Source organism: Ictidomys tridecemlineatus, chromosome 6, assembly GCF_052094955.1.
Source record: "Ictidomys tridecemlineatus isolate mIctTri1 chromosome 6, mIctTri1.hap1, whole genome shotgun sequence".
NCBI lineage: Eukaryota > Metazoa > Chordata > Mammalia > Rodentia > Sciuridae > Ictidomys > Ictidomys tridecemlineatus.
Window position 1 is genome coordinate 172,605,983 of NC_135482.1, and position 1,153,433 is coordinate 173,759,415.

A 1,153,433-nucleotide genomic window follows, 5' to 3' on the forward strand; every position below is an offset into this window, starting at 1 on the left:
GGAAAAGTTTTGCTTTCCCGCCCAAGGGCATTTCTGAGAAAGGCTCACCCCTCCCTCATATCAACCACCCCCTCCTAGGACCCACTCAGCTCTGATTCCCGAGCCTCCCCCATAAAAGTCCCAGAACCCAAACCTGTTTTGCCCCTCCCTGTCTATGGAGAGATGGCCTTTATTTGACAACTCTGACAAATTCTTGTGTGTATTTCTGCCTGGTCTCTGTCTTTCATTCCTCTTGTTCCTCGCTTTCCCTTCAGAGATCTTTCTCTTTTTTCTCTCCTATTTCATTTGTCTTCCTTATCCCTTTTATCTTTATTTTCATCTTGCTTTTTCACAGATTCCTTTTTGTTGTTCAATGTATCTGTAATTTTTTTTTCTTTCTTCAGTTCTAGAAAGCAAAAAGGATCCCCAAAATGTCTTTTTTTTTTTTTTAGCACTGGGGATTGAGCCCCCCCCCATGCCCCCCACCTTTTTTTTAAAGATTTTTTAGTTGTCAATGGGTATTTATTTATTTTTGGTACTGGGAATTAAACTCAGGGGCACTCAGCCACTGAATCTTATCTCCAGCCCTATTTTTTATTTAGAGATAGGGTCTCAGTAAGTTGCTTAGAGCCTCGCTTTTGCCAAGACTGGCTTTGAACTCACAGTCCTCCTGCCTCAACCTCCTGGGATTACAGGAGTGAGCCACTGCACTCAGCCATTTTAAAAAAATATTTTCTTGTAGTTATAGATGGATACAATATCTGTATATTATTTATTTATCTTTATGTGGTGCTGAGGATCGAGCCCAGGGCCTCACATGTGCTAGACAAGCACTCTACCACTAAGCTACAACCCCAGCACCCCCTGCCCTTTTTTATATTTTATTTAGAGACAGGAGTTGCTTAGGGTGGTCTCACTAAGTTGCTGAGGCTGGCTTTGAACTTGCATTTCTCCTGCCTCAGCACCCCCACCAGCCACTGGGATTACAGACCTGGCCAGCATTTTTTTCATTCAAAACCCCAGTCAGATGGATTCTTTTCCACCCAGTTGAATACAAACTCAATCACAATATCATTTTCAAACCCAAGGATCTCCATCCTCATTTTGAGACTCAAGGTTTTACAACTTCCAACTTTACTTTGTCCCTGCCCACCTTCAGATCTAGGCATTCTGTGAAGGTCAGCTTCTCTTTGTGCTGAATGGATTACCCTTCTGCACTACTTTCTTCTAGAGGTTTCCCTTGGGCCTCCCTCTAAGAACTTCCTCCTTACTGTCCTAGTAGGGCACGGACCCTGCAGGCCAAGCCAGGCAGGTGAGTAACTCATTCTTTCCAAAGATCCTCACTCAAACACATCCCATGCGGGTGGTGGAATTTGAGTTTCCTCTGTGTGTAGCTAAGTAAAGCTAAGAAATAAAGCTAAGGAACAGAAAACGGGGAAGAAACCACAGGACACAGGAAGTAATTTTAGGAAGGGCGGGGGGCAGGACCACTCTCCAACCTTAGGGATCAAGCTTCCACGCTGAAAAGAGATTTAACACCCCCGCCCCCACTTGCTTTATTTATATGGGGGAAGCATCAAAGGTTTGCCATGGAATGTTCTTTGCCAAATAAGGTAAGAGGTGGGTTGTCCCAATTCTAATGGGTTAAGCCCAACTCCAGAGCGGTCTCCCTAAGGGAGCAAAGACAGAGGTCACCTGTTGAGCAATCCATTGAGTGGGAAGAGCCACAAAATAGTTTGCAATGCCAAACCTAAATTTCCCGGGCTCAAGGCCAAGTGAAGACATTCAAATAAACTCAAATAATCCATGCAGGGAGGATTCAAAGAGATAATAGTGTACTTAGCACATAGAAGGCTCTCAGTAAGTATAATCATCCCTCTGTGTCTGTGGAGATTGGTTTCAGGTCCCTTTTCCCACCTCCATTCCCTGCAGATACCAAAATCCAAAGATGCTCAGGTTCCTTACATAAGATGGTATAGTATTTGCACAAAACCTACACACATCCTCCTGTATGCTTGAAATAATCTCCAGATTACTTATAATACCTAATACAATATAAAGGTTATGTAAATAGTTGTCATACATATTATTTAGGGAATAATGGCAAGGGGAAAAATCTGTATGTGTTCAGCATAGATGCATTTTTTTTCTGAATATTTTTGATCTGTAGTTGGTTGAATCCATGGATATAGAACCTACAAATATGGAATGTAGACTGTATTCCTATTTAGCACCCTTTTCTCCAAATTAGATTATTGTATAAACAGTTTTTATCTTGTTTTTAATGAGTGAATTTACTGATGTGTGACCATTTTATTATACAGAAACAGAAATTTCATAAATTTCATGTTTCCATATATCAAGTACATTTTTCATATTATCAAATACTCTGTGAGAACAATTTTAAATGACTGCAATTATGACATTAGATGAGTAAATCTGATTTCCCTAGTTCTACTCTCTTTCTAATACATTTAGACTATTTCTAGCTTTTTATGTTTCATATGGATTTCTAACTAGGATATGTCATTTACAGCTTATTGGTGAGATGTTAAATAATATGATAATAATTTATACATCAAAATTTTTCTCAAATGCTAATGAATATTTTCTTTATAAGCCCCTCAGCCTCTCATTAGTGTACTGATTAACAAGTCCCTCTCCCCTCTTCTATCCTAGCCCACCACTAGATAATTAGATTGGCCCTCCCCCTCTGCCTTTTTGCAGCTTTATTGTAACTTTATGAGAACCAGAGGGGCTAAGGGTAGGGGAGTCCAATTCTCTGGGTATGAGTGCTAATACAATATAAAGGTTATATAAATAGTTGTCATACATATTATTTAGGGAATAATGTTTCCAAAGTGCTTGTTACCCGTGCATTGATCTGGCAGGATTAGTGAGGTCAAAAATGCAATCTTATTACTATTATTATTATTAGTAGTAGTAGTATATCTATCATTCTACCTTATGACTTAGACTGGGGGCAGGGTACTGCTATTGACTCTGGATGCAAATTAGGGCCCTTCTGACCTCCAACAGCTTTCCAAAATCCCAATGGTTATTTTAGATTGTGTATCTTAAACTTAAAATGTTGGGTCCAATATATGAACACTTCACTCGCCTCCTTTTCTCTCCTCCTGCTACCCGTGTGGACCCCTCTGGTCACAAATGGGAGCTTGCTTGGCCTGGATGGGATATGCATAGTTTCTTCTCTTTTTCTGTCATGTCCACACCTTGCTGATTGCAGTTTCTAATGGCCCAGAAGAGGGGAGTCTCTGAGGTGCGGTCAAGAAGGAAAGATCAGGAAACTAAAGCTCCTACTGGTGACAGGGTGGTAGGAAAGGCTATGAGTGGAAGGTACTTCTAGCAGATTATTTCCCTCAGGGGTTCTTCATTCTGCCCTGGAAAGCTCCCCTCTTCAGGTGCCTCTTACTCATCTGGTTGCTCCAGAGCCACCTCCTCAACTGTGGCCCTTGAAATACCCATCTCTTCACTTTTTGTCACTGCGACCAAAATATCCAACAAGAACAACTTAGAGGAGGAAAATTTCATTTTGGTTCACAGTTTCAGAGGTTCAGTGCATGGTGGGCCGACTTCACTGCTTGGGCCTGAGGCAAAGCAGAGCATCATGGAAGAAAGGCATAGCGAAGGAGAGCTCATGGTGGCTGGGAAGCAGAGAGAGAGAGAAGGGGCTGTGGGGAAGATAAACCTTTCCAGGGCCCACGTGATTTACCTCCTTCAGCCACACCCCACCTTCCTACAGTCACCACCCACTTACTCCATTCAAACTGGGATGGACTCATAATCCAAGCATCTACTTCTGAATATTCCTGCATTAACACAGAAGCTTTGGGGGGACACTTCATATCCAAATCATAACAACCCAACAATATTTACCACTGAGCAATCCTCTCCTACTGCATCCCAAACCCCTTAGACAAGATTTTTGAAGTGACTCCAAGCCTTCTAACCCAGTTCCTCATCTGGTGCTCAGGATTCCATGCTGCAGTCCAGCCAAGCCGGCAGAGGGAGGCTAATGACAGCTCCCAGGAACTGCTCATGTTGGCCTGCCTCCAGCTGCCTGGGCCCTCTTCAGCTCTCTCTAGCTTAGGCCAGATACCAGGGTAAGACACTGAATGAGCCCTTCACATTTGAGTGAGGAGGTTACCAGCATAGCTTTTTTCCAAGATACTCTCTCTCCCTCTCCAAGGCTACTTTATACCCTCCCTTATATATAAGATTGCTGAGGGCCATTACCAAGTAGGAATGACGCATCGAAATTTCCTTGCCAAGCGTACCCCATGCTGCTTAGAGGACATTCGATGGGACATTGCATGCATGCTTTAATAAGGTGACCTTGCTCAAGGACCAAGGCGGATCCGAGTTTAGAGCTGATCAGGTTTGAGGAAGTAACCGCTCCTTGAGTTTAAGGCGTTGCCAGTTTAAGATAATGGGTTTTAGGGAAGTTGGAGATTGAAGATTATTGCTGGGATTAGGGTGTTCCTGCTGCTTGTTCCTGTTGAGTTCTCGTGAGATTAAAATGGGATTTGGAGATAGCCTCGTGGAGTAGGTGAATTGTGCGGGCAGACGGCAGAACGCGATTGTCCCTGGACCTGTGTGGAGGTGGTGTGAGAGCGGGAATAAAGAATTGCTGTTTGAACCTACAAAGGTGTGTGGTGGCTCGTGATTCTGGTGCCAAGCCGAGATATTGGCCTTTGGCATAAGATCTCTTATCCTCTCTAGTCAGTTCTCAAGCCACACTTTGCATTCACCATAATCCCATAGTTGAGTGGTCTCTTTTTCATTACATCTTCCACTAGCTATGGCTCTATCTACATCTTGGAGCACTAAGTAGTTCTTCCATCTATTCACTGTTCTCTAGACACAAAAATACACAAAGGAAGCCCATATTTGAAATCATCCTTCTGCCAAGTAAATAAACCTCTTCAAATGCAAACTATTTTCTTTTGAATTAATTGCTCTTTGGGTTTGAATTCTCCAAATTTAGGTTTTCTTTTAAAGCAGAGGGGGGAATAGAAAAAAATGATTTTGAAATGGGAAGGGATTAAATACATCCGTTCTACTTGCCCTTTTGACTAGATTACTGTAATTGCAAGCAATACTTTTTCATAAGAGTCACAGAGGTATCAAAATGTCAATGACACATGAACTAAAGGTAGCAGTGGAGTACCAAAAAACACCCCAGGGGAAGAAAGCTGATGCTGGGATGGAACAGGAGCCAAGGGCCAGGGGTCAGAAAGATCAACATTTCCAAAGTTTATGGAAGGAAACTGGAGTTAGGGATCAGAGGTCAGGCAAGGAAGGAGGAATCAGAAACTAAAAGAGGAAAAGTGCACCCTTGGCTCAGTCACTTACTGTGGCAGAATGTCCTCCAGAGCCACCTGGTGCCACTGGCAGTTCCCCATCCAGAGTTGGGGGCTATGTACCTGGCCAAATGACAACTAAATGTAAATGTACAATAGATATATTTTCAGACATTCAAATACTCATTAGGTTTACCTCCCATACTCCTTTCTTAAGAATTTACTTGAGAATGAGATCCGGCAAAATAAGAAAATAATCTTATTATTACAGAAATCAATAAATTCTACCCAAGGAAGTCCCAGAATGAGACCTGTGACTTGGGCCTGGGACAGAAAGACATAAAGCTCAGAGAGAAGTCCAGAGAAAGCAGGAGGAAAGTGGGGAGTAAGAATTAAAGAACTTTGTATCTTTGAGTTTGGGACATTTTATTATTAGGTCTTTCTATACCATTTAGTTTTTCAACTATGTCCATGTATTTATTTATAAAAATTAAAATTATCATTATAAAAATTCTATTGGTATCCTTAATGGTCCAGAGGCATCTCAGAATCAACTTAGAAGCAGTTTGTGTTTGGGGCCCTTGTTGATGGTACTTGCTATACAGGTCAGCATTAGACAAATTAGACTGATGCAATAAACTAAATTGGCTATTAAGACAGAAATAAAGCTTACCAAGCAGAAGATAGGCTTTCAAATGAAAATGAAAATTGTATTTTTAAGTTTTAATTAGTATATGTATTAATGTCATTACACCAAAGACAATATTTATGTTCTGGTTTACACAAAGATCTTGGAACCAGGAGGCTGCTTCAATTGTAGTCCAAGCTTTGTCACCAACTCATTGTGCGATCTTGGAAAATACCTAACTTCTCCATTCTTCAGTCTTAGCCCTTACAAAATGGAATCTTTCATTCACACTATCCATACATATTGACGGACCAAAGGACAGCTTTCTTCTAGACCTGAGGATGTAACTGAGAACCAACCTCATTGAGCCACATTCTAATGTAGGGGGACAATAAGCAAAAAGTAAAAATTATATAACTCGAAGAGAATTGGTCCTGTAGAGAAAAATAAAGCATCAAGGAATGATAGAGTACTGGAGCAGAGGCTGCAGTTTTAAGTAAGAAATTCATGGAAGGTTTCATGGAGTTAGAAACATTTGGAAAAAAATTCAGATGATAACAAGACATGCCAACATCTGAGAGAATATTCCAGGTAGAGGGAATAGTAGACACAAATCCTATGATGTGGAAACTCCCTTGGTGTCTTAGAGGGACAGTGAGCAAACCCCTGCTCAAGTGAGGTGCGTGACGATGAGAATAGCAGGAGATGAAATCAGAGATGATGAAGGTCTGATCACTAGGCCTGGTAGTCCATTGTAAGGGCTCTGGCTTTTACTGCAAGGGTGATGCATGGAGGGATTTTAATCTGAAGAGAGATATGATCTGATTTCCATTTTAGAAGAATACTTGGCTGCTGTGTGGAAAATGGGCTCTAGAAGACAAAGTAGAAAGAAAGACCACGTAAGAAGCTTCTCTAGTAATTCAAGCGTCATGGGTTGACACCTGAATATACTGAAGTCCTCACTGTGGGTACTTCAGAATGTCACTTTACTTGAGGATGGTCTTTACAGAGGTAATTAAGTTAAAGTGAGACCTTTATAATGGGCCCTATTACAATATAACTTGTGTCTTTATGAAAAGGGGAAATTTGAGCACAGAGATACACAGGGAGGACAACACAGAGGCACATGGCAGAGACAGCATCTGCAAGCCAATGAGAGAGGCCTGGAACAAGTCCTTTCTCACAACCTTCAGGAGAAACCAATCCCGCCAACAACTTAATTTTAGACTTTTGGCCTCCAGAATTGTAAGATAATAAATCTCTACTGCGTAAGCTACCCAATTTGTAGTACTTTGTTAAGGCAGCCTTAACAAGTTAACACACAAAATATCATAGTGACATGGACCACAGAAATAGCAGTGGAAATGGTTATGTTCTGAATGTATTTTACATGAACAGGAATTTCTGAAACATTAGGAAGGGTGTGGGAGGGAAATGAAGGAATCAAATGTGGATTTATGGGTTTGGGCCCAAGTAACTAACTATAAGGGTAAAATGGATGAATACTGAGATGGGGAAAGCAGGATATAGGTGAAAAGTCCAGGAATTTAGTTTCTTATATAGTTGACATCAAATTAGGGATGGCTACAACACAATTAATGGTGAGAATCCAACCAATCCTGTACATATTTCTTGCATTTTTATTATTTGCACAGCATTGAAACAGTTAAAAAATTTTTTTTCAAGACTCTTTTGTGGAAGTATAGACTACAAATTGCATGAACAAGATGTTCAATCTCCAAATGGTGAAAACATCAAAATTAAGAATTGGCCTAGGCTATGCATACTTTGTCTATAATGTAATCAGACAGTTTCTTTGCTGGATCGTTAATTTCCTCTATAGATAATTTTGTAGTTATAGTTTACAAGATGATAATGACTTGTATGAACTGTTCATTTAGATTCATATGCTCTAGTGTCTGGTTTTACTTTTATTACTATAAAGATGGATATGTTTTGTGAGTTCAAGAATCAGACTACTCTTGTATTAGCTTTTTGTCACTGTTACATAATATCTGAAAAAAATCAACTTAGAGGAGGAAAAATTTATTTTGGCTCATTGTTTCAGTCCAGGGTCAGCTCACTGCATTGCTGTGGACTTGTGATGAGGCAGAACATCATGGTGGGGAGTGCATGGCTGAGCAGAGCATCTGGGAAGAAAAGAGAGAAAGGAGGCAGGGAATAGATATAGTCCTCAGGGGAACACATCCAAGGACCCACTGCCTTCAACCAGGTCTCACCTCCTACAGTATCTGTCACCTCCTTACAGTCAAATCACCTATGAACCCATGAATGGATTAATGTACTGGTGAGGTCAGATCCCTCGTGAGCAAATTACTTTCCACAATCTCCACTTCTAAATATTGTTGGGTTGAGGGATAGGGGGTCCCTTCACATCAAACCATAGCAGCTGTAAATTCAAATTCTGGTTCTGACACTAGCTGTTTGAACATGGCAAGTTACTCTCTGAGTCTTGATTGCTTTACCTATAAAATGGCAAAACAATACCTCATAGAATGATCATGAGGAATAATTAGGCAGCACAGAGTGCTCACCCCAGGGATCAGTTCACAGGTACTCAATTCAGCTATTATATTGGTTTCTAATGGTGTTATGGGAATTCAGCTGGAGGTGAGCTACCACTATGTGATCAGCAAGTATACAGTGGGACAATGAGTCCCTAGACTGAGACTTAAAGGAGGAGAGAAGGCTATAGTTTGGATCTTGAGTGTCTCTGAAGGCCCATGTGTTAAGCTTGGTCTCTAGCCCATGGCACTTCTGAGAGATGGTAGGTCATTTAAGAGGTGGGGCCTACTAGAAGGAAGTTAGGTCATCGGCAGCATGCCCCTGAAGGGGATACTAGAATCCCCACCATTCCTGTGTCTTTCTTTGCTTCCTGGCCACCTTGAGGTGAGCAGCTTCCATTACCAAGCAGTCCTGCCATGATGTACAGCCTCACCACTGGCCCCAAAGCAATGGGCCAATGGACTCAAAGCTCCAAAACTGTGAGTCAAAATAAGCCTTTCCTCCTTCTAAGCTGAATGTCTCAGGTATTTCATCACAATAACAGAAAGTATTATATAACAAGTATTAAAGACTTGCATGATTGTAAGATCTACACACACAACATAGACCAACGCTCCCAAATGTAAATATGTGAATGTCATTCCCTCAGAGATCTTATTAAAATGCAGATTCTGAGTTATGAAGTCTGGGGTGGGCATGAAATTGTGCATCCTCAACAAACTCCCAAGTGAGGCCCATACTGTAGATAGGCCCATACTACGAATAGGAAGGGCCTAGACCAGTATGTTGGCATGATAGAATAGTTAGCATAGTTAGGGAAAAGTTAAAACTAGAAAATAATGAGGAAAAGTTTGGAAAATTGGAGGAGACCATATTCTGACAGGCTGTGAAGCTCATTGTTCTTATACTTTATGTATAGATCCTGGTCAATCAGTAGAGGGCTGTGAGCAGGGGAATAATTGATAACTTGATGAAGACAGCACTTTCAGATATTCACTCTTTATCTGTACAACAAATTCAAGTAAGGAAGAGCCAAATATGAGAAAATGCAAGGAGGACTGCTATAGTCAGGGTCCTTTCTTCTGGGAGAAACTGAAATCCCTTCTAGCCAGTTTGAATAACAGAAATTAGGGATATGGTCAAGAAGTTCAGACACTGATCCAGGTCTGAAGACCACCTGCTCTCTCTTTTCAGTCTCTGGGGCATCTTGGCTTCTCCTCTGTCCTCTGCTGCATCTGCCCCTCTCCCACATTGGTTTCCCTGTTTCCTTCTCTTGCACATAGCCCTGGGTGGATTTTGGATTTACACTCCATCACTTGTTGGAAACTGCTGTGCCTTCTCATTCAAACCCCCAGAGGAAAATTCAAATGCCCTTGGCTTATTTTTTAAGAAGTCACACAATCCTCTATCAGGTAGAGTCAGAGGGAGATCAAAGTCACAAAACTGGGTAGAGGGTATGGGCTAGGGCAGAGTCTTTTAAAAAGCTATGGGCAGGAATTCCAAAATATGTATGCTTACTGGGGGAAAAAAATGTTCAAGTGTAGCTTATCTACTCTTCCCAGGCCCCTCCTCTGTCCTTTTTTTTTTTCCATTATAATTCTTATTACACATATACAGCACAATTTTTCATATCTCTGGTTGTATATAAAGTATGTTCACATAAATTCGTATCTTTATACATGTACTTTGGATAATGATGTCCATCACATTCCACCATCCTTGCTAACCCCCTGCCCCCTCCCTTCTCCACATCAGTGTCCACTGTTTCCATTTCCTGACTTCCGCTCCATTCAAACCATTGCAGTCTAGCTTCGGCTTATCGCATCACTGTGACTTCCCAAGTTACTAAATACCGAAACAGCAACTTCATTTGTTTCTATGGCTCTGATTTTGCCTCATATCAATTAATATAGGGAACCTATTTTTTTTAACCAATGTGCCCAACAAATCCAATCACAAAAAAATATTTTAAATTTTGACAAAGTAGTAATATGGTAAGATGACAGCATGAATAATTCCCCCAGACATTTTTCCTTTTCTTAGTTCTTCTCCACACACACCAAAGATAGCTCCTAGTTCTTCTTTCAAAGCCTTAATCAGCTGACACCCAAAGTCTGGAAAATCAGTGTTTCCAAACTTGAGCGGCTAAAGATGTGTGACTGTCCTGTGTCCAATTACTGCAGGCCCAAAAGAGGACATTAGTTGTATGGGCTGTGGTGGGACCTGTGAACTATAGGACCCATATCTGTTCTCCCCACATCTCTGACTTTACTTAGTACACAACGCCCCGCCACCACCTTCTTTATTGCCCTCTAACCACAATGGCCATCTTGGAAAACAGCTAATATTTTTTTTGAGCACTTATGTGCCAGGTGCTATTTTACATGTACTTAATCCATTGAAAATGAGAGCCTGAAAAGCTACACAAATTGCTCAAAGTTACAGACCTGATAACCAGCAAAAGTGCAAATGATTCAATCAGGGTCTAGCTAAGACCAATCTTAACCACATAGTATAGCTATCCTGCCTTGATGCTTGATACTTTCATCATGACTTTCTAAATATTAATCTAGGTCTTTTGTTTTTACCCTTGAGAACATTAGATTTTCCCAAGTAAATAGATACTTCTTTTAAAGAAGTATTTCAAATTTTGGAAGTTGAAATTATTTGTGTCTTAACAGCCAAATTCTATTAATGACTCAGGGTTGTTTGAAAAGGTATATTCTGTTCCAAAGATACAGAATTTAGCACATATCTATGTTATTTTGAACCCTTATTTATTTGTTCTATAACTATTTGCAGACTCAATCTTTATCTCCTCCATCTCACAATCACTTCTTTGAGTTATTTTCCATAATTAAGCTCTCTAATTTGAGAATATGGACAATCTTCTTTTCTGGGATATTCCTTTGTTAAAATTCTTTTGCTTGCCTTTTGCTTACTATGTTCCTTTTTCCTTCTGGGGGCATGGGGGTTAATGAGGGTACGAAGGGTGCAGGTGTGGGGTTGTGATGACTATTCATAGTCTTCCACTGGTTCCTTTCTGTGCATCACTCATCCACTCAGAATGGCAGTTCTAACCAGCCCTCTATTTCCAGTATCCAGGACACTAAAAGAAACTGGCTACCTGACGCAGCTGGCAGTTTCTTTGGGTTTCACAATATACTCTTGGGGTCTGTGGGGAGAGTGGTTTTGCATCACCCGTGCAGAGCAAGAGGTCAGCATAGCTCACAGCAAAGCCTGATGTGGATTCTCTGGAGACCCATTTGTTGTTTCTCTCAGCTTAATTCCATCTCTGGCTGTTCAGTGGGGGTGTGCAGCTGTTTCCCCTTGGTGAGTTCTAACTTCCAGATCAACTCCATTTGGAGGCTAGAGTACAGAAAAAGCAGTGTTCAATGACAGTTTTTAGAAGTTTCATATCCCTCATCATTTAGGATGTGTACTAAATCCGTGGCAGGGTGGGATACTCCTACTGGTGGTGACATTTTCTATTAGGATTGCTTTAAGTTTATGAAGTCCATTGCTTTTGGAATTCACTGAAAGTCCAAAAAAATCCTCTTGTGAAATAAACGTAAGGCTATTATCTCATTGCTTAATTGAATACTAGGTTTCCCGCTTATTTCAAATTTTTGGTATTCAATGGTTACAACAGTAAGGAAAGAAAGTCTTCTGGCTTAAAAAATGTGAATTAATTAGGACTCCATGAAGATTTATATCCCAGGTGACTGGAAAAGTAAGATTATCACAATGATGATGGTGGGTATAGGGGGTTGTGGCAGGAAGACAGAGGGAAGATGAAGTCATTGGAAATCCAAATAATTAGTAATTAGAGATTCATGATTAGAGTTCCTAATTCACTATTGGAAATAGATTGGGAATTACCTATCAGAATTAAAGATATGCCAATAACTTGTGGCATCAATGGAGAATTTTAAAAAGCAAATGTCACAATATTTGGTCTTAGCTATAGTGTAATCAAGTTGGGGTCATTAAAAGGTTATAAGTCATAAACCAAAGTTCACAGCCAAGAAGAGACAGAGTTTGATGTCAGATTTAGTTTTTGACTGAGACATAATAAAAAGGAATCAAAACAAAATCAGTGACAAGATGAACTATAGTTTGGGCAATGTGCAACCATCTGAGATTTGAGAAACCACCAAGGGGTGGTTTCCAGAACATGGCAACATAGTTTGAATATTCCCCACCATTGACCCCCATACATCTGTGTTGTGTGTGCTTTCGTTTTCAGGTAGTTTTCTTTAAAGACAACCTTTCTTGTCCAAAGGTGGGCTATGATTCCAACAACTGAATTTATGACACATACTTTGACAGCTAAAGGTTAACAAACAATTTTAACTAACATTTTTTTATTGAGTGGGCTTTATCTTTACTTTTTTTTTTTTTTTTTTTTGGTGGTGGTGCTAGGGATCAAACACAGGGCCTTGTGCATGCAAGACAAGCACTCTACCAACTGAGCTATAACCCTAGCCCTTTACAAAGATTTTTAAATACATACTTTTATTTTGATTGCACTTGTATTTTTAAAAAGTATTTATCTCTATTTTACAGATGAGGAAACTGCCATGCAGACACGTGACATCTCTAAGACTGTACACTAATTATATCTGCAGAGCCAGTAGAAGGAAAGCTCTATTGCCTATTTATCTACACTTTCTATATACTTGTACTTAACATGGATGTAAAGATTGAACACATCTACATCTATAAAGTTTAATACATGTAATATCATTCAAATGTGAGTGCACAGAAGAGTATTTATTGCCTATGGCAAATCTAATTACCACCTACATTTAGGTACTAAGTGCCCTTGAGGAAAGGTAGATCATAAAATGCTATGGTTACTTTGCAAGATTTACTTCTTTTTGTTTGAATAGTTGCCTTTTATATACTAAATCTATCTCATTATATGTTGTGAGAATTTAAGATATAACTCTTCAGTCATCTTTCAAAGGAAGTAGTTTTAAAAATCAACATACATTAATCCTGTGGCCATATCAAAGTATTATGACTATATATAGGTAGATAAAATTTTTCTCAATACTAAAACTATAATTACTATTGTGAAGTCAGCATTTTTTCTTTTTTATAGAAAGAGGACAAAAAGTTAACTCTTACATTAAGTTACAACGCTAATTAAGGTATAGGTGAAGGAAGAAAAAACACCAGTGAAGTAAAGTAGGAAGAAAACTCTACTAGAAGAGTATCACAGGGGCCAGTCAAAAACAAAAAGTCATGAAGAGGACTTAGGAAAAAACATAAGATTTTTAGTCATTTGTAATCTCCAATAACAGTTCCATAAATGAGCTGCTTTGTATTGGGGCTGGCTAATAGAAGCCCCTGAGCAATATTTGCATAATGACACTAAATACCTTTTAAAAAAAAAAAGCTCAGGAAGGCTCAAAGATGATGGACTAAATACAGGTATATAAGTTTTGTCCCCCAAATAAACAATGGATGAGAATACAACATAAGTGATAGAATGAAGGAAAGATTCCATTGGTTCCACATGGAAGTTGGAGTACTGGCAACTAAATTTCCTCCCAAAATGATGGAAGACAAAGAAATGTAGAAATCTTGACAAGTTCCAGAAAGAAAATCAAATCTTTCAAAAGGATCAGAGTCTAGTAGGGTAGAAAAAAAAGGGTTGACAAGATAAAGTTGAGATATAAAAAGACAGCTGGGTCTAGAAGCTCTAAAATCTAAGAAGAGTTCCATAGGGAGAACAGAGAAAATGGAGGGAAAGAAACAAATACTAAGATAGCTATATGTTGTGTTTAAAATCAGATGGAGGACTGAGAATACAGCTTAGTGGTGAAGCATTTAGCTAGCAGAATGAGGCAAGGCCCAGTGTTCAATACCCAGCAGCCCCCCACTCCTCTCCCAACAACAACAAAAAAAACTCAAAAAATAAAAACCAGATATAAAACAAAATGTCACAGGGAAGTTGGCAAAAGGGGGTATCAAGTAGCAATAAAATATAGCAAGGTTAAAATCAAACAAATCCAATTCAAGCAAATAGCATAAAAAGAAAAAAAAAGTGAGATTATTTTTTTACTGTTGATATTATGCCATCCCCCAATAGTATCATAGAACTCCTAGCATCACAAGTTTAAAATATATAAAAACAGACAGAAACACAAAGATATAGGCACATTTACAATCTTTACAGGAGACATTAACATTTTCCCTAAACCAGTAAGTCTGACAAAAATAAGAAATTCAAATAAATAAATATAAGGCTTAACCTAAAACATGGATACATATACACAGCATCAACCATGACACTGAAAAAAATCTTTTAAGACACAAATGAAAACACACAGAAAAACATCTCTCAATATAGACCAAGAAATGACATCCTGGACTGTAATTTATCTATATTAATGATAAAACAACAACAAAATGGAAAACATTCCCCTCTTTTTGAACCTATCCCCCCAATTTTAAAGTTCTCTGGGACACACACACACACACACACACACACACACACACACACACACTCCACTAACCTTTAGAAACAAAACTAAAAGTATAATCTATTTAGAAATTAATAACAGGGAAACACTATAAATCAAAACCTGTATGATATAATCAAGGAGTATTTAGAAAAGGAATGTATTTGTTAGAAAACAAGGCAAAATGTAAGTCAACCAAGTGACTAAAAATCAAAGTTGAAAGAAGGAATGAAGATCACTGCAGAAATGACAGAAATAGAAAATGCTCAATTAATTAAACAGTTGATGCAAATATGAGAATCCACATAAAAATTCTAAAAATTTTCAAACCTAAAAATGCATGATTTCCAAGGAAAACATGAATTATCAAAACTGAAACAGGGAAAAAACTTGAATTAATCACTGATAAAAGATACAAAACAAAACAAAAGCTTCAGAACTCTAAAAAGTTATTAGTACCCAAAGAAGTCACTCAGTTCTAGTTAGATGGTAGGGAGACAGACCTCATCTTCCTTTTTACCACCAAGCAACTAGAATGGTAATTTTAAAGAAAGATACAATTTGCAAGACAATGAAGAAAACTGTAAAACTTTATTGATTAAAAAAAAAGAAAAAGGAAGACAGGTAGGGTAGGCAGGTAGGTACAGAAAGAAAAACACACTGACCAACCAACCAACCATATTCATAAACAGGAAGATTCAATATTATAAAGATAACCCTCTCCAAATACACTAAAAATCCAATGAAATTCCAGTAAAAACCTTAGCAATCTCCCCCCAGAATTTGGCAACCTGGTTTTAAAATTCATGCAGAGGTATAAAAAGACAAGAATAGTCAAGACAATTTTGAAGAGTATTAATAAGGAGAGATGCCTTACTATAAGTCTATAGTAATTAAAATATACTAGTTACAGAAGTATATTATTCACTAATGGAACAGACAAGGGAGCCTAGATTTAGACCTCAGTACATAGATACTCAGTAAATGAGAAATATGTAATCAAAATAGAAAGAATAAACTACTCAATTAAGTATTAGTGCTAAGGCAAACTGAAAAAAGATAAAGATCCTTAGCCTAGAACATACATAGAATTCATTTCAAATGATTCATTTCAAGTCTAAAAATGAAAAGCAACAGAAGCACTTATACACTATTGGCAGAAACATAAAATAATACATATTGGAAAGCAATTTGGCAAAATGTAGAAAGTCTGATACCAATATTCACTAACTCAAAACTTCCTTTCAGAAATAATTTATGAGACAGTACATTGACTTTGGAACTGTTTGTAATAATAATAATGTAAACAATCTGATTACCCACCAATAAGAAAAATGACTGTGGTACAGAAATGGATTAACTGTGGTATATTCACATAACAGAACATTTTACACAAGTAGAAAAAATTAACTGTAGAATTTAATAGAATCTAAGATGATATCAATTATAAGATGCAATATTATTTTGTTATTAAGAAAATGTTGCCAGTTTTAAGAAACCACTGATTTGCAAAGAAGCATCCTAATTGCAGACATGCTCGATTATGAAAAAGTGGAGATCAGCATGTATCAACGTGGCTTTATCTTCAAGTCACAGTATTAGGTTAAAAAAACAGGTGTCAAAATAAGATTCAGGGTATTTTTTTTCATAAAATACAAACACAAAATAATTCTACATATTTTTTAAATACATGTAAAATGAGGGTGACAACATGCATGAGAATGACATATATTAATATCTCTTAGTAAAAAAGAGAGGAATGAAACGAAGTTATAGACTTTAGTTACAACTTTTAGCATTTATTTATGAAAAAAACAAAAAAAGGAATTGCAACTTTTGCCTAGCTTTTTTTAATATGCTAAAAGTGAACTTACCCTTCCCATCAAGGGACAAGCAGCAAATCAATCACTTCTCTGTGTGTGAAGAATAAACATTCCTCAAATGTGTATAGAATGTTTATTTTTGAAACACAATAAAGAAGCATATTTGTTAGACATTCCTGAGAGATTTCACTGCTCACTCACAGGGAGTGGAAAAGGAGGGAGAATGTGTTCATGTAAGAATGTATGTTTGCGTTCCTGTGTGTTTGTCTGTGTGTTCAGTGCAAAGTGAAATATTGCAAATGTTAACATCTTTCAAACTCGGGGCATGAGATCATGAATGCTATTATATTATTTCCTGGATCTCTGAAATATTTTCATTTGAAAAATATTAAAAATGTTAAAAGCACATGATACAATTTTAAGGGTTAGCTTATCAAAAGTTGCAAACAACCTCTCACTGAATAAAAAAAAAATATGGTCAGACTTCCAACTCATTCTAGAGGGCTAGAAAAAACCCTTACATATCAATATATGAATAAGGATAGTATAACAAAGAAACTTATAAAGCATCTCAGGACTCAACATGGATGTAAGAATAGTAATATGTTAGCACAATGAATCTAAGTAGCATGACTAAGCTGGGTTAATGCTACGAAAGCATGGATTATTCTATAAAATATCTATGAATATAATTAATTACATTAATAATGGGTTAAAAATAAAAATCAGCACACAAATATAGAATTCAACCTACATCCCAGATTTTACTTAATTTTTAAAATATTTTTTAGTTGTCTTTGGACCTTTTTATTTTTATTTATTTATATGTGGTGCCGAGAATTGAACCCAGTGCCTCACACATACTAGGCAATTCTCTACCACTGAGCCACAACCCCAGGCCCAGATTTTTTTTTTAAATTTTATTTATTTATTTTTTAAATATTAATTTTTTTAGTTATCGGCAGACACAACATCTTTGTTGGTATGTGGTGCTGAGGATCGAACCCGGGCTGCACGCATGCCAGACGAGCGTACTACCGCTTGAGCCACATCCCCAGCCCCAGATTTTATTTTTTAATAACCCTGATTAAAAATATAATCTTTATCTTAAGTTGGGGAAAGACTGAATGCTATTATTTAGCAGTTCTCTAGAGGAGCCAACCAATGCAATTAGATCAGGAAATCACTATGTAATAGAACAATTTGAAAGAGTACCAGTAGTATGCAGACAGTATTAGGTAACTAGTGAATCCAAGAGAATTACTGAAAAACTATTAAAATAAGAGTTCTTCAGCAAAGCATCTGAAAACAAGACAGTATAACAGACAAAACCAATTAGAAAATGACAGTAATAACATTAGCAATAATAATAAAACCCACAAATATTAAGATATGTAAAGTCTATTTCTTCTGAAGAAAATAATAAATTGTATTGAAAGGAAGGCCTTAAAACATTATTTCAGCGGGAAGACTCAATATTGCATTGCAAACTAGTTTATACATTAAGAGCTATTCCCTCAAGATACCAATAGAATCTTTAAGAATGGAAGTTAACAAGCTGATTTCTCCGATAAAACAATAGCCAAAAATCATCAAGATATTTTTATATCTTTATTTATTTTTATGTGGTGCTGAGGATCGGACCCAGTGCCTCACATGTGAAAGGCAAGCGCTCTGCCACTGAGTCACAACCCTAGCCCCATCAAGATATTTTAAAACTAAGACTCAGGTAAATTTAGACCAAATATAAAAACACATTGTATAGGTATAGTGAGTTAGATGCTGGTACAGGCAGAGATCAATGCAACAATCCAAAACAGATCCATGTATATAAAGATATTTAGTTCATGATGTGGCATTTCAAACCACAATCACATGCAATATACAAAAAGAGTCTCAAAATGGGTTAAATAATTTAATGTTAAAAAAAAAAGGTAGAGTGTAAGTATTAGAAGAAAACAGGAAAATGTTTTCAAAATCTTGTAGTGACCGCAAAACCGAGACACTAAAATGAAAAACTTCTATATTATATGTCAGAAGATAGTATTTTAAAGAATGCTTAGCTATAACTCACTAGCAGAAGATATCATCCATATTTAACAAACAAGTGATTTATACCAGAATATATAGAGGCCCCAAGGAAAGAATAAACTCACTTTTAGCATATATATTGGCCAAAAATTGCACCTTTTTATAGGAAATAAAATATCATAAGGTATGGCTAAGTTCATAGCCCAGATAAAAATAATGATAAAAGATAAGCAATTAAAACAGAAAACTGGACAAAGAATAGAAACAAGAAGTACATGTAACACAAAGCCAATCAAAATAAAAACATCCAACAATGCTGCTTCATTTGTACTTGCAGACATGCAAACAAAAACAAAGAAATTTTTAACCACTGATTGACAAAAATTAAAAAGACCATTGGCAAACTTTCTGAAAAGCAACATGTTAGAATTTAAAATCTGAAAGGACTTACTCCACAGCCTCCACATAGTAGTCTATTTCTTGCAGGAAAACTAGCACTTGAGCACAAAGACATTATTTACAGGATGATCACTTGCTGTAAAGTGAAAAACAAAAATAACCCAAATGTCCACTGAAAAAAAGCAGTGATTAAGTGGATCATGGCATACCTATACAATAGGTACTCTTGTTAAGAAGGGTGAGATAAACAATTTGAAGCTTTAATGTAACTGCAATCTATAAAGTTATTCTAATCTTTTTATAATTATCTAACTGGACTCCCTAATTTTAGGCCTTAACTGTATTACAAACATTCCCAAAGCTGTTAAGTCGTAAGTTTCCTATATTCATTCTGTAGGTTTAAAAAGTTGTCAGTAGCTCTGTTAGTTAACTTTGGAATTCAAAGTCATATACAATGTTCTCCTACTTTTTCAAAGAAATTACCTTACCACTCAACCATAACTCAAAAAGCCATCTGCTCCAGCTGAGCCGAGTTTCCTTGATTCCCACGGTGAACATATCTAGTATGTACATACCCATTAGTATGTTCAGACACCATCTGTAAGGTATTAACAGTATTCCTATCTTTCTCATGATCTTTATATATGTTAACTTTAGGCATCCTGGGGGCAACTCAAAAAAAACCATGAACATAGTTAAAGCTCAAGAATGTAAATTACATTAAACAAATTCATACTTTATCCATCACTTCCCAAGATATGTCTTTTTTAAATATTTTATTTACATTTTAATTTTCAGCAGACACAACATCTTTGTATGTGGTGCTGAGGATTGAACCCAGGCCGCACCCATGCCAAGCAAGCGTGCTAACGCTTGAGCCACATCCCCAGCCCCCAAGATATGTCTTAATCATGTTATGTGCTTTCAATAAATAAAACAGTTATTTGAATACTAACCCAAATCAAGGGTTAGGTATTTTAAGACCATGAGCTCAGACTGGCTCCATTCTGTAACCTTTATGTATGTCACCTAAAGTCTAAGTTTATTTGTAAAATTTTTCCCATATTTCCCATAAGATAATGAGAAATGTTGTAGGTAAACAAGTAGCAGAGTATCCAATAAAATATGGCCAATATTAATTCCCTTAATAGGGTAAAATTTGAGAATTATTTTATTAATACTTGAGATTTATTAGTATTTACTAGATGTAATTTGGTGATTAATAGTTGAGGTAGTACACAAAGAGCATGACTTTGGAGTAAAACAGACATGATATCAAATCTTCCTTCACTGCTTTAAAGATGAGGAGACTACGTGTAGTTTTTAGCAGTTAAAAAAAAAAAAAAAGGGCTGGGGATGTGGCTCAAGCGGTAGCGCGCTCGTGTGGCATGCGTGTGGCCCGGGTTCAATCCTCAGCACCACATACAAAGATGTTGTGTCCGCCGAAAACTGAAAAATAAATATTAAAAAAATTCTCTCTCCAGAAATAAGAAAAAGCAGTTTAAAAAAAAAAGATGAGTTTGAATAATCTCACCCTCAGTTTCCTCATCTATTTAAAGGATATATCAACTACTACACACACCCATGGTTAAGATTTTATGACACAATAACATTTATACAGCTTTTAGTTATCTGTTGCCTTCATTTTAAACCAGAACTATTTTAATGTCTACTCTTTACATTTTGATAATTTACATTTACTTAACAAACTCTTAGCACTTGCTATGTGCATTAGGCACTGTGTTAAATGCTAAACATAAACTGGTGAACAAAAACTCCTTTTCTGTCTTCCTCTAGTTTACCATAATGGAGGTAGTAGGACATGCATTAATCAAATAATCCAAATGTCAACTGTGCTAAATGCTATAGAAGGGTAAAACAAGAAGACAAATAATAATGGGCTTTTGCCCTGAGCACAAAGCTTTATAAAAACTCTTCCTTAGGTAAATTTTCTCTTGCAGTGTGAATAGGCAGTAAGTAGGCAGACTGGAAGAAAGAAGAGTTTGCCAAGCAGAGAGAATAAAATGTGTGTTTTCTGAATTTCTGTATTCTTATATCCACCCTAACAAACAGTAACCTGGTTGAAGAGACTGGAAGAACAATGTAGCAGACAGAATGTGAAGGAAATGTCAACTACATAGGAATGACTGAAGATGCATAGCTTTGTAGAGCACATTATCCTAAAAGCAATGTTAAATTTTAAAAGTTATATGTATGGTTAGTTTATCTTTTTGTTGTTGTTGCTGATGCTGCTGCTGGAAGAAAATGAAATTGTTTTATTTCACAAGAGTCTGGTGACACTATGGAAACAAATTTGAGGTGAAATGAGTAAATATGAAATCAATCTGGAATCAAAGAAATAAGAACTTAAAATGAGGGAGACTACAGTAGCAAAAAAGAAGTATAATGAGATAAATTCAACTGGATCTGATGACAGACTGGATAGGGTGAAGAATAGTAAAGACAATCTCTAATTTCTGATTTGCATTACTAGGTAGATGCCAGTTGCGTATTAATATAGGAAGTTGGTCAGATTTGGGAAGGAAAGACTGATTATGCATTCAATTTTGGACAGGTTGAATTTGAGATGTTTCTGAGATATTCAATAGAAGAGATCAAATAGGCACTAGAAATGTAGGTTTGGAAAGTTCAGGGACGTTCTGGTCATAAATATGTATTTACAAATTATTTGTGTTTAGGTCATAGTGGTTTGCCCCATCTGAACTTCCCAGCTAGCCAGTCATCAAACATAAGTTAACAACTAGTGACATATTTATAAGACCTCTACTATAATCACCATTAATGAGTACTATTCAAGTTAACTGGTGTGTTTCTGAAATCAAGATTTTTATTAGTTAACTGTTAGAAAATATAATTATTCTCTATCATATATTTAAAGACCACAAAACACATTCCTAAGTCTTATGCGGTGGTGTTATTATCCCAGGAGAATTTAAACACAAAGATGATTTCATCTTATCAATTCACCCACCCCAGCATGCCAAGTTTGTTATTGAAAAAAATAAATTTCTTAATAGCTAATATACATACACTAATAAACATGCTCAGACTGATGGACAAATGACACCAAATCTTTAAATATGTCCCAACTGGACTTCCCAATATCATAAAATGGTACCACCTCTCATTCAGTTTCTCAGGCTCAAAACTTTGGTGTCTTTTTTCTCCCTCACGTTTCTATATCTAATCCATCAACCAATGCTGTTAACTTCAAAATATATAATGAATTCAACTCTCTCCCAACCTCTGTCACTACCATGGTGTACTGAGTGACCATATTACTGTTATACCTCAATGCAATTTTGTGCACTTACTCTTGTATTCAACTATCCATCCTCCATACAATAGAGTAATATTTTGTTAAAATTAAAACCAACAAAGAAACCCCTCATCACTCTCCTATTCAAAGCTTTATAAATGGATTCCTATCAAGTTTTTAACAAAACTCCCAAGAGTAATGTGGCTCTTTGGTATCTCCTTCTTTCCTGCCCCTTTAATCCTTTATTATCACTTTAGAAACATTAATCTTCTTCTAATCCTTGATGAACAAAATTCATTCTTGTCTAAAGGTTTTTGTGTACTGGAATATGGAATTATTCATCTCCCAGGAATTCTTAAGGCTTGGTCCCTCACTTAATCAAGGTCCACGCTGAGATGTCATCTTCCTGCTTGAAGTGGGGTAGGACTGAAAGCTTGAACAAACTCTCCTGTGACCTTTCTGTGCTAAAGGGAAAAACCTACCATGTAATGTCTTATCCTTAAGATATTTGAAACAAGTGGACTGTGTCTAACTACGCTACTACTCATGCCCAACTCCTGAACTGAGTTGATCAATCCCTATTAACACCCAGCAGAAAATAAGGCAAATTCTCCCTTGGAGGAAAACCATACCAACCCCAATCCATTAGTTCTTTTATATACAAGACCCTGCATTAATGAAAAACATTATAAGACCTAAAAAGAGGAAGAAAAAGATGTGACCAGGGAAACTGTGATTGGTAATCAAGAGAAAAAAGAATAAGACAACAATCAGACCCACAGATGACTCAAATGTTGGTTTTAGCTCATGAAGATTTAAACTATATAACACTGGGGTGGGGGGAGTCATGTATGGTAGCACATGATTGTAATTCCAGAGACTCAGAAGGCTGAGGCAGGAAGATCCAAGTTTGAGGCCAGCCTCAGTAATTTAGCAAGACTATTAGTAACTTACCAAGATCTTGTCTCAAAATAAAAAGAACTGGGGATGTAATGATTAGCTCAGTGCCCTTTGGTTTAACCCCTAATAACACATCTTCTACACCCAGATACAAAAAGGAAAAGATTGGTGAAAAGACAGGACTAGTGAAAATATTATTACCTAGAAACTCTCGGACTGAAAAACAATATATCTGAAATTAATAATTAATTGGACGTGTTAAACAGAAGAGTGAACATAGTAAAAGAAAGGACTGGTAAATTGAAAGAAAATAGGAAATATCCAAAATGAAGTGCAGGGAGAAAGGAAGAATGAAAAGAATAGAAATTAATAGGCAAGAAACACAAATGGCCTAATGTATTTATTACTGAAGCGTCAGGGAAAAGTAATACAGTAGAATTAACACATGAATTAACACATGAAGAGAGATGGCACTTTCAAAACTGATGGAAGACATCAGCTTGCAGATTTCAAGGTCAGTAAGTAAACTCCAAGCAGGATAAATAGAATGAAAACTATACATAGGCATATTATAGTCAAACTGCTGAAAACAAGATACAAAGAGGATCTAAAAAGCATGGAGAGAAAAAAAAAAGACCCATCACTCACTAAGATTATAAAGATTTTCAGCTGTTTCTCAACAGAAAAGATAAAGACTATGGAATGCCAATTTTAAAAGTACCAAATAAAACTGCCAATTGAGAATCCTATATCTACTGAAATATATATATATATATCCACCTTTCAAAATGAATGTGCAACAAAGATCTCTCAAGAAAACTGAGTTAACTACCCACAGACCTACCCAAAGAGTAATACTAAAAAGTTGTTTTTCAGCATAAAGGAAAAGCAATGAAAATACAAAGTACAAAATGCCAGGGGGCAAGGGGCTGGGGATTCAGCTGGTAGAATGCCTGCCCTTGCATGCACAAGGTCCTGGGTTCTAATCCCCAGCACCACACACACACACACACACACACACACAAAATTGACTGGGGGAAAGGGCACAAAGATTAGAAAATGAATGGGGAAACATGAAAGAACATTACTTGAAACAACAATAACTTTGTAGCATTAATAACTATAAAATATGTAACAACTGTAACACAAAGGACATTGGCAGCAAACAGAATTGAGCTGTTTTTAACTTCTTGTATTATTCTGAAGATTGTAAAAGCATTAATATAACAGACTGTAAAAAGTCAAACATACATATTATAACTTATAGAATAACCACTAAAGGAATAATACAATCAAGTATAACTAAAAAGCTAATAGAAGAGATAAAAATAGTGGTTCTATACTGAGCTAAAAGAAGGTACAGAATGGAGAAAATAAAAAATAGGGGGAAAAAGCATGATAGGCTTTAAACCAACCCTATCAGTATTACACTAAAAGTAAATAGTCTAAACACTATTAAAAGGACAAAGATTCTCAAATTCGATACATGAACAAGACACAAATACAAAATGTTTACATGACACGTACTTTAAAATAAGGATGCAAACAGGATGAAAATAACCACAAATAATAGCTTAAAACTCGTATGGCTATATTAGATCAGGCAAAATAGACAAAGTATTCATACAGATATGAAGTGACACTTTGTAATTATAAAAGTATCACTTAATCACAAAGATGGAACAATATTAAGCCTTATGCACCAAATAACATAATTTCAAAGTGCATCAAATAATCTCTCCCCTAATCATTACTCTCTATTCTGGCTTTCCTTTTTTATTCACCATATTTTTCACAATCTGACATTTAATTATTTTTTGCTTATTCACCCACCCTCAACATAAGTGCCACAAAGGCAGTTAAATTAGTCTGTGTAGATCACAACTTTATCCTTAATAAAAAAAGAGTCAAATTTTTTTAGTGCCTGGCATATATTAGGCATTTAATAAAATGGTTGTTGAACAAATTAATAAAACTAACATTAGCAACTTATTTTCTTTGTGCTGATTTTCAAAGTTCATATTATACATTAATTTCCTTCAGTTATGCAATTCCCTAACTTAAATAGTATTTAGTAAATTTCTGTGAGCTCAGGTTTTATATCTGGAAAATGTTACTGGGAAATATATTTCCCCTTCATGAAACAAAGGCTCCAAAACTAAAATACCACCAAAACATGCCTATTTCTTTTTAGTACTTAAATATTGATTCACATAAAAATACAATTATATAAGCTTTCATGTTTATTAAACTTCACAGAAATTCAAAAACTGTGTCTGAAAATTGGTTATCTAATTACCAGTTGCTCATTATGGTGACATGAATACTATCTGGTAGAGATATACCTAAATTAAACAAACTCTGAAATTTTCAAGTGGGCAAAAGGAAATCTTACAAATCAAACTTACAAGTTGTAAGAAGATATAGAAAGCAATTTAACCTTTAATATCTGGAATAAGTTTTACAGCCACATTTGTAATTTACATATACAGTGAAGATCACTGAAAAAGCTTCCTGTTGCACTGCAGCAAGAAATTTTATTATAATGTAGATTAAATGGATTTGCTACAGAGTGCAGCAAGGTAACCTCACTGAGGACCTTAAGGTTTTCATAATGGAACTTGTTACAGTGAGTTAAATATTTTCTTAATGTTATACAGTACGTACTTTCAGAATAAACATTATCACTGCAGAGTGTGCTAACAACAGTTAGCAATTAATGTTTTATACACACTTAATTTTATTGTTTTTAAAGGATGTGGCTCTCCAAATGTTAGTACATAAAATGTTGTTTAAACATAATAATAAGATAAGCCTCTAAGATGGAGACTCAAAATTTTGATCATTATTGCACCTATTTTTCTACAGAAAACTGAAAAATTTACATCATAATCCTCCCCAAAAATCAACAGACACATTGTAAAATTACAGACTTATTGGCATGGAACATAAAATCTACAATGAACATTTTTTGTATGTGTGAAATGATGTACAATATTAATGATGTACAGTGCAATGAAATCTGGGTAACTATGATCATGCAAATAAAAATCTTCCACAATCATTTTCTCATGTTTTATAAAATGGCCTTGAAGATATATTTCCATAAATACTTCTGGTGCAGTTTAGTCAATAACAAAAATACAAAGCTATTCCTTATTTGTTATGTTATAGATTTAAAAACATGCCTCCTTTGTACTACTGCAACAGAAATAGTGTGTTGGGAAAACTGAACTAATTAAACATTAAGAAAAAAAAGTATTGTAATCCAAAATTAGCTGCCTCGACATACAGCAGCTTCCTATAATCACTGGTGTCGGTATTGGTGTAAATAAAGAAAAGTTAAACACTGAGAAAACATAATTCAAAACATCTTTCTAAAAATAAAAGGTTGTTCCAAAAACATGGAAATCTTTAAAAGAAAAAAAATCACATCAATTGCAAAACACACTGGAAAATAGTAAAATGTCATTTTCTAAAATAGTAACTTCTTTATTATATCCCCCATCTATTATAACCAATCTTGGAAATATACCTTAAACATAATGGTGTTTTATATGAAAATGCTCCATTATTCAATGTGATAAATTTAATAAGTTAGAATATGATTTTTTTTTCTGGTGTTAACTACCATGAAAAAAACAAAAGAACAGCACCTGAAATACTAAAATGATTTGGGTAAGTATTAATCAGTAATCTGTATGTTTTGGTTCAAAATACAGTCTATATAACTGTAAAAAGAATACTCCCTTAAGCAATTTGTTTCTATGTTTGCAGATTACAATGAACAAAAAAAAAGAAAAGAAAAAGATCTGTTCTAAATCCAAATAAATTTCCACTTCAACCAATCTAAATGAAGTGGAGTTGCATTCAATATTGTAAGACTGTGATTCATACAGTAGCTGATATAGTTGAATATATCACTTCTACCCTGTCCCTCCCCCCAAAACAATTTTTGGCTCCAAAATAAAGTACAGTAATAAGCTTTTGATGAAAAACTATGTTATGGGGTAATCTATCATATACTGTGGCTAAATATGAATTTACAGAAAAAAGCACATCTCATTTTCAGCACTTTTCATAAACATGCAACTCACTATAAAATACAAAACACTTGGCTTTCAAGAACAGATTTATAAAGACACACTGCATCAATAAAATTTTTTCTTTCTGATTAACTTTACACTGTTATGAAGAACTGGTATTTTCTAAATGTGTATATATCAGATTTTATATTATAGTGTAATAATTTGCATTTTCTGAACAAAATGTTCAAAAGGAAATTACTTATACACAACAACATTCTAGACTATGAAAAACTCAAGTTACAGAATTTTATTGATACAGTAGATTAATAAAAACTGAAAAGGGATGATAAAATGGGATAAAGAATTCATTACATTATTTTATAACACACTCTTTAAAATTAAAATATTTTAAATCTCTTTCTTCTTAAAATTTTCATTGCCATGAAAGGTCAGAAAATTCTGGGACCAATACTGAGTTGATCTGTAAAGCAATCAAGCAACGTTAGGACTATTTCACAATTTGCATGGTGTCTTCCCATCAGAAGCTTAATTCTGGTGTAATGGCAAACCATTTAGCACCTCTGAATATTGAGGATGCCCAGGAGTAAACACTAGGTAAGATACACAAGGGGAAAAGACTATTTAACACTCCCAACAAATAGTGACATCAAGAAAATGACACCAATTGTTGAAAAAAAATTTTTTTTCACAGTAAAACTGCAGAAAATACAAATACGCTGACAGATTACTGCTTAAGATCTATCCTAACAAACTCTTTTCAAATCAATAGATCCAGTAAACAGTTGGGTACTGTCAGTTTAAAGCCGCAGATAAAAGCTATACAAGCACTTTAGAAGTCAGAAACATTTAAAAGGAAAGAAAAAAAGATATTTACAGGTTTTTCTTTAGTTTATGTCTACATAGCCATCGCACATTACACTTTCACAATACTCCATAGTCAATGTCATCACCATGTGTATGGCTAAAGCGTGTGACCACAAATGCATGAGGTCATAAAGTAAGGTCCAACTGTCCGTTCCTCAGCAGTCCCATTTTGTGCATCAAAGGCTTGATTCAGCCTCAAGCTTGACAAAAAAATGATTTTTTCCAAAGTTTTCATAAAGAAAATTATATTTGTTCATCGCCTTTCCCTTTTAGAACTTCGCCGCCGTACCTTAAGAGAAAAGTCACCAGAGACTTCATTAAAATGGGAACACATTTATTAAACATAACAGTAATTATTTTTTTCAACCAATCTTTATTCTCACTTGTTTCTGAATCTGCTTTCTCTGTTTCCCCGAAACCTTTCTCCTTTTAACTTTCTGCCTTGGCATCACATATTTAGGTCTCTATCCAAATCCTTACATGCCCATAAACAGCCTTTCCCAAATCAGCAAAGTAATTTACTTTTCTATCTGATAAGCCTAGAGATAAATGATCAGACATTAAACTTCAGAGTAAGAAAAACAACTACACATGGATTTATCATCTTTCTACTTATGTTTCTGTAGTAAAAGAAAACATTTGATAATTATGAACTTGTGCTTGCAACTATCTTTCTAGAAAAGTAGAATTTGGTTTCTAACAGCTATCAAATAGATATAAATAATATGAGATTAAATATATTACCATTTACAGACAAATGCTAATGAAAGCTTAAAACTAAAGATCAGTATAAACAATATAAATATAAAAAGAACAGGGTTTTAATTAATTTACTGCATATTTTTCTATGATTAGTAAATCTTACTCTGACCCCTGTCATTCCCCCACCCGCCTTAAAAAACCTTTAGTAGCTAAGCCAAACCAAGTTTGAGAGTACAATTCAGCTTGACCTACCTATGTACACAAATAAATCCCAGGGCACATAGGACCACTGCTTACATGAAAAAGGACAAAGTCAGCAAAGAACAACTCTGGTGGAAGTTGGTCACAGAACTCAAGTTTCTCAAGGAAAGAAGGCTGGCTGAGCTAATCTAAAGATTTAGTATTAGGGGCTGGGGTTGTAGATCAGTGGTAGAGCGCTTGCCTAGCACGCATGAGGTACTGGGTTCAATCCTCAGCACCACATAAAAATAAAATAAAAGTATTGTGTCCAACTACAACTAAAAATAAATTTTTAAAAAAGATTTAGCATTAGTATATCAATATTTAATTACGCTGATTATGTGTTTTCCAAAGAGAAGTATCTTAGATATGTTAACTGGCAAAGCCATTCAATTAACTGAAAAAAAAAAATTTTTCCCCTGGGAAGCACCACATCCCTATTTTCTAGTCTATTGTGAAACTCAAACAGAAATGTCAAATTCATGAAATATAAACAATAGTGTACTTCACGGATATCAATGGCCTTAAAATCAAGGTACAAATTAAATGCTTCAAGTGTTGATGCTAAACTGCTACTTGTACTTCTCTACATTCAGTTTAGAATTGATGTTTATGCATTCACTATGCTATACCTATTATTCTCACTTCATTTCAGACTTCCATAAAAGTTGTTTTTATCCAAGTTGTATTATCCAAGCTGGTACTGGCACTATAAACTATAGCAAAGAATTATATTTGGAATTACAGGCAACACTAAGCGCCAAATGGATCTGACAAAATATTTACTGAATCTATTTTTATACTGCATACTACTAACACATGACATTTTAATAAACACATACGTTTACTGCAGAAACTTCCTCTTCCTCTGTTTCTTCCTGTGGAATATCATCATTGACAGGAGAGTTACCCTGAAACACATCCACTTCTTCACTTGAATCATTTTCTTTAGTAGCTGCTTGCTTGGAGCGTCCTACACGGCTAGAGTAAAAACATGTAAAATGAAATAAACATTTCAGTCCTTAAGTTGTAGATTACCTCATTAGAAGAAATGCATCAAATATTTTGTGAATTCTTCTACCATTTTTACCCTCAATTACATCATGAGGTATGTATTTTTAATATTCTAAGCCTTACTATTTATTTTAGAATCTTACAAACATAGATTTTCCAAAGAACAAGAGTTAAGTGTGACTGACTATAACCATAAAAGATTTCAAAAGTCTGACTTTCCTTTCACCTTTTACAACTCAGAAAAGACTTCTATGTCCACTGACAAACCAAAGCGAAAATTCTTTGAGCAGAAAAGAGTATACCATTCCTGGCCTAATACATTCCACTCACAGGAATCACAAACCCTTCACTTCTCCCCCATTTTCACCGCTACTATCTAATTCAAACCATTCCTGCCTCTTGTCTCTTCCTTTTGTAAAATATTCTCTATAAAAAAAACCTGTATTAGTTCTTTTTAGGTATACAAAACATTAGGATTCATTCTGATGTAATTATAAAAGCATCAAATGTAGTTTGCTCTAATTTAGTCCCCAGTATTTCCCCTTTCCCTTCCCTCTACTCTTACTGATCTATCTGCTATTTACTTAGGTTTTTAAAAATTTAGTGTTAAAAGAATAGCTGATGTCAATACCTATTTACATCTTTCTACAGAACTTACGAGTAATTTTCTAAAACCTACTAACTTATTATAATGACTCTGAAGATAAATTGCCTACCTGTCTGTTCTCATCTCTTTTTACTCTCCAACTCCTGACACAACTACAATCCAGCAAACCCTGGCTTTCCTTTAGCTTTAAATTTGCAAAGATTTTTCCCACTTCAGAAACTTCAAATATAGTGTTCTCTCCATTTGGAATGTCCTTCTCCTTATTCTCTGACTGCTTAACTCTTTATTATTCTCAAATAATCAACTTATTATCATTTTTCAAAGAAATATATTTCCCCACCTCCCCAATTCTCCTATTACATTCTCTTAGAGCATCCTAAAATTCTCCTTCAATGCATATCACAAGCCCTAATTCTTTTTTAAAAATATTTTTAGAAAACAATTTTATTTATTTATTAATTTTATGTGGTGCTGAGGACCAAACCCAGTGCCTCACATGTATGAGGCAAGTGCTCTACCACTGAGCTACAACCCCAGCCCCAGAAGCCATAATTCTTTATTTATGTGATTATTAATGTGATTCTTTAATGACTGCATTCCCATTAGACAGTAAGTCCCATGAGGATAAGAACCATGCTTGTTAAGTGCCACTATACATGAAGTGCATGGAAAATAATGGTAATCTTTTTCAATTCCACTGAGCTCAGAAAACATACATGCACACATGCACGCACGCGCGCGCGCACACGCGCACACACACGACATATAATACCATATGTTCTATACCACCTAATACCATATGTTCTAGCTCTGAAAAAGAGGCCTCCAGAGCAAGGAAACACGCTGCCAAGATAGAACACAGAATCTCTTCCTATACAGAATTGTAAAACAAACAAATAAACTTAGGTTTTGAACATGCATAAGAGAATTTGTATTGTTTTGGAAGGTAACACATTAAGCCCTTAATTGTATGATGTCCAGATATAAAGAAACTAAAGTTACAAGGCTGAATAAAATATTTAACCCCTTTTATTCCCTTGTTAAAAATTTCATCACAGGTATTAATGCTCCCTAAGAATTCTTTGTTTAGAAATAGTGATTTTTCTTTGGCTGAATTCAAATACATCTGTGAAGTTGCCATAAAAAATGCACTTACCTTTATCTTTAACCTGAGAGAGAAAAATATTTAGTTCCTAATATTTATTCCTAACCTTCATGTTAGGAGGCATGAAGTACTGGCTAGATGCTTAGGCAACTTTTCCTTTTCCTGTGGAATACACAGGAACAGGAAACACTCCAAGGTAATCAAGTAACTAAGATATGTTGGCAACACTTGAAAAGTGAAGCTGCAGATGTAATTACATACTGGATTCTCTCAGAAAAAGTGTGCAGAATTTCTGATGAAGCGAAGATAAACTACTTCCACTTACATAACTGAGATGAAAATATTTCCAACCATATATATCACAGTATTGATGCTCTTGTCATGTTAATAATTTGTCATGTTGACAATACAGGTTTGTTGCTATACCTCTCTTATAAATGTGCCTGTGTGAATACCCAAAACTATCTATATTTAGATATAGACAAATGAATTCAATTAGAAAACAAAAACATAAAATACTTGAGATCAACATGTGATAATTTCTATGGATTTAAGAAAGATGGTATCTGTTACTTTTCTATGACAAGTTCAAAAAATAAAAGCAGAAGTATAAAACCAATTTTTTAAAAAGAAAAAGTTGCAATGAGGAAATATGAAGAAAAATTGTAGCTTGTGATGATGAGGCAACCTGGTTAAATGTGTAGTGATTATATAAAAATACCTAATCATCTCTTTAGATACATAAAAAGTCTGTATTATTTGGTATTCATTCATAAACTTCTGCCTAAACCTATAAAAATGAATAAATACTACCCAGAGGTTTAACTGGGATATCAATCACCTAGGTAAGTTTATAAAAATTTATCTTACCTAGTGTAATGGGACTAAATATTTGGATTTAAATATAGTAAATGAACTTTTGCAAAATAATTTGAAATTGGTTTGAAATTTAATATTATTTACAACTTACACATTTTTTTTGGGTTGTGATGGTGATGGCGTTTTTGATGGTCTTCCTCGTCCTTTCTGTGGTGTGGATTGTGTGGACTCAAGTGCACTAGTTTCAGGAGATTCTGCTCTGCTTTGGGGAAGACCCAAATGTGGATAGCATCAAATTATGGTTTAAAATATGGTACGTAAATAGATGTAGCTTAGAGTTACACATATTTACCTCTGCTGTGCTCTCCTTGATGCTCGGTGCTGCTTGCTTTTTGACTTCTGTTCTGTATTTCCACTTTGTCTATCTTCTTCCTCCTCTTCCTCTAGTGCAGGAGGTCCAGATTTTTTTTTGTTTCCTTTTTTAGAAGATTTCATCATTGGTTCTTCTTTTGGTGTACCTCCACCAAGAGGTTTTGGTGGTCGGCCTCTTTTACCCTTTTTTGGTGGACTGTTCTGTTCATCCTCATTTTCTAAAAGATCTTCTTTGAGCCTCTTCTCTTCAGGCCACTGCTGTTCATCTGATTCTGAAGCTGTATGGCCTCTTTTCCGGCCTCGTTGACTGCCTTTGGGTTTCTGTTCTTGTACCAATTTAGTCAGGTCATCCATGCCTAATTTCTCCTCTGGATCTGTGACAGGGTTTTTTTTCCGACTTCTAGGCTTCTCTAATTCAGACTGAAGGGAAAGAGGTCAATTTTTTAAAAATAAAATTGTTGGAGCTGGGGGGTATGGCTCTATAGCAGAATACTTGCCTAGCACAAGCAAGACCCTGGGTTCAATCCCCAACACCATAAAATAAATAAATAACAAATAAATAAAATTGCTCATAGAAAACATACAAATATTAACCAGATATTAACTGGGATATCAACTAGGTAAGTAAACAAAAATTTATCCTATGTAATGTAACAATAAAATTGTTAACATTAAATTTTTGAACAATGAAACTAACATATACCTAAATATCCAGTGCTCATATATGTCAGATATATGTCTTATATATGTCACACCTAAATATTTACTAGTTTTTTGTTTTGTTTTGCAATGGCATCTTGCTATATTGCTTAAGCTGTTCTCAAATTAATGGACTAAAGTGATCTTCCAACATCAGCCTTCCAAGAAGTTGGGACAACAGTCATGAGCCACCATGCCCAGAAATTTACTCATTTTTCAATTTAAAAAAATTCTCTGGGGTAAGAGAATAACTCAAAAGGAAGCCTCGCAAATCACTACTTTATTAAATTATATATTAGTGAAGAACTGTTTCATAGGTTGGGGTTGTGCCTCAGTGGTAGAGCACTTGTCTAGCATATGGGGGGCGCTCGGTTCGATCCTCAGCACCATATGAAAATTAAAAATAAAGGTATTGGGCTGAGGATATGGCTCAAGCGGTAGCGCGCTCGCCTGGCATGCGTGCGGCCCGGGTTCGATCCTCAGCACCACATACCAACAAAGATGTTGTGTCCGCCGAGAACTAAAAAATAAATATTAAAAATTCTCTCTCTCTCCTCTCTCCTCTCTCTTTAAAAAAAAATAAATAAATAAAGGTATTGTGTCCAACTACAACTAAAACAAGATATTAGAAAAAAAAAGAATTGTTTCATGAAAAAGGACATTCTAGATTCACTGTATGATACTAAAGGATAACTATAATAAAGAATCTGTTTTGATAGTCAATTTAAATAAGTTTAATTTCACCAGAGCATAATAAAACATCAAAAGTTATACATCATGCTTACAACATCATAAAAGAGCTATTTCTGTTTTCTAAATGAAGATTGATATAAAAGTTAAACACATATTAAAACTTCTGTAAATATTTATGACTCAGAGATACTATTTCTAAGTTAGTTAATTAGCAACAACAAAACATCAGTGGCTTTCAATTTTAAAATAAAATCCTAGTCTACAATCAGTGAATTTGAAATGAAAATGCACAGGGAGACTGAGAAAATTCTCCAGGGACCCAAGAATGAGAGTACATGTACAAACACTTAGAAGTCATGAGGGTGGGGACTTTATGATGGGATTAATATCTTGTAAGAAGCACCTCTCTCTTTCTCATATGAGGACACAGTGAAAAAGTGCAAGACAGGAAGAGAGCCCTTATCAGAAACTGAAATCTATAGGCATCTTGACCTTGGACTGCCCAGCCTCCACAACTGAGAGAAAATAAATTTCTGTTGTGAAAGTCTATGGTATTTGATCAAGACACTAGTGTATTTTGTTTTAGAATAGAATGTGAAAAAAAGTTCAAACTGTTTCCCCTACCCCTACCTTCAAAAAGACATTCAATCATTTCAGAACTTCTGATTTATTATATTATGTTCCTTTATTTTATGTTTTGAAAAACAGAATAATTCTGGGCTAATATAACAGCAGTACAATATTTTACTAATTATAGTAACTAAATGTTTGTGTCTAGTTGATTCTATTTTTTAACTGTTTTTTTTAAATAAATGACAGCAGAATGCATTACAATTCTTATAACACATATAGAGCACAATTTTTCATATCTCTGATTGCACATAAAGTATGTTCACACCAATTTGTGTCTTCATACATGTACTTTGGATAATAATGTCCATCACATTCCACCATCATTGGTAACCCTCTGTCACCTCCCTTACCCTCCCACGCCCTCTGTCCTACCTAGAGTTTCGTCTATTCCTCCTATGCTTCCCCTCCCTACCCCACTATGAGTCAGTCACCTTATATCAGAGAAAACATTAGGCATTTGTTTTTCAGGGATTGGCTAACTTCACTTAGCATTATATTCTCCAATGCCACCCATTTACCTGCAAATGCCATTTTATTCTCTTCTATTGCTGAGTAATATTCCATTGTATATATATGCCTGCAAATGCCATTTTATTCTCTTTTATTGCTAATATTCTATTGTATATATATGCCACATTTTTTTTAATCCATTCATCTACTGAAGGGCATCCAGGTTGGCTCCACAGTTTAGCTATTGTGAATTGTGCTGCTATAAACATTGATGTGGCTGTGTCCCTGGAGTATGCTGTTTTTAAGTCCTTTGGTCTCAGAAGAGGATATACAATCAACAAATATGTGAAAAATACTCATCATCTCTGATTCTATCTTTATTACTCCTGATTTCTTATTTATTTTCTTTCACATGGACTTGAGACAAGATAACACTGAACTTTTATAATTGTATGTTAACTTAGGAAAAAACTAACAACTTTTTAAATACCTTTTCTCATGCAGAAACACGGATATTTTCTCCAAGTCCTATATTTCTCAGTTTTAAAATTATTTCTAAATAAAGGTTCCCCCTACTTCTTTTTAAGATTATGTTTAGATTGAGCTATCTATCCATTCTATTTAATCTATCTTGTTGCTGCAGTTTGTTTTGATAAAGGAAACTCCCTGTCCCCAAGTGCCTGATATAAAGCAAAATTAAGAGAGAATTACTTGCACACAAACATACAAGGATACCATATTGCATTCTTAGCTTTTCAATTGCTTCTCCACTGCAAAAATAACAATGTGTATGTCTTTTCTGCTTCATTTTTATTCCTCTGACTTCTAGTTTATGTCAAGATTCCCGAGTTGATCAAACATTCCAGAACAATTTTAAATAATAGGTGAACAGGCTGCTTGTTTTGTTTCTGATTTTTAATAAGAATGCTTCAAGTGTTTTGCCTTTTAAGAAGAATGTACTGACTACTGATTTCAAACAGACAACTTTTAACACATATTCATGAACGAGTTTTAAATCTTGTTCTTGAAAGATCTGAGATTATTTTGTTATAATTTTCCTTTTTCAGTACATTAATTTACTATATGGTATTAATTTTTTAAAACATTATACTATCCTTGAGTTCCAATGAGAGGAAAAGACCTAAGTGAATGGATGCAGTTAGTTTGTATTTAGTTCTGTGCTTAAGTTAAAAATTAAATACTGCTATAAAGAAATCTGAATATAAGAGAAATACTAAATTAAAACCAAATTTAATATATTATCTCCAATTTTAAATGTAACAGGTCTTTTTGATATCCAAAGGTTTAAAAAGATTCTTTCATGCTTTGGAAAGGTTAGTATAAATAGAAAATCCAATGTCCACTTTCTTAAGAATACTAGAAAATAATTGGATTTCATAAAACATTACAAATCCTAATTTTTCATTTTTAGTTGTATTGTTTTAAAAACACAGGGAATACAAAACTGAGGTGAGAAGTCAGAAATAGAGAAACATAGTATCTATAACATATAAATGTATATAAATAATAATTCCTTTGCTATGAAATTTCTATATGAAGCTGGTAGTATGCAAATAGTACTAATTCATTATAATCTACTGGTATTTAAAAATAACTTGGGTTGCATAATGCTTAACTCTTCAAGGGTATTTCAATCAAAATTTTATTAATAAGTTTCTTATGGTACCTCTAAAAAAGGGTTCAACATTACACACCATCCCACAATAGATGGCAAAAGGTTTCCATGATAATAACACAAATAAATCTCAAGAAACCAGGAATTCAAAACAGTCTATGAAAAATAAAATACTCTGTCTGTACTGCCCCAAAAGGCAGTAACATGGAATGTATATATCCCAACACTAAAAATCAACAAAAGCCACATTCCCAACTATATTTGGTGGGGGGCATGTTGACATGGGTATGGTACACTATGGGAGTGGCCTAGTTGACATTTCCAATAAGAAAAAAAAAAAATCTTGAGTTCTCCCCTTAACAATTTTTCAAAAACAAAAAAACCAACTCTTGAAAATGAAGGATTTTCTACAGTAAGAGATAATTAGAACCACAAGACAAAAATACCTTTTCCAATTCAAAAGTTCTCTTCTATAAATCCAGATAACAGGATTCTTTTCTGGCTATCAACTTTTCTGCTTAGGTGAAATTTTTAAGTAGTTAATGAAGATCAAAATTTACAGTATACTCAGGTGTAGTGTGGCACATGCCTGTAATCCCAGTGGTTCTGAAGGCTAGAGCAGGAGGGAGTGCAAGCTCAAAGCCAGCCTCAGCAACTTATTAAGGCCCTAAGTAATTTAAACAAGACCCTGTCTCAAAATAAAAAATAAAAATGGCTGGGATATGGCTCAGTGGTTAAACACCCTTGAGTTAAATGCCTGGTACAATCAACCAATCAATCAATAAAACAAAAATTACAGTATAAAGAATAAGGACTAAGAATAGAAAGTATTATCATTATAATAACAATGAAAGAAGAGCAACAATTCACTTGTTTTGTAAACCTAATCAGCTAAATATGTACAAATATTTCCTCACAGATATACTGACTCAAACAGCCTAATCAATAATTCAAGAAATGTTTTTTAGAGTTGAACTGAAAAATCATGTATTATATATCTGTAGTAAAATGTTACCAAATTTTTTTTTTTTATATATTTTTTAACATTTATTTATTTTTTCTTAGTTCTCGGCGGACACAACATCTTTGTTGGCATGTGGTGCTGCTGAGGATCGAACCCGGGCCGCACGCATGCTAGGCGAGCGCGCTACCGCTTGAGCCACATCCCCAGCCCCCAAATTTGTTTTCAACTGACATTTATTAAGTAAGATCTATCACAGAAGTCATTTCTACTAAAGTTTAAACACTGAAGGAGAATTTAATGAAACCATAACATTTCCTACCTTTACTAGAAGCTTATTTAGTAAATGGTTCAAGAAATGAAGTTAACGGAGAAGGCTTTAGGACCTTCATTCCATATCACTTCTCTAAAGCTAACCTAAATATACTGTGTTAATTTTTTTTTTAAAACAAAACAAAACCAAGCAGTTTTGTGTGTGGAATAGACATGTTGGATTCCAAAGACATGAAGAATTAAGGCAATTATCAGAATAATAAACACATAAATTTCAACATAAAGAAATTGCAAGGCAAAGAAAGTAATTATAAATTCAGATTTGTATAAGTACAGCAACAAAACAAAAATCAAATGCCAAATTTGATAGTAATATTAATTAGTTTCAGTGTAAAAATCGACAATGAATAAGCATAAAATTACTATTAAAATTATCATAAAATCAAACCAAATATCTCACCCTTACAAGATCAGAGTCGTCTCTCTTGTCACTTTTTTTCCCCGGCAAAGGTGAAGACATTGTGTAATCTTCATTTTCACTGTGATCCATTTCAGAACTATCAAGCCTTTTAATACAAACATTTACAATTGTTATTACAATCAAATAATCTTAAAAGTCTTTTCTCTTTCCTAGTATATAACTTTACAGCTTTATGAGGAAAACTTCATTCATTTTTTGAAGATGAATGTTTTTGTTCTATCATCTTTAGCACTAAATCAATAAGCAATAATGTTCATTTAATATAGTAAGGAAATTAAAAATCATAAATTCAGTTTTTTCCCCTAAGTCTTTCTAAAACCTAAATTCTGTTTTTGTATGGAAACATAAAGCAAATTAAAACTATTTTGTTAATAAATTAAGATTGGCATATACTGCAACCTGCCCTGTCCCATTCTTTTACTCCCCCTTCCATTTTTTCTTTTCTCTGTAGCACTTCACCTTAAGACACTTTAGTTATTATGTTTACCATTCACTGACTACTGTTAGAATGTGAGAATGGCTCTTCTGTCATCTTTACTCACCAATGTAGGCTAAGCACTTGAATATGACTGGCTTTGAACAGGCACTCAATTCATACTTGTTAAATGAATTAACAGCACAAGCTCTCACGAATGTATAAAGGTGCAGTCTTCTGTCTCATCCTTATCTGCTTCTTAAAACTGTTTACACATTGTTGAACCCTAAATCTCGATCTGTTCCAGCTAACCTGAGTTCTAAAGTCACATATACAATTGTCTACCCAACACTTCACTTAAATTTCTAACAGAAACCTGATCTTTAACATAAGCCAAAACAGTTTTTCAGACACTCTTTTTCCATACTCTGCTCCTCAACACATACATATAAACACAGAGCCTGTTACTCCTTAAGACTTCTAGATCTCAGTAAATGGTACCACTATATATCCAGTTTTTTAAGCAAAGAAACCCTGGATACTTTCTCTCCCTAATTGTTCACATCTAATAAATCAGTAAGAGCCATTTGGGTTTAACATCAAAATAAATGATAAGATTTGACTATTTGTCATTATTCTCTCTCTTCATTCCTTTCCCAGACTACTTACTATTATTAGCTAACTCACAACTGATTTTTCTACCTCAACTTTAGTTCCTCTATAGTATATTCTCCCCAGATCATCAAGGGAGTATTTCTTAAAAGCATAAATTAGGTCTCTAAACTCCCAAACAGCATCTTCCAGCTGCACTTAAAATCAAATCCAAATTCCTTATCATGGAAATCCAAGAAAACTGGTAAGACTTTTTACAACATCTCTCTCCTTTACTGACTGATTATGAACAATGCAAAAGACAGTGTAGTCTTTCCTAATTATATAGCAAGGATCAATAAACATCGAGTTTAGCCCTGCATAATGATCTGCTGCTAAAAAAATGATGTCCTTGTGCTAAAACCAGCAAAATGGTGAATTATTTTTTCCATTTGTTCTTTCTTACAAAGAAAAAAAATGCTCATTTTAAAAACCATTTTTAAACAAAAAGTTTACACATACATATACATAGTAAAAAAAAAAATTCAAACTGTACCAATAGCATAAAATGGTCTCCCTCCTATTCTAGGTTATCATGAACAGATTTGGTCTGTTCTTCCAAAAACTTTCTATACATGTACAAACAAATGTGAGTATAAATCTTTTTTCAAAACAAAGATACCATAACACTGTTCTATATACTCTTTGCCTTTTCACTCATTAATGTATTATGTATTCCATGCTAACTCGTATCTCATCATTTTTTAATGACTATGTGTTCTAACTATGGATGTATCTATCATTAGTTAACAGTTTTATAAGCACAAGATACTGAAGTTAGAAACTGGTTATGTGTACTAATACAGAACACTCCAACATGGTTATATATAAAAAACTAAGAAAAAGTGTATACTACAAATGAGCAAGCAAATAAATATGAATTTGTTGACTACCAATGTTAAATGGGAAAATTATGCATTAATTTCCATTCACTAACTTTTAATGTTTTAGTCACGTTATTTTAGATCTCACAGCCTCATTGGAATTAATAAATGTAAAGTATGTTACTTATGTACTTGCCTCCCTTTTATTCTTCCAGGAGAGCTTGGATTTGAGCTGCTGCTTGCATTGCTTACAGTTTCCATTCGTGATGATTTGGTTTGAGATTGTTTTCCTGCTGATGAAAGTGGCTTATTAACAGCTCCTAGAACATTGGTTGTTTTAGGCTGAAATGAGAAATGTTTCTATTTGGTTAAAACTAAAAGAAACTTACAGGTCAAACAATAAATAATATCTGTTATTTATTTACATATAAATCATGAAAAATGTGCCTATCTTTAAGCAAATTAAAAACTATACAGATAACAAAGATTTTCTTAAAGTTATCTGAAGAAGGCTTAAACAGAAAATGAGGACAAATAAAATACATGGTTACTGCTGAAGAACATAAGATGATGCCTTAAGATTTTTATCTTAAATTTAGGATGAAAAAGTCTAAGTATAAAGGTCTCTTGAGTTTTATCATAGCTAAAATATAAGTTTGTGTATCTCAGTCTATATTTATATGATAGATAAAATTATTTCTCACTAGCAATGAAAGACAGTAGATTATATTTCCTACCATTAGATACACAAATTTTTAAAGAAGGAAAAACTAATATATGTAGGTAATTAATTATACTAAAATAAACCTCCACATAAAATTAAAAATGATTCTTAAGACATACTTTTCCAGGAGTGAAAAACGATTTCATTTCTGGAGGCAGGTAATTTTTGGTGTTACTGAAATTCTACAAGCAAGAGAAAAAAGTAGTCAATGACTATTGAAATACTATATTTACAAGGTGGTTAAAATCCAACAAAGCACAAAATAGCTTTTCTGTTTTAAAGGACATATTTATTAAATTAATCAGTTGAACCACAAAATTTAAGTCATTGATTTTAACTACTATTAATAAACTAAAACTAACCTTGAACCAATTACAATTAATAGCAAAACATATTTGAGTCCCAATATGCTAAGACTGCATCAGTAAATATATGTTCCTCTAGTAACACTCTTCAGACAGACCACATACACTCCTGTTATCTTGCTCACATCAAAGTGAATTTCTAAAAACACACAGCCCCTTTAGCTATTTGGTAAACCTATTTCAAATCTCCATATATTGGTAAGATCTTACCTGGCATATTGCTTTAAAACCAAAAAGGAAGACAGTGGTGGTTTCCAGACTGCTAGATAAATTACGAATCTATAATAGTGAATGGAAAACACCTTCTGCATCTCATACAACACTTTAGTTTTTGGAGAGTGGTTTGGAAATGCTCTTACATTATTTCCAGAGTTTTGGGCCTGTTTCAGGATCTGTTCTACATATGTATATAACTTCACATTTTTTTTTTTTGGCTTTCATTAGTGCATTATCATTATACATAATTGTTGGCTTCATTTTGATATAATCATACATGCATGGAGTTTAATTTGGAGTTCAATTTACATTACAGTTCCTGGTACCCACCGCCTATACTGTATCTTTATCTACATTCTTTTTCCATTTGGATTAGTGGCCATTAACTCATAAATCCATACATCTTGATCACATTCTTTGCCTGTTTCTCTTAGCATGGTTTCAATCTCTGAAGACAAACTCTTGATCATCCTAACTCAACTCTAAACCACTGTATCCTCTAATTTGGCCCACATTTAGTCTTGAACTACATTTTTAAAACTAGTGGCAATCTTTCCATGTCATAGTAGTGGGTCAACTTTTGATAAGGATACTTCCTGATCTCCCACAACCTAGTGCTGAAATACATTTTATTTCAAATTACTACCTTGTCCGGTTGGGTGAAAAAACGGGCTGGTAGTACTGGGTCTTTAGGAGATTCCAAACTGTATGTGGTGCTCTTTGACATGATGATATTCATGGCAACATCACACACAGTGTATAGTTTCTGTAATCAAATTAAAAAAGAAAAAAAGTAGGTATTTAAGTTGGCATCCTAAATGTTGTAAATAAGAAGTAATTCTACAACATTCATCCAGTCTAAATAGTAAACTAATGAAAGTAATTGTCAGCATAAGCATTTGGCTTACACTATTGTTTTGATTATTTATTACTAATAAAATTACTACTAATCCTATATTAGAAAATCTAATTACTATCAACAGGAAAAAATTGATAAATAAATCTGTAAATTAATAATTACAGTTTCATTCCCCACAACTAAATGTTTAAATCAACATGGAATCAAATTTACAAAAGGATTATTACATACTTCATTCATTTTTGCATCATCTGGTCCTTGGGCATCTTTTGTTTGTTTAATATTTTCAACCATTTTTCTGATAAATGCATGACTGTTATTTTCATTTTTAGCCATTAATATTTCCAGAACAAACCAAAGACATCTAAAAAAAAAAAAAGGAAAATACTTTTGTTAAATATACATACAATAATTCCAAACAAAACAGAGCTAGATTATAACCCCAGAAGGGGAAAAATTTAAAAGGAAATAGCACACACACATACCACAGAGGTTAGCAATGTATACATGAGTTGCTCAGATCCATTGCCCTTTTAGTCTCACTAGATTTCCCAAAGAAGGTTAAAAAAAGAATCAGAGTGGAAAGAATGATGTGCTCTTAATCTGTGATATGACATCAAAGGAAAAATGCCTCAAGGAATAGTTGGGCCATGGATCAAGTGAGGCCTCAGACACTCAAGACTGACTCAAATCCTGATGGGAAGTCTCAAAAGATTACAACCACTGTATTAAAAGGTTAAGATTCCTCATTAATAAATCAGAAAGGAAAAAGTTATGTTGACATCTATACACACTGTCTTTGCTTAGTTCAGGAAAATTGTTTAAAAAGTTTCAGTAGCCCAGTTTTAATTACACAAAATTCTTTCGATAAAAATTCAAAAGTGTTTCTCTCGGTATTACATAGACAGAAAGAGACACAGTTATAGTTGATGTACAAAGGAGAAAAATAATGGAGAAAAGAAAGAAACAAGCAAGATATTTTAAAAGGGAAAAATAATCTTTAGGATCTCAATCATGGGAGAAGTTCTTCTAGACTGGCTCTTTGGTAAAATATAAATTATTTAGGGCAATACTGGGCAATTTAGAAAGATAAGTCAAGCCAGGCATGGAGGTGCACGCCTGTAATTCCCGCCATCTTGGGAGACTGAGGCAGAAGGATCACAAAGTCAAAGCCAGCCTTAGCAACTTAGCAAGACCCTGTCTCAAAATAAAAAATAAAAAGGGTTGGAAATGTGGCTCAGTGGTTAAGTACCCCTGCGTACAATCCCTAGTACTGAAAAAAACAAAAAATAAACAAAAAAGGGCTGGGGAAGCTTCAGTGGTAAAGTGTTCCTGGGTTCAATTCCCAATTGGGGGGAAAGGGACAACTTATTAATTCTTAGGATAAACCAATGTTCTCAGACAAAGAATAGTTACTAGAAGTTTATATCAGTCATAATCCCTCCAACAAAGAATGCATTTATGGAGAATTAGTTGTTGATTTTTCAGAAATAGAAATGTGGCAAAGAAACTAAGTAGTAGCTTTTTCCTTTGCCATAAGAAGTTACTGATGATTTTAATTTTATTCTCCTGACATACCTCAAATATTTAACTGTAAAAAATTTCTAGAATTAGGAAATCAAGAATTACTTTCCATCACTAGTATATTAAAGGTGTAATAAATGAACTGATTCAAAATCACAAAGATCATTTTTTATTATAACAAAAAGACGACCAGGGGTCAAGCTTAAAAGAATTATACTAGTCTTAAACTTTTCCAAATACCACAGTATCCCCGTGTTCTACACCCAGGCATATGCAATGTTTGCAGTCTCTCAACAATAATGCTTGAAACAATAGCAAATGTCATAAACTCTAATTTTAAAAATTTTTAAAAATCACCAATAAAATCCTCCTGGTTATGAATTTGGCTCATAATGAAATTACACCTTAATCTCTTCCTATGGAGGAAGACAGTTACTGCAAAGAAAAATATGCTTACTATGTGAGTAAAGGAGATTATTAATTCAAATTATTAATTCAAATCATGAAAACTACCGAGTTTCACAAGGAAACAGGAAACTATAAGAACTGGAATAGAACTTTTTAATGGATTACTTCAACAGAAAAGGAATGTCAGACTGGTAGAGAAATAGAACCAAAGTATTTTAATTATGCTAAATTAAGTTTTGGGAAGTTACTTAAGAAATGTAATGTGAAAAGATGATATAAAAATAGACAAATAAAAGAATAAATAAGAGAAAAGAACCCTAAACTCCTATGAAATGAAACACATTAATAAACTAATTATAATTGAGATCCCATTATCAGCAATAAGGAGGAAAAAAAACAACTTTCAGAAAATATGAAAATGGGATGGAAAAAGTCTTACTCTTTAACATCTTTAAGTTGTTCAATATCCTGTACTTTGACATAATCTGGGTCATGTGCCAAAAGGTGAATTGTATATGGAACAACATACTCTGGTAGAAGAGACAATAATTTTTCTGAAAAAGAAAAAAATAAAAAATAAAAGAAGAAAAAAAGAAAAAACAAAAACATCCAGGTTAGAAAATCAAATCTTACACACTCTCTCTCTTTCATACTTTATTTCCTGTATCCCACTATTACTACAATATGGCTAGAAGAAAAACATATTGAAAACCCCTGCATTGAGGAACATAGTAATTTAAACAGTTTTGTCCACTCATCTGTCACATCTAATATTGAAATGCCTACTAAACACACCATGTGCTGAGGCTCAAAGACAAATATTCCAGTTTTCTAATGCATACGAAAAAAGGGACCCATACAAACTATATTCAAGATTGAGAGACATCAAGTCCATTTTTCCTGATATTATAAGCAGCGCTATGTATAATATTTTAAGCTGCTAAGAAAATAAAACACTTCTAGTAAATCTTTCAGTTGATGTGGCACAAAATAGGAATAGCTGATTTTATTTTTAAGAGAAGAATAGACATAAAAGAATGAAAATAAGGAATGGAGTTTTTATGATGTTTTAAATATCAAAAAAAATCTTTTCAGTTTAAATTCAAATAGTTTTATATGTTCACTAAGAGTGCCAAATTCTGTTAGAGATCAGGAAGGGAATCTTAACTAGTTTTAATAAAGTATCATATTTCCTTTATTTCTATTGCTGAACTTAAGAACAGTTTCTGAATAATGCCATTCATTTTAAGAGCAAGCATAGAAGAAAAGGAACAAGGTTTAAAATACAGTAAACTTTAAATTAAATTCTATCAAATATTTACTTAGTGCTTACTCTCCTCTATTAGAATCTAAAAGTATAAAAATGAATAAAACTAGGTAAAGATCTCACAGTAAAGAATAAACAGAGACAGAAGCCATCTTCAATGTGAAAAGTACTCTAAAATAAACAACTAGTATTGGCTGATAACTTCTTCAGGCAAATCATTATGCTAGGTGCTTTACATACATAAATATTTAATCCTCACAACTGTAACAAGAAGTAAGTATAATTATTCCAATTTTACAAATAAGAAACTAAGGCATGGATTAAATATCTTGTCCAAATACAATCAGTAAATTGCAGAGGTGGAATGTGACCACATAAGCCTTCACTTTTTGCAATGTGAAGAAGAAAAAAAGCAAAGATGGTCACAGTGATGCAATAACACCCAAACTATATTTTTAAAGAATTCAAAAAGTGCAAACCACACTTCTTTGTTTTATTTATTTATTTTTCTGGGAGAGACAATTCTCAGATAAGAGCTAACAACAGAGAAAAAAGATGGCTCCATAAATTTCAAGTAATTGAGGTTATAGCAGGAATAACAGAGTTCATAGTAGGAAACTACAGAGACAAAACTTGAAATTCAGACCGAGAGTAAACTATAAAAAGCCATGAGAAATATTTCAACTCTACCTCATAAGCAATAAAGAATTCACATGGATTTCAAGCAAAGAAGTAATGTGATCAGAAATGTGTTTTAGAATGATAATTTTGCTGTCAATGTGGCACAGTAGTGGGTAAAACTAGGGGACAGAGGCGTAGGGAAACATTTAAAGAGGGAGGTATTTAAGTGTGTATACAATGATCCAAAGGAAATGTGACCAGCTAGGAGAACAGAAGACAGATGTTCAGACATCTGGAGGAAGAATTAACAGGATTTGGTGACTAATGAGTGAGTTAAAGAAAAAAAGGTATAAAGAATGCCTCTGATTTCTGACTTGGATAAATGGACAGTTTTTAATGTCATTTGTTAAACAATCCTAGAAGTCAAGAGGCATATCAGCTAACCTTGAAGGGGTAAGGCAGACAGATGAAAAGCAGGCACACAAGCACCTGCTATTATTAATGTCAGCTATAGGTGAGAACAAACAACAAAGATCAAAGACTTGTACTTTTTTCAACTAAAAGTAGAGCTTAGACAATCTACATAAATGTACAAATTTCATCATTATGTTAAAAGTACCTCCAATGTAACTACTATTTTCCTTGGCCATTTAGTCATTTACTTAGAGATATAGGTTCAAATTTAAATAGAATAACATTAATATATTATACTCTTTTAAATAGTGAAACTGTAAGGTTGGAAAGTATACTTTCTATTTCCCTGTATACTTACCACTAACAGCTGCATGTTGCTTTAGATACTCGCGTCTTACATTTATATTTTTTACCAGACACTGTCTAGCATGAGCTCTTCTCTCTTTTACAGGATCTTTAGCACAAAGTGCACAGATTGCCATATATTCAAGTGGAAGCCGTAATCGGGAAAGGCCTTTGTGAAGTTTCTGAGCAAACACTTGTCTTACTTGATAGCATTCATCCTGTAAAGATATAATTATTTCAGGTATTATCCACATAGTAGGAAGGAGTAACAACTTAGATATAAAATGTGCTATATATCCATAGAGAAAAGGGCATACAGAAACAAGTTTATCTACAACCACTGCTTGACTGACTGTTCACAAGACAGATGTTGTAACTCAAGTTAATTTCAAGACTGGAATATTCACCTAACAACGATTCATTTACATGTTAGAAATATTAGATGCATTCTTAAAATTAGTAAATACAAATCAGTTCAAACTTAAATAGATTTTTTAAAATAAAGCACAGGGGCTGGGAGAGATTCGGTGTTAGAGCTCTTGACTAGCATGTATAAAACCCTGGGCTCAATCTCCTGCACAACAACAAATAACAAATAAATAAATAAATTTTAAAAAGCATAAGCACTATCTCATATATAGCTTTTTCATTTAGTAGCAAAGCAAAACTCTGCCAAATTTAAACATTTTAGTTCTATCATTTAAAAACCTATCAGATTGAAATGCACAGCTCTGAAGGCAAGAGATCCTAATCAATTTCTGAAGCACCAAATTACTTTTATTTGTATAAATAAGCCAACCTGTTAATCCTATGCCTGCTTACTTCACACAACTCCCTTAAACTATCCCCCCAACTCTCCTAGCTAACTCCTCTTCATTCTTGAAGACAGTTCAACTATCTGACAGAAAGAAGCATATAACATGTCTCTTATACCCAACCTAGGCTCTATTACAGCACTCTGTGCACATCCCCAGTAGTACATTCAGCTCATAACATTACTCGTTTATATATCTGTCTTTTATCAGTGCTAGTTTATTAAAGACAACTAACTTTGTTTTCATTCATTATTGTGTCTCTAATCCTAGCACAATAACTGGCACACAGATGGACAGAATTTTCTCTCAACTACAGGGAAAAGCTCAAACTTTTATATAACAAAGAACTTCATGCTCATTTATATGCTCCATGACACAGTGTGGTATATTTCATATTAATGCAACTTTAGGTACCATATTTCTTCTATCTAGAATGGTATCTTTTCTTAAAAACCTTGATCATAATATCTTGCCCTTATCTTAAATACTTATACTTTGTATATCTTCTTTCATTTAATTTAAACGTCCTTATCTTATAATATTAACTTTCTACTTTTTAATAAAGTAGTCTAGTTTTCATGGAAATTTCATCTATCTACCTTTACATTCAACAAAATAGTTAACTCATTCCTTCCTCAATATTAATGTCAGAGAAGAGCAGAGTCTTTATTTTTTTATTATGATCCAATTAAAAAGTGCATAAATAAAAATCAACATATCACAAATATATTTATAAAGGAACAGACCATTCATTAAAAAAATCAATCTGTACTCAGATATCTCTTCCTCCTCTTATATCTTTCCCCAAGACGGTGTTTTTGTCACTGATCATTCAGAATTCAACAATACAATACAAATTCCTCACAAAGTCAATCTGTAAATCATTGTAGCAGATTTTCATATTGTCATTAAAGTGATGTTAAAGAAATTTCAAGTCATAAGTAAGGCAACTTGCACAAACAACAACTGAAGAAGACACAAACTGACAAGAATGATACACAAGTGTTCAAGAGAATCAGCTGAATAAATTTTAAAAGGTGCTACTGGAAACTGAGGAAGTCTTCAAATATTTTTCTGCAAAGATGATTATCCTTTTCATTGTGCTATAAAGTAAATGTGGGGTAAAGAATTTTATCAGAAAAAAATGTACTTTCAAAAATGCAGACACCTGACTATAAAATAAATTCTAGTCTGCATCTTTAAGTAAATACACTTTCAGAGGCCTCTTTTAATACAAATTATCCTCAGAACTATTGGTAAGCAGTTCGATTACTTTGTGTAATAAATTCTGTTATCAACACATTTCTATAATCCCCTAAGAGATTGTTAGCTGTAGCCATTATTTATTCATTTTTGTATTTCCAGAACCTAGAACAATATATAGCACATACCAGTACAGAGTAAATTTTTCATGAACAGAACTCCAAATTCTAAAATACTTAACATGATAACCTAAATTATGTTAAGATTCATATTACTGAGTTTCTATTCTTTCAGAATTATTGACGAGGGTCTCCCAGGTACAATACTACCTATAAAGAGCCACAACTCAAGAGAAATAAGCCACATGTACATAAATAGCTAAAGCACAAGGCAAAATTTAATATGAATAAGAGGACTGAAGATAAAACCTACAAGGATTCAAAAGGACAGAGAGACTACTTCCCGCTAAAAAGAATCAGAACAAGTTTTATAGAGAAAGTTGTGTTTAAACCTTAATCTACAGAAAGGATTGGATAAGGATTATGAAAATGAGAAGATGAGAAGAAAACGAGAGCAAAGTACAAGGCACATAAAAGAAAAATTGTTCAGCTGCACAGAAACAAAGGTAAAGGATAGTGTACTAAACAACCGTTTTGCACCCAACAAGATTTTAAAGTGTATATTTGGGTCCCAACTATAGAGGGTCTCAAATGCCAGATCTTAAACAACTTAAACATCTTTTTTATAAGTAGGAAAATATCATGATCAGAACTGTGATTAGGGAATTCAACCAACAATAAAGAAATTCTCACAACAGTCCTAGTGAGACTTGATGACTATAGCAATTGGGATAGTTGACACGATACGAATAAAGAACAATAGATCTACCACTGAGTAGATTACTTGGACTTTTGCAATAAGATAGAAGAACAAACAGTCTAATGTAAATCATGCTTTTAGATCTGAGAAATGCCAAGAAAGAATAGATTTGGGAAATATTATAAATCCAGTCTTACTCATTCACAGGACATAAAAATTTGAAATTTCCATTTAGCATCTGATGTGGGACTAGGAACTTGAAAAAAACAAATATTGCAGTATAGTAATGACTCACTTAGATAATGAGATGGCCAAAGAATGTGTAAGTGCTAAAATTGATCATGGATAGATCTTCAAAGAACACACAAAATAATTAAAGGAGGAGAAGTGTCAGAAAATGTAGTCAAGAGACAGAAATTTTAAAAAACAAGAGACAGAAATCAAGAGAATTTCAAGAATAATGGTGCAATGAGTATTGTATCAAATGACACAGAAAGGACACTGAAAAATTAAGATCACTGAATCTGAGGACTTCAATAGGTTACTTATAGAAAACAATAATGGCAAATGCCAAGATATGGACAGTAAAGAGAGGGTAAGAATAAGACAGATTACTATTTCTGGAGGTGTAGAGGTTTAAAAAAGAAGAGATGACATACATTGCTGGTGGGACTGCAAATTGGTGGACCCACTATGAAAAGCAGTATGGAGATTCCTCAGAAAACTTGGAAATGGAACCACCATTTGACCTAGTTATCACACTCCTTGGCATATACCCAAGAGACTTATCAGCATCTCTAGTGATATGACCACATCAATGTTTATAGCAGCTCAATTCATAATAGCTAAACTATGGAGCTAATCTAGGTTCCCTTCAACAGATAAATAGATAAAGAAAATGTGGTATAGTATATACATAAAGGGATAGTACTCAGCCATCAAGAAGAATGAAATTATGACATTTGCTGGTAAATGGATGGAACTAGAGACTATCGTGCTAAATGAAATAAGCCAATCTCCCAAAACCAAAGGCCTAATGTTCCCTCTGATATGCAGATGTTGACTCACAATAGGGGGATGAGGAAGGGTGTGGAGGTTCACCAGATTGGAGGGGAGAAGGGGAAATGAAGTGGGATGGAAATGGGAAAGACAGTAGAAGGAACTGTCTAGACATAACTTTCCTATGTTCACATATGAATACATGACCAGTGTAACTCCATATCATGTACATGGGAAGTTATACTCCATGTACGTATATGTCAAAATATACTCTACTATCATGTGTAACTAAAAAGAATGAATAAAAATTTAAAAAATAAGAGATGGGCATATGGTTTAGAGGAACAGAAGAATTAGGGAAAGGTTTTTTTTTTTTTTTAGAAGGGAATAACAATATGAATTGTGAGAAGATGCTAATAACTAAGTTTTACCCATTCACACAGGATTCCAAAACTACCTTTAAACTTTGGCAATTGAGATTTTCACCCTGGATATTTTGGTTACTAAGGTAGCAATGTATAATAAATACAGTAGTAGAAAATAAACTCTCCAGAAAATAGTAAGTAGAGGCTTTCCACACGTGGTAGACATTTAATTAATGGTTCACACCTACTTAAACAATGTAAAGTTCAAATCAGGTCCAACTCATTTTACGTGTCTCCTTACTTTGTTTTCTTAAAGTGCCATTTCAATAATGAATGATATCAGCAATATTCTAAGAAATATCAGATCAAGAACCCAATCAATCAGCAGAATATAAATCTCATCAATTTAAAAAACTGATGAGAAAAATTCTTTCATGAAATGTAATACATACTTTTTAAACAATTTTAATTTCTTATAAAATAAGATGATTTCCAGACTTAAAAGGAAAAACTAAACCAGGAAGTAAATGGGCTCACCAAAAATCTCATCTCTCAAATGATTTTTTTCCTAATATCTGAACAATAACAAAACTAAAACAAATCATAAACAGGATTTGGATGGCTATTTTTAAACACTTGAGAAATAAATACATTTAAAAAATAGATTGTGTTTTGAAGTTAACAGCAATTTTCAAATAAGCAGAAGAAAGTGGGGAGGGGAAAAGTAGAAAAAAATTGCAATGACTCCTGATGAATGCCAAATTCTTAAACTGTTTGGAAAAAAATAAAAACCTAAGTGTGAAACAATCAAATTATGAATGGAAAATTCATATTAGATTATCAGATTTACTATTATGAAAGCCTTTTAAAATTTTCTCACTGATGCTAAATACTTCTAGAGTGATACACTTCAAATATAACATAAAAATCTATAAAGCTGGAATGACTCCATCAATATCAATTTCACAATTTGAAAATTTGACTCATTAAGTAATAAGGAGTCCTTCTAACCTGAAATTCAGTCTATACTATGGCTTTATAAAACTATAAACCCCAATCAGAATGACAATTCTCAAGAATACAAGCAACAATAACTGTTAGTGAGGATGTAGGGGAAAAGGTACACTCATACATTGCTGGTGGGATTGCAAATTAGTACAATCATTATGGAAAACAGTATGGAGATTCCTCAGAAAACTTGGGAATGAAACCATCATTTGACCCAGCTATCCCACTCCTCAGTTTATACCCAAAGGACTTAAAATCAGCATACTACAGTGATGTGGCCACATCAATGTTTACAGAAGCTCAATTCACAAAAGCTAAAACTATGGAACTAGGTGCTCTTCAACAAATGAATGGATAAAGAAAATGTGGTACATATACACAATGGAATATTACTCAGCCTTAAAGAAGAATGAAATTATGGCATTTGCAAGTAAACAGATGGAGCTGGAGAATATCAAGCTAAGCAAAATAAGCCAAATCCCAAAAACCAAAGATAGGAACTTTGTATTGTGCAGACAGGAGTTAGGGGAAGGGAGGAGATATAGGGATGGAAAGGATAGTGGAATGAGACGGACATTATTATCCTATATACACGTATAATTATACTACTGGTGTGACTCTGCATTGTGTTCAGACAGAGGAAGGAGAAGTTGAACTTTATTTATGTACAATATGTCAGAATGCATTCTACAGTCATGTATAATTAACTAGAACAAATTTTTTAAAAAGGAAAGAAAAAACACTGTAAACTTCTATATATTTTTTTCATTTAGGGAACTAAAACAGCTATTCCTCATTATTCATAGATTCCATATTTATGAATTTGTCAACTCGTTCAGGATTTATTTGTAACCTCCAAAATAAATACTTGCAGAGATTTTCTGAACAGCAAAAATATGTACAGATCAGTAAAAAATTGAATTGTGTCATATGTATATGCCCAAATGAGGTTGAAGAAGACCTGCCTTCTTGTTTCAGCTCTCAGACTGTAAACAAGGGTCCTTTTTGTGGGTCTACTTAGTGCTACACTTTTCACATTTTTGACCATGTTGGCAATCTAGTTGTTTAAAATGGTTCCCAAACATAATGATGAAGTACTGACTAGGATTCTATTTTTTTTTAAGTTGAGATGAACACAATACCTTTATTTTATTTATTTCTTTTTATGTGGTGAAGACAGAACCCAGTGCCTCACACATGCTAAGCAACTGCTTTACCACTGAACTACAACCACAGTCTCTGCTTAATATTCTTAAGCACAGGAAGGCTCTGATGTACCTTACAGAGAAAATACATAAGCTTAGTTTAGGCATGAGTTATAGTACTGCTGATTATGAGCATGTGTCTGTCTGTTTGTCTGTCTGTCTGAAGTAAGATGCCTTTAAACAGAAATACACATAAAACATGGTTGTATATTGCTCAATTGATGAAAATTTCATGACTACATACCAGAAAGAACCTCTCCTTGTATTTCCTCTAAGAGCAATACATGCTAATTCAGTATTTGTTTTGCCTTTATAGACTAGAACTGTACGTAACAACAAGTCAGCTAGACTACGTAACCCAAAAGTCAAATGAGTTTTAGAACTTTGAAACATTTCTTGTACAAGTTTTTCAAAAGAAAATATTCAAAACTTTGATCAAAATTATTAACTGAGTTGAAAAAACTAAATTTTTTTCCTAAAGTCTGTGACGGTAAAAAGTAGTGTCTTTAATATAGTGATTTTCCTTACATTGATAGCTAATGCACATAACTGATATTGTTCTAATGTGATGATTTCATGGTAGCATGGTTCTTGTGCCAGCTTCACAATAGCACTTCCAGCAGCAAGTCTCAGACGTGACATATCTGGTTTACTGAAAAACAAGCAAAAAGAATACAGATAAGGTTTCTAAATGTTTATATAAAACCATTTTATATATCTAATTTTGTAGATATTTTTCAGGCCAAAAAAAAAAAAAAAAGGTAGAACTATGCTATGGTCTCAATGTTTTTGTGTCTCCTTAAATTCACATATTGAAATCCTACTGCCAAGATGATAGTATTAAGAGGTGGGATCTTCTGAGAGGTGAGTAGCCTTCATGAATGGGACTCATGCCCCTACAGAAGAGGCCTGAAGGAGACTGTATGACCTTTCTGCCATGGGAGAATACAAGAAAAAAGCTAGTCTGCAATGTGAGATAGTTCAGTTCTAAAAAGAATTCAACCACATTGGCATTCTGATCTTGGACTTCCAGTTTCCACAACTGTGAAAAATAAATCTATTGTTTGTAAGCTACTCAATCTATGATATTTTGTTACAAAAACCTGAACACACTAACACAGTAAATAATTTAGTGATCCTGAGTACCATAATACATTAACTCTGAAAGATGGTAACCAATAAAATAGTACATAAATTCTTCTCTTAAACTTAAGTCTGTGCTAGCACCACTAGTTATTTAATTCTCTCATCCTACACAAAATAGCTCTTAAGCAAGCCTAGAAGAAATCTATTTGTATGTTCACTTATTAGGTTTTAAGTATTATACAATAGATTTATTTTACAAACATATTTACCTATATATTAGGCATAAAAAGATCCTAACTTACCAAGAAGTCAACCACAACCACTGTGCTAAGAATAAAAGTAATAGGAGGTATAGTAGATAAAACCTTACTATTCTTACTCTTCTAAGATAAAATGATCTAGTTGGTTTAAAACTCTTCATTTATGTAACAATTATGTAAAAATACTGACTGCATGCCAACATTAATAAGGTTATGAGGTTGTAAAACATGCCCCAAAAGAGCTATCAGTGTATCAGTGGTAATGTTCCAAGTAGCTATTAATAGATAAATCATAGTACTTAGTTCAGAGAGTGCAAGCTGGCAGTTGGACGCTGTGTCTTCATGTATAGATAACAGATGCTTCTTACATATTGTCCTTAAAATTTTCCATCTAGACTAGTGGTTTCTATTTAATCCAGTAAGCTGTTTTATTTTGCTTTGTTTTCTTTTTTTTTTTCCAGCTTTATTAAGTAGAAGACACTTTTCCTTCAAGTAAAATCTTACATAGGAATTTAAAATGTAAACATAAAAAAACATGCTTCCTATTAAAGTAGGGGACAGAAACGCCCCTCCAAACTCAGAGTCTCCATCTGCTTTGCTTCTACAAGAAATTTTCTTACTCCTACTCCATGCAGCCCCTGAATGTTCCTGAATGTCACATGGGTTCCCTTGAACACAGCTTATATAACACTGTGTACTGGGTCTCATTCCAATTACTTTATATAATATATATATATTCTCCCTTATATAAACTCTATAAAGAAGTACTATCGTTAACCCTCATCCTGCAGGTGAGAAATTTGAGAAGTGAAATAACTTGCTAATAAATAAAATCAGAAAACAAATGGTAGAACCTGAATTTGAAACCATTTAATCTGTCAATGTTCTTAACCATTAGGGTATAATGTCCCTCTAATTAGTCAACATAGCTGAGTATAACTAGGAAAATAAGTTTAAAATAATAAACTAGGAGACAAAATGTATTAATACTGGGGGATTTTTTTTCTCTACAAGGAGGAACTGATCACTACAAAATTATCTTGAATTTTGTATACCTTTTAATCAAAACATGATTATTTGTAAATCCTAAACACTGATACATATAAATTATGGGAGTAGAGGGGTAAAGACAACTAATTAGATTTAGGAAGGTAGACTGATGAGTTGTATATACAGAATGAACAGATCATCAAAATTTTATTTTTGTTTCATTTTAGAAATGTGTGTGCTATTAACAGATTGTTCCAAGAGAACAATATGAACAAAACATGAAGAAAAGAATGAAGATGGAAAGGGTTAGAAAGCAGCTGGAAGTCACTTCTGCTTTCTCATTAAAATCACCAGATTTATTAAAGGGGGATTATTCTCCTATTTTACATTACCAAGAAGGTAACTAAACAACCTATGTACTTATATTAAGAACAAACCTCTAAATTATTGCTAATGCTGACATAGTAACTACCTTCAAATCATCATCAACACTTCTAATTACTACATGGTAGGCAGTCTTTCAAAACCTTTGATATACTAATTTAATTATATCTTAATAGCTAGACAGGACAAATATAACCATAGAGATCTATTTTATAGTTAAAGAAATCGGGGTGCTGAGAGGTTAAAGAAACTTGATAAAGGTCACCTAAGTAGGAAGTGGTGGAGCCAGGATTTGAATCTGAGCTCTGGAGTCCATGTGTTCAATTACTATAGAGTTGTCTCTTGGCAACCTGGGAGAATGGTTCCAGAAACCCCCTCAGGTAACCACAATCCAAAGATGCTCAAGTACCTTATATGAAATAACACAGTGTTTGCATATGACCTACACATAGCCTCCCACATAATTTATAAATTATCTCTAGATTACTTATAATAGCTAATACACTGTAAATAATTGTTACATTGTATTGTTTAGGGAATAAACAGATTCAATAAAGTACCTTCCACAAAATCTCTTCCTTTCCCTTTAGAAACTAACAAGACTGTAAAACATGAGTTGCTTTGTACACTAACACCAATTGTATATGCCAAAAAATCAAGAATCTATTGTTTAAAATACTCTTAATGTATAGCAGTAGCCTATAATAGACATGAATGTAGTTGTGAAATAACCACCATACAAAAGCATTATAATAAAAATATATGCACACCATACAGTAATACTGATTATTTTTTTAAAATATAATATTTAACAATTACATCAAGAGTTCAAATACTGTGTAATCCAAAGAAATCTGAAATAATTGCATACCTAATTTTTCCCTGCTCTGTCAAGTCTCCATCACTGTGCAATATTGTTGTTAGCAATCTTAAGGTGGAAGTTCCTGATTTACTGTGATTATTTTTCATTCCAAGTAGCCATCGAACCATCATTTTAATAGCCTGAATCTATTTAAAAGACAAATTGACAAAACATTGCTACATTTAAAAGAATTTCCACATCTACCTTCTTAAAAAAAAAAAAAAAAAGATTTTTTTTTATTGGACACTTTATAAGAAAAGTAAAAAGAAAAATACACTTTTTCTATACATATGAAGATAACTTGGAATGTTTTAAATTAAATCTGTTTCACTCTCTAAGGAAGTAGTTAAAAAAAGATTTCACTAAAGCTCTTTTATTGTTGTTTTTTATGATTCTCCAACATGCAACTCACCTTTTAGATTCTAGAATTAAAATTATCCTTACTTTGCCTAAGAAAAAGTTAAGTTCCCAACTACAACTGTATTCATTCTTTTCTTCCAAAGAGATATCACATGTGTACTAAAAATAACTAAGAAGTCCATATGTATTTCTTCTACACCAGTTACAGCTTTAAATGTTTGCAACAACCCTTTTTAAAGCGGTACATCTTAACTTTTTTTAAAAATTGACACACACGGAACTGGGGTTGTGGTTCAGTGGTAGAGCACTCACTTAGCAAGGGCGAGGCCCTGGGTTCTATCCTCAGCACCATATAAAAATAAATACATTAAAAATTAAAGATGTTGTAACCAACTACAACTAAAAAATAAATATTTTTTAAAAATGACACACATATCATCTCTTCTTCATATATTTCAGCTTTTTACACAACAAAGAACCAGAAACTAAGTGGGTATTGAACAATGTCTGCCACACAGCAAATGCTAAGATGATTCCTGTGTGTGGCAAGCATAAACTAAGTGCATGCTTTCTTTACCAGTGCTACTCTCAGCTACATAAAACTGATGATTAAGATCAATGCTAAGAAAATGGGCTTATACTAACAAACATTCAAAGATGCTAAAGGAAGTGTTGTTCCATGTCTGCAGAAATACATCAGAATCAGAAGCTGGAATAATGTAAAAAAGTAGTTCATACATGATACATAAACAAATATGTACTCATAGCCCAGAAGGTATTATAAAAAATCACAACTAGGACTGGTATTGTGGCTTAGTAGTAGAGCACTTGCCTAGCATGTGTGAGACAATGGGTTTGATTCTCAGCACCACATATAAATATATGAATAAAAAAAAAGGTTCATAATATCTTTAAAAAAATTTTTAAGTGTAACTAGAAAAATAACAAAATTTAATATATTTGTTGTTAACCTTCATTCTTTTCTTTCAAAGAGATGTCACATGCATACTATAACTAGGAAGTCCATATGTATTTCTTTTACATATGGCAATAGATTGAAATGAAGTTTACACTATTGATGGTTTTTATAAATCAATACTCTTTATACCAGTAATGAGTGATCTTTTATGTATAACCTTAACTCCAGGAATTATAGGCTACATTTAAAAAAAAATAAAAATAGCTTTATTAAGTAAATCTCATGGAAAAGATAAACAGTCCTAAAACTCGGATAACAATTTTACTCAATAGAATGTTCATTAGAAAATCTTCATTACCTTTTGCCACTAAAAGGCTGATTCTAAGAAACAGAAATATGGAAGCTGCTTTCAAACCTTATTATATATTTTTCAAACCTCAAATTACACTATATGCTTGCTGCCTGTAAGCCCCATTTTGCTAATAACTGCCAAATACTCATAGTACATAAGATAATGCCAAACAATAAAAATAAATACTTAAGTGATTTTCATAGCCCAAACTTACAGAAATTTCAACATCTTCAATAATATTACAGCATATTAAAATCAACATATCTATGCATATTACTTACTTTAACCATTGTCTCAGGAGAAACTTCTTCATCTGGAACCCAAAGTTTAGTTGTCTTTTTTCCTGGAAGCTAAGTCAAATGTAAGAAATTAAAAACATGAATATGAATTTTCATTTCAATTAATACTAAAGTGAATAAATAAATGATATATTTACCTTCTACAACGATAGTCATACATATGATTAAAACAACTCATCTCTTTAACCTTTCAAAAAGACTGAAAGGCATATCCTCACTAGCACCTAGGTACAGCACTTACATATCATCATCACTAGTTGGTTCTTTGTAGGTTATGTGCCAGAACTGACTTTAAACAACTGCACATACTCCCTTACTTAGTGGCTAACAATTCAATTACTTAAGGCAACTGAAAAAGACAAGGATAAAAATCAATGGGACCAAGAATGTAGTTTTAAATAAGAAGAATGATATTTTTTAAAATCCTGAGCAAGAGAAAAATCAGACAAGTTTCTAGTTCAATACAGGTCATAGAAACACGCATTAATACCTTCTTACCTAAGTGGCAAAGCATATACGTATACAAACTGAACAATTGACAGAGGTGGAAGGGGGGGGGCAAAAAAGGCCAGAGTCACTGGAAAACACAAAAGTGTACAGTGGAAAATATATATATATAACTGTTGGAAGACTTGCAGTTCCATAAAGGTAGAGAAAACACATTCCAAAAGTTAGTTGTTGTTTTTTTCCCCCAGCACAATAATAAAAATACCGTGCAGATATTGGTAGATGTGAATATATGATAGCAACCAGGAAATTAAAGTGGCAAAAGAGCCATTTGAAACAGTTGGAACTGCTGAGATCCCATTTTACTTACAGATCAGGATATAGGAATTGAGAATCACCTCAGGGAAACTCTGGCAACACTTCCTGTAACTCTGGATGTGGAATGTCCCCCCAGAGGCTCATGAATTGAAGGCTTGATCCCAGCTAGTGATGCTATTCGAAAGTAATGGAAACCTTAGAAGTGGAACTTAGATGGAAGATGTAGGTCACTGGGGCATGTCCATGAAGGGCATATCTCACCCCTGATCCCGTTACCACTAAAGTGAGCAGTTCTGCTCCAGTATACCCTCCCTGTAATGATGTCCTTTCTTAACACCAAACCAGAAAAAAATGATCCCAAGTGACCATGAACATTAACCTCTGAAACCATGAGCAAAAATAAATCTTTCCTTTTTAAAGTTGTTTATCTCAGGTATTTTGTCATTGCAACAGAAAGCTAACACAAATCCCAGTATCTAGAAAGGCAAACTCCCACAACACAGGGCAGAAGACTCACTCACAACTTAAGACTCACTTCTTCAGCTGAGAAGTAGCTTCCCGGTATAAAGTAAAAATAATGAGAAAGGAATCACATTAGGCAAAACCTAATGACGTTTCTGAACTAGGAATATAAAGATCCCAAAAGCTTCCATGGCAGAAGCTATCAAAAAAGGAGCAAGAAACAAATCAACTTCAGATTTCTCTGCTACAAAACAGATGCCCTAAACAATGTTCTGAATTTCCTGCGGTCAAGTAATTTAAAACACAGAATTCTAAAGAATCAAAGGTAAATTCAAGCCAGAAAGTTTCTAAGTTACATTTTGAAAAAAATTAGTCAAAGTTATGCTATGATAAAATATTCAATTCACAAGAAAAAAATCCAATCAGGCTAAATTACAAGTTAAAAAAAATTAATGTTATCAATAAGACCAAGAGAGACTGTCTGGTGAATTTAAACTAAAATGAAACTACAAAAAAAAAATCATCAGCATACAAAATCTAAAAATTATTGCATGAAAAAAATACACTAGTGAAGCTGAAAAACATTAAACAGGATACAGATTTAAATGGGATACTCACACAAACAAGAAGATATTGATGTACCTTATATTTATACACCAATAAGATACAGCATTAATGTACATATGTACAACTAGCCAAATATATAAAACAAAGAAGATTTTAATTTGAGAAAAAGGTAGAAATGTCAAATCAGAAGAATGTAGAAATAATACAAGATTTAGAAAATAAAAACTTTCATTCTTCATAAATGACAATTAAAAAGTAAATAGAAAAGAAAATTTAGTAATAAAAATGGTATAAAATCAAAACCACAAAATTCCCATCAACCACAAATATAAAGTATAATTTTAGAATATTATAGTACTTAGCATAAGTTGTATGACAGAACATAGTATCAGAGAAATTTTTAAATTTCCTTTATAGAGAAAACTATAGAGCTTCAATGAAAAATATCTGTCGATGAACAAACAAAGCAAGAGAAAAGAACAAAAGTTATACACATACACAGAGTTTTAGCACTGAAGAAAACCAGAAAAAGGTAAGATTATTCAATAAAAACTGTGGTGGAGGAACTGGGGCTGTGGTTCAGAGGTATAGCACTTGACTGACATGCGTGAGGCATTGGGTTCAATCCTCAGCACCACATTAAATAAATAAATAAATAAATAAATAAATAAATAAATAAATAAATAAATAAATAAACAAACAAACAAACAAATAAATAAATAAATAAGGATAGATATTGGGTCTATCTACAACTAAAAAATATATTTAAAAAAAAACACCTTAAAACTTTTCAAAGAACATATGAGGGACTATGACATTGGGGAGAAAAGGATTTTTAAACTGGAAGTAAAAAGCATCAATGACAAAAGAAAGGAATGATAAAATACAGCTACAGTAGTAACTTTTGCTCAAAGGATATCATAAAGAGAATGAAAAGATACACAGTAAAATGGTTTTATGCATTTTATGAAGACACAACAACATACACTTGATAAAGGATTAATGTATATAAAGACTACCTATGGGAAAAGATAAGCAATCCAGAAAAAAGCACAGAGGTAGGGTGGGGGAGTTGAAAGGAATTTCAGAAATTTCAGAACGGAGGCACTATGAATGATAACTATAGACACATAAGAACCAGGGAAATACAAATTAAGACTATAATGAGACACTAACATCTATTAGGTGGGCAAAATTTAAAAATCTGATGAGTGCTAGACACTGCTGTAGGAAAATAAGTGTCAACAACCACTGTGGAAAGTAGTTTGACAGGGCTGGGGATATAGCTCAGTTGGTAGAGTGCTTGCCTTGCGAGTACAAGGCCCTGGATTTAATCCCCAGCACTACCAAAAAAAAAAAAAAAAAAAGAAAGGTAATTTATAATAAACTGAAAAGTTAAATATATATATACACACTGTAGTTCATCAATTTCGAAGTAGAGAAAGTCTCGCTCATGTGTATTAGGAGGCCTCTATAACAGCATTCATACATACAGTACCACTCAATAGAGGAAGGAAATGAAAACATTCCAAATTTGCTAGGAGAATAATAGACAATGAGATTTTTCCCACAACAAAATAATGTAGAGTGTAATGAATGAATTAACCACAGCATATTTAGTAACAGGATTATTATTAGAAAAAACTGAAGTGATTAAAAGCAAGAAACTCAAGGCTACGTATGATATGATTCTTAAAAATCTCTAGAAAAAGTAAAAATTTTAAAAGTATATTGTTTAAAAGAGATACTTGTGGCAAGAATGAATGAATGAATGAATAGCAACCCCCCAAATCCAGATGAGTAGGTACTAGGGACAGGAAGGAAATAGAAAGAATTGGAGAGTAATAAAACCAGGACCTAATAGTACATGGGTGGTCACTGCATTAAAATATTAGCTATACAAATGTCACATATATTCCTTTGTACATACTCAATGTAAGATAAGACAAATTAATGGGTAAAAGTGGTAAGATGTTCTATTTTTGATAAGAGCTAACTCAGTTATTTTGAACCAATTTTCCCACTGAATCAAATAGAAAGTCTAGACAAATTATTTTTTAAAAATCACCTTGAAGACAATAAATAGCTACCAAAGCAGTGAGACTTTGCAGAGAAAAGTTTCAAAAGAAGAGGGAAATCGAAAGAGTTGTGCCTGGCATTAAGAGCAGTCTTCTCACCCATACGACTACTAGTTTTCAAAGTTTAAAAGAAGTGGCTGAGAATGTAAACAAAGTTTTTATCATTGTCACAGTGCTGGAGGATAAAATTTGAAATTTTGGGCCCAATGCCTTATTGAATACCTAGACTTTGAGTTGGATAACAAACAAATCGACTCCACACGTAAAGGTGACTAGAAAAAGAAATCAGCCTATCAAAAACTGAAGACTAGGGACTGGGGTGGGGTTGTGGCTCAGAGGTACCACGCTTGCCTAGTATGCGTGAGGCACTGGGTTTGACTCTCAGCACCACATACAAATAAATAAAATAAAGGTCCATCAATAACTAAAAAATATTAAAATAAAAAACTGAAGACCAGCTTCCAAATGGATGAAGGTGATCTGACTGTCAAAAGCAAACCCTCAATGGAAGAATATAAACTCATACAGAGCCTCAAACTATCTCTAAATTTTTTATTTTAAAAAAAACCTATCACTAATAAAAAATAACACATATACAACATAAGACCTAACCACAAATTGAGAGAAAAAAATCAACAAGGGTGGGGGGAGTCACATAAGATCCATTAAATGAGTCTAAGAGTATGAATTGCAACATAATTTAAAATGTTCAAGGATTAAATGACAAAAGAATTCTAGAAGGGAACAAAACTATGTCTAAAAATAGGGAAATTGTAGAATTGAAATAAAATAATTAAGAACTCAATGCAGTGCCATATGCCTGTAACCCCAGCGGCTTGGGAGGCTGAGGCAGGAGGACTGAGTTCAAAGCCAGCCTCAGCAAAAATGAAGCACTAAGCAACTCAGTGAGATCCTGACTCTCAACAAAATACAAAATAGGGATTGGGATGTGGCTCAGTGATTGAGTGCCTGAGTTCAATCCCCACTACCAAAAACTAAACAACAAAAACACCTCAATGCATGAGTTTATCACAAGATTAAACAAAATTGAGGAATTCGTAAACTCAAAGACAGGTCAGAAAAAAGCAAAAACCGAAGCATGAAGAGGCTAGAAGAAAAGTGTGGAAAAAGTATGTCCAGACAACTGGTTCACAGAAAACAAACAAAAGAATGTGCCTAGAGTACTAAGAAACGAGCAAAAAGAAGATCATAAATTTCAAAATTTATGAAAGACACCAAACCAAACAATCAAGAAGAGCTACAAGCCCCAAATAGAATACATATGTAGAAAGCACACCCAAATGCACCACAATAAAACTGGATACTAATGCAAAATAGAAAAGATTAAAGGCATTCACAGCAAAAAGATAGGAAACCTTAAGAGGAACAAGGATTGTGACAGACTATAGGAGAAAAGAAAATGAAAAAGATAACGGAATAATATTTTCAAATCATCAATGTGGTAAAACATACCAGCCTAGAATTCTAAACACAGATAAAAATATACTTTTAAAAATTAAAACAAAGTAGACATGTGAGACAAACAAAAAAGAGAAGCTTCATATTAAATAAAATATTAAAGTGGTCCCATGAGTAGAAAATCACCACATAGAAAGTAATGAAAAACAAAAGAAACTAGAAAATATGTTGGCAAATCTAAAGAAATATTGCCTGTATAAAACAAAACTACAGAAATTGTCCTATGTGAACAAGAACACAAAAAGCATTAAAGAATAAAGAAACCAAAGTATTCTAAGGTCCTTGTGCTACAGAGAAAGTTCAAAACAGTGTGAATAACATTGGCCTTTAATAAGTCAAAAGAAGATGTTGTTAATTTCAAGTGAGAATAGCAAAATATAAAATAGGCCAAAAAAAGGGGAAATGAAATAAAATTATTTAATAAAAATAAGGCAAGAAAGAGAAATATGAATAAAGAACTGAGAAAACAAACTGAAAATAATAATAGATGGCAGGATAACCATTATCTATATAATGTAATGTAATGTACTGTAATTTGATTAAATTAAACATAAAATTGACAGTGTATGTCAGAAATGGAATTATTGTAATATTCCTATTTTTGAAAATATATTTATATGTAGTTGGACACAATACCTTTATTTTATTTATTTTTATGTGGTGCTGAGGATCAAACCCAGGGGCTCACATATGCTAGATGTGAGCTCTACCCATGAGCCACAACCCTAGCCCCTAATGTGATAATCTATATATGCCATTTTGACATTTTCAAGTGCTCCATTAGTTACTACTAATCTATATTTCTACCTTGAGACTGGGGGAAAGATAAAAATGTCCTCCCTCACCACTTTCATTGTTTTGGAGGTTCTGGCCAGTGCACAGGAAGAAAGGAAACATGGAGCCTTAAGAAAGGAAGATAAATAAAACAAAATTATCATTATGAATAAATGATATGATAGGAGAAACCCAAAAATACAAAGAATTGAAATTATTTTTAAATGACTTTAACAAGGTCTAAGGATACAAAGTCAATATAAAAAATTAACTAGTTCTTTGTATATACCAAACTTAAAAAATAAAAATTAAAAATTATATTATTTACAATAGATTCAAAAATATCAAATGTCTAGAACATATGTAAAAAAGAAAAAGATACATAAAATCTCCACATAAAAATTCAGCAAGATAAATTAAGGACTATTTAAGAGATATATTATCTTCATGAAATGGAAAGCTTTCGAATATAACATGTTCATGGAACAGTAGGTAGTATTAGAATAATAAAAATTACAGGCAATGATGTGTATGTGTGTCTTGGAGTAGAATGGAATAGGCAGACAGGGCAAGTCAATTCTAATATTTATATAGAAAAAAAATTAAAGAAATGAGAATGGTGATGAAGAAAGAGGAGGAAGGAGGACAGGAAAAAGGAGGAGTTCTCAATGACATTTGGAAGACTTATGCTATTAAATATCAAAACCTGCTATAATAATTGAGACAATATAAAAAATATTAAACTATGGATACAAAATTTAAACAAAAGTAGCAGTAACAAGTAGTGGGGAATCTTCATGATCTTGAATTTGAGAATGGATTCTTGGAAAAATTCAAAAGCACAAGCAACAGAAGAAAGAGACAAATTGAATTTCATCTAAATCCCCAGTACCTGACCCCTACCCAAATTAAAACTTCTGTGCTTGAAAGCATATTACTAAGAAACTAAGCGGCTGGGGTTCTGGCTCAGTAGTAGAGCACTTGCCTAGTATGCATGAGGCACTGGGTTCTCAGCACAACATACAAATAAATAAAATAAAGGTCTATCAACAACTTTAAAAAATTATTTAAAAAATGAAAAGATAATCTACCAAATTAAAGAAAATATTACAACATTTATCTGATAAAAATATATAGACCACATAAAGAGCTCTTAAGACTTGTGACAACAAAACAACAAATAACCCCATTTAAAAAATTTTAAAACAACTTGAATAGTCATTGCTCCAAAGAAGACATATATATGGCTAATTAGCATATAAAAATATGTTCATCACCATTAGTTATCAAGGAAATTCAAATTAAAACCTTAATGAAACACTACTTCACATACCAGAATGGCTAAAATAAACAAAAGAAAAAAAAATAAGTTGGTAAGGATATAGAAAATTAGAGAGTTTTCATATATTGCTGATGGGAAAGGTGTATTAGCTGTGGAAAACAGTTTGGCAGATTCTTAAAAAGGTTAACACAAAACTACCACATGATCTAGTAAATCCACTCCTAATTATATATACAAAGAATTGAAAACAAGTACACAAACAAATGCTCTTCCTTATTCATAATATGCAAAAGGTGGAAACTATTCAAATATTCATCAATAAACTATAGTATACTGTATACAATAGAATTTTCATCAGCCACAAAATAGAATGAAGAAGTATTACATGCTACAATAAGGATGAGCCTTAAAAACATTATGTGAAAGAAGTCAGACACAAAAGGTCATGAATGTAGGATTCCATTTATAGGAAATATTCAGAACAGGTAGAGACAGGAAGGAAACAGATGATTGTCATCAGCTTAAGGGGATGAAGAGGGAAAATGGAAAGTGACTGCTTAATGAAAATATTCTGGAACTAGATCAAGATGGTAGTTGCACAACATGACGGATAAAGCAGTGACACAGAATTGTAATTGTATGGTTTAAAATAGTTAATTTTACATTATGTGAATTTTGCCCCAATTAAAAAAAAATCAATGAGAAATTCCATCTTTTCAGTAAGTGGTATTGCATCAGATGGAAATAAAAATGAATTTGACATCTATTTTGTACATATACAAAAGTCAATTTCAAGTAGTATATAGAGCAAAAGGTAAAAGCTAACTAGAACAAAGCTGTCAACACTTTACCACTGTTTACAAATGGCTACTGCACACCAAAATGTGTAAATGAAGAACTAGATTTATAACTATATTTAATTCAAACATATATTTAAGTAGAGATATGTGACTAATGGCTACTGAATCAGTGCAAGTCTAGAAAACAACATAGGAAACATGTTCACAATCTTGGGGTAGATGAAACAACTTACGGGCTAACCATAAAAATTGATAAATTTTGGCTTTGTTAATATTAAGAAATCTGCTCATCAAAAGATAGCATTAAGAAAGTGAAAGAGATACAAAGTAGGAGAAAAAAATTTGCAACAGAATATATAAAGAAAGTTAGATAGGGATTCATATTTTTAATAGAAAAATGAGGGAAAATCTCAAGCAGGCACCTCACAAAAGAGAAGACCTAAAACATCAATATAGAAATTCAAGCTGGTGGATTAGAGGAAGGCTGCATTTGCAGTTGCTCTGTGGCTTGAGTTTCTCAGCAGAGTTGGGTGAAAGAAGGAATTCAATAAAATTTAATATTGGATGTTGAGACTCTTAGAAAACATTGAACCAGAGACAAGATAGAATACATTGGAATCAAGCTGGTTATGGCAGTGGCAGCAGCACTGGTTTACCACAGAGGGAGAGATAATACAAAGAAACAAAATGGACAAATTTGGCATGGAAAAACTTACAGAACGGAGAAGTCTGAACTTAGATGAACCAGAGACTGAACAGTAAGCTGATGTTTAAAAAGTACTCTGTGTTTCTCAACTGGTAAGCAGAAAGCTGAGGAGGGAGCCATCTGGAGGAGGCCATGCTTCAGTTTGGTGCTACAGGAGCCCAGGAGATCATAACAAATACTGCTATACTATCCCAGCCATGATGTACAATGTGGTTTAAGTGCACCTAGCAGAAAGTCTGATGGCTCACAAAACCAGCTAAAGGCAGCTGGGAAACTGAACAGGTAGACATGATTACACTTGGAGCCTGAGAAGGTGGTGCAATATGCCAGACCTGAAAAGGGTTGGATCCCCCACCCTAATACAGTTCAAAATCCAGAAGGCCAGCAAATATCAACATCTGCCCAGTCCTAGGGATGTGCTTATTTAATCTCTCTGGAACAGATACCACCAATGAAGTCCCAAAGTCCTGATGAGAGTTAAGCGTCAGCCAACTCTCACTTAGAACTCCACAGCAGCCTCACCCTGGGAGGGCATCAGCTTGTTCTGTCCTGACAGAACTCCAATTGAGAATGCTTCCCATTGCTGCCAATCTTGTACTGTGAGAAGGGAAGCTGAGAGCTATTTCAACCAGTTTCAGTTTTAGGCCGCTCAAGCTGGCAGCTTAGTAAGCAACAGAAAAAAGAGGCAGGATTTACAACTACCATCCATTCCTCTTTCTAATGGGTACACAGCCCAAGAAGAAATGGAAATAAAGCTGGACACAGTGGCACACGCCTGCAATCCCAGAAGCTTTGGAGGCTGAAGCAGGAGAATCGCAAGTTCAAAGCCAGCCTCCACAAGTGCGAGGTGCTTAGCAAGTCAGTGAGACCTTGTGTCTAAATAAAATACAAAATAGGGCTGAGGATGTGTGACTCAGTGGTGGAATACCCTGAGTTAAATCCCTGGTACTCAAAAAAAAAAAAATCAGAAATGAGGACAGTCAGACATAGGCAGTGAACATCCATCCTCATCAACAGTTTTTACCACCTTATTGGAGCTAGTTCTTTCATTTTTTTCATTACAATTTTTTTTGTTTGTGTACGTGTTCCTGCTATGCAGATTTGACTTGTGATATACATGTATGTACATGTGTGTTGTGTGGTGTACGTACGTGTATTTATATATACAAATACATATATATATATATATACATGTTTTTCTCACTTTTAGCATTTTTAATAGCTTTTATTTTTCTTTAATCTTTTAATGTTTTTCTTTTAAGTTGTAGATGATCACAATATCTTTAGTTATTTATTTTTATATGGTGCTGAGGATCAAACCCAGTGTGCCTCACATGTGTAAGGCAAGTGCTCTACCATTGAGCTAGGGGGGCTCAATGGTTTTTATTTTTCTTTTTTTGTCTTTTGAGGGTTAGGGTTTTTTGCTTGTTTGTTTCTCTTGTTCTACTCTTTTTCCCCTCTAATAGCCAAATTCTCTGTTTCCCTCCTTCTCTATTTGTTTCTTTAATTTTTTCCCTTTTAAAACTATCACTTGCTACATCTCTCCAGCTTTATGTTCACATTCTGAACATTCTAAATTTTCTTTTACTTTCCTATCACATTTTATTTTCTCTTAATGCACTGGTCTTTTTAACATATTTTAGGGCTGGGGATGTGGCTCAAATAGTAGCGTACTCGCCTGGCATGCGTGTGGCCCAGGTTCGATCCTCAGCACCACATACAAACAAACAAAGATGTTGTGTCCGCCAAAAACTAAAAAAGAAATATTAAATTCTCTCTCTCTCTAAAAAAAAAAAAAAAAATTAACATATTTTAGAACTATTTGATAATTCCTGCTCCCACCACTCATGCTGTGGTGGTTATTAGTATTGTGGATGGTATACCTGACAAGTGCTGTTTACTTTACTGCCAGGTCTAGTTCACAGGTTTTTTATTGTTGTTGGCAATTGATGACCCCACCATTCCTGATTTGTGGTAATTAGTGGTGCAGATGCCATAGTAGGCACCAGGTATTTACTTTAATGCTGTGTGTGTGTGTGTGTAAATATATTTTGCTGATGTTGTTCTTGTTTGTTTCCCCTCTTCTGAGAGGTGCTGGGACTCTACAAAGACACTACAAGTTCACAGGGTAGAGACTCTACCGCTGAGCTAACTTGAAACCCAGCTAAGAAACAGCATACTTTGCTCCATGTACAAATAAACCATAGTCAAACTGCAAAGACACTTTAGTACAAAAATATAGAAGAGACAAAAATCGCAAACCAAGGTCCAGGCCCCAACTAGGAACTGCAGGAGTCTCCCTCATGGAAGTTCATCCCTCCAGAGAAAACGGAGAAATAACACAAAATTGTTGACAACACACCTACAAAAAGGACCCCACTGTTTGGAGACCTACAGGGAAAATGAGATCCTTTAGTTTTGACATAATGTGTACTGTATCAAAATACACTAATCATCACTGGAGAGCTAACAGTAAACTATCCTAATAAAATCCACTTGGAAATATAAAAATTCACAATAACCAGATATCCCAGAAAACTGTGTGAAAAGAAGGCTGTGACATGAGAAATCCATTCTAGAAGATGCATAAAACCCAGCAAAGGAATACCAGAAATGTGTAAAAAAATAAAAGTTACATGACACCAAAAGTTTGTAACTCACCAGCCACTAACTCCAAAGATACTGAGGTGAATCAAATACCAGATAAAGAATTTTTTAAAAGATTATAAAAATGATCAATGAAATCCAAAAGAACACAGAAAAACAACTGAATGCATTAAGGAAGTCAATACAACATATAAGTGAGAAATTTTAAAAGGAGATAGATATTGAAAAAAAAATAGAAATCTTAGAAATGAAAGGCACAAAAAATCAAATAAAATGGTGAAAGTCAAATAGAGTAGACTATGCAGAAGGCAGAATCTCAGAACCAGAAGTGGCGAGGCTTGAACATTCATATAGTATTAAAGAAAATAATAAGTAACCATGACCAGAATATACAGAAACTCTGGGACAACATGAAGAGAACAAATCTAAGAATCACTAGAATCAAAGATCAGGCTAATGGCAAGGATAAACTCTTCAGAAAAAACTCCAAACCTTGAGACTGAGATAGGCACCTAGATGTCATTCAGAACCCCAAAAATCTATTAAAAAAAAAAAAAACATCTCCATACCACACTATAATTAAAACCTTTTAAAGGCTCAAGAGAAAACAAATGGGTCACATTTAGAAGTAAGCCAATTACAATTATTTCAATTTTTCAGCATAAACTCAAAGTCAGGAGAGAGCTTGATATGATGTATTCTAAGTCCTAAAAGAAAACAATCGTCATATCAAGCAAAGCTATCCTTCAGAATCAAAACAGAAATAAAAACCTTCCAAGATACTCAGAGAAACAAAACAACCATGACCATGAAACCAGAACCACAGAAGAAACTTACAAGAAATACTTCATACCAAAGGAATTTTAAAAACTTCCAGAGCTTACAAATGGACAAATCTCATTAAAAGAGTAGCTAAGCAAATGAGAAACAGGACCAAATTAAACATGAAAAATAAATAAAAACAGAAGAAATTAATAAACATCTGTCTATAATAACACTGAATGTAAATGGTCTCAACACTCCAATTAAAAGATTCAGGAGGCAAAGTGGATTGAAAAACAAGACCCAAACTTATATTAGCATAAAATTCACTTGAAAGGTAAAGACAGTCACAGTTTGAAACTGAAAGGATTGAAATTGATATACATGTAAATGGACTCCAAAACCAAGGGATAGCTATCCTCACATCTGACAAAGCAAATTTCAAACCAAAATTAATCAGAAGAAACAAAGAGGGTCACTTTATACTGTAAAGGGAACAATCTAAGGAGATATAATGACAGTAAATGTTGGTATACTTAATTATACAGAACATATTACTCAACGCATATAGACTCCATTAAAATAATACTGGATGTTTCAACACACTTCACTAACCAATAGATAGGTCATCTAGATATAAACTCAATAGAGATGCTTCCAACCTAAATAATATTACAAATCAAACAGATTTAACAGGCATCTACAGAATATTTCATTAACAATAGCCAAATACACTTTCTTCTCAGCCGCTCTTAGAATGTTTTCCAAAGCAAACCATATTTTACGCCATAAAGCAACTTTCAGAAAATACACCCCACTCCCAAAAAAGAGAAGTCAATAAAATTCTTTGCATCTTACTTGAACATAATGGATGAAAATTAGAAACCAATAACAAAAAATCACTAGAGAATCTGTATAAACACATGGAGATTGAACAACAGACTTCTGCATGATGAATGGTGATAGAAAAAAATCAAATGACAAATTTAAAAACTTGTATAATCAAACAAGAACAGCAATACAACATACCAGAACCTCTGGGACAGTAAAAAGGGCAGTTCTAACGGAAACTTTATAGCTATGAGCATCTCTAAGAAAATCAGAAAGACCCCAAATATATTAATAATGCATCTCAAGACCCTTGGAAAAAAACAACAAATTCCAAAACCAATAAAAGAAATAATTAAGATCAGAGCTGACATCAATGAAATTGAGAATTAAAAAATAATACAAAGAATCAAAGAAATAAAGTCAGTTCTTTGAAAAGATAAACAAGGTTAATAAGCCCTTAGCCAAACTAATCAAAAGACAGGAAGTCCAAGTTAATAAAATTAGAGATGAAAAAGAAGAACTCATCATAAACATCACAGAAATTCAGAGGATCACGAGGGACTATTTTGAGAAGTTACAGTCCAATAAACTGGAAAACACAGAAAAAACAGATACATTTCTAGACCCATGGACCTTATATATGACCTAGACTAAACATAGGACCCGACAAAATCTAATCAAGAGGACACAACATCTAAACAGACAATAACTAGCAATGAGATAGAAGCATTAATAAAAAGCCTTCCAACAAAGAAAAACCCAGGACCAGATGAAATCTCAGCTGAATTCTACCAGACCTTTAAAGGAGAACCAATGCCAATGCTCCTCAAATTATTACATGAAACAGAAAAGGGTGGGACACTTCCAAATTCATTCCATAAAGCCAATATCACTCTCATACCAAAACCAGGTAAGGACACATAAAGAAAAGAAAACTACAAACCAATACCCCTGATGAAATTACATGCAAAAATCCTTAATAAACCATTAGGAAATCATGTGCAAAACACATATTAAGAACACTGTATCGGGCTGGAGTTGTGGCTCAGTGGTAGAGCACTCGCCTATTATGTATGAGGCACTGGGTTCGATCCTCAGCACCACAGAAATGTAAAATAAAGATATTGTGTCCACCTAAAACTGAAAAATAAATATTTAAAAAAAAACACTGTATGACAAGATTAGGTTTGTTTTTTCCCAGGGTTGCAAGGATGGTTTAACATTTACAAATCAATAAATGTAATTCATCACATAAATAGAATTAAGGATAAAAATCAGGTAATTATCTCAGTAGAGGCAGAGAAAACCTCTGACAAAATTCAGCACTCATTCATGATAGAAACACTCAAAAACTAGGAACAGAAGGAACCTACCTCAACATCACAAAGGACATACAGGACAAATCCAAAGACAGTGCATGGGGAAAAACTGAAGCATTTCCTTTAAAATCTGGAACAAGACAAGGATGTCGACTCTCAGCACTCCTATTCAATGTAGTAATAGAAATTCTAGGCAGAGCAGTTAAATTAGAGAAGTAAATAAAAGGGACTAAAAAACAGGAAAGGAAGAAGTCAAATCATCTCTGTTTGCAGATATGATGCTATACTTAGAAGATCCAAAACGCTCCACCAGAAGACTGATAGAGCTAATAAGCAAATGCAGCAAAGTAGCAGTGTACAAAAATCAATAGCTTTCCTACATGCCAATAATGAATCTGCCAAGAAAGAAATCAAGAAAACAATTCCATTCACAAGACCCTCAAAAAAAATAAAAAATAAATTATCTATGAATAAATCTAACCAAAGAGATAAAAGACCTCCCCAATGAAAACTACAGAACACTGAAGAAAGAAACTGAAGAAATAAGAAGATAGGAAGACCTCATATGTTCATAGATAGGCATAAGTTATAATGTTAAAAATCAACATAACAATTCACTGCAATCTCCATCAAAATACCAATGACATCCTTCACACAAGGGAGGGCGGGGGTTCTAAAATTCATCTGGAAGGCCAAGTAAGATAGCACACACCTGTAATCCCAGCAGCACAGGAGGATCTCAAGTTAAAAGCTAGCTTCAGCAATGGAGAGGTGCTAAGCAAGTCAGTAAGACCCTGCTTTTAAATAAAATACAAAATAGGGCTGGAGATGTGGCTCAATGGTCAAGTGTCACTAAGTTAAATCCCTGGTACCAAAAAGGAAAGGGAAGGGAAGAAAAGAAAGAAGGAAGAAGAAAAATAAATTTAATTTGGAAGAATAAAAGACACAGAATAGCCAAAACAATCCTAAGCCCAAAAAGTAAAATGGATACATCACAATACCTGACTTAAATTTATACTACAGAGCTATAGTAACAAGAATTGCATGATACTGACATAAAAACTGATCAACAAAAGACACACTGACAAAACCATATAAATACAGCCATCTGATCCTTGACAAAGGTGCTAAAAAACACAGGAGGAAAGTCAGCCTTTTTAAACAAATGGTGCTGGGAAAACTGGTTATCCATATGTAGAATAAGGAGACTAGATCCTTATCTCTTACCCACCACCAAAGTCAACTCTATGGATCAAAGACCCAGGAAAAGATCAGAAACTATCCAACTCCTATTAAGAAAACATAGGATCAACATTCCAACATATAGGTGCAGGCAACAACTTCCTCAACAGGACTCCTAAAATTCAGGAAATATCATCAAGAGTTAATAAATTTGATGGTATCAAATTAAAAAGCTTCTGCACAGCGAAAGAAACAAGAGCGTGAAGAGAAAAATCTCCAGAATGGGAGAAAATCTTTGACAGCTACTCTTCTAACAGAGGATAAATATCCAAAATATCAAATTTTAAAATATCGAAAATTTAACATTAAAAACCCCAAATAACCCAATTAATAAATGGGCAAATGAACTACACACACTTCTCAAAGGAAGAAACAGTTGGGCAGTGCCATGCATATCTGTAGTTCTAGAAACAGGAAGCTGAGGCAGGAGGATCGCAAGTTTGAGGACAGCTTCAGCAACTTAGTGAGTTCCTAAGTTGCTAAATAAATAAAAAGGACTGGCAATGTGGCACAGTAGTAAATCACCACTAGGTTTAATCCCTAGTACCACAAAACATAAACAAACAAAAAAGACCAACACACACATGAAAAATGTTCAGCATCTTTAGCAATTAGGAAAATGCAAATCAAAACTACACTAAGATTTCATGTCACTCCAGTAAATGGCAGCTATCAAGATTACAAACAACAATAAATGCTAAAGAGATATAGAGAGAAAGGAACTATTTTACAATGTTGGTGGGATTTTAAATTAGTACAACAACTATGGAAATCAGTATAGAAGTACCTCAAAAGAGTAAGAAAGGAATCACCATTTGACCCAGGTATACCACTCTTCTCAGTATTTATTCTCAAGAATTAAAAGTCATCATATTATAGCACTTGCATACCCATGTTTAAAGCAGCAAAATTTACAATTGTCAAACTACAGAACTGGCCTACATGTATTATCAATGTATGAATGGATAAAAAAAAATTGACATACATACACAATGGAGTTTTATTCAGCCATAAAGAATGAAATTATGTCATCTACAGGATGGAAGGTTATGTTAAGCAAAATAAACCAAACTTAGAAAGTCAAGGGTTATACATTTTGTTATGTGGAAACTAGAAAGCATAAAGGAAAAGAAAAAATAGGGGGAAATTTCATGTAAATGAAAGGGAGAGCAGCAAAGTAGATGAAAGGGACCAGGGTGAGGTAAGAGGGGAGGGAAAGAAGATATAGTTGGGAACAATATTGGCCAATTTATATTGCTATATTATGTGCATTTATGAATATATAACAATGAATCCTACCATTATGTATAATTATAATGCACCAATAAAAATTATGGAAAAAAATAAAGAAAATAAGTTGTGTGTGTGCATGTGTGTGTATACATATATATAAAATGCTATTACTTGCTCATAAAATGGATACAGTATGAGACATCTAATAGAAAAGAAAAATGGTACAACTAGAACTTTCATTCATTACAGATAAAAAAAAAATTGGTACATTTTGAAAAACAGTTTGGCAAAAGCTATTAAATCTGAACTTATACAATACCCTGTGACACAGCAATCACACCCCAAAAGAAATGCACACATCAGGGCACAAAAATATACTTAAGCAAATATTAATAACCTCAACATTTAACACTGGAAACCATCTAAATATCTGGCAAAAGAACAGGTACATTATGGTACAAACATTACTATACAATACAGCAATGATAATGAACCAACTTCTATGTGCAATAATATGAACTGATCTCAAGAATATAATATTATATGAAGGAAGTCAGATAATGAATTACTGTGTAGTTGCAGATGTAACTCAGTGGTAGAGGGCTTGTCTAGTGTGTTTGAGGTCCTGGGTTCAATCCCCAGCAAGGAAAAAAATGCAAAAAATTATTCTGACAGTTTCATCTATTAAGAGTTTAAAAACAGGTAAAAGTGATTGTAAAAATCATTACCTTCAAGGAGGTAATGACAGGAAAGGGAAGAAAAAGAGTTTTAGGGGTGTTGGTCATATACTTGTATATTTCATTACCTGGGCAACTTATTTGTTCAAAGTTAACTTTGTGGTAATTTTAAAAGCAGCACCATTATAAAATGTGTTCTTTTCTGATAAATTCAATTAAACTTTTTAATTAAGGAAAATAAAACAGGCAGGGCACAGTGGCACACACCTGTAATACCAACTACTTAGGAGGCTGAGGCAGGAGGATCCAAAGTTCCATGCCAGCCTGGGCAACGGGTGAGACCTTGTCTCAAAATAAATTAAAAAGGACTAGGGATGTAGCTCAATGGAGCTAACGTGTGAGTCCCTAGGTTCAATCTCCAGGATCATAAAAAAGAAAAAGAATATAGGATACAGAAAATTTTAAACACATGATTAGCAAACACTATCTAAAGGATGGAAATACACTTCCTCCAACACACACACTACTCTCCACAGGGGAAATGATAGGGACAGGTCAAGAATACAGGCAAAGAAACTGGTAGACTATGGAAATTAAAATAGGCCCTTGGCCTCCAAATCACAGAGATTTAGACCACTAGATTTACACAGCCACAAATCATCAGAAATCTAATATATACAACAACAGTTATTATCTCTGTAAACTATTTTTCCATAACCTCTCAGCTTAAAAGTATCAAGGTATTAAACTTAATAATTTAAAAGTATCAAGATGTATTAAAGGGATGATCAGAATAATGATGTATATAACACATGTGGCAGATGTGCACTTAAAATATGCATATTTTAAGTATTTTTAGAGGTTCATTTTTCTTTTGATCCTCTAGAGACCCTAATACAGTTCTGAGGGTACAGAAGATACAAAACTGATAGCTATCTACAAGTCATTTATATGTGTATACACATCTAAATATACATATATACACGTAAGCATAAAATTTCATGTGACTACAGGGCATCAAGCCCCAAATAAACACAAACCAAAGACAAATAAAATCATTATTTCTTTTCTTTACCAAAATTTTCTACCAGGGTTCTTTTTTTCTTAACTTTATGTAAGAAAAGGAACAACCACAGTCATGACAACCAAACTGTGAACTGTTTAGTCAATCTGTACATTTTAAAAATAGATGTCCTTATGAAAATTAACCTCCTGTAGAGCTGAATAGAATCAGGTGATACATTTATTACATATATATTGCAGGTGATATGCCTATGCTCAACTAAAGAGCTGCTTCAATGTTATTTTACTTATAATGGAGATAGAGCACAGTTAATAAAAACTAAAAAGCCTAAAATAAAGGCAGCCAAATGGAAATGTCATTACCATCAGTTTATTACTCTGCTGCATAAAATTTTAGCAGATAACATAATGAAGAACACAAATCTAAAGAATATAAATTACCCGATCATTCATGAGAAGATCTTTCACAATGAAAGTAGCTACCAAAGATTTCAAAGGAGCAGCAAACTGATCAGGTGCAAGAAGAGCAATATGACCAATAGTAACCAATGGTGTTATAAGATGTTCCAGGTTGCTTGGATCTAGGCTCTTATGCAGAGGCTGAAAATGAAGGGAGGAAAATATATTCAACTCTCTCTATATAATAAAGATTATAAAAATTAACATATTTCATCTTTGAATTTCAAAAACTACAAAAGTTTCAACGCACATACCTGGTGTAGGTAGTAACTTAAGATTATGTTTAGATTTCTATAGGATTATCTATGTCTAGAACACATTAAGTTTAAACATTTTCAGTTTTGCCCAAGTCATAGTTTAGAAGTAGGTAAAGAAACATTTCAGCCTGTAAAATCCTATTATGTAGCATATATTTTATGGTTATTTATATGAATATATTAGAGACTGTCAGGGCTCACAAATGTCCACTTTGCTTCTACTTCCTGGGCAATAAGATGATTCCACTTGCAGCTTCCTCTGCAGTTAGGTGAGAACATATGAGTGAGTTCTGGTCAAGGGAATAGAAATGAAAGTGAGGTATGCCACATCTGCACTAAGGCAGGCATAGCAGGATGTCATTTCCACAGGGTCTATCTGTACTCAGTGGCTGATTTAATTCCGAGCATTTGATGGGACTTAAGAAGAAGCCACTATTCAGAAAGAGTCTGTTCGTAAGCTACTGATTAACGGGCCAAACGTCCAACAGGACTTTTCAGTAGCAAGACAAAAGCCTTTCCATGTCCATAGTCAATCGAATTTTGGGTGTCTTTATTAAACACCATAACAAAATGATTTTTGTTTTTCTGAAAAGAAATCTAACCATTAATATGCATTTTGTCTAAACAAAAGAATGAAAAAACTTTCACTTACTCTTACAGAATGATGTCCAAAAGGTACTGTTAATAAAACTAGGAAAATCAGAAGAGTGCTATCCCTGGAATAATCGAAACAATCAGGGACCAAATTGTATTTTGTGTATATACTTGTATATTCCTTCTCCAATATAAACAAAATATCTCTAGAAAAGGACATTAGTAACAGATAACAATGGCTGCATATGGGAAAATAACTAAATAAGTGGGTAGGAAGAGAAGGGTAGTGGACTTTTTACTGCATATTCTTTTTCCATCTTCTAATTTGAAAGCAAGTGAATTTGTTATCTATCATAAATTTTAATGTTGTGTTTTACTGAAACATTTGTGCCCTATTACCTGACACTGAACATCAATAATTCCAAGCTTGAAAAGCAATAGGGAACTGAGGTTTTTTGCTACACATTAGGGCAACACAGGCTTAATTTAGTCCAAAATGTATTTAAGTGAGTTTACCTCATGCCACCTGATAAACTCCCTTAGTACTTACAAAGTACACCTAGCTAAGTGCCAATTTGTTGTTCATACTGTCAACAAAATAATGATAGCATAAATTTTTCAATTAGTTTATTATAAAGAGTTTGGAAAAGCAAAATTAACAGTCAGATCCTGAAATAACAGCAACCACAAAAAAGGCCAGAGATATCTAGAAAATATTTTCTCCAAAACCTGAACGTTACAGTTAAAGGAATACAGTTGGGATTCTAGTGCAGATGAAATTAAGTAACAGATAAAATATTTAAAAAAATAAAAGTACTCTAAAAGCACAACTTACTCTCATCATCATCAATGAAACAAAAAGATGAATCAAGAAAAGCAGCCAGGCGCAATGGCACACACCTGTAATCCCAGAAACTCTGGAGGCTGAGGCAGGAGGAATGCAATTTCCAGGCCAGCCCCAGCAACTAAGTGAGGCTCTAAACAACTTGGCAAAACCCTGTCTTCAAAATTGTAAAAAGCAAAAAAAAAAAAAAAAAAAAAAAAAGGCTTGGAGGTGTGGCTCAGTGGTTAAGTGTCCCTGGGTTCAAGAGCCAATTACAAAAATTAAAAAAGAGATAAAGAAGAAAAAGCAGGCGGTAGGAAAGATGGTGGAATGAGACGGATATCATTACCCTAGGTACATGTATGACTGCTTGAATACTGTAACTCATGTACAACCAGAGAACTGAAAAATTCTGCTCCATTTGTGTATTATGAATCAAAGAACTTTCTACTGTCATGTATAACTGATTAGAACTAATTTTTTAAAAAGGGAAAAAAAGGGAGAGAAAAGAAAGAAAAACAAGTTTCTCATAGGTCAATATGAATTTATTAAAGCCATTCTCATACACAAAAACAAACTATAGGAAAAAAACCCACATCCACATGCACAAAAATTAAATTATTTATAATCTACAGAAAAAAAACATAAAAATAAAAAGTTGTTTGGAAGATGAAGAGAGCACTTTTCTTCCTTCTCACAGTTTAACACAATACATGAAAATATGACAAAATTGCATAAAAACTACTTAATAAGAGATTACAAGTATCTATAGTAGATACCATTGGCATGTTTTCCAAATTGTTTTGACTTCACTGAAAGTTCCTAAAGTAAAATTATAAATTCGGATTTTACAGATTTTTATAACTTTTATTTGCAATAACAAGTTTCAAAGACAGTCCTTAGTTATAAAAGACTGCAATAAATATTTAGGTGCAAGTAATTTAAAGTGTGTAGAAAATAATACAAATGTATACTGAAAAGACACACTTTATATCTGAAACATACTTTGGTTAGTCATAAAAGTATAAACTTACTTACTTTAAATACCAATTAATATTGATTTCCAAACCCTATACCCTCAGTACCTCAAACAGAATTCAAATTTTTAAACCTGTAAACTGACAGAATACTCATCTGTTATCTACTATCAGTAACTATAATTTGATATATAATTACCCTATAATAAGTCTCCAAATGCAAATATATAAAGCAATGTCAAAAAGTATTATATAATTTGATTTCTGAATCTGAATCAGTGTTAAACATTTGAATAATCAGAAATTTTCATGTTTTAATCATTTATCAATGTTGATTTTTCCCTCATTTAAATTCTGAAAATGTACAAAATAATGTAAACATTCTGCAAAAGTCATCAATATTTCCGTTTTAGCAATGATGTATGAAATAAAAAAAAATCTCATTACCTCAAATATCTGTGCAAACTGGGTCTCTTTACTAGAAAATATCGCATGGATACAATGAATGGCATATTTGGCTTGACGAGGGGGTCCTTTTTTAGATTTGTGATGTAAAACAGGAAGCAATGCTCTAAAAATAAAAATCAAAGAAAAACAATAAACCAGAAAAACTAGTATGATTTATGTCAGATACTTTAATATTTGTTTAAGCTTTGTGAGACCAAAAACTAACCACTGAGACCTATTCAGACTCACTTTCAATGGCCTATAATTTTGCCTTACAAATGTCTATATTACCAATATAAACCAAATACAAGTATTTTGTTTTAAAATTTTTATTCGATAATTATAAGACTGATAATCCACTCCTTTCTAATGGCATTCCCATGATGCCTTTCTCTTTATTCTCACTGCTATCACTCTAACAAAGTTTCTGCCACCTTACAACTAGACCACTGTGATGGGAGGTTGTGTTCTTTCTGAAGTCTGCCTCTTCCTATTCATCTTTTTCTTTGTGCCAGAACAACCTACACAAAGGGAAATCAGATTAACCAATACTCATTAAGCAGTATTATGAGTTGAGCACTATTAAGGGCCCCAAATCCTTGTCTTCATGCTACCAGCATCTTAGAAACAAGACAAATGATAATATAAATGTGTTATATCAAATTGTGATAACTACTACAGAGGGAAAAAAAAGAAAAGGAGAGAAAGATAAAAGTGAAGAGGGGAGTGTAAAAGAGAATTTTAAATACAGGCCCCTTCTGATAAATTAATGCTTGAGCAGAATTCTAAGGGAGATGAGGAGCGAAGTCATGTAGCTACCTGGAAGAACACCCATGTATCACATCATTCTACCACTCAAAACCTTACAATGAAGATTGAATAAAGACGGTGCTCTTAACTATTATGCAAACATCACACGGTAAAAGCAATCTTTCTCATTGCCCAATACCAAACCAATATGAAGAATTCAGAGATACAATAACTCATCACAGTTAAAGAGTAGAGTCTCGGGCTGGGGATGTGGCTCAAGCGGTAGCGCTCGCCTGGCATGCGTGTGACCCGGGTTCGATCCTCAGCACCACATACCAACAAAGATGTTGTGTCCACCGAGAACTAAAAAAAATATTAAAAATTTCTCTCTCTCTCTCTCTCTCCTCTCACTCTCTTTAAAAAAAAAGAGTAGAGTCTCACAAGATACCAATACAAAGTACAATTAAAAGGCAAACAAAAAACTGAACAGGAACGTTAATATTTCATATTATATGGAAAAAGAGTTGCTATTCGTAACATAAAAAGCTGTCCAAAAATAGAAAATGAAAAGACCAATAATACCATAGAAAAATGGGCTGGACATGAAAAGGTACAAAGATCATCAAAAGACAATATTAGGGCTGGGAGCTGTGGCTCAATGGTAGAGCACCTGACTGGCATGTGTGAGACACTGGGTTCAGTCCTCAGGACCACATAAAATAAGTAAATAAAATAAATGTACTGGGTCCATCTACAACTAAAACAAAATTCAAAAAAAAATGTGTTAAAGAAAGACAATATTACCTTGAAATATATGAAAAAAATGTTTACTTTCACTCTAATCAAAAATAAGCAAGGAAATTAAAAGTACACCAAGAGAATCGTCTGCTGCAGATGATGTAAATGAAACTGGATTTATTCCCTTGACTTAGCCAGAAAACTAAATATGTTAAAGGTTTCAGGCACTAGACAATAGGCAACAGGTCTTAAAAGATGGCAAACAATTATTACATCTTCCCCAGCTTAATCCTCGGAGACAATTCCCAAGCCACAGTACAAGAAGTAACCAAAGCCAGGCACAGTGGCCCACATGTATAATCCTAGCTACTCAGGAGGCTGAAGCAGGAGGAAGGCAAGTTGAAGGCAATCTCTGTAACCCAGTAGAACCAGTCTTAAAATGAAAAATATAGGGCTGGGGATGTGGCTCAAGCGGTAGCGCTGCCCGGGTTCGATCCTCAGCACCGCATACGAACAAAGACGTTGTGTCCACCGAAAACTAAAAAATAAACATTAAAATTCAAAAAAAATGAAAAATAGAAAGAGCTGGAGGTATAGCATAGTGGTAAACTGCCCCTCAGTTCAATCCTCTGTATCGAAATAATAACAACAATATATTTTTTTAAAGGAGTAACTCAAATAAAGACGGAATTGAGAAAGAGATTGAAATTCAGGTAGAAGGCGGCAGCTCTGACTTCAAGGGTAAACTATCAAAGAACAGGAAGCTACAAAAGAAGACAGTGTGAGTACTAGGAATCCACAGAGGGGTATGCCCAATTTTTGGCTGTAAAATGATCCATGATATATATGAGAAAAAGTTACCCAAGACAAGGAAAATAATGTAGGAATGCAGTAGGACAGAAAATCTCCCCTATCCCAAAGAGACTTGAAAGCTGAAAAAGAACTCTTAGCCCCCGGGAAGAGAAATGGGAACAGAGGTAGACAACAGAATGGTGGGTTAAAATAATCAATGCACAGTATGTATATGTATGAAAATATTACAGTGAATCCCATTAATTTATATATAACATGTTAATAATTATAATCTGTAAAAAGTAATTAAAAAAAAAGAAAATTTTCCTCAACACAGTCAGTTCTGGTAACTCATTTCTACCACCAACAGCATAAAGAACACGAATAACCAAGAGGAAAATTAATCAACAGAAACAGACTTAGAAGTGACACAAATATGGAATTACAAAGACATTAAGACATATCTTATAAATATGTTCAAAGAAATATGTTCCATATGCCCAAGATAGAAATAAGGATAGAAATAAAATATGAGACCAAAATGGAATTAAAAATAAACATAAAAAACACAATATTTTAAATGAAAAATACATGAATGTGATTAAAAGCCAATTATATGCTGCAGAAGAAAAGATATGTGAATTAAGGATGTAGCAACAGACACAATAAAAATGAAATAAGGTCAGGTTTGGCGGCTCACACCTGTAATCCCAGCAACTCAGGAATCCAAGGCAGAAGGCTGGAAAATGCAAAGCCTTCCTCAGCAAATTACTGAGGCCCTAGGCAACTTAGCAAGACCCTGTCTCAAAACTGACCATATCAATAATTATATTAAATGCAATTGGTCTAAATAGTCTAACTGAAAGACCATTGTCAAACTGGACCAAAAACAACCAAGTTAATAACAAAGAAACATAAGTAACAACAACAACAACAACAGTAGCAAAGCCCCAATTAAGATATTTGTAAGAACCCCACCCACTTTAAATATCAAGTCCCAGGAAGAACTAAAAGAGTTTTTAAAAAATAGAAAATAATATGCCATAACAAACACTAATACAAAAGAAAGTAGCAATGGCTATACTATTCTCAAAGATTAGCAGAATAAGGAAGATGACCAAAGTTAAAAAAGAGATACATTTCATAACAATAGTATGTTGAGAATCAGGCACAGTGCTAGTGAAGATGTACAATATATAATCACTATGAATGGGATATAGTAATATCTAGCATAATCATATATGCATTTTACTCTTTGACTTTTTGCAACCACTCTCAAAGATAACTGTCAAAAACAACAAAGGATGTATGCAAAAGGAACATTATAGGATTATTTATAATACCTGAAACAATCCAAATGTCCACAAATAAGAAAATGGTTAAATAAATAAAAATATATCCACAAAACAAATGAGGATCTCTATATTTAAATATGGAACCACCTCCAATATATGTAACTAAAGAAAAGAAAGGTAGAACTGTGTATGGTGTATGTTATAATTTATCAAAAGGGGTATGTGAATACATATTTTCATCTATAGGAAAGAAATAGAAAGGAAAGTTAAGGGATAGTAGACTTCCTAGACTACATTTTGCTTCTTTTAGATTTTTATCAACACTGAATTACTTCACATAATATAAAAATAAAGTTAAAATTTAAAAGAGCAACGTCTTAAAAAATAAAATGAGCCAGGTGCAGTGGTACACATCTGTAATTCCAAGGAATCAGGCGCTGAGGCAAGAGGATTACAAGTTCAAACCAGCCTCACCAACTTAGCAAAAACCCAACTCAAAATTAAAATTTAAAAAAAGGGCTGGGAATGTGGCTTGGCCTGGGTTAAATCCCTGGTACCCCAAAAATAAATAAATAAATATGAATGCAATGAGTATCCATGTAATGGCTTAACTACCCAAAAAAGTATTATTCCAAGTAACTTTAAAGCACAGAAAGAAATTTAACTACAGATGTCTAATGTGATATACCCCACATACAAAGAGAACTACCTAACAAGTAAACAAACATTTTTAGGGATTAAATTGGTGGTGCTATTGCTATACTGAGACTGGTATGAGTAGAATATGGGATAAAGCAAGAGTTAGTATTAAATAAATAAGTATTATTAAATAAATAAGAACATAAAATACACAGTTTTATCCTATGCCATCTTCACACAGGAAAAAGAAAAACAAAATTGATGAGGTTCAGTAGAAAGCCTACAGTGTTAAATTTGAAATACAAGAATCAGGATAAACACACAGTGCATTTTACCTTTCAAAAAATTTTGCGAACTATGTCTTATGAATTTTCCCAGAACCATGTCATACATATTAGCAATTAGTGCCCATAGGACTCACTTTCTGATTTTTTAATGCTATTCCCATGAAAAGGAACCTGGGCTCCTTGGGAAAATAGCCAATTATAGGTTCAGGCTAGACATGTACTAGATAGGCCTGGAATATCCTGTCATACCAAATAGTAAAGAAATTAGAAGAGACAGTAAAGAAATTATAAAGACTACTGGATTGTTCAAAGGGACCCAGGGCCAACTTGAAAAAACTCCCAGGGTTATGACTAGAACAATGTGGGCATCAATCAACGTGTTCATTGGAACTGACTGAAATACAAGTATCTGTAAATTCATGAGTTTAAAATGACACATTCTTTAAAAACCAACACTCTGGTCATCTTTGGAGAACATTAGTTTTTTAACACTATTAAATAAAATAAAAGACTAAAATATTTACCCTGCCTTTCCTAAACAAATGCAACACTGAAAATCAAAACATAGATTAGGAGTTCCTTTTTATGAAAGTATTCAACTATTTAGTGAAGAGGGTAAGACAATGAGAATATCACCACTGGTTACCAAGTATCAATAGATATTTGCATCTGTTGATACTTAGTAACCAAACAAAATACCAAAAACATTCCAGACATTAAACATTATTGTTCTGTGGTTAATTTAGTCAACCAAATTCTCCAGATAAGACCCAAGATGAATCTAATTCAATAATATAAACATCAATATCTTTTCTCAGTAACAAAGAAAAAAAATCATAAGATCACATAAGTAATAAACAACTGTATCTGGGATTTTTTAAGTTGATTATGTGAAACTCTAACTGGGTACAATGTTTTGCATAATCATTTACAGAAAACAAAACAATGAACATAAGGAAGAAAAAATAATTTCATGAATTCTGAAGTACTCAGCAGACCTTAGAAGTAAATGGAAAGTAAATAAAGCAGCTACCTCTACCTTCTCTTTTTCCTATTAGAAGAAATTCCTTATTCCTTAATTAGTTTTCTTTCCACAAATTAAAAAAATATTTTTCCTGATGATAATCATACATGTAGAAAACTCAAAAAAAGAAAACTGAAAAATACATTAAAAGCATGAAGAAAAATCCCCCCAAATCCCAATATTCTGAAATAATATCCAACACTTTTTGGAACATGCTTTTTAAATTTCTCTAGATATATTATTAATGCATAAACATATTATTAAATAAATAAGAACATAAAATACACAATTTAGAAACATCTTTCACCTAACAATGTTGTATAGACCTTTCTATGATGAATTTTGCTTAATATTAACCTTCTCATTGTCAGATACTTCTTGACAGCCAAATAGCTCTTTAGTATATAACTACACCAAAACTAATGTAACTAATATAACCAATCTTATACTCATGAACATTTAGAGTTAAACTCAACAATACCATAAATATTCCTGAGCTAGCAGTTATTTACACACTGTCTCTGAACTTTAAATCTATCCCCTTATAAACTGCTCTGAGACTCTGGAGATATAAATCCACATTTCCCAGACTACTTGGAGAGCTGGCTTCCTCCAAAGAGACATTAGAGCTTCTTTAGGCCTTCTGAGTAATAACTTTACTGCTCTCAGGCCTATCACACCTTGCAGGCAGGTGGGCAATACTGACACAGCTCCTCCACCTCTGAACACCATTTCTTCCCACACCAGCATAGCAGCTACTTACAGCAATTCTTACCTCTGGGTTATCAGTGCAATTTTTTGATCTTTCATCCTCCACACACCTGTGTTAATTTATTTTTGTTTAAAATATCTAGTATAGTTTCTCTCTGTCTGAGAGGATTTTGGCCCACATAATGATTATGTGGTATCTTTTCAAATTATCTCCAGGATAAGTTCCTAAAAGTGAAACTGCAGGGCAAAGACTACACACATTTTACGACTGAATGCATTACCCACGTTCCCAACTCAGAATGGCTGTATCAATATATATTCCCATTCCAGTAAGGACAACATCACTAGAATACTAGCTAAAGCTGGATATATAATTCAATTGTTTTTATTTGTATTTTCTTGTTTACAAACACATTTTCATGACTTGGAAGGCTGAAAAAATTTTCTGTTCTTCCATTTGCTAATATTCCACTGTGAGACTTGTTTGTTATTCCTTCATTAAGAGTTTTTATAAATTGGAGAAATTAAGCTTTTAAAAGTTATACATATTGAAAATAGTTTTCCAGCACATCACTTCAACATCGTTTTAAGATTTTGGCTTTTATCTGAATAGTAGTTCTTCCATACACAACATTAAACAATAAGGGCAGAGAGCCCATTCAGTTCATTTTCAATACCCTCCACTAGGGGATCCATAAATATTTTTAATAAAAAAAATTTTTTTAAATCCCATCCATTAATACTTGATTTATGACTTCATATTAGTGTCCCCTCCCCAAGAAACAAAACTATAGAACCATATTAATATTTTAGTATTCATTTTGTGTATTTAAAATCTTAGACACATTAAGACTTTAGCTGGGATTCACTTGAATATATGTAAAAATCAAGGAAAACAGACTAGATTCGTTTTTCTTTTGAAAACAGCTTCCTAGTTATCTATAGGGCAACCTAATTTTTCCTGACCAATGTTATTTATAATATTAAATATTATACTCCTCATCTACCATTAAAGATTTGCAAATTTTTTGTACGCTTTACTATTAGGTTTTCTAATGCTTCACTATGTTTTCTAAATGGTGATATATAGTTAGTGATATATAAGAAAAGTTTTGGATTTTAACATATTTGTTTTGGCTACCCTGTTTCTAGTAATTTTTCAGTTTATTCTCCTGGATTTTCCAAGAAAAATTATTAGTTTTGTTTTTGACTTTCCAATACTTGTTCCTCTTATTTTCTTATGCAATTACACTGGCTAATATTCAAAAACATTGTTAAATAATCACAGGGATGGTGTTGTTTCTTATCTTGTTCCTGATTTTATGGGAAATATTTCTAATGTTTTACTGTACTGCACTGTACTGGTTTGAGAAATATTCATTATGTTATATTTATTCCTATAAAATTAAATTCAGTTAGTAGTAGACTGATTCTTATTTTTAAATCAGAAGCACTTTCAGCATCTATCAAAATGATTTATGGTATCCCCTTTTTCCTATTTATATAATAAATTATAAACATGAATATGAAGCTTAATAATACCAATCCTCTTGGTATTCCTAGAATAAACTATATCTGGCCACAATATACTCTTATTTTACTACAGTAAAATTCTATTTGCTAAAATTTCACTTACATAGAAATCATTACTAAGATTTGTCTTAGCTTTCTTTTAGGAAAATGTATTTCATTCAGTTTTAGCATCCATGCTTTAAAGAATTGAGTTCTTTTCTTTTTTTAATCCCATATTCTGAACAATTAAAAAGAATCAGAATTCCTGATTTCTCACAGATTTAAAATGAAATCAATCTCTCAATCTCTCTCTCCCTCCCCCCTCCTTTTCTTAGTGCTTTTATTAGAGAATAAATTTTCTCAATTTCTTTTATAATTATACTCTATTAGGTTTTTTCTTCCCCCTCTTAAGGCAATTTTACTTCTTAGCATTATCCTTTAAAATGAAAAAAAAAAAGATAATGCAGTTTTCCAAATGAATTTTCATAGCCATGTTTGAAAGTAAACATTCAAGAGTATTTACGTAGGACATATAGAAATAAGAAGAAAATAAATGGCAAATTTAATGGCATATGCAAACAAATTCCAATGAGAAAGGCATACAAGTGGATAGAAGAAGTGATCTCATAATAAAAAAGGAAAATACATTTTCAGAGCCCTCAATACTTGAAGATGCTTTTCATTTGCCTTTACTTACACACAACTTAGGATGGCAAGGGAATTCTTTAGTTATATTCCTTTTTCTTCAAAACTCTCCAGGTGTTAAATTATTAGTTGAAAAGAATTCAGTCTCATTTCCTTTTGCTGTACATTATCTTTTTTTTTTCTTTATGTCTCATTTCTGGGAACCCACTCCCATAATTCAGTAAATTGTACCAGGTTATTTTCTTAAAATACAAGTACCTGATCTCCAGATTAATTCTAAGAAGTTTATTATTACCATTATTGTTGTTGTTATTGCTATTTTCTTGAATATTTTCATTTCCCATTACTCAGCTTTCTTCTCCAGAAAAACAAATAATGGTTTTTCACTAACTGCAATTCATTCTCTTTAACTGCCTTCATTTTCTGACCATTTTCTCCACATTCTATACAACTTCCTCATGCCCCACTTTTTCTATATTGTTTATTCTATTCTATGCTAGTTATAAAATTATATAATGTAAACATATTTTAGTTCTTCTTAACCTTTGCTTCTTTCCCTTTATTATCTTATTTTTGTTCTCCCTCTTTTTTCCCCCAAATGACATTAGTTGTTTAACTTTCTTGGCAGTTTAAAGCAACTACAATTTTCTTTTTATCTTGAAAAACTCAATTTTCTAAATAGTACTTATTTATCAACAATTTCATGAATGCCAAAATATTTACAAAGATTTTGTTAGCTAATTTGTATTCTGTTAATTATTTTGGGAGTAAGGAAATTGTTTCTGGCTGTGACATTTTAAACGAAAGTGTCTCTCTGCAGACTAGACACTGAATACATCTTTTAAAATTTAACATCAAAGAGTAAGGACATAGGTCAGTGGTAGAGCACTTCCCTCACATGTGTGAGGTCCTGGGTTTGATTCTCAGTACCAGGAAAAATAAATTAATACTAATACTCCTACTCCAGCTATAGTGACTTAATCAGCTAAGTAGCACAGGAAAGGAAGTCAGGACTGTAAGTAGTGAATCTTGTCTCTTGTGTAATTTCTCCCCAAAATTCGTTAAAAAGGACAAGGAATCCTGGCAACTCAGCTGAAATAGAAGGAAGATGGCAAGTTCAAGGCCAGCCTCAGCAACTTAACACTCTCAGCAACTCAGTGAGAGACTGTCTCAAAATAAAAAATAAAAAGGTATAGCTGCAGGTGTAGCTCAGTGTTAAAGTGCTCCTGGCTTCAATCTCAGTACGAAAAAAAAAATTGCCTTAAAAAGATGACAATCAGTTCCATTTGGAATATGGGCTATAAAAGGACTCTTAGTTTTCCTACTTTGGGGTGATTTAAACTCCTGAGAGAAAAGCTGAGTCAGAAGAGAACATCATAATTCACCATCCATTAAAGCACATAATTTTCTCTTTTCCTGTTAATAGTTAAATATTTCCTTCATAGTTCCCTTCTCTTTTTTTTTTAAGAGAGAGAGAGAGAGAGAGAGAGAGAAAGAGAGAGAGAGAATTTTAATATTTACTTTTTAGTTATCAGCGGACACAACATCTTTGTATGTGCTGCTGAAGATCGAAACCGGGCCGCACGCATGCCAGGCGAGCGTGCTATCTCTTGAGCCACATCCCCAGCCCCAAAAGTTCCCTTCTTATTGAACCTTGGATCTTTATTTTTCCAACTAAGAACAACAGACTGGCCTAAGAAAAAATTATTACAATGCCTCTCCTGTATTAATATTACAGGTGAAACCAGGTTTTCCTTATTGCTCTCAAAGCCTATCTCTACCTTATAGTCTCCCCTCTAAATTACCAAATAAGAAGATACCTACTATAAATGCCTTATATACCTGATTTAGGGATATGTATTATTTAATTTAGTCTAAATGGCATACCTGGTGCCAGTTCTTTGTGGTACATTCTACTTAATTATATTTTCCTCTGGTTCTTTTTAATTATTTTGGTCAATTCAAGAGAAGAAAATTTAATGAACATTCACATATTCATCATTTTTCCTCAACATTAACTACCAATTTAATAATTTAAAACACAAAATGTTCATATTTTATCTCCTGGAAGGCATATACAATAAATTACTGAGAATAGTGTAAATACACAGCAAGTATTCAGTATCAGTTAATTCTCTTCATGAGAGACATTTCAAATATACTCAGCATATAAACCAAGTTATTTTAAGTGTTTCAATTCCATATTAAAGCAGCACATTTTAAAATGCCCTTGAGTATTTTAAAATGTCAACCTTTCAACCTTGTTCTTTTAGTTCTCTTAAAAATACATCAATGTTTTCTGTTTTGTTGGGGATTTTTTTGTGAGCACTGGGGATTGATCCTAGAGGCACTTTACCACTGAGCTACATTCCTAGTCCTTTTTTTAAGAGAAGATCTCACTAAGTTGCTTAGGGCCTCACTAAGTTGCAGAGGTGGCCTCACACTTGCAGTTCTACTGCCTCAGCTTTCTAATTCACTGGGATTACAGGAGTGTGGCGTTGTGCCAAAGTCAAACAATGTTTCTTTAAAACACAAAGGATACTAGGAAAGACAATCTAGAATAAAGATAATATAAACCCCCAATGAATAAGTCAAATAAAACTTGTTCAAAGAATAAGAAAGGAAGCCCCAGACCCCCCACCGACAGAGTTGTGAATCTGTTGTAGAGCATTTGCCTAGCATGTATGAGGCACTGGGTTCGATTCTCAGCACTGAATATAAATAAATTAATAAAATAAAGGTCCATCAATATCTAAAAAGATATTTTTTAAAAAGGAACTGTACCATAATGGTTATGTTTTTGTAGGCATGGAGACAACGAACATAAATGTAGTCATGCCCCTGCTCTTGTTAGTTATATGACCCAGAACCAATTGCCTCATTGAACATTAGACTCCTCACTTGGAAGATTAGGATAATAATCATACTTCACTGAATTATTATAAAATTCATATGAGACAGTATATTATGTAGGTATTCCGTAAATGTACATACGACGATGGTAGTGGGGGTCTCTGATCTATCTACAAGAGCCATCATGCCATTCCACAGAAAAACTTACACTCTGAACTCACTTAGAAATTAATAAGGCAGTTCCAAACAATAAGATTTCTCCTTCTTACCACAGAGACTATTATTAGAAAATTTTGGTATATTTCAATTACTATTTAAATAATGCCTTTGTCCTATTTATCAGCAGTTTCTGGAAAGGAATAATAAAATTTATAACTCACTCTTAAGAGCTACCTGCGCCAAAAGTCTTCATGAGGAAAAAGGCAATAGGCAATTCTTCTGCATGAAGAAGCATGCTATCCCAACCACAACTAACTAGAACAGTGGCTAAGCCAGAACCGATGAGGAAGAGGTAAAACCAACCACTGATGACTGTGGCAATATCAGGACCACCTGTCAAAACTTATCTCCAAAAACATGAGGCATGTATAGAAAAATAAGAAGTAACACAGAAAAATTGAACACTTACTCTTTTGGGCTATTACAGAATCTTGAACAATGAAAACTACTATTAGCCCTCGAATAACAACTCAAATTCTACTTCTTAGAAATACTAGAATACAGAAAATATTATACTGCTATTAAGATGAGTATTTGATGCTTCTCTATACCCCTATGTCAAGTAAAACATAGCTTATGAAAATTTTGATCCAGTAGTACACTTAATCACAGAAGAAAATAAAGAGTCCTGCTGAAATTTCTCCCTCTACTTTAAATCAAGTGAATTGTTTATCCCATGCTATAATATGCCAGGGACAGACTTACTATAAAATTCTGTTCATCAAAATCTTTTAAGTAAAACTAATGCTTCATAAAGATGTGGCATGTTTACCTTCCTTTTTCATTACTCTTCTAAAATATCAATCAGTGCTTTCTCCCAGGAAAGGATAATTTCCATTGAACAGCATAGAATAAGGTAACCTGACAATCTTTCCCCAAGATTTCCCAAAAAACTTTAAAAGATTCTAATTATTACTTCAGCAACAATGTGCCCAAAACATTTATCAAAATAAGTTCAACTCACGATCTGATGTGTGGGAAATCCTCTTCAATTTTGCTTCCTGTGTTTTTGAAAATTTGTAGTGCAGCTTCTGCTACTTTTTCATCATCCATTTTCAGACAAGCCAGAAGTGATTCAAATGTTTCAGCAGAATGAAATGAGATAGGATGCGTAAATGAGAGGACCTAGAAAATGAGTCATAAATATCATGTGTAAAACCTTTTTTCATCCTTATAATGCAAATCCAAAATACTAAATATCAGATATAGTACAAATCAAGTCAATACAAAAATAATTATGCTAACAAGAAACTGAAAGCACTATAAATAAAATGATAAACATATGATATATAATAGAAATCTTCATGAAGTCTGCATTACATGTAAAAATAATTTCTTCTAAAATTAAATAGTATGTTAACATAATTCTAGTCAAACTTGATTTTGATTACTGTGTAGGATTATTTGGGTGTGGTGATGAGGGTAGGAAAAAAAGGGACATAAAAAAGAATCCGGTGAAGTATCTTTATTTCTAAATAAAGGAATTAGAAGAGAATAGCTAAGAACATTTTGAAAAAAGTAATTTAGGGAAAGGGTAAAAACTCTGGTGATAGTAAAAGATATTATAAAGTAACAATAACCAAATCAACATAGTAATTACACTGAAAGAAGCATGAAACAGAAGTAAAACAAAAAATAGATCCTAACATAAACTATATTAGATTATAAAGAAGGCACTGGGGGAAAAAAAGAAAATGATCCTGAGAAAACTGTGTAACCACAGGGATAAAATCAAATTTCATACACATGCGTGCGCACGCACGCGCACACACACACACACACACCCATTGAATGTATATGTACACACAAAAATATATATATATTCTTCTCCAAGCATTTTGAAAATTGACCATTCTTTTCAAACCAGTAATGCCCTCCTATTTTCCAAAAGATCTTAATAAATTCATCTTAAGTACTAATATTTATAAGAATAAAATTAGAAAAATCTAAATATCCAACAAGGAATAGTTATCACTGATACTCCCTAATCTGATCACTGTCTAAAAAGAAAATGTTTGCTATTAAGTTTTACTACAAGCCAAGAACTGTGCTAAGAAATTCATGTACACAACTTAATTTAGTTGCCTGTGAGATATTGTTATTATTATTAAAGAGGAAACATACACAAGTAAATATGCTCCAAAACACAGAGCTAGTAAACAGCTAAAATTCAGATCTGCTTTTTGACATTCATATTTTTAAAAAACACTACAAAAATGCTTATACTTTATAAAAAGATACAACATTCAATATTTGATCTAATTTCAACTATATAAATTGCATTTTTTTAAAAAAGTGAAAGGAAACAAAAAACATGAATGTTTATGTATGAAGGGCTTATGAATGTTTTCTTTAGAATTTTATGTTTTTAGCCATGAACTGATACTGATATAATCAGTAAAAGTCAGCAGTATGTTTTATCTAACAAAATAAGAAATGCAATAGAGTTTCAGGAAGAATTTGGTTCATTCTACAAAACTATTAGCACCTGCTTTGCTTACTAATGATATCTTAAATTATACTCCTTATTTTAATGTATTAATACTGAGGTAGATAATAGAATTTAAACCTAAAAACATTCAATTACAAATTAGAATATGCAAATTCTAAATTATCTAAAACAAACAGAAAATTTTATTTTACATAATATAAACTTTAGAGGCAAACCTCAATAACAAGTAACATTTATCTATTAGGCACTTGATTTAAAAAAAATATTTACCTTAAGCAGTTCCAAACCTGCCCTGATAGCTTGATCAGTAGGAACACCCTCATCTTCATCATCTGCTGTTCCATCTATTGATTTGTTCACTTGCTTAATAAGAGCACTAAAGTATACAAAAATCACAAGTCATTCAAGAGCAATATCTAAGAAAACTTCCTCAGTATTATATATACATGTGCCCCATACAAACTTGTTAGAGTGGTTTTTCAAACATTGTTGTAAAACAATCAACTATTTGGCTGCTGCATTTTCAAAGAGCTTCTCTGCTGGGCGTGATGGTACACACCTGTAATCCCAACTACTTGGGAGGACTGCAAGTTCAAGGACAACCTGGGAAGTTTAGCAAGATCCTTCCTGTCTCAAAATGAAAAACTAAAAAGGCTGGAGATGTAGAACATTCAATGGTAAAACACCCTTCAGTTTAATCCTAATATACCCCCACTGTTGCAAAGTAGAAAAAAAAAAGTTATTTTCCATATCCATTCAAATGAGGTCCAAATGTTAACATTATTAGATTTGCTCCTTTAATAATTATCTAAAATTATTAATCCAAATATGCTAAAATAAAATAAAAGGCAACATCAAGCACTTAGATACAGTGTGTTAAGCACAGTTGTTAAGAGCCAGAAAGCACAGGCCTCCTACTAAAAGGTATAAAAATATCTATGTAACAGATACAATAAAACCTCATAAGAACATTTAAAAAAAAAAAGAGCTGCTATAGATCAAAAGGGAAACTTAATGCTTTCAAGTTTTCTTCTAAAAACAGGCCTATGTTACCTTCAAAATAAACACGTAATGGAATTGACAATTAATTACCTAAAATAATCAATCACAACTGATGGGTATTTGTTCTTTCAACAAAATCAAGTAACAAAATGCCAGATCGAATAACACAAAAAACAAATAAGATTTAATTATTCAGTGTTCCATATTTACCAGATAAATGTTTCTTCAAAAATACCATATACTCAAATTTAATATCAAGTTAGGAATCAAGTGTATCTATCACCCTTATAATAATCTCTTAAATTTATCTTTTAAGAGTATGTTCCTGAGGGTGTTTTCTTTTTCATCATTTTCCCTAATTATTCTATTTTCATTATCTTTACTCCAAATAAAAATTTTCAATCTAATTTTTTTTCCATATTTTTAATAGCAAGCTCTCATGTACCTTTAAAAAAAGGTTGGATCTCTATGTCTACCTTGTACAAAAATAATTTCAAGACTAATTATAGATTTTAATGTAAAAAGCAGAACTAGCTAATATGATATCAAAGGCCAAAAGAGAGCAAATAACTTAATATATAACTTAATATTTATTAATGTCAAACACATGTTTAAAAGGCAAACTGAGTTTAGCCTTTTAAAAATATTCTTATAGTCAATTAGAAAAAAAAAAATTCTCTGAGGCCCTCATAAGAAAAATAACAGGCTTTCCTCAAAGAAATGCAATTAGCCAAGAAATATTTAGGAAAAAGAATTTCAGTCTTATTAAAATATATTCAACTTTAAAAATGCAAAAACTAAAAAGATTAGTTAACACTGTCAGAGTTGGATGAAATGAGTGCTAGCTGACTACTAGATAGAACTGAAAGCAGATTCTTCCATGAGGCTACTGTACAGTGTGGTGGGCTCTGTAGCAACTTTCTTAATTTAATACAATGCCTTTATAACTCACTGCTCCTTTTCTATAAAGTGGTAATAATAATAGTTCCTATAACAATATTTTTTATTCTTTTAAAGTTATATATCATTTATTTAACTTTATGAATGGTTCCTATTCATAAAATTAAATAAATAAGTTATAACTTGAAAACATTTTTAGAGTCCTCCCAGTCACATTATCAGTACTAATTACTGTTAGTGTTTATGTTCTAACATATCTTCTAGATCAGTAGGATCTGATTGCTAAAGGCAAAGATTTATTTACTCTATTATATGGACTTAAAATCTTATATTTCTGTCTGCTTGTCTTTATTTCCTATATGAAATAAGATGATAATATGTAGGTTGCTATTTTAAAACCTCCTGCAAATAAAGTTCTTTTCTTTTTATCCCACTACCATAGGAGATAACCACAATATTGCTGTAGCAATCTCTCTTCTACTCCCCTCCTCCAATCATACAACTCAATGAAGTGTGGTTCTCAAAAATCAAATAATGAAGTATAACTCTAACGGTCAACCTTAATGGCCTTCCACAATCTGATCCAAATCTACTTTTCAAGGATCAACTCTCCATATTATAATTCAAATATATGACATCATTTTCTAAATATCTCTTTTCTTTCTTATCCAGTTAGCTTGATATGTTAATCTCAGTGCCTACAATACTCTTTCTCTCATCTCTGAAAAAACAAAATATTACCCATTCTTCTCTTTTAGGTAAAGTATTACCTCTTAGGGATATCCAAAAGGATTCATAGAATACAAGATGACAAGTCATTAGTATTATTTTAATTTTAATATATACTCCCAAAGGGCACCAGAGATGAATAATAAGTCATTATGCTATATTTTTAAAAGCACTTTTTCCCAGAGTTTTCCATAAAATATTTTTAAATATTTTAAGGAAAAGTCCAGGAGATGGGAGGAAGTTCTGCCAACATTTCACAAAAGGGAATACAAATGTAAAAAGAAATAATGTCACAGATGGTATCAAACCTGAAACACTTTTCTTCGGGGGGAGGGGGGCACCAACCATGAATTAAACCTAGAGGCACTTAACTGCTGAGCAACATCCCCAGTACCTTTTTTTTTTTTTTTTTGAGGCAAGGTCTTGCTAAATTGCTTAGGACCTTACTAAGTTGCTGAGGCTGTCTCTGAACTTGCAACCCTCCTATCTGAGCCTCCAGAGCTGCTGGGATTACAGGCGTGCACCACTCCACCTACTCCACCTGGATCAAAGTTGAAACTTTAAATAAGAGTTGTTTAAAGAAACACTTTCAGTTCTCATATATTTGTGAAAATACATCAAATGTTCCTTCAAAACAAATTCATCTAGTTTTTCTTTTCTGAGGTTGTAATTAAAATTTATGCTACCTAACTTACCTATGCAAGTTAACAAAAGAGGCACTCCTGGTATATTATTAACACAAAATACTAGACTTGGATTGACAATTTCTCATATAAATTGAACCAATGCATAAAACTAAAATTAAAAAGAAGAAAAACTAAATAAATATATACACAGATGAGTGCACATATGTGTATATATAAATTCAGAAATGTGTGTGTGTACATACACAGGAGCAAATTTACGTAAGTTTACATAAATGAGTAACTAGTTTGATGCCTTGCACATAGCAGTACCCAATAGTCACTGACCTCCTAAATGCATGGGTGAATAGTAATGAAAACTTAATATTTTTATATACAAATACCTGATAGATTCAGTATCTATGTGCACAGGTGCTATCCTCTCCAAGAGAAACTTGATCATTTCCAGGAAAGGATTTGTAGGCTGTTTAGGGTTGCCCAACTTCTTAGTTATTTCACGCTGTAATGTAGATTTTTTAAATATCACAAAAATATGTTTAAACAAATCACTACATTGTAATATTAAGATACTACATTAAAACCATGTAGTACTGATGCTGCAATCAGTAAATCAATAAGAATGGAATAAGTAAAAAAAAATTTTTTAAACTAGTTTAAGAATTAAGTGTATGAGGAAGGTAACATTTCAAGTAAATAGGAAAAGGGTAAATTATTCAATATAACATTTTGAAATAAAATTGGAGATAAATTTGAAACAACAAAGATTTCTATATCATGTCTTTTACCAAAAAAAAAAAAAAAAGCTTAAAAGGATAAAAATATAAAATAAAACCAAGGATCCAGTAGACACACAAACTTTAGCAACCTTATCAGAGAAACTTCTTAAAACTACTGACTCCTGGACCTCACTCTGAAAATTCTAATTAATTAACCTGGGGTAGAAGAACCAAGAATCATCTTTCTCTAAAAAGCAGCTCAGAAGATACATGAATAACAGATTAAGAAACACTGAAATTAGTAAATATTTTCACTGACTTGCAATAGAATAGGATTTTGTGATCGGGACACCAAAAGCAAAAACCTCATGACCCAGCTAGATAAAAATAAAAATTATGATACATAAAGAACATCATAAATCAAAGGGCAAACTACAACTGACATAAAATTGTTCATATCTTAACAGACAATGCCATTATGACAAACTAACAAATCAATAAGATAAATACCATTCCATAAAAAATAGGCAAAATGATAAACATGCAATTCACAAAAGCAGAATGAATAGATAAGAAACTCATGGAAAAAAGATGATTAGATGACTAGCAACCAACAAATACAAATTCTACCAAAATAAGTAAGTTTTTGTTGGTTTTTATTTGAATTTTGTTTCTAGTGGTGATACTGGCCAACATTTTGAAAGAGAAAATAGCCACTCTCACCACTGGCAGTTAGTAAAAACTAACCAGTTTGGGAAGCAATGTACCAATACATATTGAAGATTTTAAAAAATGGACCTTTAAACCATGCAATTATATTCCTAAGAATGTATAATAAAGGATCAAGAATGTGCAGAAATGTTATACAGTTCTTTGCATTAATCAACAAGTGGGGGAAAATCTAAATGTACAAAAAAGTAGACTATTCAGTAAAGCGAGGCATATGTATTCAGTGGTATGCTATATAGCTATTTAATATAATACTATAAATGACTAAGTAAAATATTTAACACTGTATATGTAATATCATTTCATTTTGGAATACATACCATAACATTAACAATTATCTATATGGAGGGATTATAGTTTATTTGTATTGTTACTTATATTACGTTTTCTAAATTTCATATAATAAATGAAAATTACTTTTTAAGGCAGGGAGACAAAAACTATTTGGGTGTTTTTCAGACATTATTTCTTTCTCTCCTTACCACACAACCTTCAGCCTGTTTGCAGGAGCATGTTGGACTAACAAGTACTTCTAACTGTTTTCTTATTTTCTCATCATCTTCTAACACTTGTGTGAATTTCTTCATGAAATCCTGAGCCTTACCAGGATCTGGCAAATTTCCTTAAAATAAATTAAAATTTAATTAAAATACATTTTTAAATTGCTCAAAATAATTTTAAAAATCAGTACTTCTCATTTTTTATTATTTTGATTAATAATTCTTATCTACATGTTCAGGTTAGTTCAATAAAATAAATTGTGAAGTAACATCAATAGTCAATTTTCACAAATAAAATCTGCTTTCTAGAAATATAAAACAGGGTCAACTATGAAGAGATATCTATGCAGGAAATGACTGCACTGGCTATTTCTAAATAACTTCTTATAGCATTTAAAGATATCAAGATCAACCTTAATAATGCCCATTTCATTATTAGTGTTCCCTCAAGCTTATGGCATATGTTGTTCTCTTGAAGTTCAGAGCAAAAGATAAATCACCAAGTTTTATCTTTAAGGAACTATTTTCTTATATTTCTATGTTTATTATTATGCCAATCCAGAGAAAATCCATATATACATGCTTGCTATCTGGAACTGAAATATACTAAGTAAGCTGTTTCCAGTTTTACTGTTGGATATGTCATTACTGTATGAGAAGAGATTAAGTCTTTGTACGAAACTTCATATTACTCTAATGGGTCTTGTGAATCAAAAAACCTAAGAGAACTAATAAAATGTTGATCCTAGTCTGGTGTTCCCACCCCACCCTGGCTATTTAACTGCTATAAAGAACTAGACTAGAACAGAAATTACAAAACTTTGGATAGAAAAAAGTAGTAGAAATTCAAATGAATCTTAAAGTATGAATACAGTAAGTTCAATCTTCAAGTTCCCACAGTTCTGAAAATGTATATTAAGTCTTAACAAGAATAACTGAATCACTAAATGCGGAAAGAATATATTAATAAATTAATCCAATTAAACACTTGTTATATGATCTTTTCATGTTTTCTATATGAGAAAAAAAATTCATTGCAAAGAAAGGGCTCCATATGTTAGTACAACAGATAAAACACAGTACATATAGAAGACAAACTAAATGTTTGCGTAAGTTGTAAGCAATAAGCTTCAGCATACAATAAGCACCTGAAGGAAAGCTGGAAAACTGTTAGTGTAGCACTTTACAAACTGATCCAAACATCACTAGCAATTCACTGGAGTTTAATGGTATTATGGAAAAGGGAGTATTGTTTTTAAATAGTTTTGGAAAATGTCATTTTATAGTCCCTTCCTAACAGGCATCATATTAAAGGGTATAAGAAGACCTATTTATTAAAGAGGAGAGGTGCAAAAGGGGAAGAGATGGAAGACTGAGGACAACAGAGAGAAAACAAAACAAAACTTTAAATTCAACATCATACAAATATATCGTCCTTGCAACCCCTTCTTTGTCACAATACCCTTAACCACCTATAGGATACTAGCTTTCCTCAAACAAAAAGTGAAAAATACTACCTTGCTTGAAGAAAATGGACAGAGGGGAAAAAACAGAAAGAATATAGGGGATCATCTTCTTAAGAGGATACTAGCCAGAACCAAACTACTGAGAAAATAGTGATGATTTAAAAAAAAAAAAAAAAAAGCATAAAACTATTTACTGTAGCACATTATCAAAAAAGACTGAAAACTAGTTTTATCTACCCAGATATGAAATATATTTTGTTCTTAAAAGATCTATTCACACTAAAACTCCAATCACATAACCTAAAACCCAGTGAATTAAGTTACTGCACTCTTCAATGTCTTCGCATTACTTCCATACACGTTTTGTAATAGTCAGCATCTCAGATCCATCTTAAGATCTTTTCATTATCATCAAGTGGAAGTTCAGTAGACTCATTTTGCCAGGTATTCCTGATTACCTCTATGATTAATACATCTGCTATACACAATAATGTCAAGGTGGGAGGAAAAGGAAATGACCACAAACATAGTTATTTCCCTACTCTTGCAAGAAATAAAGATGTACTACACATACTGTTCAATGCAATTAAATAACATTTATTGAGCATCACTTAAATCAAATAAATATTTTTTTTCAAAAGAAACTGTTAATGTAGTCCTTGGATATATTCAATTTTCACTCAGTGTGAAATCAGCTTCTTAAAATTCACATTTTATGAAGAGCAACCAACACCAAAGCACTAAAGTAAGCTCATATAATGATTTAAGTGAATTCTCAGAAATAAATTTATGCAATGAATCCTTTCTCCAACTCAAGTTTTTACAAAAGAAAATCTGAAATTCTATATCATATGCCAAGTAAAAATCAGAAAAAAGTAAAGCTGAGTTGCTTATTGAATATCAAGTAAAAATGCATTAATTATTTGCTATATTTTCAAAGCCTAAAATGAAACATATTATAAGAATTATTTTGATTAAATCTTAAATTTTATATAGATTTAAAATCACTTACTTGTAATAACCATCACTTTTGAAAATATGGCCTTGACACTGGCATCTGTCTGTAAATCACAAAAAAAAAAAATCAAAATTAAAATTTCCTGACAAGAATCTACATTATATTCCTCAAAAAATTAGGTACGAATAACTTAGTAATTCTCCAGTTCCATGCCCTTACCACAACTACATCCTTTTTTTGGGGGGGGGGCCACATACTGGGGACTGAATACAAAGGAGCTTTAACCATCTATCAACAAGCTCCATCTACAGCTCTTTTTATTTTATTTTGAGACAGGAGGACACTAAGTTGCTGATACTAGCCTTGAACTTGCAATCCTCCAAGTCATTGGGATTAAGGTGTACGCCACCATTTCCAGACTACTGTAAATATTCCTGAGGTATTTTTTAAACCCTAAATGTATTAGATGGGAGGTAGAAGTGAACACATTTTTCACTCTCATCACCTCCTACCTCACCCTGTTTTTTTAGTTCTCAATTAAAAAACTGATTGCTACATAACATTTTTTGAACAGGTAGATATTTTGCAGTTTTAGAGCTGAAAGAATAGGGTAAGTTTTGGAAGGAAAATAAAATAATTAAAAACTTGTTAGTTTTCAAGTTTTTAGCCCTATCTCAAATTAAAAGTTGACACATGTATAAATTTCAACCGACTTGAGGTTTCTCAGGCATAGTAATAAATCTTATGGCAAAGATCTTAATGGAAAAAGACATTTAAAAAGCTGTTTCTAAGATTTCTAGGTATGGGTTTTAACAGGGAAGTGTAATTTCACTGAATAAATGTGCTCACCACATTGTACTACACATACATTCATGTACTAATTTCATGTGAATTCACATATATAAAAGATAAAAAGATTTATTGTATATATCTTCAAGTGTCATATTTTTTAATATTTATTTTTTAGTTGTAGTTGGACACAATACCTTTATTTTATTTATTTATTTTTATGTGGTCCTCAGGATTGAACCCAGGGCCTCGCATGTGGTAGGCAAGTGCTCTACCACTGAGCCAAAACCCCAGCCCAGACAGTGTCATATTTTATAAAACCAAAAACATGTCATTGAGAAACTGTGTTTAAAAATACTAAGCTACATAAATATTGGGTTAAAGTCAATAAAATAAATAAACCATCCCTATTGAAGGAGCTGTTTAAAAGGAAATGAGAGACAAAGCATAATAAAGTACAAGAATTAACTCCCAAATACTTGAAATTTGGAATACTAAACAGCAATACTTTAAGAAACATACAATTTTTGTTGTTTCATTTACTGATGAAAGAGATTGTGCTGGGCTTTCAAGAAGTTGAATTACATGAAAAGAAACTGCACCAACAAAAGTGCAATACTGAAAATTAAAAAGTCACTTTTGAGGAGCTGGGGTTATGGCTCAGGGGTAGAGCACCTGCATAGCATGTGTGAGGCACTGGGTTCAATTCTCAGCACTGCATATAAATAAATGAACAAAATAAAGGCCCATCAATGTCTAAAAAAACATTTTTTTTCAAAAGACACTTTTGAATAATTAATTCAGTTCAATGAAGTAGAGGGGCTATGTTGCTGAGCCAAAAATTAAAAACTGGCTTACTCAAACCGAATAATAAAGAAAGCAAAAAAAAAAAAAAAAAAAAGAACAAACATAAACCAACTGTTAAAGTCTTCCTGGTAAGATATGAGGAAATATAAATACCCAAAAGTTAAGCATATCTTTGAATTTTTTCTAACTTTAATTCACTTATGTCTATTATAAATCTTAGTATAAACAAACAGAGAGAAACTACTAATTCTTCTTACAACACAACTCTATTGGAGTACTATCCTCCTCCATTTTGTTTCTTCTTCAATCCTACCACATATTACCGAGAATTCCTACTTGATAATTATTATAAGACAAGCAAAAAAAAAATTACACAAAGTAGAAAGAAACTAAGCATTGCAAATGAACTGAGATTTTTATTTTATCATTTCATATATGACTGAGTAAAAACATCATGAGATCCTTTCAAGTTTTTATTAAGAGGCAAGATAAAGAAGTTCTACTAAAGAAGTAAAAGCTGAAAGACTCAAGTCAAAGCAAAGTTGTACTTGATTAAAATCTCACACATCCTGAGCAACATGATATGAATGTGCTATACATGATCTACATATTTAGCATACTACCTGGTTATTATGATTTCAATGATACCCCAAGTCAAGAATTCTATACACATAAATATAAGAACATCTCTTATTTTTATGTAACACTGATGCATGTTTGGCCAGAGGAAATAAATTAATACTGCTCAAAGTAACAGCACTTAATGCCCAGATTACTCACTGAAACACAATGACTTATTGCATAATAATACTCAACAAAACACATGCCTATTGACTGAAATACACTAATTTAGGGTTCAGAAAAAGAAAACAAAAATCACTGAATTGTTTTTTAAGTCATTTATCATAAGGGAAAACACATATTCCAACAGGTTCAATACACTCAACAATCATAGAAAACAGGTTATATATATTCCATAAAACATAAAGGTTATTGTTAGCCTACAAAACAAAAATACTACTCAGACATAAGCTTCAATTAGGCAAACAAATGGTACAATATCTTTGAAATCTTCAAACCACACTTAAAGATTAAAAAAAAAAAGTTAGAGAATCACTACAAATCTCTAAAACAACTGCTGTTAATTTATGGATTTTTAAAGCAATTAGTCAAATTATGCCCAGAGAAACTGGAAGCTTTCTCCTTTTAGATAAAACTATACTGCTTTACTGACTGTCCTACAAATACAAGGTTTGTGTGATGAAAGGGTCTGGAGAGACCATTATGGACTGAAGAAGAAATAAAATACTGTTGTTTTCCCTCAATGCAATTTAAAATAAGCAGGTACAATAATGCAATATGTTTTGGATGAATTATAACATTTATAGGCCTACCTAATACTGAAATCATTCTAAATACCCAAAAAGAAAATGATACTTTACTAGATGAATATTATCATTTGACTATAATTAGATATTCAAGCAACACATTAAAATCACCATAATATTAACTGGAAGAGAAAATACAAAGATACTGTACTATAATTACCTGATTATAAAAACTTTCTAAAATCCTAAGAGTATACAAGATGTGGAGAGTATTCCTGTGGCAAAATAAAAGTGTAATTTTATTCTATTTTTTAAGCTTTCAGTAACACTGAGTTATTGTTTATTTCTTTATTTTTAAAGATACCAAAAACTTTTGAATGCACAGAAGTACATTCTCTTTTCTGATGGCTATCACCTTTTGCAGATTTAGTAAACTCTTAAAATTTTTCTATGTAATAAGTTTCTTAAAAATTACAGCTAAGTTAGGAATCTTAAGTTCTATCTTTAGTCAGAACTCTTCCACTGTTAATACAAAGCAGCAATGGTAAATAGCAACTAAAATGTGTGTGTTTTACAAAACTTAACATCAAAAGAAATTTTTCCTTTAAAATTTAGCTTACTTTAGGTTGCTTAATTAAGTCAAGCAAATCCTTTACTTGATGTCGGAGCAGATTTTGACATTTCCACATTTCATTCAATGCTCTAAAAAACACAAACATATAAAATAGGTTAAAAAAAATCTTTCCAGAATTGTCTAAGTACATAACTATTAAAAAGGGTTCAAATTACCAAAGATGACATAGGAAAATTCACAGGACTTAGTAACTGATGATGGGGGGGGGGCAGTCAAATATAACAATAAAAAAAACAGGATCAAAAGAAGAAATTCCCAGTGGTTGTGTTTTGCCTTGTCTAAAAGTAAGCTGTATTTACCATTAATAAGAGCACTTTTGTAGGCTAAGGGTATAAATTGGAGAAATTGTAAATTTAATAAATAAAGGAAAAAATGAAGAAGATCCTATAAAAGGTAGAATAAAATAGAATCCATGACAGAAACAGAAAAGAGGTATAGTTATGAAAAAAAATGGGGATTTTTTTCCTAAAACAGCTATTGTATTACATTTAAGCTGACAGGAATTATTTATGCTAAAAGTCAATATTCTTTCAATTTGGCAAAAATCCTGATATCTTCCTAATAAATGTCTTTTTCTTGGGCAGAAATTTAAATCAAAAAAGAACTTAGGTAATTAAAAAAGATATATTAATCAAAGAACAACCAGTGTTAACAATATATTAAGTTATAGAATATCAGAGCCACACATTTTAAAATTTTAAAAAGAAATTTAAAAACTATTTTTCATTGGTTTATTTTCAATTATCTATACTTCATTAACCTCTGTGACCATACACACAAAGCACTGCCAAGTAAGTAATAAAAACAGAAGCATATAAAACATCTCTTTTTCCTTTGATGGAAAGAAGATTGCTTAATTTTCCATTCTATCCTTTACAATTTAAAATGCCTTTGGATTTCTTAAAGGCAATAACTAGTTTGAATCTGGAAACTTAAATTTCTGTACAGCAGTCACTTTAAAATGATACTTGTGGGGTGAGGTGACCCACACCTGTAATCTCAGCAGCTTGGGAGGCTAAGATAAGAGGATCTCTAGTTCAAAGCTAGCCTCAGTAAAAAAGTAAGGCACTAAGCAACTCAGTGAGACCCTATCTGTAAATAAAATACAACATGGGGGTGGGGATGTGGCTCAGTGATTGAGTGCCGCAAAGTTCAATCTCTGATACAAAAAAAAAAGACACTCACAAAACAACAGTATTAGGGCATTTTCAATTTAGAATGTGAAATTTAAACAGTTATACTTTATTATTATTTTCAAGTTATTAAAATTTCAGGAAGTTTCATTGGCATAATTTATTAATATAAACACTGAAAGCAAAATATCTATTCTCCAGAAGACTATAAAAACCTAAAAACTATATGTTACATAATTAAAATATAACTTTTAAGGAAGCAGGGTAGTTGTCTGTGAAATTACTTCTGAAATCCAAAGTCAATGCATTCTCTTTCATATTACTAATCATAACTTACAATTTCTGAAAGACCTGGATGTTGAGACTTGCTTTTACTTAAAACAAAGAGGAAATTATTTAATCTACTGTAGTTATTTATTAAAGATGAAATCTCAAACAACTCTAAAGCCCACCATAAGCTACAACTATAGTTGAAATTAAAAAGTGACCATCATTGTCTAAGAACTCATATAAAACATATTTAGCTTACTGTCCTTTCAAGTATTTTTATACAATCATTAAGCAGCAATTTGTTCTTGTTTACTGCCTATCTAAATAGCCTTTCTTTTAACATATGAACTTTTGTAGATTGATTTAAAAATCTGCTTAAAAGTTACACTGTCAAAAACCACTAAAATGTATGTAAAAATTGTGCTGTAGATTAGAATAAAATTGTTACTTGGAAAAAAAAATTTAAGATGTCTGATAATATACAGGAGAATGTAGAAATTCAGAAACCACTGGTAGAATTATAAAGTAGTATCAATTCAATACTAGCTTATAATGATGAAAATAAACATACTCAGCAATTCTACTCCTAGCTATACATTAGCGATTCCAAACTGACTGTCCATTAGAATTTCCTGAATGTTTTTCTGAAACCCCTAATGCCCAGACTGTCTTCCAGGCAAATTTAATGAGAAGCTTTTAAGGAGAGATACAGGTGTGGGTTTTGTTTAAATCTCTCAAGGTGATTCCAAAATGTAGCTAAATTAAGGAAAATATGTAATTATACCTTAGAGAAACCCCTGAAGGCATGCACTAAACTTTAAATATTCATAATACTACTAGAAGGAAGGAAGAAGCAAGGGAGGGAGGGAGGGGACTGGGAGGGAGAGAGAGAAAGAAAGGGTTTGGAGTACAGCTCGGTGGTGGACTGCAGGCCTGGCGAGTACAATTCCCAATAAGTACCATGAAAAGAATTAAGACACACATCCATTCTCTCTATTGAGACAAATTTTCAATGTAAAAAAATGAAATAAAATTGTGACTTAATGACATAAAAGTCACGAGACAATACACAAAATTATTCCATTTTCATCAAGTTCAAAAGAAGCAGAAATATTATTAAGGGATACCTACACATCCATATGTACACAAAGGTATTTTTTATAGGAGATGAGAAAAACTAGAGACTAGAGGTTATCTCTGGGAAAAAGATAGGAAGATGGAAGGGCAACAAGTTCACAAGTTGGATGGTATATTTGTAGATATTTTAATTTTATTATACATAATAACTCACATTTATGTAATTTATTATCATTACAAAATAAAGAATGTAATGGTCTTTGAAGAAAACACAGGTAAATACTAAAATTTTGGCAAGTATTACTGTGGATCAGTTAATTCCAAAGTTGGTGAGATAAAATGATATATACCTAACTTAAATAGTTATATTTTATTCACAAACTATTTTTGTAGAATCAAAGTCTTTTCAAGGACAGGCCTAAAGTAAAATTTACTTTCAACATTTCAGTAGCATTATTTTTCAGAATATCTCTTATTAATGAGTGCTTTATTTTTAAATTCAATCAAATATATTTATCATTTAAGTGAAGAGTAATGTCTGATATGGTTTGTTTTATAAGTACTATTTATAATTTGTGTTTCTACTTACAATTATTTTTCTTATTTTCTATTTCTAGTATTAAGTTTTTATTAATTCTTTTTTATTCCCTGGATCTGGAAACTCTGTACTAATTTCATTCTTTTAAAGGTGACTGTTAAATTTCTAAAATGTGTACCTGACATATGGTCTAATTAGTTGACATGTCTATTCTTACTCTTACACGATAAAAGAACATTAGAACACTTTTTAGTGCATATTACTCACCTATTATCTTACATGTTTTATGTCTGATAAAGTCCAAAATTTTTCACATTGTCATGGCACCAACCAGAACAGTGGGCAGTAGAAGAATGTCCTGGAGACCCTCCTTCTATGACTAGACACAAGGAACTATGGGACGGAGGGTTCCAGGGACACTTGAGAGAGTTTACATACAATTAATTGCAGGGAGTATGCTGATTAAATATCAGCCTAGATGCATGCTTACTTTTAAATCTACATCATCCTTACAAAAAAAAAAATATCAGCCTGGATGCATGCTTACTTTTAAATCTACATCATCCTTACAAAAAAAAACCTTATTATTTTTATAATCCTTTATTTAGATTTGCAAACATATTTGAAATTTTTGTTGCTTCTTCCATATCCTCTCTTTCTTACAAAAAAAAAACCAAACAACTCTTTAAGTAATTTTTTCACATAAGATCTGAAGTAGCAAATTCTCAATTTTTGTTTAGAAGCATCTTCACTTCATTTTTACAGCTGAATGATATTTGAGTTGAGTCAAGGAGTCAAGATATGCTTCAATTTCTAATAAGACTGTTTCAAACAGGATATATATGCCACATCTCATCCAATCTAAGAGGCTATCAACTGTACCATAAGAAAAAGAACCACCAATTAAACTACAACAAGTGACAATTTTAAGATGCATTCCAATTGCAGTGAAAAATTTACAATATATGTAATAAAATTAAATATAGTTAGTATATTTTACTACATAGAGTAGAGAAACAATGACTTTTGGAACCAAGAAGAACTGATTTTGAACATGGTTCTCTTACTAAAACTGATTTGACTTTATGCAAGTTAATTATTTCTGTGTAATTCAGTTTACTATATGTAAAATCAGAAAAATACTACTTGAATTAGAGGCTGTATAGGGTTTTATTTCTCCCTGTAAAAAGCCAGATAATAAATATTTTAAGCTTTATGGGTCACAGTATGTCTTTTGCAACTACTTTTCCATTATAATGCCAAACTATTCATAGACAATGCATATTTCAGTGCCTGAAATACAATGGGTATCAAGGAATGTACATTTCTATATAAATTATCAGTAATGTATAATTTTTACTAAGGAGGAAATGAAGTCTTAAGTCCCATTAAGCAGAAGTACAAATGAAAATTACATATGGCTCTTTCAAACTCCAATTTCTGAACATGTTAATTCTCAATAGTTGTAAACCACTGGACTACTATGGGTTTACACTTTCTAAGATCTACAGTAAATCCCTAGACCTCAACTTCTTAATCCTTAATTTGATTCAATTAGATTAGCAATGTGTCTTCCATGTCTCAAATATTAACTCACTACCTAGACATCCAAAGGTACTTTTTGAATAAAATGTGATCATAAAAATATATCTGTAGCCAGGTATGGTAACACACACCTGTAATTCCAGCAACTATAGAAGCTGAGGCAGGAGGAATGCAAGTACAAGGCCAGCTTTAGGAATTTAATGAGACTCTGACTCATAATAAAATTAAAAAGGCTGGGTGTACAACTCAGTAGTTAAATGTACTGGGTTCAATCCCCAGTATGGCAAGTAAATTAACAAACTCATGCGCGCGCGCGCGCACACACACACACACACACACACACACACACAATTTGTGCTTACCCTTTTACTAAACTATAATACTATGTTGAGGGTATGTAGCACAAAAGTTTGTGTCCTACTGCTTTATATCATAATTTAAATCAGTACCACTTAAGAATCAGATGATAGCATTTTCATAATATGGACCTTTCTAACACCTTAAGGGAAGAAAAATAGGTATATCACATTTCTTGAGATACCAACAATATGAAAACTTTAGAAAAAAATCAAATTCTAAAAGATTCCAAATCAATTAGTTCTACTTTTTAATTGCTTTAAGTTGCTTGATCTCATTTTGACAAAACTTCTTAAAAAAAAAAAAAAGTTGAGTATTTTATTGTGTCTTGACCCTTTAAAACAATGTTTACATTACATAGTTTACATTTTCAAATAAAGCTATTTGTGGTTTCTTTTCCATAAAATCCAATAGTGCAAAAGATGAAAAGAAGAGTGTGACATTTGAGACATACTTCACAGCATTTAAATCCAGTGTGGCATACAAGTAATATAAGCACTTCATCCGCTCTGTAGTTTCCAAATTGTGGGGAACCATGTATTGAGCAAAGATCCGTTCAACAAGTAATCTATAAAAGCACAAAGAAGGGACCATGTTGACTCTTTTTAAATGTACTAAATTTGTATGTAAAATTCTAAAACATACAATAAATACATATTAAACAAATTCCTGACTTTTTAAAGTTATTATCATGAAAAACAGCCTGGTTAAAAGTAATCAGAAATTACTAAGTCCTCTCTCTCATTTCCTTTGTTAGCCTAGAGCTTTGATGGCACCTCTGTTTCCCCCCATCATGGCTTACTGCATGAAGAGGCCCAGAAGAAGAGGCACTATCCCCTCCCCCAAAAAAAGAAAGAAATGTACTAGCAAGTCATAATGCAAATTCTATACACTAATACCAGCCACTCAAAAAGTCTAAAAACTACTTTTATGAAAATAAATTTCTTAGATAATGTTAACCCTAAGACCTCAGGTTCTAATTTCTACAAATCTTCAAATTTTGATACAAACCTATGTTTCTTTTCTCACTGTAACCTGCTATAGGCATAACTATTTAGATCCCACTAATAAGCTGTCAATTCAGACTATAAACAGGATTTGTGGCTTTACTGATTGTGAAAGGACTGAGATCCATACAAGATCTATCCTTAGGCAGATAATGTATTTTTAAAGAAATTTATAAACTGTATTTAGCCTTGACTAGGAATTGGTTCTATTTAAAATGCCCTTAATCCAGTTTATTTTTATTTGAATTTCATTTGAAAAAATTGAGACTCCTTATAACACAATTATGAAACAAAACTAAATTATAACTAGATATATTCCTACTTTCAGATTTAACTCTGTTCACAAATAATGCATAAAAAATAATATAAAAATTGTACCCATTCCCTAAAGTTGTGCACATTACTGCTTCTTTTGTGGCTTTGGTGAAAAAGAGAAACTACTCATTTCATTTCCCCTGTAATAAAAACTAAGGATAAGATTTAAAGTGACAATCAAAACAGTTTGCATAAAGCAACAGATCAAGAAATTATACCCCAAATCATCAAATACACATATATAGTGTCCTTACCGATCATCAATACTATTTTGGTAATATATATGTAGCAATTTGTCCTTAATCCATGATATCTGTTTTGCAGCATCTTTTCCAGCTGCTGACTGTAAAGCATATTTCTTGTAAATTTGGGCAAGTCCCATCATAGCTTCTTTACGCACTCTCCACTTAAAATAAAAATAAAAAAGTTTTCTTTATAATGTAAAACTGCTTCTATTGTACAAATTCAGTAAACTATAGTAGTAGTTTTTCATTTCCCTTCACTTTATTTCCTTCAAGCCTCAGATACTGAATTTAACTACTATATTTATTAAAAAAACAGTATTTTCAAGTGAAATACTATTTTCAAATATTAAAAATAAAAACCTACTTATTATTACTTATTTCTACTTACCCGTTTATCTAATGTTCGCTCTCTCACAAAATTAAGTAAGTGATCATTGACCAGAAGAATATCCTTTTTAGCAGCTGTAACTATAGACACGATAACATCATGTCTAATAGCTTCCTCAGGGTCATGTGACCTCACTTTAAGATACTCTGAAAGATAATATACTCTTTGATTAAAATGGAAACTTTAACAATTAAAATGTTTAAAAAGATTGCAGAAAACCTGTGAAAATAAACCACAGCAAAAACAAAACCTAAGTAGAAGGTTCAATATTTCAAGAAAGTCAAGAGCCAGAAAAAGGAAGAGAAAGGAAGAGGAGAAAGGTCAGCCCTTCAATCAAATAATAATGCTTACATGCAACTGAACAGTAAAACCTCTCTCCTCATTGGCTGGGCAAGGAAGCAGACTAAGTAGTTTCTAACTTCATTAATATAGAAATGAACAAAATTCTATCAATGTTAAACATTTCGTTTTTGTTTTCCATATAAGTAGATAAAACACTCAAGTCAAGCTGTGCTATTGGGAAAAGGCTAGAGTATTAGAATTTCTTTCCTATAACTAAGGAAACCCTGAATAAGGTTACTGAAAGAATAAAATTGAGATATTGGCAGCCAAGAAACAGAGTAAGAAAGATTTTGGGGCAATTCGACTAAATGAGAAAAGGCCAAGGGAAAGATAGAAGAAATGAAACAGATTTCACAATTATGAGTCAAAAACATGGAGTTCATTCATAGCAATGAGTAAACTGGAAAACAAATTTAACATACTTCAGTAATGAAATCTTAGGCTTTAGTTGCAAAAACTAAACACAAATTAAACAAAATATTACTCATCTTTTTATTATGAGAGAGAAATTTGGTTGTTTGGGTTACTAAACATAGTCTTGCCTATACACAAACAGTGTTTTTGATTTTGAGTAGATTTAATTCTCTAGAAACAGTTTTAACAAACAATTATGATTCAAGCACCCATAACATCACTGCCCATGTCATAACCCCTCCACTTTGCACATGCTGTATTAATAGAAACTATTCTAAAAGTGAGAAAGACTAAATGTTGCTAGAAAAAACTTCTAAAGAAAGGCAAATGTTGTTTACCTAACCCAGTAAATTTAGCACTATGATTTCAAATGAACATGTTAAAAGAGCTCAAATTCCTATCCTTACCAAGATACATACACAAGTTTTATAGTTAACTGTACTCCAAAAGCATCACATACTATTTTATGTGTCACGTAGAAAGAAAAAAAATCCAATGACACTCCATCAATTTTAAGATGCTTCACAACTTCTCTAAAACTAGTCATTCATGTTAAACAAGTATACACAAATGTTATTATTTCATAGACATCAACTGAGAGGAGAAAGTGATAATAGAGAAGAAAAAATAAATTCTCAATTATTAGCATAACAAAGCATCTACTAATATTCTTCACAATATGGCTGCATCCCTCAAAATTTGGCTAAGGTCAAAAGAATGAATCTCACAATTACTACCAGCAAAAGAAGATAAATCTGTGTGTATAACATATTTATTTCTGCTTACTCCTGAAACTCTACTAAAATGGTTAAAGGAGAAACATAACAAGAAGAAATCATAGCAAGAGATGATCTGTCAACAAAATTTTGACAGATGCAACACAGGTAAATGACACAGGACAAAGGAAAAGGATGAAATCCAAATGAGAAAGAAAACATTAAACAAGCTCATTTTCAGAATAGAACCCAGGAAATATTTAAAAATTTCAAAGACCTAAAGAGACAAGAGATGCCGACTTTGGCTGAATGCAAGGAGTGTCAAAAATCTATATAAATGTTAACAGTGGCTTACCAATTGAGAACTGTTCTTTGACTTCCCCTCCCTTAGCTCTGCATTCTAAATTCCAAAGATAGCCTACACCTAAGTTATTAAGATGTTATATGCTAAATAATCTTTCTTTAAATTCACAAAATTCAGAACATTTAGTGACCCTCAGATAACATTAGAATCTATAATGCACCTGTGTATCAACTAACACAAGCATGTAAATTACTTTGAGGTTTAACTTTCAGAAAAGTAATACATTTGTCTAAAGAATTACAGGTAATAGCCTGAGATGGTCAAGGTCAATGTTCTAGGCTAGAGGAAAACAAGGGAGACCCATTGCCCTGAATGGCCAAGACCCATTCAGCACATAGTCTCCCTGCCTACTGTCCTCCTATCCCTTCTTTCCCTAACTATACATTACATCTGGATATAATTTTTTAATTACATTAAGTAAATTACAAATTTTATTTAAGGACATCAAAAGTAGAATTATAAGTTATTTGATTAAGAGAAGCACTGGATCTGCTGGGGTTGAGAACCACTGCAGCACAAGGTTCATATGCAGAAAGTAAGATGATAGTCCTGGTCAGGAATGAAGCCCATGGAATTTAAAATATTAGCGGTGGTGAGCTTAAAAGAAAATATTATAATTGAAGATCTGATAGAAAGTGATAAAAATCAAAGCTTTCACCTTCAAACAAAATAAAGGATTGTTTTCTTACTCTCATTAGAGTTTCATCACTCTCTAGCAGCGAAAATCTCAGAAGATCTGCCACCATATTTCACGTAGGGAAGAAAGAAATAAGACAGAAATCTTCTGTAAAATGAAATAAATAGATAGAATATAGCCCTCATCTGTAGAAAAGGGATGGCAGTTAGAAAATTCGAAGAATATATGGAAAAAAAAAAAAACAAGCGAATCCCATTATTGTGTACATCCACAAGAATGGGGTACTAATTAGAATAAGATATTAATTATGCATGCATAATTTTATCAAAACATTCTATTGTCATGTACAATTAAAATAATCAATAAAAAATAAATAAAAGTTCAAGGGGAAAAAAAATTAAGGAGAGACTATATCTAAGGTCATCAGGAAAGAGAAAAAGCCAACAGAGACCTAAGAAGGAACAATAAACTTTGGCAGTTAATTCCCAGCACTATCTCTTTCCTACTTTGTAAATCCTTTACAATCTATGTGACCTAACATAAGAGCAAATCAAAGAAAGAGAAGCTCTCTGTAGTCATGTATAATTTAACTTGGTACAGACTGCTACAAGTTGAAAAGAAAAAAAACACTAAGGTCTGATTATACTTAAATAAATGAAAAAAATGACAAACACTGTATAAAAGTGAGAAAATTCAAAATCTAAAATGAAAGCCTAAAAATAAATTTTAATAATAAATTTTAAGAGAATGTGACCAATTTTTCATACTGAATTATTTCGAATTCTTTAAGCTTCTTAAAGATGAATAATAAAACTAAAAAATATATTGGAACACCAATGAAACTCCATATGATACACAACCACAAGAATGGGATCATAATTAGAATAAGTTACACACCATGTATGTATAATATGTCAAAATATACTCTACTTCACGTTTATCTAACAATAACAAATAAAAAATATTTTGGAGATAAGTCATACCTAAATACTTTCAAGAATAAATATTTAAGAATGGTATGAACAAGTGAGACACAAAAGGAGGGAAAAAACTAGACTTTGGAAAGTAAGTGAACAAATATAACTTCAGATTTTCAAGAAAACAAAATTCCTAGCCAGTAAAGGGGAAATTAGTAAACCAATCCTTATATTACACATTATACAAAAGGCTTAGAAACTGTACAAGTACTTCTGGAGCTTCAGATCATGGAGAAGAAGGGAGAAGGGGCACCTGGATGAAAACTGAGAAAATACAACAACCCATCTAGAAGATTAGCCCTATGCCATTTCAAACTGATCCTAAAGAAGACTTTTAATAAATAGTGCAAATCAGAGAATCTCTAACGTGGGGAACACCCAAACAGTTGAGGGCATGGACACCATAACCTAAAAGAATATTAAGTAAACAACAGACAAGAAATGTGAATGCAGAAATCCACTGTCCTTTTCCCACAGACACTAGAAACTAGATTTACAGAAAAGATGTTCTTCCATGGAAATCCGACCCGCTAAAGTAGAAATATCTAAAGTAAGGGTCTTCCCACAAATAACTCACCCTTATCACCCTAAAGTTCATAGTTGACAGATCCATTCATAATCTCAGAAATTTCCAAATGGCTTTTCATTTAGTCACATTCCTGTTCCCATTAAACAGCTTCAAATTACCAAGGATTTTGAGGAAATGTTTTTAACAAAGAAAACAGACACAAAAACAATAAAATGGTGGTGGGGGGGGGAGCAGTTACTAAAAACATTTTGTAGAGGAAAAGAACTCCCCACAAAACTAACATTCATGGTCGCAGAAAATACTACATCGAATAACACAAGAAAAGGATGCTATAAAAAAAGAAATATCCAGAGGGAAAAAAGGAGGAAAGACAACATGGGGAGACAGGAGGGTGAAACAGACACACAGATACACAGACATGCAGGCAGAGAAATAAAGGGACAGGAAGGAAGAGAAAGAGAGAGGAAGAAAGGAAAAAAGAGCCAATGTGGAAGGAGGGCAAAGAAGGGAAGAAGAATGCATAGTTCCAGTATCAAGGCTATACAGAAGCAGCTAACTGTATAAGCAATCCAGATGTGAAAAGGAAGATAGACAGCTCCAAAGTGAGGTGTCTCCCCAGAAAAGGATGAAACTGGTAAAAATACCTGCTTCTTTAGATGATTGATAATAATTTAATATAACTAAATGCATTACTATGACAAGTTTTTGTTTAAATACAAATGAATATAGTTCGTGGTATTCTTTATCAAAAGAAACTCAGTAGTAGTAATTAAGATTTGAAAAGCAATGATAAGAAAGACTGTAAAAAAAAAAAAGCAGTTAAAAATGTACTACAGGGCTGGGATTGTAGCTCAGAGGTAGAGCACTCGCCTAGCATGCGTGGGGCACTGGGTTCGATCCTCAGCACCACATAAATATAAAATAAAGACATTGTATCCACCTATAACTAAAAAATAAATATTTTTTAAATGTACTACAAATTGGGAAGTTTTAAAAAAATAAATGACTAAAAGAATGTGAAAGATGAGAGACTGATAAGTTAAAGCCTTTAAGGGTCTATGATTGCTCAGAAAAAAAGCTATAGTTCTGGCTAATTTTAGACTTCATTACCAATTATGTACTCAAAGCACCAAAAAATAGTGTTTACTTTGGAACCCACAGAAAAGAAAGGAAAAATTAAAACAAAGAAAATCCATCCAACAGAAAAGAGAGAGAAACATAAAAAGAAAGAAGCAAGGAAAAAAAAAGAAATAGTAAAATAAGACAGCAAGTTCAACTCCTATCAAATTCAAATAATATTTCAATGAAATGTTCTAAACACATTATAATACTATACATTCTTTATGGAAAGATACACATGTGGTAGCTATAAAAACATGGATGGTATGTAGACCAAATTCAGTTGAGTAGCTATACTCTAAAAAAGCAGGGAGAACAGTTTGTGAGGGCATTTTGACTATATACGTTTTTAATCTCAAAAACACAGCAAGTGCTAACATTCATAAGGAAGACATAGTGGCTGCTAAACTAATCTAAATCTTCTGAGCTATTTAATATTTAAAAATTGAACAGAACAGTAATAGATATGATATTCTCATTAGTACATAAATGCAAATTTCTGAACTGGCTTATGCCATCCAGAGTTTTAAAGCTACCTCCAACTAGCACAGTGAAATTAAATTACAAATCAATGATTCTCACCTAGTTCTTAAAATATTAAAGACTATGAGTCTTAACAATCTATTCAGTCAACACCGGTTCAAATTCAAATTCTTTAAAAAAATTTGGAACTGTCCATGAACTAAGAAACTAATTTTCATGAAGACAGTAACTTTTCATAGGTGTTTCTAGCCAACACAGGAACTATGCTATAAAGATTATAGCTTCAGAGAATAATTTTCATGCTGATGAATTGGAATAAGACAATTTCAACTACTAAAACAACAAAGATTTTTGCCTTTATAAAAGTAAGGATTGTAAAACACACACCACACACACACACACACACACCGCCCACTAAGAACACCTAGGAATATTTGCTGTTACATGTATATAGTACCTGTCAAATCCTTTGCTAAATCAGGATGGTTCATGAGACAATGACTAGCAAATTTCACACATTCCAGGCGTATTGGTACATGGATATCATTAAACCTGATAAAATATAAAGGCACACAGTAATATTTAGAAGAGAAACAGATGTATTTAATCTATACTCAATTTTATTTTTTGAATTAAATAAAAGTCAATTTATATAGGAAAATCCAAAATGAAGCCAGACCATTTTTAACAAATTTTTTGACTATATATCAATTAATCAACTAAAGCAAACTCATAATTTTAAGAACCATGCAACTTGAGAGAATCTTTTAAACATTAAATATTTGGCTCAGATGTAAGAATTAGAATGGCAATATTTTCCTATAAATATACTTTCAGCTAGTCAAGATGGTGCATGCTTGTAATCTCAGAGACTCAGGAGGCTGAGACAGGAGAATCACAAGTTCGAGGCCAGCCTCAGCAACTTAGCAAGACCCTGTCTCAAAATAAAAAAAGGTCTGGAGATGTGACTCAGTGATTAAATATCTCTATGTTCAATTCCAGTACAAAAAAAAAAAAAAAAAAAAACCTTTCAAAATATATCTGTTGTAAATGTACATGTGAAGGGTGTATATTTTTTTTCCAGAGAAATGTTATATAAATCCTACTCCATGTTTGAAAAAAAAGTTTTCTCCAAAGTATTTTTTCTTAAATATAGGACATTCATGAATGTCACATTAAACCCCTGTTATTTTATATCACATGACTTCAAATTTATCCCAAAATTATTCCTATCCAGTTAAACATCACAATTTTTATGTTTCCAATAATAGCAAAGCAAACTATATCTGTAAATACTTATGTCACTATAAAAAATTTAAATCCTTTTGGTTGATATGCCATGTAAATCTCTTAATTTTGTTCCTACCCCCACATTTTTAATAATTTTTTTAGAGAAAATGGTATGATGTGTATGTATAAGTATAGGCTTTTCCCAGGGTTTAGATTTTGCTAATTTTATCATTCTGATGTCTATTAACAGGTTCCTAATCTTAAGACATAGCTAATTATATCTAGAAATATAATCATATTAGGATTCAATTTTATTTTCAGCAAGACTACTTCAAAGACAATATTGTGTTCTCCATCTGAAAGCATATGATATTTTGTAGATTATCACTAATGGATGGTGTTCAAAGTCTATATACATTCGTTCATAAGGAAATGCAAAATGATTTTCTTTTTTAAAAACCATTAAGTGTCAATATCATTAAAGTGAAGTCATGATTTTCTATTCAATATCTTTACATGGCTTAGTTCTGTAAAATCAAAAGACTACCAAATTTTGTATCACCCAATACCGTAAGAAATAAAATTCAGCATTTATATAAAGAAGAAAAAAGCCTTCAAAATCAGCACCAAATTACTCAACTTTTTTTTTTTTTTTAAACTCTATAAAGTACCACCTCCCTCTCTAGTACTGAAACTACTAAAATCTAGCCTATGGGTCCATATAAAGTTTCCAAGTTTCCTAAGTGTTTTGAATTCAACTATTCAATCCTATATACCTTACTCATACTTTTTTCAATTACACATGCAGCTCATTATCATTACAAATAAATACAATAAAATATCTTCTAAAACAGCTACTAAAAATTGGTGTTGTATTTCATTTATTTCTGTTATTGTTTTCGTGGTGTTTTTCTTGTGTTTTGTGCTGGAAATCAAACCCAGACCTTAGACAAGTTGTCTACCACTGAGCTACACTCCAGCCCAAAAGTTGGTACTATTTAATTCTATGTGAGTTTTGTGTCATTAATATTAAAAGGAAAAATTACAATGTAATAATAGGTGACATGTAAATAAGATTTCCCAACTGAAAACCTATAAAGTAAATTCTGCATAATACAAGTCCTAATTTTAAAATATACTAAATGTCTATAACAGCCAGGTACCACATAACATTTCAATCAATGTCAGAATCCATATTACCATGGTTCTTTAATATTGTAGTGAGACAGAAAAATTTCACTTCATGTCACAGTCATCTTAGATCATGTAAGCACATTCTAAGATGGTCACATAACAACAAGAAATCACAAGTTAATCATTTCTCATAATGTATCTCTGTCATTTAAGCAATACATGACTATACATTAAAAATGTATTTCTCTTTCAGAAATTTAAATAAAATGAACTTGGAGTGTATAATTTAAAATGATAGAATACTGTACCCTGCTGTCCAAGAACTTTCCACTGCATTTAAAGTTAAAAAAAAAAAAAAACCTCTAAGGGGGGGAAAAGTGACAATGGGATGACAATGGGCTAAGATTTATTATCTTAACTTCCTCATTAAAATTATTATTGATGGGAGGGGGTTGTGGCTCAGTGGTAGAGTCTTGCCTAGCATGTGTGAGGCACTGGATTAGATCCCCAGCACCACATAAAAATAAACAAACAAAATAAAGGTACAAAAAAAATTTTTTTAATTATTATTGAACTATGAAACACTAAGAAATCAGATTGGTAATTTAGAGCTCAACAGGCACTTATAAAGGCTTATATCCTCATTTAACAAATTTAGAAAAATGAAACCAAAAGATTATTTAAAATCACTGACAGTTCTGTCATTATAATGGAAAAGACGTTATGATACCAGTACAAACATTTGAACACAAAAATAGAATCAGAACCTTTAAATCCTGTTAGTGTATGACTTAACTGCATAATGTGTTGTCAGAATAATTTAAGAGAATAAAAATTATCCTTTAGTCTTAAGGTTAAATTATGGTTTCAGCCATAGCATTTGTAGTGCTCTTATATTTTCAAGGTCAGGAATCTCTTTGTGAAAAGGTAATGAAATGAATCTCTCCCAAAGGAAAGTAACATCAAAAACACACTCAAAATCTTGCAACCAATTTCAGGTATTATGTGGCTCAATAAAGGCATAAAAGGAAAGCTAGGTCATCATTAAAAAAATACAGAAAGATAGAAAGAGAAACGTACGTAAGTAATTTATTTATCAATTTTGTTAATATCCTTATATTTTGAATTATCTCCAAATAATCTGATTAAATACAACTTTTTGTGGAGGAGTTTCATCTCCCTGAAGTATTTTCAGACTCTGAAATTGTATATTTTAATTTTATAGTTTTAATACTATGTGAGATAGCTTTTAAAATATATCATCATAGAATGAAAAGATAAAGGGAAATTTTGAAATACCATTATCAACATTGAAAATTTCAAATGATTGTACTGGTATCATATCGTCTTTTCCATATATTTTTTAATGATTTCAGAGGACACAACTTAAATATAAATGCTGTTTTTAAAAAAGCAATCTAAGTAGATATAAATGTATATAATTTTTTTCCAAGGAAACCAAAATCATATACCTGCCCAAGTAGCACTGCCAAAGTGGTTTGTTTTGAGATGCCAATTCTGAATCCTTTGCCCCAAACATTTTTGCTAGTAGTTTAACAACTTGGAGTCGTTCCTCATTATCATTGCTCTACAACAAAACATAACCAATTTTAAAATCATAAAGCAGATATTCAGAACATGACTTATCCCATGGTTTCCCTTATCCCATGGATTCTCTTATCTTTCTATTCACAGAAACAGAAAAACTTTTATTAACTCCAAATGAAAAACTTGCATAAAAAATGTCCACTACACTTTTTATAAAATTAAACTCATCATAAATGTGCTAATCTTCTCAAATTACATTAAGGTAGTACACCCTAATAAAAACACAGTCTTAAAAGTATGATAATGTTAGAGGGCCCTTCCTACATCTAAGGTTTACTTCAGTAACCTACTAAAGAGTCTTGAAAGACTGTCGTTTTTAAGAATGGACACCTGAGGAGGCCAGGCCTATAATAAACAGTGAACTCTGTATGACTGTAATTCTTAGCTCTTTGTAGAAATAAGTATGTGTTGAAGTCTTCCACTAGGAGAGCCAGTTAAGCTACGTAGAGCAGATTCCTAAATGAAGTTCTGCAGCATAATGATGAAGCTTTGCATATGTGAAAATTAAAATTTCTGGTGTATATTCTATAATGCAGACACCCTGGGGATGAAAATTGAACTTCATTGTTGATTTTGGCACCACCCAACAAATGAATGGTTAAATGAACAAGTAAATCACAATAGTAGACTTGAACATAGAGTGTGGCAATCAGGTCTATCAAATAGCACTAATACTTCAAGTTGTTATGGATAGCACATTACAAAATTTTTTTAAACCAATGCCTTACTCATCCTAGTGTTCAAGAGCCTCCACAATATGATCTAACTCATCTCTTTATTTCTCAAAATAAGTACTTATCAGTGCTGGCTATACATTAGAACCATCTCTAAAGATTACAAACAAACCTGATGCCTGGTCTTTACTTTCAGAAATTCTGATTCAACTGGTCTGATTTAATACCTGGAAATCTACTTCATTAAGGTTCTTCAAGCAAAGCATCCAGGAGTGATTTACATTTACTTTATGCTACCTTTCAACTATAATTCTTTTGTGTTCCAGAAATTCACCCAGCACCTTCCTACCTCTATATGCTTCTGCATGCTGTCTCCTTTGCTTCAATTGTATGCTGTTTGTATCTCTTATGACACTTAAAATATCTGGACTCTTATTAGATATGGATTTTTTTTCCTCTTCCTCCCATACTAGATGTTAAGTTGGCTGAAAGCAGGGATGATAATTTCCTTATTTTTAAAAATTTTCATAGTGTGTAGGAAAATGCACATAGCACTTATTTTATTTTTACTATAGAAAATCAGATAAACCAACAAATAATCAGAAGTGTGACTGCCTTGCCTAACTAAAATTGCTAACCACATTAAAAAGGGGGCAAGGGACCATTCAACCAAATGTCTCACTTGAGAAAAATATACTCCAGACTAAAACAAGAATAATTATTCATGGGTTATTTATGTTATTCACACTATCAATGTGAACTGTTTTATTTTGGTTTTAGAAACAAATCAAATTTTTTAGAAATAAGAAATTTACATAGAAATCATTTAGGAATTTTTCTGGGTGATACACTAGGATCCATGAAAGTTTAATCATTATAATTGGCTTTATTTAATTTTATTGTAATGACCAGAAAAAAAAAAGGGGGGGGGTGTCCTCCAATTCTGCAAATGAAACAGCATAATTTAATGTCAAAGTAATGACTTGCTACCAAAGATTTCACAGGACTCTGTGAAACAAACTTTCAACAACAATAAGATAATATGAATAAGAGAAAATATTTACCATTATATGGATAATGAACTAAACAACTTATGGCCCAATCAAGAAATCTGTACTCTATAAAATGCATTCTTTGAAAACAATGCTCAATTGTATAGCTATGATCTCAAAGGCAAGCCAAAACTGGAATCAATCTGGAAAGAACCATCCTGCTAATCATTCAGCAACCAGCTACAATCTGCTAGATACCATGCCAGGCATTGGAGATACACAAAACACACAAATAAATAATGGTAATACACTCCTAGTTCTGTTACATTCAGTTAAAATTACTTTTAAGAATTAAATAGCCATATATAATACTCTTTGCTAACTTGGGTGACAGAATCACATTATTTTTATAACAGTTACCTTTAATTTAAACTCAAGCTGGGGTAAAACAGAGAGCAGCAAATGACTATCAATATTGTAGAGCTCCAAAATTAAGTCAAACACATGTTCTGACAAATCACTGATAGATGTTTTCCCAAGCATCAGAACCTGATTAAAAAACTTTTGAAGAGGAAAAAAAAATTGCCATTAGTAGAAATGCCAAAGAAAAAATGAATTTGCCAAAGTCTTATTATTCATTAAATTCATTATTATTTTAAGCAAAGTCAAAGTAGGCATATCAAAACATTTTCTAACAATGGACAGGAAAACCATTAAAGGCTATGTGAAAAAATAAAACATGGAATTCACCTTGTACACAGTAAAACAGATTTGTATTGACTCATCAATTAATATGTATCAGTAAACCCTCTACCTTTCAAATACATCTTGTTCCCCATTGTGATAATTTATTGTGTTTTTGACAGTTTTAAGTGTCAACTTGGTAGGATTAAGGGATACCTGCGTAGCTGGTAAAGCATTGGATGTGTCTTCAAAGTGTTTCCAGAAAAGACTAAATCCATGGACTTAGGGGAAGGTTGCCCTCGATGTGGGTGGATACTATCCAATTGACTGGGATCCAGACACAACAAAAGGACAGTGGAAAGGCGAATTCATAGTTCTCTCTCCTGGAGCTGGGACCTCTACTACTGCCCTTGGACATCAGAACTCCAGGTTCTACAGACTTTCTGACTACAAGACCTGCACCAGCAAATTCTCCCTCTCCCATTGGGTTCTCTAGCTTTTTGCCTTGGAATGAGACAAACCATCAGCTTCTCTAGTTATATAGCTTTCGGACAGCCTTTGACAGACTCCATAATAGCTTGAACTAATTCCCCTAGTAAATTTCCTCTCATACATATATACATACACCTATCCTACTGATTATTTCTCTGGAGAACCCTAATAAGAATATCATCACCTCACTGGATAATTCCTTAGGGGAAGAAGTTCACATCTTGTTTACCTTAGAGTACAGAAAACAACAGCATCTAAAAGAGTCTTCTTATGCTTTTATAAGTAGAAGCCAATTGTATGTTTCATATATATAGCTTTATATTTTTAATGCAAAGCAAATTTTTAAATCATTTTTGTCTTCTTTTACATTCTGATAAATAAGGTATACATATGTATAAAGTTTACAACCTTAATTAAAATCCAATTAAAAGCACATATAAACAGTCAACAAGCTCTAAATAATTTCTGCACTTGATCATTCATCATATAACTACCAAAGTGGATAAGAATATATAACACAATAACCAAATTCCTTGTTCCAAAACTCTAAAAAGTTAAAGATAAACCTATAGATTCTTAAGTGTCCTTGTCTTGTCAGAGGAGTAGTTATGGATTCTTTATACCTCACAAGATGCCCTGATCTCACTGTGACAATTAATACACAACCTGGCATAATTAGGTTTTTGCTTTCTATAGAAAGTAGAGTCAAGTATTTCACATTTCTATATTTTATCCACTTACTCTTTTCACTCTTCAATTGGTTTTAAGTGAAGTATTCAGGTCTATGAACCAATACAGATTACCTTGTCAAGAAAGGGACAAAAGAACAAATCTAATTTTTTGGGGGGTGTGGATGTTAAAAATAACATATTTGCCCTTCCTATTTATCAATTTTGTGAAAACGGAACTTCATGACATTAAAAGGTTAAATTCTCATTGATATTAAAAATAAAGTGGCTTTTTTTGCTTCTATTCACAAATTTTCTCCTGTTTAAAAAAAAAAGAGTAAACTAAAAATCCCTCAATCTACTTTTTCTTAATAAAGAACAATAATCCATTCCAATCTGACCACCATGGTAATTAAATCATCATCATCTTCTATCAGTCTGGGGAAAAAACTTACTTTACAAAATAAAGACAAAATCATTCTCTGCTTTTATTTTTTACAAATTCCACTAAAACATTCACTGAACACCTATAGTTTGCAAAAATGCAGTGATCAAGTTGATCTTCTCCATTTTATAACGAGTCTAGCACCATGCCTGACACTGAGTGGGTCTCCAATACATATTTGATAAATGAATGAATAAATAACATAATATGTATTCTGGGGCTGGGGTTGTGACTCAGTGGTAGAGTGCTCACCTAGCACGTGCGAGGCCTTGGGTTCAATCCTCAGCGCCACATAAAAATAAATTAAAATAAAGATATTGTGTTCAACTACAACTAAAAAATAAATATTTAAAAAAATATGTATTCTGATATGAGTAAAAGACATGAAGCCCTACGTAAGGGCTTAAATGTTCAGTAAAGGCAGATATAGATATGAATGAAACATCTTCTTCCAAAAAGAAAATCATTAGTCTTTCATTTGCAAACAAGAAATTAATTTACATATTACAAATCATATTTCTTAATAGCACTGCCTCCTAATGAAAGAAGGCAGAAGTCAGTAATAAATCCTACCTTAGATTTACATGGCTAATTTTAGTTAATAAAGTACTTTCACATTAAATAACAATATTATTTACTACAACCCCCAGCATTATTAGCCCCAATTTACAGATGCAAAAACCAAGACATGGATTAAGAGATTTTATCAAATTTTATCTCTTTTAACAAGGATATAGGAGACAGTGATATTAAGAAATTTAATTTGTAGCATGTAAATGTACAAAGTAATTTTGTGCTGAATCCTAAAACTTTTAAGTAAAAAGGTATGGTGAAAAATAGTTAATATTGCTAAAAAGTAATCTGTGTAGGTAATCTCTGAGTTGTCAATAAGTACTTTTTCTTTTTTGTAATGTTTTAGTTTCGTTTCCTAGGTTGCCACATTAAAACTAATTCTATTATAAAAAATATTCTGCTAGGCACAGAGGTGCACACCTGTAGTCCAACCTACTCCAGAGGCTAAGTTAGAAAGATCACATGAGCCCAAAACTTTCGAATAGCCTGGGCTATATATTGAGATTCCATCTCAAAAGAAAAACAAACAACTAAACTACAATAATCTCTTAAGTTTTGTTTTGTTTTGTTTGGATTGAATCCAGAGGTACTTAATCATTAAGTCTCATCCCCAGCCCCTCTTTATTTTTCCTTTTGAGACAAGGTCTCAATAAGTTGCTCAGGGCCTTGCCAAGTTACTGTTTTTGAACTTGTGATCCTCCTGACTCATCCTCTGGAGCCACTGGGATTTTAGGCATGTGCCACCACACAGCTTCTTAAGTATTTATATATGTAAGAATCACTCTGTATAAAGAATAAACTTGAAAATGTCAATACTTGCAAGAGTGAAAACAAGTGAGAAAAAGAGAAGTGGGGTTATAACTGACTCCGTGTCTTACTTTTTATTTGCTAATTCTGTACTGGAAAAATAAATGAGCAATGGCTATTTCATCTCTGAGCCCAAAAAGGTAGAGACTGATTTCTAACATGTACTAATTTTGTCTTGAATTTGTCTTGTGAGAAAGAAATGTAACAGGAAGAGAAAAGCAATTCTCAATAACTTCTTTACTGACAGTCAAATAAGTCAAGGAACAAGAAAACAGGGAAACATGCAAAATAAATGGATGAAGTACTACAAATAAGTATATAATTGAAAGTGTGGTAGGGCAACTTTACTAGTCCCCTTTGCCTCAGCTTCTGATAAAGAACACAACAAGAAACTGGGGGTGAGGAGGGTGTCAGGGAGCCTCTATATTTCTACAGGTGACAACAGTGGGAAATTAAGGGAAAGTATAAGTGATTAGGCAATTTTTTACACTAATTTATCTGGGATTATTCCAAGTATTACCTTGAGGCTTTCTTCTTTCTTTAACTTTCATTATCAATATTTTCAAATATACCCCAAAATCGAGAGTATAGTAAAATGAACCTAATCATGCAGCTCCACTACCATTTTACATAATTTTCTTTCTTCAATTACTCCAATGAAATATTTATAATCCCCAATCCTAGAAGAGATAACAACATGGGATCGTGTTCTTTCCTTATTTTTGTGCCAGAAAAAAAGCACTAAAATAAGATTAAGTATTCAAAAAAAATAAAAATCTGGCTTGACAATATCAATTTAAATAAATGACCACCAGGAGGAGCTCACCTAGTGTGCTCTCTAACTGGGCCACAGAAATACTATTGAGAGGCACTTTGAAACAAGGGAAAGACAAGGGGTAATTAATTACAATACTTAAATCTGGATCAACACATTACAAGTGCCATTAAGTCAAAAAAACTGAATTCTACCATTTTAACTCAAGCAATAACCAAGATTCACAAAATTGTACAAAGCTGTACTTGGAGATCCCTGCCAATCTTGGAGCTATAAAGACAAACTACAGAATTTTATTGTACAGCTTTAGAAAGTTAACTCTTCAAAGCAATATTCTTACAAACTAAACTTATTTTTCGAAATCATCATATGATTCTTTAAGGCAACAAGCCAGAAACAATAGAAATCTACCATTTGTTTTATAAATTATTTTACTTTCTACAGTATATCTTTTAGTGATATCTTTCATATCCTATCTACATATTTTTTTGTATACTACAAAAAAATATTTCTTTTCTTCTAAGTTTAGGAGAATTTAAGTATTTAAACTAAAGGCTTCTTTGCTTGCTTTTTTCAAGATGACAGATTTGTGTCCTGGACTTATTTACATACAGGTGATTGAAAGGGAAAAGCAGATAGAAGGACAGAACTGTTAATTCCAAGAACCACCACTGACTCTGTTTTCTAGACTTGTGTTCTATAGGACACTCTATTAACATATACTACAATATGAATGGTGCTACCTGGAGTGGTACAACTCAACAACAGTGGAGAGAAAATAAAACCTAACAAAAGCTTTATTAATGAACCTAAATGGCTAAAAATATTTCTTCTAAAATCAATACAAGATTGATTATAATTGATAAATTATAATTGATAAATTATAAGTAAATAGAGTTTGGGTGATAATGGAAGTGCTCATTTCACTACAATTTTCCCTCTTTCTCAGAAAATGCAGCTTTAAATGGAATCTCTCCTAGTGATAGCAATAGATAAACAACTTTCACCAAATTGTTGCCAGTCATAGCTTGCCATCAATTTCTAGATCTTGACATTTTAATTCACATCTTCTTGCTTTTCAAATCAATTTAATCTCCAAAAAGCAACAAGCAATTTCTCTAAATAATGAAAAGTTCCCTAGGTTTTATGTAATTACATTTAACTCTTTTTCTAAGATTAGAAACAGTTTATCTTGCTACCCAAAATAAAAGCTGTTTTGGTTCTTAAACAATCTGAAAGAAGCACATGAACAAACAAGAAAGTGAACCTTCCAGAAAATATTAACCAAGAATAATATTAAGAAAGAAGAAGGAAAATACACTACTTAATAGTTAAAACACAAAATTTACAAAGTATACACTACTTGCTGAAATTTTGCTTCTAACAATATTTAAAACTTTGGCGTAATCCTTTGACAATGAATCACAACTAAAACTTACATTGGTAATATATGGTTCAATAGCTTGAGCTGTCCTCTTCAGTAAAGCTTTTGCCAAATCATACGCTTGCTTGTTTAAATTCTGAAAAACATGAATATAATATATTACATCTCTAACTATGTTTTGTTCTGTTTTGTTGCAGTATTGGCAATTGAATTTAGGGCTTTGCACATGCTAGAAATACACTCTAATAATGAGCTACAAACCCAATATTTCTAAGCTATGAAAAGCAAAATATTACCTATATTCAAAAGACTATGAGAAAACTATCTATTGAAGGAAGAAAATTAAACCACTTTCTTTTCTTAGGATGATCTGGCCTACTAGATCATAAGCTCCCTTTCAAGCAAGAATAAGTATATTCTCTTCATATATTATTCACAACAGAATGCAAAACACATAGAAATGTTCAATAAATGTTTATAGAAGAAGAAATAATTATTTTAAATCTAGTCTCAAATTCAAATCAGGCAAGTACAAATACAGGCTATTACTTGCCAGATCCACAAAAAGCAAAACACCATTCAGAAGATAAACTGTTTTCCAGAGTAGGCAGCAATGGGGGGAGGATTATGGCTTTTTAGACAGCTGAGAGAATGAAGACTTACTCAAAGCACATCTCAGCACACAGATTAAGTCCATAAATACAATAAGAAACACAATGAAGAGTAAAGCAAAAAGAAAAAAAAATGTGCAAGGAAAAGTATCTTAAAATGTGTTTCCCAGAGACTTCAATGATGATAGAAAAACAAAGATCTACAATGGAGTTACTACTTGGGATTAAGCACATTCCAGAGAACAGAAATAGAGAATATTCTTAAATTCATTCATTCATTGTTGTTGTTGCCATTTTTTGTTTTTGGTACTGAGAAGTGAACCCAGGGATACTTTGCCACTGAGGTACATCTCCAGAACATTTATATATATTTATATATATATATATATATTTTTTTTTTAAGTTATTGACGGTCCTTTATTTATTTATATGCAGTACTAAGAATTAAACGCAGTGCTTCACACATGCTAAGCAAGCACTCTACCACTGAGCCACAACCCCAGCCCCCAGCACATCTTTATTTTGTGAAAAGGTCTTGCTAGCCTCAAACTTAAGATCCTCCTGCCTCAGCCTCCCATAAACACATACCACCACAACAGGCTTAAATTCACATTTTAAGAAATTTATTTTTAGTTGTAATTGGACACAATATCTTTATTTTACTTTGCTGAGGATCAAACCCAGGGCTTCACAAGCATTAGGTGAGTGCTCTACCACTGAGCCACAACCCCAGCCCCCTAAATTCACATTTTTTTTAAAAAAAAATTTAGTTGTAAATGGACATAATGACTTTATTTTATTTATTTATTTTCATGTGGTACTAAGGAATCGAGCCCAGTGCCGCACACATGCTAGGCAAGCATTTTACCACTGAGCCACAGCCCCAGCCCTAAATTCACATTCTATACTCATGTATTTTTTTTATTTACCTGCCTTGATTCTTACACCATATTATTTCATTCATTCACAAGACTCTTTGAGCAAATGGAAATAATTTTCTGGAAGTTCTCGGCAATTTTTCAATTGGCCTATTTTGTTTTGTTCTTTCTGCAGAACAAACCTTTGTTTTAGGGCATATTTGTCTTTTCACAATGCTTATGGTATCTTACAGCACATAAAAGCTTTCATCTTTCACATAAACAAATATTTCATATCTTCTTATATGACTACACTCTCTAAACCTTTAAGAAATACATTCCAACCCTGAGGTGTAAAGATTTTTTTAAATAAAATTTTAAAAATTTACTTTTCAGATTCAGAACTTATTCTACCTGTGATCTATTTTTATACATGGTATAAAATAAGAATTTAATTTTATTTTCCATATGTCCCTTTGTTCATTATTGCCTGCTTACAGTCAAAAAGGACATATGAAAAAGAAATCTTAACACCAAGTCCCTACTTTTTTCCTTCTTCAAAATTGTTTAGTTATTGTTTATCATTTGCCCTTCCATGTGAATTTTAGATTTCATGTGTCAAATTACATGCACTATTGATTGGATTATCAATTAGTATGCAGTACGCTGACATTATTATGATCCTCCATGTCTCATTCCAAAAACAATCTCTCAACATGTTAAGTCTTCTATGCACTGTTTCAGTCAACTATGATTTAACATAAAGATCGTGCATAATTTTTGTTAAATTTCTAAGTATATTATTTCCTTTGTTAAAGCTATAAATGAAAACTTTTTAGAAGTTGTGCTAACAGATTTTCTAATACTGATCTTTTATCTAGCAATTTTACAGATTTTACAGAATTTTCTTATTTGATCTAGAAATTGAATCTGTATACTGTGATTGATTGTACACAATCACATCATGTGTGAATGATTTTAGTTTTGTTTCATGTTTCTAATTCTTTTATATTGTTTTAATCCCACTAACTTAAGCTTTACTATAGTGCTGAGTAGCACTGGCATACTTGTCTGTCTTACATCAAAGCCACATTTTTAGAATTTCCTAACTTCAAAGAAAACGCTTCAATATTTCACTGTTAAATACAGAACCATACATATCCTTATTAGTTTAAGAAAGTTCCTTTCTATTTAAAATTTTCTAAGAACTGTTATCATAAATTCTACTAAATTTTACTAAACAATCTTTATCTCCCACAAGTCTTTCTCTTTGACCTGTTTCTCTAGACAATTAACTTAGTCTAAACATTTTCTACTGTTAACTTTCCTTCAATACCTAAAATAAAGCCAATTTAGTCATTATCATTATTGCTTTTACCATTCTAGAAGCTATATACTATTATTTTTTAAATATTTTTAGTTGTAGTTTGACATAATACTTTTATTAATTTATTTTTATGAGGTGCTGAGGATCTAAACCTAATGCCTCACATGTGCTGGGTAAGTGCTCTAACACTGAGCCACAATCCCAGCCCCTGTATACTATTATTTTATATTCAATTAATGTGACTACATTGGCAAGTTAAATTAGCAAATCTTCTTTCTGGATTGCTTCCTGCCTAGTTTTCTAGGACGATCATAATTTGTTTATAAAGTGAGTTGTAAAATTCTCTCTCTCTTCTATAATTCAAAAGCTATTGAATAGTACAACTATTTACCACCTCTACTACTGAACTACATCCCAGCCCTGAATATATTTTTATTACCAATTTGGGGTTTTCAGGGAATATCACTATGTTTTGTTTCATTAATTTCTGCTGTTTACTATTTTTTCCCTCTTGTATATTTTGTTTAATCTATGAATGTTTTTATAACTTCTTGAATTGGACGTTAAAATATAAATTTACATTTAAAAAATTCAAACTGCATCCCACAGGTTTTAATGTTAATATTTTAATTATCACTTCTAAATAATTGTCATTATGCTGTATTTTGTCAATTACTTATGCTTGTTATTAAGCTTGTTGTTTTGTGTTTCAAATCCTCAACTATCAATTATGGTCTCTTGTACTATTTGACTAATAAACACTGGAAATCTGCATGTTCAAATTACCCATGAAAGTGTGAACTCTTTCTTTCTCTTTTATAACTCTCAATATATATTTTGTATATTGTGAATCAGTATGCATACACCAGTTTAGAACGATTTCCTAAGAACTAAAATTTTTATTAATTATATAAAGTCATTCTTTATCCTGTAAAAACAACTATGTGTACTAATAAGCAATCTCAGTTTTCTTTTGATTTATATTGTTTGACAATTCTTTTTTCAGCCTAAACTTTACATCCAATCTTTTCATGACTATATTTTGTTTTTGTTTGTTTGTTTTCGAGGAATTAAACTCAGGGGCAATCAACCACTGAGCCACATCCGAAGGCCTATTTTGTATTTTATTTAGAGACAGGGTCCCACTGAGTTGCTTAGCGCCTTGCTTTTTGCTGAGGCTGGTTTTGAACTCATGATCTTCCTGTCTCAGCCTTCTGAGCAACCATGCCCAGCCACAACAATGTTTTAGATGTTTCTCTTATTAACATCAACCAGGTAAACTATCCTCAACCTGTTTTATGTGGTAAATCTAAGCCATTTACATTTATTGTAATTCTTTATTTTATTTTCCTGCAATCCTTAAAATTTTTAAGATGAACCTACTGCATTCAAAGTTCAAAGTTAATCAATAACTCTAAATATTCCTGATACACCAGGATCATATTAAACCACTCAATCTTATGTTGTTATCTGTAACCCAGTGGTATAGAATCATTTTGTTAATATCCCGTTAATTATTATATCATTAGAGCATTTCTTACAAATATTGATTATATTTCACTTCTAAATTCAATTTTCTTCATTCTACAGGACTTAAGATAGTTCTTTCAGGAAGGATCTATGTATGAGTGAATATATAATGTTTTCACTTAAATAGGATATACAACTACTTTTTGACTTAAACAGGATATACAACACTACTTTTATCTTAGCATTTTTGGAAAACATTTTTACTGTCTTCTGGCTTCTATCCATCAAGAATTCACTCTTCAGTATAACCTTCATTTCTTTTTTTTTTTTAATTTATTTTTTAGTTGTAGTTGGACATGAAATCTTTAATTTTTTTTTTAATTTATTTTTATGTGGTGCTGAGGATCAAACCCAGGACCTCGCACGTGCTAGGCGAGCGCTCTACCTCTGAGCCACAATCCCAACCCCCTTCATTTCTTTTTAATAGTTAAGCTTTTTCATTCTGTGTGCTTTCTAGACGTTCTGTTTTGGTGTTCCCCATTCTCTCTCCAGGATGTGCCTGGAGAGGTATTTATATTTATTTATTCTGTTCACAAAACATTTACTACCTAACCTATACTTTCATGTTTTTCATGATGGTACATTTCTGAATCATTTTAAGGTAATTTCTATTTGAATATCACTTTCTCTCTTTTCTCTAATTGCTGTTCTCAAATCACTATTAAACATACTGAACCTTATCTTTCATGTTTTCTCTATAGTTCTCTGTGTCTGTAAAATTTCCTCAAACTCACCTCCCAGTCTCTATCTCTTATATAAAATCTAATCAAGATTCTGATTTCAATGACCAGTGTTAATTTCCATTAAGTTTTTCTTCTAATCCTCTCCTAGTTTTTAACACTTTTTGAATGTCCTTAATTCATTTAAACATATTTTATCTTTAATCTATTTAATAATATTGATGATTTTTTTAAACTTTGTTAGAATGTTTTATTTAGTGCCATGAACATTCACCAAACTACAAAGAGTTAAAATTATGTAAAGGATGCAAAACAGAAACTGACTTGGAAAATTTCCAATGTAAGATATACAGATTGAGCAGAGGATTGTATTTTAAGTAGTTGATGGGAAGATTCTAACTCCTATACTCACAGAAAAGAAGATCCTAAAATTCTAGGTTCTTAGAATTGATGGGTCTCAACACTGTGAGCCAAGAAGAAAATATATATGGAAGTACCTATATGTATATACTGCTATTTTATTTTAATAGTGCTCAGAATAGAATCAAGGGCCTTACACATGCTAGGCAAATAAATGCTCAATCACTGAGCTACACCCTCAGCCCAGCAAGTGTCAGAGTACTTTCCACAACAAAGCCTTTTTACATGACAGTACTAAGGGATAGCAGATAAAGGCCTGGGACATTGCTTACCAGATGCTGAGTACAAAAAACCTACCTGAATACTTGATTTGCATTTAAGAGACTCCACCTAGTTTTTACAGTTTCTTGAATTAAAAAGATAATAGATGTGGGCACCAAGTCCACTGAGGTGGTCAGAAGACCTAGTTTTAGCTCCCCAATTTCCTTTTTCATGATAATCAAAGATACAGATATCACAACAGACAAAGGCAAGGCAGGCTGCAAGAGCTAAGAAAAGTGGGAAGAAACCAAGAAGTATAGGAGTGGCAAGATGGAGGAAGCTCAAGAGTCTAGAGCACACCAGCATGTGTGATTTTCATGTAATAAACATATTATTAGAATTTTGGAGGTCCAACTGTACTACTATTTGTAGTGAATGCTTACTTTTTGCAATGATAAATTATTCTAAATTCTGAAATTTTGGATTATGAGTTAATTTTCACTAAAGCATTATTTGAATTGATGCTGTGCATCTGTAGACTACGGTATCTTGCCACTGAGGTCGCAAATTTGAACAGATGTTTATATTGGTAATTCTTGTCCGTTCTCCTGAAACCAGACCTCTTCTAAATCACAGAACACTATTTCCAATCATTTACCAGACACTCCATCATTTAAAAAAAAAAACAAAGCACAAATATATGCACTGGAAAAAAAAATACATACAAACACACATCTTGATTAACATTACTTAGGCAAGAAAGACTGTAATCAACATATCCCTTGACTCCTAATAGTAGAGGCTTCCCTTTTAATTCCATTTCTCCTGTGTACCTACATGTCTTTCACTTAAGGACATAACTGGTTCCATTTTTCAACACTGAGTGAGTAGCTATTAACTCACTCACTGAAATACACCCTAAACAAATCTGAATTATCACAAATATTTTATTATAAGAACTAAATATATTATTTCTTCTTTTCATTTAATGTATGACTACTAAATGTAACATTTTATTTATTACACATTAAATGATAAATATATACTAATATTAATGAATCAACAGATTCTCCAAAACTAAGCTTAAAGTAGGATAAACTGTATTTGGAATCTAAGCACAAATTCTGAATATTAATATTAAGGGAATTTAGATACATTTCAGTACATACTGTAACTCACCTTATGGGCAGGCACCAGATTTACTAAAACTGTGTCCAAAAGCTCCTGAGACACTGTATCGCCTTCACAAATAATAGAGCTCATGAGGTCTACCATGTGCATATGAACTTTCTGATTGTGTCCATTACTGAAATTCAAAACAGATATTTCATTTAAAATACAACTGAGATTAATAAGATTTAATCATAAGATGATATTGGTCAACATTTTACTTTATAAAAATGATAGCAAAAGAAAAAATAGTGTATTTTTATTTAAAGCTTCTTTCTCTAAAATCTTACAATAGTATCCAAAATAATTCCTTAGATTACTTTCTTATTTTTATCAATCTCACACCCAAAGTAATTAAATCAAATGTGATTTCAGTTTTGCCCTAAATTCAGAAAGTCAAGTTGTTTTGACATCCTAAAATTTTAAGTGCACAAGAACCTCAAATAAACACATGCTTTAAGGAGTTAATATATAATTTAGAAATTCTAAATAATATAATCAAAAAAATTTGACTTCTAACCAATAAGCACTTATAATAAAATTGAGTAAGTTCCATACATTTGAAAACATCTATGAAAAAAAATTAAAATGAAGTTACAATTCAGTCTTCTAATATTTATCCTAATAGTATATACATATTCATATGTTAATTTAAAAACAAAGTTTAATTTTATATTTTCTAAAATGTTATATACTTAGTAAAATACACTTACTTTATAACTGAAAATAATGTTCTGTATAGTTGGGTAAAAATTTCATTGCTATCTTCTAACTCAAAGCATATGTTATATGACTTGACCCAAGCAATGTTCTAAAAATAAGAAGTAAAAAAGATGAAAGGTAAATACTTTAATTGATAAAAATATTCAAGCACTTAAAAAGAAGGTTAACTGAATACAACCTCAAGATAAAATATATTGCTTACCTCAAGTAAATAAAAATACCTATTGAACTGTGGGCTCTTTGTATCCTCTAACCCCTTCAACTGCCTTGTTATAAACATAAATATATCCTTTAAAAAAAAGACAATATACAGTTTAGATTATGAATGCTAAATGAAAATACACATTAAACTACTAAAGCAAATTCAGCACTTATATGCACACATCATGATAAAATGTTAAAAAAAGAAAGAAAGAAAACTGGGTCAAACTTCTTAAAGAACACTCTTATATGAAGAACACTATATATCTTATTATCCTTCATAGGAAAACACTGAATAAATTTACATAATCTTAAAACAGAGAAAGAAAATGTTCATCTTACTGCAAGTTAAACAAATAAGTCTGAAAATTAAGTCAACTAAAATTTATACTACTGTTAGAATTTTTAAAAAGTTGCAATAACTGAGAGCTGATCAGGTTTGCTGGAACCACACAATGTACAATAATCATGTAGCAAAAGCAGAGTACAGGAAACTTAAAATTCCAAAATAAAACTGCCAACTAACAAGATCCCACAAAGAAGCTTAGAAATTTTAAAGACTCTTAGAAGTCAATTTGTCAGGCTTCCCATCTACACTGTAATTATTTGCTTCCCCCCCAACACCATTTCTGTCTATTCTCATATCTTGCTTTTAATTTTGTACTACATTTCCCTTATACCTGGGTAAAGACAGATGTAATGACACTTTGAGTCAAGTTTTCACAAAAATGAGTTTCATGAGAAATGTAGATGATGTTTTGGAAGTTTGAAAAAAGGTTTAAAATTATGAAAGCTAATTATGCAAAGAAAGCATGTTATGAGTAAGAGAAAAAATATTCCCTTAAGTAAAATAATGAGCAAGCTTTTTATAAAGTGAAGAAATGTAATATGTAAACAATTGAGTAGCTTTTCAAGAAAAGTACTATCAAAAGTACAACCTTCAAAAACAGTTGCTTTAAAAGTTAATACTATAAAAAATATGTTCTCCATGAATGAACCCTTCCTAAGTTGTCTGAAAGAGACTACATGCCATACTGACTTGATCTGGAGATGGAAAGATAACAGTCAACTTGTTTAAAACTTCTGCAATAATTACTGAACTAAACATGAGGTCAAGTATATAAAAAGAGTTTGCTGATGACAAAAACAAAGACAGTGGAAAGATAAAGATGGCCTAATTTTCAAATATATATAACATTACTGTCAACAAAGAAAAATATTAACTTGATGCTAACATAAAGTGAAAACAACGCCATAAATATTTATAAAGTTCCCTTAAAAATCAATAATTTTAAAATACTACCCTCAAAGAGAAAAAGTCATTTAGAATAAGACCAAAAGATTGATCAGAAAAGCAAGGTACTTTAAATTTTTCAGTTAGCAAGTAATCCATGAAGTCCCAAATTTAATCTCAGTTATTCAATATTGTTCTCCATAAATTGCCCTATTATAAAAAGAGAAAAGACCTGTAGCTATCCTTTTAGGAGGGCATTTCATTACCTAAAGGCCTTTGAGATAGGTCAATGATTACACAAACTGAGAAATCCACGACAGAGGTAAGGAAGATGTATAGCAGCAGTCTTAAGTTATATTTCCTTTTTGTGACAATGCCCAAAAGACACCTGGTGAGGAAGAGCCACAGCCTACATCAAACAAATACATTACTCCTTAACCACTGAAATATACCCAAATTAGAGATCCACAATGAGAAATCAAGCTATACAACTGGGAACACAACTAAATGACCCACTCATGTTATCCACATTAAGTTTCTGACTATTCTCAAATCTTACAATTTCAATTTTTAAATGACAAAATATATCCTTCTCCCTTCCTCAGATTTTGAGGTTCTTTCACCAATCAAAATATAAAACAAGCATGCCAGAACCAGTTGGGCCTTCCATAATGGGATTTCAGCAGACATGATCAAGTGAATGAGTTCCTCATTCCAATTACCTAGAAGCAAGTTCATGAATCCAAGAGCCGTACCTGTTCTTCTTTTCCCCCACCACTGTAAACACAGTTCCTGACACATTACCTAACATCAACATTTACTAAATGAAATAACAAATTGTTGACCATTTCACAGTGTAGATTAATAACCTTCCTACAGACAGTAATTATCTAAGCCATAGTTTCCACAATTACTTTTAATGGTTATTGCTTTTTTAAAATTCTTTCTCACCTGTCTTACAATCATTTGGTATCTTTTATACAGCTCGGATTCAGGTTTATATTAGCTACTATCATTTAAATAATGACCATAGGTCTTCAATATAGATTTTCAAAAAGGGAAAGGAATGGCCCCAGAGATGATCTCAAAACAGAGTTGATGACATAATATTAAAAATACAGTATTCACTGTATTAATCCACTTATACTGAAGATCAGAAATTGTTTTTCAAAACCAAATTTTAAAGAAAACAGAAACTTAACAGAAGAATGCTACAAATCATTCCCTCAAATTTCAAGAAAATATTTTAATTCCCATTTTAGTTAGAAAGATGAATCAAATTTTTATCCGTTCTTTTAATTGGTACTTGCCTTTAGTTTATCAGGGGATGTGTAAGGAGCTTCAGGAGCATAAATCCTGAAAATATCTGCAAGGCAGCAGGCCACCAGTAAACGAACATCTTTATCAGGATGCTTAAGGAAAAAGTCTGAAGCAAGATGTAAAGCTAGATTTAGATAAAGCTCCTTTTCTTCTTCAGAGTCCTGGTCCATGTCCATGAAAGTTTTCACAACCATCTATGTGAAAACAAAAATAATGACATAGTAAAATGTTCCATGAAAAAATAATCTCTGAAATAAAGATCATATTAATTGCAAAAGTTAACTCCAAATAAATATCCTTACATTCTTCCATAGAAAGTATCTGAGAGAATAAGATCCTTCTAGAACTATAGGGTAAACAAATTTTCTTTAAATACTAAATATTTTTCATTTACTCACTATTATCTGTGAACCAGATTTTAAAAGTTTAAAATTAAATTTATACAGTGGTCATTATTTTAAAAATTGTAATTCATTATTGAAAAACTTTTCATTGAAATATCTCATTCCATATATACAACTGGACTAAAAGGAATATGCCCTTAAAAATAGTATCCTTTTTTAAATATTTCTGATCCTTTCATTAGAAGAAAAAGTATATTTCTAGATTAAAAACCTACTATGACCAATTTCGTTTTCTACCTCAGCCACTAAACTACTGGGTGGTTTTATATATTCAGCCAACAAAGAATATATAAACAGTCTCAGGAAAGGATGTCAAAGGTGCATCCTTAAACTCTGAAAAGTTACCATAAAGTGACTACTATAGCATAAAAAAAATATTTATTGTGTCATAGTAAAAGAGAATATGATATGGATATTTCACTGACCCAAAAGCATATATGTGTTGAGCAGAAGGAAGCTACAAGAAATGGATGCTTATTAAAAAATCCACATAGAACTGAGACAGAAATAAGAACGGTGAGGAACTACATAGCTTGAACATTGTGATTGTGAAGTGCTCTTTCACAATGATGGTCTCAGTCTACATTATATGTGTTCAAATGAGACTTAAGAAAATTGCCTATTTGTCAAGAACTCACATTTAAATATAACACAAATGGCAAGGTGAGCATTTGGTATCCACTAGGTGGTGCTGCAAATACTAAGCTACACACAGGGATCCAACAGCAAGTATCAATGTCTACATTTTGGTCCTGTGCACTGCAAGGATATTACTTGCTCTAGAGTTAGATATCTGAGTGGTTCGATTTTGTACTGAATTCTCAGAGCAGCCATGGAAAAACAGGTTCTTCACAGAGCAACCCCTCAGTTCTATTATGCCAGAACCAACGATAGACCAATCCTTCCAATCCCACAGTATAGTTTAAGTTTATTATGTCCAGGGCTACTTTAATTTTTTGTTTGTTTGTTTCATTACTTTTAATGTTCATGCTTTTATGAGAACACACAAAAGGAAACCTATTTTTATCTTTAGAATCTTTTCATAGGAGTGGAAGCTTAACTATATTTTGAATAAAATGTTACAGGAAAAACTAGAAGTTATAATATCACCCTATACATTAACAAACATAATTGATAAGACTTACTCGGGTACATATAAAAAATATTATCATCCCACATAAAGTCCTTTTTTATATTTCTCTAAGAAGGAGGATGCGAAAAAATAGTGGAAAGTGTAAATTAGGAAAATGAATGATGAAAAAGTATAAACCAGATTACTGCTTAGCATAACCGCCTGTAAAATATTGAAACCATACTACCAAACACTAAATATGAGTAATATAGGAATCATTACATTAAGTTCAACAAAACTTGCTCAAAGGCCAGATAATGAGAATTTTTCACTACTTTCTGCAACTTAATTGGTATTGTACTGCTCATTAATAACTCTTCTTAGTCCTCTAAATTAAAAAAGGTGTCTGAGAAAATAACATCTCCAAAAGACACTAAATGCTAATCAGCTTGTACATGCAGGCACTGTCTACATTCAACATTAGTTTCTCAGCAAACAATAGGGATATTTACCTAGCAGTACTGGAATAAATACATCTGAGGAAATAAATATAATGGTTTCCAAAAAAATTCAATAGGTCAAGAGAATGTAAATACACAGAAAAATGAAACATATAAAACTACATACAAGTTCAGAACCAGAAAAAATACCCACATTTCAGCAAATTTACTCTCTATAAAAATAGCTTTTCTTTCAAAAATATGATAGGTGGTATTCTAATAATTTATGTATACATGTATAATACCAGTCCTCATATAAAATGGGGGGCATTTTTTGCTAGATATTGAACTCAGGGACACTTTATCACTGAGCTAATGCCCCCCTTTTAAATTTATTTTGAGATGTAGTCTCACTAGGTTGCTTAGGACCTTGTCAAGTTGCTGAAACAGACCTCAAATTTATGATCCTCCTACCTCAGCCTCCCAAATGGTTGGGATTATAGACGTTCATCATCAACTAAAACATTATAGTATTAATATCCTTTTCTTCTTATAAAAAATACACTACGTAGTAATACAAACCGTTAAGAAATTTTTCAGCACTGGCATTCAGGTAAATAACAAGACAACATGAAACATTATACAAGGTATAACATGTATCAAAACATTACATGGTACCCCACTATATATGTACAAATTTTACATATCAGTTTTTTTTAAATGAAAACAATAATGTTTCAAGCAATATGCCTAGGTAGATAAAACCTAGAAGGAAAAACATGCTTAAAAATAAAGACTATCTAAACTAACTGATAAATCAACTTAATGATCTCCCTGCCCACTATGCTATTTTAATCATCACAGGGACCATCAATGCCCTGAAGACAATAAGTGAAACACAATTCATATACACAGAAAGAGACCCTTGTCATTCAGTGACCACTTCATCTATGAAAGTTCTCCATCCATCTTGATTTGTTATCATTTGTCAGAAGCAAACGGAAAAGCTGTCAATCTCCAACCTACTCTCAAAATAACTGTAGAAAATTACAGCCCGAGTACTCAGTTCGAAAGCTTAAAACTTCCCCAGACTTAACTGGTTGCTTTATAAAATAAATAACATAATAGGAAAACGAGACAACTTTGTACCAAAAAAATTATAATGAACTTTTTCTTTAAACCTAAGCATGAGAAGCCCTAGTTTCATCTTACTAACTGCTCTCCCATCAGTGGTAGCCAAAGAATTTCTACTATTCCTTATCTACTCTACTCCCTTAGATCCTTTCTCTGCCATTTGCTGCTTAAATTAGTTTAAAGTTGCCCTGAATATGCCCTACATGATTCCCACTAAAAAACCCACAATAAATAGATATCCAAAATAAGTACTTAATTTTACTCACCTTTAACCGTCTTACCATCTCCTCTTTAGATATTTTATCTGAGATTTCCTTGACACCAGGAGGATAAGTAATTTTTCCATCATTGGTCCTTGTCTTTGAATGAGCCATAATGGAAATATTTTTACCCCTAAAATAAGAAAATAATTAGATTCAAACAAATTTTTAAAAAACAGGTATAAACAACATTTATAACAAACAAAAAAGGTAACTTGTCCTCAAAACAATTTAATTCCCTCCCAGTTTATAGTAATTCATTCATTTAAAATAATTACCCTCCTGAACATTTCCCAAAATTATTTTTTAGAAAACAAGACAATTTTTTTTCATTTCAATTAGTGGCAAACTTGTTACTTACACTAACCCCCTAATCACAATGTATGTGTGTGTATGTATATATATGTGTGTGTGTGTGTGTGTGTGTGTGTATACACATGTGTGTGTAAAAAATTACAAAATAAGCAGCTTTTTAAGGTACCAAAATTACTCAAACCAAAAATCTAAGAAAAACCCCAGAGAAATAAATGGAGCATTGAAGCATTATATCCACTTATGCTCTGAGAGTATTTGTCAATCCTTATAAAAATAGGATTCAGCTTGGGTGATATCATAGGGCAAGAGTCAGAGTAAATCTGTACCTGTCAAAGCAGAGGAGTCAAATATGAAACTCCCCTGACATAATGTGTATATTACCCCATCCTGAAAAAGATACATCTGCAAAAGAGAGAGTAAACCAGAAATCACTCTGTGTCCTTTTCTCCCAATCTCACCCGAAAGAACATCAGAAAAGGGCTGCTTTGGTGCTAAGCACAACAAGGTAATAACATATTCAGGGCAAGAATAATAAGTGAGTTTTAGCCATGGGCCTACACATTTGCTGAGCTTGACATGACCTTTGTGTCCCTGAGGACCTCAAAACATAAACTTAGTGATCCCCAACTGGCAGTACTCTTAAGTACCTAACGTAAGTAAATCCAAGTCCTGCTTAAACTTGGCACCTTTATCCTAAGCAAAGAAATCCCAATGTGACATTTTGAAGATAAAGAACAGTATCATGGGCTGGGGATATGGCTCAAGCGGTAGCGCGCTTGCCTGGCATGCATGCGGCCCGCGTTCGATCCTCAGCATCACATGCAAACAAAGATGTTGTGTCCGCCAAAAACTAAAAAATAAATATTAAAATTCATTCTCTCTCTCTCTCATCTCTCTCTCTCTCTCTCTCTCTCAAAAAAAAAAGAACAGTATCAAGTCAAAAATAATCAAGCAACTAACAAAATAAAACTTGAGCAAGAACCAGCAGAAATAATAGACACCAAGAAGAGATCCAGAATTCTTGATATAAATCCATAGATGATAATACTACTAATAATTTTTTTTAAAATAACAAACAATTGTAAAAATATGTGCAGGGAAAATATAAAGAATAAGCAAGAAATTTTGAATAAAAACAGAAAAATGACAAACATTGAAATTAAATACTCAGTGGGTAAGTTCATTAGAAGAGAGTAAAAACCATTAGAATCAGTGAACTGCAAGAAACTAGAACATAAAGAAGGAAGGTCTAACTGCAACGTGTTTCACACTAATATCTGGAGAAGGAGAAGGAGATAGTCAAAATATCTATACAGAAAATACTTTATCTGAGAAAAGTAGGATGTTACAAATACCCCACAGCATAAATCATCCTTATTAACATTCCACTGAAAACTATTATTTTGAAAGCTTTTACTTGTGATAAGGAACTATACAAGCATCCCTACTAGCATAATTGTTACCGGACATTGTAACTAAGATGCTAATCAAAGAAAGTAAAGGGGAAAAGATGTAAGGGCTAAAAAGGAAAGAAACTAAGTTATTATTTGTAGTTTTATGATTGTGTATACATAAGCTCCAAAATGGTTTATAGACAAAACATCTGAATTAATAAGACTGAGTTTAGCAAGGATGTAGAACAGAAAAATCTATATAGAAACTTTATCAACTACAGGTAGCACAATACTTTCCCAAGAAGCAAAGGAAGGGAAGAAACCAAAAATAATAGGTAAATCAATGGGAAAGAAGGAAATAAAATTGTCCCTGTATCCAGGCAACATGATTGTCTACTCAGAAGACTGCAAAGGAATCCAAACAAACAAAAAAACTAGTAGTTTCTCAAAGCTACACGATTTAAGACCAACATCCAAAAAGTACTGTCTTTATTTGTTAGCAAGAAAAAGATAGAAACGTAAGTTAAAAACAATACCATTTATAGTTCCTCCCTGCCCTGAAATTAATTGAATACTTTAGTATAAAGCTAACAAAACATATATAGGACTGGTATACTGAAAAATATAAAAACTGATGAAAGAAATCACAGAAGATGTAAAAAATTTTTAAAATAACATGTTCATGAACTAAAAACATCAATATAATAGAGATACAAACTCTCCCCAGATTGGTCTATAGACTTACAGATTCCATCAACAATTCAGTAAGACTTTTCACAGAGATAAAGCTTATTTTAAAACTTATGCAGAAAGACAAAGGAACTAAAATAGCTAAACAACAGTGGAAAACAATGAGAAGAAATCATTGCACAATTTTAAAACATTCTATACACAGTAACTATATTAAATAAAACAATGTGATGTTAGCTGATAGACATACAGAGATCAAAAGGAACATAAATGATTAGAAATAAACCTGCACAAATGCACAAAAATGATTTTCACAAAGGTGCAAATGCACTTCAAGGAAGCAATAAATCTTTTTCACATACAGTGCTAAAGGAAGTGTATATCCACAAGCAAAAAGAAAAATGCAGTTTAAATACAAAAGTTAACATTTAAATGGTCATGGAATTATCTATAAAACTACAAAATTCTGGTAAAAATTCTTGAAAAAAAAAATCTGGGCTGGGATTGTGGCTCAGTGGTAGAGCACTCGCCTAGCACAGGTGGGACCCAGGTTCGATCCTCAGCACCAAATAAAAATAAAGGCATTGTGTTGTGTCCATCTACACCTAAAAAACAAATATTAAAAAAAAAAAAACTTCACCACTAGGCCTAGGTGAAAATTATTAGAAATAATACCAAATCAAGATCCATAAGAGGAAAACTTGATAAATTGAATTTCAAAGTTAAAGCTACAAATTACAGGAGGTCCTGTTTCTGGCTGCTTTGTGGCATGAAACCAAGAAAGCAGACAGGCAGCTTCTCTATAGGGTCTCACACCTAGACAGAATACGACACCTCAGAGTGTGAGAGGACCCCTATACAGCGGATTTTCGCAGAAATCACCAGCGCTGCTACCACTGGAGCAGAAATCATAGCCTTTGCTTTCAAGTGGGACTCCAGACTCCAGATCCGGGGCCGCAGTTCTAGCTCATGCACGGCTTAGCGGAATCACCTACAAGCACCTCTGCAGAACTCCAGACTGCCTGCTCTACTCCCACTCAGGTCACTGGGCTACTGACTATCCACACCACAGGGCCATTGACCAGCTCCCCCCACCTTACAAGATGCCCCAGCAATGAAGGCAAACCAACTCCATCTTGGAAAACCTTTCTCACCAATTTTGGTGGGAGTGGCTATGAGATAGAATCTCCATTTGAACAGGTGATATATTGTTGATATTGGGATCTGTTAACATTGTCCTTCCCCACAAAGGAGGGATCTTGGAACCCTACAAGAGCACTGTAAATCTATAGTCTAAAAATAATAACACAAGAGATCCACAGAGCTGGATAGGAAGTCGCATGAGCATCAGGAAAAGACAAAGAAAGAAAGTACCGCAAACAAATCAAGAAAACATATCATTAGAAGTATTGGCAGCTACAACAGAAAAAAATGACATGGTTAAGATGTTCTGGGAACTCAAAGAAGACATAATAGAACAAATGCAGGCAGTGAAAGATCACTTTTGACAATGAGCTACATAAACAAATCCATGCAGCAAAAGATCACCTCAACAGGGAGATGGAGGTTCTAAAACAAACCAAACAGAAATCATTGAAATGAAAGAAATAATAAACCAAATTAAAAACTGAAATGAAAGCATCACCAACAAAGTAGACCACTTAGAAGATAGGACATCAGACAATGAAGATAAAATATATCACCTTGAAAAGAACATAGGCCACACAGCGAAAATTATAAGAAACCACAAGCAGAACATTCAAGAAATATGGGATAGCATAAAAAGACCAAATTTAACAGTTACTGGGATAGAGGAAGGCATAGAGGTCCAAACCAAAGGAATGAACAATCTATTCAATGAAATAATATCAGAAAACTTTCCAAACATGAAGAATGAATTGGAAATCCAAATTCAAGAAGCCTACAGGACACCAAATGTACAAAATGACAACAGATTCCACAGCAAGGCACATTATGATGAAAACGCCCAACATACAGAATTTTTGAAGGAGAGAATTTTAAAAGTTACAAGAGAAAGAAATCAGATTACATACTGGGAAAACCAATTAGGATAACAGCAGATTTTTCAACACAGTGTCTGAAAGCTACAAGATCTTGGAACAACATATATCAAGATCTGAAAGATAATGGGTGCCAACCAAGAATCTTGTATTCAGCAAAATTAAGCTTTAGATTTAAAGATGAAATAAAAACCTTTAATGATAAACAAAAGTTAAAAAGAATTTATAGCTAGAAAACCAGAACTATGAAACATCCTTGGCAAAATATTTCATGAAGAGGAAATAAAAAACAACAATGAAAATCAGCAGAGGGAGGTAGTACACTAAATAAAAAACTAATCAAAGAGGAAAACCAAGTCAAGTTAAATGTAAACAAATATGACTGGGAATACAACCCATGTCTCAATAGAAACCCTAAATAATAATGGCTTAAACTCACCAATCAAAAGACATAGGCTAGCAGACTGGATTAAAAAAAGATCCAACAATCGACTCATCTGATAGGAAAAGACATACACAGCCTGAAGGTGAAAAGTTGGGAAAAATAATACCACTCACATGGACTGCGGAAGCAAGCAGGGTTTTCCATATTCATATCAAATAAAGTAGACTTGAAGCCAAAGTTAATCAAAAGGGATAAATATAGACATTACATACTGCTCAAGGGCACCATACACCAACAAGACATAACAATCATAACTATATATGTCCCAAATAATGGTGCAGTTATGTTCATCAAACAAACTCTTCTCAGGTTCAAGAGTCAAACTGACCACAACATAATAATCTTGGATGAATTTAACATCTCTCTCAGTACTGGATAGATCTTCCAAACAAAAGTTGAATAAACAAACTATAGAACCCAATAACACAATCAATAACTTAGATTTAACTGACTTATATAGAATATTTCAACCTGCTTCAAGCAGATACATTTTCTTCTCAGCAGCACATGGATCCTTTTCTAAAATAGACCACATACTAGACCACAAAGCAACTCTTAGCAAGTACAAAAAAGTAGAGATACTACCATAATTTTTATCAGATCATAATGGAAGGAAATTGGAAATCAACAACAAAATAAAAAATAAAAATTTCTCCATCACCTGGAGACTAAAGAATATGCTACTGAATTAACAATGGGTTACAGAAGACATCAAGGAGGAGACTAAAAAATTCTAAGAGATAAATGAGAACACGGACACCACATGTCAAAATCTCTGGGACACTATGAAAGCAGTACTAAGAGGAAAATTCATTGCATGGAGTTCATTCCTTAAAAGAAGAAAAACTCAACAAATAAATGACCTCATACTTCATCCAAAAGCCCCAGAAAAAGAACAAATCAGCAGCAAAAGCAGTAGAAGGCAAGAAATAATTAAAATTAGAGCTGAAATCAATGAAATTGAAACAAAAGAAACAACTGAAAAAAATTTAAAAAACAAAAAGTTGGTTCTTTGAAAAAATAAATTAAATAGACAGACCCTTAGCCATGCTAACAAAGAGAAGGAGAGAAAGAACTCAACCAGCATAAGTGATGAAAAAGGTAATATCACAACAGACACTACAGAAATACAGAGGATAATTAGAAATTATTTGAAATCTTATTCTCCAATAAAATAAAAGACATTGATGGCATCAACAAATTTCTTAAGTCATACGATTTGCCCACATTGAGTCAGGAATATATACAAAATTTAAAGAGACCAATATCAAGTGAGGAAATACAAGAAGCCATCAGAAGTTTACCAACCAAGAAAAGCCCAGGACCGGATGAATACACACCCGAGTTCTACAAGACCTTTAAAGAAGAACTAATACAAATACTCTTCAACTTATTTCAGGAAATACAGAAAGAGGCAATAATTCCAAACTCATTTTATGAGGCCAATATCACCCTGATCCCAAAACCAGGCAAAAACACATCAAAGAAAGAAAACTTCAGACCAATATCTCTAATGAATATTGATATAAAAATTCTTAATAAAATTCGGGCAAATTGAATACAAAAACATATCAAAAAATGTGCAACATGATCAAGTGGGATTCATTTCAGGAATGCAAGGCTGGTTGAACATGAAAATCAATAAATGTAACTCATCACATCAATAGACTTAAAGATAAGAATCATATGATCATCTCAATAGATGCAGAAAAAGGATTTGACAAAATACAGAACCTCTTCATGTTCAAAACACTAGAAAAACTAGGGATAACAGGAACATATCTCAACATCATAAAGGCTATCTATGCTAAGCCTCAGGCAACATCATTCTAAATGGAGAAAAATTGAAGGCATTCACTCCAAAAACTGGAACAAGAGTGGGATGCCCTCTTTCACCACTTCTATTCAACATAGTTCTTGAAACACTGGCCAGAGCAATTAGACAGATGAAAGAAATTAAAGGGATATGTATAGGAAAAGAAGAACTTAAATTAGCATTATTTGCTGACGATATGATTCTATACCTAGAAGACCAAAAAAAAAAAAAAAAAAAAAAACTCTACCAGAAAACTTCTAGAACTAGTAAATGAATTCAGCAAAGTAGCAGGATATAAAATCAACACCCATAAATCAAAGGCATTTCTGTATATCAGTGACAAATCCTCTGAGAAGGAACTGTGGAAAACTACCCCATTCACAATAATCTCAAAAAAGAAAAAAAATAATGTACTTAGGAATCAACTTAACGAAAGGGGTGAAAGATCTATACAACGAAAACTACAGAACCCTAAAGTGAGAAATCAAAGAAGACCTTAGAAGATGAAATGATCTACCTTGCTCTTGGATAGGCAGAATTAATATTATCAAAAGGACCATACTACCAAAAAGCACTATACAGATTTAATGCAATTCCGATCAAAATCCCAATGGCATTCCTCATAGAAATAGAAAAACAATCATGAAATTCATCTGGAAAAATAAGAGACCCAGAATAGCTAATGCAATCCTTATCAGGAAGAGTGAAGCAGGTAGCATGGCTATACCAGATCTTAAACTATACTTCAGAGCAATAGGAATAAAAACAGCATGGTATTGGCACCAAAACAGACTGGTAGACCAATGGTACAGAATAGAGGACACAGAGGCTAACCCACAAAACTACAATTATCTTATATTAGACAAAGGTGCCAAAAAAAATGCACTGGAGAAAAGACAGCATCTTCAACAAATGGTGCTGGGAAAACTGGAAATCCATATGCAACAAAATGAAATTAAAGCCCTATCTCTCACCATGTACAAAACTTAACTCAAAATGGATCAAGGACCTAGGAATTAAATCAGAAATTCTGCATCTAATAGAAGAAAAAGTAGGTCTTAATCTTCATCATGTGGCATTAGACCCCAACATCCTTAACAAGACTTCTGTGGCGCAAGAATTAAAATCAAGAATCAATAAATGGGATGGACTCAAACTAAAAACTTTCTTCTCAGCAAAAGAAACAATCTGTGAGGTAAACAGAGAGCCTACATCCTGGGAGCAAATCTTTACCCCTCACACATCAGATAAAGCACTGATCTCTAGGTTATATAAAGAACTCAAAAAGCTAAGCACCAGAAAAACAATAACCCCATCAACAAATGGGCCAAAGAACTAAACAGACACTTCTCAGAAGAAGATATACAATCAATCAACAAATATATGAAAAAATACTCATCATCTCTAGTAATCAAAGAAATGCAAATCAAAACTACTCTAAGATGTCATCTCACTCCAGTCAGAATGGCAGCTACTACGAAACAAACAACAATAAGTGTTGGCAAGGATGTGGGGGAAAAGGTACACTTTCCAATATGGAAAGCAGTATGGAGATTCCTTGGAAATGTGGGAATGGAACCACCATTTGACCCAGTTTTCCTCTCCTCTGGCTACACCCAAAGGACTTAAAAACAGCATATTACAAGGACACTGCCACATCAATGTTTATAGCAGCATAATTCACAATACTTAAATTGTGGAGCCAACCTAGATGCCCTTCAGTGGATGAATGGGTAAAATAAAAAATGTGGCATATATACACAATGGAATTTTACTCAGCATTAAAAGAGAATAAAATCATGTCATTTGAAGGTAAATGGCTGGCGCTGGAGAAGATAATGCTAAGTGAAGTTAGCCAATCCCAAAAAAACAAATGCCAAATGTTTTCTCTGATATAAGGAGGCTGACTCATAGTGAGGTAAGAAGGGGGAGCATGGGAGAATTAGATGAATTCTAGATAGAGAAGAGGGGTGGGAGGGTAAGGGAGGGCGCAGGGGATTAGCAAGGATGATGGAATGTAATGGACATCATTATCCAAAGTACATGTATGAAGACTTGAATTGGGTGTCAACATACTTTATATATGAAAAATTGTAGTATATATGTGTAATAAGAATTATAATGAAAAAAAAGTACATGTATAAAGGCATGAATTGGTGTGAACACACTTTATATACAAAGAAAAGCTGTGCTTTATATGTGTAATGAGAATTATAATGCATTCCTCTGTCATGTATTTAAAAAAATAAAGTCATTTTTAAAAAGCTACAAATTACAAACATTTGTAAAACACATATCTGTTAAATGGCTTGTATCTGGAATATATAAAGAACTCTCATGTGGACACTATAGAAAACAATCCAATTACAAATGGACAAAAGATATAAACAGACATTTGAATAACAGGAATACACAGAAAGCAAATAAGCACACCATTAGTTGTTAAGGAAAAACCAATTAAACCACAATGAGATGTCATTATATACCATTAAAATGACTGAAATATAAATTATGGTAATACCAATTTCAGGCAAGGATATAAACAAACTGGATCTAGCAGACATTACTGGTAGAAGTCAGGTTGGTTTTATTAATAAAACTAAACATGCACTTACCACACAGCCCAATCACATTCTTGGGCATTTATCCCCCCAAAATTAAAGCTTCTGTTCATACAAAATATCCCCAAATTAAAACAATCTAAATGCCTTAGTGGGTAGTTAAACAAACTGATAAATCCATTCATACAATGGAATACTACTCAGCTACAAAAAGAATTGAATTACTTATATATGCTCTATCTTCTAGACATTATGGTTAGTGAAAAGAATCAATCTCGAAACGTTACATGTTGAGATTGTGGTTCCATTTATTTAACATTTTCAAGATAATAAAACTGTAGAATTGGTCACTACAAAGATGAAAATCTAAGAGAATACAAAGCAATTCTTTCTTGAATGCAATGGTGGTTACAAAAATCTATACATGGGATCAAGCTATACAGAACTACACATACAGACATAACACAAAGTGTAATGTAAAAACTCAAGAAAATGAAATAAGTTATGTAATCTAATTAACAATGTTGTACAATGTCAAGTTGCTGATTATTTGTATACTATGATATACTGCAGTTACAGAAGATGTCATAATTGGGGGAAGATGAATGAAGATTCACAAAACTGTACTATTTTGGAACTTACTATACATAATTATTTCAAAATAAAAGTTCTTTAAAATAAAAAGTTAGCAATTTTCATATAAGCAGCATCAGGATGCTTAAAAATACAATTTACATTGAAAACCATAAACTGCCTAGAAATTAATTTAACATAAGATGTACTTTTACAGAGAAAATCATAAAGCATGATAGAAATTAAGGAAAAATCTAAATAAATGAGATATTATGTTCACAGACTGTAAGTTACAAATAAATCTTCCTGCAATGATTACGAATTCAATACAATCCTAATTAAACTTTGGTTTTGTTTTTAAAGAAATTTAGCAAATTTCTTTAAAAATTTATAGGTAAATACAAAATGTCAAAAAATAGCAAGACAAGAAAAAAAAATGACTTATTCTACTAGATATTATAAACTGATATAAAGCTAAAGCAAAATTTAGTGTGGTGTTAGTTCAGAAAAAGATATGCAAGACACAAGAGAGTGCCCAGAAACAGACACAAACATGATACCTCATACCATATACAAAATGAATTCCAGGTAAATTAATAACCTCAATACTGAAGCAAAATTTAAATGCCTTTGGAATATGATGAAGGAGAATAACTTCATGGCTTCAGGAAAAGCACTAACAAACAAGAACCAAGCTTATAACTGTGTTCCTTCAACCAAAGAACGTATTCAACAAAGGCCTAGGATAAATATTCTAGGGGAAAGTGGATAAATGTGAAAACTTCCCAATTTTCTACAGTCTGGAGTGGAAGACAGTCTCTCTGCCTTGTCTCAATGAAAACAAAAGGCTGTTTTATCATCCACATTTATCAACATCTACATGAATGTGGCCACAGCCCATAGGTAAGTAACATAGACAATGAATGACCTTACAAAATGTACTAATCCATATATTGAAAATTTATCAAGCGCCTATTTCTTGCAGAACACCTTAGGAGTAATTATGGGGCAAAATGAGTAAAACAGATCTCAAAATCTACCAAAAGATACAGACATTCCCTCTAAACAATTATATCACAGTATTTCTGAAATAAATCTTAACGTTAAGAAATAACAAGAATCTTGGAAAAAATAATATTGAAAGAAAGACCACTTCTATAAATGAATGGAAGTGGAGTGGTAGTAATATCGAGGGGAGAGGAGGACAGAGAAAACTATTTTAAAAGTTCAGATGTTACTGGACTCAAAGTGTGACTGAAGGAAAAGGTGAATGAAAGTAATGAGAGATTAAAAGGGAAAGATAAGAGCCAACAAATGGGCCACTTACTCAGTTGGCACTTCATTCTTACAAGTAGTGGTACTGTAAGCAGGTATAAAATACTTCTGTGGACACACACACACAGGTTGTTTCCTCAAATGATTATATACTTATTGGCCCCTACTACACAAACTCTATGGACCTGAAAGTTTCTAGTGTACATTTTCACTTTACCTTACCCCAAGCAGGTAGATCTAGAATCCTGCTACATACAGATAGTCACACTTCCAACCTACTGCAAACAGCACTTATTATATCATACTTATTGTACTTTCTTCCTATTTCTATGTCTGTTTCTCCCACTTACCAGGATCTCCTTAAGACAAGGATAGTATAGCATCTATTACATGTAACAAGTACTATTAGTAGTAGATACACAGGAAATACTAATGAATGAATGATCAGAACTATTTTAAGAAATTGTGGTTATAACAGGCAGCACAGATTAGACTGAGGAGGAATCAAATGCAATAAAACCAATTAAGAAACAGCTGCAAAATTCTAGGTAAGAAGAAATGAGAAGCTGACTGCAGACAATAAGGGGGGAGGGGGGAGGAAAGAAGAAAAAAATGATTCAAAGACTTATAAATGATTATAAAGAGAAATAGAAGATGAGTATAAGATTCAAAGCTTTTATTCCTAGAAAACCATTTTTTAAAAAATATGTACTGAGAATTTACTTGTTGCAATCTACTGTACTAGGTACTAAGAATATAATAATGAGCAAACATCCAAAATCACTGTCCTTGCCAAAATAGAAATGGTAGAAAAACCACAGACTAAGTCTTGGGAAAAATTAAGTTTCATGAAGGAAGTTAATTGTAAATCACAAGTCTAAAATTACAAAGATAAGTCAAAGCCAGGAAACATTTTAGTGCCCTCTATTGCTTGTATTATGTGGTTTACAAGATCAATAAAGAAAATATATAGGGTGAAGTGAGATATTAATACTGAACCTTGAGGAAATACCTATGTTGACAGGGAGAGAAAATGATCAGGAAGGAAAACAGAAAAGTCAAGAAAGGTACAAAAATGAAGATAATGGTTACAATGACCAAAGGGAAAAAGTGTTTGAAGATGGAGGGTGAAATATAGTTACAATTACTTCAGTGAAAACATACAAAATGACTTCAGCAGATACTTCCTTGAACTTGTTAGGTTGTTCTTCCAACAAATAAGTTTGTGAAGAATAATGAGAATAAACATCAAATTACAAGGTAAGAAAAAAAAGTACAAATGGAAAAAAGAACAACAGAAAAGAAGAAATAGTACAGGAAATAAGATCTCCACTTGTTGGCAAAAAAGGTATTGATACAGAATTGCTCCTCTGAGGTTAAAAAGAATGTTAAAGAAATGGTATGACATAGCCAGGCATGGTGGCACATGCCTGTAATCCAAGACACTTAGGAAGCTGAGGCAGAAGGATTGATTACAAGTTGGAGGTCAACATCACCAATTTAGTGATGGCCTAAGCAGCTTAGCAAGACTCTGCCTCAAAAACAAAAAAATAAAAAAAATAAATAAAAAAAAAAGGGCTGAGGATACAGTTCACTGGTTCAGTGTTAGAGCACCCCTGGGTTCAACCCTCAGTTTTATATATACATATAAGATGTATGTAAATAAATTTTCTTCATTTCTAGGGAATCTCAAATATTCACCTTTAATGTAGGACAGACAAAAAAATGAAACATAACTATATTTAAAAATAGTTTATATAAAACTGACTTGTGGGCTGGGAATGTGGCTCAAGCGGTAGCGCGCTCGCCCGGGTTCGATCCTCAGCACCACATACAAACAAAGATGTTGTGTCCGCCGATGATTAAAGAATAAATATTAAAGTTCTCTCTCTCTCTCTCTCTCTCTCTCTCTCTCTCTCTCTCTCTCTCTCTCTCCCCCCCCCCCCGCCCCATTCTCTTTTAAAAAAAAACTGACTTGTATTACAATTTGTTTTATATAAAATATAAACCATAGAACATCGTTTCTCATTATCATTCTCCATTTCTAAACATAAATTTTCAGATCATTAATTTATGATGAAACTATGATAACCTAGAATTCTACTTTCAATGGGTAATTTGAAACACTTTCCAAAGGCAGTTAGTTTCAAATTTTTTATATAAATATTGCTACATTTGACACTTTATGTCCAGTATGAATAAATACAAGAAAATATTCTAATGCCAAAGAGCTCTAAAACTTCCCCAAAAAAGTCATTAAAAGAAACATATTAGCCTACTGTATAACTAAACAGAACAAATTAATAAATAAGAGACATATTAGCATTTTTTAATCACTCCAAAAGTCCTAAGAAGAAAAACTGGTGAAATCATCATCTTTACTCAAAAAATACATAAGACACATTTTCATTGGAGGGAAAAGAAATATACAGCATTGACTGGAGTGAAGAATAACAGCAAGAGCAGCAATAGCAGTCGTGTTTTTCAGTTAATCTAAGAAGAAATAAAGACCAGCATCTGCCGTTTTCATGACAAATTTGTCCTTTAAAAATCCACAATTGAGATATTAAGTTCAGTCACATAAACCAAATCAAACCACTATCCAAATCCATTTGGTGGGGCAACATTTATTAAAAGCTGCTTTTACTCCTGCAATTTCATTTCAGGTTTGAGGTGAAATTAGAAGGAAAACATGGAAGATGATAACTACAGAAGAAAGTCTTCCCCATGATTGGTACCTCTTACAACCAGCAGGTGGTGCCCTCCATAAAGACAACCCTTCTAGTACATAGTAATTAAACACAATGAGAAATTAGACTTATTCTTGTCAAGGGACAAAAAATAAGGTGAGTTTTTCCAAACAGAAAGAAATAATAATAATAATCCATACTATTCTCCACTGAGTATATAACCTTAAGGCTATATTTACATATTTTCCAACTTCTTAAAAGCTGCTTTTTTTCATATACAATGTGGTGTATCTCAACTAACATCAGTAACAGTACAGAAAATTAGACTTTATTGTGCCTTCCATCAAGAAGTAAGAATAGCCCCATGTCACTGAATCTGGGATGGTATTATTGACCTGGTTTGGCCAATGGGAGACTGGCAAGCTTAGTAAAGTACCATGCTTTAGGTCTGCCAATAACTTGCTGCTCTTAAACCTACTCTGAACATGTGACCAAGCCCAAATTATCCTGCTCCTAAATAAGAAATTTATATAGAAAGAGTGTATATCTCCCAGTCATGGTCATCATGAACTAGCCAGCCCCAGCCAAACAATCAGGTGACTGCAGAGGCACACCTGTAGATGCAAGGGCAGGGAGGCCCCTGCTGAAATCTACTAAATCTGACCCAAATCAGTAGTACTATCCAGATCAGCCAAATCCAAATTGCCTACTTGTAGAACTGGGAATGGGAATTAAGTCATGAAGATTTTTTATACAGTAAATGTCTGTCATCACTGACCTCTATGTTGCCAAATGAAATTAAGACTTTTCTGATCCTTATTTTATAGATCTCAGAAGTATTAAACATAGTTGACCGTAGCCTCCTCCATGAAACACTATTTGGCTTTAATTTCTACTATATTTTTGCCTCTTCCTGATCTTTCTCCTACATTACTGGTCCCTCCTATCGCTTCTGATTCCTTTTCCTAAATCCAACTTTTAAATATCAATAATCCACCAGAGCTCAATTACTTTATATGCTCCTGTCCTAAAGTTTCTGCTTTCAGCTTTTTTTTGAAGACTTGAATAAATACATACCCCACCATCAAGCTCTCTGTTTTGAACTTAGACCATGTGTAAAATGGCCTATTTAACATTTACATTTGGATATTCTCATCAGCATCATGAACTTAAGATACCCAAAGTTAAACAATGAAGTGTGTCTCCCAACTTCTTCCCCCTCCAAAAACTCTTCATTCTTCAATCTTCTCTATCTCAGTAGGTGGTAACTTTGTATACCCAATTCTTCCTCCCAGAAACCTGGAAATGATCCTTGACAATTCTTAAAATTGATCATGGAGTCCTACAAATGCTACCTGCAAAACAAATGAAACTCATACTTATTTAGCCATTACTTTTTATCAACCAGACCTAAGCCACCTCTAATTAATTCTTCACATAGCAGCCAAAATGATCTTAATACCAACTTATTCATATCACTGCCTTACTAAATATTCTTAAACAAGTTCCCACTGCTGTTAGGCTAAGTTCCAAATACACTACTCTGACCACTTTCTCATTACACTTGGTCACATAGCTATTCCCTCTACTCCAAAAAATAAACTTCTCTAGCGTTCATGCTCAGGTCACACTGATTTTTTTTCCAAGTCTCTAATCTACTGAATCTAACATAAATTTCTACTACATGTTCTCCTTACATATTCTGTACTTTTGCTTTAAAGATAAATGTACACATTAGTCTCTGTTTCTCCTTCTAAACTATAAATAAGTGACAATAAGTAAATAAGTACCCCATTTTGCTATATAACTAATGTATAGCACAATGCTGGTAGAAGAGCATTCAATAAATACTCCTGAGATAAATTACTTAAGTATGCTTATTTTACAAATGAGGCTGAGAGAGATTAAACAAGTATGCTAGAATTATTCAGCAACTCAACTGGAATTGATTCATATCAGATTTTCAAATCCTATGCCCTAATTTCCCAATCTTGGACAACACTTGAATCCTCTAAGCACACCCAAATACCTGAATCTGAAAAAAGCTCCATGAGGACTTTTATGTGCAAAGTTGGGTAATAATGCTTTAACATTAAAATATACCACCCAATCTGCCCACTATTTATGCAAAGTATATCTGAAGTATATAAGGATGGCAACCAAATTAACCAAAAGTATTTGACAAATAGATGGTGGTTTTCAAAACTCTTTCATATACATTATATTTTTCCTCACAATTCTATAAAATAAAAGTTTATACATAAGGAAAATGAAATTCAGAAAGTTTACAAACTTGCATATAGCCACATGTGTAGTGTCAGAGCCAGAACGAGAGACAAAGTTTTCTGGTTTCTATTTCAGATTCTTTAAGTGACCTTGAATTGGAAATTAAAAATCACAATAAAAAATCACAGCAAAAATAAAAAGAAATAAAAATGTTAGATCAACAACAGGCTCAAGTGACATAAGCATAGTTAGGACATAAGCATAGTTAGTCAAACAGGATGACTCTAATTAAAGAGAGACAGTAACAAGTGTTGAAATTGTAGATGAGAAATAAACCCTCAGGTGCCACTAATGTAAAATGTTGCAACCATTAAGGAAAACAGTATCTTTTTAAAGATACTGTCATACTATGATATATTTAAAAAGTTAAACATGTATTTGCCATGACCCTGAAATTCCATTTCAGATACCTACCCAAGAAAAATGAAAACCTATGTCCAGAGACTTTTACAGAAATATTCACAGCATTATTCATAATACCCAAAAAGTACAAATAATAGAAACAATTGTTTTTATTCTAGTAACAAATAATTCATAAGTTTTAAATTGTATGCAGTCCTGAATCAAGAAATCCAAGCATCAAGAAATCTCACGCAGTCCTACTTCATCTCACCCAGGATGTGAATCATCCCCTTTGTCCAGTGTATCCACTCTACCCACTCAAAAATCACTCAGTCATCATCTCAGTGTTAACTACCATGGTATCATAGTGCTTATGTTCAAGTCACCCTTATTTTATTTAAATGATGGCCCAAAACTCAAGAGCAGTGATGCAGGCAAATCTGATATGGCCACAAGAAGCCATAAAGTGTTTAAATGAAAAGGTGAAAGTACAGTAAGTTATTGCAAAGGGAAATGGGGGGGGGGGGCATTCATTCATATAACTATTAAGTATATTGTCATAAATGTTGTATTTATTATTAGTTATTGTTGCTAATCTCTGACTGTGTCTAATTTATAAATTTAATGTCATCATAATACATGTATATGGGAAAAATCATAGTATTTGTAGGGTTCTGTACTATCTGCAGTTTCAGGCTTCCGCTAGGAATCTTGAAATGTTTCCTCTGCAAATAAGAGGGGACTACTGTAGCGTCTGTCTTGGGCTGGGTGTGATTCACAAATGGACATATGAGATTTCTGGCAGTCAATGAGTGCACAACTCTACTAAAAACTATTACTTATATACATAACATCTGTGACATAAAAGAAACACAAAAGAGAGTCCAATTCGTTCTTCCAACGATGGCAAAGAAAGTTGTTCACAGCACATCACAAAGAATTGGAATTTAATCTAAACCATGAAGACAAGAAGATAGTGAGGTAAGAATTCTGGATAAATAATACAATGAGCCATGAACAAAAGCTCAGAAATATGCCTTATGCCTGATGTGATGTGAAAAACAAGTATAGTTAAAACGTATTTCTATAAAAACTTCACATTCTGCAAAATCATACTTGTAAAATAAAAGGTAGAACACAATACTAATACTAATAAAATACTAGCATGATCATCTCTACCAGCATTTGTTCCCAACATCATAATCAAACTTTTAAGGCTGAAGCCTTAAATCTTGGGAATTCAGGCTTCCCCTTTAAGATGTAGACCCTTGAAGGTACTTCTAATGGGGGAAGCGGGGTGGGAGAGAACTTTAGCAAAATTAAAATTTTAACCTGGGGCTGGGGATGTGGCTCAAGCGGTAGGGCTCACCTGGCATGCGTGCGGCCCGGGTTCGATCCTCAGCACCACGTACAAACAAAAATGTTGTGTCCGCCGAAAACTAAAAAATAAGTATTAAAATTCTCTCTCTCTCTCTCTCTCTCAAAAAAAAATAAAATAAAATAAAATTTTAACCTAGTCAAAACCTTGTTCAATTTTTTGTTATATGTGGGGAAAATATTTTCACAAATACTTCATATGCACCTGCAGCTTTACCACAGAGCTTAACATAGAAAGATGAGAGACTCAACACTATTAAACTATTTATAATAAAAGCAATTTTACATCAGGATTCCAACACCTTTTTTCTGAAAATCTCATACACTGTTTAAAATGTTGGGGAGGGACAGGAATCCTTTATTATCAGTGAGACTTCTGTATTATACTAATTTCATTCCCCTGCTTAACAATTATGAGTTAGCTTTTGTTACAGAAATATGTACTGCTAGGGAGGAAAGGTGATTTGACTAGATTCTGTGCATGCGAATGTACATGTGCACTTATGGTAAGGGTGAAAGAAATTGGGATTAGTCCATCTAAACCTTTAAGTCTCTGATAAGGATTCTGGTCTTTATCACATAGGGAAGTTGTCATCTGTATTTATTTTTTAAGGGATAAGAATAATAATCAAATTTCTATTTTAGAAAAAGAATTTCAAAAAATCAGACCATAAAAAAGGGTGGGGGTGGGGGACTTCAGGAATGTATCGTGGGCTATAAAGGTCTTATAGGAAGCTCTGAACAACTGGAAGAGAACATAAAAACATTCAACATATGATACATAAGAAACCCAGAAAGAATTATGGTTGAGTGGTAGAAAAAGGTTAAGACAAAAATAGTCAAACTTTACCAGTGAACAGAGAATCAATCTTGACCCTTTCTTTAAACCATTACAGGTAGTCATTTATCTGTTAGGGATCCCTGTTACTTTCCCCAATTGTCTCCCACAAAGAGAATCAAGAACAAAAACTGGGGCTAGGGATGTGGCTCAAGCGGCCGCACTCGCCTGGCATGCGTGCGGCCCGGATTCGATCCACAGTACCACATACAAAGATGTTGTGTCCGCCGAAAACTAAAAAATAAATATTAAAAAATTTTTTAAAAAAGAACAAAAACTGTATGTGGGGGTGCTGTTGACAGTAATAAAGTGTACAGTGCAACTTAGACAATGTCAATTGAGAGAGACCTACACTTTCCATTCAAAATCCAAAAGGCTTTGCAGAATACTATTTTGTATCTCAATGAAAAATGAACCATCCATACTGATACCTATGGATCCAAGGTGCACAATGTACACAGAGTGAATTGGAATACAACTGCCAATTCTATCTAATTAAAAGTAATACAGAGGGCTGGGGTCATGGCTCAGTGATAGAGCTCTTTCCTACCACGCATGAGACACTGGATTCAATCCTCAACATCACAAAAATACATACATAAAATTATTTTTAAAGTAATACAGTATCTACAATGACAAACATTTAATGAACAAACTTGCTTTAAAAGTTATGCATTCTTGTAGATAAAATATAATGAATTAACAGGGAATAGTGTACAATATAATGAATAAACGGGAAGTGTACAATTCAGTCCAAAGACAAAATCTGGGCATCAAGTCCACCAAAAAGTTTGATCAATTTCTCAATAAATGTCCCTAAATGACCAAAACATACCAAAATCATAAATATTTTAATATATTCCTAAAAACACTGTTTTTGAGGGAATGCAGTGTTTTAATCTAGTTTTATTGATTAATACTGCCTTTTTCCAGGTATTTTTCAATTGAATTATGTCCAATAATTCCAAACACAACAGGATTTTGTTTCTTTCTTTTTGTCTGCCTAAGAATATTTTGCAACTACATTACCCTGGGTGGGAAATCACTCAATCCTCAAGAGCATTATAAAGACTTTTCTATGGTCATGATAAGATAACTGCCAACATCTAAATTGTTTGGGGAGTCCTAGGGGAGGGTTACTGGAAATTTAACCCAAGGCATTCTTACCACTGAGCTATATCCCTTTTTTATTTTGAAATAGGATCTCACTAAGTTGCTTAGGGCATGGCTAAATTGCCAAGGCTGGCCTTGAATTGGCAATCCTCCTGTTTCAGTCTCCCAAGTCAGTGGAATCACAGGTGTGTACTACCATGCAGAGCCTAATTTGTATTCTTCCTAGCAAATATCATCAACTTTGTTTTGTGGCAATGTTGCCCAAACATGGAAGACTATTTATTTGCTTTTTTCCCCTTAAATGGCTTTATTAATATATAATCCACAATGGGTCATCATTTATTAAAAATGTACAATTAATAATTTTTGTCATAATACATCATTTGATTATATAAAATATGTAAAACAGAAAATTTGCCATTTGAACATTTTAAGTGTACAATTCAGTAACATCACATTCACAATGCTGTACAAGCACTAACACCATTTCCAAAACTTTTTATCACCCTCAACAAAGGAAACTTCTAGCCATTAACCAATTAACTCCCCATTCCCTCTACTTCCAAGCCCTAGAATTTGCCTAATCTTAGTGTGTATATTAGTGGAATCAAGTAGTATTCATCTTTTTATATTTGGCTAATTTCACTTACCCTAATATTTTCAATATTTATCCTTGTTATAACATATATCTGAACTTTGTTCCTTCTTATGACTTACAGCCCGTTATACGGATCTGGTTTATCCATTATCTGTTGATGGACACCTGGTGGTTTCCACTTTGGGCTACTGGGCATAATGCTACATGAAAATTGGTATACAAATATCTGCTAAAGTCTCTGTTCAATTCTTTCACATATATACTTAGGAATCAAATTGCTAAGTCTTGTGGTAATTTTATGTTAAGTGTTTTGAATACCCATCATAATTTTTCCCACGGCAATGTGGGCAATACCAGCAAATGAGGGTATTAATTGTTCTACATCCTAACAGTTGTTATTTTCTGGGTTTGGTGGTGGTGGCTGTTGAATTATAGCCATCTTAGTAGGTGCAAAGCATAATCTCACTGTGTTTTTGATTTTCATTTTCCTATGACTAATGGTGTTGAGCACCTTTAACACGTTTATTGGTCATCTGTATATCTTCTTTGAAAAGGAGTTCATTGAAGATTTTTGCTCATTTTTAAATTAAGATGTCTTTTTCTTACTGAGTTGTAGGAGTTCTTTATATATTCTCAAAAATATATCCACTTCAGATATAGGATATACAAACATATTCTCTCATTCTGATGGATGTATTTTAATTTTCTTAATAATGTTCTTTGACGTACAGAAGACCAGGCTTTTTAAAAAAAAATTAATTATCTATTTTTTTTCTCCTATTGCTCATATCTAAAAATTTACTGCTAAATTCAAGAGTATGGAGTTCTGCTTCTGTATTTTCTTCTAAGAGTTTACAATTTTAGCTCTTTTTAGGTCACCGGACCATTTTGAGCTTTATATGCGTGTGAAATAGGGTTCATTCTTTTTGTATGTGGATATTCATTTGTCCCAGTATCATCTGTTAATGACTGTTCTTTCCTTATTTGTTTTAAATAAAGATGTCCTGGTCCCTCCTCCAGAAATTTTTCTTCAGCAAATTTGGGGAAAGTTTTCTGATTCTGAGTATTTAAGTAATGTCTCAGATAATTCCCATGGTCAAGCAAGTTTTGAAACAGTATAGAATATACCTTAAGGTGTACAATTCATATTCCAGAGCAGCCAAAGGACTATTTGTTTTTTTAAATCCTTACTTGGCCCTCAGATATATTCTTAACCTATACTACATCCAGGAAAGAACTTAGGTAAGCACCTTTAATTTTTGCAAATGATTATCAACTTTATCATCTGCACATTGGATCTCTAAAACATAAGACTGTCAAACACAATTAACCTTGCTACAACATGCTCAGGCCTTTCATTTGTTCAACAGCAAGTATTCACTGAGCATATATGATATCCCACTATGGACTAGGACTACAAGACAATCAGTATCAGTCTCATGGAGCTTATATTAAAGTTGGAGGAAGACAGGTAATGTGAAAATGTTAAAAACAAAGTGTAAGTGGCGAAGGAAGATATTTTAGATTGCAGATATTTAAAAAAAAAAAAAAGTAAGAGATTAAACCATGCAGACATTTGAGAGAAGAACATTTAAGACACAGTGAGTCCGGGGGATTACAACCATGAACTAGCTACCAAACCATCAAAGATGTCCAGAGAAAACTTATATTTATGAAGGATATTTTAAAGGAATCCAATCCACCTTTTCTAGATCAGGGCTTCTCAGTTTCAACAGTACTGAGTCTTTTGCCAGAATTCTTGTTATGAATGGATTTCAGGATGGTCAGGGCACTGCAGGATATGGAGCAGCATCCTTAACTTCCTTCCACTAGATGCCAGTAGTACATTTACACCACCCCTCCCCCAGCATGACAATCACCTACCCTTCTAACAAACCTAAGTGCCACACCCCTGCTGGACAAAACTATCCCAGGTTGATAATCACTGCTCTAAGTTATCTAAAGATCTATATAAGAGACCCATATATGTCTTCAGGAAGTCTATGAACCACCTATTTAGAAAAAGTATACAAAGTCAGCCTGCATGGGGAAACCTTCTTCAGGAAGAAGGTTCAAAGTTTATGATATAGTCTCTAAAAGGTTCAAGATTCCAAAAAGTTAAGGAACATGTTTTAATATTTTAGGTTGGTTAAAGAGCAATACCTGAAAACTTTATATTTGAGCCATATTTGTCTTGAACCTCACATATTCACTTTTAATGGGCTGTACTTTTATATTATCCCCCCCCCCTTGGCTTTCATCAAGAATCCCACAAGAAAGTCTATAAAACCAGTCACTCAAATTGTTGAATTTATCACACCTACTTAACAAATGAAGAAGCTGAAGTCAAAAGAGGTACACTGTTCACTCAGCATCAGAAAGCTTCTAAATGGCAGAATTAGAACTACACCATACTTGCTTATATTGTTATATCACTGCAAACAGCCACGAAGCACACCCAATATCTTGACTTTATTTCAAAAGTAAAATATAAAGCACTATAATTATGGTAAATAACTAGTAAATTACTAACAAGCTATCTTCAAAGGGCATAAAACAAGTAAGACAAAGAAATTCAACTATTGTCTAAGAGTTAAAACAAGAGTTGCTCAAGGGAAGTAAAGCTTCTTCATGACACCTATGTCCTCACTGAACCCTAATGGGTTAGTAAATAATGTGAAGGAAAATCTTGCAACATACTACTTAGAATAGGCACAGAAGTGAGTTTTATTTTTTTTCTTTCTGATATTGGGGATTGAGTCTAGGGATAATGTACCACTAAACTACATTCCCAGTCCTTCTTATTTTAAGACAGCATCTTGCTAAATTGCTGAGGCTGACCTCAAACTTGGAGTCCTCCTACCTCAACCCCGAATCACAGGGACTGCAAACATGCATCACCAAACTCAGCGTAGTTACTCCTTTTTATCTCTCAATCCAAGTCAGAGTACAACTCAAACCACTTAAAAAATGATTCATTAAAACAATTCTACAGAAATGGGAAGCCAACAAAATGCATCCAAAAAGTCAGTGGCTGCAATATCTGAATCTAGAAGAAAATCTTATTATAGAGAGCAATAATTTTTTACACTTAAACCCATTTTGTCCCATTTCCCAGATGTGGAATATCTATAAAAACTTAAATATAGTATACAATTTATAATAATTATTATATAATTATGAGAATTATAGTAATTATACTATTAATTAACATGATATATAAGCTCCAGATTATCATTTCCAACCTATTTTAATGCACCTGTATCAATTTCACTGAAATATTTACAGAATTAAAAACTTGGGACTTAGTGGGTTAATCACAAAGCACATTATTCTAACTAAAACCTTGAAACAATGTCCAATACATTGAATAGATTAAGAGAAAGCTGCTTTGGCTGAAATGAGTGATGGGCACCCCAATGCCCCAAGAAGGTTTCCAGAGAATTTGAAAACCACAAATCAGTCAGATGTTGTTTGAAAGGTAAATTATTACAGTCTTTCTACGGGGGGGGGGGGGGGGGGGGTTAGTAATAGCTATTAAATTTTAGTTACACATTCCCTTCAACGAAACAATTCCTCTCTTCCAACAATCTCAGAGAGAAAAATAATGCCAATATAAATGTTCAAGAACACTGTTTACAGTGAAAAAATATGGGGAAAAAATGGACATCAACAAGGGAATAGCTACATGAAGCAGTGAATCTTTACCCTGGAATATTATGCAATCCTTACAAAGAACGAGTTGTATAAGTATCAGCTTATCTGTATAATGTACTAAGGAATGAGAAAAGTGTGTACGAGTGTGGGCATGATGATTACATTTTTTTTAAATAAATCAAGCACCACCACAACACATAACACAAAAAGCATCTAAAGGACAATGAAAAAAAAGGAAAACATGTCCAGAATTAAATTAGTGGAAACAAAAAACAGAATACAAAATTACTGATATTACTGTAAATATATAAAAACAAAATACAGATATGATTTGAGCTTGGGATGAAAGACAAGGCAGCTCTCCTGTAAATGTGTTATTTCAGTGTCTTTAATAAAATATATTTAAAAGAAAACATATTGGGGCTGGGGTTGTGGCTCAGAGGTAGAGCACTCGCCTCGCACGTGCAAGACCCTGGGTTCGATCTTCAGCACCACATACAAAAATAAACAAGTGAAATAAAGGTGTTGTGTCCAACTACAACTAAAAAATAAATATTTTTTTAAAAAGAAAACATATTAATAATCTATATTTATTATGACTTGCTTATTCTCCAAGATTTTTCTCCATTAACATTTTTTCTCAAAACTTAAAATGAATGGGAAATATATAATTTAGGTAATAAATTCCGGCAGAAGCCATGAATAGAAATATTCTGAACTCTCAAAAGTGCTTCTACCTTCCTAGGGTTGTGGCTCAGCGGTACAGTGCTCACCTAGCACATGCAAGGCCCTGGGTTCAATCCTCAGCACACATAAAAATAAATAAATAAAATAAAGGTATTGAGTCCAACTATAACAAAAAATAAAATGTTTTAAAAAGTGCTTCTGCCTTAAACAAAATACAATTACACAATATCACCTCTCTTTCCCTCCTATCCCCCCCCAACTTCTCTTTTCCCCTTTTTTCCTACCCCACCAATCCAACTCCCACTATAAGATCCTAGAGGGTATGGAAGAATTCAACCAAATCCCAAACTCCATCCTCATCCCACTACTTGTTTCTTCCAGGCCCAAAACTCCACAATTCTATTATCTTAGCATATCATGTACTTCCAGTTATTTGCGATTTTCAATATTTACCTAACAATCAGTTAAACATGATGTTCTTTACAGGTCCATTAATGAAAATTACTAATTACTTTAATTACTAATTTGCAAATTTATTTTTGAACTTCTTTTTCTAAATTTTCCAACGGGAAAAAATCTTCAATACAGAAAAAGGTTTTGCTATCTCTCACTTCGAAAATAGAAATATCTTTTCAACCCTCTGGAAACCCTTTTAAAAAAATAAAACTTCCTTCTTCTAAAATGGTAAAAATACACAAGAAATGAGCTATAATTTTTTTAAAATAACAATAAAAATAAACTTTGAAATACAGTCTTCTGAGATATAAATAGCTCAGAACAGCTCTGTACAATTACCTATAGCTTATTCTACAAAATTGGCTCCAATTGCTGTTCATTTCTCTGCTTCAGCACTACATAAACTGCAAAGCACTACACCTGCAGTTAAAAATTGTCATTGAGGGTATATAAAATTCTCATGGAAAACACAGCTATTCTCAAAATCTGTCAGATAGCAAGTTACATTTCAATGTGACATCATTGGTATCCATTTCTTTTGAAGGTAATAATCTAGAAACTGTAAATAATCTTATGTAATAAGAAAGCAAGTACTCCACAGACACCAATGTGAAGTAGAAAATGAGAATGCAGCGTCCAATCTGATTCCAAGACTTCAGAATTTGTATATGCCCCACAGGTACATACATCCCATCAGTGAGTAACTGTTGTTATTTAAGTGTAAAAGGAATTTGTTTTTATTTGAATGTCTAATTCTTAGACCATAAATACTACAGTTACTTGTACCTAACTATACCAGAGCTTTTAGATATAATTTTTGGGCTTCATGAAAACATGGTAAGATACTAAGGACCATGAATGGAAGACATTTCAGAACCCATCCTTGTACACTCATAAAGAATTTTCACTGATAACCTGTGAGATGTACTATGATACACCTTCACTCTTTCTTCACTGGAGACCAGGGCAAAGAAAGTAAAAAATTGAAAACAAGCCAAAACTGAGTAGTATAATGACATGCTGCTTACCATCACATTTCATTCTAGAAAAGCAGGGGGCAAAACTAAAGCTTGAATACAATAATGACCAAAAAAAAAAAAAAAACATATTGCCTGCATTATATTATTTAGAGGAAAGGGTTAATTCAATTTTAAAGCCTTGATTATCTAACAATTGTTTCCTAATACTCTTTAGCAGCTGAGCCCTCCTTTCAAACAAAATCTTCCATGAAGTCCTAAATTACAAAATATATGTAAAAAGCAAAAGTCTCTGTAACAGAGGAGTCTAAGACCAGAGTCTGGCCTACATCACCAAAACCCTTAACTGCATTCACTAGAACTTTTAGTGTTTCACAAACTGCTCCAGGTTCCTGCAGGGAGGGAAGCAGGGGTGCCCCATACCTTCAATTAGAGCAGCTCAGCTTTACAGCCCTTTTTTTTTTTTTTTTTTTTTTAAATAATTGATTCTTTGTGGAGGTCTAGGCTACAACTCGTGGCCTAAGGCTAAGACAATGATTTTTTTTTCAAACTATTTTTTACTGCAACACATCCCAATATATATAAGTATGCTAGGGTGAAAGTCTCATTAAATATTATCTTTGCTGTGTGTAATACATTCTAAGATTTTCTTTTCTGATTGAAACTCCATTTACAAATCTCTACTCTATGAAATTATCTGTCTTCTCAACCTAGCCATATTTTTAAAAAATTAAAGAAGATAAAAAAGTTAATAATATATTTCCTTTTTGGAAATAGAACCCCCCACCAAAAAAAAAAAAACCTGTATGATTTCCACTTTGTCACAGAGACCAAAAAACAATAAAAAGAGGTGGAAGGAGCAGAAAGAAAAGGAGAGAGTAACAAGTCAATCTGCACTGAAGTGAATGAAAAAAAGGAAAAAAAATCATCAAACATCTTACCTCTGGTTAGGAAAAAAACTTTCATGACCAGTAAAAATAAAGCTCAATTGAAAATGATCTTTTTACTTACTTTTTTTCAACAGAACTTCCAGTTTTATGACAAACTACACCATAATATGGAGCTTTCCTCTCCCCAAACCCATTAAAATAGCCAAAGAAATACAAAATTAAGAGAAAAAATTACCGCAGCATCAGAAATGAGATCAGCAACAATGCTCAGAGTTAACATAAGCAATCCATAACTCTCAGAAGTCAGTAAACCACTCCCAACTTTGAAGTACCCACTAGGATGGTCAGGGTAGGGCTGGAATCAGAGAAGCCAAAATGAAGACAATACAATTCCCTACCTTTGAACTACCATAATTAACAAAGAACAAAATCTTGCAATGATATGCTATCTCTACAGCAACTCCTTTCCTAATTCTTGCTTATTACTTCAAATCAAGAAAATCCAATAACAGAATTCTAAAAGTCTAGAAAAATGGGGCTGGAGTTGTAGCTCAGTGGTAGAGTGCTTGCCTAGCATGTGTGAGGCAATGGATTTGATCTTCAGCACCACATAAAAATAAATAAAATTGTGTCCATCTACAACTAAAAATATTAAAAAAAAAAAAAAAAAAGTCTACCAGAAACCACAAAAGAACTGAAAGAGGCAGAGTTTGCACGTACCTAACCTTTCTTTACTAGGCACAGTCTGAAAGATAAATCAAATTGGGGTTCTGTGACCCAAATGATCTCCCAGCCATCTGTACTGTCATGGGAGATACAAGCCCTGCCAGTATGCTCCCAGCACACATACCCTAAAAATAATCCTACCTTTAAAGCCTATCCAACTTATTTATCATGCCAGAGATAACCTACCTACAGTGAGTTAGAGCTATTCATTCCCTCCAAAAAACTTAGGTACAGTAAATTATTCTAACCCATACAACTACTAAAGCCCACGTCCACTACCAACAATTACCAACTTAAAATTCCACTTATAAATATAATTGCATAATTCAACAAGCACATTTGGAAACTAAAGTCCTAAAGAAGTGCATAAACTTGAGAAATGAGAGCAAATATACCAAATAAAATTAAAAGCTAATATGAAAAAATACACAAATTCCTTAAAAATTTATATTAGTACTCTCAATAAAATGTGGGGAGACTTGCATACTATGAAAAGTAGGAGCAGTAAAATGTGAATTCTGAGGATTTAAAAATATAATGGTTCAAAATAGAAGGGGGAAGAGAGAGGTAATTATTAACAGGTAATTATTAATTATTGCAAAGCAAACAAATACAGAGCTCAAAATCTGAACACTCATTTCCAGTAATGTATAGAATATATATATACACACAATAGTATATAGAAAATACATACATATATTTATGTATGTATGTATGCATGTATGTATGTATGTATCTCATGAAAGGCCCAACACGGTGACAGTGGTTCACACCTGTAATGCCAGTGGCTCCAGAGGCTGAGGAAGGAGGATCACATGTTCAAAGACAGCCTCAGCAATTTATCAAGGCCCTTAGCAATTTTATGATATTGTGTAGCTGAACTCACAGGATATTAAGAAAATCTACAATGACATTCCCACACACCCATACCTTTTACTTATATACTCACCATCTCCACAAATACAGGATGAATTAAAACCTGAATACTAAGTATGCACATGGAGATGCAAGAGAGCAAATATCCCTATCAGCACTGTGAAAATTAAGCCTGGACTCAAGATTAAGTTTTGAGAGAAGATTCTATTTCTGAGCAAATGCAAATCCTCAACTTAGTCTTTCAGTTTTTCAACATTAATATTAAGCTCAACAAACTGAGTTCTACAAGGATCACCAAACACAAGGAAACCAACAACCATGAGAGTGAGACTTAGATCCCACTGACTTCAGATACTTAAATCCCATTGCTAAAATACATGGATAAAATATTTAAAGAAAAGTTTTTTTAATAAAATCACAAAATAGGCAAAAAAAAAAAACCAAGCACCTGCTGGAAATAAGAGGAACTGCAGAAAAGAATGCTTTAATAAAAATTAATTGTTGGGCTGAGGCTGGGGCTCAGTGATAGCGCACTTGTCTGGCATGTTTGAGGCTCTGGGTTCAGTTCTCAGCACCGCATATGAATAAATAAAATAAATAAATAAAGGCCCATCCACAACTAAAAAAATTTTTTTAAAAAGAAGTAATTGTTAATTTTTAAATTTCAGGTTAAACAATTTAAGATGGCAAGAGAATCATAAAAATTAGTAATGTGAATAATGCTACCTAACCCAGAGACAAATAGATGAGAAATTTAAAAGGGAATTAAGAAACACCAGAAGTCAGAAAAAAATGATATTCTAGTAGGTGAAAATAAAGAATAAGAAATTATGAATGTGGAAGCAAAATACAAACAATCATTGTACATAATGACAAATCTAATTGGGGGGACAAAAGGAGAACTAAAATAAAATGATATCCAACATCAACATAGAAACTGGAAGGTGAGTATTGACCAAAGTAAAAGGATCTCTGTGTCAACTTTGAAAAAGACTAGAATTTCAAGAGTAAGCCAAAAAAGGAAATATACTGTGGGCTATAACTACAGAAAGAAAGAAAGAAGTGGATAGTGAACAAATGAAAATATTTTTTTTCTAAAAAGCAAGCAAAGAAAATGGAAAAGTAGTGCAAATAGAAAATGAAAACTATAATGAAAAGAAAGGCAGAAGCTTATGTTCTTATCAGACCAAACAGATTTCTTAAAACACAAATTTTAAGATACAGAGAAGCCATCATAAAATGATTAAAAGATTCAAACTACCTGGAAAGTAATTTTAAATTTCCATAAACTATTAAATAACAAAAAATTATAGACGCAATGGGAAAAAGTGACAAAGCCACTGACACCATACAAATTTTAACACACCTTTTCCATTATTCTTAATGTATAGCAAGAAACTGCCACACATTAGGAAATGTTAAAACATAGAAATAATAATTATAACTGAGTGATAAATAATACAAATAAAACTTGGAGGAATTAAGGCAAGTGGTAAAGTTAGTAAACTTTAGAGCCATAAATGTTCATACTGAAAAGACTTAAAATAGGTGATGTAAGCATCAAACTTAGAAGCCGGGGGTGAGAGTGGGGTCATGACCCAACAATTAACTCAAAAAACTAGAAAAAAATTTAAAAATATAACAACAAAATTTAAATAGGAGACTTCATTTAGGCACATCTCTTATGAGGCTGATTAATAATAGGAAAAAAGTTTAACTACAGGAATAAAAAAGGTAGGGGTTATCACTACAGAGATTAAAAGGACTATTAAAAGAATAACAAAGTATACTTTAAACCAGGGATTGGCAAACTTTTTCTCATTATTTTTTTATTTGTTCTTTTTAGTTATATATGACAGTAGAATATATTTTTACATACTATGCATACATGAAGTAAAACTTCCCATTCTTGTGGTTGTGCATGATGTGCAATTACACTGGTCATGTGTTCACATATGAATACAGGAAAGTCATGTCTTTCCTATCCTCATTCCCTACTGTCTTTCCTATCCTCACTCTCCTCCTTTCCCTTCATTCCCCTTTGTCTAATCCAATGAATTTCTACATGCCCCCACCCTACCCCAATTGTGTATCAGCATCTACATATCAGAGAGAACATTCGGCCTTTGGTCTTTTGGAATTGGCTTATTTCACTTAACATGATAGTATCCAATTCTATCCACTTACTGGCAAATGCCTTAGTTTCATTCTTCTTGAGTACTATTCCATTATGCATATGTACCACATTTTCTTCAACCATTCATTTATTGAAGGGCACCTAGGTTGGTTCCATTGCTAAGCTATTGTGAATTGAACTGCTATAACATTGATACAGATATATATATATATATATATATATATACATACAGTTAGGGATAACTGGGTCAAATGGTGGTTCCATTCCACATTTTATGAGGAATCTCCATACTGCTTTCCATAGTGGCTGCACCAACTTGCAGGCCCACCAGCAATGTGTGAGTGTAACTTTTTTTCCACATCCTTGCCAACATTTATTATTACTTATATTCTTGATAATTGCCATTCTGACTGGAGTAAGATGAAATCTCAGTGTAGTTTTAATTTGCATTTTTTTAACTGCTAGAGATGTTGAACATTTTTTCATGTTTGTTTACCATATTTATTCTTCTGTGAAGTATCTGTTCAGTTCCCTTGCCCATTTATTGATTTTATTTACAAAAAGAGGATGGCTCTCTTGTTTCATGCCAATAAATTTGGTATCTCAAATTATTTAATTTTACAGAAAAACATAAGTAACAAAACATTCAAGAAAAAAATTTTTGAAAACCTGAATAGTAATCTTTAAATAAATTGAATAAGTTAAAATCTTCCCACAAATAGTTTGATCAGTTATTTCAAATAACAAAATGGTTCTCCATCTTATCCAAATTCTTCCAGAAAACAGAAACAAAGAGAATATTTTTCCTCTTATAAAATAGAATACAACATGAGAACTCACAAACACACATGCATGCATAGATGAGCCAAGTAACTCCAGAAATATACTTAAAAAGATAAATCACAACACTAATAGAACTTTCCACAATAATGGAAATGTTCTATAATTTGAGTTTTCCAGTACAACAGCCACTTATCACAATTAGCAAAGTGTGGTTAGTATGTCTGAAGAACTAGATTTTTATTTCATCTTAATTTAAATTTAAATTGTCACATGTAGCTAGTAGTTACTATATTACCTAATGCAACAAACATTATTATGACCAAGCTGGGTTTATGCAAGATTAGTTTATTACCAGAAAAAAAAATCAATTATCGATATCATTCACCATATCAATATATTGAGGGAAAAAAATCTAACTTAACTGGTATAGAAATTAGTACTCATTTGATAAAAAACACACACAAAAAAAAATAATTACCATAAATTTTAAAAAATAGAAGGGAGACCACTAGAATAGAAGGAAAACAAGGGGGAAAGAGGAAAGGGCCTGAGAATGAAATTGATCAAATTATAATTTTATTGTTTAAGTGGATAAATATATTATGACAAAAATTTAAAAAGAAACTGAGTTTACGTAACAGAAACTAACAACAAATATCATTCTTTTGTGGGGGAAGGTACTGGAAATTGAACTCAAGGGCACTCAACCACTGAGCCATATCCCCAGCTCTATTTTGTATTTGATTTAGAGACAGGGTCTCACTGAGTTTCTTAGTACCTAACTGTCGCTGAGGCTGGCTTTAAACTCACCTCCCAAGCTGCTGGAATTACAGGCATGTGCCACCGCACCAGGCACAAACATCATTCTTAATGGTGAAACCCATCATGTATTCCCTCTAAAAAGAGAATCAATCAGAATCTCACTATCAATAATACTTTTTTAGCAAAGTATCTTAGTACACTAAGAAAAAGAATTCAATGGCATAAGAATTGGAAAGACACTAGTCTCTTTATTTGCAAGTAATAAGATTTTCCATACAGAAACTCAAAAAACAAAAAGTATTGAGGAAATAAAACAATGTGGACAATCTAGTACGCAAAAGCTCAGATAAATTTACTAAACACATCAGCCAAAGCAGCTGGATATATAATTTAAAACCAAAAAATTTAAGAAATGTAGCTCAGTAGCTCAGTGGTAGAGCACTTGCCTAGCATGCACAAGGCCTGGGTTCTGGTTCCGTTGGGGGGCAGGAGTGAAAAAGGCAAGAAACCTTTAAAAAAAAAATAAATCTAGTCAAAGGTGTCTCAGTACTATGTGGAGAAAATTACAACATTCTACTACAAAAATAATGAAGAAAATCTGAATTATTAGAGATATGCTAAGTTCATATCATAAAAATGTTCTAATGAATTCTTCGTTCCAAATTCTTCCCCCAGAGTAATCTATTCTTCCCCCAAAAGTAATCTATTCAACAAGGCACCTCAAAGACCTCAGCACCATATTTTAAAATGATACATGCAAGGGATCCAAACAACTCTGAACTATAAGGTGGAAGGAATCTGTCTCACTAGACAGCCAGACTTGTACAAAGTTGTAGTAATTAAGGCAATGAGGAGTCATCATGAGGATGACGAATAAACCACAGAACAGAATTAAGTCCACATACATAAAGAAAGTTGATTAGGACTTGATTGTAGGAAGGACACATTTTTTGAAAATGAGGCTGAGAAAACTATTCATGGGGCAAAATATTAATTTTGATCCCTAACCCACTACTGGTAGGGGAAAAACCGGAAAGAAAGCATCCCCAGTAGACTAAAGAAAGGCAGGCTTTAAAACAAAAGATTATTTTTATTACCCAACTTTGAAAGAATGCCTTAAACCAAACTAAATATATATACATAAATAACTATATAAATATACGAAAGCAAATCATCAAAGACTGACAAACTTTACTATATTAAAATTCACTATTTTTAACAAGACACCAAAGAAATGAAACTAAAATTTCAATTATAGAAGGCATTTGCAATTCACAAAATAATTTCTTTTAAGTTAGTGATATGATTTGAATGTGTTCCTTCCAAAATTCAGATGCTGAAACTTAATAGCCAATGTGACAGTTATTAAGAGGGGGACTTTTAAGAGGTAATTAAGAGTTCCTCCTTTGTGAATGGGATTATAAAAGAAACTTATAAAAGAAACTCACACAGAGTTTGGCTCTGTGGATTATCTACGTAGCTTCTTTCTGCAGTGTAAGGACACAGCGGTTCTCTCTGGAGAATGAAGACCTCACCAGATAACCGAACCTTCTGGTGTCCTTATCTTGGGACTATCTAGTCTCCAGAACCACCCATGAAGGGGGAAAAAAAAAATCTGTTCTTTATAAATTACCCAGTTTCATAAAACTTTTTATAGCAGTACCAATGAACTGAGATAGTAACTAGTATAAAGAACATCTATAAATAATGAAGAAAAATGAAGAATCCATTAGAACAAATGGCACTATCAAGTACATCACAAAATATCCAATAAATAGTTGACAAGTTGCCCACTCCATTTCTAATGAGAAAAATACAAATTAAGACCACAATGAGAAAGGATTTTACACCAACTTAACTAGTAAAAATGGAAGCAGGTAATAATATCATTATTAAACCAAATGCTGCCAAGGGCAGTGGAATTGCCACAGTTGCTTTACATTACTATTACTTGACCCTTGGGGTTCACTGGGACCAGCCTCCTATTAGCACAAAGCCATTGAACACATGTTAAAAACTGAGTTCTGTCTGCAAGAAAGAAAAGGAAGAATGGCTACTGAATAAGAAACTTATAATAGCTTTTGCCATATTGGTCTCTTCCTTTCCAGCATATTTTCTTATTTATCTCATATTTTTACATTGCCAAGATACTCAAAACAATGTGGCTATGTTGTAGATATGGGCTGCTACCCCACAACCTTTACAGCCCTCTCTAATAATTCAGCTGCAATGAATTTAGAAGTACTAACAAACAACTCCATAAGAAGGCCCTAACTGACCAAGATAGTCAAGATAAGTCCATCCCCCTTTGCAGTAAATAAAAAATTTAGGATAAAACAAACTTAAACTCATTGGGATATAGCAGTTTTTCTGGCCAGAGGTGATTCTGACCATAGCTCAGGAATTTTTTTTTAATGAAATAAATAATATGGACATGATTTAACTGTATCCCTAATAGGCACACTCTCTTTTACAAGAATTCTTGCTGCAAAGATTGTCAAAATCAGAGAATCTTTTGATAATTGTATTGTATTAAGAGGAAAAAAAGAAAATGCACATTATTCCTGATTTATTTAAATCCCTTAGGGCAAATCAAGAAAATAAAATCTTTTAATATACAGTACTTTTCAGAAGAAAAGAGCAAATAAACTTACAAACATTAGAGCATTTCCACATAGACAAGTACAAGGGTGCTCACAATATTAATCAGGATTATCATATTTCACCACATAACTGCCACCAATCATTGTCATACCTTGTTTTGTTTTGTTTTGTTTTTCCCTCAGTTCAAAAATTGGCTTATAACCATTCATTGTGTAATGGCCACATACTATAATTCTCATGCCACTTAAAAGGCACAAGGATGAGCACTGTCTTCTCACACACTAAGCTGCATAGTCTAGCATTCTCAGGGCACTTGTCAATGTTTTTCCAAAAATCCACTCGTGTGATTTGTTCAGAGAACTGCAGTACTAATGGCAACCTTAAGAGTAGCACTGAGGACTGAGTGTGAGATGTGCAACCAATGACAGCAGCAGAATCTTCAGACACAGAAGATTAAATTCTGTAAGTCCATACTTCACAACACTGTAGTAAATTTTCATAAGGGTAATATTTTTACTGTAATCACAAATCATAAATGAAGAAATGATATGCATAGATTGGGACTATTCAATTTTAACATATATTCATGAATACTCTGCATTCTAATATTTCACCAAAGATAGTATAGAAATAAATAGCTTTTAAGTAACACAGTAATTTTTTTAAATGCACCCCACTTCTTTGCAAATTAAAAAAAAAGACAAAATATGTGACAATCATGTGGTAAAAAATAAAGTAATAGTCAAGGAACAAAATTTCCCAGTTCAACTATCTTTAATTACAAAAGATGCATATTAGGAGACACTGTGACTCAGTGGTAGAGCACTTGCCTAGCATGTGTGAGGCACTGGATTCGGTCCTCAGCACCACATATAAATAAATAAATGAATGAATGAATGAATGAATGAATGAATGAATGAATAAATAAATAAATAAATAAATAATAGTAGAATAATACAGGCAAGCGCTGAAAAAAATGTATCTCTATCTCTCCCTCTTTAAAAAAAATGCATTTAAGGCTGGGGTTGTAGCTCAATAGTAGAGTGCTCACCTCACATGAGCTCAACTGGGTTCAACCTCACTGGGTTCAATCCTCAGCACCACACAAAAAATAAAGGTATTGTATCCATCTACAATTTTAAAAATTTAAAAAGATGCATATTTTGTTGCGTAAATAAATAATCTCAAAATTTAAAAGATTTCATTATGGTTCCATCAGTGCTCTTGGTTCCACTTTTACCAAATTCCTGTGGCTCAGATATTAAGCAATGGCAATCTAGACTTTAAAAAAAAAAAAAAGTTGTACTTACAAATAGATATAGGTGTATCAGCAAAATACTGAAAATTACCTATGGGTCCTAAAACAAAAATGTTAAAATAATTTTTGGTGTTAACATATGAAACTAAAAGTGGTAAGACATTTTTTGTGCTACACTAATCAATGTCCAAACAACATCAACAAATTGAAAAGGCAAAATAGCATATATAGTATGATCCCATTTGTGCATCATACTGTATGTGCTATTTTACATGTTTATATTTTATGTATTTAAAATATATTTTTTAAAAATATGAATTTGTTTAAAGTTCAAGAGGAGAGAAAAAAGTAATAAATTATTTGTAGCTTAGCATCTTGATTTTTTTTCTTCTTCTTCTTTTTGGTATCAGGGATTGAACTCGGGGGCACTTAAACACTGAGCCACATCCCCAGCCCTTTAGCCCTTTTCTGTACTCTAGAGAGACAAGATCTGACTGAGTTGCTTAGTGCCTTACTAAGATGCTGAAGCTGGCTTTGAACTCAGGATCCTCATTTCTCAGCCTCCCAAGCTGCTGGGATTTCAGGTGTGTGCTACCGAGCCTGGCTTGACATATGTTTAGACCCCAAGGAATAACTATTTCATAGTATCAAGGAAATCTTCGCTTTTATCAAATGCATCATAAAAATACCTTAGTTTTTTGAAAACAGAAGTATACTTCTAGACTGACAAATTATTGTACTTACCACATAATATAAATAAAAGAATAAGACTAATATTCACTGGATGCCTATTTTCCAAGGACTAAATAAGTCACTTTTACATAGTCTGTGCTATTCATTTTTCCAGCAATCCTGAGCTATAGGATGTCCACATTCATGATAATCTATAGTTCACTTGGTCCACAAAGCTTGTAACCGATAAATCTGGAATTTAATTCCAAAATTCACACTCTCTTCACCACATGAAAATGACCAGAAGTTCAATAAATGTTTTTAACAATATCAGATACCCTCATCAAACCCCCTACAAAAATGTCTAAAAACTAAAATTTACCAAAAAAAAAAAAAGCACAAAGTAATAGAGTGCAGTCAGTCCTACTAGCAGCTGTCTACAGCTGTCTATACATAGGCTTTTTATAATAAATTATCATGGTAGTCCTTTTGATTTCTGTATACCAGGTATCTCCCTAGTCACCCCATAAAAATTCTAATTCCCACAAATTCCAATTCATCTCTGTACAATATGATTTTGCAAATAACTCAAGATTATCTGATGAATAAATGAAAACACAGTAATAATAAAAGTGCCAGGAATATCACTGCTTATTCTACTACATTCAACTATATGGATAAGTCTCACAAATACCATGTTGAGTTTCAAGTCAGACACAAAAGACTACATGCAGGTATGAGTCAAATTTTTATAAAATTCAAAATTAGGCAAAACTAATATGATGTTTTAAGTCAGGTTAAAATGTTTTAAGTCAGGTTTTAATGGTTACCCCACAGGGGAATAGTAGCTGAAAGGGACACAAAGGAGGAAGTCTGGGTGTTGGTAATGCTCTATTTCTTGACCTGGATGCTGGTTACAAAGGCATGTGTTCAAAAATTCAAGAACTTGTTCACTTATAAGTTTACTTCGTATGTACTTGTCAATATAAAAATAAATAAAAAGGGGGGATCATGAACTGAAATTGATTTCCATGCATGTTTGAGTTTGTCAGGATGAACCCAACTACCATGTATAATTATTAAGCTCTAATAAAAAAACTATGTAAAAAAATTAATAAAGGGGACAAACTCACTAAACTGAATAATTTGCTACTACAGAACATAAATAATAGTCTTAGAAAACCACAAAATCTCTAACATAATTCCAAAAAAGGAGAGATTACAAAAGGGAGTCACATCAATAAATATAATCAAAATTACCTGAAATCAACAGTTTCAACTTAGATAACTCATTTGACCATTCTGAATACATCTACTTTGTGAAATAAACAACATCTATTCTGCCTACCTCACAAATTATAAGAAATCAATATTTAAATATTTCAGACAATGAGTAAATATTAAATTCCAACGTGAATCTCAATTAACTTCTTTGCTGAAATTAACAGGCTCATCCTAAAATTCACAAAGAAATTCAAGGAACCCAGGGTAATCAAAAGAATTTTATAGTAGAGGGTAATTAAAGAGTGGAAGTATAGTTCAATGGTAGACGACCTGCATTCTATCCCCAGCACACTATAAAAGAAAAACAAAATTAGAAAACTAGAATCTCACACTTCCCAATTTCATAACTTACTGCAAAGCTACAGTAACTAAGACGGTACAGCATTGGCATAATGATACATAAATCAATGGACTCAAACTGTGAGTCCAACTATTTAAGTCCTCATATTTATAATCAACTGATTTTCAATAAGTATGCTAAGACAGGGGCTGGGGATGTGGCTCAAGTGGTAGAGCGATCGCCTGGCATGCGTGCGGCCCGGGTTCGATCCTCAGCACCACATACAAACAAAGATATTGTGTCCGCCAAAAACTAAAAAATAAATATTAAAAAAATTCTCTCTCTCTCTCATCTCTCTCTCTCTCTCTCAAAAAAAAATCAGTAAAAAAGAAATAAGTATGCTAAGACAAAAGGGAAAGACCAGTCATTTCAACAGATTGTTCTAGATGGATATACCACAAACATGCAAAAAAATGGATGTACACACCACACACCATATACAAATAATTAACTCAAAAGGGATTAAAATTTTAACTCTAAAAGATAAAACTAAAAAACTCCTAAAAGAAAGCACAGGCTTAAATATTTATGATGTTACATTAAGCAGTACTTTCTTAGCTATATGACACCAAAAGCATAAATAATGAAAATCAAGAATGCTTAATAATTAGTAATATGGTTTGGATATAAGGTATCTCCCAAAAGCTCACATGTGAGACAATGCAAGAAGGTTCAGAAGAGAAATGATTGGATTATGAGAATACTAACCTAACCATTGAAGTAATCCCTGAAGGGAAGTATGGCAAAGATGGGAAGAAACTGAAACATTTATACACAGTTGGTGGGAATTTAAGATGGTAAAGTAGCTTTGAAAATAGTCCAGCATCTAAGTTAAATAAGGAGTTACCATGTGATCCAGCAATTCCACTCATAGGTATACACACACCAGAAATATGCATAAACATGCACATGAGTATTCATAATCATATTCAAATAGAGAAAAGGTAGAAATAACCCAAATGTCAACCAACCCATGAATGGATCAATAAAATGTAGTATATCCATGCAATGAAATACCATGTGGCAATAAAAATAAATAACATACTTATATGCTAAACCACGAATGAACTTGGAAAAGCATGCTAAATAAAGCTATCAATTACAAAACGCCAAATATTGTACATTTCCATTAATTTAAAATGTTCAGAATAGGCACATCTACAGACAAAAAGATATTAGAGCTGGGGTTGGGGGATGTAAGTAACAAGGTGCATTATTCTGTTTCCTATCACTAAGACAATTTAACTTACAGATATAAAAGGTTCATTTTGCTCACAGTTCTAGGGGTTCCAGTCCAGGACCAGGTGGCCCCATTGCTTTGGGCCTCTGGCAGGGGTGGTACATCACGGAAAAAGCTTATGGTGAAGCAAAACTACTCACTACAATCGCCTGATGAAAAATGCCCCCAATGACCTAAGAACTTTCCACTAGGCCCCACCTCCTAAAAGTCCTACCACTTCCAAAAAGTACCACCCTAAGGACCAAACCTTAACACATGAACCTTGGGGAGACACACATAAATTATAACAATGGCCAGGTGTGGTACCACACGCCTGCAAATCCAGCTGCTTGGGTAGCTGAGACAGGAGGATCTCGAATTCAAAGCCAGTCTCAGCAACTTAGCCAGGTACTTAGCAACCCAGAAAGACCCTGTCTCTAAAAAAAAAAAGGGGGGGGGGGCTGGGGAATTTGCTCAATGGTTAAACACCCCTGGGTTCAATCCCCTGCACCCCAAAAAATCATAACAGGGGTATCTTAGTGCACTTTGTTCTGCTGTAATAGAATCCACAGAACGGGTAATTAATAATGAAGAAAAATTGATTGGGTTCAAATTATAGAGGTTGAAAAATCGAAAACCACAGGGTTAGCACTAGGTGAGGATCTTCTTGTGTGTCCTAGTATGATAGAAGGCATCGCACAGGCAAGAAAGAGAAAGGGGCTGAACTCCCCCTTTCATAAGGAACCCACATGCAAGATAATGGCATTAATCCATCATTGTGCCTTCAGGACAACTTCACCTTGGGGATCAAGTTTCCAACACATTCAAACTACAGCAGAAGGTATTGGCTAACAGGTATAGATTTTCTTTTAGGGTAATGAAAATGTTATGGAATTGCAGATGCACAACTCTGTGAATACACTAACCAACTGAGCTACATACTTTAGTGAACTATTATGGCAAGTAAGCTACAACTTAAATTATTTTTTAAAACCAACGCAATAATTGCTATAATAAAAGCAAGTATCAGACAAGTAAAAATTCTAGGAATCAGAAAGTGAGACAATGGGGTAAAAAAACTCCCTCAGAAATCGCATACAGTTAAATCTTTAAAAAGAAGCACAGTCTGAAAGTTGGGTCAACAGAATAAACCTAGGCAGAGGATTTTGATAAATTTAAAAGTATAGGCACACGCAAAGAAGTGAAAGAGAATATGACAGATAATAATTTTAATAATTCAATAATTTCATATAACTACAACTCAAAAATTTCTTTTAGGAGTTAACTGAAGATTCTGCTGGAAAGGGAAGCAAAATCAGATTTATCAAGAAGTCTGAATGCTCGCCCCCCCCACACACACTTTTTTTACAGGCAATAGGAAGTTCAACTAAAAGGAAGGGGAGTAAATTGATCAAAAGTCTTTTGCAAAAACTGTCTGACAGTTCCTGGAGGATATAATAGGAAAATGTTTAGATTGAAGTTGAGAGAGTAGTTAAGAGGCTACTAAACTAATTTAAGGAAAAAATAAAGTTAAAATCCCAACTAAACAAAAAACAAAAAGTATAAATGGAAAGAGAGAGATTTGAGACAAAAGGAAAGGTAATTTAATGACTAACTCGAAAGAGAAGAAAAAAAATGAATGAAAATCAAGAATGAGTTCAAACTTCAGGTGCTGATTTGGGAGTAACCAATATAGTATAGAAGCCACTGGAAATGAATGACATTACACAGGAAAAGCTTAGAATGGGAATGTAGAAAAAAGAAAAAGAATCAAGTACTAAGGAATAGTTTTTCTCCAAACTGAAATGTCTTTATATAATAACTTTGCATTAGTAAAACCCACAATTATTATATTAGAAAATTTTTTAAATAATTTTTTTAGTTGTCAATGGTCTTTATTATATTTATTTATATGCGGTGCTGAGAATCAAACCCAATGCCTCACACATAGTAGGTAAGTGCTCTACCACTGAGCCACAACCCCAGCCCTACATTAGGAAATTAAATCATAACTTTTGATCATTTTATACCTGCTCTTTTTAAAAATGCTTAATGAAAAGTTAAAAGACTCTAAAAAGGAAGGTAGTAATGTCATGATCATTTTAACTTCAATAAGAAAGGTTTTAAAAGGTTTGGATTAAAGGCAGCATAGTGTAATAATTAAAGGAGGAGAAATAATGTATTGAATGCCTAGCCTGGTCTCATGATTTTAAACATTTAATATGTATTAATTCATTTCATCCTTACCAACAACCCTGTAAGTAGACTTTTTCCTAGAGTCAGACACATGCAGATAAGTAATTAGCCCAAAGCTAAATAACTACGGAGGGTTAGGGCAAAGTCAGAAGTTCTACAGCCAACATTTTTAACCACTATATTGGTTCTCAAAGAAATGATTTAGATGTTAAAAATTCTTTTTGATTCAAATGTTGTATCTACTGCCAGTCTTACTATATTGGTAAGTTAAGCAACAATGTCTCAACTATAAGGAGATAATGAAGGTATTACAGGATAATTATGAGGACTTAGTCATAAATATAAACCCCTGCATAATTATTATTACCGAGTAATAACATTTAACATTTATTAAGTATTACTGGCATACATCCATTACAATAGTTGTCCCATATTAGTAGAGGATAAGTCTGAAGACCCCCATTGGATGTGTAAAACCATAGATAGTACCAAGCTCTATATATACATTTTCCTACATAAACATATATAATATTCAAAATTTATAAATGAGGCACAATAAACTAAAAACAATAAATTGCCATAGATCTTAGCAACCTCAGCATATTTGTTTTCCTTTCAAGAACTTTTAAGTCAAGAACTTTCACCTTTTCATTTAACAAAAGGACCTTACACAGCTTTTCTTTGGTCTGTCAGACCTGCCAGCATCACTACTCTTACTTTGGGACAACTATAAAATGAAATAAGGTACTTGAACATTAAGCACTGTGATGTCATGAAAGTCAAGCTGATAACTGAGATATGAAATGAGTATCAAGCAGGTACATATAGAAACAAGGATATGCTGGACAAAACGATGACTCATATCACAGGTAAGACAGTTGTAAGACTTTATCCTAACAACACACAATTTAAAATTTATGTTTATTTCTGGATTTTTCGTTTACATTTTTGGACTGACTGACTGTGGGTAACTGAAACCAGAGACAGGAAAACCTAAAATATAAATAGAGAATATTTATATTTCTCTATTTATATTTTAGGGGGGGGAATGGGACAAGATCACACTGCATGGCAAAACTATCATAAAAATGGCCCCAATTCTCCAATGCCCCCTTATATTCATATACCTTTCAATGTGACCAAGCAGGTCCTTCCTTCAAGATGCAGAGATGGTTTTTCCCACAACTTGAATTTTGTCTGGCTTCAAAGACTTGCCTTAGGAGCTGGGGATGTGGCTCAGTGGTAAAACATTTGCCTAGTATATGCAAGGCCTTAGGTTCTCTCCCCACTAAACATAGGGAGGGAAAAAAAGAAGTGCCTTGGACCAAGGGAAGAGATTCTGCCAGTTTCCACTCACTCTCTTGAAATCCTGTCACAACTATGTTATGCACAAGTCCAGACTGGTCTTATAAATGGTAAGATACACGTGACTTAGTCACCCTCCATTTTCCAGCAGAGAACCAGCTAACACACCAAAACAGGCTGCACTCCGGTCAACCCACCAAGTGACCACAGATACGAACAATGCCCACATGATTAGAACCACTTATTTGATCCATAGATTCATGAGTAATAATAATACATAACACAGTGTTTTATGCCACTGTATTTGAGGTTAGGGAAGGAGTGTTACTGCAGAGAAACAGTTGTTTGAAACACACAGCGAAAAAAGTGGAATTAGTAAAGACACAGTCTACATTACTTTCTATAACTTCCAGTGTCAGAATAGATGTGACAGGCGTTTAATACTGCTGTAATATTTTCCTTCCTGAAAATAGTATTTTCCTATTTTACATTAATTTCAAAGTAATTTATAAAAACTTAAAATAGTATATGCAACTGTTTCCTCCTTTAAGCAAATAAAAAAAATTCCCAAAATAAATAACAGAACAAGAATTAGAACTCAGTTGCTAAGAGCCACTCCATTAGTTTACTGGGCACTTTCCTGGATATTAACAATTCTTTCAACATAAGTAAATATTTGTGTATTAGGTACCTGTGATGATTTGTATCTGGAATGTCCCCAAAAGGATATGCATTGAAGGCTTGGTTCCCAGCTCATAGTACTTCTAGGAAATGGAGAAAACTAGGAGTTGAGGCTAGATGAAAGAGGAAGTAACTGCAGTATGCCTTCTGAAGTCACATTTTATCCCCAGCCCCCACACACCTCCCTCCCCACCCCCTCTCTCTCTTCCTAGCTTCCATGAAGTAAGCAATCTCTGCCCCACATACCCACTATAATGATGTTCTGCCTCATCTCAAACCCAAACCAAGGGAATCAGCCAACCATGGACTGAAACCTCTAAAACCATGAACCAAAATAAATCTTTAATATTTTTTGTTTATCTCAGGTGTTTGGTCAAAGTGACAGAAAGCTGAACAATTGTACCTTATTAAATCCTCAAGTATTCTGAGATTGACTTATGTTCATTTGTATTAGCACATTCTCGTTCTTAACTGCTAACTTTGCTTCTTAAGTCATTGATATGTAATAACAACCACCATCTATCAGCCTACATGCATCCATGCCCATAAACTGTCTCTTCCTAATAGAAGTTGTCGAACTCTTAAATAAAGCCAATCCTTGTAGTAAAGTCAATTCTTTCCTCAAGACCACTGCTCCAGCAATCATAAAATCTCTCTCCTGTCTTCAGTGTCATTCTTCCTCTATTAGCTTATTCCCATAAGCACATAAACATGTTCGTCTTTTTTTTTTCCTTCTTTTTTCTTTCAATCCCAACATTAGGTTTTGTGAATTTAGAAGTCTTCATTCCCAAGAAAGGAATGTTTCCACCAAGGAATGCAGCAATGACACCATTAAACTGGAAACTCAGACTGCCAATCAACCACTTTTGGTCTTCATGACAATGAATTAACCAATAAAGAGGGTTACATAACTGACTGGGATAACTGATCTGACTATCAAGGTACACAAAAAGGCTAACAAAAAGAATGTCTGGGGGCTGGGGATGTGGCTGAAGCGGTAGCGCACTCGCCTAGCATGCATGCGGCCCTAGTTCGATCCTCAGCACCACATACAAACAAAGATGTTGTATCCGCCAAAAACTGAAAAATAAATGTTAAAATTCTCTCTCTTTTAAAAAAAAAAAAAAAAGAATGTCTGGAAGGCTGGGGCTCAGCGATAGAGCACTCACCTAGCACATGCAAGGCACTGGGTTCGATCCTCAACACCACATAAAAATAAATAAATAAAGGTATTGAGTCTGACTACAACTAAAAAAAAAATTTTTTTAAATGTCTGAAATGCAGCAGTTTCTTTGGGTTACATTTACTATTTTCATGTATTATGATTAAAGTCAGTAAAAACAATCCAGGCAGAACTGCTAATTACCAGACCCTGAAAGAATTAAAGTCTGGGCCACCCCACCAAGCAAAAAAACCATAGCTAGATGAGATAGTTGCCAGAGAGAGAGTGAATATGAAATGTCAGTGGAAGAAGGCAATTACAGATAACAACTATACCACATACCTAGCTACAGAAATAAGAACTCTATGAATATTTTCTCTTGTTTTAATACAAAAGTGTGTACACAGTACCAATATATTTTTTATCACCCTTCCTATATTTACCTAATAGTAGCTAACTTCATGTGGCAGCATTTAAATTATGTAGTATTAACTTAGGTAAAATGAAAACTAATCCAACAAGGGACAAATGGATTTAATATCTTCTTTTAGAAGAGGGTTTGTGTATTATTTCAATAATATATAGTTTCACTATGCATAACAAAAGTATAATTTTATAACAGTCTTTTATTTGCAAGTTTCTCTGACTAAAGAGGTGTATGGCATAAGTGGCATGGTAACAAGGGGTGGATTGTCATGGCTCTGTATTCTATTAACATACCTAGGTTGTAACTACACTTCTCCAAATTTTGATCCCTACACAGATGTGGGTTAGGCTTGGCCTCAAAAGAAAATTCTCATGACATTTAGAAGACAAAAGTAAAGTAGCAGCATGCCAGTAATGTGCAGAAATTCTACATAAGATCAGGTACTTTCACAGACATGGACCTCTTGGCTCACCTTTGGCATGGGATAGCTACTGAACCCACAACAACCCCATCTCTTATCAGATCCTTCTTTAGGTTCTATAACTAATCCTGGGACAGATTTGTGTATAGCTCCATGATAAAGTAAGCCTTAGCTACTGTACATTACCACATCATCAAAGTTGCAAGCTTGGGATCCTGGGTTATTTCCATAACTTCCAAATCACCTTTGCAGTTTCCAGTACAATCAAGCTCTCCCCTTCATGTCTACTTTCCCTTTCCAACTGACAATTCTACTGTCTTCAAGCGTATCACCAGACTCAGTAGTACACAACTCAGTAGTACAAAACCACTTTTGGTAAATATCCATTACTACAATAAATCCCTCATATGTTCACAATGATTTGCTTCTCTGATCAAATTCTAGTTTACAGAGAAGAAAGTATAATTTAGGATTAGACTACTATAGAATGAGCTCATCACTTGTCACCTTTCATAGTTTAAATAACACTAAAAGATAAAGTCATGCATCACATATTGTGGCTATCATGCATCTTACTTCCCTTACATCAACAAAAAAACTTAAGGTTTAACTGAAAATCATTAAATTTAGAATTCCTTTACTTCCTTGATTTCAAGTTCAAGTTTTAAAACGTACCTTCTTACAGTTAAACTTATATTGAAACAACAAAAAATGAACATTGTTCAAGAGAAAAAATGAAAATCAACAAACCTTAATAAATACATTTATGCAACACTAAGCATTACCTTAGACTTATATTAGTATCACAAAACAATAAATCTACCAAAAGATGTACATGTAATCTCTAAAACAAACTCATCTAGTTCCCTCTTGAACATACTTTTTTAAAAATCTGTGTAGCTAAAATGACAGTCAAAAATTTTTGTGCAATGATCCAAGAGGATCAATATATAACCATTTAAAGACAGATGTTCAACAACTTTATCTATTTTTAGACAGGAATCATTCAGACAAACATTTACATTTTAGTACTTTTTCTTCAGAATAGAAATACCAAAAGAGGTAAAGGTTAAAGACAGTTGATATCTGGTACCATGTGTCCCACTGTTATCAAATTACTGCTAATAAAAAACAACACCAGAATATGGCTGGTCTTTCATAAGCCTTTAAAAATTTTTTAAGCTTCTGTCCTTTCACTAAATAATGACTTATTCAGACCAAGAGTACATAACAATAGCAACTTGTACCTTACCCTAAAAACATTTAACACTAAAAAAGGGTATAAATAAAAGCTGGGTGCAGTGGCACACATCTATAATCCCTGCATCTCAGGAGGCTGAGGCAAGAGGATTGAGAGTTCAAAGCCAGCTTCAGCAAAAGCAAGGCACTAAGCAACTCAGAAACCCTGTCTCTAAATACAAAATAGGATTGGGGATAAGGCTCAGTGGTCAAGTGACCCTGAGTTCAACTCCCAATACCAAAAGAAAAAAAAGAGAGGTATGAATAAAGTCAGTAATGGTATATAAGGCCTAGTTTTAAATTATACTGAAAATGAGTCTGTGAAGATTTCTGACAGTGGTGGAAAAGGATTTTTCCAGCTCATCATACTAATCCTTCCATAGACAATAAAGTCTGAGGGAAAAAGATGATTTGAAGACAAAAGAAAGTAACCAAGAACAAGTTACTTGGAGATTTAACCACTGAAAGAAGTATGTTGGGGGAAATCCAAATTTATGCAATTTTACCCTAATGCACTCCAGAGTCTGTAACAGTATGGGTCAGCTAGAACTCAAGCAGAAAGCTAGTATTTTTTGGAGTTCATGGTTACAAAATGGCTAGAAATTCAGAGGGCAAATTCAGGAAACATGATAGCCACAACAGGAAAAACCTCACAAATTAATATAGACTCCTTCAAATTTTTCACTGATCCCTGAACTTCTTGGAGAAGTTCTGCAAGAATTCCAGCTGAAATAAACTAAAGAACTGAAAGAATTCAGAAGCAATTTCAGCTGCTACCCACTGCAAAGGTGACATGAGTGTGGAAGTTCCGATCTGAAAAGGGCTTAATAAACATCTCAAGCTTTCTACAGACCCATCTTAAAAGTACAACATCAAGCCTCTACAAATTCAAGATGATCAGCTATTAATTTAACTATATTCATAACAACATGCATGTGAATTAAGAGATACAATGTGTCATCCACAAAGTCCACTTTACAATTAAAACTTTCTAGACATGAAAAGAAGCAGGAAAATGTGACCCACTGCCAAGAGAGAGAAAGAGTAGTCAGCAGAAAATGGCTATTAAGTAATCTAGATGAGGGAATTAGTAAATAAGGGCTTTAAAACAGATATTACAAACATACTCAAAAACAGAAATACATGGTGACAATGGGGACTCTTAGTAGATAAGTGAAAAAATTTTAAATGAAATACTAGAATTGAAGGATGCATTACTTGAAAATGAGTTTAACAGCACATTAGTAATTACACTAGTCAGTGACCTTAAAAGACAGGTCAACAGACAATGTGAAAAGCTGCAAGAAAAAAAAATGTGGAACAAAATTAAGACTCACACCTACACAACAAATATCAGATGAGTAACAGGTGTAACTAGACTCTCAGGAGAAAGAGGAAGTAAATAGGACAGGGAGTGTTATTTTCTTAATAACGGCTAAATGTTTGTGAAAGGTATCAATTCACATTATCAGATAAGCTCAGCAAAACCCAGAGTACCAAAATAAATTTAAAATACACATCAAATCGTTGAATAATAAAGTTAAACAAATAATGGAAACCAGAAGAGAATAAAATGACATCTTTAAAGTAATTAAAAGACTGTCAATCCAGAATTCTACATCCAGCAAGAACAACCTTGAAAAATAAGAGTAATGTATAGATATATTCACTTAAATGAAAGTTGAGAGACTATCATCAGGCTATGTAACAAGATGAAATATTAAAAGAAAGTCTTAAGGGGGAAATGGCATTATGTGAAACAGTTCAAACACAAAGATATTTTTAAGAACCAGAAACAATATGTAGTTATATACAAAAGTACAGAAAGCTTTATCTTTCTCTTCTACTAAACTTCTGTGAAAGTCAACTATGTAAATGAAAGAAAGAAAGAAAAATTACATTGAGGCAAAACACATTTGCACCAATAGCACAAAGATTAAATATAATTACATCTGTAAGGTCCTTTTATTTTACAGGAAATGACATAATGTTAATGCTAAGTAAACTATGAAAGTTAATGATGAATACTGTAATCCCCAGAGCAACCACTAGAGGAGGAGGAGGAGGAAGTCATACAGCTTTAAAAGGGAAAAAAAGTACGTCTTTAAAATGGAAAACTAAAATAATAAAAATTTCAAACAAAAAAGGAAGGTGGAGTTAACAAAATTCAACATCCATTCAAAATTTAAAAATAAAAATCTTGGGCTGGGGTTGTGGCTCAGCAGTAGAACACTTGCCTAGCATGTACAAGGCCCTGGGTTCGATCCTCAGCACCACATAAAAATGAATAAAATAAAGATATTGTGTCCAACTACAACTAAAAAATAAACACTTTTTTTAAAATAAAATAAATAAATAAAAATAAAAATCTTGCTAAACTGGAAATAAAGGGATCATCCTCCATCTCTTTGTTTTTAATCTAGAAAAAAGTACACTGCTAATCATTCCAGTCACTGGTAAAAGATTAACTGCTTTCCCCTTAACATTAAGGACAAGACAAGGACATCCACTCTATTTATCTTCAACGTGGTGATGAGAATACCATGCAGTCCAGTAAGGTAATAAGAAATGAAAGGCTTAATGTTATGGTTTAGATATGTGGTGCCTCCTCCAAAAGTTAACATGAGAGATTTTTTAAAAAATAAAGTTTAGAGGTAAAATAATTAGCTTAAGAGCATTATAACCTAATCAGTGTGTTAATCCATTGGTCCAGATTAACTACATGGTAACTATAGGAAGGGTGTGGCTGGTGGAGTTAAGTCACTGGGGACATGCCTTAGAGGTTTGTCCCTGATGAACAAAACACTCTGTTTTCTGATTGCTAGGTCCTGAGCTGTTTTCCTCCTTCATACTCTTTCACCATTATATTCTGCTTCACCAACAGCCCAGAGCAATGGAGTAGATCATCAATGAACTAAGACCTCTGAAACCTTGAGCTCCAAATAATCTTACTCTCCTCTAAAAACTGTTCTTATGTGTTCTTTCAGCAACAACAACAACAAAAAAAAAGCTGAAACGGAAATTAGAACCAAGAAGTGGGGTCGATGCTGTGATTAACCTCACCATGTGGTTAAGAAGCTTTTGGAGCTTTTTGAAGATTGTGGGAGCAATTATTAAAAGTTTAGAAATGCTAGAAAAATAAAAAAGAATTTACGGGAGAAAAAAAGTTTAGGGATGCAGGTTGGAAATTTTTTAGAATGTTGTAAGCAGAGCTAAATGGGCAATTGTGGTGAAAGAAATGCAGACAGGACTGTGGATAGTAAAGACTGGGCTCAGGAGGTTTCAGAAGACAGAAGTACACTATTGGAAGTGAGACAGAGACCATTCAAGTTACATTCTGGAAAAGTAATCTACATTTTGCCATGTCCTGAGATTTTGAGGCTGAATTTAAAGGTGATAGACTAAGCTGGTGGAGAATATTTTAAGGCAGCACATCCTTAATTGGTAGCACTATATTGCTGACAGCGTTTAGCCAAGCTTTCTGTGATTATCAGAATCAGAAAACAAAGCAGAAAGATTTGAAAAACTTGCATTTTGGTCAGAAAACTTCCAGTAAAACTTGGGACGAAAGAAGGTATGGTTATTAAAGAGATTGTAGTCACTAAAGAAATGCTTAATACTTTACCCACAAACAATAAGGCACTGATAAGACCAAACCCATTTCAGGCAGAAGGATGTAAAAGTAAAAATTCTTTTGAGATGAAACTATGGGACACCCTGCTTGTACAGGATAGCGTAGAAAGTTATTTTGCTATGCTCAGCCACCCAAGCACCCAGAGGCTGCTGCTGTCATGATCTCAGGAGGGTTGGTTACTGCTCAAGACAGTGGCAGACCTGGTATCAAACACATGGTGTTGGCTCTGCAGAAATGCAGGATGCTGGAATTAAGGTGTCAAGGAGGCTTTCACCAAGATTTCAAAAGAAGGCCTGGGAGGTCAGACAAAGTGTGGCAGAGTTGGAATACCTGCAGGAAGCCTCTGAGCGAGTGACACAAAGATTTGAGAAGGAAGCTGAAGACCCCCAAGATTAAGAGATACCAGTACCATGGAACATCTACTGAGGAAAACTGTAAGAATTAAGCAAGGCAGCCAAGAGAAAAACAATGTGGACTACAATTGGTAGGGCCATAAGGGTAGAGCTACACAAGCCCTTTGGAGAGAACACTGCAATGCCACGTGTCCCAGAGGCTCGACGTGAAGATACAGGACTTATTTGCCCAGCTGGATTTCAGTTTTGCTTTGGTCCCATTCCTTCTTTCTATACTGCTACTTCTCTCTTATAAAATGAAAATGTTTGTTCTGTGCCATTATACATTGGATATATGTAACTTGCTTTTGATTTTTACAGGGCTTACACTGAGAACCGGCCTCGAGTCTCAGAGAAGACTCTGGGTAAGGCTGAAACTGTTAGACTATAGGGACTCTTGGAAATGGATTAAATATATTTTGCATTTTGAGAGAGTGGTGACTTGGATCATGATGTTTGACTGCTTCAGAACTGTTGGATGCACTTTGCTCTAGGAACTTTCTGTTCAAAGGTACAGAACAAGATTGCACAGGAACTATAGTAAAGCTCTGCCTGAGGAAGTTCTATGAAAAGGTATGGAACAATAAGAGTCTTGACCTGGAGCTCAGACACCATCTGCAGGGGATAGAGAATTCTGAACATAAAAACATAACTTCAAGCCTACCTGCTTTGCAGAAACTCTGGACAATGGGCTTCTTGGATGCAACAGGATAATAACAGGATGTTCCTAGCACTGCAGAATACCTACAAAAATGTTTCTAGTTCTATAACTTTTCAGTGCACAAAAAGCAATGCCTCTATTGTTTTAACTACAGAGACCTTATGATTGTGAGACCCTATATAATAAATGTGCTGAGCTAGCTCTGGGTCACTGTTCCTCCATCAAAGGTCCATGTCCCACATGGTCCCAGCTTTCTAAGTATTTGTGTGTCTTTCTTAATCCCCCATTTTGCCCCTCACCAGTTTCTAGGGTACAGCCATGCAAGTCACAACAGGTATGAATTTTGGGAAGCCAAGGGCAGAATGTTATAGTTTAGATATGTGTAATCCAACAGAGTTTATGTGTGAAGAAAATATAAGAACAAACATACAGAGGTAAAACAATTAGATTATGAACATTATAACCTAGTTAGTGATTATTTCACTGATAAAGATGAACTGGGTGCTAAATGTAAGGATGTGACTATAGGAACCAGGTCACTACAGACATGCCTTTGAGGTTTCTTCTATTCTGTCCCTGGTGAGCAGAACACTCTGCTTCCTGATTGCCAGGTCCTGAACTACTTTACTCCTTCACCATGATGTTTTGCCTCATCTCAGGTCCAGAGCTACAGAGTTAGTCGTCTATGGACATGGACCGAGAACTATGAAACTGTGAGTGAGAACAACTGTTCCTTTCTAATTATTCTTGCCAGTTCTTTCAGTCACATGATGAAAAAGCTGACTAAAACACTTAAAGAGGGCTGGGGATGTGACTCAAGCGGTAGCGCGCTCGCCTGGCATGCGTGCAGCTCGGATTCGATCCTCAGCACCACATACAAAGATGTTGTGTCCGCCAAGAACTAAAAAAAATAAATAAATATTAAAAATTCATTCTCTCTCTCTCTCTTTAAAAAAAAACACTTAAAGATAGTAAAAGAAGGAATAAAACTTGTCTTATTCACAGATAATATCACTGTTATAAAAAGGCAATAAAAAATACTATATACTAGCAAAAAAAAAACTAAAAAGTAAAAACTGGAAACTACTCTCTAAAAATACCCAAGGGGGGCTGCCTCAAGCAGTATCATGCTCACCTGGCATGCGCAGGGTGCTGGGTTCGATCCTCAGCACCACATAAAAATAAAATAAAGATGTTGTGTCCACCAAAAACTGAAAAATAAATATTAAAAAATTCAAAAAAAATACCCAAAGACAAAATTTTTAGGGATAAATTTAACATGCAAAATCACTACAGAGCAAATGAAAAGGTTACATTATATATATTTACAGTAATAAATTAACACCGATTATCAAATTATACAATTAATATATCACATTAAAACATTAGTCTTTATAATAGAGACCTTACATGTATATATACACGTATAGATTACATTTCTGAAAATTATCTAATTGGAAAAATACAAACCTGTACTAATAGTCAATTATTGTGAAATAACCCCAAAACTTACCAGCTCAAAATATTTTTTCTTCTTCCTTAAGTTACTAAAAATGATTATTACACTTTATTTTCAAGTGATGATGTCACTCTACTACATTAAAAATAAATTTAACTTTGCAAATGAGACAAAGTTGGATGTGTTTCTAACACGACTTAAATAATACACCTTTCTTCTCTGTGGATCTTGTTAAAAGTAAAGATTCACATGCAGTAGGTCTAAGATGGTCTACTAATTTGCATTTTTAACATGCTGTACATGATGCTAAGATTTCTGGCTTTTAGACAACTTCAAAACATTTATTATTTCACACAGTTTCTGAAGGTCAAGAATTCAGGAAGAGGACTGGAGTGTAGTTCAGTGGTAAAGTGTTTGTCTAGCATATGTGAGGCCTGATTCAATCCTCAGCACTGAAAAGACAAAAAAAGAAGGAAAAAAGAAAATAATAATAATAGTAATAATAATAATAATGCAGGAGCAACTTAGCTGGTAAGTGTGGCTGAAAGTCTCTCCTGACGTTGCAGTCAAACTGTAACTCAGGTCACCTACAGAAAGGTCTACTCCCAAATTCACTCAAGACCACTGGCAAAAGTCCTCAGTTCTCTGCTATGTTGAGACAATATTTAATGGGTCTTTTTTTATATTTCTACATATTGCTTCTCAATGAGATGCCTGAAATCTACAAGAACACTACAAGTTCACAGAGTGGACTATGCTGTTCAACTATACCCAACCAAAAGATACCTCACCTTGCTCCACACACAAATTAACCACACTTGAACTTCAGCTATGCTTTAATGCAAAAAAATAGAGGAGATAAAAAAAAAAAAAACCAACAATCAAGCCCCAAGTAGGAAAGGCAAGGGTAAGCCCCTCAGGTCCCACTCAACAGACATTCATTCCTACAGTGAAAAAGAAAATTAACATAAAGGCTTGATATACTACATCTACAAAAGGGTCTCAATCTAGATCATTCTAGGATATTTTGGCAAGTGAAGAACATACCTTAAAATGGCCCACACATAAGAGTGAAAGAGAAATCCACTTCAAGAGATATATAAAACCCAACACAAGAATACAAGAAACATGGTGGGGGGGGAGAAAAGCTAGTACAATATTTCCTAACATTCATAATTCACAAACAATTGACTCAAGATATTGTAGAAGATGAAATATCAGATAAAGAATTCAAAAGGATGAATATAAAATGATCAATAAATTCAAACAACACAGAAAAACAACTGAATGAATTAAGGAAATCAGTACAGGCTATGAATGAGAAACTCAATAAGGAGATAAAAATATTGAAAAAGAACAAACAAAAATCTTGGAAATGAAAGACAAACCAAACTATTCAGTAAAGTCTCTCAAATAGAGCAGATCACACAAAAATGGAAAACAAAGTAGCCAACCTCAACATTCAGACAATATTTTAAAAAACTAAAACTAACCGTAACCAGAATATACAAAAACTCTGGGACAACATTTAGAAAACAAATTTTAAAATCATTGGAACTGAAGAGGGATGGCGAGATGCAGGACAATGGAATAGATAACCACTTCAGGGAAATAAATTTTCCAAAACAAGAAAATGAAATGGACTTCCAGATACAGAAGATATTCAGAATCCCAAATAGACAACATGGAAGAAGGATCTCTTCATGGTATGTTATAATTAAAATGCCTTACAGAAGAAAAGATAAAATTTTAAAAACCTCAAGAGAAAAACATAAGGTCACATTTAGAAGTAAGCCAGTTATGATTATTTTCAATTTCTTAAGCACAAACTCTAAAAGTCAGAGTACTTAGAATGATGTATTCCAGATCTTGAAAGAAAATAACTGTCAACCAAGATTGCTATGCACAGCAAAGCTACTACTCAGAATCAAAGACATAAAAACTTTTCAAGATAAGCAGAAATTAAAAAGAATTCATCACTACTAGGCCAATACTACAGAAAAATCAATAACATCTCAAAACTTACAAATACACAAATCTAATTTATACAGTAGTTAAGCAAATGAGAAACAGGACCAAATTAAACACTAGAAACAAATCAAAATGACAAGAATTAATAAACAGCTCTCTATAACAACATTAAATTTCAAAGTAAAATAAATTGTCTGAATAGATTTAAAAAACAAGAACCAACTATCTACTGTTTGTAAGGAACCTACCTTAAAGGTAAAGACAGTCACAGGCTGAAAGTGAAAGGACAGAAATTGATACACATGCAAACAGAGCCCAAAAACAAGCAGGATTAGCTATTCTCATATACAAAAAACAAACTTCAAGCCAAAATTAATCAGAAGATACAAAGAAGTCACTTCATACTGGTAAAGGAAGTAACACAACAAGAAGATATAACAATAGTAAATATTTATGCTCCAAACACTGGTACATATAATTACATAAAACAGACACTATTCAAATTAAAGACTCAGACCCCAGTACAACCATACTAGGTGATTTCAACATACCTTTCTTACCAATAAAATGGGCATCCAAACAAACTCAGCAGAAACTTGAAACCTAAAATTATTATAAATTAAATACTTAACAGACTTCTACAAAAATATTGCACCCAAACACAGATGAATACATTTTCCTCTCAGCAGCTCACAGAACCTTCTTCAAAATAGCCAGGAAAGGTAGGCACATACCTGTAATCCAGCAGCTTGGGAGGCTGAGGCAGAAGTATTGCAAGCTCAAAGCCAGCCTCATCAATAGTGAGGTGCTAAGAAACTCAGTTGAGACCCTGTCTCTAAATAAAATACTAGGGCTGGGGATGTGGCTCAGTGGTTAAATGCCCCTGAATAAATCCCTGGTACCAAAAAAAAAAAAAAAAAGACCATATGTTAGGCCCACAACAAATCTTAGCAAATACAAAAAAAGAAAAAAATTAATATAATTCCTTGTATCTTATCAGATCATAATTAAATGAAATCAAAAATCAACACAAAAAAACTATATAAACACATGAAAACTGAACAATACATCTTTGAATGATCAATAGGTGACAGAAGAAAATGCAAGAAATTTAAAAATTCTTAGAATCAAATGAGAATAGTGATATAACATATCAGAACCCTGGAGACACTATGAAGGCAGTTCTAAGAGAAAAGTTTAGGGCTATGAGTGTCTACATAAGAAAATCAGAAAGATCTCAAGGAAACTACTTAATGATACATCTCAAGGCCCTTGAAAAAGAACAAATCAATTCTAAAACCAGTAGAAGGAAAGAAATAATTAACATCAGAGCTGAAATCAAAGAAAATTGAGAATAAAAAAAGAATAAATGGAATAAGCAATTAGTTCTTTAAAAGATAAAGATTAGTAAGTCCTTATCCAAACTAATCAAAAGAAAATAAAGACTCAAATTTAAAACTAAGAGGTGAAATGGAGAAATCACCACAGATATAACAGAAACTCAGAGGATCATTAGGAAGTATTTTGAAAAACTATACTCCAATAAATTGGAAAGCACAGATTAAATGGACACATTTCTAGACATATGACCTGGCAAAATTGAATAAAGAAGACACAGAAAACCTAAAGAGACCAATAACTGGAATGAGATGAAAGCATTAATAAAAAGCCTTCCAACAAAGAAAAGCCCACAACAAGATGGAATCTCAGCTGAATTCTACCCAATCTTTTAAAAAGAACTAATGCGGGCTGGTGTTGTGACTCAGTGGTAGAGCGCTTGCCTAGCACATGTGAGGCACTAGGTTCAATTCTCAGCATTGCATTTAATAAAAAAACAAAAAAAATTTTAAAAAGAACTAATGCCAATGTTCCTCAGTTTATTGAGTATTAGAAAGGGATGGAACACTTGCAAGCTCATTCTATGAAACCTGTATCATCCTTATACCAAAACCAGAGACAGACTCATCAGGGGAAGAAAACTACAGACCAATATCCCTAATGAACTTAAATGTAAAAATCCATAATAAAATATTAACAAATCATATTCAACAACATATTAAGAAGATTACACATCATGACCAAGTTGGTTTTATCACAGAGATGCAAGGATAGTGTTATGGTTTGGATGTGAAGTGTCCCACAAAAGCTCACATGTGAGACAATACAAGAAGGTTTGGAGGAGAAATGATTAGGTTGTAGCTTTAGCCTAATCTGCAAGAATTGGTAGGGTGAGACTGGAGAAGAAGGGAACTGGGGCATGGTTTTAGTGTACATGTCTTATATCTGGAGAGTAGAGTCTGTCTCTGCCTCCTGGGTCACCATGATGTGAGCTGCTTTCCTCCACCACCCCCTCCCACCACAATGTTCAGCCTTGGAGGAATAGAGTCAGCCTTCTATGGACTAAGACCTCTGAACCCATAAGCTCTCAAATAAACTTTTCCTCTTCTACTATTGTTCTGGTCAAAAGATCCTTTAGTCAAAATAGCAAAAAAAAAAAAACTGACTAAAATAGATGGCTTATTGTATCAAATCAATAAATGCAATTCATCACATAAATAAATTTAAGGACAAAAATCACTTTGTCATCTCAATAAATGCAAAGAAAGCCTCAATTTTCAAGCACCATTCATGATAAAAATACTCAACAAACTAGGGACAGAAGGAACTTACCTCATCACTATACACATTATATATGACAAACCCAAAGCCAACATCACAGTGAACAGAGAAAATTGAAAGTATTTCCTTTATAATCTAGAAGCAAGACAAGTATGTCCACTCTCGCCAGTCCTATTCAATATAGTACCAGAAATCTTAGATCAACTAATTTGGCAAAAGAAGGAAATAAGAAAGATTAAAAGAAAAAAAAAAAAAAAGGTCTATCTGAGACTATCTGAGACTATCTGAGCCTATACTCAGAAGACTCAAAAGCTCCACGAGAAGACTACTATAGCTAATAGTAAAGTATTTTACAAAATCAACATACAAATATTAATAGCTTTCCTATATGCCAATAATGAATCTGCTAAGAAAAAAGAAAAATCCCATTCACAAGACCTTAAAAAAAAAAAGGGCTGGGGATGTGGCTCAAGCGGTAGCGCGCTCGCCTGGCATGCGTGCGGCCCGGGTTCGATCCTCAGCACCACATACCAACAAAGATGTTGTGTCCGCCAAGAACTAAAAAATAAATATTAAAAATTCTCTCTCTCTCTCTCTCTCTCTCTCTCTCTCTCTCTCTCTCTCTCTCTCTCTCTCTCTCCCCTCTCTCACTCTCTCTTTAAAAAAAAAAAAACTTAAATCAAGGAAGGAAGTGAAAGACTTCTACATTGAAAAGTATAGAACACAGAAGAAAAAAAAAATTTAAAACTTAGATGACCTTGCATGCCTGTAATCTCAGCAGCTCAAGAGGTTGAGGCAGGAGGATCCTGAGTTCAAAGCCAGCCTCAGCAAAATTGAGGCACTAAGCAACTCAATGAGACCCTGTCTCTAAATAAAATGCTGGGGACATGGCTCAGTGACAGAGTGCCCAAGTTCAATCCTGGGTACCAAAAGAAAAGGAAAAAAAAAAAAAAACTCAGAAGATGAAAAGGACCCCCCATGCCCATGTTCATGCATAGGTAGAACTAATAGTGTTAAAATGGACATGCTACTAAAAAGTAACAACAATTCAATGTAATCCCCATCAAAATACAAATGCCATTCTTCACACAACTAGAAAAAACAGTCCTATAACCAAAGCAATTTAAAAAAAAAAAAAAATGCTGGAGACATTACAATACCTGAATTCAAATTTTACTACAGAGCTATAGGAACAAAAACAAAATGGCAAAATGGTACTGGCATTAAAACAGACACACAAACCAACGGTACAGATTAGAATACACAGAGACAAACCCACACAGACATCTGATCCTTGACAAAGGTAACAAAAACAAAGTGGGGAAAAGGCAGTCTTTAACAAATGGTGCTGGGTAAACTGGTTATCTATATGTAGAAGAATGACACTAGATTCTTATTTCTCATCCTCCACAAAAGTAAACTCAAAATGGATCAAAGACATAGGTATTAGACTAGAAACTCCAACTCCTAGAAGAAAATATAGGGTCAACACTCCCAACATACTGGCACAGGCAAAGACTTTATCAATAGGATCCCTAAAGCTCAGGAAATAATACCAAGAGTTAACAAATGGGATAGGATCAAATTTAAAGGATTCTGCACAGAAAAGGAAATGAGAATGTGAAGAGAACCCACAGAATAGGAGAAAATCTTTGCTAGCTACTCTTCTGACAGAGAATTAATATCCAGAATAGAGAACTAAAAAATAACAATAATAACCCAAATAACAAATGGGCAAATGAGCTAATCAGACACTTCTCAGAAGAAATATAAATGGCCAACAAATGTATATAAAAATGATCAACATCATTAACTATTAGGGTGATGCGAATCAAAACTATACTGAGACTTCATCTCACTCCAATCAGAATGGCAGCATCAAGAATACAAACAATAGGGCTGGGTTGTAGCTCAGTGGTAGAGCGCTTGCCTTGTATGCATGAGGCCCTGGGTTTGATCCTCAGCACCACATAAAAATAAATAAATAATAAAGATATTGTGTCCATCTACAACTTATATATATATATATATATATATATACACACAATAATAAATGCCAGAGAGGATGAAGAGAAAAAGGAACACTTTTTACACTGTTGATGGGACTGTAAATTAGTACAACCACTATGGAAATCAGTATGAAATTTCCTCAAAAAACTAGAAATGGAACCACCATATGACTTAACCATACCATTTCTCAGTATTCATCATAAAGAATTAAATTCAGGGGCTAAGGTTGTACTCAGTGGTACAGAACTTGCCTACCATATGTGAGACACTGAGTTCAATCCTTAACACCACATAAAAAATAAATAATAAACGTATTGTGTCCATCTATAATTAACAATATTTTTTTTAATTTGAAAAGTCATCATACTACAGTGATACATACATACAATGTCATAGCAGCACAATTCACAAGAGTCAAACTGTGGAACCAGACTACATACCCAATAATGGACAAAATGGATTTTTTAAATGTGGTAAAAATATACAGTGGAGTTTTGTTCAACCATAAGAATGAAATTATGTCATTTGTAGAAAAATGGATGAAACTTGGAAACCCTGTGTTAAGTGAAACAGGCCAAACTTAGAAAGTCAAGGGCTATTATGTTTCTCTAATATGTAGAAGCTAGAGACAAAGAAAAACGGGGTAGAATCTCATAAAAATTGAAGGGATATCTGTACAGTAGAAGACAGGAAGCAGAGGAAGGGAGGAAAAAGGAAAATATTAGAGAATGGTATCAGTCAAAATTATATTGTTATATTGTGTACAAATATGAATATGTAACAAATCCCACCATTATGTACTATTGTACCAATTAAAAAATTATGGAAAAAAATTTCAAGTTCCCTATGTCCATACAGATTTCCTCATGTAACACATTGCACAGCATGTAAAACTGTCATCTGGTCCACTTCATATTACCCAGTATAAATCAGAGCTCAAGGCACAGGCACAAAAATACTGATACCTCTGCTATCTACAAAAAACTATCCTTCAACTCTAACCCATGAGTCATGCATGTATCTTCTATCAACATCTATATAACTGTAGCAGGATGATTTGTTAGCTTGTAAACAGGTAAAATCCGAGATCACAGCAGGAGGATTGCAAATTTGAGGGAAGCCTCAGCAACTTAGCAAGACCCTCACCATTTAGCAAGACCATATCTCAAAAAATAAAAGGGATTTGGCTCAATGAGCACCCCTAGATTCAATCTCCAATACCATTAAAAAAAAAAAAAAAAAGCCAGAACTTTCAGTCTTGGCAGTGACTACTCCACAACAAGGCAACTTGTTTTCCTCAAAGTGGGTATTAAGAGAGAGACCAATACACAAGCCACAGTGCGTTTAATACACTAATTTCAAGTCACATATCATCAACCTTTCCCCACAAACCAACTCTGATACAATGTGGAAGATGACTATAAAAGTTGCAAATACAGGGAGGAAGGAATCACTGAGGACCATGTTAAAGACTGAAGACAATATTCAATACTGTTAAGAGGTCAATTCCCCACATATCTAGGAATGAATACAATCCCAATCGAAAATCCCAAAATCCTTTTTCAGAGAAACTGCCAAACTGACAAAGGCATGGATGGTGGCACACACATGGAATCCCAATGACTCAGAAAGTTTGATCTTAAGGTGGTGCAACTTGGAGACAGTGAAACCTTTCAGAGGTAGGGCCCACGGGATATCTTCATGGGATATCTTCATGTCACTGGGCAATAGTGGGAACCCTGCCACTCCCTCCCTTCTTTTCTCCCTCAGTCTCTCATTACACACATGCAATAGTTACATGGTTTTGCTCCCTGACATGTAACTATTGCATCCAGCACCCGCCATCAGAGGCTTAAAAACAGAAGGTGCACCTGATGACCAAATGGAAACTCAAAAACTATGAGCCCCAAAATAAGTTTTTGAGAGTAGACTGTCTCAGGAATGTAATATAGTAAAAGAAAGCTGACAAAAACAACCATAAATCTTCTTTAAATAAAAAAAAAAGTGACAATATTCTTTTTTTAATAGTTGTAGATTGATAGCATGCCTTTATTATATTTATTTTTTAAATATGCTTTTAGTTGTTGGTGGGCCTTTATTTTCTTTTATTTATTTACATTCGGTGCTGAGAATCGAACCCAGTGTTTTATACATGCTAGGCAAGTGCTCCACCACTGAGCTACAACTCCAACCCATTTTATTTATTTTTATGTAGTGCTGAGAATAGAACCCATTGCCTCTCATATGCTAGGCAAGCAGTCAGCCACTGAGCTACAGTCCCAGCCCCACAATATTCTTTTGACTTCGGAGTAGGCAAAGGCTTATTCAAATTCAAAAAAACACAATCAACAAAAGAAAATATTGGCTAACTGGACTTCTTCAAAATTAAAAGCTTTAGCTTCTCAAAAATATAGTTTAGGGTCAATAGACAAGCTACAAACAACAGAAATATTCAATTCAAAGATCTGGCAAAAAAAATTATATTCAGAATGTATTAAGAATTCCTGATGGGAATAGTAAAGAATAGAATGAATTGGACATAACTTTCCTACGTTCGTATATAAATACATGACCAGTGTTTACCCCATGTCACATACAACCACAAGAATGGGATCCTAATTATAATATGTTATACTCCATACATGTATAATATATTCTACTAGATATATACATACCTAAAATGAACAAATAAAAAAGAAAAAAAAGAATTCCTACAAGTCAATAATAAAAAATCATTTTTTAATGAGCAGAAAATTTGAAGAGCCATTCCACACACACACAAAAAAATACTAATCAAGGAAATCCAAAATAAAACCACAATGAGAGACCATATAACAACTAGAATAGCCAAAATTATTATTACTTAGGTAATAGTGATTACGTGGGTGATTCTGATTACTCAAATGTTGGCAAGGATATAAAACAATTAAGACTCTCATATATTCAGTTAGGAGTATAAAACGGAAAACCACTTTGAAAATCTAGTTTCTTATAAACATACATCTCCCTATAAACCAGCAATTCCATTTCAAAGTATTTATCCAAGAGAAATGAAAACACATGTTTGCAAAAAGACCTGTACAGGACTTACTCAGTCAAAAACTGTATCCAGTTTTTGACATCAAAAACTGGATTCAACCCAAATGACTATAAGAAAACCATAAACTGTGGTATATTCATCCACTGAAATACTACTCAACAAAAAAACAAAGAACTACTGATACTTCCAACCACATGAATGAATACAAACTATATGTTAAAAAATAAACCAGATACAAAAGCACACACACTGTAAGAAGACAGAACAAAACTAATCTGCTTTTAGAATGCATGAGGACAAGAAGAAATGAATGGAGAGGTAAACAAGAGAAATTCCTGGGATAATGAAAATGCTTTACATCTTCTCTGGGATATCAGTTACACTGGTATAATGTCATACATCATCAAAATTAACATGAAGGTTGTGCACATTACATTTCAATAAAAAGACAAATAATTTCTAATGAATTTGTGAGCTCAATATTATATTAATTTTGCTTTGAGTAGACACATATATAATTTCTATAAATATATTTGTGTATATTCAATAAATATTTATCACCTACTATGTGCTAAACACTATGCTAGCTTCCAAAATAACTAAAGCCCATGCTCTCAAGAAGCTATCAATCTTGAGCATAGAAACACATGTGCTTAAACAAATAATAAAAACAGAAAACGTGGGACTCTCCGTATCAGGTATACATGGGATCTTGTAAAGAAAAAGATGCAATGTATACTGCCTGAAGTAAGAGTCAAATATCAGAAAAACCTATTAATTGCTGAACAGGAGGTGTAAAGCAGAACTTTGGAAATGTGCACAAGGAAGAAAAAGAGTTTTTAACAAGCTGAGAAATACCACATGGAAAGACACAGAGATAAAGGGTCTAATATAGTAGGGAGCTGGGAGCAGTTCAACATTTGGAAGGATCAGAGAGCCTAGAAAGAAATGAAATGCCCACAAGCTACCATGCTCATGCTAGGGTATTTGAATTAAAGAGCCATTGAAGAGTTATAATCAAGCAACGAGACACAAAATTTGTGATGAGAAATATCCATGGGAGGTGGGGGAGGGAGAAAGAGAACACATACAGGCAAGTCTGGAAGGGAATAAAATTGCAAACAGACCAGCAGTAAGAAGAGAACCCAGGAGAACAAGCAAGCGACATTTCACTTTTAGTAAACAAACCAAAGATACAAGGATGAAGAGTAACTCAGAATCTTAAAATAAGAAAAAAATGGGAAAATATAATAGTTTTCAGAAAAATAAAAATGGCTCAAACATATAAAATAATGCTCAATTTCCTCATAAGAAAAATGTAACTAAAACTACACTGAAATACCATTTTTTCACCTAATAGATTGGCAAAAACCCAAAAAGTCTGATTATTCAATGTTGGCAAGTTTACGGAAATACATGTATTCTCTTTTTTTTTTTTTTTTGAGAATTTTTAATATTTATTTTTTAGTTCTCGGCGGACACAACATCTTTGTTGGTATGTGGTGCTGAGGATCGAACCCGGGCCGCACGCATGCCAGGCGAGCGCACTACCGCTTGAGCCACATCCCCAGCCCCTGTATTCTCTTTTTTTGATATTTATTTTTTTTAGTTGTAGTTGGACACAATAACTTTATTTTATTTACTTATTTTTATGTGGTGCTGAGGATTAAACTCAGGACCTTGCACATGCTAGATGAGCACTCTATCCCTGAGCCACAACCTCAGCCCACATGCATTCTTACATATACATCTGTTACAACCTCTAGGAAGCACAACTTAACAATGTGGGGTTCTGGCTCAGCAGTAGAGCGCATGCCTAGTGCGTGCAAGGCGCTGGGTTAGATCCTCAGCACTACATTAAAAAATAAACAAATAAAGGTATTGTGTCCAACTACAACTTTAAAATATATATATATATATATATATATATATTTTAATTATATCTGTTACACTCCTTGTTCCAGAAATTCCACTTCTAGGAATTTACCCCAGACACACCTGTCTATGTACAAAATGATATCCATTTAAGATTATACTCACCTCAGCAATTTTATAATAGTAGAAACTGGGAAACAATCTATCAATTGGAACATTTTATTTCGGTGCTTTTATATGCTAGAACAAAAAGATTTCCAGGACATTCTGTTAAGTGAAAAAATTAAAGGGCAGGAAAAGAAGTTAATGTTCCCAACATTAGTGTAAAATGTGGTAAGAGGGAAGAGAGGTGGAATAAGTATATTTATATATGTTTGTATTATTAAAATCCCCAGAAGGATATATAAGAAATTAGTAACATTTATAAATCATTGCAGAAGTCTGGAATGAGATGGAAAAGGTTATAAAGAAAAAAAGAAAAAGTATAAAAAGTCTCTTATCAGTTCCCAGTACCAAAAACAAAACAAAACTAATTGCAAGTATATACTTCAAAAGTAAAATAAAGAAAAAAAGAAAAAGGATAAAAAGTCTCTTATTTTACTTTTGAAGTATATACTTGCAATTAGTTTTGTTTTGTTTTTGGTACTGGGAATTGAACCCAGGGGCATTTCACCACTGACCTACATCCCCAGACTTTTTTATTTTCAGACAGGGTCTTGCTAAGGTGCTTAGGGCCTCACTAAATGGAGGTGTATAGCAGAACTTTGGACATGTGCACAAGAAGAAAAAGGGTACTAACAAGCAGAGAAATACCACATGGAAAGGCCATCCTTCAATTTGCAATGCTCCTACCTCAGCCCTCCTGAGTCATTGGGAATACAGGCATGCACCACCACACAGCTGCAAATAGTTGGGGTTTTTTGAACTTTAAAATACTGTATCAGAATCAACAAAATTTGGTAACTCCTTTGATGAGAGGTAGGGAAGATGATAGGATCATTTAAAATGACTCTAAGGTTTCCAACATGATAAATCTAGTCATTCCTTACAACTTAACAAAAGGAAGAATAAAAGAAAAAGGAAAAAAATCTGTTATTAACCAAAGCAAAAATTGGAAAATGATAAAAGAGTAGGGGAAAGCAACTCAATTTTGGACACATTGTACTAGAGATGCTATGTTAAAGAGTACAGTAGGAAGGAAATTTGGGAAATTTCCTTCAAAAATATAGTTCTTAGTAAAAATAGAGAAAAAAGAAAAAATATGTATTAGAATCTAATCTGTCTAGAAATTACTTGTTCAATAAAGTCAATTAACTGGGATGAACCAAAACCTAAACTAAAAGGTCATTAACTCAAAATCACAAAATAAGATCATGTATCAATAGCCTCTTCTGACAGACATCAGGCTCTCACTAAGTTTATTTAAAACATTTCATTTTCAGGTTCATAACATATTAGAAATATCAAAAAGGACTGTCGGTATAGCTACCAGAAATTTAAGACCATAATCCTGTCTTCAAAGTACTCTTCAATGGAGGCAAAAGTCCCATTTTCCAATATCTAAGATTTGGTGAAATGGTTCCTCCTTCAAGAAGTTTTTCATGTTTGATTAGGCATTCCTGAAAGTATGAACAGTATTCTGCTGTTTTATACTTTTTACACGAGCCTCTTTCTTCCTATTAAATATACATCTCTTGACAGAAGGAATACCTTTCATTGTTATATCTAGCCAGCACTGAACGTAATTTCCTTGCACAGTATAACATGCAAACATCCATTCAACAATTATCCCATATTTCTCTTCTCTAAAGTAATGTAAATGAACTTTTGCCACAAATCAAGTCTGTCTGCAAAAAGTTATATAATCATTTTTTACCACACACTTACATTTTGGCACCATGTTAAACTAAGCTTTTGTCCTGGCTTATCACAAAAACTAGTGAGATAAGGAGTGATGGGAAGTAACAATTAATGGCTTTAAGATTATTGGGTTTGTTGGTTTTTTTTAACAGGAAACAATGAAGTTCCAAAATCAAACTGGGATGATGGCTGTACAAACCTGCAAATATCCTGGAAAACAATGAATTATACACGTTCATTGACTAGATTGTATGGCATGTGAGTTATATCTCAAAGCTGTTTTTTAAAATGAGATATCTGGTATTATCCTCACTTCACAGATTAAGAAATTGAGGCTTGGGGGATTAGGGTCATGGCTCAGCGGTAGAGTGTTCGCCTACTATGTATGAGGCCATGGGTTCAATCCTCAGCATCATATATAAATAAATAAAGGTATTATGTCCAACTAAAAACTAAATATTAAAAAAAAAAAAAGAAATTCAGGCTTGGCAAGATTAGGCAATTTGCCCATGGTAACATTGCTACTTAGTGATGAAGACAAGATAAAAACTCAAGTAGTCTTAACTTTTAAGGATATGCTAAACCATTATGCCCTCCTGTCTTGCTTAGAAAGGAACCTACTCATCAAGCAGCATTTTCAAATGCTTAAATATATTGAAGTCTTAAATGCTTGTCATCTTCAAATTCCAACTAAGATTATAAAGACCCCACCTAGTTATGTTATGTCATAAGGCTAAGGAAGAAGAAGCAAAGTCAATAGCTTAAAAGAAAGGTACTACAAAGAAAGAAGGAGGTAAACTGCTCAAAAGCTACAGCACAAGACCACATTAAACATTACTATTGCTTCATTATTATGATCAAAATTAGTGGACACATCTAATTCAGCTGAGCTATGGGTAAATGCAGCCTCCTGGACAAACTCTGCCAAGACAAAGGTTTCTCAATCTTGACACAATAAACATTTTGGTCAGGTAACTTCTTTTTCTTATGGAGGGATGCTCTATAGTGTAGAACGTTTAGCAGCCTCCACACCTGACTTCTACCCACTAGATGCGAATAGCCAATCCACTCCCACTAGATGCCAACAGCAAATTCACTCCCTTCTACTGGACACAACTAAAATGTCACAATGCCAAATTGTGAACACTAGAGATAGGAGAAGTAACATCAACCCAGTCTGAGAACTAATGGCCTAGACTAGGATAAAAACAATAAAGGGCCAACCCATTGATAAACAATATATATAATAAAGCACACAAGGTTGAGGGTATAGATCAGTGGGTAGTGCATTTGCCTAACACTTGGGAGGTCTAGGCTTGATCCCCAGTACTGAAAAAATAATGACTAGACAAAGATAAGAGTCTTGTAAGTCAGTCACCTCCCAAGCTTACTAAAATGGGGAAAAAAAATACTCATCCCATGAAAACAAAATAAAGCTAGCGTAGGGAGAAAACAGCATACAAGGATTAAATAGAAACAAAGCTCATGTAGATACGCCAGCCTCCAAAGTGTTTCTGAACACTTCAGCATATGAGGCCTCTAACACTCTTGTAAAACATTAGCCACAAAGACACTAGAGATTAAAAAATAGAGCTGAAGGAGTCCAGAAATAAAATGCTCCCTTTGACTGATTTGAAGGAATATCAGTTTCCCATATAAGAAAAACTAAGTCCCCAAAAACTAGAGAAACTGAAATAAAGAGATCCAGGTTGCCACCCCTGCCAATACAAATTCAATAAGAGTAAAATAAAAAATGGACCCACTCCAGCTATAAGGTCCATTTTTTATTTATACTGTTATTGGGACAGGATGGGACAGAACATTCAGCCCCTATACAAAACTTATTTCTTCTGATTCTCAAATCCCCCCCCCCATGTTGGTTGGTTCTGCCCCTCTTATACCTATGTTAATACCAAATCAAGGGCTTTCAATACTCTCACATTGCCCTTCAGTTTTTCATAGTATACCATAGTGGCTTCTCTAGTCCTAGCATCAATCCCCCTCAAGGTGCCACTGGCTCCAAAATCTTATTCCTCTTCAAGTTCCACCTCTCAGGCCATCTCAGGTCTCAGGTAAGGACTAGCTCAGTGGGAGGGTAGGGAAGTGGCACCTGGGGTGTCAGTAGCAAGTAAATGAAATCACTGAAACTAAAGTTATGTACTGAAAGTAACTGCCCCTTAATAAGCATATGAATAAATGTTTACTTTCATTCATAATCAAAGAAATTCCAACTTAAAACAAGATAGAGGTTCACATATCCAATTGGCAAAAAATATAAAGTCCAGTGTTGGTGAACACATAACAAACATTGCTGGTTAGTGTAAACTGTTACAATCTAATCTCAATTAGGTACCTTTTTTTTAATATTTATTTTTTAGTTGTAGTTGGACACCATTCCTTTGTTTTAGTTATTTATTTTTATGTGGTGCTGAGGATCGAACCCACGGCCTCGCACGCGGCAGTAAGCACTCTACCGCTGAGCCACAAACCGAACCCCAATTATGGTACCTTTTATAATAAAATACTCTGATCATTTTTAAATGTTGTTCTATATGTGCCTGTAGCATTAAGGAAAAAAGCAAATCAGAGTACAATGTAATAGTATAATACTGTATGTATAATTTTTAAAAATAAAAATTATGGAATTTTACACAAGTTTTGGAAGGAAAAGTAATTTTTATCTTCACTTTTCTGTACACTGTAAAGTTTAACTATACGTGTATAACTTTTAATTTAAATTATATAATTTTTTCAAGTACTCTATTTCCCCAACTTTAACCACCATTCTTTGCAACAACTGCCTCCTGCAACCAGTCCCATATCTAAAGGATAGCTGAAACTCCCTGGGAGAATTTGAGTTAGTAAGGGATATATCTTTGGACATGGGTCTTTCCTTTAAAAATCTTTGCTTACTTACCTAAAATCACACCTATGCAATGAAAGAAGAGAAAAAGAATTCCTAAACTTCTGACTAAGGAACCACAACCTCTTATAGGTCCCTAACTATTGAGATACTAGTCCTGGTTATAGCTTTTCTTCCTTATTATCATTTGTACATCTAATCTTAGTTAATTGCACTTTCTCACATAAAAAAGAATAACCTCAACTACTACTGAAGAGAAGAGAAATTGCTCCTTTTAGAACAAATTAACAGCAAAGGTCCTACTTATCTGGCCTGCTCAGCTCCCATCACTTTGTTATGGGTTGCCAATCACTACACTTCAATGTGTCAGGATGTCTTGGTCCTGTTTATTCTTTTGGGGTTGTTTGTAAAAGAAGGCTTAATACTTGTTCATTTTTACTGAATCAGTTCACAGCATTCTCTGTCAAAGAAGAGACAGGCAAGGCAGAGTGGAGTATTCATAGGCTCAAAAGATGCTTCAAAATAGTTTCCTACTTTAATCAGTCTTTCCTCCACACTCCTTAGCTGACTTTTAAGGTTTATACAACTAAAACAAGAATGTCTAATTACAGCTATTAATATCTAATTAATGGGATATGATAACTATTATAAAGATTTTTAAATATCTCAGATTAATGGCTTTAATTTTTAAGCTAAACTTTATTCATCTGAGTTTTATCATCATAATTTTCTCAAAAGGCATAATCACTCTGCCAGTACAACTATTCTCAACACAGCAAACTTATTCTTAATCCTGAACTAATTGGCAAGGAAGGTTTATAAAGCTTTTTTCAAGTATTGAAGAAAATGGTAAAAATCAGGGGTTCATAATAGAATACTATGAGAAAGAACTGACCTCTACTCTGTAAGGAGTCAAAATTGCAAATCAATTAGCAGCTTAAGTTTAAAAAATAAATACATTCTTGGAAAAAAACTACTAGTTTTATTTTTAAACTAAGTATTTTTGAAATTTTTAACATTCCCAAGCAGGAATACACAAACCAAATAAAATGCCTATTGTAAACTGAAGAGACAAGTGACTTATGTAGCAAATTCAACTTAAAATTCATATACAAGTGGGGCACAGTGATGCACACCTATATTCACAGTAACTGGGGAGGCTGAGGCAAGAGGATCCCAAGTTCAAAGCCAGCTTCAGCAAATGAGCAAGGCCCTCTGTAACTTAATAAGACCCTGTCTCAAAAAATAAAAAGGGCTAGGGATATAACTCAGTGGTTAAGTGCCCTGGGTTTAATACCCAAAAATATATAAATAAATAAAAATCACATACACACAATATCTTATGATAAAATACAGTTCAATACTAACCTATCCAGATTATTCCGGCTTACAAGTTTCACAAAGAAAAAAATGTCATGTCAATTAGTGTTACACAATGAAAGATCAAGTAGCTCTAGGAGACACAGACATCTAAGAGGTAATCTTGTAAAACACCCTAAAAGTAATGAATACTAGATAGAAATTGTTAAAAGCCTCTGTCCAAAACAGATGGTTAACCTTTAAGTTTTACTTTTTGTTTGAATGAATGAAAAGAAGAGGATAGAGAATAATGTGTTGCCTCACAAAGATTTTAAATATTATTAAATCCTGAATAAAACAATAATGACCACCAGGAGATCTAAGGGCTGTCCCCAATTTCACCACATGAATGACCGTATCCTTAAATAAATCAATCTATAATCTGAACCTAATTTCTCCTCTATAAAATAAGAACATTTGGAAATCATCTTTTTGTTTCCTAGTAGCTCTAACACTAACACAAATTTATTCTTTTCTAATGTTATACACAATATGTATCATCCAAGAGTCTGTACCAAATAAGAGTGAGCTTCCCTATTAGTTATAAGCGAACGGATTTTCAAAAAGAACTAAGGGAGCCAAAAGACAGTCCACATTTGCCAAGGGAAATAAGCAGAAAAAACACAGGCTCCCAAAATATTCCCTTCCTCATAAAGTAGTCTTGCAACTGCTTTACCAGAGAAAGCCTTGTGTAATACAGGGTATCACTTTATTTTAGGCTTAACAAATTATTGATAAAGTTTAGTCCTCAAAATGTTACAATTTGTAACAATTTTAAGATTAAAAATTAAAACAACATTTATCCAACAGCAGCTCAGTAGAACCTTGGACCAAATAACCTTAGTACAAACCAACTCAACACAAGAATCACAATATTCACATATCTCCTCTAATTCTTAGGGAAAACTGGGACCAGGGCTCCTAACTAGAGAGAAATAAAAATAACAAGAGTTAATAAAAGCCACTGTAAAAGCCAAGTTAATACCAAGAGAATCAATTTCAACCAAACCCTACCATCTCAACTAAAATATACCTAAGTAAAACACAGCTAAGAAATAGTCGAAAATTTTCAACCATGAGAAAAAGTCCCTGCTTTAATAAAAAAGTGCACTATATGTGTGTGTGTATATATACATATATATTTGTAAATTTACAGTATGTACAAATTTTACTTTAAAGAAATAATGTTCTTAGAATATATATATGTATTTGTGTGTATATGTGTATTTATATATATTATATATATATATTTTTTTTTAAGTTGTAGATGGACACAATATCTTTATTTTGTTTTTCATTTTTATGTGGTGCCAGGGAATGAACCCAGTGCCTGATGCATGCTAGGCAAGTGCTCTACCAATGAGCCACAACCCCAGCCCCTAGGACATGGTTTTTTATAGTTAAAGTTTTAAGTATGTATCTTAACTTTCACCTACGAATTCACCACTATAAAGTTTAATTAGGTTTTCTGTTTTCACCATGAGATGCAAGACTAATTGTTCCACAAATTGAAGTGCACACACAGTACTCATTTTATTGTCCCTAAAAATACTAACATCTGTGACATATGGATTGCATAGAAAAGAAGCTCCTTCGAGGTCTATGTTTGTGTTTTTAACTTTTCTATTTGACTAGTACTTGAGTTTAATATAGTAAATGTTTCTTGGAACTTAGTGTTAACTGAGAACAGTGATTATATTGCCATTCAGGATTTAAATGATTATGATTTATTTACAGCTCACCTCCTATATATAAACCAAGGTATGTTTTAAAAGGTTATTAGGAAGACATACAAGATTCCTCAACTCTCTCAAGTCCGCAGCCAAACTACAAAATCAAAGGCTGTATCCAAAGCTCCCCAAACTATTTAATACACATGGATAGGGTCATTCGGGACACCACTGCCCATCCATCACTTCGAGATACAAGTGTGAGAGAAGGGTTCTTAGAAAATAAGAATTAACCCTTTCCTAGTAAGAATGGTTAAGGCGAGTGTGGAGTGGGTGGGTAAATGGTCTTTCAAACCCTTCCCGAGCTCACACCATCCGCGGGAAGGAACGCTGTAGCGTGCAGTACTGAAGAAGAGGTGCCTCGTTACAGGGTTCAGATTCACCCCCTCAAATTACAGTCGGGCTGCTCAGAGCCAGCTTTAACGTACGTACCCAAAACCCACAGTAACAGCACAAACAGGCTCCTCTCCGGACCCAAAACTTTCAGTGTCAATGAAATAACGGTGCAGAAAGGCGAACTATCCACGATCTCACGGCCGTTCGATCCTAACTCAAAGCGAGAATCCAGTTGTCGCCTGGGAGGAGTCACTTCACGCCGGAGCTGGGCTCTTCCTCAACTAGGTCCTCGGATTCCCCCAGCAGCAACCGAGAGGCGCGGTTAGCGCGCTTTATCTCCCGCGACTGGCAAGTAACCGTGTAAAAATGTCACTCTATCCGCCCGCGTCCTCCACCCGGAGCGGGGGCCGGGCGGCGCGCGGGGACCCCGGGAGGAGGCAAGAGCGCCGGCGGCACCAACCCGCGCCCCCCGAGCGCCCCGCGCCCGGAAAGGGGGAAACCCGCCCGCAGGAGGATTCAACAGGAGCACCGCGCCGCCCGCCTGCCGCCCGGGAAACAGCCGCCCGCCGACCGGGCGGGCGGGCGCGGGGGGAGGGGCGGCGGCGGGAGGGCGCGGGTGCGGGGCCACCCGGGACCCCCGGCCGCGCGCAAGGTCACCGCCCGCCGCGGGCGCCCGGGCCGGAACCTGGGCGGCAAGTTTAATTTACACGGGTGCCGCAGAGCCCGCGGCGTGGAGAGCGCGGAGCCCTCCCCACCCCCACCGCACAGCCGGCCCGCGCCCCGCGACCCCCGCCCCGGGCCGCCGCCCGGCAGCCGGCCACTGCAGCCCCCCGACGCCCGAAGGCGAGCCTCGGCTGGCAAGCTGGCGGGCGGCGCTTCAGCGCCGACACACACACACACACACACACACACACACACACACACAGCCGCGGTGGCGGCCGCTGAAAAATGGATCGCGGCCACGGGAGACGAGAGACATTTGCTTTCCGTTAACTGAATTGTTTCCTACCTCCGGGTGTCCGACTCGCTACTCCTCTCACTCCGCTGCTCTCCGGGATCGGCCGCCGCCGCCGCCGCATCCAATCGCCTCCTCCCCCCTCCCCTTCCGCAGCCAGCCCGGCCGTTCCTCCTCCTCTCCGCTTCAAAATGGCGCCAAGCGCTCCTCGGCGGCTGCTCCAATCGAACCGCGGCGGACAGCACCCGGGGGCAGGCAGAGCGCGGCGTGGGTGCGCAGCGCCCCCTGCCGACCAGATGACCCCGCGCGCGTACGCCCTCCTCCGGGCTTTGCCCCGCCCACCGAGCGCGCGCCCCTCCCCCGCCCCGCCCCTTGCGCGCGCGCGCACACCCACTGGGGCGCGTCGCCGACGCCGACGCCGTGGCGGCTGTGAGATGGCTAGCGGTCGATGTCTTCTCTACTTCCGAGGCTGGCTTCTGCAGAAAACTACCTAGATTGTTATTTATCTCTAACTTGTTGGATAAAGGTTGGCCGTCTCTAAAGCACTGGCGTTCGTCATTGACATTGTGCTGTGTAAATTTAAAAAATTGGTGTTATTCACTACTTTGCATCTTTCCTGGTAGTTCTGACCTCCTCAGCTCAGAATGCATAGTTTTTTTCCACATCGTATGTGTTACATTTTTTCTAAATCCCTCCGGTTTCCGAATGGGAGGATTGTCTCGTAAGCGGCAGGAGAAGGGGGTGCACAGTAATTCGACCTGTAACAAAGCATTCCATTCCTTCCAATTGTCCTTATTTATGGGAGAAGTAATCTGAAGACCACAGGGATGCACTCCAGGAGGTGGGTTTTTTGCCCGTTAACCTCCTGGAGGTGCCTCTCCTCCAGATCCGTCATCACAGCAGATCAACTACCGTGGGGCAAGTTTTTGTCCCCAGCCAGTACCCTTCCACAAGTGAAAAAAGGACTGCTTTCTCTTGCCTCCATTAATACCATCCCTTCTGTGAGCAAGTGTTCCCTGATGTGAAGTATTTGGTTACGAGAACTGTTCCAGAGAGAATATGTTTCAACAATGAACAAACAAAACAAAAAGTGAACTAATGGATTACAGCAGGATATTTATCATTTGAAAGAAAAGATAGGTAATACTGATACATAAATAAATGTTATTGTGGTAGGAAAGACGTGTCACAAAATTCCATCCGGCCAGAGCACTTACACTATTCATTTCTATCTCAATGAAGTCCCCTGGACAATTCTGCTTCATTCTCTTCCATCCTCTTACAAGACCTGTGTTAACAGTTACACCATTTGAAGTTTTGAGATCAAATACTATCGGATTCAATCTATCATACATCCTTTAAGGTTTTTTTATTATTTTTTGTAGTTGTAGATGAACAGAATGCCTTTATTTTATTTGTTTATTTTTATGTGGTGCTAAGGATCTAACTCAATGCCTCACACATGTGAGACAAGTGCTTTGCCACTGAGCCACAGCCCCAGCCCTCTTTAAGTTTTCTAATAGTGCTTTCTGCCCCCTTTTTAAAAATTATCTCAGGAACTTCCCTTGTTTACATCAGTGTTCCGTCAACATAAGTATTTCTTGGAAGGAGATAGTAGGGTGTCTAGATCTAAAAAGAAAAAAGACAGAAAGAAAGAAAAGTAAAAGCTTTTCTCTGGCTCTTTGATTGTTTTCAAGATTGTTATCTTTCAATTCTCAAACCTCCAAAAACAGAGAGCAAGAAAGTTTCAGAACAACAGAATGAGAGCCAGGAAATTTTGACTGAGTTGTTTGAGCTGTTCTCAGCCCTTATTCCCAACCCTTGGCACATAGAAGGTGCACAGTAAATATTTTTATTGAATGTATGAATTATTTAGGAATGTCATTCTTACATACCTTAAGCCATTTCAGGGTTTCCTGATTTATATGTGGCAGTGATTCCTGAAATAGCTAAAGGTATTGTGTCAACTTGATAAACAGTTTTGCCAGTTTCACCAGTAACCCTCTGTTATAAAATTTGAGTTTCAAAAAATGGATCCATATTGCCTACCTCAGGTTGGCAACACTACAAGAATGAACCATGAAACAGTTTGCAGAAAGGATACGACCTTCAAAAGAGTAGCATCGTAAGGCTCAATGGGACAAATATCTTTATTTGATATTTGTCAATAGAGAAGGAAAAATCTCTAAAGGCTCAATGAAGCATTGTTTCTCATGAAAGGTATACTTTTATACGATAGCAAATGGACTTGCAGAAATTGAAAATATAAAACTTCACTTAAGGTTATATATATATATATTTTTTGAAAACTGAAGTCTGAAATTGATATTAAAATAAAAATACCCTTCTATATTTGAGGATTTTAAAAAATAACTAAGTTGAAATTCACCAGAATAAACATAATTGGGTATTATATAATTTAGAACAATTGAGAACATGAACCATTCAAAACTCAGTTGTGTCAAGCGTGGTGGTACACACCTATAATCCCAGCTTACAAAGGCTGAGCAAGGGGATCTCAACTAAACAAGGCCCTAAGCAACTCAATGAGACCTGTCTCTAAATAAAATACAAAAAAGGTCTGGGGCTGTGGCTCAGTGGTTAAATGAGCTCAATCCCCAGTACCAAAACACAAACAATGTTGTAAATGCTTTCTGCCCTGAGAGAGATTATGTAGGAATGCTATAAAAATGTTTATATTACACAAACATTGGTAGAGTTATCTTTGATCATGAAAACCTCACATCCAGTTCCCATCTGTACTAGTTTTCTATTGCTTCTATAAGAAATTATCATAAACTTGGTAGCTTAGAGCAATACCAAGGTACTACCTTATTGTTCTGTAGCATAGTAAAAGTCTGACATGCTTCTCAAAGGGCTAAAATCAAGGTGTCAGCAGAGCTGTTGTCCTTTCTGGAAGCTCTAGAAGAGTTTCTAGATTCCTTTTTTATCTTCTAAAGGCTCACCACACTTCTTGATTCAAAGCGAAGACCACAGCATCTCTCTGACCCTGCTTCCATTATCACATCTCTTTCTGTGAATCCCTTCTGCCTCTGTCATCTGCTTTTAAGACCCTTGTGATTACATGCCCCCCAGATAATCCAGGATAATACCCTAATTTAAGATCAGCTGATTAGTATCAGCTGATTAGCATACTTAATTCAATCTACAACCTTAATCTCCCTTTACCATGTAATGTAATATGAAACCAAAAGTTCCGCAGATTAGAACATGAACATCTTTGGGGAGCCATTACTCTGCCCATTACACAACTCATATTTTGGCTACCTAGACTTCTTTTTTTTTTTGGTAGGTTAGGTAGTTATGGTCAAGAGGTTGGGAAGTTGGAAGGCATCATGAACATACATAGTTGATATGAAGAGCCCTAAATATACCTCCATTGCTCCCACCAAGTTTTGAACATGGCCAGCTACACTAGAGCATGGTTTGCAAATAATAGTAAAACATTTATCAGGTGTAATAATCCATGCTGGACAACTCATTAGTAAATGAAGAGACAAACACTATTACCTAATCAATGTAATTCGAAGGCCACTTGGTCCAAAAATACGAAGCCTGCCGGTTTGCAATTGGGCTGAAATTCTCACTAGACTAATTCCTTAGGTTAAGCCACTAATTCCTTAGTGGCTCTTCAGAAAACTTGCTATAATGTGGTTGTATTACTTGGAAAAGATAACACTTACTATCCATTAGCAGAGACCAAATCCAATAGGAACTAATTTTGCAGTACTTTAGGCATTAGGCAATCAAATGAAGCATGGTGATCACCTTCTCTGAGCCCCTGAAGTTAGTCCTCCATTACACTGGAAAGCCACACTGCCAACAGAAATACAATGTGAAGATGTATGCAATTTAAATATTTTCATTTTAAGAAGTAAAATGAGGGGCTGGGGATGTGGCTCAAGCGGTAGCACGCTCACCTGGCATGCGTGCGGCCCGGGTTCGATCCTCAGCATCACATACCAACAAGAATGTTGTGTCTGCCGAGAACTAGAAAATAAATATTGAAAATTCTCTCTCTCTCTCTCTCTCTCTCTCTCTCTCTCTCTCTCTCTCTCTCTCTCTCTCTCTCTCCTCTCTTTCAAAAAAAAAGAAAAAAAAGTGATAAACTCAGAATTTCTTGGCTCTGATATAGAAGTATCTTTGTTCTTTAAAAAAAAAAGAAGTAAAATGAAATTAACTTTAATTTGGATAGAGGATACTAGAGATTGAATCCTTGGATATTTTACCATTGAGCTAAATCCCCAGTCCTTTTTTTTTTTTTTAAGACAGGTTCTTGCTAAATAGCTTAGGGCCTCACTAATATGCTGAGGCTCCCTCAAATTTGTGATCCTCCTGCTTCAGCTTCCTAAATCACTGGGATTATAGGCATGTGCCACCTTGCCCAGCAATTTTAATATTTTTAGAGAACACTGTATATTCAAAATATTTTCATTTCACATGCAATCAATATAAAAATTTATTAATGAACTATTTTCTTCTTTTGTTTCTATTGTGAATTTTACACATATAACATTTCAATTTACACTAATCAATACTTCAAATTGCACAGTAAATACATGTATTTTATAATTTTCTATTGGACAACACAGTAGTAGAATCTGGAATCCCCAGTCAAAAATGCTATTTTTAACAATTTATAATAAATAACCAACTGTTTAATTGTGTATTTTTTGCAACTGTTGAAGTTTGTTAAAGATTATGCTAATACCAGTTAAAGTGCTTGCAATTAAATATATATGCATAAATGCATATTGTGTGTATAATATATGTACATATGCAGTATTTTATATAGCAGAAATATGTCTATGGATATAGTTATTTTATGTTCACATTTTTATTTTGACATATAACAAAGACTAAGTTTCATATTTATATCAAGTATGACTGGTTCATCTATGAAAGAAAACAAATGAAGGACTGGGTTGTGGTTCAGTGGAAGAGCGCTTGCCTGGCACATGTGAAGCACTGGGTTCTATTGTCAGTACAACATAAAATAGATGAATAAAATAAAGTTATTGTGTCCAACTACAACTAAAATTGTTTTAAAAAGAAAACAAATGAAAATTAATTTAAGCAATAGTATGGTTAGTCACTAGAACTAGTTCTTGACAAGCAGTTCAACTTAAAACCAGAAGCATACTTACAATGATACATGTCGGGGGTATGTGTTACTGGAGATTGAACCTGGGGTTCACATGTGCTAGGCAATGCTCTACCACTGAGCTACATCCCCAGCTCTTTTTTGTTTGTTTTTTGTTTTTTGCCAAAAGAGTTCTCTCTTGTATAAAGGCCAAAAACATCAAAAAGATTTTTCAGTTTCACACATTTGTTTTAGGCAAGCAGTCTTTTTTGGTGGCGGAGTGCAGTAAGCCACTCAATATTGAGCTAAGTTTGTATCACTTTTTATTTAAATTAATTTGACTTTTTCATAGATATTTTTTTAATTCTTTATTTTAACACAGGAATTTTATCTCTTCTAGCTATGCTATTGAGTACAAACAAAATTTTGATTCATTGTACACAATTGCAGCACAACTTTTCATTTCTTTGGTAGTACATGATGTAGCATTACACCATAAGTGTACAACCAGAGAAACTAAAAATTGTGCTGCAATTGTGTACAATGAATTAAAATGCATCCTGTTGTCATATATACCTGATTAGAATAAATAAATAAATAAATTTAATTTTTTTTAAATTAACTTTATTCAGCAACCAGCAGATGGAGCTGTTGAAAAAATGTTGACATTAAAAAAAAATTTTATCTGAAATAAAGCTAGTTTACAGGTACATTTTAGTTTTTTGCTATACAAATAATGTGCTCATTTTAGATAAATCTGGCTATTCAGTAAAGATTAGAAAGGAAAAAAATCACTCATACTTATACCACCAGAGAAAATGACTTTTAATGCCTTGATATACATCTATTCTGAATATACTCTTCATATATTTACATGTACATTTTATTTTGCTTTTTCATTCCATTCCTTAGCAGGGAAGTTGCAGTTCTTTTTTATGGCATGGGTGTATTTGCAGGGCTCTTTCATTAGTAGGTTGCTGAAGCCACTGCTAGCATTTCAAAGGCATTCCTTTTGAAAATGCAATGCTTTCAGCAAAGGGGATGCTAAGGAAGAGGAGGCAATGTTCAAATCAACCAATAGCTTAATTAGTTACTGTGGGGAAAAAAAGAGGGATGGATTGACTGCCAATAGAAGGAGACAAGCCAGAGGCTGGGCTCCTGGACAAAAGTCAAATACACAACTGACTTTGCCCAAGATCCCATTTCCATTCCTTTACCTCATACCCCTCCATATCCACACAATAGCCTTCTCTTTCCAGCCCCATCCCTTTCTAACAAAACCCCCACAAACTTCCAAAATGCCATTCTAGTCTTGCTATTTCCCTGCTTCCCTTCCCTTCAGGTCAAAGCCCAAACTCCATTATAGGTTTCACTCTGTTTGATCCTTACTGCAGTTTATTTTTCAAATATAATAGATGAACAGCCTGCTTTAGCCACATGCAAGTCTCTCTCTCTTGCGACTGTGACTTTCTCCTCTAGAAAAACTTGGAGACATTCCTCAAGACACAACTCAATTGTTTCCTTCTTTCAGAAGCCCATGAGATCACCAGCTCAAGTTAGGCAGTCCTTTGACAATCTTTGCCTACCACCTTGGTTATTCATATCTCCATCAACATTACTTTGCTAATTAATGTTAGCAGTGGCTTTTCACAATTAGTGATTTATAATTATCATAAAGAATGTTAGAAATGAGTTCTCAAAGGTGACATCAAAAGTATATAAGCAAAAATATTTTGGAGACATTCCCCACCTTTACATGAACAAGTGACAGGATAGAGAGTGAGAACTGTAGGGCTGGGGATGTGGCTCAAGCAGTAGCACACTTGCCTGGCATGCATGCGGCCCGGGTTTGATCCTCAGCACCACATACAAACAAAGATGTTGTCCACTGAAAATTTAAAAATAAATTAATTAATTAATTTTAAAAAAGAGAGTGAGAACTGTAGCCCATATCCTTCAGGATGTCACTCAGTCATGGATCAGGAGAAATTCCAGTTGTCCCATGCCAACTATGAAGATAAATAGAATTCTGCTTCTGCAAAACTATTGCATCTGTCTCAAAAGACCTTTTCATGCATGGTAGTGGTTAGAGCATTAAAAGGACAAAGAACTGGTCAACTAGCTTACTGATTAGGCTCTGTAAACTCTTCTGTGTTGCCTGCCAAACAAATAAATTTAATAAATGTCTATAATGAGACAGAAACTTGCTCTCTAGGGTACAGGGAGAAGGTAAACTTTGCGAGATTCTAACAACTGAAAACAACGTTACCTATCAAGAAAAGAATCTTTTGAGAGTTTGGTATTTCATCTTAAGAGTTTGTTTAGGTTAGTGCATAACAGAAATAGAGAAGACACATGGGGTCCTAGCAGGGGGGATCTTAGTGTTATCTCTCCATGGTATTAGCTGATTTGCCTCATCTACTGTCATGACCTTACCATGCTAAAAGGCATGAATGGTTTCACATTTGATAAACAGTTGATTTTGCCATTGCTTAGATGTCAAACAATCAAAACTGTGATTTATTCTCCCCAGGATGACATCCCAAGAATGAAAAAAAAATGATATGACTGTTGAAATGTATACTTACAAATGGTAAATAGTATGTTAAAATGATAAATAGTATGTTTGTTGTATCACAACAAAAAAAGGAGTAGATCAAAGACATGAACGTTAGATCTAAAATTACAAGATTTTTCAGAAGAAAACAAGTAAATAGGCTACATCCAAATTAAAAACTACATCAAATGAATCAACCAAGAGAATGAAAAGGCAACCACAGAATTGGGGAAAATAATTGCAAGTCACATATTTAATAAGGAGTTTATATACATACACATATATATATATATGGAGTTGTAATATTATATATATTTATTCTAGATATTATACATATACATATATATTCTAGGTATTCCTACAACTCATCAACCACAAAAAGAACAACCCAGTGAAAAATGGACAAAGACTTACTAGATTTTTCTACAAAATAAGATATATAGGCCAAAATGGACATGAAAAGATGTCCATATTAGCCCATATATTGACACATTTCTTGTGATCTGAATGTGTCTCCAGAATTCATGTGTTGGAAACGTAAACCCCAATGTAAACCCCAATGCAAAAGTGTTGGAAGATGTGGCCTTTTAGATAGTATTTAAGTCATGAGGGATCCACTCTCGTGAATGGATTAATGTTATAAATATAGCTTTCTGGAATAGGTTTGCTGACTTCTGCTCTTCTGCCATGTGAGTATGCAGCAGGAAGGCCTATACCAAAGGCCAGCACTTTAATTTTGGTCTTCCAAATATCCCAAGCTATGGGAGAATAAGTGTTCTTTATAAATTAGCCATTCTCAAGGGTTCTGCTATAGCAACACAAAACATACACCTTTAATCATTAGGGAAAAGAAGAAAATATAATGATATATCACTTTTTATCCATTAGGATGTCAAACATCAATAAACAGAAAATAAGCAAAGACAAGAATATGGAGAAATCATGACCCTATACATTGGTGGGAATACAAAATGGTGTGGTGGTTATGGAAGACTATATGACTCTTCCTCAAAAATTAAAAACTAATTTTCCATAAAACCCATTAATTCCACTTCTGGATATATACACAAAAGAATTGAAAGCAGAGTCTTGAAAAGATATTTGTATCCCTGTGTTCATAGCAGCATTATTCACAATGACCAAGAGGTGGAAGCAACCCAGATGTTCATCAGTGGATGAATGGGTAAACCAAGTATGATGTAAAAAGAAAGGACATCCTGCCACATGTTGTAACATAAATTAAACTTGAATTTGTTATGTTAAGTGAAATAAGCCAGTCACAGAATATAAATGTATAATTCCACTTACATGAAGTACCTAGAATAATCCTATTCCAGGTAGAATCAGACAAAGACTGAAAGTAGAATCCTCCTGGCTAAGGGCAAGAGAAGGGGGAAATTGAAGTTGTTATCTTGTGGGTGCAAAATCTCAGTTGTGCAAGATGAGCATTTGTAAAGATGGTGCTGGTGGCAGCTGTACAGCAATATAATAGCACTTAATACTACTTTTAAAAAAAAAGTCAAGATGTATCCAGTATGGTGGTGCACATCTGTAATCCCAGCAACTCTGGAGACTGAGGCAGGAAGATCACAAGTTCAAAGCCAGCCTCTGCAACTCAGTGAGACCCTATCTCAAAATAAAAAACAAAATGATTGAGTATATAGGTCAGTGATAAAGGGCCCCTGCATTCAACTCCTCGTTCCAAAAACAAACAAACAAACCAAAAATGTTAGGATGGTAAATTTTATGTTAGATGTATTTATCACACTTTTTCAAGTCCTAGTGACAAGAAAAGCTGGTTAGGAAAACAGAAATTTTCAAGTACTTGGATAGAAAAAAAATGCTTTGAAAGAAATTAAATGGAAAAAGGGGATTAAACTTTAAAATATTTTCATCTGAAAGCATCAGAAAAAAATGCTGCAGAAATGATAGAGAAAAGTTTCTGCTACTGATTTGTATCTTCCATTAACTTTCTTGGGGAAAGGAAGAAGGAGGCTGCTCTGCCCTGGAAATCTTGGGGATCTCATTGTGCATGGTATCTACCCTGATATTTTACTGTGAGTGATGGTTCATAGCTCTCCAACCTCTGGCAGTGATGACAATGAATGCTTTAAAGGAGGCTTGTCTTGTCACATGAGCTGTAAATTATTCTTTTTCCCTTATATTTATTTATTTTTATATGTGGTGCTGAGATTCAAACCCAGTGCTTCACACATGCTAGGCAAGCGCTCTACCACTGAGCCACAACCCCAGTCCCAAGCTATATATTATTCTTAAAAATCAAATCTCACAGCTAGGCTCGTGGCACACGCTTGCAATCCCAGTGGCTCAGGAGGCTGAAGCAGGAGAATGGCAAGTTCAAAGCCAGCCTCAGCAAAAGCGAGGCACTAAGCAACTCAGTGAGACACTGTCTCTAAATAAAATACAGAATAGACCTGGGGATGTGGCTCAGTGGTCAAGTGCCCCTAAATTCAATCCCTGTTACTCTTCCCCAGAAATGAATCAAATCTCATACTGTTTTTTGTATGTCAATAGAAAGAGAGTGCTTGCCTAGCATGTGTGAAGCACTGAGTTCAATTCTCAGCACCGCATATAAATAAACAAAATAAAGTCCACTGACAACTAAAACAGTATTTTAAAAAATTTTTTAAAAAGAAAAAGCATTTTAAAAGCACTGAAGGGCTGGGGATGTGGCTCAAGCGGTAGCGCGCTCACCTGGCATACGTGCGGCCCGGGTTCAATCCTCAGCACCACATACCAACAAAGCACCACATACAAACAAAGCACCACATACAAACAAAGATAAATATTAAAAATATTAAATATTAAAAATATTAAATATTAAAATTCTCTCTTAAAATAAATAAATAAATAAAAGAAAGCACTGAAAAATGATCAGTCATCAGGAGTTCATCCACTGTCCTGGGCCGGTGAGCCTTCTGGGTCCTGCAGTGTGGCAGAGCCTGTAGAAACTGGAGCCTGGATCTGCGAGTTTCTGGAAACCTTCAGGGACACTTTAAATCTACAGAGTAGAAACTATCCTGCCTCAGATCCACACGGCTAGATGGGAAGACACACAAACAAAATGAAAAAACAAGGGAATAAAGTACTCCAAACAAACCAAGCTGCTCCCATCAAAGAAAGGTCAGAGAAGGAGTTCAGGATGGCAAGTTCAAAAAGTAAAACTGTTCTACGGCTTAAAGAATTACATAAGAGACCAGCTACAGGAGTTAAGCAGTAAAATAACAGATTCGCTTCAGGAGATGAAAGATCACTTCTGTAAAGATATATTAGAGGTCCTGAAAAGAAATAAAGAAGAAATCCTTGAAGTGACGGAATCACTAAACCAACTTAAAAGTTCAATGGAAAGTTGGGGCAGGGGATGTGGCTCAAGCGGTAGCGCGCTGGCCTGGCATGCGTACCGCCCGGGTTCCATCCTCAGCACCACATACAAACAAAGATGTTGTGTCCGCCGAAAACTAAAAAATAAATGTTAAAAAATTCTCTCTCGAACTCTGTCTAATAAGCCCAACAAATAATTAAAAATTGCACTCCAGTCCTCTACAATTTAAGGGAGGAAGACAGGGGACAAGAAGACAAAGAGAGGAGACTAAGGAAGAGGTGGCCAGGGAAGGAGAGCCGAAGGAACTGGAAGAGGATGCATGATCTCAGAGAATTATAGTTGTGAATCTGAACACTTTTTTCTTTTCTTGTGACTATATCCCTTCTTTGCGGACATCAACTTAAGAGCTGCAGTTTTGTTTTTTTTTTCTTGGAGCCATGCCTGACTTCTGTCAACATGACGATTTTGGATGGAGTGGGACCACTGTAAGTTTTGCAGGAAACTGATGTGCTCTCCAGTTTGGACAGGTAGCCACGGCCCAGAGAGCTGGATGAACATAGAAGCTGCTGTTGGCATTTCCCTCCAAAAGGTTTGGAAAGGGAGACAATAAGAAAGTCCAGCTCTACTTTACAGCGGAGAAACTAGCAAATGCTACCTTGGCCAGGTGTCCAAGTTCACATGCCTGGGATAAGTCATGTTGATGGCATGGGGCCAGATATGATATGAGGAGGAGGACCCTTCGCTTCTGTGGTGTTTGTTTCCCCCAAATTTATAACCCCAGCCTCCTCATGAGAAAAACACCAGACAAGTCCAAGTCGAGGCTTGCCCTACTAAATACCTGATAAGGATTTCTTCAAATTGTCAAAGTCATGAACAACAAGGAAAATCTGAGAAACTCTTCACAGAGCCAAGGAGCCTAAGGAGACATGTGGTAACCTCGGGTGAATCCTGGGACTAGGATTCAAACCCAAAGAAACTCTGGAGTTTAGCTAATAGAAACCAACCAATATTGGAGGCTTGGTTTTGTCAAATACACTGGGAAAAGCAAGATGTTCACAACAGGGGATGCTGGGTGAACTCTGTACTACCTGTGCACCCTTTTGTCAATTTAAAATTATTGCAGAAATAGAAAGTTTATTAAAAAATTACAAAAAAAATTCTCTCACACACTCTCTCACTCTTTTTTTAAAAAAAAAAAGTTCAATGGAAAGTATCACCAACAGACAAGACCATTTGGAAGATAGAACCTCAGGCAATGAAGACAAAATATATAATCTTGAAAATAAAGTTGACCCTACAGAGAAGATGATAAATTGCTTGACGTTCCCTCACCCAGACACCATGCCTGTACAGCAACTGCTAGAGCCAACCGAGTGGAGCTACTGTGACTACTTCAGGGCTGATAAGAAGGATCCCCAAGGCAATGGCACGGTGGCTGGGTTCAAACTGCTGCTCCAAAAGCAACTAAAGGGCAAACAAATGCAGAAAGAAATGTCTGAAGATTGAAGAGGAATATGCAAAGAACTTGGCTAAGCTCTCTCAGAACTCCTTGGCTGCACAGGAGGAAGGCTCCTTGGGAGAAGCCTGGGCCCAGGTGAAGAAGAGTCTGGAAGATGAAGCAGAGGTTCATCTCAAGTTCTCCGCCAAGCTTCACAGCGAGGTCGAGAAGCCCCTAATGAACTTTCATGAGAACTTCAAGAAAGACATAAAAAAGTGTGACCACCATATCGCTGACCTCCGCAAGCAGCTCACCAGCCGCTAAGCATGGTGGAGAAGGCCCGCAAAGCCCTCACAGAGCGGCAGAGAGACCTGGAGGTGAAGACCCAGCAGCTGGAGATCAAGCTGAGCAACAAGACAGAGGAGGACATCAAGAAGGCACGGAGAAAGTCCACACAGGCTGGTGATGACCTCATGCGTTGTGTGGACCTCTACAACCAGGCACAGTCCAAGTGGTTTGAAGAGATGGTGACCACCACTTTGGAGCTAGAGCGGCTGGAGGTGGAGAGGGTAGAGATGATCCAGCAACATCTGTGTCAGTACACTCAGCTGCGGCATGAGACAGACACGTTCTACCAAAGCACAGTCAAGCCTGTGATCCAACTGCTTTGAAAAGTGGACCCGGCCAAAGACAGAGAGCTGTGGGTCAGAGAGCACAAAACGGGCAACATTCGCCCCGTGTACATGGAGATCTAGACACGCCTGTGTGGCCCCGGGAGGTCCTGCCCAGGAGAGGGGCTGGGGGTCCCGTGGGGAGGGGGTGGTGGCTCACGCTGGGTGAAGCTACCCTCCTACCACTCTCCTGTCCACTGAGGAGAGAAGAGAGAGCTGGCAATTCCAGAAGGGTGATCTGGATGACTCAGCTGGTGAATCCCAAATATTCCCAGGCCAAGAAGACAGACCTGCAACCCTGCCCTTGTCTCCAAGACTGAAGCCCCCCCAAACCCCGGGCCGTGCTCGTTGCTCTGAGAACAAACTGAGGCTGGAACTTTGTGGTCCCTGCTGAGTTCCATAGGGGTGGCCATCACACACTTGTGCCCTTGGATGCCCCAAAGCCCATCCTCCACCTGGTCCCTTTATCTACGGGGTTTTGGAAGATCAGAGAAGGGCTGTCTCTACCTCCAAGCCAATGTCAGGGTCAGAATCATGGATAGAAGGCGCCGTCAGCTCAGCCTGCACCTAGAATCCTTTACCGCCCTCTCTGTTTTTCTCATTGCATTCTGGGAGCCCAAATCTGGCTTTTCTTGGCCACTTTTCATCCCCATGGGTCTTGGGAAGGCCTGTTTTCTGTCTTCCCTGACCAACCCTGCCCAGAGAGGTCAGGATAGAACTACCTCATTCGGCAAATCAGCCCCAAGTCGGAGCATTGAATCATGTTCCTATAGGACCATGCATCATCTCTGAAGTCTCTGGAAAATCCCAATCCCTCCATTCCTCAGCTGCTTTCTCAAGGCCGTCCCCACCCCCACCCTGCCACCCCTGCCCAGTCTCACTCGAAGGAGCTTTCCAAAGTTCTCCACCAGTGAGACCTCCTTCAGCTATGTGCATGTCTAAAAGCTTTGAGAGATGGAGATGAGCCAGAAACCACATGGGGTCTGTCTCCCATGATGTCCTGTCCAACACTGGGCTACCCTGACCCCTGCTCTCCCAGGCTGCCCACCAAGGGCTTAATAGGGCTAGGTCAGTCCCACATGGGAGACAGGTTAGGGCAAGTCTTTGTCAACTCCATCTGCTTATGCATGATAGGGTTTGGACTGCTGTCCCTTGTATGAATGAGCATTGCAGACTCTCTCATTACTATCCAGTTGTGTCCTGCCACCTGGGCCTCCAGCTCCTCTGAACTTTCCAGAGCCCTGCACGGAGCCTAGCTTAGTACCAGCACCTCTCTTCCTTCTGTCCATCTTCCCTGGAGAAGCCTGAGGCAAGCTTTTCAGCATTACCCCTGGGTTCAGCTCTACACTTTTCTTTCTCAACTACAGCAAACACCATCTTAGCCTAGAGAATCAGCCTGAGGGGGCTGGGAGAAAAAAATTGACACAGTGAGCAAGGAACAGCTTCTAGCCAGAAACCCCTGCTCTGAGAGCCCATCTTTCTTCATCTTTCCCATTGATGGCTTTCGGCTTGACCCTTCCATCTCCCATGGGGGCAGAATTCTACGAGCACAATTCATGGATCTTTCCCTCCGTTTTACATTGCTAATAATGGATGTTAATCTTGAATCCTGCTCTCTCCCCCTCTCCCCCTCTCCCTCTCTCTCCCTCCCTCCCTCCCTCTCCCTCCCTCTCCCTCCCTCTCCCTCTCCCTCTCCCTCCCCATCCCCATCTCTTCTGCGACTGGCCTCTACGTCCTGCTAATAAAATCTCGGACAGGTAAACGATTGTTTCGGCAGAGCTTTTCTGTTGTTCCTACAGATATGGGCTGGAGAAGCCATAGAATGTTGTGAGCAGGCTTAATGGGCAATTCTGGTGGGAGCTCAGAAGACCAGAATGCTGTTAGAAATGTGGCCAGTAAAGACTGTACTCATGAGTTTTCAGAGGGGAATGGGGGCTCTATTGGGAATCAGACTAGAGAATATTCATGTTACCTTCCAGCAAAGTTAAGTACTTCGCTAAGACAAAGGGAAAATATCCTGAGGGCATCTCAGGAGTCAGCAAAACCACACCCATTGCAGGCTCAAGGGTGCAGAAGTGAAAACTTGTTTGAGAGACCTTGGACCTAGGTTGCCTAGAAAGAAGTTTCCCCAGGATTCATTTCACTGTGTTTGACTGTCCAGGCATTCAGAGGTCACTGCAGTAATGGTCTAAGGGGGCCAGGCTACAGCTTGAGCTTCATTCAGACCTCAGCATCATTCACATGGTGCTAGTTCTGCATGGATGCAGGACGCTGGAATTAAGGGGTACCCGAAGTTTACCCTGAAATTTCAGAGAAAGGCCTGGGAGGCCAGGGAAAGTGCAGCAGGTCAGAATCCCTGCAGGCAGCCCCTGAAAGATCAATGCAGGAAGCTCTGAGAAGGAAGCCAAATATGCACTGCAGACATTCTGGACTAAGAAATGCCAACAACATGGAACATCTGCTAGGGAAAGAGGCTGGCTGTGGACAGAGCCAGCTTAAGAGAAAGGCCATTTGGACTGCAACTGGCAAGGCCATAGGGGTGGAGCTGCACAAGCTCTTTCAAGATCATATTTTGCCCTTATGCGCACTGAATACAGAACTTGGAGCTACAGGACTTGTTTTCCTAGCTGGATTTTGGTCTTGTGTTAGGCCCATTACTTTTTTTTTTATGCCCCCATTTCTTCCTTTTGGAATGGGAATGCTTACTGTGTGCCAATATATATTAGATATATGCAACTTGCCTTTGATCTTTACAGGGGCTCATAATCAAAAGTTTGCCTTGAGCCTCAGTTGAGACTTTGGACTTGGACTTTTGGGCAAAACTGGAGCTGTTAAGACTATGGGGACTCTTGAAAATGGACAACATGCATTTTGCTTTATGAAATGGACATGAGTTTTAGGAACCCAGAGGTGGAATGCTGTGGTTTGGATGAGCTATCCCCCAACTCATATGTTAATACAGGAGTTGAAATGATTAGATCATAAGAATGTAACATAATCCGTGGGTTAATTCATTTGATGGATTACTAATTTGAAAGTACTTCTTTACTGGGTAATTTCAGTTACTGGTTAGCAGGTGTGGTGTGGCTAGAGGAGGTAGGTTACTAGGGATGTGGTTTGAGGATTGTACATTTTTGTCCCTGGCTCCTCCCTCTCTCTCTGTTTCCTGGTCACCCTGGGCCTTGAGCTCAGGAATTTTCCTCCACCTTGCCCTTCTGCTGTGATGTTCTACCTTACCTTAAACCCAGAGCAATGGAGCCCGCTGACCATGGTCTGAACCTCTTAAATCATAAGCCAAAATAAACTTTTCCTCCTCTAAAAAAAAAAAAAAAAAAAAAAAATCTTGAATCCTTTAGCATCTCTTCCATTGAATTAGAATGGCTTTCTCATAGTTTATTTTAGAAAGATGTTCAATATACTAAAGCAAACCAGAAAAAAAAAAAGATCAGTCATTAGTCAAAATGATGAGTATCATCATTTGGCAAAATGGCAAGCCAACGAATGTTTCTTTTCTACCGCACTACTGGACACCACCAACAGGGCTGGCTTCATGAATGTGTGACCCACACTGCAGCACAGGGACCCGTGCCTCAAAGGGCAAATACACAAGTGCCTTTGCTTTGTGGGATTTCCTATTAACAATTATAGGGGAAACAATGTATCAAAGGCACAATTCCAGTAGGTTTCATAGAATCAGAATGATGTCCCTTGCTCTGTGCAGTACAGTGTCCCCACAATGGCCAAATGGTCATCTCAGCCCTCACTCAGTCAGGCCATGTGGTGGGCAGGGTTCATTTTTTCCTAAAGGTCTTTCCCTGATACCAGAAGAGGAAATCTCCACTTCCCAGAAAGAAATTGGTTACAGTATCTAGATGAAGTGTGCTTCCCTGTTTCAAAGGAGTAGAAAAAAGCAAGGATATGTGTATTGCACAATCTCATTTTATGAAAAGAAGGAGGAGAAGCAAGAAGGAAAAGGGGTATACATGCATATATATTTGTATACACAAAGAATGTTGCAAAAGGAAACATTCCAGGGGTTAGAGTTGTGGCTCAGTGGTAGAGCATTTGCCTGGCACAGACAAGGCCCTGGGTTTGATCCTCAGCACCACATAAAAATAAATAAAATAAAGGTATTGTGTTTAACTACAACTAGAAAATAAATATTTTTCTTAAAAAAGGGAGAAGGAAACATTTCATGGTGTCAACATGGGTTACCTCAGAGGAGTTGGGTAGAATGAGATCTGATGGGAAGGTCACTGGCCTTTCCTTTATACACCTCTGTATCTTTTACTTGCACTAATATATATTACACACATGTTTGCAAGTCCTATTACATTTTATGTCCTTGTTTTATACTGATGAAACAAAGCCATTATAATGTTAACATTCAAGTCCTCCTAAAGTTACCTGTATTCATGCATCGTCTGCAAGACATACAGCCCTTTAAGTTCAAAGTCAGCATCATTATGGTTCAGAGAGTAGACTCTGGAGGCACATTACCTGGATTCAAATTCCAGCTCTCTCTCTTTTACCTGGTATAGGATTTTGAGCAAGACACAAAGCCCTTCTGAGCCTCAGTTGCTCAGTTTATAAAATATGGATAGTATCATTTGAAGACAGCTTCAGAGATATGAGTCAAAGATGTATGCATTTAGAATAGTGTATGACACACTATATTTCAGTTATTTTTAAGCTTTCTAAGTTGACAATTCATTATTTATGAATACAGATTATAGAAACTGAAACTTTAGAAATATTTTTTATTGCCACAGTACTAAAAATCTCCATAGTAATTTATTTGTGGAAAATGCACATAAAAATGCTATGTGATATGAATTTTAAGTAACATGCAAACTCTAACAATTGTACTAAGAGCTTGGATGTTTACTAGAATGTTTAAATTATAATAAAAGGATGTTCTCAGGTTATAGTACATACATAACAAAACTAATGTGAAGGAGGTAGCAATACGCTTTTACATAAAAATCGTAACTGTCACGAGAAAACACCAATAGGTGTTTCAGGGTTGTAAAATGGTCCAGCACTTTTCTGGCTACTGTGGGAAGGGCAGTAGGAGAATGCTGGTGAGTGCCAGAAATGGGATTATGCTGAGGAGACAATTGTGGGTAGGCATGATCTGCCTTTTAGAAACTCCACTGGAAGGGTGGAAACAAGCATTGAACACAACCAGGCAAAAGTCTTTGCTTGCAGACTTTTCTCTCCTCTGTGAAAAAAACAAAAACAAAAACAAAATAGGTCTTCTTCCTTTTAGGTAAGTTTTTTTAGGAGCATGGCTTCTCTCTTCTGCACCTCCATGTCTTCACCATGACCTTTCCCTCTGACTTCCCCATGCTTGACCTTTCTACAGCAGTCATAGCTCAACAAAAGAACCCCTGTCCCCTCTCCCTGATACTTTCTTCTGGGGAGCTTCATTACACATGTCTCCCTATTCCTTACTCAGTGCTTGCTGGTGGATCTTGGGATCCCCTCATTTCTGAGCAGAAGTGCTATGGTCTAAATGTGTCTCTCCCAAATCCATATGCTGAAACTTAATCACCATTGTGACAGTATTGAAGGTGGAGGCTTTAGGAGGTGATTAAGTTATGGTGGCAGAGACTTCATGAATGGAATTGGCAACATTAAAAAAAATTAGAGAGCTGTTTGCTATTCCCACCATCTGAGGACACAGCTAGAAGGTGCCATTTGTGAATCAGAAAAGAGGCCCTCACTAGACACTGAATCTGTTGGTGCTTTGATCTTAGGCTTTTCAGTCTTTAAAACTCTGGGAAATATATACCTATTATTTATAAATAAATTACTAATGTAAGGTATTTTTGTAGCAGTCCAGACTAAGAGAGAAGTCACTCACAAGCTTAATCTTTTTAAATTTATTTGTTTATTACATACACATATATACATACTGACACACTCATGTCATTTAAAACTTAAAAGTATAAACCATGAGCAGTACCACATGCCTGAAACCCCAGATACTCAGGAGGCTGAGATAGGAGGATCACAAGTTCAAAGCCAGCCTGGGAAACTTAGTGAGACCCGTCTCAAAATTGAAAATTAAAATAAAAAGGACTTGGGATGTAGCTCAGAGGTAGAGCACCTATGAATTCAATCTCCAGTACTTAAAAAAAATCCTCAAAAGTTCAAAAAAATTCTATGAAAAATCTTCTTCATCCATGTAATTCCATGTGATCCTTACAGAAACATCTTATACATATGCATGTGTATGCCAACATATTTAATACACGCATGTGCCTGTATATTGTGTGTGTGTGTGTGTGTGTAACAGAAATACCTGTTAATAGAGAGTAGGAACACCTCAACACTCACATACAGTCATATGTCACTGACAGAATAAATTCTGAGAAATGCACAATTAGGCGATTTCATCTTTGTGCAAACATTATAGGGTATACTTGCACAAATCTAGGTGGTGTAGCCTACAACATAACTAGGCTATATAGTGTAGTCTAAAAATTTATATTGCATGTCACTGTTCTGAGTACTGCATGCAATTGTAACATAATGGTTACAATTTACATTTTCAAGCTTACATAAACATAGAAAGGGTAATAAAAACTCATTAATAGGAAATTTTTAACCATTATAATCTTTGGGATCAATGTTGTGCATGTGATGTATTGTTGACCAAAAACATCATTATGTGGCACATAACTATAGATAATACCCATAACCTTTTCTTCCATTTTTTTTTACATAGTGCTATGCAGTACATCTTTCCAGCATTCTGCTTTTCTCAAATAACAGTGTAACTAAAAAATCTGGATAAGTACAGAAATAATCTCTTTATTCTTTCTGCTACATTGTAATCTGTGAAGAATAGTTGTTGTTTTGTTTTTAGTTTTTATTTTATTTTGGTGCCAGGAATTGAACTTGGGCACTCTATCACTGAACCACATCCCCAGCCCTATTTTGTATTTTATTTAAATACAATTTTGTATTTTATTGAAATCTCACTGAGTTACTCAGTAACTTGCTTTTTGCTGAGGCTGGCTTTGAACTCTCGACCCTCCTGCCTCAGCCTCCGGAGCTGCTGGAATTACAGGCATGCACCACTGAATCAAATCATGGCCTCTGACTCTCTTGTGGCTGCATTTGTGCTGGCAGTTTCCTGGGCAAAGACATAGATTGAGATGCCCCAGTTGCTATGGTAACGCTGGCCAGGGGTGGCTACACGCAAAGGCACAGGCTTTTATCAGTCAGGACCTTGAGTTCAGCACCTTTTCCCAGAGATAGTGAATTCTGAGCAAGACAGGATCACCCTAATATTTCGCCAGTGGTCCTTCAGATTGCCTGCTTTGCTGAAACTTTCCCACAAATAACCTTTTGATGAAACATATGTAATAAACTTACTGTGCCAGGCTGCATGGGGCATGCCTGTAATCCCAGTTATTCAGGAGGCTGAGGCAGGAGGATCACAAGTTCAAAGCCAGCTTCAGCAAAAACCAAGGTACTACACCACTCAGTGAGACCCTGTCTCTAAATAAAATACAAAATTGGGCTGAGATGTGGCTCAGTGGTTGAGTGCCCCTGAATTCAATCCCTGGTACCTCCACCCCCACCCCCCAAAATAGATAAATAAATAAAAAATAAATAAACTTGCTGAGCTTACTCAGAGTCAGTCAAGCTTCACCAGGGCTTGGTTCTCCCACTCCGCCCCAGCTCCTCCTCAATGCGTGTCGGTTTGTCTTTTCTTTATCCCTCATGGCTCCTGTGTTTCCAGTATTCCCTTAATTAACAGCCTGGCCCAGAGCAGAGATGGGGCCTTGACAGTAATCCAGGCAAATGTACCATAATTTGGGGGCATTTACCTTATTGATAGGTATTTGTTTCTAATCTCTCGCTCTTACAAATATGGCAAGATGTAGTTCTGAGCTTCTTGTTTTTCTCATTCTGTATCTTTGTCCCCTAGAACATCTCCTTTAATTATGGCTTCACTGATCACTAAGTACTAGACAGCTGACTAGTTATCTAGGTTATCTCCCACTTTTTTCTCTTCCTTGAGTTTAGGTCCCATATTCCCAACTCCCAATTGGGAATCTGCTCTAGAAGAACTAGTTCCCTCAAACTAAGTATATCTTAAATAAAAGAGTAATACTTGGGCTGGGGTTGTGGCTCAGTGGTAGAGTGCTCACCTAGCATGTATGAGGCACTGGGTTTGATCCTTAGCACCACATAAAAAAATAAATAAATAAAATAAAGGCATTGTGTCCATCTACAACTAAAACAAAAGAAAGAAAGAAAGAATGAATGAATTCCCTGGTGCCGGGTGCGATGGCGCATGCCTTGTAATCCCACTGGCTCTGGAGGCTGAGGCAGGAGGGTCACGAGTTCAAAGCCAGTCTCAGCAAAAGCAAGGTGCTAAGAAATTCAGTGAGACTCTGTCTCTAAATGAAATAAAAAATAGGTCTGGGAATGTGGCTTAGTGGTCGAGTGCCACCAAGTTCAATCTCTAGTACCCCCACCCCACCCCACCCCACTCCCCAAAAGAATTCCCTGGTTGCAAAGCAGCATCTACTCTGGGGAACCTAAGTTCATCACTACTCTTCTGCACCCAGCTCTGCACTCAGGGTTGCATCTGGTAGGCCTCTTACCATATCACCCGTGGGCCTGGAAGGCTCTGGGGTTGGACTGGAAATGTTATTAGCTGGCACATCAGAGAAAAAACTCCATCCTGCTTAAACACATCGATGGCTTTTGTACAGTATTTAAGCTTTTCCTGCCCAAGACCTAGAACTTATGATTCCTTTTAAAATCATCAGGAGCCCCTTTTCAGACCTAGGTGTAGAGGATTCAACCAAAAAGTGCATTTCTACTGTGTGAGCTGGTGTACCTTTACACTGATTTAATCTTAGCTTTGAAAATGCTGCTATTAAAATTGGTGCAGCCAATTTGGAAAACAGTATGGAGATTTCTTGGAAAGCTGGGAATGGAACCACCATTTGACCCAGCTATTCCCCTTCTCGGTCTATTCCCTAAAGACTTAAAAAGAGCATGCTACAGGGACACTGCTGCATCGATGTTCATAGCAGCACAATTCACGATAGCAAGATTGTGGAACCAACCTAGATGCCCTTCAATAGATGAATGGATAAAAAAAATGTGGCATTTATACACAATGGAGTATTACTCTGCATTAAGGAATGACAAAATCATAGAATTTGGAGGGAAATGGATGGCATTAGAGCAGATTATGCTAAGTGAAGCTAGTCAATCGTTAAAAAACAAATACCAAATGACCCCTTTGATATAAGGGGAGTAAACAAGGACAGGGTAAGGACGAAGAGCTTGAGAAGAAGATTTACATTAAACAGAGATGAGAGGTGGGAGGGAAAGGGAGTGAGAATGATATATAAGAGGAAAGGAGGGGTAAGACAAGATAATACAAATGGAAGAAATGATTTACGGTAGAAGGGGTAGAGAGAGAAAAGGGGAGGGGAGGGGAGGAGAGGGGGGATAGTAGAGAATAGGACTGACAGCAGAATACATCAGACACTAGAAAAGCAATATGTCAATCAATGGAAGGGTAACTGATGTGATATAGCAATTTGTATACGGGGTAAAGTTGGGAGTTCATAACCCACTTGAATCAAACTGTGAAAGATGATGTATTAAGAACTGTGTAATGTTTTGAACGACCAACAATAAAAAAAAAAAAAAGAAAATGCTGCTATTAATCTACAGTGCTGGTGAACTTGATTTTTTACCCTTATAAAAAAATACTACTTTCATAAACTGTTTATTAGAATCATTATGGTTTATATATTAAGTGTCCCTCAGAAGCTCATGTGTAAGATAATACAAGAAGGATTAGAGGCGAAATGATTGGATTATGAGAGCCTTAAGCCAATCAGTGAATTAATCCCCTGAGAGGGATTAACTAGGTGGTGACTGAAGGCAGTTAGGGTGTGGCTAGAGGAGGTGGGTCATGGGGGTCTGCCTTTGGTTTCTATATTTTGCTTGGGCACAAATAACCGAGCCTCCATGGAGCACTTGTAGGTTCAAAACAGCAACTCTTTATTGCTGAACTCCACCAGCACTCCACACACGCTCCCCAGGAACACGCTCCTCTCCACGGGGTCCACGCGCACTTTCCCTCCAAACCCCTGGAGAACTCCACGGGAACTCCAACGTAGTGGGTGCCTGAGGCAGCAAGACCCGCCCTCTTGCCGGACAGTATAGGTCAAATACACAATTGAATACACAGCTGAACATAACCATCATCATCTCCATGGCTCGCTGGGGTCACCTCTCAACCACTCCCTTCTGGCAATATGCCGCGTCATCCTGGCTTAGCTGTGGCCCTCAACAGTGAGGGGAGTCTCTCTCTGCTTCCTGGTGACAGGTTCCAGCTGCTTTCCTTTGCCACACACTTCTCCCTGCTCGGTGTTCTGCCTCAGCTCAGGCCCTGAGGAATGGAGTTGGCCATCTGTTGACAGAGACCTCTGAAACCGTGAGCCCTCAAATAAATTCTTCCTCCTCTGAAATTGTTCTTGTTAGGTCTTTTGGTCCCAGCAATGAAAAAGCTGACTGGGGCTGGGGCTGTAGCTCAGTGGTGGGGAGCCTACCTCGCACGCATGGGGTACTGGGTTCAATCCTCAGCACCACATAAAAATAGATAAATAAAGATTTTGTGCCCATCTACAACTAAAAAAAAATTAAAAATGAAAAAGCTGACTAAAACAGTATCTATTTCAAAGGTGACAGATTTAATTTTGTTATGAAATCGAATGCTTATCTTATGCTCTACTTAAGCCCAGCACTAACATGTTTTTTTTTCTTTTTTCTTTTTTAACAGTTTGCACTTAACATAAAGTAACCAATGAGGGAATTTATAACTATTAGACCCAAGTATTTTGTTTGTAAACTAAAATGTTCATTATTCTGTGCTTTTGAGCAAATTCTCAGTTAGAATTAAAAACAAACCCTAAAAAAAAAATTGAGTGTTTTGACCTATGAACAACAAAGTATATTTTCCACCATGTTTTAAAGTCTTTTAAGTTTCTCTTAACAATGTTCTAAGGACTTCAGGCATCCCAACATTACATGTTTTTTTTAATCTACCTCTAATTATTGTATTTTTCATGTAATACTTTATTTTATTTTATATTTGATACACAAAAATATAAAAATTATATGTTTATGGTTAAACACATCTATCTCCTCGAATTATCATTTCTTCATGATGGTAACATTTAAACTCCTTTTTTCTGGCTTTTTGAAATATATAATATATTGTAAATATCCATAATCAACTCACTGTGCAATAGAATAACTTCTTACTTCTCTCTCTCTCTCTCTCTCTCTCTCTCTCTCTCTCTCTCTCTCTCTCTCTGGCTCTTTTTAGTAATGTATGACAGTGTAAAGGTAAAATTTCTAAGCTGATTCTAAACTGCAAAGCCTGAGTTAAAGTGTAAAAGACCGGGCATTGTAAAGTTTCTAAACTGCAAGGCCTGGGTTAAAAAGTGAAAGACTAGGTATTGTTAAAATTCCTCTGGTACCCCCCAAACCTGTAATCCCTGTAGCTGTTAGGACAATACCCGAACTGCCCAGTAAATATTTCCACTGTTTCCATTGGTTGTCTAATAACCTGGGATTCTGTGTAATATGTCACATAGTCCTTTAGGCCCTAAAACCAATCAGTTTGAATGTGTACCCTGCTTAGAAGTGACCAATCACCCCTGTCCAGCCTGTTCCCGCCAATGAATGTACTAATCATGTCTCAGAGTTGTTGTTCAATTTTCCCGCGCCTCATGATGATTTGTTCTGATGTATGCAAAGCCCCCCTGCCCTCCCCAAAAAGTGTACTTAAGCTCTGCTTGACCACTGCTCTGGGCTCTGGGCTGCTCTCCCTTCATGAGTGAGCCTTGAGCCCCAGCATGCTGGTTCAATAAACTCCCTCCTACCAATTGCATGAAGCCAGTCTCTTGTGTGGTCTCTTTCTCCAACGCTTCGCCAGACCCTTACAACAGTAGAATGTATTTCAACATATTATACAAACATGGAGTGTAATTTCCCATTCTTGTGGTTGTACATGTTGTGGAGTTACACACTCATGTGTTCACATATGCACACAGGAAAGTTATGTCTGATTCATTCCACTGTCTTTCCTATTTCTAGCCTCCTCCTTTCCTTTCATTCCCCTTTATCTAATCCAGTGAACTTCTATTCTTACCACCCCCTGCTTATTGTGAATTAGCATCCACATATAAAAGAGAATGTTTTGAGGAATTGGCTTATTTCACTTAGCATGAGAGTCTCTAGTTCTATCCATTTACTGGCAAAAGCCATAATTTCATTCTTTTTGATGGCTGAGTACTATTCCATTTTCTTTATCCATTCATCTGTTGAAGGCCACCTAGGTTGGTTCCATTTTTTAACTACTGTGAATTGAGCTGCTATAAACATTGATGTGGCTGCATCACTATAGTATGCTAATTTTAAGTTCTTTATTTATATACTAAGGAGTGGGATAACTTGGTCAAATGGTGGTTCCATTTCAAGTTTTCTGAGGAATCGCCATACTGCTCTCCAGAGTGGTCGAACCAATTTGCAGTCCCATCAGAAATATATGAGTGTACCTTTTCCCCCACATCTTTGCTAACATATGTTGCTACTTGTATTCTCGATAATTGCCATTCTGTCTGGAGAAAGGTGAAATCACAGTGTATTTTTAATTTGCATTTCTCTAATTTCTAGAGATGTTGAGCATTTTTTCATACATGTGTTGATTGATTGTATTGCTTTTTCTGAGAAATGTCTGTTCAGCTGCTTAGCCCATTTATTGATTGGGTTGTTTGGTTTTTTAGCATTGAATTTTTTGAGTTCTCGATATATCCTGGAGATTAGTGTTATATCTGAGGTGCAGGTGGCAAAGATTTTCCCCCATTCTGTAGGCTTTCTCCTCAGGTTCTTGATTGTTTCCTGTGCTGTGAAGACTAGAGCTTACTTCTATCTAACTGTAACTTAGTATCCAATTACCAACCTCTCCTCCTCTCTCCCTTTCCTCATTTCATGTAATTTAAAATGTTTTCTTTTTTTAATTGAAATTTCTGGTTAATTATTGTTAGTATATAAAAATACATTTATGTATGTATTTTGTATATTTCTCTTTTATCTTATAACCTTGCAAAATTATTAGTTCTAGGAGCTCCTTTTTTGAAGATTCCATAGGACTTCATGTATAGATAATTATGTTTTCTAATAAACATAGTTTTGTTTTTTCTTTCCAAACGGATACTTTTTTTTTGTGCACACACGTGTGTGTGTGTGTGTGTGTATGTGTGTGTGTGTGTGTGTGGTGCTGGGGATTGAACACAGGGCCTTGTGCATGTGAGGCAAGTATTCTACTAACTGAGCTATGTCCCCAGCCCACTTTTTATTGCTTTATTGAACTAGTTAGACATTCTAATTGATCTCTTACTAGAGTTTTATCAATTTCATTGAAGTTCTTTTATTGTACTAGTTTTTGTTACATTAATTTTTGTTCTTTATTTTCTCTGTTCTATTTTTATTAATATTATCCTGATCTTTATTATTTCTGTTATTTTGCTTGCATTGAGTTTTTTAATGACCTTTATTTTATTTATTTATATGTGGTGCTGAGAATCGAACCCAGTGCCTCAGACATGCTAGTCAAGAGCTCTACCACTGAACTACAACCCCAGCCCTTACTTTGAGCTTAATTTGCTCTTTATTTTTTTAAAATTCTATTTTCTTTCTTTCTTTTTCTTTTTCTTTTTTCTTTTTTTTTTTTTTGGTACTAGGGATTGAACTCAGGGGCACTTGACACTGAGCCACATCCCAGCCCTATTTTGGTCTCACTGAGTTGCTTAGTGCCTCGCTTTTGCTGAGACTGTCTCTGAACCCGTGATCCTCTTGCCTCAGCCTCCAGAGCTGCGGGGATTGCAGGCATGTGCCACGAGGCCTGGCCTAATTTCTTTTTTATTCATTATTTCAGTAGTATCAAAATACAGTTTTTATATGTGCAAACAATGCTTTTTTTAGATTCACCATATAAAATGTTGATGAATGTTGTAAATCATAACAATCAGAATTTACAACAAAGTACTTCAGGAATCAAACAAAAGACTTAGGATGACGTTAAATTCCTAGAACAAATACAAACAAAAATAAAGATGTGAAGAGTAGTGACTTGAACCATGGTTTCTGATTGCCTCTTGGCTGCATTTGTGCTGGGAACTTCCTGAGTGAAGGTGCAGGCAAGATGGCTCAATTGCTGCAGGGATACTGGCCCGAGGAAACTCTGTGCAAAGGTGCAGAGTTCTATCAATTGAGACCTTGAGCCCAGGTACTAATTACTGGGAATAGAGAATTCTGAGCATAACAAGATAACCCTAATGTCTCGCTGGTCCTGTGTCCTTCAGACTGCCTGCTTTGCAGAAACTTTCTCACAGATAGCCTTTTGATGAAAAAACCTATATAATAAATATGCTGAGCTAGCTCTGGGTCAGTCAAACTCCATCAGATCTTGGCTATCCACTTGGCCTCAGCTTTTTCTTTCTATATGTATCTGTTTGTCTTTTCTTCAACCCCCATCATCACTCATCCATTTTCTCTGAATTAATAGTCATGGTTGAGAGAGATGGAGTGGCGACATAAAGGATATTAAGATTAATAATTTTTAAAGTGGGTTTTCCCCAATTCTTAATTTCTCTGATTTCATCCTACCTAAAACCTCAGAAATTATTTATTGTTATCAATGTTTATAGCAGCACAATTCACAATAGCTAAACTATGGAGTCAACCTAGATGCCCTTCAGTGGATGAATGGATAAAAAAAATGTGGCTGGGCTGGGGATGTGGCTCAAGCAGTAGTGCGCTCGCCTGGCATGCGTGCGGCCCGGGTTCGACCCTCAGCACCACATACCAACAAAGATGTTGTGTCCGCTGAAAACTAAAAAATAAATATTAAAAATTCTCTCTCTCTCTCTCTCTCTCTCTCTCTCTCTTTAAAAAATTTGGTATTTATACACAATGGTATTACTCAGCACTAAAAAATAATAAGATCATGGTATTTGCAGGGAAATGGATGGCATCAGAGCAGATTATGCTAAGTGAAGTTACCCAATCCCAAAAAACAAATGCTGAATGTTTTCCCTGATATAAGGGGGGTGACTCAAAGTGGGGTAGGGAGGGAGAGCATGGGAGGAGAATCACCTCTAGATAGGGAATAGGAGTGGGAGGGAAAGGGAGGGAGAAGAGGAAAGGCAAGGATGGTGGAAGGAGACAGTCATCATTATACAAAACACATGTATGAAGATGTGAATTTGGTGTCAACATGCCTTATATACAAACAGATATGATAAATTGTGGTATAAAGGTGTATGAAGAATTGTAATGCAAAAAAAATCAATGACAGTTCATGTATAATGGCATAATTTGGCGTGAACATACTTTATGTACAGAGTTATGAAAAATTGTGCTGTGAATGGATAATTATGAATGTAATGCATTCCACTATTGTCATGTATGAAAGAAATAAATAATAAAAAAGTAGTGCTCACAGTGAAAGGGTGAAGTTTCTAAACTGCAAAGCATGGGTTAAATTCCTGAGGCACTTAGGACAAGGCCCTACTGGCCATTTAGTTGAATTATGGCCTGGGGTCCTGTGCAACTCCCCACGTAAGCATTCAAGACCCTGTGCAGCTTGTCACATAGATATTTCGGGTCTGAACCAATCAGTTTAAATGTAACCCCCTCCTTAGGAATGACCTATCACTCCAGCCAGCCCTGTTCCCGCCAATGAATGTACTAATCTTTTGTGTTAGTCTATGGAAGACAGTTGTAGTGCTCATAAACTTCATTTTTGAAAGAATAATTGTCGAATAGGAGGCAAACACCATGAATTCATTAGTTGGTGAGATCAGCACTTTTTTCAATTTTGTTCTGGAATGGCAAATTTGTGAAAGACAAGCCAGCAAAATTGTCCCAGGTGGCAGGTTACACAGGCCCTGCTTTTGTAGTTTTTTGAGGTGGAGGAAGGGAACATTAATTTGAGATTTTTTTTTCTTTTCTGATTTAGGCATAAATGCTATAAATTTCTCCCTATTTAGCTGCATCTTCAAAATTTGGTATTGCATTTTCATTTTGATGCAGTTCAAAATATTTTCCAATTTTCTTTTTAAAAAATATACTTTATAGGCTAGTTCTGGATGCACACACCTAAGTACCAGCTACTAGGGAGACTGAGGGAGGAGGACTGCAAGTTTGAGGCCAGTCTGGCAAATTAGTGATACCATATCCTAAAATAAAATATAAAGGGCTACATTCCATTTATTCATCATTCCCTACCCAGGCCTCCAAAAACCTCTGATTTTTCATTTGCTCTAGTCTTTTGCCATTTCCAGAATGCCATATGGTCAGAATCATATTGAATGTAACCTTTTAGGGTTGGTTTCTTTAGTAAAAGCATTTAAGTTTCCTCCATGTCTTTGCATCATTTGATAGCTTATTTCTTTTTAGCATTGAATAGTAGTATTTATCCATTCATCTATTGAAGAACATCTTTATTGTTCCAAGTGTTGGCAATGGCTGTTGGGCTCTGAGGGTTTTTTCCTGAGGAGCTGTTTTGTTTGGCGTTTGTAGTGCTAAAAATAAAGTTAGTTTCTTTTGACAAGTGGCTCCTGAATTGTGCCCAGCCAGACAGCGGCATTTGGTGGCTCGCATGGGGAGCGAATTAGGGCAAGTAAACTGCTCGGCCCTGAGGGCAGGGGAGAGGATGGGTAGCCATTCTAAGTTTCCTCTTTTGTTTTGCTTCATTTTTGTTTTAAGTTGCCTGACCCTGGAGATGAGTGAGACGGAAGAAAAACTGCTCACATCTGAGGAAAAACTATTTGCGTCTGAGGAACAGATAGGGAGAAAGGACGGATGGACATTTCAGGAGGATAGAAAGCTATAATGATTTTTGTTGTTCCATAGTTGTTTCATTCTGTCTCGGTTTTGTTTGGCATCATCTTGTTGGGTTGTATTATAGTAGAAATACGGGATCAGCAATTAGTAAAAAACAAACCAAAAGACTGTTAAGTAAATTGTTAGAGGAAGGAGGCATCCCAGTAAAATCAAGAGCAGTCAGGGCATACGTTGATACAATACAAAAATGTAGCCCATGGCTTTTTAAGGAGGAGTTGTTAAATATATCACAGTGGGACCATCATGGTGAAGATTTAAAAAGAATAGAAAAGAAAAGCCCAGGAACTCTGCCAGTTGGCACATTGACATTGTGGGCGTTGGTATCTGGTTTGCTTAGACCAAAGCCTTCAGTTCAGACAATGGTAGAGGAAGGAGAAGACATATTGATTCAAGTAAAAGAGAAGGTCTCTCAAGTTAGTCAGACAGAGGAAAAGATTCAAGTAAAAGAGAAGGTCTCTCGAGCTAGTCAGACAGAGGAAAAGATTCAAGTAAAAGAGAAGGTCTTTCGAACTAGTCAGACAGAGGAAAAGATTCAAGTAAAAGAGAAGGTCTTTCGAACTAGTCAGACAGAGGAAGAAAGTGTAAAGCAGAAAAAGCCATCAAGGGAAAAGTTACAACAGGAGACTGCTAATAACACCTTTCTATCAGAGAGCGTAAGTGTCCAACCAACAGCACCACCTCTACAGGAGACTGCTACTAACAGCATTCTATCACCAGAGGGCATAAGTGTCCAATCAAAAGCACCACCTCCATATGCTAGGAGGCTCCCAACCCCCGCAGTTGATAGTTGGGATCCTGAGACAGGATCTCAAGTATTAACATGCCCTGTATTTGAGGTAGGAGGGCAGCGAACTTACCAGGGTTTAAATTTCAAAACAGTGAAGTAGCTAAAAGAGGCTGTAACAACCTATGGTCCTCAAGCACCCTTCACTGTAAGCTTGGTCGAATCCATTAACAACTTGAACATGACGCCAGCAGATTGGGCTAATATGTGTAAAGTTGTGCTAAATGGAGGTCAATGCCTATTATGGAAGGTTGCCAATGAGGAATTTTGCAAGGAGATGGCTAGGCGAAATGCAGCAGCTAGTTATCCTCAGAGAAATCTAGATATGTTGTTAGGAAAGGGACCTTATGAGGATCGGCAGCAACAAATTGCATATGATCCTGGCGTATACGCACAAATTGCTGCAGAGGCAATTGATTAGGGCATGGAAGACTTTACAAGGACATGGAGGTTTACAAGGTCAATTATCTAAAGTAATACAAGGAGCTAATGAACCTTACACTGAATTTGTAGATAGGCTTATTCAAACAGCTACCAGAGTTTTTGGGAATACAGAACAAGCAATGCCATTAATAAAACAACTGGCTTATGACCAAGCGAATCGTTGGTGCCGAGATATCATTAGACCATGGAAACAGGAAGATTTAAGCACATATATTAAATTATGTAGAGACATTAATGAACAAGAGCAAGTCATGGCAGCTGCAGTAAAACAGGCTTTAGATGCCAGAGACATTAATGAACAAGGGCAAATTGTGGCAGCTGCAGTAAAACAGGCTTTAGATGCCAGGCCAAGAAATGCTACAATTGTCAACAAACAGGACATTTTAAAAGGAATTGCCCCATAGGAGGAGGGTTTAACAAAACTAGGTATCAAAGGAGTAGAATACCAGGTATTTGCCCACGATGCCATAGAGGGAGACATTGGGCTAATGAATGCCGTTCTCAAACCACCAAAGAGGGTACTCCATTATCAAAAAACGAACAAGGACCAAGTGTTTATCCACGATATCGTGGAGAAAGGCATCGGGCTCCATTGCCAAAAAATGGACAGGGGAGCCCAATGCTCCGGGGCCCAAAACCACAAATATATGGAGCACTGGAGGAACCCAGCAACCCCATCAGAGTAGTGCCCAGGACACATTGTCCATCAGATCCATCATTAGACAAACCAGAGGGAGCGCAGGGTTGGACATCTGCACCTCCGCCAGATTAGTACTAACTCCAGAGATGGGAGTTCAAATCATTCCCACAGGGGTGAAAGGACCTCTTCCCAAAGGAACAGTAGGCTTATTTTTGGGACGCAGCTCTTCTACTCTAAAAGGACTTATGATAAGTCCTGGGGTAATTGATCCCGATTATGAAGGTGAAATAAAAATTATAGCCAGTTCTCCAAAGGGTATATCAGTAATTTCACCAGGAGATAGAATAGCACAGTTACTAATAATATGAAGCCTACATGATAAATTCCAGTCATGCTGTAGAAAGAGGTTCCAAGGGATTAGGCTCCACAGGTGTAGATTGGGCTATGCTTTCTTTAAATTTAGATTCTCGCCCCATGTTAAAACTAAATATTCAAGGACATGAATTTAATGGGCTACTGGATACAGATGCAGATCTTAGCATCATCTGTTGTCAAGAATGGCCAAAACATTGGCCATTACAATAAGCCACTCAAACGCTTCAAGGCCTAGGAGTGGCGACTAATCCCCATAGAAGTGCTGCCGCAGTCTGGCTGGGCACAATTCAGGAGCCACTTATCAAAAGAAACTAACTTTATTTTTAGAACTAAAACGCCAAGCAAAACAGCTCCTCAGGAAAAACCCCTCAGAGCCCAACTGCCACCACCGGCTTCCCACACCCTCTCACCCCCACCCCAGCCTCTCCACCTCCGACAATCCTCCTGCTCTTGAGGCCGATTGGCTGGGTTGTGTGGGTGGAGCCAAAAAAGTCCCCCAATGAGCAGCTTCGTGGAGGAGCCAATCAGCTAGATGTTGCTGGGGCCGCTGTGAGCCAATCATCAGCCGGCAGGTGAAAGTTTGCTGGGGCCCCTTTGGCTGTGGCTCTCAACAATTGCAATGGTATTAGATTGGAAGGATCCTGAAGGATGTGAAGGAACTATACAGCCATATGTATTGGATCATCTTCCCGTAAATTTATGGGGACGAGATGTCTTAGATCAATTAGGTTTGACATTAACAAATAACATCAATCAAAATGCACCCAGTATTATGGCTAGACAAGGTTTTAGGAAAGTAAAAAGATTAGAAAAACAAGAAAAGGTATAGCAGCACCAATACAAATAGATCAAGGAACAGACAGACATGGGTTGAATTTTCACAAAGGGCCACTGAGACAATAAAAATTACATGGAAATCAGAAAGACCAGTATGGGTTCCTCAGTGGCCCCTGACTAAAGAAAAGACACAAGCAGCCCATGATCTGGTCAAACAACAATTAGCGGAAGGACATATACAACCTTCTGTATCTCCCCATAATACTCCCATTTTTGTATCAAAAAGAAATCTGGAAAATGGAGATTATTGCAAGATTTAAGAGCCATTAATAATGAGATGGTTATTATGGGACCTGCTCAATCGAGGATTCCTCAATTGTCTGCTTTGCCAAAAACTTGGTATATTTTAGTTATAGATATTAAAGATTGTTTTTTTTTCAATTCCAATTCATCCTGAGGATAGTGGACGTTTTGCATTTACTATCCCTGCACAGAATCATGAAGGTCCTGATCAGAGATATGAATGGAAAGTACTCCTTCAAGGGATGGCTAACAGCCCAACTATGTGTCAAATTTATGTTAACAAAGTAATCCAGCCACTTAGAAATCAAAATCCTGAACTACAAATATTTCACTATATGGATGATGTATTATTAGCACACAAAGCTAAAAACACATTGCTAGAATGTTATGCCACACTTACAAACTTATTAAAAAATTATAATCTAGAGATAGCAATAGATAAAGTACAATTAAATTTTCCAATTAATTATTTAGGAGTTCTATTATCCTCAACCATGGTCTGTCCACCAAAAATTCAAATACGAGTAGAACAACTCAAATCACTTAATGAATTTCAAAAGTTATTAGGAGACATAAATTGGATAAGGCCTTATCTAGGTATACCAACAGGAGAGTTGGGACCTTTATTTGATATCCTAAAAGGTCCATCAGATCCAAATTTACCCCGAATATTAATGCCTGAAGCAAGAAAGGCATTAAAAATTATTGAAACATATATGGAAAATATGCATTTGGATAGAATTGATATAAGTTTGCCTTTATTATTTATTGCACTACCAACAAAAAATATCCCTACAGGAGTATTTTGGCAAGAAGGTCCATTATTGTGGATACATTTATCTTATTCTCCTAACACTATTCTTACTAGGTATCCTGAGGCTGTAGGACAATTAATACTCAAAGGAATAAAAGCAGCAAAGGGAGTGTTTGGAATTTCTCCCAATAAAATTATTACTCCATATACTATGAATCAAATTGATGAGTTAGCTAATGAGTTAAATACTTGGGCAATAATCATGTGCAAATCTAATGTTTCATTTGATAATCACTTACCATCTAATCCTTTATTGTCTTTTTGGTTATCACATCCTGTAATTTTTCCAAAAATGACAAGAAAAACACCTATCATGAATGCTCCAAATATATTCAGTGATGGGTCAAATAATGGTACAGCAGCAATAGTTACACCTGATCAAACTTTTACATTTTTAGTACCCAAACAATCAGCTCAAAAGGTAGAGCTTAATGCAGTATTACAAGCTTTTGTGATATTTAAAGATTCTGTATTTAATTTATTTTCCAATAGTCAGTATATAGTTAATGCTATAATATCCCTTGAAGATGCTGGTAGGATTTCCCCTTCCTCTACTGTTTTTTCTTTGTTTTCCACTATACAAAGTCTAATCTGGGACAGAAAAGATCCATTCTTTATAGGACATATCAGGGCACATACAGGATTGCCTGGAGCCCTTAGTTTGGGCAATGATTTAACAGATAAAACTACACACGACATACATATTTTCTCTACACTAGAAGAAGCTATAAATTTTCATAAAAGGTTCCATGTCAATGCTAATACTTTACAAAAGCGTTTTAAAATAACTAAGGAACAAGCTAGACAAATAATAAAACAATGTCAAAATTGTGTGACCTTTTTACCACAAGTTAATCTTGGAGTCAATCCTAGAGGATTGATACTTAACCATATTTGGCAGATAGACGTCACACACTTGCCAGAATTTGGAAAATTAAAATATTTGCATGTTACGGTTGATACTTCTTCTGGATTTTTGATGGGCTCCCTTCATGCCGGAGAAAAAACTAAAGATGTTATAGCTCATTGCTTGCAAAATTTTGCCACTGTGGGCGTTCCAAAACAGTTAAAAACAGATAATGCCCCTGGTTATACTTCTACCTCTTTTAAACAATTTTGCTCATCATTTGGCATTACTCATATAACAGGAATCCCATACAATCCACAGGGACAAGGCATAGTTGAAAGAGCTCATCAAACTATTAAAATGTACTTATTAAAGCAAAAAGATGGAATTGGGAAGGGGTATATATTCCCCAAAGATAAACTTAAAATAATCCTTTTTACTCTAAACTTTTTAAATTTGGATTCATCAGGACTTAGTGCTGCGGAAAGGCATATGTGTCCAAAAAATATACATAAGCCCAAGGTACTTTGGAAAGATATTCTAACAGGACAATGGAAAGGTCCTGACCCAGTGATTGTCTGGAGTCAGGGGCCTGTATGTGTGTTTCCACAGGAAGAACAGCAGCTGATTTGGATTCCAGAGAGATTAACTAAAGCGATTTCTACAGACCAAAAAGAAGATGATTTGGCTCAAATCCATAACAGCTGATATCCAAAACTCCAATTTGGCTATCCTTACATCTGCAACAGAACCAGGATGCTTTTTTCAATATCTATTTTATTATTGCCCTTTCCCATATCATGAAGTTCTATTTTGTTTTTTGAGCTCATACAGACCTAGGTTAATATTTTGCTGATCAGTTCTATTTTTTTTTAAAGAGAGAGTGAGAGAGGAGAGAGAGAGAGAGAATTTTCAATATTTATTTATTTATTTATTTTTTAGTTCTCGGCGGACACAACATCTTTGTTGGTATGTGGTGCTGAGGATTGAACCCGGGCCGCATGCATGCCAGGCGAGCGTGCTACTGCTTGAGCCACATCCCCAGCCCCAGTTCTATTTTTTTGACTATAGAGTTTTTAAACATTGCAATGGAGATTTCACCTGTAAAAAGTTATAAGGCCTTTACTATTATGTTATGTGTTGTATGTATTATATTATGTGTGCACACTTGTGTTTTGTGTTATATGTTTGAATGTACGTATGTCCATATATCATATATGATGAGCACTCATGAAAAAATGGATCCAAATATTTTTTTTTATTCATGTGATTTAAATGGTTTAATTTAAATTGGGTAAACAACTGTTGAGGATTGTTTTAATATGTTTACAAAAAAAGGAGGTTAACAGATCTGTTTGTTTACTTTCACCTTTCCTTTTCATTATATTTAATAATTCTCTTCAAGATAATGTAAATTGTTAAGAAAATTGTTTTCTTTTTGTGCCTTCTGGAATATTACATAATTTTTTCTTTAGCCATTATTGCCAGAATTCCTATCTTCATTCCAGTGCCGGTGAAGACAAAGATAAAACCAATCTACAGCTTCTGCAATAGATATCACTGAACTGCTTGCAGAACTTGCCTGGACTATGTATCACTTGTATGCATTGTGAATTCACCTGTATGCATTGTGAACTATCTGTTGGTTGAGCGACTTGTGGTAGTGTTGGGGTATTTTTGCTAATAATGTCATGGGTGGTACAATTTTCCCAAAAGGAGCTGTCAATCGGCTTGGTGTATCTTCCTCCCTTCTGCTTGTCATGATCGTTCAGCTAAAATTTGGAGGCCAACAGAGGTGAGGCAAAGAACCTCACCCCCCCGCTGGTACCTCTGCACAGGTGTGGCTGTATACTGGACTGGTAGTCAATGACGGGTAGGATCCAATTACAATGGTACCAACCTAAGACAAGAGGCTGACGCCCTGAGGTCAGCTCATCTGATGACGGGTAAGGACCATATGTAGTATTGGACAACCTAAGGCAGGCACAGTCCCTAAGCCACATGCTTGTTGTTTAAACAGAGAGGGAGAGATGTTGAGAGCCACAGCCAAAAGGGCCCCAGCAAACTTCCAGCTGCCAGCAAACTTCCAGCTGCCGGCTGATGATTGGCTCACAGCGGCCCCAGCAACATCTAGCTGATTGGCTCCTCTGCGGTGATGCTCATTGGGCTGTTTCCCTGCCCTTTCAGACCACAGAGATGCTCATTGGGGGACTTCTTTGGCTCCACCCACATGACCCAGCCAATCGGCCACAAGAGCAGGAGGATTGTGGGAGGTGGAGAGGCTGGGGTGGGGGTGAGAGGCTTGTGGGAAGCCGGTGGTGGCAGTTGGGCTCTGAGGGTTTTTTCCTGAGGAGCTGTTTTGTTTGGCGTTTGTAGTTCTAAAAATAAAGTTAGTTTCTTTTGATAAGTGGCTCCTGAATTGTGCCCAGCCAGACTGTGGCAGCAATTATGAATAAAGCTGTTATAGATACCTGAGTGCAGGTTTTTGTGTGAACATAAAATTTCAACTCTTTGAGTAAATTCTAAGGCATTCCAACTGCTGGATTGTATAGTAAAAAACATGAAAGATATTTCATGGAATTTTTTAAAATCTTTATTTTACATGTATGTGGTGCTGAGGATCGAACCCAATGCCTCATGCATGCCAAGCGAGCACTCTGTCACTGAGCCACAACCCCAGCTCCATATAGGTTCTTAATCAATAAAAATGACAATCCTTAATGCTGGGTACTTTAACAGACATAATCAATTCACAGCAAAACAATCCTAGACTAATTCTAAGCACTGCAAACACTTAAATATGACAGGCTCATGACAGACATTCCCCCTGCGTGCTAAGTTCAAGTGTCAGATCAAAAGCCTCAAGCCTAAGGCTTTAAGTCCAGCAGATGTCCACTCACTCAGACCATGGTGATCAGGTCAGGAACCAAGGCAGGCTTCTGGGGTGGAGATGACATCCGGTTAAGGGGAGGGTTGTTAGGAAGAAGTTGTGACTCTCACCAGGGTCAAGATGTGGCTGTAGAGTTTAAAGGTGATGAGGAAAATGCAGAGGATCAGGCAAACAAACGATGAGAAAATTGGGATATCAGCCCAGGTCCTCATCAGGGACTTTTGACAATGTGCCGGCTTGCTGAAAGTCTGTTCATTCACCCCATCATTTATACTAAATATTGGGGCTTTCAATCCTTATCAGCTGCCACATGGTCTCTCAGTGAGGTCATTTACCCTGGGGTTAAAGCATCTGGTCTGGTGATTCCCACCCAGATTTTCTGGCCTTTCCCCCTGATCAGGTTGAGTACAATATGCCAGACTTCCTCTGAGTTTGTCAGGGTGGGGAGAAGTGACTTGTTTGTGCCTGAGGGCCAAACTGGAAGGCTCCTTTAGGCGTGCCTGGTGAGACTGCAGGTTTCAAACCCGAGTTTTAAAATTGAGTTGCTTTGACTCCGGCCTAAGGCCATCCTTACAAAAGTTCACAACATATTATTTTTGGATGCTATCCTTTGAATAATAGGACAAAAATGTTCTCGTTATTACCCACATATTCAACATTTTTAGTGCTCTGTATCTCCATAGTTCTCTGTAAATCTGTATTTCTATTTGGTGTCATTTTTTTCTTTCGCCTGAACAACTTCCTTTAATAATTCTCATATTGTGTGTCTGCTGGTGATAAATTTGTTCACTGATATGTTTGAAAATTTCTTTATGTCACCATTTTTTTTTTGAAATATGGTTTCACTGGTTATAGAATTCTGAAGTGCCATTTTTCTTTTATTACTTTAAAGATGATGGCCCATTACCCTACATTTAATTTCCCTCCTCCTGACTAGATTGTAAGAATCTCTATCTTACAGTAATCTTTTGGTCACCTGATACTTACTTGAAGTTTAGACTCTTACAGCTCTCCGAACCGCTTTTTCTCTTCCTATCCACTTCCCTGGTAAATTATGAGGCAATGTCTTATTTTTTATTCATTCCACAGATCCTTGCTGAGAGTGCCAGCTGTTGGGGCTGCAGCCATGAACAAGCCAGACCATTTTTCATTTGGGGACTACATTTTATTGAGGGTAGGGACAGACAATGAATAAGTATCAGGAACCTCAAATTTTTGCAAGGAGACAACGAAGAAGTCAGCAAACAGATAAATAAAAGAATCACACATTGTTGTTTGTGTGACTAAATGGGATGCTGGGATAGAAAATATGAAAACATCCTATGGCTAGGAAGGGTCTTTACGAGGAGGTGTTAGGATGGCCTTAGGCCTGGGCCTAAGCAACTCCATTTTAAGACCTGCAGTTTCACCAGGCACATCACAGAGCCCTCCAGTATGGCCTCAGACAAGTTACTTCCCCTCACCCTGATAAAAGAGAGTGAAGCTCCTGGCAGGCTATCCTCGTCTGAAAGGTGAGAAGATCAGGGTGAGACCATCAGACCAGATGTTTCTGACTCCAGGGTAAATGATGTCACTGAGAAATCCGGTGGTAGCTGATAAAGACTGAAAGGGGGGTCAAAAGCCCCCAAATTTAGTATAAATTGTAGAGCAAATGAACAGGGATTCAGCCAGCTGAAACAAGGATGCACTCAAGCTGGAGAGCCTGAAGAGGACCTGACATCCCATCACTTGTCATCGTTCCTGAGCCTCTGCGTGATCCTCACGGCTCTCAAACTCTATCTCCTCATCTGGACCTTGGAGAGAGCTGCAACTCCTCCCTTTGACCCCTCCTCTCCACACCAGGAAAAGCCTGCCTTGGTTCTGGACCTGATCACCGTGGTCTGAGTGAGTGTGCATCTACTGGACTCAAAGCCTAAGACGTAAAACCTTTGAACTTAGCATGCAGAGGGAATGTCTGTCATTAGCCTATCATGATTGAGTGTGTTTTGCAGTGCTTAGAATTAATCTAGAATTGTTGCTGTGAAATAATTAATCTAGAATTGTTTGCTGTGAATTGATTATGTCTATTGCAGTGTGTAGCATTAAGGATTGTTGTTTTCTTGACTAAGAAACTATACAGTGAAACTGTATTGAGTAATTTAAGTGAATAAAGCATTGAAAAGGGGCAGAATCGTGGGGACATTCTTTAGTTCTCCTCTCGACTGCATATGTCGAAATTTTGCCCCCTCGCGACAGGAGGCGAGAATTTCAGCAGGCTAGAGGGTGAATGTCAGCGAATAAATTGTATATCTGAGGATATGGGATCCTTGAGAGGACTCTGGAAAATTTGGCCCCAATTTGGGTCAAGGTATTTTTAACCTACTTTTGTTTTGTTTTTGAGTGAGAAGAAAAGAAGCAGAGCTCTGTTGGTGAGGGGGCCTGATAGCAGGTTGCCCCATTGTATGCAGTCTTTTTTTAGTTTTCGGTGGACACAACATCTTTATTTTATTTGCATGTGGTGCTGAGGATCGAACCCAGCACTGCGCACATGCCAGACGAGCGCACTACCGCTTGAGCCACATCCCCAGCCCTGTATGCAGTCTTGATGGGATGCAGTGCCACAGTGAAAGCTGAAGGAGCCAGACACACCATTCCCTTCTCTGGTACAGTTGGTGTATGAGCACAGGACCCATGCTTTGGATAATCGGGTGTTTTTCCTGGTATTTTGAAGCTTGATCTGGCATCCCAGGTATTCACAGCACTGCTGACAAGATTTTTGTCTTCCTGTGTGTAAGAATAGCTTTAACCTAAGAAGGGCCTTAGCCTAAGCAACTCCATTTTAATATAAAACTGCCCTCCCCACCAGGCAAGCCTATGGAGCCCTCCAATGTGGTCATTAAACACAGCCTGATAAAATAAGTCACTTTCCACAACCCTGATAAAACTCAGAATGAAGTCACTGCCTTCACTCGTATGAAGTTAGAGGTGAAAGATTGGGCAGAAATTACTAGACCAGATGTCCTGACCATACAATGAAAGATGTCACTGAGGAACCTGGTAACGGCTGATAGGGATTGAAAAGGCGAGTAGAAGCCCCCAAATCTAGCATACATGATGGAGCAAATGTACAGACATTCAGCTAGCCGACACTGATGCCCACATGCGGAGAGCCTGATGAGGACCTGGACTGATATACCAACTCTTCTCATCATCTGCCTGATCCTCTGCATCATCCTCACCATTCTCAAACTCTACAGCCACATCTTGACCCTGGTAAGAACAGCACTTTTCCCTACGACCTTCTCCTCAGCTGGTTGTCACCTTCACCCCAGGAGAAGCCTCCATCGGTTCCTGACCTGGTCACTGCAGTCTGAGTGTGCATCTGCTGGACTTAAGGCCTAAGACTCGAGATTTTAGATCTGGCACTTGAGCAGAGTATGCAGAGGAAATGTTTATAATAAGTCTGTCATGATGAGCTGGGGATGTGGCTCAAGTGGTAGCGCGCTCGCCTGACATGTGTGCGGCCCAGGTTCGATCCTCAGCACCACATACCAACAAAGATGTTGTGTCCGCCGAGAACTAAAAAATAAATATTAAAAAAATTCTCTCTCTCCTCTCTCACTCTCTCTTTAAAAAAAAAAAAAAGTCTGTCATGATTAAGTGTGTTTGCAGTGCTTAGAGTTGACTTACATTTGTTTTCTTTGAATTGACTATGTCTATTGCAGTTCCCAGCATTAGGATTGTCAGTTTCTTTATTAAGAACCTATAGAAGGGCTGGGGATATAGCTCAGTTGGTAAAGTGCTTGCCTTGCATACACAAGGCCCTAAATTCAATCCCAGCAACCCCCCCAAAAAAAGCCTATAGAGTAGAATTGTATTGAGTGATTTTTTTTTCCAATAAAGCATTGGAAAGGGCAGAAGCATATGGACATTCTTTATTTCTCCCCTCGACTGCACATGTCACACCCTGGCCCATTGTGACACTATGGTTCTTGTAGCCAGCTGTTTTCCAACAACCCTGGAATCAGGTTTCTCACTTACACCCTGAGTCCCCAGCCAATGCTGGTTTTTGTCCCCTGCCATCTTTCTCATAAAGTCCTTTCTTGCTTAACCTAGCTGGAGTTTGTGTTTATGGCTCACTCCATGTAACAGAACTTCTTTCTGCTTGCTGTAGTTCAGCTTTTTCTATGACAACAGTGTATCATTTTGATAAAATAGAAAGAAAATTATTAGTGTGTGTGTGTGTGTGTGTGTGTGACTGGGGATTGATATCAGGGGCACTTTATCACTGAGTCCCATTCCTAGTCCTTTTAATTTTTTAATATTTTGAGATAGGATCTCAATAAGTTGCCTGGGATGGCCCTGAACTTTGAATCCTACTGCCTCAGCCTCCTGAGTCACTGGGATTATAAATGTTCACCACTGTACCTGATTAGAAAAATTATTAAAAAGGAGAAACAGGGCTGGGGGTGTGCCTCAGTGGTAGAGCACTCGCCTAGCATGTGTGAGGCACCGGGTTCAACTGTCAGCACCATGTAAAAATAAATTAATTAATTAATAACGGTCGGGGCTGGGGATGTGGCTTTCAAGAAGTAGCGTGCTCACCTGGCATGTGTGTGGCCCAGGTTCCATCCTCAGCACCACATACAAATAAAGATGTTCTGTCCACTGAAAAACTAAAAAATAAATAAAATTCTCTCTCTCTCTCTCTCTCTCTCTCTCTCTAAAAAATTAATAAAGGTCTATCAACAACTAAAAAAAATCTTTTTTAAAAAAGGAGAAACATTATCTTAGCAACCCTCCCCATCAATCTCTCCTCAGCACTTTTAGACAATTGAGTTCTGCATTTCTAAGATCTAAAGAACATGTCCTCTTTTTTATTATTATTATTTTTAGTTGTAGATGGACACAATGCCTTTATTTTGTTTATTTAGCTTTTTTATGTGGTGCTGGGGATTGAACCCAGTGCCTCACACATGCTAGGCGAGCATTCTACCACTGAGCCATAATCCCAGCCCAAGAACATGTCCTCTTTATATAATAAAATGTCTTCATTTAAAAAAATGAATTTAGAATATAATAGGTACAAAAATTTATAAAGGGGCTGGGGTTGTAGCTTAGTGGTAGAGAGCTTGCCTAGCAAGTCTGAAGCACTGGGTTCAATCCTCAGCACCACACACACACACACACACACACACACACACACACACGAAAAAGAATGAATAAATAAATAAGGTTATTATGTCCATTCACAACTAAAAAAAAATTATAATGGGAAAAATCAATAGATTGTATCACTGATAGAAAATTAATGAAACCGTAAGAGTCATACATGGATCTTCATTGAAGCTGTATATTTTTTTATAAAGCAAGTATATTGACTAGTTCTTCTGAAAGATTGCTTATAAAATGTAATTTCAAATGACTTTGGCACAAAACAACCAAAAAAGATGCTATTTCTCCAAGTCCTGATTAGAAGCATAAATGGCTTTACGCACAGAACAAAAATTTGTGAGAATTAATTTCATTCTATGTGATGAAGCTATAAAATATTTTATTGTATAAGTTAATTTTCTCACTCAGCCCTCCACAATGTCCTATTCAATGTACAGAAATTACCAAAAGAATACTGTCTTTATTATTAGGATAAAAAATTCATAGCAAGATAGTTGTCTTAAGAAGAGCTTCCTGGGGGGCTGGGGATGTGGCTCAAGCGGTAGCACGCTCGCCTAGCATGCGTGCGGCCTGGGTTCGATCCTCAGCAGCACCACATACCAACAAAGATGTTGTGTCCGCCGAGAACTAAGAAAAAATAAATAAATGTTAAAATTCTCTCTCTCTCTGTCCCCCTCTCTCACTCTCTCTTTAAAAGAAGAGCTTCCTGGGGCTGGGGTTGTGGCTCAGTGGTAGAGTGCTCACCTAGCACCTGCAAAGCCCTGGGTTCGATCCTCAGCATCACATATAAACAAATAGAATAGGGCTGTAGCTGTAGCTCAGTGCTTGCCTAGAATATGTGAGGAATTAAGTTTGATCCCCAGAACCACATAAAAATAAACAAAATAAAGGCATTCTGTCCGTCTACAACTATTAAATAAATAAATAAGATATTGTGTCCAACTACAACTAAAAAATATTTTAAAAAAGGATATCTTCCTAAGAGTTTACTCAAAAGAATTGTTTATTTCCTCTTCCTCCCCCTGCCTTTTGTGTAAAATCTAATATTTTGTGTCCATTGTAAAATCTTTATTTTTCTTGTGTGAGAATGGACTGAAAAAAGAGTGGGGTCATGATGCCTATAACTAGGGAGCACACTTATTAAAGTTATTTGTGGACACACCAAAGCCTCAACTAACTTGAGAAACTTACCTCTACTGTATTATCAACCCATCTATTTTTTTTTTAAAGAGAGAGAGAACTTTTAAATATTTATTTTTTAGTTTTCAGCGGATACAACATCTTTGTTTATATGTGGTGCTAAGGATCAAACCCCGGCCAGGCAAGCACGCTACCACTTGAGCCACATCCCCAGCCCTTATCAACCCATCTATATCCTTATCATCTTCCCTGTGGTCATCCCTGGTTGGGATTCTGCCTTATTTCTCTGTTTAGGATTTACACAGTGTCACTTTCAATGACAATTAAGCTAAACAATTAACATAGAAATAACAAAGCCACAATGTATTGCTTTGTTATTTACAAAATTCCTACTAGTGTTGTATTGGGAGCAGGATAGTACAAGTCAGGTAGAAAGGACAATTGGATTGAGGCTTGGATTATGATCCATTGTAAGTCAACTTCAGTTTTTCTCAGATACTTCAGCATAAACCATGTGTTACCAGTATGTGTATCGGCTTAAATCCACACCCTAATGATGGTCTGTATTCATTAGGAACATGTACTTAAGAGATGGTTAACATTTAATCCACATTCCACAGGTGATTACTACATATGCTTTAGCTCTGTGTACTTCTGATCAACACCAGAGTTTTGTTAGTGTTCTGAATGTTAGGAATGGATTTTTGTTGATGAAATTAGTTCACCGAGATTTATGTATAGATGAGTGCAGTGGTGCATGCCTGCAATTTTAATCTGAGATTTTCTTTCTTTATATCCTGATAGCAAAGTTGTGATAAATAAAAGTCTTAAGTAATCCTACTTTATCTTTAAATATAGGTGACTATGATGAAAAAACAAAAAAGGTAACTTTAGTTCATCTTTTTTTTTAAAAAATTTAAGTTGTTGATGGATCTTTATTTTATTTATTTTTATGTGGTGGTGAGGATCAAACCTAGTGCCTCACAGGTGTTTAGGCAAGGGCTCTACCACTGAGCCACAACCCCCCTTTAGTTCATTCTTTTTTTTTTTTTTTTTTTTGGTGGTGCTGGGGATTGAACCTAGGACCTTGTGCATGCAAAATAAGCACTCTAAGGCAAGCACTCTACCAACTGAGATATATCACCAGAATCCTTTAGTTCATTCTTTACTCCTACTATCAGGATGAAAGAGGAGCTGGAATAAATGACATAAATTTTAGTCATGGGCCCAGATATCCAAAGATATAACCAAGTCATCAACCAGTGCAGGCATCACCAGAAAGTGATGAGAACCCTGCTGAAAAATGATCCTACCCATTTTGAGTGGATAGAAAAGGCTGAAGATAATAAGAACTTGTACATGATAAAAATTAAAAGAAAATATGACTCAAAGTATTGGCAGATTTGAAAATGTAATTTCAATTTTTCAAACATGAATAATTCCAAGGAAGAAAAAAAAAACCCAAGGAAGTTCCTAAGGAAATCATATGTATTCTTTTTAGAAATCAAATGTATTCTGTAAGGAACATTCTAAAGGCTAAGATTTTTATTGTTATATATAAAGATATCCACAATCTAAGGGCAGTCCTGAACCATAAAATTATTAATGGGAGTTAATGTCTCACATGATCAAAGAATATACAGATAATAAAACATGGCTTATTAAAGGTTGTTACGAAAAAGATCAGCCAGGTGGTTCAAAGCCAGCCTGGGAAATTTAGCAAGATGCTGGTACCAAATAAAAAAGTGAAAAAAAAAAGCTGGGAATGTAGCCCAGTGGCTCTGGATTCAACCCCCAGTGTACCACTGAGAAGAGAGAGAGAGAGAGAGAGAGAGAGAGAGAGAGAGAGAGAGAGAGAGAGAGAGAGAGAGAGAGAGAACTCCTGCACGAGCGCTCTCTTATGACTTAGGTTCTTATGGTTAGTTCTATGACTTGCAACAAGTCTTTCTGGGCCTTATTTATACTCAAGAATTAGAATGAAATAATTCTAAAAGAAAAACTAGGTAACATTAATTCTTATTGTGCAACTTGTAGAGACACTGTCTCAAAAGTAAAAATTAAAAAGGGATTAGCCATGTGGTAAAGTGCTTCAGAATCATTCCCTACTGTCACAAAACATAAGTAAATAAATGAATAAATTGAAATATTTCTGTCTGAAATGCTATATTTCCAATAAAAATTCAACATTTGTTGTTTTGGCCATTTTTTATGTATTTTGGGTGCTTCTGAATAAAATATTAAAATGCCATATTTATGAAATATTAATACTATCGATCGCAAACTGTCCATCTTTGTTATTTTTAAAATTGAGGTAGATAAACTTTAGCAGATAAGCTTTAGTAGATAATTTTTAAAAAACTAGGTTATTTAAAAATATTCCTTCAGAATCCAATGTTTTTATCAATGTAGATCCATAGACAAAATAGATGCTGCAGGATGTGAAGTAGAAAAATGATGAGACATTTAAATAGTAGGAGAATTTAACATACCATTCTCAGTATCATTCAGATCACAAGAAAGCTTGGAGGACTAAAATAACATAATCAACAAGCTTTATTTTATATATATATATATAACACTATACCCTGATAACAGACGAAACCTTCTTCACCAGCTCTTGTGGAGCAGTCACAAAAATTTTTCATATATTTGGGGTACAAAGAAAGTACCCATTAGTTCCATAATGGAAAAAATGGTACAAACTATTCTATTTGATCATTTTGCAGTAAAAGTTGAAATTAAAAAGAAGTTAAAAAATATCTTCGCCCTAGAAATTTAAAAAGTTTTAATTAAAAAACAGGCTAAGGGCTGGGGTTGTTGCTCAGTGGTAGAGTGCTTGCCTAGCACACATGAGGCACTGGGTTTGATTCCCCAGCACCACATAAACAACAACAACAACAAACTAAATAAAGGTATCATGTCCATCTACAATTACAAATAAATAAATAAATAGAAACTGGCTAAAGAGGAAATGCAAGAGAAACTACAGATTAGTAAAAAGTAATCATCATGAAACATTACACATTGAAATATATTTGATCATTTAAAGTAATCATCAGAAGATAATTCATAGCCTTAAATGCTGCATCAATATAGTTTAAAAATTAAAAAAATGAATTACCTCTCCAATTCAAAAAGCTATTAAAAAGTACTGCAACATAAACTAAATGAAAGGTTGAAGTTGAAAATAATAAAAATGAAAGCAGAAATTGAGTTAAAGAAAATTAGAGATAGAATTAATAAACTGAAGTCTGGGTTCTTTGAAAATGATCAACAAAATAGATAAATCTCTAGCAAGTAAATCAAGATAAAGAGGGAAAGAACATAAATATATAAGAAGAAATGATACCAGGCACGGTGGTGCATGCCTGTAATTCCAGTGGCTTTGGAGGGTGAGGCAGGAGGATCATGAGTTCAAAGCCAGTGTCAGCAAAAAGGAGGTGCCAAGCAACTCAGTGAGAGCCTCTCTAAATAAAATACAAAATATGGCTGGAGATGTAGCTTAGTGGTAGAGTGCCCCTGAGTTCAATCCTGGTACCCCCCCCCCAAAAAAAAAGTTATTGATATTGAAGAAATTATTTTAATATACATCATAAGAGATTATATTATGCTTTCATATATACATAACTTTGAAAACTTAGATGAAATAATTTAACAGGAAAAATAGTTTCCTAAAGTTGAGCATATAAAGACAGAAAGATTAGATTACCGGTTTCCATTGGGGGAAAAAAAAAAAGAAAAATGTCAAGGAAATCACTCCATTTAAGTACAAGACCCAGATAGTACTGAGAGAGTTTACCAAAGCAAGAACAACATTGACACCTGAACCTGATTAAGATATGATAAAAAGAGGTAATTATAGACCAATATCATATACAAATATTAATACAAAAATCCTAAATATTGTGAATGATCTACAGTTCTAATATATGAATAAGTAATTTTTATGCAAAGAAGGAAAAAGATGGCTCAATATTAGATAATAATTAATATGAATGGGTTTATGCTTTCTAACATTATAAAATAAATATATACCTCAATCATAAATTCAGATTTTAGCTAATGAAGAAACACTAAAAACTATTTTCTCTAAGGTTAGGAATGAGGCAAGAATGGCCATATCAGTGAATTAGTCCATTTGATGGATTATAATTTGAATAAGCTACCGGGAGATGTGAAAATTTAGGCATGTGGGACATGGTTGGCGGAAGGTCACTTGGAGCATCCCCTTGGGGATTATATCTTATTCCTGGTCTGCCCCTGTTCCCACCACTCTCTTCTTCACTCCCTCCCGCCTCTTCCTGGATGCCATTGGCTGATTCCTTTGCCATAATCTTCCATTATGATGTTCTGGGTCACCTCAGGCCCAAAGCAATGAAGTCAACCCATCAAAGACTGAAACGGAGCCCAAATAAATGGTTCCTCCTTTAAGTTGCTATTGTCAGGTATTTTGGTTAGAGTCATAAACAACTAACACACAAGTTTCATCATTGTAGCAGCACCTGAGTTGATGAATATGGAGGGCTTGAATAAGTTGGGAAAAGAAAACATCTTGTAACCATCATGATGAGATTGGCAGCAAACATACTCACAGGAATCTAAACCATAAGGCAAAGCTTGATTAGAAGTTGGATATTTGTTTGGTCTTACCTTAATCTTAACCTGTAAGTATTACCTAACAGATTGTTTATTTGTTGCAAAGGGAAAATATTAAGTTGGAGGAACTTGACAATACATTGGTGGGGTAAAAAAAGTTATTATCACCTTATAATGGATAGACATTCTTTGACTCTGTGATACTGAGAAGGCCACAGTCTCACGTGGTTGTTTCAAAGGAGGATGCATAATTTGTATCTAATCATAAGAAAAACTTTTAGTGGGAATTTGTGTTTGAGAAAGTTTCTTTGCAAAGGGATAGATAGCTTTGGTGAGTCGTCTTGGTCACAAAGGTGTTAAATCACCAAATGCAATATTATCGTTTTTGGGACCCAGAAAAAATTATTTCAATATGAAAAAATTAGTTAGTTCCTTGTAGGGTCTCCAAATAACGGGGAAGGAGGGATTGAAGGGCAGTCTAGTGGGAGTGGGAAGTGGGTTGAAGAGAAAAGGGTTCCTCAATTGAAGATTGTTAAATTAAAAATAAGGCTGAAGAACTGACAAACACTTGTATAGCACTTATTATTACCAGAAGTTCGCTATTCTAAGAATTTTTCACATATTGACTCTTTTAATGGGAAAATTTAGTAAGTGGTCTTTATTTTCCCAAACAAAAGACACTAAATGATTTTTCTCGTGTTTTTACGTTTTGATTTCCTACACTGCAGGGATTATCTCCTTCGCCAGAAAAGCATGAGCTTAAAATTTTGCCTTGTTGGTCTTTCCTAAAAACGAGGGCAACTCAAGTCTGCAATACGAAACATTTCGTCCTCTTTGAAAAGCCGACTGCCGCAGAGGAACTTGGGCGTTTATTAACCGGCTCCGGGCACTCCTTTTCTCTTTCCCTTTAAGGTTGAAAGCCAGAGGGCGTAACTGCTTTTTTCCTTTTTTTTTTTTTAACTAAAGTCGGTGTTTTCAAATAACTTCCCAGCGCCAGATATAGGAACTCCTTCCGGTCTACGATTGTTAACCACAAAGTGCGTAGGTCACGCGGTGGATTCTGGGAGACCGAGTCTCCATGCTGTGAGGTTCACAGCATCTGTGAGAATACCGGACTTCAATTCCCACAGTGCCTGGCGAGGATCTGTAGTTCCTGCCTGGGAAACCGTGCGGTGGCCGCCATCTTGCGTACGGAGGTGCGGCTGGTTACCCTTATTCTGACGGCGGCGGGGCGTTTATTCTCTTCAGCTTTCTGCTTTGTGGCCGTGTCTCGGCGTTTCTTTCACCTTCATAAAGGTTCGTGTCTCTGTAGGAGATGCTTTTCTTTTTTTTGGTGGAGGGGCAGGTAAAGGTCCATTCAGAGCTGTAGAATAAAGTACGTAGACACCCCATTTTAGATGAGGTTGGATTGGTGGCGTTTGGGGTTTGTTCCTTTTGCGCTTAGCGACTGGGGTTGTCGCTGACTCGGCCGGAACCCTTAGGTTAACTGTTAACATAGGAGTCTGGAGTGAACTGGAGCCCCAGAAGCCTTCAAAGTCCCTAGACACGACCCGAACTTGTCTCCGTTGGAGCAGAGGAACTGGGCGACGCACTTTGGGCCCGGCAGCTCTCTTTGGAGGTCAGGAGGCCGTGGGATCGCGGCCTAGGTTGTGAATGGGTCACACTCTTCACGCGACCCTCTTATTCTTCCTCGAGACGCTTCTGACGTTTTTAATGAGGAGGGGCAGCTGAGAGGTGGCTCGGGGCGAGGGCGGGGACGGGGACTGTTTCCGGGAGGCTTGGGTTGACCTGGTTTTGTACCTTTCCTGAGCCTCAGTGGCCTGCCTGCTTTAGTCTCTCGTTCAACTTTTTGCATTTTACTTCTTTCTCTCTTTACTGAGGAACACCAGAGGTGTACGGAGCAAAGCAGACTTTGGGGTTTCTCATAAATTTCAAAAAAAAAGCAAAGTTTATTTTTGAGGTAGACCAACTAACTGGAAAAGAGACCATTTGAATTTGGGGGAGTTACCAGATTTCTTCTCTAAGTGTAATGTGTTTGCGTCACCATCAGAGCAATGCAACTGAAGTTATCCTTTTTTCCCCGTCTTTCAGTTACCACCCTACACCTATCGGAAAATTTTCACACTACCCACAGGAAAAGGGCCCACAGAAACAATCTCCACGTTTGGTTGCTAAAGAGATGTGATTGAGGTTTGGAAGATGGAGCCATATAACCAAAAGGCATAGTGCTTTTAAACAGGATCTAAATGTCGGTTTTTGGCAATTGTTTTGGTAACTGGGGCTGCTGAACCACATCCCCAGCCTATTTTATATTTTATCTAGAGACAGGGTCTCACTGAGTTGCTTAGTGCCTCCCTTTTTGCTGAGGCTAACTTTGAATTCCTCCTGCCTCAGCCTCCAGAGCTGCTGGGATTATAGGCATGCAGTTTTATTCTCTTTACTCTTGTATATGTATGTCATAAAAGTATTTTATTGATTCTGCTTTTCCAAATCTAAATTGTTAAGCTCACTGAATTCATAAAAGGATAATTTAAAGATAGGTTATATTAAAAAAAAGTACTTACCTTTAATGAGACACCCTTCCATAAATTAGTATAACATTAAATAAGTGGTTATGAAATTATAATTTGACTAATTTTTTTTTGTGTGTGTCTTCATATATGTACTTAGGGTAATGATGCCCATCTCATTCCACTGTTTTTCCTGCTCTCATGTCCCTCCTTCCCCTCCCTTTTTGCCCTAAGAGTTCATCTAATCCTCCCATACCTTCCATCCCCAAACCCATTATGAATCAGCATCTTTAAATCAGAGAAAACATTCAGCATTTGTTTTTTTGGGATGGGTTAGCTTCACTTAGCATTATATTCTCTAACTCCATCCATTTATGTGCAAATGCCATGATTTTATTCTCTTTTAATGCTGAATAATATTCCATTGTGTATATATACCACATTTTCTTTATCCATTCATCTACTTAAGGGCATCTAGGTTGGTTCCCTGGTTTAGCTATTGTGAATTGTGCTACTGTAAACATTGATGTGGCTGTGTCCCTGTAGTATGCTGTTTTTTTAAGTCCTTTTTGTATATAGACCAAGGAGAGGGATAGCTGGGTCAAATGGTGGTTCTATCCCATGTTTTCTGCGGAATTTCCATACTGCTTTCCATATTGGTTGAATCATTTTGCAGTCCCACCAGCAATGTATGAGTGTGCCTTTTTCCCCCATATCCTTGACAACACTTATTGTTGCTTGTATTCTTGATCGCTGCTATTCTGACTGTAGTGAGATGAAATCTAGAGTACTTTTGATTTGTATTTCTCTAATTGGGAGAGACTATTGAACATATTTTCATGTATTTGTTGATGTATGTCATTTTCTGAGAAGTGTCTACTCAGTTCCTTGGACAATTGATTGATTGATTAATATTTTGAGAAGATGATACCTTTAAATACTTTTTTTTTTTTTAAAGAGAGAGTGAGAGAGGAGAGAGAGAGAGAGAATTTTTAATATTTATTTTTTAGTTCTCGGCGGACACAACATCTTTGTTGGTATGTGGTGCTGAGGATCGAACCCGGGCCGCACGCATGCGAGGCGAACGCGCTACCACTTGAGCCACATCCCCAGCCCCACCTTTAAATACTTTTATCACAAATTTAAATATCTTTAATTCTTCATTTATGAAGAAACTTAGAGTTTTAAAATAGTAGCTAGTAAGTGTATAATATGTTTACTCCTCAGATGCCTTATGGTGAAATTGAAGCTAAATTCTTGGGACCTGGAGAAGAATTAACAAATGAGCCATGCTATAAAAAATTGAAGTCAACTGCGGAGGATTATGTTTTCCCTGATCATGGTAGTGCTTCTTTTCACAGAATCCAAGAGAAAACTGGAAACAATCGGGATACTGCAGCTATCATTGATGGCAGAGGACATAGTTGTCCTCAGGAGGACAAAACCCAAAGTACAAAGTTGTTGAAACCTGTGTGCGATAGACTAAATGTTATTGAATCCATTGGTTCACAAGTTTTACAGGATGGAAACCCTTCATTAGTATCCAGAGATGATGAGATATATAGCACAAGTAAGGCATTTATAGGACCCATTTACAAACCCCCTGAGAAAAGGAAATGTAATGAAAAGAAGAATAAGGCAGATACTCTGAGTGGTATAAATGACAAGGGAAGACTAGAGGAGAAACAGAAGTTTAACTCAAAAAAATTAGAGATTGACACAGAACTAACCCAATTTTACAAAGAAATTGAAGAACTTGAAAATGAAAAAGATGATTTGGAAGTCAGTTGTAAGAAAGTTGAACCTTCTCAGGAACAACTTATTCAGTATTACCAGGGCCATAAAAATGATGTCTTAAAATCTGATGAAGAAAATAAAGATCTTAAGAATGCTCTTGAGTTGCCTTGTGGTTATCAGCAGTACTTGGGGAATGAGGCAGGCAAATATACCTGTGATGGACAAGTAATTCCTGCATTTTGTGATATTTCTTTTGCTTCCTTCAGGCCTGAATGGCAATCAACACATCCTTTTATAGTACCCCATGGTCCTCCTCTTCCCAGTTTGAACTATCACTTAAATATTCAACAGTTCAGTGCTCCTCCAAATCTACCACCAAATGTTTTCCATGCCCAAGATGACTCTCTTATGCGAAATGGGTATGATGTACATAATTGTCATGTTAACTGGAGTTGTTTGACTTTTGATCAGAACAATGAGTATACTGACTGTATTGAGAATAACAGTAGTAGTATTCACTCTGGAAATGGCTGCAGTGTGCAAGATGGATATGTGAGTAACAGTTTCTATGAAATCAGAGAAGGATGCTGGAAAGATCCTTCTATGGACAAACATAGTGGAATGGACAGGTTTGTCAACCAGCAATTTCAAGAGGAAAAGTTAAATAAATTGCAGAAGTTACTGATTCTTTTAAGGGGTCTGCCTGGTTCTGGGAAAACAACGTTGTCTCGGTAAGTAAAGGATACCAAGTGAGTACTTGGTGTGATTCATTATTTAAAAACCATAAATGATTTGTAACCAGTGATAAATGCTTTCATGTTTCTACTACTAGAAAATCTTTTGATATACTTGAAAATGGAATCTGAAAATTTATGGATAGGGGAAGGAAAATTTGGCATATTTATTTATATTCTGCTGAGGGCTTTAAAAATAGATGCACCATGTATAATTATGACAGTAATGAAAGCAAATGCTACTTGAGAACTTTGCTGACCTTCCCTTTTTAAGTCAGCTATTGAAAAGTTGGACTCAGATTTGGGCTTTGATTCAGTTATTTCATTTGTGACATTGGGTGAGTTTTAATGTCTGTTTATGGAATGAGTGTCATTTAACATTTTTTTTCTGGATTTATTTTGAGAAACAAATGAGATAATCCAAGGAAAGGCATTTTTAGTGAGTTCAGCTTTCTGTATCATGTTCATACCACTGACTGGAAGAGTAAACAAACCCTTTTGGGTTTTTTGTTTTGTTTTGTTTTTAATTCAAGGAATTTGAAGTGAGAATTATCTGAATTAATGGAGTGAGAGCAATTTTTTTTATTACAATACATATCAAATTCCTGATTTTATTTAGTTGTATTTATTTATTTATCTTTAGTACTGAGGACTGAACCCAGGGGCTCTTTACCACTGAGCTACATCTCCAGCTCTTTTTATTTTTTATTTTGAGCCAAGGGCTTTCTAAATTACTGAGGGCCTTGCCAAGTCACTGAGCTTTCTCCTACCTCAGCTTTCCAAGTGACATGTGCCACTATCTCAGCTTTTATTTACATTTTAAACAGAATATTGATGCAGTTGAATGTACAGTTGTAAAAAATAGCTCAGAGAAAGCAATTCAATTTTTTTGCAGTTTATATAGGATTCATGCCAAAGACAAATAAAATTTAATTGATATCTTTGGGTGAGGATAAAAAAGTCTATGAAATTGTTTTGCTTATATTTTATATTCACTTATAAGAAGATCTCAACAATCTTAAGTTTATTCAGAAAAAATAGAGAAAGATTCAATTTATAATATAGATATTTTACTGTAGATTATAAGCAGTGATCTTTGAATTTAAACTTTGGACTTTGCATTTTGGTTCCTTTGACCTTAATATGGAGAATTTTGTAGAGAAAATGAAATTTAAATTCTTGAGAAAGAAATTAAGAGAGAAGTTATTTCATAAACATGATTGTTTTCTAGATTTAGGATGTCATATCAGAGGAAATAGCTGAAATTTGTAAATTGGATGAAGGGGTTTGCTAGTTAGGACCACTTAGCTAGGTGTGAGTACAAAAGGACTATAAGAAAGAAAAGTTAGGTTTAGGGCAACATATTAGAATTTGCTGAAACTGCATGTGAATAAAGTAGTGGTAATTCAATAGAACTTCAAGAAAATCTAATTGTGTAGGAGATGATAGAAATTATTACTATTTCTGTATATTTATTTAAGGGATAGGTATATAATTTAAGAGTGGAAGTTCAATATCAATAAGTACCATTTGTGTCAGGATTTACAATTTACAGAATATTTTCATATGTAAAAAACTTGTGAGATAGGTTGTATTTTCATTTCATAGGAGCATAAGCTAAAAGAAGTTTCAGCCTAATTTAGGAAAAGTTAAATAAAAAAGAACAAATGAGGAGTTAAATAATAGTGTTGGTTTTTCTCTATACCTTCATTTTAATGTCTGTTGCATATATATTTGTAGTCCTATACTTGACTTCCAAATTCAAGGACTTGGTTAAAAAGGCAGGAGCACTTCTTTAGGTCAGTGCTTTTGAAATAAGTAATGTTGGTTTGGGATTGGATATAAAAACATGTTTTCTGGTAAGAAATGGCTTCATGTAGGAATTACCTTTCAAAAAAAGCTTTGAAGAAAGAAAAGTGTAAATTGGTAGATCAGATTCAAGCTGATTTGGAATACTAAATGAAAAGACAGCAGTTTTGATATGTGGTAATGAGTATAGGCTGTTGGATAAAGCTCAAATTCTTTTGGAATGATGTTCAAGTTCCCGTCCTTAAGTTAGCCCTTACCCACTTCTCTATCTTCATCTCTTTCTGCAGTTGGGCTTGTACCTGTTTTCCCCTATAGGTCATGTATGTTTGATCATCTTTTGTTCTCAGGATTCTGCATAAAAGTTCTATAAAATGCCTTCACTTTTGGAGGCCTTGCTTTATCATCTCAGTTCTCAGTAATTCTTCTGAGTTTATGTAGTATTTGCATTTGACACTCAGCATTTCAAGATAGCATTATTCATTGATAATTGACATAAACCATTTGGTTTTAAGTGGATGAGATTAGTTGTTTCCCCATAGCTTTCCTATCAGGTTTTAATGAAAACAAATCTTGGACTAAATTCTAAATTTGAACACAAGTACATACTTTGAGGATATGATAAAGTCCCAGCTCTATCCTTTTTGGCAACCTGGCAAGGTTCATTTGAGGCAGAATTAAACATTATTTTAGGGGTAGAATTTTTTTAACCATTATATTTGGTATCAGGCAGACAGAATCCTTTGATACAGTGGTTGATTATAGAACCTTTTAGAGATCAAATTTTGGGAGTTGTTCCCAGTGAAATGGACTACATATTTTACTAGATTCTTATCCACTATTTATGTAAAGAGGAAGCACAGGGGAATTTATAGTATTTTAGCTAGTCTTCATCCTTTACCAGTGAGAGTATACTTTCAAAAACAAGCCATTAGGTTGGGCGTGGTGATGCATACCTGTAATCCCAGTGTCTCAGGAGCTGAAGCAGGTTCACCAGTTCAAAGTCAGCCTCAGCAAAAGTGAGACACTAACAACTCAGTGAGACCCTGTCTCTAAACAAACAAACAAACAAACAAACACAAAATACAGTTGGGGATACAGCCCAGTGACTGAGTGCCCCTGAGTTCAATCTCCAGGACCCCCCCCCAAAAAAAAAAACCCAAAACAAAGCCATTCTTTTCATTATTAATAAGATGTCTAGAGTTGATCAGAGATAAGCACTTGGAGTAAATTCTTAGAGCCCCTTTTTGTTGTTTCTGTGCTTAGCTAGCAAGACCACCCAGGATATGATTTCTTTACCTGTGATTAGGATGGAGTTTAAATCATCAAAATGATCTCACACTGTCTGAGCTAAAGTATATTGAGGCAAATTATAATCATATTGAATATACTTTAGATTGCATGCAGAGAGCCAACCATGACTGTAATACCTGTTGAGTGCCTAGAGCAGAAGTACTCTCCTTAAAAGAGGTAGATATTAATTTCTCATTTTATAGATGAGGATACAGAGTGGCTCAGTATATTTTTCTCAGTTCATATTGTTTTGTGTTAGAACTAGAACTTTAGAAGTTCAAAAAAATCCTAAAGCTCCCTATTCTTTCACAAAACACACTTCCATCAATGTAAGTGCTCAAGACACCTTGTCTTTACTGATGATTGTGAGAGATATTCAGAGGTATATAGTTGTCCCTTAGTATGTGTAGGAGATTGGTTCTAGTATCTCATGCAGATTCTAAATTCTTTGGATGCTTAATCCCCTTGTGTAAAACAATGTAGTGTTTGTATATAACTTATGTACATAAGCATACTTTAAATCATCTCCAGATGACTTGTAATAGATAATACAATGTAAATGCTATGTAAGTCCTTATATCCTTTAGGGAATAATGACAAGGAAAAACAAAAAGTGGAAACTGGAGCAATATAGACACACCTATCTTAGGCCTAACCAGATAGTGTATATCAGCTACAATGTAACTTTTTTGCTGGGGTGTGTGTATGTGTAGGGCTTTCCACATGATAAGAAAGTGCTGTTCCACTGAGCTACATCCCCAGTACAGAAACCTAACAGGTTTAAAATATACTTTCTACCCCTGACTAGTTGAATCTACAACTATGGATTTGGAGGACCTACTGTAAAATAGTTTTGGTCATAGCATGTTTATCTGTAAGACAACACAATAAAGTGGAACAACCCATTAAAGTAGAGATGTAAAGTATCCCCTAATTGATTTATAAATCCAGTGAAACTTTTCAAAGTCTCAAAAGAATATTGTATTAATTTTGATAAGCCATTCTAAAGTTCCTTTGGTATGTAAATGTTACAAAGGCAGTTTGAAAAAAATGATGAGAGATTCTATCATCTATCAAAAAAATTTTTTTTAATATTTATTTTTTTAGTTTTCGGTGGACACATCTTTGTTTTTATGTGGTGTTGAGGATCGAACCCGGGCTGCACGCATGCCAGGAGAGCACGCTACTGCTTGAGCCACATCCCCAGCCCCTCAAAATATATTTTTAAAACTATAATTAATTAAAATTGCAAAAACTGGCAAAAAGAACAGACAGAAGATTAGAGAATCCAGAAACCTACATATAGAGAAGGGAGTATGTGTTGAAATATGGCATTTTACAACAGTAGGGAAAAATGTTCCATAAATAATAATTGGATATTTCACTATCAGTTTGGGATATAATACTTAAAAGCTGTCTTTATATCATTCACAAAATAACTTCTAGATAGATAAATGAATAAAAGTTAAAAAAGGTTGGAGGAAATTGAATTTTTTTTTTTTTTAATAATCTGAGTTTGGACAGAAGTAAAACAGTGGGCTCTTTTTTACCATCCAAGAAGAGAAAAATGAGAAGATTTAAGAGAACAGGTTTTTGTTGTCTGTTTTTTAAAACCTATTATGGGTGTTTACTGTGATACGTTTCCAAAGATGCCCATGTCCAGTCTCTGAAATCTGTGCATACATTACTGAGGAACTTTGCAGATGTGATTAAAAAGGTTTTGCAATGAGGCAGTTATCCCGGGTTATCACAAAGAACTTTGCAGATGTGATTAAAAAGGTTTTGCAATGAGGCAGTTATCCCGGGTTATCTTAACATTGGGAAGACAGGAGCATTGGAGTCAGTCAGATTATTTTAAGGACAGAAGTCAAGAGAGAAGATGATCCATTGCTGGCTTTGTACTTAAAACAGAAGGATACACACACCAAGGTGTGTTAACTTTTACACGCTAGAAAAACATTCTCTTTGAGCCTTCAGAAGGAATATAGACCTGACGACACCTTGTTTATTTAGCCCAGTGAAAGTGATTTTCAGCTACTGACCTTCAGAACTATAAATTAATAAATACATTTCTGGAGTTTTTTGTTAATTTTGTGATACTGAGGATTGAACTCAAGGTCTACTAGACAAGTACTCTTACCTCTGAGCTACAGTCCAGCCCTTTTAATTTTGACACAGGGTCTTACAAAATTGCCCAGGCTGGCCTTGAATTTGGGATCCTCCCAAGTAGCTAGGATTGTAGGCATTTGGGATTGATTACAGGAGTGCACCATCCTCCTGCCAGATGCCTATTGTCTTAAGCCACCACGTTTGTGGTACTTTGTTAACAGCAGCCATAGGAACTAATTGGTAAAAAGAGAGATGGAAAAGATTTTTTTCTTTTTTTGTCACCATTCTTTTGGAAGAATTAATTCCAAAGGAAATATATCTTTCCTCATGTAGTCTTTTTATTCTTAATTCAAGGAGTTCTTAGGGAATGAAATGCTGGGTAAAGTGGTCTTGGATTAGTGGATATGCACAGCTAGCTGCTCAGTAGATAGGGAGGTAAAGGGTTCATGAAGTGTCTGTTTTACTTAATGTTTTTTTAAGAAATTCCAATTTTAAATGCACATGAATATGTTAAAAATTAATGTGTAGTTAGAAATTTTTTAAAAAACTATGAAAATGAACGCTTGTAGGTAGGTCTTTGGTGGGGGAACAGGGTTCACCTGTTCTTACTTAAGCAAGAAACAAGCACAGAGTGTGTTATTCATGACCATGCAATAAACTTTTATTGTGTCACAGTTTCTGTAGGTCTGGAGTCTAGGGATAGTTAGCTGGGTGCCTTTGGTTCAAGGTCTCTAACAAAATGCTGTAATAGAGGGACCATCTGATTCAAAGAGCTCTCACAAAATTGTTGACAGCACTCAGTTCCTTGTGAACTATCTTGGATTATGGACCTCAATTACTTGCTGGAGCCTGCTTTTGAGACCTCTCTCAGTTCATGTGACAGTTGGTTTCTTTCCAAGTGAGAAGACAAGCACATATGCTGTAGTTTTAAGATAAAGTATTTTTGTTATTGTTGTTGTTTGTTATGTGATCTTGGAAGTGACATCTAATCACTTGTGCCATATTCTGTTCTTTAGGAGATAGTAACTAAATCTAGCCACTCCTCCCGGGAAGGATTTAACAAGGTTTGAATATCAGGAGACAAGGATGCTTATAGGCCATTGGTTTGGGGGACAGGGAATCTTATTTTGGTTTTCTCACTACTATCCATGTAACCCTGGTGACCTAATGTCTGAAGTCATTCTTTTCTGAATTAATATTTGTTTAATATCAAATTGGCAGGTTTTTGAGGATTAAATGAGATCATAGATATTTGGCACATAATAGATTTACAAAAGGATAGCTGTTTTGAAAATCAAATGGCCCCTGGGCTTTGATCTGATTATTTGTCTTAAAAGTTCCAAATTTTAACATTTTGAGAATCAATTTTAGTACTTCAGCTGAACTTTGAGAGAATTCCAACACAGCCTGATGATAAGAATTTTGAAAATACTCATTTTCTTAAAATTTTGGGGGAGGTTAGATGACATCAGATAGTTCTAGGTTCATATTGGTATTTTTTGAAGTTTTCAAAATCTTCATAGTTTGAGATAAATTTGAAAAAAAGATGCATAATCTGTGCTATCCGGAGGAAAAAGTCTCCAAGTTCAACTTACTGTAATTATGATTTGTATTTAAGAAGATGGTCTTTATAGAGGTTTGTTCATGTTTAATGTCGACCTGATTTAATGGAAAAATTAATTTACTATATCCCCCTACCTTTTTTATTATTATTATTGTTTTAAATTTGGAGAATTTAAATCATTTCTTGGAGCTGGGCGAAGTGGCACAGTGGTTTGGGAGGCTGAGATGGGAGGATTGTGAGTTCAAAGTCAGCCTTAGCAATTTAGTGAGGCCCTAAGGGATTCATGGAGACCGTGTCTCTAAATAAAATACAAAAAATAGACTGGGGATGTGTCTCAGTAGTTAAGTGCCTCTGAGTTCAATCCCTGGTACAAAAATAAATAAAATCATTTCTTGGATATAAAAATAATATAGTCATGTATTATTAGTATTGTAAAAATCATCTGCTAATAAAGTAGTAAAAATCTCTTTTTTAGGTGATTAAGCTCTGGTTAGAATGCTAATATTATGACATTTTTATATTCTAGACTAGCTGTATAAGCAGTATATGCCAAATATGTTAAGAAATATTCTGGGAAAATCGTGGCTGTTTAAAAAAACAAAAAAAACCCCAACAATTTAAGTCCTCTAAAAAAGCAAACAACCCAAACAATTAACTTTCATTTAGTTATTTGAAGTAATTTGAACTTTGATTCTGTAAGTGGAAATACACATTTAAAGTCTTTTTATTTTGATACAAATGATTTATTTTTATTATAAAATTTGTATGTTTTATTATGAGCTGTGGGAAGGAGAGATGACATTTGTCATCTTAATAGTTGAATCCTTCCTACTACTTGTTAGTAGGAAGTACATTTTTTGAATCATCCCAGAATAATATTCTTTTTACTCTCAGCCCTTCCACCATCTGCTTCCCTCCCAACTCCTTCACAATTATAGAAAACTAGGAAAAGGAGTACAAACAGCAAAATACTTTTTATTAATATTGGATTCAGTTTGTAATCTTTCTGTGGTTTCCCTTAGCACCCTCCCAGTCTTTGTTGAGTCATTGGTTATAAGAATTCTCTGAAACTCTTAATTTGTGTTAATCTCAATGTGCTTGAAAATTTAAGGTGGTATCATTTTCAAAACAAAGCTTATTATCATTGACCTGATCTGAGAATTTATTTTATATTTAGTGTTTTAATGATCAATTTCATTGAAGTTTATACTTTAATCATTAAAGATTGTACTCAGTGGGTTCATAGGTTGTTTTACAACCCTTCATCTCAGGCTATTTTCTAACTCTCACTTCTGGGTCATATTATCTTTGTGTTTCATGGAAATGAGTTTATCAGAGCTTTCTTTGGTCTAATACAGCTTTTCCCAGATAAATTACTGGCTTAATCCTACAACCTTTTTAGGTTGTACTAAATTGAGGCAGTTTGGGATATCTTATACAAGTATACTGAAGTTAAAACATGAATAATAATTGATATTGTTTTGGTATTGCATGAACAGTGTTTTTTAAAAGTTGCAATACAAATGCTGATTTTAAAAGTTTTTGAAATTGACTGTTAATTGTGTAGATTTAAGCATGATGCTTAAAATTGGAAAGCTCATTGAGGTTGTTCAGCTCCTGTGCTGTTCTGTTTGAAATATGGTTAAAGATTAAAAAAAAAAAAAATCTTTCCTGTGTGGTTTTTTTTGGTGGTTATAGATTTTATAAATGGCACCTTTATGATTTCTTTTGTTAACAGAATTCTGCTTGGTCAGAGTCGTGATGGCATTGTATTCAGCACTGATGACTATTTTCACCATCAAGATGGGTACAGGTATAATGTTAATCAACTTGGTGATGCCCATGACTGGAACCAGAACAGAGGTTTGTTTTGGGCCAAGTCTCCTGGGATAGAATATTTGACTAGGGAGTCAGAAGACCTAAGTTTTATTTTGACTTAGACTTTACCTGCTAAGTGACTTTGGCAACCATTTTTAATAGCTTGAGACCCAGTTTTTTCTTCTTTAAGAGTTGATGATAATTATACTTCTCTACCTGATGAAGGTTGTTGTGAAAAGCAGAGAATTTACATAAAACATTTTGTCAACTGTAGTGTACTCTGATATAAGCTGGCAAAATAATAGAAATATGGGATATTTTAATAGGCTTTATTTTTGGCTTTATGAATGAATTTTTAGAACTTTGATACTGTTGATGTATATTTTAAAAGTTATTTTCCTGAGAATAGTGCTAATGTTTTCTAAATTTTACTAAAATACCTATGAATATTAAAAGTATTTTTTAGGCTAGGGATATGACTCAGTGGTAGAGTATTTGCCTAGTATTGCTTGAGGGTTTGATCCCTAGCACTGGGGAGGGAAAGGTTTTTCTTATTGATATTGTTCTAAAAGAAACCTACTTAAAGGACTGGGGTTGTGGCTCAGAGGTAAGAGCACTCGCCTAGCATCCTTGAGCCACTGGGTTCAATCAGTCCTTAGCACCACATAAAAATAAAATAAAGGTATTGTGTCCACTTACAACTAAAAAACAAACAAACAAACAAATAAATAAAAAGATATCTACTTAATAAGTTTTTTAGAGGACATGAATCAATTTCTTTTCATCATGAACAGTGGTTCTTAACTAAGGCTTCACATTTGGGGGGAATCACTTGGGGAGAACCTCTTAAAACAAGTTATCACTGGGCCTCTTCTTTGGCAATTCTGGCTTAGTTGACATGGGTTGGGGCTTAGGAATTAGTATTTTTTCTTCTTTCTTTTTTCTTTTTGGAAGTTCTTCAGGTGATTCTAATGTGCAGTCAGAATTAAAAACCATTGATCTAGATCTAAGATCTAGAATTATGTAAGTAAATTTCAGATACTAGAAGTTATTTTTTTAAAGATGAATGTATTGATTAAACAAATAGCTTTTATTATAAGAAATTTTGAACCCAGAGTGTTGAGAGTATGATGAATCTCATCTATCTATCACCCAGATTTTTTTTTTAAAGAGAGAGAGAGAGAGAGAGAATTTTTAATATTTATTTTTTAATTCTTGGCGGACACAACATCTTTGTTTTTGTATGTGGTGCTGAGGATCGAACCCGGGCTGCACACATGCCAGGCGAGCGCGCTACCGCTTGAGCCACATCCCCAGCCCCTCACCCAGGTTTTTGTTATCAAGATTTTTATAGTTGTTTTGTTTAAATCAGGATCTAAACAAGGTCCTCAGTAGACTTGGTTTTATGTTTCTTTTAATTAATCTTTGTAGTTTTCTCTCTTTAACTCTCATGCTAATATAAAAAATGGGTTGTTTGTCCTATAGAATTTTTTTTTTAGTTGTTAGTTGACCTTTATTATTTATTTATTTATATGAGGTGCTGAGAATCAAACCCAGTGCCTCACACATGTTAGGCAAGCACTCCACCCCTGAGCTAAAACTCTAGTGCCTGTAGAATGTTTTACATCCTGTAGTTGTCTTGGTAGCCATTTAACTTGTTGTTAGCCAATTAATTTGTATATCTTTCTCCTGCATTTTCTGTAAATGAAAATTAGCTCTACATTGGAGTCTTGGTTATGTTCGGCTTTTTTTTTTTTTTTAAACAAGTACAGGTTTGGTTGTTCTACTCTTATATTGATGGCAAAATTGATGAAAATAGTTCAAAGGGACAGCCTGTTCTCCCCATTATCAACTTTCCTATCAACCTTATATTATTTTCTAAATCAGGCAACAGTTGCAAAATGTTGATTTTCTAGGTCTATTGTTCCTTTCATATTTAGGGGCTAGAATTCTTCTGCAATGAGGAACTTCCTTACAACTAAAGCTACCAACAAGGGTGGGCCATAATTATAGTATATATAGGAAAAACACAAGTGATTTTTTTTGATTATTGATTTTTTTAGAATAAGGAATTTCAGTGAAGATATTTTGAATTTAAAGTTTTCTGTTACAGTTCGTGTTTCACAGGAATGTTTAATTGTTGACTGACAAATAAATTTGAGCATTCCTAATCTAAAAATCTTAATCCATAATGCTCCAAAATCTGAAACTTTTTTGAGCATCATTTCAGCATTGAAAAAATTTCAGGTATTAGAGCATTTAGGATATTAGATTTTCAGTTTGGAGATGCTTATCTTGTAAAGTCTATGCAAGTATTCCAATATCTGAAAAATTCTTGAAATCTGAAATATTTCAGGTCCCAAGTATTTCACTTAAGAGATTCTCAGCATATATTGGCTTTGTGACCTCCTAGGATTTCTTCAAATCCAGACAGTGGCATAAAAATCTAAAATTCTTTTAATTTTTTAAATGTCATTGTTTTTAAATCAAATAATAACATTATAGTTCCAAAGATGTTTGGAATTATTGGTCTAAAGTAGGCTAAAAATGGAATGAATAAAGATAGTGGGCAGAACCAGTGTACGTTTGGACTGGGAGGTTTGTATGAGACTTTTTTTTCCTTTTTGCAATATTTAAGTAGAATATTAAAATTTTTATGCCATGTGAATTATGCTAGTTATACCTGCTGAATGTTATAATGGTGTCTGAATAAACTACTTATTTTATCATCAGTGTAACAAATATGGCTTTTTCCAAGGTGATTTTTACCTCTTCCAAGGTAATCATGTCTAGCAATTGTTAGACATTTTGAGTTATAAGCATGGCATATTATTTGGGCAAAATTACCCTTTTCAACAAATATTTATTGAATAATTTTAGATACCAGGCACCATTATGGGAGAGTCTTTCATCCTCCTATTTATTACTAGAAGAATTGACATTTAGAACACTTACAAATTGAAAACATCTTCAAAATGTCATTTTTCTTTATTAGAGTATGGTAGTTAATTTGTTGAAGAACACTCTGTTATTTGGTTAGCAAACTTTACTTAGGTGTTCTAGTTTCATGGAATGCAGTGGATTGTGATATTGGATTATTTGTGGAAAGAGGATAATCTCTACTCCTAAGTCAAAAATTATACGCTATTCTTGAATATAACTTCTTGTATGTTTAAGTCTAACTTTAGATATTAAGAAACTTATTAATAAGATATTTTAAGTGGAAGATTTGAACACTGTTTATGATTGGAGATGAAACACTGGGAGGTGATAGCATCTTGGTGCTAGCCCCAAGCCAGCACTTATAGATGATAAGGCCTTGTAAATTTCTTTTGGTGTTTAGAAATATCTTCCAAGTATGTATTCCACCATAGTCATTACTCCTTAACTAACCTTTAGAATTCCGTTTGCCCTAAATTTCTGTTTAAATGTTTTCATTATGTTGAACTTATTGGTCTGAATTCTGAGTCTCACATGCATTTTGCCTTAGCCTTTTACGTTTTATTGGAAGTTCTTTTTTTATATACACGTCATTGACAGTGGCTTGCTGTGACAATGATTCTTACGTAATGGCTTTGGAATAGGAAGATACAGTTTAGGAAAGTTTTATTCTACCTCAACTCCCTTTTGAAAATAATATTCCTAAGAAATCCATAAAGTCAGTTGAACTATGGTATTTAGCCACCTGGTATAAAGTTATATTAGAAAGTACTGATGAATCTATAACTTTTAAAATATGTATGTCTTTCTTATTTCAGAAGCATTATTGGTACATTGTAGAAAATTAGAAAATACAGATAAAGTGTAAATATTCTCACCACCTGTAGATAAACATTTGGAGCATCTTAGTAAATCATCCTGCCCTTCCTGTATTTTGACCTATTTAAGATAATATGCATCTACTGCCTTATAACTTGGTGTTTGAATAATTTTTATCTTCCTATTTTAGTAAATTTTCACCTATTCTCATACTCAGTCCATATCAATTATAACTTGTTCATTTACCTTCTTTATTTCCTATAAATGAAAGTTAGCTCTGGACTGAAGACTTAATTAGCTTAAGTTAACAAAATGCCCTCAAAATGTTTTTTACAGCCAGTTTGTTAAAACCAGCATCCACTTCAGAGAATACACTTGGCATGTGGTTATGTCTCTTAATTCCATTTTTTTTTTTTGGTGCTGGGGATTGAACCCAAGGCCTTGTGCTTACAAGGCAAGCACTCTACCAACTGAGCTATATAACCCTAGCCCACTTAATTCCTTTGTAATCTAGTGGAATCCTTGTTTTTTTCATGGCACTGACTTGAGAAATTGTGCAATTTTGATTCTAAATACAGAGATGTGGTATTTTTTCTTAATGAGAATTTAAATTTTATGTATTTTAACCTAATATTTCTGTTTTTTTTAATTTATTTTTTATTTCAGCAAAACAAGCTATCGATCAGGGAAGATCTCCAGTTATAATAGACAACACTAATACCCAAGCTTGGGAAATGAAACCTTATGTGGAAATGGTAAATATGAGATATGAGAAGCATTTTAATTTTTTTATTTTCAATTCTTTGTATTCTGAAATTTTAGTTAAGTTGATCATATTATTAAAATATTTGTCTTTATTTTCTGAAGAGGTTTGTTGTTTGCTTAGTTTTTAAGAAATTGGGAGTTTTGCTTATGAAGGAATATGCTAGTCTTACTGGTTCTCCCAGACCTGAGGATGGTAATTGGAATTTGTCCAGTTGAGTAGTCTTAAATTTTTACAAACCATATTATTTTATGAAGTAGTATTTTTCTTGGTTGAACAAATTTAGAGGTAATTATCTAAATGAAATTTTTATCTGTTTGCTTTCTTTTTTACTTTAAGAACTATTCTCTGGGTTTTGTTTTCTTCCTTTCCTTTTTGTAGGCCATAGGAAAAGGATACAGAGTAGAGTTTCATGAACCTGAAACTTGGTGGAAATTTGATCCTGAAGAATTAGAAAAGTAAGGCACTCGAATTTTTATTGAATCCTTCTCTTTTTTCTTTCTTTTTGCCTTTACATTGGTCAATTTGTTTCCTAGCATTTTTGCTCGTCATCTTTGTTACTTGTAAATAGAGACCATAACTTTTTATTTTCTGTTAAAAGAAACATTGACTTAAAGGTTTTTGAGGAGCTTTGCCTTACTGAATTTTATTTAATTTTTGTTGTTAAATGTGTGTTGCTTTTTCTTAATGTGAATTCCTACACGATTTCAGTTTATTAAATGCTCTTGCAGATCCAGGAAACTTTGAGGGTAAAATTAGGACTTTTCTTTCTGTTTTTAGCTAGGTTAATTCTCTGCCTTTTCCTTCCTCCTTCAACTTTACTTTTTAGGCCCCATCATTACCTTTTTACTTTGTGATTTCCTCTTGTTTCTTCTTTTCCACCTTTACTACTATAGGTCCATAATTCTATACCAAGTTCTTTATAATTAGTGTGTCTTGGAATTCTGACTTTTTTAGGTTTTAGGAAGAGAATATAATGCATATATGTACTCACAGAACTCCTATGGAGTTTGGGGCAGCATGTCATAGTCAAACATCTTAATATTTCTTCACCAAATCATGACTAGTCAATCTAAAAATAAGAAAGATTCTACACAATCTAATGTCAGTTCTGAGAAGATTGTGTTGCTGAGTATAGGTATGGTTAGGTTTCTCTGCTATCCAAGTTAACAGAAAACTGAGTTTTCAGAACTTATTAGATTTCAAGACTTGTGAGAGATTGTGGATTTGTAGTACTTAAAACACAGCTCTTCAGTTTATGTTTGTCTTTATCCTTTTCCCCTCACATCACATTGAATTATCACATTGTTTTCATTCTCCATTTTTTGGAAATAGCTCTGTTGTTTACTTAAATTTTATATATTTGAAGTATACAATTCAGTGGTTTCTGTATATTCAAGAGTTATGTAACCATAACTCTTTCCCTCGCACTTCAGTTTGCCCTTTTTCAACTTTAAGCCTTTCTCCCTTTTTTTTTTTTTTTTTTAAATTTGGTGCTGAGGATTGAATCCAGAGCCTTGCACATGGTACGCACATGTTCTGCCACTGAGCTACATCCTTAGTCTTCAAGCTTTTATTCTTGGGGATCTGACTAATTTAATTCTTTTCCCCCTTGCCTTTTATTCCTTTGACATCTTTTCTGAGTTTTATGAGTTGTATACTAATATCTGGCATTTTTGCCTACCTAGCTGTGTATATGTATCACACCTGAGGCGGAAAGATGGAGACATTTTAAAACTTTTTGAGTTATACTAAATAAGTGTATGTGTAAATTGTCCCATAGTTATAGTTTCATTTACATTTGAGGGATTGTTGAAATTTATTAATTTCTTAATGTAATTTGATGTTAAATAACAAAGCCAGTTTGTTATGATAGCTAGCATAATTTGGCTTTTGAAGTAATTGAATAGAATTGTATAGAAGTGAATCATTGATTTTGTACCTTGTAGATTTAGTCATATCTTGCCAATTTTTAAGCTTGAATCTCTTGTATTTTTTTTCTACGTTCTCCTTTTTGCTTTTTTATGTCTTGAATGTAAACATCAGATTTAAAAAGTAAATATTTCTTTCTGCAGCCATTTTGTAGGAAAAATTTTAAAAAAGCATTAATAAATTGAGAACTATAGTATTAAGTGTAAAATATGTTTCTGAGTGTTTCCACGTCCAAATCAGGTTACAAAAAACTGAGGGTGAAATAAATTGTCTGAAGTTCTTTGACAGTCACGAATAGTTTTTAAACAACTTTTTGTTGTCATAAACTCATACAGAAAAGTACTTAAAATATAAATATATAGCTTAAGCAAATTCTTATAAGCATATATGGATTTAGCCATCATCCTTGTCATGAGAGCATTACTAGTGCCTTAGAGCTCTTTACATTCCTCTTTCCAGTCACAATTACCTCTCATCCCCTAAAGCTAATTACTATTTTTACTTTGGTAATCATAGTCACTTCCTTGACTTTTCTTTTAAACTTTCATCATAGTAGCTCTACCTTAAAACAATAGTTTAATTTTGCCTTTTTTCAAACTAGAATCATAGTGTATATTTGTCTTGTTTCTTTAACTCAGCATTGGGTTTGTGAGATGCCAATTTGTTGTCTCTTAGTATGGTATTGATAATAAATTTTAAAATGTAATAGGAACCTGTCCTAAAAGATGTTTTTATGAGTCCTAAAAGTCCATGCAATTTTTCTGTAATACTCAAAATACCTCATAATCTTTGTTTTTTTTTTTTTTTTTTTTAATTCTTGGCTCTGCTATGGATAGACCGAATCAGAGCCTCATACATGCTAGGCAACTGCTTTACCACTGAGCATGATTATATTTTTTAAAATAATCTTTGATTTTGTTATTAAAAGTGGGGATATATACTCATTGGGTCACTGAATGAATAGTTGGATTTTTTTTTTTTTTTTTTTTTTAAGGTACTGGTGATTGAACCCAAAGACGCTTTACCACTGAGTCCCAGTCCTTTTTATTTTGAGACAGGGTCTTGCTAAGTTGCAGAGGCTGACCTCAGACTTGTCTCAGTTTCCTGAGTTTTCAGGATTATAGGCAAGCATTACCGTGCTTGGTGAATAGGTAGTTCTGTGTGAAAAATGTGTAGTCATCTAACATGTTACCATGAGGCAGCCAATATAAATCTTTTTGTATAAAATGTTAGTAAATGAAATTTATCAGTATTTATTTCGTAATGTTATTTAGAATCTGGTTTCTGTGTCTTTAAAATAGGATAATCTCTAAGAATATACATGCTAAAATAAAATATTTAAAATCTTTTTTATTTTTTGGTAGGAGGAATAAACATGGTGTGTCTCGAAAGAAGATTGCTCAGATGTTGGATCGTTATGAATATCAAATGTCCATCTCTATTGTAATGAATTCAGTGGAACCATCACAGAAAAGCACACAAAGACCCCCTCCTCCACAGGAGAGGCAGAGGTGGGGAGGCTATTTAGGCTCACATAATGAAGTCTTTGTCACAGATAATCATTAAGTTGGCTATTTTCAGCTAACATTTGTTGCTTGCTCTTGAAAAAAAAAATTAGTGAGCCTGTCTTGAAGTTTCAATAGTTTCAAATAAAAAGACTGTGGTGCCTCGCAAAGGATGTTCCCAGCAAGTTGTTTAAATTCTAAAGTACAAATAAAAATTATATAAAATTGTATTTTAAATGTTTTTAATAATCTTTTGTGGCAGTACCTTTGGTTATTATGAAAGCCCTTTAGTAGAGTGGATAGGATGTAGGAATTTTTTTTGTACAATTGAATTTTAAGCTTTTCTATTTTACATGTTGGAACATACAAAAGTTTTTTATTATTCTTAACCTAAATCTAACTTTACATAAAATTTTAATATTTTTCCTTCACTGTCTTAAATATGCAAGAAATACCAATTTGTTATAGGACACCTTAGTTGATTCCCCTGTTTATACAGATAAAATTATATTTCAGGTAATTAATCTATGTGACAAAGTTATTTCCAAGCTGTAATTAGCATACCACTTTGTTCAAACACAATTCCCCAGTAAATGCTAGACAGTCAATGATGTATTGATCATCTAGGGAGTTTCCCCCATTATATTATGGATATTCCTCACATAATACATACATAGTCATCAACCATCTCAAGCATCTCTCTGCCCCCTGCACACTTGCCAATTCTGGAAGGAATACAGAGATAAGTCACTGTGTAGTAGGAAAAGCTCCTCAGGTGATTCCAATAATGTTTCACTTATCTCTGTTCAATTTGATGCAGCATAATTGTAATATAAAAAATATTTTGGATAGTTGCTTAGCTTTTGTTATAAAATGATTTGTCTTACACAATGTTGTAGTTCTCCTAGTTCTGATTTTTTCTGTAGAGTCAGCTGAACTTCTTTCAGTGAATATGTTCCTTCACTAGAAAATTAAAAACTGAGATGTACTTCATTTCAGAGGTCTTGTAATTCATCCCTGCCTTTAAACAGACATTTTCTTAGTCTACGTAATTGAGCATTTCTCTTTACAGTACAAGGAAGGAAGCACTATCACCTCTTTTACTGCATTATTTTGCAGTATTTTTAGAAAGTATTTTTAAACTTTGATTTTACTTTTTTTTATAGGAAGAATTCCATCTGATTACAGTGCACTTTTTAAAAAATTAGCCATTATGATTCTGTATATATTTTACATGATATTTCACGGACCTTAAATTTATCGCAGATTAGCCCATCCTTTTCTTCATGTGTTGTTTTAAAATCTTTTCCTGTTCTTTTCAACTTTACTTTAAATGTCATCCCACATCTTTATATTACTTTTAAGTACCAAGGCTGAAAACTAGGTATAGTACTATCAGCAAGGTCTTTATTACATTTCCTTTAGTGAAATAAGAATTTGTATGTACAATTCAGTGCTGCTTACATTTGAATAGGTATTACCTTGCTTTATCTTGTTTTGCATATGTGTATGTTTGTATATATTTGTTCATCTTATTATGATGTAGTGGGAATGTGCTAACTCATGTTTTGTGTGTAAGTACATATTCATATATATCTCCTTTACCCATTGTTTTAATATATTCTTTTAGAGTAATGTTTATTGGTATTTGGATTTATTGATTATGTAAATTAGCAGTTTGAAAATCATACAGAAGGATTGAATTTGGAGACAGATGAAGCAACTGTTATATATACTACGTGTCCTTTTCTATGTGTTTTTATAAAAAATTTATTTAGGAGTAATAATATTATAAATGTATAGTTGGAGAAAGTGGATTGCCTTTGGGAGAAAAAGATTATGAGGAAACATATTCATATTAGGTATGAAGTTTAAAATAAATTTACAGATTTTATAACAAATTCAACTCTATCTCCTGGTACTTCTGAGTACTAAATAGTAATCATCCAGACATCACTTATCATTACCAATCAGTTTTTAGAAATTATAAATGCTTATCAAGGCAGGGAAATTTAACATTCTGAAAAACTTTTATTTTTTAAAAAAAATTTGTTGCAGATGGACATAATACCTTTGTTTTATTTATTTTTATTCGATAGTGAGGATCGAACCCAGTGCCTCACATGTGCTAGGCAAGTACTCTATCACTTAGCTACAACCTCAGCCTGCCTTTTTTTTTTTTTTTTTTAAACACAAAGCAGAAGTAAATAGTTTCTGTAGGCATTGTGGCCTTTTTTTTTTTTTTTAAATAATAAGACAATGGAGGAATGATTATGAAGTAGAAGATACTAAAATCACTATTTTAGCACTTTGCTTGGTGCTAAAAATCTAAAAAAGTGAGAAATTTACTAATTTTTCATCAAAAAAAATTTTTTTTATACTCACATGTGGTCTTAATGCCCCTACTGCTAGACCTTCTAACTTCATCTGTAACACAAAAAATAAAGTTGGCATTAGTGATCCTGTTTAAGTAAGATGTATCCCACAGCTTCTAGTGTGGTTCAGTATGATTGTTACATTTAGTTTTTTCATAGACTTAGTATGAAAATAACTTTTTTATCTTTTGATCAACAAATTTATAGTTTTCTATATTTTATAATTTTGTTCATAAAAATACTCATAAGTTGAACCTCTGGTAACTAGTTTTTAAATAGGTAATCTTTATTTTCAGTATTAACTTTTCTGAAAGAAAATGTTAGCTTTTTATATGTTGTCTGCTTTTATTAAAAATAACATTATTTACAAACAATTGGGTTGTATTTTTTTGTTTTAGTGATAAGATTTGAGTATTTCAAGGCTCTTTATCTGTTGTCTAATATAGGTTATTGAATTTTCTAGTTTTGTATATAGATATAAGTTTTGAAAGGGCTGATGATTTATTCAAAGAATATGAAAGGTTTGTTTTGACCTAACTCAAAATTTTTTTTACTGCAGAGTAAAAAACTGGGTTTCTGAGTATTTATAAAGAAAATTAATGATGCTCTCTTTGGAAAATGTTGAAGAAGTGTAGTTAATGTACTCTAGTGCCTTGACTAGATAGATTTGTCAGTCTACTGAAGTTTATCAAAGTATTCTGACATGGATACAGTAATTAATAAGGGCTGAGATTTTTTAAAAAATATATCTACAATCCCCATAGATTATCTACTTAGTCATGACAAGATTTAGTTTAGTTTTTGACAATTCTTAATAGATAATTGGTAACAGTATAAGGAATAGACTGAGTTAGTGGTTTTTAGAGATAAATTTTAGGAGGTTACAATTTGTGAGTAAAATTTTTTTCTATTAAAACTGTTAGCTGTATTTTTGTAAATTTAGTGGGACGAAGAGATGATTTTAAGGGAGTAAGTATTCCATTTGGTGATGTTTTTCTTTTTATCAATTAAATAAGATTGGCATACTACTTTTTTGTTTGCTTACTAAAATGAAGGTACTATTATAAAACAGTTGGTTTCCAAGACTTGTAAAAGAAAGATAACCTGTTACTTAGACTCTTGTGAATGGCATCATTTTTGTAAGAGAATATTCACATGGTAAGTAGTAATTTTAAATCTGTTCTATGGAAGTTCTTTCACTGTCAAATTATGCACAGGAATAAGAGGAAGGAATAGAACAAATAACTCTTTGAAAAAGAGAGCCTCAACAATAAATAGTTCTTCTCATAACTATTTATTCTCTAGAATCTTATATATTGAAAAAGTTTAACTCTTTATACTTTATATACTCTTTAACTCTTTTAATAGAAGTTTTAGCCACTTACATTAGAAATAATCTCTCTTCCAAAAACTTTACTCTGTCGTTATCATACCTTGTCTCATTCCAGGTATGATAACTGCCATTGTTGTACATCATAATCCATCTTTCAGTATTTGTTAACTTCAGTAAGCTGTCTTAAGTATGAATAAGATAGAATCTTTTTTTTTTGGTACCGGGAATTTAACCCAGGGGTGCTTAACTACTGATCTACATTCCTCAGACCTTTTTGTTTTTTAATTTGACACAAGGTCTCTAGAGAGAGCTTTAGGCTTGGTTAAATTGTGGAGGCTGGCCCTGAACTTGGCAATCCTCCTGCCTCAGCCTTCTGAGTCCCTGATATAAAATAGAATCTTTTAGGTAATGTGGACAAAGCCATAGTGTAGTTCCCCTAATCTTAGAACTAGTCACAGTTACATTACTAAAATGTCATACCTGCTTTGGCGAATAACTGGACTTCGTGTGACAGTGTTGGTCTAATGGTTAATATTTTCTTGTGTGTATATGTGTGTGTGTGTGTGTCTGTAAAACTTTTTTAAATTAATGGGGAAGATTGAGAAATTTTGAGGAGCTACTAGACTGTTTCCTCTTTGTTAGTAATTAAGGAAGAAAAGAATAATGTGTGTTTTTTTACATTAAATTAAGTTAAAATTGTGTTCAACTTTAGTAAAGTTCATTTAAACATATTTATTTATTTATTTTTAATATATGTCTTTAGTTGTTGATGGACTTTTATTTATTTATTTATAAGTGGTGCTGAGACTTGAACCCAGTGCCTCACACATGCTAGGGAAGTTCTATACCACTGAGCCACAACCCCAGCCCTTTATTTTTTTATATTGTAGTTTCAGCTATTTCATATGGGATGTGTAAAGTTAGTGTTGGTTTTACCCTTGCAGGTAGTTCATCTGCAATTATCAATTATTGGAATTATTGTACAACTTTGTTACCACCTTTTCACTTGTAATTCTGAACTCTGAGGTGTTCTTTTTTTTTTTTCTCTTCCTTTTTCTTTTTTCCTTTTTTTCACCCAAAGTATAGCAAAAAAAAAATTGGAATGAGTTATGGGATCTGCCTCCGCTTTTGTCTTATGTAATCATCTTAGAAATCATGTTTCCTTTTCTGTTATAGTCTTTTCCCATGTGTGTGTTTTCTTTTTCTATCAATTTTCTGTTTAGCAGTCTTCCTATAGCTTCGTAACATTTTCAGTGAAGATGATGGGATGGTAAGTGAATAAGACCGAATATAATCTCTTTTCCTTATGAACCTCACTTAACCAAGTTTAAGTTCTTAGGGCCATAGCTCTGTAGTTTCGTGGCCCTGTGGATTAGTAGAATTTCAATGTTAAAATGCTTGGAAGATTTGTAAAGAATCTGTCACTGTAATACTTACTGGTTGGGAAACCCATAAACTTGGCATAATGATTAGAGGTTGACCTTCAAAAGCTGAATGATTGTCAAGGAAAGCTAATAGCTAATATTTCATATTGTGTGGTGATGGTGCAACAAACAAACAATAGGAATTTTATAGTAAAATACCTTAATTTACAAACATTCATTTAAATAACTGCTATCAATTTAATCCTAGTGCTAAGCCATAGTGTAAATGTGATTATTAGAGTCTCTAAATTTTCATAATTCTTTTTAAGTTTTTTTTTTTTTTTTTTTTTTTTTTTGATACTGGGGATTTAACTCCAGGGTACTTTACCAATAAGCTACATCCCCATCCCTTTTTATTTTTTTGATTTTGAGACAGAGTCTTGCTAAGTTGTTTAGGGCTTTGCTAAGTTGCTGAGGCTGACTTCAAATTTGTAATCCTCCTGCCTTGGTTTCCTGAGTTGCTGGGATTATATGCATGTGCCACTGTGCCTGACTTCTTTTGAGTTTTATACAGAAACAAAAATTTAGGTTAAACAACTTATCTAACAATTTCTCTAGTAATAGATGAAGCAACTGGGATACAAATCTAGGTCAGACATATTTCCACTATTGTATTGCACATTATCTTTAAAGCAGTTATTTCTTCCTTTTTTTGTTTTTTCCCCTTCCAGTGTTGGGTTTGAACCCAAGAACTCACCCATGCTAGGCACTGAGCTGCCACTGAGCTACATGCTTAGCCTCCTCTTTTTAAATCTAGATTTCGTTCAAGATAAGAAAAAATTCCAGTGGAAAATTGAGTATATCTTTATATGGTACCTTTAATTTATAGGATTGGAAGTTATGTTGATGTGTCAAGGAAACTGAGTGAAGAAATCTGTAAATGGCCATTTTAGAATTTTATTTTTAAAAGTTAAATCAATGATGCTGAGCTCAGTGGTATAGAGCACTTGCCTCACACATGTGAAGCACTGGGTTCGGTCCTCAGCACCACATAAAAATAAACAAACACAATAAAGGTATTGTATCCATTTACAACTAAACAAAATATTTTTTAAAAGTCAAGATCGAAAATAGTTTATGCTATTTAATGTTTAAATATTTTCTACAAATTACACATTGATATAATTGTTAATCATGTTTTAGCATATCTTTTCAGATGAATTTTTTACATATGCTATTATGCTTTAATGTTTAAATTTATTTTAATACTTTTTATTTTAATTCGGATTAGAAATATGTAGTATTCAATAAATGAATTGTAAAATTGCATAAATAGGGTTTTTTATTCATGATTAATTTCAGGCAGTAGTTCTTTAAATAGGTCAACACTTGGAAAGTGGCCCTTTTTTTGTAGTTCTGCTTATTAAGTGTACTAGTAGTAGATGTCATGGAAATTATGTCAATTTTCTGAATTTCTGAAGAATTAGGTATTTTGGTAATGAAGAGCATCTTTTTCTTTTTATGATGTTTTAAATTAACTTTTTAAAATTAAAGAAAATAACGGAGATATTTAAGTTTGCTTTATAAATAACATTAAATTAAATAAATTCTATAAGGAAAATCTTTTAGATACAGAATGAATTTTTACTGTAGAGTATTTGCTTTATTTTATTTTAGTTAACTTAAAAAAATGAAAGAACTAGGTCTTATTTGTTTTTTCTTTATTCCTTAAGAGTAGTTTGCAATTTTTCTTTATAATTTCAAAATGTCACACCAGGAATACAATTTTTGCTCAATCTGAAAGACTTGGGCTGAGGGTTTAGCTTATTGATAGAGCACTTGCTTACCATGTGCAAGGCCCTGGATTAAATCCGCAGCACCACAGAAGCAAACAAACAAATAAATAAATAATAGGAGAAACTTTATAAAAGAAGTGGCATTGATTTCTTAAGTAGGTTAAGGTAGTTTTCAGTTAATGAAACTACAAAACAATACATAATGGTATTGAAATTCTAGGAATATAGTTCAGTAGAGCATTGAGCACAGATACACTTAAAACATTTTATTTAGAATATAAGCAAACTGAAGTATTTCTAGGGAATGAGATAGGAGCCCTTAACTAAACTTTTGAATTAATTAAAAATAGTAGGAAAAATATTCTTTTTATTCCAGAACTTTTTTTTTTAAGTTGTAGATGGCACAATATCTTCATTTTATTTATTTTTATGTGGTGTTGAGGATTGAACCCAATGCCTCACACATGTGAGGTAAGCGCTCCACCACTGAGCTACAACCCCAGCCTGGGAAAAATATTCTTAAAATTCTAAAGAATAATAGGAAAACTAGTGTTAAGGCCAGAAAATTAGTGGTAATAATGGCATTTTTCCCTCCTCATCTTCCCTTTACTGTTTAAAGACCAGCAGAAGCCAGAGTATTATATTAAGGAACATAATCTTGTTAAGAATTAAAGTGCTATGAAAGCATGAATCTTGTCTTCCTTAAAACAATAAACTTTTAATATTAAGGAAATATTAATCACAATAGAGACGTTTTTATAGGGCAGTTTGTAATATAGCCATATGGAGCTGGAGCATGAATTAGTCATGTTTGATACTTGCTAAGGAAAATGGGGTCCCACAGAGAGAGGAAGGCTCACCCATTTAGTTTGGTGTTTCTAATGCTGTAACAGTGCCTTGTTGCAGATTTACCACACCAGTAGTTTTCAGATTTGTAATTTATAACCAAGAAATTAAGTCCTAGATTATAGGCAAGTGGAGTGAAACAGAGATTTCCTTTTTTTTTTTTTTTAAACAGAGAGAGAGACAGAGAGAATTTTTAATATTTTTTTTTTGTTGTTGTTTTCGGCGGATACAACATCTTTGTATGTGGTCCTGAGGATCTAACCCAGGCCTAACGCATGCCTGGGGAGCACGCTACCACTTGAGCCACATCCCCAGCCCCAGAGATTTCCTTTTGATTACCCATTTCCATAGGGTCAGACTTAAAAACAAAGCAACTAGTGTTTGATTCTCTTTTAAGTCTAAACTTTATTTAGCAATATAGAATTGCTGGTTCTCATGCATATCATTACATAATTATCCTTTATTTGTTTAAGAAGTAATACACATGGAGTCATTTCCCTTATTTAATCTCAGTTTAATTTTCCTTTGGCTATTTTGTTGTCTTGCTAAAGGCACTTTGCAAAATATTCATAGCATCCTTTTAGTGGAAAAAACACATTATTCATTGAAGAGTTCTGCAATCTGAGTTCTGCCTCCATTTGTATCTATCCTCTCTGCTCTCATCTTGTTTCAGTACAACTTGAGCCACCATCCCCATCTAAGGTGATCGTATCTCTTGCCTTCTCAGGAAACCTTATTTATTGCCAGTCTTTCCTTTTCCTAAGCCTGTCCCATCAATGTTTAAACCTCTCTATGAGACCATTATTGGCATGACTTATTTATGGCCAAACTTCTCTAAAGAACAGTCTGTTTCCTTATCTCTCACCTAATACTCCTTTTAGGTTCTGTCCCTATCATCCTACTAAACTGACTTTTAAGGTTTCTAGGATGTTTCTTTGTATTGAGCATTATTCATTACTTATCTTACTTGACTTTCCACAGGCATTTGACTTTTGATCAGTTTTTCCTTACTTTTCCTTGGCTATTTCTTAGTCTGCTTTGTTGCCTTCTCCCAGTCTTAAATTTAAGAGTTCCTTAAATATCAGTTTCAGAAAATCATCTGTCGTAACTCTTAGCTTAGCTTTCCTCCATATGATCTCATCATTTGTTACTTGGACATAGTAACCTTCTCCACTTTTACTTTACCAACCTTTAAATTTTTTTTTATTGTTTAGTGCATTGTAATTAACAATAATAGTGGGGTTCATTTTGACATTCATAAATGCATATATATATATATATATACACACACACAGTTTTCTCCATTTCAATCAGCAGTACTTTTGTTTTTTCACTTTCTTTCCCCTATTCCCTCTCCCTAATCCCAATCCTCTACTCTGTTGGTCTTTTGTCTAATATTTATTGGTTTTTAAAATTGGTACATTATAGTTATATGTAAAATTGGGAATGTGTTGTACTATATTTATACATGCACATAACATAATTTGGTCAACTTCATTCTCCAGTTCTCCCTACCAGCCTTTAATTTTAACCCAGAGTGACTAGTATAGTCTAATTTAAATTAAGAAAAAATATGTTTTTAAATTCAATCATACTCTACTTAAAGCTACATAATGTCGTCTTTGGCTTCTTTCCTGGTCTTGTCTTTCACCAGTTCATTTACTACATCCTATCTGTATTGTTTTTGTCTGATCTACTTTCACGCTCAGCTTGTCCTTGCTTGAAGTACTACTTGTGTTCCCCCTCCACCCCTAATAATTTTGATCTATTCTTCCTATACCTACCACTTTCTCAACATTCAGGTCTTAACTGAAATGTCACCTTTCCTAACTGTTCCAGTCTAAAGTAGAGTTATCCCTACCCTCTCACTCTTGCATTATGCTGTTGTCATCATGGTACTACTAGTATTTGAAGTTTTTTAGTAGTCTTACTGAGCTAGATTATAATATCCACAAGAACTTGTTTATTTTCTTCCTAGTTGTGGCTACAAAATCTAAAACAGTACTGGGTAATAACCTTGGGCTCTCATTAAATACTGGCTGAATGATTTTATACCTACTGTTTCTATGAACAGAATTGACCCCAAATATATTTAATTCCTAGTCCTGTCCTCAGAATTCGGGTCTATATACTTTTTTTTTTTTTTGGTCTATTTGATGTCCCTCCACCCCCTTTTAAATGTTTTTTTAGTTGTTGATAGACATTTATTTTGTTTATTTTTATGTGGTGCTGAGGATTGAACCCAGTGCCTCACACATACTAGGCAAGTGCTTTACCACTGAGCCACAACCCCAGCCCTGATATTTCCCCTTTTAAGCCTGAAAGGCTCCTATAAACCTGTGATCTCCATATTTGTGTCTTCAGAATTTCATGGCACTGTGTATGGGTCTGCCTTTGAATTTCTAGAAACCAGAAACTGGAAGTTCTTGGATGCCTCCCTTCCCTTTTATATTCAATCCATATGAGTTCTTGGATTTTGCCACATGAATATCTCTTGAATCATTAGTCATTCGATTTTCACAGTGACCATATCTTGTAACCCAATACCCAGGTCAAGAGATAGAACATTTTCAGAACCTTAGAAGCTCCATGTACCATCTCTCTTTCAGAGGGATTCTTTTTAAAGTGAAAATGTACTCATGCTTAAAGATTTTCAGTTGCTTCACATTGCTCTTAGGGTAAAGACTAATCATAATATGATATTTAAGACCCTGAGTGATATCACCCTGTTTTTGTAACCAACCTCATGTTTTACTACTATTCTCACTTTCTAGATTATAGCCCTTCTGGCCAACTTACAATTCTTTAAATGTGCTACACTCTTCTCTTTTCCTGAAAAATTCTGTGTGCACACACCTTTCCATACTCATCTTTCACATTTGGGTGCTCCATCAAAGTCTTTGGATGTAACAGGTTGATGAGGCCCATATACACCTTGTGTGCTCTCATGGGTTTTTATCTTTATTTATTTGTATATGATTATTTCCCTCCATTATTTTTAAGTTTTATAAGTCAGGAATTATACCTATTTTGCTTACTGTTGCATAGTTACCAACTAGCATGATGGCTGGGAAAGAATGCTGTTTAGTATCCAATAAATCAATACAAGTTGTTTCAGCTTTTTGTGGGCTGAATTGTGTCCTCTTAAATTCATATACTGAGTTTAAGTCTGAATTTCTAATGCTTAGGTTGTCACTATATTTGGAGATAATGACTTGAAGAGGTAATCAGGGTAAAATGGGTGGGCCCCAATCAATGAGTGGTGTCCTTGTAAGAGGAGAAGACTAAGACACATACAAAGTGATGACCATGTGAAGACACTGGAGGAAGATGGCCATCTACAAGCCAAGAAGAGGGACTTTGGAAGGAACTAACCCTGCCAACACCTTCATCCTGAACTTCAAGTCTTCAGAAGTGTGAGAAAATAAATTTCTGTTGTTTAAGCCACCTAGACTGTGATAGTTTGTTATGGCAACCTGCTGTGTTTTTAATGTGTTCCCCTCAAATTTTTGTGTTGGAAGCCTGCTCCCCTAATTTATGTTATTGGTCTGGTGGGGAGGGGCCTTTGGGAGGAGGTGGCTTGGATTAGATAAAGTTACGGAACAGGACCCCTACTATGGCATTAGTGGCTTTGCAAGAGCAAACCTAGCACATTGCACTGTCTTGCCATGTGTTGCAGCATGTTAAAAAGCAAAAAGACCCTCTCAGATGTCAGACAGGTGCTGTTGCCATGCTCTTGAATTTCCCAGCCTCCAGAACTGTAAGCTAAGTACAGTTGAATTCTTTATAAATTTCCCAGTCTTAAGTATTTTGTTATAGCAACAAAAGGGATCTAAGACGCAGTCTTAGCAGGTTAATACAGATTTTGGTATTAAAAAAGTGTGTGGGGGGGAGGGGTGCTGTAACAAATATAGAAATATGGAGATGGCTTTAGAATGAGGTAATGGATTGTGGTGAGGATAGATATTTTAGAAAAGCTTTAATTGCCTTGAAGAGATTGTAAGTCAAAATGGGGATATTGAAGGTGGTTCTAGTGAGGGCTTAGGAAGAGAAGTATATATTTCATCATGAAAATATACTATTATGAACAAATGTTGGTAGGGACAAGGATGTTAAAGGTAGTTCTGTTGAGATCTCAAATGGAAATGAAGAATATGTTACTGATATCTGGAGGAAAGGGACTCTGTTGTGCTGTGTCAAAGAACTTAGCCAAATTGTATTCTAGTATGTGGAAAATAGATAAACTTCTAAGTGATGAAGTTTGTAGATGGAAGAAGGAATTATTAAGACAAAAAAGAACCCATAGTTGAAGATTTGGAAAATTCTCAAGTCTAGCTATATTTCAAAAAATTAGAAATCTAATGAAATTTGCCACCTTAGATTTCAGACCTGCTTGGGGTCTATCAACAGTTCTTCAGTTTCTTGCAAAATTTTAGAATGGGAATATACTGTGTTTATCCCACTGTTGTATTTTGAAAGCAGATTACATACTTGTTTTCACAGATTAATAGCTGGAGAATTTTATCTCGGGAGGAGGTAAAATATGAGTCCTCCCACACCTGATTAAAAGAGTTTGATGCTAGAATGGGTTAAGATGTTGGGGGCTTTTGGGATAGAATGAATGTATTTTGCATCTTAAAATACATGAAATTTAAAAGACAGAGTATAGTGGGCTAAACTATGTCTACCCCCAAATTCATATTGGAGTCCTAATACCTACTACCTAGAATGTGACCATAGTTGAACCTTTTTTTGGGTAATCAGGGTGAAGGTAAATAAGATCATATGAGTGGGCCCTAATCTAATATAAATGGCATCACTCTAAAAAGAGGTAAGGATACAGACACATACAGGGACGATCATGTGAAGATACTGGAGGAATATGGCCATTTACAAGCCAAGAGGGGCTCTACCTTGAAACAGCTTCCCTGCTGATATCTTAATCTTGAATTTTAGCCTGCAGAAATGTATAATAATTTCTGTCTTTTAAGCCACTCAGTTTGTGGTCCTCTGTCATGGGAGCTCTAGAACCTTTATACACAGCTTTTATACTATTTGTTGAAATGGTTATACTTGTGAGACTTTTTCCTCTTCAGTATAGTTCCTTCATGTGTAAAGTAAGGGCCTTTTATTGAATCAATGATCCTTTTAAATTTTTAGACCTCATTCTATAATATATTTTTTCCAAACATTTCTGGAAATTTTCATATTCCTTGGCGTCTATCTATGGACTCCAGGTTCAGAGTTCCTTCAAAAATATTTTTAAGATTTTTATCATTTTTTGGGGGGGGGGCTACTGGGGCTTGAACTCAGGGGCACTCAACCACTGAGCCACATCTCCAGCCCTATTTTATATTTAATTTAGTTACAGGTTCTCACTGAGTTGCTTAGTGACTTACTGTTGCTAAGGTTGACTTTGAATTCTAAGTACTCCTGCTGCAGCCTCCCAATCCCTGGGATGATAGGCATGCTCTACCATGCCTAGTAACTAATTATTTTTAAGGATGGTTTTACCTGGGTTTTGTAATTTATGATCTACAATTTGAAGTAAGTATTTGGAATTATAATAGAATTAACTTGTATATTCTGGTTTTTTCTTTTTTTCAGTTCTGGGGATTGAACCTAGGGCCTTACACATTTGCTAGGCAGATGCTCAACAACTGAGCTATATCCTCAGCCCTGGCTTGTGTATTCTTATATTCTTGTATGTGCTTAAAAGTTTAGCTTTTAAGTTTTAAACATTGTTTACTGTTTATACAAAGTTGCATTGAATGTTTTTGTACCCTTTATACATGCTAGTGGTAGGAATATAAAAGTAAACAAGGTAAACCTATTTTTGACTGTCACTTTCTGGAGGGAAGATGGTAGGAACATGATGGCTGTCTATAGAACATGGATCATTCTTGCTTTGCAGGACAAAGGCCTTTGAATACAGGTACCATGTCACCTTATATTCTTAGGGTTTGGCTCAGTCCTAGGTACATAATAAACGTGTATGTGTGTGTTTAGGGGGATGTTTTGTAGTGCTATGCTGAGGATCCAACTCAGGGCCTCAAGAGTACTAGGCCAACACTTTACCACTGAGCTACATCCTCTGCCTTTAATACATGTTTGATGCATGAATGAATACCCCAAGAAATTATTTCTGGTGCCAACTTTAAGCAGCAGTAGTGATATGCAGGCATCCCTTGTTTATTGTGCTCTGTTTTATTCCATTTTTAGATATTGCAATTTTTATGAATTGAAGGTTTCTGGCAACCCTACATTAAGCAAGTCTGTTGGTGCCATTTTTCCAACAAAAATGTGCTCACTTCATGTCTCTGTGTCACATTTTGGTTATTCTTGAAATATTTCAAACTTCATTACTACATCTGTTATGGTGATCTGTGGTGTTACTGTTGTAATTGTTTTGTGGTGCCATAAACTGCATTTAGGTAAGTCAGTGAACTTAATCCATAAATATTGTGTGTATTCTGACTTCTCAACTAATGTGCTGTTTCATCTCTCTTCTCCTCTGGTCCGTTTTATTCCCCGAGAGACAACAATGTAGAAACTAGACCAAGTTAGTCGTATAGTGACCTTTATAAGGGTTCAATTAAAAGTAAGAATTATAGGTCTCTCACTTTATCTCAAAAGCTAGACATGATTAAACTTAGTAAGGTACATTGAAAACTGAGATAGACTGGGTCTCTTGTGCCAGTTAGCCACAGTGAACACATGAGTTAGGTAAGAAAGAGAAATAGTCTTATTGCTGATAGGGAGAAAGTTTTTAGTGGTCTGGTTGGAAGATCAAACCCAGACACAAGATTCTCTTAAGCCAAAGCCTAATCCAGAGCAAAGCCCTAACTCTTTTCACTTCTATGAAGTCTGAGAGAGATGTGGATGCTACAGAAGAAAAGTTCAAAGCCAGCAGAGTATGGTTCATGAGGTTTGAGGAAAGAATCCATTGCTATGGCATCAATGTGCAACATGAAGCAGCAAATGCTGGTGTAGAAGCTGCAGCAAGTTTTCCAGAAACCTCAGTAAGATTACTCATGAAGGCAACAACACTGGCGATACTACACTATAGGTTTTCAGTGTAGAGGAAACAGTTTTTTATTGGAAGAAGATGCCATCTAGGACTTTCATAGCTAGATAGAGAAGTCAATGCCTGGCTTCAAAGCTTCAAAGGACAGTGTAACTCATTAGGGGACGTTGCAGCTGTTGACTTTTAAGATGAAGCCAATGTTCATTCACCATTTTGAAAAATATCAGGGTCCTTCAGAATAATACTAAACATTTTCTGCCTGTATTCTTTATCGGTGGAACAGTGAAGCCTTGATGATAGAACATCTGTTTACAATATGATTTATTGAATACTTTAACCCCACAGTTGAGGCCTTCTATTCAGAGAATAAACAAACTAACAAAACCAAGATTCCTTTCAAATTTTTACTGCTGACTGACAATGTACCTGGTTGCCCAAGAGCTCTGTTGGATAGTCAGAATGAGATTAATGTTGTTTTCATGGCTGCCAACAAAATCCATTCTGCCATCCATGGATTAAGGAGTAATTTCAGTTTTGAAGTCTTAACTGTTGAAGAAATACCTTTCATAAGTCTATGAAATTAAAAAAAAAAAAAAGGACTGGGGATGTGGCTCAGTGGTTGAGTGCCCCTGAGTTCAATTCCCAGTACCCAAAACAGAAAACACAACTTTCAATTTCTGTACTTATCTTGTAGGCCAGTCACAAACCACCCATGGACTGGCGTCTGTATAGACAATGTTTCAAATAGACATTTGATATGGAGCATACTGATAGTAGCAATAAAAAAAAGGAAACATTTGTGGACATTTTATTACCAGTTGAATAACTCAAGTGGCCCGAAGCAGTGTATCAGGGTAGTTTGGCAAAGCCATAAAATTTGTGTGGGACTTATTCTATTGATGGATGCACCTTGCCATTCTTTTTTTTTTTTTTTAATATTTTTAGGTTTTGGCGGACACAACATCTTTGATTGTATGTGGTACTGAGCATCGAACCCGGCCGCACGCATGCTAGGCGAGTGCACTACCGCTTGAGCTACATCCCCAGCCTGACCTTGCCATTCTGATAGAGCATTCTCCTCCATTTCTTCTTCAGCATTCTACATTTTCAGAGCTACTTCTGGGTTGTTCTGACCTTGATGGCATAACCTTATATCTGACCCTCACTTGATTGGTCAAGTTTTGATTATTTGTCTTAGTTTAAGTGGTGAGCTCTGTTCCCCTCCCTGGTTTGCCAGATCATGTAACAGAGAATTAGTAATGTCCTTCCAGCTGTCCTTTATAGGGTAGAACAAACTAAACACTTTGGAACATGGGGATATCTGAGTTGGCTACACAATGTATGAGGCTACCATGGTCCTAGCAGAGTCAGAGTTCCTTGATTTATGTTTTTGTTCTATTTTCTCTTATTGAAAAACACCAGCATTTAAGAAGATAGGGTCTGAATTCATATCATCTGTATTTTTGGAAGACCTAAACCTCACTCAGTGAATATACCCTCTTGACAGAGATGTCAGGTACCAGGTGTCATTTAGTCAAGCCTTTTTTCCTTGATTAAAAAAGACTTTGAAAGAAGCAAGAGTCCACTTCAATTGGTGTAGACTCTTAAATTGATATGAATCCCTCCCTAATCCTTCCTACCCTTACATGGGCTTGCCTGTAAAGTCTTGGGCAAGAACAGTAAGTAGGTGTCAGAACTCATATTCTTAGGGAGCTGACAGATTCAATTATTCTTATTTTGAACTCTGAGTGAGGAGTCATTACACGATGACTCTTTAATATGCAACTGGAATTTGCTAGCATATCAGCTAACTGACCCACCTTGGCATTGTCACTGTCTTTGACTTTTACCAGGGCAGTCATTAGATATGTCAGAAGGTAGATAAAAACCAGAGATAGCTTAATTGCATATGCTTCTGGGTGCAGGTAATATTCAAATTATAAATTAGTTGATATGGGAGGATGGGCCAGTCTGCCAGCTAGCACATCTTCACTCTTGCTGCCTTATTCAAAACTTTGGGTATAGGGGCTGAATGTGTAACTCAGTGGTAGAGAGCATGCCTTACACACTTGAAAATCTAGGTTCAATCCCAAATACAGAAGGAAAAAACAAGCAACTTTAGGAGGCTAGAGTGCCTACAGTTAACCAAATGAAGATACTCTGGGATATTTGTAGACAGTAGTCTCGTCAGTCTATGGGCTTTTTCTTTAGACTCACCAGACGTTTGCTGGCTGAAATGCCAGTGCCTCTGCCATTGCCACTGGTGTCATATATTCTTCTGAGTGCAAGGCCAGCTATGGCAGAGAAGATCTGAAGGAACAGGAATTGGCTGGCTGCCTGCTGGACTGGGTAGTGCTAGATCTGTTCCTGTCAAGATCCACTAGATGGGGCTGGGGATGTGGCTCAAGCAGTAGCATGCTCACCTGGCATGCGTGCAGCCCGGGTTCGATCCTCAGCACCACATACAAACAAAGATGTTGTGTCTGCCAAAAAACTAAAAAGTAAATATTAAAATTCTCTCTCTCTCTTAAAAAAAATTAAGAAAAAAAAAAGATCTACTAGATGTTTTCCCAGATCTGGGTGCAGAAAGAAGGCAGGAAAAAGTATAAACTAGTCCTTGGGAGTTCTTAAAGGAAACCAGAGGCATTGTTCAAGATGCACGATTTGTGGAGCATTAATTGCATGGGTACTAATCAGTCAGAATGCAGGCAAGTTACTGTACTATAAAGGAATTTATGGTTTTTTTGGGTTGTTTCAGTTGATGAGTCAATAGGAGTTCTGAAGAAGGGGTCTAGGGCTTCAGAATTAGGAGGGGACTGAGGGCACAAATGGTAGGAAGAATTCCAGCATTCTCACAAACAGGCTACAAAAGTTTACTGGTGATTATTAGTCCTTTGAGGTTTGAGACTCATTGATTCTTGAGAATCAAGTATAGTTTGTTGTGCATAAGAAAATGGTACAGTTTCTCCGGTTTTCTCCTAATTCTTTTATATAATACATGGAGAGTCCCAGATAGATTGTGAGATAAGGATATCTAGTTTAGGTGCATAGTGACTCTCTTGCTTCTGCCATTAGCTAGTACTAATGGGAAGTTAGAGTTTACGCCCTTGACCTTTCTTTCCTGGGTATAGGGAATAGAGTGTGGCCTCTCACTAGTACATGTGGAATTAACAGTAGGTATGTCTCTATGCCAGTTTAGAGACAAGTCTGAAAACTTGTGCAGAAGCAAGGAGAACAGAAACTGGTTGATATTCTCACTGGATAGGTTAGTGATAGGACTTAGGTCTTGGAGACCACAACTAGGGCAAGATATTCTGCTTGGAGAAGTCAGGAATGTAAAGATGCAGATGGGCTGTTCTAGCCAATGTCTTTAGAGAACTTGGAAAACCAATTCTATTCATTGACTTCAAGGACTAGGAGTTAGAAGGCCCTAAAGGGTAAATGACAGAACAGTCACAGAGGAAGGTACAAAATCATTTTGACAGAAAGTACAAAGGATCTCTGGTGTCTTTTTCAGCCCTTTGATGCTTGAATGTATTGACTCTATTTAAAGGAACAAGCCTCTAGCTGATACTGATGAATGTAGATATGATAGAGATAGTCTTTATTTGGTTAAAATTTATGTAGAAAATTAATAGAAATTATGTAGAAGACGAGACAAGCTCTTTAAGATGGGACCTTGGGAGAAAGTATCATTGGCAATTATTTCAATGTAAGAACAAAGGGGGAAAGAGAATGTTCTGGAGATTTCAAAGAGTAAAAAATTGAACAGGGTATACTTGAGTACATTAGATAGCAAATTGGCTAACTGGGAGTAAGAAAGGTTTAAAAACTTTCTAAGTATACTAACGTAATAAAGATAATATAGTGAATAGAATACTAAAATCACAATAAAGAAATCAATACATTGTTCTTATTGTGCTGTAATTCTATGGACTTTTACAAATTGCTGTCTCCATTCATGACTTATATTATGTAAAAAGATAGTATTTTTTGTTTTCTATGAATACTGTAAGTTAATGAAATACTATTTATGGATATTTGATTTGGTAAAAAATATTGAACATTATTATTGGTTTCCATTTGACCATAGTTAACAGACTAAAAATACGGGATGTTAGGACGAAAAAGAGTATGTAAGACATCTCATTCAAACTTCATATTTTAGATGAGAAAAGTGAAGTCAGAAGCAAACTAACTTACCTCCTACATGCAGTGGAAGGATGAGGACTAAGTACATTAGAGACTTCTGACTTTTAGTAGTTTCTATACCCAAAATCTTCCCACTGAGTATTAAGAGAGTAACATTAGCTTATAGTATTTATAGTTTGTCAATAAGTCTGAATCTTTGTCAGTTGTCATATTGGCTACCCAGAGAAATTTGTGGAGGTTCTAAGACAGTTATATGAGGGTTGGTTTCTTTCTTAATTTATATAATAAAAGCAGGAAGCATAATTGAAAATAGGCTGAGTTTTAGTCACTTGATTTTATACTCATATTCAACATTTTAATAAGAAAATAAGAAACTTTGCTATATGTAATTTGAGTGTTGAGGGACGAGGGGACTCATCCAACTCCACAATAGCCAGAAACTAGATATAATGTTTTATAAATTATTTTGTTGAGTGAATAGGAGAATATTGATTTTTAATAAAAACCCAAGGAAGACTGAAATTTTATAGTTTAAGCCATGACTACGTGTTGTCCACACATATGATTTTATTAATTTTACATAATGAAAAGTCAACACACTAGCATGTAGCTCTGTTATGGAGCATGTGTTTAACGTGTGCAAGACCCTGGGTTTAGTCCCAGTACCAAAAAATAGTCAACATAATTCTTATTTTTAATATCAATACAATGAAGCACAGATAGATAAAAAGAGTGAAAACTGAACCAAAGGCAAAGTAGTCAAGCCTGAAAGACAGCCAGGAAAGGAGTGTGAACCATCTTTGAAAAAGATGACCTTATCTGACTACTATGGCCATAGATGTGGACCCACCACAGGTTTGACTCTGTAGAGTTTTTCCTTTAGGACTTAAAGGGAAACAAAGCTGCTGGTGAGGACCAGGAAGGCAGCCAGCCCATCACAAAGGTTATAGTTTCTGGATCACACCATCACTGGCAATCTATGTATATATTCTAGGGTCTTCTTAATATGTTATGAAACAAAAAAAGTGGACAGTTGCAGGCAGGAAAGGAAAGCATGACTTAAAATTATGCTGGTTAACTGTTTAAGGAAAGACAAAATGGTGGTTAGTATGCTAAGCATCTTTCATAAGAGGGAACTGCTTCATCTGAGCATTTTGGAGGGCCAACAGAACTCGGTCAGGTGTGACTGATAGGTATACAGTGATAACAAGCATCCAAAGTCACTTCCACTTCAAGTGGAAGTGTTCTGTTATTTTGTTGTCTTTGTAGACACATACAAACCAGGATATAAATTATACATTTAGGTTGTTTAATCCTGATTTAAAAAAAAATTACAGAAGTAGGTGGATCAAAAGTAAGAACTTTTTTTTATTCCTCATCTCCCTCTCTACTTTCTAGGTAAGGTTAAAAGATTGATATACATCATTTAAGCTCCTTTTTTGGGGGATATGTATACACATAATATATACACATTATGTATGCACATTGATCAAGGACCTACTTTGTTCCAGTTCTGGTATAGATACTCTTTCACACCAAACACAAATAGAGGCACAGCTTGTTTATTTAGTCATTTCTGTGAACATTGGAACACGTCTAAAATCTCTAAGGAGGTAACTGATTTCCTAAAGATGATGTCATAAGCTCTGCAAACCCAAATCTCAGTATAGTACCTTTCAAAGTTCCCTGAGGCAGTTTACATTTTTGTACAAAAATGTAGTAAGGTTAGTTTTATAGTTTCCCCACCCTATGTATTTTATTAATTATTTTTATTTTTATATTTTTGGCACTGGAGATTGAACCTAGGGGCAGTGTACTACTGAGCTATATTCCCAATCCTTTTTGTTATTTTGAGACGGTGTCTCCCTAATTCCTGAGGCTCACGTAAGTTTCTTAAGCTGACCTGGAATTTATGATACTCCTGCCTTGGCCTCTGGGATTGTTGAAGTTCCAGGACTTTCCCACCACATCTGGCTTGCCTTGTGTTTTTTATCAGTAATGTGTGATAGTTGTGAAAGATGGAGCAACTCCAAAGAGAATTAAGAAGTTAGATCTCACAGCTTGAAAACATTTGAGGATACAAAAACTGGAAAATGCAAATAGAACTCAAAAAGCTTAACTACATGGAACTGTTTGAAACAAAGCCAAAAGTAGCTCCCATACAAGGCATTTAAGGTATAACTTTATAGCTTAGCACACTACTAGCATATTTACAGTGACAGTACATGGAAGGCAGAAAATAACATACACATTTATTAAGAAGAATATCAGCTATTTTCCAGTGAACAGAATTGTCTACCAAATGACCAAGTTGTATGTTATTTGTTAATATTTTAAAAATAAGGGCTATAAAATATGCATGCACACCATATTTTAAGGGTACAAAATTTTAAATTTGTACTTTTGAGGCTGTCTACTTTTAGATTTAGGAATAGGAGACAGGGTCTTATTATGTTACATAGCCTGGTCTTGAATTTTTTGATTCTTCTGCCTCAGCCACCCAAGAATCTAACATTATAGAAATGTGCCACCACATCCAACTTGCATTTTTTTATTCTTTGAGGGCATTATACTTCTTTTCTTTTTTTTTAAATTTTTTTTTAAAGAGAGAGGGGGGAGAGAGAGAGAATTTTGGTTTTTTTTTTTTTTAAAGAGAGAGTGAGAGAGAGAGAGAGAATTTTAATATTTTATTTTTTAGGTATCGGCAGACACAACATCTTTGTTTGTATGTGGTGCTGAGGACCGAACCCAGGCCGCACGCATGCCAAGTGAGCGCACCACCGCTTGAGCCACATCCCCAGCCCCTATACTTCTTTTCTTAAAAAAATATTTTTTTTGTTGTAGATGGACATAATACCTTTATTTTATTTGTTTTTATGTGGTGCTAAGGATCAAACCTGTGCCTCACACGTGCTAGACAAGTTTTCTACCACTGAGCTACAACCCCAGATCATTATAGTTCTTAATCTCATGTTTAAAAATGTTTAGAAACGTAGTTGCTAAATTTATTTTAAAACAACTGACTGTTTTAAGTGTGTCAGATGTGTTGAGAATCTTAAAAATTGTGATAAGTCAGGCTCTCTTAATAGTGCTGTTCAAAATGGGATTTACCATTAAGTTTTGATATGAAAGGATATTAATATCCTTTTAAAACATAGTAAGTACAATCCATGCGTGATGATGCATGCCTGTAATCCCAGTGACTCAGAAGAGAGGCTAAAGCAGGAGGATCAAATATTTGAGACCAGCCCGATAGTGAGCACCTGTCTCAAAATTTTAAAAAGGGGTGGGTATATAGCTCAGTGTTAAAGCATCCCTGAGTTCAGTCCCCAGTACCAAAACCAAAATAGTCGTTTAACACTTTATTTGTTGCTTTCCAAAATATCCCACATAGTATATGAATTAATTTTTAATCATATTAATTGATAAAATAGATACTTGTTATGGGAAAAATGAGATCCAAAATATATAAAAAAGGAAGATCCCTTTCCCTGCAAAATCTCAGATGTACAACTTTTCTGTCTGGATCCTGTTTGTGTTCTCAGGTTCTGAGCCACTATTTTAGGAGTATAAACCTTCTCTTGTAGGTATTGGTTTCTGTTGAGGCTACCGGAGAAAGTACTTTCCTGCTTCAAGAAGGGTGAAAATTAATGGTTTACTCTAATTACAAAGTTAACCATGACATTTTCACCTGTTTGTATAAATCACCAAATAAGCTCAGACAGAAGCAACAGCTTCTACTGTTCACCTCATAGTAAGATTAGTCATTCAATAGCATCTGCTATGTATGTCATAAGCACTGGGAGCAAAATCAATAAAAACTTCCCAAGAAAGTGGAAGAAGATAAATAAACCATAAGATGTGTTAGAAGGTGATAAATGTAAAGGAACCCAGTACAAAAGTAGGGGAGAGGAATAGGGGAAACTAGTTGCAGTTTTAAACAAGGGGTCAAGATGGGTATTACCTGAGAAGGTGACATTTGAGCACCTTAGTTGAACTAATTTGAGTTTAAACAGTAATTAAGGGAATTTCGGACAACATAAAACCCGAGCCTATTTTTAGTGTTCATTATGCATATGACCAAGTAACTAATTAATTAGCTATATAGTTTCCTAGGTGAACAGGAAAAATTGCTTCTGTGAAGCAATATTGTCAATGGCTACTCATTTTTTAGCAATGAAAATGAGCAACAAGTATTTAAAAAAATAAATAAAAGGAATTGACCAAAGCTTGGATATTCAACGAGATTTGTTGTACAGAAGAGGAAGCATAATTGACAGAATTGGAGTTAATATATTAGAATATTGAACTAGTTTACCTTGTTAATCATGGTTTATATGCATACAACTGTGTGGTCTTGTCAAGAAAAAATAAGATTTTTTAAATATTTGAAACAATCACATTGAAATAAGGAGAATTTACTTGAGAAGGTCTTAAGAGGTTTGAAAATTAACCTCTTAGCTCCCTCAAGGAATTTAACTTTCATAAAAACAGTGGTTTTTAATCTGACACATTTTAAAAGTATATGGAACTTTATCTTTTTATACATTCCTAAAATATGGCTAAGGATGGGCAGGATAAGGCTTAATTAAATTGCTAAAGCTAGCTTTGAATTTGTAATCCTTTTGCCTCAGCCTCCTGAGCTTCTGGGATTACAGGTGTGTACCAGCATGCCCAGTGTAAAAAAAAAAAAAAAAAAAAAAAAAAAAACTTTTAAAAAATATACATTAACAAATAATTTTTTGAATCTTTTTTTTTTTTCTTTTTTGAGTACCAGGGATTGAACTCAGGGGCACTCCAGCACTGAGCCACATCCCCAGCCCTATTTTGTATTTTATTTAGACAGGGTCTCACTGAGTTTCTTAGCACCTCACTTTTGCTGAGGCTGGCTTCAAACTCTCAATCTAATGGAATCTGCACACTGGCTATTTTTGTTATGGAATAATTTTATGTTTATTTAATCTAGGTTTAAATATTGACCTTAAATATTGAGAAAATTTGGTATATATGTATTTTTCAGTTGCCTAATTTATTTGCTGAAGAAAGTCTGAAGAGTATTTTTTTTTTAAATTACATTAGTGGTACATGTTTACTTTACAAAATTTAGATATACAGATAATTACAAAGACATCCACCTCAATAATTTACTACCATTATTAATATTTTGCATATTGCCACATTTCTAAACAGGTATGTGTATGTATGTTTAAATATGTAAATATATAAACACATATACGCATCATTATTAGAATTGTGGAATTAGGGGACTGGGGTTGTGGCTCAGTGGTAGAATGCTTGCCTAGCATGCATGAGGCACTTGGAGCCACATAAATATGTAAAAATAAAGATATGTGTCTACCTAAAACTTAAGAATAAAAATTTGAAAAAAAATAAAAAACATTTTGGAATTATATAATAAATACGACAGTATAAAATTTTGTGGGCTTTTATAATTTTAATAGCTATATGCATAATGATTCAGAATATATACTCTGAAATCCCAGAGACTTGTGTTTAAGTCTAGCTCCACACATTTATGAATTATGTGAACTTGGCAAACTTCTGAGCCCAAATTATTTTTTAATTAAGTGCAAACTTTATTTATTTTTAATTTTTATTTTTTTTTTGTGGTTCTGGGGATTGAACCCAGAACCACAAAAAAAAAATAACTCACTCTACCAACTGAGTTATGTCCCCAACCAACTTTTTTTTTAATATAACTTTTTGTTTATTTTTTTATGTGGTGCTTTTTGATAGAGGGCCTCACTAAGTTGTTGGGGCTGACCTTGAAATTGTGATCCTCCTCAGCTTTCTGAGTCACTGGGATGCCAGGTATGCAACCACCATGCCTGGCTCCTAAATGCCAGTTTTTTAAACTGTTAAATGGGAATAATGATGGTAAAACTTTCATCATAAGTTTAAAATATAAAAAAAATCTGCCCCATAGCAAGTATATGGGAAATATAAACCATTATTGTTGCTTTGTATCTTAGGTTGTTTCTAATCCAATATGTTCTGAAAATTTTTACTAGTTCAATGTTTATTTTTCTGAAATACAATGCTTACTGTATTAAATCTATTTGAATATTTTATTAGACTTTAAAATTTTAGTTAAAATCATGATTCTATAAACTTTAGCTAAACTAATAACTTCTAATTCCATATAAAGTTTGTTTTCAATTATATATCACTGTAAAAAAGTACACAATTCAGACATTTTCATGAGTTCCAGTTTCTCAACATCCTTACCCTGTTAATTGTCAATCACTTTTATTATAGCAGTACAAGTGAGTGTGAAGTATTGTTTCACTGTGGTGTTGATTTTCCTTTTCTTGAAGGCAAATGATGTTGAGCACCATTTTATTTTCTCATTGGAGAAAAATCTCCTCCGATTCTTTGTCCATTTTTAAAATCAGGTTGTTTTTTAATTATTGAGTTGTAGAAGCTCTTTATTCTGGGCAAAAATTTCATAACATATATAATTTGCAGATATTTTCTCCCAGTGCGGGCTGTCTTTTCACTTTCTTGATGTCCCTTGAAGCACACAAGTTTTAATTTTTGAACAAGTCCAATTTATCTTGGTTGCTTATAGTTTGGCGTCATCTAAGACTCACAGCTTAATTCAAAGTCATGAAGATAAACATCTATGTTGCCTAATTGGAGTTTTATTATACTAGTTCTTATATTTGAGTCCTTGATCCATTTTAAATTAAATTTTGTATATTGTGTGAAGTAGACTCCAATCTCATTCTTTTGCATGTAAATGTCCAGTTGTACAGCATTACATCATTAGACTCTTCTTTCCTCATTGAATTTGGTGGACATTTATAATCCTAGCTACTTTGGGGAGTGACAAGTTCAAGGCCAGCCTTTGCAATTTAGTGAGACCCAAAATAAAAAGGGGTGGAGATGTATCTCAGTAGTAAAACTCACCAGAGTTCAATTCCTCGTAGGGAGGCGGAGGAGTCATTTGTCTGTAAATATAAGGGTTTATTTTTGGACCTTAAGTTCTCTTCCATTAATTTATATGTCTCCTTTTGTCAATAGCACTCTGTCTTAATTACTATAGCTTTATGGTAGGTTTTGAAATCAGTGTGAATTTTCCAATTTTGTTATTTTTCAAGATTATTTTGGTTATTTTGTGTTCCTTGATTTTTCATATGAATTTCAGGATCAGCTTGCCAATTTCTGCAAAAAAAATGAAGTTGAGAATTTTGTGGGGACTACATGAAACTAGATAATTTTAACCATCGTATATCTTCTGATACATGAATGTGGCTATCTTTCCCATGGTATTATTTTCACTTTTATAGTTTTCTTTAGTTTCTACACCCTTAGCACCAAGCCCTACTTTTAAAATTTGTTAAGTGGAAATAATGATGAACTTTCATTATAGGTTAAAGGATTAATATTTCAACCATCTTTTGTGATCTTCAGAATACAAATCTTGTACTTCTTTTGTTACATTTTTTTCTTTTTTTATTCTTGATGCTATCATCAATGGAATTTTCTTAATTTTCATGTCATTCAGTCTTTTTAGTCTGGATTTTGACATCCCCTTTTCTTGCATAATTGCCTTCTCTTGATGGCAGTTAGTATGATGTTGAAAAGGAATTGTAAGAGCAGACATTCTTGTATTTTTTTCTGATGTTAGGAAAAAGTTAGCTTTTCACCATTGAGTTTTATGTTAGCTCTGGGTTTTTCATACATGTACAATATCTGGGTAAGGATTTTCTTTCTATTCCTAGCTTGTTATGTGTTTCTGCATCTATTGAAATGATCATTTTTGTCTTTTATTCTACTGATATGGTATATTAATCAATTGATATTTGGATATTGCATTAACCTTACACTCTTGGGGTAACCCACTTGATCATAAGGTATAATCCACCATTCCTTTTTTATGTTACTGCACTCAGTCTGGTAGCATGTTTTTGAGGTTTTTACATAATATTGGTCTGTACCTTTCTTTTCTTGTGATGTGTTTGGTTTTGGTATCAGTGTGATACTAGCCTCTTAAAAGTAATTGGGAAGTGTTTCTTTTTTTTTTTATTTTTGGAAGAGTTTGTGAAGAATCATATTAATTCTTCTTTAAGTGTTAGAATTCTGGGGCTGGGATTGTGTGGCTCAATGGTGGAGTGCTCACCTAGCAAGGGCGGGACCCAGGTTCCATCCTCAGCACCATATAAAAATAAAGGCATTGTGTTGTGTCGATCTACACCTGAAAAACAAATATTAAAAAAAAAAGTATTAGAATTCACCATTGAAGCCATCTGGGCCTGGGCTTTTCTTTGTGGGGAGTTCTGAGTCTCTTTTAAAATCTAGTTTGTTTGTTTTCCAACCTTTATTCATTGCTTCAAGAATTCTTTTCTTTCATTCATATATGATTTAAAAAAATGACTATAATCTTATTTGATAAGAATTATCATCATGTTATACTGTGTTCAGTATATGTGCATATTTGAGGTGTTGGAGATAGTACTCAGGGATTTGTACATACTAAGTGATCCTTCTACCACTAAACTATGTACTCCCAGCCCAATAATCTTATTTTATAAAGCAATATCAATAAGTCACTTTGCTTTAACATAAAAAAGACATTTATAAAATAGTCATTTTGTGCTTTTAATTTCATAATTGCAGGCTTTTCATATTATGACAATAATGTAGTTATGAGGTTTATCTAAGTAGAAGTGATCCAACATACTTTTAACAATATTTCACATACGTAAGAATAAGATATTAGATTTTCTAGTTATTTTTTAAAAATAATTACTACCTAGATCATAAATGCCAAAATAGCATTTTTAAGGAAAAAATGGCTTCATTAAGTATGGAAAAACCATTAGCTATATTTTTTTCAGTTGATGCATATGACGTTAAATGCAATTTTCAGCACTTCAGACTATGTTTTCTTTATACAACTTTTGAAAGAGCCTGGTATTATCATTCCCATCTTGTAAATGTATTTTGTAAATAGTGGAGTATGAGCATAACATTAGTAGATTATTATTTTATAAATTAATTTTTAAAAGGTTATTATGCAGTATCATTATCCAGTCCTATTTCACTTCACACAAAAGTACAAAGGCCACCGTGCATGAATCCTGTCTCTCTTTAGGTTGTCAGTATTAATGCCAAGATGTGTCTACAAAAATCAGTTGTATTTTTAATCACTAAGGAATCTTTTTTAAATTAATTTATTTTTTATAATTAGGTATATATGACAGCAGAATACATTTTGATTCATTGTACACAATTGCAGCACAGCTTTTCGTTTCTCTGGTTGTACATGATATAGGGTCACACCGTATATACACGCAGACATTTACCTAGGGTAATGATGTCCATCTCATTCCAACAACACTAAGGAATCTTGCTGAGTAGTTATCAGCAAGAAATATCCTAAAGGGCTGGGGATGTGGCTCAAGCGGTAGCACACTCGCCTGGCATACATGCGGCCCGGGTTCGATCCTCAGCACCACATACAAACAAAGATTTGTGTCCGCCGAGAACTAAAAAATAAATAAATATTTTAAAAAATTCTCTCTCTCTCTAAAAAAAAAAAATCCTAAAGTTTACATTACTAAGTTTTTGAAAATCTTTAATGAAGAAACTTTTAATAATACAAAAAATAAATAATAGAAGAGAAATATTCTGGTTATCAAAGGCCATCTGTGTTTTTTCTTTCAAAAAGGAAATGGCACTTTTTTCCCTTTATCCATAGCATGTGAACTTACTTTTCCAATCACACCGATGGATTTGCTTTGCTCATTTACATTCTCCTTCAGGTCTTGTTTACAGGTGCTCTCAATTGTGAAAATGCCAGTTTTGAAATACAGCCTCAGACCAAAAGTAAGAAGGTTTCCTAATTTCAGACTTGTGTTTTCTATGAAACATTAGCACTGGGCTGTAAGTGAGCTAATGAACCTAAGATATTGGCTAGTGCTTCAGAAATCAGTATTGGCCTTTACATAGTGATCTGATGAAAATTCATTGAAATTGAAAAAGTAATTGAACATAAACTATACTGATATAAAAGTTTGAGTAAATGTTAATTTGAGATACAAATAAACTAGAAATAGATTAGAACCAAATACAAAAAATTGACACAGAGGATAATATTGCTGTAATGGGACAAGAGAAATTTACATTTTAGAGCAAAATAAAGTCAGCTGAAATAGCATGGAAACTTCTCTAAAACTATGTCTACTTTTATAATATCTACTTTTGTTCTCTAGGAGTCAGGGTAGAAGCAGTCTTTGTGTGTGTGTGTGTGTGTAGTGCTGGGAATTGAACCCAGGACCTTGTGCATGCAAGGCAAGCACTCAACCAACTGAGCCTAGAAGCAGTCTTTTTTACCTACTCATAGGAAAACCATATGTAATATGACTCTCAAGTAAAGAGTCTAATTATAGTGATCAATTTAGTTACTTTATAATCATACTGGGTATAAAACCAAACTGGAAAATGATTCATTTTATGCATTCAACTAAGAAAAATGCATTCTTTGTCATCTAAGTATAATGATGATTGGCTATAACAACTAAACCCACTATAAATAAGTGTTCACTTATTCAACAAATAAATATTGATCACCCATTACAAATTGGCTAGGATTGTGTATAGTATTTTATATGCCTTTTATTGACATTTTAATGCATTATATAATATAGGCATAAAAGGTAAAAGTAAGCCAGTGCTATCCATTTATTTACATGGCAAACTCAATTTTAGAGGATTTGTCTAACATTTGCAGGGCCTAACGTTTGATTCACAGTAAAACAACAACAAAAATGATTTTTTGAACTGTGGAATTCTATGAAATTCATTACACAAAACAAAGACAATATGAGCTACCTTTGGGTCTTGCTCCCAAGACAGGGTCATCATCTGCCTTGAGGGAGATATAAAGATTCAGAAGTTGGACTAGACTGAGAGTATTTAGAGAAGAAGAATTTGTATAATAGTGAAATAGAAAACAAGGATAAACCAGGAAAATTGGCCTAGAGTTTTAATATTTCAGGTGTGAATAAAAGCCATGATGTTATGAACCAGCTAAACGGGCTTACCCGGTTTTAGATCCTGGACCTCTTCCTTGAATTACTCCTTTGCTCCATAGCCCCTCTCCCTGTAAAAATTATAGACACGTATTTACATATTCTGTATTCTATTAATTTTAGGGGGTTCACAGACCTTCTAGAGTCTTGGATATCTGAAAGTGATTGTTGGCATTCAGTGTTTGTGGTAGAAGGAATACAAAGTGGATAAGAGAAAGTGATTTGTGCCAGAAACTAATGTGAGTGAGTGAAAGCTCTTCATAAGGTCAGAGCAAGATGAAGGCCTCAATCAGTGAGCTTGAAATTAACTATTCCACAAGAGTTGAGGCCCTGCTGCTGATGGGGAGGCTGAATAACTGGGGCTTTAGGCACACCTTCTCTTCAATCAGAACACAGTTTCCTCCAATTTTATCTGTCCATATATTTTGGTTCTGAGTTACCTTTTGTTTAATAAATGGGTTCTACTTCTAAAAATAATTAGAAGCATTTTAAAGGCAGTAGTATTTAAAAAGTATAATATTTGCATCAGAAAACTGGCTTGAGTTCTGTTAGCTGTGCAGTCTTAGAGAAATCACCCTCTTAGAGTTGTTTTTTTCTGTTTGTGAAATAGAAATAATAGTACCCCTGTTGTGACTAATTAGCAAACTAAATATTGTCTCCATTTTCAGGTGTGACTGAAGAAATGTCAAATTTACTAGTAAGTCAACAACTCAGGTGAGGTGGAAACTCAAGTAATGTTATACTCTGGATCTAGTGTTTGGCCCTAAGAGATTAAAACTTTACATATATAATTCTCTTCATTGTTGGAAGATATTTTAATGTTCTAACATCTAAGGACCTACCAAATGCTTGAATTCTTGCTCAGTCTACGTAAGAAGACTTTTTATCTGGACTCTTTGATATTGCTTTCCTTCTGCCTAAATCCAGTCTTTATTGTTTCTTTCTTTCTTTCTTTCTTTTTTTTTTTTTTGAGAGAGTGAGAGAGGAGAGAGAGAGAGAATTTTTAACATTTATTTTTCAGTTCTCGGCGGACACAACATCTTTGTTGATATGTGGTGCTGAGGATCGAACCTGGGCCGCACGAGCATGCTACCGCTTGAGCCACATCCCCAGCCCCCTTTATTGTTTCTTTAAATGTTGCTTTTTTATTTGAAAATAAATACATTTATTTTTTTTTCCATCCTTCAACAATATTTTCATTAGATACAGAATACTAGATTGACAGTTATTTCCTCTCAGTACTTTGAAGTTATCATTCCATTGCCTCTGATAGAAGTGTGGAATGTTGTTACTGATGAGAAGTCAGCTGTCAGTCTAATTTTTTTCCTATGAAGGTAGCCTGCATTTCATGGCCAATTTTAAGGTGTTTTCATTTTCTTTAGTATTTGAACTTTTATTGTCATGTATCTCTGTAACGATTTATTTTTCTTTATTCTATTTGAGATTTGCTAGACTTTAATATGTGGGAGAGTGTGTTTCATCAGTTTTGGAAATTTCTCAGCTCTTTTTTTTTTTTTTACAAATATTGACTCTGTCTTGTTCTCTCTCCTCCTGCCTTTCCTTCTCAGAATCTAATTACATATTAAGTTTTCTTATTTTCTCTTCTATCTCTTAACCTATTATTCCCACTTATTAAATTTTATTTTTTATTGCTGCTTTCTGGACATTTTCTCTTTTTTGCATTTTTTATTTGTTCTTTTAATAGATGGCAGTAGAGCGTATTTTGACATTGATATAAACATGGAGTATATCTTATTCTAATTGGGATGCCAGTCTTGTTGTTATATATTATTGGAGCTTCATTGTGGTGTTTTCATATATGTATAAAGGAAAGTTATTTCAGATTTATTCCATTGTCTTTTCTTTTTTAAATTATTTTAATTTGTTATATATGAAAGCAGAATGCATTACAATTCATACTAAACATATAGGGCACAATTTTTCATATCTCTGGTAGTATATAAAGTATATTCACACCATTTGTGTCTTCATACATGTACTTAGGGTAATGATGTCCACCTAATTTCACCATCTTTTTTACCCTCTTGCCCTCTCCCCTTTGCTCCATCTAGAGTTTGTCTAATCTTCCCATGCTCCCCCTTTCAACTCCACTATGAATCAGCTGCCTCATATCAGAAAAAACATTAGGCATTTGTTTTTTGGGGATTAGCTAACTTCACTTAGAATTATATTCTCCAACTTTATCCATTTACCTGCAAATGCCATGATTTTATTCTCCTTTATTGCTGAGTCATATTCCATTGTGTATACATACCATATTTTCTTTATCCATTCATCTACTGAAGAGCGCCTAGGTTGGTTCCACAGTTTAGCTATTGTGAATTGTGCTGCACTAAACATTGATGTGGCTGTGTCCCTGAAGTATGCTGTTTTTAAGTCCTTTGGGTATAGACTGAGGAGAGGGACAACTGGGTCAAATGTTGGTTCCATTCCCAATTTTCCAAGAAATCTCCATACTACTTTATATATTGGCTGCACCACTTTGCAGTCCCACCAGCAGTGTTATGAGTGTACCTTTTTTTTTTTTTTTAAGTTTTTTTAGTTGTAGAGGAATACAATACCTTTATTTTATTTATTTTTATGTGGTGCTTAGGATCAAACCCAGTGCCTCACACATGCTAGGTAAGCGCTCTACCACTGAGCTACAGCCCCAGCCCCGAGTGTACCATTTTCCCCACATCCTCGCCAACACTTATTGTTGTTTGTATTCTTAATAGCTGCCATTCTGGGGCTGGGGCTGGGGCTCAGTGGTAGAGCGCCTGCTGTGCATATGTGGGGCACTGGGTTTTATCCTCAGCATCACATACAAGTAAAGATATTGTGTTCAACTACAACTAAAAAAATATTTTTAAAAAATAGCTGCCATGCTGACTGTGGTGAGATGAAATCTCAGTTTTGATTTGCGTTTCTCTAATTGCTAGTGATGATAGACTTTTTTATGTATTTGTTGATTGATTGTACATCATCTTCTGAGAAGTGTCTCTTCAGGTTCTTGGCCAATTTATTGATTAGGTTATTTGTTTTTTTAGTGTTTAGCTTTTTGAGTTCTTTATATAATTTAGAGATTAGCGCTCTCTCTCATGTGTGAGGGTTAAAGATTTGCTCCCAAGATGTAGGCTCTCTATTCACCTTACAGATTGTTTCTTTTGCTGAGAAGAAACTTTTTAGTTTGAGTCCATCCCATTTATTGATTCTTGATTTTAATTCTTGCGCCACAGGAGTCTTGTTAAGGAAGTTGGGGCCTAATCTCACATGCTAGAGATTAGGATCTACCTTTTCTTCTATTAGATTCAGGGTCTCTGGTTTTATTCCTAAATCCTTGATCCATTGTGAGTTGAGTTTTGTGCATAGTGAGAGATAGGGATTTAACTTCATTTTGTTGCATATGAATTTCCAGTTTTCCCAGCTCCATTTGTTGAAGAGGCTATCTTTTCTTCAATTCATGTTTTTGGCACCTTTGTCTAATATAAGATAATTGTAGTTTTGTGGGTTAGTCTCTGTGCCCTCTATTCTGTACCATTGGCCTACCAGTCTGCTTTAGTGCCAATACCATGCTGTTTTTGTTCCTTTTGCTCTGTAGTATAGTTTAAGGTCTGGTATAGTGATGCCACCTACTTCATTCTTCTTGCAAAGTATTGCATTAGCTATTCTGGATCTCTTATTTTTCCAGATGAATTTCATGACTGTTTTTTCTATTTCTATGAGAAATGTCTTTGGGATTTTGATTGGAATTGCATCAAATCTGTATAATGCTTTTGGTGGTATGGTCATTTTGACAATATTAATTCTGCTTATCCAAGAACAAGAGAGATCTTTCCATCTTCTAAGGTCTTTTTTAGTTTCTTTCTTTAGCAGGCTTTTAGAGGTCTTTTGCCTCTTTTGTTAGGTTTGTTTCCCAATTATTTTATTTTTTTGAGGCTATTGTAAATGGGGTAGTTTTCTTTTTTTTGGATTTTTTTTATTGGTTGTTCAAAACATTACAAAGCTCTTGACATATCATATTTCATACATTAGATTCAAATGGATTATGAACTACCATTTTTACCCCAAATAGAGATTGCAGAATCACATTGGTTACACATCCACATTTTTACATAATGCCATATTAGTAACTGTTGTATTCTGCTACCTTTCCTATCCTCTACTATCCCCCCTCCCTTCCCCTCCCATCTTCTCTCTCTACCCCATCTACTGTAATTCATTTCTCTCCTTGTTTTTTTTCCCATTCCCCTCACAACCTCTTATATGTAATTTTGTATAACAAGAGGGTCTCCCTCCATTTCCATGCAATTTCCCTTTTCTCTCCCTTTCCCTCCCACCTCATGTCTCTATTTAATGTTAATCTTTTCTTCCTGCTCTTCCTCCCTGCTCTGTTCTTAGTTGCTCTCATTATATCAAAGAAGACATTTAGCATTTGTTTTTTAGGGATTGGCTAGCTTCACTTAGCATAATCTGCTCTAGTGCCACCCATTTCCCTGCAAATTCCATGATTTTGTCATTTTTTAGTGCTGCATAATACTCCATTGTGTATAAATGCCACTTTTTTTATCCATTCATCTATTGAAGGACATCTGGGTTGGTACCACAGTTTAGCTATTGTGAATTGTGCCATGTTTGATTATTTATCTTTTTTTTATATTTAGTTTGTTTCTCCATGATTAGCTTTCCCCCCGCCCTCTGTCTTTACTGAGGCACTTTCCCCTGATGGTTTTGGTTATTGTTTTTCATTTCTTCCTCTTGTAGTTTTGCTCAGGATGCTTTGCAATGCTGGTTTTCTGGCTGCAAATTCTTTTAACTTTTGTTTATCATGAAAGATTTTTATTTCGTTGTCATACCTGAAGCTTAATTTTGCTGGATACAAAATTCTTGGTTGGCATCCATTGTCTTTCAGTGTTTGAAATACGTTGTTCCAGGATCTTCTCACTTTCAGCATCTGTGATAAAAAATCCGTTGTTAACCTTATTGGTTTACCCCTGAATGTAATCTGCCTCCTTTCTCTTGTAGCTTTTAATATTTTCTCTTTGTTCTGAATATTGGATATCTTCATAACAATGTGTCTTGGCGTTGGTCTACTGTGATGTTGTATGCTCGGTGTCCTGTATGCATCTATAATTTGTATATCCGTTTCCTTTTTTATTTCTGGAAAGTTTTCTATAATTATTTCATTCAGCAGGTTGCTCATTCCCTTGGTTTGAACCTCTATACCTTCCTCTATCCCGATGACTCTTAAGTTTGGTTTTTTTATGTTATCCCATATCTCTTGGATGTTTTTCTCGTGATTTTTTACCAGCCTTTCTGAGTTGGCTAGACTCTTTTCAAGATGATATATTTTGTCTTCATTATCTGTCGTTCTGGCTTCTACTTGCTCCACTCTGTTAGTGTTGCTCTCATTTGAGTTTTTAATTTGGTTTATAGTTTCCTTCATTTCTAGAATTATTGTTTGATTTTTTTTAATAATCTCTATCTCCTGATAAAGTTGCTTATTTTCTTCTTTTATCTGTTTATGTAATTCATTTTCAATGTGTTCTTTCACTGTTTGAATTTGCTGTCTCATATCCTCTTTAAGGTTCCATTCCATCTGTCTAAGGTGTTCCTTGAGTTCTTTATATGGCCATTTTTCTGCTGACTCTAGGTCCTCCTGAATATTTAGGCTGACCTGCATTGTTTGTACTCCTTTTCTTCCTTGCTTTTTGAAGCTGCTCATGTTACTTCTTGTTCTGTTTGACTGCTGAGTTACTGTTTACTCCTATAAATTTATTTGATGCTTGGGAGGAAAGGTATTAGAAGAGAAGGGAAGAAGTCACTAAAGAGAATGAGAGTAAGCAGGTAGAATTCAAGGAAGGGGGAATAAGGAAATTGAAAAGAAATGAAAAGACAAAAGAAAAAAATAGAAAAGAAAAAAAGAAAAAAAATTTTAAAAATAATGAAAAAGATAAAAATTAAAATTTAAAAAATAATTTAGAAAATTCAAAAAACAAAAAAATGAAAATGAAAAAAAACAAATTAAAAAAAATTAATAAATGCAGTCTTAGAGTTTGATTAACTTCTCTTCCAGTAGGTGGCGCTGTGCCCACCAGGCCAAGCTTCTCCTCTCAATAAACGGGAACCAATCACTGTGCAGCAGCTCCTCCTCCCAGACTGGGGGAGTCTCCAATCCTGAGTGCCTAGGGCCTTCTCTTGTGTCTAGTCACTTCCCCACTTTTTCTCAAGCCAGGCCCCGCTCACCGGTGACACTCACCACAATACTTGCTACATGCCAGGTCTGCTCCCAAGAGCCCTATTTTCATGAACGACTGGGCACACTCTCCCTGTTTGCCATTCCCTCAGATCCTAAGTTTGTAGAGCTTGGGGCTGAGAACCCTCAGCGTATTTTGCTTGCCCTCCGGTAGCCACGCCCCTGGTAGCTGGTGCAAGAGACCTCAGCTGTCAGCACTGGTGGGAGCTGTAGCCAGGAGTTCCGAGCCATGGGTCCCGCAGCACGTCTGATTCCCTCGGTCTGGCTATTGCGCTCATGGGAGAGCTGGGAGGGGCCCTTAAGATTTCCCCGCTGTGTGGACAGGGAAGGCTAGGGGGTTACACACCTATCGCCGCTGGTTTCAATGAAATTATCATCCCTGGAATGAACTTTTTGATATGTTTTTGTATTCGATTTGCCAGAATTTTATTGAGAAGTTTTCTTTCTTTGATATGTCTTTGTCTGGTTTTGGGTGACATTGGCCTCACAGAATGAGTTTGGAAGTGCTCCCTCTTTTTCTATTTCCTGAAATAAATTGAAGAGAATTGGTATTAGTTCTTCTTTAAAGGTCTGGTAGAACTCGGCTGTGTTTACTTCTGGTCTGGGACTTTTCTTGGTTGGTAGCCTTCTGATGTTGTCTTCTATTTATTTCATTGCTTGAAATTGATTTGTTTAAATTGTATATATCATCCTGATTCAATTTGGGCAAATCATCTAATTCTAGAAATTTGTCAAGTCCTTCAATATTTTGTTTTGTGGGAGTACAAGTTTTCAAAATAATTTCTAATTATCTTCTGTATTTCTGTAGTGTCTATTGTGATATTTCCTTTTTCTTCATGTATGTTAGTAATTTGAGTTTTCTCTCTCCTCTTATTAGCATGGCTAAGGGTTTGTCAATTTTGTTTGTTTTTTCAAAGAATCAACTTTTTCTTTTGTTATTTTTTCAATTGTTTCTTTTTTTTTTTTTAAAGAGAGAGTGAGAGAGGAGAGAGAGAGAGAGAGGATTTTTAATGTTTATTTTTTAGTTCTCGGCGGACACAACATCTTTGTTGGTATGTGGTGCTGAGGATCGAACCCGGGCCGCACGCATGCCAGGCGAGCGCGCTACCGCTTGAGCCACATCCCCAGCCCATCTTTTGTTTCTATTTTATTGATTTCAGCTCTGATTTTAATTATTTCCTGTCTTCTACTGCTTTTTGGTGTTAATTTGTTCTTTTTCTTGGGCTTTGAGATGTAATATTAAGTCTTTTTTTGTTGTTGTTGACTTTTCTTCTTTTAAGGAATGAAATCCTTGCAATGAACTTTTCTCTTCATTGCGTCCCAGAGATTTTGACACATTGTATCTGTGTTCTCATTTACCTCGAAGCATTTTTTAATCTCCTCATTGATGACTTTTGCAACACATTGTTCATTCAGTAGCATATTATTTAGTCTCCAGGTGTTGGAGTAGCTTTTATTTTTTATTTTATCATTGATTTCTAATTTCATTCTATTATGATCTGATAGAATGCAGAGTAGTATCTCTACTTTTTTATATTTGCTAAGAATTGCTTTGTGGCATAATATATGGTCTATTTTAGAGAAGGATCCATGTGCTGCTGGAAAAAAGTATTCTTTTATTGAAGGATGAAATATTCTATATGTCATTTAAGTCTAAAGTTATTGATTGTATTATTGAATTCTATAATTTCTTTGTTCAGGTTTTGTTTGGATGATCTATTCAGTGGTGAAAGAGGTGTGTTAAAGTCACCCAGAATTATTGTGTTTTGGTGTATTTGACTCTTGAACTTGAAAAGAGTTTGTTTGATGAATGTAGTCGCTGCATTATTTGGAGCTTATAAATTTACTATTGTTAATGTCTTCTTGATGAATGGTTCCCTTAAGCAATATGAAATATCCTTCTTTATCCCTTTTGATTAACTTTGACTTGAATCCACTTTATTTGATATGAGGATGGAAACCCCTGCTTGCTTCTGCAGTCCATGTGAGTGGTATGATTTTTCCCAACCTTTTACTTACAGTCTGTAGATATCTGTTTCTAAAAGATGAGTCTTCTGAAGGCAGCATATTGTTGGGTCTTTTTTTTTTTTTAATACAATCTGCCAGTGTATGTCTTTTGATTGGTGAGTTTAGGCCATTAATATTCAGGGTTATTATTGAGACATGATTTGTATACCCAGCCATTTTTGTTTATTTTTGGTATTTAACTTGACTTAGTTTCTCCTTTGATTCTTTTTTGCTTTAGTGTAATACCTCCCTTTGCTGATTTTCATTGTTGTTTTTCATTGATGTTTTTCAATTATTGTTTTTCAATTCCTCTTCATGGAATATTTTGTGGAGGATGTTCTGTAGTGCAGGCTTTCAAGTTGTAATTTCTTTTAACTTTTGTGTATCATGGAAGGTTTTTATTTCATTATCAAATCTAAAGCTTAATTTTTCTGGATATAAGATTCTTGGTTGGCGTCCATTTTTTTTCAGAACTTGATACTTGCTGTTCTGGGATCTTCTAGCTCTCAGGATCTGGGTTGAAAAATCTGCACATACTCTAATTGATTTCTCCCTAAATACAATCTGATTCCTTTCTCTCATGCCTTTTAATGTTCTCTTCTTATTTTGTATATTAAACATTTTCATTAGAATATTCTGTGGTGTAAATCTGTTGTGATTTTGTACATATGGCATCCTGTAAGCTTCTTGAATTTGATTTTCTAATTTGTTCTTCATGTTTGGAAATTTTTCTGATATTATTTCATTGAATAGATTGCTCATTCGTTTGGTTTGAACTTCTGTGCCTTCCTTTATCCCAATTACTCTTAAATATGGTCTTTTTATGCTATCCCATATTTCTTGAATGTTCTGCTCATGGTTTCACTGTGTAGTCTACATTCTTTTCAAGATTTATATTCTGTCTTCATTGTCTGAAGTCCTGTCTTCCAAGTGATCTAATTTGTAATGCTTTCAATTAAACTTTTAATTTGGTTTATTATTTCTTTCATTTCAAGGATTTCTGTTCGTTTGTTTTAGAACCTCCATCTCCCTATTAAAATTATCTTTTGCTTCCTATATTTGTTTATATAGGTTCTTTCCAAATGATCTTTTGCTGTCTGTATTTTCTCTCTTATATAATCCTTTATGTTGCAAAACATTTTAATCATGTACGTCCTGAACTCCTTCTCTGACATTTTTTCTGCTGTACTGGCCATGGATTCTAATAATGTGGTATATTGATATGATTGGGGCACTTTTTTCCCTTTCTTTTCATATTGCTTGTGTCTTCCCTACTAGCACTGTGGATCTGAGGTATTACCGCTTTTACCCTATAGGCTTATTGTGCCCCAGTAGGGATCCAATACCTCTCCTTTGAGGTGAAGGACAATGTTATCAAATTCCGATATAAACAGTATATACTAAAAACAAATGTTTGCTATTAAGACATTTACAGTTTGGTCACAATGTACAGAAATGATGAATTCAATTATTATCTACAATATACTCAGTAGGTTTGTAAAATGGTTTACAGTTTCTTATGGTGGACAGAGAATCAGTGGTGAGAAGCAGGACAATATGCTGAGGAGATAGAAGGTAAGGATATAGAGTTGTTTTATCTTAGGAAGTGTAAAAGAGAAATCTGTGTGGGTGTTGTGCCTGCTTGGGTACCCAGTAATCCTGTGTGGGCCTCACTGTCTTTTCTTTTCCTACCCACCTTCCCTTCATTTCCCTTTCACTGAACTTCTGTTCTTCCCCTTCCCCCCTTGCTATGTGTTAGCATCCACACATCAGAGAGAACATTCGGCCTTTGGTTTGGGGGGATTGGCTTATTTCACTTTGCGAGATAGTATCCATTTCTATCCATTTGCCAGCAAATGCCATAATTTCATTCTTCTTTAAGGCTGATAATATTCCACTGTGTAAATATACCACATTTTCTATATCCATTCATCTTTTGAAGGGCACCTAGGTTGTTTCCATAGCTTAACTACTGTGAATTGAGCTGCTACAAACATTGTTGTGATTACTTAATATATTATGCTGATTTAAGTCCTTTGGATATATATCAAGGAGTGTCATCCTTGCACAGGGGCAATGCTAATCTTCTCTGTATTGTTCCACTTTTATAGTGTTGCTGAAGCAAGCACTGTACATTTTCTTAAGATTTCTTTCCATTTAGTCATTCTCTCATCAGCTGTCTCTTATATACTGATAACTTTGTCCATTGAATTTTTAGTTTCAATAATTATAGTTTTCATATTTGCACGTTTTTTGAGTTATTTCAAAATTACTTTCGGGTGAAATAGTAGGTGCCTGTAATCCCAGCAGCTTGGGAAGCTGAGCTGGGAAGATCTTGAGTTCAAAGACAGCCTCAGCAAAAGCGAGACTCAGTGAAACCCTATCCTAAATAAAATACAAAATAGGGCTGGGGATATGGCTCAATGGTCAAGTGCCCTGAGTTCAATCCCCAGTACCACCCCCAACCCCCGCCATATTATTTAGTGAGTCTTTAAAATGTCTTGTTTTCCTATAATCAGTGTAAACATGTCCTTATAAAGGTGAATGTGGTTATTTTACATGCTGTATAATTGAAGTCTTTCAGGTCTATTTTTGCTGTACCCGGTTTATGGTGACTTGTTACTTGTATATTTATTTTACTAAGAAATACTCACTTTTCTTGGAAATTTTCAAATATAGAGAGAATTAAAACAATGTAATAAATATATTACCTCTACCTACATTCAAAATCATTAGCATTTTTGTCATTTTTTGTCATATCTGTTTTATATATGTGAATATATATATATAAATATGCATGCATGTTTATTTATTTACTTGTAAAACTATTTGAAATATCATACAGATATCATGACTCTCCAAAATATTTCACAGGCATCTTCTAAAAATGGAGGCACATTCTTTCACAACTGTGTTACCATTATTTTTTTATATTTTAGGTACTAAGGATTGAACTACTACTGTGTTACCACTATTATACCTAGGCAAGTTAACAAAAACTCCGTAATGATTCAGATTTTTACCTTTGTCATAAGTCTATCTGTGCTAGGCAGAATAATGCTTCCCAAAGATGTTCATGTTCTAATCCTCAGAAAGGGAATTAAGGTTGCCAGTCAGCTGACCTTAAAATAGTGAGATTATCCTGATTATCCCTGTTGGCCCTTTGTAATTGTGTGGGTCCTTAAAAATGGATGATGGAGGCAGAAGAAGAGTTGGAGGAAAATCTGACAGTGGTAAAAAGGTACAGACAGATGCAGTGTTGGTGGATTTGAAAACGGAGGAAGAGGGACATAAGCCAAGTAATGTCAGTGGCCTCCAGAAGCTTGAAAAGATAAGGAAACAGATTCTTTCCTAGAGCTGCCAGAAAGGAACTCCGCCCTCCTAAAACTTCTATTTTAAGTCATTGAGACCCATATTTTTGACTTCTGACCCAGAACTATAAGATAATGAGTTTCTTTGGTTGGGATTTTTTGCTTGGTTTGTTTTTGAGACAGAGTCTTACTACATTTCCCAAATTAGCTTAGAACTCACAATTCTACTGCCTCCAACTCTGAGTAGCTTGGATTGTAGGTATACCATCATGCCCAGCTAAGTTTGTATGGTTTTAAGCTACCAGGTTGTAATAGTACAGTAGAAAATGAATACACTATTTTTTATTGTTTTTTTCCCCTACCCAAACTAGAAACTCATCAAAGTTTACACATTGCATTTTGTTATTTGTTGTATTTGGTCATTTTTATTAAAAATTTAAATAACAGCTTTATTGAGTTCTTTCAGTGTACAGTTCACCTATTCAAGGTATTAAATGCAATGATTTTTATTATATTCACAGAGTTGAACAATCATCATCATAGTTAATTTTAGAACAAAATTACTAGCTAAAAAAAAAAAACCACCCATACTTCTTTACTTATTACCCATCCTTTTATTTACCCTTTCCCAACCATAACCAACCACTAATTTTATTTATGTCTCTATAGATTTGTCTAGTTCTGAAATATAATGTATATATTTTTATGACTAAGTTCTTTGACTTAGCATAATATTTTTAAGGTTAACCCATGTTTTAATACTTCATTCCTTTTTTATGGCCATATTCCATTTTTTGGATATACCACATTTTGTTTATCTGTGCATCAGATTTGGACATTTTGCTTGTCTCCACCTTTTGGCTATTAGAATGCTGCCGATAATAAACATTTTGTTACTGGTTTTTGTATGGGTATATGTTTTCATTTTTCCTCCTAGAGGTGTATTTGCTGGGTGACATGATAACTCCATGTTTAACTATTTAAGGAAGTGCTGGAATATTTTTCAATATGGCAATACCATATTCCTGTAAGCAATGTATCAGTCTTTATTCTTGTCAACACTTGTTATTATCTGGGTTTTTTATTATACCCAACCTGAAGATATGAAGTGGAATCTCATCATGATTTTTTATTTGCATTTCCCTGACAACTACAATATTAAGCATCTTTTCATGTGCATTTACCACTTTCAGATCTTTTGCCCACTTTTAAATTGTATTGTCTTTATTATTGAATTATTAGAGTTCTTTATGTGTTATAGATATGTGACTTGCAGGTGTTTTTTTTTCCCACTCTGTGCTTTATCTTTTTACTTTCTTCATTGTATCCTTTGATGCAAGGAAGTTTTAAATTTTGATGAAGTTACCGGGGCTAGAGACCATAATAGGTTATTCCATTTAGAAACCAAATAAATCAGAGTTCTAGAAAAAACTCTACAAAAAGCTTTACCACTTTACTTTTATATCATATGTTTCATATCCTTAAGAAATTTATGTCCATTTCTTGTATTTTTTACTTTACCATGAAAATGTGTAATCACTACTTGATTTAAAGCATCTATGAATGTCTATGAAATTATTATCTGTATCTCTGATTCCAAGTAAGTAATTTTAAATTACATATTCCAAAACCCAACATTCAAAACAGATTCTAATGATGAATAAGTTACTATTTTAATATATCTCATGCTGAGAGAGGGGCAGTGATACATGCCTTTAATCCCAGCCACTCAAGAAGCTGAAGCAGGCAGATTGCAAGGTCAAGGCCAGCCTTAGCAACATAGCAATTTTTCAAGACCCTTAAACGGGATTCCTATGATTCTATCTATTCATTTGTAAAAGGGTTTGGATGTAAAGTAGACACTCCAATAATGATCATCCTTTCCTTAAAACTGAGGTTGAGAATGCACATAATTAAAAACTGCTCTAATTCCTGAATTGTAAATCCTATTCTTTGTATTCACTGCAGTAAAAATTATCTCCTAGTGGAACCAAGGGAACTTTAGCATGGAAAAGTTTTTACTTCTTCTAGTTCTGATCTAGAAACAAATGAACCCCCATTTTTGTGTCCAGAAAACTTCAATGTTTTATGCATTGAAAAATTTTTTTTTTTTTTTTTTACTGTAAAAGGAATTCTCTGAAAAGCACATTTGAAAATCCAGCATATTTTAGAAGATAAGTCATTTTTGGTGTCCAAAAGGATCAGAGGACCAACTGGACCAAGGTTTCACTTTTCAGATGTGTGCTGAAACTTGAGATATTTCAGTAAGGAGAAGGCCACATTAGGTTGGTGAGTGTCTTCCCTGAGCTGCAATCCATATAGCAGTCCTAGAGTCTTTCCCAGGAAAAGCTGATGGCTACAAGACCTCCTTAGACCCTAGGGTATACCTGAATATTTTATAATATGTTCAATTTAAATTAGTATATCAAAATACTATCATTTCAACAAGTAACAAATATATTTAAATTATTGTATATTAAAAATATACATTTTTTAATCATATTCTTTGAAATTCTGTATATATTTTATATCACATCTCCATTTAGATTAGCCATTTTTCAAGTGGCCAATAGCCACATATTAATAATGGCTACCATATCAGAGATGTAGCTCTAGATACTCAAGAATTGTTTCATTCTCTGAAAGGCATCAAGGAATGTCTAGCATGGTGACTGTTTTCATTGTAAGTGCTAGGGTGAAAGAGTGGTGGGCCAGGAGTCAGGAGACTGATTCCCTGCTCAAGATTAGCCAACCTCTCTTCACAGATCTGGCCTTTCTGGGCCTTGGTTTCTTCATTTGCAGATGAAAACTTTGAATTGGGGCACCTCTGAGGCAGGTCTCCAGGTCAAGTGGCATCTCTGTTACCACTAGTGAAAAGTTCTTCAAAGGTTTGGGTACCTTTGCTTTGGCTTTATTAGCAAGGGGTAAATATTCTCCCTGGGGGATGTAGAAGGCTCAGATATTTCAATTTCTCTTGAGTGTGAGGGAACAAAAGGAACTGAAACTGCTGTTTATGCTATGACTGTGTGATTCATAGATGGAAAAAATGACCAGCATTGCAAAACTGAAGTATGAGTTGCACTTTTAAACACCAACTCTGCAGAACCTAATGAGTAAGGACCAAAAAACAGAACTAATTAAATTTTCTTTGTCTGAATTACTGACATAGCATTTTTCTTTACTTTTTTTAGATTATATTTCTTAGAGCAGTTTTATGTTTATAGAAAAGTTGAGCAGACAGTATGGAGAATTCCCAAATAACCCCTCTTAACCCCTCTTTTGGTTCTTTTAGTCTAAACAACCCTCCACCTTTTCTTTTAAATTGCTCATAATATGATATTGTGTTTGTTGAGTTCAGGCCAGTTTAAAGAGCTTCCTATTTTTTGGATTTATCTGATTGTTTTTTTTTTTTTGGTGCTATTTACTATTTTACTCCAGCTTCTACATTTCTTATAAAATGGCAGTTAGATCTAGAGACTTGATTAAGTTCAGGTTTCATATTCAGGAAAGAATTCCTAATAGGTATATTTTTACCTTCCTAAAAATCCTTTTGTAGTGCCCATTATTTCAGCATATTTTGGATTGTTTTTTAATTTCTATTCTGTCATTTTATATCAGCTATTCCTCCCTAGTTTTTCTCTTTTAAAAACATGATAATGTACATCTTTTCTCATTTAGCTTACTGATGAAAATATTGCCCAAGAATAAAGGGGAAAACATGAATCTTTGCCTCATTTTATAATGTTTGGGATACAGTAGCACTCAATGACTATTTGTTAAAATAAAATTTTCACTGTTCTTTTTCTCTTGAAATCATCTCTTCTTTTAGCTCATAAGATATTCTTTTTTTCATATTCTCATCATATTTTAGTTCTCTCTTTTTGTTTCTTTTTGTACCAGTGTCCTCTTCATTGTTTCCATGTTTCATTCTATGCTTTTAGATTCTTCCTTCCTTATGTAACCCATAGGCCATCTCAGATATGGGTTACACAAGGAATTCAATTCCACTTTTCATTGATGGCTCTTATAACTTTTTCTTTAGACTTTAATTCCTACCTGGGATTCCTATTGCCTGTTTGATATTTCCATTTGTGAGTTAAGGGCCTCCTGAGCCTTAGCATGTCTAAAAGCAAGTGTATTATTTTTCAGCTTACTTATCATTACCTCTCAGTTGTTTTTGCTGTATGACTAATCTATTGGTTGTCTGAATCTTCTTTGTTTTTCTTGAGTAATGCCTCCTCCACAAGAATGATAAATCACCAAGCTGTTAAATTCTACTTATGTATGTTTCAAATTGATTACCATTTCTTTATTCTCACATCATCTCTTGAAGGTATATTAGGTTGACTCCTGTGAAATTATTAATCTTCAACTATTTCGATCTATACGAATAGCAGATTTATATCAGCTTAATAATTTTTGTTTGTCTGTTTGCTGTTCTGGGATCAAACTTAGGACCTCTTGCATGCTAGGCAAGTGCTTTACCACTGAACTATAATACCCAGACCTCAACCTAATAATTTGTCTACTTTTACTACATTTGTGTTATTGCATTTCATATGAAAGAATTTTGTTAGAGGTCATTAAAAATGCCTAACTAAAATCTTTTCTATTTCTACTTGGGCCTTTGATATAGAAGAAAATGAAATCACTCTGTCAGATCCGTTTAGTATGTATCCATGTTAGTTCTTGGGGAAGACTACTTTTTCTACTTAAAAAAAAAAAAATGTATGTGGCCAGACACAATGGTGCATGCCTGTAATCCCAGATTCTAGAGGCTGAGGTAGGAGGATCACAAGTTTGAGGCCAACCTCAGAAACTTAGCTACACCCTGTCTCAAAATAAGATTTTTTTTTTTTAAATAGGGCTGGAAATATAGCTCAAAAGTAGAATGCTCCTGGGTTCAGTCCTTATTATTGGTCAAAGACTAATAATAAAATGAGAGTCTTTATTACCACTACACAGATTAAGAAACAGAATATTATCAATATCTTAGAAGACCCTTTCTAATAACAAGTTCTCCTGCTTCCTATGGAAAATCACTATCTTGAGTTTTGTATTTATTTCCTTCTTCTTTTTTCATTGAATATATTCCTAAATAATATAGTGTTTAGGTTTCTCTAGCTTCAAATTTACTATAAATGGAATTTTGGCATGAGATTCTATGGTTAACCTCTTTTGTGTAAAACTTTTTCATCCCTATTAGTTTAGGTAGGAATTCACTTATTTTCACTATAATATTCCATTTTATGAACATACTACAATTTGTTCATTCTATTGATGGATAGATGAGTTATTTCCAGAATTTTGCAATTACAAAAAAAGCTCTATAGACATATACTGGAATTTCTCTAGGGGAATGGTTTTTAAATTGTAAAATATGACCTATTAGTTATCAAAAGATCAATTTGATATATTGCAATCAATATATTAAAAATGAAGCAGAAAATATGCATTTTCTGTTTTATGTATGCACCCCAATTTTTTAAAAATATTTTTTTTAGTTGTCAGTGGACCTTTGTTTTATTTATATGCAGTGCTAAGAATTGAACCAAGTGCCTCACACATACTAGGCAAATGCTGTACCACTGAGCCACAACCCTGGCCCCTGCACCACAATAAAATTCTTATTGACTAACGCTTGATATTGGGTAATTTATATCTTTTGTTACTCTGACAGAAATTAAAATTTATCTTATTGTCATTTTAATTTTTTATTAGTTTTATTACTAATGAACTTTATTTCATGTATGTTTTCTTTGTAAAAAAATGCTTTTGTGATTTTTACTTATTCTACATAATTATTTATCTTTCTTATTGATTTGTAGGATTTTTTTATGTACTCTAGATAGTAAAGATCAGTTATGTGGTTTGTAGTCCTCTACATCTAATCCAGGAAGCAGGAACTAATCTAGGTGTTTCAAATAGGGGGATTTAATATAAGGAATTAATTGCAAAGGTATTAGAAGGGCTAGAAAAGCAAAAGTGGAAAAATTTCCTAACAATTAATGTATACAAGAAGTTATAATTATTCCTAGTGCTAGAAAAGTCAAATAGAAAATGCTGTTAATCCATAGTTCATGAGTATTATGCTGCTGAGGCTTCTGCTGTTGGAATTGAGCTAAAGACAGTTCTTAAGGCTGAAATGAAAGAACACTAGACAGTATCTCAAATCTACATGAAGAAATAAAGAACAATAGTAAAGATAACTGATTCTTCTGACTGTTCAAGTCTGCTGTTATACCCCTTGAGTGAATTCTTCAGTTGTTCTACTTTTCAACTCCTCCTCCCCTCCTCTCCTTCCTCCGCCTTCTCTGCCTTCTCCCCCTCCTTCTCCTCCCCCTCCTTCTCCTCCCCCTCCTTCTCCTCCCCCCTCCTTAAGCCTCCCCTTCCTTTTCTTCCTCCCTCACCTTCTCCTCCCCCTCCCCCTCCTTCTCCTCCTCCTCCCCCTCCTTCTCCTCCTCCTCCCCCTCCTTCTCCTCCTCTTCCTCCTCCTCCCCCTTCTTCTCCTCCTCCTCTTCCTCCTCCCCCACCTTCTTCTCCTCTTCCTCCTCCCCCTCCTTCTCCTCCTCTTCCTCTCTCTCCTTCTTCTCCCTACCTTCTCCTCTTCCTCCTCCTTCCCCCTTCCTCCCCTCCTCCCCCTCACACATACTAGGCAAGTGCTGTACCACTTCCCCTCCCCCACCTTCTCCTCTTCTTCCTCCTTCTCCTTCCTCTCTTCCTCCCCCTCCTCCTCCTCCTCCTTCTTTTGTTTTTGTTTGTTTGATATGTTTGTGGTACTATGTGAACTCAGGGGTAGTCTATTATTGAGTTACATCCTCGGTCCTTTTTATTTTTTAATTTTTAAAAAATTTTTTAATATTTATTTTTTTTAGTTTTCGGCGGACACAACATCTTTGTTTGTATGTGGTGCTGAGGATCGAACCTGGGCCGCACGCATGCCAGGCGAGCACGCTACCGCTTGAGCCACATCCCCAGCCCCGTCAGTCCTTTTTATTTTGAGACAGAGTCTCACTAAGTTGCCGGAGCTGGCCTCAAACTTGGCAATCCTCCTGCCTCAGTCTCCAGTGTCACTATAATTATAGGCATGTGCCACTGAGCCCTGCTACCTATTTGGTTCCCTTTTACCATTTCTGACATTCATTATTTGGTGAGACATTGTTCTTGAGATTTTCTTTAGTTCTTTTTTCATTGTTTCTTTCAGTTCTTTTAGCATGATTTAATAGTTGATAAAAAGTCTTTGTCTAGTAAATCCACTGTCTGGGCTTTAAGGATAGTTCCTATTAATTTCTTTTTCCCCTGTGTATAGGCCATCATTTTTTTTTGTTTTGTTTCTGTGCATGTCTCATTTTTTTTTTTTTGGTTGAAATTTAGACATTTTGTACTAATTGTGTTTAGTCTATATTCTTTGTTTTGTGTGCCAATTGAAGTCTTTGTTCCTTTAGCTCAGTAATCAACCAGTGATTCAATGGTCCTTAAGTGTCTAGAACAACAACAACAAAATCCATCCAACTAACTAAAGAAGAAACAGCAACAACAACCAAATACTCCATCTTTGCTGTAGGCCCTATGTTGTGTGTTTTGCATACCTTCTACAGGACACTGTTTATAACTCTGCCCTAGTCTTTCTGCATGCAGAGTCTGAGTGTCAGCCACAAGTGAGAGCTTAGGGCCTTTTCAGGTTATTTCCAAGTGTACACCAGGACCGCAAACGTTCATGGCTTCTAGATTCTCAGGAATCTTCTCAGAGAACTGGGTGCTTTTCAAAACCCTCCTTCCCTAAAAGTGTCTAAAAGTTCCCTAAAGTGTCTCACTTCTCAATCCTTTCTTCAAACCTTTTTGTGTATTGTTTATCCCAACTGTTATGCCTCACCCCTGGTGGCTGTGGCCACTGAATTTGCTTTTAAACACATTCAACAAATGCCTCCTCCCCTAGCTTCCAGGTAGCTGCCTTAGTCTAAGAGAGTTTCAAGTTAGTCAAAATAGAAGCCAACCTTTTCAGCCAGGGGAGCCATGAGAGAGATCAGCACAACCACAAGGTCCTTTCTGCTTTTCTGGCACAAGAAACTTGTACCAGCATGCATCACGTTGCCTTTAGGACCAATCTAGGGCCAGAGTAAGTTAAAACACTATAAAACTCCTATGGAGGCTATATTTTTCTTAACTGAGCACTTGCCTGGTTGCTGTAAACACTAGATTCATTTGAGGAAGTTTTCATCTGTTTCTTGTTTCCTAAAAGTTACATGTGTTATTTTTAAATAGTGATTGGATTTTTCATTTTTTAAAGTTATGGCTGGAAAATGGATAAAAATAATTTCTGTAACTATTATGTTTTCTTCTTCATCATGTTAATTCATGTGGTGAATTATATCAATATTCTAGCATAAATCTATCTTTCAGTCCTGAGTTAAATCCAACTACATAATAATATTATCTATTTTATATATTACCGGAGATGGTTTGCTAATATGTGCTTAGGATGTTTGAATTTAGAATGAAATAAGCAAGAATGTATACTTTCTGACTCTCTCAAGTCATGGTAGCGCCATGAAAAGAGTTGAAGGTATTCTTTTTCTTTTCTCTAAATAATTTTGCATAAGATTGCAATGTACAGTTCCTTCACTATTTGCTAGAACTTTTCTGAAAAGTCATCTAGATCTAGATCTGGCTTTCTGGGTATAAAAAATAACTTATTATTTTACTGCTAAAGGACTACTCAGGCTTTTTTTTTAAAGTTGATTTTAATAATGTATGTGTTCTAGCTATAACACTTAAATTTCCAGATTTATTGTTATAAAGTTGTTCATAGAATTATCCTTTTATTTTTAAAATTTTCTCTGAATCTGCAGTTGTGCCTCCTTTTTCATTTCCAATACTAATTTATTTTTTCCTTGATTAATCTCACTAGCAGTTTGTGTTTTTTCATTAATCTCTTCAAACAACCAACTTCTGAATTTTTTGATGCTAACTATGTTATGTTTATTTTCTATTTCTTTATTTTTAATTTTTTATTATTCCCTTCCTTCTGTGCTTTTTCTTCTGCTCCTCTTTTTTCATTTTCTTTAGTTGTATGGGTAACTCATTAATTTCATGCCTTCCTTTTTTAAAAACTATGATTTTTCTATCTATGACTTTTTCAAAAACATTTTTGTTAATAATTTTGAAGTTTACATTATGGTAAAAAAAAATGTGGTCTGGGAGCTGAGGCTGTAGCTCAGTGGTGAAACACTTGCCTCACATGCATGAGGCACTGGGTTCAATCCTCAGCACCACATAAAAATAAATGAAATAAAGATATTGTGTCCATCTACACTTAAAAATATATTTTTTTAAAATGTGGTCTGTACATTAGTAATTCTTTGAAATTTGTGAAGGCTAACTTGATGATCTAGTTAATTTCTATAAATATTATATGTGGACTTGAATATTTTTTCTGATCATTCTATATTTGTTCATTATATTAATAATCATTATGTTCTTTATAACTTCTATGTTTACTTTTTGTCTCTGATCTATCAGTTACTAAGAACAGTGTTCTAATCTCTGATTATGATTATTTGTCAGTTTGTATCTATACAGTTGTGGTTTTTAAGAAAATATTTTTCTAGTGTGAAATAATATTAAATAAATAACATTTTCAGATAATTTTCTAGCTCTTCTAACTCAAGTGCTTTTTACAAACAAATCATAACTATCTCATTGTCATATCTTAATTTTTAAATTGTATCTTGATAGTTTCAATGAAATTTCTAAGATTATTTGTATAATTGTTAATCTGTAACAAAAATAAGAGCTGCTAAATATGAAATACCCCACAGGTGCTGTGCATTGTGCTAGGTAGATGTGTGGGTGTATACACACACACACACACACACACACACACACACACACACACATCATAACACTACATACAATAAAAATCCTTTTATCTAACATGATTGGGACAAGCAGCTGGTTAGTTCACTTACCGAATTGATTCAAGTAAGGAATCAGAGTTGGGGGTATAGCTCAATGGTAAAGCACTTGCTTAAAATGTGCATGGTATTGGATTTGGTCTCAGCACTACAAATAATAATAATGATAATAATAATAATAATAATAATAATAATAGAATCATTATGAAATGATACCTACTTTAAACATTTTATCAGGACTTAAAATGTGTACATGTATATTCATTCACCAATCTTTATGTATAATTCTGTTCAATGTTGCTTTTTCTTCTCATGCATAAGCAACATCATAATGCTGTCAATAATTCATCAAATTGTTGAGAATTCCTAGTTTCTATTGATGAAAATTGGAAGGAGAACCCAAAGAAATTTTCAAAGCAATATGATAACATAATTGCAGGTTTTTATGACTTTTTAACAAAATTTTATAGTTATCCTGTCCACACCTATTTTAATAACAACTGTTTAGTTTCTCATCTTTAGTGAGACAAACTATATAATTTTAGTAACAATTATTATTAGTATAGGTTTGAGGATAAACTCATCTGATTCTTACTTAGTAAACATACACTTCTAATCATTAAAAGCAAAGGGTACAATTATAATAAGAGAGCAGTCATCTAGCTGAGAGGATTCAGTGTGCCATTGATGTCAGTCATTATTGTACAGAGGCAATGGAGAGAATAAGTTATCTGTCATATTAGTTAAGTAGAAGTCATTTATAAACATGTATATTAATAATCCTTACTAGATTTCTGCAAGGAGTGAATATTATCGCCATTTTTATTTATTTATTTTATTTATTTTTTATTATTATCGCCATTTTTAGAAAGGAGATCTAATTTGCCTGAGATTCCTCCCTGCTAGCTTGTTCCTGGAATTATTCCAGTATATTATTCCAACTACAGTCATTCCATAAAGCTGTATGACTTTTCTTTTATAATCTGCATGTGTTTTAATCTCAGATTTACTTCATGTATTGCCCATCATTATGACTTAGTATATAAGAATCTGTAATGTGACACATTGTTTAGACCTCCTTAGTTTTTTTTTTTATGAAACATTTACTCATGTTTTTCTTTTTATCCTTCTCCATACAGTTTTGGCTTTATCTGGATACTATCTTACCTTTGCTTTTAGGACATCCTTCTTTGGTCAGGTTAGCTTGTTTCTGAGCAAACCATCTCTTTCTAATTCTTGAGAGGTATGTATGTGTTGTCCCTACTCTGCTTAGATTCTAAGCCATCATCTAGAAAGCAAAGTCTTATTCATCATAGATGTGTTACTATTGTTCATTTCCTGTTTCCTCCTTTCTTTTCAAAAGACAGCCTGTGTCTCTAGCTCCTCTGATTTCCTCTCCGTGACTAACTTTTATTTAGTGATGCTTCTTTTTTTCTAATGGTGCCATTCATCCCTATGTGAATCAGCACCAGTGAGATCAGGCTTAACAAGTCTTGAGGCAGCTTTGATGAGCCTCTCACACACTGTAGATAGATGTTCCTAAAGAAAATGTACCTACTGCCACATCAGAGGCATACAACATTTCAACAGAAGTTATTACCACTATCATCATATCTCTTACCTCCTAGGAGCTTCACTAGTCACTGCTGTTGATTTATGTTTTCTTTCTAGAAGGCCAGGTCCACTGTTTCCAAAATAAACATTGGATTTATAGTGTTTTAGTGTACAGAACTGATACATGTCTCTGGCCAATTCTTTGTATATTCAGACATCTGATTTTCATATCTCTTGGCACTGTGTTGTATTTTCCTTGGAATTCCAATCCTTACAGACTCCTTTGATAACTCTTAGCACAATGCCTTAATAAGTTGACTAATCTTCCAGATTCAGAGTTTATTTATTTATTTATTTTGAGCTACCTCATTCTTTTGTGATCTAATGTGTTCACTTCACTTTGGGCATACTGGGTCCCTATTGTCCTTTCTCCAAATAGCTATCATATTGTAATACAGTTAGAAAACAAAGGAACTCTTGAAGAATATTAATGAAATCTTTATCTTTTACACTTTCTTACCTCTGCTAGAAAGACAGATTAGCTTATTGGTCTAGACTTTTTGGTAACTATTTTACCAACCCTCTCTCCAAACTCATATCTCACATAGACTTCTGTGACTTAGTACATGACTACGTCATCCCTCCAATTATTCAGAATGAAATCCTTGCATGCATACTTGATTCTTATCTTTTACCCCCTCATATACCATATCCAAATTATTTTACAATCATACTTGTTTTTTCCTTCAAAAAAGTATCTAGAAGTGATCACTTCTTACTTCCTCCATGCATGATAAATGAATTAACTTCCAAGGGGAGCCACCAGTGTCCTCTGCCTGTAGAAGTTGTGGGCCATCTATTTCGACCTTCCCAGTGCTCAGATGGAACCTTGATATGAAGGCAGATTAGGGAAAGGGATTCCTGCTCAGCAAGTCTCCTCAGAGAGAGAGAGCGCCAGCACACAAATAGACCTCAACCCTTGCCACTGAGTAGCTCTAACATAACATTTTTTAAAAATATTTTTTAGTGTTGATGGACCTTTATTTTTTATTCATTTATTTATATATGATGCTGAGAATTGAGCCCAGTGCCTTACGCATATGAGGCAAGCACTCTACTACTGAGCCACAACCCCAGCCCAGCATAACACTTTGAAGATGAGAGGAGGGAAAAAAAAAAGAGATTGTGTTTTTTAAAGACTTTTTAAATTGAGAAGCTCTTTCATATAATGGTTAAAGAGTATGAAAATTCTCCTTGGAAGTTTTTTTAATTGGTACCAGGGATTGAACCTCTACCACTGAGCCACTTCCCCAGTCCTTTTTTATTTTGAAACGGGGTCTTACTTAGTTGCTTAGGGCCTTATTAAGTTGCTGAGGTTGCCTTTCAACTTGTGATCCTCCTGCTTCAGCCTTCTAAATTGCTGGTATTATAGGTGTGGCCACTGTACCTGGCAAAAGTCTGAATTCAGTAGAGCCAGTTGACCTAGGTCTGAATCCTACCTCTGGCCATGTGATTCTGGGCAGATTCATTAATTAACTTCCTGGTTTTGCTTTTGTGAGATAGGGATAAAATTAGCACTTATCCTTCTTTTATATAGTTGTAAAGATTAGGTTATTTGGTACATGTAAAGCAATTAAATAGTCCTAATACATAGTTAAGTGTGCAATTTTTTCCCCCAGTGCTGAGGGTTGAACCCAGGGCCTTGTGCATGCTTAGGCAAGCACTTTACCACTGAGCTACATCCCCAACTGTGTTTTTTCTTTTTTCCTTTTTTTAAGTGCTGGGAATGGAACCCAGTGCCTCCCACATGCTAAACAAGTGCTCTAACCCTGAGCCTCATCTCCAGAACCCAGCCATTTATTTTTTTAGTTAATTAATTAATTTATTTATTTTTAGTTATAGATGGACACAATATATTTATTTATTTTTATGTGATGCTGAGGATTGAACCCAGTGCCTCACATGTGAGGCAGGCGCTCTACCACTGAGCTACAGCCCCATCCCCCAGCCATTTATTTTTAAAGCCAATTTTCAAAGTAGGATTGTGGATCTTAGTCTTTCTAATAGCACAGGGAGTTACAAACATTTTAGCGGTGAACCATGTCTGTTTCTCTGTCTTAGGGTTCTCTTTCCTTGACCAATTGAGAACTGTTAAGAAAGCACAGCTACACATTAAGTGCATTCAGCTCCACAGAATTAGTGAATCAGTGAACCAGAACTAGAGCTGGAGTAGTCTTAAGGTCTCGATGTATTGCCATTCTATCCATTCTTTTACTCTGCACTGCAACAGGATGATTCATCCACATTTAGAGAAAGATGGGAGTTTATTTTCAGAACAACATACTAGTCTTCAGTATGAATTTCATAACGGATGTTGCACATTGGTTTTCATCTACAGCTTTCATTAGACATAGAACTGACCAGAGAGGAGATACTACCAAAGATAATATTCTTTACTTGATATCTTTTTAGAGAGGCCTATTAACAATTACTTCTAGATATATATGAATGTTTCTTAATATTCTTTTTTTTTTTTTTTTGGTGGTGCTGGGGATTGGAATCCAAGGCCTTGTACATTGCAAGGCATGCACTCTACCAGCTGAGCTATATCCCCAGCCCTTCTTAATATTCTTTCTAAACAAACACTCAGGAATGTGTGAACAAGTGCAGCAGCAATTAAGTGACAAAGAACAAGGTGTTCATATGTCCTGTCTATTAAAAATTAACTAGCAGCATGGGTGGGAATAAGGGAGGCCAGAGACCAGAGTTAGGTTTAAGAAGCTCATTTGTTTGGTGGCCAGCCTGAGAACAATTGACTGATTATTCCCTTTTTCTCACTATTTCTATGCTTCTATATTTGTTTGTTTGCTGCTCTGTTTATTTTTCTATAACTCCATTCTTGATATTTTCCCCTCACCTATTTCTAATATCCTTCTTTCATTACATTTTTTCTTGGTACCATATCCCTGACAATCATTATCTGGAGTGGAAGAGAGGCTGACTAGACCTTCACATTCAAAATTAGAAAATTCTTAAATCCTTCCTTTTTCTGTTAGCATCAATTATTATCTTCAATTATGGAGAGCCATGAATGCTCACTACTGCTAATCTAATTAAGTGACAAAGAACAAGATGTTCATATGTCCTGTCTATTAAAAATTACCTAGCAGCATGGGTGGGGATAAGGCAGGCCAGAGGCCAGAGGTAGGGTTTAAGAAGATATCAAGTAAAGAATATTATCTTTGGTAGTATCTCCTCTATGGCCACGAAAATAGTACCATTATGAGAACCTTCTAGCCGCTTTTTCAAAATCTTCAATTATGGAGAGCCATGAATGCTCACTATGAGAGCACTACTGCTCTTTTGGGTATGATGATTTTTCACTGGGTGTTGCAGGATGGTTAGCATTCCTGGCTTCAGTGTCAAGTGCCGTTAACATATTGCCAATCATTGTGACAACCAAAAATGACTTCATATATTTCCAAACAATCTACAAAGTAGTGATATAGCATAAACTGCTAGAGAGGCAATTAGAAGCATATCATCCAAATATTGGACCCAGCTGCTCATTATTAACCATTGTGTATAATTTGATGGAGCAACTTAATTGCCTAAGTATTTGTGTGTAGGAAAAATGTAGCTATTATGGCCACTAAAGTGGTACCATTATGAGACCCTTCTAACCACTTTTTCAAAATCTAAAATGTTAGAAAATCTAAGATCTCTATTGGTAGGTTTTACATACACACGAAATATTTTCTTAAAGGAATATATTAGGTTTTCATAAAGTTATTGGTTTATGAAATGAATATGTACATGTGAGCTTTAACTTTCTCAAAGTATATTCGCTTTTAATTTATAGGATTAAAATATCTCTTTTAAAGTGATTTAAAAATATAATACAAAGCACATGTATACTTCAGAATCTCTTGTACTAATGATTTTTAAAAAAATTTTTTTAGTTGTAGATTGACACAATATCTTTATTTTATTTTTTTTAATGTGGTGTTGAGGATCAAACTCAGTGCCTCACACATGCCACGTAAATGCTCAACCACTGAGCTACAACTCCAGCCCATTGTACTAATGATTTTTCAAACTGTACTTTAAAGAGACTGGAGTTGTGGCTCAGTGGTAGAATGTTTGCTTAGCATGTGTGAGGCACTGGGTTTGATCCTCAGCACCACATAAAAATAGATAAATAAAATAAAAACTGTACTTTAAGAGTTTGATGTTATAGTTTGTTAATGTTATACAAATAATTATTATAACTTTTCTTCATCCTTTTACATTTCAGAGAAAACATTTTGAAGAAAACTGGACACAGTCTGAGCAAAAACAAACAAAAGAGAAAAAGAAAAAGAAACAAAAAGCATAATAGTCTTACTGAAATTATGGATGAAAACTCATTTGAAACCTTAAATTATCTTAAAATAGGAGATCAGGTCCCAAATGAAGAGGAAGATTTTGAAGAGAATGAAAGAGAATCAGTGTGTCCCTTCACTGGTGGCCTACAAAATGTAGTAAGAAATTTTGTGAATGGCTATAAAGAAAAAAGTCAGAAAAGCACAGATCCTGAAGACAGTTTTCCAAATGTTATATCTATAGTTGAGTTGGACAAGACACCAGATAATTACTTCCCTAAGGAAAATGATGACTTATTTCTAACTTTGTCATCAATCCCAAATGAAGGCTCTGTAACTTGTCCACCAGGGACTCAAAATCTTTCCTATTTAACAAGGGATGACTCCTTGGGTATGAAGATAGAAAAGCATGTTGGAAATAGGCAAAACTTATCATTAGACACCCAGGAACTATTTGCTGATAAAACCCCATGTTCGTTTATGCAGAAAAGAGAGATGGTAAATAAAAGTCTCTCAAATGAACCAATTCTGTGCCATCAACATGGATCCCGAACTTCAGATAATGTTTTAAGAGAGGAACAAGGAGTGCATACAATTAAAAACAATTATTGGGCTTTTTTCACAACCAATTCATCTGAAGAATTACAACAAGGCTCTGAAAGACAATCCTATTTTGGTAGCTGGCCTGAGGGACCGCATAAGTTTGTATGTGAACAGAGACCAAAGAAAGATAGATCACGTAAACTGACCCATCCTGACAGTGGAGAACAATTGATTAAATTAATCTCCACTTCTGAAGGAGTATCAGGACCAGGAAGTGGTCCAGAAACATTGACAGAGGAGAAACTACTGATAGAAAATGAAGATTTGTCACATCCAACTGAAACTATAGATTCATTCATGAAAACAGACACAAATATCCTCAGCAGCTACTTATCTCAACTGGACATCACCCAAAGTGCCTTACAATCAACAACTAATAAGAAAAGGAGAGAGAATAGGATTTTAAATTTGGTACCAAACTTACTGGGACAGAGTCATTTCAATGCAAAAGAAGGGGAGAAATGTGGCCTGTTACCTGAAAACTTTGGATTGAACATTATTTGGGGAGAAATAAAAGATAGAATTTCAGAAATCAATAACCAAGAAGAGAATGAGCAAAAAGTTATGATCTTTGATCATCATTCATTGTGGTTTTACCCTGATATTATCAAAGATTCCTTTCTAAATATTGGTGGAAATTTTTATTCTCACTACTTGTCATTTAGTAGACTAGGGTATGCTCTGTATTTTTACAGAAGCCCTATTCCTTCTCTTGTGTTGCATTATATATCTAGCTTTTGGATGGTATCTTTTACCAACAAAAAAACGTTTTTGACTTTCAAATCACAAACAATAGGCAATAAGCTAAAAGAGGTAGGGTTTATTTCTTCAGAAATTTTAATTAGGCAACCTGATACTTTGTGCTCTTTGAGGGGTACCTCTGAAAGATTTGGTGAAAAGCTGAAGAGATGGGAAGAATCTAAGCCATTACAGTGTTTACCAACTGAGGATCTCCAAGATTTAACAAGCACTGATTTTAATACCTTTGAGCTTCCATTATCAAAAGGATTTGCTTTTCAACTAGTAACGCTTTTTGGATCTCCTGGAGTTCCAATGGGTAAATTGCTTTCATTTACCAACAATAAAAGGTCCATGTGCAGTAAATTCTTATTTTTTTATATATCATATATATATATATGTAAATGGATAGATAGATATTTTATTTGTCATATATATGCATGTGTATATATATGGTATGTGTGAGTGTGTGTGTATATATTTTTATTTTATTTTTTATTTATTTTTTTGTGGTGCTGGGGATTGAAACTAGGGCCTTGTACATGTGAGGCAAGCACTCTACCATCTGAGCTATATCCCTAACCCCTGTCATATATATTTATATATAAATTTTACACATGAAAATTTTAAGTGCCTATTCCAAAAACAACCAAGAGTAAATTTAAAGGGCAAATAGAAACTAAAAAGAAAAACAAAAAGAACCATTTATAGCACAAAATAAAGCACTAATATTCTCTTTAAAAATTATTTGCTATCTTATTGAATTTGGAGAGTTCTTATATATTCTGGAAACATATTAGATATATGCTTTAAAACTATTTCCATCTGTCTATGGTATCTTCTTGTCCTATTCATTAAGTGTCTTCTAAAGAGTAGAAGTTTTTAATTATGATGAAGTCAAATTTATCATTGCTGTCTTTTATAAATTGTGGTTTGGGTTTTAACCAAGAAATCTTGGGGTACCCCTGGCTTAAAAAGTATTTTTCCTATCTTCTCCTGAAAGTGTTTCAGTTTTGTATTTCACATTTATATTTATGATCCATTTTTAAATTGTGAACATGATATAAGGAATCGATTGAAGTTTTTCTTTTTCTAAAGTATGGATATTTAGTTTTAGGACCATTTAGTGAGAAGACTTTCCTTTCTCCACTCAATTGAATTTGTACCCTTATTTAAAACAACTTTACGTATACAACTATTTTTAAAATTTTTTTTCATAGCTTTATTGGGGTAAAACAGAAGTCAATAAAATATACATATTTCAAGTATGCAATTTGATCAGTTTTGACATGTATGTAACCTATACAATCAATATTAAACTCATTTCCATTACTTTTTTAAAATTTGAAATCATGCAGACTGTGTTTCCTGCAGTAATATTCTTAATAGAAAGTGATCTCATAAGTCAATAAGAAAGCAAGTAAATTCTTAAGTTGTTTCTACCTGGTGTTAGTGATTTCATGTAATTTATTGGTTGTGTGATAACTTTCAACCCCCAAAATGAGGACCCTTAGTTAAGGAACTTTGCCTTTTACAGTTCCCATCCCTTGCCACCAAAATAGTCTTCATAAATGTCATTGAGTGCCTAGAATATTTGGACTCTCCATTTAAGTAGACACTGAGAAGAATGAAAGATGAGGCAGACATACATGACCATGTAACAGAGATGGGCTGCTTTATTATTACTTTTTTCAAACTTTCTACTTTTTACCTTTCCCTTGTTTGGTACATGCCCCTTTTCTCATGCACAATTTTGGCTCCTAGATATGAGATTAGTAAAGTAGAGATAGAAAAGATTAAATGACAAAGATGTTGGAAATAGTTGAATGTATTTAAAGATTGAGAAGGGTGCTAACAAGATGAGGAGAGAGTTAGAAATGTTTTCAAGTTGACTAGTTGAACTCTCTCCTAATCTCTTAAGAATGTTATTTTTGGGGGCTGAGATTTGTAGCTCAGTGGTGAAGCACTTGCCTCACATATATGAGGCACTGGTGCTGATCCTCAGCACCACATAAAAATGAATAAAAGTGATAAAGGTATTGTGTCCATCTACAACTAAAAATATATATTTTTTAAAAAAGAAAATATTTTTTGGAAATGAAAAATCCACCTGTGAATAAAACAAGGGGATATATGATTATCAATATTCTAAGTAAATTTATATTTAAAAATAATATTTAAGATGCTAACTGTCCTATAGAGGAAATGGAACACAAATCCCAACTTTTCCTTCTCTATTACTCAATACCTGATGCTTTCCTAGTACTCTTCCTTAGGAATAGGTTAAGAGCCAAGAAGCCAAAGTTCCAATCCCTGGAACTTTGTTCTCCAGTTCTTTTGGATCTTCCTGTTCTCCTTTACCTACTTGGGTTCCCACACCATGCTGTCTCTTAAAACATGTCCTTCCTGGTTTTTCACTTTGCCCCTAAACTTATGATGTTCCAGATAAACTTGGTCCCAGGAACTCAGACCAAAAATTGCCTAAGTCTCAGTGCAGGGGTCATAATTATCAATCTAGTTTTGATATTCTGATATCACATTGAACATACTTGTTACCTTTATGAAAAACTGCAATTTTTCTATCCTAATAAATGTGCCAACAAGCAAACAAACAAAAAAAACCCCTCGATTTTTAAAATTTAAAATGCATGAGAAGCTAATTTTTGAGGCTTTCTCCTTGCTTTTTAATTCTTAGCCAAGAATAAACCTTCACTGCTAAAAAATAAATATAATGAATAAATAAATGAAATACGTTTGTTTTGAAGAATTTTTAGACATTTTAGGCCGGAGATCTTAGTTCACGGTTTATATTCTGAAATTACATGCAAATTTTTTTGGTATTATTTTGTGCCCCTTTCTTGGTAGAAGTCCATAGATTTTATTAGCTTTTCCTAGAGGTCCATGACTCAGAAAGATTAGCAGTTACTGCCTTAGATCAGTAAGAAAAAGCAAGAAGTCACAGGTGTAAAGATTCTAAATCTCTTCCTCTCTTGAATCAACAATGATCAAGCATCCATTAATTAGACTTCAAAAACTTTTTAAAGGAAATAGACCTTATTCATCAAATAGCTTACTTTCTAACTGGGGAAACAAAAATAACAAAATAAAATTACTGCACATAGAAAATATACATGACAAGCTTATGAATATTTTATGAGCGAGATTAGCAGCATTAAAGGGATTGTTGAAGAGAAGATGGGGTTGTGGTTTTGTTTGGGATCCTTTCAATATGAAAGTGAATTATAAACAGTCTTTATACAAAAGAAAAAGAATATGTCTTGAAAAACAAGCAAAGAGAAAGAATTTCACATTTGAAAATGGCATGTGCTTACAAAAAGGGAGAGAAAGAAACTCTTAAGTGGATGCTGTAAACTGATTTGCTTGGCTAAATTGGACAAGCCAAGCCATGATGTATGATCAGTGGCCTTGTAAATAAGGCAGGGAACTCAAATGAATCCTAGTAAAAAAAAAAAATAATTTTTGTGGTTTGGCATGGCTGATGTTGTATGTTATGGTTGTGTGTTAATGTTTGGACTTGTTTTTGAGCTTCTTCATTTTGAGGAACATTTTCCCCAGACACTCATATGGAAGAAACAATTTTCAGGAAGACTAAATTTGCTGTAGCTGAAATGCTTAATACGTGTCACAGAAAAGGATGACTATTTAAATTTTATGCCTTGAGACAGTACCACTTAAAGCTATTATATATGTGTATGTCTTTATGTATATATATTTTTACTTAATGAGAGTATGGACTATGATACATATCATTTTATATAAGTACTTAATAAGGATTTTATTTTAGTCTGGATACTGTTTACTAATAGAAGTCTGAGACAGACTCTTGATTTAGCCATCTTCAAAATCAGAGTGTTAATGTTATAGCAGCCTACATTGCATATCTTCACATTTAGGGTGAAAAATCTGTGTGACATTTGAGACAAAATTTGTTTCTCCTTTTTTTTTTTTCCACAGAATCCTTATTACCTGATGACTATGTTATTCCCCTTGACTGGAAAACACTGAAGATGATCTATTTGCAATGGAAGATGTCAATAGAGGTATATTTTTATAGCTTTCACAGAAGATCTTCTCTTAACTGGTTTTTTAAAACTTGAAATCAGAACCTAGCAAGGGCCTAAAGCAACTTAGCAAGGGCCTAAAGCAACTTAGCAAGACCCTGTCTCAAAAAATAAAAAGCCTTGGGGATATGGCTCAGTGGTTAAGAACCCCTGGGTTCAATTTTCAGTACAAAATTAAAATTAAAATTGGAGAAAATCTGTTCATTACACTTAACAGAGAAGTGCTATATCCATTATATTAAATTAGAAGATGATGGGGTGTAGCGGGAAAACGAGAAAAAGAATGTGTGGGGCTGGGGATGTGGCTCAAGTGGTAGCACTGTCGCCTGGCATGCGTGCGGCCCCGGGTTTGATCCTCAGCACCACATACAAACAAAGATGTTGTGTCCGCCGAAAAACTGAAAAATAAATATCGAAAATTCTCTCTCTCTCTTTCTTTTAAAAAAAATTCTCTTTCTCTCTCTTTAAAAAAAATTCTCTCTCTCTCTCTAAAAAAAAAAAAAAGAATATGTGGATGAGTAGATAATATATGCAAATTTTCTCTTAACTTTTCCCAAGAGAAAGTTGTATTAAATTCCCTTTGTTGAAGTGTGTGCACATCAACACAGTATATGATTAAGGTATCTATTTTGGGAGAGCCCTTTCTTCTTCATTATATTTTTTCTCCTATCCAGTCCTTAATATTATCCTGTTAGAGAATAACAGCTACAAATTAGATTTATATTTACTTGACTTGGAAGTATCTCATTATTGGAGTGATTTGTTGGTCCATAGTGGAAGACATGCCTATTTTTGAGGGCTGTTCATTTTCCAGGAGGCTGGAGGAGGACTGGCTTAGACAATTAGAAAGATGATGATGGAAACTCTGGAAAAGCCAGTTCTCTAACATGATGGGGGTGACGGGGGTTCTGTTTATGTTAATTAATAGTGATTTGAATGAGCCCAGAGGCATTGCTAGGGATATATTTTGAAATAAATAGTAAAGTGGAAGTTTAGTGAAACATTATATAACTAATAATTTAGAAGCATAGGTATTTTTTACTTGTTCATATAAGTACTGCTGCAGTAAGCTACATTTGTTTTGTGTTTCCATACAGTAAAATCAAATATATATTTTTATGCTTCTTATTTCTCTTTATTCTCCATAGAGATCTTATTACTACTTACTTACTTACACACACACACACACACACACACACACACACACAACAATACTTCAAATATTTGTATTGATATTTGTGATTGTGTTGCTGTTTTATCATTTTAGGAATGTCTCTGTGTAGAGTAAAATGACAGTGTAAACTTAAACACAATGCCAAATGTTTTTTTTTCCAAATGTTAATCATTATTTTATGTATTTGATAATTTCTAGAAAAGACAAAAGAAGATTGGTTAGAAAGAATTCTTGAATTGTAAGTATTACTTATTCCAGAGACCTATGTATGATCAGAGTGAATATTGACGTTATTTGGTTGTAATAGCTCATATGTACCACAGTAGAAGAGTAAGATCTAAAAAATGCAGTTTGTTACCATAGCAACCTTGTGTGCTATTGCGCATGATGCTTTTATTTCCTTTAAATGTAGATATTTTTGTGAAATACAACAAAGCTTAGATTGTTGCTCCCAAATTTATTTTCCCACTTTATTGGTTAGAACATATTTTAGAGCATTCTCAAAACACAAAATTTATAAGAAATCTCCCCCAGGAATGGTATGTGAGCAGGCCTAGGAATTAAGGATTGTAGGTTATATTTAAATACGTCAGAAATTAAATACTTCAGATTCAGAAAGGAGAAAATGTATAGACATATTCATGTTATATTTTAAACTTGATATCAAGTTGACATTAAAATAAACACATTGCACTTTTCCCCCCAAATGCCTAAATTATGAAATAAACACAGCTGCTACAATTTCAGTGTATATGTGTCAGTTTGATAAGAAGTGAATGCATTGTGATTTACCATATGTTTTCTTTCTTAATTATAACTCTTACTTCTAAGAGTATTCTATATTTTCATTTCTCATATACCCAATAAAAATATTTTTGTTTCCTTTAAACCTGCTTCTGCTGAAAAAAGAGGGAAAAGAACTAAAGATTTAGGGTAAGAGTTTAGAGATTTGGAAGGGCCACATATGGATGAGATAAGAGGTGAGGAATTCTCAAGAAAGGAGGGGAAGACATTCATTTATTTATCCAACAGATATTTATTGAGTTGCCTCAAGCCAGATATTGTTTTATATTCTGAGGATATGGCAGTGAAAACATTCCTGCTCTCCTGAAATTTATGTTATAGGGATGGAAGTTAGGAAAGGACTATTTTCCTTCCCTAGCCTGAGATGGCCCCAATATGACAAGATATTAGTAAAAGCAACATGAGTAACCATGGCTGTGTTTGGCTATGGTTAACTCAAGAGTCTTCTGTCTGCTAAATTTGAATATTTTGTGTCAAGGGCACTTTTTACACCATAATTTTGATTTTGATGTTAATCTTCTTCATGCATTCCATACTGCCCTCTATGGACTGGACCTCACTCACATTAAATTCTTAATTTTCTTTTACTTTGTCAGGACATTTTTGTGAGTGTTGTAACTATGTGCATTTTTTTTTTATAATTGAGAAAGGGTCTCCTTATTTTGTGTTTGGCATAACGTGGGTCTTAAAGGGTAAAAAGAAATTTATAAAGAGGGAACTAAGTAGCAGGAAAGTCCTGTTTGGCTCTGGGAGCCCCCAAGTTCTTGCCTATTTCAAAATGCACTCCTTGATGGTTGCAAAATATTGATATTGTGGCACTCCTTTGTGTTGGAGGGGTGTTGGAGAGAATGGATTTCCATTTTCAAACTACTGCTGCCTGGCTGTGTGTTTTAGTTAGTTTTGTGACACTAACCAAAAGACCTGAAGAGAACAACTTAGAGGAGGAAAAGCTTATTTTGACTTAGGGTTTCAGAAGTTCAGTTCATAGCACTGGCCCAAGATGAAGCAGAGCATTGTGGTGGAAGAGATGGCAGAAGGAAGGTGCTCAGGATATGACAACCAGGAAGCAGAGGGAGAGAGTTCTGCTCACCAGGGACAAAATATAAACCCCAAAGGCGCACCCCCTGTGATCTTCTTCTAGCCACACCCTATCTGCCTGTAATTACTGCCCAGATTCATCTACCAATTAAGTTAAAGCTCTTATAACCCAGTCATTCCACCTCTGAACATTCTTACATCATCTCACATGTGAACTTTTGGGGGATACCTCATATCTAAATTATAACACTGTGTGATCTTAAACAAATCACCTTCTTTTTTTTTCCAGATTTTCTATTATTCTTTTTTTTTGTACCATACGATTTATTTTTATTTTTTTTAGTCATACATGACAGCAGAATGTATTTTGATATATAATACATACATGGAATGTACATACATCAATCATATTGTCTATTCTATTCTGCTGCCCAACAAATTACCTTCTCAGAGCCTCATTTTCTTTACCTATAAAAATAGGTTTATAATACCAACCTGTCATAGAGATATTAAATGAGGAATAAATGCAATAACTTATACAAATTATTTTGCATGGTTCCTTCTGCTAAATACCTCCGTGAGTGAAAGCATTGCTAAATGCTCCCTAGCACAGTAGAAATTGTGTTATCTGGGAGAGGAACTTCTGATCCAGTAAACTTGTTAATGCATGTGCTTGAATTAGTGATATTAACTTTTTGTTAATTAAACAACTAGACTTCAGGGAATACTATAAAGAACAAGTTTCAATTTAGGAATAGGTGGTTGGGAAATGTCTGTGGGATGGGCTCATATATGTGGGTAGGACCAGATGAAGTGTGGACTGAGGGGATGGTATACAGTGCTAAATGCCAGTGGAGTGCTATAACTAGGGAAACACTGGGAATCTGGAAACAAACTCTGTTCCTCTCATCATTTTTCTGGGTTTATGTTTGTTTATAGCTGAGTCCTCCCGTTTTCACAGTGATTCTGAAGACCCTGATCGCCTGCTCAGCACTGACCTGAAGAACTCTTTTCAGGGTTGGACCCATTGGATACCAAAAGTGGTTTGGATAATCTGTCCAACTATTCTTAATAAGTTATCTGAATAATAATAAAAAACTCAACCGAAGAGGTAACCATTTAAGTATTTTATTATTAATTTTGAAGATGTTTGCCATACTTTTATGTTACAGAAGAATAAGGTACAGAAAATTTGAGGAACTTTTTTTTTTTAAATTGCATCAGGATCAGAAGTGTAGGTCTTATATCTGACTATTGGCCTGAGATTTCATTTCTAGAATTCTGAAATCCAAAAAGCTCTAAAAACCAGAATCGTTTCTGTTTTGTTTTTCCAATTTTTTATTGTGGTAAAATACACAATAAAATTTATCTTCTTAACCATTCTGAAGGTATAATATACCATCACCATCATCCATCTCTAGAACTCTACATTTTATAAAACTGCAACTCTGTACCCATCCATTAAACATTTCCCCAGTCTCTGTACCCTTAGCCCCTGGCAAACACTGCTTTGTTTTAAAAATAAGTTTAGAATTAAAACTAAGTTGACAGCTAAGCCTGACTCAAATTGGTTAATTTTACTCCTGATTTATCCCCATGTGGTATGTGTTTGAGTATATTCATATATTTTGCTTCAGAAATATTAATATATTTAATTATTAGGGACTTCCCCAGATCCCACTGGAAATATAAAGTAATATGTGTTCTTATATGTATTACTTCAACAAGCAAACACTTTCTGAGTTCTGAAACATATCAGACCTCTGGGATTTGGTTAGGGATTGTAGGACCTATAATATACTAAGGTTACTAGTATTGTTTTATTATTTAAAATTCTGTTTTAGTTTAGCTGACCTTAAGATCTGAAAATTCATTTTTGAAAAATATAAACTAAGGGACAATTTTCTACTCATTCAACATTGTAGACTGGCTGGGCACAATTTAGGAGCCACTTGTCAAAAGAAACGAACTTTATTTTTAGAACCACACAGCCAAACAAAATAGCTCCTCAGGAAAAACCTTCAGAGCCCAACTGCCACCACTGGCTTCCCACAAGCCTCTCCACCTCCCCCACTCCTCCTGCTCTTGAGGCCGATTGGCTGGGTCACGTGGGCGGAGCCAAAAAAAGTCCCCCAATGAGCAGCTCCATGGTCTGAAAGGGCAGGGAAACAGCCTAATGAGCATCACTGCAGAGGAGCCAATCAGTTGGCAGCTAGAAGTTGCTGGGGCCGCTGTGAGCCAATCATCAGCTGGCAGCTGGAAGTTTGCTGGGGCCCCTTAGGCTGTGGCCTCAACAGTAGACATTTGCTTAAATCCCCGGTTTTCAGGAAGCATGTTCAACCTGTCTTAAGCCCCTCTTGGAGGATCCTTTGTTTTTACCTTCTCCAAATGATACCCCTGTAGGTGTGAGGGAGGGGGTGTTTGCTGGGGGGAGTATGCTGGGATCAAATCTAGGCCTAGGCCTTGTGTGTGCACTACCACTCACATGTCCCAGTCCTGATGTCTGTTTCTTAAACAGATTTTGAACTCCTTTTTGGTTTAGAGCCCTACCGCCATCTCCAGATCTTCCAATTCCTGGGATTTAACCACTGCCTCCCCAAACCTCCCAAACTAACCTTCTTTACATTTTAGTATGGGAGGTTTTAAGGAGGGGGTGAAAGTTAAATGCTTATGTTCAATCTGCCATCTTTATTAAATATTTATTTATTTGCTTTGTTTAAAGTAGCTCAATATTTTCTGTATGTTTATTTAGTATACTTTCTGTATATTCATCTTTTCTTGACAGAGACCCTAGTCTTCAGTGTTTGGTGGTCCTCTTCAGGCTCCTAGAGCTATTGTGAAAGTGTACTTGCCTTTGGCCTAGAATGTGATTGTTTTAGCACAGATCTGACTGGTATTAGTGTTGTGACATATTCTGCATTACTTTTCTTTCTTATTTGTCTTCCCCTAATGTCTTCCTCAGGCTTCTAGAAGAAGGATGAGGAAAGAGCCAGGAGGGAAGCAGAATCAGGGGAAGGGGAAGGACAGCCAATCAGGAGTGAGTGGGACTTTGGCATTTGACACATTATTGCTTTCTTATGTACTTTCAACAGGAAAGCATCTGAGGATTTCTGGTTAATATATTAGAATCTGCATCATCATAACTATACCTAAGGATAATATTAGAAATATTTAATGATGGATATGTTGTGGGCAGTGACCAGTTATGGAGCACCTTTATGCTATGCTGATGTGTATATATATATATATATATATATATATATATATATACTTGGGTATAGCATGCCCCAACTTTCTACAACTATCTCCTGCTTTTATTGCCTTTCCCTAATTTCTGGAATGGAGCTTTAGAGAAATGGGTTTGGGCTATTCTTCCTCCTTCCAGGTTCCCTCCATGAAGCTTAGACCCTGTGCATAGTGGCAATATTAGATGCTGTGGAATTGGAAGGTAATGGTCCTTCCTATAGGGGAAGTCTCTGTTATAAGAGTGAAATATGGAATTCAGAAGTGTGTGTGTGTGTGTGTGCGCGCGCGCGCGCGCACTCGTGCATGTGTATATGGTGTATGTGTGTGTCTTCTTGGGGGTGTGGGTATGTTATCAAAATCAGACTTAGCCAAAGGAGATTTCTGTACTGGCAGATTTATCCACTAGTTTTTCTTACCTCCCCTTCTCCTTCTCTTCCTCCTTTTTTTTTTTTTTTTAGATAGGGTCTTGTTATACTCTCAAATAACTGGGACTACAGGTGTACACCACTGCACTTGACTTCAAGTTTATTTTCTTTATGTCCATAATAGTAATGGTTTCTAGTATACAATGGTGAGATTGTGGCAGTCGTCACATGTTAGAAAAATGGACCCTAGAGCTGAAAAGCTGGTTATGTAAACAGAGTGTACTAATGAGTGTTTTATTATAGGTATTCTCTAAAAGGTATCCACCTATCTGGAGACTGTCACATAGTTGGACTGTGGAGTTGTCCATCAGATGATCTGAAAACAGCTAACAGCAAGGCTGTTCTCAGATCTGTAAGATTACGATTACTTACTCTGTTTATTCCTCACCTGACACTATATACTATCTGGTTCAGTGTTTTTTTGTGGTGCTCCAGGTTGAATCTACAGCGTCATGTATACTAGGCAAGTGTTTTACCATTGAGCTATACCCCAGACCTCCTTTTATATAATATTTTGAAACAGGGTCTCACTAAATTGCCTGGGCTAGAATTTGTGGCCTCAGTCTCTGGAACTGAATCAGTCAATCTTTAGTAAGAGCTAGCCTCAGGCTTATCAACTAAAAAAATAGTTCAGGTTTTCATATAATTATTGAGCACCTTCTGAATATCAGGCATTGTGTAGCTCCTGGATGACAAGAATAAGTAAAACACTTTCCCTGTTGTTGAAATTATAGTCTAGTGGGAGGAAACAGATACACAGTTAACTTTAAACAATGTGGTTTTGAGGAATAAATCTGGGAAAATTGAGCTTGTTGACTAGTTAAATGTGGGAATTAAGCCCCAAAGAAAGTGTCTGGGATCACTTCCAGGTACTGCTGACCATTTTCTTCTCCTTGAAACTCTCTCCCTCTGAGCTTCCAAACACCTATATTAGTGTTCAGTCTACACTGCTGATCATTCCCTCATCTCACCTTCTCTGGATCTGCTTCAAGGGCACAGTCCTTAAATGCTGGTACCCTCAGCTATCTGTTTCTATTCATAGGGGCCAGAATTTTCAAAGCTCTGTTTTCAGCTCAGCTTTCTCTTTTGAACAATACCTCATATTTCTCACCATCTATCAGGTAACTCCACCTGTCAGAGGCATTGCGCGTGCGATCAGTGTATTAGAACCTCTTGCTTCCAAAGCTGCATGTCTTCCTGCTGCCATGAGGAAGCCTGAGACCCCCCCTCGCCCCCGCAGAGGAGAATAGTAATACAGTAGATAAGAAGTCTCATGTAGCACTGTCTAAAAGAAATATAATGCCAAACACATATATAACTTATACTTTATAGTAACCACAATAAAACAGTGAAAAAAAACAGATAAAGTTTTAATGTTAATCCATTATATCTAATGTATTATCAGTTCAGTGTATAATCAATATAAAAATCAATGAGTTGGGCGAAGTGGCCCATGCCTGTAATCCCAGCTGAGATTGGGAGGCTGAGGCAGGAGGAATACAAGTTTAAAGCTGGCTTCAGCAAAATCAAGGTGCTAAGCAACTCAGTGTGACTCTGTCTCTGAATAAAATACAAAATAGGGCTGGGGATGTGGCTCAGTGGTTGAGTGCCCTTGAGTTCAATCCCTGGTACCAAAAATAAATAAATAAAATTATTAATGAGATTTTTTTTTTCATTTGGAACCTTAGGAATTCATTGCCTATTTTAATCTTAATTTGCACTAGCTACATTTTAAATGCCCAGTTGACAAGACTCGGAGCTCCTGTATTGGACAGAGAAGATCTAGATGAAAAAGGTGATATTCAGGCTGGGCAAAACACTTTTTTTTTTTTTTGTATTTATTTATTTTTTTTGAAGTCTATTGTTTTTTTATTAGTTGTTCAAAACATTACAAAGCTCTTGACATATCATATTTCATACATTTGATTCAAGTGGGTTATGAGCTCCCATTTTTACCCCGTATACAGATTGCAGAATCACATCGGTTACACATCCACGTTTTTACATACTGCCATACTAGTGTCTGTTGTATTCTGCTGCCTTTCCTATCCTCTACTATCCCCCTTCCCTCCCCTCCCCTCCCCTCCCATCTTCTGGCAAAACACTTTTGTACAAAGTAAAAACTAGGGGTGCAGCTCAGTTATAGAGCTCCTGCTTTGTATGCAAGATACCCTAGGTTCAAACCCAGCAACCCCTCTAAAAAATATAATAGGGATATATAGATTATAAATGTCACTATTGTTATGATTCATGTATATTTTCTGTTCTTTGTAGTTCCCCCTAATATTTAGAGAAGCCTTTGCAATTCCATGGTTTCTTAGCAGTACTAAGAAGAATCAAGAAAATATATGTCCTGGGCTAGTTTTGTGGTAGAATGCTTGCCTGGCATGTGCCAAGCTTTGAGTTTGATCTCCAGCACCCCCACCCCTTCCATGCTGGGAAGGCATATTTTCCCCCAAGGGAGAACAGTTCATCCTCCTCCCTCACTTACCCTTCCCCCACCCTCAGAGGGGAAATCCCAAGGGGGAGGTGAAGTTCCCAGAACAGAGCCCCTCCCGATTTGGACAGCCCCTTCCTGAAATTAACTCTGGAATTTCTGGATTTGGGTTTAGAAGGAAATCACTTTTTCCCCCCCACAATTCCTTTTTGTAATTTTCCTACCTTATGGTGCCAGAAACAAAATTTATTTTACAATAATTATTATAGGGGCTGGGGATGTGGCTCAAGCACCACATACCAACAAAGATGTTGTGTCCACCGAGAACTAAGAAATAATATTAAAAATTCTCTCTCTCTCTCTCCTCTCTCATTCTCTCTTTAAAAAAAATATTAAAAATTCAAAAAAAAATAAAAAATAAAAAATATTATAGCCAAGGCCACCATATATCCTGATTTTCTAGGAGGAGATTTTGAATATTTTCTCTCAGTAAACAAACAGGCACCCTGTTGCTTTTGAGTTTGAAATAATGGAGAGTCATTATGGTGATCAGCCAATGGGTCCTCACCAGCTCCTGGAACTTAGAACTTAGTTCCCTGTAAATGCCAGTAGAGTCTGCCACTTTCCTCTGGGATCTGAAACAGTTCCCAGAGAGGCTACCTCTTTTTTTTGTGTGTGTGGGAGCAGATAGGTGCCTGTGTGGTAGACTTGTTCTAACTCAATATGATTCCTAAGGTGTGCTTTTCAGAGGAAGAAGTGATTTAAAGTTCTGTACGGGCAACAAAGCTTTCTAAGAATATTTTTGGCAGTCTGATAAAGAAGATACTGGCCCTGGAAGAGTGTTAGCCCTTGGGACACAGCCAGATGTTGGTATACATAAATTTGAGGAGACAGTGGCCTTCACTGTTACTATTCAAAGTGCTACTCACATTCTTTAATCTTCAACAAAAATTATTTCACTTTCAAGGTCTAGGCTGGTCGGAGGTGGAGTTGGGGGAGGGCTGTGACAGAAGGGTCTGGCTTGTAAGGTGGAGGCAGGAAATTGTCCTAGTGTCCCATTAGGCGGGTTCCCTGCTTTCTTCAGGACAAACGGCAGCGAGTGGCAGTGGGAGGCTGGAGGCAAAGCTAGGTAGTGCGTCACCTATGTTTTCTGGGCTGTCAGTCTCCCAGTGTACCCAGCTTTTCAGGTAGGGACGACCCCTCCCACGCAGAGCGGTTCGGGCGGGTGAGAAGGAGGGGCTGGGCTCCGAGCGCCCGCCCCTCCATCTATCACATGGCCGGAGAGTCACAAAAACAACAGCTTTGGCCAAGACCGTGACTTCAGGAAAGGGAACCCAGGGCCCTCACAGACAGCCCCCTCCCCATGGAGGACAGTTTTCTTGAATCCTTTGGGAGGCTGAGCCTCCAGCAGCAGCAGCAGCAGCCGCCTCGGCCGCCGCCTCCGCGGGGGACACCTCCGCGCCGCCACAGCTTTAGGAAACACCTCTACCTCCTGCGAGGCCTCCCGGGCTCGGGGAAAACCACACTGGCCAGGTAATGACAGCGGCCTGGGCGCTGGCGCGCGGGCCCGGGGCCACTGAGCGCTCCGGTCGGGCGCGCCCCTGCCCGGAGCCCCTAGCAACGAGCGGCCCCGGCCCTGGTCAGAGCCCGGGTCGCTGCTGCTGACCCTGGGGACCACCGCCGCCTCTGGCGCCCGGGTCTCTGAGAGGAGGGCGCTCGTCTTGTTTGTGTTTTCCGCTGCGCTTCCCGGGGAGTACGGATTTCGGCACTGCGCCTTGCGCCAGTCCCAGATGGCACCGGCCCCTTCCCCACCTCCGTGCCCGGCCTAGTGCCAGCCCGGCCGAGCAGCCTTCGGCGCCCCAGCCTCCTCAACCCTGGGTCGGGGAGGCCGGCAGGGACTCTTCGGGGAAAAACCGGTGGCTACTGCAGAGAAAACAGCCGGGCCGCCAGTTAGCGCGCAGGCAGCAGTCACAGCGCGTCAACAGGCGTTTTAACCCTAGAGCATAAACCAGAGGGTTGCGGGGGCTGGTGATCCGGGGCAGCAGTGGCTGTGGCCGCAGTGGCAGTGGCCGGGGGCTTGTGGCCCGATTTGAAAATCTGGTGGATTCGGGCAGACTGTGTTGGCTTTGGCAGCTGTGAAGGAGCACAGGTGCACGGGGGAGGGGGGCTGACGGCGCCACCACAGACAGAGCCTTCACCATGGGCGCCCAAATTCGATTACTTGGGAATTGCGTAAGCTGCCCTCTTGGTACCAGGTCAGCGAGAATTACGCGGGCTTATCGCCTGCTGCCACCTTGCTAGGCCTACGCTCCAGCCTGGACTCCCATCACTCTCTGCCTTGCATTTGCTCTTCAGCAACGTTGAACTGTTTATCTCCCGTAAACCAAGCTATTTCTCTCCTTGCCTTGGCTGACGCTGGCCTGCTTGCCTGGCTTGCCCTCCGCCTCCCTTTGCCCAACTGATTTCTATTAACCTTTTAAAAATTCAGCTGCCTCACCCATCAGTAGGTGCTCGTCTTCTGGTCTCTTTGGCATCCTGTTTACAGCTCTGTGACTGTGCTTAGTTTTACACATGGTTTTGTTTATCCTTCTGTAAGTTTCTTGAATGTGGGGGCCATATCTTCTACCTCCATGCACATTGTCTAGCTCATAATAGGTATTCAACCACGGAAGCGGTCCCTTCCTCTCAACCATCTCGTTGGAGAGATAAAGCTAGCCTTAGGACTTCGGAACTATTGAAGAATCAAGGTGGCCTACAGTCACATGATTTTGATGGTCTCTGGTAGTGATCTCAGGAGCAGGTCTGAATCCTTTGGACTTGAGGGAACTGACAGCTGCAGTGAGGTGCTGTCCGTTTTAATTAGGATTTTGGCTGACTTGTGTAGTAGAAGTCTTTAGTTAAAGAATAATGCTACATCATAGATTAAAGGGATTGGTGATTTGTGGAGGGCCACTGGTACCTTTTTCAAAGACAGAGACATTTTCCAGAAGGTCCTCTGTGGCTCCTGTGTAGGCAGAGGATGGCAGTAGAGTGGGAAATCTCCTTGGAACCCAGCAGAACTTTGTAGTTTTGTGATGCAGCCATGGTTGGTATATCTGTTACCAACCATATATCTTCAGGGTGTCAAATCTTTAATTTCACTTTCATTTTGCTGGTCTGCGGTCTATCACACACTTAGTGTAAAAGAAGGAAGTAAACATTTTTGGCCAGATTTCTTAACTATTGGGAAGGGAAGTAATATAATCAGAGGAAGATGCATAGAACTGAACATGAGAGTTTTGGACCTCACATTCCTCATCTGTAAAGTGAATGGGCTGGCCTGAGCAGTCTCTAAGATCTCTTCTGGCTCTGAATATCAGGATTTTAATTCCTGGTTTGACAAAGCAAAAGACGTCAGATAAGAGACCAGCTTGTTAAAAAGCATCTCTCTAGGGACAACTGGAGTGAGCACTGGCCTGGGAATCTGAAGAGTGTGCTTTAGATCCATTTTGTCACTAACTAGCTGGGCAATCACTTAGCTTCTCTGGTTCTTATGTTCCTTATATGTGACTACTAAGAGGTGATTAGTTTAGAGGATTTATTGAAGATCTTCTGACTCTTAATTTCCACTTGTCAGACTTAGAAATGGTTTGCTAATAATGGCTAGGTAAAGAGCCTCTAGTCTTGGGAGTCAATATGACGTCATATTCAAATGCTGCCATTCACTAGCTGTGCTGTTCACTTAGCCCCTCTGAACCTCAGATTCCTCTCCTATTCAATGGGAATATCTGCTCTTTCTGCCTCAGAGGCTGTTGTGAAGATGAAATTTATGTGGAAGGACTTTTAAAACTTTAGAGTGACATAAATTTTAAGAGATATTAGCTACTGTTCAAATTGTTGACCAGCTAAGCAAAATCTTCACTATGACTGGGGAGAAACCTGGCTCTGAAGTGGAGATTGCAGCTGGACATTGACTCTGACCTGTTCCATTGTGCTGAGCCTTGGCATTTCTGGATCCAGAAGGGCCTTGGCACACTTTGGGCTAGGCCATGTATATATATGTGTAGTAAGCAAGGAGATAGGCCACCACTCCACAAGGAGGGAGGCCCACTGTGGGATCAGATGATGAGGACGTCACAGATGTGGCCCAAAAGGAGCTGCTTTCCTACTTTTTTGGAGGGCAGGGGAGAGAAGAATGGCAAATTGTTTTAAAATACACATGTATAGAAAATAGTTAAACTGTAAGATTATCTTATGTATTTGTTGGATTCTGGGAAATTTACATTTTCTCTATATTATGTATTTTCCGAATTTTCTATAATAAACATGTATTTCTTAAAATAATAAAAAAATTTTAAGAATTGGAGGGAATAAGTTTTTATAAATGTGGGTTCATCTTTTTGTTTAACCTTTATCATTTGATTTAAGAACTAATAAAAATCTTTTTGAAATTAGATTATGTCTTGTCTTCCAAATCAATGTTAGATTTCTGTATTTTTACTTATATGTTTTTACAATTTAAAGTGGCTGGGATATGGAAAACATCTATTTAAATTCTTTGAAGTTTTTTTTTAAAGTTGGGTTTATATGTTTTAAAAGTTTTTAAATACATCAGAGTATTAAAAATTAGTGTGCCCCCTAAAAATCTGTTTTATCACCTCTATTTTATATAAGCATTGTTTTAAAAATAGGTTTTTACCACTGACCTAAGTTCTACTTCCAGGAATTCATCCTAAGGAAAAAATTGGACAAATGTGTGAAGATAGAGGAATGTTCATCATAGAGTGTATTTTGTGTGTGTGTGTGCAATAGAAACAATGTGAGACAACTTAAATATGCAAGTGTAGAGAATTGGCTTATAAGTCATGCAGTCATTACTGGAAACTGATGTATATTTGACCTATAAATAATTCTTCCCTCCTTTAAGTTAAAAAGTTTTTTATAAAGACAAACACACACACACACACACACACACACACACATCCCATTTCTGTTCAACAAAAAAGGTCTGTATATATTTATTGAAAAATATCTGCTGATCGTTGTTTACTTTAGTTAGTGGGATTACTTTCTTTACCTTCCAATGAAGTTTCTGATTTTTCTACAAAATATATATTACATAGTAAATTTTTAAAGGCGAAAATTAAGGAACTATTATGTAAATGTTTTGTTTAATGACTTGGCTAGATAGGGTTGTATGACAAAGCTTTCATTACATAACCAAATAAATATATCATTCTCCATATAAAAAGGCTTTCCTAGGTTAATTTTCAGTTGGACATAAACTAAGAAACTCTTTTGTCCATATGGAGTTGGATTTTTAATGACACTATATTTTATCTTTATTAATCTTATTAACATATGAATTGACACAGGGCACTTGATTGTTCACCTCAGTTTCTTTTTTATTAAAATGCGATTCATATTCTATTCATACATTTATTGTGAGAATTTTAGATACTATTGTAAACACAAACCCTATAATTATCTATGTGGAATAAGTATTGTGGAATTCATGTGCCTTATAAATACCAACTGTTGTTAATTATTAGTCACTAATCAATAATAACAAAGTTCACTAAGACTATAGCACTTGTTTTATGAGGCATATAATAAATAAGATTAAAAGAAGTCACCTACACAAGACAAATTATTATTAAATGATTTATTTAATAATAAATCATTATTAACAATAATTAGTTCCTGACTGTGGGTAACTATGGTCCAGTGGGGAAATAAATGGCAATATGATCAGGAGATGCATTTATGGAATCCATGGATTTGTTGGATTCTGGAAAATTCATATTTTCTCTATTTCATGTATTCTCCTAGCCTTGACTAAAGGGAGGAATATACTGGCTAGGTAGCCCAGAGCTGGACAAAGGAATAGAAAGAAATAAGGTTTCCAATCCCAAGACCCTTTCACTCTCAACAGATGATCCAAAACTATCTGTTTCCACAGCTTATGTGTCAAACTCACTTTGGATCTGCACCTGTCCTTTACTTCTGCCTTAGTGAAAGCTTCTGTGGATAAGCCTCTGTGCTTCCCACTGTGTATGTGTGTGTGTGGTGTCAAATATCCCCATTTTGGTCATTTTTATCTTTTTAAAGTCACTGGTATTAATGACATTTATGTTGTTGTGCAGCCATCACTGCTACCTATTTCAGATTTTTTTTTTTATCATCCCAAACAAAAGCTCTGTGTCCATTAAACACTGTTACTCCCTTTTCCCTCTCCTTCCTGGCAACCTCTAATCTACTAGCTGTCTCTATGCATTTGCCTTTTCTAAGTGCTTCATGTAAGTGGATCATAAAGTATTGTCCTTTTGTGTGTGGCTTATTTCACTTACCTTAACGTTCTCATGTTTCATCATGTTGTGGCATGTGTCAGAACTTCATTATTTTATGTCTGAATAAAATATTCCATTAAATGGGTATACCTCTAAATTGTCCTTTTGAAATGGCTATAGTAGAAGATAGCCTTTTTTTTTATGTAACCTTTTTTTAAAATTTAAAAGTCATCATTCTTTTATGTCAGTTTCCTGGATTTTTTAATCTTTACATATAAACTAAAGTCAAGTCTGGGAACTATCCTTTGCAATGCTCTAGTTCCTTTTGGCACTATCATAAATGATTCATAATATGAATTTAGTTAGGCTTAAAGGATGCTTGCTGACAGCTGTCCTTTATCCTCAGTCACATCTCTGGATTAACACAGAATTTCTCATCAAAAGAAATACCTTTTAGTGTTTCTTGATAAGCCAGAGATAGAAGGAAAGATATACTTTGTAACCAAATACCCAGTGAAATGCAAGAGGCAATGAGAACAGAGGACTAGTAAGTTTAGCTAAAACTCCAAAGCATACTCTGTTCCCCCATGTTCCTAGCCAGCAGGCCTGGACCATAGTGTTTTCTATGCATGAGACAAGGGCTCCCATTTAATAAAAGTAAAAGTAGAAAGTTTGGATTAATCCTAGTCTATGTATTTCAAAATAGAGTATCAGGTGACATCTTAGATCTTTAGTAATGAAATCTACTTGGAAAGTGACTACTAGCTGTTTATATTTGTTATGATTTTCCTAAAAGGGGTTCCAAGTCTCTTCTTCCCACTAATAAGATTCTTACAATACCCCTCTGTAGAGGTTAGGATGAATAAGGACTGTAAATACTATATGTATTTTACAAAGAGCAAGAATATACAGTGCAAGGCTGGGGATATGGCTCAAGTGGTAGAGCGCTTGCCTAGCATGCATAAGGCACTGGGTTCAATCCTCAGCACCACATAAAAATAAAGATATTGTGTCCACCTAAGTCTAAAAACTAAATATAAAAAAAATATACAGTGTAGTATGTGTTTGTAATCTCTGAAAAGGCTGTGTCAGGAACAGTTGCCTAACACAGGAAATTCACCATCACCACATTCCTGGAGCTGTTGAGACAATGGAAGAAGACCCTGCTGAATTGGGACCATATAGTCCTGTAGGTGTGGATTATGATTTGAGAGGAGGTAGACATGGATGAAGAAATGAAAGAGAAAAAATATTTTTATGGGAAAAGATCAGGAGAAGTATAAGAAGCTCTCTTAGAGTTCATCTAACTGAAGCCCAAGACATGAAGCTCTGAGAAGCCAAACATCTTGATCAAGGCCATAGGGATGAACTCTCCTTATTTCTAATCCAGAGCTTTGTCTTTGACATCAAGGAAGAGGCTAGTGGGAATGACCTGGTAAGGTAATGAGGTTGATTTTGATCTGGGTAATGAAAAAAGCACTTAAAGTCCCTATGAAGGGTGCTAAGTTAACCTGGATTTCAACTGTCAGGGTAAGGAAGGTACATTTTATTGCTGTTCATCAATATCAAAAATGTGTTTCTTCTAATTTAAAAAAAAATATTACTTGTAAGTTAATTTTCTTTGTTAAAATGTTATTGGAGTCTTGGGAGGAGATGAGATTAAGATTTTTTAGTAAGTACTTGTATTCGTCCTGCGACTTGTTGGGGAGAGATGTCATCTCCCAACTCCCAAGTGTCTAAATCTGCTCACATGACAGGGTATGTATTACTCAACTTAGTTCCTTCCTAGCATTTCAATGAAATTTTCTCTATATAATGGCACTTTCCTAGGGCCATTTTGATGCTAGATGAACTAATGAAGAAATTATCTAAAAAGGTACTAGGCTGTTTGGGATTGAGGAAATAATATGATAAAGGAAAAACTAGTCTAATTTCTAATTGTTCCTTCATAAGGCTCTCTATCGGATCATGTATATGGCTTGGGGAGAAGGCTATCTGTTTTTATCAAGGTAAGAATCTGGGAAAGGGGAAGGGAGAAATGGAGAAAGAATAACTAACACAAGATTACCGCGGGCTGACTATATGCCTGGTACTTTATAGACACTGGTTTACTGGATCTTCACAATATCCCTATGGTATATAGTAGTTGTTTTATTTTATAGATGCATACATTAGCATCAGGGCATCACATTTGATTCTGAAACTGAGAGTTTCATAATTTGAAGAAGTGATCTGACCTCACCAAAGATGTAACTTTCCAGTTATTTGGGAGTCCCCTTTAACTACAACTATACAGCTAGGATCTTTCAGTATTTTCTACACATTTTAAGAATATGACAAAAGACAGGCTCAGAAAGGGGCTTTCTCAGCCATTGAGAGTAGTGCGTCTTCAGCATTCTTTGTCCTGTACCTTGACTCTCTTTTATTTATTTTTTATTTTACTAAACTGTAAGTGTCAGGAGATATAAGTTCCTTGAGATCAGATACTTTATTTTGAACAACTCCTAAAAGAAGGCGTGGCACATAGTAGGCATTCACTATATATTTGATGAATGGATTTGCTAATAAAAGGCAATGCTAGAAGCTTCCTAAGAGGTGGAAATTTGGCTTGGTCAGGATGGCTCTTAAGAACAAAACCAAAAAGATTAGTGAGATAAAGAGAAATATAAAAGGATGAATGGGATGTGGAGAATAGCAAAGGGAGTAAAAAAAAATAAAAAAAAATTAAAAAGTCATTCATCTCAAACTTCACTTCGGGGCACAGAAAACTCTTCCTAAACACATGAAAATGTTTGACGTGCCAGATTCTTCACCTGATAAAAAGGTCAAAGATGTAACTGCTGCCCCTGTAAGCAGCAGTTTTGAAAGCCCAGCTGGGCTCAGTGTAATCCTGGTGGCTTGGGAGGCTGAGGCAGGAGGATGGAAAGTTCAAAGCCAGCCTCCACAAAAGCAAGGCACTAAGTAACTCAGTGAGATCCTGCCTCTAAATAAAACACAAAATAGGGCTGAGGATGTGGCTCAGTGGACAAGTGTCCCTGAGTTCAACCTCTGGTACCCTTCCCCCGCTGCCCCCTCCCTCCCCACCACCAAAAAAAAAAAAAAAAGAGCCCAGAGTTGACTTCTTCTGGACCGCTGCTTTCTGTTATGTGTAACTGATCTATGTATGGTATATTGGGAAAAGACAGCTTTAAAAAAGTACTGAGGTAGGTGTGCCTAATTCCTTCCTCAACTCTGAGCATGCCTGGATTAATCAACAGAACACAAATAGAGGAAACTTGTACCATTGCTAGATTGTAGAGAAGGGTTCTGTTTACATGCAAGATACCAAGAGGATTTCTGCTAGATAGAATGAAGTGGAACCACGTTGACAAATGGCAGTGAAGCCTTCCTGGGAGTTTGGTTTTGGATCTCATAAACATGCCCAACTTTCAGGGGTAAAGGTAAGAGTAAGCAGTAAGACAGACTGGGATCTCATCACTGCAGTCCCCTCAGTCTTTGTCTCTTGGTGACACTCATAGGGCTGGCAATGACTGAGGTGTCTCTAAGGATAGGGCTCAGCCCCAGGTGTGGTGGTTGGCACAACTGCAAAGTTCAGGCCATACCAGGCCTCATGGGAAATTTTCCACATGGTCTATAGCCATGGCTCTCTTCTTCTTCTCAGGCTACTTCCCAGAGCAAGTGCTGGGATCCAAGAAGAATCTTCACTTCCTCTCTCCATTAGGGGGATCTGAGGTTTGGTAAAATTCTCATTATACACAGATGAGAATTCTCATATAGTTTAGGGCTCTGTAAAAATAATTCGCCTAAGTAGGGCAGGAGAGCATTATATTTAGAGCCATTCATACATTTGCCAAATATTTATTACCTCCTATGTGCCTGCCATTCTTTTATATGCTTAGAACAGCAGACAAAAGGCAAAGATCTCTGCCTTCATAGAATCTATATTCTATCAGATAATTTTTTTTCTAAAGGAAAGAAGGCAATTTTAGACAATATCTGCTCTGCTTTGTTGTCTCAGAAAACAAAGGACTCATTGGCTATTCCTCTTGAGGAATATGTCCCCAGGAATGATCCACATGTGCACATTCATTGAATCTCATGATAGGGAAAAGTGCAAACAAATGTCACTGGAGAAAGGTTTAAATAAATGTGGTTTGTTTTTATAGCACTCGAGCATAACGGTTTAGTCTAGGGCTAAGGGACCAGAAGCCTGGGTTTTAAACCTAGCTGTACCACTCACTGGTCTGTAACATGGGGATTAATAGCAGTACTTACCTCCCAGTTCTATTTGAGCATTACATAAGAAATTTTAAAGCTATTAGAACAGTTCTTGGCATATTTGATAAGCACTTGATGTTGTTTTTTATTTTTCAGATAATGCAATACTATGTAGCAGTTAAAAGGAATGGACTAAGTTTGTATAGCAACATGAATAGATCTTAAATATGTAATGCTCCTTAATTTTTTCATTCAATAAATATTTATTGAGTGTCTACTATGTTCCAGGCAGTTTTCTAGGTACTTGGGATCACCAGTGACCAAAACAAAGATCCTGCCCATGTGGACCTTATATACCAGAGGTAGGGAATTGGATATAAAATATAAGGAAATTATATGTTATGTTAGGAGGTGATAAGTATTGTGGAAAGGGGGGATGAAGCATAGTAATGGTATTGGAAGATGCCCAAGTTAAGGTGAAGAGTTGGTTGAAATTTAAGCCAACAAAGAATGAGAAAATGTTAATGATTATCAGCTCCAGATGGTGATTGTAGAGGTGTTTATTATTTCCTTTGCTTTTCTATAATTTAAATTTTTTGTCTATCTTGAAAAATTTCTATGGTTAAAAAAGATGAAAGAAAAATGATAAAGAGTCTGAAATATGAAGGGGGTTTACTAAGAAGCAGAATATTTAGAAAGAATGTAATGAGGTATATGTTTTTTAAAAAGATTCTAAAATAAATGTTGGAACTTTAAAGTCCAACAGAGATAATGATGAGCAGAATCAATGCAGAAAATCAAATAGTAACATAGAAAACAAAACGTAAGAATAAATAACCAGAATAAGTATAGCTAAAGTAATAATTACAGATATAATAGAACATTTCTGAGTTGAAGACTCGGAAGTGATAAAAAATAAATTCAGGATCTAAAGGAATATCCTAGTAAGACTGTTGCAGAGGTTGTTGATTAACTATCTTATCTTACCTAGCAACCCTATTTTAGTGTGACCCACTATAAGACTACAGTTTTCAAAGCTACCTTGCCTCTTCCTGCCATGTGGAACACGTATGTGAAGGCTGGGAGGACCCTTTAAGAATCGTAGCTGCTGGCTAAGACAAGATGGTAGACTCTGGCTCCGTGTTGCTCAGGTGTGAGGACATGCACTTTCTCAGATCTGCAAGAGCTCCCTGAGGATGTAACTAATACCACGTGCCCTGACTCCATGTAGACCGAAGTCAAATCCCAGCAGCTACACATCCAAGCTATGTAAACTTACACAAGTTATTTAAGCTCTTAAATCTATAGTTTATCTATAAATTGGAGAATATATTACTTCATAAAATTGTTAAAAAGGTTGAGGAGAGATACTATATACCAAACTTTGTTCAGTGCTTAGCAGTCTTGAAAAGAAAATTTATTGGAACAACCAAGCCTTCCATGAGTTGAATTAAAGGCAAGAATCATAATGTCTTTTTATTTGATTTTGTTTAGGCATGACTCTCAACAAAATAAGACAGGAAAGTAAATTAGAAGTATAAATTTTATAAAGGAAAGATTCTCAATTGTTGAATATAGTTGAGAAAAGAAAATACTGAAAAGAAGATGATCAAGATGGTGCTCCACACATTAATCTTAGTCAAGTAAAAGAAAAAGTACAATAATAGACCTAAATATACGTAATAATTTAGTATATAATAAAAAGTTTTTCAGAACTATGGGGAATGTGGGATTTATTAAGTCAATAGTTTTGGGATAACCAGGTCACCATGTGCAAAAAAAAATACATCCTTGGGGCTGGGGTTGTGGCTCAGTGGTAGAGCACTCGCCTAGCATGTGCGAAGCCCTGGGTTCGATCCTCAGCACCACATAAAAATAAATAAATAAATAAATAAATAAAATAAGGGTATTGTGTCAACTACAACTAAAAAAAAATTTTAAAAATACATCCTTAATGAATGCTACATACCAACATAACATTGTAGATGGCTTGACAAGGAAAATGTAATAGTATGTATATATTTTTACATAATATGGGGATGAGAAAGACTGTTCAAAATTTACCATCAAAGGCAAAATTTGAAAGTAAAAGATGAATATATGTGACTAGACAACATTTAAAAAATAATCAACTATATGTTAGAGATTATTGTAACCAAAATTAAAAACTGCTACACTCAATAGGAAATTGTTATTCAATAAGAAAGTTAAACCTCCCAATAAAGATGTTTTATCAACAATTAGAAAAAGGACATGAAATTGTAGATCACAAAAGCACATTTCCAAATGACTAACACATAACAAAAAAATAATTAGTATTGCTAATTAAGACATCTCAGTGCCTAACCTCAGAGCACTGAAGAAAATTATGGGACATCCATATAAATAAGTATAAGTTGCTATATCATTAAAATGTTGCATGGAGTAGGAAATAATGAGTTGAAATGAAGATGTATTGAGATATGTATCTAAATTCTTAAAAGAAGACCAAAATGTTGGGCTGGAGTTATAGTTCAGTGGTAGAGCACTTGCGTAGCAGGTGTGACACACTGAATTTGATTCTCAGCACTATGTATAAACAAATAAATAAAGGTCCATCAACAACTAAAATAATTTTAAAAATGTTAAAACAATTATTAGTTTTAGATGGAGGAATATAGGAACATTCCTTTTTTTTATTTTTGCACTTTTCTGTTGCAGATTTTTCTGCTGTTATTTATTTGCTAATTAGAAAATTAATGTATTTTTAAATCTTTATAGATAAAGACATGAGTCAGGTTGAAGGGTAACTGCTGGTCAATTTTAGGATAATTTGAGCATCATAAAGAATAATGATGGTAAAGATTATAAAAGAGAAGAACGAAAGCGTTTTTTTTTTTTAACACAAGACAATGCTACCTAGTAAAATAGAAGGAAGGGTAACATTAGAAAATAAAAACTCTGCAATTCCCACTATAGTAATTGATTCAGGCACTCAAGCATCAGAACAATAGATGTACAAACCATTGAGGGAAAATGGCTGAAGAACAGAACGTTCCATAATCTCACAGGTTCATACCCACACAGTACTTACTATGACAAGAGAAGTGACACACTTCTATAATAGAGAGGTTGGGCTGATACCACTTTTTAGCCAACTGCTCAAACTTAGCATGATGGGACAAGCTGCCATGTGTAATCAGAAGTACATTAAAGTCACCTTTGAACTTTCCTTCCCAAAATGTATAACCTGGTAATAATCATGTGGAAATAACTAGAAAAGCCCAGAATGGTGGGGGGGGGACATTCTCAGGACAACTAATCTGGACTCTTCAAAAAGGAAAACCTAAATGGACCTCAGGACAGTTCTGGATTAGAAGACCTTACTGAGACATAATAACCAAATACTTGAAACTTATGAAAGATTTTTGGGACCACCAGGGAAATTTTAAAAATTTAAAATTTAACATTGTGAATTAAAGTTAGTTTTTAGATGTGATAATGATATTGTGGTTATGTAAGAGAATATTTTTAGGAGATACTTGATAAGGAATGTAGGAATAAAGTATCATGATATCTGCAGCTTATTTTCATATGGTTCATCAAAAATACATATTTGAGAAACATAAAATAGAAGGCAAAGTGTTAATTTCTGGTGATTGTAGACAAAAGTTAAACAGTGTTCATTGTATTGTTTTTTAACTCATTTGTATAGGTTTCAACATCTCCCATGTAAAAAGTTGTGGAGAACAATAATTCAGGTGGAAACTAAAATAGGAGAGAAAAACAGTAGAATAAATAAGACTTAAGAGGCACAGTGACCAGATACAATGTGTGGCTCTCCTTTGCCTCCTGATTCAAACAAAGCAACTCTAGGAAAATGTTAAGAGACAACCAGGGAAATAGGAGCACTGATGGGATATTTGATGAGATTAAATATGAAATAGATGACAATAAGATTGACCAGATGATGGTAATTGCTGAAACTGTGTCATAACTACTTGGGGATTGATTATCTTATCCTGTCTACCTTTACGTGTTTGAAAACTTCCATAGTAATATTATATAGTACTGTTGGCCTTTCTCAGTGAGTGAGTGAGTGACTGAATAGATATCTGAATATCTCTGTGGTTCTCTATTGTAAAGCAAGGAATTATAGAAGGATGACAAATTATGAAATCTAGATTAGTACCTGAGTTTCTCTCATTGTAGTGATTTTAAGTGAATGGGGGGGGGGAAGGGGGCGATGAAGGTTACGTGGAAGTAATTGTCTCTCTATTTTTTCCCTTTTCTTTTATTTTCATTCTCTCAATTTCCCTAATGCATGAGGCTCCTGACCACCAGAAAGCTAGCGCTGGGGCATTATCCTCATCACTTCTGAAGCTGATGGAATGGTATTTATTGCTTCCACTTAAGTTTGAGAATCTCAAGGTTGTCTATTTAATTAGTTTTGTATTTAGCTAGTGAAGTTTTTATTTCCTGCATTTTCAAGATGCTACTATGGCCGCTGGTGCTAATTTAACATTTAGGTAAAGACAAAACAAGATTTTGAAGGAATGGTCATTTAGGAACATCATACAGAAAAAATTAAAAAAAAAACCCATATGAGCCATAATGGTGAAAAACATTCAAGATTTTTTGCTGCCTGTTTGGAGGACTGTAGATGCAACCTAGGAAACGATGAGAAGGTCATCTTTCCCCATAATGGTCCTGAACAATTTAACTTACTATAAGGTAGAATTCTGCAATAAAAAGGGGCAACAGTTTTATATTTTGTTTTCTAGAAAGGAATAAGAACGGAAATAAAACAAAACATGAATTGGTCACCTATATGCCTTAAAGGAAATGTTAGAGAGTATTATCTTCCAGTTTAGAGTGTGAACTATAAAGAGGGAAACAAGAGTAGATAAGGATATACATATGAAAGGAAAATTTAAATTCCAAAGACGTCTTACAAACCAAACCAAACCTATGGGTGGTAGACTTAATAGGAAAACAAATGAAACCAGACTTAGAAGGGATATTACATCTGGGACCAAAAAGGAAAATCAATCAGTTTCCATAGTTGCTTAGTACACAAGGGAGATATATACTATTATTTCACCTCTGAACATAGTTTTCATTACTTAGACTGAATAATAGTGATGAAAATAATTTTAAAAATTTATAGTGTTTGCAAATATAAACACACCTTAAAAAATATTCATATCTGAAAATGCATCTACTGTTATCCTTAATTTTTTTCTAAGATATCTTTAACAATATTTGTTGGTATTGGAGGTTAAGGTTTGGACTTATGACTTAGACTTTTCGGTTTGAATATCTTTAAAGTCAATAATAGACAATTATTATGGAGACTATGAATATTTTTTTAATTCAGTCCTTTTTCTACTTCTCCCTTCTCTCTTGCCACTTTTTACATCTGTGGTCAACTAAAAGTTGCCACATTTTCTTTGCTCCCCCTTCCCTCCAGAAGTGGAAAATATTTTTCTGCCCTTTTAATGCAGGCTAGCAAAGTAACTAGCTTGGACCAACGCAGTGTTGTGGAAGCCTAGTAAAATGCACTCCAGCCCTCTTGCCATGGGCTTGTCTGTAAAGAGGCCTGGGTCAGCCTCCTTGAGGATGGGAAGCCAGGTGGAGCAAGAGCTAGCCAACAGCCAAGAGCACCAGAGGCCTGTGGGAGGCCTGTTTGGACCCCTCTGAGCTCCTTCTGCCCCTGCATTGCAATGACTCATTGTAGTTGTATGAGTGACCAGGTAAGACCAGCAGAACTGCCACGATTAGCCCAGCCCCAGTGCTGATCCCCAAATAAGTTCATTCCCTATTCTACACAACAGACTTCCAGCATCTGAGGATAAGTACTAGGAATCACTGTTTACCATTTGTTTTCACCTTAAATAACCCAGATTCTTTGTCAATCTTTGCTCCTCTGACATGGTTTCCATGGTTAGTGGACCTTATATTTACTTGGTCACTGTTCTCTGGACTTTGCTCAGCTTATCAAATATCTCTTTGAATTTGTGGTACTCAGAATTGAAACCAGTGGTTCAGATGTGATTTACCACTTTTAGTCTCATTTTCCTATAATTCCTTACTCCTCACAGGCCCTGAAGCGTTTGCTTCCTTCTTATCTTACCCCCCATGCTCTCAGCCCTTTCTGCAAGATGTGAAATTGTTTTCCAGCTCCTAAGGTCCAAGTGAAATGTTGCCTCCTTTGCAAGACTCTTCTTGTCAGAACTTGTTGCTCCTGCTCCCTAGTGCCTGGTTGGTTTAGCTTTTTCCATGGTGTGCCACACTAGCTGTGGGAGGTTTAGCTCCTTGGCTAGTAGGCTGTGCATTCTTGATAGCAGTAAGTTTATTTCTGTACCTTAACACTTTACACAGCATTTGGCACATGTTAAGAGCTCAATAAATGTCTAACAGGTTGACTAATTAATAGTCTTTGGATATTAAAATATATTCTCTTAGAGCCTACATTTTCCCCACAAAGGTATCTGTCAAGAGAAACTGTGAGATTGCTATTGAAATCAAGATATCATGTCCGTTGAGTTTTCCTGAGTATCACCATAGCCCATTGACAAGGAAAATATACTTGGTTTGGAATTACCTTTTCAACTCCCTATGCTTCCTTCTGTTATACTTTCTAAAGAATTTTTGCCAGAGATGTTTGTTTGTTATTTCTGGAAAGCGTATTTTACTCTTTAATATTGAAGCATTTGCTTTATTTTTGTCTTTGTCTCTCATCTATTGCAATACCCAAAAGATTACTGCATGTATGTACTCCAGTGTATTTTTGTTACTATAGCATGTAAACAGTCTGGGTTGGGTAAATGTGCCCTTGTTGTTATTATTACTAACAAAATAACAGTACTTTACATTTGTAAAGTGCCTTATCCTTTATAAAAATGTTTTCCCATTACAACCCATTTGTCTTACCAAAAGCTTATTTTAGTAGGTAGGGATTGTAATCTGTGTTTTACAGTTAAGAAAACAAGCTTAGAGAGATGAGACCACATGACTGGATAGTGGAAGAGTCAAGAATTGAATCTAGCTCTGGGAGAGCAACTCAGGTGCCATGAATAACCTGCAGTTCCATATTCTTTCTGGATTGAGATTTTTTTTTCTTAAAAAAAATAGAAAAGAACTGAATAGCTCTGCTTTCTTTTTGCATCTTCTGCTCTTGTCTTTCTCCAACCTTTCCCCCATCCCTAACTTGTAGATATCTTCTTATTCTGAGCATGACTGTTGTGACCATATATTTTCTATTTGCCATTAAGTCTGTTTGGAATGGAGAGACATTCTGGCAAGTGCTATAGGGACAGAGGAAGGGCACACACACTTGTGTGCCAGTGTCAGGTGCTGCACTAGGTGTTTCCCCTGTTATTAGCTCATTAGCATCAACTTTACAAACAAGGAAAGGAGGCTCAGTGAGCTTCCCAGTTACTTCCTGGTGTAATACCCACCTTCCACCAAAAAGTTGTCCAAGGATTTCAAATGGAAACATCTTCTCTTTGGAGTTTGTGCAGAACATATCACCCCCTTTTTGTTTTATTTTGTTGTATTAAAAGAGGTGCTACATTATGGCTTTCCCTTTTTGTCTGTGCTACTTTCATATTTAGACCCAGAGTGGTAGAGATGAGGAAGGCATGGGGAATATTGGGTTCACCTCTTTTCCTCTCTTGTGCTTTTCTCCATTTGGTTTAGGTCATTGCTAAAATGTAAATATGTCACTTAATAGGGTAGTGCACACACATCACTTTTGGCCACAACTCATATCTCAGCAAGAACTAGTTTCTCAGATGGGTCCTCAGGGTGGGGCAGGAAGCAGAGCAGAGAACAGAACTCAAGGGAAATGGGACAGGTAAGAGTTTAGGGAACGGCTGAATATGGGGCATGGCACCCATGGGCAAGTCTCAGGAGGATGCTGGTGCCTTGGAAAGGAATGGTCATGGGGGATGGTATCCAACAGGAAAGACAGCCAACACACCCTCAACTTAGCCTTCGAGTTTCACCTCGAGTCAGTCCTGGTTGCCTCAGAGGCAGTGGTGGTGACCAGCAGCCTCTTAGTTTCAAGGGTTGGCAACACTCACAAAACGCCTCTCAGCCCTTTCTTGACTCCAGTTAGGGGAGATGCCTTCCAGAGATGATAAGCATTTCCCTTTTTTAAATTGAAGTTCAACAACTCAAAACCTGGTGGTCTCAGTATTATAAAATGCTAAACATTAGAGATGGAAGGAAATCATTTCTACCATGAATATGCATATAATAAAAAAAAATCCCTCTTTCATTTCTCCACTTTCTAGACAATTGCAACATGACTTTCCCAGGGCCCTGATTTTCAGCACGGATGATTTTTTCTTCAGGGAAGATGGTGCCTATGAGTTCAATCCTGACTTCCTGGAGGAAGCTCATGAATGGAACCAGAAAAGAGGTGATGAATTCCTTTCCAAAATCCCTGTTGTGTGCATAGACTGTAGCTGCTTTAGATTGAATATGTTTTATGAAAGGAGCTTAATCAAAAGTTCTGCTGTCCCCCCCCAATCAGAATGCCAGAGTATAATAACATCTTTAGATTCCATAAGGAAATTACTGATAATGGGTTCTGAAATAGGTGGCAATAAATTGTGTAATGAGGACATCTTATAACAAAAAATGACGAGATATGGATTTCAATCACCCTTTTCTGATTGTTGCTTGTTGTTCACTGTTATGTAACATTGTGTTGCAGCAAGAAAAGCAATGAGGAGAGGCATATCCCCCATTATTATTGATAATACCAACCTCCACGCCTGGGAAATGAAGCCCTATGCAGTCATGGTAGGAAGAAATGTTCTGAATTTTCAGTTGTGGACATTTTGTGAGAAAGTCGAAACATTGTTCTTTCCTTTTTTTCTGATCTTCCATGATATCACATTTACTAACAATAGTTCTTTCAGGGAGCAGGTAAAGTTTTAGTTTTTTCTCTGTTCAATGGCTGAAATTTGCTGAGATGTTTCTTTCATCTCAGGGTACAATTTTTACATAGTCCTTGGTAAATAATCATTTCTTTGAATTATTGATAGTTTTTCAGTCTTGGATATTTTCCACACAGAGGGGCACTCACTGAAACTTACAGGACTAGATGATGCACTAGCAGGGTTACAGGTCCTCCCTTGGTGAGCTGGGATTTCAGCACTGTGTACTGTTGTTACTGCCTGAAGTTCCGGGGCAATAGGATTGTTTTGTTTAAAAACAGATTTGGTATCAACATGATAACCTTATGAAGGTAGTAGAGTACAAATATAAACATATAACTCAGGTCTCCATTCTGATCTTTTTTCAGACGTACATTGTCTCTTATGCTAATAATTTTTCACTCCCTAGTGGATAGAAGAAGATCCACAAACCTACAGGGTGGGGCAGGAAGCTGACAGCTAAGTATTATTCTACTTATGTCACACAAAATTCCCACTTTTAATTCTGAGATGAATGTCTCCCACACTGGGCTCCAAAATCTATTTTTAGGCTTCTTTTACATTTGGAGCAAAATAGCATACCTACAGGTGTGATTTTTCTCTAATGATACTTTAATCAGTTCTACTTTGGCCCAGACTGTGAGACTTGCATAAATGTATTAAAGAATGAACATCAACTTGGTGGTTACTTCAGTTTATGATTGAAAGGCTGGAAATGAACAGGGCATTGAGGAATTGTGAATTCAGGCACAACTCAAAACCTGGAGTTGGGCATTAGCTGAGAGTGACTTCACTCATCCGCAGCTATTTAGCCCCAGAAATTGTTTTCAAGGTATGACAGTTGAATCCTTCCCTAATTAGAAGTGCCCAAAGAATGAAGAAGAAATCTTTAAATTTATACATTAATTACAAATAATATTTGGACATATTTATGGAGTGTAGTGTGATGTTTCAGTACATGTATACAATGTGTAATGATCACCTCCAGATGTTTAGGTCACCCATCATCTCAAATATTTGTAATTCGTGATGAGAATATTCAGAATCCTCTCTTGTAGCTATTTTTACATATTAATACCCTTCTGTGTAATAGTACATAAGAACTTATTCATCCTACCTACTTATGAGGAAATTGTTTTACTGAGATTTGTTCATTCTGTATTTCACAACAGAGCAAACAAAAGCGACAACAGAAAGTTCAGTTTGAGATAAAGCAGTATTTGATTTATGTGTACAAAGAATATTTGGATAGTTATATGAGAACTGTAGTAGTTTTCTAAACTCAAGGGAATGGGACACAGTGCTTGGGGTCAAACTATATTATATAGCAGGTAGAGCTATTTTTGGAAGGAAAATTATGTGAATCATATGGAAATCACTTTTATTTCATGAACTATGTTTCTGTGACAATGATTTTCTAAATCAAGTCATGAGGAAAAGGACAAGGTATTTGGCGGAAATAAGTCTACATTGCTCACACCTGTGTTTGGGACATTTTAAATTAGTTCAGATCTACTTTTAAAGGTGTTAAATTCCTCCATATTAGATAAAATTGACCAAAATTTATCACTGGGAAGCATAATATAATCTGAGAGTGGCTAAGTATGGTAATAAACCAATTGTATTCAGATAAATTAAGGCATTGGATTACTGGTAAAACAAAAGAAATTTAGAAAAGATTTGTAGTAAATGTTAAATGGCAGCATAAACATTCCCAAACATACATACTATGTCTTCAATGTTTTATGTACTTTTGAAAAATCAGGCACTTGAAAATAACTATGAAGTTATATTCCGAGAACCTGACACTCGCTGGAAATTCAACGTTCAAGAGTTAGCAAGGTACTTCTTTGTTTTTCTAGTTCCTCATTATGTATCCTGCTATTTTCAGGTATTTCAGACCGAACAAAAGAATCTTTTCAGGCTGGAAATGGACTGGTAGTTTTCAGGCCAGAAATGGTAATTCTTGGAAATTGATAACTTTGGAAATATTATATGTGAAGATGTTAGTTTTGGGTCAGTTTTCTAATATAATGCTAAATGCAACATATCGGCTTGGACTTGGTCCTTTAAAAGGACTTATTTAACATTCTGCTAAATTGCTTCTTCATTAATGAACATTTAAAAGCACTTTCCTTTGCATGGGATTGCACATGTTGATGGTGTTTTCTGCATTTAGACTAAATAAAAATCTTTAGATGTTGAACATTGTGTAGTTCATTTATGGTTTAGATGCTGCTTCTAACTTATACAGCAATAAATGTCCAAATAGTACTAACTTGACTTTGAATGCATGAGTTCTGATATTTACTCTTTGTGTTATTTGATGTCAGTATAATAAAGTTAACCAGTGAGATTGGAATTGACTTTTTTAGGATTAAGGCCAGTTCATCTTTTGGTTATAAGCTGATAGTGTTTCCAACATGTCTGTGAATCACACCTCCATCAGGAGTGCCTGAGGTGTTAAACTGTAGTTCATAGACTCCATTCTGTAGTCGAAATCTTTGGTAATAATTATACTTCTAATTATATGCCCAACTGACTCTTGTGCCTACTAGTTTTTTTTTTTTTTTGGTGTGTGTGTGTGTGTGTGTGTGTGTGTGGTGCTGGGTATTGAACCCAAAGCCTTGTATATGCAAGGCAGGCACTCTACCAACAGCTATATCTCCAGCCCCATGCCTTCTAGATTTTAAGATTGTTTTAGTAAGCATTGTTTAACTGTACTGGGGACTAGTTGACCTGAAACAATATTAACTGGCGAATATATAATTGAAAAAAATCTCATGGTGTTCTTCATATTTTGAAGCACATGATTGAGATTACCAAAAACAAAACATTTATGAAGCCAGCCTTAGGATATTTTGGGGGTGTGTAGGGCAGCAGAAAAACAGGAGCAGAGCCTGAGAGATAACTGAATAGCAAAATTTTATGTTTTGCCACAGATATCCCCAGGACGGAGAGTGTAGTATCTATGCAATGCAGGACTTGTAAAGCACAAGTAATTCATTTTGATATTCTGCCTTAACTACATATTTGCATTTTTTTCATGTAGAAGAAACATTCATGGAGTCCCAAGAGAAAAAATACACCGAATGAAAGAACGGTATGAACATGATGTTACCTTTTATAGTGTACTTCATGCAGAAAAACCAAGCAGAATGAACAGAAACCAGGACAGGAATAATGCATCGCCTTCCAATGGTTCAAGATACTGGCATTCCTACGCAGAGTTCCCAAACCGGAGGGCTCATGGCAGCTTCACAAATGAGAGTTCCTTTAGCAGAAGGGGTGGTTGTCACCATGGATATTAGAGGCCTATCTTACAGCCATTCCAAATTTTCCTAAATAAGTTTTTACTTCAATTTTTTGGTATTTATTCTTTGTTTAGTTTTAGCCAAAACTCCAATTCCAGTGTAAATAGTTGAACCCAAAAATTCCTGAGCAGAGGTCATTATATTCATTATCTTCAACAAGCATTTGTTAAGTGCACCTGTATACATGGTCTGATGCTGGGAATTTTTCAGATTTGATTACAATCTTGCTCTAAGGGAAAGAAGTAATTTGAACCTGAAGTCTAAGAACATACCCAAGAACGTGATCAATTAGTTGCATAGGTTCATAAATAAAACAAAGTGTTTGTTTATATTATATATAAGCTTCAGTACCACTTTGTCTGAAGTAATCCATTTATTTTTTCAGAAAATTCATCTCCACCGGGAAAGTTGGAAGGGTTAGGGAGAAGGGAGAGGCAGAAAAGGTTTTAGTGCTATTCCTACTTTGATAAACTATGTATTTTAAAAAGTGAGATGTGTGACTCATCAATGATACTGATTTTCCCTTGAAACAAAAAGAAAGCATACATATATGTAAGGAAATATTGTCTTTCAAAGTGATCACTTTGGGAAATATTCCTTTATTCTAAAGATGAATCACTGTTAAAAATGTCAAATCTTTAATAGCTATACAAGTTGAGGAAAATCAGTGTTATTTAAAATCACACCTTGTGTTTAACTACTTTTTTCAACAGGATTAAACAACTTTTGGCTGTTGTCTATTAGTGTAAATAAAATCTGACTTCATAAAACAGCAATTTTTAAGAGATCTAATTTCTAAAATTATGCTTATAGATGTGTGTAATTAGTTGGCAGCCCAAATGTTTAGCCGTGCAAAGAAATAAAGCAGCCCAGGATATAGACCATGCAAGGATATGTAAAAGCCATGCTCACTGGAGGATGAGCAGTCTTCATGTTTTCCGTGGTGTTATTTATCTGTGAATCCAAATTAAATTCCAACAGATTGGAATCAGATTAATTTGGTGTGAGACCATGACAGACAAGATCGTGTAGAATGTATGCTGTTTATTGTTGGCCAACAGCTTTTTTTTTTTTCCTGGTGTTCTGTGAAGTATAATTTTAAGTGTCTTATATAATGGTGCTTTTATGGTTATTAAAATGGCATATTGTATTGCGTTTATATGGATTTGTCATTGAGTTTTTTTGGCTCAACAATAAAAAATTTTACCTAAATCTCAAGAAATTCAGTCATACAATAACTATATCATATGCTTATTTACTAATCTTCTCTAATATTAGGCATAAATGTAAAGACAAAAGCAACCTTATATTTTCTTGCTTATCTAAACCTGTGCACATGAGATGATTTTCCTTTAATATACCCATTATCTACTACCGTTAATCTACTCAACATCTTGTCAACTACTAGCAATGTGTCTGTAATTTTTCTCTGTAATGCATCTATAATATTTTTTAAAATACACATTTATTTATTTATTTTAGGTGTAGATAGACACAACACAATACCTTCATTTTTTTTATGTGGTGCTGAGGATCGAACCCGGGTCCTGTCCATGCTAGGCGAGCTCTCTGCCACTGAGCCACAACCTCAGCCCCTATAATATTTTAAAAAAAATATTTGTTTTAGTTACAGTTGGACACGATACTATATTTATTTTTATGTGTTGCTGAGGATTGAATCCAGCCTCACACATGCTAGGCCAGCACTCACTGCTGAGCCACAACTCCAGTCCCTCCATTAACATTTTAAAGATTGGTTATCTTTGAATAACAAGCTTGACTGACAAACAAAATAGTAAATTTGAATGAATCTAACCTGCTGTTATAGTTTTGCTAAATTCTGTGTTTCAACATAGCATACAATCCTGTAATACTAACAACTCAATTTCCAGGTCTAGGTTATTCTGGGTGTCTTGGTAAGGTTATTGTAGAACCTGCTCAATGTGGATAACTTGACTCACCCAGATTAGGGAGAAGTGTCAGAGAACTCAAACTAGAATTACCATCCTTTAATACCACAGGAGCAGTAGAAATCAGATTCAAGTCCCTGATTTGGCTAACTCTCTCATTAGGGTTTCTGGTTCACCTGGATTGAGGAAGTGGCCCTCATGGAGAAGTGGCTCTGGGTTATAGATCCAGAGTTATTATTGGGTTCTAAAAGAGTTCCTGGCCAATCTCTTTTCTTAGAAGACTCGTGAAATACTTGGTTTAGAAGCATTAAAGTAACTGATTAAATGCCACCAACTTTATCCCATTTGGAAGTGGCCTAGTTTTCAACTCCCATGGCTTCTAATTTATATAATCTTTGAACACCCAACTTCGACTTGTATTACTGTTTACATTATTTATAGGGCTGGCAAGTGCTCTGTTCACACAGTAGGCTCTCACTAAGTGATTGCTGAATAACACAAACTGTTTTTACCACTTATTCCTTATCATGCAGCATACACTGTTGATTTTGTAATCATTAATTTGTTACTTTTGGGGGGATAATATACTCAAACCTCATATTTTATTCATGTAGCTTGGATGTTATTTATAATTTAAAAAAGAAGTGTGTACATTAGATTATTTCAGTAACAAGTAGTATGAATGAGAATGGAGGAGGTAATAGCATGTTTGTTTTCTAGGATTCAGAAAGGAAATCTGAATCTTTAAACTCCTTCCTGTTCACATGAAACTCTAGTTTTATCCAATATAGAGTGGATCATTAGGAGAACAATCAGGATGTGAAGACCAAATTGCGTTATGGACAAAACTTAAATCACATTAACAAGACCAGTAGAATACTTAAGAATAGAAGAATAGACGATTATATGAATGCTTTTTGGAGGAGAGAAAAATAATGGATCACAGTTAAGGAAGGAAATAGTTCGATTTTAGAAGAATTTATTGTTAGTTTTGAAATGTGTTTAGATTTGAACAAATATTACATATAAATTTAGGATATGTTAAAAACACCTGACTTACAAACATCTTCATACTATTAACTCTTAGTTGGAACTGCTGTATCCCTTTCCTGTTTAAATCTTAAGAAACAGAATATCATCTTAATTCAACTTGCCAACCTCTGCCTTGGTGGGCTTCATGGGAAGAGCATTTCAGGTCCTGGGATGGTGCTGAAGACACAGCAGGTAGAAGCAGTACAACTTGAGAGGAAGACTATCTCTGAGACTGCAGTCTGGATGACTGTTTTAAAAAAGATTAACTCTTGAAGTAATTTAATTTCAGAGGCCACAATGGAATCATACAAAGGCTTTACACTTGAGGGTTCTATTTTTTTTTTTTTTTTTGTAGTCATGCTGACTTAAGGATGAAGAATTGGTCAGAAGAAAACTCTACATATCTATTCATCCTGACTTTTGAAAACGACGGAACTACAGCAAAACCAACACATGCATTATGCATATGAAAACTATTTCATAGGAGGTCCCCTCTTTAAAACAAGAAAAAATTTCTAAAGTAACTATAAGTCAAAATAACTGTACTAAGAACTTTGTTTTAATTATACAATGACACAGTCTAAAAGAAAACAGTCTGTTTATTTATTTTTATAACACTGTAGTGATTCAATCCAATCAAAGATTTAAATAAGATTTTTTGGATTAGTTACTGAATACAGTTAAGGTAGACAATTGAAATAAAAGCATACCAGAATAGAATCAAGGAAAGAATGTCTCTATGACATACAAATACTTCGGTAAATCTGAAACCATCTCATGTCTTTTTATACAAATACTGATGTGCAGTTTGAAACTGTGCATGTCTTACAAACTGGAAAGACCGAGTCAATAACTAATGTATTGTCTTCATTTTTGTTGCCTTTGCAATCTCTTAGACATATTACTTATTGCACTTGTGTCCTGAATACTGGTCTCACATTCTTCTGTGCTGTTTTGGGAATTCTCTTCATCTCTGACCAGTGATGTCATGTGTCTTTTCTGTCTAAGAGAGTCCCTTGAACCCGAGGGGGCAGTCCTCATGGAGTCACTGAGAGATAGTTGACTTTTTCTTGCTGAACCAGACAGAATGGCTTGAGTATTTATCAGTGCAAGTTCTTCATCAGGTATTGAATCACTTTCCAGAAGAGAAATTTCATTGAATTTTTTAAGTGGAGTCATTTGAGGAGAATTCAATTCTTTTTTCTTTATAAGTGTTTCGTATTTGCTGCCACAACTTCGTGGTGGCTGAAATGCCTTCTGTGCAGCAGGAGAAACAAATGTACAAATAGGACTAACAGGCGGAGGTAGAGGAAGTCTGCTTAAGAAATCCAAGGCTCTTCTCTTTTTGCAGTTTTTTGGGTCGTCAATCTCTTTCTCTCCTTTAGAACAGGACTTTGAGGTCATGCGAGTGGATACAGGCGTGGACACAGACTTCCCTTTTGGCGTACAAAGTGATAATGGACTCTGATAATTTATCTCACTATTAGGAGAAGTCATCTAATAAAACAAATTAAAAAGAAGCCTATCATAATTACGTAACAGTACTTAAAACAAAATCAAATTAACCTTTCTTTAAAAATACTACATTCTCAGGCTGGTGTTAGGCTCAGTGGTGGAGCACTTGCCTAGCATGCATGAGGCACTGGGTTTGATCTTGGCACCACATAAAAATAAAACAAATTAAAAAAATAAAGGTATTGTGTCTCTCTACAACCTCTCCAATGCCATAGTCTTCTCATGTGCAAAATAGCTTTTATCTCATAGGGTTGTTGTAAAGATTAAATGTGTTAACCTAGCCACACTTAGCATGTGTTAGCTATTTAACCAATAGTAAAGACTTTAGCTTGATTTACATCCACTGTGATTTTATGAGTTAAACTGAGCTTAGAAACACCTCTAAGGAAGCCATGTCGTAATCCTAGCTACTCAGGCTGAAGCAGGAAGATGGCAGGTTCAATCTGCAACTTAATAAGACCCTGTCTCAAAAAAATAAAAAGGACTAGGGTTGTGGCTCAGTGGTAGAGCGCCACTGGGTTCAATGCCTGATTCTGAAAAGAAAAGGAAAATAAATAAACAAACAAACAAAGAACTTTAATGGTAAAGAAGAGCTCTTCTAGCAAAAAAGAAACAGCCCTAATGGGCTTTTTAATCTAACATGTAGTTAGAATGCTAAAAATTAAAGTACTTGTTTGTAGTTTGCCCCCAAAGAATTTTATAAAATTGCTATTTCTTTTTTTTTAGTTTTTTTTTTTTTTTTTAAAGAGAGAGAGAGAGAGGAGAGAGAGAGAGAGAGAGAATTTTTAATGTTTTATTTTTTAGTTCTCGGCGGACACAACATCTTTGTTGGTATGTGGTGCTGAGGATCGAACCCGGGCCGCACGCATGCCAGGCGAGCGCCGCTACCGCTTGAGCCACATCCCCAGCCCCTAAAATTGCTATTTCAATAAACAATTTTCAAGTAGCCTTTACCAACAGCAGCTGCCTACTAATTAACCACACTTTCTAATTAACTTTAATCACATTTTTACCATGTCACATATGCACCAGAATATATCATTGCCTCCATATATAATATTTCTTAAATTTACATGAACTTACCAGAAACTTATTTCCTGTACTGAGGACTGTTTGAGTAGTGTGTGGCTCTGATGTGTATTCTTTATTAGGGGTGGAGCACTTGGGATCATTTGCATTAAGTAGATGCATAAGTTTCTTTTCTACATCATTGCAAAATATGTCAATATTCTGAGAAAACAAATTGGAAGAGTTATAAACTCAGAATTAATGTTTCCAGCAAGTTATTTCCTTTAAGACCAAAAATAATAAGTTCAGACCAGAAACAAACAACAAGACAACTGAAATTTGACAGCAATTGTCGAACATGCCAATACAAAATTCAAAACACACACCAGTGATTTAGGGGCACCTAGCTGTTGAAGGAAGGGGCTGAGGAGTGAGAAACAGAAAAAAGAGTGGAAAAGGACAGGGAGAGTGTGTGTGTGTGTTAAGGAAAAAGATGAAAGAGATCTTCCCAATCACCAGGAAGATTATCATGACACTGGATTTGGAGTGGAACCTCACTTTCCATTCTATATGCTACTCACAGCTGGAAACCCATCACTCCCACTGAGTCCTTGTTGGGGAGGTAAAACCAAAGAAGTGCCTCACTCATTCTCTGTCCCAAGCATTAACTGAAATAACATTCAGGTTAAACTACATGGAACTGGTATTTCAGGAGCCACAACTGGCCAAATCCCAGCAATTTTACACCTAACCTAAAGCTTTAAAAATCTGGGATAAAAGCAGTAGGAACCCCATAGGAGCTCCAAATAATGAATGCAACTCCTACCCACAATTCAGAAACTAGATAAATCAGAATATTATTCTCCACTATGCATATTGAGATTTTTTAAGCAAAATACAAACACAAAATTCCTTTACATGATAGCTACTGATGCTTTTAAAATGTTATTTGCACAAATTTTGAATAACACACCTTGCACATTTAAACTACAGAGTTACCCTTTTAAAAAATAAATTGTTACTAGTTATCAATTTATAAAACGCAAAATTTTACAGGGAGACAGCACCTGCCTAGTAGTTAAAGAGTTCTGAATTCTGCATTCAGATGGCCTAAGTGTGAATCATGGTCCTTCCAACTTGGCATATAATAAAGGACAAGCCATTTAACTTCTGTTTCTCATCAATAAAATGCAAAAAACACTTCCCCATTTCATAGGGTTTTGGGGAGAATTAAATGACTCAGGCTTAGAACAAAGCCTGACACAGAGTAAGCACAATAAACGCTAATATTAGTACATAAAACGCATATATGACCTAGGGAAAGTAATTCTAGAGTCTATTTGGGATTCATTGAAATCAAAGAGGGATAAACTGTTAAGATACAAGATACAGAATATAAATGTAAATTTGTGGTCACATGATTAATTAATCACAAGGCCGACTGCTATGAACCACAGGGAACTCATATTCCTGATTCCAGTTTCTAGTCTGCCTAGCTGGTTTCTATCTCTGAACTCAATTCCCTTCAAGACACTCTTCTCTCCCCAGTAGCTGGTCATTTGCCCAGTCCCTTGTCTCCTCAGGTTTGTGGGTAATTAATATGGAGTGAAACCTCATCTTAAATACGACCTCAACTACTTAATTTTCATAAGTCATTTCTCCTTGATGTTGGACCATCAAAATAGGAGACAATTACCAAAATTTGTGGTAAAGATGAAAGTAATTTTACCTCAATAGTATTTTTCATTTTGTTTAACCTCTGTTGAAAGTGGCCCTCTCTTGGACTGCTAGAGAACGTGGAGAAATCTCCAGCAAATAAAGTAGGAATTCCTGACTTGGATTCTGGACGCCACTGCAGGTTGCTTGCAGCAATTAGCACATGAGGTTTAATAATGTCTTCATTAAGATCGATCCAAAACTTTATTGCCAATAAATTATGACATTCATCTGTCAAATAGACCAAAGGAGCAAGACCTTGAATGAAAAAAAAAAAATCATTAGATAAATTAAAAAAAAATGTAAGGGACTGGTAATATGCCTACTTATTTTAATATATGCTAATAATAAAAACAAAATAACTGGATTTACTACATACAAAACTCAGTAGCTTTCCTATATATCAACAGTGAATCAGCTGACAAAGAAATCAGAAAAACAATTCCATTCACAGTAGCCTAAAAAACATTTTTTTAAATATGTAAGAGTAAATCTAACCAAAGAGGTGAAAGTCCTCTACGATGAAAACCAAAGAACACTGCAGAAAAAAATTAGAGAAGACCTCAGAATATGGAAAGATCTCCCATGTTCATGGATAAGCAGACTTAATATTGTTAATATGGCCATATTACCAAAAGCAATTCAGATTCAATGCGGTTCCCAAAATATCAAATAACATTCTTCACAGAACTAGTAAAAACAATTCTAAAATTCATTTGGAAAGATAAAAGACCCAGAAATTGCTAAAGCAATTTTAAGCCAAAAAAAGCAATGCTGGAGGCACTTGACTTCAAATTATACTACAGAGCTATACTAACAAAAACTGCATGGCTGTCACATAACACACACACACACAAACCAGTAGTACAGAAAAGAAGACAGACAAACCTCCACACCTATAGTCATCCGATCCTTGACAAAGGTGCTGAAAAATACACGGGAGAAAAGAGCCCCTGCCCCAACACTGCCCTTCATGCTTTCAAAAAATTTTTATCTGTTCTTTTTAGTTACATATAACAGTGTATCATGACATATTTATACAAACATGAAGTAATTTACTGGTCCTGTGGATGAACATGGTGCGGAGATTCACTGTGGTATATTCATATATGTACATGGGAAAGTTAATTCCATTGTCTTAATTTCATTGTCTTTCCTATTCCTATTTTCCTCTCTTCCCTTCATTCCCCTTTGTCTAACCCACTTAAATTCTGTTCACTGCCTCCCATTATATGTTAAGCATCTGTATATCAGACAGAACATTCTGCCTTGGTTTTTTGGGATTGGCTCATTTCACTTAGCATGCTAGTCTCCATCCATTTACCAGCCATTCTTTTTTATGGCTGAGTAATATTCCACTGTGTATATATACCACATTTTCTTTATCCATTCATTTGTTGAAGAGCACTTAGTTGCTTGGCTACTATGAACTGAGCTTCTATAAACATTGATGTGGCCACTTCACTGTACTATGCTGATTTTAGCTGCCTTGAATATATACCTACGAGTGGAATAGCCAAGTCAAATGGTGGTTCCATACCTAATGTTCTGAGGAATCTCCATACTGATTTCCAGAGTGGTTGCACCAATCTGCAGTCCCACCAGAAATGTATGAGTCTATGCTTTTCTCCCACATCCTCACCAACATTTGTTGTGTTCTTGATAAATTGCCATTTTGACTGGAGATGAAATCTCAGTGTAGTTCTAATTTGCATTTTTCTAATTGCTAGAGATTAGAAAAATTAGATTAGAAAAAAAATTGAACATTTTTTTATATATTTATTGACCCATTCATATTTCTTCTGTGAAGCTTCTGTTCAGTTCTTTGCCCATTTATTGATGGGGTTGTTTTTTGGGTGTTAAGTTTTTCTGAGTTCTTTATGTGTCCTAGAGTTAATGCTTTATCTTAAGTATAGGTGGCGATGATTTTCCTCCGATTCTGTGGGCTCTCTCTTCATGCTCCTGATTGTTTCCTTTGCTGTGAAGAAGTGTTTTTTTTTTTTTTTTAAGTTTGATATCATCCCATTTATTGATTCTTGATTTTACTTCTTATGCTTTAGGAGTCTTATTAAGGAATTTGGTTCCTAAGCTGACATGATGGAGTGTTGGGTTTAACATTTTCTTCCAGTAGGTTCAGGGTTTCTGACCTAATGACTAGTTTTTTTTTAATTCTTTTAGTTGTAGATGGACATGATATCTTTATTTCTTTTTATGTGGTGCTAAGGATCGAACCCAGTGCCTCACACATGTGAAGCACGTTCTCTACCAGCCGTTAATGCCTAGATCTTTGATCCACTGTGAGTCGAGTTTTATGCAGGGTGAGAGAGAGGTGTTAAATTCCATCCTGCTGCATATGGATTTCCAGTTTTCCCAGCACCACTCGTTGAAGAGGCTACCTTTTCTCCAATGTATGTTTATGGCGTTTCTGTCTAGTGTGAGATTGTATTTGTGTGAATTTGTCTTTGTCTCTTCTGTTCTATTCCACTGGTCTTCATATCTGTTTTTGTGCCAAAACCATGCTGTTTTTGTTACTATAGCTCTGCAGTGTAATTTAAGGTCTTGTATTGTGATGCCTCCTGCTTCACTTTTCTAAGGATTGTTTTGGCTATTCTGGGCCTCTTATTTCTCCAAATGAATTTTGTAACTGCCTTTTCTATTTCTGTAAAGAATGACTTTGGAATTTTAATAGGAATTGTATTAAATTTGCATAGCACTTTTGGTAGCATGGCCATTTTGACAATATTCATTCTGTCTATGCAAGAACATGGGAAATCTTTCCATCTTCTAAGGCATTCTTAATTTCTTTCTTTAGTGTTGTGTAGTTTTCATTGTAACTCTTTTCTTTAGATTAATTCCCAAGTGTTTTTTTCTTCTTTTTTTTTGAGGTGATTGTGAATGGGTAGTCCTCCTAATTTCTCTTTTCAGCTGATTCATCATTGGAGTATAGAACACAATTGATTTATGTTGTTAACTTTATATCCTGCTACTTTGATGAATTTGTTTGAGTTCTACAAGTTTTCTGGTGTAGTTTTGGGGGCCTTCTAAATATAGGATTATATCATTGTCAAATAGGGATGGTTTGAGCTCTTCTTTTCCTATTGGTATCCCCTTAATTTCTTTCTTTTGCCTAACTGCTCTGGCCAGAGTTGGAGTGTGTCAAACAGCAGTGGTAAAAGAGGGTATCCCTGTCTTGTTCCAGTTTTTAGAGGAAATACTTTCACTTTTTCTTCATTCAGAATGATGTTGGCCTTGGGTTTAACATATAGAGTTTTTATAATATTGATGTATGTTCCTACTATCCCTAGTTTTTCTAGTGTTTTGAATATGAGTGGACACTGTATTTCATCAAATGTGTTTTCTTCATCTATTGAGATAATTGTGTGATTCTTGTCTTTTGAGTTTAATGATGTTGTGAATTATACTTATTTAATTTCTGTATGTTGAACCAATCTTGCATCCGTGGGATGAACCCCACTTGATCATGGTGCACTATCTTTTTAAAAATTTTTTTGGTACTGGGGATTGAACTCAGGGGCACTTGACCACTGAAGTCATATTCCCCAGCCCTATTTTGTATTTTATTTAGAGACAGGGTCTCACTGACTTGCTTAGTGCCTAGCCATCGCTGAGGCTGGCTTTGAACTTGGGATCCTTCTGCCTCGGTCTTTAAGCTGCTGGGATTACAGGCATGCACCACTATGCCCAGCTGCAGTATCTTTTTAATATGCTTTCGTACGCTATTTGCTGGTATTTTTTATAAAGAATTTTTGCACCTGTGTTCACCAGGGATATTGGTCTAAAGTTTTCTTTCCTTGAAGTGCCCGTTTAGTTTTGGTTTCACAGTGACACTAACTTCACAGAATGAATTTGTAAGGGTTTCCTCCAAAAGACAATCTTAACAAACAGTACTGGAAAAACTGGTTATCCATAGGTAGAAGAATGAAACTTGAGCCTTCCCTTTCACCCTGCACAAAAAAATCAACTCAAAATGGATCAAAGACCTACCAACCTTTGAAATAGATCAAAACTATGCAACTCCTAAAAGAAAATGTAGGGTCAACACACACCATATAGGCACAGGCCACAACTTTCTCATTAGGACCCCTAGAGCTCTGGAAATAATGCCAAGAGTTAATAAATGGGATGACATCAAGTTAAAAGCTTCTGCACAGCAAAGTTTCCTGTTTAGTGCCTAGCCATTGCTGGAATATGAAGAGGAACCTACAGGATGGAAGAAATTCTTCACTAACTACTCTTCTGACACAGAATTAATACATAATATATATAAAGAACTCAAAAAAATTTACACCAAAAAAAAAAAATTAAATGATCCAATAAGAAATGGGCAAACAAATTAAAGAGACACTTCTCAAAAGGAGAAATACAAATGGCCACTGAATATATAAAAAAAAAAGTTCCAAAATCATTAACAATTAGGGAAATGCAAATCAAAATTACACTGAGATTCCATTTCCCACCAGTCAGAAGTCAGAATTTCAGTCAGCAAGAATACAAATAATAATAAATGCTGGAGAGGGTGTAGAGAAAATGGAACACTTAAACTATTGGTGGGATTGTAAATTAGTCCAACCACTATGGAAATCAGTAGGGAAGCTCCTTAAAAGACCAGGGATGGGGCAGGGGTTGTGGCTCAGCGGTAGAGCGCTCGCCTAGCATGTGTGAGGCCCTGGGTTCGATCCTCAGCACCACATAAAAATAAATAAATAAAATAAAGGTATTATGTCCAACTACAACTAAAGAAATATTAAAAAAAAAAAAAGACTAGGGATGGAACCATCCTATGACTCAGCAATACCAGTTCTCAGTACTTATCCTAAAGAACTAAAGTCATCATACTATGGTGATATATGCACGCCCAGGGCAATTCACAATAGCCAAACTATGGAACCAGCCTAGGTGTCCATCAGTAGAGGATGGACAAAAAAATGTAATATATATTCACAAGGGAGTTTTATTCAGCCATTAAAAAAAAGAAATTATGTCATTTGTAAGAAAATGGATAAAACTAGAGACCATCATGTTAGGCAAAATAAGTCAAACTCAGAAGGTAAAAGGTCACATGTTTTCTCTTGTATATGGAAACTAGAGAGACAAAGGAAAAGAAAGGTGGAAGGGGTGGGGATGACCAAAGGGAGGTCAGCAGAGGAAAGGGTCCAGGGGCGGGAGGGAGAAGTGCTCGGGAGTGACATTGGCCAAGTGATATTGCTATATGGAAGTATGTATAGACAATAAATCCCATCACTGTGGACAACTATAATCCACCAATAAAAAATACGGGGAAATAAAACACTGGATTTAAGTGAAAACCCAGAATTTTCAAAATGACCTGTTGCTTAATGTGCTAAAATTTCAATGCCTACACATTCTTTAACTGTGGCCATGGCAAGTGTACTCCTACGTGGCTGACAAGAATATAGAGGTGTGCCATCCTTTTGGAGAAAAATATGGCAATGTCTAGCAAAGCTGCACATGCACTTGTCTTTCTACCCAGCAATTCCACTTCTAGTATTCCACTTTGAAGCCAGATCTAACTAATAACGGTAAAGCACAGATAAACAAGGTTCATGAAAACACCTGTGAACACGGCTACTCTCTGAAGCACTGTTTGTAAATACTGGAAGTGACCTACATTAGCTCATCCACAGGACAGTAGCTGGCACTACACATCCACACAGTGGTGTACTAGAATGCTGAAAAAAAGAATGAAGAAAAACTCTATTAACTGATAGAGGAAGTAGTGTTAAGAAGAGCACAAAAGAGAGATTAGATCATATTATTCTTAATAGTAAGAAGAAGACAGAAAAAATGTGTATCTGTTCATTTAAGCAAAAGAAATACAGGGAGGCTAAACCAGAAATCCAAAGGAAAGGGCCCAGGACTGGGGCAGCAGTGATGAGGAGGAAGCAGCACTTCTTCGAAGAAGCTCTGACTCAGGACCAATGAGGGACCCTTGTTTTAAACACAACTTTCTAATAAAAAGAGCCAAATTCCTTGGAGAAGTGGTTGCTTCCAGGATTGGGGCAGGGAACATACAAGATGAACCTGAGCTATCTTGTGTCACCAAAATTAAGGAAATGCCCAAAAAGTGAAATGCTCAGAAGTATTTTAATAAGTCTATTAAAACACAAGTGCCAACTCGAAAGGCTCCATGTGGCCAAAGCTGAAGCAACGAGAGTAAAGGTAGTAAATTTTAGTCAGAATAGGATTAATATTCCTAAACCCATACTGATATAAATAATTGAGTAAGTAAACAAATGGGAGGAAAAGGGGCAGTTTTTTTTCTAATAGAACTTTAATGAATTCCAATTTACAAAGACAGTATGAAAAGAAAAGGAAAATTATCATTAGGCAAACATTACATTAATAACTACTGCAAGCAAAGTAAATGATGGTTGCTAAAATAAATGGGGGAAATCTGAGGTGAAATAGGATTTGCATTGTCTCAAAGACTCTCCGCTAATCCATTTACTAACTACAAAGGGAAAGGCAGTTATTCCACTGAAGGAGGGGGACCCTAGCAGATATCATGTTAACCAAGTGGTTATGGTTACCAGTACACCACTAAAAAACATCAACATCTGGTGTGTGAAGGACATACCATCATTTTGGTGGCAGTTGTGCACAAAATGCACAACTTCATTCCAGTCATGAGAAAACACCAGACAAACCCACCTCAGGGGAAATGCTAAAAAATAATGATCAATCCATTCACAAGTGTTTGTTGGACAAACAAAAGCCAACTAAGGGATCATTAAAAGATGGGAGGAGACTATAGAAGAATAAATGCAATATGGGATCCTGTTTAGGATCCTGAAACAGAAAAAGGAAAACAATATAAGAAACTTAAAACTCAAATATTTAAACAAATCTATAGTTTATGTAATAACATTAACAATGTTAACTTCCTAATTCTAATAATTGTACTATGGTCATGTAAGATAATATTAGGAAAAGCTGGGTGAGGAATATTTGGAAACTCTACTATTTTTTTTTATACAACTTTTTTGAGGATCTGAAATTAGTTCAAAATAAAAAATCAGAAAATTGTGACACCAAAAATGGGTAGATGCCTCTGGATACACCCTAACAGGACTGAGGCCAGGGAAAACTAGGTGTGGACTGGCATTAAGTATTCAATTTCTTGTATCTGTTACTCTGAAGATTATACATCCCTAAGAAATGATAAAGAATGCAAAGAACTGTCATTCAGTTCTTTTGGATAATGATTTGTTTATCTTGTTTTCCAAGTTACAAGTAGATTTATTTAGTAGATAATTTTAAATTAAATATTAAATGCTACTTTTGGAAATACTATGAATTTCTCAACCACATTCAATTTTCTAATTTTGTAATCTGTCTCTAATTATATTCAAAATGATTTTATTACTGTCTTTCTCCTAAATGTCCTTCTTTAACATACCATGTGTTCCTTCCAACTATAAAAGCAATACACGCCTATTGGAAAACATTAGAATACATAAACAAAAACACTTAAGGGAATTTCTTCATTTCATTTTTTTCATAAGGAGAGGTTCCATATCTGGATCAAATTACAGAAAAAGAAATGGAATCTCCCCAATTATAATACATCTTGTACAAATGGCAATGAATAGAAGAATTAACCTAAGAATGCTGGCACTAAATAAATCTTCATGAAAATAAAAAAATAAGAAGAAAAATATTCTGCAGTTTTGTAGTCTGGGCTATTCTGAACCTGCATAGAATTCTTTGTACATTTTTAATTTCTTTTTCAACATTTCATTAAAATGTTTCTAAAATTATCATCAGACTACACTGGAGTATACACCCAGGTGCAGGAGTAGATCCTCCTTCAGAACCAAGGCACAAACCTCCCCTGGATTGAAGGGTGCTGTCTTGCCTAAGGTAACCAGGCTCCCTGAAAGAAGCCAGCATCCAAGGACTGTCCCTTCACCTCACCTTGCCATGCCTCTGAAAGGCAATCCCAGCTCCGCAAGTCCCCAAGGAAGGAAAGGCTGAATCTTATCCCTCTGCCCCACTGCTACTTCTGTTCCCAAGGGCACTTTTAAGTAAATCTTCTGCATAAAATCCCAGTCTTATTCTCAAGGAACCCAATTTAAGAGATGATCTCAATTAATTCATTTATCACAATGATTCTATAATACAGTAACAAAACATTAGAGCAAATACAAAAGTTCCTATTTTAAAATCAACTCCCAAATGTTGGGTTTGGTTTTAATTTGGCAGCATGAAGTGCCAGAAAGAACTTATGAGCTTTTAGATCCTGAGCGTATGGGTTCAAATTCCTTTCTAGCACTGTGTCCTGGACAGGCTATTTTACCTCTCCAAGCTCCAGTTTCCTCATCTATAAAGTGGGATTCCTATGAGGGTTGCAAGAAATGCTGCACACAGAGGTTTTTAACACCTTCTCTCACTATGATGTTAGAAGTGGGGATGGAAAGGAATTAAAATAAGGTGCTGTCTTTAAAGAGATCATGGTATAATTAGGTATAGAGAGGGATAATTAAAAAATGTAGAGACAGGACTATGAACCCTGTAGACAGAGCTAAAACAGTCAAACATGCAACATGTGACAGAAACTGAAGGACTCTAACCTGCTCATGAGCACCAGCCAGGAAGGTAACAGCTGAGCTGAGCATTGAGTGGGAAGAATTCGTCTTGAGGGGGAGAATGAAAGGACATTTTAAGCTAAGTGAAGAACATTTTTAAAGGTAGGGAGCATGAAATGCTATTGCATGTTAGGGACATGAAACTGTACAGTTTAGCGGAGGTGCGTGGGGTGGTGGTTGAAGGCAGGAAGCTGAAGGGCTTTTTGGCATACAGAACTGTCCGGGTTTCATTTTCTAAGGGGCAGAGAGTTGCTGAAGATTTTAAGCAGAGAAGCACCATGATTAGACTTGAGTGACTCCCAGCGTAAAGGAGGCATGCTAAACATCAAATTAGATTACCAAAACAAGAAAGTAATATTCACCAAAAACTACCAAAAAGGAATGCTCTAATATCTGAATTAGTATACAGAGTTATTCACTGAACTTGGGAAATGACCTAGGAGCTCAGATGACATCCTCCATGGATACTGACTGTGCAGTGCACAGAAACTCGAATGTCCAGGCCTCCCACTGTAAACTAAGATGGAAAACCAATCTGGTCTTGGATAAACAGAAAAAGAGCCAAAGACTACACAGGGATCTGGCGGCACCCTCCTTTTTTCCTCTCCCACCTTGCCTTGCCACCACCCATCTGCTTTGGGACCATCAGAACTAATCCCAACAAGTCTCCACAAGCCCCGCCTCCTAGGTCACCCACTGCTCCCTGGTCTTGGTTTCCAGGCTTTGCACTTGGCCTTTTGCAACACCCTTGTCTACCTCTCCCTGCCTCCTGGAATTCTGTCACTGCGCCTCCATCACCCCCAGCCTTTTCAATAACGCTCTTTGCCACCTTGCTGTGACTGAAACCTGATTCTTGTCTAAGGGCCCAGCTGTCCCTGTAGACCTCTGGGATAGGGTGGGGCAGATGTCTTCCTAGCTTTTCACTGCTATTCCCTTGTCCTGAAAACACTCAGCTTTGAATCTCGCGTTACCAGCCTCTATCATTCACTACCTCCACTTTCTGTAGGCATCTGCAGACCTCTGGGTCACTCACTCCCTTTCATTTCTTGAGGATTTTAACTCATCACCCACTGTCATCTGTCACTACTTCAGCCATGTTTCATGGTGATTTCAGTACCTACAAGGTAATACTTCTCAAATCCTGGATTCCTAGTTCCCTGTTTTCTTCTTGAATGATCGTGTCCCCTGTTTTCCATCACTAACTCATCCACTGGACATACCTCAGACTTCGGTATTTCCAGGACTCTCATCTCCTCCAGAATCTGAAGTATCTTCTTCTTTAACCACCTCCTTTGACCTTTCCAGCTCCACCCTGCTGAACCCTAATTCAAACAATCCTCCAGCCCTCTGGGACTTATAATCCAGCTTTCTTACCCCATTCACTGTTCTGCATTTCCCTACGTCTCTTCTTTTCTCTGTGTCACGCTGAATGCCTAAGGTCAATTATTAAAATCCTTCCCTTACAGATACCCACAAATTCTTTCTTTCTTCTCTTGTTCACCAAGCTGAACTATGACTGCTTAAATCTCATTTTCCAACTACTTCATGCCCACACCATTACAGATGGACACGGCTGGAAAAAAAATGCATTCATGAACATTAATCTCCAGCGGGCATGGCAGTCACGGTGGCCGTGTCTAGTCTAGCCACTCTCCCACTTTCTTAAATGATGGCTTCATGCCTTTTCTCTTTTCAAACCTCTACCACCTCTTCCTCCATTCTACTCTCAGCTGGCGACTCAGCTCCCCATTTTAGTGAGGAAACAGAAGCTGTCAGAACAGGTCTGCCACCCTTTCTGCCCATCTGTGCCCCTGGCTAAGGCTAATCTTACCACATAGCCACTGCACAGCTTCTGCACATGGTGACTGAAACAGTGCTCCACAAGTGTCTTGTTTTTCTTCTATCATCAATTTTTACCTCCTTTACTGGACTTTACCAGTATGGTGTTAACACTTTCATCTGAAAAAACATTCTCTTGATCCCAAGTCCCATTCTAGCTCCTGCTCATATTTCTTCCATTAAAACAAAGTGCCCTTGCTATGCTTACACTGTCGATATTCGTCTCTTCCCTCTGTTCCCCTTCAGCCAGCCATTCACTCCTACTGCTCCATCACGGCTCCGATGTGGTGCTAAAGCCAGTGGCCAACTCTTAGTCCTCCCCTCACTGTCAGTGCTGCCAAACAGCATCTGACAGACTTGATTCCTCTCATACCAGATAATTCCTTTTTGTCTCTTGGTTCTTAGGATCCCACAGTCTCCTCTGTGTTCCTACCACCCCTCTGGCTGCTCCTGTTTCCTTTACTGGTTCCTTTATCTCCTCCACTTCTAAGCATCAAAGTGCTTGAATCAGGCTTTGGATCTCTTTTTTCTATCTACCGTCACACCCCAGTGACCTCATTCTCATGGCTTTAAACGTCACCCGTATGCATCTTTATTCTAGACTATTTCCCTTAAGACTCCTATAAATCTATAAACTGTCAAACAGACACCTCTACTGAGATGCCTAATAATTTAATACTTACCTTCCAAAACCAAGCTCCTAAATTTCTCCACAAATGTGTTTTCTTGCAGTCCTTCCCTCTCAGTGAATGGCAATTCTACTTTTCTAGATGCTCAGACTATCCCACACTGTCCCTCTACCTTCAAAATACTTCCAGATCAAACTGCTTCTTGCCATGTCTAGAACTTTTGTCTGGTCCATCATCATCTCTCTCTTTTTTAAAAAATATCTTTGTAGTTGTAGGTGAATACAATATATATTTTATTTGTTTATTTTTATGTGGTGCTGAGGATCGAACCCAGTGCCTCGAATGTACTAGGCGAGTGCTCTACCTAGAAGAGCCACAACCTCAGGAACATCACATTATCCCAATAATCTCCAACTTGCTTCCCTGTTTGCACCCTCAGGCTCCTTACACTCTATCCAATATAACAAGATGTGTAAAGAAAGTCATGGCATGATTGACATGAACGTCAACGGCATGGCAACAATGTAACATATTGATAACAGCCAATGAAAAGCCCACAAGGCTATAAAACACAATGACCAAACAAAACACATTAAAAATGGGCACACAGGGCTGGGGTTGTGGCTCAGCTGTAGAGCGCTCACCTAGCACATGCGAGGCCCTGGGTTCGATCCTCAGCACCACATAAAAATAAATAAAATAAAGATACTGTGTCCAACTACAACTAAAAAAAATATTTAAAAAAAATGAGCACACAAAGTTTGAATGTTTTCTCTGATTTGGGAAGATAGGCCAATTAATAAGGGGAAGAAAAGAAAGAAAGAGAGAAAGAAAAAGGTAGGGTGGATTTCATCAAAACAGAAGATCGGTGGACTAGATGAAGGGTACTGTGTGGGAAGGAGAAGATAAGAGATAAGGGAAGAACCGACGAGACTTTCCAATGCATACACATGAACATACCACAGTGAATCTCACCATCATGTATATTTACAAGATACTAATAAAAAACCTATAAGTAAACAGCAGAAAGATTAGTAGAGAGAAGGGAAGGGAAGGGAAGGGATACGGGGAGGGAGAAGGGAAGAGAAACAGGAAATACTAGGGACTGAATTAGAGCAAATTATATTCCATGTTTTATAATTATATTGAAATAAATCTAATGTTATATATAACTAAAAAAAAAAAAACCATTTTTTTAAGGGCACAGAGCAAAAAGCAAAGAAAATAAAACTCAAAGAATGGAAGAAAACTTCCAAATTCTTCACAACTGATTTGAGCTGTAGAACTCAGTAAGAGTATATAGCCCATAAAATGTATTCTTGCGTATAAGATGATAAATAGCTCTGCAAGACGAAAAGACTGCAGTACAAAAGAAATAAACTGAGCACACTAATAGATCATCACCATGGGACAGACGTATATATTATAAATAACCAGGAACAAGACATACATATTGTATTGCAGGAAAAAAAATTAAGGACATAAAGGCTGATTATAATCCGGGTGAATAAAGATGGAAAGGACAAAAAAGGTAAAAACAATGACATAAAAGCAAAAGTAAAAATAATCCAACACAGGGCTAACCAGTATTCCTGAAGCAGGGATCCTAAAAAAGAAATGCTCAAAACCCGGAAAATTTCCCAGAAATATATAAAACTCTGAACCTGCAGATTAAAAGAACATCTATGTTCCAAGAGAATGGTATATAGATACATAGCTTAATTAAGATTTTGGAAACAAATCTTCTTTAGGTGTCCTGAAATAAAATCAGCCATTTAAGAAAATTCCTCATTTAGGGAAAAATCAGGCCAGTTCTAAAATTCCTTGACAAAACAAGGGAAGGGAAAAGCATGACCTCATAATATTACACAGGCTGAGTATCCCTTATCTGCAATGCTTGGGACCAGAAGTGTTTTGGATTTTAGTGTATTTTCATAAACATAATAAGGCATCTTTGGGATGAGACCAGGTCTACACACAAAATTCACCGATGTTTCTTGTATATCTTATACATGTAGCCTGAAGGTAATGTTTTCTCCTTTTTTGTGGTACTGGAGATTGAATGCAAGAAGTGCTTTATCATTGAGCTATGTCCTTTTTATTTTAGCTTTTGAGATAAGGTCATACTAAGTTGCTCAGGCTGACCTCAAACTTGTGATTCTGCTTCAGTCTCCCACGTAACTGGGATTTTAGGCGTGTTCCATCATGCTCAGCTGCCTTAAAGTAATTTTATATAACATCTTTAATATGCCTACATTTGACTGCAACTCATCACCTGATGTCAGATGTGGAATTTTCTTCTTCTTTTTTTTTTTTTTTTGAGAGAGAGAGAGAGAATTTTTTAATATTTATTTTTCAGTTTTTCGGCAGACACTATATCTTTGTTTGTATGTGGTGCTGAGGATCGAACCCGGGCTGCACGCATGCCTGGCGAGCGCGCTACCGCTTGAGCCACATCCCCAGCCCAGGTGTGGAATTTTCTACTTGGAGTATTATGTTGGTATTCAAAAAGTTTCAGATTTTGGAGCATTTTGTATTTTTGGATTAGGGATGCTCCAGTATATATAGCTTAGATGCAATCTCAGAATTAAGGCAGCAGGTATGTATTTGAAAGTGTGAGGACCTCATGGAATATGGTATATTTGAAGCCTTCTCTAAAAAACAAACAAACAAAACAAAACAAAACAAAACAAAACCCCAGTAAACTTAAGCCAAAGAACTGAGGAAGGGAGAAATCATGAGAGAAAAGTTGGTAAAAACAAAACAACAATAATAAAGAATGCCATGGAGGAAAATGAAGCAGAGTAAAGGGGAGCAGAGGGGGTGCTTTTCTCTTAGGAATAGTGGTCAGGGAAGGGGTGCTGACCCATGACAAAGTTGCATGGACCACAGACTGAAAACGCCAAGACAGACGAGAGCACAGGCTCTGAGATGTAACAGCAAGGAGAGTGTTACAACGCTTGAGTGGGAGAAAGAGTTAGGACTGAGCTGAGGTGCCTGGGACATAGTAAGTCATCAAGAAATGGAAGGCTTCGTGGGTTGGGATTGTGGTATAGCACTCGCCTAGCACGCACAAGGCCCTGGGTTTGATCCTCAGCACCACATAAAAATAAAATAAAAATATTGTGTCTAACTACAACTAAAAAATAAATATTAAAAAAAAAAAAAAAAGAGATGGAAGGCTTCCTGCCTAAGGAAGGGACCAAAGCTGGGCCTGAGCAGGTGCATTGCTCAGGCAGACAAGGGAAGAATGTGCGGTGTCACATTTAAGAATAAAATAGAGATAAAGTTGGTTAAGATGCTGGGAAGCAGTAAAAGCTGAAGATGTTGGAGGTTTGAATGCTCTCCTAACTGAGAAGATTATAATTATTTCATAGTAATTACTACTATCCTGAAAAACATTTCTTTAAAATAAGTTGCACAGAATGGGATTGCACTGTTACCTTGAAAATAATGTAGAATAACTTTTTCTTAAAAATCAGAGATTAAAGGATGACTACTTTCACATGCCAGTTAGCAAATTTGTCAACTGGAAGATCCAACTAATTATTAGAAGATAAAGTTTAAAAGACAATGTTTTTCAAATGAATCAATAAAAAGCCACAATTACCTATCTTTTTCACAACAGAAACCACAAATCCTATTAGGTCCACTTCAGAATAAGGTGGCTGGAAGTCTGGATCTAATAGTCTGTTGAAGTGAAGGGGCTCCCTTGGATGATAAACCTGGAGTAAGACTTCATCAGAAGCCTACAGAAAACAAATATTCAGTATATGGAGATTCTCCAAAGTAATATGCATTTATCAAAATTAAAAGATTAAAATGAAAATTTTTTACCGGTAGTTGTTGGTATCGAGTTTTTTTTGTTGCTGATAACTGTATGTGAGCTCTTTCAGATTTACTTTTAGATTTTGATGTTGCAAGATGATAGATTCTGTATCTCTTTCCCTCTGTTAACAGGGAATATAAGTCTGATGATGGACGCCAGATACTTAACATAGCTGTTTAGGGAAATATGAAGAAGACAAAAAGGGAAGAACTATTATTAAAATTCTTGTTTAAAAACAAATACAGACCAGGTGCAGTGGTGCACACCTGTCATCCCAGTGACTCAGGAGGCTGAGGTAGGAGGACTGCAAGGCACTAAGGACTTAGAGGGACCCCCGTCTCAAAATAAAACATTAAAAAAAGGGCTAGGGATGTGGCTTACTGATTAAGCAACCCTGGGTTCAATTCCAGGTACTGAAAAAAAGAAAAGAAAAAACAAATACAAATAACAATAAAGATTTAAGGATTGTATTAATTACTTTGTGAGTGCTGACAGCCCATTTTGCTTCCCTTACATTAACTTTATTCTTTATCTAGCATTTGTAATCATTTGTAAAAATGCCATTTTTTGACTTAACAAAACTGATATGAACCAAAAAAAATGCATACTAACCTGAATCTTTTTCTTTTTTCCTGTAGCTAACAATACGCAACTTCCATACAGCTGTAACATCCCTTGATAAACCTTGTTCTTCTTGTTCAGCAGATGCCATGGCCTTCCTGAATTCCAACTGTATCTGTGCTTGTTTCTTATCATTCAACATCTGTCTGTGATTATTCAAAGCTCTTAACTGCTCTTCACTGAAATAACCCTGTAACCATTTAAAATATTGAAATAAAAAAAGGCAAACAAAACATAATCCTACCTACTATAATCAGATTGCTTTAAATGGGAATAACATGCAACAGATTAGAGTTCACTTTAAGAATATGGCTTAATGCAGTGTTTATCACACAGTGTCTTCAGAGGCCTCAAACTGTTTACTAATCCTTGTGACAAATCTCCCTAGGGGTGGAGAAAATTCTCTAATTCTAAATGTATTCTAATCACACCCACCACTATCTGTGTCATAAATGGCTAATGTGATTTCTCACTATATTTGAGAAACAGATCTATGTGTTGTAAATGTACCAATTAATTTAATCCTCACAATAATCCTTCAATGTAGGTGCTATTATTGTTATTATGTTACAGTTGATGAAACTGAGGCACAGAAAGGAATAAATAACTTGCACAGGCCACATGTTAAGAGGATGACTTAGGAATCTTTATTCATATCCCCTATAATTAAATTTCATCAGCTCTTTGGGATAGTAGATATAATCTGAAACAAATGTTTACTACAAGCACTTTTATCTATGCCTTGACACATTTTTTCCACTAATTTTGGCCAATTCCTGTCTGTTGCTCCTTGGAATTTTATCCAGTCTAAGAAAAACAAATGAATAAAAAAATAAAATGGGAAATGGAATCTAGATATGTTCCCTATGAAATTGCTACAGTCTTATACATCTTAAAGTCCTAATCAATTCTGGGAAGGGAAACTATAAAATCTATGTATTCCAAAAACGTCTTCTAAATACAAAGAGTCTAGTTTAAACATGAATTTAAAAAAAAATCCTACAATTTCAGAACATCTATGATATTCAACATTGCTACTGCAAACAAATTCTTTTAACAAGGCTATTTAGAAATTGATGGCTGTTTTCCCCTCTAAGAACTTTACAATGGCGATTTTTATCTAATTCAAATCTGATATAATTAGATACACTCAGAACTTTAGAGAGAACCTACTTTTATGCTTCCACTTGATAGAACATGAGAACAAGGCCCTCAGAGACAAATCACTTGTCTAGCTACAAGTGGCTGAACTTAGACATTCAGCTCTCATTCTGTCCCCTTTAGTTCCTCCTTATAATATCTGTTAATTCTATAAAAGGAAACTAGACTAATAAGTGTTTTGTTAAATTCTGGGGATGGAATTAAAACTATGTTCAGGATGACTCAAAGAACACCTAAACTTCAACAAATAAATCTTAAACATGGCAACTTGTAGCAAGTATCCCCTTGGACTTTAAAATGGGCTTCTCACAGAAGAGTCAAGTTGTAACATTTGAGACAGGAGAGAATTTTATTCAGAATAACACTGCTCATATTAGTGCCGGAATATTTATTTTGTAGTCCCACTATGTAATAAAGTTAAAAATAAATTTACCTCATTTATTAAGTCATAAAATAAAATTAATCAATAAACAACAAAAAAACAATTAATCAGTAAACAATTTCCCTAAATACTGCCCCTCTTCTCTACTTAGCAAAGTAATCCTAGAATCAGCATGAATTATTTTAGACATCTAGGGTGTCTAATTTAGGAGGTTGCTTATTTTAATATGTGAAATGGGTGTTCAAATAATAGTAACTAATAGCATGTGAATACTAACTATAAAGTGTGTGGAACTTTTAGATAAATCATTTGATCCTAAAATTATGTATCTTATGACCATTTTATAGCTATTTTATTCCCAATTTTCTTAGCTAATAAATGGTAAAGCTGTGATTCTAAAACCTATGCTGTTTTTAACACACTTTAATGCTTCTGGAAGTCTCCTGTCCCAGTATCCTTAAGGTAGAAATTGATGAACAATTGTAAGTAGGCTCTGAGAAACCAAAAACTTGGAAACAAAGACGCCGCACTGAAGATTTTTTAATATTAAAATAAACAAGTTTGGGGGCTGGGGTTGTGTCTCAGTGGTAGAATGCTCGCCTAGAATGTTTGAGGAGGCCCTGGGTTCAATCCTCAGCACCACATAAAAATTAATAAATAAAATAAAGGTATTGTGGGGTTGAGGTTGTGGCTCAGAAATAGAGTGCTCGCCTAGTGTGCATGAGGCACTGGGTTTGATCCTCAGCATAAAAATAAATAAAGATATTGTATTCACCTATAAATAAAAAAGTTAAATAAATAAATAAAGGTATTGTATCCAATTACAACTAAAATAAAATAAACAAGTTTTGCTATATTTTAAACCATGTTTAATTAACACATGAAACACATGAACTTGGGGCTGGGGTTGTAGCTCAGTGGTGGAGCACTTACCTAGCATGAGTGAGGCATGGGTTCGATCCTCAGCACCACATAAAATAAGTAAATAAAATAAAGGTATTTGCATTGTTAGTGGGACTGTAAATTGGTGCAGCCAATATGGAAAGCAATATGGAGATTCCTTGGAAAACTCAGAATGGAACCACTTTTTGACCCAGCTACCCCACTCCTCAGTCTAAACCTAAAGGACTTAAAAACAGCTACTACAGGGACATAGCCACATCAATGTTTAGTGCAGCACAATTTACAATAGCTAAACTATGGAAACAACCTAGATGCCCTTCAGTAGATGAATGGATAAAGAAAACGTGGTATATACACCCAATGGAATATAACTCAGCAATAAAAAGGAATAAAACCATGGCATTTGCAGGTAAACGGATGGAGTTGGAGAATATAATGCTAAGCGAAGTAAGCCAATTCCAAAAACCAAATGCCTAATGTTTTCTGATATGAGGCGGCTGATTCATAGTGGGGTTGAGAGGGAAGCATGGGAGGAATAGACGAATTCTAGATAGGAAGGGGAGGAGGGGAAGGCAGGGGGAGGGGTATAAAAAGGATGGTGGAAAGAGATGGACATCATTACCCTAAGTACATGGATGAAGACATGAATGGTGAGAGTATATAACCAGAGATATGAAAAAATATGCTCTATACATGTAATATGAATTGTAATACATTCTGTTGTCATATATAACAAATTGGAATAAAAATTTAAAAAAATAAAGGTATTTGTCCATCTACAACTAAAAATAGTAAAAAAAAAAAAAAAAGAAAAGAAAGAAAGGAAGAAAAAGAAATACATGTACTTCCCCAATCTCCATCTGATACACAGAATCAAAAAACCCATCACACTGGCTTGGTGCATCACTCAAGATGCCAGAAGTGTTCTCATTCCCTTTGAAAGATGCAGCATTTTGATGTTTTGCTTCCCATAAAAGCCAGAAAGTCAACGTAGCTTCCCACATTCCAGGGTGGGGATCAAGGCTCATCATCTGTCTCTTACTGGCTCACCTCAAGGTAGTCTGGGTCTGGTGCATTCTTTACTGCTTCATAAAGCTCTGCCCCATCCTGCAGAGCATGGACTTGCTGTCTTGTTAGTGCACGTGATGGTACACACTGTTTTGTTGTGTGTTCTAAGGAAAAAAAAGCATTACTAATGAGTTAAACCAAAAATTTAAGAACAGTGCAAAGTAGAGAACCAGGGGAAAAAAACAAAAAACAAAAAACACCCAAAGCAGGGAGATTAAAAAAGAATTAAAAAATACTAATCTGCTAAAAGTTTTCTTGGAAAATTTAAAACTGGTATACTCATGGTTAAAATAAATAGTCACACATAAGAGTTTACTTAATTTATAAATTAAGAAAATGAGGGGCAGAGATTGTGGCTCAGCGGTAGAGTGCTAGCCTAGCACGCGCGGGGTCCCTGGGTTCGATCCTCAGCACCACATAAAAATAAATAAATGAAATAAAGGTATTGTGTCCAACTACAGCTAAAAAATAAATCTTAAAAAAAAAGGTTTGTTATTGATTCTCTATTCATGAAAATAGTATGAGCTGTTACAATTTTAAGCAAATAAAATATTGAGAGTCCAATTTTTCTGTAGACATATATAATATGAAGTTAAATAAAATATAAAATCATAAGGAAATTATAAAACTGTTAGCAACAAAAAGGTACATTAGAAAAAGTAAATTAATATGGTTCAAACATTAAAAACATAATTTTTCTTATTAAAATGGATGCCACAAGGATAACAAGTCCTTGTTCCAGAAATACATGAAAACTGACCACTCCAAAGACAAAAATATAAAGTCATATAAGGTAGATAAAGACACTAAGCAAAAAGAGTAACAGCTTAGGGGAAAAAATGATCTCCTGGTTTTCTCCTTTTGCTTTTTTTTCTCTAATACCACAAAAGAATACTCTAGATATCTTCACCCTGAATCTTTAAAAAAAAAAAAAAATTATATATATATATTTATTTATTTATATTTAGCTATAGATGGACACAAAATACCTTTACTTTTATTTCTTTTTTATGTGGTGCTGAGGATCAAACCCAGTGCCTCACATGTGCTAGGCAAGCGCTCTACCATTCAGCCCCAGCTCCAGCCCTCACCCTGAACCTTACTAGGAATTTTATTTAAGGGCCCTGAAAAAAGGCTGAGAACATCATCTTTTACTGCTTGAGATAATTACGAGCATCTAAAAGGTCAGTGTTTTGGAAATAAATAATGATAATTTGAGAAAAGTTCAATGTTTATCTGTGCATCTGTATAATATTAAAAAAAAATTCAGACTCAGAATTAAAAAGACAATTCATTTAATTACAAATATTAAATTAAAAGCCCTTAAATTTTTCATATGAAAAATAATAATTTGGATTATATAACACACTTTACCTTCATGTTCTTCAAATTCTGCTTGCACTTTGGCAAACAAGGTTTCTAGTTTCTTTTGGTGAGCATCTGCATGTCTTGCTGCTTCCTTTTCTTCTTCTCTTTCACTGCGAAATATGTACAATCCAGAAGATGTCTTCTCCATCCACTGCATAATGTATTATATTAAAACAACAACATCAAAAACAGCTGGTAGGGAGCATTCAAATTAATTGTCTCAAACGAAAGAAAACACACTGTAAGCTTCAAGAACGTATCATACCTGCATAGGGTATACTCTTTGAACAACAACATCAACACAACCCACATTTCCTCCGTCACTGAACAATGATGACAAGGGCAGAGGGAAAGGTCTAGGATCAGGAAAGAACCCGAGTTTGGTGTACCAGCAAGCAGGCCGAGTACTATTAGCTGAAATCTGGACAAATTAACAAACAAACTGATTTAGAAGTTAAATACATACTCAATTCCATTCCAAACTTTCTAAGAGTTTTCATTCTATTAGGGCTGCTTTTAAAATATTCACTTTGAAATGTCTTAAGAAGATTAGTAAAGAAGTAAGTAGAAAAATGAAAAGTGTACAGCTGGGCCTGGTGGCACATGCCTGTAATCCCAGTAACTCTGGAGACTGAGGCAGGAGGACTATGGATTCAAAGCCATCTTCAGCAACAGCGAGGTGCTAAGCAACTCAGTGAGACCCTGTCTCTAAATAAAATACAAAATAGGACTGGGGATGTAGCTCAGTGGTCAAGTGTCCCTGAGTTCAATCTCTGGTATTCCCCAGCCCCCCAAAAAGGAAAACTGAAAAGCGACAAGTGAAAATATTCTCAAAATATAGCACTTCTTATACTATATCAAACATTGGTGTTAAATGTTTGTATTAGATAGTAGATCAAAGGATCTTCAATTTAAATATTGTTATGGCTTGAATCTGGAATGTTTCCTGAAAAGTTCATGTTTTGAAAGTAAAGTTCCCAATGTGGCAAGGTTGGGCTTTTAGGCATGATTAACACTCTGACCTCATCAGTGGCTTAATCCACTGATAACTGAATAGACTGGTGGATGGTAACTGTAGGGAGGTGGGGCATGGCTAAAGGAAGTAGGTCACTGGAGTATGGTCTTGGACTATATCTGTCCTTGGCCCCTTGCTCAGTTCTCTCTCTCTTTGCTTCCCAGTTGTCATGAGCTGAGCAGCCTTCCTCTGCCATACCCTTCCACCACGTTATTCTGCCTTACCTTAGGCCCAGAGCAATGAGGTTGGCTAACCATGTCCTGAACCTCTGAAACCGTGAGAATAAACTTTTCCTCCTCTAACCTGTTTTTGTCAGGTATTTTGGTCAAAATGACAAAAACTAACACAAACATGGGTGGAAAACTAATTAGGACAAATAGAATGAGCGAGAACAACAGATGTAACATCATCAAAATTTTGGAAGCTAAAAATTTGTTGGATGAGTAAATGACAAAACAGCCCGAGAATGATCATGGATAATAACAACTGCAAATATTCAGAGAGCATTTACTATGGTGGCTAGCATGATGTTAACTACTTTACAACTATTAACATTTAATGTCTATAATAGTCCTTAGATTTATTCCCATTTTACAGTTGATAACTTGACCAAGATTACTCAGCCATCAAATTTGTCATAAGAAGCCAATAAGACACAAATAATTGAAGAAAACACTAAAAAATTGGAGCTAACAGGTACCCTGAAGGCAGGTACATAAGATAGGTCAGAAAATAGGAAGAGTGGTTGAAATTTTGTACAAAGACCGTTAAGACCCCAGATTTCCTCTCCTATTCCAAGCAGCCAGGTGGCTGTCTCTTATCCCATTAAAATAGAACCCAGGGGACTCCACTTCTGGGGAGGCTAAACCACATGTATCCCATACTCTGAACACTGGGTAGATGCAATGAGGGTAGGGGAGAGATGTTATCATAGTAAAAACAGAACTGAAGTGAAAATCCTCATGGTGACAATGAGTCTCCTATTGTTTCTTTACTCTGCTCACCTCTTGGTATAGTCACTGATATTTGAGGATCTTCTAACTAAAAACCCAAATCCCCACCTCTTTGCCCTGTAAGCTGACAAGTCCTTCCCTGGAAGTGATTGCCAGTCAAGGAAGTCTACAATCTGAAAGACTCAAACCAAAAGAAAAAGAGGTTCTCACAAAAAAATGCAGGAAGCAAGAAAGACAAAATGAAAATAAAACATTATGTAATTGCTTCAGAAAGATAAGATATTGTGTCTATAGAACAACAGCCAAATGTAGCAAGAACAAAAAACATTTAGGGAATGATAAAGTCTCCTGAAATAAAAAATTATGCTGGTAGAAACAAATTCACTTTAGTGATTAGAAGAAAGAATTAAGAACTATTTTAGAAAAGTGGGAAAGAGACAACAACAACAAAATAGTGAGAAAAGACTGGAAAATTATAGGACTAATCTAAGCAGTCTAGTGCCCGAATATTAGGAAACAGAAAAAAAAAATAAGAAAATTATAAAAGAATCACTTTAAGAAAATTTCCCACAACTTAGTAAAATACATTGTTCCTAGATTGGATACACAATACCCACAATTAAAAAAAAAAGAAAAGAACATTGAAGTAGCATACTGTGAAATTTTAGAATAGTGGAGGAAAAAAAAAATCAGACCACATAATGAAGGATTAAGAATAAAAATAGCAATAAGCTTAGTAATAAGCTATACTAGTGGTAAAAGCTATATTAGAAGAAGTTAATAAAGAAATATCCTCCAAAATTTTGAAGGAATAATTTACTTATTTATTTTTGTTCTGAGGATTGAACCCAGGGATGGCTATATCCTCAGAGCTTTTTATTTTGTATTTTGAGACAGGGTTTCACTAAGGGCCTTGCTAATTTGCTGAGGCAGGTGGTAGGGATTACATGTACATACCATCAAGCCCGGCTTAAAGGAATAATTTCAACCTAGATTTTTATACTCAGTTGACCTTACAATAAGATTTCAAAAAACTTCAAGTTCACTTTCTCTATAAGATTAGAAGTTGTGAACCCTCAGAACCAGAAAATAAGTCTAGAAAGATGACACAGAATCCAGGAAATAGGGTTTCTAGCATGCACACATAAAGAGTAAGACATCAGTGGTAAGGATGTAGAAAAGTAAAAAACAAAGAAGACATGTAATAACTCCAGGGAAAGCAGTAAATGATAAAGAAAGGATATAGTATGTATGTACTATGTTGCAAAAAATATTTTCATAGTTATTATAACGTTATAATAACTTATTTTTAAACGTATATTTAACTTATATTAAACGTATACTTAAAAGTAAGTATAAACTTCGCTAAAAATTATGCTGCACTGGTATGGAGAAATGGGGGAAGAGAAATATATGGTGGTGTGGTATAAGAGACCTAAATCTTCATCTTCTACAGCAGGAAGTTAATAGTTAATGTCTTAACTGAAGGGGAAAAGACATGGTAGTATAAACAAAAGAAATAGCCACATGGTTGTTAATGGTCACTTCTGAAGCACAAAGAGGGGATGTGCTAGGGATAGCTTTTGTTTTGGTCATAAGCCTTATATACTTTGACTTTCGGAACTATGCACACACACAGATTTGATAATAACAAATAACAAACAAGAAGATGAAAACCCTCACAACTTTGATATTCTAAGCAACAAAAACCAGAAGCCTGTTTTCGCTTGATGAAAGGCCAAATAAAATCTCTTTACCTTAAAAATGTTTAATTTATGAAATTCTCCCCTGAATTAGAGATGCAGCATACAACTGAAGTAAATTTTCTACAAGGTTACCATGTCAGTGAATCTGTATGTGCAACATCATCAGTAACTTCTAATGGCAATATTGCTACTATTCAACATGACAATGTCCGGTTGTATGGTTTCAAATACACACAGAGACCAAAGGTATTTTATTATTACACATTTGAGAAGCACTAAAACCTAATTCTCTAATCACACTGGAAAGGGGATCTGATCAAGTAATCAAGCAGAAACAAAGCTACAAGAAGATGGCAGTAAAGGATATAGGTATTGAAACCAAATTCTAGTACAAATTGACTTTCTCTTTAATTGGAACAATATTTAGCTCAAGAAATATCTCAGGCTCTTCCCAAAATGACACAAATTGTCTAAATAATCTGCCCCTCACATTGTCAGAACGTTTTCAAGAAATACAGCAATTTTACTAACATAAGTAAATTTAAAAATTTAAGTATAAGACCTCTCTTGAATTTAAATGAGTCAGCGGCATTAATTTAATTTACCTTTAACATAAGAGATTCTGGGGCTTCAAGAGGTGTACAGGCATCAGGAGAGCCCACCAATTCTGCTCCATGAATAACGATCTTCTGACCTACAGCCAGTCTCCCATTCTTTAAGAGGGCTAAGAGAGGAGGGTCCAACAGGGCCTTGACAGCATACCATCCATCTGTAAGTTCAATAATTGCCACTTTCTTGGCATCTACACCACTAGTTTTACTGCTAGAAGTTTCAGATATGTCAGTGATGGATGAAATGATGTCAGAAACACAGAGGACAAGTGTTTTTGCAGCTGTATCATCCCTTTCCAGGATCTTTTTTATAGCAGATCTTCTGCTTCTATCAATTTCCACATCATATCTAAAAATGAAAAGAAAATGCCTGTTTTAGGAATTGTACCATAAACAAAGTCACTGAGTAATTGAGAATAAAATTAATTTAGCAGCTGGGTGCACTGGCAAACACCTGTAATCCCAGGGCTTGGGAGGCTGCGGCAGGAGTATTTAGAATGCAAAGTCAGCTTAGCAACAGTGAGGCACTAAGCAACTCAATGAGAACCTGTCTCTAAATAAAATACAAAAAAGGGCTGGGGATGTGGCTCAGTGGTCAAGTGCCCCTGAGTACAGTCCCTGGTACCCTACACCCCACCCCCTGTCCCAATTAATTTGGCAAAAAAATACTGAGAAATACTTGAAAAACTTTTAGGTAGAAAATACATTTTCATATTGTTAAAGTATGAAAACTAAAATTTAAAAATACAAAAATGCTTTATTATTAATACCTGTATAATTGATCAGATTATAAGTCATATTCTTCTCATATGCCAAGAGGTTGAAGAGAAAGTTGGGGGAAGAGAAAAACAAGAGGTAATATATGAATGTGTGACCTCTCTAAGTGGTCTGGGCAATGACTAGAGAACAACTCTATACAACATGAAGCAGGGTCGGATGGGAACTGGCTCATGTACCATCTTTGACACAGAAGTCACAGACTGAGCAAATACCTGAATTATACCACAGTGTAAGATTACTTAATATAATACTTTAAACTTGCCTGTATTTTAGTTGAAGAAGAACCCTTTCTGGATTTAGGCATCTATTAGCAAATTCCTTAGGAAAAGCAAATTCCATAGCTGCCAGTTTCCATATAATCCATCTGTAGTGATTATAGACCCAAACTCTAGAAATAAGTTTTGGGTCAACACCTGGGGTGTCACACAAAGCCCTGAACAAATAAATGTACAATAATATAATAACAAACATATAGGTTGATGATATTATGTTCAACAATTATAATTATTCTTTATACATAAAACTATATTGTACATGATTCAAAAGGTTTTACAAGTGACCATATGATCTATAAGTAATAAAATTTTAGAAAATCGTTTAGCACTTATCAAAATAGCATATTAATAAAAACTCCACTTAACAGAACAGTCAATATAATGCTTTCAACTCATGTAGAGTTGTTGCTGGAAAATTAAGTTGCTAATTTAAAATAATTATATTTTAGACTACTTTTCTATTAAAGAGAATGTTTTTAAGCCAGGAATGGTGGAGTATGCCTGTACTCCCAGCAACCTGGGAGGCTGAGGCAGGAGGATCATAGGTTCAAAGTTAGACTTAGCAACTTAGTGAGGCCGTGAGCAACTTAGCGAGATCCTGACTCAAAAAATGAAAAAGAGCAGAGATGTGGCTCAGTGGTAAAGTGTTCCTGGGTTCAATCCCCAGGACCACAAAAAGGGAATGCTTTTAAAATCACACCCAGGAAAACTCTTCCCTAGTCCTGGTGCTTCCTTGGCAGCATTCCCTCTCTTCTCAAATCTCTAACTGCTTCTACTGTCTCGTACTCTCTCTGAGCCCTAAGACAACAGAAGTACTCAAAAGAGGACTTCCACAGCCTCCCTCTTCACACCTACTCACCACAGCCCCTGTTTCCTTATCCGCTACCTTCTGCCATTGGTGCACCAGCTCCCACCCTCTGTTGCTCTATCCTTCACCTAAGAAATGACTCCTCCTGCACCATCAATTTCTTCCCTCTCTGCTGAATGACATTCATCAGCATAAAACAGTTTTATCCCCTAACACCTATCCAGCTTTATCCATTTTCAGAGTATTCATCACCTCCCAACATAGAAATTACTGGCTATTTTTAAAACATTCTGTTCTTTCCACCCCCAGTAGGATGCATGACTCATTAAAGCAACTACCTTTTTTGTTTGTTTTTCTTTGTGATGCCTAGTGTCCAGAATAGTACCTGGCACATAGTGGATGCACAATAAATATTCACTGAATGATCCACAGACAACCCATAATTGCCTCAACTCTATGAACCCTGACCACTTGACTACAGAATAATCAAGCTTCATACTATGCATTCTCTTTAGTACAAGAAAATAATACAATGATCTTACTATATTTTTCCTACTAGAATCTACAGCAGATGTTAGTTATCTAAGATGCATGCATGATGTAAATAGGGCTCCTATTTTAAAGTACTCCAAAAAAGTAAAAAATATCTTCAGGAAAAAATATTTAAGCTTGTTCAAGATAATTAATTTTGGAAGGATGCAGAGTTTTTAAAAATAAGGGTTCTAGAGAAAGAATTCCCATCTCTTGTGCTTGGTGATACATCTTAATGGCAAAATATTTTTAATTATGTTTGTGTAAACATTAGACTCAAAAGTGGTTATATAGTTCCTAAATTATTGATGTTTTAGAGCACTGAGATTTTCTTGTTATTTGGTATTACTGATATTTAAATATTTCTGTTTAACTTCTAGTTTTTATATTTTGTACTTATTAAAATATACAATAAAAAAGAATATGACATAAATGTGTATGTGTATGGGTCCCTCATAAGTCTAATTCAAATTTAACTTATCCACTTTTATTTTGTAAATGCACAAGAAAAAGTCAATTTAAGAAATCCAATTCATTAAATCCCAGGACAAACCATGTTCACTTTTCATAAGATTTTAACAGAATGCCTACTGAATCACAATACACTAAAAATGATTCAATGTATAAAATATTTATTTCTAGTGAACTTTATAGGAATTATAGTATATATTAAAGCTAACAAAATCTTTTTGCATACAGTACCTATAAAATTCTTCTTTTCCAGTCTTTCCATCATTAGAGGGTATGAGCCATCCACCATCAGCCAACTGGACTCCCTTTCCAGACCATAAATCTTCCTTACTAAAATAATCCTGAGTGTGAAACTGAAAAGACCCTGCATTTTTGCTGTTAATCTTTATGCAATGTTTAGAAACACCATACATATAGAGCTGCACAAAATAAACAGAAAAATTTGATGACAAATAAAAGAAAATAAACATTTCATAGTATAAAACTGAATTTGCCAAGAATTTTTCATTTAAATATTAAACTATTCAGTATAAAAATATTTAACTGTACTGGGGGTACAGCACAGTGGTAGACTACGTGCTTATTAGCATGCACAAGGCCCTGGGTTTGATCCTCACCACCACTTACACACATACATCGAGGCAAAAACAAAAAGACAACAACAACAAAAATAAATAAACAAACTTCTTAGCTAGAAGCTAATTTTAATGTATTATAAACAACCTAAACATTCAAGTGTATAAGCTTCATGCTAAATATGCCACAGGAAGACACTGTGGGGATAAAGAAATAATTTATGAAATCTCTTGAATTCAAAAGTATAGAAGAAGGAGAACAGGGAAGAGTATTACTGAAGCCTGGCCCAGTTTCAGGAAGATTCACACCAGCATGCTTAACCCAACATGTCTGTGTTCAGCACTTCACTCAGTAGTCAGACCCTTGATTTAGAATTCTAGCTCTTCAACTTCCTGATTACATAACTCTGGGAAGTTACTTAACTCTATGCTTCAGTCCTCTCATTTACAAAGTGATGGGCAAAATGATATTTTTCATACAGGGTGACTGTAAAGATTAAGCAAAATAGAATCAATGCATGTAAAATGCTAAGTGCTCAGTACTTGGAAACGGCTCAATAAATGTGAGCTATTAATATTATTTCCATTTTTTCATTGTGAAAAATTCTACCTAGACAGTAGTAGGTTAACCAGAAATCTCTTTTAAATATGTAAATAGTCTTTAGGGCTATGAGTTATTCACACTTCAAATTTAAGGTGACTACTTATCCCCTAATGCCTAGCTGACAGCACTTATAGTAATGAAATAAATAAGAAAGATATTTTTAGGGGAAAAAGAAAAAGAAATTTTGAAGCACAGATCACTTTGGTAAGGAAAGGCCAAGAGGGAGGCTGCCAGGTAGGTAGGTAGATTAGGAAGCACAGTGATCTCTTTCATCCACTCTTTCACTAATTTTTTCATTCTTAAACAATTTGCCCGTACTTAAACTATTAATGGAAGAGTGCCACAGAAGACATTAGTACAACAGAGAAAAGTGTACCTGTTTATGAGAACATGCAGAGGGAGCTTGGCCTCCTACTGCTGCTTTCATAGAGATTCGAGGAAGAGTGGAGGTTTTTGCAAGATATAGACTGCCTGGCTGTGGAAAGATATGTTGTCCTTGTTTCTTTTTAATTCGCATATCCTGTTTATCTCTGGCATTCTGAAGGCTTATAATTAAATCTGTTAAAGACCAAATAATTAGTAAAAAAATAAATCTAAATGTAAATTTAGAAAGTGCATCCCCAGCTTTATAAAACTATATGTATCAATTTACTCTAATTTTACATGCATTGAAAAAAGGAGCCCCTATCATTTTTAAATTTTCAGAGATAATAAAATTTCAACTTGTTAAGTTGTACATAAAGATTAGACATACATCTATTACTTTTATCTCAATTTTAGAAGACAATTAGTAGCATGATAAAATATACTCCATAAATAACAGTCCTGGATTGTGTGTCTAGTAGTCTTTTAAAAAATTTTTTTAAACAAGAAAGACCACAAGTTCTTTGGGGAAACCAAAACAAATCATTGGAATAATTTAAACCTAATCTTTGGATTTAGAAAATCTAAAACATTAAAAAAGGTTCTGAAATTATTAATCACCACAAAATAGGGAAACCCTTAAGAATATAACTTACTACAAGATTTTAACGAGAAATATCTAACCAAAAGGCAAAAATGGGTCACACAAATTATCTCACAAACCTAAAGATTCTTCTTCACAATTTGGGACAATTGTAGTTGTTACTTGACTGGTGCTGTTTTTGTCAAACTGATGAATATCACTATCGTTAATATTGTTTTCCTTATTACAAGAGCCACATTCATTTATGTTTCTTTGTTTTTGTTTGTTTTCACACAAATTAATATTCTTGGAAACACAATGTTCATCTCTGTAAAGATGTGATTTAGTTTTGAAAGGTGGGACAAAGACTTTGTTTGATTTTCCTGTAGTAATTGAGTATCTCATTTTTTCCTTTCTTGTAGCGGGATCTTTATAAAGTGGCTGCTCTGAAACTGGCAAATTGCTTGAAGATTTTTCTGAAGTCAGGTGTTCATAAAGATGAGATTTAGATAGAAATTTCTGACCAGGTACAGTAAAATTTGGTTTCTGGGTTTCTTGCTGTTTCTTAATTGTGCTACATTGGGGAGAGAAAATATTTAAGTCTGATTATTAAGCAATAAATGTGCACATACACATGTTTATGTATATGCTATTTTTGTAGACCTTCAAATGCTACATGGCAATTCTGTTCAGATAATTGTTTTGCATTTATCACGGTTACCATTCCAAAACAATACCATACTTTTTCTAGGCTATAACTGACTCTTATGCATTTATTCCTAGCCTTTGATTTTACAATCTATGTAACACAATAGAGTATGTCAAAAGTGGGTCTTCTCAGTGTGTGTCCCATTCAATTTTACCTCCTTCCTTACCTTCTTATTATCGAAATATCTGCCCATCCTCTCTGGCTTCTGCTTTTACCAGAACTCTTGAGCTCATTTAATAACTCATTCTATTCAGAAGTCTTACTCTTTCAAATAGTATTTTTCCCATCTCCTCCACCTGTATATACATTTCTTTTTTAAAAAAATATTTATTTTTTAGTTGTAGTTGGGCACAATACGTTTATTTTATTAATTTATTATTCTGTGGTGCTGAGGATCGAACCCAGGGTCTCGCACGTGGGAGGCGAGCACACTACCACTGAGCCACAACCCCAGCCCCAAATATGGTTTTCAATTGTAGAGGACACAGTATCTTTATTTATTGTTTTTATGTGGTGCTGAGGATAGAACCCAGTGCCTTACATGTTCAAGGCAAGTGCTCTGCCACTGAGCTACTGCCCCAGTCCGTTTATACATTTATTTTTTAAAATAATTTTTGTATGTTTTTTTTTAAATGAAACTTTATTTTTTATTTATTTTTATGTGTTGCTGAGGATCAAACCCAGGGCCTTGAATGTGTGGGGCAAGCGCTCTACCGTTGATCCATAACCCCAGCCCCTGTTTATACATTTTTTGAGTGCCTCTTTATGTAGGCACATTTTTCTCAGCCTTATTTCTACTTCAAGGTAATATTCATCGTTACCTACACTCTGTGGTCAACTTTCTTCAACAGGTAATTTTTCCACTTCCTCAATTTTCACTAAATGAGCTCTCCTTTCTCTCACTATTTTGAGAAATTGTTCTCAATGCAGTTGCTAATAACCTCCCACTATGGAAAACGAAGATTTATCTCTGTCAACACCACCTCCACTTTACAGTATATATAACTGTATTTGATTCTATCAATTTCCAACATTTGTATTATGACTAAGCACATTTTACAGATGAATGTATTATATTCTGAGACAAAATGATTTCTATCCAAAAATCCTATCACTGACTAAACATCAATTAAGAGGGTGGGTAGACAGGCTGTGGATGTAGCTCAGTGTCAGTGCACCTGCCTACCATGTATGAGGCTCTAGGTTCAATCCCCAGCACATCAAAAATTGAGTAGATATTTTTCAGATGCATAGTACCAAAAGATTTATCTCTCATGCATTTTTCTCAGAAAAGTAATCAAAACAAGTGCATAAATAAGGAGAAAAATGTGGAACTTTAGAAACATGAATTAAACATAGAAAAAAGTAGCTCTTGGAATGGAATTGAAGAGAAATTCCAGAATCATAAATGTGATGTTCAGTCTAGAGAAGCAGCAAGAGAACTTTGGAACAGAAAATAGAGCCTCAGAATAGTTTGCCTGCAAGGTAAAATTAAAGCATTACTTAAGTAATGTTTTGTTTTTGAGACGGGATCTCACCATATTACCCATGCTGGCCTTGAACTTGGGATCTTCCTCCCTCAGCCTCCCAAGTAGCTGGGATTAGTACGCACCAGGCTAAAAAAAAATGTTTGTTTTTTTCCTGTGTGGCACACTGGGGATCAAACTCAGGGCCTTACACATGCTAGCATGCACTTTACCATTGAGTTATACCTCCAGCCCCTGCTACTATCATTATCATTAATATTATTTTCCATTTCTATTTTTTTAAATATTGCAAAACATGTATTAGACAAAGTACTGGTGTCTAAAATACACAAATAACTCTTAAAATCTATAAGAAAAAAACAAACCCAATTTAACAATAGCTAGAAATCTTAACAGAAACCTTACCAAGTAAGACACAGATGGCCAATAAGCTATGAAAAGATGCTAATACAATAACATATATCATTAGAAATTGCAAAAATGATACATCACTATCTTTCTGTTAGAAAGGCAAAAATCCACATTACTGAGAAAACCCAATGCCAGTGAATATGTGGAGCAACAGGAACTCTCATTCATTACTGATGGGAGTTCCAAATGGCACATCCATTTTGGAAAGTAATTTGGCAATTTTTCACAAAACCAAATGTCCTCTTAACCATATGATCCAGCAATCATGATCATGTTATTTACCCAAATCATCTGAAAAGTGATGCTTACACAAAATTTGCACACTAATATTTATGGAAGCTTTATTCATAATTGCCTAAAATTGAAACAAATGAAGCTGTCCTTGTGTGAGGACAGAAACACAAGAAAGATGGCGTTCAATAGATTAACTGATCAATATCTACCCATATAATGGAATATTATTCAGGGCAAAAATGAAGAGTTATCAAGGTACAGTGGAACCTTTAATTCACATTGCTAAGTAAAAGTGTCATTATGAAAATACTATATACTATATAATTCCAATTATATGATATTCTGGGAAAGGCAAAACTATAGAGACAGTGGTTGCCAGGGATTTTAGAGAAGGGATTTTTAGCCCCTGCTTCTTCTAGAGAGTTAATTTACTTGTGTCATCATATTTTTAATTTCTAAGAGCTCTTTTTATAGTAATTTTTTCATATATTAAGATATATCTTATCTGAGAATATCTAAGTTTTTTCAAATTATTCTACTTGCATAATCTATTTCCTCTTTTTTTGCTTTCGTTTCTGTATTTTGGCTACCATCTTTCATAGTGGCTTCCTTCCAATGATCTTTGCTCATTTAAAGAGATGCACTAAAGAGCTGAATGGAAGTTTCCATATGTTTACAGAACCTGTCAATTATTGGATTAACTGTCTGATGACTGGCTATGCTGTTTCATTTGAATATTGGTAACAGTATTTTTAGGTCTTTTCTGTTGAGCTGATCATATTCCCTGCAGCCCCTCTACTCCCAAATCTTCCAGTCTTGTCAGCATTTGGGAACCAAAGGTGGGAAGGAGGCTAAGCGTCTCACTGCTTGATATACAGATTTTTACTTAATTCCTGTTTTCAGTATCCTTCCAACTGTGGCTTGTGTTCCCTTCTCTTATCCCACCTCCAAATCAGAACTCCAATTTAACTTCTCAATGGAATAACTAACCACCTGGTTTTCTGGGAAAGAGCAATAAATGCCTATTAGCAACAGAGGAGGGGAACCAGATGGTTCTTAAAGAGAATTTTATCTAATCTTACTACTTCTACTTTACCAAGAGAAATACATCGCGCTGCCAATTTGAGTCTTTCTCAGGTTGTTTGGGGTAAACTGGTAGCTTCTCTGCTTGCCCTAATGACAGGTTTTAGCTTTCTTAGGTTTACTAAGTCATTCACATTTTTGGCTTCCAAACTTTTGGTATTTGTTTCTTTTGATCAGAGTTCTTGGGAATTACATATTTTAAAAAATTCTCTTGGGCTGGAGCTGTGGCTCAGTGGTAGAGTGCTTGTCTTACATGTGTGAGGTACTGGGTTCAATCCTCAGCACAACATAAAAAAAGATATTGTGTCCGTCTACAACTAAAAATGTATTTTTAAAAATTCTCTTGGTAATTTTAGTAGGCTTTAGAGAAGGAGAGATAAAAGGATATCTTCAATATCTGCCATCTTATTGTGAATTATTTTGAATATTTCCTTAATTCTTTTCAACCTCTGTACATCATCCACAAAACTGGCAAGTAATCAGTTTGTGTACTTTACAAGGCTGCCATGAAACTAAAAAAATAACAGTATAAACAGCAATATAAAATACCAAAATATTGAATTATTTAATCCTTATACAGGCTTTCAAAAAGGGAAGTGTTAATTTCTTTACTGCATAGTAGTACCATTAGTTTTAGAAATAATTCCTAAAGCCACAATTTTTTCTAATTATATTAGTAAAATTGAAAAACAAGGTAAACATATCTCACCGAACGGGTCCACAGATAATTGGCTCTAAAGAAATGTGATGGGTAAATAATCTTCTATCATTTATTGTGCCTAGAGAGAAAATTATTTTACATTATCAATAAAAATATAATGAAAGATTTTATTTTCTATTTGCCTATTACATCTCTAATTATAAATATTTATACAAAATTCGAGACAATTATAAACTTTAAATTTTCAATAGATTCAGTAAGTAACTATCAAAAGAAATATTTTGTAAAAACAGTATTTCTATCTATATCTATCTTTTTATCTATGTCTTTCTTTTTAAGTAAGAAAGACAGGGGAACACATACTTTTTCTTTTTTTTTAACAAGCAGAAATCATCAAAAGGTGAACAAGGGCTAAGGCACAGAGTCAGTGCATTCAAATTGATAATAGCTAAATACCAAATAACTCATAGTATAAACATAAAGAGAAGCAAAGCTTTAGATATTATTCATTCTCAGTATATTATTCATACCTATAAAACTTTTAATTAATTAAATCATTAATAGGGGATTGACTGAATAAAGTAGGATACACTGGTACAGCCATACAATCAAGTACCATGTAACCATAAGAATGAATGAGAAAGATCTCTATATATTCACTAAAGGGTAATCCCCAAATAAATTTTTAAGTAAAAGCAGTCTGTCTGTCTATCTATCTATATATCTTTTTGAGTAAGAAAGACAGTGAGAACACATAATTTTTTTTTTAACAAGAAATCATCAAAAAGGATAAAAAAAAAAAACCAACTATTTCAAAAGTGAGCAAGGGCTAAGGCACAGTCAGTGGTATGAGCACTAACATGTACAAGGCCCTGGTTTCAATCCCAGCACCACCAAGATACCAAAAAAAAAAAAAAAAAAAAAAAAAAAAAAAAGTGAGCCAAGAGGAAGGGGAAGTGGTAAAGAACATGGAGTGATAAGGAAGAACTGACTTTTTCAAGTATATCTTTCTATAGTGTTTGCAAATGAACCATGTAAACACTGTATTTCATTGCATAATAGTCACAGAATTTATGCTATTTATTTATTTATTTTGCAAAAAAAAAAAATGGGGTATGGGCTGGGATTGTGGCTCAGCAGTAGAGCGCTCGCCTAGCATGGGCGGGACCCGGGTTCGATTTTCAGCACCACATAAAAATAAAGGCATTGTGTTGTGTCCATCTACAAAAAACAAACAAACAAACAAACAAAAAAAGATTCTCTTTCTCTTTAAAAAAAAATGGAGTATGACAATCATGTGATTTTTTTTAAAAATTGTACTGGTATTACTTAAAAGTCATTTATTACTAAACTGGTGCAACATTAGGATGCATGGAATACTTGTGAATATATGTTAAAACTGAATAGTTTAAATCAATGCACATGACAGTTTAGCAAACAATTTTCTAGTCTGAAAAAAGTAAACAGATTACTGATTTGTGCATTACAACTGAAATATTATACTTGAGAAAATTTACTACAATATTATGAAGTATGAACTACAAAACTTAATCTTCTGGGTCCAAGATTCTGTGCTGCAATCAGTGGTTTAGTTACCTAACATGCTGTGCTCAGCATCACTAAGAAGTGTTTACCCATAGTACTGCAGTGCTCTAGACAAACCATGCAAGTTGACTTTTGTAAACATGCTGACAGTGCATGTGCCCTGAGAATTCAGACTCACGATGTGCAGTGTGCGAGAAGACAAATGTACATCCATATGCCAGTGTTGAATACATTGCTGCTGTTCACCTTTTAAATGGCGTGAAGAACAGAATTATGCCATGTGACAATTATTCGATGAAAGGTTATGAACCAAGTTTTGAACTAAAAAAACAGGATGTGACAAGTATAGGGTGGTAAGGATTATTTTGTGAAATACTGTATGTTATTTACTCAAATGTTGAATAAGAAGAAAGAAAATAAATGGATACAAATCTAACTTAATTATCTAAGCACATATAGAATTATTATGACTGACATTTGAACACAGTACTTTGATTATACATCCTTACCAATACATTAAAAATGTATTAAGGGGCTGGGGATATAGCTCATTTGGTAGTGCCTGCCTTGTATGCATAAGGCCCTGGTTCAATCCCAGTACCATAAAACAACAACAACAAAAAACAATGTATTAAGGATACATCTAAAGACAAAAACTCAAAAGAATCTTTTATGGATGGAGGAGGATCTCCTTTAGGAGGTCAAAGTTGTCAAAATGTCATAATAATAATCCTGAGATATTATTCATGTTTTCTCATGTATTCTGCAACATACTTTAATATCACCAGTCTCAAGAAAATGCACTGTCATGATTGAGCTGAGCTACACAATCATGATATTTCTTCAAAGAATTAAGCATTTTTACTTGCAAGAATAGTCAACAAACTGTAGTCATTCAGACTTGGGTGTTCAGCAACATTTTTTCAATATCCTCAAAGAAAATAAAATACTTGGGAATCAACCTAACAAAAGAGGTGAAAGATTTATACAATGAAAACTACAGAACCCTAAAGAGAGAGAGAGAAGATGATCTTAGAAGATGGAAAAATATACCCTGTTCATGGATAGGCAGAACTAACATTATCAAAATGGTGATATTACCAAAAATTCTCTATAGGTTTAATGCAATGCCTATCCAAATCCCAACGGCATTTCTTGTAGAAATAGATAAAGCAATCATGAAATTCATATGGAAAAACAAAAGACCCAGAATAGCAAAACCAATTCTAAGCAGGAAGTGTGAATCTGGAGGTATATCGATACCAGAGTTCAAACTGTACTACAAAGCAATAGTAACAAAAACAGTGTAGTACTGGTACCAAAACAGGCAGGTGGACCAATGGTACAGAATAGAGGACACAGAAACCAATCCACAAAATTACAACTTTCTTATATTTGATAAAGGGGCTAAAAGCATGTAATGGAGGAAGGATAGCATCTTCAACAAATGGTGCTGGGAAAACTGGAAATCCATATGCAACAAAATGAAACTGAATCCCTTTCTCTTGCCATGCACAAAAGTTAACTCAAAATGGATCAAGGAGGGAGATATCAAATCAGAGACACTGCGTCTGATAGAAGAAAAAGTTGGCTACGATCTACATACTGTGGGGTCGGGCTCCAAATTCCTTAATAGGAAGCCCATAGCCCAAGATTTAATAACAAGAATAAATAAATGGGACTTACTTACACTAAAAAGTTTTTTCTCAGCAAGAGAAATAAATAAGAGAGGTGAATAGAGAGCCTACATCCTGGGAACAAATTTTTACCCCTCACACTTCAGATAGAGCTCTAATATCCAGAATATACAAAGAACTCAAAAAATTAAACAATAAGATAACAAATAACCCAATCAACAAATGGGCCAAGGACCTGAACAGACAATTCACAGAGGAGGACATACAATCAATCAACAAGTACATGAAAAAATGCCCACCATCTCTAGCAGTCAGAGAAATGCAAATCAAAACCACCCTAAGATACCATCTCACTCCAGTAAGATTGGCAGCCATCATGAAGTCCAACAACAATAAGTGTTGGCGAGGATGTGGGGAAAAGGGTACACTTGTACACTGCTGGTGGGACTGCAAATTGGTAAGGCCAATTTGGAAAGCAGTATGGAGATACCTGGGAAAGCTGGGAATGGATCCACCATTTGACCCAGCTATCGCCCTCCTCGGACTATTCCCTGAGGATCTTAAAAGAGCGTACTATAGGGATACTGCCACATCAATGATCATAGCAGCACAATTCACAATAGCTACACTGTGGAACCAACCTAGATGCCCTTCAATAGATGAATGGATAAAAAAAAATGTGGCATCTATACACAATGGAGTACTACGCAGCAATAAAAAATGACAAAATCATAGAATTTGCAGGGAAATGGATGGCATTAGAGCAGATTATGCTAAGCGAAGCTAGCCAATCCTTAAAAAACAAATGCCAAATGTCTTCTTTGATATAAAGAGAGCAATTAAGAACAGAACAGGAAGGAAGAGCATGAGGAAAAGATTATCATTAAACAAAGACGAGTGGGGGGAGAGAAAGGGAGAGAGAAGAGAAAGCATATGGAAATGGTAGGAGACCCTCAATGTTACACAAAATTACATAGAAGAGGATGTGAGGGGAAAGGGGGGGCAACAAGGGAGAGAATTGAAAAGAGCAGATGAGGTAGAGAGGGATGATGGGTGGGGAGGGGAGGGGGGATAGTAGGGGATAGGAAAGGTAGCAGAATACAACAGTCACTAATATGCCATTATGTAAAAATGTGAGTGTGTAACCGATGTGATTCTGCAATTTGTATTTGGGGTAAAAATGGGAGTTCACAACCCAATTGAGTCAAATGTATGAAAGATGATATATCATAAGCTTTGTAATGTTTTGAACAACCAATAAAAAAATATTAAAAAAATGAATGAAATGAGCTTATCAAGAAAAATAAATGACAATATTGTAGCCAGTGGAAAAATTCAAGCTTTTAAATGAAAATTAGAATTATAAAAAGCTTGTATTGGTTATGTAAGCTTGTCAGTTTTCTAATACTTAGACTTTCCAGATCAGATCAATGATGTCACTATAAAGTCATCAGTACTATATAATGTGTCAAAGCTCAGTGAATTAACATCTTCCCTTTGACCAATGCATGATATTGCAAATATTAAAAATTCTCAACTTTAATTTCTAATATGGTATATATCAACAGATATAATCCATTCAAATAAATGTTCTCAGGACCTCTACGTTTAAACTTATAAAGAGATTCTGAAATAGAAAAGTTCTAGAACCAATGCCGTAGGATAAAGCAAATAAACATGCAAATAATATTTGTGTGCAATGAATCAAAGAGCATTCTGCTGATGTACAGCTGATTAGAATAAATAATAAATAAATAAAGCAGGCAAATGTTATTAGGAACCAAGGTATAAATATTCAAAAACCAATAATACCAGCAGCACCCATACCTAGCACCCAAATTTCTTTTTATAAGCTACTGAAAGGATCTTCAAAGAAAGAGATGATTCCAGCACCATGGAAGGGAAATTACAAGATCCTAGGAAATCTTTTTGTGATACTGGTAATAAAATCAGGAAATGCCCAAAGATTAATCAAGACATGTATTTAAAAAAAAAAAAACAAAAAACTTGGGAAATAGTTTGAAGCAGTTTCTACTTCCAAATTTGGGATAATTTAAACATCAGAATGAATGTTTCCTTTTTGTAAAGAAGTACAGTGTTTATGGTGTATTTTGCCTCTAAACTTTATATGCACTTTATAAATTAAAAAATCCATGAAATCGATTTTGCTCAATAAAGAAAATTATTTGCTCCCATTAACAGTGACTAATATAGCCACTTTATCCTTATGTTGAGAATTTGTAACTATCCTGTCTTCTAGGAAGAACTATAGCTTATTCTCATTTGTTAACATAAAGCTTTTTTTTGCTGAATACTGGCTAATAAAGAGCAAAAGAATTTAAAAACCAGTTTTTTACCACTGAGCTCAGCAAATTCTTGTCTTTTTGAAAATAAAACCTACAGAACTTATTGATAAAACAGTAAAAAATAATATCAAGGTTTTTATATAATTAAATGGCAAAATGCCCAGCCCCTTATTGAAAAAGGAAAGACAGGGGCTGGGATTGTGGCTCAGCGGTAGGGTGCTAGCACATGTGAGGCCCTGGATTCGATCTTCAGCACCACATAAAAATAAATAATAAAATAAAGGTATTAAAAAAAGAAAAAGGAAAGACAACAAAACAAGTTTGGAGCCAGGATGAAATTGGAGTTTGGCAGTGACTTTGAGATGCATATTTAGTAATCCAAGTAGAAATGTATTAAGTAGGTGAATAAATGACTATGGAGTTCAGGGACAGGCTAAACTATAAGATAAAACTGATAGTCACTAAAGTTTAGACATAGAAGAGATCTAAGGATCCCTGGGGCTCTCCTGTTTAGAGTAAGAACCATAAAGGTGACTGTGAAAGAGTGACCCTGTAGGGAGAGAACCAAGAGACTATGGTGGGCTGAGAGTTGATCAACTAGGCTAGTGGGCTAAAAGATGCAGGTAAACAGGACTAAGAAATGCCTGTTGGATTTGGAAGTATGACTTAGAAAAGACTGATTCTGGTGAAATGCTAGTGATCAAAATCCTGACTGGACTCTAGAACCTGAGCTTTAAATTATTATACTACTATAGCTTTAAATTTGATTTTTATGGCTTTTTTAAATTAAAAATATTATATAATCATTTCACACTTTCTGGTTCCACACAACATCCCTATTATACTAGATATTATTTTTTAAAATTGTTTTTAAGTTGCCAATGGACACAATACCTTTATTTTTTATTTATTTATTTTTATGTGGTGCTAAGGATAGAACCTAGTGCCTCAGGTGTGCTAGGCAAGTGCTCTACCACTGAGCCACAATCCCAGCATTATACTAGGTATTATGAGGGAAAAGTCTGCTTAACATATAAGAATAAACAAATAAGATACAAAAATTAAACCATACTATAAATTCTTTTCTGTTACATATACCAAAAAGAACTGAGAAAGATAACTAGAATACTACGAATAGGACCTATAGAGGTGGAAAAGATATGAATAAAAAGCAAATGTTACCATCCGGAGTGCTTTTCAAAGTCTTTAAAGATTTTTCTTCATTTTCTATTATTCTGTCAAATTCATTTAACAAACTTCTTTTGATTGGGGGTTCTCCTAAAAAAATTTTTCCACACATTTGTAAAATAAATTATATCCATTCTACTGTTTATAAGACTATCATTCATAGTTTAAAACCATAATCCATTTTTCACACTGTTAAATAAAACATGTAATAATTATTATTTATTTATTTGTTTGTTTACTTATTTTTTGGTACCGGGGATTGAAGTACCAGAGGTGCTTAATCACTGAGCAACATCCCCAGCCCTTTTTTGTATTTTATTTGCAGACAGGGTCTCACTGAATTCCTTAGGGCCTTGCTAAGTTGCTGAGGCTGGCTTTGAACTGCAATCCTCCTGCCTCAGCCTTCTAAGCTGCTGGGATTATAGGCATGCACTACTGTGCCTTGCCCAATAATTGTAATTTAAATAGTGACCATTCTACTTTGAAAGAGAAAATATATTTTTGATAACTAATTTCTACTACTGTTTAACCACTGAAATATACTGCTATTCAACCAGGTATATTGGGTGGTGCACACCTGTAATCCCAGCAACCCCAAGGCAGAAGGACCACCAAGTTTGTTAGCCTTGATAAAGGTAGTGAGACCTTGTCTCAAAAAATCAAAATATCTGGGATGTACCTCAGTGGTACAGTGCCCCTGGGTTCAACCCCCAGTGCTGCAAAAACAAAAAACAAACCAAAAAAACCCTCCATTGTTTAACAGAGTCTAAGTTTAAACGATACTGTCATATACCACAGAAGTCACTTTTTAATAACCTGGACTGAATGTAAATCTAGGTTTACTGGCAACAAGGACAAACAAAATTTCTTCAAATAAACTTTTTAGTGGGTAGGCACTAAATTCAAAGATGAATTTATTATATGGGTCCACATATTAGGAGTCAATAAGTGAGAGAACAGATTTTTTAAATTACCAAATTACACTAAAATATTAGTGACACTTCTATATTTTTCTTTGGCAGTGCTGGGGGTTGGATTCTGAGACTTGCACATGTTAAACACGTGCTCTACCACTGACCTACATCTCTGGGTTGAGGATATAGCTCAGTTGTAGAGAGCTTGCAGAGGCTAAGATGAAATCATAATTCAAGTTATGCATTTCCATGTCATGCTGAAATTATATGGTAAGAAGCACTTTGTTTTTTTGATGATTACAGGGAATGAATTTGTAGGATTTAATGAATAAAAATGTCCATTCAAGGCTTTATCAGGTGTTAGATCATAATAAAGTGGTTTAGTTGTTTTACAAGAACTTGTACTATGGAAACAACTAGAAGCTGAAAAAGCTCTATATGTAAATGTAACAGAAGTAAGGGAAATTAAATAGTAACATTTTTGAGACAATTTAGAAGTCTGAGTTGTTTTCTCAGCAGGAGGCTAACCTATATATACATGTGGAACTGCTATGGGTTGCTATAAATAAAGTCATCATTCTTCCACACAAAAAAATTATGATTACTTTTTAAGTATATGCACTTCTGAATTTTATACTAAAGGACAGCAAATCATTTAAGTATTATAAATTTACTACTTGCACATGAAGCAAACTCTGTATAAAATATGACCTGGGTAACACCTGATTTAAGTAAAAACTGTAGGATGATTTAAAACGAACTGACTGGCTTCAGTGTCTTTCTTTTCTATCTGAAGGAGCTAGACAAGACTTTCTTTTTTTGTTGACAGGCTCTTGTTAAGTTGCTCAGGCTGGCCTTAACTTAAGATCCTCCAGCCTCCCGAGTAGCTCTGATTAGAGGTAAAACACCACATCTGGCTAAGATTTTTGATAATGCAAATATTTTATGAGTCTACATAGTTTAAAAGGAGCTAGTTATTTAGGATCAGCCACTCAAGAGTTATAGAGTGAGGAATGGCATTTCCTTTAACTAATCAATAGTTTCAATAATTTAAGATTATTTCTAGCCAGACACCCTCCAAACAACAGCAACAAAATCTTACCTCTCCAATTAACTAATAGTTGAACTAAGCTGTTGGATATACATTTTAAAAGAGAAGTTAGAACATAGTACTATAGCATTAAGACCATTCTATTTGCTAATAGTAAATGTTTATAGATTTTCCTAGACAAAAAAAAAGGAAGTGAGCCAACACCTATTACATGCTCTCTCTCTCTACCATGTGTCAGATTCAGTGATAAAAGCTTTTAGGTACATACTTTTCTCTTTAAAACTACTCTGAGATCTTATTTGCATTTTATAAATATGGAAACTAAGGCTCAGAGAAACTAAGAGTATAACTGAATAGTACATATTATACAGTATAATTAGAAACCAACCTTTAACTAAAGAGCCAGAGTATGAACCTCTGCTAAAAATATGAAAACAGTATTATACAGGCTTTGTTATGATATGAAGACAAGAATTTCAACTTTTCTAGAAAAACTCAAACTTTCAAGAGTAATTTCTCAAATATAACTATTAAAAATCTCTAAAAACATATCGAGAGGCCCTCAAAACATGACTTTGTGGTACACAGACTAAGAAATATCAAATCAAATCACATTCCACCAAACTAGACATACAAGCCTGAGAAAGCATACTTAACTTGTCTAATACTCCAATCACTAGCACAGAAGGACTACTAAGAACTGAACCCTTTTAAGGCAGAACTTGGCAAAACAAAAGGCAAAAATACTTACCAACTGACACAAGGGCATTTCCTCTTCTTTTTCCAGTCCTTGAATTTAACAAAATCATTTCCTCATTTTTTTGGCACATAAAGAAAGAATGTTTGGCATGAGTTGGTGGTTCAGAATCTGTCAGCTCACCATCCTCCATAAAAGCTTTGGCAATCTCAACTGCTTCTGTTTCAAAACAGTTTTCTGGATCTTTGGAGTAAGTAGAACAAACTTCTACATTTGTTTTCACAGAAACACTAGAAAAGGTCTCAGTTTGACCAATTTCTATTATGTTTTTGGATAAAGTTTGTTCTTTTCCTAAAAGATGAGTGTTCTCAACTAGTGATAATTTGGTTCCTAATACTAGGTGTTGTCTGCCTTGCTTCAACTGAGAGACATATGGAGACACTTTAACACAGTGATTATTTCCTGAAGAAGCATTTTCAACATTATCATTAAATTCATTATTGTAGGCCTTTTCCATTTTGGAGCTTACAGAGTGTTCCACAATTCTTTTTTCAATACGAGGAGGAGGAAGCATTCTTGATATATCTTGCCTAGATGTAGGTGAATACTGAAGGGTCTGTTCAGTTCCCATTAGATCAAATTCCTCTAACATTCCCTTAACTTTGTGTAAGGCACTTTCTGAAACTGCAACCTTTTTTCCACTTGCTGTACTAAACCCAGAAAAAGACGAATTTATGTTACACAGAAAGCTTTTCCCGGGTGATAGTACGTTTGGGGGGGCATGTGCCATAGTACTTTTTTCTCTTGTGAACGGGTTTGAATGTTCTTCGTTGCTTTTAAGTGATACTTTGGAAAAGAGTTGGTTGGCATTATCTTCTATCTCAGAAAATATCTGTCTTGCCTTTTGTAACGAAGTATCTGATACTTGTACAGATTTTCCACTAGCTGTGCTAAAAATCCCACAAGCATTTGTAGAAGAGAATGACTTGGGAAGCTCCCCTCTGTTAAATTCACACATATCTGAAGTTTCCAAATTGACACAAGGTGATATTTCAGAAACTTTCCCCAATCCAGACAGTTTTTGGTTATGTTGTACAATTTGTTCACTTTGAATATCAGTAAAAACCTTATGTGAAGGCATACATTCTTCATCACCTATAGAGTTAGGAAAAATAACATCCTCTAAATTATCCAGTGCTTCACTATAAGCTTTCACAATTTTTCCTTGACAAATATCTGACTTATTCTCAGTGTTTTCCTTAATTACATTACTGTGGTCTTCTGTAAATATCTTTTTCACTTTTCTTACTGCGTCACGTGAAATACAGACTATCTTACCACTGGCTGTACTGAATGCAGGTGGGCCTATCTCAAAACTTTTGAAATCAGGTATGGCCATATTAGTAGTTCTATCTTTACTTTTGCAAGGTGAAAAGTTAGTCACAAATTTCTGTACAGAAGTATCTTCATTCACAATTTGTGGATATATGTCCGCTTTTCTAAAACTAGTGTTTTTTTTGTCTTTCATGACTAATTCAATATCAGAATTACTTTTATTTTTTGAGAGATATCCTGAATCATCACATACATCACTCGAATGACAAAAAGCAGAATAGCTGTTAGACATGCTATTATTACTTAAGTAAGCTGAATCTTGCTTTTCAGAGAAATGAATTTTGTCTTTTTCAGTCATGATACTGTCTGAACTATTTTCATACAAAGGATTTCCCCCATATTCCTTTATAGATTCAGCCTTGGCAGTATTTCTTTCTCCTTGACCATCTAATTCTTCTTTCCTAAGCCATTGTTTTGCTTCTAATAGTGAAGCCTGGTTCACAGAAATTTTTTTACCATGTCCTGTGTAAAATGCTAAAGCTGAATCTCCAGTGGCTGAATAAGAAAACTGATTGGTTCGACAAGCTGTAGGACTGTTTGTAGTCTCTTTTTCTATATGTTCATGCATTTTAACTTTCAGAGATATATTTAATGTATCGAGATGTTTAGTTTGTCCATATAAATCATCACTTAGCCGGGGTAACACCCCAGGCTCATTATAAACAATCTTTTTCTCATTATTAATCAGAGAATCCTGCATTTCTTCACACTTTGGAACAGTTATCATCTCACATGCTAATTCAAACCCTTTACAGTCCTTTCTGTCCTTTAGGGTCTTTGTGCCTTGTTGAGTAAAACTGGTGATTTTACTGACATCTTGCTTTTTTTCATCAAAGATATTTTTTACTTTGTCCAAAGACTCCTTTGCAATTTGTACTTTTTTTCCACTAGCAGTATGAAAACTCAACAGGTTAGATTCTTTGTTTTTTTCTATTTCATATTCAGGTTGTTGCTGGAGAGTCAGTAATTGACTGTCAATATCAACTGGAATACCTTCTTTCAATATTTTGTTTTTAACCATGTCTATTGTTCCATGTCTTGAAATGTCCATTTTCTTCTTATTTATGCCAGAAAGTAATTTAGAATTCAAGGAATCTGAAAAGTTACTCAGTTCTTCTGTTTTTTGATCAAAGAAGTTTACAACTTTATTTAATGACTCTTTGGAGACATTGATATTTTTCCCACTTGCAGTCTGAAAGGATATATCAAAAATACCACAATCTTTTATATTTTGCTCCATTTTATCTGCAGTCAACTGTTCTTTATTGAAAAAATTAACATGACATGTTTCTTCAGCTTTCACAACTTCTAAACAAGTTAAATCTGATAAACTTTCTTTAAATTGTGTGCTTCCCTCCTTAACAAACTGGCTGGGTAGCTTGAGATCTATATTGTGCTGATCAGTACATGGCAAGTCATTTTCATCTTTATGACCAGAAACTGTATCATTTTTACTTGAGTCACCCTGATCAGATTCTTCTAACTTACAAGTATTTCTATTGTCATTGGTACATTTGTTATCTTCATTTTCTGTGTTTTTCATGTAATTTTCAGTATTTTCTTCATCCAAAATGTGAGTAGCCATTTCAAACTTATTTTGTAATGTAAGTTGGCATTCATTATTTTTCTTGTTTAAATTGTTATCATCGCTATGACTTTCCATCTTAAATATGGAAACTATAGAATCAGGACATTTACTTGAAGAGAAACTTCCAGGATCTACTTCTGCTTTAGTCTCCTCACTGATATTCTCAATGTCACTAAACAGTTTCACAGCTTTCTGCAGTGCTTCACTAGAAATACTCAGTTTTGTGCCACGAGCAGAATAAAAGCCTCTAAAATCTTTGTTTTCATCTGTTAAGTAATTAGAAGCACTTTTGTTACAGTTATTTTTTAACAAATGAGCAAACTTTTGTTTAACTCCAACTGCACCTTCAAATTTTTTGCTGCTTTCTACCTGAGCAACAGATGAGGTGTCAATTGTCTGATGAACATCATCTTTCCATTCCTCAGAAGAGGTCTTTAGGCCAGTCTGGTTTCTAGGCACTTCAAATGTATTATTCTGTATTATTTGGCTTGTTTTTCTGAATTGTGTAAATTCAAACTGACTTCCTGATTCTTCTAATATAGTAGAAAGTTCTTTAATTTCTGCCTTTTGGCTAGGTGTTAAAGTATGGTTTGAATTAAAATCTCCCCTTAAAGGCAACACCTGAGGGGTCGTGTGATTATTTTCAAAATCAGAAAGAAATGTACTGCTCTTCACATATGCAGACACAGTATTAACTGACTGTGAATCAGATACACAAGGTTTGTTTAGTTTCTTCTGATTATCAAATGATAAGGTGTTTACAATTTCAATACACCCTAAACTAGCAGGATACTGTTCTTCAATGTCTTTGAAGAGCATTTTGCTTTTCTTAATGTCATGGTCAGAGAGTTTTATTTCTTTATTAGAAGCTGTTCTGAAGCTACCTCCAACATTATGATACGAAACTGGATCTAAGGGTCCTGCCCATTTGTCCATAAAGCCTTTACTTCTATTTGATTTCAAAGACAAGGAGGTGTTTGCCTTTAAATCTTGACCTGAAATTATTTTTAGCTGTTGCTTTACCCTATTTCTGTTCTCCTCGGTAAGATCATGGACTATACCTGATGAGTCAATACTGTCTGAAACAGACACGTGAGCTACTTGTTTTTCAGCCATGTCTGTATCTACTACCATGGTGGAATTCTTAGGAAAGGTTTTTCTTACACAACTCAGGTCTGCTTCATGAAGTTCCTTTGTATTTCCTAAAACACGATTGTTCCTTTCACTTGTTATTTGAAAGACACAATTATTCTCAATGTCTGGGAAAAGTTCTTTAGAGTTTGGATTGACAGTTATTTCTGAAATTAAAGGAGTTTTTTCTTGGCCCTTTTGGATTACTGTTATGTTTATATTTTGGTTGAATTGCATGTTCATTGAAGGTGATACTTCGGTTACATATTTTTTAGATAACAGTTCAGGTTTTTTGGAATTTTCATTTAGAAAACACATTTCTTGGCATTTTTCCATGGGACTGTTTTTGGATGATTCAATACTACCTTCACAATTCTTACATTTTAGTTTCTCTGACATTTTGTATGATTCTTTTCCTCTAGAAATCATGCCTGGATCCCTGGAGCTAGGAGTTAACAAAAGTGTATTGGTATTATCATCATCTAAAAGGACTTTCTGTGATGGAAAGTGAATGCCGCCAGATTCCACTTCTAAATGCTGTACTACAGGGTGACATGCTGCAACCAAGACCTTTTCTTTTTTCTCTGAAACTTTTTGGCTTTCTGCATTATCTTCACACTGTCTTTCCTGCAGACATGACAGAAAATCAGTTTCTGGGGCTATAAATGACTTCGGTTTTTCTTTATGAACTTCTCCTTCTTGAAGATCCTGAGATACTATTGTATTAACATGACTATCTTGATTATTGGAACATTTCCTCAGAATTGTCCCAGAAGAGTTGATTAAAGACAAAGTTGGTTCTTCAGCATCATTCTGTAAATAGTTTCTTTTGACAGAAGAATGCAATAAACCTAAATGTAAGACCACAAAGTGACAAAATAAAATTAAAGTACTAATAATCACATTCAATAAATATTTTTCACTAAGTTAAAAAGGTGGTATTTAAATCAAGAATTACATAAAAGCAAAACATGAATGTCAGATTTAAAGCAAAATTCTAAGTACTATTTTGAAGTCATTACATTTTCCAGCTAAAGATAAATAGGGTTTAGGTATTATTTTTAATAATATGTATCAACTCAATCAAGATGAATATCTAGTTCAAGGAAATAGCTACCATAAATAAAAAAAATTTCAAAATAATATTAATTTTTATTGAAAAATGGGGAAAAAGTCATTGTTAATATTGGTGTAGTAGGATATATAAAGGGCAGAGGAATTAGAAAAGAAGCCATACCCTTAATTGTTTTATAACAAAAAAACCAAAACATTTTAAAAAAACAGGGTCTATATAAGAAGGCCCTGAAAGATATCCTAATCTCAACTATAAAGATAAATGAGTTGAATTGTTCTGTTCAACTTGTTTTCTCTAGTCTTTGAATTTCCTATTAGTAAGTCAAAGTTCTTAACCTCATTTAATCAGTGACCACTACTATATACCAACAACTTCATTGGCTTTAACTCTGACACATACAGCATCAAACGTTTTTCTATGGAAATTTAACCTAAACATCAAATGGTTCTTTTGTACTTCAGTATCACCCCCATTAACATTTTCTTAAAGGGAAAGACAGGGTCTCACTATGTTGTTCAGGCTGGCCTCAAACATTCCTATTGCCTCAACCTTTCAAGTAGCTGGGACTACAGGTGGATGCCCTGTTTCCTTCTTTAAAATTGCTTCTTTAATATACAGTTTAGTTACTGTTAAGTGAACTATTTGTTGCTAAAGCAAGAGTTTCACTGTGTACACTTTGGAGACCCAGAAATACAGCAATAATTTAAAGCAATCTCCAAATATTTAAGACTAATAACAACAAAAATAATTATTTTAGGACTACATTAAATTTAGGTAGCAATTAGGATTTTCTCTAGTTTTGGTATGTTTTATAGAAAACAGAGTAAAGTGGTACCACATTATTACTTGCATATAATAAACACTTTAAAAATTAAAGCAGTAATTAAGTAGACAGGCTCTTAATGTTTATGTATCCAAAGCTATCTCAAGAGTGATAGAGTGGGTTATAACAGTGTATGCCTATAGTCCCAGCTACTTGTGAGGCTGAGGCAGGACTATTTGAGCCCATGAGTTTGAGATCAGCCTGAGCAACAAAGTGAGACACTATTACAAAAAAAAAAAAGGGGGGGGGAGTGATGGTGGTTTTATACACACACACACACACACACACACACACATACATGTATGTATATATATACTGTGCAAACTCATCAAACAGATTTGAATGAAATGATCCTAAATATAGGTAATCAAAAGCCTCTAACAATAATGTAAATAGATACTGCCTGGGGTTGCATATAAGATAGAGATCTAAAAGAACTACAGAAGGAAAGCAGACAGTTAAAAAAAAAAAATCAATGCGATTTACATAGTTCATGTTCTCAAGAGAACACCATCCATAAAACCATATGTGCTAGGGAATGGGGTTGTGGTTCAGTGGTAGAGTGCTTGCCTAGCATGTGTGAGGAACTGGGTTCAATTCTCAGCCCTGTACATAAATAAGTAAATAAAATAAAGGTCCATCAACACCAAAACAAAACTCAAAACCAAAAAACCAGATGCACTATTTGGAAAATAATAATAATACAGGTACCTGAATCAGGATTTGTAAATGTAAGTGGTGCTTCAAAAGCACTTGCTTCCAATTGGGCTGCAGAATAAGTTAGCTCTAATTTCTGGTCTTTCTGTATTTCTTTTCCTTGATGAAATGTTTCATCATTTATAGTATAAATAAATTTTTTTGTTTTCTTTTTCAAAGTAGATATTAAACCCGTATGTTTAGAAGTATGTGAGATAGTGGCCGGCCAGCTTCCATTATCAACTGAACTCGGACAAAAAGAATCGTCCTTCTGTGAGCAACTAGCATGTATTTTCAATCCACTTTCATAGGCTTCAGTGTCTTCTTTAAAATTTTGATTTGTCATATTATCTGAGAATGGTTCTCTTGTCTGGAATATAGACTTTTTGATACCCTGAAATGGAGAAACTACTGGAGAAATTTCAGATGGTGCATGGGTTGCTGCAAGAAAGGAGTCTTCATGAGATTTGAGATGTTGCCCCTCAACTCTCCTATCTACCAGTGTCTTCTCATTTAATATCTTTTTTGAATTTGGCAAACTAGAAGTATGTGGCAAAGGATTTTCTGAAATAATACAACTGCTACATTCTTTCCTGGTGTCTTTTAAGTCTTTTTCTGTATTATTTTGGTCATAAGAAATATGCAATAGATGTATTCTCTCCATCTGGGTTCCATTTAGACCTGAGAAGGTTAGCTTAGACTGTTCACAGCCTGAAGATGGTACAACTTCGTTAGAGATTTTGTCACTTTCATTACCAATGGGCTTCTGATTTGTTATATTTGAATCTAAAGGACCACTACCACTTGGTTCTATTACAGATGCAAATAAGTGTTTATTTTCTTTCATTTGTTTTTCAGCTTCTTCATTGAATTCATCAGTTCTCGTTTCACTGAAAATTTTTTTCCTGGTCTTGCCCATTCTTATTCTTTGTAGAATTCCTGTTTTGTATTTAGAAGAATGTAATGAAAAGCTATCTTCTTCAGAAATATCTGCAACTATTTCATGTACTTCATCTTCTAGCGCAGTTGGCATTGACTTTCCAACGTGTTTTTTGTAGCTATTTTCTTTACCAAATGAATTCCCTAACATTTTCCCCAATCCTGTTAAAATTTAAAACAGAAGCACATTAATGACATTTTATAAAATAACCATACAATTTATATTAATTCTCAGAAACTGTCTCAGGAATAATATATATTAAGTAATACACAATTCAGTAAATGATTATTATTCTCAGTAATGGCTGTTACTAGTTTTTTGGCAAATCAGCCTTCCCTTATTCTTCTGGTAGAAGAATAAGTCCTTAATTCATGTCAATCCCTAATAATCTTTCTTTACCAGTTCTAGGAAATTAAAGCTCACCTTTAAAATTTTATTATCTAGTCAATTTAATATTCTAAGAAATTTCGAGCCAGATGTTACAAGTCAATTTTGGTGTATTATAACAACTGAAAGTAAGATCTGATTTTATTACACATACACATCCACTTATATACATAATACTAGACATAGATATCCATTTGTACAAACTTACACATTCTAAGTAAAAAGCAATATTCCATGTAACTTTGTATATATTTATGTAACTTGTGATATATCTACAACTATATTTATTTTCTAATTAGAAAAAAATTACTCCATATTTGATAATTATAAATCCTATTTCTTTTCTCTGAAAATTTTGAGTAACAGGGGGCTTTGTTTCTGTGTTACAACATACTAAATAGTACCATCTTTGCTTAAGTACTGTTATCTAAATTCAGGTAGTTTCTGCCTTCATTATCTTGACTTCAGTAGTCAAGAAAGGAAAAGCAAGATTTTTTCCTTAGGAAAAGAGGAGAAATGATGTCCATTAAAAATAAATTCAACTAAACAGAAAGATTTACCATGATGGCTAGTTTCTCTTTCATTTTTGTTTTCATTGTCAGACACAGAAGGACTAAATCTATAATTTTTCATCACACTTTCATCATGGTTAAAAAAATAGCTTTTCAAAATCTGCAAAAAAAAAAAAGTTAAAAAGTTTTAAAATTCACTAGTTTAAAACACTTTCAATGCTACATAAAATTTTTCAGGAAATCAAAGAAATTACATACAGAATCAGGTTTAGAGACTTTCTCAAAGGCTTAGGCAAATTATAAATTAGGAATGAAAAATGCAGGGCAAAAATTATTCAAGGCATTCTAAAATTATTAGCAATTTCAACAGGATAATTAATTTGACATTTCTTACATTCATGGAGAAAAGATAGCCTATTCAACAAATGGTTTTGGGAAAACTGGAAATACATATGTAGCAAATGAAATTAAACCTCTCTCATCCTGCATAAAACTCAACTCAAAAGTAGATTAAAGACTTAAGCATTAGAACAGAGTCTCTGCACCTAATTGAAGAAAAAGTAGGACCAAATCTCCACTCTCGGCTTAGGAACTGACTTCCTTAACCAGACTCCTAAAGCACAGAAAGTAAAATAAAAAAATCAATAAATGGGATGGACTCAAACTAAAAAGCTTCTTCTTAGTGAAGGAAATAATCAATAAGGTGAAGAGAGAGCCTACAGAATGGGAGAAATTCCTTACCACATGCAACTCAGATAGAGCCCTAGTCTCCAGAATAAATAAAGAACTCAAGAAACTTAACATGAAGAACACAAATAACCCAATCAATAAATGGGCTAAGGAACTGAACAAACACTTCACAGAAGAAGAAATATAGTGATTAGAGAAATATAAATCAAAACTACCCCCAGATTTCATCTCACTCCAGTCAGAATGGCAATTATCAAAAATACAAGCAACAGTAAGTGTTGGCAAGGATGTGGGGGAAAAGGCACACTCATATACTGCTGATGGGACTGCTAATTGGTGCAACCACTATGGAAAGCAGTGTGGAGATTCATCAGAAAACTTGGAATGGAACCACCATTTGACCCAATTATCCCACTCCTCCGTTTATACCCAAAGGACTTAAAATCAGCATACTGTAGTGATGCAGCCACATCAATATTTATAGCACAATAGCTTAGCTATGGAACCAAACTAGATGCCATTCAACAGGTGAATGGATAAAGAAAATGTGGTACATTTACACAATGGAATATTACTCAGCCTTAAAGAATGAAATTATGTCATTTATAGGTAAACAGATGGAACTAGAGAATATCATGTTAACTGAAATAAGCCAAACCCCCCAAAACAAAGGCTGAATGTTTTCTTTGATAAGCATATAATCCATAATGGGTTGGGGGTGGTGGGGTGGGGGTGGAGAATGAAGGAACTCTGGATTGTACAAAGGGGAGTGAGGAGAGGGGAGGGGGTATGGGTATGGCGGAATGAAACTGACTTTATTACTCTATACACATGTATGATTACACTACTAGTATGACTGCATCATGTTCAGCCAGAGGAATGAGAAGTTGTGCTCCATTTGTGTACAATGTATCAAAACGCATTCTACTGTCATGTATCACTACTTAGAACAAATAAAAAATAATAAATAAAAGACATTTGCTTACAGTAGTAGTATCATTAGGAAATACAGTTTCAGGTGCTTCCTCATCTTTGACTGTAAAATAAAAATTCAATTTACCTATACTATATTTATATTATACCCTAAACTTCATGCAAAAATTTATGTTTTGTTAGAAATCAAAAAAAGACCTTATACTATTTGACTAAATGACACATATAAAACAAATTGACCCAAGAATAATAATTAGAAATTAACTTACAACTATACCACAGTGACTTAGAAAATCAGATGAAGCTGCAAGATCATGACATAAAAACTAAAGCTTACAAACTTTAGCATTATTTAAACAATAATGCAGCCTAAAGGCATACTGCATGTTAAATACTCAGTTTTCAAATGCTTTTTACCTTAATTATTTCATGTACACAAAGAAAGAAAGTCAAATCACTTCCAGCTAACAAAGAATCTATATGGAACATTTGTTTCGCTAGAACCAAAAAAAAAAAAAAAATTCTGGTTTTGTAACAAACTCATGACTTGAATACAATCCATAGTACACACATATATATATGCATACATATTTATAAACATTTAGCGTGTATGTATACATACATACAAATCAATACTGTGCATACACATACAAACATGTAAGTTTTATAAAACAAGCTTTACTATTTTTAAGGGAGCCAGATAAAATATAAGATATCTCATTAAATTTGGACTTTAGAATAAACAATGAATAATTTTTTATTAGTAGTATGTCCCTTGAAGTAACATAACAAAAATTATTAACTGTTTACCTAAAACTTAATTGGAGACACTGTATTTTTCACTTGCTAAACTGGCAACTTTAACTATATGTGATGTACTCTTATTTTTCTTTTCTTTTCTTTTTGGTACTAGGAACTGAACCCAAGGGCACTCTATCACTGAGCTACATCCCAAACCTTTTTGTTTTTATATTTTGAGACAGGATCATGCTTAATTGCCTAGGCTAGCTTTGAATTTGCAATCCTCCTTCCTCAGCCTCCCAATTCTCCTGAGGGACTATAGGCATGTGCTACCATACCTGGCACACTCTGAGTTTTCTATTATTTTTGTTGCACTTTAAAAAAAGGGGAAAAAGTATGTGACTCAGAAAATTAATTTCACAACAACTAATGGGTCATGCTCTGCAATATGAGGGACAATGATTCAGCCCAATGACTTCTTTAAAAAAATTCGTTGATAAATATTTGTTTTTCTCCATTATTACTTTCATGCCTTGCCTATAAAGTGAGATGTGACTATTTAGATGAACTTCCAAATACTTGTGAACACTGTATTTAATCACATTTATGCACATTTCTTTAAACTTATATTTACTTAATCTTATTTTTTTTTTACTTAATCTTATAAAATTAAAAGAATGTTCATATCCTCTCTTATTAAGTTGCTACTTGCCAAATCTTGGCATTTAGAGATATTAACCTGCTTTGTAATAGGAAATACTTCCAGATCCTGGTAAATTAAAGACATTATTAATTCATTCACTGACCCATTTAGTCAACACTGTTAAATTTCTGAAAAGTACTAATGTCATATTCAAAATATACTCATTTCCTTCAAGATTTGTTGAATACCAACTACTTGCCAAGAAACTATGGTGAACACATACAGAGCTTACTAGAGTCCAATGGATGGATAAAAACATTTTAGGTAATCACATAGCAGTATGATTACAATTGGAAAATTTAAGAATTCAGTTTAGTACAACTATCAATATAGATCTGAAGAACAGTTTTAAGTTAGAGGGAGCAAAGCTTATTTAGTGCTGTTTTAATATCCAGAGTATCCAAATTATTTGTTAAAAATTCACAATTACATAAAATAATAGCTCTAAAATGCTAATATGTATAGGTAAATGAGTTTTATGAAACACTATAATACAGGGATAAAAAATAATGCTCAACTCTCACAGAATAGCACTTGTAATTTATTCCACTTTACAACTAAATAATTTTATCGAATAATTATCAAAGAAAGTATCATCTAATATTTTCTTTTTATGCTTTCTTCTTAACAGAAGCATTAGAGATGACAATTTTTCAGTCTCATCTACCTTTTCTTTTATATAATACATTTGCTAGTATTACCTATGAGCACAGTAGAACTAAGGGTTGGTGGTGTAGCTAAAGAACTTGACCAAGACATATCAGGATCCACCTCAGCTCCTAGACTTTCAGAAATATGTTTTGGTGTCTGACCCTAGAAAGAAATACAATAGTTTATTTCACAGAAACATGCAGATGATTAAGAAATTTTTTCATCCATTTTTAAAAAATTATCATTTACTGAATGCCTATGTGAGGCAATAAGCAAGGTAAAGATCTGTAAATTTCAGGGCAGAGGTCTGATGTCACTGTCAAATTCTCAAACAATACACTGTAAGTAAACCAAACAGACTAATTACCTTCACAAGCTTTGGCGTATGAAATAAACTTCCACATACCACTGAAGTAAAAAAGAAAAAAAGAGAAATTTATCATATTTTATTTTTATTAACATTTCTGTTATTTAAACATAAAAAGTCTTGTTTTTAATCATACCTGGCTTCTCTCTCTGTGGTGTTACACGTGTACATTGTAGAGCAAGGGGACTAAAAATAAAACAAATTCCCTCAGGTAATTTAAAACATTGGCAAAGAGACAAAACACTAGCTAATAATATTTTTTTAAAAAAAGACTCTCAGTCATATCAATTGCTAGAATTATAGTATTTTTAAATATTTTATACCACTTTTTAGGAAGTAAATTCTCTTACGAAGAATTAAATAACCATTAAGTTAGATTATAAATGCCCATTTACAAGCTCCTAGGAATTGTGTATTTTGAACTTAAAAATTATATAAAGTAAATCATACTCCCTGCCAAAGATTCAAAGCATACAAATAATTTAAATTGGTGTTTCAAGGACTTACAGTTTTTTATCATTAATAATGTTGTTAAAAAGTCACCAAAATATACACAAAACTAGCCAATCTATTACAAGGAAAACAAATGTTTCTAATGTAAAAATTATTTAATTAAAGGAAACAAACTAAGAGACAATTTACAGAAATTTCTCAGCCAAAATATAGGATGAAAATTAGATTTGTTTCCATGAATCTAATACATGTAGGAAAATGCTTCCTGCAAATATTTAAATATAACAACTTCATCATACCTTTCACTAAGACAAGAATTTAGAGGAGGACTGGTAACATCATTTTCTTGGCCCACTTTAGCTTTCATTGTGTGACGACTTTTACGTTCGCTATTAGTAATATTCTTTCCTAAAACAGTACAATAATTTGGTGAGGTTGTATACACTCTGGATTTTGAATTTTCATATCCTGGAAATACCAAAACCAAAAAGTCTCATCCATACTGAGAAGTACAATGTATAGGGAGCTGATTCCCCCCAAGAAGGTATGTCTCAAGGGATGTCTTCCCCATTCAATAACCATTCAATTATATTAAACACATAATATGCATAAGATCCTTTGGGTGATCCATTTCAGGACACAGCTTTAACCTTACAGAGTTCATAACTGAGAGGAATTTTTTTAAATGTACACAAGTGGAACACAAAGTGGAAAGTGATATGTTCTACTATTTAGTTTCCACACTACCATTGTATCATGGAGGACAAAGTTAAGGGAAAGGACCTTAATTGAAAACCTACCAAGGTATCAAATCTGACCACATCATACTTTTGCTGAAGATATCTGAAATCCTGTAACAAAACTCCATTGTAACAAGGCCTTTCATGATTTGACTTTGTTTTGTATTTTTTGTGCTGGGGATTGAATCCAGGTACTCCACCACTCAGCCATACTCCAGCCTAATTTACTTATTTTTTATAATGCCATTCTTTTCACACTCTAACTTTTTAGTTGTATCTAACCATTTGCAATTCTTAAATGTTTCTCTTTTACTTTTAACCTGGAATATTCTTTAAGGCTTCAATTTAAAAACTATCTCCTAAAAAACTTCTGTGGTCTCTAAGGTAAGATTAAGTGCCTGCTCTCTTATATGTTCACCAAAGGGTATACACAAGTTAGTATACACTATTATTATTTCCTTCATTATGCCCATGAGCTCCTTGTAGTAGACATTATCACACATTGCTAGCAACTACAATAATGTAATGCTTTATATGTCATGGGCACCAAACAAATATTGGCTAAATAAATGAACTACAAGCTTTATAGAGAAAGTGAGCTGTAGGTAGCAAAATATAATATTTTATTCTTGATGAACATATCTACTTTCTAAGACAAGTAATATTCCCACAGGGTTTTTAAAGCTGTAGGTAGTTCTATCAATATCAAATCAATTCACACTTTTCAATAATGTATTATTTTCTTATAATGTATTAGACTACGTTATTTTTGACTATCCAGAGCATGAAGTACACCTGTGGTTCTACTGTACTGGTTATTAATGACTACAAATTTGGCACCCAAGGCATTTACTATAATTCTCAGGGGAAAAAAATGCTTTCAAAAATACTTCTTTTAACTGATCTTATATTATCTAACTTTGTAAGATCTTATATTGATCTTATATTATCTATCTTTGGAAAGGGGCTGTAGCTGTGGCTCAGTGGCACAGCACTCACCTAGTATGTGTGAGGCACTGGGTTTAATCCTTAGCACCACATAAAAATGAAACTGATAAAAGCATGCTGTCTACCTACAACTACCAAAAAAAAGAACCTCTGGGAAAATAAGCTATATATTATTAAAATAAAATGAATAACAAATTTATAACTATTTGTAGCAGTAAAATGTCTTATTCTCATTTTTCAAGTAACATGGAATAGATATAATCACTAGTAAACCAAAAGTACATGTAACTTAAAAATTCCACTTTGATAAAATATACAACCTCCTCCTTTAATGAGCACTTTTAATTAAAGATATTAGAAAGTAGCCAAATCAAGTTTTGAAATTGATTTTAAAAATTAAGCCAAACACAAAATCCGACTATATACCTCCTAGCATGGCTAAAATTCAAAACATTGACAAGATGAAGTACTGAGGAGAATGAAAAATAGTATAAATACTTTGGATGACAGTTTGCAGTTTCTTACAAAAATAAACATACTGTTACCAGCAACCACACTTTTTGGTATGAACCCAAATGAGTTGAACACTTTTATCCGCACGAAAATCTGCTCATGAATGTTTGTAGCAATTTTTTTCATAATTGCAAAAGTTTGGAACCAAGATATCCTTCAATAGGTGAATGAATAAACAAATTGTACATTCAAACACTGGAATATTATTCAATATTAAAAAGAAATGGAGGGGGTAGAGAGCTGGCCTATCATGTGTAAGGCACTGAGTTCAATCCTCAGCACCATATATAAATAAAATAAAGGTATGTGTCCATCTACAACTAAAAAAAAAATTAAAAAAAAAAAATGGAGCATGCCTGTAATTCCAGCAACTTGCAAGACTCAGGCATTCCAGAGGATCACAAGTTCAAAGCCATCCGTAGCAACTTAGTGCGAGGCCTTCAGCAACTTAGTGAGACCCGGTCTCAAAATAAATTAAAAAGAAAAAAGAAATAGAAAACCTTAAATGAATATTGCAGATATAGAAGCCCATATAAAAAGGGTATATTCTACAATTCCAACTACAGTAGTCTCTCAGTATCTGCAGGGGATTAGTTCTAGTATCTTCAATAGATAATAATATCTAAGGATGCTCCAGTCCCTTGTATAAGATAGCATAAAATTTGCATATAATCTAGGCATATCCTCCTGTATACTTTAAATCATCTATAGATGACTTTTTTTTTTTCCTCTTTGGTAGTACTAGGGGTTGAGTCTGGCTAAATTGCTGAATCTGACTTCAAATTTTCAACCCTCTTGCCTCTGCCTCCCAAGTAACTGGGATTACAAGCATGAGACACTGCACCCAGCAACAGATGTCTCATAATTCCTAACACCATGAAACACTATGTAGTCAGTTGTTATACTGCATTGTTTAGAGAATAAGGACAAGAAAAATAATTTTCATGTGCTCATGTTTTTAAAAAAAGTATTTATTTTTTAGTTGCAGTTGGACACAATACCTGTATTTTTATGTGGTACTGAGGATCGAGCCCCGGTCTTTGAATGTGCTAGGTGAGCGTTCTACCGCTGAGCCACAACTCCAGCCTCAACATGTGTTCAATTTTAAAATCAATATTTTCAATTCACAGTTGGTTGATCTGCGCAGGCAGAACCAGTGGATAGAGAAAGGTGACTATACACAACATCCAGGAGCAAAAATTACAGAGACAATAAAAATATCAGTGGTTGCCAGGGATTTGGAAGAAGGAAGGGATGGATAAGTGGAGCATAGGGGTTTTTAGGGCAGTGGAACTATTCTGTATGATACTGTAATGGTGGATGGATGATATTATACACACATGGCAAAATCCATATACATGTTTATTTATATATTATATATATATATATTTTTTTGACACACACATACATATATATATATGTCAAAATCCATAGCACTATACAACACAAAGGGTAAAACCTAATATAAACTAAAGGCTTTGATTAATAATAATGTATCAATATTGGTTTAGAAATGAAAAGACCACACAGCTCTAAGTTTTTAAAAAAAAAAAAAGGACCAGGTGAAAACAAGTTCATACCCAAATAAACATTTCCTAAATAATTTGAGAAACTCATGCTGAAGAGTGACAGGATAAATGCATATGTCTTATATTTTTATGCAAAAGAAAGGGCTACTGAGATGTAGAAATAGCACACTTCCTCAGGGAACTTTAGGGATAATTAGTTTTTTAAATAAGCAGGCTTTTGAATGGATGTAATTTGAACTCAATTCATTTGAGTTCATACCAAAGAGTGCGTTGCTGGTAATAGTATATTTATTTTTATAAAAAACTGCAAAGGGTCTTCCAAACTATTTATACCATTTTGCATTCCTATCAGCAGCAAGTAAACATTCTTGTTACTCACATCGGCACCAGCACCTGGTGTTGGATTTTAGCTCTTCCAGAAAATGTATGGTGGTATTTCATGATTGGTTTAACTGAACAAAGTTAAAAAACATAGCTTAAATCTACTGCTCTTAGATTTCAAATATAAATTTAAAGTAAATTTAAAAGCAAAAGGTTTTGAAAGACTATAGTCAGCAGAATTATTTATGTATTATAACCTGTAAAAAGTTAACTCCTGGGCTGGGGTTGTGGCTCAGCGGTAGGTCAAGCGCTTGCCTAGCATGTGCAAGGTACTGGGGTCAATTCTCAGCACCACATACAAATAAACAAAATAAAGGTGCATCGACGACTTAAAAAAAAAAAGAAAAAGTTAACTCCTAGCTGTGTTCAGTGATATACACCTGTAATCTCAAAAAGTTAGGACTCTGAGGCAGGACTGCAAACTCAAGTCAGCCTCAGAAACAGTGGGTCCGCATCTCAAAACAAAACAAAACAAAACAAAACAAAAAAAAACAAGAAAAAGAAAAAAGGCTGGGATATAGCTCAATGCTAGAGTGTCCCGATTTTAATTTCTAGTTACCACCCCTCCCCAAAGTTAACTCCTCAGCAGTTGGTTCACAGTGGTCTTATTAATTCATTCCAATCCTCCTCAGATTATAGGCAGACCAATTCTAGCAGGTTACAATTAGAAAATTAACCACTGATTTGTAGATTCAGCAAAAACTGTTTTATGGAGTTTTTCCTGAGCACACTAGACAGATGGCTGCTCATTTAGTACTCCACACATGCTTGTATTATATCATATCACATACTGTATTTATATAGATTGACAGTCTAGGAGTCAAAGGACATCTCAATCATGTTTGTACCTGGCAAACTGCCAGGCACAAGTAACCACTGTCCTTGTGGAATGGATAATTCCCTTTTCATTGTCCTCTTCTATATTTCATCTAATAAATATTCCCTAGAGCTCTATCCTGGCCCTCATCATAATTACTAATTTTCTCACTATGACTATATTACTTTCCAAACAAATAGCTGATTTTCACGACTCTGTCTTTCCCTACTTTCAGCCTTCCATTCCCAAAAGCCTGCAGTTTGTCTCCACCTTATTATGCCGCTACTGTCTCCAACTCTACTTCAAAATTCAATTTCATCCTTTTAAACTTTTCCTTTCTAAGTCTACTTTTCCTCAAACTTTCATTTCTACAAACATCATCACTACATTCTTGGTTTCTTACATCATGCTCTACCCTATGATTTGTTCCTTTTTGACTTCTCTTATCTAGGCTGCTATAGAGCCCTATAGTTTCTATGTTCTGTATCTACTTTTACTAAAGTAGCTTTGCCTTATTTTGGGGGGTTACATTGCAAGACTGCTAGTGGATATTTAAAACCTTGGATAATATTAAGCTCTATATAAACTTTGTGTTTTCCTACATGTATACATCTAAGATAAAGTTTAATTTAATTTATAAGTTAGGTACAATAAAAGATTAAGAACATAATAATAAAACAATTATTATAATATACTGTGAGGAAAGTTATATGAATGTGGTCCCTCTCCCGCAAAATCTTATTGTACTATACTCATCCTTGTGATGCTATGAGATGACATAATGCCTATGTGATGATGAAATGTCATAGGCACTATGATGTAGCATAGGCTACTATGTAAGATTATTTGAAAATACACATTATCAGGGCACATCAGTTGATCAGTTACTGAGACAGTACCAAGTGACTAAGAGGGCAACACACATAGTGCAGATACACTGAACAAAGGGATGATTAATGTCCTAGAGAGGGAGGTGCAAGATTTCATCGTATTGCTTAGAATGGTGCACAATTTAAAACTTATGAATTGTTTATTTCTGTAATTTTTCATTTAATATTTTCAGAGTGCAGTTGAAATTGGGCAACTGAAACTGAGGAAAGTGAAACCATGACTATGAGGGGACTACTATCCTAATTCAGCACTAATATCCATCACCTGAACCATTATATGTTTCCTAACTGATCTTCCTACCACCAATCTTCCCTTTCCATAAGAGCACCCCAGGTAGCTTAAAAGATAGAGATTCATTCCCAGAGATTCTAATTCAAAAGGCTCAGAGTAGACTGAGCACGGTGGGCGCAAGTCTGTAATCCTATTGACTCAGGAGGCTAAAGCAGGAGGATTGCAAGTTCAAGGTCAGCCTCAGCAACTTAAAAAGACTTTGTCTCAAAATATGAGATAAAAAGGGCTGGGGATACAACTCAGTGGTAAAGTGCCCCTGGGTCCAATCCCCAGTATCCAAAAAAAAAAAAAAAAATTCAGAGTAGAGCCTGGAATGTACTCTTTCAGTTAGCATTCAAGAAGATTCTGATGGTCAAGTCATCACATTTTGAAAAAACATTATCTTCAAAGACTGCTGCCAGATTATTCAACTTTCTAAAGCAAAATTAATATTCATTCTACAAATATGTACTATATGTATATCACTTTGTAGCCAAAGACATAAGAAAATTTTTGCCTGTTACCTATAATTCCTCTGTATATATATTTCTAGGGCCATGAATTTCTCTTTCAAGGCACATATCACACATATCATTGATGTATGTCTCTTTCACTAGAGGTTCAGTGAGGGCAGACAGGGACTATTTCTCAAAAGCAGAGATAAATAAGCCAAGATCTGAAAAATGAACATGTAAATTATCTAGAGAAAAAGTAGGAAGTTGCAGGCAGAAGGAACATTATGTATAAAGAACCAAAGAGTCTAACTTTCCCCAATTCTATTTTTTTCTTTCTTCTCAATTTTCTTTGTACTTTTTAAATATTTCTCTTTCAGTATATACCAGTCAAGCTTATACTACAATTTATCTGTGCACTATTTATTCTATTATAAAGTAATATTCCAAAGAAAGGGAAAGTGACTTACTCATGTCACGTAGGTAACAAATATTTGAACGAGTGGATGAATCATCATATTACATAATTGCTTGGAAACATGTGGCATCTAGGCTGGGGAGTCTGCTACCAAATTAAAATATACTTACACCAAATTGATAAAAGATAATTTTCTTTGTCCTGTTATAGTATGCAGAAATAGTTTAGTTTTATTAACATCAAACCTAGTCTTAGGGTTTTTTGGTTTTTTTTTTTTGTACGTGAAAGGCATAATTCAGCAAAGTTCAGTTGGCAAGATGTATTAATTAAAAGAGGGAGGAAAAGAAACATTAAGTACCTTAATTATTTCACTTAATCCAAACCTATTAGGTATTATATTCATTATCTCCATTTTTCAGGTAAGGAAAGTGTGGCCAGACAGGTTAATGTATACAACATAATACGGTTAATGACAGACCTAAGATTTTTTAAAATGTAGTTTTGCCTGAATTCGTAGTTCCTATTTTTTTTTTAAACTAGTCTACATATTACTTACCCAAGTCTGATCTATACTTACCTAATTCTTGTAAAGGCGATTGAATTTGACCTTGATCTTTGAATATTATTGGAGTTGAAGCCAACTGGTGATAAGAGAGTTTCCTCTGTGGTGTTTTAAATAAGTTTGGTTCATAACTGTGGGTTTTATATTCTGATTCTTCTGCAGGTTCAGAATTATAGAGTGAAGCTTCTGAAGAAAGTTCTTCAAACCAATTAAGGCTTATTGGTCCTAAATCTTTAAGGAAAATAAAATCCTGTCTTAGTTTTAATCAATGACTCAGAAAAACTTATGAATCAGTAAAGTTATAATTTAAAAAGGACATTTGAAATTCCAACTGCAGATTATATTTTGCATTTCATAGTAACTAAACAAGATTACTAAGATCATCAGTCATTCTCTTGTATATCTGCATAGAGTAATGAGTGCACAAAAATTATAAAGAGCTAGCACTTAACTATGTTAACTTTTTATTTTATCCATTTAATTTTTATTTATTTTCTACCTTACTATTCACAATTCAGAATTAAAATTCATTCATAGTAAGAATGTATTCCATAGACAAAATTCAAGTATGACTACATAAGCATATATGGCACATCTATGCATAAAAGAAAAACAAAGACTCTCAATTAAAATGGGAAAAAAGATTCTCTCTTACAGGGAAATAACACTTCTATTATCATCTATCCATCCTATGCAGTAGCAGTTCTCATGATGCAAGAGGTTCAATTGGTTAAAACTAGCTTCATAACAATATTAGGCGTCATTTGCCTTTTTCATGATGTTGACATCTGATTTGAGTCAGTGGCACCAAACTTATACTAGCAGTCATTGTATTTCTTACTACCATAAGGAATATTAAAGAAAAAAAGAAAAAGCCATTTTAACTTAATGTCCTATAAGGCACCAAACTGTACTAGTAGTCATTATTTTAGTACCATAAGGATTTTTTTAAAAACATTTTTTTAGTTGTAGCTGGACACAATGCCTTTATTTTACTTATTTTTATGTGGTGCTGAGGATGGAACCCAGGGCCTTGCACATGCTAGACAAGCGCTCTACCTCTGAGCCACAATCCAAGCCCCACCCAAGGATTTTTTTTAAAAAGGCATTTTAACTAAAGACTATTCTAATGAAAAAGTAAAATTTATTAAAGTATAAGCCTTTAGCCCATCTTTTTAATATTCTTTGAAAACAGAGGAACATGTATTGAGCACTTTTGCATAACTGAAGTCCACTGGTTGTTTAAAAAAGCATTTGTGGCCTGAAATCCCGTGGCTCAGCAGGCTGAGGCAGAAGGATTTTGAGTTCAAAGCCAGCCTTAGCAACATCGAGGTACTAAGCAACTCAGTGAGACCCTGTCTCTAGATAAAATACAAAATAGGGCTGGGGATACGGCTGAGTGCTTGAGTGCCCTGGAGTTCAATCCCCAGTACCAAAACAAAACAAAACCACTTGTGGTGAATCATAAGCTGATGATAACTCTTTCCATGAAAAGTCATTTTTACTTGAAAGAACGACTAGCAAAAAAGTGATTCCAACTTGAATAAGTTGGTAGACATTTTCTCACAAACGAAGTGAGGTTTCACTTCAAGGAAAATAAGAGTTTACTGCCAGTTATAAAATATAAGATTTCAAATGAAAATCAGAATTTCTAATGGCTCAGTGGTTGATTTCTTCCCATTCTTAAAAAGACTTTCTGTTAAGATCAATGGTGATATTAATGAGTGTGATTTTTTTCATTGCTTAATGTAGTATGTCAAAATCTAATCTAAACTACCAAGATCTTCCAAGTAACAATGGCAATGATTTTACAGAAGTATCTTTTAACTCTCTGGAAGATCTATTCAAAAAACAAGACAAATAAAGAAATACATACAAGTAATTAAAGACTATTAAAATTCCCCTTTTCCCAACTACCTAGCTGTTTTGGGGTTGAATTTTATTCATACACTTCTACCAAAACTATAGACTGTAACAGATTAAATGCAGACATAGATACAAGAATCCAGCTATCTTCTATTAAGCCAAACATCAAAATGAACTGCAAAATGTAAAACAACCCACTCTTCTTTTTAAATCTTGTTTTATAAAATACATTTTTATAAAAAATTTTATGATAATCTACAATGGGCATATTTTTGCTTTTAAGTGAATTAATAAATTCTCTAACTCTTACTAACTTCTAATATTATAAGGTCTTTGAGGGTCCTTGATCATTCCAAATTGCCTGAGGAGTACTAAAACAAAAAAATTTACAATCTCTGCCTTCAAGTGGCATTATCTGCACTTCTGAATTGTTAGTAGTATTTTAAAAGAATTCTTCCTATTGCTGCCAAGAGACCAGTCTCCCCATTTTCAACTAAGGGCTAACCAGTGAACAACTAGGTCATTAATAGGTATGACTCCAAAACTTAAGTCTAAAGTAAAACAGAGAATAACTAGATTCTTTTTAGCAAGCATTCATCTTTATTTTTCTGAAAAACTCTGGAGTGTAGTTTATGAAATTTTACAAAACCTAACAATACCTGCTCCGCTGCATCGCGTCTTAAAAATTTCAAAAAAAGTTGGCCTCTCTTTGGATCCAATAGGCATTTTTCTCTAAAATATTTCTCCAATGCTTGGTAAATAAGTCTGCAAAACAAAAGACCAAATACACTTAGAAGGGATGCATTCCTTCCTAAGTGACTGAAATAAAATCAGAAACGCCAGTAAGCTTGTCTAAAGTTACCTCCACCTTAGTCCAATAAAAACTTATCGTGAGGATTGGAAAATTCCATAACTGTACTCTCCAATCCATGTACCACTAACACTAAGCACTTGAAAAGTGGATAGTATGGCTCAATAACAGGCTTTTTCACATTATCTAATTTAATTACGTTAATTAGACACGCGTCGCTAGTGGTTGCAGTTACAAATACCATTTGGTAATTCCCAATCTGTAAATCTCCGGAAAATAGCAATTACTGGGGGTTACGTAAGGCAGATACAGTGTGCCCCTGAGAAATTTCACACCGGGACATCTAGCACACCTCGCAGGCAAGTCTGGCTTGTAAGGCCCAAAGGCGCGGACCGGCGTGGGGAATCAAAGTCCCAGGGAAGGTGCGGGGCTCGAATGTGCTTTGCAGGTATTGGCCTGGGAGACCGCGTCGTTTCTCTCGAGAAGGGGTGGGGTCGGCAAAGACGGCGAGGGTAGAAGTCGCGGCTCCTACCCAGGACATGGGAGGCGCTCCCCCGCCACCCGCCGAACACAACCCCGTCCCCAGCCGACACCACTAACCCGCTCCAGTGATGCAGATGTTTTTTTGGCTGGAGTAGACTGCAAAGAACTGCGCGCGCACCTAGACCACAAATCCGACCCCTCAGGCTCCTCCCGGTGGCGAACTACCTCTCCAGCGGAGACCCGAGGCGCGCAAAACCAGCAGCTCCGCCTCCGCTGAGTTTCAGACGCTCGCGCCAAAAGTTCACTCTAGGCACGTGACGCGATGACGCCATGACGCTCCACGTAGCGTACGCAACACCCGGAAGTCAGGCCGCGGCGGACTGCCCCCGCCGCTTCTCTCGGCAGCCAAAGGGAGTTCCTAATTGGGTTTCAGAACAGTCGCTTGGAGTGCGTGTTTTCTTCATCAGAATACCAGACCTCCCAGCGTGGGCCACCCGCTGCTGCTCACGTCCCCTCTCCCTTCTCTCATGTTTTGGTGGTCACGTTTGGATAGGGTCTGGTTGGGACCTTGGAAAGGCACTTGTTCGCCCTAACAGCGGTGTTCCATTCTGGCCTGCCCCGCAAAGTACTCCGACCTTAGAAAAAAACGAGGTTGTGGCGACTCCAGAACAGCGTGGTAGTGGAAAAGACAGACACCTGAAATGACATTAATCTCAGTAGGCGTGCTGTTCAGGATCTCTGAGCAGTGTTTCCACTTCAAAAATTGTGAACCCGTCTTAAAGCATTCCAGCAATATTAGGTTATTTATTTCTGCGGGCTGTGGTAGTATTTTTTACTTTTTTAGGATACTGATCATCCTCTTTTGTGCTTGTCTTTACCCCAAAGTGTCCTAGAATACAGGAACCTGACCAGACTGAATTCGCAGGGTCTGTGACATGTTCAGTACAAAGCTTAAATCGGGTTTGTTGTGTGACCTAAAAACACTTAAGGAAGATGCTCATGCGCCTGGCCGCTTTTAGAAGGTGCTTGAACAGCAGTAGGCACCTTGGAAAAGGAAAAGAGCAAATTTTAGCCAGATGCAGTGGTTCGTGCCTGTAATTCCAGCGATTTGGGAGGTTGAAAGCAGGAAGATTCTAGGCCACCCTCAGCAATTTAGCAAGACTCTGTCTTGAATAAATAAGCTGGGGCTGCAGCTCAGTGGTAAAGTACCCCTGGGTTCAATCTCCAATACTGGAAAAAATAATTTAGTTGTATTTGATTATTTAGGTATCACTTTTAGTCTAATAATCCTTAGTTATAGCAGAATCCCTTGCTAATGCAGACAGGACTGGGAAACTGAAATAATTAAGTAACTTGCCTGGTAACAAGGCCCAGGTTTGAATTCAAGTCCATTTCATCTCATACACTTAAGTACATAGCAGTGAAAAAAAACACCAAAAAAAAAAAAACAAAAAACAAAAAAAAACTGCATTTACTCCACAGATGAAAACAATTTGCTTTTTTACCCTTTTCTGGGAGCAGGGAAATGGGTGTCTCACTGGGAATGGACTAATGAGAACCCTTGGTATATCACACCACTCTCTGAAATATATTTTCTCTCATAAACATACCACTGTAACTATGTTCCTTGTTCTAAAGTAATAGGGATTTGACGTTCATTAGATCTACCATAATATACTTCCTTTCTTGTATACTTCTAGTGCAGCTGCTCAGATAACTATTTGTATTTAATTTATTAATGCTTTATTTTTTGAAATTTTTTTCATAAAAATTGTAATATGTACCACATATTTTAGTACACATAGACATATGATTACTGCAAGTCAAGCAATTTACATTCATCTCTCAGTTACCTTTTTTGTACATGTAGAAAGAGCACTAGAAATCTACTCTTAGCAGATTTAACTTTCTTTAACTTTCTACCTGTCTTATTTCATTCATTTAGCATAATGCCTCAAGATTTGTCCATGTGCTTGGAAATGGCAGGATTTTCTTTTTATAAAGCTAAGTGATATTCCCTATCATATCACAATTTCTTTATTCATTCACCTGTCAACAGACAGGTTGTTTGCATAGCTTGATTGTTGAGAATAATTCTGCAGTGAACTTGGAGTGCAGGTATCTTTTTAAGATTCCTGACTTCATTTCCTTTGGGTATACACCAAAGTAGTGGGATTGCTGGATCAGATGATAATTCTATTTTTAATTTTTAAAGAAGTGCCATACTGTTTTACATAACGGCTGTACTAATTTACATCTCCATCAACAGTGCACAAGGGATCTATAAAATGGCCACTAGAGGAATAAATGAACGAAATTGCTAATTAAAGCATGTGTGTGAATAGTCAAAAATGAAAAACAGCTTTGAAAATGATTGAGGAATGGTGAATTGAAGAGGTTAGGGAAAAGCAATTAGGAATCAAGTGGCTATAGATCTCTGCAGGTAGGTTCATCAGCCCTCCTTTAATTTGGGTAATAGGTAGCAGCTCCTGTTAGATTCTGAAATAAATGGAGAAGCCAAGGATGAACCTGATCCAGCTTGACCAGGAAAAAGAAGGGGCCAGTAAAGGTGGAAGGCGAAAGGACACTAAACACAGGAGGATATTGAGTCTGAGCACCTGGTGAGTGGATGGAGCGCTTTGTCCGCCTTCCCTATGGCTTATACCAGGGCTATGGAAACCCACTGCCTTTGGGCCATCTGGCACTCTCGGGGCACAAACAGTTCGACTGGAGGCAAAGCATGGGTCCTCCTACTTTCCTGGCCAGGCCAGGGCTGCTGGTGCCAGCGAATGCCCCAGACTATTGCGTGGACCCTTACAAGAGGGCTCAACTTAAGGCCATTCTTGCCCAGATGAACCCCAACTTAAGCCTACGGCTGTGCAAAGCCAACACCAAGGAAGTGGGCGTGCAGGTGAGCCTGCGGGTGGACAAGTCCGTGCAGTGCTCCCTGGGGCCTCGAACCCTGCGCAGCCGCTCCCCCTGGGACAGGCAACCAGTGACAACCTGGGGAGTACATTCGCCAGTGGTCAGCCGCAGGGGATTGAGCCTACTGCGGAAGGATGAAGAAGATGGGGAAAACAAGGCGCTTTCAGGCCCTGCAGAGAACAGCCAGCAGCCACCATCAACGCCAAGGTCAGAAGATGATGGGCAGGAGGAACTCCAAGGACCAGAGGAATTGGGGCAGGAAGATGCAGTGTATCCTGGGGAAAGAAAGAACAGGCAGGCGCCAGGAGTTGCCGCTGCAGAGCCTCTCCGGAAGACCAACTTCCAGGTATACTTTCTCCTCTCTCTTCTTTAGTCCCTTGCCTCCCTCTCCTCTCTTACATTTCTGGGGCAATAAGAGCAAAGTCTTCTCTTGCTTCATCCTTTTATTTGGTGGGGGAGTTCTGAAAACATGTTTTACGTGGTCTGTGAGTTTTGCAAGTTTTTGTTAAAACACGGTGGCAAGCCTAACTTAAAACCAAAAATCTGGCCACTATTGCTTTTGGGAAGGAGTCAAGAGCTTCAACTCTGTGCAATATGAAGTCAGGTTTCATTTTGGGAGATTGTGCTGGTGGCACGGTGGAAAATGGAATAGGAAAAGTATGAGCAACAACAGCAAGAAGAATCCTAGGGTAATCCTTAAAAGAGATGAGCCCTTAAATGAATGTAGTAGCATTGACATAGATATAAGTGACGTTAAGGAGGTAATTTTAAATTTTTACACAAAGCAATTAGCAAAAAAAAAAACAAATAAATAAAATTATTTTTTCCCTCCAAAATATAGTAAAAGACTCCCACCCCCTTATTTTCAGTTTTTGGAACCCAAATATGGCTATTTTCACTGTAAAGACTGTAAGACCAGATGGGAGAGCGCTTATGTGTGGTGCATTTCTGGAACTAATAAGGTAAGTAAAAGTAAATGGGATATGACAGAAGAATGGGGTGGGCACAGATGTCAGTTGGAGGAAGGATCTGTTTCCAGTTGCAAGATGACTTTACAACCCTGTCTAAATCATCTTGGTATCCTGGGTGCAAAGCATGCAGTAAGCATTTAGTGACTGTTTGAATCAAACTAAATTCCACGGTCCATCTCCATTCCTGAGCCATATCCTTGTGTTGTATGTGGTTTGGTAGTTTGGTTGGACAAAGTGTTGGGTTATTTAGAAGAACTTTTGTCTATGTTGGGACTCTAACAACTTTTTAGCTGGTGTATTTTGGACAGATTTGGCCTCTAGTTTGAGGAAATTTCCAGTTTGTCCACAAGGTGGGGCAATAAAAGAAATAACTTACAAAGGTAGAAAACTCCTAAAGAGATTTGCTTAGCTAAGACTGTGTATACACTCTACCCGCAATGAAGTTAATTCTCAACATTGAGATTGGGAATGACTTCACATTCTGTTCTGCATTTCTGGATTTTCATGAATATCACAGACTCTGGTCATCATGGACCCTCATTTCAGAATGAGAACAGGATGCAGCTGAGTGGCTTCTGTTTTGCCTGGCCTCTGGGCTTCATTTGGCAGTCATCTATAGTGTGTCTATTGCATTAACTTATAAGAGCATCTGAGTTTGTGTTGCATGTTCAGATATGGCCTTTCTAGCTAAAGGCCTGTGGAGGGAGAGGGCAAAGAGGCACACTAAGACTTGAGAGAAGACTTGTGTTTTCAGACTAGCCATTTACTGGACCCAGGAGGTAAATTTTAAACTAAAAGTCTCCTCTCTCACTAGAAGAAAAAGCATGGGTTTAATTCAGACATTCCAAGGCAGTAGAATACAAAGAACAACACAGTTGTCATCCTCAAGAAATTTATTCTGCTAGGAGTGATTTAGACAAGAATGCAGTTTGATGTGAGCAGTGGCACTCACTGCATGGTAATCACACAGGAGGCAACAATTAACCTGAGGGACAGATCATGATGCCCAAACAGGACTTTGAGGACAAAAAGGAGGAATTCACCAAGTAGGGAGGAAATTTTGTACAGGAAAATGCACAAAACCTAGAAAATGGTACTGATGGGTAACCACAATAATTTACATTTCAAGTGGAGCAATACTGGAAAATGTAACATGTCAAGTGGCTTAAGTTGGGGTTCATTCAGAAGAAAGGCTTGGCCCACACAATGAATAAAACTATCATAACAGCTACTTTCTATTATTGAGTCTCTATTAAGTATGTTATTGGGTGTTTGTCAGAAAAGAATAAGTAGTAGTATCCCAATTTTATAGTTAAGGAAAATTAGATTCATAGATTAAGAAAAGTGATGACCAGTAGCACTAGTAGAGCTTAAAACCCCAAGGGTAGAGGTTGGATAACGGCAAGGTACAAGGTGAGGAAATGGCTTACTTTAATAAAAAACTAATAGCCTAGGAGATATATACCTATATCAGCTTGTACTTTAAACAACAAATTTCTTCTTAGGTTTATTTCAAACAACTCTGTTGCAAGTGCCAAAAGAGTTTTAACCCTTATCGAGTAGAAGCAATCCACTGTCAGGTAAGCACACAGAACAATTTCATTGTGTTTCTGTTTATCAACATGAAGTCTCTGTGGAAAATTTCAGGATTTAATGGAACTGCATATTAGCATAGGAATGTTAAGTTTTCATATATTTGAAATTTTATGATTAAATACTTGAGAAAAAGAAATGAAAGGAAAAAAGAAATAAAAGGCAAATCAGAATTTATGCTTTGTGGAAAAAAATGGGAAGGATTTACAATTTAAGTTTTCTTATGTGGTGTGTTTATGATGTATGTGTTTTTCCTGAAAATCCTGTTTATAGTTAGAATGTAGTATTTTGATATGTAACTCTTAAGCTTGTACTGTGTGCCAAACTTTGGGCTAAGTGTTTAGCATGTGTTTTCTCCTGTAATTTAACCTTTGTGATTGGCATTCTCATTTTTTTAATAAATCAGAAAGTTAAATTGAATAACAGTAAATAACTTGCCCAAGGTTAGACTGGTTACTATTAGGATTGTAGTTGGATTCCATGCTATATTTCAGTGTGTGGAAAGTCACAGAACTAGTTGAGAGCTTGACTTACTATTAATTCCTTTTGAGTTTGGGGTGAGGGATAATATAAAACACCCTAAAGGAAATCTGTCTTCAAGCTTTTCAGAGAAGTGTAAAATTATTTTCATAATCGGGAAGTTTTTTACATTTTTGTTATGGAAATTAAATCCAGGGCCTTGTGCATGCTAGGCAAGTACTCTACAGCTGAGCTATCCTTAGCCCAAGAAGTTTTTTTTTTTTTTCTAAAATAAAATCCTCTACTTATTTTTTCTATAATTTGGGTAAAAGAAATGATATTTTAAAAGCTAGTTTAAAATTTTCTAGGCTTGGATTTCCTAGTCTGAGATTCTTAGTCTACTTATGTTTAATATAAATATTTATAAAATCGGGTTTAAGGCTGGGAGTGGTGGCACATGCCTGTGATCCCAGCAATTTAGGAGGCTGAGGCATGAGGATAACAAATTTGAGACTGGCCTGAGCAACTTTGCAAGACCCTGTTCCAAATAAAAAAGAGAAAGGGCTGGGGATATAGCTCAGTGGTAGAGTATTCCAGGTTCAATCCCCAGTTCTGGGGTTAAAAAAAAAGGTTTAAATACAGTTTCTTACTATTTTTTCTATACTCCCTTTTCTTATTTTCACTTGTTTTTTTTTTTTTTTTTTTTTTTTTTTTTTTTTTTTTACCTTTCTGAGGATTGAACCACCCAGAGGCCCTTTACCACTCAGCTGCATCCCAGGATCTTTTTAAAATTTTTGAGATAGGGTTTCTCTATGTTGCTAAGGCTGGCCTTGAATTTACAATCCTCATACCTCAGCCTCCCAAATAGCTGGGATTTAAAGGCATGCACCACTGTGCCTGGTTGGAGTAATTTTAAAAAATAATTTTCCAATTGATTATCTTGGAAGTTATTCATTCCTTAAGGGTCTTCTGGTGGTTACTGTAGAAATGGCAACACGACTGATCAGAGTCTAAATTAACTCTTCTTGCCAATGCAAAGAATTTAGCACTCTCAAATTCTATATCACTTCATCCTAATGTATATGCTGCAGTTGTGTATTTTAATTTTACCTATATCTTCAACTTTGAGATATTATTTTACAAAGTCAACATCTACTAGCTATGTATTTATCTTTTCTGTTGTCATTTGTGTTTTTTTTGTTTGTTTTTGGGATCACTTCTCTTTCACTTGGAGAATAGACTTTAATGTTTTCTTTAGTATAGGCATAAAGATGATAAATTCTATTTTGTCTGGATGTCTAAGAAGTTTTTGCTGGTATAGAAATTTCAGGTTGACAGTATTTGTGACTTAAAGTTCTGAAATTTCATTATTTCTATGAAGTTGGCTGCTCAGCTTCATTGTACTTCCCTTGAAGTAATCCCCCCCTTTTTTTTTAATTTGCTTGCTTTTAAAATATTTTTATAACAGTTTTACAACAATGAGCCTATTTATGGGGGTTTTGTGTATTTATCCTGCTTCTTGTCTCTGTAAAATGTTCCTTGAATATGTGGCTTGAAAATTTTCATCACTTTTGGAAAATTATCAGTTATTATGTTTTCAAATGTTATTTCTTCCGTTCTCCCTCTTTTCCAATTATACATGTTAGACCTTATACTATGTTCATGTCTGTTTCTTAAACTCTTTTCTGTATTTTCCTTGGCTTGTTTTTGCTTACTTCAGACAGGATATTATCTATTCAACTATTTACCATTTATAATGATCTCAACTTTTTCCAATTTGTTAAACCTACTCATTGAGTTATCAGTTTCTGTTATTATATTTTTTGGTTCTAGAATTTTTGTTTATAAAAAATAACTTCTAGATCTTTGCTGGGAATGTTAGTCTTTCTTCCTTGAACATAGTAAGTTACTTTAAGATAGGTGTCAGATAATTCCATTAACTTAGTCCCCTATGAATTTATTGTTCTCTTTTTGATTTTCAAGTATGTTCCGTCTCCTCATGTACCTGGATATTTTTGATTGAGTGCTAGTATCACATGTGAAAGCCATGGTGATAATTTGTTACCTAGAAGTATATCTTTTGGAGAGGATTTATATTTGCTTATGAAAGGCAGACAGACTAAAGTTGAGCTGATTTAAAGCTGAGATTTAGCACCTGTGACAGAGGGTCAATTTTGGTTCTTATTCTTCTGCTGAAGCCTTAAAGGGTCCTATACAATGTATGAGTTGCTTGGAGGCCTCTTCTATTCTGGTATATCTCTTAGCCTCATCAATTTGTTAATCCTCTTTTCAGCTTCTTATTATATTTCATGATACCTTTTACATGCAGTATCGTTTGTACTTGCCTTTTGTAATAGATATTATTGATATTTTATAGGTCACAAGGCTAAATTCAGTTAGATTGAATAACTTGCCCAAGGTTAGACTAATAGACCTGTGATTGGATTCTATGGTGTCTTCCAGTGTTTAGAAAATCACAGAACTAGGTCAGGCCCAATGATGCATGCCTGTAATCCCAACAGCTCAGTAGGATGAGACAGGAGGATTGCAGGTTCAAAGCCAGTCTCAGCAATTTGGTGAGGCCTTAAGCAATTTAGCAAGACTCTGAAATACAAAAAAGGGCTAAAATGTGGCTTAGTGGTTAAGCACTCCTGGAGTCAATACCTGGTGCAAAAAAAAAAATAATAATAGAATTAGATGATTAATGTAACTTTCTATTATGGTCTTTTGAGATGAGGAGAGAAAAAAATCCAAAAACAGTTTGAAGGAAACCTGCCTTTTAACATTTCCAGAAAAGTGTGACAGAGTTGATTTTTTTTTTTTAAACCATTACCATATGTCAGGTTTATCTCTATTCTGGATTTGCTTCTTTAATGCTTTGATAATTTTCCAAGCAGTTATTTTTTTAACGCAGTTTTTCTAGTTGTCCAGGAGGTTCAGTCAGAATTACCTAATCTACCATTAGAATAAACCATTATTTTATTGAACTTTTTCTCCCTTAAAAAGGAATTGTGATAATTATATGAATTAATTTATATAAAGTGCTTAGGACAGTGTGAGGCATACCCTATATCAGCTATTTGAGTATTCCTCCTTATAAGAAAATTCTAAGTAGAGAATGTGATTATACATATATTTGACAAATCATATTTAAGACTGGAAAATAAAAATGCACACTTTTTACAGTATAAAAGAAATATTGGGGCTGGGATTGTGGTTCAGTGGTAGAGTGCTTGAATAGCACGTGCAAGGCCCTGGTTTTGATCCTCAGCACCACATAAAAATAAATAAATAAAATAAAGATACAGTTACAACTAAAAAATAAATATTAAAAAATAAAAAGATAAATATTGACTAATTCTGTGTGGCTCTGGGATATGTGCAGTCTTTAGAGCAGTGATTATCAATTTCAGTGGTTGACAGGGATAGGAAGGTGGACCGGGGGAGTATGCCAGTCCCCATAAAACATAATTATTATTTTTTTAAATCGATGATCTTTGTGGGGTTTTTAATTTTTTATTTTAGTTGCAGTTGGACACAATACCTTAATTTATTTTTTATGTGGTGTTAAGGATTGAACCCAGCATTTCACACATGCTAGACAGAGTGCTCTACCGCTGAGCCACAACCCCAGCCCCCAAACAGTTATTTTATTTATCACAAAACAGAATGTGTTAATGGTTGAAAGGCACTGTATTAAATCTTAGTAAAGATTGGGCATGTCTGGGAAGAAAAGAATTTGGCTTTCTCTAGAATATCCCTTCCCCTTAGTTTTAACAACCCAAAATATCTCCAAACCTGGTCAAATATCCCTTCACAGGTAAAAATCACCCCTAAATGAGAACTATTGCTCTAGCCTTATCAATGGTCTCATTTAGGTTATCAAATCACTTAGTACCCATGTACTGCTCCTCACCCTCACCTGGCTACATATACAAAATGACACAGGCACACTCTATAGAACTTTTTAACACTTTTGTGTTATCTTCGTTGGCTCAGCAATATTCTTTTGAATGCATGGCATTCAATATTCTCTTTAAAGGCATGGCTTTTAAAGGGGTTTCAAGTGGTTTTGTACAGTTGGTCATGGGCTTCTCATAGAACTGATGAAGATATGGGGGATTGGGGTAGTGAAAAGGAGCATTTCAATTTGAAGATTACACTTGAAACTCTAATTTGATAATTTAGTGTCCAAACTGTTCCTTGTTTTCTAAAGACCTGTTCAAAGTCTCGTTGTTCCTGTCCTCAAAAGAAAAGACACATTGATCTAAGGAGGCCTCATCGACAGGAACTGTGTGGTCGCTGCAAAGACAAGAAATTCTCCTGTGGCAATATTTACAGCTTTAAATGCATCATATGACAGGCAGTGTGGCTTGTGAACTCTTATAACTTACTGTGCTGTTTTCCTGTTTTGCAACTTGGCTCTGACTTGGCATTGAAAAATGGACTAGACTTTGTACTTTTTTGTAGGTTATATAACAATTGTACAATGTGAATAGAATAAAATAAATGCATATGAATTAGACCATGAAGTAAATTAATTGGTGATCCCAGAGTAAAAATACCAGTATGACATCTGGAAAAGGTAGAGACTGTCATTTATGTGAAGGGAACAATGAAGAGGAAAAAAGTTATTCATTTGACAATTAAGCTTGGTGTTCTAAGCACTGGGAATACTGAGATGATCAATGGGCGGTGTCCTTGCTTCCAGCTATACATTATTATAGTGAATGCTGAATCTGCACCTAGAATAAGCCAGACATTGTTGCAAAATATTAAGTAGGAACTATTATACCTTTTTCATAGGTGTGCAGAGAGGTCTTGGGGTAGAGCCAGGATTTGAACACAAGTGGAATAGGACTTGCTCCAGGCTGTTGGTTACTACATTTGTATTTTCTCCCAAATTCAGAGAGAGAAAATGGGGATGAAGATAGTGTTTGTCTCCTTTTGGTTGTGTGTGAGAACAAAAGGAGATGCTACATGCCATGAAGGAAACACGGTACTAGATAGAGTGACCATTTTACTATGTCTGGGAAGAGGCGACAGGAGAGTTAGCATCAGTAGGATGAAGGGAGCTGGGAGAAGATGGTTTTGATCCAAGAGAAAAGCAAAAATAAAGGTCCTGAAAGGATGGGGCACATACTTAGCATATTTCAGGAATGGGAGCTCCCTCGGGCTAATGTGGAACATAGGGCTGAAGAAGATAGGATCCAAAGACCATGGTCAAGCATAAGAAAGCCATGAAGGAGTTTCAGTAGGGCAGTAACATCAGATTCTTTTTATTCTTCTTTTTTTTGGTACTGAGTATTGAACTCAGAGACACTCAAACACTGATCCACATCCCCACCCCTATTTTGTATTGTATTTAGAGACAGGGTCCCACTGAGTTGCTTAGTGCCTCATTAAGTTGCTGAGGTTGGCTTTGAACTTGTGACCCTCCTGCCTCAGCCTCCCGAGCTGTAGGGATTACAGGCATGTGCCACTGCACCCAGCTTCAGATTCTTTCTTTAAAAAACTCAAGATGGGCATGGTGGAGCATGCCTGTAATACCAATGGCTCAGGAGGCTGAAGCAGGAGGATTGTGAGTTCAAAGCCAGCCTCAGCTATTTAGTGAGGCCCTAAGCAACTCAGTGAGACCCTGTCTCTAAATACAATACAAAATAGGAGTGGGGATGTGGCTCAGTGGTCAAGTGCTCCTGAGTTCAATCCCTGGACCGCTCCCCCACCACCTCCAAGGAAAAAAAAAAAACAACTCAGTTACTGCTATGAGGGAAGACTAAGTAGGAAGGAAGAACGGAAATGGGTTAGGAGGTTAATGATATATAAGCAGAATACTTTGGACAAGAGTGGTGACCATAGAGATGGATAAAAGTCCGTAAATTCAAGATCAGAAGTGTATAGAAGTAGTGATGAATTATGGAAGAAATAAATGACTCTTACATTTCTGCTTTGAGATATGGGATAGATGGCATTGAGAGTTATATTAGTTAGGTAATCTGGCTCCAGAACATGCTACCTAATTTCAATTGCTGGGTGCACTATTTAGGAGATGTATGTGGCAAGTTGCTTGCTATATCTTAATTTACCTATCTATAAAATGGGTATGATGATAATGCCTGTCTCTTGTTGGTTGTGTGATGACAAAAGGAGATGATACATAGTTTGTTTTGTGTTGCTATAACAAAACATCTGAAACTGGGTACTTTTTAAAAATTTATTTGGCTCAAATGTTTGAAAGCTGAAAATCCAAGATTGAGCAGCTCCATGTTTGCCTCTGGTCAGGCATAATTTGCGTCATAAGATTGTCTAATAGTGTTAACCTCATTTTGAGATTTGGGGCCATTTGAGACTTGCTGGTGCTACTGGCAGGTTTGGTGGCAGTTGCATTCTAGTACTATAACACTTCAGCCTTCTAGTGCAGATATAGAAAGTAGAGATCTAGGCTTCCACCAGGCTTCAGGTCTGGCCAGCCAAGCGAGTCGGCAAGGGAGTGATTCCAATGGTCCATAAAATTGAAAGTTCTTCAGAAGAGGAGTGAAGACAGGTGAGGTTCTCAGGATATTATTCATGATGCAGAAGAAGTGTTAGAGTTGGGGAATAGAATTGAGGGGAACTGGAAAGAATTCCTGAGTGGGACGCTAGGAAGTAAGATTCTGGAGCTGGTACACTCACTGCTCTGAACAAGTTTTGGTATAGCTATGAAGCTGGGTGGCTAAGGTACTTATATTCTTATAAGTAAGAATGTTAATAGACTGGGAGGAAAATGATTTTTGTATAGGTTGTCTGCGAGTATGCTTACATCCCTGAAATGATGTTAGAAGTTGAGATGGAAAAGGTTAATCATGAATAAAGAAGCAGAGTGGGCAGTAAGACTTTGGGTCAGCAGTTTTCAACCATGCCTGCAAATTAAAATCACCCATGGAACACTACCGAAGAGAGAATACTACTTTTGGGGTTGGACTTAAGTGTTCTTGGGTGTGGCCTGGACCTTGAAGTTTTTAATAAGCTTCTCTGACTCCTAGCTGAGGATCACAGCCATTGGACAATGGTGATGGAGCTGAGGTGGGAGAATGGTTAGTACAGCTGGGGGCATGAATCTCAAAGTCTCTGGACTTTTTGAAATAAGGAGAGAGGAGCTGGAAATTTTGGAGGAAGCAAGGAGGAATTACCTCCTCCTGGCCCTGGAACTCCTGAAAATCCATGGCAGGTGGTGTAAGCTCTTAATTTGAAGTTATCATACAACAAGTATTTGGTATTAAAGGCATCTGGGAAAGAAGAGTTAGTGACAGAGAAGGACTGACCTGTACATGGACTGCAGGGAGTTCTAGATGTGTACTTCCTATGATCTCCAATACAAAATAGAGACAGTGACAGTTTGCGGGAAGATGACTGTAGAAGTACCCTACATGGAAAAATGACTGTAGCTGTGCTGGAGAAAAAAGAACATGTTGCTATTCTACAGTTCAGGATCTTTTGAAGTTGCTGGTTATTAAAATGCCAATTTGGGGGACTATGGGTTTACCAAATTGATCTATAGAGGACTCCACCTTAGAGAATCTGCACTTTTAAAAAAATTCCTCCTGCTAGCAAAGGAGAAAAACGGGACTCCTGTCCTAAAGGCTGTGATTCTGCCAGTCAGCAGGAACAGGGGGCTTTTATAGAGGTGATTAGGGAGGAGAGATCAGGGAAAAGAAGGACTGGGATGAGAAGATTAGGGAAAAGAAGGTCAGAGAAAATCAGGGAAAAAGTTAGGGAAAAGAAGATTAGGGAGGAGGTCAAGGAGAAGGAGGTTGGGTAAAGGAAAAAAACATGTAAGTTTCAAAGCCACAGGGATATAGTCAAAGCATCAAGTGAAGCCTGTTAGGATTCCCCATGTCAATTTCTAGCTTCCATTTCTGTGGAAAGTGGGTGACAACCTCTCCAAGCTACTCCTGCTGAAGGGGGGTGAAGTTGGGAGTAACCCGAAGTCCTTGTTCTCTATCAAGTGGAGATGTGGAAAGTTAAGGGCATTCAGCATTAGATCAGTCCAGAGGTCCACAGTGGCAGATGGCAGATGGCAGATGACTGGACAAGGCATACATAGGGCAGCGATCATGCTAATGGCCAAAGTTGTCGCGACTTTCCAAAGTTCAGTTTCCTTTTTCTCAAAGTGGATCACGATGGAGCAACCTGTGTTGTTCAGGGAGAGAAGATGGGAGTTCCTCTAAAGCAAAAGGAGCTTCTGCAGCTGCTGGGACTCCCTCAGTCCCTCCCTTTACACCCAGGAACAGCACCTCTGATTCCACCTGAGGCAGACTCTCCCGTCTCCTAACTCTACTGTAGTTGGCTCTCAACAATTGGCCAGCACCATGAATTCTCAGCATGGAAGCAGGGTTCTTTGGAGAGCCAGGTCTGCCCAAGAAAGCTAGAAGGGGCTGCTGTTGGGTCCCACCTGGGTTCCCAAGTTTGTTGCCAAAAGCTCCGTCCTGGTCCCAGATGCCAATCCAATAAGGAGGACATGGTTTTGAGAAAAAGGAAAAAGATGGTTCATTGCTTTGTTAGCAAAGGAGAAACACAGGGGACTCCTGTCCCAAAGGCTGTGATTCTTAGAAGCTGCACTTTTGACAAGCATCCTGTGGAGACTCTTAAGTTTGAGGACCAGCACCTGGGGAACTTTAAACAGCATTGGGTATTGAGTACAGCCTGTGCCTATTAAGTCAGTCTGGAGTGGGGCCTGAGTGTTCCCAAGTTCTCCATGGGCTGATCTCATATACAACTAAGGATTCAAACCCATTGCCTACACTCTTTTTTTTTTTTTTTTAATAAGTGGGATTGAAAACAGGGGTGCTTAACCATTTGAACTACATCCCCAGCCCTTATTAATAGTTTATTTAGAGACAGGGACTTGTTGAGTTGTCTAGGGACTAGCTAAGTTGCTGAGGCTGATTTTGAACTTGGGATCCTCCTGCCTCAGCCTCCTGAGTCTCTGGGATTACAGGCATGTGCCACCACACCTACTGTACACTGATTCTTTTTTTGTTTGTTTTCCTTTTTTAATATTTATTTTTTAGTTGTACTTGGACACAATATTTTTATTTATTTTTATGTGGTGCTGAGGATTGAACCCAGAGCCTTGAACATGCTAGGCGATTACTGCTGAGCCACAAGCCCAGCCCTGTGTATACTGATTCTTATAAGAGATATTCCTGTTCCAACTGACCAAGACAAATAAGCATCCTATTTTTCTCCCAAGGATTGTAAATATCATCTGTGTCCTTGGCCCAGGCTTCTTCCCACAATAGACTCACAAATCAACCCATTTACTTACCACCTTAAAGTTAACATGTCTTGATTTCTACATTCCAATGTGCACTTCCTCATCTCTGTAAGTGGCAAATTCATTCTTTTCAGTTGCTGGGTGAATCTCTGAAGTCTTTTGAATTCTCTGTGTCATCAGTGAATTCCATCAGCTTTACCTCTGAAACGTTTCCTTAATATGTCCTCTCCTAATCAGCCCCATGGCAACTTCCCTGCCCAGGCCAGCACCCCTGTTGGCTACACTGTTGCAGTTGCCTTCTAACTTTCACTTCTGCCCTACCTCAATCTATTCTTCATGTAACAGCTCAAGTGAGCCTTCTTAAAAAGAATTAATTTTACTGTCGCCAAATATATACATGAAATTTATCATTTTAAAGTACACGATTCAGCTGCAGTAAGTATATCCACAAGGTAAGTAACTACCGTGTTACTCAGCTTTTTGTTGCCATGATCAAAATACAAGAACAATTGAGGAGTCCAGGCACAGTGGTGCATGCCTATAATCCCAGTGGTTTGGGAGGCTGAGGCAGGAGGATCACAAGTTCAAAGCCAGCCTCAGGAGAAGTGAGATGGTAAGCAAATCAATGAGATCCTATTTCTAAATAAGATACAAAATAGGGCTGGGAATGTGGCTCAGTGGTTGAGTGACTGAGTTCAATCCCCATACCCTCCCCAACACACACACACACACACACAAAAAAAAAAAAAAAAAAAAAAAAACCTTAGAAGAGATAAGTTTATTTTGGGCTTATGGTTTCAGAGTCTTTGTTCATGGTTGCCTGACTCTATTCCTTTGGATCTGAGACAAGGCAGAATATCCCAGTGAAAGAGTGTGGTGGAGGAAAGCTGATCAGCACAGGGAGGCTGTTAACTAGAGGTGGGGGATGGGGGGGAGGGAGGGGCAGGAACAACCGAACCAGGAGCCAGGGACAAAATCTCCAAGAGCATTTCTCCAGTGACCTCTGTTCTCCACCTATGTCCTACCTGCCTACCATTACCACCCATCAATCTCTTATTTTACCTCTGAACATTCCTGCATTGCCTAACATGAGCTTTTCAGGGAACATTTCATATCTAAACCATAATGATTACTGACTCAAGTTTTTCATCATCCCAAACAGAAGGATTCTATTAAAACATAGGTCAAAACATGTCACTGCTGCGACCCCAGACATCCATGGATTTCCACATCACCCAGAAAGGGACTGTGTCCTTCTCATGGCCCACAGAGTCTTCTCTGAACTCTCTTCTTCACTCCAGCTGCTGGCTTCTGACTTCAACCAAGTGATCCTGCTCCTGCTATGATCTTTGGACTTGTGATTCCTGTTGGGATGCTTTTTCCCCTGGTTGTTCATTTTGTATCCTTCATTCAGATCTCTGCTCAGGTATCACCTTCTTAGAAAGGGTTTCTCTAGCAGCCTTCCTAAAATAGCACCACACCTTGGTTACTATGTGTCCCTGTTCTATAGTTTTTCATGGCACTTATCACACCTCACATAGACGGCCAAGCATATCTTCCCTCAATAGAGTATGAACTTCCTCGGAAGAGGGCCATATCTGTTTGGATAAATGCAGTCTCTTCTACCGATGCTACCCCAGAGCAAGCATGCCATAAATATCTGTATCTGATATATACTCAAATATTAATTGATCCAAAGTAAATGCATTAAATACTTTAAAAACCAGCTTTATTGAGACACATTAACAAACCATAAAATTCACTGGGGGACACTAATTTTATGTTTGGGCAGTGAACTGGAAGCAGGTGTAAGCTATTGATATAAATAGCAGTACCCTCTTTCTAGAATCCACTGAAAAGGTCAATGTTTGTTAGAACTTGGAACCAGATGCATTAAAATCTGTATGTGCACATATGTATGATGCTAACAGTTAAAAGCATCTTTATTTTACAGCTGATTCAACACATTTTCTTAACATTCTCACCTGTGGGTGGAAGTAAAACACAGATGCCTCTAAAATTTTTGTTGCTTTTTTGAAATCACCATATTTAGAGAGTATAATTTTAATCAAGTTATGTCTATTAGAGAAGGCTTACCTTGATTACTTTATCATGCCAATGGGTAAAAAGTATCTGGCTCTAATGAGCAACGAGGAGGCATTTTATCACTAAAGCATCAGTTAGGTATCTACCCTCTCCTTTGGCACCTCAACCTCTGTAGCCTTGAGGAAGGTAGTGAAAATTAGTGCTTCAGTAAGTGAAGTGGGGCATGTTAGCCCAGGAGATCTGATTGGAAGATCTAAAACTACTGCTGGGCTCAACTGGGGTGGGGTTCCTTTCCTACACAATTCTTCCCACCTCCATTCAAGGGGGAGACAATGAAGAAATAGAGGAAAAGCAGAGGAAACCCAATTCACATTAACATATATCTTTTCAAAAATAAAAAACGACAAACTTGACTTTTTCTTTTGACTGCAGTCTAATATGTCAGATTACAATGTACTGTTGACATCCTTTTGAACAGAGTAAACCATTGTGGTAGTTCTTTGCTGGATAAGAAGAGGGCGTGGTGGCAAACTGTCACGACCAGTCAGTTCTTTGTACTGTGGCTTCCAACAAAACTGACAGGTGGCTATCATTACCCACAGAAACCTGAATTTTATGAGGTATTTTTCAGAGTGATCATGATTCAGTTGTTTGTTCTACAAATCACAACAAGTTATCTTTCAGTTGAAAAAAATAACATCAAAAGAATGTTTACAGCCATCCAGAAAGTTCTTAAACATATTAATAATTTTATCAATGGTAACAACAACAAAAACTTGGGTCAGACTCCCTCCTTCAGGATACTTCTACAAAATTACTATTAATGATTCAGTAGTTGTATGTCATTAAAGCAAGTTGTTAGTTTTCGAGGAGAAAGACAGTATTCATTAGATTGCTCTGTGTCTATCCCTGTTTTTCTAGTGGGGTGTCAGTGATAGTACAAAAAGTCTAGTATTTACTACTCATTATAAAATCTGTTCTATAATTTTAAGGATGTCAGCCTTAAATGATGGGTTATGGACAATTACATGCCTTTGTTCTTTTCTGATTTTTCTCTTTGATTACAGAGAAAACTGGTTGGAAGACTTTTTTAGTGCCCATTTCCAGAGACATTCTGTTTATCTCTGGCTTCAAGGGCCTTTGCTACACAATCCCAATGGGTGCTATTTACATACTAAATGTAAATTGTGTCCCTTGGAGTTGTCACTGTAGCAGCCCACCTGCAAAACTATTAATGTATATCAAAGGCAAATATTTTCATTAACCAGAAATAAAATCCAAGGTCAACATGTATTTTTGTCTTTTTAGTCTAAAGAAATGTCTGAACAGAATATCAATCAAGATTACATCACAAAATCTTTAAATGTATTTACAGAGTGAATAAGTTACATAGATAAACTTTGAATATGTTTTGATGTGCAACAAAGTCACATGCACACATCTAACACTTGACAGCATTAAGTTTAAGGAGAAAACTTAAGAATGGCCCATTACATGTATATTATAAATAAAATATGACATTCTTAAGAAACAAAATGACAACTCATATTTTACTTTTATGATTCTACTTCCAGCTATCCAAATGGATATTAAAATATGCATGCGTGACAAGTGAAAGACTTGGAATTCATAATGTGATAATTTTTCTCTACAAAATGACAAAGTTAATTAAAATTAACACTCATCCTTCTGTAATATAAATATGCTCATAAAAGCGACCTTCTAGTAAAAAGCAGCCAAGATCCTTAAAAAGAGTATCTGGATCATTTCTGGTGCAAAAAGATCCAGGGCCTTCAGAAACAGTAGCCTAGCAACAACAACAAAAAAAAGGTACTTCATAGCAGCTTCTTTTAGATACAGTAATTGTATTCAAATAACAGTGTACATCAAATTGTAGTCCATTTACAATTCCCTTTTCAGATACACAGGCTGTCGGCTTTTGACCATCTTACAATTTTTCAGTGGCCAGCTTCATTCTGCCTGTCCCTTTCTCAGCCCACCAAAAAAAAAAAAAAGGGGGGGGGAGGTGGGGGTGAGGAGGGGGGGGTCAAAGGAAAAAGAAAGGAAACGAATGTACAAGTTTCAGAATATAAATCTCTTTAAATGAGGAAACATTGCACTTTTGCCAATCTAAAACTGCTTCTAGAAAGGTATTGTTCAGTGTCGTCGGCTTTGGTATGCAATGGAAGTCACTTCTTCAGTAGTGAGTTGCGTTTGCTCAGTAAAAGGAAAACACATTTGTGCCACACAGCATATGACAGGTGGAGTCTGTCTCAAGATGTCCTATGCTCCCTTGGTTCTTATGGTATTGCTACATATTGGCAGTTCTGCCATCCTCTTTAGAAAAAGTCCTACATGTAACAAGAGGGAGAACAGTCTGTCCAAGCCTTGTGAAGGCTGAGAAGACACTGAATGACGTCGCCCCAGCATGGCAGCACCGCCAGCTTGGAAACCATGGGGGACGGGAGGCTCCTGTCAGAGACTAGTGCCAGAAACACTGGAGTCTGGGAGAAAAGTAGTGAGGACTCGGTAACTCTGGGCCCTGCGAATCATGTCCCGGATCTCCATGTTCAGCTCCATCAGTTTGGTGCAAATTTCAGTCAGGCTCTGGTTTGATCCCACCAGTGCATATGTACCCGTCTGTCCCAGAGTCTGGTGACGGAAATAGATATTCAGTAGTGTCTGGACCTCATCATCAGAACTGCTTCCAAAGATGTCGTTGGGCCACAGACTTCTGCAGTCAAGAAAGAACAGCACAGATTAGAGACATTATTGGTTGGTTACAAAGTTGGGAAGTTATGAGTCTTCATTAGTATAAAAATGTTACTTAGAAGCTTTACTTTAGAAGTTGAGATGTTCTCATACCATGAAAGTCACCCAGCTACACTGTTTACAACTCCATCAATTGTGCAAATATCACTATACTAAGTTTTAGGATAATGTTTTTGATATTTAAAAAATATCAAAAGTTTAAAAATACCAGAGTGGAATCTGATACTCTTAAAAATCTTTCATTTGTTATGGCATTCTCATTCCAGTGAATGTGAAGACGATTTAAAAATGTAGGATGTAAAAACTCAAAAGTACATTCAGACTAAAATTATAGTTCTATATTACATAAGAATATACTTTGAAATGTATTTTAGGAACTACAAATGATCAGAATCAACATCAGTGTTTTCTGTGTAAGGTCTGAAAACCAGCATTGCAAGTAAGAAATAAGACAGGAGAAATACATAGAAATTCTTTCTATGTTGTTTGTCCCCAACCATAACAAAGTCCCCATTAGGTGTTCATTTCCTTTAACCATCTCTAAAAGAAACGGTAGAATGACCTGCATTCCCTGATTTGCCGTAGAGCTTTGCCAAGTTCGTTGTTCTTGAGGCACTCCAGCATGGACTGGATGGCTGCTTCAGTGGACATGAAGGTTGGCTCAGACCAGGCTCCCTCTGTGTAAAGAGGGTCCGCAGCAATGGCTGCGGTGGCCTCCTTCAGATTTCTTTTCAGGTCACTCAGTTCCCTGGACATATTTAGTAGCTGTTAAAAACAAAAACAAACAAGCATGTATTTGGGTGTAGGCTGGGTTTTTCATTCCAAAATGAAAGAAAATTGGTTTAGCACAAGCTTGATATTTTGGCAAAGTAAAATCGACAGATGACACTGTACTACATGGGACACGTAAAGGATTGGGGCAGTTATAACCATCATAACTTTACATAACGACTGAGATTATTGCCTTAAGAGAGACTTCATTTCAAATGTTTTGTATTTAACTAGAAGGGGCATAAATGAGGAGGTAGAATCCACAACAAAAACATGAATAGGGAAGGTCTGGGTTCAAATGCCAACTCTGAAGGATAGTAGTCCTCCTTTATCTGCGGGGAATATACTGAAGAACACCTCAAAGATGACTTAACCCTACATATTATATTTTCTTACAAATACATATCTGTGATAAAGTTTGATTTGTCAATTACCATAGTAAGAAATTAAAAATAATAAAATGGAACAATGATAACAACATACCAAAGGTTATTTAAAACATAGGAATTATTTATTTCTGAAATTTCCTTCTGATATTTTCAGGTCACAGTTGACCATGAGCACAAACTGTGGAAAGTAAAACAAAGGGAGGAGAATGACTGTATAATGCTGGGGTTTGATATGATTTGTCCCCCTGAACTAATGCAGGAGTTTAGTCCCCAAAGTCTTATGTTAATGGTTTAAGAGGGTAGAAGAATCTGACTATGATATCCAGAGGTAGGGCGTTAGGGAAAGGATTAGATTAAATCATTAGGGTGGGGCCTTCCTAATTAAGAAGATTGAGATGAGAGGGAGAGATGCAGATACAAGCATATACTTGGGCTCTCATTAAGATCTGATGAGGGGCTGGGGATATGGCTCGGGTGATAGTGCACTTGCCTGGCATTTGTGAGGCACTGGGTTCGATCCTCAGCACCACATAAAAAAAAAAAAAAAAGAAGATGTGACCTAAATCTAAAAAAAAAAAAAAAAAAAAAAAAAAAAAAAAATCTGATGAGGCCAGTCCTGTGCCATGCTGTTGGATTCCAGCCTCCAATTATGAGCTACATAGACCTTTTCTCTTTATAAAGAAAATTGACACTGGGAGTGGGACATTATTACTATACCTGTAGATGTGGAGGAGCCTTTGGAATTGGTTAACTGGAAGAGGTTGGAAGAGTTTGGAGAAGCAGGTCAGAGCAAGCCTGGAATGCTATAAGGGCTCAGAAGACCCGAATTCAAATTCAGATGTGGAGAATAATAAAGTCCATGCTGGTGAAGGTTCAGATGGAAATGAGGATTCTCTTGGGAACTGGAGTAAAGACCACTGCTGATAAATGGTGGCAAACAATTTGGCTTCCTCATGTCCTAGTCCTGAGACTTTGTGGAAGGCTGAACTTAAAAGTGATGGACTAAGTTATCTGGCAGAGGAGATTTCAAAGCAGCAAAGCCTTCAGGCTGCTGTATGGCTGTTTTTGGCTTATAGTCAAGTGAGAGAGCAAAGGTATGCTTGAAGAAAGAATTTACAATTAAAAGGAAAGCAGACAGGAAAGGTTTTGGAAAATTTTTGGCTTGGCCAGGAAGGGAGCAGAAAAGAATGTCACCAAGGGGGTTCCACAGAGCAGCTGTTTGCCAAGGAGATTAGATCAGATAAAAGAAGCCAAGTGTGTTGCCTCAGGACCTTAGGAAAGATGCCTTGAGGGCATTTCAGAAATCTTTCAGGGCAGAATTGTTTCAACAAAGAGCTTCAAGGCTGGCTGGGAAGTTGGGCTTGCTGGCAAAGCACTCTAGGGCTGCAGCCATGGTTCAAAGGGATGCAGATGCAGCCCAGGCAGGTAGCAGACCTTGGCATCATTTGTATGATGCTATTTTTACAGGTGGGCAGAATTTCAGGAATGAATAAGGACTAGGAGTAGAATGCTATGGTTTGAATATGGTTTGTTCCCCAAACTCATACAGGAGTTTAATCCCCAAAGTCTATGTTATCAGCATTAATAAGGTTAGAAATTTAATCTGACTAGGGTACTAGAGATAGAGCTTATGGGAAGAGATTAGATTATGTTATTAGGATAGTCTCCAAGATTGATTCCTTCTGGAGAGGAAGAGAGACACATTCATATAGTGATACATATCTGATGTTGCCAGAAACTGTGCCATGCTGTGTGGACTTCTAGAGTCCAAAATTGTTCTAAATTTTCTTTTTTTTCTCTTTGTCAAATAGCCTGTTTCAGGTATTTGGTTATAACAAAAATAACTAATACATATAGTATGGAGAGACAATCAAGTAAATAGACTGTTTATGTGCCTCAGTTTCTTCATCTGTGACTCTGAAGACATTACCTATACCTCACAGGGTCATTTTATAGATTAAATGAAATAACATATAAAATACTTAGTATAGTTTGGCAGATATGAATTCAATAAATGTAATTGTGAACGTGGACCTTGTTCTGGTGCCATGGGAAAAGACTGAAGACGTAATTTTGAGGAGGAGGAGGAGGAATAATCTTAAAAGTAATTTTTTTTTAAAGAGAGAGAATTTTTTAATATTTATTTTTTAGTTGTTGGTGACACAACATCTTTATTTATTTATTTATTTTTATATGGTGCTGAGATGCCAGGCGAGCGTGCTACCGCTTCAGCCACATGCCCAGCCCTTAAAAAGTAATCTTGGTATTAATGTTACAGAGGTAAATATTTTCCTCTCAAAATTACTGAAACCAAGATGGGTACAGTGGTATGCACCTGTCTTCCCAGTTACTTAGGAGGCAGAGGGAGGAGGATTATTTGAGGCCAGCCTGGACAACATAGCAAGATGCCATCTCAAAACACGAAAAACAAAACACAAAGTGGAACCAAAATAGCCAGTGTTAAAAAGTAAATCATAAGAGAACCTATGTCACTTCTAAGTGCCCTCAAAATATACCATGGAAGACAGACTGTTTTACAATTTGACCGCAAGCTGTGAGGGTTTTTTCCTTTGTAATGCAAGTTGATGATAATGTTTCCTTTGGAAAGTTATCCAACACCTTCAACTTTCCTTTTACTTCCCAGTTTGCTCATTATACAAGTATAAGACAAAGACCTGATGGACTGTTCACACAGATGACTATTAAACACAAATGCCTAGACATAGGTGTAAAATTTCCTGAGTCAATCTTTTAAAATAAGATGGTAGAATATCTTGATTTTATTATAATTTTAAGTATGAAAGTGCTTTTCTCTTCCTAATTTATTTATTTATTTTTGGAGGTGCTGGGGATTGAAACCAGGGCCTTGTGCATGCAAGGCAAGCACTCTACCAACTGAGCCATATCCCCAACCCCCTCCCTAATTTTAAACCAATGTAAAGTTTTAAGTTTATATATTGTATTTAAAATTTACCTATATTTAGAATAGCTGAGCAGACATTCATTTAAAATGCATTAGATTTAAAATAATTACAAATACATACCTATATATACAGATGGTATGTAAAACATCATTTGCTACTCTAAAGTGAAACTCCAATTGCTATTGTTATGTTTGTTTTTGGAGATTAAAAACTCAGGGCCTTGTGTATGCTAGGCAAGTGCTCTACTACTGATATATATATATATATATATACACCCTAGCCCCTCAGTGGCTTTTTTAAAAATAATTTTCTTTATGTATATATAAGGATTACATAAAATGAGACATACATAGATAGTAAAATGATTACTATAGTGAAGCAGATTAAAATATCTATCATCTCTGTTACTTTTATTTTTTTTCATACTAGATATTTTATTTGGGATACCAGAGTAAGTGTTCTCCCACATAATACATTTTTTTCCATTTTTCTTTTACTGGCTCTTCTTTTTTAAAATTCATTTTAGTTATATATAACACAAGGATACACCCTGACATCATCACAAGAGCATGTGTGACAAAAACAGCTAAACTCTTAGTTAATAAAAATCCCTTGAATACTTCAATTTTAAGTTCAGGGCTCATGTTGTACATTAGGACTCTAGACCTGTCCATGACAACCACTGTTTCCTTCTCTGTGTTTTTGAGCATTTTTTTTAATATTTATTTTTTAGTTGTAGTTGGATACAATACATTTATGTTACTTATTTATTTATATGTGGTGCTGAGGATTGAACCCAGGCCTCACACGTGCTAGGCGAGGGCTCTACCATTGAGCCACAACCCCAGCCCCGTTTTTGAGCCCTTTAAAAACACACATAATCCACATGTAAGGTAATGCAATGTGCTTTTTGTGTCTGGCTTATTTACTTAGCATAATATCCTCCACATTCAACTATGCATAGGCAGGATCTTATTTTTAAGGCTATTTAAGCAGACTGCAACTGGTCTCCATGACTTCAGTCTACTTGTCATCAAATCCATTCTCCACATTATAAAGATCATACTAAATACTTCCAGGTGTGGCATCTTCCACAATCTCACCCTTATCTCTCTCTCCTCCTTTACTTCATAGCTTATTTTTGCTTGTATTTTATATCCTAGTAATACTAAACTGCTTGTAGTTCCTTTCTCTCTTCTGCTACCATATTTATGCCTGTGCTTTTGTTCTTACTGGATTTCAACTCTATAACTCCACCTCATCTTTTAAGATTCCACTCAAATGTGATTTCTTCCAGAAAGCTTCCAATTTCCATCTTTGTTGCATCTAGACAAATTAGGCGTTCATCATGTGTTTCCATGACACTGGGTGCATACCACCACTACTTCACTTTCACTTTCAGGATTACTTTGATTCGCATGTAAGTAGAAAGTTTAAGTTATTTTGCTTTTTACATTTAAAAACATGAAAGCATCCTGATGCTAAGCAGGACAGGGAAATTGAAGAAAAACCAATCATATCTTATAGATATTTCCTTATTGCCTCAGGTCAGGGCAAATAATAAAAGGCTAAATGTGAATAATAAAAACCACAACAGGAGAAATCTTTTCAGAGGATGCCCAGACCCAGACCCAGGGCCAGGATCAGAGGCATTCAAATGAGGCATTTAGGGTTTAACAGGTAGGAAGACACCTGCCCCTAAATTTGGGGCTGTCTTCCTTTTTCTCATCTTAGTCCTGGTCTGGCTTTGAAAACCCATTTAAAAATAAGAACTGAAACAAACCCAGGGCATTTATTTCTAACTTGTGCTTGTGCAAAAATAACTCTGGAAATAAAATCACTTGGACAGGTGTAAACAGGGTAGGAGGGACAGAGAGCAAACCACGAAGTGATGGTTTTCATGGTGGGATGAAGGGCTGGGAAGCATGAGGACTCACCTCTGGCATGGAGCTCACTTCATGCACCTGGCCGATGAGTTTACAGTAGGATTGAAAAAGCAACAGCAGCTGGAAGTGTAGCTTATATAATCTCTGACATAGTTCCAGTTGCTAAAGAGAGAATGTGCATGGGAAGAAATAATTATTAAGGATCATTATTGTATTAACCAGTGAAATCTCAGTGGAGATGAACACATTTTTTAAATTTACAAAACATAACTAGCTGTTATACCAAATAGCAGAAAACAGAATCCAGTTCACAAACATCAATGAGAAATTCACAGTATAATATTGAATATTACATTCTATACAATGGAAGACGACTAACTAGAGAGTTGTAGTAGCTATAAAAGGACTGAGTGAATCACCACATTTCCCTTGCCACTTAAATACCTACAAATTATAGCTGAGTGGTTGTGTTAATTATTATAAGGTATAAGTAGTTTTTAAAGTTTCTTTTTATCAAAAGTATAGTTGAAAAGCAAACATTAAGTAGTTATAGGTGTTAAATCTATAAATTGAATCCCTTCTTGGGAAATTGCTCTGTGTAATAGTTCCAGCTGTCATCTAGGGTATAGACTCATCCTAACATCTGTAAAGATAAGCTACACAAGTCTTCTCAAGTACTGTACTGTATGAGACTTCTACTCATAGCTCAATAAATGTTTGCTTAATTAAAGAGGTATAAAAGGGACCAGAAGGCTTAAGAAATAAATTATGAAAATACCTTAAAACTTTCTGTGCAGAGAACATTTAAAAGCAGTCATATAAAATGGCCCTTGAGCCCCATGGAAACCTCTAATGTTTTGATATGTATACTAGATACAAAAAAATCACAAGTAATCCCAACACCAATGTTCATAATATTCTTTGAGCTGTATCATCTACACTTTGCCTGTTTTATTTCAAGAATAGGTTAGTTCCTAGACTGAATGGAATTCTGCAAAAGGAAAAGAACAGCCTTCATTAAACAGGATTTTGTGGTTTAGCGTTCATCAGGGAAAATGGGTTAAAATATGTGGTTTAAACTAAATGGTTCACTGCTCGATTTTCAAATGGGGCTAAGGAAGGACAAATAGAGCCTTTCTTTTACTAATAGATTATAAACCACTCGGCTCAGAATTGAGAGCTTTGAGGTGACTTAAAATTTTTCCTCCAAACCAGTTTAAGGAGAGAAATTATAAGAATTTAGGTTTTAGGAAGAATATTCTACTTCTATTATGAAAAGACTTTTGATCCTGATTTATAAGTTACTGAAATTCATGCTAAGCCTGCTGAATTAAGTTTCCTTTCTCCTCCTATCCCTTTCCTGCTTCTATTGGAAAACCAATTTTGCTTAGATTTATTTGATCTCTCAGTATTAGTAACCCACCTAAATTTAAAGAAGTAGCTACACACACTAATTAACCTACACCGGGTCTTTGTTTCAGTAAAACATTTTATTTTATGGTCATTTAAACTTCTTTTTACGGAAATCTTTTAAAATCTAGAATGAAAGATAACTGCCAGGAACTCGCAAATAAATAAAATAGTATTGTTTAAAAACAATGTTCCCATCACAATTTTGGGTGAAACCTAGCTATGAAAACTCTTGACTTTCATCAGTACCAAATAAGGTAGTTATTATTGAAAATATACTACCGACAGTATGAGAATTCATAGCAATGTAGGTTTCTACTTTGGGGCAAGAGCAGCCCAAAATGCTACTGATAAAAACTGCCATATTTCAATTTATCAAATAAAATAAAATAAAATAAAATGAAAAAGGGTAACATGCTAAGAGATTATAATAGTAACTGTAAAAATAAGGTTTGTTATGGGTCCATGCCTAAATGGACATAGAGTATGAAAGAAAGTTAACTTACTGCAAGAGATTCCATTTGCTACACAGCAAGCATGGCACAGGAAACAAAGGAAAGGAAAGAAAGTACAGGGTCAGTGTATGCATGCAACAGAAAGCACGGCCCTCGTCTAAGAGCAGAACTGTCAGCAGTATTAGCATTGCTGGTCAAACTTGATAAATGGATGCCAATGTTGTACCCGTTCAACATGCACAGCGCTCCCGTTAAAAACAAGCTTTAATGGGAAACAGGACATTTAATCTTTTAGGTTCTCTGATTAGTTGGTTTAGATTTTGTCAAGTCAGTCTTGGAGACCAGAAGTAAAATGTTTACTGCTTGCACATTTTAGTGTATAAATGTAAATATGTGAACATAGTAAAACTGTGGAGAGAGCTGGGTAATTTTGAAGAACTATAGTCCCAAATTATAGTACTGTTTTATATTAATTAAGGTAGTCTTTAGAAGGTCTAGTTTCATATCTACTAAATTATGACCATAAAATTAACATAGTATAATTAACAATTCAAGTGGCATTTTCTTTAGTCAGATTGCCTTCCACATTAAGAGTATTTTATAGGATTGCTAAGTACTGTTATTTCAAAGGAATAGACACTGTATATTATCAAACAAGTTTGAGAGATGACAAGTAATTTTCCTACAATTTATTTTTCGTAATGTTTTTTCTCTAGTAGACAATTTCTAAAAATGATTGTTAGTTTAAAATAATACAAATTTGTCACTGAGTCATCTTCAAATATGGCTACCAAATTTTGATTTTACCTTATCATAACCATACAATTGGTTTAGTGAAAATTTGGTATTTAGGAAGAGATAATCATAACTTGACAAAATATTTTTTAAAAAGTCAATTTGACTATTCCTAGTTGTGGGACAATATATCTGATTCTGAATTTTCAAATACCTAAGGACCTACTCACTCATTCATTTTCCAATCCTTGACAACAAAAACCTCTTATTTTAAGGTTCTTCAAAAAATCTCTGAACTATCACTTTAATATATTAACATAAGGCACAGTACATAGAAGTAAAATTATCAAATTATTATTTATTAGTATTCACCAATGTAACTGAAGGAACACTACTGATAACCTCTACCCCATCATCTGGGTTCTCTTTTTCCTTCACCTATTGCTAATATCACACGGAGTTGGCACATTTATGGCTGTTAGGTTTATTGAGCAGTTTTTTGGACACTGGATGTGGATCTCTCTCAAAGCTTTGAAAGGTAAACACCTTTAAAGCTTGTGATAAGGATTCTGTGGCTTGAAGCATTACCTACCATTTTCACAAAAACTTTGTCTAGAGGTTTCTGTAACCACACCTTATGTATTAAAGCACAGTGTCCTATCAGGCATACAGGGCCAGTATTATACCTATATATACACATAATTTCCACTGTGAAGACTTTTTGGAACACATCAAATATGACTGAAATGTTTGGTATGCATGTTAAAAAGCAAGTGTTTCTACCCTGGAATCTACAGTGTGGAATGCAGTGTGGAATGCAGCATTGCTGAGTAAATGACACGGTCTTGAGGAAAGCTGCCATCTTTTTCAAAACAGGGTCGTAATCCGAGGAGGTCAGCAAATGGGTTTAAATCAAATCCTCTCTGTTCAATAAAGGCAAAGGAACTTTCTGAACTCTAGCTAGGTGCTGAGGAATGTCTTTTGGCTCTCAGGGCACAAAATAGTCTATTTCTTGGGAGATGGCCAACTCTGACGAACACATTTTCAGTATCCTTCCTAAGCTTTCCTTTTTAGGTAGGCTAGTTCAAGCTTCCTTGATACTTTTGGTCTTAGAATCCTTTCCTGGGCCACAGCCTGGGACCTCATTTGAATTTACGTCCCCAAAACATAGTGAAAATGACATTGTGAAGGGGCTTTTTCATGGAAAATGTTGACATGTTTTTAACTCTGTGTTACTGCTTTCCTGTATGTGGGTTTTAAGAATAATCCCTGTAGAAGTCTTTATAAACTTCATCTGTTCCAGTGACCTAATGTTTTTTTGAGCATATTGTGGGTATGTCATTGTTTTATGTGGTCACAGGAATCCTCTTCAAGTTCTGTTCCTGGTTTCCTGATAAGACTTGATATATAAAATCAGATTTGGAGGTATAGCTTCTTAAAATGAGAAAAAAACAAACAAAAACCCCAAGAAGGAGATCCTCATCATTATATAAAATACATGTATGAAGATGTGAATTTGGTGTCAATATACTGTATATACAATCAGAGATACGATAAATTGTGGTATAAAGGTGTATTAAGAATTGTAATGCAAAAAAAAAAAAAAAGGAACAGATCACAAACAACTGAAAGGGCAACTTCAAAAGCCCATCATAATCTAATTCTTGCTGACTACCAAGTAGTAGAACTACATCTGTTTCTGTCCCCAGATGGGTTCTATGCTTATAACTAGTCAGTAAAAATCTAGGAGATTTTTTTGACAGTGTACTATATTGGCTATTATTTTCATCATATTTAATTTCTGAAAATTATGAGTTTATACTAAATGTAATAAAATTTAGATTCCAGATAGGAGGTAACCTTGCCTAATGCTGCAGCTTTGCTAGTCAGGGAACACAGGGGCATCTGATATCCTAAACAGGTAGGAAAAATATATACTCACTTGTTAATAACACTCAGGTTTGGCATATCGACAACTATCGTGTTTGTGGAGTCGTTTTTTTTTTTTTACTTTAGTCATGAGTATATTTCAAAGCTTAGAAAGATAAGACACATTTAGGTATTTTCTGTTTTCAAGAAAACTGTAAACTAACTTCAGCCATTACAGGAAAGAGTATTGCTTATAGGAGGAGGAGTGATTGACAATATCTGAAGGGTGAAGTTTAATGGATTACAACTGACCTTGAGAAAAATCTTGTTTGACATTTAACTTGTATAAGAACACAGGATGCATTCATGAGTTATGAAGAGATAGGGTCTTTCTGGACACCAACTTCAATTCTGTTTGCTTCCTAATAGTTGGAATGATGATTTGAATATGGTAAGATGAAATGTAGTAGGGTCAAATGTAAATTATCAAATGTTCAAATAGTGTTCAGAAATATCTTTTGCATTGTGAATGTGTCAACTAAAAATCCCTTTAATAAGTGAAGTAGAAACATCTCCACCTTTCCTGGGGCTGCTTTTGCAAAGCTGAGGACATGAGCTGTGTTAATTAGTTACAGGGCCAAGACTAAAGCCACTGCCTGGGGAAGCCAGAGCTGTCAAGAGACTTTGTTCCCTGACTTACGTTTATATTAACTCAAACAACCTAGTAGTAGCTACTCCAGAATAAATTCTACAAGAGGTCCATGAAAATCAAAGTTATTAATTAATTAAAAGTGCTGGTTTTAAGTTGTGAAAAGACTTTTTTTCTCCTCTTGCTATGCACAGACTGAGAAAATACGAGTAAGGCAGTGTCCACAAGCGAGTGAAATTTATCTTGTGAGACACATGCACATCACACTCCCTGTTTTATGTCCTCTCTAGTGGAAACTGTGCTTTATCCTAGGAGAGTTGGTATCATAATCCCAAAGAAGCTGAAGTCATTATTAATCATGTTTGCCTAAAAAAAAAAAAAAAGGCCATATGCTGCATAGTGACATTTAGGTGAGTGAAAGAACACACAAATGTTGGTGGTTCCATAATATTATATCACTGAGGGTGACTTATCCTCCTTTTTGTGTAAATAAACTGTGATATTGCCATGATGATATCACCTAATGATGCATTTCTCAGAACATTGCTCATTGTTAAATGATAAATGACTGTAGAAGTAAATAAAGAGGTAGATGATGAGGAATAAAATAGGAAGAATAATTGAAAACAAAAGAAATCTTTGATCAAGAAAGGCAAAGAACTAAGTGGGGAAATGAGAAGCTTCTAAAAATAAAATAGCTTAACAGAAATAAATTAAGCACAGTAGGAATACATTTTTTTTTTAAAAAAGAGAATATTTTAGAAGTAGGATAGTTTAACTAGAATTTTTGGTTATCCACAGGGCTAACCAGAAAGCTGTACACACTTGTATTAAGTATATCACAATATACTTTGCTATTTTTTTTTGTAACAGTGAATATAATAGGATTTAATGATTGATGGTAAATGTTTAGATAACTTATTTTTACATATAACTTTACAAATCATACTATAAACTATACTAGGTTTGTGCTAATTGCAAATCTAACCAGGTAACTAGTCTCTGGACTGAATTTGTCTCTGAACACCTGAGCGGGGAAGCAATTATAGAATCAGAAGGAATGGGTGCTACTGAAACAGAGGTATTATTTTATTTTTATAGTACTGCTGGGATATCCAGTGAAAACTGGTCTCAAATTATCTGAGGCCAAGGACTGATGGAAACACTAGTCTTCATTGTGATTTTGAACTGTACATTCGACTACACACCCTTTATGAGAAACTTTCAAGCTTTAGATTTTCCACATACAAAACTGGCATTCGCTTCCCATCCAAAGAGGATCAAATTTTAAAAAGCCCACAAAAAATAAAATCTATATTTACATATCTCTACACATACATACACGTTTTCAAGGAGGCAGAAATGATACTTCAGTATCATATCTAGATATTTCTTAGCCTTGTAGTTTGCTTGTTCAATCTCTAGTCTCTTCATGAGATGTACTGAGGGGCTCACCAAGTGACCCAGTGCTGGCAAAGAGAGTTACTCTCAGAACCATAAACTTGTTCAGTAAAAGTTATCAAATTGGAATTGAGTCTTTGGTATCTGAAAAATTTTATCCCAAGCTTTATCTGTTTCTTTTTACATTAGTAAAGTATTAGTTCTACCCAGGAAGATATTTTTGGATCCTTTGGAGGGTTTGTAATCTAAAATGCTTTCCCAGTAGTGATAATGTAATTCCACTTGCTTCTTTGAGACTAGGCAGCAGGAGGATTGACCTGACCACTTCAGTCTGTTTCCACAGTAAATAGAGCAGGATAGCCACGGTCGAATTATCCTCTGCTATTAAAACTTTCCGATTGCTTACCACTGCTGTGCAACACCCAAGCCCTGCATGATCTGGCTTCTCCAGACTCTTCTCAAGCTCTGCTCCAGGTCGCTTTCTGCATTTGTTCTTAGCGAGGCCATGTTCACTCATGTCTCAGGCCACTCAGCTAACTCTTGCTCATGTTTTAGATCTCTACCTAGATAATACACCAGGGAGAATCCTCCTTGAACTTTTCTCTCATTTGATCAGGCTGCCTCACGGTGTGCTCTCAGAATTTACTGTTCTTTCCTGTACTTATTGGCCTTATCACATTTACACCTCTGATTTTTTTTTTATTAATGCCGAAGATCTCTGATGACAAAGGTCTTATGTATTGCTCACTATTTAGCCACCATGAGGACAAAATAGGAGGCACTTAATAACTGCAGGATGGGTGATTTTAATCCATTCATACTCTTCTATCCATTGCCTTTACAATATATTTCCAGCCAGCTGATTTGAGGTATGTCCTTAAAGGTATTCTAAACTGGAAAATCTGTTTTGGAGTGATTGGTGAAAGGGCAATAGAAATTTTTCTCACTGAAGAAACTAAGTGGTTTTCTATTCTGAATTAAGAACAGATTTATTAGGAAATGATTAGTATGGTTACACAGTGTTCAGCAAAAAAGGTTATTTTTATACCTCTATTTTTCCCAAACAAGAGGAAAAAAAAACCCCCCAAACCCCCAAATCCCATCAACACACAATCATGCATGACTTGAATGTCATTCTGTTGTAATCTATGGGTTTCGTGGGAATATATGAGAATTCATTATGCCTCTTCTTTTCTCAAGTTCCATGCTTCTTAGATAAATCAAAACCAATGCACAATGTCAGACCACAGAGGAGATACATTCTAATAGGCTCTTATTACCTTTTCTTCTGAGTCCCCTGGTTGACAGGTAATCACTCCATCTCTTGATCCGCCTGCAAATGTTGCCTTACAATTTGCAAGCCACTGTCATTAGAAAAAGACAGACATAAGTGAATTTCTTGGGAAATAAGGGGGGGTGAAAAGTGAAAGCTCAACATTTTCTGTCCTATGGGTTCCATTTATATAATTAATGTTATTAGCAGTTCTATAACCATTACATTAGGATTGTAATCTCAAAGAGAGGAAAAGATTAAATTTGTCTCCTCCCTCTGGATTCTATCTTGGATTATTCACACCTCCCAAGAACTCGGAGGTTGGGTTCATTTGGTTTTACCTGAATGCATATACACAAAAAACACAAAAACTTACTGAGAGAGTGGCCTCTTTTCTGTTGTTATAGGTGTCCAAATATTCTTGCAGTTCTAAAACACTGAACTTGAGCTTGTCTAGAAGTCCACAAGAAAGGAGCTAAAGGTAGGGAAATAATTTGTATTAAAACATCTAGGGAGATGAGTTACCAACACAAAGTCATGGCTATACAGAGAAGACATATTTAGAAGTAATATAAAGAGGGAGAGCAGTACCATCCATTTTAATAAGGTGTGAAATTTATAATTTTGCTCTGTTATCATCCCAATAATACATCACATGGTTTAAAGACTTTCACATTCATTTTGTATTTAAAATAATAGTGATTTATCATATTATATTCCTTGCTAGGAGGCAGCCAACCATCAGTGAGGTTCTTAGACTGAGTCTGCACAGACTTTAAAAAAAAATCAAGGAACATTTTCATTAATTTCAAACCTCAGAAGTCATTCACCTTATGTGATGGTTCTGTGATATGATGGGAGATGTGAACTTGTTAGTCTTATGTTAGTTATATTCAGAAAGTCATTATTCAGCAGGCAGCTGAATCTCTGGCTAGAGATTGTCTTAATCCTTCTTTAAACTTGTCATTTGTGGTTTGGGCTGTGTGGATCCAGAGGGTGATGTGTGTGAGGCTTGGGGATGGAGAAAGTGATGATGGTTTGTCTCTAAAGACCATCTGATTGGTCAACCTGGTCAGGTCAGCTCTGGAGGTTATCCAGCCATATGCACAGTTGGCAGAGTCAACAGGGAGAGGTGTCAAGGTCATGGAAGGAGCACAGTTGTATGTTTTCTCCTGATTCTCTGAAATGATTTTGTCTCAGCCTGGGCTACCCCACAGATCCAAAGCCCTTTGGAAGTCACATCACAGTACTGCTCACAACACTGAAGGTCTTTAAAACAAACCACTACACAAACATTCTTCCCTGAGCCAAGCAGGCCTTTCACTACCAGAGCAGGGCTGGGATACTCACGGTCTCGGCATCCACGAAAAGCGTGGGGCACTCAGAGCAGGAGGTGAGCATCTGGGAAGAGCTGACAAATTTGGATCCAATTCCCCGGAGGTTGTCTCCAAGGTAGCTGGCTGCATCACAGGTTAGGAAGCAGAATCGTTTCTGAATATTCTGCAAGGGAGGATAGTGATCATTTGCAAAGGCCATTTTGACTTAGGACTAGAAAAAAATTTATTTGCATGGGATAGGATTTCTAAAATTTTATTATTGATTTAATTGGCAAAGAAAAATATGCATTGTATATAAGACGTTTTGAAATATACATTGTATAGTGGCTAATCTTGTGTAATTAACATGCATTACCTCACTTTTTTTTTTTTTTTTTGCTGAGAACACTTAAAATCCACTGTCTTAGCAATAGAAAAAAATTTTAAAAATCTTGAGATTGTTGTAAAAAGAGCATATGTCCTCAGGGAAGGGAGTAGAGTAAGTAGGATGGGGTTGGCAGAAGGTCCCCTTATTGGTTCTGATGTCATATTTGCCTAAGATTGAGGATGTCAATAAGTCAGAGTGACTTTCATGGCAACTGAAATCATCTGAGGTCACTGTCTTCATAATACCACTCTGGGGTTGAGCAGGTTGAGGCTGCATAGGAGAGCTGTTAACTAGAAGTTAAGTGTATCTAGAGGAAAAATAGGACAATCCTAGAACAAAACAACCCTTTTATAAATCAGAAGTTATCTGGCTCCCTGGAGGACCTTGGTTCTCGGAAGGTTGAGGGAGCACGCCTACCTTAAACAGAGAGGAGAACACGTGAAATGTATACACTGCACAGGAGCCATCTGAGTCACACATAAGCTGGTTGATGTGGCTGCGCCAGGCTTCCTCAGCATCATCACAGGCTGTGGGCTGAAAGGCAGCAAGGATGGCCGAGAAGAAAGGCGAGGGAGGGGGAGAAACTCCCCTGTCACCTTCTCCAAAGCTGGAAAACATGAAAACATCCATGTCAAGAAGTGTTGTCCTCCTGCTTCTCCTCTACCTGACTATTCCAACTCTAATCCAAGTGTTGTGATGTGGAGGAAGCCTGTTTGGCCCACTCTTCCCTTTGAGGGTACTCTGGGACATCCTGGCTGCCATGAGAGATCTCCAAGATCCTTTTCTGATTCTAGGATATAGAATTTTCACCTCTATAATTTCTAGGATTCCCCTATTTCTGATTTCTGTATACAGATTGGGTACCTCTTTTAGCTCTCAGCAAGTGTCTCACTTTCCAGGTGCTATGCCTCTGACAAAATATGCATTCAGGCTTATGCTTTGGTGCTTTCATTCTTCATGTTTTGATTATGAAAAATTATAATATAAATTTTGATGCTTTAGTTTTTCTTTATGGAAATAGAGTATTAATGAATACATAAAGCTGAGAATACAAAGACTGGGGAAGAGAGGAAATGTAGAGAAATGCAGAGTAAGAGAACCAGGAAGGAAGAGAGATAGGTAAAAAGAGTGAAAAGTAAATTCTCCAGATAAGACCTCAACCTTTTCCTTTGATGGGCAAATATTGCTCACCATGACACAAGGCCCTACTTAGTTCTCACTTTCAATTCTGAGTAATTTTAGGGTCTTGATTTTCTTATCCTGAAGCACATCTATACCATTATTATCCGTGATTCCCCCTAAATGATGATTTTATCTAAACTATTGTGTTTTATTAATTCTTCTTCATTTTTTTCCTATTCATATATCTCATTAGTTTCAGAGATATCAGCCACTAGGCTGAAAGACACCTTCTTGAAAAAGCGTTGCTATTTAGCATATAAAGATCCCCCTGTTCTTGTCATTTAACTCAGAATGGAAAGAACTCATTCCCAAGCCTTGCCAAATTTTGCTTATCTTCAAAGCTTATAAGGCTTGGACCATGTCTCCAGGCCTTTCTTCATCTTTCCATGTTGCTTTCTGGCTTTATAAGTTCTTATGCAGGTGTCCTTTCTTTGTTCTGCATAAGTCCTTGCACTGGGGTTGGATGATTCTACCTTGGTAAGAGCTCACTAAGTTCTGTGTCACTGTGGACTCCTTCATTAGGAGGCCCCAGCAGTGTGAGTGTAGCACTGAACTCAAGTTACTGTGAGCGTAATACACTGTGCTGTATATATTTGTACCACTCATTTCCACCAAGCGCTTCCTTACCTTGCAAGAGTAAACTGGTTGCCTTTTTCCTCTCCCTCAGTCATATCCAGACTGAAGCTGTCACTGCATTCGAAAGCCGCGGGCAGCTCATTAATGGAACTTGAAAGATCATCCTCATGCACAGTGGTATCTTCCTCCTCCTGCACAGCATCAGCCTGTGGGATTATAGGGTCAATTGATAGAAGTGGATTCAGAAATTCTCTGAAGTACTCTTTGTTCACTCTCTTTTCAGTCCCTTCCACAATAGCCCCCAGAGGGCTTTCAGTAGATTCTCATACTTGATCCATGCTTACAAAGTATAAATGCTGAATTTGGAAAAGACTATAGAGATCCCTGGTCCAACCTCCACATTTTACAGATGAGGAAATGATGTTCCATATGGGCTTGTCTAATGTCAGGTCAATAGAGTTAGAGCTGGGAATAGAAACATCGCTTTGGATTTAGGACTCCTCCTATTGTGCCATCCCAGCCTTTTGAAGTAGGTTCATCTAGACTTAATTCTCCAATACGGAATCCTTTTGTCTGTGGACACTAGAATTAAGAATCATTGGTTCCTGGGACAGTAGATGCTTAAGAAACATCTGCAGTATGCATGAGTAATGCAAAGTCCTTCACCAAGCCTGCTTGGTTGATAGGCTTTTCCATATTGAAAATTTTCTAAAATCCATTTGCATATATGCTTTACTCTTGAGTACCCTTGAAAACAGCAGATCGGGTTGTCTGTTCTCACCTTACTACAACATGTGAAATGAGCAGTTAACTGTAAAGGCTCTAGGGTGGGTGGCAGTGAGAGGCAGGAAAGAGACACAACAAGGAAATGGAAAAATAGCTGGGCTTGAACTTGGGCCAGGGGACAATCAGCTAGAGAACTGATTGTTTCTTGACCGGAAGGAAGGCAGCTGGATCACACATCAGAACAGAAGAAGAAAATTCTTGTACATGTTTCACTGAGTCATTTTCAAGGTGAAATAGAAACGTATATGAATCAGAGCTTTATTGCAGGTTAACACCTGGCTGCCCATTTAGTATATAGTATGAAGAATTAATAGGGAAATTAACAACAATGTAAAGCTATATTAGAGAAACAAGAGTTTCAGAGGTTTATCTGTACCTGCTTCTTTTTGCTTTTGAAAACTATGGTGATCCAAAGAAGTTGGCCTCTGGAGTTATTACTACACATAAATTTCATCTATTGGAGAAACTGAGTTCTTATAAAATGTATTTATTTACTCTTTCTAACATGACAGGCATATCAAACACCACAGGAACTCAGCTCATGAGAAAATAAGGATAGCTCTTTGCAAATGAGACTTATCTTTCCTTGATAGAAAATACTTCCTAAACAGTAGAAATCATCTATGAGAAGCCTGTGTAGCCTTCAAAATAGAAAAACAGAAAATGAGAATACCAATACGGACAAATATCACATGCTCTTAACTTTATATATATTTTGTAGTTTTTATCCCAATGAAATTGAATTTCTTAATTTGAGGATTCTGGCATTTTAGCCTAGAACAAAGTTTTCTTTCAGGGCCTTTTTGGACAAAACAAAAAAGGGACCCTTAACTCCAAGAATCCTGACCACAGTCCCTCTGAAGTGTGGCAGTCTTAGAAATAATTCTTAGTTAAGCTTCAGCATTTTTAAGTAACTGCACTTTGGTGGTTGTTCTTAAAGCATACTTCCCCCCTGCCTTGGCCTCAGCTCTGTTTTTAGTAATTATGAAACAATATATAGAATAGCCAATACTGTATTTTTCCATTAGAGGTATCAGAAGGAATCTACTTTTACAGTTTTTTCTGTTTTCTTTTTCAAATTTACATTATCATAACCAAACTCTAGATAAAGAAAGCTTTATTTTATCCTCACAGCAATAGATTATTTTGCTATTTCTAATATAAGGAAATAAGATTCCATACTGATGGGCATAAATGTGGGTACCGCATGCAAGTGGATAGTTTTATGGAAATTTTGATAAACCTTAAATAGAACTACACACAAATATATTTTTTTAAAACCCCAAATAAGGAAATCACACCCATTAGTTAACATTTCTATTTAGAGTCTGGCTAGGAGAGTTTTGTGCAAATCTGGCAAATAATAGTGTGATTGATGTTAAAAATTCCAACAGGATGCCAAAAGGGGAGCATTGAATCAATGTACAAATTGTATAATTGGTTCCTACATAAGAAAAAATTTCCTCAAATACACCCACACATCTCTTAGCATATTGCTGTATAAAAGCCATGACAAAGATTAGCAGTTTCCCAGTCACAGCCATCTGAGATGGACAGTACTGTTTTGCCCTCAATCAACAGTGTTCACTCAATGTTCCATTTTACAAAGACTTCAGAACCACTTTCTTTCAATCAGAAGATGGCTGCTCAAGTTTCTCAGCATAAAACAACTTCAAAATAAAGGCTCAGGTATATAAGCTTCAATTATTTCACTAAAATCAGATGGAAAGAGTGCTTCCACTTTCAACCCCGTCCCCCACAGGAATTCTCAGAACTTTGGGAAGTCATTATTTTCTTTTTCCCTAAGGAAAATTACAATCATAACTGCCAAAATCTCTTCACCTTTGAACCCTCAGAAATCTGCAGGTTATTCATATCAGGCAAGGAAGCATCAAAACTGGCCATTCTGGTGATAAAAGAATGAGAGTCAGCAGGAGTTGAGTCACAGGCTGTGGTGAGCAATTCCATGGGGTTGGCCTCTTCAGAGGGGGAGAGGGTCATGATCTGTTTAAAAACAAGAGGAAAGAAAATATAAAGTTTCCATTCTTTAAAAGCTCTAATTATTCCTAAGAGCATAAACCATTGGTCTCTAGTTGTTTGGTATTGATTTTCTAATTTCCTTATGTCACCATGACCTAACTAGTAATCTAGTGTTAATCTGCATCCTGGGGTGTCCCACTAAAACACCAATTCCTGTATTGGTAGATAACTTCATCAAAAAGCCTGTCCTATTTCCTCAAACTTTATATATTTGAGGATTAAAAAAAAAGATTACCATCATCAAAATTATTTGGGAAAAATATAGGCCTTCAGATTGGATGGCTTTCTGGGTACATAACACACCCCAGCAGTTGCTTCCTTCTGCCTACTACAGAGAAGAGGCCACTTAGAATCAGATACCTCCTTGAGAGTTCAGAATTTAGTTTGGCAGCTTTGGAAAGTTTCTTTAGCTGAAACTGGGCCGGGGGCAGGGGGAAATAACCCTCTTGAATTACAAAAAATAAGTCTCCCCAGTTGCCACAGAGGGAGAGTTGCTACTCACTAGATCGGAGTGCTCCAGGATCTGGCTGGCTGTGAGGTCCTCCTCCTCAGATGATTCATCGGAATCCTCATGGTTCATTTTATTTAGACTGGGAGGGCTTCCTGAGAGTTGGCGTTCTTCCAGGGTCTGCATGTCACACTTGTCCAGACTGTCCAGAGAACGCCTGCGCACTCCCCAGTTGAAATTGTCCATACTCTCACCCTGAAATCACACCACCAGCCAGGTTTTTATGCAAAAATTCTTCTTCACTCACACCTTCACACATCCAATTAGTCACATTACCTCTCATGCCCTCATCTGCTTGGGTACTGAAACTTTAACCTGACATGAAAAGTAACAAAAGCAGACTGTTTTCATATAAATGTATATTAAATCATGGGTAGAGGTGATCACACCCTTTTCTTTAGCAGGTTAAGTAGTGTGTGTTTAAGTCGATTTCAATAAACACTAGAATTGATTTGTGTTTTCAAAAATCTGTAAGAAAGAGACTATTAAAAAAAAACTTCAAAAGAGGTGTGTGCTCTTTACTCCCACCAGCCCCTGTTTAGTACTCTTTTTGGAAGGAGAAATAAGTAGGAGCTATGCTTGCAGCACATTCCAGGAATCCTTCAGTTATTTAGTAGAAGAGCATTAGGTAAACATTCCAGCCTGTTCTGCCACAGCGGTTCTCACAGATAAAATGCAGAGTTAAGGACTTTCAGAGCTGGACAAAGTTTGATGGATCATGCACTATGCAAAGGCTAGAGCAGCAGTGGTTTATCTTTTACTTTAAGGCTCATCTCTGAATAATTGTCCCAACCTGGAAAATAGTTAATTTTGTACATCAATACCAAAGATTATGGCTGACTTTTATATTCTGATTTACTAAGAACTGGCTTAGTTGGCCACATAACTGTTTTAAAGAGAAATATTTTCCAGCCTGCAAACTAGAACATTTTTACCTAAGCAAAAAGGTAATTTAAAATAAAATCTGGCACCAAATCCTTTCATTTCTTGGTAATTTGAAACAATGCCCAATAGTCCACAGAAATAAGGTAACTTCTCTGATGGGAGCTCAGTGGACAACTTACTAATCTGAGAGATGCCAATTACTATTAAACCAGAGGAAAATGAATAAATGCAACACTAAGTTTAAGAGTCTTGTTTCTGGCTTCTACAGTTTGCCATTCTCAAGACCTCTCAGGAGATAGATGCTTAGCTTTTCTAAAGTCTGTTTTGGCTATTCTTGGTAGAAGGCAAGAATCCTAAGCACATTATTCTGGATAGGATATGGAAATTATTATCATTATTCACCCCTGTTTATGTTTATGATTGTTGTTAGTACTGTTTTGATTATAAAGAGAAAGCCAACTTAGAATGTTTTTCATGTTCTGTATCTCCTGTTTTATCTGTACAGATGTACAGATAGAGATGTACAGATCAGGCATCTCTAATTTGAAATCTGAAATGCTTCAAAATCAAAGCCTTTTTGAGTATTGTCAAGATACCCCAAGTAGAATTTTCGATACCTCATGTAAAGTATAATGGTCAAGACACAAAACCACTAAAAACAGTGTATACAATTACTTTGACTATGTGTATAAGGTATGTTTGAAACACAAATGAATTTCACATTTAGGCTTGGGTTCTATCCCCAAGATCCCTTATTGTATATGTATAAATATTTCCAAATCTCAAAAAATCTGAAATTGGAAACACTTCTTGCTCCCAAGCATTTCTGATAAGGGTACTCAATCTGTATCTGTTCACCACCGGATAATTTTTTTTCCTAGTGTAAAAGACTAACTGCTTTGTTGGGATTTTAAAATAACCGCTATAGTGAAAAAAAAATATGTAAAAGAATTTGGAAGATAAGGCAAATGCAATGTGTGAAGAAAGGAAAAAAGAAAAACAAACTATTCAAGAAGAATGTGAAAATTATTGGGAGAAATATAGAAACAAATTCACAAAACTGATTTTCTTATACCAAATGAATGATGGTTTGAATGAGATATCTTAAGCAACAATTTTTGAACGATTCCCACACTTATCCTGAGACAGTCATGAGCCTGCAGAGCAATATAGATACCCTAGGCATAGATGGCTGCTACTGCTTGGTGGCAGCTCTGGGAAGACCTGAATCCATCTGGCATGAGATGAGGGAGGGGGGGAGGGAAAACTTTTCTTGCAGGAATAAGATCTATTGTTAGAGGATGTGACAGTTCCATTAGAGGCAAAGGTACTGAATTTATTTCCCTGGAGGGGGTTGAGGAATTGAGATGGAGCAGGGTTATAGTCTAATCCCAGTTGAAGTCCATGGTGATAGGGATAGGGTATAGCTTAGAGGTAGACATGTGCTTAGAAGGTGCAAAGCCCTGAGTTCAATCCTCAACATGTGCAAAAAGTCCGTGGTGATTAAAAGTCAACCTGGTTTGCTCAGTATGGCACAGCGATATCCCTAATGGGAAAACCATGCTCAATTCTTTCTCTCCCCTGAGGGTCAGATTTGCATTTTATGTTACAAACTTAGAAGTCAAAACAGTTTTATTGATAATGCCAGATTATCTTATATGTGAAAAAATGTAGAGGACAGCTAATTATTCTAAAGGACAACTCACATATAGTTATCAAACATATTCCATTTAGTATTTATACTGGGATAGTAAAGTATTATCATGTACATATTCTAGAAATGTTATAAATAATATTCTTTGAAATAACTTTTTCATATTGGAAACCTGTCAAATGTTTTTTTCTTTTTTGAATGCTGGAGATTAAACCCAAGGTAGAAGCTACACTCAGAGTTAAAAAAGAATTATTGTTGCAGGAAGCTTCTGCAACAATCTGATGTGACATAAACATAATGATCATAAGTCAATATGCCCAACATGATTCAGGTTTATGCCACATAATTGTTGTCTGGACATAATTATTACTGGCACCCTTTTTTATTTGGAAGAGCCCTGGTTTAGATGAAAATTTATCTAGTCACCATACAGAGATAGCTTCTAATTCTTGGCAAACAAAAACATTTCATTGGAATTATATATGGTATATTGTTGGCAACAGATTGTTGATTTTACTTTATAGTTTTCTGGGCTGCAGATAAAATCCAGGGCCTTGTGCATACTAAGTACATTTTTCACCACTTGAGCTGTTACACCCAACCCCACTTCACTTTTTTGTGTGTGTGTGGTGCTGAGGATTGAACCCAGGGCCTTGTGCATGTGAGCACTGTACTAATTAAGCTATATCCCCAGCTACCACTTCACTTTTAATAGAATAATTTTACAACAAAATCCATCCAGTTATATAAATGCCTAATCAGAAATTATAGGATTTCCACAATCATATTTGAAGATTCACTTTCTCTCAAAATACAATCATGCAATATCTAGTACTAGGCATATAAAGGTCTCTTAAAAAAAATCTTATATTTATGTTTTTGAAAATAACTTTATAATAGAGCAGCCAAGAAAAATACCTCTTATATCACACACACTGAAGTAGAAATAAACAAGCAAATAAGCATACATTTGTTGAAAGGGAGGGAAAAAAAAAAGCAATTATGTTGTTATAAGACTGCAATGATGCAAAACATCTACTACTAGCATATCTAATTAAAAATAGCATCATCTTACCTGAAGTTCCTGGGTAGCAGATTGAATGGACAGAAAAACAAATAAAAGGTCTATTTAAAATGATCATTAAGGATACTCAAGATACTTGTCTTAGTTTTAACACAACAGCAATAATAATACTAGCAATATACACTTCAGTAGTCACAGCTTAAAAAAAAGATAAATATATGCTACCCCCAAAGAGAAAAATCAGTATTAAACATCAGAAGTTCCACATCTCCTAGTAAGTGGTGGATTATGCAGCTGGGTAACAAATCATAAGTACCACTTCTGAAATAGCTTTCCACTTCAGTGACAACTTTGGTCTACTCAACACTTTTTTTTTTTTTTTTGAATGCCTAAGTAATTATTTGTGAGAAAATGTTGGATTTCATGAGAAAATGAATGAGGGTCATCAACTGGGGAAAAAAGGTGGCTTCACCTGATCCTGCTCACAAAGCTAAAAGTGTTTGTGATCATGATCTGTCTGGTGTGGGTGTGTAACTAATAGCCAAGACATAGTAACTAAAGCGTTCAGAAAAATTCAAGGGCAAAACCCCTTTATACAGATATTATTCAACAAATTCCTGAGACCTTTTTAAAAAATCATATTTAGTTGTAGAGGGACACAAGACAGTTTTGTTTATTTAGTCTTGTATGTGGTGTTTTGATCGAACCCTGGGCCTCACCTATGCTAGGCAAGTGCTCTATCTCTGCAAATTCTTGAGACCATTTAATGAAAAGGAATAGACATGACAAAAACAATCTGTCTTTGTTTTGACAACTGTTTGGCTAGAGAAGCCAAATATGTTTAACTTTCCCCAGTCAGGTTGTTCTAAAATTATTCACCAATGATGGGGCAAGGGACTGACCCTAAAAATACCACTATGTACCTGGCACTGTCCTAGAGGTTCTACATAGGTTATCTTATTAAGCCTTACATCAATTCTGCAGGCAGGATTATTAGACCCATTGGACAGATGAGCAGGTAGAAACCAGGAAGAACTATACCTATGTTTACGGTCACATGGCTAGGTCACTAGCAGAGATGAAATCCTAACTTGGAGCTGGGACTCTGAAGTCCAAGCACATTCCACTCTACAGTTCTGTAAGCATGTTAAAACTCTTTATTACAGCAAACATTCTCAGTGTTTTCTTTTTGAGACATGGTCTATGTTGGCTAAATTGGCCTTGAACTTTTGGGCTCAAGCAATCTTCCTGTCTCAGCCTCCCAAGTAGCTGAGACTACAGATACCCACCACAGTGTCTGGCTTTCAAATGGCTTATTTTATTTGGATAAAATGCACTCTTAGTCCCTTGAGTTTCTTATAAAATCTTAATCATAAAAGATGAAATGATCTTTGTAATTGTTTTTTGTTGCCCTAGGACAATAGAGATAATAGAGAACAAAAGGGAGGTACATGTAGTATTATTTATTGTCCCTGGAAAACATTAATGTAACATTTGTTTTGAAGAGATGGGCATCTCTGATTTTTCCCTATCTTATTTATTTTTTATTTTTGTGATGCTGAGCCTCCATACCTGCTAAGGACACACTCTACCACTGAGCAACATCCCCAGTCCCCTCCTTTGACAGAAATTAGATTTGTTAGTTGTTCTAAAATTGTGTCTGATCTCTCCACTTTACGCCATTACTGCTAGGTCACTTAGCATAACATTTTTCTCTGGATGGGACAGGAAAATGATGTTTCTCTTGCTTTGTCAGGTTTTTCCCTCCCTAGTTTAACTACCAGAATGAATCAGGTGCCTGAGCTTAAATTTTAGCTTAAACGCAAACATTAGGTCAGTTGCCAGACCAGGGAGCTAATCTTTTGACCTTAGTTGAACACTCAGCTCTGGCTCAGAAACATTGAGAAGGTATTTAAAGCAGTTGTGTTTTGCTTTAGACTTTAAAAACAATCCTTACTGCATTTAATAACCATAATTGATGATAGAGAAAACATTTAACAGAAATCTCTACAGTACTTTTTTTGGTTCTAGACAATTCAAGGTGAAAATGAAGCTGAGACTTGATGCATACACTGCAGTCAGGGCTTTTAGCTACCCCCTTGCCTCCCAAAACTAGGACCTCAGACATGTCAAGCAAGTGCTCTACAGCTGAGCTGCACCTCTCACCCCAGTCAGTGCTTTTCTACTAAGGGCTGGGTTTGCTCAATGTATTTTTCAGGGAAATAATCAGTGGAGAAACCATTATTTATTCTCAGGACATGGAGCTCTCCTGCTGGAATAGATATCTAGGTGGTCATGACCCAGGTAAGACAACAGCCATTAGCTCTTTGGCCTCAACTAGACATAAAGGGCTTGGACAGTAATCCTATTGTTTTAGGGAAATTAATCAAAGCATGATTTTCTCACAGGTTTGCAGTTAAGTAAGGAGGTGCCTCTCTGCCACCAGATATAATGAACTTTGAATTTGAACCTCCATTTTAATTGTAAGACTAGCTTAAAGCCCTTTGGAAAATATACTATATTTAGTTAAATAAGAGCTGCCAATGTTGAGCAACATGGAGAGCCAGGCTGGGTAACAGGCATCTTTACCCAAACCAATCTCACTTAAGTGAACTGAGCTTTTACTCTCAAGGGGCAAAAGACTGCCTATCATTTGGAACATGCCTCTGAGCTATGGAAAGGAAGGTAACTGACAGGGGTGTTGCTCCTCCCTCTAGACCCTGTTTTCAAAAACATGATTCATAGCAGAAAGCATCTTATTACATGATTATCATTCAAAATAAATGAATCTGTATTTGCCTGTTGGGGCTTGAATTCAGCTGCTCCAGGTGTCTGGAATGCTGGCCACCAAACTAAAGCAGGGCAGAGAGCTCTCCTGTGCTTTGTTTCAGGTTCTAATGACTTCATCAAACATTGCACAGAGATGCTGGAGCCCTGAGGGCTCCGTCTCTTGTTGAGGCAGGCAAGTTGTGAAGTAAGGAATTAGAGACTCAGAGCAACTTTACATTTAAAATAGTTAAATGCTTAGCATATTTGCCCAGGTGCCAGTGAACAGGCTCAGAACTGAAGTGTTTTTGTGATTTTTTTTTTTTTTTTAAGATCCCCTTTGGACTGTAAACACACAGTCTCCGTGGTCGTTACCACTCAGATTTTTGTCATTTAGAAATGACTTGGCAGCTGTGCTTCGGACTCAGGAAGGGTGTGGCAACTTTTGCCAAAGTTAAGCCGTTGTACTTTGAATAAATTGATTCAATACAGAGTTTAGAGCTTTCCAGCTAAAGACCTTATTACAAAAATGTTCTGTTTAGCAGGTAGAAAGACAGTTTTGTTAGTCAAGGGCAAGTTCCGAAGGGGATTATTTTTATAGAGAATGTAACTGTACCTCTCCATCCTCCAGCTCCACGTCTAGGAAATCGAAGTCCCTAAAGACTCTAAACTGCTGCTCGCTGTTTGTGTCGTCCATGTTCTCCTGTTCCCTGGCGCCGTCCTCGGAAGATACCAGGCTCGTCTGATGCTCCAGCAGATCCAAGTCCCCACACGAGGAAAAAATCACCTACGAGTCAAAAGAGCCCTCTCCTGAGAAACTGGTCTGCCTTCAGTTGTTTGTGCTATGAAAAACAGTAATTGGCTCTTCTTAGCACTGTATTTCCAGTACACACCTAATTCCTTAAGTGGGTATTTTTAGAATGTTCTTTTATTATTTATGTTGGACAGGTGCCTTTGGATTAAACTCCTCGCAAAGATGCAAGTTCATGCACCAGGAAAATGGTGAAGAGTGGAATTGCTGCCTGTTAATGGATAAAGATGGGACACTAGCTGTGTGTGTGAGAGACTGAAAACTGAGCATGTGTTCACAAACTGGAACACTAAGACTGTTTTCCAGTGTTTCTGACCTAATTAAAATGAGATATTATACACATTCACAAGCACGTATATCTCAAATACACATAAATGATAGCTTAAAGACAATACCCAGATAGGTTATTACAGAATGAACCATAGGAACAAAGATTTTAGCCCTTTTAGAGATAAACCAGGAACTGGTAAGGAATAAGAAATAGAAGCCAAAAGTATAGTACTTCTCATTGGGATTGCAGAATAGTTGAATACCATGCCCATAATTTGTACTTAAATTTTTGTCCTTTTGAGTTAAACAAATCTATATAGTATGTTAATGTTTTAAAATTATACATTTAAGGTTCCTTTTTTACTGAGCCACTGTAATAGCACTTTGTAGAAACAATGAACTGTGAACAAACCTAAAGGTTTTGCTAGTCAGTATCTACTGAGCATAGGTTGAAATTAAGTAAAATTAACAGTAATTTTATGTAACCATTATGTTTCAGTCTTCTTTGAAAAATGGGGAAATCTATGGAAAAATGTCAGTTGTATTTAAATTCTTACAGTAAAAAAGAGCAAAGGGACTTTAAATGTAGTTTTTTTCCTCTAGTGTTTAAGTTGTAAGACATATACTATACTGTTGAATACCCCAAATCTAAAAATCCAGAATCTGAAACTTTTTGAGTTTTGACATGATCAAAATATTCATTTTTTGGGGGGGGGGCGGGGGGTACTGGGGATTGAACTCAGGGGCACTCAACCACATCTCTAGCCCTATTTTGTATTTTATTTAGAGACAGGGTCTCACTGAGTTGCTTGGTGCCTCACTGAAGCTGATGCTGGCTTTGAACTTGCAATCTCTGCTTCAGGCTCCCAAGCTGCTGGGATTACAGGTGTGCACCATCGTGCCTGGCAAAATTTTCAGATTTTATGAAGTCTGAATTCTCAGGTTAGGGTTACTCAATGCGTAAAGTCTATGCAAATAATTTCAAAATCCAACGTGCTGAAACTTGAAATACTTCTGGTCCCAAACATTTTAGGGGGATATTGAAAATATATATGGGATATTCAACCTGTATGCTCAGGTGTTCTGGGTTTGCAAATGGGTAGGTGAGATAAACAGCACTGAGGGCCAGTCAACTGGTCAATGAGAGAGGAGAAACAGAATTCAAATTTCCTCAGCTGAAGGCTCATTTTCCTAGTTAAGAGCGTATCTTATTTGTAAAGTACTTCAGGTAAATATTTCTAGCTGGTAAAGGCTTGGCATAGGGGAAGACAGTGTGAACCTGAAGAAGTGCCAGTCACAGTGGCAAGAAATAGCCCCAAATGGCTGTGCTGCACTGCAGAGGCAAAATGCTCTTGTTTCTCTCCCTTGTGTGCTAGGAGGCTCTGTCTGCCTCTGCCACCATCCCCTCTGCCCTAAGTAATGTCACAGGATCAATAAGCCACTGATCTAAAAAGCAGAGGCCACTTAAGTCACTTAGCTGATGGATGGGATACTTTTGAGATGGAAAGAAATATCAATTTGTACTTGTGCAAGTACTTACAAGCCTCTAACACTTCACCTAATTGTGAACAACATTAGTACTAAGATAGAGTATGGGATTTTAAAAATGGCTCTGCAGAGAAATTGTTCTCCTAATTCTTACTTGGTAAATCATTTAATTTGCTATTTCTTTTTCATAAATAATAAAGATGTTGTGATATAGATGAAATAAAAATTCTTGGTGAAATCATACCCTGACATTTGTACTATATAATATGTTTGTGTACACAATCTAAATTTTCTGAATTTTATAAGCTTCACAAGTTTGCTTATATATTTCAGTCATGTCACTCACAAGCCTAATGGCATTTTTTTTTTCAGTGAAAGTTAATGAGAAAAAAAATCACTAAAAACTGTGCAATGTTTATAATGTTAACATCACAATGCTTAAAAATAATGTTTCTACCACATGATAAGTTTTGTCATTATTTTCATCTTTACTGTACATGAGTAAATTAATGACATCAGAGCAAGGTATGGGTGTCCAGAGTAAAATTATATCCAAGAGGAATTAGAGCCAATAAATATTTTCCTTGTTTCTAAATAAGTGAGATTAAAAATCATGAAATGGGGAGGAATAATCCATGGGTTTGGTGCAGATGATGGATATCATCCTTGTTTTTCATGATAGTATCTTAAACTATATGATCAATGGCAAAAATAGAGTAAACCAAAAGAGCATAGATAACAAAATAACCGTGATGTGTGCTAGGACTTACGGATGGGTTTTTGCTTAATCCTACTTCTTGGCCACACAGAGAAAGGACATGCACCAACTTTTCTTTTGTCCTCTTCTGCAAAAGAAACACAAGGCAGGTTTTTACTATGGGGTCCTGAAAGTAAATCGGCTCTAATATTGTAGCCACTAACCACAAAGGGTGGGCAATCGTGCTTGAAATGGGGCCACTCAGAATTGAGATTTTAAAAACACACAAGGCCCAGTATGAAAAAAGTAGGCTATCTCATCAATAATGTAAAATGTTGTTATAATTAATTTCGCTTGTTTCTAGTTATTTATTTAGCCATGCTGGGACTGAATCTAGGCCTTGCACATGCCAGGCAAGTTCTTTACCACTAGCTGTACCCCAGTCCAGTTTCTTTTTGCTTTTTTTTTTTCTTTTAAGATGACTATTGCAACATTTAAGATGAGATCTGTATTATGTTTCTATTGGATATTGCTGACCTAAGTTATCCCAAGAAGTGGGATAACCAAGTCCCTAGGTTCTTGCATGAATATCCATCTCTTTCCTTGATAATTTTCTTGTATGTTACAACATCTAAATTAAATATATTCTGTTATAGGACAAGTCTTCTTTCCTCAAAATGAGAGAATAACTACTTTCTGCAGAATGAAAACATTCAATTATTCGTAAGCCATGTAAAATCTTTCTGGATTAATTTTAAATAGATTTAATTCTTTTTTTTCTTTATAAACCTATTTTCCAGCCCCCTAGGCATAGGGATTCTTCTGTAAACCATATATTTCAATGAGATGACTTGGTCTCAGAATGAATGGAAGGCTAAGAATGAAAAAATGTATTAACTAGAGCCTAGAAAACGTTACTGAACTTCAGAACAGCTCTTCTAGCAATCTTAATGTCTTTAAAATGGTTTTCTCCCCTTCAGTCTGACTCATGTTTTTTATGCAGAATGTACATTCTTAGATTTTCCTTCCTGTTGGTACTTGGTTCACTCCATCCATCTTTCCAGGTTACAGAAGAGACACCCAATATGGTGTCATTTCAAAGTCAGAGACTGGAGAACCTTGATGTTGAGTGGTGGCAGGAGATTTGCTCAATGATTCTCCAAGTCTTAATGTCACTGTATAATTCTGTATAATTCTCTTAATAAATCAATTAAGTGAAACATGGACAAGGGTTATACATTTTTCTTTTTTTCCCCCCATTTTCAACAACTTAGTGCTCACTAAGAATCTGCTGCACTCCAGCAGGTTTGTGCCATATGTTCCATTTTCCAAACCTTTGAGAATGAAGGTGAATACTGCTGGGCATGCAAAAAAAAAAAAAAAAAAAAAAAAAAAGTGTTTTTCCTTCCCACCACCCATTTCACCGTCTTCTGATACTCTAGTTTCTCTCTTCATTCTGGGGAAGGGCTCCTCTCCCAGTCCTTTGACACCATCACACACCCTGCAAGTGTCCTCTTTTTTTTTTTTTTTTTTTAAGAACTGCTATGGATTCCAGAGAGGGATGGCCTTGCTCATCTGAAATCACCATAGCCGAAGGCCAAGAAAACCTGGAGATTCAGAGGTCATTGCTGCCTCCATGTAAAGAGCCAACCTGAGAATGAAGTCAACAGATGGGAAAATATGGGGCCAAGACTTTGGGAAGGGAAGTTGGGAACAGTGAGAAGAAGAGTCTAAGGCTCTTGTTCCTGACCTTTGTCAGGATCCCGCTGTTTGAAGCCAAGTTAGGTGGTACTATAGTTGAGATCTTGAATGTCCCAATGTGTTAAAGGTTTGGGCATTAGCCTATAGTGCTCTTGGGAGGTGGTGGGAACCTCTTGAAGAGTAGAAATCAGTTAGGTTACTGGGGGCATGCCCTTGGAGGGACTATTGAGGGTCTTAGCCCTTTCCTTTCTTCCTTTGCTTACTGGCTGCCATGAGGTGATTGGGCACCTCCTCTGCCACATACACCTGCCATGAGGTACTGTGCCATCACAGGTCCAAGGAAATAGAGCCAAGTGACCAGACTGAAACTCTGAAATCATGAGCCAAAATAAAGCTTTCTTCTTTATAAGTTGACTCTCTCAGGATTTGGTCAGAGTGCACAAAAGTGACTATCACAGATGGTTTAATTCCTTTTCTACTTCAGGAAAATTTTCAGTGGATTTCTGCCACAGCACTAAAAGACTTTTGAATAATGCAGTGTTTTAACTAAGCCCAATGACCTCAGTACTTTGACACAGTCATCTGTAAACTGAATACAGTCGTAGGCTACATAATCAAACCACAGAGAAGTCTAGCAGCCCCCTCCACTCAGCCTATGCATGGAGATCATGATTAAAGTTGATGCTCCTAAGGGGAGCCAGAATGGTCTTTTAGTATACAGCCCTAATGACTCTTTGGGTGTCTAAATCCCATGGAATTGACTGTTTGAAGGGCTCCTGCAATGTGAAAGATTTTGCTTTCTAAGCCTTAAGAAAACTAGAATCAATGAGTAGAAGTAACAGAGTCCGACTTCAACTCCACATAATGAGCTGTTTAAAGATAAAATGGGTGTCCTCAGAATGCTGTGAGACTCATCACTGCAAGTGTTGCTGTCTGGAAGAACAAATGTTGTGAGTGGGCATGGAGGAATCCAATATCACATGGGCAGCTGGACTCGGTAGGTCCTCTAAACTGCCTTCTAACAATGCATGTCTAGGATTGTATACCTGAGAATACTGAGGCCTTTTCCAGCTGACTGGAACAAGAACATTGGAATTGGAGCCTGATGAGGTGGATGATGTGCTCCGGGTAACTGCCATGGCCCTAGGCTTCCCATCACGCCCAGAAGAATTCTGTAGTTCATCATACCGCCTCCCAATGATTGGTGTCTGGAGAAAAAAAACACAAAAACACTCATTCTTCCATCTCATTAATAATTCTGTGGTATATAAAATGGGACTGTTCTACCCAGCAGAACTGAAAAATGCTCAAATGATTAAAAGCAGGTCCTAGAAGTTCAGTGTTACATTTAAGCTCATTTCCCCAATGTTCACATAAACATTCTGAATCATTTTTTCTTCAGTATTTTCCCATCCTCTTTAGCAGTAGAAAACAAATCCAAGAACTTGTTCTTTAATATGCTTTAGAAACCACTGAAAAGATTAGATGCAAAACATGGAGGAAAGCTAACAGTTTTCAGACGTTTAACGATAAGGAAGAACTTCTGCCAGTTATAATGAAAGGCTAAAATTCCTTCCCCTCTCTCCAACCGCTAATCATCAATCTTTAAATACTCTTCATTTTTTTTAAAGTTTTTTTTTTTTTTTGGTACTAGAATTGAACTCAGGAGCACTCAATTACTGAGCCACATCCCCAGCCCTATTTTGCATTTTCTTCAGAGACAGGGTCTCACTGAGTTGCTTAGCACCTCACCATTGCTGAGGCTGGCTTTGAACTCATGATCCTCCTGCCTCAGCCTCTTGAGCTCCTGGAATTACAAGCATGTGCCACTGTGCCTGGCACTCTTCATTTTTAAAAGGTTACATTATGTGTATCTTTTCAAATTTATTTAAATGGATGAGGTCAGAACCAGGTATTTGGGCAACACTTTAGAACTTCCACTTCCTGAAAGCCTTGGGGTGTGGTAGACAGTGCCTCCCAAACTTGAGTCCCAGGAAGGTCTCTGCTGCAGACACCAGCTTACAGGCCTGTCCTCAGAGGTGGCAGGAACTGACTGGTAATTCCACACCTGGCTCCTAAGGCTCATCATTCTGGAGTATTTCTGGGTCTCTGAGTGTTGAGGGATGCAGCTAACTGGCTATTTATATATTATATCTCTTGGGAATAGAATAAAGTAAAAATAACTTTCCCCCTAGCAAGTAAAAATGATGCATAGAGATTGAATCAATATCTTAATATTATTTATATACTAAATATAGATGCAGGTGTCACAGTGGCAGCAAGGGTATCTCATCTCAAATACTGAAGCAAGAAGTCAGTGAATACTATTGTGTCAAAGAAGCAACCTGGATGTAACCTATTTAAGAGTGCAAGGGGGTTCCACATAAGCAGATCCAGTTTTTCTCTCCACTCTTGGGGAATGCATTCATTCAGCAGTGTTTGAAATAATTGTTAACAATCTCTGTGCACCAGGCATGGTACCACCAGGCTCTGATTATAAATATCAGCAGAGTAGTTTCTGCTTTGGAGGAGGCATGCTACGTGGGTCATGGGATAAGAGACACAAAAGTCAAGTTATGTTATACTTTAGACTTAATTAAGTACAGGCACCTAAAGGTCGGCTTAGGAAGCAGCTGGTAAATCTGACTATTTTTTGTCCTTTCTTTTTTTCCTCAATTCCGTAGCATGGGTTCTCACTTTCTCTTTACCTTACCCTGTTCAAGGCAACCATAAAGGTGGATTCCATATTTCTGTAATTCCAAACTGCAGTCATTTATGGATCTGGTATAGATCAGAGAGAAAGGTTTTGGCTAGCAAGATATGACATGATACTTGTAAGATAAAGAATGAGTGACATGGCTTACAATGTTTAATATTCCATTTTAAAGTAGCTTTCTAAAAAATTGTTTTTCATATAACTGAGGTTTCTTTTTGGTACCAGGTTTTGAACTCATGGGTACTTGGCCACTGAGCCACATCCTTAGTCCTATTTTGTATTTTATTTAGAGACAGAGTCTCACTGAGTTGCTTAGTGCCTCACTGTTGCTGAGGCTGGCTTTGAACTCACAATCCTCCTATTTTAGCTTCCAGAGCTGCTGGGATTACAGGCGTGCATCACCACACCCAGCTAGGTGAGATTCTATTTCTTAAAGCTGCTAATTATGAGCCCCAGAGAATATGAAATTCAGTTTTCTTTCTTTTTCTTTTTTTTTTTTTAATGGTGCTGGGCATCAAACATAGGGGCTTGTACATGCTCATCCTCAGCCCTTCAGTGTGTTCTTAATAGAATGGAACCAAATTTAGACTTTGGCAGTCTTTGTTAATAATAGATATAAGTCTTCCTTTCTCCAGGAAATTACTTGTAACTTTTGCCATCATAAGTTCATGCTGAAGTTCACAGAAACAGCGAACAGAGTTAAGTACCTCTGAAATGTCAAAGTGAAAGTCCAAGGTTTTTCCAGGTAGCTCCTTGGAAGCACTAGTCCACACACGATGTATTTCTATCTTTGAGAGGTCACTGTGCTGGTAGGAAGGCAACACCAGGCTGGCCGATCGAGACACGACCAACTTTAAGATATTCAAAGCCTCTCTCCAGTGAATGCTCTGCAAGAAATAAAACACTCAAGGTTAAAAACAACTTCATTTTGGAAAGCTAACTGCTGCTGAAATTGACTGACTCAAAACATGTAGGGAATTCCGTGATTAGTAAAAGGCAAATGATATAAGTAGGCCATTTATATCTAAAATGAGCTACATTTAGGAAATAAGCAAATAAAAAAGACTCATTTTGTCTGTATTCAAGTGAATAAAGTTAAAAAAATCACAAGTACAATTTTTGCCAAGGAGCTATCTCCTTAATTTGATTAAAAAAAAAAAAACAAAAAACAACTCCCAATGCTAAAATGTTATGCTGTTGACTATTCACTCTTTCTCAAAGTTCTCCCCCCTCCAGGTTCCAGGTTTCAGTCTTCCTTGATCCTTTGACTTCTTTGGGTCTTCTTGCTCCATTTTATTCCTGGGCCTCTTGATCTCTTTTCTCACTTCATATCTTTTTTGTTACCTAACACAGGATTCTGGAAGCTCTTCTTAACTCCTCTTAACTTTCCCTTTGATATTTCTTTCCCTTTTGTCTATTCCTGTTTAAACTCAGTGGAATTCTCTCTGGCCCTGCCCAGATTATTTCAATGGCCCCTTAACTAGCCTTAGAATCAGCTACCCTGATCTTTCTAGAACTCTTCAGAGCAGGCTCTCTCTCTGTCTCCATGCTTCAATGGCTCCCTCTAGTGGACAGGGTGGTGTCCACACTCTGAGCATGACCTGAAGATCTCATTCCATGTAGCTACTACTAGAGTACCCTAGGCCAGGCAAGGTCTCTTTGGCCTCTGTGCCTTTCCTTATGCGATCCCCTCATCCTGGAATGCTTTTCCTTTCCTTAATATATATCAACTTCCTGCTCTTCTTTAACAATTAGTTTGTTTTACCATCTTTGTTTTCTTGACTTGTGGGAAGAGGTACTTCCCCCACAAAAATATTGAACATAGTTAAAGCAACTTAATAACAATTGTAATTATTTTTATAATAATAAATAAAATACATCTCCTTCCTTAAATTCTGCACAAGGGAAATCATGGATTAATATGAAATTAGCCATTATTCAAGGTAAGAAATTAAGTACCAGAGATGGCCTGCAAGCCCAGGACAGAGTGAACATCCTACTAATACAACAAGAAAACGGGCCACATGATTAATAGAAAGATGTAGCTGACCCCTTCGTCCCGTGAGTGCTGAAATTGTTATTGAATGAATGCCTATCTTGTGGCGCAACTATCATTGGCACTTTAAAAGTGAAGAAAAAAAAATAAACAACTTTTAGCATTAAATAATCCCAGTAATTGTCATTGTTGGAGATGGAAAGGAATATCTAAACTTTACACTACCTGTCAGTGAGATTTGCCAGAGCAAGCCTAATGTTTGCTCTTGAATTCTGCAACTCTCCATGCACACTCCTGAGAAGAAAGAGATGAACAACTAGATGTGGAGAAGCCTGCGTTCCCTATGTTCAGTCTGTGGTGTGTGTTTCAGATAAACTTCCAGGCTCTAGAAACGGTTTCTGCTCTCTTTGCTCCTTTGAGATCTACTTATATTTTTCTTTTATTTTTATTAATCCCCACTTCTACTCCCACCCAGTTGGGGAATCTCAGGATATGGCTTTAAAGAAACATTCTGTAGGTGTTTATTGATGTTCACCAAGTGTCCTGCTGTGCCGGGTGCCTGGTTCAGTGAAACAAAAGGAATGACTTTGGAGCCAGATTCAAATACCAGCTCTACCCTCTACTAACTGAGATCATGGGGCCAGTCTCTGGTTGATTTTTGTTTTTATTAAATCTTTCAAGACTGTTTATGACAGAAATATTAAAATAACACAGAAACAGAGACTAGCATAATGAACCACCAGACACTCTTATTAGTTATTCACATTGTCATTTTATTTATGATCCCAACAAACAGTTGGGAGTTTTTTAAAAAACATTTATGCAAGTATCTTAACCTTAGTTGGCTTACTCTAAAGTGGGGATTTTAACTGCTGAGTAACTTTTCACATGTTGAGGCACCTGGTCTGGAACCTGGTACATGGCACGCATACAAGTTCCTTGTCCCTCCTCCTCCTTTGAAATGAGATACCAGAAATAAGATCTGCCCCTGCCCTCCCAGCCAGGTGTGTGCTTTTAATATGCAGCCTACAAGCCCCAGTAAGCAGAACTGTGCCCTCTGAAGGTCAGGAATGTGCCAAGGCCTCATTCTGTCTTCTCAGAGTGCCACTCAGGATGCTGTCAACCACCAGGCTGGACTGCCCTTCCTTTGTCATGGATACCAAGGAATGAATACATGATCTAGTGCCCATAAGGCTTTGTACCCAAGGACAAATTATAGACAAGTCTTAATCTTTTTGGATTGACTCTGCTGATAAGTAAACTTATGCAGATACTCACTTGCACGTATTTTTCAATAGTCTTAAGAACTTCCACATTAAACTGCTTGACAGGAACAACAGAAAGGTCCATGTAGCTGAGCAGACTGTAGATCACTTGGAGGAGGGGCTGTTGCATACTGGGGAGACCTTTCTCCAGCAACTGTGGGAGGTAAAGTGCAGGTGAAGTCAGCTCTACACAGGACTTTCCCATAGAAGCACCCAGGTTTCCCCAGATCTTTACCATTGCATATTTCCTTAGGAGGGAATATAAAAGATCCTAACTACCGAGGAAATGGAGATACCATCAAAGGTACTGTGGGGAGGTCCAGGGACATCATAAAATGTACACAATATAATATTAAAAAAATAAATCTCAAAAGGAAAGCATCAAACAACATTAATCATCAACAATTATAAATTGTATAAATTAAATAAATTATAAATTGCAATATAATTTTTCAGTTATGAAATTGGCAAAGATTAGAAACTGGCAATATTTAGTATTGGTAAGAAGAAAAGTAATTAGGTATTCTTATACATCAGTAGAAATGTAAATTGGATAATTTGGTATTTGAGATGATGAGCAATAAAGAGGTCCATATTTTTGGAATAATATTTACACTCTTAGGAACATTTCTTTCCAAAGCCAGAGATAAACACTATGAAATCATAGTGTATGTATGAGATTTCTGTAATTTATATGGTTAAAAAAGCATACACAGACAAGAAAGCACTACAAGCAATTTAAATATTGAACATCAGGGAAATTGATATATAAATTAATAGTAAATTACATTGTGAACTATTATGTAGTTAATAATGTTTTAAAGACAGCAAAGCATATTAGATGATATTTAAGTAGAAGATAAAGCATATATAATTGTCTTACAGAACCAGCCTAGGTGTCCATAAATGGATGAATGGATAAAAAAAAAAATCCACAGTGGAGTTTTATTCAGCCATAAAAAAGAATGACATTATGTCATTTGCAGGAAAGTGGATGAAACTAGAGACCACTATGTTAAGTGAAATAAGCCAGACTCAGAAGGTCAAGGGTCATATGTTCCCTCTCATATGTGGAAGCTAGAGAGAGGAAAAAGGAAAAGAAAGGTGGGGGCAGATCCCATTGAAATCAAAGGGAGATCAGTAAAATAGAGAGCAAAGGGACCAGGGGCAGGGAAGAGGGGAGAGAATGGGGAAATGCTGGGAAATGATATTGGCCAAATTATATTGTGCACATGTACAAATATGTAACAATGAATTCTGCCACTACTTACAACTAGGATACACCAATAAAAAACACGGGCAAAGAGCATACAGATTAGCTACATAACTGTTGATGCCAAAATTGAAATGGATATGTTTGTTGTACAGAAACAGTATTTCTCTCTAAATAAAATAATTTTGGGTGATGCTTTTTCTTTATTTTTAAAAATAATGTTCTGGACCTTCCAAATTTTCTGTTATGAGCTGTCTTTTATAATCAGGAAAAAAGCCAATGATATTGTCTCAAAGAAAAACAGAATAGTGAGAAAATATTTATGTTAGGCATCATGATAAAAGTTTGCTATTCAAAATAAACGATTGATAGAAATGATACAAATAAATCCTGAAATTCCACATCAAAAGTGGTCAAAGGAAATAACAGAACAGCTCACATAGGAGGAAGTAAACAGTTACGTAAATCCATTGTGTGGAAAATTGAATATCTTCACCAGAAAGGAAATACATAAGGAAAATAATCTGACAGTATTTATAAAAAGCACCAGACAGAAAAATGAATACCTGCAGTGACAAAATTTAGTAGGAATATAGCCACACAAAAAATATTGATACATGTTAGTATTGTAAATTAGGAAATTCTCTGTGGAGACCAATTTCTCAAATGTAGTAACATATCCACATAGTCGTGTCTTTTGACTGGGTAGTTATACTTTGGGAAAAGGGATCACTTGATATTTTTAGATAATATAAGTGATCACTTGATAAAATATCAAATATCATTTGATAAAAGGTCTACATAAGAGGACCCCTTCTAATAGAATGAATTATGAACATAAGCAACAAAAGGGAAATGGTTAAAGTTTTACATGAACCTGACAGAATTCCAGGGTTATTCAAAACAGCACCCTGTGAGTTAGGTCAACACATGGAGATACACACATAATTAGCATAAACAGAGCAGGTGCAATGCAAGGGCTGCCCAGTGCCACACAGTTAGACATATGTGCATGGCTATGACCTGAAAAAACAGATAACTGAAACAAACGTGAATTGGATCATATATGGTGGAAAGTTGGGTAAGCTCATAATAAAATTTTTTGGTGACAATTTTGTGATAAGGGCAGAACAGAACAAATTAGGTGACTTATTTTAATATATATATATATATTTTTTTTGTGTGTGTGTGTGTGGTGAAGTACACATCATAACCATTTTAACCATTTTTAAGTGTGCAATTCAGTGGTATCAATTCACATTGCTGTACAGCCATCATTATGTACTTCCAGGACTTGCTCATCATTCCATACTGAGATTCTATACCAATAAAATAACTGTCTCCTACCTACTGCCCCCAGCTCCTGGTAATCAATATATATATTTTGCTCCTATAGATTTGCCTATTCTATGTGCCTCAAGTACGTTGAATCATGATATTTTCCTTTTGTATCTGGCTTATTTCACTTAGCATTATGTACTCAAGGCTCATCTGTGGTGAAACATGTGTTAGAATTTCTGCCTCTTGAGGGTGAATGGTGTTCCATTGTGTATGTGTCCCACCTTCCATTTACACTTTTGAAACTATCATGGTTAGTATTCCAAACAATTATTGCTTCCTTCTATCCTATCACCCCCTACATCTTCTTTTTAAACAGGCATCATTATCCGCCTTGTAAACAGGATGTTTGTGCCAGTTCTCCCAGTACTTATTGTGTGCCGAGGTATGTTCAGGGACAGCTGTGACCAGGTGATTATCAACAGCACTGGAGTGGCACTATGAGAGGTCCTTATAGTGCCAGGTGGGGAAAGAGTAAATGAATCCTGGACTGCTGATGGTCTGATGTAGCCCATAGATTGCTGATCCATACTGTCAGGCAGAATCCTGCAGGGTCAACTGCAAATATTGTTTTATGGGTTTGTACCTTATGCTACATAGATAATTTCAATTAAAAAAATTTTTTTTAGTTGTAGATGGACACAAACCTTTATGTGCTGAGGATTGAGCCTAGTGCCTCACACTTGTGAGGCAGGTATTCTACCATTGAACTACACAGCCCCATCCTGAACTGTTCAATCTTGTAGAAGCTTTGAGGAATGGTTGACTTTTTAACTTATTTGAAACCTATATTGGTGATATAACTAAAAGAAAAGTTAGGATAGATTGCCCTTATCTCTTTGGATAAGGATTTTATGACCTTGCATATTAAATTTGTTGGGACTATAGGACTACCTGTGAAATGCTATATATTTCTAGCACAAACAGAAACATAAAATTAGAGTTCGGGTTGTAATGTTTGTGCTACAAACACATTCCAGTTTGATTAAAAAAAGGTAATGATAAACATTTTTTTTAGGAGGTATGTTTTGTTAATTACTTCAGAGCAAACAACCATTAAACACATCAAGATACACAGTAACTCCTTAAATAAGATTTGAACACTCAGAATAATTAGGATAAGATTTTCACATCTCTGTCATGCTGATAGGTATTAATAAACAGGAGTTTAAGCTTTGGAAGTAGCTAGATCTGGGATCAAAGACCTGCTCTGCCACCTTAAACTTAACCTGGCAGAGCCTCAGATTCTTTATTATAATAATAACCACATCACTGGCTTGTTGTGAAGATTTGAGATGCTTCCATTCGTATCTATAATAATATGTAGCAGGGACTCAATAAACAGAAGTTGAGGGTACATTATCAGTCCCATATGAATATTTAACCAGAGAAGCTATAATGGATGTTATCCTTAGTTTAAAGCTTACCTCTGCCAGGTAGGTGACCATGTTCAAGGTAATGTCAGCATATGCTTCATGAAGGTATCGACAGACCACATTGACCCACGTGGCACAGTCCCTTGTATAACTGTGTGTTTTATAAAGAGTCATAACGTGTGCAAGATTTGAAAGTTTAGGGTTTTTCTCTTCCAAACAAACCTTTTAAGATAAGAAAAGCAATTAAGGATAAAGTATTCTAATGAAAGGAAGAAATGTTAGCAAATTTTGCTGTAAATCCTGATAGTCTGGAAAGGAGACTGACAGAACTTGTGGTAGTCACAGCAGGGCTTAGCTTAGTAATTAGCTAATACAATTTCCAAAAGTTCTTTCCACTCGTTTTTCTTAAATTATTAAGATTACAAAGAAGACAGTATGCATCAGACACTCACATTTGAGAAAAATCACTGGCTTCCCTGAGCCTGGTCATTTCTGACTGACACTGGGCCTTCCTGCAGGCCCATATGGACTTGCCTGAATGTGGAACTGAAACTCATACCTGAGCAATCCTTTCGGCTATATCTTTACAGAACTGATTGGGATTTTCAAAATGCTGGATCAGCTGGGGCAGGAGACACAAGACATTCAGTGGAAACCCTGGATTAGAGAAGATACAATGAAGATAGCTAAATACAGGACATTTTAACTGGTGACAGTGGACAGGCACATTATAGGTTTTATTCTGCAGTGATACAAAAGCAGTCTTTGGAAGCAGCTTAAATATGACCTAAAACAAAAATCCATGAAAAACAGACAATCACAATGGCAATAATTATAAAGGAGGCACCAAAGTCGATTTGCAATTTTAACATACATTTGTCACCTTGTGATGGATTCTTTGTGAATGAAGAATGACGGCACAGATTTTATTGGAACAGACTGAATTGAGCTGAAACACTAATTTGAAATTTTTATCAAAACACATTTTAAGAAAAGCTGGTATAAAAGGACATAGATCAACCAATTTAAGTCTTAGTCACAGAATTATAAAGACTTATTGGAGATTGAACCCAGGGGTGCTTTACCACTGAGCCACATCCCCAGTCATTTTTTATTTTGAGATGGTCTCCCTACGTAGCATAGAGCCTATCTAAATGGCTGAGGCTGGCTTTGAACTTGTAATCTTTCTGCCTCAGCCTCCTGAGTCACTGGGATTACAGGCATGTGCCACCCAGCTCGGCTTAGTAAAGACTTTTTCAAACAATGAGGAATGGCCTAGTACCTCTGAGTTAAAATCTAGTTCATGAAATGAATTCTGGGCTATTTGCCATGGTATTAAAAATCTGGTGTGTTGATTTGGTTTAATTCAAAACAATAGGGAATCAATAAAATTTTAAAGAGGAAAAGAAAAGCAATAAATAATTAAAAGATTTGGGAGTTGAAAAAAATGGGAAAAATAGTCTGTATAAGAGCAAAGGAATATTCCACGTATATATAATACGTCAAAATACATTCTACTGTCTTGTATATCTAAAAAAAACAAGTAAAAATAAATAAATAAATAAATAAATAAATAAAAGAAAAAAAAAGAGGTTCAACATATACCAAACAAACCCTTCACAACTTTGAGAATCAAATAGATCGTAACAAAATAATCCTGGGTGACTTGAACACACTTCTCTTACGACTCAATAGATCTTCCAAACAAAAACTAAATAAAGAAGCTATAGAACTAAAAAATACAATTAATAATTTGGACTTAGCAGACATATATAGAATATTTCATTCATCAATAACTGAATACATTTTCTTCTCAGCAGCACACAGATCCTTCTCTAAAACAGACCATATCTTATGCTACAAAGCAACTCTGAGCAAATACAAAGAAATAGAGATTAAACGTCGCATTTTATCAGATCCTAAGGGAATGAAGTTAGAAATCAATGATAAAATAAAAAATAGAAGCTGCTCTAACACCCAGAGACTAAAAATATTACACTATTGAATGACCAATGGACAGTTGAAGAAACCAGGGATGAAATTTAAAAAAAATACTTAGAGATAAATAAGAATAGAGACACAACAGATCAAAATCTCTGGGACACTACGAAGGTGGTTCTAAGAGGAAAGTTCACTGCACTGCCCTTTTGATTTACTGCCTTGAAATATCTTCTACCATATAAAGGCAGTGCTGGCCATCACGCCTTGAGTCTCGCACCTGCTAGGTAAGTGCTCTACCACGTCCCCAACCCCATTAAATGGAATTTTAAAAGAAAACAAAACAAAACAAAAGAAGCTATTCCTAAAGAACCATTTCTTAGCAAAACTGTTAAAAGCAGTAAACCCATATCATCTTATTCCACTAAAGATAAATCCCACCACGAGCACTGAGAGTGAGCGACTTGGCTTTACCGATAGCTTGGGACGAATCCACCATGGAGACTTTGGACACGGGGGTCAGCGAGCTGAAAAGCTGCAGGGTCAGGTCGGTTGTGGTGAGAGATGTGAATCCCTTCAGCAGCAGCTGCTGCAGCCCTGAGAAGTCAGCCCACTTGAGCTGGGCCTGGAGTTTCTCAAGTTTTTCTCGGTTCTCAGCTTTATCAAGTGGCATATGGGCTAGTAGTCGATTCAACAGCCTTAAGGCCATTAGGTACTCAAACTCAAAGTCAGACTCCATCAAGGCCACTGTGACCCAGAAGATGGTGGCCAACAGGTTGGTGGGATGATTTATGTGGGAGGGGTCCGTAAGACTGTCCTTCAAAGAGGAGGAGCTTCTGGTTTTTGAGGAAAGACCCTGTTGGGTACAAGCCTGAATTCTGTCCAGGGTGGCACTTCGAGGTGGGTCAGAGGATCGGTCAACCACACCAAACTTCTTGGGCACAGAGAAGCTTCTTTGATGCCGACTCCGTTCTGCGGTTGTGGTGTTGCCACCGGCAGCTCCTGGGTTCACATTTAGTTGCCCTGTGCTCTTTCTGCTTGCAGTGAGTTTAGTGCTGGAGCTTAAATCTGGTGATGAAGAGCTGGGTATAAAAATAAATAAGTTCAAATTATAAAATAAATAAATTCGTTCAGTGGAGTGCCCACAAGCTTCACTAAAAGTGAAGTCCACTCAAGTCCACTAGGAAACACTAAAGAAGGGGAAATATTCTTTGGAAATAAATGCTACTTTCTTCTAATTTCTTTTTCCTTATCCTTAAACTTTAAGCTATGAAAAACAAACATTGACAAGTACAACCTTTACTGGCTCAATTTCAAGAAAGATGAGCTCAATTATACAATCTGGGTTCATGAATATTTCAAATGAGTTTTCTATATATTGGCAGCAACAACAGCAACAAAAAAAAAGCAGGAATTTCTTTTAAGTAAATTCAACATTTATTCCGACAGTTTTTATAGAAATAGTTCAGCTGAGCTTTGTATATATTCATTTAAAAATACTGTTTAGTTTTAGTTTCTGTTTACCAAATGCCTATAATCCCAGCAATTTGGGAGGCTGAGGCAGGAGGATCACAAGTTCCATGGCCACCTTTGGCAACAATAGTGAGACCCTCAGTAACTTAGTGAGGACCTGTCTCAAAATAAAAAATAAAATAGAAGGACTGGGGCTGTACTTCAGTTGTAAAGTACCCCTGGATTCAATCCCCAGTACTCATCTTCCCCCACCAAAAAAGTATTCAAGGACACGAAATAGTGAAAAATCATTAATATTTGTATCAATGCAGAAATAATATTTGGTGTCTATCTTCTGATCTAAAAATATTTATAAAATGTGTATCTATGTATATTATAACTTCCTTTTTTAACTTTAGGAAATACCATACATACTTTTCAGGTCATATATAGACTTCAAAAATGAAATTTGCTCTTTGTACTCTGCCACAAGTTTAGCATCTTCCAAATATTCAGTGCAGTAAATTTGATTACAAAATGTCAGTGAACTGATTCTCACCGAGATAAAACAGTTAAGAGATCACTGTTCTTCAAGCAGTCAGATAGGTTATCCACAGCAGCCTCCAAGGTCAGAAGGGCTTCCATTACATAACCCTGCCAAACATGCAAAGATTACATTTTATGCTGCTTACAGTCACTGTTAACTTTCTGAGGATAAACTTAATTAATGCAAACTTTATTCCAGTAATATCAATAGATCTGAAAGCTACATAATCATTGTTTTTAAATCACAAAATCTAAAAACAAATTTTGAAGACCATTTAGGAAATTCAGATGTCTTAGGAGTTAGCTGATAATAAGGATGTATTTCTCTATGTCTGACAGCTTCAATAAGGTTTGAAATTGAATGGTGGGCAGTAGTGGTGGTGGTGGGAGGAGGTGGGGCAGGAGAAGGGGCAAGAATGGCCCCCTGCTGAGGAATAGCGTGGGCAACGGATAGTGTCTGATAGGAAGAGATGAGGTGTAAGAAGCGTGCCTAAGAAGAGGTTTGCCTCAGAGGCATTTTGTCTGCACTTTGTGGCCAAAAAGAGGAGAAAAGGTAGAGTCCATAGGTTTGTGCAGGTTTCTTGAGATGCAGGAATATGTCAATGGGAAAGAAGGGCTTGGCCCAAGCCACAGAGCTTGTAATGCCCTTAGCTTTCAAACCATTCAGCTCCCCAGTGTCTGGGTCTCCTACAGTAGGGTCTTCCTGTGGCAGCGACTCCATTCCATCTCCAACTCTTCCAGTCTACTGAAGAATGACCATACAGGGTAGGGTAGGACTTTGCACAGATACAATGGAGATGCTTGCTGTGTGTGCAGAGATTGAGTCCTGCATCCTCAATGGATGGTAAAACCCCCAAACAATACAAAATAACCTATGTTCCCTCTGCCAAATAAAACCCAACCCAACCGCCCCCCCCCAAAAAAAAGGATCCAAACAGGTTTTTCAGCCATTTGTTTTATAAACAGAATAGTATTCATTGAATTTCTAGAACCATGCTCCCCCGCCCCCCAGTGAATTTTGGAAATACAAAGGCCAACTTCTAATTTTTTAAATTGTTCAAATGGATGATTTAATGAGTGAGAGAGAAGGCTCAAAGAAAGTTAACTCCTCTCATTTGAATTCAAAGAGCTCGGCCTTCATGAGCTCAGTGGTCTTCCCTTCTATACCTGAATTTCATCTCCGTGTTCTCCGATCACCTCCACCAGTCGAGACAGGAGGTCAGACAAGGCATGTGCAGACAGAGGCTGCTTGAGGGCCCGGAATATCTGGAAGGACCGGCCAGCATAGTGCCTGGAGGAGCTCGCCAGGGCTGTCTGCAGTGCCACTTCACTCAAGTGTTGTTCCAGATGAAAACCTAGTGCCAGAGAACGAGTTAGCCTCTGTGCTGCAAACTCGGACACCAAAGTCACCTAGGACACCAAAGATCCATCCCAAAACGAATGAATGAACCACTTTAAAATAAAGACAAATTTTGTATGAGTCTTGATAAAGCATAGTGTAGTAAAAGGAAAAAAAAATGCTGGGGATACAGCTCAGTGGTAGAGCACTTGTCTAGCAGTCATGAGGTCCTGCTAGACAGGACACACACACACACACACACACACACACACACACACACACACACACACACACGAAGAAGGAAAGCAAAAGGCAATCCTATTCCTGAAATGAGTTTACCATTTCAGTTTATCAGTAGTTCTTGGTTTATAGTAGGTGTCTCATGGTAATGAAAAGAGGTGGGGTTAATCAGAAATGCTTCAAACTAGGAAACACGTTAATTATTAGAGCAGCTGGGAAAGTCAGTGAGCCAAATCTAATACTGCCAGACCGGTGTGAAAAAAGGGTAGACATAGCTTTTATATCACAGTAAGGAACCAAGGTCAAATTTTGCACACAAATCAGTCAGTCCAAGTTATATCTGAAAGGAATTCAGCTTGTGGGCAAATCTGTAAACATTATGATGCTACTATAGTTTCAGTGAGAATCACTGTGTTCAGAATATTGAAAGGTCATTTGTATAGGAATTGTTAGCGAACCCTTAAAGCCAAAAACATTTCATCACAAATTCTTTGTCTTTTTATAACAAGGACTTAGTATACTCTAGGCAAGAGTTTACCACTGCGCTACATCCCAGACTCAAATTCTTTTATTTTTTTGCCCCACTTAAAAAATTCCAATCAGTCATTTAATTAAACTAGCTGATGATTTTTCATAGTTGAGACTGATGTTGGCCAAAAAATGAGATTTATGCCTCACGATTTTTTTCTAGATACAATTAATATTATGGGTAGAGTTTAATTCTAGTAAGATTGAGAGACAGAATACTCAAGATTGGGAAGATTATTTGATGGGGCTTGGTGCAAGTGCAGATGGCATGAATTCAGTTGGGCCACACCGGGAAGCAGCTTTGAAATTCTCCTATGAATATGCTCATGCACAGGTGGTGAGTGTCAGGATCACGTTATAAGGAGTATTGTCATCATGAAGTGATCTCCCTTATGGAAAACTGATGAAAGAGGGGTCTGGGCAAAGAGGATGAAGTACCTGATTTGGAATCTTTGAATACGGACACAACGTGACGTAGGAAATTAGTGAGCTGCTCGGCGCTCTTTGAATTTTGATTTTTGGGTGTGATGTCTTCATGGCACCAAAGTGGCCCGAATGCCCTTGAACAAAACACACAAAATGTCAAAAGTATAACTTTCACTTACCATTTTAAAACCTATACATGGAGTTCTGACTCTGAAGATGCACAATACTTTCGGAAACTTCATGATCTGGGGATACATTTCAAGTTTGGGGGGACATACTTTTCAATGTTTTAAATTAAATTGATTCACAAAATGAAAATCTCCTATTTTGCCATAACAGTACAGGCATATTATTGATGTGCTGAATAAATTAATATAAAATACTAAATAAAACGTAGATTTAGACAGACTCACTGTTCACATCGTAGCATTTGCAGAGATAAGGATTTCATGAAGACCACATCATTAAGTTGCCAAATACTGTGGACTCAAACTGAACATATGGCTTTCATTGTCTACTTGGTTTCCAACAGTAAGACTCAATAGAGCCAGGTGAGAGAACTTCAGTCGGCTGCCTTTCTCAACATGTGGTATTGTTGGATGGTAAGTGGCAACAACACCTGTTCTCTCTATGAATCATCCAGGTCTCTGAAGCACCCTGTCTGTGCACACACTCTGTATGAAGGGCCCCCTTCCTAAGCTTCCTGCACACGATATCCCACATTAAGCTGGGAGCTGTGCAAAAGAACCTGAGTTATTGGGGAAAGAAAATGCTCTTTTTGCGTTAACTGATGCAAGAAAGAAAACTCATGTCAGATACTGTATAACATGTATACAAACTAAATTTCCAGGACTTAACTCACTGCAAAAGGAGAGCGTGCCTCCAGGTCACAGGTGCATGCCTTTATACAAACACTGGACCTCGGGCTGCTAGAAATTCTGAAGTCTTACAAGTGAAATGGTTAATTAGAAGAGCCAGAAGACCTGAAAAAACAGGACCACTTGTAGTTTTCCTTGATTTTGCTTTATGATTAGTTTGAGTCCTTTCCCATCCTGCTTCCTAGTTTCTCATTTCTGACTCCCAATTACAAATGACTCTTTGGACCAGACATGCAGACAGTGATTCCCTCAGCAGCTGCTCCTGGCTCAATTGTAGCTGAAATCACTGGTTTCCAGAGTGAAGATGTTTGCGAAGTTTCAGAACTCCCAGATCCTGGCAGCTCTGATACGTGACTAAAGTCAAGCCTGCAGCTACCAGGTCCTGCCTCCATCTGTGGCACCATGGAAATGTCTACTGGAAACCTCCCTGCCCATCATCCACGGTATCAGTGGGACCAGAGACAAGCTCTACTAGTGTCTGCCTTTTACAGAGATGCTGGCAGATGCAAATTAGAAGAGCAAATGGGACTTTGTTAGAACTCCGGGATCGCTTTTCCATCTGTGTGGTTTAAAGGGCTGACACTTTTTTCAAAAGGTTGACCTGAAAACCGCAGCAGCGTGACTCTCGACCCCCAACTACCTGGTTGTCAGGAATTCAATGAGCTTGTTTGCCTTCTCATCGGTTTCTACAGCTGTGTCCACATCTTCCACCTCTTGCGTCATCTGCGGGAGGTTCCCACTGCTGCCTCCCAGGCTGATGCTGGAGGAGGTAGAACTGGAGCTCAGCCCTGAATCTGGCACTGGGGAGGACTGGTCCTCTCTCAGGAAGTCAAAGCCACCTGGAGGGTGAAGATGTTCAAGGAGGGAGATGTTAGGCAGGGTGCTTGTCAGCATGCTCAATAAGGCCTGTGGGGGAACACAAACAATTGTGAAGTTATTTAAATGTGGGGGAGAAAGCACTTGATTTGGGCTAGCCTATGATGAAATGAAATTGATAGGTTTTCTTTGTATATGGGATCAGTGGCACTGCTGTGGAGATGAGTGTACATTTGGGAATAGAGGTGATCTGCCATTTTCTACTCTGGTGTGTGTGTGTGTGTGTGTTTCATGCATGCCTAGGCCAGGCCAAGGAAAAGTTAAATTATAACAGGTCAACTAAGAAAGGTACTATCAGCAAATTATTCTTCAACATGCAAAGTGATCCCCTTTTTAAAGGTAACAGTCACTTTGACTAATAAGCAAGTTATATTTAACGTTTTAAGTAAAGTTGCCTAGAAGTTAGAATATCGTGTATGTGTATGTGTTTATTTTGGTGCTGAGGACTGAACCCAGGACCTCACAAAAGTTAAGTGCATGTTCTACAACTGAGCTACTCCCTTCAGCCACCTATGTGTATATTTTTATAAACTATATTGCATGGTATTCAAAGAAAATATAAGTGAATAGTATGTTCTTTCCACTATGTATTTGGTTAACACTTCTACCTCTCTGGCTATATGGATTTGGGGAAAAAAAAGTACACATGGGACCATTCCCTTGTCCTCTTTTAATAATTATAAAAAGTACATCTGAGGGCTGGGGATGTGGCTCAAGTGGTAGCACGCTCGCCTGGCATGCATGCGGCCTGGGTTCGATCCTCAGCACCACATACAAAGATGTTGTATCCGCTGAAAACTAAAAAAAATAAATATTAAAAATTCTCTCTCTCTCTCTTTTTTTTTTAAAGTACATCTGAATAATGTTAATTATTAGAGCATCTCTGCAGCATACAGTGTACCCTTGGAGCTTATATAACACTCTGTATCTTAGTTTTCTATTATAATGAGGTAGGACAATGATTTCTGTTACACAGTTTTTAGTGTGGATTTGACAGCAACTATAGTTGAACCTAGATGCTCAATAATGGTTTATAAAAAGGGGACATTTCCCATACTCGGTAAACCTATTCCTATGTGATAGATCCAATCATTTTGGCTATCAATTGTTTGCCTTGCCTATAGTCACTGTGTACATTTTGTTTTTGGTAAATCCCTAAATCATTTTACACCACATCACTGGTATAATGAATGCAAAACTGATGCACTCAAGAGTTGTACAACTTGAGACACTAATTTTATCAGCCTAAGTCTATATATTTAATGGAATACATCTTTATCCATAGAAGTTTCAACAAGTAGAACTCTTTAGATTCTTTAAATTAAGTGTCTGTCATAAAGAGTTCTGTGTCCCTCAGAGGCTGATAGGATCTTAAACGTGGCTTGGCTCAAAATAAGAGCTTAAACCGAGGCACACTGGAGACTTACATCTCAGAATTAATAATGACTTCATATTTGTTTTCCTGAAAAATATTAACGTCTATTAGAAGTCAAGACAGTGCTGAATACAAGAAGTGAAATAAAACTACATCCTATTCAAGGTAATGAAGAAAGTACCCTGGGAATGAAATGCCATAGCATACTTGGTATCAATGTAATGTATAAAACAATATCTAAATAATAATGTTCATCATCATTTTAAGATATTTCAAATATTACTGTTCTAAATGAAAACCACTGGCCAACTCTTTTGGGAAAGTTTTCGTGACTAACTTCAACCATTGACCTTCATGGTGAAAATCTAATGGCTGCTTTCCATAGCTTGCCATGGCAGGGTGATTTCTTTGACTCAGCCAATGCTTTCTGTTCCCATTCCTTTGAAGAAATTTTTCGTTTCAAAAGGGCAATAGTTTTTCATAGGCTCCCATTAAATTGTGCCTTTTAGAAAACAGTCATTCAATAAAGTGGAAATTCCTTCAAGAGAACAACCCATGACCGATTTGCAGTCTACCCTATCTGTAGTGTTCTAGATTGATGTTTTTGACCCTGAGTATTTTAAATTCAATGCCACAATAGGGACATAGTTAATAGGAGTAGCAATCATAACAAGGAAAAATAAAGTTTAAAAATATTTAATAATGAGGAAAGCTTCTGAGAGGCAAGTTCACATCAAGGGAAATGGTACACATTTATTGGACTTTTATCATAAGTTGGAGGCAATAGCATGAGAGAAGTGAACTTGGGCTCCACTGACACCCCCCCCCCATCATCTTCCATCTGTGACTCTGTCTCAGGCTGCCTGCTGCTCCTCCTCCTTACCTGTATAGAGATATTCCGGTTGGTAAGCTGGCTGGACAGTTAGAGTCTTAGCTTCACCCATCTCACGGGTCTGCAGGAGCACAGAAGCAATGGCATGAAAATTGCTGTTGCAAGAGAGGGCAATCAAGAGGTGAAGAAGCAATTTTTTGCTGTGTTCAAAGACTTCAGGCCGGTAATGGTCCAAACCTGTAACAAAATGGTGGACTCGCTTAGTATAACCAAATGGTAAGCTCCTTCAGATCCCAGGGATAGTAAGGATTCCAAGAGACCTGGGAGGAACACATCAAAAGAATATTTAGTTTATTATATTTTGGGTTACCAACATAAAGAAGTTGGGCTTAAAAAATTAAAATGCTTTATTCTTAAATAAAATAGTCTCATGATAAGATGGACTTTTCTTGACCTCTCCATAGCACCTGACGTGGTTTACATTCTTTCTTGTTAAGATGCTCTCTTCCTTGGATCTGTCTTATGGAAGAATCCTACTTTATTTGTGTCTCTAACTCGTCTTCTGGATGGCTCCTATTCCCATTCTGCTCTGCTGCTTGAGTACCTGAAGCTCAGTGCTAGGCCTGCTATGGTCTACGCACTGTCTTTTCGTTTGCATTGACCATATCTCATTGCTTTAAATTTACTTCCTTGGCCAAACTCCCACAAAAAAGCCCAAATTATTTACATTGTAGAATTAGGACAATTTCAAACAATCACTGATCAGCTGAAATTTCAGAAAGCAGGTGTCACAAAAGTGCAATGAAAAACAGAAGAGACTAAAACCTTTCAAAAGCGGGGCACGCTGACGTCAACGTGAAAAGAAATCTCTGTGGATTACCTCTATGTGTTTTTGACCCTGTTGGGTAGAATCCCCTCTAGATCCAGTCTTACCTAAGAAGACAGCATGGAGTAATAGTGGTAGATGGAGAGCCCAGTCTTCTCTTACACTGTGATCCACCACCATCTCAGTCATAAAAATCACAGCAATATTGCACCTAACCAACAAAACGATGAGATTAATGCGACTTCTGAGGCGGGTGGAGATACACCATTAGATCACAATTCAATGCAACTGTTATTTATGGCTTGCTGAAAAAATTATATTGAGAACCTTACTCCAGATATATAGAGTTTAACTTTTGATATAGCACACAGCCCCACAACAAGAAGAAACATCAGTTAAGTTAGTTATGAAATGGAAATTCTACAAGTCACAGGTAATAAAAACTGTGAGATGAAGACAAGGCCCTCTCTTCAAGTTGCATACAGTCAGAAAAGCATCACAGAATTACATCCAAAGAAAGCTCAAAGGGGTGGAAGCAGCTTTGCACATTGGTTAATATTTGACTAAGCCACTGGGGCTGGCAGACAAGTCAAGCAAGGCCCCTCTGACTTAAAAAGTGACGTTTCTGATGAAACCTGGAAGAGGTTTCCTCTTCTAATAGGTAGAGACGTTCAGTCAAAGGCACGCCATCATCTCTCTCCACCCGTGCACACCGCTCACCTGTGGAGTGGCCCTCGTGGAGTGATGGTCTCTGGGAGATAGTCAACCAGGGGGGCCCAGCATCCTCCAGTACACGGCATCGGTAAGGGCTGAGGCTGTTTGGTCTCCGTAATGGTCAACAGCCAGCCCGTGTAGGGAGAGATGGGATCATCTTTAGAGCGAGAAAGACAAGCGAACTTCATTTTTCACGAGAAGACGTTTGCTTTTTCTCCTTATTTTTTTAGAAAGAATCTTACAAATACATGCTTGTAAAAATAACTTGCTAATTACTCAATTTGGTATGAATGACATGATCAATGGGTTAGAATTACTTGATTGGGTAATTACTTGATGAGTTATTACTTGATAACTACTGTTATTCATTTTAGAGAAAAGAAAAACACAGATAAAAATAAAAATGGGAAATCATGTGAATTTCCATTACTTTGGATGGAAATTTCCCTTTCCTCCATTTCCCCCACCTCAGTGAAATGCAATCCATGTTTCCAGTTTGGTCAGGACAAGAGCCTTAGAGTCCTCCCTGGCTTCCCTGTCACATCCTACATTCAGCTCACAATCACGGTTACGACCACAGTAAGTATAACAACGACAACATTAGGAACTAACACAGAGTCACTGGGCATCAGGCGGTGTTCTATGCACTCAACAAATTAACAGCCCAACAATAGGTACTTATTATTATCCCCGCTTTATGTGGGGGAAACTGAGGACAGTCATTATCAACAAAGTCAGTGCTCTGACTTCAAAAATGTGTCCAGCCTCCTACCACTGTCCTCCCCCATCACTGAATCTGAGCCCCCTCCTCTCTCACACTGGGTCTCCATGATTTCCCTGCTTCCGTTCCTGTCCCTTTACACTACTCCTCAGAGCAGCCACAGTAATCCCTTTAAAGCAACTCTGGTCACAGCCCTTACCCTGCTGCTCAACACTCTCTAGTGGCTCCCCTGATACACTCAGAATGAAATCCAGATGCCACACCACTGCCTTTAAGGCCTTATACGATTGTCCCCTTGTTCCTCTCTGGGCTTATCTCCTACCCCTGTCCTACTGCCCACCGCACCCCACCCCAGGCATCCTGGATTCCCTGCTGTTCTGACATGAGGCCAGATCTACTCTTCCCCATGCCTGGCACGCTCTTCCCCAGATGGCGCTGCTCAATGCTTTATTCAGGTCTAAAGGCCAGCTTATCACAGAGGGTGGCCTTGACCACTTTCTGCCCCTCACTGCTTCTGCTTTCCTCCCTTGCCTGGATCCCCCATTTACCAGCGCTGCCTGCCTCTGCTTCTCTCAAGTAAGCTCCAGGAGACTTGGGACCTTCTTCACCTTGTTCCTTGTCATTTCCCTTATTCCTCCAGTAGTCTCTGGCGTGTAGCCAGGGATCCAAAATTATCCCTGAATGAATGAACTTCATCAACGGTATCTTTCAGGTAAGCACAGGAACAAGTTTCATGTTAGTATTTTTTATTATGCTCTCAATATAGGCCCTTGGCATTTCAGATGAGCTATTCCACGGGGGGCCGTGTGCTCCCTAACCCAGGAATATGACTCAGCCATCTGACTCAACGACTAGGACACACTGGGCAAAGTGTCCTTAGGCAATTTTGTCATTGTGCAAATAGCAGAGAGTACTTACACAATCCTGGATGGTACAGCCTTACTACATGCTGAGGCTGTATGATACAGCCACCATTGTGTATGTGGTCTGTCACTGACCAAAATTATGTGGTGCATGAAATCATGTGGTCCATCATTATGAAGTGCACAAATGTAGTTGATTCAATGCTGCTGGTCGAGAGTGGGATACTGGCTTAACAGCAGAACTGGTGGAGGGAATCCTTCCTACTGTGACAAGTGAGGCTCCCAACAAGGACAGGCACTAGAATCAAGAATACCCTACTTCTTCTTCAGGATGTGAGCTAAGGGGGTTTTGTGGGGAAAGTTAGGAAGTAATTGTTAACTCTTTCCAACAAACCCACGAATGAGCAGCTGGAGCTTTAGAATCCTGTGCCATGAGATTTTGGACATAACAATTTGAATCTACAAAAAAATTTAAGGCAGGAGCAGTAGTAATTTATCTTAGTTGTAACTCTCAGTGTATTATCTAAGAGTGTCTCACTTTTAGTAAATTAACTTTCTGGATGACCGACCAGGATAAGTTAGTTACAAAATGCATTTCTATGTCAGTAGATATTCCTTAATAAAACTTGAAAGGAGAGCAAAAAATGGAGAGTGCTGAAGGATTAAAATTGTGAGATTGCTGTTAGGAAAGGATATTTTAGTTTCAATGATGACTTTAGATATATAACCAGTCAGCAAAAATGTGCAACATTACAATGGCCTAAAAGTGGTTTTCTGCAGTTAGGTCTAAACCATCATCACTCAGCTGATACCCAGTTTAACTACTTGTACTCTTATTATAAAACCAGATTCAGTAGCAGATGAACTTGAATAATCCAGATATTTAGAAATTTTCTAGAAGGAATCTTACATAATACCTTTACAGTTCTAGGTCTACCTCAGTTTGCTTGTTCATTTTATCCAAGGGGGTATAGATTTTATTTTAATATAAAGCGCCTTTTGGAAAAACCTACATTATGAAACACTGGGCCACCCTGTCTCTCCTGACCCCTTCTTGAGCTTTCCTACCTCTGCTGATCCCTGGAGAATTCAGGGAGGAAGTAGCCAACATTTAGTGTACCAGACCCCCAGCCATCAGTTTGGGGATTAAGTCTATCTACTAACCTTTCCCTATCTGTGGCATGTTCCATGTCCACAGTTACGTAGCCAAAGCCAAAAGTACATCAATGAGGTCCCAGTGACTAAAGTCCTGAGATTATCTGTGTCCTAATAGACCCGCTGCTTTCTATGAGACAACCAGACTAGAGCACTATTGCTTGAGCACTCTGGGAAAGGATCTTAATATATACTTTATGGGCTTCCTGTGATGAACATCTGTCTATTTAGCTTGATTTCATTTTCTCTTATAATAAATAAGAGACCATATCAGCTCTCAGTGTCCAAACTTCATGCCATAAAACTGGTCCACAACATTAATTATGTGAATGATAGTTTGACCCACAATTGAATTCAAATTCTATACCAAAATTATTTTACCATCGAAATGTTATTCATACTGATAAAATTAATTTGTGAATATTTCTAGGTAAAATAGAGGCCATATGATAACATTAGATTTCTTTTTTTATGCCTTATCTGGATTTTTAATCTTCATAAATACTTCCATTATTTATTTTTCTTTTTGCCCCTAAAGTCAGTGATCTGGGTTTATATGTATAAAATGACATATTATCCCATTTTATTACAATGACCTTTCTGGAATCCTCTATTTTGATGAACATAAGGAATTTGAGGTTTTAAAGCTATAATTTCAAAATGATTGTTATCTATTATAATATTTCTACCAAAGTCTACGTCTTTTACCCAAAACTCAGAAATACCCTTTAAAGGCGTTAACTGGCCGAAGTATAGCTATTTCCTCATGTCCATTCACTATCACACAGTGGTAGGTTTAGTTATATTGTGTCTGTCAAATTCTGGAGGAGTTGGCATTAGGCTCCTTAAACTCTTCATAGTTCGATTTTTCTGTCCTCAGATTTTGAGTTGCTGAATATTGTCACAGTAAATCAGACCTCTTCTGAAGCAACATTTTGATTTCTCTAGAACTACCCTCCCCTTCCCTCCTGTGTAAAAATCTGGTTCTGTCTGGAATTAATGTTGGTGATCTATGGTCCCAGATCCACCTGTTCAGTGGTACAGTCCCCTGATGGGATATAGAAGGGAAGGAAAATATAAACAGCCTTATTTCACCTCTTATTGATAGTTCTAGTAAAAAGTTTTTATAGGGGCACAGCTGAAACGTAACCTAAATTAGAGCAATCAATGCATTAGGAAGTCAAGTAAGAGCTGTTGAAATGTGGTATCTGATCTGACTGTACATTTCCTATAGAAACAAAGCAATTCAAGAAACAACTATAAAGTCCTTAAACACTGATGAGATGAATCCAACTCATGAAATATCACCATACTTATGATTTCTACTCAGATAGAAAAACAAATCCCACAGAGTTCACTGATTTCTCTATCATACCTGAGCGACACTGGGAATGATTTTTTGGTTCTGAAATTTCAGTAACTCATGACCAACTGATACTCTACACCTGCTCTGTATCAACACAAGCTGTCTAGGCCTTACACATAAAGTCAATGAATGCAATGACGTTTTTGGTTTATCCAGTTGCCCAAGGTACAAAGAAAGTCTCCCAACTTAGAAGGTTTTTTACTTGGTGACTGAGGCCACACAAGTGGGAGATTCGATGTGAAATCAGATCCCATCCTGGGGAAGCGCACACTCAGAACGTAAAGGTTAAGTCTAGTCCCAAGATAGGTTGAAAAGCTGTATTGCAAAAATCATCTTCTAAAGGGACAATTTTTTTTTTACTAGCCTTTCCCAGATTGTGAGTCATAAAAAAAAAATGCTAAGAATATAAAAATTGTATAATGATTTGAAATTTTACAATTTTGATTTTTCCACTGTTTCACTTGGGGTTTGTTTGTTGTACATTTAAGATGCTGACTACACTTCTCTGTAGAGTTAGATTAAATGAAGGCTTAATATTTTGGGTGCTTCTTAGTAATTAGGTCAAGAATAATCAAAATGCTCATCATCCTTCCTTCAACCACTTGCATTCCGTCTGGAAGCCCACAGCCTGTGGGTACTTACTTTTATCCTCATCATACGATCCTCCGGAGCTATTGCTGTATCTGGACTCTAGGCGGGTGTGGGCTCTGATGACATTACTAAACCTTCAAAGAGAAGGACAATTGTTAAGAAACAGCAACAGGGGTGTACACGTGCTGTTGCTCATGGCAGATACTATTATTTAGTGGTTGGTTCTTTAGCAGCTGGTTCCGATGATGATGCTTTTCTTAATGGAATATTATGAAGATCGTACCTAAAACATTTCTTTTCCCCTCGCGTGAGACCAATGGTCACTTTTGCTCACAAACAAAAGCCCAAACGTTGAAAAGATAACGATTTCATGGTTAATGTTTTAGTTGAACTAGAAAATCATAACACTTGATTTGAAAGAAAATGACAAAAATGGGCCCGATGTTGAATGTGACTCCCTCTTCACAGAACATGGTACAAGGTGGGTGGCCAACAATTTTTGCTAAATGAACAAATGAAAGTGGGAAGAACTGGAAGTACACAAAATAGTTCCAGAACAAATCTTGTTCTAAATATCAACTTGAAGCTTCCCTTAACATAGTCTGCGAAGTTTTAGAAAAAGGTACTAGGATCTGTAATATAATCATAGAATCAGAAGGACTCTTCTCTCTGGTTTCTTTTGTGGCTTGTTGAAATAATCAAAAGAAAAAAAAATAGTTGAAGTCTAGAACTTCACACACATCCCTTATTTAATTTGGGTTACTCACTTTTTAAAAAATATTTATTTTTTAGTTGTAGTTGGACACAATATCTTTATTTATTTATTTATTTATTATGTGGTGCTGAGGATCAAACCCAGAGCCTCTCACGTGCTAGGCGAGTGCTCTACTCACTTTTGAGATATATATTATTGACTTACAAATGAGGAAACTGATGCCAAGTGAGGTTAAATGAGTCATCTAGGGTCAATCACAGGGAGGTGGCAGTGCAGGGACATTTGAGGGCCACGCTGCCTCCAAGAAGGCAGGAATTTTATTATTTTTTTTTTAAATATTGAGCTTCTGTTTGAGGTGATGGATATGCACATCTCCCTGGCCTGATTATTACATTGTATACATGAATTAGAACATTACACTGCACTCCAGAAATATATATAATTACCGTGTGTAATTTAATCATAAAAATATGTTGAAAAAACAAACCACCTCTCTCTCACTGGCTCTGTTCTTTGGGAACCTTGTTTCCATAATTGCTAAAATGGAATAATAATGGTGTTTTATCTTTTATTTTATTGGGGTTGTGTGAGGAATAATAAAAAAAAAAAGACATGAGACTGTGAGACACTCTCTAGCTATAACATGTTATTATGCTCTCCCTTGGATTTCTAGAATTTCCTTGTCTTGGCAAAAGACCAACAAAACCATTCAAATCAATAGCATATTTATCATCCCAAGATGATAGGGCCAGGGTGTGGCTCAGGGGAAATAAGGGCAAAATAAGAGCAAAATGGTACGTATGCACTTGTGTGCATGTGTTCTTTTGTTTGTTTGTTCTTTTGTTTGTTTTTTTTTTTTTTTGAGTGCTGGGGATCAAACCCAAGGCATCACACGTGCTAGGCAAATGCTCAACCACAAAGCTCCACCCCCCAGTCTGAAATGGTATGTCTGTATTTATTTAACATTAAATAATACATAGCAAGTTCTACCCACTTAACATATATAGCCAAAGGGCCACGTTTAAAAAAAGCAGGATGTGGCTCAAGTGGTAGCGCGCTCGCCTGGCATGCGTGCGGCCCGGGTTCGATCCTCAGCACCACATACCAACAAAGATGTTGTGTCCGCCGAGAACTAAAAAATAAATATTAAAAATTAAAAAAAAAAAAAAGCAGGAGATACTTGCCAAAATAGGCGAGTCTGTCTACATTACTGACCTGTGTTCTAACCTGGGTGACAACAGATCAGCACTTATTTCCCTCTGGAACACTGGAAAAGGCAGGAGGTAGCTGTCCTTATGGGGTGTGAAGAACCAGGAAGGGTTCAGGAAAATGCACCAAATGTGTCACTAACTATGTACCTTCTCCCAGGTGTAAAACCTTGGAATATTCCACCAATAGTTTGGATTTGCTAGAGTGAAGAATTGTAATGGACTGTAATTACTTGGGTTTTCTTCATTTCTTAGGATTTGCCTTCCCGATGCTGTCATATACTCCTAGATGACTTCAAACGTTCTTCACAGTCGTATCGCTTGTGCTATTACTTTGTGAATTCGTAAAAGAATATCTGGGACATCTGCTTTGTTTCATATGAATTAGACCATGAAACAGTCTAAATCAGATGGGTACTTATGAAATTAGAAGAGTGACAGATGTATCACCTTCTGAAGCAGTTCCTTGATCAAAATTTATGCTGATAAATGTGGTGTTATAAAAAGTGGATGCTGGGCCCAGACACCATTCAGCAAGGGACAAAATTAGGTTGGAAAAATCATGCCACATCTGGAGGTTTCTGCTGGGTGGGGAGCTCCGTGGCACTCGGCGACTGATGAACTACAGCCCACAGTGTGCAGGATTTAGAACTGCTCTGAGGGCCAGGCGGGGAAGAAGTAAAGAGTGGATGGCAATGCTTCTCTTTTCCTTATTGAGAAAGCTCTAAAGGGGCCTTAAGTAGGGTGAAGGGGTGGAGCAAGCCCCTTCCAGACTGTTCTCTTGACTGAAGCCACAGAGCAGCAAAGGTCTCCTTGGCAAAAGAAAAGGAAAACCTGACTCCCCAGAGAGGAATCTACTTCTCTTTGCCTTTCTGGGTTGGGGAAACGAATTTTGGATTTGGGACATAGAGGAATTTGAAGGACCAGGCTGACTGACTAATCCTTTCACATCAAAGGTTCATATCTTAAAATGTATACCCTGAACACAGCCTGATAAGAGAAAAACTAAAAGGATAAAATGTTTCCCTGAGTTTTCTCTTGCTGACTTGGCTCAAATGAACACCTAGGCAGCTGTCTTGATATCAGTGGATGCTAAGGCTTGTTAGCATTGTCACTTGGGGCTGGGGTGTAGTTCAGGGACAGAGTGTGCGTTTAGCGTGAATGAGACCCTGGGTTTGATTCCCAGCAGGAGAACAAACCAAAAAACTCAACCAAATCACTGTCAATTTGCATTACAGATTCTCCAGCCCTATATCAACAAAGCTCAGAAAAAAATTATCTAATTAAAGTTTATTTCTTTAGTTCCCTATAAAAAAATCCTCATAAAACTATAAATTTATAAAATAGGCCCTTATGAAGGGTGGTTACATTAAAAATATTTATGAAGATTGCTTTGGTATATTTAAATTTTGATGTCCAAAAAAGTAAAATACATGATAACTCTTTCTTGGGATAATTTCTGTTAGTAATTTTTGGTGAATGGTTTGGTGAATAGTTTCTTTTATGAACAAAATACTGAAAGTTATAAAATTTTATATATATGTATATATATTTTATTTATTTATTCATTTATATATTTTTTACTTTGGCTGTTGGGGGGCCTTAGGGTAGGTTAATGTTAACTTGTAGCTTTTCTCAGAATTTAAAAAAACATTTATTTTTAGTGCATATAATTATATGTATATATATTAGTGGAGCTTTAGTCAGGACTTTTTTTTTTTTTTGTACTAGGGATAGAACTTAGGGGTGCTTTACCTCTTTGTGTTTTTTTTTGTTTGTTTTTTGAGGTAGGTTCTTGCTAAGTTGATTGGGGCCTAGCTAAATTGCTGAGACGGTCCTTGAACTTGGGATCCTCCTGCCTCAGCCTCTTAAATTGCTGGGATTATAGGCTTGTACCACTACACCAGGCTAGATAACCTTTCTTAAAAATACTCTCTGATCTTGATATTATACAGATAAATTACTTCTTTATTTTAAGGGCCACCACAAACAACAACAACAACAACAAAAACAACTCACATGCAGATCACCGGACCTACAGAGGTCTTTCTTTGAAATGAGATGTTAATATATTAAAGTATGTCAACTTTCTACACAAAATAAAATTAAGATGGGAAACTCAGTCTAGATGATAAATAATTAAGAATTTACATACCAGTAGAGAGTAGAGATATCTTTAGAGAAATATTGTGCTTTCTACCATGAGGCAAAGAAGGTACTAATAAACATGGATTAAAAATGCTCATTAGTAACTCTATACTGTCACCGATGAATGGAATATCAAAACTTTCGTGCATTTTGGAGAAAGACAGGTTTCTACTGGAGAACTATGAAGGATAAGATCTGTACTTCATGACCCACAGGGTTTGGAATTAGCCTGAAGCAAGGTCCATACAGATGAGCGTCCACACAAAGGCCACTCTCCTCCCAGTTGAGTAAGGGACTTGGTAAATGCCTGACTGAGAGGGAGAGAGGATGCCCATCACAGAGGAGCTTCCTCTTCACCTCTGCTCTAGGGCACAGGGTGAAATCCTGAAGACAGTCAGGAAGTATCCTGGCGCATTTGGGGCGGAGTGAATTATTTTCTTTATTTGATCCCTTACATTTTCTTCAATGTGAATTTGAGTTCCATCCTCACTATTAATTTTTCAATGAAAGGGTGGCCTCATCACCTTTTATAAGCTCAGCTGAAGGAGTTTTCAACACCATGAGTGTCCTCCTAGTTCTTGTTTTTTTAATAGGAGTCTCTATCCTGTTTTCCCTCCCTGCTGTTTACAGTCTGCAGGGAGGAGCAATTCAGATTTTATTTACCCAGAGCAGTTCACAGGCAATCTGAGGACAAGTGTGTAGGTAAGAAAATACCACCTGCGTGGTCATGAAGGGAATGGAGACTCTGCCTAGCAGGAAAAGACAGTGTTCTTGGTCAATTGAGATGTTATCACAGTAGAGTAAGGGTAAAAGAATGATTACTACTATGGTTTGAATACGTTTATCCCCCTAAACTCATAAGAAATTAATTCCCAGTCTTATGTAAATGGTATTAAGAGGATGAAACTTAATCCCATATGATGTAGTGTCCTTGGAAAATAGTTAGGTTAGGCAAGTTAATAACAGTGGAGCTCTCATGGTTGAATCCTTGTAGCTGAATAAGAAGAAACAGAGACCACACAGACATACATGCTCCCACCACAATGTGATGTAGCCAACAGGGCCATTGCTGGAATCTGTGTCATATGGTTTGGGGTTAAAGCCTCCAAACCTGAGCTAAATAAACCTCTTTTCCTCATAAGTTAGTCAGCCTCCGATATTTCCTAATAGTCACAAAAAGCTGATAAATACAATGATATTTTATAAAACCCACCTCAAGACAACTACTCTAAGAAATTATTTAGTAATCAGATTTGAAAATTTCACACGACAAATCTCCTGTAATTCTAGATGGTTTTACCCATTAGCAGAATGACTGGTGTTTTTTTAGGAAGCCCTGAAGTAAGTGGGAATCAGCTACCAAAACGGTCTCCTCTTTATCTTTCTGTTCTCTGACTTTGTATAGGAAAAAAAAATTGTTAACTTCAGGGATCTACAGGACAGAATTGGAAAGTTAGTCTGTGTTCTAAGAATAAAGGAGGACTTTGGTGTGCCTGTGAGATTTAGGAAACCTCACAAACTGTTACTGATGCCTTTGTACCGGCTACTGCTGAAAGTTATGTTGGGTGTTAGGCCAGATTTGTGCACCAACCTTTCATCAGATTCTTTCAATATCTTGCTCTCCTCGGCATCTGGGAAACTGTCCTGGCCAGCGACCACTGTATTGCTGCTGGAGGTGGTTCCTGTAGATGGGATTAGAAGAAAGATGCTTAGAAAAAGACACATGCAGAGGAGTCAAGCTCAAGTCTCGGTTAATTTTAGGAACGGATTTCCTGTAAAAATCCCTGTTTGCAAGATTCCTCACATCTTTTGTACAATCTCAGACATTCTAAACAACCTTTTAAGCGGGCACCACTGAAACAGGAGAATCCTAGACATCTGTTATGGTCAAACTAGATTCCTTAACTCCCTTGTAAAGTGAGGCTGCAACATTCTTGGAACCTATTCTCCTGGCCACTTGGAAATGAGCTTATTTATAGCAGCTGGCCCTGCTGTAAGTTGTTTTAGTGTTTCTGGAGTTATTTGACCAATGCTAGGAAAGCAAGTTCCAGTAGCCAGAGCTTCTGATTCCTAAGCTGACACTTCTCGGCAAGAACTGCTCTGGCAGCAAAGAGGGCAAAGAGAGGGAATGCGCCATCGGGGAGGAGGAGGGCACGTGTTTGTGTTTCATGAAATGATGCTGATGCCTATTTACTGAAAGCGATAACACAGGTTGAGTATCTTTATCGAAAATGCTTGGAACCAGAATTATTTCCAAATTTGGATTTTTAAAAGATCTTAGAATATTTGCATACACGCAGTGAGATATGGTGGGGATAGAGCTCCAGTCTAAACATGAAATTCATTCCTGTTTCATACATCTTATGCACACAGCCTAATTTCATACATTTTAAATAATTTTATGTCAGAAACAAAGTTCATGTACATTCAACCATTGGACCTGTGGCATCAGGTCATTGCTCAAAACGTTTCAGATTGAATAGTGTTTTGGATTTTGGGATTAGGTTTGCTCAACCTGTACTGTTGTAGGCGTTTTAGTCAGTCCTGGGACAAGGTTAACAACAGGAATCCCATAGATACAAATAGGAAGGTCCAGAAGAGACTCCTCAGTGATTTCAGGGCTCTTCTTAAAATCAGCGTAAAGTAAAAAGCTCCATGGTCATTCTTACAAAACAGTTTCATTTATCCAATAATGACCCGGAGTCTCAGCTATTTTCAAGTCTCTTAAGTGAATGTACATACAAGAATAAGAAAAAGCCACAGACACATATTCACATACTTTTAAGTCTCCGCCAAAGAAAATTCCAGAGACCCAGGACAAGAAGTCGGCCCAGGTCCCTGGTCCTTACCGGAAGCGGCTGCGGAGGCCTTGCTGCTGGCAGTGAAGCGGTAGAAGGGCGGGTTGTCACAGTGCTGGACAATGGGGTTCACGGGCTCAGTCTGCTGTAGCTCAAAAAGAAGTTCTTCCATGGTTTGAATGGTGTTATTGCGGCATAGGTATATGGCCACCTTTTTAATCTGAGAGGAAGAAAGAAACAAGAGATGCTTTCCAGAACCTTGTCCACAAGAATTGCAGGCTGGTAACCCACGCCACCATCCGGGTGCCATCAGCCCCAGGGTAATCTTGGTGCTCTCCTAGGCTAATCCAGGTGGGTTAGAATTCACTTTGCCACGTGGGCTATTAGGACTGTGTGTGTTGAAGGCCTTACCTTTTCTAATGGTTTAATTTTTTAAAGTTACCCTCTGGGCACATTGATTCAATCTAAGCTTCCAACTTGCCATCAAAGGTCCTATCTTCAGAAAGAATTTTATTTATACATACTGTGGGGGGGGGTGGAGGGAAAACTGCTAGTTATTTTTGTTTAAAAAGGAATCCGGTCCCTTTCTATTTTCCTCTCCCCTAGAAACAAATGACTTTTAGCTGGCCTTGAATTTGCAATCCTCCTGCATCAGGCTCCAGAATGGCTAGGATTATAGGTGAGTGCCACCATGCCCAGTGTAGTTTAAAATCTTAAAAATATCTCTGGATTTGATGCTCTGCATTGCTGTAGACCTCATGGTCCAGCCTGAAGCAAGTGTGCTGTTACGAGGCTTATATGAGTCAAACTGCAGGAAGAAATCAACTCTCTTGCAAAAGCAACCGGTATGGGAATGCCGAGTGAGCTTGCATTTTAAGATGCTGTCCTTCTGTTGATCCCATCTCCTTCTGATATAAATAGCAAGTATCAGACAGCTTTACTTGTTTCTCTCTCCTACCACCTGAATTTGAAGAGAAAAACCAGGATTCTCTGTTTTTTAATTCTGTTTTGAGAGCACCCAGTGTCTCCCACATGCTGGCACTAACGTCTGTAGAAGGCAGCTTTTGGTAACTGTTGGAAAAATATTTGCTCCTTAATTCACAGGTCTGTGTCCCAAGGCTTAGACTGAGGGGATGACAGTTGTCACTGGCACGTGTGGCCTGTGTCTTGGGGGCTAAAGGAACTTTCATGCAGTATCTGGAAGAGCTCTCAGGAGCTGAGTGTGACGGGCAAAACTGCACTTTTCTATTTTAGTTGGAGCCGGGAGCACATTTTGGCTCGCAAACTGTACACGGAAGCCCCAGCAGGAATGATGCTCCCGAGAGCCCGAGACACACTTACATAGGGTAGGAGAACCGTGTCACTGCTAACCCCGCACAGGCTGATCAGGAACTGCAGTGTGATCCTCAGGTTGTTGCTCCATTTCTCGTTGTTGGCGAGCGCATTCCAGGCATTTTCCATTTCTGGCCCAGGAACTTCATCTCCATACTGTAACAAACAGAATAAGAAACAGCCCAGTGACGTACGTGGGAAGAACATTGGAGGCAAAGTGGTTTTGAAGGTCATGGCCATCTCAAAAGCAGTAAGAAAGGGAAACGGCTGTTTATCAGAAAGATGTCATTTGTTTTCCAGGGGAGAGAAATTGGTAATGCAGAAATCATTCACCTCCAATACCTATGGGCATCAACTTTAAAAAATGTTAGGCTTCTTATTATTTTTTCAATTGCAGTAAAATATAAAGTTTGCCATTATAACCTTGGTTTTTGTGTGTGTGATGCTGGGGACTGAACCCAGGGCTTCCCATATGTTAGGCAAACTCTCTACCACAGAGTTAACTTCCCCAGCCCTCAATGTACCATTTTTAGGTGTGGAGTTTAGTGACATCATTTATGCTCTTATGTGGCCAGCACCACTGTCCATTCCTTCTGTGTGATTTTTAAAGGATAAATAGGTTTGCACAAGGGTTTGCTTTTTCTGAAGATGGAGCCATGTGACTTGAGTTTACCTTGGCCGTCATGTACATGAGGTTATTGAGGACCAGTGATGTGGCTTCTGGAGAGCCCCAGCCATTCCCTTTCAGCCCATGAGGGGCTGTCACTTCTCCTTCTCGGTCCTTGACTTCATCCTCGGGGCTGCTGGGGCTTGACCCAGGGAGGAGGAGCCTGCTGTCCACCAGCTCGATGTTGTGCAGCCAGGGCAGCAGGTAGGTGAGCATGATCTGACGCCCGTTTGGGTGTGTCGTGGGGAACCGCTGGCTTACCTCTAAAGAGAATTGCGGTGGAGAGCCGTTATGTTATTATTCCACCAAACAAATTAAAATATGAACACCATCTTAATGATTTAAACAATGCTTTCCGTTTACAGAAAACATGTGCACATACAGTAGCTCCCCAAGGTGACAAAAATGAAAAAAAAAACAACAACAACAAAGCTTGTTCTCACACCTGTCATTTCATGTCTGTTGCTCTGTGTGGGAAAGTGGCACTGCACCATGGGGACAGGACAGGCTTGGTAAAAACGGAGTGAGATGGGAGGCCTCAGGAGTTCAAGCACACTGCTAGTGGAAGAGGGCTTATCTGTCCCTTGGACAAACAAGGGACCTGGAGGCAGAAGGATGTGTATTTGGGTTCTAGTTCCATTGCGTTAATAGCCGCCCGTGACTCTCGGCTAGTAATCCAACCTCTCCGCTCTCCAGTTTACTCATGTGTACAACGGGGCCCCCCTTGCACACACGGGACTGTGGTGAAGACTAGAGGATACACTCACCACGTATATAGCCGGCTCAGCACAGTGCCTGACACCAGCAGGCCCCTGACCAGTGGTGATTAGGGTTATTCTGACAGTGATCATTCTCTTTCCAATAACCCAGTGATTTACAAAGTGTCTTCCATGAAACATCAATTGTTAAAAAGTGAGATGTGGACCCCCAAGAGGAAGAAACCCGGCTTGGGGAGTCTACCTGAAAAATGCCCAGAGCATGGAAGATGCCTGACAAGGGCTGCACTTCACCTTGGGAACAAGGTGCACCAAGGTCAAAAGCTCCTCGTCCAGCTGGGCCACTTTCCCATCATTCTCTCTGTTGACATGTCTGCACCGTTTCACTGCTGGCAGCATTTAATTTTATAATCTGAATAAGCAGTCCACAGAGAAAGAAGCACAGCTTTATGTTTATGCACGAGGCTCTGCTTGTCTCCGAGAAATAGCTTTATCCAAAGGCGGAAGCTGGCAAGCCTGGTCTTGTGCAAGTGCTGTGATCCAGTGTGACACAACCTCGCCGGCAGCGCTCATGGCTGCTGAACGGAACGACACAGATGCCAGGAATGACACCAAGATAACACACTAGATCCCTCAAATGGCAACTCTAATTGACTTGGCCCTTTTCCTCCAACTAAAATTATTATTTTCCATTTTGAAGAAGAATAATGTGCCACAATAATCAGACAGCACAAAGCTGCTGTTTTATATGGATTAAAATCTCAAAATGACTGGGTGTGGTGGCGCATGCCTGTAATCCCGGCGGTTCTGGAGGCTGAGGCGGGAGGATGGTGAGTTCAAAGCCAGCCTCAGCAACAACGAGGTGCTAAGCAACTCTGTGAGAGCCTGTCTCTAAATAAAATACAAAAATAGGGCTGGGGATGTGGCTCAGTGGTCAAGTGTTCCTGAGTTTCACGCCCAGTACCTACCCCCTCCCCCCCCCAAAAAAATCCAAAACATCCTTAGTTTCAAGCTTAGGTATCACATCTGATGCTATGGACTATGATGATACAGACTTAGAGTCTTGTCCAACGAGTGAGTTCCTTTATTCCCATGTACTGGGCATTTTCTAGTATGAGCCTCCATGCTAGGCATGATGGAGACTGCCAAGACTAGAATCATGGTTCCTGCTCCCCAGAAGGAGACTCTGATACTATGCCAGCAAGTAACTCTATGGCAAGCGAGAAAGTGACAAATGACTTCAGAAAGGCACTAAACTTTGAGGATTTAGTGGAGGAAAATGACAGCTGGGTGCAAAGATTCAGGACAGTTTTATGGCAAAACTACTTAAGCTCCACTAGATAAGACCGATATTTTGGAGAGGGGAAAAAATCCGATCAGAGAAAAAGTATCATTGAAAAATACCTATTTTATTTTTGTATATGGACTTATTTATTTATGATTTATTTATTGAAGGCCTCCAAGTTGCTGAGGCTGGCCTCAGGAGGCTGGCTTGTGATCCTCCTGCTTCAGCTTCCTGAGTAGCTGGGATGACAGACATGTACCAAGGTGCTTAGCAATTAAAAAATATCTATCTTTACAACCTATCTTTTTTTTTTTAAATTTGTTTTTCAGTTGTAGTTGGACACAATACCTTTATTTATTTATTTTTATGTGGTGCTGAGGATCGAACCCAGGGCCTCGCACGTGCTAGGTGAGAGCTCTTCCACTGAGCCACAACCCCAGCCCTAAACCGATCTTCTTTACAGGGTATAAAAATCTACAGACTTTTAGCCGCAAGCATGGCCTTCTAACATAATACATAATCTGCTTATTTATCATCTTTATTGCATTTTGTCTGCGGGACACAGTGACCAAGAGAGTAGGGAAGTCTGCGGTATTCGCAGTCTAGATCAGCACCCGGGTGGTAGACAAGTTTTTGAAAAGAAAAAAAAAAAAAGCCACAGCCATGGGAACAAGTTCTTAGTTATTCCTCCCAAAACAATCTAAATAAAATGTGTAGCGATGTCAGTGGGATGGTATGCGTGTTTCCCGCTCCTCTGGGAGGGGCCTGGGAGGGGTCTAGCTGCTTATGAATAATTAGGTCACCTGAAATTACAAGCAGGACCGCACCACAGGGTTTATAATAGTACTGGGAGTAAAGACAAGAGGAATCTGTTGTGCCCTCTTAGTTTTTTTCATGTTATTTTCGAAAATTCTTCATAAATCAAATAGCCAAATTCATGAAGAAAATGTAGGCATGCTGGTCCCTCATTATCTGTCACCGTCTCCTACTTTACCAGCTTCTTCTCCTCATCCTTAACACCCGCCCCCTTGTCACTGCATCCCCCCTGGCTCCAGTCTCTGTTTTCCCTTTTCTCAGCCACACACCACTGCAGTCTGGTTCCTGCTGCCACCTCCCGTGGGAACTATCCACAGTTACCAATGAATCATGAAGCCCTGGGGGCTTATCCTTTTTATTTTTTTGGTACTGGGAATTGAACCCAGGAACACTTTATCACTGAGCTCTAGCCCTAGTTCTTTTTTTAAAAATTTATTTTTCTTTTTGAGACAGGGGCTTGCTTAAGTTTTGGAGGCTGGCCTTGAACTTGCCGTCCTCCTGCTTCAAGCTTCCTAGTCCCTGAGATTTCAGGTCCGTGCCAGCCTGCCAGACGGAAGATGGCTTTTAGACCTCATCTTCTGTGATCTCTATGCTGTTGGAGGCTGTGGACGGTTCACTCCTTCTTCCTAAATCCTCATTTCTTAGGTTTCCATGAAACTCACCCCCTAGGGATTTTCTGTCCTCTCTGAACTCACCTCCGTTCCTCTCTGCCAAAGCCAGGTCCTTCCTTTCACTCCGTGCTCTCTCCATTCCTGATCTCAGCTGTGCTCTTGGCTCCAGCCCTTGTGCCTTCCAAGAGTGACTGGTGCTGCCTTCTGACTCCAGCCTGCGCACACCTGGGGACGCCTGGCAGCGGCCTACACCCAACGTCCCAGGCTGCACTCAGGATCTCTGCCTTGTCCTAAACCTTGGGACCCTCCCGTACTGGCTCCCTGGGAGGGTGGCGGCCACAGGCCTCATGCCAGGCTCTCCCTGCGCTCTCACGGGCCTGTCTTAGCTCAGATCTTACATGTTTCATTTCCTCCTGGGGTTACTGTCATCGTTTCTGATTGGACGCTTTCTAATCCACCCTCCACACCGCAGCTTGTCTTTCTGAAACGCATGCGGATCTTGTCAAGCCCTCTTCTTGTTTGAAACTCATCAGCGGCTTTCAGAACCTGAGCAGCTGGCTTGGATGCCCTCTCTGTTCAAAGGGCTCTGGGGGGGGGGGTGTCCAGAGAATGTGGGCCTTCAAACTCCTCAGCGGATAATATAAAGCCTTTGAGGACTTGGCTCCTGCCTCCTCCTCTGCCTAAGGCTGTGTCTAGCTTTTTCCCTTTTCTGCACATTGTTAGCCACACTGACCTCTACATGACCTCCCAAATGCATCACGCTGTCTTACTGCTCTAAGCCAAACCATACACTGTTCGTCTCTGTGGTGCCCATCGACTACCGTCTGCTTTGCACAGTTCTTTCAAACTGAAGCTCAGACATCTGCACCTCTGGGAAGTCTTTCCTGATGCCTCCCACAGCTTCCGCCTCCACCTCAGACACTGAGCATACTCTTGAATAAACCTGCATTTGCCACACCGTGTCACAATCACGATGGCACGTCTATCTTTATTACTAGACTGCACCTTCCATGGGAGAGACTGCTTTATGTTCCTCTGTACTCCCAGGCCCCAGACAAGAGTGCACACAGCACACAGGCCAGGCATTGCTCCAATCCTGGCTGAAGTGGATCAAAATAAACTGTAGTTTTCTGACAAGAGAGTTTATTTACTAGATGAATTTAGTAGGCTTAGTAAGTTTTTGTTGAGTCTTCCACTGTTTCAGGTACTAGACAAGGTGTGACTAACTCTACCTCAAGGAAATGATGGTGAGGTGTGCACTGAAGAGGCAGAATATAAGTTAGGTTTTAAGGAATTCTGGAAGTTAGGGAGAGAGGGAGGATGCCCATTCTATTCTTAGAGAAGGAAAAAGCATACGTAGAAGTAAGGACTTCAGAGAGGGCCTGGCGTGTTGGTCAAAGGTGAAGTGAGAGTAGATGCGTTCTTGGATGGAAAGGTGAAAAGCAAGTGGTTTTCTAAAATAGCGATTTATAGCCCTGACTTTGGAGGAAGACAGAACTAGATTAAATTATGTGTTGGCAATTTCCTACCTATATCATCCTGAGCAAATTATTTTAATCTCTTTTTAAAAATATTTATTTTGTAGTTGTAGTTGGACACATACCTTTATTTTATTTATTTATATGTGGTGCAGAGGATAGAACGCAGGGCCTCGCATGTGCTAGGCAAGTGCTCTACCCCCGAGCCCCAGCCCCAGCCCTATTTTAATCTTTTTTTTTTAAATTTTAATATTTTATTTTTTAGTTTTCGGCGGACACAACATCTTTGTTTGTATGTGGTGCTGAGGATTGAACCCGGGCTGCACGCATGCCAGGCGAGCGCGCTACCGCTTGAGCCACGTCCCCAGTCCCATATTTTAATCTTTTAAGTATTAGTTTTCCCCTGTAAAACAAGAATGATGGTAGTGGTGGTGGGGGGTGACAATGCTAGCTAGGGCTAGGCCAGTTACCTGGTTTTCATTAGCTTATTTTAAACCGCACACCCTACCATGTAGTTCTTAGTATTTCAGATAAGGAAGCAGAGTTTAGAGGTTCTGTGACTTGCCCAAGGCTAACTAGCTAGGGAATGGCAGGGCCAGGGGATCCAACTCCAGGGCCTCTGTTTAACTACTCCATTACACTAGTGGTTGTAAAGATGAAGTGATAAATACAGTGCCTCGGACACAGCCTGGCACAGGTTCACCGTTCAACAGATGGAAATGGTCTCTTACAGCAACTATCTTTAGGACGACTGGGCAGAGAAGTGTGAGTTGAGAAATGCTGTATAAATCTAGATTCACATAGTGGAGCATGAAGGAGGCGCTGGACCCGGGGGTGTAGAGTGAGGAGAGGACCAAGGAGGGGCTGCACCAAGGCAGTGGAGATGCAGGTGTAAAAGAAGGATGAATGTGAACGTTGCCTCTCGTCAAGGTGTCACGTGAGCTTAGGCAAAAAGTGAACTGGCAAATGCAATTCTTGAACTCTCATAAAAGTTATTTGTGAAGATTGCTTATAAAAATGTGCCCAAAGTCAAAGGAACTGAACAGAAGAAATACAAATGGTCGAAAAATATATGAAAAAATATCCAACATCTCTAGCAATTAGAGAAATGCAAATTAAAACTAGACTGAGATTCCATCTCACTTCAGTTAGAATGGCAATTATAAAGAATACAAGCAACAATAAATGTTGGGGAGGATGTGGGGAGAAAGGTACTCTCATACAATGCTGGTAGGACTGCAAACTGATGCAACTCTGTGGAAAGTAGTATGGAGATTCCTTAGAAAACTTGGAATAGAACTACCATTTGACTCAGCTATATCACTCCTCAGTCTGTACCCAAAAGACTCAAAAAGAGCCACATCCATGTACACAGCAGCTCAACTCACAATAGCCAAGCTATGGAAACAACCTAGTCATCCTCCAATGAATGAATGGATAAAGAAAATGTGGAATATATATACAGTGAACTATTACTCAGCCATAAAGAAGAATGTAATTATGGCAGTTGTCAGTGAATGGATGGAACTAGAGAATATCATGCTAAGTGAAATAAGCCAATGCCCTAAAACTAAAGCCCAAATGTTCTCCCTGATTTGTGGATGCTAACCCAAAACAAGGGAGGCTGGGGAGGGGAAGAATAGAAATAGACTGGACTAGACAAAGGGTAACAGAGGGACAAGAGTGGGGAGGGGAATAGAAAAGACATCAGAATTAATTGGCCATAACTTTCCTAGCCTTGTGTTTGTATACATGACTAGGGTAACTCCACATCACGTACAACGACAAGAGCAGAAACCTAATTGAATAAGTTATACTTTATATATGTATATTCTGCCAAAATACATTCTAGTGTCATATGTAACTTTAAAAAAGTGCCAAAAATTAAACTCTCAACTTAAAAAAATATATACATATATGTATATGTATGTGTGTGTGTATATATATATATATACAAAAATATATATATATTTAGTTGTGGTTGGACACAATACCTTTATGTATTTATTTATTTTTTAATGTGGTGCTGAGGATCGAACCCAGTGCTGCACATGTGCTAGGTGAGCGCTCTACCAAGCTGAGCCACAACCCTAGCCCCTCAACTTTTGAATGTAGAACATGCTAGCTTCAAAACACCACCACTATCACTACTACCAACAAACATCTCACAGCAATTAAAAGTGACTGTAGGTATTATACGTTATACTGCCTATATTTAATTTCTTTGGGAAATGCACATATATAATGCATGTAGAAGTTTTTTAAAAACAATCTGAGCATCTTTGCATCTGTCATGTGTGTACATTTATAACTATATTGTTTTACAGATAATTATGTTTAAAAAAATTCTAGAATTTATTTTTATATATAGCTGGATTTGGCCTAAAGCAATTCTGATCTACAAATTTAGCATCAATAATATTGATGATAGAATTACCCTAGAATTAGAACAGAAGAGAGGATCACACGTCACTCTAGACTGTCGCACAGTACCTGAGAACAGTGGAAGAGTGAGCTCGGGGTACATCCTGGCCAGTTCGGAGGACAGGAGGGTGAGTGACACACTGTATAGGGGTGGCAATGGTCCGTGCGTTCCGTACAGAATACTGCCGGGTCTTTGTTCAGAGACTTTCTTAGAGTATACAAAAAGCTTTGCTTCAAGAATCTATAAAAAGAAAGTTTAAGAAACAGTATGAGAAAAGCATTAGCTGGACATCTCAGGAGCATTTAATAAAAGTTGTAACAACTGACTAATGCCTATCTGAAGACAGGATTAAAGGTGAAGCTATCAGTTAATTATGATGTTTACATAACATTATATATATATATATATTTTTTTTCACTCTTTGCATCCACCAGTGATTCACAGAAACAAACATGTTCTATCCTCAAGGATAAAAATTTTCCATGCCAGAAAAATGATACGTGCCTGCATGAGCTGCATGGAGATTTCATAAATCTCTCTGTTGGTGTCAGAAGCCTTGAATAGAACGAGGTTTAACAACGTCACTATGTCGAAGGGATAGTTCCTAAAAGCAAGAACACAGCATAGTCTGTAAGGCAGCCTGGCTAGAAATCCTGATAGGTCATTCTCTCTCACAATTTTACACGCCACACTGGCTTGAATCACGTGTACTGACACTCCTTGCCCCTTTGGCTGGTTTCAGCCTCCTCCTTTTGCCATGTATTAGTCAGTGAAGGAAAATGATTCTTCCTGTACAAAGTGGAACGTTGTGACACCAGGACAAAGCACACAGAACTCTATCTGATGCAGATACACTTTAATGAAAACCAAACTTCATGGAAAGGACAGAAGAGGTCATGTGTACTAAATTTCTCAATAGCCCGTTGAATGAAGATTTTCATTTGATCCATCTAATCCAAATAATGATTAGGAGCAATGTGCAAAGCACTGATAATTAGGAAGCTAGAGCGGCTGGACTGCAGCTTAATTGGGAGGACAAACTGTACAGTGTGGTTCTAATGAGCGCCATGGTGGCGGAACCCACCGCATGTTACAAGAATCCTGATGAGGAACACCTATGTCCGCTATGGGTTGGGAAAGGCTTTCCTGAGGTGGAAACAAGGAAACCATGTGTTGAAGCACCTCAAGACACCAGTCCAATGGAAGGGATGGAACTAGGCAGAGAAAAAAGCATTTTGAAGGATCACAAGAATGAAACAGCAAGACCCCTTCTGTAAGGGGAAAGAATCTATGTGTCGTGGATTGAACAAAGAAATTAAGTAGAGGAAAAGGAGGGGATGAGGCTAGGGCAGCAGGTAGCTGCCAAAGATGACCAGCCAACTTTACTCTAAAAGGTGAAGAGCATCACCACAGGATTCACAGTTAGGGAGGGAGGGAACGATGCTCATCCCTTAAAAAAAAAAAAAAAATCACCCTGGATGTTTTGTGGAGCATGGAGTTTAGGGCCATGAGTGGAAGCTGTTCTGAGAATCCACATACAGAATGACGAGGGGTGGAACTGGGGCAGGGACAGTAGAGCCAGGAAAGAGTTACATCCAAAAAACACTAAGGAGACAACATCAGGAAGACCTGGCAATTGTACCTGTGGGGTGGGAGCTGGGGGGAATAGGAGCACAGAGAACAGGTGATGGGCGATCAGCAGTATAAACAAGCAGGATGTGGAAATCAAATCCGTTTTCTCTTTGCTACATAGTGTTATTTAAGATGGCATCTTTTCCCTATATATATTGCCTTAGTTTATTGTGGAAAAGAGGTTATAAATAGAAAATTCCTGGTAAGTTGAAAAATTAGTGACTAGAATGTAGTCTCTATCAAAAGGTGGGTGACTGGTATTTATTTTGGGGCAACCTTCAGAAAGCAAAAGAGAGTCAGGAAGTGAAAAGCATGACTGTTTTTCGGTGGGCTCTTTTTTTGAATCTATATAATTACACTGTCTTGGAAGTTCTGTTTAGAGAAATTGGCCTTTTAGAAAGACCTAGTTCCACTCTGGAGGAATCCCATTTTACAACATCTTCAGTAAGAATTTACAGTGAGAATTGGTTAAGCACATGAAAAAGGTTCTGAATATATTTTCCTTCTAAATAATTCAAGTAACACAAAGGGCTGAGGGATCCTGTCTGAAGATGGTGCACTTGCACGGCTGGCAAGTTGGTGCTGGCTTTAGATAGGTGGATAAAATAAAATACAGAAATAAATCCATCTCTTCCTTCTCCTCTACCCCCTGCTGTTCCTATATCAGAGACAATTACTGTTAATGTTTTGACTCCTTTCTAATTTTATATATCTATATCTATATCTATATCTATATCTATCTATCTATCTATCTATCTATCTATCTATCTATCTATCTATCTATATCACAAATGTATACATTGAAATATCCCTTCCCCAGTACACAGCATTTTAAACATGAATGTGAATATGCTGCTATATTTTGGATGGTCTGTTTGGTCACTGAATTATGGTTCACTTAAGTCTTAACAGCTGCATAGTGTTACCCAGTACAGAGATACCATAAGTACCCATTGTCACAGTGGATGCTGTGTTGAGTATCATTTTAGGCTGAGGCACTCCATCCTCCACCAAAGAGTTGGCAGCCGATATTCCTGAGCTGAATTATTCTCTGAACACTGCTCTCAGCCCAGGAGATTTTCCTAGGCCAAGGTCATGCCTGCTACCCAGCAGCAGTCCCTGTGGTTCTCAACTCTGCTAAGTCCTATGTCCTTCACTTCCCCATAGTCATGGGTCCTAAGGGCACCTCTAATAAAATCTCCACCACTAAGAACTGAATTCCCATCTCAGAATCTCTTTCCTGGGGAATCTCATCTCTGATAATGACAGACATTGAATCTCTTTTCAATTTTCCATTATTATAGTGCCACAAATACCCAATGTGCAAATATTTCTTTGAAAAAGATTTCTAGAAGAGGTCATGGAGGACCAAAGGGCACATTTAAATTTTTGACAGATGCCAATATATCCTGAACTTTTTTTTGTGTGTGTGTGTATTGGGATGCTACACATGCACTCTTTCTTCTACACCCCCAGCCCATTTGATCTTTAAATGAACACAGCATAAAATTGATGTGTCTGATGGGAACCTGGGGAAGGCTCACAGATGTGGAGTGAGAATGGACGGGGGTGGTGAGAATGATGAACAGTGCCTAGTGTTTATGTCATGATATGCTGCTTACTTTATGCCAGGTACTGGGCCATGGCTTTGACCTAGCTTGTTATTTGATCTTCACAAAAAGCCTGAAAGGCTTAAAGAAGTTAAATACTTGCCTGAGGTCATGGAGAATCCCTTACTTCTGAGCTCTTCGTGAGTTCAAATATGTTTGACTCTAAAGAATTCCAGCATTATTGGCCTCCTAGACTGCTGGCAATAGTGCACTCCATAGGAGGACTAATTGGAATTCTTATAAACTGCAGCATCTGGAGACACACCTTTCTCACTGTGGAAGCAGAAAGGAAACTCCCTCCAAGTCCCCCAGCAGTAGACCCATGTCACCTATAGCTCTGCCTTGCAACACTGAGATTCCACACAAAAATATTGATATATCAAGAAGCACAGGGAAGTACTGTTGGGTTGCTGGGGATTTAGAGGCAGGAAGGAGGTAGACAAAGCCTCCCTCTTATGCAGGGCCATGCACTTGACATATAATTAGGGCACTCACTGAGTCGCTTAAGACAGACATATGGAATTCATGCAGAAAAACACTGAAAGGAATAATAGATACAGGAAATGGAAGAAATCCAGAGAAGGACTACATCAGAAAGATATCAAAGAGCAAACAGGCACAATAAAACATCTATACCTATATGTTTAAAATAAGTTTAGAAATGGAATCTTCTATGTTCAGTATTAATTGTTCAACATGGTCAGAGGGTAAAATAAATAAACAGCTGTGATTATATGGGATACAAATAGATGATTAAATTAATGTAAAAGGTATACATGAGGAAGGAAGTTAAACGAGATATAAAACTATGTAGATAAAAGAAATTTTGAAAAATTTGGGTAATGCCAACTGGTTTGGCCATTAGAACTATGTAACAAAGCTCAGGATGGCTTTGAGGCATTCTGAAGAGAAACAGAGATAACTAGTTGGTAGAGGGGATCACTTCACACTTCGCTCCTCTAACAGCCAGTGACTAATAACAGTGTTGATAGAGTGCTTCCCATGTGCAAGGCTTGAGACCAAGAGATCAGATTTTATATAATTTTTACTCTATTATCACTCCTATTTCATAAACGAGTAAGCATTTATAGTAGCTTGCTCAAGTGCACACAGCATGATTAGAGGCAGAGGGAGGATTTGAACCCAAGATAGTTTTGTTTGAGAGCTGGATTTGCCAAACTCTGTGCTCTCCTAAATACTCCAACTGGCATACCTAGCCAAATGAGGCTACTCATCACTTGTTAAGTGTGTGATTGGCATTTGTGAATCATAAGCTGTACTTGTTTTTTCTTTTAGTTGTAGTTGGACACAACACCTTTATTTCACTTGTTTATTTTTGTATGTGGTGCTGAGGATCGAACCTAGGGTCTCGCACGTGCGAGGCGAGCGCTGTACCACTGAGCCACAACCCCAGCCCCACTTTTTAATAGATAGATGTTATTCCCTTAAGAAATGGGCATTTGCTTTTTAGAATTCAAGTTTTCTAGGTTCAATTAAAATTAGGAAAGAATTAAACATAAGGCAAAACAAACAATGACAAAATGGACCCCAGATTATGTTGGAGGACCAAAATAAGAACATCGGAATTCTCAAGTAGTGGCATGTGAAGAGCGAACTCTGATGAGTTAAGCCACAACTGGAAATGGCCTGTGCCCACGTAGAGCAGTGTGTTCACCTTGACCCACAACCACAGAAAGCCTTTTGGTCGTGCACACGTTTCCCATCTGTTGCACACTGGTCTCATTTGCACTTGAGAGGAAGGTTAATAAGTCCGGGCACAGAAGCTAACGAGTTATTGGAATTAAAACTGCCTGTCAGCTATTTTCTTTTGTGCTAAATTATAGTACTAAGCTGCACTTCATAGCTTAATCAAATATTCACACATATTTTGGAAAAAATTCTTCAGAATTCATATTGTCACTTCTACTATCACGTTTGTCTTCACTTCTCCTGGTCTTATTTTCAATATCGCCAGAGGCATAGCACAGCATAGCTTTACTGTTTTTTTTTTTAAATTTTTTTTTTTTTAGTTATACATGGACACAATGTCTTTATTTATTTTTATGTGGTGCTGAGGATCGAACCCAGTGCCTCACACATTCGAGGCAAGCGCTCTGCCACTGAGCCCCAGCCCCAGCCCACAGCTTTACTGTTTTGACTGGAGACCGTAATTTCACAGTGGACACACAAACACATACACACCTACTTCTACTTCTAGTAAAGAAACCAAAACAAACAATGTGGAGAACTGATTTCCCACTCATTATCACAGCTAATGAATACAGGCATTGATACATTTAACTATGCAAAATGGCTAATTTCCTCTTCAAAAACTCAAGGTAGAAAACTGAAACTGACAAGAGGATTTAAAAAAAAATTCAGTCTTTTAGGTATTTTAAAGTCAGTCATTATTCAGCCATAAAAGAAGAATGAAATTATGGCATTTGATGGTAAATGGATGGAATTGGAGACTATCATGCTAAGTGAAATAAGCCAGACCCCAGAAGTCTAAGGTCTAATGTTTCCCCTGATATGAGGAAACTAGTCCATAATAAGGTAGGGGAGAGAGAGAGGAAGGGGAGGGAGGAGGGACAGTGTGAGGGAGAACAGTGGAAAGACTCTGAGCTAACTTTCCTATGTACATATGTGAATACACCACAGTGAATCTCACCATTGTGTGAAGACATTAATAAAAAGCCCTATAAGTAAACAGAAGAAAGATCAGCGGGAAGGGAAGGAGGGGGGGAGGGAAGGGAAAAAAGAGGTACAGGAAACTGAATTAGAACCAATTAGATTCCATGCTTTTATAATTATGTCAAAATAAATCCTGATGTTATACATAATTAAAAAGAATCCATAAAAAGAAAAAAAAACACATAAAAAGACAATTGTTACTGAACCTTAATAAATGAAACTTCAATATTCCTCTAAAAATCAATCCGGCCTATGATCATCCTCAGTGGAAGAGGAGGGGGTAATTATTTATTTTACCAGGATTCTTTGCTTTAGAAGATGCCATGTAGGAGTTACTACACAGAGAACTTGAGAAATTTAAAATATGACTCAGTTTGTATTAAGACTTTTTGGGAACATACTTCAGAAGATAAGGCAAATAGCTTATCTCAGAAGCAAACTTAGAGAAACAAAGCAAAAGCTGGAAACACCAGAACTGCTCTTGAAAAGAAAGAAATGCTGAAAACGTGAGCACAAAGATCGCTTCAGCCCCTCTGGAGCCTGTCTAGACTACCAGGCGAATTTATGGAGAAAGAATGAGTTTAGAAAGGGAGGAGAGCCAGCTCCTTAAATTCTCAAACTGTCTTGTGGTCTGAATGGTCTGAGAGACAAAGCAGTTGAGGAGGATGTCTTCAAACATCTACCAGTAACACAGGGTTTTATGAGCCAACAACCAGGAGTATTGCTGAAGTTGAGACTATCTTGATAAATTCATGAAGCATTGCTTTGTGTCCCCTAAGGAAAAAAATACCTAGATTTAGTCAGAGGCATGTGTTGCGGTATTTTTGAGATGGCTTTACAGTGAAATAAATTTGACTTATGACAGTTCATATCAAGACTGTTGGGAAAAGGGCAGTGAAGAGAGGAAACCTGTTACTTTTTTTCCTTCTTTTAATCAAAGAGTTCTCAGTCTCAGATTGAAGTACAATTTTAAAAAATCTGAGAATCATGTAAATAAAACTTTACTTTTAGAACCCTGAAATATCTAAAAAAAAAAAAAACACACTAAAGAATTTTTTTTGTAACAATGTTATTTTGGCAATGTCTAGTAGATATAATTTTTAGTAATTCTTATATCAAGAAATAAAATTTGATAGGAAATCAGACAGTGGAGGTTACTGTCACATGCTATAAGTTTTATGGAGGTTAATATATATATATATATATATATAAAATTCTGCTACTCAGATTATGGACAGTAAAATCTTTAGACATGAAAAGTTATCTATTTTTTTTAAAGAAAGAATTTTAAGAGAAATCTGTCTCTTTAAATATCATGCTCATTTTGGGTTCATTGAAAGTAGATATCTTCTAAAATACTGTTCTTATTAATTTAGATCCATAATAGGTTGAAATTTAAAGCTAATTCACTTTTATTCCCTTGATCCATTAGTTCAAGATGGCTATTTAAAACACAAAATTTAATTTAAAAAAGAAAATTGATGTTCTACGTGAGTCTTTTCAAAAATAAACTTGAATTGCATTCTCTTAAATTTTCTAAGATACAAATTCTTCCTTAGGGATTTGTGATCTGGAGGCTCTTTATTAACCCTTTCATCTCAGCTATAAAATTATTTTCCTCAATGAATTGTAGTGCTGAAGAACTTCATTAAATGACTCATTTATATAACAAAGGCTACTGTTTTAGTCTTAGGGCTGGGGTGTAACTCAAAGGTAGAGTGTATTCTTGGCTTGATGGAAGTCCTGGAGTCAATCCTCCCCAAGAAAGTGTAATCTATGGAGTCTAGGGTGTCACAGGTCCTTCTGTCATTTCCTGCACCCTTATCCTGGCCCTATTTCTGAAGAAGATTTCAATATCTTAGGTTGCGTCCTGGGTTTGATTTGGTCTACAGATGGCTGAAGAGCTGACAGTTCATACCTGTCATAGACATTTCTAGACATTCCTTTAACTCCTTAAATGTATCTTTATCATTTTCAAATTCAGCTCTCATATCACTGTGAATTTGTGAAAAATTCAAAAGGATACTATAACAACAAATCAATCTCCTGATCAAATGAGAGAAATCAATGTAACTTCAATTTTAAAGGGGGATAGTTTATCTGCTGGGGACAAGTAGGGCACTTTGTATTCTCATAGGATTTTCTCTACTCAGATAATTGCAAAGCAGTCAGCTCTCAATCATTCATATTGTGAACAGCAACTTTTACTATACTTGCCACCAGCCTCTAATTACAAACATTCATACCTGCTTCCACATACAGTTGCTATGGCTTTGAAGCAGCCGGATGCAAGTTGGTAGGAACCTGTGTAGCATCGGTCAATGGCCCAATTAAAAAGGTTTATTTGATCAGGATTAAGTTCCAATAGCAAGACAACAACTTCACAGCCAAGTTGATGAACCTGAATACACAGAACAAAGCAATTACTCATACTTAATGCAAGAAGGTTCTAAGAAAGACACAAGATTAAGGTTAGCCAGTATAAATTGGGTAAAACAACGGTGGAGACAGAGCATTCATTTTGTTTAATTTTCATGCCACATATTCTTCTCTAAGAGGATCTTATGTTGTAAACAGAACTGACACATAATAAATTAACTCTAAATTTAACTCTAGGGAAATCTGTTATGTAAGATACACTCATTCTAAAATTTTTAACCCTGAAAAGGTTATGTTATTGGTAATGTTTCTTTTTTGCATTTAAGATATTTCTGAGAAATATATTCATTTGGTTTAAATCAAATACAAAAATAGATAATCTTCATGTATATGAAGTCTTTTATGGAAAAAGATCAGAATATGATTATGAGTCTTGATTATAAAATATATGTGTGAAGCTCAGCTACTAATCTTTCAAATAGGATTATAGTCTCTTGGGCTGGGGATGTGGCTCAAGCGATAGCACGCTCGCCTGGCATGCGTGCAGCCCAGGTTCGATCCTCAGCACCACATACCAACAAAGATGTTGTGTCCGCCGAGAACTAAAAAATAAATAAATAAATATTTTTAAAAAGACCAAAATCTAAAGCAAAGTTATGCTTAAAAAAAAAAGGATTATAGTCTCTTAGTGGGAATAAGTCAAAAGATATACTATAGAACGCCAATTAATAGTAATAGACTATATTCTTGAAAATTGCTGAGTGCATATTAAGTTTTCTCATGCTCCAAATGATAACTACATGAGCGACTACATAGGAACTAGATTTAAATATTACAGAATATATATACGTAAATCATGTGCATATTGCATATTTAAAAATATGTTGTATATGATAAATACAATTTTATATGTTGATTAAAATATAAATTTGAGAAAAAAGAAATATAGTCTCAATAGATTCATTGTAATCAGAGGCTTTCATATGGAAAAATACTACACTGGATAGAGCACTTAATTGAAAATTCCTGAAGCTACTGTCAAAATATTGGAAGGTCAGTGAACATGCACGTTCATCCAAGAGAAGCCTGGTGCCTCAAGGCTATATCCCCCTCATAAAATAACATCTTCCCATCTTTTCTTGAAATGACCCAGTCTCCTTGCCAGTTGCAACCATGTGAAAATCAAACAATCTGGCTTGTTTGTTTACTTGCAAGGTCTGGGTCCAGATGGGAATGATATTCTAATTGGATGGACAAGCAACTCCAACCTAGCTGTCCCCATCCCCCTTGTATAATTTGCAACAGATAAAAGCTGATGCTACTACTGCAAAGGATCTGAAGATAACTTTTCATTAAAAAGTTAAGTTTGACTTGAAAGAAAATCAGCAAGTTTTTGTTGTGCTTTAGAAACTTTACATTGAAGTATAAAATGCATAGAGATAGTATATAAGTATATGATGAATTATCCTGAACATACAATGGGCCCACCACCAGATCAGACCAGAATATTACCACATCACTGAAGACTCTCTTGAGCATTCTGAATAGCCTCTTTCTCTTTCCCTGATGCAACCACTACCTGACTTAACTATTAATTAGTTTGAGCAGTTTTTTCAGTTTTTCAACTTTATATATTTTTTTTTATTGGTTGTTCAAAACATTACATAGTTCTTGATATATCATATTTCACACTTTGATTCAAGTGGGTTATGAACTCGAATTTTTACCCCGTATACAGATTGCAGAATCACATCAGTTACACTTCCATTGATTTACATATTGCCATACTCGTGTCTGTTGTATTCAACTTTATATTAATGGAGTTATACAGTATATAATTTTGTGTCTCATGTGATTTTAATTTGCATTTCCCTGATGCTACAGACTAGAGTTCATGCGTTAAATCCTAAACCTAAATGTAATAGTTTTCAGAGATGAGTCCTTCAGGAGGTGATGAGTCATACCATTAGGTGCTCATATGAATCTGATAACTATCTTAATAAAAGGAATCCCACATAACTTCCTTTGACCACCTGAGGATCCAGCAAAAAGATGGCCATCTAAAAACCAGGAAGTGGCCTTTACTAGACACCAAATCTGCCAGCATCTTAATCTTAAGAGTCCCTTGTCCCCACAACAGTAAGAAATAAATTTCTATTGTTGATAAGTCACTCAAGCTATGGTATTTTGTTACAAATGCCTGAATGGACTAAGATACCTGATTGTTAATGGGTTGGAGAGTTTTTTATGCTTCTTGGACATTTAGATAACTTCTTGTGAATTGCTTAAATTGCTTTTTAAAAAATTTTTATTATTGGTTGTTCAAAACATTACATAGTTCTTGACATATCCTATTTCATACATTTGATTCAAGTGGGTTATGAACTCCCATTTTTACCCCGTATACAGATTGCAGAATCACATGGGTTACACATCCACGTTTTTACATACTGCCATACTAGTGTCTGTTGTATTCTGTTGCCTTTATTTTTCTATTGAGTTTGTATATATCTATTTGTAGGGGTTGTTTATATATTCTAGATAAAAATCCCTTCCTAGTTATGTGTTACAAACATCTCTATTAGTAATGGTGTGCTTTGACAAAAGTTATTAATTAGTCCTTCCTTATAGTTAGAACTTTATGCATCCTGTTTAAGAAATCTAACCCTAACTCCAGAATGAAGATATTCTTTTATATTATTTTCAAGAAACTTCAGTATTTTAGATGTTACATTTAGATCTACCATCTACCTATAATGTTAGAGTCTGTAAACAAGTCTGGATGGTGCCTGGCAAATGTTAGAGTCTGTAAACAAGTCTGGATGGCGCCTGGCATATTTCCAGAGGGAGTGGTTTGTGAAGTAATGCCAGTGAGCCATTAAGTGTGGAGATTCCTCATTGGTTGACTGATGTATCTAGTTTATGCTAATTAAGATAAGCTGTGTGGAATGTATAAATACCGCTCCTGTCCTACAATAAACGGCTCCTACTCCTGCTGTATCAATGTATACAAGTTGCTTGTCACCACCGCCCCCCCCACTGCCAGTTATTTTGCTGCATCCGGACTGCAGCAGTATAATGCAGTTTTGGATATAGTGTTAGGAAGGAATCAAATTACACTTTTAAATTTTTTAAAAAATATGGTTATTCAATCAAATAACTTGTTGATAAAAACACTTATTGGAAAAAACTTCCCTTCCCCACACCTCTGTAGTACCACCTTTGAGGTAAATAAAATGTAAATATATGTGATTCATTTCTTGCCTCTCTATTCTACTTCATTTATATATTTATCTATTTTCAGGTCAATATTTACTGTTTTAACTACCATAAGTTTATGATAAGTGTTGGTTTCTGCTAAAGTAAATCCTCTTGCTTTGCTTATGTTGTTTAAAATTACCTTTCTTGGTCTTTTACATTTCCATATATATATTTTAAAAGGAACATGTCAGTTGCCACAAATATCCTACTAGGGTTTTGACTGGGTTTGTAATGTCTCTATCATTTTGGTGGAAAACTGACATCTTTATATTATTGAATTTTCTAATTCATAAATATAGTCCTTTTACCATTTATTAGATCTTTAATTTTTCTCATTAAAGCTTTATATATTTCTATGTAAAAGGGCTGTATACATTTTTCTTTGATGTATTCCTAAGTATTTAATGTTAGTTCCTAATTAAAAATGCTATTATGAATGGTATAATATTTACAATTTTTTTCCTAATTGCTTAGTGCTGTATATTGAAATATAACTGATTTTTTTTCATTTTGATCTTTCATTCAGCAATTTTGCTAAATAAATCTATAGATTCTTTTGGATTTCCTGTATACCTAATTGTATCATTTGTGAATAATGAGTTTTATTTCTTCTTTTTCACTTCTTGTATTTTTTTTTCCCTATGCACTGGCTAGGATCTCTAGTACAATAGTGATGGAGGTGGTAAAAGGTGGACTTTCTTGGTCATTCTAATCTCAGAGGGAATACTTTCTATATTAACTGGTAAGCATGATGTTTACTCCAAAGGTGTATTTTTTTAAACAGACACCCTTTATCAAACATTCTTTTCTTGGTTGCGCTAGTTTTTCCTCATTAGTGAGGAATGATTTTCTTCTGTTGTGTTTTTCTGAGAATTTGTCTACTTAATCTAAAATTCAAGTTCATTGGCATCAAGATATACATATGTTCCCTTTTACTTCTACTATGTCGCATCTGTAGTAATGCTCCTATTTGTATTAGACTTCTCTCACTGTTTTCTTGACCAGATCTGCTCTCTATTAATTTTATTAGTCTTAACAAATTCAATTTTTGACTTTAATGATCATTAGCACTAATTTTTTTCTCTCTCATTAATTTTTGTTATCTCCATTCTTTTCTTTGTTGTATTTTGAGTTTGATATGCTTTTTTTTTTTCTAACTTCCTAAGATGGATGCTTAGTTCATTGATTATCTGCCTTTTTTCTTTCTCCTACATGCATCTAAGTCAATATGTTTCAAATGCGTTTCTAAGAAAGGCTTTATTTATAGCCCACAAATTTAGTATGTAGTATTTTCATTATTCTTCAGTTTAAAACATTTTCTAGCTTCCACTGTTATTTATTCTTTCACAACTGGTTATCTGGAAGTGTTTTTTTTAAGTTATCTTTTTATTATTCATTACTAGCTTAATGTTACTATGAATAGATAACAGAATCTGTATCATTTTAATCATCTGAATTATGTGAAACTTGCTTTATGACCAGTTTATGGTCAATTTTGGTAGATGCTACTGTGTTTTTGATCCTGGTGTATCATAATGCAATGTGAACAACACATAAACCCTCACTAGCGTAGCTGACGTGGGAGGAAATTGTGTTGTAAATGATGTTTCCAGAGTTCAGGAACTCAACGAGGCAGAACCCCAAAGACATTTAAAAACAATATATTTTTTGCTACTACTTACTCTTAAATCTTGACAAGCCAGAATGTTGTCAAGCCACTTATATAGGTATCCATCTGGGGAAAGGCCCACATTGTCGAAAACAGGGCCACAACACAATACTGCTGACATTGCCTGATAATAAAAGACAATAAAACAAGGACATGAAACCTGGAACTGTAATGGTATTACATCCAGCTGACTTTATAAGACGTAACTGCCAGAACTACAGATGATGAGGTCCTATGAAGGCAGTTATTCCTCCAAGATTTTAAAGCATTCTTTAGCCAAATCAATAAAAATATCATATTCCAAACTTGGTTTTTAAATAAACATTAAAAGTTTATCATTTAGCTATGTGATTTTTACAATTACAACAAATCTTTATATGATGAAAAGTATTCAAAACAAAATGAACACTTCATAATATGTAAAATAAACTTTGTTTCAATGATTTCAAGTGAACAATTTCTGCTTATAAGATATATTTATATCTTCAAATTTTGTTTTTATGTCAGATATTAGACTAATGTACTGTATTGAAAAACCTACGAAACAGCAAAATAAATAATTATGATCCTAATCAAAGTTAAAGAAAATAAAAGACTATAAATTTTGGTTGGGGAAACAGAGGATCCTGACTTAAACATGGTAGGACCAGATGTCTGTCAAGTTCATCATTTCCATTAACCATGCTGAGCTCAAAGTTCACCTGAATCAGTTATGGTGCATATGACAGAGCTGATAGGCAGTTACTTTTCTAAAAGACATCAGGCTATAAGAATCATATTTCTGCTGATTTTGAAAAGTCCTCATAGTATGGAAACATTTCTTGCAGTGTGCTAAGGAAAGAAGAAGAATAAAAGGGGATTTGAACCTGAGGTGAATCTGTTTTTTTTTTTTTTTTTTTTTTTAAGGTTGGAAGTCAATTGACAAAGCAATGACTTAAAGAGTAAGTAAGCAAAACCATATGGTCTCAGAAAGGAGAAACACTGGATAAAAGTGAGAGCTTTAAATGTGAGCCCAGGTGGAATATTAACATTTATCTATTGACCTGTGTTAATGTGTATATTTGGAAGTTTCTGACATCAATCTATGTATTTATATGTGTGTGTCCATTTTTTTCATGTACATTTATATTTGATTAGATCACATCATGTTACTTACTTTGACCGTATTTATTTTTTTGTCATAGTAAGGATTGGACCCAGGGGCTTTACACACACTAGGCAAGTGCTCTACTACTAAGCTACACCCCCAGCCTTTATTTTCAAGACATGGCTGTTAGTTTAAGGATGGAGATCATTGATCTGACCAATGCCATTCAGCAAGAAGACATCCCCTACCTTTAATGCACAATACTGGTATCTTGTAATCTGATGATTTCTGTCACTGTAACGATCCAGAGGTGTAAACATAATGCTGAAGGGTCCTGCCCACTGGCTAAATAAGATGAAGAGATGGTGCCTCAAGCTTTGCTGGGGGAAGAGAAATCTTCGGTGGTGCACTGGGGAGGAAAACAGAGTTAGGGTGTACTGACTGGGTGCAGTCTATAACAGGACTGTGTGAGGTTCTCAAGTTTTGTGAAAGGAACACTCTCATTTTCTAAGTCCACTTTTCTTCCCTTTCCTTCCTTCCATTTTTTAAAAAGTTTTTGACGCATGCTAAACGTGCATTTCCACTGAGCTACATTCCCAGCTCCCTAACTCCAGTTTCCTTTAATAATGAAACTTGAGTTTTTAAAATCATTTCTTTCTACATGTGCACTTTTCCTCCCTTCATGTTGCAGCCAACTGCACCTTGACTCAGAGTGGGAAGGAGAGACAGACCACAGGACCTGCAGACACTCTCTTCACACTGACAGTTAAGGTGACTCCTAGTCAGCTGCTTCTCACAGATGACAAGTATTCCTATTGCTGCTGCCTGTTGTGAGGAAGGATTGTGGAATGCAGTACAGAGTGTAACCCAAATCCTAACTTAGGATCTTCAAGGATGAGGAACATTGGTAAGAAGGTTAGTAACACCAAAATAATGAAAAGTGGCTACATGACTTGGGTTTCAGCTTTTTGTAATTAAACAAAAAGCACTTTTTATGTGAAACTGACAAATGAAAATATTTTATAACCATTTGCCCTGTGGTTCTCTCAATAATGTAATACTTAATTACATTATTAACTAAGATAGTTCTCTCAATAATGTAATACTTAAATCAAATGTAAAATATATTAAAGTGATGTAGAATTCTACTCCATGTGTCGATGAGATGGCAGCAGAGAGCAGGAATATTGCTGAAATTATATGTTCGTCAATTAGCACAGAGACAATGTGATAAAATGAAGCTTGTATGAATGTTTCCTCTGAATTACTTCCTTCCTATAGAAATCATAAGAGCTCCTTTTCAGATGGGAACCCAAACAAAAAATAGAAATGACAATTACAAAACCCAGTCTGATTCCTGTTGCTCCCTTTCCAATTCTGTGCTGAGCTATGACAACCTGTTCTAACATGCATTTCCAAGTATCTCAAAACAAACAATGAACTCTCATCCTGGATGGGCATGCGGGCTAGGAGAATTGAAGAGGAAAGCAGAGTCCTAAGGAGCACAAGTGGTTTTCCAAGCATGAAAGGTAATTTGTAAAGATGTATCACTGCACCTGGAACACACTGAATCAAGTTGGCAACCATGGCACTAAAATGTGCCCGGATATCTTTAAGAATTTCAACTTCTTTGTCATTTTCAGCTTCTAGGAGCATGCGGGTCAAGTCCACATATTCTAAGAACAAAGCTCCAAGGGCTAATGTATCCCGTTCTAAGGCTCCATTTGTGCTGGAATAAAGGAAAAAAAATCAAACTTTTAGACCATCAGTCTTTACAGGCGTCATGAAAAATAAGATTCACATCAGGATTCGTGGAGTAAAATCTGTTCTCTTTATACAGTTTAAGAAGAATATGGAAAAAGTAGGCTTTAAAAAAACTTTTTTGAGTTAATATATGTAAGAGAAAAGAGAGAGATGAAAAAGGAGACCAAAAGACTCGTTTGGTGAGGAGAGACCAACTCAGTAGAGTTTTGTTCCTACCTGTCACTTATGACACCTGCATCAGCCAGAAGCTCAAAAATGCGGAGTAACTGTAGCCTTAACAAGTCTCGCCGTTCTCGGCGCTTCTTGTTCTGTGTAGAAGGAGGTAAAATAGCACTCACAGTCACAGGCAAAGACATCGGGAGACTATACTTTAGGAGACTACTACAGAAATGCAGCGTCTAGTACTTTCACTTTTTAAGCATAAAAGACAACATACATGCTTTTTCCTTATTCCTAATGCTTAGACACAATGCTTGCTGATCAGAAGTGAGGTAATAAATACACATAAGGGGAGAATGCTGAGAACTAACAAGCCAGATGTTCCCAGTGGTGAAAGATTGAATCTATGAAACTAGTGGAGTGGGACAGGGGACACTGAGAATCCCATCAAGTCTGGTCATAGACGTAACACTGTGTGCCAAATTGCTGAATTTTTACCATTTGTTATCCTCACATCTACTGTATGGAAAACTTCTTTTTTGGTCATTTTACTAATCCTGGTAAATAAGTGAATTTTGAAGTGGACTCACTTCAGGGGAAATAATGTATCAGATACCAAATGAAACAAATAGTTTTCTTGGCCATTGACTTTCTTGTAAACAAACAAGTAAACTAAAAACTGACTTAAATTTTAACTCAAATCTTTTGCAAAAGAATGTAATACAACAATGTATACAAGACTAAATTGTTTTGAATTATATATTTAGGACATAACATGCTTTAAAATTGGAACCATAGTATACTAAATACTTGAATTTTGAAAAGTAAGGAAAATGACAAATTTTGGTGAAATATTAAGAATTATTGTTAAAGGCATGTGTCGGTATTGGCATTCTTTAGGAGAAGCTACTAGAATTGATTTAAATTCATGCCACTGTCCAAATAAGCTATGTCTTAATTATTGAAATTCAAAATCCTACCTCTGGTCTTCTTTCTAGAGCCTCTTTCATTAATGGATGAAGTTCTTCTACCAATTCTCTATGGAAGCAAAAGATTCCATTTGAAATTCATTGTTATTGATACAAAACTTGTCACCAAAAATGTCCATTCAATCCTAAATTTCTTGCTTTTCTTCATTTTGCTTCTGATATAATAATTTTCTGACTGCTCCAAAATTCCCTATCATGTGGTGAACTGTAAGGTACTGGTCTATACTTTGTATTACTGGTCTTAATCCCAGTGCTGTGCACGTAATTTTGGCTTAATATATACCTGTTGACTTGGTTGTGATTTAATATTCTGGTGACCTTTTTCCGCAAAAAACCCTATCTGAATAATTAAACAAGGAATATTTTTCAAGTGCTTACTAAATTTACTATGAGCTATGAAACTAAAAATAAATTAATTGAGTCTCTATACACAAGAAAATTTCAGGACAATTAGAGAAAAAGAGATGGGTACAATTGCTCTGAGCTAACATTGGGATACATGTTCTGGAGACTGTTTTCAGTTGATTTTAAAAATGAAATCCTTGGATTTCAGAGCTAAATTTCTTTATTTGAGCTATATGATAAATAAAAAAGTTATGACAGGTACTAAACTAGTGAGGTTGCCATCAAAATTATTTTTCCTGTGTGGTAAAAATATGTTTGATCATTTTAACATACATTGTATATCATACATATATACCCTTCACCTGTCCCCACAGTCTCAATTTTTTAGATTTATACTTGTCAACCTATATAGTTAGAAATAACTTCTGAATTAAAAATTTCAGAAATATCTTCTGAATTGCTATGTCAAAACACAAAATTATGAGTTCCAGCTTGTCACCAGACTAGTACTAACTTACTTTGTCTATAATATATGGCATGGTTGAAAACTGCATCGTTTCTGGTAGGATATTCTATGCTGTTTGCTATCACCCTCTAAGAAAATCCAAGGACAGGAAGGCACAAACCCAGTGGCATTTTGCACTGAGAGACAGAAAATCTGGTTTCTAGTCCTAATTTTTCTAATACATATGCTAGGATTTCTTTATGAAAGAAATACGAATAAGGGCTGGGGCTGTAGCTCAGAGGCAGAACACTTGCCTACCACGTGTGAGGCACTGGGTTAGATCCTTAGTACCACATTAAAATAAACAGATAAAATTAAGGCACTAAAAAATACAAATCATCTTAATAGTCTCCTCTACAGAACAGATTCTAGTTACCAAATGTTACTTATGTGCATGGAGTGCCTATTTACATTTAATATATCATCTCAGGAAATTTATGAGATGTATTCTATTATACCTTTTTTTTAAATTAAAGAGTTGCACTTTATTTCTATTTGTTATACCAACTTTACAGTTGAGGATGCTGAGGCTTAGGGACATTAAGTTTTCCAGATGCACCTGGTGGTGGGTTAAAAATGTCACCTACCTCCATGAATAGTGAAAGGACAAAATATGCAAAAAGATTTATGTTCTATGAGAAAGAACTTTAGGTCATTTCATCATTATTATTGTTATTATAATCTTTTTAAAGTAAGTATGTTAAGATGAAGCTTAATTTTAACTAATTAACTAAAACTAGTAAAATGCTGGTTCACTGGAACTCAAGAAATAAGAACCCCAAATTTTTATTATTTTTTTAAGGATAAAATCTAATTTTCAGTGAATATCTTAATGGGTCTTTTTCAGTTGTTTCTGAAACATCTCAATAATCTTTATTTTTCAAATAGAGTTTCTCCTAGATATTTGAAGTTTTCCCTTTTCCCTCTCCATGGAAAATTTTGATATATATTTTTTTGTCCATGTTGGATTTCATTGCTTAGCTAATACCATCAGAAGCAGCCCAAAGGAACATTTTACAATGCCTTTTTCAAAATACTTTGATGCTGCCTCATTGGAATTTTTATTTGATTGCCGATGCAAGATGCAAAATAAAGGAATCCAGAAAATCAGGTTTGCTGTTGCTCTTAAGGCAAGAGAAAGTACCATACAGAAAAATCAGCCAGCCAAATTGAAAACACCCAAAAGGGTTCTACCCATGCATCACCTTTAAGAGTCTGTTAGATAAATGGCAGATGAACAGATACTGTTATTATTTGATATCACAGCCTCTGAGCAGTCTGGGAAACGGGATTGATGGGGAGTCATCTTCATTTATAGTTAATTAAAACAAAGCTTTCAAGTGAAATCAGATCTGAGAGGTAAAAATCAAAGCTGCAATAACTAAAAGTGAAATGTGAGGCAGTTACAAGGAACACTCATTACGTGCACATCAACCAAAGAAGACAAAGGAAATCGCACGAAGCCTACAAATTCTCCAGGTGCACACCAATACATACACGCAAACTCAAGCTAAGAAAAGCAACTACAATAGCAGCAGCATGTATGCACGTAGAAAAAGTCATTAAGACTACTGTACCTGAAAACAAGGGAATTTGTTCTTCCAAATCCTAAAACTAAGGACTCTGTGATCTCAATGCTCTCTAGTCTCATCAAAGGCACCAACTGCTTTAACAGAACTCCCACCGATGGGGTGCCTATGGCCTGAAACAAGTTGATTAAAAGTGAAAAACAGGTAACATGGTAACTGATGGTTCCTTTCAACACATGAGGATTCCATTATAACAGTTTCAAAGTACTGAGCCACATTCCAAGGCACTGCCATCATTACAGGAAAAAAATGCACAAATTTAATACAGAACAAGGAAGGTAATTCCCAACTGGGACACAAAATTCTAAAGACAATTTTTTTTAATAACAGTCATCTTCTTTTTTTAACCATATAAGTCTATAAAACTATTGGAACAACACCATTTAATCAAGGCATGGTTTAAAGGTGAAAAGTTGGTGAGGAGCGAGAGAGATATGGTATGTAGAAAACAAATATGACCTCAGGGCACTTAGAAATACAAGTCACTGAAGGGTCTTAAGCAAGTTTCTCAACTTCTCTTTATCATCGGTTCCCTTCTTGCCAGAGAGGAGTAATAAATTATTCACATAAACACTCAATGGAATTTAGAAATGTGTAGGATGAAAATCTGATCCCATAATACTCCAGATGGCAGGCACAGTGCAATTTGCACTGGGAACTCTAGACAAACAAGCTAAAAAAAAACCTTACAGAATAATTCTTCTGAAGCATGTCATGTCACCTTGTTATCGTAGCTCACTGTACCATCGGGCGTGGTCGCCATTATTTCTGGAGTGGAAGCTCGTAAATGTCCTGGGCTCATAATACTGGGTTTTGCGACTCCAAAACAGAGAATAAGGTAGTTTCTCCACAAGGTAACATAGTTGTCTCCACTGCCCGCAGTGCTGGTTTTCTTGGCATTAATTGGGCTGCTAGAAACAGGGAGTCAAAAACAAGAGTGAAACTAAACCCTTGATTTTAAATATCACTTGTTAACGAAAGATCACAAGAAGTGCTCAGCTAGACAGCCGTCTGTCTAGTTGTTCAGGGAATATCTGCACAGGATGAGAAGCTGAACGGATAGAACGTTATAGCCCCTTTCATCATTTAGAGTCTAAGATTCTATACATAGATAATCATACGGATTACTAAGGGAAAAAAAATTGCTCTAGAGAAAGACTTCTTATCTGGTGTTACTCAATGTTAAGAATCCTGGGTAGGAAACTTAGAAATCAGAAAGGATCATACTATTCCATTTTCTTATATACAATAAAAATTTAAGAGAGCAAATGGTAAAATAAGCAAAACAGAGGAAAACACACAGCTGCCTTACTTGGGGTCCACCAGAGGCATCACTGACTGGAGCCGAGTGAAGGCATAAGGCCAGGCATAGCTGAGGGCTGTGGGGCAGTGCTTGGGCAAGTTCTCCTGCCGGAGGAAGCTGAAAAGGCAGAGGACCCAGGGGTCTTTGACGGACTGTGCAAATATCCAGACGTGGGAAGGGCTCTTCACATCATAATGGCTATTGACCAGGACTGCATTCCATTCCACCAACCACTGCAGATCCACGTTGTGGGTCAGAGGTAACGTTGCCTGCAGGCACAGAGGTAGGCAGTCAACCAAAGCTGAACTGAAATGACCCATCCTCACCAGGATGAGTGCACCTTCTTCCATACCACAGATCTGCCATTTTAAAATCTCAAAAGTTAGTTATCTCTGAGATTCATAAATGTGTTTTTATCCCTGCATCAGTGTGTGTGTGTGTGTGTGTTAGCTGTGATCTTCTTTATATTTACTCAGACTGAAACACCTTCCCTTTGATTTAGAGAGATGGTTTAGCATAGTCGCTTTTATGAAGGGCATTTAACTGATGATTTTTTGAGATAACTACTTACTCTCGCCCTATGATAGCAAGCAAAAATAATGTTTCAAAACATCTGGAAGGTTATCTATATTATATAATATATTACATGATATTATACAGACTAGATGTGTAATATAACTATACATATGTAATATATACAATATAAAATATATATCTTAAAAGAGAATGAAATAAAAGAACTGATATATACATATATCAGTAATATATGATATCTATAAAAACTGATAATAAGTGATATAATACACATATATGTAATAAATATCAGTTCTTATATTTCATTCTCTTTTAAGTGCAGATACCAATGTTTTGGGGACACCAGTTTTCAAACGATCTAGCTGTTACACCAGGAGAAGACACTGCCTCCGTGTCTGTTGGGCATCATCTCAGGATAAGGGATAATGGATGCAGAAACACCTGGCATGAAACTGGCACTGCTTCCCGTTCCTCTTTCCCCACTTCTGTGCATTTTTCTAAGTGCAGAATTGTTGACCTCAAGATTTTGATTCTAATAAACAGAACAAAATCACAAGAACAAAATATGAAGGCATCCACAGGAAAGTAAGATATGCATATAAAAGAATTAAAGTTGACAGTTCCGTTCCATGCTAAAAGAATTGGAACTTCCAAAAATCAGCAGACAACTTCTATACTGTGGTGGAGGTCCATAGTGCCTGGCTAACAGTTTAATAATTATTATGATGTCCAGAAGCAAGAACAGGACTACTAAAAACAGGGCTCTGTGTTCAATCTCAGTTAAAAAAAAGCTAAGAAAAGCTAACAATGTCTTCAGAGTTTGTATTCATTTATAACTTCTGACAAGTATCTGCATCAGGCGTCAGCAATGTGGATCCTGCTAGCTGTCCCAGATTGCCCTGCCTCTCGTAGCTATTTAGTTGAAATGAATCCAGGTTCTCTTACTGTACTTTTATTTTTTAAAAGTCAGATAACTAAAATGAGTTTCAGTTTCCCTTCTACTTGCTCAGGAAATCTGAAAGCTGCCAATATGCAAGCCTGGGCTCTCACTAACATTTCAGTTTTGTTTTTGTTCTTTGGTGCTGGGGCTCGAACCCAGAGCCTCACTCATGCTAAGCACGTGTTCTACTGATGACTTCATCCCCAATCTCTCCACCCCATGATGTTTTTGAGTTTCAAAAACTGAGGATCAAATGAGATAATAAATGTGAAAGCACCTTGCAAACCGTAAAGCACCACATACATAGAAGTCACCATATTAAAAATTAAGTACAATATGAATTAAATAAATATTAAGTATGTATATTGTGTTAAATATAAAGAGTGAGACAAATTGATTTTCTGTAAGAAGCTTGAACAATTCTTTTTGAAATTGTAATTTGAAAAATATCTATTTTCCTAAGGCTTAACTTTTGCTTCAAATTTATCTGAATGTCTTCTAAGCTATCATTTGAAAAGCTAATCTTATTTTTCTAAGTAACTTTGCATTTTTTTTTTACTAATCTAACTTAAATCCCCAAATCCAGCCACATAATTTTTCTTTGACACTCTCTTTCAGGTAGGTCCAGAGCTTAGATGTAAGCACTACTAGCAATCAGAATCGAACGAGTACTTACTGAATCCGAAACTGCTACATGAATAAAACTTTCGAGAATGGAAGAACTTAGCTGATCCATGACATCAATCATTGGCCTGTCATCATCCTGTACAAAGAGGAGGTGATTATTCTCCATGGGAAAATGAATCCTTCCCACCCACCCACTGCCTCCATCTAATACATGAAGCACAACAGCTTGCAAGACACCGATAAGGGGTTTGTCACAGAGGAGCGAGAGCCAAGACAGTGAAAGGTAGGGCAGAAAACCCCAGAGGTTCTGAGCTCTCTCGTTCGAGTTTCAGGGCAAGATAATTTAGAACTCCAATTCACATTGTTCTCAAAAGACATTTCCCTGAATTTCACAGACTCATACATGCACACAAGAACCCCCAAACCAGTGTAGTACATTAGTCATTGAAGTGTTCACTTGTTGTTCCTTTCAAGGAATGGAAACCCTACAAGAACAGGCTTTTTCAGACCAAAAAAGCAGCGATTATTTTAAAGTTGCTATCTCGCTAAAATAATTGATAAACTGTTGACAGTGACTGAATTCTAGTCAAAAAGAAACTTCACTGGCGAATAACTACAGACTTTCTGTGATATTTATGTGGCATGCAGCTATTTACGAAAAGAAATAAATTGAAAAAATTAAGAGACGGTATCTTATTGAAAATTCTTTGATATGAAGAATATATGTACATATCCATCATACATGGATAGGCATATGTTTGCTGCTCTTTACTACAGAGAAACTTCAAAACATAAAATGATTTATTGAGAAGTCTTATATGAAAGCCTTGGAATGTATGTATTCAGTGATAAATGAGAATGGTTTTAAAGAAGTTGAGGCTGGTCAAAGAAAACAACATTTGAGAAACATCCTTGACACAGTCTGGTTGAGTAGCCATTAAGAACATGGAACTTTGGAGATGTTTGTGTATATACATATCTGGCTTTGAATTCTGACTCTAATATCCTACTTGTTGATTTGGGATTAGTCCTTTAGCCTCTCTGAACCTCAGTCTTAGTATCTGTTATATTAGGATAAACAAAATAAATTCTTATTGTGAGATAAAATGGATAACGTGTGCAAAGCACTTGGCACAGTGTCTGAATTTGTACATGGCAATTACTATTACTGTTATCTATTGTAATTAGAAACTTAATGGAGGTTCACCAAATACAGCACGCCTTGGAGGTGCATTTACCAGATGCCAGCACTGTGGCCCTGAAATAGCCAAAAAGCTATATGAAGAAATGTGAACAGAGAGGATTGTGATGAGCTTGAAAATATTTTATAAAAACTGTGACCACAGTGAGGATCATGAAATCGAGATTAGTGATTTAAGACCAGAAAATTGAAAGTGGCATTTTTTTGCAAAGAAGTATGTGACATAACAGCCGGTTTTCTTCAATTGTGCTGCAGGTCACGAGCTGTAACATCTCATGGAAGGTAGATTGCTCTTGACCAGAGCGGGAGGTTGGCTGGAGTTGATCATACTTAAAATTAGCTTCCTTCTCCCATCGGATGAGGATGCGTTTCTTATGGAGCCATTTTCTTAACATCACTGAGATGACACAACTTTCAGTTAGCCAGACTGTTGGGTACCTCTCATTTTAAATGGAATACATTATTTTTATAGAGATTATTCTCCAACATAAATATGACATATCAATCATAAGATTCCTTACTTGGGAAAGCAACATCCTTAGTGACCAGGAGTGGTCTTCTTTATTGCTATCAGGATATATGACTTAACTTCAGAAGATACAGGACTCTATTGCTCATTAGAATCCCAATGATGCACTGAAAACCGTCAATACCACAGGTGACACGAGAGTACACAGAACAGTAATGTGTTATTTGTAATTTTTATCTAAATTTCAAAACAGTCGAAAGAAATAAATTGGAGAATTTGGAAGAGTCATCCATACCTCTGGCTGGCCCAGGGCATGAAACAGAGCTCGGATTTCCTTCAGGATTAACACAGACAGTTTGCGTGTGGCCACCTGGAAACTGCAGAGTAAAACCAGAGCAAAGCCTTCCACGGCGTGGAGGACACTGCAGTGAGGGCCTCGCTCCGACTGGATCCTGTGGCTGGCACCATTGGGAATGAGCTGTCATGAAGTAAGAACAACATGCTGTATTCAGCAAGAGACGAATGCAAGCAGGAAAAAATATTCTTGTATGTGTCTTTTGGCACATTTGACCTTGTAACCGTATACTAAATGACAATGACTTTGAATCAGACACTTCTATGGATTTGCTATTCTTCGTGAAATGCCCTAGATCCCTTTTTATTTTTCAGATCAACCGTTGCTTTGGAATATTATCAACCATCTGGTATGTCTGATGAGAAATAACTTTTCAAAACCTGTTAATAATAACAAAAACAAAACAGCTTCTCTCCATAGCATTTGGGATTGTGCAATATCTATATGTATGATCAAAATGGCTTAAGTCACTTTCATTTAAATTCTCTATAGACTTTTACATACTACTAAATTGAATTTCTAAACATTTTACATTCTATGTACACTTGCTTCCTTGTTTGTCTGTTAGATTCTCATTGAGGTTTGGCACATTTACACGATAAGTTCTGAAAGTTCCCAAACTGCAAACAAGTGAACCTAAAGCAGAAGCAAGCAAGATGATATGGCAGATTCCACCTCATTTCCCTTTCCCAAGCACATACAACCCCCCTTTTTCTACCTGTCATCTTCCAGCATGTGTAGCAGACACGGAAGGAAGAGGGACCTGAACACCATCTTTGAGGTCAGCCCATCCCCAGAGGGGTTCATCCCTGCTGTTCCCTGGATGCTGATGTGCTGTCCTGAGCCTCCACAGTCCTCAGACCCTCAGCGATGCTCCTCCCAGCCAGACCTCTCTCCATCTGCCCAATGCCAATGCCAGCTTTCTGCCTGGCAACAAGGACTCTGGCTCTCCTTTGGACAATCTTCTTTCTCAATCTACTCTCCAAAACGTTTTGCCATTCATGACTGAAGCATGAAATATCAAGAAGCCACGAGACTACATTTTCTTCTCTGTGGATACTGGCAGAACAACTCCTATGTTGCAGAGTAAAACAACAAAAACAAACACCTCCCCCCCCCAAAAAAAAACAACCAAAAATCAGTGGACAGCTAAAACTTTTATATATCTATTTCTGTACTCATATCAATATCCATGTCTAGCTCAACTCCCTGTCCTATAGCCATTTGCTCTTACAAACAGATCTGTAATCATAATTCTCTGGTAAAACCAATTTCCACAGTGTCATCTAGTCTGACCTGACACACTATGTCATGCCTGAGTTTCTCTCTCGAAGTGTGTGCCAGCACAGAACTAAGGGCGGCACCAGAGGAAGTTCTCCAGTGGCTGGAAGGAGGAACTCCAGAAGCTTCTCTGGGCTGCCACTCACTCACACGTGTAGTAGAATAAAGAACAAGCTGGTGGGGAGAGGGGGGAGTCACCTCTGAGTTTCTGATTTTGTTGCCCTGTTCATAGGCTCTTCCTTGGGTCTGTATGACCAGCTTCCACTGGGTGAGCAGCTGCAGCAGCAACTTCAGGGATGAGTCCAGCAGTGTGTGATGCATGTCGTTGACCTCCCGGAGCAGGAAGTTGGTAAAGCCAAACAGCACGTCTTCTCTCCAGTCTGAGAAGTCAACGAGTAAGCCCTGAAGAGAATTCTGTGCAATATGTCGCAGTTCGTCATCCATATGAATAGAGAGCCTGTGAAATGAATCAAAGACCAGGAGGTCACTAAGAGCTAAGAAGGAACATATTTGTCTCTGCTTCTGCTTGTGTCTGAAAAAACAAGCCTTCTTCATTTTTTGCTTGGTAAATGGTTCCAATGAATACTTCAAAAAACAGACTTCTTAGATTTCTTACAGAAGAGTTGCAAAGGTAATAGTTTGCATGTAGCCTTCACCAGCTTAACCACTGAGCCATATCCCCAGACCTTTTTATTTTGAGACAGGGTCTTGCTAAGTTGCTTAGAGCCTTGCTAAGTTGTTGAGGCTGGCTTTGAACTTGCAATCCTCTTGCCTCAGCCTCTGAGCTGTTGGGATTATAGGCATGTACTACCATGCCTGGCTCCCCCCTTTCTTTTTTAGAATGCAATCTGAGATACCATATAGCATTTTGCTGTATATGAACACTTTCTAATACATTACTGACTACAGAATAAATTGGTATCAAATCCCATTCTTAATAGCAAGACACATTGGGAGCTGGAAGAGCAAAGGACACATTCAGAAGTTTAATTGGAGTTATGCTAATGATCCTCAATCAATTTTCTTTTCCAGGGAATTGGGAAATGTCTGGAGATGATGATGATGATGATGATTTTTGAGACAGGATCTTGTTACGCTGCCCAGTCTAGCCTTAAACTTGCCATTCTCTTGCCTTAGCCCCCCAAATCTGGGAATACATACTGGAAACATTCTTCTTTGTATAGTTTGGGGGTGTACTCCTGTTATCTGTCTGGTGGGTAGAAGCTAGGGATGCTACAAAACATCCTATGATACACAAGACATTTCCTGATGACAAAGAATTACCAGGTCCAAAATGTTGGTAGTGCCAAGATTGAGAAACTCTTAGTCAACTAAAGAATTTCAATGTATTCCTGTTTAAACAGAAACATAATAATATTAAGTCTGGACAGGTACCAAAATGTTTGAGAGATTCTTTCATTCATTTACTCAGGAATACTTGGGAGCCTCCTGAGATTGAGATATTATACTTACTGGGTGTGGCACTTAGGATACTGGGTTCCACCTGGCCATTAGGTGGGGAACCTGCACAAGAAGGGTGACAGGCAATGGTGGGAAGGGAGCGAGACAGCACCTTGAAGGGTCTGTGGGCCACCTAGGGAGGAACACTGCAGGGAAGGGGTAAGAGTGTCAGAAGGCCTGCAGCGCTACCTGACCTATGACCTCAGGCTAGGAACTTAATCTAAGGCTCGAATTCCTCTTTTGTAAAATGGAAATACTCACTGTGCTGTACCTCATAAACCTGTTTGGGAGATGATCCATGTATAGTGTTTACCACTACAGTGAGGACGTAGTAAGCACTCAACAATTAGCTATTTTTAAAAGAAGAAAATAAACAGTATACTGTACATTTTACAGAGGGAAACGCGATTCAATTCACATTCGAAAAAAAAAAAAAATGAGGATGGCTTGAAGAAGGAACCAGACCAAGTTTGAGAGCAGGTCATCACAACTCAAAGCCAATGAGTCATAGGGCTCGACCCAGGCAGAGAAGTGGGAAGGAAGGGGGAGATGGAGATCAGAGACACGCAGAACCAGCTTCCAGGACTCAGGCTTGGAGGTGTTCAGGGTCAGAGAACATGTCTAAATTCATGGTTGCCCCCATGAAGAGGGGATTCTCAACAAAAAATAAGAACTTGTGGCCCCAGGGTGGTGAAGGAAATCGCTCAGTAATGTATCAGGGGAAAGAGCCGGGATTCCAATCCAGGACTTCTAATCAATAATCCATATGTTTCTCCACAGAACAAGTCTAGAACAAGCTGCCCCAATTATACATTATTAAAAGAAGACAGTATTTCAAAAGCTTAATAAGCTAAGCAAACTCCTTTCTTAAAACACCAATTGGTCCAAATTTTACAATAAAAAAGCAGGTGAAAGTCTCTCTAGGTTACAGATTTACACTGAAGAGGGAATATATTTGCTGTCTTGAAAGCCCATAAAGTTCTACAAAGACGCCAAGAAGGAAGTTCTAGGATAATTCTTCAGGAAAATCTTTTGCAATTAAATCTATAGTTCTTAAGTGATTAGAGTTGCTGAAAGAACACAGGCCTTTACCATGGGCTTCCAATTAAGGATCGTCTAAGGCAGGGGTTTTCAAACTTTCTATTTCCACCAGTAGCAGAACCATTATTTTTCAACAAAGTTTTATGCAGAGCTCTGTGATGGTTAATTTTGTGTGTCAACTTGCCTGGGCCACAGTGCCCAGATAACTGGCCAAGACACTCTGGGTGTCTCTGTGAGGGTGTTTTAGATGGGATTAATATGAAAATCAGTTGATTGGGGAAAACAGATTGCTCTCCATTCTAGGCATGGGCCTGATCTGATCAGTTAAAGGCCTGAACAGGATAAAACACTGGCTTCCTTTGAGCAAGACAGAATTCTCCAGCAGGCTGCCTTTATACTTCAGCTGATATTTCCTGGTTCTATGGCAGGCAGTTCTCAGATACAGACTGTCACCTTGGCTCTCCTGGGTCTCCAGCCCGCTGGCCCACCCTTCAGACTTCTGATTGCCAGCCCCCATGGTTGTGTTAGCCAATTACTTATAAAAAATCCCTTTTCCCCAATATACATATCCTATTATTTGTTTCTCTGGAGAATCTAATATAAATTCATCCATATATAATACAGAAAATCTGAGTTGCTCTGCTAAAGCTGGGGTAGAAGGCCTGAAGCCCATTCATTTGGGAAGGAAATACCTGCTTTGCTTCCAAGTAACTCTAAAGGATCTTTGCAGTCTATAATGGTTTTGGGGGGCGGGTACTGGAGGTTGAACTCGGGGGCATTCTGTCATTGAGCCACATCGAAGCTCTATTTTGTATTTTATTTAGAGACAGGATCTCAGTGAGTTGCTTAGTGCCTTGCCATTGCTGAGCCTGACTTTGAACTCAACATCCTCCTGCCTCAGCCTCCCAAACTGCTGGAATTATAGGCCTGTGCCACTGGGCCCCGCCTGATTTAAAATCACTGGTTTATAAAACTGTTCTTGAAGTCATCTTCTCATCTTACATTTATTATTCCAATTTATTACATTTATTCCTCTCTATGGTTCCAAATGTCTTAGGAAATAAAGCTTTCACAGATAAAAACCCACCATGTTTAGGGCAAGCAATAGCATAACCAGGAACTGCATGCAGTTCACTGAATGGATGTTAACAGATGGTAATGATATGGGTCATTGCTGTGGGTTGAATTGTGTCCCCCACAAAAATCATGTGTTGAAGTGCTGATCCTCAGTACCTTAAAACGTGACTACGATCTGCAGTAATAGGATTACTGCAGATATGGTTAGCCAAATCAGATGAGGTCACATGGGAGGAGAGTCCCCTAATCCAATACGACTGGCATCTTTATAAAAGGAGGACACTTGGAGACAGACAGGTGCACTGGGATGACATCACAGGAAGACAAAGGCAGTGCTCGGTGTGCTGCTTCTACACACCAAGGAAAGTCAAACACTGCAGATGACCAGAAGCCTGGGACACAGCCAGGGGACAAGTTCTCACACTCCACAGAAGGCAGAAAGCCCTGGATCTTGGGCTTGCAGCTTCCAGAAACATGAAACAACAGATTTCTGTTGTGTAAGCCCCTTTTTCTGGCACTTTATTTAAGTAGCCAGAAAAAAACCAACACTAGGAAAGCACCGAGAATAAAAGCCACGTCGTGGTCTACCTAGAAGAAGCCTAAATAAGAGCTAATGCTGTCAGCTTTGCAAATGAGATCAATTCTCTTCTCTCTCTTTGCTCTCATGAATGAGTTGCAATCTGGAATCTGTTTAAATTTCCAGCCCACAGCTCAGGATCATCTGAAGGACTCTTTGGGGGCCTCAGGCTGTGGAGTTGTACTGTTCAAGGTGGCCATGTCTCTTGGAACGATGGTGTCCACATGCTCCGCCAGTGAAAGGGCCCAAAGATACTCCTAGAGGAAGGGGCTTTGGGGATAGAAGGCCCAGCTTATGGCAAAAGCAGAATGTTTATAGAAGACAAAGTCTTCCCTGCCATGGAACTGAGACCGATGGGGAACTACCCCATCAGGACAAGTCACTCTGGAAGCAAATGAGGAACATGGGGTGGTAAAGATTTATGTAAAACACAAAATAGGAAAAAATAGCTAACTAAAAAGGAAGAGATGACTCGAGATTAAATGAGAAAGACATCCAGCCATTCTGAGTCCCTGAGCTCTGCAGGAAAGCAGCAGGAGACCGGCCTCCATTATTGCAAGTCCTTTGAGGTCAGGGAGAGGTGAGGGAACTCTGTCAACTCCCAGCTGGGATGTCCCATAGGGAAACTGGACCACTAGAGCAGAGGAGTTCAGACTCCAAACTAAGAGTACAACTCCCCTGCCTGCCAAATAAAGCCCTGTCCTCTAAGGAAGTTTAGTGGCAGTACCTGGAAAAGAGAACAGAGAGACTTTAAGAGAAGCAACATGTGGAGAAGTCTGACTACGGGGGAGGAGATGGCTCTCAAACAAGATTCCTAAGAAACTGAGGTGGTTCCCAGGAGCCTCAGAGTCTCAGGTGCATGGATACACATGAATAAAATCACTGACAGGGACTGAAATGTCTCCACAGGGACACAGCAGTAAAATATACCCAGAGAAACCAATATCACAACACTAACTGCAGCTGTCCCTCCAAGCGGTTGGCATCGGGAGCTGTGACCATGGTTACGACTGCTCAGATCAGAGAGCAAATATGCAGGCACATGCTGCACAGACCCTGTGTGCCACCGCTCACGGTTCCAGGGACCTTCTGCTGTGATCGAGAGTAAGCAAGTGGCATGATCCCAAGGGCCGTGTTGCTCACACAAGGTTGTGGCTGAATTAAGTAGGACATATTCTAAAATGAGGAGAACGAGAACTTGGACAAAGCAGCCTTCTGGGTGGGCCATATGGGATAAATACTTTTAATGCAAACCACCTGCACAAAGGTAGGCTTCCCACTCCCGGTAGCTTTCAATAATGTGGCTGTTCACTTGTTTTGCCAATGAAAGGGGGGGGGGAGCGTGGATTTCAAACTCACAAACCATATCCTGAAGAAAAGATCATTAGGAGAAGCTTCCTCCTCTGAACTAGGCAAGACAAAAACAAGGTCATTAGGAGGAAGCTGCTGCCCAATAATGTCACCATGTCCCCAGGGGCAGCAGAGGAAGACGGGGTTTCAAGGTGAAGCCCAGGAGATAAGGATTTCCAGAAGGAGGGCTTGCTAATAAATGCACTGTCAGTCACTGTACCAGCTCATTAGGTGGTGGCCTCAGGGGTCTTTAAAGAATGGACGTACAGCTATTTGCAGAGCATTAAACTGTATCTTGATGAAAACGAAGAAATAGTGAATTTTGGGAGCCATATATACTATTGGAAGTACTTCCCTGTCAGATACACCAAACAAACTAACTGCTTTCCACAACACATACATACAAGAAGCGTGAACGCAAGACAGTGGCTAATGTAGTGCAGGTGCCACAGAAGACTGTGGAACTGTGTATGTATTACCTCAGACGTTTCCACAAATTATAAGGAAACATTGTGTAAGTGGCGCTTACACAATGGTATAAAATCAATGACATTTGGTTTCAGGAAAGTTCTGTGAATTGGGGCAAACAGTTTTACTCCTCTGAAGTTCAACTTCCTTGTCTAAAATCAGGGATGAATACATATCCAGCTTAGATAACATAATGTATAGGAAAAGCATTGTACAAAGTGGTATATATATATATCATTCAAATGTGAAGATACTTAAAAACAACGAATTTTGGGGGGAGCTTATTTTGTACTAGGTCTTATTCTAAGTGATTTATATGCATTATTTAATTCTCAAAACACTATGATCATATGAACAAGGACAAATTTTTGAAAAAGGAGGGTCAATTTTGAAGAGCAAACCCTTAGATGCACTGGAGGAAGTGACAGAGGGGAGGAGCCTTCGACTGTTGGGGGAAAAAAAATCTTCCTGTGCTCCAAGAATGGAGCAGGACACATTGGGCAAGGGAGCGAGAGATCTCCTGGTCACTGGGGAGAGAAGAAAGCCCCCCTTTCTATGTGGAGAATCTTGGGGGGGCCCAGAGAGCTCAGCAGGGAAGGCTCTGCTAAGGGTCAGAAGGCGGTACCCCTAGGGGTCTCCCTCGAGGCTGGTAAGGCCCACACATCTCCAGGGAGCCCACAGGGAAAGATGCCTCACACCCAGCTTGAGCAAGACCTATAAAGCCAGGAACTTAGTAACTGGAGGTGTTGGCCTGCCTGCTTCATTCCCTACAAGGCTGTCACTGTCACTGTCACGTTCAACACGCCACTGTAGGTCCCAGGCTTGAGGGTCTGGTATTCAGCCACTACGGAAAATGCTGGCATCAGGCCTGGGGGCAGCCGTGTGGGACGTGTCCTTCAAACTCCTCACAGGGGGCTGAGCTGGGAGGGAGAGCAGGCTGAGGGTATTAGTCTTGTTTTGCCAATTACAGGCACAACCAGCATTTCAAATAAAACTGAACCATGGATGTGAGTGTGAAGGGTGGAAAGTCAAAGGTCTGACGAGACCAGGTCTCAGGTCAACTTGGCCCCAGTGTGACCACTCGGTGGGTATCACGTAGAGGGTGGCCCTTCCAACCCCGATTTTCTGTGAGTGAGTGACTTCGCTTCTGTCCTCTGCCCCTCCTGAGGGGCTCTGAAGAGCCTCATCTTGTCATAGAGGTCCCACAGGTTCATGGACCCAGCATGTGGCTCACACACTCGGGGCACTCCCCCAGGAGAACAGCCTCTTTTCTTGCGAAATTTATGGAAAAGGCTTCTTCATGGACTTCCGATACGGTGGAGTCTTTCTCTTGGATTTTCAAGAATATTTGTTCTTTTCCCTCATTTAAAAAAAAAAAAAAAAAACACAAAAAACAGCACCCCGGGCTCTGGGCTCCGTAAGAATGTAGGCAATAATAAACAGGACAGGCTATAAATAGCACTGACATTCCAGCCGTGGCGAACAGAACTCTCTTCCCACACGCCTGGCACCACCGTCTGGTCTGCAGATTCCTGCGTCCCTGGATTAAGCTACCAAGGTGATCCCCGAGGTGAGAGCCTCCTAGACAGATTTGCCACAAAACAGCATGACCCAAGTGCCACTGTCATCCACATGCCCTGGGTTTCCAGGGCCTTCGTGTTCATACCAACCATCAGATCTTCACTGAGCAAACCACACTTTCCTTCCGCCTCAGGGAACTGGTCTTTTCCTACCAGATACCAGAGTGCAGAGGCCTCTCGTACCCCTCCAGTCTTACCAAGGAAAACAGGGTGAGGGGCTAAATAGCCCATCGAGGTCACACAGGTAGTAAAATGTCGAGCAGGGTGCCAAGTTCAGGCTTCCCGCTGGACTGCTTCCTTCCACTGCTTCCTCTGTGTCCCTTGGAAAGGTGAAGATTGAGCCTGGTTCATCTGATCCTGGGGCAGCCCCAGCTCCGCAGTGCTCCACGGGGCCATGGAGAGAGCTCTCAGGGGCCTCGTGGCCACTTTCAGCTGTTCACTCGGCAACCCCTCCTCTGTGGGAACAAGTCTCCTGGGAGTGCTGTCTCTACTGTGGGCTGTGACAAACTCACAGGTGGGTCCCTTGGGTCTCCAGGTTATTCTGGCACTGGTCTCACAGTTTTGATTTGTTCTCCGTTTTCCTGCCAAGTCACTGTGTTCACTAGACTTTGGAAATCCACCCTCTGGTCCTCTGGGGTGACCAAGAACTGGAAACCCCTCTTCCATCCGGGGTCAGTTCTTCCTCTCTCCTCTGCCTGACCCCTTTCCCATGAATGTGCTCTTGGCTCACACTCCCATTGCAAGGCTTCGTCGGGGGAAAGGCCTAAGGTGCAACTGTTTAAAACCTGATGTCATTAAAGTGGGTCCTAAGCGTGGAATGGAAAAGAGAGGGATCCTGGGCTCCAGGTTGCTGGTGACAGTGAAACAAACAAACAAAAACAACAGAAGAACAGGGATGACAGGTGACAAACACCAGCTGGGAGGGTAGAAGCCTTGGTTACCGAGCACCAAGGCTCAAGGCTGTGACTTTGAAGGTTATGGGTCTTCAGGAAGCTTCACTGAAGGTTCTGCTGCCGGTGCTGGGAAGAGGAAAGGAAGGACAGGAGGCTACAAAAGCCATTCCACGAGAGCAGAGGTGAGCGCGAGAGGCTGGACTGGCTATCCCTGGGAGAGGACCATGACCACAGGAATTGAGACACGAGACTCCACGGAATGCTCAGAGTCTTGGGAGGTGTAGTCACATGACGGTGGCAATTTGGATTATTAATTTGAATACTGATGGGAAGGATATTGGCAGAAGGTTCTAATATTGGCTAGGCATGGGGAATCTCTCACTGGGTCAGCGTTAATATTTGTTATCCTTCCCTAAGCTCTCCTCTATTCCACCATTATCAGATTAACCAGCCTAAAATGACATTTTAAAGTCCTTTTATTCCGCTGTTTAAAACTTCATCTGTCTAAATACCAGTACTAATACTTAAGACTCAATGGAAAACTAACCTCCCCAAACTGATAATTCTTTTTATCTTTGGGTTGCCCCCAACTCTTTTTAATTTCTAAGCCAATGATGACTTTGTTCCCATTTCTTCCACTCCATGAAACTCATGATTTTGCTTTCTACCCTGCTTTTAGGTTATACGTCACTTCTGATTTTTAAATGTAAGGTATGCATAACGTCAGCTAGAGCTGCAGACCAATAGAAAATAACTAAGCTTACTGAACCGTGATAATTTCACTCACAGCAAATAAACTTCAAGTTCTACTTGGACTGTGCATTCTTATGGAGGCTGGGGAGGGGGTTAAAGGGATTTTCGGTAGCTTTCTGAAGTACTAACAGTAGTTTAAGATCCCCATTACCCTCCTATTTTGGTCCCTGGTGGGGAGGGGTCAGACCTGAGTGGACTCTTTCCCAGCCAGACTCACTTCCTTCGCCTTCCTGAATCCTCCTTCCTTTCCAAAGCCAGTTCAAATTTCATCTTCCCCCAGAGTCACCTGTCAACTTCCTCAGTGCACAGTAACCTGGCTACTCACTGACTCAGGTATCCATTTTTTGTGCTGTTAATTTGTGAACTCCCAGGCCCTGGGTTACTGCTTACCTTATGCGTTCATGTATTCAATCTAAATTGAATTTTAAAGCCCTTGAATATGGGAATAATAATAATTTAAGCAACATTTCTTTACTCATTCCTGCCCATGCATAGAAATAATACCTTAATCAATAAACTTTTGTTGACTCTAAATATGGACTTCTTTTCTTTTAGGAACCATGACAAAGGATTAAGATCAGTTTTGGTCGAATGATGTCTCACCTACCTGGCCAACAAGTCAATAAGTTCAAGTTTTGACATCCCATCAGGAAGCAGTCGAGGAATAGCAGCAACACAGGTCCTGAAGAGATCGATTTTGGGCTTTCTCTCACCCCTAGCATTTGAAGACAAAATTTAAACATAGGTCAAAAGGTCGTGAAAAATTCTTAAAACCATTTGTTAAGTGTGGGAATGAAGACTGGAACTTAATCCATGCCTCAGAATCACAGGCTTGTGTTGGTCCAGTATTCTGTTTATTCCCTTTACAGTTTGACCATTTCTAGTAAAACTTTTAAAAATATAAATGTAGCACAGAATTACATATCTCTGCAAATGCTGATTATCAAGAGCATTTTATTTTATTTTTTTACTTTTTATTTTATTTATTTATTTTATTTTATTTTTTTTATTAGTTGATCTTGACATATCATACCTTTGAATCAAATGGGGTATAATTTCTCATTTTTCCAAGTGTACAGGTTGCAGAATCACATTGGTTATACAGACACGTATATACCTACAGCAATACTAGTGTCTATTTTATTCTGCTGCCCTTCCATCAAGAGCATTTTATCATAGGCTTGCCATTTAGTTGGGATCTATTTGGTCTCTGTGGCCTGCATTTAAAACACTAGAATCACAGAAATGCTTAACTGTGTCAGCACGAAGAAATATATTATAGTCGTTCCTCCATTTAACATTAATAAATGGGATTTTAATATATGCAAAACAGCCCCTTTTACAAGTGTGACATCTGGAAGCTTCTTTCCCTGATGTGCCATGCTTCTCTAGACCACCTAGCCCCATTAAAAAAAAAAAAAAAATGTTTCCAAACTAAGTCTTTCATGACAACAGGTAAAACCCTATATATACATTTTTTACTTCTTATATATAAGTAACCTACAGAAGGCTTAATATGGGGGGAAATGCATAGGTTATGTTATATGCAAATATTATGCCATTTTATAAAAGGGACTTAATGAATGCCTATGTCTGAAAATGCATATATTTCCAGGATTTTGTATATACCAAACAATTGGGAAACAATTGTGAAAGCCTGAAAAAAATTTCCCGTAGATTCAGAGGAATAACTGAATTTTGTAATATGTTATTTCAAGTTTTAGATATTTAAATAGGTAACTATTTGATTCTTAACCACTTAATTGATAACTTTTATAAGAAATTAAACTATTCATCAGATATTTCAAATAACCTAAGTGAGAATATGTAACAACATATCCATATTCTGATGATTTAGTCTTCTGAGAATAAATATAAAATTGGTTACAAAGTTAAAGCAGTAATAGGACACAGACACAATAATGAAAATGTGAAGTGGCACAGAAGTAATCACTTCTGGGAACAGTAATGGTGGCCAGAATAGAAGAGCAACAAGTGTTTGCAAGGAGGATTCCCAAATCTGATCATCATCTAATAGCAATCTTGAGCTGTGACCTTATTTTTTAGAATGCTTTTGTAAGTGAAGGATAAATGCAAAACTGTTCATATGAAAAGCAAGATATATACTCTGACTTCTAAAATATTCTGCTTTTGTAGAAGATCGTAAGATATTTTTTTTCTCTCTTTTTCCTTGGACCTGTGGCATCAGATAAAGAGGGTTTCAGAGAGGAAGCTGGCGCACTGTGGTTTCTAATCAGCCGAAGGAGAGAGATGTCTTTGGATGACACCCACAATAGCTGTGAGTGGTCTCAACAGTTTAAACAGTTCTTCTAGCTTGCTCACCAGATGTTGTAAACAGCTGGGATTATATTCATATCTGCTGGAAAAGAGATGACCGCGCCTGGCCTGAAGTGTAAGGCGAACTCTGCCAGACTTCCAAGCTGATAAATCCAGCCTAGATTAGAAATTAATTGGTGCATGATTTCCTCTTACTATTGCAGTCTTTGCTGTCTCTGGGGTTTTTATGGGAAGCCATGTGAACTCCCAAAATAACACAATTAAGAATATTTACTAACAGATGTTAAAATTACTATTTTTTAACATTTGTTATTTTCTTTCTTACTTTTATTAGCCACAAAAGAAATGAAGAATGGTGATTGAGTAACACAAAATACTCAATGTTCAAGTTCAAACCTTAAACCAGGGCCTGGGAACATGGTGGACAACCTCAAATACCAGTTCAGATGACTGTTCCCATTAGTACTCTGTGGTCTCCACCCTCTTCCCCTAAATGCTTATATGATTCCCTAACATTTCTCCTTGTTCTTTTTAAGAAATGAAGCAATGAGTGATTTTCCACTCTGGGATCTACTTAAAGTCTAACATGAAAACTATTCCTAGACTTATTTGGGGGAATCTTAAAATGGATGAATAGGAAAAAGAAGAATCTAGAAAAAAATGTGAGGCATTAGTTAAAACTTAAGTAGAATATTTGTATTTATACTTAAGCTTATACATGTTTGAATATATTGTTTTGGTCTTGAATCTACCTTCTGATGTTTCCTGAATATAACTATGATTTTCCTTTAAAGCTCTTTAATTCTTTAATATTTTAAATAGGAAACAACTATATGGAAGAAATTTTTAAAGTATTTCTTATGTTTTCTACAGGATAAATAAAAAATATCTTTAAAGTATTGAAGGAATATGGAGTAATGAGGTTAAAGGCTTATGGATAATCTGTTAACTTATGAGGCAAGAACTAAAAAGCTAAAGAAGTAATTTTAATGTTATCAGTCTTTTCAATCTCAATTCTGTTATTATTTTGATTGAAAAGTCTATAGTGGTATGTCCTCTATGTGGTTTAATCAAATGTTTGGCAAGCTATAGGATAATATGCATTGTATAATTCTGTTTTTACCAAAAAAAATGAAAGAAAGAAAAGTACAGATGTTCCCCAGTTTAGTAATTTTTGACTTTACCACAGTGTGAAAGTGAGTTACATTCAGTAGAAACTACTTGGAACTTTGAATTTGGATCTTTTCCAGGGCTAGTGACAAGTGATTCTCTCTTGCAATGCTGGGCAGCTCCCAGCTGGCTCTGAGATCATAAGGAGAACAACTGATACTCTCCAGGGCACAGTGCTTCTGAGACAGGCTGCTGGGTAGGGTAGGGGTAGTACATGCATGTTCAATGTATAACATTTTCAACTTAGAATAAGCTCATTGGGATGTGACCCCACCATAAGTTGAAGCGCATTGGTATTTCCATATAGTACATTTATACAGGGAGAGTTCTGGAATGAATCACATGAAGCTAAGGGATGTTCACAGATTTGATTTCAAGTGGGAAATGCCTAGGAGGAGGCTTTTCATTTTAGATGCTACTAAATATATACTTAAAATAATTCTATACTTCAACTGTTTTAATCTTGAGCATTTACTATCAATGTGATAAAATTCATACAATATGACCTCTATATAGGTAACAATTTCAGATTAATTCTGATATTTGAGGCTGGTTATGCTGGGAAATAGAGGAAATCTTCCTAGTTATGTTTTTAGGAATTTACGCCACAGCTGCCAAATAAAATCTAATTCATAGTTCAATGACAAAGTCTCAATTTTTTTAAAAAAATGTAGAATTAGAACCAAATCTTAATTCTTATTGAAATTAGTGAAAAATAGCAAATGTGAGTTGTACAGGTTTCCTCCGCCGAGCTCAAACACAAACGCAGCTTTTGATTTTGGCAAAGAACATTTGAGTTCTACATTTAGTACTATAAATGCTTTCTTAAAATCTATGGCACAGTTTCACTGAAACTATTAAGCAGGAATTTCCATTGGAAACAAATTAATTTGAGATTTATAAAGTGGGATATGTATAAATTGGGATGTCATTGAATCACAGGTGATATGGTAGAGCTTGGGAACAAAAGATCACCTTCTTTTTCTATTTTTTTAACAAAAGGTCACTTCTGAAAAATGTGGACCAATAAATGGTTCAGGTGTCTCATATTCTAACTTGCGGGCTTAATGGTACTCAAAATATAACCCAAATAGATCAACTGCAGTTTGACTTCATTTTATGATCAGTTGAATATCAGAAAAAAGATTTGGGGGTGGGACTGGGAATTGAACGCTAGGCCTTCTGTATGCTGGGCAATGTCAAAGTATTTTTATTTATTTATTTAAACTACCCTTGGCACTTCTTACATCCCTGATTCTAGGAAGTGAGAATAAAAAAAAAAAAAGAAAGAAGAAAGAAAAAAAGAAAGAATATCTACCTCTATCTTTTGCTTCATTAATTGGTCTTTTTTTTTTTTCCTTTTTCTCTTCTGTAGTGATGGGGATGGATCCCAGGGCTTCGGGCATACTACGCAAGTGCTCTACCACTGAGCTACATCCCAGCACTTTTTACTGTTTTGTTTCGAAAGAGGGTCTCCCTAAGTTGCCTAGGTTGGCCTTGAACTTGTGATCCTCTCTGTCAGCCTCCGGAGTCGCTAGGATCACTGGGGTGCGTCACCAGGCCTGGTTGATCAATCCCTCATTGATAACAGCCTCACTGTACTCACGTGATCATGTCTTCGGGTTCTTTGTTTAACATCTGGACATTGGTTAGCATCATACACCGTCCTACTTCTTTATCCAGGTGCCTTAAAATGTTGTCTACAGCTTTTCGTACTTGAGAGTAATACAAGGACATGCCTGAAAAACATGTATTATAGTTACAACCTTGACTAAAACTATCAAAGAACAGCTTTAGTTCATCTTCTATAACATTGTTTTTTACTGAAGACCCTATAAGCCAATGATTTCTTTGAGCAGAGAGTCTGCATCTGATTCAATTTCCCTCTGCGTGGCTCTTGACATAATGCCCTACACTTAGCAGCTGTTCACCAAATAATCATTTACATTAAATTAATAATAACTGTAAGCGGAAGGAGAGACTGTGAAATGAGATGGACATCATTACCCTAAGTATATATATGAAGACATGAATGGTATGATTCTACTTTGTGTACAACCAGAGATATGAAAAATTGTGCTCTATATGTGTAATATGAATTGTAATGCATTCTGCTGTCATATATAACAAATTAAAAATAATAACTATAATACTTCAATAGGAAGTATTTTCCAGCAGAGTTAAACAAACAAGGAAATACACATTTTGATTTTTTTTTTTTAAACCAAGGATTGAACCCAGGGCACTTAACCACTGAGCCACATCCTCACCCTACACACACCCCTTTTTTAAAAAAATTCTTTTAAATTTTGAAATAAGTTCTTACTAAATTGCTACAGCCCTTGCTAAGCTGCTTAGGTCCTCACTAAGTTGCTGATGCTGGCTTTGTACTTGTAATCTTCCTGCCTCAGCCTCCTGAGCCACTGGGATTATAGGTGTGCAGCACTGTGCCTGGCTCACATTTTGAATTTTTAAGTTTCTGGTTAGCATAAGAAAATCCATCATCACTAGTGATTATATTAATAAAGGTCAACTCTTATTTTGGGTTAAGATTTTACTAACTTCAGATTGTTCTCTGAAATATATGTATTAATTCTATTTGTAGCAAAATATCATGAGATGTTATGTTATAAATTTTAAAATGAAAGAAAACATATTTTAGTCATTTTGTTATTACTCTCACTAAACAGTGTCAGTGTCCTACAGTGGAAAACAAATATGTACATATTACATATAGTTACATATATGTACATATAATATATATGTTACATATATTACATTTTACATATATTCACAGTACACATACAACAATGAAAAGCAAATAACTGTACTTTAATGAAATAATTACTATTTCTCATGCATTGAGTCTTTTGAAAAAAGCTTTACATAATTAAAATAGTGTAAAGCAACAAAACTGCTGTACATATTTCCATTATATCTTTGGAATCCAGGAACTACCTTTAAAAAGTTTGTAGTAGTTTCTAAATTTGGGTATTTAATAAGAAGTAAACAAGTGTGAATATTCATCTCTTTGGATTAAAATAGCTAAATTTAAAAGAAACTAAGCTCATATAGATTAGATTTACAATATAACGACTTTTTGTAGAACATGGTATGTTTAAAATACAAATTAGATAACGTTACTAAAAAATAAAAAAATGTAGTCTGAAAATGAATGAATGAATTATAAAGAAGATTATTTACCAAAGTACACAGATTTCTTAGAAATTTACTGTATATAATCAAATTTACTGTAGATAATCAATATTAGAGGTTTGAAAAGATTCACATAAAACTCAACATGTGAAGGGCAAAATATTTACCAGAAAGTTCTAAAAAGTTTAAAGGGCAGTAAAATAAAAAGCAGCATGAATTCATCCACACAATTAACACTGGAATGTCTCATCTGTTACTTTTACAAAGTTTTTTTTTTTTTTAAAGTGCTCCTCATTAAAGGTGAGTGATTTTAAATGCTTCACCCCCATTCTAACACACTTGACACCTACCTATCATTTTGGCTTCCTCTTCAGTTAGCGTTTTACTCAAGTATGTTTTCTTGACTCTCAATGTGTTTCCAGAGGGGAGTACGGCTCCTGTCACTGGCATGGGAGGCTCACCATCTTTCTGCTGCAGGCTGTCAGCTATTACCAAGAATGCCCGTAAACCAATGTTCATTCTCTATGAGGAATAATGCATCCGTGAGAAAAAAAGAAAGGCCCAGGCTCTGCAGTGAATTACAACATCTGTCTTTCAGAGAAAGTCTGCTTGGTTTTCAATCTAGGTCAGTATGGGAAAATAGATCAAAAGGCACAAGAACATAGGCCACACCTATGAAAATATTGTTTCCATGGCTGTTGCTACATTATAAGAAAACAAGTGGGAAGGTTTTCATTAAACTTGGAGGGCATGTTTGAGATGGTTACAAACCATTTTGTTCAAGGGAGGCGGAGTGTACCACAGAGGGATAGATGGTCATCCTGTGGGACTGCTGCAACTGAGGTAAACTGAGGTGAACAAAAAGCCCTATGCTTTCTAGAAGGAGAGAGATACCACACATGTTAATTCACAAATATGGAGTGAAGCATTCAGAGTTCCAAATGTGAACCACAAAATGAATATCACCTATTCTGAATCGAAAATCAAATTGATTTTTTGATTCACAAAGGCCAGCCAGTTTGAGAACAAATTTTAAGAACTTAGCAATGCTATGGAACCTATTACTAAAACAAGGGGGTGTATAAGAAGAAAGGCCATCCTGGGCCAGACTGTTACCTGTCTTAGGCTTAGGTAAGGCAAAATATTAGTTCTGAAAGATGACCTGGCAAGACACCTGCTCTCTACAGTGCATTCTCACTACAGAGTGTAAGACTCAGTTGTTCTGCACCCTTCCCAGCACATCTCATTGTGGTGTTTAGTTTTACATTTGCTTAATGATAGAGGACACTGAACATCTTTCCATAAGCCATTTGTATTTCTTCTTTGATGAAGAGCCTTTTTATTTTGTGCATTTAAAAAATTGGGTTGTTTATTCCCATTGAATTATAAGAATTCTTTATGTAGTCTGGAAAAAGTCCTTTGTCAGATATGAATTTTGCAAATGTTTTCTTCCAGTCTGTGACTCTCCACTTCATTAAGTGTTGTTTTTTTAAAGGGTAGATCTTTTAAACATTTTTGGCAATGTTCAATTTACTAACATTTTCTTGCATAATTTATGAGTTTCATGTCTCAGGAATTTTTGCACAACTGAAGGTGACAAAGATTTTTCTCTTAAAATCTTTTTTTCCAGAATATTTATTGTGTTGGATTTTACCTTTAAATTTATGATCCATTTTGAGTTCATTTTTGTTTATAGACTTATTTATGGGTTGAAGTTCATTATTTTGCAGGTGGATTTCCAATTGTCCAATTTATTGGAAAAACTATCCTTTATCCATTGAAGTAACTTAGATCTGTCAATGAAAATAAACTGGCCATTTATGCATGGGTCTATTTCTGGCTTTTCTATTCTGATCATTGGGTCTTTATACTCATCCTTCTGCCAATATCACGTGGGGAAGTGACTGCTGTATAACCTATAAAAATTCTAAGATCAGATCATGCTGACTAGTGCTCCAACTTTATTCCTTTTTTTCAAAATTATGTTAGTTATTCTAATTGCTTTTCTATATAAAATTTAAAATCAACTTGTTCATAAAAAGCTACAAGGATTTTAATTGGAATTATTATTGGCATTATAGTTTATATAGATCAATTTGGGCACAGGTGAACTCTTGACAACACCAAGTCTTTAAGTCTATTATAATTAATATTTCTCTTCACTTAATCAGTTCATCTTTGATTTCAACATTTTGTAGTTTTCAATGTATTTTATCAGTTTTACTGCTAAGTATTTTTTTTGCATTTATTTGCATAAATAATTTGCATTATTGCAAACTGTTCAATTTCCAATTGTTCACTACTATAAAACACAAATCCATTGGTTCATTTATCTTGTATCATGCAAACTTCCTAAAATCAATTATTAATTCTAGCAGGGGTTCTGTAGGTTCTTGGGGATTTTCTACATAGATAGTCATGTTGCCTGTGAAAGAAGACAACATTCTATTTTCATCTCCAATTTATTTGCCTTTTATTTCTTGCCTCTAACACTAGGTAGGACCTCCAGTCCCATGTTATTTTAGATTAAGGCAAAAGTTAGAGAAATTGATGACCCAGCTGCTCTTCTCACAGATAAACAAGTTCTCACGAGGATAAGGGGATATACAGGAAGTTACCTAGGTTCAAACTATAGCAAGACATTTACCTGGAAATGATATAACTGCTGAGTAGTGGTGTGATGTGCTTTATGGTATGACAACTCTTTAGATATCCAGACTTTGTTCCACAAGCTATTTCCAAAATATTACTTAAGACCTAATAAACAGGATATGTTTCTGGAGAAACTACCCTATAACATATTTCATCAAATGAATGACATCTGCTTCATAGATTATTCTAATCCTATGTCTGCTTTTGAGGAGGCTCATGACTGTGCCTTTGGCCTTATAACCACCAACTACTAACAAATAAACTGTTCCATAATCCTGTAAGATCAAAAGATGTGGAAGACAATATCCCAATATTTTCTCTTATGGGTATTTTACTTTAAAACTAAAATTTCAAGTGTTCATCATACAGAGAGATTAAATAACTGAACGAGATGTTAGAGAAAAAAATCAAGTATAAGTTTTATAGATAATAGTAGCTTTTAACATTTCTTTTTTTTTTCCTTTTGAGACATGGTCTTACCATATTACTCAGGTTGGTCTTGAACTTATGAGCTCACGTGACCAACCACCTCAGCCTCTCAAGTAGCTGGGAGTATGTCATGTTCTTTTAAGACAAGTAACCCAGTAATTCTGAGAACGGATTGTTAAAACAGTAGAGATATGAATAATAAGAAAATAATATGTTGAGAAAGTCTGCAGCAAGCAAAGACTCTACCCTAGTCCTGGACCTCCATTCAGCCAAAAGGCTGTGGCTTTGGCCCCTCACCCGGGCCTGCAGATCTTGGCTGCAGTCATTTTGGTAACATGCCAGTTTATTAGCCACCAGACAGAAGTTCCCATTTTTGGACTTCCCGTTGTTGCTAGACATGTGCAACTTTAGTATCAGGAACAGAGTGCAAGGTGTGGTAGGAAGGAGCATGGAGATACTGTGATCTCTCTGCTACTAAAAAGCTTCCTATGTTGATCCTCTGGGCCTCTTTTCCCACTGACAGAATAAAGGAGCTGAACCATATTGCAGTGATGATATAAATGATCTTTTAAAAAATGTATCATGTACAATTTTCTTCTTTCTTTCCTTTTTCCCCCTTTCTTCCTTTGCAGTTTGTGATGCACTCTTCTTGTATCACTATTTTATGAAGTGTGATAGAAAGGCATTTTGTCCATTTCAGAGAAGTAAATGTCACATAGCTAATAAAAGCGTCAGTGCTGGTGGCAAGTGTCAAATCCAAGCTGTGCTGGCTTCTGGTCCAGTATTCCTTCTATAATCTTATAGGAAAAGAACTTTGCAGAGGTAGCTTGCCATATTTCTGATGGTGTTTTTGAAAGTGTAAGTGTGTTATTCATTTGCATACCCCTGACTCCACATTGTGCCCATTCTGGATCCAAGTCCATCCACTTTGGACTCATCTCCACAATCTGCCTCACCCTTGAGCAGGGGTGCTGTCACAGAAAATATGCTCACATATTATTTAATTTCACTAGATTTTATGACATTTCATTACATGTATTTGTTCTCTGTTTTATTACTTCCAAATACTAAATTTGTTAATCTGCATCAACATAGTTCTAAGTAAAAGCATTTACTTTTCTAAATAAAATAACCTGAATACTTGTTTAATGAAAGGTAGCACAAAAACATTTCATCATTCTAAATCTATTCATGCAAAATTTTACTTCTGAATCCCCATTATTTGAATCTGGACATGCAGAGAAACAAATATAAGACTTTTGAGAGAAATCATCCCTCATCCTGTTCCCCAATGTTGCAAAGCAAAGGTATGATTCTGTGAATGCATGCTCTGTTAGAAGTACATAAAAGGATCATTCATACCTCTGGATTGAGACTGAAAGCTTTAGCTGGTTTTCCGACACAAAGAAAATCAAAAATGATTTCTTTCATTGCAAAATCTAAACGTTCCTGGAGAGAACAAAAAAAAAAAAAAAAAAAAAACCACACAAAACAATATAAAAATGTTGAAGTACACATTTAACATGAAATGGTTATTTTCATCATATGTACCAAACAGGTGGCTACTAGAAAAAAAGGGATACTGCTTAGTTTTACAGATCACAGAGAATCCCTGAGGGAAGATCATGCCCATCTGAGCTGCTGGCAGAGCTGCTTCTGCTTTTGCTTGCTGTGCAAGGATACCTTCATTATATAAGAGATGGAATTAGCTCTGAAAGCAGAAAATGACTGATGACACAGAACAAAAATCAAAACACTTGGTGTCTGAACTTAGAAACAGGTCAAATTATTCCTACTCATACTACAACTGCTGGTAACTTCTTGTATTTTTATGATCTGGCTGCAAGATGACCATTTTCCTCTATTCTCTAATATCTTTTGGTTCATATTATAGCAAATAATTCTACAAGTAAGAATAATTAACAAGACATATTAAGGTTATTTAAATAAGACCATGTCAGTGAGATTCTAGTAATTTGAGATAGTGGCTACTAAGATATGACATGGTCATTTTATACAATATATTACTGAATAATCAAAGCACATTGTCAACCACCTCATAACTATATGTAGAAAAGTTACATTATTTTATTGTGTATGACTTCCTTTGACCTACACAATTCTGACACATACTGGGCAAGCATTTTCATCCCCGTTTTAGAGATATAGAAACTGTGAAAAAAGGTGTTCTCTGACTTGTTTGAGATTAAAAGGGCTGGCTCAAAGAACTGGTGTAAGTCTTTTCATATTCCTCTGTAAATCATGAGGAGGTCAAAGTTGTAAGACTATCAACCCATAAAGTATTTTATAAAGTAAAAGTTGGGTTTGAGGATATAGTTAAATGGAAGAGTATGAAGTCAGTATGTGTGAAGCCCTCAGTTCCATCCCAATACAAACAAAACTAAGAATAACAACAACAACAACAAGAAAAGAGTCAAAATCTTAGTTCTAAATAGTTAATAGTAAAATACATACTAAAAATTGTGTTTAATATGACTGGACCTAGTTTTAAAGTAAAGTAGCATATGTAAAGTGCAAGAACGATTTTTGGCAATGAATAGATTTCCTTGACAAATGTTAATATTCTTTTTTCACAGACGAAAGTTAGAACATTATTAACTTACTCCACAAATTTCAATTGTCTTAAAAATACTTCCTCCAAACATTGGATTCTTTTGTTCTTTCAGAATGCAGAGCAGAGAAAAAAAAAACAGGGACAGAGAAGTCAAGAGACATTTTTACTAACAGACTTCATGACCTCAGATTAGTCATTTAGACTTGGTCTCTCAATTTCTTTATTTGCCAGATGCTGAAAATACGTCATATACTGATGTCACAATTTGTTTTGAAGTAAAAGAATAGGGTATGTGTGAAAACACTTAAAACCTTCAGAAAAGTCTGAACACGTAGGATATTGGAGACTTTGCATCTTTTAGTATTTCGTAAGAAAGAGCCTGGCTGCTTAAAAGCAATTAGAAGATTCTCACTGGCAGAAACTTCTCCATTACCTGGGCAATGAACTGGATGATTTTCACAAAGATGTTCAGAGGCATATCCCTGGGCACCACACCGCGGGACCCTTTGGGGAAAAGTGTTGTGATGATGGTTATAAGTCGGCTGGAAAATAAGGGGGGAAAAGAGAAAACAAGCAAGATTGGCTGAGCTCCAGTTCTTTAAGGGAAAAGGGCAGATGTTTCATCTTATCTAAGTATCAGAGAATTCAGAAAAACAAACCACCTCATCCTTTTCCATTAGCGTAATTATTCTATGAAATTTATTTTTGGAAAACTAAGGGCAGTTAGAAAATTATGGCTGTTTTCTTTGTGAAAGTGGTGAATGCAATCCTGGAAGTAGGACTCGTCCATCCCGGTAGAGGCTGGAGTTTCAGTAATGGCTGCCAAACCAAGGACGAAAGAAGGCCTGAAAATACTCTCGGACTTAGATCTTTCAGAAACTGTCTGCTCTGAACAGCTTCTGGCTGGGTTAGGAAAGGCAGCAATAAAAGAAAACAGTCTCCGAAAACATTCCTTGGGCTGAGTAATGTGGGCACAATTGTTAACGCTATGACATGGTCAACAGGAATCCAAGCCAACTCCTTACCTCTGCGTCGCCGTGTTGCTCTCACATTTAATTCGAATCATGTAAACCCACAGTAATCTGTAGAGAGATTCCAGGGCCACTCGAGCCATTTTGGGGTCTTTATTCTACAACAAAAACCAAAATGCAACACTGCTGATTAGTGATGTCTAGACTTGATTCTCTGAATGTCTGGGAAAGACAGGCCCAGTTGGATAGCAAGGTCCCTGCAAGGCACACACTCCATCATCTGGGACTCATGGGGTATTTGTCCTTCAATGCTCATTGACTAAACAATCCATGAGAAAAAATCCAAATGGCCCTGATGGTGGAACAGTCATTCTGGGGGAAGTCACATCATTCTCTCCTTTACCAAAGCGCACACTCAAAAAAGACTGCCTTCTCTCTCCTGCCCAGGAAACCCGATTCTTGTAGCAACAACCGTAGAAGCAATCTGTTCTTGCCATTATTAGTTCCTTTTAAACATTGCTATTGCTTTTATTCCTCTCCCTCTTCTGTCCCCATCCCAACTGATTAACCCCCAATATTTATTGACATTAATGTATATTAGGAGCTATGCTATAATCTTGAATATACAGAAAAAAAGTTTATTGTTCTCTTTGGATGCTCCCAGACAATAGGAGATGGGTGATAGGTAATAACGAGTCAACTCTAGGACAGTATTAAAACTGGTGGCAACAGGGTACAGAAAGACAACAAAGCAGTTGGGATGGGTTTTCCAGGAGCAGATGAACCTCGGAAGAAGTTTAAATCCATCCATGTTCTCAATCATCCATTCGACAGACATGTGAGTCGCTGCTTGGCACTAGAAACTTTGAAAGGAGTAAAAACAAGGGTGGGAGGAGAACTTTTTAAGCAGAGGCAACAGCACATGGAAGCTAAGAGAGCTGAGTGGGGTCATATTTAGGATCTCGGGACATTTGTGTGCTAGTTAAGACCAGTGCAGGGAAGCTGGGTGAAGAAGCAGTGGCTGGTGAGGCTTGAGAGAAAGGCAGGAAACGGTAAACTTCCAGGAGGGGATCAGGCATCTCCCGGTGACGACAGGGAGGCCTGAGATCACAGAGACAGGAAATTCCACGTCTGGAGTGTGGGGAATGAGGCCGAGGCAGGCAGACCTCTTGATGTGGCAGTGGTGGGCATCCAGGCAAAGACAAATCAGCAGGAGAGGAGGGCAGGGATCCCGTCATCTAGTGGACATCACCTTCATTCCTCACTTCTGAGGCTCACTCCACCCTTTCAACTGGTTCTGTGGGTTGTATCCACAAAAATGTCTCTTGAACTTGACATCCTCTCCATGGCCACTTCTGCAGTTCAGCCTCTAGCTCTGGTCACCTGGGGCCGAGCTGCAGGAACCTCCTGTCTTCCAGAGTGGATTCCTTCCCCATTGTGCTTTCCTATCATATATGGATTATAATCCTCTGAATTTATTAATTACAAATCAGGCATTTCCCAATGCCTGTAGGATCGAGTTAACATCTGTGTGCACGGCGCACCTGCCCAGTCAATATCTGGCCCTAACCTACCTTTCTTGCTTCCCATCCTGTTATTCTCAAACTACAAGCTCCTCAAATTCCCGCTAGGCCTCCTTCCGTTTCCATGTCAGGGATGCCCCTCTCCCCATCACATCCTTTCCTTCTAAGTAAACCCTGATTTTTTTCCATGGTCAGTCTGAATGTCTCTCCTTCATGTAGCTTTCTCTATTCCTTCCTGATGTCCTGAAGCCCATCTCATTAAAAAGACAGCTGTGGAGGAGGAGGGGTAACTCAGTGATAGGGCCCCTCCCTGCCTGGCATGCACAAAGCCCTGGGTTTGGAACCATAGCACCACAAAAAAAGAAAACAAAACTAATGATTTTCTCCTGAGTGTCCCCTGACCTCATATACCTCCAATGTAGCCTTTAATTTCCTTTTTAAATGTCAACCTCTGGAAGTAGTGGGTTTTCTGACGGGATACATTATTATCTAATTAACCCTGGCATCTATTAGCATTTCTGCCATTCTACAGGAAATCAATAACTGTGTGCTAAACAGTCTTTCAGTGCCAGTCTTAGCCTCACAGAGTTCTACCCTGTGATCAGAGTGGATCATTTGGGGGTGCTCATAACTGTTTAGGAATAGTGTAGGATAAATTTTATCTCTAAACTATTACTGAATAAAGATGGGGCATAAATAAATGCTATGGGAAAGACTACAGTGAGTAGTTTTTAGATGCAGGGAAGGTCAATTTCTTATGTCTATGTAATCTAAAAGTAACTTTTACCATGGTCATTAGTCTAAAAGTCTAAATTTTCATTTGCATTTAGGTTCTATCCTTGTGATTGTTGTTCTATTTCTCTTTTCAAGTGCGCATGTGATATTAGTTTAATTATTAAAATTTTATGTATTTTAATGTCTTGTATGAATTACCTTGCATTGTCCATTGTGGTTTTTAAAAAATATTTATTTTTTAGGTTTAAGTGGACCCAATATCTTTATTTTACATTTATGTGGTGCTGAGGATCTAACCTAGTGCCTCATGCATGCTAGGTAAGCACTCTACCACAGAGCCACAACCCCAGCCCCATGTCCATTGTGGTTTTGAATTCTTTTTCTTTTTAGGGGTTTTCTAGATGTTCCTGCATGCTTACCATTCCAAGTAAACTTTGTAACTACTTGTCTATCTCCAGAAAAAAATAACTTGGCTTTTTAGAAACATGCATTTACAAGAAAAGTGTTTTTCTCTTCTCTTCTTTTCTTTTTTTGTCTAATATAATAGGTATCATTCATCAAATGTTTCAGTTACTTAAAAGAACTTCAAACTAGTAATACTGCATTTAAACTTTTCTCTCATTAAAAAATTTCAGGTATTCTGAATGTTCTTCCAGTTGCTCCAAATCAGTAAATGTCTCCAGAGTACTTAGTAGTTAAAAGCAGACTCTACACATAGACTGTCTGGGTTCGAACCTGTCCTGACTCCAATTTAATAGCTGTGTGGCCAGCCTTGGGGAAGCTCCTTAAGCTCTCTGTGTCTGATTTTTCCTGTCTGAGATACAAAAGACAAACCTATCTATCTCATAGGAGAGGTATGAGAGTTAAACAAGCAAATGCATAGGAGGCTATAGCACTCTGCCTGCCCATACTGCTTTGTTACGTACCAGGAATCCAGCAGTAAATAAGGGAAATGCCATCCTGTTCTGGGGGAGCTTCTGTTCTAGCAGAAATGTCTTCTCACTTATACATTTTCCTCTCTTAGTATATGTATTAGTGTTTTCAAATTGCATGATACATCATTTAAAATTCTCTCATGCACATTATCTCAATTGTGAATCATGATGTGGAAGGGCACGTATCATCCCAATTTCACTGCAGACCTTCACTGAAATCTCTAAAATGATTCACGTGTCTTCTGTTAACTTTAATTTCTTTCAAACATGTTTCCTGTCTTTCCCTCTCACCTTTTTTTGCCGTGGCTTATTGTGATTTGTGTTCTTTTATTCTTAACTATTGGTGCTCCCAGAGAGGCCAAAGAGCAATGTGGCTGAGGTTATTATTTTGTTTTGCTGGTGGATTAAGTACTGGTAATTGACTTGTAGCATTTCAGGGTGATATCACTGACTGCTATAATTGCCTCCTAAAGTGGTTTCCTTGCCCTTCTTTTGTTCTCCGTAAAAATAATATTAAGATGCAAACATGATTATTTAATTAAAAAATTTAAAGTCCTTAATTGGCTTCTAATAACCTACTGGACAATGTCCAAATTCCATAAAGAAATTCCATATTATAGAGAATTGCTCAAATACTCTATTGGGACCTAATAGCTTGTCTCTACTTGAAGACATTCAGAACGCTTCCTCATTGTCTGTCTAATTCCCTCAGCCCCTAACACAATGACATAATAGGTGCTTGATGTTTATTTTGAGAATATAGACATTTTTAGCATATCACTGATTTCTGTATCAAATATTTCAACTTCAAGATCAAAGAACCATTTTTTTTTGTTGGAATCTGTGTCTCCATTAATTAATTAACAATTAATTTATATATTAATTATGCCGTCAAGGTTTGTTAATAAAATTGTTCAGGAAAAATAGTGGGCATTAGGGCAGACTACATCTTCCCTGGACAGGTGCTTCTCACCTCAGGGCCACTGACTTCATGTGACATGTTAACCTTTTTAATGACATGCCCACCTTCTTTTAAGTTTTGCTTTTAATGTAGTTAAGGCAATTTGGAATTGGTAAGAAACAAGGTGAGTTGAATTCACCAATGAGTTGGCTGAATTCACTGGTCACTGGTTCAGACCAATGTTTCTCAAGGTTTATCAGCCAAACATTGTCACCAAGTCATCCGGCTGCTTCTAAATATCCAGATCCCTCGGCAGCACCTAGACATTGTGAACCAGAACCTCTGAAGGTGGATTTTAGGAAGTTATATTTTACGACAGGCTTCCTTAGAGATCCTTGTGTTTAAGAAGATAAAAAACCTATTGACACACATGGATAAACAATTTTAGTCATCTTAACGATTCTGCTATACTTATAGTTTTAAATCCCATTTCAATTAAAACGATTTAAATGAATCTATTTCTTTGTTATATTAATTTGTAAATCATAGTAATCTCCTTTGTTTGAACGTTTCTTTAGGATACTTGAATCAGTTTACTTGGATCATAATTCACCCCCTTTCATCACTACATGTTATTCAAATAACATACTGTTGAAGTTTGTGATAATCTCTAATACTGTTAACCAATAACTTATGGAGATTATGTTTTCACTCAATGGTTGTATAAGAATAAGATGTTTTCATCCAATAATAAGATTTTTTTCACAAAATTATAGAAATAAAGTTAATATTAAGCAGAATAATCACATTCTGAAAACTAATATTTAAACTACCTAATACTATACCATTTAAATTTGGTATTCACAAAGAGAATAGCCTTCATTTTAAGGTAAATGCCTTACATTTTGAACCATTTAGGTAACAGTTATGGAATCTTTAATGTTATTCAATGTCTTCATTTATAAAGATGTCATTAATAACCTTATTATCATATGAAAATTCCTCAAAACTATCTTTCTTTAAGTTGTGGTTGGACACAATACCTTTATTTTATTTATCTATTTTTATATGGTGCTGAGGATGGAACCCAGGGTCTTGCATGTACGAAGCAAGCACTCTGCTGCTGAGCCACAACCCCAGCTCCAAAACTATTTTTAAACATCATTGTAGTTGCTTCACACAAATATATATTAAATATAAGAGAAAATTCATCAACTATCCTATTTATGGCAACAACACTTGTTTGGGGGTTCTTACTGAAAATCAAAATACCTTGCTGAATTTCCCTTTTCTGACCTACCTAAATTCCTCATTCACTATCATAACATCTTATATGATTTCCTTTGGAGCAGTTATCGCTGAGGTTTTTGTTCTCATGCATTTATTTACTTACTTATTATCTGTCTCCTTCACTAAAGTGCAAGGTTTAAGAGAGTAAATAGGGCTGAGGTTGTGGCTCAGTGGTAGAGTGCTTGCCTAGCATGTGTGAGGCACTGGGTTCAATTCTCGAGACCACATATAAATACATAGAATAAATAAATAAAGGTCCATGGACAACTAAAAAATATTAAAAAAAGAGAGAGAGCAGGTAGTATTATTGTCTTATTCATCACATTTTCTCAGCATCTAGGACAGCACCTGCTAGACTACTTGAAAAGATCTGTCAGCCAACTGATGGACATAGTAAATCAATGAATTCAAATTCTAAAACAAGTGGCAACTGAGACAAAAGCAGAATCATTTCTTACTTTATACTTTGGTTTTACTATGAAACTAGGATTACTAAGGTCTACCTTTAGTAAGTGTTGCTATCTAAGCATGATTTTTAGAAAAAAAAAAACAGAAATAACATCCACAAATGCATGTGACGTTCCCATGACACACATGCCAACCACTCTCTTGGTTCTTAAAAAATCTTTGATTAACGAGAGACAATATCATAAAGTGCAAATTTCTTAACTGTTGAGGCTTCTTTTACGATTTTTTTCTTTATAATCCAGGCCTCACTGATATATTCATTTTTATAAAAGGAAACAAATCAAAAATTCTCATGTAATAACATCTACTTTTGAAGGACAAGAAACTAGCACATAGTTGTGAATGAAATAAATATTATGTTTTAACCGTATTATTAAATCAAGTTCTTAAAATATATTTCCTTTTTCAGAATTAGGTATCTGGACGATATGAAGGGAATGTGTCATTTTTAAAAATAGCTCAATCTGTTTAAATTCTGACATAAAACAGGATTGGTTACCATGGACAAGAATTCCTAAAAGACGTGAATGTCTTGGTGAGAAGGTGCCATAAATTTCTTAACACTTTACAATGGCATGTTGCTTTCATGTGATTGACCAAGTTAAAGAATTCAGGTCTGTGCTCCCAGAGCAGGCTAAAGACAGACTCATGCTGAGGATGAACCAGGGCAAGGACCCCAAACTAGACCTGAATCGGGGAGCTAGTTTACTGGGAAGCATGAGGCTGTTGTCCTACATACCTCTCCTCTGCTTAGGTCACGCTGCCACCTTGACGACTCCCCACTGCAGAAGCCGTCAAAGATGGTCAGCAAGTTCAACACGGGGGATGTGAACACGAGGTTCATCATTCTGAAGCGTACAGTGGAAGAGATGGGAAAGGAAGTGGGGGAAGAGAGCCAGAAGGTGTGTATGGGGAAGTGCTGGCTGTCCCTTGTGAAGTGGTGTGGTCGGTTCTAAATGGTATGAAATACTGAAGCGATCCAAGACCAAGACCACTTCTGAAGCTATGTTGGTTTTCCTTCAGGTATTTCTTCTATCTCGAGGATGGGTGAGGAGGTCTGGAAAGCTGTTTATATAGTAATGATGTTTATAAATAGCCCCATTCAAATATTGACCGGGTTGAGTTCTAAATATGAGACACAATTTTATTCTGCTTGTAACTCATCAACAATCTTTTTTTATATCTTTTTGGCTTTTGGGTAGTGAATTCCAACAGTTTACCACCCATAAAGTAAAACATTCTTGCCTTTACTTTGCCTGATGAACACTGCTTTCACACTCCATGAGGTACAGGTAGCCTCCTGCTCCCAATCTTGGATTTCACAATCAGCTTTTAGAGCCAGTACATAGTGGGTGCTTACAACCATCTCTGTCTGTATCTCGCAGTTTGAAGCTTTATTACAGATTCCTCAGTGAAATGTTAAGCATTTCGAGGTCAGGGACTCTTGTTCTACATCTAGATTCCAGTACCTTCCCTAGCACCTCACAAACGGAAGACACTACAAAATCCTCATGAATGAAATTGAATGTGGTTTAGTCTCTTAAGAGCATTGATTTTACATACTCTTTCTGACCTTATTGCTTCTCTTTTTTAGAAATTCTAATGTGTGAAATGTTTGTGTAGGAAAATACCGTCAGAATCCAGACCCACTTCTCTCTGGGGCAGTTTATAACACCTCTTACTAAGTCTCTGATGGGCTTAGACTAGAGCTCTAAATAGTATTATAATTTGGACGTAAATTAGAAAGGAAGATGCTCTGCTAGGTTTCAAAAACAACGTTGGGCTAAAAAAGTTGGCCTTTTTAATCATAGCAGTAAATTATTATGCAAAATATCATAATTTTAGCCAAAATTCATCAATCACATTATACATACTACATACAGGAAGCCACTCTATGAGCATTTTCAATTATTTCTCTTTGTTTTGAAGAAAATAGCTATTTTCTATCTGTACAAAATGTAAAAAAAAAAGTATTAAATGGGATTAATAACTGGATACTTAAAAGTAGACCGAATAATAAAAATGGCATTGGGCTGCACTTCAGAATCATATATCAGGGCAATGGATAAATCCTCAAACAAAATACTTCAAAGCAGCCATTATATAACAGTTGATAACACTGAAAAGCACTTCAGTCTTAGGAGTCCTTTAAAAGCTTCATTCTCTATCCACTGCTATTATATTTCACTGCCATTCTGAAGAAAATGAATGATTCTAATCTTGGATTTCACAATCAGCTTTTAGAGCCAGTACATAGTGGGTGCTCAAAACAGCTCTAATGCAGATTATTGTGTAATTATGGTAAAGGCCAAAATAATATAATTAATCTTAACCATTTTGCCAAATTAAAGTGTCTTAGGAAAAACACAAAACGAGGCAACATGTACAAGCACATGCAAGATTTTATAACTAAGTGTTTTCTAAAACTGGAAAGCAGCAAATGTCAAACCTGTAAAAGTCACTGAACCACAACTTTGAACACAAGCGGGAACAAGTGTGAAGAATACCTCCTATTTACACTTATTATCACGGAGGGGTTTCATTTAGTTGCCTTCTCTCAGTAAGTCACTAAACACACAGCATGTTTACCATTTGAAACCTATAAAGCCAATTTCGAACCTAATCATCATGGCTGCTTTACCTGTAGGCTTCTTGGTCTCAAGGACCACGACTTTTATTCCCTGTGTCACCTAGCACCTGTGCTCCCTGCCCAGAGAGCAGTAAATAGTGACAACCTGATCACTGTCATGTGGCTTGGACAGAATACCCTCAAGTAATTACACCACAGTGACAACCACTGCTTTACAAAAATGGAATAACTCAGGGCTCAGCACAGCCTAAAGACTCTCTCTATATATAACAGAATAGCTCTGCGCAGGGCAAGCCTGCCTCCCCCACCTAGTAAAAGAGAGCATTTGCTTCCTATATAAATTATGGTATAAAGTAGGATGGGTGATTTGAATGTTATAGATATTAGTAATTAAATTGAATGAAATAAAACTAAAACTTGTGATTGCCTCGCTCATGACACTAAGTGAACCACGAGTACTTTCAGTGAATTAAAGCTGATGGAAGTGATAGAACTTGTTAATAAATTCTGACACTGTCGAACGACACAAATGTGTCCATCATATGTTAATGGCATGGCATGCTAATGACACTAAGTCTATCCTTCCATAGAAGGGAGTTTTATTTCCAAAATATTTACCCAGGCTGAAGGGGGCAGAAGAAGGATGCGTGAGGTATAGGTGAGCATCCGAAATCAATTCACATGCTTCTGTTGGCTAAACGTGGCCATTTTAAATTTCTATATTATTTAGATTAAATGTGACAAAGATGCATATCAAGCAGCATTTGATTCTCTTTAAAGTGATCCTTATTGGAACAGATTTATTTTCCCCAAACCTGAAGTGATTTCTCTTATCCCTAGTCAGAAGCACAGACGCCTGCCTGAGAACTGTATTGTGAATTCTTGTAAAGGATTTCTTTTTTTTATCCAGATGACAAATACTAACCTTAAGGTTGGACAAACAGTTGTTAAGAAAAACATGCCACCTATTCAGGAACAGCTGCTTCTGACTGACGCAGAGCAGACAGGTCACCAGGGGGTACAAGGCCTGAGAAGAAAGAAGACGAGATCACAGAATGATATTTCAATGAATCAGGTAACACATATTTTCTGTACCAATTACTTCACCATCTCCCTCTGCCAGCAGGGTTTGAATAAGTTGGACACTAAGTTACACAAGGCCTAATGGGTGTCCAGTGGAGGTGGGCATTTTGCAGATACTTTCTGATAATGCAGGGGATGGAATCATCTAGAACTATGGATAAAGTATAGTGATATGCTTCATGTATAAGAACAGAGAAATCTGATTCACTTAAGTAGTCTTCACTTAGGAACCTTGAAAACAAATACCCAGCAAATGTGCTGCCTGCCCAGAGAGCAGTGAACAGTGACCAACTGATTACGGTCATGTGGCTTGAAAAGAATACTCTCAAGTAATCACACCACAGTGACAACTACTGCTTTATAAAATGGAGTAACTCAGGGCTCAGCACAGCCCAAGGATGACTTTTCTATATATAATGAAGTAGCTCTGAGCAGGGCAAGCTGGCCTTCCACACCTAGTAAAAGAGAACACTTACTTTCTGTCACTATATGAGTAAACCATTGTTTTGGATTTTCTCATGGATCCTAACCAAGATACTAACAACTCACCATCTTAGGTCACTGCCAATCTTGGGGGTGGGGGGGAAAGAGCAGGAAGGCATATTAATTTTGAAAATGTTACTGGCTTTTTCACTTATAAATATCTACTTGTTTGTCCCTGTCTTAGAGGTAGGTATATATATTTTCTTTTGCATGCAATCCTCCTGTAATTAAGGAAGATTCCTAAAAGAAATGTTATTACATTGGTAAACTCCACTAAGACAAATTTAACCACAGAGGAATTTGCTTATGACCAAATAAACAGAGGTGCTACTGTGCTTTTCCTGCCGAACTGGGCCAATTTCCCACAGCAACTAAAGACATAAAAGCTAATGGGCAGCCACCCAAGAAACACATGCAGAACTCACTACCATTTTGCTAAGCCAGATCTTAGATACCTTTATGATTCTCAAAGAACTCAGGCTGGCGAAGATTTAAACAAAAGCATAACTGGCTTATCTATTAACTTGAACTAGCAAGAAACATATTGCCAGAGATGAGATTCAGTGCTTGGCAACTCATTAACTTATTTTTTCTTCTTCTTTAAATTAGCTTAGCTTTAAAGGGCTTTGAACTACTGTTTCCATTGAATGCAACTCTGATGCCAATCACTAGTCTTAAAAAAAAAAATGCATCAATTAGTCACAGTGACATTGGAATGTGGACAAATGAGCCAATTTGTTATCACTACCAGAAAAGCAACATGCTCAGCAGTGTCTATACTTGTAAACTGGCCTCAACCCTACTAAACAACCATCTAAACAGCCATCTAAACAACCTATTTCCTCCACACTGTCCTGATTGCCCTGGCACACTACATGCCAATTTGTAAACCAGAGCTTTATTTACTGTGGAGGGTAATCTGCTTCTTTTCAGTACAAACCCTCCCCAGGAACTGCTTTCCCTTTCATCAGAGAACCTCGCCTGGGGGCCACTATTTCCCATCCCCAATTTTCTGCCTACTTCAATTCTGATCCTGAATGTCAGGATAGGAGTTACCCAGTATATAGGATCCTGGGGATTGAGAAGAGGAACTTCACAAACTTTAGCTTTTGGATTGGGGGGAAAAATAATCCTTGGAAATTTAAACAAAAATCATATTAAGCCAATCTTAAAAAACAAAGAGCAGAATCCATAGAACCAGAAGGGTCATCGGAGGTGACACAGTCAAATCCCCTTCTAGTACTGTGATTCACAGTTGATAATCAATGTAAGCTTGAAAGTTTGAAAGCCTTTATGAGGGAGTCAGTCATAGGTAATTCTTCCATCTGTGGCATTCTTATACAAGGATTCTACAAATCAAATAGATTTCTGCCTGGCAATTTTAATCTCTGCAGTTTTGTTTGTGTTTTGAATTTTCTCGTAGATACTAACCAAGGAATGCTTCTTTCTAGAAGAAAGCTCCAGAGTAGTATCATATAGGCTTTCCACGAAGTTTCTAAGGCAGGGAACATTCACTTCATTTTTAACAGCCTGAAACAGAAGTGCATGTGAATATTCTATTATTGAGACTGTTAAGTCTGTCATTCAGTTTGAAGACGTTCTTAGAAAGGGAAAGGGTAACTCACAGCCGCAACTGGGACAAGGATTTCCACAAAGAGTCCAGCCAAGGCATGTTTGATATCTTTGTCTTTGACTTCAAGGAAATAATGGGCACATTCCTACAAAGAAGAAAGAAGGATTGAAAAGTACATGTAAAATGTATTTAAGCAAACTTGATGGCTCTTAATCATACGTACCGACACCGGCCTATTCTGTAATCTATTTAAAGATCACTGGATCAGACATTTGTATCAAGTCGAAAGGTTTACAAGGGCCTCAGTGACGTTTCACAAGGCTGGTTTTCTCTCTTTCCTCCTATATCTAGTTCAAGCCACTCTTGTGAAAGGACAAAGCACCTACAACCAGTAAGCACACATTTATCTTCTGGATTACTGGCTGGTTCGTTCATTCATTCATTTCCAATAAGGGTCTGTAGATCACTTACCCTGTGTGGGGGCCTGCACCCTTGACTAGGCTGCAAACACAGATCCCCAGGGAGGGAAAACGTGGGAAGACAGGCTGAAGACAGTAAACTTATTTTGGGCCCGGTGCCGGATGGCCTCGGGTGCAGAGCTGTTTACTTGCTCTGACATTTTAGGTGTGTTTATTATTCAGATCGTTTCATAAGCAAGTCTGGAATGCCTCCCTTCCCCACCTCATACAAGGCTTGGTGTGGTTCCCACAGCAAGGATGTCTCTGCAGGTTGCCCGGGGACTTGTCCTATAGGAAAGGAGGCCTTCCTTGAGCACTGCCAGCCTTCTCTCCTCCAGGCCTTCTGCTAGTGCTTCCTGTGGTCTCCGCCAGGCCCTATTTCCATCCAAGAATCCAGGCTACACATATTTCATGACATACTAATTTCCACATTAGCTCTCACCCTTTATCAGAGTTGCAATTGGGAAGACGGGCAAGAACAGCTGCTAAGGTCCTCAGTCTACCAACATCCTATTACAACCCCAGCTCTGGGTGGGCAATACCAACCTAGGAGTCAGAGAGACTGTTTTCCCCAGACAGAATGGAGTTTATGGTTCCCAGGATCATGGTTCTTTTGCTACCTTTTGCCTATGTATGCATGTATCAAGTTGTCACCCAAGTATAGACACATATGATCTACTAGTATGAAAGTGGGATAAAAATAATAGTATAGATAAGAATCACCAAGTGATTATCATGTACTAAGAATCCTCAACGTTAATGTCATTACCAGCACCTTTAGGTGAATTAATTGGGATGAAAAGGACAATGTGACTGGCTAAGGTCACAGAGCCGATAAGTACTGGTTCTTCAATCCAAATCCAAGAGGTCTGACACACAATGTCCATCTGCCCTCTCTCCACCCCTCTACGTACCAGCTTTATGGAGAGATGATTCGTATACTCTGCAATTTACTCATTTGAAGTATTCAGTTCACTGGATTTTGGTCTACCAACACTTGTGCATCCATCTATCACCACAATCAAATTTAGAACTTTTTAATGCCCCCCAAAGAAACTCTGTACCCCTTGGCAGATACTCTCTACCTCTCCATCCACTCCAATGCTCAGTCCTAGGCAACCATTAATGTATTTTCTCTCTCTATGGATTTGCCTATTATGGACATTTCAGGTAAATGGATTCACATTCTACATGAGCTTTTGTGCCTGGCTTCTTTTACTAAGTATATTTTTAGGGTTCATTTATTTTGCAGCATGCATCAGTACTTTACTGCATGGATATACCACATTTTGTACATTCCATTGTATGGATATGTCACATTCTGTTCATCCATTCATTACAGACATTTGAGTTATTTTCACTTTGGCCTACAATGAATAATGCTGCTATGAACATCTGTGTTCAAGTTTATGTGTGAACATACACTTTTATTTTTCTTGGGTGTATACTATATACCTAGAGTGGAACTGTTGGATCATTGGGTAATTCTACGTTTGGGCACCTGAGGAGCTTCCAGGCTGTTTTGCATTCACATTAGCACGGCATGAGGGTTCCAGTTTCCTCCCATCCTCTCCTATGTTTATTATGTGCCTTTTTAATAGCTGCCTTTTTGATTATAGAATGGTACAATCTACATTCATAACTCCTACATCCACAGTCTCAAGTAAGATGAGTACCAAATCTAATTTACAGAAGTATTAGAAAAATGCTGCCAGGTACCACAGTTTTTGTAAATTGTTTTTGGTACCAGGGATTAAACCCAGGGGTGTTTAACCACTGAGTCACATCCCCAGCCCCCCTTTTAAAATATATTTTATTCAGAGACTGAGTCCCATTAAGCTGTTGAGGCTGGCTTTGAACTCACAATCCTACCTCAGCCTCCTGACCAGCTGGGATTACGGGTATGCTCCACTGTGCCCGGTTGTAAACTCTTAATAGAGCTATGGATTCTCCCAAGTTCTTATTAATAACAATTTTTTTTGCTATGCACCATAATGAATTCAGGTTGATAGACATCAAACCTATATGATTTGGTTGATTTTTTTTTTAAAAAATGAAGATTCCTATAAATGTTGATGTAGCCAATCCAAATGCTGTCAATTTCCTTGGCTCATGATGATGGGATGTCCAGATCAACTTATCATAAGTTGAAAATATCATTAAGAGGAAATGGCATTGAACACCCCTAACTTAGTGAATGTCCTGGCCTAGCCACAGAGCACATTGTGGTCCTGGTTGTTTCCCACCATGATGATGGGGCTGGCTAGGAGCTCTGCCCAGCATCTAGAGAGACATTCAGACCACATAGTGCTAGCCTGGGAAAAGATCCAAATTCAAAACTTGAAAGGCAGTTTCTACTGAATGTGTATACCTATCACACCAATAAAGTTGAAATATTACTAGATGAATCACTAAGTTGGATCCCGCTTATAAAGGGTTTTCACAATCGAGGTGTCATTCTGATAAAGGGAATTACTTGAGTTGATCACCACTTAGTGCTCTTGCCCAGGACTTTACCTGCATAAATTGAAGGGAGGCCTCAAAGTCTTCCACTGGATACATTTTAATTCGAAAGAATTTCATTCCCATTATCAAGCTGATAATGCTCTGCACCACATACGGATTTTGCTCTTTGTGCCGTAATTCTTTTAACTCTGCCATAAACTTCTTCTTGACAGCAGGGAATCTACAAAAAGAACATAAGTGGTTTATCAAGTGACAGGAAAGCCATGCAGTGGGGGCTGCCAGCACCATGCAATGGCTGCCAGCACCTAAAGTTACAGTGCACGGTCATCAGATCCTTAGAAACAGGTGAAGTACAATGACTGTCATTTCACAAGGATTTGACATTCGGGATTTGGTAGAGTCCAATTTTCTCCTTTCCCCCTCTTATTCGACAAGATGCTTCACTTCTCCTTTAGACTAGGGAACAGACCCAGCATTATTTAGACTCTCTCAAGATGGTTTAGCTCTTAAATTGAGCAGACAAAAAGCTCCATTTCCTCGGGCTTAGCAATTTCCAACATACTTACAGACCTCCAGGGCCTAAAGTGTCAAATTTTGAGTATGTGAGTAATAACATACTAGGGTCAGTTATTTCTGATGGTGACAGCAAATGATTTTTGGACTTAACAAATAAGGCCAAAGATATTCTGACATCTATTTCCAAAATTTTCTCCTGTTGTTCCTTGATAGTTTTAGATTAATGCTCATGGAAAAATATATTTTTAAGTTGAAGGAAAAATCTAGTAATGGGAAAATCTAGTAATGGGAAAATTATGTTTAAAAGATATGGGCTGTCTATTATATGTATAGGATTTTATAATTTAATGTGGTGAATATGAAACCAAACAAAATAAACTTATTTGTATTATCTGAAAGCAAAATAATATTAATTACAACACCAACAACCATGTCATATGAGTTTAAAAAAAGAATGGCTTTTTAAAAACCTATGAGAGATTTTTTTTTAAACTTCTGAGATATGCTGCTTTGATTATTAGTTAAAAAACAAAAAAGAAAAACACAGAAAGCCAGGTATGATTAGAAAACATACTTGTGATTACAAAAGCTAAAGGCAAACTAATAGAGGCAAACCAACAGAATCACAGAAGTTGGGAACAATTCTTACCCCAAAGTAGAAGTTTTAGGACACACAATAAAGGTAGCTGAGCACATAGACCGTTTCCCAAATGGAAAGGGGCCAGTTTTGGGGGTTGGGGAGAAATTACATGGTGTTCATTTTATAACAATTTGTTAAACTATATATTTGTTTTATGGGCTTTTATATATATTTGCTACATGTATTTCACAATAAAAAGATTTTACAAAAGCAATAGAGCAGAAAATATAAATAACTTCAAGGCACAAATACTTTATGAATGAGATATTCTCTAATGGGTTGTTAATGTAGTTAAGGATATTTCAGGATTTATTCCTAATCTGTGGTGGCATTTTGTGGCTTTCTACAAAACATTCACTTTCAAGACAGCATTCCAAACAGGCCCATTCTGACATTTCTTAAATACTATTGAATATTAGTTGTGTTTACTTTACAAGTAAAATATCATGGAGACTAGTTGGAAGATTATATATTACTTTTTAGGATGAAGAAATCAGCAAAACTGAAATGCAATTTTTATTTATAAAACTTACAAAATAGATTTGATATCAGATAACATCTATTTGAAGAAGTTTTAAAACTACACTGTTGATTATTTTGGAATATAAATTCAAAGCTCCAATGTCATCATCCTTTCCTAAATCTTATAGATAAAAACTGATGGAGATGATGATGATAGTAGCAAGCAGATACAGTACCCACTCCACGCCAGCCATGGGCCAGTTACATATAGTGACTTATCTAATCCTCAACAACACTGTGTGCAGGTTCAATATTATATCATTTTTTTTAATGGAAGAGGAAACTAGGGAAAGATTTCATAACCTGATAAAATTCCATAGCTGAGAGGCTCAGAAGTTAGCATTTGAAGCCATGTCTGGTTCTAAAATCTCTATGTCTAAACCAGTTATTCTCAAAAGCACGTTCTCCAGATTGGCAGCATCTGGGAGCTTACTAGAATGCACATTTCTGGACCTTCCCCAGACCTACTTTTATGGACTAAAGTGTCCCCAACTCTGGATCATACAAAGAAGTACTAATTTCATGTATCTCAGAATGTGACTATGTTTGGAGTCAGGGGCTTTAAAGAGGTGATTGAGTTAGGGTGGCCCCCATCCAATATGCCTAGAGAACAGAAGAGGAAAAAGTATGTCCACAATGGGAAAGGACCTCATGAGGACATAGGGAGAAGGTGGCCACCTGCAAGGTCAAGGGAAAAGTCATAGAAGAAACCACTTCAGCCAGCACCTTGATCTTGAACCTCTAGCCTCCAGAACAGTGTGTAAATAAATGTCTGTTGTTGAAGCCATCCAAACTGTGGTCCTTTGTTACACTGTCCCCAGGAAACCAATACGTCTGAGTAACTGCCTAGCCAATGAGGAGTGTACGGATTGAAAGTGAGGTGACTTGAGAAGGCCATGAACACTTTCTTCAAGCACTAAATCATTACATGGAAGAAAATGAAGGGAAAACTTATGGCAAAAAGACATTTGAAAATGGAATGAACTCTAATATATAATATAATTTACTTGTCTATGGGATTTGTTGGTTGTCTGAATCCACTGATGAATTGTAAGTGCCACAAGATCAGGCACATAGTAGGTGCTCGGTACATGTTCTGAGTGGGTTAATTTCCTTTGGGGGAGATAGTGAGTTTCCTGTCATGGAGGCATGTAAGCAGAAGCTGAGCAGGTCACTGAGAAGTCTCTTGCAGATGGCACATGGCTAGGCTACTTGAAGGTCCTTTTCAAAGGTGAAATTTTGTGAAGTCTGATTTTACTTCTACTGATGAATGAAATAAAGGCGATTTTCACAGAAAAAATACACATTTAAACATCTGTTCTTACACCTTTTATATTTGACTAAGCAGAGGTAGGAAAGACCAGGTTATTTGTATAACTCAGTCTATCGATCTTCTCATGAGATGGCTGCTAAAACTTTATTTCTCATTTAAAAATAAGTATGACTATCTTTTACTGTTGAAAGTTCCAAATGATATGAACATGTTATGTTAGCATAAAAGCAATCCAAAAATCCACTTCCCTTACAATGATTATAGGGAAAAGCCAATTTTTCAGTGACCTTTTCTTTAGAACTTAGACAAATACAGTAAGTAAATACTCAGCCTTTGGCAATACTATACATTTCACATGAAGATATATTGTGCATATGCACAGCATATATTTTTAACCAAAGTACACAGAAAAATCTAATTTTAACTTAATTTACTTTGAAAAAGTCAATACTATGTATGGATATCTCTTAATAGGAATACATTCCTTACTGATAGGAATTAAGTAGCATTATTACCAGGAATATTAAAACAGTGATTCTGCTAAAACTCAAAAACCAAGTAAGCCTTAAAACCTGAAGTTATAATGTGGAAAATATTTAATATGCATTACCATTGGAAACTAGATACACAATCTAACATTCAAATTATTATAATACTTATAAAAATAAAAAATGTTAATCACACTGAACCAGATTTTAAAAAAAAGTGTTGAGGGGGGGTGTTTAATCTCCTTGAGAATAAGAGAAGCAGTACTTTTCTAAAGTGAAGATAAAGAAATGGTCCTGGTATACTTATGAGAACGAAGACGTAATTCATGGTATGACACTAAGGTAAGATTGTATTATCTATCAATAAAAGTTAGCTACACATTGCCTGGTTGAGAACATACCATGGGCTATTTGAGTCTGATCACTGCAAGAGCAGACTGGCCAAGGTACTTTAAAAACAAAATCTAATTTTAGCTTAATTGACTTTGAAAAAAGCCAATACTATGTGTGAATATCACTTAGTAGTAAAAAAAATTTCCCTGAAAGACAGGAATTAAAGAGTTCCCCAGCGACTGGAAAATACTGAAGCACTGTCCAAATTGAGACATTTTTAACACTTAGCTATTGCAGAATTGGGACAAATATCGACGTCAAGAAACTGAAAAAAGCCACTGTTGGCAAGAAAATACTGGCTCCGTGGATCCTAGATGTATCCTAATATGGAAACTCCTACAATCTCAAATGCTACTCAGTTTTGACATTATTTCTCAATTTATTCAAGATGTATGGAACTAAGGGAGGTCATTTGACAGTATCTGACATTGTTATGCATAATTCTTAAAAATAGGAATAACACACAAAAAAGCCACTTTGGAATACTAAGCTGTCCAAATGAGAGCACAAGAGAATTAAGCCAAGATAATTATAGAGAAATACGCTGAGATTTTCAGAGTTTGACAAACCAGCAAGTATACATATCAATACTTCCTTCTTTGGATCATTTTTAGGAATGTGGAAGATATACATTAGTTAATTTTCAGATACTTGCAACTTATCCAGTTAAATACCTATGTCTTTATTTCCTATTTGTAATGGAAATTTCTCCAAAATGCACCTTTATCCCTTAATGATTCATGAACCACAATTATAATAATAGCTATCATAAAAGTACAACACAGACTCATACAAAAAGGTCCAGATAATAGAATTGGGAATACAGAATTCTTCTGAATGCTTTAGCAAGTTTGTTTCTTCTTTTGCTGTCAGCTTTTGACCTGTATTGCCCTCCACAAAAATTCATTCTCTACCTTCTAACATTGATGAATTATGTTAGGAAAAAACAGGTAGTTGGGATGAGTAGATACATTGGATTAGACTAAATAAATCAGGCCAAGGATTTTTTTTGGGGTCTATGTCCCAAGTTCCTGTCTACATTTTGGCTAGGTAAGGTTGCTGAATAAGTATTTCAAAGTTTAGAAAAGTTGTGTATTTACATGCTACTCACTTAGGAAATTCCATCTATTAAAGATAGAAATCTCTTTGCAGGATTGTCTTTCCCAAGGATTGGGGCATCAACAAAGCCAACTGGTCTCTTGGCTTAAATTCTCCTTATGTCTCTGCCTCATTTTGCCCAAAGTAGGCATTTGGGATCTTGCTTGGTTTGCCTCAGGGTTGGATAAAATGAAGATGGGTAAGTATGGTGTGACATCACTTTTGGAAGAAGTATGTTATTGCTAATAGTCTAACACTATGTTCTAGCCTGTTAAATGGAGTTATGGGGCCAGATAAATTTAGTAATGAGAACTCCCCCACCCCCACTTGTTTCCATGGCAGACGCTGGGACACTTTTAGCTCAGCTGAATTAAGTAAGGTCTAGAGTAAAGGGGACATTCTAGAATGGAATTTTTCCATTCATGAATGATAGATTGCTACCACCCACTCGTGGACTATAGGAAACAAAACCTGAAAAAAAAATTGATAAACACCTTTAGAATATCTGAACAGACAGAAAAGTAATTTGGTGAGTCCATTTCTTTCTTTGAAGCAGTTGTCTGAAACCCATGGACTCAGTAGGATCTGGCCCAACTGCCTGGGTGAAAAAGTTAACTAGGTACCGGCCTTGGAGGAGCCTCTAATTAGTTTTAGGGGTGGGTATGCTTGGTAAAAAGAACCTGAGTTCCTTGTGAGCTCACAGCTGTCCCTCCTTAAGTCAGAGGCACTCCTATGTTCTCAGTCAAGGGCTTCGGGGCTCACTTACTTAGCTTGTGCTAACACTCCAATGACTTCGGCATACAGATCGGCCACAATGTGCATGTTGCCCGTGTTAGGACCAAGATACCTAAATAAGGAAAAATTAGACAAGTTAGGATCTCTGCTCATCTGAAAAAAATCAAACCAGTGATTCAGTTTTAAGCACCCAACTTCTTCAAAACTCTAAGGCAAGAAATCACCTTACCCTTCTTTGTATTTAAAGTGCTTGAAAGCCAAGTTAATAACATCATGAATTAAACCATCTATTACAGGATGAAGTGGAATCTGAAAAACAAGGATGACTTTTAACTTGGAAGGGAATATTAAGGAGAAAATCAGTAATAGTACTTCCAATAACTATGCCTGTTCTTCAGCAATCAATAAACATACTTCATATGACCCAGAATTTGGAATTCATAACCAATTTCATAAACTGTGACTTTCAAAACTTAAGCATTATTTTCACATTGATAGACATCAACAAAGTAACAATAATTGATTACCCACCTGCTTCAATACTTCTATTAATACTAAAGAAAAAATAAAATCGATGGCGAGGTCCCGTCTTTCCATTAGATAATCTCGCTGCTGTTCATCACTGCAAAATTTAAAACACATTAAATGGCAATAAAGATATTATCAGAGTGATAGAATTCATCAAAAACGTAGAACTCACTCCCACTGGACTGTAAACCCATTTTTACTACAAGGGGTAAATGCCTGCTAATGCTTATTCTGCTGTTATTGGGGTACAGAGGATAAACATTGGATTGGAAGTCCAGAATCCCTGACTTCAAATTTGAAATTTCAGACCACATGAACCTGAGTTGCTACAAGTGAGTCCATTATTTCCTTTTGTGGAATTTTTTTATTTATATATGACAGTGGAATGCATTACAATTCTTATTACACATGTAGAGCACAATTTTTCATGTTGCTACCCAGGATTCCTATCATTTGTAAAATGTGAGGCCCACACATGATGGAGTGACCAAACTGGAGGTGTGTGGTGACAGGATCTCATGAAAGGAGTGACATAATGTAGTAATATAATGCAAGAATCTTGTGAATGGAGCTAAATAAGAACTATTATGACTGGCAATCAGAGCAGGACAACAGGGAATGGAGAAAAGATCTGCATTTCTTTTCTTTTTCTTTTTTTTTTATTTTTTTTTAATGACAGGATTCTGTATTCTTTTCTTTTTGCCCTTTGGAAGAAGAGGGAGGAGCAGCAAAGCAGAGACTCATTCAAAAGTCAGAAATGAAAACGGAACTGACAAAGGACAGGATCATGCCCCAACCCCAGTTTTTGCTGACTGGATGAACTGAGAGCTCATTTGCAGTTGAACAAAGAAAGACTCGTAAAATGAATGCCCAGTCCCTTGGCACAGGATGGTGGTTAAGAGCACTTCGGTGTGGAACAATCCAGGCTTCAAACTATGCCTCTTCTAATTACCAGCAATTTCTCCAACAAGAAAACAGGAATAGTAAGTATACTACCTGAATGTTACTTAGGACCAGAAGTCTTTTGGATTCTAAACTTTCAGATTTTGGAATATTTGCATACACATAATGAAATTTCTTGGGGATGGGACCCAAGTCTAAACACAGACTGATTTGTATCTCATATACTACTTCTCCACATGGCCTGAAGGTAATTTTATACACTCTTTTTAGTATGTTTTGACTGATCTGTCCCATAAAGTCAAAATGTGGATTTTTTTTTTTTTTATTTGAGATGTCCATGTCAGCGCTTGGAAATTTTTAGATTTTGCAGCATTTCAGACTTTGGGTTTTCAGATTGGGGATGCTCAAACCTGTACTTAAATAAAGGTTTGAGAAGATAAAGCTTGTTTGGTGTTTAGCACAGTCTCTTAAGCACATACATACTCAATACCTGTTGATGAAGGATGACAGGATTTGGACTTGAAGGTATTTTGAGAATAAATCAAGACCTATCTTAAAAATGGAATGCTTCTATTTTCAGTCAAGAGGGAATGTGAACAAAGCAGGGTGGTTTTTAAGAGGTAAATCAAGAAATTCTAGAGGTGCTTTGTAACCTTGAGCAAGGTCAATTTAAGCCTGATGGACAAGGGAACATTAGCCAGGGAGCCTGCAGCTTTACCCTGCAGGTGGAAATGTATTCACAGGGCAGGAACATTTAGGAACATTCATGACCATCTTGCCAAGAGGAAGAGTAGTGGAGAAAACCATCTGTCTGAAGTCCTTTAAGATCCTCTAGGGCTACAAAGTGCTACTGCTAGCCCGGGAAACATGTAGAAAAAGGAAGGTATTCAGTAGTCAGGCCTTATATTCATTATATCACAGAATAAGGAATCAGGAAGTTTGAAATCAAGAGGAAGGCAAATTCTCAAATATGGCCAGCAGAAGTAGAGAACACTGTTTGTGTCAGATGGTTGGCAGGGGTCTACAGAAATGGTCAGAAAACCCTGAAAAAGGAGTTGTTCTTAACATAAAAAATTAACAAACCTTTGATTGTATCTAATAAGCCAAATTGGGCTTTAAAATAAAAGACATACTTCTCTAGTAATGAATTCTACTTTATTGCTGGTTTGAAGTCTAACTGCCGGGAGCCAGAGGCATTTGACAAATTTATTTGGCAGTGCAAATGTTGATATTATACTAATCTTAGAAATCATAACCCAACGTCTGCCTCTCCGATTTGACTATTTTCAGTTGCCTGACTCCTCCCTACAGTTCCTAATTTAGCTGCATTTCAGATGCAGGATGCTCTAGAGACCCTCATTCTGCCAGCTTTTTCCCAAGCACACATTCTCTCATTTTAAATGCTCAAATGTAACTAAAGTGAACCCAAGTCAAGTTTTATTGTCTTGATTCTGTACATATCGGACCTCACCTATCTCTCTGATCTCCTGAAAACAAATAGTAACACAATTAAAAACCTTATTTTCAATCCCTAAAAGAATCAATTCATGAAAAATCTAGTTTTGATAACTAAATTCTGACAAAATAGTGGAGCAGACTAAAACTCAATTCAACTCATTAGAACTGCTGCACACCCCCTCCCCACTCCCCCGGAGTTACCAGTTCTCATGTAAGATGAGAAATAATAAAATGATCCCCTGCATTTAATGATCACACAGAATGACCATTTCTAGACACAGAATATAATTTTTGCCTTTAAAATTAGATAAATTTAAAAAGAATTTCTGAAGAGATAATAGGTAATAGTTTCTTTTTGGCATGATAAAAACGTGTATAGAAAGTTGGGCTTGTGGCTCAGCGGTAGCACACTCGTCTTGTATGTGTGAGGCCCTGGGTTTGATCCTCAGTGCCACATAAAAATAAATAAATAAATAAATAAAATAAAGGTATTGTGTCCATCAACAATTAAAAAAATATTTTAAAAAAGTTCATAGATAGTGTTGATGATTGTATAACCTCAGGAATATACAGAAAATACTGGATTATTACTTTAAAACTGAGTGTTATGGTATGTGAATTATATTTCACTAAAAGTTTCCTTCTCCACTATTAATCTCTCCTTCAAATAAAATGATAAACAACAGAATCTTGCATAAATGAGATTATCATAAAATGATGTTACAAATTTAGATGAAATATAATTTGGTAAAATTACAGATCTTCAATTTCAGAAGAAGTTTAATTTTTTTTTAAAACAAAAGTACTAGGACTGTCAAGAAAAATGAAGGATAAACCACTTCAAGAAAGCAGTTAATATCTAATTTTGAGTAATTAATTTCAGTTTACTGTCATTTTAAAAGAATTTTTAAAATGTATCAATTTATGCAAAGAAATCTGCTTATAAAATAACCTTAAGGGCTGGGGATGTGGCTCAAGCGGTAGCGTGCTCGTCAGGCATGCGTGCGGCCTGGGTTTGATCCTCAGCACCACATACCAACAAAGATGTTGTGTCTGCTTATAACTAAAAAATAAATATTGAAATTCTCTCTGTCTTTTAAAAAAAATAATAAATAAATAACCTTAAAAAAAAAAAATAAGGTTCGTATCCTCACTGCCTTGCTGCAATGGTTTACTTCAAACATGAAATCATAAATGTATTTACTTATATTTTTCAGAGGGGATAATACACATTGATTTGCTCATATAGGAACCTTAAATTTTATGGTAGAAGGGCTTATGTGGTAGCAGCTTCCACTTTTCAAACCCACAAGGGAAAAGGGAACACAGAATAGACCAATCAAATTCTCAGTGGGAAGAAGTCACATAGAAACCATGAACCTAACTTCCTGGGCCTGGGAGACGCGAGCTACCTAAAGTCATGTGGCCAGTCAGCAGCAGGACTAAACTCAGTCCCACTCCCTAGAACTGCTGCACTTCCCACTCTGTTCACCAGCCCTCGGGAAAGATGCGACTCCCGCCCCAGGGCATCCAGTGCTTCCCACTGCAGCTCACTAAGCACCCAAGGTTACTAGGCCAGGACTAGAATATCTCAGGGTCCACCACTTTCATTTGGGTGTGGATTGGAGAGGAGGAGGCAAAGAGCAGAAGCAGGCAAGAGGGTGACAGAAGGCCCTTTGTACTCTGTCCCCACAAAGGCTGAAATAAGGCCATGTGAATTTCCAATATTTAACAGCTGGAAATGGCAAGTGCTCCAAATGTGATACCTGCTACAGATCAGGTGGACCCTGCAGCTCCTCCCAGGTGTCCTTGTGGAGAGTCAGGAAGGTCTAGATGCCATCTAACTTACTTTACGTTTCTTACAAAGAAAAGCCATAATCCTTACTGGAAAGAAACATACCTTTTAGATTTATTGCTTGTTCTTGGCCTGTATTCGTGGGATTCATCCTCAATGCCATTTTGTCTTTTGTACCAGTCAAACAGTGTTCGTAGAATAGAGGGAAGGCAGTACTCAGAGAGGGAGCTCATGGAGCTGATGACCTACAAGAAAAGATGGAGGCGACTGAGAGGTCTGGTGGCGCTGACAATTACTGGGAAACTTTCCATTGCACAAATAACCTCAAGCAATATTCACTACAAAATTTGTTTCACTTACAGTTTTTTCCTTCATAATCTTTATTAGTACATTCCCAAGAGCCATGTCCCTTAGCACTGACAGATGCTCCTCATATAATAATAACTTTACAGTTCAAAAAGTTAATTACTTTGACTCCCTTTCATTCTAGGAATCAGATGTTAATTGAATCCAAGTAATTCAGGGAGCTGCAAAGAAATTATTTTCCTACATCATCCACCACAGTACATTGTATTTCTTAGCTCTTCAAAAATTCTTGTTGTAAGCTGGGCAATGGCCCATGCCTGTAATCCCAGCAGCTCGGGAGGCTGAGACAGGAGGATCACAGAGTTCAAAGCCAGCCTCAGCAATGGCGAGGCGCTAAGCAACTCAGTGAGACCCTATCTCTAAATAAAACACAAAAAATAGGGCTGGTGATATGGCTCAGTGGTTGAGTGACCCTGAGTTCAAACCCCAGTATCCCGCAAAAGCTTGTTGCATAAATAAGTATATTAATACAATTATATTAATTGTTTAGGTGAAATAAGAAAATCTACCCTCCAAACAAATAACCTAAGTGGTGATAATACTTATTTTCTGTCAATAAGCATTCATTTGTTAATGCAAGTTATGTCCCAAATTAGTCTGAAAGTACTAATACATTAGAAAAATTTTCTTTGTATTAATTTAAAGGCAAACTTCTTTAAACAATGTGCTTTCGACAGACTTAATTATTCTATTTTCCTTATCTGGGAAGATTCCTGATCTTTTGCTAATTGCCACACATAAGAAAGAACTTCAATCCAGACCTCATATGCAAAAACTAATTTGAAAATGAATCAAACCTAAAAGTATAAAACTTCTGAAGAAAACAGGAAAACATCTTTGTGACCCCCAAAAGCAAAGTCTCTGACAAAACTTGATATTGTGAAAGTCAAAATGAAAAGCTTCTGCTTTTAGAACATAATGTCCAGAAAGTGATAAAAGATAAGCTACAGACTGACAGAAAATATTTATAAAACGCCGATCTGATAAAGGCCTTATATCTAGGACATGTAAGTCCTTAATTAACAACCAACATAAGCAAATTATAATCCTCAGTGCTGATGAGCAGCAAAAAGATGAAAGCGCCCATGGGGAAAAGATTTGACTTAACTTATCTTGAAGGTCAATTGAAAATATACATCAAGAACTCAATAAAAATCAATCTCAAGAAGCCCACTCTTAGAATTTACATTCAGCATATAAATAAATATGAGCAAGAATGATCAGGGCACCAATGCTTCTAGCAAACAAACAAACAAACAAAAAAACTAAATGTCTTAGCTAGATATAAATGCCTTAATACAATGTGGAATTTGTTATGAAACCATTTTTAAAAATCACATTTCAAAAAAATATATAATGACATGTAAATGTTCATTAAGTAAAAAAAAAAAAAAAGAAAAAAAATCACCTACGATCAATGTATGATCCCTAAGTGGAATATAAATAAATATGTGCACATAAAATGTCAGACCAGGAGGAAATTCACCAACTCAGGGAGTGCACGTTGAAACCTGAGGTCTCAGGAGAGAGACCACCAGAGGCAGGGAAGGGGTGACAGTTTAAGAAGGTAGGAGTTTTCCTGTGCCTCGTTAAAGAGAGGGCAGAAATTTCAGATGAGAGTCAAGAAAGAAAATATGCAGAGACCCAAGGCAGGAAAGCCTATGAAGGTATGAAATAATTATTTGTTGATGATTATAATGATGAATGTAGTAAAGTTGTGGAGAACCTGGGTTAGGGTGGAGAGATGCAATGTTGAAAAGTTTTTCTCTCTAGAAAACAGGAAGTCCCTATAGATTTTTGAATGGGGAAATTAACCCATAAAAAAGGGACAGGGAGGTTTTATCTAGCAGTGATGTGTGGGAGAACAAACACACGTGCTAGAATTCTCCAGGCATGTGGGGATCTCTGCCTGAGTTTTAAGGCACAGAGAAGCTAACCGGGCTGGGCTTACTTCCTTCTATAAAGCAGGAAACCAGGGAAGGGACCAGAGTGCTTCGTGTCAAGAGGATTTTCCACTGCCACCTTTCAAAGAAGCCCTGAAGACTGAACAAAATACTTACGGCCTTCTTCCTCAGATTCTATTTCTTGAGAGCCTATTGTGTGTTTTCTGTTATAACAACGGTTGTGGATACATGTAGAGAATTGTACCTGATCTTTTCTTATGGGTTAGTAGAGGTTAGAAACAAACAGGCAACTACATTCAGCCTGCACTATGAACCAAATCACCATTAGGTTTTTTTTTTTTGAAATTGAAAATGATCTAATCATCAAAAAAAGCCCCCTTTTCCCTCATCTTGAGGCTATTATATCCACAGCCACAAAATCTTTTTCTGTCATAGATAAAATAGCAGTAATTATTTGGAAGAAAGCGTATCACGATGTGTCAAAGGAGTAGTTCATTAGTCCTAATGATACTCCAGCACTTTCCTGGGCTTTTCCCCCCGCAAGTCATCATCCTCTAAATGTTTTCAGTTGAGACTGGGGGCTGTAGCTCAGTGGTAGAGCGCCTGCCTAGCATGCATGAGGCCCTGGGTTTGACTTCCACCACCTCAAGTAAATAAAAAGTTTTGAACTGAGAGATAAAGGAAGTTTCTTCCACAGATGTAAAAGGAATCAGAATTCACAGTCCCCAGCTATGGTTTAATAATCTCAGCCAGGTGTGGTGGTACATGCCTGTAATCCCAGCAATTCGGGTTGAGGCAGGAGGATTGCAAGTTTGAGGCCAGCTTTAGTAATTCAGCAAGGCCCTAGGCAACTTAGCAAGACCCTGTCTCAAAATATAAAAAGGGTTGGGATGTGGCTTTGTGATATAGTATCCCAGTATCACCCCTTCAGAAAAGTCTTATTTACTCCATATGTAATAAAATCCCAACAAAATCCATTGTAAGGGAAAATGGATTCTAAGTGGAAGGCTATGGAGACATGATGACTACATGTAACATACTCTTTTGGATGGCATCCTGGAACAGAAAAAAAGACATCAGGGAAAAAAACAAATGAATTACAAAGTATAGAACTTAGGTAACAATAATGAATTGACACTAGTTTCTTATTGTGACACATGTACCATAGTAATATAAGATGTTAACAATAGGGGAAGCTGGCCACTGTCTATATTATCTTTGCAACTTTTCTGTAAATGGCAACCTATTCATTCTAAAATAAAAATTTAAAATGAACACTACTTTTAAATTTTTTGTCCCATTTTTTTTTTCTACAGACCTAGAAAGGAGACAAAAACTTCTGATTCCTAAATATCTGTGGGTGGATTCAACTACTTGACTTAGGTGTTACCCTCACTCTCTGTGCAGAATGTCCAAAGCATTCTTCAAGGTTCAATTCTAACAATTTAAAACAGAACTTTTTTCAATCCATTAAAAAGTCGCCATAAAGATCGTCTTGGTAGTAGATCTGCAGGGCATACTTTCCAAGGCAAACACACTGAGACATCTCAGGAGAGATGAAAGGTCAGTGCTGGGTGGACGTGTGTGTTTTTTCCATCTCTCTGTTACTGCCCTTTGGAGGCCAGGCTTTCAGGAAGGAAGGGTGGAATCTGCAAAGACCTGGCCCTCAAAGCTCAGGAAGGGAGGAAGGTCTAGCCGGCTTCTTGGTTACTCAACTCCTTCATTTACGAGAAATAGAGCCAATGGAGGGATGAATTCTAGCTCTGTGCTGCTGCTGAAAGAGGGCAGGCCCACTACAAAGATGCTCTTGTTGCATTTAAATGATCATATTCTTCCACCATCGATGAGCTACGTACTGGGCAGCAGGAGGAGATGAAGTGCACAGAATCACAGAACTATTTCATACTGGTGTTTTCTTTTTAGGGGGGACAGAAGGGAATACTAAATGTACTTTGTAAATGTTCTGATGTTTACTTTGGCTTTTTATGTATAAACAAGCTAAAAGAGACTCTCCATTATACTGTAGCAAAGACACTGATTTTTCATAAGCATTTTATTATACTTGCTAAATGCAAAGAGGGAAACTTCACACATAAATATTTGAATAATTACTCAGTGGAGTCATTTCATGTTTTACAGTAATAAGGCTGACTTGTCAAGAGTGGTGCATTTAATGAATAGTTTTAAAGTAATTCCACTGATGGCTAATTTCTCAAATAAGATCAGGGAGCCAGGCAACCTTGTGGGTCAGAGTACCTACTGTGTAAGACCACAAAATACTGATATGATACAAATAACTATTTTTACTCACTCACATATTATACTATTATTATAGTGTTTGTGAATGATAAAAGGTGCCAGACTTAAGAACAATTTATTATAAAACCTTAAAACTGTAAAAAAAAACCCAAAACCTATACATTAAATATATTTTTCCCTGCAAATTAGAAAGAGATCTTCATTTTTGGATTTTCATATCTTGGTTCATTTTATGGAATACATTGTTTCAGTGGAAAGTTATTTTTAAAAAAGCCGAAAAAGGAAAAGAAAAGCTGAAAACACTAATATGTATATACCCAATTCAGTTTGTTTTGACTCTTAACTGCCTATATTTTTCAACTACAGATTTCAAATAGATTTTCAGTGAAGTGCAGCATTAGAATCAATGTTCTAACATTATTCGTCCACTTCTTCTTCAGGAAAATTATTACTGTCCAAGATGATGGACAGCGGTTTTAGTTCTACTATGGATATATTTTACTATGCTTTCTGTTAATAGATGGCATTTTGTACACATTAAGAAACTAAGGTGTCACAAAAGTACACAACATGTAATATTTAGAGGAAAACCCAATAGAAGCTACTTAGCTACTTAGAGTGCTTGAGTAACTAATTTGGAATTTATAGAGATGATACCAATAAAGAATGTAAGTCACACTGAATTGAAATAGTAGAAATAGCTGCAAACTTGATGTTCTCAGGACACAGTAGGTGATGACTGATTCACTTGCCATGTTCTCATAATTTCACGAGGGCACTAGAGAGATCAGAAGATCCTGAGTTCAAGTTACAGCTCTGCTCCTTATAAACTGCATGGGCATGGTACATTGCCTCTCTCAGCTGTAAAACTAGGCAAAGAATACTTATCTCACTGGGTTTTTATGAGAACAAAATGAGATGCGTAAAATGTGAAGCACATAATAGACCTTCCTAAATGTCTGTTTTGTTTTTCCATTTCCAAATATTGACACTGAAGCACAGACAACAAGTGACTTTGATGGGATCATAGGCTAAACAAATGACAGAAGATGACAACAGCATTTTATTCAGAGTTGGATAATTTTTTTTTTTTTTTTTTTTTTGGTACTAGGGATTGAACCCAAGGATGCTTAACCACTGGGCAATATACTTAGCTCTGTTTTTCTTTATTTTTTTTTTTAAATTTTTTTATTTTGAGGGATACCAAGAATTGAACTCAGGGGCACTTGGCCATTGAGCCACATCCTCAGCCCTATTTTGTATTTTATTTAGAGACAGGGTCTCACGGAGTCACTTAGTGCCACATCACACAGTCTTTGAACTTGTGATCCTCCTGTCTCAGCCTCCCAAGCCACTGGGATTACAGAAGTATGCCACCGTGCCCAGCTTTTATTTTTTTATTTTGGAGATAAGGTTTCACTAGGTTGCTTACAGCTTAAGCTGCTGAGGCTGGCTTTGAACTTCCTGCCCCCCAGCCTTCTGAGTTGTTGGGATTACAGGCTTATGCCACCATACCCAACATAAACACTGCTTTCTTGTTTTATTGGGTGGGTAGAATAGGGCGGAGTCACATGTGCCCCTTGTCCAAGCACAAACTCTCAGGGCCTCCTTTAGAAGCCGGGTGGCTTAGTTTGTGTTCCCATGCCTGTCTGTCTCCAGTAGATGTAAGCACATTGTCTACTGCCTGGCACCTTCCAAATGCTTGCAATAGGTCATTGAGCAGCGCTTGTCCCTCACTAGCTCTTTCCCTCACTAGACTCATGAGAGCGAGGCAGCTAGCAGTACTGCAGGCGACAGTTCACTCTTAAGCCAACAGGAAATGACACTGAGGACAGAAACCAGTGACTATCCTGGAACCAGATCAATCATTTAGATAAAACTAGTTCTACTGCCAACTCACCCACACATCAGACTCTCAGGAACATCAACCACCCTGAAAAAGTCTTGGGTGAAAAAAGGACCCAACCATCGGCACAGTGTTATTTTGTACTTCACTCAGTGTAAGTGGGTTCCAGAAAGTGTGTGCAGCCCTCACTACTCTGCTGTCCTGGTTCAACTGATTCTCAAGTATCTGTTCTTGTTCCAGATGGCTTCTCAGTCACATGTGCACTGGTGACACCTCCTCTTCCTGCCTCACTGTCAGCTCTCTCCTTGCTCCCTGAAGTGTGATTTCTGCCCTTACTATAATGCTGACACTTATCTGAAAGGTGGCAAAGACAAACCCAATGGCCAACTAGTGGCCTTTTTTTGTGGACATTTCCCGAGGTCTCCTGTACAAACAACACTGTTTACCAGGTTCTCTGTGAAAGGCTCTCCTTTTCAGGATCCTATGCTGCTGACCTGTCCCAGGAAGCTCCCTGCACATCCTCTTGTTGTCTGCGTAGTCCCTTATACAACTGCCAAAGCACTGTGACACACTTCACTGAGACAATAAGGACCTGGAGGCTAATTCTGATTGGCCTGGCACAACTCCTGTAGGGAATAATTACACTTTACTTTGCAAAGACAAAATAACTTCCACTTATCACATGAGACTATTATCAGAGGCAAAGTTCGAACAATACTTCAAAAACTAAAACATTATTTTGTGTACATTGTTTGTATTACAAATCCAATGCCCTCGATTTAAAAAGTCCAAAGTCTAAAATGTCCCAAATCTGAAACATTGCATGCTGACAATGATGCTTCAAGTGAAAAAATTCCACAATATGAAACATCATTTCATGAACATAACTATGTAAAATGCATAAACTTATATTGAGGCTTTGTGTAGAAGATGTATATGAAATGAATTTCATGTTTAGACTTGGGTCCTATCCTAAGATATCTCATTATGTATTATGCAAAGATCCAAAGTCCAAGACATTTGAGTCACAAGCATTTTGAGTAAGAGATATTCAACCTGTAGCTCCCTCCTAGTATGTTTACGTCATTAATAGACAATACATAAGCAATGGTCTAAAAGCCAAGGCAGAGAAAAATCAAGAGCACATGTGTGTGTGGCATGTGCAAGAATAAAGATTCAGTGATGATTTCACAGCCCCAGTTTTCTTCTCTGAGTGTAGATGTATCTAATAACTAATGGTTTTGAATCCATTCTCTACCAGGTTACACATGTGCTGGGGTAAGATTTATTTAAGAGTGTTGATTTGGTTTTTCTCTTTTAAAAATAGGTTAATGTGATATTTGAGCTGTGTTTGATCACCATCCCCCAGGTCCACCCTCCTCATAGGTTAGCTGATGTTTCATTGGAGATTCCGAAATCAAATGCCTCCACTTTCATCTTTAAAAGGGATAATTAAAATTTAATAACAAGAAAACCACTTGAAGGTAAAATGGCAAGCTCACCATGCCTGTCATTGACAGACACTCTCCATAGATCACAGGAAGAAGCTCATCACCAGTGCTACGATTCTGTTCTAAGACACTGCTTTTTAATTTAAGCACTGCCAATCATAATCAGCCACTATAACTTAGGTGTGAGAGTAAATCTCCTAAAGTCTTTAACTTGAACCTGTCAACTATGAAAACATATTCCACATGTCAAGCAACAGCCCCTGCCGCTGTTCTTTCTCAAAGCTGCTTCCTACAAACTCCTAACTGCTTTCCTTCGGATCTTGCCTATGTCTTCCGTAATGTCCCATCTGCCATGGGCCCTGGAAGGCTCCCCGGATATTTTCCACACTTCGGCCACCCTTTTTCTGGCCATTCTTTTGTGGATCCCACCTCCTAATCTGAAACTCCTTATGCGCCCCTAGGATGTTCTCCATTCGTGTATTCTTCTCTTTTAAGTGATCACCTAAATAAATCTGCCCGTTAGTTCTTCTGAGACATTCTACCGTCCATGAAAATTCATTGTGGGTAAGACTGATTTACAGCTTTTTCTTCCCTGCAAGTACAGCATCCCTTGCTCGGCAAACTCCTGATTCATAAATAATAATCCAGACTCCTCAGCATGGCTCCTGCGAGCCATGTTCATGGGCTGCAGGCCACCTTTCCAACTTTGTCCACTGCCACTCTCCATTACTCATTCATTTCACCTTCAACTTCTCTTTCAACCATAAGACTCAGGGCAGTCCTTTTTGGTCTTCTGTATAACAGACGTCGCTGCTCCTTGATTGCTTTCTGGGACGCACTCACTCCCCCTTCCTGGCTTCGTTAACTGCTTCCTTCTCCGAGTTCCTAGAGAAAGTGATGGGTACCTCGAGTATAGCCTTTCTATTGCAGAATTCTTTGGGTAGACTGTTTTCCTTTGGGACTGGGAATTCCTCCAGGACAGGAACTCTAAAACTCTGCACGGATTCTAGCATGTTTCAGGCCCTCACTGTTGAATTAATGGAAAATTGCTCCAAATCATGGTTTCAAATTAAAGGTACCTTATGTTTTTCCTTCTCTCAACCAATATTGATTATTCTCCTATACTTTTGCTAATAATCACCCTTCCTTACGTGTCTCCTTTCCTGTTGTAATTCAGGCCTTTTTAGCCTCAAGTTTATTACTGCCAGGCTCCCCCAATGCCTCCAGTCTCCAGGGTTCTCTTTGTGAGCACTGCCTCCTCTGGGTTAACATCAAACTGTCACTTAGGTCACCTTGACAGTGGTATGTGGAGGAGGAAGCCCAGCCCCGGGGCACTAAAGTCTTCCACAATGTGATCCCTTCCTGCCTCTGCAGGCTGAAATTCTTCCAAACTCTCTCAGACCATAAGGGAAATTGTTACAATGAAAACCTACAGCATATCTCTCCAGGGGTTACCTTTTTTTTTTTAAAAAAAAAAATTTTTTTGTAGTTGTTGATGGATAGAATGCCTTTATTTTGTTTATTTATTTATTTTTAATGGGGTGCTGAGGATGGAACCCGATGCCGCCCATGTGCTAGGCAAGCGCTCTTCCACTGAGCGATAGCCCCCAGGGGTTACCTAATTCTAAGTCTAGAGAACTTTCAATGCCTTTGAACTATTTTTAAAGTATTTAAATGGAAGATAACAGTTAGTAATGCAAAAGAATTCTTATCTGTAGATGAAAAAAATTGCTGAGAGAAGGTTCAGTTGACTTCCCTCCCCCATGGGGAAGAGGCCAATTTTGCTTCTGGGTTGCACGCTGACTTCACTCTCTCAGATTTACAAACATGTCTGCTTTTTGGATTTTCTCCTGAACTGGTTGTAACATCTCTCACTGATAATAAGCAAAATAAAACCTTTAACATGTATATTTGTTTTATATCCTTGTGAGAGTCCTCGTTCACCTGTTTTTGAAGATTTAACAATTCATAACTTCTGCCTGAATAACACACACCTTCAGTTCCCAAAGGTAACTTAGAATGTCTTTCTCTGTTCAAGGTCTTTGCAAAAAACATTCATCTGAAATTTGTCACGTTATATGCCATCAATACTAAGAAAAATCCTATTGTTTTAGGTGCTTGATAAACTGTTTCCTTTTAGAAATTTTTTTCCTACCATCAGGCCCTGAAGCCCCAAAAGGTTCATTGTGGCACTTCATATGCACGTGGGCCCAGGCCAAAGCCACATCTGGATTGGAAGTTTCTGGAATGTGGATCCCGTTTCTCAGGGTTTCTGGGGAACATATTCTATGTCTCCCCATCCCATACAGAGCTCTGTGTGTATGTGCACATGCAGTTTGCTAAACTGAAGACCTCCAGGATCTGGACAATCGTTCATTCTCTTTACTTACAAAGTCTTCGCAGTTAACTTAGCTATTTAAAATATCAGTAGCATTATTCATCTTTAAAACTCCGCTGGGAATTGTCTTCCGACTTTAATTTTGATTCTGTTCCTGGTAGGACTTTCTCACTACCAGGGAAGGGGAGACACAGTCCACAGAGCTCTGGGCCTCTCCAGCCTGCTCAGAGGTCAAGCCACACTCCTGTCTTCCTAGCCTGGGGTCATCATTTATCTGATTACAGATTTCTTTTTTTTTCTCTCTTTTTCTTGCTTTATTCCAATGGATAGAAATTTGAATACAATGCTGAATAGGAATGTAGAAAGTTGACAACCCTTGTCCCATTTTCAGTTTTAAAAGGAGAGTACTAATTTATCCCTTTCACTAGACTAGGGGCCTCTCGGGTGGGCTTCATGCTTCCTTCATGCTGTTATCCAAAGGTGGTTTAATACCAGCACTGGGATGCCTGTAGCAGGACTGCATAGGAATAGGTCAAAAGCATGTTCTCCTCTCTCCCCTCGTTTCTTAGTTATAAAATACTCTATTTTTCAATAGATACATGGTTGCTAAAAATAAAAAAAAAAAAGTTTTAATCTTTCTTACTGCTAATTGTGACCATGTGGTTAATACCTAACCAAATGAATATAAGCAGAAATGACCGGTACAACTAATTTGTTTTTTATATAATTCTAATTTTTTATATAATTATTTTTCCACTTTTCCTTCCTGCTGCCTGGAATACAGATGTAGTGGCTGAGTTTTTGCAGCCATAATGATCTTGAAAATGTAAGCAATATATAAAAAAGAAAAAAAAATTATATAAATCCCACCCAGACTGATTTCCTCCATATTTCTTGAACATGGGAGAAATACATTTTTATCCTGTTTAAGCCACTTATTGTGTCTTTGGCAGTCAAATCTAATAACTGATTCAGGACCTTAGGTCCTTTGCTTACTGAAAACTCCCCTTTGAATTTTTACCACCCTGACTTTTAGCAAGAAACAGACTATAGAATAAAAAGCACTGGTGTTGTTATACTCAGAACACATGGATTCCAGTCTTGGCTGCTTCACGTTTTAGTCACATACTATGGAGCAACTTTCCAGAGAGCCATCACCCCTGAATGTAACAGTGTATGGATTGTTATACTTTATAAACTCTCTCTTCATTGGAGTTATTGGAAGGATTGACAGAAGTCAGATGAGCGGGGCTTTTCTTCTTGGCTTCTATTGGGAGTAAGAATAAAGTGAAGCACAGATTGGTTAAATGGAGGGGTGAGCCTGCAGGATGAGGCCATGAAAGGCTAAAAGCCCAGCCCTCTACACCCTATTATTCCACAGGGACATTTAAATGGAGGATACAATATGCATATTCTCTCAACATGGTACAGTTGTACCCTGTTTAAGGCAAGTACTTCACATAGCGCTTGTCCTCTGCTAAGTATTGAATGTTACCATTTATTACTAATTCAAACTAGTCTATAGTCAATAGGGTCTATGCAATCCAAGCTTCTCCAGCATGCTCTCTTCCTATACATAGAGCTCTTTGAGAATCCAGATTAAAATCCTACTGCTTGGAATCAAAGCAAGGGAAATTATATAAATGTTTAAACCAGAAAACTAAAGAGACTTGATACATCCATGGCCTTGCCAGTGGAACTGTGAGTATTATAATAATCTGTTGCTTGAAATGGCTTTGTCTTAGTTCATTTTGTACTGCTATAACAAAATACCCAGGGATGGATAATTTATAAAGAACAGAGATTTCTTTTTCACAGTTCTGGAGGCTGGGAAGCCCAAGGTCAAGGCAACAGTAGAGCAGGTTCATCATCGGGTCTCTGCTTCCAAGACGGCACCTCGAATGATGTGTCCTCATGTGGAGAAGGCTAAAAGGGGGTGAGCTTCCTTGGTCAAACTCTTTTATAAGGGCACCTATACTCTGTCACCAGGGAGCAGCGCTTATGGCCTAATCATCTCTCAAAAGGCCCCTCCTCTTAGAATTATCACATTAGCAACACCTGAGTTTGGGCACAAACACAAACTGTAGCAGGTCTTTCAAAAGTTACTTTGCTGACTTTTTCTTCACTGAATCCACAGGTGGATTAACGTCAGCCAAGTTTCTCTGTGGCCTGGGAGTCTTGCTAGCTCTTTAAAACGAGTTAGACTTCGTAGTGTATTCTCTGATGCTTCACGTGTGAACCGTGATTTAAAGATCAGAGGGTGATACTCTGTGACTTAGGGAAAGTTCTCAATGACCATCTCACAATTGGTTCACACATAAAGTACCTTTAATGCATGGGACTATGTTACAGAACAGGACTTCTCCAGCTTTAAGGTACACATGGGCCTCCTGGGGAACTTGTTAAGCTGCAGATTTGACAGATCTCTGGTAAAGCCAAGAAACTGCATTTATAACTACACCCAGGTGAGCTTGACAGTGCAGGTATATATGGACAACACTTGGAGCGGCAAGGTGGAGAGAAATCTAGTTAATTAAGTATCAAAGGTAGGATTTAAGCTCTTTCCACAGTGTTAAAATAGAGAAATAGAAAGCTGAATTAAAAAATTATTTGGTATAACTATTAAGTGCAATGCTAAAATTTAGAAGAACTACTTCCCTTGAGAATAGAGTCACAATCTGCCCCACTTCCAAAATGGTGACACTAAACATCATGTACATATTCTCCAAGGATCTCTGACTATCCCAGTACCCACCAGATGATTAAGGAAGACAGCACCCTGACACCAAGAGATGAGGCCCAGACTGTTCTGGAAAACAGCCCGCTCTGCGAGCAACCACTCAAGTTCAGAGCCACACAGCCTGGGAGCCTGGCGCGGAGCATGAGCGTGTGAGCTCTCCCTCATGAATCGCTCATAACACACAAAATGAAGGATTTTGTATCTACAGTGTGATGTTTGGGGATCACATGAATCTGAACTTGCATAGCCAGAGATACTGCCTCTGGATTTCACAATGAAGGCAGTTTCAAAGCCCTGTGGGAAGAGTATTTTCTGTGTGGTTTTCATTAGTCAATAAAAAAACCCCACTGTGGTAGATGAGGCCACAGTGCATCCAACATCTCTGACACTGGCACCAACTGAGGTGTTTGAAGAAGACATGCTGTCCTCTCTGTCATTTTGCAGAAGTTTAGCAAACAGAACAAACACCTCTCCTGCTTCTTCTGATGCCTGACATCTATTAATTTCAAGTGAACCTATAGCTTCCCTCAACTTACAGAACCAGGATCTCTCAGAGCTTAACTTCTTATGTTTATTTTACACCGTTGAGAGTTGAATGTCCTTCTACTAGTCTTGACCTATAATCAAAGGAGTCTCTTTGCATTTATTCTGACTTAAATTATTTCATTTATGTGTTGTTTTCTCTATTAGAACAGAAGTCCACAACTTTTATAATTATTGTTGAGATTTCTCTCTCACAGGATGAATTAAACTTAATATTGATTGAAAATATGAATAAGCTCTAGTGCAGAGATCTGCTCATCACATGGTATCATTCACCTGGAAGAATCTCAAGTTTTTGAATGGAATTTCCTTGAAGCTGTCTTCTCAGTTTCTTTAATTCTGGTATACAAAGGGTTAGAAAACCATTAATTGAGGGCCTATTTGAATTACTTCTATACTTTCCAGTTCTTTCCAATTCAAATTAAGAGATATCTACTGAATATGTATAAACCCAAGTGCACACACTGCAGGACACAGCTCTTAAAACCACGCACTTGTGTCCTCTTGGAGGAAATTCCTTAATAAAACAATAGTGAGCATTTAGCCTCTGCCTTCCGACCATTTTGACATAATAAAAACGTATCACCTACTTGGTCAAACTGGGGGTCTTCTCCACGCTGCAGAGATTTTGTCAATGGCTTTTCCTACAAAGAAAAGAATATATGTATACAATAATTATTATTACAAAATTTTAAGCATTATAAAAGAAACATTATTATTATACAATTTTCTTAATATTTTTCCCTTTACAGAATGAGCAAGTACCAATATTTAAATGAGTGAGAACATCTCCCTTAACTGATCTTAGCTTGTAGGCTCTGATCACTTCTGTCTGGATTCTTAGTGTCCATCTTAACCCATACCTCTTTGAGCAAAACATGAAGAATCTGAGGCTTGGGGGAATGCAAGTTAAAACTACCATGAGATATTACCTCATACCTGTTAGACGACTTCTATGAAAAAGACAAAACAGAAATAGGAATCCCTGTATATTGCTGGTGAGAATGTAGATTTAGTACAGCCAAGTATGAAAGTGGTTCAAAAAGTTAAAAGTAGAACAACCATATGATTCACTAATTCGACTTCTGAATATGTATCTAAAGTAAATGAAACCAGTATGTTGAAGAGCCTCTGCATGCCCATGTTCACTGAGGCATTATTTATAATAGTCAAGATCAGGAATCAACCTATGTGTCTATCAATGGATGAATGGAGAAAGGAAATATGGGAGTACTACTCAGCCTTTAAAAAGAAGGGAATTCTGTTATGTGCAACAATGTGGATGAACTTGGAGAATGTTGTGCTAAGTGATAACAGCCTAACACCAAAAGATAAATGTTGTACAATTTTGTTTATATGTGGAATCTAAGGGTCAAGTTCAAAGAAGCAGGGTAGACTGCTGATTGGCAGTGGCTGCTGAGGACAGGTTAGAAAAGGGGGAAGGGGAGATCCTGGTTAAAGAGTGCAGGATTTTTGTTAGGTGGAATAAGTTTTGGATCTATTGGATAAAATACTGACTATATTTAATACTGATATATTATGCTATGATCTGCATGTGTCCTCCCCAAATTCATGTTGAAACTTAACCCTTCAGATGATGCTATTAAGAGACAAGGCCTTTGGGTGGTGACAAGACTCTGAGGGCAGAACCATCATGGATGGAATTAGTGCCCTGGGAGTCTGCTCATCTTCTACCATGCTAGGATGCAGCAAGCAGACCCAACTATGAGGAAGAAGGCCCTCGACAAATCTGCTGGTGACTTGATCTGGCTTTCCAGTCTCCAGAACTGTGAGCAACAATTTTCTGTTGTTTAAAAACCACCCTATTTATGGTAATTTGTTATAGCAGCCTGCATGGACTAAGACATGCTATATACTTGGAAATTGCTGAGGAAGTAGATTTTAAATGTTCTCACCACACATACACAGATAAGTGTTTGAGGTGATGGATAAGTTAGGGGAGATTTAGAACATACTAGAACATTAGATCTGGGAGAGTGAGTGTAAAAATGTAGGCATAAACACAATAATGAGAAAAACAACAGAAGCAGTTAAATGTACAAGAAGACAAATTCAGCAATTAAATTGGAAAGCATTTCCTGTCTATATAAAGGTTATAAGGCCATCTTCTGAAGTTCTCAGTAAAATCAACTAAAATACAAAAATGAAAATTAAAGAAGGGTGGAGAGGTGGCACCAGGTCTGACAAACATCCTTGGGATGAGCCAGTGTGAACTGTTCTACTCCACATTTTCTTTATTAATCACCCAGCAGTGACTGAGGGTTCCCTTGTGTCAGATGCTGCCTGCTGGGTAGAAGGCTAAAGAATGTGACCCCCTTCCCAAATTGGGGAGGAGAGTCCTTGTGGGCAAAGTGGGCAGTGATCTCTCTCTCTCTCTCTCTCTCTCTCTCTCTCTCTCTCTCTCTCTCTCTCTCTCTCTCTCTCAATAGTTTTTTAGATGTTGATGGACCTTTATTTTATTTATTTATTTTTATTTTATTTTATTTATTTATTTATTTATTTTTTTTAGTGTTCTTTTTTTTTATTGATTGTTCAAAACATTACAGAGCTCAAGACATATCATCTTTCATACATTCGACTCAATTGGGTTTTGAACTCCCCAAATACATAATACAGACTCACTTCTGTTACATACTCCATTTTTACATAATGGCATATTAGTGACTGTTGTATTCTGCTACCTTTCCTATCCCCTACTATCCCCCCTCTATTTTATTCATTTATTTTTATGCAGTGCTGAGGATCAAAGCCAGGGCCTCACACATGCTAGGCAAGTGCTCTTACCACTGAGCCACAACTCCAGCCCTGGTAGTGCTTTCTGAGGTGTGCTATACTACTGGCTCATTCAAACCTCAGCTCAGCCATCATGTCCTTAGGGGAAGCCTTTCTCTGATCCCAATACCAGGTCCACCCATCCCCCATCAGGAGACTGCAAGGTTCCACATCCTTTACCTTTTGCAGCACTTATCTGTGTGAAGCTGCATTACAGTGCAGAACCTTGCTGTACAGGAACCCCTTTGGAGTGGCGCCCTGAGGGCCACCCCTACTCGGCAGGAAGCCCTAGATACCTAGCAAATTCTGTTTCTCCGGACACTTAAAAGTCCCAGCAGAGCCTAGTCTAGTGCACCTGCCAAATTAATGAAACCTCTAGGATGGGGGTGTCTGGTTTCTTCAAATACAAGGATCCTTTTTTTTTGTGTGTGGATGTTTATGCATGTTTTATTGTAAGCTAAAAAAATATTTTATTGTGGCAAAATAGACATAATAAAATTTTCCAGTTTACCCACTTTAAAGTACATGATTCCGTGGTATTAAATAAATGCACGATATTGTCTCTCATCCCTACTATTTCTTTTATGAAGATTCCCTTTTCATGCCAAAAATTGTTAAGGAATTCTGAACCAAGACAAGCCCCCATCATACAAGATAGGAATTCTAATTTAGTACCTATTGTTTAACAGCACACGTGATCACGGAGCTCATCCTAAGGTTTCAATGGTACCGGCAAGCGGCTTGTAGTATATGTGAGAAAAAAGGAAATGTGTCTACATGCAAGACCACAAGACCAGCTACAAACTAATGCTTGACTCATCTGTAGGTAAATAGACCCTTGCAACAATGAGGAGGTCCACACCTTGAGAACCCACAATACAATGTCCTTTCACTATGACCTGAAAGAGGGGTGCTGCTGCAGTGGGGGAAGGAAAGTGACCCTGTCCACCCACATCCTGAAGCTTCTCATGCCTAAAAGTCATTATTTATTTTTTTTTTCTGCTACAAACAGGGTAGAAAGCTGCTAAACTTGGCGTTTTAAGCTTACACATTTTCACATGCATACATTTTGCAAGTCACTTTATCTAGTAGGCAAAGCTGAGAGGATAAGTTGCGGTCACATACAATAGTCAGATCCATTTACAGAGAACTTGGGTTCAAAGACTCAACCAAACACATACCAAGTTTTCCTTAATTCCTTTTGTACAAATATCCTGTCTCAATCGAATTCTTTGAAGACTTATTGCAAATGTCACTTCCGAGGTGGAGTCACCTGTTAGTTGTCCCACGGCTCTCTGCACTGACTCTGGTCAGAATTTCCAGGGTGTTGTCATTTTTCGCCCTCCCCCACACCCTGATACACAGTTGAACCTTATTGTCAGGGTTTGTTCAACATGTGACTATGTCCCCATGAACTTGGAAAGACAGGTATGGCCACAGAGAACCCCATTAACATTTTAAAATTAACAAGATTATCTTTGTATCAATAGAGATATAATCAGCATCAGGAGGCTTAGGATAGAACGGAGGAGAGACTATCACAGTAGCGCAAATAAAAAGAAAACCAAAGAAAGGAAAGAAGGAAGCGGGGAAGGGAGAGGGGGAAGAAGGAGGGAACCTGAATCTGACCAAGCTCTTAGATCTAATTTTCAATCTTCAGGGAATGCAGGGCTTAGAGGAAAATGTTATACCATGCCCCAGGATGGCAATCAGCAAAATCCAAACTGAATGAAATCGTGGTAAAGAAAGACGTTTCTTCAGTAAATCAGTTACAAAGGAGAAGGGGGAAGAAAAAGAGACCCCGTTGATCCCCCCTCATCCCCACCCCTACCCCTGTGCTGGAGACAGCACCCAGGGCTTTGCAAACTCAGTACCAGGCAAGCTCTACCGCTGAGCCACACCCCAGCCCTCCCTTCCTGACATTTTTGAAAAATGCTACTGCAATATGTGGATCTTCTCTGGATACTGATTAAAACTCTATTAAAAGAAAGCATGACATTCATGAAACAATTGGCAATTTGAACACCTAATGGATATTTGATGGCATTAGGGGATTATTGTTAACTTTGTAGATGTGGTAATGGTATTTCAGTTTCATTTAAGAAAAATAAACAAACTTTATCTTATCAGAGACACATACTGAAATGCTTAGGGATGAAATGATATGGTTTCTAGTACTTTCAGCCCCCAGTATAGCATGAGTCCCACATTCAGGAATTCAAACAAATGCACACTGAAAAAATATATTAGGGGAAAAAAAGTTGCATTTGCACTGAATAAATACCGACTGCTTTCTTTTTGTCATTCCCTAAACAGCATGGTAGAATAACTATTTACATAGTACTCACAACACATTAGGTATTACAAGTCATCTAGAGATGATTTAAAGTATAGGGGAGGAGGCGTGTAAGGTTCTTTGCAAATACTACATCATTTCACATGATGAACCTGAGCCTCTGTGGGAAGTCCTAGAGCCAAATCCCCTGGGATACCCAGGAGCAATTGTATTTGCTTAATGAATCCTAGGGGGCAGTTCAAGGAGCGTGCCACAAACTGGCCATGATGGATCGCTGTTCAAGATGGTCACGGGGTTCATCATGCTACACTGTTTGAACATGCTGACACTTGAATTTGCCATAATAAATCCAACGAATAATAACTAAAACAGTCAAGAGAAATCACTCTTGCTATTTTATTTAAAAAAAAAATCATTATCTCATTTTAAAGAGTATAAGCCATTCTCAAAAGCCTATTTAAATAGCACATATCCAGCGTTTCATTTTTCCCCCCAGGGGAGCTGCAGAAGGGATCCGCTCTCTGCTTCATCCCATTTACCGATAGGATTTGGGTGGCAAATTTCTGCCTGCTGTGTGAGAAGCCAGATGGCAGTTCTCACTAGTCTGTATTTTGTTTTCTGCCCCTGAATCAAAGAGCAATGCTGTTCCAGCCCTCTAAGGGGGATTTTCTCCTGTCCTGAAGAATTCTGTAGGCATTTCAGTATTTCCATAGGAAAAGAACAAAGTCCCTGCTTGTCTTTCTTGTTTGCTACCTTGCAGGGGTTCTGATTTCCCTCACTCTTCTCTTAACATTAATTCTAAAAAAGAAGGACAGGAGGAAACCATCAACTTCCACCTCAATCCCCAGACAATTTCAGTGTGAACCAGCCACGGTTCACTTCATAGCCTTTTCCTATCAGGTGTCTCTGTACCTTTGAGAGGAAAGATGGTCATGCAGGAGGGGTCACAGGCAGCTAGAGGTCTAGGGAGAGTCCTGTGGAGGTTTCATTTGAGAAACACCAGAGAACTTGGGTTCAAAGACTCAACCGAACAACATACCAAGCAGTAACGCTTCCCCTAACGTTATGTAGGCCTTACGTTCAGTTTCCTAGAAGTTTCCATGTGTAACCAGAAAGTTGTATTATAGAGAAACTCATCTGAGAAATCACTTTTAAATTCGGACTTTTTAGTGGTCTCCCCGAATTCCAAGTGTGACCCACATAGGTCAGACTTCAGCCATCTAGAAAGAGCCAAGTTATACTGCCCCCCAGAGATCTCTGAGTAAACGGGTTTCACCTGGCAGTGCCATGGAGTTCATAGGAGATTATCTGATCTTTAAATATTATCACCAACCTTGTTTAAGATGCTGTTTTAATGTCTTTTCATTACTACAACAGTTGGATGTTGTGGTTAAGGAGATGGGGTGGGGTCTGAAGATCTGAGGTTGGATTAACAACCTGTGGGCCTTACTTATCCTCTAAACTCCGTTACCCCTTAGGAAAGATGGGGATAATTAATAACAAACCACCTCAGAGAACTGAAAGGTGAGGGCATAAAATACTCAGGAATAGCTTGTTATTGCTATTATTAGAATTTCTTTTAACATCATTATTATTGGCCTTAGAGAAGATTAATATCTCTTATAACATTGAGGAGCAGAAACTAAGTCCCACATATCTTCCTGGGGCAGTAACGCTTCCCCTAACATCACGTAGGCCTTACGTTCAGTTTCCTGGAAGCTTCCATGTGTAACCAGAAAGTTGTATTATAGAAAACAGGGGGAAAAATTATAAAGAGTAATTGCCCTTGTCTCCTAAAAAAACAAAAAGCTTAACATTATGCATAATAGGCAATTTAGAGGAAAACTTGTAATTGAATGGTGGTGTGGCTGTAAAAACAACCAAGTTAAAACAACAATAACATCAACAAAACAACCAACCATTAGACTTCACACGTCTTGAGACTACAAGTGCTTTTGATTAAGAGAATATGTTTATGCACAACCAACGGAAGGCTTTGAATGCCATCAGCAGTGAAAATTTATACACTTCTGGTCTGAGTAATTAGAATTTTAAAAGGGAATTTTAGAACCAAACCACTACAGTTAGGATCTTTCTTCTTCACTGGACTAGGGCAGGATGCTGAGGGATCTGCTGCCCTGTCCCAAGGTGATGGTGTCCAGTAAGTCTGAGGACACATGGTTCTGAATATTGACCTTTCACCTCAACCGACTCCCCCTTGAGGGGGAGGGGCCAGTCAGGGGCCCAGAGATGTGCACAGTCTTGAAGACACACATCACTCTGGTCATGTTGACTATGTGCTTGGGTCTCTGAACTTCTGGGGGAAGACTGTGCCCCTGTGATGCCTACCTCAGACTGTCCCTAGAGAAAAAGAGATGTCACTCCATGACTTCCTGACGAGGTTTCTAGTAAGAACTGATGAGCAATAGTTAAAACCCTCAGAGCTCTGTGGAAGGACTTGTAGAAACTGATAAAACTATTTCCCTTTTATCCCATTTAGTCGGTAAAACGAGTGTCCATAAGCAAAACAATATATGCTGATGTTTTTTTACCCAAAACATTCAGGGAAAAAAACTCAAGCTCAAGAGGATGATACAGAAAGGGTTTCAGAGAAGTCGAAGGTGCCAGCAGGTCAGATGCCGCGCAGGATTCTATGATACGGAACGTGAAGGTAGATCCAAGCCCATTACACTCTTTGGCACTTTTGCTTCTACACTAGAAACACTTGAGTTAACCTGTCCTATTTGCAGCTGGCTTTGCTCATGTCAGCGGAGCCTATTTCTCTGCCAAATTTAACAGTCCCAAGTACAAATCCATTATCTGAACAGTGGAGGGGAATGTTCAATTAAATTTGGCTACAAAGTTCATCTTCATTTTAATCGGATAAAGAGCAGCTTCTCTCAACCTTCACTCCTTTTGTTTCTGTGGTTCGTTCTATTTTGTTGGTATTTTCCATTTCCTGGGTCTCAATTTACCCCTCCATGCTACTGTGGACACCAAGTGGACGTTCAGTACATGAGAACAAATCCTTTGCTGCCTCTTTGGGGACCTTGTCCCACAGCCAGCTCCTCACATCCCTTGTATTCCATCTCCCGTTCTCTCCTGTCTATTTTCCCAGCTACCAACATCCTTAAATCCAGCTCTCCTTGGTGCCTCCCTGGCTCCATAGCTAACTCTGGCTGCTGTTTCTTTTCTACCCTCTTTCTACCCTCTATCCAGTCGTCCAATCAGTGGTCTCCCTCTGACTTCCCTTCTTCCCTCAACCACTGCATCTAGCTTTTCTCTCTCTTTACACTAAAAATAGAGACCCTATAGACCCCAGTCATCTTCCAAATGGCACATCTGGCGGCCATTCTTCAGTACTTTTTTCCCTGGAGTTTCACCGCATTCAACACTTTTGACCACTCCCTTCTTTCCACTAGAATCACCCCATCTCCCACCAAGATTCCTGCTCCTCTGCACATTCTTTCTCTGTGACCTTCACAGGTTAGTGTTCCAGTTCAGATAAAGGTGTCTCCCAAAAGCTCATGACAATGCCTGAGAGTTTAGAGTGAAATGATTGGGTGATGAGAACCTTAGCCTGAGAAGTGAACCAATCCATGATGGGATTGACTGAATAGTAACTGTAGGCAGGCCAGGTGTGGCTGGAGGAGGATGGTCTCTGGGAGTATGCCTTTGGGGTATATAATGTGTCCTTATTTGAGCTGAGCTCTGTTTCCTGGTGCCAAGTCCCCAGCTGCTTTCTTCCACCACACCCTTCCTTCTGCCATGATGTTCTGCTTCACCTCAAGCCCTGAGAAATGGAACCCGCTCTCTATGGACTGAGACCTCTTTAACTGTGAGCCCCAAATAAGCTTTTCCTCCTCTAACTGTTCTTGTCAGGCCTTTTTGGCCATTCTTTGAAAGTACATCAAAGAATCTCTTATTTGTTAAAAAATGATGTCCCTGTAAATGGTGAAAAGAAACACACAAGCAGAAAGAATTCCAATGACATTATCTTGGGGAATAGCCTTTGCCTGGTTTTATATTCCCCAAAGAGGAAAGTCTGATAATCTTATAATGTCACTGGACATAAAAATTATGGTCTTACACACGGGCGGATGAAATACTACTTTATGTGAGTTGAAAAGTCCTTTGTTTTTTTCTTTTTCTTTACTCCAGAATACTTTTCACAAGATATATGTGCTATACAGTTCAATCAGACTCTGGGGCTTTACTAAATTACACTAAGTAGCTGAAAAGATCCATTTAAGAGCACAAAAGAAACATTTTTCATCTATGATTCTAAGGATATTTATAATGAGGAAAACAAACTTTGGGTTGGACTGTTCACAGAAAAAAAAAAGTTGTTTTTTTTTTTTTTTTTGAGTTTTTGAGCTCATCTAAAAGACTACTACATCCAGCCACTAAATGGAACCTTCCAATGGTTATCTCTGGTTTTAGCCATTAGCAATGTTTTGTTTCTGGGTTAGGGTGAGCTTCCGTGTTTCTGGTGAATATTTTTATAGATTAAATAAGGGAGGTACCAGGCTAAGCTGCCTGGCTAAGAAACAGCTATTTTCAAAGATATTTATTTATTTATAGCTTGGAAATAAGGTAGTATTTTATCAAGTGTGATATAAACACTCCCCTTCTGGCCAGCACTGTTTCTTAGGCTCCTCTCTGGACAACTGGATTTTGATTGCTATCACTATACTCACAAGGAAGCTAAATCTAGAATTTATTTTTATTCTCTTTATATTTTCCTTACTAGGTTTGTTGAACTAATAGAAGCCTCTATTTCAAGAGGGGTTTGACCAGAAAGACTAGCTGTTTGTCCTTCTGGGAAATTGACTTGAGGTCATAGCAAGGGGAGAAATGAAGGTGGTGCTTCTGCTGTTTACACATCCTTCGTCAACAGACATGTAATGTTTGCTTAGTGTAGGATGACAGGCACATATGATGTGCCAGCTTGCCAACCCGGGCATGATGAAATATTATAGGAAATATACTATGGCAAAGGTTAATGAGTGGTTATAAAGCAATGAATAAGATTAATTATAGTCAATTTTATGACAATCCACCAAATAAAGATCCAAACTTAGAGGCAGTAATTCTGTTATTCAGTATAGCAGAAGTTCCGAATTCACAAATTCCTTAAATATTAGAAACGGTCCTAGGTAAAAGCACTCAATATTTGCTGGTATCTAGAAGTCTGCAGACCAGACAGGAACCTCAGGGGTGAAAGGCAAGACTTTGGCTGCATGTTTAATCTCTATATGGTCCAGAGGTGACAGACAGCTTTTTTATATACTTTATTTTGTCTTATTATTTTAGTACTGGGATAGAAACCAGGGCCTGTGCATGCTAGGCAAGCAAGCACTCTACCACTTACCTATATCCCTAGCCAAAAAGGTCTTTAATAACTTCAAATAGAGTGTTACCTAACCTGGGTCTGCTACCTCTTGTCCTATATGATCTAAGAGATGCTGGTGTGTGCTTCCCACTTGCAAAAGCTTTGCTTACTTAGAGCCACAATTAAATTCATCAGAGATGCTGCAACCGCTTGTCTTATGTAGTTTGTTGATGGTGGGCCACCAGTTTCACTCTTTGGCACAGGGTCCTACTTAATATCAGGTGAATTGCAGAACTGTCCTGCTGCGAGCTCTAACATCAGCATCCAAGAGGAGCAACCACCTAAGACCAGGGCCAGGGGCAGAGGTATGTTAACAGGCATTACTGTCCGAACCTGGAACAACATTAGCATGATGTAAGGCTGTCATTGGTTAATTGCTCAGTCTTTCAGTGCTGGTATCAGCTGGCTTTGACTGGTGTTCATACAGGTTCAGTCTTAAGTCATTCAAGCTGTGTGTTGCAATAGAATTTGGCATTCTAGAAATTCTAGATTCTTCAAAGCTTTTGCCCCCCCAACCCCGAATAATAGCTTGTGTTACTTCTACTTTACTTTTAGTCTTATTTTAAAACAGAAATTCCCTTCATTGTTTCTTTCATGTCAGCTAGATGACATTGTGTTATTTTTAAACCTCCACTCCAGCATGACATAGCACCTTTAAGAATTATTACCTGTTCTCCATCCCCCACCTGTGCTCCAAACTCAGCACCGGGACAGTATCTAAATGACCCTGCCTGGTCTTGTCCATGAGGCATTTTGCAAGCAGGGTTATCCAGGCCCAAACAATCACAATAATGAAAACCCCATTTCTGTAGCATATTTCTTCATAAAAGTGCTTTTAAATTCCTGAATATCAGAAGATGAGCATTTCTCTCCCTCTCTCTCTCTTTCTTTCTTTCTATCTACCTACCTACCTACCTACCTACTTATCTCAATCTGCTGAAGAACAAGAAGAAAACTATGTGTGTTGTCTTTGGAAATCATGTAGATCTTTCCCCTTGTCCAGGTTTCAAAGTCAAAAGAGAACAAATTACTCTCTTTCTCTTCTTTGTCAGGAGAGTTAGAATTTCTTCTTTCCACTAACATTTTATGTTCAGATTATTGATTCAGATGGGATTCCTGGCCTAATCCCCAGTTTGGCTCCCACTGCAGCTCCATGCAGGAACAGTGGAAGATTAAACCAAAGTAGATTCAATAAGCCATGACTTACAAAATCATCAGTGCAAGAGTTAATGGTTCCATTTGTTAGATATATGAGACATAAAACTGGCTGCCTGGCTGCTATCATTTTATAGATGTGAAAACAATGATGGATCACATCTAAGTGATTTTGCAAGAAGTACAGGCTGGTGGAAAGCCTGGGATGAAAAGTCGCATTTCTTGCATATCAAACAAGTTACAGGAAGGAGGATAGACAAAAGAGGCAATCTGAGAAGAATTGAAAAGTCTTGAAATTTTCTGAACTTTCCTTACTTAGTTTCACATTTTGGGACAGCTGACCTCTCAGTGTGGCCTAGAAATCTGCTATTGCTACTTGTCTTTGAGACCCCTAACCTTAAGAACTTTTGAAATCTCCCCTTTAAATGCCAGTGAAAATTGTCAAAGTTGGACTCACCTCAAATGCTGGTTTCCCTGCTTGGATCCTCATTTTTTATACCTCAGTGAGCCTCAGATACTTTGCTGGAAATAGTTAGGTGGAGGTGCTGCCCTCCTTGTGTATTTTTGTTTGTTTCTGTCACATCCTAAAGCACAAGCACCCAGAGGGCCCCAACTGAGCCTGCTACCAGCTATACCTCTGTTGGTGACATGGCTGAGCTCAGGCAAGCATCCAACAGTATTGGTGAATGCCATGGCAGACAGCCAATTGTCCTGCTCAAGCCTCTCTGCTGTTGGAGTGAACACAAAGACGGGAAGCACCAGGTTGACTTTGAAGGAAATATACCAGAAGATTGGGTTACTTGATCCCAGCTCCCTAATGAGGATGATGGTGGTGGTGGTGATGAGGAAGATGACTGAGCACCTTGCATGTGCTCAGGAGCACACTGGGCACTCCACACACATTCCCTCTGAACGCTCAGTCACCCTGTGAACTAGGTACTGTTCCTTCCATTCTGCAAATAAGAAAAAAGGGAAGCTACTGGTGCTCAATGCCCGAGACACTAAAGAGAATCAGGATTCAAATCTGGATCAGTCTCAAAAAAAATTTTTTTTTGTCTTAAGCCTTATTTATTCTTGTTCATTCAATCCACAAAGTCAAAACTGATGAAAGCTTTTGCATTTTGAAAAGCTGAAGTCTTATTCTTGAAGAGTTTATTAAGAAGCTAATGGCCTGTGACTACAGTGACTGATGCTATTAAATAGAGACTTGCTGATAATGGCTGTATTCTGAGAGATTGGGTCTGACCGCTAAGAGTCAACCTGACTCTCCATTTTTTGCTGGAGTGAGCTTGTGGGGCAGGTGGCCATATCAAGTACTGAAGTATCCTTAGATGCCTCCAAGACAGGAGGCTGTGAATCTATGTCTCATGTACTCAGCACATTGTAGGGCATTCAGCTGCTAAGTACAAAGGATAGAACAAAATCCTTATTGGTACAGAGATATAGAGATTGGCAAGATGACCTTTGGAAACACATGGGTTAATACAAAGACATTCTTTTCATGTTGCTATATTAATGTTTCATTCATTCAATCATAAAAAAAATTTTCATTCTTTTTTCAAAAAAATTTACTATGTACTGTATGATTGTCCCAAACGTGGAAACATGGTGTGTGTGAGCATGCATGCATGTGTATGTGTGTGGCAAGATGCAGCAGACACAAGTATTGTCCCCAAATAATTTATAAGATAATACTGTATTTTTTTTTACTTAAAAAATTATTGCCCCCAACCCCAAAATACATTTTATACTATGGTCTAGTTTACAAATATTTAACTAAAATTTTCATAAAACAATATTTACCCTAAAAATCTATAATGTCCTCTGCTATTTTCGGTCCTAGTCTATTCTAATTACTCTAATTCAATGAACACAGAATAGTTTGCTTGAGAGAATGATATGGTTGTTCTGACGAAGGAGAGATTTAAAGGCATATGGGAGTTTGAGTAGATATGGGCAAGACTCGAGAGACCAGGGAAGAAATTTTAAAAAATTTTTAAAAAAGAAGAAATTAACACCAAAAACTTTTACAGACAAGGAAGTATGTCAGGTAGGCTGAGCAGCTAAGAAGCATTCTAGGGAGAGGGTTTGGCACACATAAATGCATGATGGCAGGCAAGAAACATGGTCCATGGAGGATGTACGCTAGGCTGTGTCCAAAAGTGAAAACATGTGAAATAAAGGTTTCTAACAAAAAATGTAAGGAACAGGATTGTACTAGGATTTATTAGATGGAATCAGAGGGTGAATTGGTTACAAACCACGCACTGTTCCTTTTATTAACCCCGGGGACATCCCATCTTGTCTCAGAGGACCACCCTGGCTTTATCTGCATGAGGAGTAAGATCAATAATTCTGCAGAAGTGTAGGCAGGATGATGGATTAGGCAAAAATAAGGAAGAGCAGGAAGGTAAAGTGGCAGCCCAGGAGCAGGGCTGTTTTCCTCACCATCCTGAAGGTGTTTTTGTGATCTATATGGAGAAAGCTGTGGGCCTTGAGGGCTGGGATGTTGGACAAATCAGATGTTTTACAAAAACAGTGATCTAGTAGGGAAAAAAAAAGTCTACACACTGGTCTAGGAAGATGAAAAACTATTCCAGTGGGTTCTAGGTTAAAACAACCAAACAAACAAATAAACAAGTCACACCTAAGAATTTGAAACCACAAACCAAAGTTTTATGTGAGCTGGGGGCTTACACTTGTATTATCTGCTAGTATAGAACTTTCTAAGCCAAAAAAGCAATATGTATCTGGCTCTAGATAGCAATAACTTTAGGGCCACAAAAAGGAGCAAAAGCAGAAAAAAAGATGGAGAAAGACTCCTATATAATGACTGCAAGTGAAACTCAGAAATATAAGCTCCACTAAAAAATTGGTATGGAAATTTTGCAACGTACATAAAAAACAATCTACCACTACCAAAAGTTATCAGATACAACAGACAGAAGTTATAGGCCCCAAACACTGATATAATACAACAATAATCTAAAAGAAGACAGAAAAATGTATGTTTAGGTGATTGAAGACATAAAATAAAGTTGTAGACTTAAGAAAGAAAAAAATAAAATGGGAGGAAAAACATGCCAAAGACATCTTAAAAGAGGCCCAAACAGTACCCCTAGGAATGAAAAATGAGGTTGTCAAAATTAAAATTCTCCATGGGAATGATAGCAACAAGTAAGAAATGGCTCAAGAGAGCATTATGAATTGAAAGATAGAACTGAAAAAAATTACTTGGAACACCATAGATAAAAGAAGAAGCATAGCATGAAAAGGTTCAAAATACATCTAATAGGAGTGCCAGAAAGAGAGAATGTGGTAATGGATAAATGGCAATATTAACATAATTAATAATTAAGAATTTTCTAGAATTGATGGAAGATGTAAATCCTCAATTCCAACTCAAGAAATAAAAACAAATTCCCATCCAAATGCAGTGTAGTGAAAGACTGGAACACTAAACACAAGGAATAAAACCATAAAAACAGAGAAAGATATCATCTGTGAACAAGTAATAAATCAACTGCAGTCTTTTCAATGGCAATGATAGAAGTAACACAGTATAATATAGCTTCAAAAGTCTAGAAGGAGAATGAATGTGAACCTAGAATTCCATTCCCAGAGGACCACTGCTGATAAACTGAGCGGGAAACAGGACATTGAGATGAACAAGATTGAGTTATTTATCACCCACTGAGTCTTTCTGTATTTTTTATTTTGAAATAAAAATAACTTTAAACAGGCATAAATAACTAATTTAGCTTGTTTAGAATATTTTGCTTGGGAAAGGTAAAATATTGGTGACGGAGCAAGAGCAAAGGATATCAAATATCCCCAAGAGGCAAGAAGAAAAGAAGAAAATGAAAAAGAAAATTATTGACTTACTCATAAATATTAATGAATGACCTTAATGTCTTCTGGGTACAAAGAACAATATGGCTGAACAAGTAAAAGATGTTCACAAATACATTTATTTAAAAAAAAAATCTAAAATTTTCTTTTGCTAGGATATTTTTCTTTGTCATCCCCCCTCCCCCAATCAAAGTTAGCTATTTGGGTAACTTTATTTATTTGACATAAATAAAACTTTAATGTAATGTAATGTAGAACCTATTATACACAGTCTTTTAAACTGGTATGGGATTCTTAGTCATGTAAAATTGAAAAATACAGATTCCTATATAGTATTCCAAATAATAAAGCTATACTTCCAAATTTTTGAAAATGATATTTGCCACTTAAAGTTTTAGTTATGTTAAGGTTAATGGAATACAATTTTGTGATTTGATACAAACACATAGGAGTTCAGAGTTCTAATGGATTCAACATCTTTCTTTCTTCCTTTTTTTCTGGGGGGGGGGTACTAGGGATTGAACCCAGGGGCACTTAACAATTGAGCCACAGCCCCAACCGTATTTATATTTTATTTAGAGACAGGGTCTTGCTAAGTTGCTTAGGGCCTCACTAAGTTGCTGAGGCTGGCTTTGAATTTGAGATCCTCCTGCCTCAGCCTCCCATACTGCTGGGATTATAGGCGTGTACCATGTTGCCCAGCTATTCAGTCTTTCTAAATGAGGTGAACTCAACAAGATAAATAGAAGAATACTTTCATTAGAATTCCCCTATTAGAGTATGTACTCTACATAACAGAAAAAATAATACCTCTTGGGATGGTGGTGTAGCTCAATGGTAGAACACTCGCCTATCACTATCATGCATAAGACCCTGGGTTTCATCTCCAGCACCGCATAAAACAACAGTAGCAACAAAACAAACAACAAATAAAAACAAAGAATCCTTCCTGCTGTGACTGCAGAACAAAAATGCCAAGTGCACATTTATACTTTTCGGATCAAATAACAAGATACAGATTCCATTATGGTTACTCTCCTACAAGGAAGCAAATATAAGGACAAAAAATTACTAAGCAATTTTCAACAGACAAGAAATGGATAGGGCACAGAAGTTTATATCTGTGCCAAAATACACAAGGGGAATACATAGCTTCTTTCCATAAAAAGCAACAATACCAAAAATTGATTGCATATATTTCTTCAGGTAAAAACTCCAAGCCATCAGCACCTACCAGCTCTCCGACTAGGCACCCAAGGACACCTGGCTGATGAAGAGGTCTTAATTCCGTCCCCTTGCGTTTTTCTCATTTGGGAATACTTAAGTTACCTCTAATTGGAAGAAGCCTGGGGCACATCTGAGTTTCTCAGGCCTAATGCTTACTCAGAGAAGAAAAGAGGCCATGTAGACAAATTCAGAGCTGAGTAAAGAAGAAAAAGTTAAACCCAGTCTATGTCACATCAGGAATCCTTAAAGGACAGTGTTTGAACTATTGTTCTGGAAATATGGATGGCTCAAAAAAAAAAAAATAATCTCAGCTTTTGAACAACTTCTCGTTCCTCGGGAAAAGTCACCAGGATGCTCAGTTTCTGAGACCCTTAACTTGCCATTTTCACCCTTCTCTGATGTTGAGCGAAATTAATCCTCATGGTGCCTTCCTCCCTGGGCTCCTCCACATGCTGTGGACCCAAGGCAACTTTCCTCCCTCCACCGGGGAGGAGTCCCGGCTTCCTAGGCAGCCAAATGTTCTGTGGATCAACCCTGTTCGGGGCAACAGGAATTTGGGAACTTGACTTGGCTAACTCAAATCACAGAAGAGCTTTGTGTTGGTCTCAAAGGCGAGTGAAGATATCTTTATGTGAAGATGTTCCTGCAGAGACTGGCAACAGAGTGTACTTACTGCAGGTCAGAGTTAAGCTCTGACTTCACCCATCCATAAGGTGTGACCTTAAGCAATTACTTAACCCTCTCTGTGCCAACTTTTCCCATATGTAAATGGCAAAAGACCTCAGGTCATTGTAAAGATAATAAGTGAAGCACAACCTGGCACACAGTGAGTACAACATAAATATTAGTTACTACTAGTAGTTAGAGTAGTAGAAACATAAAAACACAAGAGGCTTACAAAAAGGTGCTGCTTTTTAAGTAATTTAAATTGTAAAAACAAGAAATGTCTCCATAATAATAGAAATTCAATAAATGATTAGAATTTTATGAAAAGAATGTATAAAAATGAGCTCCAGTGATCTAATAAAAACTTTAAAGTGCAAAATTTATAATTTTCAGGTAAACACACTTCACACATGAACTTGAATTTTGACTACCAAACTGTAAACGGTGATTCTTACAAGTCATTTTTAACAAATGATGTTGTGCTTCATCTATTACCTATTTCCAGAGATGATGCTGTGGGCTGAATAATATTGCTCTTGATCATTTTAAGCTATGATTCTGCAGAACAAACTCAGAGTATCTCCTCATGGCTCCAGTATCCTCACAGGAGGCACAAAGCCCTTCATAGGAACAGCTGCGTCACTAGGAATTCCTTTCCTTCTCTCCTATTGTGTGTTGCCCCGCCAAGGTCAGAAAACAAGTAATCTGAATCTACCAATTGCACTTTCTTCCTTCCTGAGTGTCCTTTCATGATTTCGCAGTCCTCAGAGCCCTGTTAAAGCAATTAACATAAGGCTGACCCAGGCCTTATTTTCCAACAGAAGCATCTGCAAAGACACTGACGCCCAAGGACATCATCTGTCCAATAAGGAACCCAAAGGTGAGTGAGTCAAGAATTTCCTATCTTCCAACTATCAGAAACTGAAGTGAGGTTTCACAACTGCTTGACAATACACAAACTCTGACAGTACAGTTCGGAGAAACTTATGTTCTCAAGCTGGAAGCCCAGATAGCCACTTGAAAAGCAATGATTTTTCCTCCTCATTTATTTTAAAAATATGGTGAGGGTCTGGGGTCATAGCTCAGTGGTAGAGCACTTGCCTTGCATGTGTGAGGCATTGAGTTTGATTCTCAGTACTGCATATAAATAAAATAAAGGCACATTGACAACAACGACAAAAATTTTAAAAAGCATGGTGAAAATTTTTGCCTTCAGCATATAAACATAACAGAGACTCTGAACACAGTTTTCTATAATTAATACTCTTCTTAGATTATGTTTATTAGTCCTGAAGGCAGCAGTGAAGTGGGCTACTGAATTGGATTTACTGAAGATCCCTTTAAAAATTCTCTACACTCAAATTTTTTTCCTTTAACCCATTAAGTCCCAAAGTCTTCAGTTCCGTGAGTGTTTCAACAAAATTGACACAGGTGCATTAAAATAGGTTGGAAATCATAACCTAGAGCTTATGTATCTTTTATAATCCTTTATGTATATTTTTAAGTATATATGGAAGTGTATATATACAAATTTTTCAAACGCTTTAATCCTTCACCTATTATTTTTCTTAAAAGAATAGAATTATAAAAATATAATATTTATTTCAAAGTAACCATGTGTGTGGTATTTGTTGCTCAGTTTAAGTTTTTATGTGTTCTACATCTTGGACAATGGAACAAAACGAGTTAAATTAGGAAAACTAACTAATATTTTGAAAATTACCCATATCACCTGTGATTAAAAGGGGGGAAAACCCAGTTTTTTAAAGTAAAAGGATATGAATCATATTAAAAATGTAGCACTTAATGTTATAACTTATTAGAACACAAATCTATTCTTTGCCAGAATGGCAAAATCTGGTAAACAGCCATCCTTCCTTATCTGTGGGGGCGGGGGCGGGGGGGATTGGTCCAGGATCCCCTTTGGATATAAAAATCTGCAGATGTTCAAGTTCCCTGTATAAAATGATGTACTATTTGCATCTAATCTGGACATATCATCCTATATACTTTAAATAATCTCTAGATGACGTACAATACCTAATATAATGCAAATGATACGTAATTAGTTGTTAAACTGCATCGTTCGTGGCCAGCAAGATATTAAGCACATTCAGTACAGATGCAATTTTTCCCCCCAAGCCTCTGATCTGAGTCTGGTTAAATCCTGGATGTGGAACCCGCAGACACAGAGGACTGACTACATCCGTATACAGATGCAGTTTAAAAGAGGCAGGTTTTATGGCACAGACTCACCAGTGGCTCTGCCATAATGATGCGGATTTTGCGTTCGGCCTGAGTGGTAAAGTTGACAAACAAGCTCTTGAGGACATATTCTCCTGGTTTGCTGTCGGGGTCCACGTTGATGGGTAACATGGTTGGCGGCCCTTTCTCCCTGTGTGTGCCTGAAGCAGGTGGAACCGGAGGCTTGATGTAGCCGTTGCCAACTGGAGAAGCTGAAAAACAGAATGGATGTTCTTACCAGCTGAAAATAATATCATAAATATTCAGGCGGGGTGTGTACAATCATAAATATAAGGATATGAATCATATTAAAAATGTAGCACTTAATATTACAACTTGGCGCTGTTAGTTAGAAATGGTGATAAAATTTACTTTTATGATATCAGGCTTGCATTACCACAGATTTGACAATCTAAAAAATTCTTTTGGTGACCCCACAGATACAGCTGATGAATTCTGTAATCTATAAGATGCTTTTGGTTTCTTTTTTAGAAGCCAGGAAAATGGACTGAGAAAATTTATATGGGAGAAAAAGTGATTTCTTGTCCAAGTTTTTCTAATGGCAGGAGCTCTCTGACTTCTGTGCTTTAGCAGAATAATGGAAAAGATTTGGGGGTCATAGCTTCTAGAAGACTCCAAGATCCAGTTGGCTATTGCTCTCAAAAGGGAGGTACCTTTAGAAAGCCACAGGCAGTGCTGTTCATGCCATCCGAGGGTAAATTTAAATTTTCACTCCCACCACCCTTGGCTCAAGTTGGGATGCCTTGCTTAGGGGTGTGTGTGTGTATGTTCGGGGTGAGGGGGAAATAAATATATATTATATAAACACATCCATATGAAAAACATAGATATTCATGTTTTGTCATATATACATACATGTATCTGTTTTCATATATATATGAAATTTATTTTTTTAACAGTGCTGGGCCTGCAGAATACCAGGCAAGCACTCTACCACTGAGCCGCAACCCCAACACTGGTCCTTTATAAAATGTGTGAATTCCCTACTTGGATCAGATCTTGAACAAGGGCAGCTATCAGGGCTCCTAGTGAGTCGTAGTCTCTGCTCAGAATGCAGATTTCATGTCTCTGTTCTTTATGTTCAATTCTAGCATGCACCCAGACAAATACTTTTGATGAAGTTAGGCATCAATATCCAATGAGAGAAATGTAAGAACAAATGTGCTTAGGATAGACATTAGGAATGCTAAGGACAGGATAATGACAAAGTAGACGTTCAAAGGCAGCATACAGTTTCAGATGACTGGGTACAGAGATGAAGGAAAAGAGTCGTGAAAAAAGTGAATTTCCAGTTTGGAGGTGGGTTTAATTATCAACAGAATGGTGGTGTCATTGATAATGAAGAAGAAAACAAGATCCTACATGAAAGCTCAATATTCATAACTACAAACAAATGCAAGTGTTTTCTGCTTTGGATCCAAAGCCCAATTCTGAGAAAGCCACACAAATGTTTTATTTTATTGAATTTACAAGCATATATCCAATTGCACATTGATGATTCTCCCTCATCTTTCCTACCCCATCTGCTCCAATTCATTTTTCCTGTTCAGGGGTCCCTTATATCTCAGGAGGTCTTCCAGATCTTAACTACTACCACACCATAAGAACATGGCTTCTCAAGATAGAATGATAAAATAAAATGTGTTGTAAAGTATTTCTTTTCACCTCCCCATTCCTTTTTAGCCATGCCCTCGTCTCAGCCTTTGGAAATCCATGTCAAGATTATAACAGCAGCTGACTTTATCTCATCTGCTTTCTATACCCAACCAGTCTCTTTCTTACATGGTTTCGTCACAACTTTTATCTTCTTACAACTTTCAGTAGCTCCCAGTTATCCTCATCAAGCCTCAAACACACTGGCCTCAAGTCCTTTAGTAGTTTGCCTCCCTGCATCAAAGACCCACTGAAACCCTGATTGTCCCTGGAGCACACTATTTTTATGTACATTTTCCCTTCTTTCTTTCCTACTTTCCATCCCTCTCTGCCCATCTAATCTTCTTCTTTTACAATTGGTCAAGTGGTTTGCCTAGGATTGGCCCTATAATTGAGTCATATAATCTTTTTAGCTGTATCCCTGAAAATTCCCTAACAAGACAGCTTGCCAGATGTAATATGCTGTCCTTCAGTGTCCATGGGGGATTGAATCCAGGATGCCCTGGTGACACCAGAATCTAAGAGGGATCAACTCCCTTATGTAAAACATGCAGTATTTATATAAAACCTGGGCACATTCTCCCAAATGCTTTAAATCAGCTCTGGGTGAATTAAAATACTTACTGCAATGTAAATGCTATGAAAGCGTTGCTACATGGTACAATGACAAGAAACAGAAAGCTGCATGTACTCAGTAGAGATGTAATATTTTTAATCCAAGATTGGCTGAACCCACAGATGTGGAACCTTTGGATGTAGAGAGCTGTTTTTGCACAGATAATTCTCAATAAATCTTAAATCACTAACTAAACATAGCTTCTTACTTCATTTGTGTATGTCTAAGAGTGATTCATGGGGTGGGAGATACATTAGGAGAATCAGTAATGTCACAGTCTGTAAAGAACAGGGCATACTATTTGTGACATAAGAGTCATTAAAAGCACCACAAGCAGCTTATGGAAAGATACTATTTATTCTAAAGGGGCCTATGTGAAGTCAGGTGACAAAAATAAAGTGCTGCCCACTTTTCTCCCTTGCCTCCCACTCTCAATGCAGGGACCCTGTGGAAGCAGGACGCCCCTCCATCTCCAAATTACAGAGGTACATCATAGCCCCATAAGCATCTTCCTATATGCCGGGCATCGTGCCACAGAACTGGAGACTGGAACATAAACCTAAAATGTCTATTTGGAGTACAACTTCTTACTATCTTTGGTTTTCCACCGAGTTGAAACCACTTCTAGATGGCAGCAATAATTGAGTTGATGTAAAATACAATTGGGAGACCCGATCCATAATTACAAGACTCCTGGGACAAAATGTCATAACTCTAGTGAGGATTTTCATGACAGTGACCTCTGGCAGTCCTCCTGCAAAGCCATATTTTGAACCTGATAGCTGAAGTTCAGACACAAGAATACCTTTCAGATAAATCTTCCATATAAAAGGCCAAAGTACCCATTCATTGCTATCATAAAAAATATTATCCACCTGTATTTCAAAGCCAGATGTCTTTGTGAGTACAAAAGTCTGTGCGCATAGACCCCGAGTGAGCTGGAACTATCCCAGTGCAGCTGGGTCTCAAGCCAGGCACAGCAGAATCAAAATGATGGCACCTTTCCCTCTGAGTCCCACGCAGATGGGCTTGGGAAGATGGAGACACAGAGAGTGTGATGGAGTGAGAGTCCTTGAACTGCATCCACTCCCAAGTTTCAGTAACCCCTCTTCCTCTCACCACAATTAATTCCTGATAAATCCTACCCTTAGTCGGCATAATTTTCAAAAGGAAACATGACATGGTACCTGTCAATAACTTACTTATTTGGTGACGATCTATCTGAGAACTAGGAAATTCAGGTTCCCTGATCATCAAAACTGAGCCACAAAGTCCACCCTCGTCTAAACACCACCATTAGGAAAAAAAAAAAAAAACCCAAATCATTAGACTCTCCCTTGGGACCTCTAACTCCAATCATTTGTCTAATTTCTAAGGTCACAATAGTCTGGAAGCAGAAAATTATAAGGGAAGGGTGTAACTTCCTACAGGTAGAAACTCAAGCAACCCAAGAAGGAAAAGATGAAAAGGAAATGTCATCATCCAGAAAGTCACCAGAGGAAATTGCCCGAACCTGACGGCCCCACGGGTTTGGATGGCTGCTGGCTCCATCAGGCACACGGCCATGATTAATATTCATGATGGATGGTGACTCTGAGTCCCTGTACAGACAGGTAAGGCTAAGGAGGGGGAAAGATAAAAGTACAAAAGGTATAAACTTACTGTCCCCAGGAATCCAGCTCTCAAGAATTCAACCTCTTTCTTCCTAGATCCAAATTTTAACAAAAATTTATTTTTGATTGAAAAATAAAACCAAATAATATAAGACACGGATGCAGGAACAGCCATACTTCTGCTCCACTTTTGAGCTTTGCAAATGCAGGCTGTGATGGTTGGAGTCTGCTCCTCTCTACCTGGGATGCTGTCCTTCCTTTCAGCCCCACTTGGCAAGCAAACCCTCCCAGCTTCAGGGTCGGGGTCAATATTTCCACCTCCACCTGCCATTTTAGGGTCTCTGGTTTCCATAGTCACCCTACTGTTCCAAGAGGACAGGGTCAGTTTCCTGTACCACAGGGTCTCTTGAAATGTGGATCCCTCACAATCAAAGTGTCCTGGCAGGTCATCTACATCACACCTTCTCTTTCCAAAAATTTGTTGAAGGAACAGTTTTTAATTTGTTGTTTTAAAAACCTCTCCCACTTAAATTTATTGCACATGAGGATTTTTATCTATTTTATTTCTGTTTAATTGGGATAAAGTACACATAACAAAATTCATCATCTTAGCCATATTGAAGGGTGCAGCTCAAAAGCATCCATGCAATGAATTTTTTAGCTTTGACTCCATCTCACTTCATTCCCATTTCTTTCTTCATTCCATGTTTCAATTTTCACCTAACAGCTCAAGATGCCTAGAAATGAATGTTCCTGGTATGGGGCTGAGGTGGGTGGAAAGGAAGGACACAATTCTCACACATTAATTAGGTCTCTAGTTACGTACCCCTTTCAAAATTTCCTTTCTCTGTTTTCTTATGTACATTTTAATCTTGGACTTTCTCTCCATTGCATTCTGTTGTTTTGTTAATCTTCTTCTTCATTTTTTTTATTAATATCTTTTATTATTTTTATTCCAAATTCTGTTCCCACTTGTCTTTTTCTGAATTGTTTTAGATGTTTTCCCTCTTTCACTGAGTTTCCACATTTTCTATCAAGCAGGATCTACTCCTTTATCTACACAAAATTGGTTTAGGCTCCATTTTTTTCCTCTTTATTAGCTCTATTTTTGGCCACAGGTGATGACCTCTGAACGTGACTCCATTTCCCCCCAATTTCACTGATTAAATGCTTCACTTGCAGGCAGCCTGCTCTCAGGTCCCTGGTTCAATTTCCCTAAGTTACCCCCATTTCCAGGAATGTCTAACCTTCTGATCTCAGCACCAAGAAAAATTCCCCTCCATAACTTGTAGTTCAGTTACATTTTCATCATGACACTGGACAGAAAGAAAATGCCAACCTGGGTATCCTCCTACAAGAGCCCCAGAGGATAAAGGTGGCAGTGGATATGACAGGAAAGCCACTGGTTTTCTTGGTCAGATTTTCAGAAAAGTATTTCCATCTCTTACTAGAGGGTATCATTCTTCTCACGCCCTCATTTCTAACACTATTTACTTACTGAGTACCGAGGTGTCAGGCACTGTTCTAGGTGCTGGGAAAACGGCAGCCAATAGAGCCTGTTACACTGCCCAGAGGCAGGGCAGTGACCAGCCGATGCCTATGTATGCACACACACACACTGTGTCAGATTGCAAAAGTTCTAAAAGAAAAATTAAACAGAATAAGTGGCTAGAGGAACCTGCTCTTCCATACCTGCCTGAGGGCTTTCCGATGCTGTGATCTGGGGTTGCCACAGAGGGGAATGGAAGCTCAAAATATTCTTGAATGCAAAGAAACCCACTGGGCTGGTGCAGGTCTGCTCTTCTGATCCACCCCCTTTGGCCTGACCCCTGTCTGTGTCCAGTGTGGGTGGAGATGGGCATTTCAGCCAGCCTGTGATGGGCATGAATCAAAATGCCCAACAGACACATGGCTTCCACATCTCCCTTCACCAAGTAAGTGCCTTAGAAAAGAGGTACTTTTACCTGTTTCCACCAGTTTGCAAAGACAGATAAGCCCACGCCCCGTTGTTCAAAATGCCCAATGCTGTCTCTGATGCTCCCCTTACTGGAATCTGACTGAACATTTGGAAGAGAAGATGGTTTCCTTTATTTATTTATTTTTCATTTTAAAAATGCCTCCAACATAGTATGCGGTAGGTCTTCTTCCTAGAAATTTGGATCTGATTAAGCAAATTTTCTTTCCAGAGAACAATGTAAACTTGCCTTTCAACAAAGGAGTAAATTTATGAGATTTCTTTACTTACAGTTGGATATAAAATTATTCTTTCTGCCAGTTCTAAGTACCTTGTTCGTTTTGCAGGTGCTGAGGGTGAACCCTATTTGTTATTGATAACTGGGATCTTTCCTTCGAATCACTTTCTCTCCCAAGTCCCTCTTTTCCTGTAAGACTGATTTTATTTACTGGTATTACAGGAACATTTCATAAAACATAATAAACCAAGGATGACGCAGCTACCATGAGAACATGTCACACTGTGTATACAACAATAACAAATGGTCCACTAATGTATTTATGAGCGTGCTTAAGAAATGGCATGCTAAAAGGTACTGCAAATACTCAAAATGACTAGAAACCTACAAAGTCATGTGAAGTCAATTAGGATAAAAAGAAAACAGTCTCCACACACGATAGGAAGAGTTATTTTCCTCGGAACAGTTGTATTAAGAAATGAAAAATGTTGGGATAAGAAGAAACAATTAGTTTGAGCATCAGAAAAAGGTTGCTTAACAAAGTGACGGATGACTTGTAAATTATTTTCTTAATTTAGAGTAGGCCAAGGAAAGAATAAAGTCAGGTAAAAAAATAACCAGAAATAATTTTGGCTCTAGAAGAAAAATATATCCAAAGGCACATTAAGTTCTGTTTTAATTAGTTTCCATAAAATTCTGATAATGTACAATGAAACTCTGTTTTTATGGATTAAATACACACCTCCTTTCTCTCTTACACTATTTAATTCTCCTACAATTCTCAAATTGTGTAGTTTTAGGATCCACAAGACATCTCCAGAAAAACTGGTATCTTTAGTCTTCAATATAATCCTAATTTGACATTCCCTAACAATTTGCTTTTTAAAGGTGAGATCATATAGGTTCAGAGGGCTTAATGACTTTCCCAAGGTCACAAAGCAATCAACTCAGGATCCAAGCCTGTGTCTGCATGACAACGTATCTTGTAAACATTCCACATTATCCAATCTTTTCTGAAAAAAAAATGTATTTATTTTATTATGATAAGACCACTAAACATGAGGTCTGCTCTCTTATTTTAGGTATAAGATACATAATTATTGACTATAGGCACAATATTGTGCAGCAGATCATCAGAGCTTATTCAGCTTGCTTAACTAACAATATCATAGCCACTGATTAGCAACTGCCCATTTTCTTTCCCTGCTGGTCTCAAAATAAAAAAAGGGCTGAGGATGTGGCTCAGAATTCCCTCCCCCAACCCCCAGGTTCATTCCCGGTACTGCCAAGCACCATCCTATTCTTGGGTTCTATGATTTGCCTGGTTTAGGTAACTTATGAGTAGAATCATACAATATTTATCCTTCTGTAGCTGGTTAATTTCTCTGAGCTTAATGTCTTCAGGGTTCATTCATATTGCTGCAAATTGTAGAATTTCCTTCTTTTTAAAGGCTGAGTAATATTCCATTGTATACATATACTCCATTTTTGTTATTCATTCATTTCACTGGTATAGTGGCATCAGGCAAGATTTCTACCTTGTTTTTGTCCCATCAGCTGCTTATGATGAAGATTGAATAAAATAAAATAAGTCCCCTCATCCTTGTGATTTGCTCTGGCATAAGCTACTTTTGTGACTTCAAAGAAGGATTAAAAAATAAGTGTGGGGGGTGGGGAGTGTAACTCAGTGGAAGAGTGCTTGGGTGGCAAGCGTGAGGCCCTGGTTTCCGTCTCCTGCACCACTGGAGACTTTTCTAGAAAGACTAGCATATCTTTAAGCCACGAAGGTCCTTCCCTTCCCACCAAGCTGTCTGACCTCTTTAATTAAAATGACCATGTATCCTACGGTGGTGCCTGCTCGTATGCCCAGCAACTCGGAGCAGACGCAGGAAGATGGCAAGTTTGAGGCCAGTCTTACAAATTCAGCGAGACCCTGTTTCAAAATTTAAAAATAATAATAAAATAAAATAAAAAGGGGCCGAGGATGTAGCTCAGGGGTATAATGATCCTGGGTTCAGTCCCCAGTACTGGGGTACTACCCAATAAATAAAACAAATGGCACATGTTAGCAACTGCAGGGACTTTGGCAAAGACCACTGTACAAATGAGGACCAAACATGGAGGATCCAGAAAAGCACCTGGAATCTGATCGACCACATACCTTAGAAAAGCCCACACCCTGTTCTTCCCTAGGTACTCTGGAGAGAGAACCTGTGTGCCTGCTGTCCTCGCGAGAAGCAGGTGTGCTGGAAGGCCCAGGCCTTGTTGACTTTCATCTCTCTAAAAACCACTGCTATCTTGGGTCTCCCCAAGAATTGAAGAGAATTAAGCAGCTCAGTAAAGACAAAGTTAGCATCAAGTCTCTGCCCTGTTTGCTTTTCTCCTTTCCTTTGCCTCCTAGTATTTTATCTTAGAGAAATGACAGTAACACTTCAGTGATTTCTTTTCTAAGTGTCTGTCATCTGCTAAGATGCAATTACACGGACTTTCCCCCGATTTTCAAAGTAGGTACTGTCATCAGAGCCTGAAAGAATGTCTGCCAAGATCTGTAAGCAAAGGAAGATGAGGTTACATTGACATTTCAAGGTCCTTTCTCATGAAAAGGAGATCGGATAACCTGCTAGAGGCAGGATAATCCTGAATTTCAACTTCCTTTTTTCTCCCCCACAGAACTGACAAACTGCTCTCATTCATGTGTCCCTCCTCTCCTGTGTGTCTCTTATTTTCTTCTTTATATTTCCTTTTTCTACTTGTTCATTTTATGCAGCTAAATCTCATTAACTTGAGGACTCCATGAACTCAGAATTTATGAATACTGTTGGAAAAGGTCTTGAGTTTTTGAATGTTAACCTTTTTTTTTTGGTATTTATTTTTTAGATGTGGTTGCACACAGTACCTTTATTTTATTTATTTATTTTTTTTATGCGGTGCTGAGGATCGAACCCAGGGCCTCACAGGTGCCAGGCAAGCACTCTACCGCTGAGCCACAATCCCAGCTCTTGGAATGTTAACTTTTAAAAGAAAGTTTGCTGACTTCCAATGAGACCCGCTGGTGTTCAGAATCTTTAGCACATTGGATTTGCCTGAAAGGTGGGTCCCTGGTTCAGGATGAGGGCCTGGATGGGCCTGGAGACTCTAACCAACTCCTGGCAATGCCAGGGTTCTCACACTGACCCCAGATGTAAACAAATAGGAAAGCTCAGAAATCCAGTTAGTAAAATTGTTTTCAATTTCATTTGTCTGCACAAAACTGATGTTTTGTTCTCTAATGAAGTTAATGAAAAAGAGCACTGAACTAGGAGCCAAATGTGCTTCGGGGTCCTTGACGGTGATTCTTTTTTTGGGATTCTTTATGTCACACTTACCTGGCTGGTATTCTTTAGGAGGCTGAGGTAGATTATGCTTTTCAGCTCCAAGATTCCATGACTGTATAAAAACAGGCACTTTTGAAAATGTATCACCGACTCTAAACTTCCATGACTTGAACATTCACCTTCCCTTGAATTAATACACATTAGTGAGGTTCTGTCATTCATCCTTTCTACAGAGAAAAGCCTTACAAATCCCAGCCTTTCCAGTTCTACCTCCACTTCTCTGGTGCCATTTACCATTTAAGACTGGAAACCCCCTCAGTGCAGGCTGTATGTATTCCTGACTATAAACTCAAGACTCATTTTAACATTAAATTGTCTTTAAAAAGATATCAAATATGGAGTGCCGGCATTTCAAAATCCCTGTCCTTAGACTGTCTCTCTTCTGGCCACTGAATAGACAGACATCGAGGAATAGGTAGCAGCTGACCTAGGTCTTAAGGGACAGGTAGATTCTGCTGGATGGAGATGGGAAAGGGGCAGCCGAGGCAGAGGGAAGAGCAGGTACATGGTGGCATCTGTTAAGTCTGTCCCACCCTTCCTCTAACCGCCTTCTCACCAACCTCCCCATCTTAGCATATATGCTCAGACTAACTTTGCCAAGAAACTGGGGTGTCCTTATGAACAGGACTATGTCTTGTCTTTATCCCAAGCACTCAGCACAGCACCTGGCACCATTAACTGGATAACTGTGCTTCCTTAATACTAATTGAGAAGCATTCAGCCAACCCCTATGTGGTGTTGGTGTGGATGAAATATTAACCCAGGAGGGTTGCAAACACCTGAAGCCCTTAAGTCCTAAGAAATGTAGGTTTTTAATTCTTCGTAGAAGGAAGGTTTTAAATGGCAAGTCAATGAGAGTGGACTTTATTTGGAAGGAACGAGAACCAGAGGGTTTCTAGGAAGAATGATGATCTGATGTTGCTGTGTAAGATGATTTTAAAAACGGGGCTTTTTGGAGGGACAACACAAATTAAAAGATGGCTGCACCTACCATGAGAGGAAGAAGGAGGTGGGAGGCTGGAAGGTGCCGGCTGGAACAGAAAGAAGACCCTACGTCTCACACAAATGGATGTGCGATTCTCCCTCATCCACTTTCCAACAAAGAAGACACGCATGACTTATTCCCTGACATGATGTTAAAATGATTAAGGTGTTTAAGACACTGTTTTAGATTACTGATAAGAGGAGCTTTCTCAAAACTCCCTATACGTTGGCAGGATATTGGTAGAATCCTTGTACTCAAACACTCAAAACTGTTGGCCATGTACCCCTGGGGATGACAGCAAAGCTTTCAGTCCCCTAGGGAAAGAAGGGGATGCCTTTGGCATTAGGGAAGGGAGGGGTCTATATATGGCACCTTGTGTGCACACTCATCAAGCTTTCAAAACGTGAGAGCTGACATCCTCGCACAAGAATCAATGGGAACGGTTAAATGTCACCACCAGGAAGCAAGAGACAGTTCAGAATTAAGTTCATTCTATAAAAAAATGGCACTGATTTTTACAAAATTAATGGAAAAGATAAAAAGGGAGAGGATGATTTAAGGACGCTCAGGAGACCAAAAATCAAATGTAGTGTGTGGGCCTGATTTGACTCCTGGTTCCAGCAAACCAGTTGTTAGAAGACATATTTTATGAGAATAAAAAAATTTGAATGTGTATTGGATGTTAGATGATATATTAAATTTATTGGCTGTGATAATAGCATTGTGGGTAGGTAAGAAAATATATTTTCTGGAATGCATATACTTATTCCAGGGGATTCAATGAAATGATGTTTATATTTGATACAAAATACTTTAGTGGAGAGAATAAAAAGGTATCAGTAAACCGAATATGACTAAATCTTGAAAACTGTTGGAGAGACTATATTTTTCTCTTGTGTTTGAAAAGTTTCATAAGAAAATACTATGTCCATGTACAAATATATCAAGATGAAACCTTTGTTATAATTATATATACAATTACAAGGCACTAATTTTAGAAATAATAATAGAAGAGAGATAAGCACATTAAAGCAAGTGTAGGAGGGAGGAGGAGAAGGGGGAAAGGGAAAGGCTCTGGAGAATGAGAGTGATCAAATGATGTCAGAAACATGTATGAATATAGCATCATGAATTGGGATAATTATAATGCGCCAATAAAAATATAAAAATATAAAAAATAATATAAATATAAAATATAAAAATAAAACAAACAAAACAGAAGTACTGTCCCTAACTCAGCAACTAAAGATGAGTTTGTCTTTGCTCTGACCAAGTCACACCTCTCTAAGTCAGGTAAGGGGACAGAAGAGTAAACCCAGGGTTTCTTCCACTATGGCAGACATGCTCACAGGGTCCTGCTCACACGTGGTCAACTCTAGCCATATTTGCTTACACTGATCTTTAATGTTATCAGCATTGGTCAAAAATGTTAGTATTTGGTGGTTTAGGACAGAAGTGTTCAGAGCCAGGTGCTACACTCTAGGCTGGGCACAAGATAACCCGTGAGTGGTTATCTAATTAAAAACAAAACAAAACAAAACAAAAAAAACTTTATTAAGATTTGCTACTGTTAGAAGTGAATTATATAATCTACAAATAACATTATATACATTGGGGAATACAAGCTTGGAACATTTTCACTGATATAAACTTTTACTGAAAAATTGGCCAGATCATAGACCTAAATGAGAAGGCCAAAATCATAATGCTTTTAGAAGAAAACACAAGACAAAATCTTTGTGACCTTAAAGTTAGACTGAGATTTCTTGGACAGGATGCCATAAAACAGCAACTATTTTTAAAGAGATAAGATTTGTTTATAAAAAGTTGTGTATCTTATAAAATCAGTAACGAAGAAAAGCTACTGTAGAACTGCAATTTGAAAAAAAAATAAATTACTATATAGAAAATTGGAAGTGGGGAATGGAAGGAGAGCAGAATAAAACAGACATTATTATTGCTGTATGTATATACGTGACTGCATGACCAAAGTGATTCTGCAACCTGTACACTCAGAAAAATGAGAAATTATACCCCATCTGATTCAAAGGTACGATATGTCAAGATCATTGTACTGCCATGTGTATCTAATTAAAACAAATTTTAAAAAAAGGAAGAAAGAAAAGAAAAAAAATTGGACACCAGCTGTAACCTAGACCAAATCACATGGATTTGAGGGGTCAAGAGCATGAAAGATCTGGGTCCTACATCCCACAGCCAAGCTGAATGTTGGACTGAGCTGCAGGATCCAGAGTGATTATATTTACCACACACATCGCGCACAAGTGCAGGCAGGTATCAGTGACACCGTCATCTTTCATCACATTTGTGTTACTGTACAGTTGGGTCCCTTGGGAAATATTTTTGGTCTCAGAAGGTCAGCTAATCGATGCATTAGACATTGCAGGCTTAACATGTAGAAGGCACTGTGTGCAAAGTTCTGTGGAGACTATAAAGATAGATTTTAAAAGAAGGTTTGAAAGGTTTTTAAAACTTGCTCTATTCAGTCACAAGCTGGCACAGTTTGAATAGTCAAAGGATGAACAGTGAGCTTGAACTGCCAGTGGAAGCACATGAAATTTAGGAGATCATGCATTTATTCATTCATTCATTCACTTGTTCATTTATTCAGTGATCAGCTATCTGCCGCAGGACCACAGGCATGACTCCTGCCCGCAGTGTGGAGGGGAGACAGTTGTTCCATAAAGAACACACAGAAACAGACCTGTACCGGGGGTGGGGGTCTACACAGCCTGCTGCAAGAGAGACAATCTGTGATTGTGGGACATTAGCTCTGGATTCTTTGGGATGGTGACAGTGACACTGAGACCTAGAAATAACTGATGATAGATGCAGTTAGGGAAGGCTTCATGGCAGAAGAGAGGGTGGTGGGAATGATACAAGGGGGAACGGAAACTCCTTGGTGGCTCACCTGCTCACGTCCTTCTAGTTTTATGAGAGGCTGCTCTGGCCAGCCATTCCTTGGTACCTCCCCCTGCTCACAGTCTGACAGGAGGACACATGTGTTGTCTATCCATCTCCACATCTACACTTAGGTGCCACAAGGGCACCTAAGTGCCCTTTTATGTTTTATTCTTCTTGTATCCTCACCTTCTGGCACAGAACTATGCTGAATTCTCAGGACTCAACAAAGGTTAGTTGCACCAAGGAGAAAAGAAGCATGAAGAAGCAGAGGTCATGGGCTGTCTCCAGCTTGGAAGTCCCATATTCAACCCAAGTTCTCATCAGGACTACCAGGAGAGCTGCTTCTCAACCAAGCAGTGCCCTCCACCACACACAGCACCAATATTCCCTTGATATAACATAGAACATTATATCTAGGATATCAGCATGTCACTCTGAGAATAGGACTAATGCTGTACTGGAAATGCCCAGCTTATGGCATATTTAAAGAAGAATTTGTCAAAGTGCAGGTTGTAGCCTGTTACTGAACCATGGGACCAATTTAGTAGACGATGCTCAGTCTGATTTTTATGAAACAGAATAGAGAAGATGAAAAAAGAAAATAGCAGAGTACCAGCATCCTGCATGGTGAGAGAAGCCCTGCTTCACAACACTTTTGTTTTCAGTCTCTGCGTTTACAAATGTGTGTGTATGTTCTGGGTCTCAGAGCAAAATGTGTCATGGTCTAAAGGCTGGGGGTGGGGGGGACACAGTCATTCACAGACTTCTGTGGGGCCTGCCAGAAATGACAAACCAGCTTCCTGAGCTATTTAATTAGACCCATATTTAAGTTAAGCATCGAAGGCAAGTGAAACAACTCGGAGGAGGTGCTTCTGGAGTGGACTTGATAGGCACATCACACAGGGACCCGACAACATAAAGGGGACACAGATGACTGTATAGACCAGGTGTGCGAGGACCTGCCACAAAGGCAGTTCCTGCAGCTGCTGAAATAAACACATTCATTCATTCATTCTTTCTATCTATCTATCTATCTATCTATCTATCTATCTATCTATCTATCTATCTATCTATCTATTTATTTTCCAGTCCTGGAAAATGAACTCATGGGGTCTCTACTTCTGAGCTACATCTCTGGCCCTGCTTTTAAGTTATTTATTTTTAAATTTTGAGATAGGATCGGACTAAGTTGCCCAGCCTGGCTTTGAATTTGCGATCCTCCTGCCTCAGCTTCCCATGAAGCTGGGCTTACTGGTGTACACCACTACCCTAGGCTAGAAGCTACACCATATTTGACAAATAAATATTGAAGACCGAAATTATAGCTATTCCCCTTCATGATCCCTTAGGGAATTACATCATGTGAGGTGTGATTTGCAGGAAAGTCTAATCTTATATTCGCCTTTGTTAATATAATATGCCTTATACTATATAATTATATAGCGATACAAAAGTACAACATGCATTACAATATGCATTCTAGTATAAAACAAAAATATACATATAATTATACAATATACATATGCATATGTGTAACACAGATGCCATATATGCAGTATATAACACCAGAAACATTTCCAACATTGATAGCATGCAAAGGACTTCGAGTGCTTTGCATACAATATAAGCTCAATCAACATAGGTGCAATGAATTAACTGAATGAGTGAATTCTTTCATGGTCTGGTTTGTATTTTATTTAATAAATTTCAAGTTAATATGGGCTTCATTATGTAGAGGCCTGTTGCTTTAATAAAATGATTTAGATTTTATGAAATTCTTAAATGGTTTTGGAGATATATAACGACTACATAAAATTTGCTGACTCCATGTCTACCAGAAGTTTGTAATCTAAGGTGTTGATCTACCAAGTCACTGAAACAGATTAGTTGTTACCGATCTCTTGTAAAAGTAGTTTGAATATTATGAGCAAGAAAGTCACTGAGTCCAAAAGGAGTCAAGTCAGTTGGACCGTGGGAGAGGTCTGCTCAGCCAAAAAACACTACAAGGGTCAATGACATCTTTGAGAGATACTACACGATAGAAATAACAAGCTCTTCACACAAATCTACTATGATGCAGCATATTTTTCTAAATATCTGAAGCCATAAGTTTTACCATTTAACTTATACATTTGTTAGACATTTTTAAAAACTGAGAAAAGAAAATCATTCCTTAAAGCATACTCTACCAAAAGAGACAAGACAGTGACTAATAGGGGTTTGATTCCTAGAACCAGATGCTATCACATGTTAGTATCTGATATTTTCATTAAAGGTAGTGCAGGGGAGTAATGAACAAGAAATTCAGTCTCCCACATCTTTAATAAACAAAATGTCTCTCCTCTATTAGAACGATACATTGCGCCTTTAATGCTCACAAATCAACTTTTTCTACTCATTAAATAGAAAGTTAGACAGTCAATATCTAAGATGCATGTAATGAACTCCATCATGGGTGTTTCCTTCTGTTCATTTTCTGGAACTGATGAACAATATTGCTGAAAATGGTAGACTCGAACTAATGTAACCGCTAGAACACTGAGGGAGGAAGACCAGGGGCATGCAGTTTGGACCCATTTAGCATTGGCTAACACATACAGTCCTGTTCTTTAATCCATCAACAAAAAAGAAAAGCATTTTGTTTTTAAATGTTGAAGGAGCCCAAGCCAAAAGCAAAGGAAAAACTGCTTTAGGCCAATTGCCATGTTTACAACCAAACAAATGAGGATACTTACATCAATATTTAGAAGAAATCAAGCATAAACCCTACCTCTGCTGGAGTATTAAATTTGATAATATAAACTATTATCCAAATACACACTTGCTGTTTTTACACATCAGCAATTTACCAACTTAGTCATACCAAATCTTTTAGTGAAAGTTGAGTGCACAGAAAAATTCCATTACATCACAGCAGTTAGTAGACCCAGATACAGAAAGGACTGAATCTTACCCCACATACATTATAATCCCAAATGTAAGACCTAAAAGGCATTACCCCAGGCTCTAAACAATGGCAATCTAGGTCAATCTCCACATGCAGCTGCATTTTCTCCCCTTATCCCCCATCCATTGAAATCTTTGGGCCAATCCTCCTCCATTCAGTGCTTAATAACCAATTCCCCACTCCACACCACAACAGCCTTTCATACCTACCAAGCCCTTTGATCAAGCTGATCACACAGGATCGTCTCCAACAGGCTGTTGTAATCTCCATGAGCTTGAAAAGTCACCCAAACTAGCAGTCTGGAACAGCTACACAGACTAGGTTCCAAAGCAAAAAAACATAATGACGGCCTCCATGATCCCGTTGTTCACTGCCACCATAGATGTCTCCGGCCACAAGGTAGGGCTCTTATATTTTTGGTGCAAGGTGTATTTTTAGTCAGGTTGCAAAAATCCTACAGTAGAAGACAAACTAAAACAGGTCTTCCGCCCAGGGCAGACTGTTCATACCAACGGGACAATTTTTAGCTGCACAGTAAGACAGTGACCTACAAGTTGCAGAGTGCCCGTATGTCTATATTTATCCACAAGAACATACTATGCTGACAGATTAGCAAAGCTGCTCAAAGCACTCCAGGAACATGAGCCCGACCCACAGTTCGTCACAAACAGTCCGTGCATACCGAACACACGTGCTAGCCCACAGAGCTACTGCTGTGTTCCTGTCCCAGAGAAATGCAAGGGCAAGGGCAGCGATAACACTCGGTGGGTGATAAACTGCTGCTTTGGGAGCTAGGGGTTCTTGGCCACAAGCACCAACAGCTTTGGACAGCTTATATTCTTACAGACAAAACCAACAGCAGAGAATTCCTGTTTGAAGCCAAGAGTCGGTGAGAAACGATACACCCTGAAGGAAAATGACACATGGAACATCTGTTGACAGAACTCACACAGAAAAGTGATTGGATTCAAATCTAGACTCATATTATTTTAAAAGACACAGCCCCAGTTGACAATGAAAACCAAGAATAAGACTCCAAGAAGAAGCCATATGTAGCCTCTGTTAGATGAGCCGGCGCAGGCCCATGAGGAGATGGAGAGGGAAAATGCAAAGTTACTTAAAAACAAAATAAAAGTGTAACTAACTGATCTTTCAGTGGTGTTATCACTGACAGAAGAATTCTGTAAGGATCAATGAAAATCTAGCTCTTCACAACTGCGAAGAGCAGGAAACCCAGGTAATTTTCTATTCTTGATTTAGTTGGGAAAATTGAAGGTTTTTCTTTAGAAGTAGAGGTTGGAATTACAAAGCAGTGTGGAAGGAGAATTGGCCGATGAACCGAAACAGTTCATAGGGAGGAAAAAAATATTCAAATTACCAAAATGGACACTTAGAGTGATTCTGGCAGGCAAAGGGCCAGCGCAGATGCCCCATGGCACCCCTGCATCCCACACATTCTGGGCTTAGAAAGCCTTTTTGAAGAGGGAACTGCGGTAGTGATGTGGCATCTGTTGATATTTAAAGGATTTTGGGGGGGGGGTATTTTGCAGTACCAGGGATTGAACTCAGGGGCACTCGACCACTGAGCCCCATCCCCAGCCCCTATTTATTTTATTTAGAGACAGGATCTCACTGAGCTGCTTAGCGCTTTGCTTTTGCTGAAATTGGTTTTAAACTCATACGATCCTCCTGCCTCAGCCTCTGGAGCTGCTGGGATGACCAGCCTGTAAAAAAGAATTCTAAGACAATATGGTGCCTCTGGAGGTGTCTCTGTGTTTGGAGCAGCTTTCAGTCTGCTTTGTTATATCTAAATTAGAGTTGAAAGGCAACTAAAAATGTGGTCTTTGTCAGTCTCAGGTTTTCTAGTGCTATTATTGACCAGCAAATGTCAGACACAGGGAAAAAGTCTTTATCATTTTATTTTTTTTCTTTCTTTTTATGGATTACCAAACAACATTTAAAGGAAATGCAAGAAATATGAAAGAAGAATGAACTCACCTATCCAGGACACTGAACTTGATTCAGACTAGGTGAGAACTTTTCCACACAGTATTTCATTAGACCCATGTCACAGTAACCTTGAAAAGTGGGTAAGAGCATCTCCACGGAGGAGCGGTGAAAAAAGAATAAAAAGACTGCCCCGAGTCGTTCAAATCAGACTCCAGTGTCGCTATAGGTGGTAAGATTTATTCCAGTACTTTCCTTAATACGAATTGAAATGTCTAAACAGCGGTAACTTAGAGCTTTTTCTTTGTATGCATTTAAGAGTCACCCTCAAATAATTTTTTTTTTAATGCAGAAATTTCATACATCTAAAACTTAGCTGACTTCCAACAGGGATTTCTTTGATGTTCTCTACCTTATCTAGCCTATTGCTACTTAGGCCCTATTTTCTCCTGCATTTACCATAATTCTCACAACCTTGTCCCCACAAACCTCAATGTTTATTAGATTACAAGCAACAGATTATGGACGGTTGAGGGATCCTAAAGTCCGGCACACTGACAAGATGAAGACGAGACAGTTGTCAGCTGATGCCTGCACTGGCGGTAAAATCAGATAACAACAGGAGCAGACTTAATACTCACAAAGGGCAGCAGCTTAAGAGTATTTTAGGATAAAAACAGAAAATTCTTCATATTTCAAGAACCTTGAAGGGAGCCATGTATTACAGAATCTTGAATCATTAATATATATTTCTTGATGATCTATCTGAATTCATTCAGACGTGACTGAATTATGATGCTATTTAATACTACAGACACATATAAAGAATAGTAAAACATGGTTTAGAGAGAGCACTATTCCTAATTATTACAATGGAATGTTTTGATATTTCAAGGGACAAGCTTCACAATGGGAGAAATCTACTCATAAGTCACTTATCACTATGATACTATACAAATATACCATGTACTTTAAATATACTAATTGTAATTTGCATTTAATTTAAAAAATACACTGGATTGTTGGCACATTTAATTGATAGTTCCATTAGTAACCCTCAAATGTTAACTGAATGAATGACTTTAAAGTTGATTTTTTGAACAGTTAATCTGATATTCATAAAAATTTTCTTTCTGCTTTGTGTAACCTGTAGTTTGACTGCAAATTTATTAAATGCAAATGAAAGTCAAAGCCAATGCCTCCACCACCACAGGTTTAGAAGGTGCAAGGAAGCTCCTGTGTGTGTTTATTCATGTAACTGCCTTTAGGAAGGGCTGTCTTTGGACCACTGGCCAACAGATAGCTACTTAGAAAGAAGTTAGATCATGCTCAGCTGCCCTTTTCTCACGCATCTACTCTCAGTAAACGGAACCTACTGGATTCCACCCATCTCCTCAGTGTAGAGTCTATCCACCCTGTTACATTATGGGAAGCAAGAAATATCACTTAGATACCAAGTCAAGAAAATTTTTCCAGCTTGAAGGAAAAGTTAACATTTAAAACGATCACACTATAACACTCCATATGCAATTCAAAACCCCAAAGTGAGAAGAAATGTAAGCTCTTGATTTTCATTATTTTTTTCATCATTGGTCTTATAAACCATAAACTTATAAACTCTAAATTGTGGTTTCAGAACTAGTCTCTGTGTTGTTGATGACATACTTCAATAATAAAATTGTTACATTTTATTTGTATAATCACTTTAGTCTTCCTAGACCTGTAGTACATACAAGTGTTAAAATGTTATCATAGAAATAAGGCAATTAACAACAGATGTCAGTGCCAAAAGGACTTTATCTTTTCACTGTTTTTCCATGACATAGCACAGCACAGAATATATTCATTCACTTAAATTAATAAATCTTTCAGGGCCAAGGGGCCTCTGAGGCTGCCTTCGGGAACCAAATGGAGCACAACATGGACAAACATCACCTACAACCTTGCCTCTGCCTCTTGGAAATCATGACAAGGGCAGAGAGCCCTTAAAAGACAATGTGGCATTGTGCTGGTAACTACTGGTTTTCAAATAGCCTTGTAGCCACATGCGGCATTTGCCAAGCAAGTCATTACCTAAAGACCCACGCAGCAAACAAACGCACCCTCAAAGTGTTTACCAGGAGCACCTCCAGGAAAATACTGGTTTGCTTTGGCACCAGGAGCATGCCTCTGGAAGAGAGCCACTGGTAAAGCAGTGTTCTACCAACCAGGTGTGCCATGCTTACTAGGTACAGACTGCCTGAACCTGCACAGAGGCCCACTTTAAACCTCCAAGAATCAACTTAGGTAAGTGACCAGGTGCTCTTAACCCAGGCCTGGAGGGGAAACTCAGAAGTAGATGGATGTTAGCAAAGTGCTAGAAATGCTTAAAGTGCTTTTTCTCCAGAAGATTTTCTCTGATGGTTTCCACTTATTGGCTTATAGACATCCCCCCAGTTCTCTATGTATCCTTCCTAACTCAATCTTTCCTAACTAAGAATCCAATAAACTCTGCAGGCAGAGGAACACACAGGGGGCATTTAAAACTGCTACCATCTTGAAGAGAGTGATCTAGCTAGTAACCTTACCTCTAATAAAAACATAAGGAAGAATCAGGAAGTAAACTAAAAATACCTAGGGTTTGTTTATGCTGTGCTTAACTTGTTTCTTACCTTTAAACAACCTTGTAGGTTTCATTTCTCTGCTCCAGTATCACAAAATCCATACACTTTACACACCTAGACTAATGCAAGTTCTCCCTCTGAGTCTCTGACATGCAACTCAAGCAAGCTTTCTTGGTTTGGTTTTAAAACCCTCAGCAAATTAGATACAGAAAATCAAAAGGCAATGTGTAAAAATGATCACTTAATAAATGCAAGAATTCTAAAGAGCATTTACACAATGAATGACAACAACAGTAAAGGCAGTTTACTGTGCCACTCAGTTCAGAGTACACCCCCTGGAACCCTTTAATATGCCCTATGGCCATCTCTCAAATAACACCCCCCCCCAAAAAAAGGGTATGTTCAAGATGCTACCCTATCAACCATAACGGATAAAAAATTCTGCAAGATTTACAGATTTTCATTCAAAATATCTAAATACTTAGTAAAATAGACCTGACAGTGACAGTTGAGTTTTGAATGACTGGTTTGCTGGAATGTCCAGGTAAGTACAGTTAGAAAGAGAGTAAACAACTATTTATATCTTAGGAGCATCATTTAAAACAAGATTTCCAAATATGAAGCTCTGCTGGTCTTTAAAACAACCTTTTTCTTTTTCTTTTTTTAATCATTGGAAAGTTTTATTACAGCTGTGTCAGTAACTGGTAAAAAAGTGAATACAAATCAGCATTGATATACAAAATTTGAATGATATAATCAAGAAATGTGATCTAAGAACATGTAGAGAGCATTTAGCTAACAATTAGAGGATACATATTAGTTTCATATGATAAAAGATATCTGAGTCATGAAGGAAGTCTCACCAAATTTCAAGAAGGCAAATCATGGAGTATTCGATTTCTAAACAATTTTAACTTAGAAAATCAGTAACAACAAATTATACTGAAATAACTATACTTCTGTATGCAAAAACTGAACCTCAACCTGCATATTGTATCATGTATTTTAAAAAGATCTGAGATCTTAGAACTAAAAGTAAAAGAAAAACTATAAATATAACTAGAAAAACAAACAACAACAACAACAACAAAAAAAAAAACCCCAAAATTCCAAAACCAGGAGAAAATTTTTATGTCCTTGAAGGTAGCAAAGATTTCTTAAACAGGTCACAAAAGGCACTAATCATAAAAAATTAATACATTAAACTTCATCAGAATTTAAAATTTTGTTCATATTTGCAACAAGTATGTATGTTTGTGTCCATAGTTTATAAAGAACTCTTGTTCTGTATAAGAGTTTATAAAGATCATAGTTTATAAGAACTCTTAGTCAAAACACACTGAGATTTCATCTCATTCCAGTTAGAATGGCAGCCATCAAGAATACAAACCATAATAAATGCTGGAGAGGATGTGAAGAAAAAGGAAGAGTTTCGCACTGTTCATGGTATTATAAACTAGTACAACCACTATGGAAATCAGTATGGAGGTTCCTCAAAAGAGTAAAAATGGAACCACTCATGACTCAAATATACCACTTCTCAGTATTTATCCTAAAGAAATAAAGTCGTCACAGTATGGTGATACATACATATTCATATTTATAGAAGCCCAACTCACTATAGCCAAACTATGGAACCAGCACAGGTATCTATCAACAAACGAATTAACCTTTTCTTTAAAGTATGATTTTTATGAAGGAGCACAGAAAATTGATTCACATCCCTTTTATCCAGTCCTTAAGAAGGTATATAAAATCTACCAGCATTTAAGAACTGGATACAACAAATCTTAGGGAACCACTCATCAAAGTACAGGAGATCCCCTCCAAGGGGTGCTTTCCAAGGCTCCTGGTGGATATCTGAAATCTCAGATAGTACTAAACCCTATGTATACCATGTTTATTCCTATACATACATACCTATAATAAAGTTTAATATACAAATCAGGCACATCTTAAAGTTAACACAGTAATTAATGATAAGCTAGAAAAATTATAACAATATCCTGCAATAAAAGTAACAGGGATGTGGGTTTTCTATCTCAACTGCCATGGGGTGGGTGGGGTATAAAGTGTGAATACGCTGAACAGGGGTTGATTCATGTTCTGGACAGGATGGAGCAGGACTGTAAGAGATTTCATCACACTACTTAGAATGGCGATTTACAACTTATAAATTGGTCTTGGAAATTTCCATTCATATTTTCAGACAGTGATTGACTCTGGGTAACTGAAACTTTAGATAGTGAAACCACAGATAAGAGGGGGGCCACTGTGTCTCAGACACCTCAGTACCAAATACTTATAAATTATCTTTACTAGTTTTATTTAGAAGAAAATCAAAAGGAGAAATTTATACATAGAAATGTGCATAGCAAGAACACCACTATTTTGAGGCCTATGATATTTGTTTTTCTATCAAGTTAAATTTGGCCTTTATAAATGCAACAAAGAAACAGGGAGAAAGCACAGAGCCAGTTTTCTATTACTGAAGAAAATATCTTTCCCCACCACCCTCATCTCATGATCCTGCTCTACCCAGGAAGGATTCTTTGAGATAGCTCAATCCACATCATGTTTTCTCCAAACCTCATCTTGTATTTGGGGTTGTTGATATTTTTGAGAATTAAAAATATCAGACCAAGAAAAAAGGGTCTGCTTTGGGGTAAGAATCTAAGTGTCCAAAGCAGTGTATCAGAGACCCATCTCTACTTAAATGAAGCAAAGTGCAGACCCTATGATGGCATGGACCCGTAAGACCATGTACAAGAGCTGTCTCTGTCACTATCTAGCCATGAGGCCTTGGAAAAGTGAAGCAGCCTGAGACCCAGACTGTTCTGCAAAGATGATGAATTCAGATGCACACATGAAAAAAAAAATGAAATTGAATTGCATCATTTTAGAAGTGCATACACAATTTTTTTAGCTCATCTAGAGAGTTTTATTCAAAGGAGGCCTCATAAATCTCCTCATAAATCTAGAAGGCAGAATGACAACTTCAGTGTCAGATTTACTTCTAAGCATAGTTAGTAGAAGGCAATTAGTCCCCCCAAAAGAGAAGTGAAAATATTTAATTAATAGTTTTTGTGTTGATTACATGTTGAAATATTAATTTTCGATATGCTGGATTGATAAATAAATTATTCAAATTAATTCAAGATGTTTTAAAGTACTGTTTAACACTCTAGCTTTTAGGCATAGGCAATGATTTTCTCAACAGGACCCCTAAAGCTCAGGAAATAATGCCAAGAGTTGATAAATGGGACAGCATCAGATTCAAAAGCTTCTATACAGCAAAAGAAACAATTAGAAATGTGAACACAGAACCCACAGAATGGGAGAAAATCTTTGCTAGCTACTCTTCTGACAGAGAATCAAAAAGTCAAACAACCCAATTAATAAATGGGCATGTGAACTAAATAGACACTTTTCAAAAGAAGAAATACAAATGGTCAACACATACATGGAAAAAATGTTCAACATCATTAGGAATTAAGAAAATGCAAATCAAAACTACACTGAGATTCCATTTCACACCAGTCAGAATGGCAGCCATCAATAGAACAAATAATAATAACTGCTGGAGAGGATGTGAAGAAAAAGAAACACTTTTACACTGTGGGTGGGATTAGAAATTAGTACAACCACTATGGAAAACAGTATGGAGGCTCCTCAAGACACTAGACATGGAACCACCACATGATCAGTATTTATCCTGAAGAATTAAAGTCGTCTTACTATAGTGATACATGCATATGTTTATAGCATATAGACAAACTATGGAACCAGCCTAGGTATCCATCAGTGGATGAATGGGTAAAGAAAATGTGTTATAGATACACAGGAGAGTTTTATTCTGCCATAAATAAAAACAAAATTATGGCATTTGCAGGAAAGTGGATGGAACTAGAGAACATCATGTTAAGTGAAATAAGTTAAACTCAGAAAGTTAAGGGTCATGTGTTTTCTCTCATAGGCAGAAGCTAGGGAATAAAAAGGAATACAAGGGTGGGGATGGATCTCCTAAAAATTAAAGGAAAATCAGTGGAGGAAAAGGACTAAAGGGTGGGAGATAGGGAGGGAGGTGGGAAATAACTGAGCAGTGATATTGGCCAAATTATGCTGTTATTCTGTGTGCATGTATGAATATGTAACATCAAACCCCACTGATAGGCACAACTAAAGTGCACCAATAAAAACATGGCAAAATATGAAATAAAAACAATAATAAATATTGTTTAACTGGATACTGAAGAACTTGGAATTACATATGTGCCTTGTATTATATTTCTACCAGACACACTATTATAGACCCATTACTATTTTATAAAGCTCAGACACATGGGAAAGAATTTCTTTCCACATCCCATGTGGATAAATGTGGAAAAGTGTTATGAAAAAGCCACAGAGCTGTGTATTTATAAATTAATAAATGTATGCAGTTATATACTTGGAAATACATGAAAAAATATTTTAAGTATAGAGTATATTTACATAAATCACATGAATTTGGAAAGCAGCTCCTGCTTCTTGGCTATTCCCCATAACCTTCTCCGGCAGTGTTTTGTAGATGGTGGGTCCTCAGTGAGTATTCATGGAAGTCTATGATTTTTAAATTTACATTTATTTTTGGTGTTGGGGATTTAACCCAGGGCATCGCACCTGCTGAAACAAACATCTACTCGTGAACTGCGCCCCAGCCTCTGCAATTTTGAAAATCACATCTATGTGGGATGTGTGCGCGGGGAGAACAGGCCCACCACAGCAGAAAGCAAGCTGGCGGATATTCCCACGGCTTCCCTTTCATCCCAGTAGATAGTTCTTGAAATCCCTTCAATTGCTCTTGCCAGCCACTTCGCCACTCCCTTCCTTGGCTTCCATCACTCCCAACTACACGCTTCTTGCTTGACATGACTTTTCCCTCCATCCTGCCAACCCATCTTCTCCTTCAAAGACCTTTCAAAAATCTCACTTGTACCTCCCTTAACCAAATAAAAAGGAAATGGTTATTTTCCTCACTCAACTACATCCTGGGATGAAATCATTTTGAGTTCCCATCCCAATTCAGAAGGGAATGGAAAGCCTTAAATACGCACTCATGTGAACGGAGTGCTTCTGAGACAGGGCAGGTGGCATGGTCACCTCTCCGCACCTGTGTGGCCACCGGTTTTTCTACTTGACTAATCCTCAGCAAGCAGCTTTTTCAGAAACTGTGGACAGGCTGCCATGTCATGTTGACGGGTCTTCCTGAAATGCATCTATGGTGGATGTGTAATTAAAAATTAATATAAGTATTTCGCCATATTCATTCAGAGAATTGGGAGTGCACAAAGGAGTATGAGCATAAGGTTTTAAAACCTGTTGTTTATTATGACAAGTCAGTGGTTTCTGTGCCTTACCTCCTTATGTGATGACTGCACAGGCCATTACTTATTAATTGTGACCAGGGCACTCTGGCATTCTTAGTTGTCGCTGTGTTTGGGGGGGCCCTGATAGCCCATAAAATTCATTACAATTTCCAACTTAGTGAGGCCTAAGCAATTTAGCGAGACCCTGCCTCAAAAATCAAAAAGGGCTAGGAGTGTGGCTCAGTGGTAAATTGCCCTTAGGTTAAATCCTCAGTACCAAATAAATAAATATGTAAATAAATAAATTACGACTTCCAGAGGTTTCCTCACATGTTCATGTTTCCTCGTGGGATGGAATTAGAACTGGCATAAAAACACAAGAGCTTAGACTTTCATAGATTCATCTGAGACCAGCAGATCTTTTCTCCTAGAGGAATTTGTGCAGGTGCACCTGGTCCTGGAAAGCACACCATTCTCCCCAGAGGCAGAAAGAAAGGTACCCGTGGGTCACTGGAGAACCAAACCATGTAACCTCTGAATATATATATATATAAGCAGCTGGCAGAGATCACCTTGAACTTGTGTCTTAAGGAGCGCTGTCTTTGGGATGCTATGACTTTCTGTGAAAATTATACTATATTTTCCTGGTTTTCATATGTAAAAAGTAATTAGACAGCTTAGAGGCACTGACACCCCAAGGCAAACCAGAAGGTTCTGCTGCATCTATGAGGGACTTACTTGACACCTGAATGGTTCAAAGGCTGGGCATGGGCCAGTGAGGCTGGAGGATCCCAAGTGTGAGGCTGCCCTGGCAACTTAGCAAGACCCTGTCTCAAAATCAGAAGGGCTATGGGTGCCTCTCAGTGGCAAAGTGCTTGTCTAGCATGCACAAGGCCCTGGGTTTCATCCCCAGCAGCCCACACGCAAATAGGAAACAGATAATAAATAGTTCAAAGTTATTTGGTCACCTAAATCATATATTTCATTGAACACCAAAAAGAAAGCAAACCGCCTCTTTCAATCTGTATCCCGACAGTGACCGTGAGATGAATGCAACAGGGGCTGAGCAGCAGCTGCAAAGGCCTTTGTGTAACTCTGGTGTTTAAATCAATCGAGGATCACCAAGAGATAAGCCACCATCACCTTTTACCCTCGACAATATTCTTTTTAAAGAGCACATTTCCTATTCAAAATATAGTTTCAAAACACCAGCCCTCAAGTCATTCCTTCTTTTTTTATTTTAAAGCATGAACAACATAGCATATTTTAAAAAATATCCTATGCTAAGATAAAACACAGGCTGGATCTAAAAAAAGACGCCATGACCTGAGGGCTCTACCCAGATGAAAGGCTTGGGTGTGCTCCCTCCCTCCAATGCCCTGCTGCTCCCTGACCATAAGCCCTGGTCATCTCTTCCCAGGCGTACCGACAGTGGTTCTCTCTACCTCCGTTCTCAGATAAGACACCCAGTCCAAGTTGGTATGGGATCATGTTGTTCCCTGCTTAAACACCTAGGAGCTGCCCAGTGCTATCAAGAAAAAGCCAGGACCCTCTGGCTCCTGGTCATCTGACTCAGCTGCCTTTGAATACCAACTGTCACTCTTCCTTGAGACCCTGGGGTCCAGCCATATCTCCCCGAAATGCTCAGGCACTTTCCCACCTCCCTGCAATGACTCTCTCCCTCTGTCCTTTCTCTTCTGCTCTGTAACATTCCTCAAGTTCAAATGTCACAGCCCTTGGGAACTATTCTTCTGCCTCTTCCCTCCCACTTACTATGATGAATCACTTCCTTCCCTGGAGGATGACTGCGGTTGGGATCTCTGGGTCCCAGCACACCTGGCACAGGTAAAATGTTGCTTTAATAGGCATTTTGGTTCTCTCTACAACTTCCCTAGACCTCCCCTCTCGTCAAGCTAGGCTGTCTTTGTGAAGCCGACAGAAGGCAGGAGCTGGGCTTGCTGCTTCACTATGGACTCTTCCACCATGCTGGACACTTGGAAGCATTTAATAATGGATTGGAAGGGAAAGGGAGGCCGGTTGATTCATTCTCAGGCACTTCCCACAGCTTATTCAGGCATGTCCAACTTGGGTGGATACTTTGAGTTGTGTACCTTAATCATTGTGTTAAAATCTTTGGGTTTGGAACTTATGTTTTTTCCTAGTTTAAAGCAAACGATTTCTCCAAATAAATATGAAACAGCAGCATCTTCCACATGGAAACAGACTTCAATCAGTCAGTGAAGAATTAAATTAGCTTGGTAGACTTCACTGAGCACGGTTTCCTTCCAACTTGGCAAAAGAAGTCGGAAGGTTGAAAAGTAAAGTTAAATTAAATCCATGTAATTTAAATGACATTTGGGCAAATGTAGGAATAAGTTAATATTTTTACCAAGAGCAATTCTTGACAGTGCCAACTGATTAAAACTCAAACAAAAATTTTATCTCAGTAATATTCTCTCAAGGTGGCTGATTGCATACATAAAAAAAAAAAAATAAAATTGTTTCACTCTAACTTCATTTTGAGTTTCAGGGACACATTTCCCCAAAGTCCTGTGAGCACAATCATGACATTTAGATTGCTGAACCCACTCAAGGAAACCAGGTGAAGTTTATAGAGGAAGGAGACTTTATAGCTAGATGCTGAGCTCCTTCTTGTAGTCAAAGACAGAATGAACCCCAAAGACAAAACATTGGTTTGCTTGCTGATAGGGAAGTCTAGCCATAAACCTCCTACACCCATTCACATAATTCTATTCATTCAGGCAACATTTGTCAGATTACTAAGGAGAGGGAGCCAATGTTCCCTGAAACATGTTCCCTGAAATGTAAAAATGAAAAGATTGTTAATTCTTAGCCCAGGGGGGACTTAGGCAAGGTGCAGTTGCCCAACAATGTTACCATTGCCACAGTGGAGGTATGTGGAAAGGGCAGGGGAAGTGGGTGCACCACAGATGACTTCACCCTGGAGGTGGCACTTGAACTCATACTCCCCGGGACAGGAGTTGGACCCAGGTTCAGAAAGCTCATGCTTCAGGTCTAACTCATGTGGCGCTCACAGAAAATGCTGAAACCATGTAGAACATTTAGTCCTGCCTTGCTACATTATCAGGCAGGGAACCAGCTCTGAATTCAGAAGGAAGGTGTTCCATCTTGGACATCTTCAGATGGTTTATTCTCTGAGATTCCAGAAACATAACCTGTCTACCAAAATGTCATCTCTAGGGAGTGGTCAAGCCCAAGTAACCAAGACAAGAAGATGTCACCAAGAGACTCCAGGGGCCTTTGGTTCCTGGTCATAGCGTCTCAGTGATGTGTCATTAACTCATAGGAAGATTTAGACATATATGGATTAAGTAAATTAATAATAATGATTACCATTTACTAAGCAATTCTGATAGTGAGTAAACCAAACACTTAGTACAAACTAATTCAATTATTATGACTCTATGGGTAGGTAGACATATTTATTTACAGAGATACATTTGGTGATATGCATATCATACATTTATACATATTTATATTATGTATAAACACATAACACACACAGATACCATATGTAGTCTGTTTATATTAGTACCTTTTTTAGAATCAGAATTTAATTAAGTAACTTGCTTATGGGCACATGTGGCTAAGACAAAGCACATGTAAACCTAACTGTCCCAAATCATATAGGAAAACTCTTATTCAATCAAAGGTGTGTCAAACAAACTTGGATCAATTCTTTTAATATTTTGTATTACAATAAGAAAATTAATGACCAGCAATTTGGGAGGCTGAAGCAGGAGGGGTGTAAGTTTGAGGCCATTCTTGGAAACTTGGGGAGATGTAGTCTCAAAATAAAAAATAAAAAAGGCTCAAAATATATTTCAGTGGTAGAGCACCCCTGGTTCAATCCTCAGTATCTCAAACAAAACAAAACAAAACAAAACAAAAAACAAATTAATCGTGTAGTACAAAAGTCAGAAAAATTAAGGGAGTGACAGAAACAAAGCAAATTATGATTAAGTAAATTAATAATAATGGTTACCATCATGCACAGAAAGATCCAAGATTAAGAACTACAACTTTGGGCTGGGGATGGAGCTCATGATGGAGGGAGTACTCTGCATGCCTAAGGCCCTGAGTTCAATACCCAGTACCATGAGAGAAGGGGAAAAAAAGCAACCCCCCCCCCAAAAAAATAGCACAACTTTGTGCTGCTTCCCCACAGGGGGGTTGAACCTCGGTGTAGATGGGAAGACAATGGAGAACTAGGTTTGCACAATGGGCCTTTCTTCTTTGTGCCACATGACCACTGTTGCATCATTTTCCTCTGCAGCAGGGCTCAGTAAAGAGTGTGATTCACTTCTGTTTTCAGCAAGAAAAAAAAAAAAAGGAAAGCAAATAACCCAAGTGGGATACTCTTGGCTCTTCCAGACTCCGTTAACTTTCCACTTGAACTGGAGAAGATGGGAGGCTTGGACTCAAGTTCTGAGCTCATGTAACTTTAAGCCCTGGCGGCACCAGGCAAGGGTAGATCTTTTGGCACCAACTTAACACCATTCAGAGAACATTTTACCCTCCTTTCCCTTGTGTGGCTCATCAGCAGAAACTTCATGAAAACATGGAGTTAGTTGACTAAAATCAGCTCCATAGTCACCACTCACCATAAAACAGCACAACAGACACAGACTGAAATGGGAGGATGTCCTAGGACCAGTATCAACAATTTCTCTCTATCCTTTTCCCAGAGCCTAAAGAGCATTTTCATCCTCCTGGCCCAAGAAGTGACAGTCTCTTAGTCACTCCCTAAAACAAAGCCTTGTCTGGCAGAACAATATGATACTTAATGAGCTCATGTGGGCCAGTTTGATGGCTGCTTTTTTTGTGTTCGAGGGACACTTGAGAATTGTTGAGTGGGTCTTCCATCCCTGGCGGGTGTGCACTTCATGAGTAGTTATAGCCTCTGCCTGAGCTCATTTAATACACTAGCCAGATACTAGACTTAGCCTTTGGTTTCTCACTTAATTTACAGCAAGTTTGTTCTCAATTTCTGGATCATGCCATGTCAAATCCAGTTTCTTCAAATCTCCCCAGCAAAAAAAAAATATAGAACAGTAGGTGTTATTCCACTTTACCCTAGTGCTACAAGAATACTTCTATACCATCTCTGGCCAATGATCATGATGAATACTCTTGAGGAAGCCGCTGGTTTTAGATTATAGACTATGGGTCAGGGATCAAGTCCTTTTCTGCACCTGACAGAAGGCTTAAATTTACCAAAACAAATGGTTTGGATATCTATCCTCAAGAGGATTAATTCAGATGATGACTTCCAGTTCCAAATGATATTTTAATTATTTAGTGCATTTGCAAAGCCATCAACATTAGAAGTATTTGACGTGCAATCCCCGCCCGCCCGCCTACAAAAGCCCCACTCTCAGAGCTGTCACGCAACCATAAGAAGGGAGAAGGTCAACAGGCAAAGCTGTGGGAAGGACTGGGCCATCCTGGAAAGGCAATGGTAGCAGAAGCTGGTGAGGAGTTTTGAGTGCTCCAGGTGGTGGGTGATGAAGACCAGGCTGTGGGCCTTGGCAGAGGCGATGGTGACACAGATCCAGATGGGAGATGCCATTCGAGAAGGAAAGCATGACAAGTTTTAGGGGTGATTTGGATGACCAACAATGGAAGGGTGAAAGGATCTCCAGTTTCTCACTGGAGTGAAATTCGGTATGTGTGAGGAAGCTGAGTCCACTAAGGGCCCTGGAGGGAAGAGGAAAGAGTCACAGCTTCACCGTGCTGGCGGGATTGGCGAGAAAAGATCCTGTTTGGGAGATGCAAATCAACAAGGTAGGGAAGTTAACGGGGACAATTTGGTCTGAGAAGCCAGTGAGTGATATTAATGTACAAATAATCATCACTCACGTATACACAACTGATACTTCTTGGCACGGAAGACAGCTCATATTTTATTGTAATTATTGACTTAAGTAGATCTCTTTCACTTGACATTCTTCTTAAAGTCAGGAATTTGGTTTATGCTCAGATTAAGATTTAAATCGTCTGAGAATATTAGTATTTTGTTTTATTTTTCTGCTGTCTACAAAAACTGTGTCCAAAATGCTGGAAGCAGCAAGTCAGTCAGGGTGGCAAAAGATGCATTTCTTCTATTTTCAGTTTAAAAAAAAAAAAATCTCTTGTTTCCCCAGTAACTGAATTGTAGGTACCTGGCTCTTTCAGGTGTTCTAGAAGGAAATGAGCAGAGAAGAAGGGGGTGGGAATGGCCCTTGCTGAGCTACTAACAAGAATAGAAGTTCTGGAGTTAGAAGTAGATAATATAAAACAAGGCATCATAACTTATTGGTGTACTCCCTTGGGAATATATTCTCTCTTCCTTTCTCTATCTATCTATCTATCTACCTACCTACCTACCTACCTATCTACCAGAAATTTAACCCAGGGACACTTAACCATTGAGCCACATGCCCAGGCCTTTTTATTTTGAGGCAGGATCTCACTACATTGCTTAGGGCCTTGCTAAGTTGCTGAGGCTGGCTTTGAACTTGTGATCTTCCTGCCTCAGCCTCTTAAGCCACTGGGGCTACAGGCATGTGCCATGGCAACTGAAGGAAAATCTGTTATTCGTTTATTAGATTTTTGGGGGGGGTTTTGTCTATCAAATGGTACTTGCCTCAATAGGATTTGATGAAGTGTACATGAGGTAGGGTTTGGCACTGCAGCCAGAACATAGTAGTTCATCATATATTCTAGTGATTTCTTCATGTTAAACCATTGCAAGACCTTGCTTAGTGAGGTCACGGGAAGGTAAAGTCAGTGAATGATAATTTTTTTTTTTTTTTAGTTGATAGCTACATCTGAGCAAAAAGTTAAAATATGAACTTCATGGGGCTGGGATTGTGGCTCAGCAGTAGAGCACTCTTCCAGTGTGTGCAAGGCCCTGGGTTCACTCCTCAGCACTACATAAAAATAAATGAATAAAACAAAGATATTGTGTTCAACTACAACTAAAAAATAAATATTTTAAAAATACATGAACTTCATTGGAAAATATTGATTTTTCCATAAAATGGAAATATCTGAAAACAAAAACATTTTGTCCAGCTTGGGAGGCTGAGGCAGCAGGATCGAGAGTTCAAAACCAGCCTCAGCGACTCAGTGAGACCCTGTCTCTAAATAAAATACAAAATAGGGCTGGGGATGTGGTTCAATGTTGAGTGCCTCTGAATTCAATCTCTGGTTACTCTCTCTCTGCCCCCCGCCCCCCGAAAAAAAAAAAGCAATTAAAAAACTTAATTTCTTTTTGAGTGAGCAAAAGAATGAAAACATTAGGAAATGATTCCCTCTTTGAAACCACAGACAAAGAGATACAGGTTTTTTTTTTTTTTTTTTTTTTTTGGTCTTGGCTACTCACAAAATGCTTTGCTACTGCTCTCTCACAGTTACCAGTGTCATAACTTAGTGGGGAGTACATGTCCATCAGTCTCATCTACTGTTAGCCAGTGTCTCTACCTTGCAAATAATGAGGAGAGGCAGTGCAGGTCAGTGTTTCCCCCAGAGTCTAAGTTCAAGTCCTAGCTCCATCATTTAGAAGGGTGTCCTTCATCTTTTCCCAGGTGTAAGATTGTGTCATGGCAAAGACTACAGGAAATGACTCACCTGTGGAGATTACTGCCCTGCCCTTTGTGCGGTGTTCAGCACAGCAGGTGCAAGTGGAAAGGAGAACATCTGTACTCTGCAGTTTGACTGGTGGCACTACTGCTTGCCTACTCCTCTTCCAGGTAAAGGAATCTGCTTTATCAAAAGGAAACAGGAGGAGGTCCTTGGTCTCAGAGAAGATGGACGCAGCCTAGCACCACGGTAAGAACCATAGTTCATCCAAGTCAAGTTGGCAATTCCGTCAGCCCTTGCCAGTGATGAGCCTCGGGGTGGGCCTGGGACCCAATTCCAATGAGAGACCAAGGGGAAGTCTGCTGGGGACTTCTCCTTCCTCCTGACTCACCACTGAAGCAAGGCTCTGCGAACTGAGGTGGTCACCTTGTGAACACACAGCGACAAATCTCAGATCGGATGGTCTGAAACCTCTGAATCTCATTCATAATTTTGATCTTCCTTAAAATTCAAGCCTTTCTTCTTAACATTTCGAGAACCTCCCTCTTTGGTTTGAGCAAGCTAATCAAAACTTTACCCTTTCAGCCTTTATGAGGTTGTTCTATTATCTCTAGCAAAAGCATCCTACAATGACACACAGTTCAAATTACTAGATGGCAAAATATGTTCTATGTATTTACCATAATAATAAACCCGTGAGCAGCATGTTACTGTATTGTGATTAGCAACAAGAAGCATTTTGAAGTGGACGTCACTGATCTTTAGCCCAATTATTTTTTGTTACTGGGGATTTAATACAGGGGTGCTTACCCACTGAGTTACATCCCTAGCCTTTTTAATTGAATTTTATTTTTTTGAGACAGGGTCCTGCTAAGTTGTTTAGGGACTCACTAAATTGCTGAGGCTGGACTTGAACTTGTGATCCTTCTGTTTCAGATTTTGGAGTCCCTGGGATAACAGGCATGTACCACCACACCTGGCTAGAACCCTACTTCCATCAACTGTTTCCCTTCTCTCTCTCCTTTCCTTCTTTGGTAAACAGTTGACCAACTGCAGAAGATATGGTTTGAATTTCAACTCCTTTGTCCCTCTAAGAAAATGAAAACTCAACTCAAAGTAGATCAAGGACCTAGGAATTAAACCAGAGACTCTCCATCTAATAGAAGAAAAAAGTAGGCCCCAATCTTTATCATGTGGGATTAGGCCCCAACTTCCTTAATAAGTCTCCTATAGTGCAAGAATTAAAACCAAGAATCAATAAATGGGATAGACTAAAACTAAAAAGTTTCTTCTCAGCCAAAGAAACAATCTGTGAGGTGAATAGCGAGCCTACATCCTGGGAGCAAATTTATACCCCTCACACATCAGATAGAGCAAAGAACTCAAAAAGCTAAACACCAAGAAACAAAACAAAACAAAACAAAACAAAACAAAAAAATAACCCAATCAATAAATGGGCCAAGGACCTGAACAGACACTTCTCGGAAGAGGATATACAATCAATCAATAAACATATGAAAAAATGTTCAACATCTCTAGCAATTAGAGAAATGAAAATCAAAATTACTCTAAGATACCATCTCACTCCAGTCAGAATGGCAGCTATTATGAAGACAAACAACATTAAGTGTTGGTGAGGATGTGGGGGGAAAGGCACAGTCATACATTGCTAGTAGGACTGAAAATTCATGCAGCTAATATGAAAAACAGTGTGGAGATTCCTTGGAAAACTTGGAACCACCATTTGACCCAGCTAGCCCTCTCCTCGATCTATACCCAAAGAGTTAAAAATAAAATAAAGATATTATGTCCACCTAAAACTAAAAAATAAATATTTTTTAAAAATTAAAAAAAAAACAGCATACTACAGGGACACAGCCACATCAATGCTTACAGCAGCACAATTCACAATAGGTAAACTATGGAACCAACCTAAATGCCCTTCAGTAGATGAATGAATTAAAAAATGTGGCATAGATACACAATGGAATATTATTCAGCAATAAAGGAGAATAAAATCATGGCATTTGCAGGTAAATGGATGGGGTTGGAGAAGATAATGCTAAGAGAAGTTAGCCAATCCCCAAAAAACAAATGGCGAATGTTTTCTCTGATATAAGGTGACTGACTCATAGTGGGAGTAGGGAGAGGGAGCATGAGAAAAATAGGTAAATTCTAGATAGGGAAGAGGGGTGGGAGGGCAAGGGAGGGGGAAGGGAATTAGCAATGATGGTGGAATATGATGGACATCATTATCCAAAGTACATGTATGAAGACACAAATTGGTGTGAAAATACTTCATATACAGAGATATGAAAAATTGTGTTCAATATGTGTAATAAGAATTGTGATGCATTCTGCTGTCATGTATTTAAAAAATAAAAGCAATTAATAATAATAATAAAGAAAATGGTATAAGGATGGAAATAGCTAGACAAAACGGATTAATAAGAGAAAGAAAAAGAAGCTAGGATAAAATAGATTCCTGGATGTTTAAAATATCCTAGAGTCTTCAGTCTCTTTCATAATTTTGATCTTTCCTCAAATTCAAGTCCTTGGATTTATTAGTTCACCATGAAGATGGAGTCAGGTTTTCAAACACCTTCAACACTGACATCTCAATCGGCATAAACTAGGATTAGTCTTCCCACAAAAAGAAGCACTCCAGGTGTGTTAGCAAATGGATTAAAAAATCAGCAGACAAGAAACAAAAGTATCTCTAATTTTTCTATTTTTTTTAAGCTTTCAAAGGAAATGGATAGGAGACAGATTGTCTTCATTCTCACCCTGGAAGGGATGCAACCCAGCCATGAGGAAGGTGAATGCTACTTGCTCTGTGTGTGGCCCTCACACATCCCTAAAGAAGCTGAAATTCTCATTTAGAAGTAGGAGATTAATTTGGGGGGTGCTAAAATAGTGAGAAGATACTGTAGCTAAGACCACATTGTGCTTCCATTGCCAGGCCTCTTTTGGCGGTAAAAGTCACTAACAAGGTGATTTTCAGAACCTACAAGTTGAAAGGTAGATTTTATAAAAAAGGCACATTGCAATCTGTCTTTTAATTGGTGTTCTTACTTGTGAATATTAAACTAACTGCTTACAATTTGCTAAGTCCCAAGCAATCTATTCACCTAGAGCAACTATTTTTTAGTTTTAAAGTTCTTTAATGCTGCCACAGAGCTTTCTACCTTGCTGTAGGCATGAAGTGAACACTAGAACAAACTAATATCCTTATGTCCTTTTCAATTTCAATGTGGTTTCACCGAAACATGATCTCTACCAAAACCTAGGAGAGTAAGTATCCTTCAGCTCTATGATCATATATTTTAAAACCTCCAGAATGCCAGTCATTTGTATATAGGTCACACTTTAACTTCGTAGAAAAAAAAAAATGTGTGACTCCAGACCAAGAATGCTGCCACTTCAGTTTGGAGACAACCCTGTTTCGATGCACTGAGTTAGACATAGGCATTTTACCAGGAACACCAATAAAAAGAACGTGATATGCTGTGCCGGGTGACAACTTTTTCTTATTCAGCTTACTGAAAAGCAAGGTAGTTTGAGAAGCTGACTGGGCTTGGAAAGCAGGTCTGAGACACGGCCTTTATCAGTCAAGTTCAATAACATACAGCTAAACCTCCTTCCACCTGGCTTTAATGGTGTAGGTCTACATGAACCTCATTTTTTTTTTTTCAGTGGAGTTATTCAAAACCACCATCCACCAGCAAGAAAGAAAGGGTCAGGTCTGTTTCTTTCTCATGAGGAAGTGAGAGGAGGCGACTGAGGTCACACACACATACAAAAAAAAAAAAAAAAGACAGAAAACAGGGAAGAAAAACCCAATCTTCTGTTTGCACAGTTGAAGCATTTTATTGATTTCACTCTTACACAACAAACCATTTTATTGACGGATCAAATCCCTTCTGTACTAATATAACATTCAAATGGAATTTTACTAAAGTATTGCCCTAGTTAATCTAATACCCTATCCTTCCCATGGCTGCCAAAATACATATTTACCTGTTTAAGGCTAAACTCAAAGAACTCAGCCTAGTGTTTCTCAAGCTTAGAAAAAAAAAATTAATGGAAATTTAATTGTGTATATCCTAAATGTTATATTTGGGGCACCAGCTGAGAAATCCTGGAATTTCAAAGCTGTCTTCAACTGCTAAATTACTTTGTACTTTGCAATTGATTAAGAACGGCAGAAGCAGTCAGAGTTGTATATCAAATCAGGGTAGATAAAAGCACTTAATGTAGATTTGAATGCCTTCTCGAAAAAAGATTTTAACTCCCTTAAATTGACATGACAACAAATTCTTACAGCAGCATAAAAAGTATTAGCCGAAATGTTATGGCTCTGGCTTACATTTCCATCTGTGGCTCATCAAATGACTAAACAGTAGAAAGGAATTAAACCAAATCAGACTCATTACAGAGTCTGATATGCTGGCAGAATATAAACTTTCACTGCTTAGCATCTGGAGTTCTGGGTGACTAACATTTAAATGCTTGTGCTTGTATATTCTGTGAAAGAGAAAGTACTGGTAGGATCATAGGTGATATATCTGATCATTAAATTTAACTTATGAAAATATGTGATACATTCTGTTCCCTACCATACGCACCCCTTCTCTTTAATCCCCAGTGTGCTGAAGAGTGAGAGAACCACTCATAATGTTAGGGTAATTGGCTTTAAACTTGTCTCATCTTCAAAATTTTATGTATTTACTCTGTTGGTGACACTGGGAGTTGAACCTAGGGCCTTGCACATGCTAGGCAAGCGCTCAGCCACATGTAAAGATCTGAAAACCCTGGCAACTCCTCTTCATGTTGCTTTCATACAGAAGTCTATCTGAAACGCCTGTTATCTCATCTACTGAAATGCAATCAAATGCTCCAATTGGGTCTAATGTCAATGCCTTACATTTCTTCTTCTTTAGCCTTTCTGCCAGGGAGAAATATTCAAAGTGTTCTTACAGAACTTTGCCTGCAAACATCAGACTTCCAATTGCTCTCTGATGTAGTGAAAATACAAATCCACAAAGTTGAAGTTAATAGAATCTATCATACATTCTCCCAAATAAAATTCTATACCATCTACACCATCTCTGGAACACCAATGGATAATTCTCCACAGGATTTTAGAAGTCTTGGGAACTTCTATATTAACATACTAGCATTTTAAATTCAACAAGGAAAGAGGGATGCTCTGAGGGCCTTGATGTTGTTAGTTTCCAGAACAAAGCATCTAGTATGCAGCTGGTGCTCAATACACAGGTATTGGAATAGCATTCACCTTGCTTCTCTGACTCATAGCAAGCATGTACCCAAGTTTTGTTGCGGTACATGCTTGCACTACCCAAGAAAAGCTAATGCTCGGGTGGTAAGTTTTCTAGTGGAATCCAGCATTGAAAAGTAAGTAAAGATGTTCTTATGGAAAAGGCTATTCCCTATTACTCCTCTAATCCTTGGGAGAGACAACATTTCAGTCCGAAGAAAGACCATTCTCTTGTTAGTTAGATGACACTTCTCCAATATAGAAATATTCAAATTAACATGATGGGATCTATCAAGTGGTAAGGAAAAAAAAACATAATTAAGCTGTGTACTACCTTGTTCCACAAATGCCATTCATATTTCCAGAAAGTGGTTGCTTGCTAAAACCTCCGCACTAGGGTACTATGCTTACAGTGGGTGGTTCCCAGGAAGCACCACATTGTGGAAAATTATAACATTTAATTGTTCAGTCAAGAAGGCTAGGAGAAATGTTGGGTGCACATAAATCCAGAAAATTTTAGTACATATAGTTGTTGGATGGACTCACTTCTGCATATCTCATGGGATAAAGACCAAACTACATTGCATTTTTAAGAAGTCCCATTCAAAGGTAGAGAGTGTAGACTAAGAAAATTATTTGTTCATTTAAATCTGATCTGAAAACAAAATATACCTACATGATGCCAATCTCACACCACAAAGACTAAACTTAGGAAGAATTCAATCTGATTGTCCTTCACCAGGCACACTGAAGAAGCAGCTGGTTTATTCTTGCTTTTTTTTTCTTATTTATTTATTTATATCTGGTGCTGAGAATCGAACCCAGTGTCTCACACATGCTAGGCACATGCTCTACCACTGAGCCACAACCCAACCCGCAGCTGGTTTATTTTTAATCAAAGTATCCCACTCATCAAATGAGGTGGTGTGCTTGAAGGTTCTGAGCAAATTACTTGGTGACATGAATTTAAGATTTAGCATCAGCACAAGATTTGCACAAAAGTTTATTGATGGGGCTATCAGTCATGGTAAAATGTCATTTCTCATTGGCCCAAGTTCACATCTGAGCACAGCTCATTCAGAATATCACATAAAGCTCAAAAATGGAGAAGTTACAAAGATGGCAATCAGGACATATGTGACCTATTCAATTCCTTGAACTGTACCCAGAAGTAAGCGAATGAGTCATGACTGTTAAAATGTTTTGAAACAGATGTCCTAAATAAAGGGAATATTTGCATGCTGTATCAGTTGAAACATCTAAATATTGGCCAACTTTCTCAAATACTCTGGGCAGTTCCCAGATTGTAAACTAGCCAGGCCATCTCTCCTCCTTGCCTACTGCATTTACCTTTCTGACTTGTTCAATTCTTGTTGGCAAATTCACCAAGCAGCATGTAAAAGTGCAAAGAAGACGAGGTTCATTCATTTTGTGCAGCTAGTTTTGTAGACGGTTTTATGGAGGAGCAGGCTGCAGCTCTCAGGCAAAAGGAGATAACTGAATTACAGGTAGATTTCCATTATCCCTGGAAAGATTCTCCCTGCTCTAGCTGCAAATGATAATTAGGAAAATTGTCACTGTTTCTTAAACAGAACTACGACTCAGCAGAGAAATCTCAGCAAACACCATTCTAAAAGAAGCAAAAATCATACATGCATTTTATTTACTGGAGTTTTTATTTATTTATTTTTGCAGTGTTAAGGATTAAACCCGGGGCTGTGAGCATGCTTTGCAAGTGCTCTGACACTTAGCTACATTCCTAGCCCTAATGTACACCTTTAACCTGGGGAAAATCAACACACAGCACTCCCAATAGAAAGAATGTACCATTTTACTATAATCTACTTTGTGAGTGTGCCTAACCAAAAGACCACAGGTGGCAGAACTGCCTATGTGGTATTTGTAATGATTATGAGAAGATGGTGGATACTTAGGCCTTTCCAATAAACTCATGCTAAGGGGATGTTGTTCTCCAGCCAGAAAGAGCCAAAACGACAGGGTTTCCTAGAGGGTGGATCGGGGAGGCTGAGAACTGGCAGAAGCATCAGCCAATAAAAATGAAAATACTTATAAAGCACCAAGTTCCCAACAATGTTCTGGATCCTTTGGTCCTTTGGGTATTACAAAAACAATGCAATTATCAGTTGGCTTGAGGGAAGGGTTTATGGTACTTCCTAGCATCCTGGCTTGGAACAAATTGCTTTCTTAAGTCTCATTTTTTTTTTCTCATTTGTAAAATGTGTATAAAACCTAACCTCACTAGGTTACTAGAAAGAACAAAGGCAATAAACAGAGTGGCCCCCTTTGCCCAGGGCACTCCCAATTGACATCCAGTGTTCCATCATAATTTTTAACTTTCACTCTTAAGTGTCCCAGTTTGGATGAATAATTATGTGGTTGCCCTATATATAAGTCACCAAGCGCACCTACTTGACACAGAATGACAGTTACTGTTATTCTAGGACAGTTTGTGCATTTAAATTAAAAAAAAAAAAAACTCCCCTGATTTGTCTGGACTGTAAAGTCAGGGACAAACCCCTTTCTACTTGGCAAGGATGCTGATCTGGGTATTTGTTTCTCAGCAGGGCTATAAACTACTTCAGCCAAAGTGATTCCAGGAGCCTTAAAGAGTATGTGACCATCAAACATCTACTGAGCTACAAGGACACTGCAGTAACTCCCAACTGAGTGCCTTCACAATGCTGGGTCCTCTACGGAATGAATAAAAGTTAGCTGGGGATGCAGCTCCGTGGTAGAGCCTGTGTCAAGCATGTGTGAGGCCCTGGGCTCCATCCCCAGTATCACCCCCACCACACACACACACAAAGGTTAAAACAAGCGACAGTTTTGAATTTTTTCTTAAATGTTTTTCATAGTGCCCTTGAGGTTCCCTTGTCACATGAATAGGTCTCAATAAGTACTGTTCTGCAGCCAACAGAAGAAGCTTTCCATCTGCACTCCCCCGTGATTTTTCTTTGGCCTCAAAGCTAAACCCATATGAGCCTACGTTTCCATGTTGGATGGACACTGCCCTTTTCAATGTAATTTAATTCACTACCACACACAATTTAACTCACCACAAAACACCTGGGAGAATCTCTCAGTGGATACGACTTTTTGTAGATCAACATTGTACATTTTGCAATGCTCACTAACCCCTTCCTATAGCTGAGATATTATTCAGTTCCCCCACAGTAGGCAACTTGTGAATAGAATTCTAAATATCTGAAAGGGCTCATGGGCATGCAAAAGCTTTCCTCAATAGTTTAGCAAGATTTGCCAAATGTTATAGGAAGGGTGTGCACTGCCCTGGAAAGAGCAAGGTGTTGAAGGGATTCTGAATGCACCTTCATTCACTGGACCCAGTGTTCTGGGCATCATGGGTGGACAGAACCACAAGGAAGCCATTCAGAGCTGTCAGACTGGTGTGGGAGCCCACACACCAGCTCCATGCAGTAATACAAGGCAAGTTCTCCTTTCCTGTGAAATAGCTTGGAACTTCCCGCTCTGAACTTTTTTTCTATGGCAAACCTGAAAAGGCCATGGTGAGTCTCAGCCACCGAGATAATTCCCAGGCCAACTCTCAGGCTACTGGAAGACAAGCACTTGGAGAAAGGTATGAATACTCTGATAATAACTAAAGTGGAAAAAGGGGTAAAGTTAAAAAGTACACCTGGAAAAAGATAGCCCAGAGTAAGCAACTACGTTTGGCATCTATCAATATAGTTGCCCTCTCCAGGGGTGTAGCAAGTGTTGACTACTCATAAAATAATCCACCGAGTATGCCAAGACTCATGAAAGACATGGTCTAAGTAGGATTTTAAGTAGGTTTAGAAGGGAGGAGAGCATTAGAACACATTCATATTATTTGTATACTTATAGAGCATTCACAATGTACTAGACCTTATCCTAAGAGCTTTACATCTTAATACCTCATTTACTCCTATGAGGTTCCCATTATTTTTGCCTCCATCTTACTGATGACGAAGTGGAATTAGAGTGCTTAATTAACTATCCAAAGCCACACAAATGCAAGAGCTAGAGACCGGAGCCAAGGTTGTTTGGCCCTGCCACTAGTGTGATCTAGGTGAGGGTGTGCCAGAATAGGGGGCTGTCGTACATAGAGTCGTGGTATTAGGAGAAAAATCAGTGACACGTAGAGGAGGATGAGCAGGTGAAGCCGGAGCCGGAAAACAGGATAAGAGAGGATGGATAAGGAGCCCAAAGAGGGTCCTGGTTGGGGGCCACTGACGCTCAGGAGAGGGGCTGGAGAGCATCCTTCAACCATTAGGGACCACTGAGTACTCCTGGTTCGGCTGAGAAGGGCATAGGATGGCTGTGGCCCATGGGCACCAAGGGGCAGCAGCTGTGAGCATCACTGAGCAGCTGAGAAGGTGTGGATATGAGTGAGGAAAAAGCAACAGGACAGGTGTCCAAGGTGGGGGAGGTCAGGAAAGGCTCCACAGGAAAGGTTCCACATTGCATTTCCAGGTCCATGCAAGTCCCCAACTCCTCAAACCAAAGGGTGGCCTGACAGGATGGGCATGCCGAGAGAGGAGAATGTCAAAATGAACACGGAATAAAAAGCCAATACATCTTGCCAGGCAGTGAGTGGATGACTTGTTTCATTAACTTATTCATTCTTTGAAGAGACAATGATATAGAAAATTATATTTTCCCCCACAATGTGCTGTGGTTTTTTTTTTTTTTAATGGAAAGCTTAACTTGGAAATGCTTATGAAATCATCTGACGACTGCCTAGCAAAGCAGTCAGCCATAGTTATAGTTTGTTTTATTGCTTTTTAATAGTGGCACTTTCATAAACAAGCACCACCATATAATTAGGGGCTGACTCTCCAGTCAGGTATGTGGGCACTATCCTTGCTCCCAAGCCTGTGATGCTGGGCATGCGCCTGCAGGGGCAATTAGCTGCCTGCCCCATGGTGCATCCTCTCGGCCAAGGTTACACTGAGTAGGTTGAGCCCTAAGGCTTCTGTTTTCTACTTTGTCTTCTACATAGACAAATTCCTTTCTCCCTTTGCTACTGAAAATATGTAAAACTTAGCAATGAGAACTATGCCGGTTGTAAGCAGGTAAGTGTTGTAACAAGCTCAAAGTATATTTCCTCTTCCTCTCGAATAAACTGAAAAACATTCTGCCCCCAAAGGAACAGACTCACCAACTTCACTACTGTGAAATAAAGAAATTAAGATAGAAGGCGGGGACCGTGTCTTATTCACCTTTTATAGCCCTACAGCCTGGCACAGAATACGTGTTGAGTACATCTTTGCTGAATGAATTGGAAGAATGCAAAAATTTTGTCATAGATACTCTCAAAGTGGAAACGAACACTTTGTTCTATTTCCTGATATGTGTATGGAGGGAGAGGGAGAGTAGCTTTAGGAAGGATGGAAAAATGTATACTTTGTCTAGAGTCATTTGCAAATACACAAGGGGAGAGATTTTTAAAAGAAATCCCACTGAGCTCAGTTTCAGCACAACATCATTTTCTATCTAATAAAACAGTGACAAAAAAAATTGATGGAAGAAAAGAGTCTGGCTTTCGAATAATCAAATGGTGACTAAAAACCACACAGGTATCAAACTCACAAGTGAGTTTTCTTCTGCTAGTAAGAAAACTGCTCTGTAGGCTACCCTGGATGTCTAATTCTTTTCATTAATCAAAGGGTAGAGAGACAAAGAAAGGTTCATCCTCGTGTGAAGTGTGAAGTATACAAATAATGAATCCAAGTTAAATGATTTATGGCCATAACGAATAAAGGAATGCTGTTTGGGCAACAATGTCCTCCCAAATGGCTTCCCCACTTTGGAGAAAAGCAACCTCAGACAAGCCCCACAGAGCATACAGTGGTGCAAAATGACCTGGAAAAAAAATGGTTTCTATGGATATCATTTAGAGATGCATATCCCTGAATCCCTCCAGGCAGAAGGTACTTTGGCTCTTCTCTCAAAACAATTACAGCCCAGGTTCTCTGGCCCAGGTTTTGTTTACATAAGAACAATCTTGGCCACAGGTCATTTGTGGAGGAGATAATTAGTCACCACCTCTTTGAGCATAGGTAGGTTCATTCTTTATGTCCATAAAATACTATCAAGTTTTTTTAGTGGAAAAATTTTAAGACAATTAAGGATCTATAATACCTGCTGGCCTCTTATCCAAAGCAAGCACAAAAGCTGTGGGTGAAGTAGAGAAGACTTTGTTTTTAAAGTGTTCATAAAAATATAAGACATCACTGATCACCTGAAGGCCTCATTTTAATTTGATCTCCGATTCAGGGTGGCTTAGAGGCTGTCTTTTTGAAATAGCATATTGCTAAAATCTTTATGTAGGTCAGAAATGGAACTTCAAAAGCCACAATACTCTGATAACCTAATGAACGATTAGGGTCAAAATTTCACTTGTTTACATTTCAGAAAAGCACGTTATTTGAACTACAGCAAGCATCAGGATTTTTTTTTTAAAATGCAGATATTAAATGGCATTCTAAATATCATCCATATGGATAGGGGAGATATCCAACAAATCTTCAGATGCCTTTATGTATGAAAAAAAAAAGGTGAATCTTAGGTTTTGGACTATTAAGTACTTTTGTGTCTTCAGACAATACCCTAATAAAACAATTACAAAGTACTCCAAAACCCTGCCACACCCCTCTGATTAAACTGCACTTCACAAAAATATTTAGATGAAGCCTGAACAAATCAAATAAACACCCAGTCAAAGGAGGCAGCTTGGAAAACCTGGTCCTGAGCTCACCAGAGTCTGAAGGGCCATCTCACTTGAAAATTTAAGCAAACAAAATCTACTGTCATTCCACTGCAGCCTTTGCACTGGAGCAAAGCTAGTTCAGTCTCTGACATTTTGATTTTCATAACAGATGGAAGCAAAAAAAAAAAAAAAAACTTCCTTGGCTCACAAACATATGTGTCCAGTTGAGATCTGATTATTTCTCGAACCTTACGCAACATCCAGCAAACAAACAAACAAAAAAAGAGGTTATTTTCTATTACTCACTATTACTCCAGGATTTCAGTAAATATTTGATACTGATCTCAAAGAAGCCCGAATCCTGCTGGCTGGCCATGTCTGCAGCATACAAAGAGGCTCCCAGGACTGGGAGCTGCTGGAGGAGCAGGTACCGGGGTGGAGATGTGCCTGTCACAGGTTAGTGATGTAAGCGAGGGGTCAGGCGCCGAGAGGGAGGCTCTGCAGATCCACCTCCGGCTGGGGTAGGGAGTCCTCATTTAAAGGACGCCGAGGAGCGGGAGAGGGATGCTCAGCCGCTCCTCCTCCTCCGGGGCCAGGACTGGCTTCTTATTTGCTGGGTGCGATCTCCCTGCAGCCCTCAGAGGCGGTGGCCGCTGCTGCTTTCATTTCTGGGCTGCCGTAACCATAAATGCCTGCTGCCGGCCGCCCGCCCGCCCGCGGGCTCTGCTCCAGCCAGGTACGGTACCCAGGAAGTCCCCACCTGAACTGGGATCCGCTTTCCCTGGGGAGGGAGAGTTTCTTGGCCGGCCTCCCCGACACGAGGCAGGAGGCCTCCCTGCCCACACAGCAGCCCCGGGGCTGAGGGATGGGCTGGGAGCGCCGCCCCTGCCCCTGCCTCAACCTGAGCCTCCGTTCAGCCTCCGCCTCGGCTGGAGGAGGAGGAATTTCCCAGCTGCTGTGGCTCTTCTTGGGGGCAGAAAGGCTTCCAGGCAGCAGCCTGGGTCTGCGCTGGCCGCTGCTTCCCCTTGTGTCAGTCCCTGAAACAGACACCACTGCAGCCCGCTGCGGCAATCCAAGCTGCACCCTTGCATCTGGTTGCTGCAACGTTTGAAAACAAAAAAACAAAAAAACAAAAAAAAAACAACACCCTATCCGGCAGCCTCCTTGCAGCACAGAGGCTTGATCACAACACCTCAGCCTGGGCTTTGCTTCCCTTTCTTTCTTGGGCACAGTGTCATCTGCATTTTGTGTTTCTCTCCACCCCCCCCCCCCCAGAAATGCAGTATTTTTGAGAGGCACCGGAGCCCCACGTGTGCACCCCAAAGGGACAAGGCGGTACAAGCTGCTTACTCTGCTTGTTTAGAGAATGCTGCATGCAGATCCCACCAAAGATCTGTTTATCTCTAACCTTTCATTTCTAAGACTATGGAGCTCAATAAAGCTCATTTTATTTGTATTGAAAAGATAAGAAACAAAAGCATTAGATTCCTTGCTGTTCCATGGCATTTTACTTCATGAATTCTTGATATCAGATGTCCTGATATGGGTTAGCTTTGTTTCACATTATCATTTAGCTTGACTAGGAGATTAAATACCAGTATTGTATTTTAATAATGACAAGCTATATTTGAGCTGGTGAGATTTGGCCAACCAGCTCATAAGCCATGGGATACTTCTCCCGCCCCTGTACATTTGTGATTAATGTTTTCAAAAAGAATTAATAAATTATGTGATTATTATTTAACACAACAAATGTCGGGCAACCCCCTCCCATCAACAAACAAATTGGACTTCCTAGATTAACAGTTCATTTGGGAAATGGAAGGGAAAGATTTAAGACAAAGACTTTAAAAAATTCAACACTAAATGGCATTTTTAAAACTGTGTCCTGAAATGTCCTACCTTATTGATATAATGAGCTTTTCAAACTTTGCACTTAGACAAAGGCAAGCACTCAACCACTCAGATTCTTAACTCCACTCACAGCCTTTTATTCTCATGAAATCTCTCATCAGACTGACTTCTTTTTTTCACTCATATGCAAACTAAAATTGAAGAGCTAATTTTCTCTTATTATCTATACTTTAATGTATAGATTCTACGTAAAATAGGACCCAAAATAACTATTATATCTGATAGCAAATGTAACACCCCTGTCCACTGACCTGGGGCCTCTCCCACCTTAGATGGCAATGAATAACAGGGACATCACAGGATACTTTGGAATGAATGATGGACAGGTTCTCAAAGCAGGGCTCCAGCTCCTACCTGGCACCAGCCTTTACTAGCCATGAGACCTAAGGCAAAGTCTTAACCTCCCTAACCCTTACTTTATTATAAAATGGGGATAATTGTACCTACTTCCTATGGTAGTTTGGAAGAGTAAATGACATTATGTATGAAAAGTACTCAGTATAGAATACTGTACATAGTAAATAATCACATTTTATTATTATTATTTTTTTTTTAGAGAGAGAATTTTTTAATTTTTTTTTTTTTTAGTTTGTGGCGGACACTACATCTTTGTTTGTATGTGGTGCTGAGGATCAAACTCAGGCCGCACACATGCCAGTTGAGTACGCTACTGCTTGAGCCACATCCCCAGCCCCACATTTTATTATTTTTATTCATTAATATTATGAACTCTGAATGACTCCAGAACTGTTTTTAACTTAGATTATCTATCTATTTATTTATTTTTTACTGTTTATGTGACTGAGAAGGCATATTACTTTTGAACAACCATAGGAACTGTTTAGAGTCAGCAGGTTGGAGACATTTAAAATCAGCTGTAATAAGCAAACATGTTCTTCTATATTGGTAGTCAAATATATAGAGATTCTCTGAATGTTTATTCTCTGGCTTTTTAGAAAAGTTTTCAATTGTTCTATAAATGTACTAACTTCCTGAGGATGCCACTCATATATATTTCAAAGGAAACTATCATAAAAATTTAAATGTTATTTAGAAATGAATGTGTTATATGGCCTCTAATTTTCCCTATGAAGAGTGAATCAGCAACTAAGAGTTCCGTTTCTATCTGTTAAAACTCTAGTCTGTCCAGTGCATGCTATTTTCTTTTTCTAATTTGAATACCTTTAAAGAGAACATATATTGTACAAGAACAAAAAGGGCCTTTTGTTTTGCTGAAAGGCCTGCAAATCAAATAGAATGACACCTGCTGCAAGCTGGGATAAAACATTTACCCTTTTGTCTCCTCTTTCTCTTTTTCTCTTTATCTGGGGGGGGGCTTATAAAAAAAATAGAGATAGAGGAGGCACCAGACAAAGGTACTTTGAAATACAATAATAAAATCCGAACCTGTCCCTGGCTTTCTTCTTGATTTCAGTTGTCATTTAAGATGACCTCAAGGTACCTTAGATTTCATACCTATACAAAATGAGGGGATTCTTCCTTTAAAGTCATGGGAAACTAAACAATGAATCTTTAAGCAAGAAATTAGGGGTAGACATCGGGACTAAGAGAAAGATAACAGTAGTACAGGAAAAGCCAAAGGTCCCAGGAAATGGTATTGAAGACTGGAAAAAAGAAAGTAGCCTGAGACACATGACAGTGATTAATGAGACCATCTACCCTTACTGAACTTTAATACTGTGCTGAAATACACACTTCAAAATTATATTTAATCCTTACTTCAAACATATGAAGCAAGCACTCTTGCTAGCCTATTTTACAGATGAGAAAATTGAGGCTTAAAGGGGCAAAAAATAAGATCAAAGTCATATACCTGTTAAAATTTTGGTCTAGCCATTTTTAGAACCAGTTATCCTAACTTTATTTTTTATTTATTTATTTTTAATATTTATTTTTTAGTTGTAGATGGATACAATACCTTTATTTTATTTTTTATGTGGTGCTGAGGATTGAACCCAAGGCCTCTCATGTGCTAGGCAAGCACTCTACCGCTGAGCCACAACCCCAGCCCCTAACTTTAATATCATCATTATCATCGTCATCATCATCATCATATCATCATTATTAATATTTATTATTTTCAAATCATAAGCAACATGAGAATCAACTTCTTTACCACTCTCCTGATGTGAAGTCCTGCCAGCTCTCCCAGATTACTCATTTTCTTACTGCCCAGCTTTAGCCTGGGTAAGGAATTACTGTAGTTTCTGAAGGAAACTAGGAAAGAATGTCATTATTTTTCATATTTATCTTACAGGTTGTGGTCCTGACCTGGAGTTGAGGGGAGGCAGCTGCAGATGGAAATCTTGTCTGAAATCTATTCTCCATGTTGTCAAGGGCTGGTAATGGGCTCAGTCTACCCGGACATGGGGCTGCATCATCCCAGGACTCAATCCAGAGGGAAGGGTGTCTATTTGGTGATCAAGACACCATGGGGGTGTTACGGTTTGGATCTGAAATGTTGCCCAAAGACTCATGTGTTGAGGGCTAGTTCCCCAATGCATTTGGGGGAAGTGAATGGATTATGAGGTTCTTATCTCATCCATGCATTAATCCATTGACAGGTTCACAGTTTAAGGGACTACTGGGAGATTCTGGTTGAAGGACACAGGTGTCACTAGTGGGGTGCCTTTGAAGGGCATATTTTGTCCTTGCCCCTTCTTTCTAGCCAACATCCTTCTCTGCCCCATGTTCCTAGTCATGATGTTCTTCCTTTCCTCAGGCCCAAAGATGGTGCTGGCTGGCCATAGACTGAAAACTCTGAAACTGTAAGCCAAAATTAATCTTTCCTTCTTTAATTTCATTTGTTGGATATTTTATCATAGCAACGAAAAGTCAACCAGCATAGTAGGTTGGTAGGAACGCTGAGTTGTGCAGGAGGAATCAGGAGAGCATGCTGTTTCAAGACGGGATGGCCCAACTGGTCCCTTATGTTCCAGCTGGCTGAGTAGCCACATGGGGTGTGCGCGGTAGAGAGTATTTTGAGTTACATCTCACTATCGGTGGCATTTGCCCTTCTCCTGCCTGGATTCCTATTAGAACCATCTCTCTCTCCCTTTGGAAGAGCTGTATCTTTGGGTTTTGTATCCCCACACTCCTCCCAGCTCACAGTCAGTCCTCACATGTTGAGTGAATGAATGAAGAGGCTCCTCATGCCTGTCTAGGTTATTTGCTGCCTGTGGGGGGAAAACGTGCACAGAAGGATAATTAATTTTAATTTATATTTCATTTATACTTTCCTAGCAATTCAGACAACTTTTCTGAGACTAAAATGCATGGTGCTCAAAAATAAAATGTAAAAACAAAGCTACGCTAACAGTCTGGATGCTTGCCAACCTCAAGAGACACTACCTAATAATGATTTTCAAACATCTGATGGAGTTGATTGGGTTAGGGTTGGAGTCCACCCCCTTCCCCTGTGGATGGGTGCATGTGGGTCCCCATGTGTAATTACTGTCACAGAGTGACATGCACGTTCATGAACAGAATGTGTTATGCACAAGAGAAATGCTTCACAAGCAAGCTGAAGAAACAAAGGAAACTCACTTGGTGTATGAAAAAGATCGCTTTATCCATTCTTGATCAGCAGTTTCAAATTCCAAAAGTATTAAGTATATTATATCACCACGACTGGACATTGCATTGTAACAACTGTTCCAAAGGAAATGAAGTGCTTCCTAGATTGAGTTAAATGGACAGCAGCTGAGATCAACAGTGACAGGTAATAGAGAAAGAATTTCATTTTACTGTAAATAGTAGAATACATAAGAGGTGTAGAAATCACCTAAAGAAGAAAGTGTCATAATAAATAGCATGCTTTTCTTTTGATCTGTGTGAGAGCAGAGATTCGGGCTGATCTATCTTATTCTAAGAAATATTAGAGGAAAAAAAAAAAGATGCCACATGATGTTCACGTCATAAGCATAAAAAGTAATAATTGTTTCCTTAAAAGACCCAACCCACAGACACAAGTCTTCACAAAGTTAGATTCCATAAGTTTGGAAAACATTTACTCCATTGCTATCCACTGCAAATAATTTTTTCAATGGATTGACAAATACATTAAATTTTCTTGAATGCAACAGAATTTCAGAGCTTGTAGCCTAGATTTAGACATAAACAAGGAAAATCATGTTTCCTGAAATGTTTTTCATTCAAAACAAAATAGCAGCAGAACCCCCCCCCCCCGCCTATTTTTTTATTTTCCTTTGCTACTCAGCTCCTCTGCAAAGGAATTTTATAAGGCACCAAGACAAAGGAGCCGAGTGATTATCCAGTGCAAGGGGAAGCCCTTGAAGGATACAAGCAGACAACAATAAAAGACACAGAACCACAGAACGTAGAACATTACAGCGGGGAGCAAGGGGAAAGAAAGCCAGGAAACCACACCACTCTCTGCTCTGTGTACAGAAGGTCCTCCAGACGCCCATTGTCGCCCTGGGCAGAAACTGACATTAACTGAGTGCTTAATATTGAAGACTTGGGCCAGGCTGGATCTCAGAGGCCAAATCTGTACCAAAAGGCTCACCTGCTGGGAACCTCTCTAACTGGCACTGGAAGATCCACAGAATAATGCGGAACTGTGGTGTCAGCTATCCCAGGCTTCCAACCTGGGAAATAAAGAGAGGGCATCTTCCCAAACTGCAATCCAGACAACTGAATTGTGACCTCAAGAACAGATATTCAAAGACAATCAGTTAGAAGGGGAGTGACACTGTATCCTAGAGTTGATCCCTCCTTTATCGCACAGGAGCTGTGTTGGCAGAGTTGTTGAACGACTGTGGCCTCAGTTTCCTTGTCTGTGAACTAGGGCTTATCCCACAGTTCAGCAGTTAAAGGAGTGTCAAGGCAGGTGACAAGTGTTATGTACCAGATCTGTAGTGACCAATGAACCCAGAATATTCAGCACAAGATGTCCCCTGAAGCTCACACTCGTGTTAGGAAAGAGGGAGAGGGACCATCCTTTTGCAGAGGGATCCCTACTTATAGCCACCTGTGCAGAGCTGGCTACCAAGGTGAGGTGGATCTGCCAACAAGGCTGAAGGTGTGTCAAGCAAAGAAAACCTAAACATATGCACAGACAACTTTGGGGCCTAGGGTAAACTATATGACTAGAGGTTCTTGTTAGTTTAGCATCTTTTCAAAATTTACTTGATTTAGTCCTATCAATTTCTCAAAGTAGGGCTGGTATATTTGCATATTCTTAACCTAGAGCCCAAATGAGGAGATGTTGTAGTCCATATGTACTTTATACTTATAAAAATTTCACCTCAAATTCTGCAGAACACTTCTGGCATAGTAACCCTTTAATGTTGTATTTATGGATGTCTATGCAAAGAAGAAAGCATGTATTTTTTTTCATCACTCCTTATCATGAAAGCAGTTATTTACATGCAGATGCAAATAAGTTCAACGTAACTATGGTAAGTAGCCAACTGTTAAAACATCTTAGAATAAATGTTAAGTCTTTTCTGAAGAAGCCAAAAACCATATTGCTTTGCATATGAGTATTTACCAAAAATGCACAGATAGGTAATGCTCTGCAGGATGAAAACCAATTATATCAATTGTCATCACTCTTTCCCAAACATTTACTATGTAACAGAGAACTAAGAAACTGTTGGTTCTTCTCTGATAAATGATAAATAATGATAAATGATAAATGATAATCCAACAACACAAAAAAGGAGCGTTGTCATGGTGGAATTGAAGTATTGGGTGATAAGCTGTGACTACGAGTTAGTGATAAAAATTAAGTACCTTATAGAGCTACAGCCACTATTTCTATTTTTTTATTTCATTGGTGTTCCCAATTTCATGCTCCAAAATAAACATTTACAGTGTAAGTCACAGGGAACAGATCAATTTTGCTCAAAGGCACCACTTACTAAAATCTGAAATTTTAGAAACACAAAATTGGGGGAAATTAAAAATTTTGATTAATTTTATTTATATTCACATGACACAAATTTCACATATACTTTTTCTTTTCTTTTAAATGTTTCCTTTTCTGCATGTTTACACTTACCTACCAACAAAAGTTGAAGGACTGGGAATTAGGAAACTCCTTATTCTTCTTATTTTGACCCTGGTGCTATTTTAGACAAGTTATTTCTCTACAAAATGAAAAACATTCCTTTTCACTATCATATTATTTCTTGGGATGCTGGGGCTGGGGCTCAGTGGTAGCGCACTTGCCTGGCATGTGTGAAGCACTGGGTTCGATTCTCAGCACCACATATAAATAAAGGTCTATCAACAACTAAAAAAAATTATTTCTTAGGGCAGGTTCTAAGATTTTCTATACTATAGAGAAGAACCATGGCTTGGCTAAAGCAGAATGCTGGATAATAAATTATTTTATAGAAGTTTTTGACATGCATTATTTAAATTTTTGGCAACAGATTCACCTTCTCAATAATGTTTTGATAAAATAAGAAAGAACACACATTGGCTGACTGGCAGGAGAAGCTGACAGGGGACCAAAAAATAATTGGGGATTAGAAAGGGATAAATCGATATGAAAATGACCAAGTCATCTACTATGAAATTAATGAAGCAATAGCAAAGTGCTTTGATGAGCTTAAAATGGATAGCAACTATCCACTTGGCATGTCCTGGGGGCCAGGGAGAGACCATAGCCCAAAGCCAGGTTATTAACACTGGGATTAAGGACAGTAGAACTAGGGCATTGAAGACATGGACAGCATCCCTTCATTTGGAGCTAACACTTTAAAAAGAAGTTGTCTACCTCACTGAGCAGCACTGACTTCACCTTCAAAGTCGTCCAAATGGCCATCTGTTCACAGAACTGCCTGGTGCCATCCCCCTGGTTCCTGCCTTTTAGAAGGGCTCGAGGTAACACAGAAGCACACACATTACCTTCTCCACCCTCAGGCCTTGTTCAGAAGCATTAGAAAATGTAACTGAGAAGGGGAGAGTATTTTGCAGGATGGGGAAAGTCCTGCAAGGCATGTTTTTAGAAAGGGTGGGAAATCACCACCCTACTTTGACCAGACAGGCAGGGCTTTGTGTAGGAGGGCGAGGCTGTCAGAAACTGAATGAGGGACAGCTGCAGCTCGGCAGGCTGGTGGGGAGAGCAATTCCAACTGTTCAGAAGTGAGGTGGAGAGTAATGAGCTTTGCAGACTGTCAGGCTGGGAGAGGTCACTCTGAGAAATGGAGTTGGAGGGTCATGATTCTGACCCGTGGTGTTGGCCATAGAGAAATTCAAGCTTCTGGTCAGGCCAGGCCTGCTCCACCAGGTACTGACCAGTTTTCCACCTATGTGTCTGACCTATTCCTTTCTCATTCATAGGGTGTATATGATACTATCCTACCTGTCCTCTACCTAACACTGTTCCATGATCTCAAAGGAGATTCAAAGGAAGCGCTCTGTATTCCCAGGGTGCTGGCATCAGAGACGCTCAGGGCTTCATTAATGCATGAGTAAGAAAATAAGATGGCAGGTGAACCCCCTCCAGTCCTCCTTCCTAAGAAACACACTGGTACCTCCCTGGTCATTGTACCAGCTTGCTGGACTTTCAGTTTTTGGTTTAGGGACATGCCCAGGGTGTCCTGCTCTGTAAGTGGCCATTCACCAACTCCAGGAATGTGCTGGTGGTTTGCCTGGGTCTTATCCAAATGCTACTCCAGCCTCTCTGAATAAATACAGGATGGGTGGTAACTGCAGTTGGAGAAATACTCCACCCAACCTCTAGCCTTATTTTCCACCTTCTTTGCTCTCCAGGGGAATTTTTCCTTTCTCTTATCCTTTTAAATTATTTTTAGAAATTAATTTTGTCTATGATTTCTTATATCCTTACCTTTGTGTGTTACTCTCCATGTGTCTGATTTATACCGTGTTCATTAAAACAAGGAGTAGCAAAAGAGTCAGAGAAAGAACCATGTACATGGCCTTCTTTGGGAATTTTGGGTGAAAGGTAAGAGAGAAATAGATCAGTGAAAGGCTGAACCTGGAGTTAAACTAGCAATACTCTCTCCATTGGCCTCCTATTTATTCTTACAGTGGAGGAAACTGAAACTGATGGAGGTCCAATAGTAATCCAGTATGCTGAAAATATTACCATTTCAATATGTAATAAACATCAAAATCATTAGTAGAACATTTAATATTTTTGCACTAAATATTTGAAATCTGATGCAATTTTTACGGCACTTCTAAGTTTTCATGGCATTAGCCACGAATAGCTATTCTGTCCTTGGAATGTACATTAGTGGCTGGTGACTGCTATATACATTCTAAGAGCATAATAGCTACCAGTGGCTGGTGATTCTCTTATTGAACAGCGCAGCTCTAGAAATTTCTTGACAATTTTTGTGTCATGAACCTTTTTGGCAGTCTGGTGAAGCCTATGGCTCCTTCTCAGAATAAATTTACATGAATAAAATAAAATCCACAGGTTATAAAGAAAATGAATTATTTTAAAATGTAATTATAATTTTTTTCTTTATGAGCCTTTACTTTATTGATTTATTTTTATGTGGTGCTGAGGATTGAACCCAGTGCCTCACACATGCTAGGCAAGCTTTGTACCACTGAGCCACAAACCCAGCCATAATTAAAAAGTTCTTTTAAAAACATAAAATTGTGGTATTGTATACACCACAAATTCTTTATTAGCGCCTTAAATAAAATAATCCAGAATCAGGTCTAATAGTAAATTTTAAATAAAATAATATCTAAAAGCATAAATAAAATTTTCATAAACCTAAAGCACCTGTAATGTGATGAAAATACCTGACTTCTATTGGTAGCAAATAATAGTTGCTTTTATTGGTGCTATTAATAATACTGTATAGTTTGTCGCCTATATTTGTAATTGAAGAGAATACTAAGTGTCAGTTAGAGGTTGGTAAGAAGTGAAATGTAACAGTTTCCCATCTAAGTCCTTCAGTCTGACCTATGGAGCTGCTCCAGAGCTTGGGCTTTACCTACTATGCCCTGCTGCTCCCAAAGCACCACTCCCTCCAGAGAGCCCGGTTTTCACAGGATGCTTGAAGATGGTCACGAATAACTGTTGCAACTTTGAGAAGCTTTGCCCATTCTCCTTCAAGTTTTCTTTTCTTTTTTTGTTAGTATTTGTTTTTTAGGTGTAGTTGGACACAGTGTGCCTTTATTTTATTTACTTATTTTTATGTGGTGCTGAGGATCGAACCCAGAGCCTTGCACGTGCTGGGCGAGTGCTCTACCACTGAGCTACAACCTCAGCCCCAAGTTTCCTTGATTCTACTTCTTTTTCACTTTTGTCACTCACTTTTTTTATTGTCCACACCTGCTTTTCAGCATCTCACCCTTCTATATGATATTCAAGTGATATTTAAATACTTGAACCATTCAATAAATGGAAACCATAGATGCAATACTTGTACCCCAGATTGACGCTAGATTATAGAATACTAGCCAGTTACAAGCCTCAGAGCATATCAAGCACATGCAGTATTGCTCATACTTGAATATGATCTCCATTTTCTCTTTTGAGACTATGATACATAAAATGGCAACCTCACACAATAAACTCCTTCAAAGAGCACATATGTATACACACACACACATATACTGTTTCCAATTAACAAAAAAAAAAATCGCAAATTCATTATAATCCAAAGGGAAAGAAACATCATTATATTATTCTTATTATTTTAAATATTTTTGGTTGTAGATGGACACAATATTTTTACCTTATTTATTTATTTATTTTTACCTGGTGCTAAGGCTCGAACTCAGTGCCTCATGCATGCCAGGCAAGCGCTCTACCACTGAGTTACAACCCCAACCCTTCATTATTTTATTAAATACAATTAAAATAATACTCTGGTCTAATAGCTAATCCCATTTAAAAAATTCATTTTGCTTTGAGTTGTGGAGGTAATCTGGTGAGCTGAAGCCAGGGTATCTTTCTAATGAAATGGAATATCTTAGAGTACATCAGACACAGTAAAGGTGAATACTGTTTATAACGCTTTCATCATGTAAATATATACACACATGTGAATGCTGGGTGGCAGCAATTCAACATAAAATGTATTTCTTATTGTGAGTTATCATTTAAAAAGTTTGAAGTCCTCATACACTGCTAGTGAGAAGGTAAAAATCGTTCAGCTGCTATGGAAATAGTTTGGTGTGCCTCAAGTAACATAGAACTAGTAAATAATCCCGCAATTTTCCTAGGTATATACCCCAAAGAAATGAGAACAGGTATTCAAACAAGGCACATACAAGGTCACAGCAACACTATTCACAGTAGTTGGAAGGTGGAAACAGCTCAATGTCCACCTGTGCACGAATGCTCACAGATGTCCACCAAATGCTAGTTCTTTTCCTCATCCTTTTTGATTTCATACGGCCAGGGGAATATCATTCAGCCAATGGAATACCATTCAGCCACATAAAGGAATGCTGATAGGATACCTGCTCTAATGTGGATGGGCTTTTACAACATTATTAATATAATTAAAGATATATTATGTGGCTCGGTGGTACAGCACTTGCCTCACATGTGTGAGACACTGGGTTTGATTCTCAGCCCCTCATATAAATAAATGGATAAAATAAAGTTCATCAACAACTAAAAAATTTTTTTGAAAAAGGAAATATCCAGAAAATGTAAATTGACAGAAAGAAGTCAGGGGTCACAGGGAAGGAGTGGTGGGGGACAAACTTCTTAATGGTTAAGGGTTTTACTCGAATGGTGGAAATGAGTTGGGATGAGAGGGAAGTGGTGGCTGTACAATACTGTGAATGCACAACCTGCCACCATAGTGTCACTCGACAATGGGTCACGATATGTGTTTCGCCTCACTCACTTATTTTTCAAGTGGAGTGCTCTGGAAGGCTCTGCATGCCTTGTGCCCACTTGCAGTGCTGCTCCATCTCCACCTAGTGGTGAAGGCACCTTCTGTGGGGACTCCAGCACTAAGGATGACTGCCTGCCGGAGAGCCATTGCTCAGCACAGAAGAACAAGGTCTGCACCTCAAGTGCCGTGCAGCTTCATGAGGGTCTCCGTATTGCACAGATAACCATCAGTCACTTTGAACTTTAGGCAGGAAAGAAGGATGGTTTCTAGTTTTCGCCTAGAAAACTAGATTTATGGGTAGTTCTCAAAACTCAATGAATTTCTCTGGAGGATGGTTTATCTATTTAAAAAATGGGGACAACATTTCCTACCTCAGGATCACTATGAAAATTTGTGAAAGACAGACTAAGAAAGATGCTCAGTACAGGCAGAAGCTCACAGCACATGAGTTCCCTTCCTCATTCTTCCTGATTTCTTGAGATACTTGGTGTGGAATTATGAGCCCCAAACAAGATGACTCATACCTGAGTGCTCCTCTGCTTCAAAATCTCAAGGAAAAAAAAATGTGGGTACATGGGGCAAAGTGGCAGGGATCTGGAATAACTATGGAAAGGAAAGGGAGAACCCAAGCATTGAACACAGGGCAGAAACCCAAGTGACCCAAGGCCAAGAGATGAATGCAGCAGGGACCAGGTGAATAGCAGGCAAATAGCAGGAGTGGGAAGAGAAGGAAAGGAAAGATCTACCAGACAGTCTAGTTAATGCCAAAATGCTACCCCAGTGGGGGTGGGGGCGGCAAGAAACACACGAGGCAAAATATTTGGATATTTTTGCAAGTGGGCTTGCTTGAGAGATTCCAACTCCATATAATTTGTTCTATAAAAATGGAATCGAAGGCAGACTGAGCTGTGACAGGTAGTTAGTTATAAATCAAAACAGAACAAAGCACACCAGAAAGGACACATAGACGATCAGGGTCTTTTCAAATGATGAGGTCAAAGAGTTTATACTTGCTTATGCAACACAAAAGGCACAGAAGGAAGGAAGGATAGTGAAATTAATTTGAAATTGGTGGTAAAATGATCAGAACAGAAAGTACTGCTCAAATTTCAGGTTATTCAGATCTGTAGGCAATTCTATAAACTGGTAAATTCTAAAGCACTGGAAAACTCAGGGAGCAAAATTTTAAAAAGCAAAAAAAAAAAAAATACCACCATTCTTATACCAGGTAGTTCCCCATATCTTTATACACACACACACACACACACACATACACACACACACACACACACACACACACACACACATAGTTGTAGGGGGACACAATACCTTTATTTTATTTATTTATTTTTATGTGGTGCTGGGAGGAAACCAGGGCACCACATGCTAGGGAGGGCTCTACCACTGAGCCTCACCGCAGCCTCAATGCCCCATATCTTTGAGGTCTGTATTCCAAGACTACCACGGATGCCTGAGACAGGACAATACTGAACTTTACACATTATCTGAACCTAAGCACTGAAATACTGTGACAGATCAGCTGATCACAGAGAGGGTACTGACCAACAGGTAGGTGGGATCTAGAGCCTGGATGTGTTGAATAAAGGGATGATGGGAGTCCCAAGTGGGAAGAGCAAGATGGCATGAGATTGTGACCCAAACCAGCTTGCAGTTTAAAACTCATCAACTGTTTGTTTCTGGGATTTTCTATGTATGCCTTCAGTTCCTCTCCTCCACCCACTTTAGTCTGCTCCAGCCTGACTTCCTGGCCACACTCCTGCTAAAGTGTCCCATAGCCTCTGCTCAGCTAGTGGGCAGGTCTCAGTCCTTCACTTAGATGGCATCTCAGCAGCATTTGGACACTCTTCCCAAAACTCCTCCTTGCTTCCAGGGCTTCATGCTTTACCGGTTTCTCGGGCTGGGTGTGGCTGGCCCCTGCCCACCTCTCCAGGCTCATCTTGCGATCTCCTGACCCCCTTTCTTCAATCACCTTGGACTCCTCCACCCTCGGGTCTTGGCAGTGCTGTTCCACCTGACTAGATGCCCTTCCCTCTGCTCTTCCCTTTGTCCTTCTATCAGCCTGGGAAGCCTTCCCTTGAGTGTCCAGTCTAAATCTAGAGCTACTATTGAAACCTCCCACTGCTAGCTTGTTACCTTTTCTTTAAAGGTGCTTTTCACCATATGCAGTAGTTTGTGTATTATGTAATTAGTTGTCAATATGCTTTTCTCCGGAGCTCTCTGGACTGTCAATTTTGTGAGGTAGACTCCATGTTTATTTTGGTCACCATTTTACTCCTTGGGTCCTGGGACGCTAGGTGAACATCATAAACCCAGTGGCACTCAGTAAGTCATTTTTGAATGAACAGCTCGATGGGTACCTGAATGAATGGGCAAGTGTTCCCGCCCTGGGCAGGGAGGTAGGGCGCGTCAGTGACTTCACCCGGGCAGCTTCAGGCCTTGCATCGTCTTCATGCAAAAGCTGTTCACAGTTTTCCGTCTCTCAGATATCTGCTTGAACTAAGTCCCACTTTGGCTTAGAGAAGCACAGTGGAGCGTCGGCTGGAGGCAAAGGGCGGGGGGGGGGGGGCAAGGAGCCAAGGAAAGCCAGCTGGAAGAAAATGGTCTCAAGTGCTTCAGAATTTGATTTCTTCTTTCCCTGACACAATCTCCAACCAGGTCGGAAGTCAATGGGACTCTCCCTGGCACTGTATTGCAGGCAGTGTGGAGAGTGCGGCAGCTATGTGGGTGGGAGGAAGGCAGAGCTTGGGGGTTCAGGAAAGGCAAAACGAGGAGAAGCTCTGAAGATGGGTCAACGCCCAGGAGACCTGGGGACAGTGGACCTTATTAGCTGTGGAGACAAACCCCTCAAGCCTAAGCTGCTAGGGACTTATTCCAGCTTTCCTCTGGGAGCAGCAGATACAACTAAAACTCACCCCCCTTCCGGATGCCCCCAATGCCTGTCAAGGTGGACAGCTGGGATGTCCATCCTCTCACTTTTTGCACTTTAGGGAGAGATTGCTCACATCAAGGCCTTTCAAAGCAGGGTTTTAGTCCTACTCAGGACTGCTGGCATCAAAGCCATAACATCTATTATATGATTTTAAAACTCTTTTTATCTACTTAGGAATAACTGGAGATGAGAGAAAGTCCAGGCGCAGGTATCTAACTGGGACCGACCTGAGGCTGGGAAGGGTGGGGGGAGGGAGGGATGGAAAGAGGATGGGTAACAGGTGCTGGGGTGCAGCTGGACAGGAGAAATAGCTCCTAACGTTCTATAGGATAGTAAGAGAACTATGGTTGATGACAGTTGAATGTTTCACAAGAGCCAGTAGGGAGGATTCTGAATGTTTCCAACACAAAGCAAAAATAAATGTTTGAGGTAATGAATATGTCCATTACCCTGACCTGATCATCACACATTGTACACAGGTATGGAAATGTTACACTGTACCCCATAGGTAGGTACAATATTAAGTCGATTAATAGTAAAAACAGATCTAACTTAAAGCACCACTCCTGAGTCTGTTGATTTGCATGTTGAGAAAGGGGGCGGGCACTCCTGGCCAGTCAGACTGGAAGAATCAGCTTTCGGGATCCAGTGGCACCTTATAAAACAACATGACTTTCCCAGCCACGTTTAGTTATTTAACTACTTCTCCTCGCAGCTGAGTTTCTTTAAAACTTCCCTCTCTATCTCCCATCTCCCTTTCCTAATCCCACTCATTCTCCAATTTACTACCATTCCAGCTCCTTGGGAACGAGGGTGTCATGCCCAGCATGGAACTTTCTGGTCCTCACTTGGCTTCACCTGTTGGCAGCATTTGGCATTATTGCTCAAGTCTGCTTTTGACACTTTCTCTTTATCAGGCTCCTCTTCTGTTCTTTTTGCCTCTGTTCTCTTCCTACCGCTGTGACTCCATCATGTTATGGGCTCCTCCTCATTGGTCCCTGGCTGGAAATGATGAGAGCAACTCAAGAGGCACATGGTCAGACCCTTTACTTCACATATATACGTGTAGCCTAGGCTATTTTAACTACATCCATGGCTCAGCTATTGCCTCATGATTTTTTTTTTCTCTCTCATATCTCTCTCCAGCAGACCTTTGCCACTGGTTACCTCTTTTCATCGTCTTGTCCATCTCAACCTGATACTCCTCAGATACTGAGATTCAACATGTCTGAACATGAGCTCACCATTTTCCTTCCTCAGTTCCTACCTTCCCCTTTATTGCATGAATGACACTACCATTCACTAAGTCACTCAGGTTAGAAATTCAAGTTTTTCTTTCTTTCTCATTCCCCATGTCCAAAGACTGAGCAAGCCCTATCGATCCTACATCTTAGATACCCCACTGTCTTCTCACCCTCATCTCCACCATCATTGTCTAATGAAGGTGCCTGTCATTATTCTATTCATCTGTGATAGTCTTCTCACTAGGGTCTTGGTCCTCCTGAATGCTGCTAGATGGTTCAATGGCTGTCTATCCCTCTTGGGATAAAGCTCCCCATTGGTAGTATGCAGGATCTCTTCCTACTTCTCCAACCTCATACAGCCCTCTGTTCTTCAGCCACAGGGAACTGCCTGTCGTGGCCCCAACGCATCATTCGCTCCATGCTGTTATGATTTGCCTTGAGCAGTCTATTTTCTCTTTTGCCTTAATCCAATCCCACTGCTCACCTATTCCTGTGACTTCCCCAGGTGAAGTGAAATGCCCTTCTTCTGGGCTCCAGAAGCACTTGTTACATGGTCTTACAATTAGTAGTTATTTTGCCTTTCTCCCCACTAAACTGTGAGCCCTTTGAAGAAAGTAGAAGGCTGTGTCTCTCATTTCTGAATTATCAGCATCTGGAGTAGTGCCTGGCTCATAAGAGATTCTAAAACATCCTACCTGAATAAATAATATTATAATTTAAATTTAAGCATGAGATTTATGGGGTTGTGGGTGAACTCAAAAGCAATAGGTATGAGACCATCCCTTTCAATATATTAAATTCATAAAACATATTTTTTGGGGCGGGGGGGTGCATTCTGTCAAGATTTTCTGTAGAAACCTACAGAAACAACAGAAAGGAGAACAATTATTTGTTTCATATAGACCAAAGGCTAAAAAAATCACATGGCAATATGGAAAATCTTATTTTTATTAAATACCCAATTCAAGAGATGTACGTTCTAGACATTAATCTTGAGGTCTGCCATTACCACAATATTTTCTTAAATGTCATAAGTTCAACCTTTAGAAACAAAGGAGGCAGATGCGGGCTGTGACCCATGAAATCCTCAATGCTTGCCACACACTTGTCAACTGCAAGGCTAATTTTCATGTAACATGCTCAAGTAGCTGATTGTTAACAAAGAAGTAGCTCTAACCAAGAAAGACAATGAGGTCTTATTTTAATGTTTTCTTTTAATACATATTCACGTCCACAATGTTTTTGAATTTCACAGATGGAGAAATGGAGGCATTTAAAAACAAGGATTATGGTCAGAGAATAAATCTAAAAATTGATCTTATTTCTGCAAACTTTCCTCGGGAGTTCTGTCGGTGGCATTTCACTGGGCTTTATTCATTTCTTCTGGGTGACTGCTCATGAACCACAAGTCTGTGGTGTTCTAGGAGGTGACTATTGACCTGGTGGACCGCCCCGGCCCCGTGGGAACTACATGAGCTGAGTTCAGTGTCACCTGCATCCTGGTGGACTGCCTGGTAGGCACAATAAACACGTGGAAACAGAAAGTTGTTTGCTTTGTGACGGGAAAAAATTCCTGACATTTCTCGAGATGCACAGTGCAGAGAAGTGGACCAAGAACTGCTCAGGGTTGGCCAACGATGCCTGAAAACAAGGCTGGCCTTGGGAAGCAGTCTCACCCCAGCCTTGCTTATTAAACCATCTGCCACCGTGGGACAGTCAAACGTAGCTGTGGGGAAATGTGTCAAGAAGTAGAGTCCCCATTCCAATTTCAAACAATGCAGGCCCTTACCCAACCCTGTGCTTTATTTGGAGGATGAAAATAAACACACCGGCAGGATTGATTGCTAATAACAGATCATATAATGAACTACAAAGGGGTTCTACATCAGGTAGACCACTAACTCCCCCCCACACACACATACACAAACACACAGAGAGAGATTAATTCTTTAGCCAGTTAAGAACACAGACTTGGTAGATTTAAAAAAAAAAAAAAAAACACAAAAAACTCTTCTCTCATGTGTGTGCGTTTGTGTGTGTGTGTATATATATATATATATATTAGTTGTAATGAACCTTTATTTTATTTTTTTATTTATATGTGGTGATGAGAATCGAACTCAGGACCTCACACATGCTAGACAAGCGCTCTACCACTGAGCCACAACCTCAGCCTTCTCATGTACTTTTAGTAACAACAACAAAATAGGGGAAGCTTAGCAAAAAATAATCTGATTCTTGGTTTTGAAACACTAGCAATGAAGACTAAGGCCTCATCTGTCCTTGAAGGTGCTGAGCCCAAGCCTTTGCATTAGCTCCTCCTTCTGCCTAAACCCTCTCTCCCCAAGATACCCGACATGTCTAGCCCCTGCTCTTTCTTCAGATCTCTGCCCATCAACAAGATCTTCCCTGCCCATCAGCCACAACTTAAGACTTCATTGCCCGTTATTGTAACCTCTCTTCCTTATTTTATTTTATTCAAAATGTGTTTTACTCTCTGAATAACAAATACTCACATATTCATAGTCTGTATCCCACCTCCACCAGAGTATAAGATCAGAAGGAGAAGGAATGTTGTAGGTGTTGTTCTCTGTTGTAATTCTAGTACCCAGAACAAAGCCTGGCGCGTGATAGATGCTCAAGGAATATTAAGTGAATGAATAAACGAACAAATGAATTTTGTTGCAATTTGATCTCCCTTCTGTCTATTGTGCAACGTACCTTAATGTGCCAAATTGGCATGTAATTTATGTCAAGCATTAGCCACATAAACAAATGCTTAAGATAGCACCTCTCTGCTTATGAACTGTGACAGACTGTGATTAAAGGTCAGGTTTGAGTGTCTCTAAAAACATTTCATTTTCTCCACTTCTCTGCTCACACAGCCTCCGGGTAGGTAATCCTGTGATGGTCAAGGCTGAAGGGCTGCTGGATGGTCTACCCAAGCCCCAGTTTCCTCAATCTAATTAAAAAAATACCACCCACCCCAGCTGCAGCCATTTCAATGGATCTGTAGTGCCTTTTGCCCAAACTTTGGATGCAATGGGGCTGGCTGTGTGGGGGACCAGGTTGAATCAGGACAGTGAATGTAGATCTGGCCTCTAAAATCAAGGATGGCCAAGATAAGGGAGAAAGAAGGCATACCGAGCTGAGCTGGGTAACTTCTGACCATGGACTGAGTGGGTAGGCCTGCGTGGGCACCTTGGGGACATTTCAAAGGAGCTGGTGCACATCACCTTTAAGCCCAGGCACTGTAAAATGTACCCATTCTGTTTTGCAAATGGTGTTCTCTGCTTAGATTGAAAACAACTTCCATTTCCCCACATGATGAATGAAATGCTGTAAATGGATTTGGCCTTTTAGAAATCATCAGGAGCACAACTTGAAAGGCCTTTTGCCATAAATATGATACAACCAGGGAAACATTCAAAACTCAGCTAGGGATACCAAAAAATTTGGAGTGGGCACTTTTAACTTTAATGTGTCTAATTAGAGGCCCACTTGATGTGTGGAGGCTAGATCTTCAGTGAGGTGCAGCTGATACACATTATTGTTAGTTCTAGGACAGGAGTGCACTGTTGTGACCTGGATGAAACTCAAGGTGTTGTACTTACCACATTTGTTAGTGAAGCGAAGGTGGGAGGGCACTAAAAATAATAAATGACCTCTAGGATCTTGCCTGGGAAGGGGCGGGGCAGGTACTGTACCTTGGCACCCTTCCCCCCAAATAGCTATCAAAGGCAGGGTGCCTCCTTTACTACTTACATGCCCATTCATTTCATAACACATATAATCACATATTTATGTGTTTACTTGCTTATTGGCAGCCTTCACTGATAGATTTTAAGCTCCTAAAGAGGCAGGGACAGCGTCTACTTGGTTCCTGATGGTTCTTGACCCAGTTTCCATGCCTGGCATGAGGTGGGTACTCAGGTCAGATTTAGAGAATGACGAACTTAATGAATGAATAAACTATGGGAAGGATGGAAAAGACAGAACTAAAAAGAAATGGTTTAAAGAACGTGGGTTTCTCACTGACTGCAAACTCACTGGCAGTCAACAAACGATGCTGGGGCAATGGAAGGTAATCTAGAGGTCTAGAACATGGGAAGGAACCGTCCTGCCTGCATCTTCCCTCCTGCCTCTGTGTGTTCCAACTGAAAAGGGACAGGTGCTATGGGGTGAATTGTGTCCTCTTTTGAGGGGACACATACATTCATGTTGAAGAACTAACCCCCTGTAGTCACAATGTGACTGAATTTGGAGATAGGCCTTGAGAGAGGAGATTAAGTTAAAGTCATGAAGGTGGACCCTAACTCAATACTCCTAGAATCTTTATAAAAGGAGGAGATTCGACATAGACACGTACAGAAAGAAGATCATGTGAGGACACAGGGACAAGGTAGCTATTAATGAGGTAAGAGTCGGGCCTTAGGAGGAACCACCTCTGCCAGCACCTTGGTCTTGAATTTCCAGCCTCTAGAAGTGTGAAGAATCATCCAGTCTGTGGTACTTTGTTACAGCATCTCTAGCAAACTAATACATATGAGTAACTCTCTGGCCAACGAGGAGTGTACAGCTTGAAAATGAACTGGGTTGAGAGGGCAACAAGCACTTTCTCCAAATAATTCAACAATTGTTTTATGAGATAAAATAAAAGGGAAAACTTTATGACAAAAAAAAAATCTGAAAATGGGATGAACTCTAATGTATTATAATTTATTTATTAAATGTACTGTTTATTGTCTGATATCTCTGGATAGATATAAACTCTACAAGATCAGGTATAAATGTTCTGAGCAGGTTAATTTCCTTTGGGGATAGTGAGCTTCCTGTCATGGAGGCATGTAAGCAGAAGCTATGCATGTCGTTGAGAAATCTCTTGCAGAGAGCAGGCACATGGTTAGGCTCCTTGAAGGTCATTTGCAAAGTTGGAGTTTCACTTATCTGGTTTTACTTCTACTGATGAATGAGCTAGGTATGTGTCATAGAAAAGGTCCGTAATAAAATACCTGTTCTCATCTAAAGAATCTAGTTAAAGTATCCAGGCTCTGAACTTCTATTTTGCATTTCTTCAACCTGAATATATTATCCACTCATTGTACTTCCTAGGAAAGAAAATAAATTTTAATTAATGCTTAGTGTAAATTGTTTTCTTAAAAGACAGATCTTTTCATTTTTTTTTTTTAAAGGAGATAGACGTTTCTTCTGGTTTCAGTTTGGTTTCTTATGCCTGTTTAATTTAGAGCATGAGTTCCAAGAGCAGAAGACTGCGGGGTCTTAATAAATGTCTAGTGATGAATAATTAATAATTAAAAATTATCATCTTCTTCTCATACTCCCAAGAGGAGCAGCAGATGGTGAATTCTGGCTGAGCCTGATTCTAGCTGTGCCTGTGGCTGCCCATAGATCTTGAAAGAAGCCAGCATTCAAAGAACACAGTGAAACTCACAGGAATCTCATGAATTTTGCTGTTGTTATTCCAAAGGTTCTTTTGGCAGAGACTCCGAGCCAGCAGATGAGCCTGTACTACACTTTCTCACAGCAATTCAGTTAAAAAAAAAAAAAAATTCTAACAGACGACCTTACAGGACACCTTCCTACTTCATATCATGGAAGAATGTGAGTTCAATGTCAATGTCAAGATGTTAGGTTGATCGCAGCTCAGAAATGCAGAGCATGTCAATGTTTAGAAAATTGAAGAGCATAAACTTTTTCTGTAAATACAATTTTTGTTTCATAATTCACTTTGGCAAATGTTTAACATTTTCCTGCTCCCATAAACTTGACTTCTAACTTGCTAAAATTCTGCCATGTGCCAAGAGTGATAGTACATATGGATATAGAATGGCAATTTCTGCAACCCAATACCTGTGTAAGTCTGTACCTTTGTTCCTATTCTAGCTGGATTTCCAAAATACTTAACTTCATAGGGAATATTACTACTCTCAGTGGAACCAAAGACACTATTAATAATGGGTTGGCAACTGGATTTAAAAACTTGCTATGAAATAAGATGGTGAAAAATCAAGCATGTTTACAATCCCAGAAAGTAGTGATCAATGCTACAAGGTAGACTAAATTCTAACAGTCAAATTTCCCACCCCACTCCCATGGCTTTCAGTGTGACCTTAAAGGTATTCAGAGAAATGCTTTGAAAATAAGTTGCTATGAACAGCCCATCTGTTTCCTGTTTCTCTTTATTGTTGGACAGGCAGGTCTAGGCAGGACTGCACTATATACAGAAAATCTGGTTTTCAGGCAGTGTTCATTATTCTGTCCAGTATTTCCCAAACTATTGTATAAATCATTTTTAAGGGGTATTTGAAGGAAAGGGTTTCCTGGTACATTGTGAAGGCTAGAAGCAGCATTTTTATGATGGAAACACACTTGATTTGGATTAGGAGAGTCTGTGGTTCAAGTCCAACCTCACCACCTAACAACTGGAAATCCTGAGCAAGTCACTTACCTTCCCTGTATTTCAGTTCCTGCCCATATGAAATCGGGAATTGATAACACATACCCCTTGGGACTGTAGTAAAGATGGGAACAGACAGTATAGTGGGTACTTTTCATGCATAATGTTGTTTAATCCTCATAACTCCATGACCTTGGTATGTTATCTTATTGGATGAAGAAAATAAGTTCAGAGAATTCAAGGTCACTTATAATAAATACTTGCTTGCCTGATGAAATATAATTTTATAAGCTTTAATAGTTCCAAGCCTGAATACAGATTGTACATACGCTTTCTGGGGAAAAATACCATATCTTAACCAAATAAAAGACATCCACTGAGTGCCTTCTCTGGGCTACTTAATAGGCTACCTCACACCTGTTATTGCACTTAGCCCACACACCTGTGTGCGTGTCTATAAATGAGGGACTGTGCCCATTTTAAAGATGGGAAAACTGAAGTTCATCAGAATCAGGTTATTGACTAAAATGGAAAAGCTGTGGCTCTGGGTTCCAACTCAAGCTTGCTCAGCACACAGCTTTCCTTTATGTGTTTTCATCTTTGCTAACATTAGTCAACTGAAGACAATTTTAAAAATCATAAAATATAATAGTAAAATGATACAATAATACTTGCTTATGTGACTACTAAGAATTATCATTTTAGTGACTTCATTTTAGTGACTAAAATAAGTAAATCACAAAACAAAACACTGAAGGTAATTTTTTTTAATGTAACATACATGAACATTAGGTCTTCTAAATTAATTCTGGCTAATACTGAATAATCTTTCCGTGTGGTCCTTACATTGTTCCCCAACATGCAAACTTCCCCTGCCACTCCCCATGCCTCTCTCCACACTGTCAGGTTAACTGCCCTTTCTAAAGCTTTGTTACATTTTCTCCCTTTGCCTAGGACATGGTCCTCTTCACTAATTAGTTCAAATTTGGTCCATCACTTAACACTGTGGTCAAGATCCACTATTCCGTGAATCTTCTGACTATCCTTATGATGTATAATCTCTTCCACAGTCTCTTACTATATTTAATGATACCGTTACTCGTTACTCCATATGTCACTTGGTTACTAGCATTAGTGGTTCTAGACATGAAGTTCATCTCTCCAAATGGCTAATAACATCCTTGGGGGAAGAGATTATCTTTATTGTTTTTCTCTGCATTCCTATACCCAAGATGTTCTTGATAGTTGTATTACAATGGAAGAGAATGTTTTTTAAAAGAGGAAAAAGCCACAAAATATATAAATGTTGCTAGCATTCCTTTTCTTACATGGTCTATTTAAACAGTATTAATAAAAAATTCAACACACAAAAGAAACCTGCTTCAGCTAGGCACATATCATTGGCTAGTTTCTAGATTTGGACAATTCAGCATAACAGCTTTATAGTAACAGCTTAACAATGAAGTTTGATAAAATGGTATACAATACTAATGAAAGTGATATCAGTTCTTCTGTAAACAGGGTAGACGTCCCTGAGTCTTTAGTCATTCAACATATAACTAATGAGCACCAATTAATTTCTTGATATTGTCTTGTATTCTCTGGACACTGCAGATGTTGTCTTGGCCCTGAACAGGCTGACATTGTAGTAGCAATACAATGGTCATTACTCACTATAATTGTGGTCATCATATAGGTTTCTATAATAATTACATTCTTTTATAAAATAGAATCACATGTATAACCCTGTGTCCTAAATGTTCTATAATAGTGCTGCTCATTAGATGGGATTTTTCAAACTTTGTGGGATGTTTTTGGTCCTTCAGTGATGAGGGAAGTTAGATTACTCCTGACATTTTAAGGGCAGGTGGCAGAATTGATCCACATTCTGCAAAGTGTGGAGTTCTCCCACACAATGAAAAATTGTCCTATGTCCACCTGACTTTCAAATGCTCTGCTCCCCTAGACATCATATAGATGAAAAATTCATGTCTAATTATCTGAGTTAGGAATCTGTTTTAATATAAACAAAACTATTTTTGCACAAGTTTAATATCTCCTAAATTTTCAAGGAATGCAACTAGTACATATAAGGGGAGGAAAAACTAGACTTTGTTCTGTCTAGAGCTTTAACAATAATTAATCACCAAGTTGGAAAATTTTAAGGCTGAAAGCAATGCCACACCTGGCCCACACCTGTGTCAGTCTGCCTGGGGCTGGAGGAGGACACATTCCCAGTGGCTCTCCGCAAGAGGTACACACATACCTATGTCAGCACTTGTTCCCAGGTGAGGGTGCCAGATCACTGACAGTGCTAACATTCAGGGCAGTTTAGCATGGATCACTGTCGCATTTTTCTCTTTCATACTACAGGTAGGTATTTAAATATAGATCATTTTTTAAAACGTTAATGCATAGGTGAGTTATATTATCTTTGAATTTCATTTAAAAACAGTAAATGAAGTATGTAAAATGTTACCAAAGAGGGAACTAGGTCTAATAGGTTGAAAATCTCTAGCTCTAGGCTCTTTAAAGCAATTTTAATACAAAGACCCTGAAAAGGCTATTACATTAGCCCAAGAGGAATGAAAACATTCAATCAAGAGAGAAGTGACAAAGTAAGAAGATACAGTAATTTAGTAATGCTGTATAGTAATTTGTACTGTATACCATGGTATATAGTGATCTGTGCTATATACCATGGTATACAGGTTACTGATATTATATCATTAAGACATGTTCATTAAACCATGGAAACCCAAAGAGGTATAAAACAGATCCCTGCCTTCAAGAGCTTGCAATATAATTGAATATAAAATTATTATATGCAGTTTCTTATAAGCTAGGAGCATCCTGACACTAAGTAAACTGAATCTGATAGAGAGGACAAACATGATTCACCTAATTCCCAGGGCTACACCTGCTGATGGGCCCCAGGCAGATCACTCTTCCAGAGAGGTGATGTGGGCCAAGTCAGGGTGACAGGACAAGAATGAGGTAGAAATATTTAAAGAGCAGATTCACTGAGGGGAAAACAGTGATAGGGGGATAACAATTGATATTGTATCAATATTAAGATTAAAATCATATTTGGATGTACATACTGATAAATTCATTTTGGAGAGCTCCACAATTCTATTTTTAAAGCAACTTTACATTAAATTATAAATAAGAGCCTAAGTATTTGAAAGAGAAAACTTCTATTTTAGAAAAATGGTCTGCATGTTGAATATGGAGATCCATAATTTTGGAGGAACACATGATGTTAGCATAGGGAAGTTAAACAGGAATTGAGTCACAGTGAAATTCACAGCACTTTAAGAAGGCTAAATAAAAACAGTGGGTGGGCTAAAAATGTGACAAAGTAATAGTATGAATCAAAGTAACATCTCAAAAACTTATTTTGAAAAAAAGGACAATGTTAACCCACAACGCTGCAGCATCACCAGTTAAAGACGTGTTTTCTACACAGAGTAAAATAAGTTTTTTCTCTCTCTCTCTCTTTTTTTTTTTTTTTTTTTTGAGACCACAATTTTCAAAAAGACTTGACTAGGGCAAGGAAGGCGGCCCATCTTTATTGGTGCTCATTGCTTCACCTTGTGGCTGCATGGGTTTGGGCTGCTTCTCCGAGGTGAAGCTTCCTGGCCTGCTGTCCATTTCTGAAGTGACACTTGATCCTTCCTGCGGCTGCCAGGTGGAGCCACTCAGCAAGCTCAGTCTACATAACAAGGCCACTCTGTCCTGGAACTACCGTGACACTCAAAGATGTTCAGGCGATGAGGTTCAATTTACTGTGTTCTCAAAATGTTCTTATAACTCAGTCATGTAAGCCACTTTCTCAGATTTTTCTGGGAGAAAAAGGGACCTACAAAGGAGAGCTTTCATCATGCACAAATAAGGTAACCATTAAAGCCAGGAAGCGTATTTTCCCTGGCCTTTGCTCTTAAAAAGAATTCATTTTACGTGATTAAGAAGTTATCTCAAAATGCTCCCATATACCAGGCCAAATAAGGATGTATGCATTCTCCTAGGAACAGGGACTGTCAGTAAAATGCCATCTTAGAAACAAGCCTAAGAGCACCCCAGAATTGGTTTTAATGGTATGCCTCTCTTCTCCCTCCACAGGAAACAAAAGAAAATTTCTGCCAAGAAGCAGAACACAACTAGATATTTTTAAAAGATTCTAAAAATTAATTATCAGGATGTAATGTGGTAAATTCAAGAAAAACTAGAATTTGGGGCTCATAGATTTATTAAATCTGTTTTAAAAGCTATAATTACATTAACAATATCTGGCATGAGATAAGTTATTATAGTTTAATAAGGATACGACTATACATAATCTCTTTCTAAATTTATAATCTCTCCCAGGAGTTTTAAAGGGATGGTAGAGCAGGAATCAGACCATTTTACCTGTTAGGAAACTGAGGTTTTGAAAAGCCACCTATGCCTTTGAAATGGGTAGTTGAAGGAAGACACAAAGGAGAAAGTTCGCCTCATATAAATGAAGGTCCAGTCACTTCCCTGAAAAACGCCACACATCACTATTTTTCCTCTGCGAACACTGGAAATCTCTTTCACCACCAGTACTTCTAATATAAACACACACTGACTCCTGCCTGTCCCAGCTGAGCAGACATGAGTCTGGGCACAGGGTCTGATTATAAAGTATGTTAAATAAAGGGATAAGTGTACCCACAGATGATGGAGGTTTGCATCACTTCAGGAATGTTCTGGATACAACAGAGACTAGCCAGGAAGGAGGAATAGGTGTACGCCCAAGAAGCAGGTCCCTACCACAGAACAGGTCAGCCCAGAGAGGGCCTGCAGCCTGAGGGGTGTTCACAGCCCCCCTAGATGGGATTGAGACGTGCCTGCAAGAGACTTTATGTCTTCCTTAGCCTTGACTATTTGGTTTAGTTATTGCATTAAAATACTTGGGTAGATTAAAAACAATTGTTTTCTTGTTATTTCCTCATATCCTAATACTGTTTCTGAGAAAGTTATAAAAAGTCACAGCCCCCAGCTGCTTGGAATAATTCAAAGACCAACTTTGTTAGAGGCCAAGGAAAGGGAAAAAAAATCATTTCGACTTTTACATTTTTCTACGTTTTTAAAAAATATTAAAATGTACCACTGAACAATTAAGTTGTTAAAACTTCAGTGATTTCTGTATAGAAATAGTATAAAAATAAACTTTGTAACCTGGGAAGTTTACACCTTCCTCAGTAGCACTGGTTTGTAAAGCTGCCTGCAGTTACTTCTAGAGAATTCTGATAACTAGGGTCTAGTGCTCTAGAAGCAGATGGGAACGAACACACATTCATATCCTCCCAGGGCCGCTCACTGCCCCACCAGACAATGAGCCAACGTTTAGAGATGTCGTCTCTTCTAAGTCTCTTTAGGAGAGAACCTGTGCATTTTAAAAAAGAGGGATGACCCTCAGTATTGCAATGAATATAAAATTGTTTCTAGGCTGTGCTGAAACAATTGTCTTTGTGGCTCCTACACGATTAGATGACTTTTTTTTTTTTTTTTTTTTTGCCAAAGAATACTAGTGGTGGGCATTAACAACAAAAGAAGTTGAAGAGGTGAGCCACACAGACAATTTCAGGTTGCAGGCTAAAAGAGTGGAAATTAGTTATTTGACTTAAAATTTCTACTTAATCATACCAATTAGGATGATTTAAAAAAAAAAAAGAAAGAAAAAACTGTTAGGATGTTAGAAAGAAAAAACTGTTAGAAAGCTGAGCCCTTGTGTATTACTGGGAGGAGAGTAAAAGGGTGTAACCACTATGGAGAGCAGTTGTGGTAGAACCCCCCAAATCAAAAACAGACCACCATCGGATCCAGCAGTTCCACTTCTGGGCATATATCCCAAAGAATTTAAAGTAGGGTCTCAGAGAGATCTTTATCTACTCCGGTTCCTGGCAGCATTATTCATAATAAACAACACAAGTAGAAACAACCCAAACTTCCATCAACTGATGAGTAAACAAAATGTGGTGCCTACATACAGTGGAATATTATTCATCCTTAAAAAGGAAAGAAATTCTGACACATGCTACAACATAGATGAATCTAGAGGACCTTAAGCGAAACAAGTTACTCACGAAAGGTCAAATCCTATATGACCCCACCCATATGAGGTATCTAGAATAGGCAAATTCACAGAGACAGAAATAATGGTGGTTGTCGAGGACTAGGGCATAGGGGAGAATGGGGAGTTAGTGTTGAGTGGATACAGATTTTTTTTTTTTAGTTTTGCAAGATGCACAGAGTTCTGGAGACTGCTTGCACAACAATGTGAATATACTTAACACTCCTGTCCTGTACACTTAAAAATGGCTAAAATTTTATGTTTTCTTAACCTCAATTTAAAAAAATGTCACGTTAAGAACTCTTCTGAGAATAATAAAAAATAACCAATTGTTATTGAGTAGTTACTGCATGCTTGAGCTTTATACGCTTGATCTGACTTAGACTGCACAACATCCTCATGTGGATGGACATTATGGCCTCAGGATAGAGAGGCTTTGGGAGGCCATACACCTTTTCCAACCTGACTACTACTAGGAACTGTGATATGTATGAGTCTAGTACTTTGATCCCAAAGCTAGACTGCCTCAGAGAAATGGAAATATAATAATATTCCAAATAGTCCGGCAAAAATGGCAGAACCATTAATACATAAAACATCACCCCAAGGCAGAAAATTCAAGGTAAACAACTTCAGCCAACCAATACAGTAGAAATAAAACAACATTTTGTCTGAGTTAACTCTGGGATTACAACATCCTCCCTCATAAATCTAGGAGCTCATCAAACCACCATAAATAGACAGTAGTTTAGCAGTTAAACAGAATTCCCAGGAGAAAGCTTAACCTGCATTCCAGAATGTAATTCATCGTGTCAGGTAAATTTCCACACCATCCATTTAGCATGGTCCAGGTAATGAACCCAAAAGAAAATATTTCTTCTTGTGACAAGCATATGAAATATCACTATAGAAAGGAGCAAAATGAATTGAAATCACATCACAGAAATCATAGAATTTAAGTGAAGACACTTTATTATTCTGTTTCTCAAGACAATCTGTTAATATCCTCTAATCAACAGGAGAAAGCCTGTATACAACTAAAGATATTAATTTGATAGGTCACCATTTTCCCAGGGGATTTCTCTGCTCTTTGGCAAAAACACAGTCTGCCCAGCTTTTATCTCGTCTGGAAATCCAGGTTCTGTCCTTTGTTTTTCTCGTTATGACTTTTATTCTAATGAAATAAATTAAATTCAATCATAAATTATCCCAACATATTATTCTTTACTCCTTTGGCACCTATGTTGGAAGAGAAAAAAAAAATGTCATGTTCACATGGCTGTATCCAGATTTTCTCAAATGCTGCTTGCTGGCCTATTTTGACCAAATCACCTCTCCCATGACATGCTGTTTCAGGCACTGCATGCTTCTTCATAACTAGGAATGCAACAGGCTGGAAAGGCAATTAGAATGATCCTTCTTCCATCCTACAGCCTGTTAGCTGCCATGTCTACACAAAAAGCACAAAACACCACAATAGCTGATTAGGGATTATTGTGCATTATTCAATAGTTTATGCGAAAATTTTGTATTGATGATTTAAACACATGCAGGTCTTCAAAACACCTGTAAGGCAACTGTACAAGGCACTGGCAGATTTGATGTGGGTAAGGATTGCCATGGTGAAGGAGCTCTTTGGGCCTCTTTCATAAGGGCACTAATTCTACTGGTGAGGGCCCCACCCTTCTGCCCTAATTATCTCTCAAAGGTCCCATCTCCTAATTGCATTACCCTGGGGATTAATTTTAAACATAGGAATTGGAGGTGAAGTGGCACCTTCCAAATAGCATCCATAGAGTCAAACACTTTTCACAACTGAAGGGGAGCCTGCCTCTTACTTCCTTCAGAGTTGCAGCGCTTTCTGGGTCCGCGGCCTCATCTCACCTCTGTATTCCTGGGACCCAGCACAGTGTCTCCCGTATTTGTTGGGTAAGTGAATTAATTTATCAGTTCAAGAAGTGACAAAGTTGATGGACTGTTTGATAAGATGGCAGGAAATCAGACCGAGGAGAGATGTAGCATTTCATGTGAAACAACGGCTGCAACGCCCTTGAAGTGGTTTGAGACTCTTTCTGTGGGCAGGGGAAAGCCATCGGTGTTCGCAGTGGGACCATAGATACTCATTCCTCCAAAGCACTTGAGGGTCAAGTAAACATCACACTTTGTCTTTCCCAGTGAAATCAGGGCCAGTATGAGCCCTTGCTCTCACTGTTATTTATTGGTCTCGGGTGTTCCCTTCCCTTTCCTTGGGTCACTTGAGAACCCCCAGTGGCTTTGACAGTTCAAAGAGACGTTTGCCAGCCTTCTGGAGCCTGAGCAGGGTTAAGCCCTTACCACCAAATCTGCCTCTTTTTTCCCCCCAGTGATGTGAAATTATTATACATAAAATGAACCATTTTTAAATAGCCAATTCCTACCGAGTCCTCTGAAACATCTCTGTCCCACCGTGCTGCTGGGGACAGGGCCACCCTGCTCGGTACCATGGCTTTTCTCTGTGGGCTCTAGACTCACCTGCTTTCTGCCTAGGATGGGAGGGTGTTTGGAAATGAAGTTTTGCAGGGGAACTCCACTCCCCTTACACGAAGCTGGCCTTGCTCAGATACCCAGGGGGAAGCTGCAGCGCCTGACTTTCTAAGACCCCAAGCCCCATTCCCTCCAAGGCCTTGCCTCACAGCCTGGACACCGGGCCACTTGGGATCCATTACTTCCAGAACCTGCAGCTCTGTCCCCTTCCTGCCCAAGGGGATCAGCAAGGAGGCTCACCAATTTCCATTCCCAACCTACCCTCCACCCAAAGCAAAAACTTAATTGTTTCCTTTTACATCTCATCAGGAAGAACACCAAGCTTTTAGGAGACCCCACCCCACCAAAAAAAAAAAAAAAAGCCTACCCTATTTTGAGTTCCTAGAAAGAATAGCTCATTGTTCATGATAAGTTATAATCCTTCCTCCAGAACTGATGGATCCTCCTCATCCCATGGAAATGTGGTAGGATTCCTTGTCCCTTTAGAAATAAACACCACAGAAGTTTTAATTGGAGCCAAGCCCTAGTGGGGAAAGTTTGCTCTACTAGTTTCATGTGACTGTTTCAGACCATTTCTTGAGAGCATTTCAATGGGGACAGAGAACCAAGGACAGTGGTATTTGAATGGGGTAATGGAAGCTTCATTAGGGGAAACCATGAACCTGGGGATGATGGCGACCTCAACTTGCCACAGAGCAGGCAGTGAGTGGTCCACAGACATCACAAGCTGACAACCAATTCAATGCCTGGGTTAAAACTGGGGAGGGTGCAGTACTGAGTATATCACCTGCGTTCCATAAATACAAAGTAGTAAGATCACATGGTAGAAGGAAAGGGGCTGTCACCTTTTTCCAGAATGCTGAGCTAAACGCCTCTCCTCTGCATGTTGTGACTAAAAAGCTAAGAGATGACCAAGAATGTAAATAAGGTGGGTGTTCACTTTTTATGTCACAGGAGGCATCTCCCTTTACATCTTCTAATTCACCTTGAATTTGCATTCTCCCACAGGGACCCATGAGCACTAATCTAAAGGCTGACCCCAATCTCTTAGATGTGGGTGCACTGAAGTGGACAGAGAGGGGTCCTTAACACAGGACTACTTGGACAGTCTTGGGGAATATTGTCTTTATTCCACCATCAAAAATAACTTCTTTAATATAATAATAAGATAATGTATAATTCTTAGTCCAAGGTAATACAGTGCTAATTAAGCATCAAGAGACACCACGTCCAGACCCTTGGAGAGGGTGGCTGGCAGAGTAGGAGCTTGCTCTGCTCAGGAATGCAGCCCAGCACAGATTTTCTGCTTCTCTACACTCAGCGTTTGTTTGTTCAGGTGCCTTCTTTCATTGTGCACATCCCACCTGGCCATAATGATCTTTTCTAGTAACTAAGAAAGCAACAAACCAGTCCTTTGTCTTCACTCAATCAAGGCTGAACCCTCCTCTCTGCCCATAGCATCCTGCTCTGTTTGTTATCTTATAACATTTTTTTCAGAGTGTTGGAACATTTTGAAAGAGGTCAAACATGGAGAAAGAATCCACATGTTAAAAAGCCTCTTCCATAGATGGGAAAAAAACCTAGACTATAATTAGAATACTGTATTACTTGTAAGTTTCATTTTTAAAAAATGATGGTCTTTGTCCTTTACTCTGTCATACAACATCTATCCTTTAAATACTCCATGATCAGGTCTCAGTTTCATTTAAATCATCTGTCCATCTTGCAGAGTGATACTTATTTTGTCTATTTCTTATTATATCCTAAATATATTATACACAATTCCACTTATTTTTGCTGGGGACAGGTGTTTGAGAACTTTCTCATACATGTTGAATAGTATAGGGAACTCTGTAAAGACTAAATTTTGATATATCAATGGGAAATTCAAAAATCCTTTTTCTTTCTAAAACAAAACAAAAAAACCAACCTGGCTTTGGATGTTATAAAGCTTAATATGAAATAAAAGTGCCCCTGTGCAGAATAGAAAGAGACTGAGCATAAGGAAATGCAAAAGAGAAATCCCCTCAAATAAAAATGATCCTTGGAATGCAAACACAATGATTTGGAGATGGCTACTTCCACTTTTTGAGTCTTGCATCTTCGTCGCGTCACAGTCTAGACCCGCACTGTCCAATATACTAGTTGCTAAGTCTCATGTGGCTATTGAGCACTTGAGAGGTACTGTTCAAAACATGCATCAGATTTCAAAGACCACGTCCAAAGAAAAGAATGTATGCCATTCTCATTAACAATTTTCACATCGATTACATGTTAAACTGATAACAGACTAAACATACTGGGTTAAATAGAATATATTAAAATTAATTTGCCTGTTTCCTTTTTTATTGCAGCTATTAGAGAATCTGGCATTACACATGCAGTTTGTATTACGTTTCTAATAGACTCTGCTTGTCTTGGGATGAAAGACACATACGTAACCCTGTAAATGAGGTGAGAGACACAGCCATGGGTGTCATGCATGCTCAACTTGTGTGTGGCAGGTTTGGGAGTGGGTGATGTGTTACTATTGATAAACACATTCAAGAGGGATGATTCATGAGCTTGGAATGGAAGAATGACTAGAAGATGAGGGGAGGCAATGGGGACAAGAAAGCATTTGAGAAGGGGTAGTGCATATTGGGTCCACAGCTCAGTCCTTGGCACGTATAACAAGTGTTCAAAGTAAGAAAGCTTTGACAGACCTGAGAGGACAGGAAGGGAACTTTAGAATCAACTGAACAAAAATTAGTGGCAAGAGAGGAAACCGGAAAGGGGGCAGAACCAAACCATGAGCAGAACTTTGCCATCAATTGGGGACTTTAAGTTTTACTTTGGAGGTGACAGGATAGACGAAGATTTTAAGAAGAGGCATAAGATTTTCAACCTGGTGAGTGGTGGGTTAAGGAGGATATGACAGAAGGCAAGGAGATGAGTGAGAGGTTGTAGTGGAAGATCAGGTGAGAAGTGGCGAGAACTTGGACCAGATCAGGAGTCCTGGGGAGTACTCTACTACAGAGTGAATGAGTATGGAGACCTGTTCAAAGCCCAGCATCTGGAATGAAGCTGGTACTCATGACAACCACCCAATGAAGGAGGGGACACAGTCAGAACCGAGGTTGACGCACTGAATTCCTTACAAGGATTTGGTGTCTAGCTTCTCCATCAGTAAATTTTATTTTTAACTCACAACAAACATGAGTTAGAGGGAACAAAACTTGGTATAAATAAGAGATAGTAAAAGAACGCCCTGCCACTCTGAGTTCAAGTCTTCAAATTCCTCCTCCAAAGTCACAAAGGAACATACTGAGAAAATTTAGATGTGATCATAAAAATGCCTCTATTAGTCCTGGAGAAATTACACAATCAAGAGAAGAAGTGAGAAACTCCAGAGAAAGGGGAAAAGTATATTTTAGAAACTATGACATTGTAACATATATTTTATTCTTTGTCCAAATTCTAGAGTAAATTATAAAACAATTAGTTTTTAAGTACTTTGAAATCCACAATCATTATGAACCCTGAGTCACTACATGAACCTCCTTATATCCTGGTACAATTGTCAGATTAAAAGATCAAGGAAATATAACAAGGATATTCACAAAAATCTTTCATTAAACTCTCATAAACAATTTAGAAAAATACAGATCTGCTACTTTGGGGGATTCATAATCATATAAATGTCTATTATGTATCTTACCCATAGAAAGTTCTAGGTAAATACTTATTTAACAAATAAAGTAAGGATGAACCATTACCTGTTCCTCAGGGAGTTCGCACCCCAGCCTAAGGTCACAGAGCACTGAGTTTATCTGTATATCCTGCATCATATTGTAATTATTTTTTATGTGTTGGCCATTCCCACAAGAACACTGTAAAATCCTCCTGCCACAATCTTATTCATTTTTGACCCCAGGGTCCAACACTAAGCTTGAGCTAATATGGTGCTAGTGATTGTGAATTAAATAGAAAAAAATAAAATGAAAAAAGGATATACCCAAAGCTCAGAAAGGCTGAGAAAAAAAGGACAAAACTCTCTTTTATAAACATGAACATGACAAGACTAACCCTCAAAAGGAAATATCATCTTGAGCTAGGTGAACATAGTCGGGAGGCCATCTGGTACTGCGGTAGAGCTCAGACCACTTCTGGATATTTTACGAGGGCCTGGACCATGAAACACAAGGAAATGAGCTCCTATATAGAACTTAAAAATAGGGAGGTATTTAGGTTGAGAAATAAACTGAGAGGGACGGTGACCAGTTTTTTCAAACATTCACAAAGGGCTGTCACAGTGAAGAGAGAATGGACTCTCTCTTCAGTTCACATGGCTTCAGAGCACAGAACTGGGGACATGGTACAGGCAGGTGAATCTGGTAACAAAGTAAGGAAAAGGTCCCAACAATCAAGAGTTTCTCACAGCAAGGACAGTTTGCAGGGAAGGACTCTCCTTGTCTCTGAAAACTTCAAGGAGAGATTGAAGGAGCATTTAACAATCCAAAAGATGCACCAGGAGCACTATGGAGGATATCCTCACACTGGAAGGAAAAACAGCTAAGGCCGCCACTCGGCTTCCTCCTGAAGTCTGGTGTCTTCTGCATTATTCCTTCTAATGCACGATTTCTTACTGTTTTCTGTTCATATGCTGCAAATTTACAAATGCTTTCCATTCCAGGCATCGTATTTTCTATCTTACAATCCTTTCTCACTTTTACTTTGGCAAAGCTGTTTGGCTCTACCTAATTCTACACTGTGTTTTACCACCAGTAGACATGTCAGTCTTCAATGATTCCTTTTGTCTCAAAAGGAGTCATTGCTCAGATTTAAGGACTCTCCTATTTTTTTTAGTTAAACCACATAGTAAATGAATTGTCTTCTTTAAAAAAAAATGGTTTTAATTGTCATACTTTACTATTTCACTATCTGTTTAAGTCAATGTTTTTTTTTTTTTTTTTTTTTTCCCTGCTGTGACCAAAAGACCTGACAAAAACAACATAGAGGAGGAAAAGCTTTATTTGGGAGCTCACTCACAGTTTCAGAGGTCAAAGTCCACAGATGGCTGACTCTTGTTTTGGGCCCCGAGGTGAGGCAGAACATTGCAGTGGAAAGGTGTGGAGGAGGAAAGCAGCTCAGAACATGGAACCGGGAAGCAGAGAGGGAGAATTTCTCTCACCACGAACAAAATATAAACCCAAGGGCCTGCCCCTAGAGACCCACCTCCTCCAGCCACACCCTCCCTGCCTACAGTGGCCACTCAGTCAATCCGTATCAGCAGATTATGCACTGATTAGATAAACCTCATAACCCAATCATTTCATCTCTACACTTTTTTGCATTGTCTCACACATGAGCTTTTGGGGTTATCTCATTACTAAGCCATAACACCATCCTAGATTTCTTTTTTTCTGTTTTTTTGTCTTCACGTCTACCTATTCTCTGTACAAATTTCACATCTCCAGAATTATTCTTACCAATGAGATACTCTAATACCTCTAGAGTAGGCCATAAAGAACATAAATATATATTAACATCCAACTCCAAATACAATTTGTGAAGTACTTTATTTTTATCTGTAACTTTTATGCTCGCATGTGTTAGCATAAATCAATGTCTTACAGAGCAACTTTTTTGGGAGTGGTTTCCAAATGTAGCCGACTTCCTTATGTTTTCCTCATAGAATCCACATGAGGAAAGGAAAACAAAGGTAAATATCATCTTCTGAAGAAACTAAGTGGGATACCTAGTTTGTATCCTATTGACTACCTGGCATACAAGGCAGATTGAAACCACTCAATAATATGGAATCGAGTGGAGCATTAAAATGGGAATCTACTGACTAATAGGTCAAAAGATTCGAGATATGTTTTAGGACATCATATGGCAAAGAATGGCCACCCGTGTGGTCCCTTGACTCTTTGGTGACCTGTCCAGGAGCAGGGTTCCCATATGTGTACTCCTAGGGATTGTGTCCTTGTAAACACTGTCCCAACCATGTGTAGGGCTTGAAACGCTGAAGATGCTTTAGTGTAGGCTGAATGAATACATGGACCTAGAAGCAAGTCAATGGCAGAGTGCCAAGATGGAAACCTCAGTCATAACAGACGCCTTTGCCGTTAAACTAGATCAGAGATGTTGAAAAACTAATGTCAGCACTGAAGAAAAGGCACAAAGAAATGAATCCAGGGGAGAGAGAATGGCCCCCAGGGAGCAATGGAGCACATTACTCAAGGTGCAGTCGCAATCCCCGAAGTCAAAGTAGCCTCTATGAATAAAGCAAGGGACCAGAGCTGCCAGACATCCACAGCAGGAACGAGGTAAAAGTGGCTGTGCTGGAGAGGCATCTGCTGTACCTGTGCTCATTAGAGATAGATGAAAATTTCTTGTGCTACTGGGAGTCTGTATCCTGGGGGCGGAATGGGGACTGGAATGGAGGCTTCCTGCCTCTTGGATGCCACCAGATGCCACTTCCATTCTTTATCCATTTTCCAAAAGACAGCCCCAATTACAACTGCAGCTTGACAAAGAGCTGAGAGACTTGCCTCTCACCCAGGCTCTCCCTACTGCTGGGCTTCCTTAAGCCTTCCAGAATCCTCTGCCAGATTTATCCCACCACATGGCTCTTTCAACAGGACCTTTACTTTCATCAGAAGCAGTATTCCTAAGCTTCTATCCATCCCCAAATTGACATAAAAATATATTTCAAAATGTTTTCTGGTGGAGAAATAGCACTGCCCAGTTGTACTTTTAAAACATAAAAAGAGACTCCGTCGTGGTTTGAAATTGAACTCAGACTTTACCGCTAGGAATGGGTAGCTGGCAGGAGCTTTGCCAGTGGCTCTGGAGCCCTGGGCTTATGAACCCTACATTATGCAAGAGGGTGGGGGCTGCTGCTGAGGATCATGGGACTGTGCATCTGTGTATGGCTACAGGTGGTGGAACTCAAGGATCATGTGATGTCCCCAGCTCTCACAATGACACAAGGATAATTCTAAATTATCCAGTTCTAGACCTCATTTTGGCTAAAAGCTATCATATATCTCAATGTTACTGGCCTTGAAGCAAACAAGTTGCATTTGCCACAAAGCATTAGGGACATTGGAAACCAAAGGTGTAGCTTCGCCCAGGGTGTGGCGTCTTAGGCCAGATTTTCTAAGAGACAAAATGGCTCTGTCACAACAGAATGTTTTGGGTGAAACTTTACTTAACTGAGATTTCTAATTTCATTCTTCCAGTAGTTAGTCAGGATTCAACTCCTTTAACTACAGAGCAAATTACTTATAGTCAAAAATTTAGAAGTCATCTTGACTAAGAAGTAGATAAAGGGAAAAGGAGCTTTGTTAAGAAAGAAACACAAAATACCCATTATTAAGGAAAATCATGCAAATTCAGTAAAACCACCTTATTCACATATTAAGCAAATATTTTTACTTCATGGTCACACATGTCTTTTTAGATAAAATATGCAGAGTCACTTTGGAAGGTATTCTTTTCAAATAAGCAATGAAAGACATTTTTTAAAAAATAATTAACTGCTATAAAATATTATATGCAGCATGGTGTTAACATTTAGTTAGTAGAATGGTAAAAATTTTTGTCAGGTCCCAAATACTAGTCATCATAGGTTATAGAAACCTGTTCATTTATTTCTTAATTAGTGCATTATAGTTATATGGAAAAATAGAACGCATTGTGATATGTTCACACGTGCACATGACATGCAGCTTGGTTAATTTCATTCTGCTGTTCCTTCCCTTTCCCATCCCTCCTCCATCCCGCTCGTTCCTCTCCTCTTTCTTCAGAGTCCCTTCTGTTTTTGTGAGATTCCCCCTCTCTTTTAAATACCTGTTTCTCTCTAGCTTCCACATATAAGATGTTTGACCCTTGACTTTTTGTGTCTGGCTTATTTCACTCAGTGTGATGATCTCTAGTTCCAACCATTTACTACAAATGACATAATTTCTTTTTTTTTAAACAAAATATGTATTTTATTTTTAGTTGTATATGTGGACACAATACCTTTATTTCATTTTTATGTGGTGCTAAGGATTGAACCCAGTGCCGTTCTACCTCTGAGCCCCAGCCTCAGCCCTAATTTCTTCTTCCTGATGGCTCAGGAAGACTCCATTGTGTATATACTGAGTTTGCTTCATCCAACTGATATCTAGCAGGGTGTTTTACACAGCCCCACCAAAACACTGAAATGGCGTGGCGAGTGAGGTAATGCATGTGTTAATGAACCTCACAACCTTTTTCCACAACATATGCGTGTATCAAAACATCAGGTTATAGTCCATAAATATTTACACTTTTTGTCAATTAAAAGTAAGTAATTAAGATTTGAAAACCTGGAAAATGGGGAAAGAATCATTACAGGAAAACGATTGTTTTTTGAAAAAGTAGTCCAACTTCTGGATTATGCAGGACTGTGGAATATATAACTTTAAAATCTTCCTCCTAAAATCACCCAGATAAGTTGGCTAAATTATAATACACTTTTTTTTTTTTAAACATGCATCGCTAGGTTTTTAGAAAAGGAGGAGAAACTACAGGATTCCTACAGGGTACAGAAACACAGCAGGAACTGAAAACCCCATGGTGATTCTGGGAGCTGGGGCTGATCCTGGGAATCTGGAGCTTTAGTTTAAGGCCACCTGGAGACAACCAGGCCATGGGTTCATGACATGGAATCTTTTCTGGATACACACATATGTAGTAGAAATATAAAGATACTTCATAGGAATGAAGTGTACGGGTGTCAGGAATCCGTGGTTAAGTCTTGGGAGGGAAGAATGGGTGAGGGGTGGAAATACAGCTGGACATGTGAGATCTGAATTAAATATTAGTATCTTTTATTTTGAGGGTGGCTGCATAACTATTATGACATTTTTATTCCATCAGCCCTGAATGTGAAATGACAGGAGAATAGAGAGGGGTCTTTGAGCAGATGGGCATGGGGAGGCCCGTGCGTTTTATTGTTGATTTTATTTTTAGTTTTTGGAGAATCATCCAGCATTTGCAATATCTCACAGTATTTCACTCAATTCCGCACACACGTGTCTGCATGAACACACACATATAGCCTAAATGGAGTCCACTATCTTTAAAGCAAGGGACAAATTAGGATTCTAGGCTTCCTGTCAAACTGCAATTTCTATTTTATGCCAGTTTAATCTTTTAAAAGATTTCTAGAAAGTGCTTAGGAAGCCAAATGAGAGTTTCAAAATGAATTTCATATATTCTAAAAAAAAAATGGCAGGATCTACTAAAAGACAACACTTCAAAGTCCTTAGGTTTACAAATGTCATTTCCTATTTATGTGAGTTCTACCGAGGGGTAAACCAGAAACCAATGTGAAGAATAAGACTACTCAAAGAGGGAACAAAAATGTCAAAAAGTGGAAAAATCACAATTCAGTTTTGTAAGGATTCCCAGAAGAACAAGCAGAAACATCGGTTCTTTCCTCTTCTTTTGTATTTCTGCAAGCTCCTTCCACACCTCGTTCCTATTTTTTCTGCTGTGCTCTTGATTTTGGGTAAGGTTACATTTCCTGTATACCTCTCCTCTGATCATGTACCTATTTTATTTCTCCTAACCCAAGGCACAGTTCTGCCTCAGGCAAGCTTTGGGGTTTCCCTGGTGTGATTACCTGTCACCATGCAAAATAAGTCATCTTGTCTTTGTGTGTGTGTGTGTGTGTGTGTGTGTGTGTGTGTGTGTGGCCCTGGGGATTGAACCCAGGGCCTTGTACATGCGAGGCAAGCACTCTACCAACTGAGATATGTCCCCAGCCCATCTTGCTCTCTTTTTACATGAGGAAACAGAAGTTGTGGGAAGTTGGGCCTCTTGTTCAAGGCCAGAGAGTAAGTGATGGAGACAGATTTCAAATCCGTATCTTTCTGATTCCAATGCATGTGTTCTCTATCCTTCTTATGTCTCCATTTAGCAAATATTTAGTCAGCATCTACTATGTGTCAAGTACTTGCTAAGCACCTGTCACACAATATTGAACATGAATCACAAACATAGAAATGATCCCTACAGTCTCCCCAATGAAATGTCTTCAGGAACCAAGTTCTAAAATGGCTCTGGAGTTTCACGCGTCAGAAAGCAGACATCAGTGACACTGGCTGGGGATTTCCAGCATAAAGTCCCCAGCGCTGCCAAAACAATGCCGGCAAATTTTGCAGCCTGGGCTACTCCCTGTCTGCCACATGAACCTTGCTGGATGTGCACGTCATCTTTCTGAGAATTCCCTTCTGACCTTCATTTGTGGCCAGGACAGTGGGATGCTGGTTTGCACTGATATTATGATGTACTGTGTTGTGTAGGAGGGGTTCTTATGTCTGGGTTTTAGGTCAGGGGCATTTTGTCAAAGGAAGATTACCAAGTTAATGAGGGTCCACCTAAGGATCTAATCACAACCTTAAGAAACCACAAAAATAGCACTAAATGACTGGGCCTTTGATTTCTTTATTATTAAATAATTAGTGTAGCTTCATTATAAAATTATCTTTCTGAAAAGCTATGGGAAAGTAATTTTTTTTAAAAAATCCTATTGCACAAATATCTTCATGATAGTGCTGATACGAAGTATATCAGCAGGTACAAGTAATTGACTTAGTATGTCAACTGACATGGAATATCATGCCATTAACTATTATGGTTATGAAGACAAAATAGTAACATAAACATGAGTACAATTTGATAGTAAGATAAATATTATATATGTACATAAACAATATATTTGAGAGGAAAAAAAGGGAGAAAATAGCCAAATTATTTTTTAAATGTTTTTATTAGTTGTTGATGAATATTTATTTATTTATTTATATATGCAGTGCTGAGAATTGAACCCAGTGCCTCACACATGCTAGGCAAGTGCTCTACCACTAAGCCACCACCCTAGCCCATAGCCAAATTATTTACAGACTTCTTTAAAAAGTCATAGGTGATATTTTCTTTGTTAGTATAATTATTAGAGTAAAAGACAGATTTGTAGCTATTCTTTCAGCACTAACAGTTTGACACCTTTTTATGATTAATAGTTTTAGTAAAATTTCAAGGGTAGCCATAGCATAAAGGGCTCAACAAACCTAGGGCCAAAAACTATCTTCATGGTATGATCTTGGTCTTAATTCTCTGTGACTCAATTTTCTCATCCATGGAATGGTGAAAATAAAGATATTCATCTCATAGGCTTAGAACAGGGAAGGAAGCTTGAGAGTCAGCTAAATTCTCATGTACATATATCAGTGTGCCATTTACAGACCAAGGTACAATCATTCATTCATTTCCACATTTAGTCGTTCAACCATGCTTACTGAATCCTACCTGCATGCCAGCTATTATTCTGGGTGCTTTTAATAAAAAGTCAAATTAGATGTTTTTTTAATCCTCAAAGAGCTCAAAGAAGAAAACAAGCAAGTAATTAGCATGTTATAACCCAGGTGTGCAGAGAACATGAGGGAGGGCTTAGAAAAGGACCGGATGTAGCTGAGATGACAAAGCAGCTTCTTCACACCCATGTGGAGTTCTGAAGAGGCCTTGGAGTGAGTTCAGACAGGAGAGTATTGGTAGCCCAAGGAGGGAGAAAGTCTATCTCAGCACCAAGGTGGGGAAAGATGCCTCAATGGTTAGGTAGCGGGCACAGAGGGCAAAGGACAAGATTTGTTGGTTTTGGTACCTGCTCAAAGTTCTGTATGCCTGGAGTGTAGAGATGAGCGTGGGAAGCCAGCAGATTCATGAGGCAACCTTACCATCTGAGCCAGACCTTCCCAGAGATAAGGCTTTACTAGGTCAAATTATTATCTGCGTCTGTACACGTCCTTGTCTCATCCCTTGCAAATGCAGCCCTATGCTGTTCTTGAGTCACGTCTCTGAATAACACAATATCACATGTTAAAATGTGAAGGAGGCATTACCCGGTGAAGAGTTGTATCTCTCTGGCCATCAGGACTTTGCTAAACAAAAATCGCTCCCTGTACCTAAGAAGGAATTATAATAAGAACTCCATCTACATTCCATTATGGGTTTTTTTGTGTGTGTACCAAAAAAATGTGGTTGCTACATTCTCTATGAGAAGTAACATTTTGCTGACATATCTGGCTACTTTGCAAGATATGAGATGCAGGAAATGTAAACAGCATTAGGATGAAGAAAAAAAAATGATGCTGCTACTTGATATTTTTATAGCTTCTGTTTATCTTGAAAGTGATTCAAATCATAATATGTGGCTATGGAAAATTCCAGTTTTCGGTGGTGTGGGAAGGTGGGGTGTACTTGGAGGAAGAAGCCTAGGGTATAGTTGCACTAAATGTTCACTTCATTCCCAAGCTGGAAGCTGGGGTCACCCCAACTTCTGAGCTTTTCATATTTTACAATTCAAAAGACATTTCTCCTATCAGAATGAAATGTCTGGATACATGATTATCATCTCTTAAAATCTGATGCATAGATCATAAGCGTTATGTTACTTTTCAAAGGTGAAGCAAATTCTGATTATTTTTAAAAATAATATTATAAGAATAGGTTTTAAAACTCTTTCAATCTTTAAAAGTTACATTAGAGAAGATTCCTTAGGCAAGATACTTCATTCATATAAAATAGTAGTTGCATGAACACCTACATTTTCTGCTATTGATAGCAATTTGAATCTTAGCCTAAGGAAACATAATTTTATACAAAGGTCATTGCCTCGAGGGGAAATAAAAGGGCTATTAAAATTCCTTTTGCAATTTTTTCTCTCATAATCTCTAAATAGAACATTTAAATGTCATCGTGAATGCACACATATTATTGACATGGCTGTAAATCTGTCAAGTAAGAGCCATTTGAAGAAGATTCTCACAGAATTTTTAAAAGGATTTAGAGCTGATAACAAAGCATTGGCTCAAGATCCAGGAGACAAATTATTTTTATTATTTTGCTCCAAATTTACTCAATAACCTAGAGCCAACCAGTGTGTTAAGTGACCTTATACCATGCTCAACTGAATGGGGATGTTCTGGAATCAGATAATAACTTTAGGATGCTCAAGGATGCCTGTTTGAGAAAGATAAAAATAAATGCAAACAGTTCATTACATAGAGCTTGTTTAACTTGTATTTACTACCAAAGCATGGGAGTTAAAAAATAAACCCCTAATCCCAAAGACTCAAAAGATTGTGGTACATTTTTCCCATTTTCCACTTCAGTAAGTTGAAACACCATCTACTAAACTGCATAACCTTGACCTCTTGGTCAGAGGTAAGTGCATGGGAAAAAAAAGAAATAAACTCTTTTATTGGTTGCCTGCTATCTACCAGACACTTACATGTCTTTTCCAGTCATCTTGTTTTATAGATGAAGTTGAGAAAGGATAAGAGGATAAGATGAAGTTCAGAAAGGATAAGAAAGTTGCCTAAAATCATTGATTGGAAAATATTCATTCATTCTTTTCTTCCATATCTCATCCACCTTCACATTCCCAGACCATGCTTCTAATGGGCAACCGAGTCTTAGAACTGCTCCCCTTAAACATTTTATATATATATATATATATATATATATATATATATATATATATATATATATGAGATATACGCCTTAGTCCAAGCACTTATCATCTCTTACCAATCTCTCATCAATACATAGGTTTCTTATGGTTTCTATGGCTCTGAAATTAATTTTTTCTTGTATAAGAATGTGTTTTAGGTAGAGAGAAGTGATGGGAGGGGAGGGGAGGGGATGGGGGGATAGGAAGGACAGTAGAATGAGACAGACATTATTACTACTGTGTGTATATATGTGACTGTGTGACCAACATGATTCTGCAACCTGTACACTCAGAAAAATGAGAAATTATATCCCATCTGATTCAAATGTATGATATGTCAAGGTCATTGTACTGTCATGGGTAACTAATTAAAACAAATTTTAAAAATTAAAAAAAAAAAGAATGTGTAATCTTCAGGGTTACTCTTTTCTAAAACACAAAACTGACCATGGCATTACTGTTCCATGCCTCTCTTCCTCCCTGGTTTATGAGTTACTTATAAGCAAGGGTGACCTCAGCAAGAAGGCAGACCAGGAAGCTCCAAGCCATCATTTCCCCATGGAAATGCCAAATAAACAACAACCTATGGGCCCAAGTAGCTTTGTGGGGATTCTAGAAACCAGTTGAGAAGCTGCAGAAACCAAGTCAGTGCCTAATCAAGGAAAAAATCACAATCAAAACAATCGTATATTTTGTGGCAGTTTTGCCCACCCTCGCCCTACCCTACCCTCAGCTCAGTGTGGTGTGCCACCCAAGTTCAGCTTCTTCCCTCAGGACAAAAGGAAAAAACTAGAACTTGCCTACAATATTATGGCTTGTCCAGCAACTGTCCAAAGGGCTGGTTATGGTCCGGGCTGAGCAGATCCCTGAATGGAATGCTAGCCTCGTTTGGATGACAGATTGAGGCCACTGAAAGTAGTGACAGGTGCAGGGGGTTGTGAGAGCTGCACCTGCGAGAACCCAGGACAGAGTGTGGGCGAGGAGCAGGGGTGAGACTCTTAGGAAAATCAAGACATTTAAAAGCATCTGTAAACAGGGAGACGGGGAGACAATCACACTCCCATGTGGGAGGCTGAACCAGCATGTGACCGTGCATGGGTGTGCTTCCCTACATCCCCATGGTCCAGCTCCGCTCACCTGTTCCTTTGTAATATTACCCCTTGCCCTGTTTGGGATAGAATGCTCCATGGAAACACCTTTTGTGTGTCCCCTTATCTTACTGTGCCTTTGGGTGTGGCCTTCCTATATGTCAGTCAACCTGCTGACAGTGGACATCATGAAGCTGGACTCAGCCTCCTGAAACCTGACCCCTTGCCTCATTTGAATAGCTTCTCCTCAATAAAAGGGGTCAGCGCATGCTCTCCTTCTCTCTCTCTCTTTCTTCGGACCCTTAGGGTCAGAGGAGCCATCATAAAAAAAGTATTTCTAGGGGCTGGGGATGTGGCTCAAGCGCGCTTGCCTGGCATGCGTGCGGCCCAGGTTCGATCCTCAGCACCACATACCAACAAAGATGTTATGTCCGCCGAGAACTAAAAAAAAATAAATATTAAAAAAAAGAATTAAAAAAAAAAAAGGTATTTCTATCTCTTGTGTGGTTATTTCACGCGGCCCAGTTAGCCCAGTTCCCCTGGAGTGACCCCTGAGTTTTAGTCATGAGCAACCCAGCAAATGGAGACCCTGGGTGGGCAAAAGGTCTGAGTGTTTAAGTCACCAGGAAAGCAACAAATCTCCCAGGCTCAGGGAAGACATTCCAAGAAAAAGTCTGAGAGCACCTTGAGACATCCTGATGGGCTGTTTCATGAAGGCCTTGCCCTGCACAGAATCCATCTTTAAGAGCTGAGCGAGGAAGCTCTTCTTCAAATCCCTGGTTTTCAGCAGAAGATCCCACAGATAACATAAAAGAAGGAAACAAGGCCCACTGAAAGGAACACAATAAATCTCCAGAAACCAAGGCTAAAGAAACACAGACCTTGGAGTTAACAAAGGCTTTGGAATAACTATCTCAAACATGCTCAGTGGGCTAAAGAAGAACAAAGGCAAATAACTGAACAAAATCAGGAAAGTGGAATTATTGACAAAGAGACAGAAACAATTAAGAAGAGAACCAGACAGAAATTCTGGAACTAAAAACACAATAGCTGAATCAGAATTTACTAGAAACAAAAAAGTCAAGGGAGTCTACTTTATCCAGCAAAACTAGTCTTCTAAAATGAAAGAATAAAACATCTCTCAGGAAACAAAAGCTGGGGGAGTTAGCACTATACCTACCCTACTAGAAATGCTAGAGCAACTCCCCAGAGTTGGAATAAGGAGGTGACAGCAAATAAAAACCATTTGAAAAATTAAGTGGTCCACACTGGTTAGTTTTTGGACAAATATAGAAACTTCTATTATCATTTTGATTTATAACATCATTATTTATTCTTTTATATGATTTAAAGGATAAAAACATTAAATATATTGCATATGTTTATGGGTATACAATAAAGATGAAATTTATGACTGCAATATTATAAACTGGATGGGAGCAGAGGCAAAGGAGTAGCACTTTCTTGCATGATTACAGTGAAGTTTTTAGTTTAAAATAGATTATTATAACCTTAGGCTGTACTATATAAAGCCCATATCAATCACAAGGAAAACAAAATATATATAAAAGGAAATGAAAATAGGATCAGAACTATTACTATAAAAAAACCAACTAACCACACAGGAAGGAAGGAAGGAAGGAAAGAAGGGATAAAAAGCTATAGAACTTTTAAAAAAACAAACAACAAATGACAGTAGCAAGTCTTTCCCTATCAGCAATTGCTTTAAATGTAAATAGATCATACTTACTAATCAAAAGGCATCTATTAGCATAATGGATTTTTAAAAATAGTATCCAACTATATGCTATCTATAAGAGACTCATTTGAGATCTAACTACACACAGGTTGAAAGTGAAAACACAGAAAAAATGTGTTTCATGCTTTCTAGAAGACAGCAGGGTAGCTACATAAGTGAATGATCTGTTGCATGCTTTTATAAATTACAGTCACGGGAGAAAATGTGCATAAACCATCATAACAATAAAAATTACAAGGATTATTAATAGAAAAATGAAGACCGCATAAGTCAAGGTAATCCTAGACAAAAATAGAAAGGTAAAAATTAATATTTAAGAACTTACACATTTTTAAAGGTGTTCAAAAGGATAAATAAGACACATTACACTTCACAATAGTGTACCTGACTTACGTGTTTTTGGGTATATCCACACACTGACATAGAATGTTAAGAATTTAAATGCAAGTGTAATGTAGGTATAAATCATTGCAAAGAGAAGCACTGTACCTGCTGTCAGGTGTTACGGGTTATCTAACTCTGAAGACTGAGTAAAACCAGAGCTCTTAGTGTTCTGCCGATAAACCTCCCTGAGGTTCATTTCCTCGAAGATTGTTTGAATTTCATCACAGTGAAAGTAGCTACAGGTAGAATAATCCTGATATTGGCCTGAGCCAAAGGACTTTTCCAGGTCACCTGAGTCACCCTTGGAAACTTCAGCATGCATAAACCAACTTCTGGAGCCTGGAAACTCCAAGACAAGAAAGTAAGACAAGGTGAGTAAAACTCAAAGGATTTGCACAGCCTTTTCACAAGGCATTAACTACTTCACTCTTGGCAGATAAACCTGGGCCTTTGGAAGAAGCTGTTGATGGAAGCAAATAATAGATTCAATCCTTCTGTGACCTAATTAGTGTTGCTGAAATAACAACAAATGTCATTATGCATAAGCAAAAGTGGTAACTCTGAACGCGGCCAGACATCAGGAAACTGGAGCAAAAGTGGAGAGGATGGGAGAGAGAGCGGGGGTAGAAGAAGATGAAGGCCTCCCACTGTCAGGTGAGATGAAGCACCAACTTATGCAGTATCTTGACACAAAGACCTTTCCAGTGAAACTCCTATAACTGCAACAAACCTTTGTGTCTTTATGTATTCATCTCATCTCTTCTCCTCCAATAAAGAGAAAGACAAGATTTCCATTTTACTGATAAAGAACCCAATTAGCAGACTTTTGTCTCCCAGATCAAAGAGATTTGGTTCTGGCTTATCATTTTAATTTTATTGAAGTTTTTAGATTCACAAATTAAATAGTTTGGTTTTTCTCTAATATATGTGGTTTGAAATTTCTATTAATCGCCACATTGATTCTCTTCTATATAATAGACATTAGATAAACTACCTTTGAGGAAGTAAAGCAGACTCAGGCATGAATATGTAGCAACAAATTCCACCATTATGTACAACTATAAAGCACTAATAAAATATTTGGAAAAAAAGAACTCAGACAACAAATTAAACATTTAAGCAACAGCATCTTTTTTGCATGCCTCAGAAAACTTAAAAGTGAATTAATATCTTTATTCTGAATCAATAAGCATAAATATTACATTTGGAAATAGGTACCACATTAGAAGTTTGGGGCTTAAAACACTTGCAGTTAGTCCAGAAGCATCTTTTACAGACGAGTTAACTGACCTCCAGAAAGATAGACTGAGGGGCCCATGTCACACCTTTAGGGATGGAGCCCAAATAATGAAGGTAACTTCAAAAACAGTCATCATTCGTCTTCAGGAGAAAATACAGCTCACTCTGCAAGTGATTTATCTTTAAAAATGAAGGGAATTTTTACAAGTAAAGGATGTTTGATATTCATAGCTACTTATCTATATTCCTGGCTCCCAGAGCAGATCCCTGACCTAGAGAAGAGGATGACACCATCTCTCTTGGGCTTAAAAGTGGCACCACACCTCAGATGATTAATGTACAAGTGCATATTTGATTATGGACATGACAAGTCTGGAAGGCTTGACCTGCCAGGAATAGGTATGGGAGGGACTGTTATTAAATATTTAAGTAGCACTGATATACAATAGGTATAATTTTTGCCAAACACATAAGTCCTTGCCTGGAGGAGTTTGCCGTCAGCTGTAAAGCTGGTTGTTCCGGAGATATATATATGTTGCCTCACTAGGTAAACAGTCCATTCTTTATATCAAAGAACTATGGTTTCAATAAGCCCTCTTAGGACTAAGGCTTTACACCTGATTATTTGATGCAAAAGTTGTATATACTTGTTACCAGATTAATTCTTTCAGGGGCTATGGGCTAGCTCAGTGGTAGAATGCTTTCCAACAATGTGTAAGGCCCTTAATTCAATCCCTAGGATTGAAAAAAAAATTAAAACTTCTAGGAAATTCACTTGTATTCTCTGACAAGTTCCAAGTCATCTGTTTTTTGTTGAGTCACCTTTCATTCTTCCACTTTTCTGTATCATGACACAGAGCACAATTCTGCAACAGCAGCATACACAATGACATCAGCAAAAAGGAACAGCACTAGAAAGTTTTGATTTTGTAATGTTGTGTTTGCCCAAAAGAAATTGTCCAACAATTTTAGCCAATCTTGTACGTGGGAGCAAGATAAACTAGTGGAGAATACTGACTCAAAGACATTAGGCAACTAGATTAATGTGTGAAGAGCTGACATCAGCTTGACCCAGGCTGCAGTCATTGGGGAAAGAGAAGGAGGAAAATGATGCTGCCTTCAACGGAAAATGATGTTTTGAGGGGTAGAGGCTGAGCAGAGGATATTGTATTTACTGGCACAGAACTTAAAGCAGCTAATAATTTAAGACAAGGATATTGTTCGACGGGGACATATTAAAGCAAGAGTAAAACCATAGGAGTCCAAGTAACAAGGGATTTATAGAGAAAAGAAGAAATTATTAGAACAAAAAAAATGAATGCTAAGGAAGGCTACTGCTTCTCAGGAAATAACTTAGCTCGGTGCGTGTTATCAATGGCCAAGAGCAGGCAATTAAGAGATGGGCAAACTATTCATTTATTCATTCTCTCTTTCATGGGGTATGCTGTTTCCTGTTTTCAAGGACATATCCTGGAGCCTGGGTGGAGAGTAGGGATATCAATACATACATACAGAATTAAATACCTTCATAGCATGATGTGCAAAGACCCATAAAAAGTGTAGAATACAAGTAAATTATCTGGGGGTGGAGTGTATAGGACAGTTTGTGAGATGAGGTGATATTTGAGCTTAACCTTGAAATTGAACATGAATCAGAGAAAAGCAAGGTGTGCAGCGGAGGAAATCTCTGTGAAAACACAGGCCAAGGCACAGACAGCATGGAAGACAGCAGCCAGTGGTACAGAGTGGCTTGAGCAATGGGTAGAGGAGGGTCAGAGCCAGGGGTGGAAGCCTTCCATCCATGCATGGGGTCACACCAGGAGGACTCATGGGTCTTTCATACCCTGCTTAAGAGTGTATGTGTGGACTTGATTCTGAAGGCAAAGGGGCTTGAAGGTGAAGAGGCACCATCAAAAAGAAAATGCAAGCCAGGACTGGTGGTGCATGCGTGGGATCCCAGCTACTCAAGAGGCTGAAGAAGGAGGACCTCAAGGACAAAGCCAACCTGGGCAACATAGCTAGACCCGATTTCAAAATAAAAAGGAAAAGGGCTGGGGATGTAGCTCAGTGGTAGAGATTCCCTGGGTTCAATCCCCAGTACCAGGAAAAAAAAAATGTTACAGAAATCTCACATTTAATAGAAAAAAACTATCTATCAGTGGATGAGAAAACTACTTTGGGTATATAGTTCTAGACTCCAGGGGTCCTTGAAATAGTAGAGATTCCTAGGATCAACTATAATTTCCATCCCCCCACCCCACCCCTTAGAGGAAAGAATCTAGGGTGTACAGGTTGGGTGAATGACTTGCCTGGCTTCACACTTTGCTACTGGAAGAGGGAGAGCGTGTGACAGCTCTGCCGTTGGGACACCAGCATTTCCTGAGCTCCCACTGTGAGCAGAGATCACTGGACCTCTGCAAGATTAAGGAACAGAAAATTCAGCTATTTTTATTCAAAGAGCTAAGAATTAAGGTAGGAAGACAATAGAAATGGATAATTTATACACTGATAATGACCCTCTGATCAGTTTTTAGTTTTTAATCAGTAATTAAATTATCTTGCAAAAGGAGTACAGTTACAGGTGGGGATGTGGCTCAGTGGTACAGCAATTGCCTAGCATGCACAAGGCCTGGGTTTGATCCCCAGCACTGCAAAAAAACAAACAAAAAGGAACACAGCTGTACTATAATTTGGCTTTTAAAAAGCCACTCTCATTGAGTAACACTTTGCAAATTAATGTGAATTTAGCACAACCTACTCTAGATATTAAAAATATCGGAAGCAGAGTTCCAGGGGTTGTCCCAGAACAAACTTTGTCCTCTGTATCTTAGCTAAAAGGGTCACTGTGCCAGCTCAAGTGAATAAAACCATGTTTCTAATAAGAGAAAATCCTCTTAAGACAGGAGAAATATGAGTTTTTTCCCTCACTAATGAGTATATCAGAGATTTAACTGACAGAGCTTCTGGAGTGTTCTTTAGTAAGTAAGATGGGCTGAGCCACCAGAAGGTGATGTTATGTTGACCTCCAGCTATAGAGCCTCCAGGGCCAGGTTGCTTTGTTTTCTATTTGTGTGTGTGTGTGTGTGTGTGTGTGTGTGTGTGTGTGTGTTTGCAGGGATTGAACTCAGGGCCTCACACTTGCAGGGCCAGTTCTCTACCACTGAGCTCATCCCTAGCCCCACGGCTTTATTTAAAGTCAAGTTTATTGTATATGAAGAGGAGGGGAAAATGCTCTGAATTCCAACTGCCTCTTACACAGGAATCCTTGTTAGACTGTAGAGTTTCTCAAAGAATGAGCTGAAGATAGCCTGTAATCATGACTATTAAAAGTACACATTTCCAAGCCATCCCCAAGCCTAATGACCCAGTATTTGAATTGTTAACAAGATGTGCAGATGGTTCTCATGTACTCTTGATAACCACGAGCTTTGGTTTGCGTGAGCACAGTGATTAGTGTTGGGTGTGCTATCATAGATCTGAAGAAGGGTTTTCTGGACTAGGAGTTGGAAAGAGCACAATTGCCCTATACAATACAGGGAACAGAAAAGTGAAATTCTGGGGACACTGGGACAGAGAAATTTGAAAGAATAAATAGGAGAAGGAAAAGATAAGAGAGTCACTATGGTGGCCAGAGGTTGAAGAATAGGATACGATAGAAGTGTTGAAAATCTCCAGTGTCGGGGCAGCAGAGAGGGCTTTTCAAGAGCAGGGACATCTATTGTCTCAAAATTGTTTGTTTTGAATGAATACCTCATCCCTCCAGATGGCCAGTAGAATCTGCTACGCAGACACTTATGTTGAGCTTCATTTGTGGAATCCAGGAGAAAGGCTGAACTTCTTTTCTGAACCCACATAGTGTAGAATAGAGACAGTATACGACAATGAGCAAAATCCACAAATGGCCCCAAAGAACAAACTAACATCAGCACAAAAAGGAACTTAAGCACAGAGACACCTACACTGAGACGTTATAGAAATCCTAGGGTTGGCTCTGAGACTTCCTACAGGTACTGAATAGAAGTTTGATCAATTTTTATGTAAATTTTAAGAGCAAACTGCTCCCAGCTAACCTTTGGCTTGTATGAAGTTATGTGAGCTTCCTGTTCTCTACTATTTCTTTTATTATTATTATTTTTTGTTGTTGTTGTTAGTTTGTGGTACTGGGGATGAAACCCAGGGCCATGAGTGTGCTATGTAAGTACTCTACCACGGAGTTACACATAACAAGAGCACCTGTAATCCCCGCAAAATGGGAAGCTGAGGCCGGAGGAGTGGAAGTTCAAGGTCAGCCTCTGCAACTTAGTGAGGCCCTGTGTCAAAAAAAAAAAAAAAAGGCTGGAGATGTGACTCAGTGATAAAGTGCCTCTGAGTTCCATCCTCAGAACCAAAATAAAATAAAGCAAGATAAGCCTTCTGTATCTTCAAACTCTTGTTCTTAGAAGAAATTGGCTATTTTTGAATCTTGCTTTATTTTGAGCTTAAAATCCTTTTTGCAAAAGCAGTGATCATTTCTCACATCTCTCTTTTTAGAAATCTAGAACTTTCAGTTAGACATCTTTTTAAACTGAAGACCACAAAATAATGCGGTATCACATTTTTCAGGGACTTAAGTGAACCCTAACAACCTACAAAAGTGAACATATTTCCCCAAATGAACAGTGTTTACTTTTCAGTGGCAATGCAAGACCTTAGCTGCTCAAAAGCATATTTATGCCAAGTTTCCTATCTCAGTTAATTGCCCTTTTAGTCAAGGGGTTTATTGATTGATTTTTCATTAGGGATTTGGTTGTGATCTGTATAGAAAAAAAAAAAAACCTTTTTTTTTTTTTTTACTTAATTACTAAAATATACATTCCTAAGCTGCTTTTGGTCACAACTTTTTGTACATGAGAATGGAAAAGGCTTTAGAGAATATTTGATGAATGAGAACTTAAGAATAAAAAGTTATAATTCTTACAGTCTTTCTTCATATTTAACAGATTCTTTTCCATATGTCTCAGTTTCCTCAGTGTGGCACTGGACTAGTCATGACCCTCAGTCTGTGAGGACCATGAGCAATTAGTAGACCCTTCCCTATCAAAACAAACATATCAGCCGGTCATGGTGGCGCACCCCTGAATCCCTGTGGTGTGGGAGGCTGAGGCAGGAGGATTGCAAGTTCAACGCCAGCCTTAGCAACTTAATAAGGCCCTAAACAACTCAGGGAGACCCTGCCTCTAAGTAAAAATACAAAAAAGGGCTGGAAGTGTAGCTCAGCACTCTTGGATTAAATTCCAGTACAAAAACAAACAAACAAAAACAAACAAAAAAACACCAAGAAACATATCCCTAGACTTTTCCCTGCAAAGGAAATGTTTGTATAGGGGCCTGGTTATCTTTTGGATTATACGCCTGAAGAGAGTCATGTTTTCTTGAACTAAAGTTACCTTGAACTAGAATCCCCCCTCTCTCAAGGGATGGCTGTTTACATCAAAGAAACAGACTTTCTCTCTCTTACAGACAGATAGAAAGTAAGACCAGTGAGGTCTGGATGCTGTGCTGGGTCACTCCCTGTAAGGGTCTCAGCAGCTGTGAATGACACGTGTCTTTAAGGCTTCCGCCCTGCACCCAGTGTATGACGCACAGTGACGGGCCTGTGGGTTTCTAACAAGCACAGGCTGTGCCTGGTTTGCTGACCTCTGGGACCTGCAGGGATGGCGTGGGTGTCATTTCCTCCTCTCTAGAGTTTCTTGAAGTGAGTTTCTGTGATGACCTCATGAAGTATGATGTCACAGAACATGATGAGAGACAAGGACACTTGTAGTCTGCAGCTCTTCATCTGTGAAATTAGTGCATTGCACCTGATGCTCTCTAAGATTTCTTTCAGATCCGTAACTCACTATTCTCCAACGCTCTCAGTTATTTTCTCATGTAAATTCCTCAACAGCCCAACCATGAAGCCCTTTTTTCAGCTTAAGCTGTGAAAAGATTAGTAAATGTCTAAGACTCAAAGTTATATCTGTAGGGTTGATAATTAGGAAGGAAAATTAAAATGAGATTTTTGAGGAAAGGCTATCGGTTTTCCAAGATGCCCTGCCACTGATTTAAACAAGGGCAATGTCAAATAGTTCACTGATGTCCAGATTTGGCAAGACCCAAGCTTGAAGAATCCATTCAACTTTTTAAAAAGTGTCCATTTGCCTCATAATAAATTTAGGATGATTTGACAGTGTTTTGAATTGTTCCCCAATACTCACGTTGAAATTTAAGTGCCATGTGATGGAATTAAGAGTGATTATGGGGGCTCTGCCCTCATACTGGCACCCAAGTAAGGGGCTCCTATTAAAAGGACAAGTTTGGCCCGATTCTTCCTCTGTCCTGTGCAGGCTCATTTGCCCTTTGCCGTATTATGACACAGCATGAAAGCCCTCATCAGAGGCCAGCGCCAACCTCCTGCACTTCTCAGATTCTGGAGCCATGAGCCACATAAACTGCTATTACTGACAATTTCTCTCCCCTGGGGTATTCTATTCCAGCTACAGAAAACCAGCTACGACAAGTACACTTCCATATTCCTTATAAGCTTACTGGAGAAGTGCTGATACTTTGGATAAAATTTCATGGCATTTCAAATTCTAGAACTTTTGTTTAAAGTGCCAAGCCACACCACAGTTCTATTATGCAGCATATAAACAGATGTTATATGTGACTCCATCGAGCAATGAGGAACACACACACGGCAATATGTCGCACTGGGATTCTAATTACAGAGCACAGAGGATTAAGGGCTTATAAACACCATGGTTCAGGGCAGGGGCAGAATTCCAGGAAACTGGATAATGAGTATTTTGAGCACACCTTTTACATATTGACCTATTTTATAGTGTTTGTTAATTCCAAACTTCCACATTTAAATGATATAAAACCATCCATGTACCACTCTACAATAGCTTCTGAGAGAAGGTAGTGGAGTTTGAGTCGATTTTTCCTCTCCTTCCACACAGTGCATTTCCAAACACAATGAAAGCAACATGCAATGCTGAACTTTTGTCTGAACTTCAAAATTTCATGGTTAGAAATGTCTATCTCTGTGGCCCAACAACAATGAACTAGATCTATCGTTGTTCTAGGGCAACAGGTGCAGATACCCTGCAAGGAGGTCATTCAAGGAGGAGTGACACTTCAATCTCTCTTTCTCCTCCCTACACTGCTCCCACATTCCTATAAAGCCTCCATTGGCAGGGAGCTATATGTGAAATTTGTGTTTTTGTTGTTGTTTTGGAGGGTGAAACAGAAACCTTCCATTCTTCCCATCTCATTTCATTCAATTTTGTGTTAATGCATCATCATTTTCAATGCTTGGAAACTTTCAAAGACTTTTTTGGGGGGTGAGGGTGGGGGATGGGTGGTAGGGATGTAACCCAGGGGCACATTACCACTTTACATCCCCAGCCCCTTTTGTTTCTTATTTTGAGACAGGGTCTCGCTAAGTTGCTTAGGGTCTTGCTAAGTTGCTAAGCTTGACCTCCAACTTTCGATCCTGCTGCCTCAGCCCCCTGAGTAGCTGGAATTACAGGCATGTACCATTGGGCCTAGCTTCAAAGAGCTTTTTAAAGAGGGAACAACTGTTTATCAAATAAGCAGTGAATCCATTCATGCTTCTCTCCCTTTTTAAACCACCTACGTGACCTTCAGGGAGCTTCCCATTTCCCACAGGCAAGCACCAAACCTCGTTCTGTACCTGCAAGTTATCTTGCCCTGTGTCAATGAACTTTTCAAAATAAAACCATCTCACACATTCCCTGCTGGCAGAGGTGAGTGTGGATGTGGGTGGGTGCTATATTATTTTAGTTTTTTGTTTTAAAGTTCTCTCTCCTGAATATGCTGGACCATTTCTGGGAGGTGTTTCTCTTACCCACTTTCTGTCTCCCCTGTTGGTACAGACCTTTATGTATTCATTTTTAAGTTGTCTCTGAAGCAAATAATTCTTCAACATTTCCCTTCCTCCTGCCCGCCTATGTTTGCGTATGTGGGAGTGTTTGGTGTAGAAATTAGAAAGTGATTTATTGCTAGTAAAACAGTTTCTATCTTTACTATAAATATTAACTTGAACATGGTTAGGCATAGAGTTTTCAGTCACCTCCAACTTTTGGTTGAAGAACTGAACAGCTTTGGTGTATCTGAAACAGCAAAGCTCTTTCTAATTTAGCAAAAAATAAGGAAATGTACAAGGCCAGAACTTTGTGATGTTCTGTCTTCCAAAACTGTATTGCCTTTTGGTTCAATAATTATGAAGGGATTTGTGACATCCTTCTTGAAAGTAATTACACTTCCATAATATTGGAGAATTGCACAGAGTATTTGATTTGGATGGATATGATGTAATAACAAAAGAAAATATATCTTAGCCTATTTCTGAACAATGCAGTTTCTGCGTAGCACTTGTCTGGTGAATGAAGTTCATTAAGCTTTTTCATTGAACATTTCTATCTCATAATGGTACTTGTATTGTTACAATATATTTTTTATTTTTTTTCTTTCTTCACTCAATCTAATTGGCTGCTTTTAACAGATATTATCAATCTTAAAAATTTTGTCAACAGGTAGAGATAATCCTAGTGTTTACCTTATGTTGTGACCTTGAGATGGATAGTCAGGACCTTGGCTTTCCTGGTCTGGCTTTTATGGTGGTGAGTGGAGGCCAGGAAGGTTTATATATAATGGAACACAAATCAAGGCACTTTGGGGAGAGAAAATGGGTTCTTTTTTCCATAAGAGAACCCTAGGTTTTGAGGCAGGCAGTAGCTGGATGTAATGTGGGAGGGACACTGGCTGCCTGGGACTGCCTGGTATATCTGTCTCCTGCTTCTCACATGCAAAAAAGTAGTAGTTAAGGAATAACTATGATCTTTGAGTATTTTTTCCACTTCCTTAAAGTCAATAGTTCTTGATCAGGCGATGGGACAAACATCAGACACACCTTGGTAAATATGTTCACCTTGCAGGTAGAAGTGTGGTCCTAGTCTAGACTTAACAGAATGAAATCTGCAGGACCAGTACCTGTGGAGTCTGCAAAGCTCCTCCAGTAATTTGGATTTGCACAGTTATTTCTAAACCAAAGATCTACAACAAATATATGAAAAAATGTTCAATATCTCTAGTATTTAGAGAAATGCAAACCAAAACTACTCTAAGATTTCATTTTACTCCGGTCAGAATGATAGTTATCAAGAACACAAGCAACAATAAATGTTGGTGAGGATGGGGATGGCGAAAGGCATACTCATACATTGCTGGTGGAACTGCAAATTGGTGCAACCAATCTGGAAAGCAGTATGGAGATTCCTTAGAAATCTTGGAATGGAACCACCATTTGACCCAGCTATCCCATTCCTCAGTCTATACCCCCCCAAAAAACAGCATACTACAGTAACAGAGCCACTTCAATGTTTATAGCAGCACAATTCACAAATTCTAAACTGTGGAAGCAACCTAGATGCCCTTCAACAGATGAATAGGTAAAGAAACTGTGGTACGTATACACTATGGAGTAAGATTCAGCATTCAAAGAATAAAATTATGGCATTTGCAAGTAAATGAATGGAGTTGGAGAATATCGTACTAAGTGAAGTAAGCCAATCCTAAAAAACCAAAGGCCAAATGTTCTCTCTGATCTGTGGATGCTGATCCATAATGGGACTGGGCGGGGGCGGGGTGGGGTGGGGGTACATGGGGAGAATAGAGGAACTTTGGGCAAAGGGGAGGAAGGGTATGGAGGGGGCATGGGGGTGGGAAAGATGGTGGAATGAGATGAACGTCATTACCCTAGGTATATGTACAACTGCACATGTGGTGTGACTACATCATGTACAACCAGAGAAATGAAAATTTGTGTACAATGAATAGAAATGTATTCTGCTATCATGTATAACTAATTAGAACAAATTAAACATTTTTAAAACAACCAATGATCTAACTTGGTAAGTTAATTTTCTCTCAGTGATGTGGGGAGGGATCAGAGATCTCAATAGACTGGAAATACTTCCAGAATTGGGCCCTAAGCAAGAGACATTTGACTTATGACCCTTTCTACTCTGATAGTTGAGAATGAAGAAGAAGGAAAAATTATAAAGAGTAAGTCACACCACCACCCCCAGCACAGAAATCCCCAAAAGAGAACAATTCAGGCCCCTGGGACTTTCCTGTAGGGAAACAGTTCATTGCCAATTATGGCTTTTCTACCAGCTGATATGGTGTCAGTATTGCCATTATCAAGGAGGCTTAAATATGGGTCCCAGAGAGGCATAAACACTGAATTAATGCATTCTGTCTGCTAGTAAAACATTAGATAGGAAAACAGATTATTGTGTTCCTTAATGATCGAATCAGTGAGTCCTTGCACAGTGCTTTGCAAGACAAAATAGTTAAGATTTTTAGATTAGCAATAGTCTTTATCAGGAATACTTTCCATTTATCCTTGGTATGTATTTTTGATACTTAAAATCTAAAAATAATGTTTCTTGAGGTTGTCTCTTTCTTGTCCATAAAAACCAATTAGACCAACATTCTATCTAGAATCAATAATTCATGAAGATGACTCCAGTCTTTCTGAAGAGTCCAGGTGGAAGAGAAGTTATTGAGGATACACCATAGGTAAACCTTATCTAATGATGCAAACACTCACCATCCTGGGCTTCCTCCAAAAAGGTGCTTTGAACCAGCAGGATGCTGACAGCCAGTCATTCAGCACCAAGGACGGAAGTTAAAATCTTGACAATACTTTGGCTGCTTTGTAATGAGAGCTTTTACATTTCTTTCATCTAAAAATGACTATCCATTTTATCTCACTGGTTAAGCTCCCACTCCCAAATCCACAGTTTTCGAGATTACAAAGAAAAGATGGTGATATTATAATTAAATTCTGCAGATAAAGATTCTTTAGGTAATTACTTTCCCCAAATTGTTTAAAGCAAAGAATGTTGCTTTAAACATTTTTTTCCTTAGGTAAATGATGAACTTGTTGGTCATTTTCCTCCCAGTCATTTTTTTAAAGTGCTCAAAAGGTTATCACTAAAATATATTGAGTAAATATATAATATATAATCATATGGATGTAAAAATAGTTTCATAATCTAAATGCAAATGTATATTTGGAATATTATTTAGGAATGGGAGGGAAAAATGTATGGGATCTCTCAAATGTGTAACTATACTTTAAGCTATTGAGCAATGAATGAAAATGAACTGCTTTTAGGTCAGACCTGTTTAAGCACTTAAGTCTTGAATTCAGAACCCCGTATGTGAACTATTTTATTTTATATACATTCACACACACACAAACACACACACACACAAACACACACACACACACACACAACTTATAAAAAGGAGAAAACCTTAAAATTGAACTATAAATTTAATCTTTTCTTCTTTTACTATCAGTATTTCAGAGGTAAGAAAAAAAACATTTTCTCCTTGCTTATATGCATATAAATCATGCTAGGGCTAGGGATGTGGCTCAAGTGGTAACACACTCGCCTGGCATGCTCGGGGCGCTGAGTTCGATCCTCAGCACCACATAAAAATAAAATAAAGATGTTGTGTCCACGAAAACTGAAAAATAAATATTAAAAAATTCTCTCTCTCTCTCTCTCTCTCTCTCTTCTCTCTCTCTCTTTTTTAAATCATGCACATAAATATCTTATTCACATTTTTTCCCTTAAAAAGTAACCAGACATAATTGCCTCATTAAAACCTGTTTTCTTAGCCAGTAAGAAAATTACACCTGTAATCTCAACGGCTCAGGAGGCTGAGGCAGGAGAATCATGAGTTCAAAGTCAGCCTCAGCAAAAGCGAGGCACTAAGCAACTTAGTGAGACCCCATCTCTAAATAAAACAAATACAAAATAGGGCTGGAGATATGGCTCAGTAGTCAAGTGCCCCTGAGTTCAATCCCTGGTACACTCAAAAAAATCCGTTTTCTTTTTATAAAAGAAAATGTAAAACAAAAACCCAGTTTCCCTTATAATAAACTTGTCTAATAGATACAAATAAACAGGGTACCTATTTTCGTTTTATCAGTATTTTTCAATTAAAACTGCCACAAATAACTAATTTGAAATCCAAATAATGCATTGATTTTAAAGTTACTGAGGTCTAAATTCTCACTATTTCAGTAGATTTATTTCAAGAATTTATTTATATCCTTGTATATAGTCTGCTTTTTAAAGTCACAAAGGCAAACCAATTATTTTCCCATTCCAAGTTTTTAGGACCGAATTTCCAAAAGAAAGTTTTTAAACAGATAAAATTAGATTAAATATTAAATACACAAAGTACAGAAGTAAGTTTATTTAAAAAAACAGTATTATTATTTCTGACACCATACAATCTTTAGAGGCCTCAAATGACAATATCTTAAATTTAATGATTCACATTGGGGAAATACATGTATAGTTACTACAATGAAAACTTTTCATGTCATACTTTCTAATGAGAAAATTCAATTCAATGAGTCTATTAGTGTGCTACACAGAATTTTATATCAGGAGAGGATTGGATTTGCGCTTTGGATAACTTTCAAACCATGAAGATTTGTAAAAGTGTTAAGAGTGTATCCAACAACTACTCATTAGAAGAAAAATTACTATTATGAAAAACCAAACCTTAAATACCACCAAAGAAAGAAAATAACACAGCGAAGCTCAGTTGTGTATTGTTTTGTAATCATGCATTATATCATTTGGGCTTAACACAGCCTCTGAAAATACTGTTTACATTCTGATTCCAAAGGTGAAGAAACAGGTTTTGAGAGGTGAAGTGACATGTCCCAGGTTACAAGTTTAGTCAGATGGAGAATTAGAAACTGAACCCATTTCTTCAGCAACTATTGATTTGGGGAAATTCTTGGGCTGAAGTCCTTTCATGAGAGCAAAGTTTCCAACTCTTGCCTGTGAGGCCCCCTTGGCTTTGGCCCCAGGCATAGCATGGGAAGTGGTTCTTTAAGGAAGTTATGGTACCAGATGGACAGGGGTGTGGCTGGTGGGGTGGTTGTGACACATTTCTCCTCGCACTCAAGACATCTTCTATCCTGCCTAACTACTTCATTAGCCCTTAAGCACCTACCATATGCAAAATGCTCTGGGTGGGTGTTGAGGGGAATACCATGGTGAGACATGAGACAGGGCTTCTGTCCTCACAGTGTAACCACGGGACCTATGACAACGGGGGCACAATTGTAGGGAGCCCTCTTTTCACATCAAGTGTTTATGGAGGACCTCACCAAGTTATACATGGCCTTGTAGACCTCACTGTAACATCACCAAATGCACCAATCGCGGGGTTCTGGGGTGATGCAATTCTAATAGAGAACAAATAGAAGGTGAATATCCCTTATCTAAAATGCGTGGAACCAGAGGTGTTTTGGATTTTGTGGAATACTTACATAAGCATAATGAATTGTCATGGGGATGGGACCCGAGGCTAAACATAAAATTCAAATTCAAATTGAAAAAGTCAATTCAGTTGTTTATTTCATTTATACCGTATTCACAGAACCTGAAGGTAAGTATATACAGTATTTTTAGTGTGCCTGGGTTTTGACTGACCATCACATGAGGTCAAGTGTGGAATTTTCCATTTGAGCCCTCTGTCAGTGCCTGATTTTGTAGCATTTGGAATTTGAGATATGTGGATTAGAAATGTGTGACCTGTACTTCAGGGAGCACGCCTAACCAATGTGCCTTTCACTGTGCCTGTCACACAGTGAAGGAATTCAGAAGGGAACATAGACCTGATGCCCATCTTCACGGTCCTTCTGGGCCAAGCTCATTTACTTATAAGAAAGGCCAGAAAGCATCTGGCTGCCATTGTTCTTACAACTACCCTGTGTTTCTAGTAAATCATGACACTCAGCAAGGAAAGGAATAAAGCAGTTTTACTTTAGAAATACTCTAAATCCATTTAATGATAAAAAAAAGCATAATTTTAAGTAAGCTATTTTTTTAAGATTGTGGATTAAAGCGAAAATAGCTTGCTTTTGAAACAGAATTGGACTATAATATAAGAAACAAGCTTAGCCTACACCCCGGAGTCTCTGTCCCGAGAATGTGGCCGGACTTCCCTCCTCCTCTTGGCTGTGAGCATCCTCACTGTAATGCCCTCTGACTAAGTGACAAGGAAGTAACTCGAATTGTCTGTTTCCTCCGAGCAGATGGCTCCTTGTTTTTCACAACATATGATTGTAAAGTCAGTAGGATATTTTAAGAACCCGCTGAACAAACACACCAACTTGTTTACCTAAAAGTGCTGAATGAACAACCCATTACACCTGGCCCCTGCATCCCACTTTCTTCCAGACCAAGGTTGAGATGCTGTAGCTCATTTTACCATGCTATTGGTGAGGCTTCTCCAAGGGAATACAAAATGTTAGTCTTTGATGTCTTCAGGTCAATATAATTTTTAAATGTACTGGTTTTCTTTTGTAAGATTCATGGCTGTGAATTCCTTTATTTTAGAGGCATTTATTGAGTTGTGCCATATGCAAGATACCCTGCTAGGCAAGTTCTTTCCAATCTGCCTAGACTTGAAACTAAGTGACTTTCACTGTCTCCCCAAAGTCTAGAATAGTTCCTGGCATCCAGTAGAATCCTAATACATTTTTCAATGAATGAATGACACACTGAGACAAGCCATCCTAGTATTTCCCCCCACGGGGAATTCATATTGTGATAAAAAGCAGTATAAAGACCTTCACCCTTGGCAATTATTATCTGCTCACTAATTATTTCCAGGATAGTTATTTTCAGAGAGTTCCACAGGACTGACACAGCTTCACAGGAAATCAGTTAATTAACCACCAGATGTTGAACGGACACTTACTTTGTGCAATTCTCCCTTCTTGGACCACTGGGCCATTCAAGGGAGTGAGATATAGTCTCTGTTTCCAAAGAGCCTCTCCATTAACATAAAGTTAACAATATAATACAGTAGTGAGTCCAAGAAGGTTGTTGGCATCCAGGAGAACTAAAAAGAGGTCATAGGAACAATTTTGGAAAATTACAGATGGATGACTGGGATTGGGCCTTCAAGCCAACATGGAGAATGAAAGAAAAGGCATAATAGGAACACAGACGTGTGTGTGTGTGTGTGTGTGTGTGTGTGTGTTAGAAGGTGAGGGGAGAATAGCATGAACAGAGTAAGGAGGAAGGCAGAGCACAAAAGGATGCCAAGAGTTCACTGCATTTAGTGCAGTTTGAGTCAACTGGATAACTTTATTGAAGGAATACTATGTACCAGCCATTGTAAGAGGTAGTAGGTATACAATGGTTAACAAGACTGATATGGTCCCTGGATGGCTAGCCAGCAGAAGACACAGATGGGTAAACAGACGATTACAATACAGTGCGATAAGTGCTGTGGTAGGGAAAAGTCCAGGTGTTACGAGAAGGACATGGATTGGACCAGTGCAGAAGAGGAAGTATGGAAAGTTCTTGGAAGAAAAGATCTGAAATTGACACTGAAGTCAAAGTAGAAATTAGGAGGAAATGTGAAGGTAGCTTGTAGGGCATCTACCCTAGAAGAGCGAGCTTGAAGGGCCTCGGGATCTGAAGCTGGCGGAGGCTTGCTGAGCACAGTGGGAAGGAGTGCAGGGGAAGGGGCTGCGGGCAGAAGCAGTGGACAGACTTGGCATCTCTCATTTCCCAAGAAGCTTGGACTTTATCCTAAAAGCAGTGGTGACCCTGAGGAATCTTAAGCAAGGGAATGAAACAAACAGGCCTTTTAGGTAGGTAGCTATCAGCAGGGTGAGATGTCCCTGAGAGGAGAAATGGATGACAAGAACAAAAGAAAAATATGGAGTTCTTGAAGGTGTATCCCCAACACAATGCAAGAGCTAAATGAAGAATGAATGAATGAATGAATGAAATAATCAACCAATCAATCATTTAGAACAGAACTGAAAATATGAGACTTGAGGTGGAGGTAAAATTTGTCTGTGTGCACATAAGGGTGGAGGGAACACTAGAACACTGATGTGTCCTCAGCTCTTGCATCTCCACAGACAAATGATCACAACAGGTGACAGTGGAGTGGGGCAGTTCAGTGGAAGCTGCTTGAATGTTGGAGTCCAAAGACCTGGTCCGAGCCTTAGTTTGGTCATTTATTAATTGTGAGATACGACTTAATTACTTGGACCCTCGGGCCCCACATCTACTATGCCTGCTTTTTTCTTATACAACAGCAGAGCAGCATCACACTCTGTGTATGCTTCTATTTGCAGGAGGAACGTGGGATCTGGGCCAGGATCAGCAGCCCATTGGCGTTTCTGATTCATCCACCATAAAAAGCAGCTAGTACAACTGGCATGACAGTGGTATTGTGGTTGAGTTGAAAGGAACTAGTAGCCAGTGTTGATCAAACTGGGCAGGTGACTCTCTTGTCCGTGGAAAGCCTGGCAGTGAAGTGAAAGAGGTGGGGAAAGGATAGGAAGAATCCGTCTGCAGTTGTTTCCAACGAAAGCACTGGGGACAGAAACAAATGGCACAGCTGGAGCCTAGGAGTCAGTGAGGGGGGCCAAGGGCAGCTGGAGGGGGCTGAGGGACAGACACTGTCTACACTAGGACTCAGTTCCCCAAAGCTCACTGCCCTTTCATGAGTTCATCTTACCAAATTAATGTTGCCAACGCAAGATCTTAGAAAGCAGAACTTAGGCAAGGTCGAAGCCAAGAGGCCTTCTCACAGATGTGGGCTGTACCTAACAGCCCAGGGCCAGATGACTTAAGGAAAGAGACGACAAGGGCAGGAATCATGGGTGCAGGAGTGGTGTCCTCCTTGGATCTGGAGATTTGGAAAGAGGAGAAGCCTGCTTGGAGTGTGAAGTGGAGAAATGCAGGAAGAATTATAATGTCCATGGATCCAGGCATGTTAAACCAACAAATGGAGGGGGGGTGGACAGAAGGTGAAGAACAGCCCTGTAAGAAGGTTCTGGAAGTAGGGCTAGTGAACCAACCTAGAAATACTTTTTGCCATGGGTTTCAGAAAATAGGGCAGGTCTGCATTCCTTGGTACCCTCAGGAGATCAAAGAGATGAGGCCCAAAGTGGCTTTCACTGTGAACACTGAAGTCCCCCTCCTTGCAGCATCTCCCATCTCATCCCCTGCCACTTCCCCAAACTTTCCTGTAAGTTCACACCATCTGGTCCATCCTAGGCAGAGAGTTGCTTTTTCTCTGCCGAAAAGTTGGACACAGTGCAACATCAGTGAACCAAGGAGAAATCCATTAAAACAACAGCTTCCTTAAGAAATGTGACTTTCAGTTTGTGGACAAAGTTCCAAGTCTTTACGTCATCTTCATCAGAGGATTCCGTAGCGTTTTTATGAAACGATACTGAGGGGCTGGGGTTGTGGCTCAGTGGCAAAGCGCTTGCCTTGCACACGTGAAGCACTGGGTTCAATCCTCAGTATCACATAAAAATAAATAAACAAAATAAAGATGCTGTGTCCCTTTATAACTGAAAAAAAAAATTTAAAAACCCAATAGTTGACTAAATTATTTTCCATCAACACAGAGTCATCCCTCCGCAGTTGGCTCTCATCTATCCTCTGCAAATCAATCAATCAACCACCACAAAAAAGCCACTTCCAGTTTTTCCTGGAAATTCCAACGCAAGGGGTCGTGAAATCAAGTTGACTAAATAATTCATTCCCTGCAGTGACGGCTGAAATGGCTTGGCCCGGCATCAGGGTCACTGGTTATCTTGTGCTCTCTACACACCAATAATAATCCATCCAAGAACATCTAAGGCAGACATCAGAGTCTCTTCATCAAGACTGAAATCCGTGTGTCTCCTGTTCCCTAATACATTTCACCATCCACATTGTTTAATTGAGCCTTTTACTACAAACGGTTTTAGGCTCTGATGCTAGACAGGAATTTGAAGCATGCATTGGAGTATTTAATGGCATTAATTTCTGGTGCCCACAGATTTCTGATGCCAACTTCACGCCACAATCCAATAATCTTGCAAAATAAAGAAAATACCAGGACATGAAATGCAACACAGAATTCTCCAGTACTGCACGCAAAGTAGTTCCCTGTCCTGCTGATGCTGACGAGTCATAACATACCTCCCTATATACAGATCCTTAGATGTCACAATCAATTAAGAAAATAAAAGGAAGAATAAGACAGGCACTTCCGGATGGAAGAACTGCTCTAACTTTTCCAACCCAACACGTTTATTTGGCAACCGAAAGCTCTTCAATACATCCCAAGTTAATTTTAAACTCCCATCTAATCATGACAAATGATATGCAGTCCTTGTTGTGTGGTTTCATTTTAATCAGAAGGCATCAGTTTAAATGATTCCTACCTGGAAATATGGACGGTCTCTTTTTGGGGCGCCTCAGGTGAAAGGGTTCCAAGTTCTTAATGTTTCTTTGAAGTTTTCCTCTAATGTCATTTCCTATGAGGAGTTCAGGTGGCAGGCTGCTCCGTCGGGAGGATTTAGGATCATTTTGAGATGCATTTAGTTTGTTCTTCGTTCTGGAATATAAATTGCTGTCATCAACTGCCATCGTAGTAGATTCATTGGAGACTCGGAACAAAAATCCCAAAAGCCAAACCCAGAGGCAGCCTCTGCCACAGCCTCCTCCACCCAGACTCGGAGGTTCTCATGCTTTCCCCTGCACTTGCTTGGGAAGCTTAGCAAGTTGATGGGCGTGGACGGGAACAGGTGTAGAATTACTAAGTAGCCACTCCTCTCAACAGTTAATAGCACCGGGGAGAAAGATCCCCCCAAAATCATTAGGTACAGAAGACTGGGGAATCTGAACAGAGGCAACACACATCCGTGCTTCTGTGGATGGCAATAAAAGTGGTGTCAGGCTTCTAGTATGAAATACCTGTCTTAATGGTGCAATAAATTAAAAAATAAATAAATAAAAGCAACCACGACTCACTATTTAAGAATGAATGCCAGTGCAAACTGTGAGACTGGTATTTTTTATTTCTCAAACTCTTTCTGGAGATTTTGAACCATTTTTTTTTTTTTACATTCTCTCTTATCTTTGTGTTTCAAACTACATACATACAAATGGCCTTTTTTATTCTTATCTGGCCAGCAGCCAAGGAGCTGGCTGGAAGAGGGAGATGAGAGATGGCGGGTGATGACCAGGAAGGAACCGGTTGTGGGTGTGTGTGTCAGGCAGCAGTGCTGGGAACCCAGGATGGCGCTGACCCACCCTCCCATCCTGCGCTCCACCTGGCGGATGGCTTCTCCAGAAGTTCACCCTGCCTGGCAGAGGGGCCGGAGGTCTAGAAAACAGGCGTTCACTGCTGACAGGATGAGGGCCCCCATGCAAGAGATTTAAAAATAAATAAATAAATGCTGTTATCCTGTGGGGAGGCTGCGTAGCTTCCAGCTAAAATGGTCAGTTGGTTTGGTGGTCTCAGAAGAACCAGCTTCCTGCTTGACCTGGGCACATTTTTTTTTTCTTTTCCTTTTTTGTATCTTTTATTTCCTTCTCCCTTGCTCTATGGTATGTGGCAATGTCCTACATTCTTTTTCTTAACTGACTGCAGAAATCATGATTCTATCATTTATCTTCCCCAGCCATGCCCCAGGGCTGTGTCCAGGCAGTCTCTCTCCAGGGGTGCGCACACATACACACACCACACACACACACACACACACACACACACACACACACACACACCCATCTCCTGCTATCTGGCTGCAGTGTGAGTCAGAAGATAAAGAAGATGAGATCTGTCTTTTCCCAGTGCTGGGGATCCGCAGACACATACATTTTATTGTAAAGGATTTGTGTGTTGTTTTAGAAATCACTGTTTACTTGTGTTTCCTGGATGCCAAACAGCTTGTATTAAATTAAAATGTGAGAGCTGGATCTCTTTACCTAGTCAAAAGACACATTGCTGTGCTAACAGAAGTTTTATTCTCTATCTTCCTTATGCCCTTTTAGCAATGGGTCTTCAAAGTAGGACAGATTTCTGAAGATAAAAGCATGTTTTTACGAGTAGGTCCTGATGAGAGTTGCTATGATAATTTAGCAATCATTTTCATATTAGATCATTAGGTTATTATTTTTTTAACCAATTCTGAGAATCACCTGTATTGGTCCCTCCCAGGACTTAGAACTACTTTGTCCAACTGAAATGTATCATGAACTTCTAAAACCAAACAAGTGACTTGTATACCACCATTTTTTCAAAGCCCAGGAGACTGCTTGAAACTCCTTTACCTTATTGAAAATATATTTTTCTTCTAGTAAAGAAATAAAGAGTAGAGCACTTAAGAAAGTTTGAGGTAATGACTTTATAGGAAAAAAAAATACATTCCCATACCCAAACCCCAAGAACTGTGTTTAATTTTTCAAACACATAACAAGGTAGAGTCTTAGGATATAAAAGGCTAGACACCAAAAAGGAGAAATATGGCAACAGTCAGGCACTTTGTTCAGTGTCTTTCTTTCCCAATCCATAGTATTATCATAAGGCTAAATAAGAGCATATATGAGATGAAATAGAAGTCTCTTAGGAAAAGTATTATCATACATAGAGTGTGCATCAGTTACATCTGTATTTTGTGCACATATAATTTAGCTTCTGTCTTTAAGAGGCTGCTGGCAGCACAGAGTGAAGTACCTGTGCATCTGGAACGCTTCGTAATAACAGCTGTCATTCACCACATGCTTAATGGCAGCCAGGTCCTATGCTAAGCCTTTGGCATGCATTAACTCACTGATTTCTCCTAAACCCTGTTTTATAGATGGGTGCACTGAGACACAGAGTCAAACATCTAGGAATTGGCAGGAGTGGGTGGAGAGAAATTAAACACAAGATTTTATTTGACTATAAAACTCTTGTTCAAGTTTATGCTTTAAACTGCACCAATATACTACTTGTTAGATGTGCATGACATCTACAGGGAATTAAAAATCCTTCTCTGGTTTCCTAAAACGATTCTTAACCGCAACAACTGTAACTAGGACTTCCCTGTGTAAGGGAGCTGTCAGAGGGCTTTGAGGTACCTGGAATGAAAGTGGAAAAAAGCAAAAGGAGAACTCAAAACTTTGTAGGTGTGTACCAGAAAGTAATTGCTTTAAAAGTAAACGCTCCATGTTAAGGCTTTTCATATTAGAATGCACTTTTATATAACAGCATTATATTTTCCTGAGATTTAGATTACCTACACTATTTTGGAGGTAATTTTAGTGCCCTGATCCTCAAAAAATTAAATGATGTAAGAGAGGGTCAGAGGGATTCATGAGGTGCACTCAATCCCTCTCCTGGCCAATGCAATTCCCCCTCAAAAGGAATATAAATCATGGGCTGGGGATGTGGCTCAAGCGGTAGTGCGCTTGCCTGGCATGCGTGCGGCCCGGGTTCGATCCTCAGCACCACATACAAACAAAGATGTTGTGTCTGCCGAAAACTAAAAAATAAATATTAAAATTTTTTTTAAAAAAGGAATATAAATCAGATAGGAATCTAGTTCATTTAAAATATTTCCTAAAGAGAAAAGTGAGGAAAGTTTGAATTCACTATTATTAAAAAGTTAGGGTTATATAAACAAAGAATAATTTTTATTCATTCAAAAGTGGCATTAAGTCTATGAAAAAAAGTAAAGCAAACCATCCTTTAAAAATATTTAAATTGGCTGCAACATGAATAGCAATCAACCAGAGAAAATTCAGCTTTCTTTGGTCTTAACAAGAGTATTCATCGGTTGCAATGTTAAGTCTGCCTTCCCTCTTTATAGTAATAGCCAAAAGGAATTTCACTCTTTTTCCAGACAGTCAGAAATCTGAGCTTAGAGGTACCTTAACATTAACAGCATAATTAAGTAAGTATAAGTGTATAATTAGACATTTTCTATTTTAATAAGCATTGTGTTTTAAAGGTGTCCATTCTCCTATAAGTTCAATAAATTGATCTCTTTTGAAATGCTCTTATTTCTATCCTTTGAGAAGCTGTGTATTTTACATTGAACAATGTTGTCCTCCCAAAGCATTTTATTCTTCCCATAGTGAGACATTATCTTGTTTCTCTTAGAATGTTCAGCCCATCAAAGACATTTCTTGAGTTTGTAGCTATGGATTCCTGTGTGTGGGTAGCTAGTACAGAGAATTTCTCAATTATTATTGCTTTTTTATTGAGAGAGAGACAGCTGCAACCGTATTGAAAATGATACAACTTCACAATTGTAGACTTCTTTCTCATTGTCACCTTTTCAGATCCACCCGTGGAAGTTTCAGATCTGTTGGGATTCACCAAATTAGCTTCTGAATTTTGATCTGACCCATATGTGATGCACACCGGCAAATATTTCTTATTTTTTTTAACTATTTATTCAGTTAAACTATTTATTTATCTACTTAACTATTTAAACAGAGACGGCCTATTATCCAGTGGGTTTGCCATCAGAAGAAAATAATAGTATAAAATGTCAGAATGATGAATATCATCAAGTTGGGCAGTTCAATGGATGTCTGTCTCTGAAAGGTTGCCAGCCCCCTCTTATTGGCTGCATAACTTTTCTTAGTATGGGTAACGATGCCTCTAGTAATATCTGTGGTGTGTTTATGGCCAAGGACAGCTTTCCTCAGTTCCTAAAAACATCATTAAGATGTTCAGTACTTATCTCATTGGCTTTCAATAGCAGTAAACACTAATGACTAGGGCTTCCCTCTTAAAATTCTCTGCTCCTTTGGCTCTCCATAATACTATCACTGTGTGTGTTTCTTCCTCTGTTTTGGGTCTCTTCTGCTCAGGTTCTTCAGGGGCTCCTTAGAAGTATCTCTTACTCCTATCCTGTTTTTGGCAAGCCTATAATGAGCATCTACTATGCGTCTGACACCATGCTAAGTTCAATGTCTGGCCTCGGGAATCTCTTCATCTAGGAAGGAAGCAGACCTATAATAAACAAGTTACTACAGCACAGGGTGACCAGTCTGTGCAAAGGTGACACTGCAAATCTACTTGTTACTTTTTCCTGATAGACAGGAGATGGGAACAAAAAGGTTCTCAGAGAAGGACTGAGTTCACAAGGCAGATGTGGGGGTCTTGTGCACAGGTACTAGGCTGTGACAAGCACTAATGTCCACGGATGGCAAGAAGTTGCCCTCCGTGTCCACAGGCTCCACATCCACAGACCCAGCCAGCTGTGGATGGAAATTTTTTTCCAGTGGCATCTGTACTGAACATGTACAGACTTTTCCTGGCCATTATTCCTGACACAATGCAGTATGATAATTATTTACACAGCACTTACGTGCATCAGGTATTACAAGTCATCTATAGATGTTTTAAAGCATCTGACAGGATGTGCACAGGATCTATGCAGGTTCTGTGCCAAATTATATAAGGGACTGAGCATTTGTGGATTTGGGGATCTGTGGGGGTCCTCAAGTCAACACCTGCAGATACTGAGGATCCACTGTACAGCAATCCTCTGTCTTCAGGGAGGGCTTGGCAAAGAAAGCACACACATTGGAAAGACAAGATGGAGCACTTCCAGAGAACATGGGCTGTATGAACAACAACAGGTAGTGGTATTATCTACTTTTTAACATCAGCATAAATTACCTATCTGGAAGATACCTACTTAAAAAGTTAATTTAAAAAAAAATGGTTCTGACCTCTTAAAACAAGTTGGTCATTAATAACAAAATGTAAAAAGTCATTTCAAAAAAAAAAAAAAATTCTAGCTTCACTCAATCACCCTTCTCCTAAACCCTCTTTATTTATCCTAGAAACTGTGGTATGGGGATTTGCTGAAGCACTCTGACACAAGTTTTTAATGTCATGCAGAGTGTACCTCTTTTACAAAGCTTCAGAACCAGTTCGCACTGGTTGCCATCCAACTTCATTTGCACTTGCATTCCTCCTTCCTCCAGGTTCAATTCTGCAAGTCTCAGCAAAATGCCAGTCACTGCCTGGCCTTTTCTCAAACTTTGGTAAGGCTTAAGGGCATATTTTTTTTTTTTTTTTTTTTGGTGTGGGTCCTTTGGTGAAAGGATACAACATAAGCAAATCTCTATGTATACTACCCCTAAAGCAAAGGACAGGCTGATAGTTGATATTTCCTACTATTTAAGGGATTGAACTGAAATGTGCATCCTAAAAGAACTGAAGACTTTGTTTTGTGTCCGAATACTAGAGAGAGCAGCCTGAGAAATGTTGATTCCCACAGTCAGGTTGGCAAGTGACTATCAGGACCGAGCTACCAGGAGAAAGGTGGCTCTACTATCAGTCATTCTCACCAGTGATTTCAACTTTCACCCGTGTGCCCCAGCCTCAGCCCAGGCATCTCCACAGCGTTCTGGATCTCCATGTTCAAGTGTGATATGACCACTTCCTGGAGGAAGTTCATCATGTACAAAACCGGTGCCTCCAAATGTGTAGCTCCTGAGTTTCTGAATTTCCTTACTTCCCTAAAATGGTACCTGATATTTAGCCAGTGACTGAAGCCACATACCTTGGAATTAGTCTGTCTGAATCATGCCACATTTACCCCTTAAACATCCTTTGGTTTGTGTCCTCCACCCCTGCTGTCACTGCCTGGTGACAGCATTCATTATCTCTTTCCTGATCTGTTGCTTGAGACTCCCAACAGGTCTGGCCACTTCCAGGCTCAGTTCCTTAAGCACTGATCTCTGACATGGCATCTTGATCCTTCACACGTCAGCAAACTACCCCTGGTTAGCACACTTCCCATTTAAAAATGCTGTGAATTTGGTGTCAACATACCTTATATTCAAACAGAGACATGATAAATTGTGGTATAAAGGTATATTAAGAATGGTAATGCAAAAAAAAAAAGAGAGCTCATATATAATGGCATAATTTGGCATGAACATACTTTATATACAGAGTTCCAAAAAATTGTGCTGTGAATGGATAATTATGAATGTAATGCACTCCACTATTGTTATGTATGTAAGAAATAATAAAAAAAGAAAAAAAGAAGATGAAGTCAATAAATGAATTAAAGAAGTAAAAAGAAAAAAAAAAAGAATTGGACAGGACACTTCTGATACGCTGACCAGTCCACAGAATCACAAGACTGATACACACACCAGACACCTTTTAATGCAACATAATTGCTTTAGCTTTTATTGCAATCTTATTTCTCTCCTGTCTTATGGGTTGATCAATCAAAACTTCCAAACATCAACACCTGCTTACTATGAGGGAGACCTTGCCATCCAGGACCAGGGCAAGAGAGAGATTTGCATCAAAGGTCTTTCATGTTGCTCCCATTAGATTTCATTTTCTCTCTTTTGGCTCTGAGATCCAGCCTGTGCTTTCTCCCACAGGTTTAGGGGTTGTTTTTTTTTTTCTTTTTGACAGCAAAGAGTGTAGTATTCAGAAATGTATTTTAATAGTTTTTACTTTTTAAAAAACTTCCTTGAAAAAAAAAATCTAAATTAATTTATGAATTTTGATTCTGGAAAAATAAATAAATAGACTATTATTTATTAAGACTCAGCTATTTCATATTCAGGTGTCTTGAGTTCCTGATCTGGAAAAAGGAAGTAATTTTTTGCTTCTTTCATCGGTACCTTGTCTGAATTTACTGAGTAATGGTTGGAGACCTCAGATGAAAAATATCATTGGTATATACATGAATAATAAATAACAGCAAATTGAGAAATTACATACCACACACATGCTGGATAGTATTATTCTGGTAAGTTAAAGATTACCTTTGTAATTATAATACCACTTTCATAAAGCTTATCTGACTAGAGGGTGGTATTTCTGATAAAGACATTCAGTAAAGTGAGAACAGAAGGAAACTTCCTCAACCCAATAAAGTACATTTACAAAAAATTGTAGATGATCACACAAGTAACGTAAAAGACTGAATGCTTCCCCTCTAAGAGCAGGAACAAGGCAAGATGTGTCCTCTTAACAGTTCTAGTCAGCATTGCCCTGGAGGTTTTATTTATCTGGCAAGAAAAAGAAATTAAAAGACATCTAAGTTGGAAAGAAGAATATAAAACTGTATTTGCAGATTAAATAATTATCTATGTAGAATCTGTTGGAATTCCCCCAAAGTTACAAAAACTGATAAAGTGACTTCAGCAAGATGGTAGGATACAAGACAAATCCACAAAAATCAATTGTATTTCTATATGAGCAAAGAAAAAATGAGAAATTAAAAACTGAAAAACACCATACAATATTAACTATTTAGAGACAAATTTGACAAATATGTGCAGACCTGGATACTGAAAACTAAAATAACATCATTAAGATGAATCACAGAAGACCTAAATAAAGCTGCCCATGATGGTATACACCTGTGATCTGAGATACTGAGGTGACCGAGGCAGTTTAAGGTGAGGCTGGGCAACTTAACAAAACCCTATTTTAAAATAAAATAAAGAAGGCTGACAATGTAGCTCAGTAGTAGAGTGTTCCTGGGTTCACCAAAGGCAAACTAAACTACACTTGATACCACTACACACCCATTAGGATGGCTAAAACCCAGAGTGCTCATACCAAGTGTCAGGAAGACTGTAGAGGACCTGGAATTTATATAACATGGTTGGTGGGAATGTGAACTGGTAAAACCATTTTGGAAAAAAAAAAGTTTCACAATTTCTAAAAAATATAAGCATACACCTACCATATGACCCAACCATTTCTCCAGCCATTTCTCCTTAGGTACTTATTTAAGAGAAATAAAGACATGTATTTATATAAGAACACATAAACTGCATTATTACCAATTTTTCTTTTAAGAGCCAAATACTAGAAAGAACATGTCCATCAGCAAGAAAATGGATAAACCACAGTGTATCTATACAACAGAATACTATTTAGAATTAAAAGATATGTTCCAGCAAATCTCAAAATAATCATGCTGAGCGAGAGAGTCCAGACCAAGGAGCTTGCATACTGAGTGATTCCATTTATATAAAATTCTAGAAAATGTACACTAATCTACAGTGCCAACAATGAGATTAGTGGATGTCTGGCAATAGGGGCGGAGAGGAAGGAGGGAAGGATTACCAAGGAACTGGATGAAATACTGGGGATAGGGAGTGATGGATATACTTAAGTCAAAACTAAACAAACTGTGCACTTTAAATATGTGCAGTTTATTATGTGTCAATTGTTCCTCAATTAACTTTTTCTAAAGGCAATCACAGTGCATTTGAACAAAGACTCAGAAAAGTTCCAGATTCAAGCTAAAAAAAGTAATAAATAAACGTGAAAATTCTTCTTCTTATTCCATCATGTATATCAAGAATAAGGGGAAAATATACATATGCCCCCAAGAGTCTTGCAATTTTTTTTTCACTTAAGTATTTAACCAGACACAGTTATACATTCCTGTTAGCCTAGCTATTGGGGAGGCTGAGGCAGGAGGATTGCAAGTTGGAGGCCAATCTCAGCACTTAGTGAGACCCCATCTCAAAAGAAAGAGAGAGAGAGAATATGTAATTATTCTGAATTATGTCTTTAGGCTTATATTTATATAAACCCCAAGCATGTCTAGAAGAATGGCTCCTTTGACATTCCCAGGCAATGCATTCAACAGAATAGTGAACTGTCTATGGAAGGCTCTAAATTAACATTGTAGAAAGAATGAATAGATGAGTGAGAGCTGCCATGAGAGAGAGAAGGCATTTCTTGGCAAGAAGGGCTTCCTCCCAAGCTGCCCAGCTAAGTTGGGAAGCCCAAAATACTTCAGGATCAGGATAAACTTCAGTTCTCTGAGCTGGCGTAAGTGCGGGCTTCCTGGACACCCAAGGTTGGACGGAATGAGCTAGTCCTCTCGCTGCTGCTGCTGCTGCTGCTGTTCCTGGGATGCTCCTAACTGAACCTTCCAGGTGCAAGTGCACAAGAATGTCCACACGGCTCCTGGTTGTTAGGTGGGATCACATGCTTAATGACAAATGTCTGAGATGTCCTGGACATTTTTATGCAACAAGTTAGTGTTATTCTGTGCAATTTCAGATACAGTGCGTGAAAAAACAACAACAACAACAACAACAACAAAACCCTTATAACCACTGTACAGAGATTTATAAAGAGGGGCCAACAAACTGCATCATATGATAACTAATCACAAACATGTCTTTTCTTCCTTTAATACCAAAATCTAGAAAAACGTAAGTTTCTCCTTCTGTTCTGGTGTCTCATCTCCTTGCAGCAGGCCCTTTCCCTGAGTTTCATTCTTCCCCTTCTCTGGCTCCATTTCCTTATGCACAAAGCATCTCCCTTGTTCCCACCCTCACCTTTTATGACTGGGGAAAGCCACAGAAGCAAAGGAGGAATTTCAAAAGGTGTTCTTCCAGAAAGAATTCCTTTCTGCCCTTAAGTGTTGAAGAAGAGCCACCATTTTTTTTGTTTGTTTGTTTTTAACTCTGTCCAGGAATTGGGTCCCAACTCAGATTCCAAACACATCTAAGTGTCACTCAAGATTCCAGAGTGTGACATATTTGTTTGCTCACTATTGAGTCCCAGCTGAGAACCCCGATCAAAACTGGGAACTCTCTCCACCAGGAAGTGGGCCCTCATCTTCAACTTCAAATCTCCCAGGCTATACATCTATTTATTTATACATCTATTTATATAGATTATTTTCATTTTCTAGATGAAAAGGTGATCTACTCTTACTCTCTCTATCACATTCTAGAAACTAATCAAGGCTTAAATGTGAAAAGTCAAACCATATAAATCAAACGACATAAGTCAAGTGACATAAGCTAAACCAACATCTTTCTACTCTCACAAGATATAACTATAAATTTGTATTATTAACTTTTGGTGAATAGTTGGGAGAGAAGATCTTTAGCTAACTCTTGAAGCAGATCTAGTTTTGGTTTCTGGTATCAGATCTGTGCTTCTCCTATTCATTTTATTAATACTACTAGTAAGGAATTCTTCCCTGTGGATGGCACCTCACAGCTGAGAGGAGCCAATGGAGGCATTTGGGAGCCTCCGGATGAGATAAGGAGAGGACTGTCATGGCGTAAGAAAGGAGGAAGTATGGACACTAGGAAAACTGGGGCAAAGGTCTCTCCCTGAAAGGGCAGTGGCTTACCAAGACCCAGTGGGCTGTGGCTCTGGAGGACTACAGGCCTTGATCTGCCTCCTCCTCATTTTTAAGAAACGCTTATAATCCCAATTTCTATGATGAAATATTCTGACTTGTAAAGATTGGCTTTAGGTTTTATTTTTGTTCTTAAGCACTGGGGATTGAACCCAGAGGTGCTTTACCACTGAGCTACATCCCCAGCCCTTATTTTATTTTTTTTTTATTTTGAGACAGAACCTCACTAAGTTGCTTAAAGTCTCACTAAATTATTGAGGTTGGCCTCAAACTTGTAATCCTCCTGCCTCGGCCTCCTGAATTGCTGGGATTACAGATGTGTGCCACCACACCAGGCCAGCTTTAGGTTTCTAAAGGCACTGTGTGGACCAAAGAAACTGAAATGGAGCAGCAGTTGTGGTCTCTGGTTCAACCCCTTTCCTGGGACTACACAGAAAGGCTTTTTCATAGCTACATTTGGAATCAGTGCCTTAACTCATCATTTTCAGGGGATTTTGGTCTCAGAGATGTGTCTCAATGAGAAATGTCTAGAAAATTCTGAAAACAATCATTCTGTCTTGGAACTTCACCATGCAAAGAAGCACATCCAAGGCTCTTGAATCCAGCAGCAAAGAACTAACCTACTTAACTTTGTTTAACCATTTTCCTAAACCTAGTTGAATACAGAACACTTTCCCCTTTTTCCTATGGAATGACTATTAGTATTCTTCAGTCCTTACATTTTTAATACAAAGCCATTTTGTCAATAGCCACTTGGATGCTGTGGCAAGCCAGGGCAAGAGAAGCCGAAGAAGCTTTAGAATGTGTCATAAGTTCCTGCACATGACTCTTTGGTCTCTCTCCCCCTACAAGTAAGATGGGCCTTAATGCTATGTAACCAATTCATAATCAACCACTCTTACCTGAGCTGCAGAAGTTAGGCAAGGAAAAAACAAAAAACCCTCCAATAACTTATGTGAGGCTCAGGAGTCCAAAACGAGTCAAATGAATTGTCCTCGTGATTATAATTGATACAGACAGATGAAAAAAATGAAATTTCACTTTGCTATCACTCACCAACTACCACAAGCAGTCAAAAGGAGTCAAAATACAATTTGTATTTTTCAACTCATTGTCCTCAAAGTAGACTGAAAGTCAACAGCGTTGTCACTGAATCAGTAATTACCCTTTTATACACAAACCTGTATTTTTCTTGTTGTTGAACAAGTTTCTCCACAATGGATCAGCTATCACACCACATTTATGAAATGCTAGCCCATTAGGGAAGTCAGTTTTTTTCCATTGATGATTGTGGTTTTGCTTTGGACTAGTAATTTAACAAAAGCTTAGTGTGGTTTTTCATTTTTCCCCAATAATTCTTCTAACATTCTCAAAATAATACCTTGGCTTAAGCCCTTGTTTGTCTTTATTTTTGTCAGATCCTTACTTTCTACTTACTGTTTTTCTGGAAGGACAGGTATTAAACTGTGGCTTTTCCAAACTCTCTTTTCTAAATTGAGAGAGAAATTCTTTGGAAGTTTCTGGTAATGAGGCATTTACAAATTTTGGAAAAATGTAAGAATTTTGGAAAACTAGCATGAAATTCTCAACGTAATTCAGATTTGAAACTAACATACAGTATTTGCCAACTGTTAGAAATGTTTATTCTTTGGCCATTTCTGGGGAAGACACGAGAAGTGAAATTCTTTAATTCACTTAAGACAAATGTTGTTTGTGTTGTTTGAAAGGTAATATATACATATAGATATCCTTGTATTGTTTGGAAGGTAACACACACATATGTGCGTGTGAAGGCACACGCACACACATCCCATAATATACAGATATACATAGGAATTGTCTTTTCCCTAGAAAATGTCCAAAATTTAATTTCTGCTTCAAAACATCCAAATGGCTTTAGTTAGGTGCCAATCCAAAAAGACGCAGCACAGTGTTATTTCATACTCAGGGTAAAAACCACAGCTGGGCAAACACATTAAGCTCATATTGTTGGGTGGGGGATGGGGTGGGGGGGTGTATTAAAAGTGACTTTATTCAATATTCGAAGATACAAGGGATTCTAACATCCTGTGAACATTCTCTCTTCTTGCCTCAGACCAAACAAATTAGTTCCTTACTTCTTTTCATATCCTGTAGCTGTCAAACACTCTTCCTAGACATGGACTCAAAGCTGTAATTTTCTTCAAGAGACCTTCTTTTTTTGGAGCAGGTATGTGGTTTTGGTTTATGTTGTTTTTGTCTACATTCCTTCAATCTCCTCTTCTGATGCAATGCTTCCCAGAATATACTTCTTATTAATATTATTTGTCCTTAGCAGGGGAGGGTGGAGTACACATGCACACACACACACACACACACACACACACACACGCATCAGTGTTTAAAAGTAGCCTTGGACTTTTAAATAGATTTTGTTAATTAATAGATCAAGTTTAATCAATTTTTGTATTCTCAAAGTTTAGAGACATATAATTCTCAAATCTTATTGCTTCAGATTTGGGCTTTTCTATCCAGCTCCTAAGTGGACCTTTCCATCTGGATCCTCAGAATTTCCCAAACTCCCGACATGTCCAGAACTGAAATCATCATGGTCTCTGCATGGCTACCTGTGCTGCACTTTCTTGGCCACCAAAGTTTCTAACTTGGTGAAATCCTTCCCTGCTGTCCCTGGCACGATCTACATCTACTGCTTACCAGCTGCCATCAGTTATACCTCTGTGAACTCAGGAGCCCCTCTGTTCCTGTCAGCCTTGTCTTAATGCAGAGCTCCATTCACCTCTATCTAGATCTATCAGCATCTCTCCTGCTCAGGTTTTCCCTTCTTAAATATATCCTAAATGTTGGTGCCAAATGGCTCCATCTAAAAGGCAAATGGTCAGTTTATTCTCCAGTTCAAATTATTTGAATGGCTCCCTGCAGAGGGCAGGTGAAGGTGAAATATAGCTCCATTTGCACATCTTGGCGTGGCATTTCTTTGCCTCTTTACATTCATCTCGTACAACTGCCTGCACAACTCAGCTGTGTGTATGCATGCCCTCCACACTCCCTTGCCCACCCTGGTCATTTCTCAGTTGGTACCTTTATTTGTGTTGCTACCTCCTCCTGGAATCCTTTTTTTAACTCTCTGCTCTTCTTAATTCTCTTGCCTTTCTCCCCATATTGCCCACCTTCCCCGCAATTTCACAGGCTCCTTTAAGAAAGCATTTCTGAGCCAGGTGCAGTGGCACATGCCTGTAATCTCAGTGACTCAGGAGGCTGAGGTAGGAGGATTGCAAATTCAAAGCCAGCCTCAGCAATTTAGTGAGGCCCTAAGCAACTCAGACCCTGTCTTTAATAAAATATTTTTAAAAAGGTGAGCTGGAGATGTGGTAGTTGAGAGCCCCTGGGTTCAATCCCTGGTACCAAAACAAACAAACAAACAACAACAACAAAAATCCAAAACAAAACAAAAAACCCACAACCATTTCTGGCTCCCTCCAGCCCTCTGTGTTCTCACCTCACACTGTTTATAATTATCTGCTTAGGTCCTCAGCTCCCTTGCTGGAATGCAATTTGTCTATTACTCATCTTTGTATCCCCAGCACCTAGCACTGTGCCTGGCACACAATCAGCACTCAGGAAATATTTGCTGGATCCAGGAGCTGGATTTGTAGGTGTACATGTAGGGAACAAGACAGACACAGGAGAATTGTGTCTTCTCACTCCCGATAAGTTCAAAAAACAATTTGAGGCTTCAGCTTTTAGATTTGCATGTACTCAAACAAACATAAATACTAACTCTTTGCAGTTAGAAAAGAAAAAGTAGTTAAAGAGTTCATGACCAACTACAGCATGTAGGTCAAAGGCTGATAGGGAAGGGTAAGGCCAGAACACTTGGCTCTAAGCTTATAGAGTTGATTTTCTGGATCCACAAATGGCTCAAATGTGACTCTCAACAACTTTAGTTATATTTCAAAACGTGTGCAAAAAAAAAATCTATTTTTTTCTTTTGCTGTTCTATTTAATTAACATTTCTAGATTCCAGATGATGACAACAGACTTGTGCTTAGTGATAGCAGCAGGACGAGGGGGCAGGCTGGAGGGACTGTGAAAACCCTGGCTCTTCCTTTCTGTGAGCAATTGCCTGCAGCACACATCTGGGAGAGGTGCAGACAAACTCCCCACTCAGGCGGACAGTCCTACCCACTCCAGTCCACCCAACGCAGCAAACAGTTATTGGGCTCTTTTATGCATCAGTCCAGGAAAGAGATGGGAAGGAAATAATTAGGCAGAGTTCTTAGAACTCAAGGAATTCACAATTTAATGAACTAGGCAGAGAATAATGCTACATGACCCGATTAACTGCCTGGTTATTGTAAAGAACAGCTAGGACTCCATGTTTGTATAAATATGTCAAAGTTGACTCTACTGTCATGTATAACTAAAAAGAACCAATTTAAAAAAAAAAGAACAGCTAGGGGGTACTTTGAACAAGAAAAGGGTGAGGGAAGGAAGAGAGACCAAATTTCCATCACATGTGTTTAGTGGACAATGTAAGCGGAGAAGTGAATATAAGCAAAAAAAATGATAAACATAACTTGTGTCAACAATGACCCAGTGTTTGCACTGAATTTCACAAATGCAGCAGACCGTGCAGTCTGCTCTCAAGTTCAAGGGGTTATCTATGTGTTATTCTGCAGACAGCAGAAAATGCAACATTTTGAAGGCCAAATTAAGAACGTTTACTTAAAATTATAGGCTACTTGCATAGCTTCTGAAAATAAAGTTGAAACACTCCAAAACATTCAAATAAAGTTGTAAGAGGATGCACAGGTTTTCTGGAGGAAGAGAGGAGGATTCCATAAAAACAACTGCTACGTGCAAGATTTGCTTCTGCTTCATTGCTGTCTAATTAGCAATCGGTTTATGATAAACTGGCAGGAAGAACTTCAAAAAGCAGCCGAATTTCCACATGGTATATAAAACATGTTGTTAACAACGTTCTTAATACTTTGCAATAAATGTGCTTCTCATTCTTCTTGGCACTGGGACTCAGCCCCATGGGGTGGAAACAGCCCAGGATAGCTTAGTCAGAGGCGTCAGAGTTGTTCAGAGGAGTCAATAAGATAACCTAGAGAAAGCACACACACGACTTGGGATATAGTGTTTGTTAAGTAAAAGCAATTTCTTATTTCCTCTCCTCTCAAATTATAAATCAAATGGCATGGAACAATAAACTCATTGTGTAGGTTGGGTTCGGGGATGGTTAATTTTTATAGGATTCACAATGTTGTCTGAAGTTTCAAAACATGCTTATGTAATACTTTGATAAAAATAAAAATTAATAAAAGATAATACGCCACAAAACATAAAATCTCCAGGGAAACAGCTGACAACACACTGCATGAAGGCAAACAAAGCATGATCCCAGCCCTGAAGGAATCTGCAATCCAGTATGAAAAGGCCTCATCCAGAAGGAGGATGAAAGAATACTGACCTTGAAATTAGAATGGGTTTGAGTCCAGATCCTGGCATCCAGTAGCTACGTGATCTAGGGTAAGTTCCTACACTTATCTGAGCTTCTGTGACCTCAGCATTAAAGTAAGAGCGATAACATCAACTACGCACATGGGAAGTGGTTGTGGGGGAGTAAAAAAAATTATTGTTGTGAAAGTCCCTGGATCCAGGCTTGGCACAGAGGTGGCCTTAATAAACATCGGTTGGCTCTGAATCTTCGTGGGCTACACTCACAAGTTTACAGGTAACTTCAGGTGACAAGAGTAAAATCTTCATGCAATGCAAACAACAAAACTCCAAGAAACAAACTAACAAAATCCAAATTAAAGTAAAATATAAATAAAATCATTTTGAGTATTACTCTATATGAAATGTGAACAGCCCAGACCCTCCCCCCGAAAAAAGACACTTAAAGAATGACTTATTATTATTAAAGAATTATTTCCAACGCAAAATATTCCTCACTGTACACGAAGATGCTTCACTACGAGATTCTGTTGGGGTTCAGGCTCTTTGCAAGTGCATAGGTACATGCAAAATACACGTGTATGTACACATTTTTATGTGCATGCGTGTCTATACACATCTGTCCTTTTATACATTTATTATTTAAAGTATCAACATTCACCGTTAAATGAAACACCTTATTTCACTATCACAATCCTTACCAAATTAAAAGGAAGTTCATTTCTGAATTCGTGTCTACACTACTCCTTGGCTTTCTGCCCGCCAGCCTCCAGCTCTTCACTAACCAAGCCAGGGCAAGAAAGGCCATGCCAGAGACAGCACAGTCACTGGCTGGCTGGCTACATTGGTTCTCTCCAGCTTCCATGGATAAGCTTACAGGCCCTGCTGGGAAAAATTCAAGGAAGTGGCAGTCCTTCTCCAGGAGGAAAAGTGCAGTTGGGTCCTGATGGGACAATGATATCCATTGGTGGGGACCTTGTTCCCTCCCCCAGGGGTCTAGCTTAAAACTGGGCAGTTGAAAAAATGTGCTGCTGCTCCTTTAAGACAGGTGCTCTGAACCCTCCTGAATCAACAGAAGGATTATTTATTCTCCTGTGTCAATACAAACTAACCCCAGTCCCAGAGGAATTTTTTTTTAAAAGTGTTTGCTCTCAAAGCACTTAGCTGGCTCCTTTAGGCCCTGGCCATGTGAAAGGGTTTTCAGTCTTTCAGATGGTTCACATTCCACTCTCACCTCCTTGACTTCAAGCTCATGGAAGAAGCCAGGTGGGCTGCTAGAGTGGAAACAGAGGACGGGGGAAATGACTTGATTTTCATTTTGGTTTTATAACTAGCAAGCTGTGAAACAAATCTTTCAACCTGTTTACTTTCTGAATTTGAAAAAAAAAAAAAAGGTGATTTTGATTTTGATAATTCCCTCCGGTCCCAAAACATGTGTATGCAAAACTTTTGAATTAAGACTGTCATTAAATTACAACAAATCAAAATTAGGGGATTAAATATAGGATTTAAGATGACAGAGAAATAACATAAATCTAAAGATAATGGGTAAGGAGAAATTTAAAAGACGTATAACATCACAAGATTAAGAATTAGAAAACCACATGATGAATGAATGAATCTCAGGGTTGACTTTTTCCAAAAGACAATAAAGATCACTGACATTATTTAACAATTTCATCTAGGAATTCTGATTAATGTGCTAAAATAAAAATACACATAACTAGTGATATAATTTGTAAATTAGAAGACTTTACACATGGGCTGAGGATGTGGCTCAAGCGGTAATGCGCTCGATCCTCAGCACCACATAAAATAAAAAAATAAAGACGTTGTGTCCACTGAAAACTGAAAAATAAATATTAAGAAATTCTCTCTCTCTCTCTGTCCTCTCTCTCTCAAAAAAAAAAAAAGAAGAAGACTTTACTCTTGTAGAAAAAGCCATTGACTAAGAAGATTCATTATTACAGTCCAGAAAAATTGTTTTTCTATATTTTTGTAAAAACTGGTTGGGATGTAAATTTTCTACAAAGGTCCAATTCATAATAAAAATACAAACAGGATCTATATTATAACATCTAAGACTAGACTATTAAATTTCTAAAACTAGCTTACGTATATTGAGATCTTGATTAACTGCACATTGATGCAAGAATTTTATATACTTTATTGCATTTACTCTTCTCAGCAGTGATATAAAGTATTTCTATACCATTTTACAGGTGAAGAAACTGAGGCAAATTAGTCTAAATGCTCAAGCTAAATGCTGGTACATTCTGGATTGAAACCAAAGGACAAAACATCATTATTTGCAGGTAATAATATTATCCACCTAGAAAATATGAGAATCATGAAAAACTAAAGAAGCTATCAGAAATAGGAAGGCAGTTGTACAAATATACAAACATTAATGACTTTCCTAATTAGCAGCAAACAAACAGAAAATGTGAAGGAAAAAAAATGAAATATTAAAAACTTAAACTGAACAAACAAATCTATGGAATCTAGAAGATGCTACAAAATGTTACTAAGAGACAGAAAAGTTGACTTTAAAAAATTTAAAAAAAGATCTATTCTCTCCAGATCAATATATAAATCAGGTGGATTTCAAACAGAATGTTTCTGAACACTTGACAAGATGATTCTAAAAAATAATAATAATAATAATCGACTTTGCAGTGCCCAAGAGACAGGATGTAGAAATATTAACGAACCGCCTCATGCAAGGTGTGGAGTTTTAGGAGAGAGTTGGAGTTGAAGAATGTTTAGAAGCCATCAGGGTCTAGAATTTAGATAACAGTTGACAACAACAGCAACACAAAAGATTGCCTGAAATGGGGGGCATTTAGAAGAATAGTCAGGGCAGGAGGAAACCCAGCCACATTTAAATTAAAATGAGGGAGAGGAGCAGCTACAATTGGAAAAGACCTGAAGACAATAATATCTTGGAACTCAAGGGAGAAGAGACTTTCAGATTTCCAGTATTTCAAGGAGCCAAAAGTAGTAAAATATTATCACTGAACATCGGGGTGCCCTACCATTTGAACTAAAAAGCAATCAAAAAACCATCCCACTACTAACCAGTATGCAGCAGGAGGGTCAGGACTGTTGATCTCACCCATTGTGAGACAGCCTGCTTGCCTGGTCTTAAGAGGTAAGTGGTGTCTGGGTTGGAAATGCAGACATTGACCTGAACTATCCTGTCATGATGCCACAGCCTGCACCAAAAACATTTTTAGCTGGTTGAAATAAAATACCATCTTTGGTCCTTGGTCTTCTGAGCAGTAGAGAAGAGAAGTTGCCCCTTGCTGTTTGAAATGGCAGACTACTGTCTCCTAGTCTTGTTTTCTTCATCGGATTTTACTATTTCATGTTCAGAGGAAAAATGTTCTTCCACTTATACGACTGTGTTTCAAACTTCCCACTTAGCATCAGCTCACATTGTTAAGAGTTAGATCGAGTCTTTAAATTCCAGGGGGATGGGAGTACAATGAAAATATTTAAAATAATTTAACATAGAAAGAAATTAACTATGAAGGTTATTTTAAATCCATTCTTCCCTCTAATGAGTCCTCTGTCTCCTCTAAGCCAACCGTGGAACTTGTCAGTAAGTTTTTTTTTTTTTAAATCTTCTGTCATATTTTCTTTTCTAAATTTAGTTTGATATTTGCAACACTATCATAGTTTGTGAGGCATCATGATCATTAACTTCTCTACTCATGGGAAAGTCATAGCAAACATTCTGTAAAAAGGTACCCAGAGTCACATTTTTACCTTGTGCTGAGTGTTTATATGAGTACATCACAGTTTGGAGAGCCAAATAGAGAAATAAAAGGAAGAATAAATTCGTTCTGAGGAGGAAATGTATGGCCACAGAGTTTGTTTTGGGTGTGACAGGGTCCTTCTTGAACACTTGTCATTTTCTCCAGATCCATTTTCTATTTTGAGGTATGCATAAATCAGGGTCAACCAGATTTCTGAAAATCTGAGTATGTCTGCTCCCATCTACAATCCAAATCTGTAAAAACTACTGTTTATTCTAAGGTACATAAGCAGGAGATAGATTCTTAGAATTTAAAACTTTATAGTAAACGTAAAAACCCTAAAGAAGTTATGGAATAGAAATAATCCATGTGTTTTCGAAAATAAGCTTTTGGTGTTTAGACTTTTAATTTTTTCCTCTTCCATCTTCCAGAAATTCCGTTCTGCAGACAACTTCAGCTCATCCCACTTCTTATATATGGTGACACCCTACTAAAAATGACTAGCATTCAATTTGAATTCCAGATTCCCTTTCTGCTTGTTTTCTAATGGTGGAGGCCACTTATCTTACTTGCTCTTCAAATAGTTCCTGTCATCTCACACACTGAGAACAAACCAGTATTTACTCAGAACTCTTTCTACTCAGCAAACCTGAGAAATGTCATTCCAAGCTAAACAAGATTCAAGCTCCAACCCTTAAAATATCACTTAAAACTCTACTCCAGTAGCAAATGAAAATCACTGTGTGACGTCGGCTCCCAATTTTATAATTTACAGACTAGATTCTTGAACTTTCATAAGAACAGTCTTCACCCAGAGAACACATACAAAATCAACAAGTATTTATCAAATGACTGTCTTGTATAAGGCAGTGTGTTTTTAGAGGGGGAAAAAAAAAAGCACTCAGATATATAAGACATACTTCCTGTCCTCAGGAATCAAAAATCTACACTGGAAGATATGATACAAAAGTGTGAGCATGTAAACAACAATCCAAGACTTAAAGACACTCTACAAGGTGCAGTGACAGTTCAGATTGAAGTGTGGAACAGTAAGTAGTATATGATTCACTTCAAAAGGAATCATACAGTCATAGTACAATATTAAATGAAAATAAAAGATGATTCCTTCATTTGGGGATGGGCATGAAAACATTAATGGACAAGACTTAGTAGAAACTGGATATCAAAGAATGGACAGAGTTTGTATTGGCAGCAAAACATGTAAAGAACATTCTGGAAGTGGCAATGATGGGCGTTGAAGTATGAAGGTCAGAAAGACCTTCAGACCACTTTGCTCATTTTTTGTTCTCACTATCTGCCTGCTTCTTTTTGTTAATGATAAAGAAAACAGTGCTATATGTCTTTATTTGGGAAAAAATTCAAAAATTTTTTGGTGTAACCATATATGGCAGAACTAAAATAAATTGCTCCCAAATAGTCAGTTGCATAAAAATAACAGAACCACTGGCTACCATCAAAGTTGCCTTAATTATAGCTACTAGTTGCTTAGTGTAAGAAATAGGTACATCCGGAGCAAAGAAAACAGCCCTAAATTCAGAATGACTTGGCAAATATTGCCTGTAATATCCGCTTACAAGTTAACTTCCTATCACCACCTCTAACCAGCAGCCAGCATAGGCCAGGTGTGGATTTGGTAGACAGCCAAGTCAACAGCAATCTTGCAGAATCAAACGATTCCTAGAATCAAATTTTTAGGTACATACAAAGTACTGGAGGAACTTGTTAAAATGCACCTTCATTTGTTTTTTCTTTTATTAGACCTAGTGTGGGGCCTGGAATTGAAAAATCTAGTTACATATTTTGATTATTTATATAAGACCCTCTTGCCACTACAATGGAAGCTCCAGGAGGGCTGGGATTCTTGTTCATGGATGTGTCTTAAACATCTAGAACAGACTCTGGACACGTGGAGCACTCGTCACTGAGTCAAATTAGCAAACGGCATTACCCACAAATCCTCAAAGTAAGCCCAGATGAGGATATCACAATTCTGATTTTAAGGAGTTAGTCTTGCTCAAGGATTAGTCTTGACTGAGATAGACCTGCAGCAGGAACAGACGGGCTCAGCTGGCCAGAGGTTTATGCCAGACCGTTTCAGAGTGACTGCCTTCCCCACGAGGCTCAGCTTGCTTTGGGTTCCAAGCTTCATTCACATGCCTCACACTGACAAGCTTTACGACCGAGGTGGCATAGATTTAGCCCACCACCTGCCTTCTGTGATTTTTTTTCCCTGCCCATGGGCTGGGATGCTCCCTGGGTTACTCGTGACTAACCTGAGACTTCATCCAATTCTACTTCCTCTAAAATCCAGTGTAGTCTGACTAAAGAACTGAATTCCATATTACTCTGGTTGTTGTCCTTCTAAGCTTTAGCAAAGTTAAAAGAATTAGGCATTGACTTGGTCACTAGCTCTAAAGCTCTCTCTCTCCCACATTACACACACACTTTTTTGCACAGAAAACCAAATATGCCTGTACCATTATTACATATCAATCATTTACTCTGTTTTATCTATAATGCCAATATTGAGGATCATACAAGTTTCTATATATGCAAGAATGTGATGTGTTCTTTTTTTTTTTGAGGGGATGGGGGCATTTTCTATACCTGTACTAACACTACTCCGACTAAAATAGTATAGCTTTAAAATAAGTTTTGAAATCCGACACAGAAAATTTCTATGTCTTTGATGTCCTAGGAGTTTGCTGTGTTTGGTATTTTCCATAAGAATTTCAGGACCAGCTTGTAAAATTCCACACTCTCACATGCCCACATCAAGCCTCCTTGGAGTTTGGAATTTTATGGAGTTTTAAAATCAACTGGGTGAAGCTTGGCATATCTCTTTTCACTTGTAACTTAATTTATATTCTTCGGTAATATTTTATCATTTTCCATATAAGGACTTCATTATCTTTTAGATTTATTGCCAGGTACCTTTTAGCTCTTGTTATTGTGAATGAGATCTCCATGTTCCCCCATTACTTAATGCTGATTTGCTGTTGCCAGAGTCCAGTGTTTGTGGGGTGGTCTGAGTACACAGCTTCCCCAAGGCTTAGCTGCTTTTTTCCACCGAGATTCTTTAACGAGATGCAGGTATCTTCTGAGATCCACCTGTCTAATCTTTCAGGCAAGATCTTTTTGTGTACTACTTGCTTTTGAGGCCACGGTTCTCCTCTGGTGAGGCTGACTTGCAGAAGGAAAAGGTATCAATCATTTGTGTTCCCATTATAATTTAAGATCTCATGCTATAGTCTCCTTTTCAGACGAGAAAATGAAAGTGATAGAGTATCTTTCCCCAAGTTAGTAAGTGGTGCTCTCTCAAACCCAAGCCTTTCTGACCTTGAAGCCAATGCTCTGATCATCTTCTACTTAGCTCCTTCCAAAAACAGCTTCCCTGATAAGAAACAGAACCCAGGATTCACCAGTGTGAATATAGGATGATAACCACTAGACCATCATTTATGGAGAAACACAGGTCAGAAATGGGAATCCACATTTCATCCTCAACTCGATAATCAGGCACTGTGTCCTAAGGCGTCTGGTTTCCAGGCAGCTCTCACACCCAGGCTCTTCTGGGTGTCTCCCCACCAGCTCACCCTAGCTACTGCTGCCAGCCTCCCTGCATTTCCCACCTCCACCCTGGCCTGTGATCTCACTGTAGGGTGATCTTTTGCTAGGAAAACCTGATCTTATCTCTGCTGTGCCTTCTGTTGCAATGAGAATAAAACTCACCTCCTATTTTTTTTTTTTTTACTTCTAAGAAAATATATATAACATAAAACATGGTATTTTAATTACTGCCAGGTATACAGATCAGTGGCATTAAGCATATTAACATAAATGGTACAGCTATCATCACCGTCCATCTCCAGAACCCTTTTCACCTTTACAAACTGAAACTCTGTACCCATTGATGAGATAAGAATTCTGAGACATCCTAAACTTAATTACAATAAGGGCCAGAGGAAGGAAGGAAGGGCAGGGAGATGGGAGTGTCATTTAAGCAATGACAGGAACAAAAGACACACAGTTCTGAACGTATGTCAAAAATCCCATCACTGACCCCCAACCAGCCCTTGAGTGCCTGCTTGCAACCCAACCCACCCAGAAGCAAGCACTTCTTCCAGACTGCCCTTCCATCCCCAAGTTTTCTCCACTTTGCATAAGACCGTCTCTTATTCACAGCCAATATAGGTTTCATCTAAGCAATTTAGACCTTCCTGCCCTGATATGTGTATATATACATACATATATAGAGAGAGTTGTAGATGGACACAATATCTTTATTTTGTTTATTTATTTTTATGTGGAGCTGAGGATCAAACCCAGTGCCTCACACACATAAGGCAAGAGCTCTATCGATGAGCCCTAGCCCCAGCCCCAATTTTTTCATTTTTTAAAAATACTATTTTCTCTGGTCCAATGGACCTGTTTCCAGCTGATATCTAGTTTGTTGCTGATAGTCATGGGTACTTGGGTAGATGGTCATTTTCTGGTTGGCAAATTTCATGGCTTAATAAGACCTTTTATTTCAGAAATCCCTCAGAGTTAATGATGTTAAACCAATTTAACATCATTAAACAATAATTCTCTCGGACTGGAGTTGTGGTTCAGTGGTAGAGGCTTGCCTAGCACATTTGAGGCCCTGGGTTCAATCCTCAGCACCACATAAAAATAAATGAATAAAATAAAGGTATTTTGTCCAAGTAAAACTAAAAAAGAATTTTTTTTAAAGTGAAGTCTTTAAAAAAAAACAACCAATAATTCTCCCACTCCTCCCTAGCCCAGGTCACTGGCAACAACCACTCCACTTCCTGAGTCTCTGGCTCTGAATAGTCTAAGTACCACATGTGAGTGACGTCATACAATTTTTGTAGTGTAGTGACTGGCTTATTTCGATTGTGGTACTGTCCTTAAGATCCAGCTCTGTTGTAGCAAGTGTCTGATTTTCTTTCCTTTTTAAGGCTGAATAATATTCCACCGTATGGTTATACCATGTTTCGTGTATCCATGCACCTGGTCATGGACATTCGACTCACGTCTACACTGACTACTGTGGAAAATGCTGTGACTGTATTAATTTTTAAAATGTGCTTCTTGTCTGTCTTGCTTCACCCGAATGTAAGCTCCAATAGAACAGAGACTGTTTACATAAAACAAGGCCTGGTTTCTGGAAGGAGAAAGTGAGCCAGGTACAATGATATGAGCCAAGTGTAACATTACAAACAAAACAGTCCTGCTTGATGGATATTTGACCACATAATTATGGCAGATTTTTAAATTTTTTTGCAAAAAAAAGTGGGGAACAACCAGTATGTGAATCTTTATCATTTTATATTATGCTAATATTATTAAATCGTCTTGGTGCTAGATTGGAATCCACGGAATACTGTGAATATATATTAACGTGATGATGATGATGTGGTAAAATACAGTAGGAAAATTTAATAAATCCTTTCTCTTCAGGGTCAACAGCATCCCTCAGCTACATGACTTCAGGGTGGCCCCTTGGCTCTAGTTTTGCAATTTTTAAACCCATTCCTCCTACCTGGACAAGAGTGATCTTTTGGGAACATAATGACGATGAGAAGACTCTTGTTCTTAAAAATCTTCAGGGGCTCCCACGGTCCTTATCATAAAGGGCTCCTGAGGCAGGGGATTCGGGGGAGCCCTTTTACCCAGGGGAGGGTGGAACTCCTACCCCAAGGGCCAGCTCCTTGCTCCAGTCGTTGTGAGCTTCTCCCAGACCCCAAATGTGGCATCAGGGCTCATGGACTTCTGCAGCTTCTGTTCCCTTTGCCTTAGACGTCTCTTGCCCTCTCCGGACCTGTCCCTATTTGACCTTTCAATTTCTATCACAGGAGAGACATGGCCTCACACGCTAATGGCTCTTCCTTTGTACATGCTCTGTTTACAGGAATTGTTTGGGTTTGTGTCTTTGATCTCCTGAGACTGTATCCTCCACGAGGAAGGGACGATGTCTCTCTTGCTCACCATTGAAATTCACTGTGTTGTGCTGAAACAGACTCCAGTAATATTATAGATAATAGTAGATCAGAAAATATCAACCTAATATTCATATACAGCCTCGGTGTTCAACCTAGGTGTTCCTACAGAGCCTATTATGTGGCCCACATGAGATCTTTATAAAATATTTTTAACCTAATTATCCAAATGCTACAAACGATGGGTCAAATGAAGCCTCACCATCTGTCCTTTGTGGTACTGTGAAACTCACTACCAGCAGGTGCCCACCCAGGTGGGTGGGGATCAATAAGTAATTCTGATTGAAACTTCATGTAATTAATCTCCTAATTCTAAACCATTCACGTTTCATGCCCATGGTATCTACATCATGAAACTGGGGGAACTACAAAAATAATTGAAAGAAAAAAGACACATGAAAAACTTCTGGGAAGACTTTTTCCTGGCTACAGCCCAAATCTTGGAGAACTGTACCAGTTATGCAAATATTAAAGTGAAATAATCCAAGCTGGGCAGGGTTGTTTGATTATAACTTAAGTCAGTGGTGTTGAGAATCTGTCAGCGGAAGTCAGAGGGATTCAGAGAGGAAAACAGGTCACTGTGTCCTCGTGAAGCAGAGGAGGACCTGAGGCACTCAATCTGCAGACCAGAGTCACATGGACACCTGCACACGAAAACTGATGCTCCTGTGGCTCACCATCGAAAGGAGGTACGGGGGGACACAGCAGTCGATGTCATGATTTTATGATGATTTTGTGTTGAGATTTTGGGATCACATCACTTTGGAACCCAAAAGCCCCCTCTATCATTACTGAGCACACCTAGGCAGTACATGAATATTAGGTTCATATTTTCTTTTACAGTAACACAGTGGAAGAAAATGTTGATATGATGCTTATTACCTCTTACAATGCTTGTTATTAATGATGTTTAACACCTGAATCATAATGAAAAACTTAACCTTCAAAATGGGTTAAATTAGTTGTAGCCTATACCGTTTATATCAAGTTAATCTGGATCCCTAAAATGAGTCTGTAGATCCGTGACTGAGACATGCACATTCAGATGCTTGTTAAAATTCAAATTCCAGAGCCAAATCTCTAAAGATTTTGAACCTGCAGGTGGAGGCTGGGGCCCAGGAATCTGCATTTGAGCAAGCGTTCCACAGGTGTATTTTTATGGAGCAAGTTTGTGGATAGGAATCATCACATGGAGATCGATACTTATTAACAAAGAAATGCGTGGAGTAGTAAATGAAAAACTGTAGTATAATCTAACGTAAAAAAAAAAATAGCTAGGTAGGTAGAAAGACTGATACAGAGATGTACAGAGAAATGTTTCAAAGCACAGGCACCAAGGTGTTGATGATACACTGCTGTGGGAATATGGTCTTTTTCAAAACGTTTTTTGTTGGTTTGCATTTCTTCCAATTCACTTATACTGCTCTTAAAACCAACAGAAAGACATTTTCAATTAAAACTATCTATTGAGTTCTTAATGTGCATTAAGCATTAGGACTATTAGAATCAGGTCATGATTCTATCTTGAGAATTTCAGTCCCCAGAGGGAGATGACACATTCCCAGAGCGGGAGGCCCAGGGAGGACTTGAGCCCCTAGCCCTTCCTGAGGCAGCAGCTGCAGGGCTGGGCATGACACCTGCACACACGCAGCTGGCTCCAACAGTGGCGAGAGGCCCGGGAAAATGACCATACAATAAACAAACTCTAAACCCCAAGCCCAAATAAATCACAGCATTTAAAACAAAGAAATAACATACAAACAACGACCTGCCTGATTGGGGACTGGGACCTCCCCGTGGAGAGGTGAGGAGACAGCGTTTGGTGTCTTGCTGGGCTGGGGACTTCTGCCCGCTGTCCCTTTCTGGCCGCGCGATTATATTCAACCATTCAACTGTCTGTTCTCTGCCTAACTAGGTCCTCCCCATGTTTCAAGCATAACTCATTCCTCCACTTAACCCTACAAAGCTATAGTAACTCCATCTTGCAAAACGTGCAATATTTTATCACATACGCATTTGCAAATCTCGTGTGTTTGGCACGTTTTACTTACCTCTTCAATTATTTAAAAACGTCATGTGAATCTTTCATCTCTTCAAGTTTATTGCCAGGCCATTGAGGCGGGGATGGCTCAAAAGATAATTTTAGGCATATCAATATTAGGCACTTATTACAGTACATTTAAGTAAATTATGTTGGACGAAAATAGTCTCGAAACTAGTTTTCAAGACAGTGAAAAATAAAACTTGATTAAACTACAGTGGCTGTTTATAAATAAACACCAATGTAATTTTCTAACTAACTCTCCTTGCTTTTCTAGCTCTACTACTTTATTCGGATATACTCATGTTTCATTTTAAATTTAATAGTAGGTATATAATGATCAAATGATCAAAGCCATGTTTCTAAAAGTAAATTTGGAAATAATTTATTTCTTTAATATCTAGCAGACTTGAATTACCAAACATTCTTTGAAAAGGGCAAAGATATTACCTTGAGATAATGAAAATGTTTTTCTTTTTTTTTTTTTAAAAAAAAAAAAAAAAAACAATTGTCTAGCAAGAGACCACAGTTGGATTTCTTTTTTCTTTTTTAAAAGTCTGCAAGGGAAGAAAAGATTTCCTTCTGAGATGTCTGTCGCTGATCAGAATGATGAACAATGACTAGTGTCTGAGGCTCACATCAAGCTGCAATGTAAAACTTCAAATGAGCGTGTTCCTTTGAAGATGAGGCAGTGCGTTATTTTTTAAAAAGCTTTATTTAGTTTTTTAATGGCAGAGAGCAGGGAAAGCAGAGGCACATTGTGACATTACTCTAGCACCCTCTGGTGTCCTACCGGTAGCATGCCTTTTTGAGCTTATTATTTGAGCGTCTATAGCTATTCGCAAAGTCTCACTTGGGGAAGCCACTAAGTGTCTGCAGGGGAGTGTCTCATCAAAGGAGAGGGAACATGCGGCTCTCCCAACACCTCCCAGCCAGATGACAGGCCAGTGATGCCTCCACACAGGGCTCCGGAGCGCACAGAGGGCGTTAGGCTTCCCACAGCCGCACAGGTGAATGGAGTTGGTGAACTTGAGGGCTCCAAAGGAAATCTTGAGAATCCTATTTAATGCCTGTTTTGTGGGAAATGTCTATGGGAAGCCACAGGTGCTTTGATGAAGGCAAACCATTTGATGGAGACCTCTCATTACTAAACTTGGTTCATTAAAAATAAGTTGAATAAAGGAGACGAGTGAGAACTTATTGTCAAGTGACATTAGCCCTATTTTGTGAGTCAGAAATGCAAATATGCATTTAAAATACACAGATTTACAACTGACTTTCTATATTTGTGAGTCAAAGAAACTTGAAATATTCAAATAATAACCGAAATTCTGTAAATATTCTAAGATAATGATTAAAGTATGTGAAAAACCAGACACAACCAAAATTAAATAAATTCACTCTAATACACAATGAGTTCAAGTCTCCAAAGGAAATAAACAAATGTTAATAGGTATTGCCTTAAAGTAGTGGAATAATATGTCATTTTTCTTCTTCTATAATTTCCCTTTTCTTTTGGTCATGATATGAAATTACTTTCATAATGGAGAAAAAAACTTCAAGAAATATATATGACGGAAGGAGAATGTGCTTGCTCAAGTCTTTCTGAAACTGTATGGAAAGAAAATTAGGATGTGGGAAGGGGTGTGCTTTGTTCTGTTTCCAAATCCTCCTGGTTGGCAACATTATAAATCCACCTTTGTCTGAGAGCTTCACCTACTGCCTTTTGACTCTTTTTGTGGTCCAATCCTAAGCCCCAAGGGCTAGAGGCCGTTGTCCCGTTTCTGGCTCCTGTTCTCCTGTCTTTTTCATTGTCACAGCTGAGAAATCCATGATTTATGCAATCCAGTTCATCTGCTTAGCAACAGGAAGGGTGGGGTCAAAACAGAGGAAAACTACACGGTGGCGTGGCGTTGTGCAGTGTGAAGTGAGAGAGGAAGATGGGGGACTGGCCAGAGGTGAGGGAAGCTCAAGAAAAAGACAAAATTATTTTCAATATGAGCTCCCCCCAAAATAAATCAAAACACGAAACGTTCTGTATTCTTCTGGAAGCTCTGTACTCCTACTACAGTCATAAGTGTCACAAGGTTAGAATGCCGTCAATAGTGCTTTGATGACAAATAAAAAGTTCCTAATCCCCAAGCTCTAAATGGGTCAGTGGCTTGGCCTTAGCCACCCCCCTAGGGAAAGGGTGTGGCTAGGAGGAGAGGGAGAGGAAGTGCACACAGGAGCTGCAGCCACACAGGTGACAGTCTGCCGCCTGGTTGATGCAGACTGAGAACGGATCCCACCACGGGGCACATGCTGTGCTTTAGAGTTCACCTTGCATCACTAAAGTGCCGGAAGAATAGGGAGAAATCGGGGCCATCCGCTGGAGTAGTCCTTCGCACTGCAAGTTTTCTGCTTCTGCCAAATTCATGGCTGCAGTCTTATCACAGGAACCAGGGAGGACCCCATAGGGGAAAAGCCAAGGATCCTGTCCCCAAGGCACATTAACTTCCAAGCCTCAGAAATGGATCAGATGCGCCCTGTCATGGTGTGTCCTCCTTATGGAGGTCTGGATTACCAATGCAGAAAAAAAGAGGTCTCCAAGGAGCTGAATCAGCCAAACGATAATAAGTTTTGGTTTTATTTTCTTGATTAGTCCTCAGGAATTTAGCTGAATCAGTCAAGGCTTTGCTTTGAAATACAACAATCAAAAGTCATCCCTTCCGAATAAGAGATCTCCCTGTTGCTTAGCATGCTTTGTTCATTTGTTTTCTGAGCACCTACTATCAGTGCTGTTCTAAGCACTGGGGTTACTGAGGTGAATAACACCCATATGTCCCTGCTCAGAGAGAGCTCAGAGTGTAGCTTGTGCACACACACATACAGACCCAAACTGACAAATTGGTAAGAAATGTCAGGTTGTCAAAGTAATGCATGGAGAATGAAAGCACAGCAACTGTTGAACAGTGACTGCTTCAGATGAGGTTTCTGGGAGACATCCTGGAAGAAATATGTAGGCTGAGGCAAGAATGTTCCAGAAGGATCCAGCCATGCACAGATTGGGGGTAAGAGCTCTCAGCCCAGAAAAAGCATATGCACAGGCTCTCTGGTAGGATGGTGCTTGATGGGCTAGAGAAATAAAATATAAACTGGTATGGCTGGAGTGCGAATAGGACAGTGATACCAAGTGATATGGGAGGAGTAGGCAGGACCCAGATGACATTGGGGCTTTGTAAGCCAGGACGGAGTCTGGATTTCACTGTAAGTGAGAGGAGATGCCTGTGTGGAGAATTATCAACGGAGGAACAAGGGAATGACACAATCATTTATGATTTTAAAATGTCACTATGGCTGGGCACAGTGGTACATGCCTGTTATCCCAATGGTTCAGGAGGCTGAGGTAGGAGGATCGTGGGTTCAAAGCCAGCCTCAGCAAGAGTGAGGCACTAAGCAACTCAGTGAGACACTGTCTCTAAATAAAATACAAAATAGGGCTGGGAAATAGATCTGGGGATGTGGCTCAGTGGTTGAGTGCCCCTGAGTTCATTCCCTAATACTCCCCTATTAGGGTCTGTAAACAAGTCAAGACGGCGCCTGGCATTTTGCCAGAGGGAGTGGTTTGTGAAGTAACGCCAGCGAGCCATTAAGTGTGGAGATTCCTTATTGGTTGACTGCTGTATCTAGTTTATGTTAATTAAGATAAGCTGTGTGGAATGTATATATGCCCCTCCTGTCCTACAATAAACGGCTCCCACTCCTGCTGTATCAATGTACACAAGTTGCTAGTCACCCCCCCGGTTATTTTGCTGCAGCCGGACTGGGGCACCCCCCTACCCAAATGTCACTGTGCCTGCTGGGTAGAGAAGTGACTGAAGGGATACCAGAATAAGAACAAGGTGACAAAACTGGGGAGCTACTGCCACAGGGGAGGTCAGAGACAATGGTGACTTGGTCTGGAGTGTCAATAATGGAAATAGAAAAGAGTAAGAGGAGTGGGATCAGTTTGGGAGGCAGGTTGGATAGGAAGGACTGAATGTGATGGGTGGAGTCAGAAAGTAATGAAGGATAAGCCTCAGATGTCTTGTCTTGGTGTTGGATGATGGAGCTGTCCACTGAAATAGGAAAACTGGGGGAGGAACTGATACAAAATCAGTTTTTGTTTTGGCCACGTTAAGACTGAGATGCCTCCGAGATCTCTATGCAGAGGCATTTAGAAAATGAGTTGAAGAACGTAGGGAGCTATCAGGACCAGAGTGATGGATTTGGATACGTTAGCATATGGAGCTGGTGTGTGCAGCTAATGAAGAGGAGAGGAGGTGGGAACAGCATCTTGGGGCATGCAGCACTGAGTATCTGGGTGAGGGAGGAGCGGCCAGCAAAGGATATGGAGTAGAGAACTGTGTGGAGGTTAGGAGGGGATGGCAACCACAGAACAAGGGAAGGAAGTGTGGAGGTCGCATGGTTAGCTCTCACCAGGTGTCTTGGTAAGATATGAAGAGAAGGGAACCCGGCAAGATCGCCAGATGAACAGAGGAGGGAATCTGCTAAACCACCATGGTACTTGTACATGATCTCTTTGCTAAGTTCTAGAAGTGTCTTTCACTGCTCATAGCTCATGTCTTATTTCTATAACCAAACCACCTAAATAGGTACTGAAGTATTTCTAGCCTTCTAATACGCACACTGAAAGCTGGCTTTATCAAAAGCCTGCCTTTTGCCTTCTTTCCTACTTTGTTTTATTCAACATCAAGGGCACTCAATGCAGTAAAAAGAGGTAAAATTAAAATCCAGTTAACTGTTACCCTCTGTAGAAACCATTTTTTCCTAATAAGAAATTTAACCAAGTTGAGTGATTTCTTTTCTCTGCAGTTTAGTGATTCAAATGATACACCATTCTCCTTTCACTACAGAAAAATAGGATAGACTCTGTGTACACTTGCTATTGAATCTTGTTGTAGGCGAGGCACATTTGTGTCCCACCCAAGAATTCTTATTCTATTTTTATTTAAACAATTGTCATTGGAGGTTGGACAATTTCCACATTCAAAGCCAGGGAAAATTCCACTTCATGGAGCCCTGACTCGAGAAGCAGTGGTGGCACCTTTCTTCCCTGGGAACCCAGGAAGACGTCCCCTCTGAGGTAGCCCAGTTGTGAGCTGCTGTATCCCAGTTGTGACCATTGAAACTACCCGGCTGCAGCTACCTTCCCAAATGCCTAGTCGAGTACCAATCAGCAGCAACATGTCTTCGCCATATTTACTGGTAAGAGAGTCAACTCTCCCATTTACCTTAGTGGATGTTCACTCAAAGTGGCCAAATTGAAGCAGGAACATAAAAAGGAGTTGAAAATTCAGTTTGAAATGAAAAAATAAGTTTAGTAAATATACCTGTTTTTAGTGAAAATAACAAAAAAATTAAGTCCTAAGAAATGATCAGGAGATTTTCCAATGTTTTTCTTGAGGCTCTGGATGGACAGCCTTAAAAATATATACTTTTGAAAGCTCCTTTTAAAAGCAGCCTTTACTGTAAAATATTTTCAAATCACAGCCCTCAGTAAATGTTAGAGTAAAATCAGGTGTTATCCCACATTTCCTCAACTACTACGACTTCTTCTTCTTTTTCTTTCTTTCTTTCTTTTTTTGTTGTTGTTGTTGTTGGCATAGAGGTTTATTTAGAAAGGAAGACACACATTCAAGGGAGAATGCGGTCTGTCTGGAGAGCGAGAAGCAGCGTCAACTGACATCTTCTCCTACCAGAAAGTCCACCTAACTGATCCTCAACAGAAGTCTCAACAACAAAAATAACAATGCCTCACGTTTACAAGGAGCATCACGATTTAAAAAATATTTCTACACACTGTTCCCCGGACACTCAAATCTGCTTCATGGGGGGTTGCTTTCAACCTACAGATGAAAAGGCTGTGACTCAGCAAGGCTGAAGGGTGCTCCTAGGTGCACAGGATGCCTGAGAAAGTTCTGGAAACCAAAGCCAGACCTCCTGACTGTTTCCTCCTCCACAGCACAGCGTGGGGCTTCAAGACAGCCCGTGGGACAGGTTTCATGCTAGGCTCATCTTATCTAATCCTTGTTGTTGTGCAGACCAGAGGTCTGAGGATCTGAGGTACTGGCTCTCAGCTCTCTGCTGGTTCAGGGTGTGACCACGGGAGGCAGCTTATTGTGCGTCTTCAAAACAAAGACCTTGGAGTGAAACTTCCAGCTCATGCGATTGTGAGAACCAGATCACACTCCTGCTCAGAACATTCTACTCACTCAGTGCGACTGAACTGCAGGCTCTTTCTCTGTGTTTGGGGGTCATTTCAGTCACAGCGAGTAATGTCATCTAGTGTGGCTTTAAAGTGAAGATTATTAAATTATTAATTTGAATGCTCTTTGGGAAATTATAGACATCTTGGAGCTCATCCTGTGTTTCCCACTAGACTCTCAGGCTCTGAAAGTCTTCACTTTCCAATTCCATATTCAGTTATCAAGCATCAAGTAAGGATTTAATGGACATCTAGGAACCTAGATATAATTATAAAACCATAGTGCAAATTAAGATCATGAAGTGTTTAGAAAGAATAAAATTATTCTTTTAATCAACACATTATTCAGAATAATCGACCAAAGTGAAATAACTGAAACATAATAGCTGAATTGGTATAATAGACTGTGAGGCATTGAGTCCAAGTACAAATTAGTGAACAAATATTTGGTCCACGCGTGGTTAACTGTGTGATGAGGAAGATGGAAAAGAAAAGGGCTCTTCTGTGGCTCCCTCTTGTTCAGTTTTCCTAATGAAGAGAGTTGGTGCATTTGCGATTTTCTAACCACTTCTCATGCGTGTGCTTCTAAAACAACATTGTGAATTTTTTAAGGGCAAGGGACTCTTGTTCTTTCTCTAGTTGTCAGCTGAAAGCAACGAATTTGATTCTTCCACGTAGCTGATAGAAAAATCATTCTCCTTAATCTACAATGAAATGTGAGATGAGATGAGATCCTTTATTAGGATAGCTGAGAACAGACGCTTGAGTATAGAAAGGTAAGTGCTTTAAAGCAGAACGATGCTCAAAAGGGAGGGGCAGTTGCTGGGGTGTGATTCAGGGCAAGATGCATTAGTGTAATGTGCTGTTCCCCCTATCTGTGGTTCTGCTCAATCAAACTAACATTTCTGGATGACCAGTCATGGCCAGACAGGGAGAGGAAGGTGCTGAGGATGATGGAGTCCAACACCCTGTTCTGACAACGCCCTGAGTGCTCTTCTGGCTCCCAGCAGGCTGAAGCATTTGGCTGAGGTGTCCCTGTGTCACAACGGTGGGTGCAGCTTTCTTTGTGAAGAGCTAACTTGCCGGACCAGGTCTAAGGTAAGGATGGTGGTTCTGTTTGCACCATATGGCACCAAATTTTTAATGGACCATTTAATAATGCCTATTTTAAGAAGTAAATTTTATCCACTACAAGAGACAAATCATCCTAATATATAATCATCCCTAAATATTTACGGCTCAGTTACTTAACATGACATGCTTATAAGAAAAGTCTTTGACAGTTATTTTGAATTTGGAGGCTTCCTTGTACTGGGAACACAGGAAAAATATTAAGAGAGAAACAATGATATAATTAAATAATAGGTCTACAGAAAACTAGCTTCTTAAAAAATAGTCACAATTATAATTATCATATTAGAACTGTTGGGAGTCCGGATCTAGTCTAAAGTTAAAGATTAGAAATCTATAGCTCAAAGTGAGCATAGAAGGAGTTGGGATGGAAGATGGAGCTTAAAAAAATTGAGGGAAAGGATGACCAAACACCCAGGCCTTGGGATGAAGTTTCCACTCTCTAAGATGCTGCACTTGGATTTTATTCTTTCTACTGTGGACAGGCTGCCACATGGAGCAGGACCCCTGGCTCTGGGACCACAGGCTAACTCATAGAAATTGTCTCTTTCCCCAGCTGAATTCCCCAGGGAAGGACTTGGTTGTTCTCATTGGAAAAGAAGCTTATCCCCAAGTGGCTTGCGATGAGTATAATGTGATTGACTTAGCTTGGGTACCCCTCCTTCCCACAGGAGCCTCATGACCTAAAGACCTTTTTTTTTTTGAAGATGAGTGTGAGATGATAAAATGGAAATAACTAGCACATCTACCATTTATAAAGGCTCTACAGGGCCCCTGTGCCTTGTATGTATTGTTCTGATTAATTACTGATGTTTAGGAATTATATTATACTATCATGTAATACAGGTATTATATCCATTTCCTGGATTGCAGAAGGGTTAACTAGATTTCCCAGTATTATACAACTAGATAAAGATGAAGTTATAATTTCGACCCACTTGACCTGGTTGGAGACCAAGTTCTTTACTTCAAACAAAGTCATGGTGTTTTTGTTTTTTATTTTTTTAAAAAGCTGTTACTTCATGTAGATTTATTAAGAATAGAAATATGTGGTATGTATGCTTACAATCCAAATTCTGCACCCATTACTAATTGATCAAAGACCCAGAATCCTCAGCACAGAGCTTTCAATCCCATTAAGTCAAGATTGAAACTTGACTGTAACAAATATAGCTCAAACATAGTTTGTATTAGGATCTGGTCTTGAGAAGACACCCTTTCCTCTTCTTTAACTACTAACCCAAACCCAGTCATCTTCCTGTAATTTGGAGGTGTTATCCCACTTTATGATTGAGGCAGTAACAAAGAATCAATAATGCTCTTTACTAGAACGTTCAAACCTCAGGTCATGGCAATACTTCATTTTGAAAAGCATGAGCCTTTTCATATTGCTTATTGGTATTTAAAATTTCACTGATGTACCTGATTAAAAAATAATTATGGAATCCTAAAAGTGACTTGGCACATAAACTAGGCCAATAATTTACTTCAAGGGTGACGTTTTGCTTGGTTTCTCTTAACCACTGAGTCATTCGTCAGAGAAAAGTATGAGACTACATGTGGGTAAGGCAGAAAGGCAAGAACAGAATTAAAGAACAATGAAGGGGTGAGGATGTCCTGTAGGGACAGGCACACTGACAAGGTCCAATGCTAGACAGGAAGTGAGAAAAGTCAAGAACTGAGAGCCTAGGGGTCGGGGAAGATAGCCTAAAGCTACTAAACCAATATAAAATATGAAGATTTAAAAATACCTCTCGACCCGAGATAAGCATTATTTTCTTTATATAAACTTGAGTCTGATGGATATATTTATTTAACCATAAATATAAATTCTGGCACCATGTGACCAGGGTTTTAAAATAAAACAGGAAAAATTACGGAAATGGACAAAAATAAATGTAATAAAACCTTTCTGCCTCTTCTTTTTGTCCACTTTGCTCTATTTTTAATGGAAACCTGTTTTGCTGCCAGATTCACATTTCTATGTGATACAGATCAACTTTTCTATTCCCACCAAATTATAATGTGGAGCATAATAGAGAGATGGGAAGTAAATAACGGGGAATATAATTCTACATGTCTAACAGAATGCAGATTTTTCTAAAAAAAAATTTTTTTTCAAGGTCACTATGTTGCTGCTGCCTAGGTTAATAACTAACTGTTCAACTTCATGACAGAATCATGAATTGCTTGCTCTGAATAATAAAAACCATATATTTTTTCTAGAAGCATAAATTCATTTGACATGCACAATTTAGATTTTTTTTTTAGTTGTTGATGGCCTTTATTTATTTATTCATTTATATGAAGTGCTAAGGATTGAACCCCATGCCTCTCACATGAGTGAGCACTCTACCACTGAGCCACAACCCCAGCCTCATATAAGCACAATGTTTACTAAAAATGTTCTTAATAGAAAACTCAGATTCACCAGGACATACTTCCTGGTGCTCCACCTTCTCTCTGCTTTCACCTCTACATTGTCACACCTGCACGTGCTTCTGAGTCCTGGCAACATGTCTACCACCTCCCCCCTTGATCGCTGTAACTACAACCTCATGCATAACTCTGCAGCTGAAAGGCAGCCACCACTGGTGACACCATTGGGAAGAGAATGGTAGGGTCCCAACACTTTCAAGATCCATGGGTTAAAAACAGAAAGGGATAAGATGTGATTATGACGACAGAGCTAGAGGGACAGCAAGCAGCATGAGAAGCACGGGGCCTGGCAGCAAGGAGAGTGGGCGGCCTCTGGAAGGTGGAAGAAGCAAGAAGACAGATCCCCTGTGGAGTACCCCAAGTACCCCTGTCTTGGGTCAGTAAGGTTCATGGTGGACTTCTGACCTAACAAACTGTAAGATTAATCTGTGTTCTTAGAAGCCGCCCTCTGGGGATCTTTTTTCTTTGATAAACACCTTTCTCATCCACAAATCACATGTCTGGTCATAATGAAATAGAAATGCCACCAAAATCTCACCATAACTGTGTTCATTATAGATTGGAATTAAGGATGAGCGTCCTAAAGAAAAATGTAAACCCTGAAGAAAGGTTGTAGAGAATCTTCAGTATGTTTTTTCCACCTCCCTTGTCCAACCTAAGCTTATTTAACATCATTTATCTCACTGCCCATCTCATGCTGTGCCACTGGGTAGCTCTGCCTGGTTCTGTCTGCCTCTATTCATTGTCATTTATGTCCTATGCCTGGGTCACTTTCCTCCTGAAGCCAAATATCTTGCCTTATTCAAGATAAGCCAGTAGCTCATCACCTCCCACAGGTCATAGGCTGGTATTTCCTGTGGAAGGTGGTGCAAACAAGCATCCTGAACAGGAGGGTACCCAGTGCATGCACAGGTAACGGATGAAATCTGAGGGAAAAGCCTGTGGGTGGGTGGCACCTGCCTATCTCTTTAGAAGCACCAGAGCCCCCTTCTCTGACCATCGTTTCTTCTGAGTCTCAAAATTCATCTGAGTTTATAATCGACCATGTCTACGCCATCTCTCCACAGCTACAAACTCCCTAAGGACATGAAAGAGACTTTATTCCTTTATTCTTCCTGGATTTATTTCTGTGTTGAACTAATTACAGGGCCCTCCACAATCTTAATCAGTTCCATTGTTTAAGCATACAACTTGGGAGTTATCTCTGTGTCTCGGTGACAGCATTTTTCCCTTTTGGAACACAAAGGTGGGCTGCCTGACTTCAGATCCTAGTTCTGCTGCTTCCTGGGACAGTTGTTCAGCCCCTCCCATGCCTCTGTCTAAACACCAGTAATAACCAGATGTACCTCAGGTTCTCTCTTTTTTCTTTTTCTTTGCCTGTTTCCAATAAACTTTATTTATTTATTTATTTATCACCTCAGGTTCTCTAAGGATTAAATGAATTCACATATGTAAAACCCTGTGTTTACATTATTAGAATTTTCTTGAAAATCTTTACTCAAGTGCATTTGGCATCTTATCTTGGGGTACAGTGGGAGATCAAGTGTGGGCCTCTGCTTCAGCCTGTCTGGGTTTAACACAATTTCAGCACCACCAGCTGGTGGCTTTGGGCACATTACTTAATCATTTTGTGTCCATTTTCTATAAAATAAGAGGAGCATTTCCAATACATAGTCCTGAGGATTAAATGCCAACTTATGTAAAAAACTGGTACCTCAGTAAATTCTCAATGAATGTGAGTTTTACTTAGGCATCAACAAGTCTCACTTATGCCCTGGGGAGTACGTGACACGTGGTTTTCCCATCGTTCACTGAGACAAGGCCAGGGGCAGCTTGGCTCTCTCCTGGGCCACAGGGTGGGCAAAGCTAGGGATGGAGAGGTAGGTATAGAGAAGCCTGGCACAGCATCGCCAGCATGACGACAACCTCAGCAGCATCTAAGGATCTGTACAGAGCATCATGAAGCCACTCCCCACCTACCAGATCCCAAGATCAGCAGATGCCCCCATTCTTCAGCCCTAGGCTTCCCATCCCTCGATGTGGCACTTCTACAGAGAGTCCTTCCATCTCCATCAATGCAGGAACTCTGCGCACACTGTCAGTCTCCCAATGGGGACCTTTTCCGTGGCAAACAGCAAGGGTGCCATCTGCTATCTCAGCCCCTAACTGAAGGGCTGTTATCTTTTGTGACTGTTCTTCCCACTGCTTTCCACCCCATCTTGTTCCATGAGCCACAAGGGAAAGCCAGGAAAACATTATTGTCCTTTAAAGGATGTGATATGCTAAGCTGCAAGGTCATGTTACTGCTCTGAGACAGGCTGACAACCAATTTATATGCTAAATATAAGACAAAGACACAACGTATGCCCAGAGGAAATGAGCTGGCATGAAAGTGGTTTGCCTGGCCTGGATGGCGGCATCCAGTGGGTAGTGGGCCCTTGGTTACCTTGGATAAGGGAACAAATACAGCAAAATGAGTGATGACCAGGGTCTGGACCACATATTCAAAAATTTATACGCAAGTCCAGGGAGAAGCCCCCCTTCCTGAACACAATATCTGAATATATTTTCATTTGTCACAAAGATAATGCTTTCAACTACAAGATTCTGGACAAGGACACTCTGACCTTGCATAACTTTCAAGTTCCAACATTTTCACATTTTTCCTACTGCTTGATTTTGGTCTCAGTTGTTGGTCTAATGCTTTGTGAGGCCTGACTGTGGTAGGCTGAATATCAGCTCCTCAAGGATGTCCATATCCGAATCCCTGGAACCTTTGAGTGCATTACCTCGGATGGCTAAAACGACTTTGCAGAGATTAAGTTAAGGCCTTGAGATGGGGAGAGCACCTGAGAGGGTCCTAAGTATAATCACAAAGGTCCTTTTAAGAGGGAGACAGGAGGGCCAGAGTCAGACAGGGAGATGTGGCCAGGTAAACAGAGGACAGAGTACAGGGCCAGGAGCCTAGCATGGGAGACAGCCTCTAGGAGTAGAGAAGTCAAGGTAAGGCTTCTCCCCTAGAATTTCTAGAAGAAACACAGCCAGACTGACCCAGTTTAGACTTCTAAGACCTGCAGAACTATGAAAGAATAATCTGTGTTGCTTGACGTCACTAAATCGTGATAATTTGTCACAGCAGATAAAGGAAACTAACGCACTCAGGGTGAGGCACTCAGGGTGAGGCACCAGGACACTATGTACCATCTGTGCAAAGCAAAATGTAAATAAATAATAGATGTCACAATGGCATATAACTTCAACCAGCTCCTGACCCATGGAGCACTCCAAATAAAACAAAAGGAATGATAGCGAGGTTACGCTTTTTTGAAAATCTTTAAAACTGTGTCACGTCTTAAAAACCTAGCAGTTGAAATCCTACCATTTTCCTACTTGTTATGAGTTCCGTGCACTTTGTTTTTCCTCTGTTTACGTCATTCTCCTTCTATTCAAGAGGTCAAAGTTTGTGGTCTAAAATTATCTCTCCTTGCTGTCTGAGCGCCATGGCTGTCGGGACCGATCTCTGCTGTGGTTTTCAGCTCCCAGCGATCCCAGGGGGCTCCTTAGTTAAGGCTGCCTCATTCCAGGCTGGGAAACTGGCTCTGGCTCCCAGGGCGGAGGGGTGAGCCACAGACGGTACAGCTTCCTCTCTAACCCAGCTCTGTCAGAGGCAAGGAGTGCAGCCTCTGGGGCCCCTCACGGGGACACAGGATGAGGGGCTGTGAGCCTGGCTCCACAGATGACGTCACCTTGGATGTGCACCTCTGAAGGAAAAGACTTTCAGAATGGAGGGTCCAGAATGATAGGGGGAAGGGCTCCCCTCATAAAGAGGCTGGAACCCCATTCTTCAAGTGGGGTTCTAAGAGGTGGGTTCTTTTCTGATTTTCTCCCAGTCAAAATGACAATCATAGCCCATTTTGCTTCAAGTTTAGCACTAAACCCCATTTAATTTTTGACTCCAAGGCACAAAACCTTTTCCCCTAATTTAAATATCCCTTTCTCCTGCCCATTCTGCAAGCACCAAATCTTTAGAAAAGTTTCCCTGATGGCTCCAGTTCAGATAGCAATCCTACCCCTGAACACCTCCAATACAGTCGCGTGTCACTTAACAATAGGGCGGCCTGCCTTCTGAAAAATGTGGACACTCCAAAACAAGAAAAAGAGCAAAGAATAAAATACATTCTCTCTGTGCTTCTCAAATGAACCATCAAGAAACCCCAAGTATTTCCAAAAATTATCTCAAAAATGCCTATTCCAGTCAGGCATGGTGGCTCATTCCAGTAATCCCAGCAGCTCAGGAGGCTGAGGCAGGAGAATCACAAGTTCAAAGACAGCTTCAGCAATGTATCAAGGTTGTAAGCAACCTAGTGAGACCCTTTCTCAAAATAAAAAATAGAAAGGGCTGGGGATGTGGCCTAGTGGTTAATCGCCCCAGGGTTCCATCCCTGGTACAAAAAAAAAAAAAAAAATGCCCATTCCAACTTAATCTCAATTCTATACCCTGTAAACTATTCAACTTTTTGAATAGGTGTAGATACAGCAAAAATGACAAAGGTGAGTCCCACTACCTTGGTGAGTAATAGCATGTCATAGGTAATGTGTTCCAGATGGTCGGAGGCTTCATCTGCATAACAAAAAGGCATGTAATTTATTGTGGCTAAACGGTTGATTAAACACAGTGCTTCTATCCATTATTTTTAAAAATATTGGGAATTAAGACTGTTTAGAAATGCAAATTCTTAATCTATTTTTGTTTCTGGGTAAATCATATTAAGCACACATCTCACTTTATTTTCTTCCCCGCAAAATTTGATGTGACTTTTGAGTATTCCTTAAAGTAAAATCTTGTAAATATAAATATTAATAATTATATCCCTTAACTTTATTATCTTCTGGAGGTGTTTTCACTTGGCACTCACTCTTATAGGACTTCTTTAAAAAAATTATTAGCTGTTGATGAAATTTTTATTTTATTTATTTATTTGTAATGTGGTGCTGAGAATCGAACCCAGTGCCTCAGATATGCTAGGCAAGCACTCTACCACTGAGCCACAACCCCAGCCCTTATAGTACTTGCTTTTATTGCTCTTCAGTTAGTTTCACTGTGATTTTCTGTTCATGTCCTTCTCCTCCATCTTGTGAGTTAGATTGTGAGGTGATGATGTGATGTGTTTGATTCATCTTTTATGTAATTATTCACTAAATATCAAGCCTTCTCTGAAATAAGCACTACGACACATATTGAGATCAATAGCCCTACCCTAACACAGTTACTAGCATATAATAATGCTTAATAAAAGTTTATTAAACAAATGGAAGTTTCTTACAAACAAAATCTTAAGAAATGGAAAGATTTGGATAAATATTTTCAAAAACAACACCCAGTCATTCATAAAATGAAGAACAAATGTATAAAAATATTTTATTTAATATAATGTGACCTCTGCAGGCGTAGAGTGAAATATGCCCTCTGACATTGTCATAAGACATGGAAGATGTACCCAAGAATACATCTGCTGTGTGAAATATGTCAGATTATGGGCAAAATGTTCTACATCGTCCAACCTCAGTGGTATGGATTTCTTTCACTGTGGATCCTTGATTTTTCTTAAGCCTTAGCTTGCTTGTTTTTTTTAATCATTGTTAATTCCAATTCTTAATTATTCAGACCGTGAAAGGATTCTTATTATGGTTGATTTACTCTCTTCCACCCATGCACTAATCAATAACAAGATGACTGTGGGGCAGACCTCATGGTCCGTTTTAGATATTGTAACAAATAAGGAGTATGACTAATGTTATTGTTCTGACATCTCTGTAAAAACATTACTTATCTAGCTAGGAGTGGTAGCACACACCTGTATTCTCACCTACGCAGGAGGCTGGGTAGGAGGGTTGCAAGTTTAAGATCAGCCTGGATGACAGTGAGACCCTGTCTCAAAATAAAATAAAAAGAGCTATGGATATAGCTGTGGTAGATTGACTGCTTAGCAGGTGCAAGGCCCCAGTATCAAAAGAAAAGAGAGAGAGAGAGAGAGAGACTTCACATTATAATTTCAGTCTTCTTTCTGAGCTGGCTTGATTTTGTCTAGGAGCCATCAGATCTTTTATGTAAGGCATTCAGAGGATAATTATCTACCCTGTCAGGAGAGCCAATTAATGACATCATGTGGTTCCCTGCCTCAGATAGTTCTGCTTCCTTTGCTTGTATCCATGGTAAAAATAGAGGGAAAATTACAAATAGGATGAATTTCTTTAAGTCCATAAGACTTTTTTTCTGACAGTCATGGACTTATCATCAATCACGTTTACATGGGAAAGCCTCAGCAACTTGATATTGCACATAATTTTCTTCTTACGCAAAAAAAGTAATAACGGTAATATGTGTAATTTTGAATTACATCTATTTGAAAAGAGCAGGGAACACATTTCATACTATTTCATTCAACCTGGGTAACAGCACACAATGTTGAAAATAAACTTAAGCAGGAATTCTTGCTTATACATTGTAATCTATTAAAAGCTAAACAATATATTGGATGTATGATATGAAGTATAATTGACAGTGCAAAGAGGGAACTAGCCAGGTGTTAGCTTCTTAACCACCATAGAAAGTTTCATATAAGTAAAGGCAGAAGCAGAAGAAATCTGCTGACATGTAGTATAAAGTCAGGCCACAGAAACCTAAGATTAATGTACCACTTGCAGACTGAGAGAAAGTTGGGGCAATGGTGTGGGTGGATTCTATAAGATAAAGTACAGGAGGAGCCAGGCTGGTGAATAATTGATATGTGCCTAAGATTAGCAAAGCTAATTTATAGGCTGTTCTGTGGTGGCACCAAAGGCTCACAGGAGGAGGTGAGGAGCCTGACAGCAAGCACATCAAGCAACTTTGCAGAGTTCTGTGATATTCACCACCAAGAACAGTGTTAGGAGAGTGAAAGTGTGGAATGACCTTGCATGCAAAATTATGTGGATTGTGTGATATTTCTAACTAGGCAATAAAAAAAATGATAAAAAGAAACAATGACACAGTGCTCATCTCCATCTAAGTAGCTCACTGTACACTTAGAGCTGCATTGAAAGATACTATAGACATAGACATTTTTTCTCAGAGGCCAGACACGGTAGCTTATACCTGTAATCCCAGCAGCTCAGGAGGCTGAGACAGGAGGATTGCAAGTTTAAAGCCAGCCTCAGCAATGGTGAGGTGCTAAGCAACTCAGAGAGACACTGTCTCTAAATACAAAATAGAGCTGGGGTTGTGGTTCAGCGGTCAAGTACCCCTGAGTTCAACCCTAGTTCCCAAAAAGAAAAAGAAAAGAAATTATGTCTTTGAAAAATTAGAGTCTGGGCTTGATCCTCAGGCTGGAACAGAGCATAGAATCCAAGCCTTCTGCCTCACCCTCCCATGTAAGATAGGCCCCTCTTACATTAATTTGTTTCAGGGATGTTTGCATGTCAGTTCTTACTTTTAGATAAATTTTTCTTTTAATTTTTTAAAAATTTAATGGACATGATAATTGTACATATTTACAAGAAAGAGTGAGATAGTTCAATTCATGTATATAATGTGGAATGATCAGATCAGGGTAACTGGTATAAACATCACCTCAAACATTTATCATTTCTTCAGGTAGGGAACACTCCAAATCCTCTCTGTTAGCTACAGATATGTAATACTTTCAATGCATTAAAAAACACAAGGCTTATTCCTCCCTCCTTTCCCAGCTAAATGGAGTTTTGTTTGATTCTATGAGTAAAGATATGTAACATATTTTTAAAATAAACTGTCTTACACACATACACACATAAATACATACATATTTAAAAATACATTCACACACCCACACACACATTGGCACTACTGGGGATTGAATCCAGGACCTTGCACATGCTGGGCAAGCACTCTACCGAATGACCTTTCCAGCCCTTTTTATTTTATTTTGCAACAGGATCTTACTACATTGTCCAGACTGGCCTGAAACTTGCCATCTTCCTTCTTCTGTAATTCCAGTCACTGGAATTACAGGCAAGTTCCAACCCGCAAGTGAAAATATTTTAAAAATGAATTCTTACTTTATTTATACATTATATATATGATATATTTATTTCTGCATATATAAATGCCTGGCTCTTTTATATTTTATGTAGATCAGGAGACATGACAAGATATCCAGGTCACAGCAGAGTCATCTTCACCAGCTTCTACCGGTTGGAATATACTGGTTTATCACACTACCACCCAGGAGGCAGAAGTATGCTAAGTAACCAAAGAAAACCAAATGAAGAATTAACCGTGCATATCCAACCTGAAGCCCTGCCGCTACTGGAGAGTCTACAAAGCTACATGAGCTTTTATGCCAAGCATCTATTAATATTTAAGCACAAAGGAAAGGGCTGGAAACCTGGCACTGCTGTGTTCCTTTTCATTTAACCTTCTTTCAACTCTGAGTTCTGTCTTAAGGAAATGAATTGCCATATCTGATAGTGACATTCTCCAAGTGCACCAGGCATTAAGATAAGGGTTGGCATCTAAGAGGAGGCCTCCTAGTCTTCTGTGGGTGCATGGTACCAGCAGCTCACAGCAGGATTACACACTTGAGTGCCTGCCTGGTGCTTTTAGGAGTTTTACTATTTGCTCCTTTTGTAAATATCCAGTTGTGTATTCAAGGGTACCATGAATTGCTATATTTCCCTGAGAAATTCAGTAGTGAAAATGGCCATTCTGCTACATGCCTAGGTATTTGAAGGCCTCTCCATACTGACTTTCTCCAGTAACCAAAGGAGATGGATATCTTCAAACCTTCAGCAGGGCAAAGTCCCAATCCACTACCATGCATTACATGTGGTAACAGGCATGCATTTTCAAAAGCAGAAGTACAAATTAAGTTGAGCAACATTTAAAAATAGCAACAGAAATTGTTTTTAATATGATATTCAAGGGAGAAGGATGATATGCTATTTATCTAGTGTCTGCTTATCACTATTTCTGATTTTCCCCTCAAGTCATCTTTCAAGAATGAAAAAACAAGGGCTCAAAGATGGTACAACCAGTCAGGGAATGCATGATTTGGCTCAAAGAAAAGAAAAATGCATTTGGAAATTGGAGAAAGGGAGGCAGCACCCAAAGCAGCTAAGGGAGTAGTGATGGAGGCAACTCAGCCAGGGCTGGGGGCGGGGGGGGGGGGGGGACTAGCTGAAACTAATGTGGCCCAGGAAGAGACATTTTTTACACAGAGCTTTAGGACTCACAGGACACATGCAAATGGATGTTCTTTGTTGTGTGCATGTGATTTTGTGAGCTCATGTATATACACATAGGCATATGCCAACAAGACTGAAATGAGAGTTTCATGCAGCCACACTTAGCCTGGCTAAGCATAAGTCACTTGTATTTCCTATGCCTCTCTACTCCACTCCATTCCTATGTCGTTGAAAATGCTGATTATTCCCCTCCTGTAAGTCATAATACACCATGTATAAAACAGAGCTCAGAAGCATCTGAATTTCTATTTATTTGATTAACTGTACATGCTAAATATGGCATTGTTTATTCTTTACAAAAAAAATGAGTTTACACATTATAATTTATATATATGGAAAAATATTTGTTTTTCTGCAAATATTTGCTTGTGAACAATTATATTAAAAAGATCTAAATTAAATGAGGTGAGTAAAAACAAGAAGTTGACATTTATTTATTTATTTTTTTTAGCTTTTGGCAGACACAACATCTTTGTATGTGGTGCTAAGGATCGAACCCGGGCCATACGCATGCCAGGCGAGTGCGCTACCGCTTGAGCCACATCCCCAGCCCTAAAAACAAGAAGTTAACTGACATGTAAGAAACCTGGGGGCCTAAATGACTAATAGATCCCCCCTCAACCCACCCTCACCCTTACTGGTAAAAAGATCCCTATGCACAGGACTACACAGCTGGGCCGACCCACAGCCTGGGCTCAGACTCTGAAAGTGAGTGGAGAAATGTCTTCGCCTGCCCTACATGTGCCTATATTTGGAGCAAAATGTGCTTAGCTAGAGTCCCCAGGTGTCTTTGGCCCACAAATCCAGGTGCAGACACGAGTTGACATGGAAGCAGAGAGGCCTTCTTTCAGTGAAGTAATCTGAACCCCAGTCCCTTCCCGTTCAAAGTCATTAACAAACTTTGACCAAGCCTATGGAAGAAAGGACAAGGGTTGCCAGAAGGGAGACTCCCTGTCCCCAGGTGGTAGGAGAAAATGGGGTCAATGAAGCTGCCTGGGCACTCAAGGGAATATTGGTCTAAGTCATGAAGCACCTTATTCTAGAACCTGTCCCAAGGCAGATGGTAGAAGGTGGCAAGATGATGTTTTCAGACTGTGGGTGAAATCAGATCACCATGTCACTGGATAGTGCAACCCTGAGGTCAGGGACATCTACCTGGGCCCCTTGAAGAGCCACTAAAGCCGGGATGAGCCAGCAGGACCCGGACCAGGTGCCCATGAGGTGCACTGGGAGTCACAGGGGCTCTATTGGGACATTCTTCCTGAATGTCAGCAAGAGGCAGGACCACACCACAGTCCCCAGCCATGGCAGTCATAGAGTCCAGACCCAGCTAGGTTCTGGTTCAGCCAGCGTGTCCTCTCCATGGGAGGAGCAGGGCATTCCGTTCCTTAGGACAGGACAGGAAGACCAAGGACGGTTATCAATGAGGGGCCTAGGTGGCCTGGCCTCAGGGACTTCTTGGTCTCTAGCCTCTCCTAGAAGACAGTGCACAGAGGGAACCCTAGCCTTTTCCTTTTGAGGGAGCAGTATGTGGCTCTTGCATCAAGGTGCACAGACGACATTAAAGATTAGCTAGACTTGTTGCTATGCAGACGGAGGGAAGCAGGGGCGGTGGCACAGCACCTGGGCCAGCTGGGGATTATGCCCCATCAAAGGCAGCATGAATGTCAAGACTGACCTGGAGACAAACATAAGCTTGTGATTCACTGAGGGTCTGGATGCCAGTGTGATGCTAGGACAGCCCTGAATGTCGTGTTTCGGGTTGCATTTGGAGGAGCAGGGTTGCCAGTGCTTATAATAATGACCTGGATGCTCCAGTTTCTTGCCTTTTTTTTCTTCACTGATTTACTTATTGACAAGTATTTATGCAAAGTTATGAAGAAAACATAACTTAGCAGTTACAAAATGGTTAAGGAGAAAAACAGAAATCTTAAGCAAGACACCCAGAAAGATATTCAGGGGTAGCAAATGGGAGGTGTTATAGAGTTGGGTTCATCCTCCAAACAGCTCTCTGTTGCCAAAAACTAGATCAGGATATGAACTTACTCTCCTCTCATTTGTCACGGCTCAAGAAGCAAGATTAGAGGGAAGCAGCCTTGCACAGAGGGAAAAGGGAAACAAAAAGAGAGAGAGAAGCAGAGAAAGAGAAAGTGGGGCATCCCAGGCGTAATCCACAGCTGCGGCAGGCACTTCACAGAATGCTCTGACATCCATGTGGTGTGTCCATTTGTGTAAAGCAAGAACCGCTAATGACAACTAGATCCTTCAGTGTGAATCTGAAGCCATGTGAGATGGGGATGTCTCTTGCAGCCTGCCCTAAAGGATCAAAGGAAGCTCAACCCTACACAAAACAAACCCACAGCAAAGGAGCAGCAAATCTGAACCACACACAAGAGTTACAAGCAGACTGGGCCATGCGTGATTTCTGAACAGCAACAGCACTAGGACTGCAAGGGACCAGACAGAATAACGCAGACTGGGCCGTATGACTGGCCTATTTTTGTTAAAGAGACCATAATTTAGTCTTTCTCAGTTAAACCTTTACTTTTCCTAGGGATGCTGCACTCAAGAATGCCTACAGGTCATTTTATAGATTCCCAAATTCCTACTATGGTATGTATGGTGGCTTAGGGCAGATCTGATGAGGAAAACTCATTCCTGCTTGGCTACATCTTACATGTGATACCATAGAAACACACCAAGGACAAAGAAATGGACCCTGCTTCCATGTCCCCAGTTGAATAGGAAAAGTGATCAGAAATGACAATAATAAGCTGTAAAAACTGGTAATTCCCATAAAAGAAATGCAGCCAGAGCAGTGTGGGAATCTGGAAGAAGGATAATGAGTTCGGGCTGGAGGAAGAAGGGGGAAACATTTAGAGGCCAGAGGCCTCATGGCCAAGAAAGTGTAATACAGAAGCTATCAGCAAGGACTCAGGGAGAAGACCACCTGGATCTGAGCCTTGGCTCCTCCAGTGATCGGCTTTGTGATCTCAGGCAAGTCACGAAACTTCTCTGAACCGTAGTTCAGACAAGTGGTAAAGGCAGATCGGAGTTGCATGTGCTCACCTTCCTCCGGAACACAGAACCTCACACTTAGGAAATGTCCCCAATTAACATTAGGCACTTTTGTTATTAAAAGAAGAGGGCTTTGTTGAACCTGGGTTGGTTGGTTTTAATTTGTGGGAACAGGTAGAGCTATTGCAGGGAAAGCTGTGATGAGCCCTTCCCTCCCCGCTCCTGCCCTGTTCAAGTAAATGCCATGCTATGGTTGGCATGAGAAGTGCCCAGTGTCCTCACAGGACCTCACGGCAGCTGGTACCTCCTGTGCACGTGAGCAAGGGCAGGGCAGGCGATGAGGGTGAAGACAAAGGCTTAAGGTACTCTCCTTGTCACACACAGGCCTGTGAGCCTTCAGTGACATTCCTACTGTGGCTCTGCAGCTCCACCCACCAATCCAATAACGCAGCACTGAGCACACTCTGTAGGCTTACTGCTCAGGCTCCCGGCTCAGAGAGGAAGCAAATGTTCATTTGCATAGCATCTCCTTTAAACCTGCACTTTAGGACTATTCTGTTGGAATCTGACCAGGCAGGCCTTGCTCTCTCCCCCTCCAAAATGCTACAGACTTAGAACAAGTGAGTTTAAAAAGCTAGAGTCTCTCACATTCCAGAATGGTGTGCTTAGAGCCTTCCAGTCGGTCACAGCTGGGAATGGGTGGGAGGTTCAACAAGGCGACTGGCTGCTAGGATGCTTCCAACCTGAAGAGACCCTGAGCCTGGCAGGCAGGGACTTCAGAGAGTGAGTTCAGTCTACTCAGATTGGCTATCTATTTCTGAAGGGCATTAAATGTCAAGATGTTTTCTTTCTCTTCAACCCCTGTCCCAACATAAGTCTGGACATTTATCAAAGCAAGAGTAGAGTATTTCACAGAGCCCTTCAAAGCCTCTGGTTCAAATCGACTCAATTCGATTCAGATTTACTGCCTGTGCCCTCGTGTTTTGAGGTCAGCAGCGTTCTGCTAGGACACCAAAGTGCACATGACAGTCTCTGATCTTTCCTGTTGTACCTCCTATTTTCAGAGAAAAGAGTGTTAAGCACATAAAATGAATTCTTAAAGCACAGGAATAGAGAGCTCAGACTCGAGAGCCAACTACTATGTTACTGTGCAAATCATTCAATCTGCTGGTGCCTCAGTTTCTTTATGTAAAAAAGACACGGCTGTTTTACCTCATGGAGCTGCTGTGAGGATGAACTGAGTTAGTATTTACAAAGCACTCAGAACAGACCACAGCACAGAGTATTGGTTATAAGGATTGTCGTTCCAGCTGCAAGACGATGCAGTTTTAACACCTCGGCATGGTGTATACAGCCATGAGGCAGACTCATCTCCTCTTCCTTCCCAACAGATGCCCAGGGTGGCAGTCACATCATAGCACTGCACATGCTTCCCTTTAATCACTTCGGAGCAATATGGCTTTGGAGGCAGCAGACCTGGGTTCAAATCCCAGTCCCCACCACTACATGACATTTAACATAACTAGCACTTACTAGCAACACGTAATTAGTGGTTTCTTTGTCTGTTTCCCTTCTATAGTTTAGATCTTAAATGCCCCCCAAAGGCCCATGTGTTAGAGGAGTGATTCCCAGGCAGGGAATATTTAGAGATAGTGGAACCTTTAAAAAGTAGGGCCTGGTGGGAGATCTTCAGGGAACTGGGGATTGCTGGACACTGGTTCCTTCCTCTTCCTCTCTTCGGATCCCCAGCCACGAGGCAGGCAGTTTGGCTCTGACACACACTTCTGCCATGATGTGCTGCTTCACCATGGGCCTAAAGCATCTGGGCCAACCAATGAAGAACTGAAACCCCTAAAAATTGAGAGCCAAAATAAGCCTCTCCTCTCCATTGGATATTTGTTATAGGAACAGAAAGCTGACCAACACCCTCCCCAAGTGAACTGTGAGCTCCTCTGAGGTAGACAGGATGTTTAATAGATCTTTGGGCCTTGGAGTGCCTAGCTCATGAATTTGCTTAGTAAATGTCTGTTGAATGGATGGGTGGATGAACACAGGGCGTTGCTAAGAGAGGAACACTGCCGAGATGTGTGAGCACAGCATGTCAGGACAATCTGGTTGGTGTGTGTGAGGGAGTCTGAGAAGTAACCCAGAGCATGTGTGGAGAGGGTACCTGGCAGGCCAGGGTTGGGATTCGACAAGGGCTCAATGGAGAGAGAGAAGAAAACCCATGTTGACCAGGAGGGGAAAGAAAGGGTCATGTCCAGGAACCACCAGAAGCTAGTAATCTGATGAGGATGGGGGATAAATGGAGTCCTTGAAACGAATCATGGCACCAGGACAGAACTTATGGAGAGAGATGGAAGTCTTCTTCCTAATAAGTCTGCTTTATTAGCAATTCGGTTCTTTAAAAACATATTTTCCATTTAAAGAAATAGTTTCTTTCTATTCTAGAAAATTCAGAACTGGCAGAAAAGTACAAAGAAAATGGAAATCACATGTGATCTGGCCATTCAGAGATAGCAGTTTTTACCACATTGCTGATTTTTATTCACTCTCTATTCAGTGCAAACACATACACTTAACAACAATGGAATATTACTACTGTGTACCAAGAATATAAGCCAACTGTACACATTTACACAGTAGCACTTTAGACAGAATTGAAATTGAACACATTTTCAACAAACATTAATACTTTCAGTAAATACTGAACACATTTTAATAAATCCTCCTGATTTTTTTTTTTCGGGAGGGAGGGTGTTTACTGGGGATTGAATCCAGGGGTGATATGCCACTGAGCTACATCCCCACCCCTTTTTATTTTTATTTTTTTATTTTAAGACAGGGTGCCACTAAGTTGCTTAGTGCCTAAGTTCCTGAGCCTGGCCTGGAACTTGCTATCCTCCTGCCTCAGCCTGAGTCTCCGGGATTATAGCTGTGCTCCACCGCACCCAGCAGTCTTCTCCTGATTTTTAATGTCAGCACTACTGTCATCATTAATGAAACATAATTTACATTTATTGCTTGAGTGAAATTAATTTTTTCACTATTACAAATAATTCTGCAGTGAACAGTCGCCTATACAAATTTATATCAGCACTTCTGATTATTTCCTAAAGACAGATTTCCACAAGGCGCATACTTACACTTTCACACATTACTTTCACCCATTTAAAGCTCTCACTGTCTGTTACTCAAGAGCTTTCCAAAGGCTGACTCTCCTCATCCTCCTCCCAGCAGCATCTGAATGCCTCCCTGAAACCTAGCCAGTATTAAGGCTTATCTTTTAAGAAGGATAAGCCTTAATAAGTGGAAACTATCTTCATCTTATTTTAGTTTACATTTCTTTAATTACTAAAAAGAATAAGTTCTTTCATACTTATTAGCTTTTCATATTTCTCCTTTCACGTTTATTAGCCATTCATTTCCCTAATCATGTCTCTTCCATTATTTTGTTGAGATGGCAGGGTTTTTAAAATTGATTTGACTTCCTTGCATATTAACTCTTTGCCTATCATCTTTGTTGCAAATATTTTCCTAATCTGTTGCTCACACTCTGTTATATATTTGGTAGCTAAAATTCTATGCAGTTAAGTTTATTCATTTTTCTTTTGCCAGTTTTCTGTTGCTTTCTATGCCTCACTAGCCTTTCCCCAAACTAAGCTTTGCTTTTTAATCTATATTTTCTTCTTGATTTTTATGATTTTGTTTTTTGGTTTTAATCAGTCTTGAGTTTCTTTTAGTGCATGATGTCACCTAAGGGTGCTGGAACAATGTGAAGAATCCATTTGTGAGTAGCAACTTGCAAGGCCCTGAGCTGTGTTCATTTTTAAAACCTGAGAGTGGTTAAAATAGGCTGTGTATAGAACTAGTATCGAATTTTGTTTGCTTTCTCCATTTCAAGACAATATCCTCTTGGATAATTACGGCATGTGACAGAAAACAGAGTTCGGCTTACTTACCAAAGCAAGTCTCTAGAGAATAAAATATTAAATGATTGTGCCTTTTTCTCTAATTGTAGAAATCTGGCTACTTTGAGCAACAGGCATTCCCACTGCTACAGAGCCAGGAGAGGTCACCGAAGGTGCCAGCTTCACGGGTGGTGCTGCCTCTTGAGACTAGATATTCCATTGCAAAAGGCATTCTCTCCCCACCTCACTTTACTCTGAGAAGAAAAGAAGAATTCGACTCCAAGGGCACTTCAGCACATGTCAGATGATGAAATAAATCATCGGCATCAACAGAGGGCAGCAAATGTTCTCAGTGACTGGGGCAAATTTACAGTCAGTCAGCTGATTATTTTAACTGAACTGAGAAATGATTGTGCGGGGCATCAGCTCAATAAGGCTCTTACTCGTTACATCACCAAGAGGAATCTTTAATCTCCCTAACACATTAATCTCCCAACATACAGTGATTTCAGCCCAGAATGATCTAGCACATATAGTTTTCTCATACCTATTTCATTTTATTATTTTATTGTTGGTTCCAGCAGAACAGGATGGGACGTGTGGGTGAGAACTGGTGGGTCTCAGTAACTTACGAGGATCTGGGTTTGCAATTTCCCAAAACTCCGTGTTTCCTTTATTGCCCTGATCTCAAAAAATACTGCAGGGCTGGAGGTGTAACCCAGTGGTACAGTGTGAATCCCTAACATGTATGAAGACTTAGGTTCCATCCCCAGTATCACAAACAAAAACCAAAAACCCTTAACCAAAACCAAAAAACAAACAAAAAAAAATCAATGGATGAATGGCCTAAATAATTTAAAAATCTGCAGACCACAATACTGTGAACTGAGATAAGGCATTCGACCTTCTTATGCTTCTTATGCTATTTTTTAAAAATAGTATTTATTTTAAATTATGGTATCATATACATAAAATTACCATTTTAAACATTTTCAGGCTTACAGTATAGTGGTATTAGTACAGTTAAATAACCATCATGGCCATTCATCTTTCAAAACTGAAACTCTGTACCCATGACATAACTCCTTGGTCCCCTCTCCCCCGAGACCCTAGCAAGCACATTCTACTTTGTGTCTCTGAATTTGGCTGCTCTAGGTACCTCATATGAGTATTTGCTTTTTTTGCGTGACAGGCTTTTTTATTTAGAATAATGTTTTTAAAATTAATCCATGATGTAGCAAGTGTCAGAATTTCTTTCCTTTAAGGCTGAATAATATTCCCTTGTGTGAATATATCACAGGTGGCTGATCTGCTGATCCATTCATCTGTCAATGGACATTTGGGTTGCTTTCTTCACTTGTTAGCTATTGTAAATAATACCTCTATGAACACAAGTACTGTACAACCATATCTTCATGTCCCTACATTCGTGTATTTTGGTGATACACTCAGGAGTGGAATTGCTGGCTCCTGTGGTAGCTCTATTTTTTAATATTTTTGAGGAATTGATAAAATTTCCTATAGCAGCTGCACCATCTGTGGTTCCCACCAGGAGTGCACAAGGCTTCTGATTTCTCTACATCCCCACCAATACATCCTCCATGGGTTTTAGCTTAGTTGTTCACTTATTCATCCATTTAGTAAAAATTGACCCAAAGCCTTCCCCATACCAGGTGCAGGGATACAGTGGGAAACAAAACATTCTGCCTGCCCTTGAGAAGCCTGTACTCTGACATGGAAGAGGGAATCGAATAACAGTTACAGGTAGGATGAATGTTTAAAAAAAAAAAAGGGTGTGTGTGTGTGTGTGTGTGTGTGTGTGTCTGTGTGTGTGTCTGTGTGTGTGTTAGGGGGAGAGTGCAGTCAGATGGAGAAATAAAATTTTAAGTAGAAAATTATCCCAGGACAACCACTGAGTGGATTCTAATGTGGAACATATTCCATAAACTTGAAAACATGTTCAAACACACTTGTATTTGTGAAAGAAGGGGATCCTTTGATTATCCACAGTCAAACCTCCTAGAACATGTTGGATGAATATGAGACCCTTACATGGATTAAAATTTGAAGTACTGGGAACAGAGGTCACTAACTGGCAATGTGTGGTCCAGCCTAGCATGATCTTTTTGAAAGTTCTGAATTGGTTACCAACGCTTAAAAAATCAAGAAATTTCCCAGAGGGCTCTGGATTTCTGGAACTCCAGGAAAAATAATAAAATCTGGCTGCACTAGGGGAAAGGCAGGAACCAGATGAACTGAGAGAAGCTCATTTTTCTTGTATGCTTGGCTCCATTTATGTCTTTGCTCAAGAGCCAGGTAGTTCAAATGTGGTAGCCACCAGCTACACATGGCTAATGAGCACTAGAAACTGTGGGTCTGAACTGAGTCATACTATAAATATAAAATACACATTAGACTTCCAAGATTTTTAAGTGAAAATTGGAAAAATCTCACTAACAACGTTTACATGGGTTATATGTTAATATGTTGAAATACTGGCTTAAAGAAAATATACTATAAAAGTGAATTTACCATTTTCCTTGTTTTAATATATATATTGGAAAATTAAAAACTACATATATGACTCATATTATATTTCTATTGGGCAGTGATTGTCTGGGGCTTCTAGCTTTTCATAACTCGAACTTTATCCCCATAGAAATTATCATTTGAATTATGTCCTAATTTCTTCTTACAATGCCGAATCACATATTCCATTTATTAAGCAAGAAGACATTCCCATGGGAGACATTGATCATTTATATAAATTGCAGCTCACATTAAAAACTATGACATCATAGGTCTTACATCATTTTAAAACACATGTATTCTGTTCCCTTCCATTGGACACACTAAAATAGCATACATAAACACTGCCTGGAAACTTCACTACTGCTTTAATATTTAAGTAATAAGGTAAGTTTTTCATATGTGTTTAGGACTCTTAATGCACTTTCAAATGAAATCTAATCCATTTACGTAAATCCTTTTCACAGGTCTTTCACTAAAGGCGTACGGACTGCTAGCCTACTTAGTCTTTCACATCTATGATTTCATTAAATAAATTATCTTTTAAAAGTTTGCAAACTTAAGTAAGAGACTGACTGTTAAAAATAATTTCTAGCAGGTGTGGGACAAAGGATTCTAAGCCAGTAACAAGAGAATCATTCTAATTTGTGTGTGTGTGCATGCAAGCATCAAAGATGACCACCAAAATCACTACTATTTTCTTAGTAGATGAGATATATTAAAATTAAGTGGGATTCTAATTTTTGATGTGAAGAAGTTATAAATGTGTAAGCTGAAACTTATGCTTCCAGACATTCATAACACAAAACAAAACGAAGGACTGAGGAAACTAGATGATGATCAACTCAGGAATGACCAAATGGAAAATACAACCTGAAGCAAAACTATGCTTTGGACTGGACTTTTAAGTTTGCACATTCACACCAATATCATCCACATGGTAACTGCACAACCACTCACTCTTCTTCATCAATGTGATTATTATAGAAATTCCTGGGGGTGGCACCCAACATAATCAGGACACTATGAAGTGATTTTGTTTTAGTTTCCTTCTTTTGCTCTCCCTCTTTCCTCCCTTCCAGTCACCCTTTCCTTCTCTTTTTCTATCTACTCCAACACTTGTAAATTTCTTCCAATTTGAGCTGCTATTAAAAACAATGATCCAGATAACCTGAAGGCACAAGTTCTATCCCTAAATTATTTCTATGGAAGGATCACTCCATACAAGTCTCACTTTCATTTTTTTTAAATTATTGGTTGTTCAAAACATTACATAGCTCTTGACATATCATATTTCATACATTTGGGTTTTTTTTATTTTTTTTTAAGGATCAATGTATCTTTATTTTTTTTTATTTTTTTATTTTTTTATTTTTTTTTAATTTATTTATTTATTTTATTGGTTGTTCACAACATTACAAAGCTCTTGATATTTCATACATTTGATTCAAGTGGGTTATGAATTCCCATTTTTACCCCGTATACAGATTGCAGAATCACATCGGTTACACATCCACGTTATTACATAGTGCCATACTAGTGTCTGTTGTATTCTGCTGCCTTTCCTATCCTCTACTATCCCCCCTCCCCTCTCCTCCCCTCCCATCTTCTCTCTCTACCCCATCTACTGTAATTCATTTCTCTCCCTTGTTTTTTTTTCCCTTTCCCCTCACTTCCTCTTATATGTAATTTTGTATAACAATGAGGGTCTCCTTCCATTTCCATGCAATATCTCTTCTTTCTCCCTTTCCCTCCCACCTCTCATCCCTGTTTAATGTTAATCTTTTTCTCATGCTCTTCCTCCCTACTCTGTTCTTAGTTGCTCTCCTTAATAAGTAAGTGACAAAATAGATTTCCAGTGTGCACATTAATGGCTCATTCCAATGTCTGTTAAGTTCCCAATGGGATTCTTGCCATTTTGGTCAGGAGACATGTTAGTCAGCTCTCCATCACTGTGCTCAAATACCTGAGGCAGTCAACTTAGAAGAAGGAAAGGTTTATTTTCACTCATGGTTTCAGAGATTTCAGTCCAGTGCCTTTGGGCCTGTGATGGCTCAGTACATCATGGTGGAAGCATGTGGTGGAGTGGCAACCGGGAAGCAAAGGGAGAGACAGGAAGGGCCTGGGTCCTAATATCTCTTCAAGGCATGCCCCCAATGACCTCACTTCCTCCCCTTAGGCCCCGCCTCCTCAAGGTTCCACCACCTCCCAACAGAGCCACAGGCTGGGACCAAACCTTTAACACGTGGGCTTTCAGGACATTTCAGATCCAAACTATACCATCTCAGAACATGAAATGACATACTTAATGATAACACAGAGCTGAGGAGGTCTAACCCCGTTAGTAGGATTCTCAGCCAGTATTGAGAAGGAAAATAGAACCCATCAGCTTATTATAGGCTTGGGGAAGTCTTTGTCATGACCAAACTCCATTCTTCCCAGATAAAAGTATATAATAAAAATGATGTGGGAGGTACATATTGCTAAAAATCCCCAGACATCTTTTAAAACACTGCAACTCTTCCATGTCTTGAGCAATATATTTTTTTTTCTAAACTATACTGTTAAAGTCTAATTATACCAATGTAGTTTCTGTCTCTGTTTAATTACCTGCTTAATTCCATTCACTGACATTTCACAGGGGCACTTAGAATCCAGCACATCTCACAGATAGAAGAAATGCTTAAAAGAAATCACAATTAACAGTACTGATAAAATAGCATGATTGCCTTGCACACGGCAGGAATTAGGCTGGTCCTTCCTATGCATTTCAATAAGAATGACGTTTTTGTCTCACTAAACAGGACAAAGAAATATTGTAGACACCTCTAAGAACCTACAAGCCTACTGAATTCAGATATGAGACAGAAACATTACATTCCTTTATGAAATCAGCCATCAGAAGAGCCAACTATTTTCTGGAACGTGAACCTGCAATACAAACACCAAGGAAACCTTTGCTCCTGGGTTTATAAAATATGATGTATTCGTAACTGCTTCCTCCCACCTGATACTCGAAAATATGCAAAGGATACTTTAAAATTCTATCTGGTTTTCTTTAATACCAGTAACAACTTGATGCCTGAGAATGTTTTGGGGATTGCTGTTCAGAAGGAACCTTTCCCAACAACAAGGCCAGAAAGTGGCCGCTCATAAGTCTTGACCTTATTAATCCTGTCCCAGAGCAAATTCTGATGCTAAGTAATAAGACGTTCCATGAACACGTATAATTAAGTGCAGCAGAACAGCAGTGGATATGCACGAGTCTGCAAGAGTATAAATTACTAGGATATGAATATTTCAAATGTAGACACTGAGTCTCTGCCTATCAAGGAAAGTGCTAGCACCTTGAAGTCCTTGAGAGAACTGCTCCCGTGGCTAAATGAGAATAACTGGTAAATATATGGTAATAAGGACATTGCTTGCAAGAATGTTTAGCACAGGCTGCTGCTCAGGCAATCGCTGTGAACGAAGGAACAAAAATTCCTAAGGAACTTAGAAAAAGACATGGTATTCATAAAAACTCAGGACCCACGTTCACATTCTCAATCCACTTCCTTAAGATACATGATTTTGGCTAGCCACCTAAACCATAAGCCCTCAGCTTTCTTATTGGTAAAATATAGGCATTGTCTACGTCAGATACTTGTGAACATTTAGTTAGATAACATGTGTGGCACCTAGCACTTAGAGGCACATATTATTTTGTTCCAACAAATAGTTCTATATTGTCCATACTATTTATTTCTTCTTTTATTATAAATACAGAAATGGGAAACTACACAAGATCTCACTTAAATAATCATCAACTCTAAATCGTGCATAAATTAATAAGATTTCACTGCACTAATAACAACCTAAAGGCTAATTATATTATGTCGGTTCCTTAATATTTTTTCCACATTTGGAAACATATTTAGAAATTATTCCCTGCATCCATACATGTATTCTTACTCTCCTACCACTACGTTTATCTTTAATTTGGAAGCAAATCTAGATTTCTTAGGAAGCAGGTACCTTATTAAACACATGCTTACTAAGAAATAGTTGTTATAGTATCAAAGTTAAACACTGATCTACATGAATATTGGAGCCTCAGAGCTTATGTTCCTAGCTAGGCACAGTATTTTTAAAAAAATTTTTTTTCCTGATTTGTTTCTCCATAGCTCAAATTTGAACCCTGGGCTCCTGAAGAAATTACATTTCAGAGTTAGAAATGTTAGAAATGCTAACAAAGTCTGGGCACAGTGGCACACACCTGTAATCCTAGCAGCTCAGGAGCCTAAGGGAGGAGGATCATGAGTTCAAAGCCAACCTCAGCAATAGCAAGGCTTTAAGCAACTCAGGGAGATCCTGTCTCTAAATAAAATACATACAAAATAGGGCTGGGGATGTGGTTCAGTGGCCCAATGACTGAGTTCAGTCTCTGGTACCCACCCCAACAACAACAACAACAAAAAGAAATGCTAACAAAGTTAGAAATTTTAGTCTCAGGAAAGCAATTGGGTCATGGGGTTTTATGTTGTGTACCCACAATTAATTTCACAAGCAAAAACATCATTTGAAGTTTCCTATTGCCTTTATTTAAAAAAAAATAAAGAAAAAGAAAGAATATATTTTATTTATTTTTTTAAAGAGAGAGAGAGTGAGAATTTTTTAATATTTATTTTTTTTTAGTTTTCGGCGGACACAACATCTTTGTATGTGGTGCTGAGGATCGAACCCGGGCCGCACGCATGCCAGGCGAGCGCGCTACCGCTTGAGCCACATCCCTGGCCCAAAAGCATATATTTTAATAAGTAAGCTCAGGCTCTCTTCTGTATGTTTGATGAGCCCAGGGGCATTTACAACTATTTAAAGCTTCCATGTTATGCAAGAATACATTGGAGAAGTAGGAAAACAATTTGAGAATCATTTTTAGACATCATAGGGGGAATTCTCTCTCTCTCACAATGCAATCTCTCTCTTCTCTAAATTTTTGAAAGGGCAGACATACACGCACACACGCACACACACACATGTGCACGCACACAATCTATGATATCTGTGTGTGTGTGTGTGTGTGTGTGTGTGTGTGACTAGCTAGACATATGTATATATAAATATACACATATACACATATATACTCACACACATATATGTTTTATCCCCTAGCTAGTCATAAGTGATCCATTCAAAAGAGGTACATTTAAATATTACCCATGCACATGATTAGGTCTCTTCACAGGCTGAGGGCATTTAGTTTCAAGGTTAGCTATCACATCAGGATTTCAGATTCCTCTTCCACTCTGGTCCACACTCAAGGGTAATGCTAGTGCTCTTTATCTGACTTCGCTTCAAGTTTCCACTGCATCTCAATTCCAGTTGTTATTCAATCTGCAGTCAATTAAACTATACTTAAGCTAAAGGCATGAGTATATTTGGAAATATGTCCCACCATCAATCATGGCCATGATTTGACACAGCATACTTTGAAATCTGGGTCTTGGCCATATTTACTTAAAACAGATAAAGACCTCAATGCAAACAATTTACCAAACTAAATTTGGAATGCCCCTTATAATAGCTTAAATAAATCAAGCAACTGTTAAAATGAATGGAATAAAACACTTACCAATAAGCTTAAAATAAATGGCTATTGTCACACAAATGTATCTCAGATGCTCCAGAATTAATTAACCACACAACTTGCCTTTTCAACATAGGATATATGTGGCATTTGCTGACATTTCGCTGGAATCCCAGAGTTTTGCTTAATCCTCTGAGCAGCAGCAGATCAAGAGCTATTTCTTTGATTGAGTAATGACTGAAAACTATTTAAAAATAGTCAGGGTTCATTCCTAAAATAGAATTTTTCCATTTGACTGGTAACAAAGGTCCCTGTAGATTTGCCTGTACTGGCAAGGGAAAAGTGAGTCTATCTTAAGAGTTAAAATTTCAACTGTGCTTTCATTCTGCCAACACCCTGAATTTTGTAGTATGCTACAGAGGAGAAATTTTTTAAACTCACACAACAATTTACTTGTTGGGTAATATTGGGGGAAAAAAAAGGAAAAACAAGTGTAGCCTCATTAAATCCAAGGATTAAAATATCCTCGGTTGGTTGCCACTTAGCATATCCTAAATTCTATTATGAAAAGCAGCCCTGGCTAAAAATCTCAAAACTGAAGTAGAAGTTAGAGACTTACCTTTTGCTCTATGACGTAATGCGTACATGTCTACAGGCACCTCTTTGATATTCAACTTGGACAGATAACTAATGTTGCAAGATCATCAATGCCCTGACATCTCTTGGGCTACCACTTCAATATGAAAGCAAGACAGTGCAGAAGATGTTTTATGGCCTTTCCTGTCATCACTTAAAAATGTCATCCTCTCAAATTAATTTTCATAAAAGTCTCTTTTGACCCCCAGTGGCTATTCCTCCGAACATTCTCTCTCCCTCTTCCCCTTTAAAAGAAACCTGTGATACATTCTGTGATAATCATTATTTTCTTCCTTGGTATTGGACAGTTAAATAGAAGATTTTTCTTTACCATTTTTTAATTTTTCCTTTCAAACTCAGTGTTTGGTTTCTTGGAAATAATGTTAACTGCCTCTCTTCTATCTTTATGGTCACCAAACTGCAGGTGGATTATTTTTTTCCCCTAGGACTTCTCTTCATCTTTGCGTCTCTCTCCTGGAATTTTTTTCAATCCCGGGATTTCCCACTGATCTTTCCAATTGCAAGTTCAAGGCAGGTCATTTATAAATTGAAACTCATTGGAAGGCTCATATTTCAGATCCCAAGGGAACACCCAATGTCTTAAGATCAAATGGAATACCAAAATCTACTTTTGTAGATCATCTCATGAGAGAACCAAATACAAAGTAAATAAGAACCCCCACAAAAATACCCTACCTGGAATGCAGGTGGAGCATCCGCTTCAAAAACTTCTTGGGGAGCTCCAGGTTGTGGGGCTGAGGTGAACACTGGGAGGTATCCCGGACCCTCTGACTTCACTTGCAAGTTTAGTGTAGACATAGCCTTAAAGACTTTGCTTTTTCTTGCTTGTGTTAATTTTTTAAAACTAGATTCCACTGTTGCTCTACTACCACCTTCTTGATCACTTACTTGTTCTCCAATCTATCATGCACCCTATGTTTGTAGGCCCCCAGTTCCAGGGTCCACCTCAGCTCTCTTCATCCTGTGGAATCCTGTCTCCCTGCTATCTCGGCAGCATCTTCTCTGAGGCAGCTACCTCATCAGCAATTCAAATGTAACTTGACCAAGATTGTTGTCTAAGACTTACCAGGACTCTCCGCTGAGGCTGCTGAGTCCTGTCACCTGACTCTGCATCTTCCTCTAACTCCACTCTCATTGATTTGCCCCTTCTGGCCACAGAGCCTTCATCTTCCTGAAGGTGAATTTTCATTGGAGGTTTCAATGCATTCTTAAATAACTTTGCATTCTTCTGGAGGCTACATGAGAGGGGGTCCCCCTTTTCTGACTCCTTAGGGTCATGTTAGAACCTTAAGGATACAAAGTCAGAGTAATTCCGCATAATTCTATAGTTTAGCCATAGACTGAAAGGCCTTTTCCATTCTTTGCTTTGTTATAAAAGTTCCTATACGATCACCTTAAACAGGAAATAGAACCAGAAACAAGGTGATGCTGGTGCCTCATGCTTTACATAAATATAACTGATGCTATCAGGTAATATTGCACTATACAATATTACAATTCACTAGTGAATATATTCTGAAAAAGTGGCACCTACAGAGGAAGGCAAACCACAACTTCCAGAAGCTTCTCGAATAGAAGCAAAATAGGCAGAATATGGACAAAATTTGGATCTGGTGGTCTTTCATGATGCACAGAATGCCTATTATTGAAATTGAAGCAAACACAGTCCAGCATTCCAGGAAGATTTGGAGTAAGGGATGAACCAGTTTTTGTGTGTGTGTGTGTGTGTGAACCTGGGTCAGAAATGATTTGGAGATAGAAAACTGGTTCTTACTTTCTGAAAGGCAAATCCACTGTGAACTTGCCATGAAAACTGGGTTCACTGTATGTTCTTCTATTGTTTATGTCCTATGGAAATCTCTAAGTACCTTAAGAACCTCAGAAACCACTTGTTCCAATCCTCTTGGTTTACAAGTAAGGACTTAGAAACACACCAGGCACTCCCCCACCAAGGTCACAGGGCAGGCCAGAGTGGCCGTGAGGTCAGGAGGCAGGGCTCCTGCCTCCTGTCCAGTGTTTCTTCTACTGCCAAAGCTGCCCGTGTTCTGGGAGCTACCTCCTTGCCTCATCTCAATGATGACAGTTCTGTCCTCCTTCTATTCTAGATTGGACTCAGCAAGCCCCTCATCTTTGAATCCTTAGATTTCCTTTTCGTTCTTGTTTATTTTCACATTTGATACCTGTTCCTGACTCATGGAAGAGGTGAGTGGGCACACACAGATGCCGGGGTGGTTTAGATAAGAGGTAATCCGAGGCCTTTTGGTTTCTTCTTAAACCTTCCATATGCAGAGGGCTCTATAGATTTTGTGGTGGTTGTCAGTATTTATTGTTTCGTGTCGCCTCCCTGAACTCTGACTCATTTTCGATAAGTTGCACATATCCCTGTCACCTGCATGTGGGGGCTTTTGCTCCGGATGCACTTTGAGAAGATAAGCTTCTTATCGCTTTAGTCATATTCTATCCACAGGATTCGGGATTGATTTAATCATCTCCATCTCTTGATCCCAAACTGGAAATTTCGCTTCTGCGTGTGGCTCGCTCCCCTTGCCCTTCACCATCACCACTACCGGGCGGAGGGGGTCACAGCGCAGGTTACCTTCCTCCTGTTTTCCCAGATGGCACCGCGGAGCTGCCAGCTGTACCTCCACCACCTAATAAATCAGCCTCCAGTTTCATTCAGGCACTTGAGCTCTTTATCATGCTGCCTCCATGGCACTAAATTTGCCTTCTTGTTTTAGTTTGAAGGCTTGGCACTTACTTTTTGCTCATGAATCATCCCTCATTTGACTCAATGCTCTGCTCAATCCCCAAGCTTCTCTCCCTGTTCCTGCCCGTGGTGAGACTGCTGTGGCTCTGTGTGGGTCTGGCTTCTGCTTTACTGGTGATGTTGGCCACTGGGCAGGGGCTGGCCCTTCACTTGCTCACGTCAGCACCTCCTGCATGTTGTATATCAGAAAAGCATGCTCCGACTCAAGTCATCAGTGTCCCAACATCTAAGCCATCCCTATGGGAAGGGAGATGATGTGAAGGTAGGTGTACTGATACCTGGGACATGACCTCAGTTCGGATGGGACCTTGGATGTCCAGGACTGGACTGGATGTGGCTCCTTGGGCTTCCTGGCCTACCTGTCCACCATCCCATCCCCATCTGCAGCAGGTCCTCATTTAATATGTGCTGCTGCTCACTGTGATAGGATCTAATGGGTGGGGCTCTCTAATAGCACCTCCTCACCCCAACCATAATTAGCCTTTGAGCTACCACTGAAATGTTCGGGATTCTATGGGTGGGCTCCTAACATTTGGCCCAACATGTGAGTCCATGAGTGTGCTTCTAGCATGTTTCCCCTACGTGACCATGAGCTTCAGGAGTGTCTGCTTCATATTTAGATTCCCGTAGTTGGGGTTTACCAAGGAATTAACAAATGAGATTGCTACCATTTCCCTGAACGGGATCCTTTCATCCCCAGTCCTGGGCCTTAGTACACAACTTCCATTTTGTAATATTGACTTTGTTAGTGAATACACAGTGCAACAAATTATTGGGAAATCAGAACGGTCCAGGGCTTACAGGTTCGTGGGGGAAATGGACTTTAACGGCTTTGTGCCACATGTCCAATGTGATTAGAGCGTATCTGAAGCACTGCCTCCGCGTAGCAGCTGGTGTGGGAGGTGGAAAGGAAGTGTGGAAATTATCTGCAGTAGCAAGTTCACTGAACTCTAGGCAAACGGATCAGACGGAGAATTGTGTCTGCCACTAGTGTCCCATGTGTCCAGCTACACCTCTGTCCTGACTCCAGTCCATCACCAGCTCTATTAAGACTGACCTCTTCCAGAAAAATGAGACAAGAGAAAGGAAAGGCCAGGAATTGGGCTACTTGGCTGAAGGGAAAATCCAAAGCAAATGTCAACCTCTGCACTGTTTCCACTGATAAAACAGCACTGAGTTAAGAAAGGTTAGTTTTCATTGACATCCCAGAATACCCTCCCCCTTACTGGATTGGCACGTCACTTTTTAATATCACCATCTTCTAGTCACCTGAGTAGGAGTTAGATTAGCCTGCTGTGCTGCCTTTTTTTTTTTTTTAATTTGTTCTAAGCTGGTGCAGTGGTACTTGCCTGTAATCCCAGCAACTCCGGCGGCTGAGGCAGGAGGATGGTGAGCTGAAAGCCAGTCTCAGCAAAAATCGAAGTGCTAAGCAACTCAGTGAGACGCTGTTTCTAAATAAAATACAAAATAGGCCTGGGGATGTGGCTCAGTGGTTGAGTGCCCCTGAGTTCAATCCCTGGTACCCCCTCCAAAAAAAAATTTGTTCTAATTAGTTATTCATGACAGTAGAATGCAATTTGACACATTATACATAAATGGAGCATAACTTCTCATTCTTCTGATTCTGTATGATATAGAGTTACATCTATCGTAATCATATATGTACCTAGGGTAATAATGTCCAATTCATTCTACTATCATTCCTACCTCCATACCCCCCTCCCCTCCCTTCACCACTACCCTCTGCTAATCCAAAATACCTCTATTCTTCCTTACCCCGCCCCATTGCAAATTAGCATTCACATATATCAGAGAAAACATTCGCCCTTTGGTTCTTTGGGATTGGCTTATTTCGCTTAGCATAATATTCTCCAATTCCATTTACCAGCAAATGCCATAATTTCATTCTTCTTTAAGGCTGAGTAATATTCCATTGTGTATATATACCACATTTTCTTTATCCATTCATCTGTTGAAGGACACCTAGGTTGGTTCCATAATTGAACTATTATGAATAAACACTGATGCTATAAACATTGATGCTGCTATAAACACTGATGTGGCTGCATCACTGTAGTATGCTGATTTTAAGTCCTTTGGGTATAAACCTAGGAGTAGGACTGCTGGGTCAAATGGTGGTTCCATTCCAAATTTTCTAAGCAATCTCCATACTACTTTCCAGAGTGATTGAACCAAATTCTTGTCCCACCAGCAATGTATGAGTGTGCCTTTTTCCCCATATCCTCACCAACATTTATTGTTGACTGATTCTTGTGATGGCTGCCTTTTTATTCTAGTCCCATATCTGATCCTGGGTGCCCAGTGAAGGTTTGTTGAATGAGCACTGTAAATAGAGCTACCACTGGGCGCTTCCTAGGAGGCAGTCTTCACCAGTTCTAGTCCCTTAATCCTCATTCATATAGCCGCTGTTAATTCTCCATTTTATGGATTGAAAAACTGAGGCATAGGCAGGTCAAATAACTAGCTCCAGGTCACGTCATCCAAGTCTGGCCCTGGAGTGTGTGTTCCCTAGTTGCTTCTCTGTTTTGAAAGGTAAAAGTAAAAATTAGACACCTTTAAAGAAAAAAATGTTACTCCTCCCCAAAAGAAAATATTCCAATATAGAAGAAAGAGTTGTGAAGAAAACTACCTAAATACTAAAAGTAACAAGACTTTATAAAATTTCCATGACAATATATGAGAAAAAATACTGGTAGCAATCTCAAAATAGCCCAACTGTGTTCTCCATTGCTTGGAAAAACCTGTGGCCTTGCTTTGTTTCTCCTTTTATACTAGATTCATTTTTTTCTTTTAAGGGTTATGACTCTAAATTTTGAAAAATGTTTACATATATAAAATTATTTGCCTTATCAGCATGGATATGCATTTACTTTAATAGTGTCAACAAAAGAGGGGAGGGGTATGGGGGTAGGAAGGAGAGTAGAATCAACCTGACATTATTACCCTATGTGCATATATGACTGGTGAGATTCTACATCACGTACATGTACAACTAGAAGAATGAGAATTACACTCCATTTATGTAAATGAAATATATGTGTGTGTATACACATATATACATATATAAGCGTAGCTTTGAAATATTTCAGGACACTGAAAAAATAGTATAAAATATCAAACACTTTATGCTTAATGTCATATTTTTGGAGAACTATCTAAGCACATTCATTTATCTTTTCTGAATACAGAAACTTTAAATCAACTCATTATTCCTCTAGGGAAGTTATTTCTCCTAAGTATAAAGAAAAAAAAATCTCTTATATGGCTATATCTAAAGTGTAACTGGAAAAATGCTATCATTTCCATATTTTAAAAACTATTAAAGAAAGTACTACCTCTAAACTTCTTCAACCATAGTAAGAAATTCATGCCATATCACAGTCCATACCCACATGGGTACACATATATTTGCATGTGCATGAAATTTTTTTGCAGAATATTAACCTTATAACACATGATGTACTTTGGAATTTCTAGTCTCTTCTATTTAGTTTTTCAAAAGTAGCTGCCCTTAACTCACTAATCACTTCGGATCCACAGATGTGTCCTCGATGGTTTATGCTCTGGATTTTTTCAAGACTGAAAACAGTAGAATTTGGAGTTCACAACTTTCTCTCTTTGATCCTAGAAGTGATGTGTTCCTCGGAGTTTACTGGATATAAGACCCAAGAAAAACTGTGGTCTCAAGCAGCCAAGAGAGGCACCAAGTCAGTGTGGGGTGCACTTCCCCCATTTTCTAGGGACAATGGCCTCCTGATTAATTACTTTGCAAATTACTCATTATAACTTGGCTTTGCAAAGTTGGTCCTTCGTCCAGTGATTGCTGCCAGATTTCCTGTTTACTCTGAACTCAGTGTGTTAGGTTATTGTCCCCTTTGCAAAGCACTTTAGATAAGAAAGAAAAGGTGAATATTAGCAAAAAAAGGAAAAAAAAATCAATCCATAGATTCCCAGCATCATTTAAAGATGCACTTTGGCAAAGAAATTCTGAACATGAACTGACTATAAATGAGGTATCAGAGCCTACTGCAAAGACAAAAGGGACCCAAATGATTTTATAGCTAATGGTCCAAAGGTTTCCCATGGTAGGATTAACTGGCACTGCTTTCTCCTGGCAGCCAACAGTGCAGCCCACCACCAGTCCCTTGGATTATCTCTTAGTCAGGGAGGTTCCAAGATACATTTTTTCCATATTACTAAAAGGCAGGGGCACAGCACTCCTGAGAGTACACTGATTGGCATTTTCTTCCTGCATCGCCCTCATTTTGCCCCACATCATGTGGATGTGTATACCAACTTCAATTGAACTGGTCAAGCCAAGCATATTTATGTTGTTAATTTTAGAGTTAACAAAAGCTCCAATAAGGAATTTCTTCTTGGAAGGATGGGAAATACATGAGTTTGTCTCTATGTCTCTCTTTTCTACCTATACACCACTCCAAGGAGGAATGCGGAGCAACCTTTAGTAATTATGTTCTTTTTTTTTGTAAAGAGGCAACACATTTATGTATAAGTTACTCAGGTTCACCTAAGAAGAAGAGCAGCTTCTTGGTGGATGCTAACCAGCCTTTTCTAAATTGCCACAGGGCCATGTGCATGATTTAGGGAGGTTCACAAAGGTCTGCACAGGGTCATTCACTATAGCCATTAAAACCACAGTCAGTATTAAAGGTACTGGTACCTTCCTTTATCATGCCTCCCACAGGCAAGGGCATACACCTGACTTCTGGGCCCTGACCAGCTGATTTCTGTGCCAACCTGATGTATGCTAATGGAAAAGTAAACAGACTCTAAGACAGGAACAAATTCTAAGAGCACTAGTAACTTTGAGGTCCAAGGGAACTTACACTTACTTCTCAGCATAAAAATTGACTTTGATTCATCATGAAGTCTTAGAAGGCAGATGTCTGCAATACTGTAATACCAAGTCCAAGCACCAGACCATGGATTGCTTGTGAAAAAGTCTCTAACAAAGATTATTTGGAAGAGATTATAAGGCAATAGGTTATTTTGTAGCAGTTTATTTCTAAATACCTTAGGATCTGATGTTGGTCTAAACATAAAATCAACTTTACAGCACCCTAAGACCTTGCAATCATTAATGTTTGGAGTGTTTTGGACACATTTCCAGGTACAAGAAATCATACTATCTTCCCTTCAGGCATTCAGGATAGAAATATTTACTTGCCATATGGGTTCAAATATAACACACTCCTGTGGACTAAAAAGTCATTATGTAAACACTATGGGTAAACCTTCTCTGTGCCTTATGTTCCAAAACATGATTAGTTTAAAAGCAGAATAGACCCCAAGTGGTAAATTCTGTGAATCATTTATTTTTCTGACACTCGTACTTAAATAAATACTCTTCATTGAGCAAGAAGATAATAAACAAAACAAATATAGCACATGTGGGGGTGGAGAAATGAGCCCAACATTTTCCCTAGTGTCTGGATTTGAATATTATATTTCTAATTATAGATTCATAGGCAGGACTGCTTTAGGCTGAAGTGCAAAATGAGTGAGAAGAGATCATTTCCTGGGTAAAGTCAAGTCAGATCATTTTCTAAAGTAAAGTACCATCAATCTTTCTTCCTTTATTTTCTTCTTTTTAAGACAAAAAACACAGGATGCCTTTTAGTTTAATGATTCAAGTTTCCAGGTAAACAAATTAGAAATGCAGAAACACAATATATGGCCTGATACTGACAAGCCTGCAGAGCCCAGCTGATTAGGGCATCTGCCCCGGGTAATTTTCAGAGTCATTAGGATGCTGCTTAAACACATGCACTCCCCAAAATCATCTCGGAGGCTGATTTCCCTCTCCCTGCAGATCTCATTATGACATGATAGTCAAAAGTCAGACGTGATGAAATGATCATCTCCCTTTAATGCAGCAGAGAAAGTGACGTCCTTTTCGTATTTTTCTCTAACAAGAATGGGACTAGGGGATTTAAAGAACTCTTGCTCTGACCATAATTATTTCTGACCTGTCCATTTTTAACTGCATCTAAAGGTCTTACCTCCACTGAGCACTGTCCATACTCTCATTTACCCTTATAACAAACCCATGACGTAGGCATTATAATCTCCATTTTACAGATGAGAAGACAAAGTACCTACTGTGTGCTGGGTCCTGGTCAGGGAGCTGGGTTATGATAATTTACTGAGCACAGCAGCAAAGGCCTGGATTTGTCTGACGCTGGTTTACTTGAGCAGCGATTTCCTCCTTCGTCATTGCTGTTACCCTGATGTCAGGGCCAAACTCTAATGAAGGGTGGACAATGAGGGACAAATCTAGACTTGTCTACAATACTACATCCAATCTGCTCAGCTGCCTTCAAGGTTAACCCCAAAATCCAATGCTTGTGCTAGTGGCCAGGATCCAGAGGGTCTGTCTCTCCTTCCCCATTCTCAAAGCGGGATCCAACTCACCAGGGATTTTGCACAGTGAATTCCAGGGCAGCTTCATTGTGAAGGGAGGGAGACAGGCAGGGGCACTATTCTGGGAAACACCAGGGAAAGTAAACTTACAAACTAATAGATACATTTTCCTATTGGAATCAAATGGCCTGATCGTTTAATAGGAAAGGAAAAAACAATTCTTTTCTATAAACAAATCTAAAAAAGAAAATGGAATAATTTTTAATTATTCTATGAACTTGATTAATAGAAAAAAGCAACTAAGGGGATGGGGCTGTAGCTCAGTGGTAGAGCACTTGCCAAGCATGTGTGAGGCACTGGGTTTGATTTTTAGCATCGCATATCAAGAAATGAAAATAAAGGTCAAAATGTCATTCAACAACTAAAAAAGAAAAAAGCAACTAAATCCTTCTGGTCCAAAATGGTTTGGAGACCTACATTATCTGGTTTCAACAGGTTCAATTATTAGTTTTGTTGAACAATTGCCCTATCTCCAGGTGACTGGCATTGGTGGACGAAAATTAAAAAAAAAAAAAAACAAGACAAAAAGAGTATGAAAAACTCTACTGTGAACTGAAAAGGAGGGAATTAACTGCTGTTCTAGGACAAGAGCTTAGAAGCTGTGGGAGCCACACTTCTCCATATAATGGAAAGTGTCCTGATCTATTATGCTATTTACAGCCACTGTCATCACAACTATATAAAAGTTTTAAACAAGCAAACAGTAGATGTTTAATATCTCACAGGCTAAATGCATCTTCTCATTATGCTGAAAAGAGCATTATGAAGTAAATAAATATCATTAGAAGTCTAACAAAATAAGGAGACATTATCTCCATTGCATGGAGGAATTGATTGATTAAAAATATAATTTTATTTATTTTTGGATTATTAAGCATGTAGTAGGAAAGACAATTTCTCAAGGATGTATGTACATATATACAAAGTCCTCCAGTCATTTAGTTCATGGCCAGTACCTTATATCTGAGAGATATATGAATCTAAATATATTTAAGTCTCTCTTTGCTTATAAAAAGTTGCATTGAGGGCTGGGGACGTGGCTCAGTGGTAGAGCACTTGCTGGTATGCATGAGACCCTGGGTTCAATCCCTAGCACTTAAAAAAAAAAAAATTGCATTTACCTGGACAATGATGTGAGTTCTTCAAAATTTCCATTTTATCTCCATTTAGGTTGTTATTAATTTCATTATCAATCATTACTGTTGATAATATGCAATATACATGATTTTTGTACAAGGTACAACTAGAAGACTGATTTCAGGTAGAGCTGTATAAAAGGCATTACACATACAGTTTCTAAAGCATTTCCAACTTAAAAAATTGTATAGGTGTATTTCAGAAATATACCAATTTCATTATGGTAAGCCAGAATCTATTCTGCAAATTAAATTCTTTTCTGAGAATAATTAGAAGCAATAAATGTCACTGCCTTGGATTAAATGTTGTCAACTCTAATTCTCTTACTATTTTTTAAAGTGTAAGCACTTTTAAAAGTGCTCCTTCTAGCATCTGAGAGGTCTGGAGCCGCTCAGGTAGCTGCAGGAAATAGCTGTATATTAAAGGATTCTAGTGTGGATGAAAAGTACCATGAGAATCCAGAGAGGAAAAAAGGACTATAAAAACAGGGAGAGTAAGTAAGAAAGTACCCACATCTGGACTAATTTAGCTTAATGGACAAACGGTTCTGCACACACAGGTTTACAGCCCCAGAAGGCACATTATAATGTCCACGCAGATGGCCCAAGGATCCATCCAGAGAAAGAGAGCTAACTTCAGCTCTGTCTCTGAAGACAGAAGAGAGTGGCTGCATATCAGAAAGATTGCCAACCCAGAGGAGAACATCTGAAAAACCAGCAATACTTGGAACTTATTCCCCTGTGTTGACTGGACGAGGCTTTATGGTACTTGTGAAGTGGTACAAGATAAACTATAAATTGCCTGGGAAGCACAAAGCCCTGAGTTCTTTCCCTACACCATAAAACAAAACAAAAAAAAAGTGGTATTTCTCAAACCAAAGAGAAAAGGAAGCTTAATCCTTATAAATATGGTAACTAAGCTACTGCAGATGCCAAAGAAGGTGCTCTATTTGTAAACAGAAGGATCTACTGGTTTCTAAGCAGTAATGGTTCCCAAACCATATACGATACCAACTGTAAGATAACTAGATAAACATCAGTCATTCACCACTATCTTCTGCTTTGGTTGGTTAATCCTGAGATAATCTTTTCCTTGAGTAGAGACATATCATCTTATTTAATATGTGTCCAAATAAAATAGATGCCACCTTGCAAAGTTTCACAAACAAGTAAATCCATCCACAAAATTCCAGACACATCATTCAAGTCCACAGATAAAACTCACAAGTAGACCTAACAGTTCAAAGGGTTAACAGAAGGTTAACTTAGCCAACCAAATAGACAATGCGAAATACTAGTTATTTAGACCATCTGCTTTCTGGATGCAGTGGTGCACACCTATGATCCCAGTGACTAGGGAGCCTGAGCCCAGAGGATCCCAAGCTCAAGGCCAGCCTTGGCAACTTACTGAGACCCTGTCTCAAATTTTAAAAATACAAAATGGTCTGGAGATGTAGCTCAGTGGTAAAACACCCTTAGGTTCAAAGTAAGGTTGAATCTTCCCTACAATACTGACATTAAGACTGATTAAAAACAATAACAACAATATCAAAACTGGAAGTCTCATACTTTTTTCTCTGGAATGTATATTGGATCCATACATTACAGACTGTGTATGACACGATAATTAAACAGTGCCCACGTTCTCACAATCTAATTGCATGGGAAACAGGGCTTGATTAAGACTTGATTACTTGATTTTGATGTATATCATTTCAGACTAGTCACTATTTAAAAGGAGATTTTGGTTTGAAATGAGAATAGATATACAATAAAGCACAATCCCTGGGATGTGGCAAAGGCAGTTCCAGGAAAAGTTTATGTGTGCCCACATAAAATAAAATAAACATCAGAAGATTCCAAATAAATAACCTAATGATGCATCTCAAGATCTTAGAAAAACAAAACGAACCATTCCCAAAACCAGTAGAAGGAAAGAAATAATGAAAAGCAGAGCGGAAACTAAGGAAGTAGAGAATAAAAGAACAATAAAAGAGATCCATGAAACAGAGTTGGTTCTTTGAAAAGATAAGCAAGAATGATAAACCCTTAGTCAGACCAACCCAAAGAAAGAGAGAAGAGTCAGGTGTGGTGGGGTATGCTTGTAATCCCAGTGGCTCAGGAAGCTGAGGCAGAATTCAAGGCCAGCCTCATGATACTCCACCATGATACCTCACCTGAGTAATTAAGCAAGACCCTGTCTCTAAATAAAATATAAAAAGAGCTCAGTGGTAAGTGCCCCTGGGTTCAATTCTAGATACAAAAAAAAAAAACCCAAATTAATAATATTAAGGATGAAAAATGAGATATCACAATAAAAATAAAGATACTGTGTCCATCTACAACTAAAAAGAAAAAAAATTTAAAAAGGGGTGGTGCTGGTTCAGTGGTAGAGCACTTGCCTTGCATGTGTGGGGCTCTGGGTTTGATTCTCAGCACCACATAAAAATAAATAAATAAAAATAAAGATACTGTGTTCATTTACAACTAAATATATATATATATATATATATATATATATATAATAAAAAGAAAGAAAGAGAAAAATGAGATATCACAACAGACACCACTGAAATCCAGAGGCTCATTAGTAACTATTTTGAAAACTTATACTCAAAAACTTATACTCAAGTCCAGAGAAATAGATAAATTCTAAACACATATTACCTGCCAAAATGGAACCCAGAAAAATTAAACTGACCCATAACCAGCAGTGAGATTAAAACTGTAATAAAAAGCCCCTCCCAACACACCAAAGCCCAGGACCAAACAGATCCACAGCTGAATTCTACCAGATTTTTTTAAAGACCTAACTTCAGTGTTTCTCAAATTATTCCATAAATAGAAAGGAAGGAAACACTCCAAAGTATAAGACAAGTATCAGCCTGATACCAAAACCAGGTAAGGACATTTTCAAGGGGAAAAAAAAAAAAACTATAGGCCTGTATCACTGATGAACATAGATGCAAAAATCCTGGCTAAAATATTAGCAAATCAAACTCAACCACACATTAAAAAGATCACACACCATGACCAAGTTGGTTTCATTCCAGGGATGCGAGGTTGACTCAATATACACAAATCCATAACCGTAAAACACCACAGAAATAGAACCAAGGACAAGCCCATGATCAGCTCAATAGATGCGGAAAAAACCTTTGACAAAACTCAATGCCCTTTCATTAAAACAAAACAAAAACCCTGAAGAAACTAGAGTCAAAAGGAGCTTACCTCAATATCGTACTAAAGGCTATATATATGACAAACTCAAAACCAACATCATACTGAATGAGGAAAAAAAAATGAAAGCATTTATTCTAAAGTCAGGAATAAGACAAGGATGTCCATGCTCACCACTCCTTGAAATTTCAGCCAGAGCAATTAGACAAGAGAAGGATTTAAAAGGGATACAAATAGGAAAAGAAATCATATTACTTCTGTTTGCAGATGACATTGTCCTATATATAGAAGGTCCTAAAAAGTCCACCAGAAGCTGCTGAAGGTGATAAACAAATTCAGCAAACCAGCAGGACACAAAATCAACATACAAAAATCAATAGCTTTTCTATATGCAAGCAATGAATCCACTGAGAAAGAATCAGGAAAACAATTCCATTCAAAATAGCTTAAAAAAAAAACTACTTAGGAATTAATCTAACCAAAGTGGTAAAAGACCTCTACAGGAAAAATTAGACAACGTTAAAAAAAACAAACCGAAAAAGACAAAGAAAAATGGAAAGACATCTCATATTCGTTAATAGGCAGAATTAATATAGTTAAAATGGACATACTACTAAAAGCAATCTACAGATTAAATGTTATCCCCATCAAAATAGCAACCACATTTATATGGATATGCAGTGTCCCCAAAAGACTCTGTGTTAAAGGCTGGGTCCCCAATGTGGCAATGCTCCGAGGTGGGGCTTATAGGAAATGACTGGATCATGAGAGTTCAGACCTAATCTGTGGATTAATCCACTTGATGGATTAATGATTTGAATGGGCTATAGGGAGATAATGGAAACTGTAGGAGGTGAGACCTGGTTGGATAAAGCAGGTCACTTCGGAGATGCACTGGAAGGATATTTCTTGTGTTCAGTCCTTTCCTTTCTTTTTTCTCTCTTCTGGTTTTCTCTCCCTAGACCCCCACTTCCCAGCTTTCATGAAGTAAAAAGCTTTGCTCCATCACCCCTTTCTACCATCCACCATGATACCTCACCTCAGGCCCAAAGCAATGGAGCCAACCATGAGCAGAAACCTCTGAACTATGAGCCCAAACAAACTTTTCCTCCTTTAAGTTGTTTGTCAGGTATTTTGGTGTTAGCAATGAAAAGCTGACACAATCTCAGATCTAGAAGGAATAATCCTAAAATAATCCTAAAATCAAGATTCAGATTACCCAAAGCAATCCTGAGCAAAAAGAGCAAAGCTGGAGGCATCACAATAACCCATTTCAAATTATACTACAGAGCCATCATAACAAAAACACCGTGGTACTCACATGAAAACAGACATGTAGACCAATGGAACAGAATAGAAGACACAGAGAAAAGCCCACACAGCCTTAGTCATCTGATTCTTGGCAAAGGTGCCAAAAACACACAATGGAGAAAAGAAAGACTCTTTAAAAAATGGTGGTGGGAAAATTAGTTATATGTAGAAGAAACTAGATGCCTATCTCAACCGAAAATGGATCAAAGACCTAGAAATAAGTCTAGAAATTTTGCAATTGCTAAAAGAAAATATAATAAAATAAATACTCCAGCATATAGGTATAGCAACTTCCTGAATAAGATTTTAATGGCTCAGGAACTAATATCAAGAATCAATAAATAGGATGGTATCAAATTAAAAAGCTTCTACACAGCAAAGGAAACCATTAAGAATATGAAGAGAAAACCTATAGAATGGGAGAAAATCTTTGCTAAGCTACTCTTCTGACAGAGAATTAATAACCAGAATATATAAAGAACTCAAAACCATTCACCCTCAAAAACCAAATAACCCAATTATAAATGGACAAATGAATTAAACAGACAATTCTCAAATAAAGAAGCACAAATGGCCAATAGTTATATGGAAAAATGTTCAACATTTTAGCCATTAGGGAAATGCAAATCAAAACTACACTGAAATAACTTTCCTATGTTATATGAATACACGACCAGTGCAATTCCACATCACGTACAGTCAGAAGAATGGGATCCTAATTAGAATAAGTTATACTCCATATATGTATAATATGTCAATATGTCAAAATACATCTACTATCATGTATATCTAAAAAGAAAGAATAAATTTTGAAAAAATGACAAAAAACAAAACTACACTAAGATTCCATCACACTCCAGTCAGAATGGCAATCATCAAGAATACAAGCAACATCCAGACATGGTAGTGCATGCCTATAATCCTAGCAATTTGGGAAACTGAAGCAAGATCATAAGTTCAAGGCCACCCTCAGCAACTTAAGAAGGCCCTAAGCAACTTAGTGAGACTTTGTCTCAAAATTAAAAATTACAAGGGCTGAGGATGTGGCTCAGTGGTTAAGCATCCCTGGTTCAATCCCTGGTACCAAAAATAAAAATAAAAAACACAAATAACAATAAATCTAGTGAGGATGCAGTTGTGGGAGGGAGGAACTCTTCTTACACAGTTAGTAGAAGTATAAATTAGTACAGACACTGTGGAAACTATCAGAGGTTCCACAACAAGCTAAAAATGGAACTATCATATGATTCAGCTATATCACTCCCTGGCATTTATCCAAAAGAATTAAAAATAATATACTTAAGAGATATATGCATTCCCATGTTTATAGCACAACTCACACAGCCAAGCTATAGAACCAGGCTAGGTGTCCATCAACAGATGAATGAATAAAAACAATGTGGCATAGGCCAGGCACATGCCTCTAATCCCAGAAGCTTCAGAGGCTGAGGCAGGAGAATTGCAAATTCAAAGCCAGCCTCGGCAACTCAGCAAGGCACTAAGGAACTCAGTGAGACCCTGTCTCTAAATAAAATACAAAAAAGAGCTCTCCAGCCCTTTTTTTGTGGGATAGGGTTCAGTGGTTAAGCACCCCAGGGTTTAATTCACCCCCCCCAAAAAAAAGAAGAAAGAAAAAAAATATGGCATATATATATAAGATGGAGTTTTTATTCTACCATAAAGAATAAAATTATGTCATTTTCAGGAAAAATGGATGGAACTGAACAGCATCATGTTAAGCAAAATGAGCCAGAATCAGAAAGACAAGTGTCATATATTTTCTCTCATACCTGGAAGCTAGAGATAAAGAAGTGGAAAAAGGGATCTTAGGAAAATATAAGGGAGACCCTTAGGGGTAGAGGATGGGAACCAGTGGGAAGGAGGAGGGAGGGTAAGGGAGGTGCTGGAAAAGGAAATTGATCAAATTATGTGCAGACACAAATATGCCACAATGACACCCCACTATTCTGTGTAATTAATATGCAGCAATAAAACATTTTTTAAAAGGAGATTTTGTTTAATTAGTTTATGCCATCTAAGCACCTAATATCAATACTATTGGGAAGGGGTACTGGGGATCAAACACAGGACCTTGTGCCTGCTAGGTAAATGCTCTAACACTGAGCTACATCCCCAGCCACTTTTTAAATTTATTTTGAGATAGGATATCACTAAGTTGCCCAGGCTGGCCTTGAATTTGCAAACCTCCTGCCTCAGTCTCCAAAGTAGCTGAGATTACAGGTGTGCACAATCACACCTGACCTAGTATCATCATTCTCGAGGAACTTACATACTGAGCAGAAAACAAAATAAAATATAATCAATCTTCACTGCATCTGTGATGCAAAAGAACATACATTTTTAATTATTGTGCTAGTATTTTAGAATCAAAGAACTTTGAAGGTGTATTTGAACGAGCCACTCAGAGCTACAGGCAAAGCTGTGAAAATTTTATGTCCACTTGAGCAGAGATAATAAAGATCTATTCATAAAAGTTAGATGATGACCCAGTTTCACCATGTAGGTTGCATCTTCCTGCAGCCTTCAGATCATGTCAGGAGTGGACAGCGTCAGCTTCCTAATTTTGGGATTTCTTGGATTCACTGAATGCTAGGAAATTAAAGGGTTTTGGTTTAAAAGGGATGGGGGATGAGAATAGCAAAGACAGTAGAATGAATCAGACATAACTTTCCTATGCTCATATATGAATACATGACCAGAGTAACTCCACATCATGTTCAACCCTAAGAAAGGGGTCAAATTGTAATGGGTTGCACCCCATGTATGTACAATATGTTGAAATACACCCTACTGTCATGCATATCTAAAACAAAAAAAAAGAAAGAAAGAAAGAAGCTCACTTTAGCTAACACTTTGACTATTCTAGCAAATAAGGAGCACTGTTGCTGAAGACATCTCAACAGGCAGTAGAGATCGATGTTTAAATGCTATTATAAGTAGTACATTTATAAAACGTAACAATAATGTAATTTATATAATTAGTTCCCTATAGGGTTTCTTTTAATATTGTGGTTTTTATCATCCTAGTTGTCAGGTGGGAACACTGAGGTTCAGAAAGTTCACTGATGACTAAGGTAACCCAGCGAATGACAGGCATGGTACTAGCAAACAGGTACATTTGCACCTACTGTGGGGCCACTTAATTACACACATGTGGGGATAGACTAATTGCCCCGTGTGGAGAAGAGAATATAAAGAGAAGAAGATAAGCAAATGTATATAGAAGATACAGTTTGTATTGAAATTCTTTTTTTCTGAAATAAAATAAAATGTAATAAAATAAAAATAAAAGGCACTTCCACCCAACAATGGCAGAAAAATTTGGGAATCAATCTCATACTTCTTCCCTTCCAGAATTAAACTGAGTAAAATTTGCTTATATACAGCAAAGAAAAGGTTAGTGTAAAGAGGAGAAAAGTTAGAATTGTGGTTCTTACATATTTGGTAGTCATGGATTCCTTTAAACCCCCATTAAAGATACAGATGTGTGTGGAGAGAGAGAGAGAGAGAAGGGAAGGGAAGGGCATGTGTACTTTACCCATGTTTCAGCAGACATCAAGGCAGAGATCACTGATGCCCTGAACCTCAACCAGGATCCAGATAAAATAGTAGTGCTGTAGCCATTTCCCCCAGGACCCTTGCTGGCCTTCAGCTGTGTTTCTTGTTTCTGAATCCGGGGTACAGCTGGCATCCGCCCCTCACTACACCGTGGGCATTCTACTGGGGGTAGGTGGGAAGAGGGCACAGATCTCAGTCCCTGCTCTCTCTGCCTCCTAATCAGCAGCTTCAGAACTCAGCCCTGGCTGGACACTTAGGGGGCCGTGCCAGCTTTGACTGTCTTCTACTAACGGAGGGTAATTCACATATAATTTCTTTTCAACACTCCCAGTATTCCTTCCTGGTGTGAAGGACATAATCCAAGAAGAAATGGAGTTCTGCAGTTTCAGGGGGGAAACAACAACAACAACAATGACTAGCACATACTATAGTGTGTCTGTGTTCAATTGACATTTCTGATAAATACCCTGACTGTTTAACAAACACTGAGGAGAAACCGAAAACACCAAAAAGGCACTCATCCAATCTGCAGGAGCCTGTAAGTGCTGGCACACATCAGCGTCTGGGAAGGCTTTTAATGTTATTGATAGCTTATTCAAATGGGCTGGAGCGGTCCCAGGGGCCTGAATCGCCACCACCACTGAGGAATCGGCCACTTAGAAAGAGGGGTGAACAGGCCAGGAAGGAGTGCTTCACAGAGCCTTAATCAAAATGGCCCTTCTTAGCATCCCTGATGTATCAGAGGGCAGCAACCCTCTCTAGGGTTTCTACCCAATTAGCTGCAAGAGTGCCTTGAAAGTCCAAGGGCCAAATGGCTTCCTTTAAGGAAAGGAGAAAAAAAAAAAAAAAAAAAAAAAAAAACCCTTTTAAATCAGTAGTGCACTTTAACAATTGTGATGGTCACAGAAAACCCCAGGGTCTTAAAAGTTTGTTCTTTTGGATGCATCCTATGTCCCTGCTGAGAGGACAAAGGTTAGGGGTACAGGGAAAGGCATGGTACAAAAGGAAGAAAGAAGAGAACTGGAAATGCAGAAAGAGCAGTGGATCTAGCAGCCTAGACCTCAAGTGGGGGTAGGAGGGGAAGGGCAGAGAGGGAGCTCAGGAGAAGCAGCTGTGCCGTGCTGGTCAGGGCAGGCATGAGGGTGAGCTGCCTGCATGGGCACATTGGAAAGTTCTAAGGACAGTGCTCAACAGTGGGGAAGCGAAGAGAATAAAAAATATATATATATATATTTGAGACTAGAGAATGATGACTCTCATTTATTTACAAATGGATATGTGCATTTTATAGATACTTCATATATACATACTTTGTTTTGTTTTTGGTTTTGGCATGAGATGAGGGATAAACTGGGGACAGATTGAAGAAAGAGAAAGTGATGGTACTCTAAAAACATGTGTGGGTAAAATCTCTGGAAAAAGAACCAAAAAAGAAGAATAGTATCTTATTCTAATGGTCCAGCGCATGCCTAATGCTCTTCCCTGGAAGTTTCAGAGACTGATACAGTCAAGACAGGCTTGTCTGAGCGTCTCTGAAGCAACCAAATTTTGGTTACCCCATTAGGCTCAGAATTAGGGGCTAATCACAGGGAAAGAAGAAACTCTAATCTGTCCATTTGTGAGCAGTTCCAGTTGAAAGATTGGTGAGGAAGATTTAAACTACCATGAAGTTTGGTTGTTATCAGTGGGTTTCAATTATCTTTGGCATCTTGGCTCCCAGGAGAAGTGATAATTGAGAGGCAGCTGTAGATTATTGTAAGATGGGGAGGGTGTCAGCATACTGAATGGCAGTTTTTATAAGCAGATGGGCTTGGTTTTAAGAGGCCAGGTGGCAGGGTTGTGTCTCCCCTGACATTCATCTATCAGAAGATGCAAGGCAGAAAGAGCTCATTTGTACTTCCATATCAGAATTGCTAGGATAACTGTAAGATGCTGCATAGACCATGAAAATAACGGAGGCTCCTGATGATAATCTAGGCAGAGGCAGGAGTCCTGATATAGAGCTCTCACTTAGCAGGTGAAGCCAAGCTCAGGTTACTTCAAAACTACATGAGGCAGAGAATATGTCCTAAGTAGAGATAAATATAATTCTTAGCTTTGGTGTTGAGAAGTAGCTTTTCTACTGACTGTCTCAAAACACAAGAACCAAGCTCTGATGACTTCAGTCTGTCATTTAAAAAAAAAAAAACTATGTAATGATTTACCATCATGGAAGGATATTTGGGATGAATTTACTATTTTTAAAAAGCAGCTTATAAAACAGTATACTAAGTGATTTCATTTGTACAAACAATCTCTCTACACATGAAAAAAATTGGGGAAGAAATGGAAATATTCAAAAATGTAAATAGTGACTACATTTAGGAGGTAGGGTTATGGATAGTTTTTATTTTCTTCTTACTTGCCTGAATCTTTAAAGGTTTCTTCACTGAACACATTACTTGCACAATAAAAATACATTTTTGTAAATATGTTTTTAATGTATTAACATAGAAAAATGTGTTCAATTACATTTTAAAATGTGTTTTCAAAGAGGGTTAATCAGGTGTCACATACCCAGGGTATTGGACTTCTGAAAATAAAAAAACAATTTGATAACTGACTTCTAAACACTCCCAAGTATTTGCCTAACAAAAGTCAGAGGGATACAATGTAGGCTTCATTGGCTACAGTATATTTGGAAGAATATTTAAGATCTGCTGACTATCTGAGATCCTGCAACTGAATACCCTTTTTGATGTAGTCAGTGTTTCAGAAGTACACTGGAGGTTGTCTATGGTTTTCTTCTCTGCTTGAGAAGATAACAAATCCAGGACTGAAAGGATAGCAAATAGAGATACTAGTTCCCCAATCTTGGCACGAATGTGTTGAATGGAAACTTCCTTCTGTCCTACTTTTGGTGGATTTAATTCCACTGTTCTGCTGTGGATGCAGCCTCCTGCAGAAAATAAAGCTGCTTCACCCTCCTTCCTTTTAAAGTGCTTCCTTTTCTGTTCTGCTTCCCACTCACCTACTCACTCCATGTAAGGAAGAAAAGACAGGTCTCAGTGGAAAACGGGGATTTCAGTGCTGGACTTGTGGAGATCTACAGAGACGCTCTGCAGATATGCAGAGATAAAGAGCCAAGGTAGGGTACGTGCCATAGCAGTGGACTTGACTAGGCCAAATCTGGGAGAAAAATACCTGCAGCTTTCACAACATTTTACATCACAGTTGTTTCCAAAGCACCAATAACAACTGTACCATTTAAATACTTGAAACGGTTACCTTACACACTTACAACAAACCTGTCCAGTAGACAAGAACTCTAAGGAGAGATGTTTGGAAATTAAGCACACCCCTCCAAAACAAAACAAAACAAAATTAAGCACAGACAATGGAGTGTGATACAAAGCTGAATGTGTAATTCTGAGGATACTCTGGGTTCTTTTCCTAACTTCCTCACTGGGGTCATGGGGAAATACCTAATCTCTTGTCCTTTTGTTCTTTAGTTTCCTAATTTGTAAAATAGAGACAATAACAGGCTCCATGGCACAGGGAGGTCAAAGGATATAAAGAAATAATGTTAAGCCCTGAGAGCAATACTAACCACATAGCTTTCAACAGCCATTGATCCCCTGCTTATTCTGAGGAATGAGGGGACAGTAAGTCCAGATCACTTTGAGTCAAACATCTTTCTCTTCCAAAAATATAGTCAGTATATTTGCCCTCGGTACCCATGGGGGATTGGTTCTAAGACCCCCGAGGATATCACAGTCCACACATGCTCAAGTCCCTTATATAAAATGGTGAAGTATTTGCATAGAACCTAAGCACATTTAAATCTAAGTATTTGCTATTCCAGAGTGTTTATGGATAACTGCAAGAAAAAAAATATGTACATGTTCATTTCAGATGCATTTTTTTCCCCTGAATAGTTTTGATTCCAAGTTTGTTGAATCTGATAATGTGGAATTTATAAACACAAAGGACTAAGTATAAAATGTAGCCCCAGCTCTGTGGCCCTTTGAGACCCTATTCAGATAATTTTGATGGTGAGGAAAGTCTTTCTCCATTTCCAAATAGTACTCACAGAGATGGTTTCCACCTCCAGCTCCAAGAGGGACAAGAAAAATAATATCAAGTGAACACTTCTTGGAGAGTGAGATCAAATTTTAAATTTTCAACATTATTTTAGATATTGTGCTTTTAAAGACACAACTAAGGCAAAGACACTGTCCAATGTACCACAATTATTGATGAGTGTCCACAATGAAGTCTGTTGTTGAATGTGTTTCTACTCTCTGGGGAGACAAAGTAAAAGCAAATACTCACGAAATTCTGTCTCAAATGGTTTCTGAATAAAGTCCTTATAATTTACCATGTTTAATGGTGGTTCAAGAGCTGTTATTGTTATTTTGTCTTACTAGCTCAACAGATGAAGAAAGAAGGCAATGGAGAGGGAAAAAATACATATATATATATATATATATATATATATATTCTTTTTTTCTGGCACTGGGGATTGAACCCACGGGTGCTTTACCACTGAGTTACATCTTAGTCCTATTTTTATCTTTGATTTTATTTTGAGAGAGGTCTCAAGGTTGGCCTTGAAGTTGCGATCCTCCTGCCTCAGCCTCCTGACTCGCTGGAATTACAGACATGCACCACTGCACCCAGCTCATTTTGATTTCTATCAAAGAGTGGCAATCAAGGGACATGTTTTATGCTCTGGACCTCTCATGTGATGATCTAACATTGGTCTTTCCATGTCCCAAATATCTGCTCCTCTCCCTCAATCATCACGAACTAGATTCTGAGTGCTTATGCCACAAATCTCATATTCACATTAATTCCTTACTTCAATAGCTTTTCACCACCCACATTCTTTCTCCTGTTAGAATTGTATCGTTGTGTTCTATTATTTTTATGCTTTCCAGTTTTCCAATATATGCATCTTTGTAAAATGTCATCAATATTCAGAAAATCTTAATTAAAAATCTTCATCCTGTGATAAATATACTACTTTGCTTACTTGCTTTTTCTTTTCTTTTTTCTTTTTTTCTTTTTTTTTGCTTTCTTTTGTCTGTTCTTTCTTCTCTCAACATTTAACACTATGACCTATCTAAAATTTATTGCATATTATGGTTATGGCCATAATGTTATTGTTTTTCTACTGTTTTCTTCAAGTGGTTATTTTACTCTAGCAAGTTTCACTAAGTAAATATCTTTTCTTTAAGGCTTTATTACTTATTTGTATGTTTTAAATCTACTAACTAATCCAAATAATCAAAATATAGACTATCTATACTACCATTTTTAGACATCCAGTTTTCATTCAAATATTATAAAATGTATACAGTGGTCATTTGGAATAGATATTTAAAGCAAGTTTATCTTCATGACTTCTATTTATTTAAAAAGCAGTTTTTATGTTTTTCATTCACCCTTCTAGACAACTCATCTATCAGATTATAAAGTACTTTGTGAAAGCTCTTGTTCATAATTAATAGGAACCTCTAAACCAAAAAAAGCTGGGAATTTCTGTGTCAACCAGCCAGCCAATATTTTCTAATTCAACCAATACTTATTAAGTTCCTACCCTTTGCAGGTGCTTAACTAGGCTGTAGGTCCAAAAGATAAGCAGGATATGCCTCTTCTCACTGACCGCCCCCCAACTCCATATGTGCATAAGGTTCAAGCTAAAATGGAATTTAAATATTTAAAACACCTCCAGGAAGGCTGCCACCCACCTCCTACCCCCACATTAGGAGATCCCCCTTAGAGGAATCCACAGAGAGAAAAGGCTCCACAAAGCCAAGGACTTATGAGTAGTTCTGCATATGGTCTTATTTGTCTGACATTCCTTTTTTACACAGGCCTAACTCATGTATGGAATTAGAGGTTTAAAAAACAAAACAAAACATAAAAGCTTGGAATGAAAAATGCTCACCTGGTTAAGAGACAGGTTTAACCAAGGACTGCCTGATCAATATCAAACCCAGGTTAGCCACAGGAGCCAGGCAGCAATACTTTCACTGGCCAATGTAGGCAAATACTGCCACTTTAAAGGCTAAGCTGTCTGCTTGGAAATTATCGGGGAACAGCTGTGATCCAGTGAAGACACTCAGACAATCTCCATCAATGGAGAGAAGCTGCTACACAAGGGAGATGTGTGCAAAGTCACAAGAGAGAAGCAACAACTGTGAGCAGAGGGCGATTCCGGAGTTTTCACGGGGAAGGAACTTCCCCTCTGAGAGCATTAGATTGACCTTCAGTTTATATTTTCTTTATTATTTCTTACCGTGCATGGTCAAGATTCTAAGGAAAAGCCAGTGGACTGTAAAGGCATTATAATCATTAACCAACCACAGAAAGAAAAGTCAGGAGGCTGATCGGAGCAACTAGTCATTTGATTTACTTAGCACTGAGCCCTAACATTTGTACCTTCATGCACTCCTGCCTTTCATCATTATGAGTAATGTCCTGAGTCTAACCCCATGTCCCTTCCACTCACTGCCATCTTCCATCAGAGGTAATATGGGGACATTTAAACATTCTGCACCTAGGTCTGTCACCACCACGTTGTCTGTTAATTACCTTCATATCTCTCCAGTACCATTAGTGTGTGTGTATGTACCTATCATCAGATCATCTGATTAATACTGACATGTAGTCAAGAAAAGAATGTCACATGCTATTTTGAGTAACATTTAGAAGCCTATTGCTAAGCACAGAATCTGTAACACACACACACACACTTTCTTTAGCTCCAATTTTACTTTTTGAGAAAAACCCTTTTTAAAAGTTGCATGTAACTTTCATGTTTCCTGACTTGTGTTGTATTTTAAGTCCACAGTGAATAAGGAAATATACCAGACATATGATTACCTTAGAGATTTTGAGATCTTATAACTAAAAATGTGTCTGCTCCAGGGTTAACTAATGTTTTCAAAGACTTAAGTATTTTGCCTCCTTTTCATCCTGAGGGACTTATCCATCACCTGGGGATCTTTTATGTAATGCACAGCCTCTCAATTTTTCTTTTTTCCAAGATAAACACTGCACACCTGACTACCGTATCCATCAAGATGGAGTGTTAGTGTGGCTGGACCATCTGGCACCATGACTCAGATTTAATTAATGTTTACTGAGTACATATGTCAGACCCCTAGCTAGACCTAATATTCCATGTGTCTATGGGCCTAATTCATTAGTTGACCATTAAAAAAAAATACTTATATACTAACCATGAGTTTTATTTTCTATATTCTTAAGTTCTGACATGTTGGGGCCTGGCTGACATGGAGGGACTGCCCCCAACTAGGGCTTGCCAATGCCTGCAGATGGTAAGGACTCATCTGCAAGCATATCTCCAAATGCAAACCAACTAATCGAGAGCCCACCCTGCCGCCTCCTTCAGCAGGCTCATATGCTGTGAGCTAGGTACAGGACAATTAGTGACAGCCCTCATGCTCCAGAGCCTGCTGAAATTAGTCAAACTAGCCAATCCTAACCCTGTTTACCCTGCCTCACCTGTTGCTTGCCACAGAACCACAATAAGGGGTTCTGCCATTTTCCCTGGTTCCCTCTGACCTCTGACCCACTCTGGGGTGTCCCTGATACTGCCCTCAGTGTGGCATGCCATGCCTCTTCCTTCTAGGGAAATAAGTATAATAAACTTCTTCTCCTTCTTCTCAGTCATTTTCACGTCTGCACATCTTACCATACTGGTTTAAAAACAAATCCTGGGTATCATTAGAACACTGCACATAATTAGAGAATTGGTTTTCTTTCATCCAGCTGTATTTGGTAAACAGGTTTAAATTTTTTTCTTTGTCATTTACATTACTTTGTCTGGCCCATGTTAATAATACTTATTAAAAGTGATTACATGTAAGTTCTATCAGTGATAACCAAAAAGACTCAGTAAGTATTTTCTAGTATATAAAAGAACCAGCTCTGGTCTATTTGCCATGCCCCTTCATAGCACCCACCACCATGCTAAATTGTGTCATTTGCAGCTGGGGACATGTAGTGATGACTTGCCCACATCAATCATCCTCCCTTGAGCAAATCAACTGAATGTTTCTTAGAAACCCACAAGGGACCTCAGAGTGTCAGACGTGTTCAGAGGTCCCACATTTCTCTGAACTAGAAGCTGGATGTGTCTTTGCAGGTCCAGCTGTTACATTCAGAGATCATGGGGTTATATAGGCAAGGCTAATTCACTTTGGATTCTTGGGACTGCTTCTGAGTTGTTGCTAAGCTAGTTCCCCTGCCATTCCTTCTGCTGGCATCTGCAGCTAGCTTCACTGTCTAGAAGAGCTTTCTGCTTGACTGGGCAGCAGTGAGGAAGCAGAGGCCCTGCAGATGGAGATGTGTCCCGCCCAACAAAGTTTTTTTTTTTGGGGGGGGGTCACATGTCAAAAATATAAATATGCCCCTTTTTGGCATAAACAAATGGACTATAAAGCAAGCTGCTTGGGTAGGTTTGTCTTCATGGGATTATATACCTAGGCAAGGTCGCTGGCACTGAGTTCTGTTTCAGAGGGCCCTATGGGAGGAAAAAGGCATTTCCCTGTTCTTCGTAGTAGGACAAGTACATTAAATTACATAGAGTCCAAGCAAGTCATGGTTTTAGATAATACAAAAAAAAAAAAATCCAAGATATAAATTGCTATAAATTCCTTCAGTGAAAAAAAAAATCAATATAAAACTATGCTGGAATTTCTTCTATTCTGAACTAGTTTTATATCATCATTATAGCATCAAGTAGTTTCAATAGGGCTCTATTAATCAAGAACTTAATGTGGGCCTGTCCCCCTTTATTCCTGTCACCATCATATTTTTAAGAATATGTTTTCCAACCAGCAAGAGGGCAGTGAACAACTCCATGTGTCTTCATCTTCCATGGGAGGATACTTGTTCACACATTTACAGATTTAATCAGTGAACAGATTTACTTTGTATCACAGGCTGTCCTACCTGGTTGGCATATAGTGGAGAATAAGACAAAAAAAAAAAAAAAAAAAAAAAAAAAAAAGCCCTTGCCCTCTTGGGGCTTGCAGTCTAACAAAATGCATGACTTTATGAATGAATACATGGATGAAAGAAGGTAGGCAAGTTCAGTTCATAAAACTAAGTGGGCACAGATTAGGGTATGTCATTGATAATTTTTCCACATTCTTAATGTTCCCGAAATCAGGATATATCTTTATATTGACCTGACCATAGTCATGGCACAAATGTCATGACCCTCCATGTACAAAAACTCGGTCACAGCTATTCATTTTGTTTTCAATTCTACTGAATTATGGTCATTGCTAGTCCTGTACATGTTCTGCTTAATTGCCATTTAAATTGTTTTCAAAAAGATTACACTATGACTTGGCTCTGCAAGGAAATGTAACAGTATATGCATGAAAGCACCAAAACAGAGCAGTGGGACATAAATGTTGCCTCACCAAAGGAAACTTTTACCCTTGATTGGCATATCCATAATGCCTTGCAAAGCAAGATGCAAATGCTTTACCAGAATGAAGAAAGAAAGACACACACTGGTGAAGCCATGTCCAAATCTGTTACTGATTCATGCAAAGGCACTGTCCCACACAACTCAAGCAATGCTACCAAATGTACTGGCAAGAAAAATGTACTCATATCCACAGAAGAGAAGAAGGAAACTTGAAAGCCATCAAACACTAGTGTGATCTATTCAAGTAGTGTCATGGAGGAACAGCATTAAAGTGGTATGCTGTAATCAAATTTTTCTTTTTTCTTGTACAGCATAAGAATAATGTCATATATTACAATTGACAGTATTTTAGATTTGACAAAATATGGAAAATAAGATGGGATTGCTGGTTACTGAGAAATTTTAGAAACAGAATTTAGAGTAGAGGTTTGTTGATTCTGGAAGTACATGCACATACACGATTTTAAGGAAACTATATAATTTCAATAATTTTGGTATAGTTTTACAAGTCACTAATCATTTAAGAAAGTCCAGTTACTTTTCCAACAATGTTTTTGGCACATCTTCCATTCTGGGGCAAGAGTGTGACAATGAGCAAACTTCGTGTTCTACTTTTCCTACTTTAATTGGTGCTGCTCCAGTTTTTTGGCAGAGATAATAGAGAGATAGTGCCGGGGCTCTATTCTAATCTCAAATTCTACTACTGCTACAGAGGATGGAGTGAAATAATTAGACAAGAGGGTCCATTTAAAATCCCAAAGCATATATGCAGGACTTTAAGATTCTTGCACTAGAGTAACAGGAGTAAAGTGCCAACTAGAAGGATATGATTCTAGGCAGCATATGGTTACAGCTCAAAAATACATTGATTTCTTTCAAACCTTAGTATTTATAAATCATTTTAGAGTCATGTACATCTAAAATGAACAAATTTAAAAATTAAAAAACAAAACCTAAAATATGCTGTAATACAGAAGTGGTGTCCTAATGTGAAGATGGTGAGGCCCCGCAAAACAAAAACAACAACAAAAAATCATTCTAGAACCAGAGTCAAATACCATACCAAGGAAGAGAACAACACACACACACACACACACACACACACACACACACACACCAAAAAAAAAAAAAAACCTGGGGAAGAGAAATTAGAAAACAATGGCTATAAATTATAATTTTAGGCACAGCTTCCAAACTTACTGTGTCATAGTTGTGACATCAGTTTTTGATGCTGTTCCTTCAAGTGACAGCTGCCTTAGTGCAAAAGTGATTATCCAAGCAGGAATAAATGTGTGGCCACATTTGTCATCAAGACAACAGGTAAAGAGGTTTTTCCAGGGTGGGCACATATTTCAATAGTGTTGAAACTAGGCTACGATGTCCATATGGCATTTCCCATTATGGAAAAGGCCCACTTCCTGTTCCTAGAGCCCTATGTTAATTTCCTTTCTGACCGGTAGTGGGGAACTCAAGGATTCCCCAGAGTAAAACCACTTTCCCCAGTGACTTCATTTTAGTTGTTCCTTTTAAGTAGGTCGGCCTGTGTCAGGAATTCTCTGACAGTTGGTACAAGGGGATGCGTGTGCCAGTGCGAACACTGCAGGGGCTATGTTGCTGCCAACCAGTAGGGAGTATGTGCAGAGCTAAAATAGACTCACATAACTGAGTAGAGACTGCTCCTTAAGTGCCGGGGAGGGAAACACTGGGTTACCTATCGCCTGGAACTGACTTACCTGAAAGGATGATGGGTTGACAGGTCTAGAGGTTTCCATCTGAACTGAGGGGAAGGCTGGGAGATCTAAGGAGGCTTTGATTTTTATGCATATGCCCCAAGGGTGGGGGGTGAGGTGGGCTCCCAGAGAGAGAAGACATTCTAGAAAAAGATCTGATACATTAGGCCAGTAGAGATAGTGTATGTTGCCATATTTGGATTCCCTACTATAACAGAGTAATTCTCAAAAGAGCTAGGAGACAGCATAGAGTAGTAGTCAAGAGGATCAATAGGGAGTTAAAAGACCCGGTTTCAAATCCTACCTCCATCATTTGCTGCATAGTTGTGAGGGGAAATTACATAAACTCAGGGAAAGTAATAACATCTGCTTAGAGTGACTATAACAACTAAAGTAATTATATATATATATATATATATATATATATATATATATATATGGCACCTAGTAATGTGTCTGACACACATAATGTGCTTGATGTATGGACACTATTGCAAACTGTCCTTAAATGTAGGTGCTCTAAATAAGATGATGTTTTCTGGTGGAGGGGTAAGTTACATGAACTGGAACAAGACGTTTCAAAGGATATTATAAAATTGTCTTATGGTATGAACGGATCTTGATAAAAAAGAGTTTAAATGTGAGAATCCACATGTGTGATCAAAAAGATATGACAGATTAAATAAAATTCATGTTTTAAGTATATATGTAAGATCTGCTACTTGCAAGACTATGTGCTATCTACATGTTACTCCTCTACCCTGAGTCACTTTATGATTGATGTGTTCTTACAATCTCAGATAAAACTTAGTTCTAACTGGAATTGGAATTTTTATTTTATTTGTTTTATAAAGCTAATAGTGCTCACCTAATCCACCTCATTTGAAGACTGAAACCTGCCTTTCTTCAAGTGGGCACACACATTATGTATTTTTTTGTTCCCGTCTCTCACACTAAATGATGGGCCATAACTTCTACCCACTTGCTATGTGCCACAGCAACTGTCATAAAACTCAGGGAAAGCCAATTGAAAATAAGTGCTAAAATATTAAAGAGTCTAACAAAAGTTATCATTGTCACCTTGGATGGTGGCCCCGACATTGGACACATTGGATTTGGGAATCTTTAATCAGAAGTTAAGTTTAAATTTTTGAAGCTCCTACAGCGTAAGTCTTGGCAGAGACTATGCTACGGGAAAGGTACATGGGACCAGAGACTACCTGCTGCATTGTTTTCAAGCCACAAGTTGGGGCTGTGTCCAGAAAGCCTCCTCCCCAAAGGGGATTCCCACAGAGGAATTTCCTCAAGGAAAGTCCTACGTCAAGAATGCTGCTCAGGTCAGAACCCGGGTTCCCACGTGCCCGTATTCAGTGCAGAGGTGTACGGCGTAGGGTGGGCTGCCTCTCTTTAGGGGCGTGGGCCTCAAGGACCATCAATCAAGTCAGGCTGCTCAACTCTGGGCATCAAACTTTCTCCTGGAACAAAACCTCTTTCAAACCACATGGAGGCAGGAGGAGGATGGAGCCTGGGGATGCCGTCAGCTGCTGCCCGGAGACAGCCCTCCTCCCCCCACCCGCTTCCCTCGGCCCCCACCCTCTTCCTCGGAGGGAAAGCAGCCCAGACGGCGCAGCCCCGCCCAGCCCCACCCACCCGCTCACCGGCCCACCACGGAGTCCACCCAGCCAGGAGCTTCACAAAGCCACTTCCCAGGCGCTGAGATTCCCCTCGTCAAGGGTGCGAGCCGGGCTGGGTACCTTAGGAAGAGGCCAGGACACCGGCGCCCGAGGGGTCCCGCGGCATCGCCCGGACGCCGCCGCCACCGCTGGAGGCTACTTCGCTGGGCCGAAAATCCGAGCCGTGGGAGCAGGGCGCTGCCGCAGCCACCCGCGCAGATCGCGCTCCCTGCGCCGCGCTCCGCTCGCTGCGCCCCGGCTCGGCTGCCCGGCGACCGCCACTGTCAAGTGGAGCCCCGCCCCCCGCGCGCCGGGCGAGCCGCGGACCCCCGGGACGCGCCGCCGCGCGGATTGGCTGCGGAAATGGCTGGCCCCGCCCCCGCCGGCCGCGCAGCCCAGCGCGGGGCGGCCCTCTCCCGGGGCACCCGGAGGGTGGGGTCCCCCGCTGGGCGAGGCTTCCTGCGGGCACCCGCGCGCTGCGCCTCCGCGCCTAGGCTCTGCAGCTTCTCTCCCTCCCTCTCTCTCCTGTGCCAACCCAGAAACGAAAAGACGACCCAAAAGGAAAGAAGAGGAAACATCTTCTGTAGGGACCATCTCGGGGAGGGCAGTGGCTGCGGCGGTTCTGGTGTGAAATCCTGTTAGTGTACAACCATTTATCACCCAAGCCCAGGACAGGCTACCTAGGGTGGAGTACTGGGATGTACCTGGAGGTTTGGGCCGTGGGGGTTCTTGTTTTTGTTTGTTCTTACTTGTTTGCTTGTTAGCCTGAAGGTGCCCCTACACACCTTCTAAACTTCACCTTAAGAAGAAACTAAATCCAGTTAATTTGTCCAAGGTCATAGAGCTAGTTGGAGATTGATTTCGTTTTTTCATACCAAATCAAAGCTGCCGCAGATTTTATTTTTATTTTTGTTCATGGGAAAAGGTGCATTCTAATACGTAATCCTCTGTGTACGGCACAGCAAGAGATTAATTAAAAACCTATAGAGACAGTTGATGGTTGCTAGGAGGGAAATGAGGAGTGAATGATAATAGGTGGGCTTTTCTTTCTTAGAGTGAAAACAACATTCTGAAGTTTGATGGTGGTGGTCGATGCACAATCCTGACTATTCTAAAAACCACTGAATTGTACATTTTAAATCGGTGAACTTGGTATGTGAATTACATCTCAATAAAGATAATACAAAAATGTTATTGAGAGTGGTAGTGCTGTGGGGAAACCCACATAAACACATAGTAGAAGTGTCACAATCCTGCTCTTTGTGGGCAGAAATTATAGTTTACTTGCTGGCATCCACCCAGCCATTCAATAATCCATGTCCATCTTTACCAAAGATAACTTAGTGGGGGTGCAAAGATTAAAGTGCACCACTGTCCTTAAGAAGCTCCCAGCCTGTGGAGGGGGCAGTCCATAATACTGGAAGGTAAGCATTACTATGGGGAGGTAAGCAAAATACTAGGTTTAAGGTCCTGAAGCCAAAGAAAGAAACTTGGCTCAGTTATGGAAGGGCTGAACAGTGTGTATGTAATGTTCTAGCAGTTGCTGGTGGAGCTAAGTGTGGTAGGAAGTGAAGCTGGACAGTTACTTGCAGAACAAAGTAAAACTGGACTAGAGTTCAGTTCAAGGAGGGCAGCCTAATTAGGAAGCAAATTTTGGATTTCTGGGTCCTTCCTTTGCTGGGGTAGTATGTGAACTGGGTGAATGGTCACAATCTAAAGCTATTTCATCATCCTGTAAGGGAACAATAGTAACACCCACTGACCTTTGATTCTATCTTTCAGTATACAAACAGCTTTCCTCATTCTTTCCACTGAAGCTCTAAGAGGTGAGGGGCTGTGCCTTAAGACTTCTAAGTGTTGGGCATTTCATCTCCTGACTATGGACCCCTCGTTCTGGACATTGTCAACCTTTTAAATCATGAAGCTAGCTACTGATCTTAGCTCCTCAATTGGGTCTCTGCAGAAAAAAATTGTGATAGGGAACAGATGCAAATAGAGGAAAGATGAGGTTAGGGAATAATTCTATAAAATGGGCCTACTGTGCTGACCCCCACATGCTTTCTCTTCCAAGAAGCAATTTACCTGCAGCCCAGCCTGGCTTAAGTGGACAGGATATGTTACATTCCCCACCAAACTACCTGTTATTTGCAGGAGAAATGCAGGCCCCAAATAATGTCGATAAGAGGAACCCAAGTTACCTTAAAGGGGTAGACTTTTGTGACCCTTTTCATAGACCATATCCGGAAACCCAGGGTGATAAGGATAATTCCTCCTAACCATAAAATCTGGAAGAATTTATAGTTACAAATCCAATTAGAACCAGTCAGCATGGGCCAAGGTGACCTAGAGTTGTCATGGCAGTGAGGACTTGAAAGTCTGATGTCATCCTGCTGTCAGTCAAAAGTCAAGAGGTGGACCTGGGCAGGACTCTGAAATTTCTCTGGGATCCCCAATAAAACTGGAGTGTGGGAGAGACACACTGTCCCTCTCCTCTCTGAGAGGACCCACTCTCTCCCTTCAGAATGCCCTCTTTCCCATCCTAGCCCTTCAATAAAATCATTGAAGTTACTCTGAGCAACATGTCTGAAATCTTCAGAGTTGATTGCAAGAATTTGGGTTTGAAAGGTGGCGGGGAGAGGGGAGATTGTGCAGCCTCAGTTTCCCGGAAGGCCCCAGACCTGTAACACTTGGATTCCAAGCTTTATTAAAAAGTGTCTACAGCCAGCACAGTGGTGCACATCCCAAATGCCAGCAACTAGGCAGACTGAGGTAGGAGGATGGCAAGTTCAAGGCCAGGCTGGACAACTTAGTGAGATCCTGTCTCATAATAAAAATATTTTAAATGGGCTGGGGACATAGCTCAATGGTAGAGTGCCCCTCCTGTATTCAATCCCCAATACCAAAAAAGAGAAAGTAACTATACAAGTTTTAAAAATTTTAAAAACTAGAAGAGTAGGTCATTTATTTATATTGTCAGTTAAAATTGTCAGAATGCTCACAGCACTTCCCTTTTCTTCCAAGTCTCATTCTTCAGGAGATTATAAACACCTTTTAAAAAGCAAGCAGGTGCTGTACTGTTTTGTTAATTTCTTTACTTCCCCTCCTTCATTTGCATTCCTATCCCCATCCCCTCCCCCACCTCCTTCTCACCCTCAGAAAGTCCCCAATGAATGTTGTTAAATGACCAATGTGATTTTTTATCATCAGAAAGAGAATCAATTTTTTTTTCTGTACTAATTGTCTATAGTGCTGACATGTGTTATGAAATTTGGGAATTAATTGGCCCATATAGCATGTGTGCTCCAGAGATTTGGGACAGAGTTGCAAGAACATTAGAGAATTACATCAACACTTTCCACAGTTTAATAAGCTGTGAATTGAACTCTAAATGGCCTGAAACTGAAAAGTTAGTCTCAATGTAGGGAAGCACAATATTAGTACTTTAACAGTAAATAAGATAAATATTTGGGAGCAGAGGAATTTTAATACTTATAGAATTTTCAGATAATTTACTAGTATACCAGTATTTTAAAGGTCTTTGAAACCTTCTCTAAGACTTGTTCTGTTCTCTCCCACCTCCTTCCCCTCCTTTTTTGGGGGGGAGTGGGGGTGGGGAGTGGTGCTGGGGATGGAACCCAGGTCCTCCTGAGCAAACTAGACAAGTAGCCTACCACTGGGCTCCATCCCGGGTCTCTTCTTTCCTTTCTCAGTACCTCATCTGAAGCTTATTGCTTTTCTACACTTCAACATTACAATTCTCCTTTCCAAAAATTTCTGTGCAGAAACACGGGCAATCCAAAAGAATGAAGAGCACTAACCTCCCTGGAGTTTAAAGCCTACAGAAAACCAAGGAGAAGGCTGTAGCTATTTCTCTTGCAGGAGCAGATGCTGTCCCCCTCCCCCAGGGAGTTATTATGGGTTGGAAGAAATGAGATAATGAAAATAAACAAGCTACTTTATGAATGTTATCAAATGTGATCAGCAACAGCCAGCTAGATCTCTAAATGAGTAAATGCTTTTTTTCTTTTACTAATAGAAGCAAAAGCAGATGAGCATTAGAGTTTTCTAAATATTTTCAGAAGAAAATACTTTGAGCAAAAGGACTGATCTAATTGGGCTACCATGGAAGCATGTGGGAAAAAGTCTCTGGGAAGTACTAAGTGTGTGGCTGGGTTGGCTCAGCGGGCTATCAGCTGTCAACCCTGCCCCGCTGCCATGGCTTTGCAGCCTTCTCCCTTAGACTTCCTCCTTTCCAAGGTCACAGGGCAGGGTGATGGGGACAGTGATCTATTGTCCCTTAGGATGCTTATGGGATCTGCTTAGAAAAGTCAACCAAGGATAGGATCAGGGGAAGAACCAAAATGCTTCTGTGCTGAGCTGTCTTTTAGATCCTACTATTTGCAGTCAGCTAGCCTGGGCTCCCTCACTCTTCTAGGAGAATAAACTTGGATATAGTGTAAATGTGGAAACCATAAAGTTGTTTTCTTTTGGCGGGCGGGAGGCAGGTAATGGGGATTGAACTCAACCACTGAGCCACATCCCCAGCCCTATTGTGTATTTTACTTAGAGATAGGGTCTCATTGAGTTGCTTAGCGCCTCACCATTGATGAGGCTGACTTTGAATTTTTGATCCTCCTGCCTCAGCCTCCCAAGGGGCTGAGATTACAGGCATGCGCCACCACTCCTGGCTGAAGTTTTTTTTTTTTTTTTAAATTATAAATAATACAATACTCACAGCACTTCCTTCAAAAATTAATAGTGCACAGCCTTTCCCTAGCTGAAGCAGGAACCTTGGATTCTGTCTAGAATGACCAGGGAAAGCATCTCCGTGTTGGTGAATATGGAGTTGACAGCCAAGGAAGAGGGAGAAAGAGAGGAAAAAGGCACAATCCCTGTTGAGCAGCAGGAAAGTCACAGGATGTAAAAATGAACAGGGATTAAAAAGAAGAAAAAGAAAACAATTTGACCTGACTGGGTGAAATGTGGAGATCTTGAGAGGTGAATCTTGAAATATATGTTTCTGTCAGCCTAAACTACTTACACCATCCCTGCTTGTATTTCCAGATTTACTCCTTAGGAAAGTAGGTCCATAGTTGAGAGAGAAAATAAACAGGCTTGAAGTATCTTCGCAGTTACCATAGAGAGTAAGAAAATAAAAATTTTCATATTATGTGAAAGGAAAGTCAAGCATGGTATATAATTATTCAAAAGCAACCACTAAAAAGGCTCTTCAGCAGAATAAAGAAGAATAGTTATCCCAAAGGAAGCTACTGTTTTGACATGTAACTGGAAGACAACCAAAAATTTAGACTAGGATTATAGCTCTTGCCTTTCTTTTGGAAGCCTTTGTAGTGATTATTCAGAGAAGCTGATGTTTGCAATTCTAGTTACCTTAATGATAATAAAATAAAAGAAAACACAACCCAATAGATGTATGTGTATAAAGGAAATTGACATACACTCTTCTAAAAAGATGACTTGAAGTCATTTCTTGATGGAGCTAAACTTCCGTTTTATGAACTATAATTATCCTTTTTTTAATTTCCTAACTCTTTTTGCCTATTTACAATACAAGTTGAAATGGTTTGTTTTAATTATTTTTTCCTTTTTTTCTTGTTCTCTCTCTTGGCCTGCAAGAATTATATTTCATGGCATTGGGAGTGTCTGGGAAGGGGCTTACCAAGGTGTTTATCTCTGAAGATTCCTAAGGAGTCAGTGAGTACTCTTTGAAGATTAAAAAAAAAAAGGTAAAATTGAAATCCAGATTTAAAACTAAAAGAAACCCATACTGCTGGCCATGATTCCAGTCACCAGGTTATAAAAAGTCTGGATGTGAGCAACTAATAGAAAGCAAGGACCACCAGAATCCACCAGAGATTTATTTAAGAAGTAAATCATGTGGGGCCATCCTTCCGGCTCCTCCAGTTTACACCAACAGACCAGGAATTTATTAGCCTAGTGTATACAGAGCCCAGCTACTAATTGTTTGAGTTGAGAGCATAGTAGAGACTCTGCTTCCTAGATATCACTGGGCCTGGGCCTGGCCTTGTGACTAGCCTCTAGCTAATGGGATGCAAAAAAAAAAAGAGACGTCCGCCCTCTGGACTGCTTCCCTCTTACTTGGGCTTCCTCCTTCCCTCTGTTCCTTCCCTTTCCTGCAGGCTGCTGGTACTGAGGAAACTTCCACCAAGTAACAGGATCAAGACCTGGGGAGTTAGAGCTACGACACAGAGGGTCCCTGAGTCCTGGATGATTTCATGTAGAAAATCCCTATTTTGTCTGAGTCATTGGAGTTTTTAAGTGTCCATGTTAAAGCTCAGGTTGTATCATACCTAATATGTAAACTTCAGTAAGTCATGTGCTTAGGTCTCTTATGATGCCTTTTTCTACAAAGAGAAGAAATGTATCCTAGAAAATCATGTGAATTTGCAGCTGGAAGAATGACCTTCTTTAAGTCTTCCTGATTAAGCAGGGGCTGCAAACCATAGCTCTCAGACAGAAGTTGACAGTACAGACATTTCATTTCAACAGTATGTTGAAAACCTTTTTTTTTTTTTTTTTTAATATGTGGGCTTCTAGGATAGTTACTTGCTTTCTAACTCACCACAGTCCCGGCTTACTCCTTCCCCATTACATATTTATGTTCCCCATGTGACATCTGAAGGCATTAGAGTTAGCAACCCTTGGGTTACTATGTAGGGCAATAGAATATGCTGCTGTCACAGACAACCAACAGTACTGTGGCTTAAAAATGAAAGAAATTTGTTTCTTTCTCACCTGACCGTTGTAGATGAGCATTCTGTTGCTGTCCATTTTCTGTTGTTATAACAGATTAAAACAGATTGGGTGATGTAGGAAGGCTAGAAGTCTGTTTGGCTCATGGTTATGGAGGCTTGGAAACTCAGAAGCATGATGGCACTATCTTATCAGCTTCAGGTGAGACTCTGTTTGCTACTTTAGAACACTGTGGAAGAACAAGAGGTCTGGGAGCTGGGGAAGACAAACTTCCTTGTATAACAGTCCACTCTTGTAAGAATGAACCTGCTCCTCAGAGAAGAGCATTCATTCAGCTTCCTGACCTGAACACCTGCCATGAGGCTCCACCTTCCAACACTGACTGCCACGTTGGGGCCTGAGAGTCTAACAAGAGCTTTTGAGGGACACTTTCAAACCATACCACATTTTCAGTCCACAAATATCTCTCCAGGATATGCAGAGGCTCAAGTTCCTTCCAAGAAGTTGTTCCAGCATCTTTAGGCAGTTTTTGTATGACTGAGAATCAATCATAATGAGTCTCAGCCAAGCTGCTGGTAGGAAAGGAAAACATAAACATAAACATAAAGGATTTTGTTGACTGCACAATATTCATTGGGTTAAACGAGTTCTTCTGGACTCGCTATTTCCTGCAGATCAGTAGCTAGATTCAGATCATTGATCAGACTCCAGTTGGAATTCCTTTGGCAAAGTGGTGGTAGTATTCTTCTGGCAGGAAGTACATTGTTACCTGTTTGTTCCCTTTCTTGTGGTTTCAGTCACTGTTGATATGTAGCACCTAAATCTATTCATCCATTAAGGGTTGTAAAATGCCAGCATTCTATTTATTTCCATAACTCCTGCTTCATTTTTTACTTGATCACTCATAAAAAGTACTCTTATGTTAACCTAGCATATGATTATCCAGTGGCAACATTCATTTAATTAAGACAAAATAAATAAACTTGCATTTTCCCTTTGCCAGTTTCTAAGATAGTTATTTTCATAATTATCCTAATTATCCTCCAAAGCTGACCAATTTCTTTAATAGCATGATATAATTCATGAATGTAAACATGTTTAATAGGTGCAGAGTTGCGGGGGGGTCCCTAAGAGCATATTCATTTTTGACATCAAACAACAAGTTAGAGGGGCTTTAAGACCACCCTCATTTCGGATACCAATTCTAAGTTTGGGTGTCCCCAAGCCAACCCTCAGTTTTGACAATCCACTAAAAGGGTTTACAGAACTCCGTGAATTCTGTTACCCACAGTTACAGCATGTCACAGCAGAATAATAATCTGGAAAGGACCCCCATTAAAATCACCCAAGACAAGAAGCACACAAATCAGGTCCAGGTGAGTTCCAGGGGCAAATCTCCCCTGGTGCCCTCCCAGGGAGCCATGGACAGTGCTCACTCCTTCTAATGACAAGAGATCTTTCTCTTCTTTGTATAAGGCCAAAATTCCATCATGGGGCCTCTAGAAGTCCTACCTCCAAATACTATCCCTTAGGGATTCAAAGTTTCAACACAGACATTCAGTTTAAATATGAGCTTTAAAGATGGACAATAGGTGATTATCAATTTCCTAAGGATTTATAGTTCAAAATTTTGTATGCACATGTTTGTTTTCCTAGGAAGAGTTTTGATTCTCATTGAAGTTCATAAGAGATCACCTTCCCACATTTTTAAAACCACTTTCGTAGGGGGTGAGCTCTTTCAAAAAATATGTCTTTTGCTCTGTTCAATATGTGAAGAAATGAATGGTGAAATGCTTTTTTTTTTTAGACAAGGGCAAAAAGGATGATTTAGAAGATATTAAATATCCTTCCTTTTTTTGTTCCTCATGGAAAAAATGTGAGTATATTTGCTGTGCCAATATGGGACCATGTCTAGGGCATACAAGAATCTATGGGTACTTAAACAGCAGAACATCTGTAGGTGGAGAAGTGGGAATCTTGTAGACAAGCGAAGGACGAGAATTTCTGCCATCTTTTCACCTTTAAAAAACTAATGGTTAAGTTATCTTAGATCATATAATAGGATAGCAATTTCTTCTTTCAAAGGATGTCATTCTGGTGATGAAATAAAACTAGAGATGCTCCAACATTAATCATTAATGTAATAAATGCGAGACTGTCCCAGGACAGGTTTGGAGTCAGGATGAAGTATTTCTGGCAGATTTGAATCACATTAGCAAGCTTTGCAGATTCGGTTCTCATTTCCAGCTAGCACTTTTTTGCTTTCATCTGGTTAAAAGACATGTGACTGCTGGAAGAACCATGCATATGCTCTATTCTAAAAAGCAAATGCAGCATTTTCAGCTCTAGGTAGTTCCTGAAGCTTTGTGCTCTGCACCCACGGCTCTCATCATGATTCAGAATTAGGGCTCACTGAATGATAAGAACTGTCAGAAATTAATCCTCAGGAACATTAAAAACAGGGAAACCAAACTCTGAAGCTCAGTTGATAAAAAATTACATGAATATTTGTTGACTAGGCAGCCAAAGGGGCTCTGTGGAGATTGACCAGAGCAAAGGCCTACAGAGGCAAAAATCAGGGCACCATCCCCCCGTCATGTGCACATAGTATGGAAAATTCCAATAGCATGCTTCTCTCTTGGCAATTTATTGATGTGAAATCAGGTTAAATTAAGCTCAGCCGCTTTGAAGACAAGGGTGAAACATAGCTTGAAGGGTATACATAGACAAAGGGAGGGAGAATTCCAATTTTGAATGGGGTTTAGGGATTGAATTTGGGGGCATATGTGAATTCAGGTCTTTGTAGGACCATTGGACAGGATTGAAAGCTTCTCTATTGCACATACCCGTTCCTTGTTGGTGGCTTCATGGTGCCTCAAAAGTTACTTGAAGAAAAATGAGGGCTGGGGTTGTGGCTCAGTGGTAGAACACTTGCCTGGCATGTGAGAGGCACTGGGTTCAATCCTCAGCAGCACATAAAAATAAATAAAATAAAGGTATATTAAAAAAATGAAATTACGGCATCTGTTGGTAAATGGATGGAACTGGAGATGATCATGATAAGTGAAATAAGCCATCTTAAGAAACAAAGGCTGAATGTTCTGTCTGATATGTGAATCCTAACACACAATAAGAGTGGAGGGAAGAATAGAAATTCAGTGGATTAGACAAAGGGGAATAAAGGGGAAGGGAGGAGAGATGGGAATAGGAAAGATGCTAGAATGAATCTGACAGAACTTTCCTATGTTCATATGTGAATACACAACCAGTGTAATTAATTCCACATGTACAACCCCAAGAACGTGAAGTTATATTCCATGTATGTATAATGTCAAAATACATTCCACTGTCATGTGTAACTAAAAAGAGCAAACATTTTTTTTTTTTTTAAAGTTACTTTAAGGAGGTTGCTGCCTGTGTATCAGATTATCCTACATAATGGGACTTTCTGCATTTCTTGTGATATGTTTATGTGTTTCATTAATTTTTTTCTGAAGACTGTGTATTTTTAAATGACGAATTTCTGTAATTGTCTTTTCAAACCAATACCTACTAAATTTCATAGTAGGAAGCCCCAAGTGTTTTGTGGCCATGATTTCCAATTTGAGGTCATGATTAAAAGCATATTGAACCCACAATAATTATAAATGTGTAATGTTCAGAACTTTGCCGAAAATACACCCAAATTATAGATATTTGAAATACAAAAGGATTCACAGACTATATAATTTTGATAAATTTGAAAATGTTTAGTGATTATTAGAAGTAAATAAAAATGATATTCTCAATACTTTTTTCTCAAAAACAATATCAGTTTTTACATTCAACTATAATATAGACTGAACTGTCATGAATGGTGAATCATCTGTAGGCTGATTTGTAATGAATTAGTAATCTATTAATTAGTTTGATTCATAATCTATTTATATAATCTATGTATTAGAGCATGAATTTAAAATTTTAAGGCAATATATAATTATAGAGTACTTCTTTTGTCAGAGTCTCAATCTGCCGAAAAATAAGGAAAGTAAAATTGTAAATCTCATCTAAAGCAATATATTTATATCTACTTTTCAGTAAATATTCTAGAATTCTAATGGACTTTAAAACAAAAAGATTATATTTGTTATAATTTTTATATTGAATTCATTCATAATATAAAAATCACATTTTCCTGCATTTTTAAAAAATCCTTAAGATGAAAGAATCATATGTTTAATTTTTAATTTATTTTTATTAGTTAGCATTTCTGCTAGGTACATATTACTAAGACACAGAGGTCTAGCTATAGAAAATCTAAGGGTAAGCTACTATTCTTTCATCATATATTTATTAATGTTCTTTCATCATATATTTATTAATGTTCTTTCATCATATATTTAATTCTCCTAATTGGCTAAATCTAAGTACTACTCCTGTATATTCAAACCAGGCAGACAGAATTGAAAACATAGCTTCCATTTTGACAGAATATGCCTTCGATTTTTCTAGAAAATGAGATGTGAATGCCTCTAGGATGAATTATGCCCAAGTATGGGATTTAAAATACTTTTAGGTATTGATTATTAAATTATATTTCAGAAACCATTATGGTTGTGCTTACAAATTCCATAACAGACATCTCTGTTGTATTCAGCAAAGGCTGTCAGATCAGAGAAATAATGCACTTCATTTTAAAAACAATTTAACATCAGATATACATGTACCTATACACTCCACATTAAGATATTTGAGAAATAGATACATATGTGAAATATTCCAATTTTACATTCTAGGATATGAAAATTTTCTGGATCAGTTAATAAAAAAGAGAGGACAAATTAGCAGTTTGCCTTTTTATTTTTTATTTTTTGGTACTGGGGATTGAACCCAGGGGTGCTCTACCGCTGACTGAGTGGCATTCCCAACTTACAGCTAGGTTAGAAGTGGTTATAAAGATCAATTGGGAACACATGGAAGTAGGTAAAATATGTCTTTCAGAATGCAAATCAAAACTAAGATTTCATCTCACTCCGGTCAGAATGGCAATTATCAAGAATACAAGTAACAGGCCAGGTGCAGTGGCACAGGCCTGTAATCACAGCGGCTTGGGAGGCAGAGACAGGAGAATAGCAAATTCAAAGCTAGCCTCAGCAAAGGTGAGGCGCTAAGCAACTCAGTGAGACCCTGTCTCTTAAGTAAAATGCAAAATAGGACTGGGGATGTGGTTCAGTGGCTGAGTGCCCCTAGTGCCACCTGAGTTCAGTCCCTAGTGCCACCACCCCCAAAAGAATACATATAACAATAAATGTTGGTGAGGATGTAGGGAAAAAGGTACACTCATATATTGCTGGGGACTGCAAATTAGTGCAATGACTCTGGAAAGCAGTATGGAGATTCCTCAGAAAACTGGGAATGGAACCACCATTTAACCCAGTTAATATATACCCTTGGTATATACTCAAAGAACTTAAAATCAGCATACTACAGTAACACAGTCACATCAATGTTTACAGCAAACTTAATTTATAATAGCTAAACTACGGAACCAACCTAGATGCCCTTCAACAGATAATGGATAAAGAAAATGTGGTGTATATACACAATGGAATAGTAGTCAGCCCAAAGAAGAATGAAATTATGGCATTTGCCAGTAAATGGATGGAGCTGGAAAATATTATGCCAAGTGAAATAAGCCAACCCCCCAAAAAACCTAAGGCCAAATGTTTTCTCTGATATAGAGATGCTAATTCATAATAAGGGTGGGGGGGTGGTAGGGAAAAATAGAAGTACTTTGGATTAGGCAGAGGGGAGTGATAGGAGGGGAGCGGGTTTGGAGGTAGGAAGAATAGTAGAATAAATAGGAAATTATTACCTTAGGTACATATATGATCACATGACCAGTGTGAATCGACATCATGCACAACTACGAAAATGACAAATACTCCATTTATGTATGATGTGCCAAAATGCATTCTACTGTCATGCATAATTCATTAGAACAAATTAAATAAATAAATAGGGCAGAGAGGAGGCATAAAAAAAAAAAGAAAAAAGTCTGTTGCTGCAGTCCCTGTCCTCCATTTCCCTCTTCATTCATTTCCCTGAACCATGGAACGGCTATTGCTTTCAATCATTTTGGATAGGCAGGACTTTGGGGGAACATCTGAGGGACGTGTGTCTTCTAACCGCTAATTTGTAAGACAAAAAAGAGGTGGGGGAAGGAGGGCCTTGGGATCCGCTTCTCTCAGTGTATACTGGTGAAAAGACCCAAGACAAGGGGCGAGTTTGTGGGGTCTGTGGTGGCACTTGCTGGCCTCACTGCTGCCCGCCAACTCACTGTTCAGAGTGTCACCATTTGTCCCTTCTCACGTTAAGCCTTTTCTCCTCCCGTGAGACTTCTCACAGGAGGCTGCTGTGTAATGCCACAGCCCTCTGCGTCCCCAAAACCCTTGGCAGGATCGTGCCTTCCACACAGCTGCTGCCCTAGGGAAGGCAGAACCGAGGGAATGTAAAAGCTTCATGATTATGAGTTAGACACCTTAAGTGTATCTGGGTGCTTATACTTATGGTTTACCTTTTGGGGGGTACTGAGCACTTCAATGCATACTTGGCCTCACAGGTAGGGCTCTAATCCTTTAATTTTTCTCATTTTGGCAGAGAAAATTGACAGACCCCAAATATCCTATGTTCTAAAGCCAAGTGTGGTACTGGACCAGTGGGGATTAAAAAGCCTTTTGGCAAAAAAGCATCCTTGTTCCCAGAACCTCAAAGGAAGGGAACTAGCAAGTAAGGACCTCCATATCAAAAGGTTAGGGCTGGGGGGCACCTCCTTAGGTTGGGGTGAAGGTGGCCTTTCTGGCTGTAGTTACGGCCCTTCTCCCACCTGGCTGCAGTCTGGCCCTCCTCAGCTGTCAAAGGTGACATCTCCACCATCAGAATCACTAATGGTAAAATAAAGGTCACCAGGGGACCGTCTGTCTTTGTAAGGGTAAAATTTCTAAGCTGATTCTAAGCCGCAAAGCCTGAGTTAAAGTGTAAAAGACAGGCATCCTAAAGTTTCCAAGCTGCAGGGCCTGAGTTAAAAAGTGAAGGACCAGGTATTGTTAAAATCCTCTGTTAGGACAATACCCAAATTGCCCAGTAAATATTCCCACTGACTCCCTGGTTGTCTAATAACCTGGGACTCTGTGTAGTTTGTCACGTAGTCCTTTAGGCCCTAAAACCAATCAGTTTGAATGTGTACCCCGCTTAGAAGTGACCAATCACCCCTGCCCAGCCTGTTCCCACCAATGAATGTATTAATCATGTCTCAGAGTTGTTGTTCAATTTTCCCGTGCCTCATGATGATTTGTTCTGATGTATGCAAAGCCCCCCATCCTCCCCAAAAAATGTACTTAAGCTCTGCTTGACCTCTGCTCTGGGCTGCTCTCCTTTCTTGAGTGGGCACGGAGCCCCAGCATGCCGGTTCAATAAATCCCCTTCTGCCAATTGCATGAAGCCAGCCTCTTGTGGTCTCTTTCTCCGACACTTCGCCGGACCCTTACATCTTCAGGGGGTTTTTATTAACATACACATGGTACATATTACTCAGGAGCCTCCCAGCCCCATCCAGACTCTTTCTGTAATTTCCATTAGCCTCTGGATTAGCCAGCTAACGATGAAATCCCAAGGATTTGAGAACCTGGGAGGCAGGAGTGGGATGGGGTATGTACCCTGAGTGGTGGACACAAAATAAATAAAGACATTGGGTCAGGAGGACCAAGGTAGGATGAGGAGATGGGGAAGCCGAGGCAAAGCAAGGTGAGAAACTCTTTTAAAAGGAAGGAAGATGTTAAAGGGAGGGGAAAAAAAAAAGCAATAATAGAGAAGGAAAGAGAAAAAAATATAATAAGCCAACTTGGCCTTTTTCATTTTTATTTCAGTTTAGCTTAAGCCTCATTCTACTTACTATTAGATTGATCCTCACCTTCTAAACTCATTATCAATATTGATGGAAGAAAGTCAAGGATCATTTTTTCATGTTTGTTCTCTGACTTTGGTGGAAGAGATTCCCTTCCCTCCCTCCCTCCACCTCCTCTCTCCTCTCTCCCCTCTCCCCTCTCTGCTCTTTCCTCTCTCTTTCCTGTTTGGTTCTGGGGACAGAACCCAGAGCCCACTAGGGCAGAGCTCTTCCACTGAGCCACATCTCCATCCTGGCCCACTTTCAATCGCGGGTTTCTAAAATAGAATGTGCTTTGTACCTATCAGTGCTGGACCAGGGCTCAGTGAAAGATCATTGCCTTTAGCAAAGGAAAAGTGTTTTTGCAAAGAAGTACTTTTTAAAAATATGTCTCTAGTTGTTGATGGACCTTTATTTTATTCACTTATTAATATATGGTGCTGAGAATTAAACCCAGTGCCTCACACATGCTAAGCAAATACCCTTCAACTGAGCCACAACCCCAGTCCCATGAAGTACTTTAAATGAGTCCAAAGGATTATTACAGGGCAACTGAAATTTTAGTTAAATTTATTATTATTATTATTATTATTATTATTATTATTATTATTATTATTGTAAATTGAAGTGAAGAACTCAAAGTTCTCCAAAGTTGCTGAAGTATTATATCCTTCATTATATTATATGAAGAGGCCCTTATTATATCCCCTATTTGTTCTTTGATAGCCATTTATTACTAGGTACACTGCTGCACAAGTCCAAAATTGTTTCTGTGCCAGAAAGAGAGGCAGGCTGGTTAAGTAGGTAGGAAGGACCCTGTAGTCGGAGGTAGGTACAGGCACCACTTCCAGTGAGACTCCCATTGACTCTTCTCACAGAAGAGCTGCTGTCCCTACTATGTGCAGTCTTTGCTCAAACAGTCTCTCTTTCCTACTTTGGGTTGGTGATTAAGCTACTATCTTTCAGATCAGACTCCTGACTCTTATGAAGAAATTAAAGTAGAAAGATAAATGAGCACATCAAAGGAACTGAACAGGCACTTCACAGAAGAAGAAATATGATTGGTCAACAAATATATGAAAAAATGTTCAATATCTCTAGCACTTAGAGAAGTGCAAATTAAAAGTACACTGGGTCAGAATGGCAATTATCAAGAATACAAGTGGGCTGGCTCAGTTGGCAGAGTGCTTGCCTTGCATGCACAAGGCCCTGGGTTCTAATCCCCAGCAACAAACACTACCTCCCCCAACACACACAAGGTAAGAATATAAGTTACAACAAATGTTGGCAAGGATGTGGGGAAAAGGATACACTCATATATTGTTGGTGGGACTGCAAATTGTGGCAAGCACTCTGGAAAGCAGTATGGAGATTCCTCAGAAAACTTGGAATGGAACCACTATTTGACCCAGTTATCCCACTCCTTGGTTTATACCCAAAGGAATTAAAATCGGCATCCTACAGTAATGCAGCCATGTCAATGTTTATATCAGCTCAATTCACAATAGCCAAACTATAGAACTAGCCTAGGTGCCCTTTAACAGGTGAATGGATAAAGAAAATGTGGTCTGTATACCCAGTGGAATATTACTCATCCATAAAGAGAAATGAAATTATGACATTTGTCAATAAATGGATAGAAATGGAGACTTTATGCTAAGTAAAATAAGCCAATCCCCTAAAACCAAAGGCTTAATATTCTCTCTGATACACAGGTTCAACTCACAATAAGTGGGGTACTTTGGATTAGATAAAGGGGAATGAAGGGAAGAGATGGGGAACGGGAATGGGAAAGATAGTAGAATGAATCAGACATTACTTTCTTATATTCATATGTGAATACATGACCACTGGAACTCCACATCATGTACAAGCAGAAGAATGAGAAGTTGTATACCATGTATGCAAAATATGTCAAAATTCATTCAACTGTCATGTCTAACTAAAAAGAACAAATAAAAAAAGAAAAATGAGCCCATAATATGTACAACATTCTCTAGCCAAGGTGAACTGAAACCGTTGCATTACATTATGGCTCCTTATACATGAACAGGACTTGGGTCCCACATGTCTCCTTTTTATCTGTACATAAGTGTCTGCCTTGAGTCACTTTTAGTTCATTTATGCCCAAGAATACAGGTTTTCATGTTGCCTCAAACCTAAGTAGATTGTAACCAATTATTTTCTTAAATTTTTTCTTCATAAACTTTTTAGAATACTTGGATATTCCCTCTGAATTCTTGAGTCTTATGTTTTGTTTTGTTTGTGGTTTTCTCTTTTCTTTTTTTGGTACTGGGGATTGCACTCAGGGGCACTCGACCACTGAGCCACGTCCCCAGCCCTATTTTGTATTTTACTGAGAGACTCACTGAGTTGCCTAGTGCCTCGCACTTCGCTATCCTCCTGCCTCAGACTCCTGAGCCACTGGGATGACAGGCATGAGCCACGGAGCCCAGCTTTGAATTCTTGAGTTTTGACATCTCTTTATGGGCCTTTCACACTTAGTTTCAGCCAGATGTGAGAACAGTCCTGAGAAGTCTGTTTCTAGAGTGTTCTGAACGGTTTAGTGCTGAGGAGCATGGATTTTAGCAATAGGCAGAGGAAACAGAAAGGAAAGAAGGAAGGAGGAAAGGAAGGGAAGAGGGAAGGAAGAGCCAGCCTTTGCAATTTACTGAATAATAACAAATTAAATAATTACACTTTATGGAGTGTTTTCATGAGACCATATTATCTCATCATTAAGTCCTCAGGACACGACCCTGTGAGATAGACGCAGGGGGGTGGGTGCGGAATTATTCTTATCTTACAGACATTTGAGCCTCAAAAACAATAACAGGCTTGTTCCAGAGCACACTGCCTCTCTGTGGCTGATCCGGAACTTGAAATAGATCTTTTGATGCCAAGAGTGAGATTTATGTTTCATTTCTGCCCCAAACCCTTGCAACCTCCTCTTTCCTTCACGGTATGTTGCAGTATCTCCAGAACCACATCGGAAACAGAGTTTAGTGTTCAGGGAGAACTAGGGCATGGTCATGAGATCAGTACCTGTTGAAGGGGACACAGGACCAGCAGCCTTGGTCAGTAACATGGGATCTGGGTGGGAGTTAACTCTTCATACCTGTCAGGTGTTGGACTACACTAGACCAAAATGACCTCATCCACTGGATGCCTTATCCTTGGGAGGATGAGACCTGGAGCAAGGTGGCTCTTTGAAGATGATTCCTAAACAACGCCTTTAGGTGACCCAACTCAGCAGCTGGGACAATGCGAGTCCCCTGCCAAGAGCAAAAGCCCTGACTCCATCATTGGTGTGCCCTAGAGCAGTGCTTCCCGGGTCTAGGGTATCTGTCAATCAACCAGGGACTTTATGAAAATGCAGGCTCTGCTTTGGAAGGTCTGAGGTAGTGCCAGTGATCTCACAATTTTAATCAGGCTCTCAGATGCTGCTGATGCTGCTGGTTCTCTGGTCATGCTCTAAGTAGCAAGGCATTCCAAAGTGTTTATTCCAAATATCCTCATTTGCTCCTCCTTGAGTCAATATCTTTATTTTGCCTCCGCCTCCCAACCCAGGGTGCAAAATGTATTGTCTCAAAGTTGTGAGGCAAGACTTCTGAAGTCAAGGTGTCAGAAGAGGTTTGCTCTTTCTGAAACCATCTAGAGGAGGCTTCTTTCTTATCTCCCAGTTTCTAGTAGCCTTGGGCATGGCTTGGGGCAGCTCTTCTCCAGTCTCTGCTTCCACCTTCACACTGTCATAGTTCCTGTTTGTACAAGTCTGTGCTCCAAGGATCTTGTTCTTTTTTTTTTTTTTTTTAAAGATGAGTGGGGGGGGGAGAGAGAATTAATTTTTTTAATATTTGTTTATTTTAGTTTTCGGCGGACACAACATCTTTGTTTGTATGTGGTGCTGAGGATCGAACCCGGGCCGCACGCATGCCAGGCCAGCGCACTACCGCTTGAGCTATATCCCCAGCCCAGGATCTTGTTCTTTTGAGGATGCAAGTTATGTCAGATTAAGGACCCAATCTCATGGCCTCGATTTAAATTGATTAGAACTGCAAAGACTATTTATTTATTTCTAGGTGGTTTGCGTAGCCTTTTTTTTTTTTTTTAAGTCTTGCATTTTTAGAATTTGTTCTTTTTAGATATATGTGACAGTAGAGTGTATTTTGACATATTATACATACATGGAGTAAAGTTCCCATTCTTGGGGTTCTACATGATGTGGAGTTACACTGGTTGTTATGTCTGATTGATTCTGTCTTGCAAAGACTATGTTTGAATAAAGTTATATTTTTAATTGATTTCTTATTTCATTTATTTAATTTGAATAAAGTTGCATATTACCCCTGGTTACTTCAACATATATCTTTTGGGGAAACACATCAACCCATAATGATATCTATTCATGGTTAGGAATAATCCACTAAGCAATTTAAATAGTTAAGAAACAGTAGTGGCAAATCAATTCTGTCTTGAAGTACATTTTGCGTATATTTAATTTCATAAAATCTTCAGTGATAATGCTGAGGATAGAAGTGGCAGTTTCAGATTCCAGAGTGATCTGTTTCATTAGTTCCGTCTGTTTACATATTGCTTATAGAATGTATTGGAGATTCTCTCAGTATCTACCTGGTAGATCCTCTGCCTAATTATTGTATGGATCCTGAAACGGAATAGATACGAGAGATGCTGTAGAGCATCTCTCCTCCTGATTTGGGGTGCACACTGACTCTCTAGGGATACAGACTTTTTTTTTTTTTTTAGTATTTTTAGTTGTAGATGGACACAATACCTTTTTATTTATTTATTAATTTTTAAAAATGTGGCGCTGGGGATCAAAACTAGTGACTCATGCATGCTAGGCAAGTGCTCTACCACTGAGCCACAAAGCCAGCCCTGGAATACAGACTTTTAAAACTCTGTTTAACTTTGTGCCATCCACTTCTCCTAAAGCCCACTTGACTCCAACCCCCTTCATTCATAACACCTACTTACAAACCTTCAACCCCCTTCATTCATAACACCTATTTACAAACCTTCAACCCCCTTCATTCATAACACCTACTTACAAACCTTCAACCCCCTTCATTCATAACACCTACTTACAAACCTTCAACCCTCTTCATTCATAACACCTATTTACAAACCTTCAACCCCCTTCATTCATAACACCTATTTTTTTTTTTTTTTTTTTTTAAATAGAGTGAGAGAGGAGAGAGAGAGAGAGAGAGAGAGAGAGAGAGAGAGAGAGAGAGAGAGAGAGAGAGAGAGAATTTTTAATATTTATTTTTTAGTTCTCGGCAGACACAACATCTTTGTTGGTATGTGGTGCTGAGGATCGAACCCGGGCCGCACGCATGCCAGGCGAGCGCGCTACCGCTTGAGCCACATCCCCAGCCCCCATAACACCTATTTACAAACCTTCAACCCCCTTCATTCATAACATCTATTTACAAACCTTCTTAAGGGTTTTGGGAAATCCTAATCAGGACTCCTAAAACAAATAAAAAATGCCCATAGCTTTTGACTTTCAATCTTTTAATTGCACTGTGTTTTAGTCTCTTTTTAGTGACCATTTCTCTTTCACCCCCAATTTTTTAGGAGTAGAGGCCATTTTTTATTTGCCATTAGGTCCTTCATGCTTAGTTTAGTGCTTAGCACAGAAAACAAAACAAAACAAAAAAATGCTTCCATGCTCTCTGAACGAATGAACAAACTTAGAAAACAACAACAACAAAATGTTTTACAGCAGGGAAGTGGTTAATCCAATCATGATTAGTATTTTTATTTAAAAATTATGCCTCTCTACCTAGAAAGTTGTGAAAGTTTGTAGTATTGTGAAAAAATAAAAAGTACCATCTTGCAAAAGAAAAATGGCCCAGTATAATTGCATGTATACTTCGTTCATAATAAAAGGAAGCATATATGTGTGCATAATAAGGGCCAAAAAAGAATTAAATAAATGAAAACAGTCATTATATTAAAATGGTGGGATTATGTGTGATTTTCAATTTTTTATTTGAATTCTTTTCAACATTGATAAAATATAACTTGTGTAATACTAATTACATTGTTTTTTTTAAAAAAAAAAACAGGAAAGAAAAGAAAACAAACCACAAGCTTGTGGCTTTCCTAATACCATAGTTGGCCTGAGAGCCAGCCTGGTGGGTGAGCCTGGCAGTGAGTTGGGACTTAAAGAGCTAAAGAATGAAGCCAGGATGCGAATCCAGTCACTCACCTCTGAATTCCCAGAAAGCTATACTTAACTTCCCTAAATCACCTGCAAGAAAGGCATTATCTCCTTTGCTAAAGGCTATTTCAAAGTCATTAACTATGAAATTGTATCTGCAGTATCTGAGAATTCAAAATTGCATTAACTTAATGGAATTTTGTTTCTTTGGGTATTCATATTAACTTATCATAAGACATTTGAATCCTTATAGCATGCTTTTAATTCGATCCAATTATATGCAGAGCCCATTCAAAGATTGCTGTGGCTAGGGGAAAAAAGGCAGACCCTCCACTCTATGTGCCTTACAGGTGACTTATTGAAACTCTGGTATTTTTGCTCAATAGGGAATATTTATATTTTAGTGAGTGGTCTAAAATCTCCTATATTCTTCTTTTATGAGGTATTTAATATGTTATCCTTTCTTTTTCTCTTTGAATGCTTCTCTTACTCTCTGAAAGCAAATTCTGTTAAATGAAAAACACTCTTCTGTGTACCTGGCCAAAGGAAATCCCTCCAGAGCCTGGAACCAAGTTCTGCTCTCAGATGTCCCATTCCTGCAGAGATTTTGCTCCCTCTTGTGAGTCAGGTCAAAGATCTGATTTTGCTTCTACATCTGTGTGTTCAGCCTCAGGAGGAAGGGTATTAGACATGCTCTTTCTCTTAAGAAAGCTTCACTGCAGATGACACAAAATGTGCTCATTTTGTAGATAACAAATGTGTGGGAAAATCTTATCTGGATCTCAGTGTCTCTCCCTCGAGGTAGAGTTTTTAGTACTTGAGAGTATTTTCTTATCTGTTTACAATTTATACTATCTAGTGTCCTTGTGTATAATTTAGGTGATAGCAAAGGAGAGGATGGTGGCTTTGGGGAATTTATGGATACATACGTGTCTATGCATTATCAGGACTTCTCTTTCCCCAATACCACATCCACCAGCTAAACACTGGGGGTGTTCTGCATAAGTAGAATGAGGTGTCAGATAGCTAAGGATTGGCACATTGCATTAATTCATTTATTTATTCATTCAACCAATAATTCCCAAGCACCAATGAATTATTTCTAAAACCTTTTGCATTTCTTTTTTCTTTAATCACTCAGCAGTAGCCTGACACTATGCTGTCCTGCCTGGACCATGGGCCTCAGTTCTCCCTCAGTAGGACGCTTCCACCAACATGCTAGCATTGCAGAGGATCACTGGGCTGACGGATGCAGCCTTCCTCACCTCCCTGTATCATAACTAATACAGGCTGCTGTGCATAACACATCAGTATTGATAGTTGAGGATAATTAAGGATTTGAGTTCATTTTTTTTAAAAAAATGTATCGAGCCAGTTACAGTGGTACATAACTGTAATTCTAGCAACTTGGATGACTGAGATAGGAGGATTGCAAGTTCCACACCAGCCTGGGCAACTTAGCAAGATCCTGTTTCAAAATTAAAAACAAAACAAAACAAGAACAAAAAACAAAAACACTGGGGATGTAGCCCATGGTTTCAATCCCTAGTATCAATCCCCCCCCCCCCAAAAAAAAACCTCATTGAGGAAGATCAATAGAGCAAAGAGATGGGAGTAGGAGGAGGATAGGGAAGGTACTGGGTGGGGAATTTAGATCAAATTATGTTGTGTGCATGTACAAACATGGCATAATGAATCCCACTATTATGTATAATTATAATGCACCAATTAAAAATGTAAAAAAAAAAAGTAATAATAAATCTCATTGAGCCATTTCTACCTCTATGCTTATTCCTACATTGTTTCCACCTTTTTGGGCTCTTTTCTTAGTGTATGCATTTCCCCCTCCCACACCCCACACTCCCACATTCTACTAACCTTCAAAATCCTGTTTATCCCTTCTGCATGACAGTTTTGTTCTCCACCATCTCCTTCAAATCAAGTTTTAAGCCTACCTTTGCATATCTAAAATGTGAATCTGCTTTGCTAAACAAAGGGCCTCTATTCAAGTTCTTTACCCTGTAGCTGCACAAAACAAAAGGAGAAACTTTGTAATTATAGGATTTCTTTTAGCATAATGAGATTTTATGAAAGATTACTTCCCCCTATGAGTTTTTTTTTTCTGAAAGCAGAAGGAAAGCAATATGAAAATCCACTCTACCTTTCTACAGAATAAATCTGTAAGAATGGTATGTTTTCTCAGGACCCCCAACCTTGCTCCACACACATTTACATTCTGTATTAGTTATCTTTCAGTCACTATGACAAAATACCTGGCATAAATAACTTAAAGGAAGAAAGTTTTATCTTGGCTCATGATTTTGGAGATTTCAGTCTATGGTCTCTTGGCTCTGCTGCTTTGGGCCATGGTGCTTTGGGCAGGAATACCTGATGGTACATCTACTTAACTCACAGTAGCCAGGAAGGAGAGAGAGAGAGAGAGAGAGAGAGAGAGAGAGAGAGAGAGAGAGAGAGAGAGAGAGAGAGAGAGAGACTGGTATCTGATTTCCTAACTTCCTCCTGCTAGGTCCCACACCCTAAAGTTTCCATGCCTCCCAAAATATCACCAAGGCTAGTGACCCAGTCTTTAGCATATGGCCCTTTGAGATTCAAAACATAACATATACAAACACTAAAAGTCTTGAAAACTAGGTCTGTTTAGCATAGGGACAGAGAATTTCGTTGAATTTTTTTTCTATATGGATAATAAATCCCCTTAATGTTAAGTACTAACTACTCTTTCCTTTTCCCACTGACTTCTTTTCCAACATTCTAATGTGAAAAATATCAAACATATAGCGAAGTTAAAGTAATCTTACAATGAACTCTTGAATTCACACCACCTCGATCACCATTATCATTTACGCTGCTTACTTTACCAATCCAGTCTTGCATCCATCCATCGTCAACTCCTCTAATTCTTAATTCACTCAAAACTTACAGGCATGCACTACCACATTTTCTCTTAAATATTACAGAGTTCCCACATTAACTATAGTTCAATATGGTTTTCAACCTTTTTCTTTTGATCTAAAATTTGCACAAGAAAATATACAAATTTAATATTTACTGAGTTCTGACAAATGTTTATACTTCTGTGGTTCAAATCTTTATCAAGTTAGAAAATTACCATCCAGGAAGTTTCTTTTATCTCTTCTCAGTCAATCCCCATATAATATGCTTAGAATTAATAGTGCACACTTCATATACAAGCAAAATTTTCCGTTAGGCTTACTTTGGAAAATTTTGACCATTATTTCTTCAAAAATTTTTCTCTCTATTCCCTCTTTCTTCTTCTGAAATTCCAATTACATATATTTAGCTCTTTTCATATGAATCCATGGGTTCCTGAAACTGTTTATTTTGACCTTTTAATCTTTTCTTCATATTGAAGAATAGCTTCTATTTGTCTATCTTAAACTTTGCTGGCTCTTTATTCTGCTAGAGGTTCATCCACTGCATTCTTTTTTTTTTGTTTGTTTTTTATTCCAGGGATAGTATGTTGTGGGCTGAAAATGGCTTATCAGAAAGTATCCACATTAAATCCATGGAATGGGTAAATATTACCTGCTTTGAAGAAAATGGTCTTTTCAAATATAGGTAAGTTTAGAATGTTGAGATAAAGATCATCCCAGATTATCTGGATAAGCCTTAAATTCAATGCAAAACATCTTGTAAGAGATAAACAGGGGAGAGTTAAGAAACAGAAGGAAGAATCCATGTGATCATGGAGGCAGAGATTGGAGTGATGGAGCCACAGGAAAGAAATGCCATCAGTCACCAAAAGTTGGAAGAAACAATAAAGAGACTTTTTCCTAGATCTCCAGAGGGACTTTGGACTTGTCAACACTTTGATTCAGACTCCTGGTTTCCAAAACTGTGAGAGAATACATTTCTATTATTTTAAGCTAGTCAGTTTGTGATTATTTTTATAATATCTATATCTCTATATATCTATATCTCTATATATCTATATCTATATCTATCTATACATATGTATCTATCTATCTATCTATCTATCTATCTATCTATCTATGTTTTAGTTCTAGACTGCTAGAATATCCATATGGTTCTATTTTTATAGCTTCTATTTCTCTGCTAAGATTTTATATCACTTCATTCATTGTCAGCATATTTTCCTTTATGTCATTGAGCATTGTGCTAATGGTTTCTTCAATATTCTCATCTGTTAATTAGAACACATTAGACACTTTAGAATTAGTTTTCTTTGATTTTTATTTTCTCTTGAGAATGAGTTGGATTTTCCTTGATATTTGTAGAATGATTTTGGATTGATTGCATTTTGAACATTGTGAATGTTATGCTGTCAAGATTTTATATTATGTTATATTCCTCTGATAATATTGATTTAAAAAAAATTTTGGCACAATTTACAAATGGTTGGTTTGATAGTACTTACTCAACCATTACCCATTATATTGATTTTACTGCTTTCTGTTATATAAAAGACCTCCTATATATGTGTGGATCTGTTTTTAGTTTCTCTATTCTGATCCAATGGATTATTCAGTAGTCCTTTTGTAATTACTGAAAGAAGGATCAAGGCTTGTCGTCAGAGAAAATGCCCATTTATTGAGGAACAGCTCTGCATATTTATAGAGCCGGGGGTGGTTTGACAGTTATGACAATTTAATGGTTGAAGGGTTTGACAGTTGGCATGGGGTGCTTTCTGATTGGTGGGTAAGGATCATGTGAGTCAGCAGGGCTAGTCTGATTGGTGGGTAAGGATCATGTGAGCCAGCAGGGCTCACCATTGGACGGCTCTTCGTGGGGGATGGGGAAGTTAGTCTTTGGAGCCAGGGTGACTCCCAACAATTGCTATATTACATTATAAGTCATCTTTAATGAGACACCACATGTGAAATTCTCTAAAGGCTGATATAAGTAAAATTCTGGCAACATCTATAAGGATTGAGGTGAGAATTTAGATTGTTTTGTTCTTCAAGCTATCTCATAGGTATCCATATTAGAATTAATTTCTTTGGGGGGGGGAAATTTCTTGATTTTGAAGTTTATGAACCACAGGGAGTTTAATTTTGTAGTGCAAACCTGCATTGATGTCTACCACTCACAAACACAAATATGCACACATATATATATATATGCATACAGTCATGCCTATGTATACAACTTTCTTAAAATCTCTGAGCTTAGAAATAAAAATAATATTAAAATTATATGTGAATTATAGGAAAATGGATTCTGAATATAGGATAATCACTGTGATTTAGTACAATTTATGAGATTAAGAGAAGTTTACAATTTTTTAAGCTATGAATGAGTTTCAGATTCTGTGCTGGAATATTTATTTTCTCATTTAAGCATTTTGGTAATTCTTTTCTATTATTTTAAGCTAGTAGTTATTACCTTTTCCATTTTAAAGATGAAGACATTGAAAAGAAATGGTGGTGTCCAATTATTCATTCAAAATATCACCTTATATTTAAGATTTCCATGCTGTTTCCTCTCATCTCTCAATAGACCTCACTTCTCTGATTTTTTTTTAAAATAGAACTTCTCGTCCTCCAGTAAACTACACATATTACTCATTTTCCTGTCTTAGTGCTTGTCCTCCCAGTCTCCAAGAATGCAAAGTCCGTTAAGACTTGTTCATGTGTTTAATGCTGTATTTCTATCCCCTATATTATTACCTGGTATAGTGAACACTGGGTAAATATGCATGCAGAGTGAATGATTCAAATAAAATGCTCTGTGGTTTTCCTATATACTATTCCATTTCTAAACTTTTTTCAGGTATCATTGATAGCTGTTTGTCTTTAGCTTTTAAAGATCCTTAAAAAGTAGTTGGTTTATTCTTTTAACTTAGTTATGTCTCAAGTTGGTGAAGTTGCCAAAAAATATAAATAAATAAATAAATAAAAACAAAAAGAAAAAACTCAGGTGTTTCTGTTCAGTGTGTCTGCAAAATCATGCCCTTGTGCATAGATAATGACCAGAAAATTCATTTCTATGTGAAAGCACATGGTAACCTATAATGGTCCTGTTCAGGTGTGATATATTTCTGTTGTTATTCTAATGCCCTATGATGGTTTGTCAGCCCATGAGGCCCATCGTATCAAATTAGGGCCCTTACAGCAGCAGGCTGAGAGCATAAAAATAAATGTAATCAGTACCTCCTTCCTGGATTACTCAATGGAAGTGTCTATCTTACTGTTGGCCTCAGTCTGGTCCTATAATCCTCTCCAAACACTGTTTACACTGAGAGAAGCACACTGTCTACACTGGGAGAGAGAGAACAATAGAGAGGCAGAGATAGAGAGACCAGGAAGCAAAGAAGCTGATTTATAAAGAGGTGTGAGTGTGTCCATGTGTTTTGTGGTGTGGTAAGAAAAAGGAAAAGGAAGAAGAAAAGCAGAGGGAAAAGATACTACCTAGGGAAGAACACTCTGTGAATAAAAGTGATTAAGACTGGTAAGTACAGGGAGCTTAATCTCTGAAGGCAATTCTTTAAAATGTTCCACAATTGTCTTGCAAGGGTCATTTCATTGAGGCGTGAATTTACCTGCCCTTGGAGATGATCTCCTTGGACAGCATTGTTCCTGGCTCCAGGTACCTGCACCAGGCTTGTTTATTGAGTGAACTGAATTATGGAGTGAACACATAAATGAAAGAATCAATGAATGGCAGCAGAAATTTAGATGTATGCTTTACAGAATGATTCAGTTTCTTTAAAATGTTATTGGAGTCATATCTCATATCCAACTCATTGGCAAACACTGGCAAACAAAGAGGGTGGTAGAAATGAAAAATTTATAGGAAACAAAGAAACAAGCATTTTTAAGGAAGAGCAGAAGCTGAAGAAGAATGATACACGATGATGACAAAGAGATTTTGTTGTCTTTTGTTCCAAAGGCAACAAAACCACACAGCGCTTGTCTCCAAGGCTGTTGCTTGTAATATTAAAATAAGAAAGATAAACCAATTAACATCCCTGTCTCTAAAACAATTGTTAGGTTTGGATATGAGGTGTCCCCCCAGAGCTCCTGTTAATGAAGGAATTCAGAGGTAAAAGTCAATGGATTGTGAGGGCTATTACCTAGTCAGTGAACTGACTGGGTGGGGACTCTAGGCAGTGGGGCACGGTTGGAGGAGGTGGTCACTGGGGGCCTCCCTAGAAGTGCTGTTCTTCCTGTGGTTCCCACCTGCCCTTTCCTGACCTCCCCATGACTGGAGCAGCTTTCCTCTGCTGAGTCCTTTCACCTGCGCAATGAAGTCAGTCACCTATGAACAGAGACCTCTGAAACTGTGAGCTCCAAATAAGCTTTTCATCCTTTATGTCGTTCCTGTAGGGTATTTTAGTTACAGTGATGAAAAGCTAACCCACACAACTATCACACCATGTGAGGTTTCCATCCCATGACCTGGAGACCTTTTCCAGTGGTGTCTTGGAAACGGTCCTTTAAAATTGACTTTTAGACGTCATTCTTCGAATGAACATATGCCTGCCCATTCTGATTTGGTCCTGGACTGGAAAATAAAGAAACTGAGAGCAGATTTAGGTATGGAGCCACCAGTGTTCTCATAAGCCCCTCTCTAGCTTCAACCACTTATTTATTTTAAATGTATGGAATCTTCTGTTCTGTTAAAAAAAATCTAACCAAATAGTTTAGGTAGGTGGTGAACCCATTTGTTATACATAGCAATGTATGACCTTTGGATGAATTCGTGAGTGTCACTTGTCAGGTCAGATAGACAGCTGAACAGAAATTGTCACGGGGCTTTTTTCAAGGTGGTGAAATAGAGGAGGTCGCTGTCCTGGCTGCTCTGTGGAGTGAAATCAAGAAAGCAGACAGACAGGCAGCTTCTCGGCAAGGTGGGTGAACAAGAAAAAAAGGGGGGAGACTTTACTGGAATTGAAAACTGGACATTCAAAGCAGATCAGGGACTCAGGAGTTTGGATATAAAAAAAAAAAATAAGGAAGAAGTCCCCAGGGGCACAGCTCCTGCCACTGCTGCGGCTAGGCCAGAAGCCCAAGCCAGAGCAGTCCCTCTGAGAGCATAGTGGACAGGTAAGAGAATTAAAGGAATCTGCATTTTTGGGAGCCCTCTCTGGGTACAGAGCCTTTAGAGATCAAGGACATTGCCCAGCAAACCTGAAAGATGCGCAGGATGAAATCTATACGGCAGCCTGTGGAGGACAAAGGAAGGAACCACTCTGCAGCCAGTGCATGGGGGTTAGCAGCTGAGGGGCCAATGCCTGGCAAACCCGAGTTTGGGCTGAAATTCAGGTCCAGTGAATACATGCTGAGTGACCTAGAGTGCACTTAAGTGACCAGGAGAAAATCAAACGTGGAGAGAGGTCTACATAGGGACCAACTGTTGTAGAAACCCACCTGGCTTTACCTCCCCAGCTCCCCCAATTCTACTGCTTGCAGAACCAGCTGGGAGAGACATGGTACTTGTACTTCCAAGGGCAGCGGAGTGGGAGAGATCGTTTGGAGACTGAACCCAAGACCAACCTAACAAGAGGGTCTGCGAGTGATGGAGGGGACTAAGAATTGGCTCCTCCACCACAGGAGTGGAACCCAGGGAGATCCCTGGGGTAAAGTCTTCCATCATGAACCAGCAAGTATTGGGCACTGGAGGTGCGCTGATTTAAAATTTCCAGACCAATTAGCATTCAGTGAAGAGACTAGAACCCACTAAGCCTAAACCCTGCCTCCAGGAATTCCACCAGTGGGATTACCTCTCCTACTCCAGTAATCCAGAGCCCCACACTCCACAAGACCTCACCTGACATGCTGAGAAGAGAAGCTGAGAATATTTGAACTCCAATGGAAAGAATTCTTTAACTTTTCATCAAGATTTTTTTTTTTCTTTTTAAAATTCTTTTTCACTGTTTAGTTGTGACCTTAATGGTACATGGGCATTTATACAGTTTCCTACTTTTTTCTTCTTCCCATCTCTAGCATTTTTAAAGCCAGTTATTTTAAATGGATTAGTTTTTTTTAATGAACTAGGATTTTTAATTAGTATATTTTAGTATTCTTTTATTTTTAATTTAAAATTTTGCAATATATATCTATATATTTTTTTCTCCTACCTATCTCTTCCTCTTGATTCTTTTTTTCTGCTAACAGCCAATCTCTTTCACTCTTCCTTTAATCTTTTACTCCTGTCTTCTTTCCTCCTCTCTCATAATCATCACATTCTATATCTCTTCTGTTCTCTCTCTGTCCACCATTTGAAAATGTAAACCCTTTTGCAAACTTGTTGTATTTATTATAGGCAATAACTAATCATATCATTTCTGTGTATTGTGATAATTAACATTGTAGACATCATAATAGGAATTACTTGCTTTAATGTTATATATTGTTTGCATTCGTTGTTGTTAGTATTTGTCTCCCCCTAAACAATGAGGTACTGGAAACATTCAGGGACACTGTAAGTCCACAGAATAGAAACTCTATTACCTTAGATTCATACTGTTTCATGGATAGACACACAAATGACATGAAAAAGCAAGGAAACAAATCACCCCGAGCAAACAAAGATACTCCAATAACAGGATCCAACAACACCAAAGTGGAAAAAATATCAGAGAAGAATTTTAGAATGTACATAGTTAAACTGATTTGTGATGTAAAGGATGATGTAAGAGAACAAATACAAGTTGCAAAAGATCACCTCAATAAAGAGAGAGAGATTCTGGGGAAAAAATCAAGCAGATATTCTTGAAATGAAGGAAACAATAAGCTAAATTAAAAATTCAGTAGAAAGCATCACTACTAGGCCACTTGGAAGACAGAACCTCAAGCAATGAAAACAAAATATATAATCTTGAAAATAGAGTTGAAGATGTTAAGAAACCAGCAACAGAACTTCCAAGAACAATGAAATAACATGAAAAGAGCAAATTTAAGATTTATTAAAATAGATGAAGGCATGAAGATACAAACCAAAGGAATGTACAATCTTTTCCATGAAATAATATCAGAAAATTTCCCAAACCTAAATAATGAAATGGAAAATCAAATACAAGAAGCTTATAGGGCCCCAAATGCACAAAATTACAACAGACTCACACCAAGGAACATTATAATGAAAATGCCTAATCTACAGGATAAGGATAGAATTTTAAGGGCTGCAAGAGAAAAATATCAAATTACATATAAGGGGAAACCAGTTTGGATCTCAGCTGATTTCTCAACCCAGACTCTCAAAGCTAGGTGGTCCTGGAATAACATATACCATGCTCTGAAACAAAATGAAAGTCAATCCAGAATCTTTATCCAGCAAAATTAAGCTTCAGCCGGGTGTGGTGGAGCATGACTGTAATCCCAGCAGCTCAGGAGGCTGAAACAGGAGGATCATGGGTTCAAAGTCAGCTTCAGCAATGGCAAGGCACTAAGCAACTCAGTGAGACCCTAAATAAAATACAAAATAGGGCTGGAGATGTGGCTCAGTGGTTGAATGCCCCTGAATTCAATCCCTAGTACCAAATCATCATCATCATCTTCAGATTTGAAGATTAAATAAAAATATTCTATGATAAACAAAAGTTAAAAGAATTTACAACTAGCAAGCCTATACTACAGAACATTGTCAACAAAATATTCTATGAAGATGAAATGGAAAAAAAAACAGTGAAAAACAGCAAAGAGAGGAACCACACTTAAAGGAATTAAAGGAGAATTAAAGGAGTGAATTAAAGGAGAAACTAATTCAAACTGAAAACTAGAAATAAACCTAAATGACTGGGAATACAAACCACATCTCAATAATATTAAACTCATCAATTAAAAGTCACAGACTTGGGGGCTGGGGATGTGGCTCAAGCGGTAGCACGCTCGCCTAGCATGCGTGCGGCCCGGGTTCAATCCTCAGCAGCACCACATACCAACAAAGATGTTGTGTCCGCCAAGAACTAAGAAAAAATAAATAAATGTTAAAATTCTCTCTCTCTCTCTCTCTCTGTCCCCCTCTCTCTCTCACTCTCTCTAAAAAAAAAAAAAAAAAAAAAAAAAAAAAAAAGTCACAGACTCACAGATTGGATTAGAAAACAAGACCCAACAATATTCTGTTTCCAAGAGACTCACCTCATAGGCAAAGATATCCACAGACTGAAGGTGAAAAGATGGGGAAAAATCATATCACTCAAATGGATTGCATAAACAAGCAGGGTTCTACCCTCATATCAGATAAAGTGGACCTCAAGCCAAAGTTAATCAGAAGGGACAAAGAATGCCATTTCATACAACTTAAGGGAATTATACATCAATAAGATATCACAACTGTAAAATTTATGCCCCAAACAATGGAGCATCTACAGACATCAAACAAACCCTTCTCAATTTCAAGAATCAAATAGGCTACAACACAATAGTACTGAGTAAGTTTAACATGCCTCTATCACAACTGGATAGATTCTCCAAGCAAAAACTAAACAAAGAAAGTATAGAAATAAAAAATACAATTAATGCTGAGAGTCATAGCCAAGTAGGAATGATGCATGGCATTTTTGGTTGGAAGGTGACCCCAGCAAGCCATTGAGATGATAATGATTATGTTAAGATCTGCATTCAATTGGAGATTAGACCCCTGCTGTCTGCCTAGGCCTGCTACTTTGGAGCTCTGGCTGGACTCCAGGAGAGTTCCCATTGGTTGGGGAAGTGCAGTAGGAGGGATTTCAGGAAGAGGCTATTTCCTGTTGGTGTAGTGGGTCCCGGGAGAAGGCTGCGTGCATGGCATTGGCGGGAGGTTTGGAAATAAAGCTTGTTCCTGCTTGAGTGGCTCATGATTTTGTGCCCAGCCAGACGGTGGCAAATTGATAATTTAGATTTAGCAGGTATATATAGAATATTTCATCCATCAATGACTGAATACACTTTCTTCTCAGCAGCACATGGATCCTTCTCTAAAATAGACCATGTTATGTAAGCTATCATATATGTTGGCATACAATTGAAATATTATCTTAACATATTTAAAGCATTTGTAGGATTGTTTTGATAGCTCCCTTTCCATTGATATTAATTTTTGTGTTCTTGATTTTTTTTATTAGATTTACTTGATTTTTATCAAATTTTAGCTGTACTATTTCTTCTCTATTTCATATATTTCTGCTTCTACTCTTATTTTGTCTTTCCTACTATATAATTTGAAAATAATTTGATTATTATTCTAGCTACTTTCTGATACCAATACTTTTAAGTTATAAATGTTCATCTGAGTACTGTTTCATCCCAGAGATCCTGATATTTTAAGCTTTTATTATCAATTAGTTCAAGGCACTTTTTATCTACTTTTCTTGTGCTTTCTTCCTTGACCTCTGAGATATTTGTAAGTGTGCCATTTAATATTGAAATAGTTGACATGAGGGGGTGGAGGTCTATATATCTTAACGTGATTGATTTCTAATGTAATTAATGTAATAAATCACAGAGGAAACAGTCTGCATGATTACAAATAAAAAAGTAATAGAAATGCTTTTTCTATTCATTGTTATTGGTTACATACATCTCAAATCTGATCAAATTGCATACTTTAAATATGTGCATTTTATTGTACTTTAATTTTACCTCAAAAAAGCTATGGAAAAAAATTTGTCATGCAATTGGTTGATGGGATTAAAAGTCAAGATTAATATGAATAATGAAAATTAGCTCCTTCTATAGGGAAGTTGGAATCTGGGAGACATCCATAGAAGGCAAAAGTCAGGAAGCCAAGGATAAAACTCTGAAAATTTATACAGAAGTTTGAGGGACAAAAAGGCAAAGAAGGTGTTCATAAAGATTTGAGAAGAAAAAAACAGAAGTAGTTTAGAAAAGGAATGAATTATGTCCTTCATTTCAAAAGAAGAGTTTAAAGAAGGACTCAGTGGTCATTGTCACAAATTGTTTAGAAATGTGATGTAGCGAAAGAAAGGAACATGCCCATTAGGTTGGCATCATGGCGACCTGAAGGAGGAGAGGTCAGTGGAGTAGGGTGTGTGGAAGCCACAAGGGTTAGTTGGTCGGGAAGTCAAAGCAAGATGAAATGAGGACAACAGAGGGTTTACCATGCTTTGAAGATGTTTAGCTGTAAAGAGAAGGCAAGACTAAGACAATCAAGGAAGGGACAGGATGAGAGGCAGGTCTTTTATAGGTATGAGAAATGTGAGCATTGTGAGCTGCAGAGAAGTTGCTGCTAGAGAGACACAGAAGAGAGAGTACACAGCTGAGGCCACAGCGCTGAGGAGCAGAGCCCTCCTGGGCAAGAACCTCGTGTTCACTCATGGTTCCATGGGGAAATCAGATTTTTTTTTAATCCTACAACCCTTTCCCCAAGAAAATACCAAGTCGTAAGTGATGAACATGACCGTGCACTTGTGACTATGTTAGAGGAGAAGGTAAGCAGCAGACCTACTGTACGCTTATGTGAGGAGACCAGTTTATGAGTTCAGGTTAAAATGATTGCTTGTTCATTAAAAAAGAATAAAGTTATGGCATTTGCATATAAATGGATAGAGATGGAGAATATCATACTAAGTGAAGTAAGCCAATTCCAAAAAAACAAAGGCTAAATGTTCTCTTTGATAAATGGATACTGATCCATAATTGGGGTGGGGGGCAGCATGGGAAGAATGGAGGAACTTTTATTGGGCAAAGAGGAGGGAAAGGAGAGGAGGGGGAAAGGGGAGGAAAGATGGTGGAATAAGATGGACATCATTACCCTAGGTACATGTATGACTGCACATATGGTATGACTCTATCTTGTATATAACCAGAGAAATAAAAACTGTGCTCCATTTGTGTACAATGGATTGAAATCATTCTTCTGTCATGTATAACTACTTAGAACAAATTTAAAAAAAAGAAAAAAATGATTGCTTTGTTAATCATCCTGATTACTCCATCACAAGATTTTTCTGGCAATAGGTCATCTAATTTTTAAATTGTGACTGACCTGCTTTTGAAAAACCTTACTGTCCGAGATGTTCAATATTCTTTACATGGCAGAAAAGTGCCCCTGTTGGAAGAAGTGGATTTCAGAATATTTGTGCCCTCTGCATTGATTCTTCCTTCTTTTGGAATTTTTGAGATGGGGGCTAAGTTGCCCATTCTGACATCAAACTTGAGATCCTCCTGCCTCAGCCTCCAGAGTTTCTGAGATTACAAGTGTACATCACCATGTCCAGTTTTAATTCCTCCTTTTAGTTTTCCAATGGAGCACAAATGGGCATATAAAAAGTTGCCTTTTTTACATGTTTTTATTAAAGCATGAATATCCCTGGGAAGTTGGGAATTTAATGATATTGGTGCTTCATATTAATTTTTAGGTGTTTAACACTGGGACCCTCAAGATGAGGTTTTATCTTCAAATACATAATATATTTGATTTTACCAGAAAGGGGACCAGACATCTGTTTTGTGATATGAAATGATTTTAGGGAAACTCAGTTACAGAGAGATGAGATTTAAAGGTATTGTCTGAGGTTATGCAGGTAGTTGATGTTGAATTGAAACTGTCTCCAGTCCCCTGATTTTTGACCCTGAATTTCCTTGCCTTAAATGTGTGTTGCCTGTAACAGGAAAGGATATGGCTTTCATTGCAAAATTAATGAAATTCAACACCACAACACCATGAGTTCAGATTATTGCCAAACCATTAAAAGTCTTATTGGTTCCAATGTGGTACAGAAATAATTTCTTCTTATAGTGAAACTAGTTATGAGTTGTGAAGTGCCACTGGGGGCTGGAGCCAGACTGTTGAGACAGTAGGAGATCCCTGTTCTGCAATTTCATAACTTGGCCTGTGGCTCCCTATTTCTTCATTTTTAATTTACTCCTTTTATATGTGTCATGTAGGAAAATATCCTGAAGACTTTTCTAATGAAATATATTGAATAATGGGTTTCAGTCAGCTTATAGATTTTAGAAAGTATTTCTCAAGAACTTTAAAGTCATCCACTGAGAAAGTCATTTAAAAAGAATCACCTAATTTTGTTTCATTTTTGTGGTTCTGGACTGAACATTACCATTATCATTATTAATGTGCATGTTCTATCTTGCCCCAAAAGAATGTAGACAACTGGCTTATAAACACTTCTTATTTCTCAGAGTTAGGGAATAAGAAAATGGAAATAATTATCTTCAATGTTTTGTTTCTTGAGTAAAGAAAAGACAACTTTTTATATGCCCATTTGTGCTCCATTGGAAAACTAAAAGGAAATATGCCTCATATGAATTCCTGGTTAATTTTGGAAGCTATAGTTATTAGCTACGCTTAATTTGTGATGGACTATCACATCTCATTTCTATTGTGTGCACGCTCTGGAGCTCTACATTAATTACTTACTTGGGAATAGTAGAGTGGATTGAAGAATCATCTGGGGTGAGATAAACTCTTGAACATGTAACGTGAGCAAATATGAAGCAAGTCATTAGGAGGGTGCAGGGTCTGCTATTGCGGCTTCATGAAGCCATGGAGTGAGTCCAGGTAAACCTGGCTCTGGCGCTCAGGTGGAAGGCGGGGGTGGGGGGAGGTGGTACTGCTACCTGTATATAAAGCTCAAACAGGAGTAATATCATTTAAAACCTTTGATCTTCAAGAAGCTACTTCAGCAACTACAATGGGGAGGCACAAACCATTTTGACACAAAAAAGCATTGAACCTTAAGAATGAAGGAAAATGACCAACAAGCTTAGCTATTTCCAACATAAATAATTCATGTACTCTCTGTATTCTCTTCTGAGGCTCCACATTGACTGTTAAGAATAGCATTTTCCTTTTAAGACATGATGTCAGTCACATACAGAAACATCATAGGGATGTGGAGCAGGTGATGTATCTTTAACCCCTCCCCCTGAGAGGTAGCATAGTCTATGGCATTTAAATTCTGGGGTGATATTGAGGTAATGTTTATATTTTCATAGAAAATGATTCATGAACTCAGGTGATATTTTCATAATCACATAAAAATACTAGGTTTGGAAAACAGGTTTTACGTAACACAAAAGATTTCATTCAATCCAGCTAAAAGACTACTATTTGCAAAAATCATACACATTTCTAATGGCCTTCCATCTGTGCAGCAGCGTGGAATGAGATTATAAGTCACTGAGCTATGAGATTTCAAATTATGCTATTCCTTGCAAGTTGTTGACCAATACTTCACTTCTGTTTTTCCGTTTCGTTGCCAATTTCCCTGAAGTCTCAGATCTTCTTCTTCTCATCATGCCAACTGCCCAACAACACTGAGCTGATGTTCCCCCAAACTGACCATTCTCAGAGGCTTGGTTCATGGACTGTGGACAGTGCTTTTCAAAAATGGGAGATACATGTTTGTACCAAAATTGAAATACCACAGGCTTAGGGTCAATCCCTTATTTATGCTCCTGCTGTTGGGAAATGAGTCAGGAAATAAATCATCTGGTGATCATCTTAGTCAGATTTCTGTCACTGTGATAAGATTATCTGAGATAAACAATAAAGAAGGAAAGATTTTTTTTTGGCTTATACTTTCAGAGGTTTTAGTCCATGGCTGCTTGGCTCTGCTGCTTCCGGGGCTGGGGTGGCACAGTGTATCATGGCAGAAGTGAACAGATGGAGAAAACCTGCTCACCTCATGGCAGTCAGGAAGTAAAGAGAGAGGAAGGGTTTGGAGTCCCAATAGTCCTTCAAGAGCATGCCCCGGATGACCTACCTTCCTTTAGTAGATCCATGTCCTCCTCTCAACAGCACCACAGGCTGGTGACCACGCTGTGAACAGAGGGGCCTCTGGGAGACATTCAAGATCCAAACCATACAGGGATCAAGGACTGGCGAAGGGCATTGCATAAAATGTCAGTGAATCTAGAGAACAAGTTATGAAGCAGTTCATCGTATCGAAGAGAAAAGAGGGAGAAATGTTTGAAACTATAAGAAAAAAGGGCAGCCTACTTAAAGGGGAGGAACGTCATTTCGAAGAGCCTCATGGGAAGATTTCACCTCTGGAAGAAATATATGACTTGATCAAAATGAAAGAACTCACATTATGACGTTAGTCAATATTAAGTAAAGAAGTAAATGACCAGGATGACTGTGACACATAGACTCTGAGTTACTTTGTATCCTGGATGGCGCTGGATAAAAGGGCATCTTCGTCACCCTAATGCCAGGTGCTGTGGCATTTTTGGTCAGATACATGTGTTTTATCTCTTTAAAGGAAACTCATAATGCAGTGAATGTGAAGAAATGGGTTTAAGATGTAAGATGTGGGCTGGGGGCTGTAGCTCAGTGGTCGAGCACTTGCCTAGCATGTGTGAGGCACTGGTTTTAATTCTCAGCAACAAATATAAATAAATAAAATAAAGGTCCACTGACAACTAAAAGTAAATACATATATGTTAAAAAAAATGTGAGATGTGTCTTGTTTAATGAGACTCAGCGCTTCCCAGCATATTCTTTATCAGGAGAAACATGCTTATCAGTCAGTAAACCTTATTCATGGTTATCATTAAACTTTAAATAATATATGGACAAATGCAAAATATATTTTTATTTTTCTCTTTTTTCCCCCACATATAAATTTTTAGTATAAAAATATCCAGGCCTTCATAAGCATTTTTCACTTTTGAAAAACAAATTCAAACTGTACTGATCTTTTTTTTTTTTTTAAAGTATGTGTAGGGGATTTATCCAAGTAAACAAATGTTCCCAAATCAAACCACTGTTCTAATTTCCTTCAAGACTTCTGGCCTTGTGTTCTATGAAGACAGAAGTTGCCAGCAATAGAAATACTGCTCTAAAGAAATTATACTTTAAAAATACTAAAATACGCTTGTTGGCAGTTGGGGTGCCCAATTTTTCCTTTGTACCCAGCGAAACTTTAGGAAAAATATCCTTTTTAAGATCTTAGCTCTTTCTTTTTGAATTATTAGCGGTATTTTTTTCATTTTTAAATACAAATGCAAAATGAAACACAAAGTCAATGTCATTGCATCTATAGTCAAAAATCTAACCTCTGCTTCAAAGTATCTTAGGTCTTCTGAGCTTAAATGAAAGCCAAAAAGGCAAATGGTCCTAGGGGTCATCAATGGGCCTTTCTGGATCTGTTAGACATGGCAACTTTGTACGAAGTTCTGCTTTCAAAGTTGCTACTCCAGCAGCCTCTGTAGGTAAGACTTGGGGTAGGTGGAACATCTTCAGAAATCCTTTGCTGTCCAAGCATCCACAGGATGCCAATAATTTGGTTTAATACTATGAGAGCAAGGAAAGAGATGTCAGATTTATGTTACCATGGCCACCCTGGAATAAGATGTTGTGACTATACTTTAAGGACAATGAAACGATGTAAAATGAAGAATGTAGAGTGTCTACATGTGGGCATTCGAGGGCAGGTTGGTGGTGCTGAGTAGCTAGAGGTCAAAGGCATGTCAGCCTGCCCTCTCTGGAGTCACTGTGTGTTTCAGGCATGTAAGGTGAGGAGAAGAGTCCTTCAGTGCCGTTCCCAGCCCAGTTCATGCGTAGTAGAGCTGCCACCGGAATGCAGGGCCAGAAGTCACTTATTCCACTGTGTCTGCTGTGCCGAAGGGTTGCCACTGACCAAGATGAAAAGCATTGTGGTCTCTATCTTCCCAAAGCTGTACCTGTTTTAGGTACCCTTGAAAGTCCAGTGATCCAAAGCCATTACTAGGAAACTGGTTTCATTATACTGTCCCCGAGGGTTATTTTGTTCAAAACCCCAAGTTTAACTGATGAGGAGTCATCTGTCCACACAATGGATGTAGACAGACTTTTTTTTTTAATTTTGAAAATGGATTTCCTCCGATGTTTATGCAGCAGTTGTTTCAACTTGTCCTTAAAGAAACTGGTGGTGAGCGTGTAGAGGATTGGGTTCAAGGCGCTGTTGACTGGAAGGAAAAAAATCACTATCCAGGAGGTGATTGTGCCTGGAGAAGGAAACAAAGCATGAAAACGAATTGAGAGTCAGGGTGTGTGTGTGTGTGTGTGTGTGTGTGTGTGTGTGTGTGTGTGTGTGGTGCTGGGGATCAAACCCAGGGCCTTGCACATGGTAGGCAATAAGCTCTACCACTGAGCAACACCCCCAGCCTGAAGGTGAGAATTTAAATAGACAAACACAACAACACTGCAGACAATGCTATTTATGAGAGGGTTACATAGGACATTTGTATTTCTTCTTACTTCAATGAGAAAAAATATCTTTGTTGGAAGAATGCAGGAGCTACAGGTTCAAAGTCTTCCCACTTAACTTTTCTGAGTTTTAGTAACTAGCTTGTCGATCCTTGGGACAAAACAAGAGGAAATAACTGAAACCTCTGTAAGCTAGAAATTGCTATGCCATGTATTTTTCTTGTTTTTATTGCCTTCACTTATAGAAAAATTAGAAAATGAGGAAATAATCCATAGAACAAGACCAGAAAACTTGTGGTCCAGAAGCTAGATTTGACCTTGGCAGTAACTGCATCCGGTCCTCAAGGCTTCTTATCCTGCCCTTGTGTACCAGAGATCTTATTTTTGAGGGGGAAATACTTGAAGAGGAAAGAGGAATGTGTCCCCCAAGTTTGATGAATTCTTTTGTGTGCAGTCTTACATCTGCTAATAGAATATTCAGGAAAGAGGCCAGAAAAGGCTTTTTGTGAGGAGAAATTTGGAGCGAGAGTGTCCTTCCCCAGTAGATCCTTTGCTGGGTTAGAATGAAATGCATTTCCCCCCTTTAAAGGCAACGTGCTCCTTTGGAGAAACACTTCTTAGCTCATTGACCCTGGACAAATCCCTTGCTGTCTCTGACCCTCACCGACCTTCTCTGTATAAGAAGGCTGCTGATAGCTGGCTGCAGTGGACATCCCTCTTCAAATTCTCACACCTGACCAAGATGCTGCCTCCTTCCACGTGGTCAAAAGCTCAAAGACCTCCCGATTGGGCGAAAAGCTGGGTAGTAAGACCAGTGGGACTTCCCCTCTTTGGTACTCTCTGACTCTGTCTCTAATCCTGCAATTTTCTAATCCTTTGGCCACTATAATTTTATTCTTTTCTTCACCTTGCTTTGTTTCTTAGAGATTTTAATTCTTCCTCTGTTTCTTTGCCATTTTTTCTCTGCTTACCTGACCTCCCTTCCCCTCCTTTCCTTCGTCTTCATCTCTCTTCTCTCCTCTTCTGTATTTGCCTCCCTTTTTCCCTATCCTATATTCTCTTCCTTCTTCTTAGTTTTTTAAACGGACAGAAAATCAGAAAATAAAATCTATACCCTATCTCAGATTTATTCAAGATTTCTACTATTTGTTGTTAATTTTTTTTTTAAATTAGATGATCTGAACAGTTAAGGAATGAAGAAAAGCGAAGTCGATTGGTTTTCGTCTGTTGTTCCTCACCAAATGAATTACGAACAGTAATCCTACCCCAACCTGTTGGAGAAACAATTCTTGAGAGCACTTACTTTCATTTAGGCAAAGACAAAAGGGCGGTGAAGACTCCATGGGTAATTTGCACTCTGCATGAGGCTTCCTGTTAGTCTCAGGGAGACTCCTAATTTAAAATCAGCAGCTGAGTTCTGGGACAGGAGGGCTAAAGCTGGTTTTATCTTTTGGGCTTTGTGATGGATTTCTTTCCTAGATCCACCAAGGTGTCCCAGACAAACCTCCAAGTAGTGAACATAAATGTAAAGGAGGACTGATGTGTGGCTCAGTCCTGTTTCCACAGGACATTTTTTCCTGTTCTAGGGACCTTCGTGGAGGTTGTAGTTAAGCTGATCACAATCTAACCTGTCCCAGGCTCTCCCAGGAGCCTGGTCATTCCTGCGGCCATCAAATGTCTTTGCTTTCCAGTGGCCTCCTGATTCTAAATCAGAGAGCGCTGTGGGCCAATTTTGACCCCAACCCCACCAAATATACACATTGAAGTCCCAGAATTTATGCATGTGACTATATTTGGAGACAGAGCTTTTCAAGAAGTAAGTTAAAATGAGGTCATTAGGGTGGGTCCTATTCTAATCTGACTGATGTCTCCAAAGGAAGGGGAATTAAGGACCCTGGAAGAGAGATCCAGGATGTCCACACCAAGCAAAGGCCACATGAAGACACAGCAAAGACTTCTATCTGAATGACAATGACAGAGGCCTCAAGAAAAACCAAACTGTGATAGGAATTTGGGGAACCCAAATACTTGTCCTTAGTCTGTGTTCCTGATCTGGGCCTAGACCTGTGTTCTTGCCTGCAAAAAGTAACACTTGGAAAAACTGGAGCCAAACTGTGTGACTCTGCCCTGGCTCCATGTCTAGTGCAGCCCCCACTGTCCCTCTAAATATGAACACTCCACACCAAGAGGTTTCGGTCTCTCCCTCTGGAGATGGTCCGGCATTCCTCCTTGAATGTGTATTCTTTGCTTTACCTCAAAGGATATCTCTTTCTTTATGAGATAGGGATTTGAGGACAAAGAGAGAAATGCTGGGAGCTATCTAGAAGCCATGTGTGAAGTGAAAGTGTGGCTGTAAATCTTGAGCAACATGCCCTTGGCCCACCCCTTTATAACATAAGGGAAATACGCAAGTCCAGGGAAAACTGGTGTGAAATTGTGCAGCTCCACCCTGGATCCATCTCCAGTCCAGTCCCTGATACAGCCCTCCTATGATATTGGACCCTCAGCTCAAGTTAGGGCTGCTTCTCAGTCTTGAGGTAGCCCGCATTCTACCTTGGATGTACATCTACCTTTCCTAAATGAACTTCTGTTTTTGACTTTGTCTGATTTCTGCTGAAATTCTTTTTGGCCACAGGTGCCAAGAATCCCATTGGTCCTGGGTTCAGTTCCCCCTTGCTTCTGGGAACCTCTCGGACCCTTCTCTGGAGACATCTCTTCTCCTATGACATCTTGATATAGCCTGCATTCTCCCTTGAATGTGTATCTGCTTTCATAAATAATCTGTCTCTGTCTCTAACTGGTGAATGATAAAATTCTTTTCTATCTCATATGCCAAGGACCCCATTTGTCCTGAGTTGAGGTTCCCCTCTTTGGGAACTCCTTGGACTTTTGGTGACAAAACCTGTGGTCACTTTGATCTTGGTTTCCTAGCCTCCAGAAATGTGAGAAAGTAATTTTCTGTGATACTTTATTCTGATAGCCCTCATAGTTCAATAAAAAGAGAAAAAGCCTCAAGGAGCTAAGATTCACAGAATATTAAAAAAGGGAAGACATATGAGAAATCGTCTAGGTGAGATGACATTTCTAAGCTCTCTGCATGGATCAATGATTGGGTCAGGACTGGAAACTGGATCTCCTGTCTCCATCCTTTCCATCATCTCGGATAAGCTCAGCTTCTCTAATCAAGGACGGAAGCTCTGCTTGGAAGCTCACGTGTTGTGGGTGGCCTTGTGTGTTCCTGACACAGGTCATTCTTCCTAGGTCACAGGCCAGCAGAAGCTTTTCCATTTATTGAATAACCTTAGGTGAAAAACACTTTGGAAATCTCAAAGATGAGTAAGGCGTGGTCTCCTTGTTCTGAAGCTTATAACCTGGAGGGGGCCATGGATCCATTCAAAATCAGTGCTGATGTGGGTCAACTCAGGAAGGCGAAGAGTGCAGTGCAAACAAGATGTGGTGGGCAGTTAAGGATCTGGCTGGATGGAAGGGGTGAGAGAGGTCTGGAAAACTACTTTAGAGGAGGGAGTACTTGCACTCAGCCTTGTAAGTCAAGAAGGGGTGTTTAATAGGCAAGAAAGGATGGAGAGTACAATCCAGGTAGAGGGAAGAGTTGAGCAAAGGCTGATGTCATTTCAGAAAAGTGCAGAAGCAAAAGCCCCATCATTCCAAAGGGTCTGATCATAGAAAATGTGAGGGTGGGGTGGGAGATAAGAAGCTTTACGATGCTAATCCCAGCATTTGGACTTTATTCCATGAACAACGGAAGCCAATGTACAGTGTAGTCCTGCTGACTTTGAAATGATAGGATGCTAAAATTGAGATGTCCAGGTAGTGGTCATAGATTGGACATTATTCAAGAGAACATCTGTGACCATTAATATTTAATGGACTCTCCTCTTCATGTACAACTAGCTCTGCCCAAGTGATCTCACACAAAGTCTTTTGGCTTCTTCTCTACCACCCAGGCCAGCAAAATCTCCCAAGTGTTTAGTCCTGATCTCCCTTCTGATTTTAACTCCCACTTCACCTGGTTCAAGGGACATCTATGCTTGCTTGTGAAAATGAAGTCTCTTGGTTAAGGGACCACTGTGGCCATCCTGTGCCATGTGCAACAAGGCATTTGACAAAGTTTCACACAACTGTGCACAAGGCAGAGGGAAAGAGGTTGCTATGGTTGCTTATAGATCTGCTATCCACTGAAATGATGAGTTTTTCAATCAACAAGAGTCAGGCTAGAGCCCTGGGAGGCTTCCAGATGATTGTGATCTCTAGATCCCAGAAATGGCTTCAAGTAGAATTTTAATTTATTATTATTATTTGATACTAGTAATTAAACTCAGGGGTACTCGGCCACTGAACCACATCCTCAATTCTATTTTGTATTTTATTTAGAGATAGACTCACTGAATTGCTTAGCACCTTGTTTTTGCTGAGGCTGGCTTTGAACTTTCAATCCTCTTGCCTTAGCTTCCCCAGCCGTTGGGATTACAGGCGTGTGCTGCGGTACTCAGCTAAAATCCTAATTAACGAAGGTGGTTTTCTCTGGTTGAAGTAAGATTGTCAGTTGAGAACCTGGTCTTTGGGATGAGGCACGTTTACGGTACAGCTAGCATTCCATAGAGCCCAGTGTGACTGACATTTTGTGGCTAAGACATGCAATAGACTGGTGGTTCTATCTAGTTGTGTGTACATCAGAATCACAGGGGAGCTTTTGCAAAGCACCCTGTACATGCCTGGGCCTCCAGAAACAAAATCAAAACCTCTGGGTGGAACCTGGCCATGTATATTTTATTGTTGTCATTGTTGTTGTTTTCCATGTTTCTGGTTAAGAACCACCATCTAGCTCATGTGCAAGCAAGATGCTCAGACTTATTTTCTCCCTAGCTCCCATTTTTTTTTATTATTCCTCACTGAATTGCCCCACTACCCAGTTTCCATCTCAGCATTCCAGTTACAAAACACTAAGGGAAATAATAACTCTTCATACGGAGGTCACAGGTGTTCATGGAGAATTTACTAGGTGTAAGGCACTGTCCTGGATTCTGGTCTCATCCAACAAAGGGCATAAAAAAGGAATGTAGTTGAGAATGACAGAGGGAACCGACTGACCTGGTATTTCCACTCTGAGGAGGGAAAGGATTTTAACGACAAATACAGGAATCCAGCAGATGGCATCAGAGAACACAATAAAAAAGAAGCGATTTGCCACAGCCACTTCTTTTCCAATGTGATTCCTCACTTCTGCTGTCTGCAAGGCGGTTTTTTGGATGGAACAGAACATAGTAATGTAGGAAAACACAATGATGAGAAATGCCAGCAAGTTCACACCTGTGGGGAAAAGCACATCTCTTAACATCTCAGGTGTAGAAGTCAATGGTAAAATACTGGGGAACTTAGGTGTTATGGCACCTCTTAAACTTGTGCTTCCAAGAAGCATTCTTTTGTATCAGCCTAGGGTTATTCTGTTAAAATTCCCAAGTTTAAGAAAACAAGATAAAGGAATTGGGTTTTCCAACTCAAAAAGATGTCAAAGACATAGATCCTTTTTTAAAAAATATATTTTTAGTTATAGATGAACACAATGCCTTTGTTTTATGTGGTGCTAAGGAGCGAATTCGGTGCCTTACATGTGCTAGGCAAGCGCTCTATCACTGAGCCACAATCCCAGCCTAAAGACATAAATCCTTTATGAAAAATTATAGACTTCTGAAATTCACATCTAGATATATTAGGAAGTAAACTCTGGCTTTTCTAAAACATAATAAAGCTATTTTTGTTCTCACAACCTGCAAATTCAAACCTTAAGGGATTGCTATAATCATACACATGTCTCAAAAAAAAAATACAACCCCATTTCCTTATCTTATACATATGAATAAGATAACCTTGTAATTTATCATGAATAGAATTGCCTCAGAAACATTATTCCTTGTGTTGTTTGGTCTTAAATAAAAATAATACATAGAACAAAAATGCTTTTTTTTTCTTATTTTTCTCTAGATTGCTCACAGTATTTTAAACAACTATGGGTTCAGAACCCTTTAGATTCATCTCATAAAATGAAGTCAGAAAGTTACAAATTTAACTATATAAATCACTCTTTTGGGGCCAAAAATAGTCCCAAGATTCTCACTTAGCCTCACTTTCCCTGAGGCACAGACTTTATAGTCTCTTAGTTTGCTCTATTCTTGCTGTAATAAAAACCCTAAGAGATTATCTCATTCTTCATAATGAACATAAAATTTGCACAAAATTTCATAGTTGCTTAAAACATGTTTAAGACATAAATCCTTTATGAAAAATTATAGACTTCTGAAATTCACATCTAGATATATTAGGAAGTAAACTCTAGCTTTTCTAAAATGTAAAAATGCTATTATTGTTTTCACAAAATAGGCTCGACTGTATGTAAGATTGGTGAAGTCTAGGAAAAATAATTTAAGTTCAAGGCTATTTTTTTTTTAAACCCCAAAGCTTCATATTCTGTGGAATCTCATTATACAGCTAAACAATGGAGTTTTATAAAATTGGTGTATCTTAGGCCAGAAAATAAAATGATGGTTAGAAAATGCTCCTCCAGACCAAATTCTGAAAACAGACTTCCAGAAAGAATGAAAAGTGTGTGTTCTCAATGTACCGTGGTAGTGGATGGATTGAACAATAGGGGAAGCTACACTACGCTGACAACTTTTCTCTCAATCTAAAACTGTTCTTTAGATTATTAAAAAATAAAAAATTTAAATTAATTTTAAAATTGTATATTCTTAAAACAGAAAAAAAAAGTATTCTAGGACGAGCTCTAGGACTCCTATCACATGCAAACCATGCATGTGATGCAGTGACAGACAATAAGTATGACAGCAACAAGTACATGGTGTGTGTGTGTGTGTTGTGTTACTATCTCTGTATCTGAAATACATCAGAGGTTCTTAACCACTTTTAGTGGACCCCATGCTTTAATTGTAAGATCCAGTTGCACCAAACTTTTTTTTTTAATATCTATTTTTTAGCTGTCGCTGGACTCAATTATTTATTTTATTGCATTCATTTATTTTTATGTGGTGCTGAGGATGGACTTAGAGCACCCCACATGTGCTAGGCGAGCATTCTACCGTTGAGCCACAATCTCAGCCCTTGCACCAAACTTCTTTAGTCCAACATCTGGACCAGCCCCTGGCTTCGGGCCTTGGAAACCACTGTGCCTTTTCCTAGTACACGGCCCCCACACCCACCTTCCTCTGCCTTCACTTAGCTATGCCTCCTTATCCTTTGGGCCTCCGTTTGGATTCGTTTCTACTGGAAAGCCTTCCCTGGTGCTCAGGTCTGGGACTCCTAGAACATCCTGTACTCTTCTATCATGGCATTTATAAGCCTGTGATGTAAGGACGTGTTTACTGTCTCCATCTTCCTCTGCAGCTGGTGAGGTTTGTAAGGGCCAGATCTATTTTACCTCTAGTACCCAACAGAATGCACAGCCCACGGCAGGCGCTGCATCCATCCTGTTGACTCAACAAATGTCATGTGGGGTGTGTGTGTCTAGGAAGTGCACCTACCCAGGATTAAGGAAGAAACGAGTCATGAGGGATACAGAGAACAAACAGCCTACTCTACCCTGGGAGTGACATATCTATGAACAAAAGCTACCACACAGGGTGGTGTGTGAGGAGTATTATCAGAGGAGTGCAGAGGGAGTATTTTGTTTTCTAGAGGAGGAAGAAAAGGAGTAGATGGAGAAGAAGGGGAGCAATGGTTAGAGCCAGGTGGAACAATGGTTAGAGCCAGGTCATGATGAGTTGTAAGTGACTCATTTAAGCCTGGTCTTGAAAGTGGTAGGGGACCATTGAAGGTCTCTGAGCAGAGGGGTACCCAGTCTTTGGATAGGGAGGGAGATTATAACGAGAGTGGTGAACAGAAAAATGGGAGGAGGGGAAGGTCTGGAGGTGGAAGGACCAGTATCCGCTAAGGTAATTATCCCAGGTAGAGGCGGGAAGGTTTCAAACTGAGACAATAGCAGCAGGTGGAGGCTGGAAGGAGCCTAAGACAGAGGCACAGTTTCATGAATATTACTTGGTGGCAAAAAAGGACCACAGAACTTGTTGTCTACATGCTGATGAGGAGCAAGAAGGGAAGGGGAAATGAAAATGGTCATATGCTCTAATTAAAGAAATGACCCAGGGATGACCTTAAGATTAAGCAGAATTAATACACATTATACTATAGAATTTAAAAGAAAAACACTTGAAGGTGCTAAATTTGTCATTCGTATAGGGTCTTTTCTAAAAAAAAAAAGGGGGGTTCATAAACCTGGGTAGGGTTTCAGGACTAGGCACTAAACTAGAATTCTTCCAGCTCACAGTAACTGTATGTACACATGAAATCAAAGGTTTATAGAGATGGGGCTGGGGATGTGGCTCAAGCGGTAGCGCGCTCGCCTGGCATGTGTGTGGCCCGGGTTCGATCCTCAGCACCACATACCAACAAAGATGTTGTGTCCACCGAGAACTAAAAAATAAATATTAAAAAAATTCTCTCTCTCTCCTCTCTCACTTTCTCTTAAAAAAAAAGGTATATAGAGATCATAAAAAAGAAATCCACAAATCCCAATAGCATGCCTTTGTTTTCTGCACTATTTCTCTGTAATAAAAAGTTAAAGAAAAGCTTCTAGAAATACATAGAACTTTTCTTTAACAAGGATAGAATCTTGACTCTATTTCTTTACTTTCTGAAATAGACAAATCTACCTTTTGCTGAAGTTTGTGGTATTTGCATCGAAATGATATTTACCCAGGAAATAAAGAATAGAATTTACCTAGGAAAATTCCAAGAGAATATCCTCTGCTTCCAATATCTTCTGTTTGGTCGTAATAAAGTGGGAAACATACTCCATTTTTCCCATAAAAGTTTCCAAAATAATCCTCGCTCCAAAAGGGAATTACAGCAATTAAAAATCCCACGGTCCAGATGCAAATGAGGATGACCAAGGTCTGCCGCTTCCCGGGACGAATGTTACTGAAGGGGAAGACGATGACCAGAAACTTCTCCAGGGTTAAGAAGGTTAGCAATAGGACAGAGACTTCAGTGGACAGCATGGCCAGGAACCCCATGAGGCGGCATGGTAAACTCTCCATCCACAGCAGGGCATACTTCTGATATTGCCCTCGGTATTTTATATCAAAAAAGCCGATGAAAAACAAGTAAACGCCCATCAGACAGTCAGCACCTGTGGACAAATCAAAGCAACCGATTGTTCCCAGCATCTCTCATGTTAATTTTCTGATTAGGTCTGTCTAGCTCCTCATCCTGTATTAAATGAACTAGTGTAATCATCTACTGGAATATCAAGAAGCCAATGGACTTCAAAATCTATGCTATTTCTCAAGAACCATACCATGACTTTGTTTTATAATTAAAAAGTGGGGAGGTAGGACCTTTTTGCAGGGGAAGAGTTAGGTTTAAACCCTAAGCATGTATTACTGGCAGTGAATAAAAGGTATCATTTTCTGAGCTTGAGAAGTGTGGGTGTTACTGTAATTGAAGTTAATTAAGCTTAGTTTATAACCCACAAAACCATCTCCATAATCCATCATTTGAATTATCACTTTGTTTCCCCATTTCCACGACATAAACTCCCAGGGTAGGTCATTATAAGATTATGCAAACTATAATATAACTATAAGGGCTGGGGCTGTAGCTCAGTGGCAGAGCACCTGCCTAGCATGTGTGAGGCACTGGATTCAATCCTTAGCACCACATCAAAATAAACAAATAAAATAAAGCATGCCGTCCATCTACAACTACAAAAATGTTAAAAAAACATATATAGCTACAAAAAACTACATTTACATATTGCAAATAAATTTTCCCACCATATATAGTTCATATTAGATGTCATTTGTTGAAGATCTCTCTATACAATACATATGCCACATACTATATATCTCTAGCACAGAGCTCATAGAAGATACCCTGTCTACTTATATAGGAAACATACTTACAACAAAGGATTTTGATGGACATAGCGTGAGTTGTATTTTCAGCTTTAATGAAAGATCTCATGCCAATGACAGAAAGATTTCCAAAGCAGGTAATGAAAGCTATAACCCAGACAAATATTCTGAGGATATTGTTAGCCAAGAGGTCCTCAAATGAAGAAATGCCGTCAGTCGAGGGCATACATATTCGGACATGGGGAGCATAGGAGCAGTATCGAAAGTTTTTGAAATAACTAAAGTCAAAGGGAAAAAAAGAGTCACTTCATAGTAATGATACAGAAACTACAGCTGCAGGTAGGCAACTTTGCTATGTTTGTTTGCTTTTGTTTGTAGTGACTACCTAATTAGAGGGCTCCTCATTAAATAAGGTGTTACTCTAGGCAGTGTCCTCTTAGAGATAAGGAACCTAAAGGACATGGAAGTTCAGAAGTGGCTTGGCTGAGAGCCGGGGGGGGGTATGGGAATTTGAAGCCTCAGGGGCTCTACTTGTTCACATTGGATTATTCTCTCACTGGGTATTATTAGAAATGGATTATTATTGCTAAATCTACCGACATCCAGGGACTTGTGCTGGGAATGTAAGAATCCTACTGTAGCTTACTGAAAACATCCCCGATTTGTCCTTAGTATTAAATAGTGAGGTCTCCTTCAAGTGCCTCCTTTTCCTTAACATGGGCAGGTAAGGGTTGGTTTCTGAGACTAGGAAAATTCAGCCTCCCCAGAGTGGGGAGAAGAAGCAGCCGCCTTAAACACAGATTACTTACCAGGGTCTGGAAGCACTTAATTTCTAGAGGAAAATATAGATTTGTTCAGATTTGTTTGTGGTCACTGAATTTACGAGCTGGGGAATCTCGAAGTGTTGGAATTGGTGAGATCATTTGGCTTATGGCCATCCCCCAAACCTGTGTGTTTAGGATTTTCTCCCATAAAACTAATTTCTTCTTTTATTACCTCTGAAAGTTCATTTCTCTGTTCTTTTTAATTTTTTTTTAAAGTCTAATCCCTTTTTTTTTTTTTCTCATCTCCCATCTTGGTTTTCTACGCAAGCCAGTTAAACAAAGCTTTCCTTGGCCACAATGACATGGTCTTGGTGAGGGGACCCTGGGCTGCCCTGAGCCACCTTCTGCTCAGAACAATAACTTCTTCTAGCCCTCACACAAGCCAGACTCAGGCCCTCCACAGAGTCTTGCTATTGCTTCTCTCTGATTGGAAGATTCTTCTCCTGGACATTGATAGGACTGCCCCCTCCCTCCCTTCATGTCTACTCAAATGCCACGTCACTTGGACTTCTACCTAAGTCATCTAAATCCTCTTCCTATGCCTTCTTTGTTTTGCTTTACTTATTTTCCTAGCATTTAATACCCGATTATTTATTTGTTTGTTTACTGAGGTTCTAAAGCGCCCCAGGACAGACATTCTCTCGTTCCTCACTGTGTTCTCAGCATCTAGAAGAGTGACCGGCACCTTCTAGGTACTCAGCAGACATTTCCTAGATCAGCACGTGGGTGATGGATAATCAAGAGCTGGGTGTGTCAGGTAGAGACACAGTCCACCTGCCTAAGATTTGGTATCCAATTAGAAACTTGACATAGGATTTTTATTTATTTTTTTCTTTTCCCTGACACACATTTGACCTCTTGGTTCTTTGGCTATTCCATTATCTCCACTGTCTTCTTTAAGTTCTTCCACTGTGACCAGATAGCAGGTGGAAGGGATGGAAGTGATGAGGTGGAGTTATTTCAATGAGGAAAGGACAGGGAAGATGAAAGACATCAGTCACTCATCAGGGAGCGAGCTAAGCTAATATTGGTCGGGTCCTTCCTGACCTTGACTTGAGGCCTATATTGAAAATAGGAGTTTCTCCATTGAATTCTAAAGCATCTCTATTCTAAGAACACCTCACCTCTGCCTGCAACAAGGAACTGATAGCCTCTTTAAATATTTATGTAATGGTGCCACAGGAAGGGAAATGAACAAAACCACGTGGGTATGCGCCAAACACCTGTCCATCACGCCTCTACTGTAGCACAGACTTAAACAAAATGTTCTCCCAAAAGAGCACCTTCACATCAACACTTTCATCCACTTGCTGCACCCAACTTGTGATCTTACGAGTGAGTCCTCCCTATTTTTGTGGATAACAATGGTTAATTTTTGAAATCATGAACATATAGATTATACAGTTGATAAAGAAATGATTATGTTATAAACACATATATCAACACAACTTCGTGCACTTTAGCCAGATATATTAAAGTGACTTAACAAAAACTACTAGAAAGATTAATTACCTCCATTTTGTAGTGCACTTAGTAACAGTAACAACACCTGGAATTTATATAGCATCTTGCTTCCTAAGGGCTCAAATCTTAGAGCAGCCGACTGCTCACTCATGTGAAGTGAATTAATGTTTCCAGGTCGCCTGAGTACCACTTAGCCAGTGACTTCATCTTGTGTAATATGTGGCATTCTGGTACCCTGATCTCTTATTGGGCCTCAATTGGATAAACATCGTGTTTCCAGAGAGAAGGGTCATTCATGTCGGCGCATCATAATATTGAACTCTATTTGACAGGGACCAAAGGTGACAAAATTAAAAAGTTCTCAATAAAAGACTTTTGTTGCATAAAAACACATTGCAGTGATACAGTAGACAAGACAACATGTGAAACATTTCACTATGTTTTCTTGTCCATTCTTTCATACATACATACATGTGAGAAAGATTCCTCATGGGTTGGAATATTCCTGTGTTTATATTTGGAATCTCTATCCTTTCCAGGTCTCTGGAAAATATACACAATAGGTTTAATGTTTCTAGGGTTCAACTTCATTAATAATTGCATTCTTTGTCAGCTCCTCCAAAGGTTTCAACATTTTATGTTACCAGATCAAATTAGGAGGGAAATTTTAGAGTATGCTTTCTCAGAATATTATCCTTGGAGTTCGATTTGTCATTCACAGGCAGAACTACATTCCAGTAGAACATTTTCATTCATTTCTTTGGTTTAAAAGCGGCAAGGGACTGTCCACTTGGGGCCACCATAAGCTGAGCAGCTTTTCCCTTCTGGGCCCTTCTGTCATGATGTTCTGCCTCACCTCAGGCCTACAGCAACTGAGTCAGCCAACCATGGACTAAACCTCTGAAACAGTGAGCCCCAAACTTCTCCTCCTCTAAGTTGTTACAGTCAGGTGATTTTGGTCCCAGTGATGGAGAGCTGACTGACACAACCCCCAGTGGCTCTCACTCTTACAGTGAATGCCCTCCTCTTGGAGTATGGATGGAATCTGAGATTATGACAAGAACTGAGTTCTCACTGGAGGGCTCATAGGGGGGCGCCATCTAGTTACATGAGCCATGTACGTATTCTACAGGAGTTCTTTAAAAGCTGAGCATTTTTTTTTTCCAGTTGTTGGCAGTAAAGTTTATGAGAACCCAGTTTAGGTGGCATGAACTTCCAACGTACAGAACTAGGAGATAATGAAATGGAGATTGCTTTAAAAAAAAATAGTGAGGGGCTGGGTTCTAGCTCAGTGGTGGAGCACTTGCCTAGCAGGTGTGAGGCCCATCCTCAACAATGCAAAAACCAATCAATCAAAATAGGCAGAGCTGTCTTGTGATTATGAAGTTGGTCTGCAGTCTGATCTGATCACATAGAAGTTAGAAGGTTCTGTTCAGGGCTGGTTCTCCCAACCTGTGAACATCACCAAAGTGAATTTTGTGGGAAACTGAATTTAAATATCCATTTCTTCCCGGTTTATGGATCATGAGGGTTGAAAAACCATGGAGGCAGCCAGAGTAGCTCCGGGTAAAGACAACCATTTTCTAAGATAAGAGTGGGAAGCATAATTCTGATTCCTCTACCTCTCCTTAGATACTCTCAAAAGGCTTCAATGAAACTGCCCAACTGTTTTTCTTTTTTTTTTTTGGTACTGGGGATTGAACCCAGGGGTGCTTCACCACTGAGCAACATCCCCAGTTCTTTTTGTTTTTTATTTTGAGACAAGGTCTTGCTAAGTTTCTTAGGGCCTTGCTGAGTGGCTGAGGTTGGCCTTGAACTAATGATCCTCCTGCCTCAGTCTCATGAACTGCTGGGATGATAGGCGTGCATCAACATGCCCAGCCCTACACTGTTAATTTATCCAGAAACTTCTACAAATGAAGACCCTCTTTAGACTGAATTACAACCTCTTCAGGACAGTGTGCATTAAGAGCTACTATGTTTTCAGAAAAGAGATGGAGGAAGAACAATCTATAACAAACAATCTATAACAAAGGAAATGTTTTGCTTTTAAAAATATATGATTGAAAGATGCCTGGCTTTTTGTCCGTTTCTTTTTGGCTAATCTGAATAGGGATTTCCTAATATGGTTCTGAGTTTCCCTTTGCCTATAGGGTCCTTCATAGGGGAGTCACTCTACTCTGTGAAACTCGAGGGGGCTCTTATGCTACGGAACCAGCACATGACTCTAGTAAGAAACTCTGAGCTCCTTCCAAAGGTCCTCACTTTCTTTCTTTTGCTCTCTCTGTTCCTCTTTGACTAATCACAGCTTTAGCTTTATGTGGATGATGTGATTGTGATTAATACCTTCTAATATCCTAAAACACAGAGAACTTAATCTTGCATTAATTTCCAATAAAAACCTATTCAACAAAAATAAAAAGTGACATTAAGGATTGATCTTTGGAATTAAATAAAGAAATGCTTCAGGCAGAAATCAGGCAATACTCTGTTGAAAACAAACAAATAAACGTTAGCCAACAAATCGTCACCTAGGGAAAGAAATTATGAGGTTCAAAGAATAATGGGTAGAGTTCTTGACACCATTGAAACCTAATCTGATTGATGTTTTAAGATACTAAACAACATTACTTATCTACATATTTTTGAGAGAATTTTTTTACCTATTGAAAAGTAAAAATCTTGCAACGTAGGCCCGTTTCACGTAGCTTCTTACAGAAAAGGTAAAAGGGAAAAAGAAGGCAAGTCTTACATAATTTGTTTTTTTTTTCCATAATTCTAGAAACAAAATTATTGCAAATTTAATTTTTTGTTAAAATTGTAAGATGAGATTTTTCCATATGAACCCAGTTTTCAGGAAGAAGAGATATATGTTTCAAACACAGAAAGTGGCTTTGATACAACTGAATGGTAAAAAATGTGCCTCTGCTATCATTCAGTATATAATTGATGGTAGCCGTGGTATTCACAATCACCTGAGGGTGCATGCTCCTGTGTGTGAAACACCCATCTAAAAATCAATGTGTCTCTCAGTAAAATACATCCACTAAAATGATAATGGACATAATTGTGATATTTTACTTACAGAGACTGAAGTTGTTTAAGACTTCCAAACTGGTTCTTGTGGAGATACAAAAGAGGATTGGATGACAGGTTCCTTTTTTACCATTGGAGGAAGGGGAAGAGAAGTATGGACGTTATTATTTCGAAAACCTAAGATGTTGCCATTTATATCTGATGATCATGGGAAGAACTTACAGTTTTTGGAGAAGCTTCAGGTCTTTAAACAGGTGGACTGGTAGCTCCATTATCATGTTGCTAGACAGATCCCTGTTGATGACAGTGCAAACCCAAAGCAATTACCTTAGAAGTAATTGACACAGTTATCACTCTGCAGAGTTATCATCACCCCATTTTGATATAACAGAAAATACGAATTCAATTTAATTAACCTGATAACCTGTTACACAACAAGGCCATGTGAGTCAGCCAGATGGATGTATTTTCCACCACTTACAGGCTTGTGACATTTCTTTCATCCAGTTCCTGTCTGGAATTTCCTTTCACACCCTCTCCAACACATCCTGGCTTTAATATCTGCTTTGATTAATTTCCTCTGTTTTAGGTACTCTTTGTACTACCACTCATGCTCCTGATTCCTACGTGCTTCATGTATGTGATCTCTTGTTTATCCAAATAACCTTTTTTGAGGTCAACTCTTGCGACTTCTATTTATTTTGCATTCCCACTGAGACAATCCACCCACATCATCTTAAATGGACAAATGTTTACCTCTTAAAAACATTCCTACATAGGACTATTTTTGTATAAGCAAATGAGAGTTTAGAATTAAATATGATAGCATCATTCAATCTGTGTATGCTGGAATCAGAAGAAATCAACACTGTTTAAGAACCCAGAATATCTTTCTGCGTCAGAGAAAATGTAAAAGATAAAACAGATGCACAATTGCCTAATTAAGAGCGAACAAAAAGTCTTAACTGTTCTTGACACTTTGGAGCTGCTGACGGAAATGTGGGAGTTACAAGGAAATGTGGGAGTTACAACTAAGAGTTCTTTCCTTAAAGAAGCTTTAATTTAGAGTAACAACTACTGTTCATTGGGGCCCAGTGGGAGGTAACTAGGTCATTGGGAGCCTTATCCCCCAAAAGAGATTAAGGTAGTTCTCCTGGGATTACAGTTAGTTTCCATGAGAGTGAGTTTTGCATTTTTAAAAATGCAAGCCTCATCCCAATCCCTCTCTGGCTTGTTGTGTGTCCTAACATGTGACTCCTTCAGTACATGCTAAGTCCAAAATGTCATTTGCATGACGCCTTCACTAGAGGCTGCATCAATGGGGCTGCCTGATTTTGGACTATCAGCCTCCAAACCTTGGGTTAAATATACCTATTTTCTTCATAAACCCAGCATCAGGTACTTTGTTATAACAATAGAAAATGGACTGATATAACCAGATTACAAATCAAGGAAAGAATGAAGCAGGTGCAATCACAGAAGGGAAGACAGTAGGTAGAAGAAAGGAGTCGTCAATCTTGGCCTGAGAAATTAGGAAGTGTTTCAACAAAGCTCAATGACTTTAGATGGGGTAAAAGATGAGCAGCTTTTTTAGGTGACAGTAAAGTGTGACAAGATAAACAAATTCTTGGAATTGAATGTTGTCTTTAGGAGTCAGCAAGTGGTCCAACATGGGTAAAGGAGAAACAACGTGGGGGAAGCATAGTAAAAGTGAGACTGGAAGTTCTTGGAGACAAGATGGGAGGGTTATGAATACACTCCAAGGCAGTCTTCTGCAGAACATTTTCCAGGCATCAGAATCACTGAGGTTTCTTAGAAAGATCCCATTTTCAGGTATCCAATCCAGAGTTACCATATCAGAATCTCAGGGAGGAATCCTGGTAACTTGGATTTAAACTAATAAACCTAGGATTCCTCTGCACGTTAACATTTGAGAGCCATGTCAGGCCAAACATCAGGCAACAAGGAGTGAGGACACTGAGCAGGATAATGGCATCTTAGGCTCTGAGTCATGGGATGACAATTACATCAGGAACAGAAAGAAAGGCTGAAATGCTAGAAGAGAGAATCGAGGTAAGAGGCTTCTTCATGGCCAGGTGAGAGCTGATGAAGACTTAACAGGGACATTAGCATGGTTTAGGGTCTGGGAAAACAGCACGTTAAGAGAAAGCAGAGGACCAGGGAGCAGTCTTCAGGCTTGGCTGCCAGGGAGGATGCCGCAGCCACGTGATGGCAAGTCCAGGTGAAGGAGCTGGCAATGGGGTAAGATGTGCTGTTACTTTAAACAGTTTGCTTTTGAGGTGATTTTCATGACATCCGAGCACCAGGTCCTGTTAGGTAGGAACTCTAATCTGGAGGTCCAGAGAGGAGGAGCATACCTGGATCATGGCCCGGAAGGAGAGCCACAGGTGTGTGTGGGCCAGAGAGAGCATGGCAATAGAGCAAGATGGTGGTGATCTCGTAAACCTAGACACTGTCCTCGAAAGTGTCAGATAGAAAAATAAAGTACACTCTTCTGGGGGAAAAATTGAGGGGCCTCATGTACTTATGCTTATTTGATGTTATGATGGCAAATTATTCAACGCTTGTAGAATCAAGACTTGTTCTAGTTTAGTCTATCGACTTCTGAATTTTTTGAAGCTCAGAGCAAAGTGGATTGAACTGGATAGTATACCGGTGGTCTTAAAATCAGCAAGCTAGTATCTCTTAACTGGGGGGATCTATCGACATATAAAATAAGATGAAGATTAGGGAAATTTTCAAAATAGAACTCCACCTCACTGTTTCCTTAAGTTTACAGATAAAATAAGCTCCTCTTTGTCTTGGGCTGCTGCCCACCCCAACCTGTAACTCAGGTCCAGAGACTGATGAGGAATGGCCCTTTAAGGAAGTCTGTTCTTAATGGGCTACTTTTGATTTTTTTTGTCATAAAATGATAATATTTTTCATTATGTAGAGCCTTGCCTATTCTAGTTACTTAGTAAATATTTATGGATTTGATTGATCATAATTGTTCATGAATTATTTTTTAAAATTACTTTTAAAATCACATTTATTTATTTTTTTTCTCCAGTCCTTTCTGGATTAAAAAACAAGATGTAAAAAAAAAAGGGAGAAAGAGTTTTTTAAGACATTAATTTCCATTTTAAGGCCCCACTTAGAAGGACCAGTTCTTTACCCTAGTTGCTATGATTTTTAGTTTAATAGACAAATGAATTTTAATTTCCAATGATAACCATTATGTCGGGGGGGGGCAAAGCAAAAAGTTTTATATTTATAAAACAAATATTTGAACAGAAAACGTTATAGGAATTCCTTGAATATTTTTTAATTTTTCAATGAGCCCAATTCCTGTGCTACAAAAGTCATAATTTCTCAAGAGATAAGAGTTTTTATTCCTCATGCAATTATTATTAATATCATTTCAGTCAGTCCGTTATTCATTCAGCAAGCATTTTACTGAAAATTAACTATACTCCATCCATTAGAGATAAATGATCTCTGTGTTTAAGAAGATCTGGAAAACTCATTTACTCCCAAACATACATACTCATGAAATCACCCAAAGAAAATCGGTAGGGGAACTAGAGTAGGCTAACTCCATATTAAGCCCACTGTCTGATTTTAATGTGCTCTGACCTTCAGGATAATGTTGATTTTCTTAATTGAATTTTAACATCCAATAGTCTACAGGATTTTGATTGCCACTAGTGGAAAAGCAGTCTCACTAGTCATTTAAGCTTATAATCCTGGAAGAAGCAATCATATTCTTCCTAGTAGACGATGCTACTTACAGTTCTCCTAAATTTTTTAATGAAGAAAATGTCTTCTCTGGAACAAAATCAATTTGATTTCTAGGCAGAAACCTGTAAGACATGGCGAGAGTCAGCACCGTGGGTTTGCGTCTGCTGTCATAAATCAGTCATCGTTGGGAGATGTCACTGATCCGGCTGTAATCTAATAAGCCTCCTTTGAGATCTCAAAGGGAGGCATCTTCTGGTGTGGAACCTGAGGCAGGAATGTCTCCCTGACTCTCCAGGAAGCGCTCCTATGAGCAACTGGAGCTGCCGGTGTGGTCTATAAACCTGCACTTGGTTTGGATTCTGATTATTTTAGAAAGTGTCTCTTTCTCGTCTTTCTGCATCACTCTTTTCTCCAATCACCCATTCCATCAGCAATCGTCACCAAGTGCTTACTATCTGTGGAAAACCATAATTAAAACAAACACAAAATACTTGTGTTTTTCAGCTTACCAGTGCAAGATGTGCCAATTGACCAATCCTTCTGTCTTCCCGCCCCCAGAACAAGCATAAGCAGCATTCAGAATCACCAGTCAGAATCTTTGGCCAATCAAATACGTTAGGTTATTTTCCCTTTAGAATAAGATCATATATATATATGCATATAATTTATTTTTTTCTTTAGGAAGAGAGATTTCAAGTGATAAGAGTCTTTGGCAGTAATAGCCAATCCTTGCACACCTAATCATATTAACATACGGGATCTCATTTCACTGCCAACCTTTGGGTTAGGAAATGAACTTTTGGGAACCAGGGCAGCTGATAGTGTACACAGAAATGACAACTTCCCTCAGGATCAAGGAGCCAGCGGGAGACCCCCATGGTGGGCAATTTAATTGAAGTCTCAGCTCCACCATCAAGATCAATAAATCAACCTGTGCACTCTCCTACTACAGCAGCTTCAGATCAAGGCTGCAAACAAAATCCTGCCTTAACATTCATTGCCAGTTGTTTTCCTCAAATTTCCAAATCTATCAGGTCTCTCCTCATTTACTGAAGTTCATTGGGTACTTACAGCACGGTGAGCGCATCGCAGGACAGAAAGGTGGAGTTCGTAAGATACTTGATTCGATTGCCTTCCAGGTCCCTGAAAGTCATGGAGGGAAAGTATCTTGAGGATTTTTGTACAAATCATATGTGGACAGATACATTTTGTTGACATAGCTGTTCTGAACTTTGTTTTTACTCCAATCCAAATTTTACTATATTTTTCTTATAATTGTTGCAGGGCTATGTAATTTATAAATGCCTCTTTTCTCTTTCCAGTTAATGTTAAAGCTTAATAAAATTGAGGAAAAGGGCAGCCTAACATTTGGTAAGTGTCTCTCTGTTCTGGACACCACATTATCAATGATAATATTGTCCACCCATCATATTCTGCCTCAGGTGCTCTTCTGCAATGAACACTTGAGGAATCTGAGACGCTTAGAGGTTCCTTTTCCTCCTGGTCATGCATAGTAAGTGGTAGAACTGACTCAAATCAGATCTGTCTGAATCTAAAGCCCAGACATTTAACTGCCTGAGGTATCATGGATTATTTTATTCTCACATCCTTCCCAATATCAGGTAGATACTTTTGTTCTATTTTCCTGAAGGAGAGAATCAGACTAAAAAGTTATCTTGCACATACTGAACACCAGCGTCAGGCTATGTGCCTCCTGGTCTGTGTGATGCCAAAGCACAGATTCCTTCCCCTATAACTTCAGTGATACCATGGTCCAGTGTGTTGGTGCTCATTGTGTGGCAGGAACACAGCCTTGGCACCATCTAGGAATGTATTACAATGGCTCATTCTCAGACTCCACCCAGACCTACTGGGTCAGCAACTCTAGGACAAAGTTCCAGCCCCCCGTGTCTTGGGAAGTCCTCCTGTTGTCTGTGATTCCCATTAATGTCCACAAAGCACAGAAGGAAGATGTCATTCTGACAGCTGATTTCTTAGGACAGTGGCATCCCATATACCCTGGAAATGTCACCCAGAACCTTTGTGAAAGGCAGTGTTGCTTTAAGCAGTGCAGGGGAGAAAAAGAAAAAGTCAACTTTCTTGCCAACTTATATTTATAGTCAACTTCCTATAAATTCTCCAAATAGGACAATAGCTACATTTCTGCTTCCGAACTCTTCTCATGGTCACACTAAAATCATCCAACTCTATATCATGTTCCTTTAAATCCAATTTTAAAACCATTGTAAAGATTTTTGTAGGAACTCAATATTATTTTTCCATTTGAAAAGCTATGATTAGGTACAATAAACGCTACACTCTTTTCGACGTCCAAGTATTGCTGAGAAAAACAGAAAATGTTTTTCACGTTCTCACCCTTAGAACACTTTGGAGTCATGAAAGTAACGATCCCACTTGAAGGCAAGTGAAGAGGGAGAAGAGGCCAGACCAGTACAAGTTTTCTCTTGCCCTTAAGTGGGAGCAATTTGGATCTGACTTCTCACTTTTCTATTTTCTGGGCATAAGGACTCTTTCTCATTTGTGATCAGGCCATCTCGCTAAATCTGTATTTCCACTGGGCATCTATTTTCTCCCATGGTGGTTTTGGGAGCTTAAGGTGACAATGAGCATGCCGGGAACTTGGGCTCTAAGGCTGGCTCCTGATCTCCTTGCTGTCCTTCCTCCCATTGGCTGGGAGGCCAAGCAGCCTGGGGCCCTGATACTCTCTTGCTCCTGTTTATTTCTCATTATGCAGAGGTTCTGTGCCTGAATACTTTCCCACTTATTCTTAGTTTTCTTCTCATGCTTTTCAGACCTTATTTCTGCTTTTAATATAATGGCACACTTTTATGGGTCCTCTAGTATTTTAAAAGGCTTTTGATAATAGATATACACTTAAGTACATAGAAATAAAAGTGAGTAAACACAATACTGCCTAATAGAGTTTTAGAAGAAATTTTTAGTTCAGAGAAGAGTATCATTTTATGTGTACCAGTCCCTTGATTGGATTACAAGAGGAGTTCTGGGGGCTAGTACATTCCCTATTTTTACAAGGTGGGAAATCAATGGCTGTACCAGCCTCGATGTTGTAGGAGACCATTAAGATTCATGTGGCAGAGAATGGTGGGTAGGGGTGGTGAGGCCATAGTGTAAATTAAAGGAGTCTTTTATGTACGAGTAGCTAATATTTGTATTAGCAATGGCTTGGCACATCCATCGAAGGTTTACTGAGTACCTACTGAGTCCAAATACTGGGGTACTGAAATCAAATATTTCATTTCTGTCCTTAAAGAACTTAAGAAACAATAGAGGAGAGATGAACAAGTAAACCAGTGATTATATGATCATATACCCTGAGACAGCTGGGAGAGGTAGAAAATGGGGCACAGTAGTTTTGTAAGAGGTGCAATGGAAGTAAAAACGCAGCCACGGAAACTGGCTGGAATGCCAGGAACAGAGTCCCCAGAGGTGATATTTCAGTTGACTTTGGAAGGAAATGTTGGAGTTAGCCAAAAGAATAAGGGAGCCAGAGCTTTCAAGTTCAAGGAACAGAATGTACTTAGAGAATTGGTTGCAGAACCAGTGGATCTGTAAATCCACAAGGAAAGGACATAGGCGGAGGGGCAGGAAAAGAGATTACACGGGGTAAGAGATGAAAAATAAAGGGTGCTGGGTGCTCAGGGAGAAGGTCGAATGTCACTCTTGCACCTTTGGGAGCCCTCAAAGGATCTTAAAACTGGGAAGTAGCAGGATTAGATATTTGATTTTGGGAATAAAATAAGATGGACTTTCATGAATGAATTTCGTGGCTAGTTTTTGTATTCTGGAGAAATAACAGATTGAACCTTGAATGAATACTCACATCCAGTTGAGTTGAGGCATTTGGGTGCACATCTGCGAGGGAAGGGCCTCTAAGTAGTTATTAACCATAGATCTTTACATAAAGAAAATATTAGTCAGAAACAAAATTATATGCCATCTTAAGAATAGTATTTTTACTATTCCACAATTTAGAGATTTGCATGTCAAAATGAATACGAAGAATGAAGACTTTATACCTAAATAACTACCCCTTCAAAGTGGTCTTTAAATAGGTGATTGGCAAGAACTAAACAGCAGATGTCAAAGAAGCCACGAATGAGATATATCCTAGGCATAAATATGATGTGAAACAAAAGCACATATATAGTAGTGATTTTGAAGTTCATGATCATTTTCCATGTATTCCTCAAGTTTGCAATCATTTCCAGTGCCATAATCCAATGTTTCTTCTTAGGGGAAACATTAATCATTTGTAACATTAAAGGGCCATATTTGAAACCACATTAAATTTAAGGAATGACAGTTGGGGAGACTTGGGAGAAAAAACAACTCAGGAACATGTGAAGTCTCACGATTAATTTATGACATGGTGGTCCCTTTTGACAAATGGAAAAATAATGATGCCATATGATTAACTGTAAAGGAACATAATAATCCACTGCAGATGAATCATTCTAGTATATTAATAAACAGCCAAAACATAATTATGAGAACAGCTCTGTTGGCGGGGCAAAGATTCTGGAATTTCCAGTGACTGTTGCTGAACAAAAGCATATTTTTCTCTGTTAAATATGAAGTTGGAGTCAGGCTCCTGGGAGATCCTAATAGATTTAAATGTAGTTAGGATATAATAAAAATGAATAGGATTCAAAAATGAATCTTTGGTCAACTACTACAAATAAAAACATGCCTCAGGACTTTAAGAAATGGAAGGGGATCCAAAAAAAATGTCAACTAGTAGGCTTAAAATATACATTATAATCTAGTCAGCTGTTCCCTTTGAGCCATGGGCAAGAAGAAGGAACACAGGAAAGGTTATGACTAATAAAATTTTTAGTGGATTTGAGGTTGTTTAAAGGCTTTTTCTGTAAGTTAGTGTTCGATTTCATTGCAATTTGCAGACAGATATATTGAAAGAGAGATGAACACTTACAGGAAAAACAAGGAATTTAATCCAGTAAACAACCGCTGTGAAATCCTGGTTATTGGATTGTCGTCTAGAATTCTGACAAAACATATCAAAAACATTTCCAATGTTAGATACACTTCTGAAATAAAACCAGAAAAATAAATAAATAAATGGTCCATTCCCATCTTGCCTCCTCCAACACCTGGCTTACTCCTCCTTGTTCTTCCACATTTGGCCCACGTATCATTTTCCTGAAAGCTCTTCCTTCACCCTGTAGCTAGAATATCACTTCCTCCAAATTTCTGCAACTTCCATCCCATCACTTATCAAGTTGGAGCCTGATGATTTGCTATTTCCCTGTATCTACTTTCTGCTAGACTTACAAGCCCAGGTATTTTTATCCTTTATCTCAGAGAGCCTGGTCCAGCATAATTCACACTTATTGGCTCCATAAATGCTTTGGCTATTTGATTGGCTGAATGGAGAATGAATGCAAAAATAATCTTTAGGAAATTAACAGATGGCTCTTTGGTCTCATGATGTATTTAACAAGGTCTGGCAGGTGAAAGAGTAAACATATTTGTATATTCAAACCACTGTCTTAAGTTATATAGAGTATTTTTTGTCTTGTAGAAGAAACTAGACTACGGGGAAATAGGTCACCTTCTCTTTTGTTGCCTTTGAAGTCAGGTGTTATTTTCTAGTATTCTGAGGTGTCCCAAAGGGTAGGAAGTAGAAAGGGAGTTACAATAAGCACCTACTATGTGCCAGGAGTTTTGCATGTGGCATTTTATGTGTATTATCTGATTTAATCTTCATGACATCCCTCTTATAAAGGAATTATGATTATAGTTTACAGATAAGAAAAAAGAGACCTAGGTAGATTAGGTACATTGCCTGGGAGATTAAGCACTAGGTCAGGCACACACAAGTTCTGGTTGAAGCCAAATTCTTGGCTTTTTCCACTGGTCCAGGACAACCTGCAGAAGATGAGCAAACTCACTCAAAGCCTTCTATTGCCCTACGTTAATTGTCCTGAAGAAAGCACAGAAATATACCATGAGAGTCCTAGAGAGGGAACTAGTGGCTCTGTCTGGATACTGGTGAAATGACATAAATTACCATATTTTCACTTTTCTCTCAATGCTCTGGGAAGCAGAATAAGTCCTTAACTTGCTTACTTTCTGGGTCAGTGGTTTCCAACAGAGGGCAATTTTTCCTCGCAGGAGACATCTGGCAATGTCTGGAGACATTTTTTAGTTGTCACAACTCTTGGAAGAAGAGGTGTCCTACTGGCATCTAGTAGGTAGAGGCCACAGATGGTGCTAAACATCCTAAAAATGCACCAGACATTCTGTTCTCCCTGTCTCCCCTGAATGAAGAATTATATGGGTCAAAATGTCAATAGAGTTGAGGTTGAGGAATCTTGCTCTTGGTGAACAGGCTCACTTGGCAAACCTAATGCTTGGCAATCTACTGTCTAAACTGCTTGGGTCAAAGTGCTCCAGATTGTATGCCAAGGAGAAACAGAATAATAAACAAGATACCTCCCAAAGTGGAAACAGCACTGTTGTGTATCATGAATACTGTGATCATTTATGAGGGAAATGAAATCTGGGATACTTACAGCCATGTTAGCTGATGCAAATCTTTGAATACTCCAGGTCTGAGAGTAGTAATGCAGTTGTGGTTGAGATATCTACAAATAGCACAGGTGAGTTAATAACGCAAACTCAATACTCCATTTTAGTCTCATGTAATTAGAATATGAGCCACTGATGATGACTGTGAAGTATGGACATCTGCTTCTGAAAGCATTTTGCTGGCTGAGCAGAGGGGAAGACAGCCAGGGATGATCAGAAGCTACAAATAACCACACGTTCAGTGTGTTCAACACGAGGGGCAGGGCAAGAGTAGTGGCCAAAAATAATGCTCAGGGTATTGCATTATGGTAGAACATAAGAGTATAATAACTAAACATGTGGGTCAATGTTTGTTTTTATTCTTTTTTTGGCCACATCCTTAGTATATTAATATTTTTGGAAAGCATATAGAGATGGTTAGGGAAAAAAATGCTAAAATATTGTGGAAGTGACCCAAGTTGGAGAAAACAATGTTACAGAGAGTCTTCATATGTTTTCTGATAGTATCTAAATCTTTGAACAATTTTTTAAACATAATAATTAATCTGAGTATTTTGTGATAACCTGTTCCTCCCATTTCTCTACCACCAAGTCAAACCTTGAAAGCCTACCATTCTACCCTTTTAGTTTACTTAAATTTACACCCATTATTTAATCACAAAGACGTTACTCACAATATTTGCAGATTATATAATCCGAAAAATGCTTTCCTGGATATGTGTCTAAGGCAATTATGCTGAAGAAATCTGTTAGGAATAAGACAGAAGGATCAGGTAATTATGGTTAATGGGCTTTGCTAGTTTATTGAACATGCTCTTCACTTGAAGACAATTTGTGCAATTGGCTTATAAAGCCCAAGGTCCTATTTGCATGTTGGGGGGCAGGTGTTGTTATTGAGAGATGGTTTTGAAGTAAGTCAGTGCCTACTGTCTGATAGCACCTGTGCAATGAAATTTGGGCATCTCTGATTTGTACTCTGGTGTGATATGTTGTGTCTGGATATAATCCTATTTCTACAGGTTGGAGCTATGGCAGCCTCTTGTTCTGACTGGCAGGAGTTACTGGCCATGAGAGACCAGCCAGCCTTTTCTTCGAGATTTCTCTCTCAGCACAGAATTGAGTCTTTAACTCCTCATCCCTTCTCATTCTATTCCCATGAACAAAGGAGGTGGCTAGTTTTATTCTTTTCCATTTCAAGATGCAAAGTAAGAAGCCTAAAGTGAGTTAGTGAAGTGCTCAGGATTCTACCCATAATTGAACTGGGTCTACTGTGCCCTCTCAACTCATAGGATTGTGATTTACTTCACCTCTGAAGCAACTTAACAATATACTATTGATTCAGTAATAGTGCTTTCAGGATTCTCAAAGTAAATAATTTCCATCTCCTAGAAATGAGACAAAAGGAGGAGAGCCTTGAATTAATATTTTTTTTCTTTTTTAACATATATATTTATTTTTTAGTCATAGGTGGACACCATGTCTTCATTTTACTTTATGTGGTGCTGAGGATCAAACCTAGTGCCTCACACATACTAGGCGAATGCTCTACCTCTGAGCCACAATCTCAGCCCTTGAATTCATATTTTCTAAAGGCTTCCAGGGGCAGGGATTAGCCACACAAATAATAGTAACTAATTAACATACAGTTTTCTGAATGGTTTTGATTTCTCTTGTTTTGATTTGAATTGATTCCTCAAATATTACACAATATTGTCTTAATTATCATGGTACTGTACTTCACAGTATAGGCAGAACATGTGCTTATTCTGTGTCTGGTTGCACTTTGAATTTTCTTATAAAATAATTATTTCCTAACAGAGCATTCCAGCATTTGCCTTCGCATCATGAGTGTGGTACAGGGGTGCTAAGTTATTGACAGCCTTAGATCTCAAGATAGCCTGGTAAAGCCAAAGTTAGCTTCCAGTTATTAGCAAGCCCATTCTTTTAGCCCAGTATAAAAAATGTCATTTTCCTGGTGGACCACCATATGGAAAGGGTTGGTACTACAGAGCACATGTATTACATCTATAGTGATACACAGAGCATCAATTTCAATGCTGAAAATAAACTTGAAACTCAGTGTGACCTTGTGCCCTCCCAACCCCCTATCCCCTGCACCATGTGTGTGGGGAGATGCTTCATAGTGCAGCACAAATACTGCTGTTGGTTTAAGGTTCTGCTATGAACAGGATGAACTGACATGGATCAATATCTGTTTTAGCATTTTCAGAGTCCTTGGACTGATGTAATGAAAGCTAATATGGTGAATTAGGTTACAGAAGCAAATGAGAATAGAAAAAGAATATCATACTCCAATAAAGGTATATTGAACTTTCTTTTAAATATAAAATTCGTTACCTAACTAATACTATTTATGTTTTATTTGAGATGATCAATCGAAAAGTACAATGCATATTTTACACAAATCTTAAGGGATAGGTACAGTTATAATCAATTATGAATTTGACCTTGTGCTTTTCTCTTAGAAGTCAAAGGCAATAAAGAATAAAACCAATGATCTGTATGATTCACCTGATGTGTACAAACTATCTCCCTTCACTGATGTCACTTAAGCTCCTTAATTAATAAAGAGCTTCTACTCCAGTTATCTGCTCAGCTGGCTGGCTGCCTCCACGTTCAGACCTCGAGTCTCAAGTCTCAGGTCTCAGGCATAGGCTGCTGAACTTAAACTCCATCTTCAGTATCTACTTTCTTCTTTGCAGAAGAGTAGCTTAGAAAATGAGAGGGGAAATATGGAAACATGATAATTTGGTGAGTGGCAACCTCCTCTTAGCCAGAACTTAGATATGAACTCATTTAATACACTTTACACTGAATGGCTTTTCTAAGAATAACTTACTGCTTCATGAATTCCTGCTGTTTCAGCTGTCAGAATTTTCAAGCAGAAACACCAGGAATTTATGTACCGGAAACTAAAGCAAATAAATGCTTTAAAGACATGCATAGGCTATTTTTTTTTTAATGTGACAATTTGTATTCAAGAGTCAGGCAAACACCTTGAATTACATGTTGTTGCCAATGATTGCATTTAACAACAATCCAGTTGAAGAAGGAATTCCTAATTTTTATAAGGTTTGTGTTACAATGAGGAGGAGAACTGCTGTTGGTTTCCATGGTAGCAGTGATAAAGTATTAGAATCAATCCCATAAATTGTATTTTATTTCTCTGAAAGGTCATCTGAAACAGCTTTTTCTTTCTCAACTTTAGAAGGTCCTGACATTTTAAAAGATTATTAAAGTGAATAAACTGACCAATGATAAAAGCATTCAGAACAGTTAAGCAACATTTATTCATCTGGCAATTAAAGTTTAATTTTGATTTAGGCATTTATTTTACCCAGTACCTACCTGACCTCAATTCTACTGTATTTAGAACATTCCTGACTGGGGACTTGTTTGACATTAAAGTCTCTTAGGATAAATTTCAATACAGCCAAAATATGCAGATGAACTTTACTCACTCAATAGACTCAAAAACAGGTTTTTGCATGCCTTTCTCTGCTAAAGCCAAATAAAATCTAGATTCTTTCACTGGTATCCAGTCTCTCTGATTATGATTAAATGACCTCTCCAGAATATGCTACATCTTCTGTGGAAATTCGTTTTCTTTAGGCAAAATGTCCAGTTCACCCTTTTCCCAGCATCCTTTTAGTGTTCTTAGTTTACACTCTTTTGTTCTTTTTTCTAAATCTGCTCTCTACCTTCTCTTTAGTCCTGCATGTTGGTTCTCATCCATTGGGAAAACACTGATCCTCACAATGTCCATAAGTATGTATGCTATAACATCCACGGCAGGGGAGTGGGGTACTACACGGTACTGTGAGGACCCAGGAGGACCTCCAACTCAGAAGGCAGCTATGGTGGCCCAAGCGTGCTTCCTTCACAAATCAAGGATGTATGTGAGGGTTTCATGAAAACAAAATCATAGTTGACCCACCGCATGTTAAAAAATCAGAAAGAAAAGTACTCTGTGGGAAATAAAAATGTACTTCTGGTGATACTGTGGAAGTAAGAAGGTCTTTAAGAGAAGTGTAAGCTGGCCTTCTGGGACTTGCTTATAATGTTGTGAGAATGTAAAGAAATTACCAGCTGGGCACAGTAGTGCACGCCTGTAATCCCAGCAGCTTGGGAGGCTGAGGCAGGAGGATTACAAGTCCTAAGCCAGCTTCAGCAATTTAGTGAGGCCCTAAGCAACTCAGTGGTTGCTTAAAAAACAAGAAAGGGCTGGGGATGTGGATCAGGGGTTGAGTGCCCCTGGGTTTAATCCTCAGTAGCAAAAAAAAAAAAAAAAAAAAGAGGAAATAACAGCATATTTCTCAACTCTTACTTTGTCCCTGTCTCTCACAGAAGGTGGCCTCAGGACTGAGGTGAATTGAAAGGCTATGGAGTTGGGGTAGGGAAAGTCCAAGATAGAATTTGTTAACCAAAAGGAAATAAAGCCCTCTAGTTTGTACAATTTATCTTAGCAATCGAGAAATACCAAAAAACAAAGCAAGACAAATTCCAGAGGAATCTGGAGCAGCTAGAAAATTAGAGATGGCCAATGTGGTTCTGACTTTTCAGAAGAGGAAGTAGTAGGTTTTACAAGTTATGGTGAATGAGCTCCAAGCAGGCCTGCCAAGCTCCTAGAACAGGCTGTGTCAATGTTGCTTTGCGAACATCTCAAAAACAAAGTGAACAGGACGGTTCGTGAGAAACAGGGCGTGCCTGATTAACTTCAATTTCTTCTTTGAAAGACTGACCAGTAAAAACCATCCATCGGATATATACCAGTATATCTATCAGGCACTGATCAAGTGGTTTGTGATAGACAAAGAATTATATTGTCCTTATCAGAAGGATGATGATGAAGGACATGTAAAGATAATTTGGCACTGTCTTCTTCAATATTTTACTTCATTACTTGGTTAAAATATTGAGTTCATCTTATTTGCAGATCACAGAAATCTGGGAGGAATAGAACACACATTGGATGATCCAAAAAGGATCATCATTTAGTAAGAAAAATTGAATGTAACAGGATGAAGCTGACTAATGATACATAAAGGACCAATACTGCCTCTTAAGTGCTAAGTGTACCAGTATAAGAGGGAGCACATGTAGCCTCAGCAGTAACTCAGATGGCCTAGAATTAGGAACTGTAGGGGCAAGATCCACAGGAGTTAAGGGAGGTAGTTACCAGGGTCTTCCACATGTCATGTAAGCACTCTACCACTGACCCTACATCCATTTAAAACTTTGTTTCTTGACTCCTTTTCTCCATTGTAGTTTAAGCTCCATAAAGAGGGGGCTTTTCACCCTTGTTGTTGACTGCTGTATGCTCAGCGATTGGCCCCTTGTAGGTATTGATATTTGTTGATGGGATGAAGGAACAGGTGGACTTTGCTGGCCTTTCTGCTCGGGCTATCCATCTGGCTCCTCCCTTTTCCTGATACCAGTTCCTGGGGATGGTTGGGTATTTACTATGTTGGTTATTTGGGCTAATATATGTTAAACTGGGAGAAAAACCAAGAGCAGTAGAATAAGAGGGACACAGTGGAATTGGGGCAGGGGGAGCTTTTTCTGGGAGTTTGAGGGGGAGTAGTAGAAGGAGCTGAGAAATGAAAGGAAAGGGGATGGGGAGGAAAAGAGGTATAATGAAGCGCTGCTGACTATTGTGCTGCTGTAGGATATTTGAGCAATGCTTGAAAAGGATGTGAGTTATTTTCAAATCAAAGTTTAGGTATTGGATGGTTTCTTTTTTTGTTTCTCTTTTTTTAGTACTGGGGATTGAACCCAGAGGTACCTAACCATGGAGCCACATCCTCAACCCTTTTAACATGTTATTTAGAGACAGGGTTTCACTAAGTTGCTTAAGGCCTTGCTAAGTTGATGAGGCTGGCTTGGAGTTTGCAATCTTCCTGCCTCAGCCTTCCAAGCTGCTGGGTTTATAGGCGTTCACCACCATGCCAGGCCCCAGATGGTTTCACTGATGGAAACAATACTCTTGAGATTGGATCATATGTGCTAACGCTTCCTAAGGAGCACAGTCAGAAGGTTTGAGCCAGCTGTCTGACTCTGGACAGACAACCTTTCTTCCAGAATGGGATCCTTATTCCTACCCACCTCACCAACTTTGAGGACCAAATCCCAAATAAGAACTCCAAATTCTAGAATTCTCCATAAGCTTAAAAAAGTGATATCTAAATGAAAGGAATTATATTTCATCCCCTGTGCTGTATCTTGTATATAATAGACACTTAGTGTTTCTCGATGAGGGTCTCATAATCTCTTTTCTGTGAGATTCTGGGAGAAATAAGTTACCTAGGAAGCATTAAATAGCAGCTCACATGGAGAGAACTCCACTGGCTAATGTTCAGGTCATGATGTGGTTCCTGAAATTCTCAGACAAGGTAGAATTAAACATTTACTTGAAGAAGTTGCCAGCTGATCTTGGTAATGAAGGTTAATCACTAGGAAAATATAGGACTTGAATTACTCCAGTGCTTGAATTACTCAGTGGACTAGCAGTTACCATGCAAGAAAGTATTGACATAGAACAAAGTATGATCACTGGACAGGAAAGGACTTTGCCTGAGAAATCTTATTTTACCTCTCTGACCTAATCCTCTAGTGACCCTTTTACCTCCCCAGAAATTGGCTTTCCCCATATCAGGGGGCAAAAGATAAAAGGGTGAATCTGCATGGGTCAGGATAGTATGAGTTGGTACAAATATAGAACAATTTCTTTCCATCTCTAGGTCTTTTTTTTTTTTTTAAATAAAAAATAAGCCCTAGTTTGACCATGAGAAGACCCGGGCTGTAATTTTGACTCTTTCACTGTCTGATTGTAGATCTTAGATGAGTCATTTAATCATTGTAGACTTTAGTTATCTCATGTATAATAAGTGGATCTAATTAGAAATTCTTATAGCTTCTATGACACTTGATGATAGAATTGGCTTAACTGTCCACAAAGGCCATGTGTTAAAGGCTTGGTCCCCAGGTTGGAGCTACTTTAGGGACTGTGGTCTAGTTGGAAGTCTTCAAGTCATTGGGGTTGTTCTGTTGAAGGTGATAGTGGGACACCAGCTCTTTCTTCTTCCTCATTGTCTTTCACTTCTTGATTATGAAGTGAGAAGTTTGGTTCTTCCATGTGCTTCCACAATGATGTACTACTGCCACAGGCCCAAAGCAACAGAGCCAACCATTCATGGACTAAAACCTTCAAAATACATTTGTCATGGACTGAACCATAATAAGCCTTTTCTCTTTATTAGTTGATTATTCCAGGTATTTGTTATAGTGATGAAGAACTAACAATTTTAACAGCTACTCTGAAGCAAGATGTTTCCACTTTTTCTTCCTGCTAGTACTATTTTATTTTTCTCCCTTGAGCATAATTCAGGTATTGCAAGAACAACATTGATTCACAAAATGAACATGCTGTGATTTTAAGAGTTTCCAGGAAGATTAGAAGCACTGTGGTTAAAATTTCCTCTCCAGGGGAGCCTAGAAGCCCAGAGCTAATGCATAGCTACACCAGAGTGACAATGACAATTTTACAACATGTTCTTGGATGATACAGAAGTCCTAACTGCAGCTGGGATTTACAGAGGTGATCTTCAAACTCAGGTAAGGTTGAGTATCTGTGTTCATACGAGACCACCTGATAGACTTCCTTCACCGACTTCCTTTCTTTTATGAGGGAATCCATCCTTGGGATTCATGAATGTGGAATCATTGTTGGTGTTTCCACCCAAAGATTCAGATCATTTTTGTCTGGTAGTTTATTTTGCAAATTTCATACAGCTAGAAACTTTTTCTTCTATGCTCCATGTCAAAGGATAAAACACAAAGATGAAGATATAAGCATAGCACAGCATTAGCTTGCTGATTTTGTTATCTAGACTGATGGTCCTTTTGGCAGGTATAGCTCTCTAGTACTCCTGGGGGACTGGCCAGACACCAACCCACCTTACAGAGGAATCATATATGAACCTGTATATTATTCACCTATTAAACATGAAATGAGGTATCCCATTTTGCTGATAGGAATGACCTTTCCCTCTATCCAATGCAACTTTTCAATTAAATTGCTTCATTGTGAAGAAGATGGTAAGTTATTCATCATCATAAGGTTGATTAGTGAGTAAGGTATCAAAGAAAACCATATGCATAATACTAAGAGACAGTTCATGAAAACTGTGGTGGAGATTGATGATTCATCCCTAACCTCCAACAGAGACCACCTCTATATTTCCCAATCCCAGCCATCTTTCTTGGATGATGCTGGAAGCATATTTACCCTTTCTTTCTCACTGAATTCTATATGCTGACTATGCACCACTACTTATTGATTTTCTCTTTCCTCAGATATGCTAATGTACTGATTGTACTAGAAATGTGTTTTTGCCCCTATTACCCTGGGGAGGTAGTCTCTGTATCCTGAGTTTTAAGTGATTTGATTGTTGTTATCTATGCTTTCACTACAGTACATGTATTGCCTCTGCATTGTTATTTTCCAAAACTTCTTAAGGAAAAATATGGACCTATGTAATTTCCTATTGAAATATTTATCTCAACTCTAAGTTAACTCTCTGAAAAAGTTTAAAATAAAATCAGTTCAGCCACTTTAAATTATGGAGTGGAAAGATTTCATACTTTTAAATATTTTATTTTCTAATCTTAAATTTACAAACATAGATTAAGTGATAAAGATGATAAACTTCATGTTTCATTTTGTTTTTATAAGGGTTTTCCCATAAATATGCTATTAATAGCTACTTACATCTTTTTAAGTTCTTTGTATTTGGTGAAAACTTTATCTGGAAGACTGTGGATTTTGTTTTTCTTTAGAGACCTAAAATAAAGTAAAGGAGACTTTATTATGGATTTTTATGGCCAACCAGACTCTTTTCTAGAAGCTGCATGACTGGGAAAAGAATATTTGCTGAGGTTCTATGGTACTAAACACACATTTGAACGTGATTGTAACTGAAAACTTTTCATTGGAGAATAAAAATTCAGATAGAAAAACAAAGGTACAGTCATGTCAGCTTAGCCATGGGACACATTCCGAAAAGTGCATTGTGAGGTGATTTTGACACCTGGAACATCAGAAAGTGTGCTTACAAATAGGATGTGTGAAGCCTAAAAGACATACTACTGTACAGTTAATTTTTTTAATAAGTAGAAGGGGTGCATTCTACAATGACAATATAAAGTATAGGATAGCAAATACTTAAACCAGTAGCATAGTCATTTATTATCATTATCAAGTGTTGTACGTGATACATAATTGTATGTGCTATGCGTTCATATGAGTGGCAGCACAGTAGGCTTATTTACATTAGCATTATTGTAGTAGTAACTGTGCTAAGATATCACAATGACTATGGCATTCCCAGGCAAAGGAATTCTTCCGTTCTATTATGATCTTACAGTACCACAGTTAGACATGAGATCCTTCATGCATCGCATGACTGAAGTTTGCAAATATCTTACAAATATAGCCAGTTAGTAGAATAAACGAGAGAATCTATGGTGATTCAACTTTTTCTTTTACTCTCTGGATAAGCTAATAAAACACAACAACCAAAAGCAAAACAACCAAAGATCCTAACTAACTCAAATATGCTCAAATGATGATGTGATAGCAGAGTTCTGAGGCTCTTGAAAATTTCCAGCAAAAAGCAGAAAAGTTTGCATGATATGATATAACTAGCTCATTGATCTTTCATTCCATCTTGGATGAATTATAAACATTAACAATGAGATGGCATAAGTGAGTGTGTTTGCTTTTTAACATTTCAGCACAGGCAGATTAGTAGCAATACATAAATCAGAAAATAATTAAAATAAGTGCTCCAGGCCTCAGGCATTTGTGAGCTGAATATTACCAGATCTAATCTAATGTACAGTGTTGAAAACATGTCCCTCCTATAGATGAAGCATGCAGAATTCTCTGATGACTGGTTTTAAATGGAATTTCTATTATTTTTTTCTGATATAATTTCACTGGAGGGTTTTCTTGTGACTTTAGGGACAAATATCATCCCGATACTCTACTCACAGTAATGTCACGTTGGTGGAAATCACAGGCACAGACTGCAGGCCAGCATTTACACATTCCAATTCGGTTTCTTTGCAGTCACAGTGTTGTGGATACTGGTTTAAAACTAGGAGCAAAAAGAGAAAGGTATTACTTGGGGCAAAAAATGCATTTTTATATTTATGACTTTGTTAGAATAACAAACTTTGTCCTCTTTTCATCAAATACATAAAATTCACATATGTTAAATGGACTTATTTAGTACATAATAAAAGCAAATAAGGACTAGTGTGGTGTTCAACTCAGTTCTAGCTTTCAGTGGTCATGTCAGAGGTGTTTAACAGGTGAGTAGAAAGAAGTCACAGATATGTTCAAATAGCATAGAATCATATGTTCTTGTCAATGAAATTTATTAGTATGATTGAATAAATCACAATGGAAATGATTGGGTCAGTTGAATTCAACAGCACAAAATAGTTGCTAATAAATTTTTATTGATTAAAATTTATCTCACATTTTTTCCCCTGTCAGACTTAGAGCAATGAGAAAAATTAGACACAGATTCTGCCACAGCCACTAATGTGCCCTATTAAAATCAATCCAATCAGATATCCTTTCATTTAGGCTCTTTGGTTTTCTTTCTATAATTAATTTTTAAAATTTGTTCTTTTTAGATATACATGATAGTAGGTGCATTTTGACAAATTAAATATACAGGGAGTATAACTTTTTGGTGCATTTATATGTGAACATAGGAAAGTAATGTGGTTCTTTGTTTTTCATTACCACGAAGTTGAAAGTAGAAACTAGAAGTTGTAGAAGTTGTTTACAAAAAATTAAAGTTGTGCATAGGTTGAGAAAACCAAAGATCCATCTCTCTGAATAAAGAAAATGTTTTCATAATTTCCTCTGAAGGAACTTACAGAATTATTAAGATAATGACATACAAAGGAGTATGCCAAAGGAGTATTTGGAGGGGCAAGGCTGGGTTGGTCCATGGGACAATCACAGTGTGTGCGTGTGTGTGCTTGTGTTAGAGTAAGAGACAGAAGGGGAGGAAGGGGAAGAGAATATTTCTGGAATCTTTGCTTTCTTCACTAACCTTATGAATATTGATTTGATGCAGTTAACAAAGTGAGATTTGTGAATTTTAAATTTATATTTTCCATTATTTATTAAAATATGATTTCTAGTTGTCCTGCTTCTTTTAGATCACTTTTAAGACAAATGTTCTTTGAACAGTGAATTTAATAGCCAGAAAACTTATTATTGAGTACTTGCTTAATGCAAAAGATACTTATAGTGTATGAAGTTTAGAAACTATTTTATGTTATCTATAGCGAAAGATAATGTAGGTATGATTACTTCAGTGTTTGTTCACACCAAGAAGATTATGGTTAAACTTTTAGATTAAAAACCTGTGGTGAGAGACTTTTACTTGATAATAAAAGGATTTTATATGGTCAAGCTGTGTGTTGTCTAAACCAGAAATGTGGGTATAACCCTTCACCTTCCTGCTCTGCAGCCCAGTCTGCTTGCAGGTTCTGTGAATTTTTTGAAAGGTCTCTTGCATCTCCTTCTACTTCACCTGTCCTTATGGCATTTTCTGGGCTCGAATTCGTAGTGTTTTCCAGAGCATCGTAATCCACACAGTAATCAATATTTCCTTTTTCATTCTTTCTGTTTAATCAGCATGATTGACTCTTTGGCCCAAATAATTTTTTTGGATGCTCAGCAGCACCTCTAGCCTCTGCCCACTGGATGTCAACACAACCCACTCTGCTGTAGCTTGGATCATCAGCAATGTCAGCCAACACCGTCCAACACTGTTGTCCCAGCTGAGACTTGCTGTTCTCACCCATTCTCTGCAACACTGATGGAGGAATTTTCCTCATATTTATTTCTGATCATGTGTTCTCTCTCTTTGTTAAAAAGCAAAAGAGAGAGAGAGAGAGATAAAACAAAAACCTAACCCAAATCAACCAAACACAAAGGTCCACAACTTGAGTGACTGCCCATGGGGTATAGCAGTAAGTTCCAAATTGGGATCTATATGAGTCAACTCTTTGTAGCTGAGAAAGAAAATATTAGAATTTTTAGATACATTTATTCTAATTTTATCCTTTTTAATTTGTATACATTATATGCAATTAAGTTTACAATAAGTGAGCTATATATAAACTAGCATTGTATAACATCCAGTCAGTCATCTCTTGATATCTGGGGAAGACTGGTTTCAGGAACCCAATGGATACCCAAATCTGTAGATGCTCAAATTCCTTATATAAGATGTTTCATTATTTGCAATAGAACCTACATACATCCTCTGATATGCTTTAAACCATCTTTACATTACTTATAATACCTTATGATACAATGAAAACAATTATTATATTGTATTTTTTAGGGGATAGTGACAAGAAAAAAATCTGTACAAGTTTAGTACAGACACAATTTTTTTTCAGGATATTTTAATTTATAGCTGGTTGAATCCATAATTATAACTATGGATACAGAAGACTGATTGTATATTGTTAGTATAGCATAATGTATATCAAATTATATATACCATATATAATATATGCATATAACACATGTTATATATATTATTATATATAATATGTAGAATAATTATATATAATATTATTATATATATGTTATATATGTATGTTATATATATTATAACTGCTATGATGTGAAGCATGTGTGGGCTGAGACCACATCTTAGTTATCACTGTACTTCAATACCTAAGGGGTTAGAAAGTATTGAGTGCTTAATATCTTTGTTGAAGGAAATAATGAAGGGAATGAGAACCTTACTGTTTGTCAAAACTATTCAATATTCATATATTCCTGTAATCATACACTAATACATAAAATAAACATGAGTACAGATGGTCATTTTCTTCTATTATTTTAGTCCCGTGGACAGAGGGTAGACCAGTTGGCCAGCAAAATACATTAAACTGAAATTAAAATTCAGAAGCAAATTTATTGCACTACAGTAGTCCCTATTTATTCACAAGGAACACAATCCAAGACCTCCAGTGGATGTCTGATACCATAAATATTATGAAACTTTGCACTTACACACACACACACACACACACACACACACACACATATAAATCACTTTTATTCTATAAATATTTACTTATGGTAAAGTTTAATCCGTAAGTTAGGCCAGTGAGAGATGAATAATAATAAAATGAACAATTATAACAATATACCATAATAAAAGTTATGTAAAGGAGGTCTCTCTCAAAACATTATCATTATTATCTACAGTGCTGGGAGTCCAATCCAGGGCCTTTACCACTGAGCTACACTCCCAAGCCCTCAAAATACTCATTTTAGACTGCAGTGAAACATAAAGAGGGGGAACTGCTGTACTCATAAAAATACACCCACCACAAGTCATGTTTTTTGAAATGCGGATACTGTCTTTGAACCAATACCACTTACAGCACTCCTGTGTTAATGTCACGTTATTAACATTTCCAAGGACTGTGCCAAATATGGTTGCCCATCCACTAGTGTCACCTGTGAAACGGTGATTAATACGTCAGTTATTCTAGAAATCAGAATCATATTATAAAACAAAAGTATAAAAATTTAATAATGAAATGAAATGAAAATTCGTTTAAGCAATAGAATGACCAATATTTTAAATACATAGTAAGAGAGAAAAAGCTAGGCAAACATCTGTGGGATTCTCCATTTTTATAATTACAAATATTTCAGATATATTTATCATAAAATGAAGAACACATGTATATTATTATTTTATATAAGTGTCTTGAAGATATCACCCATTTCTAATCCTGATATTTTAAGTGTTTGACCTTAATTTTGAGGACCTCAGAAGAAAATAAAATCTGAATTTTCTTTTTGTCATATATGTATACAGCCCCAGGTTTATGTAGACTCAAGCTTGATAGATATGGTAGATTCTGCAAAATTTACATCATCTGAACTTTTAAAATTTTATTTTGTTTGTTGCTGAGGATTGGACCCAAGGCCTTGGGTATGCTAAGCACATGCTCTATCTCTGGGCTAGCCCTCAACTAAATGACCTTTAGAAAAAAGCAAAACCAAAGTGCTTATTAATAAAGGGTAAATTAATTAAATTAATAAATGAATAAAGTCCTGTTGAAAAAAAATATTTACTCAATTTGTCATGAAGAAGCATCAATCTTCATATGTTCATATGACCTGTTTATTTGCCAAGTATCCTTTTTTAGTGATAAAATCATATTTTTTTTTACAAAAAGGAGAATTAATTTTGAAGCATCATTACTTGAGCACATGCTATGTAAATGATAAGATCTGCATTATTATGTATGATGCTTAAGTTCACACAAATCAAAAAGCAAATTTAAGTAATTGCCAACAGACTTCTTTGATCCCTACAATCTTTAATTTAGTTCTGCTTCTGATTAATATCCTCTATGATTCCACTATGATGCCTTCAGTTGTGTTATAAGCACCTTCAGAGGCATTATTTACTTTGACCTCAGAACATTCTCATGAGGGAGATAAATACCATGTCCCTGATTCTCATGCAGCAAACTGGAGATCTCTTTGAGTGACTTGCTCATTGGCATCCAGAGAGCTGCACGTGATTAAGTTCCTACTGTGTCCTCTACTATTCTAGGCCCTGAGGACAGCAAAACAAGTGAGACGTGGGCCTCTTCCCAAGGTGTTTATGTCTAGAAAGAGAAACAGGTGAAAAGATAAGACAGGTCCCTTCAGTGTTTGTAGAGGGAAGCCCGGGGTGCTCTAGCAAGAGGGAGAAACTGCACCCATTCGAGAGTGGGAGAAGCTTCACTGGGGCCAACTTAGTGTGTCCCCTCTCAGAGGAGGGGACTCCTGAATGATCTTAGAGGAGAAGTAGGAAGGTGGGAAAAAGGGAAGAGTAACCCGGGCAGGAGGGTGGATGACAGACAGACAGCTGGCACTCCTGGGCTCTGCTGCCCTACTTTGATTGTTGGTTGGGCCTTCTATGGCAGAACACACACACAGGATTCCTGCAGATTCAGGAGGTCTGTGTTCTAGCGTCTACTGTGGGACTAACTAGACATTGCAGACTCCATATCACTTCCCTACACAGAAAAATAAATGTTAATTTGCACAATGTTAAATTGGCAAATATACAGACCCAACATTGGCCTGTATGATCCTATGTGATCTGGCTGCTGTGTGCCTCTTCATCCCCTATGCATATCCTTATCTAGTCTGCTTCTACCATCCTGGCTTTTCTATTCCTCAAACCTGTCATTCTATTTCGTTCAACCTCAGGACCTTTGGACTTGCTATTTCCTTTGCCTGGAATTCTATATCCTCCAGAATGTTTTGTGACTTCTTTCTTTTGTTTCATTTAGTTTTCAGTTCAAATGTCACCCTCTTAAAAAGTATTCTTCCCTCCAAGACACTTCCATCTCATTGTGCTGTTTTATTTTCTTCAGGGCTCATATCAGTCTGAGTATTTAACTCATTGATACAGGTTTATTCTTAGTTCACACTATCCATGTTCATATTGACCTTGACAAGGTCAAGACGCTCGTCTCCCTTGAGCTAACGGGTCCCAATGATTGGAAAGCCCCGGGCACATTGTCGACACTCAATATAGGTCTGTTCAGTCAATTAATTCTCTAGGTGACTTCATTCACATTTTATGGGTAGTCTCAATCACAGCTGATTCAAATGACCAGCCATAGGAGGTGACAGTCATAGGATCCCTTAAAGTTAAAATGAGTACTCAAGTAGATTTTTAAAATGACGTTTCAATTTTCACAAAATATAACATTTCATAATCCTGTGTATCTCATTCAAGCAAGTTCTCCATATGAAAGTACAAGTCGTTACCACAAATTGGAGAGTATTTGCATTAAAAAGGGTTTGCGTAGGGAACACCAAATCATCTCTTCCAGGTCATTGCAGATCACTGTCCAGCTGGCCACAGTTCCGGGGCTCAGCAGGAAGGTACATGTGGTGTGGGGGGATCTGGGGGTGGGGGATGGAGGTGGGGGTGTGTGGGGGTGGTGGGGATGGGGGGTGGACTACTCACCGCAGTTCTCCTCATCTGCGCCATTGCCACAGTCGTCCACACCGTCACAGTGAAAAGCCCGGGGCAAGCACTGGGTCAGATTCCCACAGGGAAAATACCCTTTTTGGCACAAAGGAGGGATTGTACTGCCTTGAGTCTGTGCGAAGTCTATGTGAAAGGGGGGACAGAAATCTCATGTAAGAGAACCCAGTGTGAGCATGGCGGAGCCCTTTCTATCCCGTTGACTTTTTAAAAGAAGCCCGAGTTGCCTCTGTCTGCTGTTCTTGGTAGCCGCTGCTGTGGCATCCTGAGTGACACCAGTTTAACTGACGATGACCCACCCGGAGGTAACACACACTATCCCCAGAACGGGAACAAGGTTCATTTTGAATTTTCGCATTTCAGCTGAGTGATTTTAGCCAGAGCCAAAGGTATTGTCTGACTTCTGCTTGAAATCAAGGAGTGGTCCACACTTGGAACCAGAAAGGCAAAATCGTGAGTAAGATTGAACAGATAGATGGAAATATTTGAGGTGAATTGTGATTAAAAAGTAGATATATGCAAAAGGACTGTTGGAGTATGAGGGAGAAATCCTGCACCCTATTAAAATTATATCTAACACTTATTGAGTTTAGTGTGCACCAGGCACATTGCACAGTACTTAACTAAGCACTTTGTTAATCCTTCTTTCAACCTAAAGTTGGGTAGTGTTATTCTTCATGTTTTAGGATAAAGGAAGTTGAACATTTTGCCTGTCATTCACCTAGAAAGTGACACAGGGAAGGTCTACCTCCTCTTAACCCATTGGGCTCAGAGGATACCAATCAAGTCTGGAACCTGCATTCCAAAAAGCACAAGCCCTCTATGAAGACGACTTAAAAATTATCTTCTATGCAGGGAACATACGAACAAGGAGAACTGCACACATTCTAGGTTGAGTAAAAGAGTACAAGAAGGAAATGCAATGAACACTCACACAAGTATTGTATCTATGGAAAGGATGGACAAAACAATTTCAGAAATTTAGATGTACGAGACATTCTTTCAATTATAAGAGAGTATTTTCTAGAAAATAAAGAGACTTCTTTGTAAATGGACTTTATAAAATTATAGAAGTCAGTTTTTTTTTTTTTCTGAGAAAGGTATTCGAGTTGAAATTTCACAGAAGTTGATCTAGGGAGAAGGTGGAGAGGAATGGTCATAGTTCCTGAGGACTCACTGAAGGGAGCTGGACAGATGTTGGCAAAGTTCCTGAGGACTCACTGAAGGGAGCTGAACAGATGTTGGCCAACCACGCCACTGAAGGTCAGCAGGGTGACCAGGAGTTTCAGGGAATGCAGCTTTCTTAACATACCAAAGATAGAGAACAGACTTTCATAGAGCATCTATTTTGTATTCTGGGTCTTTCCTAGTTATGCATGTCAATGGCGACTGTGCCTAAGGGTGTGATGACCTCTACATAACAATGAGAGAAGACAAACTGGGTAGCAAAGGCACTTCTATTCTGGTTCTTGGGGAAAATGCCCTTGTGGGGCTTGGGCCCTCTAGCAAATGCTGCCTTGAGGCCAGGCATCTTCTTCCAGACTCCACAGACTCTCCTAATGTAGGGGAAGCTGCTGGCCCTCCTCATTTGACAAATGATGCATTTGGTAAAGGGCAGGAGCAGTTTGGGTAGTAAAGCTCTATCTGAATAGCAAATGCATGTTAAGCCTTCAGTGACATCATTAGAGAGGATGAGTGGATTATTTGAGCTTTAGTGGTTTAGACCAGATGACCCTGGAGATTCAGCAAGTGCATAAAAACAGAGCCGCTGGCCGTCCTCAGGGGGCACCTGAATGTCATTGTTCAATCTCTCAAGTGTCTGCTGCTACATCTTCTGGGCCTTCCTGCTAGAGGAGGCCAACCTCTAGCATGATCTCCTGCCTCCTACCTTTTGTTTTTTGTTTGTATAAAAGCAAAATATTTTCTCTTTGCTTGCTGCAGTTGCAGATGAATGATTTAGTCTCAGCAACCAGGCACAAGGCCAGTCAAGTTGTGACTATTTTAGGAAGAGTTTCTTCGCTGTGTGACTCTGGAGGTTGGCCTGGTAAACATGTTCACATGGGGGAGGCCAACTGAGCCACAGATCTTAACATCTCTTAATTTTTTGTTTGTAAAAATTTCTATAGGAGGCAGATTTCTAAAACTTAGTTGTCTTCTCACACTTGGAATGTGAATAAGTGAGATTATTATTCTTAGTGTGGTAGCTTTGAAATTTTTTAAAATAGTAACTCACAGTTAGAAATAAATTTTACACACACTAACCCCTCACTCACACATCCATCCACACCTATGTACACACCCAAACACACCCATGTTTCTTTCCCTCCATATACCTCTAGACATCTCTGCATACACCCATCACACCCCTGCATACACTCCACACACCCCCAACACACTTACACAATGGAAACAGAATTTCTTGAAATATTACTTAACCTTCTACTGTCTGGGATGAACTCTGAAAATTATTATTATTATTAATTAATTTTTTTTGATACTAGGGATTTAATTCAGGGGCACTTAACCACTAGCCACATCCTCAGCCCTTTTTTTTATATTTTATTTAGAGACAGAGTCTCTATGAGTTACTTGGGGCCTTGCTAAGTTGCTGAGGCTGGCTTTGAACTTGAGATCCTCCTGCCTCAGCCTCCCAAGTCACTGGAATTGTAGGCATGTGCCACCATGCCCAGCTATTATTCTGTCTTATTCACTTTAAAAGAGATCACAAGTCACTAAATTGATTCATGATCCATGAATGAAATTCAGCCTACTCTTCAAAGCACCAGAGCTGGATTAGGATTCTTTTTGTCATTCATTATATGATCTCGAGTCAGCTATTTCAGTTCTTCAAACCTTTGTTTCCTTAGATTTAAGGTGGGGTTACTGTGAGTCTTTAATTTTGGGATAGGTCCTGTGGGCCCAGCATCCTCTATAGTACACAAGCATTAAATACGGGAATGCCTGGCTCAGAGTGAATACTGGCACACAGGCAATCTCAACTCACGGTACAAAACCAGGATTTTAAGAAGGAAGCTCTAGCCAGGCATGGTGACTAATACCTGTAATTCCAGTGACTCAGGAGGCTGAGGCAGGAGGATCCCAAGTTTAAAGGCAGCCTCAATAACTTAGCAAGACTCTGTGTCAAAGTAAAAGATAAAAAGTACTGGGGATGTAGCTTAGTGGTAAAGCACCCTTGAGTTCAATCCCCAGTACCAAAACCAAAACCAAAGAAACAAAAAGAAGTAGCTCTGCAACATGAGAGCTTACTGTGCCTTAATGTTTTAAGATTTTGTGTGGCTTCTATCTGTGAAAGAAAAAAACGCAGACTATACCAAAAGCTCCTCCTACTTCTTCATGTTTACTCTATTTCAAAAGTCATATGACATGATTTTTATCTTAAGCCATCTCAAATTCTTTTTCTTCTTTCTTAATTTTTTTTTTTTGTAGATGGACACAATACTTTTATTTTATTTATTTTTATGTGGTGCTGGGGATTGAACCCAGTGCTTCATGTATGCTAAGCTAGCACTCTACCCCTGAGCCACAACCCCAGCCTCTCAAAGAGGGAGCAGGGCGTGGTGGTTGGGAAGGAGGAATTCAAGTTCAAGGCCAGCCTCAGCAACTTATCTAGGCCCTAATCAACTTAGTGAGACTCTTTTTTTTTAAAAAAAATATTTATTTTTTAGAAGTAGTTAGACACAATAGCTTTATTTTATTTATTTATTTTTTTATGTGGTGCTGAGGATTGAACCCAGGGCCTTGCACGTGCTAGACGAGCGCTCTATCGCTGAGCCACAACCCCAGCCCCAGTGGTATCCTGTTTTAAAATAAAAAATGAAAAGGGCTGGGGATGTGGCTCAGTGGTTGAGCACCCCTGAGTTCAACCCCCCGGTAACAAAAAAAAAAAAAAAAGAAAGAAAGTGTTGAAGGAAGGTTGTAAATAATCAATAAGCAATAAAAATGTCCTTTCAATCTCTTGATTGTAGTATTTTCCTAACATTTGGAAGGGAAGATGAAGCATTGGATGGAAGGGAATGTTTAAATGGGAGGCTGAGGCTGTCTGGGTACCACACTGTGAGACTGGGATGTCTTTCCTTCTGGGGTTCATTCTGAAGATTTTGTGAGTCCCTTGAGGGCTGGACCCAAGTGCATGCCTTTCCTCAGATGCAGACTCAGCTAGAGGCAGAGGAAGACCAGCAGCCAACTTTCGCGGATAAGAGGATTCAAGATTATTTCCTTTTCCCCAGAATATTAAGTGTCATTTAGTGAGTATGGACAAAGGGAGGGGAAGCGAGAGAGAGCCATGCATGCAGAGACCTGCCGATTGTGTTTCTCATAATTCCCCATTTCCCATCCCAGAGTGGCATTGTCCCAAAGTCATTTCAAGTAAAAATTGTATATGGAAAAAAAAAATGAATCAGACCTACTTCTTATCCTTTGCCCTCTGCATCCTAAATCTCTTATTTTCTATCTAGTGTCTGGTATTATGTGGCACTCAATAATTTTTTATTTTTAGAGAGAGAGAGAGAGAGAGAGAGAGAGAGAGAGAGAGAGAGTGTGTGTGTGTATGAGAGAGAGAGAGAGAGAGAGAGAGAGAGAGAGAGAGAGAGAGAGAGAACTGTTTAATATTTATTTTTTAGTTCTCAGTGGACACAACATCTTTATTTGTATGTGGTGCTGAGGATCGAACCTGGGCCGCACGCATGCCAGGCAAGCGCGCTACCGCTTAAGCCACATCCCCAGCCCAATAATTTTTTTTAAATAAGTGAACTAATGGGTCATTTGGAAATAAAAAAAATGTAATTGAAGAAAGAGCCCCTTTCAAAATTTAACCTTCCAAAAGTTGCAGGCTTATGTTTTTATTCTCATGAAAAAATATTGTCTAGTGTTCAATGCACTTCCTTGATCATTCTGATCTGTCATTATCAAATTTAAATGATAATGAAGAGCCCCTGCTGGATTTTGGCACATACTGAAAAACCAAACAAAACGAAAAACTGGCTTGTTATCTGTAGGAGGCATATTCTGCTGTCTATTCCTTCTGCCATCTGTGGAAGTAGAAAGAGACAGTTTTATTGAAATTTGGAGATTATAAAAATGGAGGATGCCTACATCAAAGCAATATTGATAGCTTCCCCAGCCATTTCTATGGGATCCCTGCCAAACACACAGCTGAGGGGAGATGGGAGCGTGTGAAAGAAAATTGCTCAGTAATAGTCCCTCCTCTCTCTCCAGTCAATATTTTGGACATGTCCATGCAAAAGGCTTATAAAACAACTCCATGATAGCCCTTGGAAGCCCAGGGGACTGCAGTTCAAGGGGATTTTTTGCTGTCCACCAACACTTTCCCTGAGTTATTGGGAACCAACAGATGAGAATGGTATTCTAGCTCTCAGTTTAAAGAATCAGTGAAAAGTCAGGCGCATGTCTGTAATCCCAGCAACTCAGCAGGCCGAGGCAGGAGGATCTCGAGTTCAAAACCAGCCTCAGCAATTTCATGAGTCCCTAACCAACTTAGCGAGACCCTAAGGTGTGGTTAAGCACCCCAGAGCTCAATCCCTGATACCAAAAATAAATAAATAAATAAACCAGTGGAGATATGCAAGCCCCTCTTTGCTTAGTCTGGTTTTCTGCTGATGGTAATCACAGGCAGAGCTAAGGAAAGCCCGTGTCCTCTCACCCTGCAGCTCTGGCTGACTCTCTCCCACACGAATGCCAGAGACGATGGTGCTGTGGTTCTGGGAGGAGCACAGAGGATACAGGCCAAGGAGGCCATTTCCCAGAATGCACCACTGCTAGTGGTGCTTCACCCAATTCAGATGACATTGTCACCGAGGAAAGCAAGGGAGCTGGAGAGGAACTGGAGGAATTGCAGAGGAAGCCTCTGCCGTGAACACTTTGGAATAAATGCACCAGATAAATGTTTAACACTTAGACCATGTTAGCTGAGTGCCTACCATGTGCTAAGCTCTGTTACTGAAAGAGACAGACAAGGTCCATTCATTCCTATCTGGAGCTGTGGTGCAGGAATCTCTGAGGGGAGTAGCAACATCACTCTGGGTAGCTCCCATGCAAAACAAGGGTGAATCTAGCTCCATCTGATGAATTCACAAACACACTCTCTCCCCACTTCTGCGAAGAGTCCGAGTATCACTAAAAGCCCACCTTTGCAGGGTAGATAATTTATTGTTTGAAGAAAATAGGAATTTCTTTCTAAAAAGGCCATTTTATTAAAAGAGAGAAATTGGCCTATCCATTGGTTTTCTTTAAACTTGGAAATCCTATGCTTTCTGTAGCTGTTTGGCTCTCCCTGCCCTGATAGTATTGCTTGGCCACATCAATCATTCTATGCAGAATTTCAATCCAGGTTCATTATCACATTTACTCCACCTCCTTCCCAATTCAGAAATTCTTGTCTTAACTGGATTTCTCTAAGCCTCTGTATTCGGTCATGTTCTGGGACAAACTAACCACCTCATGCTGCTGAACGTCCCTGGGGACACTGCTCAGGGATTCCCTGCGGGAACTATCACCCTGTCTTTTGTTTCAGATGACTGCCTGATATTTGAACAGATAGATTTGGGGAAATGTTACCCACATTTGTGGAACAGAATATAGGCTTGATATATTTAAAATAAAAAAAAATTCAACTTGCCAATATTATCCTCACCAGGGATGGGTTTCTGCCTTACATCTTTGCCTGGGAATCTTTATGCATGTCACACTCTGAAAGCTATGACTCTTGATGGGTTGTAAGAGATTGAAGGAAACAAGATCTCCCAAAATACCTCTTTGCTGACCAGTAAACTGCCTAAACCTCGGGTATATGTATGCATGCATGCATTTAGGTCAAAATTTTGTCTTTGTGAATTTAAATGCTCACATTGCTGTGCATGATTTGGGGAGGCTACTTATTCTTCCTGAAGCCTGCCTGAGAACAATGACCTCCTAGAACCTGCAGAGCAATGGGAAACACGGAAGGGTGTGAGTGGAGAGAGTGGAGAGACAGGCAGTGTGAAGCCCTGTGGAAACGTGCCATGGGGAACATGGAGGAGGGAGAGGCTGGTATTGTAAATTTGCCTCAATCCATGGCCTCCTCTGTGCCAGAGAACTTTTCCTGGCTCTTTCTCTCAATTTCTAGTCCAATTAATTTACACATTTACCTGCATTCAAGAACAGGACATGCATCTGAGTAGGACATACCATGTACAAGTATGGGGTGTTGTTTGTGAGCCCTGTCTGTGCCGAGCTGTATGGAAACCACAGTTACCAGTCATGGCTGGGGAATGTTGCTTTTATGATTTTATGATGCACAAAGGATGAACCCTCCATTGATGTTCCATACTTCACTTAACCTTACTTTTAGACTTTCACCATGAATCATTTCTTTTCTTTCCTTTATTGTCAGTATCTTGGGCTCGCCACTGTATTTATAAACATATTCTTGTTCAATCAGGTCTCAGGGATTGAGGGTGTAGCTGGGTGGGACAGTGCTTGCCTAGCATGTGTGAAGACCTGAGTTTCTCGTTCTCAGCAACTCCACTCCTCCCCTCTAAAAATCAGGTCTCATCTTCAAAGCAAATCAATCAACCAACCAAACCAACCAACCCACCCAAATCCGGTTTTACCCATGTGCTTCTAGAAGACTGAGAAACATTCTTCTCCTATTTATAGTTACATTTCTCAGAAGAATCATACAAGTCAGTGTTTCCACGTCTTTATACTCTTTGGTTCTTGAATCTGCAGCTTGTCGTCTTGGCCCTCCTGCTACACTGAAATGCTCATCAAAATCAGCATATTACTCAGCACTAAAAAAGAATAAGATCATGGCATTTGCAGGGAAATGGATGGCATTAGAGCAGATTATGCTAAGTGAAGTTAGCCAATCCCAAAAAAACAAATGCTGAATGTCTTCTCTGGTATAAGGGGGGTGACTCAAAATGGGGTAAGGAGGGAGAGCATAGGAAGAAGATTACCTCTAGATAGGGAATAGGGGTGGGAAGGAAAGGGAGGGAGAAGGGGAATAGCATGGATGGTGGAAGGAGACCCCCGTCATTATATAAAATACATGTATGAAGATATGAATTTGGTGTCAACTTACCTTATATACAAACAGAGATATGATAAATTGTGGTATAAAGGTGTATTAAGAATTGTAATACAATAATAATAATAATAGTAATAATAATAATAATAAGAGGGCTCATGTATAATGGCATAATTTGGCGTGAACATACTTTATATACAGAGTTACGAAAAATTGTGCTGTGAATGGATAAGTGTGATTGTAATGCATTCCACTATTGTCATGTATGTAAGAAAAAAAAATCAGCGCTGTCCCTTCTGTTACTGAATCCACAGGCACTAGGGTGAAAGCTTTCTTCCCTTGGCTTGGTATTGCCGGCTGCCCTGCTTTTACTTCCTCTTCTACCCTGAAGGCTCCTTTCTCTCTCCTTCTCCTTAATTCGCTGGCTCCCTGCCTTCCTGCCTTTTTTTTTTTTTTTTTTTGTCAATACCCTGAAGTTCACTGATATGCACTAGGTGGGAGGTTTCCAGGTTTTTGCATTTCTTCAACCAATAAAATCAAAGAATTTAAAGGGACCAGCAAAAAAGCTGCAAATATTTTAGTTTGTCAATATGGATGTTGAAAAAAACTCTTGGCTACTTTATATTTTAATATTGATTTATTAGAAGAATCGTCCTATATTGTTGAAAATTAGAACCTATCCACAGGAGAAGAAAACAATCCTTTGAAAGGAGTACATTTGGCTTTGTAAAAAAACAACTTACTTATGCTCCTAGTAGACTGGTGAAACTTTCATTCCTGACAGCAGGGGTCTGGAACACAGTGTTTGGAACTGTGTGTGAGAAAACAGAATCTGGCAATGTGGCTGGAATTCTCTAGGGAGGTCAGCCCTCTTGCTATAACTCACACATATTTTCTCCTAGTTTGTCACTTGTCTTTGATTTTGCTTGTGAGAGGAACTCCAGGGATAGAACTACTGGATCCTGACTTGAAAATAACCATGCGAACTGAAAGTAGAAGGTAATTTACTTGACTTAATTAAGGGTATCTATAAACACCCGTGGCATACAATATACTTGATAGGAAATGTTCTCACTTTGAGAATGGGAAAAGGACAGTCACTCCACTATTCCTGCATTTGGTCAATATTGCACTGGAGGACTTAGCTGATGTAGTTGAGCAAGGAAAGCAAATCGATAGTATAAATATAGGAAGAAATACAACTTTGACGCATCATGCATGATATGACCACGGACATAAAACATTCAAAATAATAAATTATTGGCATTGTGGGTTTAGCAAGGTTTACTATAAAATCAATTGTGTATCAGGAACAAAGAATTGGAAAATAAAATGATTAAAAATATGGCTTTTATGGGGCTGGAGTTGTGGCTCAGTGGTAGAGTACTCGTCTAGCACATGTGAGGCCCTGGGTTCGATCCTCAGCACCACATATAAATAAATAAATGAAATAAAGGTATCGTGTCCAACTACAACTGAAAAATAAATATTTTTTTAAAAAGTGGCTTCTTCTATGCTATCAATAATCTCATATATTCAGGAATAAATCTAACAAAGACGGTTATGTGATGTATCTAATGTTACTGAGAGATAGTAAGAATCTAAATAAATGGAAGATAATATTTTAAAGATGTTAATTGTTTTCCAAGTTGATCTGTATATTCAAAGCAAGCTTGATAAAAATCCCAAGAACATGACATATACACATATAGGAATGGATAGGTTGATTCTAAAAGGTACATGGTATCTCCAAAGGACAGGAAGAGCAGGACACTGTTGAAGAGGGAGAACAAGAGGAGAGAAGTTGTCATCTGTGTATCAAGATATCATAATGGATATTATGATTCAGGCAGTGTGATACTGGTGCCAAGATTGAAAAAATTGACCAATGGAACAGAATAGAAAGTTCTGGAAAAGATACACACATGACATTTGACTTAAGACCAGTGGTGCTGCAGAACAGAGGGAGGGGAATAATTTTAGGTAGATTATAAGTGAAATATGCAAGGTAAAACAAGAGAGTTTCTGGAAGATATGAGAGTAGAAAAATCTCTATGATAGAGGAGTGAAGATCTTAAGGATCATACAAAGGAGAAAAATTAGACAAAAACACTAATCCTGAAGGAGAAATGCTCAGCATATGTGAAAATGAACAACTTTTGTTAAAAACGAAAAATTACCATTAAGAGACTGCAAGTTGCACAATAGAAGATATTTGCAAAAGCTGGTATTTAGAATATATACAGATGTCCTACAAAGCAATGAGAAAATGATGAATGGTAAATAAATAAATAAATAAAACAGGCAAGAGACTTGAATGGGCACTAAACAAAAGAAGATATCCAAGTGACTAAAAACATCTGAAGATATTAAATCTAATTTGTAACCAGGCACATGCAAATTGAAGTCATTCAGATTACTAGTATTGGTATAATTAAAACCAAGATAGAGAGTTGAGTGAGCAGAGATGAAGCTATGCATGTTTTGGAGTGCCAATCAATGGGAAGAGCTGTGTGTCATGGTTTACTGAAATGGGACCCTTGCAAACCCTATGAGTCAGCAATTCTCTTTCTAGGTATGTGCCCATAGACTGCCTGCACATATGCACCCAGAGACTCCTAGGAGAACATTCTCAGAAGCATTAGTCACCATAGCCCTAAATTGGTGTCACTCCAAATGACTTTGAAAGACAAAATGGATAAAAAATTTGACATATACTTTAATGACATATAAATATAGACTTGAAAGTAAGTGAACAAAAGCATCTAAAAAGATTTCAGATCAGGCATAGCCTGTGGTCAGTTCTCCTTTAACTTTCTACAGTTAATCTTGTATTCCATCAGGAAAACGTTCCTGGCAGTCAGGACTTTTATAGTAATATGATAATGAGATTTGAGCATAGCTCGACTCTATGTCTGAAATGCAATTTTCCTCCTTCTACACTTCCTCTTCCTTTGATATTCATCTCAGAAGTCATTTCTAGGAAACGCTTATCCATTCCTAGACCACTTCAGAGTATGATCTTTCTCCTTCCCCAACCATCTCACACATGACTCTATTGTAGTATTTATGGCAATGCATTCTATTTTTTTCTTTTTTTCTCATAGTTCACTGTTATCATTCGTTAATTCATTATTCTCTTAATGGGTAGAAAAGTTCCCAGTTTCTAGACTATGCCTCAAAAACTGTTGTCTAACTCGACATTTCCAGGAATAGCAATATTGTTTCCATAAGGGAGCCACATAAACCTAAATCCCCGTATGTGGTGTGGGAATGACATGATTTAGGTTATATGTGACTTATAAGTAAACAACATTGCTAAGGCCAAACTGGGGTGTATACATGTTGGATACTATATCCATGTGGGTTCAGTGCCCACAGAAGCTCTATGCTCACCTTCTGCTTTTCATTTATCATATACCAATGCATCATTTTTTAAATGCAGACGTTTTTGCTTGAGGCCATCTCAGCCTCTCCACTTTTCCAGTGGGTTCTGTATTGGTTGGGCTAGGGTGGCCCACATTGGTCTGGGAATCAGATGGTCACAGCACAGGTAATTTCTTCACACTTCTCTTTTCACAAAACTTACAATTCACGCAGACAAATGGGCAAAAATAACCTAGCATTTGTGAAGCCCTGTGCTATTAGGGAAGATGACTTACTTTTCTCAGTAGATGATTTTTAGCTTTCGTTATTACAGTAAGAGCAGCATTTTTTAAAGTGGGAAACAGGAAACAGCCATAAAGGAAATGGCTTCAAATAAGGGAACAGGGGTTTTCAGTAACACTCAGCCTAGATTATTATCCTTTTCCTGCCTATAAGGACGTTTACATAAAGACCCTCTCATCTCACCCTCAGACAGCAGTTGAAGCTTTTAAGGAAATCTTTTTGCAGAGGTCCTCCAAGTCAGGATGGGAGAGGAGCAGCTATACATCTTCTAAATTTCTTATATATCATGGATTTACATAATAGGGGAATGGGAGTAGAAATATCTACAGCAATAGAGATACTATTTTTACCCCAGGTGGTCGAGACTGAATGTCCCAGGCAAGATGTGAATAAAAGAGAAAAATGGAGAGGGAGACAGAGACAGACAAATAGGCAATGACCAATCTAATGTCCTCTGGCTGGACCATAATCAAACAAAAAAGTGGATAATGAAAGCCAGGTGATGAATGAGAAAGAGGATCTGGCCACAAATGCAAAACCCCTCTTCTCAAGACATCTGATATGAGTCAATGAATTTCTTCTAAAGGATGGAGTGATTAACATCGAGACTGATGATTAACATCGAGACTGATCTGCAGGTAAACTTGGATATTAAGGTTTTCATGTATTATACATAAATAATGAATATTATGCTATCAAGAAGCTCTATGTTGATTATTAGACAATGTAGGGTCACCTATTAAGGTCATCCACTTAATTTGTCCTTATAAACTGCCGATTAAAAAAAAACATTCAAGTAAAATTAGTGTGTTAAATAATTCAGGTGGATTCAATTAGCAATCACAGTACACATGAAGAGTAAAATAGCTGTCACATAAAGAGGTAGCATTTCTTAATAGAAAAAACCCTACTTCTATTTTGATGTGCAAACCACCATGCCGGTATTTCCAGAAGTGTGATCCATGGGATCAGGTTGTCAGAACCATGTGGAGGGCTTCTTAAATATGTAAAATCCCAGGTCCCTTCCCTGATCTATTGTACATTCAGGGATTAGAGTCCTACAATCTATCTTTAACATCACAATTATTGATATGATTATTTAATATTGTGGACGAAGCTGAGAGATTATTGGGTATGCTGAAGGCCAAATGCTAGTTCAGGTCATGACTTGACATGGGTCTACTGATCCCAATGAAGCAATCCAGTCACTCTGCTGTCCTTACCACTTAACACATACAGCCTTTCACTTCATAACTCCAGATCTCCCTGTGTGCCCTCTCCCATCCTGTCCCTGATAAAGTGCAACCTGAGGAATCAAAACCACCTTCTCTTTTGACTTCTGGATCCACTGTGGAACAAATCTTGACTCTGCTTCCATGTCATACTCTTTTCCAAAGACACAGAAAATATTGCTATTAGCTTTTTCATTCAAGCCTTTGGGTCATAGGAGAGAAAAATCTCCATCAAATACAAATAGAGAAAAAGCTACTGTTTTATAGGGACCTAAAACCATGATCTGCAGGGCTGTGACTGCCACGTGCAGTGACTGAGCCTCTGAAAGAGGAACGGGAGGGAAAAGTTCTGCCTGAGCCCCCAAGGTTGTGGTTTAAATAAAGCCTCTTGCCTAGGGTCAGCAGAAAAGCAGTGTGGTCCTCTGGAAAAGGGACATAGGATTGGAAGGAGGTCCTCCACAAGTAAAATGTCTGAGATACTAACATAAGGTATGCTTCAGATCTGAGTACTGTGGAGGCTTTAATGAGAACACTCATCGACAGACAAGGGCAGGAGAAAAATCTCTCCAACTTCATGCACATGTCCAGGATGCCCAAAAGGGAGAATTCATACTTGGAACAGAGCTTTAAAAAGTAGTTTAAAGTACGTATGCTTAATATCCTCAAAGAATGAATGGAAGAAAGAACACCATGAGATAAAATCAAAGTTTATAAAACCAGAACATACAGCTTTAAACACAGTTGGAACTAGTAGATTGAAAATGTAGTTGTTAAAATTAAACAACAACAACCACAACAACAACCTAAGAGAATAAATAAAAATAAACTGTAATACTGTAATCAGAGAGCAAGAGAATGAGTTAAAGCCTTATTTTTCCTCATCAAAAAAGATTCTATTAACACTGAACTTCTCTGGACAAAGAAAATAGTCATTCTACCCCTGGTGAAGATAATGTAGTAGAGGATATTGTGGACCAGAATAGGGTGACAGCTGGTACAGATCTGTATCACCTTAGCAGAAACCTTTTAGAGAAATCTGATGTAATATTTATGTCTATTTTTAATTTCAGAAAGCTGATTTGATGCATATGCTATAAATTATATAACATTTCCTACCAGATCTGGGGCAAAATTCCATCATCAAATACATTCACAACTTGCTATTGTACAAACATGAAATTTTGTTATCATGCATAAATAGACTCTAAATAGCCTTTGGTCTATTCTGAGCAGATATTTTTAGGCAAAGGTGATCAAACTTTCAGTTAACACAGGTTTTTGGATTTCCTAATTGTAGACAAATCACTAGGACCTAAAAAAGAGCAAGTCAGTATTAAGTACTGAGATACAGTACTCATTTAGCTCTGGTTGGTGACCGACCACTGATCAGGCCAGGAGATGACGAGATAGAGACAAAGATCAGAAAGGAAGTCAGGAGATGATGGGATAGAGACAAAGAACAGAAAGGAAGACAGAAGATGATGGGATAGAGACAAAGAACAGAAAGAAAGTAAGGGGAGGAGACAGGACTACTGGGGAGGAAGCTCACAGCAGGAAGTGATTAGAAGTGAGGCATACTGGAATAAAGGGGCAGGTTGAGGGACTGGAAGTAGCCAAGGTGGACATGCAAAGGCAGATGTGAGTAGCCAGGGTGGAGCAGATGTGGGAATTAGAGGGGGTGGGAATTAGAGAGGATGGGATGTAGCAAGGTCAAGGGCAGAGTCGGAGATTAGAGCAAGAGGGTTGGAACAGACAAGAAAAGAGAGGAAGATTTCAGTGTGGAGGAAACCAGGAAGAGAGATGAGAGTGGATGAGATGTGGGAAGAGAGGCCCGGAGCATGTCCAAGACAAATGCACACAACAGCGAGAAGAGGAGAAAAACACAAGAAATGAATATATGGAAAAAAGTGACAGCTTCATAAAATACCAAAGAGGTTTTTGTGGCCTCGAGTCATCCCTCTGAGCTGAGGAACACCAGAATTTATTCCTTCTGTGTTTTGGTCCCTATTAACCAACTTCCCATGATCCCTCCTTCGCCCATCCTTCTCCTCACCCTTCCCAGCCTCTAGTAATCACTACTTTACATTTGGATAGACTTTTTTTTTTTTTTTTTTTGCTTCCACTGTGAGAATATGAAGCATTTGTCTTTCTGTGCAGGAAAGAGAAATTTGAAGGCTATAAACAAAGAACTGATAAGAAGAGGGAAATAAATGCTAACTACCCAGGGTGGATCAGTGCCTGCTGTATGCATGTGTTGAGCTGTCATATTGTACCCCTTTAATATGAACCATTAATGCATGCTAATAAACATGTAAAGGAATAAACTAGAAAAAAAAAGGATTTTGAATGTTTTCACTATGAATGATAAATATTTGAGGAGTGTGATATGTTTACCCTGATTTGAACATTACACAATGTATACATATATCAAAACACCCCATAAGTAGGTCTATTTTCTGGGCATCAATTAAAAAATAAAGTAAGAAAAAAAGCAAGAGATAGGAGGGAGTGGGAGAGAAGGGGACAAGGGTCTGGAGAAGAACAGAAGTAAAGGGCTAAGTCAGAAGAACTCGGAAAGGAAGGGCAAGGTAAGAACAGAGGGCCAGAATTTATTTTTAACATATTTTTTACATTGTATTGTATTTATTTTTATGTGGTGTGAGAATCAAATCCAGTGCCGTACACATGCTAGGCAACCACTCTACCACTGAGCTATAACCCCAGTCCCAGGGCCAGAATATTCTCAATCATGTTGAACATCTTTTAATGGCCCTTGATTTCACAATAAAGTTAACTTTTCAGTTACAATTCCTTTCTAATATTAAAGCATATCACACAAGCGCTAAGTTAATTATTTTATTTTGGTTTTAGGGTGCTTTTCAGAGGCATTTAACAGTGCTGACCATCATAGCAAGCTTTAGTTTTTAAAATACATACTAAATCCCGGAAGGGTCCCTTCTCATCCCTGGAAGTATAGGGGTGAGAAACGGATGTAACGTGAATAAAACATGCAAGAGAGATTTGTCCCCCCCCCACAGGTAACTGTACCTCTAAAAGCACCATTATTTCTCATGTAAGATAAGCATGTTCATTCTTCATGAATAAATCATGTATTTACCAGATAAGTAAACCAGGACATTTGGGCTTCTTAAATAGGTATAAATTCCTTTTAAAAAGTGCCTTAATAGTTTCATAGTTATGTAAAAGCATTCCTTCTTAATTGAATTCTGTTTAGGACACTATTTTCCAGGAATAAAATGTGTAACTTTTCAAACTGACTTATTGAAAAGCAGCACCTTCAATTTTGTCTCTAACCTTTGAGTGGTAGACAATTTTGCCACTTCAATGAGAGGCCTTAAAACTTTTATTACACCTGGTCATATTCATTCACAGTACAACCAGCAAGTGAGTAAACATCGACTGGGATATGTATTTAGCTAGTGCATTGAGATCTCACAGGTAGGAAGCCTTGGTTTCTGGGTTTCCAAACTTTCTCTCTTACAGAGGGCTCCATTCGCCTTAAGCAGGTGAGTTTCTTTCTTATTAGCAGTACAGCTTTATCCCTTTAGGATGATTGGCCTGAAGCAGAATTGATTTTTACACTCTCCGCAGCATAGATGTAATTGTGTGAAATGGAAATGCAGTTGGAAAGCCTTTTCTCAAGTCTTAGCGACCAAGATAACTGACATCGCTTGGACCGTCCAAGGCATACCTTGAACTTGGCCGCTAGGGGGCAGTCGAACACTGCCCACTGCAGGATCCTAATCAGGCTCTGCTTTGCATGAAGGCATTTTTTGAAGGTTAGTAAATTATTTGAATAAGTAGCTATTGGTAGTTATCCAGTAGCATCCTTAATACTTGATACTTTAATTTCCTATACAAGCACTTGATTTTGGTTTGTAATATTGTCCCTAATTAGTTCATCAAAAACATTTAAATAAGGTGGCTTAAGAATGCACAATGAATAAATTAATGATAAAACACATATAAGAATATTATCTCTAGTTATCATTTACTGTGAGTAGATACTCAGTTTTATTCATTTCTAGATACTCACTCCAGGATGATCATAGCCTGAAAATAGAAGTCAATCATCATATTTCTAACTTTTCATTTTGTTTAGACTGCTTTAAGAGTCTAGCACAAATGTTTATTTAAATTTTAAAGCAATCTTCACTCTGATATAATTCTTAATGACCCTTCTTTGATTATTATCAAGAACCTTACCACTATAGCCATCTACGATTATATTGTGAAAAAGAAAACAGTTTAATTATGTAGCAAATACTTATTTCCACAAGCAGAGAAAATATATCACAGCATGGATCAATAATTATTTTGGAAATGAATTATTATTACTCTAAAGGTTTAAATTAGTAATCAAAGATGATATAAAATTAGAAAATAAAAATTTCTAAAGAAATAGAATTAACCAATAAACCTTTATTAGTTGGTACTGTGGACCTGGTATTTGGCATTAGAAATTTCATTTACTTAGGAATAAAGCAAAATGATTTGCTTAGAACTTTTTTTTTGTTTATTTAAAGAATGACATTACATTATAGCAAATCAGAAACCATTACTTTAGAGATAGGTTTTTTTTTTTTTGCCTTATAGGGTTTAAGCAAAATCAGATATATTATCATGAGCAAAAGCAGAGTAGAGTGAAATTGGTTAACTGCAGTTATAGTTTTGTACAGTAAGGGCATTTTTAAGGGCACTGGTGATCTCTATGATGGATCTTCAATCCAGGAACCAACTTTTAACTCTTCATTCTTAAAAATGCTATAAAATTGAATATTACAAATATGGACAGGACATGAACTTCTGAGGTAAGATCTTAAATCAAAGAAATAGACTGCTTTCTACAACTGTATTTCAGGCAAGATGAGTTCATAGATTGTTTCTCCCTAGGTTTTCATGTAAGAGAGATTGAAACACAGAATAAAAATTGTGCTTGGAGATAATATTTTGAAATAATTTGAAAGGATAATTTAGTAACACTTCAAATTCAAAATAAAATTTAAGTATTTTATAATATTTTATTAGATATTCTTAAATATTACATTTTATGCTTGTACATCTTGCCTTTATGTTCACAAATATGTCACTTTATTTTATGATTTAAATGTCTATTTGGAATAAGTCTAATTACATTAAGTATTTTAAAAACCAGAAAAGAATTTCTCAGAAAACAAAAATAATTTTAAATTCTAATGTTTATTCTCTGAGTCTTAAAGAAACATTATGAATTGAAATAAGTGCATTTTTTAATTATGTTAATGATAAGCCCAGTATACCATGGGTGTGATGAGTAGATTTTAAGTATATGAGCTCACAACAAAACAAGTTTCTTTCTTTAAAGCCAGGTGAAGATTTAAGTTTAATATTTTTGTCAGCTTTCCAAAAAATGTCACTGATTTAAAAATGAGCAGTTTGACTAAATTAAAATTGCCTCAAATTAAAAATAAAGAATTATATAAATAGATGCACTTTTGTAGATTTGTTTTCTGTCATTTGGCTTTATTGTACAAAAGAATCAGAATAACATCAAAATCAATTACTTCTGTGAAGACACTTCACAATCTTAAGTCATTTTTGTAGATTTTTTTAATAACTTTTTTAAAGGTTAATTTTTAGGAGAGATACTGTGTTTAAGATTTGTATGACTTTACAGTTCCTAATTTGTATTAATAATAAAACAGTTACTAACAATTACATTTTTTTTGTTTACAGACATATTACAACAGGTTCAATTTTTACAAATAAAGTTTTAGTTTATTAATTTATCCTACTTTACAAAAACAAATACTAAAAGTAGTTTCCATGTTATAATTGATATAGTAAGCATTGTTTTTAAAAGTTATTTCATCTACGGCTTTAATAACACATAAAAGGCAAGTTTCTATGAAAAATTTGTTGCATCAGAAATTGCTAGGCTGTATGGGGCTACCAGCAGTTAGGGATAATGATAATGAAACGCAAAATTGTTGTCTATTTTTCAAAGACTGCCATGAGTCTATTGTGAATACCATACATAGAACTAAATAGAATTTTTAATATTCTTTGGGAATTACTCTTACTTAAAGTGAGAAAGCAGCAGCCTTACCTTTGACATCTATCAGAACGATGAAAGGAAGTAGAAGGAACATTGCAATCAATCTGAGCCTGGAGAGATGTTTAATATCAGAAAAATAACAATAGGCTTACAGCGATTGAGTTATTAGACGTATCCTCCTTACACCTCAGAAGGAGTTCTGATATAGTAACTCCAGAGCCTCCCATGTGTCTGAGCATGCTCACAGCTAAAACTTCACTGGCACGAGGGGAGATGGACTCTTGTCACTATGCAGCCTCCCTTTTTTTGGGTTCCTTCTTTTCGGTTTCCTTTTAATTTAAATCTACAGTTGGTTTTCTGGTCATTTAATTCATTATGGTATATAAAATGAGATAGAAAATGACTTTAGAAATATGAATAACAAACGCTTTTTAATCACTTAATTTTTTTCCCCTCGAAACATGTGGAAAAATTTGTGCTTAATTTATATCCAGACCTATGTAGAAATTCTTAAATATGAGGGGATATGAATTTATACTGCATAGGCTGTGAAACTCTGTCTGAGCATATTTTTCATGCAGTAGGCAAATGACAAGAAGTTATTTACTGACAAAAACACAAAGAACACCAACTTCTATTCAAACATACTTCAGTGTTGTGGAATAAAATACAGAAAGACAGTCATAATTAAAAGATATGGCCTTGTGTTCCATAGTTACTTACTGTAAAACATGTACATATCCCTGTTTTAAAATGGATAACTTTATCCCTGCTCTCAATTCTGTGTTGCTTATCTATTGGAAGACATTAATTATGACTTAGTCCTTACATCCTGAAAGCAGCTTCGTGAGCAGCAGAGTTTGTGCAAGTAGAAGCCTGGAGAGGGACTTCAGTTGTAGGGTTTGGTTGATCTTAGTGTAATCAGAGAGATGTCTCCAAAAGACATTGTGGAATTTCCTTATCTAGATAAACATTTTACTAACTGGGACATATCTACATAGAAAACAATTTTAAAGTCCTGAATTGGATGGAGGATTTTGTAACTGAACAGTGCAGTTTTGATGTCATTATTCACTGTAACCTAATAATGTTATTTGAAAAACTATGTAGTGGTGGTTGTCTGTTCCCATCACAAGTCATGAGGTGGGGTTTTTCTTGTTCTGTCAGTCCATCCTTTGATAGAATAAGCATTCAAACAGAATTTGAAATAAAAAGCATTTCATTTATCCCATGATAAACAGTTCTCTTAAGAACTGACTTAAATTCCCTGTGACACTTTCCAGATACATTTAGATGTGTTCTCATCAGCTTTTTCAAAACAAAAGAAAAGCAATGAAGAGAATAAAATTGAAGATGAAAAGAAATACTTGAAGACCTTTTCTTACATTTCAAACTCCTCTTTCTTCTTCACTCACCTTGAGGTCTTTTAAAATCTCCTTACTTCACTTATAAAAAAAAATCAGGGGCTAGGATTGTAGCTCAATAATAGAGCCTAGCATGTGTGAGGCACTGGGTTCGATCCTCAGTACCACATTAAAAAAAAAAAAAAACACTAAATAAAATAAAGGTATTGTGTCTATGTACAACAAAAAATATTTTTTTAAAAAATCAGGGCTTAATTAGGCTTTCTTACATTTTGTGTTCTGCCAAGTTGATGGATGCTAGTTTTTGGTAATGAAACTTTGAGCATGAATTTTAAAATGCATTTAAATATCACAAATTGTCCATCAAAAGTCTTCTTGAAGTTTAAATATATTTTCCATGAAAATAAGATTTTTAGAGAAAGAAAAAATGTCAAGATTCAAAGGACTTAGTTTAGACTTCTTCGTTAAGCTTTCGCAGTAGATTTAAATTGCTAAGAGGTTGAATCATTATCTCTGGTAGGCTTTTCTAAGTTAATCTCTGAAATATCAACGCAAGAAAGATTCAGAACTCAATAATTATAAATCATAGTCAAGGATATCTTTGGCTCGTTATTGGTTTTTAAAGGTAGAAAGTGCAAGCGTTGAAATGTCATTTCACTTAATATGTTTTAACTTTGATTTATCCTGTGTGCACATACAGCTTTTTGAACTGCAACTGGAATGGTTGAAATGTACACAGGGCTATCATGTGTGTGTTTAAACAAGGGTAAATAAATTTATTCACTCCTTAAGGCCATAATTGGTAAGGAGGCTGCAGAGAGTGCTTTGTGCAGAACTAAGGTGGAAGACTTATGCCAGATGGTTCATTACTGGATGTGAACTTCGAATCTGTATAAGTGTGTTTTATTGATTCTTGCCTGAATCAGCTCCTTTCTTCATTCCAGTCTCCTGTCGACATCCACACTTTTGGCAATAATACTATAAGAACTCAAGTAAATACGTGATTTGCTATGCAGCACGATTCAGTGTAATTCTAAGGGGATGTGTTTATTAAAATACTGGCTACCTGGTTTTCTGCATGGATGGGTGGAGGCAGGCAGTTTCTTAGAGTCTGCTGTACTTTTATGCATGACTTAGAAATTGTTAAAGTTCCTAAATCAAGAACCTAATTTATGATCAGAAAACCCTGATTTTTAACACATTATCAGAACCGTGTGATTGTTTTTCATACAGGCCATAATTCACTCTTTATTTATTTATTTATTTTTTTAGTTCTCAGCGGACACAACATCTTTGTTGGTATGTGGTGCTGAGGATCGAACCCCGGGCTGCACGCATGCCAGGCGAGAGCGCTACCGCTTGAGCCACATCCCCAGCCCCATTCTCTCTTGACAAATATATATTTTCAATCCAGACACTGTACTTCATGATAGTATATCCTTGTAAAAGACTCTCATTTCTACAGACACTATTGTGTTTTATTCACAAAATCCTGTTCATTTAGCAGTTTTGGTATTATTTTCTGTTTGGGGAAGAAAAGGACTTAGGGATATTCCATGAATAAAAAAAATTAAGGTATAGAATAATAAGTATCAGAATAAAGCTGGTAGCAGATCAACAATAATAATGCTCACTTGAGGAGTCTCTTGAGTATAAATCAAGTTAGAGTAAAACCTTAGCAATTCAGCCACACTAGCTAAGTATTTGTAACTATAAATGTTAGCCTTTCTGCATGACTTTGTAGCATTAACTCATCATTCAACAAGATTGATATTTTATGTAAACTTTTCAGCAGTGGTAGCAGATTTATTGGCACCCTCAGGCAGAGCAGACCGAACTGAGTCCCACAATTCTATCAGCATTCTGTGGCCATTAGCTGAGCAAACCAGTCCTGTTATAGGCAAGAAAGTCTAAGCATTCTAACTCTGATGTTCTAAATTTAAAATAATTTAAGTCATGGTTCATTTATTGGAGAATTTTCACTCTTGGCAAGCTCAGCTATTAGGAGCACAGCCATCAACCCAGAGTAAAAAATATCACGAAGACATCCACTGCTGGCAATACGGTAGATTAGATACTCTGAGAGGTTTTCTCACTTGAATATAAGAGTTCTTGCAAATAAAAAAAAAATGTATTGCCTTCCTGGAGGCTTCAAAATGAGGAAAATCAAGTCCAAAGAGAAAACACAAGAAGAAATAAAAACCAAATGCTGAGATGAGAGTGAAGCACTCTCATCTAAATGTAAAAGACAAGGATGTCTTATAACAAACAGAGATACCAGCCTGGCAATTTTAGGCCACCCGCTGAGTGAGTGGCAAGTTCTAAGAACTGAACCAGAAACTCTGGAGAGGACCAAGTTGAGGACTATGAAGGCTGGTGCCCCTAGCATCTTCCAAAGGATACACAAACTCTGGAGGAACACACCCTCCATTTAGATCCCAGAGTACTTAACATCAACCAATTATTAGCTCATTATCAAAGATCATACCCACCGGCAAGACTCAGTGAAACAAAAGTAATTGATTTAGAGCCCAATCACTTTTCAAATATTGGAATGCTCACTTATGGATTGTAAAATGTCCAAAGGAAAAAAAAAAAGCATAATTTCTTACTGTTTCTTACAAAAACAGTAAGAAACAAGAAATCATCAAAAAGAAAGAAACTGTCTTTTCTAAAACCAAAGACAGTTTTAGAAAGTAACAATGTATTTCTAAAAACTCAATGAATAGGTTAAACAACCATTAAGACAAGAATTGAGAAAAACAGATGGGAATGGAAAATATAAGAAAGTTAAGAGATCCGAGGGAAAACATGAAAAGTTTCAACATACAGCTAATTCAAGTCCCCAACAAAAAGAATAATGATCATGAAGAAGACAAATTATCTAAGGAGATAATGACTAGTAATTGTCTCGATTTCATGAAATGTAAGAATTTATTAATATAGGAAGAACAACTTCTACCAGCCAGGACAAATAAAAAGATCTGAAGATTCGGTTTTGAAATTGCATAACATCAAAGATACGGCGATAGCTTTAAAAATACCAGCTCCTGGAACAGAAAAATTAGAATGCTAGTCCATTAATCAACAACATCAATGGCAGCTGTAACAAAGAGACCAGTAATCAGTGTTCTGAGAGAAAGTAATTGGCAACTCAAAAATGTGTACTTAGAACTATCTTTTAAAGGGACTGTAAAATAAAGTGAAGGAGAAGACACATTAAAGAGTTATACAGAGAGAATTAAAAAACCCCAAATAACCCAATCAATGAATGGGCAAAAGAACTAAACAGACATTTCTCAAAAGAAGAAACACAAATGGCCAGCAAATATATGAAAATATGTTCAACATCCCTGGTAACTAGGAAAACGCAGATTAAAACCATATTGAGATTTCATCTTATTCCAGTTAGAATGGCAATTATCAAGAATATCAATAATAGGCTGAGTAATATTCCACTGTGTAAATATACCACGTTTATTCATATAGCTGTTGAAGGGCACCTAGACTGAAAAAGCTTAGCTATTGTGAATTGAACTGCTATAAACAATGATGTGGCTGCATCACTACTATCATGTATATATATATATTTCCTATTATAATTGGAAATGCTGGTGAGGATGTGGGGAAAATGGTATATTCATACATGGTTGGTGGTCCTGCAAATTGGTACAATTACTTTGGAAAGCAGCATGGAGATTCCTCAAAAGAATAGGAATGACACCACCGTATGATCCAGCTATTCTACTCCTTAGTATTTGTCCAAAAGAACTCAAATCAGCATACTGTAGCGATATGCGCATACCATTGTTTATAGCAGCACAGTTCACAATAGCCAAGCTATGAAACCCATCCAGATGCCTGTCAACAAACAAATGGATAAAGAAAATGTGGTATATGCACACAATGGAATTTTACTCAGCCATAAAAAGGAATGAAATTATGGTATTTGCTAGTTAATGGATAGGACTGGAGAATATCATGATAGCAGTCTCAGGAAGTCAAGGATCAATGTTTTCTCTCACATGTGGCAGTTAGAACAAAAAAAAAAAGGTAGAAAATGGGGTTGGGGATCATATAGAAATACAAGAAGATCAGGAAGGGGATAGAGGGGCAACAGAGGAGGGATGGGAAAAGGGAGGAGCCACAGAATGAAATTGGCCAAATTATGCTGTGTCCATCTAGGAATATGCCACAGTGAGTTTCACCTTTGGGTATATCTATAAAGCACCAATTAAAAAAAGCTATAAATAAACAGAAGGAAGACCAGTTGAGTAGAGAAAGGGGAACAGGAAGGAGGAGGAAGGGAGGGAGAGAGGAAGTACTGGGAACTGAAGTGGAGCAAACTATATTCTGTGCACGCATGATTATGTCAAAATAGACCCCAATATTATGTCTAACTGTAATGCACTAGTAAAAACATTTTTTAAAAGGGAAGAGTCAAAGTAAAGAATGCAGACAAGAAGTTCAATGGTATTTCAGGGGAGGGGACACTCTGAGTTGGGAAGGCCCTTAGGTAACACCTGAGTCCTGCCCATCATGGTGGATGGCTTGAGAGATGAAGGGATGGTGTCAGCTATTGTCCTGGTGGTATCCAACACTGAAGTAAGTAAGGCTGAAGGTAAAGCTGATTCTTGCACCTGTTTGGAACAGGGGAATCCTGACCGTACACAGAGGGACAAACCAAAAGCGGATAGATCAAAAATTATGTCAAAGGAATTGTGGCACCTTACTGTTCCCAGTGCCCCCACTCCCTCTGTAAAAGGGTGACGCACCCCCACCCCCCCAGTTAGCAGTGACTTGCCGTGCCTCCCCATAGGTGATATATATTTCTTTGCTCCATTGTATCTGCTTAGGCCGCGAGATTTGTTTTCACCAGTTGAATGTCATCAGATGTGACACATACCACCTTCCGGCAGAGGCTTTAAATGTGCTTTTGTGGTATGGATTGGCCTTTTGCACTCCCCCATCCCTTAGCCAGAATGAAAGTCACATGGAACAGGCTTGAACCTGAGTTGCTCCAAACCCTGAAGATCTATGGATGACCCACGCAGCCGCGAAGAAGGAATACGCGCTCACTGCAAACTGCTGAGACATGGACCTTATTGTGACCGACACAGGAAAACCTGACTGCTGTGACTCAAAACGGTCAGACGGATCTGGAAATGGTCAGTTCAGTCCTTAGTTTTACAGAGCAAAGACTGAGATGATTGGCCTCTGGCATGTGCTGTGTTTGCAGAATAAAGTAATACGTAAATCCAATTTTGCCTTGCAGAGTTTTTTTTTTTTCTTTTGGAATATCTTTTACATGGTATACTATTCCCAAATTTCAAGTATGTTATTGAGAGATTATTTCTAGAGCTACCATTCCTTTTATTATTCATAAGATGATTCCTGAATATTAACTAAATTCTTCCTTTTTTTTTTCTGAAATTATGTGCAATGGAACTGAACCTGAATGCACAGTCAATAGCTGCTGTTTTCTGGTGCACAGGTATCACAGTCTCTATGTGCCTTCATTTTACAGCTTTAGGTAACATAAATTAGAGCCTTACTGGGAGGCTGTTCAGGTGTTGAGTTTACCCTGACTGAATGAACCTTTATTTATAAAGTACCAACTGTGAATATTACTGGGTAATAATCTTTGATTTAAAGTGAAAAGTTACAAATCATTTTTAACTAAATTCTTTTCAAATTCATTATGCCAGCTTTTCTTTTTATAGGATCATAAAAATGCAAGCCCAGCCAAAGCCCTCTACCCAGCCAAGAATGAGGAGGTGGGGCACGTACAGAGGGCCAGAGCTAAGGGGCTTTGAGAGAACATCAAGTGTATGTGTAGGGGAATAGGGGCAAGCACAGGAAGTGCTATTTCAGCCACGGGAAGGGGTACAGACCTTAAGTGGCAAGAAAAGGAGAGTTTTTGAAAAGGCTTGAATAAAAATGGAGGGGAGAGCCAGGCATGGTGATGCATACTTGAAATCCCAGCAGCTCTGGAGGCTGAGACAGGAGGATCACAAATTTGATGCCAGCCTCAGCAACCTAATCCCTAAGCAACTTATTGAGACCCTGTCCAAAAAAAAAAAAAAAAAAAAAAAAGGTGGGGAGAGTAGATTGGGTAGATTGGCATGACTCCTGATGGAGAAGACAGAGCCGGAGGCAGGAGGACCTGTTAAATATATTGCTGAAGTCCAGGAAGGCAGGACCCAACACCTTGAAGGGGAAGCAGGGAAGAGGGAGCAAACATGAGGTTTATTCCAGAAGTAGAATTGGTGGGAGACGATGAGAACTGGAGGAGAGAGAAGCGTCAGGTGTCTCTGCATGGGTAACAGACCCAGGTAGGGGAGGTGGCGGGCGAGCATTTCCACGTGCTGAGTTTGAGAGGCCTGGAGGACAGGACGTCTGGATAGCAGTGTTTAGCCAGCAGGTGGAAATGGAAATGTGAACGCAGGAGAGAGAAGTGGTGGTCTGGGAAACAAGGGATCCACCTGTGAAAATATTTCCTTAAATACTTTAAAAATAAAGGGTTTGAAAAGCTAAGGGTGAATGCCACCCAATTATAAATCCAAAATTTAAAATCACTCAGTTGTTACATGGCAGGAGATATTCATTAGAAGCCTTATTTAAAAGTCATTAAAATTCTATGGCATTCCAGGTACGAGGGCTCTATACAGCTAATATCAGATTACGGTCTAAAGAGCATTTGTTATGTGATTAGCACACATGGGCTCCATTTGGGCAAACCTGAGTTAAAGAGCTAAGAACAGAAAAATTATAATGCCATGGGTTATCGGTGAGGTTATGTGAATAATTAGATGCTGAACATTGGCTAAATCCTGTCATACAAAGCTATGGACTTCAGAATGAGTGTTTTGCTTGCCCACAAAGCAAGCAAAGAAATGGAGAAAACAATAAACTGTGAAAATGCTAAAAGGGTACTATCTTTTCATGGTCCATGGGATAGTAGCTGAAGGCCAAATAACTAGGCTTTTCCATGCACAGGGTTGGGAAAGGCTGAAATTCTCTATTAAATTATGGAGGGAGGCAGTTGCACACAGAGATGACTTCTCTAGGCCTTTATTTAAGGAGTCCCCTGAGCTCAAGTAAAGACCAAGCAAATGCAAAGAGATTCAGGAAGGCAGCTAGGACAGGAACTAGAGAGAGAAATGATTTCACTGGTTGGTGCCACAGTGGCCTGAAGTTAGTTAGTTCATTCATGTATCTATGAACTGTTCTGTATAATATTGAAAAGAGAATATGAAAAGAGAAAGAAAACAAGTAGGAATCAATGAAAAAAATATATAAAGTGAACAGGTGCAAGAGAGAATAGTTAAGGTTAAAACAATGAGATACTTCTGAATGTCCTGGCTATACTTCAAGTAAGAAGAAGTAGGGGGTACTCCAGACTAATGCATTTTATTTTTCTTTTCTGCTTAGAAAGATCAGAGAGAATAATGAGGAAGATCATTCTCTTCCAAGAGCATGCTAATTTATTTTCATTTACCTCATCTAGCAGTGCTATTTTTCTACTTGAGACAATTAACAGCCATTGCTTAGGAAGTCATGCAATTGTATCAACAACCATATCAGGCAGGATTATATTCAGATATTGTTAATAGAACAACAATCCAGGCTCAGCAGTCAGTTTTCCCAGGAATGGCTTGGCTGCTGTTTTTTTGCAGGAGGCCAAAGCTTACATCAGTCATAGATTAGAATTACATTTGCACGCACTGGGCTCTAAAGAAATACAGAGAGAGCAATATGACTTTGCTATAGCATAGTTCTTCTGTCGATTCTTTATTTTTATCTTGTTCAATTGTTACCTTAAGTACAGTTGCTTGAAGTTTTTCATAAATGGTCTCTTGAGGTAATTGTATTAATGATTGTTTGAAATTTGAACATTGCAACTATTTCCAAATGTAGCAATAGATGAAGCCTCTGGTGGATATGGGAATGCATATAGGAACATTCCCGAAAACAGAAATATCATGTGAAATTCTGTATTTCTCATGCAATGGAGACTTTTGACCTGGAAGACTTTCCTATAATAGACCCTAGGGATCCTAGATGAGGTCATGATTTGAACTGAGTACTTTATAAAGAACTATTTTTCTAAAAGAAGAGAACTTCAACTCATTCTTTTCATATATACGATATAAACAAAAACATGGTGTATAATAATGGAGATTATATACACTTAATATTATTGAGTTATAACTTACATGGAATATCACCAACTTTATGAGTATATTTGCATAAATTTTGGCTCCTACATTTAAATCTGTGAGCAACTTTGAATTATCTTTTGTTGGTGGTAAGAGACTGAAGGCTCCATTTCTTGCATATGGCTATCTAATTGCTCCAGAAAAAGTTGTTGAAAGGATAATCTTTTCCATATTAAATTACTCTGAGGGTTTTGCTAAAAATTCATCAGCCATCTATACATAGGTCTATCTCTGGACTTGCTATTCTGTTCTGTTGAATTGTAGTCTACCCTTCTGTTAATAGTGCACTGTCTACATACTTACTGTAGCTTTACCTTAAGTCTTTAAACGAGGTGGTGCAAATCCTCTGACTTTATTCTTTTTCAAAGTTGTTTGGATGGTTCTAGGTTGTGTTCCTTTCCAAAAGATGGGCTTTTGAATTTCTATATCTGCTTGTATTGTTACTAGGTTTGTATAGACTCTACAGAAAAATTTGGGAAGAATTTACTTCTTAACAATACAGTGTCTTCTAGTTAAAAAACATGGTATTGGTGCCCACTTGTTTAGGTCGGCTTTAATTTTGTAATGTTGTGCATTGCAGTGAACAGATCTTGCACACATTTGGTTGAAATTATCCTTAAGAACCCCTTTTAGATGGCTTAGTAAATTATATCTACAAAATAATAAGTGCCGCCGGTGAAAATGAATCTTTTTCTCTATTCTCTCCAGTGTGAGAGAACACGCACATGAATATTTATTAGTGCATTATAGCTATATATAACAGTGGGGTTCATTTCGATATGATAACACATGCATGGAATATAATCTGTTTTATTTCAGTTCCCAGTATCTCCTCCTTCCTTGCTCTTTTACCCCGTCATCCCCCCTCCTCTAGTCTCCTGGCTTTCCCTCATCTATTTATTGGTTTTATAACTTGGTCCCTTACAGGAACACATAAACGTGAACTTCATGGTAAATCCACACATAGACACAGACAATTGGGCCAACTTCATTTCACTGTCATTCCCCTTTCCCACCCCTTCTCCTGCCCCCTCAACCCCCCTTCTCCATTCCTCTGATTTCCCTTCCATTTTCATGGTACCCCACCTTCCCACCTCCCCTATTTTGCTCTATCCCCCACATAGAGAGGAAACAGCCAACCCTTGACTTTCTGAGTCTGGCTTATTTCACTTAGCATGATGTTCTCCAGTTCCATTCCTTCACTGGAAAAATGCCATAATTTCAGTCTTCTTTATGGCTGAGTAAAACTCCTTTGGGTATAGATTCAGTTCTTTATCTAATCATCTGTTGATAGGAACCTAGGCTGGTTCCATAACCTGGATATAGTGAATCGTGCTGCTATAAATACATTGATGTGACTGTATCACAACAGTATGCTGATTTTATTTATTTATTTTAAAGTCTATATACTTAAAAAAATTTATAGTAGATGTACACATTACCTTTATTTTATTTTTATGTGGTGCAGAGGACCAAACTCAGTGCCTTATACATGCTAGGCAAGTGCTCTACCAACTGAGCTATAACCCCAGCCCTTGAATGCTGATTTTAGTTCTTGTGGATAAATACCAAGGAGTGGGATAGCTGAGTCATATGGGGCCATTCCTAGTTTTTGAGGAAACATCATACTGATTTTTAAAGGTTGTATTAATTTTGTCCCATCCAAAATGTATGATGTATGTTTTCCTTCACATCCTCATCAGCACTTATTATTATCTGTATTCTCCATGATTTCCATTCTAACTGGAGTGAAGTGAAATCACAATTCTCAAAAGAAGAAATACAAATGGACAAGAACTATATGAAAACAAGTTCAACATCTCTAGTAAATTATATTTTTTAAAAATAAAAACTTATTTGAGTTTTTGTTTCTGGCATATGGAAATATAGTTATTTTTGTATATTGACTTAATATATAGAGACCTTGCTAAGCACACATACTAATTCTGGTAGCTTTTTGTAGACTTCTTAGATCTTTCTTCATAGATCATCATACTCATCTGTCAATAAAAATGGTTATACCTCTTTTCCAATCTGTGTGCCTTTTATATGTTTTTTTTTCTTGCCTTATTGCACTGGCTAGGAATTTCAATATCATGCTGAATAGAAGTGGTAGAAGTGGACATCTGTGCCTGTGTCTGATCATAGGCGTAAGCATTCAGACCTTCACCACTAATTAAGATATAAATTTCTTTTAGCTACCCTTTGTTAATTTGAGGAAATTTTCTTCTATTCTTAGTTTGTTAAGAGGATTTTTAAAATATAATCTTGAGGTATTGGATTTTTGTCTCAGGCTGTTTACATACCAATTTAAAGGGTCTCTTGCTTTGTGCTTATTGTCTACATTTTTTTTCATAGACAATCTCAATTTTTCTTCAAAAGCTAAGTTTTTTTTTTTAAATCAGTGCTGTAATGATGATGATTTACTGTCTTCTTTCTTTCTTTGTTTTCAGTAAGAAGTCTTTGATAAGTCTTATCTTCATTTTCTGGTATGTAATATGGGCTTTTACCCTCTTGTTCTTTTTAAAACTGATTTTAAGAAATTTTATTATAATGTGCCTTGGTGGAAGGTTTGATCCTCAGCACCACATAAAAATAAAATAAAGGTATTATGTCCATCTACTATAAATTTTTTTAAAAAGTATGTAGACTTTAAAATAAATAAATAAAATAAAATCAGCATCCTATTGTGGTGCAGTCACATCAAGAAGAAAATATATGGATTTTAAAGAATTGAGAACATGTACAGGTAGGAAGAAAAAGGAAGGTAATACTAGCAAAATCCTCAAATGCGGGGTACATTTAGAAGGCTACCTCAGAGACTGGAAAATGGATGCGTTTTAGGATGATGGAGATGGAACTGAATATGTTAGACTGTGCATGTCAAGAAGGGCTTTGATTTATACATTTCATGGAACTTCAGACTTGATGCAACAGGTGGCAAGAAGCCATTTGTGATCACTGATTAGAGAAAGTGGGGGGAGCTGTGTTTGGGGATATGAATTAATCAGTGGTATGGAAGATGGAACAGGGTAAGGACAGAGAGGTCAGAGGAGGGGGAGAAATTTGGAAAAATTAGATCTACATCTCATGCCAAACACAAGAGTGTACTTCAAGTGAGTTAGAGATTTAAAAGATGAAATTACAAGTATTAGATGAAAACATGGATGAATTTCTCTTAAACTTTGAAATAAGGAAAGACTTTCAATCCAGAGGTAATAAAAGAAAAATTGATAAGTTTTAAACTGGAAGTGATTGTTACTTTAATAGGTTTATTAGTTATCTATTCCTATGTAATAAATTTCCACAGGGGCTAGGGATGTGGCTCAAGTGGTAGCACGCTCGCCTGGCCTGTGTGTGGCCTGGGTTCGATCATCAGCACCACATACAAATAAAGATGTGTCTGCTGAAACTAAAAAATAAATATTAAAAAAATTTCCACACTTATTGCCTTAGAACACTATACTTATTATAGTTTCTATAGAACAGGGGTCTGAGCCCAGCTGGTAGGTCCCTTGCCCAAAGTCTGTTGAGGCTGAGATTAAGGTGCAATGGTTTGTGTTGTTACCTAGAAGCTCCAGGAGAGGCATCAACTCACTCAGGTTGTTGACAGTTGTAGTGTTAAAGATCTTGGCCCCTTACTGGCCCTTGATGGAACTTTCCCCAGTTCTCAGAGAGCCCCTGAAGTCTCCTCAACATATCCTCTTTATCAAGGCAGCAAGTAAAATCTCCAGAGAATGTTGGCTTGTAAGAATTTTTTCTATGTGGAATGGAACTACGGTTTGACCCAGTTATCCCACTCCTTGGTTTATATCCCAAGGACTTAAAATTAGCATACTACAGTAATGCAGCCACATCAATGTTTATAGCAGCTCAATTCACAAAAGCTAAGCTATGGAAGTCCTTCAACAGATGAATGGATAAAGAAAATGTGGTATATATACACAATACAATGGAATATTACTCATCCATAAAAAATGAAATTATGCCTTTGCCAGTAAATGGATAGAACTGGAGAGTATCATGCCAAAAGAAATAAGCCAGTCCCAAGAAACCAAAGGCTGAATGTTCTCTCTGATATGTGGATGTTAACACATAATAGGGGGGAGGGGAGGGAAATATAGAAGTTCACTAGATTAGACAAAGGCAAATGAAGAGAATGGATGGGAAGAGGAACAACAGAATGAATCGGACATAACTTTCCTGTGTTCATATATGAATATACAACCAGTGTAACTCCACCTCATGTTCAACCACAAGAATGGGATCCTAATTAGAATAAGTTATACTTCATGTATATATAATATGTCAAAATATACATAATCATATATCAAAATATGATTATATATATCTAGAAAGAAGAAATAAAAAATAATATCGTCCAGTGAAAGGTAAAATAATGATAGCTTTCTATAATGCAACATAATAGAAATGCCCTGTTCTATTCGCTATATGCAAGTCACAGGTCTTCCCTCCACTTAGAGAACTTTACAAGGGCATGAACATAATGCAGTTGGGATCATGCAGGACAGCCTACAATTTTCCCATTGCAATAGGAAAACATGTGGCTGTCTGTCACCTGAAGTAGGAACTGAGAATAAGAGAGGACTTTTTATAAGAAAAATGAGAGTGACATTTCCCCCTCCCGCTCTCATTGCTCTTGTTAACCTGCAGCACCATTGCTAGTGCTTTCTCTTGGGAACCCTCACTGAGGCTTTTAGCTCATTTCCCACTGGAACACTGGTCAATGTGCAGCTCTTCCGGCCAAATTTATTGGGTCACGGTTTCATTTATCTCCCGTGACTCTGCCTGAATGAAGAGTGACTGCAGATCTTCTTTGCTAGAAATATGGTGTGGGGAGCAGCAGCAGCCACAGATGCCTGGCTCTCAGGTGCATCCTCAGGATTCAGCCTGGCTGGCTCTCGCTCTCAAGCCAGCCATTTTTCTTTCTTTCCTCCTTTATCGGATTCGTTCCTGGTCTCATTTTGATTTAGGTTCACCTGTTGAGTGCCCAAATAACAGCAGAAAAGAAACAATTTTCACTTTCTCACATTAAAAGATGAAAAGAACATCTGAAAAGATGGTTGTCTAGGGCTGGCCTGGTAGCTTCCCTCCAGCAAGAAGGATTCCTACCCCCAGAATAAAAGGGAGACACAGTCCTCCACTCTGAGTGGCAGCTAGCCTAGATACAAGCCACCAGAAGGGATGGAGGAGGGATGTGGGAATGGTCAAGGGCAGCCTGTGAAACTGCCTCCATTAGCGTTCAGGTCTTTAAAGTAGGATGCCTTTTATATTACAATTTTTGTGTGTTTATTAATATATGAAATAACAAAGACTGTGCCACCTTTATCATTCATCCTGAATTCTTCACATGTTCCTTGTCATCTACAGATGCACAGTAGGTTCAGTGACGTTCACTGAACCATCCCTGCTACTTCCACTCTGGTTCTATTGAATGACTGGACATTATAGTCCTGACAAAACTAGAAACTGTTCCTAAGGGGGAAGGGTTTGCTGACCTTGGGAAATGAATCTGTTTGCCCCATAAGAGTGGGGCCACCCACCTCTTACCCCAGAAAGTCCCCTAGCTGAAGCAGGGACTCAGCGAGACCCATGAAACGCGCTGTCTTTCTGCCCTATTCCTGCCTCCCCATGGGGCCCATCTGCACTTTGCAGAGTTGAAAATCTTCCTGGGGTTGTTGACACATGTCTCCAGCTTGTGGAGTCTTTACAACTTTTCACCTTGTTCTTGTTTTCCTGAGTATTTAAGAGAGAGGAAGCAACTCAGGGCTCAGGGCCTGGGTTTTGTTTTTCCACAGAGATCTCACATTATGGAGTTTCACTGGGAATTTCCCTGTCTAAAAGTCATAACCTAAAGCTCAAATTCTCAACATAGAACAGAATATTGAAATAGATGCATACAATAGTTGCAGATGATATTATCTATAAAATAAATTTCTTTCCATTGAGTCTTATAGATACCCACTGATTTCCATCATAAAGCCAAGGTGGTCTTTCTCTGGAAACCATTTGGCCCTCAGACATCAGGGAAATCATGTTTCAAAATATGGCAAAGCCTTTAAAAATTATATAAAGAAAGATTTTGCACTTTCAGTTAAACAATTCCATAAAACGAAAATAGGATTTAAGAAAATGTGAAGAAATTTACACTTACATTTTTTCCTCATTTTAGCTTAAGGATCTAAATGAAAAAAAGAACGAGAAGTTTATTGAACACAATGGCTAAATAAAAAATGGAACTACAGTTTATAAAGCTAATATTTGAAAGAAGGATCTATTGCCTCTTTCTTGCTTTGCTTTCTCAGGTTTGGTTACCAACGCTTTCTGTAAGCCATTGCTATCAGAAAGAAAGAAAGAGGAATGGTGGGGTAGGGAGAGGAAAAGGAGACACTGATTTTAAGGGAATGAGATGGCAAAATAGTGCCAACAATCCAGAAAGTCTTGGTGATTGAAAAAGTCAGGAAACTCATTTACTAAAATAAGCACTGATATAATGAGACACCTCGACACGTATGTCTCCAATTACCGTATATTGAACTAGTTATGCGATTTAAAAACTCTTTACTAATTTTAATGAATTGAATCTTTGGTGAAATTTGTAATCAGTTGTGTATTTCATTTGTCACTAAGCACTTTTCATTTAGTTTATCTTTTAGGTGGCATTCCATAAAAAAGTAACACTTCTATTAGATTCCTTTTTTTTTTTCTCTTCAGTACGTGAAACTTGTGAACTCAGGACATGACCACAAACTGCAGAATATTTGCTAGAAAAACATATTGGATTATTTTGGATTTGGCAAATCTCTAGCCTTTGGGCCAAACTCCACCCTGAGCTCTCGTTCATCTGATATTTGGCAAATATCCCCCAAGTGAATGGGGCCTGGCAGAGCCTCTGCAGTCCCTGGGGTGATTTCATTGCTGGAATCATTCTATTTTAGAAAGAGTCTGTGAAGCTTTAATGATGTGCTGTGGAGAATTATGAAGAGCAGATTTTAATTTTAATTTTTTTTTCTGTTCTGGGAATGGAACCCAGGGCCTCACACATCCTGGGCTAATGCTCTATTAGGGAGCCACAATCCCAGCCCTTGAACTATAGATATTAGCTCAAGAAAATACTTCCTTAACAGGACTCCTAAAGAGCAATAAATAAAATCAAGAATCAATAAACGGGATGGTTTCAAACTGAAAAGCTTCTTCTCAGCAGAAGAGTCAGTGAGGTGAATAGAGAACCTACTAGAATGGGAGCAAATTTTTACTACACCCACACATCAGATAGAGCACTAATCTCTAGGATATATAAAGAACTCAAAAAAAAAAAAACCTTTACACTAAAAAAAAACAAATAACTCAATCAATAAATGGTCTAAAGAACTGAATAGATACTTCTCAGAAGAAGATATACAATTGATCAACAAGTATATGAAAAAATGCTTAACATCTCTAGCAATTAGAGAAATGCAAATCAAAACTATCCTAAGATTTCATCTCACTCCAGTCAGAATGGCAGTTATTGAGACTAGAAGCATCAATAAGTGTTGGCGAGGATGTGGGGAAAAAGGCACACTCATACACTGCTGGTAGGACTGCAAATTGGTGCAACCACTAAGGAAAACAGTATGAAGATTCCTTAGAAAACTTGGAATGGAACCACCATTTGACCCAGCTATCCCACTCCTTGGTTTATACCTGAAAGACTTAAACACACCATACTACAGTGACTCAGTCAATCAATGTTTATAGCAGCACAATTCACAATAGCTAAATTGTGGAGCCAACATATATGTCCTTCAACAGACCAATGGATAAAGAAACTGTGGTATATATACACAATGGGATATTACTCAGCATTAAAAGAGGATAAAATTAATGCATTTGCAGGTAAATGGATGAAGTTGGGGAATATCAAGTTAAATGAAGTAAGCTGAGCCCCCAAAACCAAAGGCCGAATGTTTTCTCTGATAAGTGGATGCTGATCCATAATGGGGATGGGGGTGGGGAGCATGGGAGGAATAGTGGAACTTTGAATAGGGCAAAGGGGTGGGAGGGGAAAGGAGAGGCAGAGGGGTAGGAAAGATGGTGGAATGAGATGGACATCATTACCCTAGGTACATGTATGAAGACATGAATGGTGTGGCTCTACTTTGTGTACAACCAGGGAAATTAAAAACTGTGCTCCATTTGGGTACTATGAACTGAAATGCATTCTTCTGTCACGTATAACAAATCAGAACAAATAAATAAACTAAAAAAATGTTGAAGGGCAGCAGCTGCATCTTTTGGGTGCTATCATGTCACATGCCACAGTGGTTCCTCTAGTTCAGGAACTCCTGGCTTCTCCATAATGGTGGGATGCCTTGTCACTTATTCATACCTATATTGTTCCTCCTCCCTCCCCCCACCCCTTCCTTCTTCTCCTTTGTGCTGGGCACATAGGAGATGCTAAGTAAATATCTGCTGGTTGAGTGAGTGGGTGACTTCTTTCTTCATCAACCTTTGCTCTTATCTTCGCTTCCTCTTGTCTTTTTCTTATCCATTTTCTTTGCTCTTTTGCTGTTTCTGTCATTGAAGTGGACACGCTGCAGAACTCAAATAGATTTAGACTCAAATAACTTTAGCTCATCAAGAATTCAAAGTTCTTTGCTAGACAGATTCATGTAGTCCATGAGTAAATTGATAGATATGATGTTTTATTGTTCTCAGAAAAGAAAAACATAAACTAATTTTAAGATCTTGATTGATTTCTCTCTTTAATAAGTCCTTGATAATAAGTTCCTAATTACTTATTTCCTAATTACTTAATATAAAATTACCAAAAAGGATTTAGCATAGTAACATTGAAGTAAATAAAACTCTTGCTTTGCGTCTTCCTTCAGTATTACTTGCCTTTGAAAGGTTTATTGTAAATACAAAGAGATTTAGTTTTATTTTTAACCTTGAAAGAGAAAGGAACATCCTAAGAAAATGACAACACGATTTCATAACTGTATTATGAAAATCAAGAACAGGTTTGTTCTAACTAAGAGATACTTAATTGTGATTAGAAAAAGAGCTCTCACACATTATCTTACGATGGCCTTCCCTTGAGGTGTCTTCTCTGGAGGTCAGGTGTGAACTTGACATGGTATCTTTGCACTATGAAACAGACTAGGATTCCCATGGGAAATCATTACAAACTGGATAAGAATGATAACAAGTTTGGGGTTGCAGTTGGGAATGGATAGGTCCCCTAACAACTATTATTTTGGGGTACTGGGGTTGAACCCAGGGGCACTTTAGCACTCAGCTACATCCCCAGTCCTTTTTTACTTTTGTTTTTAGACAGGGTCTCACTGCAGTGCCTTATTCATTTGCTGAGACTGGCCTCAATCTTGGGATCCTCCTGCCTCAGCCTCCAGTTGCTGGGATTACAGGCATATGATCACATCCAACCCAAAGCTAATAATTGAAGGAGAGAAAACAGAACTGGAAAGGCCTTAAGAACCAGTTTTTGAGTTATCATGTCACTGTGCATGTAGCCCATGAAGAAGTGGGCATAAAATGGCTCAATATAAAATCCTGGGAGCAAATCACCAGATGCTGGGGTGGGGCAAGTCCATGTCGAGTCACATAAGGCAATCGGAGAACCCATGACTTCTGCAGAGTTGGAAAGGGCCTGCAGGTCCTTTGTTGCTGCTGTCTCTGAATGCCAGAGTTGTGGGAACAATCCTGGATTCCACATCCTCCTAGAGAAGAGACTGGCTCTGGGCACAGAAAGAATGTTTCTGAAGAAAGAGGAGCCTGCTCTGGGCAGAGCACACACTGGAGAACACACACCGGAGGAGTGGATTCCATTTTAACACTCATGGGGGCACAGACAGGAGCAAATCTGGAATAGAGAAACTAGAGCTGGAGAAATAGAGCAGATGAATAATGTGGATGTGCTCCAGGTAAGATCTCGGGGCATTACAGACATGGAAACAGAAGGGACTGTCCCAGCCCAGGTTAGTGCAGTTTGGAACTGTCCTATGAGGACTCAGATATAAAAGAAAAATACAGGAATCTGAGCTGGGACAGTATAAGGACATTTCCCCAAGTCAGTGCCAGAGTGAGGAAGGATTGGACATTGACATCAGCTCATACAGTGCATGGAAGGTTTATTTGTTTCTAACTCAGGCAGCTGCTTCAGAGCTAATGCCACAGTGTACAGAGCCACCCTCAATTAGTCCTTCTTCTCTATTTCTGATGTCCCAAGGAATCTCTGCAGATTAAAAAATTTAAACTTATATGGACGCAACTTCAAGCTCATATACAATCTGCAAGCATAACATTAGTACGAATACCCATAATACACTTTCAACCAATTCAATTTTTGTTTGATGTTTTACCTGATTTACATCATTACTGATTCCATCCTTTCATCCATATCTCAGAAGCATTTTTATTCAGTATCATTAAAAAGTTAATCACCTACATGTTGTCCTTTTAAATATTTTAATGTACATTTTCTAGGGGTAGGAATGTTCTCTTATGCAACATACTTCAACTTCAGTCAAATTTAACACTGTCGGATCACTTGACTATCCATATTCCAAGCATGATAATTGATCAGTATTTTTCTTCTTAGCATTTTATCTCCCATGATCTAACTTAGGGTTAAGGATTATATCCAGTTGTCATGTTTCATTATTCTCCCTTAATCTGGAATATTTTATAGGCTTCTGTTGTCTTTTACAATGCTAACATTCTTGAAGAATGCATTCCCTGTCCTCCCCTCTTAGAGCACAATGGTCTTTATTTTGCGTTTGTCTGATGTTCCCTTGTGAGTAGACATGGTTATGTGTTACAGGCCAGAACACAGGTTGTGTCTTCTCTCAGGCCATCTCACCTAGAGGCACAGAGCACCCACTGGCCCTGATTCATGATGCTAACTGTTTACCTAATCAAGGCATTTTTTGGTTTTGTCACTGTGTAAGTACAAATTTCCTCCTAGCAACCACTGTGCAATCTGTGGGAAACTCTCTTAGGACCACTGAAATATCCTGCTCCCAATAAAATATGCCTTCCTGTATTTGGTATCTACTGATGATTAGCCCCTGATACATCCCTTTCTATGATGGTTGCAAAACGCTGCTTTTCTAAATTGGCATTACTCTAGGTATATTCGTCTGGAATAGGCATTCTACAGTAAACAGGAAGCTGCCTTGCCCTTCTTATATAGTTCATGATCAGATGCCACCTTTGGTCAGTGGGTACCCCTTCAAGTTGGCTTCTGTGTCTATTTTGTTATTGACATTATGGCAAAGCCAGACATTCCTGCCCTGTCCTAGCCCAGAGATCATTGATTTCTGGAGTTCTGGTTCTTTCTGATGGAAGATGAGATTAAAGACCATGAATGGAAAACAGATGATCAATTGCATGAAGATTGTGGGAGGACAGTGGGAAGACCTGGCAAAGTCCCCTGACAAATGAACTATGAATGCTGCTTTATGCTAATAGGATTTGTCTTATTAGCAGAGAAGGGGGAATAGGGGTGAGGAAAGTTGGCTTATGATGTGTCAACTGACATGAGTCTCTCACGAATGTCGACAGCACTTACAGTTCTCACCAAGAACACTTGCACTCAGAGTTCTTCTGTGTATCTATTATTTTGTGTCTTTTTTCCCTGTGGAGTCAGTTTGCTGCAGTGTTGCTGTGGTTTGGTTGTGGAACATTCCCCAAAGGCAAGGTGAAGTGCCCAGAGGGTCAGTATTGGGAGGTGGTAAAAACTTTAGGAGATGTGGCTTAAAGAGAGGCCTTTAGGTCTTCAGGGGTACACCCTCAGAAGAGATTGTGGGACTGCAGTCTCTCTGATTTCCTCCTTAGTGATCTTCGGTTTCTCATACACATACACACACTCCTGCCCTGATGTGCCTGCCTCCACTGCAATGGGTCATCTGATCTTGGACCTTGTACCTCCAAACTTTTATTCTGTATAAAGTTATCTGCTTCAGGTATTTCACTGTAGCAATGCAAACAGGACTATCTCAAGCATTTAGACAGTAAATTCCTTAAGGACAATTCATCTCTCAGCATCTTATAGACCTAGTGTTTTAGTCAGCTTTCCACTGTTGTAACAAAATACTCGAGATGATTGAATTAAGAAGAGAAAAGGTTTATTTTGGCTCACAGTTTTGGAGGTTTCAGACCATGATTGGTTGTCCCTGTTGATTTTGAACTTGTGAGGCACCACCTCATGGAGGGGAGCACATGGTGGGTCAAACTATTTACTCAAAGCAGCCAGGAAGTTAAAAGAGAGGAAGATACCAGAGTCCCACAATTTACTTTACAAGGCATGATCCCAATGACCTCACTTCCTTCTCCTAGGTTCCATACCCCAAAGGTTCCACCATCTTCCAATGGAGTCACAGACACAGACCAAACCTTTATCAAATGGGTCCTTGGGAGATACTTATCCAAACTATAGCATCCACACTTCCTTGTCCACTGTTGAGCACCCAACAGTAGGTAATTAGTAAATAGCTCTTGATTGGAGAGCCACAACAGTCACAGTAAGATGGAGGTGAGATGTTCTACCATTTTGGGCCCTTCCCTGGGTTGGCTATACTCCTTCCCGTCTATTCCTCTGCCTACCTTTCTCAACAACCCTGTTTTGTTCACTTATCATCTCCTCTCTATTTCCTCCCTAGATGAGGGAAGGGCTTAGGTTTTAGTCCAAAGTTTTCATGCTTCTATGCTTTTGCCTGGTCTTGCTTATTTTCATGGTGTCACCTATCACCTGCTGCCAAATCTGAATTGCCAAATCTGAATTGCCAAATCTGATTTATTCTGAGTCCCAGCTTCATGACTTCTGCTGATGGTGAACTTTCCAAGTTGATATTTCATGATCATTGACTTGTTTCCTTTCTCAATACCACTCCCATAAGTACATTATTAGAAAAGCCTCCTAACTAGAGTACATCATGTCTCTCTAATCCATTCTGGGTTATTCCTAGATGACCCACTGTCTCCATAATTAAATATGGTGTCCTTATTTTGGGTTTCAAAGTCTTCTTTAACTCTATTTCTCATTGGAAACCTCATAATTCCTTGATTCTAGTCAATTAGTCTACCTTAATGTTTCTCAAATATATCCATGATTTCTCACCTATAACCTTTGTTTATATAATATTCTTCCTGTCTGAAGGTTTGCCCAGGATATTATGTGTGTCTGTACATGATTTGTGTCCTTCAAGATATGGCAAAAGTCCCACTATCTTCTCTTTAGAAGACTCTCTCCTTTCGATATCTGAGGCCATTTTAATCCACAATACATAATTTATTGCTGCCTACCTAGCACTGTGATGTTATTTTTTACTATAGGCACATGTTTCCCTTTCTTTTCTGAATTCTAAGCTGTACAGTGGCTAAGACCTCAGTATTCACTGTATGTTAGAGTGACTGGACTCTAGAAATTCCTCTACAATTATTTGATAATTGTAATGTTAAAGATCATATCTGCTCTCAAATTTGGAGGAAAAAAGTTGGATACTTTGTCTTAACTTTGGGAACTTTGTTCTTAAGAACAGTAAATGGGATAATACCTTTGAACCAAATATATTAGTGTTATTTTATGACTTTCCAAAATATTGACTTTACTTTGGCCATATCAGAATAAATTTAATAACTAATAATATTTCCCTTCCATAGGTACTTTAGAGTCGCAAAGTGTTTTCACAGGCTTCATTTAATCTTCATTACAACCCTGAAATAGGCAAGGTTGGTGTTATCCGACCTGTTTTCCATGGGTGAGAAATTAAGGTTGTCAGAGTTCAAACGGTTTTCTCAATGTCACTTCAGCTCTGCTAATTAATGGACTAGGACTCATGAATCTTCACTCCTTGCTTGATGTATTTACCCAATTAAAATTCATATTTATGATTATTTTTAAGTTGTTAGGGGAAAGGATTCATAACTTTTTTTGGGTCTGTCAGCTTAGTAGAAATGAAACCTAAAGCTTCATTTGTGGCTGAATTCACCTAGGGTAATAATGACCTAGGAAAACAAGCCAGTGCTGCCCAAATGGATAGCAGTTCCCGTTGAATCAGAGTCAACTTAATCATTTTAAATGAGGAAAATGACTTCCAGAATCATGTTTATAAGGAAGACCACAGTAATAAGATCTGTTTTGGAAATAAAATGCCAACTCACTCTACATATGCTTAAATAGAGCTTTCTTTTTTGGTACTGGGGATTGAACTCAGGAGCACTCAACCACTGAGCCATATCCCCAGCCCTATTTTGTATTTTATTTAGAGACAGGGTCTCACTGAGTTGCTTAGTGCCTTGCTTTTGCTGAAGCTGGCTCTGAACTCAAATCCTCTTGCCTCAGCCTCCCAAACTGCTGGGATTACAGGCGTGTGCCACCAGGCCCAGCTAAGTAGAGCTTTTTCTACTTGGAGAAATATATACTCTCATTTGATCCACCCAGCACCCTTCAGTGTCAGGCAGCACAGATATGATGGCCCCCATTTTCATTCTCAGGGAGACATCACTCTGATCGTCCCTAAGAGCACCCAACACCGGGTCCTGAGAAGGCAGAATGCAGGTGTGGGTGAGAGACACACAAGTCGCATATCCTTCATTTCAATTATTTTTTTTCCTATGAAAGTCTTCATTTTCTCCATGTGATCAATTGTAAATTTACTTTGAGATGAAAAGGGTTCTTTGGAAAGGGGTGAATGGGCAAAGAGTGTTTCAAGAGGCGGTAGGAAAGGAAGACTCAGGAGCTGAACCCCACTTGGTAGGTTAGTCCAGGAGAGAAGCCAAAAGTGCAGAATCATGTGGACGGAAAGACAAATCCCCACAGACTGAGAAGAGAAAAGGCAGCCTGGAGACTAGGTGGGGAGGAGGTAGGGTGCAGAGGTCATGGAGCCTTCCTGTTCTCAACCCTTGGTAGGCGGCATGGTTGAAAAGTCTTGCTAACACCCTCAGAGATTGTGTGGAGGTTTGAGAGGCTCAAGGAAAGAATAGAGACACATTAGCAAACCAGGGGAGACCAGGGATATGCAATCAATTAGAGAAGCGGAGCCTTTTGAGGTTACAGGGAACCTCAAGTCCATCTGAGCTTCACAGATGGAGGAGCCCAAAGCCCAGGGCTTCCCGGACACTTTGCAGAAGCAGCCGCTCCAGTCTCGGGGAAGAGAGGAAGCACCACAAGATGCAGGCAAAGTCCAGAGCCCAGGTCTACGCCCAGAGCCCAGGTCTATACCCAGAGCAGTGAGAGGGCCTAGGGAGCCTGCTGGACCTGGGAGGCGGGAAGAAGGCCTCCAGTGTGGGCATCTGACCTCTGCAGACACAGCAGACCAAAGAGCAGCCAGAAGGCTTCAGCCAGAGGAGGACAGGCAGAGGATCCTTCTTTAAATCATATCATGGCTCATCGTGACAAGTCTGGATTCCCCCTCCCCCATCCCAGGAAACAAACATGGAGACAAAAAAATTAAAGAGGCAAATGAGGGAGACTCTTCAAAGGGAGGTGTCATGTACATGTCAGGAAAGAGAGAAGGTGTTTGTTTCTTGTACTAATTAAAAAACAAGCCACACAAAAACACCACCGATACCACTTGGGGGCTCAATGCAAGGGATCTCAGAAACAGTCAGGCTCTCTGCAGAATGGGTAGTCTGAGCATGAGCAGATGGCAGAGATCTACTGTGAGGAAAGAAAAAGGACACAATGCTCAGCTTTCGAGGGATTTCTCTTGACCTGTTCAACATGGTGTACGGCACAGTCGGAGAAAATATCCTGTTGACTTACACCTGTAGAACTGCAGACTTTGAGTCTAAAACCAGTGGCCGATAATAGGGCTGTTTGAGACCCAAGAGACATATATTTATCTTCCAGGCTATCATTACAAAGTACACAGAACTGGTGGCTTAAATGACAGAATTTTAGTTTCTCCCAGTTCTGGAGGCTGGAAGTACGAGATCAAGGGGTGTGCAGGGTGGGTTGGTGGCGAGGCCTCTCTCTGTGGGTTGAAGGTGGCCACCCTCCCCCTGTGTCCTCAGGTGGTCTTGTCTCTGTACCTGTGCATGTTCACATCGTAATCTCCTTTTTTCTCCAAGGACACAAGACATATTGGGTTAGGGCCTGCCCTAAAGACTTCATTTTGACTTAATTGCCTTCTTAAGCATCCTATCACCAAATATAATCATAATCTAGTTGCTGGTGGTTAGGAGTTTTGCAGGTATTCATTTTAACCCATAATAGTGGGAGACACTCCTGAGATTGAGATGGGGACAAACCTTTGCCTATGTTTTTGGGAAATCAAGCAGATTATTTGGAAGAAGATCTCAAGTTCAGTTCGAAGCTTTAAAATGGCAGACTTATTTCTAATCATCTGGTAGTAGGGGTAGGGAAGGGATGGCCCAAGGAAACATGCCAAGTAGCTAGCTCAGGGAAAATTTTGCTCAACAAATGATATATTTGATATAAACTTATTTTTAATATCATAATGTATATATAAATTTCAACTCAGATATTCTCACAGCAAGATCTTTTGGCTACACTGAAAATATCTTTTTCATATATATCTTACAAGACAAAACTCACTAAATTAGTTGTCCTCTGATGATTATTTTTCACCAGATATAGGAGCCGAAAAATTGTAGGCCCTCTCAATTTCATCTACTTCTGATAGAGTATATAAATGTATCCAATTAAATATGAAAGGGCTTCATCAAAAGATTCTTCCTATAAGTCAAGACATTCTAAAGCTGAGTCATAAATTTTCAAAATTAAATCTTGGACATAATTGAGCTCTTTTTCTAAAAATGTGTTCATTTCCTCCTTGGATTTAATAGAGAAAAAGTCAGAAAGTTTTTTATTTTCAATAAAGACAGTTCATTAAAATCAGAAACTGAAACTTTGGGCACTCCATTTGTTTCATCCTTTAAGATTTTAAAGTTAATTTAAAAAAATGCAATCAAGATTTAGAAAACTTGTTCACCATAAAGTTACTGAACACTGTAGGGTAAGGTGGTCTGTCTACAAAGTGATTGTTTCAGTGTTTAAATCATTTCTCCACATCTAAACGACCATGGACCGCTGTATTAGATTGCTGGATGCTGTACCAACGAACCACAACTGTTTTCTCACAATTCTGGAGGCAGAGCTGGCAGTTGGTTCCCTTCCCTTCTTGACTTGTCGACAGCCATCTTCTCTGTGTGTTCACATCCTTTTCCTCCTGTGCACATCTCAATCTCCTCTTCCAAGGACATCAATCATACTGAAAAAGAGCCCATCCATCCAGATGACCTCATCTCATCTTAACTTCCTGTTTAAAAGCCCTGAACTCCAAATTCACTCATATTCTGAGATACTGGGGATTAAGACTTCAACATATGAATTTTGAGGAGGACATCATTCATTTCATAACACCAACAAAGACAGAAGGCATACATTGCCTTACCTAGAAGTTGTTTTGTATTTGACATCAGGGGACTTATCAATCTCTATATATTCCATCATCTAGAACATTCCTCCTCTACCCAAAGCCACCTTATTCCCATAGCACTAACCAACCCCTCCAGTGTCTAAGTGGAAGCCATGAATTAAAGGAAACATTTTATTTGATTTGCTCCAATTTATTTAAGCTTTGGCTCTCTGAGAGATTTTCACAAAACAATTCTGGGCTTGGTGGTGAGTATGCAAAACTGATTCCCTTTCCTAGGTGTTACCTCTGTGGCTTTCAGAGGTCCCCACTGGCAATACTTATTCACACTTGCCATCCAGTCTTCTCTGCTTGAACTCTGAGGTTTGCCCCCTGAACTCAAAGACTAGGAATGGAATCACCCTATGACCCAGCTATATCACTCCTCAGTATTTATCCTAAAGAATTTGAGTTGTCATACTATAGCAATACATTCTTGCCCATGTTTATAGCATCACAATTCACAATAGGCAAACTATGGAACCAGCCTAGATGTCCATCAATGAATGATGAATGATGAATAAAGAACTGAGGTATATCAGAATTTTATTCAGCTATAAAGAAAAAGTATGTCATTTGCAGGAAGATGGATGGAACATTATGTTAAAATGGAATTTGAGAACATTATGTTAAGTGAAATAAGTCAAACTCAGAAAGTCAAAGATCATATGCTTTCTCTCATATGTGGAAGCTAGAGATAAAAAGGAAAAGGTAAAAAAATGGAAAATAAGAGCAGGAGAAGACACCTGCCCAGAGCAACCGCCACACATGAACATCTATTTTCAGTGACTGTGCTTGTGCTCTTGAGTGGAAACTATACAGTAAGCTTCTGGCTTCATGATACCAAGACCCTCACAGAGTCATCTCTCATGGAAATTGCTATGTAAGCCCCTGGCTCTCTTTTTTTCTGGGTATGGATGGTCAAATTCAATTCTTGGGGCTGCAGCAATGGACACTTGGCAATCCTTTCCTTCCCTATAGCCTCTTGCCTCCATTCCTACTCAAACTACACTTATCCCTCCTGTCCAGTCACACAACCAAAAACCATGTGTTCAGATAAACAACTGGTGTGGGGTGTTGTGTGTCTTTTGCTCAGTCAGAAAATATCTGATTTTAACTGGCAATATATTAAGTCACTTCTAGTGTGGCTTCATTGTTATTACTATTTTTTGTTTACCTTTTCTAGATAGAAGTGATGCCATTCTAACAACATTTTATATATTATTAATGTTCACTACAATCTCATGAAGTAAGTACTATTATATATATTACAGAAAGAAATATTTTACAACTACTAAATATGTTGACACACGCCTGTGATCCCAGTGGCTTGGGAGGCTGAGGCAGGAGGATCATGAGTTCAAAGCCAGCCTCAGCAACAGCAAGCTGTTAAGCAATTCAGTGAGACCCTGTCTCTAAATAAAATACAAAAAAGGGCTGGGAATGTGACTCAGTGATTAAGTGCTCCTGAGTTCAATCCCTGGTACCCCCTCCCCCCAATCATGTTAATAAAGGATATGGAAAATATTTATAATGCAAGTGAAAAATGCAAGGTAAACATGTTTACATAGTATGATATCAATTTTAAATAATAAATGAGAGTATGTACACATATATGCATAGAAGAAAACTGTCAATAAAAAAGTTATAGTTCCAATAGGTGGTGAGATTAGATATTATTTTTTATTTTTTATGTTTCTTTATTTTCAATTTTTTTTGCAATGAGCATTCACTGCATTTATAATCGAAAGTGTTATTAAAGAAACTAATGTGGAAGATGAATCAGATAGGGGAGTGAGGGAAATGGATAAACACTACATTTACAAAGTTTTTATGGATGAGACATGGTTTTAAGTATTCATAGTAATTAAAGTGATCTCCATAACAACTGTATAAGAGGACTGCTATTATTGTATCCGTTTAGGAGATGAGGAAACCTAGACATGAAGAGAGGCCAAGTTGCTTGAGGAAGGCAGGGTCAACAGTTAATCTCAGACCAGCTCCATGTTTGTCCCTGGTTCTTACTACAAGTTCCTGGCTTTCTTAGGCCATAACCATTAGGAACTCAAAGCAACCATCCAGAAAGTGTTTGTTATTATTAGTGGATATGCATAGAATGGATTTATGTAGTCTCCAGTGTGAAGAGTTAAAACCTTGCTATCAGAGGAATGCTCAGAAGTCTACCACACCTTCAAATCTTTACCAACTTTCCCTACTGTGCTCCTCAGATGACTTACTTCTGAAAAAGATACTTTCATGTTAGAAGAAAAATCCATTTTTTAAGACATTGAAATGGCAAGAGGTCAAAGGCCATGAAACTAGGTATGAACTCAGAGGGTAAAACTTGGAATTGACTCAGGTGGCCAGTTAGCTGGGTACTACTATGAAAATTTGGGGGTTCCAAACTTGCTCCTTTCCAGAATTTTCCACAGGCTATTCCTCTACCTGGAATGTTCTTCCCCCAGGTATTGGTGGAGCTCAAACTTACTTCACCCAGGACCATGCTTGGAGAAGTCTTTTTGACTAATCATGCAAAGTATCAAACTCCATCCTTTCCTTCCTCTCTGCCAGCTTCATTTCTCTTCCTAAGCCCCATCTCTACTTGTAATCATATTATACATTCCTTTTCTTGTTGTATCTCTCTCCTCTATTATAGAATTCTACTCCACAAGGCCAGAGTCGGTGTCCGTTTTATTCATTGTTTATTGTCAGCTCTCAAGCTTATCATAGACACTCAGTATGTTAGTTGGGGAGGGACTGAGTTAATGATTCCATGAATGGAGAACCTCATACAGTATTAAGAGAGAAGAACTGGTTTGCAGATATTTAGGAGTGATTTCTCTACTTTGAAAATTTTGGCAGTTGCCAGTTTAGTGAGGACAAAACAAAACACCATATTCTTAATCAACCACATGGCTCCTCTATGTTGAGAACTTATTATGAGGAAGAATCATCAGGGTCTATTAAGGTTACCTTGGTATAGATTTGAAGAAAGCTTCCTGGAAAGTAGAATTAAGTCCAGAAAAATTAACCATGGTGATCTTGTTGCTTCCAAAGATATTTTTTTTTTTATGTCTGCAATGAATTTCCTTTCTGAGTAAGAAATGCTTCAACTACCTTGCAGGAGCTGGTCCATAGGATTTTATTGTTGTTATTGAAAATGGAATTACATATTTTGCATGTAGAAAATATTTCCACTTTAACCCTAAATACAGAAAAACATCTGGATTACTTGGCAATTTAGAAATTGGTCTAATAATGAAACCTAGGCACTAGAATTTTTATTGCTCAAGGTATATGATTAGTCACATTATGTTTCCCCAGGGACAGAGTTGAATTTGTTTATATTAAAAAAAACAAAGTCTAAAAAAAAAGTAGCAGTTATAGGTTTTTCTAGGTAGTATTATTCTTTATCTCATGATCTCAGGTCTAATTTACCATATAGATCTTTGGATTCTCATTTAATTGAAAGCCAAATAAAATAATTTAGAGCCCTAAGTGCTGTAGGATCTTTGATTGATTGGAAGTTAGGAAGATGGAAGGCAGTTGTTCAACTCTCCCAGGCAGATAAAAATTTCTCTGTAACCATGAAGTTTGAGAGCTTGCAACTGTGTGGATCAGCCAAGTGGGAAAGAACAGTTTCCCTAGAGTTGGGTTATTTATATATATATCTTATTTTTATAAACATTATTGAGTATAACATAAAATGTCTCAATCATAGTTGTATAGTTGCATTCATTTTAACATAGCAAATAAACTCTTTGTGTGACCTGTACACAGATGACGAAACACAACACTACCAGAGGACCCCGCCCTTCATGTGTCTTCCTCCTGTCACAGCCACAGCCTCAAGGGCCACTACCATTCTGATTTCCAAAACCATACACTACCATTGTTTGCCCTTGTACTCTGCACAAATGGAATCACACATAATGCCTTTGTGGGTAGAATCTCCGACTCAACACCACACCAAGAAAATTCAATCATGAGGCATGCAGCTAAGCCTCACTCACCATCACTGTTTTTTACCCTAAGACTATATCAAGATCCATGCATTCCTTATCACAGGAATAAATATTTGGGCAGTCCTGGTCTGGGTACAATTGTGCCATGAATATCTGTAGAGGTGTCTCTTGGTGAGCATGTATGTGCATTTTACTTGGGTTCATAACTAGAAGTCGAATTTCTGGGCCACTAGACACATTCAAGTCCATCTCCAGAGGTCACTGACAAAGAGTTCTCCATATTGACTCTACAGATCCCCATGATCAACACTTCGGAGTTGCTGTACACCTCCTGCCGTTTTGTCTGAATTTTAATTCAGTTGGGTAGCCTTTCCATCTGATGGCTTCTTCAATCTGCACCTCCTTGATAACTTTTTCATATATTTATCAGCCTCTGTAAATCCTCCCCTACAATTATTCACCCCAAGTTTCCTGCTGACCGTTCCCTAATGTGTATATCATTCTGTAGTAGTCTGACTAATGGCTCCCAAAGATGTCCAGGCCCTAATTTTCAGAACCCTAAGAAGGTTGTCTTATATGGTAACAAGGATTTTGCTGATGTGATTAAGGATGTTGAGATGGGAAGAGTCTCTGAATCATCCAGTGTAATCACAAGCATCCTGATAAGAGGGAAGCAGGAAGGTCAAGGTTAGAGAAGATGGAAGGACAGAAGCAGAGGTCAGAGAGGAGAAAAGATGCTATACTCTAGTTTTGAAGATGGAGGAAGGGTCTGGAAACCATGGTGGTTTGCAGGTGGACTTTAGAAGCTGGAAAAGTCCAGGAAACAGATTCTCTGGAGATTCCAGAAGGAACACAGGCCTGCTCTCACCTTGTTTCTAGCCCTGTGAACTTATTGAGGACTTCTGACCTTCAGAACTGTGAAATAACGTTATTTGTTTCATGCCATTAGCATTGTAATAATTTGTTACAGCAGAAATAGGGACCAAATACACCTCTCCTCATTATCCACAGGAATTATTAGTATTCTCGGAATATTGCCCTTTTCAGACACAAACATGACTAGCATCCTCTAGCATTCTGTGACCACCACCTGCCCACACGATGGCATCCTTAGATGATCAGGAATTCTTAATTTCAATTTAGTCTAGTTGAAATTTTTTCTTTTATGGTGAACAATTTTTGTATACTGCTTAAAAATCTTTTCCTACTCCAAGATATAAAGATATCCTCTTGTGTTTTTTTTTTTTTAAATTTTTAATTTGCCTCCAAGCTTTTTATTTTTTTTTAATTTTTTTTTTTTAGAGAGAGTGATAGAGGAGAGAGAGAGAGAGAGAGAATTTTTAATATTTATTTTTAATTCTCGGCGGACACAACATCTTTGTTGGTATGTGGTGGTGAGGATCGAACCCGGGCCGCACGCATGCCAGGCGAGCGCGCTACCGCTTGAGCCACATCCCCAGCCACTTGTGTTTTTTTTTTTTTAAATATTTTATATATTGAGGTTTAGTTTAGCTTCCATGTTAACTGCAAAAACATTTGACTTCTGGTTTTATGGGATTGGCTTATTTCACTTAACACCATAGTCTGCAGATCCATCCATTTACTGGCAAATGTCATAGAATAAGATATATTCCATGCTTTTATAATTTTATCAAAATGGATTCTACTGTCAAGTATAATGAAAAAGAATCAATAAAAATAAATTATATATGAATAGGTGATCCATTGATTTTTGAATGTGGTGTAAGGCAGATATTACTACTTTTTAAATTTTTATCTATGAATATTCATTTAATCATTTATCACTTTTTGAAATGGTCAGCTGCCCTATTCCCACTGCCCAGCAGCATCCCCTTGGTCAGAGCTGTGAAGACCTGGACCCCAGACACTTGCTCTGCTCTGCCCTTGCACACCAGCGTGATTTCACATTCACCCAGGGAAGCTCCAGGGTTCTTAGGAAGGGGCTGCCCTTGGATGGGACAGTGGTGAGGATGCACATGCCCCTCCTACATCTCCAGGACACCAACTGCTGGCTGTCAGCCTGGCCACAGTCTTGGTCACAGCTTTCAATTTCCATTGGCCAAGAACCACAGCAGTATATGAGACACTGAATAACAGTGAGTGGGGGGCAGGGCAGCCACTCGGAATGGGCCTTGGAAGCTTCCCCCAAGGTATTTGGTTTGCAAAGACGTATTTGGGCAGTCAGTTCATGAGTAGAGAATGGGTATCAGTTTGCTGGCTAGAGGGGTTCCTTATTTTTGTCCTGAATGGCATCTGCTGTGATATTTGAAATTCCTTGTCTTAAGATCTTCTATAGATCCTGAGATGTTTGTTTGTTTGCTTGTTTTATGGTTCTGATGGGCTTGAGAAGATTAGGGTGAAGAGCTAGTAGGAGTCTGCCTGGGAGCCCCTCTTCCTGAGTTGTTGGATGAAGTGGGAGGGTACTTGTCAGCTTTGGTCACAAATTACTCGGAGTCCATGGAGAGGTGAGTGGAGAGGACCCTGTTCTTCAGTAAGCTGCTTGGCCAGAAAGAGGCTCCATGGTGGGGTGGGGCTGGTAGACTTGGGAGTGGAACTGGATGAAGCCTGGCTGGGAATTCTCTGGAGGCTGTGGTTTAGCTTAGGAGCAGGAGCGCAGAAGCAGGTGGTATCTCTGGTCTCAAAATTGACAGTGGGGTGTGTGCAGCCACAGTCCTCAGAGGGTATCTGTTTGCTCAAAATGCAAAATACATAGATTCCACTTCTTGGGACCCCTTCTTCCTCCAGGGAGAAGTCTTTTCTACTGTCCTTTAAAAAAGCTTTTACTTTCCACTCTAAACTTGCCTGGGAGTGCTTCTCTAGTGTTATACTTCAGCATTGGGGAAGCAGGGACTCGTCACCAATAAACAGCAGTAGCAGACTGGAGGTTCCCCACCGAGATCTACACCGAGGTAAGCTCCTCTCCACGCACCGCACCCCACGTCTGTCTGAGGTGCATCTTTCTCTTTCTTTGTGGAGGGTGATGTGGGCATCCGACAGTTACTTAAACGCAATTAGTGCAGCTGCCACTCTTCAAGACTCAGGTGAGAGGTTTCCTGGCCTAGGCAGCTCTCAGTCACCTATTCCATACAGAGCAGGCATGTTGGGTTCTGCCAAAGCCGCTTCCCACTTTTCTGTCTGGGCCTGGAGAGTAATTGGTGTGAGTACACAGTGTCCCTAATCCCGATCTGCCTTGGATGTGTGGAGGTGGAGGAAGGAGTTTGGAACAACTGCGGAATTCTGGTCTAGGCAACTTTCAGACATAGTCCTGAGGTTCCTTTCTCTTGAGCCCCCTCCCGACAGCCCTCAGGGGTACCTAGGGTGATCGGTAGATGAATGGCACTGAGGGAAAGCCCCAATCACATTTGCCTCCTTATGGGCTACGCAACACTCCCAACCTCGCATCCAATCCCTCCTGGATGCTCCCCTTTCTTCGCCAGTCAGAAATGTTAGCAATTCAGGTTGTAGGACTGAGAAAGACATGGGATAATTAGTAAAAGCTGCCCAGATTCCCTCATGTGCATAGGTAACTTTCACTAGTCTGTTTTACCACTCCGATGTTTAGAATGTGCTGTGTTCTCTTTAAGCTGCTAGAGAGAGGCATTTTTAGAATCAACTCTTCTGGTAGTCTCTCCGATAGAAAGCGCTACCTTACAACCAGGATATTTCCCTTACCCTCAGATTCCTTTAGTCTATGGAGCAAAAGGCAATAAGAAGAGCAAGCGATTCTCTTTTGCTGTGGGTTTTTAGTGGCAGGGAGGAAAGCAGTAAGGCCTTTAAGTCTAAATCCTCCCAGGGTCTCTGGCACAGGGCAAACTGAGACCCTAGCACTTTGCCAAAGGGGACCAGAAACACCCTTGGCAAAGCAAGGTGAGAGACGGGTTTTCTGGACAGTTTAGGAAGCTCAAGCTTAGGGAGACATCCCTAATGAGAACAGTTTTCTCCAGCGGGGGTGCCTGAGTCCTGTTTTCTCTCTTCTCACTCAGATGGGAGCTTCTCTCTCCAATATGCTAGGTACACCACTAACCTGCATATTGAAAAATTGGGATAAATTTGACTCACAGACGCTTAAGAAAAAGCGCCTCATTTTCTTCTGCCGCCAGGCCTGGCCTCAATACAAACTCCCTGATGGAGAAACCTGGCCACCAGAGGGAAGTATCAATTTTAATACAATTTTACAGCTTGATAAATTTTGCAAAAGGGAAGGAAAATGGTGTGAGGTGCCGTATGTCCAGGTTTTCTTTTCCCTAAGGATCCTGAATCCACAGAGGGCCAACTACTTTTAAAGGATTATGCCAACAATGTAAAGTAGACTTAGCTATGATATCTGCCATGAAGAGAGAATATCTTGGGGACTCACCTACTAAGGAGAAAGAATCAGGAGGACCCACAAAATCTCCATCTGATGTTGGTGTGCAACAGAGGCCCTCTTGTCCTCCATATCCTGGCCTCTCTGCATCTGCCCTAATAGACAGATCAAATGTATTACCTCTCCAGGAGATGCCAGGAGGAGAATTTGGGCCAATCAAAGTACATATCCCCTTCTACCTTTAAGACCTAAGGCAGATAAAAACAGACTTGGGGAGATTTTCAGAGGACCCAGATAAATATATTGAGGTATTTCAAAACATATGCTAGTGTTTGACCTCACCTGGAAAGATATTATGCTATTACTCAATCAGACTTTGACTTTCAATGAGAAGGAAGCAGCCCTAGGAGCCCCTGAGAAATTTGGGGATGACCTACACCTTGCTCTTGCCCCAGCAGAACAGACTAGGAGCAAACCCAATTATCCATCTGGAGCACAGGCAGTTCCCAGAAATGATCCTGAGTGGGACCCAAATGACGAGCAAGATGCTTGGAAAATTAGACATTTCCAAATGTTGGTCCTTGAGGCCCTCAGGAGAATCAAGCAAAAGCCCATTAACCATTCTAAGGTTTCAGAAAGTATTCAGGGACCCCAGGAAAGCCCTGCTATTTTCATGGAGAAACTCAGGGAGGCAATGAGAAAACACACCACCGTGGATCCTGAATCCACAGAGGGCCAACTAGTTTTAAAGGACAAATTTATCACTCAGTCAGCCCCAGACATTAGGAGGAAGTTACAAAAATTGGCATATGGCCCTGATCCATCTTTAGATAACATCCTCTGACTTGCTACTTCCATTTTTTATAATAGAGATCAAGAGGAAAAGAAGGAAAAAGAGCTCAAGAGACAGAAAAAGAAATGAAGCTCTGGTATTTTCTCTTAGAGAAGTAAGCTCCCAGGGTGAAAAAGGAGGAAGACAAAATGCTCCTCAATCCACAAAAGGGACTTGTTTCCATTGCGGAAAGGAAGGACATTCAAACGGGATTGCCCAATAGCCAAGCGACCACCTCAAATGCCCTGCCCTAAATGTCAAGGCAATCACTGGAAGAGTGACTGTCCTCAGGGGCATAGGTCCTTAAAGCCAGACTCGTCCACACAGGCCTGACGTGGCCCAGGCTCGATTCTGGCTCCCATAACTCCTATCACTGCACATGAGTCCCAGGTATGCTTCTCTATAGGGAGCCGAGAGGTCAACTTCCTCTTTAGACAATGGCGCCAGTTATTCTGTGCTCACCTCTTACCCTGGACCTCTTTCCTCTAATACTGTAACCATACAAGGAGTGTCTGGATGGCCTATTACCAGAAAGTTTACTCCCCCACTGAGTTGTGAGTGGGACAGGGTTTCTGAATGTCCTACCCCTCTATTGGGAAGAAACTTACTTTCAAAACTTCAGACATCCATTACAATGAATTTAGGACCTAGAGGGCCATTATGTTTGCCTTTATTAGAATGTAATATAAACCCTGAAGTGGGGGCTACTGAAGGCAAAATTGGACGGGGAAAAAGTGCAGTTCCAATCAAAATAGTCTTAAAAGACCCTTCTGTCTTTCCACATCAGTGACAATATCCCCTACGCCCAGCGGCAAAAAGGGGTTATTGAAGATCATTCAGAACCTCAAAAGACAGAAACTTTTAGTGCCCTGCAACAGCCCATGTAACACACCCATTTTAGAAATTCAAAAACCCAATGGGGAATGGCGACTAGCTCAGGACCTGAGAATTATTATCGAAGCAGTTGTTCTTCTCCACTCTATGGTTCCTAATCCATACACTCTGTTATCTGAGATTCCAGCAGCCACTGCAGGGTTTACTGTGTTAGATTTAAAGGATGCCTTTTTCTGTATACCTTTAGACTCCCAATCACAATATCTGTTTGCCTTTGAGGAACCAGATAGAATCTCAACTAACTTGGACAGTATTGCCTCAAGGGTTCAGAGATAGCCCTCATTTGTTTGGCCAAACCCTAGCTAAGGATTTAACAGAGTTCAGAGATAAAACATCTCTGACTGTCCTACAATATGTAGATGTGCCTTTACTCAGAAAGAATGTTAGGAAGCTACTAAAAAACTTTTAAACTTCTTAGCTGATAAGAGTTATAAAGTCTCAAAGAAAATAAGCTCAATTGTGCTAAAAACAAGTTCAATATTTAGGATTACAGCTCTCAAGAAACCCGCAAGCTAGGACCAGAAAGAATAACCCCTATGGGACAGTATCCTCTCAAACCATAAGACAACTTAGAGGCTTCCTAGAGATAATTGGATACTGTAGGCTTTGGATCCCTGGATATGGGGAATTAGCTAAGCCTCTCTATAGCCTCCTCAAAGAGACACTATGCCAAGGAACAACTTCCCTGATATGGGAACTAGAACAGATCCACTGAGACTAACTCTTTTCTAATGTGGGCCCAACAATATGCCACTAGGTTACAAAAAGACAATTGCTGGATATGTGGATTATTACCCCTTTCCAGCACTTCTGGATTGCTTTGGTGGGTATCCCCCTTACAAGGAAATGACTGGATAAATTTACAATCCTTAATGTTAGAACAAAAGAAAGAAAGACCCTCTTTACAAAATGCCTCTCATGCCAATGTTAATTTATGGCCTATAAATGAAACTTTATCACAACCTGGTCATGCAAACAAAGATTTTCACTTTAAACCAGACCAACCTTCAGACTTCTACCACTGTTAAATCCCATATAGGCCCATCTAATTCTCTCCTTCCACCATACACACCATCAACATGTCACAGATATAAAGATGGTTACAATCAAATTTGGAACAGATTTATGGCTCACTCCCACTATTGGGCATTTAAACTAAGAAGCCCCAATCTGTTGGGAACAACAAAACCAGACCTATGACATGTGGCCTAATGCTACTTGAGAATTAGGATGGACCCTGGAGTTGCTATGCCAACAAATTATAATTTTACAAGCCAATGATTGGTTTGGAACAGACTGGCTTTCTAGATCTAAAATTAGTTGGCCAGCACCCAATGGGACTCAATGGATATGTGGAACTAACCTACGGCCCTGGCTTCCCCCAGGCTGGATAGGGAGATGTACTATTGGGTACTCCTGGATGCAGGGGAGATGGATCCCAAATATAAAGCAGCCAGAAAACCTCCCCAATCTCAAACATAGATGGGGACAATCTGTGTTTCGTTGGTATAATCATCTAGCTTCACTATTTATCCCACAAATTGGTTTAGAAGATGTAATGTGGCATGTAGAGACTTTAAACAATTAAACTCAAACTGCCCTCCATGATGTTGAGCAAAGTATCTCCCTCCTTAACACTGAAATAACACTTATGAGGAAGGCCACCTTACAAAACCAGATGGCTTTAGATGTCCTCACTGCTGCTTAAGGTGGTACTTGTGCCATTATTAAAACTGAATATTGTGTTTACATCCCTGACAATTCTGGCAATGTAACAAATATCCTTAAAGATTTACATGCTCAGATAGAAGCCATGTCCTCACCAACCTTGCCATGGGAACAATATCTTAGCTCCTGGTTCTTTGGTACTTCCTGGTGGAAAACATTGTTAGTCTCTGTCTTTGTCATCATACTCATTAGCATATTCCTATGCTGTGGCATTTATTGTTGCATTAATCTAGTTCCAGTACTAATAACTTCTTGTTTCTCTTATAGACCACCCATCACTCAAATGGCCCTCCAGCCTGTTACTTCTCAATAGAACTTCTATCATGGACCACTTGATAGACCCAATTTTTAAAAAGGGGGACTCCAAAATTGCTTGCTCAACACTGCCTCCTTTCAGCTTGAAGAAGCCAGAACGATCATTGCCCCCTTTCCTAACAGCAGTAAGGAGTTCCCAAATTAGAGGAGGGAGTGAAGCCAGATTTACAGATAGGTAGTTAGTGTAGTTAGGTAAATCGGGTCTAATATTGAGAATGAAGGCCATATTGAGAATGGAGTCCAGGAAAAGGGGAATTGAAAATGTCCCCAAGGCCCAGAGCCTATCCCAAGGAAATGTTAATGAAGCAGCTCCCAGCAAACAAGGAGATAATAATCCAAAAGCCATCCCTGCCCAGATTACTCCTTCATCCCACTTGTTCCCACCCTTTGGGCCTTCCCACATACATTCCATCACTGCAAGATAACAGAACCAAGGACAGGAATTCAGGAAAGCTGAAAGAAGACCTTAGCTATAAAAGAGGGAAGACCTCCCCCTTCCACAGATTCCACCTCTTGGGTCCCCTTCTTCCTCCAGAGAGAAGTCTTTTCTACTGTCCTTTAATAAAGCTTTTACTTTCCACTCTAAAAAAATGCAAAATACAACTTCCATGGGGTCATAGGTCAGAGACAGTGGCTTGGTGTAGACACGGTTTAGTCTTACAAGTGTCTTTGTGAGGCTTTGGAGAATGGCATAAAATCAGAGACCTCTAGATCTCAAAAGGTGTAGTCAGGAAGTCAGAGGAGGATAAGACGCTTCACAAATACCAACATTACTCTTGGTCTGAGTAGTTGCCCTGGCTACGCCAGGGTCCTCTCACTGTGGAGGTGGGACTGAGTTAGTCACTGCCACATCATGACAGGATGGCTTTGTCTTCCTTTATTACAAAGTCAATCCAGCGTCTGTAATGGAGATCGTAACATTTCTCCCCAGATAACCATTATAAACTGGAAGCAATAAATTCTATCTCTCCTCCTTCTCCCACTTTGAGCTCAGAGTAAGCAAACAGCCAGTTTTCCATTTTTTTCTTGTTTGGGGTGCTATACAGCCCCTCTGGATCTGCAGAATAAACTCAGTGAGAAACCTTGCACCCCAGGTCATTCAGCGAGGGAGGGAGGCAAGAGCAAGGCAGAGCTCAGAGGCAGAAATGCTCCCAGGGTTGCAAATCCCAGCTAGGTCTCCCTGATTTCCCTCAAGAGGCATCTCCACCCCTTGCTTATGAGGACTAGATGTCAAGGGCAGGAGAATAAAGGACACCAGGGAATGTTCCCGTTTCTAGAAGTCCACCCTGATGATTGCTCAAGCCTCGACCTCTCTCCAGGGGCTGCTCCTCTCTACTCCTTTGACTAGCTCACATCTTTGCTTTTCTCTGCTGGCCTCCTTGGGCTATTCCTGAGCTGCACTGACCAAGCACAGACTTCCCAAAGCTGAAGATCCAGCTGGTCCTCCAAGGAATCCACTGACAGTTGGAGAAATCACAGCTTACAATGGAAAGAAAATGAGTCTGTTCTGAGAGTCTGCATGCCCAAGTCCCCACGAGTGGGTCCTCATGGGTACCTCTTTCCTCTATCCTGGCTGAATGCAGAATCTTGCGTCCTGGATGGGTAATGGCACATATTTGACAAACATCCTTCTTGTGTTCAGTTGCCAAGATAAAGAAAATGACACAGCCTTCCTGATAGGTATAAGAACTGAATGCATGGAGAGATTGGCTGTGTTCTCAAGTGGGAGTGCTGAATGTTCTAAAGATAAACACCATATTATCTTAGAGGGCTAACATAATTATGGTAAAAAAAAAATCCACATCTAGGGGCCAGGGTTGTGGCTCAGTGATACAGAACTTGCCTAGTACATGTGAGGTGCTGGGTTCAATCCTCAGCACCACAGACAATAAATAAAAGTATTTTTAAAAAATCTACATTTACTTATGTAATTACAAACTCATTATAAATTACAGGAAAATAAATAGGAAAAATTGCTTTAAAAAGATGAATTACAAAGTGATCTACCAGCTTTAAAATGCAGCTAATATGGATGATGATGACGGTGACACTGAGCACTTCTGACACATTCGACATATTACTAATTGCTTTCTGCATGTTATTGTAGCTCATCTTCACAATGACACTATGAAACCAGCACCGTCATTATCCACTTCTTACAGCAGAAGTGACAGAATTAAAGTGGTTAAATAACTTGTTCATGATAGAACAGCTCCTCAACTGTGAAGCCAGGGCTGTCAGATGTCTTGGCTTATCTCTTCATCCCTCCTGCCTCGGGGGTTCTTGTCAAATGCTCCCAGTGAAAGAAGAGGCAGAGAGAGCAGCAAAAGACAATAGAAAACTCAGGGAAATTTTCAGGTTAAAGTGATGAAATAAGACACAAAGAAAGCATTTATAAGAACGCCCTTTAGAAAAGTCTACGTTGTTCCTCTCTCTGTCTCACAAATGTGGGTGTATACACACACAACACAACACAACACACACACACGGCCTACAAAAACAAACTGGAAAATAATTGCTGAAAATATAGTGAAGGTTTGGAATGGGATTAAGACCAGAACTACAGCCCACATACAGGAAAGGAAAACCAATGTGAGCAACATAGAGTGGAGACTGTGAAAGAAGGGCTGGAAAGCTCTGGAATAAAGTTTTAGGTTGGTATTGGCTGCCATTTTGGCTTATTTAAGGATTAGGAGAAAATCAGACAGTGTGACCAGAAGGCACTTTCTGATAATAAGCCACTTTTACCCGTCAAATTCTCTCCCCTTCTATGAATCTACAGCCCCAGCCCAGGGCAGATGGGCACCCACTAAGGGACTGCCACCTCCATGCCAGGACACATTCATTACCTGGGTCAGGGGTGGTGACAGAATCCCTACCTTGCTGTATGAACAGATTGTAGCCTTGCTACATCCCGACATGCCTTGGGCACGTGCCCGACCCTGGCTGTCCTTACACTCTTGTCTTGGTCTCATGACTTTAATCCACAGAATTCTCAGTCCTTTCTGATTCTTAACTCATGTGGGTCTCTCACCCTCTGTCCTCTTTTCCTCATTTCTCTTAAACATTTCACCCCAAGGAGGAAAGGGGGGCGGAACTTACAAGTAAGTAAATCTTTTAGCATGGCATATGATTTAAGAATTAAATATTAGCTGGGTGTGGTGGCACACACCTGTAATTCCAGCAACTCCGGGGCTGAGGCAGGAGGATTGGCAATTTATCAAGGTCCTAAGTAATATATCAAGACCCTATCTCAAAATAGAAGATAAAAAAGGGGTTGGGGACAGAGCTCAGTGCTACAGTGCCCCTGGTTTTAATCCTCAGTACAAAACAAAGATAAAAACAGGCCCAACCCCATGAGGAAAAAAAAGAGAGAGAGAGAGAGAATTAAATACCAGACATCTCTATTTTTGGAAAAGGGAAGACTTTCCTGTTACCACAAATTTGCTATTGATGCCTTTCTTCTTGGGTCCCAGACTTCTGTGTGGGATCCAACCACATCTCTTCCCAACCACACCCCCACTTCTCCAGACAGGAATTCTTTGTCATTCTGCCCTTTTTAGAACTCTTTCTGTCCCCCTTTCACTCAATCTATCCATGACTGAGCGCCATTTTTTAATGCTCAACAATGGCCCATCTCTTTTTACTAAGCATTGCATAATTTTGAGTTCATTCTGCCAATAATATTTTAAATATTTATTTTTTAGTTGTAGTTGGACACAATACCTTTGTTTTATTTATTTGTTTTTATGTGGTGCTGAGGATAGAACCTTTATTTTTTTTCCCCTTCCTATCATCTTTAGCCAAATTTTCTCTTTTTGGTTTATTCTCCATTTGGTTTCTTGGCTTGTTTATCTACTGATGTCCTAAGGTTTCTCTTGCTGGTTAAAGCTGTCTTTTTGTTCATTCAAAGATTCTTGAATTAAGAAAACTTAAACATAAGGTATTATTGCTTAGTTTCTGGAGAAAATTACTCTCTTCTAGAAGTCTATAAATCTTTTAAGATATTAGTACATATATGGCTTCAAGCTACAAAGCAGAAACTCAGATCTCATTATAGTTATGTCAGAATAAATTTTCTATAACTGAGTTTATTTATCTCTAGTTTATTTTGGTGATAAGTATCCTAATCTTCACTCATATGCAGTTCCATAGTCAATACCTGAAATTTAATAGAAAAAACAATGATCTTTGCTTTACATATTCAATGTGCATTTCTCATTTAATTTTGAATCTCATTCCAAAGAATTTGAAAGTCATCTGGTCCTAGAAACTAATTTCACCAAATTCAAGTCCTTAGTTCTATCTTTGAGGAAGTTTCTTTATCTTGCTGGTTATTGTGTCTCAGACAGAAAGATTTTTAAAATACACAATTTAAGTCTGTATACTTTATATTTTCTATAAAACTTTCAGTACAGAGTTAGTATACATAAACAATGCTCAGAACTTTCATCAATATTTCCCAAGACTTCCGCAATACATTTAAAGAAAAAAAATAATTGAAGGATGATGTGAAAAGCACATTTTAAAAAATTGACAGGTAATCAAAATAAATTAAATAAATATAAACATTAAGCATATTTTATAAATATAAAATAAATGAAATCAAAACAAAGAGGTCATTATGCTCAGAATTAGAAATTGAAAGTAAAAAAAACTTCATGCCACTAAATCTCTATGTCTGGCATAGGGTTTCTTGTCAAAGGGTTAATGTTCCTCTACCATGAAATAAGCAGGTTGCAGAAAAATCAGAAGGCTTTATGTGCATTAAATCACAAGGAGCCGTCATGTCATCTCCAAATGGTGGTTCATTAATCCCAGCATAGGTTTGGAGAGGTCACCTCCTGCTGTCACCATTCTTCTGGCAGAGAGCACACTGCCTTTGTGTGTTATGTGCTGCTATCTGGCAGAGAACTTGCCAAAACACAGCAAAGTCTTACTAACCAAATCTTTCAGCTCCCTGTGTAGGGGAGAAAAAGTATTATATTTTCTTTACCCACCACAAGGTTCAAGGCGGAGGCACCTAGAATAAAGGCAGATTAAAAAAGCACACAGACTTATTTAATATCAGAGCTATGTGGCCTCAGAGCATCTAGAAATAAAGACCCAAAGAACGAGAGGAACCTGCGTATTTTTGTGCTAGTTTTGATGAAGTGGATGGTTGGGAGAAGTACAGCTGGAAAAGGTTTTTTGATTTTGATGGTGGTAAACTGAGGGAATCTTAGCAAGCCCACTCTGTTCAGATGCTATTTGCATCTCTGTGTCTCTGAGGATAAGCATTTTCCTTTCCTCTGGTACAGTCAGGGCACCTCTGGAATAAAGATTTTAATGACTTGCTTCAGGGTAGAAGGAAGCAGAGGGAAGTGTGAGTGGCCTACCTCCTCCTGCTGTTTCCCCAAATGCCAGGGTGCCATGTTTTGAGTAGCATGTCCTGAACCCCATCACAGCTACTGCTGATTCATACGGGAATGACTGATAGGAACTGACAAGTGCACAACATCTTTCTCGTACTGTACTTCAAGATGCTGAGAAAATTACAATTGGTAATAGGTCTTGAGGACACAGATGGTATTTTTTATTTTTGGAGGCCAGGACATTGGGTGAAGAGAAGATGGATAAGACAGAAGAGGTGAAACCTTGCTTACAGAGATGGTGTTGGGCAAGATTTGGTTTTTTAGATTATGACCCAAGCTTTCAAAATAATGGTGTTTTAGTGAGGGATAGGCTTTCTTTCCTGAAGAATAGAAAAAAAAAGTTTTCTTTTCTGTCATTCAACTTTACAAAGACTAATTATCTGATTAATGATTCTCCCTGATCAGTGGGGGTGTAAAGACAAAAATGCTTTTGTAGCCCTTGCTTTCTGGGGCCATATTATCCCATGGGAAGATGAACAGAGGAGTGGTTAACATTCTTATTGGTGATGAATGGATTCTTTGGTTCTGAGCCTAAAACGAAATATGTTGAGATGGCTGAATAGAGACACCTCCACTTGCTTCCTCCTCTGCAGAGAAGAACCAAAGTAACAGGTGTAGAGCTGCATTTTAAGTGGACTGTTGGAAAATATTGGAAATCAGCAAGAGAGCCTGGAATCCTGTTAGATTCAGACAACTAGAATAACGTCATAGTAAGAGAAATGAAATACCCCTGCTAGGGGAAGTTGAGTGTAATTTTTCCTGCCTCTGGCCAGGGATATACTTTTGGGCAGGCATGAGGAACATCATGGAAACTGCTGCCATTCCACCTATGTGGGTCCTGCCACCTGTCCCCACTGCAGCTCACTCAGGCACCTGTGGCTCATAGAACTGGGAGGGAACACTGGAGAGCCCACTGCTGCCCCACCCACAAGGGCACGTTCAGGGTGCTAGAGAAACTTGATTGCTCCAGCATTGGCTTGTAATAATGAAACTTTGCCTAGCTCCAGTTTAGGTCCTGCTCCAAGAGTGGGTGCTGCTACCAAAACAGTGCAGAGGAACACCAGAGTTCCTGCTGTGACCCCAACTACATGTTGAACCTTGTTCTGACCATATGTTGCTATCAGGACTGGATGTGAGCACAAGAGGGGTTCTGTGGTTCCTGCCAACACCTCTCTCCATGGTCTATGTCACTGACAGGTCAAAGGACAAATGTTTTTAGTTCCTCACCACTGCTCGGGCCACCAGTGCTAGAGGTCCTGGGTAGTAGCAGAGCTAGAAATAGAAATGTTTGAGTAAAACCCTAATGCCTAAGAGGAGACACAATCCCCTTTGTAGGAAGAGCCACACAGGGAGGACCTCATGCCCACTGCTTTCTAAGTCACAACTGCCAGAGCATCCCATTCTCTATGGCCCACAGAGACAAAGGGTCTTTCCAGCTCTGATATAGTTTACACTATGCCCCAAATCACTAAACACAGAAAAGTTATAAGGAGGCTATAGTACAGAGCTCAGCTAGAATAAAAATCAGTGTTGCACAAAACACCTGAACTCCAAAACACTCATTCAGTAGAAAGCTGCTTACTCAGAGGTTACCCCATAAAAGCAGTAGAGATCTATCATCCACAAGATGTACATATCTTAAGGTAGGGATGCAATAAATACAACCCCCTCTCACAAGGCAATATGACACCTCTGAAAATACATAACTCTGTAGCAACAGATTCTAAAGAAATTGAAATGCATGATAAATAATTTAAATGAATGATTATGAAAAAGCTCATTGAGATCCAAGAGAATGCAGATAAATAGTTAAATAAAATTTGGAAGACAATTCAGGATACAAATGAGAAATTCAGCAGAGATTTGGAAAAAGAAACAAATTTTGGAAATGAATAAACTTAAATAAAAAATACAGTTGAAAGCTGTCACTGACAGACTAGATCAAGTGGAGGAAAGAATATTTAAACTTGAAGATAGTTCATTTTAAATATCCCATTTGGGGATGTGGAATGAAGGGAGCATATAAGATCTCTGAGATATTATTAAACAAATGCCTGCATTTTGTAATAACCAAAGACAAGGAAAAAAATTAAGGGCATAGAAAACTTTTCTGATCTTGGAAAAGATTTGGACATCCAAGAACAGGATATTTATAGAAAGCCAAGTAAACAAGACCAGAAATGATCTTCATCATAGCACTTTACAATCAAATTGTCAAAATTACAAGACAAAGAATTTTAAAATCTGCAAGAAAAAAGTGCCAAGTCATATTTAAAGGAAGACCCATTAGACTACAAGCAGGTTTTTCAACAAAAACCTTATGACCAATAGGAAATGGAATGACATATTCCAGTACTGAAAGAAAATATCTTTCCAACTGAGATTAATATACATAGCAAGGCTAATTCTCAAAATGAAGGAGAAATAAAGACCTTCTAAGAGAAGCAAAATGGAGGAAATTAGTGACCACCAGAGGAGGCTTACAAAAAATGCTTAAGGGAGTCCTACATCCAGAAATGAAGGAAACCTGATTATGATCAGGGAAGCATGGTAAAAGTATAAATTCCACTAGAAGAGTAGATAACGTAATAGAGAACTAGAACACAGTCAAATATTACTAATACAGTAATTACCAATATCTCAAAGGTGAACAAGCGAGGAAGAAAAGAATGAAGATTATTCAAAACAACTAAGAAAATCAACAAAATGGCAGGAATAAATTCTTACAAAGTCCTTACCACAACATACCAAATCTTGTGGGATGTAGAAAAAGCAATATGAAAAGGTAAGTTTATAACAATGAGTACATACATTTAAAAAAAGAGGTTTAATAACAACCTGGAATGTAAATGAATTAAATTGCCTAATTAAAAGGTACAGAATGACTGAATAAATAAATAAAAAGGGTGTAATAATATGTTGCTTACAAGGAACCCACTTCACAAATAAAGATACGCACAGCCCGAAAGTGAAAGAATATAAAATCATGTTCCAAGCAAATGTAAGCCTTAAACAAGCAGGAGTAGTTATACCTTTGTCTAACAAAATAGACTGTAAGACAAAAACTGTAAAAAGCCAATCCCCCCAAAACAAATGCTGAATGTTTTCTCTGATTTAAGGAGGGTGACTCATAGTGGGATAGGGAGGGGGAACATGGGAGGATTAGATGAATTCTAGATAGGGAAGAGGGGTGGGAGGGAAAGGGAGGGGGCAGGGGATTAGCAAGAGAAGTAGAATGTGATGGATATCATTAGTCAGAGTACATGTATGAAGACTCAAATTGGGTGTCAACATACTTTACATATAAACAGAGATATGAAACATTGTGGTATATTTATGTAATAAGAATTGTAATGCAAAAAAAACAAAGTACATGTATAAAGGCATGAATTGGCATGAACATACTCTATATACAAAGATATGAAAAACAATACTCTGTATGTGTAATAAGAATTGTAATGCATTCTGCTGTTGTGTATTTAAAAAAACAAAATCAATAAAACTAAAAAAAAGAGACAAGGTCACTATATAGTGATCAAGGGACCAATTCAACATGAAGATATAATTATGGTACATCTACATGCTCCTAATGTCACAGCATCCATTTGGATAAAACAAACACCATGAGAACTAAATGGAGAGATAGTTTCCAATACAATAATAATGGGGGATTTTTAACATCCCATTTCCAGACAAAAATATCAATGAAGTTGAGTTTCATTGTAAACTTCAGAGTTAAACTGGACTATCAAAGGGTCTTAATAGATGTTTACAGATCATTCCATCCAACTGTTATAAAGCACATATTCTGCTTATCAGTACATGGACATTTCTCTAAAACAGACCAGTTTTAGCCCATAAAACTAATATTAACAAATTTTAAAATTGAAATCTGACCCTATATCTTTTCTTCTCACAATGAAACAAAAATAAAATTGTAGAAATTATACAAGTGCAAGGAGAATGAACAACACATTTTTGAACAAAGAGTGAATGATCAAGCAAGTCAGAAGGAAAATTTAAAAAAAAATTGTCAAAATAAATGAAAACAAAAATACAATATATCAAATCTTATGGGATAAACTAGAAGCAGTTCTTAGAGGGCAGTTTGGAGCAATGAGTTCCTGCATTAAAAAAATAGAAAGATTTCAAAAACATAACCTAATGATTCATCTCAAGAACTGAGAAAAGCAAAAACAAGCCAAACCCCAAATTAGTAAAAGGAAAGAAGTAACAAAGTTCAGAGCAAAAATAAATGAAATTTAGACTTACAAAATACAAAAGGCCAATGAAACAAAGAGTTGGTTCTTTGAAAAGATAAACAAAAGCAACAACCATTTAGTTAGCCTAACCAAGAGAAAAACCAAATTAATCAAATCAGATGTGAAAAAGGAAAACAGTACAACCAATGCAGAAATATAAAGATTACTAGATATTATTATGAAAAACCATATGCTAACAAGTTGGAAAATGTACAGGAAACAGATTTCCGGACACCTATCATCTATCAAGATTAAATCACAGGAAATGTAAGCAAACCTGAATAAACTAATAAGTATTAAGATTTAATTAAGCATAAAACATTTCCCCAAAGCCAACCTAAAAGTAGAACTGACTACTAGACACCTGGAAGGCTATGGTGGAATGTGGAAAAGGGCGGTTGGATTTGATTCATGCATGCTGTACACAGGTATGAAAATTTCCACACTGAACCCCATTAATATGTGCAATTAATACGTGTTAATAAAAAAAACTTAAAAAATGTACCAAGATCCAATCACTCACTGCTCCATCTCCCATACTTTCCTTTCAGCTTCCCTACCCTGTATGGTCACTTCAGAAGTTTTTGACCTGCCAGTATCCACCCAACCATTTCCTACTCTAAGTCTTCCCTTGGTGCCTGTGGTCCTTCTAACTCAGCATAGATTGCATGGATCATGACTATAAATTTGGGCTCTTTATTCCTTCCTTTACTGGGCTTGTAAAGATGGAGCCCTACTTAAACCCAAATCACCTGCTTCCTGCTTGCACCCAAGCAGGATGTAGTTATCAGGAAAAAGAATTTTTAAAACTTCTTGATGTGCTACATAGGTGACAGGTCATTAGAAGCAAAGAGCCCCGAGGAGTTGAGAGACCAAGATGCTGATGTCTATTTGGATGCTGAATTTGTTCATGATGGCAGGAGTAGTGGAGGAAAGAAAGAAGTTCTTAGTTGATCAAGTTATCCATGAATGAAAGGGGGTGGGGAGGGAGAAGCTATAGAGATGACTACAAGGAGGACTGGCAGGAGGTCAAGTCTGATGGCATGAGCATTGAACGCTGGCTGGTCGAGGTCAATGTTCAGTTGGTGTCCATTCTTGTGCATTTTTGTTGGGTACTATGGCAGAGTGGCATAATGTGAAGGGCTACAAATACAGTTAAGAAAATTAAATTGTCCTTCTTTACTTTCTGAAGAGCATTCAGTGTTAATTATGTTGCAATATGATTAATATCTTCCCCCTAGAAATGGCAAACATTTGGACAACAAAGAATTCAAAATACTCCAGGGCTGGTAACAATAATAACTGAAAGGCTTAATATTAGCTTAACTGTTTCTTTGACAGTTAAAGGAGTTTGACTCCAGGCAGATTAGACATGGTGGTTTTGCCTAAAGACCATAAAAATAAACAAACCCCTCAAAACAAAAACAAAAGTTAAAAAACAAAACAAAACTCTTGCTACTAATAGAAAAAAATTGTAATTGGACTCCCTTAGCAAAAATAAAATTTAGATAACATGAAACTTCTCAGTGATATTCTTATGGATCATTTCTTATGATGCAGTTAAACAATATCCCTAAGGTTGTTTGGTTCAATATTTTTCATTATGTCTTGTAATGATGATGAACTCAGTTGTGTGATGCTTAAGTAGAATTTACAGCAAACACAAGATAGGGGTAAGACAGAGGTATATTTTATAGTGTATTTTGAGCATGTTTTCCCATCAATTAAATAGAAATGGAGGAAATGGAATAATATAATGCATATATTTTTTTAAATCCAGGAGTAATAAAATACTGTACAGACAGCATGTATTATGATATATAATAATTTTTCTGTCATTTATAAATATGCTCATGTGTTTTCCATCACATATTTAAATGCTAGCCATCCATGAAGACTACCTAAGACCTATCACCTTCTTCAATCTTCTAGAACTTCCCCAAGCCTCACAATCTCCTTCTCTTCTGAAACCCTATAGCATTTTCACTCAATGAAATATAATTGATCACCTATTATTGTAACAAGTAGTATACCAAGAAGTTAGGAAAGAATAAAATTAATTAAGGGAGGAAAAATAAAAGCAACAATAATATCTGCTGCCTCATTTCTGAATTTTGTCCTGTGAATAATCAGGGGGCCAGGCTGGGTGTCCATGGTGTTAGACTTGAACGCTGCTGAGGCTGGGGTGAGCTTTAGGAAGGCCAATCTTCTTTCTGTTAGTGCTGGCCCTGAGGCCATACCCCTGGGCTCTGTCTCTTGTGTGGGTCCCACTCCTTTCTGCAAAATGACTAGGTGGCACAGACTTACCTTGAGGTCCCCTACTTAGTAAGTTCCTGATCATCGCAAGGAATCCACAGTGATGAGTAGGGCCCCCTGACCAATAAGCACACTCCACCTTTCCCATGGGAAGAGCTTCATGGACACGGTACCTATAATTGCTGATTGCCTCAGTGTGAACCTTTCTCAGAGGGTAGCCCCCTGCCTCCAGGAAAAATTCTTTCCATTTTTGCTGATGTTTTTTGTAGAGTTTTCCTTTAAATTGAATTGCAAATTTCTTAAGTGGAACTGTGGATTGCACTCTTTTGGACTGGTTCAAGATCTGCCCTCCCTACTTCTCACAATAAATCTGGGTTTGGTTCAGTGTCCACACATCCAGCGTCAGCCAAAAACCTCATTGTCTGATTACTCCGTCTAGGAGCTATGTGAGGGGGCGTTACCTACTGATCCCCCCACTTGACAATGCACTACTTTCTTATGTGGAAGAACAGAACTCACATTAGCAAATTAAACTTTGATATCATTTCTTTCTTTTTTTTAAAGAGCAGAGTTTTGTTAACTCACTGTAGACCTAGTGCTTAATGAAACATGGTTTGGGAAATTTTGGCAAGCGTGTATATGACTGAAATTCTTCTTCATGTTTTAATTCATAGAAAAATGAGATCAACACTTCTCCCTAAAATAGGTCCCATTATTGTAACTATTAGCTTGCACAGGGTCAAAAACACTTCAGAGAGCACTCTCTATAAATTCTTAGTTACCAAAACGTAAAATCATTTGGTGATTCAAGAAAAGAAAGTATTCTATTGCTGTGAAGTATGACTTTTACATGATAATATATTTAATACTTTTCAGGCTCTATGGAAATGAGGAGATCTTAGAAATCAACTAGTTCAACTCATTTTTACAAAGAAGACACCTGAGGCTCAGGAAAAAGAGAGACTGTGTCGCTGATCACACAGCTAGTTAGAAAAAGCCAAAGTACAAGACTCCTGTTCCTGTAGCTTTATTCTCACTAAATAACTAGTCTGATTCCAACTGCAATTTGAACATGAGGGACATACTTTTATAAATCAAACAGACATACATGTGATTTATGCTGTACATTTCAGCAGGTATAATGCAAAGCACATTTTATTCTACTTTCTGGATCTTTCCAAAGTTGATATCTTGGGAGTTACACAAAATATCAAAGCATCTTTTCAGATATCGTAAAATATCTTTAGAATGCTATGAACAAGGAAATTCAGACTTTAATGGTAGAAGCACATTGCAGTGTGAACCAGAGTTTATCTTCCAGGAAGATACTTACAAAGACCACTTGAGATATTTAAAAGCTCACTCAGTCTCTGTTTCATATAAATATGAAAAACATTCCTTATAAAATTTCTTTGAGGAGGAGATTTACACGTTTGACACATCAAATGCATGAAAATTTCCATCTGCTAATAAAGTTGTTAGTAGTTCAACAAAAATACTGACATTAAATATAAAAATTTATTGCCCCCAAACATATTCTATAAGATCTAAAATAAAACTTTATATCACATTTTATTACACAACTCTTCTGCTTCCTTCCTTTATTTTGATACAAGTGAAAAGAACATAAAATTTTGTCAACACCAAATATGTTAAATTATTATTTCTGTAGATCATCCATGACACTAGAAATTCTTTTCATATCAGTATTTGTAGGAAGCAAAATAAATTGATTTTAACAAATGGAAATCATCAGTGTTTATCAGGGTGGAGTTTTGAGCCCTTCCAAGAATCAGGTGGTATTTTTCACGTGAAATGATACTCTAAGTCATAAACTTTTTAATGAAAATAATTTAGAAGGGGTCCATACTTGAATTAATTTCTCAGAATAAAGGACTGTATTTAAGTAAACCCAAATAAATCACTTGAAGAGATTTTGTGTTTATAATATAGTGAAAACAACTCCAAATAGGAATTTTCAGAGGTAAAATAATTTCCTCAGTTATTTGAGGACATTTATGCCTTGATCAAAGATTTTAGAAATAAAAATTTTAAGTAATTATTTTGCATATCGATATGATATATTTATTGGAAAGTTCTTTTCATCTCAAGAAATTTAGAAATTAAATTAATTTCCCTAATTAACTAAGAATGTTTGGAATAATTGCCTTAATTTTTTTTCCTGAGTCTATAGAATAACTAAGTAAAGGCACAACAAACAGGGCTTGGGTGGAGGATGTCAGGCTATTATGTTGTGGGCTCTCTTCTGAATGTGACACCCCTTCTTCTTTGTTTCTGGGTCTGTGGTTTAATAGGCACAGGTAGGTCCCACTGAGCATCAAGTCACATTCATTTATATTTGGAACTAAGATGATCGGTGTGTTAGGGGACAGAGCAGCCGGCCATTGATTTGGGCCTTCTTTCATTCAAATATTTATCGGGATTAATTATGCCTCTGGCACTCTTCAGGTACTGGGGATATGGAATATAAGATACTTCAGGGGTTGATAGCATCACGGGGCAGGATTATAAGTAATAAATAACATCTGAGCAAGGAGGGATCATGTGGAATTCTCTGGGGGAATGTGGACAAGGTTTCTAAACCAGGCTTGAAGCTATGGAAGGACAAAGGACAAACAAGAATAAAAAGGTCAGGGGAAGCGAAGTCTTACAGGAGGAGCAACATGGGTCAGCGACCCCACGTGCAGCCCACAGGGTCAGTTTGTCTGGGCTGAGGGTGTGGGTAGAAGACAAGCCTGGGAGGTGAGTGGGGGTGGGTCCTGAGAAGTCTTGTATGGCCCAGAAGGATTTTAGACTTTATGCTTAGGGCAAAGAGAAATGCATAAGGGATTTAAGGCAGGGAACAATATATTTTAGAAAGCAGACTGGCACAACATGGGGGATAAATTCTGAAGGGTCCAGAATGCAGGCTGGTAATTCAGTCAAAGAGAAGGTGCAATAATTCTGGAAACAGAATACAATGTCCTGAACTAAATGACACTGTCACTTCAGTGAGACCCCAACCTTATAATCAAGTGACAACGTAAGAGACACAGCAGGAGCATTCACTGTTTGTGTGCCTGTCATTTCCACATAACTAGGAATTGATGCCTGCAGAGAACTACACACTTGATTTGTCTGATATTTTCTCTGATCTCATTCTCAAAAACACCAGACTGAGCAGTTTCGTGTCAGACATGGGGAAACTCAATTTCAAATTTAAGAAAAGACTTAGAAAAAGATTTGAGGCCAGAACTGTGGAGCACGTCAGCAAAGGTAAACTAGCAAGTGCAGCCTCACCACCCAGCTCTGAGCAGCCATCAGGGCTGTTCTGCCCCCACCCAATGAGCGGTGGTGCAGGCTTCAGAAGCCAAGGGTACATCCACCCAGTGTTGGCTTCTGTTAAGGATCTTATCCCTCCAGACCACTAGGTGACGCTGTGGAACATGGTCAGTGCATTCAGCTCTTTTCGCAGGCTGGAAAATTGAACTGAGCATTATTTCCCCCTCTCCCTCCATTTTTTAAAAATAAGAAACACCACTTCTGAACTGTTTTTTCCAAAGCCGGTTATTTCCTACTTGGTGAAATAGGTGGGTTTAAAAAAAAAAAAGCACTAGAAAGGAAATATGTTTAAAAAATGAAGTCAGTGCCCTATATGCTGTTTTCTGATTTTCATTTTCCTAACTTTATTTCTGCTCTAATGAACCATCACATAGTTACCTATTCCTTTATTTATCTACTCATTTATACATACGGTACTCTAAAGATCTCTGGTGGCATTATTATTCTTATGAAAAAGATGTTGGTGGAGTAGGAAACATGTTTCTGTGCTTTCTCCCCGAGGGGCAGATGATTTATTGCATCTTTTTAAGGTTTGTTTTTCAGATTATCTTGTCTTTCTAGATACGTGAGGAAACAAACACACACTTCTCTCATTTTTAAATTTGCATCTTTTTGTACAAGTACATACATTTGCTTTTCAGTGACTTTAGCAGCTTGAACTTGGCATCTTCATCAGGGTAAGGTTACCTCTTGCTACCACTTCTTGGCAGTTACCCAACGATCTCAGATTTTACTGGGACTCTATGGTGTACATTCTTCCCTTGATTCAGCATCAAGTTAACTAAGCATTTGTAGCCTATTATTTCCCTTCAATTCTCCCTTTAGGAAAGATTGTGCTCCTTGACTTCCTGTTTTGAACAACTATAGGTTTCAGTCTTATAGATTAATAGAATTAGAAAGCTCTCTTCCCCTGCTTCACCTTATTCTGATTGTTGGAAAAATAGAAGAAGAGGAAGAAGTGTGAATCCATGCCCTGAACCTAGCTTCATCTGAGCCATACACAATGAATCTTGAGTTCTCTTCCCTGGCAGATTGATCTCAAGTCCACTAGACCCAGAGGATTCCATATGAGCAGCATGTACATACCTCAGCAGCTGTCAGTGGTCTGTGGAATTGGCAAAGAAACATCAGCTGGACCCAAGAGCATCTTTCTTCATGTCAGTAACCGTCAGATGTGGAAGCCTCTGTCTGACCTACTTGCCCAAGAGAATCTAGCTGCAAACTTGTTTGCTTCCAGCTGGGTTTCCTGAATTTCTGAGCTTTTTCTTCTCCTTCAAGTCTCCAGCCCCCACAAGAGGCCCACACTCTGAATGCTGGTTTTTCTGCATTGTTTAAAAGAGGTGTAACTCTGTGACCAAATTTTCAAAACTGATCTTTGAAAATACTCAAAAGGCAAGAAAGTTTTAGAAAAATTCTAACAGCAGAGTGGAAGATGACTTTTTATAATCAGGTCTCTGGACAAATTTTTCTTTCTTTCTTTTTTTTTTGTTGTACTGAGGTTTGAATCCAGGTGTGGTTTTCTGCTGAACTGCATTCCCAATCCTTTTTATTTTGAGATAAGTTCTCCCTAAGTTACTGAGGCTAGCCTCAAACTTGTGATCTTCATACCTCAGCCTCCGGAATGGCTGGGATTACAGACATGTGACACTGTGCCAGCTATACCTCTGGAAAAATTCAAAGCATATTGAAGCATTTTATAGTTTCCTATTTTTTTTTTTAGAATTTGATTTTTACTTAGAGCAAAGCTATGAAGCACATGTGATTCTACAAGATTTATAAAGGAAAGAGCTTTGAGCTTCTACTGCTGTATGAGTCAGGGTTCTCCAAAACCTGATATACATATATATATAAAACGAGATTTATGGTTAGGAATTGGCTTATGTGATGATGGAAGCTCAGAAGTTGCGTGATCTGCTCTTTGCAAGTTGGAGACCCAGGAAAGGCAATGTGGGGAAGTTTCAGTGTGAAACTAAAGGCTTGAGATTTAAGAGCACTGGTGATTTGGGAGTCCCAGTTCCAGGGCAAGAGAAGACTGATGTCCCATCTCAAGCAGTCAGGCAGAAAGAGAGAGGAGAAGAGAGGGGAGGGGAAGGGATGGGGAATGAATTCAGATTTTCTCTACCTTTTTGTTCTATTCAATCCTTTAGTGAGTTAGACTATGTCCAACCACACTCAGAAGGAAATCTGCTTCACTTTGTTCACCAATTCAAATGGTAATCTCTCTGGAAACACCTCAGACCCCTTCATAAACACATTCAGACATGGTCCAGAGACACCATGGCCCAGTCAAGTGGACACATACAATTAACCATCCGGAGTCCACCCCTTGCTTGGTACCCATATGCATCTCTGTAAATGATACTTAACCTTCACATAAAGATAATAACTAAGTCATACTGTGCCTAACATGATGCAGTTATCCTGTGTATAATAAATAATGACCCATCCTTTCCTCGGAAGCAATCCTTGAGCGATTTATTTACTCTTCTTGATTTCCTATAACTTATACAATGATATAAAATTAATAATAAATACTATGACATAAAAATCAATGCCTATACAGTAAAGGAATACGAGAGGAAAGGAAGGATATTTGCTTAATATATACCTACATATGTAAGCACAAAAACATTCATATCAATAGAAGGAGGAAATAGAAGTGACAATCTTGGTCCTTTCTGGTTACATGATTGTAGCTGGTTGTTTTTAGTTATTTTCTCTACTATGCATTCTGTATTTGTTGTGCCTACAGTTAGCAGTTACCTGGGCCACCTTAGTCCTGCCTGGATTGTGTCATTGCAGTTTCCCATTTACCTTAATCAAAGGGCATAACAATACTAAGAGCTGCCCTGAGGGATCTTCCGTAGACACATTTCGTCTAACCTCCACCATAGAATAGTCATCCAATTTTCCTCTGGTGGTCAGGATCAACCTCCCTTCCTGTGCATACTGAATCAGAGGCATGAGGTGACCCAAGTGGCCAGAGAGCAGTCTTAACTTCCAGTTTATGCAGTCATTGTTGTGTCTTCTGAGGGAGGAAACTGATTTTTGATGTTTTTAGTATTAGATACTGTCTATTGGCTTCCAACTTCAATATAATGTTGGGATTTAAGTCTTGCACATAGAGCTACGTCATGATTTTTAGGTACATCAATCCATGGAGGATTGAGTGTGTTGTCCTGTGTTCAGGAGAAACAACCAATTACATACAAACTGGCACTGACACCTACCTCATGATTGGCCCATGGCTAAATAATGATTATGCAATGCATCCTATTGTAAGATGCATCCCAATCTCAAGATTGTTAAAATGAGGGTGAAATGAGAATTAATAAATGCATGTCTATTGATGAGCTTCTCCACAAAGTGAGGAGACAGTTGATGGAGATGTCGCACTCTGGGACTCCAGGTGTTTTCCTCTTAGTGGATTATTGGTTTCTTCAGCGACATAATCTATACTCTCATGTGGGACTATTGTTCTCAGAATCATAAAAGAATAAAGACATACCTCAAATCTAATACATCCAGAATTAAACTCTTGCTCTTCTGTCCTAAACCACATCACCACCCCATTTCAGTTAATGACAAACATTTTGTTCCAAAATGTTGACTTCATCCTTGATGCTACTCTCTTTCCCATACTCCAGAACAAATTGATTAGGAAATGCTATTGGTCCTACCTCCCCAACAGATCAAATACCTCACCTCTTTACTTCTCAACATCTATACTCTGGTTCAAGCCACCTTCCTCTCTCCTGGTTTATTACAAGAGCTCTTGACCAGCTCCGTGTTTCTTCCCTTATTCCTAGCCTGCCTTCATCTCACACAGGCTGTTCTCACCTAGATGCTAGAATGATGCTTTTAAACTAGAAGTTACAGCTTATCACACTTTGCAGTAACTCACTTCTCACTGGACATAGAAGCCCAAATTCTTACATTGCCTCACAAGGAAGGACCCACATAATCAGAACCTCCAATATTCTCTTCTACTGCTTTCTCCTGCAATCCCTATCCTCTAAACATATTAGTCTCCCTGATTTTTTCTCAAACCTGCCAGGCATAATCCTAGCTTTGAGTCTTTGCCCTAGTTCAACCCCCGACCTGGCATGCTTTCCCTTCAGAAATCTACATAGTCAGGTTCCCCATCTCCTTAGTGTTTATGCTGAAATATCTCTTAAATTAGCCTGACTGCTTTATTTAAAATTAATTCATACAAAAGATAATATCACAAACCTAAGATGCAGACATGCTGGAAATTATTTAAAATTATGCCACATTTCTCCATATCCAATCACCCTTACCTTGCTCTATTTAACTTTTCCTATAGCACTACCACCTTCTGATATACTCCAACATAGTTTATTTCTTTATCAATCTTCCTCTACTTTCCAGGTATCATGGTCTCTTTTGTTCTCTGTTGTACAACAGCAGCCACAAAATAAACATGTGCTACTCAATTGATAAATTCATAGAATGTATTCCTCCCTAAGGATTCAATGTAAGATTTAATGAAGGTATACTGAATGCCCAAGGATTTATGCTTTTCGCCTCATTTAATCTTAACTACAACCAGATGAAATGGCATCTGCATTAGACAAACATGCAAACAGAGAAACTCAAGGCAAATTTCTTAAGATTCTTAGTTAATTAGTGGATCTGGCATTTAAATACACATCTCCAAAACCCACATTTTTTCCTCATTATATCACACTAGCTCCATCTCTTAAACCACTTGAAATCCAGTTCCTCCTCTTAATCACCACTGTATCTAGACCTACACTGTCCAAGATGGTGGCCACTAGCTATATATATTTATTGAGCACTTGAGATGTGACTGGTTCAACAAAGAAATCTACACTGGGTGTAAAACACATATCAGATTCAAAGATAGGACAAAAAAAGTATTAAAACATCTCATTTATAATTTTATGTTGAAATTGATAATATTTTAGATCCTCTGGGTTAGATAAAACATTATCCAAAGTAACTTCACCTCTTTTGCTTTATTTTTTAAAAATGTGGCTAATTGAAAAATTTTAAATTTCATACATAACACATGCATATTCAACAGTGCCAATCAAGACCGTTTATATCTGGCTCTATAATCATGAAAGTTCCCATTTTCATTTCTTCGGTTAAACACATTGAAAATTCCATACAAAAGATAATATCACAAACCTAAGACGAAGACAGGCTGGAAGACTTGAAAGATGCTAAAAGGTCAAATGAGTGCAAAACATCCACCCTGACAATACCTGTATTTCCTACCATCAGACTCCTTCCTCTGAAACAATGTATCTAAGAGCTATCATGTAGATGAAAATATCTTTCTCTGAGTCATTATGGCAAAAGAGCAAAGATCACGTTTTCAAGTTATTCCTGAAAGGGCCCTGGACATGCAGATTTGATGTGGGAGGGAATGAGACAGATTGCAGTCTCAGGCACTGACCAGGAAATGACAACCCAAACCCAAAACAAAGCAAACCTCTGGAGACTTGGAAATTTTTGATAATCAGACACAACAATGGTGGTTTCATTTTGGAGGACGAGTCGAGCATGACATAGAACCACCTTTATGATTAGCTCTATGATGAGAATTAGTGGCTAATTTTGAGTTGATTTAGAGTCCAGAAATTCACATTGCTTGATGCTTTATAGATAGTGCCCATACATTCAGATGCCTGAAATTACATAAAATGAATGTTTTAAAGGTTGTTCAAACATATTACTTTCCGAGGAAGATTTATAGTGAATTCATATAGCTTTTAACATGCATGCTCCCCTGGTGGACCCACTCAAGTGCCCTTCACTGAGTAGCATCGTTGTTTCAAGTATCTGAAACTGGGAGGCAGAGGAATCAATGCCAAATTAGAGAGCAGCATCTATGTATTCAAAAGCTTGTATTTCCAAGAGTTGGTATTAAGTCAAAAGTAGTTTAATATTTTTTTTTCAAAAAATTAAAAGGAGAAAGACATTTAACAGTTACTACCTAAACCACTTATTACTTATGAAGAGAAGTATACGTGTTTCATGAAGAGTTAGGACATGGCCCAGACCTGAGAAACCACCATCGCTGGAGAACTGGAAGGACTGTCTGAGAACATTCCTGACAGGCACATGTGACTGGTGCTTTAATGTTGCTCTAAAAAAATTTTTTTAAATAGTTTTGGGGTTTTGCAATTATTTTTTTTCCTGAATGTGATTCAATGAACAAATAATTAAATGTAATTTAATATAAATTAAAATGTATAAAATGTTTCACAAAATAATTATTCTTCACATATTGTGTCCAAATTTTTGGTTTGAGAATTAACTTCTTGTGAATTTTGTTTTCTTTATTTTTCTGGGTTAGAACTAAAAATAAAAACCTTTTAGACTTTACCTTGCCTACATGCCACAGTGACTAACCTAGAAGGATCTTCAACCCCCAACCTCTTAAAAATGAGGGGGTATCCATCCACTCTATGTGTTTTGATTAGAAAATCTGATCCATTTAAGTAATTATCTATAGATAAGAACTTACTTAATGCCACTTGGTTAATTGTTTCTGTCAATTTGTAATACCTTGGTTCCTTTCTTCTCTTGCTTTCTTTGTGATGTGATGATTTATGGTGGTAGGTTTTGATTTCTTTCTCTTATGCTTTATGTATCTACCACAGGTATTTTTTTCTTTATGATTACTATGTGGCTTTCATATCTTAGTGTTATAAAATATTATTTAAAGCAGACAATAATTTAACTTGTTGCATAAAATGTCTATGCTTTTACTTCTTACATTCTAGGTTACTGATGTTAAAATTTACATCTTTTTAATATTCTATGTGCAATAACAGGTTATTATAGTTATTGCTAATACATGGCTTTTAACTTTTATACTAGAGTTGAGAGTGATATATGCACCACCAGTATTAGAGAATTTTGACTTTGACTATATTTTAAATTTTACTGGTAAGTTTTATGCATTCACATGTTTTTAAAAAATGTCCTTTAATTTTAGCTTAAAGAACTTTCCTTTAGCATTTCTTAAGAGGTAGGCACAGGGTGATGAACTCACTATTGTCTGGGAAAGTTTTTCTCTCTCCTTTATTCCTGAACGTCAGTTCTTCCAGGTATAGTATTCTTAATTGGCATGCTTTTAAAAATATTTGGAATATATCATCTCATTCTCTTTTGGCCTGCAAAGGTTTGGCTGAGCAATTCTGGGATAGTCTGTCTGACAGGGGCTCCTTCAAATGTAATAGGTCACTCTTCCCCTTCTGTTTCCAAAATTCTCTTTGTGACTTTTGGCAATTTAATTATACTGAGTCTTGAGGCTGGTCTTTTGGATTCAACCTCCTAGGGAACTTTGGGGCCAAATGAATCTGTATGTCCATTTCTACTCCCAATTTGGGAAATGTTTAGCTATTATTTATATCAATATGCTCTCTGTTCCTTTGTCTTTCTTCTATTCCCACACTGTATACATGTTTTCACATGATTTCTCATACTTTCTGTAGGATTTCTTCACTCTTTTTCATTTTGTTTTGTTTTTTCCTCATCTGGACAATTTCAAATAATCTTTGAGTTCACTGATTCTCTGTTCTGCTTCATCTGTTCTGTTACTGAAGTACTAAAGGTTTTTTTTTTTTTTTTTTTTTTTTTTTTTTTTTTTTAGTGCCAGGGATTGAACTCAGGGGCACTCAACCACTGAGCCATATCCTCAGCCTTATTTTATTTAGACACAAAATCTCATCGAGTTACTTAGTGCCTTGCTGTTGCTGAAGCTGGCTTTGAAATCCTCCTGCCTTAGCCTCCCAGGATGCTGGGATTATAGGAATGTGAATCTATTTCCTTCTGTTACATTCATCTATGTGACTATTCTTTCACCATTACCCAACTGTTTTGATTACTATAGCCTTATATGAAGTCTTTAAATTGAATGATATACATTCTCAAACTTTCCCTCTTTCTCCCCTTTCAATATTGTTTTTATGTATTCCTTTGCCTTTGTAAAAATAACATAAAAATAACATAAAAAAAACATAAAAATAAATATCAAAATAAATGTTAGAATTAGTTTGTAAATATCTAAAAATATAGGTTTCTGGGAACTTGATTGAGATTGCATTGAATTTATAGATCAAGGCAGAATCTTGGCAATGGATCTTTGAATACATGGAGTTTCTCTCTATTTAGATATTCCTTGATTTTTCATCAATGTTTTTTAGTTTTCTGCATAGAGACCCTGTGCATATGTTAGATTTATTTTGAGGGTAATATTATGAATGGTGTTTTGCTTTTAATTTCCAACTCTAGTTGTTTGTTGCCAGCATACTATAGAAAATCAATTAACTTTTAAAATATTAATCCTGTAATCTGAAACTTCATTATACTTGCTTATAAGTTCTAGGAATTAAAAATTGAGTAGTTTTAGAACTTTAAAATATTTTGTTAGGGGCTGGGATTGTGGTTCAGCAGTAGAGCGCTCGCCTAGCATGGGCGGGACCTGGGTTCGATTCTCAGCACCACATAAAAATAAAGGCATTGTGTTGTGTCCATCTACACCTAAAAAAAATTTAAAGAAATATACTGATAGAAAATACTGTCATCTGAAAATAGAGATAGTTTTATTTTTCCCTTTCCCATTTGCAAACAAAATGAATTTCCCTTTATTGTCTTATTTTAATAATCTGTGTTTTCTAGTATAATACAGAATGGTGTCTTCCCTTTGCTCCCAGTTTAGGGAGAAAGCATCTAGTTTCTCACCATAAATATCATAAAAGCTATAGGTTTTTGCATATGCTCTTTATCTCAAACAGACCAACATGTCCATTTTCAAACATTTAAAAAAAGTTTCTCTCTTTGACAATGTGTGTTCATTTGAACCAAGTTTCATATAAATATCATCTCTTTTGGGTCAGGGAGAGTGGTTCTTCCAATATGTAGCATTCTTATAGCAAAAGTCCTGGTTAGGGATGCCCAGGAAACTATATATATTCACTACCAGTTCTTGGCAATTGTGAAGACTTACTGGGTTCTGGATAGCTAGTCTATCTGTTAAAAAAAATCTCTTGCAAGGGGATAAAGAATATAAAGAGTGGGATAGGGAGATATTGTTAGAACTATAAGAGTGCATCTCATCAACGAGGTCATAGAAATGCTTCATCAGGAAACGTGGTAAAATTTAGAAGGAAAAACAAAAGAAGTGAGAAGAAATGCTTAAATTCTTTGCATGGAAATGAAGTGGCGCTGTCAACTTAGAACTTGAAGACTGAGGGAGAAATCATTCTGCAAACCAATTCCCTGCATTTTCTTTCTCTGCACAGACATTCCCCCACCCCATTTTTGAACAAGAATTTCTTAATCCCTGAACTGGGTTGAATCGTATCACCCCAACATTCAAGTCCACTTAGAACCTGTGATTGTGATCTTCATGTAGAAATAGGGTCTTTGCAGATATCACCTGGTTAAGATGAGATCATGCTATATTTAGGTTGTGACATAATAGAAATCCTAGACCCAATATGTAAGTGATTTTATAAGAACTAGGTTTGGACAGAGTTTTTGGAGAAAGCCATGTGGAGACAGAGGTAGAGACTGGAGTGCTGAATCTATAAGCCAAGGAATGTCAAGGATTGCTAGCAACCACCCTACTTTAGAGTTCAAGGAGAGCAAGGCTCTGTTGCTTTGAGTTAGGACTTCCGGCTTCCAGTGCTGTGAAAGAATATATGTCTGTCTGTTGTGCTCTGATATGGCAGTCCTAGGAAACTAGTATAACCCCTGACATGAGCACAGCATGGTGCCAGACACATGCTGAGGCCATGTCCCTAGAATGCCAATACTTACAGATGAAAAGCAGGAAAATAATTTGGTTTTGGGGTGTCTAAGAATTAGCAAAGATAAGGACTCACTACAAAAAAAAAGACTTTCTGACCAGTTGATTAATATTTTGCTTTTCATTGGGCTCCAGATGAAATGGTTTAGGAAGTTGACTGAGTCTTCTGTGACATCAAACCCTATTTTCCTTGGACTAAATCTTCATGCTTTCCTGGTAACCGAGTTGGCTGAAGAGTTTTTTTCTGAAACTACTCTGTATTATAACAATTACCTGAGTTACCAATGCATTGAAATTTCCAGGGAATCTAGATATTAAAGTAATATTTGGTAAGTACCAACAGCAAATTTTAATCAGTTGATTTCAATATCCTAGGTTCTTATAACCAGAAATTTATCTGGAGAACATGAAATACACTTTGATGCATTTTGATTTGAATTGCAAGTTACTTTTGTATAAAACAAGTATCCATTGAGCACTTTATATCAGACTAGGAAGAACAGGGAAAATTTAGACTTGGATCTTGATTTCACCACATGCTTCTTGCATGGTCTAGACCAAGTTTATTTAATCTTGCTAGACATCTGCTTCTTTATCTGTAAAACTGTGATAATGCGGAATATTATATAAATGCGAGGCATTGTCTTGAGAAAACTGGATATGTGCACAGACGTTGCAAGAGCAAGCCTAATATCACCAGAGAAAAAGCATGAAACACCAGGGATGTGAAAGTAGGAAGTCAGTGTATTCTTCTCCCCTCCCCAATGAAGAGAATATGTTGAGAAAACTGCTCCCCATGCCTTTTGTTCTGAAATAGAGAGGATCCGTCGAAGATTTCTTTATGAGGAGCATTGCCAGTCAGTAAGATAAATGAAAGGCAGGTCTTGTGAACGCCTACCATGATAATTGTACATTCCTTGGGAGAAAATCAACTTCTCTCAAAACTAAAAAATAGTGTAAACTTTTCAAAAATGTGGAAGCCATAAATTTAAAAAACAGACTCTGCTTATGGACATAATATAGCATAGAGAAACAAGAGCAAAAAGACACAGGAAATAATAGATCAGTTGCTTGAAATTTGATGCTCATTTCTCTTCCAGAGAAATAAAAAACCAGCAAAAGGGCCAAAATGTCCCATTTTTGTCATCAAATGATGAGCAATGCGGGAAAGTTCTGAAGATATGATTTAAACTGTGACCATGGTATAATATTTAAAAATACTGACAGTTTAAAAAATAGCAAGAATTATACAACTATTTCTTTCTCTCCCTGAGGGTAAATATCAGATGGTGCATAGCCAGAAACTATAGGATATGGATGGGATTCATTTTTAGATTTGGTTCATGTAATCTTTGACTTCTCTAATCAAGGAATCCCCAGATATACTTTGTAACAGGCATCTGTTGCTTTTTTTTTTTTTTTTAAAGGATCTGGCCTTTGAACCTCTTTTTTTTTTTTTTTTGAAAACTTCCTACTTTGGAGGTCTCTAAGGGAGGTAAGTCTAGCTTTTACCTGTGGAAACTGAAAATCTTAGCTCTGTATCTTCTTTACCCTTGTGGCTTTGGCTTGGACATATGAACTAGTACTGACTCACTAATCAGAATCAAGAGCTGGATGAAGGAAGAGGTACCTCAGAGCAACCTTTGTAGGACAGGATATAGCAGCAGTCACAACACTGGGTTTCTGGTCACTGGGGGAGTGGTACAGCTGTGACATCTTTTGTCCAATACTAACTGAGAAGGGTGGGCAGGATGGTGTCCTCACCTCTTTTCTGGGGAAGATATGAGGAGGAGGAGAATGATGTTGTTTGCTTCTATCTTTTGTCATTTATGCCCAATTGTCCAAGCCTGGGTCTCCAGATGGTTGAAAGATATTCAACATCCTTTTTTTTAATTTCTCTCTTTCCTTTTCCTTCTCTTTCTCTTGTTTCTCCCCCACTTTCTTTCCTTCTCCCCTCGTGTAATCCCCACCAACAATAAAAAAAAATTTTTTTTCACTCTTGTGGCCATTAAGTGGAAATAAATATAATAAATATAAAAAGTTTGATCTAGATCATAAAACTATAAATCCATTGCCACGTGACTTTTGTGAAAGTTAAAGCATTGATTAAGGAGGAGTGAGGATTCAGGAACTGCAACAGAAAGTAAGTGGAGAGTCATGAGATAGAAGACCTCAGTTTTGCTGATCCTCCCTTATTGGTCAAGAATCCAGGTTCCCTATCTATTGAAGGCATAGCTACCCTTTTCAAGAGTCATGATACCTTGGAAGGCAAATCTGATTTGTGTCATGCTCTCTTATCTCTGTACCAATAACTGGAGATGTACATCACATGGCATATAGGTATACTACAAAATCTAACCCAGGAAGAAGAGACTTATATACCTATATACTGGGTAAAACACTAGGGACATGTTGTAAATGTATTTGGACGTGTGAGACTTAGGAGAGTAGAGTGTAATATTAGACTCAATTCAATGTGCTAGCTCAAGCATGTCTGTTGGTCCTTCTGGTACCTCAATGACTGGGAGGTCTCTGGAATCAATGATGGGCAGTTCCCAAACCAAAGCAAGGACAGAACACTTCAAAACCCACCTCAGTTGCAGCAGAGAGAGCTGACTTCTCTGAGTCACCATGATTGTCCTAGCTGTTCCCAGATCTAATAATTTCAAAGACCCAGAATATCTTGAGTAAAGAGAAAACCAAGACCACTGAGAAATAATCCTGTTGTAACATCCCACAAGGTATGGTGATTCCCTTCTGGAATCCCCAAGACGACTTCCATTCTTTCACCAACTCACTTTTAAATCCTAAAAAAAATTCTCTATAAGTGACTGAGTGAAAAAAACCTAAGTCTTAGTTGTAGAAACTTCAGAGGAATACTAAGAAATGACTTCTCTGTAGTCATACTCAGGGAAAAAAGTGAAAATCTCCCCATATACAGTATGTTAAAGTATTTTGTCCAGAAGAGCTTACTTAAGGATCTACAATGAGTCATTATTTTGTTTTTGTTTTGTGGTCCTGGGGATTGGATCCAGGGACACAGTACCTCTGAGTTATATGCCCATCCCTTTTTAGTTTTTGAGACAATTTTATTTTAAATTGCCCAGGCAGGTCTCGAATTCGTGAACCTCCTGCCTCAGCCTCCCAAATTGATAGGATTACAGGAGTGCATACTACTGTGCCTGGCAATGCACCACTCTTTCTGTAGTTCTTTTGGGAAATGGGAACATGAAGAAAGATTGGGGACCTGGTGAGAAGAGTGAGTGGGAAGAGTAATGAAGATGGAATTTTTGAAACATATAAGTTTGGGTTTCACATGAATATTCTCCCCAAAACCTCAAGTCTGGGGGTTTGCTCTTATCCATGGAGGCAAAATATCTGGCTTTGTGAACATCAGTCAAATCTGTTCCCAATATTTTCAGTACTTTGCTAATAGATTCCTCAACAAAGAGGACAGGGATGGAGATTTTACAGGGGACCAACAATGTTATTCCCTTTTAAGACTATTCTCACCAGGGAACACAAAGGTAAGCATATAAAATTAGAAGTTGAGGCTACCACTTGGCCATTTCAGACTCTCTTCTGGTCAGTAAAAAAAAAAGGCAACAGAAAAGAGATGGGGCTTTGGTTATTTGTTGGGGTGACTGATCCTAAGTGTCAAGAGGAAATAGAATTGATGCACTTAGTGGAAAGTTGGGAGAAAAAGAAAATTGAGTTTTTTTAAAAATGGGGTCTTTGTGACTCCTGGTTTTCTTTTCTTTTTCTTGCTAGTGATTCTTGAAGTGTGTATCTGAATGCTTGTTTGAGATCCAGCCCAGTCTCAATGAATCAGAAGCTAGGGGGCAAGTCAAAGGAGTCTGTACTTTAACCAGCCTTCCAGGTAATTCCAATGCATGAAAACTGTGGAAACTGCTGCCCTGTCCTATCTTCCAGTTCATCTGAACATTTTCCTTTTCATAACTTTCCTCAGTTCCATTTGGCTTCCAGAAACTGTCAAAGAATTGTATCCAGAATCAACAGCCAGGGAAGCGTGTTTTTGTTTAAGAGTTGCCAGTTATACTTTGTGCATTTGGCTAAGCCCTCGAGAAAAGAAGAGCAGAGATGCAGAGACCTGACAACTTTGGAAGTTTTCCCCAAGTTTTTCCTCATCCTTGACTGTCCCTTTCATTCACCTACAATAGCTTTGCTTACTCCCAGGGGCCCATTAGCCTCAGCTACCTTTAGGTCCACATTTACCCTTCTAAGAGCCCATCCATAATATCCTCTTCCCTCATTTTCCAATTCTTTCTACAAAGCTACTGTATGATTCCCATCCAGACTATTCCATAGACTGCATCCGGAAGAGACATCAGGGGCAATGACCAATGGTGGTAACTTGTTCATTGACTCTTTCAAGGAGTATTCTTGAGTATCTAATAGATGCAAGGAATTGGGAAGGACTCAGAAAACAAAAAGGGCAAATCCTCTGTATTTGCAAGACTCACAGTCTCGATTCCCGATTGAGGAATGTTGGATTAGACACTCTGCGTGCCACACACGATGCATAAAGCCCTATCCCAATTATTTTCTGTACACCAGTTCAGTTAACTCACTTAGCCATGATCTGAGGTAGATACTGTTGTCATTTCTACTTTAGACAAGGAGAAGGGGAGGCCAAAGAAGTTAAATAACTTGAGAAAGTTGAGACATCTAGAAAGCTGAACTGTTAAGATTTTTTTTTGACTCTGGCAGTTTGGCTGTAAGTATTTTCTCTTAACCATTATACCAAGACTAGCTCTCAGGAGCTTAAAACAGATCAACACTAGTAAATCAGAATGGAATAGGTAAATTATGGGTGTTAAATAATGAAGTGCTTGTTACCTGGAAGGGGTGCTGGATTTAACAAATAAAAATACAGATGTCCAATGAAATTTGAATTATTTGTATATACACAGATAAAATTTAAATATTGCTTGGGACACACCAATACTAAAAATTCTTTTTTTTATCCAAGGTAATTTATGAGTATTCAAATTATGTACCTTTTTCTTTAATTACAGTTCCCTTATTTGGCTCTCCTTAACAGTCTTCTTAAAATTAATCAGAAGAGACAAAGAAGATCACTTTGAACTGTTAAGGGAAATATTCAGTGACAAGATATAATGATTGTAAGTATTTATGCTCCAAATATTAGAATACCTACGTACACAAAATACATTAAAAAATACTCTTCTCTACATAAAGAATCAAATAGACCACAATACAATATTGGGTGATTTTGAATCACCTTTCTCACCATTAAATAGGTAATCCATACATAAGTAAAGACTCTTCGGAACTAAGAATTATTATTGATCAAATGGATCTGTCATTACAGAATGTGCCATCTATTGACAAATGAATTCATTTTCTTCTCAGTGGCACATAGATCTTTCTCTAACAGATTATATTGTATGGCACAAAGTAAATTTTAGCAAATGCAAACAAAATAGAGATAATTCTTTGCATCCTATCACCTCACAATGGAATGAAATTAGAGATAAACAACAAGAAAAAAACCCATTTTAACACTTGGAGATTAAATAATGCATTTTTGAATGAGGAATGGATCATAGAATAAATCAGGGGAGAAATAAAAAAATTCTTAGAAACCCAGGAGACTAGAGATCAACATAGCAAAATCTCTGGGATCATATTAAAGCAGTTCTAAGTTTAAAGCACTGAGTTCCTAGATTAAAAAAAGAAAGAAAGATTCAAAATATATAATATAATATCTCACTTCAAGGCCGTAGAAATAAACAACTAATCCAAAATGCAGATGACAGGAAGTAATTAAGACCAAAGCCAAAATTAATGAAATTGAGAATAAAAAACTTTATAAAGGACAAATGCAATGAAGAGATAAACATCATTGATAAACCCTTAGCCAAACTCATCAAAAGAGAAAGACCTGATTTAACAAAATTAGAGATGAGAAAGAGGATATTAGCATAGACACTTCTGAAATCCAAATGATTGTTAGAAACTATTTTGAAAATTTATACTTCAATAAACTGGAAATTCTAGAACATATTGGCGAATTTCTAGATGCATATAATCCTATTCACATTAAACCATGAAAATGTAGAAAACAGACCAATATCAAGCAATGAAATTGAAGAGCAATTAAAAGCCTTCTAGCAAAAAAGAAGCCCAGTACCAGATGGATTCTCGGATGATTTCTACCAGACCTTTAAAGAAGAACTAACACTAGTCTTTCTAAAATTATTCCATAAAATATAAATGGAGGAAGCACTGCCAAATTCATTCTACGAAGCCTGAAATGAAAACCAAACAAAAAGGAAAGAAAAATGCAGGCCAATATGCCTGATGAACATAGATGAAAAAATTCTTAATAAAATATTAGCAAGTCACATTAAAAAACACATTAAGAAGATAGTAATCCTGATCAAGGGGTTTCCATCCCATGGATGTAAGTTTGGTTCGACATATACAAATCATTACATAAATAGAATTAAAAACAAGAATCACTTGATTGTCTTCATAGATACGGGGTAGGGGGGGAAAATAATCAACAAAATCCAGTACCCATTACTGTTAAAAATGCTGAAGAAACTAGGGATAGAAGAAACTTATCTCAACATTGTAAAGACTATATAGGACAAAGCAATGCATCATCATACTGAACAGAGAAAAACTGAAAGCATTTCCTCCAAAATCAGGAATCAGTAGGTAGAAAGGCATGCAGGGAGGGGAGGGGGTGTGGGGGTAGAAAGAATAGAAGAATGAAACAGACATTATTTCCTTATGTACATATATAACTGCATAATTGATGTGATTCTACAACATGTACAATCAGAAAAACAAGAAACTATATTCCATTTATGATATATCAAAGTGCATAAATGTATTCTACTGTCATGTATAACTAATTAGAACAACAAAAAAATTAAAATTGGAAATCAGACAAGGATGTCCATTCTTACCACTTCCATTCAATATAGTTCTTGAAACTCTAATCAGAGCAATCAGGCAAGAGAAGGCAGTTAAAGGAATACAAACAGGAAAAAAAGTCCAATTATCTCTTTGTTGGTTACATGATCCTATAGCTAGAAGACTCAAAAACCTCTACCAGAAGACTTCCAGAGTTGATAAACAAATTCAGCAAAGTAGCAGTGTACAAGATCAACATTCACAAATCAATAGCTTTCCTATACTCTAATAATACATCTGCTAAGAAAGAAATCAGGAAAACTATCCCATTTATAACAAGTTCAAAGAAAGAAAAAACCTGGAAATAAATTTAACCTAGGAGCGGAAAGACCTCTACAACGAAAAGTAGATAACATTGAAGAAAGAAATTGAGATCTTGGAAGATGGAAAGATCTCCCATGTTCTTGGATAGGCAGGAATAATATTGTTAGAATGGCTACATTACCAAAAGCATTATACAGATTCAATGCAATTTCCATTAAAATACCAGTGACATTTTTCACATAACTAGAAAAACAGTCCTAGAATTCATTTGGAAGAATAAGAAGCCCAGAAGAGCCAAAGCAATCCTGAGGAAGAAGAGCAACACTGCAGGCATCACAACATCAGATCTCAAATTATACCTCTGACATTAGTGACAAAACAGCATAGTATTGGCATCAAAATAGACATGAATACATAGACTAATGTATATTGTTATAGTCATCTGATATTAGACCAAGGTGCCCCAAATTTATGTTGAAGAAAAGATAACTTTTTAAGCAAATGATGCTGGGAAAATTGGATATCCCGATGTAAAAGAATGAAACTAGATTCCTATCTCTCACCTTGAACAAAAGTCAAACTCAAAGTGGATCAAAGACCTAGAATTAGAACAGAAACTTTGTAACTGTTAGAAGAAAACATGGGTTTAATATTCCAATATATTGGCATAGGCACCTACTTTTTTTCTTTATAATTTTTAAAATTTCTTCTAATTAGTTATATATGACAGTAGAATGCAGTTAGGCAATTTGACATATCATATGTAAATGGAGTAAAATTTCTCATTTTTTCTGATTGTTCATGTTGTAGAATCATACTGATAATGCAGTCATGTATGTACAGAAGGTAATAATGCCTGCTTCATTCTACTATCTTTCCTATCCCCATAACCCCTTCCCTCTCTCCACAGGTACCTACTTCTTTAACAAGATCCCTAAAACACAAGAAATAAAACCAAGAATCAATAAGGGTGATGGCATTAAATTAAAAAGCTTTCATACAGAAAAGGAAACATTGAAGAGTGTGGAGAAAGAGCCTACACAATAGGATAACATTTTGCCAGCTATACTTCCATTATGGGATTGATATCCAGAATGTATAAAGAACTCAAAAAACTTAACACTAAAAACAAAAAACCTAACCCAAAAAATCAATAAATGGGCAAAAGAAAAGAAATAGCTATTTCTCAAAAAAAGAAACACAAATGGCCAATAAGTATATGAAAACAAAATGTTCAACATCCCTGGAAATCGGAGAAATGTAAATCAAAGTACAATGAGATTTCATCTTACTCTAGTTAGAATAACAACCATCATCAAGATAAAAATAATAAATGTTGGCAAGGATGTGGGGGAAAAGATACACTCATGCATTGTTGGTGGAATTGCAATTCAGTACGATCATTTTGGAAATCAGTATGAAGATTCTCCAAACGACTAGGAATAAAACCATCATGACCCAGCTATCCCATTCTTGGTATATATTAAAAAGAATTAAAATCAGCATACTGTAGTGATAGCATGCACATTGATGTCTATTACAGCACAATTCACAATAGCCAAGTAATGGAACCAGCCCATGTTCGAATCAACAGATGAATGGGTTAAGAAAATGTGGTAGGGCTGGGGATGTGGCTCAAGGTAGCGCGCTTGCCTGGCATGTGTGCGGCCCAGGTTCGATCCTCAGCACCACATACAAACAAAGATGTTGTGTCCGCCGAAAATTAAAAAATAAATATTTAAAAAAAAGAAAATGTGGTATATGTTTTAGTCAGCTTTTGCATATCTGTGACCAAAAGACCCAACAAGAACAACATAGAGAAGGAAAAGCTTACTGGGCTCATGAATTCATAGGTTATTCTGTTGTCCAGTGACTCCATAGCTCTTGACCTGAGGTAAGGCAGAACATCATGGTGGATGGGTATGGCAGAGGAAAGCAGCTCAGGACTGGAAACAGAGATAGAGCTCCACTCACCAGACACAAAATATAAACCTCAGTGACCTACTTTCTCTAGTCATACTCTCCCTGCCTACATTACCACCCAGTTAATCATATCAGTGGATTAGTCCACTGGTTAGACTAAAACTCTCATGATCTAATCATTTCTGAAAATTCTTGAGCTTTTGGGGGGACACTTTATATCTAAACTATGACATCCCACCACTCCTAACCCACAACATTGCATGCTCATCTTACAATTAAAAATACATTTCGGGCTGGAGATGTGGCTCAAGCGGTAGCGAGCTCGCCTGGCATGCATGCGGCCCAGGTTCGATCCTCAGCACCACATACCAACAAAGATGTTGTGTCTGCTGAAAACTAAAAAATAAATATTAAAATTTTTTTTTTCTCTCTCTCTCTCTCTCTCTCTCAAAAAACAAAAACAAAAACAAAAAACCATTTCATTTATTTCCAGGAGTCCCCACAGTCTTAACAGCTCCAATATTGCCCAAAAGTCCAAGTCCAAAATTCCATCTGAGATTCAAGGAAAAAAAATCTAAATAGTGAAAGTGAAGATCAAAAGCAAGTTACATATATCCAACATATAATGGCACAATGTAAATGTTTCCAATCCAAAAAGGAGAAATAGTGGCATAGAAAGAAGGAATGGGACCAAAGCAAGATCAAAATCCAACTGGGGAAACATATCCTGTAGTTCCTCATCCAGCATCTGGGGCACACGGCATTGTGATGTTCTGAAGGGCTTTGTGTAGCTTCTCTCCTATCACTTTGCTGGCTACAACCCATATGGCCTCTGTCTTGTCTTGTTTCTGTTTGAGTCCCTGAGCTTTCCTTAACAGACATCCCACATTGCAGGCATTTTTAAACCTCCTGGGTCTCCACTGCAGCTTTCACTTCCTTCTCACATCTTCTCACAACTGCAAAGTCACACGCGCAGTGACCTACTTTTTCCAGCCACACCCTACCTACCTACAGTTCCTATTCAGTTAATTCAACCAGGTGAAGTCCTTCATAATCTAGTTATGTCCAAAAAGTCTTGCATTATTTCATACATAAAATTTTGTGGGACTCTGCATATTTAAACCCTCACAGTATATATACAGAATGGAGTTTTACTCAGCCCTAAAGAAGAATGAAATTATGGCATTTACTGGTAAACAAATGGAACTGGAGAGCATCATACTAAGAAATAAGTCATACTCAGAAAATCAAGTCCTTTAGTAGAGAACATTTGCCTCTCATTTGGTTTAGAGACCTCTGCACCAAAAGGATAATGCTTTTCTTCAGAGCTCCTGTTAACTGTGCAGGAGAAGACACGATGATTTTCTTTGTTGACCTCAGAAAAGTAGTGGGATGCCATTTATATCCCTAACTTTAAGAACTGGTGATAGCCATCAGATCTATTTATTTATTTAAACTCTTCCAAAGCTTCTCTGTTTTATATCTGTTCTCAGGGTTATAACTCCATGTTTACCATCATCTGCAAAAGGGTACCAAAAGATCCATAAATAAATATGAAATATTCATATGTACATAAATTCTTTTGTCACAACAATACATTGACAGTTTCAGCATCATTAATAGAACTGTTTTTGTTCTTTGAATTAACTGATCATTCAATGGCTGGTCAGTTAATGTAATTTTTCTTTTTGGCCAAAATGGTTAGACCCGTGGGTATAGATTTAGTATTTTGGTTTAATAGTATTTTGTTTTATCAGAAAAGGCAAGAATGATACCTGGTGACTTTAAAAGGGAGGTTGACAATGGTGGCTTCTCAACTTCTGAAGTAAATCAAAGGGCTTAAGGAGAAAAGCGTTCTTACGGGGTGTTTGGTTATGGTGCTATTCCTAAGGTTGATTTTAAATACGTAACACACTCCTAAGTGCCTTTAAGGAAAATTAATAAATAATAGTTAAAATGTTTACATTGAGCACTAGAACATGTTTGACTTTTTTCTACTTTATGCAGAGGGATTTAATGCACAGATGTACTTTAATGTTTAGGATTGGTCTTTATTTCTCTTGAGGAAGAGACAAAGGTGACAGCGAATGAACTGGTCCAGGAAGAAGTGCTTTAGCTTTCCACTTGAAGTAATTTGATGGTGTATGTGAAAAAATAACTTAAAAACCTGATTGTGTATGTCCAAAGTCCTATATGATTTTATTCATTTAGGGATTTTTTTTAAAAAAAGGGTTTTGAAGTATTCAGGTTTGGTTTTTACTTCCTTTGAAAGATTAATTATACCAAGCATATTAAGAAAAAAAAAGATTGAAAACATTTAAAGGTGAGGTTTAAAAAGTGTTTTCCCCCCATATTCTACTTATTTCAAAAGGGCGTGTTGACAATGTGTAGTAACTTATGAAAAAAAGGAAAATTTATACCGTTTTCAGATAAAAAAAAAAAAGAGAATCAAGGGTCAAATGTTTTCTCCCATGTGAAAACTAAAGCAAAGTAAGGGAGAAAAAAAAAAAGAGGATTTGATCTCATAAGAACAGAGGGAGGGAGGGAGGAGGAGGAGGAATGGGAAAGGGAAGGAAATGTGGAATGAATTTGTCAAAATTATGCTATGAACATATATAAATGTTCCATATTGAATTCCACCATGATGTATATCTTTATAGCACCAATTAAAAAATAACTGAAAGGAAGACAGGAGAGGAAGGGGAATGGGGGAGGGAGGAGGGAAGGGAAAGAGAAGGCACTGGGGACTGAAATGGAGCCCACTAAAGTTCATGCATGTATGTCAAAATGAACTCAACTATCATGTACAACTATATGCACTAATAGAAGTTTTTTTTTTAAAAAAAAACGAGTGCAAAAACTCCATAACAAATTGGAATGATAGCACTCTGTATCCATTAGTTTTGCAACCTCAGATTCAACCAATCAGGAATAGTAAATTCTCAGAAAAAAAAAATGAACATGCATGGACTTTTTTTTTCATTATTTCCTAAACTATACATCATAACAACTATTTATGTGGCATTTATATTGTATTACATACTTAAACTAGAGATGATTCAAATTACATATATGGCAGGATATGCATACATTCTATGCAAATTCTATGCCATGTTATATAAGAGACTTAAACATTCACAGATTTGGGGACGCGTGGTGGCTCCTCGAACCAGTCCAAAGGATAACTGTGTTAAGTAATGAGCCTATGTTAATCTGATAGACATAAGTCAACTTTATACTTTGTTTCTCAGTTTCCTGTGTCTTCTCTTTGTTGTGTTTCTGAAAAAGGCCTTTCCGAAAAATCTGATAAATGTAGAACTGTCTATTCAGCTTCACAGAAACATGGAGATATTTCTTCTGAGTCTTGGCAAACATATCTTAAAAAGTAATGAGGAACAAATATTGTATTTACTCCTATAGCATAAAAATATTTATAGTCTTCCCCCGCCACTGGTTACACTGCTAGTGGATATATGGCTAGAATATGGTTTAGTTCCTCATCTTCTTTTAACAGAGGCAACCATGATTTTTCAAAGGTTTTCCTATAAGAACTTTTAATTCTTCAATAAAACTTTCTTCTTTGGAGACTCAAGAGAACCCAAAGTCCACAGGAAGGAGAAAATGAAAATCAAGATAATTATATGCAAAGGTAAGCACTCTGTACCCTTGAGGAGCTTCAATTATGAAGATTATCAGTTTATGAATACATAATTTTGTCATATTTTAGTGACTCTGATTTGGGTATTTTAACTTCCTAAGATAACATTTATCTCAACCAATATTTCCCTTGATTTTGGTGGTTTCCTAGGAGATAAGCTATATTCTATATAAATCAGACTACTTATATATGTCTTGGACAAAATGGCAGAATTTTAGTTTTTTCACACTACATTGTACATAATTTGATTCTGGGAAACTATCATAAGAATCAGTGTTATAGATTATAGTTATCTGAAAGAAGAAAACCTAGCTGAAATATGCCTAGCCCATCTGTCATGGGATAAAATGATTGCTAAGAACATAGATATACTGTTTACCAAGAGTAAGCTGTATGATTTCAGTAACTGGCTATTTTTGGCAATCATACAATGGCTTTGAGAATAAAACAAAACACAGAATTTAAATCCCTAGTTTACCTGTTTGTCTTCTCTAGCAAGATCCTCATGCAAAGTACTAGAATCCTGGATCATTGCCACAACTTCTAATTGATTCTCCCCCAGATTTTCCCCACTGAGTTCATTCTCTACCATGCAACCAACGCCACAGTTTTCTTCCCAGTGTGAAGCCATTCAATGAACTAGGATGGCTGCCAATTGTTCATAGCAAATACCAACCACCTTCATGTGGTTTTTAAGACATGCCATGTGTTCCCTGCTTACTTTTATCAGTTGTTGAGTGAGGAATCGTAATTTCTTGGAGAACAAACAGAAAAAACACCTCTATTACTCTCTTGGCAAATCTCTTTTCATGGTCATTGTTTCTTTTCTCTAATTTTATTTAACCGGCAATACATATATATCTACAAAATTCAAAGATTTTGCAACGATATAGTAAAAAATCGGCTGTCTTTCACTCAGTTACCCTTCTCAGAAGTAATGACCATAATTTATTTTTTGTGTATCCTTTGAAATGTAGTCCAGTCCACAAGATTTTTTTTCTTTTTGGTTTTGCAGCATAAATGATAGCATGAGACACAGCATTTCTACACCTTGCTTTGTTTCAGCGTGCTCTCTCCTCTACCTCTTTATTTAACCAATTTCAGTACCATATAGAGAGGTTTCATTTTAATTGACTTCATAGTATTATTCTATCCCGTGAAATACAAAAGTGATATTGCTTCAATTTAAATTCTCTAGAAATCAGAACCTGATGTGAGAATTAAGTGCTAACACGTTGAGAGATACAAGCCCAGGGCAATGGGGATGAGGGAAGAGGGAAGTGAAGCCAGGTTGAGGCAGCACAGTACCAGGTGCTCTCTCTCTGCTGCCACTGCCCCAGGACCAGATAGGCCACCAAGAGACACAGCATTGTGCTTAGCTTGCTGCACACTGGAGCCCCCAGGACTCCAGGAAGGAAACACATCTGAATGTGGTCCACATACCAGGAAGGAGGCCACATTATCTACCCACCTCCCTCCTGTCACCCGTTTTCCATCATCAAGCTTACCTCTACCCTTCCAAGTTGTGTTGTTTATTCCCTTAGCAGCCATTTGGGAGACCAGATGTGCGTCTCATGGTGTGGTATCTGAACCAAATCCAAAATTGGAGGGTGGCCTGCTCCAGCACACTGGGTTACCTAATGGACAGAGACTAAAGAGAATCAGAAAGGAACACAGGGGAACATGCATATTTCTATAATACATATAGAACACCTGAATCTATAGTAATAAAGTTATGTCTAGAAAACTGATCTATACAGAGAAAACTATATGATATACATAGAATATATTAGTAATATCTATATATTCTACCTATTTTATTGGTTACCGGGGATTGAACTCAGGGACCCTCGACCACTAAGCCACATCCTCAGCCCTATTTTGTATTTTATTTAGAGACAGGGTCTCATTGAGTTGTTTAGTGCCTTACTTTTGCTGAGGCTGGCTTTGAACTCACGATCTTCCTGCCTCAGCCTCTCGAGCTGCTGGGATTACAGGCATGTGCCTCATGCCTGGCTATTCTATTTATATTGATTTTCTAGTTTTTCTCATGAGAAGGCGATCTGATACAGAGTATGCCATCATGAGTCCATAGTGTGAGTGAAATTCAAAAGTTAGGGAAAGGTTTGTCAATTGTCACATCAAGTTATAGTTAGGTAGGAGAAAAAAGTTTTGGTGTTTTATTGCACAGTAGGGTGACTATAGATCATAATGAACTACATATTTCACAAAAGCTAGAAGAAAGGATATTGAATACCTTTACAATAAAGAAATAATAAATATTTGCGGTAATAGATAAGCTTACCCTGATTTGAACATGCTTATGTATACATGTATTGAAGCATCACATGGTACTCTCATATATACAACTTTCAAATGTCGATTTAAAAAAGAGAACTCTTGCTATTGTTCCTAAGTTAAGAGTGACACTGATATTTTAAGAATATTGTGAAATTCCAAGAGCATGTTTTCAATGTGGTTCCCCCTTGACTGATATGCTGCGTACAAATTTCATGCCTCATGTTGTAAGAAGATTAGAAAAAATAAAAAGTACCATTTCAATTGCATAATTTGATAGAATATGGATAGAAATGTTTTGGAAGCCTATGGAGTAACTTATAGGTCATGTTGACAATTTTAAAGGCTATGAAGACTAAAGCTGTCATCCTGATTCAAGAAAAAGATATATGGAATAGAGTTTGAAAGTGACATACATACGTGTGTGTATGAAAATGGATGTGTAGAATCCCTTTAAAAAATAGCTGACAGTATCTCCATAAAATAAAGTTATGACCTTTTCCTCCCACAAATTAAATGGCAACTAAAGTCTAGAAGTCTACATATATTCCTGCCTCTGTGGTTTAAGATTAGTATCAGACAAAAATATTACTTCAATGAATAAAATTTTATATCTGTAAAAGTAAAGGGCATTTTCATCTATTTTTGAGGTTTCAGAATTTCTTCAACCAAATGAAAATTTCTAGTTCTTCAGTATTCATTTGAAAAATACTTGTTGAGTGTCCCCCATGTCCAAGTCACTCTTAAAGTGCATTGGATATATCAGTGGGGAAAATGTCCTTCCTTTGGGGAGGTTATATTATAGCAGGAAGAGAAAGGCAATATAGTAGGCCCCCTTGGTCTCAGTTTTGCTTTCTGTGGGTTCAGTTAACTTCAACCAACCATGCTCTGAAAATATTAAATAGGAAATTCCAATAATAAATTATTCATAAGTTTTAAGTTGAATGCTGTTCTAAGTAGCATGATGAAAGCTTATACCATTGCATTCTGTCCCATCTGGGATGTGAATCATTCCTTCATCCAGCCTGTCCAACCCTCTATAGTGACTGGGTATAACAGGGGCTCCCTTGAACTTGCTCTTTGCCCTCTCTTTTCTTTCCCCTTCCATGCCTCCCTGATACTTTGACTGAAGAGAAGCCCACCTGGATGTTAACTGCTAAACTTTCCTTTAGATTCATAGAACCCCCGAAGGCCTTTGTAACACCCTTCCTCAGTGACTAGCTACAGAAGGTCAAAATCCATTGTGATGATCTGGAGAAGGCCGGATCCTCCATGAGGAAGATCTGTCTGCCTACAGCCTCTCTGCCTACTTCCCTCCCCGTAAAAACCCTTTGTGTCCCAGAGCCTGGGAAGAAGTTTTGAGGAGCTTTGAGAACCCCTTTTGTCTTCTTCAGGCCCAGCCTAGAGTAAAGCCAATCCCTTCTCATCAATATGCATCTCTTGAGTGTTGGTACTCAAGTAACAGCATCTGGGATATCTGAGCCAGGTAACACGGACACAATCAGGCACCACTCAGAAACAAAGGGTAGATGCACTCCCAGAGCCGGTACTCATGCCCCATTAACCAGGTAAAAGTACCACAAAGACCGGACAACTAGAGCCCCCGTGAGAACAGGGACTTGAAGAGGCTGCCTTTAACACAACAGTAACTCCCTACCTGGGCCTGCAGAAGCCCAGTGAGTGACTAAAGACAGGATAAATCATGGAGTCTCTGCCTTCATTTTGTATCTGACTCTTGATTAGAAATGCTGCTCAGTTTGGCATGTAGACACGAGGATCTCTTAAGTGTCTATCTGAAACCTTGTAATATAGGTTTATTAGCCCTAAATTAACCTAACCTATCTTGTCTACCTTCAAGACTAAGACACCAAAATAAGAGTAACTAAGGGATTTTCAAGATTTGCAGAAACAGTCAAAGGTTTTGCAAAGCCTTTGAATTCTCTCCTTCCCTTCCTCTCCCCTTCCCTCCCCACATATTAGATAAATACATAAAATAGAAAAATTCCTGGAAATACAAAATATTTAAACTTACTCAAAAGGAAATAGAAAATCTGAGATGAAAGAATTACAACAGTTTTTTTAAAAATCAGTAATCAAAATACTTCCCACAAATAGAAAAGACAGTAGAATAAATGGGACATGCCTTTCCTATCCTTATACATGAATACATGACCAATGTAACTCCACATGATATACAACACAATTATGGTTATACTTATTTTATGTATGCAAATGTGTATATCTACAAAATATACTCTACTGACATGTATATCTAGAAAGAACAAGTAAAAGAAAAAAGATTCCCATTATTGTTTCTTTTGCTAAAAAGACTCAGCAATATGCTGCCTCCAGGAGACTCATCTTACAGAAAAAGACATCCACAGACTGAAGGTGATAGGTTGGAAAAAATCATACCACTCACATAGACTGTGGAAGCAAGCAGGGATTTCCAGCCTCATATCAAATAAAATAGACTTCAAGCCAAAGTTAATCAAAAGGGATAAAGAAGTATATTTCATACTGCTTAAGGGAAACATTCATCAACTAGACATAACAATAATAAATATATATGCCCCAACAATGGAGAATCTATGTTCATCAAATAAACTTTTCGCAAGAGTCAAATTGACCACAACACAATAATTCTGGGTGACTTTAACACACCTCTTTCACCACTGGATAGATCTTCCAAACAAAAGCTGAACAAAGAAACTATAGAACTCAATAATACAATCAATAACTTAGACTTAACTGACATATATAGAATATTTCATCCTTCAATGAGAGAATATACTTTCTTCTCAGCAGCACATGGATCTTTCTCTAAAATACACCATATATTATGCAACAAAGTAGACTCTTAGTAAATATAAAAAGGTAGAGATACTACCATGCATTCTATTAGATCATAATGGAATGGAATTAGAAATCAATGATAAAATAAAAAATAAAAGCTATTCCAACACCTGAAGACTAAATAATATGCTACCTAATAAACAGTGGATTGCAAAAGACATTAAGGAGGAGATTAAGTAAGTCTTAGAGGTAAATGAGAACACAGATACAACATATGAAAATCTCGTGGACACTATAAAGGCAGTACTAAGAGGAAGGTTCATTGCATGGAGTTCATTCCTTAAAAGAAGAAAAAGTCAATAAATAAATGACCTAACATTACATCTCAAAGCCCTAGAAAAAGAAGAACAAACCAACACCCAAATTAGTAGAAGACAGGAAATCATTAAAATCGGAAATGAAATCAATGAAATTGAAACAAAAGTATCATTGAAAAAATTGACAAAACAAAAAGTTGGTTCTTTGAAAAAATAAAATTGACAAACCCTTAATTAATGAAGAGAAGGAGAGAGAAAACTCAAATTATTAACAAATATGATGAAAAAGGAAATTTCACAACAGACACTACAGAAATACAGAAGATAATTAGAAATTATTTTGAAAACTCTTACTCCAACAAAATGGAAAATTTCAAAGACATCAACAAATTTCTAGAGTCATATGATTTGCCCCAAATTGAATCAGGATGATATACACAATTTAAACAGATCATTTTCAAGTGGTGAAATAAAATCAATAGAACCAATCAATAAAAGCCCAGGACTGGATGGATACACAGCCAAGTTCTACAAGACCTTCAAAGAAGAATTAATACAATACTCTTCAATTTATTTCAGTAAATAGAAAAAGAGGGAGCACTTCCCATCTCATTCTATGAGGCCAATATCACCCTGATTCCAAAATCAGGCAAAGACACATCAAAGAAAGAAAACTTTAGACCAATATCTCTAATGAACATAGATGCAAAAATCCTCAATAAAATTCTGGCAAATTGAATACAAAAACATATCAAAAAGTTAGTACACTATAGTCGAATAGGGTTTGTTCCAGGGATGCAAAGTTGGTTTAATATATGGAAATCAATAAATGTAATTTATCACATCAACATAGATAAAGATAAGAACCAAATGATCATCTCAATAGATGCAGAAAAAGCATTTAACAAAATACAGCACACCTTCATGTTCAAAACACTAGAAAAACTGGGGATTACAGAAACATATCTCAACATTGTAAAAGCTATCTATGCTAAAGCCCTAGGTCAATGTTATTCTAAATGGAGAAAAATTGAAAGCAAGACAGGGATGCCCTCTTTCACCACTTCTACTTAACATAGTTCTTGAAACACTGGCCACAGCAATTAGATGAAAGAAATTAAAGGGATATGGATGGGTAAAGAAGAACTCAAATTAGCACTATTTGCTGACAATACGATTCTATACTAGAAGACCCCCAAAATCCCACTAGAAAATGCCTAGAACGAGTAAATGAATTCAGCAAAGTAGCAGGATACAAAATCAAAACCCATAGATCAAAGGCATTTCTGTATATCAGTGACAAATCCTCTGAAAGGGAAATGAGGAAAACTACCCCATTTACAATCGTCTCAAAAAACAAAACAAAACAAAGCAAAAACCTTGGGAATCAACTTAACGAAAGAGGTAAAAGACCTCTACAATGAAAACTACAGAACACTAAAGAAAGAAATTAAAGAAGACCTTAGAAGATGAAAAGATCTACCTTGTTCTTAGATAGGCAGAATTATTATTGAAAAAATAACCATACTACCAAAACCACTATACAGATTTAATGCAATTCTAAAAAAAAAAAAAATTCCAATGACAATCCTCTTAGAAATAGGAAAAGCAGTCACAGAATTCATCTGGAAAAATGAGAGACTCAGAATAGCTAAAGCAATCCTTAGTAGAAGAGTGAAGCAGGTGGCATCACTATACCCTACCTTAAACTATACAGAGCAATAGTAACAATAACAGCATGATATTGGCAACAAAATGGACTTGTAGACACAAAATAGAGGACACAGAGATTAACCCACATAATTACAGTTATCTTATGTTAGACAAAGGTGACAAAAACATACATTGGAGAAAGGATAGCTTCTTCAACAAATGGTGCTGGGAAAACTGAAAATCCATATGCAACAAAATGAAATTAAACCCCTATTCCTCACCATGCACAAAACTTTACTCACAATGGATCAAGGACCTAGGAATTAAACCAGAGACACTATGTCTATTAGAAGATAAAGTAGGCCCAAATCTCCATTGTGTCCATTAGGCCCCAACTACCTTAATAAGGCTCCTATAGAGCAAGAATCAATAAAGCCAAGAATCAATAAATGGGATGGATTCAAACTGAAAAACTTCTTCTCAGCAAAAGAAATAATCAGCCTACAATTTGGGAACAAATTTTTACCATGTGCACATCAGATAGAGCACTAATCTCTAGGATATATAAAGAACTCAGAAATCTTAACACCAAAACCCCCCAAATAACCCAATCAGTAAATGGGCCAAGGAACTGAACAGATACTTCTCAAAAGAAGATATATAATCAATCAACAAATATATGAAAAAATATTCAATATCTCTAGCAATTAGAGAAATTCAAATCAAAACTACTCTAACATTTCATCTCACTCCAGTCAGAATAGCAGCTATTAAGAATAGTAAAATGTTGGCAAGGATGTGGGGGAAAAGGTCCCTCATACATTGCTAGTGGGACTACAAATTTGTGTGGTCAATATGGAAAGCAGTTTGGAGATTTCTTGGAAAGCTGGGAATGGAATCACCATTTGATCCAGCTATCCCATTCCTTGGTCTACTCAAAGAACTTAAAAACAGTATACTGTAGGGACACAGTCACATCAATGTTTATAGCAGCACAATTTACAATAGCTAAACTGTGGAGTCAACCTAGATGCCCTTCAACAGATGAATGGATAAAGAAATTGTGGTATATATACACAATGGAATATTACTCAGCAATAAAAGAGAATAAAATCATGGCATTTGCAGGTAAATGGATGGAATTGGAGAATATAATGCTAAGTAAAATTAGCCAATCCCCCCAAAACTATATGCCAAATGTTTTCTCTGATTTAAGGATATTAATTCATAATGTGGTTGTGGGGGGCATGGGAGGATTACAGAAACTCTAGATAGGGCAAGGGGGAGGAAAGGAAGGGAGGGGATATAGGTATAGGAAAGATGGTTGAATGAGATGGACATCATTGCCCTAAGTACATGTATGAAGACATAAGTGATGTGACTCTAGTTTGTGTACAACCAGAGATATGAAAAATTGTGCTCTATGTTTAATATGAATTATAATACATTCTGCTGTCATATGTAACAAATAAAAATAAAAAATAAAAAATACTGTATGATTTTATCTCACTCCAGTTAGAATGGCAATTATCAAGAATACAAGCAACAATACATGTTGGCGAGGATTTGGGGAAAAAGGTACACTTTTACATTGCTGGTGGGACTGCAAATTGGTGCAACCATTATGGAAAGCAGTAGGGAGAATCCTTGGAAAAATGGGAAGGGAACCACCATTTGACCAGATATCCCACTCCTTGATCTGCCCTAAAGACTTAAAACCAGCATATTACTGTGACACAGCCACTTCAATGTTTATAGCAGCACAATTAACAACTGCTAAACTGTGGAAGCAACTTAAATGCCCATCAACAGATGAATGGATAAAGAAACTCTAATATATATACACAATGGAATATTATTCAGCATTAAAAGAGAATAAAATTAAGGCATTTGCTGGTAAATGGATGGAATTAGAGACTATCATGCTACCTGAAGTAAGCCAATCCCAAGAAACTAAAGGCTGAATATTCTCTCTGGTAAGTAGATGCTGATCCATAATGGGGGTGGGCATGGGAGGGATGGAGGAACTTTTGATAGGGCAGAGCAGAGGGAGGTTAAGGGAGGGAGGAGGGGGTAGAAAAGATGGTAGAATGAGAGGGACATCATTACTCTAGGTATATGTATGATGACACGAATAGTGTGATTCTACTTTGTGTACAACCAGAGTCATGAAAAACTGTTCTCTATATGTATACTGTGAATTGAAATGCATTCTGCTGTCATGTATAATAAATTAGAACAAATATAGAAATAAATTTAAAAAGAAAACAATAAAAAAAGAAAATGTGCTCTGTATATATCTATACACACGATGGAATATTACTCAGCTTTAAATAATCTCATTATGGCATTTACTGGTAAATGGATGGAGCTGAAGAATACAATGTTGAGTGAAATAAGCCAATCCCAAAAAATCAAAGACCAAATATTTTCCCTGATTTGCAGATGATAATTCACAATAGTGATGGGGGGCTAGGTAAGAATAGTTACCTTAGATTAGGTAGAGGGGAATGAAGGGAGAGGAGGGGATATGGAGTTAGAAAGGATCATAGAATTAATTGAACATGATTACCCTATGTACATATATGATTGCATAACTGGTGTGATTTTTTTTAACTTGTAGAATCAGAAAAATGAGAAATTATATTCCATATATGTATGATGTATCAAAGTGCACAATGAATTCTACTGTCATGTATAACTAATTAGAACTAATAATAATAATAAAAAGACTTCCCACAAAGAAAAACCTAAGACCAGACATTTTTATTAGTGAATTCTATTAAATACTTAGAGTGGAATTACCAACTTTCACAAACTCCTGTAAAAAAACAGGAGGGAACACTTGCCAATTTATTATGTGAAGCCTGAATTATTCTGATGCCACAATCAGACAAGGACATTATAAGAAAACTTCAGACTAATATCTTCTAGGATTATAGATGGAAAAACAATCACATTTGTGCATCGATTCTCTCAATAAAATGGCAAACTGAATCCAGCAACATATAATAAGGATTATACACCATTGCTCTGTGAATATCAGAAAAGAAACAATTTAGTTTCTCCTAAGGTATTGTCACAGCGTGATTCTGACAAGAGAAAAGAAAGAACAAGTCTGTATTTATAGAGTGTGTTCTATTAACTTTCTTGTTTACCATTTCTGATTCTCTTCATTTGTTCCTGGGGATTCAAGTCACCATCTGGCCTCATTTTCTTATTCAAATACACCATTGTTCCCATTCAACTGCTTTCTTTGTTACTGTCAAATATGTTACATTTCTGCATGTATAGGCCTAACAATGTAATTGTATACATATTTTCCTATACTATTTTCTTAAAATTATTAAAAGAAGACTGGGGAAGAAATGGGCATTTAAACAGACTTTTATAAAATACTTAATTACATTTCCTAGTGTGCATGTTTTTGTGTTGTAGATTTGAATTACTGTCTTCCTTGAATGTGTCTTGCAAGAAAGGTCTGATAACAGCAAAGTCTGTTTTTCGCTTACCTGAGTGTATCTATTTCGTTTTCATTTTTGAAAGATAATCTTTCTGTATATCAGATTTTTGGCTGACAAGTTTTGTTCTTTCAGCACTTTGGATATGTCATTTTATTGCCCTCTGGCCTCCAGTGTTTCTGACAAGAAGTTAGCTTTTTATTTATAGGAGGTCACAGGGCTAGGATGAGTAATTTGTAATTTCCATGATCTTATCTCTGTACTTTTTCCATCAAGTAAAACATTTTTTTTCATTTTTATTGAGATATAATTGATGATTAAACATTGTTATATGTATTTATGGTGTACGATATTTTTTTGTAAATGCTGGGGGGGGGTCCAATTCAGGGTCTCTATACATGCTAAACAAACACCCTACTCGGAGCTATAACCCCACCCCAGCCCCTGACGTTTTGATATATGAATATGTTATGAAATGATTACCACAATAAAGCTAATTATCACATTTATCAGCTCACTTGTTTTTGTTATGGTAGAAACATTTAAGATCGAATCTTCCTACATTTCAAGTGTCTAATACATTATATCATTAACTATAGCCATGATATTATGTGTTAGATCTCTAAAACTTATCCTGAATAATTGAAAATCCTCACTTTTTGATCAACAGCTCATTTCACATACCCCTTCCCCAGTCCTGGCAACCACCATTCTACTCTCTGCTTCCATGAGCCGAGCCTTTGTATATATTCCATATGTAAATGAGATCATGCACTATTTGTCCTTCTCTGCTTACTTTGCTTAACAGAATGTCCTCCAGGTTCACCCAGATGTTGTCACAAATGACAGAATTTCCTTCTTTTTAAGGGTTGGATAATTTTACACCTAATCTGTGTGCATGTGTATTTGTTCTTTATTCATTCATCTGTCAATGGACACTTAGGTTAATTCCATACCTTGGCAATTAAGAATAAGGCTGCAATTAATCTAGGAGTGCAGATATCTCTTTGAGATACTTATTTCTTTTTCATTGGGTATGTAACCAGAAGGACCACTGCTAGTCATGTAGTAATTCTATTTTCAGTTTGAGGGACCTCCGTGTTTTCCATAATGACAATACAAATTTATATTCCCACCAACAGTGTGCATGGATTCCACTCTTTCCACACCCTTTTCAACATTTGTTATCATTTCATCTAATTGTCATTGTAACAGGTATGAGGTGATAGCTCATTGTGGTTACAATTTTCCTATCAATGTTGAGCATTTTTTTCATATATCTCTTGATCATTTGTATCTTCTTCTGAGAAATCTCTATCCAGGTGTCCCTTGCTCATTTTAAAATTGAGTTGTTTTCTTGACACAAGTTGAGCATATCTAATCTGAAATTCAGAAACCCTAAATGTTCCACATGTCAAAACTTTTAAAGTACCAATATGCCACAAGTAGAAAAATTTCTGATCCATGAAACTTTATTTAACACATAAAATTATTGAATATTGTATAAAATTACCTTCAGGCTATTTGTATAAAATTTACATGAAACAAATTAATTTTGTATTTAGTCTTGGATCCCATCCCCAAGGTATCTCATTATGTATTTGCAAATATCCCAAAATAAAAAAAAAGCATAATGTGAAACACTTCTGGTTCCAAGCATTTCAGATAAGGGACACACAACCTCTATTGAGTTGATTGAATTTCTCATATATATTATCAGACATATAGTTTGTAAATATTTTCTCCCATTCCATAGGTTATTGTTTCACTCTGTTAATTGCAGAACGTTTTTAGTTTCATATAATTGCATTAGTCTATTTTTGCCTTGGTTGAAAGAGTTTTTGAGCTTATTTATCTTTGTTTTATTTTTTAATTTGTTCTAGTTAGTTCCTCTTTACCTTTCATTGAAGTTCTTCGATATGTAGATTAATATTAATGATATTCTTTGAATCTTTTTTTTTCCTGTTTCTTCTTTCCCTTCTTCTGGTATTCCCATTACATATATATTGATTTCCTTAACGGTTTTACACATTTCTCTGAAGTTCTGCTCATTTTAATTCATTCATTTTCTCTGTTCTTTGGGCTGCAGAATCTATATATATCTTCAAGTTTGCTGATTCTTTCTTCTGTAACTTCAAATCTTCTGTGGAATCCCTTTAGCACATTTTTCATTTCAACTATTGTATGTATCAATTCATGAATTTCCAATATCTTTATTGATTTTGAGAGCACCTTAGGCTTGTGCTTCCACAGATTGCTTCCAAATAAAGATAGTTCATTTATGGAGAACTTTTGAGCTCTTTCCTCTGGGCTGCCCCTGCTCCTCAGCAAAATCTGTGAGATACTCCAAACCTGGATTCTAGGAAGGGGTCTGATTCCAGTGACTCCTATTTTTGTGATGCTGAATAGAAGCATTAGCCTCCTCTCTGCTTGGCTCACCTCTCCCAGGATAGGGGCTCCCATCCTATCAGCAAGATTGTACAAGGGCAATTGGGCCCCTGCATTCTTAGCCTAGTGTACTTGTGATGAACCCTCCATCCTATAAGTAGGGACTAAGTGGTGGAAGGCGTCTCTAGTGTTTCACATGCACTAGCTTGGATTTTGGCCTCTGTAATATGAAACGGTGGTAATGAGAAGTATTGGTGGCCTGCTCCTCCTGGGGACATAGCAGCCTTAACTGGGGGTGTCTGGGGAGAGAGATCCTAGCCTTCTGGATCAAGCCCACCCAGAGTAGGGTTCCCATCACTCTAAGCTTGGGGTGAGGGGAATGAAGCTTATTGTGCCATAGACTCCCACTATTCTTGACGAGACATATAGGTTTTCTTGAATCGATGTTTCTTCATTTTCTGTACAAGTCTAGGACTGAGAATCTAGGTGGTCATTTTTTTTAATTAGTTATAATTGTTTTACTTGTGAGTAGGTCTGCTGAGCTCATCATGTGGCTACTTCATAAATCACATTCCTGGGAATGTGCAGAGTAGGATTGAATGCTCAAACAAGTTATTTTAAAGCCACTGCTTTTTTTTTTTTTAACGTTAGTTACACTGGATGTAACTAACGTTTCCTGTTAGTTACATCCATTATGTAACTAACGTTTCCTGTTAGTTACATCCAGTGCATCAATTCTCTGGATTCCAGATGGCTCAGCTTCTTTTGATTCTCCTTGCATGAACCAAAATCACATTATTTTGGTAGATTTCATAGAAATAATTGACTCCATATTTCATGTACTTCTTAATCAACATTTTCTTCCTTCCAGCTATGCTTCCTGTGAGGCACAAGGAGGAGGAAATCCAGACCCCAGGGTGACTTTGGTTTTATTTGAGTCTAAAGTAAAATAAAACACTATATATATCACAGAAGAGGAGAACTGATAGCTCCTGAGGGTATATTAGGCAAGTTTCATGGGACAAGTGCTGGATGTAAAGCAAATGATTTTGCAAAAACAGAATTAGCTCAGGGATAAGTAAAGGGAATTGTTATAAACATTTTCTATAACGTAAGCAATATCCCACTTTTTTTCTCTTTTAATTCAGTGAATTTAAAATTAAATTCAATAATTTATATGAATAAATCTAATGAAGGCTGCTTTATGAAATCATTAATATAATAATTTCTGTAGTTATTTGCAAATATTTCTAAAAATATCCCAACTCAGTTGTGGCTATCTTGCCTACTCTATAAAGGGGGAATAAAAAAAATAACAACAACTTTTCTATTTAGCTCATTGGATGGTTTTGATGGTGAGGTAAAATAGTATATGTGCTCTCCAAAATTTTTAAAACTTTGCAAATGTATATGTAAGATATTTTTGAATATAGTTGAAGTATTTATTATTGTCAAAGGTGCTGAGAGCCATAGCCAAGTAGGAAGGACGGGCGCATTTTTGGTTGAAAGGTGAAGCCAGCAAGCCATTGAGATGATATAATTATGTTAAGATCTGCATTCAGTTGGAGATTAGACCCCTGCTGTCCGCCTCTGCCTGCTACTTTGGAGCTCTAGCAGGACTCCCAAGAGTTCCCCTTGGAAGTGCAGTAAGAGGGATTTCTGGAGTAGGGATTTTCCTGTTGGAGTAGGGTGTCCTGGGAGGAGCCATGTGGCGGCATGTTTGGCATATTTGCTGCATTCGGCATATTTGCTGGGAGCCTGTGTGGAGTGTGCTGGTGGAGTTCAGAAATAAAGTTTGTTCCTGCTTCAGTGACTCGTGATTTGTGCCCAGCCAAAGGATCTATAAAAACATAGATAAAGAAAGTGGGAGAGGCTTGCCTAAAATGCACGAGGCCCTGGGTTGGATCTTCAGCACCACCCAAAACAATCATTTTTCACTGTTTTCGTCTCAAGATGCCTTTTCTTTTTTGAGTTAACAGTTGTAACAGATGGGTTTTTTAAATGTTATAACTTGAAGAAATATAAAGTAGGTAGTGTTATGGCAATCTCATATTATCATATTGTAAATTAATTTCTATATGGAAAATACATGGTTTAAACAAAAAAGCAAAAAAAAAAAAGAAAAAGAAAAAAGATTGATATTTATTGCACTCCACCTACTTGATACTGACTTTTTATGTACTTTTTGTAATTTTTGGCATATATATTTTTGCCTTCTCTTAGCCTCTTTTAGATAAAACATGATCTTCAATACTCTACCCTTTGCTGTTTTCACATATCATACTATCCCAGAAGAATTTTATTTTCCATGTATTAGCTCATAAAAGGCTTTTTTTTCATTCTCTTTAAATAATCCTATATATTCCAAAAGAGGAACTAACCATCTACAGGACAAATTCAATTTCCCTGAAGTTAAATTGCTGGGTCTAAGGATAAATGCAGAGGTAGTTTTGATGACATTGCCAAATTATCCTCTTTCTGACAATGAGGAAGAGTTTTAATTTGGGATCTTTAAAATGGAACGCACTCTTCAATGATTAGGAAAAACACAGATTTTATTACCTACAGATGCTGGAGAGCACGCGGCATGCTTAGAGGCAATACACATAGAATTAAAGCAGTGTACTCATGAGCCAAGGCTTTTATTGGGTCCAGGACATTAACCAAATAGATTTCCCTTGGGGAGTTTAAATGGTGGGTGTAAAGCAAGTAAGCATGAATTACAAGTCACGCTGTGAGAAAGGTGGTGATTATGGTGTATCTGCACAGTTCTTGCCAGGTATAAGGGCCAGTGGCACTAGTCCTACAGGCTGCATCCAGCTGTTATGGAGAAGTGGTCACCAGGAGGCAGTTATAAGGCAGATATCTAGATCATCTACCCTGAAGAACAGGGAGGGAGGGGGTCTAGAGCTGAAAACTCTGTCAAGGGCAACTAAGTCCTTCCTCTGTATGAGAAGGTTAAACTTACATTTAAAATGAAACAACATAAAATAATTCACTACAAGGTATTGTACCAATTTTTACTCTGATTAGTAATTTATGGAAGTATTTATTCTCTCTCAGCTCCACAAACATTGCATTTATCAATCTGTTGGGCTATCACTAAATTGATAGGTGAAAAATGAGTTTTATAGTTTTAAATTACAAATTTGTATCATAATGAATAAGGATGTACATATTTTTCATATATTTAAGAGTCATTTGTATTTCCTTTTCTGTTAAATTATTTGCCCATTTTTCAATTTGGCTGTTAGTTTTATTTATAATTTTTTGGTTGTGAATATTGCTGCTTTATTACTTGATACTTGGAAATTCATAATCCAATATCATCATTAAATTCATAGAATTATCTCAATTTTTTTTTACCTGAATTCCATCTAGTTTGCTATTAACATTACAATTCCTCCCCTTTTGAGTTTGTACTTGTATCTGCCTGATTGTCCCTTATTTATCTTTTATTTTTAACCTTTCTAAACCACATTTTGCATTTATGTTCCTGGTTATTTGTTTCTATTATAGTTTATTTTTTAATTCTGCCATTGTATTTTATATTAGATATTATATTTTTAGAGTGTGTGTTATTTCACATTTCAATATTAAACATTATGAGGCAAGTTTTCCATTACGAAGTGTGCCTTTGTGTGTGTATGTGTAAATATGCATATTTACTTTTTCAAATTCTGTTTATTTGAAGACTTTTTCTGGCTACATACCTTGAATTGCTTTTTTAATATATATATTTTTTGTTTTTAGATATACATGACAGTAGAATGTATTCTGACATATTATGCATACATGAAATATACTTCCCATTCTTGTGGTTGTAAATGATGTGGCATTACACTGATCATGTGCTCATATATGAACATAGGAAAGTTATGTCTGACTCATTCTACTGGCTTTCATATTCCCATCCTTTCCCCCGCCCTTCATTCCCCTTTGTCTAATCCAAAGAACTTCTATTCTTCCTTCTCCTCCTTCCTTATTGTCTGTTAGCATCCATATATCAGAACATTTGGCCTTTGTTTTTTAGGACTTATATTTTCCATTTTCAGCCATTTACTGCAAATGCCATCATTTCATTCTTTTTTATGGGTAATACTGAATCGTTTTTTAAAGTTTTTCAGTTATATATTACTTGGATCACCTTTGTCTATCTTCTCTAGTTATTGTGTACCTTTTAAAAGTCCATTTCCATTTTCCATGTTTATTTCATATATTCCCTATGTTACCTATTGTACTTTTATCAGGACCCTTTTTCCTTGTCCTTGCTCTGATTCCATTTTTATTTCTCTGATGGAAAAGAAATGAAAACCGACTTCTGTCACTTGAATTTAATCTTCTGTTATCTTTCTTTCCTTTGAATTTGTGGGTTTATTTTTTTTACAGTGTCGTCTTTCTTTTCTGAAGTAACTGATTATGAAGTTTTTCTTTTAAACTGATGGCAAAATATTTGGTCACAATTTTTATTGGCTGCCTGATACATTTTTTTGGGGGGAGGTATTCTTTGTCCTTACGATTGTTTCCCCTGTTGTTTTAATCTTGTATCTTTGACTCAGTGTTTTCCATTGGCTTTTTCTTATAACTTAGTCCATTTTTCTTGGACTGAACTTCACAGGTGTCAGCACGTGTGAGATGGGGTGGTGCCATCCTCCAGGCTTCACAGCCTAAAAGCTTCCTCCTCTATCATAAAACTCCTTATGCTAAAAAGGCTCTTCCATGTTCTCTATGTGGTCTCTTAATGCTTTCCTTTTCTGAACCAAACTCTAGATAGAACCAGAAGCTTAAGGAAATCTAAGAACCACTGATCCAAGTGATTCATGGCTTTGCACACCAGGATGAGACCCCTAGTCTTTAGGAAATATACTTTTTCTTGGATCTGAGGCATCTTGCCATCTTTGTAGTTTTCTCTCAACTTCCACTTGGCTTTGCCCATTCTAGGTTCCTTTTAGCGTTCTCACACATATATTGAGGTATGTGGATAATAACTGTCCTCTAGTTTTACGAAAAACAAAGTTTGCATTTTCCACTGTTTCAACTTTGGTATGACTTTCAAGAGGAAGAGGAAAAAGATGACTCTCCCAGCCACGTTCACCCTGGAATTCTCTCCCCACAGACTTAAGTTATCTAGGTCTGAACCCCAAACTGGGGACATGATGGCCTCTGAGTTACTTAGATTTTTTAAACTGGAAGAATCAGTTCCTAAGATCCTTAAGTTCTAATAATTGAACCTAGCATCTCTGACATCCTTCGTAATTGTTCCTAAATTCATGTTAATCCATCAATTTGGATAAAGCACAAATATCATGTGAAAGTAACATAATATTAAGGTGGCCTTTATTGTTGTATGATAACCCAAGTTCATGAATCACATTTCCACAGAGAAAAGAACTTAATGAATTCATGCAAAATAACAAAATCAGTAAACAAAACAAAACAAAAACCTTAATCAAATGTTAAATATTTAGTGGAAAAAAAGGGCTACATGTAATTTGATCTACAAGAAAAGTTTCCAGATATATTTAAAATTAAATACATAGTAACCATTCAATATTTTCTCCACACTATTTCCACTAATAGAATATATTTTAGTTCTTCTTCTAAACTATAGTAGAGACAATAAAACTTATGCCTATTTCTGTGTCTCCATGGAAAAGTTGTTTTTTGCCTTCCATACTTATCAGTTTATTATATTTATATATTCAAGTGTCTGAAAAAGATTTTTTTTCTTTTGGCAAGGATGAGAGATGATGGTCTGTGCAGATGGATCAAAAAGAATGAAACTGGTTGCTTTGTTTTAGTCAATGTAGACTATATTTTAATCATAGATTAATGCTTTTTTATATGCAATTAAAGATTGATGGAGATGGATAGATTTAGCATATGAAAGGGCAAAAATGAGCATTTGTGACTATTGAAATGACTCTAGTGTTTGCCCTGTGCCTTCAACAGTCTGCAGGGGGAGAACAGACAAGATAATTCCAAGGTCTCCTCCTCCTAAGATGCTATGTTCTGCAATGCGACTCCAAAATCAACATGAGAGAATTGACTTACATGAATAATTCATGCCAGAAGACAACCCCCATCCTCTAGATTCCAAGTGAGCAACGCTGGACATTACATTATTCTTTGAGAGATTCCCTTCTACCTTGACTAGAGGTAAAACCTCTGTTTAGTATCTTACATGATCTGCAGGAATTTTTTATCTGATTTTACTTTCGTGGAGTATTTGTATGCATAGTCAAAACAACAACATTCATAGCAAAACTATTCCAAGAACTCTGAGAAATTGCATTTGATGTTTATATTGAAAGGAGTTTTCATTGAAATACTCTGAATCCCACTTTGAAATCTAAAGAGAGTTAACTGTAAATAGGAAGTTTTTTTAAAAAAAAATTTCCATGTTGTGGGAGTCTATGTAGCATAAAACATGCCCCACAGCCTCACAAATCAACCCCAAATCCACAAGGGGGTCATGCCTGCAGAGCCTTTGAATCCTCTTGAAATTGTCAGCTCTGAAATCTAAAGCCTGGCTGGACAGACATTAACATAAATCAGAAGGCATTTTGACACAAACCAAACTGCATTGACAAGTTTTTCATTTCAGGAGCTTGTTCAGATTTAAGTAATCAAAAGTCTGTTTCTTGTTCCATAGTCCACATGAGTCACTCATAAGAGAACCTTCCAATTAATGTCCAAAATTGGCTATTCCTAAATAATTTTCACATCACCACCACAGTGGTCATTTTAAAAGGCAGTTGCACTCAAAGGTTAGGTGTTTTCTGAGTCAGATTGGGTAAGTCTGCATTCCCTGGGAGGATCCTGAACCAATTGCTTAATCTCTTTGAACCTCCTTTTCCTCATATGGTGGGGATCAAATAAGACAAATCATCCAAAGCACCAAATTAACTGCCTGGCACAAAAGCATATAGCTTTAGAAGCAAGTTAGATCACATGTTCAAGGAGTAGATCATTCCAATAATGTAGAAATTCTTCCTCCTCATACTTTTATGACACTAGTAAAATGTTCTAAATATTTCTGTACAAAGAAAGTATAAGGCAAAAAGGGTGTGTGTGTGGTGGGGTGTCCCATGAAGAGAAATCCATGGAGTAAGGGGATTAAGGGGGAGGGTGAAGGGATGTGAAATGGGAAGAGGGGTGGAATGAAATTGACCAAACTATATTACATATATATGAATATCCTATAGTGAATTTCACCTTTATGTATATGCATAAAGAGCCAAAATCTGCATTTGTTATCAAGTAATACTTGAGAATGCCTGGAAAGTCCCAAATGACCTCATCCTGGCTGGTAATTGATACAAGCCACAAGCTGGGAACTCAGCTGATGCCCTGTCAACCAGAGGTCTCAGTTCTCTTCCATATGTGTGTCTCCATGTGATTACTTGAACTTCCTGACAACATGGTGGTCGAGTTTCAAAGGGGAATGTTCCAAGAGCACAAGTTCCAGTGTAAAAGTGTATATCAAATTCCCATATTCATCCCACGTATTGATGTCCCATTGGCCAAACCTAGATACATAATAAATCCTAGAGGGGGCCCAGAAGGCACAGTTCACTGGCCACAAGTCTACCACAGGGGTGGAGAGAAGATGGATAGTGTGATGTTAACTTTATGTACCAACTTGACTGGGCCATGGAATACCCAGACATTCGGTTACATTATTCTGGGTGTGTTTGTGAGGGCATTTCTGGATGAGATAAGCATTTTAATTGATTAAATAAAGCAGATTGCATTTCTCAATGTGTGTGGGCCTCCTAGCCCATCCATCCAACCATTCCTAATATGAGGGAATTTTATTTTACTGCTTATCTTTAAGCTGGGAAATCAGTCTTCTGCCTTTGGGCTGGGAATCTAATTGGAATTCACATCATCTGCTTTCCTGCTTCTCAAGCTCTCAGACTAGGGATATACCACTAGTTCTCCAGCTCTCCAACTGCAGATTTGGGCACTATCTGACCTCTATAATTATATAAGCCAATTCCATGTAATAAATCTCTTTATTGTATCTAATATGTTATATTGCACATATACACATACAAATTGATCTACCCACATACCCTTGCTATTGGTTCTATTTCTCTGAGAACCATAATATAGATAAAATGTGCCACATCTCGTGCTCACCCACCACTCTGGTATTTGCACTACTGACGTGTGCCATTCCCCTTCCTCAGATGGAAGGAAGAAGTGGATAGAGTTGGGACTATGGGAATATATAGCCTAAAACACAAGCACACCAAAGATATGATTAAAATGAAAACACTTTATCCTTTCTTTTTTGCCAAAGTATTTGGGTTGAATTTATTATTGAGTAATTTCATAAAAAATAAATATGACTATTCAGCAATTAGTAACATTTTTTAAAGGATGCCTATGGTTGAAAATTCATAGATGTTATTCTACTTTATGACTTGAAATCTCCAGGGCACAATTAGTGTGCGATCTAAAATATGAAAATGAAGTCAGGCTGAGAAAAGAGGAAAGCAGGAAATAATATAGCTACAGAATAAGCTGTGCTGCCTCTAAATATGTTTGAATGTGGTTCCTTCAACATCATGAAAATGATGTTTATGGTCATGATGATTGGTCCCTGCAATTCCTCACAAATGTGATTCTCTTGGGGTAACCAGATGCTTCCAGAACATATTAATTTCTGTGAACTGCAAAGATACTATAAAATAGTCTCCCTTGATACTCCAAGGATGCCCCAAATTGATTCTTTCTATGCCTACTTCCTTCCCTGTGCCCCAGTTTCCACATTTGTTTTAATCATCTTTATCATCATTGTGATCAAAACACTCAATAAGAACAACTTAAAGGAGGGGAAGTTTATTTGAGGTTCATAGTTTTAGAAGTCTCAGTCTATATATTGCTCTGAGCTCAAGGGGAGGCAGTCTACCATGGTAGAATGGTCCAGTAGAGGAAAGCTGCTCCCCTCAGGGCAGCAAGGGGTGGGGGGCGGGTGGAGGGGGAGAAAGAGAGAGAGAGAGAGAGAGAGAGAGAGAGAGAGAGAGAGAGAGAGAGAGAGAGAGAGAGAAATAGATAGATAGATATACCACTGGGAAGGCACACCCCCAGTGATCCACCTCCTTTAGTTATACTTCACCTGCCTATTTACCACTCAGTCCATTCAAACTATGGTGGACTGATCAGTATACAGCTCTCACAGTCCAATCATTCCACCTTCCTGAAAAAACACAGAAAGTCTTGGGAGATACTTTATATCAAAACCATAACAGGGAATAAGAATAATAATGAGGAGGTCAGAGATTTGTTGTGAGGATGAAACAAGATAATATGTAAAAGCAACTGAAATAGTACCTGGTGCACGTAACTTCTCAAAAAAGGTAAGCTGTGATTCTTACATGCCCTAGGAATATTTTGCAGAGAGAATGTGCTATTCCTTTCCAGAGCCATGTATTCCTTTAAAAATGCCTCCCCATGAATGCTGTGGTTAAACCATGAGTGTAGTGTAACTGGGCAGTTGACTCTGACTTTGGGTTTGAGCCCGCTCGGCCCACCTGTCTGCACCAGGCCCTTGAGAGGAGGAAGTCAAGTCTGTTTTCCTCCCTGGTTCTGTGAATGGCCAAGCGAGACTGTCTGAAGCAGTCCATCATCAGGCACCAGAAAGCTCTGACTCATCTGTTCCTCCTCCATCATCTGTGACAGAAATCCTCCCACCTCTTCCTCCTGACTTCCATTTAATATGGGTCCCAGCTTTCCCTCTGGGAGTCTCAATCACCTTTGAGAACAGAGCTGTATGCCTGATACATAGCTCTGATGGTGTGATTTAACAGGGAGGGGTTTCTCTGGCTTGTAAGTATCATATTCTTACACTTTGATTGAATTTTCCATCTTCTCCATGTATTCGGTCTTCTCTTCCTTGTTGAGTACTCTGTTCCTAAGGAGACTGGATTACCCTCATCAGTATGAGCAGAGACAGTCTTGCTATTTTTCATTTTCCCTAAGAGCAAGTGATTTTAATCTTGGTAGCACAGGGACAGATAAACACCACCAAATTCCTACCTAACCCTGATCTCTCCAATTTAATAGGCTTGTGACATTTCTGTGGATGGCTAGAGGTTGGACAAGATTCTGCCACACATGCAAATACATACACAGTACCCAGAAGATAAGACTCAACCTAGAAGCTCCAATGTTGTTTGCCTTTCAGTGGTACCCAAGAACAAACCACACCTTTTTCACATGTCTATGCCTGTTCACAGGACTCTGAAGTAGCAAACTTATTTGTTGTTAAATTAAATAAGTAGGAGGCCATTGACTTGAGTCTGTCTCCCTAGTCCAAATTCCTGTGTGAGGAACTATAAATAACTTAGTACAGAAATGAACCAGAACCAAACTTTGGAGTTAATCTTTGTTACAAATAGCCAGGTCTCAGTCAACAACTGGTATCCAACTGATCAGACCATGTCCAAATGGGGAAAAAGTGTAGCTGTAACCAATCAAGCTGTTTCTGTATTTGATTTCCACTTTTGGTCTATGTTATTCATTGCCCATATTACAGCATGGAATTCTCTGAACCTCTTCTGCTTCTGAGTGATACCCTATACATCAACTGGCCTTTGCTCAAATGAATAATCTTAAATTTGTCTAAAGTTTTCCTTTTAACACTGCCTAAAGGTAAATTATACTGAAACCCTCCAATTTTGGTTAGTCCAGGTTCCAGGCCTTGACTTGATAAAATACAAAAGGAAAGAAATTTGCATTTCTGAATGTGTAACAAGGGGCAATAACTCTACATTGCAGAGACAAAAATTCCTCAATGCTCTCCGACTTAAAGTAGTAATAAAATTATCCCTTGTCACCAGTGAGAAATTTAAAAATGAAGCCACATGTCACAAGAGACTGACATATAAGAGTTGGCATCTACTACCCCAATTTAGCTTGCCGAAGATTGTTATTTTTTCCTTTGGAAAAACTGAGAATTTTCATTTCATTACTGCCTTAATCTAGTCAGGCTGCCATTACAAAGTACCACGGGCTGTGCAGCTTAATAAATGACAGGAATGTCTCACAGCTTGGTAGGTTGGAAGTCTGAGATCAGGATGACAGCATGATCAGGCTGTTGTGACAGTGCTTGTCTGGGTTGCAGACTGCTGTCTTCTCACCGTATCCTCATATCATGGGAGGATAGAGAGAGAGCTCCCTGGGGTCTCTTTATAAGGGCACTAGTCCCATTCATTGAGGATTCTACCCACAAGACCTGGTTCTCTTCCACAGGTCCCACCTTCTGATATCATCACATTGGGGTTAGGATTTCAGTTTGTGAGTTTGGCAGGGGTGAGGAGGGTAGACAGGAGTTTAGTCGATTGCAATATCTAAACAGGTTTTTTCATCATGTGGTATAGAATACAAATAAATGGATTCATCAGCAAATGACAAAGTGCACATTTCTTGGCATGTATAAAAGAAGGAAAAGCTCCGAGGAAGACCAGAGACATCATATTTCTAATCTTTCCCCAGATATCCTACCCTGTTTTCAGTTTTGCAAAAAAATGTAATCAGAATACCCTTCTCCTAAGAATACAAGGTGGTGACTCTGCTGCCCAAACATTTAATGGTTGTTCTCATTGAAGACTCATGACCAAAACTCAGTTTTTAAATTCACGTATTCAACAAAATGCAGTCAAAAGCCTCCTTTCCTCGGCTTCTTTGTAAATCTTTCTCTTTGCTCACATACAGATTATTTTCCCAGTTGCATTCTGAACGTACCCGAAAATGATCCATGAAGCTTTTCTGAGCTCCTGCCCCTGAGGTACGATTACCTTATGTTTCTCTTCACCATCTGTTTCTTTTCTGCAAAGCTTTTTGAACTCAGCCTCCTGGAACAGGAGAACAACAAAGATGAAAATTATTGCCATCGATCACTTTTAGATAAAGCCAAACATCTTCCAGCCTCTCTGAATTGATTTGCTTTTCCCCCTTGAGAAAGTAACAGATAAGAGTTGGAACCCAGGCAGGGGACTGAATCAATATAAAAGTGAGGAGAATTTTGTAGAGGTAATCATGTGTAGAGAAGCACAGAACTCGCAGGACTATTTAATAGTGGCAAGATGCTTACTCAGCTTTATTAACAGCTCACTAGGTAGGCCATAAAATCTCAGATTTTGCACTTAAATACATGTCCCCATTCCCTTGTGTAGAGAATTCAGCTGTCATTTATTTGTATCCTTTCTATGATGCAGTTGCTGGTAGGGCCTCTCCCAGTGACATGCAGAAGTGGCTGTTATTAAGTACAACATCTTAATGCTAAGAACAATAAGCTCCAAAGTCAGATAAGAGGGTAACGATTGGGGCTGGGAATGTGGCTCAGGCGGTAGCTCCCTCATCTGGCATGCGTGCGGCCCGGGTTGGATCCTTAGCACCACATACCAACAAGGATGTTGTGTCTGCCGAGAACTAAAAAATAAATATTAAAAATTCTCTCTCTCTCTCTCTCTCTCTCCTTTCTAAAAAAAAAAAAAAGAGGGTAACGATTATAAAGACACCAATAAAATAATGCTATTTGAATACCGTGGCTTGTTTACACTGAGAGCTAAAGCTGTGTCATGTTTGTGCCTTCTCTCCCCTGTGAACCTTTAGATCAACTAGATATGACGTCCTTCTTGTGCACTTTAAAAATCTTTTATGTAAAATATAGATAAAATTTGTCATTTAATCCATACAATTCAGTGGCATTAATTACAATCAGTGTTGTTCCATCACCACTACATAGCTCCAAAACATTTTTTTATCACCCCAGTGGACACTCTGTATCTGTTAAGCAATAATTTCCACCACCATCACTACCACCACCACCGTACCTTGGTAACCTCTAATCTACTTTGTTTCTATAAATTTGTCTATTCTAGAAGGTCCACACAAGTTACACAATATCTGTCCTTTGTGTCTGGATTATTTCATTTAGCATAATGTTTTTAAGGCCCATCTACGTAATAGCATGAATCATTCTTTTTTACAGAAATAGAGAACAGATAGTATTCCAATATATGTACAACTGATCCTAATTTTTTAAATAGATTTCATATTTGTGAATCTGATAAAATATATTTGTAATTCCAAAAATCAATACTCATGGAACTAGCAGGGGCATTCACATTCACAGAGCAGCAAAATATTTGACTCACCAGACACTCATGTTCTCAGCTGAGGTTTAACAAGGCAATACTCTGCTTTCTTATTTCAGTCTTGAAAGTGCAAATTATCACTTTCATGATCTATTGGGTGACTTTTTTTTTTTTAACATTTTTGGTTTCTTTTTCTTGATGATTTTAATGTGGCTCTTAAACATAGTGCTTAAGCACAAGGAGGCTGAGATGTGCCTTATGGAAAAAATACATGTCTTAGAGAAGATTTATTCAAGCATGAACATTGTGTACAATGTTGGTGAATCAATAATATATATTAAATAAGATCTTTAAACAGCAAGACACATGAATGAGGCTAGGCACTGATTTCTTGATGAAATGTTGAGTGGATGCTCATGGGAATCGAATCCTGCATTTCCTCTTGTGGCAGTCATTCAGTATGCACAACTTCACTGTTGGTGGTGACTGTAGAGCACAACTATCATGGATAATGAAAATTGACAGCAGGTGCTCCATTTTGTTTATCCACATGTCCGTTGATAAACTCTTGGGTCATCTCCCTCTTGGCTATTGTGAATGATGCTGCTATTAACATTGGTGCATAAGGTTCTTTTCATTTCCTCTCCTTTTCTTCCTATCACTGTGAGAACTAGTCCTTACACCAGTAGGAGGTACTTGAGTGAAGCTAGAATCATAGTAATTGAGATAGCCTATGCCTTTGGGTGTTAACAAACTTTTGTATAAAAGAACACATAGTAAATACTAGGCTTTGTGGACCAAGAGGCGAAAATCAAGGCTATTATCTAGGTAGTTACAACATAGGGGAAAAACACATTTCCATAGAAGTTTTTATTGATTAAATTCAAAATATAATAATAACAATGAAGTAGAAGTTTTGAAATACAGGCCTACTAATAAAATAAAATGCTCCTATTTGGAATATTCTTTGACTTAGTTGGAGGATGAAGTTAATGTTATTCAAACAATAAATCAATTAGAAATGTTCCTCTGGTAAAACCATTCTGAACTTGTGGGCTGCACCACACCAGGTGAGTATCTGACAGGCAAGGTTGCTGATTCCTACAGTTTCATCAAATAGCTCTTCTTGTTTCTGTGAGCTACCTAGAAGGTATCATGCACCTGAGATTAAAGGGTGGGCATTTTGTTCTCACGTGCTTCTGATACTTCTTCACTACCACTTCAGTTTTCTTTGAAACACCCCAACATTCAATTATGGATCTGCATGGTTCTCCATCATCTTTAAAAAGGGGCTTCTAGACTATGATATTTAAAATTAAAATTCCCTTTCTCCCTCAGTCACTCCCGATTTTTCTTATCCTACACAGCCTGCATTACTTTTTTACAAACTACATGATTTCTTCATCATTTCTACTGTTCACATCTGTTTTTTTTTCCTGCTACAATGTAAGCACGTGAAAGCAGCAATCTTCGTCTATTTTGTTTGCTCCTATATCTCAAATACCTACAATAGTGCTCTAAATGTTACATGTAAAAAAAACCTGATGCAAGAGGGCTAAATAATATAACCAAGGTACCAGTAGCTAGTACCAGTGTTACTATGTTACTGCTGGCAAACTTTTTGAATACTGATCAGTACTAATCAAACTAACTTTTGAATACTGTTCAAATAATTTTATTTAATTTTTACAAAAGTCCTATGAGATTAAGGACAGGGGTAACTTTTGAACCTAGGTACTCTTACTAACTGAGCTCATATTTTAACAGTATCCTCATTATCTAAATCATAATTTGAAGTCAATTCATAACCTTGGATATTTTATTATAAAAAAGGATAAAAATTAATTTAAAAAAATCACAAAGAAATCAATAAATGTATAAATAATATAAAAACAATAGAATAGACAAATTCGAGAGTTCTTTGAAAAGAGAAAATAAGACATGAATTTCTTATGTTGAAGTCCAAATAACCCATATCTCAGAATGTGGCCTTATTTGGAGACAGGGTGTTTACCAAAATAATCAAGTTATGGAATAGTTTATAACCCAATATGACTGGTATCCTCATAAAAAGACGACATTTGGATACAAAGATATACCAAAAAAGGAAGTCTATGTGAAGATAGGAGGGAGAGTGGTCACGTACAAGCCAAGGACAGAGGCAGGGAACAGGTCCTTCCCTCACGGCCCTCAGTAGGAGCCAACCCAGCCAGCAACTTGATTTAGGACTTCCAGACTCCAGAACTGTGAGACAACAAGTTTCTGTTGAAAGTGAAGGCACTCAGTTCATGGTACTTTGTTCACAACAGTTCTAGAAAAATGTTCCCATGTTTGGATTTATTCCCATTTTCAGTTTGGACATGGAAAAGGTATTCCATTGTTGTGTCATAGCTGATTATTGTGTTGGACCTGTTGGCAAATGAACAATCAAAACCTACTTTGGACTTTCTACATTTTCCTACATTGTGTTTTGAAAACTTTTTTTGTGTGTGTGTGTGCGTGAGACAGTGTTAGGAATGGAATCCAGGACCTCATGCATGCCAATCAAGTGCTTGACTGCTGTGCTCTATCCCCAACTCCTTGAAACCATTTGAACGTAACCAATGATAACCCTTCCCATGAAATTCTTTGTTTCCTTGTGTTTGCTTATTAGAGAGACTTTTGATAATCCACAATTACTTTAGTATTTAAAATGGATTTTGACAAAGAGAAACAATTGCAGGCCAAAGCTAATTTGACAGATCAAGCAGATTCACTGTATGGCAGGAAGGCTGCTTTTCTACTGGATTGAATCTCCTTGATGGGTGAAACCATTGGCTCCAGTGATCCCTTTGGAGCTATTACCTTTTTCGTCACTGGATTTTGCTGCTTATCTTTCTAGAGTCTAAATATCACAATGGTTGTTTGTTATGGGTTAGTAAAAAAGAACTCTGTGTTCTTGAGAACAAGATACAGAAATATTGTAGGAAATACATGAATAAATACAATGCTTCTATTTGAACATTCAACCCACATAACACATTGATTCTCATTTCCCATGGTCTTGGTATTCTCTAAGGGAGTAGAGGCATTTGCCTTTGACATTCCTAGCACACTGGTGACCAAGCCAGTGGCCACACACAACTACAAATAATTTAGAAGCTACAAAGAATCTGATCATATTTCTCTTGATGTGAAGCAAAACCCCTTCTCCATTAGTAGGACTAGTCCCCAGGTCAGGTCAAGGACAAATCTCAAAAGTTACAGACCTTGAAGTACTTAAATTATGTGAGAGAATTCAAAGCAAGCATGTAGGCATGCGTCAGAAAGCAGCACTGAGCGTGACCAGACAGATATTTTAGGCTGGCTCCTCAAGGTTGCTGTGACTCACCCAGATTCCATGAGCAAAACTAAAATGGAAGAATCCTGTTGTTCAGAGCAAATGGAACCAGCACATGTAGTGAAATAAACTAGGGTTTCAGGTCAAGAAGACCTGAGTTCCAAATTCTAGATCATCTGCTCCTAATTGTGTGGACTTAAGATCGATTAGCCAATATGATCCTCACACCCTGCACCTCTAGCATGTGAGTAATGCGTCATGTCTACCTCAGAGAGTTTTTGGTAAATGGGATCGTGGTTGTAAATCTCCCAAATGCTTGACTCATAACAGTTTAACAGGAATTAAGAATGTGAACTGCCTCTGACAGGTTGGGAAAGCACTGCGTGCAACAGAGATATGCCTGGCCTTTGTGGAGAGGCCACAGGATGACACAGATCCAAGAAGATCTACTCACAGATTGGCACAAAAGAAACCCCTCCACTCATAGCTGGACCTCTGCTGTAGCCTTGGTCTGGGATCATAGCTGATACCAGATTGGGTCTGGACATGGAATCCCAGACTGTCTACCTCTTCTGTCCCAGAGTCACCTTTATACATGCCCTAAAGTCCCCAGTATTGGGGTATTACCAGAAGAGGAGCTTCCAGATGCCTGAAATCTCGGTTGTTCCATATGGGCACAAAATCAACATATGCTCTTATCAGACTCAGGTTGTAGTCTAGAAATTTCCATATATCCTTATTTTATTTGAGTACTCCTAAGAACCAAGGAAGAAGGTAATGTCATCACCTGCCACTACTATCACACACATCTATTTGGAATCTCCTTGGATTTGAGGGCTAAATGCATAAAAATAAATTTCATGCTACTGTGAAAAATAAGAGAATTGAACAATTTTAACTTTCCAAAAAATAAGAATACTTTAGGAGAATAAGTGATTTTGAAAAAGCAACTTTTTTTTTTTTCTGTGCGTATATAATTTAGGGAACAAAAATTGACCTTTGGTCTCTCTGGCTAGAAAGGAGGAAAAGTCTCCTAAAAGCCCAGGGTGATTTGTGTGAAATTGAAATTCTGAACCCTTCACAACAATGTTACACTGGGTTCTCCGGAACACAGAGTCAGAATGAGGATCCAGATTAATGTGGCTTATGAATAAAGAGGCAAACATCCTGGATACATTCATGGGATCACCAGTTCAGTTCTGCAGTTGCTGTCTAAGAAAGGATAACACATGGGGTTCTTCCTCTCCATGAGTTCTAGTGCCATCTTGCAGGATTTGGACACAAGTCTGAGTGCTATGTCTTAGCACACACCTCCCTGCCATGAAGAACAGTGACCCACCTTGCGTTTGACTCATCATTTGACAATGAGAAACTATATGTACCTCGAGAAGAATACTACCTGGAAACCCTCAACTCCAAGGAGCATTGAGCGACCAAACTACCGACTTTAAAAAGCTTTCCTTTTCTTGGGCTAGGAAATCCTGAATACAATCACAAGAACAATAATTTGCTGTCAATTATATACCCCCAAACTCTGATAAATAGATAGCACAGAAGAAGGTCCTTTTCCAGGGTGCCTTGTCCAACATTTTGGACATCAGATTGAGACAAAGAAACAGAGATCAGGCTCTCCAAAAACCATAAACAACACAAGGCCTAAAGAGAGGGAAGCAAATTGGTGACTGTTAATCAGCTTTATGTTACTGTAGTAAAATACATGAGAGATTAGCTTATAAAGAGAAATTTATTTTGGCTTATGGTTTTTGGAGTCTCCAGTCCAAAATTGGATAGACTTGTTGCTTTGAGCCTCGGATGGAATTCTGGATGTTAGGAAGTGCACAGCACATCTGTGTACTTTTCATCTCATGGCCAGGAAACAAAAAGAAAGAAGAGACTAAAGTCCTATAATATCCTTTGAGGGCATGTTCCTAATGACTTAATGACCTCCCATAAGACTCCTCCTTCCCAGTGGCTTAGGAAGCTGAGGCAGGAGGATTATGAGTTCAAAGCCAGCCTCAGCCAAAGCAAGGCACTAAGCAACTCAGTGAGAACCTCTAAATTAAATTCAAAATAGGGCTGGGGTTGTGGCTCAGTGGTCAAGTGCTCCCGAGTTCAATCCCCAGTAACCCCTGCAAAAGACTCCTCCTTCTGGGGATCAACCCTTTAATACAGGGAACTTTAGGACACATTCAACATCCAAGCTATAGCAGTGGAAGAATTAGATTTTCAGAAATCTCCCTGAGCTGAAGCAGTGAGTCAAATCTTGCAAGATGAAATTTAATAGGGCCAGCTCTGCGTGGCTGTGCACACACACTTGAACATATCAAAATGCCACAAGTAGATATCAGAAAAGATGTGACTTTAACAGCAACTGTGTGGAAAAGAGTTCCATAGGACTGAAAAAATGTGATGCATCTGCTGGCGAAGATAACGAAATAACAGAAGCGTGTCATCTAGAGTGAAGGTGATAACAGCCTGCTCATACCACACCTGATCTTCAGGTCAAGAGTGAAATGAACCAATTGGAGCAGGCTCAGAGAATAAAAATGCAAAGCTGTTTTTATAGAGTCTGACAAACCAGAAGATGCATGGCGTACAAAGAAGATGACTTAGGACCAAAATAGCTGCTTTCAGATGTCATAGGAGAGAGGAATAAAACTTAATTCTGTTTGGTCTGACATGAGGTCAGGATGTAAACCACTGATGAAAGCTACAAGGGCATACAGTCTACTATAAAAATTCTCAATAGTCATGTATCAAATTACATTTCCTGCATTTCTCATAGCCACAGACTCCACATGGCGGCCATCTTTCATTCTAGAAATCTTTACTTGGTTTTTCACTCTATGCATTAGGGATTAGGTTCAACTGGAAGCAGTAAGCCCCAAAGAAACAGTAACTGAAGCCACATGGAACTTTATGTCTCCTTTTCATAAAAAGCAAACCAACAACCAAATGAAACCTCCAGTCATGTCAGTGTTCAACAGGGTTGTTGGTAAATCAATATTAATGAAAAAAATAAAATAATCCATCATTCTTAGTTTAACGGTTTCTTTCAAAAAGTAGAAATGAGTTTTTGCCAATAAAGGTATTCCTGTGTCATTTGAAAATTTCATTTATTGAGTTTACTTTGCAGCTTTTTGCAAAAAAAGGGTTCTGCTTCTGGGTCTTCCAGCAGCATGGTAGCAAAATCCCCATAGACAGAAGTCATCTGCCTCCACCTGTCCCTGGCTAGGGCATTCCCCTTGAAGAATTAGATATACCAGAATTGGGAAGGAAGGTTCTTCCTTCCAGAGAGGTACTCAGCAGTAATAGGTCTTCACAGTACACCAACAGGCTGTGAATCTCAAGGCTTTTTATGAAGCATGAAATCCCTTGCCTCAAAAAACCAATACCCAGCAATAAAAACATTTCTAGCCTTTACTTTGAATCTAAATCTTAATTCTGAGCTTCTTCAAGAACAAAGTTAACCATCTAATTATTAATGAGGAAAAGATGAATTAAAACCTTGTACAAATGTAAAGCAATTAAGTAATTTTTAGTAGGTTTAATAATATCCAAAAGGTCACTAAAGGGGCTGGGGATGTAGCTCAGTGGGTGAGCACTTGCCTAGATACCCAACACCCGGAATTCAATGCCCAGCTGAAAACAAAAATGTCACTAAGCATTAATATGTTTTTTTTTTTATCTTTATTTTGGAGCTCAAACACAAATTCAAATAAATACAGCCTGCAATTCAGGACATTAGACTTCATTATTAACTTGGCAGTTAAAAGGCAGCTAGATTAATATGGCTTTTAAAATCCCCATCACATCATATTTTAGCATAGTCATTGTTAGTTGTACATATTTACAGCTATGTGGCTGTGGAATTTAGCCCAAATTGTGTAGATAGCTAAAATAATCAGCCTGTTGTCTAAATTCGTAGCCAACTATGAAGGATGCCAGGCTTAAAATTCATCAAAGTCTGTAGAGACTGGCCCTTTGGAGAGCAAAAATCCAGCAAGTGGAAATTATACAAACTCAAATATAAAATTTCTCTAAGTATAAATCTCAACAATATAAATCCTAAATGATGGATGCATGCCTTAACAGCAATTTGTGTGGGGAAAAAAAATTCCCACCGAACTTAAAGTTTTATTGAAAATAACTTGAAAATCTCACAAAGAGGAAAACAGAAACAAAACAATGGAGCCATCTAAGCAGAGTTTATGTCAGGGAGATTAAATGCATTCCTCACTGGTTAGGCTAGAACAGATAAACAGGGGCTCTACAAAGCTGAAGCAAATCCAGGGAATCCCCAAGAAGAGGCAGGCTTTCACAGTTTTTCTTTAGGATCAGTAATGCCTTTGAATTTAGTACTTTATTGTTTTGAGCAATACACGCATATTTGTAAGTGATGACACTAAGAATGCAATTACAGCTATATCTTCATTTCTTACCATTTTCTTTTAGCACTATGTGCATTTTTCTGCCTGTATTTCTGGAGCAGAATGAACAAGATGAAGAGTGGAAGGTCATAAACTGCAGAGGTAACAGGGCACCAAAGCACATAGGGTCTCATGGGTGACTCTTTGAGATTGACTCTGGAGTGATAGCAGAGGAGTTGGGGGTCAGAATGGAAACCTCTCCCTGATTAAATGAGGGAGAAAAGGTTTCCGTTTAGTGGATTTGGTGCTCAGCAAGTCTTTGGAAGACTGGAGATTCAGGCTGCTGAACCGACCTTGAGTGTGTCTTCCAGGAAACCTCCTCACTGGGACGTGCCTCAGAAGTTACTATCCTGCCAGGATCAGGAATGTAGGCAATTGAGTGGACACAGGGCATCTGTTCTTTTCTGGAGCACACAGCTCACATTATGATTCAGGGATCAGAAAGTTGATGCTTCTGCGGTTCCTTGTCTATATCCACCAAGCTGGTTCCTGGATACAGCAAAGCTGCTGCGGAAACCAAACCCCCAAACATCCCACAGTCTTCATGACAATGCTTGCCAGGAGCAGCATTTGGGGCAGCAGCTAGGGAGCCTCTGTGTTGTTTCTGCCTCCATCTTAATCTGTAGAATCAAATGTGTGACCAGAACATAATTGCATGTCACTTTATGCTCTGTATACAGATGCTCTTCAGTTTACTATGGGGATATGCTTTGTGAAAATTATTAGAATTAAAAATAGAGTCGCTTGTGTCAAACACTAAACAAACAAAGCTGGGAGGTGATGAAGGAGGAGATCTCATACACAAATGCTTGATAACAGGAACTAACACAAAAGACTCCTCCAGATCCATGACCTTACACGGAAAGTATTTCTATAAGGATGTCTGCTAACAACTGCCCGTCTAAACTTGCATTAATCAATAGCCTTTGTTGTTGATCCTTGTAGCCAAGGAGCATTGTTGTCTGCAGCATTTCTCCATCTCTGACTTAATTCTCCGTTTCTTATTTTCAGCCAAGGGGTTTAAATATTTTAAAGTATCAAACCCTGACACACATGCTTTCCCAAAACCACAACCCAAGTTTCAGTGTGAGATTTAAATGTTTTTTTTTTATTTCAAAGAAAAGCTCAGACAGCTCCTTTAGACCCCACTTCCAGCTCAGCGTCATGCGGATGTGTCAGTAGAACGTTGGAAGTGCATCACTTCAACTGGGTTGTTTAGAAGCAGCTGTCAAAGTTTCATCACCCAGTTATGTTCTTTTTTGCTTGATATACCACATACATGTTTTATAACATCCCCCGAGAAAGAGCTGAGTTATGTTGAAAGGAAAGCATATTCCTTTAAATGAAGGCTAGAGTCTTCTGTTGCTCTCTGTAAAACTGATGGATGTTTTCTAATATCCTACATGGAACTTTTCCAGTTTACTGCTTCAGAATTGAGGGGAAAGGTAGAAGACATTTTCTAGTTATTACAAAATGGGTGGGGTGTGAATAAATGGTAAAGGATACGTGAAAAGCCAAAAATCACTACACTTTTAAAAGACCTGACTGGCTTTTACTTGTGATTCTAGAATTGAGTGACATCTCATTCTGTAAGATGAGTTATAAAATAGAAGTAAGCCAATCCCCAAAATCCAAAGGTCGAATTTTTTCTTTGATATGAGGATGCTGACTCATAATGGCGATGGGGGAGGGGAGCATGGGAGGAATGAAGGAACTTTAGATAGGGCAAAGGGAGGGAGGGGAAGGGAGGGGGTATGGGGGTAGGAATGACGGTGGAATGAGTTAGACATCATTACCCTAAGTACGTGTATGAAGACACGAATGGTGTGAAAATACTTGGTGTGTATGAAGACACGAATGGTGTGAAAATACTTGGTGTACAATCAGTGACCTGAAAAATATATGAATTGCATTCTGCCATCATGTATAACAAATTAGAATAAATAACTTAATAAAAAAAAATAAAGAAACCAACATCTGGACACGGGTGAGCTCATGGCTACCGTTGTGCCACTTGTTCTAGCCCTCTCAGCTGATAGAACAATAAAATATACATTTGTGTATATACACATATTTCTGTATGTATCCATACTATTATATGAGTTCATACTGATTATTTCTAATTAAAATTTATTACTGCAGGAAAAAAATTAGAATGAGTGTTCTGAAAAGCTGAGCAGAGGAGTTTGACTTTTTAGCTTATGACTTTCTTTACAGAGTTAAGACAGATGTGAATGTCCTTATTATACCGATTCAAGTTGACTGGATTTTTTTTTTTTTTTTTTTGGTAAAATTGGCCCATTTCAACATTCAGTTTGATATAAGGTACTTAGCAAAATTGGCACCCTCCTGGTTTGCTGGTCTGGTGAGTGCAGTGCCAGAGGCGAGTCCAGAACACCAGCCTGCCATTAGCTTTGTCTAATATACACAATTGTCTGAGTCAGGAGGAGGTAAAGAGTATGAGTAAAATAAATGATAAATATTAGCAATAAATCTGTTAGAATCCTTAATATTCTGCAACTAAAAAAATTGTTACTTGCTTTGGGATAGAATTAGAGGGAAAAATGCACTTTATAGCTACTCCTCCTTGTGTGCCTGCAAAACACATAATTTTGAGCTTTTTTTTTGCTGCTGTAACTCCTTTTGGATTGTAAGTACTCAAAATCTCAAAAGAGCCACATTGGTGCCTTAATGATTTCGATACAGCTAAAATGAGCATAATTTGTAGTTTTCTCTAATTTTCTGTATATTATTATTTGCACAGTATAAGTGATCAAGATTAAGAGTTTGTTTTTGATAATGGAAGTTAATTATAGCATTTTATACTCATTTAAGATTCTGTGTAAAGGCCCTTTTCTGTGTAAAATAAAAATCATAAAAAATATTGAAAGCTATTTAAAAGAAACTGCCTTCCTGTATAGGTCCTCTGATTTATCTGTACATCTGGAAAGTGAAAAAAAGCTCAAAAAATTGAAAAACCAATTTTTGCAACTTATTTGACTATAAAACCTGATTTGATCTGAACCCGTTTGGCCATAAAACTTGACCTTAATTGACATGGGGCTATAATTACTTTTTATTCATCCCACTTTATGTAAATATTCACACATTGCTATGCATAGATATTAATGTATTAAGTTACTGGTGCTACGTCAGAACAAGGAAGCACCTGACTCTAAGGGTTTCATAAGAGCAATTATGAACTCTGATATATTGCTCCTTAACATTTCCTCCTCTGAAGATAATTGGTGAAATGTTCAGACTCCTTGACTCAATAGACTCAAACTTTAAATTAGAATGAATCAACACTGTTTTTTTTTTTTTGGTTCTGTTGAAATTCAATGTACCCAAAAATGAAATTAAACCTCTATCTCTGACCCTGCACAAAAATCAACTCAAAGTGAATCAGAGTTAGGCACTAGAACAGAGACCCTGTGCCTAATAGAAGAAAAAATAGGCCCAAATCTTTACCACATTGGACTAGGATCTGACTTCCTTAACAAGACTCCTAAAGTGCAAGAAGTAAAATCAAGAATCAATAAATGGAATGAATTTAAATTAAAAAGCTTCTTTTCAGCAAAGGAAACAATTAATAGCATGAGGAGAGAGCCTACAGATTGGGAGAAAATCTTTACCACACGCACCTCTGATAAAGCATTAATATCTAGGATACCTAAAGAACTCAAAAAACTTAACACCAAAAAACCAAATAACCCAATCAATAAATAGGCTTAGGAACTGAACAGACACTTCACAGAAGAAATGCAATTGATCAACAAATATATGAAAAAGTGTTCAACATCTCTAGCAATTAGAGAAATGCACATCAAAACTAAGATTTCATCTCACTCCTGTCAGAATGGCAACCGTTGAGAATACAGGCAACAATAAATGTTGGCAAAGATGTGGGGGAAAGAGTTCACTCATACATTGCTGGTGGGACTGCAAATTGGTGCAACCACTATGGAAAGCAGTATGGAGAGTCCTCAGAAAATTGGGAATGGAACCACCATTTGATCCAGCTATCCCACTCTGGTTTATAGCCAAAGGAGTTAAAATCAGCATATTATAGTGACGCAGCCACATTAATGTTTATAGCATCTCAATTCACAATAGCTAAACTAAACTATGGAAACACCTAAGTATCCCTCAATAGATGAATGGATAAAGAAAATTATATATATATATATATATATATATATATTCAATGAAATATTACTTAGCTTTAAAGAAGAATAAAATTATAGCATTTTCTAGTAAATGATTGGAGTTGGAGAATATCATGCTAAGCGAAATAATCCAATCCCACAAAATCAAAGGCCCAATGTTTTCTCTAATATGTGAATGCTAATTCACAATAAGGAGGGGAGCACTAGGGAAGAATAGTGTTACCTTAGATTAGGTAGAGGAAAGTGATGGGAGGATAGGGTATGTGAGAATAGGAAAGATAGTAGAATGGAACAGACATTATTACTGTATGTGTATATGTAACTGCATGACCAATATGATTCTGCAACATGTACACTCAGAAAAATGAGAAATTATATCCCATCTATGTATGATATATCAAAGTGCATAAATGCATTCTACTGTCATGTATAACTAATTAAAACAAATTAAAAAATAAAAAACAAAATAAATAAAATTTGAGGAGCTTACAGAAAAAAATAGAGAAAGGGTTTTAATGATGAAGAATTAAATCTGGTTAAAGTTTTGTTTTAATTCTCAGGTCCCTCCCAATACATAAATGCTTTATTTTTGATATATGTTTGATGTTTGATGATATTGATAAAAGGAAGTGAACTTCTGGGGTCAAATTGTTCCTTGTTGAGATTGTGGACATAGGTCAAAGTAGACACAGCCTTCAAGAAATTATCAGATAGTCATTTCTTAGCAGGGTTTTGAAAAATTTAGTTTATGCATAAAACAAAAGTAGAAAAGAACTTTGTATCTTTAGAGAAGGAAATAGTTGTTTACTAATATACTTCAAAATGATAATGAAGGGTTTGGGGTTGTGGCTTAGTGGTAGAGCACTTGCCTAGTATGTGTGAGGCCCTGGGTTCAATCCTCTGCACCACATTAAAAAATGAATAAATAAAATAAAGGTATTGTGTCCATCTGCAACTAAAAAAAAAGAGAAAAAGATTATGAAAAAAATTTATTTGTCTCTCATGGATCAAAGACCTAAATCACCTTTCACAATAGCTAAGATATAGAATTGCCCAGGTGCCCATCAACAGATGAATGGATAAATGTTGAGGGCTGCAACCAAGTCAAGATGGCGCCTGGCAGTCTGCCAGGAGGAGTGATTTTTGAAGCAACGCCACCAAGCCATTAAGTGATGAAGATTCCTTATTGGCTGACTGCTGTATCTAGATGATGCTAATTGAGACAAGCTGTGTATAATCAGTAAGGTATATATACCACTGTTGTTCCATAATAAAGCAGTTCCTGATTCAACCTTCAAGTTGCTTGTCACCTCCCAGTTATTTTGTCCAGCCGGACTGCGGCAGATAAAGATAATGTGGAATATACACACAATGAAGTATTATTCAGGCTCAAATAAGAATGGAATCCTGTCATTTTCAGAATAATGGATGGAACTGAGAATAGTATGTTAATGAAAAAAGCCAGGCACTGAAAAACAAGTACAACATATTCTATCTCATGTGTGGAAGATTTTTTTAAAAAATTCAACTTGAAGGTAGAATGGCAGTTACTAGAAATTGGTAGGGGGGCAATGTTGGGAGGGAGGGTAGTTGAATTTTATCAGTGTGTGCTGTATGCATGTATGGAAATACCACACTGAACTTCATTAATATGTGCCATATATATTAAAGAAATATTAAGAATTTATATTAAATGTCTATTTGTTAATAATTTACATAAGATATATACATGACTAGAGAACTATCTGTTAAATCAGATAAACCAAAAATAGAACACTTGCCCCAATCAGATATTTTGATTTCAACTGATACAAGCAGGGTAGAGGGTGAGTACAAACCTGTTCCTCTTCATTTTTCTGTTTTTGTATGGAGTTTGGGTTGTATTATCTGGTTAGGTAGTAGAGATTGAGAAACATGAAATTTCTGCAAAGAAAACTACAGTATCTTATACAGAAAGCACTACAAAAAACCCAGATGCTTCAGAAGTAAAGTTTGGAGCCACCCACTACGCAACCAACTCAGACAAGCTGAGGCACTGGCCAGAGGACTGTTGCTGAAGAAAAAAAATGATAAGAACCAATTGTTACCAAGTAGTCACTGAGGTGAGGACAATGGCACATGCCTGTATTTTCTTCTTCTTGTATAATGTAATGGTAATACCTTTAAACTATTTTTAAAATCTCTTCTATTCTCTTACTATACATAAAAATATATCTTGGTGATGACATTTACAGATTTAGTCCAGAAGCTTCACAATACCAATATGGGATCATGAGCAGACTTGGTTAAGAATAAATGGACTTGGACCAGAATTCCTGAATGTGGAGACAGATACAAAGAGAAACTCTTCAGCTATTTCCTTTTGGAGATACGGCAAGTGAGTTTTGACTTATTCATTTGCATCAAGCGGGATTTTTATTTGAAGTTTTAAGTATGAAGATTGTATGGAGGTATTAAGAAAGAAAAGTGGACGTTTGTCGTTCCTCATATCTTTCATCTTTGCTCTGTCTGCCAAATGCAAAAGTCCAACACAAAATCCCAGTGTTCCGTGCCAGCAGGATGTGAACATTAGAGCCAGGTTCTAAGAAGCAGGTGCCTTGCTCAGGTATTCCCCTGGAGGCCAGACTTGAGAAAAACAGGCTCTCCTAGATGCCCAAGTTTCTGAAGCTGTTGGCTTTGGGCAGGGTAGCTTGAGGGTGCCAGGTAGAGTTCCTGAGGTCAGACTATGTCTACCCAGCCCTGTCAGCTTCGATTAATGGTTGCTATTGATATCATTATGAGAAGCAGCAACATATATTTTTCTACTCTGGGCATGTTTAAATATATACCAGATGACCACCTGAGATGTTGTCAAATCCTTGGACTCGATGACTTTGGTGCACATACCTTATTTATTTTTGATAGCCTTGCTCTTATTCCATAGGGGAGCTGCCTTTTTCTTACCTTGTATAGTTGTAAAGGGTAGACCACAAAGAACTCAGTCCATTTGTGCTATTTTTGTAACAAAGTCCCAGGGAATGGATAATATATAAGGAACAGAAATTGATTGATTTTTTTTTTGCAGTTCGGGAAGCTGAGAAATCTGAGATCAAGGTGCTAGCAGGTTCCACTGTGTGGTGAGGCCTGCCACCTCTAGAGGGAAGAAATGTGTCCTCATACGACAGAGGAGAATAAACAAGAGATGATCATGCCTTTGTGAAGTCTCTTTGATAATATGATGGATGTAGAAGTTACCTTTGCTAAAAGCAGTGACTCTTTACGAAGGCCTGCAGGTGCCCGATTGGTAACTAAAAGGCAAGATAAAACTTGGTCTCTCAGCTTTCATTTTCGTCTATTACCTTAACCTTTGTGAACTGCTCAGGTGTGCATGTAGGCATGTTAATCATGTAAGGAGTGTTCATCTAAAAACTGGCAATACAAGGTTAATTAGCCCTAAATTTCCTAACTTATTTTTTTCCCCTTCAAAACTGAGGCAAGATTGGCAGGGTCCTGTTTCAGACCCCTGGAGCTGTGCCCAGAAGTCTCCAGTTATTGCCCCCTACTTTGCCAGATTAGCAGGGTCTTGCAGACACATTGCCCCACAATAAGACTGTCCCCCTGAGCAGGAGCAATAGTCTCATGGGAATTGAATTGCTCCCTTCCAGGATCACAGGTTTGATAGATCAACATCCTGAGTAGCAAGAAGTGGTCCCCTCAAGTGAGGAGGACTTCTCCAGAGCCACTGCTCAGAACCAGAACTGAGAGAGTGATCAACCAGGCAACAGTTTGACCAAGACAGCTTAATTACGCATCCATCTTGCCCCAAGACCCAATTCTTCCTCTACTTAAGCCTAAAACTCACACAGTACCTCAAGATGGGGCTGAGATGCTGGACCTCACTTTGCCTTCCCAATATGGCTATATTGATTAAAGTTCATTTCCTGTTTTTCCCATTACATTTCTTTTATTTGTGGAGGTTTAAGTGGCTACACCTGATTTGTTGAAAGCCCTGAAGTCAGGCTATGACTCTGGTAGCAATAATGGCCATGATTCCCTTCAGAACAGGAGCCCTGGTGACCTAATCATCTCTTAAAGGTTCCACCTCTTAATACCATCACAAAGGCATCACCTGAAATTTAGAGGGGACACATTCAAAACATTCTGCCCCATTGACTCCCCAAAATCCATGTCCTTCTCTCACGCAAGATACGTTCATTCTATCCCAATAGCCCCTCAAAATCTTAACTCATTCTAGCATCAACTGTAAAGCCCCAAATCCAAAGTCCCATCTAAATCAGATACAGGTGAGACTCAAGACATGATTCACACTGAAGCAAATTCTCCTCCAGCTTTAAGCCTCTGAAACTAAACAAATTATGTAAAAAAAAATTATATGCTTCCAAAGACAATAGTGGGACAGACTTAAAACAAATAGTTTCATTCCAAGAGGAGGCTTCCTTTATTTCTGAGTGCTCACCGGAATCACCCTCAACGCTGCCTTCATGGTAATGCAGGATTTTTTCAGCATTCGCTTCCAAACAGATTTCAGCCTCTACCTGGTTCCAACACAGCTCCCACATTTTTAGTTCGATGTTATTGCAACACTTCACCCGTCTGGTACCAATTTCTATCTTGGTCTGTGTGCGCCTCTATCACTGAATACTACCGAATAGAGAATAAAGAACAGAAATTCACGTCTTACTGTTCTAGAGGCTGGGAAGTCCAAGGTCGAGGCACTGTCAGGTTTGGTGGTGTGATGAAGGCTACGTGCTCTGGAGGAGAGGAATGCTGGGTACTCACAGAGGAAGAGGGAAAGAGTGAGGGAACGCTCCTGGGAGCCCCTTACCCTGGTGATCTCATCACCTCTTAAAGGCCCACCTCTTAAGATAATCCCATGGGCAACACTTTGTGTTATACAAAACCATCGCAGGCTCCCCTCCCTCATCAGCAAGTCAGTGTGGGCTCATAACTGAGAAAGGCTGAGCGTATGGAAGAGCGTATGACTATCTGTCCAGCTGCTGGGACCATCTTCAGAGAGCCCAGCCTGGCCTTCATGAAGATGAGCAGAGGTTAACAGAGCTGGGAAATGAAGAGAGAGGGGGAAGAGAGAGAGAAAGAGAAAGACTTGATAGCACATTGTGAATAAAATATCTTGATCAAGCTGTGTCTAATGTTCCCAAGTGGGCTTCCCAGTTATGTGAGCCAACAGATTCCATTTTTTTTTTAATTAAGCTGTTTTGGATTGGGTTTCTGTCCCTTGCAACAGGGAAAGTTCTGCCCGAAAGAGAAAACACTGTGGTCTTTTTAAATCCTGAGATACTGAGATTTTCAGAATAGTTTTTCTTGGGCATTGAATTATTTCCAGACTCTTATCATACCCTGCGTGCATACTTCATTTTCCAACCCGAAATTCTGAAAATAGTTTAAAAAATTATATGTGTGTGTGTGTGTGTGTGTGTGTGTGTGTGTAAAATAAGGCAAGGAAAAGTAAAGGAAGATTACTCGTATGGGTCAAAAACAGGAGACTGACGACGGGTGATGTGTCAAACGTGTCGACAGAAGTAAGCCTTGGGGTGATTGATTTCTCCAAGGGGCTCCACTCTGTCACCAGTGTTTCCTATCCTTGTCACCCAGAAAAGAGGTCAGCTGGGTCCCCTGTCCAAATGTTCACCTGTAGCACTACTGCTGAGGTTCTTTAACTTTATGAATTTTTTAAAAAGCTGAGTGGGGAATAACTAAATTCACAGGGCAGGAAAAAGAAACACCGTATAGGGAGCAGTTCAAACGTTCATTTAATGAATCATTACATGGTACCCCATGAATATGTATAATTTTTATGGTTTATCAGTTTAAAATAATTAAAAAATATTTGAAAGTTGTAAAGGAGAAAAACTCATTTAAAAGTAAAAAAGGCCTATATTTTAAAAACATTTATTTTGGTTTTAACCAGGTTTAAATTCCTCTTTTTTCCATTCTATTCCTTAGGTCTTTAAAATTTTTATTTCTTTTTTTTGTACTGGGAATTGAACTTAGGGGCACTCACCACTGAGCCACACCCCCAGTCCTATGGTGTATTTTATTTAGAGACAGGATCTCACTGACTGGCTTAGTGTCTCGATTTTGCTGAGGCTGGCTCTGAGCTTGAGATCCTCCTGCCCCAGCCTCTCCAGCCTCTGGGATTATAGGTGTGCGTCACAGTGGTCCTTAACATTCTTGATCCATTGCTACCAGTACCCTTGAAGGGTAACCTAATTCTATTTGATCTTTACAACAATCATTTTGTTCAGAAAGAGAAAGGCAAGCCAAGAAACTATTCCACGTTTCTGCCTTTGTGAGCTTGGAGCCAGGCAACCTTATATACTCCAAAACTTGTTTTCTTTCTGTCATCTTGAGATGCCTCTAAAATATTTGTTACTGATGCAATAATAACACTATGAAAACTCTCTAATGGAAAGATACAAAGAGAAAAAAACTTGGATGTAGGCATATAGTGATGTACTGTAACTGACACACCCGCCCACAAGAGCTGACTCCATTCATCTCTGTTAAGTGATGTCATGTTGGTAATTTCAAAATTGATACAGAAAGTGGCCCATGCAACCAATAAGGGCTTTATTTGAAAAGCCAGTTGTTAAAGCTTTAATAGCACACCACTGCCTGCGGTGAATGGACATGGTCACTCTTTTTTGTTTTTCAGGAATTAGTATATATATGAACAATAATATATGTATGTATATCCTATATGGTGATACTACTATATAATTCATGATATTTGTTCCAAAATAACTCATTTCTAGGCAGATAATTCGGAGTTACAAAATTTAGAATTTGTGTCTTCAGCTGGTAGATGGATCTCAGGAGTAATGATGCCAGTTGTATATGGAAGCAGTGGGATATTTTCATTCTCCTCCAGGGACTATGAAGTGGGAAGGGAGATCTTTGTTGAGAACCACAGCCAAAGGGGCCCCAGCAAACTTCTAGCTGCCAGAAAAAACTTCCAGCTGCCAGCAAACTTCCAGCTGCCAGCTGATGATTGGCTCACAGCGGCCCCAGCAACTTCTAGCTGCCAACTGATTGGCTCCTCTGCGGTGATGCTCATTGGGCTGTTTCCCTGCCCTTTCAGACCACGGAGCTGCTCATTGGGGGACTTTTTTTTGGCTCCGCCCACACAACCCAGCCAATCGGCCTCAAGAGCAGGAGGAGTGGGGGAGGTGGAGAGGCTTGTGGGAAGCCGGTGGTGGCAGTTGGGCTCTGAAGGTTTTTCCTGAGGAGCTGGGTGGTTTGGTGTGTGTGTTCTAAAAATAAAGTTCGTTTCTTTTGACAAGTGGCTCCTGAATTGTGCCCAGCCAGACTTCGGCATTAACTATATACTGACTATCGGAAAATAAATTAAATACATAATCTTTAAACATCACAAAAGCTTGTAAAACTGCATTAAGCTCTACCTTTTGAGCTGATTGTTTGGGTACTAAAAATGTAAAAGTTTGATCAGGTGTAACTATTGCTGCTGTACCATTATTTGACCCATCAGTGAATATATTTGGAGAATTCATGATAGGTGTTTTTCTTGTCATTTTTGGAAAAATTACAGGATGCAATGACCAAAAAGACAATAAAGGATTAGATGGTAAATGGTTATCAAATGAAACATTAGATTTGCACATGATTATTGCCCAAGTATTTAACTCATTAGCTAATTCATCAATTTGATTCATAGTATATGGAGTAATAATTTTATTGGGAGAAATTTCAAACACTCCCTTTGCTGCTTTTATTCCTTTGAGTATTACTTGTCCTACAGCCTAAGGATACCTAGTAAGAATAGTGTTAGGAGAATAAGATAAATGTATCCATAATAATGGACCTTCTTGCCAAAATACTCCTGTAGGAATATTTTTGTTGGTAGTACAATAAATAATAAAGGCAAACTTACATCAATTCTATCCAAATGCACATTTTCCATATATGTTTCAATGATTTTTAATGCCTTTCTTGCTTCAGGCGTTAACATTCGGGGTGAATTTGGATCTGATGGACCTTTTAGGATATCAAATAAAGGTCCCAACTCTCCTGTTGGTTTACCTAGATAAGGACTTATCCAATTTATGTTTCCTAATAACTTTTGAAAGTCATTAAGTGATTTGAGTTGATCTACTCGTATTTGAATTTTTGGTGGACGGACCATGGTTGAGGATAATAGAACTCCTAAATAATTAATTAGAAAATTTAATTGTACTTTATCTATTGCTATCTCTAGATTATAATTTTTTAATAAGTTTGTAAGTGTGGCATAACATTCTAGCAATGTGTTTTTATCTTTGTGTGCTAATAATACATCATCCATATAGTGAAATATTTGTAGTTCAGGATTTTGATTTCTAAGTGGCTGGATTACTTTGTTAATATAAATTTGACACATAGTTGGGCTGTTAGCCATCCCTTGAGGGAGTACTTTCCATTCATATCTCTGATCAGGACCTTCATGATTCAGTGCAGGGATAGTAAATGCAAAATGTGGACTATCCTCAGGATGAATTGGATTTGAAAAAAAAAATCTTTAATATCTATAACTAAAACATACCAGGGTTTTGGCAAAGCAGACAATTGTGGATCCCCAATTGAGCAGATCCCATAATAACCATCTCATTATTAATGGCTCTTAAATCTTGCAATAATCTCCATTTACCAGATTTCTATTCTTTTTAAATCTTCACCATGATGGTTCCATTGTGATATATTTAACAACTCCTCCTTAAAAAGCCATGGGCTACATTTTTGTATTGTATCAACATATGCCCTGACTGCTCTTGATTTTACTGGGATGCCTCCTTCCTCTAACAATTTACTTAACACTCTTTTGGTTTGTTTTTTACTAATTTCTGATCCCATATTTCTACTATAATTCAACCCAACAAGATGATGCCAAACAAAACAGAGATAGAATGAAATGAAAATGGAACCACACAAAATCATTATATCAGCCTTTCCATCCTCCTGAAATGTCCATCCGTCCTTTCTCCCTATCTGTTCCTCAGCGCAAATAGTTTTTCCTCAGATGTGAGCAGTTTTTCTTCCGTCTCACTCATCTCCAGGGACAGGCAACTTAAAACAGAAGTGAAACAAAACAAAAGAATAATCTTAAAATGGCTACCCATCCTCTCGCCCTGCCCTCAGGGGCCAGCAGTTTACCTTATCACTTACCCTCAGTCATTCCCCGTGGGCCCACCAAATGCCACAGTCTGGCTGGGCACAATTCAGGATCCACTTGTCAAAAGAAACGAACTTTATTTTTAGAACACACACCAAACCACCCAGCTCCCGAGGAAAAACCTTCAGAGCCCAACTGCCACCACCGGCTTCCCACAAGCCTCTCCACCTCCCCCACTCCTCCTGCTCTTGAGGCCGATTGGCTGGGTCGTGTGGGCGGAGCCAAAAAAAGTCCCCCAATGAGCAGCTCCGTGGTCTGAAAGGGCAGGGAAACAGCCCAATGAGCATCACCGCAGAGGAGCCAATCAGTTGGCAGCTAGAAGTTGCTGGGGCTGCTGTGAGCCAATCATCAGCTGGCAGCTGGAAGTTTGCTGGCAGCTGGAAGTTTTTTCTGGCAGCTAGAAGTTTGCTGGGGCCCCTTTGGCTGTGGCTCTCAACAGATCTTAACTATGGCAGCCATAAATTCTAGCATTCTAGTCTCAGCACATGCAGACTTTTCTCTGGAAAATCTCATCAACTTCTCCATAATCACCCAGATCAATGCACCAGGCCACAGTGGAGATAAGTTGCTAAGACCATGCTTCACTGTAATTGACACCATAGTGATACAAAGGTCAAATTTTTTCAGGGAAGAGACATATTGGATGGAAAGAGTTTGGGTGGAAAATGAACAATTAAGATGACAGAGATAGTTCATCCCTCATGACAGCCTAATGCAAGATCCTCCTGGGCACCTACATTGTTTAGAAGAACCTGAAATACTGTGGTTGGTTCAAAAAGCCAATGAAAAGCACGGTTTTAGAGTTTGATTTAGATTAAGAGCTCAAACTTCCCTTGTTGTACAAATATAAGAATTTTCTCTTCTCTGGTATACCAAAATACAGACAGGGGCATATAAAAGTGAATTGAATGTTAAGATGCAATCCAAAGATTTCAATATGTTGTATCTGCGTTCTCATTCACCTCTACAGGTGAATCTCCATCATGTGGGATTAGGCCCCAGCTTCCTTAAGAAGACTCCTTTGGTGCAATCATTAAAATCAAGAATCAATAAATGGTATGGATGCAAACTGAAAAGTTTCTTCTCAGCAAAAGAAACAATCTATGAGGTGAATAGAAAGCCTACATCTTGGGAGCAAATCTTTACCCCTCACACATTAAATAGAGCACTAATCTCTAGGGTTATATAAAGAACTCAAAAAGTTAAACACACACACACACACACACACACATACACACACACACACACAAATACCCAAATAACCTAATCAATAAATGAACCAAGAACCTAAACAGATACTTCTCAGATGATGATATACAATTAATCAACAAATATATGAAAAAATGTTCATCATTGCTAAGCAATCAGAGAAATGCAAATCAAAACCACTGGAAGATCTCATCTCACTCCAGTCAGAATGCCGGCTATTATGAATACAAACAACAATAAGTGTTGGTGAGGAGGTGGGGGAAAAGGCACACTCATTCACTACTGGTGGGACTGCAAACTGGTGCAGCCAATATGGAAAGCAGTATGGAGATTTCTTGGAAAATTGGGAATGGAACCATCATTTGACCCAGCTATCCCTCTCTTCAGTCTGAACCCAAAGGATTTAAAAACAGCATACTACAGGGACACAGACACATCAATGTTTATAGCAGCATGATTCATAATAGCTCATAATAGATGCCCTTCAGTAGATGAATGGATAAAAAATATGGCATTTATACACAATGGAATATTACTCAGCAATAAAAGAGACTAAAATCATGGCATTTGCAGGTAAATGGATGGAGTTAGAGAAGATAATGCAAAGTGAAGGTATCCAATCCTCCAAAACCAAATGCCAAATGTTTTCTTTAATATAAGGAGGCTGATTCATAATGGAATAGGGAGAGGGAGCATGGGAGGAATAGATGAACTCTAGATAGGACAGAGGGGTTGGAGGGCTAGGGAGGGGGTATGGGGTTAGAAATGATGGTGGAATCTGATGGTCATTATTATCCAAAGTACATGTATGGAGAAACAAATTGGTGTGAATATACTTTGTATACAACCAGAGATATGAAAAATTGTGCTCTATATGTGATAATAAGAATTGTAATGCATTCTGCTGTCTCATATAAATTAAATAAGTAAAAAGCCTTTCTAATGTAAGGCTAAATGGTTTAAGTTCATAATTTGTGTTCCATTACTTGAATAAATAAATTTAGATGAATAAGTTAAAAAAAAGATACAATCCAATAATCTGGAAGCCTATATTGAATACAAACTTTGTGTGACATTTTGAGGTACTGAAATTTATTAGAGGAAAAAATATATGGACACATGGACAGATAGATATGTAAACTTTCTAGATGGAAAATTAGAGACTTGAATGAAATGTTGACCCATAGGTTCCGTGTATCAAAGTTTTTCTCTGGGAAGGAGTTTTAGGAGAATTGAATCCAGCCATTCTGGGTTGCTGGAACACATAGGCTCCGTGAGTTCCCTAAGTGAGGGCTGAGCTTCCACAAATGGAGCTAGTGGAAAGAGACTGGCCTCGGAAGAGAGAAACCCTGGTTGTCGTCTGCTTCTGCCACAGACTCACTGTAATCTCATGTGGTTTTTCTGGTTTGTAAAATCAGCCAGAAAAAAATACAATTGCCCAAGATCCTTCTTAAAAATCTATGATACTTCCTGAAAACACAGGGCCCTCTGAGATATCACTTCCCCAGCTTTGACCTCTTGGCCATTTTTCTCTCTAGAATGTGTGCTCTTCAAATAGCCAGTTCATACCATGGACTGAAATGCCATGCCATCTTTATTAGTAATTCCAAAAATTGAGACCAGATGTCGTAGTGCCTTAAGGCTGACATTAAGGTGGTTCTCAACTTTGACTTCTCATTATAATACCCAGGGGAGCTTTAGAAATACAAATGTTCCACCCCAGGGATTCTGATTTAGTTATTCTCAGGTATATTCTGGATATGGAGAACTTTCAAAGCTCCCTAGATGATTCTATGCTGTAGCATGTGCTGAGAACTACTGCATTAAAGGTATTTTGAGATCCTTGTTAATAGCACTGATTCTATAAATCATATCCTGCTGTTGGATCAGACAAAATACAGTTGCCCACATTTCCTATGTATTTCTAGAGTCAGCACAAGTTAAATCATTTGTGGTTAAATCCCATCTCTATCTTGTGATAAACAGACTTCTTATGTCTACTCCCCAATAGGAATATAGGGATGAGAATGAGGCTCTCCCTTCTGTTCCAAAATGGTCCTCGACTGCCTGCCTCTAAATCACCAACAAAACTTATTACAATGGTTGATTAATCACTATTGTCTTAGTCTGTTTTATGTTGCTATAATAAAATAGCAGAGGCTCAGTACTTTATAAAGTAAAGAGGGTTTTGAAGCTCAGAGTTTTGGAGACTGAAAACCTAAGTTCTGGTGGCTCCATCTGGTGAGAACCACATAGCAGGTGGCATTACCTGGAAGAAGTGCATACAAGACAACTTACACATGAGAAAGGAAACAAGAGGATGGTGGTGGTGGTGGGGTTTCAGGCTCACTTTGAAGACCTAACCTGGTCTTATGAGAGCTACATAAATCCCTTCTGACCATCGTACCCCATGCTAGTCCCTACTTGTTAAAGACCCCAACCTCTTAATACACAACAGTGGCAACCAAACTTCCAAAAAACTTTGGGGAACATGCTCAATCCAAACCATAGTAACTACATGTAGGAGAGCCCAGGAATCCATTTGGAAATCTACACTTAACATTTTTAATAATTGATGAAACCTAAATATATAGTGATAAAACCCCAAAGGAAGCCAGGTGTAGTGGTGTTCATCTATAATCCCAGCTACTTGGGAAACTGGGGCATGTTTGAGTCCAGCCTGGACAACTTGGAGATGTAGCTCAATGGTAGAATAATTATCTAGCATGTGCCAGGCCCTGAATTCAATCCCTAGTGCTGAAAACAAAACAAAAACAAAAAAACAAAGGAAAAGACACTGTACAGAACTTGTCGATAACATCTAAAGTGAAAGGTTTTAATAAATACCAGGAAACCAATATCTAAAACCAGAGCAAAAGAGTTTCCTAAGCCACTAAAGACGGCAACCACATTTTTTGATGCTGTCATTCAGGAAAGACCACCTTAGAATGAGAGGAAAATTAGACATCCCAGAATGGATCACTGCGAAATGAAAAACATATGGTGTGAAACTGCACAAATTTGGCGTGTTTGTCCAAACGAAATGCTTTCTAAATATAACTTCTCCGCTGCCGCACTAAACCGTGAGGTTTCCACAGCAAAAGTGCATTTGACCACATGGCCAAGTTAAAAGAACATTCTTTGGAGTTGAATTATTCTGTTTTGCAACGCACATTCTTCTCTTTTAAAGGAAAATCATATTTTACCATAATGTGTCTTCAATCACAATGACCAAGTTAAATGTTTTAGCCTTCTGGATAAAGACATTATCACCAGAATTGTAGAAGAGTCAGAATACTGCAGTCCACTAAGGGTCTTCCCAATGTTGTATGGATGTCTATTATAGAGAGGTCACTTTTGAAGGTACTAAATCATTTTCTGTTTAGGGAGAGAATAAGTCCAGAGTAGGTGGGATATCCCCACCTGTGTGTTTGGGAGGGTTATCAAGTGGATGCTAACTAAAAAAAAATAGGCCAAATATAAATCAATGGGTTGCCTATTGTTGCAACAAAAACTGTTTTCAAAAATTCTGGTTTAAAACAATCACCATTGGGTCTTTAGATAAAACTGGGCTGCGAGATCTTCTGCTCTATGTGGTACCCATAGGGTCACTTTTTGGTACCTAGCTGGTGGCTGGTCTTATCTGAAGGGTCCAGCTGGCCTCTTCATATACCTGATGCTTGGTGGGGGTCTTGCAATGCGGAACTTTTCCTCGTCAGATAGTCTCATGACCTCTCACATGGATAGTTGGACATCTCGCATGGCAGATTAGGGATCCTAGAGATAGAGGCAGAAGATACTGGTCAGTTTAAAAGTGAGGTCCAGAAGGGTTATTGCTTCTACCATACTCCACCGGTCAAAGTAGTCACAGCCAGCCCCCATGCAAAGCGTGAGGAAGCCATCTCACTTTCCTATGGAAGAGTGTCAAGAATCTTTCATGTGCTGTGGTCTTCTCTCTGGCCACAAATAATTTAGATTCTTCCCACAGACCCTCAAAGTCCTATCGCATTAAAGCATCACCTTTTCTAAGTCAGGTTCTCATTTCAGACTCCTAGATTTTTGGTAACACCAAGTCTTCTTCTACATTATTGATATTGGTTCTGTGTTATTAATCTCTGAATGACCTCAGTATCCTCTTTTGCACTTTTAACTCCCCTTTACTACTCCCCCCACCCCCTTACCCATGGATACAGAGACTCAAACAAGATGCTTGGTGTCTGTACATTGTTTTTTCTTTTTTTTTCCTGACATGTGATCAGGGAAAGTTGTTTCAGTCTGTGTTCTCAAGTTCACTTTTTGCCGTGTTCAGTTTACCCTCTCTCCACCTTAGGAATTCTTAGCCCTTTTCAGCATCCATTAGACATAAACAAATGAAAAAAATCTATCTTGATCTGAGCAGCACACACTGTTGACTCCTATCTTCCCTGCCTAAAAGAAATCTTAAAACTAAAGTAGGATCAAGCAGCAGTCCCTCTACCCTTAGCCCTGTGTCCAAGCCTGAAGTAGTTTGTGTGGATTGATTTATGGAAAGTAGACACCTAGATGTTGTTGCAGGTTCTCTTTGTGTATTCCACGTTGTCTTTGGAAACTTCCAAGTGGATATTATCTCTGCCCACAATTTCCTGTTCCTTATCACAGGAGAATGTTTGAAAGAGGTTGATAGCTGAGTTAAGGTATAGAGTCCCAAACTGAAGTGTTAACCTTTAGGTTTAATCTAAATCTTCTATTCCAGAGGCCTGTCTAGCTTGATACGCTGTTTCCGAATTGCTAGCCAATGACCACCGTCTAGAGTTTCAGATTAGAACTTGTCTGTGTCCTTTAATTGATGGAGTATCTGTGCTATCATGACTTCTGCTATCATAACGGAGTAAGTGTATTTCCCTTAGAAACAGCTTTGGGACTCCGATAATTGAATTGAGGGGTTTATTAGGGAGTCATCCTGGGGGAAAACTGACCAATAAAGAAATACAGGAGGAAGGAATGAGCAGCAGCAGAATTCAAACTGTGATTCAGCTGGAATAGTAGCTTTAGTCAACCCAAAATCATGATAAGGGGCTCTGGCCACTCCTTAATTATTGGTTGGTGGCTGTCCCTAGGAACAGGAGATAACCATGAATGGGGCAGCTCTTTCTGCCAAGAGGAATTTCCAGGTAATGGAGATGAGTCTGGTGATATGCAGAGTACAAATTACCATTCACCATTTGCACTATTCGAATGTACTTGTTTTATATAATAAATCTAGTAAATTTAGGTATAGCTCCTCCAAGATCCTGCGAATCTGCTTTCCTAGGAAATTTTTAAGAGAAAGAACTCTAGTTTCATGTTGCAACCAGTTTCAAGTCCACAGTTGGTCCTCATGATCACCCTCCTGATGTACCCATTTCAGATTCCCCTTTCCCTTGGATAGTTCCTCTGCTGATACAGGAACTCACATGTCCCAGAAACTCATCCTTCATTAGAGGTGTCTAAGCTCCCAGTCACCTTGCCCTTTTAAGACCATGACTATCATTCTTGTTCATTTAATATGAAAACTGGGCCAGGGAGCACAAAGAGCTATCTTAGAGATCTTACTAAATATCTTAGTGCCAAAGATGTTTCCTCTGGTTACTGTGTAAGGAGATTATTTTTTTTCCTCCTAATGATCAGATTATTATCCTTCTTCCCCTTCTGGTCCCTTGGCGTAAGAAGCCTAAGTGACTCTGCCGCTGCCACACTAGAAACTCAATAGGTCTTTTTCTGAGAATTTTCAGGCATTCCCCCTATAACGCAGAACCTCTGGATCTGTAGAGCTCAAATGTGCAGATGAAAGAACAAATCCCCCAAGTGGGCCACTGAGTGATGGTATCAGGACAACTTGGACTTTCATGTTTTGTTTCCCAGAGGCACATATTCATCTACCGGGGACACATTACTATCTATTATAAATGATTCAGGGTATGTACTGAATCCTGGAGGATGACACACCATCATCACACTTTTATTGTCTCCAAGTTGGTTCTTCCGTTGAACTTTAAAAAAAACTTCTTTGCCATTCAGGTTGGCAGCCTCTGGGGAACATGGCATATGAAAGAAACGATGAATTCTATAATCATATGTCCATCGCTGTGACACATTCAACTGCTTCTCACTTCTATTTTACATTAGATTTTTTTTCTGGACTCACTGGATCTTCTGATTTTATGGCTCAGACAGAACGCAGCTCATGATAGGTGGTTCTGACTGCGTGATGCTGTATGCCGGGTACTCTGTCTCTGTCAAAAGTCCTAACAGTATGCCAAGATTTATGTTCCAATTAGTGTATTACAGATATCTCCAAAATATTAGGTATCTACATAGTGATTCACCCACTTGGGTTGCAATGAGCTCTACATGGCATCTTGTTCCTTCACAGATTCCTCTGATTCTATATCTGTGCTGGTTGTATGACCTTAGTGGTCAGCTACTTGCACCACAGCCTGGACCTGCTGCAGAATTCTTTCTTCCTTTGGGGCACACTGGGAGTTGATAGCTACCCAGGTCACTCAGTAAACAATTTAGAGTAGTATTCCCACATATATCTGGTACAGAAGTAGCAATTAAGGTGAAAGTTTAGTTGGGTTAAAAGTAGTCCATGTTCACCTCCCAGGATACATCATGCTTTCATGGAGATCAATGGGGAAATTAAATAGAGATCTGAAGAAAACCGCCAACACTTCTCATACTTTAGGTGTTTAACAATGACCCCAATTTCTGCCATTTGCCCCGTGGCTTAATTTTTGGTTGAAAGAGAGTCATTTCCAGAGGCTTCCACTTGGGCTTCTCAAATAGTATAGCTATTATCCTTAAAAGAATAACTGTGTGAGCTATGTGTTCTTCCCTCCCAATGATAATTGGGAGACTGGGGAAATGACCGAGTGGCCATCAGGTCATTGGTCCTATTGTGAGCTGAATCTGGGATAAGACTCTACTCACTACCTGTCCTGAATGTGCTGTACTTGCATGAGGCAGACCTTGATGTGGTAGGGTCCTAGGTCCCAACATCAACTCAGATATGTGTCTGACAGGACTCCAAATGTCTAGGCACTGACCCTTTCACAGCACGATCACCCAGGCTGAGATCTCTTGTGGAAGGTGTGGATAAATTGTCACTGTCATAGTACTGGACTTTCCTTCCTCCGGGGGCATCATTTCTTGGTCAAATGGCCTCTAGGTCTGAAAATTGGGCAAAGAATGATGATGTTTATTTGGAGAAACTTCCACTATCCTCCTGGTTATCCTTTCTTGATTTCTTTTTGGTGGTATGGATGGAGAAACATGTTGTTAGCAGCCTATTAGCCTCCCTACAGATGCCAGGTTACATTAAGCATCTCTAAAACTCTCTGCGGGTCAGAATCTGGGGCTTGCACACTGACCTTGACACTTATAATTGTGCCTACCTTGCCTCTGGTGATGAGGCATCCCCCTTGCTTCATCCTAAATGTGAACCAGGGGCTCTGTTAGAAAAGCAGAATTACAAACCACTTCTGAATCAAAATCAGCATTTCAACAATATCCTCAAGTGATTTGTATGCGCTGTAAGTTTGAGAAGCCCTGCTCTACCTCGGATCACGATCTCCTTGTTTTCAAAGCTAGCCGTGTAAACCAAACCATGATTGCTCCCCTGATCTAGTGTTACGGTTTTAAAATAAAGTTTCCTCCTGATGCTGATTATACCAGCCATTAAAGTTCACCCCTGCTGGGCCAAAACCTTTACCCTGCTGTCATTGATAGAACTGGAAAAAATTCATCAGCAAAATCAGGAATTTATTTAATCTAATCATGCAAATTTATGTAAAGTGATACCAAGTGAGAAAGAGCAGAGTAAGAATAGGGTAAAGAAAAGTAGATATAAGTTACCATGGTAGATAGATAAGAAATTTCTGCAACAATACAAAATGGGTTGTAGTTGGAATTTACCTCCAGGGTGTGGAGATGGGCTATGGGAAGGCAGGAAGGCACTTACGACTTTTGGTAGTGATTAAACTTTTTATCATGAACACGTACTGCTTTAGAAATAAGATAATATGGAATTAGTATCAAGATATAAGACAAAAAGATACAAAAGTAATTCAAAGTATTTTAATTAGTATACTTATCCCTCATATAATGGGTCTGACTTGATGGGCAGTCAGGGCTGTGATTCACTCTGATGACATCTTTGTGTCAACTTCATTTATAAGCTGGCTTCTCTCCGTGTGAGATAGCTGCCACAGTTCCAGGGTTTGTATAATGACACCACAACATTTAGAAAGGGAGGAGAGGTTAAGCTGGTGGCTCTCTTTTAAGATCATAGTGACATCATTCACAGAGGTCTTGGGCTTGTCTGCCCTCGTGTCTCACTACTATACCTTTGGAGGGAGTCTGCATGGCTCTGGGAATAGTGTTGACTGGCTTGCATCTGGGTTTCTGTTCAATTCAACAAGTGGTTCACAACCTCGGGGGCTGTATCAGTTTTGCAAGGCTGTTGTGTAACCAAGATTCACAAACTGGGTGGTTTTTACAGCATAGATTCATTGTCTTACAGTTCTGGAGATGTGATGTCAAAGACTGAAGTGACAACAGGATTGGTTCTTCCTGAGGATATTGAGGATGAATCTCCTCCTGGTTCTCCCTAGCTTCTGATAGTTTGATGGTGATTTTTGGTGTTCTTTGGCTCATAAAGTATCACTCTGATCTCACCATGATGTTCTATGTATATGTTTCTTTGTCCAACTCCCTTTTTTAATAGAAATTAGAGTCACAATTGATTAAGAGCCACTATAATATGATTTCATGTTAACTAATTCATCTGTTTGTACTCTTTTTTCCAAATAAGGTCATATTCTCAGGTCCTGAAGGTTAGGACTTTAATATATAAATTTTGAGGGGACATAATTTAACCCACAACAGATGCCCATTGTAATCATCTGAGAAGCTTTAAAGAAAAAAAAATCTTCACCAATTAAATTAGAATCTCTTAGCAAGGGTCCCAGGAAATGGGTTTGTTTTAAAGCCTCCCTACATGTTAAATGCACAGTGTGGGCAATTGGTACACCGATCCTCGGAGCTGAGGAGGTAGTGGGCCAGTTTTCCCAGAACTACATGGATTGTGGGGGAAAGAGACAGGAACCTGAATATAAAACGGGAAGGATACTCAGAAGGCAATCAGCAGCATCCATGATGTTTTATTTTATAGGTCAACTTGACCGGATTAAAGGATACCTAGATAGGTAATAAAATATCATTTCTGGGTGTGTATGGAAGAGATTAGCATTGGAACTGGTGGACTGAGGAAAGAAAATCTGCCCTCACCAATATGGGTGGGCATTGTTCAACTCTTTGAGGGCCCAAACAGAGCAAAAATATGGGGAAAGAGTGAGTTTTCTCTCTGGATCTGGGATAGTCACCTTCTGCCTTTGGATATAAGAGCTCCAGGTTCTAGGCCTTTGATCTGGGGACTTAACCCAGCATTCCCCTATGTTCTCAGGCCATCAGATTCAGACTGAATTTCACCACTGGCTTTCCTGGTTCTCTGGCGTGTAGAGAGCAGAATGTGGGACTTTTCAGCCTTCATGATCATGTGGACCCATTCCCATAATATATTCCTTCCTACATATCTCCATACATCCTATTGGTTCTGTTTCTCTGGAGAGACTGACACACTACCACAGTATGACAAACTCTGGCAGGGTTCAGGCAGCTCTAGTCCCGTGGGCAGGGCAGTTCACGCTCTGGGGATTGCTGAAAGGCAGGCAAGCAGATCCAGAATGATGGGTGCTGGCTCCTAGTAGAACCCTCATCAGGGAATGGGGAGAAAATCAGGACAGGATCTCCTGTAGAGAAGATCATGGAAGGAGATAAGCTGAGTGATAAAGAATAAGAGGCCTAACTAAGTGGCCTGGAAGAGTCAAGTATGATAGTGAAGTATGGTGATTTGAAGGCTTAGTAGACACCCCATGTCCATCACTATAAAATACCAGGTCTACAATGAGATTCATTCTGGACACGGGACTGAGGCTTTTGGTGTATTTAATTAGTTGGGATTGCCCTTAGACTTAGCTACAGAGGTGAGTTATTGGGAAAGACTGGGCAAAAGACAAGAAACTCGGAATGGCGTCTTTAGTTACAGGCTTCATCACCTGTTTATAGACCTCAGAGATTTAGACCTCATGCAAGGCCTAAGTCCCTTTTTAACTGGGGTTAGCACTAGCCTTATGGCTGCAGAATAGAGACCCAGGAGAAGGAGTAATGGTGTGAGCATTAAAAACACTCAAGACATATTCTCTGGAGAATCCAGGAAGTTTGAGAATTATGCTCTAATTGAAATAATGCAGAGCTCACTTTTGTCCGGTCAGTAAATTAATATCTGTTTGCAACACTTGAAAAGAAAATTCACCATTGCTACTTCACCATTGCTACTCTGGTCCACTTCTCTTTTACTCCCAAGATACTGCTCTTGCTTTTATCATGATGGTGGCTTTTTTGTTGTTGTTGTTGTTTGTTTTGTTTTGTTTTGTTTTTTACTCTGAACATCTTCAATTTTGTGAGATCATTCAAGCTGTGCTACTTGGAGCTTATGGTCTCAGTCATTCACTCAGATCTCAGCTCCTCAGCTGCTCATGGCTCTGGATTTCTTTGTGACTTCTATTAGAGAGCATACTCCCTCTCTTCCCATTCTATTGGAATCTTCAGATGCATTGCCCAGGTTTTCTCCCCATTACCCCAACTCAGTAAGCAATGGCCTTTAGATCTTATTTTTAACCTCAGAACAATCCTATGAAGAAGGTACCATTATCTGCATTTCACTAATCTAAGAAATTGAAGCGTAGAAAAGACAAGTAACTCTCCAGCTCTTCTAGTGAATAAATGATATAGCTGGAATTCACATTTATAATATGGTCTTCAGACTGCTTGCTTTTCCTAACACGAAAGGATTCAAGATGTCTAAGAGTTTTTGTTTTTAATTTTGGCTGGGGAGAAAGGCAGAAGCCAAAAGGTAGGAATCAGGCAAGCTACTGTCCTTTAAGGCAAAATATAAATTTCTCCTGGGTGCCATGTGCACACCTGTAATCCCAGTGGCTTGGGAGACTGAAGTAGGAGGATTACAAGTTCAAAGCCTTCAGTAGCTTAGTGAGGCCCTAAGCAACTTAGCAAGACCCTGTCTCAGAATGAAATTTAAAAGGGCTGGGGGATGTGGTTCAGTGGTTAATTGCCCCTGGGTTCAATTCCTGGTACCAAAATAAATAAAGAAATAAAAATGATAAAAAAAATTCTAAGGAGATAGAATGAGAAATAAGATAGGCCTGTGGCATTCTTCCTCTTTCTTTTCTTTCCTTTTTTGAATTCACGTTTTGTAAATGTTAGTATGTTTTATGATATTGCAGATAGGGCTCTGAAGCTCTGTTCATTTTTCTTTACTAAAATTTTTATTTATGTTCCTCAGACTAGATCATCTCATTTGATTCATTTTCAAGTTCTCTGATTTTTTTTTTTTTTTAGTTCTGCCATTTCAGGCTGCTATGAACCCTTCTAGCGAAATTTTCGTCTCAGTTATTGTCCTGTCATGCCAACTCCCAAACTTCTGTTTGTTTCTGTTTTAAATCTTCTGTTCCTTTGTAGATATTCTCTATTTGGTAAGCATCACTGCCATACATTCCTTGAGTTCTTTGAACATACTAGTAAAGGCCAATTTAAATTCTTTTTCTAGTTAGTGTAACATCTAGCCTTCCCTGGAGACAGCTTCTGTTGACAGCTTTTTTTTCTTTTTCTTTTTTTTCTGGTGGACATACATTATTTTCCTGCATCCCTTTGTATTTCTTATATATTTTTTTTTGTGGAAAAATAAACATTTTATGTAATCAAACGTGAGAACTTGAGAAATCAGATTCCCTCCCTCCAAGGTTTTTATGTTGCTGCTGCTGTTTGCTGAAATCTCTGCCTTTTTAGTTAGCTCAGTGATCAGCTAATACTTGGAAACGAGTTCTCCTTACCTGCATGGATCCTCTGCAGAGGGGCTCTTTGTGGGTGTTGGATGTTGCCAGCCTCCTGGCAGGAAGTCTGCTGCTCTTCCTTAGCACTTACTGCCTGCCTGAAGCTTTAAAATCAGCGAGAGGTGGGAGACTAGGGCCTTCCAAGGTGAGTCCCAGGAATGCTCACAGCCCTGCCTGTGAACACGGTTTTCCACAGCCTCAGGAATAGGTCAGAGCTTTTCAAAGCTTCCTGTGGACCTGTCCTTCCACGATTTTTCCTTTTAAGTTTCTGGTCAGCCTTTTGTTGCTCCCAAGGGCTATTTCCTTCTTAGCCAGCTCCGATTGTTTTTGGAAAATGCTGTTGGGACAAAGCAGTTCTAGGTGAGGTCAAAATGAGATAGCCACCGAGCAAAGAGCTTTTAGGGAGGCTGCCACACAGGTCACATAGTGACAGTTCTCTCATGATGGGACTTTGGGGGAGCTTAAGTCTATTCTTGGTCCTTCTATGGCTGCCAGGCTAATGGTTTTCACAGTTATCACACTTTTAAGGCTGTTTTATTGTGTTAAGGCTACTGCAAAGCAGGGATGAGGTTGGTGGGAATAGGGCAAGTTCAGAACCAGAAAGCTTGCTCCTGTTACCAACATCCAACTGTTTAACTTGAACAAAACTGACATTTTTTTTTTTTTGCAAGTCTTTGGCTAATTTCCAGATTTCTGGAAAAAAAAAAACCCCTTCTTTTTATTATTTTTGTCAGTGTTCTCATTGCTTGTATGGAGAATCAAATTTTCCCAAGCCCTTATCCTACCATTTCAGAAGTCAGCTCCACTAATCTAGTACTGCAAAATCAGAAACAGATTGAAACGCTAAACTGGATTTGTATGTGGAGTTCTCTGTGATTATTTTAAAAATTATTTCTGTTTTTTTTTAACTTTTGAAAATGGCAGTCAACTCCACTGTACTGTAGCAAATCAAGATAGAGATTTTTCCTTAAAGCTAGATAAGAGAGGATAGAGAATTAGAGGAAGAAACATATACCTAAGCCCCAGAGACATATGTTTGATCTAGAAAGAATGAACCCTAAGGGAAAGGTGACACTTGAACTGAATACCACTGTCACCTAGTCACTTAAATATTTTCCTTCTGGTGCTAAAAAAATTAGGAAATGTAGGGATTTGTTTGCGCAAATGTGGTAGAGAAAAAAACCCTACAAAGTTGTGATTGGGAAACACTCTGACAACCAACCTAAATAATTTAGGCTAAATTTTTTCATAGTTTTGGCCCTGAATTATTTATATTCATTATCACAAATGAACTAAGCATCTATTTGTGCATAAATCAGATTATGCAAATTTATTTGGACTGTCAATACTCTAATTAGATTTTTGTTTTATGTTGTTAATCTTAAAATCCTTCTATTTGTTGGGTGCGGTGGTACAAGTCTATAATCCCAGCGCCTCCGAAGGAGGCCAAGGCAGGAGGATTTCGAGTCAAAGTCAGCCTCAGCAACTTAGAGAGGCACTTGGCAACTCAGAGAGACCCTGTCTCTGAATAAGATATAAAAAAGGGTTGGGGATGTGGCTCAGTGGTTAAGCACCCCTGGGTTCAACTCTCAATACCAAAAAAAAAAAAAATTCCTTATAGTTAACAGAATTCAAGAAATGATGTATTATGATAAAGCAGAGAAGAAATTTCAAAGTTTAAAACTCTAATTGGTTTCATTCATTTTAAAAAGAATTGACTGTCTACAATGTACAGATCCTGCGGTACATATAAGAAATAGTGAAATATATGAGACAAAGAAAAACAAGGGCAGAAATAATTTAATCGTATTTGAGTTATCTCCCCAAAGGAGAAAATTAAGTTAAATGTTTTATTAGGAAAATTATGAACAAGATTTTTTAAAAAAATTAATGACAACGAAAGTTATCTCTGCTTATTTTCACATTAAGTTGTAATCCTATATCTCATCTGAATTGGAGATGTCATGGCACCCTGAAAATATTAAATTACCTTTTTTTGAATATTGCTTCTTTTGGATTAAACCTAGCCCAGAAAAGAAAAAAAAATGACACATCCCCACATCCTGGTCATAGAACATATTTTTTGCAAATATGCTGATGACAAAGTAGGAGATTAAAGTTTTATTAAGAAAAAGAGAAGCAATATCCTATGCATAACCATCTCATTAACCTTGCTTCCTCCAGTGTACGAAGAGCCACAGTAAATGGCTGAATTGATTTCCTCTAATCCTTCCTTATGAAAGCACAGAACCTGTTCAATTTCTTCTACCACCACTGACCCCAAACGATCAAGTTGCTATCCACTCTCTCATGTTTTCTCACCACTGGTGCTTTCTCCGAATATTAGAGATATCCACATCACATTTGAGAGTTCCTAGTATTAAAAGAAGCAACGAGGTGGAGTCTCTGTTGATCTGGCCAATGAATATGAGGGTTTTTTTTTTTTTGGTGGAATTTGTTGTCCTTAATATTTGGTAAAAGAAAGTGACTCTTCCTTTGAGACTGCTTCTACTTTCAGTAAGCAAAGGAGAACTGCCACTAGTTTCTATCACTATCTATCCCAATACCAGCTTTCCCTCCTGATACTAGGAATTAACCATTTGTGTTCCTAGCGATGGCTCCTCCCTGTGCATGGGAGCCCATCTCCTCCTTTGTAAATATCATCACTTCAGAAGCTCTCCCTACTCTCTACTGGATCATTCTCATCGGCATGAACTATGCTATTATTTCACCTAGTTATAATGTACAACCCTTTCTTAACCTGCATTCGGACTGCCCTATTTCTCTGCTGCCCTTTAAAGTGTAGCGAGTGTTTTAAATCCTCTAAATTCATTTTCCAGTTTCTCTTCTCCCAGGCTCTTTGAGCCCACTTCAATCAGCCGGATCAGCTCAAGCCTGTACTTGAGCTCCGAGTTTGAAGTCCTTGCTTACTGTCCCCTGTTTGAACCATTTGCTTTCCTCTCACCGTTACGAGTTGCTCATTTTCTGTCTTCTTGACCTGTTGCTGCTCATCTCCCCAACCTCTTAAATGTTGGACTATGCAAGAGTTAATCCTTATATTCCCCATTCCAAGCCACATTCACTTACAAGATAAGCTCATTTAGTTCCATGAGTTTAGATACTAAAATATAGTAAACTCCCAACTCATATCTCCAGCCCAGACCTCTCCTTGAACTTCACATTCATATATCTGACGAGTTATTTGACATCTCTATTTGGATATCTACTAAATATCTCAAACTTATATTCAAAATTTATTGTTCTTCTCCCTCTCCCACAATATCTGCTCCTCCAACAGACTTTACTGTCTCAAAAAATGTTGAGACATTTTGCTGACTGCTCAGACCCTCAGAGCCGTTTTGGAGGTTTTCTTTTATCCTCTCATCCTACATCCATCCACCAGTAAATCCTGCTGGCTCAGCCTTCAGACTGCCCAGAATCTGATTGTGTATGAAGGGCTCTACTGCTGTCACACTGCTCAAAGCCACCATCCCCTCTCACCTGGATTATCTCAACCACCTTCTGACTGATCTTTCTGCTTTGCCCCTTTGCTCTTCCTACAATTTATTCTTAACACAGTAACATATTTGTCTTTGGATCCGGTTCGATCCAAAGGCAAATATGTTACTACCTAGCACATGTTCCATCTTCTATAAAGCAAAAGCTGACATTCTTACAATGGCTTACCAAGCCCTGAGGATTCGATACCCTTTCTTCTCTGACTTCCTCTCCTGCTCCCCATTCTCCTTGACCTTCAGCCATGTTGTGTATCTTTGTATTTCTTCTAACATATGAGGTGTACTCCTACCTCGGGGTCTTAGCAACTGTTTCAGCTTTCATCCCAGAGGAAAACTCATGCCTCTACTCTCCACCTGCTTGACTCCCTCATCTTTCTCAGAGTTTTGTTCAAAAAAAAAAAATGTTTATCCCAAGCACCTACAACTGTGCCACGGTGCCAGGGATATAATGGTTGCCTAATACGTATTGGTTGAATGATTATCAATGCATTCCTGGAAAGATTACTGTGTATCCTTCCAATGGGAACATTGGAATGATGGGGATCCTGAGGGCAAGAACGACCTTTAAAAGAAGAGACTGTCGGGCTGGGGTTGTGGTTCAGCCGTAGAGCGCTTGCCTAGCAAGTGCAGGTCTCTGGGTTTGATCCTCAGCACAGAATAAAAATAAATAAATAATGGTATTGTGTCCAACTACAACTAAAAAATATTTTAAAAAAGAGAAGAGACTGTCTCCTATATGAGTAAAGTTTCCCCACTTAGGTCTAAAGGAATGAAATCAAGTGTGACTTGAGAAACAGAAAAGATCACATACATGAGAAGACAAACTATGACTGGAAATTATAGAAGCAACAAACAGTCCAGGGGCTGGGGATATAGCTCAGTTGGTAGAGTGCTTACCTCATATGCAAAAGGCTCTGGGTTCAATCCCTAGCACCACAATAAACAAATAAACAGTCACTTGAAGACCCCCAAATCTGTGAATAATAGAACAATCAGATTAGAATGCTGTGAGCCAAAGATATAAATGCTATAATAAGGATTAACAGAAAATCTTGATAATGAAATTATTGATGTTAAGATACAATGGATGGGGCTGGGGATGTGGCTCAAGCGGTAGCGCGCTTGCCTGGCATGCATGCGGCCTGGGTTCGATCCTCAGTACCACATACCAACAAAGATGTTGTGTCCACCGAGAACTAAAAAATAAAACATTAAAAATTCTCTCTCTCTCTCTCTCTCTCTCTCTCTCTCTCTCTCTCTCTCTCTCTCTCTTCTCTCTCATTCTCTCTTAAAAAAAAAGATACAATGGATGTATTCAGCTGCAGATTAGACAGAGACCAAGAGAAGGAATGTCAGAAGAATTTAACTAGCATTTACTTAAGCAAGACAGTAAAATGGAAAATATGAAAGAGAAGTTAAACGACAAGAAAAATAGAATGGAGAAAAACTATCATGGGGGTGATTGATGTCTCAGGAGGGTTAAATGAAGAATATTTGGAAATATTTCCAATGAAAATGATTAAGAATTTTGCAAGCCTTAATAAAATCACTGCATGAATCCAGAAAGACCCAGTTTATACAGTATATCACAAGCAGGATACTAAAAAGACATGGCAGAGGACCTAAAAAATACCAAAGATAAAGAGAAGATCTTAAAAACCACCATGGAGAAAGAGATTCTGGTAACACAAGAGCAGACTTTTCAACAGGAAAAAATGTAAGTTAAAATACAATGGAATGATAATTGTAAAATATGGAGACAAATATTCAGTCTACAATCCTGTGTTCTACATAGTTGTTATTCAGGAATAGAATTTATATATTTATATAAATATAAATAAAATTGGAGAGTCTACTACCAAGAGACTTACTTCAAAACAACCTTAAATTTATTTCCTTCAGAAACAAGGAAAATGATTCTAGAAGGATAGGCTGAAATGAAAGAAAAACTCATACAAAAGAAGTTAGTAAGCCCTAAGAATTGCATGCCTAAAATTTTGATGTTCATTAAAAAACTTTAAAAATCAGTTCAGAATTCCACTATCTGCCCCAACTGTGTCAACATTGGGATCTTTGCTCTTCTCACAGACCCCAGCAGCCCTTTCCCCCTCGCCTCACAAAGTTTTATCTTGTAGATGCTCTGCTTGATATTTGTTCATAGTCTCAATAAAATTTTCACACACATTTCTGAGGTTATTTTTTGTGCAATTCCCAACTACCAGTAGCTTGCTGCACGAACTCCAGGTACTTTGGCAGCACTAAAAGCAGATCTGCTTTTTCCATCTGCAACACCACTGCTTTCTATTTGGGTTCCACATCTCTTTGATGCAATCCAAAAAGCTTCCCAGACAAATATTGAGCTCACCTCAACATTTAATCTTGAAGATCATAACCGAGTGCTACCTATTGTCCATCACTTAAAAATGGTTGCTTCAGATATTTTATAGGAGGCTACAGTTGTGTAGCCAAAAGAGAAATTATTTGTTTTATCCTCATGGGAAGTACTAAGTTCTAATTTATTAACTTTTTGTCTATAGTTGCCTTTAATGGTCTACATATGATAAATTTTAGGCTATTGATTTCATTCAAAGGCCTAATTTCATTGCATTCTTCCAAATTTTATTTGAGAATACTTTTGGTATAGTTCAATTTCAAGTTTTCCCTTTCCCATTGTTCATTATAGTTTCTTCTTAGATATAGGGCCTATTTAGAATTATATTTTCTTAGTGAAAGAGATGGGCATAAATTTTCATAACATTTTATTTGTTAAAGTCAAAACCCAAAACAACCTGGATGATCATTCACAAAAGAATGGGCAAACAATTTGTTGTATCTGTATGCAATGGAATTCTACTTAGCAACAAAAAACAGAGTTCTCAAACATGTAGCCCTATGGACAAAACCCAAAAACATGTTTTGATGCCAGACAGAAAAGAGAACACATAATATGGTTCCAATTAATAGAAAAGTCTGGAAAACATCAAAACTAATGTGTGCCTTTAGAAATCAGAAGTACTAGTCACAACTAGGGGAAAAGAGGTATAATAATTGACTAAAACGAAACAGATTAGTGGGATAAGCTCTGTGAAAAGACTTAGGGGAAGGTATATCCCCGACTCATGCTGAACTATCCACAGCAAATGCAAATTTGGGACAAACCAGGCTTGGGTACCCCTGTAGGGTTGAAACAGTTACAATACATAAATAGCAGATTTGTAGCAAATCTAGTAGTATAATAGTAAAAGTGACAACAGACTCAGAAAATAAGCAGCCTGCTTAGAATTTCTGGAAAGAGAGGCAGAAACAAAATCAAATCTTTAATCCTTCAATGTTCAAATGGTCTCACATACCAAAAAGAATTACGAACTTTCAGGAAAACATGAGCTCACCTAATGGCCAAAATCAGATGTAACTATGTGGGTGAATTCTCAGCTGGAGAATTTAAAATAGTTGCTTTAAGAAAACTCAGTGAGCTTTAAGAAAATCTAAATAAATGATTTAATAAACTAATAGAAAGACTAAACAGAGAGGTGAAAACAAGTTTTAAAAAATCAAACAGAAATCCTTGAGATAGAAAATATACTAAGTGAAATTAAAATGCAATAGAAGACATCAATAGCAAGAAAGATTAAACAGAGAATTGGTGATCTTGAAAATAGGCTATTTGAAGATACACAAAAGAGAAAAAAATGAAAATGAATTAAGAATGTTTACAGGAACATTGGGACTGCATTAAAAGAGCAAATATTTGGGTTATTGAGGTTGAATAGGGACTAGAATGTGCCAAAAAAGCCAAAACAAAAACAAAAACAAAACAAAACTTATTCAAAGAAATCTTCCTAAACCTAGAGAAAAATATGCAGGTACAGATAGGTCAAAGGTCACTTTCATATTACATATTATAACAAACACAAGTAGATTTAGTTCAACCAAGTCTAAGCTAAGACCTTAAAGGTGAAAAATAGAGAGATGATTCTTAAGGTATCAAGAGACAAGAAACTAATAGCACATAAGAATGTTCCAAGTTTGTTGAGGGCCACAACCAAGTTAAGATGGTGCCTGGCAGTATGCCAGGAGGAGTGGTTTGTGAGCCATTAAGATGATGAGGATTCCTGAATGACTGACTGCTGTGTCTAGATGATGTCAATTAAGTTAAGCTGTGTGTAATTAGTTGGGTATATATACCTTTGCTGTCCTGTAATAAAGGGGCTCCCGCTGTTTCAATCTTCACAAGTTGCTTGTCACCGCCCCCCCCCCCCAGTTATTTTGCCCAGCTAGACTGCGGCACAAGTTGCCTGACAGCAGACTTCTCAGTAGAGAGTAGTAGTATGAGATTTTCATAGTACTGGAGGAAAAATATCTGACAACTGAGAGGACTAAAACTGGCAAAAGAACCCTTTAGAATAGAAGGAGAGAGAAAGATGTTCCCAAATAAGAGCTGAGAGAATATATCTCCACCCAAACTGTCCTACAAGAAATGCCAAAGGAAGTTCTTCAAATTGAAAGAAGGAGCTGTTACTGAGTAAGAAGAAAAGACTGATAGGTATAAAACTCATTCATAAGATATTGTAAACTTGGTGGGTAAACCATTAATATCATCTTTACTATGAAGACTAAAAAAACAATTAAAAATGTTAACTGCATTAATAAGAGATGGTAGTATAATAAAATGTAAGATAAGACATCAAAATTCAATTTTTGGGGAGGAATGAGTTCAAGTATAGAGGGGTTTTTAGAGTTTTTAAAATTAGAAAATTTTATCTCTTTTTTAATCTTTCTGATAACATTAAGTAACTCTTATTTCAAAATAGCTTATTATAATCAAAAGATATTTCTGTAAACTTCATGGTAACCACAAAGCAAAAATCCTTAATAGACAATCCAGAAATAATAAGAAAGAAATCCAAACTTACTATTATCATAAATCATTTAACCATAAAGGAAGAGTGTCAGAGAGGGATAAAGAAAGGAACTCTAATAAAACCAAAAGGTAAGATAAAATAAGACTACGGTAAGACTTTATCTATTGATAGTTACTTTGAATGGATTAAATTCTCTAATACAATACACAACTAATGATATATCTTAAGGTCTTAGAAAGATAGAAACAAAACTAATTCAAAAACTTTGTAGAAGGAAACAGACAATATTAGAGATGAAATTACTGAAATAGAAACTAAAAGAACAATAAAAAGGATCAATAAAAGAAAGAGTTGGTCCTCTGAAAAAATAAACAAGATTGATAAATGAACCAAATGAACCAAAAGAAAGAGAAAGAAGACCCAAATGAATAAAATTAGAGATGAAAATGGGAATATTATAACAGACACAAGTGAAATTCAGAGCATCATTAGTTTTGAAAACTTAGATTCCAATAAATTAAAAAATTTAGAAGTGGATAAATTTCTAAAACACACATGACCTTTAAAAACTGAATCAAGAACATGTAGATTGGGCTGGGGATGTGGCTCAAGGGGTAGCGCGCTCGCTTGGCATGTGTGTGGCCCGGGTTCGATCCTCAGCACCACATACAAACAAAGATGTTGTGTCCGCCGAAAACTAAAAAATAAATATTAAAAAAGTCTCTCTCTCTCTCTCTCTCTCTCTCTCTCTCTCTCTCTCTCTCTCTTTAAAAAAAGAACATGTAGATCTTTATAAAATATTAATAAGTCAAATTTATAAGATCATATACCTTGATCAAGTTGGTTTCATTCTGGAGATGCTAGGATGGTTCAACACACACAAATCAATAAATGTAAACCACCATATAGATAGAACAAAGCCCAAATGATTATCTCAATAGATGAATAAGAGGCCTTTGTTACAACTCAACACCCTTTCATGATAAAAATCCAAAGAAACTAGAAAAGGTTGGTGTGCAGTTGTACAATAGGGTGACCCTAGATAACAATAATGTACTGTTTATTTCAAAAAGTTAGAGACTCTTGAAAGTTTTCACCATAAAGAAATGATGAATGTTTGAGGCAATAGATACGTTTAACCTGCTTTAAACATTACACAATGTATACATGTATCAAAACATCACATCACACTCCATTAATATGTAGAATTTACATATTTACATAATATGTAAAAATTCACTGAAAAGCTTAGAAATGGGAGAAATGAAACTTTAACATTTTTCCTTTCATGCAATTTCATTTTTAACTCGTTGACCCAGGCATTCCTAAAATCTCCTTCCTTCATTTGGGGCTTTGCCATGGCACCAGGTTCTAAGGAAACACCAAGGCACTGGGAGCCAGGGACACACTGTCCATTGGTCATTTGTCACAGACATTGCCCCTGACTGCATGATCCTCCTGATACTTCTGCATCCCCTTGACTGTGTGGTCCCATTTCCTAATCTATATCATCACCGCCAGAATTGAGCAATCTTTCTAGAGAATTTGACAATGAGTCCAGGTTCCTCTTCTCTGTGGACCCTCAGATGTCTCTACCTCTCTCTCTCCCAGGAGAATGCATCAGGCTAGGAGTGGGGGTCCCTACATTCACTTCTCCTTCCCCAAAATGCCTCTTTTCCTATAGGCACAAATCCTTTTCTCCTATTGGATTCAGGCTCTTGGAAATACAAACCAAGAGAAGACATGTTTATCAGGCAATCTTAATTGCCAAGATTGTTAAGTTTCCTACCGTAATTCCAAAGGGAGTTTTAAGTGCAGGGTCATATCTAGAAATTGAGAGGAGGACAAAGGGAAAATAAAGGACAAAATATCCAACTATTAATGTCTAAAAGTACTATCATAATACTTTACCATTCTGTAACTTTCTGTCTCATGGAAAATCAGACTCCATTTAAAATTTGAGTTCATAGATGCCTTGGTCCATTTTGTGCTGCTATAATAGCATATATGAGACTGGATAATTTGTAAAGAGAAAAGGTTTATTTCTTACAGTTATGGAGGCTGAAAAGCCCCAGATCAAGAGATCATATCTGCTGAGGGCCTTTCTATTGTGCTTTACCATTACATGGAGTAGATTATTATATGGCCAGAGTGCACTAGAGAGGCAACAGGGAAAGAGGCTGAATTTATCCTTTCATCAGGAACCCACTCCTTGATAATGGCATTAATCCAGGCATGCAGGGTCTTTTAATCACCTCTTAAAGTCCCCCTTCTCACCACGGTTGCACCGGGAAGAAGTTTCAATACATGAACTGTGGGGAACACATTCAACTTAGGGAGATAGACACTCAGATATTCTTTTTCTTAAGTAAATACTACAATGGGCTCATAATCACCTCTGTTTAAAAATGGTGCCATGAGGTGTTTTCAGCATTTCTTGCTCATCCCAAGAATTGCCTTGACTCTAAAGGGTTCAGTGTTATCACAGGGTTCATGTTGCTGCTGGTTTGAGCCACTGGCAATTGGAATTCCAGCTGTCAGAAATGAGATTCTCATCTTGTATTATTGATTTGGCACTGGGTCACCAGACTCCTGCCTCTGGTCCTCTGGTCAGCCTTCTCTGAAGCATACACAAATTATTTCCTGGTCAGAAAATTTTCAAACCCTGACCAAGGTACTTCAGTATCCCTTTGAAAATGGGTAGGAATTTTTGCTCTGCTAGTGGCTAAGATGGGTGAAAGACAGAAATATCATTAACAGGGCCAAGGAAATATCCTTTGGTATTAGCTGATGCAACATTTTGTAACATGTACCAAAATCAAACATATGCAATTGTGAGCAGATTGGGTTCAGATTTCCTTTCTCTAACATTCCTGAGGACTGCTCCTGACTTTTCTCCTCATCAAGAATTCATATCACTGCTTCATCAAAAAATTTTTAAAGAGATTAAATTTCCATGAAGATGAGAATGAAAGAACACAGTAACCTTTTAATACTGTGCAGAGTAATAAGTACTAAGTTTATAAGAGATTCATTCAAATAGAAGGACAAAGTGGCAGACTGAAATGTCCAGGTTAAGATCAACCAGTTATAACTAGAATAAATGTGTATCCAGTGTCATTTGAGGCTGGTAATTGAGCTCTGGACATGCCCTGCAGTCCTTTTGGGAGAAAGCTCCCCCTCCCTTCTGTTGTACCCTACACCCAATTTTCACAGTATTTAAGATGCAAGTTACTGAGGTCACCCGTTGGTCAAGCACTGCAGCATGCTGCCACGAGTCTCCTGGATTACACTGCACAAGCCAGGGGGAGGAAGAGATGCTCTGTATTGAAACTGTCTTCTCTGCCTCTCTTGAGAAAACTCCTGGGTGAATTGTATATTCTGTGGCTGGTGCTACTGACAGCACAACAATCTACAGCAGAGCATCAGGCATACAGGCTGAGCATGGTTGGCAAAACTAAAAAGAAATTTAGAGTAAAATCAAACAGATCGTAGCATCTAGGATAAGGACATGACTTAAGGAAGGTGTAAAATTCAAAGTGTGAAGGAAAAGTCAACAAATTTGACTGCATTTGAGACACTGTTGTAGGCCAAAGATAGGAAAAAAGTTGTAAAGTTAAACTTATAAGATTGGGAGAGGACATTGGTAGTATTCCTAAACAACAAAAAAATTATATCAAGTGACACTGAAAAAGATGAACAATGCAAAAGAAAAAGTAAGTAAAGAAAAGCAGGCAATTTGTAGAAGAAATATTAGTAGCCAAAGACATGAAAATCTGTACAGCATTACAAGTAATCAGGAAAACGCAAATGTCATCTTGCTTCCTTCAGATTGGTGAATTTTAATGTGTGTGACTTTGCTAAGCAAGGGTAAAAAAACAATGGAAAACTTTCAACAGCACTAGGCAGTATGCAATTATATACAGCTACCACAAAATACATTTCGGCATAAGTAGGCAAAATTAAAATCATGCACACATGTCATATGGCCCAACAATTCCACTTGTAGTTACTCTAAGATAACTCCCACATCTGTAGAGAAGAAAACATATTCAAGAATATTTCTGTAGCATCTTTTATAATTGAAAATGCTTAGCTTCCCCAACTGTCCAACAGCAAGAGAATATAGAAATGAAATTAGAAAGTGTTCATACAATGGATGATATATAATGTATGTATTGATAATAATACATATACAGCATGTATATTGATTAATATGAATAATTAATATCATGATAGTGATACATAATATATACGACATATGGCATATAATGCATTCATACAAGGGATGATATATAATACTATACATAGTAATATTATTTCATATATGAAAGCCACGGAACTCAGAAATTATAGAACCTCTGATAATCTCTGAAGAGGGCAAGGTAGAGGAAGGAAAGAAAGAGGAAGAAACAGAAGAGGACAGGGTGTTGCTAACATTTTTTCAGTGCTTCTTTCTTGCTAGTCGATGTTCTAAATGTGTTCAAGCGTTCTCCCTGATAACAACCTGGTAATAGAAGTGCAATTCTTGTCATCCTCATTTGACAGACAAGGACATGGGATTTCAACTATGTCTGCTGTAAGTTACTTCTTTCAAAGGACAGACTTAAAGTAAATTTGATGGATATTCACATTTATCATATTTGAGTGCAGTCAACATACATATTATATTTTTGAGAGGTGTCTAGAGACAAAGAAATAGGCAAGTGAAATGAACTAAATCTTGTCACATTCAAGGATCACAGAAAGCCAAAATGGTAAATTACTTTGTCCCAAGACTCACTCTTCTAAAATGTTGATAAACCACTAAAATATTTTTGTTTAACCTTTGATAGTAACTTAGCATCAATATGCTTATTAGATACCAGTAATAGGATAAGCAATTATCTGCTTAATGGCAAACTGAACACACTAATTTATTAACCTAAGGTATCCCTGAAAGCAATTTCATATTATGATTTTTAACTTAAATTAAAAAAAGAGTGCTTCTGATAGTAATTTTATAAATTTGTATATGTATCATGCACTAATTCAATCAGATTAAACTTGAATGATGACTTATGAATCAGAGGAAGTGTTATCCACCATTTTTCAGAGTCTTCTTTGTCTTATATCTTCCTAACATTTCTACTGGCACTTTACTCTGGGTTAGCAAGAGCATCAGGAATCTTCAAGTGACAGTTTGACCAAATGTTTCAAATGCATAGTAGGATTCACCCACTTTCTAGCTTGGGATGGTTGAATCCTAAACCATCATAGCTCCAGCTCCTCTTTTCAGCCATTTTCAACATTTTATGGATTTTACCCAACTTGTAGTACCTCTGCTTCCGAGAATTACATACTATTGGCTATGGATATATAGAGGTTGAATATGATGAATGCCTCAGCTGCAGGATATAACAAATATGGGAATAGCTTGTTGATGATATTGGCTCAGCTGTCAAGTGATGCCATCAGAAACTCAGACAGACTCTTTCTGCCTGTGTCTGCATCACTGTCAGTGTTGAAACTTTTGACCTCAGGATTGTGACCTCATTGATATTAAAAGAGTTTGGTGCAGCACCAGAGAAGCAGAAGAATCCTAGTGGTTCAGGAGGCTGAGACAGGAGGATTACAAGTTCAAAGCCAGCCTGAGCAATGGTGATGTGCTAAGTAACTCAGTGAGACCCTCTCTCAAAATAAAATACAAAAAAAAAAAAAGGCTCAGTGGTTGAGTGTCCCTGAGTTCAATCCCTGGTACCACCCATCTAAAAAAAAAAAAAAAAAAAAAAAAAAAACAGAAGAAAAAACAATGTGCAGGAGAAAAAAAATAATGCCAGCTGGATTTTTTCCCTCTAAACAAAATATAAATATCATACTGTCCCAGAAACACCAGTAGACTTCTGCATGTACAAATTTCTTTGGTCACAACTATGTCACCTTTGGCTGCAAAGGAAGCTGGAGTATCAGAAAATAAGATTGCTCCACTGGCTTAGACCAGTCATGACCCATCATTTTGTGATGGACATATTATCTCCCTAAACAAAACAGTTATTAGTCCTGAAAGAATAATGGATAGAAATTGGGAAGGCAGTTAAAGGACTTCACAATGTTCATACTCTTATTTTTCTTGGAAGGGAAGAGGGCAAAATCTTCAATTCATTGTTCAATTCACCTGCTCCTAATTTAGCTCCACTAGTCAATGAAAAGAGATTCATAGGGTGGCCTTGGGTAATATGTTAGTCAGTTTTGTTTTTCTGTGAACAAAAGACCTGACTAGAACAATATATAGGAGGAAAATTTTATTTTGGCTCACAATTTCAGAGGTTCAGTTCATTGTCGGCCAACTCCATAACTTGGTCTGAGATGAGGCAGACCATCATGGTGGAAGGGCATAATGGAGGAAATCAGCTCAGGATATGCAGCCAGGAAGTATGGAGACCTCTGCTCACCAGGGACAAAAGACAGACTGCAAAGGCATGTCCCCAGTAGCACACTTCCTCAAGCCATACCACCCACTCAATCCATACCAGTGGATTAAGCCACTGATTAGGTTATAACTCTCGTGATCTAATTATGTCACATCAGAACATTCTTGCATTTTATCTCACATGAGCTTTTGGCAGACACCTCATATTTAAATCATAACAGATAAGTTTGATATTCTCTCTCTCCTTTTAGGGTCCATATCTGAAAATGAAGCCTACCAAAGGTGGCTACAGAGATATATTAGAAGAAAGGATGTGCATTCAGTAATCATAGTTTGCAGGATGTGGATAGGCAGAAAATTAACAAAGATATTAGTGAATAAAAAATCTTAATAGTGTTATGAACTATAAGGAAGTAAAGTAAATAATTAGATCAGAGCCTACCTAGAAGTAAAACAAGAATCAGCACTGATATTGAGAATTTCAGATAGGATAGGGAAGCATTCCCTGGGAAGGTGGCTGTTGATTTGAGACATGAGTCTCAAAAGCACTAGTCATGAAAGATCTGGAGTACCAAATTTGGAGGCAGAGGTAATAAACTGAGAAAAAGATTAGTCTATTTGATTGCAGTGGAGTGGGAAAAGAAGAGAGTGGTACTACACACAGAAAATGGGGCAAAATATCAGAAAGATTAAGGTAATATAGAACCTCATAGTATGTATAGTAAGAAGTTAAAAGTTTAACTGCAATAGGAAACACAATAGTGATGTAATCTTATAATATGAGATTACAATATGTAAGAGATACAAAAAATATTCTTGGAATAAATCAGAAATAAGACACCCATTAACTCATGTAGTCTCCTTACATATAGCCAGCCAAATATAAATTGGTTTCACTATTACTCAAGAAGGAAATGCCTTAAGAAAAAAATAAAACATTCCTCATTGCTGTCACCTCCCAAAAGGTAAATGTTGAACAAATATTTTTTAAATAGTGTTATAAAGTATTGCTAAGTTATTAGCTAGTTTTGAACATCACAGTGTCTTCACACAATGCCTAGCTCCAGGTTCCCTTTTAGAAGAGGCTCTTTCAAAATCAAATAGAATTTTCTGGTCTGGCACATGAGGAGGTTGGAAGTCAGGAATGCAGTCCTTTCAATAAGAAAAAAGATTGAAGAAACTGAAAATCAACAATTCTTCTTAGATCCATTAGGAAATTAGGTCATAGGGAAAACTACTGACGGTCCTCCAAATCGGTGAAGCTAATAGAAATAATCAAACTTATTTGAGCAGAAACCCAGGAACAGAAACAACCACTGGAGTTAGGAAAATGTAACTTGTAATTAGCAGATTGCTGGATGTTTCATGTCAATAAGATTGAGTGTTAAAAACTCTAGGAAGCCAACTCTTAAGAGTTTGTGTCTATACTTTATTAGTCTTACTTCCCAGAGTCCTAACAGGTTCTCATACTGAGGATTATAGTGGCCCTGGCAGGGAGAGGGGTAAGTAGCCACTTTGAAATTCACCCAGAACATTCTGTTCTTAACAAGGCCTTCCCTTCACAGAAATGAAAAATGCCTTTGATTGTGTCCTTAATAGACTGGACATGGCCAGGGAAAGAATCAGGGAACATGAAAGCATGTCATTAGAAACTTCTAGAACTGAAAAGCAAAGAGAAAAAAAATGAGTGGAAAAAAAAAGAACAGAATATTCAAGAGATGTGAGACAGTTTCAAGAGGAAAATAATATCCACAAAAGGAAAAGGAGAAAAAGGAGATTAGAGAAAATGTTTGAAATAATAATGGCTGAAATTGTTCATTAACAGTCACGAAACCACAGTTCCAGGACTCTCAGTTTGAGGAACACAAAGTAAGTAAACACCAAATAATACATTGCTTCTTGCAGAAGATACTAAAATCAAAGAGAAAATATATGGAAGAATCCCAAAGAAAATAATTCTTTATCTATAGAGGAGCAAAGGACAGAATTACATCCGACTTCTATTCAGAAAACATGCAAGCAAGAAGAGATTGGAATGAGATATTTAAAGTTTTGAAAGGAAAAGCTGTCAATCTAGAATTCCAAAAGAAGGAAAAAAATTGACTTTCTCAGACAAGCAAAAAATTGAGAAAATTTGTTTTTAATAGTTTTGCCTTGTTAAAAAAGCTATTCAAAGTAGAAGAAAATTGTGCCAGAAACTTGAAAGGAAGGAAGAATGTTAGAATGCTATTTTTATTTTTCTCAACTGATCTTAAGTTAGGTGAGAAAATTGAATCAAAAAAGGCCCAATAAAAACCAGAGCAGTCAGAAAGAATAGAACTAAAAGAAGAACACACACACACACACACACACACCCCAAAAGCAAAAAATAGAAAACATAAACAAATACAGTAGTCATGAATTCAGCTCCATCAATAGTCCCTTTAAATGTGAGTAGTATAAATGCCACAATTAAAGACAGGCTTTCAGGAGGAATAATAAAGCAAAACCAACTAAATGTTGCTTATAAAAAATCCACTTTATATATAAAGAAAAGTTAGATTAAAAGTAGAGGGACAGAGAAAATTATACCATACCAACAATAATCAAAAGAAAGCAGAAGTAGATATGTAAAATTTAGAACAAGGAAAATTATCAGGAATAAATACAGGCATTATGAAAAAATAAAGGGACCAATTCTCCAAGAATACATAATAATCCTTCATGTGCATGCACCTAATTACAGAATTCAAATATGTGAGGCAAAAAACTGATAGAACTGAAAGAAGAAATAGACAAATTCACTATTATTGTTGGAGTTTTCAACACTCATGTATCAATAATTTACAGATACAGCAGGCAAAAACTCAGTAAGGACATAGATGAACACAAGAGCACTATCAATCAACTGAACTAATTGACATTTGAGAAGACTGCCTTCAATTATAGAAAATACACATTCTTCTCAAGTACATGTGGATCATTCACCAATACAAAACATATTCTGAGTCATAAATCACATCTTAACAAATTTAAATGAAGGCTGGCATGACTCGGGAGGCTGAGGCAGGAGGATAGCAAGTTCAAAGCCAGCCTCAGCAAAAATGAGACCCTAAGGAACTCAGTGATATCCTATCTCCTAATAAAATACAAAATAGGGCTAGAGATGTGACTCAGTGGTCAAGTGATGCTGAGTTCAATCCCTGGTACTCTCCCCAAATTTAAATGAATATAAATCAAACTAGGAATGTTCCTGGTTATAATAGAACTTATTCCCAAATCAGTAATAGAAAGATAGCTGGAAAATTATGGAATACTCAGAGATTAAATAATATACTTTAAAGTAACACAAGGGTTAAAGAGGAAGCTTCAAAATAAATTTTAAAATATTTTAACTGAATAAAAATGGAATACAAATTACCAAAATTACCAAATTTTCAGACAGAAATTTAAAATACTAAATGCATATATTAGCAAAGAAGAAAGATCTAAAATCAATAACCTGAATTTCTACCTTAATAAACTAGAAAAAGAAGAGCAAATTAAGCCCAAAGTAAGCAGAAAAAAAATAATAAAAATTAGAGCAGAAAACAGGAAATCAATAGAGACAATCAGCTAAGCCCAAACCTGGTTTTTTGGAAAAGCTCAATAAGATTGATTAGGAACAAACAACAATGACAATGACAAAATACAAAACCCTAGCCAGATTAACTAAGAAGAAAATAAAGAATATACAAATTAGTAATGTCAGAAATGAAAAGGGGACCATCACTAATAATCCCATAAGATATTAAAAGGATAATAAAGGAATAGTATGAGCAACTCTATTCTCACAAATGTGGAGAACAAATTCATTGACAGACACAACCTACTGAAATTCACAGAAGCAGCAGACCATCTGAATACATTCATGTCGAGTAAAAAAGTGGAGTTAATAATTAATACCCTCCTAAAACAGAAAGCATATTTATGTCATTAGTGAATTCTGATAAACGTTTAAGGAAAAATTATTCCAGTATCTTACCAATCTCTTCCACAAAATAGAATCCAAGGGGATATTTCCAGCTTTGTTCTATGAAGAGAAAGTCAGCATTACTCTACCAAAAATATTTCAATAGCTGTCATAAGTATGGATATAAAAATCCTCAAGAAAATGTTAGCAAATCAAATGCAATAATTCACAAAAAGAATGATAAAGTTGTAATTATACAGCACAATCACAATACACTAAATCAAGTGGAATTTTTTCCCAGGGTATGCAGGCTGGTTCAGCTTTCAAAAAGCAATTCCCTGGGTGTCAAAATGAACCCCAATATCATGTGTACCTATTATGCACTAATATAAAAAGAAAAAGAAAAAGAAAATTAATTTCATCCATTATGAAACGAAGAGAAAGTTGTTGTTTGACAAAATCCAACGCTCATCTATGATAAAAACCCTCAGTGGATTAGGAAGAGAAGGGAATTTTCTCCACTTGATAAAGACACCCATAAAACACCTATAGCTGACATCATACTTAATGCTAAGACAACAGATGTTTTCCTGGTAAGATCCAGAGCCAGGCAAGGATTCAATCTCATACTGGAGGTCCTAACTAATGTAAAATTATAACAGAAGGAAACAAAATATCTACTATTGGGACTAAAGAAAGAAAACTGTCTTTGTTCAATTACATAATACAAACCTATATAGGTACAACGCGAGTATCTAAGTAGAAAATCTGAAACTCCTTGATCTAATAAGCAATTATTGAAAGGTCGTAGGATATAAGGTAACATACAAATGTTAATTGCTTTCTTGTACACCAGCAAACAATTGGAATTTGAAATAAAGAACACAATACCATTTACATTAGCATCAAACAAAAAAGAGAAATTCTTAGGTATGAATCTAACAAAATACATTCAACATCTATGAGGAAAACAAAACTCTGATGAAAGAAATCAAAGATAAGTTGAGAGATACGCCATATACATGAAGAGGAGATTAAATATTGTCAAGATATCGATTTTACCCAACTTGATCTGTAGACTCAATATAATCTCAATCAAAATCCTAGAAGGTTATTTTAGAAACTGACCAACTGATTTTGAAGTTTATATGAAAAGGCAAAAGACCAGAACAGGTGGCATAATATTCAAGGAGAACAAAATTAAAGGAGTGAAACTACTTGACTTCAAGACTTAGCATAAAGCTCCCGTAATCAAGACAGTGTGTGGTATTGGTAACAGAACTGGCAAATTGACAAACGGGACAAAATAGTGAATCCAGAAATAAACCCACATAGATGCAGTCAACTGATCTTTGACAAAGGAGTAAAGGCAACTCTGTAGAGGAAAATAAAATAAGCTTTTCCAACAAATGGTGCTGGACCAATTGGACATCCACATTTCCACTACCCACATGCAGACTCACATTTTTCATAAGAATCAACTCAAAATGGATCTAATACCTACATATAAAATGTAAAACTCTAAAGCTCCAGGAAGAATGCAAAGGATAAAAACTTAATTGAACTTGAGTTGACAACCTTTTTAGGGAAAATACCAAAAGCACAATCAATAAAAGAAAGAATATTGGTAATTTGGACTTTATTCAAATTAAAATTTTCTGGACTACAAAAGACACTGTTGAGATGAAAGAAATCAAAGAGAAAACGCAAGCCACAGACTGGGAGAAACTATTTATACAAATAACTCTGAAAACTCAACACTTCACCAAAGAAGATATGTGAATGACAAATAAGCATATAAAAATGTTCACCATTGTATGTCATTAGAGAACTGCAAATTAAACTATCAATGAGATGCTACTATAAAGCTATTAGAAGAGCTAAAATTAAAAATGTTACAAATGCTGGCAGCATGTGGATCAAGGTGAGCTTTCATTCATTGTCCCTAAGAATGCCAACATGGCACCAGGTACTTTGGAAGACATTATGGCAGTTTCTTAGAAAACTAGGGAAGGGCTGGACACAGTGGCACATGCCTGTAAATCTCAATGGCTTTGGAGGCTGTGGCAAAAGGATCTCAAGTTCAAGCCAACCTCAGCAATTTAGCAAGGCCTTAAGGAACTAAGTGAGACCCTGTATCAAAATAAAAAAATAAAAGGAAGGCTGAGGATGTAGCTCAGAGGTGAAGTGCTCCTAGGTTCAATTCCTGGTACTGAAACAAAGAAAACAACAAGACGAGCAGAAGTGGTGGGAAAAATTATTTAAAGCAAAAGATCAATGTACATGAAGACCTGGAGTAGGAAAAAAACTGGAGCATCCTAATGTAATAGAAACTGGTTGATTAACACTGGAAAAGTAACCAGTGTCAAAATATGCAGAACTTCCTAAATCAGGCTTAGAAAATTTGACTCTATGCTAAGAATAAGGAAGAATTATTGAAGGGTTTAAAGCATAAGAGTGACACAGTCATGCTCACATACCTTAGAAATATTTCTCTGATGTGGATGAAATAAAGCTTCATATTTTGCTTGGATTGCAACTGTCAAAACCAGCCATAACCTCTCTAATATTGCTATCCGCCCATGGAGAGTCAGAATGAGTAGTCAAAAATGTACTTGATAAACAAAGCAATCATGCTACATTTATAGGTTGAAATTAATTATAGGAGAAATCAGTTCCTGTGTTTTTATAACTTAAGTGGAAAAAAAATAATCTTCTATAACAAATAGAAAAACAGAAGTGATAATAAGAAGATGCTGTATCATTGTAATCTTTGGAACTCAGCCCCCTTTTGGCTGGATTTCAATAGTGCTTCTAACTTACAGTGCTTTTGTGGCCACAGGAATGTAAACATGTCATTACATTTTTATCATCACTCCCAGAAGGTCAACTTCAGCACATCATTAACAATCCTTCATGCATGTATCCCACAAGATGACTTCCACTTTTTTTTTTTTTTTAACAAGGCCTTACTGAATATCTTTGTAACTTCCTGCCCCATACCCAAAGTCAGCCAAAGTTTAAAGGGATCCTTCTAGATTCCCTTCATCAGTTACACAGTAGAGAACTGACTGAAAACATACAAGATCAGAGGCAGTTTGGAGATGATGTTCATCTGAATGTAAATAGTGGAAATGGAAATGTATTTGAGAAGTACTTAGGAGACAGATTCAAGAGAACTTGGTGATTTGTTGGGAAAGGGTATTGAGGAAAAAAATGAGCCTAGAGATCTCATTAAGATTCTATCTTAGATAACTGAGTGATGGTGACATTCCATGACTGGGGAGCCCAGGTTGGGGAGTTTGAAATGCTGATATTTTCTAGAGATTATATATAGATTAATAAGAGAAGGGAATTCCTATCAGTGAAGGTCAAATCAGGAATAGAGAAACTCTGTGGGTATTAAAAACAAAAATATTTAATTCAAAGAATTTGGTGCATGAGTAATAGAAGAGCTAAAAAGTCAAATCACAGGATGGTGATACGATCCCAAGATTAACAGTGGTGGGAAGCCACCATCTCCATTGGCTGGAAGAACAAAGAGAGGACATTGTATAGCCAGAACCTAGAGGATGATTGGCAGAAGCTACACTTCAGTGAAAACTGGAGCCACAGAGTGACCCAGACACTGCTGGAGACATCACCCAAAACAGACAGGGATGGGGAGAAAGACCCTCATTCTCTCTTTCCTGAACTCTTCTGTCTACCCCCTACCTAGTGCTTCTCAAACTCCTTGTAGTGGCATGCCTCCCTATCATGCAAGACAATGACCTAAAGTTCACACTTGGTCGTCTCATTTATAATTATATAGTAATAATCTGATTGTCCCTTGGAAAATGAGATCATTCATCAGAGCCAATAAAGCAACCTTCTTTCTGTGGGTACCAGAATATGAGAAGCCCAAATAGCCCAGAAACTGTCTCCGTTCCAGTTCACTGGGATCATTGTTGCATCCCTTGGTAGAAGCACTCCTTCCCTGATTACAGGAATATAAAGAAAAAAAAATTCTAAGAGTGTGCTATGAAGTATTATGGAATAGCCACATCCAGCTCCATCCCTTGGATCCAGATTGCATGTATTGGCTATGGGAGAAATAATGTCATCTGACTTGTTGCTTGCTCAAAGTATCTACCAGCACCAAAAGCCACTCTTCATTCTTGGTTCTGATCTGACCTTGATCCTTGGGACAGAAAATGCCATTGTGGTATGTAAGAGACAGAAAGACCTAGCTTTGAGTAGCAATTCTAAAATTTTGGGAACCTTATGTGACTCTTTTGAGACTTATGTTATTCTTGTGTTAAATGGGAATTCTTAAAATGCCAATAGGACATTGGTTGAGTGAAGGCATTGATGCTTAAAACACCCAGGACAATGACAAATTTGGGGATAGGATAAAGATGTCAAATCAGGTGCTCAGTGAGTGAATGAGTGGTGCCAATTAGAGGAATTGAAGGACGTCTAGACAAAAATCACAAGCCTCAGAGGAGCAGGAACTTCAACTTGGTGATTTTGTTAATATCACATTGTACATTCTCTCATCTGGAATGTTCTAGTTTTATTCCCTTCCATGTATAAACATCCTGCTCATCTTTCAAAGATCAGATCAAAAGACACTCTCCATAAAGTTTCACTCAATAGGAGTTACCATCGATGTTAACTCTATATTTACTGAGTGCTTGGTTAAAAAAAAAAAAGCCAACTAATGTTCAGTACAGATCAAATAAAACACTGATTTGTGATTGAATTTATCATGAACACCCCCATGGATACAGATGGCTGAGTATAATTTGTTCACTTGGTAATTGGCAGAGACAGGTCTAAAGTCATGTCTATTTGACTACAAAATCCATGCTTGCAACTGCAACCCTGTTATTAGTACACTATTAGTGTAAGGTAGGTACTCCATACATATTACTTGGGTGATTGAATGAAAAGGTGAATAAAGATAATAATAGTAATAAAAGGTGACCAGTTAGGATGTGTGGAGATGTGTATAGGAATAGGACGTAGAGATGCAGGATGGCTCTACACTTCTCTTTCAATCTTATTTCCCCTAAGTAGGCTCTTCTATTTCGTGTTTTACCACCAAACTCCACAAAGTTTTCTTCCATATATCTGTACTTATTCTTTAACTGATCATGAACTTCCTTTTCCTTTTGGTTCACTCAACTTCCTTTTGGATTGAAGTCTTCCTAAATAACTTCTATCTTCATAGACCTTCCTCTTCTGCAAATCTAAAAGAAAGTTTCACCTCTACAACATTAATTATATTGATACTATTGACTGGCTCAGCTTGCTTACTGCTTAGCACCTCATACATATTGAACAGTGCGTCTCCCCAAACAGATGAGCATCATTTACGGGAGGACAGGAAAAGGATAGTCCCAAGGAGTCAAAAGCAAGTTAAAGGTGCTCCTTGAATAATTATGTCTTGATTAATTATTGAGATATTGGTTTGAAAATCAATAGTTTGTATCTGGTGGTGGCAAGACTGAGCTCTCCAGCAGTAGATCAGTCAGACCGTGATTTCAAGGCAATAAATCCTGGATCTGGCCCTGCAGCTGCTTCACTAATCTGCAGCTGAAGGCAGCGGCCACAATGTGCTTGAATCTTGCCCTGTCTGCTGCGAGGCACCAGGATGGAGGAAAGAAGTCCTGTGGAGCAGAGTATGGAGATTTCCTAAAACAAGTACTTAGAGAGATAATAGAAAATCACAGCAGGTCACTGATTCCCAAGCATCCTGTCAATTTACTAAAATCAAGAAACTTTCCTGACTTGGTCATTCCTTCCACACTGGGTTGTGTGGAAATCATAGAAGTCTTTTAAAATCAATCTCTCTGATTCAGTTTGTTTTGGGCAAAACCTCAAATCCTATTTCTTTTTCAGTGTTTTTTCACTTTTCTTCAAGGGGTTATTTTTCCTATTATGAATGAAGCTTAAGATATGTGTGTGTGTGTGTGTGTGTGTGTGTGTGTGTGTGTGTGTGTGTGTGTGTTTTCAATGTTTTCTCTGGGGGATTTAAAGAATTCTCTCAGCAATATTAAACAGGGTTTGGCATTGTCCTTGGTTCCAAATATGATACGTGATATTTGTAGTCCATGCTGTCAGTCCTCCATATCCATGATTTCTTCATCCGTGGATTCAACCAAATGCAGATCAAAAATATCCAAAAGAAAAGTTGCATCTGTATTGAACATGTTCAGTGTTTTTTTTTTCCCATCATTCACTAAACAATGCAGTGTAACAGGAATTTACATAGCATTTGCATTATATTAGGTATTATAAGTCACCTTGAAATGATTTAAAGTATATGGCAGGATGTACGTAGATTATAGGCAAATACTGTATCATTTTACAAAAGGGACTTGAGCATGTGCAAACTCTGGTGTCCATGGGGTGGGAGGGTATGTCCTAGAACCAATTTCCTGTGGATACGGAAGGACAACTGTACTGAGAGGGAGAGGAACAAAGATTAACAACAGTAGGACAATAAAAACAGCAAAATTCAGGTGCCTCAAATTTCCTTTTTGAGATCAAATACTGCCAAACTGATGAAAGATGAAAGTGATATAGAAACTTACAGAAGAGCTAGGGAATAAAGCCACACACACACACACACACACACACACACACACACACACACACACATATACACACACACACTAGCCCTTACTGAGCAAAATAAGCATAAGTCTGAAAAGCATAAGTCTGAAATAATCCATCTGCCCCCCCCCCAGAAACCTCTGCAGGGTGGAGAGTAGACAAATCTCACTGGTCATCTATCTAACTCCAGGCAGGCATCAAAGATCATCATCTATTTCTTCTCTTCATCCAGCCAGTGGTGTTTAGGGGACGTTTTCAGGTGTGGGAAGATTAGAATTCCCTGGAGTAGCAGGATGAATGATTTCAAGATCTGAAAGATGTTAAAGTAGGGCTCTGGATGAAATCACTGATGTGAAGAGTGATATTGAAAATGGCATCAGGCAAAATGCAACTTTGAGGAAATTTGCCCATCACTGTGAGACATCAAACCCTTCCAGGCGTCAAAAGCATCTTTGTACATTAAATTCCAGAGGTGAAAGCCTCCAGAGCACAGGCCTCCTCTTTTTAAAAGACCCAAGAGATGAAACTTTGAAGATTTCTGCTCCCTGTGGGTTGAACTGTCAATTTGTATGTTTCTGTCTCATTTTCTTCTTTCTGTCTCTTTAAAGACTCCTGCTGCTAGATGTTATGAAAAGCTGCAATTTCCACTTTTGATCATTTCCATTCCTGAAGTCATATGAGAAATTCAGGGTGAGTGAAAATGCCTTTCAATTCTCTTCTCCATGGAGAAAGCAAGAAAGAAGAGGACTGAGGGGAGGGCTCATTATGTGCTGAGAGTCCCTTCCCCCCACTCCCTTGCAAGGGGTTGAAACACAAACTCCCTCTGCAAAGACAAAACCAAAACCAGGCAAAAAAGGGAATTTGTCTACAAAAGCTGCCAATAGTTTCTTTGTTATTAAGGCAATCAAGGTAGCACAGAACGCACAGTGATTTCAGGGAGCCACCTTTTGTAGGAGAGGTAAGGATGATAAAGAACTGATGCCCTAAAGGTAGAATATTAATACTTTTTTTAAAAAAAGGTATCACAAAACTTCCATCACAAAGATCAAAGCCCAAGCAAAGCAATCAGTATACCAATTGCATTTATGAAGCTAAAAATATGTAATGTTCCATGATAGAACATTATCAGATTAACACATCACCATATAAATATATTGGATCTACAAAGACATTTGCTATGTTTTCATAGCTGTCGGTGCCAAAAAATATACCCCCAAAATTTCAGTCAATGGATCTAAGATGTGTAATGTTGCAATGCACAGCTTTTCAGAGAGCGAATGAATAGCAAATTATGATAACAGAATAAGTTTTGTTTCTGTTATCATAATCATCTTCAAGGAATTCTGGTGTTGATTCAGATATGCAAAAAAATAAAAGGGCAAGATTATCAAAGGTATCTCTGGGTGGGTTCACAAATAAGGTTCTTGGGCTTAGAGGACCCCTGTGGGTTCTGCCCACTGTGATGGCAGGAGAGGGGAGGAAATAAGCCAACAAGCTCCTCCATGGAGGAAAAGGTATGAGCAGGACCTTCATGAATTACTAACCCAGAATGAGTTAATCATCCCCTGCACCTCAGTTTTCTCAGCTATAAAATTAAGATGATATTAGCTACTTTAGATTTTAAGAGGATCATATGAGATAATGCAGGTCAAAGTATGATCCACTCAACACTGGCTATGAAAAGATGAAATGTCAAAAATTCTGAGTTTCTGCCACCAAGAAAGATGTGTATTTCAAATAGTGAAGATATTTGACCCATCCTAACCCAGACAAAAACTGAAAATCATGAGGAGGGGAGGGACAGGGAGGTACTTGGAAATGAAATGGGACCAAACTATGCTATGTGTAGGTTCGAATGTATCACAATGAATCCTACTTTTATGTATAATTATAATGCACTAATTAAAATAGGAGACTAATAGAATAGAAGAAGGAAATTGGAGGAGGGAGAGAGAAGGGAAAGGGGAAATACTGGGGAACGAAATGGAAATACTAGAGAACAAGTTATGTGCATGTATGAGTATGTCTGAACGAATCCACTATTATGTGTAATTATAATGCACTGTAGAGGACATAATAAAAATATTAATTAATGAAAATCTCTATCTTTGTGAAAAGAAACATGAGGGCAAAAGGCCTCCAGTTGTGGTGATGTGGATGGAACACTAAAGAGCCAACTGTCTCCAAAGAGCCTATTGTTATAGCCAATCAGACAGAAGGAAAAGTCATTTGTAGCTCATCTATAGCCAGTGGCAGGGTTTTTCCTCTTTGTATTAAATGAAGCAAACCTCATTAGGGCTGACATTGATAAAAATCCTGTACTTCATGTCTTTGAGGTCAATGAAATTCACTGAGTTTATGCTGTTAAAAAAAAAGCCCCAAACCCCAAAATATACTTTTAAACTTCTAGAACACAGAAATGCTGACAATAACAAAGAAGCATTTAGCGTGGCACAGCCCAAACAACCATCACACAGTTTCCTACAGAAGACAACCTAATAAAGAGAGATCATGCTAAAGAATAATAAACATGGTAAAAGCAAAAGAGAAAACAAAGAGATCCAGGGAAGAGACACTGCTGGAAGATGTGCATTCCCCCGCCCTGCAGGTAAAGATAGACCCCCTCAAAGAGACTTCAAAATAACTATCGGATGTGCTTAAAACACATGGAAAAATCTAGCAAGTAGAACTCACAAAATAACAATGAAGTTATTGACTAATATATTGACACGTATAATAATGTGTCAACACAGAAAAACCTGGAAAACAAAAATAGTGAATGAAAAAAGGAAATGGTAGACTAATAGATAAAATCTGATAATACCGGTGCTCACTTAAAAACTACACAAACCACACCATACTTGAACACACACACACACACACACACACACACACACACGTATGCACCTGGAAGAACATGCATAAGATTCACCCTGGTGGCTGGCTCCCTGGAAAGAGAGTGGATGGTGCAAGTCTAATGATCAAAGGGGACCGTAATGCTATCTGTAGGGCCTGTTTCTGCGAAAACAAAACTAAATCCAACCCAACAAAACTCCCTCTGAATCAGAAGGAAAGAAAGAAGGAAGGGAGGATGGAAGGGGGGCAGGAAAGAAGCTTATTGAGGAAACAGGCCCTGAATCAGATGCTCACACTGCAGGCTGGTCAGTGTAGGGTCTTCAGAGCACAGGACCCGTGAGAGAGAAGGGACTTAGAACCAGCAGAGTTCTCTGAGACATGGATTAACGAGGACCAATTTTGTACTAAAGAAATCTAGATAAAAGCCCGGTTTCAGTTGTTTGCATCACTGACTTTAGAAGTTGCTTAGGTAAAAAATAAAGCATTGATAGCTTTACTAGAGATAACCCCACTGATCTATGGTCATTATGGTAAGGGTTGCTTAGATTGTTTGGGGGGGATGTAGAGGGCACTTTGTTTAGCCCAACTGGTAAAACCACCAACCTCCTCACTGTGCCAATGGCCAGGTGGGTGGACTTTTGAAAAGAAAGGTACCAGAAGGACAACGGCTAGTGTCTCGTTAAGGGGTACTTCCTCCTGCCCAGAAAAATCCAAGCCACCCTAAGACTTACAATCTCAAAGAACTAGTAAATAACAAAGCACAAATACTCAGAAATATTTACAGAAAACAAAGCTCCCGATAGATCTGGTTCACGTGGGTTCTGCAACTAGACAAAAGTCGAAATGGCTCCGTGGTTTATTGAAGGGGGTACATCTAAGGCAGAGATAAGGTTTCAAGGGTGGAGTCTTGCTTCCTGACCTGGCAGTCAGTGGGTTGACAGACATGTTGGCAGGTCACGCCCACCTCAGGTGCTGTGTGGGAAGGTTGGCAGAACTTGAGGGCGAAGGTCATTTGCATCAGGTGTCAGTCCCTGTGGGGGTGCCATGGGGAACTCCCAATGCCAGACTTATCCCCTCAGGAGGCCACAGAGGGCCAAAACTCCATCCAAGATCAGGCTAACCCCACCATTTCCTGAATGTGTGCTGTGAAGAGCCACAGAGTTTCATAATGCATGTGCAGAGCACGCATTACTTCACTCCTTGCTCTCAGTTGCTTTTCCCCATGCCTTAGACTACTCTTTAAAAAAAAAAATTCTTATTTGTTTTATTTGGTTATACATGACAGTAGAATGCATTTATGCACTTTGATATATTATACATAGATGGGATATAATTTCTCATTTTTCTGAGTGTACCTATTGCAGAATCATATTGGTCATGCAGTCACATATATACATACAGTAATAATGTCTGTTCCATTCTACTATCTTTCCTATCCCCACATTCTCTCCCTTCCCCTCCCATCACTTCCCTCTACATAATCTACGGTAACACTATTCTTCCCTAGTGCTCCTCACCTTATTGTGAATTAATATCAGCATAAAAGAGAAAACTTTGGGCCTTTGGTTTTGTGGGATTGGATTATTTTGCTTAGCATGATATTCTCCAACTCCAACCATTTACTGGCAGATGCCATAATTTCACTCTTCTTTAAAGCTGAGTAATATTCCATTGAGTATATAAACCACATTTTCTTTATTCATTCATCTATTGAGGGACACCTAGGTTGGTTCCATAGTCTAGCTATTGAGAACTGAGATATTATAAACATTGATGTGATTGTGTTACTATAGTATGCTTATTTTAACTCCTTTGGGTATAAACCCAGGAGTGGGATATAGCTGGTTCAAATGGTGGTTCCACTCCCAATTTTCTGAGGAATCTCCATACTGCTTTCCATAGTGGTTGCACCAATTTGCAGTCCCACCAGCAATGTATGAGTGTACCTTTTTTTTTTTTTAACCACATCCTGGCCAACATTTATTGTTGCCTGTATTCTTGAAGATTGCCATTCTGACAGGAGTGAGATGAAATCTTAGAGTAGTTTCGATTTGCATTTCTCTAATCACTAGAGATGTTGAACACTTTTTCATATATTTGTTGATCAATTGTATTTCTACTTTAGAAAAGTGTCTGTTCAGTTCCTTATCCCATTTATTGATTGGGTTATTTGTTTTAGGAGGTCATATATGAATTAAACAGATCAATTTCAAGTAATGAAATCGAAAATGCCATCAAAAGTCTACCAACCAAGAAAAGCACAGAATCAGATGGATGCTCAGTCAAGTTCTACAAGACTTTCAAAGAAGAATTAACACCAATACTCCTCAAAGTAGTCTATGAAATAGAAAAGGAGGGAACCCTTCCAAACTCATTCTATGAGGCTAATATCACCCTGATACCAAAACCAGACAAAGACACATCAAGGTAAGAAAACTTCAGACCAATATCCCTGATGAACATAGATGAAAAAATCTTCAAGAAAATTCTGGCAAATCACATACAAAAACATATTAAAAAGATAGTGCAGCACAATCAAGTGAGATTCATCCCAGGGATTCAGATTCAACATACAGAAATGAATAAATGTAATTCATCATATTAATACACTTAAAAACAAGAATCATATGATCATCTCAATAGATGCAGAAAAGGCATTTGACAAAATACAGTACACCTTCATGTTCAAATCACTAGAAAAACTAGGGATAGTAGGAATATAACTCAACATTGTAAAAGCTATAAATGCTAAACCCAAGGCCAGCATCATTCTAAATGGAGAAAAATTGAAAGTATTCCTACTAAAAACTAGAAAAAGACAAAGATTTTCTCTTTTATTCAGTTGGAACTCTAGCCAGAGCAATTAGACAAAAAAAAAAAATTAAAGGGATACAAATAGGTAAAGAAGAACTCAAACTATCACTATTTGCTGATGACATAATTCTATACCTAGAAAATCCAAAAAAAAAATTCCACCAGAAATCTTTTAGAACTAATAAATAAATTTAGCAAAGTAGAAGGATATAAACTCAACACTCATAAATCAAATGCATTCCTATAAACCAGTGATGAATCCACTGAGAAATTAGGAAAACTACTCCATTCACAAGAGCCTCAAAAAAAAGTAAAATACCTGGGAATCAATCTAACAAGAGAGGTGAAAGACCTCTACAATGAAAACTACAGAAAGAAATTGAAGAAAACCTCAGAAGATGGAAAGATCTCCCATGCTCCTGGATAGGCAGAATTAATATTGTCAAAATGGCCATGCTACCAAAAGCACTATACAGATTTAATGCAATTCTAATTAAAATCCCAATGACATTCCTCATAGAAAAAGAAAAAGCAATCATGAAATTTATTTGGAAAATTAAGAGACCCGGAATAGCTGAAGAAATCTTTAGCAAGAAAAGTGAAGCAGGAGGCATCATATTACCAGACCTTAAACTATATTACAGAGCTATATTTACAAAAATGGCATGGAATTGGCACCAACATAGACTTGTAGACCAATGGTACAGAATAGGGGACACAGAGACAAACCTACATAAATACGGTTATCTCCTACTAGATAAGGGTGCCAAAAACATTCACTGGAGAAAAGATAGCACAGTCAACAAATGGTGCTGGCAAAACTGGAAACCCATATGTAGCAAAATGAAATTAAACCTCTATCTCTCACCCTGCACAAAAATCAACTCAAAGTGGATCAAAGACAAGCACAGAGACCCTGAGCTTAATAGAAGAAATAATAGGCTCAAATCTGCACCATGTAGGCCTAGGAACTGACTTCCCTAACAAGACTCCTAAAGTGCAGGAAGTAAAATCAAGAATCAATAAATGGAATGGATTCAAATTAAAAAGCTTCCTCTCAGCAAAGGAAACAATTACTAACGTGAGGAGAGAGCCTACAGATTTCGAGAAAATCTTTACCCCATGCACCTCCGATAGAGCATTCATCTCTAGGATAAAGAACTCAAAAAACTTAACATCACTCTTATTCTTTGCCCCATAAACACCCCAAACCCTATCCCTGGAGAGGCAGATGGAGGTGTGTTCTCCTGTCTGCACATGGTTGTACCTCATGAATAAGTTCTTTCTCCTTTGCAAGACTGTTTCTGTGATTGTCTCAATGTGCAGTAGCCAGATTGAACCTGCTTCGGTAACACCTGCAGACTAGACACTGGCTCTTCACGTGCAAATATACAGTATCCCTGATGGTCTGTTTCATGCAAGTGTGGAAAGTAAATTCTATAGATTAAAAAAAACAGGGCTTTTAAATGAGATTTGGTTAACTGTATATAAAAAAGTCATGGGCCTTCCTTCAAATAATAGCCAGGGTTTGGTACAAGTCTAGATGTATTTCACCACCTATAAAATGGGGGTAAAACATTCTCCACGGGGATCAAGTAAGATAGATTGTTTTCCAGCCACATTTTGGGTTGCTTGAAGATGGTTTAGACTGCTGTTCTCTGCCTGGGCTCTTCACTGGGGCCTTTCTCCCATATCATTCATGTCACCTCTTCTGTCATTCTTTACAGCACTTTTCATTGCCTGTCATCCTGTTCACTGTGCCTGCCAAATCCCTGCACCTGGAACATGGTAGGCTCATAAGGATTCCTTGAAATGATCAGTAAATGCTTAGGTATTGAAATAAAATCTAGTAATCAATCTTGTTATTAAATACATAGGGTAGAAATAGCTCCAGAACAAGAGTTCTAACATTTAATAATGAAATAGAATAACAACACCACAGACATTTTTGCCTAAGACCACTACATGCAGCATCTACTCTAAGACATAATAGGCAATAATATTTTAACAAAACGAACTTAAAATAGTCTTAAATGGCCCAGGGCAGTGGCATATGCCTGCAATCCCAGTGACTTGGGAGGCTGAGGCAGAAAGACCATTAAGTTCAAAGCCAGCCTCAGCAATAGTGAGGTCCTGAGCAATTTAATGAGACTCTGCCTCAAAATAAAAAATAAAAAGGGCTGGATATGTGGCTCAGTGGTTAAGCATCACTGGGCTCAATCCCTGGTCCCCACCACCCCCGCAAAAAGAGTCATACATGTGGCAGAAGGATTAACTGAGACAGCTTGACCTTATCACACTGTTATGTCTGTGACTAACAAGTGATAAATCAGTATAAAAGGTCCAGGAGCCATATGTGAAGGGGGACATCAGGAAAATTCCCATAGAAGCCATCAGGAGCTCAGCTTTAAACCTGTCTCCTTTTCAAAAGAACCAGTGTTCTCCATTCTGCAGGCAGCAAGTCCCATTGACTTCATGTGGAAAACATCTGACAAAAACATTTGTTTTAAACTGACACATATTTTATTTATTTCCTAATTTTTAGATATTTATGCTCTCCAAAACACTTGAAGAGGAATTGGTGTGTGGCCTCCTTCCTACTCCATAGCGAATTCCATGTCCTTCTGCTTCACCCATAGATCTCTGCCCACTAAAGGAGATTGGTTTGTTGGCAAAGATCAGCTCTCGCCAATCACTATTATCCCCCAGCACATGCCGTCTCTCGCCTGGAAGTTACTGCGCAGGGTTGTTGTTTGTTGAGAGAGATGAATATTCTTTTGTAAATTTAAACATATAATACAGAATTTTACACACACACACACACACACACACAGAATATATGTAAAAATGATCCCAATAAGGTCTGCTCTTGAGTGGCTAGTATTGTATCGATGTCAATGTCCTGGTTTTGACAACATAATGTTATCATTAGGAGAAACTGAATGAAGGGTACCTGGAAACTCTCTGTACTATTTTTGCAACACCTTATCTTACATTATTTCAAAGTAAAAAGTTATTTAAAAACAAACAAACAATAACAACAAAAAACTTGTCCCAGGACTTAGACTCAGTAGAAAACAATCAAAATTTGAGCCTCGAGCAACTAATTTCTAGTTCTTTGATTGTACCACAATTTTTATTCAAAATGTCTTTAAATTAAAAAGAAAACTTTTTAAAAAATGCAACACTAATTGGCACTTGTTTCTTTCATGGGCAAAGAGACCTCCCTTTTTGTCCTTTTGGAAGGTAATCAGAGCCTGATGGGGTATGCTTTCTCCCACACTTGAAAACACAGCGTGCAATCATCCTCTGGGAGTCAAAATCTGCACTAGCTAGCTCTCAAAGTCTATATTAAGTGTGAAATGCTATTCAAAAAGAATTAATATGTCTAGGTTTTTGTTTCCTGAGTGGATAGAACAAAACTACATAGATGATTTAAGCCATTTGTGTAATGCATCAGAATTTAAATTTGAAATTCAAATTTAAATTAAGTTTAAATCAGAACTTTAAAATTTTTATTTTAATTAGGTATATATGACAGCAGAATGCATTTTGATTCATTGTACACAATTGCAGCACAACTTTACATTTCTATGGTTGTACAGGATAAAGATGGCCTCTTCAATAAATGGTGCTGGGAGAACTGGAAATCCATATGCAGCAAAATGAAAAAAAAAAAAACCCTATCTCTCACCATGCACAAAACTCAACTCAAAGTGGGTCAAGTAGAGGAAAATGTAGGCCCAAATCTTCATCATGTTGGATTAGGCCCCAACTTCCTTAACAAGACTCTTAAAGCACAAAAAATGAAATCAAGAATAAATAGAATGGACTCAAATTAAAAAGCTTCTTCTCGGCAAAAGAAACAATCAATGAGATGAAGAGAGAGCCTACATTTTGGGAAGAAATTTTTGCCATGTGCACATCAGAGAGAGTACTAATCTCCAAGATATATAAAGAACTCAAAAAATTTAACACCAAAAAATCAAACAACCCAATCAATAAATGGACTAAAGAGCTGAACAGACACTTTTCAGAAGAAGATATACATTTAATCAACAAATATATGAAAAATGTTTCAACATCTGTAGCAGGTAGAGAAATGCAAATCAAAACTACTTTAAGATTTCATCTTATGCCATTCAGAATGGCAATTATCAAGAACATAGACAACAATAAATGTTGGCAAGGTTGTGGGGGAAAAGGCACTCTCATACGTTGCTGGTGGGACTGCAAATTGGTGCAACCAATCTGGAAAACAGTATGGAAATTCCTTAGAAAACTTGGAATGGAACCACCATTTGACACAGCTATCCCACTCCTCAATCTCTACCCAAAGGACTTAAAATCAGCATACTACAAGGACACAGCCACATTAATGTTTATTGCAGCACAATTCACAATAGCTAAATGTGGAAGCAACCTAGATGCCTTTTAATAGATGGATGGATAAAGAAAATGTGGTATATATACACAATGAAATATTACTCAGCATTAAAAGAGAATAAAATTATGGTATTTGCATGTAAATGGATGGGGTTGGAGAACATAATGCTAAGTGAAGTTAGCTAATCCCCCCAAACCAAAAAGACTGAATGTTCTCTCTGATAAGTGCATGCTGATCCATAATGGGGATGGGGCATGGGAAAAATGGAGGAACTTTGATGGGGCAAAGGGGAGGGAGGAGCGGGAAGGGGACATGGGAGTAGGAAAGATGGTGGAATGAGAGAGATGGATGTTCTTGAGCTGACTCCCAACAGCCCCTTCAAAGGGAGGCAGTGACTGAGAAAGATACTTAGGGCAGCTAATCTCCTGTGTGCTTCCCTGGGCAAAACCAGCATCATGCTCACCTGAAACTTCTTAGAAATGCAAAACCCTTAGGTCCCAGTCAGATCACCTGAATCAGAAACTTTGGAATAGGACCACCGTCAGGCTGCATCAAGCCTCCTGGTGACTCTCATTCTCACTCAAGTTTGAGAAGTACCCAGTTAGAACTGCTCTTTGGCTACCTTCAGAATGAAGAGATCTCATATTCTTTTTTTTTTTTTTAAATTTGTTCTAATTAGTTATATCTGGCAGTAGAATGCATTTTGACATATCATACATAAATGGAGTATAACTTCTCATTCTCCTGGTTGTACCTGATGTAGAATCTCACTGGTCTTGTAATCATATATGTACATAGGTTAACAATGTTGATTCATTCTACTATCCTTCCTCCTCCCACACTCTCTCCTCCCTTCACTCCCCTCCTTCTAATCCAAAGTATCTCTATTCTTCCCTAGCCCTCCCTCCTCATTGTGAATTAGCATCCACATACCAGAGAAAACATTCAGCCTTTGGTTCTTTGGGGATTGGCTTATTTTACTTAGCATAATATTCTCCAGATCCTTCTATTTACTGGCAAATGCCACATTTCATTCTTCTTTAAGGCTGAGTAATACTCCATTATGTATATATACCACATTTTCTGTATCCATTTATCTATTGAAGGGCATCTAGTTTGGCTCCATAGCTTAGCTATTATGAATTGAACTTCTATAAACATTAATACGGGTGTGTCACTGTAGTATGCTGATTTTAAGTCCTTCGAGTATAAACCAAGGAGTGGGATAACTGGGTTAAATGGTGGTTCCATTCCAAGTTTTCTGAGGAATGTCTATACTGCTTTCCATAGTGGTTGCACCAATTTGTAGTCCCACAAGCAGTATACAAGGAGATCTCACATTCTTTTCAAGCAGAAGTCCACCTGCTAACCTTGTTTGGCACACAGGGGGTGTGTAAGTTACACCCACCCTGCTCCACCATGGCTGACAACTGTCACTGACTACAAACTCAGATAAAAAGCCAGCAGTCTTCCAAAGAGTTGCCAGACAACCCCTACCAATTGATTCGAGTAGCTTGTGGGATGATAATTATGTGTTACCTAATGATTTCTTTCCTTGACCAAACACGAGGCAGGTTCCTCTGAGCCCTCTTCTCAACAAGTCTTGGTCTCCAGTTTTAGCAAGAATTTTGCTAAGTCAATTTAGGGAGACTCCCGTCATCCTTGAGGTCATCAAATTCCTCATCCCCGACTCCTTATGTCCAAGTCCTTGGTCTGCTTTCAGCAAGACCCCAATTAGATCAATCTACAAGAATTCCCCTACTCTTGATGTTTTCTTTTAGTAATTTTCCACCCACTGTCTGCTCACTGTTTCTGGCTGTAAGTCCCCAGCTGTCTCTGCCCCATTTGGAGTTAATTTGGTTTTACTGAAGCCGCTCTCTACTATGGTATGGTACTGGAAAAAAAAATGTCTTTATTGCCTTCCTTACTGCTCTCGCTCTCTCTGACATACCTTGGTCAGACATGAATAAAACTCTATCCCAGGAGACACATATTGTTATGTGAAATCACAGGCCAGGCCAGGGAGGGAGCCCTAACCCTATGAGGACAGAAACTGAACTTTTCTGGGTTTTCTCCTGTGGCCCTACTATATCATGAGCCAAGCGGCCTTTGGATACTTTTTTTTTTTTTTTAAAAATGCCAATTGCAATCAGAAAAAAATAAAATGTAGTAATTATCAATGTTCAGAAGACCCTACAAAGAAGTAAATACCTTCATTGGTCTTAGAAAAATCACCAGTTACCCTCTAATTCCTACACCCAAATGACTCGCATTTCACTTTAGGAAAAATAGGGCTTTTACTATCATCATCAAATGCCTGAATTTGTTTCTTCAGTAACTTCCATATGATTGGGGTTTTTTTTGTGAGCACCAAATCCTATTTTTAAATACATTCACATGACCCACTTTTGTCTTAGGGAACCTGATTATTATAATAGCACAGTGTGCACAAAAGGAAAATGACAAAAATTTAATTTGAAGCATGTAAGAGGAAGAAAGGGGGAAAGTCTAAGGATCTCAGAGGAGGCTCATCAGCTCAAATGCAAAGGACATTTGACTTTCTAGAAAAGGAAGTACATTGCACTGGATTATAATTCAATTTCTATATTTCATGTACTCTAATTTCCCCCCCTGTAATGGTTACATAAATTTTAAAGAACAAAAAGGAAAGCAATTTTCCCCTTTCTAAATCAAAGATAAATGCCAGCGCGCTTTGGAATTAATTTCAAAGCATGGAGTGAATTTTGCCAACAGGTACTTCTGCATTCGTATGAAATATTTCACTGGAATTTATTTTTAATTCAGTTGAAATCAGAGTTCTTTTGCTTTCTGAAGGTGAGGGGAGAATTAGCACCATTCTCTGGTGAGCTATCTAGACAGGATATCTAATAGGTTCATTTCAACTCTGTCATTCTTGAGATGAACCTGGAGCCTGGGAAGAAAGCTGCACTCCTGGCATACTGCAATCGAAGTTGCTGTTGGTGGGTGAGTGAGTGGGCACAGAGAAGCATTGCAGCCAATCGTGCTGGGGGTCCAGCAGCCAGAAAGTACTTGCTGATGGAAAGAGGTGATTGTGGTGAGCCGTAGCTGATCAAGTGCCCACAGGTCCTAGGCAAAGAATTTCAGGACCTCCCCTGCCCCTCAACCCAGGCCTGCCAACTCTCATCTCCCTCCATTACCCAAGCTCTTGCAGTGGCCCAATGGCACTTGCTCAACATTGCAACCTCATCACCTGGCATGGTGCCCGCCATGTGCTAGATGGGTAACGCGTGATTACTAAGCAAATACTGAACAGCTTGCAGGCCAGGCATCATGGAGCTGAGCTCTGGGCCTCTCCCCTTCTCCTTCCCTGGAAATGTCTCTACTCTGGTCTCATTTGCTCTGCCAGATACTGTAAGGTCTGAATTCAGTTCAAACTTCTCAGGCATATTTACAGGTCAGTGTGAGGGATATTGTGGAGCCAGAGGACCTGTTTATGTTTCTCAGAAGAAACCACAGATACAGCTCTCCTGGGAAATAACAACTGCAGTAGATTCTTTATTCCAAGGAGGAATCTGAATAAGAGACTTCTTGCTACCCTGGATGCAAATGCAGGGTGCAGCCTAGAAAGGAAAACAATTCCACAGTGATCCCAGTTCTAAAATTATCAGCTGTGTGAGCATACAGAGACCAGATGTGCACACAAGGCAGAAGAACCCACCGGCTCTTCTGCTTGCTCCCAGGGGTCAGCAGCGCTGCCTGGTGGAGCAATAGGCCTTTGATAAGGGAAACCTCTCTCTTCCTTCTCTCTTGACTGTCTCCTTCCCATTCTTCCATCTTTCTATCTTTATAAGTCAGACATCTTTTCATTCTACATCTCCATACTCTCTGGACTCAGTGGGATGCAAGCAATTCTCTCTGATCTTGTGAAGATTTTAGAAGCTACACCAGACACACAAGTGATCCTAGTATGTCTAATCATGTAGACACAAATAATCCAGTGTGTCTAGAATGATGGGTAAACAAGGGCAGAAGTCTGCCCCATTCTGTGTGTGTGCAAGTGTGCCACTTAACACCTGTCTGAGCAAAAAAGAATCAAAAGCATAAGACATGGAAAGTTCTGTTTGTGCTCGAACTACAAGGCATGTCACGGTGATATCAGTAAATTACACAGCCAGGGCAAAGTCACATGCACAGGAATTAAATCAAAGTCTCTGCCCCCTTGAAGGCTGAGGAGCAGAGCTTTTTGCTAATGATACTCTTACACCTTTTTTTTTTTTAAGAGAGAGTGAGAGAGGAGAGAGAGAGAGAGAGAGAGAGAGAGAATTTTTAACATTTATTTTTTAGTTCTCGGCGGACACAACATCTTTGTTGGTATGTGGTGCTGAGGATCGAAACCAGGCCGCACGCATGCCAGGCGAGCGAGCTACCGCTTGAGCCACATCCCCAGCCCAACTCTTACACCTTTTTAACTATGTGACATTGGCACAAATTCACTCCAATGAATCAACATTTTCATCGGGCTCATCTGGTGGTAATGAGGTCAGAGATCAATGTAAGTGAACCCAAACAGGCTAACATTGTATTTTCCTAATAACCAGCAATGAGAATTAGCACATCCCTGCTCCCTTTTATGGCAATACACGTTTGATCTATCTTTGCCATTCATAAGTGGTATTCATGTATGAGGGACTACAAATTTGGCAACAAAAAGTAAATTTGACACAGAAGAAAAGAAAGAGGGGAGAGATGCAGTTTTACAAAATATTCCTTTACTTTCCTATTTTTTTCAAAACTAAAAAAGCATTGCACAAGGAACAAATTTAAGCAATGACCTTGACAGAGATCATGTGGAATTCACTTTCACACACCCTATAAATTTCTTAAGACTACAAGGCAATAGGGATGATAATAATATGTGATGTCTTATGTCTGGACCAGGCAAGAGCAATGATGAGCAGAGATGAGGGTCCAATGTGTAGTTAAGAGTATTTATTAGTCAGCACAGCAAAGACCTCATGCTTTTGGATATATGTATATGGGGGGTGTAATTAAAAATTCAACTCATGTAATGGGGAAAAAATTTTAAAAATGAAAAAGAAATTTAAAATTTTAAGTTAAAAAACTGAAAATAGTGAAATAGAATCAAAAGTCAATTTTAAACCATTTCATTAAAATAATAAAATTTCTAGTAAGCAACAACCAACACAAAAGAAAAAAACTCAGAGTTGAGAAAATGAGACAAAACTATAGAGATCATAAAGAATTAATAAGTGGACATTCTGTGGATAGTTTTTCCAAAGCACAGGCAGGAGTGCAAGTTCATTTTATAGAATCTTTCTATATAGTTAAAAAACTAAAAACAAAAGAAAAACCAAAAAAAACAAAGATTGTATGTTTCCTAATATCCTCTGAGATACTACATTTACAGAACACTCTTTAGTATGACATTTGATACTAAAAAAAAAAAAAAAACTTTTGAGAGGTAGGCATTACAGTCACCATCATCTTTACCATCATGAGAAGTCAGGATCCAAAAGGAAGGTCAACCCTCACCCAAGGACACCTCTCACTGAATGGTGGAGGCTGACTTGGGTCAAACTCACCATCCTCTGCTTTGATAAAGTACCATGTCCCTCTGCAGCTTTACTGTCACTGGAGAACAATTCAAAAATCCCAGTTGCAATGACTTTTTTTTAATTAATAAATATTTTGAGAGTCCATAGGTCAGATAGATGATTTGAACTGGAAGGAGGAAAAAAAAATCTTATTTCCAGAGACTATTTACCACAGTTTGCAATGACAAGCTCTTTAAAAATGGTAGTTCCCCCCAAACACACTGTTGAGTCAGCTTTTTCTCTGCAAGTGACAAAAAGCCCTGACAAGAACAATTTCAGAAGAGGAAAAAGTTTATTTGGGGGCTCATGGTTTCAGAGGTCGCAGTCCACAGGCAGCCAGCTTCTCAGGGCTTGAGGTGGGGCTGAACATCATGACAGATGAGTGTGGCGGAGGGAAGCAGCTCACATGATGATCAGAGAGAAGAGAAATACTCCACTTACCATATACAAATATATATAACCCAAAGGTACATTCCCAATGTCCAACTCCTCCAGCCACACCCTACCTGTCTCCAGTTACCACCCAGTTAATCCCACCAGGAGACTAATTCGCTGATTAGGTTAAGGTTCTCATCACCCAATCATTTCTCTTCTGAACCTTCTTGCATTGTCTCACACATAGCTTGGGCGACACCTCACATCCAAACCCTAACACACACTAATCAAGCTAATGGATAGGGGCACTGAAGAAATGAACAGGTCCTGAATCCTTCAGAAAATCTTTAGAAGAGTCATGGCATGTGTTTGATGCCAAGTGTCAGCATTTAAAGTTCTTAAGGGATGGAGGGCTGAAGAATGTCATTAGCATTTGATGTGCTACCTCCAGGACCCCTACACTGCTGATCTTTTAACCATTCATTGATCTGGAAAGGTCTAACTACAGCTTTTCTATGGATGCTGGACCTCCTAATCAGAGAATATCCATGTCACTTACGGCCTCAGGAAAACACTTAGCAAAGAGGAAGAACAGTGTTACATTTCCACTGCAGCTGTGAGCAAAAACATAAGAGATACCTCAGTCAAATGTTTGGGAATGCCGGTAGAACAGGAGAACAGAGAAGCATCAATCAGTGTCCGTGGCTGGCTAGTTAGTTGAAGCCAAATAGGCAGGTGACGACCTGTCCTGCCCTTTCTATTTTGGTGAAGGAAGAAGTTGTCACAGAAAATGATGGAGAAGTCCCCACAGGATTAAGGGGTTTCTAGAGTGTGCAGTCCATGTGTAAGTTCCTATGTAATTTAACACAATGACATGAAACCAACAAAGATGAGCAAAGCCTTCCCCAAGTGCTAATAACTTATGAGAGTGTAGGGGGGAAAAAACCTTATATCTGAATTGAACTTTTCCTTTGATAGAATTTTTAGGATGTTCTAAAGGAGAAAAATTGTACTTACTCTGTCAAAAATCTCTCTCTGAATATAACGCCAAGTGCTGAGCTAGCTACAGAGTTCAGTCAGTTCAAGCCATTCAGAAAGTGAATAGCTCTAAGTTTCATAGGCCAAGGGGAAACCTTTATTTCATGTCAACTGAGAAGTTAGTGAGAATAATGAACCTGGTAGAAGTTGCAGCCAAGATTGGGCTGTGAATAGCATGCTGATAAGACAGGCAAGCATTAGGATTCCTATCAAGGAATATAGTAGTTCTCTGTTATCTGTGGTTGTGCTTTCCGTGGGCTTCAGTGAGTCATGATCAACTGTAGTCCCAAAATATTAAATAGAAAATTCATTCCAGAAACAAACAATTCCAATTCATGTTTTAGATCAAGTGACATTCTGGTTTTAGGATGAAATCCTGCTTGCCCTGTAAGTTTTTGTCCTCCACAAGATATAAATCATCCCTCTGTCTAGCGTATCCACATTGTATATGCTACTTGCTCTTTAGTCACTTAGTATTCATCTGAGTTATCAGGTTGTTACTTTATCAGTGTGTTCATATAACATTTATGCATTCACCTACACTACTTCACAATGTCTGTCTTGTACCTTCGTCATCTCATCACCTAGGCATTAAATCATCTCACATCATCATAAGAGTAAATACAATAAAATATTTTGAGAGAGAAAGAAAGAGAGAGGACATTCATATAATTTTTACACTATATATTTGGAATTGTTCTATAGTACTATTGATTATTGTGGCTAATCTCTTATAGTGCCTGATCTATGAATTAAATTTTATCATAGGTATGTATATATAGGGAAAAAATAAGTATATGTAGAGTTCAGTATTAGCTAAAGGTATCTATTAGAGGTATTGGAATATATTATCTGTGGATGAGGGGAGCTACTGAGCAATCAAATTTGCTTTCTAGTTTCCTCTGAATACACTGAATTTTCATCTTACTTTGGTACCCTATGGTAGTAAATATGGTGGCCATCATACAATTAATCCTTTGTTAGTGGCCTAATGTTTCCACATAAGTTACTTCGACTGTCAACAATTGTATTTCACTGGGGGAGTTGTAAGCAAGATCCATGAATGTTGCCTTCTTAATTTAGCTTCCCAGCTTTCCTTGGATCTCACCGATTCAATTCCTTCTGAATCTTTCTAGTGTACATTGGCTGTACCTCCATACTGGAAAAGTCACCTAGTCATTCCCCCAAACAAGTTCCTACTACAGAGTGTCAAGAAATAGCGATCCATTCCATTGCATGTTTAATTCCACTAACAGATTTAAGTTCTCTATATTCATTTCTTAGTTCAGCCAGATTTTTGAAAACCAAAAGAAAAGTAGTACCAAACGCAAATATATAGGCTAATAATCTGGTGATTTAGTTAACACTTTCTTATTAAGTTCAAGGCTTAATAAACCTTAACAACTATTCAAGAAGAAAACCTGGATAGACCAATAAATATGAAGGGATTTGATAAAGTTATCAAAGAAAGTACAACCTAAAGTCTCTGGGCTCTAGGGATTTCATGCTCTAGTTTCCTTAAGCTTTCAAGGGGTGGATAATTCTCTTTAAGTTGTAACTAAACATGGTTTTAAAAATACCAGATAATCTTGTAAAAGTAGAATAGTCTTTATTTTTAATAAAAAGAAAAACATAAGCCAATCTCATTAGTTTGCATATCCCAAATTTCCAAACAAATGACTAGAAAATAAAACCAGTGTATGAAAATAATAATCTTCTTGTTCAAGAAGATTTTATCTAGGAAGACAAGGGCGCAGTAATATTAGGAAAGCTAATAAAATAAAGCACCACCCTGACAGATCAAATAAGAAGAAAAAAATGAATCATCTGATTGATTTTGAAAAGGTATTCTATGTAATTGTTACCTTAATGATTTCCATGAATTAATTAATTAACTTCTATTTTTCATTTTGTTTTGTGTATGTGATATATATATATATATATATATATATGTATATATATATACACACATACACACACACATGCACGCACACACACACACACACACATTCCAGGCATATTGTACATGTGGCACTTCTATTAAGTATTAATAATGATGATGATTAGTAAACTAAATGGATAATGCATAACTCTGATTCAGATGTTGCTTAGTTACTCTATTGGAATTTGTCAAATCATCTTCGTGAAAAATTATCTGTGATATCCGTGAATCCCTTCATAGCTTGAAGTACAAGAAGCTTAGTTGATTAAGGTCATCTGCTGCTTTGCCTAAACTCTAGTTCTGTGTCTGTCCTTACTTCCCCCAGTGACTGAATGTAGAAGAATTACTAAAGCAAGTCCAACATACATACATACATATATATCTCCCAGGACCTCATGCATGATAGGAAAGCACCCAACTACTAAGCTATATACCCAACCCAATGGTTTCAATAAATTCTTTTAAATTGATTTTGAAAGTGTGTTAGTTATCTATTGCTGCATAACAAGTCACCCCAAAATTAGTACTTTCAAACAATAGGCATTTACTATCTTATATATATTTTTTGTGGGTGAGGAATTTGTGAGTGGCTTGGCCAGACGATTATGGCTCAGGGTCTTTCATGAGGTTGAAATCAAGTTATTGGCCAGGGCTTCAGTTGTCTAAATAGAGTGGGGCCAGAGCATGTGCTTCTAAGGAGCCTTCTCATACCTAGAAACTTAGAGCTGGCTGTAGACAGGAAGCCTCAATTCCTACCAGTATAGATTGCTTGAGTCGATGGCAACTAGTTTTCCCAGAGTGAGTAATCAGGGAAAAATCACCAGGCAGAACCACAATGTCTTTAATGAACTATCCCCAGAAGTCCCAAAGCATGATGTCTATAATATTTCTATGGCTAAACCACACCAGCTCTATTCAGTATGAGAAGACATTTCACACAGGAGTGACTACCAAGGGGCAGGAACCAGGGGCATCTGAGAGCCTGGCTACCCCAGATCACTTCTCACATGATGCTATAAATAACATCTATCCTGAGCCACAGAAAACATCACACTTAGAATGGAAACACTAGAGGACTTCCAACAAAATTGAGAATAAAATCAAGATGCCTGCTGTAATATTATTCAGAGTGTTCTGAAAGTGTTAGCTAATGCAAGACACAAAACAGAAATAAGAAGTACATTTGTTGAAATAAAGAGTTGCACTTATTTGCAAGCCATATGGCTGTATAAGTAGAAAAATCATTTATGCCAACAATAAGAAGTGAGAATATGCCATTTGTGATAGCAAACAAAAATCATCAAGAAGCCAAAACTATCCTAAGCAATAAACAAATTATACTTTACTGTGCAGTATGAGGCCAGGGCTTCAGTCATCTAAATAGAGTGGAGCCAGAACATCTGCTTCCAAGAAGAGGTGTGACATATCTTTTAATAGCAGATATGATAATTAAAATATCAATTGCTTCCAAAATAATGCCTACATAACATCCCAATAGCCTTTTAAAAAATGTTAGTACTTTTTTTTCAAGTACTAATGCTTTAAAACAGGTATAACAGCTAAGTACATTTTTAAAGGAAGAGGAGGCAAGGAAGTAATCTTGCCAGCTGCTAAGATATATTTTAGAAATTCAGTTACCAAACTTGATACTGATGAAAAAAAAAAAGAGATAAATCAATGTCACAAAGCGAGGAGTCCTGGAATAACCCAACATACATGAATTTAAAGTAACAGTGTAACCTCCCCGCACTGTGTGTATGTATGCCTGTATCTCTCTCTCTCTCTCTCTCTCTCTCTCTCTCTCTCTCTCTATATATATATATATATATATATATATATATATATATATATATATATCAGATTAACATTGTTACTTTATATATATTATATATTATACTTTACTATATATATTTATACACACACACAATATATGATACATAATATACATATATAAAAATATATATGGATATTTGTGTGTGTATGTATATATATATTCCAAATTACATCATGAATTGGAAACGAAACAAAAGCTTTTTAAAAATATAATAATTGATTCTTGGTTAGAGATGTGGGGACAAAAATGAGCCGATGTAGAGAACACTGGAATAGCTCACTTCTGAGTGTCCAAACTTCAAAAGACACAACATACCTATTATCAAATCTTCCCTGATCCTGATCTGGCTTTTCTAATGTATAGAGAATGAATATGCCTGATGTCAAGTTTTCTCTATCATTTCCAAAATTTCTCCTTCTGCAGTAATTTATTATCCTAAAATCAGGAGTACTGGTAGTATATTGAATTGGAAGAAGAACGCTCCAGGGGGAGTTGGTGGAGTATTCACTGAGTTTTCAGGAAAATTCAACTTTCTGTTTGGATGAGACCTGATCCCAGGAAATGGAATAACTTGTTTTAAACTTCTCATGCACAAGACACAGAAATCTGGTTCAGCTTTTCAAATTTTCAAACTTCTATAAAGTTTTAATTTATTCTTCTACCAAACAAAACCTCTTTCTTATTTTGTCTCTATTTTATCCTATGAAAGTGGTTTAACAAATGAGAAAGGTCTGGGCTTGGTGGCTCTAAATGTCAGCCTTTATTTTTGTTTGTTTTTATAATACATGGAAATATCGACTGCTAAAAGGTTTGGAATGCATGGATCAGTAGAGATAGACAGATTGAGAGGTGATAGATAGACAGATTTTTCAACCATAAGAAAATGGCACTCTTTGTTAATAGTCTTGGAAGCAGAAAGTCTGTGATTCAAGAATTGCTGCCTGTGACTTTAACTTCCTTTATGGAAACCACTTATTGCCACTGGATGTCAGAGCAAAAGCTTGCAGCAGATCTGAAAACAAACAGCTTATTGTGTGAACAAAGAGCAGAAACACTAACGGTGGATGTGCAGATGGGCCCTGGCTCATCTATCAACCAGAGCATCCCTCTCATTCCTGGCTTAGTGATGGTGAGCGGACTCCCAAGGCCACCCCCCTGCAGAACTGCCTGCCCTACTCCCAACCCGCTCGGGGGCCTGGCTCCCCTTCATTCTCTAAGTCCGGTTTCTAATGTCATTTTGAGTTAGAATCACCGGGGGAGTTTCCTCAAAAATATGGAACCCTGAGGCCCCAGTAGGAGAGAACACGCATCCAGAGGTGATTCTAACATGAGGCACAGTTGAAAATCACTGTTCTAAATCACAGGCTCCCCCAACTCCCCCTGGAATGCTCTTCCTCCAATTCAATATGCTACCAGTACTCTTGATTGTAGGATAATAAATTCAATGATTTTTAAGGTTTTATTTTTCCTTTCCTCATGTTGTTGGACTGTACCTCTCCTGTATTTCTTTCTGGAACACTGTGCTCACTTTCATGAAATTGTTGCAGCTCTTGGCAAGGGCATTAGTTTTTCCAGCATGGACACTTTTCATGTACCAACTGCTGTCTAAATGCTTTATATACATTCATTCAGTCCTCCACAACTCCTGCAGTTAAGGAGTAGTATTATAATCTGCATTTTCAAATAAAAATTTTAGGCTGGGCATGAATCCCAGTGGAGGTGCAGGAGGCTGAGGCAGGAGAATTACCAGTACAAAGCCAGGCTCAGCC

The 1,153,433-nt window shown here is 37.2% G+C and overlaps 7 protein-coding genes, 1 long non-coding RNA gene and 2 pseudogenes across 41 annotated transcripts; 5 read left to right on the plus strand and 5 right to left on the minus strand.

Moving 5' to 3' along the window:
- Positions 1-18,352: 18,352 nt before the first annotated feature.
- On the minus strand, positions 18,353-218,373 carry Pds5b (PDS5 cohesin associated factor B). 7 transcript variants are annotated; one of them, XM_078016128.1, is made up of 35 exons: positions 218,224-218,373; positions 144,319-144,445; positions 140,993-141,196; positions 138,450-138,536; positions 138,238-138,335; positions 137,534-137,660; positions 130,784-130,864; positions 125,321-125,461; positions 123,099-123,214; positions 119,720-119,814; positions 113,682-113,827; positions 113,303-113,454; positions 112,181-112,294; positions 106,793-106,874; positions 103,303-103,351; positions 100,807-100,946; positions 99,263-99,378; positions 95,875-95,980; positions 94,117-94,277; positions 81,688-81,811; positions 78,572-78,730; positions 59,506-59,574; positions 57,603-57,739; positions 54,540-54,663; positions 47,611-47,815; positions 45,390-45,504; positions 43,250-43,382; positions 42,806-42,925; positions 41,698-41,760; positions 41,051-41,196; positions 38,950-39,049; positions 33,119-33,558; positions 32,918-33,025; positions 30,064-30,202; positions 18,353-28,568 (listed from the first exon to the last, which is right to left on the minus strand). In XM_078016128.1, exons 2-35 carry the CDS (start codon positions 144,424-144,426, stop codon positions 28,533-28,535), a joined length of 4,341 nt encoding a protein of 1,446 aa, XP_077872254.1. In that variant the 5' UTR covers positions 144,427-144,445; positions 218,224-218,373; the 3' UTR covers positions 18,353-28,532. The 7 variants fall into 7 exon arrangements, with proteins under 7 accessions (XP_077872254.1, XP_077872253.1, XP_077872252.1 ...); XM_078016127.1 differs by having other exon boundaries at positions 32,918-33,028; XM_078016126.1 differs by having other exon boundaries at positions 38,944-39,049.
- A 12,003-nt stretch (positions 218,374-230,376) lies between these two features.
- Positions 230,377-231,366, plus strand: LOC101964903 (growth arrest-specific protein 7 pseudogene; annotated as a pseudogene).
- A 36,789-nt stretch (positions 231,367-268,155) lies between these two features.
- N4bp2l2 (NEDD4 binding protein 2 like 2) lies at positions 268,156-355,897 on the plus strand. 13 transcript variants are annotated; one of them, XM_005317080.4, is made up of 10 exons: positions 268,173-268,310; positions 270,752-271,992; positions 280,506-280,630; positions 285,011-285,099; positions 285,489-285,565; positions 288,404-288,550; positions 345,837-347,563; positions 351,220-351,305; positions 352,699-352,738; positions 355,282-355,450. In XM_005317080.4, the coding sequence occupies exons 2-9, from the start codon at positions 270,752-270,754 to the stop codon at positions 352,720-352,722; spliced, it is 3,516 nt and encodes a 1,171-aa protein (XP_005317137.2). In that variant the 5' UTR covers positions 268,173-268,310; the 3' UTR covers positions 352,723-352,738; positions 355,282-355,450. The 13 variants fall into 13 exon arrangements, with proteins under 13 accessions (XP_077872264.1, XP_005317137.2, XP_077872257.1 ...); XM_078016131.1 differs by having other exon boundaries at positions 355,304-355,450; XM_040281615.2 differs by lacking the exon at positions 268,173-268,310 and adding an exon at positions 268,355-268,632.
- On the minus strand, positions 328,790-328,888 carry LOC120888716 (U6 spliceosomal RNA; annotated as a pseudogene).
- A 2,183-nt stretch (positions 355,898-358,080) lies between the features above and the next one.
- Positions 358,081-406,151, plus strand: N4bp2l1 (NEDD4 binding protein 2 like 1). 5 transcript variants are annotated; one of them, XM_078016141.1, is made up of 6 exons: positions 358,081-361,983; positions 379,220-379,347; positions 379,645-379,733; positions 381,636-381,712; positions 382,923-382,973; positions 386,482-402,285. In XM_078016141.1, exons 1-6 carry the CDS (start codon positions 361,814-361,816, stop codon positions 386,594-386,596), a joined length of 630 nt encoding a protein of 209 aa, XP_077872267.1. In that variant the 5' UTR covers positions 358,081-361,813; the 3' UTR covers positions 386,597-402,285. The 5 variants fall into 5 exon arrangements, with proteins under 5 accessions (XP_077872267.1, XP_077872268.1, XP_077872269.1 ...); XM_078016142.1 differs by lacking the exon at positions 386,482-402,285 and adding an exon at positions 405,424-405,558 and having other exon boundaries at positions 358,229-361,983; XM_078016143.1 differs by lacking the exon at positions 386,482-402,285 and adding an exon at positions 405,931-406,151 and having other exon boundaries at positions 360,120-361,983.
- Brca2 (BRCA2 DNA repair associated) lies at positions 386,708-457,234 on the minus strand. Its single transcript, XM_040281619.2, has 26 exons — positions 457,125-457,234; positions 454,615-454,830; positions 447,378-447,486; positions 446,762-446,811; positions 446,626-446,666; positions 446,309-446,420; positions 444,217-444,266; positions 442,589-442,700; positions 440,717-441,802; positions 434,048-438,958; positions 431,326-431,421; positions 424,704-424,773; positions 420,211-420,644; positions 419,501-419,682; positions 418,177-418,364; positions 416,123-416,293; positions 415,075-415,429; positions 411,061-411,216; positions 410,802-410,946; positions 409,410-409,531; positions 405,905-406,103; positions 405,301-405,464; positions 405,074-405,212; positions 390,379-390,623; positions 388,725-388,871; positions 386,708-387,623 (listed from the first exon to the last, which is right to left on the minus strand). Exons 1-26 carry the CDS (start codon positions 457,189-457,191, stop codon positions 386,994-386,996), a joined length of 10,197 nt encoding a protein of 3,398 aa, XP_040137553.2. The 5' UTR covers positions 457,192-457,234; the 3' UTR covers positions 386,708-386,993.
- Positions 457,235-457,879: 645 nt separating this feature from the next.
- Zar1l (zygote arrest 1 like) lies at positions 457,880-468,232 on the plus strand. The gene is made up of 4 exons (XM_005317078.3): positions 457,880-461,030; positions 461,554-461,646; positions 463,161-463,235; positions 467,924-468,232. The coding sequence occupies exons 1-4, from the start codon at positions 460,389-460,391 to the stop codon at positions 468,065-468,067; spliced, it is 954 nt and encodes a 317-aa protein (XP_005317135.2). The 5' UTR covers positions 457,880-460,388; the 3' UTR covers positions 468,068-468,232.
- Positions 468,233-474,675: 6,443 nt separating this feature from the next.
- Positions 474,676-867,660, minus strand: Fry (FRY microtubule binding protein). Of its 7 annotated transcripts, XM_078016146.1 has the most exons (64): positions 867,530-867,660; positions 773,361-773,533; positions 659,190-659,389; positions 640,140-640,193; positions 626,208-626,347; positions 621,950-622,040; positions 621,648-621,727; positions 621,450-621,530; positions 615,805-615,973; positions 612,882-612,974; positions 612,688-612,786; positions 610,616-610,717; positions 601,303-601,406; positions 600,711-600,819; positions 599,065-599,151; positions 594,972-595,143; positions 593,072-593,204; positions 588,605-588,712; positions 578,996-579,254; positions 577,457-577,639; positions 575,541-575,627; positions 574,364-574,456; positions 573,400-573,659; positions 572,809-572,998; positions 572,076-572,200; positions 569,640-569,697; positions 568,717-568,808; positions 568,293-568,465; positions 566,985-567,145; positions 565,663-565,773; positions 560,587-560,741; positions 552,909-553,008; positions 552,473-552,644; positions 545,080-545,336; positions 544,416-544,562; positions 543,126-543,294; positions 541,868-541,958; positions 536,257-536,339; positions 531,516-531,666; positions 530,903-531,006; positions 530,021-530,206; positions 527,527-527,725; positions 526,021-526,142; positions 524,643-524,830; positions 523,489-523,583; positions 521,952-522,559; positions 520,099-520,196; positions 519,591-519,761; positions 515,626-515,766; positions 513,059-513,238; positions 510,682-510,843; positions 508,008-508,082; positions 505,285-505,455; positions 498,334-498,534; positions 497,634-497,795; positions 495,057-495,211; positions 493,665-493,854; positions 492,894-493,043; positions 491,920-492,018; positions 491,551-491,634; positions 485,668-485,685; positions 483,803-483,913; positions 478,344-478,546; positions 474,676-477,743 (listed from the first exon to the last, which is right to left on the minus strand). In XM_078016146.1, the coding sequence occupies exons 3-64, from the start codon at positions 659,307-659,309 to the stop codon at positions 477,485-477,487; spliced, it is 8,991 nt and encodes a 2,996-aa protein (XP_077872272.1). In that variant the 5' UTR covers positions 659,310-659,389; positions 773,361-773,533; positions 867,530-867,660; the 3' UTR covers positions 474,676-477,484. The 7 variants fall into 7 exon arrangements, 6 of the variants coding, with proteins under 6 accessions (XP_077872272.1, XP_077872270.1, XP_021585951.2 ...); XM_078016144.1 differs by lacking the exons at positions 773,361-773,533; positions 867,530-867,660 and adding an exon at positions 705,327-705,457; XM_021730276.3 differs by lacking the exons at positions 574,364-574,456; positions 773,361-773,533; positions 867,530-867,660 and adding an exon at positions 705,327-705,457.
- LOC144365174 (uncharacterized) lies at positions 705,120-713,323 on the plus strand. Of its 3 annotated transcripts, XR_013423446.1 has the most exons (3): positions 705,505-705,756; positions 709,213-709,723; positions 710,199-713,323. It is a non-coding gene; the product is annotated as an uncharacterized LOC144365174 (long non-coding RNA). The 3 variants fall into 3 exon arrangements; XR_013423445.1 differs by lacking the exon at positions 705,505-705,756 and adding an exon at positions 705,120-705,476 and having other exon boundaries at positions 709,213-713,323; XR_013423444.1 differs by having other exon boundaries at positions 709,213-713,323.
- A 38,115-nt stretch (positions 867,661-905,775) lies between the features above and the next one.
- On the minus strand, positions 905,776-968,397 carry Rxfp2 (relaxin family peptide receptor 2). Of its 4 annotated transcripts, XM_005317075.4 has the most exons (18): positions 968,207-968,397; positions 949,129-949,275; positions 946,524-946,601; positions 943,080-943,185; positions 941,796-941,867; positions 933,679-933,750; positions 932,989-933,060; positions 931,386-931,457; positions 930,273-930,344; positions 927,482-927,553; positions 926,461-926,532; positions 922,889-922,960; positions 922,716-922,787; positions 920,102-920,173; positions 917,391-917,620; positions 916,205-916,615; positions 912,505-912,723; positions 905,776-907,193 (listed from the first exon to the last, which is right to left on the minus strand). In XM_005317075.4, the coding sequence occupies exons 1-18, from the start codon at positions 968,247-968,249 to the stop codon at positions 906,934-906,936; spliced, it is 2,214 nt and encodes a 737-aa protein (XP_005317132.1). In that variant the 5' UTR covers positions 968,250-968,397; the 3' UTR covers positions 905,776-906,933. The 4 variants fall into 4 exon arrangements, with proteins under 4 accessions (XP_005317132.1, XP_005317133.1, XP_077872274.1 ...); XM_005317076.3 differs by lacking the exon at positions 926,461-926,532 and having other exon boundaries at positions 968,207-968,396; XM_078016148.1 differs by lacking the exon at positions 922,716-922,787 and having other exon boundaries at positions 968,207-968,396.
- Between the last annotated feature and the right edge of the window lie 185,036 nt (positions 968,398-1,153,433).

Bases quoted from the DNA above. Each gene is read 5' to 3' on its own strand.
- Pds5b (XM_078016125.1), bottom strand. From the start codon at position 144,426: ATGGCTCATTCAAAGACAAGGACCAATGATGGAAAAATTACTTATCCT. The intron at 42,926-43,249 runs GTATGTAATAAT...ATTTGATTACAG, and splicing joins ATGATGCAAAAATGAATGAA to AAACTATACACTGTGTGTGA. The intron at 30,203-32,917 runs GTAAGTTGTAAA...TTTTTACTCTAG, and splicing joins TCACAACCCAAAAAAAATGT to CCGTGTAGGACGCTCCAAGC.
- N4bp2l2 (XM_005317080.4), top strand. From the start codon at position 270,752: ATGCCTTATGGTGAAATTGAAGCTAAATTCTTGGGACCTGGAGAAGAA. The intron at 285,566-288,403 runs GTAAGGCACTCG...ATTTTTTGGTAG, and splicing joins GATCCTGAAGAATTAGAAAA to GAGGAATAAACATGGTGTGT. The intron at 347,564-351,219 runs GTAAATTGCTTT...TTTTTTCCACAG, and splicing joins ATCTCCTGGAGTTCCAATGG to AATCCTTATTACCTGATGAC.
- N4bp2l1 (XM_005317079.5), top strand. From the start codon at position 361,814: ATGGAGGACAGTTTTCTTGAATCCTTTGGGAGGCTGAGCCTCCAGCAG. The intron at 361,984-379,219 runs GTAATGACAGCG...TCCACTTTCTAG, and splicing joins GGGAAAACCACACTGGCCAG to ACAATTGCAACATGACTTTC. The intron at 379,348-379,644 runs GTGATGAATTCC...ATTGTGTTGCAG, and splicing joins TGAATGGAACCAGAAAAGAG to CAAGAAAAGCAATGAGGAGA.
- Brca2 (XM_040281619.2), bottom strand. From the start codon at position 457,191: ATGCCTATTGGATCCAAAGAGAGGCCAACTTTTTTTGAAATTTTTAAG. The intron at 454,831-457,124 runs GTATTGTTAGGT...TTTTCCTTAAAG, and splicing joins GACGCGATGCAGCGGAGCAG to ATTTAGGACCAATAAGCCTT. The intron at 444,267-446,308 runs GTAATACTAGCA...TTTATTTTACAG, and splicing joins TAGTTCTACTGTGCTCATAG to TCAAAGATGAGGAAGCACCT.
- Zar1l (XM_005317078.3), top strand. From the start codon at position 460,389: ATGGAGCGCTTTGTCCGCCTTCCCTATGGCTTATACCAGGGCTATGGA. The intron at 461,647-463,160 runs GTAAGTAAAAGT...ATTTCTTCTTAG, and splicing joins GCATTTCTGGAACTAATAAG to GTTTATTTCAAACAACTCTG. The intron at 463,236-467,923 runs GTAAGCACACAG...TGTTTTCTAAAG, and splicing joins TAGAAGCAATCCACTGTCAG to ACCTGTTCAAAGTCTCGTTG.
- Fry (XM_078016144.1), bottom strand. From the start codon at position 705,396: ATGGCCAGCCAGCAGGATTCGGGCTTCTTTGAGATCAGTATCAAATAT. The intron at 522,560-523,488 runs GTGAGAATCAGT...TTTTATACCCAG, and splicing joins CTCTTAACTGTTTTATCTCG to CTCTTCATCACCAGATTTAA. The intron at 505,456-508,007 runs GTAAGTCCTAGC...TTTGACTCGTAG, and splicing joins GATTAAGCAAAAACCCATCC to GTGATTTTTTCCTCGTGTGG.
- Rxfp2 (XM_005317075.4), bottom strand. From the start codon at position 968,249: ATGTTCCTTCTACTTCCTTTCATCGTTCTGATAGATGTCAAAG. The intron at 931,458-932,988 runs GTAAGTATCCCA...ATGTTTTGTCAG, and splicing joins TTGCATCAGCTAACATGGCT to AATTCTAGACGACAATCCAA. The intron at 907,194-912,504 runs GTCAGTCGGTTC...TTCCTTCTCCAG, and splicing joins CCTCAGAGTGGAAATACCAG to GCACAATCACCTCCTGGATA.